This window comes from Aspergillus chevalieri, chromosome 2, assembly GCF_016861735.1.
Source record: "Aspergillus chevalieri M1 DNA, chromosome 2, nearly complete sequence".
NCBI lineage: Eukaryota > Fungi > Ascomycota > Eurotiomycetes > Eurotiales > Aspergillaceae > Aspergillus > Aspergillus chevalieri.
Window position 1 is genome coordinate 2,469,066 of NC_057363.1, and position 941,796 is coordinate 3,410,861.

The following is a 941,796-nucleotide window of genomic DNA, read 5'->3' on the forward strand; positions in this document are numbered from 1 at the left end:
CTTTTGTTCAATTGGTCTTATGAATTGGTCACTACGGAGTAGGAATACAATAGGGGATGGAGAATATCCGGACCGGTTCTTCTGAGTGCCTTAGTGTATAGCTGTAATGCTTTAGTGTGCAGAGTCTGAGTGCTAAGTCGAGGAATACGAGAGGATGGTTGCAGAATGGTACTCCGCATGAACAAGACCCTGAGTTCCTCATGTACGAAGGTACAAAGTATAGAGTAGTTGGAAATCAGATCAGATGCTGATGACCCGGTAGATCATATGGGAAGACTAAAGTACCTTAAAAAAATGAAGATGTACATAATCATGAGGTCTCTGAGATTGGGAAGTTCGACGGGCTGTGTATGTCTTATGAGAATGTTGGCTCAAAACACGGCGCACTATGTTATGGAAGTAAGCCAAGAGCTTGAATCTCGTAGCAAAGTAATATTTCTCATTCTGGCAAGGCTCAGTATATTACTCTCGAGCTGCGTTGCTCAAGTTAGTTGCTTTAGCCGATTTCACCTTCTCTCCTCAGTTGACTCCTTCGTCATTACTGGTCATCTCATCACTTTCAAAGATGGAATACTTCATCGAGTTGTCGTCTTCCTGTATATCCTTCCGGAATTAGATACGTGTCTTACGAATTTGCTCGTAGCATATTATCATTCCTGGAATTTTCAGAGAACGATAACTACTCGAGGGTGGTGGTCACATTGAGCGGCATTCAAGGGGGTTCCTGGCAAACCCGGTCTCCTGCATCTCTACAAATTGCAGTACGTAGGTCGGCGGTGCGACATCAAAGGGAAAATGCGGTGTGACCGGACTGGCCTGCAGGGAAGCGTCACAAAGTCGAAGTCTAGGAGTGCATTCTTTACTGGGCCCAGTCGAGTTGCCACGGCGTCATGGTCTTGCAGGAAGACCATAGAAGTTTGATTGTCAAATTAGAATGCCTTTCTTGCACGAAACCCCGATCTCCTGCGAGCGATGCTTCTGAATACTATCAATGAGCTTCTTTCCATATCTCCAGCATTTTGGTGAGGTTTATGTCAAGGGTTGTAGGAATTGTATTTTCGAAGATAGTCTCTAAATAGTTAATGAGCGAGCTATTATCTGCTTGGAAAGATCTTTTTGGACTTGTATTTCCAGCGGATCCAATACAGGGACTGATGTTGTGAGATATTTATTTTCATATCAATCCAAGTGCAAAGTGACATAAGCTCATTTTTTATAAGAGATAACTATGATTTTTAGCATAGAGATATCGAATAAACAATGAATCTTGGCATAAAGACGCAATTTTTTGCTTGCATATTTTTAGAGAGCAATCATGGAAACAAAATATGTTGTTGGTTTGGTGAACCCATTTGAGACGATTTTACACTCCCAACGGAAACAAGGTTGCGCGAACATGCACCTTGTCATACTCGAGCACCCGAATCGATCGGGAATATCTGGTGAGTTCCAGAAACACATGCGTGGTTATAGCTCTGGCTGGAAAAAGCATAAGGTACGAGGTGTTGCCGGTGTCGGCATTTTTATGGGTTCTGGTCGTTTTAGATTGGGCGTCAAATGCCCTACTTCCCTCAATCAACTGCGTGAATGCGGAAATATTTCCATTCATATAGGTTGTTTTGTCAAATATTTCTGTCTTCTAAGCTGTTTGGATTGGGAATCTTGGAGAAGGAGACGCGTAGAAAGGAGGCCCAAACAAGCGACCTTTATATGGAATCATCTTTCTTGAGTGCAGTCCCACACTCGAGGATCCACTGTTCCCAATGTTCGTTGTCTTTTCAGATATAAGATGTTTGGTCAGGCTCATGCAGGGTGCTTCAATTTCTGAAAGAGGTGCTGTTCAGGCCTAATAATGGTTGAGCTTCATATATCCAGACAGTTGCTAGTTATGTTGCAACGTCCTTCTCATGCATCTGCAAAGAAGCTAAATATATCTGAGCAGCATAGGCGTCCTCGGAGGTTTCCTTGGTTTGAGCAAAGACATACCCACGACCTCACCCCCTTGTCCCCATGGCAGAAATGGGGTCAATCATCACTTTTCTGGGACCACATATAATTTCTAGCGCTCCCTTCCTGTGACAATTGCTACATTCATAGAGTCTTGCGAACGCAGGAGCATCTGACACCGTACCAAGGACGGTATGAACTCAATATTCTTCCATATGACAAGACCAGCAAATTGCGTAAACGGCTACTGCGCTCGCCAGGTAATTTTTGCGCAAGAACATCTGGTGTATCTCCCAGAGGTACAGTCGCTCGTGAACATATCGGGAATTGCCCATTTGTCCATCTTGAGGATGTGCGGCAAGCCGCGCCTAATACGAGTATAAGTACATGCGAAGCAATTGAGAGTAACAAGACAGAAGCTTACCATAGCCCACTTGTATGTCCCCAGATAATAATCAAAACGGTTACTGAAGGCTCATCATTGGGTGCGACAATGTCGAGGCCGTGTTAGTAAGGTCAAGATGGAGGCTGTCGGAAGAACACATCAATAAGGACAAGGCCCACCAACTGCGTAGATGGGAGTTCATGTCCAGTTCTCGCAAGTCATTCGAGTCTTTTCATCGTGCACCGCGCAGTTCGTTCGTCAGATAACCAAAGTTTTCACCCAACTGAATGCTTTCAGACCTTCGAACATATTCGTATATTGCTGCGACTCGCGTATATAAATGCAACAGTCAAGCCCAGAGCTGGGAGAGCCAGTTCTTTTGTGACGGTGGTCAATGGTTAAAAGGTTTCCATGTCGTTAGATAATCGTAATGGCGTGGAATAGGATAGGTCTATCGAGATATATATATATCGATTTTGCTGCAAAGTCCACGTACTTCTTTGATAAAGCGATCTTTTTGTATAACTTGACACTCTCGTCGGTCTCAAGGTTCGACCTGTCTTCATGGAATACGAAGAGAGAAAGGATAGTTGATAGGCCGCACTAAGTCGTTTGAATTTGACCTGAAGAGGCCTCGTACGGTTTGTAGTGTGGACTGCAACTTGAGGATGAAATTCAAGTTCACCTTTCGGTGTTCTTCGGTTCGAATAGAATGGGAGTTACTGTTCTGAATAACTTGTGGTTGACGGTACATGTTAGAGACCCTTATGGGCACTCTATATGATAGGTCACATGCTATATAGTATACACCTCTAACGGAAGTTGTTAGCAAGATCAATAAGATCTAGTTAGCAGTAAATCCCAACCTGGATATGATAAGAATGACGGGGAGGTGATGTTCGATAGGGAAATGGCGGATGCCTGCAGGAGTTTCTTATTGAAAACTGATGCGCAGAAGAGAAAGGTCTAGAAGGTGTAGTCCATACAAAGAGTGCCTTCTTATTTGTCAGTAGTGGGATATATATTCACTACAAACACTGAAGTTGTATGTATCTAACGATAAAGGAATTCACCACCATGAATACACAGGTGATGAGCAGCATGGGCAGATCTAGGCATGTAAGATGGGAATGATCCTGGAATTCTAATAATACACCAGCTTTTATTGAAATATCAAATTAAGGGCACATTCAACTATTATATTACACTTATTATTAAGGTAAGTAGAAAACCAACTGAGAGATATCATGAAAATGTCGTCAAAAAATCAGCACAATAAAAGAAACACACACGCGACCGAGGAATCATCCCAAACCAATACATAATCGCGCAATAAAGGCACGGGCAGATTCAGGAAATGCGTTGGTGTCAACATCGTCTTAGGCACGAACTGCCAGACTGAACATGTTCCTTGCCATTCCAATTCCCTCCAGTATTATATAACGATGTTACCGCGACAGAACACGGTAAGATTAAGTAGTCTGAAGAAATCATAGTATCCGTAACAGTGTCGTTTTATGCGTGACGACTGACCAAATGCCACGGTGTTCCCGTCTACAGTAGCCGGACGAGTTCCTTAGACGTTTGTCTCCTTGTTGCTTCTCACGCTGGACGAGCGCTGAGAAGAGAAGAAGCCTCGCCGTCTTTGTTCCCGGCCACTGTAGCCGCCGTCTTCCCGCCTGAGACTTCCGCCCCAGAAGTAACACAAGGCGGAGAAGAAGAGCAGGACAACCGAAGCCCACATGAAACCGAAAGCCATGGGACCGACCTTGGAGGGCTGACCGTTACGGCTAAAGGCGTTGCGGCCTTGGACGAAGACACCACTGTTTCGCGTATCAGCAATCGCATCACATCATATCGTGAATTTACTTTTGAGTACTCACGTCATCATAGCGGTAGCTATGGTCTGGAATGTCAAGGCGATGTAGGCAAACACGCCAGAAACGTGGCCAACAACCCGAACGCACATAGCGATGAATCCCGTAAAGAAAGACAAAACGCCAAAGAACAAGGCGATGAGCATGAACGGGAAGATGAAGCGAGAAGTAACGAAGTAGTGGTTGTGGCTGTCAACAGTCAGATTCACCCACCATCAACAGCTTGCCATCGGGAAATGTTGTAACTTACTGTTGAACGAATCGAGACGGGACATTGACATCAGTGCCGAAGTTCCTGGGGCTCGCGGGGTCAAACGGAAAGTCGGGAGTATTCGATCCACAGTCATTCTTGCCATCAACAACAGGGCAAAGATTCCAGAGAGTCCATCTGGATGTCGCCGGAGCGCCTGGGATGTTGCTGGTGGCAGCTTCGAGGAAGTAGATCCTGTTCAGCGGGTTGCTGTTTTTTGTGCCTCCCAGGAATGTAAACCACATCAACAGAAGGCCGGAGGCCATCCAGAAGAGACCTGCGAAGCCTAATCCCGCTCCTAGAAGAAGTCAGTTTCTTATAACCCTTTTAATTCCTTGTGCTTGTTCGAAGGGAGATACATACTTCCCAACATTGTATGGTGGTAGCAAGTAATTCAGTATGACTATCAAAGACGATAGGAAGCAGACCAACGGTCAATTGCAGGTACAAGTAGCAGCTGATAGGAGCAAAGGAAGGGAGAAAAGAGGAAGAAAAAAGTTATTAGAGCAGCACGAGGGAGAAAGAAAAGCAAAGGTCAGGGCAGCATGGTGGTATTAAAGCGGATATCCGGAGATCCCGGCGCGGGCCCTCCTCCTGGGCTGTGAGTAGTGATATAATCGTGAGTGAGGCATCATCATCGTCGCTGGTAGGCTTCCCTGCTGAGTGGTTCCTCCTCTTTCTCGGGGGAAAATTGAAGTTTCTTCCTGGTGCTTCGGCTGTCCTATGCTTCCTTGACGTCATCATTGCATCCGGCCGCTTTGGGTTTAGCTCCGGAACGTGACCCACGCTAAACCCGATCGGGCCAACGAGGGCCTCGGTCCATGACGTCTGCTCTGCGGTCATCGCGACTCTGTCTTTTTTCCTCTCCGTCCAGAGTTTAACCACGGCTCTGACGTTGCACCACTAAGAATTTTTCTGCCTGACTTGGTGCAGGACTGACCAGGAACGCTGACTCGATGACCTTGGCTCACTACTGCGGGTGTCCCACCCATCGTCACTGATCGTCAAGCTACCGAGACCCCCCCCTCTATAGCAGTAGTGCTGCCACAGTATCTCATGATCTGCTCGGATGGCCCTTGCGCTCGGAACAAGCCTTATTGGGCTGCAACAACAGGATCCTTGCTCAATTGCCGAAACCTGCTGCCTGAACGAAACAAAACGAATAGAAGAGACGGAAGACATCAATCCAGTCAATTGACTTGATACCTATATTTGAGCACCGCCATTGCCATGTGTCCGGATGTTCCTTGTTGGAGCATTGGCCAGTGAGTGAATTTTGTATTCAGGCTCATAACAAGCCACAGCGCGGTGCACAGATACGGCATACGGAGTAAGGACAAATGTAGAGAGTAGAGCGCCACCATACCAGTCGAGTTTTGATTGGTCAATTCCGTCATAAAGTTAAGTAACACTTTAATTCCCAATAGTCAATTCCCTTGACTTTGACCGGATGAAGGGGGATGGAACCGGAGCCAAAAAGTGGCTGAGCGGCGTTGGACTTGTCCAACAGTGCATATGATAATGCAGGAAATATACTTGATCCTCACTCCTCAATTTTGAGAATGTGATCCACCTCGGTTTGTGCTCAAGAGACTTCAGGAATCCAGTTCCTCCCCCGGTTGTCATTACAATGCAGGGGCCATGGAGATCGGAAGATCCCCGATCCAGGCGACTGTTGCCGTTTCCCAGTTTGGTTCTCCACGGAGGCGGTCGCAGGGCGAAAATCATCCTAAAAGAATTTCAGGATATGTTCTAGAATGCAATGTTGACAAGTGGACTAACCGTACACCGTGCTTGTAGGCATGAGAAAAGGGCTCCTGAGATCTGGTGGTGCTTACAACCAACGTCACTATTGCTAGTAGACCATAAATCGGGTTATCCCGGTCCAGCTCGATCACCCGGCAGCATCGCATCCTTCAGCGCTGCTAGCACGGATGGGTCCAATCCCCAATCGCCAGTCCACTGATCCATCCGGGCGCCACTCTTGAAGTGTTCCGCCAAATGATCTGCCCTTGCAGACCATGTTTGGAAATCCGCACCACAGAATCCGCACCGGCTATGTACATTGTTAGACTCTGTCCGACAGACATCCACGTTGGGCAGTTTCGTGCAATGGTGAAATTTGCGTAGATGCTGCCAGAGGTGGTCTTTGCGACTGAACGTGCGCTCGGATTGGGGTCTTGTGGCGCAAACGTCGAACTCGTGTATCTCGATGTGGGACATCGATGGAGAGGGTGTGTTGCAGAATTTGCATGTTGGTTCTGCTTGTCGCTCGTTTATCCGCCAGGTCTCTGGAAGTTTTGGGGCACAGATCCAAGACACTAGCGATAAGTGCACGCTTTTTTCGTGTCTATTCCAGTCGTATTTCGTTGCGAATGTGTCAGTGCAAAATGTACACTGGTATCGACGCTCTTTTTGTGATGATTGGAGCCGCGTCCGTTTCTTTCGGGATCTATTGGATGATTTCCTAGAAATAAGCGGGAAAGGCATGCTCTCTCCGGAATGATAGCTCCATGCAGCACTGTCCGAGGATGCGTAGGAATTTCTACTCCCGACGCTGGACGCAGATGTGACATCGTCTGCGCTATGTTGAAAGATATCATCTCCCGCGTGCGAGTTATTCCAGCTTGACCGGGACATATCACCGGATGTTGATGCGATTGCGTTTTGAATGGCCGATTCAGGCACGGGCTCGTCCTCTGGTGGCGATTGCTGCCACCTCTCCAGAGGTGTCAACGATTCGGTCCCACTAGTCGGCATGGGTGAGCCAGCTCGGAAGACCTGGACTGGTCTGGAGAATTGCATTGTCTGCTTCTGACGTCTTCGTGCATTCGTGAACCAATCCGATACCTGCTTCCTGGTGAAGCCGGTCTCACGAGCAAGTTCGGCTTTTTGCTCATTAGAGGGATATGGGTATTCCTGGTGCTGGTAGTACCAGTCCCTCAGAATTTTCGCGCCTTTTCTCGAGAAATTCTGTCTATTAAGACCGGTGTTGCTTCGTGAGTAGCCATCATTATCCTTGGCATGATCGCCCGGTGCCTGTATCTGGTCAGGCTGTCCTTCGTCTGTTTGCTCCGTAACCCCATGGAGATGACCAAGGACTGGTGTCACAGTCTCGAACCCTGCTGGTTGGCGTTTTTCTCCCCGGGCGAGGCTGCATTCTCGGAAGAGCGCAACACAGCTGGAGCACGAAGTGACCGGGTTAGGATTCGCCGGTGTAGTCTGGATAATCAGGCATTGTAGCCGGTTCACTCTGCAATGGCTACAGGGTACAGGTGGACAATATGCACCATTCAACCAGAGACTGACATTGGTGAAATCGTTTGGTGTTTCATTATTGTCAAATTCAGTGAGCTCAGACAGCTGTTCTCCGACGGGAAAGTCGTAGCCAGTTATTTGTTCAAAGCCATTAGGGCCTTGGTGTGCTAGCAGCTCATTAAAGCCGAATGTAGAATTCCCAACGGAATCTACTTGGGGATCGAGTCCATTATGGTTGTCCCAAGACGCTGTTGGCTCGAGACCTGGTGTCCAGTCATTCCAAGCTATTCCATCGGAGGTCGGGAAGTGCTCCGTCGCCGGCGTCTCTAGCGCATTCTGGGCGTAATCGAATGGGGTGAACAGATCATCCAAGTGTTCAGCGTTGTTTTCCATTATCATAAAATCATTCCAGCAATATCAGTCGAAAGGAACAAAAATGGTAGAGAGCGCTGGCAGGTCTCTTAAGAGTATGGAGGCGATGTGGAGGCGATGGAGAATGACTTTTCCCGGGTGTGTCACCTGACCGAACCACGCCCTACCTTATTGGGTTCCATGAGAGGAGACAGTAGGATGTATTCTATCTGTTTGCTAATAAACCCTATTCTGTGCATTAATATAGGTTGTTCTACGAACGGTATGGGAGGAATGCACGGTTCGAGACCGTTAGACTATTGAGATATGCACAGACGGGACATGCAGAAAGTTAAATTTCCATTTTCTCTCTTCTAAGAATAAAATAAAACCAATTACTGGCAGAAATCTTTGGCCAGACCAGTAAGAACGTCTGTTACCTGTCTAATACTTTCCGCATCAACCCATTCCTCCTTCGCATGGAGACCCTCACCAGAAGGTCCGAAGACAATGGCCGGGGTGCCAGCCTGGGTGAGCAACGCCGCATCACACCAGATTGCCGCGCCCTCGACCGAAGGCAAATGTCCTAGCGACTTCGTCGCAAGATCAACCGTCTTCTGCACCAAAGGATGATCAGATGGGATCTTTTGGGTGGGACGAGAAATGGTGACCCGGGGGTCTGCGTATTTGAATTTTGGCGTTTCTTTCGCGATATTCGCCAGAATGGTCTGCATGTCACGAACAATAGATTCAGGTGTCTGTCCTGGGATCGTCCGAAATTCCACCGTGATGGTGCACTTTGCTGGATAAGAGGATGGCTCCTCGCCACCCTTGATTAGACCGCAGTGGAGAGATGCCGGGCCAAGCACATCGTCTACAGGAAGTTGACGTTGATAATTTTCTAAAGCAGTCAAGAAATGGCCGGCCAAGAGGATCGAATCGACTCCAGTAACAGGGTTCGAGCCGTGGCCAGCAACGCCGAGAATATCAATTTCCACCCAGAGGAATCCTTTGTGGGCAGGGACGATCGCACACATTGTTGGTTCAGGTATGATTGCACCATCTGCTTTCCATCCAGCCTCGATCAGGTCGCGAGTTCCCTGGGAAGCGTCTTCTTCATCGGAAACGGCAGCCAGAATCACATCGCCGCTAAGACTGTGCCCACTCTGCTTAATCGCAACCAAGGTTGATAGAGCCGCAGCTAGCCCGCCTTTCATATCCAAGCTACCGCGGCCAAATACAGCCGGATGGCCATTTTTCTCGCCCAAGTGACCAGACAGAGGCTCATGGTCGTAGCTGGCCAGACTGACAGTGTCCACATGGCCGTTGAGCATCAATGACTTGCCGCCACCGCTACCACGAAGGACACCAACGACGGAAGGGCGTCCGGACACAGTTTCAATACGGTGGGTTTCAATACCACGATGTGCAAGCCATGCTGAAATATAATCAACTATGCCTGCCTCACCAGCGCCATGTGCAGCAGAAAGAGTCACGTTCGAGGAGTCGATCCGAGTCAATGCTTGGGTGAGAGATATCGGGTCATTAATGGATACATCGTGAGGAATCGGATATGGTCGAGAGCCTTCGGTGCTTAGCAAAACCACGACTGAGTTGCTGTCCAGAATACGTGAACGTTCCTTCGATTCCGCGATTCGCCTCAATGCTGCAAGGCTTGCACTTCCACAAGGACCTGCAGCAATACTTTCGGACGCTAGGTATTGCACAGCACAGTGGCTTTCGTAGCAGGACACAGTCACGCTTGCATCTACGTGCCGACGCAGGTCGTTCCACGCGACGGGTGTAACGGTACCGCAGTTCAAGCCGTCCATGATTGTTGGTGTAGTTTCAACTGGCGTCATTCTGCCCGCCTTGAGACTTTGATATAGGCACGCCGCTGTGTCTGGCTCGACCGTAACCACCTTCGGGCCCTCAGGACGAGCCTTGAAGTGCTTGACGACAGCGTGGGCTAGAGATCCAACGCCGACAGGTGTAACCACAGTGGTGCTCTGAAGACCAATGTCGGCCAACTGTGAGTAGATTTCGGTCATCATAGTCGAATATCCGTCGACTATCCATGCCGGGATCTCCTCGTAGCCGTCGAACGAGGTATCCTGCACCAATATCCCACCATCCACGGTCTGGGATGTCCTAGCGGCTGTCTGTACTGCGCAATCATAGTCCGCTTGCACAACATGGACAGTGGCACCCTCACCGCTGATTAGGGCTTGGGTGTGAGTATCCATCGTATGTGGCACATAAATTTCGCATTTGATGGACAGCAGTTTTGCGATATATGCAACAGCCCGTCCATGGTTTCCGTCTGTCGCTGCAATTACAGCGAGCGGGCTCGACGCCGCCTTAACTCTCTCGATCAATTCGGTCCATGATATAGTCGGCGGGAGTCCAAGACGAGCTGTCAACGCGCGATATAGACCCCAAGATGCGCCGAGAACTTTGAATGAGGGAAGTCCAAATCTGTTGCTCTCGTTCTTGACGAGCACGGCACGAACACCAAGTTCTGTCGCTAGTTTAGGGATCGAGATGAGAGGCGTAGGTGAATATCCGGGGAGCTGTTGGTGTAGTTTTATCGCATCGTTATGTGAGGACGGACGAGGGTAATCAGCAACAGAGCTGTCATGATTGTTGAAAAAGACAGGTCTTCGCGCTTCGGACATTGTTGCACTTCAATTTTCAGGATAAAACAGCGGTTTTGCATTTACAAACATGTATTGTCTTTTTGACACGATGATATATTTATGTCGGCTATACACGCCCTCTGGCAACATCACACGCCCTCCGCGGACGTCTCCAATGCTGAGCCTAGAGCTAGCATAGACATCCGACCTCGGTCCATGCGGTCTCTCTCATAAGTTGATCTTTCTAATAATCGATCTTGTTCCGAAAATATAGCATAGCGTTCTGGATTTCTTGAAACCTGGAATGCGGACCTATGCAACAGGAAATTGATAGGCACCCGAAACTTGCTTGTATCGAAACCCATACGAACTGAATAGCGTCACTAACTAGCAACAGCTAGAATAAATAGGCGTACGCCTTATTTGCAAAGAAAATTTTGTTCTGTATCGTCAAAAGACTTGAGAATATTGAAGGCATTATCTGGTCTGGTAGGCGGTGGGGAAAGCGGTCAGTTTATTTATCTGTCCTATAGACGCCCATGATGATGCCGCGACGACATTTTGTTTCCGTAGCATTAAGGGGCCTTGTGTTATTTCATTGATTTGAATCCAATTCCAAGCAGATTGAGGGAATACCTTTTACTCGCCGTAGCAGTCGCCTTACATTGATAAATCAGCTATCATGGCCACTTGGGCATATCCACCGCTACCTCCGGAGCAGCTGGAGCATGAGGCAGATCGCGCATTGGTAAGATAGGACCTATCGTCAAGCCATGTGTTGAGACGGTCCACTAATTGAAATTTATGGCCTAGGAAAGGGAACTAGAGTGGCTTTTGCGTTCCCTACAAGACTCACTCGCTTCCTTGAGAGAAGGTCTCCGTGACTGTGCTGCACTGTTAGCTCCGAAGGAACCAGGTTCAACATTGGTCTTGTCATCGCTACGGTCTGAAAATGTAAAAGGCTTTGTGACAAGAGTCGGGACAAAGATTGTGAAAGGGGTACGTCTTCAGGCGAATTACATCCTCTCTGGTGCTTGTGCATCGGCATCCATCTTTCGGAAACGAACAACTGCTTCTAGCCGGCCCAATGCGAATCGTGGATAGAGATACTAAAGTAGTGTTAATCAATTAGGATATTCAACTTCGCTTGAGCTCCCTTCCCTCGTCCCGTGGCGCAGCAGGTACACGACTATGTCTATCAACTGTTCCCACCGCCCCAGAACTCATGCTCGGCCAAATGGTTGCTGTCAGAAATTCGGTCAACCAATGCCTCGATATAGTCGACGTTAGCACCTGGACTGGGGACCCGTTGAATGCCACTTTCATCTACAGTCAACTGCACCTTTTGCATGAGACGATCACGGAAGCGCGGCAGATGCTGAAAGGCGAAGATGATATCAAGGGCAAGTGGTGGGAGACAAGCGCAGATGAGGATGTGAGTGCCCAATTAATTAATCTCGGCTCGTCAGCGATAACTGATCTGGTTGATATAGATGTTCGATCCCCCATTACCGCCCTACCTCTCGTTCCACCTCTCTATTGCCGATTCGGCTCTTCTTCTATGCCTGAGGACTTTGGAAACTACTGCAACTGCACATGCGCCAACGGCCTTTGCTTCTGACATTTCATTAACTGGGTTCAACATACGAGACCGACTCTTCGGGGCTAGGCAACGCCCTCATGACGAGGCAAACGACCTGTTTACATGGAAGGGGGAGGAAGTGAGGGTCAAAGAAAAGATTCGCGTAGAGAGCCAGGACCCTAGTCTGATGGCAGTAATGGCCAAATTGACTGCGCTTGAACATGAAGTGATGAAATGGATGTCTGCCCTGAAGGTACTTATGGGCAACGACGACACGGAAAGCGAGGTATAGATTTTCTCCTCACCTGCAATATTAATGAATATAAGCGAAACATAGCATAGGGCATAGCAGCATAGCATATCAACAGCATTGTAGATCTATGTCGCCCCCAGATACCTCTCATTGGTAGCCAGAGATCCATTGAGCTTAGATAAGATATCAAAAAATTCAACAACCAATAAAAGGTTACGAATTTCCGATAGGCGCATGCCTTGTCCAACAATTCTTCGAGTGGCAATCAGATTCTTCCCACTTGTCCGCTCGTTTTCCTTTGCTTCTGGTGCTTGTGGAAGGGGCCGAGAATGTTTCCAAGATATCCAGCTACCAGGGCCAGCCGGTCGTGCTCGAGCGGATTTCGATTTGTTGCCAATTCTCCGCGACAATTCCGCCGCGGAACAGCAAGCTTCACAAACAATAAACTTCCCACCCGACAGTCATTATCGTCAAATGTGTCTTCGAACTCTTCAGTCCCTCGTTTCGAACAATGGCAAGCTGGAAAGAGGCTAGCGTCAACTGCAGCAGCTGCAGCACCCGGAGAACCTATGGAGACGGCCCATCAAGGGAATCGCAAAGATGAGATCTACGGCTTGATCGACAAAATCAATGAGACAGATGGGGAGCTAGCTGAGCTCATGGAGGATCTGGGGATTTCAAATGAGTATTTTGGAGCTCTCAGTGTCGACGGTCCGGGGTTAGATCATGCGTTCAGTCAGACTATCGGCCATCGAGACGAACAAGCGCTGGAATCGCGAGTCCGGACGGCGAGACAAGAATATGGCGATGAGCTACCGGAGAATCATTTGAACGCCACGGAGCTGAGACTGTACATTCAATTATATGGCGAGCCAATAGGTCGAGCGAAAGAGTTGGAAGTCGAGGAAAAGGTCGATGAGGAGCCCGACAGGCTATACCGTGAGGATGGAGAGGGTGGATGGGAGGAAGTTGAAGTCGAGCCGGAAGAAGGGTCAGACGAGCCAGAAGTAGTCTATGACATGGAAGTCGGTCCGCCAGTGAAGGAGACCATCTCAATGCAGCGGACGAGGGAGGTGGCCGAACAGCTTGGTGGAGAGATCATGCTGGAGGAATTCCAGGACGAGGCATTTCCGGATTCTACGCCACGTCTACACCCTCTCACGATCGAAGGGAAATTCGCGACACATCCCAAAACCGTGAATATGCCAAGGGATAGCATGACTATCCCCATCAGTGCTGTCCTTTCCAACTTTTCCAACAGACACATTGCGGATATTGCGCATCGTACTTTTGGTGGGAGATTGCTTCCTCATTCTACAACAACGCTCCCTCCACGCGCGCAGGTGCCCCAACAGCCGATCCCGTTGCAGGCTTCCCAGCGTCATATGGGTGAGATGGAGGCAAATGCATACATCGCCGCTCTCTATCCTGGGATGTACGCATCTGCGCTAAGTACGTTGGTGGAAATTCGCAAGCGCCTGGGAACGAATTGGATACGCTGTCTAATGACACAAGACGGTGGGCCGAATGTGCTCGATGCGGGTGGCGGAGGTGCAGGTATTCTAGCTTGGAGAGATGTTCTCCGCGCTGAATGGGACGCCATGTACCCTGATCGCCCTAATACAGAGCCTGTCCTTTTGGGTAGGTCAACAGTGGTTGCTGGATCTGAATCCCTTCAAGCACGTGCGAGTCTTATGTTGGAGGATACAACTTTCCTCCCACGACTTCCGGACTATGTTCATGCGCGTGAGAAGCCTACTTTGGATGACGAGAGAACCCCAAGAAGGAAGCAGTACGATATCATCATCGCGCCTCACACTTTGATGGAAATTGATGAGGAATATTTGAGGAAGCAACACGTTGAGAACTTGTGGGCTCTCCTCAACCCCAACGGCGGTGTACTGATTCTCCTCGAAAAGGGCCGCCAAAAAGGCTTTGAGGCTATCGCCGGTGCCCGCGAAATGCTACTTAACCGCTACATCTCCAGCCCCGGGTCTACAGAGTACGACAACACGCTGGACTCCCCCGATGACAGCACCAGAGTTCAAAAGGAAACCGGAATGATCATTGCCCCTTGCACAAACCACGAGAAGTGCCCGATGTACAATGGTCCGGGTCACAACAAGGGCCGCAAGGACTACTGCCACTTCGAACAACGATACATCCGACCACCCTTTCTGCAGCGCATCATAGGAGCCAAGGACCGCAACCATGAGGATGTCCAATTTAGCTACGTTGCCGTGCAGCGTGGTAAGGACATGCGCCAGAGCGACGGAATAGTCCAGGGTCCCCAGGCCGTGGAGGCCGCTTTCGCTGGCTATGAAGACCTTTACGACATGACCGCCGAAGAGAACCTCCCTGAAGAGGACCTGGAAAGCGCCGAAACTGAACCTGAAGCTTCTGCGGCGTCATCCGCACCACAGGACGCGAATGCCACTGCGACCGAACAGACCTCACCAGGACCAACCGAACCCTTCCACACCCTCTCTCTGCCTCGCGTCATCTACCCACCCCTAAAACGTCGCGGCCACGTCGTCTTCGACTTCTGCACGCCAGCAGGCCAAATTGAGCGCTGGACCGTTCCTCGCTCATTCAGCCGTCAAGCATACAAAGACGCGCGCAAAGCCCGATGGGGTGACCTCTGGGCTCTCGGCGCAAAGACACGTATCCCCCGGAAAGTCATTCTGGGCGACAAGCACGGCGAAGGAAAGAAGGAGCGGTTAGCGAAGCGAGCTGCTGCGAAGGAAGCGATGCGCGAGGAAGAGGAAGGCTTTGGTGAGGATGAAGACTCGGAGCAAGGTCCTTCGAAGAAATTGCCGGATTTGCCGGTCCCAACCAAAAAGAAGGGAGTGACGGTGCCTAGTTGGAAGAAGCATGCGGATAAGAAGACGCTGAGACAGGCTTCGAAGAAGCGTTCTATTGTTCAGTTGGCGGATGATAACTGGCAGTGATTTACTTGGCAATATTGGGTTGGGAAAGGCAAATGATGATTTACGAGCAGTTTGGCGCATTGTGTTGGGGTTTATCAGCATACCGGTCTAGCATTGGGTTTGTATATTATCTGTACGATAAGTCGATTCTGTTGGGATAAGTCTACTGTAAATAGAGATCTTCGCTCAGATGGCAATCCCATTTCCATTTGCATCATGTATTCAGGACATTGTTTCCATGATCTCGTAAGACATCTCTTTAGGATGTAGCACCGTGAGGACGAGCTTTTGTCAAGCACCTACACACACCGTCCCGTTGAGATGGTATGCGGTAGTCCTTCCATAGGTGCGATCAATTAGGAAGATCCCTGCCCCTCGTCTTGTCAGACTAATAATCTCAAAGGAAGCCGCTGTTATCTGGACGCGCGTAGATGCTAGCTTCGAACCGGTGCCAACCGAGCAAGGAAACGAGAAGATGGCGCCACAAGTTCGTCTGAGCGCACCAGCCATGATTGGAAACGAAGCATTGGACAATATGTCCATGTATTCGTCGCATGTCTCAATGCGGCGCGGCCATACTCTTCCTTAACTGCCGCTCCCGCTGTCTCCCCTGCAACTCCAACCTCTCAACAGCATACTGCAACCGTTCCTTTTTCTGGATCAATCGTCTCAACTCAATTGCCTTTGCTGCATTGCCTTGTCGACTGCGAAGAGCATTGCTCTGGCTGCGACTTGTTGAGGACTGACGGGGCTCGTCGGAGAGTCTTCCCTCTTGGAGTTCGCATTTAGCTCGTAGACCTTGCTCGCGACGTGAGAGCTTTTCCACGTGGTTGGAGGCGAGGGATAGTAGGTGGGCAATGCTGGGGGTGATTTCGTCGAGGAGGGATTGTTGGGCTTCGCGCAGGGTGGGTTCCGGCAGGAGTTCGAAGTGCTGTTATTGAATTCGTTAAGCAATGTTTTAAGAGTTGCGCGGGTTGTTTCGAATACTTACTCGTGTGCTTTGCAGGACTTTGCAAAGTCGGGGAAAGTCGTTAACACCAGAGTCCAATGTATTAATGGAAGAATCGAGAAGCTGGAGAGAAGATTGAAGTGAGGAAACGGACGAGGCGAGAGATGCAGGAGCAGTCATGGTGAGAATTCTAGAGGATATCCCCAATACTAAATGGTCTATCTTCAATCAAAATCGAGCCTTGACGCCATTATTGTTATTTACAGCGGCAGAGGGGCTCGCTTAAAGCGGCATGAGGCGGTGAGGCTAAAGCGGCGCGGGTCGGACCTCCGGACAAACCTCGTCGCTCTTCGTCCAACCGTCCTCTTAGCCGCATCATAAACGCTCCTCCCCAAGACAAAAAAAAAAAAGACATTGTCTCGACAGAAAACCTCTATCACCATGTCTCTCCTTGGAAAGAAGTTCCCGGCGCCTGTCGGTAAGTTATTCAGGTTCCTTTTCCCCTCCGCGCCTGTGCGCTGCGTTCCGATGGGAGTTAGAGACTGACTACTTTGTGCTCATTTATAGCCAAGCCCATGGCTCCCTTCTTTGCTGCCGGTATGTTGTGATTATTTACCCGTTATTCTTCGAGGGGGATGGCCATTGGAGATATCGGATGGGAATACTGGATATACTGCTCAATCGGAGTGAGCATCTGCGGGGACACACGGTTCTGACATGCGGGTTCTAGGTGTTGTCATCCTCTACGGCATTAACTCTCTCGCCAACACTCTGTCGCAGAGTGAGTGACTCCAATTAGACCCCGTCTTCTTTCGAGCAAGCTCTCCAAGATCCTTCCCATGACTGGTTGAAGAAGACGGTTACGATGTGACCATCGCTAACTCTCCAACCAGCCGACGAGTTCAAGAACGACCCCCGCAACCCCAACGCCGGCAAGAAGCACTAAATTAGTCAACTTGGTGATACCTTGATGATGGAGGAATGAAAATGGTTGTGGGTGGCTTGATGCCCGGATTGCTGTTTCGCGTTTGTCTACATATTGCGGGCAGTTACTCTGTACAAGCATAGATAGTCCTGTAATGGACATGTTGATGAATTGACATTGTACCACTACCGTTTTCTATGCCATTCAGTTTCTTTGCCTTGTGCGACACTTGATTTATGCCAGTACCTCGGTAATGCTCGAGATTGTGCGCCTTGACGATAGACTACAACTAGGGCAATATATAGGGTGATTCATTTGCTCGTTTTATCATCGAGGTGCCCTTCTGGTAGAAAGGTTTCAGTCCTCATCGCAATTTGTATGACAATCCGAAAGAGCCGATAACGGAAGTATTGGCTTCTCATGCACCTAAAGTACCACAACGACTACATTCTAGGTGCTCAAAAGAAAAACACGTCCGCCGGTTCAATTGCGAGCAACTAATTTAGCAGCAATTCCATGTCATAACTTCCTACGTAGAACAGTGGAACTACGTAGAACTATGTTGTACAGTAGTGAATGGAACCAGTGGCATATGTACCCGCCCTAGTCCCGATCAGGAAAGCGACTTTTCTCTCCGCCGGGCAAACTTCAACTTCCATTTCGCCTTTGCGCCGACAACCTCAACACAGACGAACACCACACCATCATGTCGCAATTCAGAGCAAAGAGACTAGATCTCGGCGGTTTTATCAACGCCCGTGTGGTCCGCGACCACACCAAGCGCAAGGTGTACGAGCAGTACGAGCCCGAGCGGTATGTCCTTATTCTCCCCGCAGAACCACAACATATTATCCTTGAGGATAATTGGGATGGAAGAGGCTAACTGTTTTCTTGCGAGCATAGTCAAGCTCTCCGCTACATCATTCGCAACACTACCCTTCCCCAGCGTGCCCGTGCCCAGGCTCAGCTCCAGCTTTCCCAGATGCACGCCTACACGCGGCCGACGCAGATCAAGAACCGATGTGTAGCAGGTGGAATTGCTAGGAGTGTCATCCGGGACTTTAGAATTGCTAGAGTGAGTTTTCCTTTCTCGTGGACTGCCTGTGATGGCGGACTCTGGCCTCTGGGGCTTTGGGAACGGCTCAGCTAACGTCCTGGGTTTTACAGTACCAATTCCGTCAACAAGCACTGGCCGGTGAGCTTCCGGGTGTCAAGAAGGCGAGTTGGTAAAAAGAAATATTATGTTTATTATATTACGATGGTGATCGGGCAACACGATTGGGTCGACCGGTTTCGCACAAAAGGCGTTTTTTTTTTATCCGTTTATACCTTATGAGAAGTGTACAATAGGTCATGAAATTGATGGGATTTACAATGGACCTTGGAGATATTCTGCTTTCTGGCCTGTGTTGGAAAAGCGTACTTCTGATAGAAGTCGACTCGCATACTGGGGCAAACAGACTATGGAGTATGGATACTTCAGCAAACAAACTGTTTCCACCTGACAACTTCACTTTCAGGTAAAAGTTGATAGATTCAATCGACATTCACTACTGGCAATGTGTTGCCGCAAACTTGCAGTTGCGTCTTTTCTTTTTCTTCTTTACCCTTATCCTCTTCACCCTTTTCATCCCTCTAACTCCCTCTTCCATCTTTATATCTTCCCACTTCTTCAAATCCCAAGAGCAGAGCAAATAGAAACAATACCAGCTGCCTTCAGAACAAAATGTTCGTCTTTCGCCCCAAGGATCTCCCTCCTGACCCGGTCTATCCTGCGGATCTCAAGAAACTAGGGTAAGCCATATCTTCTCTCTCAGAGCAGGAATAGAATCTCACCAAGAGCGTAGGTACTTCATCACCGACAACGACCAGATCAAAAAGATCTCAGACCCAGAGCAAGACTTCCAATTCAAAATCAACCGCAACCCGCGCTGGAATGAAGCCCAACGAGAAGCCATGAACGGTGAGTCCTCTCCTGCTTCGCTTCAATAGAGGAAGAAGCTAATTCCTACAGCTTGCATCCGCACCATCGTCCACTCCCGTCTCCGCGACCAGGGCATGACAACTCTCCGTCTCCCGCCAACCGCAAGCCCCAAAGAACCACATGTCCCGATCTTCATCTCATCTAACCTCTCCACCGCCAAACGCGTCGTCGTCGTCTTCGGAGAACCCATCCAAGACGTCGGCATCTGGGCCTACCGAAGCGTCGGAATGCAAGGTATCAACGCGGGTTCAGCCGTCTCGTTGGCGCAGGAGATCCTCCATCTCCAGAAAAAAGACGACCAGCAGCAGCAAAAGCAGGTCCCAGAATCCACCGACAAGCCGCAGCACGTCACTTCCGACACAGCCCTCATCCTCGCGAACACAGGCCAGTTGATCTGGTACTGTGGTGGCCGTCGTGCTATCACCCATGCTAGCTGGATGGCTCTCCCGCGACGTTCGGCTGTTGATCCGCCCTATAGGATGACGGGCCGTAACTCGATCCCTGGGAATGCTAACTGGCAGGAACATGTGGAGAGTGTCTTTGAGGAGGTTCTGGCTGCGAGGGGCCGACTTGTGAGGGAGGATGCTAAGATTGATATCATTGGGATTTCTGAGGGTGGGCTTGGTGCTATTCGGTATTTGGCGAGTGATTGTACGAGTCCTCATACCCGTGCTTTGTGAATAGATTGCTGATATCTTGAATAGGGTCCTCTTGGAGCCGCTACATCAACGCAATCTGCCTAGCCAGTCCCCTCCATTTCGCAAACATCGATCTAAACCCATACGACAACGACAACGAAGCCGAAACCGAAACCGAAACAAATAACCAAAACAACCCCAACTCATTCGCATCCTTCCTCCTCGCCCGCGGCCGCGCATATGTCGTCTCTCCCGAACCCCGCGGCGTACCTGTTCCCGGAATCGAGGATCATGGCTGCAACTGCTTCGCGTCTGGGGAGGAGTTGAATATCGAATGTGTTATGGGCGCTGCGTGGAAGGAGATGATGCAGTGGTTTGAGAAGGTGCATGCGGATCCGGAGTATTGTGAGGATCAGTATGATGTGAGGACTGTGGAGGCTAAGGGAGGCGTTCTTCCTGAGAGTGGTGTTCAGGTTGTCCATACGGGAGTTGATAATGAGGATGAAAGTGGAGGTGTTGCAATTGAGGTTTAGGGTTCTCATTCAGATTTGATACAAGGTATTTAACCGGGTTATGAAGATGAATATATGAATTAGCGCAGGAAGTCAAGTCGTTATTCCAGTCTATCAAAAGAAACATCTACTCATACGCCGCCCCACCGGCACATCAATCTCCACATACTCCCTCCAAATCTCCCTCTTCCACTCATCTAACGAAATAATCCTATCCCCATACGGCACACACAACCCAGGAACTTTCTTCATCTTCTCCGTATCCCACTTCGGAATATACAAGAAGTCATGCCCCCTATCACAAATATTCATCTGCAGCGTCCCATTTTTGAGTCGCTCATAGCAGTCCCGGTCGAAGGTTAGATTGATGCAATCCCGACACCACCACATTTCACTCGCAGTCGTCCAGCCATAGCCGCAGTTTGCGTCGCAGACGGCGAATATGGGACGGGAATGTGAATGAGAGGCTTTTTGTTGTTCTTCTTGCAATTCCTGCAACTGTTTTTGAAGCTGTTTTTGCTGTTGCTGGTTCTCCTTCTTGGTGCTGCTGTAGTTGTCGATGCTGCTTTTGCCGGTGGTGTTGTATTTTCGGTTGAGGACCTCGGTGTCTCGTCGGGTGCTTCGTCGGTGTTTTCGGGGTTCGGTTGTTTTGGTGGGTTTCTGGGCGTCTCCCTCTCGAGTTATGGGCATGGAAGCCGGGCTTGTTGTTCTCTTGCTGGAGTCGAAAACGGTTTGTTTTTCTTCTGGGGAGTCTTCGGGTTCTTGATCACCTCCGAGTCCTGCCATGACAACGGCTGCGCATGCGTTCTTGTCGTCTTCTAAGGGCAGAAACACGAGCAATAACCGCCAGTATGCCAGATAGTCATTGTCGTAGTCACCGTCGGACAAGATCTCTAGAGCCATCTTCACCACACTTCGAGCAATCTGCTTGGCTCTGAGTTTGTCACCCTGCACATGGTAGTATCTTGCAAGGTATAACTTGGCTGGAAAAACAATGTTGTTCTCGGACGTTTCATCCGGCAGGATACTCGATATCCGCTCCAAGTAGGACCTGGCTATGTCGGAGTCTCGCTCAGCCGCTCTCGCGCGCCGGAGGTAGAGAGGCGCCAATTTCCGTATTAAGTCTGGAAGGATGTTTTCAACTTCGAGGACTGTTCTGGGAAGGTCGTCTTTCAGCGCGAGTTCCCACAGTCCAATCGCTCGCTCTTCGTTCTCGGGCTGCTGGTAGACAGCATTTGCGTAGTAGTAACGAAGGTAGTAGAGACTGGTGCACACCTGGCGTTTCACGGCGGTATTGATAGCGCTCTCATATATCCTTTCCAGGAAGTCAAACTGTTTTGTTTCGATGGCGGTTTGTAGCAAAATTTCATGGAGACTCTCGTGAGCGGCAAGTTTCACCATCATATCTGCCAGATTCTGTGGATCGCCCGTTGGCTCTTTCTGGATTGTGTTCAACAAGTTTACGATGTCTAGCCATCGTTGTTGAGAGCGATATTGCTCCATTATGACTAGAGCACGATCACCGCCCGTGTAGTGTGCTTTGACTGACCGGGTATGGAAATGGATTGCTCGATCGAACTGGCCTACTCCCCAGTATCTCTGTCCCAGGTCAAACAGGATTTCAGTTAGTGATTTTTGGAGTCTGAGTTTTCCAATCAAGTCGTTGTCTGTTTCAAATCGTTTTACTATCGCTTCCAGAATTTGAATGGCTTCGCTGTTGGAGGTCGTCGCATGTGCTAAGTAATAAGAAGCTCGCCAGTTCTGGGGATCCAGTTCTAATGCTCGACGACATCTAGCCTGAGACTCGGAGGCGAACGAGAAGCTCTCAAGTATGATGGCTACTTGGACTTCCCAGAGACTGTCTTTTTCCTCGATTTCTAAAAGCCGCTGCGACCATTCCTCAACTTCATGAATCCTGTCCAGACTGGGCGCCATCAGGTCAACTGACGTGCCGCCTGCTAAGTACTCGTTAGAGCCCTCGAGCTAGAATAGAATTAGCCACGCTCTTCGGGTGAACCACGAAGAGAAAGACAAACCTTGTCAAGGAAATCAAAAAGGAAAAAGAACGCATTCCGAGCAAATGGCCGCATAGATGGGCACCGCAACCAGTGCACTGCCATCCTCTTTGCAAAAGGCAAAAGCAGCACCTTCTTCGGGTCCGAGCTGGTCATAAGCTCCGAGATCCATTCCCGATCCTTCAGGTTCGAAATCTCAGAGATAACTGCTGAATCTCCAAACCATCGTAGGACCTGCTCTACGCCGACGTCACTGTCCAACCATGTGGTACGGATTTGCGTTCCCAATGGTACAGCCTTGGTAGCATCATCAGCCCAGACTAATGCATCTGTTGCAGTATCTTCGGTGAACAACTTCAAGAGGCGAGGTCCAACAGCACTCTTCAGGTCACGGTCCGCAAACGCAAGATCCACTGAGGATAGATGCTGAAGGACGTAGCTAATGGCGTACGGACGTAGGATCTCTGACCGCTCGTCTCTCTCTTCGGTGAGGATGCGTAGGCAGGTTAGAGCCATCTTGATTTCCGACGCATCTTTGTCGTCACGGTAGATGCGGCATCGCTTGCCACTGAGTTTTTGTTCGAAGAACGTCTCAAAGTCAAATTTGCCATAAACTTCTGGTGGGCAAACTGTACGAAGGAAATGTCTGACGATTGACACTTCATTGGGCTGGACTCGCGCTGAGGTGTCGGGGCTGGAGTCCTCCTGAATGACCTGGCTTTTCTCAGGAATCAGCTCCGGAATCTCATAGGAACTGAAATCGATATCGCCATCAGTGTCGATGTCAAACAAATGATACTTCAGCGAGAGCTTTGATTCAAGCGGTAACAGTGAGAGCTCTCCGCTCTTCAAGTAGAGCACAGATGCCATCTGGTAAGGCTTGAACCATTCTCTTCCATGAAGGATCCAGAGGATAATTTCATTGATCTCTGAGAGTTCTTTGGGTGTCCTCGTATTGTTAAGCTTATCGATGTCAGCAAGGATCTGCTGGGACCGTTCCTTTCCGGCGTCTGCGAGAACACGATCGATGTCGTTCACATAATCCAGCGAGCTGATGCGCTTTAAGACAGTGTTAATCCTGAAGAAATCACCTGCGGTCCTTTGGCAAAGGGTATCACAGATCTTTTTCCGCAGTGCTGGAACCCCCATTCGTGCAGTGTCCTTGAGTGCATCAATACTGTTCATTCGCGACTCGATGAACAATTCCACGTCCGATCTATTCCTAGCACTGATTGGAATGCTCTGGAAGAACACGCCTTTAACGGTTGCCAGCTGCTCAAATGCTCTCGTATGTCCGTTCAGCAGAATCCGGATATGTCGGTCCTTCCAAAGCTCAGAGGCCTTCTGAAGGAACCTAACGAAGCCATCCCCAATCACATCGCCTAGGCCATCGATGATAATGAAGAATGTTGCGTCCATGCGATCCAGGTCGTTGTTATCAAAAAGGAGCTGCGACAGAATCTCATCCGGATCCAAGTCTTTGGTCTTCTCGCAGATGCTGGCAACAGACTTCAGATAAGATGCATCAGACTGGACGAGTTGCCAGATTATAGACTTGGCGATGATATCGAAATGGTTGGCTTTTCGGACTTCTTCTTTGGACTCGCCCTCCAGAAAGTAGAAAGCTACCAGGGTCCGTGAGCCCGAATCTTCCGCGGCACTACGGTTACGGAGACTTCGAATAATTGTCGAGGTCAGGTAGCTCTTGCCGGAGCCTTCAACGCCCTTGATAGCCAGAATGGGCGATCTGCCTTTACGATTGCTCTCCCACGCGGCGTATCTTGGGTCGTCAAAGATCCATTGGCCGGTGCCAGGGACAACTGACTTGCGATAGTTGTGATAGTTCCGGTGCCAGTACGGATCAGGCTCCTTCTTTACGGGATCGAGTTTGTTTTCCTCGAAGGCTAAAGTCTTCAAGACAATATCTCGTCGACGTTTGATCTCATGTTCTTTTCGCTGGTCGAACCGATCCTCCATCAGGACGTCAATCTTCTCATCCATCTCATGGCTAATGGCCAGATTCTTTTGAGTGTTGTTAACGGCCTCAGATACAAAGTTAAACATCTGAGCAGTGACCAACCGACCCTCTTGGTCCACAAGGCTGGCCATCTTCTGCAGCAGGTCGTCAATATCATTGTCATCGAGGAAGAGGATTTTGGTGAATACTCGTAGCTTCTTGCGTTTGGAGCGACTGAGCTCAATAGTCCGGTCACAAACCTCGACAAAGAGCTGCAAATGTTGACAGGCGACCTTAGTCAGTTTGGCATCCATGCCACCCCGAACATAGTATTCCAGGCGGCTCAGGTACTGAGCACATCGATCCAGGAGGTCAGCCAGACTCTCAAAGATGCCCTGGTAGCCTTGCCAGGCCGAGATCACGTAACTGATGACATTGAAGCAAAGATCGGTAGGACCAAAGACCTTAAGGCAAAGAACACAGTTAGATAGCGTTCTTGTAATCGTGCGATGGAAACCTGATGAAACGGGAGATTCTCACCTCAGATGCTCCCTGAGAGACGATTTCCCCGACAGTCTGAATGACTTGCAAAGTGGTGTTGAAAGTGGCACGGATGGTGTTATAGACCTTGGCCTTGGAGGAAGAAGATTCCTCCCGGGATTCCTGCGCCTGATCAAGCCGCGCGAGGACACCATCAATGGACAAATTGGTTTTGATCTTTTTGGTATCGCCACCGGCCAGCTGGATAACCCGTGCTTGAACCTGAGCCCAGATGGCGGATATTTCCTTGTTGGCGGCAGCATCGAGGCTAGTGGGTGTTGAGTTGCTGGCGGGGGTGGAGACGTGCTGGACAGTCATCTCGACGGGAGATGGCTGGTCAGCCGACGTTTGGGGAAGAGAAATCGGCAGTCATCCGGAGAGCAGACGAGGATAATGGAATAAATATTGCCCAAGCTCTGTCAGCCTCGCCTTAAGATGCAGGATCTTGGCTTGACGCTTGTTTGGCGAACCAGTTGGCACGGGGCAAAAGACCCCCCGCCGTGGCATGCAAAACGCATGCTGAGCGGCGATACATCATTCCGAATGCAGGATTGAGTGTCGAGTGGAGGGGACAGTTCATTGGGGGCGATCTAGAGAACTCTGGGTGGAATTGTGATGAGATGGAAGGAGGAGCGGTGGTGGTGGTAGATCAGAGGGGGCAGATGACCAGATTACGATATCATGTGACGATTGATTCAACACAGCCGTTTCTTACAAAGATAATCAAGTATCACAAGATAAAGCAGGAGAAACCACGATTGCCGTCAATTGCACTGGTACGAAATTTCCGAAACGGGTAATATTGAAGCTATCTGAGTCATGGTCACGTGGCTGTGGCAAGATCTCAATTCCTATTTTCTCCAACATTGTCTAGACTTGATTGAATTTAATAGGTAATATACTTGGTAATAAGAATTGCAGAGAATATGAGAGATTTATGCATAGAGTTCCGCTCAATTGCGGTGTGGATTCGATCGAGTAAAATCGCCGTTGCCATCGAGTAATTCCAGACTCCGATAGAAAACGATAGCCGATGGGTCTCCCGAGATAAAGTCGCCTCTTATCTCGTTTTCTCTGGGGATTTCTCTTCCTGTGGCGTACAAGCATTCTCTTTCTCTTTTAATCCTCTCCATTCTTCTTTCGCTTCTCTTTCTTGCCTGTATACAGTCTTTGTTCTTCACTTACAGCCTACACTCGCTATGGCCTCAACTACAACCACAACCACCGCCATGGACACCATCGCCGTCGTGACCTCGTCTCGAGCTGTGATTTCCGGCCGTCTGACTTCAGCCACCATTGTCATCTCTCGTCGCACTGGCAAGATCACTGCTGTCTTTGACTCGGTCATTCCCGCCAACGAATTCCCCGAGGGAACACCGTATACCGACTATTCGCCCCATGTTCTGCTTCCCGGCTTGGTCGATGCCCATGTCCACCTCAACGAACCCGGCCGTACTGAATGGGAGGGATTCTATACTGGTACCCAGGCTGCGGCCTTCGGAGGCGTCACCACCGTCATCGACATGCCTCTGAACGCCATCCCGCCGACAACAACTGTTCCCGCCTTCAAGGAGAAGCTCCAGGCCGCTGAGGGCAAGTGCTGGGTTGATGTTGGCTTCTATGGCGGCATTATCCCTGGGAATGCTTCCGAGCTCAAGGCCCTTGTCCATGAAGGCATTCGCGGCTTCAAAGGCTTCCTCTGTGACAGCGGTGTAAATGCGCCTTGCCCCTTGTGTGTAAAGTCAATAGCTTACCCATCTTAGGTTGAAGAGTTTCCGATGGTAACTTCCGAGGATATCAAGAAGGCGATGATTGAATTAGCAGATGAACCTACCACCCTCATGTTCCACGCGGAGATGCAACCGCACGATAAATGCCAAGGAACCGGGACACAACACGAGGAATCCGGACCTGTCGAAGCATATTCAACGTTCCTGGCATCCAGACCATCCTCTTGGGAGACCGGTGCTGTCGAAGAGATTCTTTCCCTGGCCCATCTCGCCCCCAAGCTTAACCTGCACATCGTTCACTTATCTGCCATGGAGGCCATTCCACTTTTGCGCAAGGCTCGTTCCCAAGGCATCCCCATCACAGCAGAAACCTGCTTCCACTATCTTTCCTTGGCCGCAGAGGAGATCCGGGACGGAGACACCCGCCACAAATGTTGCCCACCGATCCGCTCCCAGCTGAACCAGGACGCTCTCTGGACCGAACTGGAACGCCACGGGGACGACGAAGGCGTCATCAAAACCGTTGTCTCGGATCACTCGCCCTGCACACCCGATCTCAAACACCTCCCCGCGCACATTCCTCCAGGAGATGCCGACAGCGCACACAACGGCAGCTTCTTCTCCGCCTGGGGTGGTATCTCTTCCGTAGGTCTGGGCCTTCCCATCCTCTGGACAGAACTCAGCCGCCGTAACGGTCTCACCTCCGCACCCGACGACGCCAACACCAAGCGTGCTCTCCAGGATATCGTGCGTCTCTGCTGCGCCAACACCGCCGCCCAGGTCGGTCTGCAGTCACGAAAGGGTGATCTGGTCCCCGGTTACGACGCGGATATCTGCGTCTTCGACGACACTGCTGAATGGCTCGTCGAACCGAACACCATGCTTTTCCGCAACAAGTGCTCGCCATACCAGGGCCGTGTTCTTCGCGGAATGGTCCGCGAAACCTGGCTTCGCGGTGAAAAGATCTTCAGTCGGGATGCGGGGTTCAGTAACAAGACTCCTTCGGGCAGTCTCCTATTGGAGAAACGGGTTTGATCCTATCGTCCCTTCGTTTCTTTTCTTGGTTTCCTTTTCTTCTCCCTTCGTTTGTCCCATTCGATCGACGGGACTGTTGACAAACCTACAGTCAACTTTCGAGACGACCACTTTGACCATTCGACATGATTTGACGACATAATGATCTTGGTTATGGCTCCTTGTTATGACTCTCGTTATGATCGCTAATGAATCGGCAGATAGCATACAGTAGCTAGATCATAGCGTAGATATTCTAGTTAGTAGAATTAATATTTTCATTCTATCAGGACAGTTCTCCCCTTTAGCATTTCAGTGATATATCCAACAGCTGGAATCCCAATTAACAATCAACCAGACCCAGAAGCTGGATCAATACTAGCCCTATTGAAAGATCACACTTGCCTGATATTATTCGAAAAAACAAGACATTATCCCATGCACCTTTCCTGTCCATCCTTCCTTCTACTGGCATAGCTAACAGCGCAAGCTGCTCCGTACTCAAAAAGATATGATTTGATGAAACGAAAGGAGTGAGCATAATACTCCTCCAGGGTAATACACCTCTCCTGCTCCCCGGAACCCCGTCGATACAACTCGACTCGTACTCACAGCTCTCTCTCCCGGCGAAGCGACAAGGGCCTTGGCCCCGAAGGTGAAGAGGCCATGCAACTTCACGAATTTTCCTCCGACCTGTCCCAAACAGTCGGGATCATCGATCGCAACCGAATCCCGCAATTTTCACTGCAGTTCGCGTCACTGCACAGCTGTGCCCATTCCTCTGTCTTGAGAGTCACGGTCGAAGAGTTGATGGACGCATTGATGGTGGTATTGGCAGGATTAAGGGTGGAATTGGTAGCCGGGGCGGCGAGGGCAATGGCGGCGACGATGAAGCCAGTAGTTTTTATGGTGAGGTTTATCTATAAAAGAAAAATATTTGTTAGTATAACTGCCTATTGCCATCGAAGAAAGGGACGGAGTAGGAAAGGCGAGGAAGATGGTTGAGCGTACCTTGCCGGAGAGTCAAAATGAAACTTCGAAGCCTCTGAGAAGAGCGAACTTCAGGTAGGAAAATAACTTTCAAGTGGAGATTGTTCTGTTCCTCACTTTGTGGATAATGGAAGAGGATGGCAGGTATGGGAAGTGAGGGCTCTTATATAGACTAGCAGCTAGGGACTCATTCACTGTTAACTCCATAAAACTGTTTGAAAAAGGGGCATATAAACAGAGAATTTTTTTTGGCATGATCCATCAAGCAGTGAATGTCTGGGATGATATTGTTGTTAGTCAATGATGAGTGATGTTTGTCATGTAGTGAATGCTTCCATCTCACATTGTACATGTCAGGACTGTGGTCCTTTTATATAGCATTGGATGATGATAATGGACAGCATAATACATCCCCTAGGCCCTATGGTAGTGGTATATATATATAAAGACGGAGTGCCAGAGGTGAAATGATAGATGGACTGTAGTAAAGAAAGATGATAATCTGATGTAGAGAACTAAAATACAGGTGGATGACACGGCCACATTTATTGATCATCACATAAAGAACGCGTCTATCTGGAATGTTCTGTATAGCTGCAAGAAGAGCAGTCATTCTGTTTGAGTACAAAATGGTGACTCCTCTAATAGAGATGAGTGTCAACCCTACTCCATGCTGGTCGGGGAACTGCATTGATTCGAATAAGACTAAAGCAATGTGGGCTAAAGTACAAGAATACAAGATACTGTAGAAACGATGGTCTAGGAGAGATATATGTGTGGGAGAAGAGCGCTACGCAACGTGACGAGATGGTATGTTGTGTTGTTCTTATGTCAATGGTATCTATTCTCTATTCTACTTAGCTAGTCAACCCTTCCATTCCTGCTCCTTCTCCTGCTCCTCCCATCTCTCCCTCACCCTCCTCCGTATCCCTCCATTCGCACCACGGCCCCAGATTTTCTCCTCGTCCCCATCCACCTTGTGCACCTGTTCATCGGTCTCAGTCTCCTCAGACCTACCACCAACCTGCTCACTCCCAACAACTTTCTTCCTCTCTCTCATCTTCTTCTCCTTAACCCTCGCATCCTCCGACTTGCCGAGGTAAATAGCATAAATCAACACCTCCGCCAACCCAACAAGCAGCGCCACAAAAAGACTCAACAACACGCGCACCGGCTCCGACGCCCCACGCATATCCTTCCCCCTCCACGCACCCGCAACTGTTGAAGTGAGTATATCCGGTGTCGAGAACTTGCTCAGCGCCCAGTATGTGCTGAAACCCGTCAAGAGCACGGAGAGGAAGATGTTTAGGACAAGGGAAGGGGTAAGAGGGTCTTTTGCGTCGGTGTCTGAGGTGTTTTGGTCGTGGATTGCGGAGAGGGTTGGTGTCGTGGAGGTGAAGATTGGTGATGGGCCCTTGGTTGTATAGGTTGAGGAAGAGGTCATGCGGTTGTAGGCGTCTGCTTCGACGGCTGCGAGGAGGCGGGACTTTTGGGCGAGGTATTCGGGGCTCTGTATTGGTTAGCACATTGCGAGAATTTGTTTATTATTTTGATAGAGAAGGACGTACCGGTTCTGGCTTCTTGGGCGGCGGAGGCACGTACACCTTTGTCCCGTGAAGGAGCGAGTTCAAGGATGTCGGGGTGTTGCTGTCGCCATCGTGACCGTCTGAATTGCTTTTCAGGTACCGCGATAAACCAATCAGTTGCTCGTGTAAAATTGGAGCATTCAACTTCAAAGAGTCCGGAAGGTCGAGGTCCTCGCGACGAGATTCTGGGATGGCCTCAATCGCGGAGAGGATGCGCGTGGTGATCACGAGCTGAACCATGCTGTGAGGCTCAAATGCGATGGTAGAATAAAAGGAATATGCTAGGATTTGTCAATCAATTCATCACGGGTTCTTTTATAAAGTGCAGGTATGGTGGTAGTGAAAGTAAAGAGAATATTGATGCTCTCCGATACTTGTCAAAAGGAACCTTTCCCGATCGGGAAAAAGAGCTCCCCACGCGATGCTGTCACTGAATAGCCTCGTCGCCGCTCTCCTCACCATTCCACCTCTCTATCTTCTCGCTCTCTCTCTCTTTCCTTCTATTCAATTATTCTTGGAGTCGAGCCTGTCTGCCGGCTCCCCGTCCCATCACAATGGCAGACAAATCCACCTCAAGGTGAGCGAAAAAATAATCACTGCCCCTCCTGCATCGATTCCCCCATGTTGTCCTCGTCGTCTATACCAGAAACAAACAATACTAATGAAGAAACAGCACAGTAACAGCCCAAACCAACCCCCGCGGAATCCCCGTCGCCCCCTTCGTCGACAACGTCGCCGACTACGTCTCCTCCCGCGAAGATGTCGAACCCACACTCCGCCGCTTCCAGGAGATGATCTCCAAATATCAGTTCATGGAAGTCAACGCGCAACGGCGCGCCGTCGGCCTCCGTGACAAGATCCCCGATATCAAGAAGACGTTGGAAATGGTTCGGTTTTTGAAGATGAGGAGGGAGGTACGTTACCACCCACTCACCCAGCATGGGAATTCATGGACGAATAAGCCAGGATACTGACAACGGGGAATGAAAAGTCAACCGAATCCGACCTCGACACAAGTTTCGAACTAAACGATACCCTCTATGCCCGCGCCTCGATCTCGCCCGCTGATACCGAGGAAGTGTACCTCTGGCTCGGCGCTAATGTGATGCTGGCCTATCCCATTGGTGAAGCAGAGGAGATGTTGCAAGAGAAACTCTCTGCGGCGCAGTCGTCGCTGTCGAATTGTGAGGAGGATCAGGAGTTCCTGCGGGAGCAGATTACGGTATGTCCACGTCCATTCTTTTCGCTTTACAATTTTGAAGCTTGTGCTGATGGTTACAGACCCTGGAGGTTGCGACTGCTCGTGTGTACAACTGGGATGTTGTGCAACGGAGAAAAGATAAGGCAGATGGGAAAGGTGATGATAACCCTGAGAAGCCGGGTGGTTGAATTGGTGTATTATAGGCGCAAATTGAGATATCAGTTTCCTTTATTGCTTTTCTTTCGTGTGTTCATTTACAAATGGTAGAGTAGAAAAGCCCCAGTCAACAGTATAAGCTGATTAATTGAAACCATATGCCTATGGTCTCGAAAAGCCTTGCAGTGGGTATATATTCGTCTATATCGATACAAATTCTCTGCACCCAGCCATACACCGAAGCATTAACAACATAGGAAGGGAGTAGGAAAGCATCCAATTATGAATTATAAATAACTGCTGTACCATCGAAAACAGAAATGAAACCACCATGTATCAACCCAACTGGTCATCATGCGTTAATATCAATCTTGCAGAACATTGTAGCGATAGCCACGCGATTAGAACGTAGAACAAAAAAGAGAAGAGGAAGGCCGCGAAACTCCCAGCTCGCTCTGTATGCAATAAGAAATGAAGGCTCAAGCTCAAAAGATCTAGGCCTGCCTCCAAAAAAGAAACCGATGAAAAAGAAACAACTAATAACATAATGTGCATGTCGTAAAATCGTTATATCCATCGCATAAAGTAAAGTGTTGAATCAATCTCGAATAGTCGGTCATCGAAAGAGAAATAGCTGGTCATAGATATCCAGTAGTCCTAGAACTAAGACTCCCCAATTCCAATATTCTCATGTAACCGATCAGGCAGCATATCAATGTCGGAAATGGCTCTATCCCGAACTCTCTTGGAGAGGTCAATGTCCGTTTCGTCACCGACAAAGGTCCACTCTTCAATGTCATCAAGATCATCACTGGTCTCCGGTTCGTCTGCGTTCTTGGGAGATGGCTTCGGTGAGAATGGTGTGGATGATGCGATCGAGCGTTGTCGGGCAAGGGTTTTGGCGTATTCGAGGTCGCGGTAGATGGCTTGGATGGCAGTGCCAACTCCATCTTCCTGTAGGACGGTTTTAATAAAGATTCATCTTCAAAAATCAATGAGGTTGAACTTACGCTTCGGATCTGAGCACCCAAATCACGGGCCTTGATAATCATCCGTTCACTATGAGTGGCTTCCCATAGCGCCCTCGAGAACACGCTGACGTTCAATTTCTTCATGCAAATGCCCACGCCCAGGTCTTCGACTCTAGTTCCAAAGAAGAACTGGTCTCCAAAGAACGGCTTGATGATCGTCGGAACACCAGCGCGCAAGCTTGCCCCAGTCGTCCCAGCTCCGCCATGATGGGCAGCAGCATCGATTTGCGAAAATAACCAGTCATGCGGTGCAGCCTGGATCTGAAAAATCTCAGGTGGCAGAGGGACTTCCACTTTCACGCTGGCAGGGTCTCCGAGACGGTCTGACCATCCCTTTGAAAGGATGCAGCGGACATCAGCCTTCTGAACAGACTCGATGACAGTCCGCGTCAGCGCTTGCGGGTCCGAGACGACAATCGACCCAAATCCGATGTACACTATCTTTTTGCCGTCTGCACGGGCACGTTGAATGAATTCAGTAAGCTCCGCTGGTGGCGCCCAATCGGACCCTTCGCTGAGAAACCAATAGCCGGTAATGCGGATCCAATCCGGGTAATCGAGAGGCGGCACGACAACCGACGGCGAATAGTTGTAGAGAAAAGGGACCTTGTTTGGTTGCATCTTGTCTAGGGTAGTCGCCTTTAAACCGAGCTCGTTATTCCTCCACCGGTTCACTTGCCCTGCGATGGCTTTCCAGAATACGGTATCGAACATCACGTACGTGATGTAGTTGTAAGCACCGCCTAGTTTGCTCTCCGGGACAGCAAACGCATGAGGGTATGCCCGTGTTCTCGACCAAGGCATAGTGAACGCACGGAAGTAAGGAATCTGGAGTGCTTCCGCGATATGTATTCCCGCCATCGCACTTGGGGATTCAATCAAAAGATCACTGTCCTGGCAACTTGTCCACGCAGATGACAAAAGATCATCAATCCAGCCTCGGAATTTCGACGACGCTTCTTTGAGGAAGGAATATGTGAACATCCCGTTCTCCACACAAATGCGCATGAGCTCAGCTGGATCTCCGTCGACAGGAGCAAAGTCGATCCCATGCTTTCTCACCCAGGGCTCAAACTCTGCGTGCGTGGCGATCTTGGGCCTGTGTCCTTCTGCGATAAGACCTTTACATAAAGCAATATATGGCTGCACGTCTCCACGAGAACCAATGGTTAAACATGTGATCCTCAACGACTCCGTGGGCTTGAAGTTAATAATCGATGCACGAGGATCATCGAAAATCGGGTTGAGCTCTGAAGAGCCATTAAGCGAACCACGCGATTCAAGCGCGTCTGCACCACCAAGCCTAGCCTCCTGTAGCATGAGATGCTCGGCCTGTGCAGCCTCCGATTCGTCTCGTTCTTGCTCCGCAAGGATGCCAGATTCCATCATGAACTTCGCAGCTTCGAGATGCTGATGGAGAGTCACCGCACAGTCATCTCGGGAGTCAGACGTGTTGAACTCGAAGAAAAGCTCCTCGTGGCCTCGGATAATGACCACAAGCCCCTGGTAGCCAAATCTGAACCCTTTCTCCTTTTCCACATTCTCGACATCCTTAAGTGGCAGAATCATCTTCGTTCGAGTACCTGGAATAAGACTGCGGAAACAAAGCTTCTTTTGGCTGATGTAAATTTTGCCATATAGCGGGAGCACCCTATGCAAATAGGCATAATAGGTAGCTTGGAGCTTCTCCGACGGCGGTAGGGCGAAATGGGCGCGAAAACGATCACCGTATTTACAGCCATCTTCCTTGTCTTCGGGATCAACAGCTTGGTCCTCTGAGATGATTCCTTCGCTCTCGCCATAATGTCTTCCACCACCAGCCCACATTCCGGAGACCTTTTCAATATAACCCATAGATTCGGTTGCCAAAAGGCTGCTCATTGCCTTTGATCGAGTCCTCAAGTATTCGGCAAGCCCTGCAGCGCGCTGGAGGGGATAGACGCCAACTTTTACGAGCTCGTTCAGAGAGGCGGTGGATGATTGGACTTTGGAAGGATCCTGTGCGGCTTGATCGAGCCTAATGTGCTGAGCTTCGTGCCCGTCCCTTCTTGGGGAAAAAGATTGGCTGGCGTGCGGGGATGTGAAACGAGCCGTATCATCAGAATACCGACGGCCAGTAACGCCCCCTGCATCAGAAGGCTGCCTGCCCAGACTGTGTATTGTAGGGGCTTGGAAGACATCACTGCGGTTTAGGATCTGGCTTGCAGTTTCTGCTGTGTTTGGATGCCAGAAAGGGGATTCGCTCTCTTGGTCGATAGAATTGTCAAGCAGCCCAGACGAGTCCTGTTGTTTTACTGGTGGGGATCTGTCTAGTACGCCATGGCCAATGCTGCTGAGATGACTTCCACTCACGCTCCGTCTAAGTCTGCCAGTTTGGTCATAATCTGGAAGCCCACTCCCACCACTGGTTATTGACAATCTGTTTCGGACATGGCCTCGCTGAGGCGATGGGAGCTGTGAAGTACGGTTGCTTGACGCTTCGCTAACCAAGCCTTTCAAGAACTCGAAAACTTCTTGGCCAAACTCGAAGAACGTAAAAAAGTACTGCAAATATCAGCTACCGCAACAATTGCTTATGCCAGGGGAGTCAATGTCACATACCTCGTCGATTGCATATGTGTCACCATTGTCGAGCACTCGAATCTTCAACGTCTCTGCGAACTCCGCCATAGGACTTTCCTCGATATCTATGACGTTCTCAATTGGGAATGACACCTTGACGCTGTCGCCATCATTGTGTGTTTGGAAGATCACTTTCTGTAAAGCTTTAACCCATTCCTTGGCACTCGCAGGGCTGTCTGCCCTGAAGTAGTATGTCCGCTGATCCGTGGTGACTTGGAAGTCCCTTGTCTCTTTTCCTTTGTCCTTATCAGACAGCGAAGCCGAAATCCCATATCGTAAGTCGACGTGCCCACTGGGAAAGTACAGATTCGATGGGTCTGCATAGTAGGAGAGGACGTCTCCTTTCAACGAAAACCAGTAGCGATTATACTTAGGGCTTTTCTTGCCACTTTTGTGTAGATACCCGGATTTGATGGCAACAGTCGACTTCTTGGGAAGATACGCATAAAAGCAGATATGCCCCTCGGTGACATACATGTAGCCTTGTAAGAGCATGCTCTGCAGCAAAGCACAGGCGTACTCGACAACCACCTTCTCTGGTTTCTGGAAGCCAAACATTTCCATCAAACGGGTTGACAGCAGTGACGCGGACGGCTCTTGAGCGTCGTCCTGTGTGTTGTCTTTTGGTTCGGGTTGTGGATATTCCGTAGACGGCGTTTTGTTGTCAAGGCGCGCTTTCGCTTCGACCATCCGACTAAGTACCGGGGCCGCTCTGGGGGTTGCACTCCGGGGTCGCCTAGGTGGCGTAATCCGATGCGAAACTACCGTCTGACTGGCAGACATGTTCCCTCCCCCGTGCTTGAGATTCAGTCTCTCAAGAGGACTCAAGAGCTTTTTCTCCGAAATCGTTCTCCGATGGCTCCGCCCTCGCTCCTCCAGTGTACTCTGCGGCCCTTCCTCCGGTATCCCTGCTTCCTTTCCTTTACTCGAAGATCTGTCTTTCTGCGAGCGTTCTTCTCCTTCCCCTTCGCTCTCGCTCGATTCGTCAAAACGCGTGTGGAAATCTGACCTAGAGCCGACAGCAGCAATCATGGAGAATATCGACTGTTGCATGTAGTGCAAGTGACCATCTTTCGACCCAGAAACACCAGGAGGAGCTGTAAAGTCAACCTGTGCGTCATCACCGTCATGTTTCAGTCGTTCCGGTAAATGATGTGAATAAATACGTGTCGTAGATCTCGATTTCTTGCCGGGACTGAGCCGCTGCTCTAGTCGTCGTGGTGTATCGTCCCGAAGCGCCATCATGAAGGAAACGTGGTCAGGGTGGGCAGTAGCGAGACGTTAAAGAGGATATGCAAAGAATATAGCACAAGTTAAGGCGTCCTGACTTAGACAGGTGACAGGCACAAACAGGTGTTGGCTACGACCCAAGGGAGTTAGTTGAGCGGTATGCGGCCTTGTATTGGCGACGAACAAGTCAGATGCGGCACAAAGAGAAACCTGGAAAGGCTGTGTAGCAGATGATAGCAGTCATTAGTGGAATATTATTCGTCGAGATAGCACATAAAGAAAAAGAATGTACTCACGATGGTATTCAGACACCTACCTTGCTAGCTAACTGATAAGCCGCCCCGTTTGAAGATGGAGCTCGATTCAGTTATCAGAAAGGGAGGCGGATAAGACGGACAACCATCAAGACGTCACCATAGAAGCCATTTCTCAGATACAAAAAGAATCAAAACAAGACGAGAAGCCGGTGACCAAAATGACAACCAAGAGGAGAAAAGAAAATACATTGAGGGAATCGACAGGGTGACAACGGCGTCTGGCGTCACTCGCCTGTATCAGCTGCTGCTCGGGTGGAGGCGGCAACGGGCCAATCACGTAATGCGCATGTGATTGAAGATGAAGGTTGGTCCAATCACAGATTGCGCCACGCCTGGGGGTGCTGGCTCGACATTTGTGGTGTTGTAAGTTACGTTGTAATTTACGGTACCATCCTGCATGTCTGTGATACTTGGGAGTTGTACTCCGTATGTTTTGCTGGATATGCTATTATTAAGAATATATTATTGATTCTGTTATCTTGAAGATCTAATCTCACTGCATAATGTTACGGGGTCGGGGTCGGATCATGTCAGATTGATCGACCCGATACGGTGGACCGATATGAGAGTCTGATATGGAGTTTAGATACCACCCGGAAGAGAATATGGAAGTACTCTGAATGAGTCAATGCATTCTAGCAGACTAATAGGTATGTACAATACTTTACAACCAAAAATCAACCAATTCATACGCCATGATGCATTAAGATACAAACAATCCCCATCTATATCAACTTTTGGAAGCACAGATGAAGTGCCTTGAAGAGAGAAAGCTATGCTCAAGCCTTCTCTGCCTTTTTCCGCTTCTTCTCATCCTTGCTCTTGCTGGATTTCTTCTTCTCGGACTTCTCGTCGACGTCCATCTTGTCACCAGATGAATGCTTCTTCGACTTCTTCCGGGGAGCCGCGGTTGCTTGGGTGCTGTCTCCCTCAGTATGATGATGTTTCCGCTTCCGCTCCTCCTTCTCAGAAGACCCCTTGGGAACCTTGAATGTAGGCTTCTCATCCTCTCCTTCCGATTCAGAACTGGTACCAATCGTCTCTGCGGGGCCTTCTCCACTTCCCACGGGTCGGAAGCGCATCTTCAGGTGCTTGGGTTGTGTCCTGGGAGGCTTCTCGTAATCCTGCGCCGCTATCGATGTTGGCCCATTGCTCTCCGGAATACTGATCAACTCCTGAACGTGGTAGCTTTGAACGTTACTCGCAGGCGTGCTGTGGTATTTCTGGGTCTTCGAGTCGTGAAGGAAGAGCGTCTTTCCGTCCGCTTCGCCCTGGCTGATGCTATCTGCCGGTATCCCATAGTTCACGCCATCGTGTTGCAGGACCGGTTCGCCTTGCATGACCCTGGCTAGCGAGATCTCTTTCACTTTCGAGAGAGGGAGGAAGGACGGGGCGGTGATGTGGAAGACCTGCTTGCCGCGGAGGTTGGAGAGGAGGGACGAGACGTTAGAAGATGAGGACTGCTTTTTCGCGGACTTGAAGCCCGAGGGTGGTTTGAAGGCTTGCGGTTCGATGAAGGAGACATTAGATCTTGTTCAAGCAGTCAATGTTAGTCGCGGACGACAAATTTCAATCCCATGGTCTCTTTCTTACTCCTTCTTGGTAGGTTCTTCGCTCTTTTCTTCCTCCTCTGCGGAGGCTTTCTCCTCGCTTTCGCTTTCGCTTTCACTGTCACTCTTGCCGCTCTCGCTTTGGCTGGAGGCGTCCGATCCGCTTCCTGACTCTGATTCTCCGCTAGACGACTCTTCGGCTTCCAGATTCATATTGACGGGGGAGGACGATCTGCTCGATCCGCTTTCTTCACTTTCCGACAGCAGCGATGACGATTTGGGCTCTTGCTTGACCACAGCCATTGTGTTTATCAGAGAGGCGCGTTGTGAGGTATAGCTGCAGTCGTAAGGTTATTGAAAAAATTGCTTCCGCTGCGATGATGCGGAGAGCCAAGAAATTGCAAAAGGATCTAGTTTTTTATACCCAAGACCAATAGAAAGATAGAATATAAAAGGTAATAAAAAAAACAAAATTAACCCAATTAAACCCAGCTTAGACAGAGTCCAGTCCCAGCGCAGAGCCCGTTTGTTGCGAAGTTGCTTGTCGGAGACGATAACTTTTTTTCTGTCCGCGGAAGCACAGACCACCACCGCCAAAGACCCGCCGATGAAATATTATCATCGCAAAAAAGAGTGCCGGTCATATTTTACCATGAAGCATTCTAGAGGTGGCAGCCTCAATTCCGAAGAAGACACTATGAAGCGAAAAGCAGAAAAGCAGCAATCAGCCGGTAAGTTCCGTCTCCCCCTTGTTCGCGCGCGGTGACTTGCAAGAAACTTACTTGAATTTTTCTAGCAGCACCAGCAGCGCCGGTTAGCGCATTCGCAGCACGCAAAGCTCGGCAGCAGCAGCAGCAGCAGCAGCAGTCGCAGCAGGAAGATGTCGCGATTACGGTGAATAAGGCATTGGAGCTCGAATCGCAAGGAGAACCCCCATCTAAGAAAGCACGGCGTTTGTCCGAGAAGGAGAAGGAGAGTACGCCGCAGTCTGCCGCGGGAGAGGATGATAGTCAGAAGCGACTGGCTTTGCGCAAGAAGAAGGATTCTGGGAAGACCAAGAAGTCTGTGGATACACCATCGAAGATGAGGGAGGAAGCACGTACGGTCAAGAAGGAGGTCCAGGCTCCGTCTGATATAGAATCGGGGATTGAGCAGACAAGTGTCGTGGAGGCGAATCCTGATGATGCTGTTGCTTCAATCGACGGTGATGCTGATGGGTATGGTACACACTGTATTAGCTTCGATATGACGGCTGACAATTGCAGATATGAATCGCCGACGACGCAAATACCTGCCGAAATCCAGAACTTCCCTCTGTCCAAGACACGCTTGAACAAGAACAACATCGTCTACAGCGATGAGCATAAATTGTGTGTTCGCATGAAAGAGAAGATGGTACGGTGAAGCAGCCCAAATGGCGCAGATAACAACACTGACATTGCTCAGAACCTCACCTTGCTCGGACACTACGACCTCTGGGTGAAACGGGGAGTGATCAGCTTGATGGGAGCTAAACTACACCCTTCGCCTCGCGTTTATCGGGTCTACGCTCCTTCGACACACTCGCTGCCTGTGATCAAGTGCGTTGCTGGCGTAGGGGGTGAAGCGGAAATCGAGATCAAGTCTTGCCATAGCGGCATCTATCGCCTACGTGATATTTCTCCATTGTATCAACGAATATGGAATGGCAACAATACATCTGCTGATAAGCTCACCTTGAAGAATGCGCCGACAAGTCACAGGAGGACATTCTCAGTGGTAAGTTTCGTTTTATCCTTATCGCAGGTTAGCGGTCTAACAATGCCTAGTTGCATACGTCCGCAGAGGACTCTCTGAAACGACATTTAAGACCCCTTCACCTCGAGAAACAGTGGAGTTCGTCTATCAAGCATCTTTCCGAGCGAGGCGGACAGCTCCGAGCCCTGGTATGCGGTCCCAAGGCATCGGGAAAGTCTACGTTTAGCCGCTACCTCCTGAACCATCTTCTCAGCCCAGCACCACAAACCGAAGGTGTGCGCAGCAGCGCGGACGGTGTCGCATTCCTGGACCTTGACCCTGGGCAGCCGGAGTTCTCGCCCATGGGCCAGGTTTACCTGGCACATCTACGCTCACCATTCTTCGGGCCTCCGTTTACCCACCCATCCCTTGATAATGCTGCAGATGCATATATAGTTCGGGCACATCACATCGGCGCAACTTCGCCGAAGGAAGACCCAGATCATTACGTACTTGCTGCCATGGACCTGATGGACAGATATCGAGGTTTGTTGGCTAGCTACCCGCAATGTCCGCTCATCATCAACTACCCCGGCTGGATTTTTGGACTCGGGTTAGAGGTTGCAACATGGCTCGTGAAATCCCTTGGTTTGTCGGACGTTGTATACATGAGCGAAAAGGGCCCAGCTGAAGTTGTCGAACCTCTCGGTCAAGCCGCGTATGAGGCACGGACTCCCCTGATCACACTTCCATCGCAACCTACAGATTTCGTGAGCCGCTCAAGCGCGCAGCTACGTACTATGCAGATCCAGTCGTACTTCCACAAGACTCGTCCTCAAGCAGTCCAGAACACCCTGTGGTTTGACACGCCAACGTCGCGCGCACGGCCTATGCTTGTCGACTATGCCGGCCCGCGACAAGGGATTCGAGGTATCATGGTTATGGGATCGGAAATCCAGCCTGATCTGCTGCACGACGCTCTTGACGGAAGCATCGTTGGCGTTGTGGCGGTGGAAACGCCCAATGCAGTTATGGGCGAGACCGACACTTCTCTATGGAACGTGAACCAAGCAAATGCACCTGCAGAAGAAGACGATTCATCCGATATTGAAATGGACGGCTCAACACATCCAGCACTCAAGCAATCTGACGCAAGGACTAGCATGGAATCATACACCACGCGCACTGCAAATGAAGATCTTCCATACCTATTCGTCGGCTCCGGCAGCTGCAGCCCGCTTGACCCGAAAGCATCCCGCTGTCTGGGCCTAGCACTAGTCAGATCCATCAACACCAACACCCGAAAACTCGAACTCGTCACGCCCATCGCCGGAGACCATATCCGCCATGCACTAGAACAGGGACATGGAATCGTGCTTGTCCGCGGACAACTGGATAACCCCAACTGGGCGATCAGCGAGGAGTACTATGCCGCGCGAGCCGCAGCGCAACGCCACCAGCGTCGCGTAGCCCAGGCGCGGAAAGCCAAGCATGACGAGGAGGAAAAAGAAACGAGTGATAGTGATGGCGATGGCGGCGCAGATGATCGCGCGGCATTGGCCGCGACGGATGTGAAACAGCAAGCGCAGATAAGGGACAAACTGCAAGAGCGCATCCGACGAGCCAGTCAGGCGCCTTGGATGACCGTCATCGAAGACGATGGGAGACGGCAACGCGAAGTGGCGCAACGAGAACGCTCGCTATGGAAACTGCGGAAGAAGGCGTACGCCGGGAGTGGGAGTGAGATGGACTAGACGATTTGTACAGTACTTTGTACCCAATAGCATAACAACCATGATTCAGTCCAAACATATAACACGGAGTACTCCGCACTTCTTTAACAAATAACGATGCATCCATCTCGATACGAGAGCCTCACAGGGATGCTGATCTGGTCCGGTGATGTAGAACTGGATAATTGCTTTTTGGGCTTGCACCCCGTACATGCATCAAGTACCAAGGACCGGGATAATGGATGTGATCGGTCACGGCGAGATACGAGGTGCTACTTGAGCAATATTGCGGTATGGAATTGCCTCAAAGATAAGGAACTCACATGGATATGTAATTATGCAAATTCGACGGGGGTTCTTGACCGGAGGCCCGGAATACATACAAGCACAGGAATGAATGATACGGCAGTTGAATGTCATGTGAATCCACGTGATGATGAGGCTGTACACTGCACTGTACATAGTGGCGGGTCTCATGCAGAGTGCAAGTCCTGTTCAGGGGTAAGTACTGACTCACACATACATCTAGACTTCACAGGATGTGTTTCTTTATGTGTATCCAGCAGCAGCATCCGTCCCGAATGCTTATACAAAGCAAAGAACGGAAAACTATTACCTCGGGAGAATCACCAAAGTCGGTCGAGTATTAGCCGGATGATCAATAACGCGCGTTTCATCCGACCCGACTGTCAGTCAGCCACAACAATAAATTTGAATCCGATTGTCAGTGCATTTGTCCTTGTGCATACTCTTAGCGCCGCTACGGAGCACACTAAGCTTTAGTTCAACGCCCGGCGGGACTGAAAACGACGGCCCAAACTCTCTTTCAGCCTGTGCCGTTCGAGGCCGGTTCTGGAAGAGGTCTGTTAATAATCCAAGGCTAGCAAGTGGGAACCGAAAAGGGACAGGCGAGACATTGGTGCCTGACCTGTGTATAGCACTAGTATGAGGGCGAAGGATGCAGTGCAGGGAGCTATGGTCAACGGAAAAGATACCACTGTTGAGTACTCCGTAATACTACTGCATGAGCCGAACCGATGAACCGAGCTAAAATTGTCCATAACCGTTGAGCAAGCACAGACCAGTGTAGTGTGCAAAAGGAATACAGGTAGGATTCGGACGGAGTAGTACTACTCTGTACAGAGTGCAGATTGTCTAAAAAACGTGGAAGTTACCGGATTGGGCAGGGCAACGAACGCCACGTGGAGTAATAGTTCAGAGAGTGTCGTGTGTCTGCTTGCCTTTCTACGAGAATACTTGCACAGACACAGACGATCGATGTATGAAATGCTACAGAGTACTGAAGTGTGTTCTGTATGTCACGACCAAATGTCCAATAATACCAGCCCCATTCCTGCTGATCGTTTTCTCCTGTCTATCCCAGCCCGGCTGGATGGAACGGCATTCCTCGGGATAATCGTAGAACGAACGAGAGAATCGAGTGACTCTCCGCGTGGCCATTTTCGGAAGACGACCAGAATGAGGTTCATTCCGATGGGTTCGCGGACAGAGGGAATATCACCTATATCACCTATATCACAGTAGTGTCTGTATATACCGTTTGCGGAACGAGAACAGCCACCAACGCTACCCCAGCCTGTTACAGAGAGAATTAACCGAAACCTCACCGGGAGTTGAATGAAGTCTGATTTCTTTCCTTTTTGCTCTCCGGTATTATCTTTTCTTATTATTTCAGTGGTTTAATTGCTTACGGGCTCTGACCATAATAATATTATTTATTCTCCTACGGCGACCGGTTCAATCCCCACCGGACCCCTTCCGACTTACCTCCTCTGAAATCCCATAATAATATATATTTATTTTTTTTTCTTGTCCTTTCCCATTCATATAAGAAAGAGCACTCCCCCAGATCCGATATTATATTATTCTTCGGGATTGGAATTCCACCTCCAATCACCTGCAGTCTTATTACATACTTGTACAGGACTCCTGCAGTGGGATAGTGATTGATTGATCCAGCGATCGATCGATTCCCCCGGGGGGGTTTTCTTTTTCCTCGTACTCCCTGTCAGTCAGTACTTTTTAACTCTATACGAAGTACTGTCCGCTTTGCTCTCTTTTCTTTCCTTCTATACGCAGGACTTGCATACACGCTATTTTCTTTAATCCTCCTTAAATCTATTCTTCTTTTTTATTCTATCTTCTACTCTCCACTCTTCCCGTCGGCTTACCATTATCGCCACTCTGCTCCGCGGTACTTGCATCATCGTCACCATTCTGACCCGTCCGTCCTCTCTCTCCTCTTTGATCCTGCGTGAAAAGCATGCATCGCGACAGTGTTTTAATATGCTGTTTTGATCCTGTCAGACCGTAATTATCTGTGGAGATGGATTTCATTGTGAGTATCTTGTCTTCCTCATCTGTGAGAGCAATCGTCGCGTCGCGTGCTTCTCTCTTCCTTTTTGAATATCCCCAATTCTAACAAGAGCCGCAATCGCAACAGCTTTCCCTGACGCATTTTTGCGAGGTGCATGGCCCTACCTCGATCATCTGTTCCCAAGTCCTCCCTTTTTCCTGTTCGCAATGTTATCCCGATAAATACGACCTCTCCTCCGACGATACCCCCGCCACACCCCATGATACCAAACCTCCTTCTTCCTCCCACCCTAAACAAAATGAAGATTCTACAGACACATCTGCGACACCCAAGATCGAAGATCATCCCTACTTTATGAAAAGCAACCCCAATCCCGCCCTTGCTGAGCCACAAAAAGAGCGCCCCAATCGCGCTGGCCCTGGTACTGATGGTGGAGATACTTGCGCAAGCTGCAGTTTGACCCTTCCTGAGAAGTTGAGCAAACAGCTCCCGCCTGGTGCACCCGGTACTACCACAGATGATGGTAAAGGGAAGAATGGGAGCCCCGTGTTTCGATCCCGCGAGGTAGTCTACTCCTGCGGGAATAACCATGGCGATTATGATGACGGCGCTCGCGACACTCAGACCTCCTTTTCCGACTCCATGCATTCCTCCTCTGTCGCATCGGATGCTTCGTCCTCTTGCCACACTCACATGCTTACATACCTCTCTTTGCGCGGTCCACCTAACCCCGCTGATTATGCTCTCCTGAGACGCTCCTCCATCCGTACCCTCAGCTGCGAACTCCTGCCACGCGGTCTGTCGTCCGGCCCTATTTGCTTTGGTGACTCTGTTGCCGGCTACACTATTGCTTACATCTTCCGTCTTCCCGACCCAATGGCGCGCGGCAAACGGCGCAGCTATGCCCTGGTGGCCCTTGCCGGAAAGGACGCCGGACGAGCATTCCGCGCATGTCCAATCATCTGGCGGGCATTTGGCCGCATCGCCGCGAGCATCGTCAGCTCAGCGGAGAATTACCAGGAAGAAGAAAAGCGCCGTGAGGAGGAGCAGAACGGTGCCAGCCGGGCTGGTGGCCGTCAATACACTCCGGTCTCTTCCTTCCTGACCGGCCGCGCTCTGGACCCGGATGGCCAGCCCCGCCGCCTCGGTCAGATTCGCGCACGAAATCTAGCCGAAATCGCCGGGAATCCGTACATTTTTGCTGAACTACATGCGAATCTCACCGCCCTTCTCCAGCAATTGGGTGCGATGTTTGGAGGCGCTCCCATTTCAGAGGAGCAATTCGTCTGCAGTACCGTACGAGACGATGAGAACTTTGCACAGCGGCGTGTTTCCCTGTCCGGCGGGAAAGGTCAATCACAAGAAAAACAGGATGATGACCTTGGATTGTCTACGCTGGAGATTTCTGGCCCGAAACCGATCCCAATCGCTCCACGTCGAACTGTTATCGCATAAACCCGTCTCATTTCTTTATGGACCCCTCGACATACATACTCCTATTCAACTTGTCTGATCTCTTTGGGCCCTCCAGCACTGGCCCCGTCGTTGCTCCGTTCGGGTAATGACCATTTTTGTACTTGTCATGTTTCCGATTTTTTGACAGTGTTCTGTATCGCATACGGTTTGGGTCTTTTTTGACGAGGGATCTGGTATAGACTATGGCGTCTTTTTAGACATGGGACCGGAGTTGTTTGTCTTTTTATTATCAAGCGTACTTTTGCGGGGCTAGCGATTTTTTCTTCTTTCGTTTCATTTCTATTCTTGATTATGCTGGAACGCGAGCGCACATGATGATACGAATGCCGTTACGAAGGCGACGAAGCGCTTCTCCAGCCAGTGTATTTTATATATTTCCTTCTTTGGGTCTTGAATATGAATTTACCCAGCATTTATCCTCAAAAATTTTCAAAATACTACATTTAGTCTGACGTCGAAAATCTGTCGGCTGAAGTCATGCACGAACTCAATTAGTGCCACATGTGAGCCACATGTCAGATCGGATATGATGTTATCCTGACTTGGCTTCACGGAACAAACTGCTGTATGCTCTATTATACGTCTGTTTCAGATGGTAGTATACTCCGTCGTTCAAAATTGGTTGTGCTCCGTATGTTCCCTAGGTTCGGCCCGCTTTTTGCGACTCTGCTCCATACTAGAATTGGACAAGCATCGGTAGGATTTAGGCTTATCATTCTTCATCCATAAACATGTGATTACATGTGATATGAATTTGGCGATGGCGATGTCCCTCAATTGAATTTGTATCCGTTGTAGCCGTGTTGCTTATTTGGGATATGGACAAAGTACTGTGATGTCTTGGATATATATTTGTACCGCAGGTATATTCTTGATAAGATATTCATCCTCTGTACAATAGGTAATGACAAATAGGCGGACAACTGCACAAGAATAGCATTATCTTGAATACGTCCGAAATTCTACCATCACTAGCTGTTGCCCTTACACATGCGCATAATGCTACATGCACATACAGAGTAGGCGAGTCTTCGGTGCCAAGCCCTAAGATAATTAGGATGAGCACACAAGACAGTGAGGCAGCTTAGCGAGACATAGTCAGATAAACTGCTCCATAGAACTACCTGTTTCTCTGTAATTAGATATCGAATGAAGTTGGAAAAATGCTCCGGCAAGGAAGTCATGTGATGTCCGGAAAAACCTACCGGAAAGGGCTTATTCCGCTCCGACCGCACCGCACCACCTCGAAAATTCGCATCACACAAGAACAAAACGATACACACTTTCATCCCGCTCTTTCACCCTCGCCCTCCCCGCCTCACTTGACCTGAATATTATACAAAAGGGGGAAGAACTCAATAAGAATTATCTAGCAAAAGCACTTGAAATATTATAAAGGGCAAAATGGGTGTCGCTTTTGACAAGTGCGAGACACGGCCGGCTCACATTGATGCCATCCTCAACGGCCTCGACAGATACAACCCAGAGACTACGACAGTATTCCAGGACTATGTTGCTCAGCAGTGTGAGGAGCGGACGTTTGATTGCTATGCTAACCTGGCACTTTTGAAGCTGTGAGTTTCCCCTGTTTTTGCATTTTTGTGTGTGTGACCAGTATTTGGTTGCTCTCGTTGGCTGGCTGTGGGCTGTTCGTAGCCCTGGCTGGGGCGATTGAGAGCTCTTCTCCTCCCCTCCCTTTTCTTTCCTCCTTCCCTCCCTCCCTCCTTTATAAATTAGTCTTGGGGCCTTTCTATGATGAAGTGGATTATATTTCTTGTCTTCTTTTCCCGACAGAATAAGCCCTCTGGGATAGTGTTGATCTTCCATGGCGCTGAGAAAGGCCCCTCGACCTGGAAATGCATTGAAGCCTGTAGCATTTGACTGCATGAATTTCATGTGCTAATTTGCATGACTTCCATAGGTACCAATTCAACCCTCATCTCCTTCAGCCCGAGGTTGTCACCAACGTCCTCGCTAAGGCTCTCACCGTCTTCCCCTCCCCGGCTTTTTCTCTCTGCCTTGCCCTCCTCCCCGCACACACCCAGCCTTTCGCAGAAGCACAAGCTACTTCTCAAACCTCCGACTTTGTCGAATCCGTTCAAAAACTCGCCCGCCTCTCTACCCTTCTCGAGTCTGCACAATACGCCCAGTTCTGGTCGACTCTGAACTCGGACGATCTGTATGCAGACCTTGTTGCCGATGTCGCCGGGTTCGAAGAGCTCGTGCGCATCCGCATTGCCATTGAGGTCGGCAAGACCTTCCGCCAGATCAACGCCGATGTACTTGAGGCATGGCTTGACCTGAGAAGTGGCGAAGCTCTTGAGAAGTTCGTCACTGAAGTCTGCAACTGGGTGGTCGACAAGTCTGGCCCCAGCGTTGTTGTCAAGGTGCCCACCAACAAAGAGAACGAGGCCCGCAGTGAAGTCAAGAGCGAACGCGTCGGCATTGAGCAGTTCGGCCGTGTGCTCAGACGGGGTTTTGAGCAGGCCGCATAAACCCTTTCCTTTCTTTCTTTTTATCTCCCTAATTTTCTGGCATGTAAAAATTATTTGTCCTTTTTTCTTTCCTCTGTGCTGATACCTTATCTTCGCCACTGAAAGAGCTATGTCTTGTTTTCCCTTCACTTTCTAACTTTTCTTTTGCTTTACCTGGAAGAAAGCATGTGTATATGACGTCCATGAATGAGCCCAAAGAACCAAAATAATGACGATACGGGGATCAGAATTGGAGGGAGGCTGATGTCAGGAACCCGGCGCAATTGGCGTTTTGCTTGTGTCGCATACCACTGTGATAGATTTGGGGAAGAAACGAAGTTTTTTGACACATCTTCAAACCTTTGGGTATTCGCTTCTTGCGTTTGCTTAGCACGGATGTCAAATTGCAATCCAGCCTTATAATGACTGTGGTTGTGCCGAAGAAGTGCTGATATTGAGGGGAGTCTATTGATTCTGACCAGCGACGTACTAGATTTGTGTCCTTGAGTGTCTTCGGATGCTGAAATGGCACACGTCCATTGAAGACCTGGAACATTCCTATCGTAGTACATACTCGTAGTAATCTATATTGAACTTGTTTTCTTAATAATACTCTCTCCGCATGGCACTAGACATGGACAAACCGGTGTATCATTTTCAATCAACATCATAATCATAAGCAAACATCTATGTACGGACGTATGTACGAGAAAAAGGAGTTCACTTCATCAACTCCTCCCACTGTACCCCAGCCCACTCCTCTCTCCAACCCGTGACACCAACCTCCTTCGGCCCACAATCCTTTCCGCAAACACCCAGGATAATAGTCCCCCATTCCATCCCCGCATCCTCCTTAGCATCAAGCCCCAACTTCTCCCTCCCATCTTCCAAAACAGAGATCGTATGAGGCACAAGTTGCAGCTCGAACACCCGCTCGCTACCGCAGTACTCGCAGCGGGGGATCTTGCTGCTAGCACCAGCACCACCAGCGGTTGCTACATGTCCCTGCTGGCTGTGGTGCGAGTGGTGAAGACGTTTCCCAACCTCGTCGACGTACGAGTAGAGCAACGGCTCGCCCCGGAATTCATACCGCAGGACTTGCTCCGGGTTATGCGCGAGACGGGTAGAGAAGCGCAGGAAGGCCTTGTCGAGCTCGGATTCGAACGTATCTTTCAGTTCGGCATCTTTGCCGCCGGCAGAAGCGGGGTCTTCGGTGTTGTCGATGGTGACGTTTTCGGGGATTGTGGGCGGGGTGCGGTCGAGGGTTTCGTAGTCGGCGTCGAGGTAGTAGTTCGGGTATGGTGGGGGGAAGGCGGATTGGTCGGGCCAGGGGTTGAGCGGGCCGGATTCCTCGGGAGGTGTGATAGGCTTGAAGTTCGATGGTGGTTTGGAAGGGAGTTGGTTGGGGTTCGAGATGCGGACTTTGTCGGCGAAGGTTTCAGAGAGGTTGTTGGCGGATGAAGGCTTAGGTGGTGCGGTGCTAGGGGCGGGTGTTGCGAAGGGGTTGGCGTCGTTATTGGTGTTGTCGCCGGCCTGCGATGAGAATGGGTTGGCATTCGCGGAAATGTTGCCGGTGAGAGCGCCGGCTCCAAACAGACTGGCGCCCAGATCTTGCTTGGGAGGAGCCGGGGTGGATTCCTGCGCCTCATCTGCCTTCCTTTCGTCGGTTTCCGCATCCTTGTTTTCTTCCTCAGCCTGCTCCTCAAGCTTCACCTTCTTCGTCGCGCGTAGAGCCCTAACACTGCCCGGTTTGCGGACACATGCCTTCCTCGAGCAACCGAATATGTACAGTCGTCGCTCGTCCGTGGGGAAGTCATCGGGAAGATCGCCGTGCAATTCGAGAAGCAGCGCCATCGGGCGATTGCAGACTTTGCAGTTGGCGAATTCGCCCGGAGGCGGGGTAGCGTCGTCGGGCCATGACTGCGATAGATTGTCAACAAGTGATCCTTTACTCGATGAAGGTTTTGGGATTGAATGCACGTACAGGCCAGCCACCGAGATGACTGATTGTGTCGTCTATGATTTCTTCTGAGGGGTAACCCAGGAGTGTTGCTGTCTCAGTGAAGTCCTCGTCTTCGAGGGAGGAGTCGCTGTCGTATGGGTCCATTGTGTTGCCGGTGTTGCCCAGACGGAGAATATGTCAGAAATGTAGAGTATGAATGCCTTTTGCTCCCGAGAAGAAAAGGCTTCCAAATGCCTCTATGTATGTTTGGTGTTGACCTCAAAAAAAAAAAAAGATCGCGATAAGCGATAGCCGTTCTGTTCCAAATCGGGAATAGCGTGATACCAACGGTCACATACAACGCCATACCGCCATCGCTTCAACCGACTCTCAATGAGCATCTCGATAGCTTCATCTCATGCATCACATTCATCTTCGTTGAAATTTCATAAATAAATTGTTGTTGTTTTCGTTTGATACCAATAGCTGCTGTGATCCCTATGAGATCAGTTATCGGTATCGAACGATAGCTCTAGGCAAAATGGCTCTCCATAGACATGCCACTTCTTTGATATTCTCCCATTTATTCCTTATATACCATGTGATACTTCTTCTTATCCCATTCGGCAACGCGGATAACCAGCAACCTCTACATGCAACGGCAGAAGCTACTCCGAGACGGGTGGCAGTAATCGGTGAGATTCAGAGCTCCATATAACACCAAACACCTCAACTGAGAATATACAGGAGCCGGAGCCGCAGGATCATCCAATGCCTACTTCCTGCGCAAATACGCAGAATCCTCCCAAACACCCGTCGACATCACAGTCTTCGAACGGTCCTCTTACATCGGCGGCCGTTCAACAACAGTAGATGTCTTCGATAATCCAGCATATCCCGTCGAACTAGGCGCCTCAATCTTCGTGAAAGTCAATTACAACCTCGTGAATGCATCCAGGGACCTCGGGCTGGTAGCCCAAGGAGCCGATATCGCCCGGCCCAGAGAGTCTGAGGATAGCATTGGCATCTGGGACGGGAAGGAGTTCGTGGTTACGTTACAGAATACAAGCAACTGGTGGAACATCGGAAAGATACTCTGGCGATACTGGCTCGCGCCGATTAAGGCGCAGAATCTGATGAAAACTACTGTTAAGAAGTTCCTTCAGCTCTACGAGGAGCCTATATTTCCGTTTCCGTCGCTCTCTGATGCAGCAGAGAAGGTTGGCTTGCTGGATGCCACTGCGTCTCCTGGTGAGGACTTTCTTGAGAAGAATGGCATCTCGGCTGATTTTGGCCGGGAAGTCATCCAAGCCAGTACGCGGGTCAACTACGGACAGAACATTCCCCTGATCCACGGCCTGGAGACAATGGTCTGCATGGCCGCAGAGGGCGCCGTCTCCATTGAAGGCGGCAACTGGCGCATTTTCGACGGGATGCTCAAATCGTCCAGTGCAAATGTCAAACTCAACACAACCGTGACGTCCATCAAGCGAAACGAAGCCGATGGTACCCTCACCATCAAATCCGTTTCAGAAGATCATACAAATCGAAAACAGGAGCACTCCAATAATGTCTTCGACGAAGTCGTCATCACTGGTCCCTTGCAATATTCAGGAATCTATATCTCCCCACCATTCGACCACGCGCCAGATGAAATCCCCTACGTCACACTCCATGTGACTCTCTTCTCCTCACCCCACAAACTCTCACCCGAGTTCTTCGGTCTGGCCTCTAACGAGCAAGCACCCGAAACAATCCTCACCACACTACCCAAAGGAACAAACCTCGGAACCGAAAAACCAGGCGTAGGACCCGCAGGTTTCTGGAGTATCAGTACCCTACGAACCGTAACATCAGCAAACAACGAACGCCACTACGTCTACAAGGTCTTCTCTCCGGAACGACTAACAGGCGGATTTGTCGCGCAAGTCCTAGGTTTTCAAAACTCTACTACCATCAATGACGAGTCGACAATCGCTGATCTTCCCAAAACTGATATCAGCTGGTTCCATGAGAAGATCTGGCATCCGTATCCGTTCTTGTACCCGCGGGTAACGTTTGAGGAGCCTAATGTTGCGCCTAGCGTTTGGTATACGGGTGGAATTGAGAGCTTTATTTCCACTATGGAGACTAGTTCGTTGATGGGGAAGAACGTGGCTGCGTTGATGGTGCAATCGTGGAAGGGTCAGGATACTACCTCGTCTGAGGGACAGGGCAGGGATGACTTGTGAACAATTGCAAGTGGTTCCATGATTTATGACATGTCTGATCAAACATATTTTTACTTTTCTACTTGCCCAAAAGGTTCAAGATGAATTGATTAGATTCCCCAAATATGAGGTTGAACTTTTATATGCAAATAGCCGTCGCTGTGTTGAAATAACTCGTTTCGCATAAACGTATCCCATATCCCAATGACCCGCGTATGGTTGAAAAAGCAGACCGGTACCCCTGTACAGTACAAAACCCCTTGAAAAGCACAATTTTTCGCCCTTTCTAGCAACCCAAATAATGATGTTGAATAAAAGAAAAAAATAGATGCAAAAGGAAATAAAGAGAAGAAAGAAAACGTGATATATAACCAGACAAACCGAAATCACCAATGCCAGTTAAATTTAAACGGGCAGAGGGAAGGTGCTGGCCCACTCGGCAACCTCCTTGCGGAGAGCGAGGATCTCAGGAACAGTCTCGGAGGCAACCTTGGCCTTGAAGTCCTTGAGCTTGTTGGCCTCCTTGGGGAGCTCAGCCTGGACGCTCTTGCAGATCTTGATGGCCTGGTCAATGTACTGAGCAATGCGCTTGAATTCTTCCTCGCCCATGCCACGGGTGGTCATGGCGGGGGCGCCAACACGGATACCGCAGGGGGTGAGGGCGGACTTGTCACCGGGGATGGAGTTCTTGTTGCAGGCAATGTTGATCTGCTCCAGAACAGCCTCAACACGGGCACCGTCCAAGGACTTCTCACGGAGGTCAACAAGGACCATGTGGCTGTCAGTACCATCAGCAACGAGCTTGTAGCCCAGGTTCCTGGTCTCGTTCTCGAACGCCTTGGCGTTCTTGATAACCTGCTCCTGGTACTGCTTGAACTCAGGGCTGGCAGCCTGCTTGAGGGCAACAGCAAGGGCAGTGATGGTGTGGTTGTGGGGGCCTCCCTGGTGACCGGGGAAGACAGAGAAGTTGATGGGACCCTCAAGGTCATACAGGACGTCCTGACCGGTCTTGGGGTTGGTGCTGCGGACACCCTTGCGGAAGAAAATCATGGCACCACGGGGACCACGGAGCGACTTGTGGGTAGTGGTGGTGACGACATCAGCGTGCTCGAAGGGCGACGGGATGACACCAGCAGCAATGAGACCCGAGATGTGGGCCATGTCGACAATGAGGTAGGCGCCGACCTTGTCAGCGATCTTACGCATGCGGGCGTAGTCGATCAGACGGCAGTAGGCAGAGGTACCGGCAACAATGCACTTGGGGCGGTAGAGCTCAGCGTTGTGCTCAAGCATGTCGTAGTCAATGAGACCAGTCTCGAGGTTGACACGGTAGGGGAAAGTCTCGAAGTAGGTGGAGACAGCAGAGATCCTAAGACACGGCAGGTTAGCAATTGGCCCTTTTTATACATTAGAGCTTGGACGATAAACGTACTTCTTGGAGGGAGTCTGGTAACCGTGACTCAAGTGACCACCGTGGGGCAGGTCAAGACCCATGAGGCGGTCGTGAGGGCGCATGAGGGCCTGGTAGACCTGGAGGTTGGCAGGGCTACCAGAGAGACACTGGACGTTGACACCCCACTTCTCAGAGTCGAGGTTGAAAGCCTTGAGAGCACGAGCCTGGCAGGTAAGCTCAATGGCATCGATGTGCTGGTTACCACCATAGTAACGAGCTCCGGGGTAACCCTCAGAGTACTTGTTTGACATGGGCGAGCCAAGAGCATCGAAGACAGCACGAGAGGTGAAGTTCTCAGAGGCAATCAGGACGACCGATTCACGCTGACGCTGGATTTCCTTCTCCATGATCTGCGCGATTTCGGGGTCGGAGTCCACGAGACGGTTCTCCATTTGCTATACCGTCCAAGTCAGCCATGGCAAGCTCTTTCAAGTGAAAAATTCTGCGATAGAGGGGAGTAACTCACTTCCCGGTGGGTGGAGGACAGAGCGTAAGCGGCCATTGCGACGAGTGGTATCTTTGGCGAAAGAGAGGGAAATAGGTCAAGGGGTTCGAATTAGAAGCAAACACAAAAACGTTTTTGAAGAGAAAAGAAGAGAGTGAGAAGAGGAAGAAGAAGGGAGGAAAAAAAAGAGAAAATAACTTTTGATGGTGGCGGGCGGCGGAGAATCTCAGAGGGGTTGACACTTTGCCGCCTCAGGCAGAATGTGCTTTTTTTTTGCGGGATCGGCGGGCTGCTATTGGCCAGTGAGTGCCCGCCCAGGAACGATATCGGCGAAGGGCGTTTCACCGGGAAACAGTCATACTTGCGACGGACTGGTGTAATTCCATACGGATTAGGATAGTATTCATTATGCTAGTGGCAATCAATGATGCGATACAGGAATGTATTGTATCTAAGAGCATGTATGCACTCTGTAGTACTCGGTAAGATAGATGATGTGATGGTGGAGCAGCTGCTCTGCAAGTAAGAGGACCGTGGGAGTCTCTAAGCGATCAGTGCTGAGATCCATCCCCCCGCGAAGCACATTCCAGTGTAGTACAGAAACCCTCGACCTCGAATCGGTTATTATGCTTGCTGGTGCCGTGATTTCCAATCCCTTGCGCAGGTCAATTGGTCTACTCCGGAGTACACCGGTTGTCGCGAACCAGAATTGACCAGCATCCCGGAGTTACCCCTCATACATTATTTTGTCCAAAGGGCATAGATGCGTAACGGCGCTGGCTTCGTGTGAACCACTCCAGGGTGCTGATGATGGAGAATGCTGCTTATTGATCGAGTTGGCAATCCCTTAATATACCTGCTATCTCACAAGACCAGCGCTCTGTCCGTTGACAGCCAAGGTCTCTCCCCAGTGATCGAGTCGCCCAACAGTAGCCCCCTGAGCAATTGAAAACGCCAGAAGAGGATTGGATGTGTTGTCCATATATGTTAACGTTGTCCTCAAGTCTGGTGCATCTTGGATTGCTGGGAGCTCGTCTGGCTGGCTCTTCTCCCAAAGTCAGAGATGACCGATTGCAGTTTGGCAATACGGTCCTCGAGCTCCTCAATCTCCTGATCTTGTTCTTCAACAGAGCGTTGCACATCTGGGAGTCCCTCTACCACTGCTTGTGCTTTTTGGATCCGGATCTTGATGGAGCTGGCTTCCGTGGGTAGGTCTTTGATGTCAAGCGGAGGAGGTGCGTTGGAACTAAGGGCGGCGATTTCAGCGGCCATGGAGGCAGGTCCTACAGCAGGATGTTGGCTGTTTCCGCCTCCAGTCACTGCCTGCTGCTGTTGCTGCTGCTGCTGAGACTGAGCATCTGAAGGACCCCCGGCACCCGTGGCATCCCCGGCAGCTCCTGGACCCGTGGCATTGTTCGAGGGAGAAAGCAACCGAAGGAGAAGCCCATGTAACGATGGGATGATATCGAAGGTCTGCGGAGATGGAAAAGGCACAGCTTGCGGTGTCGTGGTGGTGGCTGTCGAATCTCTGGCGGCAGGAGTTTCGGGCGCGGAGGACAGTTTTGGCAGGGGAGTGATGGCGGCAGTGGGGGATCGGGACGCCATTGCGGGAGCGTGGGGTAAACCAGTAAGTAATAGTTTCACTGACAATTCCTTCAATCCGCGTGTGGCCTGAATAATTAATCGGCTGTTATTGAAAGTTCCTGGTTTCGGCTGTTGAGTAGGAAAGAGTCGGAACGCGTTCGATCGCAGCGGCGGCGGACGAGAACGGAGGTTTTCCCGTGACGTCGAACAACCAAAAGCGTCACCGGGAACAAGCGCTGCCCCTCCCCATACACAATTAATCCCATTCCTATCTTTTCTTCTTCCTTCACCGGTCAATTTTTTTTTCTTCTTCTTCTTTCTTCTCTTCAACAACCCTATTTTATATTATTAGTGGTGAGTTCTCTCGCATTTCTTTATATTGGGGAATCCGCCCTAATCCAGTGCAATAAAAACACTGTTTGTTCTGTTGACGTTCAACAATTGACCCTTTTTGTCTTGCAGGTGTCTCCCGATTCACCATGGCCAAAACCGACCAGAAAGTCGTTCTGAGTAAGCTCGAACAATGCCCTACGAACACTGGCAGCGTCGCTCATACGGATTCTTTTAGTTGTTATCGACGGTTGGGGTGTCCCCACCGAGAACTCGAAGGGTGATGCCATTACCGCCGCTGAGACTCCCTTCATGTCGGGCTTCGCTGAGGCCAATTCCAAGACCGCTCAAGGTTACACTGAGTTGGATGCCTCCTCGTTAGCTGTCGGTCTGCCCGAGGGTCTCATGGGTAACAGTGAAGTCGGTCACTTGAACATTGGCGCCGGCCGTGTGGTCTGGCAGGACAGTGTTCGCATCGACCAGACCCTGAAGAAGGATGAGCTGAAGAAGGTGGACAACATTGTCAAGTCCTTCACTCGTGCGAAGGAGGGCAATGGTCGTCTGCACTTGGTCGGTCTGGTTTCGGACGGTGGTGTTCACTCCAACATCACCCACCTGATCGGTCTGCTCCGTGTCGCCAAGGAGATGGAGATCCCCGAGGTGTTCATCCACTTCTTCGGTGATGGACGTGACACTGACCCCAAGAGCGCTGCCAAGTACATGGAGGACCTGCTCGAGAAGACCAAGGAGATTGGCATTGGTGAGATCGCCACGGTGGTTGGCCGCTACTGGGCTATGGACCGTGACAAGCGCTGGGACAGAATTGAGCTCGCGCTCAAGGGTCTTGTCTCGGGTGAGGGCGAGGAGAGCTCTGATCCCGTTAAGACCATCAAGGAGTGCTACGAGAAGGACGAGACGGACGAGTTCTTGAAGCCCATTATTGTCGGAGGCAAGGACCGCCGGATTCAGGGTACGATTGATCAACCCACATTAGCTTGCTTGCATAATTGACTGACTGTCTATCAGATGACGACACCCTCTTCTTCTTCAACTACCGTTCCGACCGTGTCCGTGAAATTACGCAGCTCTTGGGTGACTACGACCGCTCCCCCAAGGCCGACTTCCCCTACCCCAAGAACATTCACATCACCACCATGACCCAGTACAAGACCGACTACACCTTCCCCGTTGCCTTCCCCCCTCAACACATGGGTAACGTCCTCGCTGAATGGCTCGGCAAGAAGGACGTCCAGCAGTGCCACGTTGCTGAGACCGAGAAGTACGCCCACGTTACTTTCTTTTTCAATGGTGGTGTTGAGAAGCAATTCCCTGGTGAGGTGCGCGACATGATCCCCTCGCCCAAGGTCGCCACCTACGACCAGGACCCTAAGATGAGCGCCGCCGGTGTTGGTAAGAAGATGGCCGAGCGCATTGGCGAGGACAAGTTCGAGTTCATCATGAACAACTTTGCCCCTCCCGACATGGTTGGCCACACCGGTGTCTACGACGCTGCTATCCAGGGCGTTGCTGCCACCGACAAGGCCATTGGCGAGATCTATGAGGCCTGCAAGAAGAACAACTACCTTCTCTTCATCACTGCGGACCATGGGTGAGTTCCTTTCGTTTTCCTCAGTGAATTGACCCGACTGACCATTATCCAGTAACGCCGAGGAAATGCTCAACGAGAAGGGCACCCCCAAGACCTCGCACACCACCAACAAGGTTCCCTTCGTGTTGGCCAACGCCCCCGAGGGCTGGAGCCTCAACAAGGATGCCGAAGGTGTCCTGGGAGATGTCGCACCGACTGTCCTTGCTGCTCTTGGCGTCGAGCAACCTGAGGAGATGACCGGTAAGAGCCTTTTGGTCAAGGCATAGATTAGTATATAATAGATCTTTCCCTATAGAGGGGCTGTATGATGTGGTATGAAGAAATGAACAATTAATCGATGATTTACAACAAGTTCATACACAATGTCTGTACAGAGTATAAGTAATATGGTGCAGTATTACTTACTCCGTGCCGACTACACTGTAAAGGGGGGGGGGGGGAGCTCAAGTAAAACCTCGCCAAGACGATGCTCATCTAACCGATGGTTTTATTGGGATGAATCCCGTCCCAAAGCTGATCTCTGATGTCCAGTAGAAGGCACTGTGAGATTGGGCTCACAATCAGTCTTGTCGTCCAACCCAGAAATCTGTATAGCATGATCATGCTGAATACAATCACTGAGGGCCCAGGATATCTTTGTATTTGTTAGACAATAATACGCAGGCCCGACGATCAACAATCTCGCGAGACTGATTTCCTATATTCCGTTTCGTTTCCACAATTCAACACCCAATTTCCCCAAAGTCCTTTGTTACAATGCCGTCCCAACGGTCTGTTGGCTACTCCTACCCAGACGCCGTAGCGACGCCCAAGCTCCAAGGAAGCTGTCGAGAAGGCGACCGGACCCGGGTCCAAGAATTGCTCTTCCGTAGTAGCAATCAAAGCGATGGTTCATGGACACTAGCCCTGCGAGATGCCATGATGAACCAACCGTCACATTGACATCATGCAGTTTCTCTTGGATAACAATGTAACTATAGACTCAAGTGTGCTGGAAGAAGCACGATCAGTTCAAGCATTTACGCTCTTGTTCGAGCATGGACTGGATATCTATCAAAATCTGAGCTTGCGCCGTGTTCCCTTGATGCATGTTTTGTCTGATTTTATCTATTGTCTATTTAGCCAGACCTAACACCATTGCCTGTAATAGGCATGTCGTCCAAAAAGACGAAACCCTTCTCCGCTGGTTCCTGGCCCTATGCGCGAACCCCAACTTCGGCCCGGACCCAGACCCAGAAAAGGAACACCACGACTCGGCTTACGTCGACATGTCTGGAGCTGGGCTGGAGCGAGCATCTAATAGTGCCCCGCCATAATCGATATCCTCCTCGAGCACGGCGCCAATCTCCGCAACAGCCGAGCCATACATGAAGCGCTATACCGGGAGACAAGCGCGGACATGATTGAAATGCTTGATCATCTGGTCAAGCGCGGTGCTGATGTCAATCACCTTGTGATCCATATACGAGGTTTTCGTTGGGGTGCAAGGCTGCTTAATATTGCTGCTGAGATTGGCAGATTGGTGCCGTGATAGCGGTTGGTCGAGCATGGAACTGACCCGACAGCGACGGATCGGTATGGGATTCCGCCTTGTTGCAGCGCGCAGTTGTTTGAGAATGACGAGGCGGATAAGTTTTCAAGTGACGCGTATAATTTTAAAAAGAAATCTCAGGGCTTCGTCAGAGGGGAATACAAATGACGATGCCTAGTTGGTTGACTGCAATGAAGAGATTTTGGCCAATGCTTATTGAAGAGGTTGCTGCTGGTTCAATGATAATCATGCCATCAATGTACCTATCCATCTACGACCACTCGGGAAGGCCCAATAGGATATGGGAAAAATGTGCTGGCCATACAAATGAGCAGATCACAACGATCTGGCGAGCAAGATGAGATGGATAGACCAATTCATCCCGAAACGGCAAAAGCATGACTCAGGTTTTCGGGAGAAAGACGGAGCTGAAGCTGTGAAGACGGTGATTAGGGTCTTGGGTATTCAGCTGAGATCGTTTTGGTCGGAATTAGCTGTAGCTCGCTGTATTCGGACTTCAATAACTCTGTCGATCACGAGGTTCCGAGATCTAGCGAGTTCGGCACTTATCCATTCTGGCCACGCAGTTTACATCATCGAGATATTCAGATCAGGCAACGGAGTACAGTTGTAGATTGGAAATAGCCCGTTCCCGCCGTAGTTGAACAAGCACCTCATTCTTTCTTCTGGCTTCAAAATATATCGAAGCCTGATCTATCCTTTCTACAAGAAAACCACCGCCAAAATGCATCTCAAATCCACTGCCTTCCTCTCCCCCTTCGCCGCCACCACAACAGCCAAACTCCTCAGCAACCCCTCAGCTTCACCCTCCTCTCCCGCCCTTAACCACGATGACTACGACTGCATCTACCAAAACCGCGGCTGCGACTGGACTAAGTCCGAGTACGGCTACGGCAGCGACTACTGCGGGCACTAGCCATTCAAGCCCAGGCAGACGCTCAGTGATGGGGATGTGATTGTGGTCGTTGTCGAATGGGACAAGCGAGGCTTGTACGATGTATGCAAGCCATGTTTGTTGCAAGGTGTTGGATGAGAGTCCTTGTAGGAGGGGGGGGGGGGGGGGGGAGAGGTATTTGGAGTGTTATAAGTATGGGAATGGGAATTAAAGAGGTGAGTTTGTCGGGCTGCTTGTTTCGTATGGTGGTGCTGTGGAGTGGTGGATAATGGGTGTAGGTGTGATACGGCACTGGTTCATATATAACTTTCTGATGGGTGTGGAGACATTGAAATGTTGTATACCAGGATATTGAATTTTCTCAGTTATATGTATACACCGGAAAGAAATATCTAAATAAAACCCCTAATTAAAATTTGACAAAAGAGTTGAAATGATTATGTGTCCATGGCACATGAAGCCCAGGGCCAGAAACCCCTAGAGCCACACATGCACCACGAATTAACGGAACTTAACGCCCTCCTTTCGGACCCTTACTCGCCAACCCAAGACACTCAGCCATATAGAAGAAAATATCAACCGAGTTATACACCCCCCCAAATAACTCCTGACACGGCCCCTGCGCAAAGACAGGCACATCCGTCAACGAGTGCACGCCCTCGTCAGTATCCAACGGCAACGTCCCGTTCACTAGGAACCCAGTCACAGCATCCTTGTAATTAGCCACGGGGCCATTTGCAGGACTGCGCGGGCCGTCTGCATGCACCTGGTAATTCTCACGATGGTCCGGGAAAGCAACCACGCCGGCGTGTAGGGAATACCGCGGGTCCCAGCGACTTGGGAAATGCACGCCTTCGGAATAGCGGAGGCTGGTTCCACCGCTGCTCATGGTGTACTGCGAGAGGCCTGAGTTCTCGTAGTACCCGACTGCGCGGCGCTTGGAACGGTCATCTGTCTGTGCGTTGAGGTACTCTGTGTCGACGGAGCCGGTGACGTCGAAGCCGTGGCCGTGATCTGCGGTTACGAGAATTAGAGTGTCTTCGAGCTCGCCGAGAGCGTCTAGTTTTTCGATCGTTGCGCGGACGGTGTCGTCGAGTTCGAGGAGTTCGCCTAGGGAGCGGTCGTAGTCTAAGGAATGCATTTGCTTGTCGATACTCGCTGCTTCGGACATGAGGAACCAGCCGTCTTTTTCGTGGCGCGCGTTCAGGACGTCGATGGCTTTTAGGGTCATGTCCTTCAGGCCTGGGAGGTCCTCTGCATCACGGCCGGAGCCGTCGGGGTAGTTACTCTGGTTGAGCAAGTTGGCTTGGTAGACATTGCGGTCAAGCCAGGTGGCCAGGTTCGAGGTTTGGAAGACACCAAGGGCTCTGGTGTCGTTCGGGGCGGCGTGCAGGGCAGTGTTGTTCCAGAGGACGTTGTATCCCTGCTCCGCGAATAGATTGTAGTAGTCGCGCGAGGCATCCTGGCTTTCGAGGAAGTTCTCGGCTCCAGCACCGAAGAGGACATCCGGACCGCCCCATTTCGTCCACTCGTAGTTTGTCAAGCCCTCGTAGAAAGCGTTTATGACATGCTCATACTCGCCCCGGTCTGCCGTGTGTGCACTCAATCCAGCAGGTGTGGCATCCGCCAGAAACGCCGTGGAGACAATACCAACACCAGCATCCGGGTACCGACGACGGAAAATCTCAACGATGTTCTCGAACTTGGGGTCATCCGTGGCATCCTCAGAAGAGTCGACATACACACCCAATGCGTTAACGGTGGTCTTGTGACCGCTGTACAGCGCCGTTGCAGAGTTGGCGCTATCCGTAATAAACGAGTCCATCGAATGGGTCATCTGGTGGCCCAGGACGGGGAACTTGTCCATCGCCATCTTGGTCATGTACTTGCCGTTGATGCTGCGGTGGGCAATCAGACGAGCTGCGGTGATCATGTTGGTTGTCATGCCGTCGCCGATGAAGAGGATAACGTTCTTTGTGCGTCGCTTGGTGGGAAGGTCGCGGACGGTCCAGGTGGTCGTTGTAGTTTGGTCTCCGTAGTAGGTTAGGGTTGCTTCGTATTCGCCTGGCTCGTTGAGGGCAATCCTGCGGTATGCCTTGGAGGTGACGTTGACCAGGGAGGCTTTTCCTGCGTCTTCTGCAAAGAGATCTATAAGGGATTAGTGCCAGAACATCTCAATTATTTAGCATCAAGACAAACTCACCCTCATACCACGAAAATTCCCATCGTTCCAGTTCAGGCTCCTCAACATCAAAGTATTCCGTCGCTGCCTGGGACTCTTCACCCTTCTTGGCAATGGTGAACTTGAAGTCAGGATCCGGCTCGCCCTTCCGAGCCTCCGAACCATTGACAGGTGAGTGCACCTCCAGTCGAATATCAAAGTATTGTCCCGCCAGGAAGTCCGCCTGGTCCGGAGGGAAGACACACCCTAATGTAGGACAGCCACCCAAGCGCTGGAAGGTCTGCGCTAGAACAGTAGCTGGCGCAAAAAGCGCAATACCTGAGATCAAGAAAAATCTCATAGTGATCGATTGATCTGGTTGGCGCGATAGATGAACTGCTCAGTCAGGAGTATTCCCGGGAGTCCCGTCGCCTTTTTATCATTGCTTTAAGCACCGCCAAGGAGTTGAAAATAGTAGAATTTCCTGTCTAGACACAATCCATCAGGAACTGGAAATTACCATCTATACACAGCCATTTGCGATGAAGCGAATTGAGGATGGTTTCTCCCACCACGTGCTGGAGAGCCAAGAGCCATGGCGGAAAGTGCCAAGACAGATATCATCAACTCGGATTTCAGTTTCGCAGTCATTGATGTCTTGATTAACGGAAAATTTCGGTTAAATGGTCTGGAGTCGAGTCACATAGTTTCTCTTAACTGTTGGTTAGGGCTTCGTCGAGATTTATCTTTCCCGCGGTGGAGAGCATCTATGCCGATACCGGAATGCGTCTTACTCTACTACAGTATTGCAGTCACGTGCTGACTCTGTTTGTCTTTTCCCTCTCTTACTATCACCGTTATCATCATTATACCTGCCATATTAACCAGGCGTCCTCTTATTCTCTCGCAGCTGAAATAAATGGCTCTACAAAACCTCCCAAACGAACTGCTCTTTCTGATTGCATCCCATCTGAAAACAGAAGCAGACATCAGCTCCTTATCGCAAGTCAGCCATGGCGTTCATACCACTACAGACCCATACCTTTATGAGCAGAACGTTGATAACTCCAAAGGCTCAGCCTTGATATATGCAGCCTGCACTGGACACCTTTCAACCGCATACAAAGCCCTCCAAGCTGGAGCAGAATTTAACGACAAAAGTTATGCTTTTTGGGATGCTTGCGCAATCTCCGAAGCAGCACGCAATGGCTCAGTAGAGGTTCTCAAGCTCTTGCTAGAACACGAGCTGCAACGTCATCGGATTTCACACTATCTGCCATCAAGCACAATATTCGGGATGGATACCACTGCTTTTGGCCGCTACGAATGGGAATGCAGAGGTTGCTCGCGTCTTGGTGGACGAGGGCATGGATCCTAACGCCTCGGACTCGAACTACAGGGCCGCCTTTTCATGGCCTGTCAGGAAGGACATGCTGCTGCTGTTGATGCTCTACTTGTGAACCCCAAGACACGTGTCAATCCGTTGAATAAATCAGACTATACACCGCTTTATGAAGCAGTAAGGAGAATGTTGGTGTTGCGGCAGCACTGCTGGCTCATGGTGCGTATATCAATTATATCAGTCCGATAGAGGAAGTATAAGTACGGCCTGTTTTCTATCACTTGCTGAGACAACTACACAACCCCTAGGCATCCCTCATCGATACGAATAACAGCAACTTTGGAACTCCTTTCTACCCCTCGAGATTCTGCACCATATCTATCAGAATCTACGCGCCTCAGACCTCAGCGCATATTCCAAAACCTGCCGGTCCTTTCACGCCCTCCTCAACCATTAAATCTATCCACACCTCGCCAAGGAGTTTGCACCTCCCGCCACGGAACAACCTACGATGGATTATCGCAAAAGGCAATGCAGATGCCGCGTGCAAAGTCTTGGAGGTGGGCTTGGACTTTTGATGACTTCTATGAAGTCACCCGTACTTCGCCTCTGATAATAGCATCACGAACTGACCATTTAGGAATAGTCCGAATTTGCATAGACAAGTCTGAGCCGTGTCCCAACAAGCAAGTCTCTAGTCGCACGCTGCTAACGGTGGCGGCTGCAGATCCTGCCCTAAGGGATTATGAAGGTAAAAATTTGTCTGATTGCACTTGTGAGCATGACGAGGGGCCATATATTTTTCTATTGAGGAATGTGTCTATCCATTTATCAGAAAATGTTCTGTGAATAGTTGAGTCCAACAGGGGAAAGGATCTATTTCAGCACTTATTAGTTAACTAGCACCAATCCGGACACAGAGTTGGCTTCTTGCTGTTATCGTCAGGTTTGATGCTGCTGTTGTTTGAACACGTCCCTCAGTAACACGACTGGCAATGGAACATAACTATAAGTAGAGATAATGGCGAGTTGTTGAAATTCTCCATTTGATATTTGATAATGCAACAATGACCTCAAATTTGTTTTGATCCTAGTGCTTTCATTACTGAAATATTTTTGAGATAAAATACAGGTGACCTGCTAAGGCAAGCGTTCCGAAAATCCCAGTTCCAATGGCCCAGCTTTGCAAGTCCACCATCGTCTGAGGACGATGCTCGCCCGTGTCTTTTACAACTGGACGACTCTGCTGGCCTTCGCAGAGGGAAAGGGTCCCTATGCTACTCCTAGAACAGCGCGCTCCTTCCCTCCTCTACCATAAAGTGTTCTGGGGTATCTGTTTATGAAGCTTTTTGAGATTGCGTTATCGATTCGGGTGTTCATGCAGAAGCGGACGCGGCAGCGGCTTGTTGCTGGATGTTGGTTTGGAATTGGATAATCTGGGTAATCGTGTAAGCGTGTATACTCGTGAGAGAAATATTCCAGCTCAAGTATGTACCTCTGTCCGTTTTTTATCGGCCTTCTCTTCGGTTTCCTGGATTTGCGTTTCGATACGTTTGCTGGTATGTCGTCAGTGGTTGTTGAAGCTATAAGCTTTGAGACGGTTTTTGACGCATACATTTCCTTCTCGATAAACTCCAGACGGCCATTGACGGCCATGACAGCCTCGGTTTTATCCTGCTTCAACAAAACCGGCCCGACGAGCTTGTAGATGTTGGATTCTTCGTCTAGCGAGGCGAATTCATCCTGGACACCCTGGTTCTCCTGTTGCTGCGACTCGAGCTTCTGACGGGCATCGACAAATCCTTCGAGGTCTGAAATAGTTTTATTAGCGACGTTTCGAGATCTTGTGCGATTGCAGTGATCTGACGCTGTGTGTCATGGAGATGGAGGGGCAGCGCAGTTGCACATACCAGTTTGCAGCTTCTGGAATTCCTCCGAGAGGCCCTGGAGCTGTTTTTGCACTTCGGCCATGGCGTCTGTATCGAATCGGGGGTTATGCGCGAGTTAAGATAGGATCGTGGAGGAGGAATGGATGATGTCGGAGTCGAGGAGGCCCGTTGGCGGGGAGAACACCAAATGGGCGGCAGAACCGCCGGACGGTGTAAACACTTCATCTTTCATTCAATCCGGACCCCGCAAAAATCTCACACTTCCTGTTCGCTTTTGCTCTTCAAATTATTATCTTCTTCGAGACGCCCTTTGTTCGCTTTTGAAGACTCCAGTCTGGTTATCTGTCTCACATTACGCACCTCCAAGCGGCAAAGCGGGCACGATTTGATCGATCTCCTACCTACCCTTGCCTCTCGCCTCTCTCCACCTCTCCTTCCTCCTCGTACCTGAACATCGAGACGAACGCGATATCCAAATCATATATCCATCATGAGCAATACCGACTTCCTTGGGCGGGCAATTGACACTGTCAAGAAGGCCATCGAGAGCGACAATGAGGGCGAGTACGAGAAAGCTTATCAAACCTACTACTCCGCACTGGAGCTGTTCATGCTCGCCTTGAAATGGGAGAAAAACCCAAAGTCCAAGGAGATGATCCGCGCAAAGACCGGCGAGTATATGGATCGTGCAGAGAAACTCAAGAATCACCTGGCTCAATCGGATGGAAAACAAAAACCGAGTGCTGTGGGCGCGAATGGGAAAGTGGCGCAAGGAAGTGGAAAGGGCGGGTATGTTTTGTCGCTTGTGTCGTTTCTCCTTCGGATTCTGAATTGTGCTAACTTGTCGCTTTCTTTGTGTAGGGAAAAAGATGACGATAACGAAGATGCCGATTCCAAGAAGTTACGGTCAGCGCTGGCCGGTGCCATCTTGACGGACAAGCCCAACGTGCAGTGGGAGGATGTTGCGGGTCTCGAAAGCGCAAAGGAGGCTCTGAAGGAGGCTGTCATCTTGCCCATCAAGTTCCCGCATCTGTTTACTGGAAAGCGACAGCCATGGAAGGGTATCCTGCTTTACGGACCTCCAGGTACCGGAAAGTCGTACCTTGCCAAAGCTGTCGCGACAGAAGCAAACAGTACCTTTTTCAGTGTCAGCAGCAGTGACCTGGTATCAAAGTGGATGGGTGAAAGTGAACGGTTAGTCCTCGACTGCTTGGTTCTAGTTGGAGAAAATTTGCGGCAACTGACGCCTCTGCAGACTTGTGAAGCAGCTCTTTAACATGGCTCGGGAGAACAAACCAGCTATCATTTTCATTGACGAAGTCGATGCGCTTTGCGGGCCCCGTGGTGAGGGAGAATCAGAGGCTTCCCGCCGTATCAAGACCGAATTGCTGGTCCAGATGGATGGCGTGGGTAAAGACTCCAAGGGTGTCTTGATTCTGGGTGCAACCAATATCCCGTGGCAGCTCGATGCAGCTATTCGTCGCAGATTCCAAAGAAGAGTCCACATCAGTCTTCCCGATATCAATGCACGGATGAAGATGTTCGCGTTAGCCGTGGGCTCAACGCCGTGCGAAATGACGCAGGCAGATTATAGGACGCTGGCTGAGATGAGTGAGGGCTATTCCGGTAGCGATATCAGTATCGCTGTGCAGGATGCTTTAATGCAGCCTATTCGCAAGATCCAAACTGCAACACACTACAAGAAGGTTCGTGGCTTCTTCGTGCATAAATACGAATCAGGGCTAACCAACTACAGGTCATCCTCGATGGCGCAGAGAAGCTCACACCATGCTCACCTGGAGACCAAGGTGCAATGGAGATGTCCTGGGTCAATGTCGAAGCGGACCAACTCCTCGAACCCCCACTTGTGCTCAAAGACTTTGTCAAATCTGTTCGCAGCTCCAGACCGACAATCAGTTATGAAGACCTTAAGAGAAACGCGGAATGGACGGAGGAATTCGGCAGTGAAGGAGCATGACGAATTACATCTTCTACACCTCTTGTGGTTGCTACGTGACCTCGAGTTGATTAATTGCATGATTATCGATATTGCTGATTTTTAGACGTCTTTTCTCCCCTTATGTCTCGCGTTTTCCACCTGAGAGCAAATGAATGACTGTAACGGGCTACGTCCATTTTTTTTTTTCTTGTTTTTGTTCGAATGGGCTTGGTGTTCAGAAGCGGTATATCCGATTGGCACGGCGAAGGCGTTGCGATTTTCACATCCTTTTTTTGGTTTCTTTAATTTTAACTATCAATTTTGCAAAGAATTGTGATGCATTTTTTTTCCCGAATATATGCTGAGAAGAGAAAAATTGCAGACCACCAGAGAGTGAATTGGATGCATTGCCTTGCTATTATATCGATTCTGAGGGCTACGCTTCTTATCAACTTTCTTTCCTGTAAACCATTTTCAACCAATGATATTTGTCCTGATTCTAGTCGTTGTATTGATCCATCATATTAAGGTTTCCTCCATTGCTAAGACACTTTATTCAAATACAGTTATGTAACTTAGGGCTGGGTGTAAGTCATGCAAAAGGGCTTTTCAAAACGAGAGCTTTTCCAGGACACGCCTGAAGGCCATTATGATGACAATACTTGGCCAGATAGATTTCGTATCTATAGCTGGATCGTGAGACCTAGACCTACAATATGAAACAGATCTAGAGATGACGTTCAGAAATAACTATATGGTATAAGAAAAGTGGGTCATGTGCTCTTACAAAGACCCCGAGAGCATCGGGAGCAATCTGTGTGTGGTGGAAGCCAAGAGACGAGGAGAATTCGGCAACTATATGGCCTAGTCCCTGGAATATATGGGTGAGCAATAATGCCTCGAGTCCAGCTAATGTTGCCTTCCTCAAGAGAAAATTAAAAAGGGTACCCACAGCTGTGGCAGCAACCATCGCCCCACAAGCCTAGAAGCGCAGCAGACAAGTAGTGTCTCTGGCAGACATGTACGCCAATGTGAGTTATTGCTCAGGTCATTTGTGTTAGAAAGATACTCATGCCTCACAGTATATAATAGGCATTGAGCGAGACAAGAAAGGAAAGCTCTGAGGTACCTGACTCGTATTGCCAGTGCTGTGAGAGAGCACAAGACGTCCTAGTAAACACAATCTTGTTTACGGAATACTATCCGATGGCCGGATTGTCCATTTTCATCATTTGAACAATAGAAAGAAGACAGAAAAGGCAGAAGGACTCCACAACACCATTCGCATTGCTAATTCCTTGGCAGTGCTCCGGTTCTCCCCCGCTTTTAACAAGTTTCGGCCTAGCAAATCAACCCCCTGGCGTGCACACCGGTTCAGGTGGACAAAGGGTTGCTTTATCACAGAGGCATGACATGTAATAATGGGATGGAGTCAGAAGGGTTCTCTCGTTCTAAAGACATACAGCTCATCACAAATTGCATGGACTTCGGATACGGAAAATGCATATATGGTACAAATCAGCCAGGGAAAGTACAGGATTTGATCAAGCTACCAATTCCATCGTCCATAGAAACTACTATAACCGTAACGTCCTGGTGCACCATGCTGGGTCAAGAGCTCATCGCGCTTCCAGGTGTGTGCAATGCAAGCAATTGCACATATCGCAAAGGCAACACTGAGGTTTGATACAAAGCAAGGATATCACATGCTGGGACAGTGCTGCGCAAGCCCATTGGGAGCCGGGGCTTGAGAGATAGAATCTGCCCTTGAATGAGGGTAGGATTTTGCAAATTCTGGGTTCAAAGGCGAGATTAAGAGGGATACCACTTCAACTATGAGCACAATTTGTACAAGTACCTAAGCATATAATCAGCCCAAAATTATTGCATAAAAGTCAAGACCCTCAGAATGCGGCTCTTTCCCACTCTTATAGAATGCGTCATTTTTATTGACCATTGATAGAAATACAGGGATCGCAATCCTTCAAAATTTGATGAAGCAAGCGGGAGGCAGCGTCCCTAGAAATAAATACGGAGTCAAGGCTTGTTATTCAAGACTCAGACAAACTGCGACACTGCTGACCAGAGCCTTTTTCAAAATGAAAAATACCGACAGTTTTATTCAATTAGTTAGTTTCTCTATGATACTGTTGAACATCCTACTAAACCATCATACATCCATACTAAACCATCATAATTAGCTCACAGATCCTGATTCCTCCATTTCATCGAAGGATCCGCAATGGAGCCAGCTTCTAGCGCCATATCTCGAGAATGCTCTCGTCCATGCAGACTCTTACAACACTGAAGGAATAGAGAATTATTTGGTATTTTTCACGAAAGTTCTCGGTCCACATCTGGGTCGTGGTCCACTGGTTTCTGACTCTGGAGTTTATCGACCACAATATCTTTCCGCCATGACCAAAGACTTGACCCCGTTTGAGTTGAGCCTCTGCTGGAAAGAGCGAAAGCAAAAAGGAAAGCCTATTGTGAGACTTGTCAATGATGTTATACCAGCAAATGCAAAGATGACTCGGACGGCATCACTCGCACAATCACTGCCTTTAATCGATGCCTTACAAAAGGTCACCAAGAGCAAGCCCTCGGACCTGACACTGCATGTATTACCAGATATTTGGAGGGCCGTTTCAAAGACGTTACAGGCTTCAGAACCTAACATAATCCTCAAGGTGACTGTACCCGATGTGGTCCATCATCCACGTTCACTGGCTTCGATCTGAAGCAATCAGTGGCTAGCGGCAAGTTTTACTGGCGGCTTCCATATTGTCTCAATATCCCTGAAGCTTTGGAGCTTGTGGATAGACTATTCATAGCCTGTGCATCTATTCAAGACTTCTTTGCATCCCCGGCTTTTCAGATTTCATGGCTTCAAATCCGCGATCACCTTCATACCAATTCTGAAAGTCTCACGCCGCGCATGTTGTCAATCGATGCAACGGCATTTCCAGCACCCCGGATTAAAATATACGCACGATGTCGATTCAACGGACAGAAAAATTTCGATGCCTGGGGGAAACACCTCTGTCTCAGTGAGTCCATAACATGCCCGGCAGATTTCCTTTCTACATGTCGCGATCTTTGGACGTCTTTAACCACAAATACGGACGAATGGACGAAATCACGACCAGAAGCAGAGCCAGAATCCTGCCTTATCCTATATGAGCTGACAGCACCCCTTTCCTTTCCCCGCTACCCATGGAGTGGATGAACTGCGCCAAAATCTCTCTAGCAAGCCATATGTCATGTGTCAAGAGATCCCACGGCCAGATTCTTTGATTGCTACCCAATTACTCCGCCACTGTAGCTTAGCTGCGGATTGCATCCGTTTTGAAGTAAGTTAGATTTTGCTCTTCTGTTTAGATATACTGACATGGATTGTAGAGCTTTTTCCGCCAGAACTAAGCCAACGAATTTCATCTCCGAGTATGCGTTATAACGAAGTTTGGGATATCATGATCAGGGCTAATTGAGATCTACAGAGTTGGTCTTGCACCACGAAAAGAAGGAACCGAACTCTCCATTTATTTGAATCCGAGCTTTTTCGCGCGTAAGAAGTGGGCCATAGCTAAAGATGGATACATGGACAAGCCTCGTGCTAGTATTCTTCCCGGCTGAAAAGGGGGACATAGCCGCGAGACAATAGGAGGAGTCGTGCCATTTATTCAAAAGATATATACGAGACTTGCTCTTGAACTCTCTATATTTGTTTTGGTCGCGAGGCCTATCACACGACGGCACTGCAGTTTGAGTCATGGCATGCTTGATCCCTTAGTCACCTTGTTCAACATTCACGAGAATGCAAGTTCTCCATGTCCTCCCCCGCGAGACTCAACCCTAGAGCTCAATGCACACCTTACCGATATGCTGACCTCCCGTGAGATGGTTGAAAGCCTCCACAACCGAGTCACGTCCGAAATTAAAAGACTTCTCAACAGGCACTGGGAGATCGTGAACGCCGACAAAACGCACTGCCTCCTCAAGTTGCTGCTTCGAACTGACCATAATTCCACGAACAATAGCACCCTTGCCCAGCGCCAGAATCGCAACATCTGGCATCTCCTCCTGCGGCGCCGAAGAGAGGAAACCGATAACGGAGATCACACCACCGTAAGCAATAGCTTCGATAGATTGCTTGATGGTTCCAGAGCCTCCATTCTCCAGGATGAAGTCGACGCCTTCACCGCCGGTGATTCTCTGTGCTTCGGCGGCCCAGTCGGGTGTTTTCTTATAGTTGATCGTGTGGTCGACTCCGTACTTTTCCTTGACATATTTGAGCTTCTCATCGGACGAGGATGTAATGATGGTGCGTGCACCAGCGGCTTTCGCCAATACAAGACCCGTGATAGATACACCGCCCGTTCCTAGACAAAAAATGTTAACGCGTTTTCCAAGAGCAGGGGGAAATAAATATCTCAGAGCATACCTTGAAAGAGAACGGTCTGGCCCGGCTTGAGGGGATTAACTCCATACAGGGAGTTCCAAGCAGTAGCACCAGTGCAAACCATACTGGCCCACTGCGCATAGCTGAGGGTAGATGTCTCCGGTATTTTCACAACAGCATTGACAGGGACTGAGATATACTCTCTCAAGACACCGTCAATAGGTCCACCTAGACCAGTAGCCCACGATTTTATGGGACCATACAGCGTCGCCAGGTCAAATGCAATGACGACCTTGTCGCCTTGTGAGAAACCTGAAACGCCCTCGCCAACGCCAACCACGTCGCCAGCTGCATCAGAGGCAGGGACGACTTGGTCTTTGACTGGAAACGGATACTTTCCAGTAGAGATAGCGACATCTCGGTAGTTCAAGGCAACACTCCGGATTTTGATCAAAACTTCATGTTTGCTAGCAGATGGAACGGATTCTTGGTACTCGGCAAGCTTCTCCCAAGTGTCCCGGGCAGTCAATCTGAGGACAGTTTGGGTGCTCATGATGGGCGATGTGAAAGGATGCGAAAGAAGAATATGGTTTGGAATGAAAAATATAATAGAGAATCTTTAGCGGCAAGACACATCAGGGAAGAACGGTCTATGGGGGTATTTATAGAGAAAAAATCACATTTGTCAAAATTCCTTCCCCAACGGGGATGATATCATCAAGCATTAGTAGCATAAAAAAGTTCCCCAATGTCGTAGATGTTTTTTTTTTTTACCCCGAAAGATGACAAATATAGGGCTGGGGGCAATTGCCAGAGTAGGAAAGACCACGAGTTTAGAACCTTAGTCACGGGATTTGCCATCCCAGTCCTAATGACAATTTTCCATGTGGAGATTCTGATTGCCGGGGACGCAGTCATGGATGCTACTGCTCTTCTTGTTCGAGACAAGCTCTGCCACAACTTTATACAAACGATCTAGCAATTGAAATAAGTCGATGGTTCCGGATATCTCCATGAACATCACCTTCCTTGATCCAGAAACTGTGTGTTCCTGATCATCGTGATCGGCAGCGTCACCTCGCTCTTGATCTTCAACACCTATACCTACAAGTGTTCTCACCGTGTGCGGTTTCGCGGAATGGGCAAGATCGAAAACATCCTCGCTGCTACGGCCCACCCATTGGTCTATTCCTCTTTGGATGTGTTTAGTTTTACATCATGGCAAGTACGAGAGAAACAGCATAATTCTAATCTCGCTAATGTATACACTCTAGCTTGAACTGCAATTCATTACCATGAGACAAAACGTTTAGGAAGGAGACAGTTCAGATTCTAGGAGATCAGCAATGGCCGATAAAGACATGCCAACCCGATGTTCGAAATGGAATACATGTATTCCACTGGTGATATCTGCCCACAGCCGGGCCATAGCAGCTGCAAGTCGGCGTATCTGAATAGCCGGATTCTCATTGGAATCAGCCACTTTCAGATTGATTTCTCCCACGAGATTGCGCATCATAGCAAGTAGCTTCTGTTCATCATCGCGTAGGGCCGCCATGCCGCCGACCCGGACAGCCTCTGCTGCTTCCTGCATCCATCTTGTAAGAAGGAAGGCACACTCTAGGTAGCAGATCGAGTGTTCGGTACTCCAGTGAAGGGTCTGCGTACGTGTTACGTATGGTATACCGATGCGGATAGGGATACTCAGGGCATGGATACACTGTAATATGGCTCGGTCCAAGGAAAGTGAGCGAACAAGGGGGCATAATTGTGCGTTGGTCCACGCTTGCCGAATGCGCTCGGGGTCACCGGATGTGAGATCACGGCACGCTCCCAGGTTGGCGTTGAGTCGAATGTGTGCCAGGCGAAGCAAGGCCGTTGCACTGAACCCTAAGGGGCCTTTTGGAGAAGAAGGATTGAGTGTTGATTCCGTCGTCGCTTCCCAGGAAAGTTGCCAGGCCCGTAAGGCTTTTTCTGTTGATTTGAGTGACATAGACCATGATGTCCGAGAAAGCTCTTGCACATGATAGCCTGCTGCTTGACGATCAAGGAAGATCTTCTGCACAATCCCATGAATAAGGGCGTAGTTCGAAAATCCTGATACAGCTCCTTTGTCGGAAATACTTTGCCCCATAAGGAGCTGGTCAAGGGTGGTGGAGAAAGAACGCTCGCGCAGGCGGGACTGTGCGCGGTGCCGTTGCCAGGTAGCTGATGAAGGGGCATTCCATTCCGCTTCACATGATGGTAGGCAAATCGCGACTTCTTGACTTAATATCATGGGCGGGATGTTGAATGTGATGCTCTGGAGATTGAAAAAGATGTAGGCCGCCAGTAGAGTACGCCGCAGCTCTTCATGAGCGACCCAAGCTGACCACTCCATCTCCTGACCAATAATGGTGTCATCCTCGTGTATTCCCAGGCACCGTGCGAAGACCGCAACATGACTGCTCATGGCAAGACTTTCCCGTACAAGCGGCTCTTCGCACCATGCTGTCATAGCCATGAGGATGATCATGGCTTGTACCTGTTGCAGAGTAGGATACGAGCCTTCTGATACCGCAACACTCGCAATGGCATGTTGAGGGGTGCGAGTACAATAAGGTGAATGCGCCGCGGACCTTACTGTTTCAGCTGCTGCGAGCGCGGTCACCTGTGCAATTGTTTGTTGACGGTGCATTTTCATGCGTTCGTCAATCAGGAACCGGCAGACCCCGTACATTTGATAGGCCCTTGCTTTTTCGAAGCGATACAACGCACCGAGAGCGGCCAGCGCAAGAAGGAGCTCTAATTCGACTTTTCCCGGGTCAAAGCTTGGTAAATGAAGAAAAGGCAAATGATGATGGAATCCACCGAAGTAGCCTTCGAGATAGCGCTCAAGGGTATACCTGGAAGGAAGCGAGAACTCTGTCAAGGTAGATAAAATGGACTTGCTATGAAGCAACTTGTTGGAAATTACCTGGTAGGCTGAGGTAGATACTGTCCATGGTTTGTCGGTTGTGTCATCTGCCAAGTCGGAGTGACTGTTGTTCGGTTGATCATCAATAGACGGGATTTTGGGAGGAGGCGACGCGGCTGAGTTCAAATCCTGGCCCGGGTGTATCGTCGGAGAGTGTGGTTGGGCTTGCGATTCGGCGAGCGCGGTCGGGAATTCCGGTTCCATAAAGTTCAGATGAGCCGGCAAAAAGGTCTGATGAAGAAGTTCAGATAATGAACTGTCTGTATCCAAGAATTGAGAAGGGATGAAGTCATGGAACGCCAGGGAGCTATTCTCATCAAGCAAGTCAAGTTCATTCACTCCGTCACCGTTCAGTTGCATAGAGCCCAGATTGGAGAGATCCCGAGTGCAAGAGCCAAACATTACGGGAGTCACGGGTAATGCAGGGTTTGGTTGTGCTGAACTGCCCGTATCCGGAGCCAAGCCGGTATTGTCCATGATACTATTGTCCTCCAAAGCTTGGGGCGGCGGATCCGCCACCAGATCGGTTCCATCTTGGCTATGAGGATTAGTCGGGGTTAACGAAGGCTGACGGGGAGCAACCTCCGTTACGCTTGTGGACGCATGAGAAAGTCGTTCATGGCGGCTGAGAAGGTCCCTACGTATCTTCCACTGAGTCTGCGAACCAATTGGGGGAGAAATCGGATCTCTGCTTACTGCCGGGAAAATGACCGGCCACATTGGCAAACAAATGGTTTCTCTTGGGTATCTTTGGTAGGCAAATTAGTAAATCTTCTCCCCTTCCTCTATGGATTGGGGTAAAAAGTACGGACGTGTACGCTCATGCCTCTGCAAATGCTCCAGCCGCTTGAATTGCTTATTACAAAAGCGGCATGGGGCAATGTGTCTTTTTGGTCTTCCACGCGCCATCTGGAAATATACCTCGTATGTGAGACTTGCACGAAAGACGTTGTGGATGAGGTTGGGGAATTTCTTCCCCAAGGGCGAAGGCGAATGTGCTTACATCAGCGTTGGCGTTGGGGGAGGCAAGGTGCCCTAGTTGACACCACACGATAACTAAAAAGATTCTTTGATTGCAAAAATTTGCTGTACTCTAGAATCATCTATGAATGAAGATGGGCACGGCACAAAATTCGATATTTCATTTTACACTCAACTCGCGAGTAATGCTATCCACTTATAAGTAGCTACTTCATGAGCTCTTGATATTTGCTTCAGTCACAGCTTCAAGACGAGCACCCAGTTTCGGATCGACGCGTCCGAATAAGGCTGCATCCAGTTAGCATATCTTATTGTCAAAAGTACCGACTTTGACATACCGTAAACCTTAGAACGGAGTTCTTTGCTTCCCACACCCTCAACCGTCGAAGCCGCGTTTTTGATAAATCTATCCTGATGACCTGGGTCCCGGCCAAGGACCTTCCACAACCCAGCAGCTTGCTCAAAATCCGCATCATCAATGGTGCTGGTAAAGCTGCAAACTTCCCCGACCCACTTCTCATGTTCGGTTATAGTACTAGCAACGGGCTTTGTTTGGGTCGCCGAGCTCGTAGCAAACTTTGTAGGTCGGAGCGATGAGCCAACATAGTTGGGGTCATCGCCGTAGTTGGATGAGAAGTTCATAAACCCATCTCGCTGGAAGGGGCAGTATACCGGAGCATGGGGCGCGTTGGTGGGAAGCATCTGATAGTTTGTACCAAGTCGGTAGCGGGCAGCGTCTGGATAAGCGAACATGCGAGCTTGGAGCACTAGTTTTAGGTGATCGTCAGCTTTCCGGTTGACTGATCTCTAGATCATCTTGGCTCACTTGGATCGGCAGAAGGTGCAAAACCTGGGACCATGTTCGACGGCGAGAACGCGGCCTGTTCGATATCTGTGAAGTAATTTTGGGGCTATGATGAATTAGCGAATGCACCAAGCCAAGCCTTGTGCAGGATTCAAATACTGACATTGCGGTTCATGGTCAGTCTGCCAATCTGTCGGAGTGGATAGTCCTGGTGAGGCCAGACTTTGGTCATATCAAAGATATTCCACTTGTAATTTTCAGCATCCTTGGGATCCATGACTTGAACATAGACATTCCAAACAGGATAATTCCCGCTTTCGATTGCATCAAACAAGTCTTGCAGGAGAAAATCCGGATTCTCTCCGGCCATCTTCTTAGCTTCCTCGCAGGTGAAGTTCTTGATACCCTGCTGGGTTTTGATATGAACCTTGATGTACTTGAACGAGCCATCCTGAAGAAGACGTGAGCAAACTACCACAAAAAATATTGCTTGGAGAATGCTACCTCTTTAATAAACTTGTATGTATGCCCACTATAGGCATTCATATGCCGGAGCGACGCAGGGGTTCCCCTGTCACTGAACAGGTGCATGAGTTGATGAATACCTTCAGGATTACCCGTGTGAAAGCTGAATAATAGGCTGTTAGTGCAGGTCTATCGAGGGAACCGATAACGTAAGTCACATGCGAGTGGCCACCACATGCGAGTGGCCACGGCCCACCGACCCCCCAAACACATATATATATAATTCAACCACAACCAATCAAAATTCATTTTTCTATGTATCCTGTACCTCAGGGCATCGATTCCTTCTATGTCCTATATTTTTGCAGATTCCACAGCGCTGTGGCGGCCGCTGATTGGCCGATTCATTGCTTGCCGAGGCCGATGCCTCGGCAGCAGTATCGGCTTCTTGAGCATTTAATTCCTCGAATATTTGCTGCTGCACCTGGCCAGCATTTAAGCCTTGATTGTATGGTATCTGCTTTCTAGATCGGGCTCGTTTTTTATGCTGGTGATCGACTTCGGCCTGTAAACGCTGGTTTTCATGGATAAGGAAAGCAGTACGATGAGCCATCTTCTCGAAGCCCTTGCTCATTTGCTGTATTTGGTCCAAAAGTGCTTCTGGGGGTGTTTTTGATCTTTGCCGTAGTAGGGTATTGATCGAAGATGTTTGGCGATGAATATCAATGGGCCTCTGTGGAGTATGAGGCACATAGCCCTCACTGCCACGGCTAGAGGGGGGGTTGGTGTTCGAAGCTGTATGGTGATATTTTTGAGCACCTGCTCTGGATTATATGGAATAATCCCTGCAGCAACCCAGCTGTTCGATATTGTATCGGTTTTATAGGCTGTAAGACGTGCCTGGATATAAGCATGTAAGAAATCATGCTTATCAATTGAGTGTATACCAGATCGAAGCTTTGATTGGATATACTGCCCATATGCCTTCTTGATTGTGGAAAAACAGCCAATATCGAGAGGCTGTAGAAGATGAGATGAATGCGAAGGCATACACAACGGGATAATCTTGTTTTCTTTGCAGATAGCATCAAATTGAGCTGTTAAATGGCTTCCATGCCCATCCATAACCAAGAGCTTCCAGGCACCACCTTGGCGCTTTTGTATATGCGGAACGAAGTGGTTTTGCAGCCAATCGAGGCTAATTTGATCGGTAGTCCACCCATTTGGGCTCATATGGAATCGCCACTCTGGCGGAGCCGTAGAGAACCAGCCTTGAATGAAGACTTTCCCTTTGAAGATGATAACTGGTGGAAGAGCGTCGTTACGGCTAATACATTCAATGGCTGTTACCCATTCTCGATTGCCAGGTTGTAGAAGCTTGCGTTTTCCATAATATTCAGCTCTTGTGACCACCCGAGAGGTGCTGGTAAGTCCCATTGCGAATCCAGTCTCGTCAAAATTGTAGATATCATCATCCGAGATTCCATATTCCGTTTTTACCTCCCATAATGTGTCAAACCATTGTTGTATAGCCTTTGGGTCTTCATTCAATGCTCGCTGATAGTCGTATCGCCTTGAAAATCGGGTTGAAAGCTCAGGGGAGCGTTTCACAAAGTGGTAGACCCAATTGACGCCGACCAACTGTGGTTGAGTATCTCCGCGCTTAGAGAGGAGAATATTGGCCATTTCACGCACCATATCATGCCGGGGTGCTGCACCGCGTGCATCAAGGCTCAATATCCACTGCTTAAGCGAATCCTCTTCGTTCTGGGTCAATTTATGGCTGTTAGCGCGTGTAGCTGTGCGATAACCACGGCCACTGACGCGGTTGCGGAGCGTGGTACGGGGTACATCGAATTGACGCGCTGCTTCCGTGATAGTACGAATTTCGCGTTTTTTAAGGGCTTGTATAGCAAGTTCGACCCTGCCTTCTTGTTCAGCCGATTTTCGAAGCGATTCAGATCGTATTGGTGGCATGGTGGGTGGTTGAAGATAGGGAGTTGTAAAAGGTGGAGTAAAAATTGGTGGGGTGGCCACTCGCATGTGGTGGCCACTCGCATGTGACTTACGTTACTACGTACTCCCAAAACTGCCAGTTGTCAGTATATCATCAGGTACTTGCGATTTAAGCGGCTTACCATATTCGGATCAGGCCTGTGAGTTCTCGGATGTCTCTTATGAGAACGATTCATGGATGGAAACTTGATCGGGTCTCGGACAAAGAATGTGGGCTGTGAGAATCAGTGACAGCTCTACGGCAGGGTGAATATACTGGAGTAAAACGCACCGTGTTGTTGAACACCCAATCCTGGTTTCCCTGATCCGTATAAAGCTTCATCGCCCAACCATGGACATCACGGACGGTGTCTGCAGAACCGCTCTCAGGCCCAACTGTAGAAACACGCAACAAGACATCGGTCTTCTTGCCAACCGTGTTGAGGAAGCTAGCCGACGTGATATCGGTGCAATCATCAGTGCATTCAAACACACCGTATGCTCTGGGACAGGTTAACTTGACAAAGCAGAAGCAAATCGACTGTACCATAGTGGCCATACCCAGCCGCTTTAGCGTGAACCACTCTGAATATCATCAGAAATCAGTCTTCTCATCAAGAGGCCGTGAGACCTACCTCTCCGGAATCCTTTCACGAGAGAAATGAGCCAGAGTTTCAACCAACTGGGTGTCTTGAAGCAAGACTAATCCACCACCTGATCTATTCCGAACTTGAACGCTCGTATCGTTTCGGGCATAGGGACAGCCTTAACGTCGTCAGTTATCTTTCATTTCTTTGGGAACTTGATAGCTCCTACCTTCGGCCAGAGTGTAGTAAGACATTTCTGACTGCTTCTGGTGGATTACCGGTAATCTTTTTGCGAACAGACTTAGGTTGTCTAACCAACATCAATGGAATAGAAGACGCCAGTGGCTTATATATGCAAAGCAACCCCTCGGTAGGACTGATCTCCATATAACCTCCAACGCAACATAGCGAATAATAGCTCATAGATTACCGAGACGAATACGCTTTGAACATGACTGACCACATCAGCACCTTGGGCAATTCGTTGACCTTGCATAGTTATGTACATACCTTCCCCGCACATCGCCGATGCGTACATCTCGATCGCGACTGACGGCATGTGGGTCCATTAGGGTATAGGATGTCATTTCGATGCCGAATCGGACCGTACTCGGGGAATTTATGATTGGTTAGTTAGTATTTCCCAAAACGGCGATATGCTAGGATCTATACAGGAGACCATGGCTAGATCACACTACAAGAGTCGACAACGTCACCGGCCTTTATCGCAAACGGCGGTAGCTGTGGCTCGTCTGAGGTTGCCCGTATCTCAAAAGGAATCACCTCTATCGAGTCCAGAAACTCCACTGTAGGTCTATGTTTGCTCCAATCGAATTCAGCTATTCTGGATGCTCATCAATCCACCCCACCATCAGTATATACGTGGCGGGCATCATATAGCCCCTCATGATGAGGGGTTAGAGAGGAAAGACCGGGGACTGCGGTGCGGCATGTCCTTGTATCAGGCTTCAGGGACGAGATATAAAGCACTGCTTTCTCCTACTCGGTCCCCCATCACCACTATCCAATTTACTATCCAATTTTTCAGACTTCTTCAGCTCAATTCTATCTCCCATCATGGTTAAGAACGGCTCTTACTACGATTTTGTGGTCGTCGGCGGCGGTACGGCAGGTAACACCGTCGCCGGTCGTCTGGCAGAGAACCCCAATGTTACCGTCCTTATCGTAGAAGCGGGCGTTGGAAATCCTCTGGAAGTCGAGGAAATTACTACGCCTTCTTCCGCCATGGACCTTCGAAACAGCAAGCACGATTGGGCGTACAAAACTACAATGGTCAAGCGCGATGATTACGAGCGGATCGAAAAGCCCAACACCCGTGGCAAAGCGCTCGGTGGCAGTTCGTCCCTGAATTATTTTACCTGGGTCCCCGGCTGCAAGCCGACCTTCGATATGTGGGAGGAATATGGCGGCAAGGAATGGACCTGGGATCCCCTTGTCCCCTACCTCCGGAGAAGCGCAACCTACCATGACGACCGTGGTCTTTACGAGACCGACTTGTCCAAGATTGGAGCAGGCGGCCCTATTCACATCTCCCATGCTGAGCTTCTTGACGAGATGGAGCCCTTCCGTGACGCTGTCACCAAGGCTTGGACCTCCCGTGGCCACCCTCTTACCGAAAACATCTACGACGGTGAAATGATCGGTCTCACCCACTGCTGCGACAGTATCTACAAGGGCGTGCGGTCTGGAAGTTTCCTCTTCGTGCAGGACAAACCTAATATCACCATCCTTCCTCAGGTTCACTCGAAGAAGCTGATTATCGACGAGGCAGACCGCGTCTGCAAGGGTGTGACTGTCACCGACCCTTCGGGCAACGAGCTCAAATTCTATGCCAGCCGTGAGGTCATCCTGTCCCAAGGTGTCTTTGAGACCCCGAAACTGCTCATGCTGAGTGGCGTTGGTCCCTCTCGCGAGCTGGCAAAGCATGGCATTGACACGGTCATTGACTCGCGCCACGTTGGTCAGCATCTCATTGACCACCCCGGTGTGCCCTTCGTGCTTCGTGTTAAAGATGGCTATGGCATGGATGACCACCTGCTGCGCAAAGGCCCTCAGAACGATGCCACAATTCAGGCCTACAAGAAAAACCGCACGGGCCCTGCTGCCTCTGGACTCCTGGAGCTCGTCGGCTTCCCGCGAATTGATGACTATCTCGAGAAGGACGAGGAGTACCGCAAGGCCAAGGCTGCCAACGGCGGCAAGGACCCATTCTCGCCATACGGACAGCCCCATTTCGAACTTGATTTTGTTTGCATGTTTGGCAGTGCCTTCCAGTGGCACTACCCTGTCCCCAAGCAGGGCAACTACCTCACCGTCGTTGTGGACCTGGTCCGTCCGATCTCTGAGCCTGGAGAAGTGACTTTGAACAGTGCCGATCCTCTAGTCCAGCCAAACATCAACCTCAACTTCTTCGCCAATGACCTCGACATCATCGCCATGCGTGAAGGGATTCGATTCAGCTACGACGTCCTGACCAAGGGTGACGGCTTCAAGGACCTGGTCGTTGACGAATACCCCTGGGAAATGCCGCTCGACTCGGACGAGGAAATGAAGCGCGCGGTCTTGGACCGGTGCCAGACTGCATTCCACCCTTGCGGTACTGCCCGGCTGTCGAAAAACATCGAGCAGGGTGTCGTTGATCCCAAGTTGAAGGTACACGGCATCAAGAACCTTCGCATTGCGGACGCCTCTGTTGTCCCTGTAATTCCAGATTGCCGGATTCAGAACTCGATCTACATGATTGGTGAAAAGTGTGCGGACCTTCTCAAGGCAGACCACAAGGATCTCTTCAAATAAGTGCTTAGTGACTGTGTATGATAATAAAATCGCTTTATCTTTTCATCAATTTACCATAGTACCAAGATTCAAAAAAGCTTGACTTGTAGATCTCGACCCACCATGATCGGTGGCTCGATTAGGAAATGGTAATTGTCCAATATATGTATTTCACCCAGGCGGGATGAATAGTCACGTACTCCGTATCCTGTAAGGTGGTGATGTCAGTCTGCGGGGAAGATCTATGTACTACTATGGTTCATTGCTTTGGCCTTGAAGCATAACGATTGAGCTTGATCTAGGTTCTGTATATAAATATTCTCTTGTCGCTGTCATGCTCCTAAACTAACCTGCAAACACTCCTTGGAACACGCATATTGAGTCTCCAAACAGTACCCATATATCAATCAACATGCCTCAGGGTAAGCAAGGCAGGTGACCATTGACTCCGTTCCCAAGCTCATTCTTCCAGAAACACAACCCCAGCACAAGGAAGGATTCGTGGAGAGATTCTTCGAGCATCACCACCATCACAATAAGGACAACCACAGTGGTGATCAGTCAAAAGAGCAGGACCAAAAGCCTCAGCATCAAAAGGAAAGCGAGATGGACAAGCTCCGGGACTACTATCACCGGGACGAGGAATTGGAGGAGCAAGGGCAGACTTATGGAGGATTGATGTGATTATTGTTATTTGTTGCCTTTTACTGTAATTATTTGACTGAATGATATATGCACATTTGTGACCTGTCCAAAGTTGAATGATTGTATATTTACCTGGTATTGTCGAGGTGTACTTCACGTAGTTGTACTCTTGTAGTATTGCGGTATGAATGCTAGTACCACTGCTCTCTAAGACTCCACATGTCGCATGGCATCATGAACTCCCCAGTACGACGTTCGCAATGAGCCACTGCCATACAAAAGTCCGAAAATACATGACATCGACACACCTCAGCATTGCCCAATCCGGAAATGCTATTCGACCAATGAGCGTGCCGCCCAAAAGACCGTACATCGATTGCCACCTCCTCAGCTGTCTCTCCAAGGAGAGCTCTAGCATGATTTCGCCACTTCTCTCGCTGGGGAATAACTAACAAACGGATACTCATTCGTCGAACCAGTGGTCATGGTCACATGGCATAGTGTGCTGCAACGATGTCATGCACGGCGAGCAGACGAATCACCACATAACTAGCGCGAGAGACAATCTCAGCATGGGATTCGGATGTAAGAATGAATATGAATCGAATTGGTAATACGGTTTGCAGTGATTTCTTACCGGGTTTCCAGTGTCAACTCCATCGTCTCACCAGACCGTTGGCACCAGGACGAGCACAAGCAGCGTTAAACACTACAATTGTCAAGCCCTCACGATTGCTTTTGTCATATCAGCAGTGTCATCGAGATTATCATCCTCATCGTATTCCACATCGTCCATTTTCTACCAGTGCACCAGCGAACAACGCAACAATGGGTGACCGCCCCAACATCCAACCGCAGAGGGTAGACGCGCCGCTCACGCAATTCGCAACCTTCCTCGTTCTGTCCGTAAACGACAACCCAGATGCCATAAAAACCGTCCGCTCGACCATCGCCGGTATCGAAGACCTCACCAAGAACATCACGATCCGCGACCTCAATTCGTTCTTCACATGTACCGTTGGCATTGGGAGCAACATCTGGGATAAATTGACTGGCCTTCCGCGACCGGCGGAGCTGCGTCCTTTCCAGGAGGTCAAGGGTAAGGTCCACACAGCCATCTCGACACCAGGAGATATCCTGTTTCATATTCGTGGGGAACGCCGGGATTTGTGTTTCGAGTTCGAGCGGCAGTTGATGGACCGCTTGGGCGACGCGGTCTCGGTTGTTGACGAGACAGTGGGCTTTCGCTACTTTGACATTCGTGATTTACTGGGATTCGTTGATGGCACGGCAAATCCTGTTGGTCCTGCTGTTCCTGAAGCGGTCCTAGTCAACCAGGAAGATGCATCTGGTGTCGGAGGCAGCTACGTTGTTGTACAGAAATACGTCCATGACCTGACGGCGTGGAAATCTCTCAAAACAGAGCAACAAGAGGCGATCATCGGACGAACAAAAGCGGATAATATTGAGTTGGATGACGCTGATTCGGGACAGCAATCGCACAAGACGCTGACCACTATCGAAGATGAAAGCGGCGAGCACGAAATCCTTCGAGATAATATGCCATTCGGGTCTCCGGGGTCGGGCGAGTTTGGAACATACTTCATCGGATATACGGCACGATTATGGGTCATTGAACGGATGATGCAGCGCATGTTTGTGGGGAATCCTCCTGGGTTGCATGATCGTATACTCGATTTCTCCAGGCCGTTGACGGGGACAACGTTCTTCGCCCCATCTGCCAGTGTGCTGGCTAGCTTAGAGGATGACTGATTCATTATATCTCCTGTATTGAGGCGAAGCATTTTTTTAAAAAAAAAAAGATTTGCCACAATCTTTTGATTCTCTCTCTTCTTAGGCAAATATTAAGAAATCAGTATCCATGCACAGTGGACAGCAGTGAATCTGGAGTCCCTCCGTCATCCACAAAAAAAGGCAGTCTCCCGTCCCATGTTCGACACAGCATATTAAGGAGACATTTCTCAATTCCTTGATGTGCCTCCAGACTGAGGTGACTGACAATGTCCGTCATTTGCATGACATAGTCAATCTTCAGCTCACCGTTTGGATAAGAATTCAAAAAGTGATTGCGAATAAATGATCTCAATGAATGAATTGAGCCCTCCCAGACATGTCGATATGTCTGGAGCGACATGTCCAGAGTTGCCAGTTCATTGCTCTGAGCAGCGTAGGCCAAAGAGATGGATTCCTGCACCATGATAGTAATAGCGAACAGACATGTTAGTCTGTCATAGTCAGATTCGTGGCATTCGGTTTTGTATGCTTCACCCTCAATCAGAAAGTCATTCCGAATAAAAAGGACTGCATCGTATAGCGAGGGATAGACAGACAGTCCTCCCATGTACAATTGTGATGACATGCCCATCAGATTGCGCATATCCTGGATGAATGATATCAGCCATAGACAGCGCATTTTGTGCAGGTCAATGGAGCTCCCTAGTATGCTCCTTCTAATGCTATGTTCTGAAATTTCAGAAAGATCATTCGTAGACTCAAACCATGACGGTTTGGACATGAAGGAAACACTAGGATATTAGCCTTCTATTCTCTTCTATTTTTTGCAGTAGACAGTGGACCTGATTGCCGATAGACTTACAGACCAACGACCAGCTCTAGTCTCCAGTCGCTATGTAATTGATGGAGGCCCCCTCTGGCATGAATCATCCCCTGGAGGCCATTCCGATGAATTTTCCATTCTTCTTCTGTGCCCCAGTACCTCTATTCGCGACACTGTTATTGGTATTGTAATGCAACCCAATTGGGAGCAAAAAAACAAACAAAAATAATGGACTTACTTCAAACGTCAAGAGCCGGACAACAGCTGCGAATGCATCATTGCTTAAGGCCTTTTCGGGATCACTGAGCCAGTGGTTCAGAATTTGAATGGCGCCTGCCTTGAATTTCAAGGCTTCGGAGGAATTTGTTCCCCGAGTCGGGGTCATTCCGCCGTAGTAATGAGCCAAATGTGCTGCAGAATGTGCCATGATAGCGTTGAACGATGCAGGATTCGAGAGATCGAGGGGAAACCAGACGTCCCTCATGGGATTAAAATTGGATGCTGGCATATTTTCAAACATCATAGTAGCATGTGTGCTCAACCCTGTTCCAGATTATAAGTTAGACTCGGTTCTCTTGCGACTTGCTGGTTGATAGACAGTACAGTGATGGATTAGCTTATGGTGTTGACTTGTAAGTCTAATTGGAAACACGTCAAAGGGATCTAATCGTGTAGCCGCTAATGCATGATTGAGTCCGGTAAGAAGCTGAGCAGAGACCCCTGGTGTGTCTATGCTGGCGGCTTGTTCCGTTGTTGGACTTTCTTGCACAGTGGCAGGGACTGCATCTGTATCTTGCGATCCAGGTGGCGTTGAGCTCACAGGTCCATCCTTTGCCGCAAGAATTGGGAGCACTCTCCGGGTAGTCTGTTGTCGTCTTTTCTCCTGCCTGGCTTTCTGACGCTCAGTCCAGTGGGCACGCATGGCATGGTTCCGTGTCCCAGCGTGATGCCCGTCAAGGACAAAGGTGAACCGAGAACCTTCATTTTCAGCAGAGGGCGATCCTGCCATTGGTGGCATAGAACTTGGAACTTGGGAAGCTGTTCTGCCGAATGCTCAGACAAAATATGTGAGACGGATTGTGGCCCGAGGCGGTGGCCACTTTGGTCTACTCCGTACTGCAGTTTGAAGCCACTTCACGCATACCTTGTTTATGCCTTAGGAATGTATCACCATTAAAAGCCGATTATCAAATTTATGCTGGCATTATTTAGTGAAAAAAAAGTATACCATTTTTTGATGGTAACACCCGCTGCCCTTTGAAGTGTGTCTAATGCGACGCCACCGGTTCCTGGGTCCCGGTCCACTTAATTTGGATAATTCCGGTTTACCCTAATGGCTGGAGCAGGAATCTCCGAGGCAGCACTCCTATAGAGCCTGTGATTTCTGCCATGGAACAATGCAATTTAAGCACACCATGCTCAGATTGTGTCAATAATTGTCCTTCCAATCAGGAATGTATTCTACTATAACAGAAAACCACAAAAAACCTTATTCCGGTTCACAAACACCTGGAGGAAAGAATAAACACAATAACCAGTAGTAACTGACATGCAAAAGACGTATAGGGGGAATCACATCAATCAAGTCCGCAAATCATTAAGGGAAAGGCCAAAGAAACCAAAGGATACCAAAGAATCCATCAAACACCAAGTCACCAAATCACCATGCCCATTTTTACTCCGTTATCGACTTATACGAGCTGTCCCTTCTCTTTAGCACCTCGTTCTTCGCACGTTTCAGACCCTCGCCTAGTTTCTTGGTCATCTTCCAATCCCGGCCCATTCGTTGCATGCGCATGGCGGCCCTGACGGTGGAAACGGCGGTCTTTAACTTTTGGCGTGGGCTGCGGATCTGAGTGCGGTCACGAGGCTTAACGCCCATCTCGGCGATCATGCGAAGGTCGGCATCGTTGCTGTAGTTATCAAATTAGCATCGGGGCTTGGATAGGAAAGTAAAAGGGAAGAAAGAGAGGATATTCACGTACCATGCAACACGAACACGCTCTCCGAGTTCCATCAGGCCCTTACTCCAGGCAAGGTCACGACGGAACTTCTCCTCACGCTTCAACCGTGCCCTTAGCCACATGATTTCCTTCCCTAATCCCAGGATCTCCTTGTCGTGACGAGTCTTGCTGCTGTCGCCCTTGGTCGACAACTTCTCCATGGCCTGGTTGTAGCGGCTCTGGAGAATCTCTACTTGACTGGTGGCTGCTTCTGCCTTCTTCACACAGAAAGCGCGTTCCTCGCGAATCCGGCGGACCTGGGTCTTCAATTCGTTGAACTTGGCGTCTCGTTCAGAGAGCTTGAGTTCCAAGGCTTCTACCTCCAGCGTGGAGGATTTGAGGAGCTCGTGGATGTCCCGCTGGTCCTCTTCTCTCATTGCGGCGCGCTCGAGGTCACGGTTCTTTATCTTTGCTTCCTTGAGCGACTTGTGGGCATCGGATAGTTGTCGTCGGAGGGTGCGTAGCTCTAGGTGTAACTTGTCGGACGGAGATGATTGCGGGGAGTTCGTGTCATATTTCTTCATTAGTGCATCATGTAGCTCTCTTTCGAGCTCTGCAATCCGTGACTTGCAGGTACGGACAGAGGATTTCTGGTCAGCCTCGCGCTGAATGAGAGTCCTTTCACGTTTACGAGCTTCATCCAAGCTATGGCGAAGCACGGAAAGATCCGCATTCGTAGCAGAATGCTCATTCTCCAACAGCGGTGGCTGCTGTTCGAGGAGACCCTCAAGCTCATGCACGCGTCTCTCAAGACGCTGCACTTTGCTCTTCGCCAAACTGAGCTCTCGGTCTGTTCCGCCAGAGGGTAATCGCAGTTTGTCTTGAAGTCGGTCAATTTCTGCTGACATGTGGTTTTCTTCAGCGGTAGCACGCTCGATCTCAGCATTGAGCTGCTTCTCGAGTGTTTCTTTTGCTTCGAGAAGCGCCGCCTTGTCATCTTTCAGTCGCCTCAGCTCGTTCTCGACACGCAAATTGCCCTTCCGGAGTTCGTGCTTCTCTCGATCAAATCGTGTGGTGTCGTCAGCTGGGTTCTGGGCTTGATCCAATTGATTTTGAAGGTCGTTGCGCTCCGTCTCGAGTTCAGACAAGGCAGTCCGCAGATCATGTAACTCAACATGGGCGTTGGCCAATTGATCGCGGAGTCTTTGTTTTTCGGCGATCAATTTTTGCACCTGACCTTCTTGGTCCGAGGATCCCTTCTGCAGCCGCCCACGGGCGAACTCTTGCTCCTCTTGCAAGCTGGATTGCAAGACAACAACCTCATCTTCCAAAGCCTGTACCTTGTCCTTCAAGGTCGTCTCCTCGCGCTTGCTAGCCCGTAATTCTTCCCTCGCTGAAAGAAGGTCACTTCGCTGGCCGTCAATGGTTTGTCTCTTGGACGTGAGCTCATCATTCAGCTCCTTGAGTTGACGATTGAGAACGGCTTCCGCAGTCTGATGACGAGATTTCTCACTATCGATGATTTCCTGCAGTTTGCCTTCTTTTCCGGAGAGCGAATGTTCCATTTGCTCCAATCTCTCGACGGTGCGCTTGAAGGCAGCCGCTTGGTCCTCTGCCCTGTCTTTCTGTAGTTGCAGGGTTCGCTTGGTGCTTTCCCACTGTTCCTGCTCGAGTGCAAAGTGGCCTTCCTTATCCTCGATTTCGTGTTGTAGTGATTCGATTTCTTCCTGTAGCTTTTCGATATCGTCTTCGTATTGCGTTCTGGCATCATGTCCACTATCAACAGCGCGTTGTTTCTCGTTCTCTACCGCTTGCTGAAGTTCTCGGATCTTGGATTGTGCTTGAGCGAGTTCGCGTTGCAAACCACCGGACTCATCCGTTAACGCACGATGCCGAGTTTGCAACAGCTCTCTCTCATCGCTATGGCGTTGTAAGTCATCGAGGGCGTCTTGTAAGTGCGCAGTCGTCTTTTCATGCTCTTGCTGAACCAAGTCCAATTCGCGCCGTGTTTGTTCGAGCTCTTGCCGCAGGTCCAGTTTGTCAGACTTCATATCGTGCTGGATCCTCTCGAGTTGGTCTTCTAGATGAGCTTCGTTCTGGGATTTTTGCTCGACTTCTCCCCTCAAAGCATCATTCTCTTGCCGTAATTCCTGGAGCTCGTCTTCCAGTCTGTTCGCTTTCTCTTCCAGCTGACGATTGAAGCCCTTTGTACTGATTGATTTGTTCGCCATCTCTTCGTGGAGTTCATTGAGGTCTTTCTGAGCTCGTTCTCGCTCCCCTAATGCACGGCTTTCGGCTTCCTTCGCTTCTCTTGCTTCCGACCTTGCATTATCGAGGGTATCTTGGAGTTCTTCCATCTGTTCTCTGGCGCGTTGGAGTTCAGATTCGAGTTCAGAAACGGCATTATGTTCCCTGCTGTCCTTGTCTCTCAGTTCCTCGAGTTCTTCATCACGCTCATCGATAATGCGATCCTTTTCTCTCAACGACGCTTCAAGGTCCTCGATTTCATCACGAAGTTTGTCCATATCTTGCGACTGGTCGTCCTTTACGGTCCGGAGCTCTTCTCGGAGATCTCTGAGTTGAGCGTCCCTTGTCTCGATTTCCTCTCGCATCAGGTCCATATCGCGCTGAATGGTGTCATCCATGCTCTTCTTCTTATATTTCTCCCTAAGCTCTTGGAATTGCAAGCGGTACGTTTCCAAGTCGCGTTCCGCTTGCTGAAGACCCTTCTTGTATCGTGATATGTCTCGCTGCATCGTCATTCTCGACACTTTCAGTTCGGTATTCTCACGGAGCGCTGCTTGGTTGTACGATGGACCGGCTTTTTCGAGTTGCTCTTGTAGGTAGTGAATCTTTAACTTCAGACCGAAGTTGTCCTTATCAAGCTTGTCAATAATCTGTGGAGAGTCAGCACCCATTGTTTATTGTCTGACTTGGCAAAGTACAAAAACCCACATTCTCCTGCTCCTTCAGTGTCATATTCTGCCCATCGTTAAGAGCGCCTCCATCTCTCCCTGATAAAAACGGTAGTGGTGTACTTTGTGGACTGCTGCTCGCGACTTGAGGGAGTGGTGTGGGATCGTCCATTTCCTCTTCTTCATCAATGCCAGTCATTTCGAGAGGCGGTAGCCCTGGCGTGTTGATGTTGCTTCGATAACTCGCTCTGAGGTAGGCTGGTGTTTTGGGACCTCCTGCCCCTCGCGTCGCAGACATATTCTTAAGATAGTTGTTTTTCGTAGCGCTTCTCATCATCGGTGTGAATTCACCTTTCGCTGGTGCTGCTGAAGGAAGGTTTCGTCGGTCGCTCAGCGCGCTTTTGTTCGATTTCGGCCCGGTGCCAGCACGCGGCGTGCTGAGTTTGAAAGCTCCGGAACTCCGTCGTCGCCCGGCATCGAGGACTTTAAGGACATCTTCATCTTTCGAGGGCGTCTGAAATGAGTTCTCGACCGAGTCTAATGCAGAAAGGTTCGTTTTCCCGGCGCTGCGATAGCCGTTCGTGAGGTAAGTCGCGTTGCCGTCGACTTCGGTGCGCGGAGTATCGATGTATGGGTAAGCCATTCTCGACGCGGGAGACGTGATTTAATGGCTTAAAATGAGCGAGTCGAGTAGTCGATACCATTCAACACGCGACCATTGCTATATAATATCTTCTTAACCTCCCGAGACGGAGCGCCGGAATCGTGAAAAGCAAAGCATGCGGAGAGAGAATCGCTTTGCCGGGCGTTGTTTTGGGCGGTGATATGCCTATGTTGATGTCTAGCCTAAAGCGGTTTAGTGCTAAGAGTCACGGGATGAGTGGGCCATGATTCGCCGCGTATCGTCTGGTATGAAGTCATGCCGGCAATTTTTACCTTCAGCAAAAGACAAGAGGGCCTACTAATAATTGTTCACAATGGCGCCCATGTCGCAAGAGGATATCGATTGGTTCAAATCCACCTTTCGTCCTATCCCGAAGCCCGAGCTCCCAGATGATAGCGTCGAATACTCTCTATACTATCTCCCTTCTGACCCCGCCCCCGCCACCGTTGATGAAGCCGCGGAAACGCGATCGCGATTAGTCGAAGTACAACGGTCCGCAGCAGAATTGACAAGAGAGCTTTTGAAGGATTATATCTGGCAGCGCGATGGGTTCCGCCTCGAAATCACCAAACAGGATGGTGCGCATAGCCTTCTTTGATCTACCGAGACTGAATAGCTGAATGACAGCTAATGTCCATGGTGGTTTTGTAGGCATCACCTCACTAAGCGGGCGTACGAATTACGGAGACTCGATCGAAGATGAATGGGTTATTGTTTACCTGTTGCGTGAATTGACAAAGAAGCATAAGGACGTTTGGGCGCAAGTGGTTGACAGTGACGGTCAATTTCTTCTGGTCGAGGCCGCCGGCGTGCTCCCTGCTTGGCTTGAGCCGGAAATAGCAGACAACAGGGTGAGTCGCTATATAGTGCGATGTGGCTTGACACTTACTAAGGAGTCTGGCTAGGTATGGATCAATCAAGGAGAACTCGTCATAATTCAGCCGAAGAACCCCTCGAAGAAGAGGGTGGCAGAGAAAATCTCGCTTTCAGAATCAAAGAAGATCATCACAGAGGAACCACAACGATTTATGCGCTCAGCTGTGATCCAAAACGAAGCATTTTACCGGCTACGGAACTACCCTAAACAGATCAGCGAAAACCTCCACTCAGCATTGGTGACGATCCCCCGCAAGGTCGCTTTTCTCCTGCGTCAAAAACCAGCCTACATTTCGGCGGCTGTCGAGGCATTTTACCTGCGTGATCCGATTGCGCTGCGGCCTCTACGAGCTAAGGATACTAGTGACCTACTTTTGAAGCCAGAAGATTTTGTTACTGTTAGCATCCGGTTCACAAGGGTTGGCTATGCACAACTCAAAAGCCAAGACTTTCCAGCCCCAAAGGCTTGGATGGGGACGTTGCCTTCAAAGGATGACCTTAAGAACTACGATCGTGCAGAGCTAGGGATGAAGCTTTCTTGTGGATTTGAAATGTTACTCTCAGATCCCCAGAACCAAGACAAGCCTGCCGTTAGGGAGATCAAGCTTTTATTGGAGGATTTGGATTCTGGCGACGAAAGTCTCCCTACAGACGGGGAAATTGAGAAATGGGATAAGCGAGAGGATGATGAAAAATGGCTGGATATCAGTTTTGAGGATCTCGACAGGGAATTGAAGGGCAAGAACAAGGGCCAAGGGAATGAAGGCAAGGAAGAAGGTTCATTTGGAGATGCCAATGCTCAAGAGAATCTTCAGCGCATTGTGGCTCGTTTTGAAGAATTTCTGGGTGATAACTCAGCCGGCTTTGACGGTGCTGACTTCATTGATGACTTCGGTTCTGACTCTGATATCGCAGAGGACGACGATGAAGAAATAAGCAGTGACGAAGAAAAAGAAGCTTCCACGGATGAAGAAAAGCTCTCCCAGATGATGAAAGAAATGATGGGCAAATCTTCGATGCCCGGTCTCCAAAGCGGGCCATCCTCTAGCAAAAGGGTGGAAGAACTGGACACTGACTCAGAAGAGGATGATACGGAAGCGATACAGCAACTTTCCAGGCAAATGGAAGCCGAACTGAAGGGTACAGGTGTGCTCGATTTGAACCGTCCTTCCCAAAAAGTTGCCGGAAAGAAGGCCGTGAAAGAGAGCGATAAGCAGGAAAATGAGCAACATGTTGACGAGGATGAGGACCTTAACATCAATCTCGCCAAAAACATATTGGAGAGTCTTGAAGGTCAAGGCGGAGCTGCAGGTCCTGCAGGGAACATGCTCTCTATGCTGAACCTTCCTATGCCGAAAGGAGATCGCCATGAATAATCTGGGGGGTTCTTAGGAATAAGGGTTTTTGTCCTTCAGGCTACACACTGGGGCTATACAGAACCCAAGCTCCTGCTTGGGGGCCAACTCGCGGATGATTGGGGAAGCCAATAAAGAGAAAAGGCTTCTTGCGCCGAAGCGGGCCTTTTCCTCGAAGTCGAGCTCAGCGATGCAGGCATTCTAAGGGACCACACTGGTTCTACCACTCGAGCACAGTGCGGAATATATACATCCGCGTATAGTTCGCCACTGCCACCAGATGGCGCCACAACGTTATACCCACGAACAAGTAAACATTGTCAATGATTGGACATTACCGAGAGCTACTGCGTCTCTTCTCCAACGTAAATTATAACTATAAATAATGCTTATTATACCTCTGTCACGGGACAATACCCCGAAAGCATCACGTGCGGATATCTTATCATTTATCATTTGCCGCTGCCTTCCCCGCCTCTTGTTCATTCCTCTCTGCCTCTAGCGGACTCAACCTTGTGGACTGATTTTCTTGAGGAAGGTGTGTTGTGTGCGACGGATTTGCTGGGTATTCCCTCCCTCAAAGGTGTTTTTAGAATTGCTTTGCGTTGTTGAGGTGTTGTTGTTCCCTTGTTCCGTTTGCATACCGCGGTTGTTCGGGATAGATCCCTGAGGTATCTTCTATTTGAGCATGGCGACTCCGGCTCAGTGCTACTTCTGCTTTGAGAGTCTTGCTGCGTCCTTTGGGGGCTATGAGCCCACCAGTCTCCCTATTATAGAGGACCTTTGGGAACAACACGAGCAAGCCAAGAAGCTCGCCACACTCGAAGATACGGACGACGACCCCAATCAGCAGATCGCCGAAGATGACTGCGAGGATGCTGAAGGCGATGCAGTCCAGGGTGGCGTTTCAAATACTAAGGTGAACCGGCCTAATGCTATCAAGTTGCCCAGTATCAACCGTCTTCAGAGTCAGTTGTCGTCAAACTCGTCCAGTGCGTCTACGCCGTCTTCCCAGTCCGTTTCGTCTGGTTCTACCTCTATCACCACTCCGAGTTCCGATGTGGCGGGCCCAAGGCAGCAGAGGCTGGCTGAGCGGCACCATCCGTTGTTTGTAACATGGAATACAGTGTCGAAGAATGGCAACAAGTCCCTACGTGGATGTATCGGCACGTTCGAGGCGCAGGAGCTTTCTGCAGGTCTGAGATCCTACGCTCTCACGTCGTATGTACAACTGGCAAATTGACTCTCTTGCGACTGATACTAACGCAAGAGCAGAGCATTCGACGATCACCGTTTCAATCCAATCCCTGAGTCCCTACTTCCGTCGTTGTCGTGCTCCTTGACCCTTCTGGGCTCTTTCGAACCTTGCACTAATGCCATGGACTGGATCCTCGGGACCCATGGAATACGGATATCCTTTATCCACCGTGGCAGACGCTACGGCGCTACATACCTCCCGGACGTCCCGGTAGAACAAGGTTGGACCAAAGAAGAAACCGTGGAAAGCTTGATGCGCAAGGCTGGGTGGGACGGCTCGACGGGCGCGACAAGCAGCGTTGCTAGGAGGCTGCTCAGAACAGGGGGTAGCAGGCCTAGTTCGAGCTCGGGTAAACCATGGGAGCAAGTCTCCGATTTCCGAACAGTCAAGTACCAAGGACTCAAAGCCAGTGCCGGCTACGCCGAATGGCAAGAGTGGAGGAATTGGGTTCTGTCTTTGGATGATGGCCGGGAGAAGCTGTTGGAGAACCGAAATAGTTAGCCGGTCTGATATAGAAGACATAGAACTACACCCATTTTTACGTGGTATGCCATGAAGTTACGGGACGATTAGGGCGTTTAATTGGTTATCTTAATTTAAAGGGTTTATTCATCTTGCAATTTATTCATCTATCGTAGAGATGGTTTTAGTGTAATCCTATGCCTTTATTCATATAGACCATTTAAGTAACCCGATCCTTCACAATATAATTCCAATGCCAGTGTACCCCTTCCATCACGGAAGCAACCAATTTGATGTCAAAGAGCCCCCAAACCTAAACCAGTCGTGCTGATAATATGAACAAATACCAAAATTACAAAAAGAAACGTAAACCATCATCTCCTAGCAGATCCCTTCCACAACCCAGTCACCATCTCTTTGACCCTCCGCTCCTGCTCTTTGATCTGCTCCTCCGTCTGACCCCGTGCATTTCCACGGCTATCCATCTGCTTGGTCCCGTGCGGCGGCGGCTGCTGCTGCTGCGGCGGTGGCGGCTGCTGTTCCTCCACGATCTCACTACCGTTAACCCGTTCCGGCTTCGGATCAACACCCATCACATTATCAACCATAAGCCCGCCACCTTCACGCAACTTATTGATAGCCCGGACGGTATCAATAGCTCTATGCAGCGTCCGCCGCGCGTTGAAGTTCTTCTTGACTGTCGGGAGGAGGTCTTGGCCGGAGCCAACATATGTCGCGTCTGTGTCGTGGGGCGGGTCGATCCAAGGGTGCTGGAGGGCTTCGTGGGCGGTCATTCGGCCTTTGGGGTCGATGGTTAGGCAGCGGCGGATGAAGTCGCGGGCTGCTTGAGAGACACCGTGCCAGTATTCGGCGGGGGAGAAGGAGTAGTCAGCTGCAAGGATGGCCTGCATCTCTTCCAGGTTGGAGTCGCGGTCGAAGGGAGTGTAGCCGCATAGGAGGAAATAGGTGATCACGCCAATGGCCCAGATGTCACTGAAAGTTTCTGTGAGTAAGTGCCATTAGAGGAGTTGGGTGGTAGGACATACACTGGCTTTCCATGGCCACTCTTTTTGAAGATCTCGGGAGCCATGTATCCTGGCGTGCCACAGGTCGTTGTAAGAACATGGAATTGCTCTTCGTCCATAATCCTCGACAAACCAAAGTCTGCGATCAACAGGTCTGCATTATCTTCTGGGGTACGGAACAGAAGATTCTCTGGCTTCAGGTCGCGATGCACGATACCATGGTCGTGCAGGTAAGCCACTGCGGAGAGAACTGCGCGGATGAGGTCTGCAGCATCGGACTCGTAGTAGCTGCCTTTACGGCAGATGCGGTCGAATAACTCTCCTCCGAGGGCGAGGTCGGTGACCAGGTACACTGCAACCGTCAGATCATTATCCTCTGCTGACAACATTCCAGTAGAAGGGACGTACAGTTATTCATAGTCTCAAAATAATCGACCAAAGTCAGAATATTCGTATGACCCATCGACACCCTCTTCAGCACTGCGATCTCATTCCGAACCTGCAATCATCCGGCCTCAGCGAGCCCATCCCATCAGCCTCTTCTCCCAATCTTAATCTTGTCAACAAAAGTGTTGCGCGGAATTACCATGTGTTCGCGACCAGACATCAACCGCTTATTGATAACCTTGGCCGCATAGTACCGGCCCGTATCGATGTGCACACATTCCTTCACGACCGAATAGGAGCCAGCTCCTAGCGTCTTCCCGGTTTTGTAACGACAAGGCTGAACCTTGGGCCGTTGCGGTTGTGCAGCCATTTATCGGACGGACTGGGACAGGAATATGATTTTCGAGGGAGAAGGGATCGGAATCGGAGGAGTATGAATCGTATCGTATCACCGTTCCGCGCGCGTAGAGTTTTATGCTATTGTTTTGCTTTGCTTCGTTTCTCTCACACTCTCCTGCTATCTTAAATTCCGTCAGCGAGATCAGTCAGATGGGGGATCATGAGAGCGCACTGACGAATCGGGCGTCGCAGATTTTGGGGGTTTCGCCTTTGCTGACAATAGACGCTAGCGAGTATTGCTTTTCTTTCTTTCTTTCTTTTCTATATACAATGTATTCCGTAGTGGTTATCGTGTTGTTCCCTTTTCGGGATTCGTGATCGCAGTGCGGCGGAAGCAACCTTGTGCGGGGTGGTGGGTGGGATGGAGGGAAGGTGCAGCGAGCCGCCGATTTGCACGTAGTCGGGAATACCGGGGGTATATATAAGAATGAAAACAGTGACAACTAGCAGTAGCAACAAGGTGGAGATTTTAATTTTAACACAGCGGGAGAAAGGAGTTTTGCCGCTGGATATAAGATTATGGTTCCAAGCGCCGAGGCTCTGGAGGCTGATTTGGTGGATCGCCCGGTTGATCCAAATACTTTATCAGGGCAGGGCTTTCTCTACAGTAAATGTGAAGAAATAGCATGTCAATAGCATGAATGGATTGATGCATTATATTTTTGTGTGTATCTAGGGTTCAATAATCCCGCCAATAACCCACTCCTGAACGCCCAGTTTCAATGCTGGATATACTACCGAGAAACACCATGAATCCAACCAACTGTACAAAAGGCAGCAGAAAGAAAACAGCAGACTATATTTGAGCCAGCACCTCCTCCACGACATTCTCCAGCAACTTGAGTCCATGGAACTTGGCCACACTCTCCAGAACCCGAAGCTTCTTCTCGATCTCTTTCCGATCCATAGTCTCGACCCAGGGACCACTGCACGAGCAGTGCTCCATATAATCACTGACCTTGAGCCCACCACACTTGCCACATTTGAGGTCCTGTGTGACCCAACCGGCAATCATACCATGGACTTGACCGATGAGGATTTCTTCCTGCGCCAACCGATCGTATTCGGTCTGACAGAAGGGGCAGCGCCAGGGCTTAGTGGCTGCCTTGCTCGTATCTGACTCAGGATCAGGAAGCACGTCTTCGTCACGACAGAGGTCCAGGTCTCGGATGAGACAGCAGGCATTGCACGTTATCTCGGGGAGTTTTAGGCTTGCACTTGGGTTCTCAAAGCGACCTTCTTTGCTGAATTCGCGGACCTCGAATAGCGCCAGGAGTTCGCGTCGAAGCAATCTTGACTCTAGCGTGGTCATCTTGGATAGGCTCAGGACTTGCATGAGCAATTTTACCAATTCCAACGCGGGATTGCGCTTGTCGTCCTTAGGGTCCACCAGTACTCCGGGAAGGACTGGGAAGGCGTATTCGGATGCGAGCTCTGGATGTAGCATTTCATCACGCTGGCGGCGGATGAGGCCAGAGATTTGTTTTTTAAGAGGCTTCGAGAACCGATCCGTCAAGATCGAAGTAAGTTCGTCGTTCTCCGCTTCATCGAAACGGCGAGGAATTTGCGTCAGCCTAGGGGTCGACGAGAGTTCATCGTCGTCGGGCCGCTTGACGCCATGCATCAATTCAACATACTCAACAACCCAATCATGGAAGATGGTCTGCATTGGTGCTGGAAGGAAACGGCTAAGTTGCCAATGCATCACCGTTTCCAGTTGCTGTTCATCATCACCAACCACCTCCCGACAGCCTTTGCCTCCGTAATTAAACTCATCATACCAAACCAAGTAGTCCCAGTACTCCTTAATCTCAAGATCAATAAAATGGAACGAGGGGTTTGCCCTGATGGACTTCAGAACGTATTGACTGTACGCATAAGCATTTCCCACCTCGGTCTTGGTGGTCTGAAGCAGAAGGCGCGTAGAGCTGGCGAAGACGACATTCGACCCAACACGTCTGAATTCAACCATCAGGCGCTGGAATGACTTTCGCGACAGCATCCGCACGTAATGATGTAACGAACGGTCGTAGAGACACGAATTCGGGCTCTCCACCCATCGAATCAGATGCTGCACCATGATGTCGGCCATACTATTCCCTTCGCAGGCTTCCGTCCACCAATGTTTCACCATTTCACGCAAGACAAGAGCACCAGCAGAAGCAAAGGCTTTCTCCGAATAGAGAACGCCAGAACCGTTAGCTTCTGCCGACGGCTCAGATGAAGCCAGTAGCGTATCGGCTCCTTCCATCTCGCTGATAATCGAAGAGGTGAGGATGGTGTTGATGGAAAGGTTGCGGACCTCCAGTTCAATGCACACAGTCGAGTAGGATCCCGGCATGTTGACTTGAGGCATGTTGACCCTTTCCAGGGGGCCGAGGATATCGTCTTTCTCGTAACCTGCATGATCGGGCCGTGGGCCAGCGGACCACCAAAGGACAACGTTGTTCTGCTGAAGTCGTCTCGCGTACGATATGTCGATGAGGTAGCGCGGATCGTCGCTTTCTAGGTTGCAGAGAGGAACGTCGCCATATCTTGCAAGCAGAGTCAGATGTTCAATCCAGGCAGAGAGGTACAGATAGTGAGTGACAAGTCGTCTCGCGATGAAGGATTGCCAACCAAGTGGAGGAAGATCCATATCCGATATCTCAGGCTTTACCGGCAAAATCGGGCATTCCTTTAAAACCGGAATGTCGTGGCACAGGCGAGTTCTCTGTTGAGACTGGATCACAAGGACGGCAGGCATGCTCTCGTCGCTTCTGAATTTCTTGATTAGGTCGCTAACCTCCAAGTGGGCTTTCCTCCGAGTTGTGACCTGTGTGGTTCTAAAATGGATCTTCTCCTGGTACGGGAATGCACCTTGTGTTGGGTCACCCTCCATGGATTGCATTCTGCGGCCAAGAAGTTCCGTGTAAATCTTATCGACATTGGGCAAGCCCTGAACGTCTCGCGTTCGGTTGAGAATGACGATGTGGGCTTCACTCTTCGTGGTCGAAAAGAGAGCGAATATTTGCCTGTCGCCGGAAACAACGTGGTACAGGTAGTGATAGGCCATGTTCGAATCCAGTAGGTAAGGCTGTTCAGATTTGGCATGGCATAGCGCTGAGAGATCGAAACCTTTGTCTAATCCATCACCAAGAACTCCTCGTTGTTCCTCATCAAATGTGCATACGCTGCCAAGCTTCAGCACAGCACGGACATTCAACGGAATGTTCTTCTCATAGACACCCTCGATACTTGGGTGTTGTAGGAGCGCGTCGATCCTCTCAGATTCTTGCAGAAATACATCCTCAGATAAGGTCAACTTGAACAAATGGACCGAAGGATGTCCATTGGGTAGTGTGTGGTTGACCTTCTCAACCTCACACTCTGGGACATCGACATCGGGGAGAGAGTCACACTTCAGGTTGATGAAGATCTGCCGCGGAACTTTAATGGTGAGGGTGTGAATCTTCTGGTCGATCAAGACGAAAGCTCGCACAATGCCAGGTCTGCCTGTCTCGCAAAGTTGGACGACCTGCCAAGTACTGATGTAGAGCAACTCAGCCTGGTTTCGGAAATAGTTGCTCAGAGAATCAGAGGCAAGGTTAGGTTTCTCGCCAAAGAGCTGACGGCGACGCACACGCGCTTGCTTTTGAATTTTCCACTTCTGCTTCTGGTATTTGAGGAACCCGACATAATCCTCTGTCATCGACGGCATCTTCGCTGGTAGACTGGCGTAAGGGTCGAGAGACGTCTTGGCAAGACCTTCGGGGTGCTTCCGTTTCTGCGATGTCTTTTCGTTGGGCGATGTCTTCGATTTCTGCGTGGACAAAATGACCTCGTTCATGTCACCGGCATGCTGAACACGATGCTCAAGGATGTTGGTTGATATATCCGCAAGTGGGTTCTTCTCTGACTTCCCGAAGAGATCGGTCATTTTCTTCTGCTTGAATTTGTCATCTTTGACATTGATGCGTCGTTGCAACCAGTCGGGGTGAGAAACTCGTGGCACGGGGTTCCTGATTTTCTGGAGAGCAGCTGGAATGGTAACAAGCTTTTGGACGACTGAACCCAACCGCTCCAGATAATAGTCCCAGTCAATCACACTCCGGGGGTCCATGTCACCAGGGTCGTCTTTTAGCCATTTCCGTAAGAAGAATCGTTTCACGTTCTCCTCAGCTGAGAAGATCGTAACTGGAATGGCACGATCGGTGACAGGCGTGTTCCTTGGTTTGGAAGAAATGATGTACTTGCAGTTGAGACCCTTGTCCTTAACCATCTGCTCGCCCAGGAACTCTGCCAGTCGTCTCGCAGTGGTGATAGATGTCGATTTCTGAGAACCATACTCCTCGAGTGTTTTGGTCATGCTCCTGTTCTCGGAAATAAGGTCGATAAGTTCTTCATCGGCGAGAGTTGAACCTTTATCGTAGAGCACGTCCAACCATCTATCGGACACCCTCGCCACTGCCGCATATGTTTCCTCGAGCGTTGAGCCCTCCAAAAAGAAACGGAAAATCTGCGTTTGGAAAATCTTGATCAATTTCAATTCTCCTCGCCGCTTAACCTCGAAACCCTTAAGTTCCGCGAGAGATCCATCAGGGTTGAAAACAGCATAACGCTTTTTCAAGTTCTTGTTTTCCTCCTTGGAAGTAGGCAAAATCATAGCCCTATACGGCCCATCGACTTCGAAGAAAATCGAATTATCGCTATGCGTCTCATACCGGAACGTCTTCGGGTCCACAAGCGTCTGGTATTGGTGATTTGTGTATTTTCCATGAACAAGGTGGTTTAGCATAACACAAGGATAAGAAATCCCCAGTTTCTTGCCGTTCTTCAGAGTGAACGAGAAGTTCTCTGGAAACGTCCCGGGAAGCATACACCAGATACCGTCAGTATCAAGTTCCAGGGGTCGACCAATGCGCTCAACAAGCTCTCGTGCCATCTGAATGATGCGAGCACCAGTCAAACAGGTTACACCGGCCATCTCCATGGAATACCAGCGCGATCCTTTTCGCATGACATAACCATAGAAACTGTTCAAAATGACCTTGTGGGCAAGTTGTAAGGAGTCGTAAAGAATGATCATTTTCTTGGCTTCATCGACCTCCGCTGTAGGTGCACCTGACGACTTGAGGGAATCTGTCTTGTTCTTCCAAACCTTCTGTTTGCCCTTGAAATCGTAACGCCGATCACGAAAGCTTCGGACAGTGTCCACATAGAACGGATTCTCTCGTTGGCAGATGATGGCCTCCCGCTCCATCGTCTTACTGTCGTGGATCTTATGATAGATCTTCTTACTGTAGTCTTGCAACCGTTTCTTGACTATTGCCGCTTGTTCCTCAGCGTTCATGTCTCCGAACGCTCTCATCGGACTATTCTTTGTCTTGCCCGGAAACCTCTCGTTCGCGACAGCGTGTCGAATCATATTGTACTCGTCGCGCTTAGCAGGAAGGAATTCTCCACGCCATGCCCAGGGCATTCTTCTATCACACGTTTTCCCGGGTCGGTTGAAGTCACAGGCGGCACAGTCGGACTCTTGGATCATGGAGTCGGGTTGTAATCGATTCGTGATCATAATGTTCGGATACATGGAAGCGACATCCAAGTGATAGATGAAAGGCACCTCATCTCTGTTAGGCTTGTCTCTCAGGTCGACCAGGAGTTTCGCTATTTGTTCTTTGACTTCGTCGTAGTTTGCGATATCATCCAGCGACTTCTTCTCTTCAACTTCGATACTGAATTTCAAGGCCGCATCTAGGTCTCGTAGCAATTCATCGAAGGCAGTAGGGTCAACTTTGAAAGTAACAGGGATGTCGCTCCGGAAGACACCTGCTTCGATACTCTCGACGTGACCACCGACATAAGTTCCGGATTCAAGCAGATGACCTTCCCAGAAAGATTCTGGAGGATCTTTATGTTTGTTCGGCAGGATGATCTCTCCCTTATATGCCTGAACCATCAGAAGCATTTCACACAGGGTACCAGTTCCTTTCCGCAGGGTATCATCAGGATTCAGAGGAATAATCGTGCATAGCGAGAAGATGAAAGGGTGAATGTATTTCATGTACAGGTAGTATGTGGCGACAGCATCGGAAACCGAATATTCGGCTAGCGTCTGCGGGCGTTCACTTGCGTATGGTGTCATCAGTTCTGGATCGAGTTCATCGGGGTCGTATCCCAGCTTCGCAACGGTAACAGCCTTCAAACCACGACTTCCCTGTGGGAGATAACTGTCACGGTTGACCCAGGCGAAACAATCCATGTGCACGCAGTGGTCGCTCTGATAGATGTCTTCGCTGTTCTTCCGAAAGCCAATCTCCGTGTACATATCGATTCCCAAAACGCTCGCTCTGGCTTCGACGAAAGGCCAATCGAAAAAGTCACCGTTATATGTGGCAATGACAGTCGGCTTAGCCTCCTTGATGTGCTCGAAGAAGCGTTCTAGAACAGTTCTTTCATCTGGTTCGTTGAAGATCATAAATGGTCCGGGGTATTCGGACTTTGGGGTGTACTCGAAGTCGCTAATATCCTCGGAAACAATCTCACGGTTCGTAATCAGGAATCCTTGCCCATCAATCATGTACGAAATCATCATAATCTGGTCGACTACGGAGTCGGGGAATTTGAGTGGCAGCTTCGTCGTTTCAATATCGAAAGCAAGAACAACAGGATCGGCTCTTTGGAGTCGTTCTTCGATGCAGCTCAGTTCGACGACGCCATGTTTCGCTTCCACGCTATACCATTTACCTATACGAATGTCTGCAAGGCTATAAGTCAAGGCCCCCAGACATGGAGTAGGCGGTCGTGGTACATACCTTTGTCAATTGCGACTCTGACATGATAAGGCACATCATATTCTCGAATATCAATTATAAAATCACTTGCGTTCATATTTCCATTAGGTCGTGTCTCATTAATTAGTTCGTCATCAAAAAGGTCAAAGCCAGCGCTCGCGCTTCACAATCGTTAGCATTCCCTAGAGCAAGAGTTTCAAGGCACCAAGATCTTCACGAACCTGGTCATTTCCACATATGCATCCATCACATTCACAGTTTCCTTATTCTTCTCTGCGAGCGGGAGCAGGGTCTTGCGAACCTCCAGCAAATGACTGACATTCGCAAAGTTCAACTGCATGAACTCTCTGCGATGCCCTAGCAAATGGTTTGGCATATTGAGATCTTCCCTCTCTACCCGTGTGATCTTCTTTATAAGTCCTTCGAACATCCTCCTGCACCATTCCTCGACCTCGGCTTCACGGCCTTTCTTCACAGCGATAATGAAATAGGGATCATATTCAACAGTCGCTTTGAAACTTCCACCGTCATCCTCGAGGAAATAATAATCCACGCCGGCGCGACCTCCAGGAACATTCGAGTCTTCTATCGAGGTGCTGTGCATGTTGATCAACCACCCCTCTCTCTTTTCACCGGATTCAAAGCGCGGAAAGCCCATGGCCTCGTCGATGCCGCTCGCCAACCGAATTGCTTCAAATTTCTCATCTTGCGACGTCGCTTCGGTGGATCGGAGGGACGCGAACTCGACTGTTTTTGTTCGTTTCGGATTGAAGGACGCACCGCTAGAACGGAACTTGTTCCCAAACTTCGTAGGTTTTCGTAATGATGGCATTGCGATGCGCTCGCCCGCCGGAGCCGGGGCTTAGGGTCGCTTATGAAGAGATGTAGGGACAAGTCTTGTTGGTCATGGAGTATTAGCGGAGCATAGATGCCATTAAAATGGACCCCCAATGGGCGTAAAAACTGGTGCAAGTGGTATAAGATGTGGCAACAGGCTCATCAAACCCAGGGCGTCCAAATCTGGCTTACGCCTTTCTGTGGACGATCCCGACGCGTTTCGCGTTTCTACGCGCGCTGTGAAAGAGCGGTATAACTATCTGCTTTGGGATGAATTGACACACTCGGAACATATATAATTCCGAGAGACCCACATGAATTTGTCCCGCAAGTGGGAGGTTCAAGATATTGGCATTGTCGGGCTTCGGAAAGCAAACGGATTGCGAAATATTACCTACATCATGGCGGAAGATACGCGGGAATCGATCCCTCCAGTCGCAGAGGTGACGCAAACCAACAACACACAAGAACCTCCGCAACGGAAACCGAAATATGAAGCACCGAAGTCGCAAGTCGGAAAGCTATGGGATGCATTCGGGAACCCCGAGGATCAAGCCAATGTGCTGCCAGGAGCAGTATCCAATTCCAAGAAGGAGGACGCTACAATCACGGAAGCTATGAAGTCACTATCCGCCAAAGACTTGACGACATTCTACAAGATGCCTTGCGCACGCGATGCTTTGATGCTGGGAATCGGTGCGGCATTTGGCGTTGGAGGTATCAGAGCTATTCTGGGAGGTATTATTATACTGGCATACCTTTTGGCTACTGGATGTAATATGAGGCTGATGATATTTTGCCTAGGTATGCGGTCATTATGGACTGCCTCCAACTGGGCTGTCGGCACCTTCGCTATTACTTCCTTAGGATCGCACGAGTTCTGCCAACGGCGGCGTGTTCAGGAACTGGATGGCATGAAGCAAGCAGTCGAATTGATGCACCAACTCAAAGTCAAGAAACAACGGGAGAAAGAGCAGAAGCTTGAGGAAGCCGCACGTTTGGCAGAGGAAGAGAAACGACGCAAGAGCTGGACCAACCCATCGAACTACAAATTTTGGTAGGGTGTATGATCATCACCAGGGAGTCACGGAGTTTGCTGGGTTCTCTTTCATTGTATAATTCGAACGAATGAACTGTAAAATAGACGATATGTATATGAAGACACCCCAAGCCTTTTCAAAGCTTGACTGTTCTTATGCCCCAAAACTCGTTGAAACGGCCAAAACTCCATGATGAGAACGCCGTAACGGATTGATTCAAAGAAAAAAGCTTGATTCAAAGATGCAGCAAAGTGTGCGGAAATATCGTATCTCATGTCGAGGGCTCAAACATCGAATTTGACTTTCTTCTGTATTGCGCCATTTTGTACGGTGCGCATTTTGTCCTGTTCAATACCTTCCCTCCTTTCCCTTCTCCTTTCTCGTGCTTCTCGTGCCTCGCGGCTCTTCCAGTCAGCAACTTGCCTCTGCCTTTTTTGCGACCTGGCCCAAGCAATTGCCGTTGTAGGTCTGAAACCAACTCCGTTTATGCCATACCCGTCATCGTTTGGGTCAGATAATAAGTGTCCCGTTATTTCGGAGTCATGCCAGGTTAGCGGGTTCTCATCCTCATCGCCAGTAAGTGGTGGTGATCCCCGTCTGGCGCGCGTCGACTGCTTTCCTGAAGGGGCTCTTTTCTTGCGTGGACTCTGCTGCAGGGTAGACGAAGAAGTCGCTATTGCAACTTCATTTTCGGACTGGTCCTGAATGTTCGTAGGGGGTTCAGATGGTTCACTCAAGTCGGCGTCGCTTGCGCCAGCAGAAAGCGCTCGTGACATGCCGTAAGAGTCGCTATGTGAGCCATCCCAGTATGCTGCTTGTACAGATGCTGCGGTTGGCTCTTCAGCCAAAGCGCTGCCAGAGAACCGGTCCCCTCGTAATGTCAACTCCCCGAAGCGGCTAGCGACAGTGGTTCGCGGACTATGATTCCCCAGACTCTCTTCCTCCCGAAGCTTTAATTCCGGTACAGACGGTGATGGCGAAGAAGCTGACAGACCATCCTCGTTCGGCTCGTATGTGACTCGTTTGCGCTTGGGCGAACTGTAGGCCATCGGTAGAGTCGTTGGCATAATCGCGGGGTTGCGCTCACACCGATAAGTTCGAGTAGGAGATGGTGGTGGGTTTAGCAGGTATTTAAGCAGACTTTAACGATCAAATGTGTTCATCAGCCAGTGTGACTGAGCTTTCTGAGATGCCATAACGAGAGTGTCATTGCTGGAGGCGCCGGTGTGAGTACTATGATTGACACCGGGGGTTGGGACAAGGGAGGAGTCAGCATTCGTCTTTGGACGGAAACCCGCTTACCAGGCTACAGGAGTAACACAGCGTAAGTAACCAAAGAGCAAACCATGTAGAATAAGCCAAGATAATAGATTTTACGGAACTACAGACATATTTTAGCACGACAGAGGCCTAAATCGAATAATTTACAAGTACCCAGCCCAAAAAGTCGTGGAGAGAAGGAAAAGAAAACCAAATGCGACAAAACATCAGAATAAATCAGATCAAATCAAATCACCCATGCAACGCCACAACGACGCCCTCGAAGTCCCGGAAATGGTGCTTTTAGACTTTCTTCTTCTTCTTGGAGGGCTCGGCTTCGCTGTCGTGCTTCCGCTTCTTCTTTTCCGATTCGCCCTCGCCAGTGTCCGACTTCCTCTTCTTCTTCTTCTCTTCCTTCTCACCCTTCTTTTCCTTCTTCTCCTTCTTGTCCTTCTTCTCCTTCTTCTCCTTCTTTTCTTTCTTCTCTTCCTTCTTAGGAGTCTCGTCGGCAATGTCCTCCATGTCCTCATCACCGTCGATGTCCTCCATGTCCGCAAGAACGGAATCCATGGCGTTTTTCTGTGATAGTTAGCGAATACTCTAGATTCAAGGAGTCTAAGATCAAAACGTACCATGGCGACTTCATTCTTAGTAGGTGCAGCACCGGTAGCGTAGAAGTCCAAGCGCTCCTCAACCTGCTTCTTGAGGACTTCACCAAACTTGGTGGATGGCTGTTCGGAGAAGTTATCGATTCTCGAGGCGATGGAGCACTTGTTGGCGAGGAATCGCGAGATACGACCCTTGTTCTTAGGGCCAGCCTTGCCAATGAACGAGGAGTGGTACAGAAGACCGTACTTAGGAGTGTTGCCCTTAGTCTTCAAAGCTCTGAAGAGAGCCTTCTCAGCACCAAGAATCTGGACGGTCGACGCAGGGTACTTGGAGAGGTTGGTCAAGCTACCAGCGTGCGAGATAAGACGAGCACCGACAATTTCTCCAATCAGCGCCGCAAGGTTAGGTGCGACGACGCTCATCTTGGAGGTAAGGTAAGTGTGCAGAGACTTGCGGTACTGAGAAAGGCTGACGACTCGGTGGGCGAAAGCAATTACGTTCTCCATGTCGGACTCGGAGATTTCTTGACCCATACTGTGCTTGGCGGCGTCAATCATGCTCTGAGCGACACCCTCATCATCCTCCACGAGAGCAGCGATGTCGTGCAGGTGCTCATCGGTCAAGTTCTTCTTGTCCTTCACGAACAAAGCGAGCTGGGCGTAGCGCTGGTTGTCCGACACGATCTTGACGAGTTCAGGGAAGTGCCACGAATACCATTCACGGACACGCATCGAGAATGTGTTGACAGCCTTGTCCAATTGGTCGAGGATAGCAATAGCCTGAATAATGTGGTTGTCATCACGCTGGACGGAGAACTTGACCTTAGCGCGCGAATAGGCGTGACCAAGACCAAGCTGGGCAGTGTCCATGTCACCCTCGCGAAGCTGCTTCAGCAGCTTGGTGGCATGCAATCTGAGTCCACGGAGCATGTCCTGAACAACCTCGCTGGTGTCGCCAGTCTCACATTCAACGAAAGAAAATGCCGACTTGATACTTCCAGCAAGAGCCTTGTCAGCAAGACCCACAACAACCTTCTTGTTCTTGTTCGGCTTCGGAAGATTCAACTCGAGGAAAGAAACAAGAGTCTCAGAGGCAACACCTTCCGAAACATCGTTGATTTCACTAAGGGCCTGCTTGTTGTTTCTATTCTTTTTGTAAGCGGATGTAAAATTCCCTAGAGGGTGTCGCGCGAAGGGAAAAAAAAAAAAAAAAGGGCACGTACTCGAAAGGCATAAAACTAGCCAGGTCAACCATCTTTCCGAACTTGGCCAAATCATTGACACCTTCCTGAACTTCCTTCAGGCGATTGCCAACGCTGTCACCTTGGAAGGCGACCTTGAAAAGCGAGTAACCCATAGGGCCCTCGAACAGAAGGAAGTCAGCCATGGCGAAATTGAGTCACGGACTCAAGAAAACCAAGGCAAAAAAGGTGATTCTTAATTTAAGCGACAGATCCCCTTCGCGAACCACACAAAAAGTCTGCGACTGTATGCTTGACCGGACGTCGACGCGGAGGTGAAAAGGCCGGAGGTCAAGATTTGCAGAGTCGAGACGTCGGAAGCTCTTTTTTTTCGCGGCGGCGCTAGTGCGAAGACCGAATGTGGGCTTTTTGCCAATACTAAATGTTCACCGCCTTCGACGGGACACACCATTCAGTACCAGCGCGGGCTTCTTTTTTGGGAGTCAATATCGCCAGCATACCTGTCGTTTTGGCAATTTTTATGTTTGTGGAATAAATTGTCTATAGGTTGCCCTTTTTGCAGAGATGTCTGCGACCCAGTTACTCAACCCCAAGGCCGAGTCGAGGGTAAGAGAGCGCCCCTCTATCAGACCCCTCAGTCTCGAAAACACACACTGACAATGACCAGCGGAGAGCGGAGGCTCTGAAGGTGAACATCAGCGCCGGTGAAGGTCTCCAAGATGTTCTCAAATCGAACCTGGGTCCGTCGGGAACCCTGAAGATGTATGTTCCTGCGTTCCGGGCTGTACGAAAACGTGGTATAACTGACAAAAAGTTAGGCTTGTGGACGGTGCAGGTGGAGTATGTTGGAACTTTTCTCGTCCCTGAGACTGCAGGATACGATGTCTGACGGACATTAATTAGATCAAATTGACGAAGGATGGAAATGTGTTGCTTCGAGAGATGGTTGGTCTTTATCTTCAAGCATTGGTTGAGCACAAGTGCTGACACCTATTACAGCAAATCCAGAACCCGACAGCCGTGAGTTATCCTCCTGTCCCTATCCGATAGCACTCCCCACTTATTGATGTGACGAAGGTTATGATTGCCCGGGCTGCCACCGCACAAGATGATATTACCGGTGATGGAACGACGTCGGTTGTTTTGTTGGTTGGAGAGCTCCTGAAGCAGGCCGATCGATCGATCCAAGAGGGATTGCACCCCCGTGTCATTACGGACGGCTATGAGATCGCAAAGACAGAGGCACTGAACGTCAGTAATCATATGTGGCTTCTTGTTGCAGACTGGGCTGATCTAAATATTTCTACAGTTCCTCGACCAGTTCAAGCTAACGCGGACTGCGGATCGTGAGCTGTTGTTGTCCGTCGCTCGCACCTCTCTCTCCACGAAATTGAACAGTGCACTTGCTGAGAAGCTCACACCTGATATCGTCGATGCTGTCCTTGCTATCCACCGGGCTCCCGAGAAGCCAGATTTGCACATGGTCGAAATCATGACGATGCAACATCGTGTATCGTCTGACACACAGCTTATCCGTGGTCTCGCCCTGGACCACGGCGCGAGACACCCTGATATGCCTAAGCGAGTCGAGAATGCTTTCATCCTGACACTAAACGTCAGTCTTGAATACGAAAAGTCTGAGATTAACTCTGGCTTCTATTACTCCAACGCCGAACAGAGGGATAAGCTTGTTGAGAGTGAACGCAAGTTCGTGGACTCTAAGTTGCAAAAGATTGTTGAACTCAAGAAGGAGGTCTGTGGCAATGATCCGAAGAAGGGCTTTGTGGTTATTAACCAGAAGGGTATTGACCCCTTGAGTTTGGATGTCCTCGTCAAGAACGGAATTGTCGCTCTCCGGAGAGCTAAGCGAAGGAACATGGAACGTCTTCAGTTGGTCTGTGGCGGCAGTGCCCAAAACAGCGTTGAGGACCTTACGCCTGACGTCTTGGGATGGGCTGGGCTAGTCTATGAACACCAGCTTGGTGAGGAGAAGTACACCTTTGTTGAGGAGGTCAAGGACCCCAAGTCCGTTACTATTTTGATCAAGGGGCCCAATGCGCACACTATTGCACAAGTTAAGGATGCGGTCCGTGATGGTCTGCGCTCGGTATACAACACCATCGTCGACGGCTGCGTCATTCCCGGCGCCGGTGCATTCCAAATTGCGTGTGCCGATTACTTGGATTCTAAAGTCCGCAAGACTGTTAAGGGAAAGGCTAAGGATGGTGTCAAGGCTTTTGCCGACGCACTCCTGGTGATTCCCAAGACCCTCGCTGCCAACTCTGGACACGACATTCAGGATTCTATCGCCGCATTGCAGGATGAGCGTGATGAGGGCAACGTGGTTGGCTTGGACCTGGCAACAGGCCAGCCAATGGACCCTGTGCAAGAGGGTGTTTTCGACAGCTTCCGTGTGTTGCGGAATTGCATCGCCTCGAGCACGGGTATCGCCTCTAACCTTCTCCTGTGTGATGAACTCCTGAAGGCCAGGCAGATGGGCAAATCAGGCGGACCCGGTGGCATGGAGGAGTAATGCAGTTAAAGATACAGGAGAATGGGGCTTGTGTAAAGAGGATCTTAAAGAATAATTTCATGTTGGGCATCCTTATATTTCTAGTATTGAAAAAGTCTAAGGTCTAAATGTACTTGATAAATACAACTATTGCCTACTCATGGACTACATTCATATCATTGCTCATCAATTAGTTCATTGTCAAGTAATAATCATACATTTCATCAACTCCCAGGCATAATTAGTCTACCCTCGGGTAGGAATACTGGATCTTTAAGTACAGGAGTATCAAACCATTCGTAATCAAACGAAAAGCGAGGTCACAGATGTAGAAGCATTATTCATCCTCGTCTGGAATTTCTATCGTGCTTTCTTCCGGCATGCTCGTCAGGGCATAATCACCCAGGAATCCTTCTTCTCGTACAGGATCTCTCAGAGTGAGTTTATGAGCCTTGGCCCAATCCAACACTTTGGATTTTCGAATAATAACCGCCTGACCATTGTCTTCTTCTGTCTCTGCATATGATTGTGTCTGTTTAGATTTCGGGGTCTTCGTATCGGGTTCAGCAGCTCCCATACTTTTCAGGGTGGTAATCACGTCCTCAGCCAACATGCCTGTCGCTTGGCCAAGTTCCTGGACAGATATCCGTTCTTGAGGGTGCTTTTTCCGGGAACTCTTGGAGTTCTTTCCTTTCTGTTGCTGCGGCTGCGATTCATCCGAGTCATCATGCTCGTGTGAGCATGTCAAAAAGTACCTAGCCAGTCGCTCCTCCCAAAAACGAACATAGCTCTTCTGGCCCATTTCACTTAGGGGTTTCTCTGGACCTCCAATCAAACCCGTGTCGCGCTCCCAACCACTCAGTTTGTAGCTCACGCCCATTAATAGCTTTCCCAGTTGTTTGTGTTGGTACGGCGGGAATATCAGAATGCAGGCCAGGTTATTCGCATCCCACGACAATTTTTCCTTCGAGAAGTAACCCAGTATATGGTAGTTCTTGGGGTCATCGGGATCGGTGAAGGTCAAGATATAGAAGAGGAAGGAAGCGACATCGAAAAAGACGGATTTGTGGTCGACGAAAAGCTTCGCAAACAGCGAGATATTCTGCGCAAATAGTTTATGTTCCTCCCCATCAATCTCCCACACCGAATACCCTCCATGGTCGTAGACTTGTGTCCCGAGAGGTGTCGCCCGATGTTCGCAGGTACGCGTGTGCTTCACGTAGGCGTCGACATCACAGGAATACCGAAAACACCAGCGACAGACGTACAGCAGATCATTGTCCTTACTCACGAGGTCTTCGGGGTATATCGATTGGTACCACGTCTGGAACGATAGGTCGCCAAGTACGACTTGCTTTACGTTCAGTTCGACCGGAGGATTCGGGTGCGTCGATGGGGAATCGTTCGGAGCCATTGAAGGTCTTCAAAGGAGAGTTAAGTCGATAGGTTTTAGTGATTGCTTGAGACCATTGGCGTCGGGCTTTCTGTAGACAGAGTGAAGCGCCGTATAGAGGTATCGCTTTTTAGAATGTCGCAAGTTCATTGACATCAGGATTCGAAGATCTCTAAATAAAACATAGGCGACGGTGAGAGAAGGCAGTCAATAACAAAAGACAACGTGATAAACGAGTCGCATACTCATTCAAGTCCAGTTGTCGGTCTCTGTCCTTCTCTCGTAGACATGGCGTCAGCAGGTGTCGTGACTTCAGTCCTTTTTCTTTCGGCGACCGCGCGGGGATAAGCTACAACTTCCCATCAACAGTTACTATCTTATCCTGTTGCCTGACCTGCACTTTTTTTGCCATCAGGATCTATCAAGAAAGAGAACTTGATCTCTTTTATTCTCATCAACTTCCTACTCACTGCTATTATGCCTCTTTCTTCCTTTGCTGGTGGTTTGGTTTGAACGTCTCCAACCGCTGATAACGTCGTCCTCGGCACCGTCAGCAGCAGCTTCATCAATTACAATCGTTCCTGAACGCCCTGACGATCATTCCATCTAACCTAACCGTCTATTGAGCTTGCTTAATACCTCCATCTCTTGATATCCTGAAAAGACGCCTTCTGCAATAATCTGCAAAGACACATGGTTGAATTTGGATAATATCATCTACTCCGGAGTATATCGCAACTATGCTCAAGCCTTTCCAGATAAGGGACCTTCATGGTCCCCGGCCACAGGAAGACTCAACTGAATCGACACAGAACTCCTCGCAAACAGTCATTGATCATCAAGCACGACCTTCGCAACCGGGAAAACGCCATGGAACTGTGCAGCTATCGTCTTCTGCTTACGATGAGATATCCTCCACTCATCCTCGAGCCAGGCTGACCTATCCGGATGATGATGACGGTGAAGTTATTACAGTAAGCTTAATGGAAAATATCTGTCCCTCGACTTCATCGCTTACATTGCTAGGTTGGATCTTCCCTTGAGCTTTCCCAGCGTTTGGACGAAACCGTTGATGCACCGACTCGGCCGCAGTTGACGCAACACTCTGTCAGTACCAGTGATGGCAAGCCCATGCATATATTCGATATCCATCGATCAAACTCTATTACCGAATTGTGGAAGAAATTTGAACTTGATGCCCAGTCTTCGGTCTTACAAAACCCAGAGGTGGACGGTGCTGGGCAGGAGCCGGAGAATGTTGTTTCACTTCCCCGCGATGGTAAGAACACAGTCAATACAAATCGTCAGCGCATTCCTGCTACGACAGAATCATCTGAGCCCCTTCTAGCAGCGTTCGAAACAGAATTGGCTCAACTCCTACATGAGTCGTATATCTCAAATAATGAACAACATGCACAACAAGCTTCCTCGGCTTCAGCAGGACAGAACCAGACAACACGCTCTGATGGACAACAGAGTCCAGCTGATTCTTTTGCCCAAGCTTTGCACCACTTAGTATCTGGTGCATGGACGCTCAGCTCCGACGTGAGGTCAAGGATACCTGGCATTGAACAGCAAATCCGGGATGTGCAAAGAGTAATTCCTGGACATGTCGAGAGCACTCTGCAATCAGCTCTCACTGCCATGGAATCTCGCGTGAGGACTATGAGCGATGCTCTCAATAATACAGCAGCAGCAGCGAGATCCCGAGGAGGACACATCAATACTCCTGGGGATGTGGCCGCTAGTACTGTGAATGGTCTGCGGACGATGGCATCCGAACTTGGCGAGATGGGCCAGACTTTGTTTGAAGCTTTTGAGGCTGAATTGACATGCAATACCACGACAAGTCACGATCATGAAAATGCTCGTTTGCCGTCTGAAGGGCAGGCTCAATCGGCTCCAACCGATGGCTCGAACCAAGCTCCCGGCACTGAGCAGCTCCGTCAAAATGCACCTTTTGATGACGAGAAGGAGAGCTTGGATTCCAATCAAGCCAGGAAGGAGTCGGCCAACAGTAGACATCCTGGTGGAAATGAGGATGCTGATCCTTCGGCACAGTCGCAGCAGCCCGAGCTCCCCCAGGCGCCGCCACGTCCTGGTCCAGGTCCGCATAACAGCCCGCCTGTTGATTTGCCTCACAGAGTGCCTCCTCCTCCTCCTCCTCCTCCTCCTCGTCCTCCTCATTCCTTCAGTCCCCGTTATCCCTTCCATCTCCCTCCACCTCGGCCCCATAATATCTTTCCTTATCACCACGCTCCTCCTCCACCGCCACCACCGGTGCCTTCGTTCCAAACACACCCGATCCATAATTCATTCTGGCAACCTCATCATTCTCATCCGTGGTCACGCATCCCTCACCACCCACTACCTCCCCCGCCGCCACGACCATGGCAAACTGGGTGGACTCCTGTTCCCTGGCCTGATTCCTACAACCAAGCACCTTCGCCGGGCACGCCAGGCACCTCGCAAAATGGGACCGGCCATACTGTAAAGTCGCTGTTTATCGGCAACGTTGGGTTCAACGTGACGGAGAAGATGATAAAAGATGTCTTTGCGTCACAAGGATTCCTAGTTGAAGTACATTTACCGCTTGACTGGCAAACTAGGAAGCATGCAGGCTTTGGCTATTTATTCTTCGCTTCTATTCATGCAGCCAAGGCAGCATTGGAAGGATTACAAGGGATCATCATTGATGGGCATTCGATCAATCTCGAATTTAATGACCTCACTCCCATCACTGATGTAACGGCCTCGCATGATAACGATCAGTCTACGTCTCGGCTTGATTCGAACAATGCTGATGCCATTCCTGATACGCCGGAGCTACCGGGGCCTCGACAACTTATTAATGACTCGACGGGACCAAATCAGACCTCACGAGCTACAAAGAAGTCGGCTGAAAGCTCAGCGCTGCTTGACCGAGATAGTGAAGATCCAGAATTTTCTGCACGGTATCCTTCTCTTATCCCAGAATCTAGCAGGCGGTCAGCGTCTGGTCCTCTGCCTCACCTGAGTTTGGAATCCGGCATGAGCCGCTTCCCACCAGTTTCCCAGTTGGATGCGCACATGGTCGCTAATCAGCGCCGGGAACCTAGCCCACGTGCTTCTAATGGGGAATCCGGAAGCACTGTTCATCGGCAATCTCCATTCCCGAATAGGTTGCGGTCCCATCGAAGCCCTGAACACCGAAGACATGATAGTCGCCTGCTTCGTCGATCAAACACCGTGATGCCTGCTCATCCAGCATCAAGGCTTGCAGGTCCTTTTGATCCAATGGCTCCTACGGAGACTCCCAGTGCAACCAGAGAGCTGAGACGACGGGCAACCGAGATACACTCTCTTTCATCCAAACCTCAGAACAACCAGTCGGCACCTTCTTTAGAACGTTCTTATCGCAATATGCCTGGGAGCTTCCCCGCTGGGGACGAGCGTCAACACCCAGTTTTGGATCGCAATTTTAGGCATCTGCCCACCCGCGTCGATGACTGCGTGGATACGCTCATTAGCTTGGGGTACGGAAGTGCTGAAGAAGGCGGGCCTCAGAGACTCGAAGTCTATGCGACCGCAGCGGATGGCAAGGTAGCTGATGCTATTGAAATGATTGAGGATGAGAGGAAGGTGTACTCCCAACGGCGGTAATGATGATATGAATGATTTCTTGTTCTTGATTTTGTTCTTTTGGTGTTGGCTACAGCAGGTTCCGGGATATTGATGTTTAATTTTGTTCTTGTCTTCCTCTGGGCTAAGGTTGCTTTTATAGGATACGGAAAGGTTAATTATATAGGTTTATTTTTTTTTGAATTCTCGACAATCTATCTCTCGTTTAATACATTCTTGATATTTCAAATATAAAAAGAAATTGTAGCTGTTTATCAATTTGTAGCCATGATCTGTGTAGATAGTCGCTGTAGTCTCAACTCCGCTTTTGGAACGGGCCGAACACCGCGCCGATTCAACACTGCGGACATCGCCAAAAGTCAAGACAACTACCTCCCGTTACAACGACCCAATTCCAATTCCCAATCAAGAAATGCAGACATGGCGACGCACCTTTGCCACGTCTGTCGCGAGGCTAAACCATAACCCCCCGACAAGCGCAACCCGCCCCACGTTCCTCCGATGCGTGCAGCTTCTCCGCGAAAGCAAACACGGCGAGAGAAGCCAGCATGAGGATAAACAAATTGAAGTAAGGGGGTTAATCCGATCGGTACGGAAACAGAAAAAGTTTGCTTTTGCAGAGATCTCGGATGGATCGTCGTTGGAAGCGGTGCAGGCTATTTTGAAGCCGGAGCAGGCTGCGGAGTACGATTCTTTCCCCACGGAGCTTTTGGTGGTTCGATACTGATGGATTGGTTGGTTTAGGTTGTCGACTGGTGCGGCTGTTCAGCTATCTGGCTATTGGACGCCTTGTCCGCCGGGCAAGAGTCAGACTCACGAGCTTCAGACGACGGGCGTGAGTTATGTGGGCGCGGCGGAGCCAGAGGTGAGCTACCTGCTATGCGAGATGGCAGTTGTGAACGCTACCTGACAGTGAACGACAGACATATCCGATCCAGAAGAAATACCATTCTCCCGATTTCCTCCGTCAAATCCCCCATCTTCGTCTCCGAACGCAGTTCAACTCGCTCCTCTCGCGATTCCGGTCAGAATGCATACACCAACTAGGAAATGTCTTTCGGGCTCATCCAGACGGAGTGTTTACGCAGGTTCAGCCGCCATTAATCACATCGTCCGATTGCGAAGGTGCCGGTGAGACATTTACAATCCTACCGCGGGAAGCAATGGAGTCAAAGGAGAAACCCTTCTTCGGAGCACCCAAGTACCTCACTGTTTCGTCGCAGCTTCATCTCGAGGCATATGCGGCGGAGCTGGGGAATGTGTGGACTCTGTCGCCTACGTTTCGGGCTGAGAAAAGCGATACGCCCCGTCATCTGAGCGAGTTCTACATGCTTGAGGCTGAGATGAACTTCATGTACAGTATGGATGAGCTGACGGATTCGGTTGAGCATATTCTTCGAGATTTGACCCGTCGACTGTACGATTCACCCGTTGGCCAGGAGGTCCTTTCTACAGAAAATGAAAGCTCCTTGGCCAAGAGATGGGACGGTTTGATGAATGGCCCGAAGTGGCAGCGGCTAACATACACAGAAGCGATCCAGGCACTGCAAGAAGCCGTCAAAGAACATGGCGCATCGTTTGAATACCCGCCGGTCTGGGAAGAGGGGCTGCAGCTAGAACACGAAAAGTACATCGTGGACGTGCTCAGCAAGGGTCGTCCCGTGTTCGTAACTGACTATCCCAAGACGGTTAAGCCGTTTTACATGCTCCCGTCTTCTCCTGAGGCATCAGACCCCTCCGCCCCCGGAGATACAGTCGCCTGCTTCGATCTCCTTTTACCAGAAGTCAGCGAAGTTGCCGGTGGCTCCCTCCGCGAGCACCGCCTGGAAAACCTCATTTCCAGCATGCGCTCGAGCGGGCTAATCAGACCGCGCCCCTCTTTTCCGGATGGCGAGTCACCAGAGGCGAGCAGAAAGTCGGCCAAGCAAAAGGAAAAGGAAAAGGAGCCGTTGTACCCGTACCTGTCACCGGAAGAGGATCTCGGCCAACTACAGTGGTACGCCGACCTTCGCCGGTGGGGGACGGCGCCGCATGCCGGGTTTGGGTTGGGATTTGATCGGTTCCTGGGGTACTTGACGGGGGTGTCGAGTGTGCGGGATGTGGTGGCGTTTCCGCGGCACTTTAAGCGGGCGGACTGTTAACTGTACATTATGTATGATTATGAAAGTGTATGTATGTATATGTTTACGAATCCCAACTTTTACGTGTGCCCCGTGCTACAAGCACAAACAGGTAAACAGACGACAAGTTAAGCTTAGCCGGTGAAGGCCGACCTCAACCGCGGACACGAGCTTGGCATTACACTATGCAGACCCATTCATATTCGTCCATTGACGTGAGGTCCCAGTAACCCAGTAAGCCGCAACCAGTACAGAACCGAATAGTTTATTAAAGTCTAATGGGGAATGCGCCTCGTGGTCCATGCTGAAATGGGTACTATGTGTCTAGGACCCTGATTCCGAAAGGGGTAATTCGGAAGTCGGCAGTCGCTAAGTCTGATACAATTACCACGAGTGATACATAGACGGTACAGTATTGGAAAGTTCCACGTGGCAGTAAGCGGGGGCTGCTGTGCTATTAGACACAGACAAGGCGGGAGAGAGTAAGGTTAATATGGTTGACACCGATCTGCGGGTTACTTTATTGTAATACTCCGCGGGAGTACGTACTCTGTATACATAAGCGTGCCGGGGTACTCTGTACAAGTATACTTGTACAGTAGGTCATTTAATGCAGACCGATAAGCTACTCTGTACTCCGGAGTAAATACTACTAATATAGAACCGATCTGAGACAGCGGGGCTCGCTAATAAAAGCGATAGGTACGAGTCACGCTCCCCCTCCGTAGGTTAGTCGGCGAAGACTCGGTGATAACTCTAATCTCGCTTGATCTTACCTATGCAGGACATTAGGTAATATTACAATACATCGTGCAAATGCCAAGTATATTAGCACAGAGATTAACCTCTGGTAGGACGGCAAAGGATTGCATATGACTAGTTAGTGGCCCTTCATACTAATAATGTAACCACTAGGGGCTAAGTGTCAAACCCCGAAGCGGGGATGCTTGGCTCTGCAGCGCATTGACGCTTGGTATTTTGATATTCAGGGTGTTTGTATTTTACTTGTACTGTATTCTGTAACTACGGACGGAGTGCTGCGTGTGTTATTATTCTAGTATTACCAGTATGGCGATTAATGGCATGATCGACGTCTCAGATTATGTGGAGATAAGCTCATGTAACGTTTCACAGAGTTGCATTGGTATGTATACAAGCATATTGAAAGGGATATGAGCATGGACAGAGTTGTGTGCTTGTACTTGTACAGAGAGTACAAATGCTCTGAGTCGGCAGGGACCGCGAGATCCACCGTCCAAATAGGCCGTTCGGATGATCGGATGCATATGCATGTACAAGTGTAGCTTCGAGCACTGTATAAGTACTTGTATAAGTAGTGTGTACTTGTACGAGTAATATGCGTGGATACTCTGTCCGGAACACGGTTCCGTATGATAGTTACTCTGGAGTAGATATGCTTATCCTGTGATATATGTGATCCTGTGATATGGGTGTATGGAGTACTCTGTATGGTAATGTACGTACAGTAAATAAACTCCCACTAATTCCGGGTGGGGCACACTTTGTTGGCGATACGCTTAATGTTATCCGCGCGCATCCGTTGGTCGGCGAATACGAACATAAGGCTGGATAGTATGTTGGTGCCTATTACAGCACTTGTATCGCTTACTTTTTAATATAAAAATATGTATATATATAAATATAAATGAAAATATAAAATGTATTCATATTTATATGTCTATATATAAAATAATATATTACTATTAACACTACTACCTGCACTAGATAAAGCCTGTATCCGACAACTCAATTAAGCTTAAGTTGGCACCATTCGCGATCAGACCTTGTAATACCGTATCATATAATATTTTATTATTATTATTATTATGAATAAGATCCGATCTTAGAGGTATCTATATACAGTAATATCACATCCCATGGTTCGCCGGTGCCAGACTCTTTAACTTGTTCTCGGCAGTGAGACAGACCCACCCTCCCTGCCTTCGTTTATTTGAGTCTGTTCGCTGGTCGGGCCTTATTTATTGCTGACTACGCTACCACCCCTCTTTTGCTTTCTTAGCTTGGCTGTTTTTCATTTTATTTTTCATTTTTTATTTTTTGTCTTTATTCTTATTACCTTGTTTTTCGCTTTCCTCTTTTTTCTCTTCTTACTTTCTCTTTTCTTCTTCTTCTTTTTTCCCTTTTCTTCTCTTTCCCTCTTTTGCCTCTTTAGTTTGATACTGATTCTTCCCGTCAGCCCCACCGACACAATAGACTCTCTCAGTAAGTCGCTCTCCTATATACGACTCCTATCTTCACTTCTCAGACTAATATCCCTCATTAAAGCATTAATAGTAGGAATGGAAACATATTACGGCCACGTCCGCACTCCTGCGGACGCCATCATCCTCTTCGAAGCATGTCGCATCGGTCTTCTTCCTCGCGTCCAGCGTCGACTCTCCGAAAAAGAACGTCAATCCATCAGATCCGGCTCAGTTTTTGTGTGGGATGAGCGCGAGGCAGGCATGCGACGATGGACAGATGGAAAATCATGGAGCGCAAGTCGTGTCTCCGGCAGTTTCCTGACATATCGTGAAATGGAAGGCAAGCGGGGAGGTGGAAGTAGCAGTGTCGCACAGTCCGCCGTCTCCAGAGCAGGAAAAACACCAGAAAGCACACGAGGAAGCGATGACGATCGGGGGGAAGGCCCCGATGAAGGTCCTGATGGCTATCGATATAAACCCGACGGTTTGATGAAACAGTCCTTCAGCATCACCACCTCCGCTGGCCAACACCTCCATCTCATCAGCTACTACTCCCGATCACATCCTGCCGCCGCCAACCTTCAACAACCATCGACAGATCCCGCCCTGCGACATGTCCGACCACAAAAGGGTCTCTACCCTGAATCGACCGTCAATGACCAACAGAACTTGCCCGTCGTCACAAGAGGCCCTATGCCCGGTGCGGCATATACGATCTCTCCACATCCCATGGGCGGGTATCCGCGTCATGGCGCTAGCCATCCGCAGTCATATACTCCGCCATATGCATGGCCCCCAACACCCATGGGCACGCCCCCGGCTATGCCTGTCGCTTATGGTCCTGGTCCCTCGTATCTTCCTCCAGTAACAACTGCCAATGGTCATGTAGCATATGCACAGCCACACCACTCGTTACCGCCGCCACCGTCAACACAGCCTGGTCTTCCTCATCAATACGAACGGCCCGTCCACCATCATCCGCCTCCTCATCACCAAATCGAAAGCACGCTGCCTAACGTGCCAGTAACCGGACCGCCCTCCATGTCTGCCTTTCCCGGTCGTTCTCCTCGATTAGTCGACGATGCACATCAACGCAGCCCTCCGGGGTACGGAGCTGTCACGAATGTCTCTCCCCGGCTCCAGTCGCAGCACGCCCCACAGCACGGTCTAGCACCAAGACCCGCGAGTCCGCGGTTACTGAAGCAGCCCCCGACAGCACTACCCCTAGCCAGTCCAAACCCACCACCAAGAACAGCAGAAGCAAGCACGGGTACCACAGTACCCAGCATCGAAGCCCTGGTCAACGGCGCCCCTCCGGGCCCCTTGCCCGCCATCACACCTGCATCGGGGAGCCCTCACGGAGCTGGTCTCCGCGCCGAAGGGCCACGGGATATCCCCAGCGAAAAGATTGGTTTTGGAGGAGAGGACATGCGTGCACTGCGGCAGTTGGATCGGGTGTTCACCGCCTAATCTCGCCAACCTTTCATTCCTTTTCTTCACTTCTTGTTCTTTCATTGCATATTCAGCGTTATCCGCATTATGGAGAATGTCTTACGGTTGATTTACTTTGCTGGTTGCTGGTCGTTGATTGTTGGTTCGGACGGGATCCGGCGTTGTACAGAGGTGCATTACTTTACTATAGCATGGGTCGGGTCATTTGCATCCTGTGGTGTTTGTTATTACTTAGTTAACCTGAATATGCATGATAAATCAGTATTTTTTTGGGTCTAGATTATTCCTGTACGTATGTAAGCTTCATAGTACATTATTGATGGCACTGCATCGTGAAGGTCCATTTTACCTGTAGCAAAGATTACGCAGCTGATCATTTGGGCGAGAAATGTACAATCACGAAGAAATAACTCTGACACGAACAAGAGCTCTTGGTTATACGTCATTCTCTACCGAGAGATCCAACATGCGGTTCAATATAAACGGAAAAGCGACTATGTTTTTTTTTTTTTTTTCAAATTTCTCCATCTACAGTATTTGGCTGGAATCGGACACTTTCTATTACCTTCTAGAAGACTGACACCACATACGCGCATTGTTCCCTCGCTTCGTCCCTGCTGGCGAGCCTTTGTCCAGTTAAGCCCCAGAGTCTACTACCATACATTACCACTCCCTCATACGCCACGACATCATGCATTCCTAGTGTCAGCACCTGATGTCACGGCCTCAATCCCAAGCGACATGGGTCCACAGGATTCCCAACGGCGATCTCAACCCCGAGCCGTCGCCACCTGCCGTGCATGCAAGGGTTGCCGTCAGAAGAAGGTAAGCTATCATCTTACTCTTGAACCAATTTGCCATTAACTGTAGCTGGCATTAGCACAAAGATAAAATGTAATGATGGTCAGCATCCAAAATGCGGCACATGTCGCCTGAAAAATCTAGACTGCGAATATCCACCGGATGCGAAAAAAGCAGCTGTGCGGGCGAAGAATGAAGATGCAAGATTGCTTCCAATGCAAGTCGAAAGAGTTACAGGGTCGTCTTCCCCAACAGACCAGCTCGGAAGATGCTTTGGATGTGCATGATACCTATCTTCACGAGACCGGCCTCAGGTCTCCAGTGAGCCCTACAGGCGCCGATCAAGGCTTGTCGGACCAACTATCAACGTAAAACAGCGAAAATATGACAGACGCTACTCGAAACTCTCTGGAAGGCCATAGAGTACAAGCCTATGGTGCTAAGAGTCGGCTACATGGTCATTTCGAATCACCGGCTAAATGTCTGTCAGAGGGCAACGAAAACTCGTTTCTGAAAAGCACTGCTCGAGATAGACCTATTTCCTTCTCAGCAACCAGTAGGCAGTAAGAGACCATTCTTTACTCGACACCTAGCATTGCAGCGAACGTCGATTTTGACGGCGTCCCAATGGATGTGGCAATGCATCTGCTAGAGTTGCATTGGAATCAGCTACGTCTCATGTATCTCCTGACATACCGTCCGATGGTCAAGGACAGCCTGTTCAATAATAACAAGTTGATCTTAAACGCTATCTATCTACGGAGCAGTCTATACACGATCGACATCATCACACTTAGACGCTGCAGACCCGCAAACAATGGGCATGGTGTTCTACAATCGATTCAAGGCCTTGCTCGTGCACTACATTGACAAGCCCAGTATACCTACCACGGTTGTGCTGCTGATGTGCGGTGCTTGCTTGGCGCAGTACGGCAAACAAAGCGCTAGTTGGATGTTCTGCGGCATGGCGTATAGAATGATCATGGACCTCGGATGCCACCTAGACGATCAAAAACCTTCCCACGATGGCGAAGAAGATATGAGGCTGTCAACCTTGGAGAAATAGGTCAGGAGGAGGGTCTATTGGGGGCATATGCCACCGATAAAGCCCAATCGCTTTACCTGGGGCGACCTCCGGGGATACACATATCGGATGGCAACGTACTCCGTGAGTTCTTCGACTCGTACGAGGAGTTGGAGGAATAGAAACCGTACCTTGATCCCCCAAGCTCCGTTTTACGACTCCAGTGTTCCGGTATATCGACGCCGGCCGTCATATGCCCTGAGCACGTTTCAATGCTTGCTGCAGATTTCGGCCATTACGGAGAAGATATTTTTATTCGACTAAGAGTGCCACAACACCCGAGCATTTAGAGCACAACTGGATCAATAGAGAGAAGGCCTTCCAATGCATCTGGTGTACGACCCAAACATATTTGATGATACCTTCCACCACACCAAATGTCTTCATATTTCTCATCACCAGGTCCCTCTTACTGACCAACTCAGCACAACATCCTGGACCCTAATATTCGTAATTGAGCAACCCTCCCTCAAAAGCGATCACTTCACCACTCCGGACCCAGAATCCCAAAATGGATCAAGAAAAAATGCATTGAAGCTACCTTCAATACGAAGATCCTAATTGAAGCATACAAAAACGCATTCATCCTGAGATGCGACCAGTACGGCATGTCATACGCCATGTAGAGCGCAGTCCTTGTCCTGCTGCAGCACACAAACCAAAACTGCGACGAGTACATCGAGGCCATTTAGTTCTTCTAGTTTTCACTGTCAGAGTACTAAAGAGGGTGTAGTCAGGATTGAAACTGCCGTTGAAATCACCCATATCGCTCACGAGGCGGGTTGAAAAGGTGGTGCAGCGTGTTGATATTGATGGATATCCGGGGTCTAGTGTTGCTGTTGCTGGATGGCCGGGTGCTAATTGTGAGTAGCGCCTCTAGCTTTCTCAAATTGAACAACCCTTCATTAACTGTGATAACAGGTAATATGGAGCCCGTTCCCGGGATAGGGTTCGAGCAGGCAGCATGGAGAGGCTTGGGGTCTCAACGCAGACGCTGATGGTTTGTTCTTTGCCAATGATACGATGTTTGGCTTTTTTACGAGGAATGATTGACGTCTTTCCCTGGCATCATTGTTGTTTTTTGTCGTTCACGTTCTTCTTGACCGGCAGTAGGCCCGAGAGACTTCGTTGTCTTCAATTACATCTGAGGTGCTCTACAGCGATGAGCAAAGTTTGTACAAATACTAGACATTATCATTAATTAAACGAAGTAGACTTTTCTATCCCATCCAGACACCAAAAACAAACATCCCACAGCATTACACTAAACCCGCTGCCTCTCCTCAACATCTTTAAAAATCTCATCCACAAAATCCTCCGCACTACTATTATCCAAAAAAGGATTCCTAGTCACAGTCCCACTAGACCGACTACCCCTCTCCGCAGTAGTAACCTCAACCCCATCATCCTTCTTAATATTCTCCATCTCAACAGCGCGCGCCTCTTTCTCCCGTCTATGTGTACTCATGGGTAAATGCAACCGACCGATCCATTTATCCATCCGACTCTTTTTGCCTAGGGGAGTGTCGCTGGCGAGCGCGGTTTCGATCTCCATGTGTTGTGAGATAATTGCTTTGTCCTCGTTTATCTCGCAGAGGCCCACAATGTTAAACAGTGTTATGAGTAGGATGGCTGGGGCGAATCCCAGACCGTAGATCCACCCTGGATGCACGCCGTAGCGGAGAGGTGAGATGTTCCAGTCCCAGGCTGAGGCGATGTCGTAGGCGATTTTGACGAGGAGCAGGATTACCGCGAGGAGGTACTGGGAGGGCGCGCCTTGGATGTAGAACATGGCCTGTCTTCCGCATGTCTTTCTTCGAGCACTGGTGGAGATCGGTTTCGGGATGTACCGGTAAATACTGTGCTCAAGGCTGTAGCAGATAACAGCAACAGCGACTAGGGCCATGAATCCCGCTGCTTTGAAGCGAGAGTCTGTGGCGAAGGGTTTCGCGCGATTTAGAGTTTGTGACGGGCTGCGCTGGAGTTCGATGCTGTCCCAGCTGCGCGGGACGGCGAGGAAGAAGTTTATGAATGCGAAAACGTAGAAGACGAGCGGGAGGTAGAGTTCTTGTGTTTCACGGGTGGATTTCTGTGTGAAGGCGTAGGGGTCGCGGGATGTGATCTGGCGATGTTGGAATGTTGCCCTGCATCATTAGCACCTGCCTTCAATCTCGAACAATATATATAGAATAATGAGAAAACTTACCAATGGCGCACACCCTCCCAAACCGCCGACATCATAACTGGCGTCAAAAGCGTATAAAAAATACTCTGGATAACCAACGGCGAACTCTGCACATGGTCTCGGTCCACATCAATACTCATAAACGCCCCCACAGCCCCAATTACACTCAACGCAAGCAACCAGTACCATTTCCACCGCCTCCCAACTGGCGTCCAGCGCTTATCAATCGGCAAATTCAAATTCAAGCGCAATCTCCTCTCGAAATCATCCGCCGGAGGCGGCAGGTACCGCCGTCCATGCTTCCTCAACCCAATTAAGTTGAATATAATCGAGATAGCAAAGAGTAAGGCGAATGCCATACCCACACCGGCATGGCGGCCGATATCATGGATAGGCGCGTAGCAGGAAGTCCCGTTGATGAAGGAGCCGTTGTTGGCGAACATGTAGGGGCGGAAGTGCTGGAAGGCGAGGTAGCAATCTGTGCCGTTGGAGAGAGTGCCATTTGTGTAGAGGGTGTAATTGTAATGGTCGAGGGTGGTGCGGTTGAAGTGGATTTCGTTGATTATTACGTCTGTTGCGTTGTGGCCGGACATGAAGGGGGCGACGGCCCTAACGTATAGGAGCGGCATTTTGTATGCCGCTGGTATTTGTCAATTGGCGATATGCAGGGATTTTGGGCGAGGATATATGGGAATTGAGAAGAAGACATTTTGTTATGGTGATGGGTAGGGTAGCGGAATGGCCGGAGGTGATGTGGTATTAGAGAGTCGATGATGTAGACATTCACCGGTGGGTGATGTTATGGTGATTGCGCTGCATATTTGTGAAATTTTGACTCGCCGAATTATCTTCAGGTACATTCTCAATGTTCAAGAAGCAGTGTATAATTTCGTAGATGAGAGAGATGTAGATATAGAGGGGTGTGGTAGAGTATTACCGAATTCGGACGAAGATGAATGTTGTAGATTAGTCATCCGCATGTCATGCCCTAGTACGCTGTATAACGGACTGAAGTGGAAACGGAGGGAGATACACGGAAAAGGAAGAATAAGGAATGAAAATGTATCCAGAATCGACAAAAAGTGAGAGGCCAATGGCCTAGGATTGTTTGGTCAGCATCACTTCATATAGTTATCTGGATGGTTTATATTGAGTGTAGTCAGATAGGTTTAAATATCGTCATTGTCAATTTCTATGGGCTATAGAAGCTAACTAAAACCAAGGTGTCAATATTCACTTGACAATTACCAAACACAGAATCGTACAAAATATTCACAACCTGCAATGAGCAGCATGCCCATACATGTTGTCAGTGATACATTCTGATTACCCACATGCAGCATGAATCATTAACTTGATCATATTCTCATGTCAAGTACCAAGTCTGTCAAGTGTCACCGGTAACCCATCCCAACTGAGCGCATGTTTTCAAGAAAATCAGACTGCTGCAAAGAGCTGCATATAAGTCATAGGAGAGGGTGGGCACATGACTATTGTGGCATGTCATGATACGGCGCTGAGGCTGCTTTACTTGAGAGTGGTCATTGAATTGCTTCCTTGCTCCTGATGCCAGTGGCTGTATCTCGTCGTATCTGAAATAAGCTTGCAATGCCTTACAAGTAACGTGAGGTCAAAAAAATACTTGGAGATATCATCGGGAAAGTCATCCAGATCTTGGGTTAGTATTCCCACACATAGCCAATCATTTCAATCAAATTACAAAACTATAAAGCAATCGCATCATAGGGTATTGAGGAACGACAAATCAGACATCCCTGTGGAAAGACATGATCAGCATATCATTTGATAGAGTCGTCCAGGGTACCTAGAATGCCGTTTCGCACCGAACGCATTCTATGAGAGCAAATCCTGGAGGCTGTCCATGCGAGACCCGTCTTTCATAGGCCCCGCTCCGCTGTCATTCCATACAAGTACTTGTAGTATTCCGTCGATGTATCGATCAGAAGAGGAGAAATGGCATGCCAGATCGTCAGCTTATGCGGGTAGAATCCTCCAGGAGTTCATGACTTGTAGCATGAGTCCGTGGAGGATCATCGATACATCTATCATAATCGCATTAGCCATCCAATAGAATCGGCATAAGAGACACATGGCCTTACCCAAATGAAGCATATTCAGCTCCAGCTTTATAGCGCCATGGCCAGTCGGTGCTACCAGCTACCAGATCGTAAATCGATATATTCATCGCGACAAAGATAGACCATTCATTCTAGTCCAGACTTATCTGCTTCTCTTAGGGTGTCAGCTATTAGGAAGATCTTGAAGCCGTCAGCCGTGCACTTGCTGAGAGTCAGGAACGACGACCTGTCAATATCATCGGAGAAGTGTTCCAGAAGAAAGTTTTCATCCCCTGCGTAAATTGAATCCTTCAGTTATGAGGTCTTAGATAGAATGAAGGGCTCCGTACAAAGTACGGAGTGAGCAGGTGACTTGCATTCAAAACAGCGCGGACCTGTCATGTGATCTACGAGACAGACAAGCAATCCTGCAGAGTACATCTGCCTGCACCCGAAAGACGGTGAGCTGGCAGACGCTCTGGTTATGGATGAATCAACGAGCCGGTATTAGAAATCGCTCGTTGGACACGGCAATGAATGTGATGCATGGGAGAGCTCAGACCATCAGGGCGACAAAGAAGCGGGATATTACCCCTGATCCTGCGGGATCTTTTCTACAATACTCCGGGAGTTCCGTAGCAGTATTGAATAGATAGATATATCGCTATTATGCATTCTATGAGTTCATCCAGGTATGTACAAGTAAGTGTACGGAATAGTTGTACAGAATGAACCCCCCCTTTTGATGCATCTATAAACCCCGGAAAGCATCCGATCATCCAATGGAAGACGAGCAGTTATAATCATGACGATCACACTGCATTGTTACTTACAGACAGACAGTACAGAACAGTAATTACAAGCAGTGATCGCCCCGGATCAGTTTCCATGCTGGGTGATAATCGACACGAGGGGGTCATGTGGTCTGGCGGGGTTGCCATCAAGTACAGGCGTCCTCTTATGCAAGTACACGGTATACAAGTCCAAGCCTACAAAATATGGCATGGTCATTGAAGTCAATGATTACTTTGTGTAGAGCAATAACTTAGATACTCTGTATGATCTGGTTCGGGAAGACCCTCCCGTCTGGTCCCGCTGTCACGGACCTAATACAAGTATAGTAACAAAGTAAGACCCTTATTCCCATCAAGGTATATGCTTGTATATGCTGGCCTCTGATCTGGAGTGCATATCGTTACACCGCTAGTGACGTTGACTGCGATATTTCTTTTTTGTCTCATTGAGCATGGAATAAGGTGGACTCGAGCATTCCAGGTAGGCTCAGACGGCTTATACCGATAATACCACCATTAACCCGATTCAACTAGTCGATCATAGTTATTTACGATACTGTACGATACTGTACTATACCATGTACGGTACAAAAAGCTTGGGCCGGATGCATTGCCCGGTTGAGCGGCAGAGCACAGGGCAGATGATGACAATTCTTCCTTTCATACTGGACAACAATAGTCCAGTCTACGGATGTTTGCATCGTCCTTCACTATGAACTGTACAGCTGGCAGACGATGTCCGTGCTAGTAGAAGATCGATCCACTTCCCCAGATATAGACGGTGTACTTTGTTAGATTTGTGTACTGTACTGTAGGAGTATACATATGCTCATACCGAGTCAGGTGCATGGGCCTAACTCTATGAAACACACACCCCGCACTGCCCAAATGAGAGTGGGATGGATTGGTTTTCTTATAGTCCAAACTCAGTTTGACCTGCATTCTTACAGTAGCCTCGTATTGCGTACTCGACCCGTGCATCTGGGCATATTTGCTTTTGTTTCTCTTTAGGCCACAGTCCTCGCTTAGTCCGAGCACAAATCAAACGAGAGAATCCCTCTCTGTACGGGGTACGGCGTACTGGTCGTCTGGTAATAGAACAACAGAGTTTTACTACAGAGTAGGAGGGACACTTATACATACCTGTACAAGTAATTATTCATTGCATTAGTCTGTTTCTTTCGGGCTGACGACGGACCCCAAAAGTGTTGATAATCTTGCCGTTTGATTGGTGCATTCAGAACTGCTGGTGCTGCGCTGGGTATATGTACTGATCTCCTCTCCTTTCTTTCAATTGCTATTGCTGGATCTACTGCTATACGGAATCCTGCTGTGACATTATCCTGGTTATATACAGCATGATTGCGTGTTATTGAGATCCTAGTCCCGTTTATCCCCCCCCCCCTCTCTCTGACTCTCTTCTCACCCGCCAATATTCTATCTTCCTACACTCCCGGCAGTCAGTTTTTCTGACTGACATTTGTTTCTTTTCTTTTTCCTTCTCTATATTTGATTTTTGTTATTATTATTTTTATTTTTGGCGCAAGATGTCCTTGTTATCCGTGCAAAGTGGTTTCATTCTCTCTCCTCAACAACACGATACTACAACTACCACCGAGGACCGTCGCGACTCCAACACCACCTCCACCACTACAGACGATGCTTTTTCTCATCGCGCCAGCATCAGTACTGATGATGACTCTCCCCGTTCCTGGGATGGTGAAGCCTCCCCTCCTCCAAATACAACAACTGCTCCCCCTGTCGGCGCGCCATCCCAGTCGGTTGTCGAATACACCCCCACCGCCGCGGCAAAACCTTTTACCTTTGGTCTGATCGCTGCCCATCACCACCATCAGCTGAACCAACAACTACATCACCAAATTCAGCCGCACCAGTCGCACCTCTTCGATCTCGATCCTACTTCCTCCATGGATGCTGTGATTCCCAAGATTGAAGAAGTCGACGAGGTGGACGTCTCTCAACACACCGCTTCAACCACCAACTCCTCGCTGACTACGCAACAACCACCGGGCGCTCCCGTCCATGTTCCACGGAAACGGGGTCGTCCTCGCAAACATCCTCTGCCAGTGCCGGGTGGGCAAGTCAAGATCACAAAGGGTCGTTCCAAGACGGGTTGTGTCACTTGCAGGCGACGCAAGAAGAAATGCGATGAGACCAAGCCAGCGTAAATATCCCTTGCCCCCTTACTTCACGCCCCGCCAATTACTTCATTTCCCCAGATTTGAGGCTGATAAGAATTCTCCGGTTATAGGTGTTTGAATTGTCAGAAGAATGCCGTCGTCTGCGAAGGGTATCCTCCCAAGGAGATCTGGAAGAGTGGGAGACAAAAACTAGAGGATGGTAAGTGCTGGGAGACGGCCCGAAGGAATTCCATACCTGACGGTTTTTTCTCTTTAGCCGCCCGGGTTCATACAAACGCACTTGTTCCTCGTGGTCTTCCAATCCTCATCGATGGTGTCGAAACCGAAATCGATCGTCGCTTCCTCGATCACTTTGTCTTCGGTTTCAGTCGCGTTTTGACCCTCATCAACGATGATTCCAATCCCTTCAAAGAAATCCTCCTCCCCATGGCCACACAACATCGCGGTCTCATGCATTCGCTCATGTGTCTCGCCGGTTCGCACTTGTCCGTCCTCGATCCTGAGCCGATGTTGAAGGAGCGCAAATATTATCATTTCCATCGGGCGATTCGCGACCTGAAAGACAACATCACGGCCTCGTCCAAAGCAAGAGCATCATCGTCTGAGGGCGAAGCCGATCTCCTGGTCGAGGATCCCATAATCGCATCCACTATCGCACTCAGTTTGAATACCATTTGTGAAGGAGAGACCAATGGCGAGTACCGACCGCATATGGACGCCGCCCGATACCTACTGGTGACACAACGACCGCGCAACGAGAAGTTCCGACAATTCATTGTCGAATTCTTCCAGTACCATGATGTCTCGAATGCCATCACCTCCCTAGACCGACGGCCAGCCCATTTGAATGGCGATTTGCGACTACCCGACTTTGTTCCTCATGCGCAGGCGGGTATGTTCTTGGGTGTGTTTGATGGTTTATTCAACTACATCTCTGAGGTGACGCGGTTACGGGACCGTATTCGGCAGCGACACCACGAAGGCTACGAGCCTGCCGTCGACTATGAGATCCTGAGCGATGCCGTCTCAATCGATTCAGCCATCCGCGTTTGGGAGACATCGCATGTCCCCGACACGGCCAACTGGTACCTGGCCCAATTGTATCGGCAATCGACATGGGTGTACCTCTATCGAACGATCCGGCCGTCGCGACCGAGCGACAAGATTGCGCAGGTGGTTGATGATGGTCTGGCCTACTTGGACCAGTTGCCGCAAGATGCTGGAGCGTACAGTATCGTACTCATGCCACTATTCCTGCTGGGATGCTCCGCGTTCGTCCCGCATCAACGCGAACGGATAAAGAACGGATTCGATACTCTCAAAGCCTACTCCAACCTCCGCAACATCGATCAGGCCTTGCTGGTAGTTCAACGGGTGTGGGAGGTGATGGACACCAACATCGACGAGAGTTGGGATTGGGAGAAGATCATCAAGGATATGAACATGGATTTCCTTATCACTTGATCTTCATGCGATCCATCATCTTATATATTCCTTTCTCTCTCTCTCTCTCTCTCTCTCTCTTTTTTTTTTTTTTTTTAACCCATTTTACTTGCATTTATTTTGACTGATTTCCTTGATTCCCCTTTGCATGCCATGTTCTATGTTTGTATGATATTGTCTTTTCTTTTCTTCCGTGCTTCTCTTCTTCAACACCATCTTTTTTTTTTATCCCCTTTTAGCACATGGTATCAGGCGTTGCGATTTCGGTTGGCAGGACTGGAGGCAGGCAACGGGAACCAGGACCTGAGAAAACAGGATATCTTTTTGATATGGCGTCTAACGTGTTGGCGATTATGGTTGGACATGGACATACAGCAATCTATCAGAACAGTACAGAGCGCTTGTTTTTGTATTTATCTATGTTTATGGTATATGAGGTATGTTTTTATTGGGTTTGGAGTATGGCTATTGTATTGCTTGGCATTCAATTGAATCTGTATCTGTATCTGTATCTATCTATTGCTCTAGGTCATCATCTATATTTCCGTACTCGTCCCCGTCTACTCGTGAATAATCATTGGCCCTTGGACCGGTGTATTTCCTGCGCCATTAGCATCTCAACCTGACCACAGAAACGAGCATAGACTTACCCCCTCGCAGAAACCCGCCACCAAATCAGCGCAAAAGCAGCAATAAACGCACCCACACAAATCCCATAATTCCTAGAGCCTTGTCAGCATCATTCCCACAGCCCCAGGGTAGAAGATAAAAAAAAAGAAAAAAAAGAACATACATATTAGCTCCCGTAACCGGCATTCTCGGCGGCAAAAACAACACCGCACTAATCCCGACAACCCAACCCACCGATACCCCATTAACCACTTTCCCCCATCTCCCCAGCGAGAAAGGCCCGGCGACAAACTTCACCTGGTCCCTGTAGAACTGGTGCGCGAAGATCACGGAGACGTAGGAGAGGTCCAGGGCGGGCGCTGTGATGCTGAAGATTGCGGTGGCGGTTTGTGTGGAGCCGATGGCGATGGTGTTGAGGGCTATGCTGAAGAAGACGACGAACCAGACGGCGTTGAGGGGGGTGTGGGTTTTTGGGTGGACTTTGGAAAGGTGCCTGTTTGGTTATTAGTGTTTGTATGTGTATTTTTTTTTCTTTTTTTTGAATGCTTTGGTTTGGGGAGGGGAGGGGAGGGCGTACGAAGAAAACGGCAATGCGTCGTCACGAGCAAAGGCATACGCCATTCGCGTATCAGCTAACATCGCCGAACAACCAGTGAAGAATTGCACGAGTGTCGCTAGTCCCCACATAATCGTGCCGCCTGTTTTCCCACCTACATTAAGAAAGATCTGTGCTGCAGGGAGACCAGTGGGCGTATTCAGGATATCGTTCAGGTCAGTCACGCAGAAGCATAGGCAGACGGTTAGCATCCAACCCATTGCGCCGGAGACTAGGACGGCGGTTTGAATGGCTAGGGGGCCTAGGGAGGCTGCGTTGTGAGTTTCTTCGGACATACTTTGTCTTGGTTAGTAGATCGATATATAAAGTGAGGGCAAGTTGGTAGGTTGGTTACTGTGTCGTCCCGTCATAGTCTGTCATTGTCCATGCGACGGACAGGAAGCCGAGGAAGAAGGAGCATATCTTGGAGCCCCATCCTGAGCCATCGGTGAAGTAGGTGAATACCCAGCTGGCTGGTTGTTTGTCAGGGGTGCCGTATATGAGGATGAAGCAGATGGCGATTGTTGCGGAGACTGACTGTGTTAGAATTTCCCGTGCATGTTCTATGTAGGGCTTGACGGAGACTTACTGTTTATCGGCGCAAACCAGAGGATAATCCGATGCAGTGTCTTTGTTGTCAACGAGCTGATCACGCCCAAAACACACAAGAGAACAATAGACAATATAACGGTCTGCAACGCGGTCCTTCGATTCCGGTTAGTCGCGTTCAAATAGGCTAAATGTGAGACATACGGCTCATAAGAATACCTCCCATTCACCAAATCCGACCTCATGCTCACCCCAGCCAACACCATCTGACTGACCGTATACGCCACACTCGAAACCCCCGCCGTCTGCCCCAGCAGATTACACCATCCCTGCACCCACGAGAAAACAGGCACCTTCTCCTCCGGCACCACATACTTCGTCACAAAATACATCCCCCCAGCCGTGGGGTACGCCGACACCAATTCCGCCACCGAGCTGCCAATGCACATCGCCATGCAGGAGCCCAGGAACCAGCACCAGACGGCTGTTGCTGGGCCCCCGGATGCGAGGGGGGCGCCGAAGGTTGCGGGGACGGAGCCTAGGACACCGAGGATGGAGATGGCGTAGGAGATTGTGGAGTATTTGGAGAATTCACGACGGAGTTCTTGTTTGTAGCCGATGCGGGCTAGGAGGAGGGTGTCTGAGTCTGAGGCTTGGGGCATTTTTGTGGGTTGCTGGTGCCAATGTTAGATTCTTGTATAGCGAATAAGATGTCGGTGCATACTGGTTCTGTTGTGTTTTTAATGAACAGACGGTGAGCAGACTACGCGAATGACTCTTACGGCGCCTTCATGTCCTGAGCACGGACAATGGATTGACATTTACTCGAGAAAAAATCAGAAGAGGAGAAGAGAAGGACCGTCAGAGAAAAGAAGAGGATCGCAAACAGAACTGGCAGATGGTGGCATGAGCGCTTACAGACTCCGCTTATCGGAGCAACGTTGATAAGATCTGCAGTTTGATGTGCAAGTATGCAGAAACTGGACAAGAGACACTGCTGTCATACCGGTTCTTATTGATTGCTTTTATCTCGATTGTGGAAATGCAGGCGTTCATAGAGTATGTCCCGAGGCCCTGTTATATTGCGGATATCCGAGAGCCTATTAACAGTGACTGTTGGGCAAAACGATACCCCTGGGATAGTTGAATCGATGGATTAAATCTTGTTCTATCCCTATCACTCTTGCGATATTTTTTCGACATTCAACCGTCTGTACTCCGATGTTTGTTTACTCGGAACTATTTCGCTATCAATCGTCAGGGGTAGAATACCAGCACCACGACAATACCTCATATTCTTCAATCGTCCTTGGATAAAACAGACAAGTCAATAATATTCTGGCAACTGACACTATGAAGATAATAAAAATCTGTATCAGTTAGCAATGCCCTGGACAACTCATAGATGACCGTCCGGAACCACATAAATCCGTCCCGAGTTGAGTTAGGTGGTCAGTTGTTGATAACTTCAACTCCTCGATCAGTTCCCTGCCTGCTGGGCTTTTTCCTGCCTGGTTATTTTTCAGACAGCTCCAGTGTGCGCCTACTGATGGTCCAGTGCTGATTGTACAGAATTCGAATTCCCCCTTCCGCCGCCCGCCGCGTTATGAAGCACCATGGCGGATAATCCGATGTATCAGTACTACGGCCAGGCCGCGGCGCCTGGTGAAGACCCCTCAAATCCCAATCGTCAACAATATCTTTCTCCTTACCATCCTCCCTCTTACGCTCCCGGAAGCGTCCCTCCCCAACCCGCCTACGGCTCGCCAGCTCCGAATCAGTGGCCCCCCTCCGCCTATGGCTCCCCGGCTCCTCAACCACCACAGCAACAGCAATACCCATTCCCGCAACAACCTACGAGCATCGCCCCTACTCCCCAATTCGCCTATGCAGGGTCACCAGCACCAATGGGAGCTGCCCCCACCGACCCGGGAATGGCGGGGCTGACGTCGCAAATGAGCGGGTTGGGTATCATGGGAGACGGCGCTCCCCGGGCACATAAGAAGAAACACCGACATGCGCACCATGATATTGGCGGTCCCGCAGCTCCTGCGCCAGTCACCGGAGAGCCAGCGTCGCAGTTCCTGAATACCGGTTTGAACCAGGCCCCGCGGGCCGAATCACCTGCAGTCGCTCCTCAGGCCATGGCCGGCGCCAGTCCAGGCATGATTCCGCAGCCTGGGATTCCCGGTACTATGGGTGGTGGTTCTGTGCCTACTCAAGGAAAGGTCGACCCGGAGCAAATCCCCAGTGTCCCCCGGGCACGCGACGTCTACACGCAGTACTACTATAACCAGGTGTACCCGACGATGGAATGGCATAACCCTCCCCCGGCTGCAGTCCCGTTTTTCGCCCACGACCAAGGCAATTCTTCTCCCAAGTATGCCCGCTTGACACTTAATAACATCCCGACTACCTCCAACTTCCTTGCTTCTACGGGTTTACCGCTGGGTATGGTCCTACAGCCATTAGCGCGCTTGAGCCCGGGAGAACAACAGATACCTGTGTTGGACTTTGGGGATGTTGGTCCTCCGCGGTGCCGGAGATGCAGAGCCTACATCAATCCTTTCATGACATTTAGATCCGGAGGGAACAAGTTTGTCTGCAACATGTGTACCTTCCCGAACGATGTGCCACCAGAGTACTTTGCCCCAATTGATCAAACGGGAGCACGCATCGACCGTATGCAGCGGCCGGAGTTGATGATGGGTACAGTGGAGTTTTTGGTTCCAAAGGAATACTGGAATAAGGAGCCTGTTGGTTTGCAATGGCTGTTCTTGATCGATGTCAGTCAAGATTCGATCAACCGGGGGTTCGTGAAGGGAGTTTGCAGGGGTATCTTGGAGGCTCTTTATGGCGAGGATAACCAGGAGAATCCAGAGGAAGAGTCGGTGCGGAGAATACCTGAAGGGTCAAAGATTGGTATTGTCACTTTTGATCGGGAAGTGCAGTTCTATAACCTCAGTGTATGTTTTCATCCCGTGTGATCGCTCGGTGCGGTAATGATGTTGACTCTTCAGGCACAACTCGATCAAGCGCAAATGATGGTTATGACCGACCTCGAAGAACCTTTTGTTCCTCTTGTCGAAGGGCTCTTCGTTGACCCTTACGAGTCCAAGTGAGTGATAGATATATGACCAAACGAGCATGAAGATTGCTAACACCGGACGGTTAGGGATGTGGTATCCTCCCTCTTGCAACGAATCCCGACGATGTTCTCCCACGTTAAGAACCCCGAACCTGCGGTGCTCCCTGCCCTGAACGCTGCACTGTCTGCTCTGCAGGCCACCGGCGGAAAGGTTGTTTGCTCAGTGGCGAGCCTGCCAACCGCAAGCCCTGGGAAACTGGTCATGAGAGAAGACCCGAAACTGCACGGCACGGATGCAGAGAAGAAACTGTTCAACACGGAACACCAGGATTGGAAGAAGACTGGCTCTAAACTAGCGGAAGCTGGCATTGGAGTGGACATGTTCATCGCAGCACCTGGTGGCGTCTACATGGATGTTGCCACCATGGGTGAGTTGAGACCTTCCGCGAGCACCAAGTTATGAAGGCAACTAACGCCGTTGTAGGCTATGTTTCCGGTGTCACTGGCGGAGAGACATTCTTCTATCCTAACTTCCATTCCCCCAGAGATCTGCTGAAGTTATCGAAGGAACTGACACATGCTGTCACCCGTGAGACCGGGTACCAAGCGTTGATGAAGGTCCGATGCTCAAACGGTCTCCAGGTTTCGAATTACCATGGAAACTTCCTGCAACACACGTTCGGCGCCGATTTGGAGATTGGTAGCATTGACGCGGACAAGGCGCTTGGCGTGCTATTCAGCTACGATGGCAAACTGGATCCCAAGTTGGATGCGCACTTCCAAGCCGCACTTTTGTACACGTCAGCGGATGGGCAACGTCGGGTGCGATGTATCAACGTGGTGGCGGCTGCCAACGAAGGAGGAATGGATACCATGAAGAGCATTGACCAGGATGCGGTTATCAGTCTTGTTGCCAAAGAGGGTAAGTTCGTCGATCCAGAATCTTGGTTCGCTTGCTGACGAAGCAGCCGCTTCGAAAACGTTGGACAAGTCGCTTAAGGATATTCGGGCGAGCGTTCTGGAGAAAACCGTGGACATTCTTAGTGGCTACCGTAGGATCTTCTCAGGGTCTCATCCGCCGGGACAGTTAGTGCTGCCGGAGAACCTGAAAGAGTACTCGATGTTCATGCTGAGTTTGGTCAAATCTCGGGCATTCAAGGGTGGGTCTATCTTCTGTGAACCTGTGGAGAAGCGAAGCTGATAAGTGACGTGCAGGTGGACACGAATCTTCTGACCGCCGTGTACATGACATGCGGATGATCCGGTCGATTGGATGTACAGAGCTATCATTGTATCTGTATCCCAGGATTGTCCCGATCCACAACATGCAGCCCGAGGATGGGTTCCCGAACGAAAGAGGGCAACTGCAAGTTCCCCCGTCGCTACGGGCCAGCTTCTCGAAGGTCGAAGAAGGCGGCGCATATCTGGTAGACAACGGGCAAGTGTGCTTGCTGTGGCTGCACTCGCAAGTATCACCGAACCTCCTCGAGGATCTCTTCGGACCGGACCACACATCACTGCAATCACTCAGCGCGCAAATGTCCTCACTCCCAGTCCTGGAAACACACCTCAACGCGCAAGTGCGTAACCTGCTACAGTACTTCTCTGAAATCCGCGGATCAAAGGCCGTAACAATCCAACTGGCACGCCAGGGCATGGACGGCGCCGAGTACGAGTTTGCGCGGCTACTGGTGGAAGACCGGAACAATGAGGCCCAAAGCTACGTCGATTGGCTGGTGCACCTGCATCGACAAATCAACCTGGAGCTGGCGGGTCACCGACCGAAGGACGAGGTGGCGGGAGAAGGGACATTCTCTACACTGGCGGCGATGCGGACGCCATACTGGTGAGATCTTTTTTTTTTCTTCTTGAACCACCAATTGCATTTGATGCATTTCTGTACTACTTTCCAACGTTAATAATCAGAAAGATGTCCGGAAAGCTAGTTTAGCTACGTAGCTCGTCGAGCAAGTCTCCTAGAGTAGAAATTAATAGCGTGGGAAGCAAAGTTTATTGGAAACATGTTCTGGACAGCTGGTAGTGGGACAACAGCCGATGAACTGGCGGAGTTATGACGGACCGCGGATTTTGACAGTCTTGTCCTTGGGTCCAGAATGGCGAATGTCACGTGAGCCACTGCCCTGTCTCCTGCCTTATGGGGAACTGGAGCACCGGAGGGCTACGGAAGCATAGTAAGGAGTAAACCAGAACAGGTTAGTTGGTATTCTGTAGCCTACCATGACAGCCGTTGTTCTTTATTTGCCATTATCCGGGCTCTGTGGTGTGTACTCCGTAGCAGTAGTAGAATTTACAAAGAAATACCTCAAACGCGCGTCCCCAAGCGCATCAAACACCCCGAACCACAGATTCAAAGAGGAGAAGACAAACACCTCCCTCCGAAAACATCCCGAACATCAACAGATCCAGACATCTCGATCCAGAGCCCCAAAGACCGAATTCTTGGGTTTTGGCCTGATCCAGATCCAGTCCCAGTTCCTTGAGCCCCGGGGAGATGGTACAACGGTCAAGAGTTTTAAACATTTCTTGGGGTTTGGAGAGTATGGAGAGTATGTACCTAACTACGGAGTACAGTATCTGTGGAAAGCAGCGGGTGCAAGTTTGGTTCTGGGACAGAAGCACAAAGATCAGACCAGATTCCGGGAAGGGTAAGCGGAGAGAGGAGGCGGTTATGGTCTGGACCGGATTATACTGGGTTAATGCTGATTGGGTGAATATGGGTGGGGACAAGGATTAGTCAGGGAGTTAGGGCTGGTCTTTTTTTTTATATATATATAAAATTTTTTATTGCCTACAGTGGTGGATTAGTATGTCTCAGTGCTAAGGCCAGTAATAAACCGGTTAGAGAAAGGCATGAGTAGCCAATCCAGTGTAGATACGGAGGCGGCAGATGAAACAAGCAGAAACATTCAGAAGCCACTCAAACATCCGCATCTTGGTTCAGAGAAAAAAAGAAAAAAGGGCTTCCGCGTGGCCATATGTCAGAACCACGGATTGATACTTGCCCCATTCTTTTACGCTTCTATTCTGTTTCTCTCTGCTGTTTGCCTGCGTTATCCCGTGGATACATGTCAACTGGTTCCGTTTGGGGTACATATTGCCACGGTCTCCCAGTAGTCCCCTGACTGTATCCATGTTCCGGAAGAAAACTTGTACAATGATTGGTGCCCTGTCTTCGACTATGTCTGGATTTTGTTAGAATTTTTACCGATCCATGTCTGGACTCCAGACCAGGTTTGGTTCGTGACGTCCCACGGCGGCCCTTCAGGAACAAGTCCTACTCGAGACACAATGTGATTCGTTGGATGGCTCGGTTTTTTTTTCTTTTTTGCTGTATGGATACTGTTCGTTGTCTGTCTCCTTCAGGCCGATGAAGATCCGAACAGGTGGTGTCCAAAATCTATATAAACCCCTGGCCATCCCGGTCTGCATCCATCCTCATCAACAAGCAAAACATTCTCTTGTCTATAAAACAGTCTTTCTCTTTACGAGACACTCTCTTTCTATTACTCTCTTTTGAGATTGAGTATCAGTCTTTCACTTAAAGTCTTACAACACAATTCTTTCACTTGACTTTACCGTCATACACTCTCTTCAAACAACCATCAAAATGATGTTCTCCAAGATCGCTCTTACCATGACCTCCTTCGCTGCCCTCTCCGCAGCCCTCCCCCACGCCATCAAGGCCCGCAACACTACCTCCACCGACACTGGCAGCAGTGGCAGCGGCGGCGTCACCATCCACAACAACCTCGAAGGCTCCGTCTACGCGTGGTCTGTCTCCAATAGCGCTGGTGACATGAAGACCCTTTCTGCGGGCGGCGGCTCTTACCAGGAATCGTGGCGCGAGAACAGCAATGGCGGCGGTGTCTCCATCAAGCTGTCCACCGAGCCCAACCAGGACGACGTCCTGCAGTTCGAGTACACCCAGTCTGGCGACACCATCTTCTGGGACATGTCGTGCATCAACATGGGCACCGACTCCAAGTTCACCAAGTACGGCTTCACCGTCGAGCCCTCCGAGACCAGCACCAACTGCCCCTCTGTCAACTGCAAGGCTGGCGACTCGCAGTGTGCTGAGGCTTACTTGCAGCCTAAGGACGACCACGCTACTCACGGCTGCCCTATCAACACTCAGTTCACCGTGAACATTGGCAACTAAGCGGCTTTCGCTCGTTTTGTTCTATTCCCGCTAAATACGATGTTCTGCTGGCAGGATACCAGTCTGCTGAACGGACTGCTCTGTCTGGACGGAGGATATGACCTTTGAACTCGCTGGTTGAGTGGTTCGATTTGACATCGAAAATATGTTTTATGATTTAATGATTGACATCCGGGGATGGATGGATTGATAGATTTGGAGTTGTTGGTTCTTGCTTTTTTCCTGTCTATAGAATTCTTATTGGTTTAACAAGATACAATGTATCTAGTCAAATTCATTGAATATGTGATAAACTGTCTTACGAACATTTCGATCCCAACTGATGTATAACTCGTATAGCTGAGCTGTCAACTGACACATGTACACCGTTGACTCGACTCGTTCTACAATCACACCGCCAGTCAGTTCACATCTCTCACATCTATCCTTCGCATTCCCTCTATTCCCCGCCAGTCCTCTATTCTGCTCACTCGTCTAAGTCTACAAAACAGACTACTGCAGGAACAAACCGCCACAAAAAAACTCTTTTTCTCGCATTTTCCTCATTTTGGGCATCCATCTGCCCCTCCTCTCCACTGCCGGACCCTGATTGGTGGAACTCGGTGGCACAATCTAAGATCGCGTTCCAATTGGGTGGTTTCGGGAAAAGTTTATCGGTATTGTTTTGTGATTGGCTGCCTGTACTCCACTGCACGATTTTTTGCACACAGCAGGGCACACAAAATCGAATTCAGCTGTGTGTGGATGTGGTGGGTAAAAACTGGTTAGTCGCCGGTTGTATCCAGATTTCTTATTTCATCGATCGGTCTGGATTTCGCAAGCATCACCGTTGGCGCTGCATTGGCAAGAGGTAATGGTAATGGTAATCCTGCCCAACGCTTACTCTGCTTCTCTTTTCTACCGGTCAATTTACGGTCAATCACCGGTATACGAGCTTCTTAATAACCACACTCCAATGACACACGTTCCTATGGCCGTACCTACATGGTACCTACATATCCGCCAATACGAGTTCTGCATAGTACTTTGGACAGGATAGGACAATAAACCGCCACGCATGTCTCCGTCACCGTCCGCATTCACCGTCTCAGCCCCAGTCCCGGTAAAAGAACTAGGCATAAGCAAGCATGCGTCACGATGATTTTATGAGATGATTCATTCCAGAAAGCAAACATGCCCCATAGCTACGTACGTACTGGTTACTCGAAACGGTATAACTCCTCGGAGTCCATACCCACCGGGACTTCGTCCTACTCAGCAGGGCTTGTACGTTGGTGGAGCTGGCGAGCGAGCTGACAGGGCGGTATGGGTCTGGCCGAGACTTTTCTCTTTTGTACTTGGAGGTGGATTTCCGTGTTGTTCCGAGCGGATCAGGTTAGGGGCGTTGTGGTCCGCGGAGGCGTACAGGTGTGGATGGGGGGTGTCTGTGTATGCGTGTGCGATGCGGCATTTTAGTTAGTCGGTGATTATTAATTGGTGTTTGTGGGATGTGTGTGATGGTATTGTGATATGGACGTACAGAGTACGATTGTGAGTCGTAGGGTTATGGGGGTGGAGGGTTTAGGTTAAGGTGCGACGGAGATGGATTAAGTGTGAGTTTACATTACATCGAATCGAGTCGAGGAAAGAGTTTGTGGAATTGACCTTTGGTAGTGGTGGTTCATTGATTTGTTTGTAGCTGGTTGACTTTGAGCCGTTCTTTGAGTTCGAAAGTATATATGTTGAGCCTAGCAGCAGGGTAATAATCTGGGCCAACACTAATCCGACAAAGTTACATTGAAGTCCAAAATATATCCAACGCTATCCAAACCATCCAACACCACACAACCCAAATACAATAAAATAAAACTACACAGAATTTGAATTATCCGCACAAGACCACGCCGCACTCCCCCCCGACCCCCTATAATCCTCAATAATCCCAACAACACTCCCGTAAGTCCCTGCAATCGTCAAAAAGAAACCCGCCAGCACCACAAACACACTCCAACACACCATAGCCGCCCACCGCCACCACGCCCATCCGTGTTCCATTGTCTTGCGGCTCCAGTTATCGTACAACCACATGCACCCCATCGGCTGAAACATCATGAATGTGCCCAGCAATGCGCCGATGAGGGAGATCAGGCTGTCGAAGACGGGGATTGCGCTGGCGATTATGTAGGCGATTATGGCGACGGTGAAAGTGCTGGCGACCCAGACGACTTTGTGGGTTAGGGTGTTGGCGGTTAGGTGGTGAGTGTTGCGGAGGAGGCGGAGGAATATGTGTTTTGCTGGGATCTGTATACATTAGTGGCATGCTTAGGGATAGGGTGGGGATAGGGCAATGTAGGGATGTACGTGGGTAACTATAGTAGTGGTGGCGATCAACCCCGGCAGAGCAAAGCCATAGCTAACTTTCTTGACAGTGACCCCGGCAGACCCTAGGACTGGCGACGCAACATACGACCCGCAGTAATAGTACACGACGATGCCGATAGTGACATAGATAGCCGTAACGCCACCCTGGCAGATAAGCATAGCCTGAGTGTAGTACCGCGGCTCTCGCATCTCAGACACGACAGCGAAGAAAGCCGGTGTACCGGCAAAGGCGAACGCAAGCGTCGAAACTGCCTTGATGGCAGACGTGAAGGACGGGTTGTTGACGATTTTGTAATCCGAGACCCAGACGAGTGCTTCCTCTGGCGAGGGCGCAGCGGCAGGACGGTCTTGGACGCCGACGGCAATGGTGACGATGAAGACTGCTTTGTTAGAAGTGTCCGTATTTTTGAATAGGATGACCTTACTTGAGGTGAGAATGCATGCTAAACCAACCCATGCAATCCAACTAATCCGTCCCAGTGTCCGGATACTAGCGAGAACGAACCCTAAAACGAAAGCGATAGCGAGGAAGACAGCCGTGCATGTACCGTGTGTCGAGACTGCGTTCAAGGCGATCGAGATACCGAGCATTCCAGAGCCGGAGACAAAGATCCAATCTACATCGTCAGCCAACGGATCCTAATTTGATCTGAGGAGGTACACTCACAAAGGCAGAAGACACCCCCGAAAACCTCCTTCCCAAAACGTCCAAACATCAACTGACCCGCATCGTCAATCCCATATACTTCCCTATGTCGAAGCTTGAACGTCCCAATGATATAATCCGACCAGGTTGTTATACCAGCAATAGCACACAGACAGACGACACCGGGGACTAAACCTAGTGCGTCGAAAGCGGCAGGAATCGACAGAACACCCAAACCGATCTGGGTTTTCATCATGAGGGCGACGGTACCTAGGAAACCGACCTGAGACGTTAGTTGTTGCCATTGTGTGGGAATAGGATGGCAGACATACATTGCGATAGTTTGGTCCATCTTCCGTGATCTCTCCGAATACCGCATCGTAGGTTGGAGTTTCAGTATTCTGGACTTCACCGATTTGTGAAGGGTGGAGATGTAGACCAAGGCCCTCAGGGTCGTATTCATCTTTCTTTTCTATCTTAGTTGGTTCTGACATATCTCGATTCATATTCACACTCATATTCACAAAAATCAAAAAACTGTCAAAATATATCCCCGGGGCGTCTGTCCAGCGGGACTCCGCCGCTTTCTATACCACCGATCCCAACCCCCTCGCATGCTGCGTATCTTTTGGGGTAACATGCTGCGGGGAGAAACAAGAGCCGAAGTACTATGATGTTTTTACGCCCCGGTGTCAAAAAGAACATGAATTGATTGGTAGAAAGCGAGTGCTCGGCTTCTCTATCAGGCCTCATTTTTTTCGATATGCGGCGTTTATATTGGCTGTTGTCCCCGCAGTAGAACACGGTAAGACAATCTTAGATTCTGAGAGTTAAGGGAACCAAATGCGGGGATAAGCTATTTTACGTATGTGTATAGATACGGATAAAGGATTGATACTTATCTTTCCTATGAGATATTTGTCGATAATCCTGCTTGTATGTCATGTACCTAGCTAGATAAATAATGATTAGGGCTCATATCTCATCTACTGGGTTTCCTAGAAAAATAAATTCTCTGTCCGCATTAAGCACTCCGGATGTTATTTTCAACTGCTTTTTACCCTCAACAGACTCCAACATTAACAATGACAACGCCAATGTAAATACACAAGTTTTTGAGGCGATACAATACCTTAGCGATCCCGTGAGCAACCGGTTATACCCCATATTCAGCGCTATTGATCACTTCCGGCCCCATTCCGCATAATGTGTCGTCATGTTTCGGAATAGGGGCAAGCAGATAAGACGAAATACCTGAGAGATATACATGTTATACAAAGATATACACCAGGCGATTCGCATAAACTAACCCTCTGAAGAAGACTGGACTAACCCTCTCCAGAAAATCGAACTATTCCGGGAAGGGTAACCAGCGTGAGATCTATCTTAAGATGCTTGCTATTAACCGCGATTGTTGGAGATAGCTGCGCTATCATGACATGTAGAGATTTATTATGTTTCTGCTTGAATTTTTTTTTACTTGGGGATGGAGATAAAAAAAAAAAAGGATGATGCATGTGGAGATTGGAGGGGGACTAAAAAAACGACACCAGTCGGACTCGAACCGACGCCTCCGAAGAGAGTAGATTTCTAATCTACCGCCTTAGACCACTCGGCCATAGTGTCTATTTGTTGAAAGTAATCACCATCAAAAATTATGTGAAGAAAACTCAAGGACATCCCATTTTACGCCACTGTCTGAATACTTGACTTCTCAAGACATGCTCAGGTTAATATATTTACATTCATGTAATACAATCCTGCAGTTCTAAACCTTTATAGCAATGAAGCACAACAGACCGAAACCCACGCCATAACATTCAAACATAGCCACACACAAGATCAAGTCCCCGAAACAACAGCCAGCCCCTCATAAATCTTCCTCTTAACAGCCAAAAAGCTCCCCTTCCCAGCCCTCATTCCAATTGTCCCATTCGTCGCCGCAGCAGCCTGCGCCCCCGCCTCAATCTCAATCCTCCCCGTCCCAGATTTCCTCACCGCAACTAACCCGTCAATAAGCAGCGTTCCTTCTCCGCGGAATTCGGCCTTGTGGCCCGCGCTCTGCATGATTTTGCGCAGGTCGGCGAGACGGAGGTCGCCGACGTGCAGGGGCCGGGCCATGGACCGTGTACCCGCTGCCATGTTTGCGGGGAGGACGTCGAGCATGGGGAAGACGTCGGATTTCTCGGCAGAGGGTTTTGTGCCGTCCAAGGTGGAGACAGCGTCGGAAGTGGCCTCTTCTTTGAGGAGTTTTTGTTTCTTAGTAGCGGATTCTTCTGAGTCCTCTTCTGGGGCCGGGAGTTCGGGGCCTCGGAGTTGGGCGGTTAGAGCGACGACGCCTAGACTGCGGACGTGTTGCCAGTTTAGACGACGGACGAGGTTGTTACCCAGTTTGACCATCCAGGCGTTCGTGTCGACGCTGGCGTCGATGACCTCGCCGTTGGTCGGGGTGAAGATTACAGAAGCGTCTGCTGCAGAGACATCCACGCCGGCTTTAGCGGCCAAGAGTTTCCCGCATTCGGTGGCCAATGCGGTCGTTTCGCCCTTTGTTCCGCCGACGAGAATCAACTTGCGCGGCTGGATGAGGGGAATCAGCATCTCCAAGCTTCGCTTGTCGTGTATACCTGTGAAATCCACAAATGCCAGACGTGCGTTGATGGTAATCGCCGCCTTTTCGTAGACAGCCTTCGCCGGTCCCTCGAACACCTGCTCATCGCTTTCGTCCTCTGAAGATACAGCACCATCAGCCCCCTCGCCTTCATCAGCGAAGCTGAGATCATCTGTTGTATCTCTCTTCTCATCATCTCCAAGCCCTTGCTGCCGCTTGTTGCCACTACCGGAAAGCCGTCGTCCGTTCGGTCCTGTCTCGTCCCACCGCCGTTTCTGACCGAGTTTCGTCTGAGAGTCAGACCGCCGTTGCTGCATATCGACTTCTTCACGTTCCTCTGCACGCAGGTATTCTTCCGGCCGAATGAATTCACCAAATTCATCACCTTTCTTTCTCGGCGCCACGTAAGGGAATATGCGTTCACGGCCTTTTTTACCCCGGACATCGTAGTCGTAGACATTCTTCCGCCGTAGAAGAACGTTGATACCGAGATCTTCGTCGCTGAGACCGAGTTTGTTACGGTTGGCATGAGCAAGAGATGTGGAGAAATTCAGCACTCGACCCTGCTGCTCTGTTTCCGAGTCTTCAGACGTTGTGGAACTGGACCGGTCATCGAGTGCGTCCGCAGTGTTATCGAGGTTCTCCTGGCCTCGACCCTGGGAAGTGTCTTGGAGTTGTATCTTAGTGGCAAGATACTGTTGGTAGAGTAATTGCTCGCCAGGATCAAGGGGTGCTCGCTGTACATTAGTCCACGACAATTCCCGACCACCACTATGGATTTGTTCCAGCAATTCGCCATCTGAAGCTTTCTCCAAAGCAACACCATCCTGTCGCTCCTCGTACCATTGCCAGATCATGTTACCAAGGCTCATCTTCCGGGACTCTAGGCTCTCTGGGGAATTCTCTTTATGCAATGGCTCTGTGAGCAAAAGTAGGTTGTTCGGACCCTCGGCCACCAGACGAAGGGAGTCCTTTGCGAATCCCCAGTCCAACGAAGAATCAGACGCCAGAATGACCTTAGGTGTCTGATCAGACAAGATCTTCTCCATCTTCTTTTTCCGTTCCACAAGTTTAAGATGCTTGAACGTGAAAGGACCTGCCCCTTTAGCTCCTCCGCTATCCTGGCCTTGTCTCTGATTGCCGGTTTTGTTCTGGGATTGGCCAGTCGTGGCGTCCACTCCTTCGGCCGCTTCGAACTCGCGAACGATATTCTCGTCCATCCACTCAAGCATACTCCTTGCCAACCGCATTGTAGTGTTCGCCTTCCTGCCCGCCATATATAATCCAGCACTCTTCAACACATCTTCGCTTTCGTTATTCGCACTGGCATCGCGCCAGGAATGCTCTAGGGCATACGCTAACTCCAAGACCCGTGCGCTGGTGTCAGTCGGGATCAAAACAGTGCCACCCTTGGCCAAACTGCTCCGGATCATGTCGAGCAGCACATCGTCGCGCTTCTTCCGCCCTCCAGGAAGAGCGAATTTGTCGCCACCTTTGCTACTGCAGATCAATGCCGTTGGCTTCCGCAGCTGTTCGATGACCTCTGTTCCACTGGCACCGGAGCCACCAAACCACGCTGCACCCGCGACCACATTTTCACGCGCTTGGTTCCAATCGACCGCATAGACGATCGATTCCATTCCATGCTGAATGTGCCATATTGTACCACCAACAGTATGTCCCGCGCTGTAGGCGGTAAGCGTAAGCCCGTTCAGCGGCGGAGAGAACGGAGAGGCAGCCGGCTGGTGTGGTTGCGAATATTTAAGCGGGTTAATCAAGGAAAAATATTTCGCGATTTCTTCCGCGGAAGGAGGTTGAAGAAGGATACGTCCAGCGCTGCTGGGCTCTGGATTTGCTTCTCCTTCGGTCACGGAGGCTGCTGCGGATGCTGCCGACGTGGATGCGCCCGGTTCGGAGATGGAAGCTTTCGGTAGAAATGTCGCAGCTAACGGAGAGCAAGCGTAGAGGTCTTGTAAAAGTGTACGACCGAGGGAGATGACGGGGCTTGTGGCGTATACGGGGATTTGCGTGAAGAGAGGGAAAGTCTTGCAGCAGTGCGCAAAGGCACCGAGATGCGCAGGTGTCGCGTGAGTTAAGAGGATGAGGGAGAGGGTCGGCACGTGTCTGGAAACAACATATTATTATTAGAATAACTTTCTCCATTGTGATATGAGAGGTGAAATCAAGGCCAGGAGCTCACTTCTCCAATTCCACCAAATCGAGGGTATCAAATGTATCGTCCCAACCGACGTCCACAAGAATCTTGATTCCACCATCCAATTCCAAAATCGACTGCGAAGCTTTCGAGGACGAGGACTGTGCTCCTAGCAGCGGAGTAAATGTGAACATATTCGCGGTCGTTCGACGTCGCTAATTCAATTGGGGCGTGATTGTAGATGATGGTCAGCTTGCCGGGGGTTAAAGTCTGTCGCGGAACTCGGCGAGACGGTCATGAACGCGGGCAACAGATTAACCCTGGAAATAGTCGCAATTATCGCATTGCTTTAAAGGTAAATCGAGTGGACTTCCCAGGAGGAGAGAGTTGGAGGTTGTCGAGAACCATTGAGGTTGCCATTGAAGCGCTTCTGAGATCAACACGGCTCTATCGGTGTTTGCTCTGTTTGCATCCTTCCAGTGCTGCGTAGTTACAGTAGATACTCAGAACAAAGAAAAAAAAAAGGTGGAGTAAGCTTAAGCTCTATGCTACTCCTGTATATAATTTCTACAGTGGGATTTACTAACTTGATTTCAAGCTGCAGTAGCGCTCTGGCGTACAGAATATTACCTGTATGTTTGGAGAGAACAGTCAAGCGTTCTACTTTATCCTATAGACAATAGCATTACTATATTTCATGTAGCTTAAGAAAATAAGAGAAAATAAGAGAAATAGACAAGAGACATGTACAAGAGAAGTTCTCTGCTCAACCAGGTGTCAAGTCATCAAGAACACCAAAGCGCCAACATATTCACAACAGCCAAAAAAGCCAGAAACATTAAACGCAGATCTATATCCCTGATTCTTGAATCGCTCATAAACCGGATCTATATTCAAGAAAATTTGGTATACTTACCATTCATACTCCGTTGGCTGGTCCAGCCAGCCCTAATCTACAGCCTCGCTGCTGGGTTTTTGTATATATATCCGCACCATGTGCAAGCAAACATAAGGGGGCTTCTTATCCATGAATCACAACCCCGAATACAGTAAATTAATCCACGTAGCGCTTTGGCTTGCGACGGTTTCGTGGCGGATTTCTGCGTGGATTTCCATCGTTCGGTGTTTCGGGAGTCCCGGCTGTGTTTGTTGTCGTAGCTGTCGTAGCCGTCTTCGCGGTCTTTGCTGTTTTCGCTGTTTTCGCTGTCTTTGCAACCTTCGTAGTCTTCAGAGACTTCGCAGATTTTGATATACGCGATTTTTTCGACGTGGGAACTGCCCTCACATCAACCTGTGTATTAAAAGCTCTCTGGGCTGTTGGGAACCGAGACAGCCGCGCCAGATCCTCCTTTTTAATATACTTCGTCGCATCCTCGTAACCAGCCCATGGCCTGAAGCGCCGGAAAGTACGCCTGGGAAATGTTTCCGCACATGCTTTCTTGTCTTGCAGACTTTCTATGGCTTCTCTTTCGAATCGCATAAATTCTGTTTCGTCTGCAGGTTTATTATTGGCATTCGGCTCTTTAGGAGGGGTTCGTGCTGTTTTTTTGGCGGTTTGCTTTGCTGTGTTGAGAGGATAATTAGCGTCGTCCAATATCAGGCTCGGAATGAGTGAAGGAGAGTCAACTTACTTCTTGCTGGTCGCATGGCATCTGAAAAGTTAACCCTGGGTAGTCCGTTTGGAGGGTTATTCGAAGGTCCATTCACCATATACCTCGGTGCAGGAGTGACGGGTCCCATAAATATATTCTCGTGGAAAGGGTGTCTGGCTGGATCTCCATTTGCATGATCCCAGGCGCATGTAAGCTGCGGTGGCTGCTCTTGAACAACGTTATAATACTCGGAAGGCCCGGCAGTTTCGACGACTTCTGTCATACAACCATAACCGTAAGCATAGGAGTATTTCGAACTCAGGCGAGTGGCGGGGCGAACAGGGATATACTTACGGCTCGGAGCCTGTTCATTCTCAGATAGTTGCCCATTGGGGCTCTCAACCGATCGCCTTCCTCCAACAATAGGGCTATTGCCATCAACCTGATACCCTTGGACTCCTTTGATACGTCAGTTAGCTCAATAGTCTACAAGGGAAAGGGAACCTCGAAAGGTTGGGTACACATACCTGACCTCAACGCCACAAACGGACTTTGATGTTTATAGTAGAAGTACGTCTCATCCGTATCCCAAAACCAATCAGTAATAGGAGCACCTGGAAGAGGAGGCAGCACATCCTCGACATAAGGCGGTAAACAATGGGAAAACGAGCCAGTTTCAATCTCCCGCCGGAAGCGCTCCCTGAATACCGCGTCATCGAGTGCGTGCTCGAGGTACATGTAAGCGTACTCAACCAGCTGCTCATGCGTAAGACCGTTCCATAGATTGGGCGAGCCGGCCTCCAGCCTCCAGTCAAACGTGTTCACCACGTCACGAGGAGCAGGCACAACCACCCAGCGCGGCTTTCTGCCACACTCTCCAAACTGGATCTCGGGACCTATCCGGCCGACTAGATTAGCACGGCTATTGCTTTCATCTAATGGCAAAAGCGGCTCTGTATCTCCCCCGGAACTTGCGCCTTCTGCGAAGAAAATTTGGGGTCCTTGTGAGCCGTGGAAGGCTCTGTTCAATGCCGGATCAATTGAAGGAGGAGTCGCAGGAGCAGTCACAGCAGCACCTGCTGCCGCATTCAAACGCAGTCTTTTTTGCCGGTGTGCGTTTGCACACATAGCCCGTATTTGGTCGGGAATCGACTGTTGTCCTTGGTCAGAGGGTTCTGCGGGAGCTGGTGCAGCCGCAAACATGGGTGCCATATCCCCAGCAGGCACGTCATCCTCATGCTCTGCGGCGGATTTGAGACGTTCAACGGGCCATTCCATTGCTGTATTCGCGCTGTTAGGTCGTGTGTCAACTTGTGTAAAGAGAAAATGTAGAAGATTCCTGGTATTACCTTGTAGTCCAGTGGACGTAGTGTAAATTGTGCGAGGTCAGAAGAGAAGGATCGCAGTCGAGAGGTCCGTGACCTTTCTATTATTTCAGACGAAAACCGTCTCGGGGCCTCTTTATCTTAAGGGAGCTTCACTTCTGCTTTTTCTATTTGAGTCGCATTATCAGACAAAACAAAGATGTGAACACCTAAAATGGGGAACATTGCGGTCTTTGTCAACGGCGCGTTTCGCTTTCATCTGTCAACTGCGAGTGATATCAAGAAGACAAGGAATCAATGTCTTCATGATAAATGCTTGAAAGCGAATAATTAGCATTGTGACCAGGAATAGAAGTCTATCCAAAGAGAAAGAAAGAGATAGGAAGAGAGAAAATTGGTCTGCAAAAACAGCACCATATAGCAAATCGCACAAGAAAAGGTGAGCGTCACTCGCTTAATAAATGCCATTATAGTCCTAGATATCTCTTAATAGTGCTTGGGGGCGTCTCATTGGAACGGCCCGGAAAGCAAACGAAATAGCCAGAGCCGGAGCGCGAAGAGAAGAGCAAGACAATTTTCCCGATTCCCAATCGTCTTCAGTAATATACTAGTCAAATTATCATTCGCTCATAATTTTAGCCACGCATCATTTCAAATTTTCTTATGGCCCTTTCAATACTTTATTTTTGTCGTACTTTTCGAAACGCGGTCTTTGTTGCCCTAAAAAAACTGTGCAACAAAGAAGCTATTCTTCGGAAGATACATTGACAGTACAGATCGGATGAATAAACCAAGAGTGCGTTGATACAACATTTTTTGTCTAAACGTAAAAAACCAGAAGAGTGTTGGCTGTGCTCGTGGTTGGTTGTATTTGAACGGAGTAGCTAGTCGAGAGATTTTGTTTAGCTGGTGTGTTATTGGCAACTTATTACTACGAAGAAGTCCTACGTCTTTTCTTTTTTACTTCATTGGGTTAGTTCAGGATATATGGTTTCATACTATTTGGGAGATGTTTTATGCCGCGGTTAACATACCCAGAGTCCAAGAGAGCACCAGGCTCAGACCATTAGATATATCGATTTCAACACCCAGGATAAGTGAAAGTGGCGAACAAAGCAATTGTAATAGTATTTTCAATAAAAAACCAGTATACATGGTAAAACAATCCATAATTATCAGTCACAGAACAAATGCCCTACACCCTTTTGAAAAAAAGCCCAACTAAGTTTACGAGCGGTCGCCATAAAACTTCATATTCGACTACGATCGATCTCTCATTGCCAGTACTTGGGCTCGTTGAAGACGTGATACCGGTGACCGCGGACACCTTGGCCGCGGAACAAGCTTGGGAACCGACGGCCCTGAGGAACCATTTCCTCCGGAATCATCATTTCGTTCTCGGGCTCTGGCTCGCCAATAACGAACTTGCCGACCTGTTGAGATGTTAGCTGAACTCAATACATTTAGAAGAAGATGGAAAAGGAGAATCATACCTGAATCTCTGTATCCGTAATACTGTCCCGGCTAACACGAGCATATCCTGTACGCTTCAACTTCTTGTACAGGATGTACTCGCACCAACGATCCCAGTCAGTAGGGTCAATGTCCTTCATGCCGCTCAATTCGCTGACATAAGTGTTGTAGTTACCCTCCAAAGGCTTGGTGACCAGGTAACTCAACAGGATGAGCGGACGTGGGGACTTGCCCATTAGGTTCGAGAGGTACTCAGTCTGGAGACGGCGGTCCTCTGGGTCTTCCTCCTGACCGGAATGAAAGACAACAACGTCAACCAGTTCACCGTACATGTCGAGAGTGGCATGAATGGCAGGGGCCAGTTCACCAACAGGCGAAGGAAGGAGATGATGAGTCGAGTTGACTATGGGGAACTTGGAAAGCAGAGCCGAACCCCAGGTGTGCTTGTTAGGACCAGGGCCGAAATCAGCGTACATGCCCATGTTCTCTGCGAGATTCTGGGTGATGTCACGATTGCCCATAATAATACGCTGGTTGTCAGATTCAAGGAAACCAATGACGTCAATCTCGAGTTCCTCAATTACAGATTGCATACGCTTCTCCGATGACCACATGTCGTTGTCGAGGCCGAAGTGAACGGTCCAGATACCGGCAGTCACAACCTTGTCATCCTTGTGGTAAGGGACATAATCGTTGGTCGGGAAACGCAAGTAGGCCACTGCAATGGAAAGAAGCTGCAAGGCGGCAAGAACGTAAATGTAGTAGGACCGCTGTCTCCTGCCGTTCGGGCTGATGGGCTTGTTCTTAGGGCCCGAGGAATTCGATACCGCGGCAGAGAACACTCCAGCGCCAATAGAGAGCATCGTAGTGATCATAACCCAATCGTTGTGCTCCCGGACAAGAGGTCCTCCAGGAACGAAAGCGTACGCAACGACCCAGACATGGAAGAGGATCAAGAAAATATAGAGCAGGGAGCCGATACCGAAAGTGGAAACAGGAGAGTGTCGGACAGCAGAAGAGATCAGAACCGGGGCAACTGCTAAGAGGTAGAATGCAAGAACAAGACCACCGTAGAATCCAGTCCAGTGGCTGAAGTATGTAACCAACGCAGCACCGACCGAAGCGATTCCGTATGCAGTCCAGCTACCGGCGATTCCAGGGTAATACAGGCCGTACACCAATCCAGCGCCCATGGCGAAAATAGTGAGAGCACCATGCGGCACAGAAATAGGGCCTCTCACTGGATATCCTTCCCAGACCCAAGAGATCATGGTGCTAGAATCGGACAACAATGAGTGCATAGCGAATGTAAGACCACCGAGACCCAAGCCCGCCAGCACGGACGAACCTTTCTTGCCGCTTGTCGGGAAATAGTCTCCCCCGGAGGTTGGCGCTCTTCTGTTAGCCCGAAGAACCGCGAGGACGGCCAAAAAGAATCCCAGTTTGTTCCAACCGCCATTACCTGCATGCATAATGGGCCAAATGGGATTGTTAGTCTTGAATGCGAATTTGGCGATAGAGGACATGATCAATCCCATTCCCCAGCCAAAGATCCGTGATTCCAGTCGGATACTTTGCCCTCTCTCCGCAAACATAGTAGCAGAGACTGCGATGCAGCTGCAAACAACAGCAAAGATAACCATGAAGAGCCGATTGGCAGGGTCCTGAACATTGAATGCCAGCAGCCCTGTCAGAGAAAGGAACTGGAAGAGACGGGGGTTCTTGGTGGCAAGAGCTCTCAGAGACGGAATGGCAAGGAGCAGAGGCGAGCAGTAGCCCACAATAGCCAACTCGTATCCAGAAATACCCATGTGCCACAGAGGGAAATCTGCCGCTTGTTAGCGAAATGCTCGAGCCTCCCGGGGTAAAACAGCGCTTACACCAAACGAGGACACCAAGTCCAGTCACTTGTGACCAATGCACGAACTACATGTTTGATCAGCAAGGTGAGAAAACACTAATGGGATTGGATGAAACAATACCCCAATGTAGGTATCAGCAGCCGCATCGATAATCTCAGTCCAGAAGAAGCCCTGGCCAAATGTGTTTCCCACAGGCTTATCCTTCCTATCTACGAGGTTAACTTCTGATATCAATGATTCTGGTAATGAGGATGTACACACTCTTTCTCAAGAACGGAATCGGCGGTCGTCTTTAACTGCCTGATGATAATTGAATTTAGATCATGTCTTTTCTCTTAAACCCCAACACCAATTCGGCAACAGTACATTCTTCGTTTTACTTTGGAAGCCACTGTACGTACCCTCTACTGACCCCTTTGACATCCCTCACAACAAGTTCAAACGCATCAAAGTCGAGTGCGGTGACCGCATCGAAACCAACGTCGAACAAAATCAGGGACCACTCGAAGAAGGCATATTTGGTGTAAGCTGGGCGAGCAGGAAAGTCAGTAAAACCTGTCTGATGAGCTGGTGACCATAGCAGTACTCACCACCAGGGACTTTGTGTACTTTGTGCTGGATAAAGTAATAGATCAACGGCACCAAAGTACCGAAGAAAAGACTGGCCATGACCTTCCGGTACTTCACAGCGCGGCGGTTGTTAGGGCTGAGAGCCAGGCAACCCAACGTCCACGGCAGAGTAGCAACCAGATACGAGATCATGAAAATGTCGTGCCAGTCATGGTCATCCGTCGATGTAACGTATGTCCAACCGCCACAGGTGAAAGTCCGGAAAATGCCAACACCAGCGACAATCTTCGGAAGAGACGAATTAGGCCGCGCAGTGAGGATATACCAGAGGAACACCAAAGCGAACCGGGGACCAGAAGTGATAGCGATGAAGACTTGGAAGAAAGAACGTTCGGGATATCGATCGCCGATGGTTGCAGATACGGAAGGGAACCATTCGTCGGGGTAACCGTAGTGTTCGTTTTGGACAATCTTCCTGAAATGCAGACACATTCCCACAATCAGGGCGCTGAAGAACGCGGCATACGCGAAAAATGTATGAGCCCAAGAAACCCATTTGCCATTGAACTAACACAAGAAATCATCAGTGACAGTCGCTAAATGTCCATACGTTTTTACCACTCACAGTAACAACGGCATCGCCGTCCTTGAGCCTGGGAGCCATGGCGGCGTAGGTGTCAATATCCACACCTCAAAACAATTGAAGTATAAGACAAAACAGAAGAACGGGATAAAAGAGTGTTCAGAAAGGAAAAATGAAGAATATGAAAGCAACTAAAGAACGATCACCGAGACCGCAAAGCAGAGATCTCCAGAGAAACCCCTGAAGCCAGGCACGAGATGTACAACAAGCCGAATTGAGATTCGGATTGAGGCCCGGAGCACGCGGGCGCCGATGCCGCTAGACCGTATATGGAAGGCGGTCTGCGCAAATCGGCCTAGGCAAAGTCGGGGAACTATTTTTTTTTTTGTGATGGAGATCTTGAGAGACAACAACCATCACCATGGCTGCTGCTGCTGATAAGGCTCGGTTCTTCTTGGAACAGTCGGTTCCAGAACTGAAGGAATATGAGAAGAAGAAGATTTTTGGCAAGGTATGGCAGGGGCTTGCTTTGTTGGGTGTAGTGGAGAAGAGCTAATTTTTTTCTTTTTCTTCTACATAGGACGAAATCACTGCAATTGTCAAGAAACGGTCGGATTTCGAACACAAGCTCAATGCTCGAGGCGCAAGCCCGATCGACTTTGTGCGGTATGCGCAGTACGAAATGAATCTCGACGTTTTGCGACGCAAGAGAGTGAAGCGACTAGGTGTTAAGGGTGCTGGATTCAACGGCCAACGACGAATCTTCTTCATTCTGGACCGAGCCACACGCAAGTTTCATGGAGATATTGGTCTTTGGGTTCAGTATATCGAATATGCGAGACAACAAAAAGCTTTCAAGAAGCTTTCGTCCATCTTTACCGATGCGCTACGACTCCACCCTACGAACGCGGACTTGTGGATCTACGCTGCCCAGTATGCCCTGGACGACCATGCGGATATGACGGAAGCGCGGAGTCACATGCAGCGGGGTTTGAGATTTTGCAAGAGCTCTAAGCAGTTGTGGGTGCACTACGGAAAGTTGGAATTGATTTATATTGCCAAGCTTGTTGCGCGACGACGGATTTTGGGGCTTGATGGAAGAGTTGAACCTAGTACACAGCAGGAGGAAGCTGGATTTGATGATGCTGACGCCGACATGATTGCATTGCCCAAGCTTACCGGAGAGGATGTGAACCCAAGCGAAGGTGACAAGAACGGAGTCGACAATGAGGCGCTGCAAAACCTTGCGTCGACCCCAGCGTTGAGCGGTGCTATCCCGATAGCCATTTTTGATACCGCCATGAAGCACTTCAACGATGACGACAGGTTCGGCGAAGAATACTACAATATGGTCAATGAGTTTGGGGATTTGCCGTGTCTGCGCAAGGTTTTGGAGCACATTGTCGAAGCTATGCGAGAAACCAAACCCCAGAGTTACCGTACGCACATTTGCTACACCAAGGTTCCCATTGCTGGCATTCCGGTGACTTCACCGGAGTTCCCACCGGCACTGGGTGTATCTCTTTCGCGCCTGAGAGAGTACCAAGCAAACCGCGACTTTGCACAAGAGGTTATCAATTGGCTGCAACCGTTGGAGAAGACGGAGTACCTGGATCCTGCGCTGCAGAAGGTCCTTGCAGTCACTATCCGCGGTGCCGAACGGACGCTCCAGGGCTAGTTGGGTTCGCATTCCTCTCCTTTTTCTTTTCTGGTGACATGAGGCGTTTAGTTGGAAGGGCATCGAAAAAAATTTCCTGCTTTAGTCATCACCACCCCGGCGACTACTCTTTTTACTGCTGTGCATTTTCTTATATTTGATTCGAGCTTCATTTTCTGCTTTTTTCCTGTAGCGAACAGTCAGCGATTAGACATGTACAAATCCGTCAATGATACATAATGGATACAAGACATACAACTTCTGTACTTTCTCCCTCTGGCCTTGCGATGTCTCGCCAGGAATAGCCTCATTAGCAGTAGCCCGAAGTAGCTGATGTAATTTATCGAAACATGTCTCCACGTTGGCAGCTTGCTTTCGTGATTCCTCTGACTGGATAACCAGTGTATTCGTGCGTTGAGCAACGTAGCGAGACGATTGTAGCTGTGGATGTATAACCTGGGGTATGAGAGGGAGGAGATTATCGAGGGAGACTTTCAGCGTTACTTTTGAGTTGACTCTGTTGACAGTCAGTCAATTGCTAACTTTTATGCCATCGAACTGCATATTAACGAGCGAACGTACTTGTTCACATGCTGCCCTCCCGGCCCTCCAGAGCGACTGAAGGAGACTTCGCAGAGATGCCGCGGAATAGTCCGGGGACTCAGATTTGCCAGCCAGGTTCGAGCGGCTGCTAGGTCTTCATCTTGGTCGTCTCCGAGGGAGGCGGCACGCCTGGACGCGAAGCATCTTGAGAGGAAGAGGGTGTGGGAGAGAGGGAATAGATTATTCAAATTACTAGACAGGAGTTGAGGGCGAAGCAGTGCCATAGTACAAACGTTCATAGTCTTCAACGATGATGTTATACAAAAACGGGATATGAACGAAGAGTCAAGTCGGAGCAGAAGTTGGTTGATTGACAGCAAAATGCAACTAAATAGGCAATTAGTTTGAGTTTGAGACTAACAATTTAAGAATTGACCAATAAGGGCTCTTTGAAACCCGGTAAATTCTCCCAATACAGTTACACGGAAGAGAAGCGGCGCCCGGGCTCAGGCACCGCCAGATAGTCTATGGGAGCTTTGAGGATCATGGAATCAACCTATGTAAGTCGGAGGGCCTAGACTCGGCAAGTGTGATAACAAGGTTTATATGAAGTTTAACAGCTAGCATGCTTACAGGCCGTGCTGTATGAGTCGGAATATTCCAGACAAGTGCTCTGTACAAAACAGAGACTCTGGCAATAACAGCAAGCGGCATTTTTGGCTCTGCTCCGAGGAAAAAGCAAACTGCACATATACGAGTAGATTAAGACACGGCATTAATAAGGACGCTGACTACGGAGTACCACAAAAAGACAAAATCACATAACATACCCATTCACCAATAAGCATTGATCTCGCGCTCTCGGCAATATCGGATAGGGATATGAGCCAGTCACAGTCCCGGGGCAGCGCAGGTGTGACTGTCACAAACTTCGTTACATGGCGCTTTGACTGGGGATTTTGTTCTCATGGTCTCAGAAACGAGGATGCTCCACGAGGGGATGTTGTCGCGGTCTCCTTTTTCTATCAGGTGGCCCCAGTGACTAAAGAGCATGGAGTAATAATTTCTGCCACCCTTGAATAACGAAATCTCGTTGTGGAGGTCGGAGAAGAAATCTGCGCCTTCTCTGGAGTGCTGTCGACCCACCATCGATCTGGCCGCTTGAAGGATCGAGGATTGTATGTATTTGATGTCTCGTGACAGCATCGGGATACATATTGCATTTTGAATGCCTATAATAAGAAATTGCAGGTAAATCTTAAGAGTTTATCGACGTCTGTCAGCATGTAGAGAATGCCGGAGAGGAGTACCTTGCTCAGGTAATGGTTCATCGGCGTCCTCTCATGTCTGCTGACCGGGACTGACGGCTGGGATGTTACCTAATGAGGCGAGAATGTAGCAGTTTGCTGTTATTAGAGGAATTTTCAGCAAGCACTAGGGCCATAGAACAAGACTAGAGCCGATCTTACAGTGACATGTAGGAATACCGGATTGTGTCTTCGGAGGACAGTCGGAGATGCAGAAGGATCGGATTGGCATACGACCCCTCAAGCAATGAACCCATGCACTAGTCCGACCTTACGATTATGTGCCTTGCCATTGCTATTAGCAGCCCGTGGTGGTAGTGGTGGTATGGAGTACTCCGTACGGAGTACAGTATGCTTGAAATCCTCTAAATTTTTAGTCCCCCACGATCCCTTCACTTGGCAAATATGAGGAGATATGTGAATACCCCGCCTCCTTCTGCTGCTAATCTTGTAACCGTCTCAGTTCAGCAGATTGCTCAATATTTCCCGGTTTAAATGAATGTTTGCTGTGTAAGTACAAAGTAAGAAATAACTGGAATCCTATCAGGTGACGGTCACCTGACTCGCGTTAAAGCGGCACTGATCGGAAGAGCCAGAAATAGAGTGGCCACCCCTGCCAACAGTACTTTTTTTCCCTCCATCACTACTACTCTAAGTCATCCATTCTAAGATACTCCTCCATCTCCAGCTTCTTTACTCCGTATCCAGATACTCTCCCCTCTCTATTCCCTGTTCCTGAATCAATCACTACATATTCTTCCCGACGCTCTCTCCAACGGCCCGGTTCTTTTTCCCAATCTGGCCCCACCCTCAGCTCTCTGTTTTCTCTGCAATTAAATTTCCACTCCGCCAACTAAGCTTTTTATTTTTCTTCCGCCTCTCCTCTCCTTCCTTTTCTCTCTTCCTTCTCTTCCTTTCCTTCTTCCTCTCGCTCTCTTCCCTCTCTTCTCCCTGCCCCAAAAGCGCGCGGATTCGCTCTTTTGCAGATGAGTCCATCTGCCATCTCTTGTCTACATGACGCCCAGGTCCCCAGATGAGGCTCTTCACTTCCGTGGCAAGACTTTGACTCCTGAGAGCCCTCGGCCGCTACACGTCGCGGAACCGGCCAACATCCCGGTGCTGCAGAATCAAATGGACCCCGTTTTCAACGATACGTCGACATACGAGAAGCCAGAGTTTGCGCTCGAAGGTGGTCAGCATGTCCCCCACGCCGCTCCCAGGTCCCAGCCGCAGCAGCGGCAGCAGCAGCGGCAGCAGAATGGCCAACCACCCTTAGAACAACAACATGCCGCTGCAGGGTCGGATTCGGCTGGCGTGAGGGGCAGCGCAGGTCAGATGCAGGATTTGAGTCAACAGCAGCAGCTACAATATCAACATCCAGGTAGTTATCACACTGGCTCTCTTTCGGGGGATAAAATGATGAGCAAGAATGAAGCCAGTTCCTCTGCTGCATTTCCTCCAAACCTATCTGCACCTACCACCACCAACGCTATTACCTCTACTGCTACTGCCACTACATCCGGGTCCCGGAATGAGGCAGAAAGAAACGATTCTCTAACAGCTATTCCTCTTTCAGATCCTTCTGTTAATTCCCTGCCCCACCAAACCTCCCTTAATCGCCCCCCTCCTCCCTCCTCGTCCCATGCTCCTCAGGGTTTCCCCGCCGCGAACGAGGTAGACCACCCTATGACGGACTGGATCGCGCCCGTTGCGCCCGAGGCTCGCCTAGATACCACCCGAGCCTCGTCTCATGATAATGCACCTAGCTCTGGTGAGGGTGGTGTGGACTTCCAGAATCTCCTTGATAATCTCCCCTCTTCCTCTTCAGCCGTTCCATCTGCCCCTGCGGTCTCGGAGACGGCTCCCTCATCGATGCAAAATTATGCCTCTGCTCTCCCTCAAGCAACAAATAACGCAGATGGCGCATCTGATGAAGCCCTCCAGAACCCCATGGGTCTCCCTCCTCGTCCCCCAGCCCAGGAGGACCCTGCCACACATCCAAACTACCACCCTAGCGATGATGTTAGTGCCTATCATCAGCTTCCTTCCAACCATCCCACTTCTTATCCCTCCTCCCAGCCGCAGAGTAATAATAATCATCAGTCAAACCTCGGGGCTCCGGCATTAGCAGCTGCTGGCGCTCCCGGCACGTCTTCGGACGCGAGCTCTTTGCCTCCTCCGCCAGGTCTCAGTCTTGAGAAAGCGGAGTCTTCTAGTTCTGGAACCCAGGACTCGTCTCCTCTTAAAAATGGTCGCACGGACAAGCCCGTTGCCCGCTCTTCTAAGAACAATGACGAAGATGCACCCTGGGGCCCCGAGGTACAGCGGAAGTATGATGACTTCTTGCATAACGAAAGAATCTATGTAACAGAAGGTCTTTGGGATCGTTTCCCTCCGGGGTCGAGATTATTTGTTGGTTAGTTTCACCGGTCACTCGAAAAAGCCAACGGCAACTTTTTATTCCATGGCTTCTAACCTGGTTTTTTTTTTTTTTTTCTGTATAGGCAATCTTCCCACCGAGCGAGTTACGAAGCGTGACCTATTTCATATATTCCACAAATACGGCAAGCTGGCGCAGGTGTCGATCAAACAGGCGTATGGTTTTATCCAATTCCTTGATTCTTCGGCCTGTAAGAAAGCCTTGGATGCGGAGCAAGGGGCAGTGGTGAGAGGAAGAAAGATCCGTAAGTGACTTACGACAGTAACGGAAGGATTTTTTTTCTTTTTAGGGGGGAAATAAAGCGTCGATAGGCTAATAATGTTGCGTTTATTAGACCTCGAAATTTCGAAACCACAGAGAAACACGAGACCCGGCCCAGTTCCGCCTGAACCGCCACGAGCTCCTCCTCCCAGACGATCTAGGTCCCCTCCCGAATTCAGAGGCGGACCGTCCAACAGTCGCGGCTTGCGAGCACCCGGAGATCGCTACGATCGAAATTACGAGCCCGCTGGCCGCTTGCCATTCAGTGATTTTAGGGACGAGTTGACCCATCGGAGACGAGACGATTACCGGCCTCCGCCCCGATCACCATCGCCTCGTGGATTCCGTGGAAGAGATGGGTACCGATCTCGGGACAGAACTCCGGAGCGATACGATCGGCGTGATCGCAGGCGTTCTCGGTCACCACCATATGGCAGGGATCGAAGATATCGGACACCCAGTCCACGGGGTCGTTCATACGATGACGCAGATTTACCAGTGCCCAGACGCGCGCCGAGGGACATCCCGGATGTACAAATCTTGGTTCTCGAGGAGGTGGATAGGTGAGTACAAATTTTTTCATGCACGATTTGATTGATGTCAACACCAAGCTAACCTCATATCCAGAAACTTCATCTTTCATGTCGAAAACTCCTTCCGCAACCGTGGCTTGCGGGTCGATGTCTTGGTTTTGGGCCCGCGGATTCCTTTGAACGCTGCTGTTCAACGCCAAATCATTGAGGGGGTGCTTGCGGTTGTTCGACTCGCGCGGCCAAATCAATTCTCGAGGAAGATTCCACTACAAGTTTTTGACCGCAGCGGTGGACCAGACAATCTCCGGTTCAATGGTAAGTCAGGGCCTTTTCATACGTTTGAAACTTCGAACGCCATGTACTAACATCACGTCGTCTAGATTACCCCGAATTGGAACCCAATATGGCTGCTGAAATTGTTTTCCATGCGCAGCCCCAGCGCGGTGGCCCCCCGGTACCTTTCACGTCGACCACACCATTCGGGATCCCGCCGCTTCCCCCTCCTGTTCAGATACCGCAGCCTCCTTTGCCTCCGTTGTCGAACCAGCCAAATGTTGCCAACGTGATGCCCTCCCTCGACGGTTCGGCGTTGCAATCAATTTTGTCTGCGCTTCAGCAGCGGCCCGCCGTCCCAGCCATACAACCACCGGCGTTTCCACCGCCGAATACTCCTCAGGCTCCTGCAGATCTGGCTAGCATTCTGAACAATGCCACTCGACCACCTGTTACTGCTGCTCCGCCACAGCCTATGCCGCCGCAGCCTTTCCCTGTTCAACCGCCAAACGCGCAAATGGTTACGGATCCAAACCTTTTGTCGCTACTAAGCAAGGGCCTTGGGGGACAACAACCCCAGGCCCATCAAGGTCCTATGGGTCCTCAGGTCCAAAACATTATCAACCAATTGACAAAGTGGAAACAATGAATTATGAATCTCTTCGTCTCTATTTATGTTTTCTTCTTTGACAATATCCTTTGCTTTTGCCCTATCGTTTTTCGTTGTCGACGAGCCATCTCGGAAACCAGGCGTTATTCGAATCGTAAATATGGGAATGTTAGTCGCTGGTTTTCTGATCCATGGCTTTTAAGCGGCTTGGTTTTGTTCAGTTTTTCCTTTCTCAATTTACCCTTCTCATATGTGGCAATTGCAACAACACCGGCGTATTGGTTTTGTTTCATTCAATGGCAGCGAATGGTGCCAGTCAACAGGGTTTATGAAGCGTGCTTCCTGTATATTTACTGCTGTGCTTTATTATTCCCTCGTTGGTTTCTTCATTTCTGCATGTGGATGTTTTTTTTTTTTTTTTTTTGCCTGGGATTGTGACTTCGCGATGGAATTTTACTATAGATGGGATTTGCATATATGGTACTCTGTACACTTCTAATACCTGAGCTCAATGATTTGCTCTGGAAAGAGCTTTGCTATCCATGATAGATGGGATCTGTCGGATATTACTACAAATACAATCTCAGTCAAGTCATAATACAAGTGAGCTATAGTACAATCATTTTTTTTTCATTTCATCCCCGTTCTTCTCATGTCACGTCATGAGTCTTCGTTGCGAATCCTTCGTCATAGATCTTCATTATGTCGCGCGCCCTTGAGATTTCATATCTGCCACTCGTTCAGCATCTTCCTTTTTGATCCGCTCAATTGTCTTGTCCCGGTTATACTCCATCACTCGCTTCTCCTTGAAGTATTTCACCTATAGACCATATCAGCCACAAAACCTCAACCAAGCAACTGTAGCCCTTCGCAAGCGTAACATACCCAAGCCTTTGCACAAGCCCCCTCAAACTCCTCAATTTCTTTCCCGCATTTCCTCCTTGCCTCCTTGTCATCCTTAACAGCGTCGAGGATATTATTTTGGTCCAAGCAGGCAAAGAACCGGTCACGGCCTTCCCAGCATCGTTCGCGCGAGGATCTGTCGGGGGCGATGCGGCCGCCGTCGGAGGCTTTGGAGGAGTCGGAGGACCACGAGAACCAGCCCATCTTGTGTCTTGTTGTTTGTGGATTTTTGGTCGGAAGAAATTGGTGACCGGTGATTCGTAATTTGTTCTTGAATATTCCTTGGCTTGGTAGAATGTTGCGCTAGTGTAGGCAAATGGCTTGGTTGAGGTCCGGACACAGTCCAGTGTAAAGGCGGTTGCGGCTGCGGCTCAAGTGGATCCAATCCAGCCTTGTCAGCCGCGAAAGTCCCCCTTAACTACAAGTAAACCTCCGCGCATTATTTACGAAATCACGCTTTGTCCCGCTACCTATTCCTTTTTTTTTTTTTTTTTAGAACAAACGTCTAAATTTCGACTCCTCTGAAACGCCGGTACATACATGCACACTGGTTCATGCCCCGTCGCCGTCCTCCTCCCGCGGGAGCCCGAACCGACCTTCCGCCGCTCAAAATCGTCCGCAAGATCTTCTTGCTCCAGCTAGGATATTATGTGACCGCGACGGCGCTTATCCTATTCACAACGCTAGTATACGGCCGGCCGTTCTCGTTTGACCTCCTTCTGAACTGGGATGCGATCAGAGGCGATACCACCATCGGGTGGATATTGGGGTTGGTGTGGATGTTGAATAGTCTCCTTAGGTACGCCTTGCCTCTGTTGCCTCGTTTTATTGTCCATATAATCAATACGTATGCTGATGTTATGTGCTGCGCAGTGTCATCCTTCTCCTTCTCCTCGTCTCCCGCTCCAAACTCATCCCCGACTTCGCCCTAACCATCCACTTCGTCCACCTCATCGCAACGTCCCTCTACACGCATACGATCCCCGCCAACTGGCTTTGGTGGGGACTTCAAACCGCCAGCGCAAGCCTTATGGTATTTTTGGGAATGTGGGCTTGCCGATACCGTGAGCTTCAGCCGATTACATTTGGGATTGGAGGGGGTTCGTCTTCTTCGAGTCAGCAGCAAACGTCTGATCTCTCAGGGCAGGGGAGTGGGGATTTTGCTTCTGGGTCAGGAGGCAGGAGAGGCCATGAAAATGAGTTTGAAATGGGGATAATGAAAGGGCAGGCTGTATGATTATAACCTCAGTCGTCTTGATTCTGATAATCTTGGTACGAGCATATAGATAATGGGTACGGGGTATTTCATTGGTAAATGGACAAGTAACTTGCACATACTACTATTCCCTTTCCGACAACCTATCAATTCAATAGGTATCAGAACTGGCAAAACTAACTCGTATCCATAGCACGAGTGGGTGGATAGAGATTCAGACAGGTGCTGATGAAAGACGGAGAGGGTTGGGGCAGAATCTAAAAGGCCGTGGGGATGTCGCCTCCGGCATCCACAAACTGTTTATGCGGAGATAGCAGGCAAAGATGACACGGAGTATGACACGGAGGACGACGACGACCAAGCGGTTGACAATCCTCAGGAAGGCATCTCATGTCAAGATAACATTTTCGCTCGGGAATTAGTCCGGAGGGGGATCTTGGCTTGCGACCTACCGAGTACGTGGAAACAGCTCTCTCGCTTGTCAACCTCACGCTTTGAACGCCATCTGCTTCCTGCAAAGATTTTCTTTCATCTAGCACTTAATGCCGGAATAAGGCTACATTCATTGCTGGTCTTGTTCACAACGTAGTTGATTTAACCGGCCTTCTTCTTGATTGCAGACTAGGCGCTATTTCGAATGCTCAGTGGAACAACAAAGAATCTCTTCCTTGTCCAAATGGCACAATGCACGAATTACAACCTCCATGTCCTGATCTTACGGTAGGCTTCAGTGACGTTGATTTTCCGTTCACCTCGCTCTTGATCGACTGGAGGCCTATGCATTACCAATGGTATGCATGCCGCCGTTCATCTTCCCCTTCTACGCTTTGAGGCGAAATATCTTGAAGTGCACGACCACGATTACAGAGCAAACCAACATAACTTAACAGTAATCAGACACCGAGCTGCGCGGTCGGAAGCCGCTTCTCCTGAATACGATCCGATACACTACTTTTCTACTGTCAAATTCATCATGTCTGAAATACCGAAGGAAAAACGTCTAGAATTGGCTATTGAGGCTTTTCATAAAGGCCAATTTCCATAAAAACAAGCCCGTGCAAAGCCTTTGATGTGCCTCCAAGGACCCTCATGATTCACCTCAATGAGACAGTCTCTCGCCAACATACGATTGCAAATTGTCGCAAGCTATCAAATACTGAGGAGGGATTTCTTAAAAACTGGATTCTAGACATGGATAAACGTGGTCTACCCCTTCAAATATTGAATGTACGCCATCTTGCTCAGCTTCTATTATCCGCGCGGTCTAAACCATCGAAAGACATCTGTATCAGCGAGAAATGGGTCTCCCGTTTTATTCAACGCCATCTTGAGCTCAAATCTAAATATACCCGCCAATATGACTATCAGCGTGCCAAATGTGAAGACCCTGAGCTTATAAAAGGCTGGTTGAATCGTGTTCAAGAGACTATCCTGAGATACGGCATTGCAGAGCAGGATATATACAACATGGATGAAACTGGCTTTCAAATGGGTGTGGCATCAACTGCAAAAGTTATTTGTGGATCAGAGACAAGAGATAACCATGCCAAATCTATCGAGGCTGGAAATCGTGAGTGGATTGCTATAATAATTGCCATAAATGCCTCCGGACATGCTCTACCTCCGCAAATCATTATGGCTGGGAAAAAGTATCAATCTCAGTGGTATTCAGCTATCCCAAAGGAATATAGAATCAGCTTGAGCGATAATGGCTGGACTGATGATATTCTGGGATTTGAATGGTTTCAGGAGATGATCAGACAGCTGGCAGATATCGTCTTTTAATTCTTGATGGCCATAGCAGTCATGCCACTGCTAGTTTTGACCAATTCTGCACTGAGAGGAGGATTATTCCATTATATATGCCTCCTCATTCATCTCATCTACTTCAACCGCTTGATATAAGCTGTTCTGCGCCACTCAAGTATTATTATGGCCAGAAAATCAGAGAGATGGCACAAAATGACATCCATGCCATTGATAAACAAGTCCTCATATCTATTTACTCCAGTATCCATGGCCGTGCATTCTCAAAATCTAATATATTGAGTGCATTTTCAGCTGTTGGTCTTATTCCTTTTAAACCAGAGAGAGTGCTTGCAAACTCAATATCAAGACACCGACACCACCTTCTTCCTCATCATCAACCAATCCTTTTATTTAGGAAGAACATCAGTCAATCTCTATCAGTTGAATCAACAGAAAAAGCAGATTCAAGAACTTCAAAGCCAATCTCTATCTTCAGTTGTTGCAGAGCAGATGCTTGAAAAGTCCATAAAGGCACAGAAGTTGCAATGCAGGATGCTATTCTATTAAGACAGGGACTCCATCAGATATATATATATATATATATCTCTCTTCTGATGGAGTAGGTACCCGGCCACAATCTTCAGACTTCTGCGATTTTCCCTTGGAAGAACGCAATCGGGTGAGAATCGCTTTTGCCAAGGCAATACGGCAAGAGCTCTTCGGCCTTTTATTTTTCTCCAATGTCACTGACATCCTTAACTAGCGAATTCAATCAGTTTGGAATATACCAATGGGATAGGGCTTGGCGAAGTATTATTTATGACGAGGAAAATGAACGATAGTTCGTACTTCCCCTCCTCCCTTGATTCATTCGTCGAGACATACCTTTACTAATAAGATTCACACTCTTATTTATTTTGTGGACCTGGAAGCCGTTGAACATACTGAGGAACATAGAGGTTTTGATCCCTTTCTAGATTTTACTGAATGGTCTCTCATACCTGACCGGCGACCAATCGTTCAACGATCCAATGGTTCCATCAGGCGAACGCGAAGAATATGAAGATGAAGACGAAGCCTTGTTGGCCCTAGCGGCTCGTGCTCACCATGCAGATAAACTCAATTCCGACTGAAGGCATGGTAAACTGGCATTGGTGCTTTTCCTTTCTCTTTTCTTCTGGGATTCTGGGGCACGGACGGGGTTATTATGGTAACTTGCCTTGGATTTTGTTTTTTTTTTTTAACCTGCAAATACAGGGGTACATCCACTTTTCCAGCAGGTTTTGCTTTCTCGATCCGTAACTTTCCAGGAGTCGAAGCACGTTGAATTTTACCAAGTACAAAACATTCAACGCATAAACAATGCGTTCTTATTTGGAACACTAGCTGGATCAAACTTGTTAAGCACACAGTTCTAACTTAATATGTATCTCAGGTCGAAAGTATACGAACAGGTATCACGGAGTCACCACATTCCCCAATAGCCTCCCCACCTCCTCCGCAATCGCCAACGTCTTCTCTTCGCTCAATCTCCTCCCAATAACCTGCACTGCAACCGGCGCCCCATGATACGCGTCCGGATCATACTCCTCCTGCATTTCCTTATCTATTTCATTCAACGGCTCATACCCCCTCTTCTTAGCATCAACTTTCTTATCCGCAAACGTAACGGGAACAACCACGCTCGTGAAATCGAGCAGGTTAACCACCGAGGCGTAGCCGTAGTACTTGAAGCGGTTGTGGCGGATAGCTGCGGTAGGGGTGATGGGGGCGATGATAGCGTCGAGGGTTTTGTCGGCGCCGAGTTGTTCTTCGGCGAGGCGCCATTGGGAGAGGTATTCGGATTGGTAGGCCCATTTTTGGAGGTGGACGTCCCAGAGCTCGTTGAGATCGATTTTGGGGTTGTTCGGGTTGAGGAGGTCTCTGATGTTGGGTATAGCAGGTTCGCCGGAGGCGTTGATGTCGCGGTAGACGTCCTGTTTGTTATTAGTATGGTGGTTATGGCTCAACCAGGGCAGACTGGGGGTGAATATACAGTGCTGCCGTCTGCGGCGTAGATGCCGTTGATCATGTTCACGGCGAAATCGTGCTTGTAGGGTGTCCAAGGGATGATGTTGTGACCATTCTTTTCCAGCGTGCTGACGACGACGTCTACAGCCCTAAGGACTGGTGGATGAGGAAGAACCTGTATCTGTCAACAACTGAATTCAAGGAGTTGTTGATTTTGTGTGAAACGTACATTTCCGTCACAGTTGAAGAATCCAAGGTTCAGCCCACCGGACTTAAATTTCTTCTTAGTTTCCTCCTCTTCCTGAGACCTCCAGGGAATGGGAATGACCTTAGGGTCATAGCTCCAGGGCTCTTCCCTCAAAACAGAAGTCAAAAACAGTCGCAGGTCTATTTTCATTCCTTGTTAGCTTCCGTTTCTCGTCACAGATTTTTTGACTTTCCAAGATGTTACCTACCTGCTGCGGAATGCGCAATTGGACCAACCACACTGTGGACTGTCTCCTGGCCCTCCATGCTGTTCGCAAGTCGCGCATATGGCAGTCGACCATGACTGGGACGAATACCGTAAAGGAAATTGAACGCAGACGGCACACGAATGGAGCCACCTATACAAATCCAGTTAGACGACCAAGAATTCATATCTTTTGGAAAACAACTAATGTACCAATATCTGTTCCAACGCCAATTACTCCTCCCCGGATCCCGATTATGGCACCTTCACCTCCAGAGCTACCACCACATGACCAGTTGTTATTCCGGGGGTTGACGGTTCTCCCAATGATGTTGTTAACGGTCTCACAGACCATCAGTGTTTGTGGAACGCTGGTCTTCACGTAGAAGACAGCTCCGGCTTTGCGAAGGAGGGTAACTATGACAGAGTCGGAGGTTTCATAGTTGCCGATCCAATCGATGTATCCCATAGAGGTTTCGATTCCCTATCGGATTAGTACAAACAATAATGGCTAGGGTGTATGTGTCAAGCTACCCTCACTCGCGCCTGGTCCTTCAAGGAAATCGGCAATCCGTGCAGCGGTCCAACCGGTTTCTGATTCTTCTCGAAGTACTCATCCAATTCCTTAGCTTGCGCCAGGGCAGCTTCAGGGAAAAATTCCAGAGCACAATTGACCTTTTATCTCATGATTAGTACAAAGATCCGCTGCATCTATATCGGATAACCCACCAATTGATGCGCCAGCGCCGCACGCTTACAGAATGCCAGCGTCACATCCACCGCTTTCAACTCCCCCTTTGCCAACTTGTTGACCAAGTCCGTCGCTGTGGATTCAGTGATCTTAAGCTCCTCGGCCGAGAGAATCCCCGAGTTCGCGGGGACATCCATGACACTAGCCTGGGTGGGCTTGGAAATCTTCCATTCTGAGGGAATCGACTTGTCAATGCGGCCCCGTTTCTCGGCCGCGAGGTGCTCCCATGTAGTACTCATTGTTGTGTGCACGTTGCTATGTCAGAATTGAGGATAATGCAAGCTTTTCAGGAACGGAGGAGCGGAAACTGGCCCTTTTATATCAGCGGATATTCTTATCGCCTCCATGACCCAGTCAGGAACGATTCGGAATATAGGGCAGACGACATTGCCGTGACCCCAATTCGGGGTCTCCACGGGAGACGATGATAGTCATCCGTGCATCCGGGAAGACGGAATGAAAGGATGAGAAAGGAAGGAGCCCCAAAGGCAAAAGCCTATCACTCTTCATGGGGAGATGATTGACAAAAGAATCCCCGCATTTCGGGGGCTGCTGGTTATTGCCACAATTGACTGACTGCTCATGATTGAAGATTTGCAGAACTTCTCCTTGATATCAGCATGGCGTAGAGGTAGCAGTGCGATTGCCAATTGAGCAAGAACAAAGCCGTCCAGTATGCTTGCAGATCCATTAGCCCGAGGTCAACATCGATGTTGGAGGCAAAATGTGACGCATGCGGGGTAACTGATAACAGGTTTAACGGTTATCGTTGTACCGAATTTCTTAGGGGAATGTGATCGGGCTTCTCCATCTGAATGCCCTCGGTTTACTGTTTTTAATAGCAGTCAAATGCTTAGTGCCGTGGGAGATATATATATATATATATATATCGATCACCCCCTCCACCCCGGGAACTTGGCACGATTATGGTTGATTACCGGCTAACACCATAAAGTCCACTAGCCCACAAAACAATGCGAAGTAGATACCGATCAATCTGACAAATAACATAATAGGATGGGTGCACAACATGCACGCCCTCTCAAAACACATCGGAGTCTTATCCGTGCAGCGACATGCACCTATAGCAGACTCCGTATACATAATCCCATGTACCACGGTGGGGTCGAGATAAGGCCGTCGACGAGAATATAAATGTTGGCTGTTGAGTTGGATTCAATGAGTTAGTTACTCCATCCATACTCGGTTTCAGATACTGCGCAGGAAAAACAACAACAACAACAACAAACATGTTAACTTCAACCGTGACCGTCACCACGAACCAGCAAGCCGACCGGTCCATCGTAGTGGATCCGGAAAACGATACAAAGATCACCACTGCGACCGAAGATGAGCAGTTCCAAGCTACGGCACGTGGAGACCGTAATGGAACTCTGAAGCTACGGGGCATTCCCATGTTCACTGATATGCACGAAAAGCGTAAATGGATGAAGGAGCACATGGCAGCTGCGTTTCGGTTCTTTGGAAGGCAGGGATACGGAGAGGGCATTTCAGGACATATCTCGATGAGAGGTACATCGCTTATCTACGAAAGTGTTTCGTGCCAATGCAATACTGACAGCGTCCCCTTCAGACCCCGTATTGAAAGACCACTTCTGGATGAACCCATACGCAAAGCACTTCTCCATCATGAAAGCTTCAGACTTAGTCCTTGTCGACGGCGAGGGCTATGTAGTCGAAGGAGGTGCGCAGGCACCGATAAACGAGGCCGGATTCATGATCCATTCCGAGATTCACAAGGCTCGTCCGGATGTGGTCGCGGCTGCGCATACTCACGGGATTTATGGAAAGACGTGGAGTGCGTTTGGTAAGCCGGTTGAGATGCTTTCACAAGGTACGCAGACATTTCATGCTCCTGTACTGGTAGCGATCTGGAAATGTTGACCGGAGTAGATGCGTGTAACTTCTATGGAAAGCTGAGCGTATATGACAGCCATGGGGGTATTGCATTGGCTCAGGAGGAAGGGCAACAGATTGCGAAGGCCCTTGGGGAGAAGAATATTGCATGTATTCTGCAGAACCACGGTCTTCTGACAGTGGGCCACACCGTCGACGAAGCAGCCTTTCTCTTTGCCAGTTTAGATCATGCGTGTCACTCCCAGCTCATGGCCGATGCTGCTGCCGCAAATGGTGTGCCCAAGAAGATTATCCCGCATGACGTTGCCAAATTCACGGCTGATGCTGTTCAGAATCCGGTGAGTAGTATCTTGTCTTTGGCTTGTGTTGGCTGATACGGAATTGAACCTGACGTGATACAGCACAACTTCTACACTGAATTCCAACCTGAATTCGAGCTGACAGTGGAGGAAAGCAATGGGAGGGTTCTTCAGTGATCATTCGTACCATGTGGTTATATCTGATGTAATATTTGTTTTCTCGAATGTTAGCCATTTGTGTCATTTTATCTCTAGTTCTTGTTATTAGTATCAATCACAGTCAAGGAGCCCTATGATAGCTAGCATGTCTTCAATAGTCAATTCATTTGTCTCCCGGAGCATTTGCTTGTTGACTGGATCACTTCCATTTACTGAGCACGTCTTTTTGACAGGTCTGCCACAGACATCATCCTACATGACACCGATCTACCATATGCCAATCAGAGAAGTCCTTATATTAGTCTAATAGGCTATGGCAACATACTGCATAAGCCGAGAAAGCATGCTTTTACCATTGCTCAAATCAAGGCATTGCCTCAAACAGAGAAAATTGCGTGAGGCTAATCGCCATTGGAAATGGCACATTGTGCTTCTGCTTACCAAGTCAAGAATAATCTGTTGTTTTTCGGTGTTACTTCTTTTTCTCTTCACAACGTCAGTATTGCTTACTATCGACAAATGGAATTCAGATCTTGTTATACTGGGGTTTACCCTGAAATCCCTGCTTGAGACACTTTTATCGGACATTGAATTCTCTGCGCACGTTTTCGATTACATGCAACACCAAAGAAATGCCGAGTACCGGGAATCGAAAAAACGTTAAGTGCATTTGGTAGCTAGGCAAGAGGAAATGCCCGCACAGTGGCAACAGAAGAAGCAATAATGGGGAGACTATTTCAGACAATGATTAGCTCCGAAGTTCTACCTGGATAATCTGTCCGCTTGCATCTGGGGACATCAGCCTTGGGTCATGAAATGCCCAGCATCAAAGAGGCCCTCTTTAAGTCCAGGAACAAAACACACCATGCAATTATTCAGGTCCGATTCGGAGATTAAAGAATTGGTGAGGAGCGGTTTTCTTTACTGCGAATCTTTCTTAGACCAATGGAAGTTGGTTTTTTATGGAAGCGCTCGACAGACTTCATAACGACGCAGAACGTCTACCTTTCACAAAGCTGCACAGCTATTCCCACACACACACACTAGAGCCAACGCTATGATAAGTGATAGCGAAGCCGACGAAGATGTTCAAAAGGCAACACCAGTGAAGAGAACTCCAATAAATAACTTGCCCCAGTTCAACACTTCGCAAGTTTTACCCTCATGGTCGAAGTTCCTTGGTACCAGACCTTGTCTCGGGGCCTTCTATGAATAGGGCTCAAGATCCGTTATGAACAGTATCCAACATTGAACCTGAAGGAAGACATTTGGACCACCTGGAAAGTATAATCACGTAATGAACCAGGAGACTTGCAAAATAGCCCAAGTATGCCAGAGCTCATCAGCTTTATAATGAAGCGCACTGTTGCAACCATCCTCCTCTCACTACCTGTGTGGAAGGAGACACATACCCACAGCATTAATTTCTTTATGCAAAACATTCACAATGGGGCTATAACAACTTCCTAATGAGAATCCAAACGTCGTCGACACAACGACCTTGAGATTACAAGATTCCCCTACCAGTACCAAACTCGCCACTATGAAAGCATCCGCAGACATCTTTTACTGCGATGATTGCAATGGACACAATGGTATCAGCACTGTCTGGTGTCGTTATTGCTACATGCTGCAACGGCCTTGTCAGACAATACTATCCTGCTCTTTTTGAACAATAGTACATAATAAGTAGTATGGATAACACAGTTAAAAATGGCTACTCAGAGCCAGCTAGAAATGCTATCTTGGGGCATAGGATCCTCACATATTGAAACACCTGACCAAGGCGAGGAAAACAGATACCGAAAGAAAGAGCTCCCATGACAATTCCCTTCTATATTAGTGTCACTCTCCGCAAAATGAACACTCTAACTCTACCTTTATCGTGAGAGGTACCTATATAATACAGTAACACCATGACGTATCAAAGAGTGATAAAAAATGTACACCAAGCCAGCAGACTGCCCTTGCTTTCACACATCATGCCCAAATATCCTGGAAATGCATCATTGGCCTCATGGGCAATTGGGAATGGGGTTCCTTCTGCTCCGTACAGGTAGTGTATGCCTGAGTGTTTGATTCTAACCTTCTTACAGACTCTTGACAGAGACCAATGACAGCAGTGATATCAGTTATTTGCAGACCAGAATTGGTTTACCCATGTTTTACCATGAAAGCAAAGGCTCAAGAAATTGCACATTTCTCAACCCTGCAAAAACATTCGCATTCCCGCTCATGTTCTTCGAACTTGGAAATACAAATACTGACGTCGTCAGAAGCAAATATGGCGTGTTCAACATCACCTTTCTGCGACTACATACTGGCGGTAACCCGATAATGAGGGCAATATTGAGATCTAATGCCCATTGGGCAAGATCAAACAACGGGGTGACTCCATAGCACACGCACAATCTTGAGGCCAGGGTGTTAGAGCCTCAGGGCTATCAGCTGGCCACAGAGTTCAGTAAGGGTTCGAATTATAACACTTCTCGACACAGGGTTGGATTCAAATTGAAAAGAATGTGGACGGAATGATACCAACATTATGGTATGAATATAGTCGAGAACAGGGTATATCATTCTATGAAATATTAAGTGCAAGTGCAACTGTGGGTCCAGTAAACCAACGCCTTCCAACACCAAAGTAAACAAAACAAACCCATAGAAATACAAATGCTAAGACGTATACTGATAAATATGCCCCTCTCTCCCAACCTCTGCCTCCTTCGGAATCCCCTTGATAACCCCCCCATTACCCACCGGCCTCACATTTTCCAAATCCTTCACCTTAACACTACTCCTCTTCGACAGCAGACTCCCCTCCTTTGACTTCGATATCGGTGTCAAATCGAGCATGTGGTGGTGGTCCGCGACGAGTTCGGGGCCGGTGATGTTGTTGCGGATGGCCTCGGCGGCTTTGGCGAGGTTTTCTTGTTTGCGTTGCAGTTCGATGGCTTCTTTGCCGGTTTTTTGGGGGATGATTTGGGAGAGGGTGGTTATGGTGGTTAGAAGGTGGGTGAGGAATTGCCAGCGGGAGGTTTGGAAGACGAAGATGGACATTATTTCGGGGATCTGGGGGGGTTGTCAGTTGATTTGTTTCGAGGGCGTTGGTGAGGAAAACATACCTTTTCGTCTAGATAGTAGATTTCATCGCCTCCCTCATCGATAAACCGCTTCAATGCATCGATCTTCTCCCGGTCCACGATAGCACTTTTCAGCGCATACATCAAAGTCGGTATATTCCCAATCTCATCCAACGGCGGCACTTCATCCTTCGGCCCCTGCCCCGAAACATACGTCGACGGCACACGTGACATATCTGCAACACTAGAAACCCTCTTCTTCCTCCCAGAGTGAATAGTGAAGTAATCCGCCGTAAGCATATGCGCCTCTTCAAACCCAGTCCGACCACGATACCTCTCCATCGAAGCGCGCTTCACCCGTAATCTGACCCATCGTCGTCGACGGACGAACGAGTGAAACCACGGATGTGAGCCGTGCCATGCAGAGGAGGAGAAGGAAAACGAGTACTGCCACCCTTGCTCGTCGACGTCGCTCGACATATCGACGTACCAGGTCTGCCAGGCCCATTCCCAGCTGGGGTCGGGGAGTTGTGCATTGGTGATGTTGACAGGGCTATCTTTTAGGTCGCGGGTCACCCATGCGCTGGGATCGAAGTTGAGGAGTGAGCTGTGTGAGTAGAGAGGAATTCCGAAGAGGAACCAGCCGCGCTGGTTTTCGTAGAGGATGTCTAGTTCGCTGGTGGGTTTGATGCTGGGTTGCTGTCCGTGGGCATTGCCACTGCCGTTGGTACTACTGTTGCCGTTCGTCCCGTTGGTGATAATATTATCGATCCCATCACTGCCAAAATCCGTCGCATCGACGCTCGCATTCCTCGACGGCCCGCTCTCCCCTGTACTCAACCCATCTGTCGTAGAGCACCGTCGCGCATCCGCTAAAGACATCCGCCGCGAATCTTGCCCACTTCCATTCCCATTTCCATTATTATCATTACCTCCAGGAGCATCATCCGTGAGCCCCAACTTATGCGGCTGCCACTTTGCATATTTCCGTTTCTGGAGTTCACCCCTGACCGAGGGCCTGGACCATCGTCGGGCAGAAGAACTCCTAGAGAGGGTTGTGGACGTTCGACGGAAAAGGTCGGGGTCCTGTTGTTGGAATTCTGGGGGGAGGGTGTTGTCGATGAGGGAGATGTTGGTGGTGTCTTGCTCCATGGTGATCTGTCAAGTCACCTTGGAGGTGGGTGGCAAATGCCGTACAATAAGAAACTGGTTCAATGATAGGAAAAGGAGTGAAAAGAAAGCACAAAGCAGAGAGAAAGGGAGTGTGTTCGGAAGAGAAGAAATTGCATTATCACCATGTCATCATGAGTGTTGTCACTGAGCCATCCCTGTAGCAATCGATCTCAACCAGAATAGTAGTAATGATAGAGGGTAGTAGCTAGGAGAAAAAAGAATGCAAGCAATCAAAAACAGACAGAAACACAGACCAGGCAACAGAAATACAAATCAAACAGGGCACACTAAGCCCCAATTCCTCCACCTGTTCCCTCGTTTTTAGAGTTACGCCGTCGCATCGTGAGACCACGAAACTTCAAAATCTGCAGACCAACTCCAGTAGAGGGGAGAAAAAACACTGGTTCGATGATTTCATTGCCCGCCGATCAGAATGCCTTGGCGATCAGGCAGTCAATTCTCAGGCATCAATCATCCGTACACAAGGCAATGAGGCATCACCAAAATCACGCGTCGAGCCAAACACAGTAGTAGAACATACAACCACCACACACCACCAGTGACGAGTCAATTCAATCTAATCAAAGAAGAAGGAAAAGAAAATGCACCGCAAAATCGAACTCCAAGCCCCCGCAGACTTCACCTACCTCTACGCCAACACCGTCACCCTCTCCCGCCAAAAACTAGACCTCCATCTACCCCCCTCCGCGACAAACGATACCGAAGATGCCCCCGATCCCATGCGCGAGCGTGTCCGTGAATTAGTCGATGAGGTACTTCCCCTTCACCTATTCTACCCTACTGTGGTAGATTTTGTAAACGCAACCTGCTAACAGGGGGGCATATAGTATATAACAAAAACCTTCACAACCGCCTCCAACTCCGTCAACATCAACGGCCTCGACGACCACGACCACACCTCCCTCTCCCTAAACCCCGTAACAGCCTCGCAATCACTCCAAGCGCCCGCCGAAACAGTCGAGTATGAGCCCTACGACACCGCGCTCGCGGCGCGGGTGACGTCGTTGTACGCGCAGTTGGAATCGTTGACTACGACAGTGGCGCAGTTGAGGCGGGATGCGCCGAGGAAGGCGGCGCGGATGTATGCGGAGGAATTGAATAAGGTGCTTGAGGGTGATGATGAGGATGGGCTTGAGGATGAGGAGTTTGGGGAGGAGGAGGGGCTGGCGAAGAGGGAGGATGGTGGGGATGTTGAGATGGGTGGTGCTGGGTCGTCGACGCGGCGGAGACGACATGTTAAGCCGGAGTGGAAGATTGAGGTGCCCCTTGGATCGGAGCAGGAGAGTGAGCGCTGGCGCAATGGGGAAATGGCCGAGGTTTACGATGATGCGTTGCGAACGTTACTCCGGCTTCAGGGTGAGGATACAGACGCCGTAGTCGATGCAGGGACTGATGGGAATGCGCTGGCAACGACGTTGGGCAAGGCAGAACGCGCGGAACGCGCGGCTGAAGTGGTTGAGAAGATGTGATGGATTTTATACCCGCTTTGATACTGGCAACTGGATTGGATGGCGTTGGCGTTTTTGGTACTTATTCCACTACTGTTGATCTGGGATGGACGATTACATGACTAGTACATAGATTCAATCAACCCGCCCAATTGGGCCACGTCACTTTTATTAATCACTTCCCGGTCTCCATTTAGTATCAACACAACACCATCACCACGCCTGAAATTCAGAATATCTAGTTCACGAAATCATATCACAAGAAGAAAAAGCAGGCCCAGCAGAAACGATTATTCAATCTATGCAGATGTCGGCAAAGCCGAGCCAGAAACAACAAGCAGTAATACGACAATTTGATGTAGCCCGAACCCAGGTATAAGATAGAAAGAAAGGGAGTAATAGGTGAAAAAAAAAAAAAAAAAAGGGGGGGGGGGAGAGGTAAACTGATGGACCCTTTTCTTTTCTTTACACCATGTTGAACCAAAAGATAAAACCACTGAACACACAAAACAAGCTTAAGCTTGAGAAGCCTGCTCCTCGCCCTCCTTTTGCGGAGCCGGCTCTGCCTTAGGAGCCGCCCACTTGGGTGTCTTGGCCCACTCTGCTTCTTGCCAAGGACCCATATCGCTCAATTCACAGCCACCGGCGCAGCTGCAGGTGCCACCAAACTCAGCGGGGAGGTTCTCGGCAGGAACCTGCGCCAAGAGCTCCTTCTTGTAGCCGGAGCCCAAGACGTGGATCTTGTTGACGGTGACGGGGTCGAGGAAGCCCTTGACAACGTTGAAGGCGGCGCCGAATCCCCAGGGTGCGTTGATCAGGTAAAGCTTACCCAGACGCTCGGGGTAGTAGTTTTGCGAGATGTTGGAGGCTTGTTTCACGTATCCGTAGACGGAGGGGATGTTGGTGACGCCGACGCCCTTGAGGTCCATGATTGTGCAGCAGGTTTCCATCAGGCTGCCAGCCTTGCGCGAGCAGGCGGGGAGACGGGGGTCGGAGAGCTTTTCGTATTCGCAGACCAGGTTCTGCAACATCCGCTCGGCGGTGGTGATCTTGTACATGGCGTTGAGGTCAATCTTGCCCAACTTCTCGATGTAGACGGGACGGCCATCCTAGATGCCAATTAGCCAAACACCTTCCCTATTCACTGTTTCTTGAGAGACAACGCACCTTGTCCGTCTTGTGATAGTACTGAGGGTAGTACTCGAAAACCTTCGGCTTCTCAACATAGTTGAAGTCGCGAGCGAGATCATCGGTTCCAAACTCTTTCCGCCATTTCTCACAGTCGACGAACCTATGCAATATTAGCCTTCCCTACCCCATACACCATTGTTTAAGGGAAAGACATACATAGTCTTCGCCGCCTGAACGTCAAACTTCCGGGCTCTCAGGAACCGCAACAGAGTCAGAGTGTCCAATCTCTCGGTGTAACCTAACTGCTCAAGCTCCGATCGCAGCTGATCCACAGCAGCATTCTGCTCTGGGGTTGTGTGACCAGGGTGGCCGGATTGGGGCTCTGGGGCGGTTGTCGGGAAATCGTAGTCGTCATACTTGGAGGGAGCGGCCATGGCGATGGTTCGAAGTTTGAGAGACTCTTGCTTCTTCTTTGTTCAGATGGTCGTCGAGATTAACAGAGATATCGAAATCGAGAATCGGTTCAGAGGAAAAAGGCGTTGAGAGGGAAAAGAAGAGAACAGAACGGTCGGTGGATGGGACAGATTATTGAAATGTTAAGGGGGGAGGCGGAGGGGAGGTCCAGTAGGCGGTAAAGACGAGGCCAGAGCGTGTTCTGCAGATGGACTGAGAATGGTCAGGAGAATTGGGATAAAAAAGTAATATCAAGTCTAGAATAATTAAAAAACGTTGTTTTGATGACTTGTCAGTGACAGACCGACTCTTAAGGCAACTTGACCGTTGGATGTCTCTGCTCCGAACAACTACGCCATAGCAACTATGCAATTATTTACACTCGAGCGAGGCAATTACCGATCCCTTATTGCCATCGCTATTACTGTAAAGTCATCATCCAATAACCCCTGAGTGGCGTTTCAGACTTCACAATGGAAAATGCGATACATAGCAGTAGCAACCCCAACAGATTGGAGCCATTTTCAAATTGATTAATATTAATAGCAGCACAGCCATGAATTATGTACTCATGTATCATAAAACAGTCCACCAAGATTAGATAAAATAGATCAGATTAGATTCAAGAGCATCCCGTATATAAATCCCTCATAAACTCAACCCCAACTCAATTACAACCCATTATTCTTCAAGAAACCAGCAATAGCCTCATAACCTCCCGTGGCATTGTAGTGCAGGTTAAGGCCATGTCCCGTGTTCGGCTGGATATATGCCTCAAACGCCTTCGCAGACGGGAACGCCAACTTGCCTTGCGCGGGAATAGATTTCGCAGCGCCACCAGTGTTGAGACAGTCGCCTCCACAGAAGGGGACATCGTTTGAACCGGTGATAATCAGAACCGGTCCAGTGAAGGGGCTCTGCATAGGCACACTGCCCATGGTCAGGAGTTCACCAATGGCAACGGGCTTCTTGTTTTGCTCCGCGAAAACGAGAATCTGGGGGTCGAAGTACGGCGGGGTGAAGAAGAGGAACTCGTTCGCGACGGCGTTCGAGCTCACCAGGTAACCAGGAGGGTAGTCCTTCGACGAGAGAACCTGGTTCGCCTGCTGGAAGTTCGCACCAGCGACAAAGTACGGATTGAAAGTCGTGCTAAACGAGAATCCAGTCAGGACGATACCATCCGTGAGGCTGGGGTACATGGCGGACAAAGCGTATGTCAAGCCCGAGCCGAAGGAGTGGCCGGCGTGGATGACCTTCTGCGGTTTCTGGCGGATACCCGGGAACGAGCCATTGCGAGCCATCTGGGTGATCTGGGCTAGGGCGGCGACTTCCAGGAATGCCTGGATCTCGTCTTTCGGGTCGCCATGGGAAGAGTTGCCAATACCCAGGCGGTCGTAGGAAAGAGTGCTGTAGCCATGCGAGAGGGCATTGTCGATGTACGAGTAGTTGAAGTTGTTGTATGGGAGGTCCCAGTATCTGCCATAGTTAGCAACAGATCCTCAACTTCACGGGGATACTACTCACGTCTTATCAAACCCGATTCCATGCGTCAATATTTGCAGCGGAGCATTGCGATTATCAGCGTTGGGCATACAATACTGTGTCGAGATCTTGTATGTCTTCGAGATAGTAGCATAGTCCGTCAGCGCCTGCTCCGTGCCATTGGCGCCCTGACGAGTAGCGGAGATGGCAAAAGCAGCTGCCTCGAAGTTGGTCTTGGGCGTGCTAAGATTGTCGAAGACGCCGTTGCGCGACGTAACGGGGATCTCCACGGTATTGTTGAAACAGGTCTTGGCGGTGGCTTCGGCGGCCAAGAGGGCCAGGCCCGCGAGCATCAACTTTGGCATTTTGTGTGCAACTTTATACAAAAGGTGCACGAAGATATATATAGAATGTTTTGCTACCACAGTTGCAGCACCATGTAGACTTATATATCAATTGATCGCTTTTTGACATCACGGACTCCCCATAGTCTATTCTCCTTAATATCAAGATTATCATCCAAGGCATGATAACACTGACTTGATTAACCCCGACAACTCCGGCTGTGGCCAGTCAGAATTCCAAATTCTATAATCGAACTTCTTTCAAATCAGGTTGAGATCGTCTCCGACTCGGTAGATAGACCCTGACGGAGTCAGGCGCCGCTTGGTACTAACGGGCATTGCGGAGTAGGCTGAGATGAAATGTGGGCAGCACACTGGCCAGAGTGTGCCCTATAACGGAACCAGCTGTCGTAGATTACTTGCCGGTTGATACATAAGCCGGGAGCCTGTCAGTTCAGGGACATCCCGCTCCAGGGGTGTCGGGTTGGACATTTTTCGAAGACATGTTAGGGATATCGAATATGGTAGATAACATTAGTAGTAGAACACTATGACACACATTCATACAGCCTGCATATATATAAGATCTTGTACCATGACAAAATGATCATACAGGTATTGACTCAACACATTGAACAGGAAGTCCGGAGCCGAGCAAAAACGAAAACGAAAACGAGACATCCACATTGACAGCCAAGTGCAGTGGCCATGTCCACAGCGTCGATCCCGACCTAATCCACACGGGAGAAATGAGATGGGTCATCAAAAATTAGACGGTAATGTAGAAAACCGCCACACGACTAAGATTACAGGAAAAGTGGGAGTAGGCCTTGGAAAGATGCCAATATAAACAATCAATGGCCAGTATTAAGTTTGCGGGAAAAAAAGACAGGCCAATCAAGTCATCAGAGAACACACATCAAACAGGGAATACAGGGAAAGTCATGTAACGGGTATAACACAGATAATAAAGAAAATGAAAAACATCCCAAAGGACATACGAGATCCCTGAACCAGCAGGAATACCTTGATCCATCAGAATCATAATATAGTTCCTCAGTCATAAAGCCGGGGACAAGGATAACGAAAGGTCCGGACATATGCGACGAGTCGTCTCGATAGTCCACTTGGGCTAATGCATCGATAGATCGGAATATAGATGAAGGCGTCCATCTTCAGGTCGTAACATTAAATTAGTCAACCCAAACCCATCCGGTCCGTGCTTGTTGTATAGAACGTAAGTGCTGGAGAGGAGGTTCGGTCATCGTTCGTCAGGAGAGAAAAGGAATCTTCGGAAATTTTTTTGCTTCTCTTTTTGTATTTTCGTCTCTTCTCCTTTCGATTCGTTGGCATTCAGTTTTTCTAGTTTTTCATAAGACGTCGTTTAACATCAAGTGGTGGAAGGGTGTATAATTACCAGCCCTTCTTGCGAGCGAACCGCTTGTTCAAGAGTGCAAGCACCTTCGTGACATTAAACTGGACGTACTCGAGGTCAAGATCCTCGAGATTGTCCTTTTGCATTTCCAGCAAGTCATCGAGCTTCAAATCCAGCTCCAAAAGGCCACGAGCACGGCCTATCAAGAGAGTAAGTACGTATATGATTAAGAGATAGTTGGGGAGGGGAGAAGGGAAACAAACCTTTGTAGTGCAAACTGATCACGAAAGTACCTGGCAAAGGACTCTTGAAGTTAAAGTAAATATTGGCACGGCGGTTCTCTGGAACGTTACTCTTCCGAATGACGCCTTCCTTCTCCAGTTGTTGGTGGGTGAACTTGTAGGGACCAAGTTCTTGATGCTTCTGCGGCTTCCGCGACTTGCCTTCCGACTGGCTGCGGACATTGTGCAGATAGGACTTGTAGGTCTCTAATTGACCCACCAAGTATGCATTGTGGTCACGGATGGTGGAGAAGACCTCCTCAAGCTTCTTGGTCTCGTCCAATACCTTCTCCTTTAGAGACCCAAGGTGTACCAGTTCTTGCTCAACTTCATCCCGGAGCAGGCCAAAGTCATCCGCCCGATCGATAACACCCAGCTCCTGCAATTGGCTCAGGAGCTCCATGGTGCGGATTCCCTTGCGTACCATCACTGCATCGTTCCGCAAGGTCGCTGCAGCCTCAGCAATGCGATCAAGGCGGAGTGGACGACGAGCGATCAACGAGTTTGGTGGCAGGGACCGAAGGATCTGGACAAAGGTCGACTTGGCCTCCATGAAGCATACTTCTTCCTGTGTAATATCAAGAGCTGAGGTCAAGTCATCCAAGGCCGTTTCCCAGCGACTAAAGAGAGGAACAGTAATTGTTCGATTCTCCTTGCGTGGGACCTGGGGCGGTGCGGAGCCCAATTCCTGCAGGAGTTCCTGCAGATGCGAGTGCTGGTCTGCAGCCGCCAAGGCTCCACTGTGCTTTTCCAGCAAGTTATGCGTCGCATACATCTCGTTCAACGTGATCTGTAACTCGAGATCCCGCTTGGACAAAGCGACATAGTTGTCCATCTCCAGACTCTCGTAAAAGTCCTGCACTTCACACAGGTCGAGCATGAACTTGTTCACACGCTCCTTGTTCTGCTCGATGAACGGGTTGAGTGCAAGCATATACGGCTCCTTGGCATACGAGGGCTTGTTAGCCAAGTTCTGAAGCATCTTGGCGATCAAGGTCAACGTGCGACGGGGCTTTTCGGTGGGCGTCGCATCAATCAACATGTACGATCGGGGAGTGACAATAGCAGGGTTGATGAACCGCAAAAAGAAGAATCCACCGATAAGTGTACAGATGGTTTGATCCTGAGCTTCCGGATACTTGCGCCGTGTGAGACTCCGGATTTGCTTGCAAATCCATCGAATACCGTAAGGAGCCTCATCGACCGAGTTAATGATGGTGGTCAGGAAGCCATTTGCGAATTTCGTCAACATCTCCAATCGTGACGCGATAATGGCTTGTACCTGCTTGTTCTCCGCGGCCGTCTCTGCCGTGACCGATCGAGCCAAGTAGTCGGGCAAGGACCCGGTTTCCTCTTCAATCTGCTTGACCATGGTTTCGTATACCTTCAACGGGTTTATTTCCATGTCGACGTCGCGCAATTCAATCAACGAGTTGATCTGGTCAGCGAGAACCTGTTTCAGGTAGCTTTGACCGGGACCGCGACGGGTGTAGGTGGTCATCATACGCGACACGGGTGTATTCTGACGCAGGAGCGACGAGAACTCCGGGGTGTTGTCGAATTGGTAGGTCAGGACCGACTGGAACATTGTCAGTAGCAAATGCTCTTCGCGACTCTCGTACTGGTTTCCGTAGATGGTGAACATGACAGTCTGCAAAAGGGAATCGATTTCGGCCATAGAGACAAGTCGACAAAGGTGAGCGATATGACGGGGTTCGGTCTGGAGAAGGAAGAGCAGGTTTCCATATTTCTGGGTCTTGTCATCGTTGGGAAAGAAACCCTCCTGCGGATCCGCGGCGTCATCTAGATGGCTGGCGACTTCATTTTGCTATAGATCGGAGTCAGTATCCACGCCCACGAGTCGAAATTGAGAGTATTGGCTTACCTCTTCCAGCGCCATCCGGTTCTGAATCAACAAAGCTATCCGCGAATCGAGATATCGCACATCTTTCTCGAGGACGAAGTTCTTCTTGGATTGGGAGGAGATTTTCGTTTTCAGATCGCGCAAATGTCGCTGGGCTGTTGTACATAATCAATAAAAAGTTCGCGCAACTGAGTACTTGGTTGGAGTATATACCTTTGGCAAGATCATCTGAAATTTCCAAGTCGCGGTCTTTGGCCGACATGGACAGGTACAAGGCCGTGACCGACATCCGCTTGGATTGACGGAGGGACCGAGTGTCGTGGGAAGACATGGTGTTCTGGCGGGTGATGGGTTGGAAGGACGACGAAGACGAGGCAGAAGATCTCGAGGCCGGTTGGAGCATCGTCGCAACGGGCATTATTAGAAGTGAAGTCAGTCCCGAAGGGGGGGGGGTGGGAGAGAGGGCAGCGGCGCGAGTCGAAGAGTTTACGACAGGGCGCCAGCGACCGGTCGATCAGCGAAGGGGTTGTGAGTTTGCTGTCCACAGCCGGCAAGTTTGACCTATTGTTGCTGAGATGTCTTTTGCGAGAAATGCATTAGAATCCGATTGTTTAGGATATAGGAGACATGGATCATTGGACGCCAATCACGCAACGGTCGTACCTCCTTATCGCACGCGTTTGAGAAAGAGTGAGTCTGGACGGGGAGAACGACAACGATTGTTTGTCAATGGAGCAAATCCCTCTTAAAACATAGAATCGCGATTGCAAGTCAGTCGTGAATATTATTAAAAAGAGAGAAGAGTAAGAGGGCTGAAGTGTGTGAGGGAAAAGAAAAAAAAAAGTTGAGTCAAAACAGGAGGGGGGAGTGGATTCAGGATCCGCAGAGAAAGGAGTTGAAGAACGGGGGGTGGATACGATTTGAATCCGTATTAAAGAGTATGGGTGGAATACGAGAAATAGAAGAGAATAAAACAGCGATCAAGAGAGACAGATATAGCAGAAATTGAATCACTGAGATATACATACCAGAGTCTAGCAGTAGTTGGATATAAAGTAGGGAGGGAGCGCAAGAGCCAGGAGACGGGACTGATTAAGGAATGGGGACTTGGGTCAGGAACGGATTGCCTATCAGTTGGTAAAGACAGTGATGCCGGTAAGCAGTGAGAGCGATTTAAGAGAAAGTAATGACTGTAGGAGAGAAAGAGAGAGAGAGAGAGAGGAGAGAAGGAGAGCACTGAATAAAAATCAAGAAAATTGACAGGGTTGGGATAGATGGGGGAGGAGAGGGGATTGATTAAGTTAGTGTTAGGGATGAGGGCGGTGGGCCCATAAGAGTAGTAGTATGGTTAAGTATAAGTACTTCCACCAGCCATCAACACTCTCAAGTAATCCCAAAGTAATCATATAATGGCAATAATGCACTTATACATGCATGCTTTATCTATTCTATACACTGGATAACTACACATACGGAAGATTGTCATCCGGCCAGTGCGACTGTACTGCCTCCAACGTTTCTGACGCCGGTGCGAGGGTCGATGCAAGCCAATGCAAGGGCAATCACCTGCCGCAGTCTTTGTTTCGGCTTCAGTTTGAATCACAACGATGCCTCGAGCGTTGTGTTTCGTACAGAATTGCCCAAAGCTGGATACAGTAGAACGAGGGCATATCTCACTGCATCAATTCTCAGCCAGTGCCGAGAGCAACCTCTTACCATTTTGGGATCCATACACGGATTGATTGACACACTAACCCGATTGGGAAAGCGGTTATCAGTGACCTCGGTCAAAGCGTGTGGATAAGATGTCTATCATTCGCTTCATTAGGCATGTTCTCGTACTGTACTCGTATGTACGAAGTGCTGGACAGTGTCCTGCAATGTTACAGTTTTTTTTTTTTTCTTTCTTTTTGTTTATCTTTTTAATATATTCTGCACATGAGCCGGATAAGAGAATCAGGGGAATGCGGTACCTGCGTCGTGCACGGCCAGTAAACGCCCTGACTCGATGACATCATGTGTATATGTACTCCGAAGTAGAGAGAGAAATGACAACCACGGATCGTCTGATCACTGCAAACTTTCGTGTAAATCATCCATGGTCAACAATATTGCATTTTCCTACTTTGTATTCATTCCTGACCCAATGTGAATGCTCTACTCCGTACTCTGGTTCAGCCTGGATGTGGACTCGATTCAGGGGTGATCGGCTCTCCGCATTAATGGTTCAGACCGCCTTGGAAATTACCTGCAGATGAAAATAAAAATTCTCACCACCACGGACTGGCTCATTATTGCACTGCACAACTCCAGAAAGTTCAGTAATGAACATGACCATGAAATCCCTCTATCTCACGCTCTACAACGCTCTCAGCGCCGCTCTCTGGGCCCGAATCCTCGTCTCCACCCTCACCACATCCCCTTCCTCTCTGTACCCATACATCGAACCCTGGGCCCGGGATACTCAATCCCTGGCCATTGTCGAAATCCTCCACGCTGCATTGGGTACTACTGCTTCCAAAAAAAAAAAAAAAAAACCCTCTTATAGGAAATAAATTAACAGTATGTAGGAATCACCCGCGCCCCCGTCTTCACAACCTTCACTCAAGTCTTCACCCGCTGCGTCCAGGTATGGGCCATTGATCGGGGTTACCCACAACTCTTCTCCCCGTCTCCGGCTTCGGGTGTCGGAGTCGGACAATCCGAGCCCGGACTCGGAGCGACTATCTATGCGGCGATGCTTTTTGCCTGGTCGTTGGCGGATGTTGTGCGGTACTCGTATTTTGTGATTTTGTTGGCGGAGTCAGTGACTGTGCCTGGGTGGTTGAAGTGGTTGCGGTATTCGTTGTTTTTTGTGCTGTACCCTATTGGTATCGGGGGCGAGTGGTTCTTAATGTATAATGCTGCGCGAGTGGCTGATACGACACCGTCATTGATTTACTACTTCTGTCTGGGGCTCTACGTGCCTGGTAAGTTCTCTTGCAGTCGTTTTCTGATACGTTGACTAACAATCTAGGCGCTATCATGATGTACTCCTACATGGTCAAGCAGCGCCGAAAGACGCTTTACGGCCGTGGTCGCTGATCTTCCAAAACCAAAATACCTTTTTTTAAACGGGTATCGCTAAAAACACTATGCAACGACTATACAAAAATACACCATATCTACCGAAAGGTAGCCTGTTTCCCAGGAATATCCCGCTGGTACTTGCGCGCTCCAGCCGGCGTGTCCAACAGCTTCGAATGCGGGTTGAAAGGCTTCTTCGTCCGCTGTGCCAATGTTCCCTGCTGCGCAGGCTGTGCATGCAGCACAGACGCCGCAGCCTCGTAGTCAAACGGTGCTTCCTCTAATTGGTCCTGCTCCAACTTGGGCGCTTTGTTCTTCTTCCTTTCCCTCCTCTTCTCTGCCTTGGAGAGTTTGGGCTTCTCGGTTCCGTCAGCTACGTCCAGAGAAAGAATGTCGGGTTCGTCGGACGTGTCGGTCGCATCTGTTGCTGGTGTACGTTCGGCTTTGCGCTTGCGTGGCCCGCCCATCTCTTTCACGGTGAACGGCTTGTTCGGGTCTTCTTGTCCTTCCTCTGTTGTCGGGGCGGGTGCGGGTGCGGGTGCGGCGGGCTTGGGAGACGGTGGCTTAGCCGTAGTAACCTCCGTCACCGTCTTTGGCATGGGAGGTAGCGGTAAAGAAAGCCGTAGCGCCTCCGCGGACGCCACGGCAGAATACTCGGGCGGTGTGAAAGGCTCGTGAGGCTGCGCTGCCAGCGCATTACCCCAGAACTGGGACACTTCGTACCGCTCAGCAATGGGATTATCGGTCGCGGGGGCCTCCAGAAGATCAGGCTCGGCAGCAATCTGAGCGCCCTTGGCGGGTTTGATGAAGTCGCGCCATTCAGGTCCGTTGGCGCCGTCGATCTTGGCTTGTTTGATCACTTCCAAAAGTTCATATGATCGGTCTTTCGTAATCGGTGTAACGGGCGAAAGGACTTTGAGGAGCGTGCCCATTTCAAGCGGCATGATGTGCGCTACCTTGAATAGGATGTGCTTGGGGAATACGCACTGCACGCCCTCGTCTTCGGCTCTGGCCACTGCGTCACGCCATTGGTGGACGGCGCGGAAGACGGAGAATTGTTCCTTGCTCAGAAGCGCCGGGTTGCGGGACAGGTAATCGTACCAGCCACCTGCCCCTTGCCCGGTGGCTGCATCGTACACAGGGCGCTCATAGCGCTGCAAAGCCTCGTTCTTCGACTGTTCTAGAACGTAGTCGATCAGGTTGTTACCGGGCGTCGATTGTTGAACAAGCTCGTTGCGGAGGTGATCGAAAATATGGAGAAGGTAGTGGGTATCCGAGCGAGCGTAGTCGAACATGCCTTCTGGTAGGGGGCGTACTCTCCAGTCGGCCATTTGGTACCGCTTGTCGGCTTCGAAGTTGACAAACTTCTGCAAAAGGTACTTAAGACTGCGTTTCGGGTAACTCAATGCGCTGGCAGCATGGAAGGTATCAAACAACCCTACAACATAGAGGCCCAGGTCACGTTGTAGCCAAATTATATCCATCGACGCACCATGCAACACCTTGAGAATGCTTGGGTCAGCGAACACTTCGTTCAGCACCTGAAGTTCTTCTCTCCAGGGCTTGAGCGTGTCAACAACCCAATCCTTTTCCCGAGTACTGATTTGCATCAGCGACACAAGGCCGTGATACGCATGCACATCATGATGTTCCAAGTCAATCGCAATCCCCTTCGCTGCCTTCAGCTCGCCCAACATCTCCATCACCCCTTCCATTGTGTCCACAAACGTAGCCTTGGTCGAATTAAACGGTAAATAGTCGATCGGAGGAGAAACGTTATATGTCGAGGAGGGATATTTGGCGGCGCGAATCTCCGTTTCGTACGGGCTCTTATAACCACCTAACTCGTCCGATCTCATGGATTCCTCCAACGGAACAACCGCATGCGGCTTAGTCTTGAGTAGCGGCCGGAAAGGCGACTCATCGGTAGCATCCGTCTTGCGCTCGAACAGCAACTGCGGCTTGGGGATCCTGGACGGCCCGTAATCGTAAACGGTAGGGAATTTGTTCGTCGGTTTTCTCGTCGCAGCAGCCCTCACACTCTGATCCTCCTGCGAGGGACTCAATTTCTTAATCACGCCGGTGAATTCATCCAAGCATGCATCCGCCCGTTCCAACAACGCATCAATGACATCTACCACGCTGTTCCAGTTATCCTCGAGTGATTCTTTATCGTTGCGCAGTTTCGGCGGTCGCAGGTCTGTTCCTGTCGTCGCGGCCTTGAGGAGTGACGAGGTCAAGGAAATGAGTCTTCCACTTTGCTCATTGAAAGATTCGTCGAGTTCTCTATTCGCAGAACGGTGGAAGGTGAGATCTCCCGCGGAGAGCTGGTTAATCGTGCGCGTGACCTGCAGAAGTGACGACTTTAATTGTCCATCGAACTGGGAGAAGTCCGCCGCGGAATCCATGATTGCGGCCAGACCAGTTGCAGCCTTACTGCCAGAAACAATAAGATAACAATAACGGCGTAGAAGGTGCTGGCGATAATCAGAGAATTTCGCCTTCAAAATGAAAAAATGCAAGAATAATTCCTCGGAAGTGGAGAAACATCACAGCCGGCGGAAACAGTACCGACCGCCTACTTTATTCGGATTAGCTCTAGAAATCCTCTGACATAGCGACGATCCGCTCTACAGAAGAACAACTACAAGTGCGCAATCAATTGATTTATTCTTTTTGTAATATACGATAGAAATTGTTGATAAACGAAATCGGTAATGGGAGAGAACGCTCCAAACCGGGAAGCCTCGTCGTTGAACAATAATACGATGGCAGCTTCGATAGCTCCGGAGTGCAACGATATCAAAGAGTGAGTTCATTCCGCACTATCACTATGAGATGATATAAATTAACCAGCAATTCAGGAAATATGACACTTGCTTCCTCAAGTGGTATAGTGAGAGTATGTTTGGAACATCCATCGACTCGAGAATGTCTCTTATTGACATTTTAAAGAATACCTCCGTGGTAAAACCTCGTCAAATGAATGCGAAGACCTCTTCTCCAAGTACAAGACATGTTTGAATGTATGTTTCGTCATTTATCTACATGAATATTCATATTAATTGTTTTCAGCGGGCCCTCAAAGAAAAAGGTATCGAAGGCATGGTCGAAGAAGCGCGGAGGAACAGCAGAGAGAGCGACACCGATTTTCTACGGAGGGAATAATTGCTTTTCTCGTTCTCTACTTTGGATCTCCCCTCTTTTGGATATATACGAGCTTATGTACATTTGTTGACAACATTTGGGATATCTGTATCTATACGGCGTTTTGATTTGATCTTTTGGCAAGGCGTTATTCCGCATTTCGACGCTTACTGCGCATTGTGCATTTCACCGATTCCCCACCGCACATGTGTATAGTCCTATCAGATGGTTGGCTGAAGACAGAGATAAAGCTGCGGCAATCAACATACACTGCCACCTGTGTTCTGCATTTGGTCGGGATAAAAGGCCCAGCCTTCCACTTTCTTTCGTTTTCTGTTCTGGGCTGCAATATACCCTCAACCATAATCGTTTTATATTTAATGTCATATGTCATGTCAGATTTATCTTCGTCATCACCGAGTAGTGACGAGGAGACTACACGATGGAGCCCGTGCTTGAGTGCCGACGACGTTAGGGTCTACTACCCGCGTGGTATGTACATTTTGCATATGTTCTGCCAGAAGCCTACTACTGACTTTCTGCAGACGTAGATTGGGAAGAAGAACACTCCAAATTATGCCATGCAATCAGAGTAAATGTATCTCGAATCAACATGCCTATCAGCTTTGCTAATGAGTAGTAGGATGCAACTCGCCGCTCTACCACTGTCATGTATGCCTCTCGTCAGTCAACATACATGTCCCTTCTGACAGAGCAATAGATTTACAACAGCAAAAGTAATCGACACCTGTAAATCCCCAGATAAATACATTTACTTTCCCGATGACTTCTACCCCGTCGTCAACGGCGATATCAACGGCTCCTTCCATTCGAAATATATCATCGACGAAGAGGGCAAGATAGCAAGTCACAGTAAGTCCTGCCATTTTTTAGGAACACCCAATACTAATATAATATATAGTATCATGGAGCTGCTTCAAAATCAAAAACATCAATATTGACAAAAAATCCCCAAAAATCGAATACAATTGGCTCCAAGTAGCAGTCCTGGTACATTTCCACGCAAAAACCGGCCGGCAAGTAATCTTCTTCATCGACCTCCCCAGCGACCACGAAGATTCAGTGATCAAAAAGTCACTATTTTACTCCCTCCAAGACAGCGAGAACCCATTCATCTGGCACACGATCCTCTCTCGCCAAGCAAAGTCTCTCTACGATAATACAGTGTGGTCTGTACGAGACCTTGTACGGCCAGTGGAAAAGGTGCGTTCTGATTATACATCTATATCTGTGTCTTCGACCACGACTGTCCAGAGCGATTCAGTTAATCCCAATTCTCCGATGTCCCGGATTTTACAGGCACGCAACAAACCTAACCCCCCAGCACCTAATTTCCCCAATCTTCACGACATCGCGCGTCATGTCTCTCATGCGAATGAGATTCTACACGTCGCTGAGCATACGCTGGACCGGCTGGTCCAAGCACAGATATCCTGGAAAACGGAATATTATGACAGTAATACTGGGTCTGCCAAGCGGAATCGCATGGTCTGCCTTCAGAATAAGCAGGATCTGCTCTTTCTGGCCAAGGAGATACATTGTCTGAAGACGAGGTCTGCATCGCTGAGTGAGCGGTTGCAGAACGAAATCAATTTGGTAAACATTTCTAATGGCATAATTTTCCCCTGACATGAGCAATTACTGATTTCATTTACAGGCATTCAACATTGTCTCCCAGAACCTAGGAACAAACGCCCAAGGCGACAACGCTATGATGAAAACCATCGCAATCGTCAGTTTGCTCTACGTGCCAGGGTCCTTTGTTTCGGTAAGCTCCCAACCAAGCTTCAATGACCAAAAATAGTGGACATACTGACCTAATAATTATATAGAGCGTCTTCGGAATGAACTTCTTTGACATGGGATCAGAGAGCGAGTTCACCGTTTCAAACAAATTCTGGATTTACTGGGTCATTACGATTCCTTTGACGGCTGTCACGGTATTGATTTGGGCGATATGGCATTGGTCTGATAAGATTCGCAGGCCACGGTGGCCGCATTTGGTGCATTGGAGTTAGACATTATAGTGCGTTTATTTTATTAGAAGATCAATCATCGATGTCCGCGTCTCCTAGTATCCCCCTGTCCAAATCCCGCCGGGACCTTGAGTAATCCATTTCCTCCTGTACTTATCCCACCGCCTGACGACGAACCACTACCTCCACTGCCGCCCTTCTTGGGCTGGGTTAACATGGCCCACACCTCTGCCATTCCGGCTCGACGTGCTGGTAACATGCTATATTGCATGCTGTACAGGTTGCGGCGGTGAATCGGCGGTACGAAACGGCCGGTTACAAGACAAAAGATTACGCGTGGAGAGAGATAATGCTTTCGAAGACGATGGCCTAATTGGAAGTATTGGTCGAACATCGCGCGGAGGGGGAGCGGGATAGACTTTTCGCTTGTTAGCTGGTCTTATGAACGCGATATGGAAGAGAATACTTACCTCGAGATGGATGTAGGACATAGTAGTGGGGGTATTATTGTTCGACTTGTCATGCTCCTCGCGAAGCTCAAACCGAATACCACCTGGCAATCGCCTCGAATCCTTAACCCGCAACATTAACGCAAAAAGCGGGAAATGATTCAAGAACGCCAGACAAGTGTCCAACGCTGCTTTCAACGAAATGATCAACATCCGCGCGGATGCAAAGGTCAGGTAAAAGACAACGACAGTGGGCAGAAGGAAGAAGAGGACGGTGAACAGGATCGTTCCAAGAAGAAGTTGATCGAGGTCATAATCGCATGAGTCTATACGGTTGCGTAGCACGTTTCGCTTTTTGCCGCGAAAAAGATGGAAGAGGGATATTATAATCGTAAGCTGCCAGTTGAAAATACGGGCAGAGGCGATGTAGAAGGAGTAGATATGGACGGTAAGGATGGAGACAAGATCAGAGAAGAGCGCTATGGGCATGCTTGCTCCGGCGAAGCTTGAGCAGCCCACAACGTAGATGACGCGAGGAAGATAGGGTTGTAGATTTGCAATACATGCTTCAACCAGTTAGTCCCGACGAACGAAAAGGGAAAGTCGATTAACATACCTGCCCAATTCTCTATGACCCACAGGAAAAGGTCACCCAAGAAAGCAGCCAGTTCATTGTTGAGTTTCAATCCAGCCGGCCAATCCATCAGCCACGAGATTGTTCCTTGCAATCCTTCGACGGTCCAGCCACTGAGAACGTTATTGATTTGGAAAGCCACCCAATTTGCATTGTCGATGATGTACGATCCCAAAGCAATCCCAATAATCACATCATTAGCAACCAGCCAAAGACTGTTGTAGAACCGGATGTAATCTGGATGGCTTGTCGTAACGCTCTCCCAGTTGTCCTTCCTTTGACGCAGTTTGACGTACTGTATGGGCCAGTAGCAAAACTGCTGGAGCCGGATATCCACCTGCTGGGCCGTCGCTGATATGTCTTTCACAGCAGCAGCATCAGGGCGAGCGCGCCATTCAAGAACCTGCAGGACCACCTCCGCGACCCCGCGATGGAACACAAGACCAATAACGAAGAGCCGAGTGATAACGGGCCAAAACCACTGCCAGAATACATACGAGACACCGAGAACAAAGAGATCCCACAGGGTAGTAGCAGATTCCACAACGCGCTCTCCGACGCTCATGCTTCTCTTCGCGCGGATCCCGATCAGGTGACTATTTTTTTCCATGAGTTTTCCCATCTCGTATGCGCAATTGGCCTGGTTGATAATGAGAGGAAGCGCCTGTTCTTTCTGCGACGGAAAATGCTTGACCACTGTGTGAAATTTGAGTTTCTCAACTAACTTCCCTGATCGAACCTTTTCGTGTGCTTCCTCTGTGTCGCCTGTGGTCATCGCACCGGATCCCTCCGCAGTCGATGTCTTGTCGCCCAACGCGAGAGAGATTGGGTTCAGCGACATGTACTCCATTCGGGTCGGATGCGGGCGATGGAACATGATGACCTGGACCGAGAGGTTCGCCTCTGGCGGACAATAAATCTGGGGCACCCTACATGACGGCAGGGTTGTAACGTATAGGTCTGAGGGTTTAAATGTCGTAGGAGGATTTTTTGGATTCGTTGTTCCGAGAACATGCATCATCGATCTTCCACAAAGGTTGAAAATCTGTACGATAGGATGGGGGCTATTGCGAAAGAGGATCCCGGCTCGCAGCGCATTGTCGACGTTCCGAGGCTATAACCATCGCGAACAGTTAGCCAGCTACTCCCTATAGTAGACGCACTGAGACAAAGAATAAGACTCACCTCCACATCCTCCAGCACTGTAAGTACAAACAAATCCAGCTCCGAGTTCCGCCATCCAACAATCACCCCTGGCACCGGCGAGCGCGGGAGATCATATGGCCAAAACACCCGTAGCAAACCATCGCTCATGATCATGTTGTCATCCTTCAATCAGTTGCGATCAGAAAGAACCTCGACGGCGCAATTGTTCCCGAGCAGAAACCCCTAAGTTCACGTATCGCGGATGCTATACCCCACGTCAGCCACCCTCCCCGAAAGTTGTTACCTAGTCTGTTCGCAGAATAGCCATACCAATTGGCCCTCTCGTGCAGCGAGATGATTTGTCGGAAGAACAAGGAGGAAAAAGAAGAAGGATAGGAAGACGAATCCTTTAGCTGTTCGAGTCTAGCACGTATCAATCACCAGTCAGTTAAAGCCGCATGCACGCCGGGGGCAGAGTCTGGACATACCACAACACCGTGATCCCAAGCGAAAATCGCCAGTTCGTATAACCGTGTAACCAGATCCCACCTCGCGGTGATATATCCCGCTACGAAGATACCGAGTGTGAGTATGGAAAAGGGGTGCATGAATTCGAGCCGTTCCGTTCAAGAGGTTTTGTGTTCGCGGTTGACGTTGACCCTTAGATTGCGCGCATCGCTGAGCGGGGAGAATTATTCTGGGGTCACAAAGCACAGATAACCGACATATAGAGGGCGGCGATTGTTGGGTAGAGAGTAGACAGGCGGTTTCGTGGACATGGAGAAGGACAACAGGTTGCGAGATGAGGTTAGTTCCTGAAGTGCCAAATGCCTGAAAGGGAAGGATCATCGTCTAGACCAAGAGCTCCGTCATGTGACTCCTGGGGAGGTATAACAGCAATTGAGCAGAGATTAAAAAGTCAATGAGATTTTCATATTCATCTAATTAAATGTAATCCAGATCTCATGTATATACCCCAGACGCCATATGCTTAGAAACCCGAAATACTCCATGCCCCATGTACCATGACAAGAGCAACCTACAAAGCCTTCAAACCCTGAAACATCTTACTCGCCCTCAACTTCTCATCCCCATTAACAATCTCCCTCATAATCTGCCTCTTCTCAGCAGCCGTCAATCCCTCCTTGCCAGGCGCTTCAACCTCCCCCTTCCACTTGACCAGCATAGCCTTAAGCAATGCACTACCCTCCTCAACCTCTTCCTGAGAGTATCCGTCAAGAGCAGACTGCTGTTCCTTCTTATCTGGCTGCTCTGCAGATGAAAAGTCTTCGAGTTCCTCTGCTTTCTGACGAGCCATGTTGACGACTTTCTCGGGGAAGCGGACTAGCTCGGCGACGTGGATACCGAAGGATTGGTCGCAAATTCCGGGTTCTACGCGGTAGAGGAGGGTGACTTGGCGTTGTTGTTTGGTTTTCTCATCTTCTGTGGGCTCGGACTTGGCTTCCGCGCCGTCGATGAAGGCTACGACGTGGAGGTTCTTGACTGACTTGGGGTATCGGTCCGCGAGGGCTGTCAGTTCGTGGAAGTGGGTCGCGAAGAGTCCGAAGCAGCGGATTTCGGTGACTATGTGCTCTGAAATAGCCCAGGCCAAACCGAATCCATCATACGTACTCGTACCACGACCCAACTCATCGACGATGATCAAAGACTCCGACGTAGCCGACTTGAGGATGTTCGAAGTCTCCAACATTTCCGCCATGAACGTCGAAACACCCTTGAGCTGAGAGTCACTAGCACCGACACGGGCGAGTATACAGTCGAAGATGGTCAATTCAGCTTCAGAGCAAGGGACGAAGCAACCAGTCTGCGCCATGAGCGCAATCACACCAATCTGTCGGATGTAGGTCGATTTACCACCCATATTAGGACCAGTGATGATAAGGAACGAAGACTCGTCACGGACCAAGGAGACGTCGTTGGTGATGAAGGAGATGTCATCCTGCATTTCCATGCATGGGTGGCGGGCTTCTTTCAGAATTGTGCTTCCCGTGCCACGCGGGTGCATCTTCGGACGTACATAGGAGGACGGGGCATGTGTGGATGAATGCGCAAAGCTAACGATGACATCGAGATGGGCCAGCACACCGGCAAGCTGTTCCAGGACCGGGCAGTACGACGCGGCAACGGCGACGACTTCATGGACGAGGCCGGTCTGCGTGCGGTTATAATTCGAAGACAGCTGGTCATGTTCGCGGCGAAGAGACTGCATAGTCGACGTGGTAAAGTAAACGCCGTTCTTCTGCGTCGAGCATTCCTGATACTCCCGCTTATTCCGGATACAACCCGCCTCGGTACGAGTGAGTCGGAAGCACCAGCCGTGCACACGATGGTTCTCAAGGAAGAGCTTCTTGTCTGCCTCCTGGTCCAAATCCCGTGCGACACGGCGATGCTCAGAGTCCATGTCATTCCGCAGTTTATCCAGCTTCTTCCGAATAATGCGCAGGCTATCGTCGAACTCGGGCTTGATAATGAACTCGTGGTTCTCCAGCGCATCAAGGTCAACCGTCGTCTCAACCATCTCCTCAAGCTTAGCCAAGCTATCCGAGTGCTGTCGAAGCTTGGCCGTATATTCCGTCTCCAAGGGGGTTTGGTACTGCTCATCCATAACATTATCCAAAGAACTGACAAACCCGGGCAGACGAATAGCAACTTGGTACACACGAACGACGTCCTCTAGATTAGCCTGCTTGCGCTGGAACCGCTTAGCCAGCCGGTACAAATCAGGAATAGACCGCAGGTGCTCCTCTTGCATAGTCTGTCGCAGCTCGGTATTCTCAACAAACGCCTCGACCAGCGTATGCCGCTTCTCAATCTCCTTGATATCCATCAACGGCTGCTTCAGCCACTGCGCAAGCAACCGGCTACCCACAGGCGTTTTGCAGTGATTCAGCAACCCAAACAGACTCATACTCTTCGACCCATCGCGCGGACCAGGCATGAGATTCAGTGCACGCAGCGCCGACGAATCTAGCTTCATGTACTGCGACAAATCATGCTGGTACAGCTGATACTGCCCGAAATTGGTCGGATCAGACATAACCCCGAGATACTTGATCAACGAGGACGCGGAGCCCATGGCCAACTTCAACTCCGTCTGCGGCAGCGTCCCAGCTGAGCGCTCATCGCGCAGCAGCCGCGTCAGATCCTGCTCGATATCCTTAATACCGAAATCCGCCGCCGGCCGCTCCGAAATAGCAATTCCACAGCTATCCGCAATCGTCCTGATCTTGCCCAGCTCGACATCCTTTCGCCCCGTATCCATCTGCACCAGACACTCCTTCACGCCCAGCTGAATCACCAACGACTCAAAGTTCGAGTACACATCATTATCCAAGAACTCGCTAACCCCCAACTCCCGCACACTCGCATCCGCAAAGCAGACACCAACGCCCCTCCCCTCCGCCTTCGCGGATATCTTCACAGCAAGTATAATTGGCGCTGTCGCATCCAACGCCAATCCACCCACACTGCCCAGTTCTTCCTCCACATCCTGCAAATTCCCGGGACTCGCCTGCTTCCCCAACTTCCATTGTCCCTTGCCCGTACCACCAGACTCCCAAATCTCAATTCTTTTGTTTAGCCGGAAGAGCGCCTCGCGGAGGAAGTTGCGGAAAACCGTCACGCTCATCGTTACGGAGGGGAGACCGCCTGTCTCGCTGCGGCCGAGGTTGCGCAGGACGGCGGTGGTTTTGTAGACTGTGCGGGCGATGAACTCGGCGTTCGAGCCGTGCGCTGAGTACCAGTCACCGCGGTCGAAGACTCGGATGGTTTCATTGTTGGTGTTGTCTGGGAGGGAGCGGTAGAAGCGGATGAAACCGACTTCGTCGTCGACCTGGTTTGCATTCAGTTAGTACTTGCTTGTGGTAGTGGCGATAGAATCTTGTGGACTCACCTTGAGGTCAGGTCGAGAAGACATCTTGTTGGTATATTGGACAGACAACTGTCACAATCTTGACAAGTCTCCGACACTCGATAAGTTTGGTCGCGGAAGACGCGCAGTGGCGGCGCGGTCACGTGACTACGCGTCACGCGTTCAGTGGCTCAGGTACGAAATAGCGTAAGTTACAACAAAATACGACAGTCTTAGATGAGTAGAGAAAAGAAATAGACATTGACTCTTTCATTTTATTATCCTATTATCATGCTTGTAGTCCTATAATACACACAACGCTAATAAATGCACAATGCTCCATGACACTGCCGTGAGCATCCAGGCTCCACGGATGAGATATCCAACAATAAAGGAAAATAAACCCAAACCCGAAGGTAGATGCCATATACAAAAGAAACAAGAGAAAGATGAATGAGAGACGTCAGTTGGCAACAGATTCGTCATAATATCCAATCTTCATCGAACATGCCTTGGTCGCGAGTTCCTTGGGGGAAACGTCGGCACAAGACTTCAACACGACCATCTTTGCCGCTTTCACAGTGACAAAGTTCACCCAGTTCCCGGCGATGTCAGCGCGGGCCATAATCTCGAGGCAGATCTCAACCTCTCGGGAGGAGATGGGGTTCCGGACAGAGTCCTGAACATACTGCACGATCGTCGGGATTTGGAACGGTTTCCTCTGAGCAGCCAACATCGCCTTAATCCCGGAACCGACATATCCGACCGGCCGCAACGAGGCAAGCACATTGGCCACATCTTCGACACGCTCGACGGCAGCACGCCGAAGGAGCATATCCTTCGATGGCGGAGGCGGGAGCGTGGACTGACGAAGCTCCTTGTTCTTGATCCGATCCAAAAGACTCTTGCGGCGGTTCGGCGTAGCATCGAGGAGGGTCTTGAGCGCAGGACTATCATCATCCTTCGCAGAATCCGCCCGAAGCTTCTCGGTCTTCATTCGAATCACACCACCCTTCAGATCCTGCAGTCGTTGCTGGCCCTTCCGGAACGAGGTCAGAGGCGTAAGGCATTCGTGGATGGGGGAAAGGCCCAGAGTCTCGATAAAATTCTCAGCCACCTTTTTCTCCTCATCATCAGCCAGGTTCGGGATCGAATCGAGCGTCTTCTCCCAAAGGAGGTCGAGGGTCTGTTCGAACTGCTCTTGCCATTCGGCCTCGTCGATCCGTCCTGCCCATTCTCGTTCCAGACACACACGTCCCAATCCGTAGTTCGCCAATCGGAAAGGCGACTTCGGTCCGTTCTGCTTTTGAGACTGTTCCCAAATCCACACCAAGCGCTGCAAGTCCTTTACCACGACTTTTCTCTTCCTCCACACTTGTCCAATGGCCTGCAGAAATTCCCTTAAATCAACAGGAGCGATAACACCATTATGCGCGGAATGAAGCGTAAGAGCCTTCAAAAAAGCCGAATGCAACTTCAACAATTCATCGAAAAAAGGCGGACGCGAAACAACCTTTGTTATCGGCTGTGACTTCGACTTCGACATCGACAGCGGCACCGATCGTGCATTGTACGTCACCGATCGACTTCTCTTCGACGGCGTCTGAGGAATCCCCTCCGACACCGACACCGACCCACGCGTAGAACGCAATTGAGACCGAACCGACGGCGATCGAGTAACATGATGACCACTGCGCGGCTGGGGTGACGAAACGGACAATTCATCGAACCGAAGTGTCTTGGAGGGTGTAGCGGCTTCGTTCTCGACCTGCTTTTGTTGATCGTTCGCCCTGGTTTCCGCCCCTGACGCGGCGACGCCTCCTCCACTAGCCACATTCTCGATCTCGACTAGCTTCCGTTTCTTCGATGGCGAGTGAGAAAGGGAATGAGCGACCGTGGGCTTGTCAAGTTTCGTGGAAGGGGCAGTCGTGGCTCCTGGCTTGGTCGCTCTTGCAAAATTCTGGATGCCCGCCTGCCCCCGGGGGAGCGTGGCGGCTAATCGGGAGGAAGTACGAGGCATTGGTCGTGCTTCCCCTCGTAATTCGGTTGTGATAAAATAAGGAAGGTACGATATTACCTATGATAGAGCATATGAGATAGGAAGGTAAGGTAGGTAGTGGTGTGTACTGTAGGATGAGAGGTGGTATTAGTCTTAAAGGGTTAAATTAGCGCGCGTCGTGATTTTTCACGGTGGAGTCGCGTCGCGCGAGTCGCGGCGCGTTTGATCTGACAGCCGACGTGCACTGACGATAAAGATAGATTAAACCCTGAAAGTAACTCCTTTGAGATTGAAGACATAGATGTTGAAAAGAATTGATGATATTGCAGTCAGCATTATTAAAAAAAAAATTATGTTCGTGCCTCACATTCCATCACTCCGGTGATGCACCCCGTCAATGACTTCGGAATGCATCTAACCCACTTAGTACTAGTACTCGGACCATGAATTAAGCGAGATCCATTATGCTCTATTAAAGTAGATAGACATATCTCATTACCCGCAAAGAACCATAGAAATACAGTCGCCATACATCATACGCTCACCGTACAGAGACAGAGCAGAGTAGTTTACTTCCCAAACCACCCCGACAACCCGCTCTTCGCCTCCGTAGCTTTCTCCTCGACCTTCCGGTCGAGCTTGTCAACACCTGCATTCAACTTGTCCCTAGCATCCTCAAGTTTTCCGGTTGTCTGCTGTGCGATCTCGGGAATGCGTTCGTCGGGTTTGGCGCTCGAGCGGGCATTGTTGACCTATTTCTGTTAGCTTCGTCTAGCTGTTAATACACGGCAGAAGGAGACATACAGCTTCATCAATTACAGCAGTGCCCTCCGCTCCGGCATTTTCGCCTGCAACCACACCACGCGCGCCGCTGGGGGCTTTACCGCTGGCTTTGCTGGCGTCGGCTGTACGATTTTAGCATCGCCTTCTTCTCACTAGTGTACAAAGCAAGGAGGGGGAAGCATACCCTTCAATTCTTGAGTGGCGGCTTTGGGGTCACCACCCGCTCTGTACAGGTAGAAAGCACCGGCACCCAGACCAACGAGACCGAGGTAAACGGGAGTTCTGCTTTGGGCCATGGTTATTATTCGTTTAGAGTATATGAGATGCAGATAGGTAAATCGATGTAACTTGTGTGAAGACGAACAATGGAAAAGGACCGTATATAACAGAGTCGACGTCAAAAAAGAGCCGGTTTAGAGTTGTAGACCAATGACAAGGTGATGACGTTTTATGGCCGGATGTCGTTTACTACTACGCTCGGCTGTATCATAGCTGGAGCCATTCTTGCTGTACATGGCAATAGCCTATTATACTTAGTTTTATTTTAGACTATTTTGGATTAAAGTGTATGTGATTATTGCGCATACAGAGTGCATCTATTATGTCGTTCTACTATGTAGGAGTGCCCGGAAACTGTCTACATGACGTCAACGCCATCCGGAGACTATTGGGCAGTAAACATCATGGACTAGAGACATTCTGACTTTATGCTACGCTGCTATGGAGCAACGGGAAAATGCTACCGGAATCCAATCAAAACACAATTAAAGCTTATGGTCATGCACAACTATCCCACCTGCTCCTATCAATCTGGAATGCTTCGACAGATGACGCTAACGAATCAAACCACCGCCAACCATAGCAAAACGAGACATGAGACATATATACAAACTGCAGAAGTAGAAAAACACGAGCAAACCGCCAACAAAAGTGGACAACCGCCGACCAGAGTAGAATAACTCCATTCCAGAACCTCGTAGTAGAAACTTGAGATCGAGGCCGGGATATCTTCAATGCAATATACGCCCGAAACATGCAAGCCAAACCGAAATCAGAAATCCGAACATGATGAGAAGAGAGATTTCTCCAACATAATAAAAGCAAACGAAACAAAATCAAACCCATCGCAGATGACGTACACGTCAATCATCAGTCGTCACTTCATAAAATCCCCCGCATCTGCGGTGTATAGCCCTAAGCAGTCAAGATCAAGAAAACGAAATATAGAGTCGCTTAACGAAATAGTACCGGCGCGGCGGAGTTATAAGGGAAAAAAGATCGTATCCAGTCGTAGAGTATATATAAATCGGCTTCGACAAGCGAAGCAGAAACGAATGAAGTTTCACAGAAACAATTTGGCAGCTCCTTTGTCTTCGCTTGTGGCTACAGCGACCAAAGCTTCAAGTCTGCCCATTCCAGAGTCCCGGGTCGTATTGAAAAGATCGGATCGAGATTCGTGTTTACTATTCACATGATCACCCTCGTTGGGTTGAGACGAAAATGGAGCGTAACCCTACAATCCAATTAGTTGTCAGGGTCATCGAATGATGGGCGGGTAACGGGTGCGTACTGATTGAGACGTCTCGGACGCTAGAGCGCTATGGTGATGAGGAGCATGGGGTTCGATAGACCCATTGTGGTGTACGATGGCGGGGTGGTATTCAAGAGATGCCGTCGAGGGTGTGTGCACTCCCTCGCTACTGCTCGAGTCTTCAGGAGATGTCCGCGTAGCCTGCGAGGAACCCGAGGCCGTGCTACTGTGCCAGCCATGGCCCGGTCCGGGATTTCCTCGGTGTTCGGACGGCTGGTAGGATGTAGATGGTCGCGACGCGACATTCTGGATCTCCGCAATGGTCTGCTGGCCCCATTGGGCTGCATCGCGCTGGAATGGCTTGTCCCGGATGTTCAGTCCAGTTAAGTTGGCATGCAATGACAGATCCCACGAGACATGGCCTCGTCGATGGCCCGGACCCGAAACCGGGGGCGGAGGCCGCACTGCCGGAGCATTGTAGTTGAACCCCCCTCCGAACCCATAACTGGGCGCGGGTCGCTGCTGGTTACCGCTGTCAAGCTGCATGGGACTCGGTCGACGACCCGGAGGCGTGAGCGGTCGTTGTTGCGAAATGACCTTGTCAAAGCTCTCAATTCCAGGCAGTCGAGGCGGATGCTGCTCCGCCTGTTTATTCGCACTACTGAATGAAGGTTGCTGCTGCTGAGCCCCGTCGGGAGTTTGATAACTGCTTAAGCCACTCGTTGCGGGGCGCTGGTATGCGGAGTAAGTAGACGGGTGCCAAGTTCTTCTACGCAAATCCGCTTCCGCCTCGTCACGCGAATAATTGGAACTCACCGGACTGGCATACACGCCTCCCGGACCGGCATAAGTGGTTTGGTTAGGCGTACCGACATAACCCGGCGGGTACGCGTGAACGGGCTGCTGCTGTACGAATGGATTAATCCCTGCGGGAACCGAAAGACGCCGGGCGGCAGTCTTTCCGTCCCAGAAGCCAGAGGCCTGGGAGGCTGTGGACATGGGGGACGCGAGATGTTCCGGAGCACCAGTGAACATACGTGACGGGGTGTATGGCGACCCTCCCACCGATGGACCAGGAATGCTTCCTCTGATCTGAGCTGGGGGTGTACTAGGAGGTTCGACCATGCCATCCAAGGCCAGTCGCGTGCGAGCGTTATTGTCGTGGGGCATGATCAACGAGGTCGGTCGCCGGCGGATCTCCGGAGGCTGGCTGAAAGTAGATGCAGTGGACCCGATACTGGACGTGGACAAGTTCCGACTGTGACCACGACTATGACCTGTTGAACTTGGGCCGGTGCCCGCTCGAGCACGGCCCTGCGGACGAACCCGGTCTGTGCGAATTTGTCGTTGAAATCGCGTACCCATGGCAGCGAGAGAGTCGCCTGGGATCTCTTCGTTGACATGAACCGTCTGAGCATGTTGGCGCAGGTTATCAAGACGAGAAAATCGCCTAGAACAGTGGCATTGAAATGGTCGCTCTCCGGTATGTTTGCGAATGTGGCGAGCTAAGTGCTCACTCCGGGTGAAACTCAGGTTACAAGGGGGAAAGTCGGTGCAATAAAACCGTTGACCCTTTTTCTTCTTGGATGGCGGAGCATTGCTGTTGTTCCCGTTCTCCGGCTCGTGATCTGAGTGCTCCCCATCTGACTCATGATGTAGTGTTGCCTCTTCCGCCGGCGCTGTGGGGGTGGCACGTTGGGAAGACGTTGCGGGCCGCGATGGGTCATCGTAATCGCGATCCTTCAAGTTTCGCGGGGTGTCCTCGTCGCAGGAGCTGGTCCGTTTTGTTTGTGCGCCGTTGCTTGCACTTGCGCGAGGTGTCGGGGTATTCGCATCCTCCATCGGACGATCCTGCGGTGAGGATATTTGATTGTTCACGGGTAAAAAGGAAGACATCGTGATGTGGGATGGAAGCAAGAAAAAGGGAAACGAAGAGACGATTTTAATGGAAATTTCACAAGGAGAGGAAAATGTGGGTGTATGTATGGCGAGGGAGCGACTGTCGGTATGAGACTCGAGGCCGAAACTTTTTTTTTTCCCTGTTGTTTCTCCTGTTACTTTTTTGTCTGCAAGGTGCTGTTTCGTTGTCACCCTGCCAACGGAACCAGCGCAGAGACCCTTTCTGAAGCTGTAGGTTTTTCTTTTGAGGTGCAAGAAAAGGCGGAGTGAAGGGATGAGGTGATGGAGAAAGAGGGAGAGCAGGAGGGAGGTCGATCGGCGTGGTGAGGGCAAGGGCCGCAACGAGGCCAATGTTCTCCGGCCGTTTCAGGAGAGTTTAGTTTAGTTCGCTCAGGGAATTGGTCTGCGAGTGAGGAGAAAAAATCACGGTGACGATCGCGAGGCTGCAGTGACATAATAGTAAGCGAGCGGGTCATGATCAGGGACTGATGGATAATAGCACGTACCTAGTGTACTCCTTATGGCGTATGATCCAGTGGGATGTATTTTTCCCTGTGATCTTCTCCCTCTCGTATTTTCGGTGGTGACGAAGGAGATAAAACAAGAAAATAAAATGAAAATTCGGATAGAAGAGTTTAGTCGTATCTTTTTTTCACCCCGACGATATAGGGGGACGGGAAGAAAGCAAAGAAAAATACTTTGCAGAAACGAAGAAGGAATGTTGAATTTTTGTGAGATCCGTTGATGTTAAAGGCGATGAGGCTGATGACGATGACGAGATTCAACCGAGAGCCCGACGATGCAAGGGCCGACAGGAAACGAGTATGAAGGGAGAGAAGAACAAAGAAAGAGAGAAAGAGAAAGGAGTGAGACTACGTAAAGAAGAGCATCTCTCAGGATAGAGAGAGGTGAGAAACAAAAGGATAGAAGGAGGCGGAAGGAGGCGAGAAGAATAAAGAAAAAGGGAAGAAAGAGGAGAGAGAGATAATAATGTCACCCACACAACTGAGGGCCGATCGAAGGACGATGATCGTGGGATGACAGCAAAGAAGCACACTCGGCGATGTTGGAGATGGAAAAACCACCCGACGACTAAGAGAGCACAGGACTATACAGAAGAGTAAAGTGAAGAAAGGGAAAAAGAAGGAGAATAAGGAAGAGAAACAGAAGAGGAGAAGATAAAAAAGAGATCAAGGCACCAGGGGGATATACTCATCCTGTCCGGTCGGGGCTCCGGCATAATACGTAGACACTCTGACGTTAACAACTGATACTCCTACATTGATTACTACTACGAGATGTATACAAAAGCGATGATAACTTCACCATTTCAAACGGCCTGACCTAGACTTTCGAAACCTCCGCGAAACAGGTTGAAACGCCGACGGTCCCGTTGAGACTTTCGCTGCAAACGGAATCGTTTCAATCCACGCTGAGATAGACTCTGGAAACACTAAGATGGTGATACTCTCTCAAGGTACTCTGAAGGTACGGAATACATATGGGATGCATACAAGAACTGCTAAAGTAGTACGCACTGGGCATGATGCAGAAGAGTCGTACGGCGCTAACTTCTCACCATAATAGCAGGTTCATTAACATCGAGAGAAGTCCAGACACCATCTGTCTGGTGACTAGACACAGGAACTGACTAGACACGACCACGGAACGCCCTACCCCAGAGGGAGAAAACCCGTCATATCCGAAGTTCCACGCAGGTACCATAAAGAACTCCGGATGCTGACGTCTTCGATGACTCTAATCGTCAACCATTTCTCCAAGTGGCGGAGGGGGGATTTGCCTTCTCCTACTCTATATGGACTGAGATACAGCGTAGCTTACAAGTACCCTGTACCTCTGAATGGTCCCGGTAATAGCCGTTTCGAATACATACACGTATCACATCTCGTAGTAGATAGCAATGAGGCTGTAGTACCTGATCCTAGGATGCCCCTGGATCCGTGCGTCAGTATAGAGTACTAACAAAGTAATCCCTGTACTCCGTAGCACATGATAGGAGAGGATACATACAGAGTAACAGTTATAAAGCGCCGGCCACCGAACTGACCATCACCGCCGCCTCCCGTTCCCAATTACCAACTGTCAACCCCTCCTCCCCTCTCCCCTTATCCACCATGCCTGATGCTGTTGGAAGCTGTGATCCCCGCAGCACACAATCTTTGATATCGCCCCGCAATCGGTCACGGTTTGACCGCAGCGCCCGCGCCGAGACTCCCCCGCGTTGCAGTATCTCTTGCACCCGCCCCGCCAGTGACGAGGCCAGCGACCGCCAGAAGTACGATGGCAGTGATGGCGTGTCCAACGAGGTTAGAACCAGTTGAAGTAGGTTGGCGCTTTTCCTGGGCGCTTGCGCCTCTGTGTTCTCTCCCTCCAAGCCAGATAATAGCATTGGATGAGAAGGTAGTTTTGTATTGCCAAGAATGTACTCCAGTGCCACGATGTCCTGACAGCGTGCAGAAAGATCCGAGAGCGTGCGCTCTAATGTAGGGAGCATGGTAAACGCCCGGGACAGTGCCGTCAAGGAGGTCCCGATGGCCGTATGCATGTAACCATGGAGTGTCGATTGGAGCAATTCCGGTCGATACTCGGTTGCCGGAATCATGGTCTTCGGCATGGGAGACAGTATATACAGAGTCGTAATTGCCGACGTCACTCGCGCTCGCGTATCCCGTGCCTGCTTGTATCCTGACGGCGCTTGCGATCCCGCGGAGATAGACGACATGGAGAATCGATTGATGGCCTGCTGCGCGCGGGATTTTACCAAACTCTCCGCCGGGTTAAGCAAATCACTCCGCAACGTGCGCACTACCTTCACCCGGTCCAGCCCATGGCCTTCTTCCCCCTCTGCTGTGGCCAAAAACATCCGTCGCAGGTTCAGAATCGTGTACGCCGCGCGTTCCAGAGCGCGGAAGTCTTCTCGTCCCGGAGCCTCAACACTAGTAGTCGTAGCAGTAGCGCCACCACGTCCATTCATCTCCGCCAATTGGCTCTCCAGCTGTCTCCCCAGGTTCAGGCACCGTCCAACCGCTCTTGCTAGCCGCACCGTCGCCAATGATTTTTCTGCCGCTAGCCGTGCCTCGTCAGCCGTCTCCCACTTGCGCAGCACTTCCCGTTCCAATCGCTCATACACCTGCGTAACTGCAGCGATCTGCTCTTCTGATTGCTGGAGGATCTTCCCAGCGGCTGCTGTTTGATCCCGCGTATGTGACAGGAGGGGCAAAGCGGACTTGCTGGTCAATGTGTGAATGTGTGTGTCAATCTCCTGGAGGTCAAAGAGGACCCGCGACAAAGGGGTTGAGAGATCCAGTGGGCTGTCCGTTGCATTGTTGGTAGCTACGACCAGCGAGTTGGCAAAGGAGGCCGGCGAGAATGCTGGATCTAAGAAGACCTCGTAGTCTATGTACGATGGTTCGCCTTCTGCCATTTTTACCGTGCTCCTTCCAGTCGAGTCGTCGAACACTCGTTCTTAGAAAGCAAAAGAATAATTAAGTGGGTATCAATGTAAACAAGTAGTAGCAGCCAATAACACGAAACAATAAACGGTCCTTTATCGCCCGCTTATGAAAGATCCAGCTCAGCCGATGTAATGAAATTCAATAAGCCTCAACTGAGCTTGGCAGATCTCATGGTCATGACAATCATAGCAAATAAACGTCGTTCCTGGATGTAGTTGAACGTTGGCCCTCCAAGTGTCCCGAGACCATGTGGAAGTCACGTGTAATATTAGTCACTGCTTTCATTTTCCTAAAACAGTAGCTACTGACACCTCAGGCCTATATATGTCACTTTATCAATCTGCCGCCGCCGCCCATCGGTCCGATTGTTACCGCCTTCTTTTTCTGTAACTAACCACCCCAATTCTCTGAACACCACAAAATGACAAGGAAACCAACGCCTCTCTGTTTCTCACCCTAACTCATAATACTCGTTTAGACATCCATGCCTTTGGAGCCACAAGCGGCCCATCTCCCATGCTATCCCGCGGCCAACCTTGTCTACGCAGACGGGGTCTATCAGCCGTCTTAGACAATGCCGCTGTCGGGCCCGATGAACCTCTACTCTTCCTTTACCCGCGCTGGGTCACATCTCGAAGGTCAATTGCGACGATAAACCGTGTTACCGCTGCTCGGGCAGCTTCTGCATTTGCGAGATGTCTGCGCGGTTCGTCTAATATTCTTCCTTCGAGACAGAATCCTTCGCCGCGGGGGTCATCGTGGGGTTGTTCTCCGTTGCGATGGATGTCATCTAGCGCCACACTGAGAAATGATCGGTCTGAACAACCGACGGAGCTATCGGACAAGGAATATTACTCTGATGCAAAAGCGTCAAGGACAACAAGTGAAGATACGGATACGACAATAGGACGCAGTAGGGTTCGAGCTCCGATCGACCAGGCGACTGCAAAGACGAATAGTGGGAGGTCATTCAATGTATTCGCCGATATCGAGTCCGATCGTTCGCCATTGATTCAGTGGGAAGAAAAGGGAAAGAAAGTGCTTGCTACTGGCAAAACCCACACACGCCCGTTGGTGGCGGCTCGAGAGAGGCGGAAGAGGTTGACGAACAGAGATCAGAGGAAGCTCTTATATCGGTCATATTTAAAAGAGCTAGGCGAGGAAACTGGAAAAACGCAGAAATGGGGATTGATGGATAGCACCCAGAAAATGCTGGAGCGTATCCAGGAGAATACACCCACGTTGACATTGAAAGGACCGAAAAACAAAGTGATGTTAATACCGGAGGAAACGGTGGCCTTGCTTTCGGGCATTAACGAGATGGCGATGAAGGAGAATATTTGGTATGTGCCGGTTCATAACGGGTGTAGGGTCCACATATTGTCCCCGAGCCAAAGCGTGGGACGCCATCGCAAAGCAATCATCTCCGGGTCCCCACGGGTTGTGGATTTGGTTAGCGAACGGATTGTGCGTGCGCATCGTCTGCAAGATTCTGGTGACCCTTTGGTCGACATCAGAAAACCGGTTGTTCCAGTGTTCCCATCGATAGAGGCCATGAGACAGAAGAATGTTCAAGTCCCACTGGTCCGCGGGGTTTGGGACTTTTATGAGAGCAAGAACTCCCCCATGCCCATTGAGGCTGTTCTGGATACCGAAAGACCGACAACCGTCAGGGAATTCTTAGAGCATATTGAGGATCTGCTGGCATCTAGAACGTCGGGTCCTTATCGCAGACAGGAGAATCAGACGCGCCGGCAAACTCCACACAACCTAAGAATCCTCAGAACTCTCTCACAACTATTTTTGAGCGATGAAAACCAGAGGATTCTTTCGACCGCAGCGTTGAATAGTACGCTGTCTTTTTTCTGTCAACATGAGTATATGAAAGCCTGCCGGCAGGTTCTTCTTCGGTGCGAACATCTCGCAACGGTGGATACGTTCAATATCCTCTTAAGAGCGTGTGCACGGCGACAGGATTTCCGCATATTTCGCCATCTCTTGATTTCCATGTCTCGACTGCAAATTCGACCGGACGCGAACACATGGGTTGCGCTCCTCGAGTGCCATGTGAGCCCTAATGCGAAAGCGGGCCTATTCATGTACATGATGCGGAAAGGCCATCTTTCTCAAATTGGACCCATGCGGACAGCCTTACAAACAGCTGTTCAGGATACACTGGTTTTACATCTCGAGGGTGGACACAGCATTGATTCGTATATTGCGCTGTTCCAGAATACCCACGGAGCCAATTGGTTCTCCCCGTCGTTGATCAACAAAATGTTCAATGCTACTGTCGAACTCAAGAACTTTCCCGCCTTGAATCGGTTGCTTGAGATCTGTGATGAGCATGGTGTCAGTATCGACAGCTCAACTATGCTCCGGATCCTCCCGATCTGCCGCGCGAATATCTATGCGGCCCTTTTGTACGTCTTTCGATACATCACTCGTCAGGGGTTTCGAATGGACAAGGAAGCGCAAATATGGGAGAGGCTCTTCTTGATCGCTTACAAGGGCCGGTGCTACAACATTTGCCGCGTGATATGGAGATACGCATGCATGAACGGGGCAGTCACCAATAAAATGAAGATGTCCGTTCTCAGCTCAATGACAACGAACGTCTCGAAGAAGAAAACGAATCTCGTTGATATCCTCTGGCGCTCTAACGCGGGCAAGATCATCGTCGGGGTTGATTCGCATTTGAGCGAATACCCCTCTGCCGGCGACATCTTGAAGCTTACTCCTACCAAGTTCCACTCTAACCCGGTTCAGTTCCTGATGACAGGGTTCCAACAAGGAAAAGAGCGCGAGCGACAGCTGATGTTGGCAACGGCGCTAGTCCGCCGTGATATCGAACTTGGTCGTCGATACCGGCCTACGCAGCCATTGTCTACCATGCTGGACGCGGCAGCGCTGTTCGATCTTGAATGGAAGGGCGTTCCACGGCCACCTGAATGGATGGTGCAGCATGCTATCCAGGTGCCTGTGGAATGGAAAGGTTATCTTAGATCCAGCTGATTGGATTATCAGCGCTCATGATGATCCGTTTTAGTGGTTTGTTGTTTTTGCTTCTTCTCTACCGGCGTCAGTCAGCGTGTTCCTTGGGATAAGACCATAGACGAGTCTTTCTCAGCTCATCTGGCCTTGGCGTGATGGTTTGAGCTATATGTATTCTACCTGTGTATATTATAACCCCTCTATCCTTGCTACAACAGCCAAGGATGATATGTACATCTATATTACTCCTATATCATTATCATTGCATAGACCGTCATGAACCAAATGCCCAAACATAAAGGGTATATCCAACTCAAACAATCCCACCTCCGTTTCCCTGGAGGAGCGGCACTGGCCCCAGAGGATCCCCTGGTATAACACCGTATGGATCGAACGCCGTCGTCCGGACAGACCCCACACCTTCTTTGAGATACAACACGAGTCGATATGCCGAGTTACCATTCAAGTAGTACCGATGCAACCGCTTACTCCGCAGGAAGCCCAACCGTTCGTACAGTTTAATCGCGGCGGTATTTGTGATCTCCGTCTCGAGGGCAATCTACCATCATTAGCACCCATCCCCATTCAGGTCGCAGGAACCGGAGAACAAACCTCATCCGCATCCCTCTCAGTCATCGCATCAATACTCATCCTCACCAGTTTTGTCGCAATCCCCTTCCCCCGATACTCCGCCCTCACAGCCAACATGGCAATATACCCCCTCAGCGGCCCCCCGCGATGCGGCTCGAGCTTCGACACTACAACACCCACCATCTGATCATTTTCGGGTCGCGATTTGTCCATGGCGAGATAGCACAGTTCGCCCCATTGGTAGAGGAAGTAGCGGTAGACGTAGATCGAGTAGGGCTCGGAGAGTTCTTGAGAGATTAGGGAGCGCATGGCGGGGACGTAGGTGTTTTCGAGGGCGGCGTCGTAGCGGATGTAGGTGAGCTTTGTGTCGGCCATTTTGACGGTGGTTTTTTTTTTTTTGTTTACTTGTGGCTATCGTGGGGTCATGGGGGCTGCTATTCGGGTTGTATGTGCGTTGCGTTGAATGTGAGACCGAGGAACAGAAAGAATGACGTCCGGATTTTCGCTGATCACGTTGTCTGTTGGCCGCGTCGGACGGGTTTCTTTTAATTTTTCAAGTTTGCTAACTTGTCGCTCTTTTCATCCATTCTCTCCTTTTATTCTATCGTCTACCGCGTTGTTGTATTCTACTCATACACAATTATCATTATTCCCCGAAATTAGACGATGCTCCGCCGTCGCCTGCCCAAGGAGGACGGCAACGACCACCACCGAGCCTCCACCTTTCCAGCACCAACAACGACCCACGAAGACAAGACCCAGACACAAGACCACTACCATGGAAACCAGGAACGCCAAATTATCCTGCGGCCGCGGAGTAAACGACGCAATGGGTTGATATTCGCGCTGGGCGGGCTCTTTGGGATCTTCATTGCGCTGTTCTTCGCGAACCAGCAGGAGGTTATCAGTTTGGATTCGTTGATGGATTTGAATCTCGATGCGTTGATTGATGTTATTCCGCAGGGAATTGTGAAAGATGCGAGGGAGTTCTCGGTTCGTGCTATATTCAGTCCGACTACACTCATATGAATGTCGCTAATAACGATGGCGACAGCAACATGAACGCGAAGCCGTCAGCTACGACCCCTTCTCCGTCGGCCTGCACCTGCAATCCCAAGGCATCACAGCAAAGTACCCCATCGTAATGATTCCCGGCGTCATCTCCACCGGCCTCGAAAGCTGGGGCACCGAAGCCACGTCCCGGCAATACTTCCGGCGACGCCTCTGGGGCAGCTGGAGCATGATGCGCGCATTGGTCCTCGACAAAGCAGAATGGAAGAACCACATCATGCTGGATAAGGAAACAGGACTGGATCCGCCGGGGATCAAGCTGCGCGCGGCGCAGGGGTTCGATGCGACGGATTTCTTCATCACAGGATACTGGATCTGGAATAAGATACTCGAGAATCTCGCGACGATTGGGTATGATCCGACGAATGCGTTTACGGCGGCGTATGACTGGCGATTGTCATATGCGAACCTCGAGATCCGCGATCAGTATTTCAGCCGGCTAAAGTCCTACATCGAGACGGCCGTCGAGGTCCGCGGGGACAAAGTCACCCTCGCCTCGCACAGCATGGGTTCCCAAGTCGTCCTGTACTTCTTCAAATGGGTCGAAAGCGACGCCTACGGCAAAGGCGGCAAGGATTGGGTCAACCGCCACATCGCCAATTGGGTCAACATCAGCGGGTGCATGCTAGGCGCCGTAAAGGGCCTCACAGCAGTCCTATCTGGCGAAATGCGCGACACGGCCCAACTCAACGCCTTCGCCGTCTACGGCCTCGAGAAATTCCTCTCAAAGGAAGAACGTGCCGAGATCTTCCGCGCCATGCCAGGAATCTCCTCCATGCTCCCCAAAGGCGGCGAAGCAGTCTGGGGCAACGCAACCTGGGCCCCCGATGATCAACCAGGCCAAGCAATGACCTTCGGCACCCTCCTCAACTTCCGCCAGGACAATCTCACCGCGGCGACCGAATCCTCCTTCACGCACAAGAACCTCACCACGACAGAAAGCCTGCAGTACCTCCTCGACCAAAGTGAAGACTGGTACAGCAAGCACATCCGCAACTCGTACTCGCACGGCGTCGCACACACGCGCAAACAAGTCGAAGCGAACGAAAATGACCCGCGCACGTGGCTCAACCCCCTCGAAGCACGGCTCCCCTTAGCGCCGGATATGAAAATCTATTGTTTCTACGGCGTCGGCAAACCGACCGAACGCAGCTACTTCTACCAACAAGAACCAGACCCCCTCGTCAATCTGAATGTCAGCATTGACACAACAGTGACAAACACAGAACACGGTGTCGACCACGGCGTCGTCATGGGTGAAGGGGACGGCACGGTGAACTTGCTTAGTACGGGGTACATGTGCGCAAAGGGGTGGAAGATCAAGCGGTATAATCCGGCGGGCGTGCAGGTGAAGGTGTACGAGATGCCGCATGAGCCGGATCGGTTCTCGCCGCGTGGGGGGCCGAATACGGGCGATCATGTTGATATTTTGGGTCGCGCGTCGTTGAATGAGCTTGTGTTGAGGGTTGCTGGGGGGCAGGGGGATATGATCGAGGAGACGTATGTTTCGAAGATTAGGGAGTACGCGGATCGCGTGCAGATATACGAGGAGTGATCCGTGTCCCTTTCGCTCTATATATAGATAGGTCTGTATGACTCCCTCATGTCTTGATATCCATAGATTAATGTATTATTGGTTGACACACTTCTGGTTAACTGTTACTGCTTTACTTCTATTGCAACGATGCATGATAGAATGTTGGAACTGGATTATAAAGTATGGACACGAAAGCAAGCGTTATTGTACAAGATCATAAATCATAAAGCTATCGGATTAAAAATGCGGGTAAGGATAAGGTGCCTCATCATGTCACACAACCCCCGGAGGGAGGAGCGACCGTACGAACCGATACCACGGCCGCAAGGTAGATGAATAGGGCGGAAGGTAGTGTATTATCGGAAGACGTGGTTAGTCGTGGAAGGTGCGAAAGAGCAAAGCGTCCCCGATAGCAAGCAAAAACAGGATAAATAAGTGGGCGATGTCTCCGTCAAAACATCTTCCCCACTGGCTTGATTCTTCAAGCCGTTGAAACCATCATCCAAGAAAGGTCCCCCAAAACAGACCGGCTCCTGATAACCCAAGCTCTCTGTTCGAATGGTTGACATTATAACGGCGGACGATATCCAAGCAGAGTCCGCAGGTTGTCAAAAACGAAGCGAGGGTAAGAAATCGAAAGAGATCGGTTGGGCTCCCTCTTCTTCCTCTTCTCTATATCTCAAATGCAAACGGTCGTTAAATCAAGCATCACGCACAGGGAATGAAGTGCGAGCAAAAGCGCCAAACTTTTGGTTTTTCATCATATATCCCCAAACCCAGGCGCCGAGCAGTTGAACGATGGACATGAAAGAAAAATATTGTGAGACTGGTCCAATCAAGCGTCCAGTCGGATAAAGAGTGACTAGGGTCGGAGTCGAAAACAAAGCCCAAGAATCGGCAACAGTCAAAGACCGCCGAAACCAAAAGGGCACACACAACGCCACCGATATTAACATTATGGACGGAAGTTCTTTGAGAGACCCAAGAGTTGAAAGTGCAACAGGGTCCTCCACAAATGCATGTACAGTCGAAGAAAAAAGCAGAGCAGAAAATCCCGCAGCAAACAGTGCCGTTCAAACCAGGCAAAGAAAGCAACAAGAAGCGATTAAAAAGCGTATGTGTCGAAGTGGCTCGATGCAAAACGAAGAGCAAACCCCAGTATGTCGTCTAATACAGAGCAAAAACGCCGTTCCGGGAAGAAAATGCAATCACGCAGATTAAAATTTTTTGGTCGAACACGAGAGGCGAACTTCCAATTGTTTGGGTGGAGTTGTGAGATTATGGACTCACGATGTGATGCCGCCCAGACTCAAGGTCGGAGGCCGGAGAGACTAGAGAATCACTCTCCCAGGCGTAGTGGTCATCCACAGGGCTGAGAGAGCCAGACGAGAACGACGACGAAGAACCAACAGTCCATTCGTCGCTGTCGAGGGTCGAGAGGCCGTAGCCGTAGCCCGGAGCAGCATCACCAACCTCGACATAATCGTAGTCCCAACGGAAAAGCTTATCAACCTGAACGCGCGGGAGGAAACGAGTCTTGGCGAAGTAGAATGCGATAGTGGCCAAAAGACCACCACCGACCAAGTCGACTGCGTAGTGGTGGGAGAGGTACATGGTAGCCCACCACATCCAGAGCGTGTAGGTGACAAACAGAGGCTTCAAGCGGGGGAAGACCTGGCTCATGAACAGAGCAGCCAGAGTCGAGTCCGCAGCGTGCAGCGACGGGAAGGCACCAAACACCACAGGAGACTGCTTGAAACCAGAAGTGTACAGGTCGATACCCAGAAGTTTGTCAATGCGAGCCAGACCCGCGGGGTTACCCTGCATTGAGTAGTCGGCCGGAGCCAACCCATACAAGTTCTCATACCATGGAGGCGAGCACGGGAAGAGCAGCTGGATGGCAACGGCAGTCATGCTGATGTATCCGAAAGTCCGGGCAAAAACGGGAACGAACCCGGGAGGACCGAAGATAAACATGATCAGGGAGGTGACGAAAGGAGCACCGTAGTGGCAGAGACCATACGGGATCCAAGCAAGAACGTCAAGCACCACATTCTGGTGAGCGGACAGAATGTTGCTGATGTTGGCGCCATAGAGAATGTTCTCCAACGCAGGCAGCACTCTAACCCAGATAGCAGGGCGCCAGTCACTTGGAACAAACCTGCGACCATTGTTAGCGGCTTTTTGCGACACAACAGAAAAACGGGTATTGTAACTTACTGGCAAGCGTAGAAGAACAAAAGCCACCCAGCAATGGGCAAAAACGGCAAAAAGAACTGACGAGTAATGGGAAGGAGAAGAGAGACGAGCAGCCCCGTAAACATAGCCGTCTTCCCCAACGGCCCCGGAGACTCGATTATAGTCAAGGAGAAAATGCACACGATCAACAGCAGCAAGTATTGGAAGTCGTAAGGCGTCCACCGATGACTCTGTAGCGATCTAAGCGTATCGACGGGCGAGAAGGACGTCTGCAGCGACGACAACGAGGAGGTAGGCGTTATCCGACTTCGTAGCTTCGATCGGAGCTTGCGTCGCATCCGATGAGGGACGAGGAGCTTCATGGAGCGCCATGGTACTTGAATCTGAAGCTTGCCGAAATGGTTCTGCGTGCGATCCTTCCACGATGGAAGGGAGGAATTCATATTGGCGGGAGGGTTTAGTTTGACGTTGTGAAAATCAAGGATTTGTTTCTTTGTGTTGGGTCTGATGGTTGTCGGAGGAAAAACAGGCAGAACGAGTTATCAAACTAGGCTTCCCCCCAAGGCAGAACGGGAAGGGCAGAACACGCGAGGCCTTGGGAGAGAAAGAGGGGAAGGAGCGCTCAAAAGTTGAAAGTCGACCCGAAGTAGATAACGTTGGTGTTGTTGTTGCTGCAGTTATCAAAGTCCGCGGGATTCCGGCAGTAGTAGATGCAAGAGGACAGAGACGGAAGGAGAGGAGAGGACGGGGGAGGAGCAGGAGGGAGATCACGTTGTAGTAAAAGGGGGTTTCCGTCCCTTGACGCAAGGCGGAGACAGCTTGTTAGAAGCTGGACCAAGAGTCACTACCACGAAAGCCGTTGAACTTGAGGTATTGACGATATTGTAGGACAGAGTAGAAGTGAGAATAAAAATGAGGAGAGAGGAAAAAGAGAGAGATGAAGGGACCTAATGATTTTTGCTTTGCTGGAACTGAAAAAAAGACGCCCAAAAAGGGAACGGAGCCGTGACTTGGGCGGACAGCGACGGGTATTGTCACGATACCGTATGGTATTGGTACCGTGTCATGGCGTCACGTCGGAGAAATACGCTGGCCGAATACAGCTAGTCTGTCTTGATGGGGTAATACACTAGACGCACTAATCTACTTTAGGTATATATAATGCCTGAATAGTATCCCAGGCACACAAGGCGGACTGTTCGGAGCAAACGGAAGCCGACCGCCTGAAATGTGACCGGAGCGTACACCAGCCGGTAAAAACGAGATCCCCTGTCGAGCCCAATTTTGGTTGGCCGGTGGCCGCTGTCCACCTAGAAACGCACCGGTAGCCAATCCCAACCCGAGGATCTCCAGAATCAATTTCGCAGACTCCACCCGGTCACCCTCCGTCAGCGGCATCCGATGGCCCCGAAATCACCGACTTATGGGCCAAGCTACTAGCGCGGGCGGTGTGGTGGTCCTTTTAAAGGCGCCTCGAGGAACTTGTCAAATAAAACGCGCTCTTGAAGAAATGATGCTCTAAGCGCCGTGAAAGGATCGGCACATTAAAAGATTCTCCTGTTGGGAATCTCGACCACTATTGTATGAGCTTGTACGAGTACAGAGCATATACTTGTAATTGCGCCCCAGAGCGTCAACAGGGCTATGAGCGCTAAGCCATCTCATTCTATTCCACGATCGCGTTAAAATATCCGCCCTTGAGTTACAGAGATAATCTTGGAAATCTTGGTTATTAGTCAATATGCATGAAATTTTCATACCGTCACATACGGTGCCGTACTCCGTAGCGGTAATCCTGGCCATTAGTGGTAATCATCACACGAGACCCTCCCCAAAATTGGACGTATTATCGAAGTCTGTTGTATCAAGAAATAGCTTTGACACAGCACATCACGGCAAGCCGGCTGTACAGTACGAGTACAAGATCCGAGTGATACTGTCATGCTTAGACAAGTGCAGAGTATGAAATGAATGAGATGAGATGAGAGGCGTACTACTACTCCGTACCCCATAGCATGCTGAATGACAACTGCAGCTGTACAAGCGCTGTGCGCTGCATGTCGCTGTCATATGATGAAACAAACGTGCAGAAAGGATTCTCGGATCGGAGGTTGCTCTCTTAGCTCCGGCGAGTACATCTTGTGCCTGTTCACATTAGCCTGCATAAAATTGCCTTTAAACACCTCAGGTAAGGTTTGTCCATATGAAATCATCAAACCACCCAAGACAATTAATCTTAACATGCAGCGCATTGCAGTTTCAAGTCCAAAGACAAGGCGTTTTCTCGTATTCGTGTGTGAAGGCAGCAGGATACTCCGTACAGTAACTCTGTACGGAGTTAAGTTACATGAATCGAATCGTAATACGATACGCCTCCCGCATACTTGCTCCGAAACTTCTCATTCAACAGGAACTGGAAATTGTGCATATTTTGATATCACCGCGCCACTGTTGGATCGTGGTTGCACCATTCCGTGGTATACATCATGATATATCATCTGTGTTTTTCCTGCCCTGGGACTAGGTGCGGGGATACAGCCATCTTGGATAATAATTGTTATCGATGATGCTGAGATATGATTGATTATCGGATATGCAACCGACTTGGTTCTGACCAGGATACAGTCGAGCTAACCGATCACTCGATTCCCGCATAACTGACCTCTTACAAGTAGATGAAATCATTTCCATATGATCTTGGCTATACTGCATACTGCTGCTCACTCGTGCATACCTCCTTCCCACAACACACCAAATGTATGCCAGCATGGATTTACATACCGCGAAACCTCGGCAGAAACTTACTCGTTAAAAAATCCAGAAAAATCCAACCCCAACCTGACTCGATGATGCCAATGATATCATCCATACCGGAAACGTCTCCACTAAAAACTTCCCTACCTCCAGATGGGACGGCACGACACGGCTGTGACATCCACGACATGCTACATTCCAGCCGAGAAGCCGTGGAATGGCCATGGAATATTCGACCTGTACCCTCGTACCTGGTACGGCATTCCGAACAGGTTTCGAACACTTGCCTGGTGCGGCTACCTCAAACGAACGGTGTTGGGATCGTTGACATCATGGTCGCTCAAAAAGGTATTGTATAAACTTGAAGGGTTCTATGGTAGGTCATTCGATGGTTCATGGCATGATAGCTTTGACTTTTGAGTTAGTTGCTACCGGAAGGCAATGTGAGAAGCTCATTGTGTATTCGTTGGAAGAGAAACCTTACCTGAGGCTCTGATTTGGATCACTTCCGCACTTCCGATTTGGTAGGAGAACCTCTCATCTCTGGCTTCAATTACATTGTGCTGAATACGGCTCTGCCATATAAGCATTCAATTGCGATTATAAATCTATTTCAGTCAGAGGAAAGGGTGCCGGATTCAAGAAATCATTGAATTTTAATCAACTCAGCGAGTCTTTTTTTTTTTTTTGTTCAGAATCAACATCAAAGTCAACGATACTGACCCAAGGTCTATGACCAATGTCTGTCTACCATGAAGACTACTTCATTACTGATAATGGATGGGAAAGTTTCCCATCCACTCGCATCGAGATACTAGCACATACTACGGTAGAGGCAGGCCTGGAAAACCTCTCGTCAGTCCTCGTAATTGGTCGGTGGTAGATAGTTCGCAGATCATCTACTCTGATGCAACTATTCGTTCGTTCCTCTGGGGCGTAGTACAATCACTCCATGAGACTAATCCATGCACGGACATACGGCCCCAATCACCTGCATCAGAGCAGCTATTTTAAGTGTATACTGCCAATACCAGTTCCAAACACGTACAACAACCCCAAGAAAACCAAGTCAACAATGGTATTGTACCATACGTACAAATTATCTTAGTGACAGCATGGCTGAGCAGGCCAAACTGGACAAGCTAAGCCCTGTGGACATCCGAGTTGTGGATATCTGCATCGCCTTGTAAGATGAGGCTGATGGATGCTTACTGCACAGCCGGTATATACCATACGTTGTATGGGGCACTGTATGGTTTTGGTAAATAATGGATACATACTGGTTTTTACGAGTACTTGTTGCAAGTGGGCAATTGCTTGGGGGGATTACGGCGTTAATGAACGTGACCCATCTCGGCAGGTCCAGGCATCTAGATTCTTGAACTGTTTAATATAATCTATACAGAAATCAAAAGTCCACCGACTGTATATACGATATGAAAATGCGACATAAACATGATCATAGGACATTAACCGAAACGCCAAACGCATGCAATCCGTCTATTGACCCTCCCCAGACGAAGCAGCCAACATCGAGAAACCCTTGACCAACCCCATTGCTGACCCCGCGGCGACACCACCCACTAGGACCATCTGCAATCCTCCAACCAGACCTCGCCGACAATTCCGCGATCCTTTCCAGCCGCTTACGAAGCATGTCTTTGAATACCCGAAGACGAACAATGCAACCGCCATCGTTGCGATGGACCACTTCAGAGCAAGGAAAGCATCGAGCGGACCGACAAAGAAGTATGGGAGCAAGGGCACGAAACCACCAATGAAGTAGCCGAATGCGATTGTCATAGCGCAGATCAAGGCTCGCGAGTCAGATGGTTCAGGGAGGGTGTGATGGAAGTTCATGAGGAAATTTGGGAGCATAGGAGACGAGGAGAGGTGATTGGTGAGTGCGGAGACGAGTTCAGACGGGAGTTCGTAGGGAGCGAAGATGTCAGAGATGGTTTCGGTGGTGGAGGGGGGATCGGAGACGATCTGTTGCTTAGTCTCTTTCAACGTCGCATAGTACGATTCTCTGGAAAGAACTCCGAGTCAGCTCTGGTTCCTACAAGTGAATCTGCACAGGCACTTACTCTTCACTCTTCGCACCCAGGTATCCTCCCAGACCCATGGAGATGGCACCGGCGATAAGCTCCGCTAACCCGCCAAAAACGACGACTTTGGTGTCACCCAGCGCAGACAACCCGGCTGTAAGAGCAAAGGGCACAGTCATTCCGTCAGACAGGCCGATAATGGCATCAGATACTGTCCGTCCATCGATGGCCCAGGACGAGTCTTTCTGCTCTTTCTTCTGGCCGGTGGTGGGTGATTCAACATCTTCACCATGATGCAGAGGCAACCGATGTTCCTTTTCCGAGTCGACGTCTGAGAGTCTACCCGGAAGGGGAGTATAGGTAGCCACGATGTTTTTCAGCGTCGCGAGAGACATTCTGTGATGGTTTGCCCAAGGATTCGTGAAGTCGTCCGTAAAGTTGTCTTGAAGTAGATCATCAAACGGTGAGGAAGGCCAACACACCCTAGACAGTTACACAAACACCGGTCCAGTCACAAGCACGAGCAGGAACAAGCACAAGCTAAATAACCGACCTCCCCTCGCGTATTCGCCCACCGACACGAGCCGAAAGCGCAGGTGATAATCGACCAACCATGACCGCACTCGTCTTATGCACCTATCGAGGAAAGCAGATCAACACACGTGCCAGCCATTTCCGGTCGAGAAAACCCCGGTGGGGCGGGTCTTTCCGTTAATCCAAGGCACGTGGGCGGTCTGATTCGTCGTTAGGCCCTTGGCTAGTCTTGGCTCTGGACCTATCAGCGTTGTGCATTTGGTCAGTCTGGGTCAACCCCGCAAGATCTTGCTTGTGCTCTGATATACTCGGCTTTATCAGGGTCTGCTTGTCTGCTCGGTAGCTGTCAGCATAGTCACGGGTTCGGCTGAATGACTATGGCAGTATCACCGGATGAACTTTGACTATTGTGAGGCAACATCAATTGATCACGAACAAATACTAGGGATTGGCTAGACGACGCCGTTGTAAGACATTATAGCTAAGTTTCGAACAGGATACCTCCAACTCGCGAGACAAAGAGGTAAATACGAGTATTCAACATCTGGATGTGATGGTTGAAGTGAGCATGCAACACTATGAAAGAATATGACCCGTCTATCGACGCGACCACTCGACGCTGATTATATATTTGAACACTTGGATTGAACGTAATAACAAGAATGCTTTCAAATCAATAGCGCCTTTCACTAATGCACCAATGGACATTTTTACCAGCATAACTCCAGCGTAAGATCATGCATATCAACAACGACATAACCCGACGAGAGATTCATTGCGAGTACCTGCAGAGACTTAGTACCGACTACAACCCAGTCACCAGACCAGGACAAACTCACGGTCTTCTCTTCTCAACCGCCTGATCCTCACTCTTGCCAGCCATGTTCCAAAGCCGGCTCTTGTACGCAGGGAAAGAAGTGTGGTTCCACATGTTCACCAGGATACTATCCAGGGTCAGCTTCGTTTTCATCTCTTCGTCGCTTTGTAGGGGCGGGGGGACCAACCTCTGACTCCGATCGACGTAATCCTCCTCCTTCAACTCTTTCACCCCGACCGTCATACCATCCTTGGTAAACATGACATTGCGCTTCTCCATCTTCTCACGTGTGGTGTTGGTCACTTCCTGGACGATGCTGTAGACGATGAAGCCGACGACTACGAGGACGGCGATCACGACGAAGAGGATAACGAGAGGGAGGAGGCTTGCTCGTGCCATTTTCCTGGTCTGTGTTCGATTGATAAGGATATACTTGATAAGGATATAGGAGATTGTATTGTTGTGTACTCTGGACGAGTAGAGAGCTGGTGTTCGTGAAGATCGTGGTCCGTGAGTCGTTGATCGAGCGTAGGGCTAACTGATTTGCGTTGTATCTAGGGAAAAGAAGAGTCAGCGACAAAAGCGAAGAAATAATCAAAATATACGAGAACGTACCTGCAGAATTGGGTGTGAGAAGAAACAGAATGAACGAAGGGAGGAGAAATACTGGGGTTAAAAAGAGTTTGACGTCAGGGAAGGGTTTTTCTTTGCCAAGGCGCATTTGCGGCATATTATTTGGTTGCCTACCGTGGCGCTGCCCCGTAAGGCTAAGCATTATTTATAGACTATATTAGAATAAAGGGGCTGAATTGACTGAATTGTATTCTGTGCCCGTAGACGTTAGAACGATCGGCCGGACTAATATGTATGTATCACACTGGTATGGGGTGCATAATTATGCTGTGCCTATGCGTGTGCATAACCCACAATAAGTCCCCGATTCCTGAAGTTAACATTGTGACTGGAATACATGGAACTATTCTTTGCAATAGGTAATCATCACGATGTCTAAGAGGAGACTGGGATGGGCTCACGGAGCCTGTAATTACCTCCATGAGATCTCATTCCCACGACACCTGCGCATGATTCCGAATCAATATTGCCTAACTTCTATATACGGCAGCCTGTATGATTAGGGAATCCTGTCATATGTCACTGGGTTCATCTTATGATTTCTAAAAGGACACCTTCTTTACATCCACAGACACATCTTTTCAGCCCAGCAATACCAGGTCAGCCATTCATTCCTTTTGGAGCTAGCGAATTGACTGTCGTTACTCAGGGATTCTTTTCAATTGAATATTTGGCATTTCCACTGATATTGATCGTAAAAATATCCATAGTAATACCGTATACATTTTCGATTATAACGAAAGTCTGGTTTTAGGACTATCCCATAGAAGACTTGCCAGATTCATGTTCACAACAGAAGCAGCCTCCTAACATCGGAGACAAAGATATCTTGTCAGCAACAAACATGAGCTTCCTGCTGTCAAGGTCCCTCCTTCTGGGCTCGATCAGTCTATTGAGTTGTCACCCATCTGGATCGATTATGTGGGCTCTGTTTTCTCACACATCCCGGCTCACCCAAGAAGAGAGGATGCTTACCACCAGATTGTCTGGAACGATACCGAGGACGCCGGAGTCAAAAGTATTTCTCATTGTCCTTGCTGATTACCAGACCGTTTCGGGAAGAAAAAAAGTTCTTCTGGGCATCTCTTGCCGGACATTTCGTCCATAGTTTGTTGGCCATGCTTGTATGCAAACAGGCTTGATACCCTGATATGGCTAGTGTTCATATAGACCCCGAGGGTGGGGCACAAGGCGTCCTTGTCCTTATTCAAACTGTTATAATCCTTAAGGAGTTGTGATATGAACTTCTTCTGTTTGGCTGATTCCTAGTCTCATTAGAATGTAGACAACTTGCTTTCGTCGGTCATGGGACTCACCGTAGCAGAAGTAGGATCGATTCGGCACAGTTGCATAAGTGAATCATGTGCCTATCGAGGATGCAAGGTGACATTCCATACTGCCAACCCTTCTCCGCAAGATGGTAAAGAGCTCTCTTGCTTCATTTTGGCTTTGGAATGTAGAGATTGTTCCTCTGAGCTTCAAAAGAAGACATTCAGTGCTTTTGTCTTTTATTCTCTCAAAAAGCTGTCTTTCCTTTTCGTTTATCTGCCACTAAACCGGCTCTTCTTTGAGTTCAGAGAACAATATGCCCGTGACGATTCGATTTCCCTGCGAAATCGTCGATTCCACATTCATAGAAGCCGAGTAGAACACCGCGGGATACGATACTGTGCTTTGACCCTCTTTTGACGCTCCTTGATGTCATCATCCAACCGGGTTATTTCGCCGTTAAAATTGCTTTGAGAATACAATGCGAAGAATGGCTCTCGCGAGCCGTCACTCTTGTGAATCCTGGTGGTACTCTCTTAGTTCTTGGAAGCGGAGAGAACGATGAATTGAAAACCTAGCTGTCAGGAAGAACAGGGTTGAAGCAGTCAATCAACGGCAATATCAAGGAGAGACGCCGGAATCTACATGATATTGCTAAGATCATTGTACCATATTCCTGTTATCGTTATCTTTACTGATTCTCTAGAGTTTAGAGGTAGACAGACATTCCCAGACGCTTTGCGGCACAATAAACACGGCTGCAATGCGCTTATAAAATAATTACTTAGAGAGCAATAAGGATTGCTTCTTTTTCTAGCGCCGTTCTATACCGCATGTCCAAGACATATAAAAACAGTCATCTCCGCAGTTCCTCAACCTCTCATCTCACCCCAACATGACTACCAAACAAACTAACACCATCCGAAATCCCGGATCCATCTAATTTTGAGGTCATGAATTTATCCTTCTTCGCCAAATGCAGCCATCTACCTTCACCAGCAGAAGTCCGAGCACAGGCCAAAGCCGAACATCTCGCAGGAATTAACCCAGACGAGAGAACAGTTCAGGATGGATTTCATGACCTCCACCTGTGCTGTTTGAAGACATGGGTCTATTTGTCAAATGGGGAAGCGACACATATCTGTCAGAGGCACGGTGCTTGTATGCAATTGGCAGGCTTATCGGGGATATCGAAACGGTTCCTGAAGTATATGGTTGGCATACGGATGGGGACGAGCGGTTCGTTCACATGGAACATGTTCAAGAACAAACTTTGGAGCAGTATGGGACACAATGGAACCCGATGAATGAAGCGCAGTCTGCTGCTAATTCCCAGCGAGCCTAAAGAAGCTACGCCAAGTTGAGCAGGATCCTCTAGACCCATTCATAGGTAATTCCTCCCTATTAAGACACAATACCTTGTAAGATCTAACTTCGCTTCTCCTCAGGCAACATTTCCCGAGGACCCCTCTACGACAGAGCCTTCCACATAAGCTACATGTCTGAAGCAGGCTCATTCGCGACAGTCCTCGATTTCCACAACTGGTTCACATTCCTCCACCGGAGAATAATGCCCGATCCCTACTCCGTCACCATCCAACCATTTCGCCATAACTTACCGGATTTCAGCACCATTGTGTTTACACATAATGATTTCCATCGCAGTAACATTATTGTAACGCCCTCTTGACCATATCGTCTTCTGGCAATTGTCGATTGAGAGTAGTCTGGTTGGCTTCCAGCTCACTGGGAAGCTCGCAAAGCATTGTGGAGTGTTGGTTGGGAGGAAGAATAATTTAGAAGTATTTGTCGATAATCTTAGATCTATATAGTAGCACTTGCGAGCCGTGGGACTACTATACTTTGGCCATGGGGTGTTAGTGGTTCTTAGGAGCTGGCGTCAAGCTACTTTTGTACAGACAGTGTTGAGGGAAATAATAAATGCCTTTGATATCATGCCTTCTCAAATACCTTTGGAGCATCCTGAACAACCAAACCAGCGCTAGATTCAACAAACCCTTCCTTGATAAGTTTCTGCACATACTTATACAGCCAATTCTGGCAATTAGGCGCCTACCCGCAGTCAGCCACGGCAACCGCAACCCCTACACCAACAAATACCTCCGAATCAAAAGGCTTAGCACTCCGTCCAGGCGGCTTAACCACCGTCGCAACAGACTCCAACCGATCCCGAGCAGTCGTATCAATCGACCGCTCCGTACCGGCAGGATCAGCTACATATTTATCATCAACTTCAGCCAGCGGGGTGAGTTTGTATTCGGAAAGCGTATCACTGGCGATGTTATAGTTGCGCACGAATTGGAGGTGGAAGCCTGTTGCTGGGTTTCCATCAACTTGGATGAGCTTGCCTAGGATGTCTGGGTTGAGTTTGGGGATCCAGATGGCGTAGTGGGCGGGTTTGGGGCCGTTGTTGAAGAGGGCTAGGTAGATGGTGCGGGTCATTGTGGTACTATATATTGATGGCAGGTAGGTCCTGGTTGAAGTTGGCAGTTAGAATTGAGAAGCGTTGATGACTCCTGGGACTCGATTATGTCCTGAAGGATTAAGCGCTTGGACTGAAAGTCAGTTTTCATTATCCGTAAGCGCCTAGACGACTGGCATGTGACCTCTGGCAATATATGGTTCCCTTTAACGGCCATTTCTATCTTGAGATACGAAGCGACCATGGCTACAGCATCAAATATTGATTTGTTTGTACGTAGTAGGTAACAGTGAATTGAATCATGGGATGTGTATATTTTCGTCTAATATACATTTGTTTACAGCGCTCAACGCGTACATAACCACCATGGATTCAATTATCTACATTCAAAAGAAAATATGGGATGATTGAATGGAAACTCTACCCCCTGTATTCGTACTCATCTGCACCCCGAAAATCACTGATGTAATCCAAGCTCTCTCCATACCCCATAGTTGCAACACCCCTTCCAGTGACATCATCTCCACTTCATCCCCGTTTCCTGTACTTCAATCACCGATTCCCAGCACTTTACAAAAACACCAAATCAAGAAAAAAAAATAAGAGAAACGAGAAGAACGAAAATGGCTGTCCCGTTCATCCCCATCTTCCCGATCTGCTTCCAGTGCGGAACGGACCAGAATCCGTGCCGGTGTAAGGTTGTTGGGCCGACGATTGGTATGTCTCTTATTTGCTGTATAACTGCTTGATTGGGGAATTGCTAATAGTGTCAGGTTTTGTGGTTACTATTGTCGCGGCTGTATGCATTGCCAAATAACGCGCACGATGTGCAATGGACTATGGTGCTGACATTAATACAGGTCGTCTGCTATCCCGCCTCTCTCTTCTGCGGCTGCTGCATGACCAAGACTGGAAAAGAGTGAGTAATTTCTCTTTCCGATCCAATCATTGGACGAGCTGACGATGCAGTGTGCTTGCGTATCCCGTGAAATTGAACGCGCAAGTTAGCGATCTCATACCTATATGACATGGAGTTTGCGGGGTATAGGAGTACAAATAGGTAGTTAATGTATTTGAATTGTTATGAACTACGACATGTGCGATGCGAATTCAGTTCATCACCAGATTAATTAAACTAGTCCTAGGGTAATAGTGGACATCCAACAGCAGCAAGGTATCGAGAGAATCATCGAAAACATTGTAACAAACCACACAATCTCGAACAGAACATAAGGTAAACGACATCAAATCGTAAACATAAACTACAGGATATATAGCCGCCAGTCAATGCTTAGCATTTATTTGAACTTCTCCTTGAGCTTCTGGAAGAGTCCACTGCCGCGGTGTTTCTTCTTCTGCTCCTTGGCCACGTCGTTTGCTTTCCCTTGTGCCTGGTCGGCGTAATCCTTGCGAACGGTTCCGTTACCATTACCATTCGTCGCGGAGGTGTCACCAGCGCCAGTCTGCTTGGACTCTCCCAGTTTAAATCCATCCTGCTTAGGCTCAGAAGACTTAGTTCCAGCCTGTCCTGCGCCGGCCGCCGGCCCAGAAGTGGATCCAGATTTTCTAGGTGGTCCTGTCAAGCTGCTGTGTTCACGCGTATCGGTACGAGTTCCTTCAGAGACGGCTTTCCCAATGTCTTTGTCCTCTGCCCCCGTTGCGGCACCAGCTCCTTCGGCGGCAGAATTGTCTTTGGGACTAGAGACCTCGGGGGCTTTGGACTCGGCTGGACCTGTTGTGACGGTTGGGCCTGCAGATAGAGGAGAAGACACACCTGTAGCGTTAGAAGCCTCAGGCGCTTTGGCGCTGGCAATCCCGGTCGTGACTGTTGGCTCCGATGGAGATGGCGAGCGAGGGGACAGTTCTCCTGACTGGGATGCACCGCCAGTAGCGGCAGGCGCAGTCTCTGTTGTTGCGGCGGTGGTCGTGGGAGCTGGTGTTCCGCCTGCCTCGCTAGGCTTGACCTTTCGTTTGAGCTCGTCTTCGAACTCTTTCTTCTCCTCCACGGCACCTTTGTCAGCTGCGGCTTCTGGGTCCCGGTGTGCCTCGGAGATAGAGTTCTTCACCCTGTCTGGAACCTCGCTCACCGCACCAGCACCGCTGGTGGAGTTCTGTTTTTGAGATTCGAGAGGAACGGCAGAGGCGAGACCAACAGTGGTCGCGGATGGTGTGGCAGTCTCAATGGTGACGCCTGTGTCTGTCAAACCGATACTTTCGCCGTCGACTGGTAGACCAGATTCGGGGATGATTTTACTCTGACGACGTCCGCCGGTGGGGTTGGAATGGGACGCAGCCGGGTTTGTAGCGGTAGGCAGTCCCGCGAGCGAGCCACTTGGGTCCTGCTCATACCCGGCTGGATCAGTGCGGACCGTCGACTGGACGGTGTTCGAGTGAGTGGTGTTGGGGTCGGGAACCTTCTCTCCCGGTTTCAATTTGATAGGGTTGCTCGCACCGCTGGAGGCAGGAATGGGGTTTACGGAGAATGTCTCTGCCTCAGTTGCAGGCGTGTCGGGGAATGAACCAGGCACGCCTTCATTATTTCTGTTCTCAGATGGGACTTGCTTCGCCAAGTTGGCCGTTGTTGACTCGGGGGCAGCGGAGGATAGGGTGGAAGCTTGCTTCTCGCTTTCCTTGGGAACGTTGGCTGCCAGAGCAGCCGTTGATGAGTCTGGAGTCACTCCCGACATGACTGCAGCACCAGCGAGTTGAGGGATATCGGTGATTGTAGAGGTGTCTTTAATCTGATCACGGTAGAGAACGTTATTGATATTGCCGCCGACGCTTTCCTGAGGGGTACTGCTATCGGTAATCCAGTTACCATCCACGACGAACTAGGATAAGTATAAAAAGTTAGTTCAAAGTAGACACGCCATGCTGACGTTAGAGAAGGCTAAAATGACTTGAGCAGGTAAAACGTGATCGTAGAGGGCAAAAGCGAGTATGACGTCAGGAGTGGCTTGACAGGCCGGCATTGAAACATTGGTAGATACACACTTTGTACTGTATTTTCTCGTCCGTCTCAGGAAGTGAGATTGTCTTCTCAAAGACATCGCCAACTCTGTCAAGTCGAACGGTCTTCCCCCAGTCGTCAAAGGTGCCGGTAACAAAAACCTCGTTCCCATTATACGGCCTGCCATACCAAAAGCGCGTTCAGTTAGTAACTGAATGATCATGTATTTTTGCCATCTAGATGAGTAATAAAAAACAGTTTCTGGTCGATCAAGGCACGGTGGTCGATCCAAATACGCCATACCATGGACCGTGACAGCAGTGTAGTAGTCGCATTGGACGGAAGTAGACTCACCATCGGAACGTGAAGCTGCCCATTTTGGCGGGTGGGAAGAGTGGGTAACTTGCTAAGAGACAGAGAATCAATCACGGGTGACACGAGATTCAAGAGCCAGAAATGACTCGCTAGCAGTAAGTGTATATTTTGTATGATGAAGTACTATGGGGAGTGTCCAGTGGAGAGAAAAAATAGCGAGAAGGCGCGATGATATGAAGTCATGTGGTCAGCCTCGGCTTGTTACAGTACGGCAGCGTACAGAGTATATGCAGAAAATTACGACTACAGAGTACAAAAGAAAGTGACAATGAAATCTGGACTGGACTGGATATTTCTATAATTATCCTCTATAGAAATAGAGTTGATGTTCTGGTTTCTGGCTGTTTTTATTGTTGTAATGGCTGTGATGGCACTATACGTTTGTTTCACTGTACATGAAAGTAGCAGTATCCAAAGCACGGAATATGGGACTCTACCTTTCTTTAGGATTCCTACTCAACTAGCTTTGATTCTAGATTCTTTTTATTCTTCTTTGCTTTTTATGGACAACCCGACTAGGAATATAAGAATGTCCGTTTGCGGCATTCGCAGTGGTATCCCGGGGATGGATGACTTCAACAGCTGTGACACTACGTTTCCATTGGATATATAGCAGATAAAAATCAACTATATAATCTTAAGAAACTTCAAAAAGGGGCCAAGACAGCTATAGAGATAAGAGACTTAAGTGTCATGCCACGCCTATGCTCCGTACAAACTTTCGTACAAACTCCGGAATCGCAATGTTCTAGAAAACACCTGGAAAACAAATGGCCGGTCCTTGCATTCTGCACCAACAACCCTGGAGAGAAATTGCTTTTCCAGATGCAATAGCGGGCTCTGAACTGGGGATAGAAGCTGAATCTGAGGTTTAATCTCACAAACCATTCTTCCTGTTTATCACGAAGCCACTATTGGGGGATTATTGCCTGCTAGTCCTGCTGCGGCCGCTTTGGCTAGTGACGTCGATCCCGAAGCTGCTGAAGTCCGTGTGCTGCAGAAGGATACAGTAGAAAGAACATAAAAATGCTTAGAATAAAAGAATAAAAGCGAAAGAATGAAAGAATTTGAAGACCATTGCAGTATAGTATCTTCAAGTGTTATCAAGACTGGCTCCATAAACAAGAAACGGTGTTGAATCCACTGACTCTAGCTTTCCGTCACTTCCTGCTCCTCCCCGCCCTTTTCGCTCTCGCTCTCTCTCTCTTCCCCTCTTCCTTCCTCTCTCCTACACTCCCACATCTTCACTCTTATTTCTTCTTCTTCTCTATCCTAATCTCATTATTTCCTGTATTTGTGCCATTTTTGGCTTCATTTACAGCCATCACCCCCATCCAATCCTCCATCCGATAACATCACCGCTCATCTCCCGGTCGGTTGGAGCTCTCCCGTTGCTATAATAACCCCGCCATCTGCCTTGTGGCCGTATCCAAAACACCCAATTTCTCTCTCTCTCTTTATTCGACACTTCTTTCAAGAAGCTTCAGCTCTCAGCAAAGAAACAGAAAAGAAAGAAGGAATCCGCTGAAAAACAGGTCAAACGTAGGTTGCGACTGATGTCCCAGTTAAAATTACATGGCCGATACCCACCCTATCATATCCTCTACACTCACACCCCTTATCCTACCCCGTGTTCTATAAATGTTCCCTTTTCCCCCATCAATAGATTGGATTCTCCCGTGTTCTAACCTGGCTTCTGACTTCCTTCCAGAACCTTTCCCGTTTCTCTCTTCGCTCCCCGCGATTTACGTCGCACCGTCCCAACCTCTAACCCCTCTCGTCGTCCGTGCGGCCGGAGTGGTGTCCTCTCCGGCCCTTTTTTCCAGCAACATGGCAGACAATTCGTCGTTCCCGGGTACCAACCCTTTCTTGAAGGTGTCCAGCAACAGCAGCAAAGGTGACTCGTCTCCCGTGTTCCAGCAGATCTCGGAAGAGGACGAATATGAGGTGACGTCACCAACCGATGCCACCTTCAAGAGCGCCAACGTCGGTGCCTCGTCTGGAACAGCTTATGGAGGCAATTCTCGTGATGAAGAGGCAGCAGCAAGAGCATCAGATACTGGTATCCGGTTTGGTCGGAGCCCGTTCAGCCAAGATGGAGATGATGACAACGACACTTTCGGCAAAGCGCCAGAGCCGACTCGTCCCAGCGGTTTAGACCCCGGGTTCCCCAGCAACTATGCGCTGGGTCGTCGCACTTCGGTGTCAGCAGAGTCGTTGAATCCCACTTCCGCCGGTTCGGACAGCTGGACGCCCCCTCACCATCCCAAGTCTGAAGAGCAGCTCTCTCGCTTGCGGACTGCCGTCAGCGGAAACTTCCTCTTTGCCCACCTAGATGATGATCAGTTCAAGACCGTGCTGGATGCGCTTGTCGAGAAACCTATCCCCGCCAAGGATATCAAGGTCATCACCCAGGGTGATGCAGGTGACTATTTCTACGTTGTCGAAAAAGGTAGCTTTGACTTCTACATCCACCCCTCCGGATCTGTCCAGCCCGGCCCGGATGGCATGGGTAACAAAGTAAGCTCTACGGGCCCCGGAGGCTCCTTTGGTGAGCTGGCTCTCATGTACAATGCTCCACGTGCCGCGACCGTCGTGTCGGTGGAACCTAAGAGTACCCTCTGGGCTCTGGACCGCATTACCTTCCGCCGGATCCTCATGGACTCAGCTTTCCAGCGTCGTCGCATGTACGAGGCTTTCTTGGAAGAAGTCCCCTTGCTGTCGTCTCTCAAGCCGTACGAGCGGTCTAAGATTGCAGATGCGCTGGATGCTATCAAATATTCGGCAGGTTCCACTATCATCACGGAGGGCGATCCAGGTGATGCCTTTTATCTGCTCGAATCGGGTGAGGCTGAAGCATTCAAGGAAGGCGAAGAAGGCTCCGTGAAAGATTACAAGCGTGGAGACTATTTCGGTGAACTTGCTCTGTTAGATGACAAGCCCCGAGCCGCCAGTGTCGTCGCCAAGACCGATGTTAAGGTTGCCAGGTTGGGTCGGGATGGTTTCAAGCGGTTATTGGGACCTGTCGAGAAGATACTGCGCAGAACTGAATATGGATCCCGGCCTAACACCGCAACATCGACATCGTAAGGTATCAATCTGAAACGAGGAGGTGAGGTTTTGTTGTTTCATATGTTCATGAACTTGGTCTTTTGGTTTGGTTTGTTTGTCAGGATTTCTGCATAATAATGATTCCAGTCTCATTCACGGATTCAGTCATTGGGAAATTATCAAGAGAATCTTCTGTCCCTGTCGTCAACGCAATTGGATGGAGTCTTCGTGCATGGTGATATTATTAAGTTTACTTTTCTTATCTTGTTATTGGATTTGATTTCAACGGTGTCTTTTCTACTCAGGGTTTGGGCTTCTATCCCCGGCCGGCACCATGCTGGACGTACCGCACCGGCAAACTGTCGTTGACTTTGTTTTTGTCTCGTAGCATTATTTCCACTGTTTCAATACAAAGTATTTCTTAAAATGACCACAATTTCTGAAGGCCAAGGAATTATTGTACACAGTCAGTTGATCAAAGGAAGTATGCTACCTCTCAACCACGAGATCGCTTCTCAATACCCATTTCTCCCCATTTAGAACTTCTTTGCCCTCATGCAACATGCACCGGTCCCCATGCCGATGTAACAAAGCCATTCCCATCCCGGGGTCAACTGAAATGGGCTCCGGATTGCGGTTCCAGCGACTGGGCTCGGGATAGAAGACTGTCTCTCCGCCAGTGCAGTTGGATAGATAAATGAGGAGAGTCCAGGTCGTGCGAGCCTGAATGGGAGCAGTCTGTTTATTTTCAAAGGTAACGGTATTCGCATCGTCATCTATCTCGTTAGCTCCCAGCACCCACTTTCTCTTGAAAAACCAGGGAGTACTCACAATGCTGGGCAAAGAACTGCCCCGGCTTATACCGATAAACCCTGATATTCGAATTCAACCCCAACGGCTCCCCACCCCACATCTCCTTGACACTCCTCCTCTTCTCCCCCTCATCCTGATCATAATCATCATCCTCCATCCGCCCCGTTAGTACCAACTCCCGCAACGCCGTGGAATTCCACAACATCTCCGCGAAAACCGCATCCTCAATCTGGAAGCGGTCGTTTACGCGGACTGCCTCGTCCTTTTTTGGCTTGCCGGGGGTTGTAGTTAGCGGGAGGGATGCTAGGAAGGAGATGTAGGTTTTGCAGAGATTGGCAGTGAAGTAATTGGGGATTAGGTAGATTTGGTCGTGGAGGAGGGGGATTAGGGATAGATCTGAGGGGGGGACGAGCGGACGAAGGGGAGGCCAGTTGATGAGATTTCTGCCATTGCTAGTATTGTTGCCGTTGCTGTTGGCGGTGGGTTTGAGATTGGGTTGGGTATCTTTTTTGGATTTGTTTTTTGGGGGCATTTTCTCTCTTTTATTTCTTTATGCCGTTCTTGTCCTTTTATTTCTTGAGCGGTGGTGATTCACTGGGATTAATGGCAGTCTGAGAGATTACTTGCATACTAAGGTTGAGAGGTGAATCTATCGATCTTCACTGATACTGAGCCTCCGGATTATTTGCAGTGGAGCTAGTGGGGCCGAAAAACTCAGCAATGTATCTACATTTCTGCTTGTTTAACCTACAATAAACTCGATTTGGCATATGACTGTATATTACTGTCTATCTCACCACAATACTATTATATGCACTACAAAGATGCCTTGATCCAAACAGGATTGTATAGAAAACCGGAACAATAATCCTCCACAGGAACGGAAAATCCCTGACGGTCCAATCAGCGCCCGCGCGGCCCCGGCATTGAATTTGCTCTGCCGCCTCTCACCGCCCAGCGCTTTCAGAGTCTCTCCTCTCCTCCTCCAATCTTTCCCTGTCCTCCGTTCCCCAAAAAAGAAAAAGAGAAAAAAAAGGTTCCTTACATTCTCCCTCCCTTCCCCCTCTTCCCTTCCCTCCCTTCCAGCTGCAACTGGCTTGTCATGTCGTCGCAGACCATGACAGCGCCAGCGCTGGGTCATCGTCCTCCCCCTCCTAATTCCGGGCCCGACATGCCCTTCTACGACGATTATACCCACCCCGACAACCGCGATATTTCCTCCCCGCTCAGCGACTCCGCAATCCGCGCCGTGAACAACTCGACGACCTCCGACCGCCCTACTTCTCCTCCTCCCTCTGCGCCGATTCATTCGCACGGCCTACCCTCCCTTTCTTCCCCGTTTTCTACTCCCTCCGGCGGCATTGATGGTAGTCTTCGTGATGGCGGTGGAATGGCGGGAGTCAAAGCGGAGCCGGATGATGAGACAATGAACGGGTCCGAAGGTCATCAGACTGATCTCAGACGGCAGTCTGCTGCAAGTGCGCTGCTGGCCCAGCTTCTTGGCAATCAATCAACAGAGCAACCGTTGTCCGCCGACGTTGATCAATCTCTTTATCAGTTTCGAGGAGAACAGATACAGCAATCAGTATCGGCGCCGCCAGCTGAACCATTCACCCCCAATGCCCCAGGAGAGAGTCATAACAATGCGCATTCGGCAGGTGGTGATACCCAGATGCCAGATTATCCACCATTGCCGTCAACAGAGGATATTGGCAGGGATCATCACTCTGCGCCTGCTGAGCAGGCCTCGGGACACGATCAGTTTTCGGTCCCCGCTGACTTAAGCCAGCAGGATGAACAACATGTAGATGCAGATGCGCAAGGGCCATTTACTACTAATCCCGATGGCACCGAAGCCAATATTTTTTTACAACCACCGCCGAAGACGTCCGATTCCTCTGCGATAGAAAGCCTTACGGATCCTTTATTAATGGCGAAAACGAATCTCGACCAAGGCGATTACTTTAATGGACCGTTCGATATCGCTGCCGATCCCAAGACGCCCTTTGGCGATCTAGAACAGAATGAGATGCTGACCGCAGCCTATCTCTCCCAGGGTGCAGATCTGTCGGCTCTGGGGTTATCGGGTGATCCGCTGCAGCAGGATGGCACCGGTTCGGTCGCCGGATCAGAACCTCGCATTCAGGCCTTTGCGAAATTGGAGTTCGACGATGGGCATTTCTACTGCAATACTTATTCGTTTATCCTTGGACGTGATGTACGGGCAGCTCGTGCAGCTCATCAGCGGGAGTTTCAGGTCAGACAGGCAATGCGCAATTCAAGACCAAAGAGTTCAAGCGGTGGCAACGCTTCACATACGCCGATTCGCGTCAAGCACGAGGGCAGTGGCATTCTTGGGAGTGTGGTCAGCGACCGCGGCGGGATCATGGGCTTCGACCCCGAAGTACCGTCCCGTCGTCCCATGAGCCGGAGATCGTCCAATTCGTCCTTTGGTGAATCGGGTCCTCCGTTACTAGCAACTCCAGCCCAACTACAATCGACAGACTACAACGCCCTTGCCATGCAATCGCTCAACGAGGAAAGCAATGATGCGAAACCCGTCGATGCCCTGGCTCTGCTGCCTTCCCCCGATTCTTGTCCTACCATCCCTATTCATCCCCCGGCCACCGTGGACGGCAGCGCGGCTGGTCATCGAGGTATTTCTCGGAAACATGTTAAGATCGCATACAACTTTGACAAAAGCCTTTTTGAGATGGAAGTTATGGGAAGAAATGGTGCTTTTATCGGAGCGGATTGGTTATCGCCTAGTCAGATCAGGCCTTTACATAGCGGCGATTACATCCAGATTGGAGGTGTGCGCATTCGCTTTTTACTGCCTGATGTGCCCATTGGCGAGACAGGAGCCGAGCGAACGGAGGAACAACAGATGGAAGACGACGAAAACGCAATTGCATCATTCGATGTCGAAGACACCAATGCAGATGGGACCGAGAAGCTTGGGAGCGATGCATCGGAGAAGAGGGATTCTTCGAAAGCGGCGCGACTTGTTCTTAAGACCAAGGACGCTGACTCCTCGCAAGCAATACAGTCATCCATTGAAGGTGATGGTCAACAGCCCGTGCGTCGTCGCGGGCCAGGGCGACCTCCGAAGGATGGGATCATGTCCAAGCGAGAACGCGCAGAACTTGCCAGAGAGCAGAAGCTGGCCGCGAAACGCGAAGCCAACGGCGGAGTCACTCCACCTCCTCCGAACAGACCAAAAGCCGGCAAGACGCCTGCTGGTCCTCGCGATTCCATCAGTGCGGCTAGCGGCCAGGGTGCTGTGTCCGCAAGTCTTCCTGCCGTTCCTACTCCTGGTGCCCCTGTGGCCGGTGGTGCTGAATCACCTGGTTCTAAGCCAGAAAAGCGAAAGTATACCAAGAGGAAGAAGGCAGATGGCACGCTTATGGACACTCCACTTCCGTCCACAGAGGGTGGCAGCCAATTTCCTATGGAGCAGCGTCCGGAAGAATTTATTAAGGCTCCGCCTCTCAAGAAGCGCAAGCCATCACGGTCACCGTCGCCAAACTACCCACCCGAATCCGCGTACACGCCCGAGGATCTGGCCAAGCCACCATATAACTATGCTGTGCTTATCTTTGATGCTCTCACGGATGCTGGTACACCGATGACGCTCAAGCAGATCTACCGTGCGTTGAAGTTGAAATACCCATATTTCCGATTCAAGTGTGAAACGGAGGGCTGGACATCAAGTGTTCGTCACAACCTGAACGGCAACAGCCATCTGTTCATGCATGCGGAACGAGATGGCAAGGGATGGTCATGGCAGCTCCGGCCTGGCGCGTCGGTCGAAAAGGAAAAGAAGAGACGTCCATCGCCGCCGCCGCCATCGTCGCATACCCCTGTTCCGCCTACCCAACCGTACATGGCACCACCAGGGTACACAAGTGCTGCAAATGGCCAGGCGAATATGGTCAATCAACATTTCCAGTTCCCGCCATCGATGGCACCCAATCCGTACGCAGCTCCGCCGCCGCCGGCGCCCGCACCTGGCCCTGCTCCTGTTCATGCTCCAGCGCCAGCGCCTGCTCCGCCGCCGCCGCCGCAAGCCCCAGTACAGCATCCACCGGCACCGCAGCAGACAACGGGTCCAAGTCCGAGTCCTGCTCCAGCACCTACGCAAGGTCCGACTGCTCCAGGACCGGCCCCAGGGCCACCTCAAACCTCTGCGCCTGCTTCAACGCCGGCACCGGTTCCGAATTCGGCTCCAGCGCCTGCTCCCGCCCCTGTTCCCGCTCCGACTACTGCTCCCCCATCTGCTCCTCAACCTCAACTTCAACACACAAGTCCTTATCCTCCACCTGCACCTCCTCAACCTCCTCAAACGCCTGCACCCGCTCCTTCACCCGCTCCCAACCCGACCCCAACACCTTCTGCACCTTTTTCCATTCCCAGTCCTATTCGCAACAGTCTTCCTCGCGCCTTTGCCCAAACCGTGCCGACTACCTATACCTCTCCCTACGCCTTCGACCCTCCACCGCAACTGGCCCAATTCCAGCAATCGCATCAGCAATCGCAGCCCCTTCACGCACCGCCGCCGCCACAGCAACAACAGCAACCGCCGCCCCAGCCACCTCAACAACCGCAGTACCAGCAGGCACCACAGCCACATCCCCAAACCACTTATGCCCCGCCACAGAATTCCGCTCCTATGCCAATGATGAACCACCAGCCACAGGGATTCGCGCCCAACCCAGGTCCTCCGCCTATGCAACAGCAGCAGCAACAACAGCCACCTCCGTTCGATGCCGGCCCCGCAGAGCCAAGCACGGGGCCTATGGAGGAGGATATATCATTCAACGAGCGGGCTGGTAAAGCGATTGACGACTTTGAAGCTGTGCTTATGGAAGACTACGAAGACAAGAACTACATCCGTGAGGTACTTCGGAGTGCTCGTGCTCGTGTTCTAGGTGAAGCTATGGAGAGTTCCTTCCCTGGGGGAGAACCTAAGGATGAGGCTGTTATCTATGATGCGCTGCGGAATCTCGTTGGTAGCCTTGAGGGGTAGGGGTCAGGCAAAAGAAATTATAGCGGTTTCTTCGGCGGACCGTTCGGTTCCGATTAAACGATTTACGAATTGGGAATTATCTCTTTTTCATGATTACGAGCGTTTCAAGGAGTTTTATTTTTATTTTTAATTTATTTTGGGAAGACCCTCGACACAGAGAGGCTGGACTGGTGTTGAAACAGGGTGGTTGGTTTCTACTACATATACCGGAAAGGAGAGAAAAAAAAAAAAAAAGGCAAGCAAGCAAAAGAAAAGTTTGTTGTTTTCGGGGTTGTCGGCGAATTCACGAGTATGATTTGTCTTCTTTTTCTATCTTTTAGTGATTTGCCCTTTTTACTATTACCATGATATCCACTTTGTTCTGGCATTGAGCCTTAACCATGCGCATGTGGGAGCTTTCGTTTCTTATTTTCTATTTCAATATATTTCATGGGTTTTTATTGATAGGCTATAGGCTAGGCTATAGGCAACACAGCATAAAAGTGAGTCAATATCGCACCTGCGCCTGCATCGGGCTTGAATCATCCATGGGATATATTTCTGTAGTAAAGTAACCTCACCACTCCAACTGGTGCTGCAGGTTATTCGAGAATGGGAAGCCCGACCAATAATAACCGATAGCAGTAAATGAGTAAAAGTAGTAACAGCCAGTCACAGTCTTACAGATTGGCTTGCCAATGCCATTGCCAGGATCCGACAAGATCACAAGAGCACGAGGTACTGTTATGACGGTAAGTGGCAAGATTAAAAAAGCAATGAAAAACAGGAGCTGAAAACAAGAATCAGGGGGCTGAACTCGGTGGCGGTACAATATCTTTTGTACGGGCAAGAATACGCCATCCCACTTGGCGTCTGGGTGTGCTCGCTAAGGACCTATTTCAATGTTGATAATTCTCGGCTGTCCGCTCATGGCCTGTCTTGTCTTCTGCTCGGGGACGAGTACAGAGAGGATGGCGGTGTTTCTTATCGCCGGAGGCAGAAATGACCCTCCTTCAATGCTGTCGGTTGGAATCTCTCGGTGTGGTAGTTCAGAGTCCCTGAAAATTTCACTCCTCCACAGTAAAGCGATCGACGATCTGGTCATTTTATCCCAACGATAGTCGAGGCCCTAGACCACCACCTCAAGGATTGCGTTTGAAGAAACCCTGCTCTTCAAGATATCCTAACGGAGCTACTGTATTCTTAGAGCAATGGCGAGAATCGGCGTGCCCTCTAGAGCTTTTTCGGTGCTCCCCCATCCAGCGACCATATTGCCATCCACATCAATATGGCGATAGCCTGTAGGGAAACGTTGGTCTTGACATGTATCCAATGTGACCAATCTGGTATCTTGGTATTAGGCATAGATCCATTACTCTAAAGGGGGAAACGACTAGCAAAAGATTTGGACCCTAGCTCATATTTCCTTAGCCACAGGATCGTACGGACTTCTTTTCGTGGTTGCTATGATTTGGGTGGCTTGGCGGGCGATGGTCAGTGGCGTCCGTGAAAGACGTAGATATTCCGTTGCTTTTCGTACCCAATGGTAATTCACCGGTTTCTTCTGCCGTGGGTAACCGTAGTAAGGTACTCTTTTCCGTCCGGCAATCTCATTTCAAGCCCGAGGGCCGCAGATTGCGCTCACATTGCAGCCACGATGGTATCTCCCCTGTCATCTACTATACAATTAGCAATGAAAAAAAAGGCAGACAACGCAAGCTAACACTGATGGCTCTTGTCTAGGGCTCTCGTGGTCTCTGGCTGCCTCCGGAATAAGATCCGTCATCCTGCGCATCAGTGGGTCATAGCATATTAGTACAGCCAGGAGCGTGGTCGCACAGACCCAACGGTGTTCGAAACATGTTGAGAAAACTGATACTTGGACTCCGTATGTAATCTTAATGCCGACTACTGTAATAACGCTCCACGATGGACATCAACGTACGAAGGCTGGCGATGTGAGTCAGACATCTTTTCAGTATTCTATACTCCGGAGTACAAGACTCCGAATTTTCCGGGCTTTTAGAGACTAGAAGTAACAGTGACACAGTCATACAAATACAAGTACACTGCCCTGCATTATCTTGTTACTGCCGTTGCCAATGCCATCGCCAGGATCCGACACGAGCGGTTGGACACGAGCACGAGCACGAGCACGAGCACGAGGTATGGGCATGTTGAACCATTTTACTATAAAGGTGCGTGACGAGACAATAGGAAAAAGCAATAAAAAACAAGAATAATGAGGGGTTGCACTTGGACAGTGGTACAACGCACAAGTATATGCCGCATGCCATCCATCCGGCCATCTCACTTGGTGCCTGTGCATGCAGAAATCGAGAACGACAACGAACATGTTGGCGGGGTTGGGGGCGAGGGGATGTTATTGGGTATGTATTGATGGATTATGAATCAATACAAATCCATATTGTTCTTTTTCTTGGACCACGGGATACGGAGTAATATTCCTGCGTTCGGTGATTGGGAATGAGTGACTTCCCCCACTTTCTCAGCAAGTAGACTGCGGAGGACTTCTACCCTACAGAGTCCTCGGTGTGAAACCCGATTTTCTAGTCTAGTACGTATGCAGTAGTAGATACATTGGTACCTGCTGACGGATTGACGTGTTTGTATATCGTCCAACTGTAATTTTCTAGCTTTGCTTATGGATGTATGCAGCTGGACGAGACGGTATATATTTGCGCGCCTGAGCTGAGTGTGACTCATTTTTAGCCGATACGAATCTTACTCTTTTAGTGCCTATTGAGCAATGTGTGCATGGAGTAATGTTGGTATTGGTTGTTAATTGGCAGTTAGGAAGTAAGATCTGGTAAAAGTAAGCAAACTCCGAGCAAGATGCAGTAAAGTGATACTCCTAACCCTAGTCGCATCACTCTGGCTTGCCACTCAGAGAGTTTTCAATTTATTTACCAACTGGCGCACGATCGCTGCGTCTCTGATATCGGTGGGAAGAAAAAAAAAAAAAAAAAACCCAGACTTTATGCTATCGATTGGCTTTGGTCGATGTTTAACCCCAGGGCTAGATCACTTGCCAACTGGAAAATCGTAGTTCTGATAGACAACTGGCCTCACGTCGACTTCAGCTGGTTTCCTTAAGCACAGAATACTACTGGACTGTGCACATACGCTAGCGGACAGCGGCTCATCGCTCGCCCTCCAAAGTAGACTAGCACTGGATGAGCCGCGGAAGTGGTGGCGTCAATGATATTTCACTCCTTCGACGGCGGCTTCTTGCACCTTCTTTAGTGCGTAGTCGGTTTCGATGGAGACTGTAACCACAGGTTCTCCATCTAGAGCGTCTTTGTATGGTGCCCATGCGTTGGCTACATTGTCCAATAGTGCACTGAACTCCTCAGGCAACTGGAAACGTGCGAGAGACTTCTCAGCATCCATTGCCACGTGTGTGAGAGCTGCAAGATAGTAGCCGGCACTCTGCTTGTTAGCAACTGACGGATTGAGCTTTTTGATCATGTATTCGACAGTCAGTCCTCCAAGTGACTTTGGAATCCCACGGTCCCAGTCCGCAATCACCTCATGGACGATATCATGCACGTTACGGTAGACCAGAAGTGCAAACCCTGAGATCAGGATGCGGATGCCAACTGCATGAGGAAACTTATTTCATATGGCGTTGAGGTCTTCTGTCAATAGACATCGCCTGGGGTTGATGCGTCTGGAAATCGGGTCCAGTAGTATGGCCCTGCTAGGACAGCACCCACCAGCTACCTTTGGGGCGAGGAATCTGGGTACAATGTGCAACTCTCTTCCTGCGATATGGGTTAGAGTGATGGTAGTATTGTTTGTCTCCCATACAACCCACATAAGCTTACCAAATGAGTCCCTTTTCACGGACACGTAGGGTTGATTGGCCAGCGCCGGGTGGTGCGTTCCGATAAGCTGTCCATTCTGGGGGCTTACATACTCTTCCCGAGGAGTGCGTACAGCAGCCTTTTCTGGAGTTCTCCATTTTGTTGATTTCTTGTTGACTGATTGGGTCAGTAGAGGACGACAAGAGTGAGGGAGGTATACTCACACGAAACAACATATCCACCAGCAAGAAACGACTCTTTGTCAAGAACCCTATCCCTGTCTAGCATGGAACTGGGTATTGGTGGATGGCTGTATCCCTGGTAAAACATGGTGTTCGTGTCCAGTGTGGAAGTCTCGGGTGAGATTGTTGGTTTGTTCTGGTTGTGTTCTGGTCAGCAGTCATGGCTGAGATAGTTACTCTACAGGCAGCAAGCGGAGGACCAAACAGGTATCTATGCTTATCTCTTACGGTCTACAGCATTGTCGCCTGTCAGATCACATGTGACAGCCACGTGATCGGGGCTAGACATCATAGTTGAAGGCGGTGTGGAGGAGCAGTAAGAGCACAGCCATGGAATGTAATTGTTTTGGAGTTAGACATTCGGTCTGAGTATAGATTGGATATCCTGGATATGATAATAGTAATATTATGATGCGATGCTATGTAATGTTTTCTTTTTCCTCTTGGCCTGTAGGATGATGTTTATTAGAGCCGCTGTTGTGGCAACTCAAAAAAAAAAAAAAAAGAAGCGAGTGGTCCAGACTGATTGGACCGGATTTGCTGGTTTGGTTCGATACGTACGGGCGTGTATTCTATTTGGTTGACATTGAAGATATACAGTACTTGTATATGATGATCCTTAATGCTGTCTGGATATACAATGATATCTAATTAAATAATAATATTTATTACCATCATTCTACTGCCCAAATTGATATCTTCTAATACTTGTATGTGAATAATTAGTAAGGTTCTGCATGCCGTAATTACCCCTGTAATGCCGATACAGCATCACAACCGTTTCTCCTTTCTTTTTCGTTCTCCTCCACTTTTCCTTCCATCCTCTTCTTTTCTTCCTCTCCATCCCTCCTCCTCTCCTCTTTTTTTCTCTCCCCAACCCTTTTTTTCTTCACTTCTTCGTCTTTTTTACTAAGACGGAGTATTTGCTCTTCTTTTCTCTTTCCTCCTTCCTCTCTCCTCCTCACTCCGCCTCTTTCCTTTTCCCACACTCAACGAGCTTTTCACTAAGTGTCGTTGCCTTGCCGTGGTCGGGGTTTTTACCAACCTCAAAACACACTGGTTGACGCGAGCAATAGAACAGCACAAAAAACACCAATCTATTCTCGTCTGATCTCCCTTTTCTTCCAGTTGCCACGAATTTGCTTCTTTCGTGTCTCTCACCGTCGCCAATTGTCCTCGAGTCCACTGACCGTCCGTCCGCCCCCCGTTCATACGCGTCGGTTATAAAAAAAAAAGTCGGCAAGGACACCCCAATCTCGCCAAACGATCGTCGTTTGAGAGCCACACGCAGCTTCTTGCATACACTAAATCAAATCAAAAAATAAAAAAAAAAGAAAGAAACACTTTTGGCATCCGACCGCTACTTTCGCTCTTTATAATTTGCTTTTCTTGCTATCTCATTTGCGGCGTCGCTTCAGTCGATCTGTGTGGTTAAACTCTGCATCTCCATGTTTTTCGACTAAAGAGACAATCACTGGACAAGAGACAGAGTCGCGGCTCATTGAGCAACGCTCTTCCCTCCTCCCAGGATCAGGGCCTGGCGGACGTGTAGACGGTTGGTGCTCTTTTTCTTTTCACTATCCCTCCAATTGCATTTGTCCTTGTATACTGACGAAAGAAAAGCTCTATTAGAACCGGTCTACTCGCCCCGTCCTGAACTGGTGATCTTCCCCCCCCTCATCTTGATCCATTATGCCGTCGTTCTTCGTCCCAGGCCTCCAGGGCCTGCCTCCTACTCCTCACATCCTCGGTGGTGCTGGAATGGAAAATGAACCTCCTTTCTACGTGGTCGGACAGTCTGCGTTCCCTCCCCGTTACTCTCAGAACGGTTGTGAGTTCATCGAACAGTACTCTCAGTCAACCGGTTATGCGAAAACCGGCCCGATGAACCTGCACGCGCAGTCTGCCCACCCCAGAGATCTGGCCTCCGCCACTGCCGCTGCCCATCCTGCGCTGGCTCCCCAGTTCTCCCAGCCCATGTTTGGTCCGATGGCCACCACCAACGTGCTGCCCCCCATCCAGAACAACGTTCAGCTCCCGCCGATGGAGAACGCGATATCGCAGCCGTACGGCCGACAAGACATGATGATGCCCTCGGACCGACAGCGAAAGGAGGAAAAGCCCACCGGAGGTGTCGCCGCCCATTTGGACTACGAGATGGACCAGATGTCCGACTTTGTGGCTGAGATGGCTCAGGGAATGTATGATTTGTACATCACCAAGATCAACCTATCTGATATTGACTTCGCTCGAAGCGTCTGCCCAGGAACGTCAGTCCCGCCTCAATTTCGGAAATACGTCTATCAGATCTTGTCCTCCACCCGTCTTCCCAGCTCCACCATCCTCCTAGGCCTTTACTATTTGGCCTGCAGGATGCGCATGCTTTCTGCTAAGAAGGTCTATGCGGCCGGCAGTGGCCAAGTATATCGCATGCTTACTGTTGCGCTCTTGCTGGGAAGCAAGTTCTTGGATGACAACACCTTCCAGAACAAATCGTGGGCCGAGGTGAGCAACATCCCCGTGGCGGAGCTGAACTCTTTGGAACTCGACTGGCTCTTCGCGTTCGAGTGGAAAATTCATGACCGGATCCACGACAAGCAAGATGGATTCAACTCGTGGCTTTTGCATTGGAAGACATGGCGTGCCAAGGCAGCCGTTCGCGCTCAGGAATCGCGTACCGTTCTGGCACCAATTGACACCAACATCACTCGCGGCCCCATGATCAGCCACAGCAGCAGCCGGAGCAGCAACAGCAACAAGCAGCCTCTTATGTCTCCCGAAGGTCCGATTCCCCCGCAGTACCAGCGCTGCTCGCCTCTTGAGAACTCATGGCTCAACCCGACGGCATCGGAGTATTCGCCGCCATCTGCTCCTCAGAGTGGCCCTACTACGCCCGATTACTACTCCGTCAACCCCTGGGCATACACGAATGCTCCGTACTCGCGCTCGTGGATGCCTCCCCAACAATCATATCTGCCATCGACATCGCGATCGCAAGTCCCGTCCTATCACCACACGCCTTCCTACGCTTTGCCGTTCGCTCAGAGCGTATGGACAGGACACGGTTCGTCCTGCGGTTGCATGTACTGTGCCAAACAAATGGATCACTACATGTTCTCCAACGCGTTTGGCGCAATGCAGCCGATCATGGCTTAAGATGTTGCTTCTTTGGTCGTTTACTGCTTCCAGCAGTAACCTTTGTCGCTCATCGTGTTTTCTGCTTTTGTTCTTTTCTATTCGAAACTTCAGAATTATTTTGACATCTCGGTTATGCTTTTTTCTTGTTTCTCTATTGTCTGCGCTTCGATGATACCGATTTGTTCAATTGCCGTTTCTGTGACTATCTCCGCATTTTGCTCCATTTACGGTTTCCGACGTGCCACTTTGCGTCGGCCGACAAAAGTATTCTTGTGTGTTTTTGGCAATGTCCGCGAAGCGAAAATTGACAAAAGAGAAAAAAAAAAGGAAAAGGAAAAAAAAAAACATATCTTTTTTCTCCCCTTTTTTTTTGTGTTTCGTTCCCGTCAAACGGGAATCACGCAAAGCCTGCCGCAGCTCCTCTCCATGTGTTTATGATATGGCTTCTTATTTCATTCTTCTTTTACTTCTTTTTCTGACTCGATCCGAATTCTGTTTCTTCTTTGCAGGTTCTGTTTGTGTCCCTGTTTTCCGGAAGCGCCTCTTCGGACCCTCGGGGCCTTTTCTGGGAGCGCAATTATGACGATCACGATTTTACCTGTTTTCATTCTTCTTTTTTTTTTTTTGCTTTTTTAATTCTCATTACCCTGGATTTGGCTTTTCGCCTGACAGTTTCCTTCCTGATAGATTCTTTGACCTTCTCCGTCCCCTTGGTACTATACTTCTTCAATTATACATTTTTCAGTACCATGGCGTTAATACCTTTTGATCTTGTTCCATTCATCTGTTCATTATAGATACCAAGAAGAAAAAAAAAAAAAAAACGAAGGAAGAACAATTGTCTCCTTTACACTGTGGACCCTCATTTTGCCCATTGATTGACTTTACAGTAAAGACACTTGGCTAATATTCACAGACTGTTATCTGATACCCTGTTTCATCCTTTTTTGGTTATGTTTCATGTTGCTTGGATTGATTTAATTAAACATATTAAACAAGGTCATTGTTGGGCTTGTCATTTGTTCAGTTAACCCTAATACTACACTCGTTTGCTTTCATGGAAGAATATGTTATGTACTAGATTGAAAACATGTTGATGGTTTGCTAGAGCTATACTTGCTTGCGTACTATGTAGAATGTAGAAGATTTGGTGATGGTTTGAGATAAATCAGGCCGACGTATACGAAGATCAATGCCGGAGTCGATCGTTGCGTCAATGAGAACGCATGTCTCCTCTAGCTAACATTTGGATCTGGCCGTTGCGATGACACCACCTCCCCTTCCTGCGAACCCTGATGAACATCAGTACTGGACCGATCAAATCCTCTGAAGAAACTCGAGCCAGACTGGAATGTTTCTAAGGCCTTGGGTGGCTCCCCCCCCAAAACTATAAGCCTTAAGACACTTGAGGGTGTCACTGTTGTCGAACAATACTGGCAAAAGTAAGCACATTCTACTCATACTACTCCAAAGGTGGTCCAGAAACAACCAATGACCAACAGATATTGCATCCAGTCAAATGAGGACTACATTGAGTATTTACTCTTGGAGTACCAAGCAATTTACATGAATTTCTTCAATTGGTTGTACAAGACCTCTCGAAAGAAGCTCCTCCAGTTGTGACGGCTCAGCTCAGCGCCTTTGCCAACAAACACCATCAACATAGCAAACGATGCCATACAAGCAATTAAGACAAATGGCTGCTTAGCGATGCCGCACAACTCCTATAAATTTCTTCATGTAGATAGGCCTTTCTCCTTGTCACGGGCTCGGACTAGTAGATACTAACGAAATGATATTCCTATCTAAACGTAGTGTAGCCATTGACGAGAATATCGAATCTGGGAAGAAGGAAAGGAAATCTATCTAGGCGACGGACGGCCTTTATAGACATCTGTGCGATGAGGCTTAAGCCCTTGTTTGCCCAGATTGCTTGAATGGCGTCATTTGACATGCTGGCGCTGTTTGTCTATATCAGCCGTTTGTATGGCGCTGAGTCGCCACAATGGATGATGGTGATGAAAGTGAGAAATCTGAAGAGCCATTAATTCCTGAAGAGGAAACCCTGGATTGTCCAACGGATGTTTGCATCATCTGTTACAGTTTATCATTGAATTCTTGGCCCATGCGGCTACAATTCACAAATATGACGTCCAAATTAAACTGCAGCATCTTCCCCCCCCCCAAAAAGAAACTCGGGTAATGTGCAGTGACACTTCATCTGTCGACGGCTCGGACGCTTCTCTGAAATCAGACGATCGTTCAACAACCGAGACTCCTGCTTCGTCTGTTGGCTTTGAGATGGAAAATTTCGACCCACGCTTAATCGGAATCCCCCTCCACCATCATCACGAAACCTCCATTGAATCGGTCAAAGAGATTGCAATTCGAATGATGGCGTGGGAGGGGCAACGTTTTCTATCGCCCGGATGTTTACAAGTTCACTACAACGGTCAGTTGTACTGAACCCCCGGCCTGAGCTTTTTGTTTGTCTTTGTTATCGCTGCTGCTGCTGCTGCTGCTGAAGTTGTTGTTGTTCTTATGGTTGTGGCTGTTTATCTGATATACATGGCTTATACACCTGGTATACTTCCGATTCCTGCATCGTAACTGTAGCATATTTGACTAGGTTCACAATCCACCAAGGTATTAGGAACTAGTGTTGTGCAGCTCAAACCCACAATGACTCGGTTACTCGCAGCCTCCTCGAGGCTTGGGCGCTGCAGCCGTTGATGGAATCCTATACTGCGATGGAGCCTCCGTCACGTCGGTCAAAGAGACTGCTAGCGCCTCAGGCTTGTCGCGATAACTATTGGGTGGAGAGGAATCCAGACATGGTATACCATTGCCGCGGGATCTGGGGAATCCCAACCTTAGTATTAAGCACGATATCAACATAAATGCTAGGAAGAGATAGGCAGGGATGTTCGCAGGTACGGGTGAACAAGTAACATATAAAGACAGCACCATATTTGTCAATTGCCTCTCACCACTTCAATATCCCGTGCACTGCTGATTGGGCCCTCCCCAGCGCCTGTCCTGGCGGGTCAATCACGGACTGTAAATTATTCATAATCAGATCCGTCCGACGGCACTCTTAATCCCCGTTTTGTTGCCCTTCATGTTAGTTATTGGCATTACATAACGTATCCCACATGCGAATGTAGCACACGGGCGAATGTAACACGAAATCGCTCCGACGCGACTTCCGACTTCCACGACAAATATCACCACAACCAAGGATGCCTTAGAAACATGATAAAAACCAAGTAACACTGGCCCTTCAAGCTATGTAAAATGACAAAATTCTAAGCGCCTGAGCCGCTGGTAAGATCTATCACGTGGAGCATGAGAAGCTTAGTCGCCGCCGGCGTGGCATGCGATCAGGATGCAATATATCGGCCAATTCACGGAGGCTCAACAGATCTAGAGGAAGCAACGATTGTTGAACACATACTTGATCTAGATTCCAAAGGGTTTCCTCCTCGGCTGTCTGGTGTGGAAGATATGGCCAACTGATTACTCGCAACGCGGGGTGCCGGGACATGCAGGAATAGAAGGGAATGAGAGAGCTGACCAGGCAGCAAAACAGGCAGCCAGTAAGCCACCAGGAAGAGGCCCAAGAGAAATATCCCTGGCCTTCACCTGTAGAGCCCAAACAGAAGCCATTATAGCACAAAGGCAGAGATGGCTCAACAAAGAACTTGGACAGCGATCCCAACAAGGTCAACGAACATACAGGCCACAGAGGAACTGGCGGCTCGACCCGGCAGCTGCAATAGCTCCCAAACACCTAGCAAGCCGTTATTTTCAACTGAAGTCAGGACATGCCGCTATAGGAACATACCTACATCGGATCCAGGTCCGGGAGGATGCAACCTGTGAAGGATGCGGTATATCAAGGGAGACAATACACCATCTTCTCTTTGAGTGTCGGGAATGGCGACACCAACGAAACAGGCTCTACAAGGACCTAGAGACTGACGGAGTCTTGAGACCCACCACTGCAGAAGAATATCCACAAGGACGACTTTTAGGTGAGCCTAGAGCTACCAGAGCGCTGCTGCGATTCCTAGCCAGCACCAGCATAGCTCTACCCCGGGCGCACCTACGGCAGACGGCAGAAAGGGCCCAAAGAGATGACGAATGGGGACTGGAAGCATTGGAGGAAGCAGTTAGAACAGGAGAGGGGTAGCAGGGAGGGTAGCCCAAGGCTGAGAGTCAGCCTAGGCCACACCCATCTTGCTCCAAAACACAAGGAGAGCACTGTGCTCAAAAGCCCTGCGCATACAGGCGGTCTGGGGCGAGGAGAAGGATTGGAAAGATGTTAGAAGGGGGCTAACGCCTCAGGAACCTATGGGGACAAGAGACTGTAGAATAGCCACTGACCTCGAGTCCACGAATCATGGTCTATCATAGCTCTAGGGCTCGGTATGGACAATAAACTTGATTAAATAATAATAATAATACTCGCAACGCGCGACGCGGGACGCGTTGGAGTAAACTAGGCTAGCACCTTTATCAAACGGCAACCAGAGCTCACGGCTCGTTCTAATCGGAATTATGACTATTAGAAATTCCTATACAAGGACTCAGAAGCTATTCGTCGTTGGTTTACGCTTATTCGAAGCATAACCGCGAAGTATGGCATCCAGGAAGCAGATATCCTAACTTTAATGAAACTGGATTTCGGATGGGAGTGATCTCGAATACAATGGTTGTCACAAGCTCCGAACGATATGGCAAAGCAAAAACAAAATAGCCTGGTAATCGCGAATGGTCGCAGTGATCCAGAAATACATCCTTGCGAAAGGCACGAGGATAATGCATAAGATGAATTTGATGGAAGCAGCGATTCATGATGCTCGGACGGCAAACGAGGCCCTTAGCAAACACCGGAGGGCTTAAGAAACACGTCTAAGGAAAGGAGGGTCGCGTTAAATACAGGAAGCTCAGGAATTAGGGGATCAAATGGAGATCGAGGTACAACTAATGAAGGAAATACGCATTAGGGCTGGTCGGCGACCGCGGACTGAGACACGCGCGCGGCGCTGTGGCAATTGCGGAAAGGCCGGACGCAATGCGCGTTCCTGTCAGATAGTAGTAGAGACGTCTGAGGAAGACAATTCTGAAATAGTTTCAATGGCATTTTAGGTGCATTGGTGGAGATGTTGGGGTTAACGTCGTGGCGGAGCGATTTCGTGTTACATTCGCCCGTGTATTCCATTCGCATGTGGAGTACGTTACTACATATGCTAGTTAGTGAGAATGTAGAAGAGGGACCGGCCCCCAACCAATCAAGCACAAGCCCACTGGAAAAAAGTAATATCACATGACGGTATCTACCCTAATACCCGAATAGGGAAACTTTCCTCATTCGGCAATCAGAAACGGCGCGTGACTGAGTACCATCCGTCTTTTGACCAAGTTCTGCCTGTCACCCTCATTTGGTAACTTCCTCCATCCAAACAGTATGTCCAACTAATTTGCGAGACACAAGTGGCCAAATCACGGCTCTGCGATTCTGCTCGAGCATAGGCTGGCCCGATCAAACTTACCCCGGTTTCCGCAAATCTCCTCGCATCTCAACCTCAAAAGGACAGTCTCCTCCATCAGGTAGATACCACCATATACAGAGACTTCCTCTGTTGGTATCATGTGATTTCTACAACATTTACTGCCTTGAAAAAAATATTTTGGCATGGAACGTCGTCGACCGGCTTGCCGACGGTGTAGGGGTGAGTCTCACGTAATTCTGTTCTATAAGAATTTTATTAACTGTGCTAGGACGTCATTTGAAATGTATGACTATAGCAAACTGGAATAAGAATTCTATTACTCACATAACACTGCAGGCGATGGAGACAGGCCCTGCACACAATGCGAAAAAGCAAAAATCGAATGCGATTCTTCGACCTCAAATATCAGGTTTCGGTCGTATCAGCCACGACCAAAGCCAACATTGACCTTCCCCCCAGACCAAGAATGGGTGGGAACATCTGAAAAGAGTATGCTTTTTGTGTATTGCTTTCTTTATGTCCGTTGTTAATAGGATTATAGGTGAGCTACATTTTGTCTCTGTAAGTGGGGAACGTACCAAGCAGCGTTCCCGGAAATCGATCGCTAGACGATTGTCTATCTCAAACTATACGATAAGTAATGAGTCGCCCTCGAGCTCACGCTCCGGTGAAAGCCACACTAATGAGCGTCCATCCATCATCCAAACTGAACCTGTTCATCACAGCCAAGAACCTGTGTATGCTCCATCTGAAAGCACAGAGACAGTGTCGCCTCAGTCTACAAGCCAAGATGCAGTGCATGTCTTTGCAAATGTGGGATATACTTATACTGAAGAACAGTCAATATATCCTCCTCAACGAGACAAATACCCCATAGGACCCTTGAAAGGACTCCCTGCTTCAGCCTCTAACCAAGCCTTCGTGACAAATATAGAAGAAGCCTGTCTAATAAGACATTTTATTGATGATCTAGCACCATGGGTATGTAATTACAGTAGCTGATATGCTGTATGAGACTGACATGATTAGTTTGATATTAGCGACCGAGACCACAATTTCTGCTTCACGGTCCCAGAGCGGGCAATGTTCTGTCCTGTTTTGCGTTATGCAATATTTACTGCATCGGCAGGGCACTTGACGCGGCCGTCTAGTCCTCATAGAAACTCAAATAATGTGATAATTTACAATGGGCTTCCTCTCCCTTGTCTACGATATGATTCTGCAATCCGCTACCACGACATTTGCATATCTCATCTGATCCAAGTCTCGAAGGATCCAAGCGGAGACTTCAATGAGGATGTCCTCGCAGCTGCCACTATCCTGCGATTCTTCGAACAGATCGACGGTAAGGAACATTTCATTTCTTTTTCAACTTCCACCCAAATACTGATCATTCATCAGCCCCAGCGGTAGGAGCTGACACAGGCACCTACCTCAATGCCATCCAATTCATCATCAACACCCAACGCGACAAATCATTCTACGCATATCAAACTATTGGTGGCCCAACACGCGACCAAAATGTTCACGACTCCCCGGCCCCATCCCTCTGCCACTCTGCATGTCTAGTTGCGCTCCGCCAGGAAATTTGGAGTGCCTGTCTCTACCAACACCCCTTTCGTCTTCCCATCTCCCCATATGATGAAAAAATCGTATTCGACGACACGACAAGCGAGTTTACCTGGGCAAACCGCATTTTGATTTGGTGCGCGGACCTGCTTAATTTCTGCTTCCATCGGGAATCGATGGATCACGACGAGACTCTTCGACGATGGACGGAGTTTAAGCGGTTTGAGGAGCGGTGGCAAGAGAATAAACCCCCTGCTTTCAAACCTGTTTACTATGCCGATCCAGATCCCAATGCGGGTATATTCTTTCCAACAATATGGCACATCAACTCTTGTCAGACACTGGGTGAGCAACACATTGAGTTGGGGCGCATTCTCCTAGCTGTGTCAGATCCAAGGATTTTTAGAATTGGACTAGGCGCGTCGTATGTAAATGCATCTCTGGAAACAGAACTAAGGGCTATTCTCAGGAGGCTGTGCGGATTGGGTGTTTCAAACTCAAAGTTCCAGCCAGCCCTGACAACTGCAGCCGTGGGTATATCGATGTGTGGGGAGTATTTTGCGGATCCACGGGAACAAAAGGCGTTGATTGATATTCTTGTAAATTTGGAGTTGAAACATGCATGGCCTACTGAAACAACAATTACGGCATTGAGGAGGGCTTGGGAGTTGAGGGCTTGCTAGGTTTCTTTTTTTTTTTTTGTTTTACCCGTACATATTGTGTTTAGATCTCTTCGGTGAAGTAGTTACAATTGTCAGTGAGCCTCTTTTTTATGCTCTGTCTAAAGTAGCCGTCTCTACTGAGAACATTGGGTTCCAGACCTCAATTATGTTAAATTGCATGGCTTCCCGACTCGACTCTTACAGCAATAGATAACTCAAGGGTCAGCGATAACGTGTCCCCTGAAGCCACTAGAACCTGTCTTGACTACAATTCACCTCGACCCTATCAGCAACAGCGATAAAATCCTCTTAACACCTTCACAATAGAAGACTCCTCATCGAGACAGGAAGGAAATAGTAATATGTGCGCCGTTGAATCAGATCGCGCAAGCACCCACGATCTACGTCACATGCAGTCCTTGGGACCAATTACTCAAAGAGGGAATTTTCCTATTTAGGAATATGGTGTACTTTTCTCGATTCCGAAATCAACCACCACAACATGAAGGTGTTCGATGAATTAGCATCTAGAAAAAATAATGATTATTTGGGAATTATACCCCGTCATGCACTCTTCCACGACCAAGATATAAGACCTCTCCCTTCCTCGCTCATTATCTCCCAACTCCCTCCAACAGCAAAAAACCAAAATCCAAAACCACCATAATGCTAGGCCCCATTGTATTCACAGGCTCAGCTGTTGCAGCCCTTGTCTACATCTTCATCCTCCCTGTGATCCTCTACTTCTACGACCCCAAAGGCCTCCGCAAATACGCCAACTACTCCTCTCTTTCTGGCCTCACGGACCTCCGCCATTGTTACCTCAGCGCCTGCGGCTACCGCTCCAAGGCCCTCTATGAAGCACACAAGGAGACAAAAACACCTATACTCCGCACAGGACCTAATACTCTCTCGTTTGGGGACATCCGCGCTATTCATGATATCTACGGACACGGCACGAAATGCATTAAGGACCTCAGCTATACCCTTCAGGGTGGTTCGCATACACATTTGTTCGACGTAGTGGATAAGGTGGACCATTCACGCAAGCGAAAGAGATTTGCTGCAGCGTTTGCGATTAAGAACCTAGAACGCTGGGAGTTCAAGGTCGCTGAGACGACGCAGCGGTTGTTGAATGGGATGGATGCGCATTGTACGAAGCCGCTGAAGCGGGGGCAAATCATTTCGGAGCCCGAGGATGTGAACTTTGATTTCGGAGAGTGGGTCTATTTCTTCACGATTGAAGCGATTAATAACATTGCGTTGTCATCGAAGATGGATCTCATGGATAAGGGGTCGGATGTTGTCACGGCGCAGAAGAAGGATGGCACGCTGTATAAAGCGCGATACCGCGAGGCGCAAAATAATATGGCGCTTGCGGGGTCGGTGTTTGTGTGGGATTACAAGCACTTTCCTTTGATTTCGAAGCTTTCAAAATTAAGTCCCAAGTGGCGTGATGTATGGAAAAAGGGAGAGCCCTGGGGTGATATCGTATACCACCAAGCCGCCACGCGACTGCAGCGGTACATGGCTGGTGAGAAACTGGACGATTTCTTTGGATCTTTGATGGAGGATAAACAGGGGAACCCTAATAACCTCGAATGGGGTGAAATTGTCGCAGAAGTCGGCGCCATCATCAACGCCGGCGCCGATACCACCTCCATTGCCTTGACGAACGTCCTGGAACTCCTCCTCCACAATCCACAACACCTGCACACGCTACGGCAAGAGATTGATAAGGCCCTCGACGAAGATGAGGTCCTCGCCCCATATGACAAAGTTAAGAACCTCCCCTTTCTCCGCGCCTGTCTCGATGAGGGCCTCCGCATTTCCCCTCCCACATCGGCCGGCTTACCCCGACGCACACCACCGGAGGGCGCCCAGATTCTAGGTCAATGGATTCCAGGCAACACGAGTGTCTCAATGACCATCTACGCAACACACAGGGATCCTGAAATATTCCCAGACCCTGAAGAGTATAGACCAGAGAGGTGGATGGATCCAGAGGCGAGAAAGCGGATGGAGCCGTATTTCATCCCATTTTCTGCGGGGGCTCGTGCCTGTTTGGGTAGGAATATTACTTACCTGGAGCAAATGGTTTTGCTGGCTTCGATTGTGCATCGATATGAGTTTGCATTAAAGTCGCCGGGCTTTAAGCTTATTCGGAGGGAAGCGGCTAACTTACTTGTCGGGGAGTTGCCAATTAAGATCTGGAGAAGGGAGATGGAGCCAGAGGTATAATTAAATCAGGTCGTAGTACCGATGATGAAGGCGAGGTGTCGCTGTCAGATGAAGCAAAGAACGATGAATACGAGGAGAGAACAACAGAAAGTATGAACATGTGAATGAGGTAGTTGAATACTTATCAAATATTTGTTGAATATTCATTCAATACAACAAGAGGTTTGCCAGAATCAAATTGGTCTTGCTAGTAAAGTCTGTAGGGATAGTTATTTTTTTGATCATTGTAATGTCTAGGTCTGATCGTCGCTATATCATGCAACCCACTTGTAAGAGGTCATGGGATGCCCTGGTCCAGGTTGCCTGTGTCTAACGAGGTGCTGGGTCCAGGCCATTCCAAGTTGCTTGCACAACCCACTGCTCTACCAGTTGTATCCTCCCTCACCGCTTGACAAAATTATACACATGTATGTATTAGAACAAATCGTTCGAAATTTCATGGGGTGTCACGCGATCTCAGAGAGTGTTCAAGCTCAGAGGTATCTTGTCTCCTGCCTAGGCGATACCACATCCACTGGAAGAATAAGCCCCAGTTTCGGTCTCGAGTACGAATCGAGTAGACAGTTGTTGGATGGTTTTCGTAACCCGTTTTCCTCTGATAGTGTGGTTTGGGTGGTTGCTGTCCGAGCAGGTGAGAATTCTGCACTTCAGCAGCCGCCCGCGCCATGTTGGGTTCTTTCAGCTTCCCCTCGAGAGGGTACTGACACTGAACACCACGAGAAGGTAGAAATCCATCGTCCTAACTACTTCAAGCTCGACCTTGATTACATCGGAAGCTATTTTTCCGCTCCGGTTCCTCTTTGAAACGAGCGGGTAGCTCAGGATCGGGGAATCGGGGAGTCGATAATCCGGACTGCACGAGGCTATATGACCAGAGTATTATCCAATTAGAAGAATGTTATATTGAAACCTATTAACACCATTGATAGCAGAATGCTGAATGAGTGCTTAACCATCTAAAGCGTACGGCTATGATGTCCCTATTTAAGTACAAGGATTCTTCCGTTTCCGGTAATCAGGCCGCTTTCAGTAATCGGGCCGACTATTAATCCATCGTTGCAGCGGGGTCGCTCGGATTGTAGCTCAAAAGGGAAATCGGGAGTTGATTTATTCCGGACTAGACGAGGTCTATATGGAGAGGATAGCTGAAGGTATAGACGTATTGCCTAACGTACGTGCGCGTACGCAGCTGATTGGGTGCTTAACTTCTAAATGTGCGTACGCGCTGGCCTATACAAGAATCTCCTGGCTTCGGTAATCGGACCGACTATTCGTCCGATCGATTCTCATCACTTTCATCAATGGTTTTACAAGTATGAAGTGGATAACTCGGAGGAACTAGCTTCCGGCTTAGCAGACGTTCTTTCTCTCCCTATCGAATCCTTCCTGTATATAGCTAGATAATAGCTTTTGGGGTCTAGCTTCTTACACCTGTATAATAGCGCACTGCAGGATATGGACACCATTCAACTCTGGCTATAGATTATGTCGTGTGAAGCCTTAACTTATCATCAGTCTTCTTCATACAAGGTCGTTGAGTACACAATAATAATAGACAGATGCATATAGTTGTTTACTGCCCATCCAAAATCTTCACAGCCTCATGGTACCCATTTTCCACCGCCAGATCCCTCGCAGTCTTACCCTGAAAATCTCTCAATCCAGCGTCAATCCCCTTCTCCAACAGAAACCGCACACAGCCAAGTGCATTGGACATAACCGCGCAATGTAGCGCTGTCTCCATCGTATCCCTTCTCCACGAATCCATGCTCGAGAACTCGTGTTTCCGTTGGTTTATATCAATCCCGGTTTTCTCCAGCAGCCATGCCAGGACCTCAATGCGCTCCTCCTCCGTGCTGTAGCCTACGCGACCATGTGCGGCGCAATGTAAAGCGTTGCTACGGCGGAAGTCACCACCGTGTGCAGCTAGGAGCTCTAGTACTGGGATGAAGGCATATTCACCAGCATGGCTGAGCACGTCAATGTTTTTTCCAATGTTTTGAGAGTTGGGGTCTGCGCCGTGGATGAGGCACCACCGAACGCGGGGTTCGCTGTTGACAACCTTCCTGCTTCCATTAGCAATTGTGCACTTGCGTTATGGTCCCCTAAGAAAGGTTAGAGACGCTACCTTAATATTGAACACTGATACGCTGACACCGGCTCATTGATATCCCATCCAAACTCCTGAAAAAGCTCCAACACAGCAAATGAATACGTCGCCATCGCCCTCCGCACAGCAATCCTCGAGACTGCCCACCGCCGTTCCTCAAGTAAATACTGAATAACATTTACCTGATCCTTCTTCGCAGCCTGGATCATCAGCCGATTGAGCATGAAGTAGATGGGGTCAATTTTCTCCGGCTCCCGGTACGGACCGGGGGGGAATGGAAGGTCCAGCGCCCGATGCACCTCCTCTATTTCTGGTGGCGATAACTTGAAGCCTAGACGCTCTTCAAGGGGAATGCTGTTATCTGTGTTTTGCGATTCCCATTGGGAAAGTTGGGCTTGGAGACGCGTAAGGTCGCCATGATTGGCGCTGACTTCCATTTCGTACCCGAGAGAGTTGGTAAACGTCATTGTATATTATCTGGAACGGATAATCGTAGTATGATAATGGTATTCATGGAAAATGTAAACGGAGGACCTGTGAATAACTATATCGGGTTAGTCTTACCGTTTTAGGTTTAGCGCCCCAATACGCCGTCACGTAACCTCCCTTCGACGCTCCCGACATAAAAGACCCGACCTCGCCCTCTTCGTTCTCCATTTCTCTTTCACTCTCCCCTCCATCCCCTCTATTTTGCACCCATCGCTGCGTCCTGAAATTTTGCGCACCTAACCGGAACACCCGTCCGCCCCACCCGCTCCCCCCTTCAAACATTGTCTGTCCTGCCCGTTCAGCTTGTTGACATATCAGTCCTCGATTCGATAATCTACTCTTTCGCCAGAGTCTGTTCTGTTGCCTCTTCCATGTGACCTGCCCCTTTGGTCTATGCTCGTCATTTCTGTCATGTTTCATCGCGGCTTGGTTGCCTAGTGATTACAGGTGCTGCGCCCTCTCGCCCCTATCCAATGGCATAAATACCTTAGCAAATATCGTCTCAGGCAGAATTGTGACACCGGGGCTGTATAATGCAACCTCGGAGGGCCGAAATAAGATAGGTGTACGGAGTTGAGCGCATTAGCACCGGATTGTCATCATCGTCAGTTTCTCTTGCCTTTCTTGCACGGCACAGATGTTTGGGGGGCAATATCCCGATAGTACCAGCCAATGGCGAAAACCGCGCAGTCTAGCCTGTCTTCGGCCAATACACGAATGCTCGCATGCTCAGTTCTGCCCAGGGGCACGCAATCACCTCGCAAATGAGACCAAATGTGCGATTATGATGGATCAGGGCGTCGCCAGCAGGCGGTGAGAGATTTTTTGGTGATCCGTAGTTTCTCGTCATGGAACTGGCATGGTCTCACAACTTGTGCGCAAGGGTGTGAATTAGAGAAGCTGGTCGGGATCTTCTTCGCCGAGCAAAGGGCGAATTTTGCCTTACGTTCGATCTTCGCCTACTAAATAGAGTACAATTTCAGTCACATAGTAAGCCTGTGGTTTAATAGTCTTCCCTGTCCTGATCTCCGTCCATTTTGTGAGTCCCTTATTCCAATATTCTTCCCGTATCTATCACCCTCGCCATGTCAAATGCTAAATTTCGCCTGAAGCCCTTTCTCAGAATATACGCAGTCTCCGCAGGATCTTCTTAATAATTGCCACTACCCAAAGTCTGTCTCGATCAGAGTCAGTCCTTACTTCACAGTCAGTTCAAAAGGGTCGAATTCGCATTACCAAGCTGCCCTTGACTTTTCTCTTGCTACTAACTGATTGCTACATTGATGGGCTGTCCTTTTGGTATAACTTCCATAGGCTTGACGATTCCATCAACGCATAACGGCCTGGAGGATTTGAAATAACTGTAGATCGGCATACGGAGTACGGAGTACTTTTGATGATGATTTGATGATGATGATTATGCCCAATTCATTTACCCAATGTAGCTAGCACTGTATATATGCTGCTATGTATGCGCGAGTGCCGTCGGGCCCGCCGACAGCTAAAAGGTTTTCGCTAGGCCCCATGACGATCCAGAGCGGCTCTCAGACCAAGCATCCAGTTGGTCGCATTGAACGTAACATTGAAATAATGCTAATGTATGTAGGCCATCTCATCACATTCTCTTCATGTACAGCTCAGCCTTGCGAGTTTCCAGTCTTACTCGCAGCAACGCAGGGTTTGTGACCTGTCACGTAGTACCTGCTGGATGGCTGCATGATTGACATGTACTTCTGTCTTGGCTGCCGGCTGATCGACAACCAACAAAGAAAATAGTTCAGCCCATCAGCGCATACACGAGTCCAAATTCAGATATTGGGCTGTCAGCCTGTCAGAACCTACGTTGCTGCCTAGTAGGGGTCCAGGAGGGTCCCCACCCTGGGAGAGAAATCTCTCTGTCCCCTCGTTCAAGTTGACCCTTACAACGATTTAAGTCCCCGTCTGGTTCCACCATATCAACTCTTTCACTTCCCCACTGTCTTCTTTCTCTTACCCGAATTCTAATTGAATCATCATTCAACATTGTCAGCTTTCCAAAATGGACCACCTCTGTGATTCTCTGCTGAGCTCTCTGCCTAGAGACACACCTTCTACCGCAACGATCGACCATGCTCGCAGAGATCAGGAAGGTACACGCCAGTCTGTCGCTCGGGGTGAATTCAAAGAGGTTCGAGACATGGCCTTCAGTAACCGGACCTGGGTCGTTACCAGCCGATACTGCGATATTGGAGATGGTGTAGACTCCCTTGAAGGCCACATTCATTCCCTGTGGTATATGTACTACGAGCTTGGCCGAAAAATCTCCTCCGAATCACCTGAACATGAGGGAATAGTCCTCGATATCCTCCGCATTCAAGGAATGGGGCCGTTGACTAGACCTGCACGCGGAGTCTATGGAATTGATATCGCAAGAACCGTCGACGGTACACTGTGGAACGATCTCCCCTTCTTGGTTGGCGATATGACCGATTTCTGGGTCAATCACGGTGCTTCTATGTCGGGAACACACCGTCTCAACTTTGCAACATTCCTGGCTAAACTTGCATCCACTCGCGTCGCTAAGGATAGGCTGTGCCAAGTTGCTCTTCTGGTCTTCCGTACTCTCTTTGAAAGCCCTCAAGCACTTCGCACTGGGGAAGAGTCAGACGAGGAAGACCTCAACCGAGGTACCAAGCAGCTTGAGGTCTTTCATCTGTTACCAGCTGCTGTTGCTTGGCTGAAAATAGCAAGCCACAACCTCCTTTTGCTATCAGAAGTGTATTGGAACGACTGCCCTAGCCACATCAGCAAGGGTGGTGAGGAGTTCCTCGAATCGGAGCTCGGACAGCGATCACCTGCTGGATTCTCGCCATGGAGATACATGTTCTGGCTGAAGCGACTTCATGAGATTCAGGAAGAAGCTAAGGAGGCCAATGAGAAAGCCCTGGAGGAGCTTGCCACTGATGGCATCCAGTATATGATCAACACAATCAAGCAAAGGAATGCTGAGGTCCTCAGGGTTTACAAGAATGGTGGCGATGCCCTGCATCAGGATAAGCATCTTTCGTGCCTAAAGCCCCTTGCACGCGTTGAGGAGCCAGAGTCGTAAAGACTTGGATGAAGTTTCGAAGGAAAACTCGAAAATGCCATGTAGACATTCCCCTTTCCTCTCTTTCTTTCTCGGCCTCTTGAGTCTTCAAGTTGAATGTCACTCTCTCTGCTCCTTACTGTCAATCTTTTATCAAATCTACATCTGCTCTGTCTTTTAGAATGAAGCAGTGGCGTGAATGCCTTTTATATCTAAATTCCACGTCCATAATAGATCTATCCACATATCCTTGAATTATGCCTCTACTCGGTTGAACTTGGGCGTACTCAGTGACCATCTAAATAACTAGTAAACTAACTAGTTAACATATGAGTCTACAATATATATGACTAAGAATATCGTGTATTTCTCGGGTTATTGGATTCTCCGGTCCGATAGAAAGTACCATCATCTAGGGACGCAAAATCCTGGCGGTTTTGGATGGGGGCGATTCAGCGCTCGCTATCCAACACGGATGGAAAGCCAGCCGTTTCTACTCCATAGCGTCAAATTCTGTTCTTTTGTCAATCCCAAGGTCCTCATGTTTCATTTGCCGACTAATCAGATGATATTCAATCCACTCCAGCGAGCCTGAGACATAGAAGAGATACAAGGCCATTGGCCGACTTTTCTTTTACCCCCTTAGGCAATTATTACGTAGGCCCTAAGTACCAAAATAATACTGGAGCCTTGAGGTCTTAGTGTACTCACAGGTCCGTCTGTAGTTCCTCCGTACGGCAAAATAACGCGTCCATCTCCACTTCAACGATTTCTGAGATTATATACTATACGAAGCTAAAAACTAGTCTTCATAATGACGACTTTGTCAATTTTGGCCTTTCTATTTCAAAGGACTTTTGATGACCATATCTACTATTTAGATTGTGACCCCGAAATTATTTCAGCCCTAGGCGAGAATCAGATCCGGGTCGGGCCGGACCACAAAAGACTTGGCGCATGAAACTTGGCGCATGAAAGGAATTGATGGCCGGATGAATCGCTGATCATTATTTGTCGCTTCAAAAGGCTTAGTGCATGAATTTCACTGAATGCACTATTGCTCCAGAGAAGACTGCTGCCGTAAGAAAAAGAAACGAGGTTTCTAATTCATGATTTCTTTTTCTTGCCCTTCAAACACTGTACATAAGTCCTAGAAGCTACATACAGAGTATTGCGGGCTGAAATAGACGCATCTACCCATGAGGCTCTCATTCCAAGGTTTTTGCGAACCTCTGGCGAACCTGCGGCTAATTCACTCCACCTCCTTGTTTTGTATATCCAGATCTTACATACTTTCACATTGCATATGCCTTGAAGCTTGCAGTGTTACATCGCATAAACGCCCTAGTTCTTCGGACTTTCGCCCCAGCCTTGCAGCAGGCCACAAGGCTGTGTATGCAGGGTTTGCGGCTCGACCGATGGGGCAGATCAGTAGTACCGTTAGCATTGCCTATTCTATACCCCGCATGAACGACATACTCATCTATTCGGGGATCTGAAGATCATTCATTCCTCCTTCCAACATCACCGAGAATGTAAGGCCACCCAGAACTTCAATATTTTGCTATCTGATTAGTTGCCTCGATCCTTCTGCACGGGCTATCACGCCCCAAAGTGGTACAATTACCAACAACTCGACTACTTTACCTAAAAGATCATACCAACTAACAAGTTGAGTTTTTTGGATATATGAGGCAAATCTTTAATTGGATAGCTTGGATGATCTTTCGACCGCGGCCCCAATGATGACTGCATCGAAGTTGAGGATGGTATTTGTCAAATATCGCAGGAAGTATTCGGCATTGTCTATATAAGACACCTTCATGGCGCTCCAATTTGTAAAGTATCAATCTCATCAACACCATTTCTCTCTCAACTACTATACCGCAATCTTCTACAAGACCAATCTTCCACCATGCAGATCACCAGCATTGCCATTGTCCTCTTCGCCGCAATGGGCGCGGTTGCCAACCCCATCGCGACCGAGTCGGACAATCTTGATGCCCGAGACGTACAGCTTAGTAAATTCGGAGGAGTAAGTTCTTCTTATGAGATGTCTATATAGAGATAACACTAACTTTTCTGAACCACTTTACAGGAATGCAGCTTGAAACACAACACGTGCACATACCTAAAGGGTGGAAAGAACCACGTAGTCAATTGCGGTTCGGCTGCCAACAAGAAGGTAAATTCCGATTCGATTCCGGGCCAATTGATCTGTTCTTATCATTTAATCTTCATCTACAGTGCAAGTCTGATCGCCACCACTGTGAATACGATGAGCACCACAAGACGGTTGACTGCCAGACCCCAGTTTGAACCAATTATACAGTTCCGCAAGAAACAGAATCCTTGGCTGTTTTGATTATTCTCTAGCTTATCATAGGCCTGAGATAGTTCGTGTCTCTCTATGCCAATGATTTTACGTCAAGGAGGGCTTGGAACAAGCAGCGGATTCTGTCTGTATTGGGGTGATGTATTCGTACATTCCCAGTGTTTCTCTTTGTTTACAGTTCTCGTTATCACCACACTCATTCGGTATCTAGCTAGCTCTACTTTTATCAAAATGTTTATTGACTGCCTATTCTATTGAGTAATATTACTAGTAGCAGTAGCATTTCTGACAGTTTTCAAGGTTGTTGGCCAGCTGTACAGTACGTCCCGTAACTGGTGTCACCAGTCACACTCTTCGATTGTTTCTTGAACCCTAATAGCCAAGATACGTTAGTCTATATTAAGGATTTTTCCGGGTATCTGTTACAAACCTAGCCACATCAGCCTTACGTGACTATGCGGGGAGTCAAGGCAGAATCATTGGATAGCAGGTTGCGATGGAAATGCAGGAAGGAACAAGGATCAAGTTGATATCCCAGAAGGAATCACGTGATCCCCTACCATTTATCTACCATGAATGGTATACGAGATGGTATACGCTACCATACCGTCGACCACAGAAGGTATACAGGATGGTAGGAGAAGCGGAGGATATATAAGGACACTCATTCATGTACTTAGTTCAGTTCTTCGCAATCAATCTAGTTAATCAAGCATTGGTTACCTTCTAGTTTCTGACTCGTCCGCACTTAACCAACAACCCAGTATACGTACTCGGTTGGCCTTGTTTCTCTATTCGTTACCTTTACCGTTTCTACTTGTTGATTATCTTACGGAGCCTGGAGGGGGCGATATACCCATCAACACATACGACATACCGAACCGGACCCGGAGGGGCATTGAGCATACAATTACTTGGGAGACACTTAGGGTAAGTGTCCAGTCTCGAAATACAACTAACTAGAACCCTAGGTACGACACGAGAGAAGCCAGGTTGTGACAGTAGGTATAACACCATGTGGGACTGAGCGCTTAGTTTTAAGGAGCCGGATATAGCCCGTAGCTCCCCATCCAATCAAGCAAGATAATGGACTAGTGGAGACTTTGCTTAACGGCTCGCTTATGCAGCCCCTATGCCCTGATCTACTGTGGAATGGGGATCCAGTTCTCCCCTCAGTGACTGCGGCAATCGGCTATCTCTGTCATAGCCTGTCTTAAAAGTGGGTCTGGTCCAAAGGATTTAGCATATATTAGCAAACCCCCAAAGACAAGATTGATAGATGAAGTCATATTTAGACTAGGTACCAAGATTGACTTGAGACTGCCTGGTATGGGGGCATGTCAAGCAAATGTGCATCCTCATAGCCTGGCCAGGCGTAGAGAATATATATATATACATACAGTTGAGAGTTAGTACTTCATACAAGGAGAATACCATATATAACTCACAAGATAAGCACTAGTCATTGAGCCTGTGACAGGACGCATTGGCATCTCTAGTACCAAGGCATATTTGACACACTCTCAGTAGCCTCAGTGGGGTTGGTGATTGTATACCCTCCACTCATTGGCAAAAAAATAAAAAAAAATACAACCAGAAATTCAGGATGATCCTGAATGCCAATGTTGCTGGGTCAGGTGAAATGCAGTCTTCCAAATATTTTCAAACTATCAAATTCAAATACTGACTTCATCCTGAGCTATCCTGTCCAAATGGCCCCAAAGGAATTAGCTTGATGGTGGAGTAACCATCATTTACTCTTGGCCATTATACCTATTCCAAATGACCACTCTTGTTTTGTTTTTTTGCCGCCATTGTAGGATTGTACATCCCATGTTAGCACAATCCAGGTGCACAGCATCCATGCAGATTATTTGACTGCCTGCTGCGCCAACGACGATCGATTCCTGGCCTAGGATCTAGCCTTGAATCCAACAAAAATGCCGCAACCCAAGAGATGGATATCTAGTTGGCTGCTTTAAGTCTACAAGTAAATGAAATTAGTAAAAGAATAGGCTGATCAATTTAAAAATTATAAGATCTACAATTCCCAATCCGGCGCCTCCGGCGAGCACGTCGGATGAGAGCGCCACCAGCTCTCAAGATGACGAGTTCTCACCTTCTTGTAGTGTCTACTCTTTCAGTACTCATCGTGTAATGAGGAAACAAAGAATCCCCCATGGCGGTGATTTGCGGACATGTTACAGCTCTTGACGCGTCCGCACTCGCTCGGCGCAAAGAATGGTTGATGACAACAAGGAATAGCTAGTATCGCAAGCCTGAACGTCAAAAGATAGGGTATGATGAGATGTCCAATGGCACTCTGCTGTGGCATTATCCTGTGTAATGTCAAACTCTTTTCGTATTTAGATGCAGATATAGAGAATACGTCCATCGTAGCCTCAAGGGCTCGGTATGAATGATAAATTGATTAAATCGATCTATCGACCCCATCGGGCATTTTGCCAAAGGTGGTGTTACTTGTTTTGCAAGTTTTTCCTCAAGTCCGTCTTCTTTTTAGCCATTATTCTAGTGTTCATACTCCTGCATTATGGTGCCAGCCCCTAGGTGTTTTGTAGGGTTCTTGTTAACATTTGTGGGGTTGTGAGTGAATATGTTTGAAAGAAAGGGTGGGCTGTCATGGGCTCTGTTGTGGGCTCTAACTGGTTGATACTAATGAAATGATATTTCTATCTAAACTAGTCTAGTCCTCAACCAGAATGTCGAATCTGGAGAAGAAAAGAGAAGAGAAAACCTATTTACATGAAGAAATTTGTAGCGGTTGTGCGGCATCACTAAGCAGCTGTTTGCCTTAGTTGCTTGCATGGTATGGCTTGCCATGTTGATGTTGTTTATCGATAATGGTGCAGTGCTGTGCTGAGCTGTCACAAGACCCTGTTCGAATCAGTGACAACATAGATACAATGCGGAGTAGGTGGCTATGCACGTAGTATATCCTTTACTAGCAAAACAGGTACCAAGTCATTTAGCTCGAATAGCAACACTTCTTTCTGCAGAGTCAAAGTTATCTGGCTGTCTATAAAAAACTTGATGACGTTAGATAATTGGTATGTTAGAACATGAACTTAGATTCTGTTGGAAGTAAATACAATCAACCATCTTATTGTTGCAACTTGTTCAAGAACTCTATCACCTCTGGATGGCCATTCTCTTGCGCAACCATCAACGGCGTCCGTCCATCCTCATCCTTCAAGTCTGGATTTGCCCCATGATTGAGTAGAAAGACAACTGCATCAATACGTCCCACCTTTGCTGCCTGATGCAGTGCAGTAACCCCCTCAATATAGTCAATGCATTCCTCAGCCCGATCCTTTGCATCATCATTCACATCTGCTCCATGTTGAAACAGTAAGTTCATCATTTCAAACCGGCCATACTCTGCTGCCATTGCCAACGCGCCTAGTCCATTGACCTTGGCACCATATTGAATAAGCAGCTCTGCCATCTCCATGAAATTTCCTTTCACAGCCATATTCAAGGCCGGATTGAGGTCTGCCAGTGGGTTACGGTTCGGGTCCGCCCCATGCTGTAGGAGGTATCTAGTCAAGTCCATCTGATTGCAACTTGCAGTTGCGGCAATGTAACCACCTACTCGATCCTCCTTGTGGTTCACATCCAATCCAGCTGGAACAAGGATCTGTAAGAGTTCCAAGCTCATAGCCTGCGACACTGCGCCGTACACCCAATCATTCAATCTGGCACCATGGGAAATGCAAGCCCGCACTAGAGTGTAATCCTTGCTCATGATGGCTCGGCACAAAATGTGTTCAAGGGACAGTTGGGATTCACCCAGTACGGGATTCTGACAATCAAGAAGTGATTTCCATTTGCTGAGCTGTTCCTCTGAAGCTGGGGACCAAATCACTTTCCAATCTTCTACCATGATTGATAATTTTGTGTTTACCGTCGTTGAATTGTGGCAGAAAACTTGTGAAATTCTTTAAGAAGGAGAAAAAAAGAAAAGAGAAGAAAAGAAATGGACTGATGAAAGAAAAAGGCGTGGGAATAAGGGGCTTATAATAAGAGATTCCGCAGACAGATTGACATGGCGTGCTGACTAGTGTGGAACGCTAACTACCCTTTCTTTAAACGCCAAGACCGCCTACCTATTAAGGCATCCGTACGCTTCTACATGTATGAACAATAATAATAATAATAGTTAACTATGTTAATAATAATAATTATTATTTAAACAAGTTTATTGTCCATACCGAGCCCTAGAGCTATGACAGACCATGCTTCGTGGACTCGAGGTCAGTGGTTATTCTACAGTCTCTTGTCCCCATAGGTTCCTGAGGCGTTAGCCCCCTTCTATCATCTTTCTGATCCTTTTCCTCGCCCCAGACCGCCTGTATGCGCAGGGCTTTTGAGCACAGTACTCTCCTTGTGTTTTCGAGCAAGATGGGTGTGGCCTGTCACGGCGCTCTACTAGGATGATGGAACGTCCAACTCATGGGTTCTACCTAGGTAGCTATCGACGAGAATAATCAACATCAGGAAGGAAGAAAGGAGGTAACGCCATATTTATCAACAAAGCAATAAAGCAAACAACCACACCTCACGTGATAATCAGCCAACGTGACCAGGCCGTCACATTACCCCCCGGCTTCAATAGGCATTGTCCTCAATGTCATGGTCAACCCACAGGTAAGAAAACATGAGAAGGCAACAATACATGAGACACTTGAAAAAGAAAAACACGTGAACATGTCCAAACATCTCCAAAAATCAATCATCGAGATCATTAAGGTCATCAAGACGGTTTGCCTCTAACCTTGCAATCATCTGCTGGTTCCATATTTTATTGGATTCCTTGTGTGCCTTCATGGAACAATCCTTCACCCAATGATCAGAGGAGCCACATCTCACACAGGATCCTTGTTGTCGTCGTCTGTTCCTTTCATCTAGGGAGGTGGACGCTGCTGACAGGGAGTTGATATTGATGACGCTGAGGTCCATAGGATCAAACTTGGTGTGAGAGCCAGATTGGTGTGATTGAGAGTGGGAAACATTGGTGGAATTTGAGCTGAAAGAATGACTTCCCAATTGTTGAACCACACGAAGGAAATCAGTGTATGATTTTGGAAGATTCAACTGCTGGTTGAGACGTCCTCGGAGAGTAGGATTGAGGCCTTTCCTGAACGCTGAAATCTTGGTGACATCAGGCCAATCTTTGCCCTTTGCCTCATAAAGAATCCTCTCAAACTTGGCGATGTAGGCTGCCACAGATTCACCACTATCCTGCTTTAGGACTAGTAGATGATCTTCAGCTTCTTGAACCTTGTTGGGGTTGTCATAAACCAGAGATAGTTGATCAAGGATGGTGTTGTAATCCCAGGTGTTGGTGTCTTCTGCATAAGATAACTGGGGAAGAACTAGAGCTTGGACTTTGCTTTCCAGATTCAGATAGACGTAGTAGAACTGAGCCACTGCATCACCAATAGCTGGAGCATCAATCCTAAGCTTAGCCTTCATCGAAGCAAGCCAGGTATCAAACTTCAAAGATTGGCCATTGAATTTCTCGGGATCAGGGAGGCATGGCTTTGGTCGTTGAAGTGGTTTGGGTTCGTTTTTGATGGATTCGATTTCATTCTGGAGGGCGCGGATCGTAGAAGAAAATTCGTTTCGGAGTTCTTGAAAGGGGTCCATGATCTTTAAGAAAGGGATCGTGAGCTTGAAGCTTGAAAAACTTAAGTCTTGAGAACTTGAAGGGGTGCCAGCATAGTCGCAACCACTGGACTTCTTGAAAGTTGAACTTGAATATGCCAACAACAGAAGTTTCAGTCCTGAGCTCTAGAAACTTAACTGAAGCAGCGCTTGACTTGACTTGAGGATGAACTTGAGGATGGAAACTTGAATGGAGACACTGTTATAGCCTGGCCAGCTCCCGAACTGCGGCACCAGTGAATCCCTTAAAGGGAGAAGCCTTTGGTATTTCTCTCCCTAAGGTATAAAAGGAGGATGTTTGATTATTATGTCACGGCGCTCTACTAGGATGATGGAACGTCCAACTCATGGGTTCTACCTAGGTAGCTATCGACGAGAATAATCAACATCAGGAAGGAAGAAAGGAGGTAACGCCATATTTATCAACAAAGCAATAAAGCAAACAACCACACCTCACGTGATAATCAGCCAACGTGACCAGGCCGTCACATGGCCTAGGCTGACTCTCAGCCTTGGGCTACCCTCCCTGCTACCCCTCTCCTGTTCTAACTGCTTCCTCCAGTGCTTCCAGTCCCCATTCATCATCTCTTCGGGCCCTTTCCACCGTCTGCTGTAGGTGCGCCCGGGGAATAATAATAATATTACATATACAACCTATTGATTTTCCTAGAAATTATCAAGGAGTTCAATCACCATTTATGTTGTATCAATGATCTAGTCAATAATTCAACTACCAATATCAAACCAGTGTGTAGAGAGCACCCAATATTCTATTGCCTAGCCGGCTGCATGATGTCATTGTATTCTGCCCGGTACAAGACGGGTCCACTAAACAATTTTCTAATGTATGGTCAACAGCACAGCACAGAAAAAACCAAGATGGGCCTTCAATAACAATATGCACAGATTTCCTGCCATAATCTGGCTTCTCCGTATTATACCTAGGGTGCTAGTTAGTTGTATTTCGAGACAGGACACTTACCCTAAGTGTCTCCCAAATTGTGCGATGTTCCGGTGATCTTTGAGATCCAAAGATAAGCTGGTAATGTGTTACTCGGTATATTGCGGCTTATCGCCCCCGCCAGGCTCCGTAAGGCGAATAGAACCAAGGAGGTAACAAATCGAGAAACAAAGGCCAACTGAGTACCATTACTCAGTTAGCGGTTAAGCGTGAACGAGTCAGAAATTCAAGGCAACTTGATTAACAAGATTGATCGTGAAGAACTAAACTAAGTATTTGAATGAGCGTGCTTATATATCCTTCCATCTGTGGTAAATCTGTGGTCACATTATACCATTCTGTATACCATTCACGGTCGAACGACTATGGGGGATCATGTGCCTTGTCCACTGAATATCCATGTCTCCTGAGTTAACGTCCTTGTTCCTTCTTGCATTTCGATCGTAACCAGTTATCCAATGAATCTGCCTTAGTCTCCGCGTCATCACGTAACTCTGACACGGTAAGGTCTGTAGCATCTCCCTAGTGACCTTATCTTCGCCCGCTTTACTGAGTCAACCATGATGGGTCATCAAAGTCAAGACATTCACCACCATCCCATGGAGGCAGGCCTTGCCTCTTGGTGGGTTGGCCTTTATTATAGATGACGTTCCTTGAGCTTGTATCTTTAGGATCGATACTGACAACCTCTTCAACTTGGTCATTGCTTTTCAAAGCAGGAAATTCAACGCGCATCCAGGTCGTACATGGTGCTTCTTCACCCAGAAGCACAGTAACCGTGCCAGATGAGCGTTCGGCGAATATCCGACTCGTCCGATCAATGAAGGCCCTATACTCGGGGTCTTTCGTATCTCCTCCAACCTGAAAAAATGTCGTAGGATAAACCTGATTGACAACCTTATATCCTTTCCTTCGAAAGTCCAAGATGATCTTATTCGAAGGGAGTTTTGAGAAGAAGAGGGATTTGTCACGGGGCGGATTTGTGATAGCGTTTGAGCATTCAGCTTCATCGGGGTATGTTTCTCTTGCAACGAGGTTCTTGCTGGTCGTGCTAGGTACAGCGTTGTCGAGTTCAATAGATTTATTCTTTGCAGAAGTGACTTCATTTGGAAAAACCGGAGCCACTGGACTGGCAAATGCGGTGAGGAAGAGAGAGAAGAGAAGTAGTATAAGGGTCAGGAACCGTCACAACTTATACTAGGTATAAGCTAGGCTTTATAATAGCTAAAAACTCGGAGTCTCCGGGCAGTCAAAGTGCCGATCGCCAATCATGCTGTCATGCTGCGCATCTGTGATTACTCCGTACAGATAAAAGAGCATCTGAGCTGGTGTTCTGTCAGGGCTAAAGACATACTCTGTACATTTACTCGGATCCCAAAGCCCGGAATATCCACTCCAGAAAGTTTCCATGAAGGCAGCAGCCGCGGCATCGGGCATCACAGCCAGATACATTCGTCCTTTATGAAAAATCAAACATCATTGCATTCGTGTCGTCAGTCGTTACTTATTAGATCGAACTAGAAACGTGTACGTAGTATGTACTAAGTAAAATGCAGTATAGAACGCCAAGTCATCAATAAACGCTCCCCCGGATACTCTGGTCCCTGCGTCGCTCGGCCTCGAAGGTACCATTTTCATTCTCTTGCTCTTGTTCCGCCGTTGAGTTCTGTGTCTGCGGCTCTGGCTCCGGTTCAAGTGATGTCTCTCGATCATTGGGCAGGTGATCCGTGTCGTCTGTCTCCGGGTCCCGGTCACCGAGGGTATCGCCAATTCTCACGCCTAGACTGCGCTTGTTTAGGTTTGAAATGAAGTGATGATTGTGATTGTGATGGTGGTGGTGGTGGTGGTGGTGGTGGTTATGCGAGCGAGCACGACGTAGACGTTGCAAGGCTGGTTTGCTTTCGCTCCCTTCGTCGTCGCCGTCGTTTCCGATGTCTTGGGACGGTCTGACTTGGTGGGAGATCTGTCGAGGGAGGCTCTCGAGGGGGGCAGATTCTTCGCGCTCGTCTTCGGACGGGGCAAGGCTGTTAAAGCCGCTCATGGAGCCGCCGCCGTCGCGACCCCCAAGGCGGAGGAGGGCCAGGTTGTGGCGGTGGCGGTCGAGGAGGCTGTCTTCGCTGTCTTGGTGGAAGTGCGCTAGGCTGGGTCGTGGGTTTGCGGGTTTTGCGAGGTTAGTGGTGGTTGATTTGGGGTTGGATGTTAGGGCTCGTGAATGGTTGTCATGGTCGTTGTCATTGTCGAAGTCGGGGTTTGTCGCATCTGGAGGGTGTTCTGCTGCTCTTAGTTGCTCGACTTGCGCATTAGCCACCTGGGCAGGTTCGTTCGTGTCGGGTATCTTTTTGTGGGTATCGTGATGTTCGTGACGCATTGCATCTGCTCCGTTCGTTCGCGGGTTCCGTGCAGAAGTCCTCCTGCGGATCCCGTGATTGCATCCGTCTGGACAACCACCCCATCTGCGTCTGGCGGGGACAGGTGGCTCCGATGAAATAGGCGCAGGGTCAAGTCCTTTGGAAGCTCGTTCTTGCTGTATCTCCAGCTCCTTTTCCTTTTTCAACTCAGACCACGTGCGCAGATTGTTTTGTAGCACATACTTCCCGTTGTCCGGGTTGAGCTTCATGATCACAAACTCGCAGTGATTGATATTGCGAAGGTCCTCGAAGTATTCAACGCTCCAGTGATACCACTTCATCAGGAAAACTCGAGTCATAAGACCATGTGTGACCAATACACAGACGCTGGCGAAATCGTCCTCCCCAAATAACCGCCAAAGAGACTCGTTGAATCCGCTCACCCGGTCATACGCATCCGCAGCAGACTCGCCGTTAGGTATCCGGTAGAAAAAGTGTCCATAGTCCTGTCTTTCCATCCACATTCTCTCCATCTCTGCCGAACATGGTTGAAAGTTACCGAAATCCTGCTCACGCAATCGGGGCTCTTCGTACACCTTGATAGTGTGTCTTGGGAACGGCGACGGGGAAGGGTCATCGGAGGTCAAAGAGCTCATAAGTCCTTCCGTGGTCTCCCTCGTTCGACGATAGGGTGATGTGAAGAAGTGTAGGGTATCGTCGGGTCGTAGCAGTTCGCGCAGCTTGGAGCCTGCCTCATGGGCTTGTCGGTGCCCTTCGGGTGTGAGCTTTACCCGGTGGTCGGGGACGGTCTGGTGGATTTCTCGATTCTTGTTTCCTTCAGACTGAGCATGGCGGATCAGGATGATCATCTATCGAGATATGCGTTAGTTTGAATTGAAGCCACAGATAGAAGACCAAAACTCACCCGTGGCTTGCCCATGGTTGATATCAGAGACTTGAAGCGGGGTCAGATTCTATTAGAGAGGAACCCCCTCAGAACATCCGCTGTATCCTTTTCCTACTCTTCCCTTTGAAGAATATCGATGACCACGCGCAAGAAACAAAGCAGGAGACGAGGGGAGGAAATCGATGAGGACAACGACTGAAGGTACCTGATAAATGCTGGATTGGGTTAGCGCCGCCCGTGATCTGAGGCCATCCCGATTGGACGCATTACAAAGCAGCGTTTCTCCAGGTTACCTATTCGGGAATATGGTTGATGGTTGAAATGGCTTTTTAACTCGAGCTGGATATGCGGTCTAATGTATTTGTGTTTTGCGCATAAATGCTTACCAAAATTGCAGTTGGGAAAGTATAATTACAAGACATCGTCGTTCATCACTGCCAACTTCGGAGGTACTGCACCAGTGGCCGCAGAGACCGCCGTACTCTTTCGCAACGCGGAAGCTCCAATCTGGCCCGTTTCGATCGACCTACAGATACCACCACCAATCAATTCTGACCATCATAAAGAAAGAAACGGGAGGGCAAAGAGAGTGCATACAATGGAGGATTCTCTATATGAGCTACTGACTCCTCACTTGAGTTCGACTAGTTTGACAACAACCTTATCCCGCCCCCGCGCCCTCGAACAAGATGCGACGACATCTCGATATCTGAATCGATTGACTACCCTCTCCCTCGAATCCTTGTCGACGACAGAAACACAGTCACTAGCTCAATCATCGCACTCAACGCTCCTCTCCCTCCAGGCTTTGTCTAATCGCTCCCATAAAACCTTCATCACCTCTGCCGATAACCTCTCAAATCTACGCACCTCGATCCCGCAACTCACACGCGAATCACGACGACTTCAAGATGCGATTCCAAAACTTGATGAAGAGGCAGTCCAGTTCTCGACGAAATACAGCCGGACGGCAGAGAATGTTGCGCTTACAAGGCGGAAGAAGGCGATGCAGCTGGCGAGGAACGTTGACCGTCTCTCGGATATCTTAGAGTTACCCACACTACTATCAACGGCTGTGTCGTCGGCTGCAGCGTCGGGAACCGCAGGGGCTTCATCGTCTACAACATATTCGTCTGCATTGGACCTCTACACTCATATTAAGCGATTGCAAACCCTGTATCCGGATTCCTCCCTGGTGAAAGATGTGGCCGCCCAAGCCGAAGATGCGATGAAGGAGATGGCGACAAACCTTATCACGAGTCTGCGAGCGCAGAATCTTCGACTTGCGGCTGCCATGCGGACCGTGGGTTGGTTGCGACGGGTAGCGCCGGAGTTGGAGAATCTGCACAGCGAAGGAGGAAATGGCTCGAGTGAGGGAGCGCTGGGTGCTCTTTTCCTGATTTGCAGACTAGCAAACTTGGTGTCGACATTAGAGGCCCTAGATCCTTTACGAGACCTCGCAGACCAAGAGACGCAACGCCGAACACGCAGTGCAGACAAGCAAGGCGGTCCTGAGGGCCAGCAGACAGAACGATTCTTAAAAAAATATATTGAGATCTTCCGTGAGCAGAGCTTTGCGATTGTCTCTTTGTATAAAAACATCTTTACTCCCGACCAATCTGAACCTGATCTGGCCACCGCGGGCTTACGAGGACTCGATGCGCGAGCAAAAATGGCATCGTCGCGACAAACGCGCCCCGAGGACCCTTTACAATGCCTTCCATCAGCACTATCCACCTTTCCGATGCATCTTGTCCAGCTGCTGACAGAAATATTACGTACTTATCTACCCAATGTCAAGAGCAAGAGTACACGGGAAAGTCTCCTAACTCAGGTTCTGTACTGCGCGGCTAGTCTGGGACGACTCGGAGGAGATTTCAGTATGATTCTGACGGAATTGGCCGATGTTGAAGATGAGGACGAGGAAGATAGCATTGTCTATGAATGGGAGGAAGTGATGAGAAAGCATAGGGCTCTGGCAGGGCGCTTAGAGCAGCTGACCGGCGGGAACTCCGCTGCAGGGACCCCTGGAGGAACCTTGCGATCTGCATCTCCCGTCCACTGACGCTTGCAATGCATTGATATTGTATATGTATAATGACACCAGGAATATACACCGGAATACATAATAACACAACTGATTATTATCGGTTTCTAAAACGGGAAATCATAGCCTCGGGGACGCTAACCATATGAGGCACTAGCGGCGGGAGTGGTCATTCAGCGTTGTCTGGACCGACCGCCGTCATTCTTCCCTAACTCTCTTTCATCTCACCAACGTCCGGAGACAAGGCTGTTGAGGTCAGACGCTGGCCTGTATTATGCTAGAGTGTGCTTTATGCCCTTGGTTAGTGGTCTTCTGTTCTATGTATTCTTTACCTTGTGGCCAGTTTCGATCCTCTGGTCTCCGTCCTCTCCTCTCCTCGTGTGACGTCTCTCTCCTTGCATGCTACCGACTAGTCTGTCGGTCCCCTTAGTCGCCACAAATTATATAGACAAATATCACCTTGACTACGATTTCAAGACCTTAATCCTCCTTTCCCTCCTATCCTCTGCGAATTCGTCCTAGAAACCGCCCCGATGGCCACCTCCGCCATACCGACCGGCGGTATGATCGACCCAACGAAACAGGCCGAGTACCCAGTGCTTCTGGGCGACAGATTAAGCCAACAAGACACCTTCTCGCAATCACGGTTAATCAATTTCAATTACAACTATAAGACCAAATCCGCGACTCCGCAGCAGCGATCGACAATCACCCGTTCGTCACAATCCCAGGATCTTTATAATCTCACCATCACGGACAAGCCACAGAGTACGGAGAACAATACATTAACATATTTGTATGAAGGTAGTGTGGACCCGACACAGGAGTCTGAAGTGCAGGATTATGTTTTGGTCTTTGACTCGGATCGCAAGGCGTTTGTCTTGGAGCCAGTCGCGACAAGGTTGAACTTCAATCTTCGCTCGGCCCCAGCAAAGACAGAAAAGCAGGTGTTGGAACAGTATGAGCAGCTCAGGACTTTGCAGGAGGATCAACAAGGGTCGGCAGATGAACAGCCGCCTGAAAGTGTCGACGGGGATGATGATGGCCCTGCGGATGAGAGCAATCCCTACGATTTCCGGCACTTCCTTCCCAAGGCTGGTGATGAGGATGATGAAAAAGAAAAGTCCTCATTGGATCGAATTACCCCGGAACCTCAGGCCAGCACAAGCAAGCCCGATACTCTGTCAATACCTGTACCTGCCAAACGTGCCCCAAGTCCGAAGCCGCGACCAAAAACCCAGACCAACCCTCTCCGTCAAAAGAAGGCCGAGCCTGCGAAGACGAAAATAGAACCTGCAAAGAAGAAGGCAGAGCCTATGAAGAAGAAAGAGCCACCACCGCGCGAGCCAAGCCCTAAGCCCGAGGCCCAAATCGAAGTGGAGGAGTTCGAAGAGCCTGAATCCAAATCGACACCTTCCGATACCGGAACTGCCGCTCTGGATTCGCATAAGGCTATTCCGTCGCCAGGTTCTAATATCATCATTGACGGAGATCTGATTATCGACATGGGATCGCCGCCTCCGTCTCGCCCTGTCTTCAATATCAACCCAGCTCACTTCTCTTCGAATGGTACACCGGCGAATGGTGCAGAAGACGACGACGATGAAGAGATGGAAGATCTCAGACTCCCATCTCCTGCTGGACATACAGCTCCCGCGCAGGAGGCCGCACCTGAGCTGGCTCAGGAAGAAGATATTGAAGACGATGATGCTCTGGCAGCAGAAATGGAAGCCGCTTTCGAACAGAGTGCAATGGAAGAACAAAACGCACATAGTTACAGTCAACCAGCATCGCAACAATACCACGCTCACAGCGACGACGAAAGTGAAGTCAGTGAGGAGGAGTGAACCGTGTATAATTCGTTTTGGATATGCCTGCTGTTTTCCGGTTTCTTTTTGTCCCTCACTGTACCAACAGTGTATATATGAGCAAACGGCGCCATTCGGAGTTTGGACCGCGGATGGCGCATAGATGCGTCAGGATATCCGCTGGCATATGATACCACTTGATATTATGCTGTACCTATTCTACTGATCTTGGATAATATGTGTTGAATATACTTTTTTTTTTCCTTTTAATTTAGCAAATGCTCGTAAGGCAACTTTGAACTATACCGGAAAATCAAATTCTCCGATCCGGCATCTTGCATTCGACCTCGCAAAAAGAGACTGGCAAAGCACCACTAGACAAACAAACTCCTTCGCGACAAATCGACCAATCTATCTTCAAGTCGAAGTAACTTTTTTATCCACAGCCATTTCTCCATCATTCTTAAATCGCATACCCGCAGTTTTCACGTCGGTTTTCCCCTCCGCCTTCGTCCGCCCTATCCTGACCTCCGACGATTAAGAGAACCAGTCGTGTGCGACTGGCATCGACACGAGTTCCGGTCACGATGCAATGAAAATCCAGCATGCTTACATGATATAATTTAAGGAATAATAATTTATTATCTTAGTGTCGAGGAGGGAAACGGAACAAACGTCATTCACTTCCTCACTCAAACGCGCGTTTGATATTCTGGACGCGGACGAGGCGAAAGCACTGACATTTACGTTCTACCTCTGGTTGCTGCCTCGATACAGATAATATAACAAAGCGCCTTCGCAATGGCGTTGTCTGGTCCCAATTCCAACCAACGGCCCGTCCCATGTCCGTCGAATCCGATCCTCCTCGCGTCGCAATCGCAATGGTTCTTCACAGACGAAGAACTCACCAGAACACCCTCGCAACTTGACGGAATGAAATTCGAGACGGAAAACCAAAGCCGCAGCAAAGGCGTGAACTTCATTACCCAGGTCGGTATCATGTTAAAGCTACCACAGCCCACCCTCGCGACGGCAGCGGTGTACATGCACCGTTTCTTCATGCGGCATAGCATGGTCGACACCCCGCGACACCCGGGGGCACATCCGTACAACATCGCAGCTACATCGTTATTCCTTGCGATGAAGGTTGAAGAGACTGTACGGCGGATGAAGGAGATTATAATCGCATGCTGCCGGGTCGCACTCAAGCAACCGAACATGATTGTGGACGAGCAGTCCAAGGACTTTTGGAGATGGCGCGACACAATCCTCCACCATGAAGATATACTGCTAGAAGCACTATGCTTCGATCTCCAACTCGAACAACCCTACCGCCTCCTCTACGATTTCATGTGCTTCTTTGGCGTCCAGGACCACAAACACCTCCGCAACGCCTCGTGGGCCTTCCTTAATGACTCCATGTTCACCATGCTCGCGGTGCAGTTCAGCGCGCGCACCATCGCCGCAGCGGCGCTGTACGCTGCAGCTCGCCATTGCGATCTCGGATTCAAGGATGACGGCGCTGGTCGGCCGTGGTGGGTGCAGTTGGAAGTTGATTTAGAAGAGGTGCGGCGCGCTTGTATGCGCATGGCGCAGTTGTATGAGAATAATGCGATTCAGAGACATAGCCAGTACTACCCGACCATACCCGTTACGGCTTTCGAGGAGGGTACTGAGAAGACTAGGATTTTGCGGCCGGGTACCAACCCCTCGAATGAAGAGAGCATGGGGAGGAAACGGTCGAGAGAGCCCGAATCAGATTCTCGAAATGATCAGGGTCACAGTCCGGCTCCGACGAACGGGGAACAGCCGCCTAAGCGACAGCGAACGGTCGAGCCGGAGTCTGATACACAACAATCATCATCTTTTGCAGAACCGTCATCATCCCAAAACCGATCTACGAACACGAATGGTCATCTAGCACCGCCCTCGCAAAACCATAAACACCCCGAAGAAGGCGAAACAGACCCCGTTCAGCAACGAATCGACCACATCGTGCAGCAGAACTTACCCTCAGAGGGTCGTCACTCAGATGAGAGATACCGACGGTATTCAGGATCTCGAGACCGATCTCAAGATCAGAGTCGAGATCGAGGCCGCGATCGCGATAGGGACCGCGATAGGGATAGGCAGTATCCGTATCGGGGTCATTCAAGACCGCCGCCGCCTCCACCGCCGCCGCCGCCGGAGGACAAGGAAGAGGGTGAAGCTGAGGGGAGTGAGGAGGGGGAGCTTTGATTCATTTACGAGCATATATATTGGCATAGCTTTTTTCTTCTTCTCTCTATAGATATTAGAATGCTATATTAGTTCTACCATTTACGCTATCCTCGCTTTGTATGGCGTGAAAACGCTTGGTAGACGTTGTCTTATCGCGTCTTATCACTGATGGCTTCACCCCCGCGCTCCCCCACTTTGATTTTTCTGAATTCTTATAAAACGAGCTGAACGAAGGTCAGTTGAGCAGTGACAAAGTGACATCGTGTCGACGACGTCAGACCCATCCCAATCAACTCAATCTCAACCGCCCAATGACCCTATATTGACGACACCGCCGCTTCCACTCATACACACTCTCTTAACACAAGACTAACTCACCAACATCGCACACACCCAACTCATCTCCCAAGCAAAAGCAAAAATGACCACCCAACTCAACGCCCAAATCCCCCCTCACCCGGCCGTCGTCGACAGCGTCAGCCTCCGTGCCATCCAACTCCCCCTCCCCGCAGCCCCAGACCCATGGCATCGCCCGGGTAAACCCCAACCCTGCACCGCATCCTTGAAACTCTCCTACTCCTCCGCCATCGCCGCAGCCGCCGCAGACGATGTCTCCCTCTCCCTGGATTACGGCAAGCTCTACCGCCGGCTGGAAGAAGACATCCGCACCGGCGACGGAAAGGAAGATGTACGGTTGATCGCGGCTATCGTTGCGAACTGCGGGTTGGGGCTGCTTGACGAGACAGCCGCGGGGATTCGGCGCATGGCGCATACACAGACAGGCTTAGGTGCTGGTGGACGACGGGGCAGCGCGTCGTCGACAGCTGGATCGCAGGTGCAGGCGAGGGCGGCTCTGGCTAGCGATGGACCTGCGTCGTCGCCTATTGACGGGCAGTTCGGGCAGTGTGAGGTGTGGTTGCACCTCCCCAAGGCGCATTTACGGGCTGAGGAAGGGGTGAAGTATCGCAGTGTGACGGCTTGGGGGTATAAGCCGGATAGTGCGCCTGGGGCTGGAGGTGCGGAGGCTGTGGCGGCTGATGTGGGACGGTATCCCGTTGTGTTGGAGGAGGAGTTTCGGATTGAGGGGATTAAGTGCTATTGTATTCTGGGAGTGAATTCGCACGAGAGGGTTGAGAAGCAGGCGGTGATTATCTCGTTGGATTTTAGGGGGCGCGGGCAGTTGGCGTGGGGGGAGAAGGTGATTGAGACTTGGGAGGGGGTGACGAGGGGTGTTGCTGAGGTTTGTTCTCTCTGTTTGCTGTGTGCTGGGCTTGGGTGTTTGCTAATGTGTGTCACAGCAAGTTGAAGGCACGGCTTTCCAGACGGTCGAGGCATTGGCGACTTTCATCGCGCGCATTGTGACAGTGGACTTTGGGAATGAGAGAGTCACGGTTAAGGTGGAAAAGCCTAGCGCTCTAGCCTTTGTGGAGAGATCTGGGGTGGAAATTACACGCTCGCAGGCGTTTTTTCAGGGGAGTTAAGTGATGCTACGGAGCATACAGGCGTAGTAGTAAATATATCATCCTGCATGTGATCAGACCGGATTGTGACCAACACATCCTTCTCGCATCCCTTCATCTGACTCCTTTTCTCTCTAAGCCAATAACTGCCTGAATAAGCACAAATATGAGAGAAATAGATTGAAATTCAATCCAATAGCGAATACACGTGACAGCCTCACTCCCCGAATAGGCTTAGTCCAGCTGAGGTTATACGCCCCCCGATTGGCGGAAGTCGACCGCAACACAAAGAATTATCTAAAAAGAAGAAACCTTCGACTTTCTTTTTCTCACCAGCTTCCCTGGAAGAATCTGCTCTTCTTGACTGTCTGCTGAGTATATACCCCTGGTATATCGCACCCATTTCTATACGACCACCCACAACCCACTCCTCTATGTGCCAGTCGTCGCCCTCGTTTCCATCGTCCGCTTTGCTGCTCTCCGCTGGCTGCCTGGCCAACTCCTCCTTTCCCTCCTCTACCGCTACTCCTGAGCCCATTGACTCGGGTCTGAACGACCGGACCGCTGTGGTCTCCTCCCCGGCCGCGTTCGCATTGACTGAGACCCGGATTTCGTCCACCGACGCCTGGCTGCGGGGATCGTCGGAGGTCGGCGAGTCGGTTTGGCTAGGGGTCCTTGTAGGGGTCCTTGGTCCGTCCTGAATAAGGGCGGACGGTAAACTGCTTTATACAGGGTTTGGTGTATACCTGGTGCTCCTTGAGAGGGTCACTGCGCCGCCCTATAAGGTCAGATTATTTACAAGATTGGATGTGTGTTTCTGGTGCCTTGGCCCTTGCATAGCTCTGGGCCTGATGAGCTGACGTTCATTCGATTATTAGAGCTCTTAAGCCTGGATGTAGGCAGTTTTGGTTCACGATCGTTGTCGCTTTATGAATACTCCCGCGAGATATATTACGAAGTGAAGAATGCATTCCTCGTCGATCCCGGTCCACGACGATCTCTCCGTCGGCGATGTCTTTACTCCCCAGATAGACCATCAGCCCGCCGTGAACGAGACCAGTTCGCAAAGCAAACCGACAGACAACAAAGAAACGCCCAACGCTTGTCCATTTCCGATCCCCGCGATCAATGCGAATCCGTTGGCTGAAAAGGGAGGCGGCCGCAAGAAGAAGAAAAAGGCACCATGCCATGCTGTCCCTACTGCGCTGTCGACGGTTCGTGGTTTTACACCTCTTGGTTCAGGCGATGAAGCGTCAGACATCTCGGCTGCTAGCTCCAGAGCTCCAAGTTTACGATCGCCTTCTGTTGCACGGAACGGTGCGAGTCCTGTTTTGAAGCCAACGGCGGGCTGCAGTGGTGTCAGCGCATTGAAGTCACAGCTTGATTCGCTGCAGATCTCTGATAATCGGTCCTGCCTTAGCGCACCAAGTGTTTGCTCCGAGACCCAGAGTAATGCGAGTGGATTCTCCGACAGTGACCAGACGGAGATCTTGACAAGCTATGAAGTGCCTCTGGAGGAGGACTTTGTCAGCCCTGATGCTGAGGCAGAGGAGAGATCTCAGGGAGATCCTGCGGCGAACATGCGCGACCAGCTGTGCAGGAAGATGACGTCGGACGATTTCGAACCAATGCTCTGCCTTGGCAAAGGCTCCTTCGGGACAGTATTGCTGGTGCGCCACACGCTCACGGGGAAGCTGTATGCCCAGAAGCAATTCCGCAAGGCTTCGATCACCGTGCACAAGAAACTCGTGGAACAAACCAAAACCGAACGCACGATTCTGGAAAGCGTCAACCGCCACCCCTTCGTAGTCAAGCTATACTACGCCTTCCAAGACCATGAGATGCTCTACCTTATCCTCGAATATGCCTTGGGCGGCGAACTTTTCACTCACCTCGCCATGGAGCGCATGTTCGATGAAGACATGGCCGCCTTCTACATGGCCGAAATGGTCCTTGCCCTAGAGCACCTCCACCAAAACGTCGGCGTTATCTACCGCGACCTCAAGCCCGAAAACTGCCTCCTAGACCGCGAAGGCCATCTCCTCCTCACAGACTTCGGGCTCAGCAAGATCGTCGCCGCAGACGAAGATGGCCGCTGCAACTCCTCCCTCGGCACCATCGAGTACATGGCCCCAGAAGTCATCCAGGGCAAATCCTACGGCAAAGCATGCGACTGGTGGTCCCTCGGTGCCCTAGGCTACGACCTCCTAACAGGCTCCCCACCCTTCAAAGCAAACAACAACGCCAAGCTCCAGGAGAAAATCCTCAAACAGAAACTCTCCCTGCCCTATTTCCTCGGCCCAGATGCCAAGGACCTCCTCACCCGCCTCATGCGCAAAGAACCCTCCAAACGCCTGGGCTACCACATGCCCAAGGACCTCCATACCATCAAGAGACACCGCTTCTTCCGCAAAATCGACTGGAAGGCGCTTGAGAGCCGCGAGGTACCGGCCCCTATTAGCCCCGTTGTCACGGACCCGGCGCTCGCCGAGAATTTCTCGGCGGATTTTACGGGTCTCCCGCTCAATACCGGGAGCGGGATCGATGAGCGGGGGAGTATGCCGACTGGCACTGGTGGTCGGGCGGAGGGGATGGAATCTGATCCGTTTGGGGGGTTTAGTTTCGTGGCCTCGAGTAGTTTGTTGGATCATGGGTTGTATTGACTATCTGTTGCTTATTTGTATTTACAGCGACAACAACAGCCTAGACAGATGATTGAGTGTTGTCTCGCCGCTTGGGGATTTACAGTACAGTGGCGCGTGTATATTTCTAGATTGCTATACTTGCTACTTGCTTCGTTGCGAGTAATGCAAATACATACAGATACAGTTGTACGTCTGCAAGCTCTCGAGTCTTGTTTGCCGTCTCGAACGTCGTCTACGAGGCACGGCCAATGGCTAGTCACAGACAACAGGATACACGGCCATATCCCCTCCTTGAGTTAGGAAAGACGTGAAGTGGATCCATTTGGAAAGTCGAAAATACTCCGTACATACAACTGTAGCTGTCGAACCCAGGTAAATTTCCAGTTCCAAATCGGAGACCCATAAATCGTATCCGTATCCACGTAAGATCCCGTGTCTCCATGGTCGTATCCAATCCAGAGTTGTGAATCATCCTTCGGTCCAGCCAACGGGAATAAACAAGAACAGTAACTAGCAAATCATACTCCGTAACATAGTGGGTATCCGCCATGCAATGCTTTTTTTTTTTTTTATCTTGTATCAATTGTAAGCGGGGTCTAGGTTGATTCACGTAGCAAAAAGAAATCTATTTACCAGTAAGGACGGCGGTCATAAGGCGGCATATATCCACCCCTGGGCGGCGAGCGCGGACGTCCGAAAGGCCTAGGCGGCGCCATGTAGGGGTCATCAAAGCGTGGCGGGGGCGGCAGCGGTACACGCGCATCATAGAGCTCATCATAGGGACGGCGCGGGGGAGGGAAGTCATCAATCCGGGGGCGGGGAGGGGTGCGGCGGCCATATCCATCTCGGTCGTAGTATTCTCCGCGGATGGGTATGGGGGAGCGCTCGCGGTAGTGGTCGCGCGGGCTGTAGCCTCGGGGTGGAGGGGGGAATCTCCGGTCGTAGTCATCAATGGGTGGGTAGCCTCTTCGCGGGGAGCGGGCCCGGTAGGGTTCACGGTAGGGGTAGGGTTGAATCTGGGAGTGGGTATGAGGATTTCCTTTCCTGGTTTCCATGGTTCCTTGGGGGAGGGTGGAATTCTTACATCCGCGACGCAGTTCACTCTGGCTCCTTTGAACTCGCGTTGATCGAGCTTCTCCACGGCGGTCTTCAGGTCATTGGCGGTTTCGAATTCAACAAACCTTGTTGATGAGACTGGTGTTAATGGTGTCCTTTCTTTGGAGGCAATGTGTTGTAATTGTAACCCACCCTCTTCCAAAATCACGTCCGGCCTCTGAGTAAACTACATCAAGGCCAGATTGACGGGCAAAGTCTTTGAGATCCTAGAGAGAGAAAGGTGTGAGCCAGCTGGGAAATCCTGGTCAACGTGAATTAACAAAAAAAAAAAAAAATGGCAAAAGGCATATCCAAAATGGTCCGATCCAGCTGGCCGAGAAGTATCCAAATTTTAGAGGCCATGAATATGGACGGCTCTCCAAGAAAGATCCATGATGGCGTATTTCCGAGGCCATCTTGTAGTTGAGCTCCAGAGAGTCCAGGATTGTTGAAGATGGTCGTTCAAGTGCGAGATACGGGAGAAATCCAGGCCAGGTTCCAAAACAAAACACGTAATGGATATCAAACGGAAAACTCAGGGAAAAGGGTCCATCTAAGGAGTGGGCTGCTAACCTGCCAACTAGTTGTTTCCGGGAGGCCAGAAACCAGCATGCGATAGATGGTACGACGCGGACGAGGCATACCGGGGCGATCCATGGGGCCACCAGGGAAGTTTTCCTTACGGCGAGGTCCACGCGCAAACTGCACGGTGAGTCGTTCGCCTTTGAAGTCACTGCCATCTGTGTTCGGTTAGAGGGAATGGGAAGCCTGAGCTGGTTATAGTCGATACGCACGGAACGCTAGCTTTCCGGTTAGTACTGTAATTGACTAAAGCTGATAACAGACAGAACAGAGAGAGCTTACCCGGAACAACATCTCTCGCATCCAACGCATCCTCATATTCGATAAAGCCAAACCCCGACATGAGCTTAATCTCAGTAATCTTTCCCGAGCCATGGCTGCCAAAGTGCTCCTCGATATCCTGCTTGGTCACTGAAACACGGCAACACCGATAGTTAGCTCAACGCAGTCCAAACAAAACTCCAGTCAAAAATTTGATGCAAAAATGCCCAAAGGGATCCAGTTTTGTCAGAGGGGTAATCCTGAAGAAAGCCCCTCAGCCACACACGCAGATAGCCCCTCCCTTCATGTATCTGCACGTACGCGCGCGCTCAAACAGAGTGCAGATATCCAAGTGGGATGGGGGATCTTCCATGTATGTGAAGTGGATATCCTATTCCGGGCGCTAACTGAAGGGACAACATGGATTTCCAGTCCAAGCGGCAGACCTCTGGCAGTGGTGGTGGTATTATGGTGGTGGTGTGGTGGCTGCATACCATTGCGGGGAAGATTCCCGAGATAAAGTCGAGTGTTGGAGACCTCAGTCATGGTGTCCGGTGATGAATATCTGATCCAGGGAAAGACAGTGATGGCCAAAGAAAAGCCCGGGAGAAACCTTGGGGAGTAAGGAGAAGTCCTTTAAATGGAGAAAATCGGTCCTAGAGAAAGGAAGTCCAGGAAAGCACACGCATGGAGGTGCAGAAGAGGAGAAGAGCCAGCGAAGAGGTGGAGTTTCTCAAACAGCGCAAACAGAATCACCAACAGCGAAGGAACCAGATAGTAAGACAGCCCTTGTACAAGGACAGCAATGCCTGAGTGTAAGTACAACAACTCAGAAGAGAACAGAGAACAGAATGCAGAGTACAGTAGAAGATGCAGAGGATAAGAGAAAGTTAAAACAGGCGAGTCAGCTGACCGCCCAAAACAACGCCTCGACCAGCGACTGGAGATCGTGATTTTATTCCTTTTTTAGTTGTTTCGCCTCACTTTTGGCTTGACGGTGATCGTCAATACGGCGTACAGATAAACAGATACAATTCACTTTAACGTCGCACTATCTGCGCTTTCCACGGTTCGCTCCCCGCCGAACCAGATTAAGTTATGCTTATGGTCACCTCAGCCCAAGTATAAAAGTAATACTAGTCTAACAAAATTCAGTTGAATGCAGACATATATATACACAGAATTTAATGTTGAATGTACGGATCTTCCTCCAGGGTATCGAATATCGCTATGTCAATGAGTATTTCGGTCCCTCACCACCTTGAGGCGTCTGCCAGTTAATGTCCTGTGTCGGCACCTTGATGTCGCAAGTCTTGCAGTGGATGCAGCTGTTGTCCATTAGCTATGATCAGAAAGTAACGAAAAGAAAAAAAAAAAAAGGGAACTCACTTTTGCGCGTTGATCTGGAACCGCACACCGTGCTCCTTGCTCGGGTCCTCAACGTATTCATACACACCGGCAGGACAGAACCGGTTCTCGACTCCCTTGTACTTGGGCCACGCGACATCCTTGTGCTTATCCCAGTCCTTCACTTGCAGATGCACCGGTTGGTCTTCCTCGTGGTTGGTTCCGGTCCGGCTGACGCTGGTCATGATGTCGAAGCTGAGAACGCCGTCGGGTTTGGGGTATTCGATTTTCTGGCATTGCGATGCCTCCTTGGTGGCGGCAGCGTCGGTGCTGTGGTGCTTAAGGGTCCAGGGTCCTTTACCACGGAGAACGTAGGCTTCTAGACCAGAGTACATGATACCTCCGTAGAGACCGAGCGGGGTGCTGAACGACGGACGCATGTTACGCACTGCATGCAGCTCCTTCCAGATCCACGAATTCCGAAGCGCGGATTCGTAGTCGAAGAGGAACACGGTGCCAGGCGTCTCGCCCTGTAGGGCCGAGTAGGTTGCCTCTGCCGCCAACATGCCCGACTTCATGGACGTATGGGTACCCTTGATCTTGGGAACGTTCAAGAATCCAGCCGAATCACCGATAAGAGCACCACCGGGGAAAGCGCACTTGGGTATCGACTGGAAACCGCCCTCGTTCAAAGCTCTGGCGCCGTACGAGATGCACTTTCCGCCTTCCAGAACTTCCTTGAAAAGCGGGTGGTGCTTGAGTTTCTGGAATTCACCGTAGGGCGACAGATACGGGTTCGGGTAGTCGAGTCCAACAACCAACCCAATGCTGACCATGTTGTCACCAAAGTGGTACATCCACGACCCACCGTAGGTGTCCGAGGGGAGCGGGTATCCCATGGAATGCACGATCTCACCCGGTCGGAACTTCTCTGGTTGAACCTCCCAAACTTCTTTCACACCCAGACCATACGTCTGCGGCTGGCTGTCGCGCCGGAGATCGAACGTCTTGATGACCTGCTTCGTCAAGCTTCCGTGGCAACCCTCACCAAGCAGCGTAACGCGCGCATGGAATTCCATTCCCCGCTCAAACGAGTCCTTGGCCTTTCCGTCGCGACCCACACCAAGATCGTTCGTTGCGACACCCTTCACCGATCCGTCATGGTTGTAGACAATCTCACTGGCAGCGAATCCAGGGTAGACCTCCACGCCAATCTCCTCTGCCCGCTCACCGAGCCACTTGGTCAGCTGACTCAAGCTAACGATGTAGTTGCCGTGGTTGTTCATCTGTGGGGGCGCCGGAATCGGGAATGAAGAATTCTTGGTCAGGAACCGCATCTTGTCATCCCCAGCCGGTGTCGCACCTTCAAAACGCGAAGGGTTGTCCTCCGACAACCAGTCTGGTAATAATTCATCGATTGCGGTGGGTTCGAGAACGTTGCCGGAAACGATATGTGCGCCTAATTCTCCTGCTTTCTCTAGTAGAATTACCCGGAATTCCTCATTTCCAGCTTCATTTGCCAATTGCTTCAATCGAATTGCCGCTGAGAGGCCGGCGGGGCCTGGAGTGAAGAGATTAGAAGTTAGCAAAGCTGCAGACTGTTCCAGTCATAAATCATAGCTTACCGCCACCAACAATGCAAACGTCGACCTCATCCGACTCCCGTTCCACCTGGCGAGGATCAAAACGGCCCTCCTCATCTGTAAGCTTTCTTGATATCGATTGCGAAAAGGCTCGAATCTGATGCTGTCCCTGCAGGAGGGCGGTATGACGGATCGACCGTCTAGAAGTGAGAGTATTCGATTTCGGAGCTCGAGCAGGGCGCGCGATTGTTGAGAAGGACGAGAAAGCTCTGGTGATTCGAGGGGAGCATTGTAATTCTCTCCTCAATAGAGGGAGGACAGCACCTCTTGACGCCATTTCGAGGTGAGGGGTGGGAGATCAATTCAGAGGGGCGAAGAGGAAGGGTTTTTTAAAAAAAAAAAAAGTTGTAAAGTGAGTAAGAAAGATGCGGAAGATTGACTGCAGGCTCTACTGACTCTTACAGCACAACACAGCCCGTTATTCTCAAAGAGAATTCAAAGATAGCAAGAAGAAGAGAGAGAATCAAGTATAGAATATCCCCAGAATAATAAGATGTATCATCTGCGACTCGGCGAAAGCGTGCGTAACGGTATTGTCACGGCCATACAGCACTGGTACCCGAGGTTACCAGGACGTCACGAGCCAATCAGAAACGTGATGATGTGAATCGGCAGCTATTCAGGCGTTCCGCGGCTTCTTCTGTAATTCCGCCAGAGAACCCGACGGAGGAGATGGCATTGTGGTAACTAACTGGTAACAGTGCTGATTGATCCCGGATTCCCGAATCTGGGGAATGGGTACGGTACCCCTCTTGTTTCTTGTCCTGTCAGTGATTCTGGGGAACCCCGAGTATAACCGCCCCTGGCATCAGTAGTAAGCCCCGGTTTCATGGTCGAATGCGTTCAATGTAGGATCACATGATTGCATAATTGAGTACAACAATGGCATCACGTGGATCAGCCTTGCTGGCATATGTGCTCTTTCGTACACAAATTACTACACGACGATGCTCAATTGTGATGGAAGAATGCGATGACCGATTGCAGATTGTACGGCATGGTGGTGGTATGTACTGAGCATACCGGTATGCTTTGCCTGATATTGTGCTCATTGTGTTTTGTGATAATGGATAGAATAAACTACACTTGGTACAATGAATCCCCAGACAATGGTGATTTCATATGCTCGGACACCTGCGAGTCGGTGGATCATTAAGTGTCTGAGATCTGGGGAGCAGCGGCTGCGCGGGCCCAGTCAGCACTGTATCCATCTTGTCTTGGCTATAAAAGGAATAGTTTTATGCGAACATCCGATAGATAAACAAAAAGAAATATTGTTGTCGCTCTATCACAACGAGTTGATACTTGTAAACTCAATAGATGATAAATTAAACAATCATGACGACAACACACACCGTTCGAAGATGCATCGAACAAACAGGGAAGATGCCAAGCCATAAAGGACACGAAAGCAAAATAGAAAAAAGACCGTTGGCGCGTACTCTTCGCGAGAAGTACCGCGAACAGTAACCCGCGCGTTTTATTGGCCCATATGGCTTGTTATGGGTCCGGGATGCATCGGTTGCAGGAGCGACGCGGACAGAAGCCAGCCCTTTGATTGGACAGAATGGTTCGTACCCTGGTTTTGAGCAGAAAATTTTTCCAAACAGAAAATAGACCATAAACCAATCAGAAGATGCCTAGCAATGGAGAATTCTGGATCAGCAACCCAGGTGGGACTAGCGGGTAATTGAATGAAAGTATAGGCGAATCACGATGAGTCATAGAGGCCACTTAGCCACTAGCGGCTCTCTCTCTAACCTGACCCATGGATATACACCGCCTATCACTGCACGCTGTTTTTTTGCCGCCGCCGCCCGGGCCCAGCCATTTTTCTTTTTCTTTTTTTTCTCCCCTGACGCCTGCTTCGCCTCCCCCGGCCCGCCGCTCGGAGAGCGCGACTATATAAAGGCCCAACCTCCCACTTTCGTGTCGCCTTTTGGAATCTGATCCTGGTCTTGGCACTCCCGGAACGCCGCCCCCTCCCCTACCCTTTCCATCCACACACTCTATCCACGCGAATACATCACCGCCCTTTTACTCTCTATTCGTTCCCCTTTAGGAAACATTTTAAGGGTTCGCTCGGGAAGACGTTTATCCACGTATAGGAAAAGAAGCAGAGAAGAAAAAAAAAAGAGAGCAGAGGTAATTTACACTTACCGAATCAGGAAGTCTTGCTCTCTTTTTGCGCTTCACCACCATCACACTCTCTTCACTTTGCAGATAGAACATCCCGGATTTCCTTTTCTGGAAAGGGATACAAAAAAATTCACTTGCTTGTCCCTGTTGATCCTGTTCTTGTTGCTTCCTGTTGTTCTGTCCACTCCCTTCTCTCTATCCTCCTGTCTCTTGTCTACTCTTCGGAAAAACACTTGGCTGTGATTTTTCCGACTTCGGCTGCTTTCCTATTCCGGGTTCCGTCGGTCGGCATCTGACGTCTTCCTCTCTTCCCTTCGTGGACTCCCATCCTCTTCTGTCCCTCAGTCGAATTGATTCTTATCCTCTTCAAACCGAAACAAAAGCTGCTGCTTGTTTGTTGGGGGAGACATTGAGTTGTCCATCTCCCATCGCCTTAAAGGGTATGGCGCTGTTTTGATTTTTCTTCCGAGATTCACTCCCTCGCAACCGATTCTTCCAGAATCACTTGCCCATCCTCCCAACCACGGCGCTTTTCATGAAGCTGTCTTTACTGACATTCTTCGATTAGATTGCCACTTCTTGCAGCTTTGCACGTGTGCGATCGAACCTAATCTCTGGACCTTTCTTCAGTCTCGGCTGGTTTTCGGCTTGAGTATGGATTCTCTCACGACTCATCCCTCGAACGCTCAGCAGGCGAGGGCCTTCACCTCTCCTGCCTCCCTGTCCTTCCCCGGTGGTGCGGGTGACGCGACAACCCCGCCGTCCTCTGAAAAAGATGGTGTCATGGCGATGGGTTCTCAGGGTGCGAATGGAGTGATGAATGGCCAGCAGCACGGAGGTCAAGCCGCCAACGGCAATGGGGTGATGCCCGCAACTCCTGCTGCGACTCCTGGTGCCAATGCGCCGGGTAGTGGTATTGTGCCTACCTTGCAGTGAGTATACTCTTGCTGTTTTTTTTTTTTTTTCTGGACCACCAGAATACTGAACATGTTCTCTTCTTTAAAGAAACATCGTCGCAACTGTCAACCTTGACTGTCGTTTGGATTTGAAAACCATCGCACTCCACGCAAGAAATGCGGAGTACAACCCAAAGGTATTACTTTCCACACCTCCCTGAAGTGTCTATGCGTCAGGGTACAGTGTGGCTGAACTGTTGTCTTCTCTGACTTAGCGTTTCGCTGCCGTGATCATGCGTATTCGAGAACCGAAGACCACTGCGTTGATTTTCGCGTCGGGAAAAATGGTTGTCACCGGTGCCAAATCGGAAGATGACTCCAAGTTGGCGTCCAGGAAATACGCACGGATTATCCAGAAGCTTGGTTTCAATGCCAAGTTCACGGATTTCAAAATCCAGAACATCGTCGGCTCTTGTGACATCAAGTTCCCCATTCGTTTGGAGGGTCTGGCTAGTCGCCACCACAATTTCAGTTCTTACGAACCCGAATTGTTCCCGGGTCTCATCTACCGTATGATGAAGCCCAAGATCGTCCTGTTGATCTTCGTCAGTGGCAAGATTGTCTTGACAGGTGCCAAGGTCCGTGAAGAGATCTACCAGGCATTCGAGATGATCTATCCTGTGCTTTCTGGTATGTTCCTCGTCTCCTGTTCTCGATGGACTCTCGCTAACTGCTCATACAGACTTCCGCAAGGTTTAAGGCTATGCGTTGATACTCCAAGCACAGGAGATCATCATCAAACATACTTCACACTTCTCCATTACCTTGTATTATCACTTTCTTATTTTCTTTTGCCCGGAGGTTTCGAGCAGGACTTTGTGCCTCGCTCACTCTTTGATTTTACGATTGTTTATGCTAGCATTATCCGGCGTTCTAGCGATTCGAAGGTGGTTACCCGGTTGTCTGCTTTTTCACGTTCAAATATTACAATTAGATGGTCGCACACCGCAGGGATAGGGGGCGGTACTGTGCGCTGGTCGAATGGTTGCCTCCTTAATTATTTGCCCTTTGCCTATTGACAAGGAAGTTGGGTTACTGGTTTGAGAGGGAAAAATGGGAAAGAAAAAGCCAGAAAAAAAAAGTTCTCGTTAGGGGATGGGATTTGGGATTCGTTACGAGGCTGACGTTAATGGTAGTATCCGTTCTTGATGCTCCTAAAAAATAATGAATGGTTCAATTGACTATACAGCCCTAAGTAAACAGCTTCATCTTTCGTAGTACGTCTTTCTTTGTCGACGGCTCTGGTTAATGTAGGCTAACTAGGACACTGTTCCCAACTGGAGTTCTACATCGAGATGACAACTGACTGAGAAAAAAAAATCTGATATCACATTCTGGAACGCATATCTATACACAAACATACCTGTACATCCTTCGTATATATATACCTCATACTACACAATCCATCACAATTACAGCTTACTCTCCCTCTTCGACTTGGCCAACTCCTCCATCAGCAAAAGCCCCTTCTGCCCCGACCGACTCCCATCCTCAGTTCCCTCGAACACATCCGCATCCTTGGCTTCCGGCCACTTCCACAGATCCCGCAATTCGAGTTCCAGCGTGCCCTCCATCGCATCGACGACTTTGTCGCCCAGCACAGGGAAGAATTTGTAGGCGTGGCCGCTGCCGCCGGTGGCGATGAAGAGGTTTTTGGAAGTTGGGTGGTGGGTTACGATGAAGTCGCCTTCGGGGCTATTTGTATTTGTCAGTATATATGTGTAGGGTTGGTGGGGGTAGAAAGGACGTACGTGTCTGTGTACCAGCAGACGCGAGTCTTGACGAATGGTCGATCCGCCAGGTCAGGGAGGAACTGCTTCATTGCATCCCGGAAGGCTTGCTCGCCCTCGAGAGGGATGGGGACGCCCTTTTCGGGAATACTGACTTGCATCGTTCCCTTGCCGTCGGGGCCTGGGACAGAGACGGTCACCGGGTTGTGGTAGCCGTAGCCGTGGCGAGCGATTTTGAGGAGGTTGTCCCGTGGAGGGATGATGAACATGCCCGTTGCGAAGTTAAGGACAGTGGGCATGTTGTAGAGGCGTTCTTGCTCTTCGTCCGTGATCTGCATGTAGGCCAATGCCTGACCGGTGGAGAGTGTCCGGCCGCGCAGGTCGATGAGTTTCGCTGTCCAGGCGCCTGTCGCGAGGACGACTAGGTCTGCGGTCAGGGTAGTGTCATCGGACAGCACGACACCAGTGACCTTATCCTTCTCCTTCTCATCATAAAGCAACCGCTCAACTTCCCCCGTCTTAAACACAACCTTCCCTTCCTTATCAAGAAGCTGCTTCGCATACGCAACCGTCGCCCCGGCATCCGACCACCCAGACCCCCAATTCACATACCCCCCCTCAACATCTAACTCCTCCGAATACGCCGGCGCCGCCCGCAACACATCCTTCTTACTCGGCAGAAGCTCTACCTTATCCCCCTCCAACTCTTTCACATTCTTATAGCTCTTCATCGCATAGTCCCGCCCATTTCCCTGGCCATTGGGATAGACTAGCATAAGTCCGTTCTGCGTGTAGCGGCCGTCAGCTCCCCATTCGGTGTTGCGCCAGCGGTCGATGGCTGCGACACCGAGTTTCGAGTACACAGGATTGGAGTAGTCGGCACGGACGATGCGCGAGGTGTCGACGGAGGAGCCTTCGGGGTTGGGAATTGTGGGGGAGGATTCGAGGAGGGTTACTTTGGAGGCTGGGTGGCGGGATGAGAGGGACAAGGCCGTGGATACTGTCGTTGTTGGTTAGTGGTGTCCTTATGTCTTGTTTAATCGCAATCCGTCGCGATTGGTATTCGGGGGATATCGATACTCACGCCCGAAAACTCCTCCTCCCACGATTAGAATATTCTTCGGTAGTGCCATTATCTGCTAAAATCCCCTCGAAATGGCAACTTAATTGTATTCAAGAGTACTGGTACTCCTGACAAAATCTCCAAAAAATCTGCGGATGCGGAGAAGTCAATTGGCTTTTTTAAGGTGGCTGATAAGGTCGTGAGATCTGACACCGCTTTCTCCGACGTTGCTCCATCGTACTTTGACCATACTCACACTACTGTTAGTATATTGATATACTCAGTCATAATGCCGCCCAAGCTAACATCTGACAGGCACGATGAGCGCATCCCGAGTAGGGAGAGCCTCTTTGAAGAAAGCGGGATCCGTCCCGGGCCCGCAGCGACTCAATAGCCAAATTCCCCAACCACAGTGAGTCTAAGCCTCCAAACCCCAGAAAATAATTCAAATTCCTAACTGAAATAGAAAGAAAACCCTCCCCAAACGTACAAACCCATTACTCGTGAACCCACCCCCCTCAGCAACCGCCCCAAAACATGGCATCTCGCCCCGCATCATGACCTTCATGGGTATCGGCATGCTCACCATAAGCACTTACTGCGGTTTTCTCTACGCCTCGTATACCCGTCAAGTGAACCAATCGCAATCTCTCACCGTCCCGCAAGATGTCTCAGACCGCTACAACCACACAGCGGCCACCTTCGACGCCGACGTCGACATGTCAGAGAGGCTGATGCGACTGGGCCGAAAACGACACGATCTTATTCAGATGGCGAAAGGGAATGTGCTCGAGGTCAGCTGCGGTACTGGCCGGAACCTGGCGTACTATGATCTGAGCCAGATGCAGGGGCAGGGACAGGGGGTGGTGGAGCGCGGACAGGGACCAGGACAGGGGCTGTTGAAAGGCTGTCGCTCCGTCACGTTTATCGACCTCAGCCCGCAGATGGTGGAGGTTACACGGCAGAAGTTTGAGAGGATGCATCCACGGTCCATGCAGAGGGTGAGTTTTGCCGTGGCAGACGCGGGTGCCGTCAATCCATCAGTGGCAGGCGCTGCTGCAGCTGCTGCAAGCGCAGGAGTAGCCACACCGCGCTATTTCGACACAATCGTTCAGACAATGGGTCTCTGTTCAATGCCAGATCCGGTGGGCACGCTGCGGCATCTGGGCTCTATCACGGAGCCACAGCACGGGCGGATTCTCCTCCTCGAACATGGCCGGTCATATTATGACTGGTTGAACCGGATGCTCGATAACTTGGCCCCTGCACATGCGGATCGGCACGGGTGCTGGTGGAATCGGGATATCGGGAAGATCGTACGGGACAGCGGGCTAGAGGTTGTGGAGGAGAAGAGGTGGCATTTTGGGACGACATGGCGCTATGTGCTGAGGCCGAGGCCGAAGTCGGGTTGATTTGCACGGGAGATCCTTGTATTATATTCATTGTATTATATTGGTTCTTGGTTCGTGATCCAGTCATCGCCATCGCCTCCTGTCTATTTCGTACGGCAGCTGATTATTGGATCCTAGGCTTATCTTGTCAGATAGAATTGCAATTAAATTCTCACAAGCTGCCGGGTCTGCCGAAATAAAAAAAAAAAAGGAAAGAGAGAGTAAGCACAATCTGCGCTGTCTCTGAACTAATCCTAATGGCAATATGAATCTATGGATTGGCTTACAAGTCGGACCCAAAGTGTATTGATTACTGTCTTTTCAGCAGACTGCAAGTCAGCCACCAGAACCCTTGTCCAGATATCCGAGGATGACCATTCTGGATCCGTCCTAAACCCGAGCTGAGTGATGATATAGATACATAAATACGAACAGAGGATAGAAGTCGTGTTGTTGTCAGTCGTATGATTCAAATTGATACTACTTTCTTGCAAGATCATACAATCGCCATGCAGCTGCCAGTCCAAGGCGAAGTCTACTTCACTCTCCAGCAACATAGTGAATCAATATCCTCAGTCATCGTCGCCAACGGCACCGTGATAGCCCGAGGCCCAAGTCTCCAGGAACGACCCCCAGAGAACTGGATTAGTGCTCTGCGGGAGATGTCAGAACGATTGGGTAGGGATAAAGATGACGGCATCCCCCAGGACTATTCAACAGAAGCCTCGCCAACAGCGTTCGGATCTTTACCCAGATCGTCGCTTACTTCCAGTGAACCGTTTTTAACGCCGACTCCGTCTCTGGCAAAATCGGATCTGGGGTTGAAGCGGATGAAGAAGTTGCAGGATTTACTGGCAATGCTTTTCAATCACCCGATTTCCAGTGTGGAGGATCATAACCAGCAAGTGGAGGGGCTGTACAGCGGGCCGCGGATTCCTGCTTGTCCTGATGTGTCGATCATGCAGTTTGCGGAGGTCCTTGGGAGACTGGGGAATGTCTCGAGCACAGTGGGGAATGTGTACGGGTTACTTAGTTGGCAGATTTTCAAGATGGAAGAAGACCGGTTGGTACATGATGAGGGCTTGTCTCCGAATTTCGCTGCGAAACAGGTAACTATTGTCTCCTCGATCTTGATTCTACGATACATCTTGCTAACGCTTAGGCAGATGAACAAGAAAATGGCCGAAGTGCTTAAGCGTCGAGGCAAGGCAAAAGACTGGGCTAGCGATGCACGGCGCGCAGTCACGATGGTATTTGGGCCGTTACGCAATGCCAGTATCTGCGTCAAATCGTTTGCCCTGATCCTTCTTGCAAGTGAGTTATCTCTTTCTTTCATGCTGCAGATATTTTGCATAACCGACTAACTGCTTACAGGCCTCTGCAGTCTAGACGGCTTACTTAAGATCGCTCACTTCCCTACCCTCCGGCGTTACTTTGAAGAGCAATTCTCGAGAATCGTCGAATCCCGAGCACCCGAGTGGGAGCTGCTTGAAGAAAGTGGCTACAAAGTATTTGATTATAAGGAGTTTTTGCGGCAGCGAGGACCGCCGTTACCCTTGTCAGTACTTTTTTTCCTTTCTTTTCGTTCTTCATCATACGATGCCAATGCCGCTAACGCAAGCTACTGACAGAAACAACCAATCACATAACCTCCCGCTTGATCGACTGCTAGAATGGCGAGCCCCAGTGACGATTTCCTCGACGGAGCGCCTTTTCGCCAATGCCGTGGAAACGGGGCCGGCGTCTACGGCCCGACCTTCGGGCATGGTAGATCCTACTACTAGTAATATGTCACCACAACCACAGCTGCAGCTTCCTGGGACCAGTCCGGAAGCGTCGAGTATGGATTATCTATTTCACGATCTCACGAATTGTGATGAGATGGTGAATTTGGAATTGGCCATATAGTTAGTTTTACTATCGATTTGGGTGTTATTTCATATTTGTCAGGTGTTAGGACAGGAATACGGCAACTTTTAGAATTAGATATTAATAATGGACCATTACTTAATGGATAAGAAGGTTCCCGAATGTCAAGCATCAGAATCATGCAGCCATGACTCGAGACAGTCAATATATTGGCAAATGTACGACTTCAGACTACATACGAAGTAGAGCTAGCCATGTATGCAGAGCTATAACCTTCAGATAACGAGATCACCAGTCTCCCTGATTGGATATCATTGCATGTACTGTTATCACGCCTCTCAGCTGCCGGAGTTGCCGTAGCTGAACTGACAATGACTGGCAAACATTACGCTCACGGGCCAGTTAGCTGCTTTTGCTTTTGTGCGCACCTTGCTATTCGCTCGATTAGCTTAAAATGAGACATATCATAAATACAAGCGTGTATCGATATCGATACTCTGCCATATTTTCGTTGCTTTGGACTAGATCACTCCCCACTCATCCTCTCGGCCTCGCATAGCCAAGAGACCAGCAATACACACACATGCAACGATGGCCGAGAGCACGACCCAGCGAACAGCCGGGTCCGCTCCCAAAGTACAGCTAAGCTGTGAGATGTGTCGCCAGCGCAAGGTGAAATGCGACAAGCTCAGCCCGTGTACAAACTGCCAACGGCTCGGGGCGGCTTGTATCCCCGTGGAACGAGCACGTCTGCCACGGGGGCGCTTCCGAAAGTCGAAGGCTGCAGATCGGGTGCCCGAGAGAGGTTCTGCTGATGCGACTGATGAGTTGAAGGGGAGGATGGAAAGGTTGGAGGGGCTGATTTGTACGCTGATGCAGGATAACGGGGCTGCAGCCAATACTATCGTGCCAGTTATGGCTGATGCAGGAATCTTGCCGAGTCCCTGCGATACAGAGTCACGGAGTGATTTGCCTTCGCCTGTGGGTAATGACGTTCGAGGTGGAGGTGGGTTGGTGGCTCAGAAGCCCAGTACTTATTTGGGGAATTCGTTCTGGGAGGGCTTGATGCATGTACAAGTAAGTCTCATCTACCACGATTTCATGTAGCTTTGACGTTAACGTTGGAGTAAGAACCGGTCTTTGCGCAACCTCACGGACCAGGGTCATGATGGTGCGACGTTCGCGCCTTATGATATTCTCGTTCACGGATTGACGGGCAGGGCCTTGCTTAGTCCTTTATGTTCCAATACAGAGCCATGGGCGACCCCGCAGCTTCAACAGCATCTGTGTCATGTCTTTTTGACACAAGTCGATCCGGTATTCAAGATTCTACATCAACCGTCCCTGCGTGCTCTCCTCATAGAAGGGAAACCGTACCTCCACTATGGTGACCATCACCCAGCCCCGGAAGCTCTTCGATGCGCTGTTTACTATATAGCAGCGTGCAGTATTACCGAAGACCAGTGGCCCCCTGCCATAGGAGCCAGCAGAGCATCGGTAATCGCCAGATACCAAAGAGAAACAGAAGCAGCCCTAGTGCGCGCAGAATTCGTCACATCGGACGACTTGACCGTTTTACAAGCATTCGTACTTTCGTTAATCGGAGCCCGCTCACAGGACCGGAGCCGACGAGCATGGACGATGCTTAGCATGGCTGTTCGTGTTGCACAAGCGCTCTCACTGCATGTGCCAGACCCACCATTTCTGATAACGCCGTTTGAGCAGGAAATGCGGAGGCGGTTGTGGGGTGCTATTGGGTTGCTGGACGTTCAGGCGTCGTTGGATCGGGCATCCGAGCCGATGATTTTACGGAGATGGTTGGAATTACATGCACCGTTGAACGTTAACGATGATGACATTCGGTTTGGGTATGAGATTGTGCCGGCGGAATCCGACAGTTTTACAGATAGTACATTCACCTTGATGATATCGAAGGCACAATGCGCTGTGCGATCACTCACGGAGCCGGGGTCACAGTACATGCATATACGGCAGGCATGCGTTGCCGATTTCCAGCGGACAGCATCACAACTGCTTCGTAGTTGTCAACCAGATGCATTGCCCTTTCATTGGTACGCTCTCCAAGTCGCAGACTACATCGCGGCCTCGATGCAGCTTATCTCTCTACGGCCACTCCAGCGCACCCCCGGCATTACTCCTCCTCACGTCCCCGGATCCAATGTCCTCCGACTATCCGTGGATATTCTGCAGAAAAAGGAGACACTACACAGCGATCCTCGCGGGCATCCGTGGCGCTGGTTTGAGGGCATCTTTGTCCCCTGGCATGCGCTGGCGGTCGCGATCGCAGAACTGTGTGGGTGCGAGGATGCAGCGCTGATAGAACGATACTGGGATACCGTGGAAGGCGCATTCGAGCGATTTGGAGGATTAGTCGCGGACGAGAAGGAGGGGATGCTGTGGAAGCCGATGGAGAGGTTGATGGGGAGAGCGCGTGCAAAAAGAGACACCTTGAGAGTAGTCTTTACTCCGGAGTCTGCATCTGCGCAGCCGCAGTCACCGTTCCTGCCGGTGATGGCTCCGGATCAGAACCAGCATCAAAGAGGGATGGGGCTGGCTGTAACGCCGTGTAGTAGTACCTCGGGTAGTATTGGGGTTGAACCATGGGCGAATGTGCCGACTGTATGGGATGGGGTGGATTTTGGGGATGTCGGTATTGATCAACTCTCGTGGACTAACTATCAGGATTTTATGGAGGATATGCAGCGATAAGTTGATTTTTCTATAGTTATTTAATTTTTCTCCAACAACACTAGTTTCGGCTTCAGATATCACCGGCAAATCATGTCTCGGGACAATCAATCCTGCCGAATGCATAATAAACGTATAGTTTGGGTCTAGAAGAACCAATAAGAGCTGCAGAGTGGTGATCCACGTAATAAGCAAAGAAAGAACCTGGTGTTTATCAAAACCCGACAAAGACCGAGGCAGATTGGCGCGAGAATCGCTATCTACAAGTATCTCTGTTCATCTTTAATGTACTTACTTCCCCAAAGCATCATGTCCGCTCAGCTCAGTTCTCGTACAATTACCACTGCGGCTGCTACTACCGCCGTGGCTGTTGGTATCGGCGCATACTCCCTCCAGACAGCACTTGCGGAAACAAACCAGCCCCCGATGGTATTTGGAAAGACCGGCTTCACGTCGCTGCGACTGCACAGCACCAAGACGGTGAATCATAATACGAAACGACTTGTGTTTGAGTTTCCGGATAAGGATGCGAAGAGTGGTCTTGCGTTGACTTGTATGCTGCCCTAACATATCGGATGAATGTTGGATGTGTTATTAACGAGTATAGCTTCTCTACTTACTATCTCCCGTCCTCAGGGCAGTTGGCTTCCCGTTATTCGGCCCTACACTCCTATCAGTGACTTCGGTATGTTTACACCAACCAATCCGGAACGGAAAAAAAAAAAAAAAAAACTAACGACGCAGACAACCCCGGCTACGTCGAGTTCCTGATCAAAAAATACCCCTCCGGCAAAGCCAGCACTCATCTCCACTCCCTCCAACCTGGCCAATCCATCTCCTTCTTCGGCCCCATCAAAGCCTACCCCTGGGCCCCCAACAAACACTCCCACATCTACCTCCTCGCCGGCGGCGCAGGCATCACGCCCATGTACCAACTGATCCAAGGCGCGCTGAAGGACCCCGAAGATAAAACGAAGATCACATTGGTGTTTGGTGTGAATACAGAGGAGGATTTAGTGTTGAGGGAGGAGTTGGAGGGATTTAAGAAGCGGTATCCTGAGCGGCTTGAGACAGTGTATACTATTAGTGATGGAAAGACCGAGGGGAAGACGTTTGAGAAGGGGAGGATTACGGAGGAGTTATTGAAGAAGGTTATGAAGCCTAAGGGGTCTGAGGAGGATGTGAAAGTGTTTGTCTGCGGACCGCCGGCTATGGAGACGGCGTTGATCGGGTCGAATGGGTGGTTTGGGGGTGGGAAGGGGATTCTGGGACAGCTTGGGTACACTAAGGATCAGATTTTTAAGTTTTAGTTTGTTTCCTGTTTGTACTCTAACCGCACTCCGTTCTACCTCTACCTCTACTTAAGCCCTATACTCGCCAAACATTCCCTAAATCAAGGAAGTGGTAGCAACAGCTACAGCTTCGGTTTCATCGCCTTGAACACCAATACAACACCAATGACATCCACCTCAACAACCTCAAAATTCGCCTTCAAAGCCTCCACAAATGACTCCACGTCATCTGTCTCATTGCTCATAATCCCGTCGTACACGCAGAACCGCCGAATCAGCCCCCCGAAGAAGTTATCCTTGACCCCCTTCCCCAAAACCGTAGCCCCAGTAACAACCCCATCCTCCTTCAGAACCCCTTTCACATGCTCAAAAACACAAATCTTGTTCCCCACCGGTCCCGGCAAGCAATGTAACAAGAAGTACATCGACACCGAATCAAACTTCTCCCCCGCGCGCACGGGCAACGGTTTCAACACATCGCAAAGCAATTCCCTCGCATCCTCCCTTCCAGCTCTGGCTTTGGCTTTGGCCATCGCCGTCGGGCTCAGATCGCACAGCGTCAGACGCGTTGTTTGCGGGATAGTCCCGTTGGCGAGGTAGTAGCCTGTGCCGACGCCGATGTCGAGGTGGTTGGAGCCAATGTTGGAGACGAAAAGGGGGAGGAGGTGGGTTTTTGTGGGGCAACGCCAGGCCCAAGTGTTGACGATGTTGAGGACCCAGTAGTCGTAGATTTGGAGGACTAGGGGGTTGTAGATGGCGATGCCGCGCTCGGTAGGGGTTAGTTTGGGCATGGTGGTGAATTGTCTGGGTAACTAGGGCCGGAGGATATGAATAATCGAGTAATGGGAATGGAGATGTTGAGGATGGGATGGTAGAAGAAAGTACAGAGGAAGACGAGATGGTACTTATAGTTAATGTCTTTGTTTGTCCTATCTTAGGGTCTACGGATGTGACCGGATGCGAGTGTGAATGTGTACGTAGACATGCTCAAGGTGTCAGGGGAGTTGCTTCTTCTATGTTTCACTGATATTTAGGGTTAATTTCTATATTGGTGCCTGATTAACGTACCTGAATATCTACAAATTTAGTATAGCCCGGCATGATATGCACCAACCCTAACGTCAGGTTACACCTTGAATGTAAGTATCAAGCAACAAAGGCTTTTTGAAGTAAAATCAATCCGAAATAGTTCAAATTCCTATCCCATACGGATTATTACTATCTAAATAATCTAAATTACCAAATCCGTCGACAACAAAACCAGGAAAAATCAAACAAAAGAAAACAAAGTCAACAAAAAGTCTCCTCAATATACGTCTTCAACTCTCCCACCGTCTCACACTCCATGAAAATAGAACTCTTCACCTCAATTCCTAACTGACTCGTGAACTTCTCCGCCAACACCAAGGACATCAGCGAGTCGACACCGAGAGTAGCAAAGGCCGCGTCATCGGTGAGTTGGGACAGCTCCAGTGCGGATTCTTTGGCGATAAGGTCCAGGGCGCCGGTAATTGTTGGATTCTGCGTTGCTGCCGCCTGAGCCGCGGCCGGGGCTGGCTCAGCTCGTTTGGCAGGGACAGGGGCAGGGGCAGGCACTGGAGCAGCTGTCTTAGGAGCGGCCGACTTGAACGCTTCAGCGGGAGCAGAAACAGGCACTGGTGCAGGTGCAGCAGGCTTAACCGGTACAGCCGGAGCTGCGGCATGCAATGGCTTGGCCACATCTGGCGGCGAGAAGAACGTAGGCAGTAAGCTCCTCGGGAACCGCCGGAACGTAATCTTCTCAACCAAACCAATGATCTCCCCGTCCTGCAGCACATACACATCTCCGTTCCAGAACCCAGCCTGTCCCTCGATCGGCGTCATCTGCACATACGATTGATACTTTCCACCCTTCACCAGAGGCTTCGCAAACCGCAACCCCGCCCATCCCGGCGTCACGTAGAAGTAGTCGATCGTGTTGGACGCATCGCTGCCATTCATGACTAGTCCAGCAAGATGCGCCACAGGGTCAGTGAAATACGGTGGCACAGTCCAAGTTCCCGACCCCTGGGTTGTGAGGGTAACATTCGCCATGGCTTCGTACTCGTGCATAATGGCGGACTGGATGCCACGGTACTTGTCGGCGTAGTCGACGAGATTGTTGAAGAGACGGTAGGCCATGTTGCGCGGGAGGACGGCGGCCTTGCCCTCGGTGGCCATGCGTTCAAGGGAAGCAATGCGGCTATTGACCAGGTGAGACAGGCGACGCCATTGCGAGAGCCACACATTGGCGTCACCGTATTCCACGACGGCCGAGGCGAAGTGCTCGGGGCTTGTGATGCCGTCGGTCACGTTGTACCAGTGGATGGTTGTGGTTGCTGGGGAAGTGGTAAGGTCGGCTGTGGCGCGAAGTTCAAAGAGCTGGTCAGCTTTGGAGAACTTTTGCGCGACGAGGCCTTGCAGGACAATCAGGTTGGTGATGTTGATGCCTGGGGCGGATGTGTTGGTGATTTTCTTGTAGAGGTGGTCGGCGATGGTGAAGGCGATGTCGCCATGGATAGACTGTGAATGTGTTAGATAGGATTCTGATACAAGTGAATAAGGCAACTCACCGATGTGGCAACACCACAATCGTTCATCCGGTGACCATTGGCGGCCTCGAAAAGGTCGGGATGCATGAGGTTCGACCGGGCCACAAAAGTCGCTGTGGAACCAGTAACGTCCTCCTGAAGCACCTGATGAATAGACGAGGTCGTCAAGGTCGACACGGCTGACGAAGGCACCGGCTGACTGACTTCCTTACCCTTGGTGAGAGTCCATGTGCCGCGATATTGGATCCAATATCTCTTCTCATTCCACGAGTACGACGGCAAGTCCAACAGCCGCAGCGATGCCTCAAATGGCCGATGCACTTCGTTCCACTGCAAGGTGAGACCGTCGCTGTGCAATCCAGCCAAACTATCCGCCAACGTGTTCCAGTTGTTCTCGTTGCGCCGCAGCGTCGGCACCAACCGCTTGACCTCGGGGAGACAGTTGCGGATAAACGAGACAAGCACTGGGTGAGGCCCAGCTTCAACCCAGACAGTGTTGTGGTCGATAATGCCAATCTCCTGCGCAGCCTGTAAAGCACCAACGAAGTTGACGGGCTCACGCGTCGCCCGCCGCATGTATTGCGCGTGGATAGACTTAGCATCGAACACGACGTCGCTGAGCAGCGGCGAGATAACGGGCACCTGAGGCGCATGGAAAGTGACTGACGAAGCAATCTGCTCATATGAGTCCAGAGCAGGGTCCATCTGCGACGAGTGAAAGGCGTAGGGCACATCGAGTTGGTGGCACTTGTATCCCTGTGCCTGGAGCTTCTCCCGTGCAGAGGCGATGTCAGCCTGAAGTCCATCGATGACGGTGTCCTGTGGAGCGTTGATGCAGGCGACCTCATAGGGTTGGTCCCCTAGGCACTCCGTAATCTGCTCGACGCTGGCACGTACAGCCATCATGCCGTGACTGCGCAGTTGGCAGTGCTTCTCAAGCTGCTGTGCGCGCTGACCGACGAGGAAGATGGTGTCGCTGGCAGAGAGCACGCCGGCGGCATGCAGGGCAGGGTACTCGCCCAGACTTGCTCCGACGACGACGCTTGGCGTAATACCCAGCGAGGCCCAGTACTTGGTCAAGGCGATCTCGAGACAGGTAATGGTGAGCTGGGTGACGATGGGGGCTGGTTCTTCCTGTGTCTCGGCGCCTATGTTCTCGATGACTGGGAGGATCGATGGGAAGCCGTGCTGCTGGCAGAGGCTGTCGAGATGCGTGATATGGTCCCGGAAAGACGGAACGCTGTTGTAGAGCTGGGCACCCATGCCGGGGTAGAATGCACCTTGGCCGGTGAAGGCGAAGGCCACAGCTGGCGGGTTTGATGGGACCGGGCGAACCTGCTCCTCAGAGTCGATGTGATACCGCAATTGTTTCTTCACATGGTCGATGGAGGAGGCCGAAAAGGCGATGCGGTGGTTGTAGTGCATGCGACGGGCCAAGGTGGTGTATGCGAGGTCACTCAATGAAGTCTCGGGATTCTCCTCGAGATATGCCAAAAGTGCCTCAAGGTTCCCTTTCAGCGACACCTTGCTCTTGGCAGATACGGCCACAACGTGCTTCTCACGATCGTCGCCATCGTCCTGGATCTCCTTGACCGGTGCCTCCTCGAGAAGCATAGTCGTGTTGCCTCCGGCAGCACTAAAGTTGTTGACCACCGCATACCGCGTATCGTTGTACACAGGCTTCCAAGGCGTCTGCTCAAAAGCGATGTGAATATTACGCTTCTTGTCGAGGAACTTCTTCAGCACCGGGCTCAGCTCCGTCTTGATACCTGTGTGTGGAGGAATAGACCGCTTTTTGTACATCAAGAGCACCTTGATCAGTGCCGCAATACCTGCTGCCGCCTCTCCGTGGCCGATATTCGACTTGACAGCGCCGATATGCAGCGGCTCGGTGCGACGGCGAGGGCCCATAGGCGCAAACACCTGCGTGACTGACTCCATCTCCGTCGCATCGCCGGCTTGTGTACCGGTACCGTGCAGCTCGACATAGCTGACATCGAGTGGGTCAACGCCAGCGCGGTCCATGACGCGCTTGTAGAGACTCGCTTGAGCACCAGCATGCGGGTGGGTAATTGACACAGCTTTGGCAGATTGATTCGTGGCCGCAGACAGCACAGTGGCGAGGATGTTGTCGTTATCCGCAATAGCATCCTCAAGACGCTTCATGACAACAGAGCCGATACCGTCTGCACGGCAGTATCCATCAGCACCAGCATCCCATGTCTTGCAGTTACCGGTCTGCGTGAGAAAATGGCCATTGCAGAGACCGGCAAAGCCGTCCGAGTTTGTGAGGACGTTGACTCCTCCTGCGATAACCATATCGGCATCGCCGCTCCACAGCGTTGTGCAAGCGATCTGAACGGTAGCCAGACTGGATGAGCACGCGGTGTCGCAACTGAAACTGGGCCCACCGAACTTGTAGAAATAGTTGATTCGCCCGGGCGCGAAAGCCCTGTTTCCACCGGGAATGTAGTATGTTCCGATCTCCTGGCCTGCATTGACTTCGCGGTAATCGTCACTTGCCTGGCCATAGAAGACACCCACACGCTCAATATTAGTCGAGGGCGTACGGTTAGGCACGAAACCAGCCTGCTCGAGGGCTTCGTGAGCGGTAACGAGGGCCAAGCGGTGCATAGGATCCGTCTGCTCCGCCTCGCGGGGCGACATGTTGAAGAAACCGGCGTCGAAGAGAGCCGGATCATCAATGAAGCACCCGAATGGTGTTTTACTGGCATTCGGGTTCTGGCCGGTGGGATCCCAGTGTGTATCAACATCGAACCGATCCGCGGGGATGCGTCGATGGACGTCGAGGCCCTTCTCCAGCAGATCCCAGAAGCTTTGGTTGGATACGGCACCCCCAGGAAGGCGACAACTCATACCGACAATAGCAATCTTGGAGTCCTTAGGGTCGCGGGGGGCGCGCACAGGTAGAGGAGTAGCGAGACTTTGCGCCAAAACATCCTCCGTGATAACTCGGACCGGGTCCGCATGGGCCTGAACAGCCTCATTAAAACCCTTGAGAGCATTAGGCGCACCCAAAGCCTTTACAACAACTTCAGGCACAAAGTGAAGCGCCACGCGGTCATGGAGAGTCGCTGTAACCGTGTCCCAGCGAATAGTCCCCGTCAGCAATTCGAATATAACATCCTCAAAAAGCTGGGCAGGCGTGTGTGCGGCGAAGGGCTGTCCATTTCTGGTCGAGAGCAAAGGCGCGTGAGGAATGTAAGATGAATTGGTCGGGAGGTCCATTGCGCTCACGATGTCTTCAGCATCAGCGTGGGTGTAAGCATGGGATGTGTGGCAGAGACCATTGAAGATGGGCAGAGAAGCCCATTTGGCATAGCGCAGCAGCTCGGAGGAGCGCACAAGGGTTTTAAGGCGCGAAGGAGGACCACTAATAGTGACGGAACCGGGGCTAACAGCACTAACAAAGATTTGGCTCGGCGCAGGGAAGTTCTAGCGGGTTTAGTAGAGGATTAACTGGGGAAGATAGGCTTTTGCTAAGCACACTTACCAGAGAAGCATTCATGGTTGCCAGTTCCTTTTGCACCTCATCCTCCGACAACTCCGAAAACACATATGCCCAGCTCTCTGCTGGTCCCTCGGCTCGACGAGTTTCGAGTCTCTGCGAAGCCTGGTCGACACGAAGACCCATCCGGAAAGCAATGCGGATTGCCTCAGAACCGAGCTTCACAAGATCCGGCAAGCGAGAGGCAAAGGAGACAGCCGCAGCAGCCAGCAATCCGGAGCCGAGAGCCACAAGCGTCCCATGAGGAGAGGTCAGGGGCTCGTTCGTAGGGCACTCATGGTAGCTAGTAGCCAGTTAGTAACCGAAGCTGCCATTCTAGAAATGAGGACTTACCTGATATACGTGCCCAGCTGAATCAGACACGTGGAGACACCCTCGGTAGACCCCCCAAACGGTCCAGTACGCAGTCCAAACTGATACGCAAAGTCGATGATGCTCTCAAACGGTGCGATCAGGGAAAGAAGATGGGAAGGCAACTTCCGCAGCTCCTCACGAAGCACCTCTGTGGCGTCGTCCAGAAAGACTTTCAAGATTGGGTGTCGCCTGTCCTTGCTCAAAGCTTGAAGACGGCGCAGGTGAGCACCAATCTGCTCGTCAGATGGCAACTCGTTGCTGAAGTAGACAAGTCTGTAGTGATGGTCATTGACCACGTCTGCCGAGCTCGAGGGAGTATCCATTTTCGACAGTGAATGTTGAATCTTCCAATGGATGAAAATGAATTAGAATTTAGAGAGAAGATTGGTTTGCTCGAACTTGAAGTGGCATAGGAACGATTATATATCCAACCCTGTAGAGTCAGGGTCAGCTATACTGAGGCTATTGTTTCGCCGGTTTCGGCACTTTCGTAAAGCTGACAGGATTTGAAAAAGACTGGTGGAGAAGATAATGCAAAAAAAGCTCAGCTGGAGCTATTGTGCTGAACTATTGGAGTATGGCTGGGCAATGGGCGAGTATATACCAACTTAAGGTTGGATTTGCATCGCTCATTGAGACGACGGAACTTGATAGAAGCACAAATACTGGCTCGCATTTTGCATCCTCCCTGGGCTGTACAATTTGCTAGCGGCATGAGCCCTAACAGAAGTGATACGATATTCTTCGACAATCATATGCAGAATAGATTGGACGCAGAAAAGCAAAGCATGTATAGAAATGATATCATCAAACTCGATTACCAACAATAAACCACCGCTTTACTCCTCCCTGTAGTTCAAAGGCAACTTTACGATCACCCGCCAACTTCAAAAGTACCTCCTGCATGAATGGCTCCAATGCCTTCTTACTGACATCCTCGGGAACGGTCCCATGCACTGATTGCACCACTTCCTGTACCGTAATACTGCCTCGTCCGGCATTCTTTTGTCGACTTTCCCGTAATGCGGAAATAACCTGTCGCTCTCGTCGTAATCTCTGGTCCCTATATTCTGCCATTTTCGCTGGCATATCGGTAATCACAACGCCGTGTGCTGGATACCCTATCTGGCACCCTTGGTCGTTCATAATACCGAGACTGTTCGTATACGCCCCGAGATCCTCCACAACCGTAAAGCCATGACCTAGAACGTTATCACCGGTGAAAATGGCTTGTTCTTCTTCCAGTACGAAGCACATGTGGTCGACAGCATGACCAGGCGTGTGCAATGCACGGATCGTGGCTCCCTCTACTTGGAAGACCTGTCCGTCAAGAATGTCCTGCTGGCCACGGTCTGGCTGATTCTTGTAGATAGCAGATTTCAAATGCGGAAAATGAACCAGAAGATCAGGTACGCCACCAGTATGATCGCCATGCCAGTGGGTGATTAATGCAGCCACAATCTTCAGATCATTTTCGGCCACAACCTGGGCAATGTGGTCGATCCATACCGGTAGACCTTGACCGGTATCGATGAGAATCTTCTCGCGCCCACTGCCCACTAGGTATGTGTTGGTACCCTGCAATTGGAACTTTGCATGGCCATGAGTAAATCATTGGTCCAACTGTGTATGGAAGCAGACTTACCCCGCCAGGATTACCCGCAAGCACACGTACAACTCGAGGAGTGATGCGCTGAACATCCGGTAATGGAGGTAATCGTGAACCTTGGCTCTCCAGATACTCCTCCCAGAAGCACGCATCGAAGGTGTCGTTGATCTTCCGAGACATAATCGACAATAGTGTGTTAATGAACAATGGACCTTTGTGCTGGAAAGATCGAAGGTGATGATAGTCTCTTATTTCTTTGCTGATTTCTCACCTCGTATTCAGCCCTAGCCTCGTGTCCGTGCTAAGCACGAAGCTGATGGCTTCCTTATGTTTGCTTTTGAGCTTACTGCAATGTCACCACTGTACATCTTTTACGCTGTAGATCTCTTGCGGCTTTCTAGAGCAAACGGCATAATTATGTTAAGTAGGCTCTATGGACTAATTGTGTATGATAGTTTTAATACGAATAGAGCTATATAGGAAATAGCTGAGACTTCAAGCTGCTTCATCTAATTCCAGCTCACCGAAAGTATGCTATACCCGCGTACGCCATTGTCGGAGCTACCGGGAGCACCGGTCAAGCCATCCTCTTCACCCTTTTGCAAATCCCCAACATCACCATTCATGCCCTGGTCCGCTCGCGCAAGAAGCGGTTGGCTCAGAATCCGTCCATTTCAGATAAGCCCAACATGAAGATTTACAAGGGGTGATATCTCAAACATCCCCGACGATTGAACCTGTATCGCCTATCCCTGCAGCGCAATCTTCTCATGTGTCGCCACGAATAAAAACTTTGACCGTGCATGTAGTTGTAGCAGGACTCTTCAGGTTGCGTCTTTCAAATCCCTAGCACGTATCATTGTCATGAGCTCTGCAGTAATCAAATGACAATTTATCCCGAGACACCCCGAGTAATACGGAAATTACTTTACATTTCCTTTAGCCACGTATATGCCGATCTCGAAACAAAGCAGACAAGTATTATCCGCTCCACCTGACCTGGCTGACGGTCACATTTATTCAGCCCGGTGGACTTGTCCATGATGCACCCTGCGGCCACACGGTCAACAGGGCGGGAGCACACCTTCTTGAAGCTATGCGGGTCTGCCTGCAGGATTTATCGGAACTGCGAACTCCGATGATAAATATAATTGGAAATGCGTAAGCGTGCTGCCCGTGGGTAAGACTCGGATTAACTGGACATCACCAATAACCATGATGCGTAGGCTTTCTTGGACTCCGATGCCGTGGTTGAATTGTGTTTTTCATTGGATAAAATTGGTCTGATAAACATAGTAACAATGGATACTCAAAAAGATCATATATATAAGCTTAACCCAGTGGTTCCCTCATTTCGCTACTCCTTAGATAATCGCTTTACCCGTACCCGGTAGTTCAACCGTACAAACTGCCCTACTGTAATCTCGCAGTCTCTTTCCGGTTGGTCCAGGGTGATCTGTTCACAGTCGTTAGTATATACACGCAAGATAGGCAAAGATAGGAACCAAGAAAGTACCTTGTAGTTATGCAACAGTGACGCGCCCAGTTTATACACCTCCATCACACTAATATGCCGACCCAAGCATGTATGTGATCCGCTACCAAAATGCAGCATTCCCTTCCACATTTCGCGCGCTTGCGCGTCACTAGCCTCGAGCCATCGCTCAGGGCGATACACATCTGCGTCCTCTCCAAATATTGCCTTATCACGATGCACGGCGTGTGGATTGCAGCCAACAATCACATTGCCGGGGACTTTGTACCCAGCAATCTCCACTCCTTGCGGAGGAGCCACACGCTCCATCACGAAGCCGCTGGGGGGATGGATTCGGAAAGACTCCTTCACGCAGGCATCAAAATATGGCATGCTTTGAGCTTTTGTATACGATACATGACTTGTATTGGCGTCGATATGAGACGCCAGCTCGTTTCGGACACGGCGGTAGATATCGGAATGGCGTGTGACATGGTAAAGAAATGCACTTAGGGCGACCCCACTGATCACACTAATCAGTACATAGAAAAAAGAAAGAAAAAGCGAAGGTGGTATCTGGAACTACTCACGTTGATTCCGATCCAGCAAAACCCAACATCACTCCCAGCTCCAGTACTATATCATGGGTTACGACATCCGGCTTAGCCCTATGCAATGCAAGGTAGCTGTCAAGGATATCCCGGTTGGTATCCTTGCGCTCAGGGTTCTCTCGCATCTCCGCCAGTCGTCCAGCCTGCGAGTTAATCGCGAACGGAATTAACGGCGTGGTCATTTGGACAAAACCCATTCGGCCCAGCCACAACATAAGTGGGTTTTTGATCGTTGCCTTGTCTAACAGTGGATAATTGCCAACCTGGAACCAATATTAACAGCATTCTTACACTAGCCTCAAGCCAGGCTTACATATGAAGTGTAGTCGAGTATCGCCCGCGTCGACTTGATGATTCCGTTGATATCAGAATTCTGTTCAATAAAACCGTACCGCTTGCCATAGGCGAGCATTCCAATAGTGTCAAATGCATAGTATTGGAACAGGCATGGGAGATCAATCCATCCACGTTTTCCGGTCTCTTTGGAAATGTCGTCAAGTTTGTTGAAAAACATTCTGATCGTTTCATCAAGATATGGCTCGTAACGGAGAACGGAGCTCATAGAAAAAGCAGAGTTAACCGCGCGTCGATGACTAGCATGGGAATCCTGATCTCGATTCGAAAAAAGGGTTTGGCTAATGACTCCAGCGTGAACAGGAGATATGACACTATAAAATTCCGACTTAACCCCGTATGAGCGTATTATTCCATGTAGGTAGAAGTAGGTTCCATGCACAGACCTTCTTTAGTTTGTTTTTGAGACCGTAGATATCCTGTATGGCTTCTGGGGTGGAAAACGATAACATGCGCGGTCCCAAACGCACCACTGGGCCATATTCTCTGTGCAGAGCAGCCAAAGGAACACCATGTCTGTTGTACAGCGAGTATCCAAATCGCCAGAGATCTGAAAGAGATGCAAGAACGGGACCTGGGAATTGATTTAGTTGGCTTTGATACCGCTGGTGCAGCACCCAAGCCATGAAAGTCACAAAGAATACTGCCAACCATACAGTAGAAGCAGGTGGCGCCATGGGGAGTGATGGAGACATGATGCAGATCTTTACATAGGCTTGCAAAAAATGTGATGGTCCAAATTCTAACAAATATAGGATAATGCAAGTTTATATCTGTCTATTTGTTTTTAGGGTGCGCGCCTGAGAATTTCTCATTGAATCACGAGGTCCGTTCTGAGCACGAGGCTACTGACCTTGAGTTAAGTTACATATGTAATAGAACCCGTATAGCTTTGACCGGTTCTATTATCTCGCAATGTTTTCAAGAGGGGCATTTATTCATAATAGAGGGATAAAGAAATATAATTGTGCTAGATTTAAGTTAGATTTTTATATAAGGACTACAATCAGTGTATTTGGAGAAACGAGTCGTGCACTTGTTCTGCTTTTATCACCTCTTTCGCAATGGCTCATACAATTGTTATATCGTCCGTGACTATTTTCCTGCTCAGCATTGTAGTAAGTGCCCGGCTTCTTGCTTCGATGCCGGTTCGTATTGCTAATGATGCTAACTCGGTCAGCGAGCAATATGGAATGCTCTGACAGGACCACTCAGCTCGCTTCCTGGGCCCTTGAGTTCTAAGTTTACGACTCTGATTTTGAAGTACTATACTTTGACTGGACAGAGAATGCAATATCTTGACTCATTGAATAAGATATATGGTCTGTCCACCCCAATCCACGTGGCTTGTCGTGTCATCATGTCATAGAGCAATATCTGACCAGGATCTAGGCCCTCTCGTTCGCATCAGTCCCAATGAGGTTGTTCTTTCCGACTTGCAAGCCACCAAAGATATCCATCGCGTTGGCACTAGCTTCCGGAAGTCCGACTGGTACAGCAAGCTTACTACTGCCCGCGAGCATAACATCTTCTCTTTGGTTGATCCTAAGGCTCATCAAGAGCGACGCAGACTGCTCTCACACCCTCTGTCGGAGGGTCCACTGCGAGAACTAGAGCCAGTAGTTCTGGAAAATGTTGAGCTGGCTATCCGCAAGATCCAGGAGCGTATGGACACGGATGGCAGCGCTGATTTGTTGAAATGGTTTTTCTTCATGGCTACCGATATCATTGGTCAGTTGAGCTTTGGCGAGTCGTTTCGCATGTTGGAATATGGCAAAGTAAGTTCCTTGAGTACCTCTATTTGGAAATCAATATCTTTGACATCTTTCTCCAGGAGACCCAATATTCCATTGATCTCAAAAACGTCACGTTTTACAATGCGTTACTTGTCGAGATCCCCCTGATCATGAAAGTCGTTTCTGCCATTCCTTGCAGCTTCATCAAGAACATTACATCTGCTGCAGCCCGGCGCACGGCATACGCTGAGAATCTCCTGAACCGCTACAGGCAGTATCTGAAATCAAACCCCGACTGCGAAAAGCCAATGTTACTTTCGCGTGAGCTGAAAGCCCATGACGCCGGCCAAATCTCACACGACGTAATCGAGTCTGATGCGGAGGCCTACATTCTTGGCGGCAGCGACACGACAGCGATCACGCTCACATATCTTGTTTGGGTGGTATCAGAACACCCTGCCGTGCAGCAACGCCTGATCAGGGAAGTAAGAAGCCTGCCTGACGGTTTTAAAGCGGACGATCTGAAGAAGCTGTCTTATATGGGCCAGGTGATCGAGGAATCACTGCGTCTCTACGGCGCTGCCCCTGGTGATTTACCTCGCGCTGTACCTGCGGGTGGAAAGAGGCTATGTGGACATTACATTCCCGGTGGACTTACAGTCACAACACAGGCGTACACAATGCATCGCGATCCACGGATCTTTCCAGAGCCAGAAAAATTGCTACCATGTATCTTTCCTGCTCGGATTGCAAAGCTAACGAGATATTCCTAGGTTTGATCCGTCCCGATGGGAGAACCCGACTCAAGACATGAAAGATGCCTTTATGCCGTTTGGTGCAGGTAGCCGAAGTAAGTCTCAATCACAGAATATTTTATGTGTTGAAATTCACTAGATGACCGATTAGTCTGTCTCGGTCTTCATCTAGCCCGCTTAGAGCTCCGCATGACGATTGCGCACTTTCATCGCGCCTTCCCTAAAGGGGTCAGATTAACAGACGGCATGACGGATGGTGACATGGAGATGGAAAACTATTTCTTGATTCAACCAAAGGCAAGACGCTGTAAGGTGGCTCGCGCGTAGTGAAGGAGGGTGAAGATGACAGATCCGTGCTTGACACGGATCCACGGAATCTAGCCCTAAATAGCTCTAAAATGATTGATTGTCTGAGTAATGTTCACCCATATGTATCCAAGTATTAAAGTCTCAATAACTGGCGATCAATGGCTAGTACATGGCCCTTATCGTGAACGGTGAAAAGGGAGAAAAAGAAAAGTTTTAATGGAATAGAGCTATGTGAGCTCTGGAGCCACTGCTGCTAATACTCGAATCTAGATCCTTCATTCGTACAGGTATCTCATACTCCGTATATCAATGTGAAATAAGCCACCAACTCCCATGTACGATAATCTGGTCATGCACAAGAGACCAAGCAGACTTTGAAAATGATTTCTAGCTTTCCTGATTCCGTACAGAGTAGCTACAGCACGCTGCGGGATAGGTAGCATGATTTTTCCCGACGGTCTGAGATTTCAGCATCTATTTTGTATAAATATAAACATAGAAGAATAATCCCCTCTAGTATTGGTTTGATCATCTTAGTTATTATTATCTATTGCTTAGAACTAACTCACATACCGCCGACAGTTACCAAGATGGCTCTATCCATGACCAAAACCATCCTCGTCACCGGCGTCAACGGATACCTAGCGTCCAATATAGCCACCACTGTCCTGAATGCCGGATATCGCCTGCGTGGTACCTGTCGTTCCAAAGAACGTGCTTCGCGTCTGCTCAATGGGCCATGGAAGCCCTACGCGGACCGAATCGAGATTGCGGAAGTACCGGATCTCTGTGAAGTATCTGGATTTAATGAAGCTGTCAAAGGTCTGTGCTACCAATCCTACTATTCCTATGCTTCTACTCATCAGCGACACAGGTGTCTCTGCTATTATCCACACGGCTGCACCCGTTATCGGCCCGTCCATTACCCATGCATCGCAACTCATTAAGCCAACAGTCAAGGGCACAGAGAATCTGTTAAACTCAGCTTTGGCTTATGCAGGTTCTCAACTTGAAAGCTTTGTTTTTACCTCGTCTGCGGCGGCAGTCATCACTCCTGGTGCGCAACCTCCGCATACCTACGACGATAACAGCTGGAACAAAATTCATCCCCTGCTCTTAAAGGACGGGGTAGAGGATATCTCCGTCTATGAGGCATATCCGTGTGCAAAGATCGCCGCGGAAAAGCTCGTTTGGGCTTTCAGAGATACCAAGAAGGTATGATCTCCATTCCTTACACTTTACCATTCACGTTTTATTGGCCAAGTTCAGTTCCCATGTTGACATGTAACAGCCTCCATTCGCCATAAGCGTCATCTGCGGCTCCATCGCCACTGGCCCACCGATCATTCTCCCTGAGACAACAGACAAGCTCCCTCTAACCCTGGCTCCCGTTTACAACGGTCTCATCGGCAAAGACGTTCCCGGACCCCAAGACGCCATTGTCAAGATTGCTGGTGCAACTCCCTACGTTGACGTGCGCAATCTGGCAACCATCTATCTATGGTGCGCCGAGAACACTGCCAAGGCCGATGGTGAACGCTATCTCGTGGTTGCGGGACATGGCCCCAAGCAGGCTATCTTGGATATTTTGAATGAGGAATATCCCGAGCGGCGGGGTGTAATCCTTAAGGGCAGTCTGGATCAGCGCTATAACAAGGACTGGACGTTCGATGAAGGAGGTGTGGGGTTCAATTCGACGAAGGTGAAGAATGCGGTTGGGTTGGATTGGATTCCGTATGATCAGAGTATCATTGATACGGCTAAGTCTTTGGAGCCGCTGCTGGAGGCGGAGAAAGAGGGCTTGTTGGTTTAGTAAGAGTAGAAGTATTATGAATGACACTTTTCTAGGATTTTTAGTCTACCTTAGCAGTTCGTATACTTGGGGCTTATGAGCATTGCATGAGCTTAATGTACTGATCGATAGATCTTATATATATATATATATATAACGTAATGCATGTGCTTTCTAGTTTACATTTCTTCTGATGCCTATAAGTCTATCAAGTTGTTGAAATCTCAACGACCACAGATGTGGTGCACTTCCAACTACAGGCGCAATAGAGGACAATCCTTGTACCAAGTTTGAGTATAAGTATCTCCTCATTCTCCAAGTACCTACAAGCTTTGCGTCCCCTATTACAGCAGCCAGGAGTACCAAGATGCTGAAGTTACCCGTCCTAGTTTCACTCCCTGATGCGCTCTCATCTCTCGTTCCTCCAGATGCAGAGCGAAAGCCCTATCCATCATGGTTCGAACCAGTGTTTTATCTCAGCTGCGCTGCTGTGCTTCTGCAAACTAGTCGATTGGTTCGCGTATCATGGTACCTGGGCGTTATGCTGCCACTGGCGACGCAAATGCTACAGTATACCAAGGGCAGTCACATTGAGAACTACATCGCCGGTCTTACCATCCCAGCATCGCTCGTTCGTGTGCTCGACCTTGCACTCTGTCATGAACCCCAGCGGGAGTTCTGGAAGATCCGCGGAGGTACATCAAAGAAGGAAGATAAAAGCATGGCTTGGCCACAGGGAGTCTTTGCGAGAGCTCGATGGGCGTTTGAATTGCTTGTCTCCTCGCGAGCCATTGGGTGGAATATTCAGGCTAAGAACGTTCCCAAAGTTCCTAAACAGGGCTATGGGAAATTGTATGTCAACGCACTTCCTTCAGACCATGGTCCAATTGTAACTCACCAAAAGAAACAGTCATTTCCTTTGCAAGCGTCTCACCGAGTCCATCATTTCCTTCCTAATTGTTGACGGCGTCACCTACTACCGGCGCACAGTCGTAGCACCCATGGTCCAATCCCAAACTTTCTGGGACATTCCCCTAGAATACCAGATACTCATCAGCTGGTTAAGCGGCTATCAGGTATACAACCTGCTCAATATGCAGTACAACCTAGCAGCAACCGGAACGACAGTCCTGGGAATCTGTGAGCTAGATGATTGGCCACCTCTATTCGGAAGTTTCCTACCCAGTAATCTCTGGTCCGTCCGACGCCTCTGGGGCAGTGCTTGGCACCAGATGATGCGGAGAGCATGTAACTTCTCGGGTGGACTTGCGTGTGATCTGACGCGTGCGAAAAGAGGCACATTACGGCGCCGATACATTGATCTTTACGCCGCATTTGGCTTCTCGGCTGTGATTCATACTGTCGGCAGTCTTTGTCTCCGCAGTGAGGAGCATGCGTTCTATCAGGGTGTGTTCTATGTTATGCAGCCATTTATGATCACATTGGAGGATTTTGTGATTTATCTGGGCAAGTCGGTGGGGATGCAGCAGAATCGTAAGTGCCTTGACTATATCTCTGACAAGAGATGCAGATGCTAATAGAATCAACAAAATAGGTCTTACTGGGTACGTTGGATTTGCTTTTGTTTGTGTGTGGATTTCCTTTTGCTTCCGTTACATGGCGGCAGCAGAGACCGCTTGTGGTTGGAACCTGGAAAACCCGTTGCCTTTCAGTGTTGCTGCTCAGTTGCATCGATATTATCAAGCGTTGCACTGAGATGGTATTGTTTCAGATTTGGTGAACTTGGTCAGAGTTCTGTGGAGGCTATCAGTGTCAGCAGAAGCAATGATGGATATAATTGATTAATAGCTCTCATCGCATGAAATAGACAGAATAAGAACAATTTTACATTGTGATAGCGTAGAGGATTCCGGCTTCTCGCATAGCGTTGAGGTCGGTGAGCAGAGGTAAAATCTCAGCTATTGTAGACGACAAGGTGGGTGTCCGTGGCATCGCTGTACTAGAATAAAACCCAAGATGGAATATGGTAAAGGTGCGTGTTTTTCCAGTGGAGAATGAACTTAATGCCCGAGGGTGAAAAACGCCATGCATAGCTAAAACCTTCAAAACTAACACAAGAATTATTACTTATTTTTCTTTTCCGCTGCTTCCTTAAATCTATGAATGAGATTCTGCATAGACCCCTTCCCGTCATTGGGGTCGCTGGGGTCGATGGCTTTCTTCTTGTCCCTATCAGCACGCATGGTTAGTGCGAAAAGAACGGGGGCAATCTGTTCCATTCGTTTACGAATATCTGCTCGGAAGGGCCGATCACGTAGATCTTCATGAAGGTCTTTGGATTTAAGGGTTTCCCCCTCAAGTATTGAAGATGCTCCTTGCTGAACTCGGCAAAATTTATGAAGATATCATCTCGGTCTTGCAGTAGCTGGAACCAACTTTTTTGGCTGGTTAGCAACATGCTTTTAGGTTAGCAACATACTTTTAGGCACAAATGGGATGCTTGATTTATCGGCTAGGGTGCAATACGTATTCTTCCGTATCATTGCAATCATCTGCGCACTTTCCTGCATGGATATGTCGTACATCTTTTTGGATCTGACCGCAGCCTTGACTTCAATGGTGGAACGGACAGATTGACTATCGTTGTGAGAAAGGCACCTATCTGTTCGGGCCTCGTATAGCTTCGTTCCCTTGGCCGTGGCGTGAAATGCCTTCCGGTTTATGGTCCACCGATGAGGGATGTCCGAGAAGGGCTGAGTGATGGCTTTCAAAAAGTTGAGAAGCGTTGTATTGACGATCTGCTCGTCAATTGTCTTTGTGTAGAACTTATCGTTTGGCATAGACTCCGACTGCGCGCTTGGTACCCAATTCGACTTTTCGCTTGAATATCGGGAATCGGGAGTGAAAGGACCTTCTATTGCTCCTTCAATCCATGCAAGAATCCCTTGACCTCTTCATAAGCCCTTCGTTGGTGTCTTCTTTGGTAACGGATGTTGGCGATTCTGATTCGGGTTCTGGTTTCGCATCATCGAGCGGGTTTCTGTAATATTGGAACTGGTTTCGTTGCTTGCGGTTCTTGCAGCTTCATCTTGAAAAAGCTTCGCCAAAAAAAAGTTTCCTTCCTCTTGCTTCTGTTCTTTCTGAATGCTATTGAGGTATTCTTCCCAGGGTTTGTAATTTCTCAATCTTTCGTCTGCGCCTTTGATCGGCTCTGGCTCCAGGCCGAATTTTTCGTTATGATCCGATCTCTCATTGTGAAATTTCTCCAGGCTGATATGTTTTCGTAGAATGCGAAGAGGCAAGAAGTCCTCTGGTGCAAACTTTGAAACCGATTCGCACTTATCAGATGACCTTGGACAAGAGCAGAGAGCCTACCTTTAAAGCCTGCTTCTTCTTACTGTGTAACTAAGGGCTAGCTCAGCGAGAAGACTTATGATCTGGAGCTTGAAGCAGCAGGCTGGGAATGGAATTCTTATTATGATTCAGAGAGACCCCTTTATTGGGCATGAGAGATGTGTGAATATTTTCTGTCACGGCGCTCTACTAGGATAATGGAACGTCCAACTCATGGGTTCTACCTAGGTAGCTATCGACGAGAATAATCAACATGAGGAAGGAAGAAAGGAGGTAACGCCATATTTATCAACAAAGCAGTAAAGCAAACAACCACACCTCACATGATAATCAGCCAACGTGACCAGGCCGTCACATTTTCAACACTACCTATGGGCCCAGCACATTAAAGCCGAGAAAAGGGACGTCAATTTTCCCTTGTCAACATGCTTGAGTATGTATCCTTCTGTTACCTTTTGTGAAGCCTTGATTGCTTTAGTGCTAATGAACATCAAATTAGTCCATTGAATCTCGTGATGAAGGCTCTGTACAAGTACAATGGTCCCATAATGGTTGAGTGGTTTGCAGTTCTCCACTCACTGCATGATTAGGATGCTATCCAATGCTAACGGCCCAGATGACAAATAATTTGTGAGTGTCAAGGCGCAGGGTCAGGTACAGATATATATATATTAGGAATTGACGGACTGGGTAAGCTACAGTCAGGCTATCTACAGGTTCATAGACAAGACGCAGCTCGAAGAGCTGCAACAGGATCGGCGTTAGCGCAGATAGATATCTCTGTGCATCACGTGCACAGGTCACGTGCATAGGTCACGGGTTGGCCCTGTGACAGTACTCCCCTCCTCAAGGCCGAGCTCCGTTGAGGCCAGGCCCAGGCTTATGGGGATACCGGCGGTGGTAGTTCGCGATGACTTCCTGAGCGTGTTCCAGATATGCGGCCGGCTCTTCAGTAGGGTCATCATATCCGGTCCATTTGACTGTATACTTCAGACGAGGTCCCCGCGACCTCTCCTTTCCCAGCGGGAATCCAAGATATCCTCAACTTGCCATTCTTCAAGTCCATCCACTTCAACAGGTGGCGGCGGTTCTTGTCTCTGGCCTGGGACAGGGTTTCCAGCAGCAGGGCGGAGCAAGCTAACGTTGAACACAGGATGCATCCTCATACTAGCAGGCAGGTCGAGCTTATAAGCATGCGGGTTAACAATCTCAACAATGCGGAATGGTCCCAGGTTCTTCCAATCTAGCTTCTTCTGTGGGCGCAGGGTCCGGATATTGCGGGAATCTAGCCATACATACTGGCCGACTTGATAGCGACGGGCAGGCTGCCTCTTCCGATTGGCCTGTTCCTCCTGACGGGCCTGGGCGGATGTGATCGCGGTACGAACAAACTCAGTGATTAATTCCATTCGACAGGCAAACTCTTCAGCATCTCTGGCAGGACGGTTGGTAGGCAGAACAGGTTCAAATCCCATTCGTGGGTGAAATCCATAGTTCGCGAAAAATGGGGAAACATGGGTAGACTCAGAGCGAGCAGAGTTAGCAGCAAACTCAGCTAGCGGTAGCCATTCAGACCAGTCATCTTGTAGGTAGGATACATAGGCGCGGAGATATTGTTCCAGAACGGCATTGGTCCTCTCAGTCTGGCCGTCAGTCTCAGGATGGTAGGCAGTTGACAGCAGGTTCGTGATTTGCAGGCGGCGTGTCAGGTGTTTCCAGAACTGGGCAACAAATTGTGGTCCTCGATCTGATACAATAGTTTGCGGCAGGCCATGGAGTTTCCAGACATTGTAGGCATACAGGCGGGCCACTTCTTCGGCATTGCAGGTTCCTTTGCACGGAATGAAGTGTTTCATCTTTGTCAGTCGGTCCACTACAACCAGGATCGCATCGTACCCACGGCTTGGAGGTAGATGTGTGACGAAGTCCATGCTAATATCTTGCCAGGATCTTTCAGGGACAGGCAGAGGGCGCAGGATGCCTTGACGGGCTTCTCTGGATGGCTTGATGCGGCGGCATGTGTGGCAATTCTGGGTCCATTGTTCAACATACTGGTACATTCCAGGCCAGTAGTATTCCCGGGACAGGAGCTCATAAGTTTTGGATCGGCCAGGGTGTCCTATGGCTGGCTTGTCATGGCATTGTCTCAATAGCTCGGCTTTTAGCTCTCCATTATCTGGAACATAAAGACGATTTCGATAGAAGAGGTATTTGCCTCTTCTCTGGCAGTCAGCTAGGGTGATCTGAGGGTGTCGTGTGGCGTCCTTATCTAGGGCTTCCAGAATTGACAGTACTGTTTCATCAACGGAATACGCATTATCCAGCAGATTCTTGATATCTTGTGGTGGCTCTGGCACATCATGATTGGTCTCATCAGCGAATCTGACTCTCCTGGTTTGAGCAGGTATTCTGGGTGGGTTCTCAACAGAGCTTTCAGCAGAATGGTCTCGGGCTCTAGTGGTGGCATTCAGGGTGACAGGTGAATTGTCAGGTGCAGGCTCAAGGTTCTCTTTCTTCAGGACAGTCTGGCTTTGGTGTAGCAGGCGCTCATCCCCCTCTTTAGGGAGATCCTCTGACCTCCTGGTCAGGGCGTCAGGCTTCGCTCCTTGTTTGCCTGGGCGATAAATGATCTTGAAGTTAAATCGGGACAGGAACTCAGACCAGCGGGCTTGTCGGCGGTTCAGGAGCTTAGTTGTCATGAAGTATTCCAGGTTCCGGTGATCAGTGATAACTTTGATGGGAGATGGGGTTCCTTCCAGCTCAGGGCGCCATTCCTCGAAACAGCGGATGATAGCCAGTAGTTCCTTATCATAAATCTCATAATTGCATTCAGTTGCTGAGTGCTTCTTGGAGAAGAAGGCCACAGGGTGCAAGACACCATTGTCGTCATATTGGGACAGGACCCCAGCAGAGACATAGTCAGATGCATCAGTTTCTAGGATGACTTCTTTATTCCAGTCAAACGGTCTGAGAACAGGCGCAGTAGTGAAGGCCTTTTTCAGGGCATTGAAGCTTAGTTCGCAGGTAGTGTCCCATTTAAACTGGATGCCTTTCTTTGTCAGGTTCACTAGGGGCGTAATAATCTTTGAGAAATCTTTGATAAACCTCCGGTAAAAGTTCGCAAAGCCAATGAATGCTTGGACATCAGTCACACAAGTTGGGGTCTCCCAGTCAACAATAGTCTTCACCTTGTCAGGATCCATGCGTAGTCCATCTCGGCCGACAATAATACCCAGGAACTTAGTCTCAGGCACCGCAAATTCACACTTGGACAATTTGGCAAAGAGGCCTGCATCTCGCAATTTCTCAAGAACCAGGCGGACGTGGCGAATGTGCTCCTCACGGGTCTTACTATAAATCAGGATGTCATCCAAATAGGCAGTGCAGAAGACATCCAGGTAGTCTCGCAGGGTGTCATTCATGAATCGCTGGAATGAAGCAGGTGCGCCAGTCAGGCCAAAGGGCATCACAAGGGATTCAAATAGGCCTAGTCGTGTACGGAAGGCAGTCAAGTATTCGAGTCCTTTCTTGATTCTCAGGTTGTTAAAGGCGGAAATTATGTCGATCTTCGTGAAATATTTCATCCCTTTCAGGTTATTCAGGGTCTCCTTGGTCAACGGTAGCGGATAGCGATCTTTCACAGTAATGGCGTTCAGGGCACGATAGTCAACACAGAATCGAAGACCTCCTCCTGGCTTTTTGACAAATAGAACAGGGGATGCAGCAGGTGATGAGCTGGGTCGAATAAATCCTTTCTTCAGGTTTTCCTCAATCCATTCTTTCAGGGCCTTCAATTCTTCCCGGGACATCGGATACAAGGGCCCAAATGGGGGCACTTTCCCCTCCTGCAGCTTGATGTCGTGGTCGTAGGGGCGGTGGGGCGGCAGGCGCTCAGCCTCCTTGGGTGAGAATACATCAGCAAAGTCTTGGAATTCAGGTGGCAGTTTAGTTGTTGGGTCTTCTTCGTCAGGTGTGGGATTCAGAGCAGCTTCGATATCCTTGACAGTGACGGTAAACATGCGGTAATTCTTCCGCGCATAAGCAGAGCAGGCAGACAGGGATATAGCAGCAATGTCTTGGTGTTCCAGGCCTTCAGGTCGGGCAGGCAGGTGCTTTGGGCGGGTCTTTCGCGGAATATCATGTAAAGCTCGTATTTTTGCAGGTCTTGTGGGTACATTGCAGTGTTCCTGGCAGTACTTGCTGTCAAACAGGACGGTATGTTCAGCGAAACCGATTCGGGGATCGTGGATCTTTAGCCAGGGGAGTCCTAACACAACAGGGTAATGCGCTAGCTGTGTGACCAGAAAACAAGCTCTTTTCTCTTGGTGATCATTGATTCTCATGTGCATCTGGACATAGTGGGTGATTGGCCCACTCTCAGCTTCTTGGCCGTCGAAAGTCTCCAGGCGGATTGGTCTTTTCAGTGGCAGTAACTTGAGGCCGTGGTCTTGGGCCCATTCCTTATCAACAAATCTCTTCCCTTCAGCACCAGTGTCAAGCATGGCGTAGCTCGTCAGTTCCTTCTCATGTCGGGACAGAGTTATAGGCAGAATCATCAGGTTTGAACGGCAGGTTTCTTCTTCGATAGTTAATCCTTGGGTGGCAGCAGCAGATATACGGATGGTGCGCTCATTCAGCGTCTGGTCGCGACTTAGGCCAGACTCATTCCTTTTGCTGATAGATCTGGAGATGGAGAACGGTATCGTTGCAGTGCAGATGTAGGTTCCGGGCTAGTGGGAGACTGGGAACGAGGTGACAGGTAGGCTGGGCGGACTCCCACAGGGCGATTATCAGGGAGTGGACAGCTTCGGACCAAATGGTCTTTGGAACCACAACGGAAGCATTCCCCACGATCTCGACGGGACATTGTGTGGCGGCGGGCAGAAGACAGGTCCATAGCATCAGTGCTGTTTTCAGCAGACTGGGGCGTAGCAGAGTGTTCAGCAGGCCTGACAGGGTGGGTTGTATGGTTGGGTTTCGTAGCCGAGGCATAAGTCCGGGCGACAGATGAAGGGTTATTGTCATAGTGACGGCGGCGGTTTTCCAGGTCTTGCAAGAAGTTGGCAAATTGGTGGTATTCGCGGCTTGGGGGTTCATTATGCATGAGCATTCCTCGGAGTTCTCGATTGATGGCTTGTTCCAGCAAGGTAGGCAAGACATCCTCAGACATTTCTCCCTCTAGAGCGAGGCGCTGGAACTCAGCAAAGAACATGCCAAACTCTTTGTTGGCTTGGCGCAGGCGGAACAGTTCATTACGAGCATTGTTCACACGGTTCGGGTCACCAAAGGCTCGGTCCAAGATTTGTAGGATTTCTTCGTAATCCTCTAACTGGCAGATTCCCCTTTTGATATATGGCAGAACTTGGGCGTACGGAGCTCCTCTCAGGCGATTGGTCACGTAGGTCATGCGGCTTTGCGGGGTTGGATAGCGGTCATGATTGACATTCATCTTCTCATGGATTTGGGAGATAAATCGGCGAAGATCCTTCCGGTCACCTTCAAATCGGTCCGGGTCAGGTAGGCGTTCAGAGAGTCTGGCAGAGCTGGAAGATGGGGGATCAACCGATGCAGGCGTTCCCACCGGAGCAACTGTATGTAATTCAGCAGCAGGTTCAGGAGTTTGGGCAGGTGTATTAACCACAGGAGTTGCTAGGCGTAGCGCTTCATCCTTTTCCTTCAGGGCTTCAAGATATTTCTGCTGTGATTCCTGTAGCTGTTCCTTCTGGTATTCGATGACTCCCTGGCTTCGGGCTCGGGATTTCTCGTATTCGAGGTTCAGGGCAGAAAGTTCTTTCTTCAGGTGATTTGCTTCCAGTTCAGAGGCTTGAAACTTCTGGCTAGCTTTGTTGGCTTGTTCTTGGGCTTGTGTGATGGCTTCCCTGGCTCCTTCGATGTAGTCGTATGCGTCACGGCAATATTCAAACCATTCAGCCTGATGATTTGCAGCATGTTCAGCAAATGCTTCTAAGCTATCTGGCAAGAACGGCGGGCGGGGGACAGCAGACATCTTGACAGGCGGGCACAGGCGTCAACTCCTAGAGGTGGGAGCTGCGTAATGTCAAGGCGCAGGGTCAGGTACAGATATATATATATTAGGAATTGACGGACTGGGTAAGCTACAGTCAGGCTATCTACAGGTTCATAGACAAGACGCAGCTCGAAGAGCTGCAACAGGATCGGCGTTAGCGCAGATAGATATCTCTGTGCATCACGTGCACAGGTCACGTGCATAGGTCACGGGTTGGCCCTGTGACAGTGAGGAGTTGTTTGCTCCTTTGATTATGGAAATACTTGATAATGTTCCGATATTTATCAAACACGAGATTGTTCTGGTAAGTGTCCATGTGCCATTCATCCGTCAGGATAAATGGCTGACAGAGCTAGACTCTGGTTGTGTCCTTCATGGGGCCCCGTCATATTCGACTACTCCAGGCCTATTACGATGATGATGAGCTGAATATCCATAAACCTGATTTTTTGACTTCATCAAGGGAAAGAGTATTGACGCCCTGCTATTCCTCACCTGATTCCCAGCCTCATCCGCGGTTGGAGACACAGCATCGGAGAAGCAACTGGGGTCGAGATAAGCCATAGAAGGAAGCCTGCTGAAGATTGCATAGCCTGCTTGCTGCAGGGCTAGTCAATCCTTACATCATGATACAGCAAGTGTCACAACCTGGCTTCTCTCGTATCGTACCTAGGGTTCTAGTTAGTTGTATTTCGAGACAGGACACTTACCCTAAGTGTCTTCCGATGTATTTGCATGCTCAATGCCCCTCCGGGTCCGATTTGCGATGCGTCGATGGGTAAATCGCCCCCTCCAGGCTTCGTAAGAAAATCAACAAGTAGAATCAGCAAAGGTAACGAATAGAGAAACAAGGCCAACTGAGTACGTATACTGGGTTGTTGGTTAAGTGCAGACGAGTCAGATACTAGAAAGATAACCAATGCTGTAAGACTTGTATTGATCGCGAAGAACTAAGCTAAGTACATGAATGAACGTCCTCAGATATCTTCATCTGTATACCGGTCATCATACCGGTCATCATACCGCCTCCGTAGTATACTCAATGGTATACGGTCACGTGAGATAATCTGCCAATATCAACTTGATTCCTGTTCTTCGGGCAACATCCTGGTTCCTTCCTGCATTCTCATCGTAGCTCATTATCCAATAATTCTGCCTTGATTTCCCGCATAGTCACGTGAGATTGAAACATCTAGTTAGTCTTGCGAAAATGCACTCATATCAAAGCATATAGATTTGGTATTCTACTCGTTGGCGGATTCCGCTGGACGCATGGAGTAGGGCTACAGCGGTTGCCTGGCATGCTGTATCAGGAATTGAAGCCTAGGCAAAGTACAAAGTCATAGTCCATCACAGCGTATACATGTAAAACAGCCTATGGCAAGAAGGGTGGACATTATGGTTGATCCCGCAGGCTGAAGCGGTTCGAACCTCCCGTCTTGTCATGGGTTGTCTTTTTTTTTTTATTCTTTCATTTCTCGACAACTCATGCAAGAAGAAAACTCTGATCGTTTGTATTTGTACTCGTACAGATATTGAGACTGCTATGTCACATCGATGCACATCAGATGTTAATGGCAGCAACGGCGTCAAAGCAAGCAATGGACGCACAGCCCAGCAACAAGGGATGGAATGATCACCTATCATAATTGATCCCTTGCAGCGCTTCTGTTTACATACTCTACTCTACAGGTCTATTTTTTCAGATTCCGCTAGACCCGAATGGTAAACGCAGGTTTTCTAGCACATCAAACGGCGTGGTTGGTGGGGAGAGAAGATGACCATCTATTGGCCTGTACACTGGGCTGGTTCCATGCCTGCATTAGTGGCTTGGCGGTGGGGTGGAATATTCTGTCCGTACTCCATCGACAGGCACAGACAGATACAGATACAACAGAGCGCACTTCTCTATAAAACTCTGTACACTGTACTTGCACATAGATGTACTCTACTCCAAGCAGTGATTATTCATACATTCATTAAAGAATACCATACTCTGTATGTATGTATGGGGTACACAATTCACACGTAGCAGATCAACAAAGATGCATATGGGATAAACTGCAGATACCCGATTCGCTGCGTCACCCCACCTTGATAGCCAATGACAGGTCGAGTAATTCTCGTCATCTACACATGGCTGGCCACGGACTTTTGCCCCTTTCACCGCCTGTGCCGGTACTTTGGCTTTGCCTGGGAAACGTCGATACATGCGGTGTGCTATGTAGTTGTTTATTATGCGCTGTACACCGTATCTCTGCTGTACAGTGTCCTGTACGAGAAGTCATACATAGTAGCACTTGTACTTGTACTCTGCTTGAATGCCTGAATGCCTAATGCATTGCATACCGGACCAATTGACCAATCAGGATCGGCGTATAACCTCGTCGGATTATTTGCGGCTCCTGGCAGTAAAAAAAAAAAAAAGTGAAGCTCGGGTCACCGTCCAGCCGGTCGGGATCTTTTCTCTTCTCGTTTTCTGCTACTCTCTACTCTTCTGTTTTCATCGCCATCCATATTCCCATATTCCCTCCCATATTCCCTCCCCTTCCCTCTTCCATACTCCTGTATTATCCTAATTTTCTTCTCTTTTCTATATTATTAGTATTGTATTGGTTTATTACTGTGTTGTTATTTTTTTATTGCTGCTGTTGTATTGCTTTTGTCGTTTAATTACTTGCCTACTTCTATTCCTACTACCCTATTGCTGTATTACCATGCCTTATAATACTCGTCGCAAGTCTCTCTCTCTCCCCTCGCTGGGCATTCATCTTCCCAGTTCATCGCGTCGCTCCCCTTCCATCTCGACCACCAAGATTCCGACTCCTTCTTCCACTGAAGATCATCACCAACTCCCTCCATCCAAAAAAGTCAAGAGGTCGCACGACTCCCTCTCAGTCTCCCCCGAGCCATCATCTCAGCAAAGCCCCGCTGTGCGCGCCGCCACCTGGGAGCACACGCCACCTCCTTCGCCCATGGACGATGGTCTTGCACCGCGGATCGACACCGAGGGCATCAACGACGATATCGTGGTCGGCGTCATCCACCAACTCGAGAAGACCGCCAACCGCCCACACCTCGTCAAGGAACTCGCCGCTATTCTCTACACTCTCAACGATCATGTCGCAAAGTAAGTTCTCTCTGAAAATCTTAAGACAAAAAGAAAGGTTAACAGTATTTAGTTCCGCCAACCCCGCCGCTCTCCTCTCGTCGCGACTGAGTGCCTACATGAAGCGTTCTTGGTCCGCCCTGGCACCTTGTCCTATCGCCAAGGAGCTTATTCCCGTTCATCCTCGGAAGGTCTATTACTATCTTACAACCATGCCTCGCCAGCCATTGCCTGAGAACTCGGACGATATCATGATTCCGTCGGGTATGGTTGGGAAACAGATGACCCCCAGCGTCACTAGCGTGGATCAGGATGATGAGGACATCTTCACGCGTCAACGGTCGCCTAGCCCGGAGGTCGACCTCTCCTCTCCCGACTTTGAGGATGAACATGTCAATTTGAACGGTCGTCCCGATGGTGCCGCCAGATCCGCCTCCGACTTCCACGCGCATATGCGTCTGATGCACTCTCACCGTGCTGCCTCGCCCCCACTCGAGGGTGACGAAAGGGAATTCACGCAAACTGCCAGTGCCGTTCGCGAGCGGGCCTCCGAGCAAAAGGCAAGCCAGGGACAGACCGGTGCGGCGCGTTCGGGTATCTCGGAAGGTCTCAGCCAGATGGATGGCACGAACGTTTCTACTTCGCATCTCGATGACTCGCCATCTTCGTCGTTTAGCGGCGATCGCATGTCTGACGATTTCGAGTATGGCGACTACTTCTCGCATTCGGGCGCCTTGGACCACCAGTCCCCGGCACCCAAGCAGCAGCAGGGTCAGGACGACGATGCTGCCTGTGCCTTGCTTGGGACCTCGCCTTCTCCATCCCTGACCTCGGTTGCATCCTCGCTTTCTTCGAGTGCACCTTCGGATACCGGCTTGGACACGGAGGACCGTCCCCAAATCGCCCTTCCCGAGGTCGCACATATGTCGCCTCTCAAGCGGTCGATTGACATGCTCAACAGCGGTCTTCCCGATGTTGATATCAGGATGTCCGACCTGGCCGAATCCGAGGACAAGGTGGCCATCAAGGCCAGACCCTCGTCGAATATGGACGTCGACACGGCCTTTGACTCGTGGAGAGAATTGCAGAGCCCTGAAACCGTCGAGGTTGATGAGCTCGATGAAATGTTTGGAGAGATCTAAGCATCCAAATCCTCTTTCCTCTGAACTCACTCTCCGCTCGCCACTGGAACATGTCCAATTCTTGTGGTTCTCTCATTCTCCGCTTATACCATTGATTCTCTCGTTTACGTTTTTGTACATGTCTATATGTCTCCATGGCCGGCTGGTTTAGTTGGCAAGATCCTCGATCTGTACATAGTCCACTCTTCTGCTTCGTTTCTGGTGTTTGTGCCTGTTTGGTGGCTTTCTTTCTATTTTTATTCTCCATTCCGGCAATGTGGAGGAACAATGATACCAAAGACTGCGAAAAGAAGGGAAAGAATTAGGAGGAAAAAAAGATAGATTCCAGGGCGGTCGCTCTATGCCTATTATGTTAATGTAACTGACTGATGAACCATTTTCTTTACTATACAAACAGTAATACTTGTACTGTAAGAAGACGTTCCCTGGATTCCCCGTTGCCACCACTCACATGACATGTAATATCCGTAAGGGGAAGGCAGCTTACTCAACATCTCCATTTCCCCCCGGTTCTCCATAAACTTCTGATTCGGTCTTGTCCTCACTCCTTTTCGCGATTGTTCTTCAATCTTCATCTTCAACTTGTATATATCTGGGTAGTAGCCCTGTTGGTTGGGATTCATCCCAATTCCCCCACGCGCACATTTGTCCAAACGATGTGATTCTCGGCTTTTTCTCTCCCTCGTCCACGATAAGCACGACAGCCAACAGGAATCACTCGCCATTCTTTGTCACTCACACTTCAACCAGTCGCTCTTTCATAACATATCAAATCAGCCGCCATGGAACCACCCACGGCCTCCTTCCAACATAAAGAAAAAGACGCCTTTGTCCTGTCGCGCAACGAGATGCCCCTCCACCAAGCAGACCGCGACACCACCATCCTCCCCACCTCCAATGTCCCCGCCCTCCCAGGAACCGCGGCCTCTTCCATCTCCTCGCATCGAACAAATACCCCCCACAGACCGCAAATTACATCCTCGAATTCCGGCACCAAGCAACTCTACAGCAATGGCAAGGTTCCGATACCCCGCCAGCGGGCGACCACTGCTCCGCGGTATAGTCGAAGAGTGCCCAGGGCTTGTCAGTCGTGTCGGCAGAGAAAGACGAAATGCAGTGGGGATACGCCAGTGTGCAGGCAGTGTAAGGAACTGAGAATTCAGTGTGATTATCCGGTTTCGTGGAGGGAGAAGACGAATCGGTACGTGATACTTCTTTTTTGTTTCCTGGTCAGGTTGTGTTGGGGCTAACTGGATAGGAAACAGGCAACTGGAGGATTTATCAAGCAAATCACGCGACTACGAAGAGTTGTTGAAGGATATTGAGAATATCGTTGATAGTTCGACGTCGGAGCGCATCAAAGAGGCACTGGATAAGGTTCGATTGCACCTTTTTTTTTTTTTTAACTTTTCCCTTTACACGATACCTGACGATTTACAGCACGCAGCAGAGGCTGACCGTTCGTCCAATGAGCGACAATCGCAGCCTATTTCACAAGAAGATATCATGGACGAGCACCCTGACGATGCATCCAGCCCTTCATCCATCGGTTCGCTGGAGGCCATTGAACGTGTCGAAGAGGATCTTAATCGCAACGAAGATACACGAGCAACCGGCTATATGGGCAAGAACTCCGAAGTGACGTGGATGCAGAGATTGCGGAGAGAGGCAGAACAACGAGCCAAGAAGGAACCAGGAACATACGAACCTGATGCCGATAATGAGAGCGAGTACGCCCTTCACGCCGTCAATTACCACTTGGATGATATGGAAGTTTCCGTCCCTGGTCCAGTTCAAGTGTACCAGGTGCCACCGCGGCCACTGGCAGACAAGCTCTTTGAGGATTATCTGGCATCGGTTCATCCTTTCTTCCCGATAATCAGTCGCCCGCTTTTCACCATGCAGTATCAATTGTTCTATGATCAATCCGGACGTCCAGGAGATAAGTGGTTGGCTATCTTGAACGTGATCTTTGCGATAAGCGCCAAGAGAGCTCATTTAAAACAAGCGCCGTGGCAAGGTGAAGAACACGACCACTTGGTGTATTTGACTCGGGCTCGGATCTTGAGTATGAATGGTGATGTGCTGTTTAGTCATCCAGATCTTCAGCAAGTGCAAGTGGAAGGTTTGATAGCGTTTTATTTAATCGCATCAGACCAGATCAACAGGTGAGTCTATGTCTTACTGCACTCGTTTGTTCCAGACTGACCCTTTTAGAGCTTGGAGAATAGCAGCATTAGCGATCCGTTCCGCAATTACTCTCGGTATCAATATGAAAAGTACCAGCGATTTCACGGCCAGCATCTCCAAGGAAGCGCGCAACCGAGTTTGGTGGTGTTTGTACACCCTGGAACATCTACTAGGGATAATGACGGGCCGAGCGACATGCATTCTGGATGGCGTCTGCACAACTCCACTGCCTCTCCCGTTTGAGGGGAATCAGTTGCAGGAGCCATTGGCAGCTAAACTTCTCAAAGACCTCAGCCTACGCGAAGAGTTTGTAGGAAACGCTATCGCGAGTTCATTTATTCACCTAATATCCTCGAATCCTCCTGGGGGCAAGGACGCCAAATACACCGATACACCCCGAGATGTGACTTGGTTGAAGAGTCTGCCCCCTAACAATGCGCTCTGCTTCCTTTACTATGCCGATTTGGCGATCATCTCTCAAGAGATTGTCAATCGAGTTTATTCACCTGACTGCGCCATGGTGCCGTGGTCACACATTGAGAACCGGATTGGGGTGTTGAGGTCACGGCTTGATCTCTGGTTTGCGAACCTTCACCCAGCATTCGACTTTACGCGCAAAGAGGATGAGGGACCCGATTTACTTCGGGCCAAACTGTTTTTAGCTTTCCATTTTTATAGTTCCCGGATTACGCTTGGGCGTCCATGCCTTTGCCGCCGCGATGCGCACCAGAGTGGTCAAGGCAATGAGAAACCAGCATTTAGTCACGTCATGGCTATGATATCCCTGGATTCCGCGACTAAGATGCTGGATTTGATTCCGGACCAGGCTGATGCAATCCAACTCTACGAAATCGGACCTTGGTGGTGTGTACTGCACTGTCTTATGCAATCTGTGACAGTCGTCTTGCTCGAGTTATCGTTTGGTAGCATTCATATTCCTGAAGAGGAGCAGAATTTACTTACCACGGCGAAGAAGGGCGTTCGCTGGCTCCACTCTATGTCTAAATTCAGCATTGCATCGCGTCGCGCATGGCAGCTGTGTGATCTGAATCTGCGAAAGATTGCCCAAGGAATGAATTACGATGTAAGCGATATGCCCACCTTCGACTACGGTCCAGGCGAGGTGACCAATGGCCATAAGGACCAGGCGAATCAGCTGAGCGACTCCTTCATAACTAACGGCATTGACAAAGCCGCCCATCAGCATAACGGGCAGCTACCGCATGGAACTGGTCTACAACCTGGTGCGCCGGATTTTACACTCATGCCTAATGGTCCAGGTCCGGGTATGGGGCTTGATGGGAATGATATTTATTTCCCGTACGATCCGATTAATGGAGATTTTGTTCGATCTTTTTTCCCGACTTTCCATACGGATGAGAATCAGGATGATTGGGGATTCTGATCCGCCAACACCGACAGCAGCGTTTTCAAATTGTTTTCTTACTACCTGGTCCTGGTGACCCAGTTTTTCCTTCCTTTGCACCTCTGTTTGACGCCATGCTTCTTTTGCTCTTTTTTTTTTGTAAAAAAAAAAAAAACACAAGCACATGTACAGGATTTCGTCCCGTTGGATTTTTCGCTTTTGTTCAGGAATTGGGAAACGGGTAGACGGGATATGGACTAGATGGGATCGGATGGAAAGTCAGGCGACGACAGGGCGTTCTGGTATATGATTTGCATATTTGCATTTACTCGAGATACCTGATGATTTTATTATGCAACCAATACATGTACATAAGAACACAGTAAAAGAACACTGGTATCATATCTAAGCAAATAAACAAATAAATCTAACTAGCCTTATACACATATTTATACAAACAACCATACGTCATGTCTGTCGTACACCAGCGCGCCCACGCTCAACCTCCATCAACCTCTGCGCCTCCACAAACCCCCTAATCCTCTCCTTCTCCCTCTCCCTCTCCGCAACCTCCTCTCGATGCCTAACCCTCTCCCTCGTCCTCATCCTCTTCAAATGATCAAACACCTCCCGATTAATCTCCTCCTCCGGCAACCTCAACACCTGGAACTGCCGCACACACCACTCCATAATCTTCTCAATATCCCTCTTCTTCTCCCGATTCTCAACCGAATCAGGCAGCGCGGACGGCTCAGACGGTAAACCACGCCCAGCAGCGAGCGCATCAACAGCAGCAAGCTCGAGACTAGCGAGGTACTGCGTGAACCGCGCGTATTCCCTCGCGGCACCCTGCGCGATGACGCGCACGGTGTTGAGGTTCGGCGAGACGACCTTTTCGTTTAACTGGCGGCGCCAGGAGGCATTGAAGTTGGGGTCACCGCGGCGGTGGTCGCGCTCGGCAGCCTCGTAGAGTCGCCAGATGCCGCCCTCGTGGTAGCGGGTGTGTTTGGGGGAGTGGGAGGGCTCGAGACACCATTTTTCCCAGAGGGATTTGCCGGCGGCGCTGCCTTGGGTGTCGACGACGGCGGAGAGGAGGTAGTGGAAGGCAATTGGGGAGATGAAAGGGATTGAGTGGCGGGATTTGTAGGATGGGTGGTGGTGGTTGGGAGAGTGGAAGGTGGATTGGGTGGCGATGTCGGCCAGGGGTCCTGGGAGGGAGAGGAAGATGCGGTAGATGGAGCGGAGGGTGCGGAGTTGGGCTTTGTTGCCTGTGCGTTGGCTGAGGTCGTTGAAGTCGCCGTTTAGGATGCGGGTGAGGATTGTTTTGGCTTGGGTGAGCGAGTGTTGTTTTTCCTCGAGGGTTGCATGGTTGGAGGGTTTGTGGAGGGCGCGCTCCATGCGCAGGATGCTGCCGGCTAGGAGCATGATGTTGCCGTGGCCCCACGATTTGAGGCGGTGGTTGCGGATGTATTCAAGCATGAGGATGACGCGGTCCCAGTCGCCTGTGAGGATGCGGAAGCTGACGAGGGCTCGGAGGGTGTTTAAGGAGTAAGGTTGGGTGAGGGAGGAGACGACTTGTTTTTGGAGTCCGATGTTTCCTGTGGCGCCTGCATAGCGGAGGAGGGAGGGAGCGAGGGTCTGGTTCCCGTATTCGCTGCGTCGAATTGGTGGGCCGTCTAGGTCGTTGGAGAAGAGTAGCCAGTTGGCGAAAGGGTACGCTTTGGCTATTGTTGCCAGATCCACTAGTTGTGCATATGTCACGTTTGACACCTGCGGGACTGATGTCTCTGGCTTTCCATGTCCGAGGTCGCGATCACGCTTGTCTGCCACGGGAATGTCGTTAGGGTCGGATTTTTGCAGTCGCTTCAAGAACTCCTGAATATGCCGTGATTTGCTCGTGTCAATGGCTTCTTGCAAGAAGCCAAAAGTGCTAAATGCCAGCCCTGCTTGGCGCTGAACAGCATATGACCTGACCACGTATTCTGTCAGGCCTTGAAAAGCACATGTCTCATCATAAAGCCGCGATGGAGTCAACCACTCCAAGTCCCCTTCAACAAGGGGCGGCCCATTGTTCCATGGGCCAACCACATGAGGGCTGCCGCGTAGGAATCTCCCCATTGAATGGGGATCTGCGTTGATGTCTAGCCCCGCGGATTGAAGGACGCGGGCAGTGAGCCAGTTGTGTTCCCTAGTGGTTGGCTGCAGTTCTGTCTTATTTTTGGCTGACTCGGGAGTATCGATTAGCGCATTGACACGAGAAATAACGTGTGAAAGCTCAGTCGGTGATAGCCCACGGTAACCAAGTCCCCGATACACAAAGTTGACAAAACAGTCTCGTAGCGACGCGACAACCTCAGTGCTAATCGTCCGTTTCGCCAGGCCGTGAAATATAGTGTTGCGCTTCTGTCCCGTTTGCTGTTGAACAGAAGCATCATTGCCAGGACGGCGCCAGAACTGTTCCGTGTCAATGTTGGTATTTTCAACAACGGCCGTGCCTTGATCGCGCAGAAGAGACTCCCAGCTCTGGAAGTTCCAGGCCAAATAGTCCGTGCGCGTTTTCATCTGCTCTAGCAGCCATAACCCTTCCCTGACATACCCATGCTCGATACAGCACCACAGTATCAGCTCCAACCATATCTCTGGTCCTAGCTCCCGGACACCCATTTTGAACGGGACATATGGTGACTCCACGCCCATCTCAGCCGCTTTGGCCGCAACTTCTGCTTCGTGGGCCCCCCAAGCCGTCTCCGACAGAACACTCATGATATGGGTGGACAGAAAGTGCATCCCTGGAGGCCGATACGTCGCCGTGTTCGGATCTGGGGTCGCGCATTTGTAGATGTTGTCCGATATGGCGCCGGAATGATGCAGACGGGCCAAGGTACGGAACACAAACGACATGCCCAGCTTCAGCTCATCGGGTGATCGATCTGCTGCCTGTAAAATAATAGAACCTAAGCTCTGCCACACCTGTGACATGAGAAGCTCTGAAAAGTCATTTGCAAATGACCGTTGTGTCAAATCTCTGAATTTCGGTACGTTCGAAGAATCAGGGCTTTTCTTGATCTTGACATTCTTCAGCGATGGTGCGTGTCTTGTAAGTCTCTCCAAAGTAAAACCGGCATCAGAGCCCCAATCGAGACTAGACAGAGACACCCGAGTCGGATGCCGGGTAGCATCCGCCGCATCCAGCAACACATTCAAGAGCGTGTGTACATCAGACCACCGGTTCAACCCATATCCAAGATAGCCCAAAAGATCAAGTTGGCCGTAAAATCTCGCATAAGACAATATCGTAGCTAGCCCATAGGCTCGCGCGTACAAATCTTCGGTCTCGCCCTCGCGCAACGACGGCGTAAGGTATTTATCCAGCGATGGAATCCACGAATTCGGGTTCTTCTGCTGTTCGTTCCCATATACAGGACACTTAGGCGGCACACCTGTCACATAGTCCTCGAATATCCTGCTGTGCTTCGCGGCACTAGCAGCACTGGCGGAAAACGGGCGACTCCATTGACTCGAAGGCCCCCCAGCGAGGGGGGAACGCAACCGGTTCCGGAAAACGATGGCAGGACGGTGGAGCGAGCAGGAGGACCTGCGGCTTCGACAAAGCAGTTGTCTTGGGCAGAGGCACCTTTTCATGACACGGCGGGGGAGGATCTAGCGGACGAGCAAGATCGGCAGGAAAGGAATCGAGATGGTCGATGGAATCGGGGAGGACGGGGAGGTCTGTGGCGCATATCCCATCATTCACCAGCACCGCATATCTCTCGGACTGCAGAGAATGACAATGGCCTTGTTGTTGCGTTGGTGAACTGGTCGTCGGAGTCCCAAAAGATTTCATCGCTTTCCGCGAGCCCAAAAGTTTTGCTTAGTCATTAACAGCTAGCCAATCACAATGAAGACAATGGAATTGTATATCGAGAGTCTAACCCCATCTATCTGGGAATTCGATGTTTGGTTTTATATAATATTGGAAAGTATTGTCCATTAAAACAACAGGGCTTCATCCAAGGAAAACTCAAATAGTATGGACCAGCACACTCATGACTGATCCAGCAGCCTAACCAACCGCCCGTTCATTCTCACCCAAAACCATCTAGACATCAACCCGCTTGATCTGACGAGCATGAACACGCTCGAATCCCTTTGCCGGGGAAGTCGGGCCACCGTCCTTGGCCGAGCTCGAAGGGGTCTCGCTGCAGGGAGGAAGACTTGGCGAAGCACTAAGCGAAGGCCCGCCAGTCATGGAAGCATAAGGAGGCAAGCAGGAGGGAGTAGCGGTGCCCGAGGGCTGTAACGGTGTTAGCTAAGTATTCTATCTCTTCCCTCTATGGTCAGGCGATAGAGGCAAGGCTCACCTTCGGAACGGATGAAAAACTACCCTGAGCAGTGACGGTAGCGAAAAGACAAAGAGCAGCAGCTCCCAGAACAGCGAAGGCCTTCATGGTAAATGTGATTCGGAGAAGACTGGTAGGGTAATGCAGGAGTAGTGGTCAAGGCAGCTCTTGTAAAATAAATTTGAGAGACACAATGGTTCCTCGAGCTAGGCTATCCAGCTGCTATATATCCGCCATAGGGCTCTCTACACGCGTACGCTACATGCCTGTATCAATCATGAGTGGTTTGAATCGCCCAGAGCAAGAGCAATCCGCCCACCGAGACAAGATTGACAGCCTGAGGTTCCCCAAGGGGAAGTCAAAGGTGTGACATCGGAGCGTTCCTGACATAACCTTGAGCTTGCATGGTCGAGATGGGCGATTGGAAGGGTCTAATTTGACCATTCAGAGGCAACTGCTGGCGTCAATCCTGAGTCCAGACCATCTGGAGTCTAAAGACTTAGCTACGCGTCGCTAGTCCTTCTGTCGATCGGTTTGCGTGGACGAACATGAGGGTGGCAATAGCGCGGAACCATGGATGAACGTCCCAAGAGATGCCCAGGGATGCAGAAAACAAATCGTGCAAACAGTTTATTAACACTGGAAACTTCAAATGGTATCAATTATCAAACACAAATCCAATATTGGCCAGAGCGCCCAAGGAAATATCAATCGAAAAAGACCAAAGACCAAGTAGTAGTAGTAGAAAACACCCACGCTCCTTCGCGCCATAAGAAACCCGCCTAGAGAGCATCTCTATACAACCAATGCAGGAAAATCGCAGAACTGGAATGGATCGTGATTCGTGAAAAGACTGGGAATACCAAATAAAAGGCAAGGAGATCGTCCTATCAGTCGCATTCACTCGTCAAAGTCCATCTCATCGGCCGGTTGTAGGTCTCCCCCAAGTTCTTGTTCCACTTCGTCGACCACGAAGCTCTCGTAGTCTTCCAGACCCTTCTGGACATGGACCTTGAAACGGATGACGTCATTCAACATGCTCTCCACATTCGTGTGCAGTTCCTCTCGGAGGGCATTGGCTCGCAGCGTTAGTTGTTCGTACTCAATGTTGGTGTTCATCTCGCGCTGTTCCATCAATTGCACACTTTCGCTCAATGTGGCCCGCATCTTGGCCAGCTCCTTCTCCATCTTCTCAATTTGCGCATCCGATGCGAGCTTCTGTGTGGTTGTAATCTCCTTTGTGCGCTCGAACTCTTCTTCGGCGGCGCGTCGCCTGTGTTCAAGAGCCTCGACCTCGCTGCGCTTCTCATCCATGGCCTCCTTGATGTTGTCTAGCAGGTTTCGTCGCTCCATATCATCATCGATAGCATTCTTGCGGCGTTCGTTGATTTCCTTCCGCAGGGTTTGCAGGTTGCTCCGAATTATTCCTCGGAGGTCTAGATTCAACAGGTGTGCTGGGTGGTAGCCGGTGAACGGATCTGCCAGCAGTCGATCGCCTTCGGTCGATATGCGGTTGGCGCCACCGATTTGGGACGCAGAGAAACTGTTTTCATTGACATTGAGACTGAGTTCATAGTCAACTCCCTTCGCGTTGACGGCAGACGAGGGAATCAAGCTTGTCTGGTAGCCAAGAGTATTGTAGGCCTTGACAATTTCCTCCAGATCCTCAAGCTTTTGACTAGCTTCGGCTTCCTTTTCCATGATCCGCGCATTTCCTTCTTCTAGTCGGACCATCGTATCGTCAAGACTCCTCTGCAGTCGCTCCCGTTCCGTATTCATACGATCAATATCCTGGATGGTGATACCTTGCCGGTCCACACTGGCTTGGAGACTAATACGCTCCTCTTCTGCCGCTTGCAGGTCCGTGTCGGTCTTTTTTACTTCCTCGTCAAGAAATTTGATGCGAGTCTCATACTTCTCGATTTTTCCCTGCACGTTCTGGATGTAGTCCTCGAACTTCCTCTTGTCGTCCTCTAAAATTCGGAAATGCTTGTCCAACTTGGCCATATCAGGTGCGCTCTTCTCCATCTCCTCGATTTGATCGCGTAGAGATCGATTTTCCGCTTCCAATGCCTGCATTTCCTGAACGTACTTCTCGTTGCCTCTCTCAAATTCTTCGGCCATGGATTCTACATGAGGAACCAATCTCTGCCCGGCGGTTTCATCGTCCTCATCCTCCCCGCCCTGTAACCAATCATGGTAAGCGCCTGTCAGAAAGCGGAAGATAATGCGGTCCCCAGAAACGTCCACACCAGCCTCCGCACAAGCTTCATCATAATCGCCCAGAATGAACCTGTCCATCATTTGCGCCAACTGCATCAGCCAATGCAACATAGCCAAGAATGTTGGCCAGTTCTGACCACCAACAGCAGTAATCTGTGATTTTGTGATGCCCTTTTCATAAGGATACCGCAGTTGTTTCAAAATCGGTGGCACCTCCGCGTCCATACTCTTCATAAACCTATACCCGGGATCAATCCGATGGTATAGCCATTGAAAAATGTAATTGAAGTCTTTCTGAGTCGGCGAACGGAGCGTGTTTTGTCCCAATGAGTGCTTCATCTCCAATTCAAAATTGTTTTGGGTCAAATATTCCAAAAGCTCCTGTCCAATGCGTGCCTGGAAGGATCGGTCTCTAATCGGTCGCGGGTCCCTGGGCACACCGGCCACCGAAGGAGTCTGGGTAAAGAACGACTGGTGGCCCATCGGACCGCCCATAGACGGTCGCGAAAAGACGCTGCTCCTTCGCTGTAGACTCTGAGAAGCCGATGACGACATAGGTTGCCCGGGGGCAAAGCTGGGACGTCCGACACTGGGGCCATGGAACATGTTGCTCGACACGGATCGCCTAACGGAAGAAAGACCGGCATCGGCACCAAAAACTCCCCCTGACGAGGAACGTGTAAAGTTGGGTTGTTGTGGTCGGCTGGCAGAGTTCATCAACGACATACGCGTATGCTGGGAGGTGAAGGGGGCGTTAAATCCGCCAATGGAACTGGTACGCTTCAGAGCCGACGAGGGTTGAGGGAGCGCTGAGAAATTCTGGACACTCCCCAGAGTCTGCATTATTGATAAGTCTCAGTTGATGTTGACATCAAATATTTCTTTTTGCAAGTTGTAGGTCGTAAGGGGGAGGTGAATGAGGGGATCGCATACCTCGCGGGGCCGCTTGATGCTAAACAGCCCGGTGTCCTGCGACATAGTGACAAGGAAGCCGCAACGGCGGCCTTTGTTAGATAGCCAAGGAGACAAGAAAGACGCAAAAAGGTTGCAAATCAATGTCGCAAAAAGGAGACGGCTGAAGCAGATATCCTGCTTTCAAACAACAGGCACTCCTGAAGCAGCGCGGGGTCTGGCGTCCGTTTGGGTGAGAAAAATCAAAGAAATCAGGTGAAGTCGGAGATGTAAACAGAACTAGAATGGCAGGCGGTGGATTTCCTCCAGAACAGCCCACGTGACCTAAATCATGTGATGTATATCACATGACTCTGGGGAAGCTGTACCGATACGGCAATAGTACCGTAACGTGACCGCAACGCAAGTTCCGAGGTCCAATCGCCAGCCGTCGCCGACAGCGACTCGTCCGTCTCCGTCGCCTCTCGTGTTATCTTTCCTCTCTTTCTCCTTTTCCCTCAATCACTTATTCTTCATCCAAGAAGTAAGGAGGACATCTTATCATCATGGCTCGTGAGGAGCTCATCTCCTCTGCTGTAAGTTCCCATTATATTACATTCACCGCTTGAACTATTGGCACTGACAGACGTATCCGGCTAGGTCACATGTATGTTGATTGTTTGCACCATCTACGGTCTTCAATAATGAGATTCTGACCTTTATACAGTCCTTCAGGATCCGTCGGTAGCCTCCTCGCCGATCGAGAAAAGAGTTGCATTCCTTCAGTCGAAGAACCTGACGCAGGAGGAGATCGATCTCGCGCTTTCTCGGGCAGGTGAAGACCCGTCTGCAGCAGCATCAGCCGTAACAACAACGTCTTCGTCGCAAGGATACACTCCACAGCAAGCCGCTTACCGGCCCCCTCCTCCTACACAAGGATATGGCTATCCTCCGTATCAATGGCAGCCTCCACCGCCAGAGTGCGTCTATCCATTCTCTCGTCCGAGTTGCGAATCGGGTCCCTTGGTGCTGACATCGCGTTTCTTGTTAGGCCTCCGAAGAGAGACTGGCGTGATTGGTTTATCATGGCCACGGTAATGGGCGGTGTAGGGTACGGTTTGTATACTGTCGCCAAGGTATTTTCCGTCCTTCCGACGTGCGTTTGGCATCATTCTGACTTGTTCGTTCTAGCGATATGTCAGCCCTCTCGTTGCACCACCTACGCCTCCACAGCTTGAGCAGGATAAGAAAAATGTTGATGAAGAATTTGCTCGCGCATTTGCTCTGATCGAGCAACTCTCGACGGATACTGCGGCGCTCAAGTCCGCTGAAGAAGCACGCACAGAGCGCTTGGATACTACATTGAGGGATGTTGAGAGTTTGGTTGGAGACTTGAAGAACGCGTCGCGTCGGAGGGATGACGAAACCCGGCGAATCAGTGACGAGGTCAAGACTCTGAAGGATGCCATCCCCAAGGCGCTTCAGGGTGCGCGCGAAGGCAACGAGCAGCGGTTGAAGGAACTTGGCACAGAACTGAAGAGTTTGAAGGTGCTGCTGGGCAACCGAATTGGTGGTGGTGCTGGCGGCGCTAGCTCTCCAGTTGCTGGAAGAACAGTAGGCACTAACCTGCCTGTTGCATCTCCTCGACCAGCGGAGGAACAACCAACGACTCCTCCCCCTACCACCAACGGTGCGACGACTCCCGCTACCAGCGCACCTGAACCGCAGCAGCCGCAGCAGCCACAGCAACCTCCGGCTGCTAAGAGTCCTAGCCCTCTTTCGCAACTTGGAAGGTCTGCTTCTATTCCTGCCTGGCAGATGGCAGCGGCGAACCGGTCCAAGAAGCCTGATGAAGCTAACTCTGCTAGCAACACCACTAGCAACGCTGAGCAGCAGCAGCCGCAGCAAGAACAGAGTGCTCCGGCTAGCTAGAAAGCTTTGTATATCTTCTCATATAATCTTTCCTTTTTTGTTGGCGTAATTTGTTCCATTCTCAGTGTATTTACAAGGCGAAGCATGTATGCAATTGAGTCATGATAATAATTCCATCAACTACGCATGTTCCTCGACAGTCAATAAGTCAAGTTCGTACAGTAGGCCCTACAAATATTACCTCGGATACCGCGGGTTAGTTACTCCGGCCTCCGCCCTATCAACAAGAAGCTTGGCGTTATCGACGTCAATCCATCACAAAAGATACAAAGAACTAATACGACAAACAACGAAAAAAAAAAAAATCGCATTCTAATAGCTCCCAATGGAACAGGACACCCGTCCCCGAGACTATCGTCACCGAGACCGAGACACCCACTCGCAACCACACTCTCGCTCCCGCTCTCATTCCCCAGACCGAAGCCACCGTCACCACCGTCGCCGTAGACACAATCGTCACCATCGCTATCGCCATCATCGCAGCACTCGCAATGACCATGAAAATGACCGTCATGACCGCCATGACCGTCATGAACGTCGCGACCACCACCATCCAACGACAACAACAAAACCACCGAGCGACCCAATAATCCTACCCTTCAACGCACGCGAACTCTCGAAACATGACCTCTCCACATACGAACCCATGTTCGCAATGTACCTGGATATCCAGAAGGGGAAGTGGATAGATGATATGGGCGAAGAGGAGGTTAAGGGACGGTGGAAGAGTTTCGTGCGGAAATGGTGAGCGCGCATTCACGATAGACTGGTAAGAGGGAAGGCGAGAGGCTGATATATCAGGAACCGTGGAGAACTCGCCCGAGGATGGTACGATCCTAGTACTCTCGAAAAGGCCCATCATGGCGCAGATGAGAGCCGTCCTCCCCCAGCATGGTCTGCTGGGAAACGTGCATCCCCTGGTTATGAAGGAGGAGCCGGTATTGAAAAGGATGGTATGGATGATGTTGATGACGACGAGGATGACGATGAAGACTACGGCCCGAATCTCCCTTCAGGGCTACATGTGACAAAACCCAGTGGTCCGTCATCCGGTCCAGCAATTCCTACCATGCAAGACTTGGAGTTGCGGAAAGGTATGGTCTCTATCCTGTCCTAGACTTACCCATGCTAACGTATCCTCCCACAGAATCCGCAATAGAAGACGCTATCGAAGCCCGCCATGATGCCCGAAAGCAACACCGCGCCGAAGTACACTCCCATAAGTCTGAAATGCGCCAGATAGAAGACGAAGTCGCCCCAAGGGCCGAACCAGGCACGCACGAACGTCGCATGCAAAAACGCCAGGAAGCGTCTGCCTCGAATCGCGCGTTTGCCAATTCTCGTCGGGGTGGTTCGCCTGGTGCGGCGGCTCCTGATGAGGTGCTGATGGGTTCGGGCGAGAATGATTTGGCGGAATTGAAGAAGGAGCAGGAAAAGTTGCAACGGAAGAAGAATGAACGCGAGATTAGGAGAGAGGAAATTATGCGGGCGCGTGCCGCAGAGCGAGAAGAGAGAGTCCAGCAATATCGACAAAAGGAGGAAGATACCATCGGCTGGCTCAAAACCCTGGCGAAACAGAGATTCGGTTGATCTCAGAAGATGTCTTATACCGGTTGTTTATGGCTCCTTCTTGTTATCCAATAAGTCAAAACCCCCATATCGCCAGTATAGAACACGGCTAAGTTGACAGAAGATCAATCTCAACAGATATTGTTGAATAAGTCACTGAATTTCATTTAATATACACTGCTAAAATACAACAAGAAGCATAATAGGTATTCCGTAATCACCGATTCTCTGCCTTTCAATCCATCCAAAACATGACAATCACTGCTCATAAGTGTCGGTCATCAGTCCTATACCAATAGGTTCGCTTTCAGTACGCTCCCTGCGAAGAATAGGAAACCTCTTTGACCCCATCCTTTTTCGCGCCTTCTTTGGGTATGCAAAAATCACTTCGTTGCTTGATTGTCGCAAGACAGAGGAAGCCCGTCTACTGCCGTCATGACGCTTTCGCTTCGAGTCCTTTCCATTCTCCAAAGAATAGCCTGCCGAACTGTTATTCCCGATAGTCGCACCAGAAGTTTCTCGCATGTTTTCTGTATCAGCCAAACAATTCTCTGCGTCGGACTCGTCTGCCTTTCTTAGGGCTGCTCGCTGCGAAAGAGGAACGAACACTGGAGCGTCCGGCTTCAGAGGGCTCCTTCTCCAAGGTTCGTTGTTGACGCTCCTGGAGTTCTCCTTTACGTCAGGCGAACCAACCTTTTTGTAGGATCTCATGCGGCGCATCTTGGACACTGCGAGGATTGGCCCAGTCTCTGTTACAGACCGAGAGTCATCCATCTCTATGAGGTCGCCCATTTGTTGAGTAGCCACTTTTCCTTTCACGGATTCTTCGGTTGCTCTTTGCTCTTGAGCTGGGCCTGTACTTTCAATCATGGCTGGGGAGAGTTTTTCCTTGATCTGCCGTGACAAGAGACGACGATAGTAGCTGTTTGTTCTCAATAATGAGCTGTGAGATCCTTGTTCGACGAGGCGGCCATGTCGAAGGACGATGATATTGTCTGCTTTAGAGACCGTCGAAAGACGATGTCTGCGGAGAAATTGTCAGCACTGACGGGGTCATATTCAGTGGGCCAACCATACGAAGTGATGAGTATTGTCTTTCCTCTCCACAGTCGCTTCAAATTTCTCTGGATCAAGGCTTCCGTGCTGCTATCCACACTGCTCGTCGCGCCATCCAAGAGAATGATCTTAGGGTTCTGGATTATCACTCGTGCAATCGCGAGTCGCTGAAGCTCTCCACCAGACAGTTTCACACCGCCGTCTCCGATTATGGTATGATAACCATCCCCAAGCGATACAAATCTGTCATGAAGAGCCACGGCTTTGCACGCATCATACACCTGTCCCTCGGTAGCAGAAAAATTCGCATACATGACATTGTTCATGATCGTATCGTGGAATAGAACTGGATCTTGTGGCACAATACCAATACTCGAACGCAAACTCTCCAGCGTGGCATGGCGAATATCTTGTCCATCGATTCTGACATTTCCTTGAAGCGGATCATACAAGCGCAAGAGGAGACCTAGGACAGTCGATTTGCCACTTCCAGTCGCACCCGCGAGAGCCACTGTCTGACCGGCTTGAACGTGAAAACTGACCCCTTTCAGCGCTCTCTTTTGCCCCCTATATGCAAATTGAACGTCCTCGAATTCAATGGCACCTTGGTCGCAACATAATGGAGCTACTGCCATATGATTGGGAGCGTTCGAAGCCCTACCAAACAGTTTGAGCAGCTCATCAACATCTGCAAGGCCCAGGAGGACATCACGGACCTCTCTCACAAAGACCTGAAGATGCAGACCCAGGGGCGTCAAATACATCAGCAACATAATAAAACTGCCGAGTGATTTGACTCCCCAGCTAACTTGGAAAGCCGCCAACAGACCACCTCCCATAAGCCCTGGTACGGTGATGGCCGACTGCAACACCGAGTCAAAGCAAAACCATAATGAGAGTCTGGATGATGAATTCAAATGGTCCCTGACGGCTAAGGAGTATCGTGTTTCCTCATATGGGATGCGGTTAGAATATAGCGCGGTCTGCCAACTCGACGTCCAATCTCGGAGAATATGCTGCTCTCTGTTCATGTCATCGATAAAGCGCCTCTGCTTGACCTGCAACTTGCGATATATCTCCCTGGATGACCAGATGGAAAGAGCCACCACTGTCGCAAGGACCAAAGCCATATAGGCACCGTATATATAGTACAGCACGCATACGCCCACCAGAAGATCGATCGCGGTCGGGATGATGTGGGAAATAATAGCACGGAAGACATGTCGGGCGGATAGCCCACGATTGACAGATTCCCAAAGTCTGTCCAGGTTTCTCTTCCTGTTAAGCTCACATGCCAGTGTCGTAGCTTTGTCAAAGGCAGCCTTGCTAAGCATGGAGTAAGAGTGATTTTCGATGGCCACCCATAGGTACTTCTGCGCAACGGCTGGACTTTTGCTGAACTTTAAGACGCAAACGAAGATAGTCATGGCAATATCCCCATTAGAAAACGTTCCTGTTCAACAAGTCAGAATGGGGTGGAGTAGTAAAAACGTTGAAATAAGAAGGCCGTGTCCCTTAGGATACAATCCCTTGGCTGCCTCTTCACATGAACGTACCGCTACGTGTCAGAGCATCCGTTACTTTGCCCAGCTGCAAAGGGACGAGCACGAGGAGAACACGATCAACCATCAAGCAGAGCCAAATACCGAAATAACGGAAGTATGGCCGGCTACCGGGCCAAAAGAACGGCGCGAGAAACTTGTCAATTGTCAGTTCCCTTCTTTCCAAGACCGTGTATCTGGATGGCACGTACTGTGATCTGGCGATTAAAATACTCCAAGCCGCCTTGGTAATCTCTGCCCTGAGGATGACGAACAGGATTCCGAGATATTGAACCATAGTAGTGGTAGGCATTATCCAGGTTGCGGGTTCGATCGTCTTGGAGCAAAGGCACCCGTTCTTCGTCAACAGGCCTGCAATGGATGGCAATTGCTTGTGATATGGCCACGATGCCAACAAGTAATATAAGAATTACCAAGCGGAATATTCGAATGGCATTGAGTATGGTCACTGGCGCCACTGAGGGTGAACAAAACGCAAGCAGAAGAGTTTCGGCAATTAGGTAGATCGCTGAGCATCCTCCAAGAGGGTACCATAGAGCTTGTGACTTGTGGAACCAATTGAAGTCGAGAAGCAATATGAACCAGGAGAACGAGGAGCTAAAGGAGTACATCTAGAAACAGAGAGAAACGATCAGTGTCAAATTCATCAGACGATAGTGCAAGGGGTTGTTATCCTCACGATCTCGTCCAAGGAACCCATGGCTCTTCCCGGATAGGTCAAGTAGAATAGCACGGCGGTCTCGAATGCCTGTAAAAGACCTGTATATCAGCCTCCAGGGCCCAGCCCACCCTAAATATACCAATCCACTTACATATGCGGCAAAAATGGCAAGTGCCGGCCACAAAGCAACAGCTCGAGACGGCCTTCGTCTGACCTCTCCCTGTCTGTCCCTGCGGAAAGCCAGTATGGCTGCAGAAACCAGGTAGAAGAGACCAGCGACAAGGGGGACGAAGCCATGAATGGCATCGACAGCTTGATGAGCCGGTGATCTTGTTGGGCTGAAGTCAATCATTTTTGCCGTCATTTTGGCAGACGAGTCCGTCGAGTGCAATCGATATGTCCGGTATGCGCTGCTCTGTTCAATGCAAGTAACAAGAAACCGATAAGGAATGTACATGGACAGGAAAGCGATGTGTATGTGAAAATAGAGAAAGAAAAGAGAAGATGAGATGAGATGAATGAGAAGAAAGAGAGAGGAAGTCCGCTGCACATCTGAAAAGAGAAAGTACGACTGAAGAACCCAAAATGGAAAGAACCACCTCAGAGACGGAAAACCAGAACTTTTTGGAGTCTATCTATTATATGTAAAATGAGACAAATCAATGATTTTGATGCTAAAAATTCCTTCCCAGGTCCAGATTAGCCACCAACTTCATATGTTCGGTCCCATCCACGGACTTCTCCTCAAGACCGAAGAACGGCTTCACAGCAACATCCACCGTCTCTTCGAACAAACGCCCGACGACAGCTTCCTTCAGCTCGTCGCCAGTCTGCGCGAAATCCGGATAAGCGTTCAATTCCAACAACCAAACAGTCCCAGCCTCATCGACCATGAAGTCCACTCCGAATAACTCGAAAGCGTTGGGGAGGGTCTGGAAGTGAACCATCATGCCTCTGGCCGCAGCTTCGAATACTTCGCCTGTGATGGCACAAATCTGGTCAAAGACCTTCTCCTTCCAGTCCGAGCTGAGTCCAGGGACCTCAGACTCGAGCTTCCAGAATCGTCGCACGCTACCTTCGTTGGCGCTGCCCCCTTCCTGAAAACAGGTGTTGCTCAGGTGCCGGGCAAGATCGATCACTTCATCTTCGGCCTCCCATGGGGAACAGTAGGATTTGGCAGCGAATAGGGCCAACATTTCCTTGAAGACATAAACTTTCAGGGCCCCCACAGCGAGGATGTATGTGCGGATGTGAAACTTGCGGTTGGAGGAGGACGGCAGGAGGAGCGGAGGGTCAATGTATGGCTGGGCAATGAAATGGCGTAGTTGAGAGGTGACCACACCCTGATCTCCCGACTTTCCTTCCTCCTCATCCTTGGCTTTTTCGGCCTGTTCACGGGTAGACTCTGAATCACTCTCAATGTCAGATTCATCAACTTCCCACTCCTCGAAGATTTCACGAAGTTGATCCTCGCTGTTGAACAAACGGATTCCCTGTCCGCGATCACTCATTCCGGGCTTAAGAATCCACCATTCCTTTTCAGAGTCGGGTCTCTGTTCGTTCTTTCCCAAGCTGTCGCGCAGCTCGTACGCCTCTAACAATGCATCATCGAGGAACTCAGCATAGTCCAACTCGAAGTCAAAGCCAAATTTGAAGTGATTCCGCAGAAGACTGTCCGGGTGCTTTGAGACCCAGTTGGACACCGTGTTCGACAGGTAATGCTTGCGAATAAGCGCTTTTCGGATGATGTAGGCGTTGGCCAGCGATGTGGACGTATGCATCATGACATGTTCAAAGTCGAGGCGTTCGTATTCCCGGTACTGGAAAACGGGCAGGTTTCGCTTTGGCAGCTCTAGCAGAGAAGAAATAGACCGGCAAGTAGTAGTTCCCAGACGGCTCTGTAGTGCTTGCGCCATCAAGTCTTGGACGTAGTCATCGTCACAATCGACGACGTAGTGTAGGGCAGCGGAAGATCCATGGTCCGGTCTACACAGTATCCACTATCAGAATTATTCCCTTTTCAAAATAACGTAGCTATCAATAAGCAAAGAAAAAAGGGATGAGCAGAGGGGAGCGTAAAACGTGTCTTGAATCATCTAGCTCTTATATAAAAACGCTCTATTCACAGAGGGACGTAACATAAAATTCGACTTCGCTCGCCAACGTGTATCACTCACAGCTTAATCTCCCCTTGGATATTCGGTGTATGCATGAAGTTTGCCCTTAGAGGTGTAACGCTACGGTTCGGACCAGTTAGCAACTGCATGCGCGCACTCAAGAAGAGGGAGAAATGGAAACAAACCTTGTCATCCCCTCTCTAACAGCACGGCCATCATTCCCCGGTCCACTCTCTTCCACACTCCTAAAAATATCCCCGAAGTTCGGACCCCATTGGAAATGCTTGTGCTGATGTTTTGACCTCTTTCCAGGTGCTGGAGCAGGCACATCAGGTGCTGTCCCAGTCTTCTCGCCTTGTTCACGCAATCTCTTCTCTTGCGTATCGGGGTCCTGCTGCGCCGCCAGAGGGTCCACGGCCGTGAAACAGCTACCCGACGACCACCGGTTGTCAAGCATCTCCGTATATACAGTCTTACATTGACTGACACCGGGCTCCAATGGAACGTTGATGCTGTACAAGTCCACGTTATCGGCCCAGTTGTTCATCAGGTATTCAATAAGCTTGACCGAATGGCGCGACGCTTCCGCGATAACGACGGGGTCGTGGTTGCGCGAACTGAAAGCGTAGGACAGTGCGATTGATCGTTTGCCGCAGACAGCACCCTCCATCGCAGCACCGATAGTACCACTCGACAGCGCGAACAATGCAGTGGTATTCCGGCCATAGTTAGGACCGGAGATGATCAGATCTATCGGACCCCGGTCTTGGAAGTAGTGGTAGAGACCGATCTGGACGCAACTTGCCGGTGTCGAGTTAATCAGGATCCATTCGTCACCTTCGCCTTCGTCGTCGTCTTCAGCGGGATCGCACCCACGGGGCAGGTGGTGGACCGTCCCATCGTCTTCATGGAGGGTGCCGGGGCGGAAGTAGGTTGGCACCACGGAGGCGCCGACAATGTGGGCTTTACCGACCCATGATCGCTGTTGATGCGGGAGGACCACTGATACAATGTGCCCGGCGTTCTGCAGCGTGTGGATGAGGGAATGGATGTAGGGCGACGACTGATTCGACGGCGGCCCGTCGTCGTTGGTAACCTATAAGTCAAAGATCGCATGATGAGCCCTCTTGTCTCTTGTTATGTACATCTCTTGTCATATACATCACGAATCAACCCGTATACTCACCAGAATATGCATTGCGACGGTAGTTGCAAGGACACCGAGAGTCGTCAGGGGGAAAGTTGATGTTGGAGGAGGAACTTGGAAGAATTGTTGATCTTCTCCCCGCCTTTTTTCTCTCCCACGTACTTACGGCGGACGAATGGGCTCCCCGCGCCGGTTATCGATAATAGAGTCAAGCCCAAATGCAGGCACACGGCAATTAGGAGTATTTATTTGCAATGCATTGGGTATCAGGCTCTATATAAAACAAAGGAAAAATATTGATATCGCTATACTACGAATCCTCTTCCTTGAACAAATGACTACGACGTCTCTGTACGCCCCGGGCTTCAGCACTTTCAAGTCCAGTTCCAGTGCCGACATGCTCCGTCGTCGCATTGCCATCCCCAGCTTCACTCGTAATAGGAGAAGGCTCCTGTTTCACGTCCACCTTCGAGTCGTCGTCTGTCTCGCTCTCTTCCGGTGGCTGGTCACGGCGGGATGGGGGGGATCCCGCGGGATCAGCAGACTCATCATCCGATTCCTCCTTAATCGGAGTACTGCCGCGCTCGGTCTCCCGTGTCTCATGATCCGTGCTGAACATGTAGGCCAGCACAAGCCAGACAACGCTGGTCGACACCATGGAGATGCTCCAGAATACGAAGCTGAAGATGAAAAATGAGGTGATCTTCCAATTGTACACGAACCAGCTATTACCCATTGGTCAGCATGGCCAGTCAACGACGGACACATAAACACACCAAACAGTCCTTACCGTAAGCCAGTAAAAGTCGCCCGAAATTCCACCTTCGCATTGTATATCTGCATCTTCTCGTCGCTATGGATCTCAACCCGAAGGTTTTCGGGCAAGTTGCGCCATCCCCGCGGGAATTCAATTTGCTCCATCATCTGCACCTCCAGGGTCTCCGCTTCCCGACGCCAGCCCGTCAGATATAATGGCATGTACGTGACTTTGCTGGCCGTGTCCACGATGGGCGAGGCGTATGTCAGGATAGCAGGGCGTCGCGACCGTGCAATCAACTCTCGGGACGTGTTCTTGGCTGAGATCGACCGGTGCGAGAAGAGGGACAGATCCAGCATGAAATTCCCTGCGGCGAGGTTGGACGGAGTGCGCGGCATTTCGAGTTGGACAGTCACATCGTACGGTTGGAGGGTCGCCAGTTCGGTCCCCAAGGGTGCAGTTCCCCAAGGTGGTCCATCACTATCGACCAAGATATAGACATCAGCATAGTCGTTCCGGGTATAGAGATCTCGGTTGACCTGAGCTTCCTCCAACCTACCCAAATTGCAAATGCACCGGGCGTTGCAACTCAACCTGCGGAATGAATTTATAGTAGAAGATGAAGTAAGCCACTGATGACACTCCTATCATAAACAAGGCGGTTATTATAAAGAGAAAGATGCCCATGTAGGCCCTTTGGAACTTCTTCGAGGCCAGAGGCCGCAAGCGCGATATCAACGCGTCCTGGTAGCTTGTCAGCTCTCCGTCCTGGAGAGAGAATCACGAAAAACGATTACCATTGCTCCCCATGATGAAGATGAATTCCCTTTATTAAGCTCATCATCGGTCGTATAATCCGACATTATGGCGTCTATGTAGTTGTGTGGGAGTCGTGGAAGGAAAACGGAGACCGAAAGAATCGAGGACTCTCCGCCGACGTCACCGAGGCACGTCTACATATGATGCTGTCCAGGACAAGAAATACAATGCAATTCAAACAAAAGCCACCCATGCTTTTAAACTCTTGATTATTACAACCACTGCAGTAGCAGTGTTCAGAAAAAAAGACATCCAACAAGAAAGTAAAATAAAAAAAAATATAGTAGAAACACACAAAAACATGATTTGTTCCATGTAGTTTCAGGCCATGCTAGCATGCCCGTATATGCAAACCCCTTCAAAACCCATTCGAAGAAACACAAGAATATTTGCTATTACAAACAAGCGAGTAGAACAAACCATCCACCACCGCGCCGGAAAAGCACTAAGAATGGCACTCCCATGTCATGTGTCGAAATCATAAAACCGGGAGATCGAACGTAAAATGGAACTTAAAAAAAAATCATCTCTGTTAAATGCAATACATCGAGACATGATCAATCGCGTCGTGATATTTAGAAACAATGATAAAGGGATACGGGAGCTCCAGGCCCAGACACTTAGGCCAGAGCTCTAGGGCTTTGCTGTTGAATGTGCTGCAGGAGGGCATCGAACAGGCGACCAATCTGCGAGCATTGCATTAGCACAAAAGTAGTATAACATCAATTAGCTGGTTAAAATCTTACCTCAGGCGCAGCCTGGATGAAAGGAAGTTGGAAGAACGAGTAGCCCCGGTTCTGAAGCAGCTCCTGCAAGGTAATGATCAAACCCCAAGGGTGAGGGCGGTGAACAATGAGTCTTTCCAAAAGCACTCGAATGATCTGCTGACGGATGTCGGACTCATCCTGATCCGAGTTGTCTGCTCCAAAGAGGCGAAGGATCGCGAAGCTGAAATAGTAGGTGTGGCTGTTGGGGTAACGGAGTTGATTCGCCATCGCGCTCAGCAGGTAATAACGGGCCTCGGGTCGTAGCGCCTTTGCGAGCTTCTCCAGGAGTGCCGAATGAATAGTGTTGTCGAAAGCTGCACGGGTGTTGCCCTTGGAAGAGTTGGAGGAGATTGCGGCCTGGCCGATATAGAGTACCAGTGCATTAACGAAAACAACACTGACATTGATTGGACCGTAGAAAAGACCAGTTTCCTTGGTTGTGGGGTTATAGATGGCATCACAAATCTGCAGAACGGATGAGTCGGACACACTGCTGCCCTGAAGAGCACTATCGACGACATCCTTGACGTTGGCCCGCTGCAAAGGAGCGGTAACATCACCAGCGATCTTCGGAGCTTCCCGCATCTCTTCCAAACGCTCAACCTTCAGGCCCTCCCTGAATGGGTCCGGAAGTTTGTGGAACGACGACGGATAAGCACTGAGAACAAGGTTCCGAAGCTGTGCACAGTGTGCGGGGATGACATTGCAGAATTGAAAGTGGTTCTCCGCCACAAATTCGGGGAAGTCATGGTGCAGTATCAACAGGATGCGAAGCACGCCCTTGTACAGATCCTTGGCAACGTAAGAAATGTTGGCAGGCTTGAGCTGCTCGCCAATGTAAAAGAGCAGAGCTTGCATGAGTTCGCAGTACGGTCCCCAGCCTGCTCGCTCGGGCATGTTCAACATGCCAGACATGAAGAATCTGTGGGAAACAAGGGAGAGCCATCCATAAACGAAGGCGGGGCAGTATTTCGGTTGGAGAGATAGAAACTTGTTAGCAAAAGCAAACATCATGTCCCGATGCTGGTCGATGTGCTGAAGACCATTCATGGAATATTCACACAGCATGCTGGAGAACAGTCTGAAGAAGACACGTTGGTTGAAGGCCTCGCCCCTCATAACTTGGTGGTGGTTCAAGACCAGCACAAGAAGCGACAAGATTGAGTTGAAGTACACGGATTTGTTGGCCTTCACAGCTCCCGTGCCTTCGCCCTGGAATTTGACCAATAAGATGACCAGCTTGGCAAGGGCGTCAATGTAAAGGAATGCTTCGTCCAGACTTCCACCAGGATTCTGAGACTCGTGCTCAAACATGGCGACCGAAATGTCAATACTAAGCCGGAAGAATAAGGCAGAGTCTTCCTGGTTGTTCATGACTTGTCGTTGGTGCATATCCCTAAGGAAAGAGAAATAGGTTCTGTCAGTAGCACCAGGCGCCTTGTAGATTCCAATCCATTCGGTGAAGATGTATTCCATTTGATCCCGTTTCGACCTTGCCGTGTCGCTGAGGAACGCATTGACTGTTTCGGGAATTCCAGACTCACGCAACTTGCGGATAATATCGTTGGCCGGCGCGATGTTGGCATCCTCCACCAACCACTGGCTCATGGCTTCAAGGCTACCTGAGAAATCCGATCGCAAGGCAGAGGGCTCCTCGCTGAATAGAACACGGTCCATCAGGCTGCCAAGGAGCTCCAAAGCGCCGACACTCTTTTGAAGGACCATCTTGCTGATGATCATGTCGACGCGACGGATGTCAAGGAGCCCAGCGTCGATGAGCGCAACTGTGACCGGCACGTTGAACATGTGCTCATCATCGATGTCCGAAAGCACTGCCCAAGTGTAACGTGCGACGATAGACGACATGTCGCATAATTTTGCGAGGAGGTGCACCAGAACCTCAATTTCGAGCGTTCCTTGGGTTTGAGAGTACAAGGTCGCACAGATTTTGAGCGATGTCATTCTAGCCAACTCATCTCCATTGGGCGTAGACAGTATGGTGCGTAGTGCTTGGTTGTACTCCTGTAGAACAGGGCTGTCACGGCCCAGGTCTTTCACGTGTTCCTCAGAAGCATTGCGGGCAACTTGTTGAAGGTCGGAAACGATGCTTTCGACCTTGTCCCGTGGGCTCTGAGCCTCGAGGAACCCGTTTAACTGTGGCTGCGCGCCAACAAGTCCAGGCTGCTGCAGTCGAGCCTCTTGCTGCGCCTGTGGAGTCCTATGGGGAACAGCAGGCTGTTCTGCGGGGGTAGACAGGTTCGGGATTGCTGGGTATGATTCTTGAAGAATATCAGGGAGTTGCCGACCAGAATCAGAAGAAACGTTCTGAACATGGGCTGCTCCCGGACCGCGAGACTGGCGTGCGAATTCCTCGTAAATGGCCAGCTGTTCCTTGTTCAATCCTCCAGGAGCTTGTCGATAAGGCTCGGGAATGAAAAGACCCCACCGGTTCATAGACGGGTCGATGAATGGCTCATTCGGCCGGGTGGCCCGATGACGTCGGCGCGCCTCCAGTTGAGGTTCGATGACCTTTTCGATCTCAGGGAGAGCTTTCTCCTCTGCTGCCTTCTCGACAATCCCACAAGCAGCATCGAGATTATCATTGACGCACATCAAGATCAAACCTTCCGGCATTGGTTGATCCGAATACTCTTGCTGGATCATCCGGATATAGTTTGTCATGCTAACCTTGAGGGGCTCCTTGCAGGTCACGAGAGCTAGGCTTCCCGCGAGTTGTCTCACCATGACGCCTGCCGCATGGCGCATCTTTTCCTCATCAGGCTCGATTGCAAAGTCTTTCGAGACGAGCTGAACTGTGGAGATAGAGGCAATGGTAACTGAACGTTCTACCACTGGTGTAATTATTTCCGCTATAGCGCGCTCCACAGCGCTGTGAACGATCTGCCGAAGAACATTTGGATCCACCATGCTGCTCGCCGAAGACGGCAGAACAAGGATCTTGTCCAAGCTGGGTAGAGAGGACATGATCGCAGCAGGCGAAAGTCTTTCATTTCTCACACTCTGCCCGATACCGCTGAGCGCCATATCTTCAAACGCTTCAAGACCATCAGGAATATTCGCCGTCGACAGTGCATCTTCGAAATGAGCGGACCGGTCTCGTATGATAACAGAGGGTTCAATCGTTTTGTGGTCAAGATCAAGATCCTTGCACAGCACCTCAATCTCAAACTTGAGATTCAGTTTCAACTCGGCGAAATGGTAGAGCTCCAGGAGCAAGGCGAGAATATCCATCAGCCAAGGGTTCGGAGGCTTAAAAACTGTGGACTTTGTGGCCTGGACCAGTGTCTTGCAGGTGAACGGAATGACGATCGTGAGGCGCTGACTGTCGTAACCCTCCAACAGAAGACCCTTAAAATAGATGTCTTTATGTTTGACGGGTTTGTCCTTGGCAATCGTAAGAGAACCCAGCCACGCGCCGAGATTTTTCAGATGACCACGATCGGTAGACGAATTCAGAGTCGCCTCCGAATTGAGAAGCTTGCTGGCGCTGACATATGTCTCCCGCAGAACCTCCGCCCAGAGTATCTTGCTGTCAAGACGTTCGAGAAGATCAAGATACAGCTGCTGGAAATTTGGCTGCAGCTTGGCACGCTCTTCTACCAAATAGGAGGCGAACCATTGGTGGTGTTGGTCACGCAACACTTCGGTAAGGTCCTGTAGCTTGTCTTCCAGATTGTTGTCTGACACGTTGTTCAAGACGAAAAGAATTTTATCTTGGACCGTTTCATCCGGATCCTGATAGATTTCCGGCCGAAGTAGAGGACCAACATTGACAGAACGAAATTTGCGGGAAACTCCATCGGTACCTGCGGGCTCCTCTAGATTGCCATTGACTAGGCCATCGACTTCGGAATCACGGGCCTGTGCTCCCTGTTCGCGTAGCACCTCCTCTGCCGTCTGAGAGATTGGCGTGCCGTGTAAACTTGGGATCTGCAGAAGCAGATGGCAGAAGCCCGCCCACTCAGAAAGCCGATTGATCAATTGCTCGATGGCCTCGACACCAAATTTGTACATCGGATCGTGCATATCGTGTTCTCGCACGGCTTCCAAGATCATACCCAAGCCAACCTTGAGCGTGATGCCATCCACGAGTCGGAAATTGATGATACCGCCAAACATGACTGCTGTCTTGGTCAAAGCCTCTAGGGGGTATTCATGGTAGCAGTGGTACTCGTCAATCAGCCCGTGTACCATGCAAGCAAACAAATCCTGCTCAGCGGGTTCTTTGGAGGACTTGTATCGCCTCATCAATTCCAGCATCTCTCGTAACGAGAGCTCTTCGTGGTACATTTTGCCGAAAAGTTCTTGCATCTGCTTGTCAACCGCCTCGGGCAACGAATTCCCATTTTCGCCATTGGCATCAATGATGTCATCGAAGCCTTCGCCATAGTTGATCAGTCTGGGATAGGTCTGAATGCAGATACGCTGCACCGGGGTAAGGTTCTCCCGGTCACCAACGAACTCTTCGAGCACCGACAACAGGGCATAGACGGTCTTGACAGAAAGGCTGACCATTTGTGGGGCAAGCTGTTCTTTCCTCTGAACATGGAGCTCGTCTTCGGCCTTGATTCTCAAGAACTTTGACAACAAGCTACCCATATCCATAGGTCCTTTTTGGGCGGCATTTCGGACCCACTGAGCGAGGTCAAACGGGCCTTTACGATGAGCGTAGCAAGCAAGATCCATAGCAAGTCCATTGGTATAGCCGAGGAGGTAGTCCAGCCATCCATACTCCATGGCATGCTCATAAATGGCAGCGGTTGAAGTCGGATCTTGTGTGAAAGTGGCGAAGAGTTGCTCAGCGACCCATTGACGGTCCTGACGCCACGCCCCGTGGAGAGCAAGTTGATACCCCTCTTCTTGCTTCAAGATGAAAACGATGAGCGTCCGTAGGACGAAACTTTGTTGGACAGCTGTCCAAGGCTGTGGGAGAGCCAATGCAGAGCATAGGAAAACCGGAAGGTCGTATTGAACAAGGGTTTTGATGAGAATTTGGCTCTCAGCAGCAGCCCAAGATGCTTGAGAGAATAGAACCAGGTCGAAGATGGCTTTCATGGCGTCCAAAGATCGAAGGGGCGACTTGGCTGCACGCTCACCTTGAAGGCGGACGAGTTCCGGGCCGTCGGCAAAGAAGTCAACTGGGAAGGTGGCTCGGAGGCTCGGAATCTGCGAAACATCAGTTCGAGAAGCAATGAACGCTCTCAAAAAGGAAATCTGCGTATCACGGTGTTCCCAATCTCCGCCCCACAATTTCTGAACATCTAAGCTCGGATTCTCTGCGGCCAAAGCTGAAAGAGGAGCGTAAAGTTTGGCAAATTGCTTGGGATCCACCCTTAGGCCTTCGCGATCAAAATGCCGGAGCACGAGTGGCCAGTTAATTTGTTGTTCGCCGTAATGTGATTGGACAGCTGAAAGGTAAGTCTCGAGGGAGAATTGCCGCCAATACTGCGAAAGGACCATAAAAAGAAGTGCACTGGCAATATGCTCCTCGTTCCAGCAATCGGGGCCAGAAATGCTAACGACTTCACTCACGGCATCCGGGTTCGAGGTCGCCTTCGGGCCCTTGGAGTGAAGTTGCCTGACTAGAGTGTACCGAGGATTGATGAAGTTGAACATTTGTAGGGAAGATGAAATCTCGAATGGCATGTCCATGGCCAATTTCTGATAACGCAAGTTTGCTGCATATACAAGCTTGGCTTTCACATCGTCGGTGAAATTTCGCGGCGGATACAGTATGAAACGCTCGATCGTCATGCCAATGAATGAAGTTGTGTGATCCTTGGTTAATTCGGAAGGAGTCGCCAGGGTCTGTAGAAATGGCGTCACGGAGTTTGAAAGGATGGCATCGGCTGATTCGAGAAGCCCCAATGTCAGTCATGATATAAAACCAAAGAGAGCAAGGAAGGGACAAGAAAGCGTATTCAGTAAAAGAGATACATACCTTTAGCACGCAGGTCCGACTTATTGGCTGCCTTGAATGCGAGTGCAAGCGCCACTTTTGAGAGCGGGTCAAGCTTGAAGTGGTTCAGAAATGTCGAAAGATCGAAATCACGGAAAATATCCCCTTCGGAGCTGTCGATCGTCTCTGCGATCTTCTGAGCTTGTTCTATGTCCTGGCACACCTTCTGCATCTCCTGAACCAAGAGTGGATAATTTCCTGCATTCTCAACGGACTTGTTTACTCCTGGGAAGATTTGCGGGGAATTGCCTGTGAGAAGGCGCCGAAAGTACTTGGAAAAGACCTCCATTCCGTTGGATTCGACAAGCTACCATGGCACGTTAGCTACATTGGCCCCCATCAAGCCGATAGATGGCAGTGACTTACTTTGTGAATCTGAGCAGCTTTAGTCTCCCACTTCTCTTTACCCTCCTTTTCCGTAATGGAATCCAAAAGGAGGAAAACTTGTGCAATGGATATTTTAGTCAACGACGACTGGCTTGCGTGAGCTGCAGCTCCGGCGGCTGACGAGCCCGGCTTGTCAGAGGGGAATCCCGTAGGTGAATTCACGGTTGTGGATAACGGAGAGAAGACAGTGCCTCTGGAAGAACTGGTGCCACCTCCGCCTCCCCCGATGCCTCCACCGCCTACGATAGAGCCTGCCGTGGAAGCCAAATGTGACCCTGAAGGGGTGTGAGCTCGGACTTTGGGAGAGGACACTGACTGTCCCGGTTGCTGATGTTGCTGTTGGTGCTGCTGCTGCGAGCCAGACTGAAAGGCGGCAAAAGGTGACGACGTGGAGGCTGGTGAAGGCGCGTTACGACCACCAGAAAGACCCCTTGTGGAACTCAGCACGGCGGAAAAGGAAGAAGTCAAGGGGGAGGAAGTTGAAGCACCAGGGCCAGGACTGCTCGACTGAGGAAGCCCGCGGGAGGTGGAAGAGGGGATCGATGACGAGGTGAGGTTGGAGGTTGCGAGGGGGGTCAACCCACGGCGGAGGTTGGACTGAGACGCGGACGACGGACCCCAAGCAGATTGCTGTGCCCGGGTAGGCCTGGTCGAAGAAGACTTATCGGTGCCAGAAGCAATCGACGATTGGGAGGAAGGGGGAGGGGGAGGGAAGGTCATCTAGGAAACGCGATCATTTGACTTGGGGGAGGACGAACGAAACAATTTTTTATGATTTCGTAGTGATAGTGGGGGAATCTGATCTAGCCGAAGATAAGATGAAGTGAATTTGCGGAGAAATTCCGGAAGGGATGAGTAGAAGACGGTGATGGTGACCGTGGAAAAGGAAGTTGCTTCGTGGCACACAAGTTTCTCGACGGGAGGTCCAAGAAGAGTGAAGTCGAGAATGGATGAGAGGTGGAGAGGCTCTGAGCTGCCGAGCTAGCCTGTTTGGGAAGGCGGAAAGTGGCAGCATCAGGCTAGGGCACGATACTAGACAGCGAGAAAGATAGACCACGGTAACAGAAGTCAAGAAGACACGTGTTGATCGTTGATATATATAGGTACACTCAATCTTTATCTCTCTGTTCTTGTGTCGTTATGCCAAATTTACTTGCTGTATGCGTCACGTGTTGTTCCTGACAATCGGGTATCTGCTTATGTAATCTCTGAGTCATTTCATCGGGTGGGCTTTATCTTCCCATATTCGGCAATCTTCATAGATCGCTGCAAAACCACGGTAACAACGTGTTATACGAAGCTCCGTAACTCATAATGATAGGAATACCTTGCTCCTCTTCATTCTTCAGTCTGCTCACTGCACTATTTAAGCTCGTTGACGATGACTAACATGACCAACCCATAATCCATCCAGCTGTCACAGATCCCTCTATATGGGAGGAGCTGGGAAGTCAGACATTCAATAATCGCCAGATCTCTTTCACTGACCCTGCGCAGTTGTTGATGTAACTAGCTGATGGCTGGACCAAAAATCCGGAAAAACTTGGTGACGACTGGTCTTCCAGGCAGTTCCGCTACGGATTTGATAGGGGAAACGATATCAAGTCCTTGGAGCTCAAGGATATAATCATTCCATGAAAGACGTTTTCACGTTTTTGAATGTCTCATATTTTCTTGCTCTTACTTTATATCGCAATCCTTGCTAAAACTAGAATTGTACCTCGTTAAATCTCGTCTCTGCAGTTCATAGCTACCATAATGGCATGCAGAAACCCATCAACGGCCAAGTCAATATCAAAATCGCCTACTAATGGGGTCTTCCCAAGTGTGTTTGCTCTAAGGGACGTCTATCCTTTAGATTCTCCAGCTTCTCAACAACGTCGCCAATGATATTGATGGCTATTGGGCAGCTGCAGGACGCTTAAGCAACGTATATCCCTGACTATAATAGTCTACCTGTTGGAAGGGAGTAGAAATAACCTGTCCTTGAACCGAATCGAAGCACTATTCACACAATTAGTAAAACTCGAACCCTCTAGCCACGCCCTCAAAACGCATCGAAACTGAACGCAACCACAGCGACAGGGACACACCATATTGTATGGACTTCTTGTGCTTTTTCTGCCGTTACCCTACCCGGTTCCTGCTTGAGCAAACAAGGACTCATTCTATTTCCCACCAACATCAACCGTCGCAAATTAGTGCGGGACGTTAGGGAGAAACATGGCACCATTTATGTACCAGGTTACCTAGTGCGACCAAGGAGGTTCCCCATGTAGATTCCTTGGGTACAGCAGCACTAGCACTTGACTTGACAAGAGTCGTCTTGCGAGATATGCTGTCGTCGACTCTCAGTTGATGCGATTGCGCCCTGCACCCGCAAAGGACAAGAGCGAGAATTTGGAAAGTGTCGCAGAAGGTATACTCTGATCAAGGCGACGAAGTGAGGCTTTGCCTTGATTTTCCCGCCATTTTAGTCAGGGTCAGCCCAGCGCAGGCCAGTTTTACGGGCTTGCTTTGTCAACAAGGACTTTTTTTTTTTTGTCAGCGTACCATATGCATGACAATGCTCCCGAGTGTACCAGGAAATTGCTCCAGAAAGGTATGAAGATATTAGTCTTACATTTGTGACATGTCCTAAGTTGTATAACTTAACCACGTGGATGTACGATTCCTCTGGCAGCGTTGACTGATGCTGATATGCTGCAACCCGATTCAGATAACCAGTCAACCTGACCCCACAGATTCAAGGGAAAACAATTAGAATTCAAGATAATTGTAGTTTAACATCTCACTCCTTCTTTGCAAATTTATCAGGTGTAAATTCAGTAAATTACCCAAAACCGTCATGATGAACTGGCAATGGGCAGTTGTATGTAATTCCGGTGGTTGCCCCGAGAGACGCGCTGCGGTAAACAGCCCAACCTGGCACGCCGCCATGCCAGCTGAACACTGACAGACCTCCAGTTCTGCCCATTCCTTCCGCAGTCTGTGGCTCTGGGGAAGAATTCCTGGTGGTGTTGACTTGTTTTCTATTCTCTCTCTCTCACTTATCGTTATTATCTTTTATCTGTGTTGTTCCATTCTGCCTGTTGGCCGTGCTTCCTCCGTTGTTGCTGTACTGTATGAGCAAAGGCTGGTCCCGAGTCTCAGTTAACGCAGTGAACGAAGGAAAAAGAGTGAGCAGCAATGCCGGGAACAGTGGCAGACGGTCCAACCGTCTCTCTATCCTGTATGTCGCCAGATGAGATACCCCATGGTAGATAAGAAGTGAAGCTAACATTCGTGTCTCGTAGTCGCGAATAATTTCTGGGGTAAAGAGGATGCCGGAGTTCCGCCTATGCTCGATCGAATGCACAACGCCAAGGTGACCTGCGATGAATTGAAAAACTTCTATAACCGTGCGTATATGTGGTGGTTCTGGTGGACGCTATTCTGGGGAACGTGACTGATGGGATTGATAGTTCGCGCCGCGATCGAGGATGAATATTCGAGAAAGCTACTTGCACTTTGCCGTAAATCGCTAGGTGCAGGTGAAACGGGCTCGCTCCGTTCTTCCTTTGATGTTGTTCGAACCGAGACAGAATCCATTGGGAAGGCACACGCCGCCATTGCGAGTCAAATGAAACGAGAATTGGAAGAGCCCTTGGTTGCTTTTGCCGGTGGATCGAAGGAAAGAAGGAAGATCATTCAGAACGGCATCGAGCGTTTGCTCAAGACTAAGATTCAGCAAACGCAAACAGTAAACAAGGTGAGGAGAAATTTCCTGTTTACCGGCGGCGACAATTCGAGTGCTAATTCCATTGCAGACTCGGGATCGCTATGAACAGGATTGCCTGAGAATTAAGGGGTACCTCGCACAGGGACACATGGTAATGGGTCAAGAGGAACGAAAGAACAAGGCGAAACTCGAGAAAACGCAAATCCAGCTCGCATCTAGCAGCAGCGAATACGAAACCGCCGTGAAGATTCTCGAAGAGACGACCGGCCGTTGGAATAAGGAATGGAAGGCAGCCTGCGATGTGAGTGGACCTCGATACATGCCACATGTGAAGAAAATGATAGGCTAACCGTGTCACAGAAATTCCAAGACCTCGAGGAAGAGCGCCTTGACTTCACCAAAAGCAGTCTGTGGACATATGCCAACATTGCATCTACCGTCTGTGTGAGCGACGATGCCGTATGTTACACCTGAGAACATCAGCAGCGTCATACTAATGAGTCTCTAGTCGTGTGAAAAGATCCGTCTGGCCCTCGAGGACTGTGAAGTCGAAAAGGACATTGTTTCTTTCATTAAAGAGAGAGGAACCGGCCAGGAAATCCCTGACCCGCCGAAATTCATCAATTTCTGCCGAGGAGATATCAACGACACCAGTTCAGAGGCATCTGCTGAAGAGGATGGATACTCCGTTGCCCAATTCCAGCGTACGATAAATCCTGCTTTCCGCAGCTCCTCTCCGCAGCCATCCACATACGAATCTCACCATGATCCTTCGGCCGAAATCGCGAACATGGTAGGACAGATAGAGGCTCCTCCCCAGGCAAGCCGAGAAGCCTCTATCACTCCGCAGAAGTCGACACAGCAACCTGCGCCCTTGGATCTCCGTCGCGGTGGCCAACCTCCGCCAAACTATGACCCTAATCAGCATGGCGAGATTGCAAAGGTGCCTCACAACGCCTATCCAACAGACGGTATGACTATGTTCTGCCGCACCGGACCTCCTTCGGAGCGCAGTTCCGGAACGAACAGCGGCTACCGGCCATCGAGTCGAGACTCGCAGAGCGAACTCTCCAATCCTACATCCATGTCGAGCCAGGAGCCATCAAGTGCGAGACAATCTCCAACAAAGCCGACAAACGGTGTGGCGCTTCCGGGAATTAGTCCTGATAAACAGGTTCAGAAAAAGAGAAGTGCATTCTTTAGCAACAGTCCGTTTCGTCGCAAGAGTCGTCACGACAAAGACCGCAGCTCTGGCCCGTCGCAGCCACCCTCTCGCAGTGCATGGGATTCTTCATCGAAACAAACCAGCCCCGTTAAAGCTGCCCCTCAACCCCAACCCCAACAGCAACAGCAACAGCCGCCGCCGCCGCCGCCACAGCAACAGTTGCCAGCTCAATCACAGCCTCAATCTCCAGCTGTGATGGGCCCAGGCGATCGAGCCCCCAGTCCTGAGCCTGTGGATCCGAGGGCGAACTTCCAGCTTAATGTTGGCAACAACGTTTTTGACGTGGCTTCTCCGGAGAAGAAAAAGAGCTTGCAGCAACAGAGCAAGAGCGCTGATGACGAACTTGACCCCATTGCTCGTGCATTGGCGGACTTGAAGACCTCTGGAAAGTCACCATCGAGCCGTGTTTCTGCCGACAGATATCATGGTATAGCCAGCCCAGCTCCTTCTACCGCAGGACCACCGCCAGCCTACAACGACTCCTCGATGAAACGTCTTGATGCACCTCAACCGGCACACACATCTGCGCAGATGCAGAGGACAACGCAGAAATACATCGGTCAGGGCCAGAATATGTTCAGAAACCGGGGCAGCTCTCCTGGACCAGTTTCTCGGAACAGCGTGCAGTCTCAAGATTCTGCCCGAGCCCGGTCACCGACCCCAAGACGGAGCGCCAGTCCCAATATGTCCCCGCGCGTTGACACCCGCATGACCCAGTACAACAGGGGTACCAGTCCTAGCCCGAGCCCTTACCAGTCAAGCAGCATGAGAAGCCGTTATAGCCAGTCACCTAGCGTTGCAACGCCATCACAGCGACCAGGTGATGTGGCCTATTCTCCTCGCGAGTACGCTCCACGCTCGCCAAACATGGCACCACGCGCTGTCTCGCCCCAGCCTCAGTACAGACAGCAATCCCGGCCTTCCAGTGCCGGTGGCATGGAGCTGCAGCTGTCTCGTGGTGACATGTACGGCGGCGGCAGCGGCCGTGATGCATACAGTGCCCGTGGACGGGATACTGCAAGGCCGATTTCGTACTATGGAGATGCAGGAAGCACTGGTCGCTCCAGAAGCAGGACTCTGGCTGCTGCTGAGCCTGGAAGGCAGTTTAGCAGGGACGGACGTCCAATTCTGCACTTCGGTAAGTCAAACATTCCGCCCTACGTATCTTGCTTCGTCTTACTGACACTATCCACAGCCCGTGCAATGTACAGTTACGCCGCAGCCATCCCCGAGGAACTGGGCTTCACCAAGGGAGACGTCCTTTCCGTGCTCCGACTTCAGGATGACGGCTGGTGGGAAGCTGAAGTCGCGTCCGCCCCCCGGCGTACTGGCTTGGTTCCAAGCAACTATTTGCAAATCATCTAGATACCCATCTAACGAACAGCCACGATTTTTGCGAACGATTCTTAGCAGATGTTTTCGTATGCACGTGTTGGTTTCTTGTGTCTTTTTTGCCGTCTTATCGATTTGACGTGTACCCATGTACCCTCATGATATTTTACCATGATTAATTGCCAGTCTACATACACACTATTTTCCTATTGAAATAATTATCATGATTTTACTGGCGCTCTTGGTTTAGTTTCTTATCTACCCCCCCCAAACCGGTTTGTCCTGCTTTTTGCTCTTCATATTTCGCGTTCGTTGAAATCTCTCTATTTTATTTTGTCAGTGTTTCTGGAAATTATCACAAGAAAAAGGGAAAAAAAAAAAAAAGGCGCTATCAAGTCAAATATCGTTCATTACAATCGCTCTTTTCCAATGTTTTGTACCTAGTCTGGATAATGCAATCTAATCCCTCGTGTTGATATATATATATATATCTCAAAGCTGCTTCTCTAGTATACACATCCTAATTCGACTTCAATCCCGCTATTCATTTGGGATCCGGTTTGTTAATAACCCGAAGACAAATAGGATGCTCAATTCCATAAATCTAGTACAGGGGCTGACAACCACTTACAGGATACAGAGACGGTTTTGGCCCTAGTCTCCCGGCATCGTCACCACCACAGCAGAACACCGGAGACTACAAGATGCAGTGTCACAATCGGCGCCCGTGAGCCTTTTTGATTCCTATCTGAATTGCTGCATAGAGAATCCGTGCGCTCATGTGAGTTCTTGTGAAGGGGTTTGACTTTGCCCAAGATGGGAGTCTGCTTTGGCGCAGTACTCTTATTAGATGACGATGACGAGCACGGACTGGCCTCACTGAGAAGGCACCATTGATGTGGCAAACAGAAAGAGAGGAAGCAAAAGTTCTGGAATTTCCCTCCATGTAATCCAATCAGCACCGCGCAGTCCGGGCATGGATTGTGAAGACCTTTATGCAATGCCACTTCATCGTATATGTTTCGGATCCCTTTTCTCCTTGGCTGGGGCTTAGAACTCTCCAGGTGCTGTAAGGTTTGCCCTTGCTAATTTCCCGCACTAACTTGCGTATGTCGTTGTCAGTGGAAGATAAAAGTGATCTTCTTATTGCGCCAGCAGGGCCAGGGTCCAACGACGGCAGAAACAGACCTAAGACGACAAACAGTATGAAGTATTGCATTTCGTTATAGATGTATGGCAGCAGCTTGAACTTTGAGGTATTCGCAGGTCATGGCTTCCTGTTCCAGCTTTCATTCAACGTTTGCAGGCTATTCCGATCCAGCTCCAGTCCGGGTGGTCCCAGATGGAAAACTAATACAGTCAGCAATGTCTAGGTACCAAGTGACAGAAAGACTGTTTCCATATCAGTTCTTCTATTGCCTCTCGTGGACCGGTTAAGTCTCTTGTCGCCCCATGTCTGCTGGGGTTGCCGGCCGCATTTCTCATGAAAACGAGAATCTAAAGGGCTGTCAGTTTCCAGACAATGCACCAGACCCTAGCGCAAACATACCTTATAATGAGGCCAATAGTACGGTTCTCTTAAGTCTAAAGCCCATTTATTCCTGCGCTATATTAAACGTACCATGAAACGCGACACGGGTACCGCTTCAAACTGCGCGTTCAAGCAAAATGGGAAAATGTGAGTCGCTTCGGCGGCCTATTTCGGGATGTTGATGTGGTCATTGACAGCCTGGACAATTATAGCTCTGGTATCGTGATACGCAAGTACTCGTCAGAAGTGCAAAAGTTAAGGCATCTGAGAAACAAACCCCCCTCTTCTTCCTTCCATTCACAGCAGCAACAACAGCACTAAATACACTCCCAGGTAGACACATCAAGGACCTCGATTACTCGCACTTGAGCATCTTATTGTACCTCCAATTGCATTCATCTCTTTCACTCTCTTATTAAGTTGACTGACGAGAGTGCAGTGGGCATACTCAAATTATACTACTATCTCTTTGATATTCCAGTTCTCCATTTCACTAGAATCTTGGCAATTCGATCCTGAACAGCAAAGCAAGCAGTAGATAAGGGTTGCTATACATTCAATGTAACCGAGCACTGAGGAATATGTATTAAGTTACATGCCTTAAAGCGCAACCCTTGGCAGGAATATAAATACATAAGAAGCAAAGAGAAACTGACCCACAACCATAAAGAGGAATCGTACTCCAATACACCATGCTAAATAAAAGGCGAAAGCAAGAAATCGCAAAGAACAGTCCCAGTACCTCCAGGCGTAGCCGTAGACACAAGCATGGTCCAGAGTCTAATCCGCTCTTCCACATCCTTCTACCATGCACATAAAACCAGCCGGCGAGTCCAGTATCCGGATAGATGCATAGATGCAATAGGGCTCGGTATAAGCGTGGAATCCACGGTGTTGGATAGCAGGGCAAGCGCCAGCACTATTCACAACGCTACCATTACTGTTGTCATTGCTGCCGGCCACGGTAGGGTTTGTAGTAGTGGTAGTGGTTATAGTTGTGACAGTAGTAGTGGCAGTTGCCGCGGCGCTGGTGCTGGTGCTGGTGCTCGTACTCGTACTTGTGGTAGCCATGGTATGAGAAAGATTGGAGGTCGGATCACTGATAGGACTTGCCAGGTTGTGGCCGGCTTTGGCAAATCGACAGGAGAGCGAGACGTGGTCGTTGCGGTGGCCGCAGGTGTTTATTACGCGTTGGACGTGGCACATATTGCCGGTTTGGGCTGTGATGTCTCGGGTAAGTTTTTGCGGATAGCAAATATGGATTAGGGAAAAAAAAAGAAAAAGGTACGTCGACCAGAAACAGAAGGAAGGTCAGCTGCTTTATGTGTATGTAACAGCCCACCACCTTCGTTGAATTTGGGGGTAAAGCGGAAATTGAAGCTCGAGATACTGTCAAAAAATGACAATAAACAGAATTAGGTTATAAAGAAGTAAGAAAAGTAATTGTTCTCATGTTAAAAGTGAGTCAGTCCAGAGATGTTTTCTTTGGTGAAAAGGGAACAAGAAGTGATAGGGCATCGATGCTTCATGTCAAATATTCATTCATTCTTCATTTTAATTAGTATTTTACATTCTTACGCAAAGAAACTCTATGATAAAAGAACCAGTCGTGACATGAAATAGAAAAGGTGATATAGACAAGCGGATGGACTTCAGTATGATAGCACTGTACAATTGAACTTCCACTGCATGGGTATCTAGATAGTATATGCTGCCGCGCAAGTAATCGACACTTCACTCATCATCAACGAAGGAATTTGCAAGACGACCGAAAAATGGGACTTCAAAATGTTCGAGTGTGTCCACTAGAGGCAATCAGTAAGCAACATCCATGGGGTTCGTTTCCGCAAAACAAACGTACCATCTCTATAGGCATGGAGACTCAGAAATGCAATCAAAGCGAGGTCGCAGATAAATAAAAGCCATGAGAGAAAGCTCGAGAACGATAGGATCAGATGGAGGATAAAGATAGCCGTGAAGAGCATACTCGATTGCCACGCATGGAACCTGCAACAGCCAGTCAATTGAGTTATTTGAATAGCATCTTGCTATATTATCCAGAAACATACCGAACGTAGTCGCTCTTGTGCTCAAACAGCAACAGAAAGACACCTCCCGCCGGAGGTAGAAGCAGATATGCCAGCATCGCTTCATAATCCATCCGAATCGGGAGACTTGTGTCGAATGCCCCTAAATTCCATCGCCCTGTTTCGACATCTGGCCCAAATCCTCCTGTATTCCCAATACCACCGCTTTGTGTTGTATATTGTCCTTTGCTGGTAAAGTGACCGGGTGATGGTAGAGGACCCGCGACGGGAGGCGACTGAGGAGACCGGAGATGGTTATTCGGAGGGGGAGAAAGAGCCCGCTCGACTTCGGGCGATTCGTCTTGATACGGTGCGAAATCCATGGTGTCTGCGATAGAAAAACGATACTGGCGCAATTGAACGAGTTGTGTCTAATCGATAGCTGTGGTCGTGGTTGGAGAGATGGTTATCGCGTTGTCCGCGTGTTGTCTTGGCACATGATCTGATCTATACCAGATATCGTCTTTTGTATTTACTGGCATTTGATCTAATTTTAAAATAATATATCATACAATAGAATATTTGCTCGTCACTCGTAATCAACATCTCAACCCCTGCTTCTGCCACGCGCAGTTCCGATGCCCCTCCCCAGATTCCCACTGATAGGCCGTCGTGTCGTCATGGTAGATCCGGTTGTAGACCCTCGAGTAGCAGCAGTCCTCGCCGCGCTCGAACTATTACCAGAGTATGAGACGCTTGGAGTTCTACCCAGGCCAGTGCTGCGTACTCGACCCCGAGTACCAGTCGTGGTTCCACGCGTGCTTCTAGTGGTTGGTTGCGCCCGCTTCCTTGCGTCTTCTTCTGCCTTTCGAGCAGCGGCTTCTCGTTGCCTCTGCAGTTCCTGTTCGCGTCTTTCGGCTGCTTGTTGTTTTAGGATCGCTTCGTTTTCCATGTCGGCCACATCTTGCGTCGCTCCTTGCCAGTTCGGGTTGAGGATCAGTCGTTGGTTATGTTCGGTCTGGGAAAGGATTCGGGTCCAGGTGTTGAGTAGGGTCGCCGCGGAACTGACGGTTCGAGAAACGGTCTATAGTCCATCGCAAGTTAGACTTGTTCTCGGTCACAAGAAATCAGATCTAGAAAAATGTAGCATACATCCATATTTCCTTTGGCCTGGTCGAGGCTAGCAAGAAGACCTTCAATCACGTCGTTGATATTCCGGACACTCTGTAGCTCATTTCGCAAAGCTGCCTCGCGCGATTCCTGACGGTCAGACATCGTCTCTCCATCATCATGGGAGTGTCTGAGTTCTAGCGTCGGGCTACCATCGTCATGCGGAACCTTTGGTTTCACGTTCACGTTCTTGTTCCCCCGTTTGGAGGGAGAGTCCCAGAGATCCTCCGTATCATCATCAGAAAGTTGGAGCCTGTCCATCTCCTCTGCAGCACTGCGGAACGCCATTGTTCTCGGAGAATAAGTTGTAGTAGTATTCTGATGCGCGAAGAGGGGCAGAAATCGGCGTAAACAAATTGGTCCGGCGGAGTCAGTCAACCCCACGGTCAGCAATCAATCAACTCAAATTGAGGATCGACCAATCGAAAACAAACGATAACTCTTCGCGAAATTCAGTGGAAACGGACTATTCAATAGTAGTAATACAAGTCACCCATTTTGGGCATAGCAGGGCAACTGAAAGACGAGGCGAGCCCCAAGGCGGCGGCCATGGCGACTCCCGATTGGCTCAGCCACATTCTTTATTGGCGGTGGCTGGTCGACGTCAGGCACTGCAACGTTGTCAGGCCCTTGTTAGTTACTCTAGTCTTCTCTCTCCCTCTCATCTTCACTCCTTCATTGCTTGGGTGATTGATTTTTGCTATCTCAATTGCTGCTGTTATTTTGCTACCACTTCACTACCAATTTTTTACGTGTTTTTTGTCCTTCTTGACTTATACTCGTTATCTGCTCCACGGTCAGGCGCTGTGAGATCCCTCGCGCGCGCGTTTTTCTCCCCTTTCAACCGGTCGCTTATCCATTATCTCTCGTCTTATCCACCACTACGATAAACGATCATCTTGTTACTTGACATCATTTTCGATACTGGAGTTAGCGAATTGCTACGCTTGGATTCAAAGAGAGAGAATTGAGTGCTGGGTCGTTTTCGCGAGGTGTACGTTTGGAACGCACAGAAACGCGCATATACACACACGCCGCCATGACAACCACGCCTCCACCGCCATCCACGCTTCGAGTCCCTCCTAGTCCGCGATTTGGAGCTGGATATGATCAATATTCGCCATATGCCACACGGCATTCGGCCAGGTTAGCCGGCCAGCGTGCTTCTCGAGACTCTACTCCGCCGCCCCGGTTTCCGACTCTCCAGGTTGATGGGACAAAGAGCGCAAAGGAAGAGCAGGACAATCACGATGTCTTGGAGGCTTTGTCACCTCCAGGGTCTATTCACGGCTCTCCCCGCAAAAAGCCTTCGGCTGGAAGTCGAACCTTCGGTTTGACGCATTCACTGGAGGACGAGGACGATAACACTTCGACTCTCGCAGACCCCTTCGCTTCGCAACATCTTCATTCTCAGCTTCAAACCACAAGAACCAACGGAATGCTGCCTACGCCTGCAAAAACGCCCAGAAAGAAGATTGTTGCTGATATGGGTCCCACTGCAAGGACTCTCTTTCCGCACAGTTCGCGTCCCAAGAAGAGCAGGAAGCACACTGGTTTCTCCCTCGACAGCTTCAATGACGACCCCGCCCAGAATCAAACCCAGATTCAAATCTACACCGATTCTCGTGATCGAATCCCAGAGGTTGCCCAGAACGAGGAGAGCCTGTTCTACAAGCCTAAGGAAACCAAGACGGCACAAACTCCTAGAAACCCCCCTCCTGCACCCTCGAAGAAAACCAAGGCAGTCGAGGCCAAGCAGGTGAAGGAACTCAACCGCGACAAGGAGATTGACGACGCCGTCAAACGTGAGGATGGCATGTTCTACGTATTGTAAGTGACTTTTCCCCCCTTCTTTCTTGCGCTTCAAGTTGCTAACAAATGGCTGCAGTCGGGGAAAGAAAATGTTCCGCAGATTTGCTGAACCCGCCGAAACTGACGTGGAAGATGATGACGACGATTTGGGGCTGCTTGCATCTCGGCCAGACCTCATCGACTCCTCGTTGACCAGCAGGGTCCGACCATTGACTCGCTCTTCGATCAAGCCCCGCGTTCTCTTCCCGACCGCGAAGGACAACACTCCCCAGCTGGATCCTGCACATGATGTTGATGAAGAGGCGGCTACCGATATCGAGGACAACGCTAAAGATACCGATGATGATGCCGCGACCGACGTCGAGACGCAGCAACGGTCAGCCACTTCCCCACCCAAGTCAAATGAAGAAACCCCATCTCCTGGTCGCTCTCTACGCCCTCGTGCCAAACGTGAAGATGCCACCCATGAGACAACACCTGCAGTCTCGGAACCCAAGAGAAAGCGCGTCAGTCCGTTTGACGGTTGGCTACGAAAGAAACCTACTCCTGCCGCCACAGCTCCCAAAAGCAAAAAACGAGACCATGAAGCCGTTGGCAGCCCTGGTGGCCCCTCGACCAAGAAGACAAGAGCCAGCAGGGCAGCTGTTTCATCCTCTTGAGTTGATCAACAAGTGTGATGCAACTGTTGAGCGCCAGCATAATTATCTTCTCCCTTCTTTCTATTTCTACTTTTTAACCACTTATCGGTCATGGCGATTTCGAATTTTTCTTTTCGTGTGGAGTACCAGAACAAGGAGTTTTTTTTCAGGCCTTAAGGATAACCTTTCTTCGTTCCCTTGTCTTTTGTCTCTTTTCTTGTCGTTCGGTTATGCGTTTCGAGGTCTTCATGTGTGCTTGTTTGTCGGTGTTTGTTTCTTTGTCCAATGGCTGGAATAAGGGATTATGGGAATTGGATGGTATATCGCAGGATTCAATTTCGTTCTTTTTTTACTTCGCTTGCAAAGATTTTAACTCAAGAGGGCTTTTAGGCATAGTTTGTTTTCGCCTTCCTTACTCAGGTCGTTCACATTAGGTTAGATATCCCAATGAAACATGAATGAAATTGCCCATCAACTTTTGTCTACAAAGATAAACTGTGTAGGACTGTCATAAACAACTAGTCTTCTTTAACTTACAAGATTGACTTCTCAGTTCTCAGACCATCCCTTTCCATTCTCATTTTGCTGGGTATATCATCAAAGTAAAATGTAAAACGCAGACACAGTGATTCCTTCGTCAATGTTTTCAAAGTCTTATGTTCGATGAACAATGACGATTGTTCCTGGCAAGAGCAACAAGACAACCATCTCCATGGCCGAATAGTACCTGATTAACATATAGGGATTACTTCATCGGGCTCTTCTACTCAACGACCACCTGCGTAAACCAATCTGTTATTGGCGTTAGACCGTGTCGAGGATTTGCATCTCAACTATTCCATGTCATTTCTGGTGTTCATTTGCTGCTTTCACTTCTGACTAGTCCTTCAGAAAAGTAACGTAGTACTTTCCTGGACATACCAGGCGCACTGGTACATGTAAGGGCGGATTCTCCACACTACAAGTTGTCCACACAAGGTAAGTGAATGACTATAGTTGCCCACGAGCGGGTGCTCCTATGGCATTGAGCATGTTAAGTAGGGCCTTTGGACCTTTCTGGTTAATTGAACTCCTTGTTGAGTTTAATGGATCAGGCTTTGTCTAGACCAGTCTTCATCTTGTTTCAACTGTTTCAGAAGCCGCTCATTGTCCGACCTTTGCATTAATGTAGGTTATGATGAACCGAAAATAAAAAAAAAAATCTTCTGGCTGGCGTCAGCAAGGCGAGTTCCACATGACCGATATTTCGGGGTTATGTTAGGGCTAAGGATTAAAGTGTATAGCTGATTTGTATTTCGGTTTGTTATTCCTCATTTGCAAAAAACAGGTGATATCAATATGGTCAACGAACATAGTCCGCATTCGATCGTAAGCTGATGTCTTGGAAATGTAACCTATCATAGTATCCAGTCGAATTTCTTGATTTTATTTTGCTCTCTTTTTCATTGCTGGTTCCTAAGCTCGATCAACTCCAACAAGTACCCTTCAATCCCTTCTGGGCATGGTGTTTGTAGGGAATGTTTCCTTTATAAGGAAGCGGTAGCCTTCAGGGTTTTTTCTTTCACTTGTTGTGTCATGTTGTGAGAGAACATGCAGTTTTCCCCCTTTGCGGCGACACCTGTTGTGCGTGAAATATGCACTGGGTTGGGTGCACTCTGGTGCCATGCAATGTCTTTTCAAAAAAGAAAAAAAAAATTGAAACTGAAGCTCTAGGGAATAGATCTTATATTCTTGTGAGCTTCAAGCCCCTTGGCGTCAGATATCTAGGCTCGTTGTTTGTTAGGGCCTTAGGGATTATGTGCACCGCTTTCACTTCCTTTTTGGAATACCACCAGTTATTTAGGTAGAAGTAGACTGACTGCTTTGCCTTTGCGCGGATATTTAATTGGTCAGCTCTTGTTTGTTTGCGCTGGCTCCCATAATTCTTGGGGCGATCGTTTTGGAGTACTTCGCTCGAGGCTCATAGCTGGCTCTCCTTCGATCCTTTGTCGCCTATCAGGTTATCGAAGCTTTGTATGACACTTAATAAGAAGGTACCTAATCAATACGAGCAATAGAAGCTTCTGTCCTTTTGTGAGCAACTCTCTGTATTCACTGAACCTTCGGGCATTGATGCACAGAATTCTTAGTCTTGGTTTTGCTTTCAAAGTCTTCGTTTTTTTGAAGAAGACCCTTTGTCAATGGTACCATTTTATCAATCTATTACCCCAAAAACGCAAATATCATTCCCTTTTAGCAACTTGGAGAAATCTGGTTTTGTCTTTGTCGCTCGAGGGCTGTCGGGTTTTCCGAATGAATTGAACTCATGAGGGACTGTCCCAATCCCTTTGAACTGCCCATTGAAATTCTATAGTTGTGTAGAATATAAACGAGGATTGGTCTCTAAAAACCCGATCTTTTCCTCAGGAAAGTTAGACACCATAAAGGCAACGGGCTTGTGGTTAGCATTAGATTGTGGGCGCTGAATTGTACTGCAAAAGCTTTTTCTGCTGCACATGTCGCGTCAACAACGAGTACCGTTAATAGGTCTTCAGTGCAGTCCTGATACGTTTGAAGTGCCTATAGTAAAGGAAATAGCTCAACTATACTTGTATATCGGATGGATATGAGGTGAGACTGAATATATATGGGGAGACATGGACCAGATGATTGACGGAAGGAGAGGTTTACAGTGAAAGGGAGAGGAGGGAGGTAGATATGCAAAGTGAACATCTCGCCTTTAAGCCTTTCCAATCTTTACAATTTATTTCTGTACAATGAGGTGAATATTGTACACTTACATACTTACCCTAACCAGAAATCCCACATAATGGTTCAATGGAGTGGTCATGGTTTTCTTTGTGGCAAGTTTTTAAAAATTCGCTACTTCAGAAAATGCTTCGTCATGACTTTCATAGATTACTATACCCTGTTATGGCTAAGTAGTGATTGGAAGGGCAGTATAACAACTTTCGTGCTCCTACATATCATGCAATCCAGCGAGGGCAGAAACAGAGATAAGGAAAGAGAGCCAAAAGACAGACATGAACTAGAAAGAATGGGTATATTGCAAATGATCTAGACCTAGACGATATCCAACTCATCATCGTCATCGTCATCTTCATTATTATCAGCCTTGACCAACGCATCCGACGACCCTGCAAGACTTTCCCGACCTGCCTCCTTAATCCCCTTCGTAGTAATAAACCGTGTCTTCTTAACACCACTGCCATGGGGCTTATCATTAGCCCGTTTCAGGGGACTCAACTTGACAGTACTCGCCTTTCGAAAACCGGTCAAGCCAAGACTGGCTGCAGTGTTAGAAGATGGCATCGATGGCTTGAGATTTTCCTGGTTCTTATCAGGCATGTCAGTTCGAGCTCGTAGATACTCCGCGCCTACTCCGCCGTCGTTATTAGTGATGAGCTTCTGTGCGATGTCTCGTTCGCGCTGCTGGTTCGCTAGTCGCTTGCGGAGACGTTCTTCCTTGTTCTCCGAACCACGGCCCATCATGCCTGCGGCGATGAATGGGTCCTCATCGTCTGCATCGATCAGACGCGCTGCTGATTGACCAATAGGGCCTGGGAAGAAAGAACCACCACCGCAACCACCGCCTGTCTTCCGCCCTGGTGCGACGTAGTAAACTGACTGAGAGCTCCAATCATAACGAGCACCGTCGGGCTTCAATCCATTCTGGTTGTTATTTGGTCTTTTGGCGCCCCCAAAGAAGCCTGTTCGTTGACCTGAACGTCCACCAGGCCCGAGCATGCCTGTTCCGTTGTTCACCCCCATTCGTCCGGCTTGTGTACGGCGAACTTGGAGGTCGACGTGGAAATCGCAGAACTCTGTCTTACGGCCGTCTATCCATGCTTGACAAGGATTACCGTCCTTCTTGACAGCTTTGCAGTAGGCTATATCCTTTGCAAAGCCAATCTCCAAAACTTTATCATCAGACGAGGTAATAGACAGACTAAAACGGTTGGTATCGATTTTGCCTTTCGGGGGTGGCATGATATTAGGGTTTAGAATAGCAATGAGAGCGCCTTCAGAAAGCCGGTAATATCGTGGGAAAGCTGTGTCGAAAAGGAAAAGATCGATTGACCACGTGAGGTCAGTGAGGGTTATGGCCATGTACCTCTTGGTATTATTCAGACCGTCATCGAACGGATCAGCATCCTTTGTGACAGGTACGCTTCCTTTGATCTGTTTTGGCTCTGATTTTGAGGCAACTATGCCAAGCACTACCCAATCACTGTCAATGTCTTCAGGTAGTTGAAAGTCTGGAGCCTTGATTATTCGGAGGAGGTCGGGAATGCGGAGAACTTTCTTATTTGAAAGGTTTCGAGTTAGAAAGGAGTGAGGTAGAATACGGTTCGAAAGATGTAGTTCGGAATAGGGTTCGAATTTGGACGAATCAGGCGTCTTCTCCAGAGAGGTTTCTTCGTCAGCGGTAGAGTCTTGAGAGCTGTGAGGTCGAGGGGATTCGATTTCCGACTTGTTGCTTCGTTTGTGAAGGTAAGGCCTGGTTTCCTTCGTGAGGGCGTTCTCCCTGCTAGGAGCAGTATGACTTCGTTTCCGACCCGAAGGTTGAAGACCATTGTATGACCGCAGGACGTCATCACGAGTAAAGTTCTCTGCTGGCCGACTTCTGGTGGGAGACTTTGGTGGAGCATCAGTTCTTGCCTCAGCCGCCGCTGCTTTGAATCCCTCCACCTCCGCCTTATCAAGTTGGAAGCCAGAGCTTCGATTGGCTTGAATTCTCTCAGCCCGTTCTGACCGTTCCAACCGGGCCTTCTCTGCGTTTCTGCTCTCCGCAATTCGTTCACTGAAGCTCTTTGGCCGTTTGACACCGTCGTTCGATGACGCGGATGACTGCGGTCGTGATCCAAGATCGGAGCTGTTGCGCGACACGGCACCGTCTCGAGCCCCAAACCTACTTGTCGGACGGCTACCAGCCTTAGCACTGGATGGTCGCTTCAAGGATATATCGTGGCCCTTAAGGCCCTTGTCAATTCCGAGGACGACTCGTCGCGGCGATGCGGGTTCTGTTGGAGCAGCGGGTCGTCTTGTAGGCGACAATGGGACCTGCACATCATCCAATTGTGATTTACACCTCGGAGGCGGAGGAGACATTGCCCCGAGTCTCGATGTCCGGTCTTGCCCTCGCGCCGACGCTGGTCGAGGAAGCGAATCGTCATCGTCGGACGGTTTCCCCTTGTTTTTCTGAAGCTGTTTGAGTTTCAGACGAGCCTCAATAGCAGCCAATTTCAGTTGTAGCACCTCCTCATCCTCTTCCTCTTCGTTGTCGCCCATGCCGTCGGCCAACAGTCGGCTCGCTTTGGATTGGGAGGTCGGGGTAGCAGCGACGGGACGTTTCAAGGGCGAGACTAGAGCTTGTCGACGACGTTGCATCTCTTCATAGCGTTTTCGACCGTTCGGGGAGCTCAGAAGAGCGTCTTTCGGGGATTTCGGGGGCCACGAGATCTCAGGCACTGTAGCGGGTTCTATGTCAGTAACGGCCTCGTGAACGTGCCGATTCCAGGAATATCCTCACTGTTGCTCATGGCGACTCCAATTAAATAAATAGTTTCGATTCCTGAAAATAGGATAAAAAAGAAGCGCCGGGGAGCTATCTGCAGCCAAAACTGCTCGTGGTTTTATGCCTGACCAACTGTAGCCATGTTCATGGGCAGGGATTGCGGGGTCTAAATTCACTAATCCGTAACACAAGATCAAGATCGTCTTCAAAGAATAACAATAACACCCGCGTCCAAATAACCAGACGCTAGGAGTCGCAGATATTGGTAAATTTGTCGAGGATGCGCCTTTTCTTTGCCGCAGCAAGGCACAGGGCAATAATTGGCGCCTCAGGCCTTATGAAATTGGCGCCTACAATTGGCTACGGAGAGGAAAGCGCGTCGCGTCGGAGTTATGACACGTGATGCTACAATCTCCGACGCGTCCTCCATTTTAACTCCATCGAGATAGACAAAACTGACAGATTGATCATTGCCTGTGCCATTGGCTATTTGAGAGTGAACGGCACATATCATTGAAAGAATCAAGGTATTGCTATACACAACAACCAAAATGCGCACTCGATCTACAGTTCCGTCGTCGAAGAAGACTGAGTCGACCCAGAGCCAACCGACGCCCAAGACTCTAACACCAGCAGAACGACCCAGCAAGACCTTCATCCTTCCAACCTCCATGAGCGATGATGCCAGATTCGTCTCTCTTCCGAACCCGCGAACAGGCGCTTTGAATCGCTACTTCTTCTGTCCGGAAAAGGGCGTGTACGAATTCACAGTAGTCGCGCCATCGCCGCAACAACCGCGAAGCTTCTTATTTACATCTAAATCGAGCAGTGCACCGAATAGTGAGGGGGACTTGACATCGGCTACATCAGTGGGAAAAGGGAGCGTTTCTAAAGTGGCGGAATTGCTGGTCGCGACGCCGATTGATTTCGTGTTTTTCATGGTTCCTCTACTCTCTCCAGAATCGACACAGGCAAAGAAACTGTTCCAGCCCCTTGACGACATCATTGACTCGCAGGATGAGCTACCAAAACATCTGCACTATGTGCTCTACACCGACAACTTTAGAGAGACGCTGAAGGCACGCGCCGAAACAATCTGCGATACGGTCGAAGCAGGAGATGAAAAGATGTTCCGGTTCAGTGAGACCAAGTTCCTCAAGGAATTGATCTCCAAGGCGGAGCGCATGGTGGCCCAAGGACTTCCTGCAAGTTTGGAGGAGCGATTCATTCGTCAAGTCCTAGTTACGCCCATGATGGCCGTTAAACGAGAGAATCCTACCGGCGCAACCCCTAGCAACAATGAAGTTGAAGGGGACTTCCACCCCGAAAAGCAAGAATCACAATCAACGACCCCCGGAGCTACAAGCTCAGACTCTGCTACCCCCTCCGGCACCGGCGAAACCGGCGAGTCAACCCCCGCTACCGAGCCCACACCAACCCCAGACGAATTCACTACACCCGATAACGTAACCCGCCTCCTCCGCATCTCCACAGCCCTAGCATTCATGAAAGAATCCTACATCCCTCCATCTCTCTGCGCACGCCTCGACGAGATCCTTGCCTCCCCCGAAAGTCCTCTAGACTTCAAACCCCTACAAGAACGACTAGAGCACATCGCTAAGCTCCGCGCAGAGGCGCTGGCCTCGCGATCTCTCGGGGACTTCAGTCGCAAGCGTGGAGCCGAGGACGAAGATGCTGCTGAGGCGCGCGCGGAAAAGAGACGCAAGGAGGAAGAGGAGAAAAAGAAGAAATCGGCAACGTTATCGCGAGGTGTTAAGGACCTGCAGAAGGTTAATACTAGTGGGATGAAGAAGATGAGTGACTTCTTTGGAAAGGCGGCTGCTAAGAAGAAGTCTTAAGTGGATGTTTTAGGTGTCTAATGAAGGAAATGCTATTCAAGCAAACACGCGTGCGCGGGTATGCGGTATACCAGGCAGAAACATCTTGCGGGATCTGAAACTATCAATCAACTCCCAAGGAGGATGTTATTGGGGTTTAATCTACTAGCCCTATCCGTTCTCCGAAAATGCTTCGAAGGACATACGCCGCCCGTCACAGTGCTCGGACCTAACTGTTCGAGATACCTAAATTCCAAGGTAACGTCCTTGGGATGTAGCCCGGCCAGTCGCCTTCCGAATACATGACAGGCGTGCACGACGTGGAAATGATACTCAGAACGAAGACAGAAATGGCTGTGTATGTATCCTGGTATTCAAGTCTATAGTAAATGGATAGGCACAGCCAGTAATTGGTTCATTATCCCGGATCTTCGTTCATGTCCTTTAAGCATGAGCCTGGTCAATGGCAGCCCCAGTAATCCTGTAGAGATGTTAGTCTCGAAATAATGCAGGGCAAGAGCAGGGGAGGGTTCATACATAAATGAGCCGTTCGACGGCTTGCTAATGACCATTGCTTGTGCCAGCTTCTCCTCGCTAATATCAGGGAAATTCTTCAGATAGTATTCCTCCTTCAGAGCCTTGGTTACAGCCTCGACCTTAGACTGCGGCAGCATGTGGACGGTGCATCCACCCCAACCGGCACCGGTGAGACGGCTACCCAAGGTGCCTGCACGGCGTGCAATAGCACAGATGTCGTCGACTTCGGGGGCACTGCACTCGTAGGTGGTGCGGCAAGAGTCCTGGGACTCGTTCAAGAGCTGACCCAAGTAGTTAATGCGCTGAGAATTGAGAGTGGAGGACTTGGCCAGACAGGCCTTGAAGTCAAGAACACGGCGGGCTTCCTTGAAGCAGTGCAGGGCACGCTGGCGGAGAAGGAAATGCTCTGCCTGGACGGGGAATGCGGACAGGAACTTGGATTCGAGCTCGCCGACGGTGATGCCCAGGAGCTTGGCGATTTCTTCCCGAGTGTACCCTTGCTCCTGAGGCAAGAGTTCCAGGGTTGTTTGGATGACGGAGTCGATCTGGTATTCGAGAGGGTCGTTGAGGCGGCCTTCCTTGCGCATAAACTCAAGGTGGAAGTTTCGCAGACTGTATCCCAGAGAGCTGTTGTCCTTCTGGAGGGTCAGGCCGTGTTGTGCGGCCAGCACAACGGCGGCGAGTGTGCATTCAGCCACGCGCAGGTTATAGTGACGGGGTGCGGTTTCGGCTTTGTTGGAAGTGACGAAACTTTGCGCCATAAGGAAAGTAATCTCTTCATCGGCCTTGGGAACGGGAACATGTTGGACGTTGAATGTAGGAAAGAACTGGGTGTAGAGCAGGTATCCCCGGCGGGAGAAGATGGAAGCAGCCTGGTCCATACTGTTGCACTATTAGTTGATGCAATTCAAGACAGATAATAGCCTCGACTTACCCTCCGGAGTAGACGCCAACTGCGCGCTCCGAAACAACAGCAAGATCAAGAAGGTCCTGCTTCGAGACATTGTGGTCGTTCGCTTTCATGACTGCCAGCGCACTAGCGCAGACGAAAGCCGCGCTACTCGAGATACCACCACCAGGAGGCACATTTCCATCGACAAGAACCTCGACACTGGCGGGAACAAACGACGACCGCTCCTTGCGCAAGAACTTCAATGCACCCGACAACCCAGCCTTGAAGTAGTTCACCCACTCGTGCTTCTTAGGGTCAATCTCAATATCGGTATCCCGCGGCACCGTAAACTCGCGCGTGGGGAACTTGTCGGGCTGCACATTCGCAATCTTCACGGTGGACTCTCCTGATGTCGGAACGACTTTGACGGCGATAATCACGTCAACGCTGACGGCCGTGGGCAGGACATCGTAGAGGTTGTAGTCGATATGTTCTCCGATGATGTTCACACGACCCGGGCTCCGAGCCACGAAATCGGGTCGCTGACCATAGGATTTGGTGAACTGGGATACCAGGCGGTTGAAGCGCGTCTGGTGCTCTGGGGCAACTGCCTGGGAAGAGGCATCGTCGGTTGCGTAGACCTCAGCAATCGATTCCGTCTGAGGGACAAGTTCCTGCGGGGCCATGGCGGGGTAGCTATTCTAGAATATGAAGACGGAAATGGAGGGAATGAAGAGTAGTAGAGATTTATTGGAAGGAAAGAATCAGAGGAAAGGAGAGCAGTGATACTAATAATCAGTCCGTGAATTTATTTTTGAAGGGTTTTCGCGAGGATATGGAGAATAACCCGCACTCTCTTCCAATGGCGGGGAAAGCACCGCAAAACACGGGGTCCCGTGGCACCGGCGAATACCCCGTTCTCGGCTGCCCGTATGTGCTATGCCCGATGTTCCCGGAGGAGCCGAACACAGGGTTTTATGGGTGCAGATTCGGATACGAAATAACTTGTAATGGCAAAGTTGTTCTTATCCCTCTACATTCAACGTCCTCTCATTTTGTAAACTTATTCATAGTTAAGAAGGATGATATGACGTTGGGCGGAAACATCCGCCGGTCCAGCCAATTTAACATACTTATATATCTAATGAAAAGATTATGGCATCAATGGCAAGATGGCCGAGCGGTCTAAGGCGGTGGACTCAAGCGACAAGCTTGACCAGGAATACCTGGCTCCGATAAAGTGCAACAGCACCTTTATTCCACTCTCGCAAGAGGCGTGGGTTCGAATCCCACTCTTGTCATCTTTTTTTTCTTTTACTTTTTATTTTGACCTTCTCTCGCACTTTCTGATTGGGGCGTGAGACGAAGTAGAAGAATGACTCTTGGCGATGCAAAAAGCAATGTCCCATGGTGACAGCCATTTTAATTTTGATACGCCAGCTACGGCATAACTGACCACTACGCCTACATTGCGGGCATGTTTTAGCTCATTGTTGTTTATCTTAGCTTCTATGCCATGTGACAACTGTTAAAAAGTAAGGAATCGTTTCTTTCACAGCACGTTCCTCAATTTGTATGCTCTCAAAGTACTCTGTATGCAGTACGTCAAATGTCGAGGTTGGAGCGTCGCATTGCTGTGCACTGTGGAGACATAGGGACGGGCAGACTTGGCAACAATCGAAGGTCGAGTATGAATCAGAGTGTTTGGAGATGCCAACGGCTGATTTGTACTACGGCAGCTATCATTTGGTAGTTTGTAACTTGTTGCTGTTAATAGGCTATGGCAATGACCCATATGTTCAATTTGAGGGTCACGGTGAAGTCCTGGTAGGTTTCTAGACCGATTGCAATATTTGCCTCATGTCACCATCATGTTGTCCGACAATATATCGATGGTGATACAATTGACTTCGACCTCGAATCTCTTCTCAATCTCCCATTTTAAAGCAGAAAAGTAGACAGAATCGCCTAGCAGTAGCATTACATAGAAGAACAGTTCAAGATGACTATTCAATAGCATACTGTCCCGTGAGGACAACCGAGGACATCAACCAGCGCCGATGATCGGAACGGCAGCCAATAATAGCGGTTATATTTACTGACTCACCCGGCCCACCTTCCCAATTTGCACTCACATTTTCTTTCTCAGAGTGTTTCTTCTCCGGACTTGCGGCCGATGCTATTCGTGGCTCTCCCAATCTTTTTGCTCACGGCGAACCTCAACTTTTCAATTCCCTTTCTCCTCCTTTTCCCTTTTTCTTCTCCTCCTCATATTCCCTTTTATCTCTCTTCTCCTTTTCCTTCTCGAACTGGCACTCATCAGTCGTCAAGATGATGCCGTTGAGACCATCAAAGAGCGCCATGCGCGCTTTCCACTACCAAAGATATATGGCCTCTGGAAGACGGTCGTTCACTTCGTCGTGTGTGGCCGCGAGCAATTCGCCCCACCGCTTTTCCGCCCAGAAACGTGATCAGAGTACCACCGCAGCGGCAACGGCTTCGTGAGTCCTGCCAAAAAATGAAAATGAAAGAAATTAACTAATATGGAGTTCGATTGGTTAGGGAGGCCGCGAGACCCGTTCCCAGTCCTGCTTTCAACCAGGAGCCGCAGCGGAATACCGTCTCTCCTCTGCAAAACCGATCGCTCCCCGAGGTGGATGACTCGTATGTTACATGGCATAAAAGATCTTTCTTTTCATGTCGGGGCTAATTGATATCGAAATTGAATAGGATGGTCGGATTGAGTGGTGGTGAGATCTTCCATGAAATGATGCTGCGTCTTGGTGTCAAGCATGTCTGTGAGTCATTTTCCAGTACCCTTAGTTTATGAAGCATTCAGACTAACAAAGAAATGCCAGTCGGTTACCCTGGTGGTGCAATTCTTCCCGTTTTCGATGCGATTTACAACTCAAAGCATTTCGACTTCGTCCTCCCCAAGCATGAACAAGGTGCCGGTCACATGGCGGAAGGTTATGCCCGTGCTTCTGGAAAGCCCGGTGTTGTGCTTGTGACTTCTGGCCCTGGTGCCACCAACGTGATTACCCCGATGCAGGATGCGCTCTCGGACGGCACCCCTATGGTCGTCTTTTGCGGTCAGGTCCCCACCAGTTCGATCGGTACCGATTCCTTCCAAGAAGCCGATGTCGTCGGTATCTCAAGAGCATGCACAAAATGGAACGTCATGGTGAAATCCGTAGCCGAGCTGCCTCGCCGTATTCAGGAAGCCTTCGAGATCGCTACCAGCGGCCGCCCCGGCCCCGTCCTCGTCGACCTGCCGAAAGATATCACCGCCGGTATCCTCCGCAAGCCCATCCCGATGAACAGCACCCTGCCCTCTCTTCCCAGCGCCGCGACTATGGCAGCTCGTGAGCTGAGCTTGAAGCAGCTCGAGAGTACCATTGGCCGTGTTGCTCGCCTCGTCAACAAGGCTAGAAAGCCCATCTTGTACGTTGGTCAGGGTCTGCTTGCCGGTCATGATGGCCCACAGGTCCTGAAGGAGCTGGCCGACAAGGCCTGCATCCCTGTGACTACCACCCTGCAAGGTCTGGGTGGATTCGATGAGCTCGACCCCAAGTCACTCCACATGTTGGGCATGCACGGGTCTGCTTACGCCAACATGGCCATGCAGGAGGCTGATCTGATCATTGCGATTGGCGCTCGTTTCGACGACCGTGTTACTGGCAACATTTCCAAGTTCGCACCGCAGGCTAAGCTCGCTGCTTCTGAAGACCGGGGTGGTATTGTGCACTTCGAGATCATGCCCAAGAACATTAACAAGGTGGTGCAGGCTACTGAAGCCGTCGAGGGTGACTGCGCGGAGAACATCCGTATGCTTCTCCCGCAGATCAATTCCGTCCCCGAGCGACCGGAATGGTTTGAACAGATCAACGATTGGAAGGCCCGTTTCCCCTTTTCGCTCTATGAGCAACAGAGCGCCGACGGTCCCATCAAGCCCCAGACCTTGATCGAGAAGCTCAGCGACCTGACTGCCCCCATCAAGGACCGTGTTGTCATCACTACCGGTGTTGGCCAGCACCAGATGTGGGCCGCCCAACACTTCCGCTGGCGTCACCCCCGCACTATGATCACTTCTGGTGGTCTTGGTACGATGGGTTACGGTCTTCCGTCGGCTATTGGTGCCAAGGTGGCTCGCCCTGAAGCTTTGGTCATTGACATTGATGGCGATGCCTCTTTCAACATGACCCTCACTGAGCTCTCCACGGCGGCTCAGTTCAACATTGGAGTCAAGATCCTCTTGTTAAACAACGAAGAGCAGGGTATGGTGACCCAGTGGCAGAACCTGTTTTACGAGGACCGCTACTCGCACACCCACCAGCAGAACCCTGACTTTGTTCCTCTGGCTAAGTCAATGGGTGTTGCTGCTGACAAGGTTACCAAGCCGGCTGAGCTCGAGGAGAAGCTCAAGTGGCTGATCGAGACTGACGGCCCGGCTCTGCTCGAGGTGTTCACTGACCGGAAGGTGCCGGTGCTTCCTATGGTGCCCGCTGGATGTGCTTTGCACGAATTCTTGGTGTATGACGAAGGTAAGCTTTTCTGCATTTGATCCACTTGATTCGCCCACGAACTTGTATGCTGACTCCTCATATAGCCAAGGAACAGGAAAGAAAGGCCTTGATGCGGAGTAGGAACGTTCCCATCTAAGCCTTCTAACAAGCAAATGACATCGACGACGCAAGATGACCATGTCAAATGATTTATCGTTATCTTTGGGTGACTCAAAAGGGTCACATTGATCTTTTCTTTCTTGTTGATATCCACGGCGTTTCTGGGGGTTCTGAAAACACAGCAGGGGGTTTGGTTTATTAACCCCACCACTTGATATATTGATTGCATCTATCTCTTGTACGCCATCGAAAAAGGAGAAGGAAAGGAAGGGAGGCAATCCTAAAAGCAACATGGAGAGACAGAAGAAACAGACGAAAAGTTTTCTCTTGAATATCTTTACGCCTCTGAATTGAGATGGATCGGTTTGTCTTCGAATGGATTATGCTGCATCTACTGTGTACTCATTTTCTCGCTCTGATCTTGTTCCGATACTATACTTGTATATAATTGAGATGTGATGATGCTGTACCTGGGAAGATTCATACTGCCATTTGGCCGACGGTTGACGTGATCGCTGCCTAGAACGGAGATCCTTATGTAATCCCGACTGCCCCGCCCTATGGCACGTGATTTCTGACGTGAATATAGCGATCGGGCCAATTATAATGCACCGCCCCTCGAGCTAGTGCTCCGTAAAAAGCCGCGGTTCGTATCCGAGAAGCGCTTTGAAGGGGCAGCCCTGCTGAGACCTGCTGGGTCTCATTTCATCATCAACAACTCTTTTTTCCTTTTTTTCTTTCTTCTTGTTTCTGGCTGTTCTTTCTTCCATTGTCACATGACTTGGTGTGTGCTTTGCACCACTTAGTATTCTGCTAATCTCGGGCATTCCCTTACCTTCGTCGTTCTCGTCCCTCCATCCTCCAATCACGCAAGAATGCTGAGTTTTGCTCCTCTTGATTAGGAGGCTACTTGGTTCTTTCTTGTCGTTCGCACTCTGTTTCGTTCCCTGGACTTCTCGAACAACCGCAACACCGCAACACACTCGATATGTATTCTGTGGCGCGCGGAGCACGGCCGTCGGATGGCTCGACGTCCACCACCCAGAATGAACGCAACTCACAATCTCAGACTAGAGCGCCGGAGTCGGCAGAAGCTACTGAGACAGTAGTTTTCAACAAGTCCGATTTGTCGCCCAGCAAGACCCCACCCGTCGATCCCTCCGATTACGAACCCCGAAAATGCTGGATCTGCTATACGGATGAGACGGAGGATTCACCACTGAACGCAGAATGGCGCTCGCCGTGTCCCTGTGCCTTGACGGCTCACGAGGCCTGCCTCCTCGACTGGTTAGCTGATATGGAGAACCCGCGGTCTCGTCGGCGCAACGATGGCGGAGCAAAGATGATGTGCCCGCAGTGCAAGACGGAGATTGTGGTTTCGCGTCCGCGAAGTTATATTGTGGATGTTATGCGGCTGGTAGAACGAATCGCGGGTCGAATGGTTCTCCCTGGTATGGTGTTTACGATGGCAGGTACCGTCTGGGCTGGATGTTGTGCACATGGGGTGTACTCGATGTATTTTGTGTTTGGACCGGAGGACGCACGGCAGATCCTTGAGGAGACCGCAGAGGCGGGGTGGAATCCAGGATTAGGCCTCGGGTTGCCCCTCATACCATTAGCGTTGATCTTTTCGCGAACCCGCTATGCTGAAGGACTTCTTCCCGCTATTCCTGTCCTCTTCTTCGCCAGCCAGCACCCCGGTCATGAATCTGCTCTTGAGTTCTGGCCGCCCACTCCGGCTATGACCTTTGCGGCACTGCCGTACGTGAACAGCTTTTACAGTGCGCTTTATGAGAAACTCTTTGGCCGACTGGAACGAAAGTGGATTTCCGAGGTACAACCACGTACTGTGGATAACGTCAACGAATTTGACGACAATGCGCCGCCACAAGAGCAAGCGGAGGCGGATCAGAGGGCACGCGATGCCAGGGATGGTCATGTAGTGATCAACCTCGAGTTACAAATGGGCATGGGCGGAGATGAACCGGCAGCACCGGAAGAAAACCAGCAAAACGAGGAGGGTGACCAAGATGACCAACTGCTTGGCCGGCGGCAAGGTGACATTATTCATGAAACCAGCAATATCGCCGATGTCGTCCTCGGAGCACTCGTATTCCCGGCAATATCTGCATCTATGGGAGGACTCCTTAAGTACGTTCTGCCGAAATCGTGGACTACGACTCCATACTCGCTTTTCGAACGTGGCAGGCCGGGGCTACTGCAGACCCGGTGGGGAAGGAGTGTGGTTGGTGGGTGCGCGTTTGTCCTGTTGAAGGATGTGTTGCTTCTTTACTGCCGATGGAAATTGTCCCAGACCCATCGTAAGCGTAAGGTGTTGAATTACGATAAAAGCAAGGGCAGACGATAAGTGTGGCTCTAGTGGATTCAATTCCCTCTTTTCTTTCTTTCTTGTTTCTCTCTCCCTCTCCCCCTCTGGCTACTTTCCCTTTCTCTCTTATGACGATGGACGCAAGGATGCATTTACAAGGCGTTTCATTTTCTGGTGATATTTGTTTGGGGGACGATCTTACTCTCCTTTTCCTCGGAATATTTCTTCGATACCTTGATCTAACGACGAGCGAAAAAGAACCTATTATTTTGAGTCATTCAGTATTTTACTTGTAAACCTTTTTTTTTCTTTGTCTCTCGTAGGAAATTCCGTAAAGCTTGAAATATATATCTGATCGTATACCTCACTCTAGGACCCCCGGCTAAAAGCTACTTTTATCCAGCCAATATTTACTTGGATATTACCAACCAGGAATAAGCTCACAGATAAGCCAGAAAACGAATCCTTGCAGACAGGATTCAGATGCAGGAACGGTTATGTACCTGATTCGAATCATCGGCCGAAATCAGGATGGGGCGCTTAAACCTTAAAAAACCAAAAACGTCAAACAAGCTCCCGCGCGGCTAACTTTCTGCTTTAATGATTGGTCGGTCGCCTTGTTTGCATACTGAGAATGGGGTATTCACCCATAATGAACAAAGCTAGGTTAGAGTCTATGGCCACTATATTGGCTATCTCAAGAGAGGGATTCAACAGGCTGTTTAGAGCTAGTATCGACAAAGAATCATTCTCCGGATTTTGATTTAGTACCCAACGCTCGCGCAAGCATGCCAGGATCAGACGCAATGTTTTGCGATTCTGGCAGATAAGATAATCAACAAAATATCCAACGCAATGTTTGATGCCACTAGAATACATAGGAAAATCGCAAGGTAGGCGTGTCTCTGGTTGCCTGATACTGAGAAACCGAGAATTTGACGCCGATATTCCCGATCATCCTGATGGCCTGGCGCATCACTTGGAGTGTTTGGAATATTACAAGATCATCGAAAAGTGTCAGTTGAGCCCTTTAGATATTTGACCAAGACCCCGAAGGAAAGTGGATGATGGGATTGAAGCCCTTTAATTCTATCGGTCCAATAACTCCCCAACTTCCATCGGGCGTTGATCCAAGCGGTCCAGATATGGGACTTCGCCATGTCAGAACAGACCGTCCCCTATGCAGATGATAAATCAACTACCAAAACCGCTCCTTCAAATGGTGTTTTGGTGGACTCAGTCAAATGGCTTGAGAGCAGTCACAAAGATGCGAATCGTCAAGGGATATCTCTTTTAGCGGAATAATTGAAGTGTGCCATACAGTCACCCCAGATACCAGTCGAAAAAGATCTTCACGTGCGATTGTCACAGTTCTTCGAATTTTAAAATCAAAGTGGAAAGATCCACTCAAGGCATGCGTTGAACTGGTAAGATAGCCCCATGGTGGTAACGAAAGACAACCGGTCGAGTGGCCGCGCTTGATCAATCGGAGGTTTCTACTGATAGGGTAGCCTATCTATGTGGCCGCACATCCGTCATACTTGTATCCAAAATGGCGGAACTCCTGTAATGTTGGCCATCAGTCACCAGTCATCTTCTTGTGAAGCTGATATCTGCCGTTATTGAAACAAGGAGTCGTGATACTTTGACAGTGACGAAAGCTTCTAAGATGCGCGAATCGACCCGCCTGAAAATGAGGATGGCATAGATCGGACATAGACAGGATTGTTTACCTTGATCCCATTACTCTCGCAATCCATTTGATAACTATGACCCACCGCTGCATTACGGAGCAAGATATTATTGTCATACTTAATATACTACCATGCAGCTAAAGCTGGGAGCAATTCAGCAACTATACTGAAATGGATTTCTTTTGGGGTTAGGGCTGTAACCGGTAGCTACTCGTACAGCATTCTACATTCTCAACCCGCCCAGCTTCGCTCAATAGAAAGACTGCTTTATAAGGGAACAATCATTTAGCTACAGTACCATTATACAAGATATCGTATGACTGGAACGTTATGCCCAGATGTAGAGAACACTCTACTACATGCTGACTCAGCATCAAATATCTCCCACTAACTCCAATAAGGAATAGCGCATTTGAAACAGACTCCGACTCCGATACAAGCAGAGCCACCATATCAAACCCGCCGTCCAATTCAACTCCCCAAACCCCAATTCAGCAAATATCCCATCATGAAGCCCCTCTCACCCGTCCTCGCGTCCCTCGCGAACGTCTTCAAGATTCCCCTCTCGCAAACCTCGACCCGCCCCGCCACCAACAGAGTCTGCAATGAGGCCGTGACGAGCAAAACCACCACGACGGGGCCAATTACGGCCGCCGTGCAGCCCGCAGCGTCAAGGACATTCTCAACTACGAGCGCCTTGGCTAAGAGGAAGGCCGGGACTGTACCGCCGCAGGTGAACAAGAGAATCAGTACGTCGTACCCCTCCCGTCGCCCACACGCACAAGACATTTTCAACTCCAGCCACTCGGAAAACCACCGAAAAGGAAAAGGGACAAACGCTGACTGACAATGCTCCAGCCATGATCCGCTACTTCCTCTGGCACCCTCTCACCCCGCGCCCCCTCCGCTTCTCCCGCAACCGCTACCTCCGCCACTGGACCATCCACCGCGCCTGGCAACTCTACCAAGCCCAGCAGCGCCGCGCGCACCACCTCGAACTCGAACGCCAGGAACATGCCATGCACCGCGCGTGCGAAGAGCTGCGTACAGGCGCCTACGATGGCGGGAAGTTGTTCCGGAAGTCGATGAACAAGAAGGGTGTTTTTGCGGATATGTTCCCGATTGAGTATGGGCGGTTGCAGACTGATGCGCCTAGTCGGGAGGGGTGGAATCATGAGTGGAAGAGGATGGAGAAGAAATAAGTGAGGTTCCTTTGAAAATGCTTCGTTTGATTTGATTTGATTTGATTTGATTTGATTTGATTTGTATGTATTGTTATGAGTTTGGGTTGTATTATACATGACGGTTCTTCTCTATCTTTCTATTCGGCAATTTCTGGGTTGTATTCCGTACAAGAAAGTGGCACATTGTTTAGATCACTGCAGTATACAATTATCGTGATATAGCACGTAGATTTGACAGTAGATAACGGACCAAAATGACTCGAAAACCAAGACGACGCTAATAAGGAGACAGATCGATCCGAAGAAATAAAACGCACTCATGACAAGACCTGGTCAAGAGATAAATCCCAGTATAGAAATGAAAAATATAAAGAGGTAACTCCAGAGCGCACACACGCATGTAACATCGACCAGAAGGATGAACAGAAAAAACAGTACTCCGAGAAACATCGGGAAGGGCTCAAAAGGCGATAAGAGAGGAGATACCTCTAGTCAAAATGGTCGAAAGATAGCAGGCGTAATATGGCGTACAAAAACGATTTGAGGTGCAAAAAGAGTCGACAAGAAACCTCCCAAACGCCGGTTATGCAAGATATCGATAAAATCGAATGTCATCGATGGATCTTATCCCTTGTTGGGCCTCTAAATATAGAAGCTACGCAGGCTTGAGCGTACTAAACCCTGTTTTCAATCCGTCATAGGACGATGCAGCATGAACTCTTTCGCTTCTCAAACGTGAGAAGGGCCGCGCGGGTGGCCGCTTCGAAGACATCGTCGACCCCCTCACCCGTTAAGGATGAACACTCCAGGTACTTCCTGGCTCCAATCGAAGTTGCTATATCCCCGCCCTCTTTGGGTGTCACGAATCGTAGCGATTTCTTTCTCATCTCCTCTATTGCAAGCGGGTCATCGCGAAGGTCTTTCTTTAAACCAACCAATATGATTGGAACGCCGGGGCATCGCTCGTTTGCTTCGTCCATCCACTATAGTTCCAGTCAGACTTGAATGCCCCAGGGTTGCCGGAGGATATGCGAAAGTAAACGAACCTTATGCTTTACGTTCTCCAAACTATCAGGGGTGTCGACGGAGAAGCCGATCAGAATGACATGGGCTTTGGAATATGCCATGGGTCGCAATCGCTCGTAGTCTTCCTGACCTGCAGTATCCCACAATGCTAATTGTACGGAGCGACCATCGACTCTGCAATCCGTCACGTAGTTCTCAAAAACGGTAGGGACCTGATAACGCGTATTCAGTCAGATGTCGGATATGCACTCGAATGGGCGGGAGAAACTGGTTCACTAACATAATGCTGCAATAGTGACAAACGTTAGCCATGGTTGTCTGATATGAGCTGGATAGTTTGAAACACTTACCGTTGGGAAATAGCCCAATGTAAAGACACTGAGAAGACTGGTTTTCCCACATGCACCATCTCCGATAATCACCAGCTTCCTATAATTATGCGTTCCTTAGTCAGTACACTATTTCTTAAGCAAAAATGGTCCGGTTTGGTATAGGTCCACCCTGCTTTCCCAACTACAAAACCGTGCGACAATCTGTAACAGTTCAACGCAATCCAGCCCGGTTTTCTTCGCCCCAGCCTGGGCGTCTTTCGAATGTAAAGTCATAAAAAAAAAAAAAAACCCGATGAAAAGCGGTATCCGAAATGGGTTTTGATTCAATTCTCCCTTGCCGTCTCACACGTACCTTCGCATAACATTGTCATTTGGTTGCTGCGCCATGGTTGTCCAACGGTTGTCACCTGAATTGCCGATGATGGAATTCTAAGGAACACAGCGATCCAGAATCCGAGAGCAGAAAAGGGAAAAACGCAGGCGGGCGACGGAGAGGGCGTGGTTTCAAGCCCGATGTAATGCGAAACAATCAGGCAACGGGGGCACTAGCGTAAGGACAACTTCTCAATTCGATTCGGTGTAGAACGGGTCGAACGGATAGCGACAAAGGTTGGCCAACTGGTCCCCTCCCCCTTAAACGATTGAAACCGAAGGAGAATATGATGGAGAAACAGGGCAGCGATGGAGGAGATGATAAGGGCCCTTGAGAGAGGGGGGTGGAGGGAGGAATTCTGGAAGGCGGTCGAGGCGAGGCTGACCAGCAGTAAATAATAAATGGATCGGCCACTGGCAGGACGCTATTCGTACAGAGTACAAGTATGCAGAACAATTATTGGGCAGAGAGAAAAGGAAAAAGAAATATAAGAAGAATCGAAAAGAATTGAACTTGAGGAACCGGAATCCAGACCCAAAAAAAATACATAATACAACCCGGGTCTTTTTTCTTATTAAGGCATTGAACCCGTAATCAAAGTAAAGGATGAGATCGGCCGGTCGATGAACGGAATACAGTCGGATTCAAGCCCACCCGTCCCTTTTAGTTGCTTGACAATCGTCTCAGATGTTTGGATCTGAGGAGTTTAATCTGTTGCAAGAGATTGTATGTTCCCGTTAGTTGTATGGAGTATGGGACGGGGTAATTAAAGTCGTTATTGCAGCGCAGATTAGCCGAGCAAACATCCAATTGATATTCAAATTGGCTTCACCATATTCCCAGCAATATAGCGATTGAGATACTATCATCAATGCCCCCATTATCACTCGGCTAATCTCCTACAGAACCCTGCTAAATGCTATTCATGCCTGCACATTCAGGCTTCCATTTCGCTTACGGCGCCTATTCGCGCCCGCCTTAGTCACGCGGCGGCGTCAAAGATCCACCAACCATCCAGATCCATTCAGTTTCTCCATCCTTTCTCCAGTCTAACCACCCCATCGCCAGCCTCCCGTGCGCTGGTTACCTTATTTTTCGCTTCATATTCGATCCCCTGTCCGACCCTTCGACTCCCGTTTCTCGCTCGGTCCGTTCACTGTCTCGCCAGGTATCGATAGACGTGCGGCCAGGGTCCCTTTTCCACCCCTCTCTCCGCCCTCATTCGTTCCCGTTACGGTCACTCTGGATTCTATCGCTGGCTTTATAGCTCCGCTACTGGCTCCCGTGAGTCAATATTCTTGCCCGGAGAAGGAACGAAAAGGCGATATTTAGTGTGGGGGCTTGCTGACGGCTCTAAGCGCCATTCGTTCTTTCACCCAGCGCTGGGTGAGTCTGCGTTATATTTCGTCGTTCTTCGCGGCCATTTTGGTTTTCTAATTACTGCTGGGACTTGATAGGATAAGGGGGAGACATTAACCGTCGCCTCCATGCCTGTTAAGGCTGGTTCAACAGCTAAAGCAACACAGAACTCCGTGACCCCTCCGCACGCCCCCAAACCCCCTCCGTCAGATCCCACCATGCCTGACCGACCTTCAATGCGTCCTACCAACGGTGACGCGCATGCGCTCAAAGATAACCAGACTCCAAAGCCGATGGCTCCAAGCGTGAACCGCAAGAAGCAGAAAAGAAGGCAAAAACAAGCTGCTCGCTTGGCCGCGGAGAATAATCCTCAGAACGGATATGCATCGACAGATGTCACCGACCACGCAGGACCGGAAGACCACCCCTACGATGAGCCCGATCTGGATGAAGTTGAACCACAGCATTCTACCAACGGCGACGTGTATTCCGATGATGATCAAGTTTCTATTGATGCGTATCACGGGACACCTAATCATGTTCACCAAGCGGTACCGGGCAGGAAATCCAAAAAGAGAAAGGGTAAAAAAGGCAGTCCTGGTTCTCGGATTCTTGCAGATGGTAGCTCTACTCCTCGATCTACCCCATCCGTTTCCATGTCGCACGCCTTTCCTCCCCCTCTTCCCCCGCATTTCGGACCCCGCGCGATTTTAAAATCTGCCAAAGAACGCAGTATCTGGAATACTTCGACGCAAGAAGAGCGAGAAAACATTAAAACTTTCTGGCTTGAATTAGGCGAGGAGGAACGACGACAATTGGTCAAGGTGGAGAAGGATGCGGTCTTGAAGAAGATGAAGGAGCAGCAGAAACACTCGTGTAGCTGTACTGTGTGTGGGCGAAAGCGGACGGCCATCGAAGAAGAGCTCGAGGTACTCTACGATGCGTACTACGAAGAGCTCGAACAGTACGCCAATAATAACCAAGGTTCCTTCGAGAAGAACTCGCCGATTGTTCCCCCTCCTCGTTTATATCATCCACCATTACGATCCCCTGGCCAACATACCCGTACGCATGGCCAATTCCATCCCTCACGGGGTCGCGTCCATGAATTGCCAGAAGAGGAAGAAGAAGATTTGGAAGAAGAGGAGTACGACGAAGAGGACGAGGACGACGAACCATACAGCGATGAAGAGGAGGAAGACGAGGATCTCGAGGACGAGGACACCCGAGCTGCCCGCGCGGATTTCTTTGCCTTTGGAAACAGCCTAACGGTAAAAGGTAGGAGGATAGCACGATCTTGTGGACTTTGCCATGGATCCTTTTTTTTTTCTTTTTCTTTTTCTTTTCTCTTTTCCAGGATAGAAATCTCTGACTTTTCCCGGTGTAGATGGGATCCTTACAGTCGCGGACGACTTATTAAAAAATGATGGGAAACATTTCATCGACATGATGGAACAGCTAGCCGAACGTCGAATGCAGCGGGAGGAAGATACCCAGTACGGCATCGCCGCAGCACATCAATCTCTGCATGGCGGCCACAACCACGATCCTCTCGACGAAGAAGACTATGACGACGAAGAGGATGAAGACTACGATAGTCAGGAGGAAGAAGATTATGAGGAAGATGAAATGGTGTGCCCTGGAGTTGTTGGCCCATTCTCTTCGCCATGTTTGCAGGAGCGGTGCGTGCTGACTGAGTTTTTTCAGGACGCCATGACCGAAGAGCAACGCATGGAGGAAGGAAGACGAATGTTCCAAATCTTTGCAGCCCGAATGTTTGAACAACGCGTCTTAACAGCTTACCGGGAGAAGGTTGCCGAGCAGCGACAACAAAAGCTCATCGAGGAGCTGTTGGAAGAGGAGAACCGGAACGAACAGCGGTCCGCCAAGAAAGCTCGAGAAGCTGAAAAGAAGAAGGAGAAAAAGCGACTTCAGAGGCAGGCTAAGGAGGAAGAAAAGGCGCGACGCGAGGCGGAGAAGGCTGCAGAGGAAGCTGCAGCGAAGGCCGCGCAGGAGAAGAAACAGGAAGAGCAACGGCGCAAACGTGAAGAGCAGCGGAAGAAACGGGAAGCCGAGCGGAAAGCCCAAGAAGAAGAGCGTGTACGCAAAGAAGCCGAGAAGCAACGACGCCTCCGCGAAGAGAGAGAACGGCAGGCGGAAGCCGAGAAAAAGCATCGCGAGGAAAAGAAGCGACGTGAGGATGCCCGGCGAAAGGAACAAGAGGAACGCGAAGCTCGAGAGAAGGGAACCACCTGCGAGGAAGAGTTGCGAAAGAAGCAGCAAGAACCGATCCTCCCAAGTGTCCCTATTCCGTACAACCTGCCACATCCCCAGGGGCCATCGCCGCACTCTCAAATCGCTACGCCCGTGGTTCCCAAGGCACCTACGCCTGCCAGGGTCCGTCAACCATCTCGCCAGGGCTCGCACGCGTCGTCGCCACGATCACAGGCTGCCAGCGCAGAACATTCGCAATTCTCCGTCTCTCCGCGATCTATGCCTCCATCTGGAACCCCGAGCACAACGTCCAGACAAGGATTTACACAGTATCCGATGCTACACACCCCCCAACCGTCTACGCCGTTATCGCCTCTTGGTTCCACAACTAGAGCCCATCCGCCGGGATTATTCGGCATCAACGGTTTGCCATCTCACCCTCCCCCTGGTCTATCAGGCATGCCTCCTCGGCCGCCAATGGGCCCAGAATTGCCTGCGTACCCGCCACACACTGGGTCTCTAATGAGCCCATTGCGCGGGTTTCCTGCACCAAATGGGATCCCGGTTCCTCCAGGGATTAATGGAGTCCGTCCGATGCCGCCTGGGCGAGGTTTCCCGCTCGATCCGGGGCATGGTCTTCCCTTCCATGGCCAGCAGCCGATGACGAACGCATTCTCTCCGCATCAGAATGGATTGTCGCAGGTTCATTCTAGGCAGCCGTCTAACTCCTTTGAACGGTCTCCTCTAAATACCCAAGCCCAACCCCTCCCTATTTCCCGACCCAGTCCGATCAAACGTCCTTCCAGTACGGCTCCACAGGATCAGCAGCAAGCCAACAGGCGCACTCCCGCACAGCAAGATGTGGAAGAGTTAAGCACACATCTAGGCAGCAGTGCTCTTCTTGATGACACTGATGCGCCATTGCCCTCGAGTCTATCCCAGTCTCTCCCAGGTGCAACGGTACCGGGACCTTTCCGAGAGCCAACTCGTGCTAGCTTCGCGGCACCGTCATATTTCGCTGATCCTCTCGGTATGTGATCCCCCAGTTGCCATTTCAGATTAAACATTTGGATGACTAACGATTTCACAGCGTCGAAACCTCCTAGTTTCTCATTGAACCATAGTGGAGTAGGGAGCAACACTTGGGGACCACCACCACTTCCCTTTGGTACCTCTCCATTCCCTGGGTCAACAGCATGGGGTACTGGACCTGGTAAGCTCCATTTTCCTTTTTTAGCGTCCCAGATCGATACTAACTAGTATTTAGGAAGCGGCTGGTCAAACAACGCTTTCGGGGCTACAAGTTTCCATCGCCCACACACGTCGCGGCCTGTTACAATCCGGTTACTGGTGATACAAGCCTGCAAGCAGCTTAACACCATTATTCCTTCTAAAGATGCAAGCAGCTACCATGATGTGCACCTTGTTCTCCGCCAGATCGAACAATTAAAACCGCCCAGCGAGCCTGCTATTTCCTTGAAGGAGATGCTCGACATCTGCGACACGGAAGGCAACCCGCAAAACGGCGGTGGTTCGTTTTCAATCCGCGACGGCGAGAATGGACAGTTCGTCAAATTCGAGTCGGATACTAACAGTGCTGCTTCAGGCCACAGAGGCAGCATTGTCCCCGGTGAAATCGGGAGTCCAATTACAAATAGCAGCGTACCTGCATTTGGCGGCGTTGGCGGCTCTTCTGCACTACGGCAGTTCACTTCTCCTCAAGCCGGCTTTTAAACGTTTGGCTTTAGCTCCATCACTACCATTCTACGCTTTGGGATGAGTTGCCGAGATTTCTCTACAACCTGGATTAAGCGTTACGTCATGTCCTCATGTCCTCTTATCCTCTCTCTTGGTACCCTTCCTACTCTCTATGTCCGCGTCGTCCTCTTTGCGCTTTTCTTTTTCTTTGCAACTTTGCAATGGTGTTTGTGTGTATGAGTTATTTTTCCGCACTATGCAGCGATTCCCATGGGGTTCTACCCACTCCATGTTAAACCAATTGCATGATCCGATTTGGCTTCACAAGAGTCTTTTCTTGTTGCTGTCTTCTGGCTTGACGGAATCTTATCTATCTACTTCGTAATGCTTGTAACATTTGGAGTTAGAAGCGGGACTATTCTTGATCAGGAGTTAGGGTTGACTATTTGGGTCATCATATGAGCTTACGGCGCAGATATGGGTTTGGTATTTGCTCTTTTCTCAAAAAGAGAATACAAAGAATCAAGCTCTATTGTTCCATCTAAAGGATCAAAAGAAAGAAAAAATTTCTTCGCTCTGATATCTTTCTATTCTGACAATAGACGTGAAAGAAAAAAGTAAACAGGGACAAGGGGTATGGGGGGAACAATGAACAATGATACACCTATATACCAAACAAGAAAGAGAAACTCGGACAATATACCGGTGCCAGGCTAAATCAAGCCATAAACGACAACACTAGAACAGACAAAGCGTAGAACAGGTTCATTTCGAATGACAATTATTGCGTGCTCAATAGATAGCTCACTGCTTAGCCTCCGTAACAACACCCTCGTACTCCCTCGACCGGATGTAATCCAGCGTCCGCTGGAAATGGCGCTTCGGGCCCTCGAGGCTGGGGTTTGGCTCATCCTCGTTTGTCTGCAGGTTAGAATGGATGAGCTCGATGAGGCCGTTGAGGTACTTGGTCGTGACGGTTTCGTTTTGTTGGTCAAAGTAGTAGACGTAGCGGTTGAGGATCTCGACGAAGAGTTCAACAGAGACGGCGGTGTCCATGCAAGCGTCTGCGACGCGGAGAGCACGTTGGAGGCATTCGAGGACGCGCTTGCCGTCGCGGTAGAGCTGTCAGTGATGGTTAGTTGCTGTGTTTCCCAGTTTTCCCAGTCAAGAGGGGGTCTTTGGCTTACGTTCTGGGGATCTTCTTCCCTCTGTGGGTTCTCCACAATCCACCAGAGGTGGCTTGCGAGATATACCGCGCGACACTGGTCGGGCTTCTTAAGCAGTTTGCTGCCATGCAACGCAGTCTTGGTGATGAGTGTGTCATAATTCTCCTTAGAGAAACCTCGTGTCCCATGCAAGGCACCTGCAATGATACACACGGCTTGGAATTGAGCACGCGAGTCGCTGATGGAATCTTCGTAAATTGTAAATGCCTGAGCAAAGAACTCGTAGCTGAACTCCTCGAAACCGGTCTGGTCGGCTACTTCACCGCACATAACGAACAGGCGCAATGACAGGTCGGCGCAACCGGGGTTCACGCGCTGGTATAGGTTGTTGACACACTGGTGCATGAACCGGTAAAGTGCTGAGGATTGTGATTGCCAGTTGTCGTCGTAGTGTTCACGGGACTTCAGCTTGCGGGCCAGCCGTATCGAAGACGTGATGATTGCGGGTGTCGTGTATCGGATTCGCTCGTTGCCGTCCGCATAGGCCTTACGGGTTGCTTGGAGGAGCTAGAGTAAATGTTAGTCACGTTGAAAAGTCACGAAGCTTACTTTCGGTGGGTTCATACCTTGAGTTGGGTATCATTGTCAGGAGACTGGATCAGGTGCACCAACCTCGCAAGCCACCCTTGCTCCTCGATGGTTTCGTCAGTTTCTCCTCCTCGTCGCTGGGAACTAGGATATCCCATGGCTTGTTGTGTACCCTCCTTAATCACGACCCTAAGGGCTTGTAGAACACGGTCCAAGTTCTCCGTCGTCGCAATCAGAGTTCGGTTCTTGAGAAGGCTGCGAGCGATTTCACCTGCAACCGATCGTCGGGTAGGATAAGATTGAGCAGTGAGGAGCGGAAGGTAATGCGGTAAGGCCAAGGCTGTGAAGATGGAGGCATAGGAGCGAAGGGGAGCGAGGAGGAGATGCAGAAGGTTTTGTTGGGCCGGGGGAGAATGCAGGTCAGCGTGATCAGTGTACTCGGAGGTCTTTTGAGTCGCAAAATCCAGGATCTTGTCGACATATTCTAATTGGTCTGGGTAGGTATTCAAGGCTAGGTTGACCAATGACACCAGTAATGCCATGGTATCCTGAATAGGCAGGCCGCGGTTCTGGATTAGATTGACCACCTGATCATAGAAAATGGTGTATAATGCGACATCGGAAGGAATATTCGGGTTTGCGCCATCAGTGCTGGCTGTCATCTCTTCTCCTTCAGGCTTCCTTTCAGCATTTTCGAATATTTCAGTTGAGAACTTCTCGACTCCGTTCTCCTGGGCCGCGCTAGCTTCTGCGCTCTCAGCCGCTTCATCTTTGGAAGCTTCAGAAATCTTGAGTTTCTCGAGAAGCTTCTCGACAGCTTCCTCTTCTCTCTGTTTCCTCGTGTCCGGGTCCGCAGCCGACTCTGTCTCTCGAGCCGCAAATGCCGACAACCGATCCATGAGCCCGATGACAATCTTCTTCAAGTCCACGTAGGGATTAAGTCTAGCAATCGCAGAGAGTAAGAGGTCAAGAGTATGGAGGTGGAATTCGTCGGGGAACACCTTGGTGATCACTAGGTTGCGAGATAGAGCGTCAGCATTAAGCACTCAATCCCAGCATGCGTCAACAAATGCATATTCTCACCTTCAAGCAGATACTCCTGCGCAAGAACATCCCGGCACTGAACGACCTGTTCCAACAATGCCTGCAGTATACCCGACTTGTAACCCTCGAGGTCTACCAGCTGACTGAGTCTAACAATGTTGCTTCCCACCAGTAACTCCAGCTCCCGTCTCTCTTGCATTCGCTTTTCTCTTTCCCGCGAAGGACCCTGGTGCTGCAACCTAACCCACAGTTTGTTCATTTCGACGAAATTGGTCAGGACGAAGTTGATCGAATCCTGAATATTACCCTCCGGTCCAGTACCAGTCCCAGTGGGCAAGTGATCTCTAGCCTGACCAGACAGGTAGTACCTCAAGAACAGACCGCGAATTGGATGCTGCACGCCCCTGCTCATTTCCATCATATCTTTCATAATCTCCTTAACCGGGGCATCTTCCACGGACATGTAAACCGTGCCCACTGTAATCATGAGATAGAGTCGCGGAATAATGTTGCCTGCATACTGAACAAGCTCGTACAGATCGGCTAAGTGGTTAACGGGATGGTTCTCTTTCAGGTAAACGGAGAGGTGTCGCAATGCGTCGAAAACTGCCATGTACAGTTCGTAGTATTGCTTGGGCCCTAGGCTGGGTGTCCGCAATTCAGAAACTAAGGTAGACCTGAACAAACCAATTGACGTGGCATCGGCATCGCGTTAGTCATTTTGCAAATACCGCTTTTGCTGTCTTCAATAGAAGGATAAACCATGGTCGACTGGGAAGAGGGGATGCATATGTAGCTCACCCGCATTTGAGCGCATCCATGAGTTTCCCGGGGGTTTCGAGGCACTTTCGCATCATTTGCGACTGCTGGCGGACCACCCCCAATGCTTCCTCAAGGAGACGAGTCTGATCCTCTGGAGGAGATATCGGGCTGGCCATGATGAACGGCGTTCGAGGGGCGAAGTTACGTTTGCGGGTGGAATGCTGGAGGGGACGGACGAGGGACGAGGGACGACGGCTATTGAGGTATGCTGCAAGTGACGTCGAGGAGGGCAGAATGGAGTTAGACAAGCACTCTGGCGGCAGGGTATTAAGCAAATTATGTTCCCATAAATCAATCAGAGAAAGCAAAGCAAAAAGCAGGGAAGAAGAGGAGTCGTGAATAGTTGTTCAACTTGTCGTCTGGGGATCGGACGGGGACGCAACGAGTTCCGTCACGCTAAAGCGGGCAAATGCCAAGAGATGAAGCCGCGCTCTGTATACTTACTACCAATCGTCGTTGATAAGAAATATACGTGTACGGAGTATTACACTTGATAACTCACTTAATGCAGTCGACGGGTCTATTTACCATTGTCTCTATCGTAGATCAGGCTATATGAACAGATAACTGCGCCGAGAGAAACCAATATCAACAAAAATCAACATTTACAACCCTTGAGAACACCTGTTACACATGTTCCTCGTTATTTCGTTTAGACCGTGCCAAAGCATAATCGATCATGAAGATGATCGTGATTTGCCTGTCCCATAGGCCCCAGACTCGCTTATAGAGACCCCATACTCCGTAGCATTTTCGTCAAGCGTGCACAAATCCAAATTTTTCGAGGCCACTAGGGCCTCGCCACGGATTTCAGCCAACTCAAGCAGATGAGGCAAATCAAGGATTATATGTGGTTGGTGTTGCACGAACAGTGTTTCTCAAGCTGCCGCTGCTCGTTTGGCCCGACGAAGCCGTGCCACTAGGGCTAGGCACGGTAATCAAAGTCCCAGCTCTGCTCAATGGAGGCAATCCCAAGCTGGAAATGGGGGTACTGCTACCGCTGCACGGAAATGACGAAACGATAGGAGTAGGGGAGGCAATTGTGGTCACCGTGACAGTCACTGGTGGGGATGGAGGACTGGACGCAGTCACAGTTTCAACAACTGTTTGAATGGCTGGAGACGTATTGTTGCTCCTGCTGCTTGATCTGGAGCTGCTAGTGGTCTGGTCATCACCGTCGACGTTGACCACAGCATATGGCAGCTCTCGTCGCATTAAATTGTCGTTGGCCTGCTGTGGATGGTTGAAAGGCAGCACGTAGGATGCACCCAGAGAAGAGAGTACGAAGAAAGCAGCTGTTGAAGAGAAGTGCATTGTGTTTCTCAGAATTGAAAGATGTTTCAGGTTGGAGCTGTATTCTTTAGCGGGAAGTTCGAATGCGCTATGGAAGTATCAGGATAGCCAGTATCAATGAGACCCTGGAAGGAAGATAGGAAGGAAGTGTTGAAAGAAAGAGATCCTACATTTAACTTCTCTAGCTAAACGAAGCCTTGGTACTTTGTACAACAAGCAAATATCAAGTTCAACCACTCATGGTTGATTGGCACAAAAACCGAGAGGCTGGGAAAGCGGCCAGCCACTGCTATTGTTTTGCCGTTGTCGCTTTTCGTTTCGACTTGCTGCTCTCATGGGATGTTACCAGGTAATGTCCTGATTTTATAAAACAGGCTAGAACTCGAGTTCAAGCGAATTACCCCGGATTTTAAGTGACATCACGTGTGGGGTTTCTTCCGAAAATGGTTATCTTGAAGCCGACCCAAATCCCCCATAAAAATCCCTCTACTGATACATATAAACGTATGAGAATCCTATTATATATTATTCAAGACTGTGTACACACTCACGACAAAGCAACATCCTCAACCCGAAGCAGCCCACATCCCATCCCAGCGCTCGCCCATCCCGCACAAACCTGATTAGGATTCCACGCCACGGAAGTGACATTAGTCTCCTCCTCATATATAGTAATAACCATAGTCCCGTTAACCATCTTCCAATCCCCCGCCATACTCCGCAAAAGACTCACACTTTCCGCGCGGAACCCATCCTGAAAGCGGCTAACACCCGAACTCTCCTTCTCCGGACCCTGGACCCAATCATGCACAAACCACGTCTGCTGCCACTGCTTTTGCTTGGAATGCATGAGTCTCCTGAGCGGATTTGTCACGACTACTGCTCCCCCCGAACACCCGAAGAGCAGACTGGGATGGCAGGGGCTGCATGGCGCCAGAGCAGACACGGAGCTGGGGAGCCGTGCGATGGAGGTAGTCGCGAAGAATCGTCGGAGTGTGATGAGCCTGGCAAAGTCGTTCTCGTCGCTGGAAACAAAGGACTGGAGAAAGGGGGAGAAAGTGATATGAGGCGAGCCCATTCGCATGCGGTTTGTTTCGGTCACGTCTTTCTGGGGGTCGAGGAGCGATGTTAGGCGGGTCTCGCCGTCCATTGAGGTGGTGCCGAAGACGTGTGGGTGCGCGGGATAGGCGGGGGAGATGTTGAGGATGTATGTCGAGTGGATTTGTTGGTAGAAATACGGAAGAGGGTGGTTTGACGATGAGTCTTGCGAGGACAGAATGCTCCAAACTGCAACGAACCCGTTGGCGCATCCAACAGCGATATCAGTTGGGGAGAGCCACGCCACACACGTACACATTGTCGAGGGTGGTTTGACTATAAAGGCAGGAGAAAGGACTTTGTCTGTCTCGCGCTGTGGTCAGATACACTCACTTGGGTTCTGCTTGGTGACTTACGGAACTCCGTAGTATTAGGGTCTTTGTTAGTTTTGATATCAAGGACCCTCACATATCCGTCTCCCCATACACCTGCCAGAAGCCCAACATTCTTCAAGACATCTTCATCGTCTTCCGCTCGCGTAGTGCGAGGAAACGGACACCAAGATATACGCCGGAGGTCCCCCCAGTCGGTGCATAAAGCCAACCGTAACCGTGGCTTGAATTCCATATCAAGCGTTTTCGTCAGTGAGTCGTCTTGCTTGGCCTTGAAAGCCCAGATATGCAATGCACTCGGATATGGTGCTGAAGGCCGAAAGGCCGGTGCCGCTTTATCTGCTAACGGATCAGGGTAATGACTCTTTTGTTCTTCGGTGATGAATGTGACGATGGCCAGATATTGGACGAGCCCATTCTGATTCGGCGCCCAAGCCATGCATTGGATCTTTTGGCCCATGTTCAACATCCATCCTTCTCGCTTCTTTTTTCCTCCTGCAGAATCCCATGCATCTCCAAAATTGTACGATTCAAACTGTCCCAATGAAAACTTCTTCTGCCCATCAGCCGGACCCATGAGCACAGTATGCTTTCCGGGTTTGGATCGGGGCATATAGCGACGGCCTTCATCTTCTTCGATCCTAGCTAGCCATTGTCGTTTCCTGAACTTCTCCCCGACATCTCCATCGTAGTACCAATCCCAGCCACGAGTGCTCTCCTTCTGCACATCTTTAGGATCAGCCCCATATGTCGGTCCGTAAGTGTAAGCTGGTGCTGTTTGGACTGCATTCAACGATGCACGACTGGGAAATCCTGAGTCGATCCCTTTCGCCCACCGCTCCCTCGCATGCAAAATAGCTAACAAGTCGCGCTCGTCTGTTCCAAACGTGAACTGGAGGTGAACTGACTTTCCAACGTGATCGGACGTGTTCAGAATGCCCCGGGAACGCGTCTCGTCCGGTTTAGTCCAAGCTGGTTGTTTCTTCCTAGTATCTGACTGGGATACGGCCGTCACTTTTTTCGCCTTTTGAATGTTCCTCCCTCTGCCTCTTGGGGTTGAAGTAGGCCTATCGATGTCCATGGATTCTCCTTCAGCATACTCGGGCTCATCGTCATCTTCGGCCTCTACCTCCTCGTTCTCCTCCTCTTCTTCTGCATCTTCATCATTCGATGCATGTCGAAACTCTTCCTCTGAATCTTCGTCTGGCACTTTGAATGCTGACGTCTCACCTGCCTCTCCGGTATCTGAGTCGCCGCTGAGGCCGGCGATTTCAAATGGATCGGTAGTATATTTAGTCTTGCCTCCCGTAGAGCGAGCTGACCTGCGCGCACGGGCCATGGTTATGGTGAAAATAGATGCCTTCACGATCCTCAAATGGGATTGGGACCCAAGAAATCAAGGTATGCGACAGGGCGTGTTTGATTCTTCACCCCTTGTGCTGGAGACTAAGATTGGCCTTATGTGAACTATATCCAGAGGTAGCACATCCTCATGACATGTAAGCATATCCAATTTGACTGCAAAAAAGCTACATTGTCCGTAGCAATGAAGACGGATGGTTGTAGATGCCGAGATAAAAGCTCTCTTATCTTTTCAGATCTTGGCGGAGATGCGCATCAATTTAGCTCCGATGGAGCTTCGCTCTCGTCTCGACATTGGCAAATACACAAAATCTAGAAAAGAAATCAGAATATCTGATAAAGTGTATCCTCAAGGGTATCTATACATTGCATATATCAGTACCAACCCCGATAGTGTGTGCAAGTGTACGATAGTGTCAAATCCTCCACCCCGCCAGATAAATAGACCCCACGTCGGCTATGACTGGACGTCATCAAACAAACAACACCACCCATAGAAAATTCAAATAGATACCTAGACATTCCACTGCTATGTCGAACCCTTCGCATCAGGGCATCCTTCACCAATATGTACTCAATCTATCTATCTCTTTAATGACAAGAACTCGTCGAACTGATACATGACAGGCCCCCAGACTGACCGCATTCGAATACACCTCCAACACCACCAAACCAAACGCCATCCTCTTTGTTGGAGGCCTCACAGACGGTCTCGGCACCGTCCCCTACGTGGCCCCACTAGCAAAGGCCCTCGAACCAACCGACTGGTCCCTCTTCCACCTCCTCCTCTCCTCCTCTTACGGCGGCTGGGGCGTCGGCAGCCTGGACCAGGACATTGAAGAGATCGCACAATGCGTGAAATTCGTCCAGGGACGCAAGCCCTCCGGGAAAGTCGTGGTCATGGGCCATTCCACCGGAAGCCAGGATGTGCTTCACTACCTACACTCGCCCAATCCCGTCCCGCAACGCCCCGATGAATTCCAGGGACGATTGAAGCATCTCACCCGCCCGGAACTCGATGGTGCGATTCTCCAAGCACCCATGTCAGACCGCGAGGGCCTGGAGGCTCAGCTCAAGGCCGATGAGGGAACGCCAATGGGGAACGAGGCGCGGGCTGCGTTTGACCAGCTGGTTGCGTTCGCCAGGCAACAGCTGTACACCACGGGTGACAAGCAGCAGAAACTGGACGCTCTTCTGCCGATGAATCTTACGGCGAAGGCCGGGTTCCCTGCTGACACGCCTCTTAGCGCGCGGCGGTTCATGAGTCTGGCAAGTCCGGATAGTCCTGAGCATCCTGAGGAGGATGACTTGTTTAGTTCTGATTTGACGGATCGGCGATTGAGAGAGACGTTTGGGGTTGTTGCGGAGCGGGGACTGCTGAAGACGAAGATGATGTTCTTGTACTCGGGTAATGATGAGTATGGGGCGCCGTGGGTGGATAAGGCCAAGTTGATGCAGAGGTGGAAGGAGGCTGCGAATGCTGGGGGTGTTGAGAAATATGATTCTGAGGGCAGTGCCGTGATTCCGGGTGCCAGTCACAATGTCAGGGCTGAAGGACAGGTTGAACTGATTGCTCGGGTGACTCGCTATTTGACTAGTCTTTGAAGAAGTCCGGGCGCAGATTATTATTTTTTTTTTTAAATCTAGTGTACATACTGAGAAACGAAATATGAAATCCTGAGCCAATAAACCATGAACAAAAACACCGGATCAAACGGGTATATAATCAATTTCCATGGCAAGAGATGCCAGAGGAAGACAATTAAACCTTCAACCACAACGAAAACACACCCTTCAAGTACTCCACAATCTCCGAGCCACCCAGCTTACTCTCACCATACAACCGGTCCACAAAAGTAATCGGACACTCAGCAACCTTGTATCCCATCGCCTTGGCCCGCACCATCATCTCCATCTGGAAACTGTACCCCTTACTCTGTGTGCTGTGAATCACCTTCTCCAGCACACTCTTCTTGTACAACCGGAAGCTCCCCGTCAAATCACTCACACCAGGCATGAGCATCACATCTGCAATCAAATTGGCCGTCCTCGACGTGAACTTCCGGAACAAATCCCATCCGTAAACACCGCCTTTGATCTCACCGCGGCTCGCGTACCGGGTTCCCGTGACAATGTCCGCATCCGTCTCCTTCTGAATGCCCACCATGACGGGGATGAACTTGGGGTGGTGGCTGAAGTCGGCGTCCATGATAATGACGAAATTGCCCGTGGCGAATTGCAGGCCGTGCACGTAGGCGGTTCCGAGACCGAGTTTGCCGGCGCGTGGTTTGAGGACGATGTGTTCGGGACCCCAGAGGGTTTGCAATTGTTTGGCGACTTCGAGGGTGCCGTCAGGGGAACCGTCGTCGACAATGATTACTTCCCAGTCGAGGTTGCTGGACATAATCGCATTAGCAGAGGTCCTATTGGCATGACGAAACAAAAGAAACAGTGGATGGAGGGAGCATACTTCTCCCGGAACGTCCTCTCCAAAAGCCAGCACATAATAGGGAGGTTGCGCCGCTCATTGTAGGTCGGGAGGATGACGGAGTACTTGTTCTTCGTGGCGCCCATTTTGATTTTTGATTAATAGATTATTCAATTAAGCCAGGTAAACAGGTAGAGCAAAGACAAGCGCGTGCACCAATGGAACAGGGAGTTGCGGTAATCAAGAACGGACTCCTGAGCGAGATCGAGACAGCTTGTTTGAGCGGAGAACGGAGGACCCGCGTTCGGCCATTAAGGTATCAGACAACGTGACTTGTTTCTGGTTGGGCCAATGAAATGTTATTTTATATTCCTACATCAAGCATAAAAAGCTTGCATTAAGCTGTTTCAAGCAATTGAATCTATGCGACCGGCCACTTTGTCGGCACCTGAATTACGGTGCGCCGAATCTTCTGCCTGATTTGGCAGGCACCAAGCAACGGTTCATATGCTATGCCCTATTGATGACAGGACAATGATACAAATTCGACATTCATTTAACATTATAACCAGTACTATTCGGACATAAGTCACCCCAATGTGAAACAAACCCTCATTAGGGTATCAACATAAATCCACGCATACCAACCCATTTTGACCCATTGCTTCTCACTTCTCAATTAGAACCCCTTCTGCACCTTCCCCTCATCCGTAATCTGATTGTACGACCGATCATGCCTTTGTTCGACCCCTCTGTTATGCTTTTTCACCTCCTCCGGGATATCCTTTCGACGATGTCCCTCCTCATCAACATTCGGTGATTGCTTCCCAGTGGTGATAGTCGGATGCGCCTTGTTCGACGGCACGCGCTGGATCGTGTGCGCCTCGGACTTCTCGGGATCTTTAGGTGCGTCGGGAGCAGTGGAGGAGTAGGGTTCCTGGGATTCAGCTTCGGCTTCGGGGTCGGAGCGGGAGGGAGAGGAAGGGGAGGTTGGGCTGGAGCCGCCGGTTGCGCGGCCGGTTGATTTGTGAGAGGAAGTTGAGGATGATTTCGTGTTTGGGGGTGGGGGGCCTGTTACTGCTGTTAGACTTATTATTATTTATGAATGGATGAATGGGGTTGGTTTACCTGGATGCTCCTTTGCGCGGGAAATGTCGGATTTCGCAGGGCTGTTTTCGTATCCTCCGTAGGCGCTTTGACCGTACAATCGCAGCGAAGAGGCTTGAATGGTTGTTCGGGTAGCAGAACGGAGCATTGGGACGTTGGTCGCCCTTAGAAGGGAGTATGCTCTCGTAATTGGGTTCATCGTGGACAGTTGATGTGGTCGTTATTCGTTGTAGTTCTGTGGTAGACAGTTGTATGCTATTGCAAGTTCGTTGTGCTCACTCGTAAGTTAGAAACTGTTCTTTTATGCACGATGAAAGAGAGAAGCGATTGTTCTTATTATACCATAACAGGTAGTCGTCCTGGTGGCGCATTTGACGCCAACGGCGATGACGTTCCAACCGTGTCATAGTTGTCAATCCTTCGTTTCATCAACCAGCCAGAACAGGAACCTCTGCCGGAGGAATGGAAATAAAAAGGCGCCATCAGTTGAAGAAACGTGTGATTTTATGTCTTCATAAGCGCTCATAAGAATATATCCCAAGTAGGGTAGACCAATGATTGTCCTTCGGGCTAGTTGGCATATGAGTACTAAGACCGTGTACAAGCCTACTGAAAAAGACGAGTGCATGTAAACCCATTCATTGAATCAAAATTTCGATCGATATCTTCGATGAAGAGACCTAGAAGAGCGACAACATGAATGATGGACAGTGCTTGGCCAATTCCGAAAGTGCTTGGGCCGCACCACGCCTTTCCCCGATGAACGCCGTCAGAATCTGTCTCGCAGATAATAATAAGAAACAAAAGCTCAAGTTCCCGAGAAGAGGAACGTAAAAAATGAAGAAAAAAGCTCAAACCTAGCCGCGTCATCAAGCAACAGAAGATGCGAAGAAAGAAACAGATGGATGTTAAGAAGCCAACAAAAGACGCCATAGTCAAATGAGAAAAAGGAATAATCAAAGCAAGCCACGCAACAGAACACTATGTCAATCGTTCGTATGCACATTAAAAAGAAAGATTGCAGCTGTTTCCGAAACCACCCTTTGATAACGCCGACGCCATGACCCCCAGAGACAACCCTTTTTTGATACGATAATGTATGCTCTTTGTCCTTGCTGATTCTTTTTTCAAGGAAAAAGGTCAGAGGTACGAGAAAGTATCGTCATAGAGCTTGGAAGACTAATCAGTCAAAGAGGCACAATAACACGCGCTTTCGTATTCCGCTTTTGCGGTATATGTCTGGGTAGCACTGCCATCGCCTTTAAGTGTTGTTGTCGGGGTCGGTTCGACCTCCTGAATTTGAATGGTAGCTGGAGAATATGTACGAATATCTCCACTACCCAACACTTCCATTTGTTGGCAGTAGGGTGCCCTAGCCTCTGGATAGTCACGTTTCTCCCCGATTTTGATTCTTCGAGGATAACTGGGAAGATCGCTGCTCTGTGTTGTAGCGCCGTAGCTGGGGGTCTCGGTGGCCGTGTCGTATGTCAAGGTGGCAGTGGAACTGTAGTGAGACTCCCGGCTCGTTTCATTGACGTATAGGAAGAATTCCAAGACTGTGGCATTCCACCAACAGAACCAAGGCTTCTCGCCGCTCTGTGTCGCCTGCTTCCGACTGAGCGAACTAGCCAAGATGTCCGATTCAGAGATTGATCGCTTCGACGATGATGACACAGAGCTTGACGAAAATGTGTCCTGAGGGAGAACCACCAACTTATCAAATAACGCGTAGAAAAACAGAGCCGGGCCCATGCTGTAATCGCTAGTGTCCATCACGTAACTCAACGACTGGGTTTGGTCATTCAAGAGTGGTGCCTGAGCACCGTATGACATGGATGACGGATCAAAAGGCTGAGAAGGAAAGGTGACGGTGTGTCTACTACTGTTCCCATCAACCTCAATAGGAATTCCACCTTGCGACTGGCAACTCCAAGCCATTCTGTAATCGGGATCGGAGATGCAGAATTTGGATTGATTCTTGAGATCGGCTGGAATTATGTATGAGCCAGTGGGGACAGACTTAAGACTCGCTGGGATAGTCGATATCGGGGTCGCGTCCGACTTCGGTGTCGCGGTTACGGTGACAATGTTGGGTCCCTTTGGCTTCGATTTCTCATCGTCTGCCGCTTTCCGTGCTCCTAGCACTCCACCAATGGCGCCGCCAATACTGGCTGCGACCACCATAACGGTCACGACCAAAACGATCGTCCATACAGGCAGCCCGCAACAAGCCCTCTTTTTGCCCTTGCTTTTCAATTTCTCCTCAAACGCCATCACGCCTGAAACAGGAGCTGTTTCGGCACCGGCATTGTTCCCTTGATTTCCGTTATTGTTGTTGTTGTTAATGTTACTGTTGTCATCCGCTGTTTGTTGTTCCGGCAGCATCGTCCTCGATGACACATCCGACATTTGCTGTACCCCTACCCCTTGCTCGAGACCACCAGTAGCGTTCTGGATTCCGTCACGCGGGATGTCAGCCTCACCAATGGGCTCAACAAATCCACCTTCAATCTTTGGAGCCGCATTCTCGGGATAACGGGAGTAAGGAGGAAGTTGCTCTGTATGCCCATCGGGACCAATAAGATCCCCCACGTCATCGTCTGCACGACCTGGTGGTCTTTGGTAGGCTTGGTTATGTCCGGGGAAGCCGAGAGGTATGACAGTTGGATTAGTTAGGGGAGTTGCAATGGCGCCTGCCAAGGGAGAGTCTATGGGAGTATCAAGGCCCTCCTCCAGCACAACATTCTGCGAATACATGGCATAAGGATGTTGCGGCGCACTCGTGTCTCCTAGGGGACGATCCATCGGGCGAACTGTTGAAGTCGTCGTCACACTCGGAGAACGGCTGACACCAACTTGAGGATACATGGCGTAGGGATGACTAGGACCGGTGGCCCCGGTGTAAGGACTTAGAGCTCTTGGGGGCATCGAGAAACGGGAAGAGGTGCTCTGACTGCGCTGCGTAATGGAAGGGGTGTTGGTATTAACGGAGGCCATTGAATCGCGGTTGGTGTCGGAGGCGTCCAGCACCCCTTTCTGGGGCAAACTCGACCGGTTAGGATCATCAAAGGACACACGGGCCTCATCGCCAAAAGGATTTTCTGCTGGTTGCAATTCATTTGATGAGTCGTCGTATGATTTCCCAGGAGGCGGCTGGTTCGTGCGGAGAGTATGGGAGGAGGCGATCGAGGAAATGGAAGGACTTCGAGGAGTGAGGGTGGTCTGCTCAGAATCGATCGGTTCCAGGGAGTATTCATCCGAGAAGACATTGGGGTTTGCGGATTGACCGGAAGGGGTATGGCGATGCATTGAATCGGTATCCTGGCCTTGCTGGCGCTGAGACTGGGAGGATCGCGAGAGCGAGCGAGAATAATCGGAAGGTAGTCGCCCAGACATGGCGTTTACGCACAGCCCTGTCGGGCCTCCTGTGTATTTGGTCCGGTCAGTCCGTCAGAAGGAGATAAAAGCAGTCAGTCACCTAGGCGTAGGCAAAAGACTGGAGGTTGGGGGTTTAGACGGTCGGTCGGTCGGTCGGTCGGGAGGCGACGGAGCAAAGATGGGGCGTTTTAATAGTAAAAAAGCGGTTGTGTAATCGACCGTACGATCGAGAAATGAGAGTCGTTAATTCAATAAGGAAGAAAACCAGAAGATAACTGGCTATAATGATATAATATCTGGTTAGTGAGTTGAGGGCGTTCAAGAGGCTGTAGAGAGAGACGGAGGGAGTTGAGAGAGTTGAGAGGGAGAGAGAGAGAAAGGATGGGTGGAGAGGAAGACAGGCTAAACCCAACTTGGCGGCGACGAAACTAGCGACTCGGTCTTTTGGTGCACGAACTATGGGTTTTCACTTGGGTCAGAGTATGTAAAAAGTATGTAGAGCAGTCAGAAAAATCGGGATAAAATCAAGAGAACATTTACAATGTTTGTTATTATCATGATCACTACTATGTAGTCTTCTATTGCTCTTCGATTAGATTGACTGTGTGCCTGATCTACTGTGGTGTATCATCATTATAGATTACATACGGGCGGGTATTACCAAAAATACTGGGTATCATACCGGTATCACCACCAATTCCTACAGTTCGCCTCTTTCACTGCATTCATACTCAAGAGTACTTCAGGATGCTATATTAATTCTGTGTGATACAAGTGTATTCTGTATGCAGTATGTCCTGATTTATATGTATCAGTTATTCTTGTGAAGGCGAATCAGTGCTTCTATAAATACATGGCGGTGCAGGGCGAGCGAATTATGAATGCTCCTTTCTCTAGGCCAATAATTGGTCCTGCTCTGCACGATACAGGCATGTATCGAGAACTTGTTGTTTCGCATCACTGCCAATCATTCTTTTTCATTTTAACAATGGCATACATCTCAAGGGAATAACAACGAATCTCTGCTATGTGAATTGCGTGTATACTACTGGTTGGTATTCATTCCTGTTTGCATTTGCGATCCCCGCCGGATTCGGCAAACATAGGCTCTGTGCAGTGAAATAACCGGAAAAATCCTCTTGTCGGGACCCTGCAGACTTGGTCAGGGACCGCCGGTGGACGAATAGCACAGGCTAAATGGCCCACTGGTCGCTTCGATGACCGCATGTCGAAGCCACAAAATGCGTTCGGTCTCCATATCCTGTTCGCATTCTTGTACTGACCATGGTACGCGGAAGTGCTATGCACTGGTACAGAAAGGCTCGACCTGGTACCGGAAGTCGAGAACAATAGCCTTTAATAGTATTATAATTGCTGCCTCTCCTGAGCACATAGAATTCGCGTATCAGAGGAGTGCACGTCCGGATCGTTGAAGCTTGAAGAGATCGGCAATCAGTGGTTCATCACTTCATCACGTCCATAATAGGCTGTATTGCGATAAACAAGGTCAAAGCCAACACTACAGCACTTTGTTTTCCCTATCTCCTCTCCTACTTTTTATTTTTTTTTATTGTATTTTTCTTTGTTCGCTCCCTCCCCTCGCAATTTCTGTCTCACTGGTATTAGTCGCAACATGTTACCACCGGCTCCTGGCCCAAAAGCCTATGGCACTCCGTGCTCCATACGATGCCGACAAACTACCGGACTGGGTCCTCGGAGCCCTTCCGTATGGAGTACTGTATCCCAAAGTTTACGGCAACGTTGCATCACTGGTTCTGCAAGGAACAGTCTCCAGGCAAAAGTCTGTAAATCTTATCTCTGAGGAATGGAACCACAAGATGGTTTCATGGGTTGGATCAGTTGCGACCCAAAGTCAGATGGAACAACAAACAATCGTGCAAGGTAACACCGGTGCCATTCATGAACCCACACGCTAAAAAGAAACAGTGGGACAGAAAATTCCAAGCCATGCCATAAGGCCTTGTCTTGTTCCTCCAATGCTCCAATTGGAATACAAATCGAAAACACTTTACCTGGTATCCCTGGTTGTGGAGAGGCCATGATCCATTTGAAAACCAAGGAATTGAATCATTCTCGCGGGCCTCTGGTCTGAAACAGGACGACTCTCTGCTTCGATTGCTGGAGCAGGTTTCACAAGCCTGCCATTCGGCAGCAAAGCATGTTATAATGCAGAAAAACTATCCGTTGATAGCCGCGGGCCTTTTCTGGGGAATGAAACGGCCGGGGATCAGAGTGGCCAAAGAAAACACCAGAAGTGTTAATTGATATTTTCAACCCATCAGGATTCATATTTCGCCAAGAGCAAAAGGTATATAAGATAATTCAGGAAGTGAGCTGCGCTTTTTCATTCCTTTGTCCATGCATTCTCTCAGTCTGTTCTGAAAAGCCTGCACACACAGATAGCAGACTCAACATGCATGCGCTGAGATATGACCATCAGTTTCAGCAGTTAACTAATATTCTGGGGCCATTTTGATTGAAGATATCATGGATAGCTATGAGCTCTAAACTGAGGGATCCTTGGAGGATAGAGGGTATTGTTGAATAGGTAGTCCACACAAGGAGTTGCACCAGTCAAGTCTCTCCACAGTAACCAGTATCATCCCTGCAGAGTCAAGACAATGGCAGTCACAGCCCAAGTCCTTTAAAAGCAATAAAGAATAGTGGTAACATTTTATTAATTTGCTATATGCCGGCCATCCATATGTAAGGAAGAATGATAGATAGCGGATGATTTTCCGCTCCCGCCCCGACGCAGCAGTCCTAATTGAGACCACTTCCCGTCCAACCTCCAACACAACCGTAAGCGTCTATACGACACTTTATTGCGGCGCATCGCAGCTTTTACCAGAATGCCCGACGATTCCAAACAAAAAGGATTCTCCGATATATCCGCCAAATTCTCCGCTCTCCCCAAGAAATCCGTCTTCGAACGCCAGAAAGCCGAAGCAGAGGCAAAGCGTGCCCGCGAACAAGCCGAGACCGCCGCTGTTTACGAGGACTTTGTTAAATCATTTGAAGATGACAACCAGACGCCAGGTCGATTTCCGACAGAAGGAAGGGTGAACGTGCCGGGGAACTTCAATAATAGGAACTCGGGACTTGGAGGGCCTGCGAAACGACATTTCACCAGCTCCGGTCCGCGCAGTAGCGGTCCCGGCACTCTGGGACCACCTCCGCCTTCGCTTTCTCGAAAACGCACGCACGATGGATTTCCCTCCTCCCAGCGGAACCGGGAGTCAGGGTCTGGGGTGCTGGGATTTGATAGTACGGGTTCGGGACCGGCTGCGGCATTTGGTGCTTCGGACGACGAGGAGGAAAGGACTGCGGATGCGAAGGAGGCTGAAAGGGCGGCTGCTAAACCTACGTTGTACCTGGCATCTTTACCCCCTGGGACGTCTCCGTCGGTAATCAAGTCGTTGGTTCCATCGACTTTGGTTGTCGATGGTGTGAAGATTCTGCGGCCGCCCAGTCAATCGTCAACGGATCGAAAATCCGTATCCGCCATCGTGACTTTAGCAAATGAGTCTGCAGCGTCGGATATCGACGGCGCTGTTAGTGCGCTACAGAATAAATACCTAGGCTGGGGCTACAATCTCTCTATTACTCGCCATCTCTCTTCAGCCGCTATCAGCTCCTCTATGCCAGTGACCATTGGTTTGTCATCCACGACATCCCTTCCGTTTGGAGCCAAGAACATCCAACAAAACCCTGGTGGAAGTCTGAGTCGTGCACCGCCGCCTGGTTCTCGTGGATTCGCTCCTCCGCCATCATATGGTCCAGCATACGGTAGAAGCGGGCCATCGACGCAAGTCGAAGTTAAAACACCATCAGACCTCAAACAACTCAAATTGATTCACAAATCTTTGGAAAATTTGCTGGACTATGGTCCGGAATTCGAAGCGCTACTCATGAGCAGACCGGAGGTACAAAGAGAGGAGAAATGGGCCTGGCTCTGGGACCCCAGGAGCCCTGGCGGAGTTTACTATCGGTGGAAACTATGGGAGATTTTAACTAACACCCAGGCTAGAGGTGCTAGGCGAAGGACTTCCGGGAAAGCCTCAATGATCTTCGAGGATGGGCCAAGCTGGCTCCTCCCGGAGACAAATACCAAATTCGAATATACCACCCGCATGGACGAGTTTGTCTCGGACGAGGACTACAACTCTTCTGATGAGGAACACTCTGATATAGAAGAAGACAGGCGGAACGCTGGCGGCGCGCCAGCAGCTGATGGATTAGGCGGGGCCAACGAAGGATCGGGCTACATGAATCCTCTTCAAAAGGCCAAGTTGACACATCTTCTTGCTCGATTACCTACAACCCATGCAAAACTACGGAAAGGCGATGTTGCACGCATCACAGCATTTGCGATTGAGCACGCGGGAGCGGGAGCAGATGAAGTCGTGCAAATGATTGTTTCGAACATCCTCAGCCCCCTTGCTTACACAGGAGCAAACCCGGATCGTGAAATCGAAAAGGGCATTGCAAGAGGAGAGGACGATTACAACGGATCGAATGAGAAACCGACTCAAACCCGACCATTATCCTCCCTAGTGGATACGTCGGCTGCTAAACTTGTTGGCTTGTACCTCATTTCTGATATTCTCTCGTCTTCAGCTACTAGCGGCGTCCGTCACGCATGGCGATACAGACAACTCTTCGAATCGGCACTTAAGTCAAACCAAGTATTTGAGCATCTTGGGCGTCTGGAGAAAGATCTGAAATGGGGTCGACTAAAGGCAGAGAAGTGGAAACGAAGCATTGAGAATCTCTTACACCTGTGGGAAGGATGGTGTGTCTTCCCGCAGGGAAGCCAAGAACATTTCGCACAAGTGTTCGATAAACCACCACTTACCGAAGAAGAACAACGCGAGGAAAGAGAGAAAGCAGAGGCTGAACGAGCTTCCAATGCATTTGCCAAGGGGAAGAGTAGATGGAAGACGCTCGATGAGGAGGCGGCGGCCGCAACAGGGAAATTCGATCCTAGTCGACCTCCTGTCATGGATCCGAACCGAATGGATATCGATCAGGCACGGGTTATTTCTACTAGTCAGGCCGACTTCGATGGGGAGTTGATGAGTGACATTGACGGCGTTCCCATGGAAGACAGTGATCTAGAGGAAGAAGCACCAGACGGCGAGCCTATGGAAGACGATTTGCCGGGCCAGAAAGAAGAGATGGCTGAGGACAAGCCATCTGAGCAGCAGCAACAAGAGCCAGCATCGCCAGAACGTCAGCGTCCTGCACGAAAGCCACGGCCCAAGGCAGAGGACATGTTTGCGGACTCTGACCCGGAATGATTGTAGTATTAAAATTATATTGAGCGGATTATGAAATTAATGATGATTTGCACTAGCCACATCCTACATGACAGCTCATTGTAAGCAAAACAGCCTCATATAATACTTGCAGTATGCACAGCGCACAGTATTACTTGTTGGGCGGCACTTCTTTTCTGCCCCACAACTCCGCCAAGTACAATCACTGCCCTCTCCTCTCTTTTCTCTTCTTTCCCTCTCATTTCGCATCCCATCCATATACCCTCAGTTCACCTGTTTTTTGATCTCTTCTAGACGCGGACACACGTCTCCATCTCTACAAAATGGCCGGTAAGTTTCTTGCTCATTTATCGCTATGCGAAATGTGCCCCTCTCGATTTGTTTTGCTGCCCCTCCTCAGCCTCCCCACGTCTGGAATCCGTGGTGTAGTACAGTCGCATATGCGCAATTGTTCTAGTGCAAGTTACATGGATCCTAGCTAACATATCTTTCGTTTCTCTACTACAGACTTCAGAAACATCGCTGGTATGTGACATCCTCGGCTTTCCATGGCCTGAGAATCGTTAAGGCGCCGAAGCAATATGTGGAGGCATATACGTGGATGGATGGAAGAGAAAAATCTGACGCGATCATGGAACAACAGAGCAGTTCGTTCAGTTCTACTACAACACCTTCGACACTGCCAGGCCCAACCTCGCCGGTCTCTACGTACGCCAAAACCGTTTCCAGTTTATTGTTTTATTGATACCTCGCGAAGCGAATAAGATACTGACGGTGTGGGATGCTATAGCGTGACCAGTCTATGCTCACCTTTGAGACTGAGTCGCTTCAGGGTGCTCAACCTATTACTGAGAAGTTGACGGTATGTTCGCCTGCTTGGTGATATCGACATGCGGAACAACGCTGACTCGCTCCCAGAGCCTTCCCTTCTCCAAGGTCGCTCACCAGGTCTCGACCCTCGACGCTCAGCCCTCCAACGAGCAGGGTGGTATCTTGGTCATGGTCACTGGTGCTCTTCTGGTATGGCCCGACTTCTACCGTCCCTGAATGTTTTCGCGTATTCGAACTAACCCATAAATTCTCGGAATGCAGATCGATGAGGAGCAGCGGCCCATGAACTACACTCAAACCTTCCAGCTCCAGCCCGATGGCCAGGGCAGCTACTTCGTTTTCAACGACATCTTCCGCTTGGTCTACGGTGCATAAATGGAATCGCGCATGGAGAAATGATGGATTTATAGTTGGCTGAAGAAAACTTTGAAGCGTCAAACAATCAAGGATCATCGAAGTTGTCTTTACTTCGCTGCAGTATGAAGTGCAGTTGATGAAGCTCCGTTCTGGAGATACGACCGTGCATGAAATTAAAGTCTCATTCTAGAAGCCAATTTATTATTCGCAAATTGGCTTCGTTTATAGTAGATCTTTCTATCGTCACTGTCTGATATGGGAATGATCGTAGTCTTGTCTTTTTTAAATGTACATCCAGAACCAAAGTCCGTGTTGAAAACAAAAGATATCGCTTTTCGTTTTTCGCTGCAAAAAGGAAACACTTTAAGTCTACCTGCCCCGAAGCAGCTCATAATTGCCTTTGCAAAAGAGGAGTGTCTTCAGATGGCTGATCATCGTTCTGGTGATCCTCCCGATCCTCCAGAGACTCGTTCGGAGCAACATCTGTGCTATGCGTCCGACGCTCCTTCTTCTCCGGACCAAAATACTCAAAGTATATAGCCAGGAAAAGCAGCGTCCCCTGCAGGAATGCCGTCACAACAAACACACCCCAAGTGCTCCACCCCTCTGATCCCAGTCGCGCCGCCAGACTCCCCGCAAACACCAAGCTCCCGGGCGTTTGGATGCACATCATCGGTATACTCAAACTGCCCACACACCGGAGCTTGAGGGTCGTGTAGATCTGGGGGAAGTACTGGATCGAAGAGAGGACTGCGGCGAGGATGCCTAGGAAATTGGCCCATGCTTGGAGAGACGAGCGATGTTTGAATTCGAAGACGAGGGAGATAATGAAGAGAATGATGATGTGGATTATGCTGATGCCTGCCACAGCTAGGGCGGTGCGGTATGTTGGTCCATCGCCTTCTTTTGAGGGAGTTTCGGAGGTGTCTGGAGTGGTCGTGGAGGTGGCCCGTGGGAAGTAGGTAACGAAAAGGACGAGACTGGATTGAAGTACCTACATCAATACTGTTCCAGGTTTGAAGATTCAGACAACCCTGACTTACATGTTAAAGAAACAGAGCCACTGAACCCCAACTTGGAGGATACCCAGCAGTGCCGAAAAGCAACTCAATCCATCAACCTCATTGCAGCACGACGCATCCTCAATGCTCCGCGGGAGCACTAGGATGTTTGCCAAAGATGACGATGTAGACGTCGTGCCCAGTAGGACGAAGTAAGGGGAGATACCGAAGGAGCTCTTCAGGGAGATTATGCGATAATGCTGAGGGAGATACGAGATGAGGATTCCGATGAGGATCAAACTATAGGCGTTTCGAATTTGTTTAGCAGTCCATTCTTTGGGGTACGTAAGTAGAGTCGGTCATACATGGACAGCGCGAAGTTCCAAGAACTAGCGGATGCTAAATCCGCGCAATGGGGGCTCAAGTTATCGTTCATTTTGAGCGATGAAAGGCCAGGACGAAACGCACTATTCTATTCAGTATCCGGATCGAAGCAGGATATCTTGTCTTTTTAAAGAAAGACAGGAAAGGCAGGAAAATCGGATGGAAGAGACCGCTACTTTAAGGCTGGGGACCTTTGATAACGATGGCGACAAAAGAGGAGATAGGGGATTGTCATCAGTCTTGACCAGCAAGCAAATAAAGAAGGTTTAACAACTAAACCAACATCATGGCCAGCATGGAAGGAAGAAGCAGATGAGTTGTCACAGCCTGAAAGGTTGAATCTTGAATAGAAATAAAACTACACCAACAGCACATCTGATGGCGTTGTTGGGCAGTCAGGTGATCCAACACCTGACTTATCATGCTGGGTGCTTATCGCTTGGTCATGTGAAGATAAGAGCTCAGCTGCTTACCAAAATAGGAAAAGTCGTTCTCCAGTGATCTACCAGGGATTCAATCGAACCTACTGGCCAGAGACCACCAGAGAAAAGAAAACCAGCGATTATTGCTGTAAGCAGATCTATTGTTTAAGTCCAAGAGCAACCAAAAGGCCACCACAGCAAATAAGCATTCGATGACGCCAGCACTCATCGTTTCATGGAAGAAGCAAAACCGGCGACAACAGCACTACGTCACTTTCGGATCATTCACTCTTCATACTTAATTGCCATCACTGCCATTGCCTTCTATATCTTGCCATGAACTACTACTAGCTGGGGATACTTAGCCAGATTATATATCTGTGAGTGGTATATCCTTTGTTCTTAATGAATTATTTCAGATGATTGACTGTAACCGCGCTCAGTTAGGATTTCGAAAATTGATAACCAAACAAAGCCCTTGAATAGAGGTACAACATCTCGCCAGGATGAGATTCAACTGGACTTCCAGCTTGGTGTTGCTCCTTGCGACCACAGAGGCGGCCAGCTGGTTCAGCAAAGCTGGTATGTTGTACGCGATTAGCGTACTTTGCCTTCAACGTAGCTAATAACACCATCTTGCAGTATACAATGGTTGGCATGAAACGGAGCTAGAGCGGTGGCTTTCTGACCACGATATTCCGTATCCCTCGCCTGCGGATCGCAGAGATCTTGAGAGCTTGGTGAAGACGAATTGGGACAACAAAGTCCAGAAGCCCCTCGGATATGTCTCTGAGCAGGCTTCAGACCAGTGGCATCATACCAAGGAATGGATTTTTGATAGGTGAGCACATTCATCTACAAACAAAGTGTTGAATCATTACTCATTATCTCGACAGCTGGTCCGACTCCCAGATCAAGGCATTCCTCGACCGGCATGGCGTTCCGGTCCCTCAACCACGCAAGCGGGACGTCCTTATTAGCACTGCTCGTGAAAACTACGAGCCTATTGCGAAGAAACTTGGCGAGAAAGCTTCCTATCCTGGTAACTGGCTCTTCGCTACATGGAGCGAGTCTGAGCTGAAGGAATGGCTTGATGAGCGTGGATGGCCTGTGCCTCAACCGTCGACCCGTGACAAGCTCATCGCTTCCGTGCGTCGCAATGCTAGACTAGCCAGTATCCAAGCTCGGACCATTGCTGCTTCCGCATCTGCTTCTGCTGATGCAGCTCAGGCTACCCTGAGCGATGCATTGTTCAGTGCGTGGTCCGATTCCGACTTGAAGAGGTTCCTGGATGAGCACGCAATCCCGGTGCCGCAGGGTTCTAAACGTAACGAAATGATTGCTTTGGCGAGGAAGAACCGCGCCTCCCTGTTGAGTCAAGCGTCTACAGCTTCGGCGTCAGCTTCTCGCCTGGTTGGGGCCGCTACCACCAAGGCTGGCAATCAATACGCACAGGCAACCGATGATGCTCAGAGCAAGACCCAGGAAGCATTTGATGCTGCAGCTCAGAACTGGTCTAACTCGCGCCTCAAGGCGTATCTGGATGCACGAGGAATCACTGTTCCGCAGGCCACCAAGCGTGATGAGCTGCTGGCGAAGGTTAGAGAAAACAAGAATAAGGCCGCTAGTTCCTGGAGCGCGTGGACTTTTGAGACCTGGGATATTGAGCACTTGAAGTAAGTTATCTTGCTTACGCATTCATTCTGTCATTGAACACATGTCTCATCATATCTGTAGGCAATACCTGACTTCAATGAACGCTAAGGCAGCGCAACGCGCTGACACCACCCGTGATGACCTCATCAAACAAGCCCAGGATGCCTACTCTAAAGCCTCCAAGGCCGGAGGCCAAAACCTGGCCTCCGCTACATCATATATGGCGCAAGCCACCCAATCAGCCAAGGACGACACTTTCGACACCTGGTCCCACTCCGAGCTCAAAGCCTACCTTGACACATTTGGTATCCCCGTCTACCAGGGCTCTAACGCCAATGAGCTGAAGGCTGCTGCTCGTCGTAACTCCCAGTACTTCAAGTACGGAACTACGTCTCCTCATGGTACTCTGTATACCAAATTCCAAGACACGTACCAGTGGCTCTTGGATCAGTTGAAAATCGGGGCATCGAGTGGAAGAGTTCAGGGCCAGGAGGTTGCGGAGAAGGCGAAGGATAAGTCTTCGGAGGCGGTTAGCGGTATTCGCTCTGAGCTGTAACGCTTTTCCCTCCTGTGATGTTTCTGGTTTGTTGGGGCCAGGATCTGTTCGATATGTATTCTTGGATTTATGATGTTTACGATTTCGGGGCTCTTGAGTAGTGTCTTTATTATATGATTTGTTTTCGTACGGTTAGGGCATGATAGGTGCAAATTGTATAATTATGGAGTTAGAATGATTTAGCATTGGATATTTCTACATGGCTGAGTATATAATCGTACCATGAATCCCCGTGCTTTTTATTCATTATGGCACTGTATTTTGGCACTGTATTAATTGGGTGCGCTATTAATAAAGAAATATAAGGATGAAGATAAATTGATATAAGAATTACCGCTTGCACATGAACCGATATGAGGTATGAAAACAACTTTTTGACATAAACAGGAGGTGATATATCTGCCACCATACGAAGCGTCCAACGGCATACTTGAACGTGAAGTGAAACCAAACCTGGGTCAGGCCAAGCCCTTTTTATGAGTTCGGAGCCTCCGGATCACCTTCAGCAACCAGTTTCCCGACAACTAGATACTTCTCGAGGAATCGTTCCTCCCAGTTCTGGAGGTTCTCCAGCTGGTCCGCATTAAGGTCTTTCAGATCATCCAGAGGTGCCTTGAGATCCTCAGTGAGCATCTCCCTGTCAAAACTCTGGAAGGCCAGCCCGCGCGATGCGTCACGCCCGGCAAAGTTCTCGTAGGGGCCGCCCTAAGATCGACAAAATCCTCCGTTAAATCATCTGGCCACCGCTGTTTTGCAAAAGCAACTTACCGGCCCGTAAAAGCTCTTTCCTGGTGTTACATCGAAAACACGGCCGCGCACAGCAAGGTAACAAGGCTTTTCGCCCTCACCGTTGAATTCGATCAGCGTTGAGGGGATGAAAGTGCGGAAGACAACTGGAGGTGGTCCTTGGGGCAGGCTCACGGGGGCCTTGGGGCGGAGTTGCACGTAGAGGAAAACGGCAAAGACGGACAAGAGAATGAAATTGACGGGAGTGAAAAATGGGATCCTAAGACAAAAGCATCCTGTTAGTTCGCTTTGTCCTTCTTCCTGAGTGGATTTCTTGGATATTCAAGCTTACGCTTCCGTTGGCGATGGAACGGGCTCCTCTGTATGAACAGATCAGCTATTGTAGCTAGATAGCTAGCTAGATCTCAATTCTGTTGACGTACCTGCTGCGCTCATCATGCAGACTCTTTCGAACTTGTCTGAAGTAACGTTTGGCTCTGACTTGACAGAAAAGATGGACAGACAATGAGAGCGGAACGGAACACGAGGGCGATGATAATAACCGTGATGACGAAAGACCGAGGCGCTTCTGGCAGCGCGGAGTCGAACGCCGGCTGTATTGATAACGCTGAATCGGGCAACATTCCCCGTCCCCCGCCAAAGCTACACGTGACCTTACTGGCACGTGATAGCCCAACTACCGCGGCACCATGTGTAGCAACCTCAGGCATAAACAAATCTAAATTTATCACCGTGTTTAATTAACTCATGCTATTTTGGAAGGTCCTTTTGTTACTTTCATTTCTATTCGCAATAAAAAGAGACCTTTTCCCTTTCTTTTCTTGCCACCATGATGCTGTCAGCATCACTGAGCATTGAATCCTTCTGGTAAGGCATAACAACTAACCTCATTAATTCCCCTCCCATGCCCACAGCCCCCCAGTCAGGCATACTGGTTGGTGGTCTCGTTCGCCCAAGTCACTCGTTTCATATCATTCTTTCAAATTTAATCGCCTGAATTTTGTTTCTTTCTTTCTCTCTTTCTTCTCTGTCTTTCCATTGTATATAACCGTGTCCCTGTTTCTCCCATACTATTATCACTTTCAACTCGCATCGAAAAGAACGCACCCGAGATCTCTCTTTTGGGAAATCCCATACATCCGCATACATTCTTCGATTGGCAGTGTAACCTGCTGGATGCATATCTTTGGGTGGCAGTACTAGTCGAGCGCGTTACCCCGATCTAAAAACTTGAGAGGTATGTCACTATGAGGGCTGGTGAGAGCAGCGTGAAGTCACCAGCTATACTTATAAGTCCGACCACCTTCTTACTTTACTGAAGTAGTTTCTACGCGAATCTCGTCATGTGGGCTAAGGTGCCTTTTCATCGTGCGAAGAAGTCTGCTGCGATTGAGGATTCGACGAACACCAGTTCTTCGAATCAGAGTGACTATCGGTCTCCAAACCGGTCTTCAAGCGCACTATCGGGGGGTCAGAGATACTATTCAAAGGATCTACCGGCATTGCCAAAGTAAGTCGAAATAGCCTAAAGACGGGGCAAATCAGAAAAAGAAAAAAGCAGAAAAAGGGCAAAGGGAGCTAACAGCTTCCAGCGAAGATCAAGAACTCTCCTATCCCGGAAAACACCCCGATTCGAAGCCTCGGAGTGCCTCTGCGACGTTTACAAGATTCGCACCTGCCGAACCCTCGCGTCATCGTGCGACCAGTGCTGCTTCTCAGTTACCCTCAGACCAGCCTGATTTCGATCGCGATCCAAAAGATAGTAGCCTTGCGTCGCCAGATATCTCCCCTCCCGGTACGCCGAACTCTTTAAACCACGGGCTGCACAGTAGGGGCAGCTCCCAGATTTCGCCGATTGAGGAGGAACCACAGCACGACAGTATCAAGGTTGAACAAATGGAAGCGAAACTCGCCAGCCACATCCCGACTTTGCGCAAGGAGACGCGCAAGGAGAATTTCGAATCGAATTCCGAACGATCTTACAAGTTATCCAGTCACAGTCGCGAGAACTCTGGCAAGTTCGGTGGACATTCGTCCCGCGTCATAAGCTGGGGCAAGGAACAGCTCCAACCGAAGAAAAAATTCGCAGATGTGCGCAGCCGGATTGCGAAGCAGAATGACGATTCGTCTCCCTTCATTGCCCACGAGCCATGGAGAGGACCCAGTGGACGGGCGCCCATAATGAACCCGATTTACGAGAAATCCCGTGCAAGGTCGTCGTCACGTTTGCATCCTTCCAGAAGCTCTGACAGGCTGAGGGAGTATGATCAAGCATTGCCTGACTCCACAGCTCGCCTCCAGCCGTCGGTAGTCACTACAATTACAGCCCAGGACAAACATGCAGGTTCCCGGAAGCAATCAACCAGCCGGAGCAGGGCTCATAGCGCCAGTGCAGGCTCTCAGCTGCCGGTATCTGAAGGCTACAAGAAAAGCGCTCCTCCACGAGTTGACCTACCGATGTCTGATTTAAACTCTTCGCTGGCTGAATTTAAACTGACTGCTCCTACTCCTACTACTGATACATTCCCTACAGAGAACGAGCGCCAGCCGGACCAATTAGAACTCCCTGTAAGTCGCTGCAGTGCCGCGACGGATAATTCTGCGAGAATGGGTGATACCAGGACCAGTTCTCCAGCACCAGGCAGCGTAGCGGATAGCATTGAAAGCGCTTCGCAGCAATCAACCGAGAATAGTTTATCAATCATGTCCAGGAAACGACCAGTTCCCAGTACAATAGCTCCGGGAAGGAAGCCAGTTCGGAAGCCTACTCCAACGCAAGCCGCAGAGGAAGCAGCAGCCAAAGGCCTTTCACTCGTTCCTCCGCAAGAGCAGCAACAACCGAAGAATCGCATAGAGGCACTTGAGGAAAGGCAGGGTACGCTCGCGCGGCGCAAGACAAACATCACTACGATAATCGACGAGTTGAACCAGGTGTTCCAACCCACCTCGACGGCGTATGATATGGCTGCCCGAGAGGAGGTCAAGAAAACAATTGCCCATCTCAACAACGAGCTTGCAGATATTGTTAGAGAAGAGCATGATATTGGCTTGAGACTTCTCCGGGCTTGGAAGAAACGCGATGAGCAGGATCTCTACGGCGGTGGCACTGGTCTATGGGTCAAACGGGTGACTAGCTGAGAGCGTTATTCTTTTTCTTATCTTTCCTCCTTACTCGCCTTTTACCTACCTCCCATCAGTGGAATTTTTTTTTTTGCCAGCTGGACCATGACCTTCTCTATCTCATTACCCACTGATACCCTTCTATTTCAAGAATGATGCAAACAACATATGCCTTCTTTCACTTTGTTTTAATTCGTTTGGGGGGGTGCTTGCGGAGCATGTTGGCCTTTCTTTATGCGATATTGGAGAGGCGTTGGTAATACCCCATTTGTCTTTGTTATCTAGAAGAGTCATTCCCTCCGTTCCACACAAGACATGTCTGGAATAATGTCATTTGGTTTGATGTTGAAACCTGGAAAAAAAATGTACGGAGTATGATACCTTACCTTTTTTTTTTTTTTTTCAATGAGAGACTTGTAGCCTTCCTTCCCTCGTAGACGCGAAAGGTGCATTGAACGGTTAAGTATATACTGAGAAGAAAACTATCTCACTCGCCGTAGCGAATAATGCGATTGGTACTCCATTATCCTAATGCTCATCCGTAGCTCGTAGTATCGTGATTCTTGACAATGACTCATATAATACAACGCTGCGTATCGAATTTATTTCTTGCCCGACTTTTTAATACCCTGGGAGCCCGTGTTCAAGGGTCCCTTGCCCTTGGCCTTATCCAACAGTTCCTTCTTCGCCTTAGCATCTGAAAGGTTTTAACTCAGGTTAGCAGATTGCCCCAACAATCGCAACACAGACGACAACAGCGCAAGACATACCGGCCTTTTGCTTCTCCTTGAATGCCAGATCATCCTCATCGAGGTCCTTCTGCGACTTCTTGGGCGCTTTCAGGGGCTTGACCTTGCCACCTAGTGAGCACAGATAATTGTTAGCTAGCTTCTGATTAAGTTGGTGTTAATGCGCAATGATTTGCTAACCCTCTCTGCCTTGGCCGCCCATTTCGTATGTTGTGTATTATAAGAAGGAGAAAGAGGGATATGAGAAAGCTCCGTGGAGTTTGTCGCAAATAATCGAGGGGACGGACAGAAAAAAGTGAGAAAAAAGATGCTTATCGGCGACCGACGATGTTTCCGCCTGCGGGGTGGGGCGCCATCCCTGATAAGGCTAGACTGGAAATCTCTACGGCGACTCTTACTGACCAGAGATGATTTGCTTTGCCAGTCTATCTTCGGTCATCGGGAGTCTGCCCATCTCTCCGTCCATCGTCCATCCATCATCAGTTGGCCCGATTAGATACGTTTTACCACCTATTGCTTAGACGCGGTCGAATCTGTTTTCGACAAGAGAACGCGAGGGACTGTGTGGAGTCAAGGCAGACATTTCTAGCCGGTTGGACTTTTCCAATACACCATTCCCAGAACTTGTTATCGTGGCAGCTTTTGCTAACCGAGCTGGTGTCTTTTCTCGTCTTGCTTCTTCAAGAAGGATTCCTATACAGAGTTGGTTGAAAGAAAGTTCTGAGTCTGAGCACCTGTGGCCATGGCATCATACAGGTCGAAGTCTCCATCGACCCCTTCTGAGGGTGAGATTATCGAATCAGGTTCGGAGACGAAGGCAACTACGTCAAAAACTTCTCTTAATGGCACCAGCGTTGACCGTCAAACCAGAGTTAGTACCTCTTCGGCGCCCAGGTCCCGATCGCCAGCATCCCTGAGTACCAGTCGATCGCCACGCCGGCGAAGATCCAGATCTAGAACGTCACGATCATCGAGAAGCCGTTCCCGTTCCCCTTATCGAAGCTACAGAGGTCATAAGCGCAGACGGGAGGATGATTATTATGACGACAGACGATACTATCGGCAGGAACCGCCACCACGACAGCGCGCCGGACAGAGGTATGATGATAGGTATCATAGACGATCCAACTCCTACTACGATTATGATCGGGAAGAAGGGTATGGCGGTGGCCTGAAATACACGGACGACTATGACCGTCGTGATGAGAAGAGGCATCGTACCCGGAGTCGATCCCCATACCGCGATTCGTACCACGAGGTTCGGAGACCCAAGCAGTATTCCGGTGATGAATGGAATGGGAGCACAGGCCCGCGAGGCCTCAGAGAACGAAATTCACCTACTGAACAGTTAGTGAGCGAACGAGGAAGCGTTCCAGTCGTCGCTCAGACTTCTAAACAAGATGCTGAATTTCGGGAGAACCAGGTGCAGCAACAGGCCTCTCATGCCAGTTCTCGTGTTGTAGATAGGTATATTATCCACGACCTTTATGTATCAACTTGTGAAGCCTTATTAACGAGCTCAGTGTGCCCACTGAACAACAGGAACAGCAACCTGCTGAGGCAGTCGACGAAGCAGCTCAACTGGAAGCCCGCCGGAAACGACGTGAAGCCATCAGAGCGAAATACAAAAGTCAGGCTACGCCTTTACATCTGCAGGCAGTCCATGCTGGGGATTCCGACTCCTCGACACCAGGCGCAGATTCGAATCGTGCCAGTGCAAGCCAGACTGCATCCGGTAAGCATGCTCTTTTTCGTGTAGGTGACGAGTTGGAATAGCTAACATATCAACTAGTTTCTCCTCAGTTAACCCCCGTTCAGACGCCCAATGAAAACACGGCAGACCCTCCAGATTTTAACGTTGGCAAAGATGCTGATCTTATTAACGACTCTGCACCTGTAGATGGTGCTGAAAAAGACGAACCTTCGGCGGCAGACTACGACCCGACCCTTGATATGAAAGAAGATCGAGAGAAACAAGGTCCTGGTCAGGAAACATCATCGGCCGCGTACGACGAAACGCAGCCTGGTAAGCAGGATATTCTAATGCCCGATGCGACTGAGAAACCGCCTGCGCCGGCCAAGATGAAAGATCCCTACGACATGTTTGCAGATGACGACGACGATGATATGTTTGCCGAGGAAACACAGGAACCGACAAAATCGGCGCATGCAGCGGCTGTACCACAACCGCGGGAGCTAGACATCAGCATGATGGACAACTGGGACGACCCTGAAGGGTATTACAATGTTCGACTTGGTGAGCTGATCAACGGCCGCTACCATGTGCAGCAGAATTTGGGCAAGGGTATGTTTTCATCTGTTGTGCGCGCTACAGATTCCAAGACGGGCGGACTTGTCGCAGTCAAGATAATTCGACAGAATGACACGATGAGGAAGGCGGGTATGAAAGAGATTGGCATTCTGGAACAGCTGAAGGAGGCGGACCCTGAGGACAAGAAGCACATGATCAAGTTCGTGCGGTACTTTGACCACAAGGGCCACCTGTGCATGGTGTTCGAGAATCTCAGCATGAACCTGCGAGAGGTATTGAAGAAGTTTGGACGCGATGTGGGCCTCAATCTCCGAGCCATCCGGGCATATGCGCACCAGATCTTTCTTGGGCTGAGCCTGATGCGCAAGTGCAACATTCTGCATGCAGATCTGAAACCGGACAATCTCCTAGTGAATGAGCAACGCAATGTTCTTAAAGTGTGCGACCTGGGATCGGCGTCGCCGGTGTCCGACAACGAAATCACACCGTACCTGGTCAGCCGATTCTACCGGGCGCCGGAGATTATCCTCGGGATACCCTACGACTACGGAATCGACATGTGGTCGATTGGCTGTACGCTCTTTGAGCTGTACACGGGTAAAATTCTGTTTACGGGCCGAAACAACAATCAGATGCTACGGTCCATCATGGAATGCCGTGGCAAATACCCGCCGAAGTTGCTGCGACGGGGCACTTTGGCGTACCTGCACTTTGACGACACGCTCAATTTCCGGAGCACGGAAGAGGACAAGGTGACAGGGCGAATTGTGACGCGGGTGCTGGATTTCAAGAAGCCGACGCGGGATCTCAAGACGAGGTTAATTGGCCATGACACGAGGCTGAGTGACGGGGAGGCAAAGGAGCTGAATTTGTTTGTGGATCTGTTGGAGCGGTGCCTGAGCCTGAATCCGGAGAAACGGTGCACGCCGGCGGAGGCGTTGCGACATCCGTTTATTTTGCGGCCTAAGAATTGATGTGCACATTTTTGTGCTCGTACATAAAACATAATTAGATAATTACATAAGATTTCTATAGTTATTTTTTTTATGTATCAGTCTTCTCTTTGTCTGGAACGAACAGGTGGAATTATGGATGGTTGCCACTGCGCCACTGACGCATCGATGGGAGAACCGCGCCCGAGTGAACCATGGGTGGCAAGATAGATATGATTTCTAGCGTTCTATTATACTCCGAACCCTGAATTGCGCTGTATAACATAATGATGAGGTATGACAACAAAATGGAAGAATTCGGGAAGATGATCGTAGCTCACAGAAGAGCCGTTGGATGAGCCGTGCGCAGGTCAGGTAAGCTGTACGGAGTATACAAAGTGCTGCATGTGAGGATTCTACCTTGCTTATTCTATTACTTGTAGTGTATGAGTTATATCATCTGGGTCCATATTATTATTACAGAGTACAGAGTACTCGACACTTCATATGTATTCCATCCAGCACAAAGAGCCCCCCTTAGTGCTACGGTGACCAATAACAAAGTCTCCGACTATAAAAAGGCAAGGCTGAGAACAGGGCTACCCCGTGGGTGACGAGCCAATCAGGGGATGGAAGGGGGGTGCAACGTGGCCTAGCCTCACTCATACTTGATTATTCGTACAGTCGTGAGTTGATGACTGACCGGACTGACTGTGCTCCGTCCTCGGAGGGAATGAGGGGTGAGCTGAGCTGGCAACTCACAGTACAAGTAAGAGTGTATAGCTAGAAGTTACCGTTCTTTGTTCAAAGCAAACTGATGGCCAGCCTATTCCTGGAGGGATTACTCAGCCGCAGATGGAGTGTCACACACACCGCCAGGGATTCTGTTGGGGCCCCTGCGCTGCAGCAGCGGCGGTAGTGCGCGTTAGTGGCCACAGCCACTCGGGGTAGTCATACTTGTACATGGTACGCTGTAGAGTCTCTGCTTTGTACTCTGGACTGTCTGGACTGCCTGGGCTGACAGAGTATGGACACATATTCCACAGCGTAGTGTAGTATGAACTGTTGTATCTTATCATGTTTGAATTCTATTGTTCCATCTCTTCATACCCCTATGTATGTACCGTACCAGACTATGAATATCCTGCCCCACGCACGGCCCAGTCGAAGCATCATACACGGCAGATGCCCCCTCTTGATTGGCGGTCCGCGATCGGCCAGATGTAACTGACCTGTTCTGGTATTTTCCTGACAGCTGAGTCAGCGCCAGTACCGGTAATACACAGACGGTGGATCCGGCATCGCCCACCACGAGGCGGGTCGAGAATTGTACTAGTATTATTTGGCTTATTGCCAATCCTTTTTATTTTCTCCTGCTCTTCTTTTATTATTCCTCTTAATTCTTCCTCATATTTCTTAATCGTCGCCTTTTTCTTTTCTGTCCATTTCCTTTGCTGCTTGTCTTTTCTTTTCTTTGCTGTTCTTCTGCATATATTCCCTTCTTTATCACATAATCCTCTCCATACAACGAGAACAACAACAATAACAACAAAACAACACTACCATCATCAACAACACATAAGGTGCCCTTCTATTCGACCCGTGGATTTGAATTTCCTTGGATATTTGCTGGATCTCCTGGATATTTGCTCTCCTATATGGATCTCTGAAATAAAAAAAAAAGAAGAAACTACAAGAAACAGGATTTAAGACTGCTTATACTCCCCCGTGGATTATTGATTGGGACCTGCCACCGGATTGGATTGGATACATTCGACCCGTTGGATATCCCGGATCTCTCTGTTTCTCTCTTGCTTTCTTCCATATTCCTAGCCAGGACCCTTGCCTTTCCTAGGACACGCTATGCTCCCTCCGTCTCTATACACCATGTATCCTACCGCTCTCCCGACTCCGCCACCGTCGCCGCCCACCGTTGCCAGATCGGTCGCGCCTGAAGAACGATTGGGAATATTGCTGGCTAACCGCCTGAAACTGACTGGTATCCTGGGGGTAGGTGCTTATGGGGTTGTCTACACTGCTGTCGATATCCACACCCAGGTCATGTATGCCGTCAAGGCCCTCAACAAAACCGGAGACCCCCGCCAGCTCAAGTACCAACAACGGGAGATCAGATTGCACCACATGGCCAGCAAGCACCCCAATGTCGTTTCCCTCGTTAGCATTATGGATGCCCCGGATTGTACCTATGTGGTTCTTGATTACTGTCCCGAGGGTGATCTCTTCTCTTCCATTACCGACAAGGGTTTCTTTGTCGGAAATGACGCCCTGGTCAAGCGCATTTTCCTCCAGATCCTGGATGCTGTCCAATTCTGCCACTCCTTAGGAATTTACCATCGGGATCTCAAACCGGAGAACATTCTGGTTACCGACCAGGGCATGACGGTTAAGTTGGCCGATTTTGGTCTTGCTACCACGGACTATCTTTCGCCGGATTTTGGTTGCGGTTCCACATTTTACATGTCACCAGGTAGCCCTTCCCCGTCCCCTCCCCCATCTTGTTTTGTCGAACATCCTGCTCATTCTCTCCAAAGAATGCCAACAACAGAATCCCTGTCCCATGACTTGCTACGCTGCCGTCCCTAACGATGTTTGGAGCCTGGGGGTTATCCTGGTCAATCTGACCTGCGGACGTAATCCATGGAAACGTGCTTCCATCGAGGATCCCACATTCCGCGCATACCTAAAGGACCCGTTCTTCCTCAAGACCATCCTTCCCCTGTCCAATGAGATGATTTTCGTCTTGAGTCGCATCTTCGATTGTGATCCCGCCCAGAGGATTACAATTCCGGAGCTGCGCCGCTTGGTCCTGGATTGTCCGCGGTTTACAATGACTCCTGTCACGCCGTGGGTTTCCAACGGTGCTCCTACTCAGCATCCCCCATTCGTCCTCCCCCAGGTTCCGGCATCCGTTCCCGTTCAACCCCTTATGGCTCCGCATGCGTCCGCTTCCTCGTCGGATACCTCCTCTTCTTCCTCCAACTCCTCTGGTTTCTCTGATGCCGCTTCCGATATCACTTCCCTGACTGAGGACTACTCCGATCTGGATGCTTTATCCGCGGTGTCATCGGCGGCCGGGTTTGATCCGGACATGGACTGCCCCAAGGACTTCCCTTGCAAACCGGAAATGTTCAAGTGCGATGACAGCCCAGAGGCCTTCTACATGCCCTTTGTGCCGTTTGGGCCTACCGTTTCCACCATTTCCGCCTGTTAGGCTGTTTAACTATTCTCTTTTTGATCTACTTCTTTTTAATTTCTTTTTTGTGACGCAGGATTTACGATTTATGCCCAGCATAATACGCCAGGTGTCTGGTGTTTTGTTATTTTATTTGGCTCTACGGCGCTGTTTTGATTTGTTGGCGCACTTGCACTTGCATCTGGTGGGTTGGTGTCTGATAACCTCTTTGTTTTGTTGGCTATTTCAAAAGCCTCGGTGGTCGGGTTTGTTTTCCTTTGATTTTTTTTTCTTCCTTTTGGGCCACATACCGGATGCAATCCTGGGCATATTCGACCCGCATTTTGGACCCTCGGTTTCTTTTGGCGCCGCATCCGCAGTCGGAAATGTTTTAATATGTCGTCTTTGTGGTTCTGTTTCATTTTTGGGAGGTTGCCATGATTTTCTTTCGGTAGTATTGTACAGGGTGTCATAACGGTTTGGTTTCTTTTCTTTTCTTTTTTACCATTTTACTTCTTTTTGTGGCACATATATGTGTGACGTTGGTTGACTTGGAATGACCCGGTGCTTTTTTGATTCTCAAAGGCGAAAAAGAAAAAAGAAAAATACCCCGGACAAAGATGGAACATTATGCATATACTATTTTCTTTTTTTTTTATCTATTCTTGTCGATATTACAATTTGGCGCGGTTTGTTTTGGGTTGATGATACGATACCTTGGGTCGGAGTGTTTCTGACTCGAATTTCGAGATCTGCAACATGCGGCTAGTTTTTGGTCTGTGATAAGGCGTGTTTGAACACTGTCCAGTTGATGAGAAACGAGATTTACACCATCTACGATACTATACTTACTGTACAGAGTACGGCATACATACGATTGATTATCCATACAACATACAACATTACCCTTCCTACTACTGTTAATAGATGCATGCACATAAACCCATCAACACATACATACATGTACATGTACATGCTGGGTGAGGCAGCTGATCACGGAAGGCCACCAATTGCCGCTGTTATCAGCACGCACTCGAGTCGAGGGTACCCTGTTGATTAAACAGCCGGGGTTGGGCATCAGATCGGGCGCTTCCCTGCAATCACTCCGTGTCCAATACAATAATCATCTCCGGTCTAGATCCGACGCAGATGACTGCGCAGCTGACTCGCTTGAGTATCGTGCAATTAATTCGAAGCATCCGAAACACATAATCTTTCTGCCCCTCTGTACTGGAGCAATAATATTGATATTGCTAACAAAGCAGTCTGCAATGCAACTATTGCAACCACATTACATATTCCTCCCCCCCGTAACCCGAATCGTCTCACCAGTCACATACGAAAACAACGGACTAGCAACCGCCAACACAGCCCTTGCCGCCTCCTCGGGACTAGCAGGCCGTCGCAGCGGAATGTCCGGATATTCCTCTGCTTTCCCTCCATTCGCTCCGCCTCCACCTTGGCGGTTCTGCAACTGTTTCCCTGGAATCCCCAGCGCGACCTTCGTTCCGTCAGACGTGGTCACGTACGCGCCGTCTTCCTTAGCAGCTGTGAGACGGGTCTTGACGAAGCCAAAGGCGACGGTGTTGGAGCGCACGTTGAAAGCGGGGCCCCATTCTTTGGCGATGGTTTTGGTAAGGCCTACGGTGCCGGCTTTGGCGACGGCGTAGTTTGCTTGGCCTCTGTGCGTGGCCTTTTGTTAGCATAGTGTTCCTCGTAAGGCGTTGGGTTAGTGGTTGGGTAGACGTACGCATTCCCGTGGATCCCGCTGGTGCTGCTGATGTTCACGATGACACGGTCCTCGTCGTCTTTGACCCGGAAGTATGGGGCCGCGGCGCGGACGAGCTTAAATGGGGCTGTGTTGTGGATTGCCAGCATCGTTTCCCATTGTTTGTCGGTCATCTGTCATCTCCATTAGCATCTCCACTGCATAGAACGCAGTAGAAGTTAGGGGAGGAATACCTTATGAATAACCCCATCCCACGTAAACCCCGCATTATTCACAATAACATGAAGCTTCCCATCCCCAAACTCGGCCGCCTTCTTCACCAACCCCTGGATATACCCATCGTCGAGTATATCCCCGACAACCGCAACGGCCTTTCCGCCGTTCGCGGTGATGGCCTCTGCGACTGCATTTGCTTTTCCTACACGAGTCCACTATTAGCATCTACATGTGCAAGCTGTAATACTGGAGGACAAAGGGGACGCACCGCCATCAATATCAGCAATAACAACTCTAGCACCCTCGTTCGCGAACTGGCGCGCGATCTCGGCGCCGATGCCTTGGCCGCCGCCGGTGACGATAGCGGTTTTGTTGGCCAAAAGGCCAGTGGGATAGTTTAGTTGGTGGGTCAATTGAGAGAGACGTTGGGACATTGTGCTTGTTAAGTTTATTCAGAGAGTATTGAGAAGGTTGTGGTAGAGTAGATTTTTGGGTGGTTGATATAGATGGGATGCGACGGAGTGCCGAGGTGTTCGGTTAGATATCGCCGAGTACGAGTACTAAAGTGTGGAGTGCATACAGAACAAGTGGTCTACGAGGTGCGCTAGTTTGGATTTAGACTACAGAGTACAGGGGCCAGCTTACTTCAAAATAATATTACTGCTTCTATGTACCAGGATTATATACAAGGGTACTTATGCATACACAGCACGCTTACTGCTTACTTGCAACCACCCGCAACATTATGCCGATAGTCAAACGCCTCCAACAACCCCATCAAATGCGCCCCCGCCGCACAAACAACCAATACATGGAATATCTGATGTGAATGGCCTAGGATATCGAAACCACCTGGATATAATCTCTCCGGCACGCGCGCCGCGTATATCCCCGCGCCCAGGATATACAGTCCTCCCTGCGTCAATAACCACACAAGTCCGATCTGCTTGTTCATCATCTCCAGCCCGAACAGTTGCAGCCCGTGCAGGACAGGGAATACAGCCGATAATCCCATCCCCACGAACATGAATGCGCGGAAGGGCCGCCATTTTGGTGTGCGGAATTGTGGGAAGATCGAGACGATTATGCACCCCAGTCCGATTGTGCAGATCATGGTCCAGTAGAATCGTTGCAATTCACGGGCGCAGTAAAAGCCGTAGTAGATGCTAGGAACGAAAGATCCAACGATCAAGCCCACGATACCGATATAATCAAGCGTATTCCCGACACGCGCGATGAGTGGGGAGTGGTTCGATATCGTATGGTATGTCGCCGACATGCCCAGACACATTGCCGCTCCGGCAAAGAAACACCCAAACGCTATGATATCAGCCTGCGTTGCTGTTTCATACCGCGGGGCTAGAGCATTGTGGAGAGCGATTGCCGATGGGATTGCTATGAGGGCGGGCAGTAGGTGCGTGTAGATGTTGACGGTTTCATTGTGCAGGTAGGTGAGCGATTGAAAGGAGATTAGAAAGGAGAATGAGGCTGGTCGGTAGCCGGTGTGGATGTGGTGGTTGTCGCGTTGCCAGTGGGGGAGGTCGTTCCAGTGGAGGAGTCTTTCGAGGGCTTTGGGGGGTTGTGAGAGGACTTCTGCGGCGACGGCGGTTGGTTGGGTGGTGCTTGGTTTGCGTTGGCGGGACATTGTGTCGGGTGGATGTTCCTGATCGACAAAATTCAGAATTGCTAGCAAAAGAGAATAATATAAGGCTTGGGAGAATCGCGAGAAAACGTTGAGCGTTGGGGACCTGGGTATGGAGGTATAGATGGTGCAAACAGAGCAAACACGCGACGTCAAACATGCGGCTGTCGATCCCGATGTTTCCTCCGAGCATCACTCCATCTCCATCGTTATCTTCATTTCCCACGGACAGATCGGAGATTCATCATGATGGCTGCCAAGGCCAAGGCTATGGGAAAGAAGCCCGGAAACCGTTTGAAGCCGGTTCGCTCAGATGCTCTGGAATCCGTGGGGTTTGTGTCTAAAGGCGATCACAAGTATGCCCCGCATGCCTGTCCTCTGTTGCAGGGGAGTAGGCTGACTGGGAAAAAATATGAAGACTCCTTGATCATAAACTGCAGCAGGAATACTTTGACAAGATCGTCGAGCGATACCTATCCTTCTGCGCCCGCCATGACAAGAACCTAGACGCCGCAATGGCTTCCCTCCCCACCAGTCCCTCCTCCGACGCAACCAGGAACCCGCCCGTCTCGAGTCGGCCTGCCACCACCACAAAAGGACCAAATGTCCCCAGTCCCGGTCCGTCAGCAGCTACTGAATTGTCGAATCTCCTACTCGCCCTTCGCAAGCTCCGAGAAGCGGTGATATCCTCCGAATCCCGCACGCCCGTGGACTTTTCACAGAGGGTCTATGTGTTCTCCGTCCGTGTCGCCATCCTCGCTCAGCATCCGCCGTCATACGTCCCTTCTCTCCACCGTCTCATAGACACGCTCCACAAGTCGTCATATCCGCTGCCCGAGTCTGAATTGAGGGAGTTCATTACGTATCTTATTCTGGACTACGCCTGTCGTGAAGATAACATGATCGCCGCGTTTGAGTTGCGGGCCCGTGCGCGGAGACGTTACGGGTTCCAATCGAAAACCGTTGATCGTCTTCTATCGGCTCTATTGCAGGATAATTGGTTTGTGTTCTGGAAGGTCCGGAACGAGGTCGATTCATATATGCGGAATGTGATCAATTGGGCTGCGGATCGGGTTAGGAGGCAGGCGCTCAAGGCTGTGGGGAGTGCGTATCTGAATGTCGAGGCTAGTTGGGTTCTGGAGGGTTGTACAGGGGAGGAGAGTTGGACGTGGGATAGGCTAGTTGAGACTGAGAAGATTGGTTGGGAGAAGGAGGGGGAAAAGATTATTATTAAGAGGCCGAAGCGAAAGCCTGAGAAGAAGCTCAATCCAACCACGGAGAGTGCAAAGTCTTGATGTTGTTGGGGTATTGCATACGAGGCGTTAGGGATGGCGTTGGCGGAAGTCTATTTGTAGCATTCGTGGTTATAGCGTCAATTCATTAGATTCATGTCATCGTCAAGATTGCTCAGCTTAGCATAGAATACATTTCCTCATTCGAGGCTTCACAGCTTGAAATCAGCATTAGACCGATCCAGGTTGGCGTGTCCTGAAATGGGTTGTCGAGCAACAGTCTCTACAAGCCCTGCTTTCATTTGCCCTGATTTATCAGAGCAGAGTTCATAGACGGTTGACATGTTGAATATCAAGCTGCTAAACGAGTGATCGGCTGAAACTAATGACTCGAACAGCTTCCGGGACTATAATTGTCAGCCACATTCACACCCTAGGGTGACAGTCAACATACCTCGTTCAGTTGCCCTGTGTACAACAAGCACACTGCCAGATTCTGATTGATCATCGCCTCGTCAGGTCTCTTGGGTTGGCTCTCTAGCAATTCCTGCCATTCAACAACAGCATCCTTGTAATTGCCTTCCGCCATACTGAGAAGCGGCTTGAACAAAGCCTTCTCGTTCTCATCTGACTCGCCAAAGACCTCCACTGCACCATCCAGATCACCAATAACAAGGAACAAAAGCGCTTTCCTCAATCTATTCTCATCATTCGCTTTCCCAGACGTGCGCAGGTTATTAAGTGATCGCTTAGCAGAATCATAGTCACCCATCTCAACGAGCGCATTCACACTTCGGATACCCAGATCCGCTAGCCTCTCCTTCCATATTATCTTTTCGTCGCGGCTTAGCTCTGGTCGCATGATTTCCCTCCATGCTTCTAGACCAAGGTCGTATAGACCGCCGATACCTCTCCGTGAGTCTCCAAATCCGATGCTCTGGAGTCGCACGGCTAGGACGCGCAATGGCCACGGGGCTATATGACGGAGGCGTTTAGGATGGTTCTGGTCCGGGGTATTATCGGATGCTGTGTGGTAGTCGAAATCGATGTAATAGAATGCGGAGGTGAGATCTTCGAGGGCTTTGGATTCCTGGGCTGCGAGAATTGCATGGCCGGACAGCTCTAGACATGCTAGCCGGGTGTAGAAGAGTCCAAACACCAATTTGATATCTGTAGGGGAGACCAGGGAGGATGTTAATATCGACCCGCAGAGATATGCGGCTAATAGGAAATGGCCCTCTGCTAGTAGTCTCTCAACGGTACTTAATGTCGTGATCAATGGTTCGTCCGGTATCAAACCGACGAATTCTGAGCGTAACGCAGGTGGGATGTCGACTTGCGAAAGGGAATGGTAAATGTCATATCGGAGGAGAAACGATGCGTCTTTCGCTAAGGTTTCTTGTAGATCATCCGGTGCTAGAGGATCTAACTCGTAGAACGAGGTCCCAGTCAATTCACCAAGGCTTGCCGTCTTCAATTCCGAGGCATCTGTTTCTAGCGTTTCGGCAGCCAATGGACTGGACTATGAGCATGTCTTCTTTTGCCCGGAGCGCGATGTTACTCACTCGTCTGGTCCGGCGAGAGGGCCTCTGGTCGAGCTACGCGGCCGTGATGCTGTATCCATTAATATCCAGCAAGTTCATATATGACATAGCTGTAGCTCTCGTTGCGGGACCTTACATCTGGAGAGATTGCGGGGATGTTTAGATCCTGGGGACTCCATGTCTAACAAAGATATGCAATTTGTGCCGTTGAGAATTGAAGTTCTGTTATTATCAATCTTCTGAACAGAGTAGTATATCAACAAATATCGGATGGTTGTATCAATAAAGATGAATCGGCGAGTGTCTGGAACAGGGATTCTGCCGGGGCGGTCAACGGATCGACGACACCTGGCGCCATTTCCCAAACAGTCAATCCACTTTCGCTGAAACAAACATCATCGCATCAAAGCAACTTTCGCACCTTTCGCACCTTTCGCAGCTTAATCTCGTCACTACAGAAAGACACTCTACACTCAATCTTCACACATTCATCTGACTAAGTCGCGCTTCAAAATGACATTCAGAGAGGAGTTTCGTTCAAGAAACTTCAGTAAGTTAGCCTTCCGCCTTGTCCACCTGCTGCAAGTATGATGCTAACAGCTACGTTATTTAGGTATCTACGGACAATGGTCAGTATTCTGCATATCCTCTCGTGCTTCCTTCCTACAACTTCAAACCTACGCCTCGTCGAAACCCTTCAATTGAATCAATAGTGGTTGCCTGGATCTCGGATGCGCTGCTTGTCTCTTGCCGATCGAGGTTACCCAACGGTTGCTATGCGGGCGCTCACGATCGCTTCACTATGAATTCGAACTCAATCACATAAACAATACTAATTTGCCTGGCCATCTAGGACTGGCGTGGTAGCCATTATTCTGTGTCTCGCGACTGGCATTGCTAGCATCTTCTCGTTCAACGCGATCCGGATCATCTTCAGTGTCCTCGCAATGTAAGCCAGGGTCTTCGCTTTTCTTTTACAAGTAGCTTAGAAGCTAATGCGTCTGCGCGCACGCAGTGTCTCAGGTCTCATTCTCATCTTCGTCGAAGTGCCCTTCCTCCTAAGAATATGCCCTACATCCGCCAAATTCGACAACTTCATCCGACGCTTCACGACCAACTGGATGCGCGCCGCGATGTACGCCATCCTGAGTGCCATACAATGGGTTAGTCTCGTCTCTGGCGCATCCAGTCTGATCGCAGCCGCCGTCGTTCTTCTTCTGGCAGGTCTCTTTTACGCGCTTGCTGGTCTGAAGAGTCAAGAGTTCACTAGTAGCAAGACCTTGGGTGGACAAGGGCTCGCGCAGATGATTGTCTAGTGTGGAGGGACAACTCGCGGAGAATTACTTTTGCTTTTGCTGTTTTTTCTTCCCCCCCCCCCTTTCTTTCTCCAGGTATGCGAGGCACCTGTTTAATGGGCGAACGAACTCTGATGTTAGTCTGAAGGGCGGCGCCGGAACAAACTGACAGGGACGATCATAAGTGCAGGAAACGGAGTAAAGAAGAGGATGCAAGTTTCTACTTCGCATTTATGCGCAACGATTACGAACTAGGATCTGCTGTTCTTGACTACATCAGTGGATGGACTCATGTATTATAGCTCTTATGCCGGAATGGCGTATTTACCATCGTCGGAGGGTTGGGTGCGGTTGTTTCCATATTTCTTGTTATTGCTGTACTAGCTTATTATAGCGCGCTTCTCAGGAGTGGAGTTCTGATTCGCGGCCTTCACGAGGCGGGTCCTCGTCATTCTAACCACCCTCATCAAGGTAGAACGCTGCAAATCCAGTCCTTTACTCTGCTTGCAGATGTATGTAAGCGCCCGAATATCCATGCTGCAGACGTGTCTCTGTTGGTGCAGCGCATAGAACCGCCCCGCTCCTATCTATAGCGAAGGCACTTGTATTCTCTGTAGTCTTAATGTGTCCAGAGACAGTCTGCTACATTGTCCTTTGCTCTCGGCCATGTGCTAAAGCATGATAGGGGAAAGAAATACCTCTATACGGTAAGATGCCTGGCTCCTTCGTACAAGAACACATGCAGCCAAAACACCATTGAATAGCAGACAAAACACTGGTAATAAAAAAGAGTTTTTATAAAGAGTTTGCAATATACAGACATGTCTCTTCTGTCATATCACAATACTCAATAGGTCCCAAGGAGTGGTCCATGAAGGAAGCTGGTAATCGTAATACACATAGATCCCCAACGGTGTAAATATAATACAACAGATCATGTCCCACATGCAGCGCTCGAGTGAGTTCAAAATAGCCTCTATTGGCCCCAGGTACAGTACTGGTATCGGCATTACACCGATGATCCCGTAAGTAACGGGCGGTACCGCATACATCATCTGCTGGCATCGTCACCGTCTACTTGTTCCTCTCCCCTCCTTCTCCCCTCTTGTTGATCATTCCACACTACTACTCTTTCTGTCTTTTTGTTTTCCTCTCACTTTGTGGCGCTTTCGTATCTGTGTTTATGTTTTGACAGTCTCTCTTGTCTGCTGTTCTGTCGGATTGGATTGCTCTCGTTTCGGACGCTTTGGAGTTGCAACACCGCCTATCATTTGTCTTCGGAGACAAAGAGACCCGTTTCTATCCATCCGGTAAGTAAATTGGTTTGAATATATGCATCCTTTCTCTCCTATGATTTCAGGAATCATGGGATCATTGCAACTATGCTATCTTAGGGGGTTTTTGAGCGAAAGCCATTGCTGCTCTGGTGTCAATGCGGATAGCGGCCCTCCTGTTGCTGTCCGGGTCCTGCTTTCCTCATAGTGGAGTTGTTACTCTCAAGTCTTATCAGGGACTCGGAAGTTAATTGGATATCTTTCTCTTCCAATTGGCCGTGGTCGAGGGTTGCAGGCAGATTCCTGATCAGCAACGTGGTGTCGTGTTGGCCAACCGTCCCTCCGAGAAGCTCCAACTGCCTCAATTGCGTTGCTGCTCGAGTTCTCTTGACTTTCTCGCTAACATCTGTATCAGTTCTTCCTTTCCTACTATAGCCTGAAATAATTTCACACGCTCTACTGGCCAAACATGTCAACACAACCTCCGGCCATCCCCCCGCGGCCGTCACGCACGCCTCAGCAGCAACGGCAACAACAGCAGGGCCCACCACCCACATCGGCACCAGACGCTCCAAAGATCCCTCCTCGCCCGAATAAGCTTATCGAACGGTCTATGTCCCCGCTACGTCAAAACTATGCACCATCTCCTTTGAATGAGAAGCCCGGTAGCTCAGGTCTGAACCGAACGACCTCAAACGACCAGGTGCCACGGCCCGCCAGTGTGACAATACCATCTCTAGGCGAGGAGGGCATAGAGTACGAAGATTTGAGTGTTGGAAAGCCTGTGGAGGACCCCGAAACTCGGAATGTCGACAGCGAACTCAAGCTTCATGCGCCGAAGCCGTCTTTGCCGACTTCTAGTGCCGCTGCAAAGGTACAAGCTGTCACTCGGACGGACTCTCGCCAGGCGGCTGCGGCCGGTATTGGTGCGGAAACCCCAGGGTCTGAGGAGCAACATGAGCGTCCGGGCCGCCCGCTTCATTCCAGAACGATCAGTTCGCGGGAGGAGTCCTCTACTGCTTCTGCAGACCGTTATCATGAGGAACATGGGATTCCAGAGATAGGACAAAGAGTCCCGATGTATCCCAACGCGGGCGATGTGCAGGCTCCATCTCCTGCGCCTCATCAACTGGAACATGGGCAGCGCCCTGGGCGTAGTCAACACCGTGCTCTCAGTGGCCGTGAAGCTTCTTTGCCCCCGGGTAGTTATGGCCTTCATGGCCACGGCGTGCATAACAATGACAAGTTTGAGAAAGCTTGGTATGAGAAGCATCCCGATGAGTACGCCAAAGAAGAACAGAGCCAGCACGCACCGGGTGGTACCCCTAAGCCAGACTGGGCCTTGAGCAGTGATGACTTGAATAAAATCGTTCGTGGCTCAGCCGTGACTGGATCGGGATTGGGTAAGTGTCTACATATTCCCCGGGGTTTAAGCTACAGCTAACTGGTTTTAAGGAACCTCTCCTGCCGTGACAGGCACCCCAGAAGAAGAGGTCGGCTACATGGCTTCGGACGAGTACACTCAGCGCATGGCATCCCCGGCACCTGACCGCAGTGTGCGTCCTGCGGTTGAGTCACCTTTGCGGAAGATGAGCCATCCCACCACTGAGAAGGAGAGTAAGCAAGAATCTACGCAAGGATCGGGCGTGATCCACGTCGACGAGCCCTATCACCATAGCCATCACCCCGATGGATTTGCACCGACTCCCGCGCCCGAGGAACAGACTAAAGCAGGTGAAGGTGAACGTGAGGAAGAAGAGCCCATTCTGGCGGCCGACGAAGTGCGCCCAGAATCAGCGTTCCAGCATCCGGCGGTCTCTCCCACTCTTGAGAGAGGTGATAGCTTTGATGAGTTCCGAAGTCGGACGCCTAGCACCGGTCACAGTCGGTCCAACAGCAGATCCACCAGCAATCACGGTAGGCCCGCATTGGCACGTTACACTTCGCGTGGCTCAGAGCGCGAAGACGTTCATACGCCTTTGGAGGATGTCGCAGAATATGAGCCTCTATTTCCAGAAGACAATAAGGAAAAGAGGCCCGTGTCGACCGCGGAACGGTTCAAACAACGGCCAGAGCTCAAGCATAGGTTTCCGAGCCAGGACATCTGGGAGGATTCACCCAACAGCCTGCATTTACACGCCACCGTCACGACGCCAGACGTACCGAAACTTGAATCATTTGAAACGCCAGAGCAGGAATCTATTCGCAGAAGCCAGGCAGCCTCTGTTGATCCACATGAAGTTGCTACGCACATCCTCGAGTCGGAAGAGCATAAAGAAGATGAAACGAAACGTCCCAGTATTTCTAAACAGAGATTCCCTAGCAAAGACGTATGGGAAGATGCTCCTGACAGCCAACAGTTGGTGACCACTGTGAGAGCTCCCGAAGGAGCCCCTCAAGAAGCTCCTCGCGAGGTGCCTCGGGAAGCTCCTAAGGAGAGCCCTAAGGAGGAGTTGACTAGTCCAGAGGTGCCTAAAAAGCCAAGCATCCCTGCGCGGCCTGCGAGGCGTCCGCAACTAACTCCTCCGGCGGTGGATCACTCTACCAAGCCGGGGACTTCGCCCACCGAAAAGCGGCAGCCACCGAGCATACCCGGCCGACCAAAGCCACAAATCCCGGCCCGTCCAGCTAAGAAGAGCCCAGAAGAGCCAAAGAAAGAAGAGCCCAAAGATGTCGCAGCCAAACCGAAGCCGCCGGTCCCAGCCCGTCCTGGCGGCAGCAAGATCGCTGCGTTGAAGGCTGGCTTCTTGTCGGATCTTAATTCACGTTTGCAGGGCGGTCCCCCGAAGGCACCGGAGAAGAAGGAAGAGGATCCAGTTGAAAAGAAGCCGCTCCAAGATGCTCGCAAGGGCAGAGCTCGTGGTCCAGCACGGAGGAAGCCTGCTCCTGCGGCTGCTCCTCCCACCACGGCCCCAACAAAAACCGAAACTGCGGGCACGAAGCTTCCTACTATCCCGGAGGTCAAGGTTGCAGATGTGTGGAATATCTGGCAGATTGACGAAAATGGCCAGTTGGTCGTGAGTGGGCATGACGTTAGCAAGAAGCCGGAGCCGGGGCCGGGGCCATCCCAGCCAGAACTATCGAAACTGGAGCCGCCACAGCCAGAGCCATCGAAGTTAGAGCCAGCAGAGCCGGATCGAAAGACGGAGTCACCACAAGCGGAGCCAACGGAACGCGAACCACTGCCGGAGCCATCAAAACCGGAGCTATCCCAGCCGGACATCCCTCCCATGGCCCCTGAGCTGTCTAAGAATGTTGCTGGTGAACCCACCGATCCCGTGCCGTCTCCTAAACTGATACAAATGCCTGAATCCGAACTCGAGAAGAAGCTAGAATCAGTCGTTGAGCCTGTGACCAAGCAAGAAGAGAACGAACCCTCTCCTGTCGAATCCCAAGCCCCTGGGCCGTTGACCATCGCTGAGCCTGAGATCCCAAACATAGCTAAATCACCAACCACGTCCCCGACCACTAGTAACCCGGATGCTGAGCTCCCAGCCATTGAATCTAAGATCATTGAGCCTCAGGAGACCAATAAGCCAAGTGAAGCAACCCCTAAGTTGAAGTTGGAGGAAACTGCTGAGAATATGGCCGCATCTGCCGATGGCAAAAGGGAGTCAGATGGTGACACTTAGATTGGCCAGTGAGGATTACCATGTCATTCATTTTTAAGCAGTACGGTGTAAGTATCTTTTAACAACCTGTATGTGTCCTCTTGTATGCGATCTGTGCGTCTACTTCATAGCATTCTTAGTGTCAAACTGGGCGGCTTTCACCACTTTTGGTGGTTCAATATATTTCATTTTAAATTATATAGCTCGAAAATAAAATACAGTACCAAGCCAATTCTAAACGTGTCTTGAGCCAGACGGTGTATCAAAAATGCAAGGAGCTAGCAAAAAATCTACAACGAATCAGCCAACCGCGTGTTTTTTTTTTTTCATTTTTTGTTTTTTTCTTTCTCGTTTTCTTTTTATTTTGTATGCGAGGACTTGGCGGCTCGTTTTCAGTTAGCTAACGATGGCGGATAACAAATATAATATCGGGTTATCAATCAATTTGTATGGCGCTGTGCAGATGCGAAAAAAACTGTTGGGACACTTAGCAGATTTATTGAAAGGGAGGAAAAGCCAGTCGTATGGATTTTCCATGGACGGGGGTTGACGTCGGCATGATAATACGCCAGCGACAGTTTCATCATGTTTTTCATTGTGATTATAAGGCGGTTTTCGATAAGGCGGTTCGAAAACAACCTTACTGACGAACGTAGAAACGCACGCATGCGAGCAGGAATTCCGCGAGAGAGAGAATGACAGAGAAAACGTCACGGCTCAGCTGGCAGGAAGGTTTTTCATATCACCCTTGCCCTCCTTGACCCAGTCGGGATCAACGAGGCGCTCTCTCTCGGCGTAGAGCTGTTTATAGGCACCGCGTATTGTTCCATCACTAACGTGTGCCACCTGGGAGATTTCCTTGGCAGACTTGCCATGTCCCATCAGGTAGGAAGCCATGTAGATGCACGCCGCCACGATAGACAAAGGAGATCGGCCGGCCAAGTCACCCATTGTCGTAACACGATCGGAGAGCGCAGAAGACACACTCGTGACTTGAAACGGGAGATCGAGCAGGTTACAGAAACGGTTACAGAGATCACTAGGCTTGGTGGAGGTGGTGGCGGTGTAGGTATCGTTGGGGTCTGGAACACCACCGTTCGACACGACGCTGTTGATCCGCTCGAGGTTCTGATTCGTGAAGAATTTCTCCAGAGCCTTGTAGATACGCCCGATCTCTTTCCTCGTTACTTTTGTAACCGCGAAGATCTCTGTGAAGGTACGCGGAACCTTGCATTGGCGGCAGGCAATGAAAATGCACCCAGCAATAATCACGTCCTGCGACTTGCCCTTGAAGGCCTTGGCATCATCAACGACCTTGAACAAGTATTTGGCCGTATCGGCTACATTCTTTTGAATGTTGAAACCATCGCATAGCGCACCGATCTCCTTGTACGCTGCGAGAAGAGCCTTGTTCGCCTTCTCACTAGACTGCTTGTTCTGAGCCCGATACAAATCGCGGATTTTGCCAGAACCCCCACTTGCGATTTGTGTCTCCAGTTGATCACCATTCAACAACGGGTTCGTGGCATCTCCGACACGAGAAGGGTCGTCGTTATTCTGATCGTCATTGGAGAATGTACGCCATTCGGAGTGCATGTCAACCTCTCGGTCCGAAAGCACCAGACCACAGGAACCGCAAACCGTCTCGTGAGAGTCGGGAAACTCCAAGTTAGGCGGCATTTCCTTGCACTCAGGACAGATGACATGGGCCGAAAGGTTCTTCTTCCATTGGTTGGGATCTTGCCGTGCGGCGGCGGAAACGGCAGCCATTTTTCGATTATTCCAGAAGCTCTGCCTTCTAAGTTTGATTCCCTTTGAATTGTTATCCTCGCAACAGAGAGACGGTAGTGGCGTATTCGACCTAAGAAAAGGCAATGAAGTCACGTCTTTGTGGCACTGTGCCTCATGATTCTGTTAGCCAGACTGCTCCCAAGACAGAAATCCATGTTGAAGAGAAATATGCTATGAATAGCAAGAAAACTTCCTCATGAAGTCTCAAGGGAGCCCAGTCAACTGATGCTTTACCTTTCCAATACGGATAGGGTCCTAGCTCAGCAACAGACCCCTGAGTAAAGCACCTTTTCCCAAAGAAATCAAGCCCCAGAAAAAGTCCCACGAAGCCAGGATTAAACTCGTCCAACCGCAAAAAACCAGTGAAGGTCTCCGTAAAAGATCGCAATCGTCGATCTCACGAAAGAAAGCAGAGGTCGAGTAAAGCCTGACGTAAAGCCTATGGCGACACCGAGTGATACCGGCCTAGAGCGATATCGAAGTCGTCGAGTCCTCGAAGCGAATGAAGCCGTCTAAATCGATAGAACGGGGTGATTTCGAGGTAACGGCGTCGAGGGTGTTTCCTTTCGACGGGGTTTGTTATTTCGGGGGTGGGGGGAAGAAGAGAGAAAGAGGGAGGAGAGAAGAAACGAAGGCGAAACTTGGACGAGGCAGCAGAGCCGCAGTGCTGAGTCATCGGCGGGCGGTGCCAAGCCGAAGCGTCCCGAAGAGTTGAACCTCGTCGGTGGATGGACGGAACTTCATCTTTCCCACCCTCAGCAGTGTGTGTCTCCTCGTTCCAACCACCAGTCTGCCCGCAATGATGTCTCAGACTCTCAGAGCCTCGGTAAGTTTTCCGCTACCCCTAAGTGAATATATCAATGCGACCGGACAAATTATTGACGGTAGTGGCGGTACAGCGCTCCCTCTTCTCCCGCGCCTCTCGGCAACAGGTTTCTGTCGCTCGCCGCAGCTTCATGAACTCCGCTATCCGTCGGGGTAGGTGACCCTGTTCTAGTTCGATCATAGACATTGAGCCCTTTTCCCAATTCTTATATCGAACCCCATTTTTTTTTTCCGACACCGGAGGCGTTAACACATACTGCAGCGGACCCCGTTCAGGAGCTCTACCTCCGCGAGCTGAAGGCCTACAAGCCCACCCCCGTCAAGCCTGGTGACGCCGAAGCCCACGTCCAGAAGTTCACTGCCCCCAAGGCTCCCCAATCCCCCGAGGAGGCCAACCTCGCCGGCGAGCTGTCCGCCTACGAGAGCCAGGAGGTTGAGGTTGAGGGCCAGGCCGCTAGCGGCGAGGCTGCCCCTGTTGAGGAGCACTGGTTCGTTGAGCCCGAGGAGGATGAGGCTCCTGCCCACTAGGTTTATTACGTTTTCGACGCGGACAAAAGAGAGCGTTTAGGACGAATGGGTAACGGAAATAGACCATGAACATCCATTATGTCCTGAATGAACTTGTGTAAATTAAACCTACGGAACAATTGATTTCGTTTTCCTTCAAACTGACTCATACATATTGAGTGGGATCTCTTCATAAAGGCATGGGTTTCCTTCAAACTGACTCATAGTGGACCTTGATAAAAAGAGTTGGTATCAGACGCGAAGGGACATGACAGAAGGTTGTTTATCTCAGTATCGAAGAGAAGAACCAATCAAGTACCGCCAGAACTGTATAAATATTCTATCGTATCATTCCTTTCAGGTACGGAGCACTTTTTGATCCGGATTGAACAATGCATCGAACTCTGAGGTGCTCGTATTCTACTTATGTACGTACGGCGATCGTACAGTAATTATCTCCATGCAGATATGTACTATGTCAAGGGAGATCAATGATTGGACTCTTGAGGCAGGAGAGTTTGTCGAATTCCGAGAAATGCAGCCCATTGCGTTATCTGGTCATGGCTCAATGTGACAGCTCCAAAGCGTTCCTCACCAGACCGCCAGGAAGGATTAGATTTAAGTTAGTTGAGGAAGGAATTTTCAGAACAGTCTAAATGCGAGATTCGTCCAAGATGGTGCGTGGGTAAAGTCCGGAGTTCGTCAACACTGTAGTACGTACTGCGGTACCTGAACGGAAGAATGGATAGACAGGTGTCATGAAAAACTTGAGTCGAGTAGTACGCGGATGTACTGAGTAGCAGCCTTCGCAGAAGCCCTCATAGTAATCCTGACTCAATGTTTCTCCCTTGAAACAGTCGGAATGCCGGGGGTAAAGAGTGGCTGGCTGTCTATGGATGCGGTCAATGTCCATTCCAGAGATCTCGAGAATCTACTCTGTACGGACTGATCCACCATCGGTATGACTGATCCGGTTGTCGATGGAATTGACATTAGTGTGGTTTTATGTATGTGCATCTGTGCATCTGCGCGTAGTATTGTGCATGATGTTGGTTCGACCTTACTTGGTCAAGGAATGGACGGAACAGAGAATGATCGCCGTCAATAGTTGGAGTAGATCCATTCGAGAGCTTCATAGTTAAGATAGTTTGGCATGATCATAACTCTTTTCTTTGATCTTGTTCGTATTCCAGCATGGCCGGAGATTGGCATTGTCTTGTAGGGGTAGGTATGCCCAGTTGGTGAAAAAGAATAAAAAGGCTAACTGCGATTGTAGGATCTGAAGTCACAGGCACGAATATTGGTCAACTGCCTTACTGTCATGACAGTATTATGCTATTATTGATGCTACAATAATAGCACTGTCTATTTATGTTTGATCTTTTGTTATATGTGGACCTGGAACCGTCGCTGTTGCATGTCTGTACCGTAACTTACGATATTGTGCCTAAACAAGATTATATGACATTATTGTAGAACAGTTACTACTACAGAGGGCTTTAGCGTATTCATATAGGAATCTCTGCTAGAGCAGACTCCAAAAAAGTTAGTTCCGAGATCGAAAATGGCCGCTGGATCTCAGTTTATCCACGGGTCAGCCTCGCAGGGACTTCCGATCTGGGGCAGCGGTAATGATTGTGACGGTATTGTAAATACCAGGACCCTTGTAAATATCACCAGAGAAAGGTCGGCCTTGGTTATATTTTTATAAGTGCAAACAGACAAATTGTTCTATTGTACTTCATATTCCTTTTATTCCTTGGTCATATCTGAAAAGAACAGAAAGAAGAAAGAAAAGGGTCTACCCTGTACAAAGAGAACTCCGCACCCCATAATAATAGACGATCAGCTTCTCTACGGCTTCTGCTGAGCTTCGTGAACCTTCAATTATTTCTGCTGCATTTCCTCTTCTGTCCTTTTACTTGCTCTTCTTCGTCTCTCTCTCTCTCTCTCTCTCTCCCCTCTCTCTCTTCTTCTTCTTCTTCCCTGTCTGTTATTCAACCATATCACCTATTTAATCTCCCCTGATTTCTCTCCTTTTTTTTCTCCCCTAATATTCTCCCCTCCCCCACTCATTCTTCAGAGCCGCCTCCCAGAAAGGGTAAGTCCTCCAGTTCCGTCCCTGCCTAGTCTCTTCTTTCTATTTCCCCTGTCAGCTGCCGTCAGATTGCTGTCAGTTACGGCGGTCTGAATGGCTATCCTTCCTTCAGTTCCGTGAATGTCTGCTAGTATTAGAATTCTTGTCGACTGATACGTCCAGTGTCTACTTCCAGCCGCCTGCCAGCCGCATACTCCGTACCGTACATTCCGAATGACAGACCCGATTCCCCAAAGGAGTGAGACGCCAGCCTAGCTTCTTTTCTTGCGATTTCGATTGAAAGCGCTCCTGAGCAGCGCGCTTGGTTGCCTCTCACCTTTTTTCTAAAATTACGCCTTCTTATCCGTACAGTCTGTCTGCCCGCTCCGCCAACACATACTCCGTTGTCAGCCCTCGAATACCCACTCTCTTTACCACCGGACTCTCTTTTCCAAATGCTGTTGCTATTATTCTACGTGCGCTGAATTTCGACCTCTTGCAGATATTATTGTGCATGGAGGAGCTGGTCTCTCCATTGCCAATACTCAGCTGCGGCGCACTACTCCCCTTGACGGGGTTCCGACATGAACACACGCCTCTGTCCTCCTACCATCATTTCGCGCCAAACCGCTAGGAGCCACTGTGGTCGTCACTGATCGACCATGTCGGCATCCTCTCCTGACTTGTTGAACCAGAGCAACCAAGAGGAAAATGTCTTGAATCGTGCTGCTAGTTACCAGAATCTTCCCGAGGCTACCAAGACCACAGTCTCACCACCACTGCGGAGGACGTTTTCAGACTTGACTTCTCCCCATCGGGCCCCGTCTCCGACAAAGGAAGATGTCGCCGCCGGCAAAGATATTCTGCGGCGCGCTTCTCTGCGCTCCCAAAACAGGGCCATGGGGAGCCCGCGCAGATCGGGATCATCGGGTGAACAGAAGCAGGAGGACGCACCAACGCGTGAATCGCAGGATACGCTCATGACAGTGCCTGAGACAAGACCTCCGGAGCCCGTGGCCCGGCCCTCCAAGGCCCGTGCAGTGTCCGGAAGGTTGGTTAACCTTGCACGCAGGCAATGGGCCTCCAGCTCGCCGTCTCGACCAGGGTCTCCATCTTCTACAAAATCATCCAAATCACGTAGCTCACCCACAGAGGATCGATCGTCCACGAGCTCAGATCAAGGTCCCGGTACAGATACAGATGCTCAACCACTCTCTCGCAAGCGGACACTCCTAGGCAAGCGGCCACGGCGTCCAATGGTGGCCGTGGTGACCCATGGTCGCAACGATAGCGTGGACTCGCCAAGCAGCCCTTCAGTGAATTCGTTGCGGGCCAAAGGCTCCCTGGAAAAGCTGTCTGCATCTCTCAATGTCTCGACCCCGGTTCTACCACCAATGCCAAAGGGAGCAGCCGCCACTGCCGCGGCCCTGTCCGGCACCAGCATGGATCCTCCACGGAAAAAGGATGATTTATGGAACGTCTTTCGTGGACTAGAGGGAGATTATCAAAAGTGAGTGCTTGCTTTTTGTCTGCCCTACCCATAGACGTGAAAGTGGACTAAATGGTGGCCTTGTTTAGATTCCAATCCAAGTCGAGCGCCTTGAAAGCCAACGTCATTCGTTCCTCCCTGATACCGTTTCTCAGCCGTCACCAACTTCATTCCTGTAAGAACTTGCGAGCCGAAGATCTGGACCGCCGAGTGAACATCCTCAATAAATGGTGGACTGGTTTGTTGGAGATGCTCAATGGCAGAAACAACCAATCGATTTCTGGTACTGATCGACCGGTGTACCTGGAGGCTGTGGTCGGAATTATGACCCGACCAGAGTGGAGGATCGCGTTCCCAATATCCCAGCCCAGCGAGAGTCTACCAAAGTCGTTACAGCATGCGACCTCCATATCGGACAGTTCGGAGCGATCATCCGGTTCGGATTTCCTCCTTGAGTCGATACATCACAACATCCGGAACATATTCATCCAGAATCTATTGTCCCAGATGGCCTTCGTCGTGGAACGGATGTCCATGAGACATGCTCCCGCCAGCTTGGTAGCTTTTTGTGGTAAAGCATGCGCCTATGCCTTCTTTTTCTGCCCGGGTGTGGCAGATATCCTGGTCCGCTTATGGAACACACCGGCCAGCATCTATCGACGAATTCTTGCTGAATCGAGTGTAGACGGAAGTAGCGCCACACGCTTGCTTACCCAGGACCTGGCCCTGAGTTTTCCCATGGCCTTGCGGCCGTTATCTTTCCATTCCCATGCTTCCCTGATGCGGTATCTCCGCCAAAAGCCCGATGCTCCTTTGAATACCAGCCATATTCCATGGCACGGTCCCTGGATCTCCCGATGGTGCGGCCGCGACACGGATCTTTTCTTCGTTTTTGTCAAATTCATACACATATTATATGCGGATTCGATACCGCGAGGGATTGACAAGGGAAAGCGAATCCTGGCTCCGGGCTTACTTCCAATCCATGCACAGTTGCTCATAGTTCTGGAAGACACGCTGTACAAGCAGTCTGCTCTCCAGGTTCCCGATAATTCTCACACAGCAGCCGCCATTACTTTTGACGACTTCATCGAGGGTGCCGATGCTTCGGTTTCGGCCCTCCCCTTGGGTGGTGCCAACAGTCACCGCTCTATGGCAGAGAACCGTCTTATTATCCTTCTTCGAGATTTCCTCTCAGAGTCGTCTGTCGAGCCGAACCATGCCCGATTGTTGTACGCCGAGTCCTTCTGCGGGATAATGAAGTTGGCGGCTCGAAGAACATCGCTGTATGACCATAATGCGTGCTTCACGCTGTGTGACTTTCTGGAGGAGGCCATCCCTATAATCACCAAATTCTCGCAATCTGTCGAGATGGTATTGCTTGATTGGCCATTCTGGCTGGACGCGTGTCGACAAATGATGCAGAGTAGCAATTCTCTCACTGAAGTCAAGGTGTTCTCATTCCTCTTCTGCATGTGGAATACATGGGTTGCATCTGAGGAGCGAAAAGCAGACCTTTGCTTGGGTTTTTTGCTGCATGATGATTGGTTTTTCCAATACTTCAACCACTGGAGTCCGATGATTCGTGCTTATTTCCATCGCCTGGTCTGCTGGAGGATAGCCAGATTTAACGAGGAACCGTCGCCACTCGACTCGTAAGTTTGTCCCCTTTTTTCTATTTGTAGTCTGCAGTTACTGAACTATTTCATACAGGGCCATTTATGAGGCATTGGCAAACAAGCTGCATCGGATGTGGGAACATTATGTGGCGTTCCAAACGAAAGCTACCGAGGAACATGATCCTCCACTCTCATCTGCACCCTGCACTCCGGCTCCCGGACGTCGAATCATCATTATTCGTTGTGACAATCAGTTGTCACCGGCTAATTTATTCGTCTCCTTTGATCGCGTTGTACCCCCTGCCCCGCCAGAGCCTCCTGCGAAGCCGAAGAAAAGCAGTGGTGGTTCTTCGACTTCGGAATCTTCATCTTCTGAGTCACCACCACCACCACCACCTTCGAAGAAGAAATGGAACCTCTTGAAAGCTATGTTCGGTGCCTCTTCCAGCCTGAAGTCATCAGATGCCCAGGCTAGTAACAATTCGGACGAGACGGGCACTCGCTCCCCCGATACCACATTAAGCACCGACAAGTGTCTGGATGGTCATCCTGAGCGATCTCAACAAAGTTCGAGCGAGCCTCCTCCCCAACCAAAGCCAGCACACCAGCCTTTCTTTTTCAAGTTCTCGCTGGAATGGATGGATCGACCTCACTGGCCTGGTAAGAACAGGCGTCTTTTTCCTCCTTCTTTGCCAGCAGCTGCGCAAGTTCACCTACAACAACTCCGCCAGTCCAGAGTCTCGCGATCTGAGTCTGATGCATCAAAGGATGTCCCGCAAAGTGCAAAGGGAGAAAATGACGACACGGAAACTGGCAATCAGGCTGCATCTCCTACAGACGAGCAACCCCCAGCACCTCCTGCGAAGGATCCTATCGTCCCGTACCAAGTCCCTAAGGCCGCTGCATATGATAAACTTGTGGCCAGCAAATATGTTGGCCGTGCACTTGCAGAATGGGCCTTAATTGTGTCCGAGTACGATAGCTTCTTTGCACGCAGAAGGGATGAAGGTGTCCCTTGCGACCGGTTGGTCGAGACTCCAATGCTGGGCGTTGAAAACATCAAGAAATAAAAAACCACCGGCGGCGAACCTCTTGCGCGACAGCTTTGTGTTTTGCTCATTTACATTTCGCTCTTGATTTGGGTTCATGGATAGACTTGGAGCATTTCTTGCATGGATATTCCCTTTTAATAATCTGTTATCTTTTTCTTCTCATTTGACAACAGGGAGGTTATCTGTTGTTTTGCAAAAAAGGGGGAATGGGTCGTCTTCTCAGTCTACTTATCAGCACTTCTCACACTACTGTATATAATAATGTCTACTTAATATGTATCATTGGTGTTACCGGCATGGAGTTTATAGGCGTGGCATTTTTCAGATTTATTGCTTTTTCTCTTTTCTCTGGCATATTCAAGTTTCTATCTCAGGTCAGCGAGTTTAGCATGTACACCAGCGAAGCATAGCACAGTGCAAAGCTATTTACTCTTTCTTGCTTTCTGATTAAAGAGTTGCAGTCATAAGGTTAACTAGTCATCAGATGGGAGGGAAAAGATCTATCTCGAACAAAACTTCCGTGATCGATGCAATATTGCAGTTTAGCTACTTAGTCAATTCTATAAAGACCACAACCATAGCAAAAACAAGCACAACGAGGAATCGAGGTACCAGGCTATATTACATGTCACTGTTACATGTTGATAGAATCAGGTCAAATCAAATCTAGTCGGGTCAAAATCATAACCAGAAAATGTATGAACCATGTACTGTAATCCCTAGAAAAATGAAATATATGGAAGATAAGGAAGAAACATAGTGTGAATGTAAGTCAAATAAAACCCAGACACCAGACCACATGTAAAACCAAATTAGGGTGTACAAGAAAGATGGAAAAGGAACAAATGATGCAAGTTTCAGGACGGGGAAGAGAAAATGAGGATAGAGGGTTAGAGGTGTCTTTGTACAGAATGGATTCGGGTCAAAAGGGGAAGCTTCATAGGAGGGAAGGGAAGGAGAGAGGGAGAGAGAGAAGGTGGCGGAGAAAAGGATTGATGCAGATGTAATAAAAGAGGGTCGAGACTATGATTTATGGAACAGGCTATCGCTTGCATCAACAATGATACCAGCGATCCGATCAACCCACTCCTGGGTCTGTGTCCAGTTGCGCGTGTTATCGATAACATCGCGGATAGCTGGGAAATATGCTTCGTCGTACCCGGACCACAGCTGAGGTCCGAAGAGGACGTGTTTGAATTGTGTGCGGTTGGGGATCTGTATTTGTTAGAAACAGTTCTTTCATATGAGGGGATATTTGGGTTATAGAAAAGGAACTTACTCCACCGCCCTCTCTGAGATCGAGAAGGTTGCTTTCAAAAGTCGCCATACGAGCATTATGCACCATTCGCTGGATGCCCAGGACGTTGTTCTCGTATCCGCCTGAACCCCAGACGGCGTCGTGCCATGCATCGGTCCACTGCTGGAACTTCTGTGCGTCTTGTTGGAATTTCGAGGCTGCGTCGTACAATGGCTGTAGGTTGACTGTTGCGTCGCGGGCAGCGTTGCCACCGTGGGCAATAGGAACCTCTTTCGATTTGGCGTATTCTTCCAGCTCTGTGACATAAGTTTTGAGATGAGTACCATACGCTTCCAAGTCGAATGGTAAGACGGGGCTATCCGCAAGTTGGACGAGCAGCAACCCCCAGAATTGGCCCAGGACCTTATGATATTGGAAACCTGGGTCTCCAAATCGTTCCATCCAGTCGAAGTTCTCGTAGCAGCTGTGGTAGGGATATTTCTCGCCGGTGAAGCCAAAGTCGATACTGGAGGTTCCTGCTAGGTCCTGGAAGGCTACGTAGTCGCTTCCGGCGCCTAGACCAGCCAGTTTTTTCTGCTTCTCTTCCCATATTTCTTTCAAGGTCTTGTTGGCGAAGGGGTCTGAGATGCGGTTAAGGATTTGCAGCATCACGCGCTGGAAGACCGGTGAGGCAGAAGCGTAGAAATCTGAGCCGCTCACGCCTGTGTCGACGTTGAGATAGGCGAATGCGTTTTCGCGAATTTCTTTGATGTCTTTTTCCACGTGTTCTGTCGAGCCGATTAGGTTGTATTCTTCTCCATCCCAGCTGGCGAATTCGATTGTGCGCAGTGGACGCCAGCCAAAGCTAAGCAGATCTCCAAAGATACGGACAACTTCGAGCATAACCGCGGTGCCACTGCCTGGGTCGGAGCTACCTAAACACCAAGAGTCCCGGTGGTTGCCAACGATGATTTTCTTCTTGGGCTGTTCTAGACCGGCGATTCGTCCGAGAACGTTATAAATGGGTTGCTTTTCGACTTCATCTTGCATGTTCATGAGGTTGATGCTGGGCGAATTCTTATCGCCCGTCCACCACTGCGGTACATCGGGGACTCCGCCAACCCATTTGGGTGGTACCTTGGAGCCGTGGCCCTTGAGGACTTGCAATAGTCGTTGGGCATCGCGCCAAGCAATAGGAATACTCGGGATACCAACCAACCCAGGGCTCTCTCCTGGCTTGAGTCTTCCTTTCTCCGCAGCAAGCGAGGGAAATCCGGGCGTGAGTACATCACCCACCACCCACGACATCAAGCTAACGGCGCCCCTCTGCACTCCGTCGGCCGGCATAAACCGTCCGTTAGGGTAGGAGGGACCCCGAACGAATCCATCCTCCGACGGGTCGGAATAGATGATACAGCCAGCTGCACCGGCAAGTTCCGCCGCTTTGACCTTCAGCGCCCGATCCGTCTCGGAACCGTAGTAGCGGACCAAAGCGATAGAGCCTTCCACGGAGACACCCTTATCAGCGAGCAGCTTGAAGTCTTCGCGCGATCCGTAGTTTGCGTAGATGAGGTGGCCCGTCACGTTTCCGCTCTTAGAATGCCCATGGAACACGGGTACCTCGCGATCATCTTCTTCCAGCGTCGCTTCCCAGGCCAGATGGGGCGGGTCAACAATGGCCACCCGGCGACCATCTTGCTGGGGATAGTTCAGATAAACCTGGAATTCTTCCCTCTCGACCTCGTCGAAACCTGCGCTGCGGAACTCCTGCTCGATCCACTCCGCCAGCACGAAGCTTCCTTCTGTACCGGCCATGTGCGGATAGTTTGTCAATTTCCTCAGATTCTCGGCGATGTTGGTTTCGTTGACTTGGCTTTGGATGAAGTTCTCGATTGACGAAGAACTGAACGACTGACCAATGATAAACCTCGTATTCATGCTGAAGATGTCGGAGATGAAGAAAATGTAGACCATAGAAACCACCAGCAACAGCCCAAATAACCGTAACATGACAATACATCCCTGGCCCTGAAACCTCGTCCTCGCCTCGTTGAGATCGACCGTCCAGCGGAAGTTCGGTAATAGCCGGCGCAAAGGGAATTGCATCGCAGAAAGCTTTCGCGTCAGGGTACTAAACGGTTTCGCAAGTCGATTCCGTAACCGCGAGGCTCGTTGCGACGAAGATGACTGTTGCCCACCATCCTCCACATCCATCTGATCCAATTCCCGCTGTAGTTCCTCCAACGACCCCCTATCGGAACCCGAAGCGGCGGAGTCGAGATCATCTAAACTGTTCCGGGCGGATTCGACGGTGGGCGGCTGGTAGCCAGGTGGAAACGATCGAGGGGGTGGGGGATTCCTATTGTTATCCCGGGTTACGTTTGCATCGTCATTGTTGTTGTCTTGATGTTGCAGTAGGCCTTCTCGTTCGGCATCGTCGCTAGCCTCGTTGCGATCCGGGTGTGACCGTGAGGATCCGGGACGGTTGCCGACGGCCTCATCGTAAGAAGGAATGGGGAGAGCTTGGTAATTGAATTTCTTATCGCCCATGGTGGACGGAAGTCGGGGGCTCCGGGGAGCAGCAAAGGAAGCTGGACAGAGTCACGGACGCCGAACTAAACGGGATCATGATCTGATCGAGAGAAAAGGAGCGACAGCCTGGGCGATCATGCTCGAGCGAGCGATAATGCGGAATATTTGGAGATGGGTAGAAAAAGAGGGATGATAGTAGAACAGTTGGAGGTGGTGAGGACGGAAATTGGATGCCTCCTGTTCAGTTCCCCAGAACACCGCGTGGCGCAGACCCACTGCCAAGTGACAGAAACGGCCAACTGGGGTGACATGTATACTCTGTACCAGGAGTATTGTGGCTGTTCTGGAGGAGAGGGTTCTTTATACTTTTATTTTGGGGATACATTATGGTATAAAGCGCCTGTTATGACGCGATCTCTATACTCCGTGCTCTCCGATCAGGTTGATCTATAAACCCCCGGATGGACAAGGCTGTATATCATTGACTATCACCATCTGCCTAGAACTATTGAGGAATCGACATCCGGCGAATAATCATTGATTGCTGTCGGGAAGCTGAGGAAGACGTTGCCGAAGTGAATGTCTGGTTATATATACAGTATATATTCAGCAGGATCTACATGAGGCGGAATCAACTTACTAGCATGCACAATCCCTTGAGAGTGTAAAAAGGCAACAACCTTCCCAGTGTGTTTGCTAGCTTGTTCATCTTTCGCCAACCATATTGTTGAGTAGGTTGAGTAGGAACCAAAGCCCAGCTTGTATATGGTATAGTATCGCCCCATGAAGATGGCCACCAATGCTCAGTAGAGTCTGTTCATGATAGGCACTTCAAGGATAAAGAATATGAACTCTGATGCATACCCTGGCAACTCTTTGTCTACCGCTGACGAAATATGGCATTTCTACGAACTAACTGCACCTTCTCTCAGTGTTCGAGTATGCGGTATATTGAGGACCAGCGCTGCTATATATAACATGCCAACCGTATCATATCCGACTGCCTAGGCATCCCCAAATCGATAGCGGAATACTCTCTTGTAGACCGAGGGGTATCTCAAACAGGATCCCGGCAAGTGGTAGGGAACATCCTGCCTGCCGGCTGTTACACTCATCAGTTCCAGTCTCAGCTCTGGCGTCATCCGGACTGACTCGGATCGGAGGATGTATGGTTCTTGGATCCAATTGATAAGACCGAACCAGTGAATATCGGATGAACAGTAGCATCTTAAGTGCTTCCATATGGGTAGATTCCGGACAGGAGTACTCGATATAGAAGACTCGACCGACTCCGTAGAGCTCCAGGACAAAACGGTGGATCCGGAGGCGATTGAAACAGCCTGACAGGAACCCAGCAACGATCCAGGCACCCCTAACAGGCAGCGAGACATGCGCAACATGACGGGAGAAGCCGCAAACCAGGGAAATTGGTATATACAGAGTAGTCATACGGTTCTCCGTACCTCCGTTGCTGGGTGGATCCACTGATAAGATTGATATGGATTCTTTTGCACTCATACTCACTCCTCACTACTATGCGGAGGAGTATGCATTCTGTCTCTTCTTTATACAGAGTAGAACAAACCCGATATCAAAATGCCTGGTACGAAGACAGTAGTGGTTCGGAGTGGGCGGTGGAACGGCACAGAAAAGCGCCAACAAAAAAAACTCCAACTCAACATTGTCCGTCGGGATGCGTTCTGCGGCGTATATCAGAGTATAGTGAGCAGAGTCGGTGTGGATGCGAATTTCAGGGGGGAAACGGGGTAAGAACAGTTGGATTCACAATTAACAAAACAGCCCAGAGATATAAAGAGGCTGCTGTTCTCCTCGAAAAACGCTTTCAATCCGTGGTGATTTCGTTGGTACTGTATATTTGGTGCTCCGTCGAGTGTCCGTCAAAAAAAATTTCAAAGACAACAGCTGGTCTCCTTTTATAATTTCGCTTGTCCCTCCAATTCTTTTCTTCTTCTCTTCTCTCTTTACTACTCTTTCTCTCCCACATATCCCACATAACTAATACATACAACCTGAATTCTCCCTCTATTTACCACCGCCACCATGTCCGCCCGCCCCCAGAACATTGGTATCAAGGCCATTGAGGTCTACTTCCCTCGTCAGGTATGCCTCTAAATATAAGAATAAGGTCAACTTTATACTAATTTCTTCCTTTCAAGTGCGTTGACCAGGCTGAGCTGGAGAAGCACGATGGCGTTAGCGAGGGGAAGTACACCATTGGTCTCGGCCAGACCAAGATGAGCTTCTGTGATGACCGTGAAGGTATGTTCACATTTTCCAATGGCTTGCAATGGGCTCCCAATGGGCAATAATATACTAACAATACCGTGACTAGACATCTACTCCATCTCCCTCACCACCCTCTCCTCCCTCCTGCGCAAGTATGAAATCGACCCCAACTCCGTCGGCCGTCTCGAGGTCGGTACCGAGACCCTCCTCGACAAGTCCAAGTCCGTCAAGTCCGTCCTGATGCAGCTCTTTGCTCCCCATGGAAACACAAACATTGAGGGTGTCGACAACGTCAACGCCTGCTACGGTGGTACCAATGCTCTCTTCAACAGCATCAACTGGATCGAGTCTTCCGCCTGGGATGGTCGCGATGCTGCTGTGGTCTGCGGTGACATTGCCTTGTACGCCAAGGGTGCTGCTCGTCCTACTGGTGGTGCCGGCTGTGTGGCCATGTTGATTGGCCCTGATGCTCCCATTGTCTTCGAGCCCGGTCTCCGTGGTAGCTACCTCACTCACGCCTATGACTTCTTCAAGCCCGACTTGGCCAGCGAGTACCCCGTTGTCGATGGTCACTTCTCCCTCAAGTGCTACACCGAGGCCGTTGATGCCTGCTACAAGGCCTACAACGCTCGTGAGAAGACACTCAAGGCCGCCAATGGCACCAATGGCGTTGAGCAGGACGACTCAAAGACTCCTCTCGACCGTTTCGACTACATCTGCTATCACGCCCCCACCTGCAAGTTGGTACAGAAGTCTTACGGTCGTATGCTCTACAATGACTACGTGGCCAACCCCTCACACCCCGCGTTCGCCGAGGTTGCTCCTGAGCTGCGTGACGTCGAATACGAGAAGACTTTTGCCGACAAGAACATCGAGAAGACCTTCATGGGCCTGACCAAGAAGACCTTTGCTGAGCGGGTGCGTCCCGCTCTGGATGTTGCCACTCTTTGCGGTAATATGTACACTGCTACCGTCTATGGTGGTCTTGCCAGCTTGATCTCCAACGTGTCTTTCGACCCTAGCCAGGCTAAGCGTGTTGGTTTCTTCTCGTACGGTAGCGGTCTTGCTAGCTCCATGTTCAGCGCCAAGATTGTCGGCGATGTGAAGTACATGGCTGAGAAGCTTGACCTCCACAACCGCCTGAACAACCGCAACGTCCTGCCCCCTCAGGCTTACGATGACATGTGCCTCCTGCGTGAGCACGCTCACTTGGCCAAGAACTTCAAGCCCTCGGGCAACCCCGAGACCATTGTTTCTGGCGCCTACTACCTGACTGAGGTGGACGACATGTTTCGCCGGAAGTACGATGTTAAGGCATAAATTGTTTTCTATGATTCCCCTTCTGATATTTGTTTTTAATTATACTGTTTACGAATTTTTTTTTCTTGGGAGGTGACCTTCTCAGATGTCGCAGAAAGAGTGTTGATGAGAATTTGGCATTGTTTTATACCAGAAAGAAGAGAGGACACTGTTAGATACAGCGCTGGGATATTCCGGGTTTATGAGCAGTTCACGATTCTGTCTTACTGTCCATAATTTATTTAATCAAGCTATTGCTACGAGACTTATTGTTACCGTACATTTCTTCTCGGAGATACTCTTCCCACTCTCAACCAGAATAAAGCGCCCGCATTCTGCAAAGAACAGAAATAATTAGTTCATTATTGAAAAAAAGAAACTAATCAATATTCTTTAAGGCTGATCCACAAGTTCCTTTTTCGCACACATCGTCCACTCAGTGAGCTTGACGCCGGCGCTGCATCTCCGGCGCGTAAACCAGACCACCTCTCATATTGTGATATTTGGTGTATTTTAGGAAAAACCAGTATGATTTTCGAAACACTCGCTTCCCCAGTACCGGTTCCTGCGGCTGCACGATTTACTTCTTCTGTGCTCTGAACAGCGGATCCTGACGCACCGGCCATTCAACTTCGGCGCTAAGAGAGATGAACCCTTCTCTCCCAAAAACACACAATTAAGGCACTATTCTCGTCCATTACATTTCAATCTTGCCGCCGACTGATGAAGATCATAGGCGTGACGCCGGTTTCTGTCACTAATTTAGGGACATTCTTCCAAGAATAGCACATCAATTGTTACCGAATATAGCGCTTCATGGCGAACAGTGCTCATTGACAATCGATGTAGATTGCTGCTAGAACGCCGCAGAATCGCAGCAAATGCAAAAAATAGCAGCACCTTGACGCGCGACTGTAACATGAAACGATTTGCGCCGGGATGTGGAGAGTTGTGTCTACTGCATTCTCGCATAGTGACTGTTCGCGGGCTACCTAGTATGGGTTTCTCTTACCTATCTTGGACACCAAAGACACTAGAGATATGGAGATGAGGTTGTGGGCGTCACGATGGAAGTCTTCGCGTGTTTCATGTTCTCCAGGGTCCTGTGCTTGGCGATACGTTGGATTCATTTCCTTTTTCTGTTGAGTCTTGCTCGCTGAGCGCAACAGGGAATCTCATGGAAGAGCATTTATATCCAAGCGATGTCCTGTGGTATCTACCAGTTCGATTTCTGAATTAGTCTGAGTAATCGTGCTGGCCATTGTTTGGCTCTGAGAGCCCGTTCTATTTCATACAAGACTGGCTGCTTGTTTTATTGTTTAATTTCCTTCTGCACTGACAGGTCCTGAGACACCACAGGAAGTTGGCACTTCCTAGCTTGCACCTGACCATTTGAACTTCTCAAACTATCATCAATATGTCTGTTCAATACGCTTACTACCGTCCAACAACACCCCCGGACGCCCCATTGAGCGCGGCGCATAGTCGACATGCCTCAGACTCCTCGGTTTACTCCACCGATGCTTCGTCCCCATGGTCTGCCACCACATCTGCAACTAGCCCTGGCGGCTCTCCGCCCCGGAAGCTCCATCACGGGCCAGCGCTTCTTCCCAAGATCCGGCCTCAAGATGTGGTGGTTGAGCCAGCTCCTATGGCTGGATCGCAGCGTCAACGTCGCAACACGCGAAATCCGCCAGCTCCCTTACCGTACGTTCATGGCAGCTCAGGAGCACAGCGGAGCGCTTATCTCACATCCCAGGCCGCTCCGGGGTACAGCACAAGCAATGGCGTGGCTCTATTGTCACCACTGAGCATCACATCCTCGAACAAGCGCAAGGCATCTTCTTCGCCTGAGGGTCATTCTCGGTATGCTTCTGAGTCGAGAAGCCGTGAGGCGATGCTGGAGCGATACGGTTATCCAACGTACCGACAGCTGCCCAGGTACATTGTCCCGTCTATGCCAGCAACCCCGAATATCATCGTGCATCCACCTTACTTGCAGCAGCGCTCGACAGCCGAATACACTTACCAACAACAACCGGCTGTCGTGTCGAAGATGCCACAGTACTGCCATCAGCATTCGTACACTCAGGATGTTCATCCCTATCCCCTTGGCCCAGTCTGTCACCCTGAGGAAGTGGATGAGTCAACAACAATACTTGCGTACCTCACTGCGCCTACCCAAGCCATCAAGCTAGTCCGAAACGTGAACGTCGTCCCAATTCGGGGAATGCACGACTATTTTTGGTGGGACGTTCGCAACCTACGCAACTGGAACTCATTCCATCCCTCTACATTTGACTCAATCGATTGCCTGACGAAGCTCCTAACGACAGAAATCCCATCATACCTCACCCCATCAACCATGGTCCATCCATCGCGCCTCGCACCTGAATGCGAAACTACGTTGATCGGTCTAATAAATGACATCTACGCACCAAGGGTGAACGCCGCACTGGCTGTATCTCAAGGTCCCAACCACTTACGGCTCTACCCTGCACCCGGTGTACGCACTTCAGTGAACAGGAACTACGGCGGACCGCATTTTCTCGCCAACTACTCAACCGATACGTACCAGACGGCCTCGGGACTACCCCAGGGCCGACTAGTCGGGATAGTTAGAAGCTTTGACCGGTGGAACACGGGGATGCGCAAGGAAGCAGAACCAAGACGGGTCGAGTACCTCAACGGACTTGCACATCTGCAGCGATGTATGCGCGAACACGGCTGCCGATACGGATTCATAATGACTGAAATCGAACTAGTCTGCGTGCGCGCAGGCTGCGACAGCGGCGACAGTGAAGCAGTCCCATATTTCGGCTTCCTCGAAATCTCCTCACCCATTCCAACCAAAACCTCCGATGACGATAGCCGCTTCCACTCACCCGCCTTATCCAGCGCCGGCACCGACGGCCTCTCATCCTCGACTTCATCCACCCGCAGCCGCAGCACCAGTCACTCGCCTAATCCTGACCGCACAACACACCCGTACTACACGGAAAATGCAAACCCACAATCCCTCGACGGGCCCTTAACAACAACCCTAGCCCTGTACTTCCTCCTCATGCTCTCAAAAGACACACCTTTGCCCTCGCAGCCGTCACCGCACATCAACGTTGGTGGGCCAGGCGCGCTTACCCGGCAGAAGGTTCTGCCGGAGGGGAGGGATAAGTGGATTCCAAAAGTGCATGCTGGAGAGACGAGAGATGCGAAGAGGGTTAGGGGTTGGGTGTGGCCGGAGGATCCGTGGCATAGACGGGAGGGGGGTGGAGTGTCGTCGAGGGGGAGGGGGAGGGCGGTTAATGATAGTAATGGGGAGGGGGATGTGAGGCTTAAAAGGTGGCATAAATAGATTCTCTCGTTAAATAATATTTCCTTCGTTGTATTATAACATTTCTTCTTATGAATCTGTATCTAATCATGTGTAGTAGAAATGGTGGTGTAGCGGTAGGGCAGGGCTGCACATAAACTCGTGTCATGGAATTAGACCACAGAACCGAACTTATTACTGCTCCATCCTACCGAATTACAAAACTGATCGACAGAACAAGCAATCTTATTGCATAGAAGTACCCCATCTATAGAACCCTCAAGGTCCCCCAGCAATGAACACATTCGATTCCAATCCACAAGGACCTTGTGATCACCCCGGCACGAGTACCTCAGTAGCTAGTCATATAAAGCATGCAAGTCCACACACACCTTTCAATAAAGAAACCATTTAACCACCTCGAACGCATCTAGGTCAACTATACCCCCAACACATGCGCAATGACATCCTTCCCCGACCTCCTCGACGTTCTCATCATCGGTGCCGGCCCCTGCGGCCTCGCCGTCGCCGCGCGCCTCCACGAAGAGACACCCTCGGCTATGTTCACTGACGAAGAGCACCAGCGCTATCACTGGATTAGCAAACATAGTGGGCGGATGGCGCTGGTGCAGGCGCGGCATAAGGGGATCAAGGGTGTTAAGGCGGAGAAATGGAATGGCGGGCAAACCGAGAGTACGAGCTATAGGGCTGGCTCTGCACAAAGAACGAGAGGGAGAGGGAGTACGTCGTCTAGCGGTGCTTCGTACGCATCTGCGGGCTCGTCTGTTTCGGATGAAGAGGGCGATGAGCTGCCGTCGCTGTCTACGTCTCCCGAGTCGGTGGCTTCGATTTTGGCTGCTGAGAAGGGACGGGTATCAGAGGAAACTGGAGAGACAGATAAGGGGCTGTCGATGCTGGTGCTTGATAGTACTGGGGATCAATGGATGGAGAAGTGGAATCGGGCGTTCCGGACGTTGGAGATCCAGCAGCTTCGTAGTCCCATGTTCTTCCATGTTGATCCGGGCGATCGCGATGGGATGCTTGCGTATACGCAGGAGACGGGACGGGAGAAAGATCTCTGGGAGATTTCAGGGTGTGTGGGTAAAGAGCTGAGCAAGCATCAGAAAAAGAAGAAGCAGCAAAAGTCGAAGCAGTGCGTCCCCGGCCTGGTATCTTTCGATGTTGTATGAAAGCTAACCCGAGCAGAACGATAAGCCAAGTTGAAATTGACGAACGAGACCGTAAAGACTACTTCTCGCCCTCTACCGGCCTCTTCGAGGATTACTGCTCGTCCATCATCTCCCGCTACGGCCTCAACCATCCCGGTACAATCCTCCACTATGAAGTTGCAGACATCAAATACGACGCGCATCCTGATTTTCCCGCAGAAGAGAAGATCTTCACTGTGACAACTACCACTGGGGATACATTCTACGCCCGCGCTGTGGTCATGGCCATCGGGCCTGGTCGTACCAAGATCCTGCCTTTCCAGCCCTCTGACGAAGAGAAGCAGGGATGCTGCCATTCCACAGAGATCAAGGAGTTTCCTAGCCCCAACGTGAGGCATAAAATTCAGCAGAGACGGCAGACGAATATCGTCGTCGTTGGGGGCGGGTTGTCGTCAGCGCAGATTGTGGATATGGCTGTTAGGAAGGGAGTTAGCAAGGTTTGGTTCTTGATGAGGTCAGATTTCAAAGTGAAGCACTTCGATATTGGCCTGAGCTGGATGGGCAAGTTCAAGAACTATGAGAAGGCGGCGTTTTGGTCTGCGGATACGGATGAGGGTAGGTAACCCTACATCGCCTAACACTCTTGAACACTCCAACTGACTCATCTCTAGAACGCCTCGAAAAGATTAAAATTGCCCGCAATGGCGGCAGCATAACCCCGCGTTACCAGAAAATCACCAAACACCACGCCTCCCGCAACCGCTGCTCCATCCACACCCGCACCACCATCGTCGACCGCCAATACGACCCCATCACGCAAACCTGGTCTCTCACCACCGATCCCCCCACCGACCTTCCACCAATCGACTACATCTACCTCGCCACAGGAATGGGCTTAGACGTCACGGAGCACCCCATGCTGCAAAATATGCACCGCGATTACCCAATTGAATGCAAGCAAGGTCTTCCGTGCATCACGGATGATCTGATGTGGCAGCCTAATCTGCCATTATTTATGACTGGACGATTGGCGGCTCTTCGACTAGGACCAGGAGCGCCGAATCTGGAGGGGGCCAGATTGGGGGCTGAACGGGTGGCTTGGGGGATGGAGGAGATGTTTGGGTTTGGGCGGGATGAGGCGGAGGGGGAGGGGAATAAGGAGAGGGATTGTTTCTGTGGGTTGGGAAATCGGTATGCCGGGTTGGATGTAGATCTGTAGCTTATCTGAGGTTGTTGTGAGGCTATACGCACTTAACGAGGCTGAATGATATGTATTCTAGAATGTGTAATGTGATGACGGATACATGATTTACCCATATAATATCCTGTAAGATGCGTATCGTATGAGGTAATGACAGTACAAAACCAGCATCTGAACATAGTAGCATGCATAAATGATGCTGCCTGCCCAACACTACTATTCAGCTTTTCTTCCTCTCTTCTAATTCATTTTCCTTCTTCTCACTCCCTGCCTCGTGAGGCTCTCTTGCACCACGCAAATAAGTTTGTATTGTCAGACAAACACACGCCATCTTTGAAACTTTGCTTGAGTTAACTACCTTCCCAGCTAAGCCCCTCGCTTTCGCTCTTCTCGGGAAAGTCAGCTGATCATTAACACCAGTCACAGCAATTAGCCACACTGCACCGCCATATTTTATCCGCGGTGTAAGGGAACGGGACTCACAAGCCACAAATACGCCACGAGCCACATATCCAAAAGCGGTTTAGCTTCTGGACACCTTCCTTTTCAAGACGAATCTACCTATCATCAATGGCCACTCGATAGTCAGCATCATCTTATCCATCACACTCTGCTGTCATCACTTGCCGCGTGGCTAATTTCAGAACTATTGCTCAATCTATCTGCCTGTCTGAGGCGGCTGTGAGGAAGTTCGCTCACAAAGAACGGATACGGAGCAATAGCATAGCAATGCCTAAAGGATGAGTACGGAGTATGAGTGATGAGGACGGCTATGCCAATTGTAACTACCAATGAGGAGTGTTCCGAATCGCGGTGAATCGCGCGCGCCTGCGAATTATCTGCATTGCAACCTCATACCGACAGATAATGAAGCTGAGACGGACCCAGGGGTTGACTCCCCGGCCGGCGGTTACATGTGAGAACCCCAACCTGTCAAGACGATGCGATGCCCTCCCTCTACAGTACCATGTATCGGAAATGACTCGTTTCGTCATGAACAATTATCCAAGCCGGATTTAAAAAAGGTCTGGAATGAGTGACAAGCAAACCGACGGACTCAGGAGATGAAAGTTTCCCGATGCGTGGATCTGGTTGGCTGTTCCGGAGCTAGTTCCTCTATCCGTTGAGGCTGTGTACTCAATGTTGATCTGCGGGAAATGAGAAATGATCATTCCATCCATTGGGCTTGGCCTCATAGTACGGAGTGTACGTGGTCTCGTTCTTGTTTCCGGAGTTGGTACGGGGTATGCTCGCCGCGCCGTGTTTTGGGTACTACTATCGTGGCAGCTGTGTTGTTCCATCGGGTATGCTGCTGAAGCAGGGCCTCATCTGTTCTCTTCTTTCTAGAGGTTAAACAGATGTGTGGCAATGGTTTATGACTGATGTTATGTTGGGACCACATAAAAAAAGGATAATGATCATTGAATCCCAAAGCGCTCTGCCCAGACAGCACTGCCCCTTCCATGTACTCCGTACTTTATAATGATAAAACGAACCCCCGGTCTCTTGTTTTCAATAGGAAATATCTGTCTGTCTATACCATCATTATTGTCATAATTTTAATGACCTCTCTTAACTTTGTCGATTAAGTCGAGAGTTTATCGGTCGCATTCATGGCGACTCCAAATACTAACCACCGGGACGAGCTCCTCAACCCTTCAATAGTGATTCCAGAGGATACAGAGGTATGTGCCTGATTTTACATTATGATATGGTATCGTATCATAGAGTTATGTTGACATTTGATAGCAGCTGTCTCCAGCCTCGTTATCGCCTACATCACCAAGTCTCGGCATAAGCCAGCCACAGCCAACCCTATCACCCGATACTGCTCGACTAACAGTTCACAATGTACCGCCGCGGACATCGCATTCGTTGGACGGGGATACCCTGCGTTCCAGATCCGGCTCGTTCAACTCATGTGCCGACACCGTTGGACGAACCAGGGCTGGCTCCTCAGCCACTGAGGAGCCTCAGGAGCCATCAAAATCGAAAGCAGAATACGACGATGTACCACTATCCGAAGCCTTGAATCCAGATCCCCGAAATGAACAAGATTTCCATGTGGACAACAACAAGTTCGCTTTTACGCCCGGTCAGCTGAATAAATTGTTGAACCCCAAGTCGCTGGCTGCTTTCCAGGCTCTTGGTGGCTTGCGTGGTTTGGAACGGGGTCTACGGACGGATCTTACGTCGGGGTTATCGGTGGATGAAGCTCGTTTGCAGGGTACTATTGGATTCGAGGAAGCGACATCTCAGTCGACATCAGACAAGAAAGTCCCGATCCCAGACGACAACCCTTCCGATGCATCGCAATTTGAGGACCGTGTACGAGTATTTGACTGGAACAGACTTCCAGCAAGGAAATCTACTGGTATCCTGAAGTTGCTCTGGTTGGCCTACAACGATAAGATCATCATTCTCTTGACTATCGCTGCTATTGTGTCGCTGTCTTTGGGCATCTACGAGACGATTGACGCCGGCCATGGTGTCGACTGGATTGAAGGTGTTGCCATTTGTGTCGCTATCGCTATTGTTACCATCGTCACCGCTGCCAACGACTGGCAAAAGGAGAGACAGTTTGTCAAGCTCAACAAGCGAAACAATGATCGTGAAGTCAAGGCTGTCCGCTCTGGCAAGGATGTTATGATTTCGATCTTTGATATCACGGTCGGCGACGTTCTCCACCTCGAGCCCGGTGACGCAGTCCCTGCCGATGGTATCCTCATCTCCGGCCATGGGGTCAAGTGCGATGAATCTTCTGCCACTGGTGAATCTGACCAGATGAAGAAGACCGACGGACACGAAGTCTGGAAGCAAATCATGGATGGAAACGCCACGAAGAAACTTGACCCTTTCCTGATTTCTGGAGGCAAGGTTTTGGAAGGTGTGGGAACATACTTGGTTACAAGTGTCGGTCCTTACTCGACCTATGGCCGCATCATGCTGTCGTTGCAGGAGTCGAATGATCCTACTCCGTTGCAGGTTAAATTGGGCAGACTGGCGAACTGGATTGGTTGGCTGGGCTCAGGTGCGGCCATCATCCTGTTCGTGGCGCTGCTCATTAGGTTCCTTGTTCAGCTGCCTGGAAACACTGCCACTCCCGCTGTCAAGGGAAAGCAGTTTGTTGACATCCTCATTGTGGCTGTTACTGTGATTGTCGTTGCAATTCCTGGTGAGTATTCTCATAGTTTCTCTTCTGTATGGGCAATTTACTAACGTTTCACAGAGGGCCTTCCCTTGGCCGTTACACTTGCCCTTGCATTCGCCACAACGCGGATGGTCAAGGAAAACAACCTTGTCCGTGTCCTTCGTGCCTGTGAAACAATGGGCAATGCAACCGTGATTTGCTCCGACAAAACAGGAACTCTGACGCAGAACAAGATGACCGTGGTCGCTGGCACCTGGAGCTCTGACCAGAGTTTCGGTCAGGCCGCGGAGGACGATACTGCCATGTCTGTGTCTGCTGTGTTCAAGCAGTTTTCGACAGTTGTGCGTGATTTGATCACCAAGAGCATTGCGCTTAACTCCACTGCTTTCGAGGAGGACAAGGATGGGTCCAAGGAATTCATCGGAAGCAAGACTGAGGTGGCATTGCTGCAACTGGCCAAGGACCATCTTGGTATGGAATTGGCCACTGAGCGTGCCTCTTCGCAAATCGTCCAATTGATCCCGTTCGACTCTGCTCGCAAATGCATGGGCGTGGTATACCGCGAACCCACTGTCGGTTACCGTCTCCTTGTCAAAGGTGCAGCTGAAATAATGGTCGGCTCGTGCTCGAAGAAAATGACGGACTTGGACTCCCGGAACCGCATCGCCAACGATCAGTTTTCCGACAAGGACCGCCAGAATATGCTCAGCACCATTGAATCATATGCGGGCAACTCTCTTCGAACGATTGGACTGGTTTACCGCGATTTCTCCAGCTGGCCACCTCAGAACGCCGAGCTCTTGGAAGATGACCCGTCAGCTGCCAAGTTCGAAGACATTTTCCGTGACATGACGTGGATTGGTGTTGTTGGTATCCAGGATCCCCTGCGGCCCGAAGTCCCCGGCGCTATCCAGAAGTGCAATGCTGCTGGCGTGCAGGTGAAGATGGTTACTGGTGACAACATCGCAACGGCTACAGCGATCGCGACATCTTGCGGTATCAAGACGGATGAGGGTTTGGCCATGGAAGGGCCCAAGTTCCGCCTGTTGTCTGATAAGGAAATGGACGAGGTGATCCCAAACCTTCAAGTCCTTGCTCGCTCCTCACCGGAAGACAAACGTATCTTGGTGGCTCATCTGAAGAAGCTTGGCGAGACGGTGGCTGTGACTGGAGATGGCACCAATGATGGTCCTGCGCTGAAGACTGCCGACGTGGGATTCTCCATGGGTATTGCCGGCACGGAAGTTGCCAAAGAGGCCAGTTCTATTATCCTCCTTGACGACAACTTCAGGTCTATTGTTACTGCGATATCTTGGGGAAGAGCCGTCAACGACTCCGTTGCCAAGTTCCTTCAGTTCCAGATTACTGTCAACATCACCGCTGTCCTCTTGACCTTCGTTTCCGCGCTTTACAGCAGCAGCAATGAGAGTGTCCTGAACGCAGTGCAGCTGCTCTGGGTCAACTTGATCATGGACACTTTCGCTGCTCTCGCTCTGGCTACCGATGCACCGACGGAGAAGATCCTCAACCGCAAGCCTGCTCCTAAGCACGCCTCCCTCTTCACCATCACGATGTGGAAGATGATCCTGGGCCAGGCAGTCTACCAATTGGCTATCACCTTCATGCTCTACTTCGCCGGCAACCGCCTTCTTGGAAGCCAGCTCAGCGCCACAAACGGAGACACCCAGCTCGCCACGATCGTATTCAACACCTTCGTGTGGATGCAGATCTTCAACGAGTTCAACAACCGCCGCCTCGACAACAGCTTCAATATCTTCGAAGGCATGTTCCGCAACTACTGGTTCCTCGGAATCAACTGCATCATGGTTGGCGGCCAAATCATGATTATCTTTGTCGGCGGTGCCGCTTTTGGCGTTACTCGTCTGACTGGTGTTCAATGGGGTGTGTGCATTATTTGCGCTATTGTGTGCTTGCCCTGGGCAGTGGTCCTCCGGACCATTCCGGATAAGTATTTCAGTGTTATCTTCAATGGCACCATCAAGGCTGTTAGCTTTGTGCTGCGGCCGTTTGCCAAGGGACTTCGCCTCTTTGCCAAGGGAGTCAATTCTATCTTCCGACCTTTGAAGCGTGTCTTTCGTCGTGGAGACGGGGGAAAAGAGAGCACTTCCGCTCCTTCGGATGAAGAAGCCACGGCACTGACAGATGTGGACCAGAACCGATTGTGCACTCCAGGTGCAACTGCCACTCCTGTCACTGTTCCGCCCATCACTATTACGACCTCTTAAACGATGAGGGTGGGTAGCTAAGTTAGCCCACTCTTATTCGTGTGATGCATGCTTTGTAAATATAATGCCCCTCATTTACGACCTTTTTTTTTTGTGTTTGTGCTTGTATATCAGATACTCTTCGAAGCATTGGGCGGGTTTCTTCTTTTTTACACTCATCTCTTTTGCATTTACTTTGGTCATTGAGCGTGGGACTGGGTCGGCGTTGACTTACTACTACCACTACCTCCCGGACTGTGTATTATGTGTTTATTTTCGTCGAGTCATATATAATCGGAAGATACAGATCAGCGATTGTCTATAGCATAAGCATAATGATACCCAATATTTACCAGCACTTGGTTGTCTTTAACCATGTATACAGAAGAGTCTTCTATTGCGGACACTTACCCCTGGCTATCTAGTTGGATAACTTATGTGAATATGAGTGCCTGAGGCAGCATCCTCCGCACCGCCATCGTCACCCGCCGTCAAGCTGTCCACGACGGCGAACTTCCTCCTGAGCTTTCCATCTATTGGTGATATTCGAGCTGAATTGGATTTCCAAACCCACCAGATTACTATTTCCATTTTCAGATAAGAGACACTACCCTCCAGTCTTCTATCCCTGGGGATTCCTCTTGTCACATCACCTACATTCATCCCCGCCTACGTCGGACTGGGTAAGGACAGCTATTATCTCCAACTGCTTTATCTGAGATCGACTAACAATCCGTGAAAACATAGCCTTCGACTCTCGATACCTCCAATTAAACCTTTCTTACCCTCATAACAACAACAGAAACAACCATCGCCAAAATGGACAACTACCGCACCATCAACATCGACGTCCTCGACCCGGAGTCCTCCTCCAACTTCCCCATGGAAACCCTCCTCCCCGGCACCCTCCCCCCGGCGCTCTCCTCCTCCGACGCCGCGGGCGTCGCCGGCCAAGTGCGCCAGATGCTGCGCGGCGGGGACCCCGAGGGCGCGATGCGGTACGTTCTGGACACGGCGCCGTTGGGCGGAGACGATCGCGCAAAAGAGGTACACATGGCGAGTGTCGTAGAGGTGTTGCAGGGAATTCGGCAGGGGGAGATGACGAGGGTTCTTGAGGGGGTTATTGGGGGTGAGGGGGGGTCAGAGAGGGCGGATTGCTTGATGAAGTATCTGTACGTTTTCCCCGTTCCTCGGGAGATTAGTGTGGCAATGGTTGGCTAATGGTTTGCAGGTACAAGGGATTGGCATCGCCTGGATCGAGCGGTGGTTCTCAGTCGCCGCGGAAGCTCTCTCCGCAGAGTACCGGGGGAGGATTCTCGCAGATTCAGACTCGGAATTTCGGCGAGGGTGGTGGTGGTCAGCAGATGAGCGTGCTGTTGAACTGGCACGAGAAGCTCGTTGAACTTACCGGGCCTGGTGCAATTGTTCGTGTCATGACAGACCGGAGAACTGTCTAAGTGTACGCTTCTTATAGACTGCGAAGACGATTACTAGGAGCAGGCTTCTTCTTGTTACTGTTACTTCTTAGCACTGGCTGTGGATTCGCACCACTTGTGGATGATATCCCGTTTTGTACGTTTTAGCCGTTATATCATACATATTGCTTGTCATTACCGGCCTTCAAAGTCTCCTCCTCCTAATATATCCTTCAGATTAACCTCGCCGCTACCTCTCTGCAACGGCTGCGCCTGGCCCTTCCCTTCCTTCCACCCAATCATATAGAGTAACCGAAACGTCGCCGGAATCCCCCTCATCCCCTCCTCCATATGCAGCTCCCGATAAATACCCTCTGTCGCGAGCAACACATCCCGCGAGATAGGCCCTAACTCGCGGTGCAAAATAGCATTATTCTCCCCCATCGACTGCAAATCCCTCATCAGCGCAAACACATCCGGGAACTCCACCAGGATATCCTCGACATCCACGGTCAACATCTTAAACCCAGCCCGGTTCAACAAGCCCCCGACATCTCGTACATCCGCTAACGGTGATACATGCGGACTCACGCCGCCCCGTCTCTCCATGTCAGCGAGCTGCAGTGACGTCCGCAGCTCGAAGAGCGTGTCTCCGCCGAACATCACCCCGATGAACGGACAATCCGGTTTTAAGATGGTGTTCACTTGCGCTAGCAGCGAGGGGAGGTCGTTGACCCAGTGGATTGAGAGCGAGGAGAGGACGGCGTCGAAGGAGTCGGGTTCGTAGGGGAGGGACTCGAGGTCTGGGATGACATCGCGTTGGATGTTAATGTTATTATTGAAGGGGAGGTCGATATCGCGGTGAAGGAGGGCTCTGGAGGTCTCGACACAGGTGAGCTGCGAGATTCTTTCGGAGAGGGGTGGGGATTCGCCGCTTGGGGAGACGAGGTCTGGGATTGGGGTCGTGAGGGCACGGGCGATGTTGCAGCTGTTGGCGCCTAGGTCGAGGACGTTCGGTATCTCCCGTTTGATATCCTAACACGATCTATTAGCTAGCTGTAGAATTCGACATTGGTTGCGAGAGAAGTACCAGTAACCGCTCGCATAAGCGCATCGCCACTTCGTCTTTAATGTAGTCGACTTTCCGGCCCTCTTCGACATTCAGAGCTGCGCGGTCCTTCTGCATGGTCTTTGCCTTTCGATTGAAGACCTCCAGCATGGGGTTTCCAGGCGTTTGGCTGGCATAGCTTCTTCTCCCCGCGGCCGTGAAGCTGCGGCGGGCGAGCGTTGCTGGACGGAAGAGAGGGCGTAGGGACATGGCGTTGTATTTCGAGAATATATACTGTAGCTGTATCAATTGAAAAATTCAACGCATTTTGAGTGTTCACATGGAAAGTAGCGTGGGTGTTGTTCGAGAAGAAATCCGGTCGAAGTAGAAGAAGTTAGGAATGACTGACGTCGGCGGAGAAATCATTCCGCTCTTCTCTTCACGCGTTGCCGTCGACAACACCGCAAACAGCAGTGGGCATTTAAGCCCTCTTTGATTTGGAGAACTTGACTCTATTTGGATGGTTGCGCATGGCTGGATCATTCTTGCAATAGGAGGACCTAGCGCTGCTTGTCAATTGGAGTTTAAATTGCTGGTCTCACGGTAGGTCATCTACTTGCCCGGTGGAATCTGTCCATATGGTTTTGTATTTTTTTGTATTTGGAGATGTTCTGGCAGTAGCTAACAGTGCCAATAGATTGAAATAGTTGCTTTACTCCGTCAATTTTCTATAGCATCAGTTCATATTACCACAGAGGTATACCGTCCCCGACCGCTTCCAAACACCCCGCAGACGAAAAGGATACACTACTGTGATCGATTACACGAGCTTTTATTCGCAATCGTTCGATATGTCTCGACCATTCCCCTACACCTATATCTCCTGCCCCTGCGCCGATACTCCGGTCCCCGATCCGGCCAGGAAACGAAGATCAAGAGAGTCTCCCCAGAAAGCGAACCCCGATGCTCCAGGGACAGACGAAAAGGGAACAATAATGGAGGATGAAGAAGAGGAACAGACGTTTGACCCGCGATGTCCGCGTTCCAACTTCTCACTCTACCCTCCGGAACAGCTCCTTTACTGTGAAGATTGCCATCAGATCAAATGCCCGCGATGTATAACGGAGGAGATTGTGTGTTGGTATTGTCCGAATTGTCTGTTCGAGACGCCGAGTAGTATGGTGCGGAGTGAGAGTAACCGGTGAGTTGGTTGTCAAGCAAGGAAAATGAGGTTTTGACTAAGTGTTGGACAATTGCAGATGCGCGAGAAATTGCTTCAATTGCCCTATCTGTACTGCACCGTTGGCAGTAAGCACACTGGAGAATGTCACAGGAAACGGGACTCAGCAAGGTCCCTGGGTGCTTTCCTGCGGGTATTGCATGTGGACAACTTTGGATATTGGAATCAAGTTCGACAAACCCACGAACATCCGAACACAGCTCTCGAAGTTGACAGACTCGACCTCTCGAGGGAGGCAGATGTCCAAGTCCCTCGGTGACCTCAAGTCGCCTCTATCTACCTACGCTTCCATTGATGAACATCTCTCGGCCGCTGGTGATAACGGAGGCCCTGACCAGTCTGCAGATGCCAGATTCGCGGCCCTGAAGGGCTTTTACAGGAACCAGATCGCGGAAACTAGTACATCGCCTGCTGATCCTCTGGGTACAGATTTTGCAGGTGGGTTCTCGTCACCTGGAGCGCTGAACCGTATCATGTCGCTCTACACATCATCGTCCCGGTTGAGCAGCCTCTACAACAAGAAACCCAAGTCCAAGCCTCCAGTGATGAGAGAGGCACTCACGGCCAGCGAGGGTCTCAAGGTTCCAGCGCCTAATGCAGAAGACGCGGTGGTTCGACGAATGGCTTCTGACGAGTGCGGATGGGATGGTGTCGCTTCTATCGAACAACGTTCCTTCCAGTCCCCCGACGCCCGATTCGTGGACGATCTTCTTCCTTTGCCTGTGCTGCTTCGGACCAAGCGCTCTAAACGTTGCAAGTCTTGCAAGCACATCCTCGTCAAGCCCGAGTTCAAACCGCAGTCGACCCGTTTCCGTATCCGCCTGATTGCCCTCAGTTACATACCTCTTGCGACTCTACGACCACTCACTATCTCTCCACCCCAAGCAGGATACCCAACAACTGCCCCCACTGTTCCCAATCTCGATTGCCTGCCGCCCTTGAAACCGGTCCAGCTCCTCCTTACCTTGAAAAACCACATGTTCGACCCCGTTCGAGTGACCCTCGCCACACCATCCGTGACACCAGGTCGTGTAGGCACAAAGGTCACAATCCTTTGTCCGCAACTCGACATTGGCGCTAACAGCGATGTCTGGGATGAAGCTCTCCAAGGCTCGGCACCGGGTGAACAACGCTCCTCCCGCTCCGGCGCGATGGGTATCGGCTACGAGAAAGTCGCCGAAGCAGGAAAAGTCTGGGACAAGGGTCGTAACTGGACAACAGTCGCGATAGAAGTCGTTCCAGGAACGCTACCGGGTGGTGGTCGTCGTCGTGCCTCTAGGGCGAATGACGACTTCAACGATGGCGACGACGATGACGATGATGACAGCCTCGATGGAAAGAACTTCGACTGGAGCGGCCAATCCAAGGATCCCAATGAACAGCTCCAACCTGATGAAGATGTGCTTGAGATTCCGATATTTGTTAGGATGGAATGGGACTCGGAGAATCAGATGGAGCAGTCTGTTAGTAAGAGTTCTGATACTGTTAAGAGGGAGTTGGCGTATTGGATGGTTTTGGGGGTGGGGAGGATTTCGCCAGAATTGGAGGGTTAATCTATGTCAATTTTGCTTTATGTCTTTTGTTGATACCAATTCGTGTTCATACTGTCCATACCCCTTTGTTTATCTTCTGTTTAGAACGTTGACGCTTTGGTACATGTATCTTGAGCCAAAAACAGCTCCTATATGGTCAGACACTAAACACATTCGAGTGGTAGCCCTAGGTTGCGTGCGGTCACATATTCATTTTCTTTTCCCTCTTTAACTGACCATTAATGAGAAAACAAAAAAAAATCCCAAATTCAACGAACAGAAATAATGATACCCGCAGAAACCTATACGCGTCACCCCGACGAAACATGAAGAGACTCGGTGATTCCTCGTTCGAATCATTCGTTATAGATAAGGCCGGCCAATATTTGAGACAGGTGAGGGGATACTGGCAGGGATAGATCGGCGTGACGAGTGGCCACTTGCCGAATTTATTACCGCCTGTAGCTCTCGGGTAGATGATCTAGTGCTTGGTTATGTTGAGATTAGCAAGGTCACGGTTATATGCTTGCTGATCAAGCCTAGTGTGATGTATATCATCTTATACTGAGATGCCTCTGGGGAGCAAGCAGCGGATTTAGGCCATATCGCCGCAGAGGCCAGAAGATTAAAGTGTAAGGTGTGCTTATGAAGGCATGAAACTTGAAGCTATGGTGGCGAGAATCGTTTTCAGTTGCCTTATATTTCTGCCTACAGTCTTTCTTCTTGTCATGTATGATATCAATATTTAACAACTGCTCTTGAACGCAAAATATGAAGGATCATCTCTACGACCCGCCTCGACGGCACAGGGCAATCGAGATCATCCATGACGCCTTGGTGAGGGCTGGAAAGATCATACTTAGCAGACAGCGGAGGTTCCTCAATCGCAAGGAGGCACAGAGGCTCAAAGCACAATCACGCAAATGCAAGCATTTGAACGAATCTATGGCAAAGATGCGCCGGTGTAATTTTTGGAGGTTTCGAGAGTTCATGTAAGTCTACTATGAAGATCCGGCCTGTGAGCAGACAATTGAGCAATTTATCATAGATGGGGCAAACATGTGTATAAGCCAAGTGAGAGATATTTTGCGCAAGTAAGAGTTATTGAGGCATTCAATAGCCAAACCGGACCAATATAGTTACTCGCGCGGAGGCTGATCAATTAGTACTTGCCTATGTCGAGCTTAGCAAAGTCACTGATAGCGTATTTGGCTCTATTGACAACAGCCAGTGCGATATGTATTGGCTTCTAATGAGGCGGTTCTATCCAGGGAGCAAGCAGCGAATACAGCCGATTGCATATACTGATAGTCGACAAAGCCGGTTGGATACGTGGGCGGATTTATTAGTCTATAGAGAAGAGATAAAAGTAATCTAGCTATTATATCAAGATATCGCTTTATATATTGCGGAATCGAATATCATTTCGTACGAAGCAAGAAAAGAACTTAATGCTGTAAGCATATATCGTTTGTACTCAAACAAAATGCCTGCTCTTCTTGCAGCTATACCGAAAGTTCCAGATAGGGATGCTTTTCTTTTGCGATTTTCTCAATCACTCCCATCTCTAACCCTTCCTTTTCTCACTTTATCTCGCACCATGTTGTCGATATAACGATCCCCCTACGCGCAGGCTCCAGTTTACCAACTCTGAATCTCTGCCATCATGGCATCCTCCCAGAACAGAAATCGTTCATTTACTAAGACTGATCTCTCTCTATTTGGTCATAGCCACACAGTCCTTTGTCACTTCATTCCCCCCGGGCCTTGTCGATGAATCCGAAACGCGTCTGCAGCCCATGTCGGAACAGCAGCAATGCTCAACGACAAATGGAGAACCCTAATATTTTTCACCTTATACGTCCTTGATCACGCCTATAGGTACCAGTAAGACGAAAGCCCTAGAGGAGCTAGCGCGACGTGAGATTTGTTATGTCTCGTACCTGAATGCGTCCACGAAAGAGGCTTTCACGTTTCCGAAAAGACAGCACGACCAGAGCCTAGCCATCCCCCGCAAATCGCGGGATCTATTTCCACCATTGTGGAAGATAAACAGCTTCAATATTTGGCGGATAAGATGCTGTACAACATCAAAAGCTTCCCATGAACAGCCAACCGTTGGACGACAGATATCATCGAGCCCTATTTGGTTTCGGCCGCCTACTGTGAAGCACTCTACTGAACAGCAACCGTGTTACCATCGAATATGTGAAGGTGATGCTTTGACAGAAGGTGCCAGGCTTCGAGGGTCTGCACCCCTCTGATAAGGATGACTCGAACACCGCATACATCTGAGCTCTCGCGTTGATCGGTTACAGGTGCCAGTTTTTATTAACTCTGCAGTTTGGCGGAGCATCTTTGCTCCACCTACCTTCTTTTTATTGCTGACGTCAGTGACGACAGGACATTGGTAAGGACTCTTCAACCGTCCAAGCCCATCCTGTCGTCGAAGCGATGAAAGACTCCCAGGCACGGTTGGCGATGGTGGACTCCCTCTGGAGCCATACACAGAGAGGGTTGATCCACATTGGAGACCTAGGAGAAATGGTCAGCATGTTGATTCTCCTCTATTCTTTCGACAAGGTACATGGCAACGGCCGACCACGCCCCATAACCGTGGTGGACCTGTTCCAAGCACTACTTCCCAAGAAGGTACACAAAAAGCTGGCAAGACGGTGCCAGAAGGACTCCAAGTTCCGTCAAGTGTGGAGCGGCTCCGCTTTCTTCTCGCACTTTTTGGGAACGGAGAAGAACGACCGGAAGGTGATGACTGGTACGAGGAGAGCATATGCTCGCAACGCCGCTATCGTAGCACCAAAATTTTTCAAGGCTGTGACCTGATCATACAAATCCTCTTCGGTCAGCACAGGAAACGGCTCTACGTGCTCATCCAAGTGAAGAATGCCGTAGACATGAATCTTATTGACAGTATGGAGACAGAAACCTTCAAAGCGTTCACGCCCCATGACTCCCCTGAGGACTTGAAATCTCCATTGTTCGGTGTGTTAATGTCGCTCCGGGGCAAGAAGAGCGGCTCGTTGACGGGCGCTACCAAAGTTGTCACAACCATTTCCCCAAAGAGGCACATCGTCATGGCTGCTGGCCTCGATGACACCTTGTACCCAGCGTTGGAAGAACAACCGAACAAGCCAACGGCGAGCAACAGCATCGTCCAGAGGCTCAAGGCACTCCTGGCGTGTACTGCATACATCAATGTCAGACAGAGGACCGAATATCTGAAGAGCTATTATCCGGCCGATGATGACGATCTCTGAGAAGGAGGGTTGTTGAGTGGTTTTGTTGTTTGTTTCTTTCTTCCTTTGCTTGCCTTTTTCCTCTTTTCTTCTCCTTCGTTTTCTTGTTCATTCTTCTGTATTACCTCCTGTCCTCCATCGTGCCTCTATGCCCTATCGATACCCGGACGAGTATCGAAAGAGAGGATGGTAGATTAACGACCAGTCAATTGTACAGAGTACACGGAGAATAAAGATATCAGCGCACGACGAATAGTTATGTTCTAGAGTTTGCAGAGATTGTAGGCAGGAGGACCCGAATGGATCGTAGTTAGGGCAACGCATGTCACAGTACGGAGCATGGCGTATGAACTATTTGGAACCTCCAGATAGAAATGCAAAACAAGAACATAAAGAAAAGAGATCATGATATTTTTATTATCACATCACACCCTTCACACATCTCAGGGACCTAAACCCGAAACCAGACGAAGCAGCTACCCATAAAGAGAAAAGAAAAAGAAGTACAATAAAATGAATTATCTTGTCCCATCTTGGTTTCTTTTTTTCCCTCTTCGTTGTCTAATCGACGAAAACCCTCATCGTTCCAAACCCAGATAAAAGAGATATAGAATTGGCTGTCCTCAAATGCAAAATAACATTTTCAATTTTCATAACCCTTTGTTTTTTTGAAATTTGCGACAATCACCAAATCTAGTAGTCAGCGGAACCGCTCTGGGGGAACTCGAAGACAACAGCACGGCCGGTCAGTCTGCGGTAGACCTCGCCGTAGGCATCGAGTCTGTGGTCAACACCACCGCGCTCCTTCTCGTCGAGAACAACCTTGATGGTCTTGCTGCCGTCCTCCTTGGTGCGGATGCGCTTGCCGACGATCTCGACAGGGTAGACGAGGTCGGTGAGGATGGAGTCGTGGACAGCGGTCAGAGTGCGGGAACGGGGACGCTTCTGGGTCTGGTTGGTGCGCGAGTTGACGGAGCGCTTGGGGCGGGAGAGGATACGGCGCTGAGCGATGAAGAGGACGTGGCGGTCGGAGAACTTCTTCTCGAGCTCACGGGTCAGGCTGTATGCGTTTTATGTCAGTCATTTGTCATAGCTGCGGTTTGTTGTAATTGCGCTGGCGTACCGCTGCTGGATCTTGTGGAAGCCCTGGAGGAGAGGGACAGGGACGAAGATGAGGATCGCCTTCTTGCCGTGGCCGACCTCGACCTATAATCAAGTTAGTCAGACGCTGTCCGCATGCCTTGCTCGAATGCCAGATCCAATCCATCTCTTCAATTCCGTTCAAGCCGCAATTGACCGTCCATCCACCACACAATCCAGGATGTTTCCACCGCAAATTTCCAATATTCATATGTCCATTCCCAACCCGCATCCCCTCATCCTCATTTCCACATAGAAAAGCGTAAAGTCTTACCTCACGGGCAGAGACAAACTGCAAAGGCCGAAGGGTAGCCTTCAGGTCCTGTGTGTTGCTCTCCAAGTCGAAGAGAGCGCCGGCGATCGCAGTCTCCAGCTCGGAGGGGTTCTGCCTCGATGGCGAGTTGTGGGCGATCTTGTTGATAGCAGCCATTTTTGCAGTCGTCGGTCGAGGAAGGGACGGAGAAGACGGGCTGCTGCTTCCTTTATTCTGCGGTCGGTCGGGAGAAGGATTGAGTAGTAACAAGACGGCCTGTCCCAATTTGCGGTGGTTTGCCCGTGTGGGATCCGGATTGCGGCGCTCTCGCTTAGCGAGTGTCGCGCTTGGCCATATTGGGTTAGCGCCGCTTGTCCGATTAGGGGAAGGCTTGTCCCGTGACTTGTCTGCCCTCGTAAATTCTGATTGGCCAGCATTCTCTACTTTTGTAGTGAACTAACAACTGCATTTCAGTAGTGTATTAGAAACCTTTACTCGCTCTAGAAATAATAAACACGCTGCAGAATGTAAAACTATACTCGGGTACTCAAACACACTCCTGCAGACACTGTAGCCCAGGCCAGCTTCGGGAGTTACAACCGAACATCGAGATCCCGTCAATCATCAAATGGATATACCGCAATCTAGAAGCAAAAACACAACAAGAAACATCAAACAGCTTAGCACGCGCAGCCTTCTTTGGGCGTCGCAGTGGCTCGTTCACCCAGGTTCACTCTCGTGTCTTCCGCCGGACGTCCGCCACCCAAGGTAGTCTGACCAGTACCAGCACCCCGTCCAGTCTTCAGGCTACTCTCCGGAATCGCATTGGCGATCGCCGTGAAAACATCAGCCACATTGACACCGGTCTTAGCACTGGTTTCGAAAAACAGCAGACTTTCTTCCTCCGCATAAGCATTGGCCTCCTGAGTCGACACTTTGCGGGCATCACCGGGGGTAGCCTCCTCGGCCTGGTTCTCGTTGCCAGCGTCGTTAGTCGCTTCATCCTCACCACCTTCGGTAGAAGTCGACTCGCCAGCGGCCTCGTTGCTGCCGTCATTTGTAAGGTCGAGCTTGTTACCGACAAGGGCGATGACGATTCCGGGGCTAGCTTGGCGCTGGAGTTCGGCGACCCAGTGTTTGGCCTTGGTAAGCGATGAAGGCTTAGTCACGTCGTAGACAACAAGCGCCGCTTGTGCGTTACGGTAGTACATAGGCGCCAGCGAGGCGAATCGCTCTTGACCGGCGGTATCCCAGATTTCGAACTTGATCGTGCGGGTGGGGAGGGAACATTTCTGGGTAAGGAAGGCAGCTAATTAAAACACAGACCATGTTAGCTCGCGCTCGGAACCATTTACATCATGTTGTGGGTTGTCTGGGGAAAGCGGCATCCGCGCAAGGGGGGGATCTTGGGTACCTCCTATGGTCGGTTCTTTGTTCTCCTGGAAGTCATTGTTGACAAATCGAAGAACCAGCGATGACTATTCCAAGTTAGGTTGTTCCCGTGCGTTAGCCCCTCTATCACGCATGTACAACTCGAAAGAACAGAAGAGGAGCAATGCAATACCTTCCCGACAGCCGCTTCTCCAAGAAGCACCAGCTTGACGCTACTGCTAGGCTTCGGGGTATTTGCGCTCGTGGGTTCAGACATGGTACGGATGATGCCCAAGAGGCTATGAAATCAAATCGTATTGTAAAAACCGGCGCGAATAATAAACCGATAAACTGCAGATGAACGATAGTCCGCGGTTGAGGTCAGGCGGGCAGTGTTCGGTCGTTCGTCAGCCACGGAGCAAGGCGATCACGACAGAGACAACGATGTGGTCACGAGCGGGGGACGAAGCGGTGACAACTGGCAAGGGGGATTGTCGGTAGACAAGAATAGCTTAGAGTTTTCTCAGTATGGGGTTGAAGGAGGAAAAGATGAGGAGGAAGAGGAAAGCGATAGTGACGATGATGATGATGATGATGGTGACGATGATGAGGCAGTCGTTGAAGACGGGGTGGGCATCCCAAAATGGCTTAGCGCAATATCAGTCATGGGTACCTCAGTATCCCAATTCGGTAACCAGCATATGCGACTGAATGTATGGAAGACTCGACGAACTATAGTTGCTTTTTGAATTATATGCGGCCAAAGTATAGAAGACTGTTATAAGCCTGCTGGGTTCTGCGTTCTTGGCACTAAAATCCGGGGTAGCTTCTTCATGGTACCCGGATCGTGATGCATACGGATGAGATCATGAGGCCTTACAAGATAATGCTAGCCCTTTTGTCTCTACATGTATTACGATACCCTTACAAAATGCAGCTGGCTCCAGGCTATTGCATTTTTAGCTGAATACGTCCCAGGAGATACCAATTACTCCGTACTACGCCGAAACGCCGTAGAGAGTGCCAAGCAAAAGTACTTCGGAGTGAACCGTCATCGTACAGGGTACAAAAGTAAGCACAACAGGACTCAAATAGTCAACAGGTACGAAAGCTCCTCGGTCCAATGGCATCCTCCAAGCCCTGGCGAAAGTTTTAACGCTTAAAACAAGCGCTGCCTCTGCCAAGGCCAACACCCCAATAGACAACACACAGCGAGAACTTCGATGCTCAACAAATTGTCTAATCTATTTAAATTTAACATGTACAATTTCAATCGCGTATCCCGCGAAAACCGCTAAGCGAGAATTCCAATTCGAAGCTAAATAGAAAAAACCTGGAAAAAGTTACGGGCCCAATAGGCCAAGTCACTCATACCCCATATAATTCCTACCCGATACGGTGCTGTTTCTCCATACGGACTGCCACATAACACCAACGCAGGAGTGCATTTTTCGAACGCATGGAAATGACGTTTCCATACATACGACTAAAGCAAGAGGATTTTGAATGGTGCCCGGTTTAGTCGTGTTATGCTGGTGACGTTGCAGGCCGTGATTTGTTCGAGGATCCTTTGGGTGGATGCCCAAATAGCAAGTAGAAAAATTTTTGCATGCACGATATTACAGATACTAAGAACTAGGTACAGTATTAGTACAGTATCGCTGGGTATTTCCAGGGTGCTCAAGCATGGCTGAGCTGAAGATGAGAAGAATTTAATTTTTGTGCTGCAATCGGCAAGCCAGTCGAGTGAGGCAGGACGGTGGATATTGTAACAGCTGTCAGACAAGGGTCGATCGGGGAGCACGGAGACGGATGTACTTGGGCACAACAACATACAGCCGCTGTTATTCTTGGTCTAGTAGTATGTAGTATAGTACACCAGAGAGGAATAATGCATCCTGAAGAACATCAAAAAAAATAATCAATAATCAATAAACACAATTGGACCGCGAGGCCGGAAAGTCTAATTCTGGTCTGGTATCAAGAAAAATCCCATAAAATGCCCCATGTGAAAATCCATCCCGTCTATGTTCAAACGCCAGCCAACCCAATCAACATAGCAATGCAAACAAATGAAAAAGTGTGAAATAAAAACCAAAATCGCTTTTTGGCAAACTCAGATCGCCGTCGATCTGTCGGAAGGGTCGTATCGAAGAAATTAAGATGTAATAAAATGAATCCGGCAATGTCGCTAAAGCGAGAAAATGGAGGGGAAAAAAAATAATCGAGCAAAAAAAAAAAATCGAGCGCCGAAGATCGATGTCCGAAGAAGCCCACGCTGAAAGACAAGGCATTAAAAGACGTATAGTGGCCCGAAGGCACGAATCCGGTAACGAAGAAGCGAAAATGGTAGCACTAGTGATACATAGACTATCACAACAAGTTAGTTTGAATCGCAAGTAAGTCAAATAAGGTAACACTTGAGGACATACCGAAAGGAAAGATGAAAGGAGTCAACTGGTAGCACAGCCGACTATCCGAAACCGTAGGCGCCATGAGGAAACAATGTCAAAAACCCGTAAAGAAACTTTTTGTTCGCTGGAGAACGAGGAGAAAAGCAAAGTCGCATCCGAAGCAGAAGGATGGATTTATTTGGGCGGCGGTGGTGGTGCGCCGGGCTTCTTGATTCCTGTGGTGTCGTAGGCTCCACGTCCCATGTTGAAAGCAGAGAAGTCTGTGAGGATCATTGTAGATTCTGTGGAGAAGGCCATGGTTAGAGAATGTTAAATATAACAAGAATTTGACGATATAGTGGATATTGCAGATTGGTTGAAGAGAAAGAGAAAGGGACTCACCAGAGAATTAAATAGTATAAATATATCGAGCAATTAACAGGTCCAAACGGAGGTTTGAGATTAGGAGACCAGCGGGTGATAGATAGTAGAAAAAGAAATGAGCAGGAAAAAAAGTAAAAAGGGACCTGCAGATGAGATCGGAAAAGGCGATCCTTTTAAGAACAATGCAGCCGCCGAGAACAGACGAGATGTAGGGCAGGAATGTGGTCAACTTTCAGCCCAGAAATGAATGAAAGCGAGAGCGCCAAAGCGAAGGAGAAGTGGATCCCGGATATTCGACGGATCGTTCCGAATTTTTTTTTCCTTGCTCTTTGTTGTTTTGTTGTGGCTGGCGTTTGTGATCGGAGGGTGAGGCCAGCAAAGCGTGGTTAAGTACGAGTCGGCGGCAGTAGTAGCTGTGGGCCGTGAAGCAGCAGGATTGTGATTATTGTCGTAGTTGTCGCTGGTGGACGATCTGATCGATAATAATAAAGGAACAACGAAGAAAGCGAATCCAGGTGACCGAGGAAATGGGCCGGACTAATGCAATCGACGGCAAGGGAGTTTGGGATCCTGGAATATGATAAAGAAAGGAGAGTGTCGCGGAACTCAGCTCCGTCGTTTCCGAGAAGTCAAAAAAGAAAATAAATAAAAATTATTTACTATCGGATTCGATGTATCGCAAGGGAGACCGAGGGTGAGGTCACGTCGGAGCCAAGGGAGGCAGGAGATATAGAGAAAGGACCGGGCGATACGCGGCGAGGGAGAAGGATGAGGTCAAGATAAAGGTCAATGTATGGCAATAATGTCAAGCGGAAGGAGAGGAAGAGAGGCAGGAAAATAGCCAAATATATGAATGAAGAGGAAGTTACAGGGCAGAAGAAGATCGATGAAGGGGGTCCATCAGGATAGATATAGGAAACGAAAATGCGATGGAGGCTGATGTAGTAATCAAAAAAAAAAAAAGACAAGACGGAAGCTAACCGTAATTAAAACCAAGAAAAAAAAATAAAATATAGAACGAACAGCAAAGAGAACAGGCTGTTTGGTCAATAACAGCTTCATCCCATATTAAACATTATTGGGTATAGTATGTCATGGTAATACCCATTGTTACCGTATGGAACCGTGGTACTGTAACACTAGTGGGTCTTCTCCCATGTCCCGGCGGAAAGGTACGCGAAGCTGCGTGGATGGGGATCCCCCTTTCTACCCAAAGTTGACAAAACGATACAAATTACAGAGTTTGTGTCCATACCTGTACAAGCATAAGCACTTCCATATAAAAGTAAGTTCCGATTGACTCTGGTCGTTTACTCTAGTAGCTCCCTTTCCTTTGTCTGCTTTATTGGCTGGTCGTTGGCCGTTTAATCGGTTGTTTAGCATTCCGGGAACCTAATGATACATGATGCATACATACCGTCGGATACTCCTGTAATACTTCTGGAATCACAGGTAGAAAATAAATAGAAAATAAATAATCAATTTGGACTCCACTCCATCACATGTACTCCACCGCCTGGAAGCTAGGAACCGCTTCGTCGGACACAACGGGAAATCCACTCTATTCCCAGCTGGTGTGGAGCCATTTTCCTTCCCCGGCACCATAAAGGCGGAAGCAGGAACAGAACCTAAACCACGGCTCTATTCCAGGAACAGTCTAGTGGCTCCGCTGGGTTTGTCTCGACTCTCGCGTGGCTGACTAGTCGTTACCCGTGTATGGTATTTATCGTATGGTAAGAATAAGGGGCACCTCGTCCACTACCTACAGTAGTGGTTGTGGCGGTTGTATGCAGTAGATTCTACAGAATATGGAGCACAGAGTACAGTGCTCTAGACTCTAATAAATCTAGATGTGACCACGCGAGAATCCAGATGCCAATACCCGTCCTGCAGTTCTTCACTTCCTAGTTCCCCGGCGAGTGTATGCATGCATATGCAGTTCTCCACGCGATGGATAATTACGACATCCAGAAGTTTCGCGCGCGGTTGGAGACGTACATAGTCTCGGATGACGGCTCCGTTTGATCAAATGGATTCGTTCGATGCGAGGATCCCCTTTCTCCTGGTTTTCTGACCTGTATTCAATGTCGAACCATAGAGAAACAGCACATTTGGGACACTGAAAACACGTCTTGGACAGTTCTTTACTTCGTACTTATATTTGCTTTTCTTCTCCCTTTTCTCTATCATGTGCTATGCTATACGGAATACTAAGGATTAGGATCAGGGATGAGTGGAACTCCCTAATTCCAGCCTCATCCTACCCTAATTAATATTATGATTTCACACCATAATGATCGCGGATCCCACTCCATTCCCCCCAGCCCACTTTTTTGGATTCCCGCACCAGCCCGTCCGGTTACGTAGGACCAAATCTAGAGTTTGTATGACCCCGTTTTGTTCTTGCCGCCTTCTAGCGCTGTGCTGAGTTACATAGTCGACGGAGCAGTGTCCGATAGAGCCATATCATCATCACTACCATAATCTTAGTCCGTGGACTATGCACCTTCGGTCTCTTTTCTAGAACGATACAAATATCGACTCCCAGACCAGTTCCTACAGAGTAGAATTGGTCCACTCCCGGAACCCGACATTTACCCTACAACTTGCCACTTGGTACGACTCAACCAGCCACATTTACTTCGCAGAAGCCTTTCTGGAAATGATTAAGGAGTCTGAGTCCCGTGGCTTGATCTATCCACTTTCAGCTGTCCTCCACTGCTCATGAACCAATAATCACCAACTTGATTATGTACTCCGGACTCCACTCCATAATCCTTCGTAGTATTCTCCCGATCGGTTCTTTTATCTCTATGGCTGAAAGGGTAGAACTAACGACCGGAACAGCGTCTTCGACTGAGTAAGACATCACCAACCTGTATGTACAGGGTATGCTCTACGGAGTACAGAAGCTGTACTCTGCACCGGCCTGAAAGTGTAGGGTAACATGTTAATTACAAAAGTGATTGGTAGAATCCATGGAATCCGGCTTCCGAGATGGTCGTTTACATGTTGCGACCGGAAAAGTTGACAAGTATCCTCTGCTCTATATTATCATCACCCTGTCTATATGGACGGGTTTATATAGATTGATCCTGATGTGTTGACGCATTAGAATCCTTCTAGAAGAGCTAAATCGCTCCATCCGAAAGGTACCGTGGACTGGACCATGGTTGGCGTCCGTTAGTGTGTACTTGTATTCTGTACCTGGTACCTGTAATCGTATCTGTATATACTCTGTATATCATGTTCATGTCTTCATTTCATGGATAAACATACAAGGACTACTCTGCAGACGAACTGTACAAGCAGACCCATTCATAAAATTCTGTATAATCGTAATACTGGTCATTACCAGCGATGCCACTAGAACTGCGCTAGAAACAACCGAGGCCCAGTGGAAACCGTTAGGAAATCTTCCAGAAGACTTTCCGCTTCCGCGAGCTTCCTAAGCGTCTCTTATTCCCCATAGTCCAGCTCCCCAAGTGATAGCTTCATATTCCTAGTCGGGAATGAACTCCAGACCCAATAATATGGCTGATTAAGGTGGATAAATCCACTGCGGTTCGACTTCGGATTCCAGAAATCCTCATTATTCATTGGTATTCGTGGAATGCGCTCATACATAGTGGTACGATACGGTACGATATGGTAATACCCGTAAAGTACACCACATACCGAATAAAACCAGCTGCATCTCCAGAGTTCGGCTCGATGCATTAGTCTGAACATCACAAATACTTGGGACACTGTACTCTGTACTTTTCATGCACCCATATAGAACAAGATCAATGTGAGACAGAACAAAAACTGTCTTGACTACCTTGCAGGACTAGCAGGGGATTGATTGATTGACAGCGCTTGGACGCTGATTACCGTGGAGCTATTTGCCACCACGCGACATTCCCATCGGACTAACTATCAGGGGATACTGAGTTAAAAAAAAAAAATAGCGCCCGGGATAATCCTGCACTTGTACCCGGTACCTGTACTTTGTATGCAGGTACTTGTATCCTAGATCATATTCTAGACGCCTGAGTTTGGATTACTAGCATTGCAGCCCAAACACATGCCCCTCCTGATTCATACCTGTCATTCTATAATATCTTATAATATGGAGTTCCTTGTGATCTATCTTCTGTCAATAAATTGAAAGACAGATAAGCCGCGGAAGCAACCCAATACTCCGTGGCATCTAGTGCAGGAACTGGATCATTCTGGAAGTCGATCATTCCATTCCCGGGGTATAAGCACCGTCGATATAACCTGCCCCTGTTACGGGGCGGAGTACGGAGATATAAGGTACTTTTGTTATAGCACATGATGCTATTATTTCTGACAGCGAGCACTATGAATCAGCTCCAGTAACTCCATACGGAGTACTACTTGGGTCGCCCGGAGTACCTCCCGGGCCAATAGATCTGCGAATCGCGTTTCCATGACATTGGGCTATTCTGATCAGCTAGATTTGTGCTTCTAGAATACGGTGTATGGGTACTCGGAGAAACCAGGCCATAGCCTATTGTATTGAGATAGAAATAATGAATAACCTTCACGGTACACGTTGAATAGGAATCACCGCTCCATCTACTCAATTCTACTTTATCATAACAGACTGTCAAACTGAGTTTGCTCATTGCCTTTACCTGTTGAAGAGGTCTGAGCCAGTTATCGAGTCGAGTCTATCGCGCTCTACAAGTACATTGGTGGTCATGTTGGATACGGAGTGTATCCTCTGCCAATTCCGCGCCAATTATCATTCGTCTCGCATCTCAATCTACGCACCCCGTATATTACTCAACTGATTGCCAACCATCCAATGAAGTATCGATTCCATTGCATTCCACGACGGAGAACATCAGCTATTGAAAGCAACTGGGCCCGCGGAATCCGACCCGGGCCATAGTGCTCAACGATTGGTTCCTTCTGGAAGTCGATCATATCCTTCTAGTCCGTGCAGGCTGTCTCACTATCCATATAGTCGGTACGGAGTATACTTGTATTCTGCATGCTAGCGACGCATGAATCGGGTAGCATCCACTCCGCCCTCGGCCCGGTGTGGATGGGTGATCCACCGAATCGAATCGCCGGATCGGTTTGCAGAACTGACTCAAATCTAGATTCTTGTCTAAAGTACTATTTTGTATTCTGTACTTTGTACGAATGAGTGCGGTGTACAGAGTACGGATCATGCAATTTCCACTTGTATAGAATACCACTTCATTTCTGCCGCCAGGATACCCCCAACCATGCACTTCGAATGTCGATATCACGCGAATAACTGCTGTGTGGCGAGTAGGATGCTGTGCTATGTTCTACAGTCATGTATCACTACACCTGCAACATCCCTTGCCTGTTTGGGTATAATTGCATTCCACGGGAATCAACCCGGCTGCAGAAACAGGGTATTAAACTCCGGCGTGGATCGGTATGGATAGAGCCATATGTGTTTTGTATGGTTTCATTCATTCCTTCATTTGCTGGGAGGTTTCCTTTTTTTTTTTTCTTTTTTTCCAGTTGTGGTTGTTTCTTGGCTACCTTGATAGCAAGTCCTGGAATGCGGTATACGCAATTGCATCTGCCGGGCAACTTGACAGCGAAGTAAAGGAGGATTCGCTTTGGCCTCTGGTAGTTATGTAGGCATGCGCTGGCTTGTCCCTTGATCCTTGATAAGTGTATACAAAGTCACATGTCCATCACGTGCTGTGCTGTCGCAACCAGCATCTATCTTCACTTCTTCCATCAACTTACATGCAACGGCGACGATTGGCTGAACTTCAATGTCCAACTCATCATCTAATGCTTATGCCTCAAGCGTTGTCTTCTAGGCATTAACAATGCACATCGATAAGCGAACTGATCTCAACAGGTTATCAGAAATTCCAATAGTGTCATCAAATTCAAAATCCAAAAGAAATTCCATAACGGACGTTTCAATGCCTTCGCAACAGATGCATCTTCCGAAGAACACAATCGGTCTCGGGTATCGGTCCTGAGCGTAGATCCCCGTGGGGGAAATCCGCGGGGTAGAAAAGGCTTGTATATTACAATCCGGAGTGCACCTTGACTATGAAGCTGCAACGATATGACAAAGAATTTCGACATTATGCAATTGGAAATATCGTGGGAGGACATTTACTCTCGACCTTTGCAGTTTGACCGTCAATGGCTACTCCCAGGTGGAATATGTTCTTTGCTGGTACTATCCTATTTGATATATATGCGAATCCTCCACCCGTTAGCAAGATACCCGGGCCCGCTGCTTGCGTCTCTTACATATGGATGGAAGGCATATTATGTGTATAAGCTGTTCTTCCATGAAAAACTCATCGAGCTTCATCAACAATATGGACCAGTTGTGCGGGTAGGCCCGAATCATCTTCACATATGGGATGGCAATGCTATTGCCCCTATCTACAAAGGAGGTCGCTCGATGGGCAAATCTGAGTTTTATGACGCGTTTACGGCTTTCAATCCAAATATCTTTGGGACTACGAATGACGATGTGAGTTGTCGTAGAGTTTTTATCATGGTCGATATATAGTGACCGCAGATAGATCCACTCCCTCCGTCGACGACAGCTTTCTCACGGATTCTCCCAAGCTTCTGTTGTGAACCTGGAGCCTCTGATTGAAAATGAGATGAAGTTCCTGCAGAGTAGGTTACACACTTTTGCACAGACCGGAGAGATATTCGACCTGAAACTGCTACTTTCGCTCTACGTCTTTGATATCCTGGGCTCAGTAGCATTCGGCAAGCCGTTTGGAGCTCAACAGAGAGGATATGAGGAGGTATTGCCCGCAATAAATGATCATCTACTCCTGGCTGGTATCGTGGGAGAGCTACCTTTGCAGAATATTACCAAGACAATCAGCAGATGGTCACCAATCCCATGGATGAGACGATTAATGAAGAACCGGGATGCTCTTAAGAAAATCTGTGCGGAATGCGTCAAATACAAAATAAATAATCCGACTGAAAGACAAGATCTCTTGAAGAATTTGGTTGAGGCCGTGGATCCCGATACTGGGTCAACCTTGACAGAACAGGAGATCAACTCAGAAGCCTTTGCAGTTCTGTAAGTGATTAGCTGTCTATATATTTCACGAGTATGCTAATAGAATAAGCGTGGCCGGATCGCACTCGACTTCAGGAACTCTGACTCTCCTTTTCTGGCATCTTCTCCAGAATCCGGATACACTGGCTGCCGTGGTAGACGAAGTCGAGTCTACTCTACCTCCTCTCGCCAACGATCAAATAGCCTATCCCATCCAAGGCCTTGAATCGTCGTTGAGTTATCTGATGGCCTGCGTTCGAGAGAACTTCCGGATAAACCCCGTGTTCACTATGCCCTTATGGCGTCGCGTCGGCCGTCCCGGTGGTCTCGAAATAGGAAAATACCATATTCCATACGGAGTATGTCTCCCATCCTACTACCAACAATAACCGTCTAACAGCTCCAGACAAACATCTGCATCTCCAACTACGTCCTCCACCACAACCCCGCCATCTGGGGCAATGACCATAACAAATTCAATCCATCCCGCTGGCTCGACGAGAAACGAAGCAAAGAACTATCCCGCTACCTAATACCCTTCAGCATCGGCCATCGCATGTGCATCGGCCGCAACCTCGCTATGACAAATATCCTCAAGACCGTCACGACTCTGCTCCGGGAATTCGATATCAAACCGGTAACAAAGCGGCAAACGGTAAGAGTGCACAGTCCTGGGATTGGGGAGATGGATGGGGAATTTTTGTGTACGGTTTTGGTACGGGAGGGATAGTTTGTTTTCGTCGCGATTCTTTGTTTCTATTCAGAATGCGGGTGTTGGCACTTCGTATTGATTCAGCTATTGGTTCATTAACTTGGAATTAATCAAACCGATTCAGTCGTACCTGATCCGCGAAATCCCGCGTCTCACTAAAATTCCCATGGTATATCACATGGAGAATATACAGCTTCGTACTTTGGCCATTCCTGTAAGTAAGACACCGTGATTATATGATTCATCACATGATATACCAACAGATTTGATACATACAATCTACCATCATTACTAGTCGTTTCTGCTAATCATTTAGGATTTCGGGTAGCAAAAAGAAATAACTGATGGATCAATGATTTTCATGAGTTTGGATCCCGGAGTGCTCCGGTAAACGCAGCCTGTAATATGCATCTCGTACATATTCACGATCGACCCGGTGCTTGCGTTTATCAATCACAAGTATTGTTCAATATATTGATCTGACATACGGGGTGGGGAGTGTGAACCGGAAGGAAGCGGACGGGAACTGCGTGGGATTTCCCATCTCTTTTCTTTTACTCCCCTTTGATAAGTTGCTTTTGCTTATGTGCCTGTCAGCTGTCAATGTCGTCGCTTACATCCTTGTTTTGCAGCCCGCTGTCCTGGAAGAATACGAGCTGAGGATGAACTAACTACCAGGGTGGAGAAGTACGTAATCATATTGGCACTCAAACACGGCGAAATGATATTCCAACAGATAACCCTAGCCCTATTTACCTTGCTGAACAAGTAGTAAAGCCGAAAAACCAGCAACCACCTACCCAGTGCCCTCATCATCATTCTTATCCTCCTCAACATAATCCTCATTCCCATCTTCATCCTCACGATCAACCTCCTCGTCAATTTCAAACTCACTCTGACTGCTTGGATGGTACGTGCATCCATCACTCGAAACATCGACGTCAACAAGCCTCTGCGTAAAGAATGGATGATCACTTCGAAGCTGCCAGCCCTGACATACATATCCCATGGGTGTATGCGTGATATTTTGTCCCTGGCGGCGGAGGGAGAGCCACTCGCCAAGGAAGGCGAAGGTGTTTTTGGTGGTGGTTTGGGGGGGCGTCTTCGTAGTCGCTGTCGTCTTCTTCCAAGAAAGCCCCATTGTTTTGTGCTTCGAAGCGTAGACTTTCTTTTATGTGGTGATACTCCGAGAATTCAAGATAAAGTCATCCGCCCAGGATTCCGAGCTCAAATGGCAGCCATGAGGGCTGTTCCCAGTCCTCTGGGAACCTGGGGGTTGCGTAGAAGTCGAGGAGGTCGAAATGCTGCATCTTTCTGGTGACAGGTGCAGCGTATACGAGGAGGTGCACGAGCGGAATATCGGTTTCCCGGAGAAGGGGGATTAATAATTTTCGGCTTCTTCTGGGATGATGACTAGTGCTGTGTCGGATACTGCACTCCAGGTGATCCAGTTTACCGATTGCTGGCATATCGTCAGCTTTTGGATCTGATAAATAGAGTAAAAGGGTGCTTACAGTAAAGTCATCAAATACGCCTGCGTTAGTTGTCTTCACCGTTCTCATTAACTCATGCGAGATATACGTATGGCGCAGCAGTGAAGAGGTCCGGATTCTGTATTTCTGTCCCAAATGCGTCACGTCAAACGCTGTAGACGCCCTCGTGTATCTGCTATTCCCATTTAGCAAGCCGGTGATGACAAATTCACGTATAACCTGGTGCAAGCCTGGAAATTTAAAGGTTGGAAGACGACAAGGTCGCTGAATTTCTCTCCTCTTCGATCTCGAAAGCAACCTCCCGCTCTTGCTCAGCTTCTTCAAGAGCCGAACTGCGGATCGAGCTGGTGGAATGCTACGATTGCTCTTGCCGGTGCTGAAGGTTTCGCTCGAAGCTGTAGAGCTCGCCAGAGAGAGCCATAGAACTGGTGTCCACCGCAGAGGGCTTTTCCGGTGCGTACAGCTCTTCCAACCCTTGTCGTTCTGGCTGCTGTAATGACTGCCATGTATGCATCTCGGTGCTTTATCTGGGACAGAAACTGGTTCCAAGTCGTGCCGCCTGCGTACGCCGGCAGAGGTCCCTGCCTTGTGAGAAGTTAAGAGGTTGCAGTTCCTAGTTATTAGTGCATGTTTGATCCAACAGCCAAATAACAACATGAGAGGAATTGGGTTTATCCAATGCACTTTTCTTGCAGACATCCAAAATGCTCTGATGGACTTCCGGGGGCGCGATGAATGCTATGGATTGCGTTGTTTCTAGCTGACGCATCCGCATGGCAGCTGTTATACATTAGTACTTCTCCTTTTCCATACTGAGATGGCTCAAATGGCGTCCCTGAACAGTGTGGCCCTTAGTCTGGTTCAAACCTAACGTCAGTGCGCCCCTAGCCTGAACTGGTAGCTTCAAATCCGTGCCTCGAGTATGGGCCTCGTCCAAATAAACCAAGCAATTATCCAAATTCTCAGCAAAGGGTGTGGCAATCAGTGGAATAGTCTTGCCAGCCCGGTACTGGGCCCGAACCTTGTTATCAGATCCAAAATAAACAGCTCCCTGGGTCTCAGTAACCCGGTCCAGCCATGCTTTTACCAAGGATCGATTATCCATCTCCAAAACGAAAATGCCGGCGTCGACCTAGAACGCGCATGTTATTCGTTAAGATGACCTAGTAGCTCGAACTCTGAGAAACGTCCCCCGCATTCATTGGCCGCTAAGATGTAACCACGGTTTCTCTTCTGGAGGAGATATATCAATACCTTTGCATTGGTATACGCATAGGCCTGGCAAGTCGTGCTGCTTGATCGTCATCGAAATTCTCTGTATCCTCAAAGCATCTAGCGGCAAAACAGCAGTCCTGTGGATTAGCAAAGATTGTGATGCGCTTCTTAGCCCGGTTGCTTCTGCCGTGGAGATACTGTTGAATAGCTTGAAGGTGCCGCATATCCTCAAGACGTGATAGTAGCAAAACATCGAGCATCTCAGGTTCGAAATATGGGTAATACTCCAGCAGCAACGGATACACGACAGCGGCGCATTTGTCCGTGTGTACCCATTGTTCAAATACATTGAGAATGAAGGTACCCATCTGCTCCAGTTTTCCTCTATAGGCATTGCCCACAGCCTCTAAGTAACCACGTATCTGGGTAGAAGTGTCTTTGCAACGTTGAGAACAGTCATCCTGGGTGCAAGGGACCTCACGAGCCGCAGATTCAATGGACATCTCCGATTTCTCCAGTGAAAATAAAGCGAAGTCAGTGAGCCGAAAATTTCGGTAGTGGTCTTACTAGAATTGGGACCAAGAGCAACTGGATCAACAACCAAGAGTCTCGATCTCTAATGATGAGTTTGATTAAGGACTTCTTGAAGGTAAGAGCCGCTATTAGGAAGAGTCAACTGAAGCTCACTGTCCTGAGCACGAAGTGGGAGGGAAGGGACTTTGCGTCGATAATCTGCTTTGAATGCGTTCCACTGGGCTTCAATTGCGGATATGCTAGCTTCGATTGCGCCCCAGTAGAGAGAACCCATGTCTTCAGAGAGGCCGTTATAGACAGAAACAGCAGAGGTACTTGCAGCTGCCTTCTGGTTCTCCAGCTTGGCTAGTCAACGACACAGCTTGGCTCTGAGGACATTGCACAGCTCAACGCTCAGGTTGCTGATGGAGTCCCTCAGCGACTGCGCGAGAACGCCACACATTAAGAACTTGTAATGCGATTGCCCTTTCTCCGCCCACTTCCAGGCAAAGCAAGCGTTGTACCGAAACATGCAGTATAAGCCAGAACGGACTTCGTCGCCATGAGAGTTCCGACTTATCCCAGGTGACATCATCCTTGATGCGCTTTCGAAGGAGAGGAGGGTATACGCGGCTGCCGTTGGCTTTTATCAGGCTCATGAGGAAGTGTGTTATGAGCGCAGGGTCAACTGTATCGCGAGCTTCAGAAATTTTACGCCAGCCTTGGATGTTTTGGCCGCAAGTTCGTCCAGCGGCTCAAGATTTGCCTTCTCAAGGAATGATACCAAGCTATCCTGGAAGACAGACTTTTCAAATTTGGAACGAAAAGATACGGCGACGCTGGGAAAGTCCCACTGCAAGGCGCCCTGGGATGCCAGAGTTTCCTCAGCAGTGGGTGATGCCTCAAAGGCCTCGAAGATAACTTCCTGAATACACTCTGTTAGGACAAGATCGAACACTATGTCTATCTTCACTTAGCGAAACGAATAAGGAGACCAGCATTTTGCTCCGCGATGCGAAGTATAACAGCATGCTGAGAATCCAGATCGTGGAAGACATTCGTCAGCGCCACTTTATTCACATATCTTTTCTCATCCACAGGTCCGCAACTCTGCAGTGTATTCACGATATTGTGCCATATGGGAAGGTCGTCTTCTCCACAGGATCCTATCGTCTTGATCGCACACAGGAGACGCGACAGCAGCTCCCTTTCAATATCTTCAACCTTGCAGTCCTGCTCACCAGAGAGCTTTGGGGGCAGGACGACATGATTGAAGGTCAGTTCTAGAGTACGGTCAATCGTCATGACGAAGCCCTGTTATTATATGTGTTGGGATAAATGAAATCCAATTCAAACGTATGGATGCTTGAGGCGGTTTGGGCGGTTCGTATTCACTTCTTTCAGGTCTTGAAACATTTTGGACAATGGACAGGCACCAGCTCAGTCATTCATGCTGTAGGCTTCAATCACTTTGGCAGATTCTAATTTAGCAGTGATGATAACATTGTGAGTAGGGATTGAACAAGCGTAGAGATTTACGGAGCTCTGGCATGACCAGAAGATCTGAATTTGGCTTGACCAACTGCTATACTTGAGATTTTAATAAGTCGTATTATCTTCCCTAACATGCATAATGTATTAACATATTCGAAGCTTAGAATCATTATTTCTTTGTCAAAACGCAATTGTACGCCATATCAAACTGTTTACGATTAGAAACACCATCTTGTTGAAGGCAACGCAAAGGCGAAGGAACATACCTGTTCATTTGTCTGGCAAATCAGCACTTTTCGTCCAATGCCAGACTCCTTTGAGATATCCAGCACTGCTTGATCATCCTTCGGCCCCTGATCATTCTTAGACTCATCAATAGCAAACCCCAAACTTCGACTTTTCTCAACAAGCGTCTTCCGCAACAACGCGCTCTTCTCACCAATTCCACCTGCGAAGACCAATCCGTCGACCTGACCGTCAAGCTTGACGAAATAGCTTCCAATAAAACCTAGCATGCGGTCCACGATGATGTCGAAGGCTAGTCTGTGTTCGTGGGAGGGTGGGTTCTCGACTGCGATTTTGGAGAAGTCGGTTGTGCCTGTGAGGGCTTTCCAGCCGGATTGTTTGTTGAGGATGTCTTCGGCCTGTTAAAATTTGGTTAATTGCAATGTTTCGTTTAGGGAGTCTTAAAGTGGTCACGCACCATGCTAATGTGCATCTCTTTCGTGCTGGCGGGACTTAATTTGCCTGCTTCGTTGGTATAGTGGAACACGAGTCTGAGTTCGAGTGTTAGACCTCGCTTCCATACTATTACTCGGTCTGGGAAACTCACGATGGATCAATCGAGCCACTTCGCGTCGCGCCTGGTAACCCAGCTAACGGGGTGAGCCCCATACTAGAAGACTGTGTCAACAATGATCGCGATCTTGGTTCACGTCGTGGATTTTGCCTTACGATGTATCAACAGATTTCCCCTCCTTGATAGCGCAGATCGAAGCACCGCTTCCAATATGCATCACAATCAGATTAGTCTTCTCTTGCGGCTTGTCCAAGAACTCAGAAACGGAGCGGAGAATGAACGAATAACTGATTCCGTGGAATCCATATTTGCGGAGTCCATGCGACTTGGCCACTTCCTGGTTAATCGGGTATGTTCTCACGTGTTCCGGGAGCGATTGATGGAATGCGCTGTCGAAAAAGGTGATGCTCTTGGCATTGGGGTAATCTTCTCGACATGTTCGGACGATTTCAAGGGCGGAGAAGTTGTGCCTATATTGTCAGAAAGAACTCGTGTTGTATTTCAATGTCGCACTTACAATGGCGCCAAATCCTCGATTCCTCTCAAGGTGTGATAAGTCTCGTCGTTAATCTCCACGGCCTCCGGATAATCCCCTCCATGCACAACCCGGTGGCAGATATACGAGAGGTCGTCACTACCAGCGACTTCTGAAAGCTCCGGATCTGAGAAGCATCGTTTCAGCAGGAACTTGAACGCATCCTGCGGCGTGCTCAGCTTGTCCTTCAGCTCCTCCTTGTGCGTCTGATCGCCTTTGGTATATTTGAGAGTCGGCGGGGGCGCTGTAATTCCGGAGATTTGCGCATTTGCGAGTTCCCGTGGTGGGAGCTCGAATGTATAAAAGGTGATTTTGATAGACGATGAACCGGCGTTGACAGAGAGTATTGATTTCGGCATTTTGAGAGGATGAATTGTCGCGTTCACACAGCGAAACGGAGCAAGTGATATTCAGTTTACATTAAAAAGACGAACAAGAACTACCGAGATCCGATTTGACTAATAATGAGTGGACTTGGTCGCGAGGTTGACCTGTTTTGTATGTATGACATCACAGCCCCCATTCATTGTGACGTTAGCGGACATTGGAACGCCCGGAAGTATTTCAACTGAATCACTTCGCTAATAATAGTTTTTGATGTAGCTATATATTCACAATTGATCGTCAGTTCCTTCTTCTTCCGTCCTTCTATCAATTGATCAACCATCGGAGCCACTATCACAATGCCGGGCGAGAACATCGATAGACCTAACCCGCAACCCCTGCCATCGCATATCCCGGATTCAGTCAATGAGCTACAGGTCAGGCTCCAGAATACATATCTAGATCAGTCGGCATGTGATTCTTTGTATAAGTTCCGGAGGGCAGCGGCTTATATCGCTGCAGGTGCGCTGTCACAACCGATGTGTAGGACATGGAGCAGATACTGACAGGCATGACCAGCGATGATCTTCCTCCAGGATAACACGCTTTTGAAGCGGAACATAAAACATGAAGACATCAAGCCTAGACTACTGGGTAAGTAATTGACACTCAGTAGGAGAGGACTGCGCTAACCCGATCAGGCCACTGGGGAACATGTCCCGGGCTGATCCTCGTTTATTCCCATCTGAACTATCTGATTAAGCAACTTGATCTTGACATGCTTTACGTTGTCGGCCCCGGACACGGTGCACCGGGTATCCTGTCCTGTCTCTGGTTAGAAGGCTCTTTGGGCCGGTTCTATCCACACTACTCGAGAGATAAGGACGGTCTGCATAACCTTATCTCGACCTTCAGTACGACTGCTGGGTTACCAAGGTAAGCTAGCATGGCAGATCTGACAGAGGCTTGGACTGAAATCTGTAGTCACATCAACGCGGAAACACCCGGCGCCATCCACGAAGGAGGTGAGCTGGGATACGCCTTGTCTGTCTCCTTCGGTGCAGCCATGGATAATCCCAACCTCATCGTCACCTGTGTCGTCGGTGATGGCGAAGCAGAAACTGGACCAACGGCCACGTTAGTTTACCGCAATTACATGTTTGAGCACCGCTAACTGATTACAGTTCATGGCACGGAATTAAGTACATCGACCCCGCAGAATCAGGAGCCGTCCTCCCCATTCTGCATCTAAACGGCTTCAAAATTAGCGAGCGCACCATTTTCGGCTGCATGGACGACAAAGAAATAACAGCTCTCTTCACCGGATACGGATACCAGGTACGCATTGTAGAGAAATTGGACGACATTGACACAGATCTTCACTGCTCCATGCGCTGGGCGATCGAGGAGATCCGTAAGATCCAGAATGCTGCACGCTCGGGACAGCCGATTATGAAGCCCAGATGGCCGATTGTCATCTTGCGGACGCCAAAGGGCTGGTCGGGGCCTAAGGAGCTGCATGGAAAGTTTATCGAGGGGTCGTTCCATTCGCATCAGGTGCCTCTGCCCAACGCTCGTAAAGATAAGGATGAGCTCAATGCTCTGCAAGTCTGGCTCCAGAACTACAAGCCCGAGGAGCTCTTTACGGAGAAAGGCGATGTCATTGACGAAATCAAATCCGTCATTCCAACCAGCGACTCGAAGAAGCTGGGGCAGCGTTTCGAAGCCTACAAGGGTTATGTGGCTCCAGACCTCCCAGACTGGAGACAGTTCGGTGTGCAGAAAGGCACGCAGGAGAGTGCCATGAAGATGATCGGAAAACTCATTGACAAGGTGTTTGTTCAAAACCCTCACAGCGTCCGGCTTTTTTCACCAGACGAACTGGAAAGCAACAAATTGGATGCTGCTTTGGCACATTCGGACCGGAATTTCCAATGGGATGAGTTCTCAAACGCTAAGGGTGGTCGGGTTATTGAAGTTCTGAGTGAGCATATGTGTCAGGGTTTCATGCAGGGTTATACTTTGACTGGACGCATTGGTATTTTCCCTTCATATGAGAGTTTTCTTGGTATTGTTCATACGATGATGGTGCAATACGCCAAGTTCATGAAAATGGTATGTATGCTCTTCTTTCCCCGTCTCCTTGAGGATAAAAGGTGACTAACGAGCAATAGGCCCAGGAGACGAAATGGCACCAAGGTGTCGCTAGCATCAACTACATTGAAACCAGTACCTGGACCCGACAGGAACACAATGGGTTCTCCCACCAGAACCCCTCTTTCATCGGCGCGGTGCTCAAATTGAAACCCATTGCTGCCCGTGTATACCTGCCGCCCGACGCTAACACCTTCCTGTCGACGCTTCACCATTGCCTGAAATCGAAAAACTACGTCAACCTTATGGTTGGTGCGAAGCAGCCAACTCCCGTGTACTTGACACCAGAAGAAGCCGAAAACCATTGTCGTGCTGGTGCATCGATCTGGAAGTTCTGCAGTACGGACAGCGGTCTTCGTCCAGATGTTGTACTTGTAGGAATCGGTGTCGAAGTGATGTTCGAGGTGATCTACGCAGCAGCGATCCTCCGCAAGAGAATTCCCGAGCTGCGCGTTCGGGTTATCAACGTAACAGACCTGCTGATTTTGGACAACGAAGGCGCTCACCCACACGCTCTTTCCAATGAGGCATTCGAGAACATGTTCACTGAAGACAAAAACATCCACTTCAACTACCACGGCTACCCATCAGAGCTGAAGGGACTCCTCTTCGGACGGCCGCACCTGGACCGGGCAACTATCGACGGATACATGGAGGAGGGGAGCACCACGACACCGTTTGACATGATGCTTGCGAACCATGTCTCCAGATTCCATGTAGCCAAGGCTGCTCTTCAAGGCGCTGCGAGGTGGAATGAACATGTTCAACTTATGCAGCATGAACTGGTCACTCAGTTGGATCAGGAGATCACTGACACTAAGAAGTATATTCTTGCAAACCGGCAAGGTAAGATATTCTTCTCTTATTCGAACGAATATAAAGTTGACAAGCATGTGCAGATCCCGAGGAAATGTATGACATGCCGTCTTTCGATTAGACAGGAACTGGTTCGACATGTAGTTTTAGCATACATTCTATAATAATAAAATTGCTTGGATCTTAAGCCATTTCGGAAATGGAGGGGAGCCAGTCCTATATCGGGTGCTATTTCGAGGTATCAATGGCCATTTCTCCCATATATCGAGAATCTTCGGTACCTAGGCCAAGTGTTAGTACGGGTTGCGTATCCGAAGAAAGGTGGAAATACCCTAGTTTACACAGAACTCTCCTCAGACCGTGCTCAATCTTCTTTGCCATGATATATTCCTTCTGTCCACTTTCAATGTCTTCCTCAAGGGCGATTGTACTGGTGGTGGCACACACTTTCCCTGGATTCCCAGGCCCGAGCATCCCAACTGGTGCCAGTATATCGACTGCGAAACGATTGATACTGGGACTGTCTTTAAGTCTATTGCGGGGGCTGCGGTCTTTTGGGTGAATACAAGGGAGGATGGTACTGGGTTCTCTGAGACGTTGCATGCTGGGCTTCCAGAAAAGGATGTTTTAGTTACGCAGCAAGGATTTCAATTGCTACAATTAGGGGTGTACCACTTAGCAAGTCGTAAATTTTCAATGAACATTCTTAGAGATATCGCGTCCTCGATTCCAAAAGGCTCGACTCAGTAGTCATGCTTCAGCTATGGGATTATGCCGCAGCAGTCATAGCTGGCTAATTCAATTCCACGAGGAAGACCACCAGGGTCCTCCGTGCGGGCATGTGCGTGCGTGTCAACAACCGGGCCCAATCCAGTCCCCCATAATTGCCAACATCCACCTGCAAGACGTCGAGGCTATCAAATAATCAACCACAACCACAGCGCAGAGTACCGTCACGGCCCAATAAAACATGTAACGGCCTATCTCGATCACTCTACCAACCTGGTTGATGCACAGCTGAGCTGGCCTCTATCACAAACCTGCATCCTGCATACATCTGCACCCAGGTGATCGAGATCAGCATGGGCAGATCGAGAAAAGCTGAATCTCGTCGATTTGTCGTTTACGTTTGAGATGGAGCTGTCGCCTGCAGGATTACATTTCTACAGACATTCGTACACAAATGGCGCCGTGTGTATGCATCTGAGATTCAGCTCTCCTTCAGCTGAAATGTATCATCGTGTTCTGTGCTGGAATGGTGGCGGAAAGAAGATGCTGGATACTGCCCGATACCATGCCGCACTGTCAGGGGGGTAGGGGGAGAGGGAGAGGGGGCGAAGCTAATGCAGACAGAAGAGGCTGTTGAGCTGAAAGAGGATGAGCCAATGGTTTGAATAGAGAGCTCATGTATATATGCCTCGCTTCTCGATTACCTTGAGGACAAAGCACCACCACCAATCTCCATCCATTCTACTGCCATGTCTTCGTGGAAACGTTCTGTCGGGGCTGCTCTCCTGCTCAGCTTTTACCTGACCGAATCGGCCTATGCCAGAAGCTGTGACGGGAGACAGGGACGACAGCTCAAGCCCAACCCGTCTGTCATTAGCGGCACCCCGTCTCGTCCTCAAGGTCAGTCAAATTAGCCTTTCTAAAACACGTATTTTTAAGAACTTCTCCTGATATCCAACATAGACGACGCTAGCGTCATTCTGGCGAGTGACGGGAGCTATTATACCTTCTAGTGCTGCATGCACGAATCGGCCGGTTCAACTTTTTTTGAATAGCGTCCAGACGACCGGCTATGATGACTGTATTCAGGCGTGCGCAAATACCGACAAGTGTCAGGCGTATGTGCTGTATTTTGTGATTCTTCAGGAGTGTCGCGGCTGACGAATATTAAGCTTCCGATATGTTTATGCGGATTACAATGGTGAAACTCAAGGTACTTGGCGGATGTATTCGGACGGCGGTTTCTCAGCGACTAAATGCGGAAACACGCTGTGCGACTGGGCGTACCTTACCGACCCTCCGGTTGTCGATGTCAAGCAGGATGTACGCCTCGCGTGTTCGATTGCCTGCCATGACGCCGATGGCCAGTTGTATAGTGCCAAGAACGAACAGGTAACGATCCCGTTGCTATGAAAACGAGGCCACAGCAATTACTGACACTTCTCAGGCATTCCATATGGATTGCCAGAAGCGCCACAGCACGGCCTGGTTCCACAGAACATCCCAGGACTCCCTAAAGGACTGCATCAACTCTTAAGTCTCCTACGTCGGATGCCAGAGCGTTGACTTCCATTAGCGCACCCGCCAATGCTACCTGGGTAAGCACCAAGCCGAACCCACCGACTCTTCTACTGGCTGGGCAAGCGCCCACTCACTGGGCTGCTCGGGTGCTTGCGACGAGGACTCCTGCACTTCCTGCGCTTCCAACAACGGAGCATCTTCTGAATCTGGAGCCAGTACTCCTCCGACTCAGGATCAGGGTCAGGGTCAGGGTCAGTCCGGTGGCGCCACCCTCCTCTGTTCCAGCCAACCCACCACCCCCACCCCCGCCGGCAGAGGCTAAATGCATAGATGACAACAACAGCGTCGTCAAAATTGATGGCACAAAGTATAGCATCCGGTGCAAGTTGCAAATCCGGAACAAGAAAATCGTCTGTAGTGGACCTGCGGCTACTTTAACGGATTGCTTGAAAATGTGCAACAACAACAACAACGATTGCAAGTCTGTAGACTTCTGTGACCCGAATGGAAGCAAGACTTGCTATCTGCTTGACTCCCCGGATGCGCCTGCCTATAAATCTGGCACAAACTTGGCTGCGTGTGTAGCGTAGATGGCTTCAATGAGCTTCATCAGTGCGGGTTATGAAAGTGATTCGAGCTTTTTTTATCCTAGTAAGGGAGTTGAGCTGGGCAATGCTAATTTCTTTCCTCTGAATTGACCGTGAACGGTCTCCTGTTGAGCATTTGTTTCTCTTGGCATTGAAAATATGACTCCGAATGAACTTACTTTTGTCAAGTATTCCGTGCATCGAATTGGTAGAATTAGTAGACAACGTAAATGGAGGCCGAATTTAGTTTCTTAGAAAATCCATTGACGGTAAACAAAATCTTCTAAATCACGTAGCCAAGCGAAGATCACTCGCAAACAGTTGGTCTAGGCTTCCTTATGTCTTGGTCTTTGTCTTTCAGCCTTGCGGCCCGATTGACTGCGCACTTCATCAGCTCTTGTATGTCTTACTTGAAAGAGTCTCGCATGCTTAGCTCATAAACGAAGCCTGGCTTTGTTAGCATGGCTGAAGCAACAAAATAGCCGGCTCAAAAGAAGCGAGTTAGGGAGTAGAATGAGTTCATTTTCCGCGAGGTCTGCGGTGATATATCTCATGAAAGACAGAGACAGAGGCAAAACAGCTGCTTCTTTACCAGAATCTGAGCCTTATAACACATGCATTGACGTCCACAGAAAGTTATCACATCATATGTAGCCATGAGCATATATATGCCAGGATGGTGAAATCCCCGAACGCACATCCGGCAGTGGCATCACATTAAAACCAACGCCAATACAGTACACATGGCAATCCAATAACGCATTCAGCCTTGTGACTCAAAAACAGGAACAGTTTCACGTGGTCTTGAAACACCCACTCCTGCTGATGCGCGATGGACACGATTTTGGGGCATCAATCCCTGCTAACTCTGTAACCATAAGTACCAGCCAAGCTGCCGCTCATTGAGATCGCTCATTGAGTGATGAATTAGGTGAGACTTGTATGAATGAATTCCGAATCCTCTGAGGCGGTATGCCATATTTCTGTGTTGGTCGGGCATCGTGATATCGGAATGACCGGATGAGCCACAGCCAAGACGGGAGATTTCAGATTTCGGATTGCTGGAGGAATAGACACTCCGACCCAGATCTATCAATTGCCATCCATGGTCGATATTAACCAAGAAACTATGCTCGGAGGGTATCATTGTAGAAAATCCCGAACGTCAAGACGGATATGCTTGAGAGAAGACCGAAAGAACGCCAGACGCTAAACCGCATTGGGCGGAGTTTGCGAGGGGCCGAAACAGCGGATATAGATGCCGAAACGAGCCAATCAGAATGCCGGATTTGGCGCAATTTTCGAGGCTGAAATTTGTTGTTTATAAGAATGGGTTTCTCGTTTTTGGACCCCGAATCACGGTTTTCCTTGTTTTATTGATGGCTGAGCCCCGTTGGGTCACTGGTGACTGCATTTAGTTTCTGCCTTGTGGAGGTTTCAATGTCTCGGGCGTTATAATAGCCGTTTAGCCTTCTCCCCATACTCTTTTTCACTCTTTTGTATACTACTAGGGACTACTCGCGTCACTGAATAGCGTCACTATGTCCGATCAAGCCCTAACGCCGCAGCAGCAAATGGTGCAACAGCTCCGGATTGGCTGCCATGGATATATTGATGGGTTCAACACGTCCTACGGATACGTTCCGTCCCTGGCGGCGGGGATCGTGTTTCTGGTGCTCTTTGGCCTTTCGATGATTGCACACACCGTGCAATGTGTATGGAAGAAGACCTGGTGGACGATGGTGTTTACCGTGGGTTGTATGAGTATGTATCTCCCTTTCCTTTTGTCTGTCTAGAGTCATGCTAATGAGCATAGCGGAGGTCATCGGCTGGGCTGGCCGCACATGGTCAAACCAATGTCCCTACAACTCCGACGCTTTCCTAATGCAAATCTCAACCTTGATTATTGGTAAGCAGTCATCCAATCCCTATCGTCTTCAGGAAAAAGCTGACAAGCGTAGCACCCACCTTCTTCACAGCCGGCATCTACGTCCTCCTCGGCTCCTTCATCAAGCTCCTCGGCCGCGAGTCCTCCGTCCTCTCCCCCAGCCTGTACCTCTGGATCTTCTGCACCTGCGACGTCATCTCACTCGTCGTCCAAGCCATCGGCGGCGGCATGGCCTCTGCCGAAGCAGACAAGATCAACGGCAACACAGACCCGGGAACTTACACAATGGTCGCAGGTATCGTGTTCCAATTAGCCTCGATAACCGTGTTTGTGATCTGCGCTGCGGATTTTGTGCGCCGGACGATTAGAAAGAGGCTTTTACAGAGGGTTAACGGGTCGATTGTGCCGCTTTTCGCGGCCATGATTTTCTCGGTGCTTTGTGTGTATGTGCGGAGTATTTATCGAACGATTGAGCTGGCGCAGGGGTGGGATGGGTATTTAATTACGACACAGAGGTATTTTATTGCGTTGGACGGGGCGATGATGGTCGCTGCGGTTGCGGTGTTTAATGTTTTTCATCCGGGGTGGTTGTTGCCCAAGGTTGCGGATGGGAGTGATTCGCAGAAGAAGATGCGTTCTGAGGATGGGGGTGAGGGAATTGAAATGCAGTGATCTCTTTTATTGTTTGCGACTTTCATGTCGTCTCTTTTTCTTATACCAATCATCGCTTCAGCAGTACATATAGTATAGAATAATAGAGGATGTCGATCCACTTCATTCAGTCTGTATATTTTCTGTCGCAGTAATAGTACATCTTAAGAGATACGCGAATGATACACCTATGAAGTCAACTAATAAAACAACATGCAAGGAATAAAAGATATTGACTCAGCTTCAGAAACAGTGAAAGGCCCCCAGAGCATTTCTTATAAAAAGGAAAGACGGTTTTCATTTGAAAACCAGACCCCTATACACCATCAACAGCTTCAATCCACCCAAACGTCAGCCCCACGGCCAAAGTCGCAATGGCCCAGACGGCTCCCCAAGCAGTCGCGCCCTCGACATTGGCACCCTTAATCGTTCCCACGAGCTGAACGACCGTACTCGCAACAGTGACTGTCGCCAAAGTAATCGTCCGCTGGATAAGCACACGCGCCTTAGTGGGCAATGCTCCCCACGTCTTGCGATAAAACGCACAAGCAAGGTACTCTCCTTGTTGCGACCGCGATTTCTCAGAACCAGGGTCAGAGACACTCGTTGCACCGGCTGAGCTCACAAAGAGGAAGTCCTTAGCCGCCCAGCCAGCGGGAAGAAGACTGAAGAACAGCACTGGCAAACCGGCAGGACCGGCATGTGTCAAGCTGATGTCCGGAATGTTTTCGAAGTGCACCACGAGTTGAGCCGGAAGCCAGGTCACGTAGCTGACGTATAGCGTAACGGTGAAAATGGAAGTCGCGGCGATTGTGGTATAGATCGCCGTAGGACGGTCTTGGAGAATGTTGCGGTTGGATACTGCGCTCGACGGGGCGCGGGCAAGATCGTGAACAGAAGCTGAACGGCGGAAGAAGGCAAATGGGATGGTGTTCGAGAATAGAGTGATAGCATAAGCGACTAGAATGGTCGTAGGACGGATCTTGTAGAAAGAGGAAAGGAGAGTGTAAGTAGGGAGGTGGGTGAGAAAAATGAAAGACAGCACATCGCGTCCTTAATTACGAATCAGTTTTATTCTTTCATAAAATTCAACTTGCAGGGAAGATACCATCATATCCAAGCAACCAAGCTAAACCAACCTCGACAGCCCTCCACGCCAACAGACTACCAATTTCCCACGGCGAGTCCAAAGGCTTGCTCACAATCCGGAGTTCGTCCAGGTGAATTCCAGACGTAAGAAGAAAGAGTCCGGAGCTGAGAGCCAAGCTGCTCAACACGACCAAAATAAACCTGATCGGCGAAGAAATTCGTGACTTCCTAGTCTGTGACTCCTTCGTAGGTCGCGTGCCCCCTGCCGAGGTAGATTCGGTACTTTTCTTGTGAGACGGCATGTTGAAGACTCGTATGAACCTCGCAGGGTTGTGCTTTTTGGTTAAGAAGATAAATTGGGCATTCAGGAGGAAAGACCGAAGTTGGGAAATGGAAAGTGGGAGAACGCAGAGCTGAAGCTGTTGGGCGGAAAACGTCAGAAAGCTGCATGCGGGCGGTGAGCATGTGATGATGTCACGCTGGTGTATAAGTTTTAAAAAAACAAATGCATTCAATGGTATACAAAACAAATGTCAATATGTACATGAATAAATGTAAGCAGAAACAAACCGGTCTACCACCAAGTACTGTACATCTAGTCGGAATCATCTTCGTCCTTTTCCCGCTCCATAACGGAGAACTCGACTGTGCCATTTTCACGGCCCTTGTGATCTAGCATGGCAATCTTGTACTTGCCCTGGTCCCAGAGGTCCTTGATGGTGAGTTCACGAGTACGTCCCAGGCTCTCGATGTCACCTATACGGTCCAAGGTGCCCTCAAGGTGCTTGTCGAATTTGTCCCATGAGCAGATTTCACGGATCGCATGCTGCATGGGCACGGAGTCGGCGCGGACCATGGCGCGCGAATCAATGTGGAAGAGGTTATCATGGTCATAGCTTTGGATAAAATCGGCTCGTGTCATGATCTCCCGGGCCTCATGCAGTGGGATCTCTGGAAGAATGTGGCCGATTTGTGGGTCATACCTCTTATCCATCTCCTTTTCCTTGTCCACGAGTGCCTTGGCTAAAACCATTGCAGCGGAAGCGTGTTTCTGCTCGTCCATAACATCGTCATCCATTTCCGTTCCGAGAATCCAGCACTTGTTGAGGAACCATGATTTTTCAGCTTCGCAAATGTCATTGCACAGCTTTATCATATCCTCGGCTTTGGCAACTCTGTTCAAGTAAGACAATCGACCGCCCACCTTATCATAGATGGTCTCGAGTAATTCATAAGGCGAATCCTCGCCAAAGTATTGTCTGCGGTAATTCCTCAAAGCTGCCATCGCCTTATCCTTGGGTAGGTCGGAGACAGGGATGACTTCCATCCGTGCTGCGTAGCGCTTTAAGCGCTCATACACCCAGTAATCGTCGCTATTGAACACTATTTGCTCATGTCAGAAAGCCGCATTCGAACAACCATGTTAAACGTTTACCTGTCGTAACCAAGCCACTGGCGGCCCACTGTTCCGCCCGTTGCTGAATCATTTCAAGGAGATCCTGACCATCATGGTCATCTCTCACTAGGTGTGTACTATTAACAACCATGACAAGTGGCGGATTCCCTTGGCGTCTCCTGGAGACCGCCACTTTCTCGAGCTTATTGAAAGCGCCTGCGCTTCTTCAGCTACATGCTATAATATCTCGTATGATGGAGGGGAGATGCGTACGCTCAATATCCAGCAATGGAGTTGTATCACGTGGCCCACGAATGCTGAACAAACTGCCAATGTAACTGCAAGTTCAAGTTCCGGTCAGTCTCTAACGCTGCTCCTGATGTGATCATATACCAGGGGGCAGCATACTCTTCGTGATATTCAAAGTCCAATGCCTTTCCCAGTCTGACCCGGAAAATCTCCAGGTCACCGTGAGCCTCAAACATGGCGACACCATCTCCGTTGATCTTGCGCATAGACTCGAGGATCATAGACGTCTTTCCGGTTCCCTTCTCGCCGATGATCAGATAATAGTGGCCCCCGGCCTGACCGGAGATGATCTTGTCCATTTTTGTCTGCTCATCACGGACAACCCAGTGCTCTTCGTGGTTATACTGATGTTTTCCAAACTCCACACCAGCAACCTCAAGCGCCGGATCACCCGGTTTAAAGGCATTGTCGATCTTTTCCAAGACCAGATGCTTGTAGTATCTATGGTATGAATACCCAGCCGCGCTATTTTCCGGTCAGTTTATGCATCTTGTATCTAATGAATCTGGCACATACCCTAGAATTGCAATGGAAGCAGCGGCGGTAGCGGCAGCTTCAAACATTTTCCAGAGGGTTTGTTTTAACCCGAATTCGGGATGTTCACCATCAGCACCAAAGTCCCCGACATCCTGTGGAGGACTTGGCTGAGGCGGCTGGGCCTGGGTTTGTAGACGTCTGAGAATATGAGAAGACGGACTGGTTCTAGTCACCCTGAGCGGCCTGGAAAGTCCCAGGCGGGTGTAGAGAGGTCGTTGAAGGTTGCGAGTCAACATTTTTCATGCGCTCATCAAGATTCTGAAAGGTCGAAAATAATAGTAGTATACTCTGTAGTAATTTGAAGTCACAATTAGGCAAGGAAATAGAAAAGGAGTGTCAAGAAGTATGAAAGAATCAAGCGGTGACACGTTTTCCCAGCAATGCAATCTCACTGCCCAAAACACGTGGAACGAAAGAAAATCCGCGTGGGATGAATGAAAGAATAATAAGGAAAGTAAGGAATGACAGACAAAAGGAATTGAGGACAGGCCCAGTCGAAGGACGTTGAGAAGACGGGAGAGTCGAAGCTCCGTGTTGACGCCACATATCCCCCCGGACAGACCAAACAGTGTGGCTTGCCCACACCGCCTCACCGGTTGCACTCATAACAATGTGTTTGTATCCCGCTCGGCATGTACTACTGTACGGTTACTACTGTATGCAATGCTTCGAGTTCGTACTTAATATCGTCAAGATCGGAGATCTGACATTGTTGACTCCACTCAATCCTGGCGCCTACCTGTTGCTGCATCTAATCCCTGCGGAAAATATATTTCAACGGCGTCGGTGATCTTCGGCAGCTTGGCTGGAGCCCCGCGATGCACTAGCCAGTTCAGGCGTCATTATGCCATTTTGCAAGTATTCTTTCCACATAGTTATGCCGTTGGGTTTATAAGCTGTTCTCACAAATATGTTGTGGCCGGCATAGACGTTGGGGCATTGAGGGTTTCTATACCGGTAATGACAGGTTCGGAACAGCGCTACTTCCCCGGCTAAGCGATATAATCTACCTTGTGGCTAGCCATTAATGAGAGAGTATTTCCATTCCAAACAGAGCCATCTGAAAAACAGTCGGGTGATTGCAATTGCTGTTTCTCTGTGGAGTGCACGTGCCACATATCATCCCACATTCGATGTACAGTATGCCTTGTGCCGTATCCTGATATGCCTTAGATTAAACAGTCATGACAATAATAGTATTCTCAGCAAAAAGACAAAGCGACAGCAGTCTCGTATCAGTCTACCTTGTAATATAGAAATGCCAATGCCACGTCACGTGCCATTCCCCTCTGGCCCGAGCTGTTCCGAGGGTCTGCCGCAAATCCGAAATTTTCGCTCCGCCCCGGACTAGCAGAGTTGAGTGTGTGCCAATTATTCTCCAGCTTCAACTTTTCCTCTTCCTCACCTATTCTTACTCATTCTCTACCTATCACTATCTCTCTATCCATTACTTGTCTGGGGTACGGGGTTGGGTTTCTTTCTGTCTAAACAATTGCCCTTATCCTTGTACCATATTTTCTTTTCTTTTCAATTGTTCTCTTTTTTCTATTCCTACGTTCCTTTCCTTTTCCTAGCTTAGACCCGCTGTCATAAGACAGCTCTCTTCCTGTGAATACAATGGCTCAGACAAACGGCGACTTGGAGCACTCGAAAGGTACGAATTTCCTGGTCCTTGAATTTCCCTCAATTGAGCCGGAGCGTATCAGATGGAGGGGCAGATAAGGAAGACGGTAAACTGACGGAAAACAGAGGCTCCTCCCGCCCAGCCCGAGCAGGTCACCAATGGAGAACAGCCGGAGGGAGAGCAGGAAGATGGTGGTATGTACCAACTTCTCCAAGTCGTTTTGTGCGGGGACTGACCGAATTGCGCTTCTCCAGGTCTTTTCCAGATCACTGTGAAGCTCCCTCATGACCCTCACAAGATCCAGGTCATGGTCTCGAGTCAAGAGCAGGTCCAGGATGTCCGTCAATCGATCATTGAGCTGCCGGGTACCTTCCAGTACACTTGCTTCCACCTCGAGTTCAATGGCAAACGCATCAACGACTTTGTCGAACTGTCCGAGGTGCCGGCTCTGAAGGCGGACTCGGAAATTGTCTTGGTGGAGGACCCGTACACTGAGAAGGAGGCACGGATGCACATTGTGAGGACGCGGGAATTGCTTGGAGCCGCGGGCGATCGCGTCGACAACATCCAAGGTGTTAGCGCCGGTCTGTCCTTGCACGACTCCATCTCCGAGGAGGCCGTCGCTGCTGCGGAGAAGGAGCACGCACTGTCCAAGTATGATATTGCCGGCTCCTCATCTCTGAAGACCATTCTCCCCAGAGAAGAGGCTCCTCTTCCCAAGACTATCAAGTCCATCTCGCTATCCACGTGGAACCCTCCTCCCTACCACCTCCGCCAGAAGGGCCACTTGCTCTACCTCCAGCTTACCACCAACGAGGGTGAACAGTTCCAGATTACCTCGCACGTCTCTGGTTTCTACGTGAACAAGTGCTCGAACGCCAAGTTCGACCCGTTGCCCAAGACCACCCCCAAGAAGGGTAGCGCCCATTCCCTGATTACCCTGATCTCTCAGTTGTCGCCCTCGTTCGAATCCGCCTTCCAGGAGCTCCAGGAGGCCAACAACAAGAAGGATCTCTTGACCACTTTCCCCTTCCAGAACGCCATTCCTAATAACCCATGGCTTGTTCCTTCCCCGTCCGCCAATGCCAACGCCCACCAGCCCGACATTACCCGCTCCCAGGAGAACTATCTTATTGCTGGCGTGGACAATGCCGAAACTCTGCGTGACTGGAACGAGGAGTTCCAGACCACTCGTGAGCTTCCCCGCGATACCGTTCAGGATCGCGTTTTCAGGGAGCGTCTGACCTCGAAATTGTTCGCGGACTACAATGAGGCCGCGGCCCGAGGTGCTGTCTTGGTTGCCAGGGGTGAGGTGCCGCCATTGAACCCTACTGAGGACCGGGACGCCCAGATCTTCGTGTACAACAACATCTTCTACTCCTTCGGTGCTGATGGTGTCGGTACTTTCACCTCTGAGGGCGGCGATGAAGCCGCCCGCGTGGCTGTCGGCAAGGACGTTCTGGGTATCAAGGCTGTGAACCAGCTTGACATCAACGGCTTGTTCACTCCGGGAACCGTGGTCGTTGACTATATGGGCAAGCGTATTGTCGGTCAGAGCATTGTCCCTGGTATCTTCAAGCAGCGGGAGCCTGGAGAGCACCAGATCGACTACGGTGGTGTTGAAGGCAAGGACGTCGTTGCGACGCACCCTGATTTCAAGCCCGTCTTCGAGAAGCTGTCCAAGGCCCTTCGTATCAAGCAGCACCCCGTTTGGGACAAGGAGAACACCCGTCACGACCTCGAAGGCAGTGTCGAGACCAAGGGTCTTCTGGGTACCGACGGCAGGAAGTACGTGCTTGACCTGTACCGCGTGACTCCTCTCGATGTCTCGTGGCAGGAAGAAGAAGGCAACGATGCCTATCCTCACCAGATGTCCGTCTTGAGATTGGAGCTCGTTGAATCGTACTGGAGGCACAAGATGAGCCAGTACGTGAAGGCCGAGGTAGAGGCTCGCCGCCAGGCCAAGGCCGAGGAGAAGGAGACCGCCAAGGCTGAGAACCCCGAATCGAAGGAGGAGGATAAGAAGACTGAAGAGCAGCCGGAGCAGGAGCGTGTTGATATCTCTGGATTCAATCTCGCCCTCAACCCCGACGTCTTCAGCGGCCAGGTTCCCCAGACCGCCGAGGAGAAGGAGCAGTGGGCCCAGGACGAGAAGGAGGTTCGCGAAACCTGTGACTTCTTGCGTACCAAGGTCATTCCCGAACTGGTCCAGGATCTCCATGATGGAGATGTTGGCTTCCCCATGGACGGCCAGTCGGTTAGCCAGCTCTTGCACAAGCGCGGTATCAACATCCGTTACCTCGGCAAGGTCGCTCAATTGTCCAAGGAGAAGGGATCTCGCCTGAACGCTCTTACCACTCTCGTGGTCCAGGAGATGATCACCCGTGCCTTCAAGCACATCGCAAACCGCTACCTTCGCAATGTGCCCGCCCCCTTCACTGCGTCGTGCGCTGCTCACCTGCTGAACTGCCTCCTGGGCGCCGACGTGAACGCCAGTCCCCGCGCCGACATTGACAAGTCGTTGCGGGCGATCTACCCCGACGGTGACTTCTCGTTCGAGAAGCTTGACCCGGCCACTCTCCGGGCCGAGATCGAGCAACAGGTGAAGATCCGCTACCGCTTCACCTTAGAGTCTGACTGGTTCAACTCCCTGAGACATCTCCAACTCCTCCGTGACATCTCTAACAGGCTTGGTCTTCAATTGGGCGCTCGTGACTTTTCATTCACCAAGTCTCAGCTGCCCGTGGTTCCCCAGGCCGTCAACGGTACCAACGGTGCCACTGAAGAGGCTAAGAGCAGCAGCAAGAAGAAGAAGAAGGGTGGTGACTCGGCTAACGCCGCAAACCGCCCCGCAGCGGACAACAAGCCCGCTGTCACGTTTGTGCCTGACGACATCGTCAACATCGTGCCGCTGGTTAAGGATGCTTCTCCCCGAAGCTCGCTCGCCGAGGAGGCCCTGGAGGCTGGCCGTATCTCTCTCATGCAGAACCAGAAGCAATTGGGCCAGGAGCTCATTCTGGAATCCTTGTCTCTGCATGAGCAGATCTACGGTATCCTGCACCCCGAGGTTGCCAAGCTCTACCACCAGCTGTCGATGCTGTACTACCAGACCGACGAAAAGGAGGCCGCCGTTGAGTTGGCCCGCAAGTCGGTCATCGTCACTGAGCGCACTCTAGGTGTTGATTCGCACGACACCATCTTGGCCTACCTCAACCTCTCTCTCTTCGAGCACGCCTCTGGCAACACCAAGACGGCTCTTGCCTATATCAGACACGCCATGGATCTGTGGAAGATCATCTACGGAGCCAACCACCCCGACTCAATCACCACCATGAACAATGCTGCCGTGATGCTCCAGCACCTCAAGCAGTACTCTGACTCCCGCAAGTGGTTCGAGGCCTCCCTTTCGGTTTGCGAGGAGCTTTTCGGCAAGCAGTCCATCAACACCGCCACCATCCTGTTCCAGCTGGCCCAGGCCCTGGCTCTTGACCAGGACTCCAAGGGTGCCGTTGTTAAGATGCGCGAGGCCTACAACATCTTCCTCAACCAGCTCGGCCCCAACGATCGTAACACCAAAGAGGCCGAGACCTGGTTGGAGCAACTCACCCAGAATGCCGTGTCCATTGCCAAGCACGCCAAGGATATCCAGGCCCGTCGTCTGCGCCGTATCAACATGGCCTCTCGCGTGTCGTCTCTCGGCACCATGGTTCAGCCTCAGGTCGGCCAGTCTGCTGCTCAGACGACTGGTGCGGGCGGCTCCGGAATGGATGCTCGGAGCATTGATGAGCTGATGAAGTTCATCGAGGGTGGTGACGCCGGTGCTACCCGCAACAAGCAGAAGAAGCGTGCTGCGGCCAGCAACCCCAAGCTCCGCGGCTCGAAGAAGTCCTCTGAATAATGGGTAAAAACACCAAAAATAAAGAACAGAACACTCTGACGGGAAAGATTTACGTTTGACGACGATTTTGATGTTTTGACCACCAAAAAGAATGACGATATAAAATCATATACAGAAAAGCAACGCGACGAAAAAAGAATATGGGTTTTACTTTTCTTTCACTTCGGTCTTTGTTTTTGAAGCAGTATATTTCAGTGTCATGGTCCGGAAAACCAGGGCTAATGTATTGTAGACTACTCTCTACTCATCTTCATGTTTGGCGATTTTTCTTTTTTTTATTTTTATGACTTCTCTCAACGGTGTCCATTACAGTGCATAGCAGGTTGGGCGATTTCTGGTACTTAGGTATGCTCTATGTACTATATATGACGGTGATCTAGACATACATCTACAGAGTATCTAATGACTACCAGTAGCGTTTGCGGTAGTTCTATACTTGTACGGAGTAGCTGTGTTCTGAAGTGTTTTGTATATACTCTGTAGTGAAGATGTGCCTTACCGCTTTCGGCCAGACCGCCTACCCCAATGTTTACATCTTGTTTTGCTCCGCGGCGGATTCCTCCCATCACCTTTACTACAGCAGCATCTTATGGCGCATTCCCGCCAGTGTATTTGATTGCGTTTGGTTTCTTTTTGTCTCTTTTTGGTTGCATTTTAGCAATTGCATTTTATTTTGTTTCAATACTTTGGCATATTTTGCAGGCGTTGGCGTCTGTCGCTGCAGCACGGCCCTAGTCTAGTGACAAGTCACTAAAGATGGATCATTGGTGAATTAAGTGGCAGGTAGAATTCCAATATGACATTGAGAGCATTCACAAATATGAGCTTACATGTGGAAATTGCCAGGTCAAGCGAACATGAGCGACATACGACCGACCGCGAAATGGGCAAATCGCATACTCCGCCCCTTGACATCCATCTACCGCCGATTAGAAAAACACCAGGAAAACCTACAAACCGTCGCGAACACGAAAATTGTCAAAGAACGGTCCGGAGTCCCTAGTACCGGCATTGGCTCTGCCTCTACCTCGCGCGGGTCCTCAAAAGCCCCGACTACGACGGCCACTAATGCGGACCGAGACTCGGGTTCAGACGGCGAAGAGGACGACCCTGCATGGGTCCCCGGGAAGCCTGAAGGGCGGAAAATTCGACATAACTATTCGAGTCGGGGAAAGCGCAGTGCTAGTCGGGGTGGGAGGAGGCGGAGTCGGATGTCGATTCGCAGCCCCGAGGTGCAGAAAACGTTACCTGGTGCGATTGAGATCGCGACGCCGTTGCTCGCTGGGAAACTAGCGAGGGGAGGTTTATCGGGGGAGACGTCTGCGCGCAGGCGATTGTTTCGTGATGCTTCGCCGGTGATGGACGAATTGGATGTTGAGGATACGCGCAAGACGACACGACCGTATCACAATTTCACTGCGAGCTATGGGTATAGTGGGTCGTGGAGGGAGGCGCTGGATCGGTCTGGTGATCCGGGGCTTGTCGAGATTGCGCGTCTTTTGGATCGTTTATTTTTGACGTTTTTGCATAATACCAGGATACGTGCTACTGCATCTTTATCGTCGAAACAGAAGAGTCGTGGGGCTCGGTCACTGCTGTCGATGACTGTGCGGCGGTTACCGGAGTTTATCGCGGAGGAGCAGATGGCTCAAGATGAAGCAGACGAAGATGGCGATGAAGATATGTGTGATGCATACTTCACGGAACTCGAAGCTCACTACGCGCCTAGTGGGAATGGTTGGCAACCGCTCCGTGAAGCCGTGCGCGCACAAGGGATTTATCTGGTCTCGGAGATGCTACAGAAGGAGTGTGTCACCAGGCATATCGCTTGCCACTTATTGGAGGAATGCATGAATAACCAGGAACATGACGCTTTTGAATCATTACTGTCCAAGTTTTTATGTACTATGGACGAGATATATGATTATCCGATGGGTTTTGATTCTATCATATCATCCAGTTCTCGTGAAGACCCAGTCCAGTTACTAGCTACCTACTGTTCACGATTCCCCGGGCGTCGATCTTCGGTTTACGAGGAATTGGCGAAACTTCTTGTTCGCAGAGTCGTGCCAGCTGAATGGATGGTGACTGCGCAATGGAAGAAGTACGTGGACGCCGCGATTCGGTCAATATCTACAGGGGCAGACGATTCTGTAGCTGCGGCTCATCTGATCGAGGCTGTGGTTCTTTCGGCCAGCGGCGTTTTCCCGGTCACGTATGAGACTAGTGTGGGATGTGAAGATCAGCTCTGTCCCGTCCCAGTCAAGGACGCCCTCAGCAATCTCACGTTGAGTCTGATCACTGCCCTGTGCGGGATGTACCTAGCGCGATCCCGTTCTCCCACGCCCGGGACTGAGCCGGAAGGCGTTAATCTGAGGGTTAGGGCCATAGTGGGATCCCTCGCATTCACGGTACAACAAAAGATAGAAATCCGGTCTTCGCCAGAAGTCGATTTCTCGGCATTCCATTCTCTGCGCCGAGGCTGCATCCTGCTTGGCGAGCGCTTACTTCAATGTGATGAAGTCTCATATGACACCTTCCAGCCCAACAGCCAAGAACCCCGCAACATAGACTCCTTTTATGTCTCACTCTCATCTCAGTCGGGCGTGATCAAAGAGCTGGCCATCTTGGCTAGACAGGTCTTTCGCTGTTGCGAGCGCGTGCACGGAAGTGATGCTCAACCAGGTACATCTCCAGAGGTACGTGCCAAGGTCGGGCAGCTGGCTGAGTTTAGCGACGAGCATGGACTCTCCACATTCCTTGGCAAGGTAGCTGCGGAGACTGCGATGCAGCTTGCTGAGGCGACGGTGTATCCGGATGACCATGTTTGGGCGGCGGAGATTCAGGAGCGGGTTGTTGCCAGACAACAGGAGCTATCGTATAGGACGAGGGTCTACGAATCAGAAGACGACGATGACGGGCCTGGGCTGTATCGCTGGGAAGAAAGTATTGAGGAATGGGTTGCCAGGACACCCAAGTCCAAGAGCAAATCAGCTGATTTCGCACAGATTTCGCCAGTGGAGACTGACCTGGACAGCCGGGCCTCTTCTCCTGCTTCCTTTGCCAGCGTATCTGCATCATCGCAGTCGGATGAGGACTCCGCATCGAGCGTGACGTCCGCATCCTCGCTACCGGTCAAGAGGACATTCCCCGGCCGAGGGGAGCCGTCACGAGCACCGAAAAGACTCCGATCAATGAATTGGAAGTCGCGTGACGATCAGATGCAGCAAATATCAGCCATCCCCCCGACACCGGCGACCTCGGACGACAGCGCCGATGACTGGGAGGAATACGGCTATCATCCTGGCAGACGCGGCATGCTAGACACCTGGACGCAGGAACGGTCCCTTCAACGAATGAGTGTACCCGAAGGCGGACAGTCCGTGGGATTCCAGCGGATGCTCGAGGTGGTTATCACACACAAACGGCAAACAAGATCACCGAATATGGGGGAAATGAGGGCAAACAAGCCTCAAGAAGGTTCATCGTATTCCGCTGATCGACAGTTGCGACCTCGCCGGCCGGGACGACATTCGTGGGCGAGTTCGCTTGCGAAGCGGACGTCTACCGGGAGCGAATGTGGTTCGTCGTCTGCTGGGACCACCGGCAATGCTTCGCTGGTAGGCACTACGATCATCCCACGGACACCAGCGATGATCCCGATGATACCGTGTTCGCCGAAGGATGATAGCGATGATGAGCTTAGCTTTCTTTAATTTTTTTTTCTCTTTCTTTCTGATTATTTTCCGATGGTTGGAGTTCTGGCATTGGCATTAATTGCAATTTTGATATGACAGATACCCAGGAATAGAAAGGAATATTGCACCCCCAGGTAGACTAGCATTACATTGGATTCCTTGATTAGCGAATGATTATTGTGTCACGCATTGATTACGCATAAAGTGCATGTTTGTTGGGCTCATTGTGTGGTTTCAGGTAGACCGTTTGAAATAAAGGCATTGTCTTTGGCAGTGTAGTACAGATGGCATGGGCGTCCGGCATTGTCTTCAGATGCCCCAGAGATATCGCATGTCAGGTACATATTTCCAGTAGAGATCTTTGTGTGTACAATCACTCTGTACTATGGTACAAGTATAATTAAGTTCAATCAGCGTTTCAGTAGGCTAGTGTCAAGTTCATTGCCCAATCTAAGCCCGCAATGGTCATCTCGGAGAATTCGTATTATGGCCATATAGCTGAAGAATTTTTATCCAGGCCATCTCCAGCCACTATAATTGGATGCGAGGTGAGCAGGTTTCAGGTATGGCCGGGCGGCTATCGGAAGGGGGGGAGGTGTGGGCATTGGCGCCAAGTAGTTAACCTGCAGACAAATGGGAGAAGATCATCCCGTTCTATCCAGAGGCAAAACTCTCCCCTTTTCTCCACTACTGGCAGAGAGGTCAATTCTCTCACAACCTGTTGTCTTGCTGCTGATTTCTTTTGACCCCCACACTCTCTTTACTCTCTTACCCTCACATTCTCTCACAATTCTCTCGCTCCCATACAAAAGCTCTTTGACAGAGCTGATCCCTCTTTTGTTTTTTTCGTGTTTTTGTCTTTCAATGGTATTCTCCTGTGATCCCCGGCTTTAGACCTGTCTATTATTTACTACTGTTTCGCATTCTTTAAATTTCCTGCTCTGAGACCTGTCCAAGACAATTCTATTCCTCGTTAACCTCTCCCTACTCTCTTTGGCAGAGCTGGTCTCGCCTTCCTTGAATCTCCAATTCAATCGTTATACTCTGTACCTTGTTCACCATCATGACCTCCATACAGCAGCGCAGTTCAGCCAACTCCTGGGCCTTCCATGAAGCCCTCAACGATGAGCTCGCCCGCATCACCGTCCTCGTCCTCGGCCTTATGGCCGCGTTTGTTTACATCTGGCAACTATGCCATCGCTTCTCTGCCCATCTCCGCCGTCTTTCCAGCTTTTCCAACGACCGCCAACGCTACTTTCTCTCGCCCCATAGCACCCTCTCCAAGATCAAGAACCACATCGTCTACGCGCCGCTGTTCCGGGGGCGTCATAACCGCGAATTTCAGCTTTCCACCGCTGTCAACTTTGGCACACTGCCATCGCGGTTTCATACGTTCCTGATTGTTGGAATTGTGGTGATGAATGTCGCCGTTTGTGTGGTTACCGTGCCGTACGGAAGCGATGAGCATACCGTCTCCGGCATGGTGAGGAATCGCACTGGTACCATGGCCACTGTCAATCTCATGGTGCTGGTGCTGATGGCTGGTCGCAACAACCCGCTGATCACCTTGCTTCGGGTGCCGTTTGATACCTGGAACTTGTTGCATCGGTGGCTGGGACGCATTGTTGTGCTGGAAGCCATTGCGCATACATTCGCTTGGGCCATCCCCGAGGCCAACCAGGCGAACTGGGATATGGTAGGGATGGTGTTTGGGATGAGTAACTTCATGCTGTGTGGTTTGGTCGCGGCCTGTTGCTTTACCGGACTCATGGTGCACTCTCCTTCGCCAATTCGTCATGCTTTTTATGAGACATTCCTTCATCTGCACATTGCCATGGCCGCTGTTGCCTTTGGTTTCTTGTGGATTCACTTGAAGGGCATGGCGGCGCAGAACTATCTTTTGGTTGCGATCGTTTTCTGGGCTTTGGAGGTATGCACCCCTCTAATAACATCAATTGGTAATTGAATGCTAACGATTATAGCGAGCAACACGCCTGGCCCGCATCGTCTACCGCAACTGCGGCCGCAAACTCACCACCGCAGTCGTCGAGGCCCTCCCCGGTGACGCCCTGCGCATCACACTCAACCTCGCCCGCCCGTGGGCCTTCGAACCCGGTCAACACATCTACCTCTACATCCCCGCCGTCGGCTGGTGGACCGCCCACCCCTTCTCCGTTGCCTGGAGTGAGTCCTCCGAGGTCATCACTGACGAAAAGGGCATCCCCATGACCCACCAAGATGCCCTCAGCACCCACCAAAAAACCTCCCTCTCTCTCCTCGTCCGCCGCCGTACCGGCTTCACCGACAAACTCTTCGTCCGCGCCCAGAACGGCATGGACTCCCGCGTCACCCTCAAGGCCTTCGCCGAGGGCCCCTACGGCAGCATCCACTCCCTCGACTCCTACGGCACCGTTCTCCTCTTCGCCGGCGGCGTCGGCATCACCCACCACGTCCCCTTCATCCGCCACCTGGTCCAGGGCTACGCCGACGGCACCGTGGCCGCCCGCCGCGTGACCCTCGTCTGGATCATCCAGTCCCCCGAACACCTCGAGTGGATCCGGCCCTGGATGACAAGTATCCTGGCGATGGACCGCCGGCGCGAAGTTCTGCGCATCATGCTGTTCATCACCCGACCGCGCAATACCAAGGAGATCCAGAGCCCCAGCGCGACGGTGCAGATGTTCCCTGGCCGGCCGAACGTGGATACGCTTGTGGGCATGGAGGCGGAGAACCAGGTTGGTGCTATGGGAGTGTTGGTTTGTGGGAATGGGGGGTTGAGTGATGATGTGCGGAAGGTGTGTCGGAAGAAGCAGGATGGGTCGAATATTGATTACATTGAGGAGAGTTTTACTTGGTAGTTGCACTGGATATATTCTTTTTCCTTCGTTTAATTAAAATTGCCCAACTGCAGCATTCGGGTAATGATTCATGATGAGCTTTTGTTCCTTATACTGTCATGTATGTTGCTGTTTTGCATTCTAGGAATGGGGGGTACATATCAGTGCATTGGGTACATACCGGTCATTTTCTCTCATTCTTTAAGTCTGTTTTGATGTATTTCGGCTCTCCACATTCAACCTTCCCGCGTGAGAATGTCTCAGGTGTATGTGCCACTCTGTACATATCACTGATATTGGGGTCTGTCAACCATAATTGAACTCTTGAGTGATCAATTCCATATGGGCTGTAACCCAGCTGTATGTCCTAAACCAAATTCACGTCCACGTGACTGTTCCTAAAAGGGACTCGAATCAGACTTGCATTGAGCCCTGTCTATTGATATAAGAGCATGTTGGTAATGAGCCTTCTGCTTGTGCTTTTCTGTCGCGGATTGTGAGTTGTGAGTGCTTGCATATTTCCATTGGGTTTGTTGCCATCCTCTCCCCCTCATCTCTTCTCGAGTCTACAGTGAAACAGGCGCAACATGGAGAATCATGATCCTCTCAAAGAAATTGTGAACCCTCAACAGTACAAAATCATCAAGGACCTTGTCCACAATCCTGATGCAACAGTCGATAACGCCCTCCAACAAATTGTCGATTTGATATTGACCGCACACGCGACTCCCAATGAAGAGGAATATTTCACACCTGGCAATGTTGACTATTACACCTCCTTGGGCCTGATGAATCTCGTTCAGGACTTGGAGCCAACAAAGCACAGGAAGCTGGTTGAGTTTCTCTACGGACTCCAAAAGCGGACGGCACGGGATCCCTCGTCAGGCGAGCCATTTAGAACACAGGGGAATATTTTCTGGACAGACCTGCCATCTTGTGGGTATACAGAACTGGAAATATGGCAGGAGTTTGGCGGTGGTTATAAGGGTAAGTTTATTAACGCTCCTTGCATCTACACTTGCTAACAGTCAATTCCAGATCCGGGCACACTCAAACTGAGAAACGAGCAAAGACAACGATGGCTGAAACTTACAGCATTTATCGCCCAGTTCAACCAGGCCGCGGATGTGAGCTATGAACCCCCACTGGACCAAGGATACAACATCCATCCCTTGGATAGGCCGCACCGGGCAGTGCAGACGTTCCAGCTCGTCCTTGAAAATGACGACGCCCCCATGCACAGGCTTGCGAAGACAGCTACCATGGAGGCTACGTGCATATGGTCCATCTATAGTGCGGATCGGTTGTGGAAAATGTCCGATATGGTCGGACTTACGGTATGGACGCTGGATTGGGGCTGGGGTGTACGAGTTTCAAGGATCGGTGGATAGATGGGATGTTTGGGTGGAGAGGTTGCGGGTTGCGAGAACGGTTTGTAGTGGTAATCGTATGAAGGGGTTGGTTGATGAGGCTTTCATGTGTATTAAACGGGCTATGGCTGTGGAGTAGATGATATGACTTGATACCCTACCCGATGCGTAACTTAGGGCCAGATTTGACGACTCTTGGTAAAACTTCCCATTCAATCTTGTGCTCGATACAAACGATGTTTGTTCTGCTTTAGATGCAAGTAAATTATTGTTTGCGAGCATGTTTGCATAAGTTACTGCTTTATTGTATTTTTAAGCGGCTTAGAAATCAATAGCGGGGTCATGATACGATGGCATCATATATAACGTCTCCGACCCAACCTACACTTCATCAACCGATTAATTGATTGATGCTTCACCGTCCTATTCTGAAAGAACTACTCAAAATGAGCCAACCTGACATCACCCTATACACCGCGCAGACTCCCAATGGGATCAAAATCTCCATTGCGCTCGAGGAGCTGGGGTACGCCGTCCCCGACTCAATCGATACATACCGGTACTAACTAATATAGCCTCCCCTACAAAGTCCAAAAAATCGACATCAGCAAAAACACCCAAAAAGAACCCTGGTTCCTCGCCATAAACCCCAACGGCCGCATCCCCGCCCTAACAGACACCCTCAACGGCCACCCCATCAACCTCTTCGAATCCGGCAGCATCCTGCAATACCTCGTCGAGCAGTACGACAAGGACCACAAGATCTCCTACCCGCAGGGGACCCCGGAGTACTACGCAGTCAACAACTGGCTGTTCTATCAGAACGCGGGCGTGGGGCCGATGCAGGGCCAGGCGAACCACTTCTCCCGCTATGCGCCGGAGCATATTCCCTACGGTGTTACGCGGTATGTGAATGAGACACGGCGCTTGTACAGTGTGCTTGATCAGCATCTGGCGGGTTCGAAGAGTGGGTATTTGGTTGGGGATCATGTGAGTATTGCGGATATCTCGCATTGGGGGTGGGTTGCGGCGGCTGGGTGGGCCGGGGTTGATATTGAGGAGTTTCCACATTTGAAGGCGTGGGAGGAGAGGATGGCTGCTAGGGAGGGCGTTGAGAAGGGGAGACATGTGCCGGAGAAGCATACGATTAAGGAGCTGCTGAAGAATAAGGAGGAAATGGAGAAGAAGGCGGGGGAGGCGAGGGCTTGGATTCAGGAGGGTATGAAGAAGGACGCGAAATAGACCTAGAACAGTCACTTATTATTATTATTATTATTGTTGTTGTTATTATTAGACTGCTGCCATATTGACATTTTGCTCTGAAGTAGCTGTATAGAGTCCAGTTATCTGTAGGAAAGTGTAGGAAATGTAGTGGTAGTTAAACGGGCGCTTAGTCAGATCACGTGTAACTTGCCACATGCTTATTTCTTCTCCGCGAGTAACCAGCTGGTGTCCTTGGCTACTAACATTACTTTGTATTCTTCTGCGTCAAAGACCAACTGCAAAAATGGCCTGGCGCAACCAAGGAATTACAGGTTCTAACAACATCCCCCTAGGCCCCCGTCGTCGTTTTGGCGATGAGCCTCAGGATGATGACAGTCGCACTGCGACGCCCGCGTCCATCGGGGATACCAGCTACAAGCGAGGCAGGAGTCCTGTTCGAGGTATGTCTCCGCTACTCCTCCCTATTCGCAAGGCGAAAATACTAATATTGTGCCCAGCGGAAGCCCCTGCTGACGGCGTGAAGAAGCGCAAGAAGCGTAACCGTTGGGGTGATGCGCAGGAGAACAAGGCGGCCGGTCTAATGGGTCTTCCGACCATGATCATGGCCAACTTCACCAACGAACAGTTGGAGGCTTATACTCTGCATCTGCGGATCGAGGAGATCAGTCAGAAGCTGAGGATTAATGATGTCGTGCCGGCGGATGGTGATAGGTGAGTTCTCCTTATATTGTCAACAACGTCTCAACGCGATGATGATAGCTAACATTATGGTGATGCAGATCGCCCTCCCCTCCTCCCCAATACGATAATTTTGGAAGACGTGTAAACACTAGGGAATACCGTTACCGCAAGCGTCTTGAGGATGAGCGCCACAAACTGGTCGACAAGGCCATGAAGACCATTCCTAACTACCACCCGCCATCTGACTACAGACGTCCTACTAAGACCCAGGAGAAGGTCTACGTACCTGTGAATGATTATCCAGAGATTAACTTCAGTATGATAACTAACCCTTTAACTCCTAACCTGCATCACCATTATGTCTTCTTTGCTCTTGCTCGAGTCGAGCCCATGAGGACAATGCTCTCCTCGATACATGGCTCGTTCTTGCTAACCCTTTTGCTTGCTTTTTTGCTTTCTTGCTCCACTGATATGACAAGACTCGATACTAACACTAGCCTCTCTTTTTTCTCTGCTACTTTAAAGTTGGCTTACTTATAGGTCCTCGTGGTAACACCTTGAAGAAGATGGAGACCGAATCCCTTGCCAAGATTGCTATTCGTGGCAAAGGCTCCGTTAAGGAAGGAAAGGGTCGATCTGACGCCGCTCACGCTAGCAACCAGGAAGAAGATCTTCACTGCTTGATTATGGCAGACACCGAGGAAAAGGTCAACAAGGCTAAGAAGTTGATTCACAACGTTATCGAGACGGTCCGTTCTCTTTCTCCGGAAGTACGTCGGATTTTGCTAACGATATACGGCAAACAGGCTGCCTCTATCCCTGAGGGTCAAAATGAGCTCAAGCGGAACCAGCTTCGAGAGCTCGCCGCCCTTAACGGTACTCTTCGTGACGATGAAAACCAGGCTTGTCAGAACTGTAAGTGTCCTTTTTTGACATATTCGAACCGTGCTAACGTCACAGGTGGTCAAATCGGTCATCGCAAATATGACTGCCCTGAGCAGCGTAACTTCACCGCCAACATTATCTGTCGTGTCTGTGGTAACGCTGGTCACATGGCTCGTGACTGTCCTGACCGCCAGAGAGGCAGCGACTGGCGCAACAACGGTTACAGCCGCGGTCCTAGAGCTATTGGTGCTGGTGATGCCGTCGACCGGGAGATGGAGCAACTCATGCACGAACTCTCCGGTGGCGCGCCTGGTGAAGAGGCTCCTCGCCGTATTGAGGCCGGTCCTGGCCATGGCTACGATGACCGTGACATGAAGCCCTGGCAACAGCGTGGTCCTCCTCCCAGCGATGTCGCACCTTGGCAACAGAGAGGCCGGGACAACCGCTCGCGCGACGACTATGGCTCCCGGGACTATGGCAGCCAGGCCCCATGGGCCGCGCAGAGCCGCGGAGGCGACTATGGCTATGGTGCCCCTGGTGGCGGATACGGCGCTCCCGGAGTCGCTCCTTGGCAGCAGCAAGCTCCGCCCCCGCCGCCCCCTGGAGGCCAGTCTGGATACGGTTATGGTGGATACCCTGCCTATGCTCCTGGCATGGCCGCTCCTGGTGCTCCGGGAATGGGTGTTCCTCCTCCGCCGCCTGGTATGCCTTCTATGTACGGCACTCCTCCGCCGCCACCTCCTCCCGCGGACGGTCCTCCGCCTCCGGTGAGTTTCTATGCCCAAGCCGTGCCCAAGTTTGGAATTGTAAAACGCTAACGTTGTAACAGCCTCCTTCCGATCAGCCCCCACCGCCTCCTCCGCCTGCGTGAACGCATAGTTTCGCCGGTTCGCTTCGTTACTGTATTGAAATGGATTGGGATCGGGTTTTATGGACGTTCTTCGGAAAATTTGATATTTGAAACTGCTGTCGCTACCGTATGCTGTAATCAATCACTTTTGAATACTGTTTTATCGGTTTAGTATTTTGACTAGTAAAACTTCAACTTGTAGAGCTGTGGCAAGCATTGACATGTGGTTCGGATAATCCGTTTGTGATGCCTCAGGCTTCTATGTGCCTCAGGCCGTCATGTCGATGCTCACCTCAGTTTTACACTGTAGGATATCCTATCGATTTTTTGTTTCTGATCTTCGCGTTGCTCCTATTCGAATCGCATCCGCAACGCGGATTGTATTATAGTATTGTCATTTTATAATTCTCCCTAATTTATTGATCTTCCAGCGCTATCATACTACAGCTATGCAGGATCCTGCAGCGTCACCATCCCCGGAGCATCTATCTGCACCTCAAGGAAACTTCCACACTCTGTCACAAGAACCAGCAGAACCCCATTCGCGAAAACCATGGCAATCCTCGCGTCCCCAGTCTTCTCGGATGGGGAGGCCCCAGTCGCAGCAGCAGCAGTCGCACCCCCACGCCGCGACACCGACAGCAGGCGCAACAACAAATTCCTCCATCAAGCCGCCCAAATGGTGGAAAGTCCACCTTTTCCGTGGAATGATTAAAGATATCAAGCGACGCGCGCCGTACTATTGGAGCGATTGGATCGATGCATGGGATTATCGCGTCGTGCCGGCGACGGTTTACATGTTTTTTGCTAAGTGCGTTGCCTCCCTCCGCAAAGGCATGAGAATATGATTGCTTACGAAATTGTAGTATATTGCCCGCCCTGGCGTTCTCGCTGGATATGTTTGAGAAAACGAATCAGAGTTATGGGGTGAATGAAGTGTTGTTGGCGAGTGTGCTGGGGGCGGTGGTGTTTTCGCTTGCTGCGGCGCAGCCGTTGGTTATTGTTGGTGTTACTGGTATGTTTTCATTAATGGTTAATTGGGCTTTTATGGGAGGAGATGGGCTTACTGGTATAGGTCCGATCACGGTGTTCAATTACACGGTTTATGATATCATCGCGCCGCGTGGGACGCCTTATTTGGCGTTCATGTGCTGGATTGGGATGTACGTACAGCCCTGCCATTTGATGAATAGGTGCTAACTTCTGTCCACAGATGGTCATTAATCATGCACTGGATACTCGCCATCACCAATGCCTGCAACGGCCTGACCTACGTGACCCGTTTCTCCTGCGACATCTTTGGCTTCTACGTCGCCTGCATCTACCTCCAAAAAGGCATCCAGGTCCTAACCCGCCAATGGGGTGCAGTAGGCGAGACCTCAGCCTATCTAAGCATAATGGTAGCCCTCCTGGTTCTAATGAGCGGCTGGATTTGCGGCGAGCTCGGAAGTAGCAGTCTTTTCCAGCGTTATGTGCGCAAGTTCTTGGAGGATTATGGGACGCCGTTGACGATTGTGTTTTTCACGGGGTTTGTACATATTGGGCATATGAGGGATGTTAATGTTGCCACGTTGCCGACTGGGAGGGCGTTCTATCCTACGATGGAGCGCGGATGGTTGGTGAGATTCTGGGATATTGATGTTGGAGATGTGTTTCTGGCGATTCCGTTTGCGGTGCTGCTGACGATTCTGTTTTATTTTGATCATAACGGTAAGCTTTCTTCCTCATATTCAAAGATGGTATAGCATGCTAACTGGACAGTGTCATCGCTCATCGCCCAAGGAACCGAATTCCCTCTCCGCAAACCTGCCGGTTTCCACTGGGATCTCTGGCTACTCGGCCTCACCACCTTTGTCGCAGGACTTCTGGGCATCCCCTTCCCCAATGGACTCATCCCGCAGGCGCCATTCCACACAGCTTCCCTCTGCGTCACCCGCGACTTAGCCGATAAAGACGACACAAACAAAGGCAAAGCCGTCCGCATCACAGACCACGTCGTCGAGCAGCGCGTCAGCAATTTTGCCCAGGGCCTATTGACAGTAGGCACGATGACTGGTCCGCTGTTGATTGTCTTGCACTTGATCCCGCAAGGCGTCATGGCAGGTCTTTTCTTCATCATGGGCGTTCAGGCGCTGCAGGGTAATGGGATCACGCAGAAATTGATATTCCTCGCGCAAGACCGTGATCTCACCCCGGCTTCTAACCCGCTGAAACGAGTGGAACGCCGTCTCGCCATTTGGGTCTTTGTGATTCTAGAGCTAATCGGCTTCGGTGGAACCTTCGCCATCACCCAGACCATCGCCGCCATCGGCTTCCCGGTCATCATCCTCTTTCTCATCCCTGTCCGCGCATTCCTATTCCCACTATGGTTTACCTCCGAGGAACTATCTACCCTCGACGCACCAACAGCCAGCCCCTTCACCATGGAAAGCGTTGGCGGAACGCATTGTGTGGATGAATCTGCAGACTCTGGATCCAATCATGATCAGGGCCAGTCAAAAGCACCCTCTGGCGAAGCGGCCATGATGCGCCGTGATCGCAGCTCATCGGGGTCGGCAGTAGAGGATGACTTAGAGAGGGGGGAGGCGTATGAGATGCAGCCGCAGCCGCAGCAGCTGTCTCAGTCGCAGTCGAGGGGTTCGGTGAGGACTAGGCGGAGTACGGCGAGTGGGATGGAAATTCAGCCCTCTAACTATTGATACGCGGAGAGAGACTGTCTTCATCATAGCAGAATGAGGCGCTGTTGCTAGTACTGTAGTTACAGAACCATCTGCTATCTTCATGAAGAGGGTTCTTAAACTATATGGGCTTGTTGAATTTGTAATTAGTCGTACTGATTGGTTTAGGGCCACTGCCATAGTTATTATTTCAGCGTATTTACCAACCACTTCTGTGTAGCATTTTTGTGGTAAAAACAATTCCAGTCCGTTGAACCAATTTCCTTCTGGGAAGCCGTTAACAATCTCTGAGCCAGAGCTCAGCCCAGGACGATTGATATTTTGGAGCGAAGCGTTGCAAAGCTCCGGCATGACATGGCTATCAAATCAGCGAACATAAAATTCGCCCCTTCATCTCACTCATGGTCAACCCGTCTTCGCGTTGAGGATTCACGCGAGGATTCTGGCATCCTGAAAATTCGACGCCCAGACTAGAAAGATGATATTGTATTAGACCCGATTCCACAAAGGCATAGGGAGACGTACCAGAACGTTTCTCCATCAGTTTCTTTCGTGTAAAATCTAGCACAATGTAGTCATCCTGTTCAATGTGATGAGCGAATGCTATTGCCCGCCTTTCTCTAATTTTTCCATGTGCTCGTGGACATTGTTATGCCGCATTCTTCCTCGTTTGACAACATATTCAGGTGGTATCTGCAATTTCCCGTCAACAGGAAAGTATAAGACGCGAAAGAATTCCTCTTGGTATTGGTCTTCGAGAGATGCTTTGGTCTTTGCTTCGAACGAGGATCTGAGAGACATGGAGAGATCGACGGGGCGCATACTTGAATCATAAACTTCATGGTAAGTCAAGAATGATCGGTGCATATCACTTGGGAAGCTGTAGAATCCATAGCTGTTGGAATTCAACCACCTGCTTTTTCCAAATGCGTTGAAGTGTCCTAGTTTAGTGACATGAATGCCATCATTAGCAACAGCAAGCCTTAGACGTACCCTAATGGCTAGAGTTGGTAGAAAATCTGGAGGCGGCAATCTCTCAACGGAATAGAATATCGGAGGCTAAGTTAAAGAGCCAGGCAGCAAGCTCTCCATCAATTCAACATCCTATTGTCGGTGAATTTCTGAAAGACAATTGCTTCATCTTGCGAAGTAGTAAAGCGAATTGGGTGGCGGTACAAGCCTAGAATGACTTGTTCCGAAATGTATGGGCGTTTAAAAGCTCATTTAGCTTGAATGGCTTTTTAATGCCTTGCCCAGTGGAGCCGTATGCGATGAATAAAACGACCAAGAATTGTCTTAATTCCAAGCAAATTTTGTCTGATTGTCTAAAGAAACTTAGCCAAGGGCTGTCATCCCAATAAGATTCTTGTGCCTCGTCCAACAATAGCCATGCACGATTGTTCGACCGTTTCGCACCTTTGCTTCCGGTCATTGAGTTCAAGCATCGATCCCAACCGCTAGGATCTTGGATTCTCCCCTGGTGCGCGGAAGTATATTAACAACCAAACTCTGCAAGATAGACTTACCGCATGCAGGGGTGTCTCTGACTTGAATGGCATGATATCTTTTGGCCAGAGTGATAGGTACTGTAGCAAGTGACGAATGGGAAATAAGAATCTAAAATATACAGCCACAGACATCAATAAAATTCCTTTCCACTACTCACTCCAATCGGAAGTACCCCTTCAGGTGATTCAAAATTTAGTTCCGACGGTTCAGAATAGGGCCCGAAGCTACCAAATAGCTGCGCGGCGTGTGGACACGGATCGAAGCAGTTTTCATCTGGGAATTATATAAGATAATAGGCCAAAGATTGCGCTATTGCATCCGGCACGTGCCATGCACGCCCTAATGATGAGCATCACTAGCAGGCCTTGGCCTGACAGAAAGAGGAAATGGAAAGACGAGGGAATTCGCAGGTAGAAATGAGTGCTAAGTGCGGGCCTATTTACATCCAGTAAAGCACCTGAATACTTTTTTCCCTCTGGAAGAATCTCTAACAGCAGCAGCAGTGACTATGGGCGTTCTTTCATTCACGGATGTCATAGGTGATGCAGATAAATGGGAGGTGTCAGATCATGATAACCAATTCGGACTTCAATGTGTGACCCCATGTGTACATCACGCTTGGATCTGGAGATAATAATCATAAGCTTGAGTCCATGAATCTTCGCCAGCATTGTACTGAACCGATTCAAATTCAGCGCTTCCATTCGTACGTTCTAGATGCGTACTCTGCCAGGACATCGTACATGATAGCTTGGTTATTGTCGATCTGCCACTCCCACCTGTTAATGCACTACAGTCCGTCATTCTATGAGTTGTTAGGAAAATTCAGGAGATGAAGAGAGAATGAATATGTGGTAGTCATAATGCCTTCTTGGTGATATAGTGAGGGCTTCTGTAGTTGTCACGTGGCTCACCGCCACCGCGGTCAACTTTTTTCTGCCGAAAGATTTGGAAGATTTTCAACATCGAAATCAAAAGTTCGCAAACACAGGCACACACACAATGGCACCCTCGAGTCCTGCGGAATCTATATCGGATGAGCCCCGTGATTTCTCCGGGTCATACTCATCTGACCAGGAAGAGAATAGAGATGTGGAAATCCAGTCAAGAGCGCCGAAGCGCAGACGTCTTTCTGAATCCGACGACAACGACAGTGGCAGCGAAAGCGAAAGCGAAAACTACGAAGTCGATGAGGTAGAAGACGACGGCGACGATGAACCCGCCTCGGCCCCGGCTCCCCTCCCAACCATCTCCCGTATCAAAAAGAAAGACGACAAACCAGCGCCAGCACCACAAAACGACAAATCCAACCCCGAGCTTATTCGCGACGCAATCGAGATCGGCCTCCAAAACGCGGAATCGTCATTTAAAGCGCTCAACGTGGCGCCTTGGCTCATTGGTTCGTTGACGACTATGGCAGTGCGCAAGCCGACGGCGATTCAGAAAGCTTGTATTCCAGAAATCCTGAAGGGGAGAGACTGCATCGGAGGCAGTCGGACGGGATCGGGAAAGACAATTGCGTTTGCGGTACCCATGTTGCAGAAGTGGGCGGAGGATCCGTTTGGTATTTATGGGTTGATTTTGACGCCTACGAGGTAGGTTATTCTCTCGTTATCATTGCGATAAACGTGGAGGTGCTGATTATAGCAGAGAACTTGCGTTGCAGATCTTCGAACAGGTGCAGGCGATTTCGGCGCCACAGAGTATGAAGCCGATTCTTATCACTGGAGGAACGGATATGCGACCTCAGGCGCTGGCATTGGCGCAAAGACCGCATGTGGTTATCGCTACGCCAGGTCGATTGGCTGATCACATAAACACATCCGGAAAAGAAACAATCGCAGGACTGAGCCGTGTGCGCATGGTAGTCCTCGATGAAGCAGATCGACTCCTCACCAGCGGACCCGGCAGCATGCTCCCAGACGTGGAAACCTGCCTCTCCGTTCTCCCGCCCTCCAGCGAGCGCCAAACCCTCCTCTTCACAGCAACACTAACTCCCGAAGTGCGCGCTCTACAATCCATGCCCCGTACATCCAACTACCCCAAACCCCCACCCTTCATGACCGAGATCTCCCCCGAAACGAAAGGCAACATCCCACCAACCCTCCACCAAACCTACCTCCAAGTCCCCATGACCCACCGCGAAGCCTTCCTCCACGTCCTCCTCTCCACAGAATCCAACATCTCAAAACCAACCATCGTCTTCTGCAACCGCACCGCCACCGCGGACCTCCTCGAACGAACCCTCCGCCGCCTCTCCCACCGCGTCACCTCCCTGCACTCTCTCCTCCCGCAATCCGAGCGCTCAGCAAACCTAGCCCGCTTCCGCGCCTCCGCGGCCCGCATCCTGGTTGCAACGGATGTCGCTTCGCGTGGTCTGGATATCCCCTCCGTCGAGTTAGTCGTTAACCTCGACGTGCCCCGGAACCCGGACGACTACGTGCACCGTGTTGGCCGTACGGCGCGTGCGGGGAGAAAGGGTGAAGCGGTTACGCTTGTTGGACAGAGAGATGTGGCGCTTGTGCTTGCGATTGAGGAGCGCGTGGGGAGGCAGATGGTGGAGTATGCTGAGGAAGGGGTGAATGTTGAGTCGAGGGTTGTGAGGACTGGTGTGTTGAAGGAGGTTGGGGTTGCGAAGCGTGAGGCTGCGGGTGAGATTGAGGAGGGGAGAGACGTGCTTGGGAGAAAGAGGAATAAGTTGAAGAAAGTGAGGTAGTGTACCTGCATCGAGTTGGAGTACTTGCAGGTAATGTGTATATTGCTGTTGCTATTGTACATTTAGGTGTGATCTTATTGGTCAGTTTATAGATCTATTTCAATATATTCGATTTATTCGATCGGTACACTGTACCCTATACAAATATCATACCCGCCTATACTCCTATATACAGTTCCCGCTGATTATGGTATCATCTCCATGGCTCTGCTAAGCATTGTACAAACGAAAGTCGAGCCAATATGTATGCAAGATAAGTATGTATGCACTCGGTCAACGCAACGGTTTTTTTCTGTCTTTCCCATCCGTGTCCTCTTTTCCTTTGCAATGTCAATAATAATACCAACAAGGGTATATGCAAGATTCCTCCCAATCAAGAAAACGCAAGAGTAAGACATAAGACATGGACCAACCATTTCAAGCCGAATGCTCGCGTCTCTCAGCAGTATTCATGAGCTTGAGTAGTCCGTCCACGGCATCTCCTTGCTGCGATGGTGTTCTTGCGACATTCTCGGTGTCGTGGTCACATCTATTCTTCTCGTGCTGGTCGGATCTGTCGCGCGAGATGCTAGCAGGTGGGCTACTGAGCTGCATTGGTGACCCTGGTGCACCCTCGCGGCTTTGTTGGTATGTTTGTTGAGTTGGGGTCTTCATTGGGTCGGTTGTATTGTTTGTGGATAGGGGAGGAGATGATAGGCCTGCGGAGGTGTTGTTGTCATCTTTGTTGTTTTTCGATGTGGGGCCTTCTTCGGCGCGTGCTTTCAGTTCTGGTGCAGGTTGGAGGGTTCGCGGAGTGGTTTCTTCTGTTTCGGGTTCGGAGAGAAGTGATGCAGCGGCGGTGGTGACGTTGGATCTGGTCTTTTGTAGAGTACCGGTTTGTTGAGGTTTCTTCGTTAATCGAGGATACTTGCGACTGTGGGCTTCTAGCTCTGACAATCGGCGGTCAAATTGGTGATCTCTGACGTGACGCATGGCGCTTTGGATTCTGGTACGGAGAAGGTTCGCTTTCTATGTCGCGCCAGTTAGCCAATTGCACTTCATATGTCATCGTGAGGTTGAATAGGTGGGAGTCTGCGTACCTCTTGGATAAAAACCTTGCGCGTCTCTGGGTCCTCTGGGATTGTTCGCGTCGGATTATTCAACACGTCCGTGGAAAGGTTGTGTTGCCGAGATTCAATTGGTAATGCTTGCTTTTGTTCCTGTGGCCTGGACGTATCCATCGCGTGCGGGGGTTCAGGTTCAAGTTCCGTTTCCTTCTGGTTTGACTATCGCCACCACAAACAAGATCAGCTGCCAATTCTTCCTCCTTTTTAAACTACTTTGCATCTGAATCTCACCCTAGCAACATCATGCCCGGTATACCGCGTTGTTTCTTCCTCTTCCCGAACAACATGCAAGCTGCCTTTGTTTACCGGAGCCGGACGATTTTCCTCAACCTGGTCGATTGTGCGCTTCTGGCCCGCAGGACCAAAGGACGGCGAGGGGAGAAGCTTCTTAGGTGACGAGGAGGTGTGTCTCTGGTCAAAGATAGGGCGTTTGAGGGGCGATGTAGCTGCGTCGATGGTACGATTGTGCGCAGGCGACAGACACGCGTTGGCGGGTTTCTCGCCGAGCACTCGCCGGCCGTCCTTGACAGGGCTGGGTTGGAATTGGACCGGACTCATTTCTTTTTCTCTTGAAATAAGTATATACTAGAGAGAAGGAGAATTGGGCGTTCAATTGGCGCGTCGAGGTGAAGTGGTGCAGAGGTGGAGGGAGGACGGAGAGGCGAGAACGGTTCTTATACTAAACCCGGCGGGGAAGGATTGGGAAAGACTAAACAAATAACGCCAACCACCGTGTCAATTGTAAATAAATCACTTCAGGTGGGAAATGAACAATCGAGTAAAGCAATTGGTTTTTGAAGTGAAAACAAAGCAAGGAACGGGCCGCGTTGGGAGCTGGCGACGGAGCTGGGCGTGTTGGTGAGACCGTCGCGTGCGTCTCTCGCGTTTATGACGCCGAGCGACGTTAATTACTCTGTACGGGTATTACCCACGCGTCCATTTGCACCTCGAATAAATTTCATAAGGGCTCATAATTGATGTTTCTTTTATGGAGTTTTTCAGTTTGGTGCTTCGATGAAGCATGTCAGACACCTCAAGTGACAAAGCATCGCGCAGTACTAGTTAGGGTTGGACTTATTAAAGCACAGAACTTCTTTGTCGCTTCAATCTACCGGGTCAGCTATTTATATAGTCTCTCTTTGCAATTTTATCTTTTCTTATCATCTATAAACCGATTGTCATATCTCATGCATGACCCTACTATCACGTATTTCTGATAAGCAATCTGAGGGGATATATATAGATGCCAGGGATGCGTATCTTGCACCATTTTTCAGCCAGACAATTAGTGGCATTGAAGACAAGAATAATTGCCTTTGCAACACCTCGATGCTCGCCTTGTCGAGTTCCCGATATCCTTATGGGAGCATCTTACCTCAACGTCCTGCAGCACTCCGGAGAAAGCTGCGACGTGGCTAACCGCGTGCTGCATTCAGTTCGATTGCAACTGCATGCATGAATAACATCGCTAAATCCGATTAAATTGGTCGCCTCTTTCTGCATCAAGCATATTGAGACTGAGAGGTATAGGTATAATGCCCGAACATGTCTGTCATTTCTTTGGGCCCAAATGGCGTGAGTATCTGGAAATAACGATCTGAACAAAGTCTGGAATAGTTTGGACCAGTAGGTCTCCGGTTGCATTTGGTCAAAAGACTATGCCCATACGAATCATGAGCTTCATCGAACAGCAGTTGGCCTTTTGACTACAATTTCCAATCTCAAACTTGCATACAAGATGCTACACACGCCTATCCAGGTACCATTCTATGGGGATCAACTGCTTCGGCTAGCCGCAGTCACCGTGTAACCCACTGGAGTACCATACGCGGTGACTCGGGCATCAAATGCCACATAGTTTGATGGTCGACAATTCATTTCGAGTGAGCTGAACATAGAGAGTGTGTTCAATTGGGAAAACAAAGAGAAATCAATGCGAAGGAAAATATAAGCTGATATTAGCTATGATGATGGTCTCTGGAAATGGGAATAGATCAGAAAGGAAAGCATACATCGGCTTGGTCCTTTCATCACTATGATTGGTTCAGTTCCATCACCGCCCACATAAGCTGGGGTAAACGAGGCAGAACAAGGCGGTGAGACTCGAGGTATGGTCTCGAATCGACTCGCATCGCAGCTGTCGACTCTTTAACCATCTCCCATCGACTAGAAACGCTATATATCATCCGAATCCATCTTACTATATATCTACATTGACTGCCCTAAGTCGTACAACGCACATGCGTTCATCCCTTGCGGTGCTGGCCACCGCTGTCGTGCAGGCCGCGGTTGGCACAGCGTCTACTCTCACACCCCCAGTCTTGCCATTGACCGTGCGAAATCCCTATCTGAGCACTTGGCTGGGAAGCGCGCGTGATGCACCTTGGTCGTCATGGCCCATGTTCTATACTGGCGAGGAGGTTGGCCTCTCCGTGATGGCCCAGATCCCTAGTACGGGCTCTGTATACCCGCTCGTCGGCAAGCCTCATGAATCCCTCGGGTATGGTTTAGCTGACGACTGATGTGAGGATGCAAACGGATACTGATGATATATTGCTCATTCAGGTTGAAGGTCGAGTACCCTACCTATCTCGGTGCCAAATATGATGCTTCTACGACCAACTTCACCTATCTCCTGGACACCTCCACCTCGTCGGCTGCTGCACCGCTCGAGATCACGGTTTCATTCCTGTCTCCCATCACCCCGACATCGACGCTGCGACAGTCTATCCCTGCATCGTACGTGACGGTCTATGTCGATGGCGATATCAATGTGAATGTCTACATGGACCTGAACGGTCGCTGGGTGAGCGGAGATCAAGGGAGCCCCATCTCCTGGGAACATGACGTCATAGATCTTGAGCAGGCACTGCAGCGATGGCAAATTCGGAGACAAAACGAACTCCTACTCTCTGAAATAAACGATCGCGCGGAATGGGGCACCCTGCACATCACTGGACCTGCTGTTCGTGTTTCCCCTGTGCTTGTTTTGATACAGTCCGGGACTGACCATATTGCAGGATGTCCAATACCAGTCGGGTGATGCTGGCAACGTGAGACAAGCTTTCGCAGGGACGGGCGCCATCAGGAACTCGAATGATGGCGAATTCCGTGCCATTGGGGATCGCGAGCCCGTGTTTGCTTTCTCCAAGTCCTTCGTTTCCAAGCAGCAGAGAGGCAAGATCAGTGATAGTGTGACTTTTACCATTGCTCTTATTCAAGACCCTGTCGTTCAGTACGCCTCTGCTCGCGGTATTACTCTGATGCGGCCGCTCTGGCAATCATGGTTTTCAAGTGTCGAGGCGCTACTCCAATTTCATTACCATGATTTCGACAATGCTGCGACCTTGGCGTCCGACTACTCAAACCAACTGGCCAAGGATGCCTATCTTTCTGGCGCAGAGGACTATGTTGACATCGTCGCTCTATCGGCTAGACAGGTTATGGGTGCTACAACTTTCTCCGGTACCCCGGAGGACCCTATTCTGTTCTTGAAAGAGATCTCCTCCAACGGAAACTTCCAGACCATCGATGTCATTTTCCCGGCGTTCCCGTTCTTCATGTATACCAACCCTCGGTGGTTGGCGTATCTGCTGGAGCCTCTGATCGAACACATGCTGAGCGGACAGTATCCCAACAAGTACACCATGCATGATCTAGGAACCCATTTCCCTAACGCGACGGGTCATCCAGACGGAAACGATGAGTACATGCCGGTGGAGGAGTGTGGCAATATTCTCATCATGGGCTTGGCCCTGGTGAACTCCCTCCGCTACAATAACGATGCGGCCGCATCCTCGGTATGGTCTACCCAGGGAATGTCGCCCAAGGTGTCGGACGACAATGCTGGCTACTTCCCTCTGGACAGCCTCCAAACACTCTCTGGAATTGGTCAGCAGGATGGTAAATGGGGCGGTGGCACGCAGGGCGAGCAGCTGGCGAAGAAATGGGTGCAGCGCAGCTACCGGCTCTGGAACCAGTGGACCGGATATCTGGTTGAGTTCTCCTTGGAGCCTGCTAACCAACGTAAGATCATAGTCTCGTGACGAAAGCATGTTGCTGATTGATTACAGTGTCTACCGATGATTTCGCTGGGTGGCTTGCACTTCAGACGAACCTGGCCCTCAAGGGAATCATCGGTATCAATGCCATGAGCAAGCTGGCTGAAGTGGTTGGAGAAGACAAGGATGTGTCGTACTACAAGGTATGCGCTCCAAGAACTTGCTTTGCTTGTTCATTGTACTAACTTGGCGAAGAGCATCTCCGATACCTACATCGCGAAGTGGGAGGAACTTGGCATGTCTCGTGATGGATCCCACGCGAAGCTCGCTTACGATTGGTTCGGCTCCTGGACAACCATTTACAACTTGTATGCCGATGCGCAGCTTTGCTTCCATCTCGACGGCACCAGCCTCTCTCCTAAGGGCCACCAGAGACAGGAGCCCCTTGGTGACGCGCCAGGCAAGAACAAGGTAGGCTTCGTCCCTCGACACATCTACCAGAGACAGTCCCTCTGGTATCACTACGTGCGCCAGAAGTACGGTCTTCCCTTGGACAGCCGCCACCTCTACACCAAGACAGACTGGGAATTCTTCGCCATGGCCGTCGCCCGCCGCGACGTCCGCAGCGAGATTCTGGAGTCTGTGGCCACCTGGATCAACGAAACCATCACCGATCGTCCGTTTACGGATCTGCACGAAACCGAAGGTGACGGTAATTTCCCCGGTCCCAACTTCTTCGCACGACCCGTGATTGGCGGCCACTTTGCCTTCCTGGCCTTGGAGCGCGCGTGTGGTGGTCGCGCCATGGAAGGATTGTCCTTCCTTGATGAGGAGCCAGCTGAGGCAAAGGAATGGACCACTGCTGCGATCAAGGCAGCTAACGAGTTTGCTACTACGCACTACCGTTTTGGTCATGGGTCTGCAGATGAAGAGCTGTGATATCTGTTTTGGTTAGTCCCAGACCGCCATATACGTAGGATCGACGTTCTGTTGAGTTTGCTTTGGAGATGTTGAATTATGGTTTTTGTTTCACGCTTGGATATGCAGAGATGTTTATGGTTACTCATAACTGGCAATACATTAATACAACGTCGATGTCTTCCGTAGAGACTTGAACTTGGTCACACAAAGTAGCCCTACAATCAGCCCTACGATTAACCTAAGTTCTCGAGTCATCGCGATTATTCTCATCGTACAATTTACAAATAAACGGAATATGAGAAGCAGTGAAAAAAGAAAAGAAATTTTTTTTGTATCCAGATCGTATCTCAAGCTGTCAATTTAAACTTCTGATAGGATATGAGAGCGGCTTTGATGATATCAAGATCTCATCGTCATCAATCTTGCATGCTTTTTTTGTGTTATCCGTATTTTGACCACATGCCCATTTGGTAAACCATAGCAATTGCCTTTTTTTCGAAACAGACGGAAGGCTAAATTTAAGAGCCAAGGCTGGGGAAGTTCTTCTCGTCAACGGTGACGGGGGCAGCACCGCCACGCTCGCCGCCGGCGCGAGGACCGTTACCACGGCCGCCACGACCGCTGCCACGGCCGCCACGGCCACCACGGCCACGGGGACCGCCACGCTCGCCAGAGCTGCGGGGGGGCTCGACAAAGCGCAGGTCGACGTCGAGGTAGTTCTTCTCCTTGCGCTGCTTGGGGCCCTTGCTGCTCTTGTCCTCCTTGCCCTTGATGTACTCCTCCTCGTCTTCGCCACGCTTGAACTCCTTGGCCTGAGCCCACTTGCCGTCGGGCTTGGTGCCCTCGTTGGCGGCGCGGATAGGCTTGGCGCTCAGATCACCAGCGGCAGCCTTCTCGGCCAGGTAGTCGGCGAAAGACTTGGCCTTGTCGGCGGGCTCCTCGGGCTCCTCGGCGGCGGGAGTCTGGGGCTCGTTCTCGTCGGTCTGGGCGATCTTCTGGCCGGCCTTCTCATCGTCGAATTCCTTGTCGCCGCTCTGGCCACCCCAGCCCTGGTTGATCTGCTTGCGGGAGTCGCTATAGATTGTTAGTCCTTTCATGTCCGTCTCTATCATGTATGCGTAGTATCTTACGTCACACCGCTGCGGTTCTGACGGTCGTTGCGGGAACGTCCACCACGGTTATCACGGGCGTTAAATCCACGTCTGTCAGGGTTGTTGGCCTCGTCAACGGGACGGTCGACATTGTTGCGGCGGCCAGCGTTACGGTCACGGTAAGCTATCCCACGTTAGCCCTCCGAAATGCTTCAGCTATGGTATCACAGACATACCGGCTTCGTTGCCCTGGAAGCGCTGACCACGACGGCCGGTGTTCTCACGAGGTTGCGAGGGGGCCTCCTTGGGAGCGTCACGCTTGCCCACGCGCGGTGCAGGCTTGTCTAGAGCCTTGGTGGGAGGCTCGGGGGCTCTGTTGGGGTCGAGTTCAGGGTCATTGCCTGTGAAATCGCGTCGCAAATACGTTAGAGATGTAAAACTAAAAATCGCGGTGCGCTTTTGTTTGCTTCGAGGTATCGAAAAACACGCGAAAAAGACTAGGATAGGGAAGGGTCGGAAATACCAAGAAGCTCGTAAACGTTCTGTTAAAAAGCAGGTTAGCTTGCGTCTTGTCACTTTGTTTGAAACGCAGTAAACGCAGCATTTCACGTCGAATGAATCAATTGCTGCTTTTTTTTTTTTTTTTGGTGGTATCCAAATTGGCTCTCTTTCCCACAGCCCTGCACCTCCAAATACAGCAAGAAGCCTGAAAATCAAAGCTCCCAGGCCACACCCATCTACACACCCCTCACACAAAACAAAAGCTCACAAAAATCACACACAAAAGAAAAAGAAACCGCATACCTTGGACCGGATCTCCGCCATGACGCCTGGATATTAACTGCCTTCCGGGGGAAGGAAGGCTCTCCGTTATCGCGACAATTCGGGTATAGAGAAAACGGGGGGAGCGAGGATGAGAGGGAGGGGAGACCCTGGGCTGAACAGCTATATCCTCCTCTCAAAAAGAGATGTCAATGATAAGTTATTGTAATAGGGTGAAGAGTGGGCTTCTAGCAAAGGAAAGAGAGGGGGTTCACTGGCGGGCGGCGGCGGGCGGCGGCCATTGTGATTGCAACTCGCCGAATCGGGTAAGGTGCGGATTGGCTAAGCGAATGAGCGGGAAGGAGAGATGCTGATTGGTCGATAACGGTTAGGGCTTAGGGTATTGGCGTCACTTGGACTTGCGTATGGCATCATCGATGCTACCGTCTACATAGTATGGGGAGGATTCTAGTATAAGGGACTACGATTGAGAAACAGGAATAATAGAGTATCTGTGCTGTTATTTCTGCCATTGAATCTTCTTTGTCTGCTGTTGTGTAGTGCTGAACTGGCTCATGCCGGTCACATCGCCCGATGCGGGGTTGCCATGCGGCAGTCAGTGCCGATGATGAGCATGAACAATCGCGATGACGATGTAGAACAAACGGAATACGGTGATATCATGATTAAGACATGCAACTGTCATTCAATTCAAAGTCGAGATCGAGGTACTATACGGATAGAAATAAACATTCGGAGCTGCCGGTATAATAAACACCCATGCCTCACGTGTGATATGTCAGGGTACTCTAAAACGACCAGTAGTACAACTCAGGACAACTTTTTGCTTTCTGATTCAACACTCTTTTTGTTCTTTTCAGCTGTTCGGGTAATATCCGACAATGACTCGCCAAAAAGATTTTAAAAAACAAATGGTATCAATATCCTCTCAAACGCCGCGGGTAATGCTAAATAAAACAAACATTGTAGCTCTTCCGATTTCAAGTCAGGAGAGAACTTTTGGATAAATAGTGGAATACATGAGAAATTTGTGAAGTATAGAAGACAACGAAGAAGGATAGCTTTTTAGTGACGGGCGTGGGTTTGTTCGTAGCTAAAAGGTGTCTGGAAGTGCATGCTCGCACTCAATCCAAACGGATCTGCGTCCAGCATCGGTTCGTAATTGCCCAACATCTGGTTGCTATTACCATATGCACCGTTGGATGCTTCGGATTGTGGTGTGAAAGTCGAGAGGGCGTGAGACCCGACAGCGTGAGAACCACTTGCACCAGACGAAGGGTTGAAACCGGGCACGTAAGACGACGGATCTACCGAGTCCTGGTCTTCGTCGACGAGGTCCGCTTGGGCATCGTATTCTTGCTCTGCAAAACGTTAACAAAAAAGCCTAAAAAGCAATGGTAAACGGGAAAACATACCTAGTTGATCATAGTGCTTCTGGAATGGCGAGGGATAATATGCCGCTGACGGAACTCGAGAATTCCGTGACCCCGGCAGTGCCTTGGGGTCGTTATCAGACTGCTGCAACCCCATGGGAGGAGATGCTTGATTGAGGTTCCTTGATTGCGGAAGCAACTGGGATCGTCCCTGTTGTTGTTGGACCTGGGCGTCCATCCCAATAGGAGACATAGCACCCTGGAAGCCAAAACCGGGCGACTTGGTGTGCGACGGCGACGAAACGTGGGATGGTGGTGTGGCCTGGAACTGGGGCGACGGCATGCCATATGCACCGTCGCGATGCTGCGGGAGACCGAAAGATTCTGCCGACTTGGGAGCGATCCCGGCCTGGGGATGCCTCTGGACTGAGTTCCGATTCACCGCGGCCCGCTCCAGCGTTGTTGGTGGCTTGGGGGCCATGACGGGTTTCGGTTGAGGGCCGCCGGGTGTCCCTGTCTTCAACCGCAGCTCAGCCTGGACATCGATGCCTGCGACGTTTGTTAGTAACTGGTAGGGTAGAGAGTGGGATGAACGTGTCTCACCTTTCTCAAGCAAGATTCTTTCCAGCAAGGAATTCTTATACCGCAGCATCAAACACTCGTCAGCTGCAGTGCGGTGATTCTGCTGGAGAGTCTGCAGGCTCTCTTCATTGCGCTTGATGGTGGACTCGAGTTGGCGGATATACTCGGTGCGACGTTCACGGAAAGCCGCCTGCGCCTGTCGGTTGCGTTGCTTACGCTCCTCGGAGGTTGCATAGATCTAGATAAGATAAGCAGATGGACATTAAAAAAAAAAAAAAGGAGGAAGGAAGTGGCAAACGACAAAATGGTAAGGTGAGATAAGGGGGTTGTGTGAATAATAAAATCCAAAAATGATATGTATAAATGTTGAATAATGAAAAAAACAAACAGAATGGTGGAGTGCGGGGCCCCGGATTCGAAGTCGCATAGAAAACAGATAGAAAAAAAAATAAAGTGAACAGAAGATAGAAAAGGATGTTACGTACAGGTTTGCGGCCTCCCTTTCGCTTCTGCGTCTGGGCGACATCCTGTGTCAAGGCTTCTACCTCTACCTCAGGCGTCGAGACGGACGGACTGACCGAACCCTCCAGGATGGGCTCTGACTTGGTGGCCACGGATTCCATGGCTGGATCATTATTGTTCAGCGTGGAATTGGAGGAGGCCTCGACCATGGAGACCATTGGCTTGGGGTTTCTTTCTTCCTCTTAATTTTGCCGTTTTCTTTCTTTTTATATTGGAAAAAGAACAAGTGTGTTCATCCACGAACCCGGAATGTTAGAATGAAGCCAGGATTCCGGAATCGTGGGGGATCCCTATAGGGGATCACTCAAGACAAGTAGAAAAAAAGAAGAAAAGAAAAGACAATAGAAAGAGACTCAACAATGAGCCTCAGTAAGCCTCAAAACTGGATGTGTATAATTCACGAAGGAGTCCAAAGGGTGCCAAACGCAGTAAACGCGCGGCTGGGCGGTAAATTGGGACGTGCGAAAGTAGCAGCGACAGCGAAGACCAGACGACGGCGTGACATAAAGAAAATTGGCGATAAAAAAGGACGATTGTGCACGACTGGGGAAGAGTAAGGGAGAAAGAGGGAGGAGAGGGAAAGAAGTGAGGTAAAAAGATTGCCTAAGGGAAAACGAGAAAGAAATAGTCGGAAGTAAATTTTTTATGGCGAGAAAAAAAAAAAAAAGTACCTTGTCCGAGATCTGACTGTGGGAACCTTTGGCCTCTGGTTCTTCTCTTATTATTGACACTGGAAAAAAGGGCCAAGAAATTACAAGACCTTTTCTTTTTTGATTTCCACTTGCCTCTCTGAATTCCTCACACTTTTGGCTTCTTCTTCCTTCTTTTCCTCTGTATTATTTCTTAAGGCTTTTCAAGCAGATGACACTTTGCCTCCGGCACTGGCGGTCCACCGCCATCAGGTCAGACCAGACCCAGCGGACCGGCGGATGGACATCGGCCGTGGACCGTGTGGGAGGCTCCAGGATGCATTAACTGCCACTTCTTCCAGTAGAACCTTTCGAACTTTGCCGATGTGATTGGAGATTGGCTGGTCGCGAATTGACCTCAGCATGAATCGGAGGGGAAGCGTGTTATTTGTCCAAAGAGAATGGGATGATCTCTCAGGTTTCAGGAACTGTATTACAATACCTCTTCTGTTCTCTACAAGTACAGAGTGCCTTGGATATCTTCTTCCTTCGCCCCCTCTACTACTGTACTATTTACATAGTACAATGCCTGGTCATGCCATCCTCTTCCTACTCTCAGGACATCTCCAAAGTACAAGTACACTCCGATACCGCATCGTCTCAATTACCCCATTGAGGCACGGCGGGGTCGGCACCTTAGCCAGGGGTTGGCCGTACCATACACCGTACAATACCGTATTTGCTCTCACGGCAAAGATCGGCCAAGCCCAGCTCACATGACAGGACAATCCCTACGCAAGCCTGTCCCGGTGTCTGTACAGAGTCATAGTCGATGTCAATGCCGAGACTCGATGAATCCTCGCGATTCAATAGTTGGCATGCAAAGAAGATCCGCGGAGATGAAGGGCGAGTGACCAGACCATGGCAGCAGGCGAGGCAGGTGGCTGACATCACACGCTGTTTGGCTTCAAGACGTGGCCGGCGCGGTTTCGTGCGGGAGTTGGTCAGGTGATGCCGTTTGAGATGTATGGAGTAAGGGTCATCCCGGTTGCCATACTTACAGAGTAGTTGTATTCGATTGTACAGTGTACCAGGTGCTCTAGAGTATACTTGTACCCTACTCAGTCCATTATGTCTAGGGAGTACATGTTCACTTTTATACACTAATGCTGATAACTGATAACGGCAAACTGACTGAGGCCTGCTAACCGCGGTCGCCGTCGGTTCCCCCGCCAAATAAAATGCCACTGCAACTTCACATGCACCGTTTATCCGCGCGGTCAAATTCTCTCCTCACAGCCCAACCGCTCATTACGGTGTATCCGTACTTGACTAAGTATTTCTCATAACTAACACCTGAAATCCCGCATTCCATCTCGCAGTCAAAATGGACCAGTCAACATCAACGTCCGTTCGGCCAGAAAAGCCGCATGATGCAACCTCCGCCGCTCCAAGTGAGGGGAAGCAACCCCAGCCGACGCCGCCGGCAAAGGTAGAACAAGCAGCGCAAAAGGACGAGGATGGCGATGATGATGACGGTGACGATGATGAATCGGACCTGGATGATCTCGATGGTAAGTCTGCCAACGTATGGCACTTGAAAACAACCCGACTAATATCATGAAGATGTTCTCGACGACTTTTCCAAACCAGCCAACGCCAACAAACAAAAACAACCCGAAAATGCCCCTCCACAGCCTACCATCACGACCAGCGAAAGTGAACCAGGAAACGACGACGACTTCGATGAACAAGCCTTCATGAAGCAACTCGAACAAGACATGGCCAACATGATGTCCCAGGCCCAGCAGGAATCCGGATCCTCCGATAACAAGGAATTCCAAGACACCATCGAACAAGGCGCGGATGCGTTCGCGAAACAGTTGGAGGATAGCGGAGTGCCGCCGGGTGATTTCCTCAAGCAGCTTTTGGCGGAAGTTATGGCTGAAGAAAGTGGTGATAAGGATAAGAGTGCTGGTAAAGGTGCCGGCAGTTCAAGCGCAGATACCAAAGCCAATAAAGCCAATGCCCAAGCTACTGCTGCTACGGCCGTGACAGATAAAACTCCTGAATCCTTCAATGAGACTATTCAACGCACTATGAACCGCATGCAAGAGTCCGGCGACAAAGCTACCGCCGCTGCCAGCGAGGACGATGACATCCCCGACGAGGTTCTCCTCCAGCTTCTCAAGGCCCTCGAGTCCACCGCCTCGGGCAACGAAGACGATATCCAGAAGATGTTCCAGGGTTTCATGGAGAAGGTGTCAAGCAAGGATATCCTGTACGAGCCGATGAAGGAACTGGAGGGCAAGTTTGAGCCGTGGATTGCGGAGAAGAAGGGCAAGGGAGAACTCAGCGACGAAGATGTCAAGCGATATCAGACGCAGACGAAGATCGTCAAAGATGTGGTTGCGAAGTTCGAGGAGCCGGGGTATTCGGATGAGGATCCGAAGTGTAGGGAATGGGTTTGGGAGAGGATGCAGGAAGTACGTTTTCTTGTTCTGTGCAGACAATATAGAGATAGTGGTGCTAACTTCTTGCAGATGCAAAATGCAGGAAACCCACCCGACGAACTCATCCCCAACCCTCTTGGAGACATGAGCGGCGCTGGCGGGCAAGGAGCGGTTCCCCCGGACTGTGTCCCGCAATAAACTTGCATTCTGCTTTTTTGCATTTTTGGAGTATGATGCGGCATCTGTCATATCGTGACGATCCATTAAATATCATTTCTTGGCATATCTGTACATATACATATACACCAGTCGATACCCTATTTACATGGCTTATTATCCTATCCAAACCCAATGTAACTGAGCCGCCAACGCCCGTTATGCAATGTCGTCGTAGATCAGGGAGTTCATCCACTTGACATGTCCATCCCCTGATCTTGCGAGGCTGGATCAGGGAGGTCCATGAAGATGTCGTCATATTCCTCGTCGCTGAACGAGTTTGTCTCCCCGTTTTGCTTCCATTGTCTTTTCCGTTGTTGTTGCTGCTGCTGCTGCTGCTGCTGCTGCTCCTGTTCTAACGAATGCAACAGCTCCATATCCGCCATCTCCATCTCCTGCTCCTGTGACAAAAACTCATCCAATTGCGCAGTTTCATCTTGTCAAGTTAGCCTTCCCCCCATCTATCGACAAATACATAGGAAAAAAAAAAAAAAAAACCTACCCTCAGTTAACCCCAAAACCCCATCCCCATCAACATCCCCATCAATCCCAAACTCCCTCATGATCCTCTCCGCCCTTCTCCCCATCGACTCCCTCCACTGCCTCTCCTCCTTCACATCCTCCATAAGCACCAGCTGCTCACCACGCGCTTCGAACCGTCCCGCATCGCGATCTTCTTTGATCTTGTTCAAGAAGAGGTTGCGCCGTTGGGTGCGCGCGGCGGGCGAGGTCCCTGTTGTGCGGCGGATTGAGGAGAGAGGGTTTGCGGTTTGAGTGGTGTAGCGGTGGGCGTAGGTTGATTGTTTTGTATTGGAGGCTGGGGGTGTGAGGGGGGTGGTTTGTTGGTTGTGGAATTGGAATTCGAAATGCGATTGGGGGGTTGATGGTGGTGATGACTGGTGTTGTTGGTGTTGTGTGGCAAAGTGGAAGAATTGCGGTTGTGATGAGGACATCTTTCTATCTGACGATGGTGATAACGGTGATGAACGCGCGGGAGTGTAATTGTGACAGCGAGGTGTACGCGGAGTAAACGGGAGTTGGGGTTGTGGTGATGGCTGCGTTGCAAACATGGTCGTGTTGTGTCGTCTGTATTCCGTAACTGCACGGTCCGCGTAGTCGGTCAAATCAAAAGCAATAAACAGTCTTGGCTGGAGTAATTAGCAACAAGATCTCTCCGGAACAAGAAAATAGTTAGTATGGATAGACATACATATACTACTCCATAAAGAGAACCCCAGCCTCACGGATATCGAAATGCCAAATACCGATAATGATGTGGTTGGAAATGGAGGATGGGATTCTGACACGACCCGAGACGCGGAGTCACGCGACGCGCTAAGCGGTTCTGGGAAGGTTACATTCCTCAGGCAATCTTATCTAGATCATTTGACATTGGTGGTTTTTGCAGAGTCAAAATGAATTTCAAACAGTGCCCTACGGAGTACGTATCCTTGTGGCGAATATTATGGGGCAGAGGGATAGCCTAGATGTTGCTCTGTAGAATGGATCCATGTTCGGAATTCTCTCGCGTGCTCTGCTCGCCAATCAAGAACTGCGCTGAATCACAATTCAAACCTTGTATGTTAAGAAACATTGGGAATGATGAATTGCGATCGACCCCGAACAACCAGCTTGTTGATTACGCCACGTCAGTTCAAGATTAGGGTTGTTTCAGATCAGCGGCTACGCACTCTGGATGAACACCGATATGAGCGAGATGTGTATTTTCTGTCACTAATTAAATACAATAGATACATAGAAGATAACTTTACTTTTCTGGTCCAACCTATAGAGCCAGTAGAAAGAAGAGAAATAAAGAAAGTATAAGACAGAAATACCATATTTGACAATTTGCCAGCGGAATCAATGCCAGATCAAACGGAATGCAGGGGGGAATCAAAGAAGAGGAAAATGCTCTCAAACAAGTATCGCTGGGACAAAAAAGGAAAGGAGCGTAATCGTCGAAGGAGCGTAGAGTTTGTCTATTATGCGAAACAAAACGCAGATGCAGCTCGTGTAGCAGCATGAGAATAAAGTTCAACCACCCACAAGCGTCAATATCAAAATTGCGTAAGGATCGTCGAGAATGTACACTTTCAGAAGAAACGAGGATCTAGTGCCGGCAGCTTAGAAGTTCGATGCCGCGTTGACGGGACCAGGGTTGTGGTATTGGTCCAAAGTGGATCTGAATGGAGTTCCACCAGCACCGGGGCTAGGTGCTTTTTCACGAGCACCAGCACCGACCGGGGTACCGCTCATGAGATCGGCAGCTTCATCGGAATCGCCGCGGTTCTTCTTGGAGCGGAGGCGCCAGAAGACCAATCCAATAACACCGATCACGATGGCACCACCAACACCGACGACAACACCGATGACGACTTTCTTGTTCGATTCGGAGAGACCACCATCCGAATCGGAGCTGGAATCTTCATTGAGACCCGGAGAACTGGTGGCCTCGCCAGCGGCGTTGGTGTTGACAGAGGTAGAACTCATGGTTGTGGGAACAGGAGTACCACTGATGGTCTGGACGGTCGTAACCACTACCACCTGGGAGGTAGTGCTGGGCTTCGAAGTGGTAGTCGCGCCGGTTTTCGTGGGGCCCGTAGTAGTGGCATCGCTGGTAGTGGTAGCAGAGGTCGAGGACGGTCCATCGGTAGTCGTGGTATCCGAACTAGATGAGGAAGAAGTTGATGTGGGAGTGGTTTCTGATTCTGATGTAGACGAGGCCGAAGTAGATGCTTCCGAGGTGGTGGTAGGAGTCTCCGATTCGGAGGACGAAGAAGACGAAGAAGTCGACTCTGAAGTGGATGTAGCAGAGGGAGCTGAGCTTTCAGACGTCACGAGGTCACTGATATCGGAGACGACAGCACTCTGTCCCGAAGTGACGGCCACGAGGGACAGGGAGTATAGCAAGAACGAGAGACTAGCAAGACGCATTATGGAGGGTAGTTGTTAATGAACTCGTGGAGGATGATAGAAATGCGAGGGTAAAGGTGAAAAGGAAGGATCGGGCGGCTTTGGCGTGTATGAGAAAGTTACGTTGCCCAGGGTTCTTTGTTCGTATCACCAGCTGTACCAAGGGATAAGCGAATGACAGTCGAGGAAATCAGCCACGGAAATAATGAATATTATCTAGGGTTGGAAGAGTTAATAGTGTAGTGAAAAGGAAAAGAAAGAAAGAAATGAGGGAGAGAAAAGCAAGTGAAACCGCCTACGAGAGCGGCTAAAGAATCAGTGTCAAAGAGAAAAGAATGAATAGTGCCCAGTAATAATGCTAATAATAATGAATGATCCAGAGCGAGGGGCCTCCATTTTTCTTTTTTTCTCTTTTATTTGGCGATACGAGGCAAAAAGAAACGATCCGAACAGGCTAGACCATCTTGGGTCGGTGGGTCCTCGGAGCGCCATCTTAGTCTGGCCACTAATGTACCCCGGAAGCCAATCATCTCTCACCACTTGAGACATTCCAGACTTACGTCGGCCAATCCCAGTCATGCTTCGGGGTTATCCTGGTGGAGCGTACATATAACGCGCATGGTGATTGGCTGAGATGGTTCCAGCACGGCGCTTCTAACCGGTCATTGGCATTACGGAAATTTCAGGATAGACCGGATATCTTACCTGACTTACGAGTAAATACTGTATTTTTGTTACATCGGCGCACTCTATCTCCGGGCCACTAACTCGACATTTTTCCTATTTGGGAATAAACTACGGGAGACTGACAGAGATTGTGGGTTAAAAATAGTCGCCACTATTAAGGATTTGCAACTGCTAAAACTGTCTCTTTTTTGAGTGTCTTAAAGCTCAGGCAGGAGTGTTCAAATGTGTAGTATTGATTGTACCCTGATCTCCCCCCCAAAAAAAAAAACACACACACACACACACACACACACACACAACCAGCACCAAAGTCCACAGTCCCATGGCTTGCTGACCCCTGGTTCGTCATGTTCTTTTTGTGTATATTTCCGATATCCACTTCGGCCTCAATTCGGAACACAACAAACATAACAAAGACCAATAATTGAGCCGATTTCCGATGCCTCGGCCTATCATGCGTCACTTTCAGCGGTTTTGGCTGTGTGCCTGATCTAGTCACCTGACAAGTAGCCCTGCCTATGGAGATTTCTGCCGAGGGCTGTGATTTCAGGTACCGTATGGACTAGGAATCATTTTACCGGAGTACAGCGAATTCCCTGCCCCATAGTGATAAGAAACCGTTGGACGCTCCACAATGCTTCTGCAGGGCTAAGTCATTATCTGCAGAGTGCGTCTTCACGTTCAGCTGTCGATTGGAAGGTTAGATAAACCATGCACATTGATGGAGTACGTACACTGATCTCTGCCAGGGGTACAGAGTGCGCAGTACATACGGTCAGAATGCTGAATAATATGATCGTTCTACGTTATCTTAAATACCGCTATCGAATTTTCAATAGTACTATACGCAATAGACAGCCCTGCCTATCAATAAGCAGGAGTACGGAGTACCCATAGCACTATTGTATATGACAGGTCTGAGTATGGCTAGTATTTAAGATTTAAACCACAAGATGTCAAAGAGCAATTTAACAGAATTGATTAGGCTATATATGTACGCTTCCAATTTCAAAGCCCAGCTAAACCATAAGAAGCTGAGCAAAGCGGTGGAGCTGTTGACGTTCCTTCTTCGGATGGAATGAGGGATGCGGCCCATGGTGCAAAAGAGATGCAGCCCAATCTTTATCCGGTGTGTCTAATATGCAATACAGAGCCAAGTTGGAGAATAACGAATCGAGGTATTGTCGGGTATCATAACATAACGTCGTTGAGATGTACAGCATAAGCACAACGGTCACGGCTTGTTTGACGGTTTGCCCTTGAGCTGATCCTTAATCTCTTCCTTGAAATATCGAGCGAAACGCTGAAGGCCATCATCTAGCAAACAAACAGGTCAGTCTCAGGCGCAACCAACAGCCCAACATTCTCAAGAGAAGTGAGTCATACTATTCTTGTCGATCTTGGTACCTCCCATCTCTTCGGGAGGTACACCATGACGAATGTGCTGCACCTTTTGATGGACTCTCCCAACCATCCGGTGAAATGATGGGCTGGCCAGCAGCTTCGGGTCGGGCATCAGAGTCAATTCACACCTCAACCAACAAGAACAGTAAAGTACTTGGACATACCCGGGCAGTAAGCCAGGCCTGTTCGGAGGAAACCGTCAGTCACATGAGACTTTCTGGGAGGCGAACTGTCAACGCACCTCGACGGTCCGAAGCCAGAACCAATGAAAACCCATCTTGACAAGACAGTCAGCCAGCTACATCGAGTTCTACGTCGATGTTGAGAGCAGCTGGTGTGAGAGAGAAGACAGTGATGAAAAAGAGGTTGGGCAGAAAAAGAGTGAGAAAAAGCGGTGATGGAGGTAAGCAATTTTTTTGCCGCTGAGAAAAGATCTACCAATTGTAAACTGCATCTACATCTCCGCCCCACGAGTCACGAGACCACGCCTCCGAAATGCAAAATAATGAAGGGCACAAAATAAGGGGTTGTTTTGGAGAGAGAGATCAGACTAATCAATAATGAAAATGCAGCAGAGTAGAATCAACCAGTGCGGTTAGCCGAGGGGAATTTTCTAGCGCATCTTCCATTCTTTTTCTGGACTTCTTGAATCCTTCAGCAATCCCCAATCCCGGAACTTTGTTGCTTTTTTCCCCTTGTATACTTCCGAACTGCGCTATCTCAACATCCCTGTCGTCTCATTACATCAGAGTCGCTGCTCTGCTTTCGTCGCGTTGTTTCCGGTTGCATCCTTCGCCATACCTACTTCCTTGTTTGCTTCCACCGATTGAATGTCCCATTAGGGACTCTTAATTCGTTTTGTAAAATACTTTGTTTGCTTTGTCTCCTTTGCATTTTTTTTTCTTTGTCTCATCCCCGTTTGGGCTGGAGACTACCTTCCCTGTTCGTGCGGGGAGATTCTGCGACGAGGGGCTTCCCTTTTTATTGTTATTTTTTTCTCCTTCTATCATTTATAATCTCGCATTCTCAGACATTCTCTTCCTGCCAACGCGATAACCTTTCATCTCTTTTCCCGTTTCGTTCCTTTGGTTCCTGCATTATCCGGGCATTTTCGCATCTTACCGGACCCCTCTCCTCAATTCCTTCCGGGCACCGTGCAGGCTTGCCCGGGCTTTACGCGATACACGCCCGGTTGTTCTGCGCTACGACAGTGCCCTCATTTCCTCCCATAGGCCGTCTTTCTAGGTTCGCGAGATCTCAAGAAAACTGGCCAAGCAACGAGCGAGGGGCAGCTCCCACAGCTGTCCCGATCTGTCTGCGCTACAGATAACCTCACCACAGCCCTTCCTCGGTGGCAACATATCCTACGGTGTCCAGATTGAGGCAGGAGCATCCGCGCAACCCTTTCCCCACTCGCCAACATCGGACATTGTCAGCCCAGGCGACAGTCCACGCAAGTTTGGGTCAGCCAGGAAGCGCGTTTCCAGCAAGGCGCGCGGCGTCCTAGGCAAGGTCCGGACCTTCCGTAGGATCGCTGCGGCCAAAATGGCGCATCCCACGATCAAAATCGATACAAACGTTGCTTCCAAGCGGGGCCATCCGGAGGATGATGACGACGGACTCGATGTTCTGGACGAGGAGGATCTGGATAATCCCGAGCTAGAAGAAGGCTATGATGAGGACCTGCCACCGTTCCTCTGTCAGTCGGTGTTTGGTTAGTTCCATAACCCGCTTTGACGCTGGTAACACTAGGGACTAACTGTTGCCTGTTGCAAGCAGACATCTATCGCAAGTTTGAGGACCTTTCTTGGATGGAGAGCGTTCGTATGCATGAAGGAAGAGTCTCTAATGATCCTTTGCATCGCTGGGCTTTGGATGAAGACTTTGAAGTCAAATCAAGGAATCGATATGCCAATGTTCAAGCATGGGCAAACTCTCGAATTCGCCTCCGAGTACCGGAAGGTGCCTGCGATTATACCAATGCGTCGCCAATTGTGTTGGAGGATACTGTTACCCTAGCAGAGAGACGATACATCGCAAGCCAGGTTAGTGTTATATATTTGCTTTTCCAGGTTGTCGAGGGAAGTTGCCTAATGAATTCGTCCGTTCCTTATAGGGTCCGAAAGAGGGACATTTCGCCCACTTCTGGCACATGGTCTTCCACGAAAGCCGCGAAGTTGCCGTCATCATCATGCTCACGCAGACGTTCGAGTTAGGCAAAGAGAAATGCGCACAGTATTTCCCTCTCGACCTCGAGGATCCGACGATGCTACTTGAGGTGGACGAGGACGATCCCTTTGTCATTGACGAAGAACATGACAAGGAGGATGCCAATATATTAGGCGAGATCACCCTATTGGAGTCCACTTTCGACCAAAAGTGTCGCTCTGAGATCCGCAAACTTGAACTGAAACTTGGCTCGGAATCCAAGATTGTCTGGCACTTCCTTTTTGCAGGCTGGCCTGACCATACCAAACCTGAAGGCGAAGACCGTGCGGCCCTTCTTGAACTGTTTGATTTGTCGGCCTCCAAATGCAGCCCGAATAGTCCACGCGTGGTCCACTGTAGTGCCGGTGTTGGGCGAACTGGCACTTTCATTGCGCTGGATCACCTTCTCAAAGAACTTAACTCTGGACAGTTGTTAAATGGGACTGATCCGGAGGAGGACCCTGTCTATGAGACTGTTGATCGATTACGGGAACAGAGGATGATGATGGTGATCAATCCATTGCAGCTGCAGTTCCTATACGAAGTTCTGCGAGAGCAGGTCAATATAAAACTTGGCAAGACCACCGAATCTCCAAAGAGCACAGGGAATGAGAGGTCACCGAAGATGCCCAAGTTATCCAACAAATCTGATTTGCAGGCATCTACGGATCACTCTTCAACCTCCGACAGGAGCTGGTCTGAAGTCTCGGATGATGAATAACGTGCCTGTGCGCTTGATATCATACTATCTACCGACTTATATTTCGTTCCTTTTCTGGCATTCTATTTCGTTTGATACATGCGCTTGTTGGCTCCTTGTTTATGACTAACCATGATTTTCTGATTTGCATTGTTATGTTTCGACTGTTATACCATTGCATCGCATGTTTCCTATTTTACACTATAATACCTGATTCACTCTATACCCTTATCCCCTGTTTCCCTTTTCTAATCCCATTAGTGCACCCATGGCAGACATATCATCCCTCAATTCGCTATGGTCAACCTTGAATTATTGTTTCCTCCATCAATGCCTCGACTTTGCTCCTTTGCCACTGTTTTCCATCCCCGGGTCTTGCATACCCTGACATTAGAATTGGTGTAGATTAGCAGATCTTGAACTGGTCATGAGCAATGATGACCCTCTGTTATACATTATGCGATTTGAAACTCCTGTCTATTCATCATTGTATCAGATATTCGTAGTTGAACTCTCCAGAGGATGATTGGACATACGCACAATATATATCACATTGACAAGAAGCATACACGGCGTGAAAACGCTAGTAACAGAAAGGAGTGCAATCGTATAGCGTAGTAGACATCATCAGAGAGCCCAAAGGGCAAGGAAATGCTCAATCAACAGTAAAACAATGAGGACGACATAATACATGACACAAAATCGGACCGATCATAAGTTGAAGAGACCCTTCAGTTCTCTTCTTGCTTTTACCAAAAAGACCAAAGAATCACCAGAAGCAAGGCGATTCAGTCAATCACTCCGCTTCTTCCCCTCATCAATTCCAGCAGTGGCCCCAGCACCACCAGCCTTCTGATCACGAACACCGTTACCATGTTCATCAAGTCCATCCTCCTCGTCCCAACGATCAACCGCATTTTCATCCCAATTATCCACCTCCTGCTCCAACGACATAACCCCATTCTCCTGCGGCCCCAATCCACTCTCCTCATCACGCCCATGGCCCATACCACTCAACTCCACATCATCCCCAGCAACCTCATCATCCGCCAGCGCCCCATACCTCGCCTTCCGCCTTCTCTCCAGCATTCGCCGATGATACCATCCGCACAGACCAACCGCACCAAGACTACCCACGAGATTCGCAAGAAGATCGAGCGGGTCGAACGGTCGGTCGTTGGGGAGGAGGCCCTGTAGGACCTCGGAGCCGACGCCGAGGGCCAGTGTGCAGACGAGGAGGGTCAGGTGCAGGGCACGGCGGCGCGAGGTGTCGAAGATCCAGTAGAAGATTAGGGAGAGGAGGAAGAAAGTTATCAGATGCAAGAATTTGTCGTTTGGTTGCAGGTTCGGGGGGATGGGTGAAGAGGTGTTGTGGGGAAGGAGGCCGGCGTAGGCTGCGACTAGGACGAGGAGGATGAAGGCGCCTGTATTTACTTTAGTTCTTGTTTCTGATGGGGTATGATATCTGGCTTACCCGCGAAGGAGTAGCGGATCCGCATTGTGGAATTGTGAGTGCGCGATGCGATAGGTTGTTATTTGGAAGTTGGAGAAGGCTGGTCAAGACAGCCGACGATGGTGACGATAATGATGCTCTCGGGTCATGTGCTAGTAGGAAATGATTGATTGGGGCAGATGCAGAGGTTGCAGAAAGCGTTCTATATTCTGTAGATTTATATCCTAATATCTTCATTCTGTTATATTTAACTATATTCTACTGTTCATAAGCTGACTGCTACCTCGTCTCGACGGATGCGAACTGCGCGGTTGGTCTGAAACTGCGGCGGCCTTCCGCCTTCACGACTTCACTTCATCCGCGCAGAGAACCTCCTACAGCAGCGCCCATCTTCTCCATCCCCCTTTCCCACCGATGCCATCATTTTTAGGCCGGGAATTATCTGCATCCGAAACCCCACGATCTGAGCTTTCTCTCTATGTCAATCTTCACTCCTAAAACCCTCCTGTTGCGCCCTCTGCGAACTTGATTCTGACCGTGGAGATTCGAGCCCCCTCGCCCGCCCCAGAATCGGGGTTTTGGAGCGAGCATGTCGCTCGGCCACAACCACCATGCCTGGCTCCCGCCAGGAATCCCACGTCCTCCCGATGATTCTCAAGACTCAAAGCTTACCAATGGCCATCCGAAATCTATTTCCGGTTCGCGAACGCCTCTCGTGCGCGGTTCCTTTGCGGCCGACGGGTCTCACGCGGGTAATTCGATATCGGAGACGGATATCGCCGTCGAGGAGGACCCGCGCATCGCCATTTTCAGAGATCTATATAAACGCAGCGAGGCGAAAATAGGCTCGCTGTTTGCGAGGGATCGGAGTGCTGAGGAAGATGCGGGCGATGCTGCGCTGCCTGTCGCGGATGCTGGCGATTCCGAGACCAAGACCTTACGCGCTGACGAACCGGCCGCGCCTCCGCCGCCGCCCCCGAAGAAGCCTGCGAGAAAGTTGGACGATGATGACTACGATGACTACGACGAGGATGAAGAAGCGGAGGAGCCTCCTGCTGCTGAGTCCGCTCAATCGCCGGTGAAGCATAGGTCGTCTCTTGCTGCTCCCTCATCCCAGGATCTTGGTGGTACCCCGTCGCCGGGCCATCTTCCTAGTGTCGCGACGTCTACTGGTACCGATGGCTCGAAGGAGATGAAAAAGGAGACGCTTGAGGAAATCCGGAAGAAGTTGGAGGAGGACAAAAGGGCCACCGAGGAGGCTGCTAAGCGGAGCTTTCATACCCTTTTCTACACGCTGGAAAACGATCGCGATGCGATGCTGGATCAACAGCGACTGGAGGAATCGGAGCGTCAAGTCGAGGCGGAGATGTCTGGGCAAGCCAATACTGGCAATGACAACGCGAACTCGACCCAGAGTGGTTACGGTTCGCTAAGTAGCGCCAACCTGGGTGCTTCCAGCTTGACCCTGAAGAACTTGATCGCCCGAATCGACATGAAGCGCACAATGGTTCAAGCATCGGACGCGGAACTCCGCAGCTTGATGAGCGAGGTTCGCAAGAACCGGAGCAAATGGGCCAGTGAAGATAAGGTCGGTCAGGAGGAGCTCTACGAAGCAGCGGAAAAGGTTCTCAGTGAACTAAAAGCTATGACTGAGCATTCTACTGCGTTCTTGACCCGTGTCAATAAGCGCGATGCGCCTGACTACTACAACAGTAAGCGAACTCCCCTTGTTCTCTTTACCTAAACCTGCGGTCATGCTAACACCGGCGCAATAGTCATCAAACAACCAATGGATCTGGGAACGATGACCAAGAAGCTGAAGGCGCTGCAATACAAGTCTAAGCAAGAATTCGTGGACGATCTGAACCTGATTTGGGCCAATTGCTTCAAATACAACACGAACCCCGAACACTTCCTACGCAAGCATGCCATGTACATGAAAAAAGAGACGGAGAAGGTCGTTCCTCTTATCCCTGATATCGTCATTAGGGACCGTGCAGAGGTCGAAGCTGAGGAACGCAGACTTCAAATGGCGGACCTCGACGGCGCGGAAGAAAGTGACGATGAACCTATCATGTCCTCCAGGGGCAGAAAAGCTCCCGGCAAGTCGGCTGCTAAGAAGGGAGCTGCTCCTGCTAGGAATACTCCCAGTGGTTCTGAGCCCCCTGGTGCCATATCCTCACAGCCGCCGCCGCTTGTACGTGCGGACTCTCACGTCGACACGGAAGGTACGCAAAATGGATTTGGAACACCGCCACCAAGTACTCAGACGCCAGACCCAGCTGGCCTCGGGGCTGGCATGCCCGCAAGTCAAGACGATTCCATGGAGATCGACGGCATGGTGACCTCCAACGCAGCATTAAGTGCCTTCTCCGCACCGGGCGTGGACATGGAAGATCCAGAGTACAAGGTCTGGAAGCAAGTTACGAAAAAGGATCGAGCTATTATCGCGGCAGAACGCCACCGTCTTTTTAAGGGCGACAAACTCAATTCCGACGAACCGGCCTTGCTTAGAACTAAAGCTGGCATGAGAAGATGGTTGCGCAACCAGACGCAAAGCCATCCTGATGGCGACAAGACGCGCGAGTCTTCTTCACAAGGGATGGAGTCTGATGCTGCCGGCAAGACTCTCGCGGAAGGCATTGAAGTGGAAGAAGATAAAGTGATCCCCGACTACTACGATATCATGTCTGGCATTCCCGACCTACCTGACCAGATACTCTGGAGAGAAGATTCTGATGGAAATATCGTTGACGCATCAGAAGAGTTCTTGCGGATCTTGCCCAAGGGCACGTTCACCCAACCGGAAAGTAAACTTACCCATAAGTTTGACGCAAACATGCGGCAGATGCAAGAAACGCGGAAAATCTGCTCGAAGATTGGCATCGTGAAGCAGATGCAACTGCAATCTCAGGTATGTTACTTTGCTATTCCTTGTCGAAAAGCTCTAACACGCAGTAGATGTATCAAAACCAGTTCCAGAAGTATAATCCGGAACCATTCAGCGAACAGGATATCCCATCTCATGTGATGAATGATCAGGGTCCTGTGACTTCTCCTTGGGTTTGTAAGTCAGCACTCCAGCGCTCTGTCGCCAAATTGTTCTACCATGCTGGCTTCGAAGAATACCAGCCTTCGGCGCTTGATGCTGTCACGGATGTCGCATCAGACTTCTTTCAGAAGATCGGTGAAACCCTCAAGTCCTACATGGAAGTCCCCAAAGTGCCTGCTAGCGATTCGCCTGAGAGTACAACTCAGAACTCCCAATGGAAGCGGCCATACACAGAGCCAGAGATTGTTCTCCACACACTTTCCTCCGTTGGCATCGACATCGAATCTCTCGAGTCGTACATTAAAGATGACGTTGAGCGACTTGGAACGAAGCTTGCGACTGTGCATGATCGCATGAAGTCCTTGCTTTCTGAGCTTCTGCGTCCGGCTCTCGCCGACGGTGGTGAAGATGGCTCTCGTGCCTTTGCGGATGGAAGTGATCAATTCGCCAGCGGTGACTTTGCTGAAGATATCGATGAAGATTTCTTTGGCTTTAAGGAACTTGGATTGGACAAGGAATTTGGTCTTGCTACGTTGAGTGTTCCGTTCCATCTTCTGCAGAACAGGATCAGTTCCGTGCAGTCCCAGAACACCAGCTCTACGCAAGTCATTAACATCTTCCCTTCGCCACCCCAATACCCACGCATTACGACCGAATCTCTGTCATCACAAATCGGGCTCGTGCAAGAATTCTTCAAGAGCAAGTTGGAGGCACGCAACAACGAACCTCTTGTTGAAGACCTTGAGCTACCACCAAAACAACGGCCAACGGCCACTCGACCTCGTCTTCCAGCATCTGGCAAGATCGCTCCTCCATCTCACATCGGAGGCCCTGCCTCGAGCCCAAGCAAGCGACCGGCGCCGCCAGGTGCCTCATCTGGTTCCAAATCTGGCATCTCAGAGCCCAACAAGAAGAAGGTTAAGAAGAATAGTGGTGCGGGTACGGGTATTCCGGAAGATGAGAACAGTGGCGGTATCGATGACGCAAAGCTTGACTCCAATGCGAAGACCAACGATGCCAATGGGGAAGAAGACGCTGCGGCTTCTTCGTTCGGTGACTTTGGGGGTGCGAAGAATGGAGTGGACAATTCAGTGATGTCTGATGGCGCTGGTGAGCTTGACGAGCAGGTGAACAAGACTGGTGATGGCGTTGCGCCTCTCACTAACGGGACTGCGGGCGATGCATCATGATGTATGATTATGGTCGTTGTATCTTTTCAGGACGCTCTTTTGGATGTTTTAAAAAAAGATCAGTTCTATTTTCTTTTGAACTGGCCCTCGGAGCCTTTACATTTACTTTTGCGTTTTTTGTACAGTATCTTTTTTACCTTCTTCGCCCTCTTGCTTTTCTTGTCTTTTCTGTCTTCTTCCCAATTTTTGATTCTACCTATCCTTTTCGCATCAAACCGCTCATTCCCTCCTACGCGCATCTTTTCATTCTATGTTTTTCTTCTATTTTCTTTTCCTTCCCCGTTGAGCTGCATAATCTCTAAAGTCGGAGCCTACAGAACGATACACTCTGCAGGCGTCTGGAGTACTATCTATTTCCTCACCAATCAACATTGCAAACGAAGCCCAGGTTCTTATAGCTACAGCGCTTCGCTAACCATCCCAATCTCACCAGCGTTGGTTGGTCAATCGTTCTGTGGAGTAACCTACACCTGCATTAATTCCATCCATCAGTTTATCAATTCGATGCCCTTGCATGCTGTCCCACTTGATTCGTATTCGCCGTTTTACTTTCACTTGCGGATTCCGTTAATGAGACTGTTCTCTTTATCTCATCCGCGCCTGGAGTCAATCGGATTGACGGATTGGCTGGGGCTTATCGGTTGATTTACAATCGGTTCCAGCATAACGTGAAACCTTTTTTCCCCTTCTTTTTCTACTTTCCATAATTCGTTATCTCATTTCTTGGGAATGCGGTATTGGCGGTTCTGTATTAGCAAATAATGCCCCTTAGTCATTTCTCGCTCTTCATTTTGATCCATCATCTGGTTGTCTTCTTTCGATCTGTACCTATGTACTTAATTCCATGTATGGAGCAAACAAGGGGAAGATGAAGAAAGAAAGAAAAAAAAATTGGAGCAGGCTGTTACTACTGTGCAGTGTTGTTTTTCCTTGGCTCTCTTTGACTTGCTGCGGACTTAGCCTCAGTGAGATCTGTTAGAATACTACGGAAGAGACAAGATGACAAAAATGGATAGATGATGTTCATATTGCTCAGTAGAAGGCGCTGCCAGTAACTATCAGGTCGATTGGTTTCCTAGTCCGCAACAGCTCTCTCGTTCAGATCCATCTGTCCCGCAAGGGCCAGCCGGTTCCGACCAATCCGGCCATCGCAGACCCGAGAACCCCGTCAAAGTCAAGATAGATAGAAACATCGATATTTCCAAAAATTGAGAAAGAAGAGCGACTCTCCAGTCGATTCTAGACGAACCACATGCCGAAGGTGAGTCTGTTCGAAGTTCCGTGAATAGGCAAAAGCCTGGGATCCACAGGTCTATTCGCAGGCTTTGGGTTCGTCATCTTCACTTCAGGACCACTCTGGGGCCCAGAGCTAGCAGGGACATCCTCGTGATGACGAGCCCGAGTCGCAACCAGATGGGCGTAGTAGACCGCCGGGACTATCTAGAAGTTAGCAACGATATAATGAAACATAGGAAGACAAGGAGTACTTACACAACGAAACAGAAGTCGTAGATCTCATGTATTGGTAACAATGATCGTAGATCATGTTCTCGAGCTCTTGTGGGCGATGCTTGATCTGGTCGAAAATTACATGGTAGTGGACAGGGCGAGATGTTCCTTGAAGAGCAATGTGCGAGTACAAAAGGAAATCCCAGTCGTGAGGGCTCGTCACATCTCTCTCGACCAAGATACCTGGCAGAGGGTTCCCGTTCTTGTCGGAGGTGTTTCGGTCTCCAGGTTTGGGGAAAGCTCTCAGGTGGTGTCTCTTGTTTGCCACGACGACGGTGAACTTTCCTTTCCACTGGTCTTGAGTCAACTTCATGAATATGGACTTCATGTCAAAAACCTCCTGCTGAAGAACCTGGTCAAATTGACCTGTCGAGACACCGTCACGGAAATAATAGACGTGCTCCGGAGCCCGTCCGCGTCCGACAGTAGCCATCCATTCGCGAACAAGAGGAGTCAACATGACTTCAATGTTGGAACGAGCAATCATTTCGTTTCGTTCACCGTTGGTCTCGCACGCGCCCCAATAGCGACCACCGAACGTGTCCATGCAAACTGCCATAGCCGCCATCGATGGTGACCAGACACCAAGAGTAGGATGAGTGACGTCGGCGCCAATGATCATCGAATGAGACCGAAGGCCAGCTTCGGGAACCTTGGGAATGGCGCGCGAAGTCGTGCCTCCGAGTTTGGCGTTGACCTTCATGAGTACGTTGGAAACGTACTGAGGGTTGCCTTTAGCGACATGGCCCGCCTGCAAAACTTGAGAAGGAACACCCCAACGGCAGTCGCAGGACTTTTTGATTCGCGCGTATGTGAAGGAGTTCTTGTCGGGAACAATGATCACAAGAAGCTGGGGGTCCTTCTGGAACTTGACACCGGTCGTATTGTAAAGACGCTTGACCGCTTCGCCAATATCTTCTCTCAGTTCCACGATGTTCGGACGCTTGGAAACACTGCCACCGTGGCCCATGTACAACTTGATGAACGAATCACAGAAGCTCTCAACCTGAGTACGGTTGACAGCGTTCCGCTTGCCAACGAAGTAGCCAACTCCCCAGGCCTCGAGGGGCTTTTGATTGGGTTGGTAAAACTTCTTTCCACGAAGATCCCAGCGGCCGTTGGTACCTGGGTTGTGACGCTGGTTTCCACCAAATTGGATCTCGGGGTTTGGAAGCAAACGAGCCTTGGTCCGGATCATGTTGTTGTCGATCTGGAGGCCGAAATTCTGGAGAACCGGATCATTGGCGTGGTCGAGCATCTTCTTGGACTTTTGAACAGAGTTAAGACGGTCGGCCGGACGAGAGGCGGCATATTTGATCATATGCGAAGTCTGGTACTCGTTGAGCTTCCAGGGGTATTTGTGGAGACCATGGATAGTCAAGACTTCCATGGGATAGACGACACCTTTCTTGGTCATCTCAACCATAGGAAGCTCCCAGTAGTCTAGAGCCAGGTTGTATTTGCGCCTGAAGTACGTCTCGATGTTGATTGTCTCCTTCTTGCCAGTAGCTTTGTCGACCAAGTCGATGGTGTACTGACGAGCGTTGCCGTTAATCAAGCCCTTGACGATGAAGTTGGTGCCCAGGACGGGGCAGCCACGGTAGTGCGGCTGAACCTGAAGCTTCTTGAGGCGGCGATGGATTTCGTAAAAACCATTCGACTCAGTTTTTCCGCCGTGGCCATCATCGATGGGCTTCAAGAGATGGATCAAATGCTGCCTGTCACGAGCGTCGAGAACGGCCATGGCAGCTCCCATGAAAGAAGTACGGGCCCAGAAACAGGTGTTCGAAACGTCCACGTTCACGACGAGTCCACGATTCTAGGGCACAGGGTTAGCACGAGATACAAAGGTGAGAAGCAAGAGAGCTCACAATGGCAGGTCGAATCGCTTGGTAAACGCCCTTGAAAGCGAGGACGCCATTTCCTAAGTCCTGGTTCTCTCCGTTCTCATCGAAGAAGGATCTTTTAATAGCCAGGAACTTCTGACTTGGGTATTCACGAAGCACGTGGTCAAGGAAATCTATCGACTATCAGTGGACATTCAAAAATCTCGAGTGGCAGGAAGGGTAACTTACTCAAAGCTTCCAAGACAGATTCTTGCATAGAAATCTTGCCATCAAGCCAACCCTTGAGAACGGCAAGATTGACCGTCTTCGTAGGACGAACGACGAGACGGAAACGGTTGGGTGTCTTGCCAGCCGGACGGCCTTGTTCGCTATCCAGGTCGACTTCAACGTTCAAACCGTCACGGTAATTTGTCATGGACCTGCAATATTTAGTGACAATTCAACACAAGGAATAAAAGGAAGTGGGCAAGGGGGAGGTCCAATATGCACCATGCAAGCTTCTGTCCATCGAAAATGGTCTGGCGAAGCGCGTTCTTGCGCGCATTCGAGCTCCAAACCTTCTTGATAACGGCAGTCTTCTCGGCACCATTTCCGATGTGGACCTAATCTCAATTAGTATAATAGAAACAGAGCCGCGAGCTCGACAAGTACGTAGGGTCTGACTTACATCGTACTGGTAAACGGTCCGACTAGGGTACTTGGTGATTCCGAATGCGTTCATCGAGACCTCGACCTCTTTGCCGGTGTTGTTGAAGCCTGGGCGAGGAACATTTTCGGTCGGGATCGCATACTTGACCAATTCGTCAGCATCACGCATGCGAAGATGGCGAAGACCATCACCAAGAGTGTTGACTTGGTCTTGGCTCTCCATGATGAGGAAGTTCAAAGCAAGGTAAAGTAACGAAGAGCGAAAGGAAAAATGTGGATAAATGATAGGGGATGCAAGTCGGATGTAAGGAAGACTGATCCTTGGGATAAGGATGGGTGATGAAGAGGAAGGAAAGAAGAAGGAAGTTGGGGAGAGGGTGAGGGGGTTTAAATAGTCTAGGGAGCGACAGGGAAGAGGATATGTTGTGAATGTTTGGCAGCATTTTGAAGCCGTGTTGAGACAAAGGAGATGAATGCTGGCTTCATACATCAATAGGAAACCCTGTCTGCAGCTGGTGAATCGTGGGCGACTGTCTGCCAACGCCGTTTGACAGACTGCAGGGTGAATGGGGATGGAGGAATATAGGCCAAATGCGAATAAAAAAAAAAAAAAAAAAACAGTGATAGTTGCCATGAAAAGAAAGGGACAGAGATGATTAATAACGAAAGAAAATTGAAAAAAAAAATGAAAATAAACCCATAGGCAATACAAGTAGTCGGGTGCGGTAAGAAAAGAAAAGAAAAGAAAGGTGAATTGAAGAGCCATCTTGCAATGCAGCGGGAGCGAGTGAAAACAACAAGTCTTCTTTTCTTCAAACTTTCAAGAGAAAAACAACTTGCCATATTGTTGAGGTTAAACGCCGCCAGAGGCAGGTCGACGTTCCTGCAAGAATCGATAATCAGCTTGGGATTGTCCAAGGTTGGGTCTCCAGCAAAGGCTGGGCGGGAATTGTTGGTCGACATGGTAAGCCGATTTGATATTGAGACGAAGGGGATCTGCTGACAGTTAGCTATAGAGTTCGAAAGGTGGAAGCGTGCACCAAGCGAGTGGAACGACCGGCGACATGAGTCACGGATCGAAGATATCGACAAGAGCCAAAAGCAAAACAGAAGAAAACAAGCCGTATCGTCATGGAAAGTGTCCCGTCTCCGCGAGTCTCCCCGAAAGATAGAACGTGTTTACGACAAGGACAACAAGGGCTTGCACAGACACGAGGCGAAAAGGCAACGAGAACGATCACAACACACACCTTTCGACGAATCTTCGAGCCGGACAGTATCGACAGAGACCTTCGAAGATCGTTGGGGCTGAGGACACAAAGAGAAGAAAGGTGTGAAGCTTACCGTCAAGCCCAAACAAATGGTTGAGGTTGCTGGGAAACGCGGGGCTCTGGCTCCTAGCAACGGAGGGCTGGACCCGAAGGGACAAGTAAAGACGATGAGAGTCGATGGGTAGAAGTGAGCTTAGGAGAAGCGATGATGGAGAAGAGAGAAGACATGAATGGAGAATGAGAAGAAGGAAAGAAGAAGAAGAAGATGGGAGAAGAGGAGGTTTAAATTAGAGCGGCGCGTGGGGGAGAGGGTTACCCAAAACAGGAAGGCGTGACTGGCGACGGAGCGCGTTGAGGCCCAAAAAGGAGTCCACGGCTTGCGACGCGTTGAAGAAGCAAAACTAAGCTCCGTTGGCAATTCTCAGGCAAAGAAGAAGCGATAGCGCTCTGGATATTATGCGCTAAAATTTACGGAGATTTGGTCATTACTTTGGTGCAGGTGATGTGGGAAATTGACTTCTGCGGGGAGAGGAGCTCGGGGATAGGGCTCGGGCTCGCTTTTCCGGATAACAAAATCAGAACGACTAGGTAGATATAGATATAACCTTGAATAGAGATATTAGAATGCACGGAAAATTTCAATGTTTTAGATCCATCTCAGAGAACCGATAGTAAATAATCTGTACTCCATAGATGCGAAATTTCTCCATTTCAGCCCCAATTCAGAGTCCCAGGTAAATGGAACAGGAGCATCACCTTTCACATCTCATTTCAGGGCTATTCAAATAAAGTCGAAGTCGTCATCGATATGTAAACGACCAGATTAGGGCTATGGATTACCTGCCTCTAGGTGGCAGGGTGGTATGAGTTCAACAAGAATATCTTTTAAGAGAATTGGATATTATTTGGCGCAAGACTACCCCTCTAGAACGATACATCTCTGAAGAGGAGATACGTAGTGACGAAAAGAATGAACGAGGAGGAAGCTTAAGAGCTCAGACTACTTGATCAACAACTTAAGAACTAGAGACGACATTGCGAGAAAGAGATAGGATTCTCGGAGGATTTTGAATACACAGAGGTTGCTGTTCCAGATGTACAGGCTAGGGATAACGTATCCAACGCAAATAATCACCATAGTCAAAAAAAAAAAAAAAAAAAACGATCCAAAAGTGTCGCCTGGCCTTGAGCACAGCTGCCGAGGAAGTCCACAATGAATATCTAACGCCGTCCCATAGAATGCAAACACGCACTTGAAAACATTGAAAACACTGTATATCTTTCTGAGCCACGCTTGGCTAACCAAATGCCCGTAGGAAGGTTAAAAAAAAAAAAAAAAGACAAAGAGAAAGAAAGCCGGTATTCTGAGTAAAAACGATGGTCGATATCGCACCATGCAATAACGCCGCATATTCGAATCTGTAGGCTCACGGACGGAATATACCTAGTACATTGTGAGCACAGGGGTCCAACTTAGAACTGAGGGAGCGTAGACGAAGCTTACCAGCAAACGATTGTATCCCAACGGGAGTTTGTCCACCTCCCAGACCCCGGCCTGGCAGGGGAACTTGGCCAATGGAACTCGGTATATCAATCCTGCGGAAAAGCTCAACTAATCTCTCCGGTGAGAAACGGCCGGCATTATAAGTAGATGCTGGGGGAATGACACTGAGAAGATTGACTATCTCCCGGGGAAGTGGTGCAGGTGATCCTTGGGACCTGAACTGGGATCCAAGACTACCATTCACTTGCTGAGGACGTTTTTGTTGGTCTAACCGCCGTCCTTGAACAGCCTTGAGCGGCGAATCCGCCCGGATGAACTTGCGTGGCCGACCTAAGTCGTCGTCCAAATCTTCTAGTGGCCTCTTTGGAGAGTTTGTCACAGGTGCTTCCGTATACCTCGGAGGAGTGCCTTGGCGAGACGTTGATGGTTCTGCAGCAGGGTACACTGCCTTGGGACGAGCCTGAGATGGGGAGATTATAGGTCGCACAGCAGTGGGATCGAACGACGGGGCAGAATAACGGTGGGCAAATTGTTCTAAGGTCGGATCCTCAGGGAATAGTTCGCGCATTCGGTTCTCAAGATTGATCACTTGGATGAGATCACCGTAACGGGATTCGTACTCATGAAGGAACGAAAATATAGGTTTCGTCTTGTGGACATTGTCGGGATTCGATGCCAATTTCCGCACTGTCATTTCAAACACTGCTCTCGCATCTGAAAAGAAAGTTAGTTTTCTTGTCTCAAGGAGTTCAGCAAAAAGTCGACTTACTAATGACGTCGTTGATATCAATCAAATGCTTGAGATATTCGAGGGCGAAGTTCTCATCCTCGGGGAATAGCTTTGCACCTCGCTCGAAAATCTTGGTAGCGGCAGGATCCTTGTAGCAATGGTACTCAATGAGAGCACTGGCAATATAAACATCACTGGTAATGCGGCCCCTCTTGCGAGCATCTGCAAAGATCTGTCTTGATCCAGGCGCCTCTCCCGGTTTGCCCTTGCCTTGAACACGGCGCATCGCACGCATAAGAGCAATCCACGCGAAAGATATGGTCCTGGAAAGAATGCCAATCTGAACAGCATGGGCATTTTTGACGGCTCCAATTTGGGCGTTCTTCATTGATTCCCTTGCTTTCGCATCGCTTTGATCATCGTCATCATCTTCGACCTTCGATGGCTGCTTTTCAGGGTAGGATTCCGCAAACATCTTCTCCATGCGCTCAACGTCTAGGGCTTCGCGAGTGCGAGCTTTTGCGATCAAGTCGTAGAGCGCATCCAGGACCTGGTCATATGGCTCTCTGACCTTGATACCTCGCTTGATGGGATCATGCTCGGAATCCGAAGTAATCTCCAGTCGGTCGGCACGCTTGAAGGCGAGCAGGCAGCTTTCCGGATTGGCTTCCATGCCTTGTTTTAAGAAATCGTTCCCTTCAGTATCCATACCATTCAGGAAACAAAACTCGGCTGCTTCAAACCACATCTCCGGCAAGAAACGGAGAGCCATGAGTGCTTGTTTGTAAACATATACCACACGGTTCTTGAATGCAGCAGGGTCATCGTCTTTCAGAACAAGCGGATCATCCTGTTCCCATTTGATCCAACGCTTCCAGATATCGACCTGTTGTGCGAATTCGACATCTCCTTCGGTGCCTGGGACAGGAGGCAATCGCGGGAGTGTCGTGCGCACCAAGTCCCGAGTGATATTCTGCAGCTCCGTGTAAGAGCTTCTGGCGGTCATATACGCTGGCGATTGTTCTTGGAGGAATTTACGACCCTAGAAGCACGAAGCGTTAGGATCGCGGCCGAACTAGAGATTGGAATTCACGTTACCGTAAGCTTGTTCAATCCCATCTCGAATTGGTCGTATTCTTTCCAGAGGGTATTGACAGCCTGCGTAGGAACACAAATGGCTCTTTGATATGCCTTACGAAGCAGGTCCATTTTCTGCTGGTCCTGCCATCCCGGGCCACCGACATTACCGGGACCAGAGCGTATGAATTGGACATAGTCACTCCAGATAGACCCTGAATCCTTGTCCATTCCAACGTATTGTAGTGCTAGGTCGTACGCAGACGAAATGATCTTCCTTGCGTTTCCCGTTGTGTCCGTGGTCAACGGGTTACGTCGACGAACGTAATCCAAGTATACAGACCAAAGTTGGGCATCAGGAATGGTCAAAAGAGTCCTGTTGAATATTTGCTCGAGGCGGAATAGCTCGCTAATGTCCGATTCCATGTTGGCATATGCCACCCATTGCTCGGCCTGCAACAGGTTAGTCCAGTCATGAATGAGAAAAAGTTTTGACTGGCAAGTACTTACGGCAAACGGAAACACCTTCAAGAATCGTTCAAACACTTCGCGAGCGCCGTCAATCCTGCTGCGGCTTCTATGTTCATTGATCAATTCGAGCCATGCAGGAATGTCGCCTCGCGGGTCTTCCTGAATCCTGTCTTCCAAAATCCCCACCCGATCGTGCGGTAGGCGGCTTTTGGAGGCTGACGGTGATTCAGGAGTAGGAGTAGGCGCAGCGCTTGCCTGCACGCTGTCAGACTGCAAAGCCTGTGAGCCGTACAGGTTCTGGCCAGCAGCAGTAGGCGTACCATTATGGGAAGCAGAAGCAGCAACAGAAGGGTAAGAGCTATTAGGGGCATTTTGAAAAGTGGCAGATTCCTGTAATGATACATCGGGGGTAGAAGTAGATTGATTCACATTTCCTGAAACAGGTTTCTGAGGCATGTTCACAGGAGGGGTATTCATGTCTTCCTCAACACCAAGTACAGCTGGGGGTTCATAGTCTCCATCACCCTTGTCCTCGTCCTCATCCTCATCCTCAACCACGAATCCGCCGATTGTCCTGGCCTTAGGCTGCGGTGCAGAGGCTGGGGTCTGGGACTCGGTTCGCGAAGGTGTCTCGGATGGGACAGTACCGCCAGGCTGCTGACTAGGGTTGGGTTCTGAGAGGGAAGGAGTCTGTTGTTGGGGAGGATTGGAATCAGAGGGAGAAGGATCATTTGAAACGTTTTCACTTTGAGAAGCAGAATATTCATCTTGCAGTGTCTTTGAAGGATCATAATCATCTGAATCTGAGCTATCTGCACCCTGCTCCTTAACAGTCTTCTCAAAGTCCACAGAGTCCGCATTCATTGCCTGAGCCTGGAAAAAGGCCTTCTCAGCGTCATCTTCAGCCATGGTAAGGCAAAAAGGGTCACAATCGCAACGAAGCGGCCGGAACAGATAGGTGGAACAGCGATATATAATTAGAGTCCTGTCATATAGTAGCAAGCGAGTCAGTTACTGGCGTGGAACTTTTCGAGGGAGTAGCTTTCGGCATCGCAGCGGGAAACGCACCTTAAGAAACCTCAAAAACAACGCCACCAAAAGAAACAAGTAAACCAGAGCAAAATCGATACAAAAGCACTTTGTCAAGCAACCTGTAAAGCGCGCCAAAAAGAAGGAGTTTGGCTGGTGAGAAAGTAGAGATGGCTCTGATGATGCTATGCTGTTAACCGCGCAGAAGCTTTGCAGCAGCAGTTTCCCACGTGACCAAGGCGGTGAGCGCGCAAAATGCGTGACCAGACCGCAACGCGAAAGCGGCGCGTCCGCCGATCGCTGGGCGTCGTTGTTGTCTCGTTAACACTTTTGATGCACCTGTGCCTCCTTCCTTCCTTCCCTCCCTCTTTTATATTTCTGCACTGAATGACCGCTATCTGGATTTTCCTTCTCTACGATTTCAACTTCGAATTTCCCGTACACTATCATTGACCAAACTTCCCTTATCCCGTATACCTTCATCCAGTTCTAAACTCGCCATGTCGGTCGTCTCTCTCCTTGGGGTCAAACTCCTCAACAACCCAGCCCCGTTCCTTGCGCCCTACCAGTTCGAGATCACTTTCGAGTGTCTGGAGCAGCTCCAAAAAGGTAAATTGCAGATTCCTATGATACGGAATTTGAACCCTTTGCTAATACCGTTTGCTTAGATCTGGAATGGAAACTCACCTACGTCGGTTCGGCAACTTCGTGAGTCGCCACGAAAACAGACAATCCCACTCGGATTTTTACTGACTTCGCTAGTTCTGAATACGACCAAGAGTTGGATTCCGTGCTCGTCGGACCTATCCCTGTCGGTGTCAACAAGTTCATCTTCGAGGTTAACCCTCCGGACCTCAAACGGATCCCCGATTCCGACATCCTTGGAGTTACTGTGATCCTTCTCACCTGCAGCTACGATGGCAGAGAGTTCGTTCGTGTCGGATACTACGTGAACAACGAATATGACAGCGAGGAGCTTCGGGCAGAGCCCCCTGCGAAGCCAATTATCGAACGAATCAACCGAAACATCCTTGCTGAGAAGCCCCGTGTGACCAGGTTCGCAATAAAGTGGTACGTTTTCTCGCTCCTTATTTGAATTTCTTCAATACTAATTCCTTTTATTAGGGACTCCGAGGAGTCTGCTCCGGCCGAATACCCGCCAGACCAACCCGAGGCCGACAATCTGGACGATGACAGCAATGCCTACGGTGCTGAAGAGACCGAAATCGAAGCCGCTCTGCTCAAAGAACTCAAAGACGCCGAGTCGCAAGAGCCTAAGGGCGAGGATCATGAAATGGAAGGCGCTGAACCTGCCGCTGGTGAGGAGGAAGACATTTCTGATGGTGAGAGTGAGGATATCGAAGATGAAAGTGACGATGACGACGAAGAAGATGAGGAGGAGGGCGGAGATGGCGAAGAAGATATCGAGATGGGTGATGACTCGGAACAACACAAAGCGGCATCTGCACCTCAGCATCAGCAGGCCGACGTTATGGTCCACTAAGCCAGTGAGGTAGGAGGGGGATGTTTGTTTGTTTCCTTTTTGAATGATTTACGATTTGGTTTGCGACGTTTCATGACACCGGAACTGTCCCGAGCCTACTATATATTTTCAGGCCGGCAGTATTATATACTTTATGAGATAGAAAGGTATAATATAAACATTGAGTGGTTGCTTTCCTCTGGATCCTGAGTACACCGTATTATCTAGGGATACGCGAAGTTTGGTTGCGGCTGCAGCTGCATACATATGCTGTGTAGCTGGTGAAGACCATTGCGGTGTATACAGAAGAACAGGTTAGTGTATCCATTTGGATCAGTCGTATTCCCTTCATGGGCTTCATAACAGCCGGTATAAAAATGGCGTCGGTATGGTGTGAATGGACTGTTGTCTAGAAGCCCTCGAGTGGTCGATGAATCAAGACGGCATCTTGCTTTTTCAACAATCACTTTTCATTTTCTCTCTAGAAGCCACTGAGATCAATTGAGCAAATACGACTCTAAATCACTTCCAATAGACCAACAACATCACCATCATGTCACTATCCACTACCTTACCTACCCGAGACAACATGTCTTGCAACCACTAGTTTTCACTAGATGCCCGTCTCTGCCCATGAGGAGACATACATCCCATTCACCAACTCAATGCATGCCCCATACAACGACATCATGCGACACTTGCGAAGTGAAGAAGTGGGATGATGCGAGGGGTGTTGCGATGGTGAATTTGAGTTTGGTATGGTTGCATGCGGGACGGGAGGAGGTGAAGAAGTGGTATAAGGGGCGGCCGAGAGAGATCTGGGACTTGTATAATGGTAGATGGAATGGAAATTATGGGAAAGATAAATATAGGGTTCTTTGAGTATGAATATATATTAAAGCTTTTGGTTATCAAGTTCTGCAAGTAGCAAAAACGCATTAATTCCGGAATTCCAAATCAGTCGTAACACATGAGCAACAGATATTAAACACATAGTGCGAGAAAGAATCAAGGGTATGCTGTGAGCAAATAACTCCAAACCAACGTAGTCTACAATCTGACCTTCCTTCAACCTCAGATTACAACCCAAACTTCGAGCCCAGAGCTATATAACATGGTCAGCCGCGCACAAAAATAGGATCTGTACATGAAATCTTACCTCCAAAAAGAGCTTTTCTCTTCTGGTTCTGGACGTATTTGTTGACATCGCGAGCCCAGCCACTGCTATTCTCCTCCAGCCGGTCCATACTGTCACTGAAGTTGCCAATCCGCTCCGTACGCTCGTTAACTTGACGCTGCATATAGGACATGTAGCCCTCTTGGCTTCTTTGCGGAGCCTGGTTGGGCATAGCTCGTCCCTCTCTGGCAGCTCTGCGTCGCTCTTGTTCATCGAGTTTCATCTGCTCCTGCATCCGCTTCGATGGCGGTCGCTCAGGGCCTCCGACTGCGAAGTTGTCAGCAAAAAGAAGCAATACTGCTATTAGCTCTGTAGGTGCACGTACTAAGGATATCCATATCAGCTGGAGAAATGTATTGGGTGCCGGAAATCCACTGGACATTCGTAATGGTAGGTCGCGGAGGGGGGATTGCCTGCGGGTTAAAGAGCTGGTCTTCAGAAGGTTGTCTATAACAAAGTCAGCAGTTTGGCGATAAATATGACTGTTAACGGTGTTTACGTACAATCCAGACCCGGAGCCCCAAACGTTGAATAATCCCACTTCAGAAGGAGTGGTCCAAACCAGGACGTTTCCATTAGGAGCAATGACAGACTCCGAAATACGCCTCATATCAACAATGTGGCCAACACTGCTGCAGCCAATTTCCTTGAGAGCCGGAAGAGAAAACGCCCGAGCGTTGCCGTCTCCGAAGAGACCGACAAGACTGTAACCTCGGCCTTCAGTTTTTACGACTGCCGCAGAGTCACACAAGTAGTCATCCCAAGATTTATGGGCTCCCTTGGACGTCGCGGGCTTGAAAATCCTACAGCCCGAAGTCGTCACACCAACCACAGCGCCGTTGATCATTGCTCCATGACGTAAGCCCCCAACTGCATTTGGAGTAGCTAGGGCAAGACTGCCGACTTCCGCATCGATAGGAATGATCTTGATGACCTTATCGTCGAGCAAGGTTGATCCGGCAAACTGAGCTGTGTAGGTTCCATCGCTTGCAGGTAGAATCTTGAATGTTGCTAGGTTTCCTCTGTTGGTACCAACGAAGCAACAGATACTTGAATAGTCTGGACGGAAAAGGTCAGTATGAGCTAAATCTTAATACGCATTTCCATGGCGTGGCCCTTACCTTCTCCATCCAATGTCATAACGCCGAACTCCATGCTCGTAGGCCATTCTGGGGGAGCTTCCTCGGGCGAGCGAGATTTAAACAAGCTACCTCGTTTACTCGGTTTCAAAAGCTCTGATAGGTGCGCTGTATGAATAAGTGCTGGGCCACGCAAATCCATGATTGCCATACTACCGCCTTCAAATCCGGCAGCAACGAATCCCACATGGCTGTGTTGTAAAGCGGTCACCGGGCCCTGTTGCATCTCCAGAAGACCAAGTGGAAGGAGACCCGTCCTCAGTCCTGGATCAGTCCTGTGGTTGATTTTGGTCACTTTCCCCGGCCCAGCGTTGGTGCCAGAAGGCTCCTCTACACCATATTTCGCATTGTTTCCCCACCTAAATATCACCACCTCTCCGGTCTTAAGACCAACCGACAGTTCGCCAGTCGTTGGGGCCATGGACATCTCCGTAACCTCGATATTGCTCGTACGACCCACCGCACGAGCCAAGTCAACTTGGATTACCTCTCCATTCTCGATCTCATCATCGTTGCCGGTATCCCAGAGACGAACAGTCCCATCTGCATGAGCTGTCGTGATGACATTACGGTCTTCAAAGCGTTTGAGCGCTTTCTTTCCTTCGGCACCACCAAGTAAAAATTTGGGGCCTTGTGACCTTTTCTCCTTTAAGCCGTACCAGGCTGAACGATCCACCGTCGTTAGCGTGATCTTGTTCACGAACGGATGGACAAACGAGAGGAATGGGTGAATCATATTCGTTGGCGTAATTGGGTGACCACTAGGGAAACTCATGGTAATTAGTTCTCCCGAGGATAGAAGCCCAATGACAGCGATGGGGTCATGGGCGCCAGCATAGTATGGCGAGGCGCGTGGAATGAGACAAAAGTCAAGAATCTGTGCACCCGGAGGTGTGGGTATATTAATTTGTGCCTTTGGGTTCTCAAAGTAGCTCTCAAGCATCTGCCAAGTAGATGTTTGGTAGTTGGGGGTCGAGCCCATATCAATGAAAGTAAACCCCTTGGGATCAGATGGTAGACGACCGCCAGCAATCAACAGGCCGCTGTCGTCTCCATTCTGTTTCACGCACCACGCAATCTGTGTGATGGGTTCTTTGAGGGCAGAAATACCACTCACTGACGGGGGCCTATCTGATCCAATTCCGGGTTGGTCGATATTCAGATCTTGCATTGTCCTTGCCGAAATTTTGCGGCCATCTTTTGAATCCCAGAATACCAGACTATTATCATCATGGACGGTCAATACAAAAGTTCCATTAGGATGCCACAAGGCTTTGGTCAATTTTGGCCTTCGTGGCTCTCGATGAGGCACCTCGGAATTTCCTCCCAATGCACCCGGGGGCACTTCATATTCGAAATATTTCTGCGGCGTGTTCTGTTTGAACGTGAATGTCACAGCTCCTTCGGGATATCCCACGAGTATCTTGCCGATGTCACGAGGCGAGAAGGATAGGGCGATAACAGGACAAAGCCGAGCCCGCGGGTTGTGCTGCGCCCAGAGATTGGGGACTCTGAATGGCGTAAGAGTCTCGCGGTCAAGGTCGTACGCGATAATGTCGCCTGTTCTGTCCTATCAGCATATAATCATTGCTATATCTTCGAAATTTGTTTGCGCGCACCACTCTGAAGACCGATGAATGCATAATCCAGGCTGGGGTCTGTCAATAGCGCGGTGACGTGACTCGGAGGGGCGTAGGTAACCAAGGTCTGTTTCGTCTCAAGAGAATAGATGCTAATTTCATTCTTGGAGTCGACGCTGATCAATTTATCGGCGCAGAACTGGATGAACTTCGCATAGGCTTTCCGTGGAAATGTGAAGACAACCGACACCCGTCGCTGGCCGAAGACATAGATTTGACCGCTCCCAAACTGAGTATCACTCGTTCCCACCGCAAGCAAGGACTGAACGGGATCGTATGCGAGCGCGCTGATTCGTGAGTTAACGCCGCATCTTGCGAACTATATATCATCAAAATCATCAGTTAAGGGAAAAAAAAAACGAATCGGTGCTCGGGGCCGCCAAGGCATACATCATCCAGAACGAACAAGTCTGGGGACAATCCTTCGGACAAGTCCTTCTGGATGCCAGCTTGTTTTCCTCGCAGGAACTGAGCCATGATTGTCTACAGACCTGGAGAAGAGAAGGGGCCTGAAGAGGGAAAAAGAGAAGTAGGAAAAGAGGGATGGGGCCAACTGCAAGGCGGGGACGTTCACTGCGGAGCGGAGAGATACTGCCGCCGCGGGAGATCGATCTTTGCCCCGCTATGATCTTTTTGGTTTTTGGGTAGTTTATGTTAATTCTCACAAAGTCCTCGTATGTTATACATGGTAAGAAACGAAGAATTGGATATATCACTGGCTTGATAATTATTTCTGGATCAATAGGTACGAATCTCTACCGAGTCAATCACTGAGGGTCGGCAATCACATGATTGCAGATATTCCAGGCAACAACAATAGTACGAGTATGGAAAGCTCTACGATATGTTCGACGCCGGTCAAGAGTCATGTAACATACAATGAAGCGAAGCATGTCAGATGCTTGCTCACTCGGAACATGTTCTCTCATGGCGAAGCTACAAGTGTAGGTATTTATGCTGAAGGCGTCACGCGTCTGAAACCCATTCTCCCAGTATACCGCAAAGCTAGAATATTGGGGATCAAAATAGTTTCATGGCAATACATTGACCGGTATACGATCATTATGATTTCGATTCCCTTGTCTTAGATTCCTTTTTCTCAGACGCTTGCGGCTTTGGAGTTGGACTGTAAAGCTCGGCCAAATTGTATCGCTTCAGTTGGTCATAATCACCTCCGACAACACTCATTCCCATGATATTCTGCGATGACATTAGACATGATGTCTAACGTTGGAATATAAAACGAGAGAGGCAGGGGGGGGCTTACCTGAATGACGGTGATCAAGATAAGCGCATCATAATTTTTGAGATCCACAGAGTGGTCACCACCAACGGCGCTTGCAATCGTCTTGATCACTGTGTTGCGGTCAAACTTCGTGTTGCGGCTTATAGAAGGTCGAATGGCAAACTGTGATTAACAGGTTAGCGTGCCTTCAACAATATGGAGTATCAATTCACCTTCTTGGGTGGTCCTCCAGAATGGAAATGGGGCTCGAGGATCTCCTTTGCAAAAGCCTCCAAGTCAACACTAAGGGTCTTTTTGATCTGAGTAATTGGCGTCATCCGTTGAATGTAACGGCCTCGCTTCTTTTCAGGGTGTTCTTGAGCTTCAAGGCAGAGCTTGTGGACCATCTGCACAGGATTTATAGATTTATCAAATTTTATGAAAGCCACTGTAAATATTCCGTTAATACTGCTCCTGGACGGAGGTAGGACTATTGACATACCACATGGGACCTCCATTCTGATTGCTTGAAATTTGCGAGGCTTCCCTTTCCCGGGTTTTAACCCTTCAACTTCTCGTCTGATTTGCGCTTCGATGTCATCCTCGTTAGAGCTTGACTCTCCATCATCATCACCACCGGCGATTTCCTCGGCAGTCTATCACGTGTTAGGCGAACCAAAGAAGGACGTAACTTCCCACAACATTAGACTGACCTGTGAAAAGATATCCAGTGCCTCTCCAATACATTTACTCTCCCGGCCCATATCACAGGTGACAAAGACACCCCAGTCGCCACTTTCAACGATGGCCCCTTTAGACTGTTTCTGATATTTGCCGCCCCCCTGTCACGATATGAGTTTTTGATCAACAATAGCTATATAGATCCAATTGCATAACTCTCATGCTTCGGGTCAAAGGCGCACCTTTCTTCTCTTCACGGATTGGTTTGCGTCTCCGGGCATGGCTCTTTTTCCAGTTCCAGACATCCGCGCTGCCTTTCTCCCTTTTAAAAAGATCCCAAAATTGGACACTCTTCAGTCCCGCACCTTTTCGCTTCCGTGGTTGATGGAACAGTCGTGGTGGTGTTGGTTTCAGTGTGCTGATTTTATCTTATCGCCAGAAATTCGGCGAATTCCTAATCAGGATTAGTGGGTGAGCACCCCATCGGTATGCTTTTCTGCTAGCGACACTCAGTACTTCCATATGAAGGGGGCTCCTGTGCCATGGAAACCCAGCATAGCTTATCTGAAAAGCCTGACAGTAGTTCGTCGGAAGAGAACTCCGCTTAGACGATCATAGTAATGAAGCTGCTTGTTGTTACTGTGACCGGTCGTAGTATTCGCCGCAGCGCATGACATCACGCGCTTTTATCTCCATGACGTATCGTCCATGGATTTCTTGTTCTCGTTTATATTCAGCGAGTCCTCACGTACTGCAGATGTGAAGGATTTATCTCTCACACCCTTCATCCCAGTCTACAAGCCTGATCGGTGTATTTCACTTGCAATTGATCTCCGTTCACAATGGCTACAGATATTTACACAAGGGAGCTTCGTCAGCCTATAGACGTTGCTGAATACCTGTTCCGACGACTGAAAGAGGTCGGTGTCCGTTCGGTTCACGGTGTCCCAGGTTAGTTGCCTAGATACCCATGGTCAATTTATTGGTTGCTAACGAGGCCTATCTTCAGGTGACTACAACCTTGCAGCGCTAGATTACCTGTCGAAATGCGGGCTCCATTGGATTGGAAACTGCAATGAACTCAACGCAGGATATGCTGCGGATGGTTATGCCCGAGTTAACGGAATTGCAGCTCTAGTGACCACATTTGGTGTGGGTGAGCTGTCAGCGATTAACGCCATTGCGGGAGCATACTCGGAATATGTGCCTATTGTCCATATTGTTGGTCAACCACACACAAGATCGCAGAAGGACGGGATGCTACTCCATCATACGCTAGGAAATGGAGACTACAACGTGTTTACCCGGATGAATGCTGAGCTCTCTTGCAGCGTTGCACGTTTGGAAGACACACACGAAGTGGCCACTCTCATAGACAATGCCATTCGTGAATGCTGGGTCCGCAGTCGCCCTGTCTACATCACACTCCCTACCGACTTGATTGTGAAGAAGATCGAGGGAGAGCGACTGAAGACGCCCATTGATCTCTCACTCCCAAAGAATGACCCCGAGAAAGAGGACTATGTCGTCGACGTCGTCTTGAAGTACCTACACGCCGCCAAGAAGCCTGTGATCCTGGTGGATGCTTGTGCTATTCGCCATCGAGTCCTCGAAGAAGTTCATGACCTGGTGAAGGCCTCTGGGCTCCCGACTTTTGTGGCTCCAATGGGCAAAGGAGCTGTGAGCGAGACGCATCCGAACTACGGCGGAGTTTATGCAGGGAATGGGTCAAATCAAGGTGTTAAGGAACAAGTCGAGTCGTCTGATCTCGTCTTGAGCATCGGTGCGATCAAGTCTGACTTTAACACGGCTGGATTCACATACCGCATTGGCCAGCTGAACACCATTGATTTCCATAGCACGTATGTGCGAGTTCGCTACTCCGAATACCCAGAAACCAACATGAAGGGTGTCTTAAGAAAAGTGGTCGAGAGAATGGGTGCTGTGAATACCGCACCAGTCCAGCCGATCACCAATGCTTTACCGGAGAGCGAGAAGGATTCGAAGCAGCAGTTGATCACTCATTCCTACTTATGGCCAACAGTCGGACAATGGTTGAAGGAAAACGACATTGTCATCACGGAAACAGGGACGGCAAACTTTGGTATCTGGGAGACTCGGTTCCCGCCAGGTGTTACAGCCATCAGCCAAGTTCTCTGGGGTAGTATTGGTTACTCTGTTGGAGCTTGTCAGGGTGCAGCCGCTGCTGCAAAGGAACAGAATAACCGCCGGACCATCCTCTTCGTTGGTGATGGCAGTATCCAACTCACTCTGCAGGAAGTGAGCACCATGGTTCGAAACAAGCTCAATCCAATAATGTAAGTCGCGAGAAACTATTGGCATCAGCAAACGCGGTTGGTGGATTCTCACTAACCTGCGAAATAGTTTCGTGATCTGCAACGAAGGCTACACTATCGAGAGATACATCCATGGATGGGAACAGAGCTACAACGATATTCAAGAATGGGATTTTGTGAGCTTGCCTCCAGCGTTTGGGGCAAAGGACAAATACAAGGGATACCGGGTTAAGACAAGAGACGAGCTCAACAAGCTCTTTGCGAACCAAGAATTCGCTTCATGTCCACATCTGCAGGTTCGTTTGCTATTGAGAAAACCCCATGACCTATTCAAACTTGCTAATCGAAACTACAGTTAGTTGAAGTCCACATGCCTCGTGAAGATGCCCCGGCGCCTTTGAAATTGACGGCGGAAGCGGCCGCCGCGAGGAACAAATAAGGACAACATTTCACGTTCATTATTGAGAGGGCTCCTGTATTAATGATATAGATAATTTACCAATCAAATAGACCTTGTATAAAATTTATGATGCTTCAGAGAGAAGAGGGATACGTTAATGCACGTCGATTACTTCTCCGTGACTTCCGGAATTTTGGGCATACTTCGGAGATTACACGGGGATATCAAAGTTAGAAAGAGGGCGGTTTCCGAATATCAATTTTTATCAGTTTAATGGAATTGTGCTACAGTCAAATAGTTTGGGGTAATCTCCTGATATACGGCGACTATGGACGGTTTTCCGAGTGTACACGTAGTAAAACCAAAACCCTGCATGAAGAAGTATCAAACGAGGTGTTGCCGAGTGTCTGGTTCAATAATCGCACTGACAGGTAATAAACCGACCGAGTGTTTCAAGGGACTGAATTAATTAGCACTAATGACAAGTCTATCCCAATGACGGGTCACTTGAGGGCTCCATAGGGCTGAGGGGCATTAGGGAACCGGACATGGCCGTTGGCTGCAACGCTTCAGGGTTTTTCGACTATTACTTATTGTTTTGTATTTGATCTTCTCAGCTGAACCGAGACAATTAGATGTAGTAATATACGGCAGTGTCAGCAATAATAACACGACAGCATAATAATACAAAGTACTACGGAGTATGTACTACGACAATCCCCTGTGTGCCCAACTCCCGAGGACGCCACGTGATCGGCGCCACAGCATCAAAGCTTCTCAGGAATCCCCACGAATTTCCCTGCCGACTTCGAGTGACCCCAGTCATCAAAGGCATTATTAGAAAGACGGAAAAGAATAACGCCTTGTGTTTCGCGGCTGCGCGTACAGCCTGGAATACAGTCGTTTTGTGAATTATTTGGATTCTCTTACTATCTCTGTGGTATGTTTGCTTGACCCCGATCCGCCGGCAGTGCACACTAGCCTGGGGAGTTGTTCCTAGTCGGTTCCTTCTCCTATCTCTTGCTGGACCCGCCCCTGATGATTGATTGCCTGGAAATGTTCATCATTAATTATCTGTCTCATTTTCATTCCTGCTTACTATATTACGGATCGTAGGCAATTTCTCGTTAAGATCACCCGCGGCCTCGTCGGTCACCCCGAATCGCCCAAGGCCCAGTTTCATCGACTTCGCGAACCCCATCGATTACGCAGCAGGCTCAGAAACAGAACGGGACGTTACGATTCTTTTTCGCCGATTATTACTTCGAACGGATACGTCGTCCGTCCGAGTATCGTCCAAGTGCCCCGAGCTTGCTCGCGCGATCATGTGCGATTGTTAACGTCCGGTATCAGTTGTCGCTTGAACTACGGAGACAATATCCAGATCACGAGCGTGCTTTAGAAGCAAGGAAATCCTCGCGGACGGCGCATATGGGCTCGATTGCGTGAGGTTCTGGTTCCCCGAGAATGTCGTGATACTTTTCCATCCTCTTGCGATCGTGACTGAGAAAAGGAATCACCTTTGAGATTTTGAGGGGAAGGCCAACAGATACCATTTGGGGGCAACAAGAAGTAATTGAACACGGACAAAGCTGAGCTGGATCATATCGCAACCATGGACGGCCAGCGACAACAATATGTCCCTCTTCCCCCGCCTCCATCAATGCAGAATTCGCAGTCGCATATCATAACGTCCTTACCCCCGCCGCCGCCTCGACATCCGCCGACGCAGACGCAAGGGGTTGTCCTCCCGCCACCTCCTGGACCGCCTCCAAATGCAGCATATGCGAAAGTACCCCAGCAGCATGGTGGTTTGGCATGGCAGCAGACCTGGGCACGACAACCTGTCCCGCAAACCTTCCCACCACCACCCCCGCCTCCTCTGATACCCTCAAACCCGACACAGAATCAACATCTCGCATATAACCGTCAGCCAGCTGCCCTATCGATACCTCCACCCTTTCCTTCAAGCGACGGTCAACCCCTAACATCCGCGACCTACATTCCGATGGGTGACTCGTTTGGACCCGGTGTTGGGATACCTGCATATGCAGATTCATACTCTCGCCCTACATATGACAGTTATGGACAAACAGCGGCCAGTCAATCATACGAGCCTGTCAATGCGGATCCGTCACACAAAAGAGACGCACATGCTCCGGCTACACCATTAGGTCGCAACGGGCCCTCGTCTCTAGGCCTGCCTGACAATGTCCTTTCCCCTGGTCAATCGAGCAGTGTGAACCGAACCACCGAGCTATCGAAATCTCCAAGTCACCGCCACAACAATAGTAGTGCATCGCTTGGGGGTATGTCGCCAAACGAAGCTTCCACCCAATGGCCACTTGAGCGAGTGCTCTTATGGCTCGCGAAGAATGGGTTCTCTGAAGACTGGCAGGAGACCTTCAGAGCCTTGGAACTCCAGGGTGCTGATTTCATAGAGTTAGGCTATGGCTCAAATGGTTTTGGCAACTTTGGGAAGATGCACAAGGTCGTCTATCCTCAGCTAGCAAAAGAGTGTGAGAAAAGCGGAACAGGATGGGATTCAATTCGCGAACGAGAAGAAGGAAAGAAAATGCGCAGGTTGATCCGCCAAATCCATGATCAAGGCCATCACGACCCGGGATCTCTTACGCCGAGACGACAGGAGCCTCACTCAGCGGTGGATAACTCGCCTCGACTTGAGCCTGCTTTCCCTGCCCATAGTGCAATCGAGAGCAGTCCCGGACTTAAAGCGTCCCATAACCACCGGCAAAATGCGCAAATGCGCTCCGTCACGATGCCTAACTATCCCCCCTCCATTCATGACACTTCTTCCCTGGATCTGAATCCGCCTGAGGCTAGTACCTGGGTCCCAGCAGACCACCATAGGACTTTATTGTCTGCCGTTAGTGACAACCATCGAAGACAACGATCCAATGATAGTGCCCATCTTCCGTTATCTGCTCGGCCGCATGAAGATAGCCCCAAGAGTGGCAGTCCGGCTGCACAGCCTGCCACGCTTGCGCATCATGGGCTGTCTTCATCGTCCACTAGCGATTTGAGCGTGAGATTCGAACATTCTCGAGGCAACAGTTCTGATTCAACTCGGGGGCGATACTATGAGCGCAGCAAAGATCAGGAAGGCGCTCGTCCCTCGCCACAAGACCCGTACAACCGCCATTGGAACGGTTCGGAAACTTTGCACAGAGAACAAAACAAAATACTGAAATTCTTCAAGAAGAAGGCTAGAGCTAACGACTCCAGTCACCCATCCCCCGAAGAACTTCATTTAGAGTCCCCTACGAGTCCGGTGCACACGCGTGGAACATACACCCCATACGGCTATCCGAACTATAGCCGCAGCGATGTGTCTTTAAATGGGCGCCCATTGTCGGGCTCACAATCGGATTTTGAGCGGTTACCAGTACGACCTAAGGCAGCACAAAAGGGCAAGAAATTCGTTTTCGTGACCATGGATGGGTGGAATTACCGTCTGGTAGACATCACTGACATAGATTCTGTTGGGACGATCCGTGCTACAATCTGCCAAAACCTTGGAATCTCCGATTGGACTAGTGCCCAGATATTCTTGACCGAACCCGGACAAACAGAGCACGACGACCCTATGGATGATTCCCTGTTGACTGTGACTCAACGGACCAAATCGGACCCATTCGGCTCTCTGAAGTTCTTTGTGCGCGGAGCTCACCCGCATCCTGGGGCAAACAATGCTGCGCACTTTACTGGTCTTGGAGTATCATTCCCAGAGAAAGCGGCGGCGTCACCCACAACGGGGCCGCATCATGTACATCGGAAACCGCTGGACGAAGAGGCTCTCAGTAGGATCTCACCACACCATCAGCCCCTTCAGCAAACAAAAAGCCCGGTCTCGAAGCTTCCTGCTCGTGACGTTTCCCAGCCTTTCATTGGAGTCTCATCAGCAGCCGATGGCAGCGCAGAGCCAACAGGAACCCATCTTGATCCGGAGAAAGCAGCTTTGCTTGTGCGTCAGGAGGAGCATAGCCGTGAAATCGAGCGGAAACAGAAAGCCAACAACATTACCAGGGGCCCTCCTTTGACACAGCAAAGGAAAGATGCTGTATACGGTGAAACGGGCTACAGACGAGAGGGTGTCATTGATTTCGACTCTCCACGAATCTCGCCATATGAAGATAAAAAAGCCGAACACTTGGTGCCTCACCGAAAGCCTCCTACCGCACCAAATGAATCTAACACTCTCACCAAGGTCAACTCGCTGCGGAAGAAAGATTCTGATCGCCCACGGATTCAACAAGCGCCTCAGCCTCAGCCGCAGCCTCAGAGCCATGGTCTTGGTGCGGCTCTTGCCAGTATGGGTAGATTGACAAGTGCAATCGGAACGCCTTCGACTAATCCGGCGGATAATAAGGCACCAAAGGATACGCCAGGTATGTTACTCCTTCGCCTTTTCTTGTTATTCGTCTAATAAGCCGTTCCAGATGAACTGAAAGCTGCGCCTGCGGCATGGAACGAGACCCCAAAAACTCCAATAGCCACTGAGAAATCTCCCATTTCAGCTAAATCCCCCATACCAAAACCAGCCTTACAATCTCGCAAGTCCTATGGACCTGAATTTGATTTCGAAGAGGCGAACGTCTCGTTCCAGCGCACTCCAGACCTACAGGAGGACGATTCCGATGATGACGATGATGACTCTGACGATGGTCTCTTTGCTATACCGATAGCAAACCAGAGCCAGGAGAAGGGTCAGGGGTCAGACACTGCATCTCCGGAAGCACAAAAGGCTGCAAGGCCATCGCTTACCTTGGACACGGAACCAAGAGCAAGCAAGGAACGGTCCGTGACCTTCAAGACTCCAAGTACTTCAGGTGAAAGCTTTGTGAATGGCGGCGGTGACAACCGCGAAATCCCGGCGCCAACACCTTTCGGGGCGGCCGAATCACCAGAAGATGAAAGACCACCCCGAAGAGATTCGTTTGCGCGGGGCGATATCTGGGCCAGCAGACCCCCGGTTGAAGGTGTTATTGACAATCTGGACGACTTCTTCCCGAACGTTGACCTCGATGCGCCCTACCTAGAGGGACAAGGAGGCTCGCCGCCTACCTCGCCAGCGAGCAAGAACCCAGCAGAAGTTGATTCGCACCGCACACAACGACAGGATGGCTACGCTCCCGCAAGTTCATTCAACCAGGATGGCGAGCATACAGTCAAACCGCAAGATCCGGGTGTTGTCGCCAGACGCAATGTCAACCGCTCTGGTGGTGGACTTACAAGAATGAAGTCAATTCGTGAAGTTGCGAAGGGGGCCAATCAAACCAGCAGGAGTAGGAGTGTCGCTCATTCTGGCCCTCAGAAGTCAGGTGACATACTTCGTCGCAAGAGTACCAAGATGTTTGGCGCCAAGATAATGCAAATCAGCCCAAGACCCGGTCGACGGTTGAACCAGCTTGACCCCATCCCGCAGAACAAGCCTTCTCAAGAACCTGTGCCTCAGAGACAACCAACTTTCCGTATCATCCGTGGTCAGCTTATTGGCAAGGGAACGTTTGGACGAGTGTATCTGGGCATGAACGCTGATAATGGTGAAGTCTTGGCTGTTAAACAAGTGGACATCAACCCTAGGCTTGCCGGACAAGACAGGGATCGAGTCAAGGACATGGTTTCCGCTTTGAACCAAGAAATCGACACAATGCAGCACCTTGAGCACCCGAATATCGTGCAGTATCTAGGATGTGAGCGAGGTGAGCTTTCTATCTCAATCTATCTCGAGTATATTTCTGGCGGTTCGGTCGGCAGCTGTCTCCGCAAACACGGCAAGTTCGAGGAAAGTGTCGTGCAGTCCCTCACGCGCCAAACACTCGACGGATTGGCATACCTGCACCACCAAGGAATCCTGCATCGCGACCTGAAAGCAGACAACATTCTGCTGGATCTTGACGGCAGTTGCAGAATCTCGGACTTTGGTATCTCCAAGAAGACTGATGATATTTACGGAAACGACTCGACAAATTCGATGCAAGGTTCCGTGTTCTGGATGGCTCCTGAGGTCATACAATCTCAAGGCCAGGGATACAGCGCCAAGGTTGATATCTGGTCCCTTGGATGTGTGGTTCTGGAGATGTTCGCCGGCCGTCGTCCATGGAGCAGAGAAGAGGCCATTGGTGCCATCTTCAAGCTCGGAAGTCTGAACCAGGCTCCTCCAATTCCCGAAGATGTTTCCATGAACATCAGTCCAGCAGCTCTAGCTTTCATGTATGACTGCTTCACTGTGTACGTCCATCTTCCCTCCATTCTACCTTCATTCCCGAGTTAATTGGTTTATAGTGACTCGTCTGACCGTCCAACTGCCGAAACCCTCCTGACTCACCCGTTCTGTGCACCCGATTCCAAATACAACTTCCTCGACACCGAACTCTACGCCAAAATCCGCCATGTTCTCTAATGACCTTATTCACTCTAACTAGCCCTCTGTTTCTACGAACCGCCTATAAAACCAAAAGCACGCCAAGGCGTACATTTGTGTTTTGTTTGCTTTGCCTGTAAATTTTTTTGGTCTTATCTCCCTATTTCTGTTTCTACATCATACCCTTTTTCTTTCAAAAGTGTGTTGCTATTGCATATTTTTGTCGATTGCATATTCGTGTACCTCGCATAATTTGGATAAAGGACTGAAGTGATGAGCTGATATATCTCTTTGGTTCTCACTTGTGTATGACGATATCCTATTTATTATTGACTGTCTTCTTTTCTCGCGTTTTGTTAGGTTGGAGTGTTTTATTACTACTTGTTTGTTAATGTGGTCTCCCTTCTGAATGAATTGAAATGAGTGATTCGATGATGATGCACTCGGTGTTTACCGTCCCTGTAACCACAACCTCAATAAAATCAACTTAAGAATCGAATTCTTCGACCCAAATTCCTTCTCCAAACTGCTCAGTTCATCAACTCATCCTGCATCTCATGAAGCAGGGTAAGCGTAAATTCCAATGCCCCCGTTTCTCGCATATGCGCCGGTATCCACTCTTTCATTTCGATTGAAAGCTCTTCCCGTGAGCTTCATTGTGGAAGACGCCTCGGAGTGTGGCTTGATGGGCACCGGCTTTCTGAAGAGTGTATATCAAAGGCAGGGAGATCTTGCCTTCGTCGAGATCTTCGCAGAAGCCTTTGGTTTTGATGTACTGTTACTGTTAGGTAGCTGCATGTGCATAGATATAGACCATGTAGATTGATCGACATGCCTCATCTGCAGTGAGATTTTGATAGTCATCTCGAATCTGGAAATATCGACCGAGAAGAGCTACGAATCGGTGAGGCTTGATGTTTTGACTATGCACGGTTAGAAGGGACTATCGTAGATAATGTAGACATGCGTACCATAAACCAGAGGATTCAGCTTGCATAGTTAAGTTTGACGCAGTCTAAACAGTTTCAGTTTCTGAAGTTAGAGCATACAATGAATATATATCATAAACGTAGTGGCGGCATCTCACTGGAGTAATGCGACATGCCCAGCAGAATAATTTCGTCGTGGACTTCTTAGGCCTTTATATGGGCTCAACTAACCTATTCAATGAGCACACCCTACGCCAGTGCTTGTACTTGGAACTAGTTCAGCCAGCCACTGAAGATGAACCCTCAACCGTGATGCCCCAGCGTTCATACGTAACCTTAGGCCTTAACAGATTCTAGCAGATTCTAGCAGCAGAATACCCACCGCTATGAACCTTACCGAATCTTGGACTGGACCGTCTGAGCCAAGGTTCAGAATCCTTGCCGTTACAAGTACATATGCCGGCACCAATCCACAAGCTGTCAGAACACAACGGGTTCCGACATCCAACCTGCTTAGATATGATAGAGGGACGAACTTTGAACTGCGAATAAACCCATACTATATACTCCGTAGTCGTACACTCATAGCCAGTGATACCTCTTCACGATACCTTGTCCTTCGAATCAACTTTTGTAGGTACACCGTCTCACGATTCAATTCCTCTGACAAAAACTTCGCCAACCATCTCCAATTTTCAAGTATAGGAGGCGCATACAACAAAAAGGACAACACGTTTAGCTGGTGGCTCTGGAGTTTCGACGCTGTACGCATTCATACCATTGATAACGGGACTGACAAAATAGGTATCGAAAATCGAGCCGATGTAGAGCAGATGGAATACCACTGCGACACCCAGAAATTGCAGGCGGCTCAATCGAGCCATGACTGCCAATTCAATTAGTTGATGTTGCTATGTAGATATCTGAGTTTATTATTCCCCTGCAGGTTGACCACGTGACGACGACAAGGATCATTTTCTTTGTCTGTAGAATGCGCCACAAGGGTAGCCACATGATGTTCAATATGTACAAATATAGAAAGGAGTGACAGAAGCTGATCACCACCGGCGCAGCGACCCTATACTACCACTTCTGCTAACACTCCTGCTCAAAACTCCTACTGCTCATGACTTCGTCGTCATCATCATCCAAATCACCGGGCCGGATACCAGTGACGCCAACCCTAAAGATACCTTCACACCACTCTGCAAATGTGTCTACATCCCACACCGCGTCCTCGCGACCCTTTCCTTTCTTACTGACGACGTTACCCTTCCGCTTCTCAGAGGACGTGTACTTGTCAAAGAAATCTTCGTATATCTGGATGACCCGGTCCTGCACTGCACCGACAAGTGTCTCTTTCATGCGGGTATCGTCAAGGTAGTCATCAAGGATCTTGCGTAGACCGGGTACTTCATTTTCGACGTTTTGGCAGGTGGGGTAGATCAGTTCTCCGCGCTGGAGGTTTTGCGTGTCGACGAATCTCGAGGGGAGGTTCGAGGTCATCTTGTCTGAAAAGACGTTGATGAAATCGTTGATGACTGTGCGGAGTCGACCATCGAGTTCAACTTTGGCATCGAGCATGTTCTCGACTACTCGTGGCAACAGGCCGTGACCAACGAGACGCATCAAGTTTCCCGGGTTGAAGAGACCACCACGTTCGCGGAGTTCCCAAAATGTGCTGGTGATGCCAGAGAAGTCGAAGGAGACTTCTGGGGCAACGTATTCGATGTCGAATGCCACGATTTGCTGTTTTAAGATAAGGAGATGGCTCATTAGGAAGAGCTGTCCGTCTGCGGGTGACTTGTTCGACACTTGAATGCTTGCTTGGTGAAGGGATAAGTTGGTCTGGTGCACAATTTGATGCGCTAAGTCATCAAACACAGTAGACTATGTGGGGGGTTAGCTTCAAGTCAGCTGGAGAAAAAGTTCGTTTGGATCTGCATACATTGACCAGTCGATATATCCTGCTCAGAAGCCAAATGGCTTTCCGTAATGTCGGATACCATCCACTCAAAACAGCTTGCGATTCGTCAAAGTCCCACTTCGAATCTTGATCTGGAGAATCGCCGCCATCTTCTTGCTTTGTTTGTTTAGACAAGCTCACCACAGCATCAGCAGGCACCATCTTCTTGCCCGAAATCTGGCTTTCTGTCACTGATATCGAAGCCCCACGATTGTGTGCAGGGTAATCAAGATCACCCGGACGAGGCTTATATCGCTCAATTTCATCGCGGAGGAACGCTTGTGAGCGGAAGACAAGACGAGTCTGAACATCTTCCAGGGCGGGCTGTATTAAAAGAGAGAAGTCAAGTTGGTTGGCGTCTACTTGCTCGGTTTCGTCGTCTGGATCGAGAAGGTAGCGTGTTTGCAGTAATGTACATAGTTGACAAAGTTTGATGATTTTATCTTCACGGATAATTCTCGGCCTGAGGTGATCGTAGAGAGGCTCACAGATGGTCTCCAAGAAATCATATAGGCCTCCCCGACCATGAAACCACTCACCCCAAAGCTCGAACTCGTCCAAGCACACGCCACGGATATAGCTGATACTACCCCGAGCAAAAGCAACCAGATCTTCTGATGTGCTTGGTGCTAGCGCAATGCCGTTGAGTTTTTTGCGAACCAATGGTATAATCAATTTACCTCGAGTTGCAGAGAAATTTGAGTGAAGCTCGTTCAGAAGGCTCTGGTATTCAGCTTCATTGCCTTGTTCGGGATCAAGCGGAGGCACAGCTCTCTTTTGAATTTCAAGACCAATTCGCTTTAGTTCAGGTGCACCGACTTTGAATTTCGCATACAGGAGAGCGGACGTGGTGGTGTCGTTTAGTTGCTGATCTGAGATTTTCTTCGAGACGTCGACATGGATATCCCGCAATGCAGAAACGAAATGACCCCGGATGAGAGTAAGAGCGCGGGTGAGAAGGAGTCGGTATCTTGACCGATATACTTCGGCTTCTTTTTGCCCAGGCTAGAGAGGGGTCAGCCAACCGTTTCATAGAACAACGCACATCACGAAGGAACAGGGGTCTAACATGTGTCTCCATATAGTCCAAGCATTCATCCAAGCGTCTTAGCATATCTGAGAAATCCTCCCCACGAACAGTGTTTCCAGCCCCTGGGGCATTAAGCCTTCTGGAAGCGGGATCCAGCAAGTCATAGTACTGCAGATTTTCTTCGATCTCGGCCGCTAATTTCAAGTCGCGTCTTTGCGCGGATAGCAATCCCTCGCACTTCTTCTGGAAACTGGACGTTTGCGATTCGACCGCCTTGAAGGATTCCGATATGCTGCTCAGGAGGTTGAGGGTAGACGAGGTGTCGGACAGGAGGGCGTCCAAGTGTGATTTCGAGGTTTGCAGCTCATCGAGACACGACCTATACATAGGAAAGAGGACCAGTCAGCTCTGGGGAATATCGGGTTGTAGTAAGGCCATTCCGCAATTGCTCCTGCTTACTGGTATTCATCGTAGCTGGCTTCCAGCAATTCATCCTCGACCCCGCCATACCACTGAAGGAATTCTAGTTCATTTTGAAGCTCGTCAATCGACTTTGGGTCCTCCGGTAATGTCCCCAATTTGTCAATGTCATTGGACTTGGGCTCTGGCGGCGCGCCGGAGGCGACAGTTCGCCGGCGACTTCGCTGTCCCGCGGTTTCTGGACGCATCGTGAGGCCGCAACCCGAACAGCGAAAGAGCAATGGGCACTTGTTCTCTCGGGGTTCCTGCTTTTATAAAGCCGAATCAAAGTAACACCAGTTAGCAGCCCGTCAATCCAGCGCATAAGCCGGAGCAAACCGTGTCATTCTTAGCTTGTCTTTCCCTTGAATTGACCGTCGTGGCCGTTCGAGATGCGGTATTCTGCCGCTTCTTTCCGCCTTCAATTACTGACGCAAGAGCTGCTCTGGGGAAACTTGATACACTTTGATCCTTCTAAAGGCAAATGAATTGATTGTTATGTGCATTTTCCCCAGTCCTCTGTTAATTGCATAATGTGGGCCAACCGGGCACGACAGCCTACGACGAATATACTCACTCTTTCTCGCCTTGTTAGAGCTCGCCAGCCTGCGATTTCATCATGGCGTCGTTATGCAAGCACTAACCGAGGAGCATCGAATAATTCCAACTGGTTTCGAAACTCCTTAGGGTTTGCAGGAGCCGGTACCGCCGCGTTTCTGGCTTATATATATGCTACCACTGATAGCAACAAAACCGGGGAAGAGACAAAAGCCAAGGGCCTCCCAAAGATCAAGGAAGATCTAGGAACCCAGCTTGTCCAGAAAAAGAGAAGCCTGAGAAGTCCTGGTGTTTACCTCTGGGGTACCAATGCCTACCGTGTTGTGGATCCGGACTCTAAGGAGTCCGTCATCAAGACACCCCGGAGTCTCAGCTATTTTGATGGCCAAATGCTTCGAGATCTCAAGCTCGAAGAGAAATCTGGCGCTGCGATCAATGAGAAGGGCGACTTGATCCAGTGGGGTAAGGGCTTCTCGGAGTCTGAGTTTAAGCCTACGGAAACCCTGATTGGGAAGAACTTGACTTCGTTGTGCATGTCCAGCGATCGAATTCTTGCACTATCCTCGGATGGTAAGGTCTACTCGCTACCTATCTCCAAGGAAGATCAGCAGTCTGGTCGCAAGCCTAAGGAAAGCTCGTGGGTTATGCCGTTCCTATCGGGCGAAGCCGGCGTCAGTTACCGTCGACTTCAACCTAATCTGGGTATGACCGAGAAAATCACCGCTATCAGTGGTGGTTCGGAGCATGCCCTGCTTCTGACTAGCTCAGGCCGTGTATTTTCTGTTGCATCGTCGATGGAGAGCTACCCTGCTTTTGGGCAACTTGGTATTCCGGGCCTTACTTGGTCCACCCGACCCAGTGGACCGGTAGACATTTGCCATGAGATCACGACGCTCAAGGGCACTAAGATCACGCAAGTGGCCGCTGGTGACTACCATTCTCTGGCCCTCAGCAAGGATGGCCAGGTATTTGCTTTCGGAGATAACTCCTTTGGACAACTGGGTGTGGAGTATAACGCCTCGGCACCGTTCATAGATACTCCCGTTTTGCTACCCGTCTCGAAACTGTACCGGGCTAATGAATGGGCTCCCACGGTAACCCAAGTCGCTGCTGGTGGTGCCAACAGCTTCTTCACTGTGGACGCGCAGCGGGTTCTGGGCCGTAAAGAGGATGCTTCCGCAGTCCGCGACCTGGGCTGCATTACAGCGGATACCTGGACTTGTGGACGAGGAATTTGGGGACTTCTCGGTAACGGCAAATGGACTCATCTACAAGATGAACCTACCAAGGTAAAAGCATTGAGTGGCCTGTCTGAGTTCGACGAAAGCACGCAAAAGGTTTCTCCTATCCGGCTACGCGATATCTCTGTTGGAACGACGCACGCAGCGGCGGTAATGGGCAACAGCACCCATATCCATTCCGCATCTACCAAGGCTCTGGAGACGAATGAGGATTGGGGGTATGATGCACTCTGGTGGGGAGGAAATGAACACTACCAATTGGGAACTGGCAAGAGGAGCAACTTGGCGCGGCCGACATATATCAATGCTCCTCCGGCGCCTGAAGACAAGGACAAGGAAGAAGCACGACTACAGGTCATGCCCCGTCACAAGGGCAAGGCTGGCAAACGGACTCTGACCATGGAGCAGCGAGTCGAGTGCGGACGACATGTTTCTGGCCTTTACTCAGCTGTCTAAAATTCTCATGTGTCATGAGCGACTGTTGAAAATTAAAAGTGTATAATTAGTAGCCATTATGAATGTACTCTAATTGAATGCAAACAAATCAAACAATCTCTCCGCGGAAGACGCTTGAGCCACCGCTTATCAAAGAAAAAAAGCGAAAAAAGAGTAAAACGATTGCAATCCTCGGAACTCACCACTTGCAACACGTAACCCATCACTCATAATGCCTCGCGAAAAGCAAAAGAGAGGTCGTCGCGCGGAGGAGAAATCCAAGAAGGAAGTTTCGAAACGAAAGCGCGACGATGCGCCCGAAGACTTCGCGCCGAAGCGTCTGAAATCCGGCGACGAAGTCGAAGATGCGCCCATGCAAGAAGCACCAGATTACATTCCCCTAGACGAAAACTACGATAACGAGCAACAACCCAATAATGACATGCCATTTTATGGTCTTCTCGATACGCAGGAGCAGGAATATTTCTCGCAGGCGAACGAAATATTGGAATTGAACCAGTTCCAGGATGCGGAAGAGCGGAGGTTATTCGTTGAGAGTGTCTATAGAGAGGCCAAGGGGAAAGAGTTGAAGCTGGCATGCAGTCAATCTTGCTCGCGTCTCGTGGAGAAATTGATTTCTAGTTCCGATATCCGTCAGGTCCGGAGACTCTTTGATAAGTTCAACGGCCATTTCCTGCATCTCGTCCAGCACCGATTCGCGAGTCACTGTTGCGAGACGCTATTCGTTCACGCGGCACCCGGTGTGACGCAGAAAACCAGCAAGCCAAAGAAGAACAAGGAGGCTGATGAAATGGAGGAGGATGAGGAGGACGAACCACAGCGGACGCTGGCTGAGATGTTCATGGGTGTTGTCGAAGAGTTGGAGGGAAACTGGGGCTACCTGTTGACGGAACGTTTCGCATCGCATACTATCAGAGTACTCCTGCTTGTCCTGGCAGGCGAGCCCGTCGATGTCGCATCGAATGACTCGGTTGTCGCAAGTCGGAAGAAAGAAAAACACGGTATACCAACAGCTGAGACGCAGGATGATAGTACCATTGCGCAGAAGCGGAACGTTCCCGAATCATTCGAGGAGACATTGAAGAAGATCATGAAAGACATGGTGTCTGTGCTTGATGATACATATCTTCGCGCATTGGCCACCCATCCAGTTGGGAATCCTATTCTTCAGGTTTTGGTGTATCTGGAACTATCGCATTTCGGCAAGTCGAATGCCAAGGAGATCAACTCGATAACAAGGAGATTGATCCCAGATGAGAACCTCAACGAAGGATCGGAAAGCGCTTCGTTCATTAAGGGCCTGCTCTATGATCCCGTTGGCTCTCGTTTGCTCGAGACCATTGTACGGTATATGCCGGGAAAGCTTTATAAAATTCTCTACAAGAACATCATTCGCGAGCGCATTGGCTCTCTTGCGCGAAACATGACTGCCGGATACGTTGTGCTCCGGGCTTTGGAACGGCTTGGAAAGGATGATCTCCAACAAGCCATGGAATCGATCATCCCTGAAATGCCTGGACTCATCGAACGCTCCCGACTGGTTGTCCCCAAAATGTTGATTGAGCGTTGTCTGGTGCGTGGAGTCAACACTGAACCACTGGCACGTGCATTAGAGAATTCGTACGACAAGGACCCGGCTACCCGGCTGAAACAGATGCTCAAACTCGAAAGCACGGCGCAGGAAAATGGAGAAGAATCAGAGGAGCAACAGCAACAGCAGGGTCCCACTCAAACCTCTGCTGCTGAAAAGTTACATGGCTCCTTGCTTGCGCAGGCAATGCTGACCGTTCCCGGTCCTCTCAGCCAATTGGTCTTCTCCAGTCTGAACTCGCTATCGCCGGAATTGCTCCTTCAGATCGCAAAAGACCCTACAGCCTCTCGAGTCCTACAACAGGCGCTTACACAGTCAACATCCACTCGTCAATTCCGACGACCATTCACCACCCGCTTTTACGGGCATATGGAAGAACTCGCTCTGCACAGCAGCGGATCGCACGTAATCGACACATTGTGGCAAGGCACGAAGGACCTGTTCTTCGTGAAGGAGCGCCTGGCGCAAGAACTGTCACAGCACGAAATGGCTCTTCGTGATTCTTTCGTTGGCCGAGCTGTCTGGCGCAATTGGTCCATGGACCTCTACAAACGACGACGAGGCGAATGGGCAGCTAAGGCAAAGGGACGGGACCAACAGTCTGAAGGCAACGGAACTGGCCAAGGAGAACGGCCCAAGTCTAAAATCGAATTGGCACGGGCTCGATTTGCGGCTAAGGCTGATGACGAGGCCAAGAAGAAAGAAGGTGGTCAAAAGCCGGTTGCTACGAAGTCGTAGATATGGTTGCATTAGATTTGCGCTGCATATGTATAAATGTTCTTCCTGCATAATTGGTGTATATTGTGTAACTATAAAAGCATCGTCAATATTCCAAGATCGAACTTTCATTCTTCATTATCAAGATATCCCATTCTCTTCAACATAAAAGTAGATTCCTATCTTAAAACCCGGGGCGATGATGTCAGGTTCCCGGGGACTGTCGCCATCGCCGAAGCCATCGCCGAAGATGGACCAAATATTCATATCTTTCCACCATCTCTGGCCATTCTCATTCCCTCTCTCTCTCTCCCTCTTTTTTTTTTTTTTTCTTTTTTCTTTTGAATTGCCATTCTTACTGCTTTTTCTGAGCAATTGACTCTGCCATATATGTCAGTATCCGCTCCGTCAAGTCGCGCCGAGGAAGTGCGGGATGTGAGTCAACTTTTTTTTCTGTCTTTTGCGCGGTGTTGAAATGAATGCAGATCACCAATTGGAGCCCCTCCACGGTCTCAATACCAAAAATTTCTCACCAACAGTTCACCAGCTGACAATGAATTTGTGCGCAGCTCCTCAATGCAGTCGAAGACCTCTTGATCCCATTCATTCAGTCCGCAGACGAGAACCCCTCCAACCATGAACACGCAACGAACGGATCGAACGGCTTCAGCAAGATAAAAAATGGAGATATAACACATCCGAGCACGTCACTAGTGGATTACAAGAAGCCTGAGGAACTGCGGAATATCCTACAACTCGAATTGCCACAGAAGGGCACCAGACAAGAGGGTCTGATCCAAGTGCTCCGTAAGGTCCTCCGATACTCGGTCAACACCTGGCACCAGGGCTTCCTGGATAAGCTCTACGCATCGACAAACGCTCCCGGTGTTGCTTCAGAATTGATTTTGGCGACTCTCAACACAAACGTGCATGTCTATCAGGTTTCGCCGGCGTTGACGGTCATCGAGAAACACACCGGACAGCAATTGGCTTCGCTATTTGGACTTGATGGTCCCTATGCTGGTGGTATCTCGGTCCAAGGTGGTTCTGCTTCGAATACGACCTCGATTGTCATTGCGCGCAACAACCTATTCCCCGATACCAAGACGGAGGGTAATGGAGGATATAAATTCGTTCTGTTCACCAGCGCCCATGGCCATTATAGTATCGAGAAGGCGGCGCAGATGCTGGGACTGGGCAGCAATGCTGCCTGGGCGGTACCCATCGACAAGCAAGGCCGGATGATTCCTGCTGAGTTGGAGAAGCTGGTGCAGAAGGCCCTTGACGAGGGCCGCACGCCGTTCTATGTCAACGCTACAGCAGGAACAACTGTCATGGGATCGTTTGATCCCTTCAACGAAATCTCTGCCATTTGCAAGAAGTACCGGTTATGGTTCCATGTTGACGGCTCCTGGGGAGGCTCTTTTGCCTTCTCGAAGCGCCAGAAGCAGAAGCTCGCCGGCGCTGAAAAGGCAGACAGTATTGCTATCAACCCGCACAAGATGCTGGGAGTGCCCGTTACCTGTTCATACCTTCTAGCCTCCGATCTCCGCCAATTCCACAAAGCCAACACCCTCCCGGCCGGTTATTTGTTCCACAATAACGAAGAGGACGAGGCCAACGACGGCGGGCCCGTCCAGTCAGATGTCGCAATCGACTCCCCCGAAGTCTGGGACCTGGCTGATCTTACCCTCCAATGTGGCCGCCGCGCAGACTCCCTCAAACTCTTCCTAGGTTGGACATACTATGGAACGGAAGGCTACGAGTCACAAATCGACTCCGCCTGCGACGTCGCAGCACATCTGGCCAGCATTGTTGAGCAGAACCCCAACTTCGTCCTCATCAGCGAGAACCCGCCGCCGTGTCTGCAGGTCTGCTTCTACTATGCTCCTGGAAAGGACTTCGTCTATCCGCGCTCTGCTGCGGGCGTTGTATCTAACGAGGAGAAGCGCGGTCAGCAGAATAGCAAGATTACTGAGCAGGTGACAAAGGCTATCGTGGATAAGGGTTTCATGGTTGATTATGCGCCGCCCAGCGGCGATGCGGATGCTGTGGGTAATGGGAAGTTCTTCCGCTGTGTTGTCAATGTCACCACGACTAGTGAAACCGTCGAGGCGCTTGTGCGGGCCATTGAGAGGACAGGGCCTGCTGTTGTTGAGAAGCTCAAGGTAGATGCTGCTGCTTCTGCTGTCCCGGCTGGGGTTCACAGGAGACCTGGTGAGAGGGGCCATGGCCCTGTGGTTCATCCCTAGATTCTTTGCCCCTCTGTTATTTTGGTCATTTTGGTACATAATTCTTGTTTATACGCCTTAGATCTTGGTTATACGGGAAGTGTTCCCTGATTGATTATATTGACATCGATTAAGTATGTTGCTTATTGTCCTATAGACGAAGTGCATGTACATATTGAAGCCTTAGAACCTCTTGGATATCTCAAACATTTATCGAGTATCTGTTGTGACGGTTAGCGGGGCGCCAGAAACGGCTCCCATTGAACCACGCGTCTGCCGAGCCCTACTGCCTGCCGTCATAGGAATACCAATGCCATTTGTGGTATGGCGCCTACTATATCAGGGATAGCACCGCATCTGTTGCATTTATAAAAGCCTGAAATCTCTACCTCAAAGGACCACGCACTTTCTCTTCCCTTTTTTCCCCTCCTGTCTGCCTCGCCCGGTGCACTGCCCTCTCATTAAGATGCCGCATTACCTGATGATTGCCCTTTTCCAGTATGGCGCCATTCTCTCCCCTCTCTTCGCCCCCTTCAGCTACAGAGTGGCCAACGAGTCATCTGAACAATTGAGACATTGAGACCTTGTTACTGTCACTTCATTTGTAATTGAGCTATCCACTTTGTGATAGTTCAACACTCAATGCTGTACTAATGCCAATATGGACAAACAATATCAGCAGGCCAAACAGGACCAACCGGGCAATGAAGACAAACAGAGCAATAGCAAGATCGCACAAACACCTATAAGACTCCTAGATAGATTTTCTTTTTACTTTCCTCCCCAGATTTGATATTCTCATAGTTAGCCTACCTAGTCTAGATATGAATATTCTTCATTTTATTTGCTAGCTTCCAAGCCTGTGACAGTTGACATACTGGCCAAAGTTGTTCAATCTCATTCAATGTGATTCCCCAATGCTTACAATAAAAGTAAATGCTGCCTCTGGCAACACAGATCTCCCTGGCAATCAAAGCTAGGGTGTGAATTTGGGAAAAAAATGATAAACAGAGATCTCTTTCCCTTCAGTATTGCAATGGCTGATGTATCCAACTGGCGACCCATCTTTGAACTCATTGGAGTCAATTCCCCTCCATGAGCGACCTAAGCCAACAAACAGTCAATCATGCCGGTCATATGGTGAGCCATGCTTAATAAATTCACATTCCCATGTGTCTTGCTGCACTGGAATCAATGAGACGGTTGTCCTGGGTACGATGGTCGACCTACCTGCGAATAGGCAAGCCAAAGGGTGGATCAAGCTTCTGTGCTGGGGCTATCTAGGCAGCAAACTTCCTTAAAGAATTCTTAGGACGGAAGAAGTGGAGGGTAATGGAGATGCAAGCCTAGAAATTAAATTGCTGTCTTATATTGGGCTAAATAATCATTCTGTTTAGTGCAGATGCCAAATGGTTTGGGTTCGCGGTAGAATATCTGATTGATTGTGACACCAAACAGTTTGGCAGAAGTATCTTAATTTGCATCATAATCGTGCAACTAAACTGTTCTGGGAATTATGAACTAATGACTGTTGACTGGGCATTAGCGGGCTGAAACTTACTATAGCAATTGTTGTGTGCCCGGGCACTCGCCTTTGGAGGTTTGCGACACTGAAAGGAAACAGCTGTTTATTCAACCCAAGATTCCAGAGACCTGATTGGAAGTAAATGTCATCATTAAGAGTTGATTACCTGCTCAGTATCAGCTCTATATTCTTCTTAGTTACAAGTATGACAAAAAATACCAAGGCTTTCAATGAAAGACTTGCAGAAAGTCCCGTTGGCATAAACCTCCATAAATTTTTGAAGAAGCCTGGAACCTGTGACGGTCCCGTTCAATATAAAATATATTGGTAAACTATCTTGCGAAATACTAGCATGAGGAGGAGTAAAGAAGAAAGAACGCTGTGTCTGCCAGCATTGAACTATTTAATGTGCAAGGGGTCCTGGCCCTAAAACAGAACAAAGAAAACAGATTAACACAAAGGAATCAAGCATGTCATGTGACTTAGCAAGGCAACTTCGCTGACTTCTGGTAAAAGGGGATCAGATTCTGTATGTATAGTATTGAGAAAGCTTCTCACAGCTCAATTTGTTCAGTCTGTGAGTACATGCACCTGGCTATTCACCTAGGCTGCTTGGCAGAGATTGTGGATTTCAGTGAGGCAGATATAGCCACTGTTTGCAGAGAGACTCTAAATGGTCTCATTTATATTCATTCCAAGTGTGACAGCTCAACGCCATACAAACAGCGCCAACATGTCGCTCAGTTAACAGCAATGTCTTCCTGAACAAGAAAGGAGATATACAATTGAGTAGGAAAGATCTTGCCCTAGATTCCTACGAAGGGCTATGACACCTCTAGCAAGCATTGAAGACACTATGTTAAATAGCAACATGCTGAGCAACTGGAAGTCAGATGTAGCAGCCTGTGATGGTTCAGCGCTTCAACACCACTTGGTGGCTGATATCAACAAATGCCGCCATCTGAGCAAACCAAGAAAGTACCTAGCACGGCCACACATCATGTAGATGAAAGCCCCCATTTCCTGTAGATAGATTTTCTCTTCTCTTTTCTCCTCCAGATTCGATATTCTCGTCGATGGCTACAATAGTCTAGATAGGCATCGATTCATTATTATCTTCTATTCCAAGGCCGTGACATACTCTTGTTACGGAAGCTTCTAGAATGTGACCTATTAATATAAATAAAGGAAAGCCTGGAGTAGGAGATAAAGAAGGTGAGGATAACAGCAGTTTTGTAGATAAGAACAGACTTCAGATGGACAGGAAGTGCTGCAAGAGATGCTCATGGGAGGAAGGATGGAAGCAGGGAAGGACAGAGTCGGCATGATGGGACTTATAACTGGAAAGAACATGATAATTGAGGGAGGAGCCAAAAACAGCTCCCCTCCACAGCGACCGCAGCGAAAGCGTTTAGGTAGGTGATATCGAACAAAGAGCAACAAAAGGTCCATTTTGAAACTAGCGTCAAGGACATGAAACCCATCGCCTCGCGTGGAGGGAAAGCCCATGGCCGTGGGAATACGCTCACCTGATGCTAAGACGGGAGTTGGTTAGCAGGACTCCTAAAATGGCCGCCTGCTAACCGTCACATCGTTAAATGGAGCAAATGGAAATGAATATACTCCCCTCAATGCAAGCTAGCTAGCGATCTCAACCCTCTTCTCGAGCACAGTCCGTGCTTCAGCCTCAGTCAGGTTCTCAATTTCCAACTCAGCGAGCATCTCCCTCGCACTTTCGTTATCCTTGAATAGCCTTTTTTCAACGTCCCAGAGGCCAACTCGCCCTGCTTCTTTCTCGTCTTCCGGTGTTTCGCCCTCATCTTGCTTCTGCGCATCCAATCCAAGAAGCAGGAGACCCTCGTTGAGTTTCTTCATCATCCGGATCGAATCACCTGCGTGGCCTATCGATCCGAGAGAAGAGTCCACGACGCTGCATAGATGGTCTACATCGCTGACCAGCTGTAACGCTCCCGCGGCTGAAAAGGTGTTTCTCATGAGAATGTTGCCCCAGATGAAGTTCTGGATTGGGATAAGGACCTGGCGGGTGATGCGTCGGAGCGGAGCTACTCCCAATGCGCGGGAGAGAAAGGAAATGTTTGTAGACAGTGTTCTCATTGCCGGTGCTAGATCGGCGGATGGAGGTAGAGAGGAAGAGGACCCAGTTGAAAGTGTCGTCCATGTCGAGACTCGGGAATAGGGTTTCAGGGCAGAGAGCGTGTTCGAAGTTATGGTGGATGTTATGATGGATTCGGACTGGAGTCTGAGGCGGCGATAGGCGGAGGCTGTCTCGTCAAAGAGAGCGCCGTCGGAGTCAGATTGGTCGTCCTTGGCCTGCCCAAATGCAACGGCTTGTGAGGTGCGAGATGCGACGTCTGCAACGGACATATCGCCGGTTAGGTGTTTGTTGTTCTTGTTCTGTTTGACGCGTTCTTGGAGCTCTGTCCAAAGCTCGACGAAGAACACATCATTGCTCCAATCTTCCATTTTCTTTTCCAGATATTCCGCGCTTCCGAATACCCTGCAGAGTCGTTCCAATCCCGCGACACCCTCAACACTGGCTTGTCTTTCTGACCCCTGCACCGTACGACCAATTGTTGATGTCATGGCGAGATAGGCCTCTAGCGCAGAGCCCAATCGTTCGTGGAATTGGTCAAAGATAGTGATCTGAATATCGATGAGGAAGCGCAGCTTCTGACCGAATGAGGTCAATGGCTGGTATCGATCAGTTATCGTTTCGAGTAAGTCGTTCACACGAATAGCAGCTTTCGTCGGTTTGGTAGCTGATATCTCTACCCCTTCGTAATCAATATGCCCACTGTCTGGTGTATCGATGATGTCCTTATAGCGTGCCAGCGCAAAGTCCTTTTCAACCTCGAGCCAGCGGCCAAACCAGCCTTGTTTTGTTAAAACTTCCCAGGTAATTCCCTTCCAGTTATCGTTGGAATAAGGATCTGGCAGATAGTTCCACGATTCGCGGACTCCGGTGTCGAAGTTCATCAGTTCGTGGACAAAGTGACTGAGCAATTGAGGATGATTCGAAATCTGTGGAAGGAGAGTCTTGGTCTTCTGTCTAATCATTGGTAGAAGGGCCGTGATGAAGGCATGAGGTGCGTTGCAAAAGTTCCATTCCAGGTCAGGTCCGACAATCTGGGCTCTCTCATCGAAGATGGGTTGAAGGTAAGAAGCGAAGAAGCCGCCGTAGGTGTTCATCAAGTCCAAAACATGAGCTAGGAAATATTCAGGCTATGATGGCCCGTTAGACTGAATCTACTTAACCACAGTGTTTGGTATTCCATACCTTGTCAAGCCTGTTGGTTGGCTTGTCGCCGCTGAAGTGGTACTTGAATCGAAGCTCGAGCGGGTGTACCATCACTTCCAATGGAAGTAGAATCGGAGGTTCAAGACCAAATTGTTCACTAGAAACATCGCGCCCTTGCAAATCCCTGATAGATCCAAGTCAGAAGATATCCCACATGCGGTCCTGAATGAGAGGAGCCCATACGGCGTCTGCAAGCCCAGCAGCAATTCCAGATTACTCCTCCACTGTGCCAACAAATCCTCGGAAAGTTGTAGGTCTTTCGACGGCCATTTCATCTGCTCGAGGTTCTTCTGTAGTCGGCTGGTGAAGTCCTGTTTCATATGCTCTCCCAATCCCGTCACAAGCTTCTCGACATAGTCGACCAAGTGAGGGGCGGCTCCTTCGGCGGCGGGCTGCGCGGCTTTCAGCGACGAAACGATATTCTTCAATCGGGCGTGCGGCTCCAAGGCGAGTTGCGGCGTCGAGGATATATTCTTCAAAGCTTCCTTGCTATATTCGACCTCAGTTAGCCATCACCGATAACCTCCGCGGGGAAACAAGAGACTGAAGTACCTCAACTCATCCGACTCCTTGAGCAAAGCAACATATCCCCGTGATATCTCTAACCGTCGCAGCTTGTTCATTGATGCTTCAAACCTATGCGCGGCTTCATCGCTGGCGTCCGATTTCGTGATGGCTCTCAAGCGCCTGTCGATGTCCGCTTGTTCCTCGTTGAACGCTTCGGCTCGTTTTCGAGTGGCTTCGACGTGGTCATTGGAGGCTGTAGTGGCAATCGAAAGGACTTCTTGCGCTTCTGCTAACTATGATTTATGGATTAGCCAAGAGGAAATAAGGGAACAATGTCAAGAACAATAGGTAGGGAAGTACCTGTTTCCGTTGAAGCTCATGCTGGGCCCGCAAACTGTTGAGCAAAGAGTCCAGACTCTCAAAGTCCCCAGAGACCTGAATCTTGTCGTTGAGATAGTCTTCGACTCGCGTTCGTTCATGTGACGACAAAGCCGGCGTCGCCGCCATTGTTGATGTTTATATGGTTGGAACTTGGAGGAAGGAATCCCGAGGCAAAGCAAGGTGTCGTCGCCAAACGATCACCGCCGTCTTTTATTCGGGCCGGTGACGAAATACTACATCTTTCGCGACAACCACTCAATTAATACTTCTTATTCCTTAAATATTTATCCTTATTCTGGTTATTATCGATCATTAAATGTGATGTCCAGCCCCGCAAAGAAGCGTAAGAGAAATGCCCCAGAATTCACTCCGCAGCAAACGCGGAGCATAGCGTCATTCTTCCAGGGCCAAGCGACCAAGAAGGCAGAGCAAGCAGAAAATCAATTAGATGGAACGGCTCATGATACAGGGCAGACACTTTCAGATGAAGCACTTGCTCGCAAGCTTCAAAAAGACTGGAATGAAGAGGAAAGCTCCCCAGCTTCAACAACGCAAGATCCCGAACGTACTACTAGTAGTACTACAACGCCCCCAATCACATCAATAGAAGAGCCAAAATCTAAGGCCCAAAAGAAAAACACACTTTCACTACAGTCATCCGCAGGCACGGAAGATACAATCTCCCTCTCAATGCCCTTGGACCAGAGTCCGTTGAGCTTCGACGCAGCGAAATACGCAAACCAACTGCAATCGCATTGGGCTGCAGAAGGAGGAGATGCGACGTATGCTCTATTAACGAGGGCTTTTGTCCTGGCAAATGCGACGACCAGTCGGATTCGGATTGTCGACACGCTGGTCAATTTCCTTCGGGTTCTGATTGAGGGAGATCCCAGCAGCGTTCTCCCAGCTGTATGGCTCGCAACGAACTCAATATCGCCTCCGTATGAAGAGATCGAGCTTGGCCTTGGAGGCTCGTCAATATCCAAGGCGCTGAAGAAAGTCTATGGGTTGACTAGTCAAGGGCTCAAGGCGCTCTACAATAGACATGGAGATGCCGGTGATGTGGCATTTGAAGCGAAGAAAAAGCAGACTTTCACATTGGCAAGACCGAAACCCTTAAAGATCAAGGGGGTATACCAGTCACTTCTGAGGATTGCTGCGAGCAAAGGGCAAGGGAGTCAAGAAACGAAACAAAGAATTGTCGAAAAGTTGCTACAAGATGCGCGCGGCGCGGAAGAGAGTCGCTACATTGTCCGGACGCTCGTGCAGAACCTCCGTATTGGCGCTGTAAAGACAACCATGCTCATTGCGCTGGCGCGGGCGGTTGTACATTCCAAGCCCACGGGCGCAGAGTTCAGCGTCCGTCCTCAACAGGACCTGGCACATCTCAAGAAAGGGGAGCTATCCGAGATTTATACTCACGCAGAAGAAATCGTCAAAGCTTCTCACGCAAGACACCCGAACTATAACGACCTTGTCCCTTGTCTTCTCGAGATTGGGGCATCTGGAGAGCTTCTAGTGCGATGTGGTTTGCAGATGCATATCCCATTGAGACCAATGCTGGGCAGCATTACAAGAGACCTGTCAGAGATGTTGACCAAATTACAAGGGAGAGATTTCAGCTGCGAATACAAATACGACGGGCAACGGGCCCAAGTTCATTGTGACGAAAGTGGGAAGGTATCCATCTTCTCTCGCCATTTAGAGCAAATGACGGACAAGTACCCAGATCTGGTATCATTAGCCCCGCAAATCCGGGGAGAAAGCGTTTCGAGCTTCATTCTCGAAGGAGAGGTCGTTGCCGTAAACCGTGAGACTGGGGAACTACTGCCATTTCAAATCCTTGCGAATCGAGCAAAGAAGAATGTTGAAATCGGAGATATCAAAGTCAACGTTTGTCTCTTCGCGTTCGACCTGATGTACCTAAACGGCGAACCACTACTCGACCGACCATTCCGCGAACGACGAGAATTCCTCCGTAGCTTATTCGTTGAGACCTCAAACCAATTCACATGGGTCAAAAGCCTCGACGCGACATCCGCCGACTCGGAAACAGTCCTCGAATTCTTCAAAAGCGCCACAGATGTCAAATGCGAAGGCATCATGGTCAAAGTCCTCGACAACACCGACCCACTATCGATCAACCCCCAAACCGAAGAAATTCCCAGCAATGACCTTACCACCGCAGAACCTTACCTCAAGTCCGAAGAAGAAGAAAAGTCCAAAACCCAAACTCAACCCAAAGAAAAATCCACCCGTCGCAAACCCCTCCTCTCCACCTACGAACCCGACAAACGCCTCGACTCCTGGCTCAAAGTCAAAAAGGACTACACCACCTCCTCCGAGACGCTCGACCTAATCCCCGTCGCAGGCTGGCACGGCCAAGGCCGCAAAGCAAAATGGTGGTCGCCGATCCTCCTCGCCGTCCGGAACCCAGACTCCGGCAGCTTGGAGGCAGTAACGAAATGCATGTCCGGCTTCACGGATAGATTTTACTTGGCCAATAAAGAAAAGTACGCCGAGGGGTCGACAAACCTCATCTCCAGACCCAGCTACGTTGAGTACCCCGGTGAACCGGACGTGTGGTTTGAACCGCAGGAGGTCTGGGAGATGGCGTTTGCGGATATCACGCTGAGCCCGACATATCGCGCTGCGGTTGGGCTGGTGAGTGAGGAACGGGGGCTGAGTTTGCGGTTTCCGAGATTTTTGAAGGTGAGGGAGGATAAGTCTGTTGAAGAGGCGAGTACGGGTGATGATTTGGCGGTTTTGTGGAGGAAGCAAGTGGAGAGGTCGAGGTCAGAAGGAGAGCCCGAGCCTGCTAGCAATGAAATGGAGATGGAATAATTGTTCTGTTAGTTTTTCTGCCGTTATATATAGGCGATCGGTCCATGAAAACAATGTATCATACTGATTAGTATCACGTGCTCTTCCCCATAACAGATCTAGATCCATTCCAAATCCGGAAAGGTTTCAAAGCCTAAGCCTAGAGCTAAAATTTCCGAGACGAAACTAATCTTCTTTAGGAAGTAACAAAAACGCGAAATTGGTTTATATGACGTCACATAACGCGTGATACGCGTCGGGAAAAAACTTTTTTCTCGGGCAATAGCTGTTTTGATTTTGGGGTGGGTCGAGGTGGAGGGGCTTGCAGGCATGGAAAAATACTGTATTACCGAGTAATTGTGCAGTCTCTTATGGCTATTTCACATGCAGCATAAATTAAAGGAATAAAAAATGACTATACAAAATTCAAATAAACGTCCCGATCTAAACTGGAGACAATGCGCCACCGGTCTGACATGCATGGGTCATAAAATGTGAGATTCATGTCCCTCGGTATAAATGAGGTGGCTGGTAGTAAATCAAACCTTTGACATCAAATCCAACAAATAATAAGATAGACAACAAAAGGGTACTGGTTTTCATCACGTGCCACACAAAGGAAATGATATGCAAGAATCAAAACATAGGGAAAAGGGTATGGCAGGCAGTCGATATATGCAGATTAATTCGAGGTTAAATCGCAAGGCATCGCAAACCTCAAGAAACCCCTAAGATGGGAAGCAAAAATGAGAAGTGCTGCCGACAGGCAAGACTAGTGGTCGGAAATAAAACATCCGCTGATTTGTACATGTAAAGTGATCGGTTCATTAGCAGTCGTAACGATGAAAATAGACAAAGAAAAGAAATGAGAAAGAGTGGTCACGACGTCTAAGGTCGCAATTCTCCACCGAGCTGTAAGGGCGCACCCGGTCCCTTCTCGCGGTTCTTGGGGCTCTCAGCACTTGGCGGTACTAGGTTGTCAAAGTTAAGCCGTCTTCTGGCATCTCTGGCGGCAAGAGGCGTTCGTGTAGGACCCCCAGGAGTACGACCGCCCCATGGGGGCTGCGCGGGACTTGGAGTCACATTGACAAAATCGGCAAAATTGAATTGTTGATTGGGAGTCCCAATGTTACCAAACAGTCCACCTCCACCAGGTGTGGGTGTCAGTCCGGGCAATACAGCATGCTGGCTGGGCGGGGTGGACGGAGGGAAATCCCGCGGCTGTGTCTTCACTGCTGTTCTTGCCGGAGTAGGCGAATTGGCTAAGAAGAGGAGAAGATCCGCACCATCTTCGTTCTGCAGTTCTCGCTCAGTCCGGGACTGACGAGAATGTCTGGGCGGCGGAGTACGAGGGGGAGACGAGCTCACCATGGAGCCGACGTGCTGGAAACTGTGAACAGGAAGGTCTGGATCATTTTCATCGTCCGAATGAGCATGATACGGGACAGGCGACGAGAGCTCCGGCATCGTTGCACTCTCAGACAGGAGAGGTGGGTGGTGGATAGCATTCCGCGGACGTCGACTAAAGCCCGGAGACGATTCAGGCAGCTGATGTGTACACTTCCAGGAAGCCCGTGGAGTTTTAGCCGCACGCTCAGGACTCAAATCCGACCTTATCCGTTTCCGACTGGCCGACAGCATAGGCTGCATCAGATGAGAATTGAATGTGGCCGCATGCTTATTCCGAGAGGATCGAGGCAACTCTTTTGAATATGTCGAGGTATGTAAAGGGGGCGATGTCAAGGGCGTTTCGCAACGGCTTCGGGAGAGGTCAGACGAGGAGTCGGAGGGTTTGTTGTCACTGTCCAGAAAGAGTGCCTTCCGGTCCTCATTCAGAGTAGAGTCTAGTTTGTGTAGACGACCGTTCTGGTACTTGACTTTGGCGAGGCCTAACCGATCTTGAAGACTGAGGGAGACCTAGATTTGAAGCCACTTGGTAAGCAAAGGCAAAAATGAAAGCGAAAAGTGAACCTCAGATTCCAGAAATAACTGAAATATATTCTGCCATTCCAAATGAAGAAATCCTGTTTCCTCACTGGTTGGGTTCCGTGCTTACCTGTGCAATGTCAATTTTCCGGATGGTCTTGTCGGAGCTGGGAGGCTGGTTGGGGGCCATTGCTTGGATTCAGTGCACAACAGACGAACAATTTACCCACGAGGAAGGGTATGTAGGTGTAGTCACAAAATCCTAAGCAGCCAGGGAGGGAGAAGATGTGAGGTTGGAGAACGGAGGTCCCAGCAAACGAAAGATAGGAAGGGATGGGGAACGACAGTCAGAAGACCGAAAACCGAAATATAAGGACCAGTTGGAGAAATGAGGACAAAGATGCAAACAGACAAATAGGAACTCGAGGATCTGTCAATTGGACTGGAGTTATGAAGCAAATTATGAAGAAGGAAAAAACTGCATTGAGAGAAGCGGACAAAGAGAGAAGCCAGAGAGAAGAGAGAAGGTGGAGCGGCAGCAGGCCCGGAAACGCGTGCCATCCACAGCGGCATCCCTCGCGCAGTGCCATGAATGAATGCAGGCTTAAACAGAGCTACAATCATTCCCCTATATTATTATTTAATATTCCATTCTATTCAGATCGATCTGGAGGCATTAAAAAAGATAGTTGCTGGTGGTTGTGTGCCGGGACAAACTAAACCAAACCACTCTAAAATACCCGTCCGGACGGTACGATCCATTACATCAGAAAATAGACTCGGCTAACGATATCAATATAGATGGCAACGGCGGTAATAATTGATTCGAATAGCAATATAATGCAAAGAGCCATGTCCACGCAAGCCTACGTAGGACAGAAGACAACTTGAAATGAGGTCTTGTCACAAGCCAGAGAACGCTTGCAGCCGTAATGCAGAACACTCTGGCAATATTACTGGTTACGGCTCAAGGCGATACCAGGGTAAAACAGAATAGCTGCTGTCAATAACGATTGATCACTAGGCAGTGATATCCAGAGAACCAGGGTCGATGTCATCTACCCTTCCTATTCCCTCTTTCGGTCGAACAAAGCCACGTCCGCCCGTCATTTCCACACGAGACCCGTCTGAACCACAATTATGCGAGTTAAATGCAGGTCCAGCCGGTAATTACTACAGAAGAATAATAGAAGCTAAGTACGTAGCTAGTAGCAAGCCTGTCAAACAGTGGTGTTTCTTGTCCCTGGTTGCTACCCCTGCAAAGAAGGGAGGCTATTTCTAGCATTCCCTGGAGCAGGATCAAAGAGACGTTGCAGAGGCTGTGCAGCGACAAAGAAAAGGAATGGTATGACAGACAGTCTTGGCTGGGCCTAGCAAAGATCTAGTACGGAGTACACAACCGAAGAAGAAACGGGATGGGTAACGCCGATAAATTTTGGGGTTGCCCAAGTGGTCCTGTCACTCAATAGCGTCAAGCCTGCAACGTAGAGGTAGAGATAACGTTGCAGTTTCTCGTCCCCGCATTTCCAACTGGATACGTTCCAAACTCACTTGCTTAATTCAAGCACGAAGCACTGAAGCATTGGTGTACCTGATTCAGTTAATGTACAAAGCAGCTTAATATATTGTTCGTCATGATTTAAACATTTTGACATATATGTACAAAACCACACATGGAATATTTAACCATGACCTTGCACATAGCATCTACAAGTACCCATGAAACAAATCTGAATCCGATTTGTGCCTTGCTACTCCGTAGACAGGCCTTGCTGATGTGCCGTTTCAGCTTCTCTTGTACTTTTGGGAGTGGTCCGAGCTTCAGCACTGACACTTGGTTAGTTCATAAAAAGATTGGAAAATCTCTTGGGCAACGCTTGTCAGTTGAGTTTTATCGAGGAACGACCACGGAGTGTTGAGTTGAGCCACGTAATATGGTCTGGATTGTGTGATTGTATTGGTACTATACCATTTCCGGCAATGCTGTATACTACCGTTACAGAAGCTCTTCAGAATAGCACAAGTTTGGACTACAGTATTAGTAGGAGTAGGAGTTCGAACAAATACTTTTTCCGGAATATCGCAAAGAGAATGGTTCAAAAACCTTGAACCATCACCAATAGGAAAGAAGAGAGTCCAGATCTCGTCGATCAATTATCGGCGGATGATGCTCTGCGGGAGTTTACATATCGGAGCAGGTACCAGCATTCCAGTCTCATATCTTCTGCACAGATTATTATTATTCTGTACTCCAGATTAAAAAAAAGCATGGTTCTTGTGGTTGCATTCCATTCCATTTCAATTAATCCTTCGGTTTCCTCTGAACGGCAATAATAATACGTACTCAGCATAACAATGGCATTCATTCTCCGAATTCCCAGGGAACTGAGCTAAATGCTGCCTTTATTTTTTTTTTCGCCTCCCTCTCCCCTGATCCACTGGCCAGACTGAAACTAGTCATTTTCACTGGGCTTTGATTCGCGGCGGATTCAGCGCTACTAATTAATCCGACTCCTTTCTCTCTCTCTTGTCTTTCGTACTCGTAGTTATTGTTGTTATTCTTGTATATGCTAAGGGCGCTAACTGCGATCGACCAGTAATAATCGCAACTAAACCAACCTCAAGCATCACAGCCTTTCTCCAAGGCAATCGTTTTTCTTCCTTCCCTTCTTTCTTTTCACTCTTCTTCATTTGCTTCTTCTCTTACTCTAACTTTCTTTAATCTGAATCCTCTCAATTCGTTCATTCCCTCCATTGCTGAAGCGGGGCGGTTGACCATTGTTGGTTTCACTTCTTCATCCTCAACCGCAACCGGTCGCTTTCCTCTCTTTCCTCGTCTCATTCCTCTCTATACTCTATACTCTCTAATCAAGGAGATCTGCCCTCAGGGCAGCACCAGAGGACGAGAGATCGCTCGTTTGGCCCTGCCTTCTTACTGTCCTTTTCTCCATTCGTTTCCCGTCGTTGTTGCCAGTGCTACGTCTTTCCGTCACTGCCTCTCACTCATCGGGGGTTGATCTGGTATCACCTCCTTCCCTCTTTCCTGCTCTCTCTCTCTCTCTCTCTTTCTCTCTGTCTTTTTTTTTTTTTGTCACCTGCCCCTTTCCCTCATCCATAATTCTGTTTCTTCGTCCTGGGTCTCTTTTCTACCCGTCAATAGATCGGACTTACCTCCCCGCAACTATGCCCTTCTTCTCCAACTTCCGCCGTCGTTCTAAGGCCAGCTTCAAGTCCAACGACACCAGATCCAATGAATCGCAGTCTAATGGTGAAGTGACTTCTGGTCAATCTTCTTTGACTCTCGATACGTCCTCTCACAGCTCCGTTACTCCTCCGTCCTCTATCAAGCCCAATGGTACTTCGTCGTCGCCAAATCTTCCCGCGCTGAATGAAGCTCCTACCACCAACAGCAGCAGCACGAGCAGTGGAGGAACCAGCATGCCGGCAACCGTGCCGCCCCAACGGCCGGGTCCGTATGTGACCCCATCTCAACGGAATAGCACCTTCGTACGTGACTCTACATCTCGCGCTTGGCTGGACTGGGTCCCTACGCATATAATGTACAAGAGGACTAACCGGAACGTTGTTGTTGATAGGGTGGAAGCTCCATGTCAGTCAACAGTGCTGCCCGGTCGCCAGTGCCCTCCTCTCCCTACGCTCCGAGAATTATCTCCGTCGCAGATGGTTCATGGGTAGGTGTTTGTCTTGATCCTGCCTCGTTTTAAAATGGACCGTTGTGACATGTGTTAACCCCACTTGAACCTCCCCACAGGTACACCAAAAGGTGCTGCTCGTTTACGGTCAGATAGGTGACCCAAGACTGCATCCGCTGGACGGATGTGTCACCGTCAACCATCATCACGATAGCTATCCCCCGGTCTCGTGGCCCGTTAACTCCTCGCACTTCAAAGCTCTCGTCCACCTCTCCCCGGGACCGAACCGACTGCGATTCGACTTTGTCTCCTCGAAATTATCGTCCGGAAGCTCTCATCCCGCGATTCATTCGACATGGATCTGTATCAATCACTTGCCTTTAGTCAATACTGCACCCCTTCATCTGGTCATGCTGTTAGGGAAAGATTCGGATGGAACCTTTGATGCGGTGCCGGAGCGAGTGCAGCGTGAAGGGAATGGGCTGGAAATTGCCACAAAAAAGTATCGCATGGCTGCGTACCTTTGGCAAGCGTTCACAGGCGAGCAGATGTTCCGCAACAACTTCGGGCGTCGTTGCTTCCGGTTTGAGGAAGAGTGGCAGACTGGCACCTTGAGCCGTCGCGATACCGCTATGGGACAGATGCGCAACGAGGCCAAAGTTCATGTCGTCCGGACTGACAAGACGGTCGCGGAGCTCAGGGACCTCGAAATCGCTCAGCAGCATGGTCCGGCCACCAAAAAGGACGAATTGTTCCGTATTGCGAAGGCGGCCGTGCGGGATTATTTCCATCCCCAACCTGGGCAAAAACAGTACGTCGCAGTCATGCTCATGGATTCGCACTGGGACAAGCAATCCCAGGTCATCACTGGCCACGCGGCTCTCGGATCAGGAGGTGACGATATCAAGATGGCCATCTTCGGTTCGCACAGTCTTCAGAGCTATCCGTCCAGTTTGGAAGAGGTTGTGGAAGCCCTCTCCGATTGCACGCGCACCGACACCTCATTCGTCGCAAACGATTGCGGCGAGGCTGGTTCGAACTGGGAATCTGCCGTCTTGGGGATCGGAGCTCATCTCCACGAAGTCGGCCATCTCTTTGGGTCTCCGCACCAGGAGTCGGGCGTCATGCTCCGAGACTATGTGCGTCTGAACCGGACATTCATGACGCGGGAGCCGTTTTCCACTCGCACCAAGACTCAGGGACTGAAGTTATGTTTGCCTCAGGATGAATGCAGCTGGCACCGTCTGGACGTTTTGCGTTTCCGTTTCCACCCCTGCTTCCGATTGCCGGGGGATGCTCCCATGATTTCGGACGATAGCGTTCAGGTCTGGCCTGTGGAAAGCGGAAAGATTCTTTTCACCGCTACGTCGGGCGTGGCGTTCATTGAATTATATGCTGAGGGAGATGATGTCTGCCACGGCTTCATCGAATATGTAAACACCGAGTCTAGTAGCAATGGGCTTCCGAAGCAAGTCACTGTCACAGAGAACGAACTCCGACAACGTTTAGCTGGAAGTGACAAGGACAAGAAGAAGAAGAAGCTTAAGTTGAACGTTGTGTCTGGGGCTCTTGGCAGTTATGCTGTGGATGATATCGGGAGTTTGGGCTCCAAACTGTCTCTGGTGAAATTACCCAAGAGCCAGTCGGGGTATATGAGCGGAAAACTCGGGTTCTCGCAGATGGAAGGCAGCCAACCCGAACAGCTCTTGTTGGACTGCGCCTTTGTTTCCACTAAGCTGTTAACCTCGGTTAAAGTTTATCATGGACTAGCCCTGGATGGGCTAGAGTTCTTCTATGAAGATGCCACGAGCCAGCTCTTTGGCAAACGGGGCGGCAAGCCTGGTGGAGATGAATTCGTGTTTGGTAAGTCGAATCGGGTTTGTACCTCGGAGAATTAACCTGAGAACTGTCATAGATATTCGACGAGGCGAGATTTTACTGGGATTCTACGTCAGAGCTGGAGCTTGGATCGACGGTATTGAGATCCTCACGAGCCTGGGACGGAAATCGGGAGTGTATGGGAATGCGAACGGAGGTTCAGGGTATGTATTGAACTAATTTCCTTTCTATGTGAGATGGACTGACAGTGTACAATTGAATATAGACACACGTTGATACCACCACTAGGTTATAAGGTAGCTGGCATTTCCGGCTCCAGTGGAGCTTGGGTGGACGGATTCTCGTTGATTATCATGCATTGATCATTCAATTTCTGCTTTCTGCCGATCTAGACTGATGGCTGTCTTTACTTTTCCTATTAATGGATCGCCTGAACGAAGGTGTCGATGCAAGACGACATTAGCGTGTGTGGAGATCGCAATGACAACACCGTTGCCCGGAAGCGCACGGGAATTGCACGGTTGATCAAAGTCATTGTGCCGAGTTGATGGTGGTGTCCCATGCAAAAGCTTACTCGGTGCTTCTCAACTGCATTAGTTGTTGTTTTCTTCTCTTTTCTTCTCTTCTCTTTTCTTTTCTTCTGCCATATAGATGGGGGATATTCACGGATGGTTATTGTGGGGCGGGTGTACTTATCTACTGACTGTGCTTTTGATCCGCGCCGCATGCGCTGCAGTGTTTATTTGGCGCCGGTGATTGTCGAATATGTTAAAAGCCTATATACCTTATCTCCTATGCTAATGTTTTTTTTTTTTTTCCTTCTCGTGGGATGGCGTTTGAGGTGATTCGGGCGTGAGATAGGGAAGACTATCAAATAATGTACTGAAAGTTGTGTCGTTTGAAAATGAAGACATCCGTCATGATTATCTCATAGTGAGTTAACTGAGTGGCCCCGCGAAATGATCAACACAGAGATATTTGTCCGTGACAGGGTCCCTGGACGTGCTTACGGACCTAAACATAAGTTATGAGCATTCTATGCACAGAAACAAAGGAGGTATGTAGATCGAAAAGTGGTACTCTTTTGTCGCCAGAGACTTCCATCCAATAATGGATCCCAATCGACTGTGGCTTTGGCGGCTGAAGGGCGAGTGAGGAAGCTCTCCGAAATCGACCAATAGCCATGTGACGTCATAGGAACATTCAGGGCTGAGGGGATTGAATAAGAAAAAAGACGAGAGATGTGGAGAGCAGAGATACGTAATTATTCAAGTCCGGGATATATTCGGCCTATAGGCTCCATACTACGGTAGTGGTTCTACTAGAAAAGTGGAATGAGGTACTCCATATTCCAACGGAATTTAGCCGTTCGTTCGCATTAGGAAGTAGGGGCAGAAGCACGGAGGACTCCGCTCTTGTTTTATCTGATTGCTACCATTATGATATTCGGGTGTCGGCGCCGGGGTAAGAAATTCGGATGATTGTGCAGCGAATAATAATGGTCTGATCTGCTGCTGCTCTTTAAGAATTATGGAGAAGATTATTATGGAGTGAGGATTTACCTATCTTCTAGAAGGATGTTCAACATGTACTGTACTGTACTTGTACGGAGTACGAGGTACGGGGTACGGGTACAATATATGTTGTACAGGGAGTTGATAAAGAATGCATATAAAAGTGATATTATAGCCCAATTGATATCCCTGCAGAACACATAATTGCTCTTCTATAACGTCAGTGCTCTGGTCTAGTACGCTGTACTTCCGTTGCAAATACAGGCGTCTGATTGGCGGCTGCTGGAGCCGACGCTTAGTGGTTGTGTATTACTTACGGAGTACAGTATTTGTAACGGAAGGTACATGAAAAATACTTATCGACAATTCATCGACCCGACGATGTGGACTGAAGCTATTTTTCTAATCGGATGAGGGTGTCGTTACGTCACCGTGATTTCAGAATCGTTTGTCACTTCAATGCGGAGTTGGAATGATATACAAGACACCTTGTGTGCTTTCTCACTCTGTGCTGAGCGCTGGGCTCGCACTTTTTTGACGTCGGCTATCTGAGCGTTGGAAATAAGCTTGTTTTAGCTGCTGGGTGGCAACTCCGCTTTCATAATGAGTGAATGTATATAGAATGGGCTATATAGAGCACCCTGTATCCCAAGGGCATATATCTCACAATATAGACTCCCCAAAGGGATGATGGTCCATCGCCACGGCCGAACCGTCTGGGGTAAGGGATGTTCGTATTCAATTGATGCATAACTGTCAATTACATCGACATTGTGCAAAAGGGTGGTTGGTTGACCTATCATCTGTGTCCGCAAAGTCATGCGCAAACAGATGGAATGGACCCGAAAGAACCGATCGAGCTGAATCAGTTGCTGGGGACGATTGTTTGGTTAGCGACCCGTGTGTAGTCAGTTAATCTTTGCAGTTACCCTTTAGAGACAAAGAGACAAAGAGAACCCAGGGTAGGATGTATCGGGGACGGAGGACTCCGTCCCAGCAGAGTGTTCTAAAGTATCATTGTCGTGCGCTGGATTCTTGTCCCGGGAGATGATGATTGATTGTTCTTAGAATAGTTTATATCAATGTTTTATTGGGTTCGTTATAACCATGGACCGCTCGAGTCTATATGGTTTTGTCGTCTGTGACTGTATGCCGTACAGCAGAAGTACTACTGTACCCTGTACTCCGTATTACATACGATATCAGATGGGGGGCACTGTCAAGGGCCCGTGCGAGTAGTTCAACGGCAGGGAAGGGTAGCTAGGTGATCGCGTTACTGAACCATGTTAGTTAATTTGTGTTCTGGCACTTCGTACAGTAGTAGCTGGACTCTATGCGGGCGAGACCATCTGTATGTAACGCCTGTAACGGTGTACGGAGTACTCGTACGGCCCGAACAACCACCAATAATACGGCTTATCGGCGCCGGCCCTTTACCGGCGACCCCTCTCTGGGTCCAACCCCACTGATTCTGGAACTGCCTATGGGCCAATGAGAGGACTTGACAATTGTATGGTACAAACATGGGAGAAAGCAAATGATCAGTTTCTCAACAGAAAAAAAGGTATGAGGTAATTGCGTGGCCTTTTTTCTTCTCTAGGCATAGTAAGAGAAATTAAAACAATATGGGACGTTGAGAGTGTACTCGCCCACGTCATCGCCATTCATTTTTTTTTCTCTCTTTTCTTTTTTAAACACTTATAGGGCTTATGTAACCCACCTGCCGCAATAGTTGAGCATAGTCAGTATTATTCCTTTTCGAATGTTCGCCCTTTCGGTTTGCTTCTTCGTTCCATAACTTCCTCGGTCTTCTTTCTGTTCTATTCTATGGACTTGGTTCCCAATTGAATTTTCACCAATCCACTTGCCCACCCAGATATCACAACAATCCCCAGTGACGTTTTCCATTCTTCTGCGATCCAAGCTCCCTGGGCACTCTTATTGGGGGCAACTCTACCGTTCGACTCCGTCATCTATCTTTATCATTCTTCTTTACTCGCTTCTTTTCTCCCGCCTCTCTCTTTTCTCTCTTCTCCTTTATAACGAGCCTTATTCTCAACTCTTTGTCGTCATATTTATCCTTATCTTTCACTCGATTGGACGTACTTATAAGACAAGGGGCCTTTCTACGCTCTCTATACTCCCACGCTGAGCCCCCAATACGATCAGACAGACCGGATGTTACCAACACTCTCTACTCAACTATTTTCCTCTTTCCTTATCTAATTTGAGAACATTTGGTACTTGACGATGTTCCGCAACAGGTAAGTTGTGCATTCAGTTGAGTCCGGTCTCGCTGCAGTACAGGATACTGATGGCTTCTTTCTCAGAAACAACTCCCAGAAGCCAAACACCGAACTCATTCAGAAATTCCAAAGAATGTTCTCTGATGTGATCCCCGGGGCCGCACAATCGCAACGACGAAATGGCTCCATCGGAGAGGCAGCGAGGTATATAACCCATATCCCCCCTCCCCCCTAACGCCTTGTGATACTCGACCTTTTCGAATATTTCAGAATATCTCGAATTCAGATTCTGACTGGGTGATTCTCCGAAAGCAGGCCTTTGCCCGAAAATGACATGAAAACAATCGATACGCAAGAACTTCCTCGCGTGAACCCGTTCTCTCCTCTCGTCGATCCGAATGCCCTTTCTATGTTGTCTTTTGCCCACCAACCGAACGGCATCTTGACTCCCAACCTTGGCGGCTTCAATCCCGCGTTCCATAGTCAACATGCCGGCGATTTGCATACTCCCACCATGGGATTGGATATGATCAATTCGCTCTCGCAGCTAGGCCCCATGGATCAAGACGCGACAGGCATGGGTCTCAACCAATATGGTCAATCTCTCTTCTCAAACACGAATCCATTCCAAAACCAGCAGCCCTTCGCCCAGCAACCGGCATTTGCCCCGCCAAGTGTACTCGTACATCGCGATTCGGGATACGACGCTGCCATGGATGAATCCATCGAGAACTCCTCGCTCAATGACTTTGATATGCAGGCCGATCCATCAGTGAAATCAACGCAGATGTCAGAGCAACCCAACATGCTTGCAGATCAGAAGTAAGCTCCACTCGTATTCTCGCACCTACCAGTGAATTCTAACACTTTTCCAAACAGATTCCGGTACAATGTGTCGTTGCGCGCTCCGACTGCCATGATCAAAAGCCCGGGGGATATCCCGATCACATATCTGAACAAAGGCCAAGCGTATGCGCTTTCCATAGTCGATTCAAAACCGCCTGCCATGAGCACGAAGCTGGTCCAATACAGAACGTTCGTCCGAGTGTCGTTCCAAGAGGAGGAGCAACGGGCAAAACCGGCTGCATGCTGGCAATTATGGAAGGAGGGCAGAGGTTTGAGCGAGGCGCATCAGCGCGGCGGCAAGCTTCAAGCTGTCGAGTACGTCGATCCGTTCCAGGGTGGAGACGAGGACCGGAAGGGTCGCCAGGTTCAAATCGAGAACACTTCATTCGATGGTTTCTGCGTCACATGGACCGCGAACCCCGCCACAGGGACATCGGATTGTACCATTCCCGTCCGGTTCAACTTCCTCTCCACGGATTTCAGTCATTCAAAGGGTGTCAAGGGCATTCCTGTTCGGCTGTGCGCGAAGACACAATTGGTATCTGACGATGGAGCCGGTTCGGAGCACGAAGTGAGCTACTGCCAAGTTAAGCTTTTCCGTGATCACGGTGCCGAACGCAAGCTGTCGAACGATGTGGCCCATGTGAAGAAGACAATCGAAAAGCTCCGCCAGCAGATTACCCAAGCAGAGATGGGCGCCGGCAACAATGGGAAACGGAAGCGCACCAACGCCTCTGTCGCTATCAATGGCGGAGATTTTCGCCCTCCAAAAATCACGAAACACAGACGAACATGGTCGATGGATTCGCGGGACGGTACAGAGAGGGTATCATTGGAGGACGATTTGCATGCCAAGCTGGCGGCGATGCAGGAGATGTTCACCTCTACCCGCCCTGTCAGCAACCTTAATCTGCAAGGAGAGGAACAGGACGACCCGGATCTGTTCCCGGTCCAACTTCCAGGTGGCACTCCTCTTTCCGGCAAGAAGTCGGAACTCACCCTTCGGGGAACCCGGTCGAGTATCGATGGAGTGCTATCGCCCGCGGCGAGTAACCTATCACACTCTCCACGCAACGCTTGGAACCCAATTCCTGGACAGTTCCAGTATGATTCGGGATACCAAGGCTCGATGGGTAGCTCCCGGGGTAGCTCTATCCCTACCTCTGAGATTTCGTTGTCCCGACCTGTCAAGGTTCAAAGGATCTCGGCAGATCCTAATGTTTCGACTGGTTACATTGAAGCAGTGGACATCGACCCAACCTACCGACCGCCAGCAGAGCATCCACCCAAACCAAGTAAGTTTTTGACTGATATGCATAAAATTTCATGGCAAATGCTAACCAATTGATCAGTTGCATGTTTCTATCTGCGTTTCCCACGCAATGAAACACAGAAGGACGACTTTTATCGTGCTGTGTATCTGAGCGAGCGGACAGTCAGTGATCTGATGGAGAAAATCTCGCACAAGCAGCTTCTTGATCCGAGTCGCGTTGTGCGCGTCCTCCATGTTAAAGAAAACGGCCTGAAGATCATGGTGGATGACGACGTCGTCCGTGAACTCCCGGATGGTCAAGATATGGATGTCGAAATTTCCGAGACTTCCGACGCATTAGAAGGCAGTGAACAGCCCCCGGTCGAGTTGAAGCTGAGCTATTAAAATGTTTTCCTGTCGGATTGACGCAAGTATGTGTCTGTCCTACGGGATTGCACTCCGCAATGCTCTTCGCCTTTTCTTTGATCAATCATACACGTTTCTATGCTCTTCTGTTCCCTGACTCGCCTTCTCGGGTGATTTCGCCGACTGGGAAGTTTGAGAAAATTCGATCGTTTCCATCCGTGATGCAACGCCTGGTGCGTGGCACGGAGGTCATGGCATTGCACTAAGACGGCTTTTTTTCGGTTCTTTTTCTTGTTCTTTTCTCCTTTTCATGAATGCTTTTTGAGCGAGTCTTCCAGGGCGTTAAGGGTGGAGGTGATACACGAGTCTCCGTGAAAAGAAGAGTTTGTTTCCTTATTATTTGATTCATTTTCACTACCCTGATGGTCTTATTTTTTTGTTTGAAGCGAACCAGTCGTTTCTATCCAACGATAGTATATGGATCGTTGAAATTGTCTTGTTTCTGTCTGTTCTTTTCCATTCTGTCGAGTCTCCATAGACGAGAGCTCTTCATTTCTTTTTCACATTATCGCATTTTACTTCTCATGATGTCACCCATGAAGATTCGGTCAGGGACGATACACACGAAATAGATACCCCTGTGGCTACGTTGATTACTATCTTCTTTTCGATCTTTTTATTTATGAGCGCTGACGAGGAATATACGTCCTGGCTCGCTGAAATATCAAATGAGATATTTGAAACATTCCAAGATTCGTTTCTCATTCATTATTGTTGCTGTGTAAGGCTGGCTGTCTGAGGCGTGCGATGACAGTGGAACTCTGGTATGGCTGGTTGATTGAGCTTGAGATAGTTTCGATCTGACTTCGTTTGGTTGTTATGGAAGAGTAATTCGAACAAGGTTATGATATCATTCTATCACTGCGGAGAAGATTCCGATAGCCTATCGTAAGGCAATCTTCAAAAGAAGCCTGCCAGATCGAAGCCGCCTACTGTAATTGTAATGCTATTCTGCTGTTCTTCCTGCCTCTTTGACCTACATGTACTTCTACCGACCTCGCACGTCACGGATGCCATCAATGGTCTTATTACTAGGGAAGCCGCGCTGCTTGTCGCTCATGATGCAAGTAAGCTCCCTGTTCCGGATGCAAGGTTAAGGGAAGGCGAAGAAGTTGCAGTGGCTTGATAGCCAGCTACTAGAGGCTATTGCAGCTGAAGTGGCTTTTTCCTAGCCACAAAAACAGCAGCCCATGGCTGTCTCCTTGCCTAGCTTCACCGGTGACGATGATGCCTTCAGTACTCGCTTTGAGATGCTTTGCACAGAGTAACCCCATGTCTGTGTCGGATATCAGAACCAAGTCTGTCCATCTAGTTCAGGCACCAACTAATGCCTGAGGCATGAAATATGAGGGAAGAGCCCAGCCTTGTCTAATTCATATCTCGAAGCATCCTCATCCACCTGAATCGAATTGAACCAAGGCCTATAATAGAAAATGTGAAAGCTAACTTCATCCTCGCACTACCTTTACCCATCCGTCAAAAGATCTAAACAGAATACCTAGGTTTTGAACAGTTCGACCAATGCGACTCCAACAGCGTAAACGACCTAGCCTCTGTAGGCGAATGGGCACACCATCGCCGTTTCAACAAGCCACCATTGAGTACACGCCAATGCGTTAGCTGTGGCTTGAAATATTATGTCTGATGCAAGCATCGATTGGCAAACCAACTGTTCTATGTTTCCGAGGATGCACGGTCGATTTTCTATTCCAGGAATCGGTTTTAGGTGGATAGTGATAGGCATTCGAGGCTATAGCCGCCTGCTTGGGCATTGAAAGCTCTTGAGGACGCTTCGGGTTGGAGTAAATACCGGACGGGAGCGCAGTGAATACATCTTCAGCATGTGTAAAGAGCTGCAGTGCGATGATGAATACATCCACAAAATACATTGGAACGAAAGGGACGAGAAGCGACGCGTTCTGCCTGACTGGCTTGAGTTTTTCTGCTGGAGGCTTGCGTATGTAAAAGCCAGATCAGCTGGAGTTCAGTATATCTAGTAGTTTTTCGACATTCAAACGACGCAGGAATTTCTGGATCCCCTGCTCTATTTGCCACGTCTGAGAGAATGCTCTATCTGCACTGGACTAGTCCACGATAAGGGGTTGCAATTGCTTCGAGCATATAGTCAAGGAGATCTCAAGCGGCAGAGGGGATACAACAACGATACGACCCCGCACAACTCAAAAAATCGCGTGTTGTACCTCCTAACCCCTTTCCCCAAATATTGCCTCCAACATCTTCGTTATCTCGAATTGTATGTCGACTTCGCCGAAATTGAATCCCTCGCTCCAGGCGGAAAGCACCACGGTTTCTGGCTTGAGGCGTTGGACCTCCTCGCTCAACACACTACCTTGCATCAATTAACCTTCGTCCTGGATGTGACCCACAATGTAGACCTGTATAGACGCCTGCGGGGCTTAGAGGGGACGAAATTTGCGAGCGGGTTTCTCAGCGAGGATTATACAAAGCAGCAATGGGAGTATTACCGAGAGATCGTTAAGTCTGTGGCTGCTAGGTTACGGGGCTTGAAGGATGTCTTTATCAGGCTTTCTTGGCCAGTGCATACTGTGAAGGTGAAGATAAGGAATGAGATGGAGGTAGTGCTGGAGAAGGTGGTTATGGGAGAGGAGTATGATAGTTTCGAAAGGGGGAAGACATTGGCGAGGAATCGGTTTGATTGATACGCGGGTTCTTGACGTGTAGGATAACCAACTGCACCGGTCCGAGACCGGGATTCGATAGGCCTGCATCTGACTCGTTCGAATGCTAAAATAGTAATAGACACCCAAGATAAATATAGCAGCCAAGGACAATCTGGTTTACGCTTAACCTTGGCTAGGCGTAGGAAATAAACCTGGACGTAAATTGACCATGAAAAACAACCGTATTAATTCTCGTAATGTGTCTGGTCTAACTGCTGCAAATCGTAGGACACATAAAGAGGCCTTTCCACTGAAATCACACCACATCATTAGTTATTACACATGCTGAAAAAGTACCCGTTAACTCCTAATGAAACCTCAATAAGTCCCCGATGCTCCGTATCACGGGCGAGGCCCTCCATCCGGCAACGGTGTTGCGATGTTCTAGGCAAACAGGATGCTCAAGAGCGTCAGCAACACCACCATGGCAGCGCGTGCTCCCGTGGGGCGGAAAGCAGCATCCGACTTGGAAGGCTCAGAAGTTGAAGCCGAATCTGGGGCGGTCGCCGTCGCAGCGTTTCCAGTCGTCTTCGAGCTGGCGATTTCAGAAGCAGAATGAGTAGCTGGCGAAGAGATAGAAGTAGAAAACCCAGATGAAGCCGATGATGAGATAGAAGAAAAGCCAGATGACGGAGTCACCGCACTGCTAGACGTGATTGGAGCCACGCCGAGTGTGCTTGACAAACTGGAAGCCAGGGTGCTGGTCCAGAGGGTGGTGCTGGACGGGGCAATGGTAGTGGACGAGGTGGCCGTGCTAGACGGGACGACGTCACTAGCCGGCACAGAAGTGCTGAACGAGACAGAAGTGCCGGGAGAGATAGCAGTGTCAGATGGGATAGCAGTGTCAGACGAAACAATGGCACTGGACGTAGTGGAAACGCCAGGCACGCTATCAAAGGCACTGGAGGTCTGTGACGCTCCAGGCTCGCGTCCGCAAACAGTCTCAGTAATAGTCACAACACCCACATCTAGTATAAAATCAGCACCCACACTGCCGATTGGAGAGGAAAAGCAGGGACGACGTACCACCACGAGGGAAGAGCTGGTATCTGGCCAAGGTGGGAGGTTCGTGTTCTGCTCAAGAAGGTGGTTAGTCTCAATGGCATTGGCTAGTGGTGAGGCATTGATACTTACCAGCGAGAAGCTTCAACAGAGAGTGTTCATCTTCTGCGTTGTACATGCTTCCTACGGTTCCTACCGATGTCAGTTAGATGGATTAATGACATTGGAGATGGAATACTTACCACGAGCCAATCCAAAGACGGTCAGGAACGACACAAGCATGACGACCAAGAGGTTGATGCGGGGAGCCATGGTTACTCGAAGTAGTGAACCAAGGTAGTATTTAAATCAGGAAGGGACTTCGAAGGCAATTAGAAGGAAAAGAAGTGATGGACGATGGGAAAACGATGGAAAGAGTGATGAGGAGGATGAAGAAGGATGAAGGAGGAAAGAAAGGAAGAGGAAGGAGGGGAGGAGGAAAGGGAATATATAAGCTGTCCTGACCGGCAGAAATCAATCGGGAAGGCGTGACCCAGGCCAGGAAGAACCCGAATCGGGCCGTTACACCAAAGTGTCCCGATTGGGAAGGCACGTGTCAAATCGACTATTGTCTCGTCTTTTATTCCTGGCTCGAGGTTTCTTCTGTAACCACTTGGTACGTGAGACAGCGGGGTCTAGAGCTTTGTTACATACTTGGGTATTCCTTGAATCGTAAATTGACTACCATGGGTATCTCCATCATAAGCAAAACATAATCATCTGTCCCATATAAACACTCATTCCTTTGGTTATGTCTTTCCAGAATCTGAATCGTGTCAGTGCCATTCAACCAGTCCTGTCCTCTGCCATACCATTGAAGGCCAGAGGCAGTATCGAAAGACTTCGAACGAGATCTGACCTCATTTCCCAATGAGACGTCTGGGGATATCTAACGAAGCACTCGTGGAGTCTACCGTAGGGAACTAATGAGCCGATTACCCTGTGGTTTCCATTTCCTCCGAATCATTATCAATAGCTTCTATCTCCTTGACCATTGCACAGATTCGACATCTATCCCCAATCCGGTCCCTAAGAAGTCGAGCCGTCGTCACCTTGGGACCAACGGTTCGGGATGCGGACAGTAACGACTCATCAAACGCTGGTGTGCGCGGGAATGGCATTGGCGTATGAGTTCCCGAGGAATTCTCATCTGTGCCCGGAGCAGGCTCTGGATGGACGTGTGAAAGGTGGAATATATGACCGCAGGCAAAGCCGACAAGGATCTCTTGTTCTGCGATCCAGGGTAAGCATTGACCAATCAATACAGAGGGGCAGGGTGCTTCACTTACCATTGGGGTGAAAGGGAGATTGGCAACCAGCACACCGGCCTGCGGAAGATTTGGACGGCCTCGCGGACTTTACCGTTTCAGCATCGCTCTTCGAGTCATCTTGCGCATTCGTATCTTCTTTCTCTTTGTCTTCGACTATATTGAACTTGATTCCTCGTTTCTGGCCCTTTCGCAGTTGATCCATCCCTACCGCAACCTCACTCTGAAGGACTTTAGCGGCGCCTTGACTGATACTCGCTTGGAGATCATGTTCGCGGATCATACGGGTAAGACCCTCTCGTAAGCCCTCAATCTCCAGACCGCTAGGAATGCGCCTAACGAGCTTTATCGGGTCGATTGCTGTCCCTGCTTCAACAAGCAATCCGTGTATGAAACGGGGTTTATCCATGGAATAGTCGAGAAGATCTTCCCAGAGGTCTGAATCGTCTTGTGACTTGGCAAACGATATGGCTTTCGAGACATCCTTCAGGTCTGAAAGTATGAGGTTCAACGCCCGTTTGGTTTGTCCCATCTTGGATAGCAGGTAGATAAGCTCTGGGGTGTAGCGACGGGTTTCGCAAATGGAACTTGCCGTCTCAAACGAGTAGGAAGTGCTGGTCTGTAGGAATTCCATCAATAGTGGCCTGTCGTAATCAGCGAACAGCTCTACAGCCGTGTCTGCAAAGTGATCAATCAAAGCTTTCCCTTCATCGGCTGCCAGTTTACTCGCTGCATCCCGTACACGAACGCCACGGCCTCTACGAGGCTTTGTAGCCTCATGGGGAAGCGATTCCCCCCGCCAGAGAGCCCGCAAGTAGAAGTAGAGATAGAGTAAGCGATTCTTAGCTTGCAGCTGTGTGACCACCGTCTCTGGACGAACGATGCCTGTATACGCCTCGCTGACGAGAACCTTGATGGGCTCTGCCGTTGCCTCTTCAAGCTCGGGAATGGGCGCTGACTTCAACTGTTCTCTGGTTACGCGAATCAAGATAAAGGCCGGAATATCGTCAGAAACAGCATCAAGGAGACGGTGTTCTCTAATCAGCGACATCACCGTGTCTGCATCTTGGAGGCGGATGTAGCAGCGCAATGCTTCATGATAGTGGCCTCCCACCAAGCAAAGCTTAGCAAGGCATCTCATGAGAGTACGCCAATCTTCGGAATCTGGCACGATAGATTCAGATTGCAGTTGCTTTTCTATGGCTTTCCCCACGTTGTTGGCATCGAACAGGTCTGATGGCCATGAATCGACGAGCTCTTCCAGTCTGCGTCTGTCTTGTGGAACATAATGCAAAAGAATAGTGTCGTAAATGGCTGAGGATAGGGGCGGATGCAAATGAGTAGGGATATATGGAGATATCTCATCGAGCTTCTTGTTGTCGATGAATCTCCAAGCCCAGTGCTCCCATCTAGGAGCGGTATTGACCACTATAGCGCAGATCTCAGCAGCCTCGGTCCACTTCTCTTGCTTGACAAGCTGTTCAACCCATAACTCGCCAATGCGACGCTTCTCCTGGTCGGCCACAGAGTTCACTGCTCGGCCTGTCGTTGTAATTGATGACTGGTCATCTGCAAAGAAATCACCAAGGCTGCTCTGCTTTGTCAGGGTTTCAGACACGTTGTCATTGAGTTGATTTGCAGACCCAGCTGCTTCTGGATGCTCATCGACAAGCTTCCAGGCTTCCTCGTATTTCCCACGTGCGTCTAACCACGCCAGACGATCTGTGAGATCTCTCTTCAGAGAAGCAACGCAGTCGAAGGGACTCTGAATAAAAATTCGCGATCCAGTAGCTCCTGCAACGTCCTGCAACTCTTTGGGAAGAGGCTCGTCGTTGAAGAGTCTTCGTGAAGATATGGTGTCTGCCGCCCTACTCGAGCGCCTGTCGCCACTGCTCGTGGTACTACGGATACTTCCTGCAGAGCTGAACAGACGCGCAGGATACATTGTTGCATCCCAAAGACCGTTTCCAATAGCACCCAGTGTTCCTCGCTGGGTAATAGGAACAGACGTCTTCCAAGAAGGTAAGACGCACATGTGGTAGTCTGAGGAAGTGAGACTTTCATATCGACTGACGGAGAGCGTGTCAGCGCTGAGCTCTTCCTTGCTTTCAATATCGATGATCCGAAGTTCAGGCTCTAGGCCTCGTTGACGTCGATTGGTCCCAGGACGAAGAACACCGTGTTTGGACCGCTGTTCTGAAGCGTCATCTTCTGCTTCGATGTGTGCAAGTACCATAATGAGGCGTGGGGTATATAGAGAGATTCCGGATATAACACAATCCGTTCGTAATCTAAGTTCAGATTAGCAGAGATCCTTAACAAAGGCAACTTCATGGAAGCGTACACTGTAGAAACCTCCACAGAACCGAGCTTGTGGTCCCGGATATTCTTGTTCGGTCGATCAGGGTAGATATTGATGACCCAGACTGTACCTCCCCAGCCCACAATCAACTTCTCTATCGTTTCTTTCGTCGTGGCTGATTGGGGCAACTTCAGATTCTCGCGAGAGGCATCAAGCCCGGGAACCGGATCGTTTAGGTTATCTAGAGAGCTCTTGTCGACCCACTCAGCCCGGGCTTTCCAAACACCAGCCATTTCCTCCCAGCCAGGAAGGTTTGGTCGATCTATGTGACCGACTCGTTTCCAAGCAAGATCCAGATCTGCGGAATCCAAATACAGATTCGATCGCATAATCTTGATACCTTCCTCGTTGACCCAAGTGATGTATTTCCCGGACAACGACCATCTTATCACGCTGATAGATCCTTCTCCGCTATGTAGGACTGTATCTTTGCCATTGTTTGTCCCTAGGCCTATCGAGCCTAGCCAACTAGAAGCTGCAGCTGCAGCACCCCCCATCGTGGTCGAATTTGAGCTCGCACCAACACGGCCACCGGTAGTGAGGATGAGATCGCCCGCGCGCCCGCCAGACAAAAAGGTCCTATCACTTTTATATTCCGGGGACAATGCGACGGCTTGCACAGGTCGGCCAAAGTTCCGTAATATGACATCTCGCGGATCCACCAACGACGAAACGCACACATTTCCGTCGATGGAAGAGGTTGCTATATATATCGAGTTTGAAGGAGTCGCTGGAAGGGTGGCTTGTTGGTTCCTTGGCTGTCCTCGAATACTGGCAGAACTGGAGGAAGACCGGTTGGGAAGCTGGTCTTCAGTGAAGGTCGAGGCCCTGGACAATGGCTCTGGTTTGAAGGTCGGTAAGGGAGGAGGGAACGGTGAGACTGAGATAGACGTGACGCTGGCTGAATGGGCATGGTACACACGAAGAGATTGTAGGAGAGGCAAGGACAACACATGCTATAGGAGGTCAGTCATTGGGCCATGTTGATTCGGCGTTCACAACTTACAATATTGCCATTATGCGTTCCGATTACCTAGATCATTTTTCAGCGTACCAAATCAATTTGAAGCCTCTTGGAGCCCATACCATCTTGTCTCCTGCGGTGATAAACGAACTTGTTGCATCGCCATTCCGGTATACTGAGCCTAAATGTTTCGTCAGGTACGCATATTTGAGCCGTGGCTCCTCGTCGTCTTCGTCCCCCTCGCTATCATCATTCTCTTCTTCTCCTTCCCCTTCTTCCTCCCCGTCCTCTGTGCTTTCCTCATCGCCATTGTTGTCTTGTCCATCCTCAGTCGGTGTCGGTCGATCATCGCGATAATGCTCGTCGCTGGATTCGTTGGTACTCTGCGGAATAGACGTTTCGTGCTCGGAATTTGCCTGGCTAGCATTGTCTGCTGCCTCCGTCGCGCCAGGCGCGTCCATGGCGAAAGCCTTTTTTCCGTGCCTGGAGCTGTTTAAGCAGCTGCAGCCCAACAATGTCGTCAGTCCAGTTGTCGGCCTGGGGTAGTTGATCGGAGGAGGTGCTGACTCATCAGGTCGAGCCCGATAGTTAGTTATTCTTTTTTCCGCGGCGCCGACGACTCACAGAAATGCTCCGTAGCAGCAGTTTCCAGCGATTTCCAGTCCTACCATCCGGGATTGGACCTGCCATGGCTCTGAGAGCTAATAGTCGCCCGCTTTTTGCGTTTCCATTTCTAAGTACAGACTAAAGCGCCGCCGCAATGTTCCTGAGGCCATACCTCTGTTCGGCCTGGCAAAGGCCCGTGTTGAGGCTACCGCAAAGCCAGTTTCCTTGGGTTTTCTCTCCAAGAACTGGTTTCTTTTCGTCCATTGCACATTTCAGGCAAAAACAATCTAATAAGGATGGCGACGTTTCTGAAGATTGGTCTTCCGAACCGCAGAAGCAGCGGAGGAGGGGTGCTAGATCTCCGGCAGCTCCAACTTCGCTGCGAAGAGTAGCTGTGGAGGCACAAAGATCCAGGGACAGTTTTATTTCGAGGGCTCAGCTCAAAGAGCAAGGCTTCTATCAGACTAAGGTTTCAGAAATCAACGTCGTGATAAACTCCATTACTGATGTTCCTTTTCTTGAGTCAAGACAGTGACAGCGTATGCCGTAGCAGAAAAATTTGACATTCGCAAAGTCAGAGAAATCCTTCAATATCGGGGGTTTGAGCCCGATCCTCTCGAAACCGGCCTATATCCCCAAGTCGTCCATGTTCAAGTTCCGCTAGACTCGATACGTCGTATGAGCAATCCAACCGCAACAGATCTCCCTCCTGATGAGGTAGGGGATGTCTTCATATTCCCGTCGGGCACGGTCGTGGCATGGTCACTACCCGAGGGGTTCACCTCCTTTCTGGCAACTAGGACACTGCTTCCAGCGGCGGAGGGAGAACATGCGGAGGATCTTGAAACCGAAGACCTCGAATACGTGGAAGATTCCAGCCGAGAGAACAGCAGCATACGGGGTGACACAATCATACTTGGGACCAAACCAGGGGGGACGGAATCCGGTTCGCAGCTTCCACCTGGCCGGCAATCTATCGATACGGTCTTAACAAAGGTTGCATTTTCTTCGGGATTAGCTCGGAGCACGAAGCTGGCGGTGTTGGAGGCTCTCCTCGCGAACTACTTTGAATCTACTCGAACAATCCCAACGCTTTTGTCGAGAGGCGCACGTCTTCCATACACTAGGGACTTCATTCTACGCAAAACCGGCCAGCTTCTCAGCGTACGCGCCCAACTAAATCTCTACTCGGAGCTCACGGACTCTTTACCCGATATATTCTGGGATAGCCGACATGAACTTGGTCTGGAAGGGTACTACGAACAAGTAGGTAGAGCGTTGGATGTGGGCATCCGCATCAAACTTTTGAACGAGAAGATGGATTATGCGCAGGAAATAGCGAGCGTTCTCCGGGAAAGACTGAGTGAGACACATGGCCTTCGACTCGAATGGATTATTATTTTGCTCATTGCAGTTGAGATTGGTTTTGAAATTCTCCGACTGTGGAAAGAGCGGCTTCATGAAACGGAGGACAGGCATTAGACCAGCCTGAACAAATGGGTCTATTGTTATATGTATATGTGATATGTACGAGTGTTGATACACGTGTACAATAATAAGATAGAATCTCCTTGGGAATTGAAATTGCATGAACAACCATGAAGTACTCCAAGCGGAGCGATGTTCCGTACTCCATTTCCCCAGACTGATAAGCGGCTTATCAGTCGGTGAGAGTCACATGTGACAGAGCGATTAGTCATTATTCTCATGGGAATGACGCTGCATTCACGTGGGCAAGCATCATTGTCTGGTCAGCTGTTCGATTCTCTCCTTTAAATCAATTTATTCGGATGAATTAGAGCATTGCTTTTGTTATTTCAGTCCGGTGCTGCTACCACGACCTCATCGAACGAGCGGAACGCATCTAGTACAATAACGGTATCAATTCCTCGACAACCGCAATGGAGTCATGGGCCTTTTTCACAGGGGTCCCAGGACCACAGAGTCTCCTGAAAGCTCTTACCAGTAGCCTGGGGCTTTCCTCATTGACAGACTTGTACAACCCGAAGATGGAGGTTATCACACAACAAACATGCACCAAAGAAGAAGTGAGCTGCCAGACCCGGTACAGCGGTCAGGATACCTGCTGCTTCAACTATCCTGGTGGACAGTTTCTTCAGACTCAATTCTGGGATGCTGATCCTGCTCTCGGTCCTGATGATTCTTGGACTATTCATGGACTCTGGTGAGACTTCATTTTCTGAGATTAGGTGGAGATACGAGACTTTTGAATAATTAATCACTAATTAAAGAATGCGTTTAGGCCGGACCATTGCGACGGTGGCTTCGACCAGTTCTGCGATTCTAAGAGACACTACAATAACATCTCGTTGATATTGGTGGATTCAGGCCGGAGGGACCTCTTGGAGTATATGGACGTCTACTGGAAGGATTTCAAAGGAGACGATCTAGATCTGTGGGTTCATGAATGGAACAAGCATGGTACACATCCGCCTTGACTCTCTCATTAAGAGGGCATAAGCTGACTTGGATAGGTACCTGTATCAGCACATTGGAGACCCACTGCTACGGCGACTATTACCCGCAGCAGGAGGTTGTGGATTATTTCGACAAAGCGGTTGAGATATTTGCAGAACTGCCATCTTATAAGGTTTGTGTTATCAATTTAATCAAATTGTCAGCCAGCTACGAGTCCTATTGACATCGTTGCAGTTCCTCGCCGACGCCGGAATTGTTCCATCCCGTACGAAAACCTACACTTTGGCTGAAATCGAAGATGCTCTCGCAAAGGGCCACGGAAGCGACGTCACCGTCAGATGTCACGGTCATTCTCTGAATGAAATCTGGTACCATTTCAATGTTGCCGGTACTCTGCAGACGGGTCATTTTGTTCCTTCCTCTCCAGGTCGGTTAACTCCTACTCCTGCATTCCATGTTTATCAGAGCATCTACTAATATCTCTGTGGTAGATGGTCTGAAGTCTAACTGCCCTGCAAAGGGCGTCCATTACCAACCCAAGAGATCTCACCGAGCAAATCCAACCCATACGGCAACGGAACCCGCAAAGCCAACCGCTACTCCTGGTATCCCATTCCAAGGAGAGGGCAACCTGAAAGTCTCGACTCAGGGTCAGGGACGCGGCTGTATCATCAGTTATGGCACCTGGTTTACCTCCGGGACCTGTGCGACTTTCAGAGGAGAGAAAGTCAGAGGTCTGTTCCTCTTTCCAGAGACAAACTCATGCTTAGGGTTCAGCAGTTCAGCACACTAACAGCTCCTTCGCAGATGACACATTCACCTTGACATCAAGCAGGGGCAAATGTTCTTTCGAACAGGATATCTTGACCTGCGGAGCACACGTCGACAATCCAATGGAGTTCGAGGTAAGCTCTGTCATCTCCCCTTCTCATTCATCCACATATTCATACAAGGATAGATGATCGACGGAAAACTCGCCTATAACGGAAACACGACGTTCTATGCGGATAAGCCACCCAAGGGCCATACACAGAGTGATGTCTTCGCTACCCAGGGAGAACATCCGGTTGAGCTGGAGATCACCTGGAGGGAGCGCAAGTGATTCCATTGCATTAGAGCTACTCATAGCCTGTCGAGAATAATAGACGTAATATAATGGCATCACAGAATACTATAACGAATTCATCTATTCTTTTTTTTTTTTTTTGGTTTTTCTCTTTTATAATCATAATCGTAAACATAAAATAAGAAACTAGAGTACATGTCATCACCATCCACCACCAGAGGATTAAAGCATATCTGCGTGCCAAAACATAGGGAAAAAAACAAAAAAAAAAAAAACAAGAACGCAACCCTTTAGTACAATCTTTCCAACCAAAGAACCCCCAAAATAAATACTCAGGCAAATAAACAGAAATCCACCAAAATAAAGGAAAAACGAGAGGGAAGGCCGCAGAACTCCATATACCTCAAATTATATGTCAGAAAGTCCACCAGTCCCAAGGCGTGTTTGTCGTAGTACATGTATGTGCTGATCAAAAAAATAAAACAAATAACCGAGAAATTATATCGTCTTTTTTTTTGTTTTTTGTTTTTTCTTTGTTATTTTTCTCTTTGGTGTTTCCATCACATTCACAAGAATCGAAGTCGTAAGAAAATGTCGTGGTTGAAGGAAGATGATACATAAGCAGGTCCCCATGCAAGTTTCCTCTCGTCGAATTCAAAGTCATTCAGAAGATGCTCACATTGGTCCATGAACAGCGTCGTTTCGTGTCGTCATCAAATATGCCATTCTAATTGCTTTTTGTTTAGTCGTCTCAAATGCTTGTCGTTCGTCTCGTTCGTTATAGTCGTGCGTCGTTCCATTTATGCCTTATGCCATGAAGTACTCCGAGGGCTGCGCATTAACCTGGAACTGGAAGGAGAAGAACTCATCATCCATTGAAGGACCAGTCGTCAACGTCTTGCCACGAAAGATATCCATGTCTGGTCCGTCAAGAGGGGCAGTGTTGACATAGTCTGGGAAAGCGGCAATGGAGGAGTCAGTAAGAGGCGGGAAGTTACTGTCAAAGCCATTTGTTGTCGCGTCCTGGTTGATGAAGATATCCAGGTCCGACTCGTGAGTGGAATCAGCCAGGGTAGGTGCGGTGTGAGGCGAAGAAAGGTTGTTGTCGTTTGACGAGTTGCTGACATCGGGGTAGGGACATGATTCCGCTTCCGCGATGAATGGCAGACTAGGCCCCTTATCGATATTCTGCATTGGCTGCTTCGAAGGCAACATCTCGTCCTCTGTGCAAGGCGTGAGAGAACGAGGGTGGCAGTGAGGCGAAGGTTTGTTGCCAGTGCTGCAACCGGGGGATGCGGGAGGAGTGAAGGTAAAAGCTTCTGGTGGCAACGCGGAGTAGTTAGGCGTGTGGAACATGGGCCCAATGTTGATGGGGCTGGAGCCACGAAGGCTCATGTTCTCAAAGACCTCCGAAGGTGGTGTACTGCGGGAAAAGTCTGACGATCCCGAGACAGAACTCGAGGAGGATGTCTTCTCAGCGACACGCACGCGAGTGCGGGATGCCTTGTCCTGGCGTTCCTCCATTTCGGGGCGGTGCTTCTTGGGACGGCCGCGCTTTGTGTTCTTGCGCACAATGCCCTTGTATCCTCCGATGCACATCCCACGTTGACGGTGACGAGTCAGGGCGTCATGACGGGCGAACACGTTTCCGCAGAGGCATTCGTAGGGCTTGTCTCCAGTGTGAATCTTGGCATGGCGTTTCAGATCGTGGCCACGGACGAAGCACTTGTTGCAATGATCGCATTTGAACTGGCGGTCACCCAAGTGGGTTTGGACATGGGACTTGATGTTCTCCTTCCTGCCAAACCGTCTTTCACAGCCTGGATGGAGGCAGACCCATTTGCCATCCTCGGGATCCGGACCAGAGATGTAAGAAGCGATCTCATCGATGGTGACTCCGGTTTGGTTGATGGATGCGTGGACCCTCTCGTCAAGGTTCAGGTTGTCAATAGACGCGACTCTCGGGGAGAGCTTTGGCTTCGACGGAGTCGAGCTCGCGGTTGTAGCGGTACTCGACATCCTCTTGTGGCTTGGTGTAGCAGGGTAAATGGGAACCTTCCGTGGCCTCTCATTTTCACCTGCAGGAGACGACGGCATGGGTGCAATTTCTGGTGACGAGTAAAAAGACGACGATGCAGACAACGACGGAACATGGTTACCTCGCGACGAACTCTGCGACTCGGATTTCTCCGATCTGGAATCCTGCTGCTGACCGTTAAATGTATCAAAGCTGTCGACTTCAAATGTTGCTGTGTTGGGGGGGGATGGGAGGTCAAACGTCTGCGAGGAATTTGCCTCCGTCACTCCTTGAAGGGATCTAGCACGTTGCATGTACGACGCTTTGACAGCCTCGGGAACAGACAGACTCTGCTCCTTGGTGGGTGATGACTGCACCTCCGTGTTGTATGGGACAACACCCATTGACTTCTTGAACGGTGTCGTTGCTGGGGTGATTGGCAAGTAATCTAATTCCTGGATTAGCCATAGCTTCGAACTCGGAAGATCACGGGTTCGATCTCTCTTACGGGTGTTGTTGTTTTCATGTGCTGGTGTAAGCGGACGTTGCGAATTGGGGACGGTATCCGACTGAGCGGACAAGCATCGCATGTCCTGAGGAGCCACATTGGCTTGGGTCGCGAGCATATTCTGCGGGTATATATCCCAGGCGGCCATTTGAGCGTTGTTGCCGGGCAAGGTCTGGCTTCGCAACAGCTGTTGGTGCTGCTGCATCAAATTGAAGTTCAGATTCAGCTGCGCTTCTATCCACGCGCTTTGGTGGCTCTCGTTATTGTCCTGGTTCGCAAGCATATGCAGGTCCCCTTGGCTGAACGTGTGGCAGTCGGGCATCAGCGGCACGGATGTCGAATTAGGAGTATACATCTGATGTCTCTGTCGAGCCAATCCTTGTTGTTGGACCTCGCGCAAGACATTGTGAGGTTGTTGTGGTTGTTGCTGTACTGTTCCTTGGTTAGTAAAAGAAAATTTCCCATCCTGCATGGCCTGTGCTCGTTGTTGCATATGGAAGGCCCGTGTGTCGAGGCTTTGACCTCGTCGATGAGCATTGAGCCGTTGCAATGCCGGTGCAGGGAGACTGGAAACTTTCGCGGCCTCGAGGGCTGTAGGGGTCGAGATCTGTCGGCGGTGTTGTCGTTGCCGTTCTTGTAGGTGACCTCCATGTGAATTGGACAGCATGGTTGCTGAATAGACGCGGTACGCGCGATTAACCGGCGATTTCGAACAGATCCGTGTTGCTTAGACCTGTACAAGGAAGAAGAGAAAGCACTGTCAGTATCTGGTATTGCATTCGGTAACAATGCAGGGTAGACGGACCTCTTGCAGCGATGCGGTACGGCTGCGGCCAACCCGGGGGGCAATTGAACAGGTCCCTGTAACAGTGTCAGTCTGTGTCCTTTCAAGATGACGCGCTCGGGGAAAAGAAGGAGGAAAAAAGAGTCTCTAGTCTCTAATCTCTCAAATCAGTCGGTGTGCAAGTGATTGGTATCTCGTGATGATCAAAGAGTGGTTCGGTGAGGAAGCAAAGATCCTTGGTACTAGTATGGAGACCTTTCCCCAGGAACCAGACTTGTTTATATGAACCAGAAAGAAGAGGAGAGAATACTGGGTGGGAACCAGGGAAAAGAGAATTATTGAATCCAGGTCCAACACCGATCCCGATCTACGATCAACAATGCCGGCGTTGGCCTAGCAACGCCCTTTCCGCGGCGACGTCAGGGAAACGCGAAACCGCCCTGTATTGGCATTTATTTCCTTTTTATCATACGAGTCAACTTTTGTTTCGTCAATTCCTTTTCAGTTTGCCTCGGTTTTTGCTCCCCGATAATAGCGGTATAATGGCTCCGCTCATGTACAAGTGTACTATGGAGCAAAGTGGGCTTTAACACGTCTGTCGGATCGGGGAAACTCTACCGGCATACAACTAGTGAAAGGTACCATGTACGGGGGCCACGCTGTATGCACGGGTCTACCCATGTATGTATCTTCGGAGGTTATATTCTTCAATAACTTCCGTTGAGCCCTACTCTGATACAGTAGTTGCTCTGCAAGGAGCTCGTTTCGATCCTCCTTGTATCAAGATTGAATATATACTCCCTGCCCGAGATTCGCAGTATGGTTGCGTACGAAGGGGACAATGTCAAATAATTTGAAGATATTCATGCCCTGGATTGGCTTCTGTGAGGGTGCAAAGATTATTGCACCCGCAGGTTCGAAATGTTACGGTATCTCCAGACATTTCTTGTAACGGTTGAAAGGAGCCAGACTACGTCACAAAGCCACCCTGAAATGCGGCCAAGAGCTTGCATAGATAGTAGTTTATGTCCCTATATTTAATCTGACAGGTTAGTTGACAGAGTATCTCATACCCGGAGCTCTCTGGGTCTAATGCTTCACTTCTATCCACACACACTACTCAGTACAATAACAGTTTTGCTTGACTTTTACTACATACATGGTTGATGATAGTTATCCATAATGGCACCCGCATATGGGTTCTGTCCCACGAGGGGTTTCCGAATGCTCCTGTTAACTTCAAGCCGACGTCCTATCCAATTGTCCCCATTCCCAGTGTTTACAGAGACGACCCCCGAAGATACTCTTTGTACATCTCTGCGGCATGCAGTCCCACCCCATCAAGCGCCAGGACCAGCCCCTGGTAACGCTCATAAGCCTTCACGACGACTTGTCAACAACTTTGCTCCAATTGTCGTTAACCTGGACTTCATTAAGGCAGGTGGTAACTTGAATGGCGGTCCGAATCACGGTAAGGGCCTCATTTGCATACTGGGGATCCACAACGTTAAAGCCATTCGTATGCCAGAGAGTATCTGACAAAAACTTATTACGTGCTTTGTATCTATTGAGTAGACTGTCAGCATTGCGAGCACGCCGGAGTTGCTGTCGGATCTGTATGCGTTCGTAATCTTGCCAATTGGCTATCCACTGCTGCTATATGGGCCCACCGGATCCCAATAATTGTAGGGTCGAAGCAAATAGCTTTGCAAATTGGGAGCTGAGGCTTCTTAGGGCTTCTGTCGAGTTGTTCAGCAGTATCACCACTGGCGCACTCGCCGCAATCGCTGTCCTTGCTTTCAACGGTTGGAATCATCCATGTGCCGTACTGGTAACAGAAGGCCTGCAATCCGAGTGGCAGGCAGTCTCCGGTCGCATGCCGTGAGTAAAACAATGTCGCTCGTCTGCATGGCACTGGCCATGGCACGAGAGTCTGCCAACAGATGACTCCCGCCTCTCCACAGATAAGTACTCGGCATCGCACTTGAAGGACAGCATATGATCTTGAGTAGCTCTTGCTCACAGATATCTCGAAAGCCGCCGCCATTTGGGGCTAACCCGTAGCCCGATGGGTAGCTCCGGGACCCATGCCCAATTATGATGCACTCATTTTCCTTGCCGGACACCGAATCTTCAGAGCCTGCAATTCCCGGTCGTTTGATGAAGGTATCAAAACCTGAGCGGTGCGATGTGAGCCTGACGTGGTGGTAGTGACAGCCTCCAGGCGACAAGTCCAAGTCTCAGCATCATTATCACCGGCACACTCAGAAGCAGTGGCAGTGGCGGTCTCTAGGCGATGGGCCTAAGTGGAGCTGTGCTCAGAGCGCAATTGGAATCGGTGGTAGTGGGGACTTCTGGTCGTAAGTGGATGTGACCGGCTAGGTGATCTTCGAAAAAATTAAGAGATTACCTCCCTAGTACCTGGACCATGGCATCACCCTAAGCAGCCACGAGGAGAACAAGAAAAGGAGAATATAGAGCCAGAAGCCTCTCGTGGGTAGGGGAGCCGTTCTGCTTGCTACAACTGGCATGACGAGAGTGGTAGATCTGGAAGACACGAATCCGGCGCTGAACTGGATTATCAACCTTTGTTGATGTAAGAATAAAGCATGTACTCCTGGTAGCATGTAGCTATATTCTGGCTCTCGGTATTGCAAGTGCGCCTGATGTCCAAGTTGTTCTGTCTTTAGGACATGAGAGTACCCTGCGCCTCGCTTCTGTCTGCTGCTCATGGACGTGCTCCGTGAAATTGGGATCACCACTTCGTGCTGAGATTGCCGTGTTGCCACGTGCGTGCTATAGACTGGCGCACAGCCTATGGTCATTTAGGACTATGTTTCTTCTCTCTTGATGCTTATGACTTAGTGGTTCAGTCTTGTTGCTCGAATTGTGGCAACAGCGCAGAGCAAAATAGGTGTAGAATGCTTAGGACATGTTAGAAGTAATATGAGGTTTAAACTCTGGATGACACAGATTGACCGATTATTAATAGTAAAAAGAACGGGGGAACGAAGAGGAAAAAAAAGACTGTCATGTGTGGAGACCCTCTGCAAGTCTAGGGTTCTTTTATCAAATTCACTCAAATCCCAGTCATCTGACCATTCCTCTTCCTCATTTATTCGACTCTATGTATAATCAGTAGTTTGAGATGGTACAAAGTACTCCGTAAACAAGTTGAAGAAAGATTTATATGCTGCCATTTCCCTCCGCCTGTCCAAATCGGGCAGGGACCCACGTCTGGCTATCTTCCATCAAAGGCAAGTCAACTAGTAGTAGAAGAATTATTTGCGCTCATGCTACCTTGTTGATCGCGCTCGTATCAGTTTTCCTAGAGCAGTGATGGTGGTATCGATCCCTGTTCGAAACTGGACGCAAACACCAGCGTCACTAGCCAATTTCCTCGCCGAAGCCTCGGTGATTGCTCGGCATACAGTTTCATATTTCCCCGACAATGAACACATGCTAAATCTTTGTCGATTTCTATGGTAGCAACGAGCATAATGTTGGTCCAACTAGTCCCGAGAGCAATGCCTGTTCAATGGCAAAAAGTTTATAACCTTGTCTCATGGAACCCATCGTTCCAGCAACTCTGCGACAGCAGTTCTGGGGATCGTTCCGTCGACATAATATATGCTCGGGAACACCAGTTCGCCGAGATATGGACCAACATATACCGCTAGTTTTTGGGAATCAGGGGCTGTTTCAGTCCAGATAAGGCCCTCTGAGAACAGACATGCGATGACGGTGAACAATTTATTTGGTTGATGATTGACACGGTCTTTGGGCATGACATCTCGGTGGAATCCCGAGACCCCTTATTCGACTAACTATCTTGACACCGCGTATTCCACGAGTCAGCTGGACTACGAAAAATCGACGGAGGCATCAGGCTATGGAAACTATAGTTATTCTCAAGGGCTACAGATAGAGTGGTAAAGACGTGGGTATCGTATATGGTATAGACAAGGTATGATATTATTTACACAGAAAATGAATTAAAAATCTTCCACGACAGACGGAGGTCGGATATTATATATACATAACTTAGCATAAAGAATGTGTGTGTGAGAGAGTGTGAGAGAGTGAGTGAGTGTGTGTGAGATTTAACACAGGGTATCAGCCGACTGGATCGAGCTCCTCTGGTTCTTAACAAACTTGGGCCAAGTGTTGGTAAGAACTAGGTACTTGATACTCTTTTCCGCATCGTCGAAGACAGTCTCATCGAAGTCCTCCGGGACATCGCCCCAGTACTGCACGCGGTCCTCAATAGGCGCAGACTGCGTGCTCTGGATTGTCTTCTCAGAGTCAGAGCCCTCGCCCTCGCCCTCTGGCAGGAAAGTGGCGGAGGTAGGCGACTCGACGAAGGGGGTGGTCACGTCCACCTCGCGCTTCTCGCCGTACATGATGTGCGTGGGTTTCTCGAAGATGCTCTCGAGTTTCTTGAGTTCTTGCGAGGAGATATTGATGGGGAACTCAGCGTGGCGGACGCTGACGAACTCAGCGTAGATGCGGAGGGCGCGGTTGAAACGTTCACGGATCAGCTCCTTGATGTTGTCGCCACGGGGTGTGGTGCTGTAGACGGTCTTGGGGAGCGAGCTCTTCCATTCCGCGACGCTGGTGAGGAAGGCGATGTTTTCTCCGGAGAAATCGTGCAAAGCAGAGAATTCCTGAAGGGGAGTGGGGTGACGCTCGAGGACGTACTCAAGGGCGCCCATGGTCAGGATACTCTCGCCAGAGTCGGTTGTCTTGACGGAGTTGCTGCGGGACATCAGGGACTCGGCCATAATGGAAGCGGAGTTGACGGACTTGGCTTCGGAGCCAGAGACCTTGTTCTTGAACTCCCATTGCGCGATCGTGTCGAGAGTTTCTTTGCGGAGGGAGCGGTGACGGATGACCTCGTAGCAGGGGAGGAAGACGGTGAAGATTTCCACGACATAAATGGAAATGCAGATCCATTGCGGAGGCAGCCAATACTGGTTGACCTTCTCAAAGGCGGGGACGTAGATAGCAATAAGCCACATCGGGGTTGCGTGGAGGTTGCCAATGGCGCAAGCAATAGTCTGAAATCTCCAACCATGGGTATCGCGGATGTTGCGGGACTTCCAGAGAATGACGGGCGCGACAACCCAGGCCCAAAAGAACTGCCAGGCCAGAGTAGGCCACCATTCCCAGCCACGACCCATCTCAGTTTTCTGCTCCATCGGAGTACCGTGAACGGCGGTGCCGGGAGCACCCCAGGAGCTGTGCCACTTGCGGGAGATAATCCACATCAGGGTAGTCAGGAAGATCTGATGATAGTTAGAAAGATATACAGAATGGAGGGAAGGTAACCACAATCGTACCTGGACCAGCATTCCGACACCAACGACAATGATCATCTTCTTGGAATAATCAAGACGGCGGAAGCGGTTGATTAAGCCGCCCTTCTTCGAGTCGGAAGGAGATTCGAGAGTGCTGTCCCGCTGGGCGTATTTCTTCTGAGCCTTGGCGACATGAAGGAAGCGACTGTTGGAAGCGTGGAACAGAGCGATACCGAGAGGCAGGTAGAGACCCATAACCCAGAATTCAGCGTCACCGGGCATAAGAGGACCAAGCATGAGACCGATTTGAATGGTGATCCAGTACAAATGAAGCACAACGATAGCAGCCAGCGACAGACCGAGACCTCGGATGCGGAGGACAGGCGCATTACGGTTGATGATAAGGAACGCAATGCCGCTCACAACGATGACTGTCCAGATGCAGGCCCAGCACGACCACCAGGTGGTGACCGAGTTGATGAGCGGCTCTGCCTTGGAATCGGGCGTGACTCCGAGTTCCGACCCCATGGTGAATGATGGATTCTTGGTTGATGGGAAGGAATGACTTAAGTTAGGTAAACGGCTTGTCAAGTCACGGTGGTGGGGTCCGTGAAGGAATCATTCAGCAACGAAGGATTCTTGTGGGGAGGCAGAGGAGCTATATAAAACCAATCGGTTGGGATTAGGAAATCGCCTAATAAACATGACGATGCTTGCTTAGTGGCACATGGTGCTACAATGAGGAAAAAACGAGGGCTCCATAAACTATAGACCCAAAAAAAAAAAAAAAAAAACCTTGTTACATGTGGTACTCCTTTTCTTGGCTCCGTTTTTCTCCAAATCGGGAAACCCTAAATCATTTAGATTACGAGTGGTCTGGTGGCAAAGAGATCGGGCCACCAAATCTGCTTTTTTCGAAAGATGCAAAACCGCGACACTAAGATCTAGTTGGTGGGCTAAATATTACGCTAGGCATTTGACATACATAATGAAAGCAGCCTGATTGTACTTAGAGTATCACCTTAAGGCAACTAGTGCCATCTCAAGACAGCCCGGCTTCGTTAGCACTGCCTTTTAGGCGCTAGGCTACCCCCTTAAACCGAAGCCCTGAAGAAGGCTCGACCACAGTCCGCCAGGCACGATCGATATATAGATTAATGCCGATCCTAATACTCCAACTACGAACCGTAGATAACAAGGACCATTGTGGTGTCTGCGATTGCGAGGAATCAATAGTTACCGAGTAAGTAAGAGAAGTCGCAGATCGGGCCCACCGTCCACAGTGGGATCGGAAACTAGTGGCCCGTAGCACGAGAAATTTCAAATACTTCACCGCGGGTTGAGAATCAGTCTATCAGATAAGGGGACCAACCTAATCGGCACTTGAGCACTTGCATGTGTCCGGCCGGTATTTCCCACGTGTGGTCTGGTATAGAGTGAGGCGATGGATTCCACCACCGTGCGGTCCATGGACACCGGGGGCAAAGTTTAATATCAATAAATTCAGTAGCCCAGTAAAGATATACACGAGACATAAACCCAGTGACCGGGAACAAAATCCGGAGAGATGGCGTCATGACTGCAGCGTGTGTACTCCGTGCATACTCCGTGCATCTCCGTAGATAATCTCTCATCTGTTCTGAATACATCTGCAGATATCCCCAGTCGTCTGTGCTTATTATGATATTGACTGATATTCCAGCCTCTTCGGGTTTATAATTACGAGTTCCCCGCGTTTGGTGACACGATGCGCTGTTCCTGGTGACAGACATTGATAGACAATGACATTGTCGAGTCAGTCCTGCGTCTTTCCCTCCAAGGCATAGTACGGAGTATATTCATAGCGCCTAGATGGATCCAGACAAGGCGATCATAACCCCCGATGCCGACAGATGGTACTGGGAAGCAGTACCCATAGAACTAACCACCAGTGACCCTCTGGTACCTGCAGAAGTGGAAAGCTTGTCGCGATGCCACGTGACTAGTATCTGGATAAGTCCGGCCATGTCCGGATAAGTCACATGATCAATTGCGGAATTGGAAAAATATAAGGTCCGAGCCAGGGCTGCGCGGGCAAGAAGCGACGCACGTGATCACACAAGCGATTTTGCGATTCCAATCCAAACTTAAGCTCCGCTTTTTCTTTTTCTTACGATTTGCACCAAAGGTTGAGGAAGACAACTTGTCGAGGTGAGTGATTCTTGCTAGATCACCTGAGGATAGCGATTGCACGCAGTCTGTCTACTATTTGCGACTTGTTCGAACGCACTGGCTTCTCTGGTCTTAGCGGGGTTGGTTTGTCGAGAACGAGGGGAGAAAATGGACGACAGCGCACAATCATGAAGCCTCAGCGAGAAAAAGATTGAACAGCGACTAACTTATACAGGCCTTTGCAAGATGCAAATCTTCGTCAAGACCCTTACGGGTAAGACTATCACCCTTGAGGTGGAGTCGTCGGACACCATCGACAATGTCAAGTCCAAGATCCAGGGTACGCCTCCAATACACACATTCCAAACCGTATTGCAAAGTCCCTAACAAGATAATAGACAAGGAGGGAATCCCCCCGGACCAACAGCGTCTGATCTTCGCTGGTAAGCAGCTGGAGGACGGCCGCACTCTTTCGGACTACAACATCCAGAAGGAGTCGACCCTGCACCTCGTGCTGCGCCTGCGTGGTGGTGGTAAGAAGCGCAAGAAGAAGGTCTACACCACCCCCAAGAAGATCAAGCACAAGCGCAGAAAGACCAAGCTTGCCGTCCTCAAGTACTACAAGGTCGATGGCGATGGCAAGATTGAGCGTCTCCGCCGCGAGTGCCCCGCTCCCGAGGTATGTTTCTGCTCTCCCCTTTATGAGTTTGAAAAGAGGCAAAGGCTAACTAATTGTAGTGCGGTGCTGGTGTCTTCATGGCTGCTATGCACAACCGCCAGTACTGTGGCAAGTGCCACCTCACCTACGTTTTCGACGAGTCCAAATAAGCGAATCACCCGTCACCCTCCGGTAAAGACTTGGTTGGAAAGGTTGAGGATCGCCCCGGCTTTGGCAGATAGTTATGAATAACAATGAATGAATATCTGCTGGTCCTTTTTTTCATCAATCGTAGACGACGTGTCTTGTATCCATTCTAGTCTGTAAAGCCATGTGCACTGTGCATAATCGTATTTACATGAAGAACTGTCCCTGTGTCCCGATCACCGAAATCCCGACCTAAGGTTGTCGTACTGACTCTCGGGGAAATCGAGATTATTCGCCGACTGCTCCAGGGCGTTCACCCCTCCGACACCCTCAACAAACGTCCCAATCAAACTCCCCTCCGCCGGATTCGCAGCCTTGCCTCCCTTATCACCACTGGTCTCCCACCACATGCCACCACCAAGCAGGTTCGCCCTGACAAAGTTGGCCTTCATTTGTGTCATCGGCACGGTATCGTACGAGACCATCGTGCGGGTCGCAGGGCTATAACACCACGAAGCTTCCACCGACTGGTCTAATTCCTCGGTTGCGCCGGGTCGCGGAAGAGCCTTGTAGTCCCAAACACCGTTTTCCCAACTTCCCTCACCAACGCCTGAGAACGGGGTTCCGGGGCCGTCGGTGTTGGTAAACGCGCGGCCGTACAGGGGCATGCCCAGGACCATTTTGTCACGAGGGATCGCGGAGGTTTCGGTGTAGTGTAAAAGGGCTGCGGTGGTGGAAAATGGAGTTGAGGCGGGGTTGCTGTTGGAGGGGTAGATGTTGGCTTGGTGGCCGGCGATGGAATCCCAGCTTCCGGCGTAGTCGTAGGCCATTAGATTGTAGAAGTCGAGCAATGGGGTCATTTCGTGCAGTCGGAGCTTGGAAAAGTTTTGGGGGCCTGGATGGTTTAGCAAGAGTTATCGCAGACTTCGATGGTTAACGTACCAGCCGGGCAAGCAATGGTCAGAAGGAATTTGCGATTAGGGCCAGCTGCGCGGTCTAGGGTCTGTACATTGTCAGTATGTGGATGAAAGACGGTTTCAGCACAATGAACTCACCTCACGACACTTCTGAAGGAGCAAGACAAAGTTGTACGCTTCAGTGTCATCTAAACAGGTATCAGCATCCTGTCCAATAAGTCTCAATCCTTTGCAAACTCACTTTGAGGATACTCCCAATCCACATCAAAACCTACCCCTCATTAGCAAACCACTCCCTCAACAAAGATAGAAGAACAACACACCATCAAACCCCAAATCCAACACCAATTTAGTAGCCGTCTCCGCAAACCTCGTCCTCCCCTGCTCAGTACTAGCTGGCTGAGCGAAATTACTCGAGTACGTCCATCCACCAATCGAAAGCAGAACCTTGAGTTTCCGATTCTGCTGCTTGAGAAGGAACAACTGCTTCACGCAGCCATAGACATTGTGGCCAACGTCGTTCCACGAGTCACCCGGGTAGTGTTTCTCAATGTCGGACCAAGTGTCAGATAGGTACCTGCATTAGCGTCAGGACTGGACTGGGGGCCGTGCATTACACTGCATATAAAAGAGGCTGGCTGAGGGTGTTATGGGGCTCGCTAGAACTTACACTTCGCCACTCTCTGGGCGCACATTGGCGAAAGCGTACAGTACATGGGTTAGTTTGTCGGCGGGGATGTCCTGGGGGTTATGGGCACGGCCGTAGATTGCCTGGAAGTGGAGCGGTTGGTGAGTTGTCAACTGTTGCTCAGCGCATCTTGGTACATACCCAGTTCACGAAGTATGCGACAGATTTCATTCCTGTGGACATGTTTGCTGCAGAACGAGCTCTTGGAGTCTGGGAATTTGACACGTGCGATTCGAATATAATGATAACAATAAAGATATATGTCACCAGGAATAGTGTGCAGGTACTCCGCAGTCCAGCGGGTTCAGTAAAATATATATGGACAATATCTGACGGATAACACCGAATGTAAAAGTGAAGCTATTCGATGCAGCCTAGGCCTTGCCCAATTGGTACAGATATTAAAACAGAAACAAGTGCTTATTGGTTGGAGTGGCTGTGGCTGTTGCAGTGAGTGTGGCGCAGTATAGATTATGTAATCTGGTATAAAGTGAACAAGGTCGAGGATATGGAGAGCACGGAGCACACCTTTATATAGATATCCTAGCTATAGTTGACTCTAGAAGAGATATTGAAGGGTCATGTCATCAATTGAGGTCATTCTGTGCGACTTCGCATTGATCATGCTGACCTTCAATCGCCCCGAACTCAAGAAACCGAGCATGAAGCCGAGGCGCAGAGTGAGGCTAGAATATCCCGCAGTTCAGAGTACTCTCTAAGCGATGCAGGAGGTGCGCCCTGTCAAAGCGTTGAAATTGGCATTGTTTGCGACAGCCAATGTGATATCCAAGGCGCTCATGACAGCTCTGCACGATATATATATTGTGGGGAAAACACGTTTCATTGGTAGTGGATTCATCGTATGGATTTGCCCTGAAGAGGATCCGGAAATTGACGTGTACTTTGTGCTCTATAAAAGGTACTTCTGTACTCTAATTGAATAATGATCGTATTTTGGATTTTCCATAGATAATCTCCCTGACTCTACGGTACAAGGCATTGCCGATATCTCTTGCTCGTGTGCTCCGTGCTTCCGACCCGAGCATCTCCATTGTCCATTGATCGGAATCAGTGTTCGACTATTATTGAGTCTAGTTATTCCACGTCATTTAAGTGAATAATAGCCAATGTTCAGTGTCATAACAATAAGTACCTGAATGTTTACCGCCAGAAACCCGCGTGAAGGGCAAAAAAAAAAAAAAAAGCCATGGTCAGCTGAAACCCCGATCGACGGTACCGATTCTGCCCTACGATTGGCTCATAACTCTGATCGGTAACGGTGAATGCCCCACAAGTTTAAACGCTATTTCCTGTTTCGGAGTTAGGGCACGGCGGCTTAGATATCCGATCAACCCGGGGTGCGGGATATATGCCGTAAATCTAGCAAGAGACAGACAAGTATAAAGAAGCGCGTAATCAATTGATTAATTCAATATTAAATACAGGCATTCAGATACATATGAGACTTGATCCCGTAGACGGCACAAAGGCCGCTGCCAGCATCCGATCAGTAAAATTGTGGATATACAATCTCTCACTGCGGAATACCAGCCCCGCTGCGTCGGGTCTTTTCAGCTGGGATTGTTCGTTGGGTGAAGAGTCACTTTGTGTCTTCCCCTCCTTCCCCACTGGAAGAAATTTAATGTCCCGAGATGAGATGAGACGAGATGCGATGCCTTGCGGTGCTAAGCAGGCTCCCTCGCATCTTTCCCTGGTCAGCTGAGCAGTGTTGCAGTTGAAGTGCCGTTTTGAGTTTGAGTATCCCTGGTACGCATGTCAGGAAAAGCGATCCATGATCGTGCTGATTATACATGGGTTGGTGTAGGCTTTTTTTTTTTCTCTTTTTTTCGTCTTTTTCTTCCCTTTTTTTTGGTTTTGCGTGTATGGGAGTAGAATTTGTGCGTGCGTGTAGCTAAACTTGACTCCGGGTATCCGACAATGGTCACAGACAAAAACAATTGGACAATGAACCGAAATTGCAAAGGATAAAGGGGGACAGCGAATGAACAAATCAAAAGCACACAAAGCGACCAGCGCTCCCTCCCGGGCAACAAAAGCAAATAACGATAGAAACAATCAAAAGAATAATCCCGAAATATTCTAGTGGTTCTCTTTTCGTGTTTCTTTTTCTCAGCTCCCGCCATAGAAACGATCAAAACAGCACACAAGGAAAGGGGAAGGGGGTATCATCGTCGTAGTCATCTCATGAAGGGTGCATCTGGATCCAGCGATGAATCGTAGCCAAAGATGGATCATCGCCGAGCCAGTGACCTGCCCGCAGGTCGGCAGACCGGAGGTCAGAAACGACGTATTGGTCTGTTATTTGTGCCAATTCCTGTGCAGCTAGCATTAGCATTCGTTTCTATAGAACTAGGTTAAGGGGAAACCAACTTGGCGAAAGCTGTCGCTCACGGCGGCCAATTGCGTCGAATGCTGAGCCGTTGGTTGTTGGCCGCGCAAGATATTTGCGCGATGAATAGCCCATCGCTTCGCAGCTGCAATGCGAAGATATATCCGGTGTGCCTGGAAACGGCGGGCACTGCCGTCGAGTATCACTCTGAATCAAACAGAGTCAGCCTTCTCTTCTCTGATTTATAGGAATGTAGGATAGAAATACCTCTGCAATTCAGCCCTCTCTGCTTCTTCATTGCTGGCATTGCTTGGTACAGCAGCGGGGGTGTAATTCGACCCTATCAATGCCTGCGCGGCCGTGTGGCACTCACGCATAACGACATGACCCTCTTCGAAGTACTCCTCTGGTGGCGATGGGATGGTCTCTTCGCAGATGTGCAGTAGCAACGTGCGGTAGTCGTTGATGATCTCGGCCACTCGCAATGCTCGTGCTTGGTTGACTAGATGTAGACATGGCTTATTAGTATCTCCTTGGACACACATAGAATATACAAATGAAATGGAATGCTTACGTCCGTCAGCCATTGTTCCTTCTTAACAAACACCCAGGGCGGCTTGAGGGTTAGACAAGTCCTAAGACGAATACAAAGGAAGGAAGATGTTGAAGCGAAATAATGGCTATTAGACAAATAACTCTATCCCCTGAGCCGAGCTAGCAAATCGCAAACTGCTTGCTTGCCTGCCTGCTTGCTTGCTTGATTGATTGCTTTGCTCTGCTCTGCTCTGCTCTGCTTGTTCTGATGATTCTCTCACAGTTGAGGGCGAAATGCTTCCTTTTAAGCTTAATCCTCGAGGCCCATATTTATTTCATGACTCTTTTTTTATTTACTTTTTTTTTAAATTCTGCAGCTGGCTTGCCTGTCAGCCGAATGGCGGAGACCCTGAATAGGAAGTCACTGAAAAAGGGGGGCAAAAAAGATGAAAAGAAAAAGAAAAAAAGGTAGAAATCAGCATTAGCCGCGCCGGATTGTGTACCAATTGGAGATCAATAAGACCGAGCTGGGAAGTATGACAACAATGGTGGATCAGACACACCGTTGGGATTATGCGGAATGTCCGAGCTGGAGGCCAAGCACAGCTCGCTGGGTCCTCCTGCCAGGGCAGTATGTATCCATATGGCTGTCTGAAAATATGTGTGTGCGTCTGTGCATGTATAGTATGCAGCTTTTTGCTTTTCCTTCCATCTTGGCTCCATATCGATTTCCTATTCACATTGTTGGTGGCTTTTACTTCGCCTATATGATCGGGCAAACCGAAGAGAGGGAAATAGAGAGAGAGAAGAGATCTCGGACAACTATGGAGAGCACGATTAGCGCGTCCACAATGCAGAAGATCAGCCATAACCATCCTCAACATAGCGCAAATGCAAGGTTTAGCGATGAACCCATAGCCCCGGGCCCCGGAGCCGTTCGGTGCCAGATCTCGGAGCGCGCTTATGCAGCACCAACCACAACCTTGTGAAGAGTCATACTCGCCACACTTGGTCCCTGCTCATTAATCAAAATAAGAATATGCATACCCGGAGAAAGTAACCGGAAGAGAAAGATATGTCACATTTCTTTTCTGAATCTGGTGTTGATGTGGAGGTGTTGTGGCTGGTCGTCCAATTGGGGCGCTGCATCTCAGGTCAAGCCACGAGCTGAGCCACACTCGCTCAACCATTTCGCGGTGATCGTGAACAATGGCAGCTGAAACGGCGCCGATTCCAATGCACGATACCTGCAGACTTTGCAGCATGATCCCTATTGCAATTTCTCGCTTGAAACACCCGGTTATTGTCATTTGCCCTATCGGTGGCGATGTTCCCCGGTATCACAGCATCATCTTGGCCCAATCCGGCAAGCAGCAAGTTCTTGCATTTCAATTCGTTGGGAAAGCTCAGCACAGCTTGCGACGAACCTACCATGTCGCCACCCATGTAGCTGTCTAATTTCTATATCCATAACATTTGAAATTGTCGCCCGAGATGTATCTGCAGGGACCGAGATCGTGCGAGAAGATGGACATTCATGTACTATCATCGTCTTGGGTCTTAACAATCCATGAATAAAGAAAACCGCATGACAAAACGAAAATTAAAATGACTCAATCCTTTTCGGCGATGGCCTGCAACCGCTCGTCAATCTCGTCCTCCGTCAAAGCCCGGAAACTAGGATCTATCCCTTCCTTGCCGTCCTTTCGTGGACCGCCCACAATGCCCACCTCCAATTCATGCTTCTTGAAGTCCACACTCAATACATTGCTGAGGGCTGTGATGGCCAGCTCAACCACTTCCTCCCAGTTACCGTCGGCGTGATCCTTGTTCTTCAGCTTCTTCTCCAAGTGGTTGAATGCCTCCTGTTGCTTAGGTCCGGACGCAGTCGCCTTGTATCCGACATAGTATCCGGCCGGGTCGCACTTGTATAGTTGGGATCCTTTCTCGATGTCCAAGGAGATCAGGGTCGTGGCAACACCTAAAGGTCGCATGTACGCCTGAGAACAAGTTGTTAGTATACTGCCTCTGTTCTCCCGCATGTCACCTGAGGTGAGATATTAAAGGAAGACCAACCCTCTGTGTGTAGACCTGGTTAATGTTGGCCAAACGCTTTGCCAGAACATCACAAGGCATCTCATAACCAAACTTGTATCGGAACTCAGCAGCCTCTCCACGGGCACGGTCGACAGAGGCTCGGGCATCGGCGATGGAACCGGTCATAACACAACCGACGGAAGGCGAGATCTTGAAGATGTGTGTAACGGATTCGGGGTCGATCAATTTATCCTAAGTCACCATCGTCCATCAGTTTCAGGCCGCGAAGTAGATGGTAGGTACGCAGGCTGTCTTACGGGAACTTTCTTCTGAGAGATGACCACAGCGCAGTTCTTTCCTCTGATTCCAAGAGAAGTGATGTTTGACGAGGTGATGGCCTTGAAGGCATATTCTAAAACCCAGAAACGGTGTCAACCGCAGAGCTCAGGTTGGAGGGGTTGAGTCTACCACGCCAACAACAATCCATTTATTGTCCTCGAGGAAAAAGCCACACGTACCGACTTGATACAGACGACCTTGGTCCGAGAAAATTGTGATATGTCTATCGTATGCTGCTCGCAGACACACGGTCAGTTACTGATAATGAAGTCATGGGAACTTGTCCCAAAGGGTATCGAACGAGCATACCGGACATGATGGGCGGTTCAACTCAATAGTCTATGTGAAGCAAAATGCCGGATAGGAATGAAATGTATCAAGAAAGAGAGAGCGAACCCCAGTCGTGGACAGAAAGGTTGGGAAAGAGAAGGGCGATGGTGATGGTGCCAACAGACGCCGTGCCCGGGAGCTCTCCAGTAAGCTCTCTGCCCTGACCGCCTTCTTCTGCCACCACTGCGTATCAGATACGAGAAAACGCTTTGTTTTCAATTTTTTTTTCTTTTCTTTTCTTTTGGTTGGAGTAGTCAACTCTAATATAATTGAAATATTCCCTTATATACTAGGAAATTCCATAGAAATAGCCTTGGTTGAGTAGGTAAACATGGGTATATCAAGCCTCAAATTACGGAGTATACATCACTTCAACTGAAAGTCTCAAGAAATAAACCAACTTTCCCCGATATATATGTACAAACGCCATCCAAGAAACTTTTGTTAAAGAAGATTAAATGCCAATGTACCATGCTAGTAGATTAATTGAGGCGAAATACCATAATCCAAACAAGCTCGCGCTCAATCGGAGTCACTCGAACTAGAGCTATCAGAATCACTGTCGCTGCTAGAAGACGAGGAATCACCGGAGTCTTCGTCCCGTTTGGTTGTGTTCGTCTTCTTCTTATTGTCGCTGTCGCTGTCACTTGAACTATCGCTGTCGCTTTCGCTGCTGCTCGAGATGCCCACAACCGCAGTTCGGCTCTTCTTTTTCTTGGTGGGTGCGTCTGACTGCTTTTCATTTTGTTGCTGTTTAGCAGGCTTGCTTTTTTGCGCGGGCTTCTCGTCGTCGCTATCACTGTCACTATCACTGGAACTGTCGCTGTCACTCTCACTGCTACTCGAGATATCAATGATAGCGGTACGGTTCTTCTTCTTCTTTTGCACAGGAGCTTCAGCTTGTTGTTGCCCCTTCTTCGAAGGCTTCGGTTTCTGAACGTAAACCAGCTTGCCGTTGATGGTGAACGTTATCACTTCCGCTCGTAATCTCTTCTCAAGTCTCTTGCGCATATCGCCGGTCACGTTTTCCTGTCCGTCCAAGACGTCGACGCTATTCAAATCATCATTGCCCAGCGATAACCGCTTTCGGAATGATTCGACAGCTTTGTAGTAATCGACCATGTCTGGAGCGGACTCCCCCTCCTTGGTTGCTTCCTCTGCATTCTCTTTCGCAAACTGCTCCTCCATTTCAGCCTTGATGATTTCTTCGGCGGATTGGCTCAATCGTTGTCGCGCGGCCTCTCCCCTAAGTCCTTGAAGATATGAGAGGAGGGCAACATTGTATTCCGTAGGTACGTGCAGCGGCTCGAGAATGTGCTTGAAGAGTTGGGTCTCGCGATTCTTCTGGAATTTCCATGCGGCCCGGTTCTGATGGTAGAGGGTCAGGTATTGGAGGATGGGCGATTCGTGGATGTTGGACGGGTCAGGGGGTGCCTGGACATGCAATTCTTGCTGCTTTTTCTTCTCCTTCTTTTCCTTCATCCTCTTTCGCTTTTCTTCCGCGCCGGGTTTCTCTTCCGTTTGCGCATTTCCACTGTCTCCATTGGACGCAGCATCGTTATTTTCCTTCTTCTCCTCCACACCCTCATCACCACTACCATCCTCCTCCTTGGTCTCCGCGGAAAAAGAGACTTTCTTCTCCTTTTTCTGCTTCTTTTTCTTCTTCGAAGATTCCTCGTCGGCCGCAGCGGATTCTCCCTTTCCTTCGGTCTCTTCCAATCGCCTCTTCTTTTTCTTTTCCTTTTTGTCTTCCTTCTCTGACTTCTTCACGGGCTCCTCCGCTGCTTCCACATTTTCGTTATCTTGTTGCTCCGGAGCCTCTTTGGCGTACTTGAGCTTGAGACCGAGTTTCTTCCACGCGGGAACGTGTGTTTCGCTCGCCATTGGTAATTCGTTAACAGTATCTGTTGTTCTTGTAGTAAATCTGAAAAGGGATATAATGATTCACTCAGAGATCGCCGAGAATTTTGGCGCGTTGAACGGAGATTGTCGGGGAATGTTCTGTCGGGATAAATTTGATAGCTTTGAAAAATTTCCACGTGAACTTATCGGCGGGTCTGATAGCGATAACGGACATGGTCCATACTCCGGAGTACCTACAGGGGTATTACAATTGCAGGGTCTTTGAAGTCTTCTATTTATGTATTCTTCTAAATTTACCATTAGAACTTACTATATATTCATGAGTCGAGTCTGCACGGGCTGAGTGCACAGGAATCTGTTCTCCACACTCCTAGCGAGTACCCTTAGGAGGTCCGCGTATGCACTCCATACAACAGAGGATAGGACTGGACCATTGATAAACTATGCGGTCCAGTTTCCAGATGATGGCGGTCAAGCGGCAAAGTCATGTCTAAGTTGGACTTGGTAACCTAGGATACAATAAGTTGTTGATCAAATGAAGCGGTGTCGATATTTGACTCGTAGCCTTATACCCATATTCGCTTTCCGCAGAGCCCTACCGCAGTCCGATTGTACCTAGTGTAGAGTGTAGAGAACCGACTCGCAACCACTACTCGTATATAGCAAGTCATTTTGATGCCCGACGTGATCTTTTGGTCATGTGATCCTACACGTGACACCATCGCCAAAGAGGGGCACTTCCTTTTTTGGAAGCCCCACAACCGAATTACCGGTCCGGAAAAACACACAACTCCGCGACGGGCGCCCGAAACCCCCAGTTTGTTGACAAAGACGGACAGCCCATTGTTTTGGATCGGCCTGAAGAGGAATTCCTCAGACACCGTTCCTTCCACTCACATCATTCCTACTTTCCTTTTTTCCGCTCGTTCTTCTTCGCGCTCTGGAATTCTTCTCTCTTCAGACTGCGACGTCACCATTATTATATTCGTAGGAGCGGAAGTTTTGACCCCACGCTTCCCCTATCGGTGCTTGTTTACCACCTTGCAGACAGCATTGCGCTGCTACAACGCTACCGCGTACGGGAACAGAAGCTGAGGATTGGCGCATCGGGCATATAGAGAGGCTGCGACATACTTATTGTTCCCAGTATGAGTCGTTTATTGACGGATCGGCAAGCCGACGAGCTGTGCGTATATCTAGTGATTTGAATTGACCGGATTGAACTGACTTGCTTCCTAGACATAAGTCGATCATAGCGTACCTCTCCGCGAGTAATCTACCGAACACCGCCGCAGCGCTCAGAGAAGAATTAAACCTGCCCGAAGATGTGTTTGACGCAGCCACGGTGAAGAAATACGAAACATTGCTGGAGAAGAAATGGACAAGTATTGTTCGCTTACAGAAAAAGGCATGTTCACAGTATAGAGCTCTGTCTATTTATTTTCCACCCAGCGTTGTCTAATCAGCGTTCCGTGCGCAGATCCTGGACCTTGAGTCTCAAAAAGCGGCCCTGCAATCCGAAATTGATAACGCGACACCTGCCTCCCTTCTTAAGCGCACCCAAGACCCGACGTCTTGGCTTCCTACACAATCTCCCCGATATTCGCTGGAATCGCACCGGAACACCATTAACTGCGTTGCTTTCCACCCGGTATTTTCCTCTATCGCATCCGGCTCCGATGATTGCATGATCAAGATTTGGGACTGGGAACTTGGAGAATTGGAGCGGACACTCAAAGGTCACACAAGAGCGGTGCTGGACGTCGACTACGGTGGGCCGCGAGGCGGTGTTATTCTGGCATCTTGCAGCTCCGACTTGTCTATTAGGCTATGGGACCCGTCAAACGAGTATCAGAATATCCGAACACTGGAAGGCCATGATCACAGCGTTAGCGCCGTCCGCTTCATACCATCCACGAACTTGCTCGTCAGCGCAAGCAGAGACCACGACTTGAGGATATGGGACGTCTCCACCGGATACTGTGTGAAGACAATACAAGGCCACAATGGCTGGGTACGAGATGTCTGTCCGTCACCCGACGGGAACTTCCTTTTCTCAACTGGCGATGACATGACTGCTCGGTTATGGGATATTTCCGTTATGTCGAACCCGGAGAACAAGCTGGTTATGTTTGGGCACGAGCACGTCATTGAATGCTGTACATTGGCTCCTCATACCGCATATCAATACCTCGCACCCCTGGCGGGAATCAAGGATCATTCGTCCTCGAAGAGCACTGCAGAATTCATGGCGACTGGATCGCGTGACAAGACGATTAAATTGTGGGACTCACGCGGGAATTGCATCAAGACTCTAGTAGGACATGACAACTGGGTGCGGGCAATTGCATTCCATCCTGGTGGCAAATACCTCCTCTCCGTGTCGGACGATAGGTCAATACGATGCTGGGACTTAAGCCAAGAAGGACGATGCGTGAAAACCCTTGCGGAGGCCCACGAACGCTTCATTACATGTTTGAGGTGGGCACCAGGAATCGTTAAAGATCCTGCCGCTGCCAATACTGCAGCGAACGACAAGAACGCCAAGAACAAGACGAACTTCCCGGACGTGCAAATCCGCTGCGTTATCGCCACAGGTGGCGTGGATTGGAAGTTGAAGGTCTTTGCAAACTGAGCGGTGCAGTAGATACGATCCTGGGCCAAAAGCGAAAACAACAAAAAAGGATATATTTCGAAAAACGAACGCACACGCAGACGCGTCTACTCTTGTAGACCGTAGGGGATGTTATGCATGCAGCTGAATCACGATGTCACAATGGAACCAGCTACCATTGACATGAATTTCACGGAACGAACTGTTATGGGCTCAGAACCTGAACTCTCATCCACCATCACAACTCGCCTCACCATCTTCGATCAAGCACTCCAACCGACTGCTATGGCAAGGGCCGCGCCAACCGTCATCCCGACCTCGACCCAAGTTTCTTCAGCTCCAGTGCGAAGACACAAACCTACGGCTTATAGCAAGGGAACCGTGATAAGAAATGGGCCACCCTGGCTAGGTAGTGATAGAGTGAGGAGATGAAAACGAATTCGGGCGAGTGCAGGCAGGCCCCTCCCTCATGACTTATGAATTAATGGGTAGATAACGCCTTTTTCCTATGCTGTCCTTTCAGCCAGGAGTTTGGGCTCGATTCATGGTTATCGAGGATCTGTTTTGTGTTGTATGCATTGCATTAGGGATGGTATTAGCATCTGTTTTAATTGAAGTGAACAATTAGACCATGTTATCCGTCATGAATAGATTCATATAATGTATGGTTTATGTACGTAAAACGTATCCTATGCATTCGCACCCTCCCCACCAACAGTACTAGCTCCAGCACTCTTACCACCATTACCAGCAGCAGCATTAACGACGGCCGCCTTGCGCCTCAATCTCTCCTTCTCCTTTTCTTTCTCTCTTTCTCTCGACGCCGGAATCCGTCTCCGTCTAACAGGTTCATAAACATCATTAAAGTTCATCACAACACCCAAAAACCGCATATCAACATCCGGCTGGTACGCAAGATCACCAAGAAGAATGTTCAGCCTCGAGCGGAACTCCGCACTTAAATCTGTAAGTCTCGCACGCAGCGACGGAAGCATGTGGTCGTCCGACGGGAGTTCTCCGCCAGGCGCGTTGTCGAGATTGTTATGTTCAGAAACGCCCCAGCGGCCCTGAGCGGTACGGTTCTCGATCTTCGCGCTGAGTTCCTGCCGGCGGGTGAATTCCGCGACAGAGAAGGAATACAGTCCGTCGACGACATCTTTGTAGGCGAGCATGATTTTGAGGATTGAGTGTAGTTGTGTGAGGAAGCCTTCTTCTTTTCCCGTGGAGGGGTCTTTTTTCAGTGAGGAGGTTGAGCCCAAGAGGCCCTTGTGGGTGATGGAGTTGAGGTACTTGGTGTGTGCCTCGATGAGGTCGTCAAGGGTGCAGCCGGGCTTGGAGATGGCGGTCTGCAGCTGGTCCCAGCTTGCCTCGATGACTTCGAAGAGGATGTAGTATTGGAGCTGGTTGACAAAGTGGATCATTTCTGCGATTGCGCAACGCGCGCGTTTCCAGTCGGATCCGACTTTATCGTCTACAGCGCCCAGGACGCCTCGTGCGCCGGTCATGCAACGCCGCCAGATGCTGCCAAGGGCGAACTCGACGCGCTTCACGCGCCAGAGGAAGTTGAAGACTTTGAGGTACTGGGTTGAGCCCCAGGGGGTGATGACGACGTCGACGGGGGCGTCGATTTTGTATTCGAGAGTGAAGCAGTCCCAGCCGATTTCGCCGTGGCTGAGCTCGAGCATGCGGGCGTCGAGGCGGCGGAGAACGTCGGGGGAGTCGTATTGGGCGTTTGAGGCGCGGATGGCGTGTTCGAGTTGCGCAGTTAGGTTGTGGCGGTATTGGGAGTTTGCAGGGCGGTCGAGGTTGGAGGCTAGGGATTCCATGAGGAGGGCGATGAAGTCGCCTTGGCCTAGGAGGAGGTATTTCTTGAGGGCGTGAAGGTGGTCGAAAAGTTTGAATTTCTCGTCCATGAGGCGGATTAGGCGGGCCATTGTTGTTTTGTAGGCTTCGTCGATTGATGTTTCTAAGCTGGCTGTATCGCCGTAGCGTAGTTCTTTGGAGGTTTCTTTTGAGTACGCCTCGACCCAACCTGAGTCGCCGCAGCCGTAGCGGATGAAGTTGAGGGACTTTCCGATTAGGAAGACCTTTTTGGCGAATTCCTGCGTGATGATTGATGGGACCATGTTGTCGTCTAGTTTGTATTTATCCTCCCAGACGCTGGTCGCAATGCGCCTTGGATCTGTGCTTGGTCGGAATTCTGGCTCCACGACGAAGAACTCCTGGAATGGATCTGATAACTCGCCATCGTAGATCCAGTGTCGAAGCATCTCGTAAAATGGGCGCGTGATGTGTGCCAGTAGCTTCTCCGCAAAGGCACAGACGAACGGGTCGCCATGTGACGTTGAGAAACCATGAATTAGAGATATCAATTGGCCGCCCTTTTTGCCTGCAACATGTTAGCTCACTGCTGTGCACAGTGATGTAAAAGGTGCACTTACTCTGAGCTTCCTCGACAATCAAACTCATCAGCCGCAGGGCCATCGTGGCATCCCTCGTCCAAACCACGCATCGCTTTAAAGTCACTCCACCCTTGAGCACACTCCTAGACTCGTTGTCGTCGGTATCGCTAGGGATGGACAGTACCCGGCGGATCTCGCCTTCCAACGTCGCGACTAGACCCAAATATGACCGAAGTTCATGAGAAAGGGCAGCGCGCAGACTTTGGCTCATCAAGCCCCCATCCGAGCTATCCACGAAACTCGACAGACCTCTGTACAACAAACATGGCTCAGCCAGAGAATTAAGCAGTGATACTATAGGAATTGGTAGTGTCGGGGGTATTTTCAAGGTAGACGATGATGAGAACTCAAGATTCGAAGACGACAGACCCTGCAGATTGTACGGCAGGTCCCTCAGCAGTCCCTGCTCTGGCGGTTTCACAAGTTTCTGCTGTTCTTCTGTTGACGGCTGAGAAACAGGCCTCTGCTCCTCCATAGGAATCTCTCTAGGACCAGTATTCGCACGAGAACGAGCCGGCCGGGGCTGTGGCTGCGGTTCCCTCGCCCTCTCATACTCGTCACTATCACGCTCATACTCCTGCCTCCGCAACGAACTATGCCGCTCCAACCTGGTCGATGGCGCCGGCGGCCTCTGCGACGCAGACTCGCTAATCGCCGGCCCCTCTTCATCCGAATAATACCTCCCCCTCTGCAACATACTCTGCAAATTCCCCTTTTCCATCAGCGGACTCCGATTCCCTTCCTCCACCTCCCCAAACATCACCTCATCCATAGACTCCTCGTCCTCAGACAATCGGTACAAAAGAAACAGAATCGCCCATTTCTGCGACAATACAGGCTGCGTAAGCAGTCTCGAATACAAATTCGAAAACCTCACCGCCTTATCCGGACTCGCATTCTCCCTCAACAGCTTCCGCTTAATCAAATCAGACGCGTTGTTGATGTTCTCCCCCGCAAGACTGCCCCGGCGGTGGATTCCGTATCCCGCGGGGCCGATGGGCGAGTTGAGGTCGTTGTTAGCGGGTGTTGTTGCGTGCGCGTCGACGACATGCCATGCTCGTTGGAGGTTCTCGTGGTGGCGCCGTTCTTCGGCGGCGGCGAGGAGGGCTTCGGGGTCTTGGGAGTAAGATGCTTCGGGTGAGAGGTTGGAGAGGGTGAGGGGTGGTGTTAGGGAGTCGATTAGTTGGGAGAGGGCGTCGTCGATGCGCCGTGGGCGGGTTGGGTGTCGGGAGGACATTGTCGTTGTCTTCGCAGTTGAACTCGAATTGAGCTCGTTGGTATAGAGTTATAGTGAGATCGCGAAGTGTATGATCGCGAATTGTATACGCGTGCACAGGCCGTGCAGGTTGATCTCAGCGACGTGAGCAATTGAATATGGAGTATCTCGAATAGGAATAGAGTGAGTAGGCGGAGAACGACGTTCACCCGGATCTCTTGCGTGAAAACGAAGCGCAAATTGGCCTATCGAAAGGACGCATCTCGTCCCACACCCTTTACAGTCGTATCAGTGATCGCGAATATACACAAGCCTTCATCAAGTCGTCGACGACCGCGTTCTGCAGGGACGTGTTGGATTGTCTCTGTGTGCGGAACAGATATCGGTGTTTGTCTTGTTTGTTGGTAACTGCCAAGAGAGGCTTATCGCTTATCGCTGGGGACTATACAAAGACGCGTAGTATGAAGTCAAGTGGAAGAATACTAACTAGTAATGGTATTGCACAAGCAAGTCAATAATATAAGGAAAGACATTAAACCACCATTGTACGCCGCCCGGAAACACGTAAAATAATAGTGCTGCGAATATTGAACAGGCGAACGAAATTCCCAAACCCAGGGGAAGCAAAGAAGAAAAAGAAAGGACAAAGTACTCAATACTACATCGCCCTGGTCTTGTGGGAGTCACGGCCAGTACCGCTCAAGGCCAAGGGCTTGAAGAAAAGAAAAGCCAGAAAGGAGAGGAAGAAAAAAAAAAAAAAAGCACCATATAAAGCAAGAAGAAAAAAAAAACCTGAAGCTTGTACGCCGGATTTACACGCCCTTCGGTGACTTGCATCCGTGTCACCTCAACTGATTTCAGCCCGTTCACTTTTTAGAAGTTCGTATACATCATTAACACCTGTCCATGCCAAATAGGTCCCGTGAGAGAAAAGCTCGCAGCCGAAAAAAAGAAAAAGAAAAAAAAAATAAGAAGCCTGAAAAAAAGAAGGCAAGGAATACCTAACCCCGGGGTAAGAAAAGATAGCCGCCCTGTCGGCTGATGCGCGCTGAGAAGCAAATAACTGGATCCAGAAAAATGGGGAAAGAATTATCGAAAGCGGCCCAGGCATCATTTGACCGCTGTCAGGCGCTGATTAGATTTGTAGACTGAGATTACCGTCGAATGCTCTGAGGCATCGGCGCGCCGGGTTGCATGGCCATGTTGTTGGGGATATTATATGGATGCGGCTCAAATCCAGATGACATGCCGTTCATCATGAGAGGGCCAATACCTTGTGCTTGCGAGACAGGGCAGTCCTTGTGAGCCAACAGGAGAGTTTTGAGGTTGACAATTTCCTCGCGCAGTTGAGTGACAGTGGCGGTAAGCGCGTCGTTTTCAGTGGTGAAGAGTTCAACCTTGTTCTGTAGGTTGGCCAACCATTGCTTCTTTCGCTGTCGGCACTTGAGAGCCGCAACCCTGAAAACGGCAAGTCAGCAACTGAATCGTAGTGGCAAGAGTAAAAAGTCGAGACTTACCGGTTACGCTCTAGGAAGTTGCGTCGCTTCTCTTCGTCAGTCATCTTCTTGGGATCCGTCTGACCCTTGGGCTTCTCATCATCCTCATCGGATTCATCTGACAAAGGCTCCATGCTAGCACTGGCCTTGGACTTCTTGTTGGGACCCTTGGCCGGCGAGTCTTCCGCCTTCCGCCGGTTGCCGGCCGCAGTCGAAGCTCGCGTGTTCGCGCCCTTCTTACCCTTGCCTCTAGTAGCTGGCTTGGTCGGCTCACTCTGTAGGTCAGACGCGTCACTCATTTCACGACCATTGTTCACGGCAGCGCCATTCGCATGCTGCGACGCGCGACGGGTGTTTGGGCCCGCGTCGCGTTGGTCATTCTGCATGGTCTGTGGGGGTATTGAAGGCTGATTCGTGGGTTGGAACTGATTCTGCTGACCTCCCTTAGCCAGCATGAAAAGTCCGTTGGCCGCATCAGCCGCATCGTGGTGCGTAAATGGGTCAACCACGGCGGGCTGGGAGTTGTCCTTGACATCCATGGCAGTTGTTTGGGTTTCTTGCTGAGGCTCCGTCGTTGGGTTGGAGGTCGGTGCGTTGATTCCGTTCTTTTTGGCGGCGTTGAGGGCAGTACGGTGGAACTCAATAGTCGACGGGGTAGCGCCACCACTCTGCAATTGCTGGAAAAGGGCTTGAGAGTTGGGACTGGGGGCCGGGAACATCGAGCCACCACCACCGGGAGTCAGACCGGTACGCAGAGACGATTCGTTGGGAGTAGGAAAGCCTCTGCCAATGTTATCAAAGTAATCGTTCGTGGGAGTCGGACCTGCGAGCATGGCAGGACTCAAGGGACCGGAACGCAGCGAATTGGACCAGTTGTATCCGCTGTTCGAACCGGTGGTGGGCAACGCTGGCGAGGTAAGAGCGGCGACAGGAGGAAGCAACGACTTGCCGGGGGTCTCATTGGATGCACCGGTACCTTGACCACCGCTGTTGTTGCCGCTGAAGGACTGCTCGAACGGGTTGGGTTCGAGCGAGAAGGGGTTGTGAACCGAGTTGAAGTAGTCAGGAGTGTCTGTAGCTGTCGGTCGAGGAGGAGGCGCCAAGGAGTTTTGCGATTCTACATCTGGCTTCTGATCTTTGTCCGAGGATTGCGCCCTGGAGTCTGAAGGCCAGTCAGTAAGGATGAAACAAGATAGTTGGTGAGGCAACAACAGTAGAGACGACGAGACAGTGGTTCAATCGCCTTATTGTTTCGCGACATGGCAGGCAAGGAAGTACAAAACAGCAGTCAACAGTCGATGCCGTCAGATGTGAGGTCATCCCGAGGAGAACGAACACATGGTCGGCACCGTGGCGTACAACCAACAGCAAGATATAAGAAGGGCAGATGTCTTGTCAAGTGGCAATGAGTTGGTAAGAAGATCAACTCACCTTCCGACTTCAACACGTCGTGCTTCGAGTCCATGGGGGAATTACTAGTATCGGGCAAGCTGGTTGAGACTGTCGGGGCGACAGCAGCAGACATAATGCGCTATGACAAAGTCGCAATACCGTAAGGAAAAAAGTACGACAGATTCGTAGAGATAGTCGAGAGCCGCAGGCGACCCCAACGGGAAGCGAGTGGACAGGGTGGCAATGGAACAAGAAGTACCGCGCTGTAATAAAAAGGAAATAAAAAAAAAATAAAAAACACAAAAAAGGGACGATAAAAATCAGTCGGACTAGGCGCGTGTTTTGCTAGTATTGGAGGTTGGTTAGTGGTGGTGGAGGATGATGATGGCAGATGATGATGCTAGTAGAAGCCGGTGATGAAAGACGAGCGAGGATGATTTCACACAGAAAAGCGGCAGCAGAAAAAGTGTGAAGGAGGAAGAGAGAAAGAAGAATTGGAAGTGACGTAGTCGGGTTGGACCAGGAGGACGTATTAAATTTAGGGGGGACCTCCCGAAATAGGAGGCGGTCGAGGGTCGTGAGCTAAGCAGGTTTGTCGTATTTTTGGTATTTCTGGTTTTTTTGGTGGTCACGCTGCAACCCTGGTTTTTTTGTCTGAGGAACCATGCAAGTCTTCCTATTTATTTTCGTTTCTAATTGTTCTCTCCTATGGTTCTAAAAGATCTTTCTATGCCATAGTAGTGCTTTAATCGGTCCTTTGCTGCTGACCACCGTACGGAAAACTCCCGGCAAAATACAACTTCTTATGATCAGAGGCAAAGAAAATTCCTTACACGCGAACCTGGAGACGGTGGGCCTCGGCAGTGCCTGGCAGCCAATTACGGCTAATCTGACATGGGACAATGGTGGGGACTTGCTCCAGCTATCCAATGAGCAGCCAATAGTTTTTCCTGGACGAAATTCGTGATCCACGGTCAAACCACTGCTGTCTGTAACATGGTCAAAAAAAAAAAAAAAAGGGAAATAAGAGAGAAAACGATTAACACTGCTAGCATTTTCCTCTAACATGGTACTTTACAGACTCAATACTTGACTCGATAACAAAGACAAAGAAATGCAAAAAAAAAGAAAAAAAAACTCAAGAGGGGAGCGGGATGAGGTCACGGTGACGACGACAGGAATTTTGCCGGGTGTCGGACCAGCCGGGTGGCCACAGACCCACTCTGTCCAGCCACTCACAGGCCGGTATCCAACCCAACCACTTGAGGTGTCAGTGTACTCTGTTACTATTGTCCTTCAGTATGCTTTGGTCAATGCTTGAATGCTTGGACTATGCCATATAATATATAAGAGTTATCTCTAAGAAATTCTCGCCATTTCAGGCTTACTACTGTGTTGTACGGTGTACATATTCTGCCACAGTAAGACGTGCCAAATGCCCTGATTGGACGTAGGTGATGACGCAATTCGATGTTACCCGTGGATATGTGTCACGTGATGTGCTTATCTTCAGCATTTGGTTGGCTGGTCGCCACTGCAAATCTGGATTCTAAGGGGAATATTCGGATAACGGCTGGTGTAGGGTGAGCGGAATGCTGAATATCTGGAGATTGCATAACTGGAGGTGAATAAGTCGATATCTGCTGCAGCTGCTCAGACAATAATTCCTTGGTTGTCGATGCAAGGGGCACGGTTTCATAGCAGAATCCTGGGGTTTGATACTGCTCAGAATGTAAATGTAAACATGACTTATTCATGCGAGGTCTTATCAATCTCCAGACCGTCGGGACAGGTACTGTACGATACTTTCAAATACGTCAACCACGAGTACTGCATTGCAGCCAATAACAGAGAACAGACCATTGTCCAGAACAATTCGAATCAACCCGTGTACAGAGTACAAGCTGTAACAATATTGTCGATACGTCATCCCAGTATCCATCTATGACCCCCGATAAGTCGAATAGCTCCAAGGCCCCAACAACACCGGAACATGATAATGTCTCCATCCTCCTTCCCCCTCAATCCCCCGTCCCTTAACCACAAACTTCACCTCCACCTCCGGCCAGAAACTCTCCACGCCCTGTGCCGCATACCAAGGCCCAGTCTCAAACCGCACGGACCAGCTGGTTTTGCTGTCATCGGCCGGTAGGGCGGCGAGGAACTCGGGGACGCTTGTCGATCCGGTCGACGATGCGGACGTCCATTGTTTGACTCGTCCGTCCGCGTCGGTGGTCGCGTAGTATGTCAGGATGGGTTTGTAGCTGTTGCTGCTGGTAGCTGGACTTGAGAGTAGACTTAGGGTGACGGGGAGGTTGGCGGCGGGTGTGCCTGTCAAAGTGTTGAGGGCATGGCAGGTAATGGGATCGCGAGCCATTGTGAGTAGTCTGGGAGGTGGTAACGATGTCGGTTGGGGTGCTGTCGTTGTTGCTGGGGGTTGACCGTGGCTCAGTTGGTTCTGATAGAGCGCGAGACGCTCCGTGGTTTTATTCACTCGGTCACTGGGTGGAGGAGCTGGCTTGTTCAGGTCCATAAAGCAGGACGGAATGAGGAAGAGAAATAAATGACGGATAAGAGGAGAAGGGGCCAGATAAGGGTTGTAAAGAGGATGAAAAGATACCGTGGTCTGCAGACGAATCTACCATTGACCACCTGTCATGCAGTCTGTCTCATCGGAGGACACCGACATCCATACGGCGGTATCCTTGGGCGGGGTACTTCTGCATCTTGGCCGTATTAGTTAGTCGTTCTAGATTAGTAGAAGCCTATGATATAGCTTGCTACTGGGTAAAGCTACCCAGCATGTATAATTGGACATACTACGTTGATCATTAGAGTGATATCTGAGTGATCACAAGTAGTAACTAGCTGTTGATTATATGACAGCCTCAGGCACATATCTCCGCACGTGCACCCGTTAGTTTGTGCTGTCATCCACCGTCAGGGGCGTTTAATTGCTTTGCCTTGAAGTGCTCTAGAACATTTTGCTGCTTGGATAATTACCCTGTCTTTTCCTGGTACAGCCTAGTGTGTTGCCTACGCTTCCGGAATCTTCGACCACCGCAGATCAAAAGAAAAAGTTGTCTGCGGGGAACTATTCCTACACAAAGCAGCTACGTGGTGACCACTTTACACCTACTACCACTTCCTCCCAATTTACCCGAGTTTCGAAAAACGAATCCTACAAACCGATTATAATGTCCTCCGCTGTCGTGCAGAACGACGACCTCGACATGGAGCCCACTCTCCAGTCGCTCCTCAACCAGAAAACCCTCCGCTGGGTGTTCGTCGGTGGTAAAGGTGGTGTCGGAAAGACGACAACTTCTTGCTCTCTCGCAATCCAGCTCGCCAAGGCCCGCAAGTCCGTTTTGCTCATCTCGACCGATCCCGCGCACAACCTGAGTGATGCTTTTGGTCAGAAGTTTGGAAAGGAGGCCCGGCTTATCGATGGATTCGACAACCTCAGTGCTATGGAGATTGACCCCAATGGGAGTCTGCAGGATCTTTTGGCTAGCGGGGAGCAGCAGGGTGATGACCCCATGGCTGGATTGGGTGTTGGGAATATGATGCAGGATTTGGCTTTCAGTGTATGTTTTGTCGCTTCTAGAGATACTGACGTGTGGTTGTTTGTTGCTAACTGATTTTAGATCCCCGGTGTCGATGAAGCCATGTCGTTCGCAGAAGTCCTGAAGCAGGTCAAGTCCCTCTCCTATGAAGTTATTGTCTTCGACACCGCCCCGACCGGTCACACCCTTCGATTCCTGCAATTCCCCACCGTGCTCGAAAAGGCCCTGGGCAAGCTTTCACAGCTGTCGTCGCAGTTTGGCCCGATGTTGAACTCGATTCTCGGGGCCCGCGGTGGCCTGCCTGGAGGACAGAATATGGACGAACTTATGGGCAAGATGGAATCTCTGCGGGAAACAATCAGCGAGGTCAACACCCAGTTCAAGAACCCTGACCTGACCACCTTCGTTTGCGTCTGCATTGCCGAATTCCTATCTCTCTATGAAACCGAGCGTATGATCCAAGAATTAACGAGCTACGGCATCGACACGCACTCCATTGTCGTCAACCAGTTGCTGTTCCCCAAGCAAGGGAACGACTGCGAGCAATGTAATGCCCGGAGGAAGATGCAGCAGAAGTACCTCGAGCAGATTGAGGAGTTGTACGAGGATTTCAACGTTGTTCGGATGCCATTATTGGTCGAGGAAGTTCGTGGAAAGGAGAAGCTGGAAAAGTAAGTTCTGCTCGTTATGCTACTTGGGTGTGTTGACTAACTGTTCCACAGATTCAGCGAATTGCTCACACACCCGTACGTTCCTCCGCAGTAGACGGTATTTTTCGAGATAACTGCGATCTAAGACGTTGAATATACTACTATTTTGAAATGGGTTATGAAAAGAAGAGAATATAATACATGAAGCGTTGCTGATACCTAATGCTCTTATTTGGTTCATTTTCATTAACACTGATTTCTGCCATCATACCACCATGTAGACATATATCAACTTTCTGCTTTATTCTCATCATTGTCAGGTCTGCAGCCAGAGGTTTACTCTTGACACCGCAGAGTTATGTTGTTGGATGCTTTATTGGTGTCTGCACAATTTGACATGGGAGTCTCCGTCATACCCATCTATAGAGTGATGCGTCACACAAGCACCGGGAAACCCAGCTCCGTGTCTGTTAGACCAATCGGGTCATAGTCTCTGGATGTCTTTGCAGGTCAAGGTATACCGAAGACACGGCAGGCCGTCCTCGGCCGTCCCGATGTCATACTTCAGGTGATTTGCCTTGACGCGTCCTTGTATAAAATGTTATTCGGTGCTGAAATGTGCAATATAATGCTTTTATAGCACAGACCTGCAAATTCAAGTTTAAATATCGTCAATTGCTTCTGTGATAGACACGACATCACCACAGCTATTGGTCTCAGCCCGCATCGCTATACCCACACCAATCACTTCTCCTCACTCTGTTCATTCCGTCCAAAGTAACAGGATGTTCTGACTATAGCAGTGTGTTCTTCATATTTCTCAACAATAATATACTCGAACTTATTCTACAATATCAGATCCGAATGCTTGTTCGGAACCGAAACACACTTGGCACCTCCGGAACCGAACATGCAGGACCAACATCCGGCGGAAGTGGTAACCATATAACGCCCCGGCAAACTGCGCTAATTTCCCCGAAGCTTTTCCACTCATCTCATTCCCCGGATTTTGAAAGTATGAAAGACTGATCCAATCATAGACGGCCAAACAGAGCCCCCCTGGGCCGTGTGTACGCCGAGGAGAGCAATTTCCCTACCGCGGATGCCGATACCTACCCCAGAGGATGCCGAATTGTTGCCAGACCAAGTCAAAAATGCCTCTCCGGTTGTCAACCCCCAGATTGTGCTAGTATAAATTCGAAAATATGGGGTTAGGCCGGATTGATTCCGGTCTGATGTCAGTCCTTTTTGGTTTTGGTCTCGGGGTCCGGAGGATATCTATAAGGGGCGTTTCCGTTGTCTTCGCTATGAGGTTGGAAAAAGGTTTTCTCTAAGTTGTCATTGAAAACATACTACTTGTTTTCAAATCCCTCGCAGTCATGGCCGGGAGTTACTTGCTGAGCCAGCCATACTTTGGCTTGAAGGGCGGATGGTTGACATTCTGGGTTACCGTTGCATGTGCAACGGATATGATGCTTTTTGGTTATGACCAGGGTGTTTTCGGTATGCTGTCTCATGCACATCTCGGCTTGCTAGATGGTGGTCCATGTACTGACTTTCTGCTTCCTATTCAGCCGGTGTTATTGTCACCAAGGACTTCTTGAACGTACACGACCTCAACAATAACGAAAGCCTCATCGGAACCGTCACCGCACTCTACGATGTCGGCTGCTTCTTCGGAGCAGTCGGTGCCATGTGGCTCGGTGAGGGATTAGGCCGGAAGAAGTCCATCCTCACAGGGACTACGATCATGACCGTCGGCGCGATCCTGCAGATTGCCTCATACAGCGTCCCTCAGATGATAGTTGGCCGAGTCGTTGCTGGAATCGGGAATGGTATCAACACTTCCACTGCTCCTGTCTGGCAGGGCGAGACCTCCCAGATCAAGTGGCGAGGCAAGCTGGTGATTATTGAACTGGTCATGAATGTTGCTGGCTATTCGTTATCCAACTGGATGACGTTCGCCTTTTCATTTGTTCCTGGGCCAGTATCCTGGCGGTTCCCTCTTGCATTCCAGATTGTGTTCATCATAATCCTCTACTCGACCGTTCCATGGCTTCCCGAGTCGCCTCGATGGCTGATTAGCTGTGACCGTGATCAAGCAAGCGAGGCTCAGCAGATCATCGCCGACCTAGAAGGCAAGGACATCAACGACCCCTACGTTATCACAGCCTACTCCGAGATCATCGCCACCGTCGAGTACGAAAGAGCACACGATGTCTCCTGGGGCCAGCTGCTACGCGGCAAGACAGGAGAGAACAACGGCGATACGCAACCACTTCGCCGTATGATCTTGGGTGCTGGCGCTCAGGCCATGCAACAATTAGCCGGTATCAACGTAACCTCCTATTACCTCCCCACCGTCCTGATGCAATCCGTCGGATTATCCGAGATGCTCGCGCGTCTGCTGGCAGCATGCAATTCGGTTTCCTATCTCCTGGCGAGTATGGTTGCCATTCCCAAGATTGAGCATTGGGGACGACGATCGATACTCATGACTGCTGCCTTGGGTCAGGGGACATGCTACTTACTCATTACTGTTCTCCTCCGGTTCAATGAAAAAGAAGGCTACCCACACCACAAGGAGGTGGCGTCTGCTGCAGTGGCTTTCTTCTTCGCTTACTATGTGTTCTTCGGATGCAGTTACCAGGGAATCGGATGGTTGCTCCCTGTCGAGTTGAACTCCCTAAGCATGCGCACGAAAGGTGCTGCCCTGGGTACCGCAACAAATTGGGCAACCAATTTCATGGTGGTCGAGGTCACTCCCGTCGGCATCAAGAATCTGGGCTGGAAATTCTACATCATTTGGACCGTGTTCAACTTCGCATTCATCCCTACGGTGTATTTCTTCTATCCCGAGACGGCTAATCGATCCCTGGAGGATATTGACCGGTTCTTCCATGAGAATCCGGATCTCTTTGTCAACGGTAACCCCGAAGCTGTTAACATTAAGCGGCCAGCCCGCTATATTGAGATTGAGAAACAGTTAGTAAACCAGAGTGCTACTGTTGCTAGTGCGAAGCAGGAAATGAGCAATCTGGAGGGACAGGTCGGACATGTTGAGGTTGTTTAATTGACCTCTGCTCCAAATATGTGTGTACACGATTGGATATATCACTGTGATTAGAACATCCCGTACTCTGCTCTATGGTATATATATATATATATATATAGTTATATACTTATGATGTCAATTAAAATCTCCCTAACAACAGAACCACTATCTCTTCCAGATAACCACCTCTGGTTAACTAAACGAGCCATGGTTAAAACAACCTGCAGTCAAGGAACTCCGCACGTGCCTTGGCTAATCTCCACACTGCACTGTGGAGAACGCGGGGAAAGAAGCCGGCTCTCGTAAAATTTATCCATCGACAGTACTCCTGCGACGTAAAACAATAGCTACAGCCATGCCACTAGATCAAGAGCAGGAGGTGCAAGAGCATGTCAATGGCCATGCGATACCGGAACAGAGCCCAGAAGCTTCATCGGCGAAGAGGAGGCGGGTTAGTCGCTCGGTGTTGCCTACTCGGGTCAGCAGCGCGTGCGAGAGATGTCGCCATCATAAGTCGAGGGTAGGGACTAGCCAAATACGGGGGTTTGGATGGTATGCTGAGGTTGAAGGTGACATAGTGCGATCCGTTCCGGCCTTGTTCGTTGTGTGTCCGCGCGAATGTGGATTGTCGACCGATTGCGACGCCGGCGCGAAAGGATAATTCGCTGTAAGCTATCGCCGGTGAACCATGTTGAATGCGCGCATGCTGATGTTGGATATTGTGCTAGTAAGGCAAAACCTAAACGACGTCGACCCAATCTATCGCGATCGACTCCTACCGAAGAACCCTGGAACATCGATAACGCTCAAAATGACACGGAACATCGAGCGACAACCGCACCTGCACCCGCGCCAGCAGCAGATAGCGATGCCGCCGCTTCAACAGACATGAGCCCACCATCATCCCTCGACTGTGGCGAAGCGGAATCGGCAATAGGCATTGCGCGCAAGATCTGCGAATTGGGCAGCCAACACATCGACGAACGGACTACATCTGCTATACCTGGCTATCGGGCCAGCACAAGTGCACCTATCACATACTCTGCGACCACTGGACAACGGTTGCCGATATCTTCGATTTTGGGTCAGCCGCTACCGCCAATGAAGCTTGTGGATGGGCTGTTGGAGGATTACTTTGATTCCGTGCATTGGTTCTCGCTTGTGATATATGAGGCGAAGTTTCGGAGGAAGCTGGCGTCGATTGCGGATGGGTTTGCGTACCCGTCGCAGAGGCCTTTCCTTATACTGTTGACGGTGATGCTTGGGATGGCGGCGTGGTATAGATCTCAGAGGGGTGGTATGGAGTTGGCAGATAACGATTGGAGAAAGTGGAGTGCGGATTTGGTCAAGAATGTCGAGGCGAATTTGGTGGAGTTGATGGATCAACCGTCTATCACTGCTGCGCAGACGTTTATTCTGCTTGGGTCGTACCATGTTTATCATGGTCGTCCTAATCTTTCTTTTTCTTTGTTGGGTGCGACTATCAAAATGTCCCAGGCTTTGGGAATGCACCGGGAGCCTTTGAGAGGAAACTTCGAGGATATTGAAGAGAGGAAGAGGGTTTGGTGGACGATCTACACATGGGACCGATTCGCTTCAATCACCTATGGAAGACCATTGGGAATCAACGACAAAGATTGCAATATCAACATGCCAGCAGACGTGTGGGAGAATCCTTCATTTGCCTCTCCAAGACAAGACCAGAGCTCCATATGCTACTCCCCCTATCAGCGGGAGCTGAACCGTCTCTACTTGATCGCATCACCGGCTTTGGAAATTATCTTTGGTTCACGCACCTCGAGGACGTCCGATCAATTGGTCGGAGACACATACGCCGCATTGGTCAAAGAAGCTACTCAAAACCTCCAGAAATGGCGAAACAGTCTACCAAGCCACTTGGTTCTGGATCTCAAGCGGGATTTCCGCTCTGACGGCGGACCAGATGCAAAAGCGTATGCTTTGCAGTCGTTATCGTTGCACCTGACATATGACAACGTCCTCATCGTCATGCACCGACCATTGCTAGCACGACAGGTTGACCATCTCTCTACGACTACAAACGGGCTATCACCAGGAACGTGTGAAGTAGACCCCATGACTGCCGCATCCCCCAAACCGAACCTCTCCCAAACAGCCAGCTCAGACCTCTGGATGAATGCGGCAGTACGCACATCCCGAGTAACAGAACTCCCGGTCCTCGCTCAATTGGCTACAGACAGCCACCTCGTCGCATTCCTCGCAATCAACCTCTTCAACGCCGCCATCGTCCTAGCCGTAATGGCACTCTCAGAACCTCTCTCCAACACCGCGCAGGACGTAAAACGCACTATCACCCGCATCCTTCGTCTCCAGGACCTACTTGGCAAGCGATCGGCACTATCGAAACAGAGCACTACGGTGTTGAAAAATGTCGTTACGATGCTTCTCCGTCGTGAATCAGCGGCTATGCTGGCCCCAATCACAGGCGCGAATCAGTCAACTGGACAGCAGAGCGATAAAGATAAACAGCATCTGGGGGAACCATGTTGCATGTCTGTCGAGGACACGCTGCGGTTACCGCTTGATGCGTCGTTGGAGTTGTCTGATCCACTCGCGGGGAGTCAGGGGTGGTTGGATGTTAGTAGGGCTCATCGATTGAATGAGAGTTTGACGTCTGTTCAGTGTGGTATGTTCCTTCCTTTGTGCCTGTGTCAAATCAGTTTGCTAATGCGATGTTTAGTCATGGCCCCGGGTGATGTTCCAAGTGAGCTGCAGTACGTGTCACCGGAACAAACGCAGCCACAAGGTGTTTGGCAGATACCGGCGGAATATGAATGGAATGCAACTGGCGCCTCGCCTAGGGGTGTAGAAGACAGCTACAGGGATGTTGAGAGTGGATTGTATTGGTTATGGGACATGACATGGAATGGAACTGGTGGGTAATTATGTTTTATTTTCTCTATCTTCTTCAAATGTCTGACTGCCTATAGAACAATAACTTAGGCTGCTGTTTTCGCCATATTCTCATCAACCTCCGGACCATAAATCACAGTCTTGATACCAGCCCGACCAAGGACGTTCTTGAACGCATCCTCGACCTGCGAAAACGGATACTCATGCGTGACGATACCATCCAGGTTAATCCGCCTCGAGTTCAACAACCCAACTGCCAACTTAAAGTCCCCAGGTCCATACCGGAAGCAACCCTTGAACACAACCTCTTTGTCACAGATCTGGCCAACAGGAATGGAAAGGTTCGACTTCCCCAGTCCCACCTGCACGAACGTCCCCCCAGGCGCAACCGCATGCACACCAGTGTTCACACACGGCTCCGCACCCGTAGCATCAAGAACCACATTCGCACCATGCTCCAACCCAGCACTCTTCAAAAGAGCCTCCGCATTCTCCTCTGGCGAACCCGCCCCCATCTGATACATATGCGTAGCCCCATACTTCAGCGCACTCTCTAACCGACTCATCACAATATCAACCACAACAACCGTACTCGCCCCAAACGCCCTTGCAACAGCAACACAAAGCAACCCCACAGGCCCCGCCCCAAACACAACAACCGCCTTATTCTGCATATCCCCACCAAGCCGACACCCATGCACCGCAACACCAAGCGGCTCGACCAACGCCCCGTCCCTCAGCGAGATATGCGGCGGTAATTTGAAGCAGTTTTCAGCAGGCACACGGTAGTACATGCAAAGCGTGCCGTCGACAGGCGGGGTCGCGGCGAAGACCATGTTGTGGCAGAGGTTGTATCGTCCCGCGCGGCAGGGGGGGCATGTGTTGCAGGCGACGCCGGGCTCGACGGCGATGCGGTCGCCGACTGCGAGGCCCTCTGCTTCAGCCTTGGGCCCAAGGGAGGCGATTATGCCGGAGGATTCGTGGCCGAGGAGGAGGGGCCCGGTGACGACGTAGCGGCCGAGTTGGCCGTTGTGCCAGTAGTGGACCTACATCATCAATATCAATTATTTTTTTATTGGTAGGGGGAATGAAAGGGCGTACATCAGAGCCACAGAGACCGGTTGCAACCACTCGGACGATCACATCGCGGTCTGACTTGAGTGTTGGGATGTCACGGGTTTCGTAGCGGAATGTACTCTGGGGATAGAGCACGCAGGATTGGTTGGTAGTCTGCACTCATTAGCAACAACCCCATCAAAAGTCATCAACAATATACAAAACTAACATGCTGAATATCCGACATATTGTCTTATGTGTGTGTGTTGTAAGTTGACAAAATGAAGGAAAACACGCGGGGACCACAGCTATTTCAACCCCGGCTGCATCAGCAATCCCACTTTTATTTTTAGCGCCGCCATTTGTGCACTCCGTATTTGTCGGTCTCGGTTTATTCAGCCTGAATGTTTCCACTGTCCGGTTCCGTTGGTTGTGATGTTATGCTTGGGGGTTTTTTTTTTTTTTTTTTCGGTTCCGGAGGGGAGCTGGGCGTGACTGATCCGGTTCCGCGGGGAGATAAGATAAAGGAGGGTCCCGTGGTTGTGGTTAAATCGGTGCCGGGTAAATTGTGCGGGTAAATGGGAGTCACTGCGACATCATGGATTGTGTTCGGTAAATTGATTGTGTTGGGCTATTTACTATGTAGGAGAAGTTCTACTATGAAGCGCTAGACAGATATGGATGATAAAGAGAATATCCCGCAGTATCATGTATATTCTGCGAGTACGGAACCAGTATTAATGATGCATTATAGTAGGTCATGTCTTCTTGATCTGCGGAATTTGATTGTTGACATAAGTCAACTAAAAATCAGTAGTCCGATAAATTAGGATTGATATTTGAGATGATTGTTCAATCTAGAACGGGATAAGGGAAACATGTATATCTAATCGACAGCCCGCCAATTTTCACATCTCTATAGGTATAGACATTCGTAACAGCATACATCAATAACTTGTCTCATGCCACTGCTTATCTCTGGCCATATGGATAGAGAAAACCTCTCTTGGTTTGTTTCTTTAAAGGTGCGTATTGCTTTTGATATTCCCCCAGCATCAGATTCAATAAACCCCCCCGAGAAAGGAAGGCCAATAAAAAAAAGACGTATCTGAAAAATGAAATAAACAAAAAAAATAAGAACAAAAGAAACAGAAAAAGGCGAACCACCTGAACGCCGGCCTGATGCCACTCTGCTTGGTTCCCATCATTCAAGAAACCCGCGCAGTATGGCGGGCAATACTAACATGAAAGAGAAAAAGACGTTCCCGTTACGGAGCGCTTGGGTCACAGCACATGGGTATTTATTTTGCGACGGCCGCACTGGAGTCATATTAGTGATGTTGGCCAATCGACAAACAGGGAAGGCGAACGAACCTCAGGACTTGTGTCCGGAAGAATGCACCCTTGGTCTTCTCAATGACCTGCTGGTACACTGACTGAGGAGGGTGATTCATAATGACAGTACCCTCCTGGTAGTCGATCTTGGCGTCGACACGGGTGTTGCGGATCAGGTTGACAATCCACTTCTCACCCTCATCTTGGTTCAGACCAAGGCGGGTCGACAGATCCCTGTACACCGTTAGTTCCACAAACAATCCGTATACCAGGAGCGAAAACGCACTTGATGTCAATCCGTTGGTGGATCTTGCAGTAGCTCTCCGAGATCAAGTGACGAGCAGCCTCAATGAAAGCATCGGCGGCCGAAACGAGGAAGAAGTCGCTCCGGAGCACATTCTCAGCCTCACCCAGCTTCTTCTGGGCCTCCTCGAAATCAAAGTCGACATAGAGCGCCTTGATGAAGTCGGTGATAGGGTCGGCGTATTCGTAGTCCTCCTGGCGAACGACACGGATGAGGTCCTTCAGTTGCCTGTGGTACAAGCTGCTGTTACGCTGGGCACGGTTGCGGTTGGTGATGACGGCGGCGGCCAGGTAGCGCAGGATCCAAGGGCAGTGGGTCTGGATGGTGTTGATGTAGGCGGGAGAGAAGAAGAGGTCGGTCAGGACATCGCGGGCGGGGTCGTGGTTGAAGAAGGGGAAGAGGGACCAGTGGATCAACCAGGAGCGGTTCTGGAGCTGGCCCAGAGGGTTGTTGAATAACCGGGTCTCGATCGAGTCCTTGGCCTTTTGGACTTCCTCCATCGCACCCTCCCAGCTGGTGGTCAGAATCTCCGACGCCAACTTACCCCATGTGGCCGAGGCAACCTTGTCATTGTCGGTGGACAGAACACGGAACTGGTAGAGCAATTCGGCGGCATTCCCGTAGCTTCCGCAACTGTACTGGAATCGTCCGTAGTCGTAGAGGCTGTTGACCATCTCATTGGTGACACCGTGCTCCTCCTCGAGGAACTTCAAGTTGGCAACCTTGTCGCTCCGCAGGTTGCCGACGACGCCCTCATCCTGCAGCAATTCGGTGATCTTGGCGCTCTCATCCTGGTACTGTTGCATCTTGGCCAGAACCTCCTCACGCTTCTTCGCGAACTCGTCGGGGATGGAGTCAGAGTCGTTGATCTCCTGCCACAGGTTGGCCACATAGTCGGTCATGTTCGTGTGCTTGAGAAGCTCATATTTCGCACGGGTGAGTTCCTTCTCATCCTCCTGGCCCGAGCTGAATTCGAGCAGAGGGAACACCAGATGGCGGTCGAGGAAAGGGATCAGCTTGGGCAGCAGGTCATATTGGTTGGCGATCTCTTCAGCGGTCTTGGGCGGGTGAGCGGCGGCACCACTGAGCAGCGCCTCCGCGGTGGGGGGAGCGTTGGCTGCCATAGCAGCTATATGAATCAAATATAGAGGGAAGAGAAAGGGGAAAAGGAAGAAAGAGAGTGTGTGGACGGCGTTCAGGTCTGGTGGTCTGAAGTCACTGTGCGGGCTGTCGTCTTTGTCGCTGGTGAAAAATGTGGGCGGGAGGGCTGGCGGTGACACTAGTCCAAAAGGGGTTTAGCGGGTATGAGCTTCGGCGCGGCGCAAAGAAAATCGCGAAAGAAAAGAGAAACCGGATCCCCGACTGGACTGACTAGACTGTGCCCTGCAGACCTTATCCCGGAGCCTCAACGGTGGCAGAGCTCTTGCTGTTTGCGGTTTGATATCTGGGTTGTTCTATCGGGTTGATTGATTTCACTTATACTATTGAGAAACACTACACTCAAAATGTCCTCCTTCCTCCACCTCCCGGTCTCATCGGCTGTTCGCAAGCAGTCCACCACAATGCCTCTGCGTCTTAATGCCTTCTCCTCAATTGCCTCCCCAAAGACAAACACTTTCTCAACATTATGTTCCTCGTCCTCTAGACTCTCCAAGTCCCGTAAGTCTTCCCGCGTCGCCCAGTTCCATTGCCTATCATACCATCCCACCACGGACCAAGGGCATACATAAAATCACATATATACTGACATGATGTCTAGAAAACCCCCTCCAACGCTCCAATTCCACACCAGCCCTCCCAACCCAACAAACCCGCTCTTTCCTGGCCCAAATCCGCCGCCAAACCCAAGCCCAAGCCCACAAAGAGCCTACCACCACGAAACCCATCCCCCCGCCCTCTGCCGCCAACTTGCAACTCACCAACCTCCCTTACTTCATCCGTCGCACCCCTTCGAACCAATACCCTGTATATCTTGTTACGAAAGCCGGCGGCACTAAGCAGCAGACAAAGATTCAGAAGACCGAGGGGGACCTGGACGCATTAAGAAATGATCTTGCGCGGTATCTGGGGTTTGAGTCGGGTGATCCGCGTGCGCCAAAGAGCGCGGATGTTGCGGTTAACCGGCTTAATGGGCATATAATTGTCAAGGTATTGGCTCCAGCTACTTAAGTCCATTGTGGTATAGGGAATGATGCTAACTCATTACAGGGCTGGAGGAAACCTGAGATCCTCAATTTCTTAGCTGAACGCAACTTCTAATCCAAAAGTACCCTCGAATTGATTTATTTACTATTTATCAGCGTACAACACCGGCTCTTATCTTTATTGATATCATCCTCGGAATGGAACGGACTCAACGCACACCCCGCGTTCAAAAAAGCAAAAATTGTTGGGAGATGTTGGACATGATATGAGAGAAAAGAAAAAGGGAAAAATTTTATGTCTCGACAAGAAAACAAGGGCAGCAGAATGACACGAGAACAAGACTGTTTTTCTTATCATCCCTGTATTATTCTTCATTTTTGTTGGCGTTCTGCTATTTCCCGTCTCACTTGTCTCTGCACTGTCTCCTTGTACATGTCAATGTCTGTCTATGAACTATGACTCTTACTCATTCTCATCTCTTCTCGTTTCTGGTTGGCTTTATATCTTTTTCGCTTTCTAGTTTTTTCTCTAAGGGAGACGGCGCAAAAATAGTTACTTGCTTTTTTGACTGGGTATTTATCGTTCTATGTTTACTACTTTGATCTACTCTAGTCTAGTTCTAATTGAAATGAAATGAGTCGATCTTGATGATTCTATCCACAATTGAATCTGCCTTATATTTCAATAACAATAAACGAAACCAACATGCTCATACCATACCATTCTACAACACAACAGAGATAAAGACCAGACGAAACCAAACTAATTCAAATGAAACGAAAATTTACCGTAGACAACATCATGCATGAAAATGAATAATGAAAAATCTTCTCTTCGCCCCGAGGGGGGGTATTGAGCATTGTACAGTGATAAACAGATACACTTATATGGTCATGCCCCGACAATAATCATCCCAATTCCACACCGGACCGGCGCCAAACGACATCAGATGAAGCAAAAGAAGAGAAATGAGGCTTTAAATACTTGGCTTCATATGGTGAAAAAGAAGAGGACAAGAAAGAAAGGAGGAAAGGAGAAAGGTTTAAGTATGAAGGAAGAAAGGACACGAGAAAAACGAAAAGGGATGATAAATAGTACCACTTAGTAGGTTCCTTCCGCTTAGAAAAAAAGACATAAAATATTCAAAGAGATCACAAGACACACACGACGCCCTCCTGAAAATAAACCAAACAAACACTTGGGTCAATCCGCCAGTCGCGCATAAGTCAACAGTTGCCGTATAACGCCTGGATCCACTTGGGGCATCAGCAATGCCCCCAATAAGCTCTCTTTCTTTGGGACGATGCCGGATGGAAATCGTAACCCGGAAGCATCATCCACTTGCTTCGACTTCTCTGCAAGCCGGCGCAGGATCGCCAAGCCTCGGTTGATTATCGAGCTATATGCATATGCTTCCTCTGCTTGTGCTCTCGCAACCTGACTCTGGCGGGCGTGCGGATTGAATGGTGGTGGGACACGCTCCGTGCTCATTAAGCACGAAAGCCGGAGAAGGTGAATTGCAAATCCATCAGTTGACTCAAGCCAGGCTTTGGCCAGCGGCGGATCAACATATCCAGCGAGAACATCAGCCGCGAGTAACCCTTGAAGCAGGAAGACCTTGCGAGCATCCGCATGAGCGAGCGGCTTCCGCGGTTGGTCAGGAACAGCGCAAATGGCCAGGCCAAATGCACGGGTAAGTAATTCCGGTTGAGGTGTCGAGGATGCATCGCCCAAGAAAATAGCACGGAAGTTTGACCGATTCGGGTCATCCCGCGCCAGCAGCTTGGCTAGAGCATCTGTCGCTGTGGGTGTGTATTTGTGGATGGCGGCATTATATGGCGTGAACATGATGCTCCCTTCAGGAGAGAGAGTAGGTAGCGGAAACGGAGCAAACGATAGGATGAAATGTAAGAGGCAGTGGGCTTCGTCCTTTCCCGATAATTGGATGAAATGAGCCAGGTTACTCAAAAAGATGACAGCATCCTTCATAAAATCTAACGTGTTCTGATGCGTTCGCAAGAGCATGTTTCGTGTTCCCAGATAGCGGATAATCGTGGAGATCAGGTTGACAACCGTGGGACTGGCCAGTACGCCAAAGTTCGACTCAGTAAACGAGAAATTTCGCAAAATCGTGGTGATACAAATCAGGCGATCTACTGCCCGGTCTAGTTCGTAGTCCAGGCTCCCAAATTCTGGAACATCAGCCAGAGACGTCCATTCAGTCTGGCATCCGCGGATAATCTCTTCATATGAAGATAGGAGCATGACGTCTGACACTTCGGCTGCATGTTCTGCCAGCAGCTCAACCTGGTCTTCAGCGCACTCGACTAGACTGTCGACCAAATCGTCGCAGTGTTCTAGAGAAATGGGGACGTTCGGTTCACTGGCAAGCAATGTCAGAGTATCTAATGCCATGCGCATTTCAGCATGGATCCCGGACTTGACGCTCATAGTGAGAGCGTGGATGTCAATCACGCCCAAATCCCCAAATGTTGGCACGTTGGGCTTCAACCTCGAGATGTCTTCGCCAAGATGGGCGAATTCATCTACTTGAATAGGGCCATGAAGTTGGCTCTCCGGCAGAACCATAGGCTTGAACGTCTCCTCAATTGGATGTTGTAATGGTTGATCAGACGACGTGTCGACGGGTTCGGATGGTTTCCCTGGCTGTGCTCCAGGGATCTTTCCGAGTTGCGCGGCCGGTTGACCTGGTAATTGTCCAGTTGAATCCTGTGGTGTTCCCGGGGTTTGCGAAATGCTAAGGCGATGTTGTGGTGGCTTAGTCGGAACCTTGGCTTGGGAGGGTGCTGCAAATCCATTCGACGCACTATGTGCCATGTTATTCGATACCGACGCCGCGTTACCGGCCGAGGGCTGTGCGAGGGGCTGCGATGTGTCGAAACCCTGGCCCGCCTTATTCGTTGGGGATTGGAATTGCATTGCAGAAGGGTCGCTCACAGTTCGGGGTAACGAATTTTGCGGCTGTGGTTGTTGCTGCTGTTGCTGTTGCATTTGATCACCCGATTGCTTCTGTTGAGTACTGAGGAAGGCTTGCTCATATGCAGCGAGGTTTCGCGCATAGTGTTCTCGAAGTTCCTGGACAGCTATTTGAAACTGCATCGGGGGGAAATGCAGTTGTTGCGCAATCACAGGCCACATGTTGGCCGCCGAGACCTTCTTCGAACCACCCAACTTCATGACCGCCGCATATAGCTGGACTAGGTTAATGGGGCGACCACAAACAATAGGTTGAAGGTCCAAATGCAGATTCCGCGACATCATAAACTTTTGTAATGATCTCATAAAGCCTTCCGGGCTTGATGGTTTCTGCTGCATCCGAAGAGCTGCCACCTGCTGGGGTGCCATGGGATTCATTCCGGGTGCCATAGGTCTACCCATCATGGCCGGATTCATATTCATAGGGCGTGCAGGGTTCTGCATCTGCATGGCCTGAAGTCGCTGCTGCTGAAGAGCCATGGCCTGCTGATACCCCTGGGGCACCGCGCCAAAAGGAGCCTGCATAGGTGGTTGAACGCCAGCTGAGGTCATGGTCGGTGGCGTTGGAGTGAACTGCGGTGCAACACCCTGCGCGAAAGGCTGACTGGGTGGCATAAACGTGCTGCTTTGCGGCGTGTTCACGCGGCTTGGATGATCCGACTGCGAGGGGGACATCTGCGAACCGACATGCGGGCCAGCAGGCGAAAACGGACTCGGGGAGGCGGTTCCCATTCGCTGGACACTGTTCTGGTCGAAATCTTGCATGACTGGAGACTGTGTGACGCTGGGAGAGGCGCCGCGCTGGAGGTGCTGATACGGAGTAGGATGGGCGGGAAACTGCGGTGTGCCATTCGCTGGCGGTTGATAGCCCGGGAAGGACACTTGGTGTGGTGTGTGCGAGCGTGACGCGGTTATACCCCCAGGTGCAGGCCGTGGGGACATGGCGACCCCATCCTCAGGGCGCGGTCTTTTGGAGGGGATCACTTGGTTTGGGTTCTGGAAACCGGGAGAGACATTTCGCGACAGACCGTTGAACATGCGCTGTTGGAATTGGTTGGGGTCCGGAGTAGGAGAGGGATTGAGGAAGGCAGCGGATGGATCAATGGTTGTCGGATTAAAGGTACCATTGTCATGGCTTGGGAGATTCGGGGCGTCGGCTAGCCAGGCATTCATGTCGTGTGATTTTGCCAACCCATCTGCATAACAATAACCCAAAAGGACATGGTTAGCGACTGTTCCAGCAAAGAAAGAATGATCCACCGCGTGACAAAGCGACAATGACAGCATCCCCAATTCGGCATCACCAGCATTCCTGGGCCAGCATAACAACCCAAATCGGGTGCGACTAGGCCAATGATAGATTGGAGAAAGGGCAGACCAGTCTAGACGCGTCGAATTTCTGGGGAGGGTGTATATGCATGTATGTATGTGTAATGGGAGATGATGGTTGGTGAAAGTATGGTGGTGAGTCGCGCTTTGTTCTGCGACACGAGGCGAACGAGCAAAGCGCAACACCGTTCACCAGCGGGTGGTGCGAGTGTGGCCTCTCCCAAAGAAAACGCGATCAAAAACAGACAGGAATAAAATACATACCGACAAAGGCTGGACAACTCTAAATGCCGACTTGCAAGCGGGGGAAAAGAAGCCGGATTCCGAGAGGAGCAGCAGCAGCAGCCAACACAAGCAAAGTAAGCAGGAGAGGGAGGAAAGTGAGCGAGAAACGAGCGAGAGGCTGAGAACGGTCGCGGCACGTGACACGCTCAGAAGTGAGAGAGGCTTGGCTGGTCACGGGACCACGACGGAGAAGATGAGGTCTGCCTTTGGGCAGTGTTAGCACATAGACCTTCATACTAGAGCTGTAAGAAGAATGATAATAATTAGGGCCAGCACCCCTAGATCCTCTACCCAAGCCCAGCTAATGATCCTCTGCAACGTGCTTGGGTGCAGTGCCCGGTGGCCGAGAGGGGTGCGTGGTTCCAGTGTGGAACGCGCGTGGTCACAAGAAAAGATGTGACGACAAGCAGACCACAGAGCAGGGCGTGTCCATTTTAGGGTAAAGCTGGGTAGATGTATGGCATACGTACCAAGAAAACGTAGATTACCGTTCGATTATTACTTGAAATAAGAAAAAATAACCTCATACAGTCCGGGGAAAGTGACCAAGATCCGTAGAGACTGTCAGAGATGGGAACCGAACCTAGGGAAATACCAGTCCGAGTGGAGGTAACCGGGGAAAACCAAAAGGGCCGTGGAGAAAAAAATGAAAATGATACTAGTAATTCCAAGACCCGGTAATTATGATAATGCCGAGAAACAATCCGTCTTAATCAATAATAATAATAATAATGAACGGACTGGAATGGCTGCTGGATGGACGAGAGGAACAACGTATGGAAAAAGGAGCAGAAGTCGGAGTAACGTCCTGCGGTTTTGCCGCCGCTGCCGGTACATAGTGCAGATGCATAAAGATGACTAATTATCCTCTACATAAGTTAGTACAGTTGACATATAGCCTACTATTCCCTATTCCAGTGCCAGAGAAATCCATAAAAGGACCGCAGGAAGGTCAGATGGGTCGGGAAAGATGATAACAGTCGTCATAAAGTCCATTGGGTTGCAACCAGTCTTACCCTAATGGCCAATGGTCAATCTATAAAATTCCCAAATGAAAATATAAACAATGATAAATGTTCAGAGAACTAGCGAGCGCACAGGTTTTGCAATTTGTATGAGTTGGCAGCCCAGCGAGTGTCCCACAAAGGGTCCCAGACGGGCCGGCCACCCTGGACTCGCTCACGCAATGGTGGTACATGGTAAGTGGAGCAATATATCTGAGATATATCATCCTCGTACTGATTCTCAATGCCACTAATTTATGTTTACTAGAGAACGCACCACAGAAGGAAGAGAAGTTGCTTCGCGACGAGGTCCTTGCTTGCAGTGCCTGATCTATCGGAGCATAAGATCGTTCCTGTGAGAGTCTATCTTTAAAAGACGAAAACAATATACTCAACCACTAATTGATCTTCAGGTCTTATATTTTTTTATGGGATGCTGCAGGCTGTCAGAAATAGCATCGTCGTCAACATATGCAAGACAGAAGTATTTGACATTGGGACCCCAGAAAGAGAGCACGACTTTCAAATATTTTGCAATATCTGGCGAATAAGCCAGTTGGAAATGCCAAAGATCTGCCTGTGATGGGATTTTTGGAGCTTTAGTCAAAGCAGGCTTGATCTTCCGGATAACCAGCGAGCTATGCAACTGTACTTATTGCAAGTCATAAGGAAAAACAATCATAGACAATTATTTCAAGTGCATTTAATTGCAGCGTTGGGGAAGCGTGGAGTAAGTGCTGGAATTTTTTGTACCCGAGCTCCCAATCACGTGACGCTATGGCAAGCTACGTGACTGAGCCAGACATCATCAAGCGAAAAGCTCCATCGGACGACGAACCTCTACCTCTAGCATACGACTGTATACGTGCTTTCCGTGCTCTTTCTCCTTATATCCTCTCTTTATCGACCCCGTTTTTACGCCCACTGAAAAAAGAAGCTAACTCACCATCATGGCCGACGTCGCCGTGGAGAATCCGGCGAACAACGTCACGCTTCACAACAAGCCAACTCCGTTGGATACCATCCCCAACGTCGATTCCTTGGAGGGCACAGGGTCTGATGGAGGTGACGAATATGCCACCCTGAAGAGATTGCAGAGACATTTAGAGTATGTCCCTTTGGGTTCCGTGTCAAGTGGTATAGTGTGGTGGCTTGTACTAACCACTTTGATTGCAGATACATTCAACTCCAAGAGGAATACATCAAGGATGAACAGAGGTAAGTGTCTATCTCTTCGCTTGGGCTTTATAAGCATGTTATAGAAAAGACATGGGACTGATTGGCGCCTTGACTACAGGAGTTTGAAGCGGGAACTCGTTCGTGCGCAGGAGGAGATCAAGCGGATACAAAGTGTGCCTTTAGTGATTGGGCAATTCATGGAAGCGATTGACCAGAAGTATGGACACATGACCGATGTCTTATGAAATGGTTGCTGACAAGATTCGTAGCACCGGTATCGTACAGTCCTCGACCGGCTCGAATTATGTTGTCCGCATTCTGTCCACCCTCGACCGCGAAAAGCTCAAGCCATCCTCCTCGGTCGCTCTCCACCGTCACTCCAACGCTCTCGTTGACATCCTTCCTCCCGAGGCCGACTCGTCTATTGCGATGTTGGGCGAAGATGAGAAGCCCGATGTGACATACGCTGATGTTGGTGGTATGGACATGCAGAAGCAGGAGATCAGGGAGGCTGTTGAACTTCCCTTGACACACTTCAACCTTTACCGGCAGATTGGTGCGTTTTGTTGGATTGGAGATATGATAAATCATAGTGATGGACGTGTTACTGACTGGTGGATCAGGTATCGATCCTCCTCGTGGTGTCCTGCTCTACGGTCCCCCAGGTACCGGAAAGACCATGTTGGTCAAGGCTGTGGCCAACAGCACAACCGCCAGCTTTATCCGAGTAAACGGTTCGGAGTTCGTTCAGAAATACCTGGGTGAGGGTCCTCGTATGGTCCGTGACGTCTTCCGGATGGCCCGCGAGAACTCGCCTGCGATTATTTTCATCGACGAAATCGATGCCATTGCCACGAAGCGATTCGACGCGCAGACCGGTGCAGATCGTGAAGTGCAGCGTATCCTGCTGGAACTTCTCAATCAAATGGATGGTTTTGAGCAGACAAGCAATGTCAAGGTCATCATGGCCACTAACCGAGCGGATACCCTGGACCCTGCATTGCTGCGTCCCGGTCGTCTGGACCGGAAGATCGAATTCCCTTCGCTACGTGACCGACGAGAGCGTCGTCTGATCTTCACTACGATCGCCTCCCGGATGTCGCTCTCGCCTGAGGTGGACCTGGACTCGCTGATCGTCCGCAACGAGCCCTTGTCGGGTGCCGTTATTGCGGCCATCATGCAGGAGGCTGGTTTGCGGGCAGTGCGGAAGAACCGATACCAAATTATCCAGTCGGATCTTGACGATGCTTACGCCGCGCAGGTGAAGACTGGCCAGGAATCAGACCGGTATGTTTCGTACCCTGGAGATGTGTTTACTGTTACTAATCTGACGTACTTTCTAGACCCGAGTTCTACCGCTAATCAGGCTACCGCTTTCTTCCGTTTACTTTTCTTGTGTTATGGGATGGACTTAGGTTGAGCATGGCGCATCATATCTACTCTAGGTAGGCAGTCATATGTAGTACAATAACAATAACTCGTTAAGGTGACCAATACCGACATTGTCCGTACGCCGTAGATAACGGCCATGATAATGCCAGGTACTTTAAGCGGCCAACAGTATCGGTGTAAGTCGAGGTGCCAAGAGTGACTAGCCGGAATCGGCGCGGTTGCATCATTGTCCAGCTCAGCGATACGATACTGTACAGGTAGTCTTACTGTACAAAAGCATGGATAACCAATACAGCGCATACCTGGGTGACGGCGAATTACTAGAAGCGGTTTAGCGTTCCTATTTGGGTTTAGCGTTACCTTGCCGCTTGGCACCGTCGTGCGTCTCTATAAAGATGCCTTCCATCACTGCTTCAACTGCAACCCAATTCCTGTTGTTTTTCTTTCACTTTGTTACCGCACTGCCCGCATGTTTTTGGTGAGGCATTTTTGCTATTGATCCTCCATCTGCCCCCCTCATTGCGCCACCTCCCTTTCATTATCCTAGATCATAATTGTCTTGGAGCTGCAGTCAGTGGTGTGGTCTCCTGACCAATATGATTCTCTCACTCATGCTCAAGGACCCTTACTCACAATGAATGATGATTGAGAAGGCGTGATGCCTTGTGAATTTGTATTGTCCTCTGTTGTTCTCATCATGACCATCCTTGTAATCTTCATTTCAGGCTGGCCGAGCCTCACTTGATGATGGGTTCATGCAAATTCATCAGGTCATTGTTACAGACCTCGTTGTGTCAGACTCACGTGATGACACGGGAGCTAGGACAGAATCATTGGATGATGGTTAGAGAAGGATATGCGGGAAGCGACAGGGATCAAGTTGATATCCGAACGGGTCACGTGATATGGTATATGGTATATGGCACGGTATACAGGATGGTATATGGTATATGGTATACGGGTTACAACGTGGCACACGAACTGGTATACGGACCAAAGGATATATAAAGATGCTCATTCATGTACTTAGCTTAGTTCTTCGCGATCAATACAAGTCATTCAGCATTGGTTACCTTCTAGTTTCTGACTCGTCCGCACTTAACCAACAACCCAGTATACGTACTCGGTTGGCCTTGTTTCTCTATTCGTTACCTTAACCGTTTTATACTTGTTGATTTTCTTACGGAGCCTGGAGGGGGCGATATACCCATCGACGCATACGACTTATTGAACCGGACCCGGAGGGGCATTGAGCATACGAAGCATTGGGAACACTTAGGGTAAGTGTTCAGTCTCGAAATACAACTAACTAGAACCCTAGGTACGATACGAGAGAAGCCGGGTTGTGACACATTGATCGCCAGTCAGTACGAGTCAGGTTTCGAGACTATATTGACTTAAAACACGAACTGCAACCATGTCCAACAACAGTAACAGCAACACTACTCCTAGATCCTCTCGTGGATCTGAGGGACGAACTCCGACTTATGAAGAACTCTTTGGAATGGTTAGCCAGCTGCAGGAAAGCATCACTACTTTGGAAGAACGACAGTCAGCCAAAGCTATCAAAGTTCGACCACCGGAACCCTTTGATGGTACTCGATACAAGTTGCGACCCTTCATCACCCAGCTGGACTTGTATGTCCGCATGAACCGGAGCAAGCTTATCTTCGAATCCGACAAAGTCCTACTTGCAGCAACTTATTTGACTGGACCAGCATTTGATTGGTTTGAACCTACCTTGCGCGACTTCCAGGAGAAAGATGAACAATACCATAATGACAATACCACTGAGGTTTTCAGCAGCTTCACTGAATTCAAGAAACGACTCCAAGGAACGTTTGGAGATATTGACGCCACACGGAACGCCGAACGAAAGCTATGGCGACTTAAACAGACAGGATCAGTAGCCAAATTGGTATCTGATTTCCAACAGATCATCACCCATTTGAATTGGGATGAAACGATGTACATTGCGAAATTCGAGGAAATGTTGAAACCAGAGATTCAGGAGAAACTGGTTTGGATGGAACGACCGACTTCATTGAATGAACTCTTTGAACGAGCCGTCAAGATTGACAACACCCTGTATGACCTTAGAGTCAGACAGAAGGAGTCAAGATATGGAAACACCTTCAGAGGAAGCCCACGAACGAGCCACTATCGATCGAACGATAAACGACCAGCTCAACCACGAAGCCAAGGGTATGAAGATCCCTATGGACCCCGACCAATGGAGCTGGATGCCACACAGCATAGGCCCTTCGTATCCGACAAGGAAAGAGAACGAAGGAGGAAAGAGAAACTTTGCTTCACATGTGGAAAGCCGGGACACATGACGAAGGCATGCAGGCAACGGCAGAACGTTAGGCCTCAGCAACAAAGGCATGATAACAAGCAACTGCACGCTACCCAGGAGAGAGGAGCGTATGACACCACAGGAATTGTGAACCCTGAACTCAGAGCAACGAACGATTCTGGATGGCACATGCAAGAGGCTTTGGATGAGCATGGAGGACCATGGAGACCCAGAACTATGATAGTACCCAACCTGAGCCCATTGAGGAGGTTGATGGAAGAACAGACGACCCTCACGACAGAGGAAATTGATGAGATCATGAGTTCAAGCGAAGAAGAATATTGGCTCAATGAACGGACGGTGGGATCCGACAGCGGAAGCGACAAAGCCCATATAAGGACGGATGGGTCCGAAAAAGCCATCAATGAGCCAGTTCATGAGAAATCACTCGGCAAACTGCCCAACCAAGATTGGTCAGTTAACGATTTCCTTGACGAAGAGTACGGTACTCAGTGGAATGGCCACGATCCCAACGTGGAGGAACTCCATGAGATACCGGAGACACCTCAGAACGCAACTCCCGAAAATGAAGAACATGAAGAACAGATTCTGGCAGAAGATAATGAGGGATACACGAAGTCCAGTGTGTATAGCCCTATCTCGAAGCAACAGCTATGGTCCAAGCGATATACGGAACAACGAAAAGCCGACGAAGAAACGAATACCGACGTTGCCGCGTACTTCATTGATGATGTTGTTATTTCACTTCAGGAGAACCCCAAGAGGCTCTCTAAAGGATTGAAGGAACTATTCAATGAATTGAATACATACTGCCCACATCAGAACTTGAAATGTTGGGAACGAACGAACGAAACTTGGGACGAACACCTACGGAAATGCGACCAGCACCCATACACGTGCCATTACTGTGGACAGAACAATGGAGAATTATGGGGATACTTACGAGACATCACCACCAAACGACTACGAGGCCCCATCCACAGCTCATGCAAGTACGATTGGTGTGATTGTGTGCACTATCGAGAGCACCCAAAGCATAGCCAATTACCTTGGACTGCGTGTTATAGCCATGCATGTGGAGAACACTATGATCGAAAGAAAATGGCGCATTATTTTCCAGAACGACCTAGGAAATACAACGACAGCTGTCCTTGTTGGGATTGGAACTGTGCATGCAGAGGATATCTACTGCATCCAGAGCATTCAAGTATGCACTGGACTGCATGTTATGAAGATGACTGCATAGTTCATTTTGAGATCAAGGATTATTACCCAAGTCCACGACGTCTACGGCAACCAAGATGGCAAGCGAGCCTATCAGCGACACAACGGGGATACCACTTGAAATTTACGACACCAGTTCTCAACCAACTAGCCAGAGTGATGGTTGACTCAGGAGCTACTGGAAATTACATGGATCCTAGATTCCAGCGACAATTGGGGATCTTAGGAATTGAGAAGGCGCAGCCAGAGCCTATCTCAGGACTGAATGGTGAGAATTTGGGAAGCCACCTGACAGTCGAATCGGGATCTGTCCCTATGGCTGTAGCGGAACATGAAGAAAGGATCAATTTCGACGTGACACCGCTGGGACAATACGATATAGTGTTGGGGATTCCATGGCTCAGGAATCACAACCCGGAAATTAACTGGAAAACTGGGCAAATGAACTTTGTGAATTGCGATTGCCCAAGGACAACAAAAGGACCGAGTCAACGGGAGGCCGGGACCTCACCACGATCTACAGGCAGGAGACCTGGTAGATACGTGAAGCAACCAAGAGGTGGGTTGAATAACAGAGAAACGAACGACACAGCGACAAACATTGTTTTAGCAGCCACCAGGGCCTCAGAACGACATTGGCTGATGAACTTACCCGGATGGGCACCGGGCGCGACCCAGAAGTATTGCGAATACTTGATGGACGAGGATATATCCAAGAGATCAGCGCTGATTGAGGAATATCGCTCAGAAAGAGTTGATAGCAACCAAGAAGCATCAGACTCAGAGCTAGGCTCATGGGAATGGATTGACCATAAGGAGCTAGCAGCAACGACTCAGGAACCACAGATTCCACAGGAGTATATTGAGTTTCAGCACTTGTTCAAGCAGCCTGAACGACCTGAACTACCAGACCATGGACCACACGATCATCGCATACCCCTTATGGAAGGGAAGACACCGACATGCAAGAAGATTTACCCGATGTCAGAACGAGAATCAAGAATACTACGGGAATATATTGAAGAACAATTGGCGAAAGGATTCATCAGACCATCAACATCACCAGCAGGGCACGGAGTCCTATTTGTACCGAAAAAGGATGGAAGCCTACGACTATGTGCAGATTATCGACCACTCAACGCCATCACCATCAAGGATCGACATCCATTACCACGAGTTGATGAAATGCAAGACCGAATCAGAGGAGCAAAATGGTTTACAAAATTCGACATTGTAGACGCCTACAATCGACTACGGATCGCCAGAGGAGAAGAATGGAAAACGACCATCAGAACGAAATATGGACATTATGAATATTTGGTCATGCCATTTGGGCTTACCAACGCACCAGCATCATTTCAACGATTCATTTATGATGTACTTGGAGTATATCTTGACATCTTCGTGATAGTCTACCTTGACGACATCTTGGTCTTCTCCAACACCTTTGAGGAACATGTGCAGCATGTCAAGAAAGTACTGCAAAAACTTGAGGAAGCGAAGCTACGATTGAAGTTGAAGAAGTGCGAATTCCATGTTCAGGAGACTGAGTTCTTAGGACACTGGATCACTACAGAGGGAATCCAGATGGATAAGAACAAAGTTCAAGCAATCTTGGATTGGCCAGAACTGAAGAACACCAAGGAAGTTCAGCAGTTTACAGGACTTGTGAACTACTACCGACGATTCTTGAAGGACTACTCACAATTCATGACGCCACTGTTCAAATTGTTGAAAAAGGGACAAGAGTTTCAATGGGGACCAGAACAACAACAAGCGTTTCAACAAGCCAAGGAAAGAATTGTATCTGCACCAGCACTTGTGCAGTTTGACCCAGAAAAAGAAACCACGATCGAAACCGATGCATCAGACTACGCCATTGGTATGAGAATGACTCAACCAGGACCAGATGGAAAACCACGAGCCGTCGCATTTCACTCACGAAAACTAGTTCAAGCGGAATTGAACTACGACATCCACGACAAAGAATTGCTAGCCATAGTGGTAGCATTTAAGACTTGGAGAGTTTACCTGGAAGGAGCTCGACACACTGTACTTGTGAAAACAGATCACAAGAACCTGACCTTCTTCACAACGACCAAAGAGTTAACCTGAAGACAGGCCAGATGGGCTGAAGTACTATCGCAATACGACTTCAAGATCATTCATTGCAAAGGAAATGAGAATGGACAAGCAGACGCACTCAGTCGACGACCAGACTACGAGATCAAGGATAAAACGATCAATCCAGCGATATTGAAAACCAACGAAGACGGCACTATCAGCTACAACCACCAGGTATTAGCAGCGACAATGCATACCTCAAACGAACCTTTGGAAAAGAGAATTGCAGAAGAAACACGAAAAGACAAATTGATTCAAGAAATGATCGAAAATTCAGCAGAAAACGACAAATTGACCACTGATGACAATGGATTAGTGTATTTGCACAATCTCATCTATGTGCCAAAGAGCATGAGAAATGAGATCATAAGCATGCACCATGACACTCCACTCCACGGACATTTGGGAACCGAGAAAACAGCCGAACAAATCATGAGAAACTACTACTTCCCAAACACGCGAAAAGTTGTTCAAGAATATGTGAAGAACTGTGAAACTTGCATTCGAGACAAGGCAGCAAGACACCAACCCTACGGCAAAATGCAATCCCCGGATGCTCCAACACATCCATGGGAATGGGTTACCATCGATTTCATCACACAGTTACCGACATCACAAGGTTACGACTCGATCACAGTCATCACAGACCGAATGACCAAATATATCCATTTGGTACCAGCCAAAGGAACCATGACCGCAGCAGATATGGCACAGATATTCCTGAAACATGTCATTACCAACCATGGAATTCCTCAGAAGATCACATCAGACAGAGACAAGCTGTTCACTTCGAAATTTTGGACGACACTCACAAACTTGATGGGTATAGAGCATCGCCTCACCACAGCCTATCATCCACAAACAAATGGTCAAACGGAACGAACCAACCAAACAATTGAGCAATACCTACGGCATTACATCAACTATGAACAAGATGATTGGGTTAGATTCCTACCCATGGCACAGTTTGCATACAACAACGCAGAGCACTCAACACTCAAAGTAACGCCATTTTACGCCAATTATGGATACCACCCAGTGCTATATGAGAAGCCACGACCACAAGAGTCCACATCAGAAGCAGCAAATGAAACAGTTCAACAGCTAAAGGGCTTACACAACCAACTGTCGAAGGACATCGACTTCATGAACCTACGAGCGGCCATATATTACGACAAACACCACGGAAAGGGACCTACCTTAAAGAGGGGGGAGAAAGTATTCCTGCTCCGCAGAAATATCAAAACGAAACGACCAAGTCAAAAGCTCGATCACCAGAAGATTGGACCTTTTACCATTGAAGAAAAAACAGGACCAGTGAATTATCGCTTGAAACTACCAAAATCAATGAAGCGCATACACCCAGTATTTCACATCTCGCTATTGGAACCAGCACCGAAAAACGCAAAACCAACAGAAAACATTGAAATCGAAAGCGACGATGATGAATATGAAGTTGAACGAATCCTGGATTACCGACAAGTCAATGGACGACCATGCTACCTGATCAAATGGAAAGGATACGATACCTCGGAAAACACATGGGAACCTATCGCGAACCTAACGGGTTGTCACCAGTTGGTGAAGGAATACCACCAGCGACAGCAGAATCGAAATTCTCCTAGAAGGAAGGAGAATTCATCATCTGAGTCAAACTAGGATCATTTGACACAGCAGCAAGTTGAGCAGCCTCTTGCTCATCAGCAAGATGCTCAAGCTCTTGAAGATCCTCAGCGCTTAAAGGATTCTCCTCATTCAGACAATCAGACACAGACAGGTCGTGATCCAACATCTGACCATTCCGACTTTTCAGAAATTTTAGATGTTTCTGAAGACGCAAAACCTTTGACATTTCCTGATTCATTTTTTGAGAATATTCAAGAAACCGTTTTTGAGCTTGTTCAAGATCCGCAGCAATTCTTTCCTCATTACGCTGCAGATCGTCCCATTCCTTATCGCTATGGAAACGTCGTTCACAAGGACGACCCCGCATGGCACAGGCAGAACACTTTTTACTTCGCGCAGTTGAACTCATAATGCACACCTTGCCCCGAGAAAAACAATATTCACAAGGAGAATCGACAGGACAACCCGAACGTTCAATACGGACGGCAAGACGTTTGTTTTCAGCGTATTTGTCACGAACGGCTTTTGAAGAGCTGTTGTCCGAATTAGTGTGACGCTTGGGCATGGTGGAAAGACATGAATGAAGACTCTGAAGACCGAACGCTTACCTGGGGGGAAAAACGCCAGTTATATGACTTTCGAGGACGAAAGCCTGAAAGAGGGGGAGGTAATGTTACAGACCTCGTTGTGTCAGACTCATGTGATGACACGGGAGCTAGGACAGAATCATTGGATGATGGTTAGAGAAGGATATGCGGGAAGCGACAGGGATCAAGTTGATATCCGAACGGGTCACGTGATATGGTATATGGTATATGGCACGGTATACAGGATGGTATATGGTATATGGTATACGGGTTACAACGTGGCACACGAACTGGTATACGGACCAAAGGATATATAAAGATGCTCATTCATGTACTTAGCTTAGTTCTTCGCGATCAATACAAGTCATTCAGCATTGGTTACCTTCTAGTTTCTGACTCGTCCGCACTTAACCAACAACCCAGTATACGTACTCGGTTGGCCTTGTTTCTCTATTCGTTACCTTAACCGTTTTATACTTGTTGATTTTCTTACGGAGCCTGGAGGGGGCGATATACCCATCGACGCATACGACTTATTGAACCGGACCCGGAGGGGCATTGAGCATACGAAGCATTGGGAACACTTAGGGTAAGTGTTCAGTCTCGAAATACAACTAACTAGAACCCTAGGTACGATACGAGAGAAGCCGGGTTGTGACAGTCATATTCTGAGGAAAAGAACATGAAGCTTCAGGGTGGACCATGTAGACTCAGTGCTGCAGTCATTCTGCCAAAGGTGAGGATATTACTGTGCTCTTGTGTCTACATACATACTATGCTGATTGCCTTGTGTGAACAAACACCTTCTTGGCTGTTGCATCGCATTACATGTTTTGGGTAGCAGTTGTCACGGCGCTGCCGTTGGCCGTTGACTGATATCACGATGTCTGCTATTGGCCGTTGGTCATTTGTACTGATTGCACCGATTGCCTGTTTTGGATGATTTCTTTTGTTTGCTTGGACCATGCTTGATTTTCTTGTCGATAGCTACATAGTAGCTTGAATATTAGTTCGTTTACTACTATCTGAGCCGCGTGACAGCAGTACAGAATGATCTACCACGTTCTATTTCGCTTAATCCACACTCCTTCCGTTAGTGATCTGGATAGGTTGGTAGGATGATGCGCATTACTCTTGTGATTAGCATTCTCTATTGAGAACAGTTGGTGGGGATAATCTGACTTTGTGCCTGGTCTGCATTGGCTGGGAACAGGGAATTGGTTGGTACAGAGGGACTGATTAAAGTGATGTCACCAACTTCACTTTCTGACAGACAAATTTGAATGATTCGGGCAGTCCATGGGGTCAAAACCTCAAATCCTGGCTTGCATCAGCCAGGGGATCGATGGCGCAGATAGACCAGTCGAAGATATTACTGCACTGCCAACTTTACCTCGACCCGCGTCACTGACTGCCTCGCTGAACGATAACTCTTTGTCTTCCAACATTTTTCTCAGAGAAAACGTCCTGTACCTGGTTGGCTAATCATATTGCCTGACATGCCAGGCAATTTCTCAATGAATCAGAATCCATGAACTCCGCCGCTTACTGATATTTAGCCTGTTGGCTATGTTTGACTGGTTTGCATCAATAGTGTCCTTTATTTGACCTAAGCAAGGTTGTATAGTTATAAGGCAAACTACCTTATTCCTTTCTTCTTCTTCCTCTTTCCTCTCTGTCACGCGCTCAGATAGTAGTGAACGAACTAATATTCAAACTACTATGTAGCTAAAAAGGAGAAAATCAAACATGAAGAGAAAAGGAAAAGGAAGGAGAAGAGGAAATAAGGCAGTGTGGCCTTATATACACTCTCGCTTAATCCAGACAAAGAAAGAAAAGAGACTAATGATGCAAGACATCCAAGACAGGCAACTAGTACAAATGGTCCAAATGATCAACGGCAGCGCCGTGACAACTAGAACACCAGAAGAAGAAGATTATGTCTTTCAAACAGCATATTGTGTCGCCATCTGTGGTGGATAAGGCTATGGAGAAGGTGATTAAGGGTGCAGAAATGACTATGCAAAATGCTCTTCTATTACAACAACAAAACCATCAGCTTCTGTCTGAGAATGAATATAGAAGAAAAAGAAAGGGAAGAGCCAAACACTTTATTCCAGATGAGGAAGTCTAACTATTGCTGAGGTTAGACAACAGGAGGAAGAGCAAAGAAGAGAGTTGGAAAGAGATGAGCAATATAGGCCACGCAGGGCCCCAAAGTGCAGTAATTGTGGTGTTGTTGGCCATAATAGACGCCAGTGTACTAATAAATAGATTATATAGAATAGATTATATAGAAGAATGATTGAATATTTGGTGGTTTAAAAGGTGGTTTATTGAGTGGGTGTTGAATTCGTAGAACTCCGAAAAAATCGTGGCCGCTCGGTGATCGATTACGTTACAGGCCTGATGGGAATGGAATGCCAGTCCTCCTGTATTGCTTATTTGGGTGAGCGCCATATCCATATGCCCCCCCCCCCCCCAATTCCGTTGCAAGGAAACAGAGATGGAAGATATATAAAACACGTTACAGCCATATAAACAAATACGCGGCAAGACCTGCTCAACCTGGCTTCACCAAGATGGTACAAGGGTATCAACAGACAAATTTAACAAAGCATGAAGCAGCGACATTTGCCCTCACTGCCCCTTCATTGTCTATTATTATGCAAGGGTTCGTATCCTAGCAGGAGCACAATCCACTGTTCTTGCGAGGATATCCAAAGCAACATCCATCTTTGGGCCCGAGTAAGCCACATAATGATTCCTGGATCCACGTGCAGTATTGGATGCGAACTCGAACTTTGTGCCCTGCGACTCATCGACACAAGGATTCTCGGAGACCATAGGGAAGTGGATGAAATCCGTTCGGGTCTGAACACCAAGCATCAAACCACCAAATGAGACCGACTCTAATGCTGGAAAGCTGGTACTGAGAGTCTGAAGCATTCGCTTTACATCTTTGAGATCCGCATCAACTCGCATCATATTAATCCTGAGGACCCGGAGACTATGCTGGCATGTCTTGAGTATAATCATTAGATCTTCAAGTGATGCTGGAATAGACTCTATTTTAAACTCCCGTAACTGTGACCATGAGATATTTGCTGATGCGAGACAATGAATGAGCTCTGTGCCCCCTTTCATAGCTTGATTTCTAATATCCAGCACGCGAAGCTTGGGGGCATGAAGGATCATATTTATAGTCCAGTCACGGACAATGTCATGCTCAAGCGTATATCGCAGCATCAGATCTTCAAGATGCTGTCCTATTGCAACGAATTGACCTTTGTCTGAAGTTTGTAGTCTCTGGGGATCTGGAGCGTAGCCAAATTCATTGCCCATGAAATTAACTGTAAACGCAGTAACGGGAAGCTTGGCCTTTGCGATGATGTCCAGGAGTGTTGTGATTGAGTCCGTCGGTCGGAAATTGTCGTTATTGAACTCAACCTCGGTGCGGCATGCGAAGATCTCAAATGACTTGCAGTTGACCAGCTGGCAGAGGATGCTGAGTAGTCTTTTCACAGCGGGATGTTCTTGGAGGTTGACAAGGTGGCCAGACTGATGGCGATAAGAACCCCACTGGTATCCTCCTCCAAGGATTTCAAACCACTGGTCAAACCCTGTGAGCACCATTTGGTTCACATAATGTCGTAATTGAGCATCTCTTGAGATTTTTTCCAGTTCTCCCAGACTGGCATGGGATAAGTCTGTCTTGATGCTTTGCAAGGATCTCTTCCAAAATATAGAGGATGTCTTTCCATGAATACTCTTGCATATCACTCGTAAAGCTCCCAAGTCAGCCAATTGCAGCGAGGAGGCCACCATTTCGAGGATTTCTAGTGGCAGTTCACATAACAGAGTTGGGTTTGGGTTGTAGGAGCCGGGCAGTTCTCTTTCACGATAAAGGCTCAGAGATTTGAATTTCCTAGCAAAACGTTTCCCGGTGGCTTTTATGCCCATTTTTTATTTGCCTTTGCAATTTGTTGTTGACCGAATTTACTACCAGGCCTGTAACAGGCAATTGGGACGCTTTAAATGATGATGATCCTCGCTTGCACGGAGTATCCATAATCCGTTCCAATATATTGATGCGATTTGGATGTTCAGCCCAGATATCTCAAGCAATGTCTTTGGAATAAAGTGAGCTATAGTCATTTCAGAAACATGTCCTGAACCTATTTATGTCTATAAGTAAAACATTTGGTTTTACGCTCACCCGCTCACCCTAGTTGTGAATAGGCTGACCGTGGGATGGGAATTCAGGATACCCGGGGGGGTCTTATCCCGTCCCACGGGACGCCAAGCCTTAATGGGATGGGAGTCCCACTTTATGGGACAAAAATGGGATGGGATAATAACGGGATGGGATAAGGATGGGATTTTCCCATTCCCGAAAAACCAAATATCTTCGTCCCTATCCCGTCCCGTCTTAGGGATGGGAGAATCCCATCCTCCGCATATGACATTTGGGAAAATCCCATCCTGAGCTTGGCAGAGGATGGGATATTTCCATTCCCTTGTGCTCCCTGGAGGGAAATTCCCATGTCCCATGGGATGGGAATCCCATCCCATAAAATCGGGATTATCCCATCCCGCAGGATCATGCTAGAATGAAATCGATGAGTGTGAAGTGTCATGATTTCCTTTATTTGACTCGTCAAGGGAAATATTTTGGGACAGTCTGATAAACATCCTACAGGAATCCTAATATTCATTAATCCATTATGAACTACAGCTAGATATCATTCTATACAAAAGAGCGAGATAACAAGTCCAAAGAGAAAGAATCATGACTATCGACGTTGGTGCCTTTTCCGAGTCCTTTCTGCCGGTGGTTCATCACCAACGTCCTCGTCTGACATAGCATGGTCAAAATGGAGTGATGCAGTGAGGACCTTCTCATCAAATGTTGCCTTCCTTGCGATACTTGTCTCGTTCTTGTGATGTATCTCCTCATCTTCCCACTCCGCTAACTGGCAGTCATCAAGAAGACCAGGATCTAACAAGTCCTTATCACCGTGCTTGAGAATCATAATCTTGCGGATAGTCTCACCTTGGAGCTTACCACGTCGATATGTACACGTGTCACGGCCAATATTGAATTGACGTTCAACAGGAAGACTGGTAAGAAAAACCGCAAGCAGGTCTCAAGCCATCTGGGCGACTGTTGGATATACGGCTTCAATCGATCTCCATTGTGATAGGATATCAACGTTGGAATCCGAAAGAGGCTGCTCAGAGAGATACCTTTCCATTTCGTTAAATGTGCCGGTATCTTTGCTTGTCGGCTTTGACGTTCGTGAAAAAAGTGTATTGAGGTCCTGGAGCCCAATTAGTCACATGAAAACTATCAGTGATTCATTGTCACTGCAGTGGTACCTCAATCGGAGACAAATCACCCTCCTCCTCCAATTCCATTCTCAGAGGCTTGTATTGCTGGTAGTTGTCTTCATAGAATTGGAGGATTCGTTGCTTCTGGAACTTGCGCTCATCTTTGGTCCAATCATCTTTGTGGAAGGCGTTCATCCGTTTGCTTGGATCAAGGACAGTTGTAACAGCATAAAAGATGCCAAAGTCATTGTCAGTCTGTGAGTAATAGTCTGACAGCTTATCCTTTGCAGCTTGTAACGCCTTCAAGAGAGGCTCTCTCCAAGTTCGTTCTCTTTCGGCTTCTCTGGATCGGGACTCGAGATGCTGGAAAAGCTTGTTGTAGATTTGCCATGCAAGATGTATTGAGATATCCCAAGAAATTGATATCGCCTGTGTGTACTGCCAGAATGGAAATAGGATAACAATGACGTATTCGACCTGCTTCCATTCATCAGGAGCGAGATACAGCTCTTGAAGTTTTGCATGGTCTGTTTGGTCAAGAAACTGATTCAGGGTGTCTTTCAGGAGTAGTGCCCGGATTGCCATTGCAAAGGTCGAATTCCAACGCGTTTGTACGTCTTGGACCATCTGAAGTGGTGGATTTCGGGCTTGGAGATCACAGAATCTTTCACGGCGTTGAGGCAAGGCGTTAATGGCGTTGGCAAGGAGACGGATCTGATCTGATCAGATCATTGGCTTGTGATCTTTGGGCTCCAATGATATAGCACTCAGCTTACCTTGTGCAAGGTCTTTCCAAATGAGACCCTATACTCTGATAGTGCAGGCTGAATATCGTCTTCATTGAATGACACTGCAGCCACGTCATCATGAGCCTCAATGCTGAGATGCTTGACAATCTCGTTCACTATCAGCTGAACCACATGGGCAAGGCAAGGTAGCTGATTCTGCTTTGCTGACCATCGGATACCTTTCGATTCCAGCTTTTCCGAAAGGACTTGACACAGGGTCTTGTTGTTACTCGCATTGTCCGCAGTGATAGCAAGAAGTTGTTGCTCGATATTGTACTCGTAAAGCGTTTTCTGAACCACTGCAGCAAGAGCATCACCAGTATGCGCTCCAGACAGAGGCTCGAAGCCCAGTAGGATTTCCTTTCGCTCCCACCGAGAGTTGATAAATGACCCGACAATCCCAAGAAATGCAAGGTGATTAGGACTCGTCCATGTATCGAGGGTTATGGATATTGCCGTATGTCTTGGTTTTCCAGCCAACAGCTTCTGCTTCACTGTCTCAAACCTAGTGTTGAGGAAACTTCGCAGTTTCGTCCGGCGCGGGAAGGAAATGTTTGGGTCCAGGAGCCGAAGGAGATCCACCAATGCTGGGTTGTCAATCGCTCAGAAGGAAAGGTTGAGAGAGATGATAGCTTTGAGAATATACTCTGTGATATTCTCATCGGTCTTTGGCGGCAGGATGTCGTTTGAGATGGCGGAATATGGTCGCTTGGAACCGGTTTTCCGTGATTCCCACTAGAACTGTCATTGAAATGCCGTTGCTTGGATAGATTAATTATTATTCAAGGTCGTACCTGAAGCACCGATTGCTTAGAATCTCTCGATTGTAAGCTTTTGCAATCCTTGGTATTTAAATGCTTGTTCATCCCCGAAGCACCATTCTTTGTGAAGATACCATGCTGGATCAGTTTGCCGCAGGCCTGGCATTGAAGAACTGGGGTTCCCGTACGCCTTTCGGCCAGCTGAATAAAATGTTTCCACAGCTCTCCACGACATCGGTTCCAACGGGGATGTTGAAACTTGTCTTCAATGGTTCCACTTATGCATTTTCGACCAATTGGGGTGTATTTCCACCAGTCAAGAAATGACTCATAGTAGGTTGATTGAAAGTGAATGTACTCTATGCCATGAATGGTCTCGACGTGAGCATTCTCGGGGGGTCGGTGGGAGGTATGAGATGTGGAAGAAGAGTCATCGAAGACGGCCACAGGCGAGAATGAGGACAAACTATCATTGGATTGAAGGAGTTCCGGGCTTGAGCTAAAGAGATTGACCTGTGAACATGAAGCCATACTTGAAGTACTGGCAGGTGGTAACACTTAACAGTGAGGACTGAGGACTGAGGAGTCGTGGATCGCTGAGGACAGCCTGGACAGGGTTGTTAGCTTCAAAAGATAGGATTGAGCTCGGAAGAGTTTCTGGTCGATTGGAATTGAAAATTAGAGAATACCATTGTCAAAATTCATGAGGAGTAGTGGGCGTGGCCAGCCGACCACGTCACCACAGGGTTCACTTGTACATCCCACTTGTAAAGTGATTCGCGATGGATCAGCAAGAGGCATCCCAACGCGTTGAAATTATTATTGTTTTACCAAAGCACAACACGCTATTTCAGATGTAAATGTGTGAAATATATGTATTTGGCATGAAATCCCAAAATATGTCATGGGAAAGTCCTGGTAAACGCAAAGAAAAAGAGGCGTTTTCGGAGTAGAACCTGCATCGATATCGCTATTCCGAAATTGTTGGAGGACCGCTGTGGATATATATATACTCTTACTGCATGATTCGATTTGAACTGGGCAAAAGTTTTATACTGCCAATAAAGCCTCGAACCCGCTTCATTTGATCAGAAGTAAACATGCTAGGTCATAATACATAAAAAAGGGAAATTTTCCTGATTTTTGTCTATTTTTTTTACGCGGATCTCTTTGCGTTTTCGCGATAAAAATGTTTGATGTTTAGAAGTACTATCCTCGGGGGTTCAACTAAAAAGCCGAAAACCATGCTTAATCAATCATCTTCTAGTATAACTAGTCATCTTCAGTTTCGCTTCTTGCCAATAATTTATAGATAAAAGCGCTTTGATTAGGGGAGTTTATTGGCTTTTCTTAAAGAATGAAGCGAATTGTGTAGCAATTAGTGTCACGGCGCTCTACTAGGATGATGGAACGTCCAACTCATGGGTTCTACCTAGGTAGCTATCGACGAGAATAATCAACATGAGGAAGGAAGAAAGGAGGTAACGCCATATTTATCAACAAAGCAATAAAGCAAACAACCACACCTCACGTGATAATCAACCAACGTGACCAGGCCGTCACATTACCCCCCGGCTTCAATAGGCATTGTCCTCAATGTCATGGTCAACCACAGGTAAGAACATATGAGAAAGCAACAATACATGAGACACTTGAAAAAGAAAAACACATGAACATGTCCAAACATCTCCAAAAATCAATCATCGAGATCATTAAGGTCATCAAGACGGTTTGCCTCTAACCTTGCAATCATCTGCTGGTTCCATATTTTATTGGATTCCTTGTGTGCCTTCATGGAACAATCCTTCACCCAATGATCAGAGGAGCCACATCTCACACAGGATCCTTGTTGTCGTCGTCTGTTCCTTTCATCTAGGGAGGTGGACGCTGCTGACAGGGAGTTGATATTGATGACGCTGAGGTCCATAGGATCAGACTTGGTGTGAGAACCAGATTGGTGTGATTGAGGGTGGGAAACATTGGTGGAATTTGAGCTGAAAGAATGACTTCCCAATTGTTGAACCACGCGAAGGAATTCGATGTAGGATCTTGGAAGATTTAGTTGCTGGTTGAGGCGTCCTCGGAGAGTAGGATTGAGGCCTTTCCTGAATGCTGAAATCTTGGTGACATCAGGCCAATCTTTGCCCTTTGCCTCATAAAGAATCCTCTCAAACTTGGCGATGTAGGCTGCCACAGATTCACCACTGTCCTGCTTTAGGGCTAATAGATGATCTTCAGCTTCTTGAATCTTGTTGGGGTTGTCGTAAACCAGAGATAGTTGATCAAGGATAGTGTTGTAATCCCAGGTGTTGGTGTCTTCTGCGTAAGATAACTGGGGAAGAACTAGAGCTTGGACTTTGCTTTCCAGATTCAGATAGACATAGTAGAACTGAGCCACTGCATCACCAATAGCTGGAGCATCAATCCTAAGCTTAGCCTTCATCGAAGCAAGCCAGGTATCAAACTTCAAAGATTGTCCATTGAATTTCTCGGGATCGGGAAGGCATGGCTTTGGTCGTTGAAGTGGTTTGGGTTCGTTTTTGATGGATTCGATTTCATTCTGGAGGGCGCGGATCGTAGAAGAAAATTCGTTTCGGAGTTCTTGAAAGGGGTCCATGATCTTTAAGAAAGGGATCGTGAGCTTGAATCTTGAAAAACTTAAGTCTTGAGAACTTGAAGGGGTGCCAGCATAGTCGCAACCACTGGACTTCTTGAAAGTTGAACTTGAATATGCCAACAACAGAAGTTTCAGTCCTGAGCTCTAGAAACTTAACTGAAGCAGCGCTTGACTTGACTTGAGGATGAACTTGAGGATGGAAACTTGAATGGAGACACTGTTATAGCCTGGCCAGCTCCCGAACTGCGGCACCAGCGAATCCCTTGAAGGGAGAAGCCTTTGGTATTTCTCTCCCTAAGGTATAAAAGGAGGATGTTGATTATTATGTCACGGCGCTCTACTAGGATGATGGAACGTCCAACTCATGGGTTCTACCTAGGTAGCTATCGACGAGAATAATCAACATGAGGAAGGAAGAAAGGAGGTAACGCCATATTTATCAACAAAGCAATAAAGCAAACAACCACACCTCACGTGATAATCAACCAACGTGACCAGGCCGTCACAATTAGCAAACGCGAAAAATTTTCCGGGATTTTTATGGGAATCCCGGAGAAATCCCATTATATGGGATTTATGGGATTTGGGATGGGATTATCCCATTCCCGGAAAATCGTATATCTTTGTCCCCATCCCGTCCCATTTAAAGGATGGGATAATCCCATCCCCCGAACGTCATGTATGGGAAAATCCCATCCCGAGCTTGGCAGAGGATGGGAAAATCCCATTCCCATGTGCTCGTTGGAGGGAAATTCCCATCTCCCATTTTTTCCGAAAAGGCCATCCCGATGGGAATGGGATGGGATTCCCATCCCATTCCCATCGGGATTATCCCATCCCAACGGTCAGCCTAGTTGTGAAAAGCATCACCCAACTCAATTGAACTCACCAGTGATTTAGCAGCTGTCGCCTATAAAGTGGTGGGCTGTGGTGGGCTGTGGAGGGCTCAATTAAGCTTTGACCATATTCATAATTTTGGCTTAAATATGGCTGAGCAGGGGAAACCCTGCTTTCCACACCCTATGGGTGTATGTGCTAGTTCTTCAAATGCGAGGGGATATGATACTCATGTATAAACCAGGTTATATAGCATTATCATACGGAGTACGAAGTATATACTTCACAAATAGAAACCCTCCTCTGGGAAGATGCCGACGGGTTAAAGTATCTGTCACAACCCGGCTTCTCTTGTATCGTACCTAGGGTTCTAGTTAGTTGTATTTCGAGACAGGACACTTACCCTAAGTGTCTTCCAGATGTCGTGTGCTCAATGCCCCTCCGGGTCCGGTTCGATAAGTCGTATGCGTCGATGGGTATATCGCCCCCTCCAGGCTCCGTAAGATAATCAACAAGTAGAATCGATAAAGGTAACGAATAGAGAAACAAGGCCAACCGAGTACGTGTACTGGGTTGTTGGTTAAGTGCGGACGAGTCAGAAACTAGAAGGTAACCAATGCTGATTGACTTGTATTGATCGCGAAGAACTAAGCTAAGTACATGAATGAGCGTCCTTATATATCCTCCGTTTGTATACCATTCTGTATACCATCTGTGGTCGAATGATGGTAGCGGTATACCACTTCGTATACCATTCATGGTCGAGCGATGGTAGGGAATCACGTGACTGACCTGCTTGGATATCAGCTTAATCCCTGTTTCCTCCTACATCTTCATCATCACTCATTATCCAATAATTCTGCCTTGACTCCCCGCATCGTCACGTGAGACTGATGTGGTCAGATCTGTAACAGTATCACGAAATCTACTTTAGTAAAAGACAGAATAACCCCTTCTTATCCTCCCCCTTTTCTTCCCTCCCCCACAACTACTGGTAGTTATTCTGCTTCCGCTCAGCTAGAGAGACAGAGACAGTTTCTTCACAACCTGCGTCCCGCTCCACGCAAGTTCACTCTAGACAAGATATTATACACATGCTGCATGCATCAGAGAACAATAGTACAGTATAATGTGGTGTCCAATCTTTGCCAGGCGAATTCAAAATCTATCTTGCTTATCCATAATGCATGTATGTGCTGGTCAACGAATGCTTGCTGCATAGCCGTAGAACCCCGAATGAGATGCTGGAGATCGAATGACCCTACAGTTGTTAGTTTCTGTGTGTAAGTTTATAGGCAGGGTTCATACTCAGCAAAGTTATCTATGCTTCAAGGTTTTCATGCAAATGCTTTATCCCATTAGGCGACTAACCAGATAGACCAGAGGTCCACCGCAAAGGTCTTTCTGAAGGGAAATTTGAAGATCCTTGAATTGGAGACACTGTAGCGCGTTGCTCTGATGAATGGTGAACAGGCCTAGGGAACTGAACAGGCACATTTGGATATGCTGGAACCCAAGATAGAACTTTTTTTTTTCTTCCGTAGACAGGACGGTTTAATCTTAGACATGAGAATCAACCTAGTGGATCTCATTCAAGACCATAATTTACGAAATTGGCTTTTGGGAGTATAAATAGAGCATATATATAAATGTGTTTTAAGATGCCTCCCTTGGAGATATACAGATGCGGAAATTTTTCTGGAAATTCCTTTAACTCCTTGGATTAGACAATGTGCGAGAGGAAGTAGTCTATAGCACTTTTTGAAAAGCAGCGGTCTAGGAATCCTCTTAATTTGCAACTGAAAACACAAAAAAAAAAAAAAAATACTCTCAACACTCCATAAGTAACATATACTCCACACTTCATACCATAAGACAAAAAAAGAAAAAAAAACAAAACTTAACTGTCCACTATCCACATTTTCCCTCAGCAGTCAGCATCTTCCTCACAGGGATTTCCTTGCTTATCAAAGTCCCGTTCAAATACAGGCTTGTCATTTTGCATGTAGTATGCCAAGTGGTTTCCTCCTCCCTGGTTCTTAGTCCAGTCCACCAGGATCTTGCCCTTGGGTCCAGAAGTGTCCGCCATCGCACCTACAACAGCCGCGTAGGACTGAATGTGGATGTTGTTCTCATTCAAGCCACCCTCGACCATTTCCCTCTTAATCATTTCCAATCCAGACACTGCCTGGTTGCCATTTTGTGGCTTATACAAGATGTACGCCACGGCCTCGTCCGACCAAGTTCCTCCTAGAGTGAAATGCGGCTCCATCGCACTGATGATAACGTCTTCGACAATGGATTCGTCAGTCAATAGTTTGCTGCAGTGATTCTCTTCTGCAAAATGACCGATAAAAACGTTGCGTCCATCCATCACGGTGACGATAGTACAGCCAAAGAACTCGGTCAGAGCAAATTTCTGAGGAGTATTCGGGTCAAGTGTGTATCCTTTGACTTTTCCGGTTGCGACTCATTCGTTCTCAGGGACACTATTCCAGAGATTTTCCAGATTCGAAGTACTGGTCTGAGTGTTGCCCTGGAGTTGATTCTGGGGGTTCTTGCACTGTCCGTTCTTAGATTTTTTTGAAAACACCCTTGAAAAAATCCTTGGCTTTCCCCCTCTCCTCCAGTACTCGAGGGGAGCTAGATATATCCCTTTACTTTGTGTCAGTAAAGTGTATTCGATGACGGCTGGAAATGTAAAAAGGATAGGAATCTGGATATAGGGTTTAACATACTGAGGAACGGGAGAAGTTTGGACGAGTGATGCTAGGACGAATATCGAGAGAAAGAGACCAATGCATAGCCTGAGAAAGGTGTTTGGCTGCATTGTGGCTTTCGCAGTATCAATAATAATTGGAGATGTTGATGAAAAGATGAAGTCGGCGGGTTTTAAATGCAAGTGACTGAGAAGTAATAAGGGATCCTTAATTTAAATCTGTTGTGTCTGTTTATTTTCATATCTTCTTGTCTAGCAAGAAGGTCGTTTATATAGGTTTCTTGAAGTCGTGTTCTAGCTTCCATGTTTGTAATTATGCGTGGCTGTTCAGTGCTGAGGCTCTCCAAAGTGCCAGTGTGTCTATTCATCGCCAATCTATCAGCCTTGTTGTTGTTAGCATTGTAATTAGCCTAGCCCCCATTGAAGCAGTACAGTGTCCCTATTTACACAACGATTTTACCTGAGGCTATGTTTGCACCTGTGCCAACCGTTAGGCTAACATGAAGCTCAACAATATTTCGTATGCATATACTCCGGCCCCATGACCAATTGCCCAAAAATAAAATTTCCTAATTGGAGTGGCCACAGCCCCCTGGAGACTAACATTTGTAGTGAAGTAGGTGGAATAAATAGCCCACAATCCTTTACGTTGTCGATGTTGACCATGTTTCTGCCATCTCCGCAGTTGGTAGGGGTTGGCTTAACTCCGTATCTCTATGGGTCGGCCCGTCGGCTCCTACGGGCGAAAGTCTCTTACTACTATAACTAAGTTACGGCAATCATCTTTACGGCATCATTACGGACAATCAGGTGGCGGTACAAGCGTACTTGGCCCGAAGAAGACACTGCATCTCAGCCACGCTTGACACGGCCCAGGGGAGAGCAGTGACTCACAGCATTAGTACTATGCTGGGGCCGCCCCGCAATCCCTGGAAAGTGGAGCCTACGGGCGACTATAAGCGAGTGATGGCCAAAACTATACAACTTGATACCAAAAATTACAACTAGAATCTGAGGACCTGTGGAATTGACGCCGAAAATGACCGCTTTCGAGGCCAGAAACAGCTGCCTTTCCACCTGTAATCTATATTAGAGCCCCAGCAATTTGATTCTGGTCCTTTGCAGAGTCTCATCCATTCTGTGTAGCCTGGTGGGAGAACAGCCCTGATGGCAAGGCTGTCACTATGTCCGTTCTAGCAAAGGTTGAGTCCGGATTCACAAGGTCATTGTCAACATCTCACAGAATTTGATTGATCGCCCAATCCCAGATGTGAGGACTCCATTGGTTGTTCGGGCCTAGCGGAAGAAGACTATAGTCTTCATCATTCTCATGATACCTACATTGTGACAGGCCCTAGTGTTTTGATGGAACTTAATTCCGGTAGTCATGTTCCATCTTACAGTAACTATAATTGATAGACCTTACCAAACTCATAGGTCAGATGGGTGGAGTACAGGATCTCCTCATTGCCGCATTTGAGCCAATAATATTTTATTATTATCCGACTTTCACCACTCCCAGAACTTCTCCTGATCCCAAAAAGTCTAATTGTGTGATACCAAATTGTATTGTAAGTGATGCGCTGCATTGTATTAAATATATGCGGCCTTGGTCCCCTCACTATCTACTGGACATCAACACCAGGAATAATCTACTTCAACTACATGTAAATGTCTCCCAGACTAGCTCTTTCAACAGCTCAACTTATCTGTGATATGATACGTAGTGATGCATCACTCAGTGCATCCCAGATGGCGGAGGCGGCTGACTACAGCAACACTCTTAAACATATCCGCTCGAACTTTCAGTTATACGGCATTGCCAAAATATCATACAAGATGAATTCTATGAACTCCTCACTATATGTGGTTGGTTCAATGATTTACCCGCTCTAAGGCCTTGGGTTAGGGATAAATTAACATACGTTTATTGGTCAGGCTAGCTTCGAAAATGACTTATACAGAGTGGAGTTTATATTTACATCACTGTCTTGAACAGAGTCTGTATATGATTGGGGCAATTGAAGGGTCAGATGCATAACATTAATTTGTATCAGATAACTATGCTTTAAACTATTTTGTAATCTTATTATTATTACAGTGCAATCTTGTGCACATTAACCAGGTGAAATTTATACCTAGGAAGCGAATAAAAAACATATTCACAACCAGGGCAGTCACAGGGGCGACCTTTAGGAAAGTTCGATGGCAGTTTATGAGTCCCAAAGTGCTTCTGCAATGTATCCTTTCGAGCATATTGATACATCCTTGCTCTCTCATGATGGTGGTCAGAACGCCCAAGGCATACAGGACACTCAAGTCCTGTCTTACTCTCAAAAGGGCTAGTGCATGTGGACAGTATGCTTGATGAGGATGCATCAAACCGAATTCGCTTTTGTAGCGCTGGTGGCACATTAAGATGGTGGAGAGTCAAGCATAATTCAAGAGAGTGGATGTGATCCTCAAGAAGCTCCTCATCGCTCACTTTGTCCACATCCCTATTCTTGAACTCAAGATCTGCAAGCATTTTCCGCTCGGGCAGAATGTGAGAGGTATCTGGATCAAATTGAATCGGCTTGCCTTGGTAGTTTTGCTCAATAATGACGTTTCCGACAGCCCCAAAAAAATCTTTGCGCTGTGCCTCCTCCGCGGATCTCAGTAGCTTCTTCTTGTGTGCCCTGACTCTGTTTCCCGCCTTTATAAACTCCCTGTAGAGGTTTGTGGGTTTCCCTTTCTGAATTTGGTGGTGTATCGCAATCAGCTGGGCACGGAGCTCATCACGATGAGCAATCAGGTTATTGAGCTCTTTGTCTTTTCCAACCTCTTGCTTTCTGGCATCGCTTAATCCTTGAGGGGCAGATGGGTCTCGAGTTAGACCTTTGTTGGTAGCTAGTTTCATCAGGGCATCTCTTGTTGGTGTTCCCATGAAAGCGGACTGAGTATCATCCTGAATTTGGATGTAGTGGGAGAAGGTATCACTCCGTTTGTGGCCCATAATAAGTTTTCGGGAATGTTCATCAAGATGTCCTGCAAACAAGGATTAGAATATGCTGATGACCAGGGAGGAGGGTCTTTCTTACTGATATTAGCAGCTGCTCCTTTCCGATACTTGTACAAGGATCCTGGATTTTCATCTCCTGCTGACTTTGCGGCAGCAAGCTCATATTCTCGTAGATCCTCATATGTCCAAGCTTCGGTTGGTGAAGTTATCCAGTTGCCTTCAGAGTCTTTCACAGCCTTTCGGAAAATGGGTATCTCTTTAACACTATCTGCGATGTGTAGTGGAGTACTGAGCCGATGATCTGGAACCTTAGTGTACTTCCAGATGTCTTGAGGTTTCTTGATATGTTCACTAGCGAATGCACCATCGACAAGGGCATATTCTATGATGTCTTGGATAGCGCAGAAGGCAAGATTATCATTTCGCTCAGTGTATATGTAAACAGGCCTTAACAATTAGCTGCTTTCAAAAAAGAAATGATTCATGACTTACGCAACACCTCGGTTTCTTTTGCCCTTATTTAGCCTATGCCTAACTCTCATGAGAAGTGTCTGACAGCTCGGCTCTTCTGGGTGTTTGACCATGAAGAGTTCAATATCCTTCCACTTGAGGGCGTCCTTCCCTTTTCTCATGTACCCAGAGGACACTACCAATGTCCCAGGGCGTGCTGTGGTTGATGTCATCATTTTCCTCAGAGTACTCAGCTGTTGGCGGCAACGAGCAGTTGGGAATCGGATCTTAGTGACAGCGATGAGATGATAGGTAGAGGAGAGCAGATCGTCAATGTTGATTGGTGGCTGTGTTTTTGCACCCAGGTCAAGTTCATAGTCGATGGTAAGAGTTGTGCAAACAAGCTAATTTAGTTAACCCTGATCCCTTCTACTAGCATTGGTTTAACTTACCTTGGTCATTCGACGTCTCAGGTCATAATTGAAAAGTCTGTCCATTTCCTCACACCAAAATATCCTCCAATATCGAGCAAACACCAAGAACCCTGATTGATATTCAACATTGTGGTTATCAAGATACCATTGGAGGAAACCCTCTATGACTCTTAGTGTGATGTTCTGAAGCCAATATTTATAGTCTCCTGGCTGAAGTTGCGACGTAAATCTAATTCTCTATAAGTGAGCAAAATGTCTCAACATGCCCGGGCAACATACCTCTGGAAACTAGTCTTCACAAGCCTAATCTGTGCTTTTGTTGCTTCTGTATAGCCAGAGTTAACCTCAGGATCACTTTCATGTACAAAAGCATTCCAGTCAACAGTATTTGCTTTTTTTGCTACACCCCGAGGCATTGTGGAACAAAATAAGTCTGAGAGGAATTATGGTTTTGAGGACTTACTCAAGATGCTCAACTTGGATATTGGATGGCTATTTATTAATTTTCAAAAACTCACGATGTACGCGCTGTCTGATTTCTTAGTTTAGGTGCAGACCATACAGCCTCAGACGCTAGAGCCTAATTAGGTATAGCCATCCTTTTCTTATCTGCTCTGCGAAAAGACCACAAATTCTGCGCCAAAAGCCACGCACAATCGTGTCCTTTTCGCCGTCACCCACATTTACTCCGTAGTACCCTGGTATTTTGTAGTTTTGTAGTTAAGCATAAATAATACCCAAAGAGGCCCCAATAGTCTACTTTACCGTACAATACAACCTCGTGATCAACATCCCCCAAGTGAAGCAGCTGAGACCCGCTGATCTGATTGGCCGGCCCGTGGCCCTGCAGTCGCTCCGCAACCAGATCGGAGTCACGCTCACCCGCATCACCTCCTCTTCAACCTCCGTCATTCTTCTACCTCTCTCCCCTTCTTGTTCTTCATCTCATCTTCATCCCATCTCTTATCGTCTGCTTCCATCGCAGATACTCACTTTCTTTCATCGCAACTGGTTCGTTCTTCATTCTTTCGAGTCTTATCGCCAATATGAAGGCACCCTTTATCGCTGCCGCTGCCCTGCTCGCGGGTGGTGCGTCCGCCGAGGTTCACAAGTTGAAGCTCAACAAGGTCCCCTTGGAGGAGCAGTTGGTGAGTTTGGCATGTTTTCTATCTGCTGAAAGCCCTGAGATTCATGAGATGTGAATATCTTGTCAAATATGCGACTCAGATAGCTGATCTAAGCTCCCATTTCTATAGTACACCCACAACATCGACGCTCATGTCCGCTCTCTTTCCCAGAAGTACATGGGCATCCGCCCTTCTATTCATGAGGAACTCCTTCAGGACCAGTCCATCAAGGACCAGGGTCGTCACAACGTGTTGGTTGACAACTTCTTGAACGCCCAATGTATGATTGACCCTTGCAAACGTCCACCAATAGCGCTTATGCTAACGCGTACTGATTCCCTCTAGACTTCAGCGAGATCGAGATTGGTACTCCTCCCCAGAAGTTCAAGGTTGTCCTCGACACCGGTAGCTCGAACTTGTGGGTGCCCTCGTCCGAATGTGGCTCCATCGCCTGCTATCTTCACAACAAGTACGACTCCTCTGCGTCGTCCACGAGTAAGAAGAACGGCACCGAATTCTCCATCCAGTATGGATCCGGAAGTCTCAGTGGCTTCGTGTCTCGGGACACCGTGAAGATTGGGGACCTCAAGATTGAGGATCAGCTGTTTGCTGAGGCCACCAGTGAGCCGGGCCTTGCCTTCGCTTTCGGCCGTTTCGACGGCATCTTGGGATTGGGATTTGACACCATCTCGGTCAACAAGATTGTCCCTCCCTTCTACAGTCTGGTCAACCAGAAGAAGGTCGATGAGCCCGTCTTTGCTTTCTACCTGGGTGATGCCAACAAGGACGGTGACACCTCGGAGGTCACCTTCGGTGGTGTTGACGAGGACCACTACACTGGCGAGCTAGTGAAGATTCCTCTTCGCCGCAAGGCTTACTGGGAGGTCGACTTCAACTCTATTGCTCTCGGTGACAACGTTGCTGAGCTTGACAACACTGGTGTCATTCTGGACACTGGCACTTCGCTCATCGCACTGCCTTCTACTCTTGCTGAGCTTCTGTGGGTCTCTTCCATATAAAAATATACACGAATCGAGCTAACATTTTGAACAGTAACAAGGAGATCGGTGCTACTAAGAACTTCATGGGCCAGTACAACGTTGACTGCGAGAAGCGCTCCTCTCTGCCTGACCTCCATCTTCAACTGGGCGGCCATAACTTCACCATCACCCCCTACGACTACACCTTGGAGGTCCAGGGCAGCTGCATGAGCTCCTTCATGGGCATGGACTTCCCCGAGCCCGTTGGTCCCTTGGCCATTCTGGGAGACTCGTTCTTGCGCAAGTGGTACAGCGTGTATGACCTTGGTAACGGCGAAGTCGGTCTTGCGAAGGCCAAATAAATTAGCTCCTACGCCTTCTCATGAACACAAGGTGATTGAAGGAGGATGGGTTATTTTAATTTTTGCATAAATAGGTATATCGCTGTTTGCTTTGATCTTTACGATCGCTTGAAGGCGTGGATGATTCCCGCAGATGGCTGCCAGCGTTAAGTGATCTTTTTGTTATGATGCTACACATGCTTGCGCCTTGCTTTTTGATGAATGAGCTCTTTTAATGGAATTCTATGGATTATTATTAAAGTCTGGATTCGCTAAATGTAGAATGACATTCTACAAAGAGATCATCTAGCGATACAGAAGTACACACATACTATATATACATCGGCATGTTGGCTGAAGGCCATTGATTGTAAGCGATGGATGATTCTCGATGCTCAGAAAAGCGGACCGGAAGCGGTGCAGTAAGCTTGTTCCTTCCATCTCTGACAGCAACTGAGTGTCAATTGCAGCGTTGTCCTTGATGCACTCGCGTCCGATGGCACAGGTGATCTTGAACGCACGACAGTCTCATTCATACATCTGAGAGAAGGTTAGTGCTTCCTGGCCGAGCAGAACGGGCCCCTTTTGTCTCTTGCGTGGACGGTAAAACAATCACGATGGTCTGGAGACGGGAGACCACGGCCGTTTCTTCGCTGAAGAAGGCAATGTCTTGTATACCTGTGTGCTCAAAGGGATCGTCTCTGCGAATTGCGCCTGAAAGAGCTCAAGCGAGCCATGTCATTGTGGTCTCATCCATGTCTGAAGCCTACGGAGTACCAAGGATTCGAGTCGGACGGCGAACAACGACCGACCCATCGCTACAAGAGACCTTCATCGCTGCCAAGGGGCAAATCAGCACCAGCGGCAGTATACTCGGTGAGCTAGTGGCCGAGCAGATCCTCGTGCGGCGGGACGAGGTCCTCCCCAAGACAGAAGCCGGGATGCGCCACCGTCGGGATTCCATTGATGCTTAGGTGGCAGGGGAGGAAACGGTTGAGTGGGTTCGTCCGAGTGCCGGAGTAGTATGCTTTATTGCACATGACCCGGGGACGATGGGTAGCATTGATGCGTTCTAGAGCGATTGTTGAAGGATTATAGAACTTATTTATATTGGGCCTGGACGGTGAGCGTCCAGATAGTTTCTTTCTGCTGGGATATGGATGGCCGACAAGGGAGGAATTGAAGAAGGAACTGTAGGGGGCTCGAAGGCATTGAGAGGGTCTTGATAACTCAAGGATTACTATATTTACAGTAATACTACTGTAGGAGAATATAAAGAGCCGCTTTGTCCTAGTCCCCGCACAAGCCTCAGGCATTCAAAGCTCGTTTATGCCTTAGTGCCTTATCACCACCTCTCTTCCGTCTTTCTCTTTCTCTCTTGCTCTTCTTCTGCCCTCCCAACTTGCACTTCCTCCTCTCTTTTTCTCTAATACCTTTCATTTCTATTCAAATAAAGCTACTATCTTGATTCTACGTCTGCGTAGCTATCGCGCATGCTACCGATCCTTCTGTTAACCACTTCGCGTCATCTCGTGGCGATTGCTTGCAGCGACAACACCGCCGTCATCACCTCCGCAAAAACAAACTAGTTACCTTGATTACTCGTTATCGCGTCGCCTACTTCTACGCTTTCACTCGAGTTCGATTTCGCTGTCCCGCCAAGTTTTATAGCCGCCTTGCAGACCCTTCCCCCCCAAAGTCCGCCTCGGCCGTTGTCGTGTGCCGCCGGTTGTTTTCATTCGATTCGGGCGCATTGTCTGGTCTGATATGGCTCCATAGCCCTTACAGCTCCGAGTTTCTTTGTCAATATCGTAATCGCTTTCTCCTGACGGGTCTCTGAATGTACGGTTCTAGTCAGAGGTCGGGGTCTTAGGAGACGGGATTGATAACAAAGAGAGAAGACTAAGGAAAGAGAAGGACCAATTGGAATCGAGAACAATGCTTCTCCGTCTACCGTACGGCCTCCATTACCCGATCACCGTGACGTCGCTGCTGAAGCAGCCGGGGGATGCGGTTGAGCGGGATGAGGCACTGCTCTGGTATGTCTACCAAACGACTGTCACCGAGGGTGACGGGTTGGGCAACAAGATTGAAGTACAGCGCAAGTTTCCGACCAAGTTTGAGTCGACGGTTGATGGAGAGCTTGTGCAGTGGAAGATTAAGAAGGGTGATGTGATTGAGTTTCCGTGAGCAGTTTCCCTTATGCCGTGCCTGTATGGAATGGTGGGAACTAACGTATCGGTACAGGATTAATGTTGTTGAGATCGATGAACCATGTGCTCACGAGGTTCAGTTTGGAGGACTTTGCGCGGAGTGTGGGAAGGATATGACTGAGTGAGTTCTGGTATTTGCTACAGTTTTGGATGGAACTGACTTCCCTTCCTTTATACAGGGCCACCTATAACACCGAAACGATGGACTCGATGCGCGCCCCCATTCAGATGGTACACGACAACACTGCCCTTACCGTGAGTGCGAAAGAGGCTACACGTGTGGAAGAAGATGCAAAGCGCCGTTTGCTGGCAGGCAGAAAATTGTCTCTGGTGGTGGATCTTGATCAAACAATCATCCATGCTACTGTGGATCCTACGGTTGGAGAGTGGATGCAAGACAAGGATAACCCGAATTTCAAGGCTCTGAGTGATGTGCGACCGTTTCAATTGATGGACGAAGGACCGGGCATGCGTGGCTGTTGGTACTACGTCAAGTTACGGCCAGGTTTGGAGTCGTTTTTGCACAACGTATCACAACTTTTCGAATTACATATCTACACCATGGGTACTAGAGCCTACGCGCAACAGATTGCCAAGATCATTGATCCGGATAAGACTCTCTTCGGGGATCGCATTCTTAGTCGCGACGAGAGTGGAAACTTGACGGCCAAGAATCTACATCGCCTGTTTCCGGTTGACACGAAGATGGTGGTTATCATCGACGACCGTGGAGACGTGTGGCGCTGGAACCCCAACCTTATCAAAGTGTCTCCCTATGATTTCTTTGTTGGCATTGGTGATATTAACTCGAGCTTCTTGCCCCAGAAGCAGGAGCTAGCGGCCTCAGCAACGCGGGAAGCCAAACAGCCCGAGCATAAGCCCAAGGAGGTGCAGGAGAAAGCACCACCAGCAACACCACCTCGACCAAATGGTACAACTGGGAAAGCAGAGGGTGGTGCAGCAGATGTGTCGGCCTTGGAACAGCTAGTAACAATGGGTGGCGGGGATAATCCCAGGTTATTGCAAGAACAGAGTGACGCGCAACAAGAAACGATCATGCACCAGGTAGAGGATCGTCCGTTACTTCAGAAGCAAAAGGAATTGGATGCGGAAGATGAAGGCGATGTGAGCAGCGAGTCCTCGACCAGTGTGGATGAATCGGCGCAAGACCTTAGCAAGCAGCGACACCATTTGCTCGAGGATAATGATCAGGAACTCCTCCAGCTCGAGGACCGATTGGAACGCGTACATCGTTACTTCTTTGACGAATACGATAAGAGGCGATCGCGGGCGCTTGGTGGTCGGGTAGCCGCTCTGCGGGGCGAGAGGACGCCAATGAAGGAGAAGGATGTCGATCTGAAACTCGTCCCGGATGTCCAGGATATAATGCCTTTGATCAAACGGCAAGTCCTTGGTGGTGTGGTTGTGGTGTTCTCTGGAGTTCTGCCGCTTGGGACAGATACACAGAATGCCGACATCTCATTATGGGCTAAGAGTTTTGGCGTTGTTGTCTCGAACAAGATCAACATCCGAACAACACATCTAGTAGCCGGACGTAATCGCACCGCCAAAGTGCGTGAGGCGACCCGGTATACGAATATCAAGATCGTCACGACGCAGTGGTTGCTAGACTCCTTGACTCAATGGAGTCATCTGGACGAGGAGCCGTATCTTCTTCCCGTGCACCCGGATGACCGTGGAGAGCCTATCTTGCCAAACTCGAGGGAGGCTGCGGAGAGTGGCTGGTTATCTTCGTCGGACGAAGCGACAGGAACAGATGACGATGCGATGGATGACATCTTCAAATCAGCGGGGCTCACGGACATGTCGCATATCGGGTACGACAAGGACGAAGAAGCCGCTATTCATGATGAATTGAAGGAATTTCTGGGGAGCGACGACGAAAGTGAAAGTGACATCGAAAGTGAGCAGGATGTATCGCAGTTGGCGGATGAGACTGGGGCAAGTAAAAAACGGAAGCGCGACGGAGAAGGCGACGACAGTGACGGTGGTTCCAGCGCCAACAGTAGTGATAATGAGACAGATGGAGAAAGTGATAAAGGGTCACGGCTGGCACAGCGGATCAAGCGTTCACATGCGCGAAGCACCGGTCTCAAAGAAGTTGCCACACCAAGCAGTACGAGCGCGGCGGAAACGACGCGGACGAGTCTGCCCACTGAACGGACTGGCGCGAACGCAGACGACGAAGAAAATGCTGAAGAGCCCGCGGCCAAGGGCCAAGACGTGAGTTATCCGGAAGATCCAGCGGATGATGAGGACGAACTAGAGCGGGAGATGTTGGCTGCGTTTGAGGACGGTGATTATGATGAGAAGGCGGAGGCGGATATTGCGGAGGAGAATGGCTGAGTGTTTCTCTTGTCTTTCTTGTATCTTTGTTGGAGTTGATTCGGGTCTTTTCTTTTTGCTTATCTGTTCGAGTTCTAGTTGTTGCGATGCAGTGGCATAGCGACGGCGTTGGTGTGAGTACTGATACTGATATATTAGGTCAGAGTAACTGTTCATATACCAGACAAATCAATCTTTTTTTCAAGAACATTAGCCATAAATCATACATCAATCACATCAATCATAGACAGGAAAAATCAAGCAACATCGCGATGCACTCGCCACGACATAATTATCATCCACAAAAAGAAAATCACCCCAATCAACTCAAACGCAAACGCCGTTTTCCAACAATTGCCTGTCGTTAGCCAGTTAGCCATGTCACTTTAAACTGAATTTCAGCCTTGGATAAGGGTGAAGAAAGGAGGCATACAAATAGTGATCTGCGTCAGCCACGCCAACGCCTCAATACTCTCCCCATGAATCCCATTCCCCTCAACCCAATTCTTACAACTATCATTTACGCTCCCCACAACACCGTACAACTGCAGCGCCGTCTCAACAAGACCGGTTAACCATAGTACGAAGAGCACGAAACTCCCCACGATGATGATCCCGGGGAGGAGGAAGCGCTGCATGGCCAGGATTAGGATTAGGGCTATGAAGAATATTCCGAGAGCGCCGGAGACGACCATGAAGGGGAAGAGCCTGCGCTTGTTAGTACTTGTATCTAGATAGATTTATGTAAGGGGAAGTAGGGGAGGGAGGTACCATGGAGTTCCGAGCTTGAGCTGCGATTGCACAGCCATTAACCAGGCGAAGATACCGAGATTGACACATGAGGAAGCGAGGACGATGAGGAGCCAGAAGTTGAGTTGGAGTTCGGGCCAGTGATACCGGCGGTAGGCTCTTCGGACGGCCATTTTGTCTCTTTTATTGTCTAACTTTTTAGGACTTTTGGTGGTTGGACGTTTTGCAAGGTACCGGGATATATAATCATGTGTATGCGGGGCGTGTCAAAGTGAAGCTGACGAGGGATTAAAAGTGACAGTAACAGGGACCGGGAAAGTGACAGCGCATCACCGCTGTAGCTCTAGGTATTCCTGGTTTTTGATTGTTCAGTTGATCGAGAAGTAGTATTGGGCGCGCTTGTAAGGTACGTAATGCAGGGAAAGTGGTGGACCGGATGTGTTGGCGATGGAGATGTGGGTATCATGGAGCTGAAAACGTTAGATAGATAGATCCAGACCAGACAGACTCAATTGAATATATGCGAGAGGAATGGCTGGAATTGAAGAAATTGATAAAGTGACAAGGTGGAATTGTGAAGATGCGGCTTTGTTCTGTACGTAGTCCGGCTGTATAGAAATTCTGGTGGCAGGGAGAAATAGCGGTGGCAGGGGAGATGATGCTGATACATACAGCTACAACGAGTCAAGGTGTTGGAAAACAGCTTATTCTGGTCTTTGATTCGCTGTTGTGCCTTAGTCTTATTTGATTTTAAGATTTTTAATTTTCCTGTTGTCAAACAGCACCTCGATAGACTTGAATATCACCTGACTTTACCTAATTCAACTCCAAACTTCAATACTAACTGCAATTCACAGAGATAAATATCGCTGATCAGAGGAAATCCTATATCGGATGAGATTTTGAGCTAGATGCATTGATGAGACTGCTAATACCTGGTCTTCACCTGCGTTGCTCCCCTGCACTAACTGACCCCCTCTAATACACCTTGAATTCCACAAGTCTCACCCTCTGTCCCTTTTTCGGCACAAAGACAACCCTGATACTCTCTATCGTAACTTTATCCCACGAGGCAATAGTAATACCATTTGCGACCGGCTCCGCATATTGCGCGCCGCTTGCCTCGACCCACTCACCACCGTCAAGAACCTCAATCCGATAACTCTCCGGAGCATCAAGCCCCTGCGCCTCATTCGCAAAGAAAGCAATCTCAGCACTAGCAGTGACTGTGCTACTACTGAACTCGATCTGGTACCACAGCTCGCTTCCGTTCTCAACAGGCGTGTCCCATCCATTAGCGATATCGCTCTCAGGAAAGAGCCAGATCCGGCCGTCAATGGCAGCATGGATGCTTTCGGGGTCAGCGTCAGCGACTGAGACGCTTCCCCGTGGCCATTCGGAATCAGATTGGAGTTGAATTGATTTGGCTATTGGGCGGTTGATCGCGGGTGGCTCGTTGCGAGTGATGTTGGCTGTTAGACGGGTTAGGTCCGGGGCGCTGGCTATGGTTTCGCCGTCGATTTCGATGATTAGTCCTGCGGCGCCGTATTGCTCTCCTGATGCGTCCCATTGGACTGCTATGTCGTGGCCGTGGTAGAGAATGCGCTCTGCGCGGAAGAACGAGACGGAATCTCCATCAGCGAGCGGGTTAACCTCGAGCACATCGTCCGCGCGAGGGCGGATTCCAACGAAGCCTGACAGAATGAGGTCGATAAATCCCGAGTGGAAGTAATGTGGAGACCGTGTCAGACCCACGATGGGCCGTCCCGTATCAGCATCGTAATCTTCTTCTAGATTGAGCACACCACCGCGATCAAAGTTATAGTGTAGCTCAGCATACTGAACGAGCAAGTCGGTATAGTCCTTGCGGGTAACTATTCCCGTCTCAGACGAAATCGGATAATGGTCAAGGAGATTCGCCAGACCCGTCAAAACCTGGGTAGTCTGGTACGGCCAAGCAGGTCCATTCCATTGACATTCCGGCTGCGAACCTTCATATCGATACTGCTGCATGAAGTACTCATAGCTCGGTTCATTGGTGCGCAGGCCGTGTGAACCAGCAAACTTCTCAGAATCGAGAAGATGAGTCCACGCCTGCGCGAACGTCTCATTATCATCAGGAAGGTCATGCGTCCAGGGGACATAGCCGACTAACTCGCGTCCGCGGATGAAATCCCAGTACGTGACATTCTCGTTATCAACCTGATACCGGTCGGCAAAGTGCTCAAACGTGCTGTTCCATAGCGACTCCTGCACGTTCATCTTGATCTCATCCGCTCGATCGCTATACTCCTTCTCGAGGGCTTGATCGCCCTTCAATCCCGCAAGCCTTGCAATAGCCAATGCATTTGCGTATTGATAACTGTTGACACTCGGCCTGAACGCATTCCCACCCGTGAATCCATCGAACCCACCGCTCGCATCAATACTCGCAACCGTATACTCCGTCGCATCCGTCAACGGCTGAATCCAAAACAACTCCTTCCCCCTGTCAAAACCCCCAGTCCCAGCCTCCGACATATTCCCCTCCCATCCCTCAAACAAATCCACTAACATATCCAACTTCGCAACAGCAGAATCAACGTCCCCATCCACCAAAAACCCCGCCCAAACGGAATCCGCAACCCACTCTGAAAATTGATACATATCCCCCTTGTTACCATTAAGCATAAACGTCACATAGTCCTGGTTATATCTCTGATCCCGACACCACCGCCCCTCACGGAGATGGAAGCCCGTCGCGTCGACGAGGGAGGCGTACGGCTGTGTTTGCCACGTTACGTCGTTGAGGAATTCGGTGATGATGTAGCCGTTGGGGCCGAGATCGCGCTGGTGTGCGCGGTAGAGGGACCAGCGGTAGTAGTAGACTGCATTAAGCGCGGGGAGGGATGAGGTGAAGAGGGGGATGCGGGGGGTGTACCAGGGGGTGTCGTTTGCAAAGTGGGTGGTTAGGGTGGTGTTGAGGGTCTGGGAGAGGGTGGGTTGGAAGAGGGATAGGGATAGTATAGTTAGGAGGTTCATTGTGTTTGTTTGGTTGGTGAGAGAGAGTATTAGAATAGGACGTCTTTCTGGTTTTATAAGTACTCATTTTCCACTGAGGGCTATTCGATCTCGTGCGATACTATGAACATATATTTCGCGGGAAAACCCGATGCTGATCAACGTTTCTCTAACACAAGGCCAATGAAATGTGAATCATGTATATCCGATCTAGCGGTTAAAGTCTTCAACTCGACTATTAACCGAGTTGTAGCTTTATCAGGGGCAATCAAGATGCGGAGGAACCTTGACCAAGGGCTTTAAAACGGTTAATATTCAACAAGAGGTGATCATCATGAACATGCTCAAGTAATTGGAATATCAGTCTAATGCATATTCATCGTGTCTATAAAATTAAAAGAACAAAAAAAATCACAGCAGGGTATCACCCAGAGCACTTCTGACCAATGAACATCCAGCCCGAATAGTCTCCGTAGCTCCCTTCTCCTCCAAGCTCGGGTTCACCTCGACCAGGTCCATGGCGACCAGGTTACCCGTCTCATGCACACATTCGCAGATGAAGTCACCCTCACGCAGGGTCAGTCCGCCTCGTACAGGAGTACCGGTGCTAGGGGCCCATTGAGGGTCCAAGCCGTCGACATCGAAGGACAGATGAATGGGGGTGTCGTTGCCAATATGGGCAAGGGCCATTTCGACCACGCGGCCGATACCGTGTCTAATCAGTTAGCATCGCCATAGCCAAATTAAGAGTAAAACATACCGGTCAATGTCGTGCATGCTGAACGCCTTGATGTTGTTCTCGCGCAGCAGCTTCTTCTCCCCCCGGTCTACATCCCGCAGACCAATGTAGACCAACTTCCTTGTGCTGATAATATGCTCATCCTTCAACCACCCAAAGATATCCTCGCGCTCTTCTCTCGCCAACCGCGTCAAAAACGCCATCGGCATACCGTGAATGTTCCCACTCGGGCTCATCTCCGGAATGTTAATATCCGCATGCGCATCCACCCAGATAACCGCCATTTCCCGTCCGAGTCTCTCGCGAATCGCCCGCGCCGTCCCGGAGATACTCCCCACAGCAATCGAGTGGTCACCGCCAAGGGTGAGCACGAACTTGCCCTCGCGCGCATGCTCGTAGACCTGGCTGCTAAGCTTCTGAGTGACCGCGCTGACGGCACGAGGCTTCTTCATGCCGCGGTGGTCGGGGTCTGCGTCTGCGGCGGGAGTGACGTCTTCATAGTAGTGGACTTTGCCGTCATGGTGGACTTGGTAGTCGAGGTCGTCGCGGAGTTGATCGAGGAGGCCGGCCTCTACGAGAGCCATGGGGGCAGCTTCGACGCCGGTTTTGCACTGCATTCACTTATCAGTACTATCTTCGGGTTTGGCTATGAGGTCAGAGTAAGTGTACCTGGCCGCCGTTGAAACCGACCGCAACCACACCGAGTTGGTGAGGGTTGCTGAGGAAGCGCTGAGTGATGGTAGATGGGGAGGTCATTGTGTTGTTAGAATAGAGAAGAGGACGAATTGAAGTGGTTAAGAAAAGGTGAAGATAAAGAGATGAAAACGGAAGGACGAAGAGATCAGCGAGATAAGATCTGGCGGAGATGCGATCCGAATACGTCAGATCACAGCAACTCTTATTCTGAGCCCTAGAAATGGATATGTGTACTGGATTGAATAGAAAAGAGAGATAATTGAAGAATATAACAGGAACAGAAATCTGAACCACGGTTGCCACTCTTTAAATATGCTAAAATCACCGACCGCAACCGATCGCTAAAAACTGCTTTTAGGGATCATGTGTCTCCGCCGGCGATTTCTACTTCCCCTAAGTACAGGTCGAGGAGAGCTGCCCCTTAAGGCCCGTTCCCCCACTGCAAAGCGTGAAATAAGATATTTTATGACTAGCGCGATTGACTAGCTGTAATTCCAGAGGTCAATGTCTTGCATTTGCGTGGGATGTGTACTTTGCGATGGTGTCGAGGAATATTTTGTATAGAAGTCACGTGCCGGATGTGCAATTTGTGCTTCGTAACCGCCTCATTTTGGCCGATCAGCTGGAAATGACCCGACTGTCTCGCTCATGTTACATTAATTACATTTATCTTCACATTATTGATCGAATCTAAGACCTGTATCTCAACACTAAGAATAAAGTCAGACTTATCACCACGTGACAATGCTGATGGATAACGCATTGCTTCAACAAGTCCCCAATGCGACGACACATCACAGCCGTCCTTGCTTGTCGTCAGCAGATGTTTGTCAGGCCGTTTCTTCATGGTAGTACAGATCCACATGCCTGATAAGCAAGTTCGCCGCATACACCGGCGCAAGGAAACCATAGCTGCTCGTCAGATGGCAGGTTCTTCAATATGTGCATCAAGCAAGTGGCCATTAACGATGTTTATCTTGAGCTTCCAATCGACTATCAACCATGTTATCATACATTCAGAGGATTTTACTGACTCGAGCTATCAGCGCGTGATCCTACTTCCTCAATGCTGCTGGCCTGTCTAAGCACGGCAATCTCATCCGAAAATGCCCCTTCCAAGGTGATATGTCCATTGACATCGGGTCCTAGTAGCGTGGATTAGCCACTGCTGTCTTTCACTACCAGTTAAACAGAATTACCTGACACTACGAAATGCTCGCCTTCTTCAAACTTGGCACCGCGCTGGACCCGAGTAAACTACAGTAGTCTCGCTCCGCTTCATCAGACAGTTGAAGCGAGACCTCTTCAAACAAGTCTTCCGTCATCGACGGGACCGAGCAAGTCCTGACTTTCGGCTCGAAGAGTGCCTTGCGTCACCACCTGGGGCTTTGCGGAAGGAGGCTAGGTTGTGGTTGAAGATGATTCTCGGGGGAGTCATTGAATTGTATGCCTTGGACTTTGATTAGGCACTTTTCTCTTCTATTGACTGACAGGGTGTACGAAATGAACACATATTCTTTCCAGCTCCTCTAACTAACCGGGTCAATATAAGGCATCTACGGAGTGCCGGATCAAGCATTGCGTAACAGGTCTCGTCTTGCTCTTTGGCACCTCTTACATCAATAGTCAAGATTCGGGAATAGATTTGATCTCTGAAGAAACTTCTGCAGAATGAGCCTAGCGTGATTCAATATGCATTCCAGTCCTACGGCAAGGGACTTATACGCTGCCAAACTAAAGCAAATACACATGATTCAACCCCTCCACCGTAGCAAAAAAAAAACTCCGGAAATTCCAATGTTCAGGGGCTGAGAACTGGTTGTGATCCAGTCCTACAAGCACAATATGTCTACCAACTTTTCTCCCAAGTCAGAGCAGTTTTACATCGTGGGTGCCGGCGTCTTTGGTTTAATGATCGCTCTAGAATTACGTAAACGAGGATACGAAAAAATCACCGTGCTGGACAGGTGCATGCCACCTGTCCCCGATGGCTTAAGCGTCGATATCTCAAGGCTAGTCCGCATAGATTATGCAGATCCGTTTTATATTGAGTTGGGTCTCGAATCCGTGAAAGGATGGCTACAGGAGCCTGATTACCGTGATTGTTTCTATAAAAGTGGATTTGCCCTTCTGTCCGAATCGTCTGGTCATCCTTATATCGAACGAGCTAGGCGGACATTACAAATGTTTAATCAAGAGGTGCAACCTCTTAACAGCAGGGACGAGTTCAAGAAGAAATACCCCATGTTTGACGGCGAGTTGCTACCCCAGATCAGTGGTTATTGGAACGACAACTGTGGATGTGTGGATGCAGAACAGGCAATGGAGGCTTTAGTAGCTCGCTGCATTGGCGCCGGAGTCTCCTTCGTCACTGGGGTAAGAGAAACAGTGGCAACCCTGGTCTCATCACAGAAAAAAAAAAAAAAAAAAAAAAACTGATGGGACCCCGTTGAGCACTGGAGAAACCCTGCCCTGTTCCAGGGTGATTCTAGTGACTGGATCATGGGCCAGCCATCTCGTTAGTCTTCACGGGGCCGCGATCTGCACCGGCCAGCCAGTTGCTTCCATTCAACTGACCTAATACGAAGCAGCGGAGCTAGCAAATCAACCCGTTGTATTCGGCATAGCATTGGGGATCTTCGTCTTCCCCCCACCCAAAACAACATCCTGAAGGTCATGAGACATGGCAATGGATACGAGACAACCATGGCAAATCAAAGGAGGACCAAGTCCGGCCCGAAACTCCTATCCAGCTAAGCTACATCCAACTTCATCCAGGGCAAGGCAAATGCTGCGCTTCGAGCAGGCCTTGCAATCCTGTTATCCCGGTTCAAGGACCGGCCTTGGATTAAGCGCAGACTTTGCTGCTGCTCGAATACAAGGGACCCCAATTTCATTATTGATAGCTATCCTTCGATTTCCGGGATGTTTGTGGTGACGGGGGATAGTGGGCAGTAATTACTACTCTTTGTTTTTGTGGGGTGAGCCGGGAATGACCATTAACGTTGTTTGGCAGTGCTTTCAAGTTTCTCCCTGCATTGGGCTGCTATGTCAAAGTGTGAGGGACGTGGATCAGATGTTCAACGGCAATGATGGGCATTGAAGCCTACTGACAAGCCTATGTCGAAAGGATATGGTAGTCGTGGCGGTCCGGTTAGGAGGGTTCTTACATATCATGAACAGGCGAAGATTTGACAGGGATACCTTGGAACAATCGCGTGCTTCCAGTCTCTTGTAATTCAAGTTGACATATTGAGATCTAATGTTGAAATTCGTAATGTTATCCACCTGCTTTGCAGACTAGCAGAGGATTGTAGTAAGATAATGTAGTCATACACACATGCGTCCATATCCTGTAATATTGGTAATCATATCATTGTTGACCATTCCCCAATATCAACTCCTTCAAGATCTCATTCGCCCTGGGCGCTTCTACCCGCCCCTTCTCTCCCATCCGCATCATCTGTCCCAGAAACCACCCAATCTTGCCCACCTGATTCTTCGCACGGATCTGCTCGACCATCTGTGGGTTCAATGCGATAGCAGCCTGTGCCAGTTCGATATATTCCTCCCGAGATAGTGGGTGGAAGACCAGATTTTCTTCCTCGACGAGTTGTGCGATGGGGCGGCGGTCGCCGTTGAATACCATGGATAGCACCTCCTTGGCGGTTGCACCGGTGATGCGGTTTCGGTTTTGCTGGTCAATTATTTCTGCTAAGGATCGGGCAGGAACGAGGTCTGGGTCCCATGATAAGTTTGACTTGGTGAGATGGCCGCCCAATTCGTGGAGGACCCAGTTGCCGGCGGCGCGTGTGAGGTCCTTGAGGGATTTGTTTTGCTGGCCTGTTTGGAGTTCGGAGAGGATATCAATCACGTCGTGGTAGTATTCCAGTCGCGCTCCGTCGTCCAACTCGATCAATGGTTTGGCATCCTCCACTGAAAGGCCATATTCAGAGCCAACCAATGTCCGTAACACCTCATCCGGAGCTAAAGGCAGTTTCTCGTGGAGCCCGCCAATTAGGTCCTCGCCTATGAACAATGGCGGGAGATCCGGGTCCGGCATGTAACGATAATCCACCGCGCCCTCTTTACCTCTGAGTCTCCGGGTCTCTGTACTACCAATGGTCCAACCACGGGTTTCTCCTTCGATCACACCTCCGCTTTCCAAGACACCAATTTGCCGGTTCTTTTCCGCAATAATTGCTTCCTCAACAGCCTTGAAGCTGCTGAGGTTCTTGATTTCTGTCCGCTGGCCTAACCCGCTGACCCCGTCGTATTCATGGGTACCCGGCGCTTCATCTCGTCGACGAACGGACACATTGACGTCAGCACGGAGACCCCCTAGCTCCATTCCTGTGGAGACTGCGCTGCATGATTGAAGGATAGCTTGAATCTTCCGGACACATGCGGCGGCCGTAGCAGGGTTATGGATCTGCGGCATGGTGATGATCTCGATGAGCGGATGCGAAACGCGGTTGAAGTCGAGTAATTGGGTCGACGGCGGATAGTCTTGGGACTTCGCCGTATCCTGTTCCAGCTGGATTTGTTTGATCGCAATACGTACGTGTTTTCCATCCTCCGGTGCGATACCGTCGTAATCATATAAGTCGACATAGCCATTTTTGGCGAAGGGTTCTATCCACGTATTAGAGACAAGTGTTTCATGGGAAAAGTCCAAAATTACCGTAGTACTGGGTGATCTGGTACCCGGCCGGTTGGTCCTGGTAAAAGTAGTGTTTTCGGTCGAATCGACTGGCAGATTGGATGTCGCAATTAAAGGCAATGGCAGCGCGCAGGGCGGGGAGGAGTGTCGCAGCTTGAAATTCCTATATCTTACTATCAGCATATTTCGAGAACATATGGCGTATGTAAAAGACTAACCGGTTGACTCCCGGGAAATGCCAGGTCAAAGAGAGCGACATTGGAATTCGGAATGTCGCTCAGTACCGTCGACGCTCCTGTCCACAATTAGACCTCATTCTCACTGCCATAATATAGATAATCGACCCCACGAGAAAATAATTTGGCCTCCGTATCCAATTGCGCATGGATCTCAACCCCTACGGTCAACTCCCATTGTTGCCGCGATGCTTCTTCCTTATGTCTGGTTTCTCTTTGGCGGGCCTTGACGGACTTCGCATCTTGTTTGAGCTGTTTTCGGAGAGGAACGTGGTCTACGTCGGTGGCCGTAGAGGTCTGAGTTGTATTTCGAGCTGGTCGGGTGGAGAAGAATTGGGTGGCGGCGATGAGATTAGGATGCGACGATGCGGGGTGAGTGCGGTGATAGAGCTGGTAGCATTGCGAGCAGAGAGAAAGGGATGCTCTCCGGCTTTGGCGTAGGCATGGTTGGAGCATTGTTGAGTCGAGTTGGGCCTCAATTGAGCCGTGTTATGTTGTGTTGATGAGGAAGAGTGTCGGCGAAGATAAAGTGGGAGTTGGTGATGTTATTTTACGGTACTGTAATTACGCTATGTTATAGTCCATGGATGTCAACAACGGCAACAACGATAAAAGGACAACGATACTTTGAGACTGCAGTACATACCAGTCTATTCTAAATCTATAATTCAGCTCATAATGTTATGACGCACAGCCGAGGCGCCAATTGCCGCGCACTGGAGCCGCTGCAGCTCATCTGATGCGCATCACCGACTTTCCTCCGCATCTCATCTACCGCTAATCCGATCTATTCTTATATCTTCCTCTGAGTCTAGGCGTATAGATCTGTCTATGCTTCTAAGTGTGATTTACAACTACAGTGTGAGCGCTGCCACTTCCCGTCTGTATAACCCAACAAGCCCCCGCGCAACAACGCCCCAACCTCCTCCGTCTCAGCCTCGCGCTGACTCTCGCCAGCTTCTACTGACATTCGAAACATTCCTCTTGTTTGAAGTTGGAATCCTGTCACACTGCCCCGACCCTTACGCCTCATTCCAATTCAGCTGTTAGCTGAGCGATAGCGGGTTTATCTATTGGAAGTGTTTTGCGATCGAGCGCTTCATGCCCCCTCCATCCATCGGCTCTTCCTCCCATGGCCCGCTTGATTAGCAACAAAAGATAGCACATTGCGCCGAGACTCTTCTCTAAACAAACATCATGCTGTTTGGCTATTCCGGCTCCAGTCGCCCGAACAAGGCCAGACAATCCTCCTCAGCCTCGGTCCATTCTTCTCACTCCAATTCGGCCGCTGAAAGGCCGTATAAAGCGCACCCTAGAAGCCACTCGCGCGGACCGAGCACACAATCGACTGGGAAGACCCCCGGAGGTGCAACAGCATCTACAGACAAGTTGGTAGCGGCGGAAAGGAACACGCCCGGTGTCTTTGATTTTCTCGAAGAGGAAGAGTCTGAGGAGAGCACTTCGTCGGAGTCAGACGACGATGATGTTCGTGGACTGCCCAATGCGTCCAGAGCGCAACCAAAATCCACAACTATTCCCGCGACTGTCGGGTTGCAGCTAGCTAGAAATCCCACGGCCAGTCGGAGATCTACGATGCATGATTCTCATCATGAAACAGGGTCTTCGACAGCGCGCTCCGGAGGCTCTCAAGACAAAAAGGGTACAGACTACCACACCACACCAGAGGCATACTACCCTACCGTGCGGAAACCCGCCTTGCCACCATCACCACCGAAGAGTCCAGAGGAACAGAAATCTTCCAGAAGTAATCCAAGGACGCGGACGAATACCAAGTCATTGGATGTATCATCCGGGTATGGGCTTATCGCTTCCCGTCTCAGCAGTTCTCGTCCGGATGAGGCGCATCACCAGCTCCCTCCTTTGTATCGCCGATTTGAGCATTTGAACCATCGCGTGTTGCTTCACCTGCAAGACGAGATTGCGCAGATGGAAGAAGAACTTCACGTACTCGACGAATATGAAGAAATGCACCGTTCTGTTACCGCAGACCAAGAAGGGAAAAACAAACCAACGCCTGCCTCAAGGCGCACGGATGCGCAAGCCCAAACATACTCCAATTTACATCACCGGCGAAATGAATTATTGGGGTCTATAATAAGCAAAACCGAGCAATATAGTATGTACGCAACTTCTTTCCTAACCGTTTCCTCAGCTAATCCCCGAGAATCAAGACAACGCTCTTTGTGCCTACAGCAAAGTCCTAGAAACCCTTCCCGGCGCCTCTAAACAAGACATCGAATCCTACCGGGTCTGGATGAAAAAGCATAATCCCATCACTGTCGCCGAAAGTCGTTTCCTTGAGCACGATCAGGACCTCATCTCCGTCACGCCTCGTTCTCTTCCTTTCAGTGGTATCGGACTTGCTGCTTCTGTCAATGGCAACTCTCCCTTCCCTGCTGTTGTGATCGCGTCCACCATCATACTCCTCCCGCTGCTGGCATTCAGTCTAATATCAGAATTCTCTGGTCGCCTGCTCGTGGTTACGATTGTGGCCGGTGCGGTATCGGCTTTCGCAAGTAATTTCTCGACCGGGATTGAGCGTTTGATAGATGCGAAGGATGGATGGAAATGCGCTGGAGCGTAAGTTTTCTGTTCCTGAATTTTGGTGCATTAACAATGGAGCTGACATTGAGTAGGTATTTCGGATTCATGGCGGTGGCTGCTATGTTTATTCCTTGAGCGTGCGAGCTTAAGCATTTCTTCTTCATTTTGAGACAACGGCTTGTTTGTTACCCATCATGAGCTTATGAGATATACGATATGCTGGGTTAAATTTATGCCAAGATTTCATAAAGTCCATAAGACATGGATGGCATGATTGTTTTATAACGCAGACAAGCAATTGAATGAGATATGATACATCTAGTACAATCGCCTCATAGGCTGAGACATTCCCGTGAATAAGATGACATTGCAGCGCCAGGTTACTAGAATGACATGCAATCCACATCGCCAGATATATGTGTTTGAAACATTGATATGGAATCCCAATTTGCAATATGACCCGAACAGGACCAGTTAATACCATGTGCCCAGCGCAACCCGCGGCCTGCGAATGGCACCACCTAGCAAATTGACATCACTGATCAAAGCACCGCTCCAGAACCTCGAGGATTCTAATTGAATCCCATCACGCAGAGGTATAAGCATGATCTGCGCATACGTTCCTCTCAACAAGATATTTCTCTACTAGGTCATGAGGCGTGAGATTGGACAAACGAATACAGCAAGTATAATATCTTCACTACCACATGAAATAGATAGCTATTTACATTCTATTACTGAATCCCCTCCCGAACCCAGCACGATCAGCCTCGCGCCGCTTTTTATATTGTCCCCCGGGGATGGTGGGGGGGGGGGGGGGCGGCCCGACATCTCATTTCACGGAATAAAAAAGGATCAAGGATATCGGAGCAATAATAATTCTTCATCTAATAGAACAAACATCGAAATTGAATCGCCAGGTTAAGTAAAACAAGACACTATTCCCATCTACCACCAGACCAAAACCGTTCATCTAGTCTTGATCATTTGCGCCAAACACTGAGTACATAAGAATGAAGTAAAGAAGACAATGTAAAGGAGACATGAACCATTCCTGTAATGTTGACAATGTAAATAATAGTGAAACAATAAGAGCAGCGCCATGACACACTGCTCCGGGTCTAATAATTGTAGAGGAAGGACGGAGGAACTGAATCAATTATAATATAACAGGCATCAAAGAAAGAGAAGAAAAAAGTGCTACATCTTGAAGATTGCCAACCGATAAACAGATCATATCTCATGACGGCACTGGTGTCCCATTTGGTTTACTCCCCGGTGTCATGCTCCGATCCTGCGAACCAGAAGCAGAAGCAGCGCCAGGCGTCGTCGACTGCTGGTGTTGTTGCTGCTGAGCTAGCTGTGCCTTGTTGCGGTCCATCAAAGCTGCTTGCTCAGCAGCACTTCGCGCATATGTAACGACAGCTGCAGAGTTCGAGTAACCGCTGGACTGTGGCGTACTAGCGTATTGTTGTTGCTGGGGTGGATATCGCTGCTGTTGTTGCTGTTGCGGAGCCACGTATGAAGTTCGCGGTTGGGGAGTGTTATACTGTGCCGGCTTCTGAGGGGATGCAGTTCGACTTGAGGCGTACGGGGCGTTGTACGCTCCTGGTTGTGGGGCGCGAGGTGTGTAGGGTTGTGGGGAGGCTTGAGCAGCCGCTTGCTGTGCTGTAATAGGATACCCGTTCGATCCTTGTCGCGGAATCTGTGAGACATTCTGCGGAGTCCCTGTCTGGGAATATTGCGGAAGGTAACCTGGCCGTTGCGATGGGGTACTAGGTGGGCGGGCTCCTGCGTATTGTGCTGGTGCGTATCCTCCCGGCGTGGAAGGTTGTCTGGCACCGTAATAGGCTTGTGGCGTGGCGTAGCCTTGAGCAGTAGGGGCGACTACACGGTTATATCCTTGCATGGTCCTTGGACGACCAACAGGCGCTGCAGTCGGCGTCGAAGTCCGGTTTGTACTGCCAACGTTCGATGCCAGTGCGGCGAGGCGCTCCTGTTGGAGGCTGTAGTCGTCCTTTTGCATTGTGCCGTGGTAGTCCTGGTTCTCGATCAAAACCTTCTGGCTGATGTTCAGTTCCGCCAGTTGGTCACCATCTAACTTAGCAACTGCATACGGCGGCAAATTTGCAACGAGTGCGGCTAAGCTCGATTTCAACGTCTCGTAGACGGTCCTCTCTGGGACGGATGGTGTGTTTGGATCGCTCTGTTCTGACGATGTATCTTGGCCTTGAGCTGATATATCCAAATTGCGAACCTTTTGATACGAACTGAGCGTCTCCAGCAACTCGGAAACATCACGTAGTAATGCGTTCAACTCTTTGGTCTCTTCGTTCTCTTTCTTTTCTTCTTCTGACGAAGATGTGACATTGTCGGCAAAGTCTTCGGATTTGAACGACTTGACCATTTCGTCCAGAGTCTGTTCGTCGAGTTCGCCAATGTTTCCAGGCTGTTCTGTGGGCGTTACCTCAGTTTCTTGTCCCTCGTAAGGAATTGAAAGCAAGGTTTCTAGTCTTTTTGTTCCTCGCTTGCCCCACCAAACTAGGTCTTTGGAGTCTGCCTGCACAACAGCTCCAGAGCTATCAAAAGAAGGGGCAAATGATGAATAGACGCCCTGCAGCAGAGAGGGCGATTCCTCTCTTGCCAGCGAAGGCTCCTCATAGGGTCTGTAAACGGCATCATTTTCATCCTGTTGTTTTTGCTTGCGATTCCAATACGAAGGAGAGGAAGTAACACCACCGTACTGTAACCATTGACCAGAGGGCAAAGGTGCAAGGCAGTAATTATTCCGCTCCCCGGGGAACGATTTGTAGTTGGTCATAGCGTCGAAGGTGTCGATCCACGTGCTGCGGGATGACGACCGAGCTCTGCGCGGAGGCTCTAGCTGGGGCAACCCCGAACGAGGAGCAAAAACCTCACGGAAGGTCCTCTTAGGCTGCTTAGTTTCGGTCTCGAGATTGGTTGGCGTGACCTTGGTAGTAGTGATACCATTGGGTAAAACAACATCACGCAGCGGTGCCTGCACCTCAACATATTGTGCCGCTTCGGGGCTCTCGGAAGATAATGGAACCTTGACAGACTTTTGCAAGCTCGAAAAGAGCTGCTTTGGATTCGACGGGTTACCAAAGAGCGTCAGGACTGTACTGTCCGTGCGAGATTCCGCATGCGACGGCGTCGACATAGCTGGTGTCTGTCGATCACCTTCTGGCGCTTCCGTCTTGACGTTGTTCTGGCTCACATGCGCCTGGCGGACAAGGCTGTTTAAGACCTTCTTGAATGCCGCGATCCGATTGACCGTCTCCGTCAGTGGCGACCCGTCGGTCTGATCAGTACTTGACCGAGTTTTACTCTGTTCTATAACTGTGGAAGACGCCTTCTCAATATCACTCAAGAACTCTTGAACTGTGGTATAACGACCCGTCGCGACCCGTTCATGTATGCTAGCAGTTTCCTCCTTGTCGGTCGAAACTTTTGCGCGTTTTGATCGCGGTTTTGTGGACAATAACGGCAAGGGACAGGAAAGAAGTTGGAGCTCAGTGTCGTTTCTAAATTTCCTCGTTAGTTATCACAAGCACCAAAGGTCACAAAATACCACCACCATTATCCAGGGTCCTATTGGGAAACGCGCACTTGTTCAATATCTCCACAAGATTCTGTAGATTTTCTTGCAACTCTTCTTTATCCTGCGACTCCGTCGCAGAGGAACCGCTATCTTGGGATTTCTCCTCTGCCGATCCGCGCTTTCGCTTGCCAGGTGTCGCCAGCGCATGATAGTCGGAAGTGCTGGGATGGAGTTCGCCGTTCGTAGCAGACATCTTAGATGCCTCTGCGCCTTCATCCGCGCTCATAGTGTGGGTAGTCGCGCTTTGCGGTCGTATTTAGGCCGTTCAACGCGAATATCTAGGATTTTGTCTTCCGAGCAAACACACGGTCGGTGGGAGCACAGTGAATTATGGAAAAAAAAAAAAAAAAAGGACAACGCAGGCTGGGGTGAATTATTTGGAAGGAAGAGATAAAAAAGAGTAAAGACGAAAAGGTACGAATTCAATCCTCAGAAGAAAGTGTCGAGCCCTTGACCTCCGATGCCGATGATGCGCCAATAAATGCGAGATTCGATTCGCAAAGGGATTCCACCACGACGGGATAATCCAGCGCCACAACTAGAGAGATAAGAATCCAGTAGATAGTATCAGATCCTCAAATAAAGGGATAACAGATGCATGAAATTGCAGGACGCAAATACCGTGGAGGATGCAGCAGGAACGAGAAGGGAAATGGCAGAAAGAGAGGGAGAGAGATCTCGCTGCTCCTCCATTGCGCGCCGCGCCAAGCCCGTGACGATCAGTCACGTGACTGGAATTTTTGGCCGCGAAGTTTTGACGGAGAGAATATGCAAGTAATCAAGTCACTCGATGCCCTGGATACTCCTTCCTCACAGCAGACTCTGTTTATGAAGCTATTCATGGATGTCATCGGTTTTGAATTATGCCCCAAGCCGCTCGGGAGTGTCCTCTCTGAGAGCGGCGCAATTGTTCAGTTGGTTCAAGGTATGGAGGTTGCAATATGCTTGCACTAATACAGTCCGGTTAACAATAAATTTACACTGCAGGGGAATCGTCGACATAAATCTTCCGCCGCTATATATCAGACAACAGCCGCGAGATTCCACAATGCGCCCCATGCGCCTTTACATCCTCGATCCGGGCGCCGCGGCCTGACTTCTGCCCACAGCACGACTTCTCCGGTATCCGAATCCCAGAATGACAGACGAGGCGGGAGTGAAAATACTCGACGATTTCTATTGAACGATTGGTGGGATAAGCTGCGGCACCAATCCCAGTTAAACGAGTCTTATTCATCTCCAAATTCAGGCATAGAGAGGGGTAGTGGACAAGGACAATGCACAGAAAGAAAACGGAGTGAATTGCAGCGAAGGCGTCGCGAATCGATCCAACGAAGGAGGAGGCACAAAAAGCGCATTCATCCGACTCCGTCAGATTACTTAATGGCTGTTTTGCAAAATGCGCATCTTACCTCCCAGCAACCGAGTGACGAACTCAAGAAACCAAATCGACTCTCGTTCCAAACGATTCTAGCTGAGTATCTTAGACTGGTTGACCCGATTCTGGTCCGAACGAAAGATATCCGTGCTGCACAAGAGTTAGAGTTGGACTGTGCGCTAAAGGAGGTTTTCTGCGAAAGACATCTTGAGTATCTAGCGGCCCGTCAATATGGTATTGTGGATGTGATGACCTGGGCATGGATACTCAAGAGCAATACGGTCTATGATGCTATCCTTCGGATTTTTGCCTTGGAAGGAAAACAGGGAAATCAGCATCATGGTGCTGTCCGGAAAGTCCCCATATTCATCCCGCTGATGCTACTGCGAAGGTCAAGGTTTGATGCAAGAACCTTTCGTTTGGTTCTCATTTACTTCTTACATCTCATGAGTGGTGAACCAATCCCAACACTTCGTTCCGCCCTGGCGCCGATAAAGAAGGAGACGGAGTATATGATGAAGCTTCAACCGGCAAAACGCGACTCCTCAATTGATGCCAGCACGTGCATGTTATCAGTCGTTCGCTTACTCCGCCATGCTAGACAAGTTTGGCCACAAACCCAGCTGACTATTGCGCGTGCACTTGCTGATTTTCTGACACATTCAAGTGATCAGGAAAATTGTTCAGAAGTTTCCGCGGGACGTATAAACCGGTATCGGGCCGAGAAATTCAACCTATGTCTCTGGTTACTTTCATTACCTTCCAAATCAGGCCCCTTTGTGTCCGCTTCGATACAGCAGCAAGCCCAGTTTGAACTACTCAAGGCCATGGCGAGTCATAAACCGGTCCTCCCAGTAACGCGACGAGGCTATCAAGGTGTAATCGCAGTTCAACTGGCACATAAAAAAACACTAGCTGAGCGACAGGCGGCCGAGCTCAAAGCCCCGTCCTGGCCGCCATGGAAGGAAGAGAAACTCGGAATAGACTCCCATCGTGGAATTGAGGGAATGACGAGTCGGGCAATGCAAGTAATGACTCAGATGAGAGAGGCCGGCTATTCTCATACACGTTGGGAAGAAGTTTCATCCATCTTTGCTGGCTGGGACACGGATCGAAGCCCAACAATTCAAACCCGAACGCTGATGCGTCGACCACAGTCTTTACCTGAGCCTCGTGGAAGCACGCAAGATGATCAGGCCATCTGGGTTGCTCGCATCCGGGCTACGCGTACAGTGCGAGAAGCTTGGGCATGCTTTCTCTCATATCAAGACCAGGGTCTTTCTCCTCGTTTGAGCATTTATACGGCCATGGCAGAGAAGCTTATTTTCCGTCGGAAAGCGGTTGAAGCCCATTTCGACGAGACCAGTGACGCCTTGCCTGGAGATGGCCCAGAGATATTTCCAGAACCAGCATCCGCTCGAGATCTGATATATGTGCACTCGGAGCCGCCAACCCTGGAAGAACTACTGAGGCGCATGCTCTTTGATGAAATCAAGCCATCCGGGAGGCTCTTGGAATTACTTCTTTGGGCTGCACCCAGCTTCAGATCAGGCCTTGATTACCTCCGTTCCAGCAATCTATCTAACGATCAGATCGAGTCATTGTGCACCGTGCGAGGCTATGGGGACCAGAGCGTCAAACAGCAGAGGACCTTGACTAGATTACCTAACAGTCTATTCTCATCCTTTGTCGGATTTCTTTGCAAATATTCGAATTTTAATCCACTCTACCTGGCTCGGTCCGATATTCGTACGGCTGATCTTTTCCCGGTTGTGATGGGCCACTATCGAGCGAAAAGACATGCGGGGACCTCAACAACGCTGTTTGAGAATTCACAGACTGGTGAAGATCTTCAACACCCCATGACGCTATCACATGCGGTCCAACTCGTCAAATTGCGAAATTCACAACATCCCTTGCCGTGGATTCGACTCCTCTCAGCGCTTGGTGCAGACCGGATCAGCGTACCTTACCGTAAAATGAGCCGGACAACCCAGCGTGTCCTTGCTTGGCATGAAGTCCTGGAAGTCGCGAGGTTGATGCAAGAACGGAAAATAGAGATGGGACCTCAAGGGTTCCAGATCCTTTGCAGCACCTACGCAAGAGCAGTATCTTCAGGAGGCCAGCATCCAATGGCGGCTGAGGATGGTCTAGAGCTCGTCATCCATGCGAAACGGAACGGAAGCCTGCCTCACCTTGGTTGGGTTTGTGAGACATTGGAGGACATGACGGATGCTGGTATTGGCATATTGAAGGGCTACTTCGACAGACTTGTTCTGTCAGACCCAGCTACTTCTCTCTTTCATGATGACTTTACGTTATCTGAAGAGACCACTACTGATTCTCAGGAAACCATCCCTTCCATGCTCCACGTTCCTTCACCTGCCGTTCTCCACGCCTTTGTCAGGGCTCTCGGGATAGCTGGGGATAACACTGGCCTTCTCGGTATTCTTCAGTGGATGAGCAACCACGCATCTACGTTGAAGGAGGCCGCTGATGAGTATCTTAATGGCGAACGCATGATGCGGCGAACCCTGGTTGCCGCTCGAGTTTTTGTTGAAGGGCCGCCTTGGGGTAAACCATCTCTACGCGATTCGAATGATCCCGAGAAGTTGATTTTCCCGGATGTTTTGGTGGAGAAGGCATACGATATAATTACGGAGACGCCTCTTTGGGATGGCTGGCCGAGTGACGAGGAGGTTCGGGAATATGTAAATAGAGAGACACGATTATAGATTTCTTGTACAATATTGTATAAACTGTTATGTCTTGGGTTCAACCGTGTTTTTTCTCCTTTGGATGCCTGAAGTCTATATTCCAGAATGATGCTGAGTACGCGTAATACAATGCATCAACGATCAAAATAGGAAAAAAAAAAAGAATAACATTCCAACAGTACTTCTGGCTCATTGTCGTGGCCTATTTTTTCTTTTGCATCACTGCTGCCTTCCACTGCTTATCTATCTAACCCCTCTTACCCGGCCAATACTTGACCTTTGACAGCCTAGAGGACTGTGAATGAACGGAATTTGCCAAGATGTTTCGACATGAACACGTTTATCGCACATGTTCACTCTGGATATGCTGCTGACTTTTCTGGCTGGACGACGACAGTGCGGGCGTGTACATTGTACATAACCCCCTCGCAGTTTCGAGCCTGAGACTGTTCCATCCTAACCTGATGCATCTAATCTATATAGTACACAAGGAATCCGATAAGTATCGCATTACCGCCGCCGGCACATACCAGTATGAAAGCGATGGGAGCAAGGCGAAGCTTCTAGCTTACGAGAATGAGCTCGAGCCCCAGCTCCTGACGTTCGATTTGAATCCCACTAATGATGACTTGCATCGCTTGAATGGTTCGAAAAAGGAAAAGAAATTGTTCATAATTCACAATGCTTGTTGGAGAATCCTAAAGGATTATTTTTATAACGCGCCTATACCTCTGAACCGACTGGCAGATCTTCTTCAACGGTGGTCGCGAGGAAACCCCAGACAGGATGACTATTTTTATAGAGACCCCGACTATGTCACTGAGCGCAAAGGAAGACCCCAGTTCACCGATCAACATCTTCACAACAGTCTAGGACCACTGGACGATCTACCGCAGCCCAGTGGTGCCGTGACTCGACAGCGAAGGGATAAGTTAAGAACGAATGGAAGCAGAGACTGCTTTGCGAGATTACCCCTGGAGATGCGCGAGATAGTAGCAGCGTACATGTCGATACTAGACTTCTATCGCCTATGGTTTGTCTCGCGCACTATGGCGGGTTGTTTTTCAGCAAGAAGGGGTTTTGGAAAGCAAGGTTTGAAACTGACGGTGAGCAGGATTTATTGCTGTTCCTAAGTTCTTCATGCGAAAAAGTTTCGCGGTGGGATTGAAGACTCATTTATCACCTTACTAAGGCGCAACATATTCCATCTGATTGGGTTTCAAGGAGAAAGCTCTGGGAATGATGTCGCTGGTTTCGCCATGTTATCCGATGAACTATCCATCGAACACGCTGAGTGTTGGTCGTATGGATATGAATAGTGTTAATTGGGACTGGAAAGAGGTACAGGCGCGGAATTGAAGGACGATGAGTAATCTTTGAACAAGCTGCTTTTCTGCCATCAGCATTGAGCTCGATATCCATATCCTTCATCAAGGAGATCACGTATAAGAATATTAATTATTACTCTCCGCCAACAAGACAAATCGAGTCTTCTAGGGACGACGAGTATGTCACGGGATACAGCTGATGTCAGATACAGACGACCAACCGCCTGTCTGTTTGGAACACATGATCCCGGGAAATCAAGTCACATATTGGGTCAAATCATTCAAGGGATTTGAAGCTGCTGTGAATGATAAGGGAATCTATGCCGTCAGGATAGTCTTCAATGCTAATGAGCCTGCCACATTGTGGATTGGGAAGTCTTCTGCAGCCAGCATAACAAATCGTCTCATACTGAAGGTGTCGGTGCTCTTGAGGCTATTTTCACTGTTAGTTGCATCCGCATCCCCAGACATCGGGAGCATGGGACATCAGACTTATTTGTACAAAATCATAGAATGATCAGTTTAGCGCTTAGGGCTAAGCGCCCAGTCTCCCCAGCAGAAAAGGAACAACAAACGCAAATACCATGGACGGACCATCTCATGCAAAATGCATTGTGGTTCCCAGAAAAGCCTCCAGAAGATCTCCATTTCAGCGACATGCCAAGCTATGGAATTGATCCTCTGGCTACTAATTTCCGGCCCTTCAAGTGGACCCTATTCGGCAACAAGGATGGAAGCTGTCTTCCTTCTCTGACAGGGATTGATGTTGGCAGTGTCAGAAGTAACAGATTTCCCGCATTTTTCTTCTATTACAACGACGAATCCAAATGCAGTTCAAGCCTTGACTTGGGGAGTGGATGGTATACCAAGGATCACTTCGAGATTGATGAAGCGGGAGGAGAAAGAATCCAATCGGTGCAGGCGGTGATTGAAGATACCAACCCCAACGTTCCCGTATGGTAAAAGATTTCTACCAATCATGGCGACTCTGTATGGACTGGAAATAAGGGTGGTAATGATCTACCGTATGATCACTCTCTGAAAGATATGGATATTGCACCGGGAACTACACCTGTTAAATTATATGCAACAAAGGTTTAGTATAGGGATAGGGGCCCTTGGGGAAATGGCACATATAGAGTCATTCTTGGAATTATACCGGCAGTTGTGGAATAGCCATATATGCACTTGCTTTGGTGTAGCTATTAGCTGCTGAATATAATTCTCTCTTGCCCTAGCTATCTATGTGTAGATGTAGTCGGTTATCCACGGGGGTCCCCGCAAAAAGCCTTCCCCACGCCGCCTTTCGGATTTCGGAGGTCTGTTCCTCGGGACGATAATTCTCAACCACCATCTTTATATCGTCCACTCCCTCACTGGTAATCATATTCAATCAATTCACCAGGTACCCGTGCCATAACAAAATGTCGCCTCGATTAATCCACCTCTCCTCGCCATTCCTCCGCACCACCCCTGTGCAAACATTCCGCATCACCCTCACAAGACACTCCTACAGTACCAGTTCCGACAATGACGTGATCAAAACCCAGCAAGTCCCAGCTCCTGGCTCCGGAAACATCCGTGTTCTGCTATTGAACAGACCCAATGCTCGAAACGCGCTCTCGAAAAGTCTGCTGGACAGTTTGGCAAAGCAGGTGCAGTCGATATCGGCCGAAGGGGGCACGGGTCCGACAAGGGCACTGGTTCTTGCCAGTAGCACGGATACGGCGTTTTGTGCGGGCGCGGACTTGAAGGAACGTGCTGGGATGAGCAAGGACGAGTACGTTTGTTTTCTGGTCTAGGTTATCATGATGGCCGCTGCAGAGCTAACCGTCCGATAAAGAGTAAAGGAATTCCTCGCCAAACTCCGAGGCACATTCCGCGACATTTCTGCCCTCCCGATTCCCACCATCTCCTCAATTTCCTCCATTGCTTTGGGTGGCGGTCTCGAACTCGGTCTCACCACCCACTTCCGCGTCTTCGGCTCCTCGACCATCGTCGGTCTTCCGGAAACCCGTCTAGCCATCATTCCCGGTGCAGGAGGTACCTACCGCCTACCCGCGCTCATCGGAGTGAACCGCGCACGGGACATGATCCTCACAGGCCGTCGCGTGTCGGGCCCCGAATCCTACTTCATCGGACTGTGCGATCGTCTGGTCGAGGTGTTGCCGGAAGAAGAGCAAAAGGAAGGCGTGGCGCGGGAGAAGGTGTTGAAGGAGAGTATCAAGCTGGCCATGGATATCTGTGAGGGTGGTCCTGTGGCTATCAAGGAAGCATTGAGTGCTGTGCAGGGGTATCAGCGCGGGGAAGCAGCGGAGAATGAGGCTTATGATGGGGTGATGGAGACAGAGGATCGGATCGAGGCTCTTCGGGCGTTCATCGAGAAAAGAAAGCCTGCGTTCCGGGGTCGGTGAGATTCTGTAACAAGGCCAAGGCTTAATTGTTTGTGGTCTCTGTATTGACCGCTACTTGCATTGTATATTCTCGGGCTTATTGTCTAAGCCAGTCTGTGCGCGGGATTGGTTTGTTTGGCTCTCCTGAAACGGCCGGAGAACATTGGCCTCGTTGCGGCCCTTGCCCTCACCACGCCGCCACTTAGTAAACCAGGCATAACCATGAAGAAAATCATCATTATGGCGTGAGCTGTAATTATACTATTATATACTATGTGGTTTGCACTATATGATGATCTATCTGTGCTATCGTATTCGGCCATTTTGCCATCGAGTCCCAGCCAATGTCAACCACGTGCCCTCGCCATATTGATGGCACAAGAGTAGCATCAGTAAAGTGCATAAATCCGTACGGAAGTCGGCAGTCAGGAGACAAGTACTCGTAGATGTTGCGATATATGGCATCCAATAAGAGGATTTCGGTATTAGTAACAACCATGATACATACGGATGTACTCGTGGTTATGCAGATGCCCGGTGCCTGACCTGTCAACCGTAAGGCTGAGACTAGTACAGAGCACGATCGCTGCTCACCATAGGAGTCTTTTCAGCCCAATGGTAGGACATCTGAGCTTGGACAGTTGCCCTAACTAACAATGGCAGGCCTATAATTGTGAGTATTATGTTGTCCGAGTTTCTCGGAGGTCATCTTGAAGATTACTGATATGGAAGTGGATTCTACCGATGACAACCGCAGAGGAATTAATTCCGCGGCTAAGCCGTTCTCTGTACTCCACTACAACCCTATTCCGACCTAATGCCGGGGTCCCCATTGGTCATCGGCACCCCGCCGTGGGGCCGACCTGGAGCGCATTATTTCGCCGATATGAATGGAGATGCCGGTCTTCCGACTCGGCTCCAGAAGACTCCAATAAAAGGAAAAATTTCAGGCGCTAAGTCGGAGGGAGATGTGAAGCGTTTCTGTTTTCGTGGCCTTGACAAGATACCAATTGGGGTTATATAAGGGCAGTACGGAGTGTCAGGAGCAGCAGACTCGATATTAAAATGAGTGAGAAAGAACCGGATCACACGCCCGAGACCGGCAGCACGTTCTCTGCCGCTGCAGACAAACCTGAAGGCCTGAGGCACCGATATGGTGCGAATCTGGCCCCAGAAGATACTCAGGACGAAGTGGCCCTGGAGCGCATCAACACCTATCGGTTGCAGCAGCAGGAGACTGTTGGATCCAGTACACATCGTGTCCGGACACCGCGGGAACAATGGCTGCCCATGGGTGCTGGGAAGCCGTTTCCGCCGAGTATGCCTGACGCGGAGGAGTACGTGGTTGAGTTTGAGGGATCGGATGATCCGATGCATCCACAGAATTGGCCGTTCAAGAAGAGGTATGTATTTCTCGTTGAGTTGTGATAGGAGGTAGAAGCTGACTGGTGCAGAGTATTGCTGGGATCGCTGCTCACCTTTTGCGCTCTGATGACCTCTTTCGAGAGTGCTGCATTCCCCGTCACGGTGTCATTCGTTGGCAAGGAATTCGGATTCGGTCATGAAGTAGGAGCCCTGGGTACCACGCTCTATGTCCTGGGTTTCTCCGCAGGACCTGTGTTCTGGGCTCCTACCTCGGAACTATATGGCCGTCGATGGCTTCTAGTTGTTGGGTTCTTCGGATTCAGCATTTTCACAATTGCCTGCGCGACGTCGAAAGACACGCAGACCATAATGCTGTGCCGCTTCTTCGCTGGTTTGTTTGCTGCTAGTCCGGTGACGCTCGTTCCAGCGAGTTTGTCAGACTTGTTCAATAATACGCACCGTGGAATTGCCATTGCCATGTACACCCTGGCGATGTTCATGGGACCGTACACCGCGCCCTTCGTCACGGGTTACATCTCGTACAGTTATCTGGGCTGGCGATTTGTGTTTTACATCCCGGCCTTTGTCAGCTTCTTCAACGTGCTCCTGCTTATTACCTTTGCGCGCGAGACCTACGCTCCGATCGTCCTCGTGCACAAAGCCGGGCTTCTCCGTCGACAAACACAGAACTGGGCCATCCACGCTCGACAGGAAAAAATCGAAATCTCACTCAAAGAACTCATCACGAAGAACCTGGCCCGTCCTTTCCGTATCCTCTTCACCGAGCCGATTGCCTTCCTGGTCACCGTGTACATGTCGTTCATTTACGGTCTGGCTTATGCTCTACTAGAGGCCTACCCGGTTGTCTTTGGAGGCGTGTACGGCATGGGCGGCGGTAATGCGGGCTTACCGTTCATCGGCCTGATTGTTGGACAAATGCTCGCTTGTGCGTTCGTGCTGTCATTCCAGAGACCTTATATCCGGAAATTGGCGGCGAATAACAACGTTCCTATCCCGGAATGGCGCTTGCCACCGTGTATCGTTGGTGGCATTGCTTTCTCTGCTGGATTGTTCTGGTTCGGCTGGACAGGCTGGACCACCTCGATCCACTGGATGGTCCCCATCGTCGCAGGCGGAATGGTCGGTTTCGGTATCATCACCATTTTCATGCAATGCTTCAACTATCTGCTTGATACCTATCTTCAATTGTACGTCCCCTCCCTTTATTTGGTCACCATGTTTTTTTTTTTTTTTTTCTTCTAAACCCTTATCTAACAATGTGTACAGCGCCGCCTCTGCTTTCGCCGCAAACACCATGATGCGATCCTGCGTCGGTGCCGTCTTCCCCCTCTTCGCAACACAAATGTTCGAGAACCTAGGCATCCAATGGGCAGGAACTCTGCTAGGATGTATCGCCGCCATCCTCGTGCCCATCCCGTTGGCGTTCCTGGTTTGGGGCCGATTTCTTCGTAGGAAGAGTCGGTTGGCTCCTACTGATGATGGGCCTGGGGGTGGAAGATCCCCGGCTTAATAATATACACCAAAAGAAGCGAGTTTTGCTTCGCAGTCTTCGTGGCTTTACTCCTATTATGCGAACGATATACCCCTGGTACACTGTAATAATGTCGGGCAGTTGGATTGTTATCTGTCTGGCTGGCTTGAAAAGTTATTAATGTTTATTATTAGTATAGATTAGATTGGTATGGCAAATGTCATAGATGCTAGAGCGAATTAGAGATAGATGCAAAAAATATGAATTGGTAAACTGGAAGAAACACGATATTGAAGATCTTGAATTCATCCCGACCCAAGAACTGACAGACGAGACCTTGGTGAAGCGAAACCACAAAAGCCTTTCCCTTTTGATTTTACAGCGATGCCAACGCCATAAGTGACCACAGCGGTTTCGGTAGCAATGTTCGGAATTTCAACTGCAATATCCTGCTAACTGGGGATTTGTCTCCTCACGGACCATCGATAGCAGAACCATCCCCTTTTGGCCAGCACAGCAATCTAACATCCGTGGTCAAATTCCCTGTCATACAGACACCGACAAACAGTACTGTGACCCACTTATCAAGCCTTTCCTTCATAATCATTATGTCTTGCTTATGAGGTGGCTTCGGATCTCGACCCATAACTCGTCTGTCTCGACACGCGCAGATTTGATAGGACCGTTCTGGACGTATAGGGACTGGCTGAAGTGAGGCGTCATTTTTCGACGAGTACATAGTAGCCTTTTCATGTAGGAAAATGACATGGATGATTATCACGTCCACTTCGATTGTTCTATCCACCATATCGCGTCCCGCAGACCTAACAACGATCCTGATCTACCTTCCGTTAAGAAAGTATGCCCAAGAACTTGCGCGAGCAGAAACTGACAGTTCTCTAAGCTGTATTGTGTTTCCTAGGACATGGCCGATAGCCCTGGAGTTGCACCCGGAGGCTTCAACAACGAGGCACCGGAGGGAGTTTTCCAACTCTTGCTGGCCGGTCTCGGGACTGATTGACATACTCTGAGTCTCCCTCCTTGCAGAATTATTCTCCTTCCTTCTTGACAGCATTATGGCGCAGAAATTCATCGCAACCCACCTTCATGGCAGAAATGCCTTGAGTCCAATTCTAGTTCCCAGGTTTCGATGTGTTCTTCTCGTTCGCAAGTGAAGAGATGCTGACTTAGGATTTTCAGTGCAAGATTACTGGGAGAAGTTACCCCTTGCATCGATTTCATTTCTCTGAAAGTCTCGTGTCTGGTTTCCGCTTAGCGGTACGGGCCTCCTTCAGATGCTTCACTTCTCCAGACGACAAAATGGAACTTGCCATAAGTGTCTTGTCCAGATGGTGGGAAACCATCAAGAAAAGCTCGTGAGGTGAGATGGAATGTTTAAGCTCGTTCGATCTCCGGCATCTCCATTTTCCCTCGTGATCCAGAATATGTAGGCGGCGCGGTTAGGGTAATCAGCTCTTTGAGCATGAAGCGTCTAGCTTCGTTTTATAGGATGGTGAGCTAGACTTCTCAATTTGGAAGCCACAATCTTAGCAAACTCTGAGAGGGATGTTAGTGATCTCATGGATGCGTTTGACCATCTCTCATTTCAACAGACATCTGAATATTATCATGTGACCGCAAAATTTAACCAACTCGTCCAGCTTTGCGAAATAGGCCATATAGACTTATAATTTGTAAAATCGCTCCGCCGAAACTACCGTGATTTTTGTTTTTAACTTCGATTCTCAGAAGAACGGTGACCAGAAGTCAACCCAAGGCGAAAATCGAGGGCCACACAATCGCTCTTCCAAGCTGGATTAGGTGAATTGCGATTATACTTTAGTGTGGTATGCTCGCAAATTTCTGTGAGCGATGATATGCCCGACAGTAACTATCAAATCTAAATTAGAGGGGACCATATTGGAACCCTTCGTCATGGAAGAGATTGCGCTCTTTTCCATCAGAGCTCAAAGGACGGCTGACAAGATTGCTCAGTTGCAATGGACGAGGATATCATAGAAAGCCCCCTTTATTTGCGGATTGACAGGACATTGCATTCAAGTAGTGAGATCACCATTTCCGGCCGCGGATGCGTTGTAACTCCGGTAATACAGCCAAGTGACTATTAGTAAGGCCGTAGTACCGCTTGGTAGCCCCAACGTTCTGGGATTATTCCAGGTGTCTTGAGGTCAGTATGCCCCAGGCTTTTCGTGACCGTCACGAGCTGGTTTCCATGAGCAATGACTTTGCTATCATTGTGATAAAGTTGGGTGTATCCATGTCAATGATGCTATTGTTGTGTGTGTTGATTTACTTGTTTAGGTTTCAAGTCTTTTCACTTGTTCAAGTAGGCATTTCCCTCCCTGATTCTGATATATCACGCGAGGTCACTGTTTGGCAAGCAATATCAGAATTGTAAAATTTCTCGACACAAGAGAGACCGTTCTAGAATTTTATAACATTGCTGGCTTTGCCGGAATAACTTCCAAGGTGCTGATAGCTCGCTTCCACGAAATGCGTCAGGGATAAGTTAATCGGCAGAGATTGCGGTCGAATATCGTAGAGGACAGTGGTCTTTATGGATGATTGGTTGAGGGAGGCATTTTCATTTCTAACTGCCAGGCAGAGAAGTATATATGGAAGAATGGAAAAAGAAAGAGAAAGATGATGGGAAATTATGTGACTTAGCTGTCTACGGCTCGTTATTCACTGTTAGGCCTGGGAATAAAGTGACATTAACTATTGATACGAAGTGCATCCCTAGGCAGGAGCTAGGTCACTTCTGACCAGATACAGATGAAGATGGTGCTATGCCATATTCGACGAGGGAGTGACTGACAGATGCTAAAAATACTATGATCGGGACCAGGACATTCACTATGCACTACAGCCACAATGCTCAAGTGTTTTGGCTTGTCATTCAGAAATGTATTTACTGTTGAATGAAGTTGGCATGTAGGGATAGCTATAATTGAAGAACAAGCTACAAAAACTGGTAAAAGCGAGTGGAAACAACATAGCCCCATGCCGATGGCCAATACCATCAAAAAGCCAAAGTCTCTTTCGGAGCTCGGCAGCAGAGATCCCCACAAAGCGCCTCATCCTTCTCAGTCACCTGTGTATCGCATGGTACCTGCGGCCTCGCCGGCCAGATCTCCTGTCCCTCAGCCTTCTCGCGGTTATAATGCTCCGTGATGACCTCGCGGATCGTGCTTTGGAAGAAGAGGGGCGCTTTCTCGTACTTGGGGTGCAGCTGGCCGTTGGTAAAGATTCCTCGGTCGAGGTTCTTCTGTGCGTTGTCGCAGAGAACTTTGTCTTCTTTCATGACGCGCGCGTACATGTCGCTGATAAGTCTGAAGTCGGCTTCAGAGGAGTTTCGGTTTCGGTAGATCTCGTAGGCCATCAAGGATGTGCCGGGGCCCTTAGGGAGGAATTTCTGGATCATCATGAAATGTGGCCTGCGTGCGTTAGAACTTCTGTTTGGGGGCTCGTTCTGGAAGAAAACTTACGAGACAACCATGGCAGACGTAGGGAAATAGTAAGTACTGGCGGTGTACAAGCCTTTCGCAAGCTGCTCCGGTGTAGAAACGCAATGGTGTTGGATATGCCCGTCTTTGGTGTCGCTGTCGAAAGAGTCAAGATTGAGAAATTCAGGAATATCCGCGTGTGTCGTAGGGCAGTGGTAACATTCATTGAAGTTGTCAGACAGAATCTTCCAGTTGTAGTGACCCTCCAACTCATAGGTATGGTCAAGATCGTAGTTGTCAAAGTTATAGGCTTTGTACCTCTCTTGCTTGTCAACATCCTTGAAGTGTTCGTCCCATGAGACCTCGGGTGTTTCCTTCGCGTCCAGGTTGACCCAGATAAAGCCATTGACGTCGACCTTGACATGGATACGGAAAAGACCGTTCTGCTCCTTGTTGAACCCATCCAGCTCTTGGTATCCGGGAGCTTTTGCCAGTTTGCCATTGAGACCGTAGGACCAGCCGTGATACCGGCAAGCAATGATCTTAGCGTTTCCTTGACCCTGCTTCTCAATCACTGGATATGCACGGTGTCGGCAGACATTGTGAAATGCGTTGATGTTGTTTTGCCGGTCACGGATAATGATGAAGTCGAATCCCGCAAGTTCGTAGCGGAGCCAGTCGCCGGCCTCCTTGATTCGCGAGCTGTGGGTCATGAAAAGCCATCTCTTGGAGAATATAGCACGGCGCTCCAACTCGTATATCTCCTGGGAAGTGTACCATGATGCGGGCAAAGCACGCACGGGAGCGTTGTTGGCTGGTGGTGCTTCTTCCTTGGAGGCGTTGTTGCCGAAGCGAAGGTAGTGTAGCATTGAAGCCATGATGGTTGCTAAAAAGAAGTCACAAGTAAAAGTGTAATTGCGTCTGAAACTCTGGTAGAGACACTTTGCAAGCAAGTGGTAATGCCTCTTTAAATACTCATCTTCTGCTGTCCATCGGGACAATTAGTCCTTATTCGGCAATAGTAACCCCCAAATGCTATCTGCACTATTCATGATTCCTACCGTTGTTCCGCGTGCAAGCTAGATGTTCCCCAGATTCCTACACAACCAATAGGACCAAGCAGAATGCGTCCGTTCCCGAGACTTTCGTCAGAGATAGCGATTTTCTTCTGCTTGGCGGACCCGAGACTGCCCCGAGACATGCATCGGTATAGGGTGTGGGCGGTTCTATCATCATCTGCCCGAGTCCTCATTGGAAGTTACCACAATAGGCTCTGGTGACATGCTATCGTTACAATGCCGTTCGCTTTGACGTGCATCGGATGAGCTATCCGAGATAATACATACCCGATCCCTGCACCCGATCCCTGTACTGCTTGGCAATTCGATTCCTGCTTTGGCTTTTCCTTTTCTGTAATAATGACATGGAAGGACGCCGTCTATGGATGTCACTCCGAATATCTTACCGAACAACTGGTTTCTCCTTCCCAAGCTACATCGGTCGTTTTAGGAGCTCCCCGACGGGCCAGTGATCCCCCAAATCCCGCATATGCTCAACAGAGTAGACTCATGCCACACAGAGAAGAGGATGGTGATTTCCCCTCCCGGCCCTCCCTTTTTCGCGTATAATATCAGATGTATACAAATCCCATGCCAATATAGGGTAGGCTAACACACGTGCGTTCTGCAGTGCATCTACGTATGGATATCAAAAATTCGCGAAGGAGTAGCTGAAAAAAATCCTATGGTTAAAAGCAGTTTAGAAGACAGCGCAAATAGAGATTCCATAGTGCTCACACGCCTTGCGATTTACAAACCAACGAACAGAGTCCTGGCCCACTCATGCAACTCCCGCTCATCGAACTCAAAAACCAATGGAGCGCCGGTAATGTCAGCCGGGGTGGTGTTTTGATCGATGCGGGTTTCACCGAACGCAACACGTTGAAGCGCGAGCTGGCGAGTTGGGGACCAGAGATCCATTTCTCGATAATGGTCTTCTTGCGGGTTCGATCCAGAGAAGGAGGACGATATTAACCTGTCCCTGAAAGTGTTCCAGCAACCACCTGACATCTGCTCGTAAGCGTGCCAGACACTCACCCTCATATCCGGCACCAAAGCGAGATACACCAGCTTGAATAACGAGACCAGGCCAATCTGCCGTGCATGATCTGACTTTCAAATTAGTCCATCCAGGGTCTCCTTTAGACGAGGAGCCCTGTCCAACAACCGTCGAAGCTCCAATCGGCATGAACTCATCATGGCCCATTCCCATGTCGGAAATAACATCGAGGAAAGTCGTAGTTTCCAGGCTCCTGTGCCCTTTCTCGGATGCTGTGGTTGTGAGTTTTATGACTAGGGTCTGGATATCTGGGAAGTAGGTGTATCTGGAGTGATCTTCTCTGCTCTCTTCGATTTCATGGAAAGCTTCAAGACTGACATTGCAAAAATAGAGATACTGGTCTTCTTCATACTGATCCAACCTGACGATTATCTCCGGGACGAGGCACTTCAGCTCTCCAATGTTTTTGACTGACGCGGCGGGAATTCCCTAACCAGAGTTAGCTCGGGAAACATATTGGTAGTTGGTAATGTGTCATGGGTTTTCACCTCGCTTTATTTTTATATCTGCTGAAGAACAGGCAGAAAAGGTGACCCCGACTGGGCTTCCACTGGCAGGGCATAGTAATGTGTTTGCCTTCGAAGCTTCCCTAAAGACTTTCCGGTTCAAGACATATCAGTCCAAGATAAGGACATAGATGCAATTTCTCTAGGTTGGATAGGGAAGAGAGACGAGACATGAGACAGAGGTTGACATTGTAGATGAACAGGCTTGTGATATGAGAAAGGAGTATATTATTATCTTAATGACCAGGCGATTTGAATAGAGACAAATGCTATTAGTACATGAGAGAATACACCAAACTATACAAGTCTATATCAGCCCCAAAATCTACACCCAATGGGGTCTATATTCAAGCACGCTCCGCAGCCTGCAACAATACCTCAGCCTCCTTCGCTGGATATGAGTTCCAAGTAAACGAAAACATATTCTCCGGAACCTCTGCATCAGGCACATATTTCCTCAATTCATCCGCCATCTCGCCCCGACGCTCGTCGTCCATCCTGGACAAGATCATTACCGTCAGTGAATGTGCATAGCGGACTTGGTTGTACATTTCGAGTCTTTGGGGGAGTTGCTCTGACGTTGTGCTGGCTGGGAGCACGGCGGCCAGTGCCGCGCCGTCTTCGAAAGATTGAGCACCACCTTGGCCTTGATCTGGTTTTGTTAGCGTTTAGAAACAACATGAAGCAGATAGAGACGGAGGAGTAACTCACGAGGAAGGGTAGGGTGAGCCGCATCACCAATCAGGACCAGTTTGTCCTTGAAGAAGGTATGAGGGGGCTTTCGAGAACCCAAACTCCAAAGCTTGATATCTTCGGCCATCCTGCACATCTCCAACAGCTCTGGACCAAATCCCTCAAAGACCTCCAGTAACTGGTCCAGGTTCCCCCCATCCAGCCATGACGATTGCCTCGCCCCAGTAGTCCCCTGAGGACCCGATGGATGAATAGCTGCGACATTGAGCAGAGTCCCGCGTCGGCACGGGTAAACCGCGAGCTTGCGGTCATACGACGTGAATGCGTGCATTCCGTCTAGTCGAATCCGCTCTATAAGAGATGCGGTAATGGGGTTGGCCATCATCTTGGATACTGGAACCAGAAACCGGAAGCAGTTCTGGCCGGTGGACTCTTGCTGGTCCTCGCCAGTTATCGCACGTACAGTTCGGGACTACCATTGTTAGCAAGCAGACTTGTATGGAGTTAGATACAGGGACTCACATGAACACCATCCGCACCGATGATCAAATCACCTGTATACTCAGTTCCGTTCTCACATAAAACAACTCCAGACTCTGCATCCTGTAAGTTTAAATGTGAGCGTCTTTCCTGTGGCATTTTATGAACAAAAGTTTACTTACCACAGATGCAACGCGCGAAGACAACCGGATAAGTGGCTTCTTTCCATTGACTTCCTTCGCAGCAGCAGCCCTCAGCGTATTATGCAAATCCACGCGATGCGTAAGAAGCCATTCATCAGTTATGTTCAAAGCTTCCTGAAGCTCTTGCGTCACCTGTTACAATGCCGGTCAATAAATATACTGCCAAGCATGTGATAACTCAGTCCAGCAAGAACGAAGAAACATACTACTTCGAATCGAACTTGGCTTCCCGCTTCATCCCACGCTGTAAGTTGATGGCATGGAGCTGGCTGTAAGCTGTCAAACTCGCATTCCCAGTCCTTCAGGATCCGGGTCGCGTTCGGCGCCAAATGAATCGCTGCGCCTACTTCGTTGAGGAAGCCTGATTGCTCAATAACCTGTTATATGCGTTAGGATCTACCCAGCACAGAATCGAAAGCACGTGGAAGTTAGAATACCTCAACATCATGTCCCTCCCGATTCAAGGCAATGGCAGCGCCCAAACCGGCCAGACCGGCACCAACAACGATGATCTTCAATGGCATATTGGAGAGTCGAGCAATATACAGAAGCTGAAAATTATAATTAAATATACAAGCTTTTCGCGGTCGTCTATTCCTCTTTATAGATGTCGCGGGATGCCACTCGGACTCGGAGCTTTGGGTCTACCCGAGACGAAAATGCCGAAGTGTTTCCTGTCGGAGATAGAAATATTCTCGGGGTATTTTCCAAAAATGGCAGCTAGGGCTTCACGCGAGGTATTCTGTGGTAAATGCGGTTTTATGGGGACTGTACAAATTGGCATAGCATGCACTTAACGCTATCAATTTCTCCTCACAGACAGCACCCATCACCTCGGGGAGGAAGTACATCCCAAGCTGGAAGTCTCGATCTGATGTCTTAACTAAATAAGCAGCTCATGTCTGTATTCTCCAAGGTTGCTTTGACATGCGTGAAATAGATGGAAAATGCAAAAAGCAGTAGTAATGGATTTGGTCTCAGTATTCAAGCAAAGCAATCCAACCTGCTTACCCTACCCAAATTAACATACTACAGGAATATCGAGTGATGAATGGAAGTACTACCAGTCGTCGGCATCATTCGACCGTTCCAGAAAAGACACGAAGAGCTTTTCAAATAGGAGCTCTGAGCCTACACAATTAGATCAACCAACAAAGGTCGGTTTAAAGCGAACACTGGCAATATAGAAACACAATCGCCCGGGGCGCAGGTACTGAAACCAGATAAAAAGTATCCCGTTCGCCTTGACAGTCTTTTGCTTCATGGCTTTGACAGACACCTATCATTACTAAAAATGGCACTAGCCTTCTTCGAAGAGGAAGTGCCAGTAGTGTGCCCGGGATTATTCAGTTCATTACACGTATGGAACGCTACAGTGCCGCAAGAATCAATGCGACAGGTGCTATAATTCTATCTATGAGACCCTTGCAATGCCTATGCGAACCATATTTGTTGATAGAGTATAAAATGGCGGGACTGTGCACCTATTCCATTGTACTTTTCGCTGGTTGGATCCGACAGATATGATTTGATTATGTATATCCAAACTACTAACTCCAATCAAATTGGTTGAAAAAAAAAGAAAATATCATGTATCCATTGCTCCCATACTATGCAAATACCCTAATTACCCTATCCTAACCATTGTACCATTGTAAAAGTAACGCCATATAATAAGAATCACCAATGAACAAAATAAAAACTGCGCTGTAACTGTTCAACTCCCGCGTCCTATCCATCTCGACTTATATTATGACTAACCATATCTCCCTATCTCATTAATATTATAGTAATTGTAAAACCGTCTTCGAACGCCATATATCTGTAATTCCGAAAACTCCGATTCCCAACCCAACTCCAGTCCTGTGATATGCATGCATAACCCTGTTTTTTCCTTGTTTTCTGTGTTTTTTGTCCGTGGTTGAAATGAAACGCTTTATCGCAGATCCGTAAGCCATGCAAATGCAAATGCAAGTAGAGTACAATGCACAATGCAAATCCTAATCAACACCGGGAGTAAAATCCCATCACTGCCCCCATCCCTCTCCAGGCGCACTCCCACTCCGTCCCCGCCTAGCGGGAACACCCCTCGGTGGACCCATATCAACCGGCTGCGGGATCATCGGCGTAGACAGATTCGGATGATACAACTGGTACGTGGCGATATTTGCCGGCGATGCAAATGGGAACGGAGCCGGAGCCGGAGCCGGAGCATGCCCGAATAACCGATGTCTAGCCCCCGATAAATCCACAGGTTGTCCCCCGAAATACATCCCCTGTGCAGTTGCAGGCGCGGGTGTGGGCTCAAGCGGTGGTGCTGGCGGCGGGGATGCGTAGGCGGAATCAGGATGAAGACCTGCACTGGGCGCTGGCTGTGGTGGTAGTTCGCCTATCCAGCCACCCATTCCGGTGACTGCTGGATGCTCGGGGACTATTTGAGGGAATGGGCTGATGGGCATGGGCGCCGTTGTCGTTCCAGTATTTGGTTGGATGTGAGGAACCACGGGCGGAGGGTAGAGGACTGGGTCCGTTGTCCAGGATTGGCGAGAGTTTGCGGATGGTCCTCGCGACATTGGTTCAGCAGTGACTGGGACAGGGTCCGTCGCGTTAGCGTGGTAGCCCGGCATGTTCATGTCGGTCATCGAGGGCGGAGAGGATCCTGGCATGAACGCAGACGGGTGGTGAACAGACATCAGATGGGTGGCTGATTGTCCAACAAGACCCGATCGGGAGTGGCCACTCATGCGCCGGGAATCCCTGATCTCTGGGTTTCCTTCGATGTGCATTGACTGGTTTCCATAGGCGAAAATCGAGGAAACGCTTCCGGACAAGTCGGCAGCGGGCTCATGAGGTCTCAAAGTGGCAGAAGAATGAAGCTGTTGAAACTGGGCCTCTTGCGTCGCCTTCATCTCCAAAGATTCTAAATGCTGCGCAATCAGGTCAGGGCCAGCCTCGCTTGACAGAGAGTGGCTCATCCGCTCCGATCGCAAGTCAGGGGAGAATGGTGCGATATTGCTACTTCGACTGACCAAGGACTCTGCAGATGATCTGGCAGGTGCCCTCGAGGCTGGACGTCCAGCGGGGGGTGAATATGGTCGACGTTTTGCCGCATCAATGAGCTCGTTAGTGCGCCTTGATGTCGCAGTTGTCGCGTAGGTTGGTATGTTTTCTTCGCCTGATGGAGATGTAATAGCCAAGTCCACATTACTATCACGAGACGACGGGGGTGTTCCATGATGCACAGCCGCAAGCGCTTCAGCTGCTGACCCTTGTGAGCCTCTTCGACCCCTGTCTGAGTTGTTGCTGGGTACATTGTGTCCATGTACCTGGAAGACTCTGAGGACGGGCGCGGCAGGTCTAGGCCTACGTACTTCCCGGACCATCTGCGAAAGCGGCTTACCACGCTTTGGCTTCTTCATATTGACTTCGCTCTCATCATCGGTTTCATAGTCACGACTGGGTTCTCGAAAGATATGCGGCGGAAAGAGCTCCAACTGATAGGAAGACGGCATCTCCTGTGGCGACTCCACATGAGCGGGTTTGATTTCACCCAAGTCCAGCGTTGGCTCCGGGGAATTCTCTTCGTTCGAAGAGGAGTCGGGCAAAGACGAAGACGAGCTGCTCGTGCGATCAAAAACGGACTTGAGCTTTGGCGGCGCTACCTGTGTCGAGCTGCGTGAGAGGCGCCGAAGCTCGCCGCGGATATTCCCCATGGCCCGGGTCAGGTCTTCGTGAGCTTGACGCACGGTTACTGGCGCCTTGGAGATCTTCCTGGCCTTCTTGGGATAGTGCTCCAGCAATCGCGAGCCATGTGTCTCATATTCCCGATAGTCTTTGACCATGCCGCCATAATCAATGGCCACCATTCTGGTCTTCGCCTTTTCGTACGAGGCACAAAACATGCTCGTGGTGACGACAAGCCACGAGTCATAGAACCCCGTAGAACCAGGTCCTAAGCTTGCGATGCTAGCCATTAACGGCTGGCTCGCCTGTTCCTTATCCATAATCTTGAGCTCATCCCGACAGAAGCCCTGTACAACGCTGTGGATCCTAATGACATCAATAGCACCAGGTCCCAGATTTGTCTCAAAGTACGAATCTCGAGATCCATCCTCATTGCTGTCGGTTTGTGACTCTGACAACGCCGGTGTCTGCACTGTCGATTCGAGTATCTCGTCTCCGTCCGATTGTGATGAAAAGCTCTGCTGCTGCTTAGGTGAATTGGCAGTCCTTTCCAGGAGTCCATACCGGATCAGAGTCCCCAGTGTGGCATCAATCTCCGGGCGATCTCCAGGTCTACTGCTCGTCATAACCTCGACATCCCAGGATTCCAAAGCCCCTCGTCCCATATTGATCAACCCGACTGGAACCTGGTGACCAAGGAATGCCAATAAGTTGATGAGATTCAGCGCGGCGAAGTGCTCCATGCGATAGAGATCGTGCATAATACTCAAGAAAGGTTCCGCGAGTTTTTCATCTGTCAAGTGTGAGTTAATTTGATAGTTAACGATCGGTTTCCCGGTCGCACTGAGGCGATGACTGATCGCATGGATTGCCAAGGGGAGACACTCGTAGTGCTTGACCAGAGCGATTGCTTTCTTTTTTTGGGCGCGGTCCGGATTCTTGACACCAATGTCTTTGAAGAGAAGCTTGCAAGCATCTTCCTCCTCAAGGGGCGGGACTGTCAGGCAGTACGGTTCGAAAAGGCGTTGCTTCCTTGCGAGCGTTCTATCGATAGAGGTATAAATAATGTTGGACCTTGGCCTAAAGGGGAGGATCTGCTTGAAATGGTTCAAATCCTCATCCTGATCGAAGGCGATGCCATCGAAAATCAAGAGCCATTCCTCCCGGGCCTGAAACCAATCACGAACTTCGAATACAAATTGCTGTGGTGCTGTCGCCTCTGACTCTTCAAACTGTTGGTCATCGGGCGCCAGGGACGCCGCTTGAGCAATCTCCCAGTAGGACTTGTAAGTCGACTGGCGTGATTTGGCATCTACCCAGAAGATGCCACCAGGGTAACACTTGCGTTGGTCCCAAATATACTGTCGTGCTAAATGTGTTTTTCCGGAACCAGGCACTCCGTGTATAAGAACGGCAGTGAGACGGTCAGCGCGCTTTCTGGCCTTGTACAGACGATCATGCATCAAACGAAGTTCCTTTTCCATGCCATAAAAGGTCGCGTTCGGATGAAACCCTGGCGGTACTATAAAGAAAGGCTCGCGCTCACTTGGGGCTGGAAGCTCCGTGCTTGAAGTAGGATCTGGCGCAGAAGCGCTCGGCCCTCCTGGGGGAGGCACATAGACCACCGGGACCTGTATTTGTTGCGCGACTTGGGATACGTGGGAGATAGGGTGAACGTTTGGAAAATCGGGATGAGTGATAAGACCGCTACCTAAGAAGAAAAGGAGTCAGCAATGGCCTGACTATAAAAGAACTATGTTGATTTCATCAATGCAGCAAAGCAAGCACATAATACATTGTTTATAAAACAGGATATCATCACTCAAGACAGTTTTTTTTTTTTTTTTTTTTTTCGTTTTTTTTCCCTTTGGTTCATACAAAGGACAGAAAGAACAAACCACTCAATGGCTATTGAAAGACGAAGTAGATCCCGATCGCGAACGCTCTTCAATCTCATATGGGCTCAAAGTAATAGAAGATCCAGGGGCTGGGAGAAGATGGGTCCTACCACTTGCAATCTGGGCACTTTGTGCAGGGCTCGTGATGTGTTCATCTCTATACTCTGGTCCAGCAGTCGTGTTGTCTGCTGCGCTAGTCAGGTACTGTGCTTCACCAAGATGAAGGGAGGGAGGCAACATACCTGTACCGCGAAGCTCGCCGATCTTGTAATGCTTCCACATCTCTCGGGTGCTCTCCTCCTCGTGCCATCGATGCGCGATGAGGGCAGGGGCAGCTTCAGAGTATCGCAGTATTGCCTCAGCGACCGCCTCGTATCCGGGGGCAGTCTCATCGTCAAATTTGCACATGCTACTGTGATCTGCCTCGATACCCATGCGTTCCACTCCCTCGATGTAGGGTGCAGCAGAAGTCTCATCCACGATGAGTTGACGGGTTCCCTTGATATCGGTCGAGCGAGTCTCGTGGAAGAAATAGATGTGGTACCGGGGTAGGATTTCCGCGAAAAGACTGTTGATGTTTTGAAGGGTCTCATTGTCTGTCTTGAGCGCACTGATCAACTGGGAAGAGCTCTCCACAATCTTCCTAGGCAGAACCGCACTGCAAATGTTCTGCAGTAGCGAACCCCATTTAGCCACGTCGGAGCCGTTGTGCGGAGTGCCCAGAAAGAGAATCCCGTACGTTGACACAAAGATGGATCGCAGGTGCTCGATCTTCTCGTTTGTGACGTTGCGACAGTGGATCAGTGTGCGCTTGACCACGAGGCCCCCGAGCGAATGGCAGACGAAGATGATAGGACGATCAGAGCATTTTCGAAGCTATAGGGCGTCAAGTATTAGCATGTGAATCATAATGGAGAAGAGAAAGAATGATTGTATGAGAATAGAGCACTCACGTTTCGATTAGCCGCGAGGCCTGAGGCTAGCGTCTCTGCGTGGTGATGGATATGGTCTCGAGAAGAGCCATCTCTGAAAGCCGCTACCTCGGCGTTGTAGCCATAAGTGAGGATACGGACGTGTTCAAGGACCTCGGGAAGAAGCTCTGCTGGCCAAAAGACGCCCGACTGTGACTTCCAGGTATGGTAAGGATGGCCGTTGAGGCCGTGAACGAAGACTATATCCACCAGCGGCTCCTTGGAGCAGTAGATTTGGGAGAGGCCATACGGCTTGATCTTGTCTGGGTCCGCCATGTCTTCTTGCGCGGGGTGAATTCTAGGTAAGAATCAAAGCAAGAAGACGAGGCAAAAGATATTTCAGAGATCTGAGAGAAAAGAGCGATCTGCGACGAAGCGCATTTGGAGAAGTGACAGGAAGGCGCGAATGCGATGGATTGCGGGGTGAAAATGGGAGACCAGCACTAAGCAGTCACAGGATCTAAACAGATGTAAAATACAGTAAAAACAGAGAGGATGAAGATGAGAAAGAGAAGGAGAAAAGAGGAGAGAGCCAATGATTATATAGAAAAAAAAAAGGAAAGAAAGAAAGAAAGAAAGAAAAGGTGAAGACAGTGTGGCAGCGTCTATTGTTCCCGTGAGCGATGATCAGGCTGACCAGTCATAGTCATGAGAGTCAGTCCTGGTAGTAGTATAGGCCCGGAATTGAGGGCACTTCACCTCCTTCCAGGGCGGCAGGTGCCTTGGTTTTGGTACAGTGTTCGACGCTAGTAATTATTCTATTTCTTTCTTTTTTTTCTGTCCGTTCTTTATTTTCTTCACTGTGTGTTTCTCATGGTGGTGGTTACTGCCCGGTCAACTGAGCATCTCTCTACTCCCGTACTCGCGGCTGTGGCTGTGAGAAATGCCCTGCAGCACCAGGCAATCATATAAACTCTGCAATGCGCCTTGACGAACAATAATCTCGAATCCGTCGAAAGGATCGACTTCTATTTCTGACATGGACACGGCCATAGATGTTCCCCGGAAAGCCCGACCACGGACCACGGACTGTCATAATATCTGCGACAACTGTCCTTGCAGCACGTATTGTACCTGCATCAACCACCCATCTATCAGAGCACAAAGATCCGGTTCAGCCCAGCAAAACGGGTCCTTCCACCGGGCCGCTTCACTTCGATCCGGGGTTCATTGCCCTAGGCGTCAACGTTGATCTGGGTTCGGGGATTCGGGAAAGTCGAGGTCGAATCATGGCGCACGGTTCTAGTCAACACAATAACTTCCTTTTTAAAAGGATTGTATTATGAGTCATGGGGAAACTCGGTTATGATTCCCGTTCACGCCCAGTGGCTGATTCGGGCTGTCCCAAGCGAGTACTGTGGTGCCCGTCTGAGTCATACAATGATTGTTTTCTGTATATGTATGACCCGGTAAGACATTGATGTAGCCGTTATACAAATAATCTGGCAGGTGAGACTGCATATGAAATCATGTCCTTGTTGGCCATGTGCAAGAGAAAAATCCCCGGATTAGGGAATCATCACGTGCCTGCCTTGCTGAAGATACACTAAACCTTATCGGGTAACCAGCTGACCAGTATCGTCCAAGAGCTCATCATGACGTCGGCTGTGACGACGGGGAGAGCAAGAAAGATGTATGTAGAGGCAAAAAATATAAGAAGAGGCAAGTCTCTACTTCTGGGAGTTATACAATTCATCTTCACACGCATCTATCACTTATTACTGCACTGCGGACCTTGTACAACTCTCCTATCAATCTCACCATGTCATTCCTCACGCGCGTTACTCCCTTGACCTCTAAACTCGCTAGTTCCGTTGCAAGAACGACAACACCGGCCTTCAGTGTCCCCGCCTTCCGGTCCCTCTCCTCGACATCGAAGAAAGACAAGGGTGTCGCCGACGCAACAAAGGACACTCTCAAAAAGGCGGATAAGGCAGCGTCAGATGCTGCTCTCAAGGGTATTGAGACAGGAGGTACGTCCATGCTTCTTTTAATTCTATTTCTTTCTTTGTCCGGTGATCTGTATACTGACTGGTGCAGAACATGTGAAAGACAGCCTCAAGGGCACTTTCGGCAGCACAAAGGGAGAAGCTGAGGCAAAGTCTGGAGAGTTGAAGGACCAGGCGTCCAAGTATGTTCAAGAGGGCAAGGCCCAAGCTGAGGCAAAATCGGGCGAGGTGAAGAATGAGGCATCCAAGTATGCTCAGGAGGGCAAGGCCAAGGCTGGGGAAGCCGCCAATGAAGCCAAGCAGAAGGTTCATGAGGCTACTCGTTAAATCGGTTTCCTGCTGCCCTGCTTCTCTTGCAACATGATCTTTTTCGTTTCCATGTGTACATTACTGTATCAATAATTGATCAAGTTCTGGTAAACTGTTCACGTTCCGAGTCACGGTCAAATGTCGTAATATTCTGCAATTGCTTTTGGGAAACTTGGTTACCTCGCTTCAGGAGGTGGCAGTAGCATCACGTATTCTCGAGAGCTCAACCCAAATTGTAGCACATCCTTATCTTGCACTTCCACAAACTGCGCCGCCGGGATTGGTTCGCCATTCAAGCTGGAACCATTGGCACTCTCAAGGTCAATAATATACGGCTTGACCTTCCCAATCCGATCCCCGAATTCATTTCTCTTCTCGACGTAACGGAACTGAATAGCCGCATGTTGCTTAGAGCAGCTTGGGTGATCCAGCGGGAAATCCACCACCAACCGTTCTTTCCCGACAAGCCAACAGCTACGCTCGTATAACTCCACCACCTCCAAGAGATCATCTCCTTTGAACACATAGAGACGCCATGGTTCCTTGGCCGGAGGTTTGCGTGCCTCGGGGGGTTCATGGTATTTGAGAACTACCTTTCCTCCATTGACATCGACGGTGTTGCTCTCTGCCGCTAAGCGTCCTGTGTTGGCAAAGTTGGGCTTCTGCTTCTCAACTGGCGGCCCAGACGATTCCCCCGTCCCTGTGACTTCCGACGATGTGAACACTTCGTTTTGGGAAGGAAGGGGACGTTTGGATCGTTCCAGCGCCCTTGCAGGAGGGCTGCGCGAGCGTCGAGGCCGGGAACGAGATCGCGATACACTCCGTCGTCTTCGGGAAGGCTTGTCTCGATCATCATACACATCTCGGTCACGGCGGCGTCGGTGGGAGCGGTCTTCGGGGGATGAGTGTCTCCTCTTCCTGTGATCATCATCTGAGCTCCTGCGCTCTCGATGGCGATGATCTCGATCCCTTCTGTAGCTTCCCCGGCCGGATGGACTGCGCGATGGCCGTCTTCTTGAGCTATCTCTGCGGGAGCTTCGGTGCTCGTCACGGCGTCGCGAGCTGCGGTCTGCGTCTTCATCTCGGCGTCGTCGACCACTGTCGCGTGCAGACGAATCTGAAGGGGACCGCCGCCGCCGATGATCGCGATAATCATCTGGGGACCCTGCCATATTTGCTCAATGGATGCGCGTGCGGGGATTTGAGAGGAATATGAGTTGTTGTTCTAGTAGTAGTAGTAGTAGTAGTAGTTGCTATTTTACGTCGGAAATTCGGTCACATGTCAACTAAGATCACGTGCCGCGGGGGTCCCGGAACGGAACATACGACGGGCGGAGCAAAACCGCCTATCTGGTAGCTAAGCTGATTCTATCATACACTGGCGAAGACTCCCTCGCAGGAACTTGCTGAAAAACTCTTGGGCTGAATAACCAGCACTATATATCCATTCAGGGGGAGGAGGGGGAGAAGGAGGTGAAAAGGGAGAGGAAGAGGAGATTTTTTTTTTTTTTTTTTTTTTTTGGGGGTTGGTGGGTTTGAGGTCAGTGTGCCGGACATATCGTGCTGTAAAAGTGAGACCTCTGCAACCATCCATGGAGATCCCTTGTTCCTGACTTGGAGCGCAGAATCTCATCCACCTGCCGGTTACCCCATGGCTGTGGGAAGGCCTTGTGGCCTTTTCGACAGTAGTAGAAGTGGTGGGGGGTCTTCGGGCGTCCACAGGAGCACTCCAACTTGGCGTCTTCATGTCTGAAGCGCTCATGATACTGTGCGAAGTCCCCATGGCCCGACCGGGCGGCAAGGAGACGACTGAGGGTGGTTCTGGGAAGGGATAGTTCATGGGGTCGTTTATCCAGGCTGATGGAGAGATCCTGATATTGTTGTGGCGCATTCTCAATCCAGTATGATTGAAATCGTCGCCAGAAAATCTCCTTCAGAGTCCGGTGAGCCCAGGCATACCTTGCTGGAGGGGCGTTGGTCTGTGGGATCAGTCTGGCACCTTTTTTTGCTTGTTCATCAGCCAGTTCATTCCCTGTGATGCCAGCATGACCAGGGATCCAGTGGACATAGACTTGTCCAGGCTGAATGGCCTGACATCGTGGGGACCGGGTGGGCCAGGCATTTGCAACCTTTTGGAAGGCCAAGATGGTTCGTTGACTGGAGCCTCTGGGGGAGCCCTGTAGCTGCTGTGCCACTTCCTGGTTATCAAGGAGGACATACAGATTCTGTGTGTAGGGGGCTTGGGCACTATCACAGGCGGCCTTTAGCCCTTCATATGCCGCAGTGGCCTCTGCATCAAAAACTTCATGCCTGGGGAGGCAGAGATGGCCGCAGGTGGACTCCTGCTTCCAAGCACCCCAATGTCCATACCATCCAGCACCAGCCACAGCATTGTTGCTTAAGCGGCTGCCATCAGTGAAGAGGAACATGGAGAGTGGGGGGCATGTGTCAGCCCATTGTTGAAAGGTCTCACCTGCCCTGTCTCGAGTCAGGCATATATTTTGGATAGTCTTGGAATCCTCTGTCTGCCAGGGGGGATATACCAGAGGGTCAGTCTGTTCTACCCCCTGTAGCCATGGCAAGTGATTATGGATTAGACGTGTGTTCACAGGAAAGGGTCGTGTTCGGAATAAGCGCCTGTGAACTGGATGGCGGTTGTCCAGTCGGGCAACACGCAGTCTGGCAGACGTGCGTTTCTGGTCCAGGATGATCTCCATTGGGGGAATGGCAGTTTCTCGATGGAGGGCTGGAATAGGAGTGGTCCGGTATACTGGGAGAGTACCACGGAGAGCATCTCTGAGCACCTGGTCAAGGCAAGAAAGGGATGAGTCAACTCGATTTGAAACAGAGCCCTGATTCCTGGGTCTGGGCCTGTTTCGGCCCGGCCACCAGGCCTCAGCCCCATAGCAAAGAACTGAAATGACACAGGCAACTGTAGCTTGTCGCAGTAGGTGTGCCTTAGTCCCTCTAACTGTGTTGGCTAATGATCTGACACCGGCAGTTGTCTGCTTGGCTTTTGCAGCTAGGGTTCTGCAGTGTTTGCTAAAGCTCAACCTCCGGTCAAACCAGATGCCTAGCCAACGCGTTGCGCCGCCAGGAGGGGGGGGTGTGACTGTGTGTGAGCCTTGAGAGGTGTGGATAGAGCATGTGGGGTTGGAATGGTTGGTCCCACGTGTGAAGTGCTGCAGTTCGGTTTTATTGAAGTCAAATGTGAGGCCTTCTCTAGCTCCCCATTGTCTGAGCTCCTCAGTGCAGTGCTGAAGCACAGTGCAGTTTTTCTCCAAGGAAGGGGAGGCCACAAGTTGGCATATGTCATCAGCATACCCAAAGCGGCCGCGCCGGCGCAAACTGAGCCCTGTTTGAAAATGGGCTCAATGAATAACATGAAGAGGATTGGGGAGATTGGGGAGCCTTGTGGGAGACCTGCTGGAACCTGATATGTCTGGCTTGTATGGTTCCCTAAGCGGAGGCTGGCAGTTCGTCCCTGGGTGAAGCTAGCTACCCATTGGACCACATTTGTGGGCCAACCCTGCTCTCGGAGACGCCTGATCAGTCGTCCTGATAGGATAGCGTCAAAGGCGCCTTGCACATCCAAGGTGAGCATGGAGGCCTTCAGACCTCGTGACCATGCCTCCTCGATGTCGTGTATCAAGGCTGTGGCTAGGTCTGTTGCAGAACGCAGTGGGAGAGCTCCAAATTGCTGAGGGTGGAGGACTTTATATTTGATAGCAATCCATGCCATCCTGCGTGCGATCAGGCGCTCAAGTCCCTTTCCCAGAACTGACAGGAGAGCAATGAGCCTGTAGGCCCGGGGGAGCTTCGGTCCCTCTTCCCTGGCTTTGGAATGGCTACAAGCGAAGCGTCTCGGAATGGAGTAGGATGCCAACCTTGCTCTAGGCAGTGTCGGTATAGTGTTGAGATGGCGGGGCCTAGGGCGGGCCATGCTTTCCTAAGGATAGAGGTGGTTATGCCATCTTTTCCTGGGGTGCTGTTCTTGGGCTTGGCGACTGCAGTATATATCTCTTGCTCTGTGATGGCAGGGAAAGGCAGAGTAGGGTTGCTAATAGGTTCCAGGTTGAGCTCCACATCCTCTGAGCATGAGGTCTTTTGCAGAAGTGCCCGGACCAAATAGCTTGCCTTGTCATCTGTAGAGGTATGGAGTTGGTCTCCTTCTTTTAAAGGGGAGATGGGTAAAGTTCCTTCAGTTCTGTTCCACTTTACCGCATTGAATACATCCTTGGGTTCTTCAAATTCATCAACTTTTGAGCGCCAGAATTGGCGTTTGCTATGCCGAACAACACGGCGGAGGGTCCGTTTGGCATCCTCAATGCCTTCTGGGGTGGACATTGGGTCTCGTACAGTCCTGCGGAGTGTCCTGACTACACTGGAGCAGTCCTGGTTCCACCATTTGTGGCCACAGGGCCGGGGATATACTCGTTTGGTCGAGGCCTCCAGAGAGGTGGAGATTGCCTGGGTGATGCTAAGTGCAAGCTCATCTAGTTGGGAGGGAGAGGGGCAAGGGGGAAGAGTAGAGGTTATTCCATCCACATGTCTTTTCTCCCCTTGTAATGTCTCCTGGAATAACTTGTCGTTGTGGGTAGACCAGCGGAATGGCGGAGTATCCCGGGGTAGGTTGTTTATGCTCCATTGGATGGCTGTGAGGATGGGTTCATGGTCTGCAAGGGGTGGGAGGTCTGCAGCGACTTCTGAGGATATCCCAAGGCTGAGCAGAGCGCTATTGGCCCAAGATAGGTCAATCATGTTTTGTCCACGAGTTGGTGAGTCTGGTGGGAGCGTTAGGGTGAGGTTCTGGGACTCTGCCCAAGCTAGGAAGGGTTCTGCTCTGAGAGAAGGTTGAGCAGAAGACTGCCAGATAGGGTGTTGGAGGTTGAAGTCTCCAGCTATCAGGCAGGGGAGGGATGGAATTGTCTGTGTCATGAGAGACTCCAAGCCTTGGCCCTCATCGACGGCACTCCGGGGGCGTTATAGATATTAACCAGGAGTGCTGTCTTCTGGGGGGTGTTGATTCGGACGGCCAGGATGTCTCTGGATGGTGGTCCAAGAGGAACTAGTTCTGCTTTCAAGTGTGGGTGTTTCTGTATGTATGTGAGGACTCGGGGCCTGTTTGACCAGTCCTCAATTGGGGCGAGTTGGTGGAATGATGGATGGTGTTTAGATATTCGACGGGAACGGTCTGTGAAGATCCAGGGCTCCTGAATTAGCACTGCATGACAGTTGTTTTCAAAAGCCAGTTGAAGCGCAGTTTCATGTGCTTCCCAGTTTCGGCCAACGTTGAGTTGGAGGATCTGTAGATGAGATAGTCTATCTAACATGATAGAGGTTGTTCTCTTGTAGGTGATGAGCCCAAGTTCTCAGAGGGCTCGTTTGCATTGGTCTGGTCTTTTAACATATGCTGGCGCGCTCCTGCTTTCCTGACTGCAATGTATTGTGACCTTGTTAGTCTTTGGATGACTCCCTGTTGTATAGTAGGTCTGGTGGGACAGTTTGAGTGGTCTGCTGGGAAGGGGCCACAGCAGTTGGCACAGTTTGGTTCTGGTGATTTCTCATGGTTATGGTGGGAGTGCAGCTCTTCACTATGGTCCTTCTGGCTGCAAATGCGGCATCTAGGGGTGCGGGTGCAGGTCCGGGGGTTGTGATAGTCCCAGCACTGTGTGCACTGTTCTATGCGGGCCCGGGGGGTTTATGCTTGATTGGTGTGTTCTTGCCGAAGAGCTGGACCCATTTGGGCACTGTTTGAACTTGAGTTTCTGGGACTGCCATGACAAGGGTGCCAGACAGCGGATTCTTATTTGAGCGGTAAAATTTCAGAGGGGAGAGGCCTGTCTGAAGCTTAAATTCCTCCAGAGCCATCTGTTCGGTTATGGGCACTTGGTTCCCATCATAACTGTTATACTGCTGGGGCGCGTTTGGTAGGGCGTAGATAGCCCATTTCTGTTCAACTTCGGCTGTGGCTCCCTGTATAAGGCGTTCCAGGAGCTCCCTATGTTCCATGAGGAGCTGGAGGCCCGGGCCATCCTTAGGCCAGATTGCCAAGCCCGAGGGCACTTGTTGGATCTCTTTAATGGCTGCAGAACAGGTCCCGTCCAGGTGTTTCCTCAGTATGTCCAATGTGGCGTACGGGCTAGCTTGACGGGCTGGGTGGTCCTTGGAGAGGCGGAGAAAAATGCGCAGAGGTTTCTCTGGTTGTGGTGACTTGCCTGTGGCCTTGGGTAGCTTGGGCTGTGGCCTGGGGGCGTTATATGGGGATCCAACAGTTTTGGCATAGCTGTTGTGTGCCGGGTGCGGGGGGTGGTAATTCTCCTGTTCAGAAGGATCTCCAGTTGTTAGGTTCTTTCCAAAGTTGAGGACCAGGGTCCTAATGTCTCTGCCCAAGGAGGCTGCTCCCTGTAGGCTCTGCTTTTCCCAATCGATGACCTTCTGGCTAACCATGGAGACAAGCTCTAGAACTTCATCTCCGGTGGTCTTTATTTGCGCTGTTTTCGATGCCACTGCTGCTGCAATGTGGCTTTGGAGTTCTAAGCCCAGTTGACTTTGGGGGGACTCGTGGGCCGTAGTCGTAGGAGGGGTATCCCGTTCAGGCTGTGTGGGTGGATACTGGTTTTCAGGAGGATTGCAAGGGAAGTGTTGAGCTTGCATCGGTATCTCACGTCTCAGCTGTTCTGGTGGTTGTTGTGGGGTGGTGGGCTCTCGAGGAGGCGCGGTCGGGGTCTCGCAGACCTCCGGGGCATCCTCCATGCTGGCATCTTCCTTTCCATTGTGCTTGTTGAGTCTTCTCTCACTTCTCAATCGCATAGAGTGCAGGCGATCTTGCGCTCTGGTAGCAGGGCCCATTCTTTTCCTGGCGCCCATGGTTGATGTGGTTCTCGATTGAAGTGTGAGTTGTTGTTCTGTTCGCGAGTTTGCGGAGTTTGACCCAGCCGGACCACGTGACGCAGATGCCGGATAGCGACGGCCTTTGCCTTCTCTACCATCTTCACTCTTACTTTCTCTTGTTTCTCATTTTCATTCTTATTATTACAATATACGGATGGCAGACCGTGATTTCTGCCTTGAAACCATGCGGCCATGCCCAAGAAAGCCAATATCCTCTGCTGTGGTGGCCTCCAACTACTGAACCCGCCCGCATCGCATGCCAACATCTCCCGGTCACGAACAGCATTTAGAAACAGATTCTATGCCACAGCCCATGACATCCCGGATAGTGATATAACATGGCCGGCAACCGCATCCTTTACCCCCTACGACTTGTTCAAGCAAGACCGCGCAGCTCCATATTCCAAACATCGTTTCTACGATTTCGTGAAGATCTATCACCCCGATCGACCATGTAACGGCCATCCGCTGTGCAAAGGCATCTCCCAAGAAGTGAGACTCCAACGGTATCATATAGTGGTTGAAGCGCACGAGATCCTATCAAATCCAGCCAAGCGGGCCGCATACGATCAGTTCGGCCTCGGATGGAGTCTGCATCCACCTCGGCCGATGGGCTCGTGGTCAAGACCAGGCTATGATGGCGCCGGTCCGATTTTCGCCAACGCGACTTGGGAGGACTGGGAGCGGTGGCATAATCGGCATGAACCCAAGCAGCGGCACGTTGTTGACCATCGGACTTTTGCCCGGGCCATCATTCTCCTTACCTTGTTTGGAGGCGCCGTGCAGGCATCATGGATTACCCAGATCAATACTGGATATGAGGAACGACTCCGGGCTGTTAATGAAAAATCAGCCCGCTTCCTAACGGGGCGCCGGGAGAATACGGCCAACCAGAGCGGTTCGTCTGAGACGAAGATGCAACATTTTCTCATCCGGAGGGATCCTACGGGGCATGGGTTGAAGGATGAGGAGCAACCGGTTTATCAGGGTGTTCTGCATTCTAGGAGACCGGCCCTGGACGAGGGTCAGACTCCGGTTTCTGTGAATGGACTGGCCCGAGCGAAGGACCCAGAGAAGAGCTTGTGATTTTGATTTCTTTCACTCTATTCTTTCTTGTCATCCTCTCTCATTTGCATACCCGAGGCTATTATGCCATGAGCGAGGGGTCATCAAGGACGGTGCAGGCACTGTCCAATTACAAAATCAATGTATAGTATCATTCACACCAAAGTGCACTGAGGCTGCCACGAATGCATGAATGTCAATGCCGATTCCATTGAGTACGAAATTGCTTCATCCGGCTCCAATTCACTGCACCTAATCCAATCACAAACATTGGACACGCCCTGTGCCTAACGCAGGCTACCAAATCACACTTGTTAACCCTATGGATCGCGCCAATTTCCCCGAGAACTATGGCCAGATGTAGTCCCAATCGCCTGGACAGAATCTAGTTCATCGGAGCGCCGTTACGGCCACCTCCACGAACCAAACACCGCCACCGCCACAGGAATGATGCTGAATAATCGCAACCGGTTTCCTGATTGAACGCAGAAGCCGAGGAACAAAAGCTGAAATACGGAATACGGCGCATATAAAACAGGGCTGGCCGCCTTAGATATCTCCTGCTTTATTTTCGCGTCTCACCCTTCAATCTCTTTCTCGCTCAATTGGCTGCGTCCTTTCCTTCTCGATTGTCCCGCCGCACGTCATGACCTCCATTAACAACCCAGTCGCATTTCTCAAGGCGATGCTGCCTCGGATCCCCCTCATAGTCAAGACGATTTTGCTTCGTGGCATTGGCATGTCGTCTGTGGCTGGGAAGCAAGACCTGCGCACCGAAATGACTGTCGCCATTATCCGGTCCTTTATGGACTTCCGACGGCCGCTGCGCAAACAGCAGATCGCTAGCATGCGCGATCCGGGTATTCGGGGTCCTATATGGGTTTCGAAGGTTACATTGCCGCAGCCCGAGGATGATATTCAGGATGCGGTGTTCAAGGCGATTGAGGCATTGAATGTGGGTGGAGAAACATTCGATATTCCCGGAGTTGGGCCTGTCGAGGCCGAATGGACGGGCTATCGCAAAGGTGTGGACAAGAAGGCGCCGCAGCCTGAGATCTCGGAGGAAGAGAAGTACAAGGAATTGCGCAAGGAGGCGTCTGCGGATTCTGTTATCTTGTACTTCCACGGAGGGGCATACTTGTAAGTTGCCTGTTCCTTACATGTATGACAGCAGAAAACGTTAGACAACGCTGACGTTCATTGCTTTTTCCAACAGCATGATGGACCCGTGCACGCACCGTGTCCCAGTCGCACAGTTCTCCAAATATACCGGTGCACCAGTTTTTTCGGTCCGATACCGTCTCGCCCCCGAACATCCATTCCCCTCCGCTCTGGTTGACGCCCTAGTCGCATACCTCTCCCTCATCCACCCACCCCCAAGATCCCTCCACGATCCCATCTCCGCCAACAAAATCATCTTAGCAGGCGACTCAGCAGGCGGAAACCTCTCCCTCGTCCTCCTCCAAGCGCTCCTCACCCTCCGCCGTGTCTCCCCCACCATCCGCTTCCACGGCCAAGAAGTCCCCATCGACCTTCCCGCAGGCCTAGCCACCAGCTCCCCCTGGTGCGACATCACCCGCTCCATGCCATCCGTCGTCAACAATGCCTACCTCGACTATCTCAAACCCCCATCCCAAGCCCCCGAGACCATCTACCGCCCGATCCCCATTCCAGAAGACGACCTCTGGCCCCGCGACCCACCCCGCGTCGACCTCTACTGCAACGCCTCCGCAACAGCCCACCCGCTCGTCTCCCCACTAGCAGCCGACAAATCCCTCTGGAAAGACGCACCACCCGTCTTCATATCCGTCGGCGAAGAAGGCCTCTCCGACGAGGGCCTCATCGTCGCGCGTAAAATGCATCAATCCGGCGTCCCTGTCTTCGTCGAGCAATACGAGGGCATGCCGCACTGCTTCGGTCTTCTCATGGTCAGCACACCCGCCGGGAAACGGTTTTTCAGCGGTATGACGGAGTTCATGCGCAAGGCTGCTGCTGGTGAGATTGGGAAGTCTTCGGGAACTGGGACTTTTGTCGGGTTTAAGTTGAAGGATGAGAGGGAGATCCCGTTGGATAAGCTTGTGGAGGTTAGTGATGAGGATGCGCTGGAGCGGTTGAGGAGGAGTACGTATTGGAGGATTGAGGGGGAGAAGGAGTTGGCAAAGATGGTCCAGGAGAGGGCTAAGCTTTAGGCTTTTGCTCTCTTGTGCCTATTTATGTTTCTGCTTTGTTTCTTTTTTTCGATTATGACTATACCCCGTGCGTAGGGATGCGCTTGTGTAAATAGTTTGTCGGATTTCTGCACATATACACACCAATACGTATGATGCATGTATAGGTACTTGAAGATAATAATATGCAAGTATAAACCATGTTCCAGATACGTGAACGTCTTCTAATTCGCTTTACTATCTTATCTGATCTTATCACTCGGGATCTACCCTGATTAGATTAGATCCTTCCAGTCCGAGGCAGGGCATGAAAACAGACTGCATAGCTTGAAATATCGAAACAGTTTGTATTTGTAAACAAGGGGTATGGTAGAGAAAACACTGGAAACCAACTATATAAAATACAATTCCCACGAAATACCGAACAGAGATCAATAACCAAACTCCATTATCCAACGCCGGCCGCCACCGCTGCTCCCGACAATGCAAGAATATGAAGTTCTCAAAAAGTGACAAAGAAAAGGACGAAGAATATTTGACTAGAGCAGCTCATCATCCTCCATCGAAGACCGATCTTCCTCCCACGGGGGCACGCCGAGTCCCGGAATATTCGGCTGCCCATGATAAGCCGCCCACTGTTGCGGAGGAGAGTTGATAACCGGAGTCGATGTCGCAGGTGAAAACCCAGCGATCCGTGTCCCATGTATCCGGACCTCGCCTGTAAGGTTCAACGCCCGGGGCGGTGGCCCATCATCCACAAACCCATCCCAGAGTCCCATTAGCTGCATGGTTAGTTTGAAGAAGGCGAAAGCGATCGTGAAAGCTGGGGCCAGAAACGACGAAATATGCGACCAGCGCCATAGCATCGTCGGGATAACGAAGGGAAACTCCGGTGCGTCTGGTTTCAGACAGTTGCCGTGGCAGGCTGTTGCAAATCTGGGACGGCAGTAGTAATCGCACATGGTTGATTCGGAGAAGAGCCAGACGAGGAAGACGAGTAAAAACCAGGTCAAGCGGGTGGGACGAACGCGTCGTGTGACTGGGTCTCGCCGCCATAGGTATGGGAATGGAATGGAAGCATAAAGACGGCCGTCGCCGTGGGAGCCGCAGGACGAGCAGTTCTCGCCGGCATGGATGTGTTTTCCTTCTCGCTTGAATTTCTCCTCAATACTGGCGATTCCCGCCTTGATCTCGTTGATGCGCACTCCCAGGGATACTAGGTTGCCATCAATTTTTTCAACATCGTCCTTTGCTGGCTCCTCGGGACTTGCACGCTCAAGCTTTTTCAGGATCGCTTTTTCATAAGCTGCGTCCTCCGCTTCAGTCTTCACTTCAGTCGGCTGCTCATTTAGAATTTCCTGGAGGGATTCGAGCGTATCATCTCCTGGGGTATCTCCGTTGGCATTGGGATCCCGCAGAAATGCCTCAAGCCCACTTCCTGGCATGTCAGGTTTGATTACTGACGGCTTCGTCCCCTTCGCCTTCTCTCTCTCCGTTGCCTTTTCCTTTTGTTCTCCTTTTTCTACCCGCTCCTCCTTTGCAGGCTCCTTTTCTCTTTCTCGGCTCGGTTGCAGTTCGGATGGCTCGTTATCGGTCTGCAGCTCTATTGGTTTGGGTGGATTCTCAGCCTCTTGTCTCCTTGGAGGCGATGGAACGATGTCCCTTGAAAGGTGTTCAGGAAGTTCAGTGACCTTCTCTGTCATTGGTGTATCAATCCATGCGCCTGTGACAACGGGTGTTTTATCGTAGATAGGTCTTTCAGGCTGTTTCGTCTGCTCGGGGGTCTTCATTTGATTCTCATTCTGAATACTATTCACTCTTGGGCTCTCATTTCTGGATAGTTTGCGAAGGAGATCGTGAGAGTCACGTTTTGCAGGACTGCGCTTGCTAAATGTCGAGTTTTTATAAACCGAGACGGGTGTGTTGGAGCTCTGACCCCCTTCAGATGATTGTTGGTCTTTCTGTTGTGAGACCGGTTTGTTTTGTTCCTCATTTGGTGCGCTTCGGTTATAACCACTCGTCGAACGTTCCCTCAGAGCACTCCGAGTCTCGAGACTTGTGCGACGGGGTGGGCGCTCAGTATTCCGAGATGGGCGGGTAGTGTCCGTGTACCCTAGTCTGGACTTTGGCCTGGAGTCGTCCGCAGCTTGATGACCCGCTTGATTCCGCGAGTTAATCTCGTTCTGGGGGGGGATATTCCTTATCCAACTTCGACGGTTTGTGGCACGGCTACCCCAGGTCCGAGGAAGGTTTAACGAAGGTTGAGCCCCGCGGTCGTCTTCCTCCACCTCCATCTCTGGATAGTCTTCTTGATCCTCCTGCTCGCGCCGCTGTAGATCTTCAGACGTCAATCCTGAGATTATCCCGCTCTTAGTGAGCACTGGCGATTGATTGGTTATCACGTGTCTGAGCCGTCTCTCGTCCTCGATATAGTCCGAATGTGACCTGCGAGGGGACCCGTCGGTAACGTTGTCCAAGAAATCTGCATCGCCGGATGCGAATGGATCCAGAGACACATCCTCACCATACCTTTCTGCAGCTCCTGGCGATAAACGTCCCGCTGGATCAAGTCTCAGGTAGTCCTGCGCATAATCGTCATTCACCTCACCCTTGTCGCCTCTGATCTGGTGGTACGCCGCTACTATCTCATCCGGCGGGTTCGACTGCGGCGACGTGGAGGCGGTCATCGCCATGTTCCTTCTCCTGCTAGGACTCGGAGTCCCCGGCGCGAAGGAATTGTCGAACGCGAAATTATCTCCTCCTGCGGCCGCGTATGCCCCACTCAAGGTATTTGTCTGGTTGAAGTGTCTCCGATGCTGCGGACTATCTCGAATTGGCCTCCGAGGGCTTGAGATGTCAAATAAATTCGTGTTGTTGTCGACTGTTCGACGATAGGGCGACTGCCGCTGTTGTTCGGGGCTGCGACGCGACTGGAGTCGGTCAGTGTTGCGGTCGGGGTATGCCATGATGGGTTGTAGTTAATAGGTGCCCCCTTATGAGATAAATCGCGCGGGTAATTGTCATTCACTCATATGGACAAACATGAGGAGTCGAATTGTTTCTGGACAGCGCTGGATTATGCGGTGGTTTCGTTCTGCCGAGGACAGCGGTGGCGGTGGCTGTGGCGGTGTGGAAATGGTGAAAGAAACACGGACCATTTCATTGTATTATTTTATTTCGTTTTCTCTGTTTTGCTTTTCAAAACCGGGACTTGCGTAAAAAATATTGTAGAATTGATTCAGTTGAGCAAGGTCAGATCAATTCTTTAGAACACCAGCAGTAAACACAGAGCACGTGTATACACTTGTATTCAAAAGCAGTAGTGGAGCCTGAGTTATGCAGTGGATACGACATCATGTCTGACCGATGAGCATGCGACTAGATCAGCTGTATCAACTTCGCCGTTTCTATATCCGATCCTTATAAATCACAATCCTCTGGAAGATACATATTGCGCTGGGAACACATTTCCGAAACAATTTTCACGCCGGAACTGTTGAAACCAACCACGAATACCCCAACCGCAACAAACAACACCCAGGAACCAGAATAACACAAGACGCCAACATGGCCAAGTCTGCACGACGAACAGGAAAAGGCAAAGGCCCTCTGACCTCCTCTGTCTCCTCCTCCGGTGCCTCGACACCAAGCTCAGAGTCCGGCCCTCTCCCACCCTTCGCACGCGTCCCCGAATCCCTCTTCTCCTTCGTCGAACTGCTCTCCCCAGACCAAGTCTACTTAATCCACATCGACACCTCTCCGCATGACTTGAAGAGACAAACCTTCTTCGTCCCCTCGGTAATGAACGCCATCATCGCCGTTATCATTGCCGTCAGACTCTATTTCGTCCGCTTCTTCTACCCAGCCTTACTAGCCACAATCGTCGGATTGTCCAGTCCCACGACAGTAGATTCCTCGACAATGACGTGGGTCGAGATGATGAAGATCATCCTCTACCGCACCGCAAACGTCGTCCTTGATTACTTCCTCGTTCTCATATTTCTCCCCTGGCCCATCCGCTTCATTCGGGGCCCCGTCAAGTGGCGCCGCACAGTCGGTTTCCAGGGCCACGAGATCATCGTCCGCCGCAGCCAGAATATTTGGAGCAAGAACCTGGTACGGAATCGCTGGATTCGGGAGGACGAAGCCAGTCGCGACCGTATCGTCGCTGCCGTTACACCGGAGCGCCTGGAGAAACCGGGCTACATGCTCGTTGACGCAGACTGGGACCTAGACTACGGCGCCATGATCCGCGCACAGGAGCTCGTCGACCCAGCACGGAAGAACAAGGATGATAGAGTTCCGCTGGAGGAATTCCGGACTTCGGTTCTCGTTAACACTGATACTGACGGGTGGCTGATCTGGCGTGTCGGTGATGAGAGCAGTACCACCACCTCGGATGGCAAGGACTACTCTGAGCAGCGCGACCAGATTCTCGCTTTCCGGGAGAAGTTGGCTGCCATTGGGAAAGAGGATCTGTTTTTCCGTTGGGTGGAGATCATTCAGTATGAGAGTACGCTGCCTGGTGGGTTCACGACTGAACGGCAGCAGTCTGCTATGGTGCAAGCGAAGCAATTATTTGAAGAAGGGGGCGTTGATTTCTCGAGTCTTTGGAGGGAAGTTGGTGGTATTGAGGGGTTCCTTGAGCAAATTGATTAATCCGAGTTGGCATGATTTCCTTGGTTTTCTTTATTTCATTCATGGCGTTGTTCAGCTAGTTATAGATTGGGGTGCTTTCTTAATGGTCAAATGACGGAAATTGCGTCTTGCATTTACCAGTTTCTCTTGGTTCAGTCCAATATATCTGATATTATAAGTTAAGCACAAGTCAAGGGCAAAAACAGCTTGCAATTCGCGTAGATGGGTATCATTCAAACATAGCATGACCAGTCTCCCAGAATGTAATCAAAGTCCAAAGCATGAAACATAAAAACCAAAATATTCCATCATTCGTACCGCCATTGAAATCAAATGCGCTATAATCAACCAAAAAGCAAATAAACAATATGCTAATAGAAACAAAGCTAACGACTGCCCTCTAGTCTATAGTCGAGTGACAAAAGTTTCTCCCACGGCCGGAATATCGTGCCAGAACGTTGGCTAGTCATCGAGCGTGATATTGATGTATCCGCGTTCTGCATTTGAACCACCTGTGAGGTACGGAGCGGGCTTCCTGGTTTTCGTCGTCGTTGTCGTTGTGTTGGAGTAGTCTTGAGCATTCGTTGCGAGCCCTAGAATGCCTCACGTCAGTTCCCGTTCGGGAGGACGTAGATAACAAAGCAAGGGCCCCGCAGGACAAAATCAAGTGCCCTGAGGCGGGTCACGGCGAACCTCGTCAGCTGTCTCCTGTGGCCGAGAGCTAGACTCAGCCTCATCAACGCGAGTGAGATCCGTCGTAGAATCGTTGGCAAGCTGAGACGAGGGTCCCTTCTTGGAATTGGAACTGTTCCGTCGACTATCCAGGCTCTTGGTTAACGTTTTGGCAACGTTTCCTGCGGAGGATGGGCGTCCTAACCGAATGCTGCCTTTTGCGTCGACATGCGCAGACGCAACGGTGCTCTTACCCAGACCTGGTGTCGCGGGGGCACCGGGTTTCTCTTCCGTGGCGTCCACGAGATACCAGCGGAGGCCGTCGGACAATTCGAATGGGTTTTCTTCGTCGACGGACATGCCGTCGCTAACTTCGCCCACGGATCGTCGGTCGGGGTTGGTGCCATTCAATGACTTGGATAAGTCGACGACTCGCTCTTCAATCTTGGTGATACGAGCGAGTAGCCAATCGCGGGCCTGGAGCTTGTGGGCGTCCTGTTCACGTAGGAAATAGTGAGGTGCTCCGACGTTGAACGCAGCCCAGGAGCGGATGGCTTGGTTCCGAGTTGGGAGGAACAGGGCAAGATCACCTTCCTTGAAGGAGCGGTAGGCGATCTTATCATGGGCGTCGCTGTGCGCCCGATGGTACTTCTCCCTGTATCCGCGGGCTTCTTTCTGCCACTTACGGGCAAGCAATTCGATATCCTTGACACGCTTGACAACCGCATCCCCAAAGACGTCCACATCGAATTGGTATAAAGTCTCCATGAAGAACATGAAGCGGTCCGTCTCTTCCTCGGAGCTATCAGCATCCATCCAATTCATAACGTCAGGATCGGGCTTGAGCGAGACAATGTCAGATTGGGAGAGGTTTTCGGTGGAAGCATTGACCTTCGACGCTCTCTGGACCACAATGTTGCCATTCTGTCTGACGACGATAAAGCCCAACTGCTCGAGCATGCGTCCAAACCGTTCAACAACTCCAAAGAGCTGTTTTGAAAGCTCTTCCGATCGTGACCTCCGGGTTGCGTTCCGAGATGCAGCTTTCTGCTCAGACTGCGATGCGGCTGCGACCTTGTTCTTCCAGGTAGTAAGCTCCTCCTCGGATTGACGTGCCTTGGCCTCCGCATCGGCCAATTTCTGAGACAACTCGGACAATTTCTGTTCCTCCTCTGCCACACGTTGTCGCAGGGCGTCGGAGCCAGTTTCGCCGGCCACAAATTGAGATTGAAGGTCTTCGAGTTTTGACCGTTCGTCATTCAACTCTAATGTCACAGCAGATAGGTCGGCTTGGCGTGTTTCCGAGGTCTTCCTCAATTCCTCAATCTCGGACTCCATCTGACTTAAGCGCTCCTCGAGAGTTTTACACTCAGCCGTGGCGTTGGCCGCATTCTCATCAGCACGCTTAGCGTGTATCGACAGACCCTCCGACAGAACCTCAATTGCCTTGATGATGCCAGGAATGTCATCAGGCACCACGCCACCGGGAGACAGATTCATAAGTGCAGTTTGCAGAGCATTGCAATTCTCCTGATCCCGTTTCTGCCGTTCCGCGTCTTGCTTCTCCAACTCGTTGACCTTCTCCCGGAGACTCTGTCTCTCGGATTCCGCCTCTTCTGTCAAGTTGTTCGCCCTACTCTCAGCACTTGAATGAGCGTCTTGCAGCTCCAATTCCAGCTGGTGTATCCGCTCATCGAGGTCTTGCCGTTCGTGTTCGTGACTGTCCATTTCCTTGTATAGTGCCTCCTCGACCTCTTCATACTCGCATGTCAACCGCTTCACCTCATCTTCGAGCATTTTGCGTTCTTCCTCGAACTCACGCTGCTGAGATTCAAGATTGCCCATGAGATCCTTTTTCGTTGACTGTTCCTCGTGGATTTTGTCCGTGTTGGACTGTCGCTCAGCATGGGCTTCTTTCTGCAGCCGCTGTACTGACTCCCTCTCAGCAGCCAACTCAGCCTCAAGCGAAACAATGCGCTGGGCCAATGCTTTCTCTTCTGTAGACTGATTTGTCGACATCCGCCTTGACGAGACGGACGAACGCCTGGACATCGGATCAGGGTGAGCAGACGCTGGCGAGGCGGGGAATTCAACGCCAAAATGGCAACTTGCTGGCCGGTTCATGTGACTCTGGCGATGAAGAAGATCTTCGAGTTTGCGGATACGGCTTTCCGAACCTCTCAGTCGATCCTCAAGCTTGGTCTTCTCGTCTTTAAGACTTCGAACCATCTCATCACCACGCAGTAAGAAGGAGCTCCTACCCATGTCAAAGATACTGCCTTGTTTGAATGCCTTGGCTCTGCGCCTTTGTTGGCGCGTGGGTGCATCCAAGTCTTTATACATCTGGGTTAGCTCTTGGGCTATGGTGGCCAGCCCCGGTTTGCCCTTTAGCTCCTCGAGATATGTCTCAATCTCCTTCCTACTGACTTCGGGCCATTCATGGTCCTGGCCCTGCAAGTTCACTTCAATCCCAGGGACAGCGCCATCAGGAAGCGACAAGTATTCTCCCATGTTCTTCATCCACTTCTTTCGGCGACGTTGCTCCTCGTCTCTAAACACAGCCATCTCCTCCGCTAGTGTTAACGAATCGCTTTTCATTTTGTCGTTCCATTCACGCCGCCGAACGGACTCGACAAGGATGGACCCATAAATCATGGGCATGTGAAAAACAGAGTAGATAACCTCAAACGAGTCACCTTGTACATCAAGGTTGAGCAGTTGATTTTGCATATCTGCGAGGCGGAATTCGATCGATGAAATGACATGCATATGGCTGAGAGAACCTTTCATGACGTCGTTATACCGGGCAATGGCGTTGTCCAGTGCGGTTTGGAGTTCCGTAGCAATGTCGAGCAGGGAAGGTAAGATGTCCTGGGTATGGCTCAAAGCGAGTCGAGAGATGTTGGCTAGCGTTTTCTGGTTGCTGGGCAGCGCCAGAACATGCTCATAGTCAGAACTGATTTTCTTGGTGAGAGTTTCCACCTCCTCAAGCAGTCCGTCCACTCCTTCTGCACCTGATGGTAAAGCGTCTTGGATTAGACGCTGAGTATCCGATACAATTGCAGCAACGGACTGCTCGATATCCTCCACTTGACCAGCGAAGCGCGGAGACACGATGGAGGCATCTGCTCCAGCTCTCCGCACTTCTTCCACGTCCACGAAATCCCGTAATGTCCCCGACGGCCTATCTTGGTCCTTCGTCGGTGTCGACGGACGTCCCAGGAACGAGAATTCCTTGCGGGCCGGAATACTCCCCAATGTATTTAGGGCCCGTTGCCACCCCTCCAGAGCTGCCCGTTGTTCCTTCAGGAGATCGCGTGCCCAGGCTTGCGCTTCTGTAAATCGCTGTTCTAGACTTCCGACATGTGACTTGAGGTTCTCGAGAGCGACACCCACTCCTCGATTGATGATATCGGTCCGTTCGTTGTGCTCCCGCACGCTCCTGTCAATGGACTTGCACCGCTCTGCTAGGCCAAACGCCCACGATCTCCGGGCCATGTATAGATTCCGCCATGATTGTAAGTCGTTTTGGTTTGCAAGGGTATCGGGAGGGTTATCGGGTCGTAAGGGTTGTGGAGCCGGAAGTTGCGGGAGGTCGACGTTGCCTGGTTCACTGACGTAGCCGCGGTCGTACACGAAGATCTCATCCTGCGAAGCGCTTTAGCATTGGTTATAGACGGCGAATATAAACGGTCAAACCATACCTCTATCGCCAGTGACTGGATCTTGACATTCTTCCCCCGGGCAGTCATCAAGATCTGTCTCTGGGAGGGTATGGAAGTATGGCGGGCAATCCATGACCGTAGGGCGTCGGGGCTGGCGACCGGAGAGACTACAGGTTAGACAGAGCAAAGACAAGCAGGGAAATAAAGTACGCTATCTTCGGACAGCTATCGGGGTATATCAGATGGACGTACGAGGCGAACGACACCGGATCTGCTAAGAAATGCTCACCAGTGTGAGCAATGTAGATGTGCAATGACATCCCCTCCGCACCAGCACTGAGCCAGCACTGAACCAGCACTCAGAGGATCTTATCGGAAAAGAATGAAAAAGAGAAGAGCTAAAAAAGAATGGAGGGTCGGAATATAACAGGGGATGAGAAAGAAGAAGAGATGAAACGATGATGAAGATCAAGAATAAGCGTTCGGAGCTATCCCCAGCGGTAGCGGTGACATGCCTCCGGAACCAGGCACAAACCCGCAACCCAACTCTTTCATCACACTCCGCCGCCCGCGCCGTCTCACAGCCAGCCAAGCATATCTACACGGGATATCACACGATGTGAGCTTTGGGATCACTCATGGCATCCTCTACAAAGGTTCAGTCTCTACCTCATTTGGAGGAGGGCGAAGTGTCTCTGTTGGAATTGGCAGCCGACGATGCGCGTGATGTTGCGCCGTTGTCCGACAAGGAGGCTATGATCCTGCAGCTGTACCATCGGGCTCAGGAACAAAAGCTGGAAAAGGCGCTTCTACAGCAGGGTGCGCTCTTTATCCCTTGTTTATTGCTTTTCGGTTATGCTAATTTACGTTTCCCACATAGAGACCGAAAACGTCTCCGGCGAGAATGTTGAAGAGCAACTCGCGATCGCGGAACAAGAACTACTCGAGGCCCGAGCGACATATACCGTCAGGAGGAAAGCAGTGGCAACAGTTCTTATGACCGAACCAAGTCTGAAAGCAGTTCATCTGAAAGCCACATCGCCAGCTGAACGGTACGGCGATCCTATTCTACACGCGCACAAATATACATACCCTAGATCTACATACTGACATTGCTCCAGGGATCTTCTCCGTCTTATCAATCGCCGCGACGTCCTGTCGCTCGCACACGAAAACCTCCATGCTGCACATAATGCGATACTACGGCAACTGTCGAACCTGGAGATGGAGAATCGCGAGATCCACGACAGAAACCGGGAACTGGTGCGTCAGCTGTTGGAACTGACCGGTCAGGATGGTTCGTGGAGGGATCAACTGGAAGATCGGGATCTCCGGGCGCAACTCGACGCGCTAGATGCGGAGCAGCAGAAGTGCCAAGCGCGTTGGGAAGTCATGAAGAACATTGCTAGCGCCATTGTGGTTGGCAGTGGCGTGAACTGGGCAGATGATGACAAGCTCAGTGCACTTGTGCTTGATGAATCCGATGATTGACTTATCTGTTTATTTTTGCCGTCGATTGTTGGCTAATCGATATTCAGCTGTACATGAGACTTTGAATAATCAATTACGATCTGGCCACTCCATTCTATGTACATTTTTTACACTGCGCAAGTCCATACTCAACACGACCTAGAGCTCTTCTCTCTGCGGATGCCTGCCCTAAGCCAAAAGTATACAACCAACGACTGCCTGACAGAGGAATGGCGATAATCCTTGAGTCATCCATATGTCGGATTGCTGCCTTCATCCCCTTCTATGTCTCCTTCTCGTCAGCCTCTAAACCTATCTAAAAAGAATGCGCATTTACCAAAATGGCGAATTCGAAGAAACTCACGATACGCCCTTTTACATTTTCCCCGCCTGCTTCACGCACTTCTTCGTCTTCGGATTCAGATAGTGAACATGGATCAGATATCTTCCCAGACCCCGTCAAGCTCCAAATAAAAGGATATACCCAAGGGAAATGCTGGGTGTGCGGAACGGATGTCGCGGAAGCATGTCATATTATGGGGCGACATCATCCCAGCCTTGAATCTACTGCGAAGGGGATCGCTTTGTCAGCCCTGCCATGTCCAGTACGATAAAGCCGACCCGGGTTTCGTACTTTTACCCGAAGATTTGGACTATTCCATTCGGTTCGAGTTGAGCGATAGGAGAAGAAAGACAGGCGGTCCCGTGCGGTCGCTACAGCCGTATATTATAAAGATTATCAAATTTCACAGGGCAAGGTTTCCTCATCGGATATAGGGGACCTATACAGACCTGTCTTCTTGAAGAACTACATAATGGGTGGACTACTGACAAATGAATCCGCGGAGATCCTCTCTGAACCGCATCCTTGGCATGGGGATTCAATGGGTGCCATCTTCCGGGCAATTGTTGTGCTAGGTGGTTCTCAGGATGCTCTGAAGGAGACGCGAGTTCAGCTGGAAACCCTCAAGCATTTGTACTTCTTCGACCATGGGTTGCGCGAACAGGGTCCATATAACCCTCAAAGTGACACTCAACGCAAGAGGCTCTGGTCACATGAAGACGATAGTGAATCACGGCGAGCAGAAGAAATTAAAGAGTGATAAATGGGAGGAATATTCAGACAGAACGCTGCGACGCAGTCCTCGCCCTTGTGGCAATCAATGTTATTGGGGCCAGAAAAGTTATCACAGAACAGGCGATACTTCGATTTACAATTGGCAGAGGCACAGAATGACCATAGTACATGTAGTAGAATTAGAATGACCATAGTTGCTATATAGAAATTCAAATTGCTACATTTAACTCTCCTAGAGTACGGAGATCAAACGGTTCAGATTGGCGTTTGTATTGTTTGCACTCGACACAATCACAAGACGGATACAGCCAAGGAGTTACTCCATACGTACTCAGTACTGGCAGGAGGAGTAGCATCGAGTACGACGAGTGAGAATACGGAGAAAAGTACAGAGTAACAATGCTGCAGACACGCACTGTTCAATGACGCAGTTGGGCTCCATTTTCGGCTTTGTTTTTTGGGGACGGGAATGCGGTGGCATTACTACGGAGTACTACCGACTGTTCTGTCTGTGCCCTAGGTCGTTTTTCTGAATGGTATGGATGCGCCCTGCAAGTAATAATAGTGGGCTACTTTATTCCCTACATAAATGCTCCGTAAATAGTAGTATTACTCCGTGCTCGGTAGTACTCTGGCAATCTTCAGGCGTGTGACTGGTACTTTGCACTAATGGGGTGTTTGTAGCGGTGGTGATGAGCCACCAGGCCATAGTTACAGCAGAACACGTATGGACTCCACGACTGGAGCAAGGAGATACTGGCAAGTAAGGAAGTAAGGAATCGATCATGAATGATTGATAATGATTATCAGGCCATTCAAGCCTTAGAAGTCCTCTGTAGCTGTAGAATAATAATACTACCTCTGAGTACTACACCGTACGTATTCCCATATTAATCGGTGGTAATAGTACGATACCACAGTACATACGGTATTGTATTGACCAACCGATGACGGTGGAGCTGCATCAGGACCGCGCTGTGTCAGAGAACCGCAGCCAATAAGTATTCCTCGGTGTAAGAGGGATTACACCATACTCCCAGCAAAACCCACCGGCCAATACAGTACAGCGTGTGCTGACAGTACGTTACTCTCTCTTTGCCAGTGACAGCCAGCAGAGGAGTGTATGATACCAAACAATACCATACCATACTCACCCTCACGGCCCATTCTTACCACCCCTCGCCCGCGGACTCTCAGTCTCTGCTATTATTCTCGCACTCCCTCTCTTTCCCTCACTCTCTCTCCCTCTCTCTCTTTACTCTCTCTACTACTACCAACTCCCCATACAAATTCGCTCCCCATACAATTCCCTAAAAAGTACTACATCTCCGTTCTGGTGAGTCTCCTCATAAACATTGCCTCTGTTTTATTATTTTTCCTCAACACTACCATTTTTTCTTTCTTGATTTTTATTACTCTCATGTTCTTGCCTGCTTTGCAATCCCTATCATGACTTGCAATTGCTTGGTTTATTCCTGTTGTTTCCCTCATGGCGGCGCGCTTTACTGGGCGCGCTTCAACAGCGCAGAACCACCATTTCCTTTCCATTGCCACAAATTTACCCTGTGAATGAAGAAACTTGATCTTCTCGCGATTCTGTTGCATCCATTTTCATCATCTATTTCCCCCCTGCGCGTCATTCTTGGACTTGCGCCCGGTCGCTGTTTGGGGCGCGCGCATCGCCGCATCCACACCTAACGCGCGCTCACTCACCCTACTCCGTACCTTCTGTCTCTCCTTCCGTCTCTTCTTTTTTTCAACGTTCTTCTCTCTTCTTCATCCGCCGCGTTTTCTCCTTTCTGCTCCGCGCTCTTCCGTGTTTCTTTTTCAATACACCAATTGGGTCTTCTTCACCGTTCTAACGCTTCTTCAGCAACCTTTCATCCAAAATGCCTAAGGAGAAGACCACCACCCGCAAGACCAAGCCCAGAGTCGAGAGAAAGAAGAAGGGTACGTATCCTTCGCCAATTCCTGTCCTTCCTCATCATGGCCATCCTGGCTAACTCGTCCCAGACCCCAACGCGCCCAAGCGTGGTCTCTCGGCATACATGTTCTTCGCCAACGACAACCGGGAAAAAGTCCGTGAGGAGAACCCTGGCATCTCGTTCGGTAAGGTTTTCCCGTCATCTCCGTTCTGCGTCAATGGAGACTCGTCCGGCTAATCTTCTGTACAGGTCAGGTTGGTAAGATGCTCGGTGAGAAGTGGAAGAACCTGAGCGACTCGGAGCGCAAGCCCTACGAAGAGAAGGCTGCCGCCGACAAGAAGCGTTACGAGGATGAGAAGGAGAAATATGCTGTTAGTCCCGCTATGGCCCTCTGATGTTCATGAATCTTTTCGTGCTGACTTTCCAGGAGCAGCAGGCCGCCGAGGCCGAGGAAGATGAAGAATCGTCCTAGAGTATGCCCCATTTCTATAGGTCTCGTGATGTCTAGACCGCTCGGCGTTTCTGTGTCATTTTCCGAATCCTGGCTTGTATTTGTTTTTCCTCTTCTGATGCCCCTTGTTTCATTTTCTCTTCGTCTGTGACTTTGTTCTTCGATTCCATTTTCTTTCTTCATTTTTCTTAGTCAATGTCTGGTATGGGATGACGGTGGTTTCTCTTCCATGCTTTTTATTTCGATCTGAGGAGGGGTTCTTGTGTTTTCGTTTCGACTGGGAAATGGTTTCAACGGTATGAACTGGGCAGCTGGAATTGCGCGGGCGCTGCAACGCGCATGAGTACATGGAAAGAAACTGGAATTGCAAGCTGCCGGATTGTTGATGAGAGGCAAGCAAGAACTGCTGTATACTATAGCCTAATCAACCGTCTTGCCTTGTATACTTGTACAGGTAGTTTGTAGATAACAACCGTGGTATAGCTTGGCCCAAGCTCCCGACTATGACGCGTGATTGTTTACGTGTCACGCGTCGCGATAAGTCATGTGATCTCTTGTCGCCTGATCGATTATATTTGATGCCTTTCAGCCTGACAGCCTGATATCAACACCTGAGGCACTGTTCACTCCGGTTCGAGTACTGTATCCACGGAGTACAAACAGAGATAACATCGCTGTGAACAGTCTGGCCAGCATATTTCATCTCTGATAAATCACCGGATCATCGCAGTTGACAGCGCAAGAGGAATATGTGTTTCCAGCCAGCCGCTAACATCCTGCATCGGAGACCGATGTGTCTCATTTTCATGGGACAACGTTGCTATCCCCGATTTGGGTCGAGATGAATCGACAGTGTCCCCCTCCCCTCATGGCCAATTCAGTCAGTATCTGTCACTGCCAGCACCAACAGTCCGGAAACAAAACACATTCGAGAATGATTTCCAGTGGACTTTTCACACGCGGAATTATCAGCATATCGGCAGCAAATTGGCCTAAACACAATCGTTTGCTCCGGAGTATTTGTACTCTCATACTTATCAATCTCGATACGGCTATTTTGTACGGGCACTCTCCATATCAATGGACACTCTTCCGCCATGCACTCAGTGATTGGCGTCTTTGCGCGCGCTGCACGAACACGTCAACAGCGGAGGGCGTCATGTCCAGCACATTCTATCTGTCCGTCTGGCTGTCTTTTCTGTCTGTCTGTGCCGCAAATAATGCTCTGAAAGCCTGCTGGACCCTCCAAGAGGCATAAGGGAGCCGCACCGGTGGATTTAGTCTTTGTCTTCTTTCTTTGGAATGCCCCACCGGAGAATCTGCTGTGTTTTCTTTTTTCCTTTGGGATTTTTTCTTCTTTGATTTAATTTAATCTTCGCCGCGGTTTACTCGAAGCTCGTGCCAGTTTGCTTTATCTTGTCTTGATTTTCCGGGGTTGACACTGCTCACTGACTGGATATGCGGCCCGGGGCTGATCTCAATAACGCTACACCACAGACGCCATAACGAACCTTTTTTTTTCTCCCTTCCATCTTATTTTTTTGCGGTGTGCGGAGCGGACGTCCGGTGGCTTGCTTGCATTTTACAAATACATACATTTTCCAAGTCTTCTTTTTCTATTTCTTGATTCTTTTCTTCCCCTCTCACTGACAGTCAAATATATGGCCTGACGCTCTCATAATGGCCTTGCGGACATCTGCCGATAATGCAGAGGATGTGGCCGCGGGCTTCCGCATGTTTCGAGATCCTTTGCCCGAATATGCCACGGAAATAACCGGCCTCATCGCGGATCTCTATGCTATTAGTGTCTCGCTGAAATTCTTGGACGATTTCGCTTCCAACCGTGCATACCGCCATACTCTCCACCATGTTCAGTCGGATCTGGAGCTAGTTGGGACTAGTTTGAAATATACTCTCGAGGACATTGTTGATTTCTTTGGTGATCTGGAAACTCGTCACGGGCCGCATCGAGAAACCTTTAAGCGGACGTGGTTGAATCTGTGTTCGTACTTCCAGGAGGAATCAAAGGATTCGTTGTCGACCCGGCTTATAAAATACAAGACTTTTTTAAATGAGCTGCAGGATGAGTTTAAAGAGTATGTTGATCCAGATACCCGGTATTCCCTTATTCATTCGACTCATGGTTTTATAGCAAGGACTCGGATGCTCGTCTCACGGCAAGACTTCGATCCAACATCAAATCCCTCCTGCTCCAACAAGAATCCCAGAATGCCCGATTAGTACCTCGTCTTGGTGCCTTAACCGTGGGAGGCTCCTCCGGCAGTGAGCCCAGCAGTCCAGTCAGTGAACGACGCAGACCGCGCAATCGCAGATCGTACGAACGACGGAGACCGTCATCGTCAATGCAGTCACCTCAGTCACCGTTATCCCCGTCCTCGGGGACGTACTCGTCCGACTTTCCTCCCTCCGTTCCAGATGTCCCAGGTTCACAGACGAGTTCTAGTGGCACCCAATCGACCCTAGATACTGCGGCTGATCACTGGGCAAAGGATGTATTCCTGGACCAGCATACAACTACCCCGGTTCCGAACGTTGGCGAAACGTGAGCACCCTCCGGATTTCGTTACATAATATATGCTGATGTGGTGTAGTTCGAAATGCTTAGGAGATCCGAATCCAGGTTTGAAAAGGTGGCTTCGCGATGAAGGGTATGAAGAGCTGTTTCAACTGTAATGTCATCTGTCCCTCGCTCATTTACCTTACTGACCCTGCTAGGGCATTTACTGGCGACTCGGATCTTCGAGTATACATGTTTTTCCGGGAGGACGACCATCGAGCCCGAATCATGTGCAAAGGCCCTCGCGGCTCTCGACCCAGTCCGTACTTTTGCATGCCTCTTAACATGCTGGAGGCTTTCCGAAATGGATCGTGCCTTGAACTGCGTCGTCGTCGGCGCAGGGGAGCCGGTGAATTGTGGGCGAATCTGAAGTTCAGTACGATTGAGCGTATGTCCCGTGCCCTTCTACTTCGAAAGCTGTGCTGACAATTCAAGGAATGGTCCTATTCTTCTGTACATTTCTAGCAATGCGCTCGCAAGACTGCGGCCGACCAGTCGGAAAAATCCGCGACTATGAACTCGATGACGAAGTCGAGTTATATGGCGGGTAAGCACCCACCCAACTTACAACTCCTTCCCCTCGTATCCGCTGACAAACGGCCCAGCCAGATAATCGACGACAACTACCTCCACGCCCTCCGCATCTACCAAGACACCATAACCGGTGCCGTCCGCCTCCAAGCCTCCGTCCACAAAGGTGAAATGGACCGCAGCCCTGTCTGGACCGCCTTCATCACAGACCATATCAAAGAGCACATCATGACTCGCGCGTGGATCCGGCGGTCTTCGTCCGATCCCAAGGCTGTGCTTTTGCGGGAATTGCATCCGAGTGTGTTTGCATTTATGGATTATAATCCGCAGGTTACAGCAAGGGGGGAGCATATTTTAAGGTTTTTGACGAGGGCTGGTGAGTTTTCCCCTTGGTCCTACTTGTCGAGAGTGATGCTGACGTTGGCAGATGCGGATGCATTTTTGCGTAATATTGGGGAGTTGATTGCTGAGTTGGTCTGAGGGCCATCAGAGAAAACGAAAACAGAGAAGAAAAGAGACGAAAACCAAGCATATCGAGTATCAGACGGATATGCGTGTTACGATTAATGACTTATGACACGACTGATGATTACGACGAGGCGGACTCTGTCTTTTGTCTGTATAGATGTTATTATGTTAGTATTATATTTCGCGCGTCCTGTGTCACACTTTTGGGTTATTATCTATCTATGTTAATGACATGAAAACGCAAACGCAAATGCAAATGGGTATCTCAATCAATCTCAGAACCAATACTCCGTAGTATAAAACAAATCAACTCTGGACCCCCAAGTCCCCCAATCCCGCCAGAAAAACCTCCGCCCTCCTCTTAACCCTCAACTCCTCGATTTTCCTCCTCCTCTCATCTTTCACCCTCTTCCTCTCCGCCCTCCGCTCCCTCCTCGCATCCCTCTCCTTAACCGTCTCCTCTCTAGCCCCCATCAGCTCCTCCATCTGCTGCTTCCTAATATTCTCATCCTTCGAAAACGCATAGAAACCCGTCCCGCGATTCCGAACCTCACCCTCCGGATCATAATGCGTTTCCTCGGGCGGTGTAGGCGAGCGGTCCCGCCGGGCCGCTAGATAGGACATTTGCTCGGCCGTGTTAGCGTCCGGGTTGAACGCCTGCGTTTGTATGGTTTCGCCGTATATTAAGTTCGTCGGACGTTGCGGGCGCCAGCGCTCGGCGGCTTCGTGCTGGGATTGCGATTCTGCGGCTGCGCGGGCGGCTTCTGCGCGGGTGCCGTGGCGGGTGCGGCCGAGGTCGTCTTCGTAGGATATTATTGACGCGTTGTCGTCGTCCTCCTCCTCTTTTTCTTCTTGGGAATCCTCGTTGTCCTCGCGCTTGCGCTCCTCATCAGCCCATTTGCGATCGAAATCAACCAGACCCTCTTTCTCCTTCCGGCGCAGTCGCGCCAGATACGCGTCGCCACCACCCTCAGCCCCAGCTTCATCCTCATCATCGCTATCCCCAGCAAGATAAGACCCATTCTTTAAATCCTCATACAGCCTTACTTTCTCCTCCATCCGTCTCTTCGACCGATGCAGGGTCGCTTCGTCCACTTTCCCGATATCCTTCTCGGTCTTGTGTTGTTGACCATTGTTATCGTCGAGTAAGTCGGCTGCAGCGCGTTTCTGGGCGCCGCGGTTGGATACGGAGAAGATGTCTGATTTGGAGGATTTGGAGGGGCGCGCGCGGCCGGTGGTCGAGGGTTGGTGTTGGGAGATTAGCGAGGAGAGGTGGCTTGTGAATGCGAGGGAGGAAGAGGATTGGGGGGTTGTGTTTTGGGATTGTTTTCGGCGGGGGTTGCCATAAAGGGAGTTGTTGTTGGATGCCATTTTCCGTTGTAGTTGTGGTTGGTGGTTGGTGGTTGGTGGTTGTAGTGAAGTTGAAGATGTTGAACTAGCGGAGCGGAGAACATTCCGGATCGTCGGGGGCAGTGAAGTCAGCGCATAGTTTGATTAACTTACCACTGTCTTTTATTCACCACTTTCTGTTCCTTTCATGCGTTTAAGACAAGGCTAGTCCCTTCAATACTTTGACGTAAAGCAGATACTGTGTATGTTGTCCGAAGCTACTGTGCCTTGGGCCAAAGGAGAGCGCCGCTCTAGGGAGCCTATTACAGCTCAGGATGCCAACGGTGTATCTTCAAATGTATGGATTAACTATTTGGAATACTGGTGGTAAAACAATGATATGTCAGAGGGTCCTCGTTGATCGTTTGTGATATCCAATACCTTGCAACCACCTTCATGCTTCTTTATTGGTTACTTGATTGATACTTCCCACAAGCTCTTCCATTCTATAAGGCTTGTGAATAACACTGTCCATTCCCGCCTGCTTCATCTCGGCCTCCTGCTCCGGCCTAACATTTGCTGTGATACCAATGATTGGAACGGATGCAATGCTTCTATGCTCCGATTGTCGAATAGCCCTCGTTGCTGCGTTTCCATCCATAACAGGCATCTCTTTGTCCATAAGAATGCAGCTGAACCCACCTGTCTGAGCTATCTCAACGGCCTCACGGCCATCGTTGGCTTTTGAGACCTCAAAACCAAGGGATTGTAACTTGCGGGAGATGATGCGCTGGTTGATGATGTTATCTTCGACTAGCAGGATTCGTATTTTTTCACTTTCCCCATGGGAAGGTCCAGAAGATTCTGTCTTTGGCTTGTCTTCATTTGATAAATCACCATTGGCGGCTTCTTGTCGGTTTGCATCCTGGTCTTCGTCGGTCTCTGCGATCTTGGCCGTATTTCGTGTCCGCTCGTCGCCTGTCCTTCCGTCGTCCGCGGCGTTCGGCTTCACCTCTAACGATTGTGTCACAATAGGCTTCGCTGAGATCTCGGAATCAGAATCATTGGGATTCGTCTGCTCGGCTTCGGACACTTTATGGCCAAGTGATCCAAGTCGATTGCGCAACTCGTCCATTCCCGGCTCATCCTCCTGTGCTACCTTTTCATCGTGGGATGCTCGCGAACTTCGAAGAACTTTGAAGAAAAACCCAAAGGTACTGCCATCCCCTTCCTTAGAGCTGACTCCAATCTCTCCCCCGTGCAAATGACAGAGTTTCCGGCAAACGTTCAATCCCAGCCCCGAGCCACCATATTCTACCCCTGTTTTGGGAGTCGCCTGGTTGAAACGCTCAAAGAGCCTTTTCTGGCTTTCAGGGCTGATCCCAATCCCAGTATCACTGACAGCGACCATGATGTACGCCGGTTCGCCTGTGCCCCATTCCGGCCCACTGGTTGCGTCCAGGCGTAATGCAGCCTCGTCTGATTGGAAGAAGACGATATTCGGTGGGTATGACGGCGGTCGTTCCAGGGAAGCACCCATGGAGAGGGCGATTTTCTTCGTGCCCCTGGTCTTGGTGAATTTGATTGCGTTTGAGAATAGATTGATAACCACTTGGCTGATCCGGGTTAGATCTGCCTTGACCCAGTCAATGCCATAGTCTATGTAGGAATTATCAAGTCGGAATTCAAATTGGATGCCTTGGTTCCGGAGCTCAGGTTGGAACATCTTTAGTGAAATTGGTATTTCGAACCGTGGCAGGACGGTTCGCGGTTATAAGGTCAGCATGGATGCGTCCAGTTTGGAGAACAAGAGTACATCGTCAACAACTTTCTTTTGATGCATGATACACAGATTTATAATATCTACCGCTTGTATGATATCCCCCGTTTGAATCTGGTCCGCTTTCTTGTCCTTCACGGCTTCTATGATGTCTTCGGTGCAATGTAAAATAGCGGAGAGCGGATTCCGAATCTCATGGCTGATCATATCAATGAACCGTTCTTGTTGTTCCTTGTGCTCCTGCGCTTCTCGCGCGGACTCTGCCTGTGCTATTTCCGCGGTTTTCTCGGCCGTGATGTCCACAACCGTGCAGGTAAACCCTCCACGCTCATCCAGACCAGGGTATTGCACGTCGCCATGACCAAGCGGATTCAATAACAGCAAGTGCCAGCAGTCATGTTGATCTCTTACACGATACTGGATGCGCAGTTCAGATCGGGACGCCAATGCCTCCTGGTAAGCACTTTCGACTCGGCCACAGTCGTCTGAGTGGATGGACTGGGATAGAGTCTCGAAGTATTTTGTACTGTGGTAGGAATTGGGGTTCTGAAAGCGCCCGTTGATAAACACAGGCTCATCTTTTTGGTTGATAATGGCGAGCCCAGCTGGTAACGTATCGGCAAGCTTTTGAACGGATTCATTCATGGTGCCATTCATCGCAGAGGCCCCAGCACCGCCCCTCGAGTCATCCATTGCATCTTTGCGTTCCTTGTCATCTGCGGTCGACAAAGGCTTCCGATCATCGTCAAGCGGTTTTCGAGAATGAATCTTAGGGATCAACTGGGCAATAACGCCAGTCACATAGTCGGCACCCACGCCCGGTATCTGACTTAGTAAGACATGGCTATCCGTCTCACATCGATCAATGTTCAACAAATCCTCGCCCCGCAATGCACCTGCCTTGCCACCATGCGACACCGTCAACAGCACGGCAACAGCGTTGGTCGTAAGAGCATGCCGCTGTGGCGTTCTTTGCCTATCAACGCCGCCAGCGGCATCTTCCCAAGCTTCGTTGTGGAAGAGCATAAGATCATCTCCCCAGTATATAGCGGCAGGATGTGACAGAGCCATCAGCGCTTGGGACAAGTCTCCGATGGTATCCGGCCATCCTGGCGTGCGTTCAACTGATGGCTGATCCATGGGAGGTGGCTAGCATAGTAGACACAAGCAGGTCGATATAATCAACATTAGCTTGTGATATCGAAGGTAAAGAGCATATTCTTCAGACTGTTATATGTGAATTGAAGGAAGTAAGCCCATAGATCTATCCCTGGGTATAGTAGATATGTAGATCAGATATTGCTGCTGGTGACGTCACCAGTCTTGCATATACCTTATACATAGTCACTCAGTGAGACACAATGATAAAAAAAGATTGAATTTCCCTGGTTTGCTCTCAGAGTACCTACCATGTTTCAAATGGTTAGTGCTTGATCATGACTGGGTGGATGGTTGCTGTGGGCGAGGCTCACTATGCCATAGATAATGAACAGAATAACCTCATACATAGCATAGCAATTCTCAACTACCCAGTCAACTACTCCATCATCTCGTCCATTTCTTCCACCAGGGCTTTGTAGTAGCTGTCTTCAGTTATTCAGTATCTGTCGTTCACTAGTTAGTTAACTACGTTAACTTACCATGTATGACTAAGCCATCGAGGGCCCCGCGACCCCACGTACATTTCTTCGATCCTTCTATCAACATCCAAAGTCACAGCATACAACCAATTGACCATGGCTTCTCCTATCTACCTCGGTGTTATCGGTAAGCCGAAACGTACCCTCTTCAAATACACACAGAGCTAATGGCACAGGTGTCGGCGGCGTTGGCACTGCCTTCCTAAACCAGCTCGCTCGCCTGCCCAACGCTCCCCAACTCGTCCTCCTCGCCCGCTCCTCCCAAACCCTCCTCTCCCCTTCCCCAGCCTACAAGCCCAGCATTCCTGCCGGCGACTGGAAGACTGCCTCAGAAACCCCCTCTCTCACCAAGTCTGGCGCCCTCTCCGTCGACGAGATCGCCTCGTACCTCTCCTCCGCCCCCGGCCGCGCCGTCCTCGTCGACAACACCAGCGACCCAGCGCTGGCGAGCTCGTACCCTGTCTTCCTGCGCAAAGGTATCTCGGTGGTTACGCCCAACAAGAAGGGTTTCTCGAGTGAGTTGAGTCTGTGGAAGGACATCTTCGGTGCTGCCGCCGAGGGCAAGGCGCTGGTTTACCATGAGAGTACCGTGGGTGCGGGGTTGCCTGTGATCTCCTCGCTGAAGGACCTTGTTGCTACCGGTGACCAGATCACCCGCATTGAGGGTGTCTTCTCGGGGACATTGTCGTTCCTGTTCAACACTTTCGCCCCTGTGTCCGGCGGCGCTGGTGCTTCTGCTAAGTGGAGTGAGGTTGTTGCGCAGGCCAAGGATCTTGGCTACACCGAGCCTGACCCGCGTGATGACTTGAACGGAATGGACGTTGCCCGGAAACTCACCATCCTCGCCCGTATCGCTGGCCTGGACGTGCAAGGACCCGACTCGTTCCCAATTGAGTCGCTCATCCCTAACGAACTGGCTTCCCTCCCCTCGACCTCTGACGGCATCACCCAGTTCATGACCCGTCTCCCCGAGTTCGACGGCCAGATGTCTGCTATTAAGGATGGTGCTGAGAAGCAGGGCAAGGTTGTGCGGTACGTTGGCAGCGTGGACACGGCCAAGAAGGAGGTTCGCGTTGGCCTGCAGTACTTTGACAAGGACAGCGCTATTGCTGGCCTGAAGGGCAGTGATAACATCATCAGCTTCTACACGCAGCGCTACGGCGCCAACCCGCTCATTGTGCAGGGTGCTGGTGCTGGTGGTGATGTGACCGCTATGGGTGTCACGGCGGATCTGCTCAAGGTTCTTGAGAGATTGTCTTAGAGTACCTTTCGCCTGTACATAGAGTAGATGGTATTAACTTCGCAAAAACGCCTTGACAGCCTCTCCCCATACAGAACCACGTTTGTAAAAATGCATCTCAGGCACATTCCCCTCTTTCAACCCGTCAATTGCAGAAGCCAATTCCTCGCCAAGCCCTTCATCCTTGATCTGCTGGATGGGATACGTATACGTATGGAAAGCGAATATCAACGCTTTACTAGTCGGTAATCGATGAAGCGTCTGCCGTTCACAACGCAGAAACGTCTGCCCAAACCACCACATTAGCCTCCGTCACCCCCAATTCAAAAGAAAGACTCACCGACTCAACATCCAACTCTCCAGCCCCTAGGGACTCAAACTCTTCCCCCACCCTCGCATGCGTTCCCCCAAACGCCGCAAAAAGCCCCGCCCCCGTCGTAACACTCCAATTCACCCTCTTCCCAACCTTCCCAACCTCGATCCTCGCAAAGAACCGATCCATGCTTTTCTCCAGTTTCTCAGCGTATCCGGGCACAGGAGCATGAATCGTAGATAACTGCAGACCGAGCTTTCGGGCTGGATTGAAGCCGGACGGGTAGCAGGTTATGTATGCGGAGAGATGGTATTTCTCTGTGGAAGGGTTGGGGAGGAGGATGAGGAAGTCTTCATCGATGGTTTTGCCTAGGATTTCCAGGGCTATTTCTGCGTTTTGAGTGTTGGCGAGGGTTGTGGGCCATGTGTCGCCTGTTACCTTGTTCTCCAGCACCTCGCCTCCCTTCCTGCTGGAAGGTGCGGGAATAACCCTAAACATTGACGGATACCGGCTCGGTAGATACCATCCGATGACAAACGCATATAACTCCTCCACAGCTTGTCTGACCCTCGTATCTCTCCCGTCATCGTCAGAGACACCGATAACTGTATCTCTATGGTTTGAGATGAGTGATGAGCGCAGCGCGAGGCGCGATTTGTATGTGTTGTCGATGGGGAGGAAGTCTGAGAGGGGGATGTTTGTGAGGCCTGGGTAGATTAATTAGTATTGTGTCTAGAGGGGCGCGTGTGGGTGGAAGGGAGGGTACCCATGGTTAAGTGGTATTTCGGTTTGAAGGGACGGAGCTGTATGGGGTCTGTGGTCTCATGGTTGAAATTTGGGAGAGGGGTTATTGGTGGGAAGGTGTATTTCTTCCGTGAGTTGGTTAGTCGAGGTTCATAGTTATAGGTATTAGGGGGAGGGGGCGTACGGGTTGAGACTGAGACTGTCTTTTGTATAGCAAGCATATAAGAACGAATGCCAGGGTTGACATCGACACCCATGTCGACGGCGAGGTCAATGACCAAATCCAGGTGGACATCCACGAGAAATCAATCATAGCCATATTGATCCAACAACTCTTAACGAACATGAATCTATGATGGAAATGCCATGTTAATAAATACATCCCATTAACCTCTAGGGTATAGTAACACCGAAATTCGGCGCCGTCAATTGGACAAAGCCCCGAAGCACCGACAGACAGTCACAATCGATAATCAACTATAGATAACAAGTACTCCGTACAAACGAATCACAATGGGTATCTTATACATATCAGAAAAAATCCATACGCCATGCAATAATATCCCATCCTATCCCATCGCAGTCCTTACCCAGTATGTATCCCGCATCTCTCTCACAGCTTCTTCCCCTCGCGCTCCCGCTCCCGCTCCCCCTCATCCCGATAACCCTCCGCATATCCCTCCTCATCCAGATCCCCATCACCATAAACATACCCCTCAATATTCTTCTCACCCCCCTGCCCCAGCACAAAAACCCTCCTCGCACCCCCATCCAGCCTCTCATTCAAACTCGGCGCCCGCGGTCTCTGCGCACCTCTCACGCGGCCCCCGACAACCGGCATCTCGTAAAGCGCCATGCGCACGATGTACAGCACAAAGTCGAAGATAAGGAGGGCAGTCCAGGGGAGGAGGGTTATTAGGCCTAGGATGAACTGCGCTCGTTAGCAATGGGGAATGGTTGATTGGGGGAGAGGTATGGGGTAAAGGAACGTGGACGGGGAGGGGGAAGGACGTACGAAGATCCGGGCGGCCCAGGTTTCGAGGTATGTGAGGTCGGGGGGGAGGATGGAGTACCAGGCCATTTTCTATCGTTTTGATTTGGATTGGTTTGCGAGAACAGGCTGGTGGTTGAGTTTCTCTGTTGATATGGGATCGGGGTACGAAGTACGCCGCGGAGGTACGGACGGGGTGACTAGGTCGCAATGACAAGTGGCGCAATAAGCGTGAGACGAGAGTCGCGGAAAGAATCAATGGGCCATCACACAGAGGAACCCTGCAGTTTGACGTTGTTACATGTCAGAGTAGAGCTGAGTTGCTGACCGTAAAGCGGAAAGGAGACAGCTCCGAGCTCCGCGGATTGGGATCCGCCTGGCCTAATCGGGTAATCGCTTCGCTGAGTACGCTGCTACAGACCCTTTTATGTTTATTCTATATGGGGAATTCAGCTTTGATGCGATTTGATTTCCAAGTTTGCATCGCATAACGTAACTCGTCACCATCTCATCCAATCTATATACTTGTGTCCAAAATTATATATCAAAAAATATACAAGAAGAAATGATGAAAAATAACCAACCCAAATAAACCTGAACCCCGAAAAAAAGACCCCAAAACTACCTTGCCATCCGATACGCCTCATACGACATAAACCCAGGGTCATCATCCTGCTCAACAGGTCCATAACCCCCGGTACGCCAGCGGTCCAATGCTGCAGAAGGCATTTCTGTCTGTGCAGGGGCTTGGGCCTGTTCAAGCAGTGACGCCTCACTTTCGTTCGTTGTCTGTTGGTACAATCCCTGTCCCACGTGGCCGCTATCACCGCGAGATAATGGTGGACGGAAGACGGGATGGACGTGGCTGTAGGGGTCGGCAGGCAATGTGGGCATGGACATAGAGAGTCCCGATGGGGCTGGAGAGGACGCGCGCGATGAGCCGGGTGACCATTCGCCGCCCAACATGCTGCGTGGTGTATGGGACCGTTCTGTGATAAGATCCTCTGGACGGCCGTAGATCCCGCCGCCGAACTCGTCCCGGAATTCCGGGCGGTCCTTGAAGTATGAGAAGTCCAGCTGGTTCTCTGGGACAACTTCGAACGGAGCTGTGGCGGATTGATCCGACTTGCCAGGATGCGACGCGGACATTGGGTTCAAGGCAATATCTGAGTATTCACCCTCTACCATGGAGTTATGCAGACGGCCCCGGTAGATCTTCTTCAGTGCATCGGCCGCGCGGGCATGCACCATCGGAGTGATGAGGGGTCTGTACAGAGCTGGATGGCCGAACTTGCTGCTGAGCCGTTCTGAAGCCTTGCGAGCATGATTGCCCGCCGCCAACGCTTCCGCATCGCTCAGGTCCGCGCGGTTGTAGTACTTGGAGTCGGTGTCGAACTTCCTCATGCAGTAGAACTTGAAGATCAACATCAAAATCGGTAGCGGGACCACACAATACACCATGGTCCATGTGCCTTTGACCTTGGTCACGAGGGCGATGATGATGTTTGACAGGATAGTCGCAAATACCATCCGATTGAACAGGACGCGCCAGAACTGTCCGCCCGATTCGTTCTTGGTCACGAACACATACAACAGCAAGTACTTCTTTAGCATGGCGTCCAACCCAAAGTACACGGCTGTAACTGGCAGCACAATGGGCTGTAGTGTCGCAAAGCACAATGCCACCGTTGCGTAGTATAAAAAGTAGTTGTAATAACTAGCATAATCAAACGGTGGCGGCGCCGTCCATTCGATCGCCTGTCGCGGCGTCTGCGACATAAACGTCCGGACGAACCAGATCCAGAACACGCTGACGAGCTGCACCAGGTCAATGGCGGCTCCTAGATTCCGCTGCAGCAGCCAGGACACCCAGAAGGGCGATACGTTGCACAAGGCACTAATGACCTTGGAGTAGAGTTCACCCTCTTTCAGTGCTTGCCACACATTTTCGTCATGTTGATTGGCGTCGATCACGGTAGAGACGAAAGTCCAGGCGGCCGAAAAGAGAGAAAATACAATCAGGTTGTTGAAGACGAAGAACGCATACAGATGGTGAAGGACATGTCTCTCTCGCGAAGTCTTGGTCATATCACCCGCTCGAATTGCCAAACGACGGAAGATGATAGGCAGAATCAAATAAACCAACGATGTAATAGCAGGAGACGCAATACCCTGCACCGCAGCCCAGACTTTGGGGTTGGCATTGAGTGACGTCTGGAATGCCGGCCAAACTAGACCAAGGTTGTTCAAGTTGGACAGGAAGATGGCGATCATGGCGTTGGGAGCAATCCAAACGACCGTCAACGCCGTCACCCAAATCATGTTCATGAACCGTTTCCACTTGCGTGTTGCTTTCGACAACGGTAGATTTTCCCAAATGAGGTCGTGCGGCCGGGGTGCCAGACTGATAGTAGTACCTTGCGGATGCTTCTTGCGCGCTGTATAGGCCACCGCATGTGCATGCTCGATCATATCGAAACTGGCAAAACCAAAAGGCATGGCATCCCGTTTATCAACGGAAGCGCGAACATAGCGGATTTCCTCCTCGAGACGTGAAATCTGATCGGTAAGGTAGTCAATGGCGTCCACTTTCTTGTCTACTACATCACCGCGGTGGTTCCGGGGTGGACGCATGGTGGGCCGGTTGGGTGGCAGCTGATCGGGCCGCTTGAGGTACTTGGCCAAAACGGACTCGAGCTTGCGGACAGTTTCATCGTGTTCCTTAATCAGCTTGGGAAGACCCTTGACATTGCGGCCAACTGATGCGCGAGGCAGAGCTGCAGTGGGATTGACTTCGTCTGTGAGACGCATGATGCCTTCTTCGGAGCGTGCGCTTTGGGGAATATCGATGATCATCAATGTCCGTGCATGCAGACTGCGCTGATAATCCGAACTCTGAAAATAATTCCTCCTAAGACGGACAATAGCCTTGTAATTCCTCCACAAAAAGAAGGCAATAATGATATTAAACGCCCACGCGCAAGCAACCTGACTCCATACGGCCATGGTATCCACATACATCGGCGTCATGACAGCAAAAGCCGAAAAGCCCTGTGCGACGGCACCCTTGCTCTGTGTGAGATTGACCGGAATCATGATAGAGCAGCCGATAATGCTCATGAAGATGAAGATATTGCGGCACATCTTGGTGAATCGCAGGAAGACGGTGGCGTCAAGACCAATACACTCGATCAGCTCGGGTTCTTTGGTGCGCAGGACAGGCTTGAACCAGGCAAAAATGCCTCTGCCAATTGGCGGCGGGGAGTGCTTGTGGTCTGCATGCTTGGTTTTAGGGGCGTAAACGACGGAATGACGGGGACGAAAGAGGGAGAAGAGCAGGGCGAGAAGGACAGCAGCGGCGACGGAAGTGATCAGGGAGGCGGACAGGGCGTTCAATTGGAACTATTATTGATATGCGTTAGCTTGTATATCATATTGAAAGAAGGAGGGAGCATACAGCCGACGAAAAAGGATTCTGAATGAGCTTGAGGAATTCGTCTGTGGGTGACGCCTCGTCGCGGCGGAAAACGAGGGAGTCCATAGCGGTGGCACGACCTCCGAAGAGGCGCACGAGGAGGTAACGAGGGACTGATTATATGGTAATAATAGAACGAGAGACGTGAGAAAAGAAGAAAAACGAGAGTGAGAAATAAAGAGAAGAAAAAGGAAATAAGAGAAGGAAAGAAAGAAGAATGGTGACGAGGCAAAAAGACAAAGTCCGGGTGGGCCCAGCGGAGCCGGTTAGACAGCGGCGTTAAACCATATCCTTGGACTTATATAAGGCTATTGCTTGGGGTTTCAGACAGACATTAATGATAAGATGATAGAATGATGTGGGTTGAAATATTGTACTTGTGTACATATACAATGGATAGAAGTGAAGTGCAGACAGTGACAGCCCAATGCAGATTCTACTGCATCGGCCCCTACTGGCAGATCATCGGTGCTTGGTAGTCTAGACCACCTGATCTATTTATGCTTATCTCCAAACCCGTATTCTCCATTCACAAAGGATTTCATTCCTTACCTTCTCTTCTATATATCAACAACTACTCTTATGTCTACACTCTCTGTTAGTAAAACCCCACGGGAATTCCACATACAGCAATTCAGAGTGCAGACACTAAATGTAAAACCGTTATTCAATCTGATTGGCGATGGTATGTACTATTTCTGTGGGCCAATGAAAACTCTCCAGTGGGTCATGGTCTGGAACATTTTGAGACACAAAAGTGGATTCTTGTATTTTATGTTCCGCCATTACAGTCTTTTACCCTTTTGGGTCTGCAATTCCGACTGGAGTACCTGAACATCGACAGGAACGGGACATATGTACAGACTACTACTCCGTATGATATGGATAGACAAAACCTTGGTAAATAATAGGAGACCATGGTTGCGGTTAGCCTATTGCTGTCTAGTGCGATCTATGTCCTACTAATTTCGCACTATCAAACGCTATCTCAGACTACCAAATCCTCATACATGAGTCCGTACCAGTACCGCTAACATCATGACCGGCCGAGGAAAACCGCCCAACGTACGCCCTATGTGCCTCTCAGACCCCTCTTTGGTCCTTGGCTGTCCGCCCAGTACCCCGGACTCACACCTTCAACGTCCACTCATTCGGTCCAGGTACTGGAGCGGGCATCACCACGACAGCCAGGCCACTCCGGGGCAGTATAGGCACAAGCCGACCCCGCCACTTACTATGATCCAATGCTCTACAACCCATTACTGGACGAAGGGATAGGTCTGCTTCGCGAAGTCGAGGGATGGGAGCAAGTTAGCTTTTAGGAAGACAAATACGTGGACCGAGATCCCACATGGGGCTATTGCGCGTTCGTGACAAACTACTCAGGCTATGCCCTCGAGAACGTCCATCGAACGATAGAGAATGTGATGAAGATGGTGCAGCGCGACCTGCGGCTCTACACCCTGTCTGCGTATGCGGATGAGGCATTCCACCGCTCCAAGCTGGATGTGGTCGAGGATCGAGGTAACCTGGATGGCACACCTGATGATCGTATCCAGGAGGAGTTCCAGGCTTTGATTCGTAGTCTGAATCCCTGTGATCTGTGCGATGATAAGGAAATATTCGCCCATCCCGCTCGGAATGTGGCCTGTCTAGTTTTCGACGAGGCTACGATCTCAACGCTCGCCAACCTCTTCTTTCCAGAAAACCGGATGGATTACTACGAGGCATTTAGCGATGTGACTATCAAAGCCGTGGACATTTGGTGGCAATGTTCTTCCGCGAACCCTGAATCAAGCTATCGGCGTAGGAAATTGCCCCATTGTCGCGTTTGACTAGCTCTATTTGATGCTCATGTCGGGTGGAAATAGCGATGCCATGGAGGAACTCCATCTAATGAGTATTAGTCTATAATCGAGCCTTGAAATTGGCCACATTACGAGCAGTGATATTGAATGTTCTGGCTTTCATCGTGCTGGGGTAATTATATGCGAACTGGCGTTCCACGGAGTAGATATTGTATCAATGACCTGTAAGCTTATTACAATCTAATACCATGCCACTTTGACCTCGGAATGGGTGAAAATTCATGTGCTACCATCTGAGGTCTAGGTGGATCTCTCTGCCCTAAGTGAGCTTGTGTCTGGTTCGAGAACCAGCCAGTGCAAGAACCGGGAATAGATACTCTCATTACCTCTGACATATAGTAACTTGAACAATGCACAAAGATCGACCTCCCCAATGTTCGGATTCCACTTCTCCAGAGGAACCACAATGATATCATAGAGCTCCGCAGCATACGCACAACTGTTTGCAAAGTCATCGTACTCGTCACCAGCCTTGACAGTTCTCGTGCAGTACCCACATCTCGTTCTAGACGCTGTTGATTGTGGGGTATTGGTTCGAATTCTCATGAACTGGGGGTTGAGGGCGCAAGATATTCGAATGGCGCGGGCGACCAAGAGGACGAGCATCCGTCACCAAAAAGCTGCCTCAGCTTATTCGGTAGAGCTCATTGACATGAAGGCACAGAAGATTGCCTAGAAAGAGTGTTCTTTTCCATGAGGTTATAACTAGTGTACTGCACATTTCAAGTGCTTCCTGTAATACGGGATTGGATTCTTCTTTTCACCTCAATAAAGAGCACGCCTAGTTGCTTAGCAGGCACATTGTATTAGTTCAGTGCGTGATGGATGTGTTCCACTGTCGTGGCATGCTTTCCGTTGTACAAGTCTAGTTATGCATCTAGAATGCCTTCGAGCAATGGTTGAAGATGCTCATGCGGAATTTGATCTTTTCCCAGCACTGAACGGAGAAGCGTGATAATAACATTATTTTTTTTCGCGGGATTTGCTTATCTGTTAAACGACTGCCTTGTAAATCCCATGAGAATATTAATGCCATATATCTCATCCCAAGCGGCTGCGAATTATTTAAGATGAGCAACAAGAGCCAGCTGATATCTGACCTATTCAGGACTTCGTTCTTCGTGGGAAAGAGATCCCGACCACTTCATATCGGTGATAGTCGTCTTGAAACGGGGTATTTTCAAGAATGCACTCAATTTTCCCGAAGAAGCTAAGCTTGGGCTTCGCCATTGTTTCATGCCATAATGAAAGCAGTACGTGATAATGATTTTAACGGCTGGTTGGTTAAAGTCGCTTGAGGCACTCCAATCTGGCGGCTCTGTATGTTTTCTGGGTCTCGTCTCTAATTCGAAGACCATGCTCTGTATGCTCTGACATCTCGAAGGCGTCGGTACACGGACAGGTGTAATGCCATCTTAGCCTCCTTGATCGTGGCACGATGGGACTGGGATAATGAGAACATGGAAGATAGTTAGCCAAAGCACGGATTCTTGGTAGGTATTATAGTCAAAATATCTCAATCAAAGGCATTGAAACTCGAAGGTGAATGGGAGATGCATATAGCCATCATGTTAGCGAGTGATTGATTTGCCTATAGTCTACTAATTACTATTCATACAGCACTCTCTACACCATCTCCCAGACTGACAACGATAAATCCATAGCGGACTCCCTGTCCTGATCAAGAAGACCTCTTATTTCCATTGTCAGTGACTATGGCTCTGTTTTCAGATAAGCTCTATTCTTTTGCTCGTATGGTTCTTATGACTAATGACCGACTGGTTCTGTCTACGAAACGAGCACAACGAAGGTAGACAGATATCGACGCATATCTCAGTCAGATGCAGGATACATGAGATGGCCATTTCGAACACGGGAGGCCTCCTCATAGATTCGCTCGATCGAGACGTTGCATGTGGGTAGACGTCACAATGGGATGGCATGCGCATAAGTCGGGCCTAAGGTGCTTTCGGTAATAATATACCACAGTGAAAAAAGAAAAAAAATTAATGGAACAAGGTAGCCCACGGGGAAGACGTTGTAGGCCGTGTGGGCTATAAAGCTCACAGAGAATGTCCACGCGTGGATGAACGGTTCATTGACCAGGCAGAGAGCTTCTTGCCAAACATATGGATTCAACTTTGAGGCTACTCCAAGATCTGAGATCGTTGAATGTGGTGTTGGTATCCTTCACTGGCAAAACAGGTCGGAATCCCCAATGATTGGACAGAATGCTTCAGACCTCGCAAACAGTTGGCTAAAGAATCCATTCAGAAACAAAGATCAATCAGACTATTGTTTGGCTTCCTTAGGCGCTACGGTTTACGCTACGTGGAAATATGATTTGGTTGCGTAAAGTGGTCATGTATTCAAACCATAACGCGTGAACAAGAATCTGCGGCTCCATATCCATCCAAACTTAAGCTATCTCCTCCGTAGCCCTCGGAAACCTCCACAACCATTCCTCCCTACTCAACCTCTTTCCTCTCTCTGACAAGAAATCTGTAATCTTCTCATTCAAATCTATTTACCCATTAGCCAGGTCTATCTCAAACTTTACACATCTTAGACTCCAGGGGGAAGGCATACCATCAACGCCAATCCCTCTCCTCGCCTGCAACGAATAATGATCCCGTAATTCATGCACGAGGATCAAATCCTCCGGTAACTCTGTGCCCTCTGGGACGCAGTAAATGCAAATATGCGGATTTTTAACCGTCCGGGCGAGTTTCTGCATTATGGATGTGCTTGGTTTTATGGATGCGCCGTTTGGGACTACCACGTAACTTTCTGTTAAAAATGTATCTACTTGTATGGAGTTTGGACAATAAGGTTAAGACATAGGGGAGATGGATACATTCATAAGTCAATGGGTCCAGAGCTAGTGGTTGTACGAGTCCGTTGACGGTGATTAGGTCGGAGGCGGAGTGGGGAGGGATATGCACAGAGACGGACGTAGTGGCCTAGTACTCCTGGATGGGCTGTAGATAGCCGAGTGGTGTACGAAAGTAGATACCGGGTCACAACCTTGGGTAATTACGGATCTTTTACTCCGCGCATTACGACATGAATTGAGGTCTGGGAAAATTGCCATAATTGTTTCATTATACACTGGATACACGATCACTGGAATACAGTCACCTAACTCCATGCCAAACCGATCATTCCTCTCCTCAAATGCTCATACAAGTCATCAGTAGTTGTATCTCGTCATCATTCTTTTATGTACTAAGGCTCATTTTTTTTTTTTTTTTTAAGTTTACAGCTGACCAGCAGTGTTGAAGTCTTCCAGAGCCTCCTGAACACGCTTGCTCATGGTCTTCTCACCCTCACGAACCCACACGCGGGGGTCAAAGAACTTCTTGTTGGGCTTGTCAGCACCCTCGGGGTTACCGATGGGGGCCAGGAGGTAGTCCTTCTTGTTGAGGATGTAGTCACGGATACCGGTCAAGTAGGCGTACTGCATGTCAGTGTCAAGGTTGACCTTGACAACACCGTAGCCAATGGCCTCCTTGTACTCGGCCTTGGAGGAACCGGAGCCACCGTGGAAGACGAAGAAAACGGGCTTGTCCTTCTTGGAGCCAACCTTCTCCTGGACGTACTTCTGGTGACGCGAGAGGAGCTCGGGGTGGAGCTTGACGTTGCCGGGCTTGTAGACACCGTGAACATTACCGAAACCAGCGGCAATGGAGAAGTAGGGGGAGACGGCAGCGAGAGCCTTGTGGATGGCGAGGATGTCCTCAGGCTGAGTGTAGAGGGAGTTGTTGTCAACGTCCTCGTTGTTGACACCGTCTTCCTCACCACCAGTGATACCAATTTCCTAGTTCTGTTAGCATCTTTTTACCTTTACATCCCTGAGGTGAAGGGACTTACCATCTCGAGCCACTGCTTCATGGGAGCAGCACGCTTAAGGTAGGCGGCAGTGGTCTGGATGTTGTAGTCGACAGGCTCCTCAGACAGGTCAATCATGTGAGAGGAGTAGAGGGGCTCGCCGTGGAGCTTGAAGTAGGCCTCATCAGCGTCGAGGAGACCGTCCAACCAAGGGAGGAGCTTCTTGGCGCAGTGGTCGGTGTGGAGGACGACGGGGATACCGTAGACGGGGGCGATGCTGCGGATGTAGTGGGCGGCGGCGATACCTCCAGCGATGGCGGCGTTCTGGCCATCGTTGGAGACACCCTTACCGGCGAAGTAAGCGGCACCACCGTTGGAGATCTGGAGGACGATGGGGCACTTGGCGTCACGGGCAGCCTCGAGGGTCGAGACGACGACGGAGGAGGAAGTGACGTTCACAGCAGGAATGGCAAAGTTCTTCTCCTGAGCGTACTCGAAGAGACGGAGGACGTCATCACCAGTGATGACACCAGCCTTGCGGGAGAGCTGTTCAAGGACACCCATTTTGTATGTGTATGTGGAGAGTTAGAGTATAGGAGAGTGATGTGAAATAGAAAAAAGACGTATGGGAAGAAGTTGAAGGAAAGAGAAGGGAAGGAAGCGGGAGGACGGGTTTATTTAAAAAAGCCGCAGCAACGCCTCTCTTTACCGGTTGACGAATCTGGAGTGAAATCACCGCTTGAACAGGCAAGGAGGGGCTCCGTTACTATGGAGGGGCACTTCCTATGCTACACCGGCATGTGGGCCGTGACCTCACCATGATTCAATCGGAGGGCAGAGGGCCGTTAGCTCGAGCTATTTTCTACACTCGTTATCCTACGCGGAATATCACAATTGAATATGAGGAAAAATATATTGGGAAAATTGAACCAGTTGATCGGTTTTTCTAATGATGCTATTCTGCCATTGACTTGGTTATGCGCGTGTTCGTACAAGTCCTCCAATCCGACTTCCCCCGCCGCTTCCACACTCCCGAAGACGGCCGATAGCATCATACCTTGCCTTTGATATCATCATGGCAATAGCCCAACTTCAGACCTCTATCTTACCTTCTCTACAGGTTACAGAGTACTGTATTCGGTTCAATTGAAACAAGAAACTTCATTCTTCTCCTGCTAACCTGGCAATAACCTGGCAAACCCCCGCGAATAGCTCTCCCGATCTCCCCCTCCGCTTCCGTTTTTCTTTCGTGATTCTTCCATTTTCCCTCGGTTCTCCCCTTCGTTTCTTCACGTTCCTTCCATGTTGTTTCCATTGCAAGCCAAGCCAAGCCGGATTACAGGTCCCATGACACTGAAGATCAAGAATCATCCATGTCGAAACTGGGCCTATGCGCGATGCGGCACCACTCCGGACGTGAAAAACTTATCCGCTCCTGTTATCCGGAGTACGTATGAGCAAACACTTAAGAAACCACAAGAGACTATCAATAACTATTCGTAGCGCTATCCACAGATCTAGGTTTTGATTTGGATATCCATTACCAAAAGAAACAAAACAAAATGCCTACTCCATAGAACTCGTTTAAACCGCCGACCCAGACTCCGACTCCGGCTTTTCCATCTCGTAAAACAACAAATACACCTCCTTCTGCATCCCCAGCACATCTGATGTCTTACATTCCTTGATCTTCTCGTCTGATATTCGCCACCACCGGTTGTTGATTTTGCTCCTCCGTCGTCCTAACCGCGATGATCCTTTGTCTTTGGAACTGCGTGAGCCCGTCCTGCCCGTCCATCGTCCTCCGTCCGTTGTTGTGGGGCTGCCATCGTCAGAGGTAGGGGACAGGGTTTTCGAGCCGGAGGATTTCGATCGGATACTTTGGAAGGAGATACGGGATTGCGATGTTTCGGGTCGAGAGGAAGGGGAAGGTGGAGGGTTCAGCTGGAGGGAATTCTTAGGCGGAGACCCCCGCGAGAGGGAGAGGGCAGAAGCAGACCGAGAAAGGTTGGCAATATCAGCGGAATCGGGGTCAGATCCGTTGCGTGGGTTTAATCGAGGACTCGGGGCTATCGAAGGGGCTCGCGATGTGGCTCGCGATGGTGCTCGCGATGGGTTCCTGCTCGTCGCGCGACTGTTTGCAAATGAGCTAAACGCGTCCGGGGTTGAGAAAGGAGCGTAGAGTGTATTGCGGCGGAATGACTCGTAGTGACCGCTCTGGTGACTGCCCTTATGGCAGACGATCGCCAGAAGCTTAAACCACTTGGGATTGAGGATCCCACCCAAAGAGAGCCGTTCGGGGAACGACACCTTGGCTGCGTTCTTGGTTGAGCTGCTTTGGTCGAAGATCGACCGCGAGAGGTGGATCGCAATGATCTTGGGGAAAACCGTAATCCGCATGTGTCGGGCGATATTGCGCTTTGGCGCGAGTTCCTTCGGGGGCAGCGTAACTCCCTCGGGTATACATTCAGGATCAGTCTCGATGGCTTCCTGAATCAGCTGGATCTCTTGATCAAGACGCCGTTTGTCCTTCTCCAAGCGCACTCGATTCTTTTCAGTGACTTTGACTTGTAAAGCATGAAGGAGTCGGCACTTATCGCACCGGAAATCCTCAATGTATTCCGTCTTGAGTAGACCATCGAAGCATGCGCTGAGCGTAGTCGAGCTCTTCTGCGGTACCTGAAGAGTCAAGTTCACAAAAGACGTCTGATTTGGTTTGTATTTGAAATGGCAGAACTGGCACTCGATTTGAGACTCCATCTTGCCCTCAAACGGGAACCCCTCCTCGTTATCGATGCCATCGAGCTTCGTATCAAGCATGGCAGGAATTCCATTTCTGGACCCGTCGTCCACCCGAACCTCGACCTCCGTCGGGCTCTTCGCGTCGCCGTTGACATCCTGGCCTGGCTCCTGCGCGCCCGAACCTGCAGGCGTCTCCGTTAACCATCTAGCCCTCTGGCGCGCCTTCACCCCAGCGTGATACTCATCGCACAACCGCTCAGCAACAATCTGCAGGAACTCCTGTGCATCCTGCTGATTCCGACTAAGCCGCATGCGAAACGCATACTCGAGCGATCGCACGAACCCAGCCGCAGAAATCGTCTTCTTATAGATCGGCCGCTCATTCAACCGGTCCAACATCCCCTTCAAAGCGCTTGTAATCGTCCCCTGCTGCAGTTCACGGATCTTATCCAGTCTCTCTCCGCGCGGGATCTCATCCAAGCTCGGCAGTATACTATAAATCTCCGGCCCGTCCAATTGGCGCCGATGAAGTTCCCGAATCAAATATACCCGTAGATCTCCCAAGCCGGCCAGGGCCTGCAGGACGGAATTGATAAAGCAATCGTTGGCTGGATTTGCCAGGCCCACGATGCTCTTCTTGCGATTGTTACTCGCATTCTCGTCTCCATCGATGGTGTAGTTGGGCCCGAAGACGTAGAATAGGGCGACGGCGGCGAGGGAGGCCCCCGCCGCGTATGCGGCGACTGTCGTTGGTTTGTCTTGCATCAATCAAGCTTGACGTAGGCAGGACAGCATGAGCTCATTGCTTCAATTGCCGAATAAAAACTTCTGAGTTGGGCAAACAAAAAAGTATTGCCATTAACTCAAACGAATTCCGGTACGGTAAACACGGGGTACAGAAATAAAGGTGTGGTGATTGGCTTTTTATTCGAATTCCGATTTCTCGCTGGGAGAAAGTCGGGAGAGACACGGTCAGAACAACGGCTTCTACTATCACCAAGGCGGTAACCGGAAGAAAGCGTTAGCTCGATTCATTCTGCTTTTTTCTCTGCCACACGTGTAGGTAAGCCGAGAGAAAGTGGAGAGGCTGCAAGATTCTGAGTGAGGGAGAAAAGGGAGCCTCCGGAGAGGGGAAGGGGACTCGGAAGTAAGTTCAGTTCAAGATGGGATGGATGTGCGCGTGGCGATCTCACCAGTATGTATGTAACTTTCGCAGTAAGGCACAATTTTGATGATAATAATCCCAAAAACGAGTGAAGGGGAAGAGTCCTTGGATTTATCGGATTCGAATCTCATACTGCTAGAGCCATTTTCTCATCCGGGGAAACCGTGATCAACAACTGTGAAGCGGAAGATGCCTCAATGGCCGTGGGGGGAAGAGTCCTCGGAGGTTTGTCGGGATGTGCCAAGTACCGGTGGCAGGCATAAATAAATAATTGCTCCGAATAACATATCACATTATTGCCACGGTGCTTCGTTTATATTCGCGTCGGATTGGAGGCATTCGAGTCCGTGGATGATTCTCGCGCTGATCGCGTTTTGCCCTCGCCTTATCCGTTCTTTGCGCTCGTACCAGGGAAGATCATCCCTGGTGCAAATCTTCCGCATCATATTCGTTTTGATTTCCGTTAGCAAATGGCAGCAGCAGATGTGGGATGAGAAGTCATGAAAATATGTGGGTGTGGAAAAGAACGAAGCGACGTTACGACATGATTCAGTGCAGGTCACTTGATCTGCCTAGTATACAACCATCTCTGGTTTGTGAAACTTGGGTTACTCCTTCGCTGTGCTTAGGGGATTAGAATTAATATTCGTTTTTTATTTTGGTTTTTGCTGACCTTCGTTTCTTCGAGTGATAACGTATATATAATTAGGCTTCTAACTTCCCCCAAACAAGTTCATCCCAGTAGAAACCCCAGTAGTCCAATTATTCAAAATATCAAATGCCTCCAAGTAATGCGATTGATTTGTCATATCTGCCTCCAAAAATCCCTGGAAGGAGTCATGATCAAAGACAGACGATCGACAGTCACCATCACCATGCACAATCTGCAAAGAGTCATCTTGTTGGTTATATACCCCTACGCAGGATTTCCGCGCCTCAACAAATTCCTTGGCAATTCGTGTGAATGTGGAGCAGATTTGATAAAGACGTTCTGAGCTGCGAGACACTTGTCGGACTTTCTGTAGACTTTTGTTTACTTCTTCGAGAAGCTGGATGTCGTCAAAGCTGGTTGCTGCAATTGCGTGGAGGAATATCACGATGAATGGTGTGAAGGATGAAAATAAAAGAACCCTTAGTGGTAGTTAGCAAATGCAACTGGAAACGGATAAAGGTAGAGGAGGAACTAGCCAATTCGCATAATCCGCATCTGACAGGAAACCAGACGTCTGATATTTACTGAAGCAGCGCAGATGGCTCTCTAAAGCTAAGCGCGCAACCTGAAAGCACTGCGAGCTAACCTCTGCTTCTTCTGCCTCGGAAATAGTTGGTGCTCGCAGGAGCGATGTGAACGTTGAGTAGTACATGATGTCCCAGCTATATCTAGTGATATCGAATATCTGACGACTGTTCACCTGATTTGAATCGATCTATGACAGAGTCATTAGCCATGCACAGTCCATTATAGATGATTTACGGAATACGGAATAGAGGGACATTACCTTCTGTAGTTCAGTACGCCATTGGTCCATGGCAGTAGTAAGGTGCCGTACGTACTGTGCGCGTTCCGAATGAGGAGTCCTTAAGGCTGTCGTAGAGTAAAGTTTGTCATAAATCTGGCCCTGCATACTGGCCAGCTTGATCCCCATCATGAAAGATTCATCCCAAGGCCGAACAGCAGGATCAGTTGAAAGAGCCGGGTATCGCGTGTCGATATCGAAGTTCAGCATGCTCGAAGCACGACCAAAGAGGAGGGAAATGTGTTTCTCAAATGTATATGCTGTCCAGAACAGCCGACGTGCATTCTCAGAGTTTCCGGTTCGGTCATTGCGATGTGTTACTTCACGATGGTATCCGAGCATCTGGCAATGGCTGACTGCTGTAGAGATGAGCGTGTAGCACAGTAATGGTTTCGCCTCATCTTGTGCTTTTGTAAACTGGATAAATGATGTTAACAGATTTGGTTTCCAAATTAGACAGTGTCTTCACTTACTCCCATGGTTAGCGCAAAGATGTTTTCAAAGCTAGGCACAGCCAGGACATCGTACGACTCGATCGTAGCGTTGAAGTTCTGCTCGCACTGGGCTGCATGTGCCTGGAGGTCGAAGCGCTGACATAAGGGATTTTGCAGGATCATGAATTCCTTCAACAGGGCATTGAGTATCCCGTACATAGCCGCGAGATGGCCCGAGGAAATGGGCTCTACCGGGAAGTACACGCTCCGACAGAGTCGCTCAACCAAGGATGGGTCGCTTATAACATATGAGCATAAAAATATGGGACGACTTGCTGCAGATAATTATTAGTGAGACTGTTCTTTCCGCAAGATTCTTCATCTTTCAATGGTGTCATCTCCTACCCTTTATTTCTTGCAATATGGCAATGATCAAGTCAAGCGGCAAAGGATCCATCTTCGGAATAGGTCGAATCGTAGGTCTACGAGAGAAGCGGTAATCATCCGGTGAAAACATGATCGGTAATTGAAAGAGGTTCTTCAAGTGCCCCAAGGATGCGTTCAATCCCGATTGTTCTCCGGTGCCGTCAGAATCCACAGTCTTCTGGGCCACATTGCTTGCTCGGATTGACTGGTTGGTGAAAGAAGAAAGCCCCTCATACACAGGAGGCACACTAGTTAAATGAGGCCAGTCTTGCTTATCCACGGATGACACTTCGCCCGGGTTTTCTGGAATGTTTGAATTGTGTTCTGCGCTGATGTCTCGGGGCAGTCTGCGTTCGACGGCACAAAGACGGTCTTCGAGACGTTCGATCTGTCCCTGTCTGTAGCGATACTGTGAGAACGGGACCTAGCACAATCCTTCATTCAAGCAGACCTACAGCTCTGCTTCCCTGTCTAACCTTGGACGAGTCGCCGGTCTGCTGTTAGGGCTGGTCTCTCGGCACGTAATACCAACCGAATGACAGTTCGAGCAGGGCCTTGAGCGATCACAGCGGACCTATCCAACGTCAATGTGTATTTATCATTGCCAACCTAAGTCTGCACATACCTTTCTCGTTTTACATCCTTCACACTGCAGAAATCCGTCAGCGTAGGAAGGTGGTGTATGGGTACTTGGTCATCATACTGCCCGAGGAACCATTGAAAGCCGCTGTCGTCTTGCCTGGATGGTTTCCCCCCCACTATCGCCACCTGCCATAGTGATTAATCAAGCAGAAAATATCACAAATACAACCGCTAACAGAGTGTATGGATGCGCGGAAGCGCGAGTGCGAGGGGTTTGGATCCTTTTCGCTCCCTCGGGCCCGCGGGATCCGGACTTCCGAGCCGGCCATCTACATCCGTGGTGACAAGTTGTCGAATTTCCCTTGAAAGCATCACATGATCTGCTGCGCTTATTAATTTCGGTTTTTGTTTAACTAGTTCTTCAGTTCATTGATTACAACAATCGTCCAAGCGTGGAAACGGTTTATCACCATGGCAAAGACGTTATTTGATGTTGTTGACGAACTCGATAAGCATGTACCCCGTTTTCCCCACCTTAACTCTTTCTGACTAGACCGCTGGACAGTTTCCCTTACTATGAAAATGATCCAGACCTCTCTCAAGAGCATCTGAAGGTGTACCACGCTTTTAAAGTGAACGGCATTGACGGCATACTTGGCTACGTTCCCAATGCTGTAGTCGAGAGTTTCCCATGGCCCAAGGACTCGTGGATCATTGACTCCACAGCACAAACAATAACCCTGCTGTCGCCGCCAGATGCGACAGTAGCAGCACGCAGTGAAATGATGGCACAAACGCTCCGCCAAATGGCTGCTTCCGGGGACTTCAAAATCCTACAAGGCTGGCGCGATGAGCGGTTCCCCGTCTACGGACCTTGTGGGGAGGTAGTTGTCGAGATAGAACGGTCCGCAAGTGCACTCTTTGGGATCATTACGTGCGGCGTGCAAATGGTCTGCTATACCGAGGATGTGCACGATGGTTCTCCCCGGTTCTGGATTGCTAGGCGCTCGCGATCGAAGCAGACGTATCCGGGGATGTTGGATAGCACTGCGGCGGGGGGTTTAAGTGCTGGCCAGTTACCGCGGGATGCTATGATATGTGAAGCTATGGAGGAAGCATCACTTGACCTGGGGCTTTTGGAAGCGTCGATGCGGTGTGTTGGTTGCATTTCCTATTTCCATGTCAGGGGTCGATTGGCGGGAGGTGAAACGGGTTTGCTACAGCCGGAACTTGAGTACCTATATGAATGTAAGATGAGGGCGGAGGATCAGATTCCGAAACCAAAAGATTCCGAAGTCGAAGACCTCCGTTTATGGACTGTTGACCAAGTCCTGGGAGCGTTGAAGAATGGTGAATTTAAACCAAACAGTGCGGTAGTTTTCATCGATTTCTTGATAAGACGTGGGCTTATTACACCTGAGATGGAGCCACGATATATCGAGATCATTACCCGGTTGCATCGCCGACTTCCATTTCCTAGTCCTCGTCGCTTTAATTCCAGTCGATGAATGAGCTATGAGCTAGTTTCTGTATTCCAATGTTTATCGTACATGACAATGACTAGAAGCACTTCCGGTGCACGAGAGAAGGACCGGCTTCATCATATTCCTGCTTAGATACCCACATTTGCTGGAAAGTAGAGAGTGATGCGAGAATCGAGCCTCCTATCCAAGGCGAGTATTTGCGCTCGGGGGGAGCGATGACCTTGACTTTCATCGTAGACGGAGCAAGTGCAATGATTTCTTTGTGCATTCGGTCCGAGATTCCAGGGTAAAGAGTTGTGCCACCAGACTATGGAAAGAGGAACGTCAGCCCTTAAAAGCAACGATTCCTAGAATAATGGAAAAGTATCATACCAGAACTATGTTTCCATAGAGCTCCTTGCGAACATCGACATCGCATCTCATGATCGAATTGAAAGCCGTGAGATGAATACCAGTATTTTCCAGACCAAGCACACCAGGCTGAAATAGAGCCTCTGGTGCACGGAACCGCTCATTACCAATAGTAATAACCTGTCCATCCGGGAGCTCATAGTTCTTCTCCACACTAGAGCTCTGGGCGGCGTTTTCAAGCTCTTGCTCAAAGTCAAGCGTCACAAAGCAGAGTTTCTCTTTAATATCGCGGACAATCTCACGCTCAGCAGTGGTGGTAAAGCTATAGCCTCGCTCCGACAAGATTCTCGTCATATAGCCGGTTAAATCACGACCAGCCATGTCGACACGGCAAATGGCATGGGGCATGGCGAAGCCCTCATATATTGGGACCACATGCGTGACACCATCGCCGGAATCGAGAACAATACCGGTTGTCCGGCCAGAAGCGTATAGAGATAGAACGGCTTGGATAGCAACATAAAATGCAGGAGCATTGAAAGTTTCGAAGATGGTCTGGATCATCTTTTCTCGGTTGGATTTGGGGTTCATTGGAGCTTCTGTTAGAAGCACTGGATGTTCCTCCGGGGCCACGCGGAGCTCATTGTAGTATGTATGGTGCCAGATCTTTTCCATATCATCCCAGTTAGTCACAACTCCGTGTTCAATAGGATACCTCAAAGAGAGAACGCCACGCTTGGATTCGGCTTCGTCTCCCACGTAGGAGTCTTTCTGGCCCATTCCTATCATTATCCTGGAGATGAAGTATCTGGTCAGCATTCAATTTGATATACCAGAAGATACGACAGGAGATCGTACCCTTGATGTCGAGGACGCCCGACAATAGAAGCTTTTGCAAGATCAGCTGTTCATGTATATCCGAAAATAAAGAGACGGAGAAACAAAATGGATCGCTTACGGAACACAGCTCGAGGAGCATCATCACCAGCAAAGCCGGCTTTGCACATTCCAGAGCTGACAGAGAGAAGGTGAAGTTAGATACAAAGAGCAGACACTGTGTTCAATGAAACCACTTCATACCCATTATCGATGACAAGAGCAGAGTAATCTGCTATTCAAAACCATGTCAGCATCAAAAAGGGAATCCAGCGGCGGAATCGGAACGAGCATGTCTTACCTTCCATAGCGTATGAAATGCGGTATAAAGCAAAGCTATTTGGATTCAACAATCGAGGCGCCAGAGGACCAAATAGAGACTTCGTTCATGCACAGAATAGGAGGGAATTGTCGCACTTTATGGCGTCCATGACCACCAGCAACAACTGAAACTTAAATTCATTTCGAAAGTTCTCCACATGAGAGAAACATGGCGCAACTAAACTATTTTTGGCCATCGTCTAGCTTGAATGATAAAGGCTGTTGTAGGTGAACTCGCCTACAGCTCGGGGGTTCGGGCTCCCGGGTCCGCGGGTCCGATGCTCCAAGTATACGACAACTTTTTATGAAGATTTTCTCTTAAATATTTGGCTAGACATAAATGAAGTGAATTTTCCTGGCCGGAATCTGACTATAAGTCCTTGGGCTAAAGAGATTATTCCATAGCAGTTTTGTTCGTTAACCCGGAATCTACTCAAAATTTACGACCTCAATACAACCAATATGTCGGTATGTGTCCAAAATATTTTTCCTCGAGTTGATTTTCAGCGCTTCTTTATTGACAAAAGCTCCATGCCTAATAGATGCCATCTGGGTACGTGACCGAACCAAACTCCTTTGACCATACTAACCCACCACAGTGTCTCGATAGCAGAAGAATGCCTCACAGCCTTCAGCACCCTCCGTTCGCGACGCGGAACCAGCAAGCCCATATTCATCATCTACAAGATCACAGATGACCGGAGCACCGTCGTTGTCGAGGAGTCATCATCGGAACAGGACTACGAGGTCTTCCTTCAGAAGCTCTATTCCGCCGGAGGTCCTCGATATGCAGTTTACGATGTGGAGTTTGACCTTCGGGAGGATGGGAAGAGATGCAGGACAGTTTTCATTAGTTGGGTTCCTAATGATACACCTGTTAAGGTCTGTTTCCATTCTTGTTCCCTTTGGTTTCTTCTGCGCGAGACTAATAACGTGTAGCTTTGTATGATCTATGCAAGCACCAAGGAACAGTTGAAGAATGCTTTAGACGTAAAGCTTTCTATTCACGCCGATAGCTTGGATGAGGTTGAATGGAAGACCATGCTAAGTGTGGCTAGCGGAGGCAAGTGTCTATGAGGGCAATCGTGATGTTCAGGTATCATTAATCAATTGTATACAAATGACATATGTCAAACCTATACATGCACATAAAAAAGGTTCAAATCAAGTCTATCGTTCACTCCCCAGGTCAAGTTTATGCCCGCAGCGACTCGGGCAGAGTAGCAACCTTCTCGTTGAACAGATCCTCGGCCTGCTTCCAGACGCGAGCATTTGTCCGGTCCTTGAGCTGCAGCAAGCTGGGCATAAGAGCCTCGCTGAACATCTCAGAGCTCTCACGGGGAAGGAGCGAGGGGAGGTGGTCAATGCTGATCACGCTAAGAGGGGGGCCCTGGGTTCCAGCAGGCAGAGTGACGGGCACAGTGGGCTTGTCGAAGGTAGTCGTGATGTCGTAAACGGGAACGGGGTTGTTAGGGTTTGTACTGTTTCGCGGACACAATTAGCGAGTGTCATCAAAAAGTGAATCAAATTTGTAGGTCAATACTCACGTGTCAGCGCTCACGTCGCAAATGACGGAAAGGCGACGGTTGGGGGTCGAAAGGCTCTCAGGGCTAACGAAAGGAGGGATTTTTGCGGAGAGGTAGATGCAGTTTATGAAGATGTCAGCATCCTCAATGATCTCCTTGAAGGGACCGCCTGGACAAAGTTAGTATATAGAAAACTCAATGGAACGTAGCGTAACGAACCCTTCTTAGTCTCTTCGATATCCCAGCGGAAGATATCCGAGTCCGGGATACCAACATCCTTGGCCAACTGCACGGCACCACTTCCGCAGCGTCCAAGCTATCTAATATTAGCCCTGGCATTCGATGTATTGAAGAAATGTACTTACAGCTCCGATGACCAGGACCTTGGGCGACTTGCCAGACTGCTTCTTGCCAGCCTCAAGCGATTCCTTCACAGACTCAATCAGAACATCCTGGTTTGCATAAGGCACCTCACCAGGAAGCTCCTGACCGGGGTGGGTCAATTGCCATGCCCAATTCTTAACAGCCAATGCGGAACCGGCGTAACCAGCGGACCAACCGAAGGCTGCAAAGACACTAGTTAACACTTGACCAAGCAACTGTCACGCCACGAGTACTCACCAGCCACTCTCCGGCCAACATCGTCAGTGAGAAACTCCAAGTCCAAGAGAGTGCCACCTCCACGGGGCCACCGGCTAAGAACCTTCTCCCAGCCGCCTTGTTGTTTGTAGCAGTGTGCGAAGGAGATGTGGACGTGCTCCAGGGGGAAGTCGTCCTCGGGCAATTCCTTCAGACCCAAGATGTAGGCATCCTTCGGCGCATCCTTCACCCAAGAGCCTTCCTCTACGAGCGGCGCACCAACCTGTTCAGTTATCGCATTAAAATCGTCAATTCGAACTTCGTGTAGAGCAATCAAGAGCATACAGCAGCAAACTCGTCATCTATTCGCATGGGCCAAGACTGTTAACACGCCACTCTGAAAGTCAATTCGAAAACCAATGGCAATTTTCAATCGTACCTTCGAATATGCGTTGAGTCGAGCGCTCAACAGTCACCTCATAGCCGGCATCGATGAGCTTCTTGCAGGTGGTAGGGGTTACTGAGAAAAACAAAATCGATTTAGTTAGTCCCTATCAATTGGAACGCGGGGTCAATTCGCATGAATTTTTCTTGTCTAGTGACTTACAAGCTGACCGCGCTTCAGCGGGCTTGGTTTCAGCACGAAGCCAGATCTTGTTGCTTGCCATTTTTGAAATTTGTTCAAACTGTCTAAGAAAAAAAGAAAAAGAAAAAACGACGTTCGGAGAAACGAATGGATGCGATACTTATCTCCTCTGACACAGACTTGCCCCTCCAGTGATAGCGCGCCGGAAATCAATTGTTCCGTTCCGATAAGTGACTCAGCGGGGTATAGTCCCAGGCACTCTGGAAAGGAAACTATGGGGAGGTATTCATCTGAGGTGAATCTCGGTTTGCGAGCACATCTTAGGTTCCAACAGCGTGCTAATACTCGGCAATCCCGCATATTCACTCTGGTCTATCATCCAGAAGTACGCTCCTCAAAAACTAATATGATAAGCTACAGAAGGCTGAGATCAATGCTGGACACTTAATACCCAATGGATAGCAATGGGGAGATCAGGGCAGCTTCTTTAATATAAAAAGCGTTAACCACATGTTGAAAGCTCAGGGATCATGGACGCTAGCCAGTGAGCCAGAAGCGATGGCCTATTCGCCTTCAGCTTCTTTCGCTATATAGGCCCGCATAGCGCCAACCTTCGCATGCCCACTCAAAAGATTGCGAAACAACCTAGCCACAGCACGTGTAGCCTCGAGCCAATCTTCCTTCGAGCATAGGTTGTAACCTCGTGAGAATTTCAACTCGAAAACCTCGTCTTCTGAGCATCCCTTCGTATGAACCCTGGAAATAAAAATCGGCTTTGAAGATGCACGGGCTATGTGAAAACCATATCCGTGGAAGCCAAACACGTAGACTTCCTGGTCTTCCAAATTGGCGCCTCCCTGTCGTATGTTGAGACTTTTGGTGAGTTGGCCCAGCGTCACGCTGAGACTTCGAATAAGGAACACCCTTGCGCAAGCTTCGGCTTTTCTTAGGTAGGGTAATTGTCTCGATTTGTTTAAACATACTCGTGGTTCCTATGTCTTCAACAAGTCTCCATCGTTGAATATAGGAACAGTACTCGAGATAATCGTCAAAGAAGGTCCAGAATTCCTTTCTCCATCTGGCCAGTTTTCGGGGTCGATACCTTGTGCATTGTCGATGTGTTGGAAGACCCAGGGGATTAGATTCTCGACGTCATCTGGTTATGTCAGTGATAGGTATTGAAGATGGAATGGGTTCATCCTACCTTCGCGTTCAATGTCGATGATTCTGGGGATTAACCCGTCAAGGTCAACGATTCGAGACTGGATGGTTGTTGACATACTGTCGACTACAAGTGATATAGATGTGCTATATCATGATTGGCGCTGATGTCAAGGAGGTGCTGAGTCGCCCGCTAACCCCTGCATATGCATGTAATATTCGTTGTTCGTTCCTGAGAGCAAGACAAAATTCGGTGTAGAGCAATGCTTACGACCGGTTGTATCAAGCTTAGAATTATTTCCATGTCTCCCCGGGTTGAGAGAATGAGGATATTGTACCCTATAAAATCTTATTGACATCCAATTCCGATTTTATACTGCATCGTCTGGCGTCTGGCATGAACTTAATTACATTGAAAACATGGCTAGTCCCATCGTTTCACATTAGTATCGAACAGGCTCATGGTGTAACATTCCAAAATATCCATCAGGGTCCGTCCATAACCAAGATAAAACCAAAAGGGAAATAAGCCATCTAGAAAGCCTCCACAGACGGCAGCCATCTAAGCAGCAGCCTTGGTCCGGCTGCGCGTTCTACTACCAGGGCCATCAGTGGCAACCGTCGGCTTCGCAGCAGGGGTCTTAGCCTTCTTGCCGCGGCCGCCCTTCTTCTTGTTCTCCTCCCCATTGGTTTCTTCCTTAGGGGCGGCTTTTCCGTTCTCGGCCTTTGTAGTGTCGTTCTCGTCGGTTTTCTGCTTCTTGGTTGTCGGCTCGCTTGATTCCTCTTCAGCGGCGGGCTTCTCTGTTTCAGCGGGCTCGGTGGCGCTAGTTTCATGTTCGCGCTTGTCGCCAACCTTGGGTTCCTCGGGTTTGTCCTCTGCTGGGGCCTCCTGATCTTTGGCTTCCTCGGTAGGCTTGGAGCCCTCCGCAGGTTTCGTCTGGTCCGCTGAGGCCAATTCACCGTGGCCGTTGGTTTGGTTCGTAGTTTCAATGTCCGTCTTGGTTTCGGCGCCTGCGTCGTTCGTGTTCTCTGTGGGTGATGCACGTCAGTTGCTGCGGAGGTGGGCGATGCCATTGCATGTAACGAGATGACCAGGAGCCAGAAGGCAACCAAAGGCATTGCGCTGACTGTCGAAGATATCAAATGTGCAAGGCACCTAGAGCCATAGACGTACCTTGAACGGTAGGCGCAGTTGGAATCTCAGTAGCTTCAGCAGCCATTGTGGGAGTTTGGAAAGGTAGGTGGGCACGTGCGTTTCGATTGAGAATTGATTTTGTTAAGACAGTAGAAGATGGTCGCGGACACTAGGCGACTTCAATTATGATAAACATGGAATCTACAGATGAAGGTGAAGTAGTAAGACAATGGGATGGTGATCACAATCGCGCAGCGCGAGGTGAGGTTGCCCAGTGACGTTGACTAAGACGGGTCTTCTTGGAGACGCTAACCCGATTCATGTGGAACTCAATCTCACTGGCATCCGGTTGCAGGAACACAGCAGACAAATCCCCAACGCACATTAAGATATCGTCGAAATAAGCAACATTTTTTTTTTGATTTCAAAAACAGCCTTTCCATAATTTTCTGGAATGCGAATAATACCGAAGCTTTAGTTGCGCTCCTGGTAAGAGGCAGCTTTCTGCCCTTTCTAGCGTGAATCGTGTGAATCTTGCCAAGAAGAGGAGATGGATAAAAAATTCCCCGACTTTCCGATCTGAGTGGAGAGTGAAATATGCGGAGTAGCAGCAATGCAGCGGTCTTGTGCATTTAAGACATAGACTTTCGCTATACGTAGCTGGCGATGGTTCAATGCTAAAGAAAACCTTGTGGTGGTGGCAACCTTTTTCCAAGGTTATGAGGCCATTGCAAATCGGGCTGACGAATCTCGTCTTTCACTCCGCTTCTGAACCGAGTTGGCGATCCATGACGTCGTCCACAATGAATATAACAAGCTATGCTGATCAACAAATGTAAGGACTTCAGGTCAATGAGAATTGCAAACGATCAAGAAGGCGCTCTTCCTCATCAGAGACACGGTAGGATGAATCTGATGTCGTCTCTGAGGCATCTTCACCGTTCAGTAGCCGTTGAATGTAGGGTGCAAGACGCGTAGCATCGCCAAATCGCTCTTGGTCAATTAGGAGACGAAGGGAGTGAAACCCGGCCTGAATAAGCATACCCCGGGCATTTTCAGATTGCCTTTTGATGCCGGGTTCCAGAAATTCCGAAGCTAACTGCTCCACTAATCGAAGGAACGGCCCAGCGTCCGGATGTGTGGGATGGTAAAGGAACAGGGAGTCGTTCAAGATATTATTCTGTGCCAGGGAAAACATGAATTCCATGTACTTCTCGTAAGGCGACACAGGAAGCTTTGTAGCTTGGGTGTGGTAGTGTCCAACAACCAGCCTGTTTAGCCTGAAGCCTGCAAACTTGAGCTTCCTTCGCTGGGCTTCGCTGTATTCCCCGTCGGGCTTGCCGGCCAAAGCCGAGGCCAATTGGCATGATTGGGTAAAGTATGTCACAGCAGATCCCAAGCCACGACCACACTCGACTTCTGCGTGCAGAAAATCGGCCAGACGGCTAAGGAAAGGTACGGAGTTGTCTGGATGGAGCAACCTGCTAGGTATCTCGGAGTCCGGACCCAGAAACACCCTTAACCAACCCATAATGGTATCCTGCATCCCCTCCGCAACCAGGAATTTGAACAAGTACTTAGTCGCTTCCCTCGACGCAAAGAGCTTCTCCCTCACTGCCGGTTCAGAGGCGAACCACCACGAGACAACCTTCGAACCGGCTCTTGTGACCTTCAAGGCCTGTGTGCGTTCATGCTTGGTATGCTTGCCCGTAGTAGAAAGGAGATACTGAGATTTCAAACACAGTGCCAGCCTCCCATTCGTCATTAGTCCTGATGCAGCCCATTCATCAAAGACGACCATCGGCTCTCTGGTTATTCTTTCATGGTATGCCGGCACACCTGGCTTCCGTTCTTTCAACGGGACCACCCGAAAGAGGGGATTCTCCAAGATGTTCTCAAAATGCTTGTCGGCCATATGCGCGGCAGAGTCGGACCTCACGGACTGCCCCCCGCCTTTGTTCGACCGCTCGGGAGCGGCGGACGTGGGATACTCATGGTCAAGCTGACGACGAAAGGAGGATGTAAGGGCACCAAGGAGTTGTTGAGATTCCCGGGGAGTTCGCGGCAACGGGTGATGAATCGAGGACCAAGTCTTTGGATTGAAAAGCGACGATTTTTTCATGACGACGAATCGATTACAAACATCGATTAGAGCAAAGTCGTAAATACAGTCGAAGGAAATGGTAGGCAGGAGTATCCCGTAAACGTTAAGAATACTAGGCAGATGTTCTGTACGGAGTAGGCTAGAGATGGAGATTGAACCGCGACCGGCGGGCGGTGAGAGACAGAGTGGTACACTTCACCACTGGGTAGTAGTAGAAGATTTTGACAGGATAACCAGTGTGGGAGTCAAGAAAAGTATTAATTATATTATAGATAACAATTGATCTAGTAGCATAGACTGTAGTAAATAAATCAAGCAAGGGTCAATTATTGACGGGCGAAGAGCCTCCTTCGTTCTGCCGCTCGCTAAAGGCGCCGAAGAAAGAGGCCTGATGAGTGTCATTTCGACCTCTCGTCTGCCTCTCGTCGTCTGCAAAGCTTAAGATCTTCTCTTCTTCCTTCTTCCCTCTCTCTCTCCCTGCAACGCTCTCCTCCCCATCCCTCTTCTTTCTCCCTTATTTCATCCCCTCGATCTTGAATTTTCCTCTACTGTTTCTTTTTCCTTCTTTGTCTCTTTGTTCTTCGTCCGTCTGTGTGGTCGTTTGGTGCTGACCTCGGTGCCAATTCGTTGTTCGATTGATTCGACCAACTGACACCACACACTCACACCCACCCTCGCACACACACACGACATCACAACCTAACCTTTCCACTCGCCTTTTTTTCTCTTCCTTTTTTATCCACGCGTCGATTCCCTGGTTTTATCTCCATCGACAGGAGATAATCAGAGAATTCAACAGAAATCCTAATAAAAAAACGAAGAAAAAGAAGACCCAAAAATGTCTGAAGTTCAAACAAGAACACCTGCCTCCCGTGGCAGAGTATCCGCTCGTGGCGGCCGTGGTGGTTACAGCTCGAGAGGTGGTCGAGGTGGTAGATCTGCAAACAGTTCGGACAATGTCGCAGCATTTGAAGAGGAAGGAGAGATCGGGCAGATGAAGAAGAAATACGCTAGCACCCTGCCCATGCTCAAGGAGTTGTTCTCGGACTGGTCAGACGAGGATCTTGTCTTTGCATTGGAAGACGCAGACGGTGAACTTGAGGAGGCAATTGAGCGCATCACCGAAGGTTCGTTCGTTCCTCCTTCCCCGCCTCCTTAGTGTTTGCTGCTATACGGACCGTCGCTTTGAATCTACTCTTGCTAACTACGATTTTTTCAATACTTCAACAGGTAACGTCTCACAGTGGGGTGAGGTAAAGAAGAAGTCTACAGACCGGACCCGCACCAAAGCGAAGGAAGCTCAGAACGTCCCGATCGAGACCCCCACAGCTCCTGTCCGAGGAGGCCGTGGACGTGCTGGATTTGAGAGTCGTGGACGTGCTCGCGGAGATCGTGGAGGTCGTGGTGGTCGCGGCGGTCGCGGAGGTGCTCCTACCAACGGATTCCGTGGTGCAGAGAAGCCAGCTGTCGTCCCCACAGTCGCCAGCACTGCGGGGACGGCGACATGGTCATCTGTTGCGGAGGGAACGGCCACCAAGACAGAGAAGCCGAGTGAGGAACAGCCAGCAGTTGCAGCAACCCCAGAGCCCGTGAATGAGCCCAAGGACACTGCCCCCAAGAGTAGTGTGATCCCTGAAGGAACAAAGAAAGGCTGGGCTAGTCTTTTTGCGAAACCTACACCGCCGCCTCAGCCTAAGCCAGCTGCCGCACCACCAGCTGCACCGCCCGTTTCCTCTCAAGAACGCCCGGTTGAGCCTGCAGCGGAGCAGCAGAAGAAAGCGCCTGAACCTGAACCTGAACCCGAGACTACCCCCGCTCCTCCTGCGGCTACAGCTCCCACACCCGCTCCTGCTCCAGTGGAAAAAGCTCCCGAACCAGCCATTCCCCCAGCGATCCCCAAGGTTGCTCCTCCTAGTGCTGCTACTCCTACCGCTCCTACAACGACCACTACCACAGACGCCGCTACGCCTGTGCCTTCTACCTCCGATGTTACGCCTGCGCAGGACGATTTGACGAGGACGAACCTCGAACAGATTCCCGACGCCTCTCACCCGGCTCCGACTGCTACGGCAGCTAGTGTTGTGGGAAGTGCGTTGGATCAGAACAACAACGCCACGCCTTCGCGGGGAACCCCCTCCATGTACCCCGCCAGTACTGTGAAGAGCGGCCGTGCTCCCGGCTTCCAGCGTCGCGTTATGGAACAGCAGGAAGCTGTTGTGATGCCTGGAAACCACGCCGTCGACCGTGCCGCTGTGCAGTTTGGTAGCATGGGATTGAATGGCGATGCCGCTCCTGTCGACGTCGATGAAACCAGAGAAGAAGCTGAAACCCGTGCTCAGCCGCCTCAACACTCTCCCGTTGCTCCTCGTGCCTCATTGCCTCCATCGACACAACCTCAGGGGCCAACCGAGACCCCTACCGTTTCTCGTCCCGCCCCAGGACTGCCCCCTGTTCCCCAGGCTACGGCCGGAGACGCCTTTGCCGACTTTGCTCGCTACACCGATGCCCACAAGCCTTACGACCCCTTTAGCCATCAAGTCACGCAACCTCAACCCCAAATCCAGGAACCGTTCGCGAACCAGGCTCCCATTCAGCCTACCGTCACGACTGGCAGCGAATATTCCCCCTTCTATGCCGCTGATCAGCGCCTTCCCTACAACTACTATGGCGCCTACGGCCAGTCCCAAGACGCCACTGTTGCCCAGCGAGCCGCCGCTGGATTCGGTGTCTCCGGTGCCGAGGTGCAGCCTCACATCCCGACCACTCAGCCTCCCAGCCGCTACGGCCATGTTGACGCTCCGAACAGCGGCCACACGACTCCTAACCCGACTCTGCCCGGTGCCGCTCAGACCCCCACCGCGCAGCACATGCCTGGCCAAAGTGCCGCCGCCGCCGCCGCCGCCCATGCTTACGGAGCATATGGCTATCCCTACTACTCTAACCCTCACTACGCTGCATACATGAATCAGATGACGCAACACCAGTACGGCAGGAACCGTCCAATGTATGACGATGCACGCCGATACGATGATCACTACATGCCCCACAGTACCCAGTTTGGCTATGGTAGCCAGTATGGGCCCTACAGCAAGGCCGGGATGTACGGTCAGCCCGCCTTCTCGTACGACCACGCGTCGTCTCCTGCAACGGCAGCCAGCTTCAACCAGGCCATGCCGGGTCGTGACTCGGTCTACGGCCGCGCTGGATCCGCACAGCCGTCGGAAGCTCAGCAAACGGCGGCTGGTGCAAACGCGTTTGGCACCGGTATGGATGTTTTCGGTCGCACGCCCGGCTTTGGCCAAAGCCAGCCCATCACCCAGCAGCCCCCGGTTACTGCGGAGGAGACCAAGAGCTTTGATGCCTCCAAGGCCGGTGGTCCCAGCCCTTCGCTTGCTCAGGCGAACCGTCCCGGCTCTGCTACCAACAATGTACCCGGTCAGCCTCAAGCCCAAACTGGCCTTCCTCCGCTACAGGCCCAGCAAGGCCAACAGGGATTCGGTGCTTACCCTCACCTAAACCCGCAGTACGGAGGCTTAGGCGGTCTCGGTGGACACCAGGGTGCTAATCAGGCTGCTGCTGGCTATGGTAACTACGGTGGCGCAGGCTTTGCGAATTACTACGGAAACACCGGACGTGGTTGGGGAGGCAACTACGGCCACTAAGAGAATCATAGTGTTATGAATTCTCTTCTCTGTCCTTCCCTTGCTGGTGAAAAAAGGGTCTTTTCTTTTGCTTTTTTACGCTTCGATTTAAGGGCGGCAGGCCTGAGAACAAAATCTCATGGTTATCTTTTCCCTCCATATTATTTTCTGACGTGTTTTTCTCATTTCATTTGCTGTTTCTTCTTCATGTCAATGTCAAATTTTCAATGCGTGTAATCTCTACTCTCAATGGGAGCTTGGCTGGTTTTTTTTTTTATTTTATTTTTTATAATGTTGGAATTTTGCAGGATTATGCCCTTATGATGCTGTACTGAATCACAATGAGAAAAAGAGAGAATGCTAGGCACCATTGTTGTTGGTTGACGCGGATCATGACATCTATCCATCATAATGTTTTATTTTGTTTGGCCTTGTTATATTCCAAATTTCCATCAATCGATCGTCTCGAACTTGAGACTCGTCACGACTTGTGCTATGTATTGCAATGAATGCTCGTACGATCGGATTGCGATCCAGAATATGAAGTAAACAAACTTTCTAGGCAAATTTCCTTTTCTCCATGCATTATGGCGTATCTCCAAGTTCCAAGGTCAGTAGTGGATGCGAGAGATATATATCTTGGCGGATATTATCATATTGCCACTGGAAGGTTACAATACCCCCGGGTCAACGAAAACTTCCCCTATCGCTATCGCCAAATGAATGGAATCTTTATATCCCTCCATAATCTACAGTATGCTATCCCATATACTCTAGAGTAGCACAAAGAGGGGTTGGTGAAGCATTTCATGTGCCCACTTACTAGTTCCTAGCGGCAGATCTCAGCACCCTGATCGACCACGAGGGCAGCCAATAGAAGTCACCGGATCTCCGCCAGGATTGCGCTGACTCAGATACTTTGTGCATAGTTATAACCAACTACCCCGTACGACTACTCATTGCCATTGGGAAAGAACAAACAGTAAGTCAACTGGCCTAAATATACTGCTCCCAATTTGAAGCTCCCAAGTAGACATATCTTCACCATCACCACTATCATTGCAAGCCAAGTTCCGTAGAAGGTATTCAACATCACACCATTCATCGTCCGCTTCAACGTAGCGAAATTTTCAAAGTCTACCAAGTAACTACCCATAGAGAAAAACAAGCAATTAGTCATCTTCCCCCCTATAGACTCACAATAGAGCAGAATTTACCATTTCTGATTCTCTCCATCCCAAAAAAATTCCGGGAACCTTGATCCTGCTTGACGATTCCACAGTTCCTGCGATTCCTGACCGCCAAGTCAGAATACACAGGCAAAAAATAAAGCGATAGATATAGAATAGACATGGGAAAGAATCCTACTGTCACGGAGCATGGGCGTTCGCTGAGTCACATGACATGTTTGATTCCTTTATTGATTTCTTTGTTCTGTTTTAGGGCCAGACAGCAACTGAGTGTCAGGTTGCGTGAAGATGCCACTGACCCATATACCAGTGTTGAACAGATGTTCAAGACACTCACCACTGCTTTTCGAAAACCCCATCGCCGCATGGAAGCTGATGCAGAATTACAAACTATGTACATGCGCCCTGGTGACAAATTTCCTGAATTCCTAGCCAGGTTCCTGTTGCTAGCGAGTGAGGCCGGGATCCCTGATGATCTATACAAGATTGAACTCAACAGACAACTCACTGATAAAGTCAAGGAGTTGTCTCTTCCCTACATTGGTGATGACAAGACTTTTGATGAATTCACAGCCTATGTGGGAATGGTAGTCCAGTGCTTGAATACCAATGCCCAAGAAGCCAAACGCCGCAATCTGAGTCAGAACTCTCGCAACCACTCCAACACGAATCCCTCGAAGGCTCCCAACAGCTCAGGCAGTACCAAGCTTGACGACAATACACAACAGGAGCTGATGAGCCAAGGCAAATGCTTCCACTGCAAGGAGACAGGCCATGTGTTCCGGGACTGCCCCCGTCGGAAAAAGAACAATAACATCACCCAACTTCGCAAGATCGAAGCGGTTCCTGAGTCATCGAACAACAACTCAGGAAATGGGGATGCCTAGACAAAGTCTCCTGCTTAGGCGGACACACAGTCAGTCTTTATGGTATTGATTTGCAACAGCTACTTGGACGGGAACAAGATAGCTTCACTTTAGGCGTTCAGGTAGCTGGAAATGGAGTATCAATTGCAACTAATGCTTTGATTGACACTGGAGCAAATGGATATGTGTTCATATGCACACCATTAGCAATTAAACTTGCTCAATTTTTTGGAGTAGGTACTATCCCACTAGGACAGGACTGCCCGGTTAGGGAATATGACGGCCGAATGGGAGAGCCAATCACACATGCCATAGTATTTGATTTGCGAGTTGATGGAAGAAAAATGCCCGACACTCCCATGTTGATTGCTGACCTGGGGAGACATGACATCATTATTGGAAGGAAGTAGTTAGCAGAAAGCCGGGTTCTAGACTGTACAAACAATCGATTGTTGTGGCCTGAGGAGTTGCCTCCCTGGAAAGAGGTGGCAAATCAGCTGTAGGACACTGCCACTTAGATGGAACCAACCAAACACAGTAAGAGGGTGCAGTCCTTCTTGGGATTTTGCAACTACTGTCGATTCATTTATGGATACAGCTGGATCGCCAAGCCATTAAATCAACTGACAAGGAAGTCCCATTCCTCTGGACACCAGAATGCGAAAAAGCTTTTCAGAAACTGAAACAGAGCTTAGCAACTGCACCAGTCCTGACACACTATCGTCCAGAGCTGCCAACTCAGTTGGAGACAGATGCCTCAGACAATGTTGTGGCAGCCATCCTCTCACAACTGAGTCCTGAGGATGGCCTATGGCATCCAGTGGCTTATATTTCAAGATCAATGACCCCCTCCGAGCAAAATTACAAGATCCATGACAAGGAGCTTCTAGCCATTGTTGTGGCATTGAATGAATGGAGAGCGAGAGCGGAGCTTGAAGGGCTGCGCAAGGCTACCAATACAGAACTGCTGCCTGGCCAGCAGGCAGAAGAGCCACCACCCATCACAGTTAATGGTCAGGATGAATGGGAAGTAGAGGAGATTATCGCTTCACAGCTGAGCTATCGGAAGCTGCAAAATCTATCAAATAGCTATCCACAGCAACGCAATTAGCTTATTGTGAGACAGAAATGCGAGGAAACGAGAGATTTACCATTTCTTGTTCTCTCGATCCCAGAATATTCCGGATAGCTGAATCCCCTAGACGATTTTACATTCAATGCATTCCCTGACCACATATTAGACACATAAACCCAAGGATATAGAGAGAAGCGAAAACTCACAGCCATGCCTTTTTTGAATACCGCTCGAAGCTCATCTTGTTCTTTTCTATCAAGACCACTGAAGAGACTGTTTATTTCTGTCCCAGGAAGTTTCTCCATGAGCATATAGGTTATGCGACCGCTTGGTACCCATACTTCATCGTTCTGTTTGTCCCAGTGTCATGAATATAGGGTGGGAATGCTTGAGCATCCTGCCTTGGTGAGGAGGCCTAAAGCTTCAACTTCATTCGTGGTCATGATGCTCAGTTTTTCCGTAGCTTGCCTTGCAGTGACCATACGTGGCTTACTAAAAGTAAGCTGCTTATTATACTAGACAGAGAAGAGATAAGAAAATAGGAGGAGCCATACTGCATCTAATCATGATTATGGCTTCCTTCTCTGGGAATGAACTATCGACGTTTGAAGCAACAACCACAGCACGTCCTTCGGATACATGGCCAGTATCTTTGAATTCTTGTTCTGTTCCGCAGGATTCATGCTCAACTATCTTGTGCTTGAGTTTCCAGCGAGATGCATTCCCCGGAAAACTGACATCGGAGCCAAGAAACATATCGTCATCGAACCAAACAACCCCAGATTTGTAGCGCGGAATTGTAAAGGTAATTTAGCAAAAGAACTGGAAAGGAGGCAGTTGGTTTCAATGCTCTTGATATTTATGGACTGGAATTTGTACTCGGGGACTTGACAGCCATGCGGACTCGCCGTTAGCGTCTGAGAATATGGACATGAGATCGAATCGGGAAATTATCGTGCCCATAACTCTATGGATGAGGAACAGTGGTTCGGGTCACCAGTAGACTCACCTGATAGTGACTATATATCCGAAAGTAATGATGATGAAAGCGAGTTCAGCGACGGTTCTTCAACTGCCTATGAGCCCACAGCGCAAAATCGCCTGAGAAACCAGCCAAATTCGCAAGGCACCGTGCCTGAACCAGTGACTCCTCGTTTTGCTGCAACTCGTCCCGATGCAGCCGCAGAAATGCTGGCATCATGCACTGCGCAATTGAGCCTGGCGGATAGATCTGGTAGTCGCGAGATCCCATCAAAACTGCGTGAGACGCGCTTGGAGCATTCTCAACGCAACGACCCTGACATGAAGCATGGGAGTGGTAACAGGAAGAAGTAAAGGGCAATACATGGAATATGCTGGTGTAGGAAAGGCTTGCTTCGTGTTGCTGCTTCGCGACTGTTTCTCCATTTCTTTTTCTTTTATTTCTTTCTCCCTTCCTTTTCTCTTTTGATTTGGGAGTATGTTGTTGTTGTTCTACTCTTTTGTCTCTTCGTTTTGTATTGTTCTTGCTTATTTCTGTTTTTACTGCTCGAGGTTTGTTTGTATTCGTCGTCCTCAACGCTACTATTTCTGTTGTCTTAACAAAGTTAGGTGCGATCTCAATATCAAAATGCTGAGCACCCCGTACACAAAGGGAAGCAAACAGGATGTCTTGAGGCACAAAAAATGCATTTATCCCGCGATGAAAAGGAGAATGACAATTGAGACAAGTGTTGGCGTTTTCCAACCTAGAGCCTCCATGTCGAAATACAAACCACGTTCAAATGTGTCAGTCAGGCTCCAAGAGCTGTAGCCCAGGCATTTGCCGACATGCATGTTTTGAAATCTCTCTGATGCAATACCCCTGTCTGAACCGAAGGTCCCCGTCCCATCCAGAAAGAGTATGTGGACCACATCCCGATACAGAAACAGTAACGTCCCCCGTTTCCATTTTTGGCTGCGGCTATTCTGTCCAATAATGTGTGTTTGTCGGGGTTCGTGATCACGATAGCTGCTCGTAGTATTTTGTGTCTTACTCCTGTCCGGAACGGCCCAGATTGGACTAATACGTCGTGTTGTGCGTACCTGAGAGTACCTGAAGGTTATTGATACGTACAAGTATAAGTACAGAGTACGATGTGGTTACTGCCTTTCTTTTTTTTTTTTTCCCCCTGTCCTCCAACCGAGTAGATTATTATCAGTCGTGCAGGATAACTAGTTTGCCTGTGCAACGACAATTATGCTAAGCAAATGCTAAGACTTTGCCAACACCACCGATCATCCCGACTGATCACATTATGCAGGATATATTGCATGATCCAGCCAAATACTGGGTTCTTGATTGTCGGTGGATGTGGTGATGAGCGATGATGGACGGTGATAGACGACTTACGGGGGGTCGCCTGGATCATCCCGGGTAGATCGTAGCTGGTTTGGGGAGGTGCATGTAGGCCCCAGAGTTTTGCGGATTGCCACGGGGGATTGTGCTAGAATATGCAATGGGAGGATCATAATTCGTTATAATGTGCGGCTTTTCTGCAAATCAGAGCTGTCAATTTGGTTGTGCTGTCGGAATTGACAGATGTGAAACTGGAATTCGTACTCTATACGGGACTTCTAGACACCGTCGTGTTCTGGCGTATTGTGAGTCATGACATGGCTTTCTGCCACTATTATTCATTCTAACCTTCTTATTCTCGCACTCTTCATTGCCATATGTACGGAATACGCAGTGGTATTCTGTTGCTGTTTCCGGCCGAAGCTATTATATCCACAGTATTCGCTCCTATGTACAAGGACCGCAGGCAAAAATCCGAAATAGAAACCAAGACGGTAAACGTGAAGGAAATCCAAAAGAACAATAACGTAATACAGCTAGTAGTCCCCTTCTATTGCCAAACATCATCGCAGACGAGAAAAAAAAAAAAAAAAAAAACAGTTCGAAAAAAAGGACCTAAGCCAAGAATCTTTCCTTCATCCTGAATCACTGGGTTATCCCGAGCGCTTCGCCGCCAGCATTGTGGTACGGTGGCTGGGCAGTGGCCGCCTGTTCCCGATCAAATCGCCAGATTCCGTTAGTCTTGTCGGTGTCAAGGCTTCCAGTGATCTGGAGCATCTTGGCAAGTCGTAGGAAGGTCTCGTCACCCTTCTCGTCGACACGGTTGAAGAACCGTCGCTCCCATTCACGGCCCTCGGCCTTTTCAATCTTGCGCATCTCACGCTGCGCATTTTCGATTCGAGATTTGTGCGCGGATGTCGCGTCCATGTCGCCTTTCTCAATAGAGGCTGCGACATGCTGCCATGAACGCCGACTCTCGAAGATGCTCTGCTCCTCGAGCGGTGCCAATTGCAAAGGCGTGGTCTTGTTGTCGTGCACTACGTACCTTTCTACTTCCTCCTTGGTGCGGGCGTTCTTGATGGTAAACGAATCAGACCATTGCCCATCGATGGTGTACAAGGGCTTCTTCTCTCCCTCACTCTCCTTGTACAAGCTGGCAGTGAAAGTATTCTTCTTGCCACTCAACCACCCCTTGCCGGAGTAGTCGATCTTCGCGATGTAACCGCTGCTGCTGGCAATCTTTGTAGACTTCTCCAGTTCGACGAACGGAGTACCGTAAATCAGGGATTCAATGTGCAGAGTGGGTAGAGTTATCAAGAATTTCTCTTGCTGAGACGGATCGTTCTTGTCCGCCCCCGGTGGGGTGACCGAGAGCAGCGCATGTCCCAGCTGCTTCACCTGAATGGTGCTAGAGAATGAAGCCTTTTGCGCATTGTACCCTTGCAACTGAGTTTGACTGTTAGTTGATCATATTTTCTCTTTTTCTGTTTAGTAGTAGCAGGCGGCTTCTCCCGACTCACCTCGACCCCGTGCTTGTCGTTTGAAATTGCGTAGGCGGTAACCGGAGGGTGGTGGCTGGAGCATATGTCAATTTCCCGATGATCTGGAAGGGCCAGTGTACCGATGTGACGAACCTAACTTGCTCACTGTATAACTTCGTCTCACCCACATCGGAATCAGAGTCCCACTTTCCAAGGAAGAGTTCTCCCAGGAACGGGTTCAGCGGCTTTTTCTCGCTACCCAACTTCTCGCTGCGACTGCAGTACTGCTGGCGAAGGGTGCTCAAAAACCACTTGAGAACGGCAAGGGCCCTCTTCTCAGGGTCAGCCTCTTTTGCCGGGGCGACGAACAAAGCCGGATGCTCGGCCCAATACGCAGAGTATTCCGTCAAGGAAGTGGAGGAGAGGATGAACGGTGGAGCAGTCAACGAGGAAAGATCTCCAGAGAAAGAGGCAATAGACTAGGAAGATGAAATCATAAAAGGATCAGCCGTGATCGTTTCCAAAAGGTACGGTATTAGCTTCACAGGTCCGGAACAGAGGGTTGACATCGGAGGAACACGGTGATGCCATATGCCACTTGTGCTGGAATAGAGTTTTCACAAGTTTCACTTCCGGAGCGAATACATCATAGAATTTTATATGCAAGTGCGCACTCACCTTGAGGAAGCTCGACCAAGAGCCCCTGCTGGAAGCAGGAATATTGCTTTGTGGATCCTTGGAAGACATGGCGGTGGGATAGCACTTCGGGAGTCTCAAAACAGGGGTTAGACAGGAGACGTAGAATGTGGATAATGATACGGAATGACAAGGGAATGTGACACCCAATCGTTTGTTGAATCAAGTAGCTGAGAAAAAGTTGAAGGAGATAGAAGGTGGAAGAGAGCGTATGAGGGAGGAAAAGGACAATGGGTGAGGTGAGGTTGAGAATGTTGAGGTTTCCCAAGTCACGCCAAGCGGCCCGACGTCATCAGGCGGCAGATCGTAGTTCCCCGCCTTGGACACGACACACCCTCACGCGCTCACTCATCACTCTATCTCTCTACCTTTGCTATCATGCTATGCTACAATGCACAAGAGCGCACCAAATTCTGTTGGCTGCATTGTCTGCCTTCCTCGTGATGCAACCCCCATCGCAGAGGCGAATGAAAAGGGGCATCATCACAACATGACAAGGGACCATCATACTTGCTTTTTGAGCTGATCAATACGACGAGAATCTTCCAGCACCAGATCCAAAGAAATCAGAGGCTGAAGCATCGGTCAACGGTAGTAGGTCGAATCAAGCTTTTTTAATGATGGACGAATCGAAAATGTTATCAGATGTGCCTGATGCTCCTTCACGGCCCAGACACTTATGCAATGGCATAATTCCTTCTGCTTTGCTCGCGCTACGGTAGATCGCTTTGAGTTCAACTCAAACCACTCGTGGTCCACCATACACGCGTTGGATTTCAGGCACATTGAGCTTGCTTTTGGGATTCGGACACACTTGTGAGGGAATTCTCCATGTCCACGAGGTAGCTGGGTAAATTTCTCGCGCATTTTTGTTGCTTGATCCAAAGACGAGCACATGGCATGGAACGTTCGATAGCTCTCTCATTGCTCAAGTTCTTTGCCAGCTTATCCAGAGTGGGAGAAAGTATGTGTTATTATATTCCGAGTGGTATTATCGTCTCAGTTGGCCACACCAGGTTTCAACCATGGATGAAGCCGCAAACTGCGAATCAACGGACAAATTCGGCACCAAGATTTACTTTTTCGATGGGAGACGAAAACGAATTGGAACAGGCTCGAAGTATGTTTGCATTTTTTTTATTCCCTCGTTCTTTAACTTTCCTCATTTTGGAGAAAAATTTGAAGAAAGGATACGTCATTTTTTACATTCTGTATCGCCAATGATGTTGTTAAACTGATGGAAGAATGTGATCGAGTTTCAGGTGGTTTGTTGCTTCTTTTTTATTTTTTCCTTGTGTTTTCTATTGTTGCCTTTTCTCCCCTTTTTCTGAATCTACGCATGGACCAGACGACAAATTAAGACTGAAGGGAATAGGGAAAGGAAAAGGGAAAGGAACACAATGCGAGAATAAAAAAAAAAAAACCGTTCGGAGTCAGTGAAAATCTCGGGTTCCCGAATTTGCCTCCTGGTTGGTTCTCAGCTCTATTGTTCATTCAATGCGCGTGAGCGGCGGCGTATTCTGATGAATTGTCGCATTTCCGCCCAACCGCGTGCGCCCCTGGGGCTAAGACCCGGCTAGTTTGACGGGTGTTTCCGTACGCCGGAAAGCCGAAACGACTTGGCGCCGCGGTACCCAGCGCCATACATACTACTTTGTATGTATCCACTCCGGTGGGATGATACGTCTCCGTTTCCTCGGTTTTATACCTCAACCCTCGTGCAATCCCTTTTTGATGGCGTTGGCCATCCCATGGACACAGTGGAGCGCTAATCCGCCGATCCCGTGCCCACTTCGAAGCCAAGCTATGCGTTCCCGGACCCTCTCCCGAACGTATAGTGGCAATGATGAGTCCACTGTATGCGCGGATCATTGGGTCAGCTAGGAGTTTACGCTTGTCCCTTAGAGTGAACCACACTACCCTTTTTGGGCGCTGGAGGTCAAGCTTTCGCCCAGTCGGTTGTCGGCTATGGTCTAGGCACATTCCATGTTTGAATGATGTGATGATAGTCATTGCAAAAATGGGGACTTGCTTTTCGCAACACGCAAGCTTCGATCTCGACAAAGGAGGCGTCGGACTATTTTCTCTTGACATATAAGCTCGATGTTGCGTTAAATCTCTTGTCATTCGCTCTCGATTTCTTGGTTTCTCTCGTCGAAGCATGTCCTCTCTTTTTTGATTTTTATTCCCTGTTTTATCTTTTCTTATGTACGATTCTTGAGTTTACATTCGTTTCATGGATTGGTCTATTAAAAGATAGAAAAATCTTCCGTTCCTCTTGATTCCTACAATCTCTTAAAAACTCCGAACTATCCTGAAAGACATCTTTCATCCACTGTCATCCAAAACGAGTCTTTCACCCTCCTCTCTCTTCCTCTCTCTTCCTCTCTTCTCTTCTTTTCACGTCTCTCCTGCTTCCCCTTTCTCCGACTCACCTACACAATGCTCAAGGTCTTCGGTTCAAGATCAAAACAAAATGCCTCTGGCATGGCAGAGGAAGGATGCTCAAGGAATTCTTCCATGACACAGCTTCCCCCGGAGGAGGCACAAAGACCCCAGTCAGAGTATGGGGAGCCCCCAGGGACTCCCAATACTCTTGTGCAAGTCCCAAGCAACCTCACAAATCAAGACCTGCCCCCAGTTACCGATGAGTCCGATGATGAGAACGCAGAACAATACAAGCGTTTCTCGCCAGCTCGCAAGATCATCATTGTTTCCATCATCTCGTACTGCGCTTTCCTCGCTCCTATCTCTTCCACAGCAATTCTTATAGCCGTTCCTGAAGTTGGAAAGACCTTCGGAACCAATGGAGATATCATCAACGCTAGCAATGCTCTCTACCTGGCATTCATGGGCATTTCATCTACATTCTGGGGTCCGATAAGCCAAGTTTATGGTCGTCGTCCTGTATGTTCTCTCTTAACTTTCCACTGTAGGATACTTTCCTTCACCCCAGAGCACCTTACTGATGTACCATCCCTCTACAGATCTTCGTCGTCAGCAGTATCCTGTTTTGTGCCTTTACCATTGCAACAACTCTATCGCCTGACCTGGCAGCCTATTTCGTATTCCGTGTCCTCACTGCCTTCCAAGGGACGTCCTTTCTGGTTGTGGGTAGTTCTGCAGTGGGTGATATCTTCGAGCAACGCAAGAGAGCAACCGCACTGGTGTGGGTGCTCTCAGGCAGTATGGTCGGACCTGCCATTGGTCCATTCCTTGGAGTATGTTATGACCTATTCAGTCTACTGTTTCGAGATTGCTAACAAATATTCACAGGGTGTCGTCGTTACTTTCCGCCAATGGAGAGTTGTCTTCTGGTTGCTGAGCGCCATGAACGGATTCGCTGCCCTGCTGATCATCTGCTTCTTCCCTGAAACGATCCCCTACAAGTCTAGCCGCGAACTCAAGGGCCACACCCTTCCCAAGAAGACCAAGATGGTGCTCCACCGTATCTCTCCCATCCGCGTTATCGTCATGCTCTTCAAGTACCCCAACATCTTCAGCGTTGGTCTTGCTGCCGGTGCCCTGGTCTGGAACCAATACGCCCTCCTCACCCCCATCCGCTACATTCTCAACCCTCGCTTCAACCTCCACAGTCCCATCCAATCTGGCCTTTTCTACCTCGTCCCTGGAGCCGGTTTCCTCGCAGGCAGTCTCGTCGGCGGCCGCTGGGTCGACTACTGCATGAAAAAATGCGTCGCAAAGCGCGGCGGCGTGCGCATCTCCGAAGACCGCCTCAAGTCCTCTCTCGTGCACATCATCCTTATCGTCCCCGGCTGCATCCTCATCTACGGCTGGACCCTCGAGAAGGAAGTCGGCGGCATCCCCGTCCCCGTCATCGCCATGTTCGTTCAGGGTGTCTCGCAGCTCTTCTGCATGCCCAGTCTTAACACCTACTGTCTCGACGTGATGCACCACAAGGGCCGCAGCGCTGAAGTCGTCGCGGGTAACTATGTCTTCCGATACGTCTTCGCCGCCTTGGGCACCGGTGTCGCCCTGCCTGCCATCGAGGCCATCGGCGTCGGATGGTTCAACACCCTCAGTGCTCTTTTCCTGTCGCTGACTGGCGGTCTCATCTGGCTGACTGCCATCTACGGACCTAAGTGGCGTGAAGCTATTGATGCCAAGGATGAGCAGAAGGCTGCTAGTCGCAAAGAGGTTTCATGATTTCTGTTCTCATCCTTTCAGAACTCAAAAAACTTCCGCTACTCAGAAGAAGAAAAAAAGAAAAAAAGAAAAAAACAATGCATAGAAAGAGGGCATTAAAAAATGGGTTCAAAAGTTGCATGCTGATTTTGTTCCTGTGTATCTTGGCATATCATCCAACTACTCTACCATCACTTCATTTTCATCATCTTCATCTTGTTTTGTTTTGATTCAGTCTATCTTTTCCCGACCACTTGCGATCCTTCACAATTATTGTTTATTGTCGACGTTCTTTCGCTTATTCCTCATTCTTTCTTTTCACCCCTTCATTTCATCCATATTTTTCACTTTATGTTCGATTTTCATTCCAGATTCCCTTCTCGTACATCTTATTATAAATACCCCTTTGTTTTACGTTGTATATAGTTTCGATTACTTGATGTCTTTTGGAGCACGGGCTACAACTATCATTAGCGAATTTCATTTCATTGAAGAAAAATCCTCATGTGTCAAAAGAGTCTTAGTCTAAAGAAACGGCCCCGTGACGGCAGCCCCGTAGTTCTTTAATTCCCCACCGAACAAGAAGTACGGAGTACAAGGGGGTTAATATCCACGGAAAAGTCGAGAACAACCCTAGTAAGACATCTTACTCGACATCGAAACACTAGTCTTGGAGCTTGGGCACTGCGCCAACGACCCACTGCGGTTTCCCCCCCTGTGTACAAATCAAATCCACTTCTCGCTGAGATCTACCCGTTCGTTCAGCCTCCGAAAAAAAAAAAAAAAAAAAGAGGAAAAAACAACCCCCCTAAAAAATATTAACTGGCACTGCTATTGTCTGCTGCCTGATCTGAATTATTGTGCAGAAATACGGCCGATCTTGCGTGCTTCGGCGAACTTGCGGCAGTCCTCTCGACCCCTGTCAACGTCCACGAATGCGATGATGATCATAGCGGCGGTGCAAATGCCGAATAGAAAGGGAAATCCCATCCAGTTGTTTTGTGTGTTATTAATGATCGCCTGGATCACATTGGGTCCTATAATTGAGGACTAGGTTGAGTTAGTCGTGGGACGATGTACTTTGGGCACGTGGTCATATGTACATACTGCACGGTTGGTGATGCCGAAAAGAGCAAAGAACATGTTGTCGTATCCCTCGGGCATCAGTTCGCTGATCATGGTCTGTGCATACTGTGTTTCATTTGTTAGGGGCCAAGAAACGCATCAAGAAAAGGAATGTAGTAAATGGCATACTGCGTAGTAAGGTGCCTGGAATAGACCGAAGATGATATTGTAGAAATAAAATTCCCACTGTCAACTATGTTAGCAGAGGAATGAAGTGCGTGAGGCTTTTGGGCGACTTACTATGTGATGGTATCCAATGCGGTTTGTCCATAGGCCTACCATTCCCCACAACGGAATGAAGACACTAAAAAGGTTCGTACATAGGAACATGCTCTTGGTTGATATCTTGAAGTATTTTTGGATATACGAAAAACCGAAGGTCGACAATATCGAGCAAACCGCCTGGGTTATTCCAAGGTAGGTTATCTGAAGAAACGAAAAAGACACTGAGTTGTTCTGGATAATAGAAACCAGCGTCTCTATGCGTATGGAATATGTGAGCATGGACGTTCTTTCCTTGCAATGGTAAAGTTGTACAACTGACCGGTCGTATTTAGTCCATCGGCCAACAAGAAATACGCAACAAAGTATACAAATGTCTGCGGCAGCGACCTGACTTCTCTGAGTCCAAGCCAAATCTGTTTGAAGCCTATGGTAAAATAATTGGAGCCATCAGGAACATCGGGCCCTGGTCGTTTCTGCTGGTGTATGAACCACCATATGCCTAGTATGACCCAATCTAAACTATCGTTAACGCCAGAATCACGGGGGTGTTTGAGGTCGATACGAACATGAATTTGTCAAACAAAGAGCTAAATTGTTTGAATATTTGTTGTGTTGAAGCGGGAGCAAAACACCCAAATTGAGGACGAGCGTGCAAAGATAGCCGATGTTGGAATGGGCAGTGCTATAGTTGCTGATGACTGTCAGGCCCAGGTGTTCTATTAGAATTTGATTGCCGTGACATACCTTATATGGTTCCTTTCCAAAGATTTGATTGTGTCATACTCCCCTTGGCCGATTATACCCTCTCTCAAATCCTCGCGAGCCTTACGGACATGTGGCATATGTCGAGCAAGCCTCGGGAACACAGCAGCATAAAAGACCAGTGTAGCACCATAGGCGATATATGAAATAACATAAATCGCCATCGCTGCGTGCCATTGGTTTGGACTTGTAATCGCCATCATACCATACTGGAAACCCCAGCAGATGACAGTCAGCGCCAGCAATAGCCACCTACCAAACGAGCCATAGTCGGCAGCACTCCCGAGCCAGATGAATATCACCGTCATAAATGAGAAGCAAAGGCCATTGGCGATCAGAATAATTGAGGAGATTGACCGTGCACCCCCAGCCCAAGGAACAACACATGGAGACGATTCGGTGCACGGCTTTGGAGGATTGGTTCCTGGCTGCCAGCCCGCGTTTTTCAAGGCCCACTGAAATCTTGATCGTCGTTAGCCAAGAATGAAGATCTAGGATAACTGAGATACAGTTGCGATCACTTACAATGCTTGGCTGTATGATCCCGGGCCAACCCCATTGTCACCTAAAGACGCAGATCAGTCCCGATCAACGGAGATTTTCAATGTGGCCCTCACCGTTGTAATATAGATAATAAGACCACAGCTCTCTCCGACTAGTCGTTGGCTGTTCGTCCAGAAAGTCGTCGATACCGAAAAGACGCTCGTATTCGTCCCGGTTGGGCTGAGTGGGTTGTTGTGGCATTGTCTCTTTGACAGTCGCAGAGGTTTTGCGGAATGTATCAAGTTCTTGACCTGTCACGCTATCATCGATGCCGCCTTCAGGGCTCGTCATGATGACAATTCCGTTCAGGTTCAAATTCTTTGATAAATTGCTTCTGTCAGTAGCTGTAAAGCCTAGATTGATATCGCGCACCTCAAGATAATCCTACCCCGCATAACTGGCAGCGTGCGCGGTAACGTGCCTTCCTGGCATTTTGTGCTGCACTGGATCTCCCTGACGGAGCTTTTTAGTAGCCGCAGTGCAGGGAAGGTAAAGAATGAAGGAAGGAAGAAGGAAGTACATAGTGGAGTTCCTTCCTCACATGATCGACGGGCCCCGCTGGCTATCAACATCAACATCAATTCCAACTTCATTTCTCGACCATACACTCTCTCTTTCAATTTTCTCTGCGTATTGATCAGTTTTATAACAATAGATTATATATACGATTACTTGAACCGTCATCCGTTTACCCTAGCCTTCAATTGAGAACAACGCCGCTTTACAGGGTCCAGTCGGGGAAACAGCTGAAATGCCACCGACAGATCTACGGAAGCAAGTCGGACAGGTAATATCCCTTTTTCCCAGAGAATCCTCATAAAAATACATAAACTGATATGCCTCTAGCTCTTCGCAGTTGGGTTCCATGGTCTCGTTCCCAGTCCCGAGATCAAAACTCTGATCCGCGACTATGGCCTCGGAGGTATCGTTCTATTCAAACGGAACATCCGCGATGCAGAACAGCTCCAGGTACGATAAGTATTGTTTATGGCTGTGCTCAGCATCTGAATTCTGATACTGAACTGCCCTCCAGTCCTTAACGTTTGCACTTCAAAACGAGGCAAAGGTCGCTGGACATGAACATCCTCTGTTTATTGGAATTGACCAAGAGAACGGACTCGTCACCAGGATATCACCCCCAGTCGCTGCTCAGGTTCCGGGTCCAATGGCATTGGGTGCTACCAACTCCGAAGCGCTCGCTCATGAGGCCGGCAAGGTTACTGGACAAACGCTGGACTTCTTCGGTATCAACATGAATTATGCACCTGTCTGCGATATCAATTCGGAGCCATTGAACCCAGTGATCGGGGTTCGAAGCCCCGGTGATGACCCCGAATTCGTTGGTAAGGTTGCCAGTGCTCAAGCAAAGGGTCTTAGGGAGCAGAAGATCGTCCCCAGCGTTAAGCACTTTCCCGGACATGGCGACACAGCGGTGGACTCTCACTACGGACTCCCTGTGATATCCAAAACTAGAGATCAGTTGGAACGATGTGAGTTAGTTCCGTTTCGCAGAGCGGTCGCGGAAGGCATTGAGACTGTAATGACAGCACACATATCTTTGCCTGCAATTGGTGATGGGGAGCTACCAGCGACGCTTTCTGTCGACGCCCTGAACATTCTTCGCAAGGATATGAACTACGACGGCATGGTGATTACCGATTGTCTTGAAATGGACGGTATTCGTGCTACATACGGCACGGAGCAGGGCGCAGTCATGGCGTTGAAAGCCGGAAGCGACAGCATTATGATTTGCCATACCTACGCTGTGCAGGTAGCTTCGATTGATCGAGTCTGCGAAGCGGTACAATCCGGAAAAATACCAATGCCCCGTTTTGAGCAAGCCCTTCGTCGGGTCGCCAAGCTCAAAGACATATTCTTGACTTGGGATACTGCTCTACGGCCAAAGGCGATCGAAGATCTCGCGTCTATCAACACAGAAACTGCTGCGGTGGCGAAAGAAGCTTACTCCCGATCAGTGACGGTCGTTCGGAGCAAGGCAGATATCCTTCCCTTGTCCAAATCATCAAAGATCGTGTTCCTTTTTCCAGGCGCAAATACGCCCGCTGGGGGTGCAGTGGATGGGGAAGGGCTTGGAAGGAAGGGATCATACGATGCTACCGTCTATCTCAACATTATCCACAAATACAACACTAATGCTGTTGAGATTGGCTATGGAATGGAAGGTCTATCAGCGGAGCAATGGCGTCAAATCGAAGCCGCGGATATTGTGATCTTTACTTCCATCAACGCACGAGAGTCTCCCTATCAAAGGATGCTAGGGTTGGAGCTACCAAAGCGCGTACGAGAATTGGTTGCCATAGCAGCTTGCAATCCCTACGACTTTCTTGAAGACTTTAACATCGAAACGTACGTTGCCACATACGAACCAACTGTCGAAGCCTTCTCTGCCGCCATGGATGTGATTTTTGGAGCGGCACCTGCGAAAGGGGTCTTGCCGGTCGGGCCCAAGCACACGACAGACATCCCAATTGCGGTGTCATCGCTGGACCTTGGTAGTGATTTAGAACATTTGACCACGGTGTGGAACAAAGCATTTTCTACATACCCGTTGTCTAGCGACAGATTGCGCACTCTGTTGGATCGGCCAAGTGGACACTACTTTGTTGCCTGGTCTGGATCGGTGCTTGCTGGATTCTCGCTTGCATACACTACAGTCAACGGAGGGATCACGTCGGGTCAGTTGGCAGTGGTCGCTGTGGATCCTGCATATCAAGGGAGGGGTGTTGGGACAACCCTGATAACGGAAATTCGGACATGGTTCAGGCGAAATTTCGGACTCAATCGCCTAGCCTTAGGAAGTACCTTTCCTCGCTTTTGGCCTGGAATCCCGACAGATCTGCCGTCAAAGATCCAAGAATTCTTTATTCATCGGGGATTCCGGCTCAATCCACCAACATCGCGATCTGTTGATCTGTACCAAGATATCAGAGGTTTCCAGGCTCCCGAGAAGTACGTACATCGGGCAAAAGAGCGGCAATACACCTTTGGTGTTCTCCTTCCAGAGCATCATAAAAAGTGTGTGGCAGCTCAGAAACGGAATTTCACTGATTATACGGTGAGTACATGTTTCGCCCGCACTAGTGGCCCTTTTCTTTGAAAATGAAGCGTGCTGACATGATGAATCAGGGTTGGGTTGAGGCGTACATGGTACTCCATCCCGACAAATACCCGTCAAACGTGATGGTTGCATTTGACAAGGAAGGGAACCAGGTGGGCTGGACCCTGATGCTTCCTCCTTCATCACCTCTCCTCCAGCGAGACTGGGCTTTCCCCCCTCTTTGTGGCCCCAAGACTGGCTTGATTGGTTGCGTGGGAGTCGACGTGGCTCATCGGAAGGGAGGTGTTGGATTAGCTCTTATGTGCCATGCGATTGAGAACATGAAGCAGAGAGGTATTGAAGGTGTCTTTGTTGACTGGGTTAGTTTGGATGGTTGGTACGAACAGCTTGGATTCGAAGTTTGGCGCAGCTATCGGCCGGGTATAATTTGAGTGATGGAGGTTTTGTTTCATGTACTCCGGAATCTTCTAGAGAAAAACTCAAAATTCAAACCATATTATATTTTCGTCACCGTGAAATTATAGGTACAGGCTCTGTAAACTCTGTTAGATTAGCGTTGGCAGATAAACCCGCTATGAGACGGCGGGGCCATATGTGTCAAGAGTTACTTATTCCATGACAGCCAGCAATTCGTAAAGATCTCAAAATAAAAATACAGTCAGATCATAACATAATAGCAAAACCACTGAATAGAAAGGGTACTTCAGGCCGGCCCCAATGATCACGGTCGACGTCCTCTTGCAAGTTCGAGTGTAGCAAGGCGAAGCAATGCGGATGGTCAAGAAGATAACTACAAGACAGAGTACCCCGACGTGTTGACAGAGGGCAGAGAGATTCGGAAATGACTGTGACAGTCGCGGCAGTAAAAGCTCTTGTCAGAGAACGTGAATTCATAACTGAATCGGTACGAATCAACCAAGTTATTGAGGTTTTTCATACTGATGCCGGATCCACAACAGCCGTGTTCGAAATGGATCATCATTCCCAAGAGTTTTGAAAGCGTGGTCGCAGTACTGACTATAGCAGTATAAGTTTCGGGGTTGGTGAACTTGTTCGTGCTAGGACATGGATTAGCTTCCGTTCCCTGCGTCGAGATATCCAATGACTCCATCAGGAGGAAGACAAAAGAAGAGAAGGCCGTACCATGCGCAGGTTATTCGCGTTCTTGAAGTATCCCCCGCAATCCTTGCAGTGACGATGTACCTCTTCCTGATGGTCCTGTAGCCGGGCAGGATGGGCAGAGACAATGGTACAATTATCACAGGGGTAATGATGAGAGTTGCAATGGTCCCTAAGGATGCTGCAGAAAACCAGAACGATTGGGGCACAAAGTACACAGGTTATGAGAAGACGAGGCTTGTATATGAGCTTGTTTTGCCTTATAAGAGAAACACCCGGCCACACCGATCGCACCACTCATGGCGACTGGTGGATTGGCAGTGAGCGTCGAGGGCAATTCTTGTCGGAAAGAGCCTTTGCTTGACATATGAGGCACTCGTAGTCCCCGCCGTCGTAGTGGAGGTATGGACCTAGCGCCATTTTCTCTCTCTGTGTTCCGTCTCACTGGTGTCCTCTGTCTGCCTTGTTGGCTTCGGAGGACACGTCAGTGGTGCTTGTTGGTCTTGAGCATCAGATTGTAAACAGGGGACATACCTGTAAATTAATGAATTTGAGAAGTGGAATTCTTGCTAGTATATCGCGACGCGCTATGCCTTTTTGAAGGGGTTACCGCCCTGCTAACGTGCGCTAGTACCGAGTGGGACTAGTGCAGAATTTGACGATTGCTTGGGACTAGTTCTCCACATCCCCACAGGACAATGGCTTTCTCTCAAACACTAGAGTCCTCTTCTCAGCCTGTCCACTACCACAGTTACAGAGGGGAGATAAAGGAAGAAGAGAGTAAGATAAACGGAGTAGTCTTTTGTCATTGGCTGGCTGGCCCAAAATACGCCAATGAGGTGAGTTTATCTTAGAGGACCAAGGCGAAGTCTTTCGATATGAACACAGCTTCTCCTCTTAACCTTTTTTTGGAATGAATCAGACGTCGCTTCCTTTAAGTATAGAAATATGACTGGGAAATTGTCTCCTGTGGTTTGCGTTGGAAAACTGGTCGCTCGGGTTTCAGTTATGCAGTGCAATTTTGACGGCACTTGTAACTCAACATAGACCTTGTATGAATGGACTAGAGATATACCTTGTAAAGTATAACACGGACTCTCAGCTAAGACAGACGAAGCACACAAGGCAGGTGATCGATTCAGCTATCTAACTATCTCGAAGAGCAACTAGGACAGACCGAAGACTTATATTGAAAATGAGAAACTATTTGGAACTAACATTTGGTGATAGACTTGTAACAGAGAGAAAACATTAATGTAATCAATACTCCCAAAATATCCGTAGACCATCCTCGAGAAGGTGTCGCAACAGACCCTGTTTCTTATTTGGTTGCTCATCCTGGCGAGACAATGGGGAAAGGAAAGAAGATATGAACAAGATGGCATATCCTCCGCATGCTGGTAGATTCCAGAAAAGGTGTCAAACTCCCTCTCACACTCGGGACAAAAGTAGCCGTCTTCGTCCAGAAATTCGTCGGCGAGATAGGAGGCGTCAACAATTTCGTCAATTCCATCTTCATCCATTCCAGATTCACACCATCGTGATTCCAAGTGTATAAGCATTGAGGAAATTTTTGAAGGTACGATCATAGTCTCGACTGTAGCAGGGGGGTCTCTCGGGGCTCGTGGGTCTGTTTGTGCTATACTACATCATGTGTTAGCTTCCATTTTGCCTTCTCAAGCCTTGCAACAGGGCAGAGTGGAGAGGCATACCATTCTCAGGCTGTTATTGTTGGTGAATTCTTTCTCACAATCACTGCAGCGATGAACCGTCTTCACCTGCTGACCATATACCGGACCGGGATTGCTGGCCAAGAGAGGAGGACTGGATGGAGGAGTATCGAGTTGACCTCGTGAAGTACAGCCAGAGCGCAGATGAACTCTTTTCACATCGAGAGAGACGAAGACACGGCGACAGGGATCGCACCATTTGTGGTAGGTTGTGTCCTTGCAGTGCTGATAGAAGCTATGGATGCGAAGTATCTGTTGCAGAGGAGACACTCATAGTCCTCACCATCGTGATCGAAGTTCGGGCCTAGCTCTGCCATCTTGAACAAGAAGTCTGAGGATGGTCTATGCCTGAACTTAGCGCGGTGAAGGAACAAAACACGAAGATGGCTGGCAATCCTAAGACCAACTGGGACTAGCGTGCGGGTTCCTGAAAATCATGTACCCACACAACCCCACTAACAGACAATGGATAAATGTACAGCCATAGTAACAGCAACAAAGCAGAAAAAGTATTTGTTATCAAGAGAGAGTGGCATGGATCACTGATATGAATGGATGTCCCTTTATCTGTTTTTGGGGTTGGATAGAAAGACGCGATACGGTCATCACTATGATGCCGCGCATGACGAATGGTTCTCTGGAATTGCGGGTTGATTCTGAAGATTACAGTTCTTAAAGGCTCTGTACTTTAATTTTCACGGTAGTTTCTCAGAAAGAAGAGCATTTTTGAAAGACATCTACTCCGTATTCCCGCCCGACTTGATCAACCAAACGCTTACTCCGGCAACAAGATGTATCGAAAAATGTCTTTTTCCGAGGATTGTGGACTTTCAATGAGGGTAACATTTAATTTATAAATATCGAATTGATGTAACTACTGGTTGACTATAGGTTAAAGGCTGGATTTGATGTTATACGAACCCTCCGATTTTGGAGATGCGGGGGAGGATAATGACATCACTGGGAATTCTCTCCGAGCTGACAAATTACAAAAGGCTGATGGCGGAATTTAACGTGCCAGAATCATCCATTGTCAGCTATTTAGCGTTGGTTCTGACTTAAAAAGGACTTCTTCTCCTTCCACCTTTTGCATTCCTCCATGTTGCCCCGCATTGTGTCAAGTGCAGGATCTTGGAAGGCTGCAACTCGTCTGGCCCAACTCTCTTCTACGTTCAAAGCATCCCCGAGATACTTCTATTCAGCAATGTCTTCCAACATTACTCTTTACACTTGGCCGACGCCCAATGGCGTCAAGGCTTCTATTACCCTCGAGGAATTGGGTCTACCATACAAAACTGAGGGCATCAACATCAGCACCAATGTTCAGAAAGAAGAGTATGAGTGACATATTTTTTTTTTTCAGTGTCAATAGTGGGACTTGATAGGAATAAACTGACAGTTGGTAATATAGCTGGTTCCTGAAGATTAATCCCAATGGCCGTATTCCTGCAATCCTCGATGGAAACCAACGCGTCTTCGAAAGCGGCGCAATTATGCTCTACCTGACAGATAAATACGACAAGGAAAGGAAGATAAGCTACGCGCCGGGATCGTCTGAATATGTGGAGGAGCTATCTTGGCTTATGTTTCAAATGGGTGGTGTTGGACCCATGCAGGGTATGGCTCAATACTTCAGGCTTTTATCAATGGCTCGTCGATGACCATTACCGCTACTGCATCCAGGCCAAGCCAACCATTTCCGGCTCTTTGCCGGAGCCCGCTCCGACTACGGCATCAACCGTTATATAAGCGAGACAAAACGTCTGTACGAAGTCCTTGAGTCCCGCCTGAAAGAGAGCCCCTACCTAGCAGGTTCGAAATACACTATTGCGGATATCGCCAATTATTCGTGGGTCCGAAGCGCACCGGTTGCCCTGGAGATCGATCTGGCAGAATGGCCCGCATTGAAGAAATGGAAAGAAGAAATTGAGAAGCGGGACGCTGTCCAAAAGGGAGTCGATGTGCCCAAGAGAGATATTACGCCTGAACAGATGGCGGACAATTTCAAAAACGCTCGCGCGAGGATTGATGGAATGGCAAACTCGGACCAGCATTGATTTGAAAGCTTGTTCGTGTAATTAGTACTTGGGATACCGTATAGTCAACGTTGCGGGCATTGTATAGTCAAAAGCAAAAAAGCAGCGTCTTTCCACCATTGGTCTTAATGGTCTAGTCATTGTATGTATGACATAATTGTTTAGGAACCATTGATAGGGTCATACGGAACCATGGTTGTCCTGATAGTGCCAGCTGACATTCTCAACGCTTCATTCTTTCGGTCAGCGAAAATTCTTTGAAAATTCCGCGGCTGGAAGTCGTGTATCTTGTGTAGTTCTCGACAGTCCATGTCCATTGTCTCTACATCAAGCGTGTTGAATTCACGAACCTGAAAGCGCTGTGGAACGAGGGGTGAAGATTAAGGTGTGTCACGTGGGGCATTCCCGGGACCTGGAGTTGACTGATCACCCAAACAGGAGAACAGTTTTCCCTCTCGATGCGCGCTTTGCATCGCTGTTTGTCGTTCTTGCCCACGTCCCAGTCGTCGTCAAGAAGTTGAATCAGTGTCTGACCGGTACTTGCATCAATCTTATCGATTAATGTGGTTGATACCCAATACTCTTTAACCTCACCTCGTTCCTCTTGTGTTAACCGCCGCTTGGTGTGGACCTCCCCTCCCCCCTCCATAGAGCCAAACTCCCCCTTCTATCCGGCGACGTTCCCCGTGCTTCTGGAATGACACTAATAAAACAAATAGATAGCTAGGCCTCCTTTCCCCTTGTATATCGCACATCTAGTTTTCTTCGACTGTTCGAAGTGCAGCAGCGAGCTGCAATTCGACTCCCCCCCATACAGCATAACGGACTACTATCCTGACCGCCTCCACAACCCACCACCTACATTTCGCACAAGCGCTCGGTTTATCTCGTCCCCAACCTTTCTTCCCCTTCTTAAGGTTTCATATACATTTCCTGGGTGTCGGAACTGAAGGAGTACAAGTATTCACCTGTCAACTCCTCCCACCGTCATGCCATGCTTCAAAGGTCTCGCCGTCAGCATACACACGCCGGATGGTCCCATTTCGGAGTATTCCATCCAACGACAATCGCGAGCCTCCCGTATAGCCTGCTTTATTCCGGTGCCACCAGCCAAGCTTCCTGACTCCGCTACTGGAAAACCCGAGCAATCTACCTTCGCGGTCTCAATCACTCTCCTCAGTTCCGGGCAAGATGTTCCATATTCCACACCGAAACCAACACCCGAGAACCCCTCGCCCAAGGCAAAGGTGGTCGGAGGCCTCCCGGGCCAGACGGGCGAGCGAGGACAGTACAGTCAAATGGTTGCCCCCTACCAGCCCCTGACAAATTCACCGAACGAAACGATTGCGGCGTATATCTATTTCGACGGTCGACAGAAGGAGGAAGTGGCCACTTTGCTCCGCAGAGGCGAGGAGACCTGGGTCAATTCTCGCTGGGTTAGCGTACCCGACTCTGAAGGAGGTGGTCTTGCAGAGCGGGAGTTCTTGTTCCGGGAAGTTGGCTTGGAGAGATGGTTGAATGGCCTGGACTTGGAAGGAAAGGATGCTGCCGCCAAAATTGAACGCCGGAGACAGAAGATTGAGAAGCGTCGTCAGAATCGAAACTCGTCCGGCGACATGCAGATGGAAGAGAAGTCGAAGGCGGACAAAGGGATCATGCGATACGGCAACGATGCGCTGGAGGATGTTTCGGACGATGAAGTATCCTCCGATTCCGACGATGATCCTATTCCCGAGTCTGCCGGACAGATCAAGGTGGCACTTTATCGTGTCCTGGCCTCCGGGGAAATCAAACGGGGCGAATACTCTCCGCAATTCGATGCACATGATGATGACGATGAGACCGCAGGAAATGGCGGGGATGCAGGTGCTGATATTGACCACACTACGAGTTTTGCGAAGCCAAAGTCATTGGACCCGAAGTCCATCAGTACTCAGACGGTGACGGGGATTGACCCGACAGACAAGCCTTATGCCACTTTTACTTTCATGTACAGAGGATCACGTAAGTTATACTGTCGTTGTTCTAAGCGTTTTTCTCTGTTTTTTTCTATTATTTCGCAGTCGCAGAAGTCGCAAAAGCCATGTTAACTGATCAACCTCCAGGGCAATTGCAAAAGATGGGCATTTTGAAAGACCCCAAGGCACAAGAAACCCCAGGTTCTACCAAGAGACGGTCACTCCAACCTGATTTCTCTAACCTTGGACCGCTCAAGCCGGGGGGTACTGTAGGATTCCTCAATTTCCGAGACAGCAACCAGGAGAAACGGAAGAACAAAAAGAACAAGAAGGCTCAAAAAAATGATGATGATATGGACAGCGATGATGACGATGATGATTCAATCCTCGGGAAAGCCGATGACGAAGAGGCTAAGGAGGATAAGCATCATCTCTCACCGGACGATTCCAGATTTGGAGGCGAGCTTGCGGAGGGTGTACGCAAAATTAAGGTGAGGATATACAAAATGTACGCTTCTTACTATTACTAATGAAACGTCAGCTCAAACGCCAACACTCTGCCGCTTCTTTGTCTGGCAGTAACAAGGCCGATGCTACAGACACTTCCGCTTCCGGTGAGACGAAGCAGTCCTCGTCAAGTTTGTCTACGAGTCCTCCAAACGCATCTGTGACAACTACTTCCGCAGCGGACCTATTCAAGCCAGCTATGAACGCGGCAAACGGCGAACCTGCTGGAAGCCCTCTGAAGAAGCAGCGAGCCAGCGTATCGGGAGCAGATGAAAATGCTATCAGAAAGCGGATCGGGTCGGGTTTGTCCACGAACATCACCGATGCTTTGGGTAGTTCCGGTGCGGCAGACATTACGGGGTTTGGTACTACGTCAACACCCTTTGGAGGCTCTCTCAAGCCTCCGGAGCCTGGGCCGCAGCAGGTCCCTTCGCAGCCACAGGATGAAGAGGAGCTATAACCCCGCCATTTTTGTTGAACCGTTAAGATGAGTGCGATAACAAAGTTCTTTTTGGATATTGTGTATGGATTTCCTTCCTATTCTCTGCTTTTTTCATGACTGATGGACTGGCGTAACCCCGGCGCTTAGAGCCCGGTGATTGGCTTCTTTTGCTGTTTTTTATTCGATTCCGAATTTCTATTTTTTCTGGACAATTCGCTGGAACTGGTCCTGCATGTCGCTTGTCATATCCGTGATGATCGCACCTTGAAATTTGGAAGTGATACCATCGCATAATTTGTTGGGGAGCAGGAGAAATTTCTATGACTAGCGAGGGGCTTTTTGTTTTTAACGGAATGGGGCATAATCTCTTGGGCCTGTTCGATGACTATACTCGGAAATCGAGGTCTCACTGTTATCATACATGGCTCTTTTCCTTTTCCGTTTTTTTTTTTTTTTTTTACTTTCTTTTTCATCCCTTCTCCCTAGAGCTGGGAAAAGATATAGATAACGATGGGAATGATGAAATGAGTCAGGATTTTACTTGAATGCAAAATATTTATTATTATGTTCTGTAGACAATAGAGTAGGTGGCGTATCTATGATTTCGCAGTGATGACTATTAGACTTCGTACCCTACTCAAGGCGAAACAATCTGTGAAGTCGAATTTTGTTAGATTTTTCTGCTCTTTCAGCTCTTTGGAGAGCGCCTTTGGAGCGAATGCTACGGCGGTTCTACTGTATCGTGTCGTCGCCTCGGTTCGCGCACCTCGACCTTCTCCGCCAGGTTTGTGATTCTCAATTCCTTTCAACTCTCTTATACTCGGCTCACTGGATTGCGCAATAGGCTGTTCGGAAAGCATATTTCTGGCGTACAATTGCCAATATGCCGCTAGCACGCTCTACAGATCCCTTGGTGTGGATCGACTGCGAGGTTGGAATACAGCTACACCCTCACTATGCCCCTCGATCGATACAAAATTGCTAATTCTACCACGGGATTCACACACTACAGATGACTGGCCTTAACCCTGACACCGACAGTATCCTTCAAATATGCTGCTTCATCACAGACTACCAACTCCGCGTCCTCGAACCCACCGGCTTCGAAGCCGTCATCCACCACCCCAAATCCACCCTCGACAACATGTCCCAATGGTGCATCGACACCCACGGCCGCACCGGCCTGACCGCTGCCGTGCTCGCGTCAACAACAACCGCCGACGTGGCCGCTGCCGACCTCCTCGCATACATACGGAAATTCGTCCCCGAGCCGCGAACGGCGGTGCTGGCGGGCAATAGCGTGCATGCGGATAAGGCGTTTCTGGCACGGGGCCCGTATGCGTCGGTGCTGGAGTGGTTGCATTATCGGATTCTGGACGTGAGTGCGATCAAGGAGGCTGCTAGGCGGTGGGGAAGCGAGGAGTTGCTGCAGGCTGTGCCTCCTAAGAGGGAAGTGCATTTGGCCAAGGATGATATACTGGAGAGCATTGAGGAGATGAAGTTCTACAGAGAGCGGTTGTTTGGGGTGTGAATCTGATGCGCCCATGCCTGCCCAGAAACCTCATACATACCCTTTCGCTACATAAAAGGATGTTGAGCCATCTTCCCAACGGTTTTTGTGTTGCTCTACTGTCTCAGTTCTCGTGCAATATCGGAAACCTTATCCACCGAGCTATTTCCAGACTATTTCGGTCCAGCCAGAGCTCCCACCCAAGTTTTCGGCCAAAACGACGGGAACTCGAAACAATTGCATTGGGTCTCAGCAGGGTAAACTGCAACAGGTACATGGGTGGCAATACTGAGGTTTTGTATAGGAATGACTTTAATGTGTTGTCATGGTGGTCGCATTGATGATCGCGGAGCGGCCTCTGGAACGAAAACAGCAGCACTCGGTGTCAGATTGAAATGTCTGCTTGGCTACACATTCAATGAAAACAGATGGGTGTAATTGGATATGTTTTATAGCACAGTAAAAGGTCGTATCAAATCGGGAAGCTCAACGGACGGCCGTGGCCATATATACAGAATAGCCGTCAAATAATTATGACGCGCTTGCCCCTCCTTCCCATCCCATCCCCACCGCCTAATCGACAACGTAGTTGTCTTCTTCCCTTCTTCTCCCGTTCTTATTCTCTTTCTTTTCTTTTTTCTGCCTTTTTTCTTCTTTATTTCTCTCTGTCGTCGTTGTTTGACAACAATTGTCGGTGACAATCAGTGGCCGACGCTTTGTTTCCTCTTCTCCCCTGTGCCATCTCCACAAGTGTCAACAAAGCCATTATGTCGGTCCAGACCGTTTCCATCCAGCCCTTCCAGGACCAGAAGCCGGGAACGTAAGTCTGCAGCGCTTCGAATACATACGTCCCTATCTTCATCACATCTAACCTGGGATTGTCCTCTACAGCTCCGGTCTTCGTAAGAAGGTCAAGGTCTTCCAACAGGCCAACTACACTGAAGCCTTCGTGGCCAGCGTTATCCAGTCGATCCCCGAAGGTGCTCAGGATGCTACCCTCGTCATCGCCGGTGACGGCCGTTACTACAACCCCGAGGCTATTCAGAAGATCGCGAAGATTGGTGCCGCTTACGGTGTCAAGAAGCTGCTCGTGGGCCAGAACGGCATCCTCAGTACCCCGGCTGCCAGTAACTTGATCCGTGTGCGGAAGGCTACCGGTGGCATTCTTTTGACTGCCAGCCACAACCCTGGTGGTGAGTTGTTGAGAGCTACAGCTAGAAAGCTTGGGGGAAACGGATCACTGATAGCTCTCGTTCTTAGGTCCCGACAACGACTTCGGTATAAAGTACAACCTTGCCAACGGCGCACCTGCACCCGAGACCGTCACCAACAAGATCTACGAGACCTCCAAGTCCTTGACCTCCTACAACATTAGCGAGATCCCTGACATTGATACCTCTGCCATCGGCACCAAGACCTATGGCCCTCTGGAGGTTGAGATTGTCCACTCGACCGCCGACTACGTGACCATGCTGAAGGAGATTTTCGACTTCGACCTGATTAAGGAATTCTTGAGCAGCCACAAGGACTTCAAGATTCTGTTTGACGGTATGCACGGTGTGACCGGTCCTTACGGTACCGACATCTTCGTCAAGGAGCTCGGACTTCCCAGCAGCAGCACCATGAACTGCGTGCCAAAGCCTGACTTTGGCGGTGGTCACCCTGATCCCAACCTGGTCTACGCCCACGAACTTGTGGAGGCTGTTGATAAGAACGGCGTCCACTTCGGTGCTGCCAGTGACGGTGACGGTGATCGTAACATGATCTACGGTGCCAACACTTTCGTCTCGCCCGGTGACAGCTTGGCTATTATTGCCCACCACGCTAAGCTGATCCCCTGGTTCCAGAAGCAGGGTGTCTACGGTCTTGCTCGCTCCATGCCCACCTCGGGTGCTGTTGACCTGGTCGCCAAGGCCCAGGGTCTCCAGAGCTACGAGGTCCCCACAGGCTGGAAGTTCTTTTGCAACCTGTTCGACAACAAGAAAATGTCCATCTGCGGTGAGGAGAGTTTCGGTACCGGCAGCAACCACATCCGTGAGAAGGACGGTGTGTGGGCTATTGTGGCCTGGCTGAACATCATCGCTGGCGTTGCCAAGAGCAACCCCGGCCAGACTCCCAGCATCGCCTCGATCCAGAACGAGTTCTGGCAGACCTACGGTCGTACCTACTTCACCCGGTACGACTATGAGGGTGTCGACAGCGAGGGGGCCAACAAGGTCATTGCCACCCTTTCCGACTTGGCTGGTCAGGACTCTTTCGTGGGCTCGACCGTCTCCAACCGCAAGGTTACCGATGCAGGCAACTTCGCCTATACTGACCTTGACGGCAGTGTGACCAAGAACCAGGGTCTGTACGTCAAGTTCGACGACGGCAGCCGTATCGTCACCCGGCTGTCGGGTACTGGCAGCAGCGGAGCCACCATCCGTCTGTACATTGAGAAGTACGAGGAAGACCGGAGCAAGGTGGCCACTCCCACCCAGGAGTACCTCAAGGACAACGTGGCTCTGGCCATGGGTCTCCTTAAGTTCAAGGAGTACATTGGCCGCGAGGAGCCTGATGTCAAGACCTAAACGGTTGGCTGATGCGTGGCCATTGATCGTTACGAGGTTATGTGAGAAATTTCAGCCCGTTGTTTCATAAGCATTCAACTTTTAGTCGCAAGCGCATTATAATCTGTAGAAATGTTAAATATTAATAGAGTTGAAGCTCTTCTACCGTTTCCATACTCTGTACTCTTTGCGGATTTCATAATTTCGCTCCATGCCCAATAAATTCTCCAGATCAGTAAATTCAAAGTTAAAACGTCCATGGTTATAAATGCCTTTCCCTTTTGGTACCACTTTGAAGCTCTATCTGGCTCAACCAATCACGGGAGGGGCATTCTTCATCTTTCTCAGGTTGCACTGACAGCTCGATGACCTGAACACAAGCTCTGTGAAGATAAATACTGCCTTTCTGGCATCTCTTCTGAGAATCTTTCAACTTTTTGATACCCCTATTTTACATCTTCAACCCATTCTCTCCCATTCTTGACAGACAGCGCCTTATCTTATCCCCCGCATTCCGGCAATGAAAGAACCACAACCTCCCATAAGTCACCTTTCCCCACTGACGAGCACAATATCACCATCACCAAGACACATCCGGTTTATCGTCCTCGGAGCTGGCTCACGCGGAACAGCCTACGGCCAAGCCGTCACAACCGCAACAACAGGCCACATCCACGCCGTCGCAGAACCGCACCCTTTCAAACGGCGAGAATTCGGCCGCAACTTTATCTGGGGTGATGGGAAACCGCAGGATGGACAGGAATTTGAGGACTGGAGGGAGTGGGTAAGGTGGGAGGTAAAACGGCGGAATGGTGGTAGCAACGGTATCACGGCTGAAGGGGTTGATGGGGTCTTCATCTGCACTCTGGATGATCAGCATATTGAGATCCTCCATGCCGTTGCGCAATTCAAGGATCTGCATATCCTATGTGAGAAACCGTTGGCACTGTCACTTCAGGATTGTCTTTCTGTCTACCGCTCGCTTAAACCTACTACGGATGGTGGTGACAGGAACACCATCTTTTCAATCGGCCATGTTCTGCGTTACAGTCCACATAACATTCTCCTTCGCAAACTACTTCTCGTCGACCGGGTGATTGGGGACATTGTTTCGTTAGAACACTGCGAGCCTGTTGGGTGGTGGCACTTCTCACATAGTTATGTCCGCGGGAATTGGCGACGGGAAACTGCCAATGGTGATGGTTCGTTGTTAACCAAATCGTGTCATGATGTTGATTTTATCCTTTGGTTGCTTTGCTCGCCGCCTGAGACGCCTACTTCTGCGTCGAAATCTGCATATCACCATCCGCGCACGATCACTTCCACTGGTTCATTGACGCAATTTAACCCTCGTCGCAAACCACGAAAGGCTGGCAACGCAACAAATTGTCTCTCCTGTACGGCAGAGAAAGAATGTAACTATAGTGCTCTCAAGATCTACCGTGACATGCATCTCTCCCACGGCGATATCGACTGGCCGGTGAACATCGTCTGTCCAGACATCGAAGATACCTACCGTACCTCCGGCGCAGAAGCAGCAGACAAAGCCCTTCTGTTCCGGTTACAACAAGACTATAACAAAGAAACAGACAGCGGTGACAAGATCGCCTCGAAAACATGGTACGGCCGCTGCGTCTACGAATCCGATAATAATGTCTGCGATGACCAAGTTGTCACCATCACCTGGGCCGACGAACCCTCCTCATCATCTACTGCCTCAATGAATGCCAAAACAGCACTCTTCCACATGATAGCCCCCACCGAAAAACAATGCCAACGCCGGGGCCGCGTCTACGGCACCCACGGCGAAATCTCCTACGACAGCCGCACAATCACCATCTACGACTTTGCAACTCAGTCCGAATCAGCCATCGAGGTTCCCCGTCAACCACCAGAGGAGGAAAAGGCACATGGGGGCGGGGACTATGGGCTTGCGAGGAGTTTTGTACTAGCTGTAGATGCGGTTGTTAATCAGGGGATGAGTGTTGGGGAGGCGCAGGCGAGGTTTGTTGGGTGTACACTTGAGGAGGTGGTTAGGAGTCATGCGGTTGTTTTTGCTGCTGAGGAGGCGAGGAGGGAGGAGAGGGTCGTTAGGTGGAAGGAGTGGTGGAGGGAGAGGCTTGCTTTGACGGAGTAGCTTCTTGTTATTGGAACGATTATGAAAGTTTTAATCATGTGATGAACTTTATGAGAATGCTATCTAGTATCTACTAGTCTTATGATATTCATGTTAGTCGTAATATCAGTTCCAATGCTGCCGAAAAACCCTAAATTGCCTCATACACAGGCCCGGAACTAGACATTCGAACCAAGACAAAGGATCATAACAGCGAACCATGTGACTGTTGCAATATGCCAGGCATCTACATATTAAAGAGAAAACATATTGCTAGCATGTACCTACGGAAGTACTATCCCGGCTAACAACCGGTAAGCCGGAGAACCTCCGATCTGGATCGGTATATGACAGCTTCACGACGGGTATATAAATAGCGCCAATCATCCGCCACTACAACGTTCTTTATCTATCTACAAGAATCTTCATCAATAACGATAAATCAAGCACAAAATCAGATCACCATGTCTTTCACTCCCCTCCGCCCAGGTGCCTACGCACCAACCCCAACCTTCTTCCACCCCGACACCGAAGACCTTGACACCCTAACCATCCGCCAACATGCCGTCCGCCTCGCCAAAGCCGGCCTCGTCGGCCTAGTAGCCATGGGCTCAAACGGCGAAGCCGTGCACCTAACCCGCGATGAGCGCAAAACCGTCATTCACGAAACCCGCTCCGCACTCATCGAAGCAGGTTTCCAAAATGTCCCCGTTATCGCCGGTGCCAGTGAGCAGAGCGTCCGGGGTACCATTGGACTGTGCAAAGAGTCCGCAGAATCAGGCGCTGAGTATGTCCTGATCATCCCGCCTAGTTACTACAAGGCTGCGACTGGGAATGACCAGTCTCTGTATGAGTTTTTCACGGCTGTTGCGGATGCTTCGCCGGTGCCGGTCATTTTGTATAATTACCCCGGTGCCGTTGCGGGGATTGATATGGATTCGGATCTTATTATCCGGATTTCGCAGCATCCTAATGTCGTTGGGACGAAGTTTACCTGTGCGAATACGGGTAAATTAACCCGTGTCTCTCATGCTCTTGATGCGATCACGGAATCTTCCCCGCTTGTCGCAGACAGACAGCGCCGTTCTACCAAGACAGCCGAGAACCACCGCTACGTCACCTTCGGCGGCATGGCGGATTTCACCCTCCAGACGTTGGTTTCTGGTGGTTCTGCTACTCTGGCCGGTGGTGCTAATGTGATTCCTCGTCTCTGTGTGCATGTGTTCAACCTCTGGAGTCAGGGTCGGTTGTCTGAGGCTGTCGAAGCGCAGGGGTTGTTGAGTCAGGCGGAGTGGGTGTTGACGAAGACTGCTATTCCCGGGACTAAGAGTGCGTTGCAGAGCTATTATGGGTACGGGGGGTTTGCGCGGAGACCGTTAGGACGGTTGAGTGACGAGCAGGTTAAGGCTGTGGAGGATGGGATTAGGGAGGCTATGGAGGTGGAAAGGAGCTTGCCTGATGTTGCATAGATATTTTATCCGTGTGTTTTACAGAGTGGTATAGTTTGAAGCCCTCATGTATTTCCATGGAAATACCCCAAGCATCATTTTATGCATTCCATTCACCACGTACCAGCTCAACCGATTCCCATATGCTGTCTTTCCTCGGCAACTTGAACCGCTGTTATGCCCTTATCATCTTTGATATCTGCCACCTCATACTCCAAGAGTAGTCGAACCATATCGACATCCCCTTTCCTCACTGCCAGACGTGAAACCGGCTCAGTTATCTGGCCCTTCTCTCGATCATTCTCCGGCCTAATCTCCGGTCCAACAAGTACCTCGCCAACCTTCCATACCCATGCCCAACAGCCCCCACAAGCAGATTCCTCCCCCTCAGATCAACTCCCCAATCCCCCAACGCAGCAACCGCATCCAAAGCCCCCCGATACAACCGAGCGATGTACGGAATATACAAGGACTGTCTAGAGGAGCTGAACCGTTGTGAAATTGTCCAAGGGTGTCGTTCGATGTCGTTCAAGCCAACCCGGAGGATCCGGAGACCGCTCTGCAGTATGTGGAGGAGCCCATGGAACATCTAACATTACCACCGTTTGATGAGATGCTCCTCAACTACCAGATGTTCGCGGACGTAGTTCCCAAGCAGCTCGCAGATGCCGCCAATGCCAATGTGGTGAGTCTCTCCCTCCGTTGCTGGACAATTCTACCACCAAGTCGATATTCTGATATTCTGACCGCCAATAGGGACTCAGTGGTCGTACTCTTCGACGGCTTCCTGTTCTATCATTGGTGCTCCACAACAACAGTATTCGGTGTGCCCATGTTCGAGAGGCATTGGCGGCTCTGCGGATGGGAATAGCGTCGGAGGTTCAGGCCAAGGAACAACCGCCGATGGAAAGAGCGGCGTATACCGTCCATAATGCAAATACGGATTCGCCCCGTTCGCCAACAAGAACGACAGAAACTCATGACTGTCGACTCTGCACCGCGAGAACTAGCGGCTTTCCCTTTTCGTCGTCAAAACTTCCTGTGTAGACGTGCGGGTTCCTTGCGATGAAGGCTGAGGATATGGGGATTGAACCTTGGTAGCAGGAGTAGCGGATTAATTCTTGGGAGAGGGGGGTTGAAGGGAAATGGTTGAAGAAGGTTTGTTAGGATGGGAGCATGGGCGTTGGGGTAGATTGTTTTGACGAGCATTACTTGAATTAGGGCTGGGGTGGGGGTGTAAGTGGTGAGGAGGGTCGTGAGGAGGTGGTTGTTGTCGGTTGGCGGCGTGGAGCGAGTTGGTCGTCTTCTGTTTGGTTCATGTTGGATGGGAGGTTGGCATGGATGCTTGTAAATATGGATGTTGGCAAGGGTAGAGAATGGACGTCTTAAGTATTCGTTAGAGGCTGTGTTACTCTACATCAGTTCGCCTACTTTGACAAGGCTGGTTTACAGTCAGCTTAGACAAAAAAGAATTGTAAAACATATACGTTTCCGAGTACATCGTCCGTGTCCCATACTTGGATATATACCCCCAACACATCTGCAAAAATATCACTTTATAAGTACGAAATAGTACTCGGTTTCAGTGATTGATTGATAACAGCAAAAGTGAAATTTGTACTTTCCTCTGAGAGACTAGTATGTACTTGCATTTGTCGATGTATGTCCTCATAATTCGGGATGCATCCCCACGGGGTTATCGGAAGCGGTGGAGATGCTGCAAAACATTGTTGATCGATAAGAGCAGCCGGAACTATGCAGTGAGACTGCAGATGAGCCATAGACCAGTATCTGCTGTCTGTCAATCGTTATCACGTCTTCACTGCTTTGCTGCCCTCTGGTCTGTTCAAATCCCTCCGCGAAGGCTCCTCGCATTCGGAGTCCCGAGAAAGGAGAGAAAGTTCTCCAGCAACCAGAACCAACAGTTCCATGGATCTTGTGAAGCCTGAATTTCCGCCTTTATTCACGGATGTTTTAGACTTTCCTTGACCCGGGAAATGCTTGTCCAGGGGCGCAATGAGATCTGGTTCCGAATGGGCAAATTTGCTTTTTGCCTCTTAGAATTATTATGATCACAGTTTCGCCCCCTGGACGGAGCATTCGAGCACTTGTACATATACCTCCATGCAGATATTCTTATAGACCACAGCAAAGGAAAAGCGAGGCGAGAAAATATCGAGAGTCTATCACTGGTCATTTCCGATCGTCCACCGCCCGCGATCTATCAGATTCAGGACTCTCTTGTCGCCCTCCTTAATCATTAGTTGCTCTGACAGCCGTTGTTTAGCGTCGTTTCTTTGCCTCGTTAGCATTCCTTGATTTTGTTTATTATTCTTTCTTTTCCCATATTCTGTACAGTCGCTTTGCTACACTGCTTGCTTGTTCTGCATTCTGTTTGTCGCATTCCGTCCTTTGCCTCCTATCCAGCCACCGGCCTCAGCTCAGCTCCTTCAACGCCAGCTCCTATTCCTCCTTTCCAGGAGCCAGAACGTGCCAGCTAGATAAAAACGAGGGAGCAAAAAAAAAAAAAAAGAAAGAAGAAGAAGAAACGAACACGCCGTCCCATTGCTATTTATTCTCCAAATCTCCGTTTGATCAGCTCGCCTCCGACCTCGCCCCCGATACCTCTCGATCAACTTACATTCCGTCTATAACCTGCCGATTCGTATCTGCATATCCCGTTACTGCTTTCATTGTTATTGCATCACGACGCCATGACCGCCCGAGACACCGCTACAATTGCCCCTCCCCGACGACGTCCCTCCATATCGTTCAGAAACCGACCCCGGACGGCCACCACTTCCGGCGCTCTGCCACCGAGCTTGGAACATCAGGAATGGAACGGCCTGGCGTTTCCGGAGGAGTATGACAACCAGGAGGAACAGGTGCCGGATGATACAAGTCAATCTGCAGAGGCAGTTCCACGCCGTCGGCCTTCGAGAAGCTTTTCCAATCTGCGCCACCCTGTGGATGGATTGCGCGCCCTGGGCCGTCGTTTGTCTGTCACCATCCGCAACAAGTCGTCCAAACAAACACTACAATCGCAATTTGACGATATCGACAGCGACGGTCGGTCGTATCATTTCTCAAGCAGCAGCTGGGATGCCCGGCCGAGGAATTCGTCTTTCAAGTACAGCATCAATCGTCGACCATCGCTCAACAGTGTTTCCGCTTTGCATAGTTTCTACGCCCCGACCGCATCTGTTCCTGCCCCGATCCCCGGCAATGGACTCGAGCCACCAATTCTCCCCAATGACATGGGCCCAGGTTCGGCGGCCCGCGCGGCGGCCGCCGCTCAGAATGAAATGGCAAGGGCGGAGCGAGATGCCGTCAAATCACGGGATGCCAAAATCACACTTGACTCGGAGAGTGGCATCGGTATCGATTTGCGCGATCGTACGGATGGTTCCGAGACGGAATTGGCTGTCGTACGCCTCGACCCCGTGCGACATCTGCCTTCGGAGATCACATCGCAAGTCCTGTCGTATCTTGACCCGAAGTCGCTCATGCAGGCGGAGTTAGTTTCTCGGGCCTGGAATGAGCAGGCCATCTCACGACACGTTTGGAGACATGTTTTCCGTCGCGCTTACAGACATCGTCGGCCCAGTGTCACTTCATCCAAGAAGAAACAGTCGGCTGGTCTTGGGAAGACCCTGCCAAATCAGAATTGGAAGAGGATGTTCCTTGTCCGGCGTGCGCTCGAACATCGGTGGAAGGAGGGTAAAGCAGCTGCCATTTATTTACATGGACACAAGGATAGTGTTTATTGTGCGCAATTTGATGAGTATGTTTTTTTTGCACCTCTCTTTTGTTCCCATTCCATCCCCACACGTTCCCTTCCCTGCACCTCTTACAGTTGCATGCAGCGATCGTCTGACTCCATGCAGGAACAAGATTATAACTGGTTCCCGCGATCGCACTATTCGCGTCTGGGATGCTCACTATCCTTGGCCTTGTTTGAAAATCATTGGTCCTCCACCAGGAGACGTTCCCGGTATTGGGCCTGTGAACAACCCTATCCAACAATCAGCGGGCAAGTCTCCGTTTCTCACTATCTGTCCACCGTCAACTTCCTCTGCTGGAATCGTCAGCCCCATGGAACAGCCATCAGATTACCATAGCGCTTCTATTCTGTGTCTTCAGTTCGATGATGAAATTATGGTTACTGGATCCTCCGATTATACATGCATTGTATGGGATATCAAGAACGATTACAAGCCGATCCGTCGCCTGGAGGGCCACCGGGCTGGCGTGTTGGACGTTTGTTTTGACGACCGCTTTGTCGTTTCCTGTTCGAAGGATACTACGATCTGTGTTTGGGATCGACACACGGGCGCCCTTGTGAAGAAGCTACTAGGTCATCGTGGACCAGTCAACGCGGTGCAACTACGGGGAGACCTTGTCGTATCTGCCAGCGGAGACGGGGTCGCCAAGCTATGGAACATCACATCTGGCCTTTGCATCAAAGAGTTCCCCAGCAAGGATCGGGGTCTGGCATGCGTGGAATTTAGCGATGATGCCCGAACTATCCTCACTGGCGGAAACGACCAGGTGATCTACCAATTCGATGCAAACTCTGGCGAGATGGTCAACGAGCTCAAGGGTCACGTTGGCCTGGTCCGCTCTCTGCATCTGGATAGTCTGAACCAACGCATCGTGAGTGGCAGCTACGACATGAGCGTCAAGGTCTTTGATGTCCAGTCCGGTGAATTGTCGATTGACCTGCCCGGCTGGACGACCAGCTGGATGCTGAGCGTGAAGTCGGATTATCGACGTATTGTCGCTACTAGCCAGGATTCCCGGGCCGTCATTATGGATTTCGGGTATGGACTGGATGGCATTGACTTGCTCGAGGAATGATCTGGGCCCTGTCTGCATTGTGTGTTTTCCTTCATTGTCCTTTCTTCTCTTTGATTTGCCTCTATTTACATCATTCTTGCTGGTTTGGAGTCATGCTTTGGGGAGTTGGCTTTTTCTTGGTTTTCTTAGAGCGATGATACATTTTTGGGTATATAGGGCGAGCGATTGATAGATTTGTGTATATATTATTGTTTATTCTTGAGTTTATTGGATAGACTCTGTACAGTATCTGGAAGCAAGCGTTGTGAATGGAAAGACCGTTGTTATTCTGCAGATCTATCGATTTCTACCCGATTGTGCATAGACACCTCAGGATCTAAGGCACCAGCCAGGCTGGCAGACGAGAGGCACCGTGTCCTCTGATTGGCTGGGTCGGACTTAGCGCCTCGTGGGTTTTGGCGACGCAGCAAAACAATCCTCTACTGCGATCTTCCCTCTCTGTCGCAAAACCGTCAACAAATCCTTTTGGGTTGCTGTGACTGCTGCCGACTCTTTTCTTTCCATTCCGTTTTGTCTTAATACTTTTCTCTCCCCTCCGCGAACTCTTGTATCCGTGAAGATCGAATTAGACACCGCTTTTACCCCACCACCACCACAACAAACACCACCGACAAGATGGGTGAATCCAGGTGAGATTTGACCTAGGAAAAGATGGGATCTATCGTGATTGTACTCTCTTGCTGACTGCGAGATCTCTCTGTCACTTAGACAAGAACTGCTCGCATGGCTCAACAACCTGTTGCAGCTGAACATTACCAAGATCGAGCAATGCGGAACCGGGTACGGATAAAAAAGCGTTCTCCCCCCTACCCCTTTTGAGCATGCATTTGTCCTGTATGGCGGAACACTGTTGGAATTTAGATTTGAGAGTGGTTGTGAGGCGGCGTGTGATGAGATTATTTTCTGGGAGTCGTCTGGAGGTGACCAGGGACTGACTTTGTGGCTTTCAACAGTGCTGCGCTATGTCAGATCTTTGACTCGATATTCAGTGAGTGGCTCTGATTCGATATGGTTTAATGCTATGCTTGGCGGCTTACTGACGGGCTGGTATCTTTTAGTGGATGTTCCCATGTCGCGTGTCAAGTTCAATGTCAACACTGAATATGCCTACCTACAGAACTTCAAGATCCTTCAAAGTACGTTGTCGTCTGATCCTTTGGTTTGCTTTGTTTGAACAACATGGATCTAAACTGTGCGGCTTTAGATGTTTTCGGAAAGCACCAAGTCGACAAGCCAATTCCCGTCCAGCAACTCTCGAAATGCCGTATGCAAGACAACCTCGAGTTCCTTCAGTGGACGAAGAAATACTGGGATCAGCACTATCCTGGTGGTGACTATGATGCCGTGGCTCGTCGCAAGGCTTCTGGTGCTCCTCCCGCCTCCGCCGGCTCTCGTTCTGGTGCGACTTCGCAAAGCTCTGCCCGTCGGGGTGTGACTCCTACCGCTGCTGGCCGCCCGCGCGTTGCTGCTGCTGGGGCCAGCGGTGCGGCAACTGCTGCCTTGCAACAGGAGATTGCGACCCAGAAGGAAGCAATTGGGGGTTTGGAGAAGGAGAGAGACTTTTACTTTGCTAAGCTCCGCGACATTGAGCTATTGTTGCAGAGCGCTATCGAGGCCGATCCGGACTTGGAGAAGGACGATGACTCCCTGGTCAAACACATCCAGGGCATCCTCTACTCGACAGAGGTATGAAGCGAGAACCCAGCACTACTCAACACCAGGACCTCGAACATGACACTGACCGGTTAACACAGGAGGGATTTGAGATTCCCGCCGAAGAGGAAGTGCCCGCTGATGAGTTGGAGACCTTTTAAGTTATGAGTGACAGCGATACATGTGTGTCCCTTTATTTTTAATACCCCCTCCTCCTGCGAAATGCGCCGATTTTGTATTGCTTCTACAAACATACAGCCTCCCTGTTTTGTATTTGGTTGAAGGGGTAAACCCGAGGGGGAAATCAATCCGGCGAGGCATACGCTCGTGCTGATATTTCTACGTATGCACCTGGAATTGTTTTGTGTACAGATTTGAAAGACTGGGAGGTTGGGATTGCTGTGGATGAATGGTTTTGGCTTGTGATATTGTATTCTCCAACCTGAGATGTGAATTCAGAAAGTTTCCATCGGGCTTCCATTTCTCCAATCTTCCATTCTCTTTCTCGGCCCAGGCGATCCGATCATGACGGGATATAAATAGGATTAATATATTCGTAGATTGTAGACCCAGCGGGTATAAACGACGAGTACTTGTATTTAGACAAGCATATCTCTTTGCGACAGACTAAATTGTTAGAGTTTAGATGCTATCAGGGGAAGGGAGAAGAATACCCAAACCATCACCATACCACCACCACCTCTCAACATGGCACTGACTCTTGAACTCCCCTGAATCTGACAGAAACCTGTTTCCCTTTTCTTGCTGTATTCAATAGTTCTGGCTGGTCCCTTGCTCGTTGCAATTGCATCGGACAAAGTACTGTCACAGCCTGTACGTGGTAATATTGCGGTAATCAATACCGTACCATTAATTAAACTGCAGCCACTCGCATCTCGCATACAGACCCACTAGGCCGGAACTAGTGTATGGCGCTAGTCCAGACAGGGACTAGTGTTGCCGACCTGACGCACTGACGACCGGGTCTGATATTGGCCAGACTCTTTTTATTTCTTTTCTTTCTTGCACTTTACGGTATTGTATGGTATGTCTTTGTACTGTATATAGGTACGGAGCACAAAAAGTGAAAGTTTAATTAGACAGTGCATGTACAAGCAAATATCCTCAGTTAAGAAAGACTGAACCATGGATATGACTTGGCTTATAATTTCTACTGACTCTGTAATTACTGCCCTGTATTTATTTTTAATCTAGCCTGCCCGCAGCTAGACTATATAGGGACTAGTGACGGGGACTAGCACCGTTAACGGATTTCCATTTCCTCTACGCGGCTCATCTCCTCTTCTCTTCTTTCACCTCCCTCTTACCTTGCCTTGTCTCTCCGACGTCTCTCGCTCTTTCCCCTTCCCTTCCTTTTTCTTTTTCCTTTCCTTCTTTTCTTTTTCTTTCGTTCTGTCCTGATTCAATTCGATTCGATTCGGAGGTCGCCCCGTTGCCTGACCCGGTGTGGAAAAAGTGGGCCAACCACCCCGTACGGAGAGTGAGGAACACAACAACTACACGAGCACCCAGTATCGAGTACGGCAATATTCAATCAATCCAGTTACTTATGGACAGAGCTATCTCGAGACGAACAAGAACCTCCCCAACCCATCGTCTACAAAAATAAAGCGTCGAGCCTCATACCCTAATCTCGCCAATTAATTCTCCGGTCCGGAACCAGGAACCAGCGTGGATCCTCGAGCTGCACATAAGGAGACAAAGTGGAGGGCAGAAAAGGAAATAGACAAGTCAAATTGCGCGTCCCAGTACGCCCGTTGATATTTTCTTTTTCTTTCACTTTTCGCAATTGCTTCGAGAATATCGTGGATCATCAACAGGATGGCTTAGTGTAGTTGGGAAGGGAACAAGACAGGACAGTTTTCCTTTTTTGCGGGGTTTTCTTTTCTTTTTTTTTCGGTTTCTCTTCTTTCATTCGTTTACGGTAGGTTTGATTGTTTAATCGGGTTTACTTGGGGCCACAGGCTAATTTGGTTATTCGGTGTTTAGTATCTTTTTGATCGATTTCGATGCTCTCGTTCTTTTGAATCATTCATTACTCGTTTTAGTCGGCTGTTGAGTGTCGGTTGACGTCCGCTCCTTGGTTCATTCGCATTGAGATTTGCCCGTGGATAAGCGACTTCCTTGTCTTCGCTCGATATACTACCGTCGTTCGTTTCTGACATCAGCCATCTACGTCAATCTCGTGATTCTCTCGCTCGCTACGCGTCCTTTCTACATTCGTTCCGGCACCCAAAACGGAAATATCCGTTTATCGCTCGTTATTCCATCTCGTTTGGACATTCCCTGAGTGTCGTGCAGGCAGACACTTTAAATATCTTTACTCTTACCTTTCAATTGCTTGGAAATCATTTATTGGACCGATTCAGTTGAGACTTTACAATTATAAACAAAATCGGTACACAGGCGGTCATACAGAATGGCCCACCATGGCATTGGCAGGAATCCTCGACTGACCAGGTTGATGAAGAAGCGGGGCCGCGTGGCGGCCCATAGCACTCCTATTATCGCACACCACCCAATCCCAACCGGCTCGGGCTCGGAAGACGGTCATGTGTCTGACCGCGCATCGCAGGATGATACAAGACGCGGCACCGGGCATGAGGGGGCTCCAATATTCGAAAAACATCAGGATATAGCCAGTTCTGAAGACCTCGCAAAAGTGTGGGCTACAGTGGTGAATGTGATCGATGACGATTCTTATACTTCCACACAGTCAGCAGAGGTGACGCTAGCCTCATCTCACGCATGGCTCGATGGATCCGCTACTGCATTTCCGGGATACACTTCCCTCACGGCGGATACGCCTAGTTTAACCAGCAGCTCGCAGTCGATGGCTTCTGCTGCGTCATCTGCTTACTCCGCCATGACCTCTCGTCCGCTGATTAATTCCTCCCTGCCTACCCCATCATCGACTTCTCTAACGCCTACCGCCAGTGCATCAGGATCAGGACTTTCGAGTTCGTTATCTTCAGCGACTACGAGTGCGAGTCTCGTTACTAGGTCAAGCACAAAAACTACCTCTTTACCCACTTCGTCTTCCAGTCCGTCCTTTTCCTCGTCATTCAGTTCCTCAACAACGTCCAGTACTACCACGACTTCCGATTCATCCAGTTATAGTGGTTGGGTTGGCGGTGGTTACGGAGGTGGAGGAGGATCTCAGACTGGCAGTGGACAAAATCCTACATCGACTGATACCGACCCGAATCAGAACTCTTCTGGCGCACCTGGGCCTGCTACCACGGGAAAGATCGTGGGTGGTGTAGTTGGTAGTGTGGCTGGTGCCGTGATGCTGGTGATCCTTGCTCTCTTTTTCTTGAAGCGTAGGGCAAGCATGCGTAAATCTCAGCAGGCTCTTCCGTCGACAGAAGGAGCTGGGACTGGGGCTGGAGGGAATGCAGCTGGAGGGGTTGGATCTGCTGGAATGACGTCGCGTCCTGATTCGCTATTGACAGCGACGTACTTTGCGCCGGCATTTATGAAGCGATGGAGGCAATCTACCATGACCACGAATACCGACAGCACGCTTGTATCCAGTGGTAGCGAGCGAGGATTCCAAAAGATTTCCGGTAGAAAGATCCCATCCGTGCTAACGCATGGCGGTGACGGTTTTGGAGGTGGATATGACACCGGGTCACCAACACTATCGGAACCAAGCATGACGACGGCAGTTCCTGGGTCGCCCGTGAATCCACGTTCACCTTTAACGCAACCCCCACCATCGACACCATTCGGCATGCCGTTGGACGTGAGTTATACTCGGGAAGCCGAAGAGAACGATTCGGCCATGTATATGCGTGCATCACCAGCCCGAACACCCGTTACAAGTACCGCCAGCATGTCATCTGTCAGCGCCCCAATAAACATACCCCGCCAATCCCATAGTTCGTTATCGCCCATCCCGCAACGACCGGATACATTAGGTCGAAGCCATCCAAGCTTCGACGGGAGTCGGGGAAGTCGGTTTACAGAAAGTTTGTGATGTTAGTTTGCTGGGCCATTGATATTAGCAATACTCGTTCTGCATCAGCCTTAGTGCTGCATTCTAGAGATATTCATCTCTACTAGAGCAGGGTAAGCTATCCCTGCGCCCCGACTGTCCCTCCCGGACAAGCACTCGGTTATGCCCATGTGCTGTCGCGCCGGTGCTGACATCGGTTGCCGTTCCCGGGACAGTTGTCGGAGATAAACAAATAGTGATCTCCGACTGTTGCTCACAGGGAATCATTTACTGATAGATCCCTGGCGAGCGTCCGGCTGCCGCTTACCATGTGTAATGTCTATACATTGCGATTCTTGTACTTTTTTTTTCTTCTTTACTTTTCTTTCTTATGGATACCCTGATTCCTTTATTTATGTACAGATATTCTTACTGTCCTTATTTATTTTCTTTATTCTGTGTCATTTCTTCTCGTATATTGGTGATGATTGCATTTTGGAGTTTGGGATACTCTGCTTGTCCGTGGATGAGTGCAGATAGTCCATGCACAGTGTAAATATGACTTGTCTGAAGAAACCCAAGCAGCCATCTCTAAGCCCTCATTGCGTAGGGCTACACGGTTGATTGACTTTATACTTTACCGCGTGCAGAAACGTGTTGATCGACAGCCGAAGACAGAAGGCTGATAAGCGACGATCGAAGTGGGGACCAAGACAGTGTAAATATAGCTAGCCACAACATCTCTCAACTTCACATCTTAAGTCACAGCTATCACAAGGAACCCAGCATACTCCGAAGAATTCGAGCAAAAGTTCCTCCACTTCAAACTAATCGAAGATTGGGACACCCAAGGAGTAATCCAGGGCAAGAAAAGACTCGAAGCTCTGCTCAACGGCGATGTGACCCCCACGACGCGGCTATGGCATTCCGCACAACAATCATCCAGAAAGCTCACATAAGTCTCCAATCTCTGCTAAGACGCCCAGACCCTCGACATCTCACCCCCGAAGAAGAGGCGCAGGGGATCCCTGGCATGCGCGCAATTGCACCGAATCCAAGCGGGGATCTTGAAGAGCTTATCCAGTGGATTGCACGGGTTGTGCTCTGCTTGCCCACCGTATCACCCGGATCAGAATCGGATTATTGAGTTCTTGACAGTGCTGAGGGTCTTGCCGAGGCAAGATGTACCGGATGGTGTTCCGCCGGAGGATTCGGACGAGCCCTATCCTACGATTACGTTATGGGCGTTTGAGAGTTGTGGGTGGTTAACGGAGGTTTTCCGTATCCCAGAGACATAAGATTGTATTATTGAAATTGAATATATATAAAATTCGATAACCAACATAGGGCTTCTTTAAAGCGTTCAGAGGCGCAGCTATTGATGTGGCATGCTCATCACGCACAAGCTCTTTCTTATGAACATGGTATTTCTTGGTGGAATTTGCCGATGTCGACTTTAGCAAGGCGCTCCTTTTCAGCCAGGACACTTCCTCAAAGTCGATCATGACAGCGCGGCCTGTGCATTCGCCTCAAAGAATGTTGCGCCACTCATCATCGCCATGGACGACCTCGTACGACCGGAGAGCTTTCACAAGCTTCTCCCGTTCATTGCTGAAAAAGGAAGCATTTTCTTGGTTTATGATGTTCTGAATGTGAACCCCAGCGCAGCTGAGAACCGTCATATGAGTCATAAGTTTACCATTATACCAATATGTAATGCCCGGGTTCAAGTGTCCAATGCAAACAGGAATCTGCTGGCCCTGCAAAGCACGTAGGCGACAGTAAGCGAAACCCTCTGTTTGCAGATCTTGTTCCTTGATGACAACAGTGTAGCCGTGCGACAGCAATAATGCCTTCAGCAACTAGCCTGTACGGCTGCATATATGAAGTTGTCCAAAGCCCTCCGTCCAATCCCGCAAAAGTAATCGTGGAGCCTCTGTATGAGCTCCCTTGGGCCGATTGAATGCTTTCCAGGACCATGTTCATTGGCGTTTGGACATTCTGGGTCTAAGTGACCCTGGTTGACCAGGCCACGGATGCATTTCATGGTACAATACTGATGACTTGTTTCTTGCTTTGTCGAACCTCTTGGACTGGATCAATGGTATTGTCCACTCCCCGATAACCCCTGACTTTGTCCGCTCTGTCCACCACGACCCGCTAGCCTGCGCGGGGCGGATGCAAACGATGGTGAGGGAAAATCATTATCGCTGTCATTACTGTCACTTGAGCTCCCCTCTAGTGCTCTGTGACCGGGCCGACAATGTTCCCGAGAACGAGTCTTTAATGGAACCACTGGATAGGTTTCCAAGACCATGGTTTATAACCGGAGGAAGGGGACTCTTTCCGCAATAATTATAAACCAGCGCTGGGCCATCGGCATATGAAGAAGGACAAAAGCCTCTCCTGTGCAAATATAACCGTATTGGATGCCACTATCCACCATCTATGAGAAAATTTGTGCAATGACAGCAGCAACCAGATGCATCGCATGAAACTCGAATGTGCCGCCTTAAAGCTTTATCGATCACATATCTAGCAGACTGCATTTCATGCAGTCCCGCGTTCAATTTAGCTAATGTCAGCTTGTGGGGTGCCTTGAACTGCACCGCATATGCAGGTATTCGTGGCTCGCCGGCCACAATATGAACATAAAACTGGTCAGCACGACGTTTTCGTCGCCTTGTCGGATGAGCCTCTTGTGAATTATTTCCTGTCTTCGATCTCCTATTCCCGGCCGCCCGGCGTTGCGGTCGCGATGAAGGGCTGTGTACATGCACTACTTCTTCTAATGACGTCTCTACTGAGCCTTTTAAGTTTGCACAATCCTCGAAAGCCACTCTGCCTTAAATATGAAGTTTCCGACGAAGAGCTTCATCCTGCGTCATGGTGTCAATGATGTTGCCGCGCCACATACTCCAATCAGTTGTTCAATGGAAAGAAATGTTGCGAGGTATATATAGGTTCGTGGTTGAACTTGTCCCAGATCTTCTCTTGGATTTCAGAGAACTCCTTCTATGGGAGAATCCGTTTGGGAAACAGCTGTTTGCCGGGTTTGTCGTATCACTTTGTGTTGTTAACGTCTCGTTCGTTTCAACTTGGATCTAAGAAGCCATGGCATCCTTCTAACGGTCCAGAAGGAGAACTTGGTTCGAGTCGTCTCTGCTTCTTCCCGACGCCGCTCCGCTTCTTCCAGTTGGCGTCGCAGTTTGGCGATTTCATCTTTCATGATCGCCTAGTTTCAGAATCCAGAAAAATGTGGATATAAAAAGTGACCGCATTGACAAGAGTTGATGGACAGGCCCTTGATACCCCTCAGGTCGGAAGGTATCTTGTAGTCCTCCTTTCGAGGCTTCGGCTCTTCCTTTCTCCGAAAATTCTATTATATAAGCCAGATAGCCGCATCGCCCCACTTAGCGAGTCTGACTCCCACTGAGCCCATGTCAATTCTGGGGTCGGCTATTGAATTATAGCCAATCAAAAGCAAGCCGGGAATTCCCCTCATGGGTTACTCGTTTGGTCATCTCAAAGACCGACCATCGACTTTGAAGTACAATATGCAGTACACAGCATACAAAATAGATGCATTCATCGGCATTGAACAATTATGTAAAGGAAAGATGGTCTATTTTACTGCCAGAACATGGATATCTATAGATAGAACCTCATATATCTGCATGGAATCAATCATAGGAATCAGGTGACTATCGGCTATTGAACAGCGGGACAATTCTTCTTGTCATCATCAAATCGCGGGGAGCTACCGGGTACAAAATGTTTTCAATCGCAATGCGCCCTCCATCTTTTCTTCCCTCCCTCTATGCTATTCATTGCCTGGATTGACACTGGTGCTTGTTGTCAACTGCATCTTCAAAATGGCCCCTCCAAATGTTTTGATGGTATGTCCTCTTCTGTATCAAACTTGAATATTAAAATTTACATAGTGACAGGTTGGAACTGGCGAATACACTACTGGTTTCGTCGGTGGTGCTGCCTCAGGTTCAGACAAGAAGGTGGGAGTCGTGGGGTTGTCCCTTTTCGATCTCCGGCGGAGAGGCAAGGTTGGGAAACTGAGCATGGTTGGCGTTTCTGGCGCCAAATTCCCAGGCATTCGTGAGTCACAAAACAATCATGGACAGAAGGGGGCATACACTGACACTGTGCAGGCCAGCATCTCCAAAAGAACATCTCAGAGACCTACAACGGCCTCGACGTGTCCTTCGACTCATTCCCAGCCGACGACAAGAAGGACCCCGATGCCTACAAAGCGGCCATTGATGCCCTCGAACCTGGCTCGGCCATTACAATCTTCACCCCCGACCCGTCTCACTTCCCCATCGCCATGTACGCCATCCAGCGCAAGATCCACGTTCTCATCACCAAGCCCGCCACTCAGCTCCTTTCGGACCATCTGACCCTGGTCGAAGAGGCCCGCAAGCACGGTGTTTTTGTGTTTGTCGAACACCACAAGCGGTTTGATCCTGCATACGCAGATGCGCGTCACAAGGCGCTTAACCTGGGCGACTTCAACTACTTCTATAGTTACATGAGCCAGCCCAAGAGTCAGCTGGAGACCTTCAAGGCGTGGGCTGGCAAGGACAGTGATATCTCGTATTATCTGAACTCGCACCACATTGATATCTGTGAGAGCATGGTGCCGGAGTATACTCCTGTCCGGGTTACTGCGTCTGCTTCGACTGGAGCTGCGGTTGGATTGGGATGTGCTCCGGAGACGGAGGATACTATCACTCTGCTTGTGGACTGGAGGAAGAAGAATGACTCTTCGAAGATTGCTACTGCTGTGTATACCGCCAGCTGGACGGCACCGCACAATGCCGGTGTGCACTCGAATCAGTACTTCCACTGTAAGTTTCGCGTCTCATCTCGTCATTAACTCCGCTGACTGACAATGCCAGACATGGGCTCCAAGGGCGAAGTCCGCATCAACCAGGCCAAGCGAGGCTACGACGTCACTGGTGACGACCAAGGACTTATCTGGGTGAACCCGTAAGCTACCCTCACTCCCACCCCAATTCAAGTTAACATGCTCACAATCTCAGCTTCTACATGCGCTACGCCCCTGACGAAGCAGGCAACTTCGCCGGCCAAACAGGCTACGGATATATCAGCTTCGAGAAGTTCATCGACGCAGTCACTGCTGTCAACGAGGGCCGGGTAACCCTCGACGAGCTTGATGCGAGGCCTCTGCCCACGTTGAAGAATACGATCGCGACGACTGCCATTCTGCACGCAGGTCGGGTCTCGCTGGACGAGAAGCGGCCGGTTGAGATTGTCAGTGAGGGTGGGAAGTGGGCTTTGAAATAGACTATGACTTATATAGACAAATACTCCCCACGGCCTAAGCCACGCCCTATCAATGATTAGAAGTGGGGAAGCCCCTGATATCTCCATCGAACTCACTCTTTTCAACACCCTCTCTATCAACATTACTTATACACCCTGCGACACAAATGAGCCAATCCAAGCTCAAAATCCTCCTAATCGGTAGCGGCGGCATAGGCACTATAACGGCCTACGCGCTCGAAACCGGCGGTCTCGCCGAAGTAACCGCTATCCTGCGCTCCAACTTTGCTGTCGTCGAGAAAAATGGCTTCACTATCGACTCTGTGGACCATGGCTATGTTCAAGGCTGGAGACCGTCACATAGTACACACACCCACACCTTCATATCCCCATCTGTGAATTCCACTAACAGGAATGGCAGTCCGCAACACAATTCCAACTGCCCAAGAAAAAAAATTCGACTACATAATCCTAACAACTAAAAGCATCCCCGACATCCCTCCACCTCTCCCCGATCTAATCGCACCCGCGATTTTGCCCTCACACACGGCAATAATTCTCATCCAAAATGGTGTTAACGTCGAACACCCCTTCCAGGAGCAGTTTCCCACGAACCCCATTATCTCGGGTGTTTCATTCACCAGCGCCACAGAAGTTGAACTTGGGCTCATCAGACACGATGATCATGATCGTGTGCGATTAGGCCCTTTTCCTTACCCCCGCAATCAAGATAGCGGTGGTGGTGAGTTATCCGTAAAAGCAACAACAGCAACCCGAACCTTCATAACCGCGTACAACCCCCAACGCCAGCACCAACACCAACAACTCCACCATCGACGTCCAATTCGACACCGACGTCCCCGCAACCCGCTGGCGGAAACTCATCTACAATGCCTCTTTCAACCCCGTCTCCGCGATACTGCGGATGGATGTCACCCGGATGCGAGTATACGAGCATGTCATTGATGAGTTGGTGAAGCCGGCTATGAGGGAGGTTATTGCCGTTGCGAGGGCTTTGGATGTAAAGTTGGATGGAGATGAGGAAGGGGTTATTGAGCAAGCGGTTAGGTGTGATCCGCCAGAGGCCTTTTTTAGGCCGAGTATGTGTCAGGATGTTGAGAAGGTATGTTAACTTTTTTTTTTTTTTTCGCTTGGTTTTGTTGGTGGTTAACGAGGGTAGGGAAATTATATGGAAATCGAAAACATAGTCGGAGAGCCGCTACGGGAAGGGGGGAGATTGGGTGTTTCCACGCCGACGTTGAAGACGATTTATGCTATTTTGAAAGGGTTGCAGGTGAAGGTCAAAGAGGAAGGGGGGCTTGTAGAGCCAAGGTTTGATGAGAGGAGTCGGTATGCTGGGAAGTCTGAATCTATGGCATAGTGATTCATTCTGGATATCCGCTTGATTAACGGCTTGATTAATGTACGAGCCCTCAAATCAAGACTAACATAATCCATAACACAATCCTTTCGCCATGCTTGAACCGAGACAGTAAACGGAAAGTTGAACGACGCAAACACCGTGGTATCATACCAAGAACAGTTAAATAGAATACATCCCAATTCAATGCAAATGCAATCCAATCACCGACGAGAACTAATTTTGACAATCCCATCTTGTCCCTTATTGAACCTGACCCGGCAATCGGGACAAAACCATTTTGCCGTCCGACTAGGGACTTCTGAGAGACCGACACAGTTGAGGTGGAACCACTCCTTATCACACTGCCGGATAAGTTAGCTTTGTCTTTGGTGGTCCACAGGCGATAGAACGCGGCTACTTACATCAGGATTCTCACAACAAATCATTGTCCCATAACTCACATCCCCACACATACAGTACCGTGGCTCATTAGCATCAATCTCCTCCAACACTCCATCCTCATCGATACGGACGTTATCCCGCTGCTCTGGCTCGCGCGTCCCAGCTCGCTTTTTGCTCATCTTCGCCTTGCGACGGCCGTAGCTAACTGCTGCTCCACCATCTTGTCCTGAAGACACAGGTCCCGGAGCGGGACGTTTTCGACGGCGGGTAGGACCGGTTTCAGGGACTGGGACGGGGGTTCTTCGGGCTGGGGTGGCGCTTTTGCGGCGGAGATCGCGGCCTCCGGGGGCGTTGAGAGTGGCTGCTTGTTCTGCTAGGGAGATGGAGCGACCTCGCGAGGGTGGTCGATTTGGTGCAGCGAAGTGGTCATTCGTAGCATGGGTGGGAGCGGGAGCGGCTGCTGCTGGTTCTGTCTTTGGTTCAGCTGACGGCGGAGATGGTTTTTTTATGTCGACCATTGGCGCTGCACTTTCAGCGACAGGGGCATTGGCAGCTGCCGTGATAGAAGTGCTAGTGTTCACTGATGCGCTAGATAGACTGGCACGAGGTTCCACTGGGATGTCATCATCGCTGGCTTTGCGGCGTTTAGCCGAACGAGAAGCACGAGTTTCGTCGCTTGGCTGGGTCGCTGCATCAGCTGGTAGGGCCTCTTCTAACTTTCTCTTTGATGCCCGTGTAGGCAGCTTTTCCGACGCGTCTTCTTCGTTTCCGATGGTAATGCTGACGGGTATGGGCATGTCCTGTGTTTCAGCGGTGGCCGCAGCGGCAGCGGCAGCAGCCTGCTCCCTCGCGAGATTCTCCCGTTTCAGCTTTTTTGCTTCGTTCAATTTCATACCACGGTTACTCAGTTTTGTTTCCGCCATGGAAAGATTATCCTTAGTGGCGTCGCTTTTCTTCATCAACTTGCCAGGAATGTAGGTGTTTGCGATATCATCACAATCGACAAATTCAGTACCGTCAGCGTCTGCCTGCGCCTTGGCTGCTCTGTAGGCTTCCCAGCCGCGCCCACGTAGAGCAAGTTCGCGGTGGATCATGACCTCACTGGGCTGCCATACTGCATTCTTCTTCATCTTCTTGCGCAGTTTCGTCATCTCCCATTCCGTCAGACGCAGCCATGGCATATCCTCGCTACCAGGCTTTGCATCCTCCGGCGGAGGTCGGAGCATCGCCAATGCATTGCTGGTAGACACGGTTGCACCTGAGATAGAGGGTCGCGATCGCCTGCTCTGCGTCTTCTCCTTTTTGGCTGAGACTGCTGGCACTTGTGATTCGGCTGAAGGCCGCGGCTTGGGCTCTGGCTCGTCGTCCGAATGTTCTGTGCTAGCAATAGGCGAGTCCGGATTGAAGGCTAGATGCTCGGCAGAGAGCACAGACCGTCGACTCCGTGACTTTTGTCCTGTAGCCGCATTATCGCCGTCCAAGCGCAGCGTGATGCGCGTCCGCCCCGGTGCATCTGCCCCTTTCTTCCTGCTAGGTTGAGCGCGTTTCCCAGCAGCCTGGACAGGATCGGGAGTAGGTTCGCGCGACGGGGGCTTGGGAAGCGCCTCCAGTTTCTTCCGGATACAGTCTAAACGATTGAAGTGATGGTCGATGACATCGTAAAGGCGACAGGCCTCCGCGTAGGCGGACTCGCGGGCGTTGATGGCGCGGTCGAGTTGGAAGGAGATGTCTTTGCGGAGCTTCTGGGGGTGCGGGCGCGTATTGGGGGCGATCTGAGGTAGTTGACCGTAATCTTTCGTCAGTTCGTGCACGCTTTGCGCGGCTTCGAGGTAGCGGTCGTCCAAGCCACCGATGAGGGTGAGCGAACGGATGAGGTCTGCCGGGAGGTATTCGGTGTAGTCGATGTAATCAGTCACGGTCGCCTGGGCGTCAGGATCGAAGGGCCCGTCGAGAATAACGCCACCGGATTCATCATCATCGTATCCATCTAGCATGGCCATTTTGTTCAGGGAGTAGTTAAAGGTGCGACTTGAGATGCGGAGGCGGAGGTGGAGATAGGATCAGCTCAGGAGTATCGAGGAGCTCCCATAGACGTTGTCCAAGGATAGTAAGCGAATTTTGTATGCTGGAAAAGAGAGATACGCTGTTAAAGTGATATAACTGGTGGGAGTCGACGTCTTAGCGAAGGAATGGGGATGACAGGGGAGAATCTGTTGCGATGCGATGCGATGCGATGCGATTGTCGGTCTCGGTGTGGCGGCACAATGTTGTTCCGACTTGTATAGCTTCATTTCTCAGAGCAATACACTGAGTTACGCAACGACAAAAGCAACTCGCGAGAGAAGGGAAGCAGAGCATTAAACTGACAGCTCATATAGATTTATTGATTATACTGATGCCGTTGACTAAGTATCCAGGTGAAGTGGGAATTGATTATGTTAAGCGACTCAATGGCGCAATGAATGAAGTAGCTGGCAACAGTGAATATAACAATACGGTAATAATGCACTCAGAGTGAATATAACTGATGATATATCCTATAGAGATGCGGCCAACAATGAATGCTTGTTTATCGCTCCTTGTTTGCTCTGCAGGACGCCTTTTCCCTGCTCCTTCATCTCAAGTCTCTGTTCTTCATCTCATCCTCATCTTTTCTTGCTATCATTTTCATGGTTTCATCTCGTGGAATTATTAGATAACTCAGTACTAATACTGATACATGAAAATGGGCAGGGCAGAACGTCTCAAGTTGCTTTTCGGGGATGATGACGGATCTTTATTGCTGACAAACACCCGGTTGAAAGTGCCTATGCCTGTGCCCACTGTGTCTGTTTTCGAGGTTCCAGAGACCAAGCCCGACAATATAGCAGCAAAGGAGCAGAAGATCAAGGAGGAACCCTCTCAAGTGGAGAAAGACGAAGCCCCCAAGACCATCGCCCACTCAGAAGACCAAAACCAGGAAGCACCAAAAGATGAATCTGAGGACCAGTCTGTCGCCATTGCTGAGAATCCTCTAGCGCCCCAGGAAACAGAAGTATGCGTGTCTGGTAGCTTTTGTCCTCTCATCGCTGTGTCCAGATTCCCATACCGGTTTATCCACGGGGACCTTTCTCAAGCCGTTGCAAGTGCATTCTTCGATGGAGGTAAATTCTGGAAACGCCGATGGAACATGTAAGTCTACACATGCCAGTCGCTGTTAGCTACCAATGTTAACGGTTGGCAGATACTACATCTACGTTCCGCTGCACATCAGTCCCCGGCCACTCCTCCTCGTTCCTGTCAGCCAGGTCGAAAAACTACTGAAAGATATTAATCGGAAATACGAAACCAACTGTTCCCTTCCATTGAGCGACGGTTTTGTCCTGAACTTCCAGGAAGACGGCACCCCCCAGCCCATATTCCTTGGTCAGAGTACCAGCCGGGAGATGAAGGATTACCTCGAGTCGCGCATTAAAACTGTGCCGAACAGCAAGTTTGAAAATGAGGCAATACCGGAATACCAGGCTTATGAAGAAAAGATCGAAGCAGCAGTTAGGTTGATCAAAAACAAGAAAGGTGCTTCAAAGGCGAAGAAACAGCTCGTCCGTATCAAGACGGAGCACAAATGGATCCGGTGTCTGGAACGAACGCAAACCTATTTCGGCCTGCGGTGTGATCCGTCCAACACTAACCAGGACCCTGAACCCTCCAACCAGCAAGAGTCGAGAAAACAGCCAAACGAGGAGGTAGCGGAAGGAGAAAAACCGGCGTGGAAATCAGTTCAGCTGGCCCCAAGTTTCGACGTGCCCGCTCCGTATGTATTCTTGAACGAGCCGGTGTTTATCAGCGTCGACGTTGAATGCAACGAGCGATGCCATTCTCAAATCACCGAGATCGGTCTTTCGATACTCGACACGCGGGACCTAGCCGGCACTGCTCCAGGCCAGAAAGCGGCAAACTGGACCTCCCGAATCAAATCCCGTCATCTACGCGTAGTAGAATACGGCCACATTGTCAACCACGAATTTGTTCCCGGATGCCCCGACAGATTTGAATTTGGAAAAAGCGAATGGGTCAAGCTGGGGAACATGGCGTCAGTTGTGGACAACTGTTTCCGATCTTACCTCCCTGAGACCGCAGACGGCGAAGACACCCAAACTGAACGACGCAACGTGGTCTTGGTGGGACACAACCCCTCCGCAGACGTTAACTACTTTCTTGACCTGGGTGTGCCCATATTCAGAGAATCCGAGGAGATGGGCGTGTTCCTGGATACGGTCGATACAGCTGAAGTGTTCCGCGTGTCTAGGCAGGAGATGAATGTGCGGTCTTTGGGTAGTATTCTTGGAACGCTTGGAATTACGGGATGGTATTTGCATAATGCAGGGAATGATGCACGCTATACTATGGAGGCCTTGGTTCGAATGCTGTTCCATGAGAGCCATTTCTACCCTCATGACGTTGCAGCGGGATGCGTTTCATGACTTTTTTTTTTTACTTTTTTTTTTCTCTTCGTGATTGTTCATCACTTCTGATTCAGACTTCTGCTAATGGATATCTAAACGAAATAAGAAGAAAAGAAAAGAAAAGAAAAATGTAACGTGGGTAAAATAAGTGTCCTTACATGAAACCCGTAAAAGTAATTTGAATTAGGTGCTCTGTCCATTTGTAAGATATGGGGTACACCCAGATAGCGATTCAAGACTTTTCCTAAGCATGGTTGGAAAAAGGATACGATATATTTTATGTAGAACTGGCGAATGTCAGGGCAAAGCCGTTTATCCCTCGTCATTCAGGCGAGTTGCTATAGAAATGGTTCGATATTAGCGAAGACGACAGTCTTTTGTGGTTGTTTTGTTTGACTATAGTAATTCATCTATAGATTGTGGTTCAGTGCTGCCTCAATCGTGGATCGCATAAGCGACTTTGTGTAGTTATCGCGTAAATCGCCATACTTGACCTCAAGTTGTTGCGCCAATTCAATGAGTGACCGGTGTATGATATGGACAGTTGCAACGTCCTTGGGAAGTTGATAAGAGAATATTCCCACTCTAGTCTAAGATGAAGGCTCATCTTCTGTCATAACCATGAGTACTAATGCTCAGGAATCACCTGGTTTGACCATTGGACCGGACGCAAAATACATTCGGAAATCTCGCATCCAAATGGAAAATGATTCAGAAGATCAATGAATGAGCGTGAGACTCCATTCACAGAATATGAAGTCCTGAAGTGAATCACACGAGACCTCTATATGCAGCAATGTCGATGGCTGTCAAGAGGCTGTTCTCAAGATTCGGATGCAGTACGCTAACTTTTCCAAGCTTGATGTCTGCATATGCAACTGATTAAGAATACCGTACGTCGGATCAGCATCCGCATCTACTCAAGAGTGAAACAACCAGAGCCAGATATTGCCGCGCTTACGCTAAATGAAGTCAATGGTCTTGGACTCTTGACAGAAGCAAAGTGTTCATCAACTCCAAGGTTATTTGTCTGGAAGTATGAAACACAGGGAAGTGAAGACTGGGTGCGGAGGTGCATGGATTATGTTTTGATGGAGAGAATGCCTGGGGCTATGCCACCAGCGTACTGGGAAAAGGATATATCTATTGAAGAATGAGCTCAACTGCTAGAAGCACTTAAAAACGCGTTCATGAGTTGCTGAGTGAAATTGCACTCTTGCACTGGCAGTTAGCTGACTGCTGGCATGATCAGAGATATATAAGGAATTTGGCGCGCTCAAACCAGCTCATTGATGGACGTCTGGATTTAGAAGCCCAATAACCACTCTAGACACAGTCACTTTTATGCTCTCCATCTACACAAGTGTAGGACCCCTGTAGAGGATGGTAACGTAAGTCACATGCGAGTGGCCACCCCACCAATTTTTACTCCACCTTTTACAACTCCCTATCTTCAACCACCCACCATGCCACCAATACGATCTGAATCGCTTCGAAAATCGGCTGAACAAGAAGGCAGGGTCGAACTTGCTATACAAGCCCTTAAAAAACGCGAAATTCGTACTATCACGGAAGCAGCGCGTCAATTCGATGTACCCCGTACCACGCTCCGCAACCGCGTCAGTGGCCGTGGTTATCGCACAGCTACACGCGCTAACAGCCATAAATTGACCCAGAACGAAGAGGATTCGCTTAAGCAGTGGATATTGAGCCTTGATGCACGCGGTGCAGCACCCCGGCATGATATGGTGCGTGAAATGGCCAATATTCTCCTCTCTAAGCGCGGAGATACCCAACCACAGTTGGTCGGCGTCAATTGGGTCTACCACTTTGTGAAACGCTCCCCTGAGCTTTCAACCCGATTTTCAAGGCGATACGACTATCAGCGAGCATTGAATGAAGACCCAAAGGCTATACAACAATGGTTTGACACATTATGGGAGGTAAAAACGGAATATGGAATCTCGGATGATGATATCTACAATTTTGACGAGACTGGATTCGCAATGGGACTTACCAGCACCTCTCGGGTGGTCACAAGAGCTGAATATTATGGAAAACGCAAGCTTCTACAACCTGGCAATCGAGAATGGGTAACAGCCATTGAATGTATTAGCCGTAACGACGCTCTTCCACCAGTTATCATCTTCAAAGGGAAAGTCTTCATTCAAGGCTGGTTCTCTACGGCTCCGCCAGAGTGGCGATTCCATATGAGCCCAAATGGGTGGACTACCGATCAAATTAGCCTCGATTGGCTGCAAAACCACTTCGTTCCGCATATACAAAAGCGCCAAGGTGGTGCCTGGAAGCTCTTGGTTATGGATGGGCATGGAAGCCATTTAACAGCTCAATTTGATGCTATCTGCAAAGAAAACAAGATTATCCCGTTGTGTATGCCTTCGCATTCATCTCATCTTCTACAGCCTCTCGATATTGGCTGTTTTTCCACAATCAAGAAGGCATATGGGCAGTATATCCAATCAAAGCTTCGATCTGGTATACACTCAATTGATAAGCATGATTTCTTACATGCTTATATCCAGGCACGTCTTACAGCCTATAAAACCGATACAATATCGAACAGCTGGGTTGCTGCAGGGATTATTCCATATAATCCAGAGCAGGTGCTCAAAAATATCACCATACAGCTTCGAACACCAACCCCCCTCTAGCCGTGGCAGTGAGGGCTATGTGCCTCATACTCCACAGAGGCCCATTGATATTCATCGCCAAACATCTTCGATCAATACCCTACTACGGCAAAGATCAAAAACACCCCCAGAAGCACTTTTGGACCAAATACAGCAAATGAGCAAGGGCTTCGAGAAGATGGCTCATCGTACTGCTTTCCTTATCCATGAAAACCAGCGTTTACAGGCCGAAGTCGATCACCAGCATAAAAAACGAGCCCGATCTAGAAAGCAGATACCATACAATCAAGGCTTAAATGCTGGCCAGGTGCAGCAGCAAATATTCGAGGAATTAAATGCTCAAGAAGCCGATACTGCTGCCGAGGCATCGGCCTCGGCAAGCAATGAATCGGCCAATCAGCGGCCGCCACAGCGCTGTGGAATCTGCAAAAATATAGGACATAGAAGGAATCGATGCCCTGAGGTACAGGATACATAGAAAAATGAATTTTGATTGGTTGTGGTTGAATTATATATATATGTGTTTGGGGGGTCGGTGGGCCGTGGCCACTCGCATGTGGTGGCCACTCGCATGTGACTTACGTTAGTAGACCGCATCGCGATCACAAGTTGATCTTGACCTGAGCGGCGATAAGACCATGTCGATCACCAATGGCAGGCTGATCGATTAACCGGGTTGCAAACCAGTCCGTCCGAGATGCCTACTAGTCTACCAAGCTTTCGGGCGAGTTAATCGCACGATAAAGAAGCCCAGAGCATCGAATCTGCCCATTCCTAGGTCGATTCGGCCTCGGTGTATTCAATGTTAACCCCGAAGATCGCAAAGTCCGAGTCCCACATAGTGAGGTTCCATGAATTTTCTTCAGATTTTCCTCGGCAATGATAATCGGTGATAATCGGTCCTCGGTGGTTTTCATAGGTTTTCACTGGCCGAGGATACGAGGGGAAAATGCTTGGTATTTTCTGGATTCGATAATGACAGCAGGGCACTTTCCACGACCGCCGCACATCCAATGATTTTGCATTGGGCTCCACCGCTGTTCTCCTCTATCGGGCATAATATTCACAAGCGAAACTTGTTCGTTTCTTGTTGACAGCTGAAAATTAAACTATTTTCCATTCTGTGGCGTCTGGATTGACGATCTTGCGCGTGGATACTACTCTCAGGGACAGTTCCTATTCATCAAATTTAGAAGGAATGTCATCCTAGGCGAGAGGGCGTGCCCTGCCCTAACCGATTGTCTCATGGTGATGGTATGTAGACGTCTACTCCGTAGTTTAGGTGTCGCTCTGGAAGGTGTAGTATTCTGTACAGTAGACTGTCTCTTGAGAGTCAGATATGAAGTAGTCAAATACTGGGATTATATTTGAAATAACGATGTAAATAACTGGCAAGATGATGTCCACATTCATGAAAGAAGAGAAGTATTGGTTCATCACCTGACATTCCTAAAGGGGAAACCCAAACTTCGACGAGCCAGAATCTTCTTCGCTGGACTCGATTGTCAGTTGAACCTGGTCGAGTGCCTTTATTTAATACTTTTTCTTTTCTTCTACCTCGTATTATCAACGCGATATTACTTTTATTGTCTTGACTAATACAATTAGTCTTCTCTGCATCGCCAAGAGGGCGTTTGCAATACTCCTCTACCGTACGGCCGCCATCCATTCCTCCGGCACAGCATCTCCTCGCCTTTTGATTGCTCTCCCATTTCTGTCTGTCCCGTCGAATTCGAAATTCTACTGCTGACTGCATCTATTTCTTTTCATTCTTTTTTTTTATAGCAGTGGAATCGAGTAGTTACTTTCTTCATCTGACTCAACCTCGTCTTTTTTCCCTCCATCGCATCGGTCTCCGATTGGTGTCTTTGCGCCATATCCACCGTCTCCAAAGGACCCTTTTCTTTGGTAATCGCCGTCTCTCTCTTTTCTTTACCTTTTCTTCTTGTTCTTTTGTCTTGCCTCTGCTTCCTTCCATTGAATCGACCCCTGTCGCACAAAAGAATTACGAAAGAAAAACAGAAAGCGATCGTGCGGTTGACCATAGCGTCATCACTTATCGCTTTTCGCCCACATTCACTCATTTTCCCCCAAATCGGGGAATAAAAATCAAAGGCCGTGAGATCATTTCGCATTCCACCGCCGGTTGATCGCTTACTGGATCTATTATTATTATCGGTCTTCGTTTCTTCTGTTCCTTCCCCCCTGAATGTCTGCGACTCCCATGAGTCTGTAACCAGCTCGAGTCGCCTTGTGAATGTCAATTCGGACGGATCGCCTTTCGGCGCCTCTCCCTGCTGATTCCTTCTCCCCTCCTCCTTATCCGTGCATGAATCTTTCCCCATCACCAATTCCCCAACACCTCATGCAATATGGCTGCTCCGTCGAGTCCTCTTTACGGCGAAAACCACGCCGGCCTTGCCCATGAAGACGATGACCACTTTTACGATGATAAGGACCCGGCCTCCCACTCTCAGGGCACGCCCTTGAACGATCCGAAACATATGCAGAAGAGACGACGGGTGACCAGAGCCTGCGATGAATGCAGACGCAAAAAGATCAAGTGCGATGGGAAACAGCCGTGTACTCACTGCACTGTGTATAGTTATGGTAAGCTGGCCCAGTTTTGGCGTTGGGGTCCAAAACTCTTTCTAACGTAATTGCCTCGTTGTTAGAATGCACATACGACCAACCGTCAAATCGTCGGCGGAATCCTGCCCCACAGTACGTGGAAGCCCTCGAGAATCGTCTGCACAAGGCCGAAGCTCTCATTCGGGTTGTCCTTCCGGATATCAATCTTGACGACCCCCAATTCGACCTGCACGCGACAGAACAAATGCTAGCAACATTCAAAAAAGACAAGCAACAACCGCTGCAGCCACAGACACAGTCGCAATCCCAGCAGCCTGCCCCAATTGCGCCCCGATCACCTCCCGCACCGCAACCTGCGCAAGCCCCAGAAAACCCAGATGACTCAATGCTGGAGACCATGGTTGATAGTGCGGGCCTTCTGGATCTTGATGACCAGGGCCATTGGGATTACCATGGACACACTTCTGGCATAATCTTTCTACAGCGACTGCGAAAGCAACTCGGGGCGTCCGATATCCAACCACCTCCAATGCGATCGCGGCCGATGCCGCCCATGCTGGACAGTCCCAAGTCAGTGGGCGATTCACCGCAAGAATCTTCGGTACCTCCTACGCATGATCTCCCACCGCGGAATGTCGCGCGACGGCTGTGCCACAATGCCTTCGAAGATGGCTGCTCTCTGATGCGATTTGTCCACGAGCCCTCGTTTTATGCCATGTTAGATCGGATTTATGATACCCCTGCTGAACAGTACAGTAATGAAGAGCACTCTTTCCTTCCGCTTCTTTATATTGTCATGTCTGTCGGTTGTTTGTTTTCGGATGATGGGGCTGGTACCCTCGATGTGTCGGGCTACGAGAGTGCAATTGGTCAGGGGTATGTCTTTCAATTCCAGTTTATGCAGAACGATGCCATGCTAACTTGCAGCTAGCTTCCAATTCTTCAAAGCTGGAAGGCAGCTTCTGGAAATCACAGACTGCCGGGATCTGACGTCGTTACAAGCCATCTGTTTCATGGTGCTTTTCCTCCAGTCCTCCGCCAAACTGAGTACGTGCTACTCATACGTGGGTATAGCCCTTCGTTCCGCTCTTCGACTGGGCTTGCACCGCTCTGTCGCTACAGATTTCAACCCAATCGAACGAGAATTGCGGAAGAGGATATTCTGGGTTATCCGCAAAATGGACGTTTACGTGAGCACCCTTCTTGGGTTGCCGCAGATGTTGAGTGACGACGACATCGACCAAGAATACCCGATGGATGTCGATGGAGAATTCATCACTGCTGAAGGCGTCCAGCCCATGCCGCTTGACCGGACACCTTTGATGGCTGGTAGTAATGCCCATACTCGCCTTGCGAATATCATCATGAAGGTAGTCAAGTATATCTACCCAGTCAAGAATGCGCAATATCGTTCTGAGTCGGATCACCGTTATGTGGTGAGCCACGCCAAGATTCGGGAAATCGAGCGCGACCTCCAATCCTGGATGGAGGAGTTACCTCCGGCTCTTCGACCTGGCACCGAAGTCTCACCTCAACTCGAGCGGTAAGCTTGACTTTCACCCGTGTCTGTTTTCACGTAGCTGACAATAATATAGTATACGGCAATTGCTCCGTATCAGTTATGCGCATGTGCAAGTTGTCATGTATCGTCCCTTCTTGCACTACGTTTCCAGTGGGTCACAGGCGCAAGGCGTGGATAAACGGTCGTACGCATGCGCCGCAGCTTGTGTCAGCGTCTCTCGTAATATTGTTCATATTACTACAGGGATGCATAAGAGGGGACTCCTGAACGGTTCCTATTGGTTCACGATGTACACTACATACTTCGCCATTCTTTCCCTAATCTTCTTCGTTCTAGAAAACCCTGACTCGCCCACTGCCAAGGATGGCGTGCTGAAGGATGCCATGGAAGGTAAAAACACCTTGGCTGGGCTGGCCAAGAAAAGTCTGGCCGCGGACAGATGCTCGCAGAGTCTTAACGTACGTTGAAAAAACCCATTCGCAACTGTCCCTAGGCTGACCATCACTCCAGTGTCTATTCAAGAACCTACCCGAACTGCTCAAAAACCGACAGAGCTCGGTCACTCCTGTTAATCTCAAACGCCCCGCTCCGTCCAGCAAACCAATAAACCCCAGGCCTTCGATCCCGCCTGAGATGCGTGCACCGCAGAGAGCAAACACGACTCCGATTCAGATGATGGCCAGAGCTCAAAGAGCTGAAGCGCGACCAAGGAGTCTGGACGACGGCCATGCTCATAGAGGCCATAGCCGCACCAACAGCGACGTGCACAGTAAGACTGCGACCCCAAGATGGGTGCCTTCGACGCCGGATTCTGCAGCAACGGAGACTAGATCGTCGACCCCATCCAATACCAATTTCTCGACACCCTCTCCCATCCAACAAAACGCGGCAAGACGGGACGCGTCGCCGGCATTCACGTTCCCTCAGCAGTTTGCCAATTTTAATAATGTCCCCGACCTGATGCCCATTATGTTCCCATCAGATGATCCTTTTGCATATCCCACGCAACCAATGTCGACTCTGGAAGATGGCCACTTCTCGTTTGATCAACAATCTGGGATGCCGCCTACTACCACGATGGCGGGCAATCCTAACGCCATGGGCCTGTCGACCCCGACCTTGGATAACTTTGCCAATCTCTCTCTGTTCGCCAACGGCACTGGGACTCCTACGGCAATGAACCCGGCGATGGCGAACCGCTTTGCCAACAGCCAACAGCCTAACCAATCACGTCTCCAGTCTCCCATATCCCGCATGTCACCGTCTGGCGAAGTTGTCAACAGTCCCGATTTGGTCTCTATCCCCAACCAGAATTTCATGTGGCAAGGGTATAATTTCCAGCCCCAGAACTGGACAGGCGACCAGCAGACGCAGCCGGGACAGCAGCCAATGCCCGCACCCAACGGCTTGCCGAATATCCCCACTGGAGTCGACGAGAACAATCCGACGGGCATGGGCATTGATCTGGGAATCCCACTGGATGACATCTTTGGTAGCAACGAGGCGTACCGGCCGGCCGGTAACTTCAACAACGATGATTGGCTTCAGTGGATGAATGTGGGGAGTTAGCAGGATTCACTGTATTTTGAGACTCTTGGCGGGTTTTCGATTACTTTCATGTTAATAATTGGTTGACATATTTGGCTATGAAGATATGTAATGACGGTAAATAGAGAAAATAGCTAATGGAGTCGATGAATGATGTACTGTTATGCCGTACTCCGTATGAATGATGCTGGTTAATCTCTGCCGATGCCGGACCCACAGATGACATTGTGCTCCGTCCATCCCGTCGTCACTCAACTTGTCGACACTGTTGCGAGTCTATGGTCATTGAGATAATCTCAATGCCGACGGTGTAACCCAGATGGACGACTAACTAGTGAATCATTCAACTTTTTACCTTTTCTTTCTGGACGCCTTTCTGGAGTATCGCGAGCGGTGACCGCGTCGCAGACTCAATGCCCTGAGATCCCCCATATCTTCTCATTCTTGCATTTCCATTTCCTCGTCCATTACTATATATATATAATATGCCCTCCCTCCCAAACGCATCCACAGTCGTCTCGTGGATCTTCTACCTAATCCCAATCTACATCTTCGTGCTGGCGCCGCTCCTAAGCCAGATCTTTCCCCCAGACGACGAAGACACCTGGGGCGTCGACTACGCTGTCGCATACGACGCCGAGGGAAACGAGATTCCCGCATTGAATCTGGAAGATGATAGCTTCATCAGTCCCGAGGATGACGTACCGTTGAATTGTCCACAGAGGGAACCGGGCGAGGATCTCAAGGTCCATATATTATCCCGGGATCCGTTGGTAATTTATATCGAGAACTTTCTCACAGAGAAAGAGGCGGATCATTTAGTTGATGTCAGGTTCGTTGCACCCTTCCCTCCAACCCCCGCAGATATGCCTGCATTCCTAACATCCCTTACTACTGCAGCGTCGGCCGCTACACCCCCTCAATAATCTACGACGGCAACACCGAACGCATCGACCCGTCCGTCCGGCTCTCCGACCGCGCGCTGCTCGCCCGCGACGAAACGGTGCGCTGCGTCGAAGACCGCGCGCGCGCTTTTCAAGGCTGGCGCCCGCACCTGTATATCGAGCGCATGTGGGCGCAGCGGTACAATGCGTCGGGGCATTATCGGCATCATTTCGACTGGGCTGGGTCGGCCGCCAGAGGGGGGGACAGGGTTAGTACGTTTATGGTGTATTTGGCCGCGGATTGTGTGGGCGGGGGGACGAATTTTCCGAAGTTGGGGTGGCCGGGGTCGAGGGCGTGGTGTCGGTTTTTGGAGTGCGATGACAGCAGCGACAACGACAGTGAGAGCGAGAGCGGTGCTGGTGCTGCCGCTGGAAAGACAGAAGGGATCACGTTCAAACCGATCAAAGGAAACGCGATCTTCTGGGAGAATCTCCGGGCGGATGGACGAGGGATCCCGGAGACTTGGCACGGGGCGTTTCCAGTCAAGGAGGGGACCAAGGTTGGTCTGAATATTTGGAGTTGGTATCAACCGCTGCGGAGGCGCCGTGATTGATCCATGTGTGCATACAGAGTAGTTGGTATTACTGGATTAGGCAGCAGAATGACGGAGCGGAGAATGTCTTGGCCGACGGGGGAAATGCCCAGAATTGTTGCCGAGAGAGGAAGTCTTGGTGGGGTCGGTATTACCAAATTACGCCAAGACTCTACTACTCGTAAGTAATTATCGCTTGTACTTTGCTGAGAAGAGTTGAAATACTGAGTACAGAGTACTGTAGATAAGTTGTTTATATTTCTTTTTATGCATCTACTCAAATATCAGTAATACCACTACTATGTATATCATGATGAAATAATAATAAAAATGTATCTGACCGTGCGGTCATCCCTGAACAGTCAGCACAGCCAGTCTTGGCCCGGTCTTGTCCAAGTCTTGGGCCTTTTTCCGCCCGGCTGTGCGGCGGCGTTTCTGGGCATTTTTCTCGGCAGTCCCAAGTCCCCCTCGTCTATATCCCCCGGTATCTCCCCCAGGTTCTCCTTATCTTCCTTTCTAATTCTCTGGCCTATTTCTCTATCAATTTCTCTCCTTTGTTTCCTGTCGAATACTCGTGATTTACATGCCTAAACATACCTAGACTCATCCTCTCATCGAGTCTACCGTGTTGGACCCCTTATTTGTGCGCCCGTGTTTGGCCACGTCCACACGCTGTCGTGTTGTTTGCCCTTCCTTATAATCCCTTTATCTAGCCTCGTCTATTTCTTGTTGTTGCCCCCTCCCTTATCTCGTCTCTGTTGATTCCGCTGCTTCCAAGAAATCGACAAGAAAGCACTTCTGGTCTTGGCAATGTCGGACCACCAAGAAACCCACGCTGCTGCTGCCACCGCGCCCGCCGCTGTGCCGCAGGACCAGCATCATCACCAGCATCCTCAACAAATAGCAACAGCAACGTCTCCTGTGACTGCTGCTCAAACAGCATCGCTGCCCACGGCTCCAGTGACTACTTCGCCGTCGGCCTCGGTCGCGGCGACGGCCGCCGCGGCCACCGCCGCTGTGAATCAGAACCACGCCGCGGCTGCTCGTCCGGGCGAGGAACTCGCGTGTTTATGGCAGGGGTGCTCTGAGAAATGTCCCTCGCCTGAGACTCTTTATGTAGGTTTACCCTCCTTCTAATCGTAAACCAAGGTAGCTGACCAGTCAGGAACACGTTTGTGAGCGCCATGTCGGCCGCAAGAGTACCAACAACCTTAACTTGACTTGCCAATGGGGCAGCTGTCGCACTACGACTGTCAAGCGCGACCATATCACCTCACATATTCGAGTCCATGTTCCGCTCAAACCGCACAAGTGCGACTTCTGCGGCAAGGCTTTCAAGCGTCCCCAGGATTTGAAGAAGCATGTCAAGACCCATGCTGATGACTCGGTCTTGGTGCGCTCTCCTGAGCCTAGCGCCAGGAACCCTGATATGATGTTCCCTGGACACACTAAAGGTTTGTTTGCTTACCCTAATGTGCTTTGTTTGCATCCGTTGGACTGAGGCTGACTTGCGCCATCGTGGCTGCAGGATATGCTACCGGTGCTCATTACTTCGAGCCTGCATTGAACACCATCCCCGCCCAGGGCTATGCTCACGGGCCTCCGCAGTACTACCACTCGCACCCAGCACAACCCCCGAACCCATCGTACGGCAATGTTTACTACACCCTCAATCAGGGCCAGGACCCTGGACATGTCTCTTACGAGTCGAAGAAGCGCGGGTATGATGCGCTCAATGAATTCTTTGGTGACCTGAAGCGCCGCCAATTTGACACCAACTCGTACGCTGCGATCGGCCAGCGCCTTCTGAGCTTGCAAAACCTGCAGCTTCCCATCCTGAGCGGTGGACCTGTCCCTGAATACCAGCCCATGCCTGCCCCAGTGGCCGTAACTGCCGGCGGTGGCGGTGGTGGTCCTGGTTATGGCGGCCCGCAGCCGATTCAATACCAGCTGCCTCCTATGGCCAACGTGCGGACCAAGAACGATCTGCTTAACATCGATCAGTTCTTGGAGCAGATGCAAAACACCATCTACGAAAGCGAAGATCACGTCGCTGCCGCGGGTGTCGCGCAACCGGGTGCTCACTACGTCCAAGGTGGCATGAGCTACCGGGCTACCAACTCACCACCTAGCCAGCTGCCGTCAAGCCATGCCACGGCGGCGGCGACCACCGCTGCTCCAATGCTGAACACTACTGCAACAGCACACTCGCCTCCCACAGGCACTCCTGCTCTGACCCCACCATCAAGTGCGCAATCATACACATCGGGTCGTTCCCCTATCTCAGTCCATGACAGTAGCAGCTCGAGTATGTACCCGCGACTCCCATCAGCGACCGTGCCAGACAGCATTGGAGGTGGATACGTGACTGCATCGAGCGCTGCACCGCCATCAACGCTGAGCGGAGTATTTGACCACGATGACCGTCGTCGCTACACCGGAGGCACTCTGCAGCGGGCGCGACCGGATGACAGGATGTCGGTCTCGCTGGATTCCGAAAAGGGCGATTCCGATGGAGACCGCACCCCACCTGCCAAGCAGCCGTCTGCGGGTCCTACCTCTACGGGACAGGAAATCTCAGCTAGTCTGATTGACCCCGCCCTGCACTCGAGCGGCAGCCCTTCGTCATCGCCCTCATCGGCGGACGCAGACACAGACGCTACATTGCGGACAGCCCAGGCTGCTACAGAGGTGGCAGAACGGGCGGATTCGCAGTGGGTAAGCCTGGTGCGGGCGCTGGAAGGTCTACGGGGTTGGATTAACTACCGGATTGATCATCGAGAGTACGATGAAGAAGAGCAGGCTCAACGACAGGCAGAACAAGAGCAGGTGGAGCAAGAAATGCAGACTCCAGAACCACCAGTAGAGTACCAGCATACCCCAGACCAACCGGAAGCGCCATCAGAGGATGTCGCGATGGGTGGAATGGAGACGGGGACGGAGAAAGCGGTCAAGGCTGAAGGGCCGGGTGAGACAAGTGAAGATACGGTCATGTATCCGACTCTACGGGGGTTGGACGAGGATGGCGATTCCAAGATGTAGTTTTTTTTTTTTTTTAACTCTTTTGTTTATTATGGTTACGATTGTCTTTCTCTCTTTTTCTATATCACTTTCGTTGTATTCAGGTGTTGTTTACCGAATGGGATACTTTTTTGTGCGGGTCCGCGATGTAACTGGAGTTTTTTGGCTGCAGGAACGGATCGCCGGTTGCAGATGCATTGTTGTCTTATTGTGTGCATTCTATTACTAGTAGTGTTCTTATCACCGGCAGTAGTGGGAGTATGTACAGTTGTACTTGTGCTGTACTCCGAGTATACAAGTGGAAGCCAATACCGAATTCGGCATTCTCCATGACGCAAACAGCTGTCTGAGAACGAGACAGTGGAAGGAGAATAATAATATTGTTGAAAACAACTGTCTTGTCTTATTTTGATATTTTATATACATCCCTCTAGTCTCTTTCATTTCTGAAATCTTTCTGTTTACTCTGCTGACCTCATAAAAACCCGGTGGCGTCACTGTTTTCCTCCGCCTTCAATTTTCCAGCCTCTTTTCGGCCACTCGGATCGCGTCTAACCACCTTCCTACTGTTGACTATTATTATTTCTCTCCAGCAACAAACAACTTTTGGGTCGCTATATCAGTGGCAAATATCCTTTCCCTGGTTCGCTGTTGCTCTTTTTGCCTTCAAGTCGCCTTCTTGCGTGGTCTTGTTTTGGCCTGCTTGGGGCACTGAGGTTACGCTCGTGGTTATCGCACAACGTCAACACGCTCGTGCGAGATTACTTTCGTTGCTCGTGCTTGACCGTCAACTGATTTAACGCGATACGATAATTTATATCGAGAGAAGAATAAAGGACCAGAATCACGATAATTTAGAACAGGAAAAAGAAGCAAAGAAAATGCCGCTCTCCAACCGGCGTCGCGCGCGCCGCAAGGAAATCCAACTGCAGGAAACATCCGACGTCGAGGACGTCCCCGACTCGTCGCCCAGTCGCCCTGCCAGCAAGAAACGCAAGGTATCTTCACCTTAGTTCTGTATTGATTCTGGAGGGGGGTAATTAACATAAGCAGGTCGACCATTCACCACCTCGAGTCAAGCCCGAATCCCCCGAAGCCGACGACTCGGCCCCCGAAAACAATGAAAACGACACCGACCTCTCTGCCAACCAAGACCTCGTCGACCTCGTAATCTCCTACCTCAGTGGCCCCCGCGACGACGAAGTACGCGTGCTGCGCGACCACTCCAACACCAAGACCGAAAACAAGCAGAGCATCCGCGCGTACGCCAAGATCGCCGGCCGCAACTGGACCTACTATGTGAAGACGCTGCATGTGAACATCGGCCGCGAGCCCGATCGCGAGCAGAAACTGGATGAGCAGTCGAGTCCGGTTACGATTGCTGCGAGGGCGCTGCCAGAGGTTCATGTGGATTTGGGGCCGAGCAAGTTTGTGTCGAGGCTACATGCGGAGATTTTTTATGATGGGGAGGAGACGGCGAGTTGGCATATACGGGTGAATGGGCGGAATGGGGTGCGGTTGAATAACGTGGTGCTGAAGCGCGGGGTTGATGCTGTTTTGTCGTGTGGCGATATCATCGAGATCGCTAATACGCAGATGATGTTTGTGACGCCGGGTGACAAGGCGAATATTCATCCGAGTTTCGTGGAGCGTGCTCATCGGCTGGCTAACGGGGAGGAAGAGCCTGTTGCGTGGGATCCTAGTGCTCAGGCGTCGCAGACATCTGTTGCTAATACGGCCGCCGCCTCATTCAATGACCAGCTACCCCCTCCTACATCGAATGGCCAGCCATCGCTTGCGCCTGCGCCACACTTCCTTAAGCGTCAGGTCACTCCTCCGCCGCGCTCGCCTGATACCATGGGCGCACGTACGGCTAAACAGTCACCGTTGTATAACCGGGGCATGATGATGGAGAGCACCGAAGAGATCGACTACAGCAAGGACTCGGCCAAGGACCTGAAGCCACCTTACAGCTATGCGACGTTGATTGCGCAGGCTATCTTTTCCAGTGAGGAGGAGAAACTCACGCTGAACAGCATTTATAATTGGATCATGGACAAATATGCGTTCTACCGGCACTCGCAGAGTGGATGGCAGGTGCGTTTCGTCATCTTCCGTTGGTAAATATGCAAGTGCTGACTATATAGAACTCCATCCGGCACAATCTATCCCTAAACAAAGCATTCCAAAAAGTCCCCCGTCGAACCGACGAACCCGGTAAAGGAATGAAATGGCAGATCGCCCCAGAATACCGCGAAGAATACTGGAAGAAGCAGTTGCGCAAAGGAGGAACGCAATCATCCGCGCCGTCATCACCCGCCCACAAAGAACCCTTCTCCCGAGCCAACGGTCTAGGCGCGATGTTCTCAGCAGAGAAGAAATCCCCCCAAGTCTCGTCACCAGGCTTCAGCTCCTTCCCCGTCGCACCAGTCGAAGCATACACACCAGAGCGAGGTTCGAGAGGAGCCACCGGCGTGCCCGACCTCCGAATGCGCCACAGAAACGCCCGCGACTACGAAGAACCCTCCCCGTTACCAACCCGCTCCGCAAATCGCAACAAAACCGCCACCAGCGGACAAAACAGCCTAGGCCGCGCCTACGGCCTCTCCGACAACGTCGCCAACTCACCCCCCGTCCTCTCCTCCTCATACTACAACGAAGAGCCATCATCAATGATAACTCCCGCCCCGCAACGCCAACAGCCCCGCCTCCCACCACCATCCACAGCACAAATCCCGTCAAAATTCATGCCCATGAGCTCGCCGGCACAGTTCTGGAAGTTCGCGGATATAGGGAGTACGCCTGCACGACCGGTGCCGGATATGAGTCCGTTGAAGGGCGGGATTGAACCTGGTGATGGGCTCGGGAGTATCCCGAGTAGCAGTCCGCCGCCGCCTAATCTGGCGAGTCCGAGTAAACCAGGGACATCGAATGGATTGGGGCATGGACGCTCGTTGTCTGGGTTGAAGGATGAAGATGGAGAGCATGGCGAGGCGAATGGGGTGTCGAATCAGCCGGAGCTCCGCGAGGATGAGGAAGAGGAGGAGGATGAGGGGGGATTTGATCTTGCGAGGTGAGTTTTATCCACTTATCTTTTCACGTATATATCTTCGGATGGTTGCTAACGATATAAACAGAGGCTTCCAACCAATCGGCTCCTACCATCGACAACTAAGCAACGCGGCGCGCGCGAGCGCAGCTACATCTTGATGCTTTTCCTTGTTTTCTTTTTTTTTTTATTTCATCGCTTGTTTTGCTAGTTAGAGCTGGCTACCTCTGCATAAATGGTGTTGGTATTCGGTGTGACCACCGCGGTGGACTGATTGCGCATGCGCATGGACATGGAGTATATTTGTTTTGCTGGACTACATATATAGCTTGGTGTTTTGCTGTTGGAGGGACAGAAGGGTTTTTGTATGTATGTATTGGATGAAATGATGATAATCATGATTTCTTAATTTGGTTACTATAAAGGTGTATAGTGGAGGCCGATTGAAGCAGTTGAGCATATATCGTAACAAGTGTGCTGCAATCTTTTCATTTGCTGTGATGTTTCAGCAGTTAGATCCTCCTTCCTCAACTTGGTCACCACTGCCAAAGCGGACCATTCCTCGTTTTGAGCACCGTATTTGAAAAACCGCATCGGTATGCGGGACATATAATATTGAATCGTGGCAGTATCAAACCTGTATCCAGCATACTGATTACTTCATTTCATTGGAGGCCGAGCCGGGCATCTCGTCTTTGACCAAGATTCAATTGATCATACAGACCAAGTGCTGAGATTCTGGACGGTGTTTATCCGTCTAGATCGAAGCAGCTGTGAACTGACAGTCCATATCGCCGCGCAAGAATCCTCCAGTCGAAGAATAATGGCTTCGCATCGTAGTACCGGAGTACCAATAAGCGACAAGTGACGATCGATCAACGCTTATATTGCTTAGTGCTGATAGAGGGATTTTTGCTTGTAAGTCAGTTAGCCATTTCAGGCGTGTCTGTGAGAACTTTGCACGAGTACAGTGCCAGAAGAAGGTAAAACTTGGATACCAATTTCCGCTGAGAATTGTATTCTATAAGAAGATGAGGTTACTGTTGAGAGACTCGCTTGATGCATTCCTGGTACGGTTTAGGGTTTCAATGCCAGGCTCGTTTAGTCTGGGTTTGGGTTTGCCTTTGAGAACATATCTGCGCATGAAAGCATGAATTTGGTCAAATGCATGACTGGCAAGTTCAAAGGGTGCACCAGTGAAATCGCTTTAGATAGATCATTCTCAGCATGTCTGTGAGTTGAGTCTGCTGTTTCAAAAGATGATGTATGTCACGGTTTCACTCGCTTGAGACAGGTTTTGACTATTGCTGTAGTAAGGTCTATAACAGTGCCGGAATTTCCATTTCATGGTGTGGATTCTGGCGCTTCGATCCTCACAACCAGACGCTTCCAGGTAAATCATCATCGCAAATGAAAAGCAGATCACTCTCCACACTTTGTTCCTTCTATGTGGGATCTTGCTTTTCAGGCTGTGATTGTCTTGGAGGTTGTTGGACGGGAAGACCGTACGCCCACATTGGAAAACAGCTTGTATTGTCTGGATTTAGAACAGGCAATTCTGGGGGAGTAGGCAGTAGCATTTGGCCACATTGTATCCAATGTCTTTGAAATGAGACAGACACCCTCGGTGTCTGACCACCTGTGTCTTCAATGGCGCTGCTCGTGCCAACTGCTGGTCATTCCCGAACGTAAATGGTGAGGAGATTTTCCGAGTTGAACATCATATAATTCGCGGATGCTTTGTCTGTTGTCAGCTTCGGATGTACGGGATTGACCTTGCGATTTGGATGCCAGAAGGCCCTTGCTCTACGGACAGGTATTCTTGAAGCCAATATTGCTTATATGGCGGCTTACCAAACAAGTGTTATGCTTGAGACAAGCGGCTGTAGACAGGCGATTTGACACAATAGAGGACCTCTGGAACCGAATAACCTCCGTAGGTGGTGAACGCAAAGCCCAGTCCGGAGCCCTTGTTATGTGCACCTGTTCCTTCATGCTTTTTCGAGATCTAAAACATCATGAAACAGGATTTCTTCCTCTCGGTACGACGGTTATTGACCCGTATAAAACGTCGCGGAGGCGGCTATGGCTGGACCGACTGGACGGGTCGAAGGTCCGGATGCTTCGATTATCTAGAAAGGCGTCCTGAGTATCTAGAAAGGCACTTTGATTTGTGTACTCCCACTTGCCATTTGGTAGGGTAAAACCACAAGAGGTGCATGTTGTGATCTTCTTTCGCTGATTTAGTTGATAATGCAATGTTATTTGCGTTGCTATGCATAGCTTCGTTATTTATTCCATATTGTATGGTTAGTAATGGACGTCCAAAAGCGAGAAATGTCGCTAAGTGCGAGAGCTTTGGTGAAATGTGCCCTCAGAGAAAGGATCTATGTCGCGACTGATAGAACGGTATCATAGGTCACGAATTAGGGAGCTATCCTTGGACCATTGCTTCCCATTGACACATCTCAGTCGTAAAAAATCAGCATTGTTCAAGCTGGAATGAGATGGTAGAATTTAAGGAATTACGAGCTGCGACCCGAATGTCCCAAATCTCCTGGTTGCGTTGACCACCTTTTCATGGCCGTAAACGACCGCATCTAGGGCTTGCCATGTCTAGTATTTCTCGTAGTTGCCAAAGCCCAAGATATGCTAAAAGGTCAACCGAACCCGGGAAAACTGGTAGAGCAATGTCCAACTTTCCTGCCCAAGAAAATTATCTCCAGTGTGTGTATGTTAGGGCTCCGACACCACTCTTTCCTATTTTTGGGTTAGTTGATTCGACCTGCAAGTGCATATCTGCACGTTTTGAACTAACATAATGTTGCTGAGATCTGATGAGCGGTGTCGCTGAAAATTGTATGCTAGAAGAACCTAATGTCTATTTAGACAGGATGTCTTCTGGCGCGCTTAGTTGTGGGTTTATTATGGCTTTGAACTTGTACAGTCTGGTTTCCCCTTGAGCACAAATGTGGAACAGAGCGTGATACCAATGGATGGTGTGTATGGTGAGCTAATAAGGGATCTTGGAGAGATTGTGGCAGCCAGATGGCCTGCGACATGTTTGTAAGTCCGATACAAGCTGGTGTAGTGGCAGAAGAATCTCGCCCGTCCAACAGCTATTGTTTGGGCTATTCCGTACATATCGTTGACTGGCGAAACGACAGCTTGCCTTCGAGCCCGTTTGCTTCAAGTACCTTTGGGAATATGTCAATGCGAGCCGCGGAAAGTTTTTAGAGAAACTCTTCGGATCATGTCCCTGGAATTTTCAACGACAATGCTGCCATACATGAATGGCTTGTCGGCGCAGTCCTATAAAGAACTGATCCATCAGAGGCAGTCTCCCAAGAGATATCGTCTATTGGCAGTATTGTGGAATCGCTGGCTGTCCTTCATTATCGATTGGCAATACCTGGTAATTTCAGAAAACTGATGATAGCAGCGGTCTCCACCGACGGAATTAAAGCAAGCAAGAATAGCTTACAATGTTCTTCAAGGATATCTTCTCATTTACGAATGCCAAATTGCGCTGAAAGGTCAATCTAGACTGGCGAGGACTGGTCAAGGTGCATTTGTAGGTGTAGACCAGATGCAGCTGGTTCGAGCAATTCGCCTCATATGAGTTTTCCGAGAAAAGGCGCCTTGTATGCCGCGAGATTAAGTTCATGTAACTCAGATCAGGTCAGTAGCGTTTTCGGTCATATTAGTAAAACATAGGAATGTCGCAAATCGGTGGCCGGTGTCCGAGAAGGCCGATATAGGAATGCTTCTGCACACAGCTTTTCAAGGAACATCATAGCCAGACATGACTGGGGTGGATGACTCGTCGCAGCGTCCCTCTATTTCAGTCCGAAAATGCCGCACATTAATCCCCATTAATTATCCGGCTTCGTTTTCACACGATCCGTCTCGCGTTCATGGTGCAATATGGACATGGAAAATTACAGGACACATGTCCCTCTCGTTTGCGAGTTCGTTGAAATATCTGTATAGAGGAGGACAGATTTGATATGGTGTAAGACGTAGCTGTTAGATGTTAGTACTATATAGGCCCAGGGACGGGCGTGCTGATACTCGGCTTCCCGATGGACTTTTCTCCATTGCATACGTCGATCAAGGGCGGTAATGCCACAAATTCCATGATGCTCTCTATACTATGCTGGATGCTATCTTCAATTGATAGCTTCGACTTCTAGCCCACAAGAATAACTCCGTGGGATGGTCGGGTAGCTCTTCTTGCTTTGGAGAAACACAGAAGAGGAACTGGATTCTTAATGATTTCTGTGATGCTTGACACCCTACAATGGCTTATCAGTGTATTCTTAAACTGTAAAACACATCGTTTCCTTTTCCGTAGGTAGACATATTGAACCAGTTGAGCATTGATCTGTGTGTATGTCGTAGTATCACGACCCTCATGATGACGAGACTAGCAATTGATTGGCGGACAACAATTGGTTTTAGCAGACCAATAGCGATGGCCTTTTCTTGATCGCCATAAAAATGACCTATCTCTGGGTAATCAGGTTCGTATCCGGGTTCTTGACACATCGCAGCTCATACCATTGTGACCAATGGACCTGCCCGTCTGATGCCTATCAGAATCTCTGGTTCCTGAAATACCACCTGCAGCTCACTGACATGGAATACTTGGTCCCTTCTACACAATTCCATGGTTTTTGAGCCCCAGGGATGCGTCTGACCATGATGGAGCAAAGCTTACGCCGTAAGAACTGTTGCATTGCATATCTCTGTAACTACGCCAAATGCGTTGGTTTATCTGACACATGTTCTCGTCATCACTCGTTGGAATATCGCACATGTTGCAAGAGATATGCTGCAAATGATGTGCCATCTTTCGCAACGTGCAGACGTAGTCGCTGAAGATCGAGTTCCAAAGGCCCTAGTATCGGAATTCGACGGAATCTCCATTGCGTGTGCTGTTCTGGCAGCGTGAATTGACATTAAGCTCTTCATAGTTGGATGTCGAATTCTCAATCACATGGATGATCTTTTAAGGAACATAGGATGTCGCAGACAGGGTGGTGTCCCAGCGATAAACTCTAGTCTTGTGATAACCAAGCAGCATAGCATAAACAGTAAGCTTTGCCTCGTGCCTTTTGGCAATCCATTGCTACCACCTGTTTAACTGTTGTTTCCAGCGATCCAACCAACCCGCAGTGGATCACTGGGGAAGAGCTGTTGTTTGGACTTGATTCAATTACGCAGTCTGGTTGTCCAGAAAATTCACCAGACTGTCTTTGTCTGGCTGACCCAGCAAGAAGTTCTTTACTCCCTAAAGCCATGGCGAGTAATTGCATGTCCATGTGATCTTTGTACGCTGCCGCATATATTGTCATGGCTGTCCAACATGACACACTCACTTTACGGGCGCTCAACAGCCTAATGGGATTGATGGCTATGTGAAAGGTCAATGGGATAGACGTCCCGCTGGACCGCACGAACAGAAGCGCCTGGGGGTGTCGCAGCACAACGTACTATATAGTACACTGACTTGGCCATCAGAATTTGGTCAATTTAGCAAAAGATAACAGCTGAGATTACGATCTCAGGAAAATTTAATGTGTTGATAGCCGGCGAAGCGCACGTTTATCCCCATGCAATCTCTGAAAACACATGTTATTACATGACCAACGTTCTGCTGCTGGACGACAAGGTCCCATGGGTGTTTAGTCAAGAACAGGGTAGTTATCAAATGAAGATGCGAGTCCGATTGCCCGACGTTGATTGCGAGTGAATAGACCAGCGGATTCTAGCTTATTGCATACATAGGATATGTAGTGACGGTGAATTGCGCACTACAGAATCAGTTGCTGATCTGCTATGTCCGTATATAGATAAGATCATGCCTGCTCAACAACCGGCCAAAATCTCTCCTCCAACCAAAGCACCTGCCTCCACCAGAATGCACACCTGGCAAGAACATCTTCCCTCGACTCACTCCCCTTGACCAGACCCGCCATCTCATCAACCACATCTCCGATCTTATGCACGAACGCCTCGAACTCGGGATCCGTCCAATTGGGAATGAAGTGTTTCCGAAGCGCGCCTCCATCTTGATCGTTCTCTGGGGGCGAAGAGGCAGACGAAGAGAGGGACAACGCATACTGCCACGCACGCAGGTAGCAAATCTCCGTCGCCCAAAGCACAACTATTCCCTCCAGGATAGTCGTCGCGGGACTAGAAGCCGACATAAATAGATCGATATATGCATGCGTTATGGGATTCGGCCCGAACACCTTCGCGCCAACATCCTCCGCCTCAATATCTACCGACAATGCCTCAAGATCGAATTTATATTCCGTCGCGACATCTCTAAAGAACTTCAATTCTCTGCGGATGTTTACCAGCGCGTCGATCAGTACGTCCACCGCGCGCCCCTCCGCAGTCGCGCGCGATGACTTCGCGGGATCGGGGTTATGAGAGGGTAATCGGAGTTTTGCGAGGAGGGATCCGATGAAGCGGATGTAGGATTGCGCGTAGAGACGGTCTTGGGAGAGCCAAGCTGAGAGGATGCGGGGTGGGAGGGTTCCGGTTCCGGCGGCGCGGAGGAAGGGGTGTCTCGTGGCAGAGTGGAAGAGGGAATGGTGGAGGGTTTGGAGGTAGGATGTCAGTGGTGTTGACATTGTGCTTTTCCTTTGCACAGAGGCGAATTGGTGGCTGAGGTTGAGACTGGTGGTGGTGGAGATTTGCGATGATGTTTGTGGAGGGGTTGTGGCAGTGACGTCAGTGCTATCCTTTCATGTATAAAAACGACAAAATATTCATAGTTCTTTTTAGCCATTGGATGAAATTCATAAAACTGAAGATATCTCAATATCAGGAGTATACATATTTCCCTAATCAGAATCCTTAGCCAATACGCCCTGCACCACCTCCGCATGTCGCATCAACTTCTCATCCTTCAATCGGCGGCCGATGAGCTGCACATGGCAGGGGGCATTCTCAACTTCCTTTGGTAGATCTATTTCACTCAGCGAAGTTCCGAAAGTCCAGAGAGATTAGGGCCACTTACAAGGAGGAACATAGGCGACATCTCTGATAAACTCAGCATCCGCTGCCTCATTCGCCTTGCCAAGCGGAATGATATAAGCAGGGTACTACTGATATCAGCATAATTCGCAAAAGGGAGTCATAAAAGGGGAACAACGTACATCAAGCACATTAGCAAGCACCGTGTATACCGGGAACCCATACGTGTCATGTGGCACCGCACACGTCTGATACCCAGGCCCAATGATCGTATCCAACTGATTATCTAGGAACACCCGACGCATTTGTTCCATTATCTTACTCCGAGCCACATTGATGTCATACAAATCACGCAATGTCGGCTCGGGATCGCTGCCCTCGGGCTTATAGGTGGTCTTTAGTGAGGCGATCTTGGGTTCCTGTCCGTTGGCAATATGCTTCAAGGGCGTGTTATCCGGGTCCAAGCGGAAGTAGCGTAAAGAAAGATCACCGACGGCCGACAGGGATGGAACTTTGCCGGAGAGATCCACAATGCGATGCCCAGCTGCTTCTAGTTTCTGCACTGCTGTTTCCAGCGTACGCTTCATGGGAGGATGAAGAGGAACCTGGGAGTCTTCGGGGAGAACCCCGATGGTGAGAGTAGACGAAGTGCTCACTGGCTCGATCCAGGGCACGCCAAGTGCCGTATCATCGAAGTCGTCAGCATGGGCATTGAACACTGTCCGGAGAAGTAACTCTGCGTCCCGGGTAGAATGACACAGGGGTCCCGCGACTGCCTCAATGCCCGCCAACCCATCGCGTCCGGGGCTAGTTTGTCCACCATACGGCACGCGACCAGCGGAGGGCTTAAAGCCAAAAGTACCACAGCACAGCGAGGGAATCCGAATCGATCCTGCGACATCAGTGCCTATTCCCAGAATGGACCCGCGCATAGCTACCAGGGCACCTTCGCCCCCGCTGCTCCCGCCAGCAGTCAGATTGAGCCGGTGCGGGTTCAAGACGCGCCCGAACACGTTATTTTCTGAATCGGCTGTCATCATGGTCTGAGGAACGTTGGTTTTGACATATAGCACAGCGCCAGCGGCCAGTAGTATCTCTACCATGGCCGAATTTCTGCGTGCAGGCGGATTATCCAGGAAGGAAACAAAGCCCAGAGACGTAGGTATATCGACGACGTTGAACGGTTCCTTGATACTGATGGGTAGACCATGCAGCGGACCCATGGGCTTACCGGTAGTGGCCAAATGGTCATCGAGCTGTTTAGCACGAGACAGTGCGACATCGAAGAACGTCTCCGTCAAGCAGGACGTGAGTTGTTGAGCTATCGCGGCACGCTTGCAGAATGCCCGGGTGACATCTACCGAATTGACATTTCCAGTAGCTAGTTCTGCCAGTAAAGCGGTGGCATCGTAGTCCTCAGTTATATGAAGTTCTCTCTCAGTGAGTAGACCGCATGTTCTAGGCACATCGATGATACTCTGCTTGCTCGCCGATGTATGTTGCAGAATGTTGGCGGACAATCGCCATTCTGCGGGGATTTTGGAAGCCGCTTGAGTTTGTTTAGCTTGGACTTTTTGTTGCCAGTCTGTGATAGTCATGGTGTTGTTAGTCGGCTAGGGAGGAAGGGGAATGATAGAGTCGATCGATTTATGAGGTGGCAGATGTTGTTCCACAAGGTATTTATAAGGATTCTGTTCCAGTCCTGGGCAACAACGTCGGCTTGTCGGATCGGCTTGTTGTTGCTTTGATAAATGGGTCCCGAGAAGCCAATAATGAGCTTTTATATCCTGATATGATCAGTGTTGCAGCCAATCGGTACACGTTGCGCGGTGGTTGCGGGGATATCCGTGTACATATAGTGCGGAGAGAAGGCAGTATATATCTGATCTTTCATGATCTCTCCAAAGCACAAAAACTATGTTAGCATCTATCCAACTAGACATTGCCCCCATATACACCCCCTCTGTATTGTAAGACATGTACGTAGAAAGCCAAGACCCGCGTTTTCTGGGAATAGGGGACAGTCTTTAAACCACTTTAATGTCTCCAGGTTTTTTCAACAACACAATCAACGTGAAGTAATGAATTCACTCAGTCAAGCAATTCTTGCCTTGATCGTACCGTATCTATACACGATTACTCCGTTCCGAACCCCCCCCGTGCAGGCAGTTGTTGGAAGGAGGGGAAGATTGCCCCATACGCGACCATATCACGCCAATGGCAGTACGCTGTTGAATGTTGGACATTCTAAAACCTCCGTGTCTTGAGTACCGATCTTTTTCGCTTTTCAACAGGTCTTCGGAACGGCAACACGGCGTCAGAGATTCTTGAGGCGACTCCATTATGAGATCGACCTGCCCCCACCGAATGATCGCAATTACTAGCTGCCAGAGGTAGGCCGAGACAACGCGGCTTCTCAGGAAGGTATTGTGAACCTTTTCAGGGCCCTGAAAACGTGGGATTTAATTGTCCTAGGTTTTGGTCTTTTTGCTTCGTCTCTGATGGACAGATCAGACGGATGACGGTTGCCGCAAGCACTGGAAACTTGGAAAAGGAAAAAAAAAAAAAAGGACGAGACTATCTAAATATCGAAGGAATTGCCCTATCTCAGCTGCCATCTGTTGTATCGCTGGATATCCTCAACCTACTCCGTGTATTCATTCCATCCAGCTGCTATGAGACATTACACCAGTGTTTCCAAATTTAGAGCATCTGGAACTGCATTTTATAACTCACGAGCTGAACCAAAGCCATTTACAGAGAGAGCATTGGCTGAGCCAGTAGCCCTGCCCCATTTGTGCGTTGATAGACTGCTTACTATGGTAAAAACAGCTCTTTCAACTGTCTTTGAGCTGCCTCTCTTGAACCTAAGGTCACTGAGTATCGACAATACCCAAATCATTCCATCCAACCAGCCACAAATCCAGCCCTATGATCCTAACTACCCCAATGGTGACGCAATGAATGCGCATATTCAAAAATCGTCACAAAGGGCCCCTTTGAGAAACCTACACCTCACAGGAAGCTGGCTCACCTCGCCGGCATTATTCCAAGGTGATGCGGAATTCCCATACCTCGAGGATATTGAGATTATCGGGGTGCCGTTCACTTATGACGGCAGATGGTACTATACCGGGGATCCTATTACCGTAGAGTCTGAATACTCACAGTTTCTCGTTGATGAGTCTGTCATATCCGACGATGACGACCTGTATCTGAGAACATGACATTAATTATCCTCCTGTATATAACTACCGCTCAGCGTGGGAGAAACGGCGTGGGTAGAGAAATCTAGCCAGTGACTTTGACTTTGTACAGAGTATTTGGTACATACTACATAGACTTAGATATTTATACTCTAATTTTCCTAGGATCTTTAGGGTTTTGTAGAATTCTTGTAGCCATATCTGAATAGATGAACTGCAGCCAGGGTGACTTGCTTAATATTATTATTATTATTTAATCAAGTTTATTGTCTATACCGAGCCCTAGAGCTATGACAGACCACGATCTATGGACTCAAGGTCAGCAGATATTCTGCAGTCTCTTGTCCCTATAAGTTCCTGGGGTGATACCCCCTTTCTACAATCTTTCTGATCCTTTTCCTCGCCCCAAAACCGCCTGTATGCGCAGGGCTTTCGAGCACAGTGCTCTCCTTGTGTTTTCAGAACAAGATGGGTGTGGCCTAGGCTGAATTTCAGCAGACTACCCTCCCAGCTACCCTTCTCCTGTCCTAACTGCCTCCTCCAATGCTTCCAGTCCCCATTCATCATCTCTTCGGGCCCTTTCCGCCGTTCGCTGTAGGTGTGCTCGGGGTAGAGCTATGCTGGTACTAGCTAGGAATCGCAGCAGCGCTCTGGTAGCTCTAGGCTCACCTAAAAGTCGTCCTTGTGGGTATTCTTCTGCAGTAGTGGGTCTCATAACTCCGTCTGTCTCCAGGTCCTTGTAGAGCCTGTTTCGTTGGTGTCGCCATTCCCGACATTCAAAGAGAAGATGGTGTGTTGTTTCCCTTGACATACCACATCCCTCACAGGTTGCATCCTCCTGGAACCGGATCCGATGTAGGTGTGCTCCTATGGCTGCATGTCCCGATTTCAGTTGAAAATAGCGGCTTGCTAGGTGCTTGGGGGCCGTTGCCGCTGCAGGGTCGAGCCGCCAGTTCTTCTGTGGCTTGTATGTTCGTTGGCCTTGTTGGGATCGCTGTCCAAGCTCCTTAGTGAGCCATCTTTGCCTTTGTGTTGTGATGGCCTCTGTTCGGGCTCTACAGGTGAAGGCCAGAGAGATCTCTCTTGGGCCTTTCCTGGAGGCTTATTGGCTGCTTGCTTTGCCGCCCGGTCGGCTCTCTCATTCCCTTCTACTCCTGCATGTCCTGGTACCCATTGGATAGTGGGTTGGTAACCTCTGGCATGTAGTCTTTTGGCTATAGCATGTGCTTGGATCACTAATGCTTGACCTGGCCCTGGCTGGGTGTGTCGCAGCCTTGCAATGGCGGCTTGGGAGTCCAGTAGGATAGTGATTGGTCTTCGATCTCCAACCTTTTCTGCTACCTGGAGTGCTTGGACAACTCCGAAAAGCTCTGCATCAAAGACCTCATGTCCCTTGCCCAATGGGAACCCCCGGGTCTTCCAGGCTCCTGGTTCTTGCCATGCAAGTCCTGCTCCGCACCTGCCGTTCTCCGATCTTGATCCATCTGACCAGATTGCTAGTCCAGGAGAGAGAGTTTGTGCCACTGCTAGGGCCTCTAGACCTGGTAGCACCTCTATTCTGCCTGGGAACTGGCTACTGGTTGTCTGTATCGTGCTTTCAAAACCCTCAGATGGGTCTGCTGGTAGGATATTGGCTAGTTGTCGAGCTAGATGCTGTCCCAGGGACCATGGGCCCCGGTTGCTGCTGTCAGCCCATCTCCGGTTCCCTGGGGTCTGCTCCCCGGGCTGGGCATGTTGATCCCCTTCCCGGAAGCTCACTGGGATGATCTCCTTAGCCAGGTGGTTCTCCGGTAAGCTGAGCAGCCGGGTAGTATATCTCAATTGTTGGGCCTCCAGTAGGGCCTCTGCTGGTGCCAGGCCCGCTTCATGAACCAGTGGCCCTACAGGAGTGGATTTCAACATGCCAGTAATTGCACGGGCCTGTCACTTGCTTAATAAATTATTCGGCCTGACGTGAACTAACTAATTACATAAAATAGTTAACTAAATCCAACTACAGTATGATCAGCATCACTGCCACATTGTTTACCATCACCAGAACGCCTCACTGTCTGCCTTGGGCCACCGATCATGATTATGGATTGGGTTTAAACAGATTCAATACTCTCTCTAACCATCAACAATCAACATGATTTCACCATCATGCCCAGATCTCCCCTACAGTCAGAAGATGAGAGCGCGTGTAGAGTGAGCAGCGAGGCGTGGGAGCAGCGCCTACTCGAGGCAGAAGTCCTGGACCAAACAAGGTCGATTATGGATGGCTGGCGTGCAGAAGAGTCGTCCTTGGAGCCAGACCTAGATTCTCTTTGTTTCTACGAATCATTGGTGGCGGCATTTCACCTTGGAGATGTACCATTGGTGAAGTACTTCTTGGAAGAAGGAGTCCAAATAACTTATACACTGAGCCGTGATGCTCTCAGTGGTGCGGTACCAGAGAACAAGAGACCAGAGATCCCTGAAAGTTTGTACCGACATGGGTGGGATCTCAATCAAAAGTCACCATGGCGTTTTACAATCTTGAGGTGCAAGACTCTACTTTCCTTCCCTTTCCTTTCCAGGTATACTGATTAAGCCTGCAGCGATTCTGTCAAGAATAAAGGAGCAGTTCGATGGCTGCTTGATCACGGAGCAGATTCAAATCCAATAACACCCATCTATTGTGTCCCGATCAGCATTGCTGCCAAGGACGCCTCTCTGGACACCATCAAACTGTTACTTGAACGGGGTGCTGATCCCACCAGAAGCATTGCTCTGAGATACGCGATCATGAGAGATGATGAACACTGGAAGACTGTGATAGAGACACTCCTTGATCATGGTTGTGGTATTAATGACTCCAACAGCTTTGGTATAAGCCACAGAGGAAGGCCTCGTATAGATCCAGGGACTGTACTGCATTCTGCTGCCTTATGGAACCGCCATCATATGATCCCGTTCCTGCTGGAAAAAGGTGCTGATCCGTTGAAGGTTACTGAGACGGGACTTACGCCTGCGCAGTATGCCTTGGAAAACGGCAGTGAGGAAGCCGCGAGTATTTTGGCTGAGAAAGAGAGACAATCCAATGCCCGGCAGGGAGAAGTATAGGAAGCCCATATTCTAAAATGAAACAAACGATTGTTTTGTAACATCAGTCAAAAGGTGACCAAGGCTATTATTGACCCCTACAAATCATTAGATGGATCCGCGGATGGTATATACAGAGTATATTATTATTATTATTGTTGTTGTTCATACACGCATCTGTCAGCCCTATAGGCCGAGTGGCGGCAGGTCCTGCGGGGCGGCCGGGTAAGCCGCCGTAATGGTAATCGCTATGTATACTGTCGCTTTTCTGCACTTCTCCTGATATGTTATTCCGCATGTTGTATGCCCCGTGCTGCTGCTTTTGTACTGCTGTTCCCGTGGCCGCGAGGCCCCATGGGCTTGTTGGATACTGCCTTGTTTCCGTCCCTACTTTTGCAAGCGCACAACCCTGGCTGCGCTATACTGCCAGGTGATTCCTGCCCGTTGTCGTGACTCGGTATGTGGTTGGTAGAGACTGGAACTGGCTTAGAAGACCTGTCTCAAGCATGAATCGCACCGCCTTCGGTACCAGGTCTGGCCGAGTTAGGTAAGCTCGGTAATCCAGCTCCCGCCTTGACCCCTGTGTAAGAAGGCGTATCCGTGGTCCTGCCTGATTGGTACAGTGGAGGAGAACATGGCGTGTATCTTGAAGGCCGCGTCCGCACGAGCATTCGGTTGATTCCATAGCTTTAAAGGTACCAAGATAACTGGCCAGCGCAATCTTCCCAGTTTGCATTTGAATGAGGACGGATGTAGCAGCTCTCTGTAGGCCTTGGTATAGCTGCATTGGTGCTTTTGAGGGTTCCTTCCATGACCAGGGAGCCAGCATAGCTGTACATTCCAGCTGTGTTCCTGTAGCTGAGACGTGGTGTTACAGAACTCGCTGTATCAGCCTCACGTGATGATACAGAGTTAAGACAGGCTCATTGGATAACAGCTGATGGAGAATATGCAAGAAGGAACAGGGATCAAATTGATATTCGGCGTATTGGCACCTGATGATCACGTGTTTCACGTGATATGCAAGGAGTATACTAATATACAAGACGGATGTTATACCATCAGCCTGGTATAGGTATACAAGTATACTATGAGAACATCATACCAGGAGAAGGAAGGATATATAAGGACACTCATTCATGTACTTAGCTTAGTTCTTCGCGATCAATCTAGTTAATCAAGCATTGGTTACCTTCTAGTTTCTGACTCGTCCGCACTTAACCAACAACCCAGTATACGTACTCGGTTGGCCTTGTTTCTCTATTCGATTACCTTTACCGTTTCTACTTGTTGATTATCTTACGGAGCCTGGAGGGGGCGATATACCCATCAACGCATACGACATACCGAACCGGACCCGGAGGGGCATTGAGCATACGATTACTTGGGAGACACTTAGGGTAAGTGTCCAGTCTCGAAATACAACTAACTAGAACCCTAGGTACGATACGAGAGAAGCCGGGTTGTGACACGTGGTCTGTGTGATTCCTCGCAGGATATATTGGGCAGAAGACCTTCCTGGGGCTGAACACGCTTGAATTGCCGCCTGATTGTCTGTAAATATGATTGCTGTATAGGTCCGATGGGAATGTTGTGATGTCGGTCCAAATGTGTTGCATATTTGGATGAGAGCCATCTCTATGCCTTGCAGTTCCGCTGCATATACAGTGTGAGTAGCTGGGGAGCCAATGCGAACTGCCTGGTGCCCTAGGGGTGAAACCACTGCTGCTCCAACTCCCTGTTCTGTCAAGCTGGCATCTGTGTATGCAATGATGTCAGCACCCCTATGTAAGGCGGCTTGGTGGGCTGCTAAGGCATCTTCCCGAGTTTCTGCTATGTGGGATTCCAGACCTGACCACCATGGTGAGGCCACATGTGGGTGTATAACCTCCAGTCTGTTCTGAGGGATTGCAATTCGCTGTCCCCACCGTTCCAGTGGTGATGTCAGAGGGTCGTGGTCTGGGCTGTAAGACGGTCCTTATATTGCCTTTCAGACCATAAGCTGCAATCTGCCTGACGGGGTTTTGGATACTCGGATTGAGACCAGCGCCTTAGAACTTTTTTCTGGTTATTTGAAATAGACTGATAAGGCATTTTTGACTCCTTCAAACGGAGTGGGCGGTTTACTTGATAATTCGATAATCCCAAGAATTCAGGCGATAATCGAAAATATCGAAATTTGTGTGGTTTTGTATGGGAAAATAATTATTACAGCCGATTCTTATCAAATTAGCATGATATCGATTTATAGAGTATCGAATTAAAGAGACTTGACTGTAATATGAACAGAGGCATACCTTCGAGGTGGATGTCATTCCCATGGAGGCGCTCGCGGAGAGTGGTTTCAGATACCCCAAATACCTTGGCAACGAAATAATTATCCCTTGACATTGCAACTTATTTACCTACTAGACGCACGCAAACTCCAATAACTACCCCAATGATCGCTCCAACCACAAGCCCTACAGCTATCCACACGACATAATACTTAATCACTCGTTGTTTAGAGCCGGAATGCCACTCCATCCTCCCGTCTTTCATAGTTATAATAGGCCGTTTCCCCCGCAGATCACGAGGCTCTTCCAGATCCATGGAATGTGTTATATGTGTGCTCTCGTGAGCTTGCTCCGTTCTCGTTGTCTCCATGATGTCAAGGCAGTGCTAATCTGGTCTTGATCATAGTTTTCTATCTTGTTGGTTGTCAATAACTGTCTTTTTGAGCCTCAAGGAATTTGCTCTGTATTGAAACTGACATGCTTTCTTGAGTGTGAAATTTGATGCTGTTTTGAAAAGCGTGCCTGGATCCTGGAAGGTAGGCGATTCGAAAAATTCCTTCAGAACTAAGTCGGTAGTATGTTACCTTAAATAAATCACAACATCTTAGTATGATTATAGGGCCATATTTCTGCGTCCTGCGTACCTTACTCACTTGGTTTAAATATTATAGCTGTTGCTTAGATCAAGGTATTGCAAGGGGAAGGGGGCGACTTCTATGTAGCAGAGACCCTTGCTGTCTCTGGATCCCAGCGGGGCGGTGGTTGGACCCAAGTATGATGTGTACAGTAATTCACAGGAGTCTATGATAGATCGCTAAAATAGTTAAGCCGCTAGTTAATCATAAATTATTGTTACAAATAAGATATGCAAGGCAGGACCCGTGGACGCCCATTGCAAGATGCGACCTACTGGAAGTTTATGGCCCCAACAGTGTGGAGCTTCGGGGGCAATGGACCATGTCTCACATTCGCTTTGAATATGGACTTGGAATAAAAAGCGCAAGTCTTCGGAAATGCGGCACAACAAATAGTTATACCGTACGAGACCTGCGTTAGGAACTCCATCATCTGGGGCCCAGGAAGCAAACCATAGCGATGCGTTCCGGAAAGAGACAGCACGTACTCCAGGCTTCTACCATGTGGCCATATCTGAAGTCAGTACTCCAGTACAGTAACCGTTCATTCACCCTTCTGTGGCAAGTGATCGGCAGCCCTGAGAGTTCATGTTAACAGTAGTTGGAGCGGCAGCAACATGCGAAGCCAGAGCTAAGTCGATATTGACAATACAGACCCCACCGAATACTGTGTAATCTACTTTGTAGGTAGACGTGGAGGCCATAGTCTTGGCATCCTTATCAGTGGTAATACAATTTCAACGCCAGTCTAATCAAGTAGTGCGGTATTTAATTAACAAAAAAGGCTTAAATGACATTAGTTTGGTTTTATTGTTTCCGGCCCCTTATGCTCCGTACACCGTATCATGGACATGATTTGGGGCCACTAGGTAGAAATGCGGTTAGATCAGAATGCGGTTACTTGTGAAGGTCAAGATTCAAAGATCTGATATTTCTACATGAAACCTTTATTCCACCATACCTAATCATCTTCCATACTCGAAGACTGTTCTTGCTAGGTTACTGCGACATAATCCATCATGTCCCTGTCAAAGCTACTTATCCCACCGGCATATTTCATCCTTTCAAGCTTCATCTTTATCGTTGTAGTTCAACTCCCCTCCCAGGCTCGTGTCTTAAGCTCGCCTTTGATATTCGGTACTGCCGTATATTCGCTCCATACCAGCTATTACCTAGGGCCTCACACGGGTGTTAACGGACTCTGGGCACTTCTCAACTGCGTCTGGATCCTACATGCAGCAAGTACACTGTTCTTTGAGCAGCTGAAACTTCCTCCAAATGCTCCACCATGGACATCTGCATACAAGAGCTGGGCCGATCCACAACGTCGAATCAATTGGAATGCTTTCTCACCAAAAGCTTCCTCTGGAACTTCATCGAACAGAGTCTTCTTTGCTGTGAGACGATTCTTTAAAGCTATAATCTGCTGGTTATTGAACGTGTGCGTCGTCGAACCTCTCATGCTCCTATACTTTGATCTTAAAGCACAGGACTTTGCACCATCACGCCAGGTTTTTTTCAGGCGCTTGCTATGGCCGGGTGCAGGACTGGACATTGATTCACGCGAAATCCAAATCCGCTTATTTGTGTCTGTATCCTGGATTTGGATGGGATATTTGATGCTTGATACTTGCCACATTCTGCTATCGATTTTCTTCGTTACGATTTTGCGCATTGATACCCCCGAGGAATGGCCGCCATTGTTTGGTAGTCCACTGGAAGCATATAGCATTCGCCGATTCTGGGTTAAGTTTTGGCATAGAATGGCGGTTCCACCCTGCAATTCTACTGGTAAATGCTTTGCTCGACGAGTAGCAGGCTTTGCACCCGGTTCACGAGCTGAAAAGTGTTTCATCGCATTATGGGCCTTTTTATTGTCTGCTATATATCATACTATTGCAGATTGGCAGGCGGGAGAGCCATGTTGTCCAATAGCTGATTTTATTTTCTTCATGGCCAACTTTGGAGCCGCTGCAATCGAAACAATTGCAGTACCAATGGCTGCTCCACTTTGGAGAGGGCAGAGCGACAGTCGAATGTGTCAAATTCTTTTATCAGAAAGTGGTCGAAAACTCATCGGTTACGTCTGGCTCCTTGGGTTTTTCTTTTGGACTGTGCCAAAATGGCAATACCCAAAAGTCCACCTTGTGCTTCGGGAAACGGAAGGTTTGGAGTATTTTAAGGCATTGAGTACTCTTTGATTGTCAAAGCGCAAAGTTTCATTCCAAAAACAGAAAGATAACGAATCCTTCAATACAAGAAGACCACAGCGTGGTACGGTGACAAGACCCAGATTTTCCTAATAGTCAATGTAACTGACGATCAGTAGCTGGTAATTGAATTGATCCAGGTGCCAGTCGCTAAGGCACAGTAATCTAATCATATTAGCAGAGGGCACTTAATTTCATGAAAGGGGTACGCCTGCACGGAATTTATTTCAAAAGGCTTTCCAGATGCTTATCCTCCATATCATGACAGTAATTGCATGATTTCAGGATACTACGTGTTTATTATGGAGTATTCGGAAAAGTCACTCTTCACCCAGGGACATCCATGGCACGGGTCAATAAGATAATCGCCTATTCTGAAAAGAGTGACTCGGCTCTTTCGAGCAGCTCTAGAAATTTAATCAATACTTACTGAAAACTGTAGTAGGTTTCGATAGTTACTTCAATCAGTCGGTGCTGTGGGGAAGCTACGCTATATCATATCCCATGATTCTGTTAGTTTCTCGATGAATTCCACCTGAATCTTGAGAGCCGATCCGTCACGACATCTACATGGCCAATAACATCGACGGGTACTAATTGGTCTCCCATCAGAGAAAGCTCGGGTCACATCGTGATCTTGGCGGTATATTACGGGGACCTTCCGATGTGAGCCACTTGTATACAACTTTTTATTTGATTAGAGTCTTGGCAGTGGGGTTGGCTTTCTTCTCCCCTCCACCCTTCGATCCGATTACCGCGAACCCTAAACAAGACTCCCCACCCCTACTGACATCTGCTCCATTTCCTACACACTCCCGCTCGGAAGCAATCCCGGTTAGAGTGGCACAGCGGGTCCGCAAAGTCCGCGCAAAAACCACGTCAAATCCGCAATAGTGCGGATTCAGATCTAACGGGACAGAATCTGAAGTGGCTGCGGACTATATATGCAGGATCCGCAGCGGCGTGGATGATCCGAATGGTGAACTTTGCGGATTGGATTTATCCACAAATCCAATTATAATGTTTCAAGTCTGTACTTTAGTAAATAACTAGCAATTGTACAATAGTTCTGTATCAAAGTACAGTTGGATACTAATAATTAATATACAATGCAATCCCGTTTAATTACAGGTTTCAATTGAATATAGATATAGATGTCACATTGCCAGCAGTGGTAGTTGTGTGTGTGTGTTTGTATGGCTCCCTCTTTTTCTCTTTTTCCCATCTCCCCCATTTATCTTTTTCATCAGTCATCCACCCCCCCTCCCGGGGCGGCACGTGTGTATATAGAACTCTCCGATCTGACATTCGTTCTTCAACAAAACCTCTTGTGATATCATGGTCAATTGATTGACTATCGTGATTGTCAACGCCTCCATACCTCATTAATAGTTGATATCGACAAAGACCGCCATCCAAGCAAACAAAAAGAGCGCACTTAAGCGCTACTATGCAGCCTGCGTATAGAGCCTCTTTTTCTTGTAGGCTGTAGATAGATCCCTCCCCTTCCTTTCTTTCCAGATTCGATATTCTCGTCAATGGCTACAACAGTCTGGATAGGAGAATCTACTAGTCCGCCCATAACAGGGCGACCATCTAGATTGGAACACTGATGGATGAAGTATAATTATGATAGTCACTTAGATTATAGTAAAAACATTAAGTCATTTTCTGGTTCCATTGTTGATTATTCAAACTCCTTCACCCGGACCACGAACATTAGTCTGGAATGTCTGGCCCGGTGATCCCCAGAAAAAGCTCGCCTTTTTCCCATTATTACCCTTCCCGCGTCGGAGCTCCTTCTCCCTTGCACGAACCCTTTGACTATGTTTTTTACTCCCCCGCTTTTTTGCTTTTTGTTCTGCTAATTTGGCAGAATCCTTTCCCATGAACAACCTTATCAACCAATCCATGATTCTAAAAATGGACACTCTGGGTACAGCCTGATCGGAAGACTGGAAATGAAGCAGATATCAGGTTGTTGGTCTAGCAACCACCATTGGCTTGGCAAGAAGTGAGAATTCTCTGATCACTGACTGAGCCGATAATATGCAACATCAGCTTATAGCTCCACTACCTAAGTAGCTTTAAAATAACGTACTGATTTGAACTGACGAAAGAGTAACTGGCGATGAGATACCAAGTCGGTGAGGAAACGGCAAAATTTTTTTGGCCTTCGTTGCTCTTCTGACCTGGGCGTGGTTGAAGGGTTTCTCTTCGTGGAATCTGGGCAAGAATGAATTCACTAGTCAAAAATGACTCGCGGTGGGCGGGAAAGTCTCACCTTAATAACTGACTGGCCTCCAACTTGAATGCCTGAGGCTTGGAGACCCACATCAAATGTCTCTAGCTATTGTGGCTGCAGTGAACTATTCGTGACTTCGCTCACCCACTAACCTAGTGGGTGAACCACAGGGCTGCGATAATAACACCACTGCGATAAATTCCAATTTGTGGGAATCCCATACAAATTGGATAAAAGGTCTTTGTTAAGGGCTAAGCCCGTAGTGCTAATGACTAGCTATCTCACAAAAGATTTCGTTGAAGAACAGGAGAACGGATGTCCGATCGGACAGCTTTATATACAAATGTACGCCGTGCGGGGTAGGTAGTCTGGTAACCCCTCCGATCATCTCTCCGAATAACATATCATTTATTCTACAGGCGCAGCCTGTGACAACACCCCCCTCCTAAGAATCATCCCCATCCCTCACAGGGCTCTGGCTTCCGTGGCGTTGCTCCCATTCATCCAGTGCGGCGGTATTCTCCATGTTGTGCGCAGCAGTCCATTCAGGATGTAGATAACCGGTCCATTTCACTAGGTATTGTCGCTGAAATCCCCGTCCACGGCGGATCTGTCGGTAGTCCAGTATACGCTCCACCTGGTATTCTTCCTCGCCGTCAACAAGCACAGCTGGGGGCTGATAGTCGTCATTGCGCTGACTGGGAAAGGGGTTGTTTGCTGCTGGCCGGAGGAGGTCAACATGGAAGACAGGGTGGATACCCTCTGGTGTGTTCAGTCGGTAGGCATATGGGCTAATCTGTGCTAGGACAGTATATTTGGCCTGGCGCACATCAAGCTTCTTGCTGGGACGGCTTGTTCGGATATTATGCAGGGCGAGCCAAACTTTATCACCAGGCTTGTAGTGTGGTGCAAGGTTTCGGTAACGGTTGGCATATTGTTCCTGTCGTTCCTGGGCTGCAGCTAACTCACTTTGAGCGACCTCCAATGCATTCTTGAGTTTGTCAGCTATTCGTGCACCTGCAGACCCACTGGATGATTGTTGGAGTTCTTCAATGACTGGTTCAACTAGTTGAAGTGTCTCCAGGTGGAACCCATGGTCAAGGAAAAAGGGGCTGAACCCAGTAGAAGCTGCAGTCTGGTTGGCAATTGCAAGCTGCGCCATAGGTAGGATTTCTGACCAGTTGTCCTGTGCAAAGTTGCAAAAGTTACGGAGATAGCTCTCAACAACTGCATTCATGCGCTCTGTTTGCCCATCAGTTTGGGGGTGGTAGGCAGTGGATAGGCGTCGATTGATCTTGAGGAGGCTACACATGCGTTCCCAGAGTTCACCCACAAACTGTGAGCCGCGATCAGAGGTGATAGCAGCTGGGAGGCCATGGTATGCCACAACATGCTGCAGGAACTTTGGTACAATGTAGTCACTTCCTGTCCTTGCACAAGGGATTAGGATAGTCCCTTTTGTGAGGCGGTCTACTATCACCAGGATAGCACTGTAACCATTTGACTCTGGCAGTCCTTCTATAAAATCCATGGAGAGTTCACGCCATTTGCGATCTGGGATAGGTAAGGGTTTCAGCAGTCCTTGTCGTCGATCTCGCCATATGTTGGTAGCTCCACATTGGTCACAATTCTTGACAAAACGTTTCACATCTGCACTCATATTGGGCCAGAAAAGTTGTCGAGCAAGTAGACTATATAGTGCATTGCTACCTGGATGCCCAGACAGTGGGGAGTCATGGGCTTCTTGCATTAATCTTGTTCGTAAAGGTTCATTATTGGGAACCCATCGTCGTTTGCGAAAGAGGATCCGACCATCAGAGTCTAATTCACATTCGCCAATTGAGACCCGGATTCCCAATTCAGGAGGGAAATGAGGTAATCCTGCACGGATGGCATCACAAAGTATGGGCATAGTGGTATCCTCAGCTTCTGCATGGCTCCATTGCTGTTCAAGATCTGAGGTGGTGTTTTCATTTTCTGTAGTTCCATTACTAGTATGGATTGGTAGGATTTGAATGGACTTGTCGACCTGTACAGCTGACACACAGCATATGGTGCATTCACTGGTCTCAACAAATGCATTAGGGTCCAAGAGGCGCTTCTCTCGCATCTGCAGTCGTTCATCACCTGGGTCGTTGGGCATGTCTTGATCTCGGCGAGATAGGGCGTCAGGAGTAAGGGCAAGTTTCCCAGGTCGGTACTGGAGGTAGAAGTCATAGCGGCTCAATATATCTGCCCAGCGCATCTGTCGTTCATTAAGGCGTCGCAGTTTCATAAAATAGCGGAGATTCTTATGATCAGTGATAATGATGAACTTGGGTGTGCTAATGAGCTCTGATTCCCATTCCTTCAAACAATTGATGATTGCTAGCAACTCCTTGTCATGGATCTCATAGTTGCATTCTGCAGGTGAGTTCTTTTTTGAGAAGAAGGCACATGGGCGCAGTACCCCATTGTCATCATATTGGGACAATACACCACCAGTAGCCCAGCCAGAGGAGTCAGCCTCTACCACTGTAGCGCGGTCTGGATCAAATTGCGTTAAGATAGGTGCAGTGGTAAACATCTCCTTGAGCTGGTTGAAAGCCTTGTCAGCATCTGAATTCCATGTGAATTTTGCTTCCTTCTTGGTGAGTGCAGTGAGTGGTGCTGTGATATTTGCAAAGTTTCGTATGAACCGTCGATAAAAATTGGCGAACCCTAGGAAGGAACGCACCCCCCGTACACTAGTTGGGGCTGTCCAATCCTTGATAGCTGATAATTTGGCAGGGTCCATGCGGATGCCTTTGCCTGCCTCAATAATAAAGCCCAGGTACTTGGTGGATTGTACTTCAAATTCGCACTTGTCAATATCAAGCTGAAGACCAGCATCCTTGAGCCGTTGCAGGACTTTGGAGACTTTTTCACGGTGGTCCTGAAGGGATCCAGAGGAGAAAACTAGGATGTCATCTAGGTATGCAGACACAAATTCATCAAGGAATTCCTGTAGAGTCCAGTTCACATAGCGTTGGAAGGTGCTCGGTGCATTGGCGAGGCCGAAAGGTGTGACTAGCCATTCAAAAAGGCCAAAACGTGTGCGGAATGCAGTTAACCATTCATATCCCTTCGCAATGCGGATCTTATGGAAGGCGGCAATAACATCCAGCTTGGTAAACCATCTAGCTTTTCCAATACGCTCCAGAGTCTCATTAATCAGGGGCAGTGGATATCGGTCCTTCTTGGAGATTGCATTAAGGGCACGATAGTCACAACAAAATCGCAAGCCACCCCCAGGTTTCTTGACAAATAGGACTGGTGCAGCTGCAGGGGAATCACTAACACGTATGAACTGCTTGTCCAAGAGTTCCCGCAGGGTTTTCCGCAGTACAAGGAGCTCTCCCCGGGACATGTTGTATAGTGGACCCCAGGGGGGTTCAGGTGTGTTTCCCTTCTCATCCTTCCCTACTAACTCAATTTTGTGATCCACCTGTGGTCCACGGTGTGGGGGCAAGGTGTCTGCCTTCTTCCGTTCAAACACTTCTAACCAGGCATGATACTGCTTGGGTAGCTTTTCTCTAGGGTCAGAGTGATGTTTAACCTCTAGGGCCTTCTCAATATCCCGCATGCTGGCAGTAAATATCTGTACACTATGGTTTTTCTTGCGGCGATCCATCCAGACCCTGAATGATTGAGCGCTGACCTGATGGATCTCCATGTCTGGTTCATGCTGCAGCGAGGGGACATGATCACCATTGGCCAGACGTAGAGCAGGTACACCCAGGGGGCTGTTCGCAATAATGGACACTCCTTGGTGGTAAAGCCAAGGTAGGCCAAGAATGAGGTCTTCACCATCAATGCGGGGAACAATGTATGCATACATTTCCTGTTGTTTATTCCCACCAACGTCCATAGAAAAATAGGCGACTTCTGTGATTAGACCATCTCGTGGACCATCAAATCCTCGCATGCTCCGGGGGGAGATGGATATGCGCTGTAATCGGTGACGTAAGGCGTAGCGTTCAGATATGATACCATATGTTGTACAACCAGAATCTGCTAATGTTTTGCAATTGCTCTTTCCATTGACTAAGGAGCTGACTAGCAGTGGGGGACCATTGAAGTGAACATTTTGATTGAAGGTACGCCAATATCTCTGTAACCGATCTAGCTCTGACTCCTGTGGGCGACTTTGCACAGGAGTTAGGCTTTTCCCGAAGGTACATCAGGCACTGGTGTGGCTTGGGTGTCATCCAGGACAGCATCTGTGACATCCTCTGCGGTGAATTCAGCAACCCTCGCTGTAGGACGTTGTGCAGGGAGAAAAGGGCACTGGCTAATCTGATGACCAGCAGAGCCGCATCGGAAACAGCATCTCTCCTGCTTCCGGCGCTCAATCTCTTTACCACTGACCCATCGAGCCCGCTTGCGTTGGGGGTTTCGGGCATGAGAAATGGTGGGCTCCCAGTCCATGGGGTCTCCTTGGGTAGGAGTAGCTGTGGGGGAGGTTGCTGGAGGAGGAAACATGGGTGTAGTTGTCCGTCGATTAGGGGGACGTCGGTGTTCTGCAGAGCGCTGTTGGTATTTCTGATGCCTATCATAGATACCCTGGAGTTGAACACAGTATTCGCTAAATGTTTTGCAGGTAGGCGCGTTAACAAGTCGATTGAATATATCGTCATTGAGGGTGTTTTCCAACCAAAAAATCTTCATATTGTCAGGCTGGTTCTGTTGGCCAGCCTCCATCAGATAACGGTCAAAGGTTGCAAGCAGTTCATTGATGGTTTTGTTGCCTTGTTTCAATGTGCTAAGGTTGTACATAGCCTTCCTCTGGAGCTCCTTATCCATATAGTTGAAATCAAGATGTTCGAAGAGTTTGGTCACTGTATCGTCGTTTACCATAGTGGGCGAATCAGCGTTGGCAATCATCCATGGAAGAATATGGCTAGCTGCATTGCCAGACAATCGTCCATAGGCATACCAGAGGCATTCATAAGGACCTCCCAGGGCCTTCCTGTCGACATGGAGCTTCGCTTTCAGGAGATGTTTGAAGTTCTGATAGGAAGCAATATCTCCCTTAAACACCTCAGGATCTGGTAAGATTTTTCGGGGGCGCTGGTGCACACTATTGTTATCATTGCTTTGGCTCATAGTGCTTGGGGTCTCCTGTGAGTCTGTAGTTTCCGGTTCAGCACTCAGTGTGGATTCTTCGTGATCGCTAATGGTAGGGGCTTCATATGTGGGCATGAGTTCTTGTCGTCGTGGTTATCGTCGTGGTTCTCGTCGTGGTTCTCGTCGTGGTTCTCGTCGTGGTTCTCGTCGTGGTTCTCGTCGTGGTTCTCGTCGTGGTTCTCGTCGTGGTTCTCGTCGTGGTTCTCGTCGTGGTTCTCGTCGTCGTGCGTGATTATACTATTTTCAGTCGATCCCTCTATCGCACGATTGGGCCGCCGATAGGAAAGAAAAGGAACGAAATCTAATGTTAAGGGCTAAGCCCGTAGTGCTAATGACTAGCTATCTCACAAAAGATTTCGTTGAAGAACAGGAGAACGGATGTCCGATCGGACAGCTTTATATACAAATGTACGCCGTGCGGGGTAGGTAGTCTGGTAACCCCTCCGATCATCTCTCCGAATAACATATCATTTATTCTACAGGCGCAGCCTGTGACAGTCTTCTTCATATATATCCACCACAATAGCAGATATAGGACTTTGAATACAATATACATAAATTTTGAATTTTTATTTCCAGCACCCTTGGAGAATTTTTTGAGATTAAAAGTATTTCCAAGATATTAAGAGAAAATACTACGTGCCTGTTTGATAAGGCATCAACTATGGTTTACAAATAATGAAGGTAAAAGAAAGTTATTCTCTAGCAGAGCAGGATTAAATTCAGATAGTATTTCAAACTATATCCATACTTCTTGTTGTGGAATTATGTGTTAAGGGCTAAGCCCGCAGCGCTAATAACTAGCTATCATACAAGATTTCGTTGAAGAAGGGAAGAACGGACGTCCGATCTGACAGCTTATATACAGAAGTACGTTATGCGGGGTAGATAACCAGGTAACCACTCGATCATCCCTCCGAATAGCGTATCGTTTATTCTACAGTCGCAGCCTGTGACATTATGATGGGTATAAGAATATGCCTTTTATATGGGAATCCCATATTAATAAAGCGCTGTTATTATCGCAGCGTGTCATGGACTGGGCCCGATGTGCTCCTATTACTAGGGTACGGACAAAATGGTATTGCTGGAGAGGAGACTTAGATACAGGCTTGTGTGGAAGGCTAATAACTTCCAACAGATGACTAGGATGGAACCAGGTGGTCGCAGCCACATACACTATGTGGCGCCTGTCATGGGCTCATCCACCCTCATTTTCATAAAATTTCATAAAATTCTCACGCTTCACCTGGTTTGTGTGCATAAAAATGATTATTTATCTTAGTAACTAGTTACTGTTTGTCCATGTTTGATCACCCGCGGGTGAGGGCGAGACCTACCCAAGAATGTACATTTGGTACCTTTGATTTAACTTTGCGGCTTTTAAACATTTGGAAATCCAATGAAACGGCCTTTTTCTTTTTCCCTTGCTGCGTATCCCTTAGCGAAGGTTTGGTTAAGTAACAACGGTTAGGTGTGTTGGGAATTTAGCGTGATCCCGCGATCGGTCCACTGGGCTGAAACACAAGGAGAGGGTTGTGCGCACTTTATCCTCCCCGTCTACACATTCCTTCTGTCTCTCCCACACACAAGGTCTGCTCACGCTGGCGCTGCTCACTAGTTCGGGGAATAGTCGCTCCAATTCCTTCGAAGGCGGACATAGCCGACAGACCTCGCCCTGGCACTTGACGGTAGATCTCGTCCTTGGCAGTGGCTGTCGGATAACCGGGCCGCGGGAGCTTAATGCTGGTACAAAGGGGGTCAGTAAGCACGATATTCCCTTAACCCTCATGGATTATATGGCCTGCGACCCGCAGAATTTCCCACGAATGATATTCCAATAAAGACCCGATTACCCGCGTTACTGCCCACTGAGGCACTGACCGATGTATCCTATCTAGCCGCCTTGAGCTAGTGTGTTGATTTCGCTTATGAATGATAGCAGAGGAAATGTTTCCCAGGTTTTTGTCAGTTGGCCTGTGCGACATGGTCCATGCCGGTTAGAATCAGTCCGAATCTTTATAATGTGAGGTCTTTAGTAGTTCGGCTAAATGAATATCACCCTTACGGCGTGGAACCTATGATATTGAAATTTTATCTCCATAGTTCAACATTTTCTGGCAGTCTCACAGGAAGCCTATGAAGATTCAAGATCATGATTCAATTCTTAACATAACTAGCCCAAAAGGCCCACAGCAATCAAAGTGGCCGCTGCTGGATACAGGAATGCTGGATTCTCGCTCAGCGCCAACGAAATTCGTCCAATGTAGGGCACATGTCCCCGAACTAAGCCAATGATCTCCTCTCGATGGACGTACGGTTGCCCCACTGGGTAAAAGAAGCTGTCGTCAAATTGGCAGTTATCACCCTTGGTCAATATAAGTTGCCTTGAGAGGATCAGTACCGCTTAACCTGATGCTGAATAGAGCAGGAAATACCTTGGTATGCTTTCTCGATCATCCTCCAATCGGGTGAGGACTTTGATGGCTCGGTGAACCATTGGCAGACGGCGCCCAGGAAACCACACCACAGGAATGTCTCCCACATTAATCTTTTCTTGTTGATTCCACAGCAGGATGAGGTCTCCTCGGTGAAATGCTGGCTCCATCGACTCTGATGAAACCACCATTACTGGATGTGATGAGCCAGTGATCCTGCACATACCCTTCCAAGCTGAGAACGTGAGTCCTATAAACAATGCAATGGGCAATAGGAGGCCACTGATGCGTTTGGGACTGGGTTTTGAATTCATTGTTGAAGAAATTGCTGCTCATAGAGGAAGTAGGGTTGTATATTGAGGGGCAAGACTCTCAGAACTCAGAATGTAGGAAGTAGGCCGATATTAATTCCGTATTCACGGCCGCTAATCCACCAAGTGACTTCATGAAATTTGTAAAAGTTCCGCCCAAATCCTTGAGGCATTTTTTTGCATAATAAGACCCTCTTGCCGGCGAGGCTGTGTCTTGGTTGCAATCTTGGATCCTATTTCAAAGAGCAGATGATTGGCATTCCTTCATGGACATAGATGCTTGCAAGCCGTGATCATGTTTCCTTACTTTGGCCTGTCTGTAGTAGGACATTCACTGAGTATGAACGCTCGGTAACTGTATAGCAGGTTTGATTACTTTGGTCTATGTGGGTTAGGCAGTGAACTATTGCACATACTAGACAGCCCGCTGCTAGCAGGTCCCGTCTCTTTCTTTTCTTTCTATTAAAATTTTATCGGATATTCTACCAATAGATTCTTATTGAACGAGACCGTCACATTCCCCATAAAATTTCCACATCGAAGTCCACAAATTGGGGCCATTTGCTATCCCAACGAGGAAATCCAACATCTTGGCTCTCAAACAAACAGTCCTCTTTTCCAGAATAGTGGCCATAGGCTCTTGCTTGCAAGGTTCGTGTCAAGTAATTTCCATTATTTGTAAACCACCAGTTCTATCGGCACGTCTCATTGGAAATCCTGAGCAGGGCACTCATTTTCGATCGATCATATGGTCCTTTTGCAAGGCTACACTAGATCGAAACATATAAGAAGGCTCATCTCTCGTGCTTTGGAAACTATCCATTCACTCTTGCAACTCAGTCTACAACTTCTCGTTTCCATCAACTCTTTTCTGCTATACTTAGCAAGTACCAACAAAAAAATGTACAACGCAGCAATCCTCGGTGGCGCCGCTATGGCTGCCCTCTCCATGATTCCCTCCTGCCCGGCCCCCATTGGCCTGATCGTCACTGGTCTCGCTGCTCCCCTTGCTGGTGGCCTGACCTACATTGGCATCAACTCCAACGTCAACTATAAGCGGGACGTCGGGGGCATGCGTAAGGTCGCTCGTGTCAATGGCTACCCCGGTGTCTCGCAGCAGTCCTATGACCAGTGCAAGGACTCCAACAACGGCGCCAAGGTCACCGTCACCCAGACCGCTGAGTCCAGTAAGTCACTCAACAAGAACTGTACATTGCCATCTTTGATCTTTTTCTGATATTATCTGTAGGTTTCCGCATGGACGGTGTTACCCCCGAGTGCATGGACCTGGCTTCTCTGTTCACCAGCAGTGGCTCTCTCTACCCCTGCGGCTCTGCCTGCCTTCAGTACGATAACCTGGACAGTGCTGATGTCGCCAACCTGCAGAACACTATCCAGAGCCTTCTGAATTAAGTTCATCCACTACTTTATATAAGATGATCGGGCTTACGGCTGCTGTCTGCAAGCCCTTTAGTCGTTCTTCTACACAAGGATGACTGTTTCAAAACAATACAAAACCCTATAGCAGGGTAACCCCTTTTGGCATACATTTGTTTACTAGGTTGTTTGCTTCCTTGGTTTTCTGTTCTTTATTGTGTTTTGTTTTGTGTCGTTTTATGTACGTCAAAAAATCAGAATGTCCTTTTGAAAACACAATTTCACTTCGTAGCTTTCTGTCTTGAACACAGAAATAATCAAAAGAGGGAGAGGGGGGAGTGTGGGAAGAGAGACAGGAAAGAAGGAAAATAGTCACTAGCTAGGCCATAGAGGCACCTCGAATCATAAATGGTTATTGATTGAAGCTATTTAGAGAAGTGCGCCGAAGCCTTAGGTGCCCGCAGTCCACCTGTAGACCTTGACAAATCCTGTCCATGGGAGTCGGGAGCCATCACGGGCTCGGAATTGTAGATAATAGTTGAAAAGAGTGGATAGCTCAGAATTTGGGGAATCGCGGTCGATAATGGACCTGGACATGGGTACCCATTTGGGTACAGGTCTCGTACCCATACCCGAGTTCCGTTTACCCTTGGGTATAAATACCCAATGATATTCTATGGGTAAATTTACCCATACCTAAGGTAACGTTTATACCCAAGTTTACACAATTTTCTTGCATAAAAATCCTTCGTCACTAGCGTGTATTTTTCTCTGTTCCTATCCTGTCACAGTGTCAACAATTATCATATAATCTAATAATCTCTCTCTTTTCTCACTTACCATCTATAATATTACAAGAAGAAAGCTATAACCAATAGTCTACAACGTAAATTTGCCGTATGCTAATTTCAAAGTATTTCCAATCAGTGGAAGCCGGTTGATTTAGAAGTGGTCTCTTCGTTGCGTATTCAGATAGAATATATATTTTCTACGCTATAGATAGTACCATCATACTTTTGATTAAAGCTCGTTATAAACTTGATTTATCTTGAAAGAATAAGAAAATTCTGTCAGTGTCTAGGATCATAGTATTAAATGTACCTGTTAGTTAGCGGGGCGCTGGAATCCGCTCCCATTGAACCGTCCGTCTGCCGCCCGCCACCGCCTGCCGCGGACGGTCATCATCCTGCTCGTTGCGGTATGGGCCCTACCCGTCTAGGGATAGCGCCGTTTTTCCACCGCTCCCATGCTGCTCCACCATCCTTCAACTGATCTATATAACCCCAACCTGATCCCCTCCAAGGACGACGCACTTCCTCTTCTCTTTTCTCCCCCCATCCTTCCCACCCAGTGCACTGCCCTCTTGTGAAGGATGTCGCGTTATCCCACGATTGCCCTCTTTTTGTAAGGCGGTCGCTCTGCCCCTCCCGTTCATCAACCCTCCTGAACTACGGAGTCGCTGTGACCCGATTCAACTTGCAGCTGCCTTGTTGGCTCCGACTCATCCTTTACGCTGCTGGTGGAGGATTCTTGAGAATCATGAAAGCAAGTAGCCTCCGATTTTCTCCTCTACCATCCCCTTTGGTAGTGATGGCAATCTGGCATCGCGAGAGCGATTGCGCCAAGAGCGCCAGGGGAGACTTGAAGGTCAGCAGTATGAACAATAACCGCTTCTTCCGGGAATTATGATGTTCTGCATAGCGTGAGAACGTGAGCGACGGACATACAAGATCCATATTTTACGTACACGTGCATCTACGAAGAGTTGTAGTTCCTTCTAAGAGATATTTCACCGGATGCGCCTTTTTATGAAGAACCATTTACATGGGCAAGTTACACGAACAAGCACATATACATTCACGATTTCAAGACTAAGTGGAAGGCCAAAGGCTATCATGTACAGAACGTTGTTTGTCAACATCAGTTTCAACATCTGCGCCCTTCTCATACGTAGGCAATGAAAAGCCTCCCAGTGCAATTATCCGTAATTCGATTTGCTTAGAGAGTGGATGCTCTGTGGTCAAACGTGCCTCGGTATTCTCGAGCGCAATTCGATATGCGTCCAGTGCCCTAGCAACTTGACTTTGCAGTTCGTAGAGTTGACCGAGTTTCCACATCCCAAAAATATAATCATAATGCTCACTGCCGCGAGACTCTTTAACTCTTCGAAGTGTGCTCTGCGAGAGTTCTTCAGCCTCATCGAGACGGCCTTGTCGTGCATATACCCGTGCAAGTTCCCCGCATCCCATGAGGACACCAAGATGCTCGTCACCAAGGCTCCGTTTCCCCGCCGCAATCCCACCCACCAGCATATCCTCTGCCTCGCCAAGACGTCCTAACTCCACATGGACTTTTGAGAGATAACACAGTGCCCACAAAGTGTACGGATGCTCTTTACCTAGCTTTTCTTTGCGCGTTTCGTACACCAGATGCATCATTCGTTGCGCTTGTTCTCGTTGCTCAAGGTCTAACATAGCCATGGCTAAATTGCTCATTGTGGTCAGGGTCTCCAAGTCGTCCTCGCCCAAGATGTCTTTCCGGATCTCCAGAACTTTCTCGTGTAGGGCTTTACTTTCCTGATATCTTTGCCATGAACCTAATGTTACTCCAAGATGATCTAATGCAATGAGCGTGTCCAAATCTTTGGGACCCAATGCCTCGCTTGACATTCGCGCAGTGTCTTCAAGTACATGCAAGGACTCGACATATTGCCCATTCAGCCAAAATGAATGGCCCAATTTTGCCATAGCCTGCAAGGTCTCACGATGAAAAGTGCCGAGACGTCTCGTACGGACTTCGACAATCTGACTCTGTAGAGTGATGCAATCTTTCAATTGCCCCAAGCCCCAGAGAATATCCGCGAGAAATAGGGTTGCTCTCTGCGTGATCTCGTTGTCGTATCCCAGGGTCTGTACCATTAAATCCTTCACCATTGAGAGGTAATGGGCTGATTGGGAAAAGCGACCTGATTGAGCATATAAATAGCCGCACTTGGCAGCAGTTCGAGCTTGGGCTCGCAGGATGTAAAACATAGTTGGCAGAATCAGATTAAGACCTATAAATCCAAAGCTACCAAGCCGACTGTTGAAGATCTTGATTTCGACTGGACTCGCAGCAATGCATTCGTCGAGGTGGGGGATAATGTCCCTCAGGAATTGTGAGTCTGTTTCATGGTCCTTTCCTGATGGCAATGTAACAGCCTCCAGGAGGGTGTTCAGGGCAATATAAGCCCAGACCTTTCGTTGGCTTGGGTTGATGCGATCCCTGGCCCAGGTATGTACTAACGGATGCAGGTAGAACTTGTTAGTACCTTCTTCGTAGTTAATGAGAGAGCATATGTATAGCTCCCTCAGTGCAGACTTCACGTAAAGCGGCTCCGTATCTGCAACATCTCGTCGGAGAAAACGTGGAAGCAAAACTGGAGGTTGAAGGCGCCTAGTCAGGGCTTCCCTAAACGTAGAAGCAGTTGTGGAGGTCTGCCGATTCTCCAGAGCTCTTTCAAATATGTCTACACGAATGTTCCGGAAGTGATAGAAACTGACAACATTGAGGATCTCTATAGCGTCCTGGCTCTCGACGGTTTGCTTTCTTTTGAGGTAGTCAAAAGAGAGATCGAACGCAGAGTAAATGTCATCTTGCTGAGAACTGGAAATGACTTCCATGGGAACGGTCCCAGAAGCAACTGATGCCCGCTGGCGTCTTTTTCGATAGTACTGATAGAACCCAAGATATTCAGTCAAGTTGCAAAGTTTTTGGGATATAGCAGTGCCCGCCTGTTTCACAGCAAGTGCCAAATATCCCAAGGCTCTTGTGATCTCATTACCGGCGGTCTCAGTTGAATTGTCCCAAGGCGTAGAGATCCTAGCTGATCTAAGAAGCAGATAGAGAGCTTCGTCTTCTTTGAGGCCTCCAAGCTCTATGCTCCCTACATTCCCGTAGTCCTGAAGGTTTCGATTCCTTGACGTTACTAGGATATGTCCTCGATTTCCCGGCGGAAACAAGTTGGGAAGATGAATGTCAGGATTGTCGGCGTTATCAATTATAAGCAGCCAAGGCTCGCGGACTTGTGAGAGGAAGTATTTTCCTGAGCTCTCCGTACCTTCCAAACCACCTATCTTGCCGATCGCAGAGTAAGACTCGGCTGCAAGTCGTGAAGTGGTCGCGTCAATTGTAAACACGGCCCAGTAGCTATGTATGGGATCAGTACCAAGTACAAGTTTCAATCTGCATCTGGGATATGCAGCGCTACTTACCATTCCCGGTGATCGTATGCAAAGTTTGTACATAGCTGGCTTTTTCCAGACCCAGCAATTCCGTGAACCACAAAACGTTTTTGGCCTTGCATGCTGAAACTGATATTCGTCGAGAGAAAGGCCTCTCTGATCTTTCTATAAGCATTGGTTCGTCCAATGTAGCTATCCGAATGAAGCATGCGGGTAAAGTAGTACTGATTACGCGTCTCTTCTCTTGGAAGTTCGCTAAAAAAAAGATCTGGAAGCTTGTCCGGTAAAGAGAAACGAAAGTCAGTAAGTTCTTGGGCTTCGTTAACTCTTGCTCGAGCCATGGCATCGTCGGCTTCTTTCCAGCGATGGAAGATAATATTCGGTGACATCCGGCAATATCTCTTCAGAGTAGAGAGCACTGTGCGGTAGGATGGGCTCGACTCTGAGAATTTGATCATCTGTGAATGCGTCGCACCGACAATCGCGCATTTCGGGGCATCATATATGACCGGAGCAGCAGAAGTCTGATCAACAAGGAAGTCAACATAACCCCCAAAGTCTGTCGGCATGCCTTCCCAAAAAAAGGTCGCGTGGAATTTTTTCATCAAAGGTGCAAATTGATTTGTAATTGTCTCCAGGCTGAGAAGCTTCACTCTAGGCTGAGACTGCGAATTTTTGACCCGCCGCGATTCAGCAGATGTAGCTGTTGAAGACTGCAGAAGAAGCCAGTTTGCTATATTGATATGATCGTGCGGGGTCCCAAAGAAAAGAATCGCAAATGTCGAAATAAAGATATCGTTCAAATGAGCGACAAGGGAAGAAGTGGAACTTGCTGAGTGGGCAAGCGCTTTCTTGACCACTACTCCCCCCAGACCATGACAAACGAATATTATAGGTCGACGTTCACAGTTTTCGAGACTCCTGTCCCCTTCCAAATCTGCCACTAAAGTGGTCGCAAGGCTCTGGATCTTCTCCACGATCCGTACGTCATCATATGAAGTGGGTGAGGCTTCATATCC

At 49.5% G+C, this 941,796-nt stretch overlaps 337 protein-coding genes and 2 non-coding genes across 339 annotated transcripts; 174 read left to right on the forward strand and 165 right to left on the reverse strand.

The window, feature by feature from the left end:
• Positions 1–3,908: 3,908 nt before the first annotated feature.
• ACHE_20862A (SUR7/PalI family protein) lies at positions 3,909–4,832 on the reverse strand (the record flags this gene model as incomplete). Its single annotated transcript, XM_043285212.1, has 4 exons — positions 3,909–4,155; positions 4,216–4,398; positions 4,460–4,757; positions 4,823–4,832. 4 exons carry the CDS (start codon positions 4,830–4,832, stop codon positions 3,909–3,911), a joined length of 738 nt encoding a protein of 245 aa, XP_043133926.1.
• Positions 4,833–6,334: 1,502 nt separating this feature from the next.
• On the reverse strand, positions 6,335–8,110 carry ACHE_20863A (uncharacterized protein; the record flags this gene model as incomplete). The annotated part of the gene is made up of 1 exon (XM_043285213.1): positions 6,335–8,110. One exon carries the CDS (start codon positions 8,108–8,110, stop codon positions 6,335–6,337), a length of 1,776 nt encoding a protein of 591 aa, XP_043133927.1.
• Positions 8,111–8,463: 353 nt separating this feature from the next.
• Positions 8,464–10,746, reverse strand: ACHE_20864A (uncharacterized protein; the record flags this gene model as incomplete). Its single annotated transcript, XM_043285214.1, has 1 exon — positions 8,464–10,746. The coding sequence occupies one exon, from the start codon at positions 10,744–10,746 to the stop codon at positions 8,464–8,466; it is 2,283 nt and encodes a 760-aa protein (XP_043133928.1).
• A 643-nt stretch (positions 10,747–11,389) lies between these two features.
• ACHE_20865S (uncharacterized protein) lies at positions 11,390–12,581 on the forward strand (the record flags this gene model as incomplete). Its single annotated transcript, XM_043285215.1, has 4 exons — positions 11,390–11,455; positions 11,521–11,706; positions 11,840–12,142; positions 12,201–12,581. The coding sequence occupies 4 exons, from the start codon at positions 11,390–11,392 to the stop codon at positions 12,579–12,581; spliced, it is 936 nt and encodes a 311-aa protein (XP_043133929.1).
• A 290-nt stretch (positions 12,582–12,871) lies between these two features.
• On the forward strand, positions 12,872–15,493 carry RSM22 (tRNA methyltransferase RSM22; the record flags this gene model as incomplete). Its single annotated transcript, XM_043285216.1, has 1 exon — positions 12,872–15,493. One exon carries the CDS (start codon positions 12,872–12,874, stop codon positions 15,491–15,493), a length of 2,622 nt encoding a protein of 873 aa, XP_043133930.1.
• A 538-nt stretch (positions 15,494–16,031) lies between these two features.
• On the reverse strand, positions 16,032–16,601 carry ACHE_20867A (DASH complex subunit SPC19; the record flags this gene model as incomplete). Its single annotated transcript, XM_043285217.1, has 2 exons — positions 16,032–16,403; positions 16,464–16,601. The coding sequence occupies 2 exons, from the start codon at positions 16,599–16,601 to the stop codon at positions 16,032–16,034; spliced, it is 510 nt and encodes a 169-aa protein (XP_043133931.1).
• Positions 16,602–16,862: 261 nt separating this feature from the next.
• ACHE_20868S (F1F0 ATP synthase subunit i) lies at positions 16,863–17,210 on the forward strand (the record flags this gene model as incomplete). The annotated part of the gene is made up of 3 exons (XM_043285218.1): positions 16,863–16,899; positions 16,989–17,018; positions 17,152–17,210. The coding sequence occupies 3 exons, from the start codon at positions 16,863–16,865 to the stop codon at positions 17,208–17,210; spliced, it is 126 nt and encodes a 41-aa protein (XP_043133932.1).
• Positions 17,211–18,052: 842 nt separating this feature from the next.
• Positions 18,053–18,576, forward strand: MRP2 (mitochondrial 37S ribosomal protein uS14m; the record flags this gene model as incomplete). Its single annotated transcript, XM_043285220.1, has 3 exons — positions 18,053–18,159; positions 18,250–18,421; positions 18,514–18,576. The coding sequence occupies 3 exons, from the start codon at positions 18,053–18,055 to the stop codon at positions 18,574–18,576; spliced, it is 342 nt and encodes a 113-aa protein (XP_043133933.1).
• A 496-nt stretch (positions 18,577–19,072) lies between these two features.
• ACHE_20870S (uncharacterized protein) lies at positions 19,073–20,501 on the forward strand (the record flags this gene model as incomplete). Its single annotated transcript, XM_043285221.1, has 4 exons — positions 19,073–19,140; positions 19,194–19,309; positions 19,361–19,981; positions 20,035–20,501. The coding sequence occupies 4 exons, from the start codon at positions 19,073–19,075 to the stop codon at positions 20,499–20,501; spliced, it is 1,272 nt and encodes a 423-aa protein (XP_043133934.1).
• Positions 20,502–20,594: 93 nt separating this feature from the next.
• ACHE_20871A (uncharacterized protein) lies at positions 20,595–25,310 on the reverse strand (the record flags this gene model as incomplete). Its single annotated transcript, XM_043285222.1, has 3 exons — positions 20,595–22,463; positions 22,517–24,916; positions 24,993–25,310. 3 exons carry the CDS (start codon positions 25,308–25,310, stop codon positions 20,595–20,597), a joined length of 4,587 nt encoding a protein of 1,528 aa, XP_043133935.1.
• Positions 25,311–26,191: 881 nt separating this feature from the next.
• Positions 26,192–27,757, forward strand: ACHE_20872S (allantoinase alX; the record flags this gene model as incomplete). The annotated part of the gene is made up of 2 exons (XM_043285223.1): positions 26,192–26,704; positions 26,756–27,757. 2 exons carry the CDS (start codon positions 26,192–26,194, stop codon positions 27,755–27,757), a joined length of 1,515 nt encoding a protein of 504 aa, XP_043133936.1.
• Positions 27,758–29,591: 1,834 nt separating this feature from the next.
• ACHE_20873A (TMEM199/VMA12 family protein) lies at positions 29,592–30,552 on the reverse strand (the record flags this gene model as incomplete). Its single annotated transcript, XM_043285224.1, has 2 exons — positions 29,592–30,236; positions 30,295–30,552. 2 exons carry the CDS (start codon positions 30,550–30,552, stop codon positions 29,592–29,594), a joined length of 903 nt encoding a protein of 300 aa, XP_043133937.1.
• Positions 30,553–30,866: 314 nt separating this feature from the next.
• Positions 30,867–31,701, forward strand: PRF1 (tubulin-binding prefolding complex subunit PAC10; the record flags this gene model as incomplete). Its single annotated transcript, XM_043285225.1, has 4 exons — positions 30,867–30,889; positions 30,986–31,226; positions 31,304–31,534; positions 31,594–31,701. The coding sequence occupies 4 exons, from the start codon at positions 30,867–30,869 to the stop codon at positions 31,699–31,701; spliced, it is 603 nt and encodes a 200-aa protein (XP_043133938.1).
• Positions 31,702–32,332: 631 nt separating this feature from the next.
• On the reverse strand, positions 32,333–36,567 carry atg26 (UDP-glucose:sterol glycosyltransferase; the record flags this gene model as incomplete). Its single annotated transcript, XM_043285226.1, has 3 exons — positions 32,333–32,623; positions 32,680–35,244; positions 35,302–36,567. 3 exons carry the CDS (start codon positions 36,565–36,567, stop codon positions 32,333–32,335), a joined length of 4,122 nt encoding a protein of 1,373 aa, XP_043133939.1.
• A 1,081-nt stretch (positions 36,568–37,648) lies between these two features.
• Positions 37,649–38,722, reverse strand: ACHE_20876A (DNA-directed RNA polymerase I subunit RPA34; the record flags this gene model as incomplete). Its single annotated transcript, XM_043285227.1, has 2 exons — positions 37,649–38,399; positions 38,463–38,722. 2 exons carry the CDS (start codon positions 38,720–38,722, stop codon positions 37,649–37,651), a joined length of 1,011 nt encoding a protein of 336 aa, XP_043133940.1.
• A 349-nt stretch (positions 38,723–39,071) lies between these two features.
• On the forward strand, positions 39,072–41,889 carry grc3 (putative RNA processing protein Grc3; the record flags this gene model as incomplete). The annotated part of the gene is made up of 5 exons (XM_043285228.1): positions 39,072–39,150; positions 39,216–39,636; positions 39,685–39,814; positions 39,866–40,177; positions 40,228–41,889. 5 exons carry the CDS (start codon positions 39,072–39,074, stop codon positions 41,887–41,889), a joined length of 2,604 nt encoding a protein of 867 aa, XP_043133941.1.
• Positions 41,890–44,215: 2,326 nt separating this feature from the next.
• Positions 44,216–45,661, forward strand: ACHE_20878S (folliculin domain-containing protein; the record flags this gene model as incomplete). Its single annotated transcript, XM_043285229.1, has 2 exons — positions 44,216–44,227; positions 44,333–45,661. The coding sequence occupies 2 exons, from the start codon at positions 44,216–44,218 to the stop codon at positions 45,659–45,661; spliced, it is 1,341 nt and encodes a 446-aa protein (XP_043133942.1).
• Positions 45,662–47,086: 1,425 nt separating this feature from the next.
• ACHE_20879S (CSN8/PSMD8/EIF3K family protein) lies at positions 47,087–48,177 on the forward strand (the record flags this gene model as incomplete). The annotated part of the gene is made up of 2 exons (XM_043285231.1): positions 47,087–47,256; positions 47,604–48,177. The coding sequence occupies 2 exons, from the start codon at positions 47,087–47,089 to the stop codon at positions 48,175–48,177; spliced, it is 744 nt and encodes a 247-aa protein (XP_043133943.1).
• Positions 48,178–48,876: 699 nt separating this feature from the next.
• On the reverse strand, positions 48,877–50,263 carry ACHE_20880A (small subunit rRNA maturation protein TSR4; the record flags this gene model as incomplete). The annotated part of the gene is made up of 2 exons (XM_043285232.1): positions 48,877–50,076; positions 50,141–50,263. The coding sequence occupies 2 exons, from the start codon at positions 50,261–50,263 to the stop codon at positions 48,877–48,879; spliced, it is 1,323 nt and encodes a 440-aa protein (XP_043133944.1).
• Positions 50,264–50,639: 376 nt separating this feature from the next.
• Positions 50,640–52,329, forward strand: ACHE_20881S (putative prenylcysteine lyase; the record flags this gene model as incomplete). Its single annotated transcript, XM_043285233.1, has 2 exons — positions 50,640–50,793; positions 50,846–52,329. The coding sequence occupies 2 exons, from the start codon at positions 50,640–50,642 to the stop codon at positions 52,327–52,329; spliced, it is 1,638 nt and encodes a 545-aa protein (XP_043133945.1).
• A 384-nt stretch (positions 52,330–52,713) lies between these two features.
• SHM2 (glycine hydroxymethyltransferase SHM2) lies at positions 52,714–54,263 on the reverse strand (the record flags this gene model as incomplete). The annotated part of the gene is made up of 3 exons (XM_043285234.1): positions 52,714–53,677; positions 53,741–54,156; positions 54,228–54,263. The coding sequence occupies 3 exons, from the start codon at positions 54,261–54,263 to the stop codon at positions 52,714–52,716; spliced, it is 1,416 nt and encodes a 471-aa protein (XP_043133946.1).
• A 942-nt stretch (positions 54,264–55,205) lies between these two features.
• Positions 55,206–55,811, reverse strand: ACHE_20883A (RNA polymerase II mediator complex middle subunit MED9; the record flags this gene model as incomplete). The annotated part of the gene is made up of 1 exon (XM_043285235.1): positions 55,206–55,811. One exon carries the CDS (start codon positions 55,809–55,811, stop codon positions 55,206–55,208), a length of 606 nt encoding a protein of 201 aa, XP_043133947.1.
• A 458-nt stretch (positions 55,812–56,269) lies between these two features.
• On the forward strand, positions 56,270–57,995 carry ACHE_20884S (2,3-bisphosphoglycerate-independent phosphoglycerate mutase; the record flags this gene model as incomplete). Its single annotated transcript, XM_043285236.1, has 4 exons — positions 56,270–56,300; positions 56,359–57,090; positions 57,147–57,729; positions 57,782–57,995. 4 exons carry the CDS (start codon positions 56,270–56,272, stop codon positions 57,993–57,995), a joined length of 1,560 nt encoding a protein of 519 aa, XP_043133948.1.
• A 2,010-nt stretch (positions 57,996–60,005) lies between these two features.
• On the forward strand, positions 60,006–60,197 carry ACHE_20885S (uncharacterized protein; the record flags this gene model as incomplete). Its single annotated transcript, XM_043285237.1, has 1 exon — positions 60,006–60,197. One exon carries the CDS (start codon positions 60,006–60,008, stop codon positions 60,195–60,197), a length of 192 nt encoding a protein of 63 aa, XP_043133949.1.
• Positions 60,198–60,687: 490 nt separating this feature from the next.
• Positions 60,688–62,698, reverse strand: ACHE_20886A (alkaline phosphatase; the record flags this gene model as incomplete). Its single annotated transcript, XM_043285238.1, has 2 exons — positions 60,688–62,324; positions 62,380–62,698. 2 exons carry the CDS (start codon positions 62,696–62,698, stop codon positions 60,688–60,690), a joined length of 1,956 nt encoding a protein of 651 aa, XP_043133950.1.
• A 1,050-nt stretch (positions 62,699–63,748) lies between these two features.
• Positions 63,749–64,340, forward strand: ACHE_20887S (uncharacterized protein; the record flags this gene model as incomplete). The annotated part of the gene is made up of 3 exons (XM_043285239.1): positions 63,749–63,898; positions 63,988–64,239; positions 64,326–64,340. The coding sequence occupies 3 exons, from the start codon at positions 63,749–63,751 to the stop codon at positions 64,338–64,340; spliced, it is 417 nt and encodes a 138-aa protein (XP_043133951.1).
• Positions 64,341–65,055: 715 nt separating this feature from the next.
• Positions 65,056–65,650, reverse strand: ACHE_20888A (tubulin-binding prefolding complex subunit YKE2; the record flags this gene model as incomplete). The annotated part of the gene is made up of 4 exons (XM_043285240.1): positions 65,056–65,115; positions 65,175–65,235; positions 65,295–65,490; positions 65,590–65,650. The coding sequence occupies 4 exons, from the start codon at positions 65,648–65,650 to the stop codon at positions 65,056–65,058; spliced, it is 378 nt and encodes a 125-aa protein (XP_043133952.1).
• A 408-nt stretch (positions 65,651–66,058) lies between these two features.
• On the forward strand, positions 66,059–67,546 carry VPS4 (AAA family ATPase VPS4; the record flags this gene model as incomplete). The annotated part of the gene is made up of 4 exons (XM_043285242.1): positions 66,059–66,357; positions 66,430–66,762; positions 66,824–67,274; positions 67,325–67,546. 4 exons carry the CDS (start codon positions 66,059–66,061, stop codon positions 67,544–67,546), a joined length of 1,305 nt encoding a protein of 434 aa, XP_043133953.1.
• A 3,816-nt stretch (positions 67,547–71,362) lies between these two features.
• Positions 71,363–72,462, reverse strand: ACHE_20890A (zinc-dependent alcohol dehydrogenase family protein; the record flags this gene model as incomplete). The annotated part of the gene is made up of 2 exons (XM_043285243.1): positions 71,363–71,889; positions 71,952–72,462. The coding sequence occupies 2 exons, from the start codon at positions 72,460–72,462 to the stop codon at positions 71,363–71,365; spliced, it is 1,038 nt and encodes a 345-aa protein (XP_043133954.1).
• Positions 72,463–76,057: 3,595 nt separating this feature from the next.
• Positions 76,058–77,242, reverse strand: ACHE_20891A (uncharacterized protein; the record flags this gene model as incomplete). The annotated part of the gene is made up of 5 exons (XM_043285244.1): positions 76,058–76,134; positions 76,185–76,613; positions 76,673–76,757; positions 76,815–77,102; positions 77,156–77,242. The coding sequence occupies 5 exons, from the start codon at positions 77,240–77,242 to the stop codon at positions 76,058–76,060; spliced, it is 966 nt and encodes a 321-aa protein (XP_043133955.1).
• A 3,533-nt stretch (positions 77,243–80,775) lies between these two features.
• Positions 80,776–82,515, forward strand: ACHE_20892S (GMC family oxidoreductase; the record flags this gene model as incomplete). Its single annotated transcript, XM_043285245.1, has 1 exon — positions 80,776–82,515. The coding sequence occupies one exon, from the start codon at positions 80,776–80,778 to the stop codon at positions 82,513–82,515; it is 1,740 nt and encodes a 579-aa protein (XP_043133956.1).
• A 391-nt stretch (positions 82,516–82,906) lies between these two features.
• On the forward strand, positions 82,907–83,178 carry ACHE_20893S (uncharacterized protein; the record flags this gene model as incomplete). The annotated part of the gene is made up of 2 exons (XM_043285246.1): positions 82,907–82,916; positions 82,967–83,178. The coding sequence occupies 2 exons, from the start codon at positions 82,907–82,909 to the stop codon at positions 83,176–83,178; spliced, it is 222 nt and encodes a 73-aa protein (XP_043133957.1).
• Positions 83,179–83,967: 789 nt separating this feature from the next.
• Positions 83,968–84,912, forward strand: ACHE_20895S (Dyp-type peroxidase; the record flags this gene model as incomplete). Its single annotated transcript, XM_043285247.1, has 1 exon — positions 83,968–84,912. The coding sequence occupies one exon, from the start codon at positions 83,968–83,970 to the stop codon at positions 84,910–84,912; it is 945 nt and encodes a 314-aa protein (XP_043133958.1).
• A 100-nt stretch (positions 84,913–85,012) lies between these two features.
• ACHE_20894A (uncharacterized protein) lies at positions 85,013–86,726 on the reverse strand (the record flags this gene model as incomplete). Its single annotated transcript, XM_043285248.1, has 4 exons — positions 85,013–85,685; positions 85,757–85,878; positions 85,956–86,260; positions 86,321–86,726. 4 exons carry the CDS (start codon positions 86,724–86,726, stop codon positions 85,013–85,015), a joined length of 1,506 nt encoding a protein of 501 aa, XP_043133959.1.
• A 666-nt stretch (positions 86,727–87,392) lies between these two features.
• ACHE_20896A (putative spindle-pole body protein (Pcp1)) lies at positions 87,393–91,218 on the reverse strand (the record flags this gene model as incomplete). Its single annotated transcript, XM_043285249.1, has 3 exons — positions 87,393–87,630; positions 87,703–90,557; positions 90,616–91,218. The coding sequence occupies 3 exons, from the start codon at positions 91,216–91,218 to the stop codon at positions 87,393–87,395; spliced, it is 3,696 nt and encodes a 1,231-aa protein (XP_043133960.1).
• Positions 91,219–91,552: 334 nt separating this feature from the next.
• On the forward strand, positions 91,553–93,491 carry ACHE_20897S (putative regulatory factor Sgt1; the record flags this gene model as incomplete). The annotated part of the gene is made up of 3 exons (XM_043285250.1): positions 91,553–91,817; positions 91,891–92,090; positions 92,145–93,491. The coding sequence occupies 3 exons, from the start codon at positions 91,553–91,555 to the stop codon at positions 93,489–93,491; spliced, it is 1,812 nt and encodes a 603-aa protein (XP_043133961.1).
• A 667-nt stretch (positions 93,492–94,158) lies between these two features.
• Positions 94,159–95,229, forward strand: ACHE_20898S (AMMECR1 domain-containing protein; the record flags this gene model as incomplete). The annotated part of the gene is made up of 3 exons (XM_043285251.1): positions 94,159–94,389; positions 94,438–94,691; positions 94,746–95,229. 3 exons carry the CDS (start codon positions 94,159–94,161, stop codon positions 95,227–95,229), a joined length of 969 nt encoding a protein of 322 aa, XP_043133962.1.
• Positions 95,230–95,564: 335 nt separating this feature from the next.
• On the reverse strand, positions 95,565–96,972 carry ACHE_20899A (serine/threonine-protein kinase; the record flags this gene model as incomplete). The annotated part of the gene is made up of 4 exons (XM_043285253.1): positions 95,565–96,183; positions 96,237–96,567; positions 96,624–96,714; positions 96,802–96,972. 4 exons carry the CDS (start codon positions 96,970–96,972, stop codon positions 95,565–95,567), a joined length of 1,212 nt encoding a protein of 403 aa, XP_043133963.1.
• Positions 96,973–97,797: 825 nt separating this feature from the next.
• POL2 (DNA polymerase epsilon catalytic subunit POL2) lies at positions 97,798–104,609 on the reverse strand (the record flags this gene model as incomplete). The annotated part of the gene is made up of 3 exons (XM_043285254.1): positions 97,798–103,742; positions 103,799–103,938; positions 103,999–104,609. The coding sequence occupies 3 exons, from the start codon at positions 104,607–104,609 to the stop codon at positions 97,798–97,800; spliced, it is 6,696 nt and encodes a 2,231-aa protein (XP_043133964.1).
• Positions 104,610–105,015: 406 nt separating this feature from the next.
• Positions 105,016–105,675, forward strand: ACHE_20901S (COX20 family protein; the record flags this gene model as incomplete). Its single annotated transcript, XM_043285255.1, has 2 exons — positions 105,016–105,352; positions 105,419–105,675. 2 exons carry the CDS (start codon positions 105,016–105,018, stop codon positions 105,673–105,675), a joined length of 594 nt encoding a protein of 197 aa, XP_043133965.1.
• A 263-nt stretch (positions 105,676–105,938) lies between these two features.
• Positions 105,939–106,721, reverse strand: ACHE_20902A (uncharacterized protein; the record flags this gene model as incomplete). Its single annotated transcript, XM_043285256.1, has 1 exon — positions 105,939–106,721. One exon carries the CDS (start codon positions 106,719–106,721, stop codon positions 105,939–105,941), a length of 783 nt encoding a protein of 260 aa, XP_043133966.1.
• A 496-nt stretch (positions 106,722–107,217) lies between these two features.
• On the reverse strand, positions 107,218–108,909 carry sik1 (snoRNP complex protein NOP56; the record flags this gene model as incomplete). The annotated part of the gene is made up of 3 exons (XM_043285257.1): positions 107,218–107,493; positions 107,547–108,666; positions 108,746–108,909. The coding sequence occupies 3 exons, from the start codon at positions 108,907–108,909 to the stop codon at positions 107,218–107,220; spliced, it is 1,560 nt and encodes a 519-aa protein (XP_043133967.1).
• Positions 108,910–109,288: 379 nt separating this feature from the next.
• Positions 109,289–111,257, forward strand: CCT6 (chaperonin-containing T-complex subunit CCT6; the record flags this gene model as incomplete). The annotated part of the gene is made up of 7 exons (XM_043285258.1): positions 109,289–109,330; positions 109,392–109,486; positions 109,543–109,564; positions 109,628–109,669; positions 109,724–109,744; positions 109,802–109,975; positions 110,034–111,257. The coding sequence occupies 7 exons, from the start codon at positions 109,289–109,291 to the stop codon at positions 111,255–111,257; spliced, it is 1,620 nt and encodes a 539-aa protein (XP_043133968.1).
• A 316-nt stretch (positions 111,258–111,573) lies between these two features.
• On the reverse strand, positions 111,574–112,650 carry ACHE_20905A (putative histone acetyltransferase (MysT1); the record flags this gene model as incomplete). The annotated part of the gene is made up of 1 exon (XM_043285259.1): positions 111,574–112,650. One exon carries the CDS (start codon positions 112,648–112,650, stop codon positions 111,574–111,576), a length of 1,077 nt encoding a protein of 358 aa, XP_043133969.1.
• A 719-nt stretch (positions 112,651–113,369) lies between these two features.
• Positions 113,370–116,271, forward strand: ACHE_20906S (uncharacterized protein; the record flags this gene model as incomplete). The annotated part of the gene is made up of 2 exons (XM_043285260.1): positions 113,370–113,603; positions 113,656–116,271. 2 exons carry the CDS (start codon positions 113,370–113,372, stop codon positions 116,269–116,271), a joined length of 2,850 nt encoding a protein of 949 aa, XP_043133970.1.
• A 391-nt stretch (positions 116,272–116,662) lies between these two features.
• Positions 116,663–118,391, forward strand: SLM5 (asparagine--tRNA ligase SLM5; the record flags this gene model as incomplete). The annotated part of the gene is made up of 3 exons (XM_043285261.1): positions 116,663–116,934; positions 116,995–117,115; positions 117,174–118,391. The coding sequence occupies 3 exons, from the start codon at positions 116,663–116,665 to the stop codon at positions 118,389–118,391; spliced, it is 1,611 nt and encodes a 536-aa protein (XP_043133971.1).
• A 2,300-nt stretch (positions 118,392–120,691) lies between these two features.
• Positions 120,692–122,065, forward strand: ACHE_20908S (camp independent regulatory protein; the record flags this gene model as incomplete). Its single annotated transcript, XM_043285262.1, has 1 exon — positions 120,692–122,065. One exon carries the CDS (start codon positions 120,692–120,694, stop codon positions 122,063–122,065), a length of 1,374 nt encoding a protein of 457 aa, XP_043133972.1.
• Positions 122,066–123,010: 945 nt separating this feature from the next.
• On the forward strand, positions 123,011–123,220 carry ACHE_20909S (uncharacterized protein; the record flags this gene model as incomplete). The annotated part of the gene is made up of 1 exon (XM_043285264.1): positions 123,011–123,220. One exon carries the CDS (start codon positions 123,011–123,013, stop codon positions 123,218–123,220), a length of 210 nt encoding a protein of 69 aa, XP_043133973.1.
• Positions 123,221–125,196: 1,976 nt separating this feature from the next.
• ACHE_20910A (DUF2434 domain-containing protein) lies at positions 125,197–126,746 on the reverse strand (the record flags this gene model as incomplete). Its single annotated transcript, XM_043285265.1, has 2 exons — positions 125,197–126,076; positions 126,139–126,746. The coding sequence occupies 2 exons, from the start codon at positions 126,744–126,746 to the stop codon at positions 125,197–125,199; spliced, it is 1,488 nt and encodes a 495-aa protein (XP_043133974.1).
• A 3,790-nt stretch (positions 126,747–130,536) lies between these two features.
• ACHE_20911S (Zn(II)2Cys6 transcription factor) lies at positions 130,537–132,615 on the forward strand (the record flags this gene model as incomplete). The annotated part of the gene is made up of 3 exons (XM_043285266.1): positions 130,537–131,174; positions 131,262–131,350; positions 131,408–132,615. The coding sequence occupies 3 exons, from the start codon at positions 130,537–130,539 to the stop codon at positions 132,613–132,615; spliced, it is 1,935 nt and encodes a 644-aa protein (XP_043133975.1).
• Positions 132,616–133,110: 495 nt separating this feature from the next.
• ACHE_20912A (amino acid permease) lies at positions 133,111–135,030 on the reverse strand (the record flags this gene model as incomplete). The annotated part of the gene is made up of 7 exons (XM_043285267.1): positions 133,111–133,195; positions 133,245–133,316; positions 133,388–133,717; positions 133,802–134,116; positions 134,175–134,352; positions 134,409–134,524; positions 134,573–135,030. The coding sequence occupies 7 exons, from the start codon at positions 135,028–135,030 to the stop codon at positions 133,111–133,113; spliced, it is 1,554 nt and encodes a 517-aa protein (XP_043133976.1).
• Positions 135,031–135,984: 954 nt separating this feature from the next.
• SFB3 (Sec23/Sec24 family protein) lies at positions 135,985–139,306 on the forward strand (the record flags this gene model as incomplete). The annotated part of the gene is made up of 6 exons (XM_043285268.1): positions 135,985–137,334; positions 137,389–137,486; positions 137,544–137,884; positions 137,941–138,378; positions 138,425–138,616; positions 138,672–139,306. The coding sequence occupies 6 exons, from the start codon at positions 135,985–135,987 to the stop codon at positions 139,304–139,306; spliced, it is 3,054 nt and encodes a 1,017-aa protein (XP_043133977.1).
• Positions 139,307–141,111: 1,805 nt separating this feature from the next.
• Positions 141,112–141,636, forward strand: ACHE_20914S (putative extracellular thaumatin domain protein; the record flags this gene model as incomplete). The annotated part of the gene is made up of 1 exon (XM_043285269.1): positions 141,112–141,636. The coding sequence occupies one exon, from the start codon at positions 141,112–141,114 to the stop codon at positions 141,634–141,636; it is 525 nt and encodes a 174-aa protein (XP_043133978.1).
• Positions 141,637–143,484: 1,848 nt separating this feature from the next.
• Positions 143,485–145,161, reverse strand: ACHE_20915A (uncharacterized protein; the record flags this gene model as incomplete). Its single annotated transcript, XM_043285270.1, has 5 exons — positions 143,485–143,916; positions 143,977–144,377; positions 144,423–144,614; positions 144,665–144,926; positions 144,976–145,161. The coding sequence occupies 5 exons, from the start codon at positions 145,159–145,161 to the stop codon at positions 143,485–143,487; spliced, it is 1,473 nt and encodes a 490-aa protein (XP_043133979.1).
• A 1,026-nt stretch (positions 145,162–146,187) lies between these two features.
• Positions 146,188–146,269, reverse strand: ACHE_t20023A. The gene has a single exon. It is a non-coding gene; the product is annotated as a tRNA-Ser (tRNA).
• Positions 146,270–146,485: 216 nt separating this feature from the next.
• ACHE_20916A (cleavage polyadenylation factor subunit CFT2) lies at positions 146,486–149,600 on the reverse strand (the record flags this gene model as incomplete). The annotated part of the gene is made up of 2 exons (XM_043285271.1): positions 146,486–149,375; positions 149,452–149,600. The coding sequence occupies 2 exons, from the start codon at positions 149,598–149,600 to the stop codon at positions 146,486–146,488; spliced, it is 3,039 nt and encodes a 1,012-aa protein (XP_043133980.1).
• Positions 149,601–150,460: 860 nt separating this feature from the next.
• On the reverse strand, positions 150,461–152,276 carry ACHE_20917A (uncharacterized protein; the record flags this gene model as incomplete). Its single annotated transcript, XM_043285272.1, has 4 exons — positions 150,461–150,969; positions 151,038–151,274; positions 151,353–151,457; positions 151,526–152,276. The coding sequence occupies 4 exons, from the start codon at positions 152,274–152,276 to the stop codon at positions 150,461–150,463; spliced, it is 1,602 nt and encodes a 533-aa protein (XP_043133981.1).
• Positions 152,277–153,597: 1,321 nt separating this feature from the next.
• ACHE_20918A (putative integral plasma membrane protein) lies at positions 153,598–156,892 on the reverse strand (the record flags this gene model as incomplete). The annotated part of the gene is made up of 8 exons (XM_043285273.1): positions 153,598–153,756; positions 153,817–155,624; positions 155,677–155,722; positions 155,779–155,863; positions 155,920–155,958; positions 156,060–156,186; positions 156,249–156,795; positions 156,854–156,892. 8 exons carry the CDS (start codon positions 156,890–156,892, stop codon positions 153,598–153,600), a joined length of 2,850 nt encoding a protein of 949 aa, XP_043133982.1.
• Positions 156,893–157,232: 340 nt separating this feature from the next.
• On the forward strand, positions 157,233–158,489 carry UTP6 (snoRNA-binding rRNA-processing protein UTP6; the record flags this gene model as incomplete). Its single annotated transcript, XM_043285275.1, has 2 exons — positions 157,233–157,322; positions 157,392–158,489. The coding sequence occupies 2 exons, from the start codon at positions 157,233–157,235 to the stop codon at positions 158,487–158,489; spliced, it is 1,188 nt and encodes a 395-aa protein (XP_043133983.1).
• A 186-nt stretch (positions 158,490–158,675) lies between these two features.
• Positions 158,676–159,310, reverse strand: ACHE_20920A (peptidyl-tRNA hydrolase domain protein; the record flags this gene model as incomplete). Its single annotated transcript, XM_043285276.1, has 2 exons — positions 158,676–158,985; positions 159,051–159,310. The coding sequence occupies 2 exons, from the start codon at positions 159,308–159,310 to the stop codon at positions 158,676–158,678; spliced, it is 570 nt and encodes a 189-aa protein (XP_043133984.1).
• Positions 159,311–159,902: 592 nt separating this feature from the next.
• On the reverse strand, positions 159,903–160,217 carry ACHE_20921A (uncharacterized protein; the record flags this gene model as incomplete). The annotated part of the gene is made up of 1 exon (XM_043285277.1): positions 159,903–160,217. The coding sequence occupies one exon, from the start codon at positions 160,215–160,217 to the stop codon at positions 159,903–159,905; it is 315 nt and encodes a 104-aa protein (XP_043133985.1).
• Positions 160,218–161,332: 1,115 nt separating this feature from the next.
• Positions 161,333–164,474, forward strand: ACHE_20922S (putative RNA-binding protein (Nab3); the record flags this gene model as incomplete). Its single annotated transcript, XM_043285278.1, has 5 exons — positions 161,333–162,734; positions 162,823–163,002; positions 163,093–163,582; positions 163,647–163,867; positions 163,933–164,474. 5 exons carry the CDS (start codon positions 161,333–161,335, stop codon positions 164,472–164,474), a joined length of 2,835 nt encoding a protein of 944 aa, XP_043133986.1.
• A 661-nt stretch (positions 164,475–165,135) lies between these two features.
• Positions 165,136–165,542, reverse strand: ACHE_20923A (cytochrome c oxidase subunit 6B family protein; the record flags this gene model as incomplete). The annotated part of the gene is made up of 2 exons (XM_043285279.1): positions 165,136–165,255; positions 165,321–165,542. 2 exons carry the CDS (start codon positions 165,540–165,542, stop codon positions 165,136–165,138), a joined length of 342 nt encoding a protein of 113 aa, XP_043133987.1.
• Positions 165,543–165,892: 350 nt separating this feature from the next.
• ACHE_20924S (protein SYS1) lies at positions 165,893–166,575 on the forward strand (the record flags this gene model as incomplete). Its single annotated transcript, XM_043285280.1, has 2 exons — positions 165,893–166,137; positions 166,212–166,575. The coding sequence occupies 2 exons, from the start codon at positions 165,893–165,895 to the stop codon at positions 166,573–166,575; spliced, it is 609 nt and encodes a 202-aa protein (XP_043133988.1).
• A 3,185-nt stretch (positions 166,576–169,760) lies between these two features.
• AMD2_1 (amidase) lies at positions 169,761–171,754 on the reverse strand (the record flags this gene model as incomplete). Its single annotated transcript, XM_043285281.1, has 7 exons — positions 169,761–170,279; positions 170,339–170,488; positions 170,543–170,700; positions 170,769–170,918; positions 170,978–171,248; positions 171,299–171,439; positions 171,494–171,754. 7 exons carry the CDS (start codon positions 171,752–171,754, stop codon positions 169,761–169,763), a joined length of 1,650 nt encoding a protein of 549 aa, XP_043133989.1.
• Positions 171,755–172,765: 1,011 nt separating this feature from the next.
• ACHE_20926S (class II aldolase/adducin domain protein) lies at positions 172,766–173,869 on the forward strand (the record flags this gene model as incomplete). The annotated part of the gene is made up of 4 exons (XM_043285282.1): positions 172,766–173,048; positions 173,110–173,370; positions 173,430–173,731; positions 173,795–173,869. The coding sequence occupies 4 exons, from the start codon at positions 172,766–172,768 to the stop codon at positions 173,867–173,869; spliced, it is 921 nt and encodes a 306-aa protein (XP_043133990.1).
• Positions 173,870–176,527: 2,658 nt separating this feature from the next.
• Positions 176,528–178,086, reverse strand: ACHE_20927A (uncharacterized protein; the record flags this gene model as incomplete). The annotated part of the gene is made up of 2 exons (XM_043285283.1): positions 176,528–176,923; positions 176,977–178,086. The coding sequence occupies 2 exons, from the start codon at positions 178,084–178,086 to the stop codon at positions 176,528–176,530; spliced, it is 1,506 nt and encodes a 501-aa protein (XP_043133991.1).
• A 623-nt stretch (positions 178,087–178,709) lies between these two features.
• Positions 178,710–179,597, forward strand: ACHE_20928S (uncharacterized protein; the record flags this gene model as incomplete). The annotated part of the gene is made up of 2 exons (XM_043285284.1): positions 178,710–178,880; positions 178,956–179,597. The coding sequence occupies 2 exons, from the start codon at positions 178,710–178,712 to the stop codon at positions 179,595–179,597; spliced, it is 813 nt and encodes a 270-aa protein (XP_043133992.1).
• A 494-nt stretch (positions 179,598–180,091) lies between these two features.
• Positions 180,092–181,141, reverse strand: SEC14 (SEC14 family lipid-binding protein; the record flags this gene model as incomplete). The annotated part of the gene is made up of 3 exons (XM_043285286.1): positions 180,092–180,685; positions 180,744–180,867; positions 180,924–181,141. The coding sequence occupies 3 exons, from the start codon at positions 181,139–181,141 to the stop codon at positions 180,092–180,094; spliced, it is 936 nt and encodes a 311-aa protein (XP_043133993.1).
• Positions 181,142–181,831: 690 nt separating this feature from the next.
• Positions 181,832–183,007, reverse strand: ACHE_20930A (alpha/beta fold hydrolase; the record flags this gene model as incomplete). Its single annotated transcript, XM_043285287.1, has 2 exons — positions 181,832–182,636; positions 182,685–183,007. 2 exons carry the CDS (start codon positions 183,005–183,007, stop codon positions 181,832–181,834), a joined length of 1,128 nt encoding a protein of 375 aa, XP_043133994.1.
• Positions 183,008–184,399: 1,392 nt separating this feature from the next.
• Positions 184,400–186,924, reverse strand: ACHE_20931A (Ras GTPase activating protein IRA2; the record flags this gene model as incomplete). Its single annotated transcript, XM_043285288.1, has 4 exons — positions 184,400–184,560; positions 184,625–186,470; positions 186,528–186,661; positions 186,720–186,924. 4 exons carry the CDS (start codon positions 186,922–186,924, stop codon positions 184,400–184,402), a joined length of 2,346 nt encoding a protein of 781 aa, XP_043133995.1.
• Positions 186,925–188,830: 1,906 nt separating this feature from the next.
• On the forward strand, positions 188,831–189,590 carry ACHE_20933S (putative membrane protein; the record flags this gene model as incomplete). The annotated part of the gene is made up of 3 exons (XM_043285289.1): positions 188,831–189,011; positions 189,077–189,475; positions 189,523–189,590. The coding sequence occupies 3 exons, from the start codon at positions 188,831–188,833 to the stop codon at positions 189,588–189,590; spliced, it is 648 nt and encodes a 215-aa protein (XP_043133996.1).
• An 80-nt stretch (positions 189,591–189,670) lies between these two features.
• On the reverse strand, positions 189,671–191,980 carry RRP6_1 (exosome nuclease subunit RRP6; the record flags this gene model as incomplete). Its single annotated transcript, XM_043285290.1, has 1 exon — positions 189,671–191,980. The coding sequence occupies one exon, from the start codon at positions 191,978–191,980 to the stop codon at positions 189,671–189,673; it is 2,310 nt and encodes a 769-aa protein (XP_043133997.1).
• A 360-nt stretch (positions 191,981–192,340) lies between these two features.
• On the forward strand, positions 192,341–192,740 carry MDM35 (uncharacterized protein; the record flags this gene model as incomplete). The annotated part of the gene is made up of 4 exons (XM_043285291.1): positions 192,341–192,381; positions 192,437–192,474; positions 192,528–192,598; positions 192,648–192,740. 4 exons carry the CDS (start codon positions 192,341–192,343, stop codon positions 192,738–192,740), a joined length of 243 nt encoding a protein of 80 aa, XP_043133998.1.
• Positions 192,741–192,925: 185 nt separating this feature from the next.
• On the forward strand, positions 192,926–194,758 carry ACHE_20935S (uncharacterized protein; the record flags this gene model as incomplete). Its single annotated transcript, XM_043285292.1, has 8 exons — positions 192,926–193,211; positions 193,265–193,311; positions 193,363–193,391; positions 193,441–193,592; positions 193,642–193,943; positions 194,040–194,336; positions 194,398–194,508; positions 194,573–194,758. The coding sequence occupies 8 exons, from the start codon at positions 192,926–192,928 to the stop codon at positions 194,756–194,758; spliced, it is 1,410 nt and encodes a 469-aa protein (XP_043133999.1).
• A 34-nt stretch (positions 194,759–194,792) lies between these two features.
• Positions 194,793–197,119, reverse strand: GPI1 (phosphatidylinositol N-acetylglucosaminyltransferase; the record flags this gene model as incomplete). Its single annotated transcript, XM_043285293.1, has 4 exons — positions 194,793–195,134; positions 195,187–195,731; positions 195,782–196,913; positions 196,985–197,119. The coding sequence occupies 4 exons, from the start codon at positions 197,117–197,119 to the stop codon at positions 194,793–194,795; spliced, it is 2,154 nt and encodes a 717-aa protein (XP_043134000.1).
• An 865-nt stretch (positions 197,120–197,984) lies between these two features.
• Positions 197,985–200,882, reverse strand: MSH2 (mismatch repair ATPase MSH2; the record flags this gene model as incomplete). The annotated part of the gene is made up of 2 exons (XM_043285294.1): positions 197,985–200,798; positions 200,859–200,882. 2 exons carry the CDS (start codon positions 200,880–200,882, stop codon positions 197,985–197,987), a joined length of 2,838 nt encoding a protein of 945 aa, XP_043134001.1.
• Positions 200,883–201,279: 397 nt separating this feature from the next.
• On the reverse strand, positions 201,280–202,836 carry ACHE_20938A (DNA replication factor Cdt1 C-terminal domain-containing protein; the record flags this gene model as incomplete). The annotated part of the gene is made up of 1 exon (XM_043285295.1): positions 201,280–202,836. One exon carries the CDS (start codon positions 202,834–202,836, stop codon positions 201,280–201,282), a length of 1,557 nt encoding a protein of 518 aa, XP_043134002.1.
• Positions 202,837–203,384: 548 nt separating this feature from the next.
• Positions 203,385–203,894, reverse strand: ACHE_20939A (uncharacterized protein; the record flags this gene model as incomplete). The annotated part of the gene is made up of 3 exons (XM_043285298.1): positions 203,385–203,567; positions 203,620–203,720; positions 203,783–203,894. The coding sequence occupies 3 exons, from the start codon at positions 203,892–203,894 to the stop codon at positions 203,385–203,387; spliced, it is 396 nt and encodes a 131-aa protein (XP_043134003.1).
• A 1,046-nt stretch (positions 203,895–204,940) lies between these two features.
• On the reverse strand, positions 204,941–207,025 carry ACHE_20940A (uncharacterized protein; the record flags this gene model as incomplete). The annotated part of the gene is made up of 2 exons (XM_043285299.1): positions 204,941–205,111; positions 205,169–207,025. The coding sequence occupies 2 exons, from the start codon at positions 207,023–207,025 to the stop codon at positions 204,941–204,943; spliced, it is 2,028 nt and encodes a 675-aa protein (XP_043134004.1).
• Positions 207,026–209,069: 2,044 nt separating this feature from the next.
• Positions 209,070–210,473, reverse strand: RRP6_2 (Golgi transport complex subunit COG5; the record flags this gene model as incomplete). Its single annotated transcript, XM_043285300.1, has 1 exon — positions 209,070–210,473. The coding sequence occupies one exon, from the start codon at positions 210,471–210,473 to the stop codon at positions 209,070–209,072; it is 1,404 nt and encodes a 467-aa protein (XP_043134005.1).
• Positions 210,474–211,020: 547 nt separating this feature from the next.
• Positions 211,021–213,519, forward strand: ACHE_20942S (uncharacterized protein; the record flags this gene model as incomplete). Its single annotated transcript, XM_043285301.1, has 1 exon — positions 211,021–213,519. One exon carries the CDS (start codon positions 211,021–211,023, stop codon positions 213,517–213,519), a length of 2,499 nt encoding a protein of 832 aa, XP_043134006.1.
• Positions 213,520–213,811: 292 nt separating this feature from the next.
• MAK3 (peptide alpha-N-acetyltransferase MAK3) lies at positions 213,812–214,464 on the reverse strand (the record flags this gene model as incomplete). The annotated part of the gene is made up of 2 exons (XM_043285302.1): positions 213,812–214,057; positions 214,111–214,464. 2 exons carry the CDS (start codon positions 214,462–214,464, stop codon positions 213,812–213,814), a joined length of 600 nt encoding a protein of 199 aa, XP_043134007.1.
• A 291-nt stretch (positions 214,465–214,755) lies between these two features.
• ACHE_20944S (phospholipid:diacylglycerol acyltransferase) lies at positions 214,756–216,715 on the forward strand (the record flags this gene model as incomplete). Its single annotated transcript, XM_043285303.1, has 2 exons — positions 214,756–215,082; positions 215,144–216,715. The coding sequence occupies 2 exons, from the start codon at positions 214,756–214,758 to the stop codon at positions 216,713–216,715; spliced, it is 1,899 nt and encodes a 632-aa protein (XP_043134008.1).
• Positions 216,716–217,975: 1,260 nt separating this feature from the next.
• Positions 217,976–219,339, reverse strand: IPC1 (phosphatase PAP2 family protein; the record flags this gene model as incomplete). The annotated part of the gene is made up of 2 exons (XM_043285304.1): positions 217,976–218,858; positions 218,918–219,339. 2 exons carry the CDS (start codon positions 219,337–219,339, stop codon positions 217,976–217,978), a joined length of 1,305 nt encoding a protein of 434 aa, XP_043134009.1.
• A 3,811-nt stretch (positions 219,340–223,150) lies between these two features.
• ACHE_20946A (VIT1/CCC1 transporter family protein) lies at positions 223,151–224,093 on the reverse strand (the record flags this gene model as incomplete). Its single annotated transcript, XM_043285305.1, has 2 exons — positions 223,151–223,679; positions 223,738–224,093. The coding sequence occupies 2 exons, from the start codon at positions 224,091–224,093 to the stop codon at positions 223,151–223,153; spliced, it is 885 nt and encodes a 294-aa protein (XP_043134010.1).
• Positions 224,094–225,004: 911 nt separating this feature from the next.
• On the reverse strand, positions 225,005–225,448 carry ACHE_20947A (uncharacterized protein; the record flags this gene model as incomplete). Its single annotated transcript, XM_043285306.1, has 3 exons — positions 225,005–225,017; positions 225,072–225,176; positions 225,237–225,448. 3 exons carry the CDS (start codon positions 225,446–225,448, stop codon positions 225,005–225,007), a joined length of 330 nt encoding a protein of 109 aa, XP_043134011.1.
• A 3,456-nt stretch (positions 225,449–228,904) lies between these two features.
• ACHE_20948A (uncharacterized protein) lies at positions 228,905–229,414 on the reverse strand (the record flags this gene model as incomplete). The annotated part of the gene is made up of 2 exons (XM_043285307.1): positions 228,905–229,024; positions 229,073–229,414. The coding sequence occupies 2 exons, from the start codon at positions 229,412–229,414 to the stop codon at positions 228,905–228,907; spliced, it is 462 nt and encodes a 153-aa protein (XP_043134012.1).
• Positions 229,415–230,017: 603 nt separating this feature from the next.
• ACHE_20949S (uncharacterized protein) lies at positions 230,018–230,421 on the forward strand (the record flags this gene model as incomplete). Its single annotated transcript, XM_043285309.1, has 4 exons — positions 230,018–230,111; positions 230,168–230,193; positions 230,255–230,313; positions 230,364–230,421. The coding sequence occupies 4 exons, from the start codon at positions 230,018–230,020 to the stop codon at positions 230,419–230,421; spliced, it is 237 nt and encodes a 78-aa protein (XP_043134013.1).
• A 271-nt stretch (positions 230,422–230,692) lies between these two features.
• ACHE_20950A (carbohydrate-binding module family 48 protein) lies at positions 230,693–232,721 on the reverse strand (the record flags this gene model as incomplete). Its single annotated transcript, XM_043285310.1, has 3 exons — positions 230,693–232,225; positions 232,389–232,524; positions 232,699–232,721. The coding sequence occupies 3 exons, from the start codon at positions 232,719–232,721 to the stop codon at positions 230,693–230,695; spliced, it is 1,692 nt and encodes a 563-aa protein (XP_043134014.1).
• A 1,639-nt stretch (positions 232,722–234,360) lies between these two features.
• Positions 234,361–235,809, forward strand: ACHE_20951S (cyclic nucleotide-binding domain-containing protein; the record flags this gene model as incomplete). The annotated part of the gene is made up of 1 exon (XM_043285311.1): positions 234,361–235,809. The coding sequence occupies one exon, from the start codon at positions 234,361–234,363 to the stop codon at positions 235,807–235,809; it is 1,449 nt and encodes a 482-aa protein (XP_043134015.1).
• Positions 235,810–236,259: 450 nt separating this feature from the next.
• ACHE_20952A (uncharacterized protein) lies at positions 236,260–237,115 on the reverse strand (the record flags this gene model as incomplete). Its single annotated transcript, XM_043285312.1, has 2 exons — positions 236,260–236,546; positions 236,602–237,115. 2 exons carry the CDS (start codon positions 237,113–237,115, stop codon positions 236,260–236,262), a joined length of 801 nt encoding a protein of 266 aa, XP_043134016.1.
• Positions 237,116–237,685: 570 nt separating this feature from the next.
• On the forward strand, positions 237,686–241,612 carry ACHE_20953S (forkhead domain protein; the record flags this gene model as incomplete). The annotated part of the gene is made up of 1 exon (XM_043285313.1): positions 237,686–241,612. The coding sequence occupies one exon, from the start codon at positions 237,686–237,688 to the stop codon at positions 241,610–241,612; it is 3,927 nt and encodes a 1,308-aa protein (XP_043134017.1).
• Positions 241,613–243,492: 1,880 nt separating this feature from the next.
• On the forward strand, positions 243,493–243,992 carry ACHE_20954S (uncharacterized protein; the record flags this gene model as incomplete). Its single annotated transcript, XM_043285314.1, has 3 exons — positions 243,493–243,549; positions 243,642–243,789; positions 243,856–243,992. The coding sequence occupies 3 exons, from the start codon at positions 243,493–243,495 to the stop codon at positions 243,990–243,992; spliced, it is 342 nt and encodes a 113-aa protein (XP_043134018.1).
• Positions 243,993–244,810: 818 nt separating this feature from the next.
• ACHE_20955A (uncharacterized protein) lies at positions 244,811–245,751 on the reverse strand (the record flags this gene model as incomplete). The annotated part of the gene is made up of 4 exons (XM_043285315.1): positions 244,811–245,214; positions 245,332–245,379; positions 245,443–245,598; positions 245,646–245,751. The coding sequence occupies 4 exons, from the start codon at positions 245,749–245,751 to the stop codon at positions 244,811–244,813; spliced, it is 714 nt and encodes a 237-aa protein (XP_043134019.1).
• A 1,604-nt stretch (positions 245,752–247,355) lies between these two features.
• Positions 247,356–248,819, forward strand: ACHE_20956S (putative cyclin-like protein (Clg1); the record flags this gene model as incomplete). Its single annotated transcript, XM_043285316.1, has 1 exon — positions 247,356–248,819. The coding sequence occupies one exon, from the start codon at positions 247,356–247,358 to the stop codon at positions 248,817–248,819; it is 1,464 nt and encodes a 487-aa protein (XP_043134020.1).
• An 8,398-nt stretch (positions 248,820–257,217) lies between these two features.
• Positions 257,218–258,792, forward strand: ACHE_20957S (cytochrome P450; the record flags this gene model as incomplete). The annotated part of the gene is made up of 1 exon (XM_043285317.1): positions 257,218–258,792. One exon carries the CDS (start codon positions 257,218–257,220, stop codon positions 258,790–258,792), a length of 1,575 nt encoding a protein of 524 aa, XP_043134021.1.
• Positions 258,793–260,365: 1,573 nt separating this feature from the next.
• Positions 260,366–261,369, reverse strand: ACHE_20958A (ankyrin repeat domain-containing protein; the record flags this gene model as incomplete). The annotated part of the gene is made up of 2 exons (XM_043285318.1): positions 260,366–260,858; positions 260,921–261,369. The coding sequence occupies 2 exons, from the start codon at positions 261,367–261,369 to the stop codon at positions 260,366–260,368; spliced, it is 942 nt and encodes a 313-aa protein (XP_043134022.1).
• A 2,060-nt stretch (positions 261,370–263,429) lies between these two features.
• Positions 263,430–264,479, forward strand: ACHE_20959S (DUF3632 domain-containing protein; the record flags this gene model as incomplete). Its single annotated transcript, XM_043285320.1, has 1 exon — positions 263,430–264,479. The coding sequence occupies one exon, from the start codon at positions 263,430–263,432 to the stop codon at positions 264,477–264,479; it is 1,050 nt and encodes a 349-aa protein (XP_043134023.1).
• Positions 264,480–266,373: 1,894 nt separating this feature from the next.
• On the forward strand, positions 266,374–266,777 carry ACHE_20960S (uncharacterized protein; the record flags this gene model as incomplete). Its single annotated transcript, XM_043285321.1, has 3 exons — positions 266,374–266,493; positions 266,557–266,643; positions 266,706–266,777. The coding sequence occupies 3 exons, from the start codon at positions 266,374–266,376 to the stop codon at positions 266,775–266,777; spliced, it is 279 nt and encodes a 92-aa protein (XP_043134024.1).
• A 3,137-nt stretch (positions 266,778–269,914) lies between these two features.
• On the reverse strand, positions 269,915–270,697 carry ACHE_20961A (ankyrin repeat domain-containing protein; the record flags this gene model as incomplete). The annotated part of the gene is made up of 1 exon (XM_043285322.1): positions 269,915–270,697. One exon carries the CDS (start codon positions 270,695–270,697, stop codon positions 269,915–269,917), a length of 783 nt encoding a protein of 260 aa, XP_043134025.1.
• A 4,318-nt stretch (positions 270,698–275,015) lies between these two features.
• ACHE_20962A (acid phosphatase DET1) lies at positions 275,016–276,730 on the reverse strand (the record flags this gene model as incomplete). Its single annotated transcript, XM_043285323.1, has 2 exons — positions 275,016–276,659; positions 276,716–276,730. The coding sequence occupies 2 exons, from the start codon at positions 276,728–276,730 to the stop codon at positions 275,016–275,018; spliced, it is 1,659 nt and encodes a 552-aa protein (XP_043134026.1).
• A 565-nt stretch (positions 276,731–277,295) lies between these two features.
• Positions 277,296–278,762, forward strand: ACHE_20963S (Dor1-like family protein; the record flags this gene model as incomplete). The annotated part of the gene is made up of 1 exon (XM_043285324.1): positions 277,296–278,762. The coding sequence occupies one exon, from the start codon at positions 277,296–277,298 to the stop codon at positions 278,760–278,762; it is 1,467 nt and encodes a 488-aa protein (XP_043134027.1).
• Positions 278,763–279,277: 515 nt separating this feature from the next.
• Positions 279,278–280,591, forward strand: ACHE_20964S (ELL-associated factor; the record flags this gene model as incomplete). The annotated part of the gene is made up of 1 exon (XM_043285325.1): positions 279,278–280,591. The coding sequence occupies one exon, from the start codon at positions 279,278–279,280 to the stop codon at positions 280,589–280,591; it is 1,314 nt and encodes a 437-aa protein (XP_043134028.1).
• Positions 280,592–281,353: 762 nt separating this feature from the next.
• Positions 281,354–282,790, forward strand: ACHE_20965S (putative cyclin; the record flags this gene model as incomplete). Its single annotated transcript, XM_043285326.1, has 1 exon — positions 281,354–282,790. The coding sequence occupies one exon, from the start codon at positions 281,354–281,356 to the stop codon at positions 282,788–282,790; it is 1,437 nt and encodes a 478-aa protein (XP_043134029.1).
• A 403-nt stretch (positions 282,791–283,193) lies between these two features.
• On the forward strand, positions 283,194–284,253 carry ACHE_20966S (dihydroneopterin aldolase; the record flags this gene model as incomplete). Its single annotated transcript, XM_043285327.1, has 2 exons — positions 283,194–284,012; positions 284,071–284,253. 2 exons carry the CDS (start codon positions 283,194–283,196, stop codon positions 284,251–284,253), a joined length of 1,002 nt encoding a protein of 333 aa, XP_043134030.1.
• Positions 284,254–284,666: 413 nt separating this feature from the next.
• On the forward strand, positions 284,667–284,933 carry ACHE_20967S (uncharacterized protein; the record flags this gene model as incomplete). The annotated part of the gene is made up of 1 exon (XM_043285328.1): positions 284,667–284,933. One exon carries the CDS (start codon positions 284,667–284,669, stop codon positions 284,931–284,933), a length of 267 nt encoding a protein of 88 aa, XP_043134031.1.
• Positions 284,934–285,197: 264 nt separating this feature from the next.
• On the forward strand, positions 285,198–286,895 carry PSK1 (AGC family serine/threonine-protein kinase; the record flags this gene model as incomplete). The annotated part of the gene is made up of 1 exon (XM_043285329.1): positions 285,198–286,895. The coding sequence occupies one exon, from the start codon at positions 285,198–285,200 to the stop codon at positions 286,893–286,895; it is 1,698 nt and encodes a 565-aa protein (XP_043134032.1).
• Positions 286,896–287,506: 611 nt separating this feature from the next.
• Positions 287,507–289,361, reverse strand: ACHE_20969A (putative pre-RNA splicing factor Srp2; the record flags this gene model as incomplete). Its single annotated transcript, XM_043285331.1, has 7 exons — positions 287,507–287,893; positions 287,962–288,058; positions 288,126–288,199; positions 288,546–288,712; positions 288,767–288,772; positions 288,837–288,965; positions 289,310–289,361. The coding sequence occupies 7 exons, from the start codon at positions 289,359–289,361 to the stop codon at positions 287,507–287,509; spliced, it is 912 nt and encodes a 303-aa protein (XP_043134033.1).
• A 682-nt stretch (positions 289,362–290,043) lies between these two features.
• Positions 290,044–292,082, reverse strand: ACHE_20970A (electron-transferring-flavoprotein dehydrogenase; the record flags this gene model as incomplete). The annotated part of the gene is made up of 3 exons (XM_043285332.1): positions 290,044–290,143; positions 290,205–291,723; positions 291,788–292,082. 3 exons carry the CDS (start codon positions 292,080–292,082, stop codon positions 290,044–290,046), a joined length of 1,914 nt encoding a protein of 637 aa, XP_043134034.1.
• A 2,516-nt stretch (positions 292,083–294,598) lies between these two features.
• On the forward strand, positions 294,599–295,599 carry SPT15 (TATA-box-binding protein; the record flags this gene model as incomplete). The annotated part of the gene is made up of 4 exons (XM_043285333.1): positions 294,599–294,876; positions 294,950–295,037; positions 295,116–295,530; positions 295,583–295,599. 4 exons carry the CDS (start codon positions 294,599–294,601, stop codon positions 295,597–295,599), a joined length of 798 nt encoding a protein of 265 aa, XP_043134035.1.
• Positions 295,600–296,312: 713 nt separating this feature from the next.
• On the reverse strand, positions 296,313–297,763 carry ACHE_20972A (NAD(P)/FAD-dependent oxidoreductase; the record flags this gene model as incomplete). Its single annotated transcript, XM_043285334.1, has 3 exons — positions 296,313–296,595; positions 296,652–297,630; positions 297,715–297,763. The coding sequence occupies 3 exons, from the start codon at positions 297,761–297,763 to the stop codon at positions 296,313–296,315; spliced, it is 1,311 nt and encodes a 436-aa protein (XP_043134036.1).
• Positions 297,764–298,250: 487 nt separating this feature from the next.
• Positions 298,251–299,105, forward strand: ACHE_20973S (class I SAM-dependent methyltransferase; the record flags this gene model as incomplete). The annotated part of the gene is made up of 1 exon (XM_043285335.1): positions 298,251–299,105. The coding sequence occupies one exon, from the start codon at positions 298,251–298,253 to the stop codon at positions 299,103–299,105; it is 855 nt and encodes a 284-aa protein (XP_043134037.1).
• A 443-nt stretch (positions 299,106–299,548) lies between these two features.
• ACHE_20974S (uncharacterized protein) lies at positions 299,549–300,448 on the forward strand (the record flags this gene model as incomplete). Its single annotated transcript, XM_043285336.1, has 1 exon — positions 299,549–300,448. The coding sequence occupies one exon, from the start codon at positions 299,549–299,551 to the stop codon at positions 300,446–300,448; it is 900 nt and encodes a 299-aa protein (XP_043134038.1).
• A 1,096-nt stretch (positions 300,449–301,544) lies between these two features.
• On the forward strand, positions 301,545–303,683 carry ACHE_20975S (Zn(II)2Cys6 transcription factor; the record flags this gene model as incomplete). The annotated part of the gene is made up of 2 exons (XM_043285337.1): positions 301,545–302,030; positions 302,085–303,683. The coding sequence occupies 2 exons, from the start codon at positions 301,545–301,547 to the stop codon at positions 303,681–303,683; spliced, it is 2,085 nt and encodes a 694-aa protein (XP_043134039.1).
• Positions 303,684–303,971: 288 nt separating this feature from the next.
• ACHE_20976S (cytochrome b5 reductase family protein) lies at positions 303,972–304,972 on the forward strand (the record flags this gene model as incomplete). Its single annotated transcript, XM_043285338.1, has 3 exons — positions 303,972–304,215; positions 304,270–304,347; positions 304,407–304,972. 3 exons carry the CDS (start codon positions 303,972–303,974, stop codon positions 304,970–304,972), a joined length of 888 nt encoding a protein of 295 aa, XP_043134040.1.
• Positions 304,973–305,076: 104 nt separating this feature from the next.
• On the reverse strand, positions 305,077–305,745 carry ACHE_20977A (class I SAM-dependent methyltransferase; the record flags this gene model as incomplete). The annotated part of the gene is made up of 1 exon (XM_043285339.1): positions 305,077–305,745. The coding sequence occupies one exon, from the start codon at positions 305,743–305,745 to the stop codon at positions 305,077–305,079; it is 669 nt and encodes a 222-aa protein (XP_043134041.1).
• Positions 305,746–306,244: 499 nt separating this feature from the next.
• On the reverse strand, positions 306,245–311,730 carry ACHE_20978A (type I polyketide synthase; the record flags this gene model as incomplete). Its single annotated transcript, XM_043285340.1, has 4 exons — positions 306,245–307,495; positions 307,546–310,980; positions 311,039–311,336; positions 311,387–311,730. 4 exons carry the CDS (start codon positions 311,728–311,730, stop codon positions 306,245–306,247), a joined length of 5,328 nt encoding a protein of 1,775 aa, XP_043134042.1.
• A 484-nt stretch (positions 311,731–312,214) lies between these two features.
• On the reverse strand, positions 312,215–313,196 carry ACHE_20979A (uncharacterized protein; the record flags this gene model as incomplete). Its single annotated transcript, XM_043285342.1, has 2 exons — positions 312,215–312,997; positions 313,053–313,196. 2 exons carry the CDS (start codon positions 313,194–313,196, stop codon positions 312,215–312,217), a joined length of 927 nt encoding a protein of 308 aa, XP_043134043.1.
• A 1,177-nt stretch (positions 313,197–314,373) lies between these two features.
• ACHE_20980A (uncharacterized protein) lies at positions 314,374–315,615 on the reverse strand (the record flags this gene model as incomplete). The annotated part of the gene is made up of 4 exons (XM_043285343.1): positions 314,374–314,472; positions 314,533–315,013; positions 315,081–315,364; positions 315,415–315,615. 4 exons carry the CDS (start codon positions 315,613–315,615, stop codon positions 314,374–314,376), a joined length of 1,065 nt encoding a protein of 354 aa, XP_043134044.1.
• Positions 315,616–316,743: 1,128 nt separating this feature from the next.
• On the forward strand, positions 316,744–318,273 carry ACHE_20981S (cytochrome P450; the record flags this gene model as incomplete). The annotated part of the gene is made up of 5 exons (XM_043285344.1): positions 316,744–316,777; positions 316,848–317,233; positions 317,290–317,864; positions 317,965–318,041; positions 318,098–318,273. The coding sequence occupies 5 exons, from the start codon at positions 316,744–316,746 to the stop codon at positions 318,271–318,273; spliced, it is 1,248 nt and encodes a 415-aa protein (XP_043134045.1).
• A 572-nt stretch (positions 318,274–318,845) lies between these two features.
• Positions 318,846–320,068, forward strand: ACHE_20982S (putative secondary metabolism biosynthetic enzyme; the record flags this gene model as incomplete). The annotated part of the gene is made up of 3 exons (XM_043285345.1): positions 318,846–319,077; positions 319,130–319,470; positions 319,547–320,068. The coding sequence occupies 3 exons, from the start codon at positions 318,846–318,848 to the stop codon at positions 320,066–320,068; spliced, it is 1,095 nt and encodes a 364-aa protein (XP_043134046.1).
• A 346-nt stretch (positions 320,069–320,414) lies between these two features.
• On the forward strand, positions 320,415–321,763 carry ACHE_20983S (wax synthase family protein; the record flags this gene model as incomplete). Its single annotated transcript, XM_043285346.1, has 3 exons — positions 320,415–320,899; positions 320,958–321,541; positions 321,603–321,763. The coding sequence occupies 3 exons, from the start codon at positions 320,415–320,417 to the stop codon at positions 321,761–321,763; spliced, it is 1,230 nt and encodes a 409-aa protein (XP_043134047.1).
• A 2,588-nt stretch (positions 321,764–324,351) lies between these two features.
• ACHE_20984A (uncharacterized protein) lies at positions 324,352–327,918 on the reverse strand (the record flags this gene model as incomplete). The annotated part of the gene is made up of 1 exon (XM_043285347.1): positions 324,352–327,918. One exon carries the CDS (start codon positions 327,916–327,918, stop codon positions 324,352–324,354), a length of 3,567 nt encoding a protein of 1,188 aa, XP_043134048.1.
• A 4,189-nt stretch (positions 327,919–332,107) lies between these two features.
• ACHE_20985S (uncharacterized protein) lies at positions 332,108–333,641 on the forward strand (the record flags this gene model as incomplete). Its single annotated transcript, XM_043285348.1, has 2 exons — positions 332,108–332,520; positions 332,573–333,641. The coding sequence occupies 2 exons, from the start codon at positions 332,108–332,110 to the stop codon at positions 333,639–333,641; spliced, it is 1,482 nt and encodes a 493-aa protein (XP_043134049.1).
• Positions 333,642–334,423: 782 nt separating this feature from the next.
• ACHE_20986S (uncharacterized protein) lies at positions 334,424–337,236 on the forward strand (the record flags this gene model as incomplete). Its single annotated transcript, XM_043285349.1, has 4 exons — positions 334,424–334,842; positions 334,907–335,018; positions 335,082–335,809; positions 335,859–337,236. The coding sequence occupies 4 exons, from the start codon at positions 334,424–334,426 to the stop codon at positions 337,234–337,236; spliced, it is 2,637 nt and encodes an 878-aa protein (XP_043134050.1).
• Positions 337,237–337,665: 429 nt separating this feature from the next.
• ACHE_20987A (uncharacterized protein) lies at positions 337,666–340,839 on the reverse strand (the record flags this gene model as incomplete). The annotated part of the gene is made up of 1 exon (XM_043285350.1): positions 337,666–340,839. The coding sequence occupies one exon, from the start codon at positions 340,837–340,839 to the stop codon at positions 337,666–337,668; it is 3,174 nt and encodes a 1,057-aa protein (XP_043134051.1).
• Positions 340,840–341,296: 457 nt separating this feature from the next.
• ACHE_20988A (uncharacterized protein) lies at positions 341,297–341,645 on the reverse strand (the record flags this gene model as incomplete). The annotated part of the gene is made up of 2 exons (XM_043285351.1): positions 341,297–341,491; positions 341,559–341,645. 2 exons carry the CDS (start codon positions 341,643–341,645, stop codon positions 341,297–341,299), a joined length of 282 nt encoding a protein of 93 aa, XP_043134052.1.
• A 792-nt stretch (positions 341,646–342,437) lies between these two features.
• NDC80 (kinetochore-associated Ndc80 complex subunit NDC80) lies at positions 342,438–344,738 on the reverse strand (the record flags this gene model as incomplete). The annotated part of the gene is made up of 2 exons (XM_043285353.1): positions 342,438–344,597; positions 344,694–344,738. The coding sequence occupies 2 exons, from the start codon at positions 344,736–344,738 to the stop codon at positions 342,438–342,440; spliced, it is 2,205 nt and encodes a 734-aa protein (XP_043134053.1).
• Positions 344,739–345,217: 479 nt separating this feature from the next.
• On the forward strand, positions 345,218–346,583 carry pex14 (putative peroxisomal membrane anchor protein (Pex14); the record flags this gene model as incomplete). The annotated part of the gene is made up of 5 exons (XM_043285354.1): positions 345,218–345,247; positions 345,312–345,318; positions 345,379–345,631; positions 345,703–345,787; positions 345,843–346,583. The coding sequence occupies 5 exons, from the start codon at positions 345,218–345,220 to the stop codon at positions 346,581–346,583; spliced, it is 1,116 nt and encodes a 371-aa protein (XP_043134054.1).
• A 325-nt stretch (positions 346,584–346,908) lies between these two features.
• ACHE_20991S (uncharacterized protein) lies at positions 346,909–348,173 on the forward strand (the record flags this gene model as incomplete). The annotated part of the gene is made up of 3 exons (XM_043285355.1): positions 346,909–347,327; positions 347,385–347,677; positions 347,731–348,173. The coding sequence occupies 3 exons, from the start codon at positions 346,909–346,911 to the stop codon at positions 348,171–348,173; spliced, it is 1,155 nt and encodes a 384-aa protein (XP_043134055.1).
• Positions 348,174–348,410: 237 nt separating this feature from the next.
• On the reverse strand, positions 348,411–351,795 carry ACHE_20992A (uncharacterized protein; the record flags this gene model as incomplete). The annotated part of the gene is made up of 6 exons (XM_043285356.1): positions 348,411–349,176; positions 349,230–350,661; positions 350,765–350,906; positions 350,962–351,381; positions 351,450–351,518; positions 351,583–351,795. The coding sequence occupies 6 exons, from the start codon at positions 351,793–351,795 to the stop codon at positions 348,411–348,413; spliced, it is 3,042 nt and encodes a 1,013-aa protein (XP_043134056.1).
• A 310-nt stretch (positions 351,796–352,105) lies between these two features.
• On the reverse strand, positions 352,106–354,746 carry ACHE_20993A (putative acid phosphatase; the record flags this gene model as incomplete). The annotated part of the gene is made up of 4 exons (XM_043285357.1): positions 352,106–353,417; positions 353,609–353,668; positions 353,734–354,644; positions 354,735–354,746. The coding sequence occupies 4 exons, from the start codon at positions 354,744–354,746 to the stop codon at positions 352,106–352,108; spliced, it is 2,295 nt and encodes a 764-aa protein (XP_043134057.1).
• A 259-nt stretch (positions 354,747–355,005) lies between these two features.
• On the reverse strand, positions 355,006–356,315 carry ACHE_20994A (seipin; the record flags this gene model as incomplete). Its single annotated transcript, XM_043285358.1, has 4 exons — positions 355,006–355,420; positions 355,486–355,932; positions 356,012–356,196; positions 356,250–356,315. 4 exons carry the CDS (start codon positions 356,313–356,315, stop codon positions 355,006–355,008), a joined length of 1,113 nt encoding a protein of 370 aa, XP_043134058.1.
• A 576-nt stretch (positions 356,316–356,891) lies between these two features.
• Positions 356,892–364,125, reverse strand: ACHE_20995A (CCR4-NOT core subunit CDC39; the record flags this gene model as incomplete). The annotated part of the gene is made up of 4 exons (XM_043285359.1): positions 356,892–356,957; positions 357,018–362,908; positions 363,001–363,325; positions 363,385–364,125. The coding sequence occupies 4 exons, from the start codon at positions 364,123–364,125 to the stop codon at positions 356,892–356,894; spliced, it is 7,023 nt and encodes a 2,340-aa protein (XP_043134059.1).
• A 2,469-nt stretch (positions 364,126–366,594) lies between these two features.
• Positions 366,595–369,716, forward strand: ACHE_20996S (formin-binding protein HOF1; the record flags this gene model as incomplete). Its single annotated transcript, XM_043285360.1, has 7 exons — positions 366,595–366,637; positions 366,702–366,806; positions 366,870–367,156; positions 367,215–367,427; positions 367,487–367,585; positions 367,635–369,489; positions 369,547–369,716. The coding sequence occupies 7 exons, from the start codon at positions 366,595–366,597 to the stop codon at positions 369,714–369,716; spliced, it is 2,772 nt and encodes a 923-aa protein (XP_043134060.1).
• A 2,278-nt stretch (positions 369,717–371,994) lies between these two features.
• ACHE_20997A (uncharacterized protein) lies at positions 371,995–372,420 on the reverse strand (the record flags this gene model as incomplete). The annotated part of the gene is made up of 1 exon (XM_043285361.1): positions 371,995–372,420. One exon carries the CDS (start codon positions 372,418–372,420, stop codon positions 371,995–371,997), a length of 426 nt encoding a protein of 141 aa, XP_043134061.1.
• A 528-nt stretch (positions 372,421–372,948) lies between these two features.
• Positions 372,949–373,624, reverse strand: ACHE_20998A (DUF4870 domain-containing protein; the record flags this gene model as incomplete). The annotated part of the gene is made up of 3 exons (XM_043285362.1): positions 372,949–373,019; positions 373,076–373,221; positions 373,284–373,624. 3 exons carry the CDS (start codon positions 373,622–373,624, stop codon positions 372,949–372,951), a joined length of 558 nt encoding a protein of 185 aa, XP_043134062.1.
• Positions 373,625–373,848: 224 nt separating this feature from the next.
• Positions 373,849–374,699, reverse strand: ACHE_20999A (DASH complex subunit DUO1; the record flags this gene model as incomplete). The annotated part of the gene is made up of 2 exons (XM_043285364.1): positions 373,849–374,325; positions 374,394–374,699. The coding sequence occupies 2 exons, from the start codon at positions 374,697–374,699 to the stop codon at positions 373,849–373,851; spliced, it is 783 nt and encodes a 260-aa protein (XP_043134063.1).
• Positions 374,700–375,450: 751 nt separating this feature from the next.
• On the forward strand, positions 375,451–376,882 carry ACHE_21000S (uncharacterized protein; the record flags this gene model as incomplete). Its single annotated transcript, XM_043285365.1, has 2 exons — positions 375,451–376,241; positions 376,300–376,882. The coding sequence occupies 2 exons, from the start codon at positions 375,451–375,453 to the stop codon at positions 376,880–376,882; spliced, it is 1,374 nt and encodes a 457-aa protein (XP_043134064.1).
• Positions 376,883–379,924: 3,042 nt separating this feature from the next.
• On the reverse strand, positions 379,925–382,404 carry ACHE_21001A (Mcm10/DnaG-type zinc finger protein; the record flags this gene model as incomplete). Its single annotated transcript, XM_043285366.1, has 2 exons — positions 379,925–382,332; positions 382,395–382,404. 2 exons carry the CDS (start codon positions 382,402–382,404, stop codon positions 379,925–379,927), a joined length of 2,418 nt encoding a protein of 805 aa, XP_043134065.1.
• A 2,257-nt stretch (positions 382,405–384,661) lies between these two features.
• GAL1 (galactokinase galE) lies at positions 384,662–386,332 on the reverse strand (the record flags this gene model as incomplete). The annotated part of the gene is made up of 3 exons (XM_043285367.1): positions 384,662–384,698; positions 384,755–385,636; positions 385,689–386,332. 3 exons carry the CDS (start codon positions 386,330–386,332, stop codon positions 384,662–384,664), a joined length of 1,563 nt encoding a protein of 520 aa, XP_043134066.1.
• A 480-nt stretch (positions 386,333–386,812) lies between these two features.
• On the forward strand, positions 386,813–386,947 carry ACHE_t20024S. Its single transcript has one exon. It is a non-coding gene; the product is annotated as a tRNA-Leu (tRNA).
• Positions 386,948–387,977: 1,030 nt separating this feature from the next.
• On the forward strand, positions 387,978–390,308 carry ILV2_2 (acetolactate synthase catalytic subunit; the record flags this gene model as incomplete). Its single annotated transcript, XM_043285368.1, has 5 exons — positions 387,978–388,147; positions 388,209–388,310; positions 388,377–388,444; positions 388,505–390,190; positions 390,256–390,308. The coding sequence occupies 5 exons, from the start codon at positions 387,978–387,980 to the stop codon at positions 390,306–390,308; spliced, it is 2,079 nt and encodes a 692-aa protein (XP_043134067.1).
• Positions 390,309–391,259: 951 nt separating this feature from the next.
• ACHE_21004S (RING finger domain protein) lies at positions 391,260–392,639 on the forward strand (the record flags this gene model as incomplete). Its single annotated transcript, XM_043285369.1, has 1 exon — positions 391,260–392,639. One exon carries the CDS (start codon positions 391,260–391,262, stop codon positions 392,637–392,639), a length of 1,380 nt encoding a protein of 459 aa, XP_043134068.1.
• A 2,163-nt stretch (positions 392,640–394,802) lies between these two features.
• ACHE_21005S (mitochondrial 54S ribosomal protein mL40) lies at positions 394,803–395,496 on the forward strand (the record flags this gene model as incomplete). Its single annotated transcript, XM_043285370.1, has 2 exons — positions 394,803–395,043; positions 395,153–395,496. The coding sequence occupies 2 exons, from the start codon at positions 394,803–394,805 to the stop codon at positions 395,494–395,496; spliced, it is 585 nt and encodes a 194-aa protein (XP_043134069.1).
• Positions 395,497–396,173: 677 nt separating this feature from the next.
• Positions 396,174–397,223, reverse strand: rho2 (putative Rho GTPase Rho 2; the record flags this gene model as incomplete). The annotated part of the gene is made up of 4 exons (XM_043285371.1): positions 396,174–396,461; positions 396,525–396,716; positions 396,855–396,933; positions 397,189–397,223. The coding sequence occupies 4 exons, from the start codon at positions 397,221–397,223 to the stop codon at positions 396,174–396,176; spliced, it is 594 nt and encodes a 197-aa protein (XP_043134070.1).
• A 1,473-nt stretch (positions 397,224–398,696) lies between these two features.
• Positions 398,697–402,516, forward strand: NST1 (putative stress response protein Nst1; the record flags this gene model as incomplete). The annotated part of the gene is made up of 5 exons (XM_043285372.1): positions 398,697–399,846; positions 399,956–400,200; positions 400,276–401,812; positions 401,873–401,995; positions 402,050–402,516. 5 exons carry the CDS (start codon positions 398,697–398,699, stop codon positions 402,514–402,516), a joined length of 3,522 nt encoding a protein of 1,173 aa, XP_043134071.1.
• A 768-nt stretch (positions 402,517–403,284) lies between these two features.
• Positions 403,285–406,216, reverse strand: VPS35 (vacuolar protein sorting-associated protein 35; the record flags this gene model as incomplete). Its single annotated transcript, XM_043285373.1, has 5 exons — positions 403,285–403,602; positions 403,668–404,213; positions 404,273–405,246; positions 405,318–405,955; positions 406,080–406,216. 5 exons carry the CDS (start codon positions 406,214–406,216, stop codon positions 403,285–403,287), a joined length of 2,613 nt encoding a protein of 870 aa, XP_043134072.1.
• A 721-nt stretch (positions 406,217–406,937) lies between these two features.
• ACHE_21009A (uncharacterized protein) lies at positions 406,938–407,414 on the reverse strand (the record flags this gene model as incomplete). Its single annotated transcript, XM_043285375.1, has 1 exon — positions 406,938–407,414. One exon carries the CDS (start codon positions 407,412–407,414, stop codon positions 406,938–406,940), a length of 477 nt encoding a protein of 158 aa, XP_043134073.1.
• A 526-nt stretch (positions 407,415–407,940) lies between these two features.
• On the reverse strand, positions 407,941–410,162 carry ACHE_21010A (transcription factor TFIIIC subunit TFC6; the record flags this gene model as incomplete). The annotated part of the gene is made up of 2 exons (XM_043285376.1): positions 407,941–408,794; positions 408,848–410,162. 2 exons carry the CDS (start codon positions 410,160–410,162, stop codon positions 407,941–407,943), a joined length of 2,169 nt encoding a protein of 722 aa, XP_043134074.1.
• A 554-nt stretch (positions 410,163–410,716) lies between these two features.
• Positions 410,717–411,790, forward strand: ACHE_21011S (uncharacterized protein; the record flags this gene model as incomplete). Its single annotated transcript, XM_043285377.1, has 2 exons — positions 410,717–410,755; positions 410,813–411,790. 2 exons carry the CDS (start codon positions 410,717–410,719, stop codon positions 411,788–411,790), a joined length of 1,017 nt encoding a protein of 338 aa, XP_043134075.1.
• Positions 411,791–411,947: 157 nt separating this feature from the next.
• Positions 411,948–412,759, reverse strand: DPM1 (dolichyl-phosphate beta-D-mannosyltransferase; the record flags this gene model as incomplete). Its single annotated transcript, XM_043285378.1, has 2 exons — positions 411,948–412,581; positions 412,656–412,759. The coding sequence occupies 2 exons, from the start codon at positions 412,757–412,759 to the stop codon at positions 411,948–411,950; spliced, it is 738 nt and encodes a 245-aa protein (XP_043134076.1).
• Positions 412,760–413,292: 533 nt separating this feature from the next.
• Positions 413,293–413,919, reverse strand: ACHE_21013A (uncharacterized protein; the record flags this gene model as incomplete). The annotated part of the gene is made up of 2 exons (XM_043285379.1): positions 413,293–413,684; positions 413,742–413,919. 2 exons carry the CDS (start codon positions 413,917–413,919, stop codon positions 413,293–413,295), a joined length of 570 nt encoding a protein of 189 aa, XP_043134077.1.
• A 980-nt stretch (positions 413,920–414,899) lies between these two features.
• ACHE_21014A (uncharacterized protein) lies at positions 414,900–417,116 on the reverse strand (the record flags this gene model as incomplete). The annotated part of the gene is made up of 1 exon (XM_043285380.1): positions 414,900–417,116. The coding sequence occupies one exon, from the start codon at positions 417,114–417,116 to the stop codon at positions 414,900–414,902; it is 2,217 nt and encodes a 738-aa protein (XP_043134078.1).
• A 1,646-nt stretch (positions 417,117–418,762) lies between these two features.
• Positions 418,763–419,161, forward strand: ACHE_21015S (uncharacterized protein; the record flags this gene model as incomplete). The annotated part of the gene is made up of 2 exons (XM_043285381.1): positions 418,763–419,000; positions 419,046–419,161. The coding sequence occupies 2 exons, from the start codon at positions 418,763–418,765 to the stop codon at positions 419,159–419,161; spliced, it is 354 nt and encodes a 117-aa protein (XP_043134079.1).
• Positions 419,162–419,971: 810 nt separating this feature from the next.
• On the forward strand, positions 419,972–422,422 carry ACHE_21016S (SURP domain-containing protein; the record flags this gene model as incomplete). The annotated part of the gene is made up of 1 exon (XM_043285382.1): positions 419,972–422,422. One exon carries the CDS (start codon positions 419,972–419,974, stop codon positions 422,420–422,422), a length of 2,451 nt encoding a protein of 816 aa, XP_043134080.1.
• Positions 422,423–423,203: 781 nt separating this feature from the next.
• On the forward strand, positions 423,204–423,607 carry NTF2 (nuclear transport factor 2 family protein; the record flags this gene model as incomplete). Its single annotated transcript, XM_043285383.1, has 3 exons — positions 423,204–423,263; positions 423,320–423,421; positions 423,494–423,607. The coding sequence occupies 3 exons, from the start codon at positions 423,204–423,206 to the stop codon at positions 423,605–423,607; spliced, it is 276 nt and encodes a 91-aa protein (XP_043134081.1).
• A 370-nt stretch (positions 423,608–423,977) lies between these two features.
• Positions 423,978–425,026, reverse strand: ACHE_21018A (PQ-loop repeat-containing protein; the record flags this gene model as incomplete). The annotated part of the gene is made up of 3 exons (XM_043285384.1): positions 423,978–424,569; positions 424,633–424,890; positions 424,956–425,026. 3 exons carry the CDS (start codon positions 425,024–425,026, stop codon positions 423,978–423,980), a joined length of 921 nt encoding a protein of 306 aa, XP_043134082.1.
• Positions 425,027–425,902: 876 nt separating this feature from the next.
• On the forward strand, positions 425,903–427,608 carry ish1 (double-strand break repair enhancer MSC1; the record flags this gene model as incomplete). The annotated part of the gene is made up of 4 exons (XM_043285386.1): positions 425,903–425,978; positions 426,039–426,237; positions 426,293–427,072; positions 427,134–427,608. The coding sequence occupies 4 exons, from the start codon at positions 425,903–425,905 to the stop codon at positions 427,606–427,608; spliced, it is 1,530 nt and encodes a 509-aa protein (XP_043134083.1).
• A 474-nt stretch (positions 427,609–428,082) lies between these two features.
• ACHE_21020A (cytochrome b5-like heme/steroid binding domain-containing protein) lies at positions 428,083–428,793 on the reverse strand (the record flags this gene model as incomplete). The annotated part of the gene is made up of 4 exons (XM_043285387.1): positions 428,083–428,313; positions 428,377–428,614; positions 428,687–428,714; positions 428,778–428,793. The coding sequence occupies 4 exons, from the start codon at positions 428,791–428,793 to the stop codon at positions 428,083–428,085; spliced, it is 513 nt and encodes a 170-aa protein (XP_043134084.1).
• A 905-nt stretch (positions 428,794–429,698) lies between these two features.
• ACHE_21021S (uncharacterized protein) lies at positions 429,699–431,493 on the forward strand (the record flags this gene model as incomplete). Its single annotated transcript, XM_043285388.1, has 2 exons — positions 429,699–429,865; positions 429,948–431,493. 2 exons carry the CDS (start codon positions 429,699–429,701, stop codon positions 431,491–431,493), a joined length of 1,713 nt encoding a protein of 570 aa, XP_043134085.1.
• A 584-nt stretch (positions 431,494–432,077) lies between these two features.
• On the reverse strand, positions 432,078–432,426 carry TMA7 (translation machinery-associated protein 7; the record flags this gene model as incomplete). Its single annotated transcript, XM_043285389.1, has 3 exons — positions 432,078–432,172; positions 432,246–432,335; positions 432,405–432,426. 3 exons carry the CDS (start codon positions 432,424–432,426, stop codon positions 432,078–432,080), a joined length of 207 nt encoding a protein of 68 aa, XP_043134086.1.
• A 540-nt stretch (positions 432,427–432,966) lies between these two features.
• Positions 432,967–435,470, forward strand: PRP4 (putative serine/threonine protein kinase (Prp4); the record flags this gene model as incomplete). Its single annotated transcript, XM_043285390.1, has 3 exons — positions 432,967–433,691; positions 433,748–433,959; positions 434,017–435,470. 3 exons carry the CDS (start codon positions 432,967–432,969, stop codon positions 435,468–435,470), a joined length of 2,391 nt encoding a protein of 796 aa, XP_043134087.1.
• A 1,821-nt stretch (positions 435,471–437,291) lies between these two features.
• On the forward strand, positions 437,292–438,660 carry ACHE_21024S (serine/threonine-protein kinase; the record flags this gene model as incomplete). Its single annotated transcript, XM_043285391.1, has 2 exons — positions 437,292–437,916; positions 437,981–438,660. The coding sequence occupies 2 exons, from the start codon at positions 437,292–437,294 to the stop codon at positions 438,658–438,660; spliced, it is 1,305 nt and encodes a 434-aa protein (XP_043134088.1).
• A 1,252-nt stretch (positions 438,661–439,912) lies between these two features.
• ACHE_21025A (SDR family NAD(P)-dependent oxidoreductase) lies at positions 439,913–441,000 on the reverse strand (the record flags this gene model as incomplete). Its single annotated transcript, XM_043285392.1, has 4 exons — positions 439,913–440,303; positions 440,372–440,523; positions 440,584–440,768; positions 440,835–441,000. The coding sequence occupies 4 exons, from the start codon at positions 440,998–441,000 to the stop codon at positions 439,913–439,915; spliced, it is 894 nt and encodes a 297-aa protein (XP_043134089.1).
• A 287-nt stretch (positions 441,001–441,287) lies between these two features.
• On the reverse strand, positions 441,288–442,211 carry ACHE_21026A (hemolysin III family protein; the record flags this gene model as incomplete). The annotated part of the gene is made up of 1 exon (XM_043285393.1): positions 441,288–442,211. One exon carries the CDS (start codon positions 442,209–442,211, stop codon positions 441,288–441,290), a length of 924 nt encoding a protein of 307 aa, XP_043134090.1.
• A 512-nt stretch (positions 442,212–442,723) lies between these two features.
• Positions 442,724–443,503, forward strand: ACHE_21027S (uncharacterized protein; the record flags this gene model as incomplete). Its single annotated transcript, XM_043285394.1, has 1 exon — positions 442,724–443,503. One exon carries the CDS (start codon positions 442,724–442,726, stop codon positions 443,501–443,503), a length of 780 nt encoding a protein of 259 aa, XP_043134091.1.
• A 149-nt stretch (positions 443,504–443,652) lies between these two features.
• On the reverse strand, positions 443,653–445,163 carry ACHE_21028A (uncharacterized protein; the record flags this gene model as incomplete). The annotated part of the gene is made up of 4 exons (XM_043285395.1): positions 443,653–443,847; positions 443,895–444,957; positions 445,006–445,054; positions 445,121–445,163. The coding sequence occupies 4 exons, from the start codon at positions 445,161–445,163 to the stop codon at positions 443,653–443,655; spliced, it is 1,350 nt and encodes a 449-aa protein (XP_043134092.1).
• Positions 445,164–445,497: 334 nt separating this feature from the next.
• On the forward strand, positions 445,498–446,300 carry TVP18 (Tvp18 family protein; the record flags this gene model as incomplete). Its single annotated transcript, XM_043285397.1, has 4 exons — positions 445,498–445,534; positions 445,598–445,613; positions 445,838–445,933; positions 446,000–446,300. The coding sequence occupies 4 exons, from the start codon at positions 445,498–445,500 to the stop codon at positions 446,298–446,300; spliced, it is 450 nt and encodes a 149-aa protein (XP_043134093.1).
• Positions 446,301–448,022: 1,722 nt separating this feature from the next.
• Positions 448,023–451,185, forward strand: ACHE_21030S (uncharacterized protein; the record flags this gene model as incomplete). The annotated part of the gene is made up of 2 exons (XM_043285398.1): positions 448,023–448,956; positions 449,009–451,185. The coding sequence occupies 2 exons, from the start codon at positions 448,023–448,025 to the stop codon at positions 451,183–451,185; spliced, it is 3,111 nt and encodes a 1,036-aa protein (XP_043134094.1).
• Positions 451,186–451,881: 696 nt separating this feature from the next.
• On the reverse strand, positions 451,882–452,934 carry SUA7 (transcription factor SUA7; the record flags this gene model as incomplete). Its single annotated transcript, XM_043285399.1, has 1 exon — positions 451,882–452,934. One exon carries the CDS (start codon positions 452,932–452,934, stop codon positions 451,882–451,884), a length of 1,053 nt encoding a protein of 350 aa, XP_043134095.1.
• An 820-nt stretch (positions 452,935–453,754) lies between these two features.
• ACHE_21032S (ATP synthase subunit H) lies at positions 453,755–454,308 on the forward strand (the record flags this gene model as incomplete). Its single annotated transcript, XM_043285400.1, has 3 exons — positions 453,755–453,781; positions 453,855–453,933; positions 454,043–454,308. 3 exons carry the CDS (start codon positions 453,755–453,757, stop codon positions 454,306–454,308), a joined length of 372 nt encoding a protein of 123 aa, XP_043134096.1.
• Positions 454,309–457,026: 2,718 nt separating this feature from the next.
• Positions 457,027–460,542, forward strand: ACHE_21033S (DUF1765 domain-containing protein; the record flags this gene model as incomplete). The annotated part of the gene is made up of 3 exons (XM_043285401.1): positions 457,027–457,874; positions 457,943–459,508; positions 459,567–460,542. 3 exons carry the CDS (start codon positions 457,027–457,029, stop codon positions 460,540–460,542), a joined length of 3,390 nt encoding a protein of 1,129 aa, XP_043134097.1.
• Positions 460,543–461,547: 1,005 nt separating this feature from the next.
• On the reverse strand, positions 461,548–464,311 carry ACHE_21034A (M28 family metallopeptidase; the record flags this gene model as incomplete). The annotated part of the gene is made up of 2 exons (XM_043285402.1): positions 461,548–461,739; positions 461,804–464,311. The coding sequence occupies 2 exons, from the start codon at positions 464,309–464,311 to the stop codon at positions 461,548–461,550; spliced, it is 2,700 nt and encodes an 899-aa protein (XP_043134098.1).
• Positions 464,312–466,354: 2,043 nt separating this feature from the next.
• erg13 (hydroxymethylglutaryl-CoA synthase) lies at positions 466,355–467,860 on the forward strand (the record flags this gene model as incomplete). Its single annotated transcript, XM_043285403.1, has 3 exons — positions 466,355–466,414; positions 466,471–466,573; positions 466,647–467,860. The coding sequence occupies 3 exons, from the start codon at positions 466,355–466,357 to the stop codon at positions 467,858–467,860; spliced, it is 1,377 nt and encodes a 458-aa protein (XP_043134099.1).
• Positions 467,861–469,256: 1,396 nt separating this feature from the next.
• Positions 469,257–471,191, forward strand: ACHE_21036S (uncharacterized protein; the record flags this gene model as incomplete). The annotated part of the gene is made up of 1 exon (XM_043285404.1): positions 469,257–471,191. The coding sequence occupies one exon, from the start codon at positions 469,257–469,259 to the stop codon at positions 471,189–471,191; it is 1,935 nt and encodes a 644-aa protein (XP_043134100.1).
• A 419-nt stretch (positions 471,192–471,610) lies between these two features.
• ACHE_21037S (FAD binding domain protein) lies at positions 471,611–473,537 on the forward strand (the record flags this gene model as incomplete). Its single annotated transcript, XM_043285405.1, has 3 exons — positions 471,611–472,302; positions 472,356–472,933; positions 472,990–473,537. 3 exons carry the CDS (start codon positions 471,611–471,613, stop codon positions 473,535–473,537), a joined length of 1,818 nt encoding a protein of 605 aa, XP_043134101.1.
• Positions 473,538–475,132: 1,595 nt separating this feature from the next.
• pmcB (putative calcium-translocating P-type ATPase(PMCA-type)) lies at positions 475,133–478,916 on the forward strand (the record flags this gene model as incomplete). The annotated part of the gene is made up of 3 exons (XM_043285406.1): positions 475,133–475,204; positions 475,272–476,694; positions 476,749–478,916. 3 exons carry the CDS (start codon positions 475,133–475,135, stop codon positions 478,914–478,916), a joined length of 3,663 nt encoding a protein of 1,220 aa, XP_043134102.1.
• A 798-nt stretch (positions 478,917–479,714) lies between these two features.
• ACHE_21039S (actin-related protein 2/3 complex subunit 5 family protein) lies at positions 479,715–480,352 on the forward strand (the record flags this gene model as incomplete). The annotated part of the gene is made up of 2 exons (XM_043285409.1): positions 479,715–480,067; positions 480,127–480,352. 2 exons carry the CDS (start codon positions 479,715–479,717, stop codon positions 480,350–480,352), a joined length of 579 nt encoding a protein of 192 aa, XP_043134103.1.
• A 153-nt stretch (positions 480,353–480,505) lies between these two features.
• On the reverse strand, positions 480,506–481,628 carry ACHE_21040A (uncharacterized protein; the record flags this gene model as incomplete). Its single annotated transcript, XM_043285410.1, has 2 exons — positions 480,506–481,345; positions 481,401–481,628. 2 exons carry the CDS (start codon positions 481,626–481,628, stop codon positions 480,506–480,508), a joined length of 1,068 nt encoding a protein of 355 aa, XP_043134104.1.
• A 581-nt stretch (positions 481,629–482,209) lies between these two features.
• ACHE_21041S (putative dynactin Arp1 p62 subunit RO2) lies at positions 482,210–484,151 on the forward strand (the record flags this gene model as incomplete). The annotated part of the gene is made up of 2 exons (XM_043285411.1): positions 482,210–482,559; positions 482,618–484,151. The coding sequence occupies 2 exons, from the start codon at positions 482,210–482,212 to the stop codon at positions 484,149–484,151; spliced, it is 1,884 nt and encodes a 627-aa protein (XP_043134105.1).
• Positions 484,152–486,584: 2,433 nt separating this feature from the next.
• ACHE_21042S (uncharacterized protein) lies at positions 486,585–486,971 on the forward strand (the record flags this gene model as incomplete). The annotated part of the gene is made up of 1 exon (XM_043285412.1): positions 486,585–486,971. The coding sequence occupies one exon, from the start codon at positions 486,585–486,587 to the stop codon at positions 486,969–486,971; it is 387 nt and encodes a 128-aa protein (XP_043134106.1).
• Positions 486,972–487,042: 71 nt separating this feature from the next.
• ACHE_21043S (uncharacterized protein) lies at positions 487,043–487,405 on the forward strand (the record flags this gene model as incomplete). Its single annotated transcript, XM_043285413.1, has 1 exon — positions 487,043–487,405. One exon carries the CDS (start codon positions 487,043–487,045, stop codon positions 487,403–487,405), a length of 363 nt encoding a protein of 120 aa, XP_043134107.1.
• Positions 487,406–488,077: 672 nt separating this feature from the next.
• Positions 488,078–488,954, reverse strand: RPS7 (40S ribosomal protein eS7; the record flags this gene model as incomplete). The annotated part of the gene is made up of 3 exons (XM_043285414.1): positions 488,078–488,444; positions 488,508–488,590; positions 488,799–488,954. 3 exons carry the CDS (start codon positions 488,952–488,954, stop codon positions 488,078–488,080), a joined length of 606 nt encoding a protein of 201 aa, XP_043134108.1.
• Positions 488,955–489,457: 503 nt separating this feature from the next.
• Positions 489,458–490,425, reverse strand: ACHE_21045A (Rab family GTPase; the record flags this gene model as incomplete). Its single annotated transcript, XM_043285415.1, has 3 exons — positions 489,458–490,086; positions 490,192–490,255; positions 490,342–490,425. The coding sequence occupies 3 exons, from the start codon at positions 490,423–490,425 to the stop codon at positions 489,458–489,460; spliced, it is 777 nt and encodes a 258-aa protein (XP_043134109.1).
• Positions 490,426–499,145: 8,720 nt separating this feature from the next.
• Positions 499,146–500,712, forward strand: ACHE_21046S (uncharacterized protein; the record flags this gene model as incomplete). Its single annotated transcript, XM_043285416.1, has 4 exons — positions 499,146–499,430; positions 499,483–500,003; positions 500,053–500,341; positions 500,389–500,712. The coding sequence occupies 4 exons, from the start codon at positions 499,146–499,148 to the stop codon at positions 500,710–500,712; spliced, it is 1,419 nt and encodes a 472-aa protein (XP_043134110.1).
• A 778-nt stretch (positions 500,713–501,490) lies between these two features.
• Positions 501,491–501,835, reverse strand: ACHE_21047A (uncharacterized protein; the record flags this gene model as incomplete). The annotated part of the gene is made up of 1 exon (XM_043285417.1): positions 501,491–501,835. One exon carries the CDS (start codon positions 501,833–501,835, stop codon positions 501,491–501,493), a length of 345 nt encoding a protein of 114 aa, XP_043134111.1.
• Positions 501,836–502,542: 707 nt separating this feature from the next.
• On the reverse strand, positions 502,543–502,701 carry ACHE_21048A (uncharacterized protein; the record flags this gene model as incomplete). Its single annotated transcript, XM_043285418.1, has 1 exon — positions 502,543–502,701. One exon carries the CDS (start codon positions 502,699–502,701, stop codon positions 502,543–502,545), a length of 159 nt encoding a protein of 52 aa, XP_043134112.1.
• A 1,884-nt stretch (positions 502,702–504,585) lies between these two features.
• Positions 504,586–505,220, reverse strand: ACHE_21049A (uncharacterized protein; the record flags this gene model as incomplete). The annotated part of the gene is made up of 2 exons (XM_043285420.1): positions 504,586–504,851; positions 504,911–505,220. The coding sequence occupies 2 exons, from the start codon at positions 505,218–505,220 to the stop codon at positions 504,586–504,588; spliced, it is 576 nt and encodes a 191-aa protein (XP_043134113.1).
• A 358-nt stretch (positions 505,221–505,578) lies between these two features.
• Positions 505,579–507,102, reverse strand: ACHE_21050A (putative acetate kinase; the record flags this gene model as incomplete). Its single annotated transcript, XM_043285421.1, has 6 exons — positions 505,579–505,617; positions 505,676–506,053; positions 506,113–506,185; positions 506,242–506,304; positions 506,364–506,678; positions 506,726–507,102. 6 exons carry the CDS (start codon positions 507,100–507,102, stop codon positions 505,579–505,581), a joined length of 1,245 nt encoding a protein of 414 aa, XP_043134114.1.
• A 324-nt stretch (positions 507,103–507,426) lies between these two features.
• On the forward strand, positions 507,427–510,158 carry ACHE_21051S (putative phosphoketolase; the record flags this gene model as incomplete). Its single annotated transcript, XM_043285422.1, has 7 exons — positions 507,427–507,589; positions 507,647–507,721; positions 507,769–508,003; positions 508,052–508,204; positions 508,252–509,182; positions 509,242–510,067; positions 510,121–510,158. The coding sequence occupies 7 exons, from the start codon at positions 507,427–507,429 to the stop codon at positions 510,156–510,158; spliced, it is 2,421 nt and encodes an 806-aa protein (XP_043134115.1).
• Positions 510,159–511,990: 1,832 nt separating this feature from the next.
• ACHE_21052S (uncharacterized protein) lies at positions 511,991–512,303 on the forward strand (the record flags this gene model as incomplete). Its single annotated transcript, XM_043285423.1, has 2 exons — positions 511,991–512,158; positions 512,214–512,303. The coding sequence occupies 2 exons, from the start codon at positions 511,991–511,993 to the stop codon at positions 512,301–512,303; spliced, it is 258 nt and encodes an 85-aa protein (XP_043134116.1).
• Positions 512,304–514,415: 2,112 nt separating this feature from the next.
• Positions 514,416–515,434, forward strand: ACHE_21053S (RTA1 domain-containing protein; the record flags this gene model as incomplete). The annotated part of the gene is made up of 3 exons (XM_043285424.1): positions 514,416–514,638; positions 514,691–514,783; positions 514,836–515,434. 3 exons carry the CDS (start codon positions 514,416–514,418, stop codon positions 515,432–515,434), a joined length of 915 nt encoding a protein of 304 aa, XP_043134117.1.
• A 295-nt stretch (positions 515,435–515,729) lies between these two features.
• On the reverse strand, positions 515,730–516,804 carry ACHE_21054A (uncharacterized protein; the record flags this gene model as incomplete). Its single annotated transcript, XM_043285425.1, has 2 exons — positions 515,730–516,466; positions 516,522–516,804. The coding sequence occupies 2 exons, from the start codon at positions 516,802–516,804 to the stop codon at positions 515,730–515,732; spliced, it is 1,020 nt and encodes a 339-aa protein (XP_043134118.1).
• A 293-nt stretch (positions 516,805–517,097) lies between these two features.
• Positions 517,098–518,980, reverse strand: ACHE_21055A (ATP-binding protein; the record flags this gene model as incomplete). The annotated part of the gene is made up of 5 exons (XM_043285426.1): positions 517,098–517,885; positions 517,938–518,114; positions 518,172–518,236; positions 518,307–518,672; positions 518,724–518,980. The coding sequence occupies 5 exons, from the start codon at positions 518,978–518,980 to the stop codon at positions 517,098–517,100; spliced, it is 1,653 nt and encodes a 550-aa protein (XP_043134119.1).
• Positions 518,981–520,361: 1,381 nt separating this feature from the next.
• On the forward strand, positions 520,362–524,266 carry CLU1 (translation initiation factor 3 subunit CLU1; the record flags this gene model as incomplete). Its single annotated transcript, XM_043285427.1, has 3 exons — positions 520,362–520,398; positions 520,494–520,562; positions 520,623–524,266. 3 exons carry the CDS (start codon positions 520,362–520,364, stop codon positions 524,264–524,266), a joined length of 3,750 nt encoding a protein of 1,249 aa, XP_043134120.1.
• An 857-nt stretch (positions 524,267–525,123) lies between these two features.
• ACHE_21057S (uncharacterized protein) lies at positions 525,124–527,982 on the forward strand (the record flags this gene model as incomplete). The annotated part of the gene is made up of 1 exon (XM_043285428.1): positions 525,124–527,982. One exon carries the CDS (start codon positions 525,124–525,126, stop codon positions 527,980–527,982), a length of 2,859 nt encoding a protein of 952 aa, XP_043134121.1.
• Positions 527,983–529,027: 1,045 nt separating this feature from the next.
• ACHE_21058S (ferric reductase family protein) lies at positions 529,028–530,822 on the forward strand (the record flags this gene model as incomplete). Its single annotated transcript, XM_043285429.1, has 2 exons — positions 529,028–529,894; positions 529,947–530,822. 2 exons carry the CDS (start codon positions 529,028–529,030, stop codon positions 530,820–530,822), a joined length of 1,743 nt encoding a protein of 580 aa, XP_043134122.1.
• A 566-nt stretch (positions 530,823–531,388) lies between these two features.
• Positions 531,389–532,192, forward strand: ACHE_21059S (DUF3632 domain-containing protein; the record flags this gene model as incomplete). Its single annotated transcript, XM_043285431.1, has 2 exons — positions 531,389–531,788; positions 531,840–532,192. 2 exons carry the CDS (start codon positions 531,389–531,391, stop codon positions 532,190–532,192), a joined length of 753 nt encoding a protein of 250 aa, XP_043134123.1.
• A 389-nt stretch (positions 532,193–532,581) lies between these two features.
• Positions 532,582–533,413, forward strand: ACHE_21060S (glutathione S-transferase family protein; the record flags this gene model as incomplete). The annotated part of the gene is made up of 2 exons (XM_043285432.1): positions 532,582–532,697; positions 532,747–533,413. The coding sequence occupies 2 exons, from the start codon at positions 532,582–532,584 to the stop codon at positions 533,411–533,413; spliced, it is 783 nt and encodes a 260-aa protein (XP_043134124.1).
• A 265-nt stretch (positions 533,414–533,678) lies between these two features.
• Positions 533,679–535,832, forward strand: bbp (putative zinc knuckle transcription factor/splicing factor MSL5/ZFM1; the record flags this gene model as incomplete). Its single annotated transcript, XM_043285433.1, has 7 exons — positions 533,679–533,835; positions 533,893–534,106; positions 534,175–534,392; positions 534,602–534,825; positions 534,883–534,991; positions 535,037–535,728; positions 535,791–535,832. The coding sequence occupies 7 exons, from the start codon at positions 533,679–533,681 to the stop codon at positions 535,830–535,832; spliced, it is 1,656 nt and encodes a 551-aa protein (XP_043134125.1).
• Positions 535,833–536,260: 428 nt separating this feature from the next.
• ACHE_21062S (anion exchange family protein) lies at positions 536,261–538,510 on the forward strand (the record flags this gene model as incomplete). The annotated part of the gene is made up of 5 exons (XM_043285434.1): positions 536,261–536,622; positions 536,678–536,826; positions 536,887–536,974; positions 537,025–537,521; positions 537,573–538,510. The coding sequence occupies 5 exons, from the start codon at positions 536,261–536,263 to the stop codon at positions 538,508–538,510; spliced, it is 2,034 nt and encodes a 677-aa protein (XP_043134126.1).
• A 2,490-nt stretch (positions 538,511–541,000) lies between these two features.
• On the forward strand, positions 541,001–542,714 carry dbp8 (ATP-dependent RNA helicase DBP8; the record flags this gene model as incomplete). Its single annotated transcript, XM_043285435.1, has 2 exons — positions 541,001–541,593; positions 541,649–542,714. The coding sequence occupies 2 exons, from the start codon at positions 541,001–541,003 to the stop codon at positions 542,712–542,714; spliced, it is 1,659 nt and encodes a 552-aa protein (XP_043134127.1).
• A 417-nt stretch (positions 542,715–543,131) lies between these two features.
• ACHE_21064A (uncharacterized protein) lies at positions 543,132–544,378 on the reverse strand (the record flags this gene model as incomplete). The annotated part of the gene is made up of 3 exons (XM_043285436.1): positions 543,132–543,722; positions 543,794–543,979; positions 544,052–544,378. 3 exons carry the CDS (start codon positions 544,376–544,378, stop codon positions 543,132–543,134), a joined length of 1,104 nt encoding a protein of 367 aa, XP_043134128.1.
• Positions 544,379–546,060: 1,682 nt separating this feature from the next.
• Positions 546,061–548,760, forward strand: ACHE_21065S (putative glutaminase; the record flags this gene model as incomplete). The annotated part of the gene is made up of 5 exons (XM_043285437.1): positions 546,061–546,320; positions 546,386–546,785; positions 546,841–547,846; positions 547,894–548,024; positions 548,077–548,760. 5 exons carry the CDS (start codon positions 546,061–546,063, stop codon positions 548,758–548,760), a joined length of 2,481 nt encoding a protein of 826 aa, XP_043134129.1.
• A 500-nt stretch (positions 548,761–549,260) lies between these two features.
• stm1 (putative telomere and ribosome associated protein Stm1) lies at positions 549,261–550,658 on the reverse strand (the record flags this gene model as incomplete). Its single annotated transcript, XM_043285438.1, has 5 exons — positions 549,261–549,816; positions 549,873–550,017; positions 550,070–550,234; positions 550,357–550,375; positions 550,638–550,658. 5 exons carry the CDS (start codon positions 550,656–550,658, stop codon positions 549,261–549,263), a joined length of 906 nt encoding a protein of 301 aa, XP_043134130.1.
• Positions 550,659–551,681: 1,023 nt separating this feature from the next.
• ACHE_21067A (uncharacterized protein) lies at positions 551,682–552,641 on the reverse strand (the record flags this gene model as incomplete). Its single annotated transcript, XM_043285439.1, has 3 exons — positions 551,682–551,977; positions 552,032–552,538; positions 552,593–552,641. The coding sequence occupies 3 exons, from the start codon at positions 552,639–552,641 to the stop codon at positions 551,682–551,684; spliced, it is 852 nt and encodes a 283-aa protein (XP_043134131.1).
• A 2,468-nt stretch (positions 552,642–555,109) lies between these two features.
• Positions 555,110–556,373, forward strand: pex19 (putative peroxisomal membrane protein receptor Pex19; the record flags this gene model as incomplete). Its single annotated transcript, XM_043285440.1, has 3 exons — positions 555,110–555,296; positions 555,349–556,208; positions 556,266–556,373. The coding sequence occupies 3 exons, from the start codon at positions 555,110–555,112 to the stop codon at positions 556,371–556,373; spliced, it is 1,155 nt and encodes a 384-aa protein (XP_043134132.1).
• A 206-nt stretch (positions 556,374–556,579) lies between these two features.
• Positions 556,580–557,461, reverse strand: ACHE_21069A (uncharacterized protein; the record flags this gene model as incomplete). The annotated part of the gene is made up of 2 exons (XM_043285442.1): positions 556,580–556,827; positions 556,894–557,461. 2 exons carry the CDS (start codon positions 557,459–557,461, stop codon positions 556,580–556,582), a joined length of 816 nt encoding a protein of 271 aa, XP_043134133.1.
• Positions 557,462–558,518: 1,057 nt separating this feature from the next.
• Positions 558,519–559,328, reverse strand: midA (putative cell wall protein; the record flags this gene model as incomplete). The annotated part of the gene is made up of 1 exon (XM_043285443.1): positions 558,519–559,328. The coding sequence occupies one exon, from the start codon at positions 559,326–559,328 to the stop codon at positions 558,519–558,521; it is 810 nt and encodes a 269-aa protein (XP_043134134.1).
• Positions 559,329–561,228: 1,900 nt separating this feature from the next.
• ACHE_21071A (uncharacterized protein) lies at positions 561,229–561,675 on the reverse strand (the record flags this gene model as incomplete). The annotated part of the gene is made up of 4 exons (XM_043285444.1): positions 561,229–561,311; positions 561,381–561,495; positions 561,563–561,580; positions 561,640–561,675. The coding sequence occupies 4 exons, from the start codon at positions 561,673–561,675 to the stop codon at positions 561,229–561,231; spliced, it is 252 nt and encodes an 83-aa protein (XP_043134135.1).
• Positions 561,676–562,943: 1,268 nt separating this feature from the next.
• ptpB (tyrosine protein phosphatase PTP1) lies at positions 562,944–564,327 on the forward strand (the record flags this gene model as incomplete). Its single annotated transcript, XM_043285445.1, has 3 exons — positions 562,944–563,112; positions 563,178–563,443; positions 563,515–564,327. 3 exons carry the CDS (start codon positions 562,944–562,946, stop codon positions 564,325–564,327), a joined length of 1,248 nt encoding a protein of 415 aa, XP_043134136.1.
• A 771-nt stretch (positions 564,328–565,098) lies between these two features.
• Positions 565,099–565,805, reverse strand: ACHE_21073A (VanZ family protein; the record flags this gene model as incomplete). Its single annotated transcript, XM_043285446.1, has 2 exons — positions 565,099–565,730; positions 565,781–565,805. 2 exons carry the CDS (start codon positions 565,803–565,805, stop codon positions 565,099–565,101), a joined length of 657 nt encoding a protein of 218 aa, XP_043134137.1.
• Positions 565,806–566,348: 543 nt separating this feature from the next.
• SPT7 (SAGA histone acetyltransferase complex subunit SPT7) lies at positions 566,349–570,001 on the forward strand (the record flags this gene model as incomplete). Its single annotated transcript, XM_043285447.1, has 3 exons — positions 566,349–567,471; positions 567,535–568,673; positions 568,721–570,001. 3 exons carry the CDS (start codon positions 566,349–566,351, stop codon positions 569,999–570,001), a joined length of 3,543 nt encoding a protein of 1,180 aa, XP_043134138.1.
• Positions 570,002–571,240: 1,239 nt separating this feature from the next.
• Positions 571,241–574,968, reverse strand: ACHE_21075A (putative eukaryotic translation initiation factor eIF-2C4; the record flags this gene model as incomplete). Its single annotated transcript, XM_043285448.1, has 7 exons — positions 571,241–571,437; positions 571,493–573,329; positions 573,382–573,530; positions 573,586–573,776; positions 573,847–573,959; positions 574,025–574,147; positions 574,846–574,968. The coding sequence occupies 7 exons, from the start codon at positions 574,966–574,968 to the stop codon at positions 571,241–571,243; spliced, it is 2,733 nt and encodes a 910-aa protein (XP_043134139.1).
• A 1,735-nt stretch (positions 574,969–576,703) lies between these two features.
• Positions 576,704–579,967, reverse strand: rna14 (cleavage polyadenylation factor subunit RNA14; the record flags this gene model as incomplete). The annotated part of the gene is made up of 5 exons (XM_043285449.1): positions 576,704–576,720; positions 576,781–577,494; positions 577,550–578,552; positions 578,609–579,040; positions 579,098–579,967. The coding sequence occupies 5 exons, from the start codon at positions 579,965–579,967 to the stop codon at positions 576,704–576,706; spliced, it is 3,036 nt and encodes a 1,011-aa protein (XP_043134140.1).
• A 620-nt stretch (positions 579,968–580,587) lies between these two features.
• asf1 (nucleosome assembly factor ASF1) lies at positions 580,588–581,591 on the forward strand (the record flags this gene model as incomplete). Its single annotated transcript, XM_043285450.1, has 4 exons — positions 580,588–580,696; positions 580,756–580,795; positions 580,850–581,158; positions 581,213–581,591. 4 exons carry the CDS (start codon positions 580,588–580,590, stop codon positions 581,589–581,591), a joined length of 837 nt encoding a protein of 278 aa, XP_043134141.1.
• Positions 581,592–586,588: 4,997 nt separating this feature from the next.
• On the reverse strand, positions 586,589–587,713 carry ACHE_21078A (THUMP domain-containing protein; the record flags this gene model as incomplete). The annotated part of the gene is made up of 6 exons (XM_043285451.1): positions 586,589–586,726; positions 586,794–586,934; positions 586,985–587,199; positions 587,254–587,407; positions 587,465–587,593; positions 587,675–587,713. 6 exons carry the CDS (start codon positions 587,711–587,713, stop codon positions 586,589–586,591), a joined length of 816 nt encoding a protein of 271 aa, XP_043134142.1.
• Positions 587,714–588,274: 561 nt separating this feature from the next.
• Positions 588,275–590,168, forward strand: PDC1_1 (alpha-keto acid decarboxylase family protein; the record flags this gene model as incomplete). The annotated part of the gene is made up of 4 exons (XM_043285453.1): positions 588,275–588,383; positions 588,442–589,750; positions 589,818–590,025; positions 590,085–590,168. The coding sequence occupies 4 exons, from the start codon at positions 588,275–588,277 to the stop codon at positions 590,166–590,168; spliced, it is 1,710 nt and encodes a 569-aa protein (XP_043134143.1).
• Positions 590,169–591,744: 1,576 nt separating this feature from the next.
• Positions 591,745–596,553, forward strand: bck1 (putative MAP kinase kinase kinase (Bck1); the record flags this gene model as incomplete). The annotated part of the gene is made up of 4 exons (XM_043285454.1): positions 591,745–594,303; positions 594,358–594,538; positions 594,590–596,381; positions 596,436–596,553. 4 exons carry the CDS (start codon positions 591,745–591,747, stop codon positions 596,551–596,553), a joined length of 4,650 nt encoding a protein of 1,549 aa, XP_043134144.1.
• Positions 596,554–597,136: 583 nt separating this feature from the next.
• Positions 597,137–597,511, reverse strand: ACHE_21081A (uncharacterized protein; the record flags this gene model as incomplete). Its single annotated transcript, XM_043285455.1, has 3 exons — positions 597,137–597,289; positions 597,350–597,437; positions 597,486–597,511. 3 exons carry the CDS (start codon positions 597,509–597,511, stop codon positions 597,137–597,139), a joined length of 267 nt encoding a protein of 88 aa, XP_043134145.1.
• A 1,027-nt stretch (positions 597,512–598,538) lies between these two features.
• COG3 (Golgi transport complex subunit COG3) lies at positions 598,539–601,107 on the reverse strand (the record flags this gene model as incomplete). Its single annotated transcript, XM_043285456.1, has 4 exons — positions 598,539–599,333; positions 599,392–600,414; positions 600,479–600,818; positions 600,899–601,107. The coding sequence occupies 4 exons, from the start codon at positions 601,105–601,107 to the stop codon at positions 598,539–598,541; spliced, it is 2,367 nt and encodes a 788-aa protein (XP_043134146.1).
• A 324-nt stretch (positions 601,108–601,431) lies between these two features.
• On the forward strand, positions 601,432–603,153 carry ACHE_21083S (RCC1 domain-containing protein; the record flags this gene model as incomplete). The annotated part of the gene is made up of 1 exon (XM_043285457.1): positions 601,432–603,153. The coding sequence occupies one exon, from the start codon at positions 601,432–601,434 to the stop codon at positions 603,151–603,153; it is 1,722 nt and encodes a 573-aa protein (XP_043134147.1).
• Positions 603,154–603,364: 211 nt separating this feature from the next.
• Positions 603,365–605,482, forward strand: nop9 (RNA-binding RNA processing protein NOP9; the record flags this gene model as incomplete). Its single annotated transcript, XM_043285458.1, has 1 exon — positions 603,365–605,482. One exon carries the CDS (start codon positions 603,365–603,367, stop codon positions 605,480–605,482), a length of 2,118 nt encoding a protein of 705 aa, XP_043134148.1.
• A 369-nt stretch (positions 605,483–605,851) lies between these two features.
• On the forward strand, positions 605,852–607,713 carry ACHE_21085S (pyridoxal phosphate-dependent decarboxylase family protein; the record flags this gene model as incomplete). The annotated part of the gene is made up of 2 exons (XM_043285459.1): positions 605,852–605,896; positions 606,031–607,713. 2 exons carry the CDS (start codon positions 605,852–605,854, stop codon positions 607,711–607,713), a joined length of 1,728 nt encoding a protein of 575 aa, XP_043134149.1.
• Positions 607,714–610,855: 3,142 nt separating this feature from the next.
• Positions 610,856–613,550, reverse strand: ACHE_21086A (RINT-1 family protein; the record flags this gene model as incomplete). The annotated part of the gene is made up of 5 exons (XM_043285460.1): positions 610,856–612,460; positions 612,516–612,660; positions 612,720–613,025; positions 613,089–613,336; positions 613,404–613,550. 5 exons carry the CDS (start codon positions 613,548–613,550, stop codon positions 610,856–610,858), a joined length of 2,451 nt encoding a protein of 816 aa, XP_043134150.1.
• Positions 613,551–613,745: 195 nt separating this feature from the next.
• Positions 613,746–616,268, forward strand: ACHE_21087S (putative DNA ligase I; the record flags this gene model as incomplete). The annotated part of the gene is made up of 1 exon (XM_043285461.1): positions 613,746–616,268. One exon carries the CDS (start codon positions 613,746–613,748, stop codon positions 616,266–616,268), a length of 2,523 nt encoding a protein of 840 aa, XP_043134151.1.
• Positions 616,269–617,135: 867 nt separating this feature from the next.
• On the reverse strand, positions 617,136–618,363 carry ACHE_21088A (uncharacterized protein; the record flags this gene model as incomplete). The annotated part of the gene is made up of 2 exons (XM_043285462.1): positions 617,136–618,164; positions 618,304–618,363. 2 exons carry the CDS (start codon positions 618,361–618,363, stop codon positions 617,136–617,138), a joined length of 1,089 nt encoding a protein of 362 aa, XP_043134152.1.
• Positions 618,364–618,425: 62 nt separating this feature from the next.
• Positions 618,426–618,797, reverse strand: ACHE_21089A (uncharacterized protein; the record flags this gene model as incomplete). Its single annotated transcript, XM_043285464.1, has 1 exon — positions 618,426–618,797. The coding sequence occupies one exon, from the start codon at positions 618,795–618,797 to the stop codon at positions 618,426–618,428; it is 372 nt and encodes a 123-aa protein (XP_043134153.1).
• Positions 618,798–621,356: 2,559 nt separating this feature from the next.
• On the forward strand, positions 621,357–624,027 carry ACHE_21090S (zinc metalloproteinase family protein; the record flags this gene model as incomplete). The annotated part of the gene is made up of 5 exons (XM_043285465.1): positions 621,357–621,680; positions 621,770–621,865; positions 621,946–623,689; positions 623,742–623,868; positions 623,931–624,027. The coding sequence occupies 5 exons, from the start codon at positions 621,357–621,359 to the stop codon at positions 624,025–624,027; spliced, it is 2,388 nt and encodes a 795-aa protein (XP_043134154.1).
• A 3,402-nt stretch (positions 624,028–627,429) lies between these two features.
• ACHE_21091S (grainyhead-like protein) lies at positions 627,430–629,928 on the forward strand (the record flags this gene model as incomplete). Its single annotated transcript, XM_043285466.1, has 5 exons — positions 627,430–627,443; positions 627,510–627,629; positions 627,741–628,247; positions 628,305–629,566; positions 629,624–629,928. The coding sequence occupies 5 exons, from the start codon at positions 627,430–627,432 to the stop codon at positions 629,926–629,928; spliced, it is 2,208 nt and encodes a 735-aa protein (XP_043134155.1).
• Positions 629,929–633,035: 3,107 nt separating this feature from the next.
• Positions 633,036–633,965, reverse strand: ACHE_21092A (uncharacterized protein; the record flags this gene model as incomplete). Its single annotated transcript, XM_043285467.1, has 4 exons — positions 633,036–633,619; positions 633,678–633,725; positions 633,786–633,845; positions 633,896–633,965. The coding sequence occupies 4 exons, from the start codon at positions 633,963–633,965 to the stop codon at positions 633,036–633,038; spliced, it is 762 nt and encodes a 253-aa protein (XP_043134156.1).
• Positions 633,966–634,627: 662 nt separating this feature from the next.
• VPS41 (CLH domain-containing protein) lies at positions 634,628–638,747 on the reverse strand (the record flags this gene model as incomplete). Its single annotated transcript, XM_043285468.1, has 5 exons — positions 634,628–634,923; positions 634,982–637,251; positions 637,305–638,278; positions 638,329–638,355; positions 638,409–638,747. 5 exons carry the CDS (start codon positions 638,745–638,747, stop codon positions 634,628–634,630), a joined length of 3,906 nt encoding a protein of 1,301 aa, XP_043134157.1.
• Positions 638,748–639,046: 299 nt separating this feature from the next.
• ACHE_21094S (RMD1 family protein) lies at positions 639,047–640,374 on the forward strand (the record flags this gene model as incomplete). The annotated part of the gene is made up of 2 exons (XM_043285469.1): positions 639,047–639,361; positions 639,421–640,374. 2 exons carry the CDS (start codon positions 639,047–639,049, stop codon positions 640,372–640,374), a joined length of 1,269 nt encoding a protein of 422 aa, XP_043134158.1.
• A 419-nt stretch (positions 640,375–640,793) lies between these two features.
• RNY1_1 (T2 family ribonuclease) lies at positions 640,794–642,433 on the forward strand (the record flags this gene model as incomplete). The annotated part of the gene is made up of 7 exons (XM_043285470.1): positions 640,794–641,077; positions 641,156–641,334; positions 641,388–641,503; positions 641,566–641,758; positions 641,823–642,065; positions 642,139–642,236; positions 642,290–642,433. 7 exons carry the CDS (start codon positions 640,794–640,796, stop codon positions 642,431–642,433), a joined length of 1,257 nt encoding a protein of 418 aa, XP_043134159.1.
• Positions 642,434–643,204: 771 nt separating this feature from the next.
• ace2 (putative C2H2 transcription factor (Swi5)) lies at positions 643,205–645,589 on the reverse strand (the record flags this gene model as incomplete). Its single annotated transcript, XM_043285471.1, has 1 exon — positions 643,205–645,589. The coding sequence occupies one exon, from the start codon at positions 645,587–645,589 to the stop codon at positions 643,205–643,207; it is 2,385 nt and encodes a 794-aa protein (XP_043134160.1).
• Positions 645,590–649,809: 4,220 nt separating this feature from the next.
• ACHE_21097A (uncharacterized protein) lies at positions 649,810–651,534 on the reverse strand (the record flags this gene model as incomplete). Its single annotated transcript, XM_043285472.1, has 2 exons — positions 649,810–650,994; positions 651,049–651,534. The coding sequence occupies 2 exons, from the start codon at positions 651,532–651,534 to the stop codon at positions 649,810–649,812; spliced, it is 1,671 nt and encodes a 556-aa protein (XP_043134161.1).
• Positions 651,535–653,403: 1,869 nt separating this feature from the next.
• UBI::CRP6 (ubiquitin-ribosomal 40S subunit protein eS31 fusion protein) lies at positions 653,404–653,985 on the forward strand (the record flags this gene model as incomplete). The annotated part of the gene is made up of 3 exons (XM_043285473.1): positions 653,404–653,497; positions 653,556–653,836; positions 653,896–653,985. The coding sequence occupies 3 exons, from the start codon at positions 653,404–653,406 to the stop codon at positions 653,983–653,985; spliced, it is 465 nt and encodes a 154-aa protein (XP_043134162.1).
• Positions 653,986–654,198: 213 nt separating this feature from the next.
• On the reverse strand, positions 654,199–655,750 carry ACHE_21099A (glycoside hydrolase family 18 protein; the record flags this gene model as incomplete). The annotated part of the gene is made up of 7 exons (XM_043285475.1): positions 654,199–654,857; positions 654,905–654,965; positions 655,018–655,067; positions 655,121–655,150; positions 655,203–655,456; positions 655,550–655,650; positions 655,709–655,750. 7 exons carry the CDS (start codon positions 655,748–655,750, stop codon positions 654,199–654,201), a joined length of 1,197 nt encoding a protein of 398 aa, XP_043134163.1.
• A 2,020-nt stretch (positions 655,751–657,770) lies between these two features.
• ACHE_21100A (uncharacterized protein) lies at positions 657,771–658,504 on the reverse strand (the record flags this gene model as incomplete). Its single annotated transcript, XM_043285476.1, has 4 exons — positions 657,771–657,902; positions 657,959–658,124; positions 658,185–658,419; positions 658,492–658,504. The coding sequence occupies 4 exons, from the start codon at positions 658,502–658,504 to the stop codon at positions 657,771–657,773; spliced, it is 546 nt and encodes a 181-aa protein (XP_043134164.1).
• A 1,560-nt stretch (positions 658,505–660,064) lies between these two features.
• prs2 (proteasome core particle subunit alpha 1) lies at positions 660,065–661,143 on the reverse strand (the record flags this gene model as incomplete). Its single annotated transcript, XM_043285477.1, has 5 exons — positions 660,065–660,451; positions 660,528–660,740; positions 660,806–660,900; positions 661,007–661,060; positions 661,137–661,143. The coding sequence occupies 5 exons, from the start codon at positions 661,141–661,143 to the stop codon at positions 660,065–660,067; spliced, it is 756 nt and encodes a 251-aa protein (XP_043134165.1).
• Positions 661,144–661,679: 536 nt separating this feature from the next.
• ACHE_21102A (WKF domain-containing protein) lies at positions 661,680–663,041 on the reverse strand (the record flags this gene model as incomplete). Its single annotated transcript, XM_043285478.1, has 1 exon — positions 661,680–663,041. One exon carries the CDS (start codon positions 663,039–663,041, stop codon positions 661,680–661,682), a length of 1,362 nt encoding a protein of 453 aa, XP_043134166.1.
• A 1,127-nt stretch (positions 663,042–664,168) lies between these two features.
• On the forward strand, positions 664,169–665,655 carry PAC1 (WD40 repeat domain-containing protein; the record flags this gene model as incomplete). Its single annotated transcript, XM_043285479.1, has 3 exons — positions 664,169–664,206; positions 664,260–664,428; positions 664,501–665,655. 3 exons carry the CDS (start codon positions 664,169–664,171, stop codon positions 665,653–665,655), a joined length of 1,362 nt encoding a protein of 453 aa, XP_043134167.1.
• Positions 665,656–665,763: 108 nt separating this feature from the next.
• ACHE_21104S (uncharacterized protein) lies at positions 665,764–666,066 on the forward strand (the record flags this gene model as incomplete). Its single annotated transcript, XM_043285480.1, has 1 exon — positions 665,764–666,066. One exon carries the CDS (start codon positions 665,764–665,766, stop codon positions 666,064–666,066), a length of 303 nt encoding a protein of 100 aa, XP_043134168.1.
• A 257-nt stretch (positions 666,067–666,323) lies between these two features.
• On the reverse strand, positions 666,324–669,333 carry SPC98 (tubulin gamma complex associated family protein; the record flags this gene model as incomplete). Its single annotated transcript, XM_043285481.1, has 2 exons — positions 666,324–668,023; positions 668,076–669,333. 2 exons carry the CDS (start codon positions 669,331–669,333, stop codon positions 666,324–666,326), a joined length of 2,958 nt encoding a protein of 985 aa, XP_043134169.1.
• Positions 669,334–670,466: 1,133 nt separating this feature from the next.
• atfA (bZIP transcription factor atfA) lies at positions 670,467–672,333 on the reverse strand (the record flags this gene model as incomplete). Its single annotated transcript, XM_043285482.1, has 3 exons — positions 670,467–670,770; positions 670,830–671,970; positions 672,240–672,333. 3 exons carry the CDS (start codon positions 672,331–672,333, stop codon positions 670,467–670,469), a joined length of 1,539 nt encoding a protein of 512 aa, XP_043134170.1.
• Positions 672,334–674,142: 1,809 nt separating this feature from the next.
• On the reverse strand, positions 674,143–674,733 carry ACHE_21107A (hydroxyisourate hydrolase; the record flags this gene model as incomplete). Its single annotated transcript, XM_043285483.1, has 1 exon — positions 674,143–674,733. One exon carries the CDS (start codon positions 674,731–674,733, stop codon positions 674,143–674,145), a length of 591 nt encoding a protein of 196 aa, XP_043134171.1.
• Positions 674,734–675,397: 664 nt separating this feature from the next.
• GET3 (ArsA family ATPase) lies at positions 675,398–676,531 on the forward strand (the record flags this gene model as incomplete). Its single annotated transcript, XM_043285484.1, has 3 exons — positions 675,398–675,787; positions 675,848–676,437; positions 676,489–676,531. The coding sequence occupies 3 exons, from the start codon at positions 675,398–675,400 to the stop codon at positions 676,529–676,531; spliced, it is 1,023 nt and encodes a 340-aa protein (XP_043134172.1).
• Positions 676,532–677,795: 1,264 nt separating this feature from the next.
• Positions 677,796–679,489, forward strand: ACHE_21109S (sugar porter family MFS transporter; the record flags this gene model as incomplete). Its single annotated transcript, XM_043285486.1, has 2 exons — positions 677,796–677,919; positions 677,991–679,489. The coding sequence occupies 2 exons, from the start codon at positions 677,796–677,798 to the stop codon at positions 679,487–679,489; spliced, it is 1,623 nt and encodes a 540-aa protein (XP_043134173.1).
• Positions 679,490–679,826: 337 nt separating this feature from the next.
• On the forward strand, positions 679,827–682,448 carry ACHE_21110S (uncharacterized protein; the record flags this gene model as incomplete). The annotated part of the gene is made up of 5 exons (XM_043285487.1): positions 679,827–679,991; positions 680,050–680,138; positions 680,200–682,136; positions 682,191–682,385; positions 682,441–682,448. 5 exons carry the CDS (start codon positions 679,827–679,829, stop codon positions 682,446–682,448), a joined length of 2,394 nt encoding a protein of 797 aa, XP_043134174.1.
• Position 682,449: 1 nt separating this feature from the next.
• On the reverse strand, positions 682,450–683,666 carry ACHE_21111A (NAD(P)-dependent alcohol dehydrogenase; the record flags this gene model as incomplete). Its single annotated transcript, XM_043285488.1, has 3 exons — positions 682,450–683,409; positions 683,465–683,593; positions 683,649–683,666. The coding sequence occupies 3 exons, from the start codon at positions 683,664–683,666 to the stop codon at positions 682,450–682,452; spliced, it is 1,107 nt and encodes a 368-aa protein (XP_043134175.1).
• Positions 683,667–684,720: 1,054 nt separating this feature from the next.
• On the reverse strand, positions 684,721–686,182 carry INT6 (eukaryotic translation initiation factor 3 subunit E; the record flags this gene model as incomplete). Its single annotated transcript, XM_043285489.1, has 3 exons — positions 684,721–684,739; positions 684,794–684,988; positions 685,041–686,182. 3 exons carry the CDS (start codon positions 686,180–686,182, stop codon positions 684,721–684,723), a joined length of 1,356 nt encoding a protein of 451 aa, XP_043134176.1.
• A 381-nt stretch (positions 686,183–686,563) lies between these two features.
• Positions 686,564–687,317, forward strand: ACHE_21113S (mitochondrial 54S ribosomal protein mL49; the record flags this gene model as incomplete). Its single annotated transcript, XM_043285490.1, has 3 exons — positions 686,564–686,717; positions 686,818–687,206; positions 687,267–687,317. The coding sequence occupies 3 exons, from the start codon at positions 686,564–686,566 to the stop codon at positions 687,315–687,317; spliced, it is 594 nt and encodes a 197-aa protein (XP_043134177.1).
• Positions 687,318–688,406: 1,089 nt separating this feature from the next.
• ACHE_21114A (putative ARID/BRIGHT domain protein (SWI1)) lies at positions 688,407–691,373 on the reverse strand (the record flags this gene model as incomplete). Its single annotated transcript, XM_043285491.1, has 1 exon — positions 688,407–691,373. One exon carries the CDS (start codon positions 691,371–691,373, stop codon positions 688,407–688,409), a length of 2,967 nt encoding a protein of 988 aa, XP_043134178.1.
• Positions 691,374–693,768: 2,395 nt separating this feature from the next.
• rpt3 (proteasome regulatory particle base subunit RPT3) lies at positions 693,769–695,359 on the forward strand (the record flags this gene model as incomplete). Its single annotated transcript, XM_043285492.1, has 6 exons — positions 693,769–693,926; positions 693,995–694,036; positions 694,116–694,214; positions 694,267–694,553; positions 694,621–695,284; positions 695,341–695,359. The coding sequence occupies 6 exons, from the start codon at positions 693,769–693,771 to the stop codon at positions 695,357–695,359; spliced, it is 1,269 nt and encodes a 422-aa protein (XP_043134179.1).
• Positions 695,360–696,806: 1,447 nt separating this feature from the next.
• On the forward strand, positions 696,807–701,048 carry ACHE_21116S (uncharacterized protein; the record flags this gene model as incomplete). The annotated part of the gene is made up of 1 exon (XM_043285493.1): positions 696,807–701,048. The coding sequence occupies one exon, from the start codon at positions 696,807–696,809 to the stop codon at positions 701,046–701,048; it is 4,242 nt and encodes a 1,413-aa protein (XP_043134180.1).
• A 4,886-nt stretch (positions 701,049–705,934) lies between these two features.
• Positions 705,935–706,906, reverse strand: ACHE_21117A (uncharacterized protein; the record flags this gene model as incomplete). Its single annotated transcript, XM_043285494.1, has 1 exon — positions 705,935–706,906. The coding sequence occupies one exon, from the start codon at positions 706,904–706,906 to the stop codon at positions 705,935–705,937; it is 972 nt and encodes a 323-aa protein (XP_043134181.1).
• Positions 706,907–715,534: 8,628 nt separating this feature from the next.
• Positions 715,535–715,981, reverse strand: ACHE_21118A (uncharacterized protein; the record flags this gene model as incomplete). Its single annotated transcript, XM_043285495.1, has 1 exon — positions 715,535–715,981. One exon carries the CDS (start codon positions 715,979–715,981, stop codon positions 715,535–715,537), a length of 447 nt encoding a protein of 148 aa, XP_043134182.1.
• Positions 715,982–718,421: 2,440 nt separating this feature from the next.
• ACHE_21119A (uncharacterized protein) lies at positions 718,422–720,274 on the reverse strand (the record flags this gene model as incomplete). Its single annotated transcript, XM_043285497.1, has 5 exons — positions 718,422–718,433; positions 718,635–719,353; positions 719,407–719,774; positions 719,820–720,181; positions 720,230–720,274. 5 exons carry the CDS (start codon positions 720,272–720,274, stop codon positions 718,422–718,424), a joined length of 1,506 nt encoding a protein of 501 aa, XP_043134183.1.
• A 983-nt stretch (positions 720,275–721,257) lies between these two features.
• PEP2 (vacuolar protease A) lies at positions 721,258–722,680 on the forward strand (the record flags this gene model as incomplete). Its single annotated transcript, XM_043285498.1, has 4 exons — positions 721,258–721,359; positions 721,468–721,618; positions 721,684–722,338; positions 722,392–722,680. 4 exons carry the CDS (start codon positions 721,258–721,260, stop codon positions 722,678–722,680), a joined length of 1,197 nt encoding a protein of 398 aa, XP_043134184.1.
• Positions 722,681–723,276: 596 nt separating this feature from the next.
• Positions 723,277–723,633, forward strand: ACHE_21121S (uncharacterized protein; the record flags this gene model as incomplete). The annotated part of the gene is made up of 1 exon (XM_043285499.1): positions 723,277–723,633. One exon carries the CDS (start codon positions 723,277–723,279, stop codon positions 723,631–723,633), a length of 357 nt encoding a protein of 118 aa, XP_043134185.1.
• A 964-nt stretch (positions 723,634–724,597) lies between these two features.
• Positions 724,598–727,239, forward strand: fcpA (protein-serine/threonine phosphatase; the record flags this gene model as incomplete). Its single annotated transcript, XM_043285500.1, has 3 exons — positions 724,598–724,845; positions 724,907–724,993; positions 725,052–727,239. 3 exons carry the CDS (start codon positions 724,598–724,600, stop codon positions 727,237–727,239), a joined length of 2,523 nt encoding a protein of 840 aa, XP_043134186.1.
• A 236-nt stretch (positions 727,240–727,475) lies between these two features.
• Positions 727,476–728,141, reverse strand: ACHE_21123A (uncharacterized protein; the record flags this gene model as incomplete). The annotated part of the gene is made up of 3 exons (XM_043285501.1): positions 727,476–727,576; positions 727,652–727,926; positions 727,990–728,141. The coding sequence occupies 3 exons, from the start codon at positions 728,139–728,141 to the stop codon at positions 727,476–727,478; spliced, it is 528 nt and encodes a 175-aa protein (XP_043134187.1).
• Positions 728,142–728,946: 805 nt separating this feature from the next.
• Positions 728,947–730,989, reverse strand: ACHE_21124A (uncharacterized protein; the record flags this gene model as incomplete). Its single annotated transcript, XM_043285502.1, has 1 exon — positions 728,947–730,989. One exon carries the CDS (start codon positions 730,987–730,989, stop codon positions 728,947–728,949), a length of 2,043 nt encoding a protein of 680 aa, XP_043134188.1.
• Positions 730,990–731,379: 390 nt separating this feature from the next.
• CAR1_1 (arginase) lies at positions 731,380–732,463 on the reverse strand (the record flags this gene model as incomplete). The annotated part of the gene is made up of 3 exons (XM_043285503.1): positions 731,380–731,683; positions 731,729–732,318; positions 732,377–732,463. 3 exons carry the CDS (start codon positions 732,461–732,463, stop codon positions 731,380–731,382), a joined length of 981 nt encoding a protein of 326 aa, XP_043134189.1.
• A 3,313-nt stretch (positions 732,464–735,776) lies between these two features.
• On the reverse strand, positions 735,777–737,758 carry ACHE_21126A (glutamyl-tRNA(Gln) amidotransferase subunit PET112; the record flags this gene model as incomplete). Its single annotated transcript, XM_043285504.1, has 4 exons — positions 735,777–737,038; positions 737,088–737,229; positions 737,285–737,361; positions 737,416–737,758. The coding sequence occupies 4 exons, from the start codon at positions 737,756–737,758 to the stop codon at positions 735,777–735,779; spliced, it is 1,824 nt and encodes a 607-aa protein (XP_043134190.1).
• Positions 737,759–738,499: 741 nt separating this feature from the next.
• On the forward strand, positions 738,500–740,002 carry ACHE_21127S (uncharacterized protein; the record flags this gene model as incomplete). The annotated part of the gene is made up of 3 exons (XM_043285505.1): positions 738,500–739,439; positions 739,495–739,903; positions 739,960–740,002. The coding sequence occupies 3 exons, from the start codon at positions 738,500–738,502 to the stop codon at positions 740,000–740,002; spliced, it is 1,392 nt and encodes a 463-aa protein (XP_043134191.1).
• A 1,105-nt stretch (positions 740,003–741,107) lies between these two features.
• ACHE_21128A (uncharacterized protein) lies at positions 741,108–743,048 on the reverse strand (the record flags this gene model as incomplete). Its single annotated transcript, XM_043285506.1, has 1 exon — positions 741,108–743,048. The coding sequence occupies one exon, from the start codon at positions 743,046–743,048 to the stop codon at positions 741,108–741,110; it is 1,941 nt and encodes a 646-aa protein (XP_043134192.1).
• Positions 743,049–744,333: 1,285 nt separating this feature from the next.
• Positions 744,334–747,602, forward strand: ACHE_21129S (uncharacterized protein; the record flags this gene model as incomplete). The annotated part of the gene is made up of 2 exons (XM_043285508.1): positions 744,334–744,414; positions 744,477–747,602. The coding sequence occupies 2 exons, from the start codon at positions 744,334–744,336 to the stop codon at positions 747,600–747,602; spliced, it is 3,207 nt and encodes a 1,068-aa protein (XP_043134193.1).
• Positions 747,603–750,336: 2,734 nt separating this feature from the next.
• On the forward strand, positions 750,337–751,326 carry ACHE_21130S (putative mitochondrial methylglutaconyl-CoA hydratase (Auh); the record flags this gene model as incomplete). Its single annotated transcript, XM_043285509.1, has 2 exons — positions 750,337–750,692; positions 750,756–751,326. The coding sequence occupies 2 exons, from the start codon at positions 750,337–750,339 to the stop codon at positions 751,324–751,326; spliced, it is 927 nt and encodes a 308-aa protein (XP_043134194.1).
• A 1,044-nt stretch (positions 751,327–752,370) lies between these two features.
• On the forward strand, positions 752,371–754,201 carry ACHE_21131S (MFS transporter; the record flags this gene model as incomplete). Its single annotated transcript, XM_043285510.1, has 3 exons — positions 752,371–752,708; positions 752,760–753,878; positions 753,958–754,201. 3 exons carry the CDS (start codon positions 752,371–752,373, stop codon positions 754,199–754,201), a joined length of 1,701 nt encoding a protein of 566 aa, XP_043134195.1.
• Positions 754,202–757,205: 3,004 nt separating this feature from the next.
• Positions 757,206–758,507, reverse strand: ACHE_21132A (aromatic ring-hydroxylating oxygenase subunit alpha; the record flags this gene model as incomplete). The annotated part of the gene is made up of 2 exons (XM_043285511.1): positions 757,206–757,620; positions 757,672–758,507. 2 exons carry the CDS (start codon positions 758,505–758,507, stop codon positions 757,206–757,208), a joined length of 1,251 nt encoding a protein of 416 aa, XP_043134196.1.
• Positions 758,508–759,437: 930 nt separating this feature from the next.
• On the reverse strand, positions 759,438–759,608 carry ACHE_21133A (uncharacterized protein; the record flags this gene model as incomplete). Its single annotated transcript, XM_043285512.1, has 1 exon — positions 759,438–759,608. One exon carries the CDS (start codon positions 759,606–759,608, stop codon positions 759,438–759,440), a length of 171 nt encoding a protein of 56 aa, XP_043134197.1.
• A 992-nt stretch (positions 759,609–760,600) lies between these two features.
• ACHE_21134A (uncharacterized protein) lies at positions 760,601–762,153 on the reverse strand (the record flags this gene model as incomplete). Its single annotated transcript, XM_043285513.1, has 6 exons — positions 760,601–760,905; positions 760,965–761,418; positions 761,469–761,549; positions 761,609–761,761; positions 761,836–762,006; positions 762,067–762,153. The coding sequence occupies 6 exons, from the start codon at positions 762,151–762,153 to the stop codon at positions 760,601–760,603; spliced, it is 1,251 nt and encodes a 416-aa protein (XP_043134198.1).
• Positions 762,154–763,656: 1,503 nt separating this feature from the next.
• Positions 763,657–768,458, reverse strand: ACHE_21135A (LipA and NB-ARC domain protein; the record flags this gene model as incomplete). Its single annotated transcript, XM_043285514.1, has 4 exons — positions 763,657–767,024; positions 767,322–767,399; positions 767,454–768,087; positions 768,165–768,458. 4 exons carry the CDS (start codon positions 768,456–768,458, stop codon positions 763,657–763,659), a joined length of 4,374 nt encoding a protein of 1,457 aa, XP_043134199.1.
• A 1,486-nt stretch (positions 768,459–769,944) lies between these two features.
• ACHE_21137S (uncharacterized protein) lies at positions 769,945–770,458 on the forward strand (the record flags this gene model as incomplete). Its single annotated transcript, XM_043285515.1, has 2 exons — positions 769,945–770,155; positions 770,223–770,458. 2 exons carry the CDS (start codon positions 769,945–769,947, stop codon positions 770,456–770,458), a joined length of 447 nt encoding a protein of 148 aa, XP_043134200.1.
• Positions 770,459–770,616: 158 nt separating this feature from the next.
• Positions 770,617–771,612, reverse strand: ACHE_21136A (putative FHA domain protein SNIP1; the record flags this gene model as incomplete). The annotated part of the gene is made up of 1 exon (XM_043285516.1): positions 770,617–771,612. The coding sequence occupies one exon, from the start codon at positions 771,610–771,612 to the stop codon at positions 770,617–770,619; it is 996 nt and encodes a 331-aa protein (XP_043134201.1).
• Positions 771,613–776,122: 4,510 nt separating this feature from the next.
• Positions 776,123–777,310, reverse strand: ACHE_21138A (uncharacterized protein; the record flags this gene model as incomplete). Its single annotated transcript, XM_043285517.1, has 1 exon — positions 776,123–777,310. One exon carries the CDS (start codon positions 777,308–777,310, stop codon positions 776,123–776,125), a length of 1,188 nt encoding a protein of 395 aa, XP_043134202.1.
• A 216-nt stretch (positions 777,311–777,526) lies between these two features.
• On the forward strand, positions 777,527–778,420 carry ACHE_21139S (J domain-containing protein; the record flags this gene model as incomplete). The annotated part of the gene is made up of 1 exon (XM_043275190.1): positions 777,527–778,420. One exon carries the CDS (start codon positions 777,527–777,529, stop codon positions 778,418–778,420), a length of 894 nt encoding a protein of 297 aa, XP_043134203.1.
• A 625-nt stretch (positions 778,421–779,045) lies between these two features.
• ACHE_21140S (alpha/beta hydrolase) lies at positions 779,046–780,588 on the forward strand (the record flags this gene model as incomplete). The annotated part of the gene is made up of 2 exons (XM_043275191.1): positions 779,046–779,539; positions 779,616–780,588. The coding sequence occupies 2 exons, from the start codon at positions 779,046–779,048 to the stop codon at positions 780,586–780,588; spliced, it is 1,467 nt and encodes a 488-aa protein (XP_043134204.1).
• A 518-nt stretch (positions 780,589–781,106) lies between these two features.
• ACHE_21141A (uncharacterized protein) lies at positions 781,107–783,533 on the reverse strand (the record flags this gene model as incomplete). Its single annotated transcript, XM_043275192.1, has 1 exon — positions 781,107–783,533. One exon carries the CDS (start codon positions 783,531–783,533, stop codon positions 781,107–781,109), a length of 2,427 nt encoding a protein of 808 aa, XP_043134205.1.
• Positions 783,534–784,134: 601 nt separating this feature from the next.
• On the forward strand, positions 784,135–785,226 carry ACHE_21142S (uncharacterized protein; the record flags this gene model as incomplete). The annotated part of the gene is made up of 1 exon (XM_043275193.1): positions 784,135–785,226. One exon carries the CDS (start codon positions 784,135–784,137, stop codon positions 785,224–785,226), a length of 1,092 nt encoding a protein of 363 aa, XP_043134206.1.
• Positions 785,227–785,868: 642 nt separating this feature from the next.
• atg11 (autophagy protein ATG11) lies at positions 785,869–789,862 on the reverse strand (the record flags this gene model as incomplete). Its single annotated transcript, XM_043275194.1, has 3 exons — positions 785,869–789,525; positions 789,582–789,693; positions 789,795–789,862. The coding sequence occupies 3 exons, from the start codon at positions 789,860–789,862 to the stop codon at positions 785,869–785,871; spliced, it is 3,837 nt and encodes a 1,278-aa protein (XP_043134207.1).
• Positions 789,863–790,180: 318 nt separating this feature from the next.
• On the forward strand, positions 790,181–791,033 carry ACHE_21144S (centromere protein H; the record flags this gene model as incomplete). The annotated part of the gene is made up of 3 exons (XM_043275195.1): positions 790,181–790,361; positions 790,423–790,594; positions 790,664–791,033. 3 exons carry the CDS (start codon positions 790,181–790,183, stop codon positions 791,031–791,033), a joined length of 723 nt encoding a protein of 240 aa, XP_043134208.1.
• A 794-nt stretch (positions 791,034–791,827) lies between these two features.
• Positions 791,828–792,115, forward strand: ACHE_21145S (uncharacterized protein; the record flags this gene model as incomplete). Its single annotated transcript, XM_043275196.1, has 1 exon — positions 791,828–792,115. The coding sequence occupies one exon, from the start codon at positions 791,828–791,830 to the stop codon at positions 792,113–792,115; it is 288 nt and encodes a 95-aa protein (XP_043134209.1).
• A 1,864-nt stretch (positions 792,116–793,979) lies between these two features.
• On the forward strand, positions 793,980–794,487 carry nhp6 (high-mobility group nucleosome-binding protein; the record flags this gene model as incomplete). The annotated part of the gene is made up of 4 exons (XM_043275197.1): positions 793,980–794,040; positions 794,104–794,199; positions 794,265–794,386; positions 794,443–794,487. The coding sequence occupies 4 exons, from the start codon at positions 793,980–793,982 to the stop codon at positions 794,485–794,487; spliced, it is 324 nt and encodes a 107-aa protein (XP_043134210.1).
• Positions 794,488–796,146: 1,659 nt separating this feature from the next.
• Positions 796,147–798,055, forward strand: ACHE_21147S (uncharacterized protein; the record flags this gene model as incomplete). Its single annotated transcript, XM_043275198.1, has 6 exons — positions 796,147–796,562; positions 796,619–797,029; positions 797,079–797,156; positions 797,203–797,432; positions 797,480–797,591; positions 797,650–798,055. 6 exons carry the CDS (start codon positions 796,147–796,149, stop codon positions 798,053–798,055), a joined length of 1,653 nt encoding a protein of 550 aa, XP_043134211.1.
• A 294-nt stretch (positions 798,056–798,349) lies between these two features.
• On the reverse strand, positions 798,350–799,414 carry ACHE_21148A (CCDC174 family protein; the record flags this gene model as incomplete). Its single annotated transcript, XM_043275199.1, has 1 exon — positions 798,350–799,414. One exon carries the CDS (start codon positions 799,412–799,414, stop codon positions 798,350–798,352), a length of 1,065 nt encoding a protein of 354 aa, XP_043134212.1.
• A 412-nt stretch (positions 799,415–799,826) lies between these two features.
• ACHE_21149A (uncharacterized protein) lies at positions 799,827–801,098 on the reverse strand (the record flags this gene model as incomplete). Its single annotated transcript, XM_043275201.1, has 1 exon — positions 799,827–801,098. One exon carries the CDS (start codon positions 801,096–801,098, stop codon positions 799,827–799,829), a length of 1,272 nt encoding a protein of 423 aa, XP_043134213.1.
• Positions 801,099–801,143: 45 nt separating this feature from the next.
• Positions 801,144–802,292, reverse strand: ACHE_21150A (putative sensor histidine kinase/response regulator; the record flags this gene model as incomplete). Its single annotated transcript, XM_043275202.1, has 1 exon — positions 801,144–802,292. The coding sequence occupies one exon, from the start codon at positions 802,290–802,292 to the stop codon at positions 801,144–801,146; it is 1,149 nt and encodes a 382-aa protein (XP_043134214.1).
• A 596-nt stretch (positions 802,293–802,888) lies between these two features.
• Positions 802,889–804,053, forward strand: ACHE_21151S (homoserine dehydrogenase; the record flags this gene model as incomplete). Its single annotated transcript, XM_043275203.1, has 2 exons — positions 802,889–802,919; positions 802,969–804,053. 2 exons carry the CDS (start codon positions 802,889–802,891, stop codon positions 804,051–804,053), a joined length of 1,116 nt encoding a protein of 371 aa, XP_043134215.1.
• A 33-nt stretch (positions 804,054–804,086) lies between these two features.
• On the reverse strand, positions 804,087–805,346 carry ACHE_21152A (heme-dependent oxidative N-demethylase family protein; the record flags this gene model as incomplete). The annotated part of the gene is made up of 3 exons (XM_043275204.1): positions 804,087–804,317; positions 804,373–805,052; positions 805,112–805,346. 3 exons carry the CDS (start codon positions 805,344–805,346, stop codon positions 804,087–804,089), a joined length of 1,146 nt encoding a protein of 381 aa, XP_043134216.1.
• Positions 805,347–805,702: 356 nt separating this feature from the next.
• Positions 805,703–806,170, reverse strand: ACHE_21153A (uncharacterized protein; the record flags this gene model as incomplete). Its single annotated transcript, XM_043275205.1, has 2 exons — positions 805,703–806,020; positions 806,105–806,170. 2 exons carry the CDS (start codon positions 806,168–806,170, stop codon positions 805,703–805,705), a joined length of 384 nt encoding a protein of 127 aa, XP_043134217.1.
• A 531-nt stretch (positions 806,171–806,701) lies between these two features.
• ACHE_21154A (putative DUF221 domain protein) lies at positions 806,702–809,621 on the reverse strand (the record flags this gene model as incomplete). The annotated part of the gene is made up of 2 exons (XM_043275206.1): positions 806,702–809,482; positions 809,538–809,621. 2 exons carry the CDS (start codon positions 809,619–809,621, stop codon positions 806,702–806,704), a joined length of 2,865 nt encoding a protein of 954 aa, XP_043134218.1.
• Positions 809,622–810,982: 1,361 nt separating this feature from the next.
• ACHE_21155S (uncharacterized protein) lies at positions 810,983–811,390 on the forward strand (the record flags this gene model as incomplete). Its single annotated transcript, XM_043275207.1, has 1 exon — positions 810,983–811,390. The coding sequence occupies one exon, from the start codon at positions 810,983–810,985 to the stop codon at positions 811,388–811,390; it is 408 nt and encodes a 135-aa protein (XP_043134219.1).
• Positions 811,391–813,842: 2,452 nt separating this feature from the next.
• ACHE_21156A (uncharacterized protein) lies at positions 813,843–814,160 on the reverse strand (the record flags this gene model as incomplete). Its single annotated transcript, XM_043275208.1, has 2 exons — positions 813,843–813,946; positions 814,013–814,160. The coding sequence occupies 2 exons, from the start codon at positions 814,158–814,160 to the stop codon at positions 813,843–813,845; spliced, it is 252 nt and encodes an 83-aa protein (XP_043134220.1).
• A 522-nt stretch (positions 814,161–814,682) lies between these two features.
• Positions 814,683–815,818, reverse strand: FBA1 (fructose-bisphosphate aldolase FBA1; the record flags this gene model as incomplete). Its single annotated transcript, XM_043275209.1, has 2 exons — positions 814,683–815,243; positions 815,297–815,818. 2 exons carry the CDS (start codon positions 815,816–815,818, stop codon positions 814,683–814,685), a joined length of 1,083 nt encoding a protein of 360 aa, XP_043134221.1.
• Positions 815,819–816,838: 1,020 nt separating this feature from the next.
• Positions 816,839–818,761, reverse strand: UBP16 (putative ubiquitin C-terminal hydrolase; the record flags this gene model as incomplete). The annotated part of the gene is made up of 1 exon (XM_043275210.1): positions 816,839–818,761. The coding sequence occupies one exon, from the start codon at positions 818,759–818,761 to the stop codon at positions 816,839–816,841; it is 1,923 nt and encodes a 640-aa protein (XP_043134222.1).
• A 1,542-nt stretch (positions 818,762–820,303) lies between these two features.
• ACHE_21159A (Zn(II)2Cys6 transcription factor) lies at positions 820,304–822,313 on the reverse strand (the record flags this gene model as incomplete). Its single annotated transcript, XM_043275212.1, has 7 exons — positions 820,304–820,588; positions 820,661–821,095; positions 821,152–821,447; positions 821,518–821,936; positions 821,994–822,112; positions 822,164–822,187; positions 822,242–822,313. The coding sequence occupies 7 exons, from the start codon at positions 822,311–822,313 to the stop codon at positions 820,304–820,306; spliced, it is 1,650 nt and encodes a 549-aa protein (XP_043134223.1).
• A 278-nt stretch (positions 822,314–822,591) lies between these two features.
• On the forward strand, positions 822,592–823,628 carry ACHE_21160S (uncharacterized protein; the record flags this gene model as incomplete). The annotated part of the gene is made up of 2 exons (XM_043275213.1): positions 822,592–822,632; positions 822,686–823,628. 2 exons carry the CDS (start codon positions 822,592–822,594, stop codon positions 823,626–823,628), a joined length of 984 nt encoding a protein of 327 aa, XP_043134224.1.
• A 52-nt stretch (positions 823,629–823,680) lies between these two features.
• Positions 823,681–825,139, reverse strand: ACHE_21161A (actin; the record flags this gene model as incomplete). Its single annotated transcript, XM_043275214.1, has 6 exons — positions 823,681–823,911; positions 823,977–824,748; positions 824,814–824,844; positions 824,914–824,969; positions 825,036–825,066; positions 825,133–825,139. The coding sequence occupies 6 exons, from the start codon at positions 825,137–825,139 to the stop codon at positions 823,681–823,683; spliced, it is 1,128 nt and encodes a 375-aa protein (XP_043134225.1).
• A 475-nt stretch (positions 825,140–825,614) lies between these two features.
• Positions 825,615–826,229, forward strand: ACHE_21162S (actin-binding ADF family protein; the record flags this gene model as incomplete). The annotated part of the gene is made up of 4 exons (XM_043275215.1): positions 825,615–825,620; positions 825,695–825,705; positions 825,752–826,034; positions 826,092–826,229. 4 exons carry the CDS (start codon positions 825,615–825,617, stop codon positions 826,227–826,229), a joined length of 438 nt encoding a protein of 145 aa, XP_043134226.1.
• A 118-nt stretch (positions 826,230–826,347) lies between these two features.
• On the reverse strand, positions 826,348–827,925 carry lys1 (saccharopine dehydrogenase (NAD+, L-lysine-forming); the record flags this gene model as incomplete). The annotated part of the gene is made up of 8 exons (XM_043275216.1): positions 826,348–826,633; positions 826,700–826,847; positions 826,898–826,994; positions 827,044–827,243; positions 827,300–827,540; positions 827,603–827,619; positions 827,697–827,777; positions 827,865–827,925. 8 exons carry the CDS (start codon positions 827,923–827,925, stop codon positions 826,348–826,350), a joined length of 1,131 nt encoding a protein of 376 aa, XP_043134227.1.
• Positions 827,926–828,835: 910 nt separating this feature from the next.
• On the reverse strand, positions 828,836–829,123 carry ACHE_21164A (uncharacterized protein; the record flags this gene model as incomplete). The annotated part of the gene is made up of 2 exons (XM_043275217.1): positions 828,836–828,999; positions 829,048–829,123. 2 exons carry the CDS (start codon positions 829,121–829,123, stop codon positions 828,836–828,838), a joined length of 240 nt encoding a protein of 79 aa, XP_043134228.1.
• Positions 829,124–829,566: 443 nt separating this feature from the next.
• On the reverse strand, positions 829,567–830,224 carry ACHE_21165A (uncharacterized protein; the record flags this gene model as incomplete). The annotated part of the gene is made up of 2 exons (XM_043275218.1): positions 829,567–830,033; positions 830,179–830,224. The coding sequence occupies 2 exons, from the start codon at positions 830,222–830,224 to the stop codon at positions 829,567–829,569; spliced, it is 513 nt and encodes a 170-aa protein (XP_043134229.1).
• Positions 830,225–830,983: 759 nt separating this feature from the next.
• Positions 830,984–832,261, reverse strand: ACHE_21166A (uncharacterized protein; the record flags this gene model as incomplete). Its single annotated transcript, XM_043275219.1, has 1 exon — positions 830,984–832,261. The coding sequence occupies one exon, from the start codon at positions 832,259–832,261 to the stop codon at positions 830,984–830,986; it is 1,278 nt and encodes a 425-aa protein (XP_043134230.1).
• Positions 832,262–833,081: 820 nt separating this feature from the next.
• ACHE_21167S (putative RNAPII degradation factor Def1) lies at positions 833,082–835,905 on the forward strand (the record flags this gene model as incomplete). Its single annotated transcript, XM_043275220.1, has 2 exons — positions 833,082–833,370; positions 833,474–835,905. 2 exons carry the CDS (start codon positions 833,082–833,084, stop codon positions 835,903–835,905), a joined length of 2,721 nt encoding a protein of 906 aa, XP_043134231.1.
• Positions 835,906–837,394: 1,489 nt separating this feature from the next.
• Positions 837,395–837,961, forward strand: ACHE_21168S (uncharacterized protein; the record flags this gene model as incomplete). Its single annotated transcript, XM_043275221.1, has 1 exon — positions 837,395–837,961. The coding sequence occupies one exon, from the start codon at positions 837,395–837,397 to the stop codon at positions 837,959–837,961; it is 567 nt and encodes a 188-aa protein (XP_043134232.1).
• Positions 837,962–838,781: 820 nt separating this feature from the next.
• Positions 838,782–839,051, forward strand: ACHE_21169S (uncharacterized protein; the record flags this gene model as incomplete). The annotated part of the gene is made up of 1 exon (XM_043275223.1): positions 838,782–839,051. One exon carries the CDS (start codon positions 838,782–838,784, stop codon positions 839,049–839,051), a length of 270 nt encoding a protein of 89 aa, XP_043134233.1.
• Positions 839,052–839,984: 933 nt separating this feature from the next.
• Positions 839,985–840,350, forward strand: ACHE_21170S (uncharacterized protein; the record flags this gene model as incomplete). The annotated part of the gene is made up of 1 exon (XM_043275224.1): positions 839,985–840,350. One exon carries the CDS (start codon positions 839,985–839,987, stop codon positions 840,348–840,350), a length of 366 nt encoding a protein of 121 aa, XP_043134234.1.
• A 1,627-nt stretch (positions 840,351–841,977) lies between these two features.
• KES1 (OSBP family protein) lies at positions 841,978–843,560 on the reverse strand (the record flags this gene model as incomplete). Its single annotated transcript, XM_043275225.1, has 4 exons — positions 841,978–842,778; positions 842,853–842,907; positions 842,967–843,292; positions 843,492–843,560. The coding sequence occupies 4 exons, from the start codon at positions 843,558–843,560 to the stop codon at positions 841,978–841,980; spliced, it is 1,251 nt and encodes a 416-aa protein (XP_043134235.1).
• A 2,391-nt stretch (positions 843,561–845,951) lies between these two features.
• ACHE_21172S (putative MFS transporter) lies at positions 845,952–847,676 on the forward strand (the record flags this gene model as incomplete). Its single annotated transcript, XM_043275226.1, has 3 exons — positions 845,952–846,416; positions 846,497–846,730; positions 846,786–847,676. The coding sequence occupies 3 exons, from the start codon at positions 845,952–845,954 to the stop codon at positions 847,674–847,676; spliced, it is 1,590 nt and encodes a 529-aa protein (XP_043134236.1).
• Positions 847,677–848,510: 834 nt separating this feature from the next.
• ACHE_21173A (uncharacterized protein) lies at positions 848,511–850,601 on the reverse strand (the record flags this gene model as incomplete). The annotated part of the gene is made up of 9 exons (XM_043275227.1): positions 848,511–848,705; positions 848,763–848,846; positions 848,910–848,966; positions 849,021–849,259; positions 849,325–849,519; positions 849,572–849,696; positions 849,750–850,229; positions 850,293–850,332; positions 850,385–850,601. The coding sequence occupies 9 exons, from the start codon at positions 850,599–850,601 to the stop codon at positions 848,511–848,513; spliced, it is 1,632 nt and encodes a 543-aa protein (XP_043134237.1).
• Positions 850,602–851,061: 460 nt separating this feature from the next.
• On the forward strand, positions 851,062–853,820 carry ACHE_21174S (putative beta-N-acetylglucosaminidase; the record flags this gene model as incomplete). The annotated part of the gene is made up of 4 exons (XM_043275228.1): positions 851,062–851,097; positions 851,157–851,279; positions 851,344–853,386; positions 853,458–853,820. 4 exons carry the CDS (start codon positions 851,062–851,064, stop codon positions 853,818–853,820), a joined length of 2,565 nt encoding a protein of 854 aa, XP_043134238.1.
• A 3,517-nt stretch (positions 853,821–857,337) lies between these two features.
• ACHE_21175S (glutathione S-transferase family protein) lies at positions 857,338–857,899 on the forward strand (the record flags this gene model as incomplete). The annotated part of the gene is made up of 2 exons (XM_043275229.1): positions 857,338–857,573; positions 857,650–857,899. 2 exons carry the CDS (start codon positions 857,338–857,340, stop codon positions 857,897–857,899), a joined length of 486 nt encoding a protein of 161 aa, XP_043134239.1.
• Positions 857,900–859,263: 1,364 nt separating this feature from the next.
• Positions 859,264–861,199, forward strand: ACHE_21176S (uncharacterized protein; the record flags this gene model as incomplete). The annotated part of the gene is made up of 3 exons (XM_043275230.1): positions 859,264–860,278; positions 860,380–860,723; positions 860,774–861,199. The coding sequence occupies 3 exons, from the start codon at positions 859,264–859,266 to the stop codon at positions 861,197–861,199; spliced, it is 1,785 nt and encodes a 594-aa protein (XP_043134240.1).
• An 865-nt stretch (positions 861,200–862,064) lies between these two features.
• ACHE_21177S (oligoribonuclease) lies at positions 862,065–862,712 on the forward strand (the record flags this gene model as incomplete). The annotated part of the gene is made up of 2 exons (XM_043275231.1): positions 862,065–862,112; positions 862,194–862,712. 2 exons carry the CDS (start codon positions 862,065–862,067, stop codon positions 862,710–862,712), a joined length of 567 nt encoding a protein of 188 aa, XP_043134241.1.
• Positions 862,713–863,458: 746 nt separating this feature from the next.
• On the forward strand, positions 863,459–865,261 carry pgmA (phosphoglucomutase PGM2; the record flags this gene model as incomplete). Its single annotated transcript, XM_043275232.1, has 3 exons — positions 863,459–863,511; positions 863,583–863,884; positions 863,952–865,261. 3 exons carry the CDS (start codon positions 863,459–863,461, stop codon positions 865,259–865,261), a joined length of 1,665 nt encoding a protein of 554 aa, XP_043134242.1.
• Positions 865,262–865,760: 499 nt separating this feature from the next.
• On the forward strand, positions 865,761–867,377 carry ACHE_21179S (Gfo/Idh/MocA family protein; the record flags this gene model as incomplete). The annotated part of the gene is made up of 1 exon (XM_043275234.1): positions 865,761–867,377. One exon carries the CDS (start codon positions 865,761–865,763, stop codon positions 867,375–867,377), a length of 1,617 nt encoding a protein of 538 aa, XP_043134243.1.
• A 443-nt stretch (positions 867,378–867,820) lies between these two features.
• Positions 867,821–868,825, forward strand: ACHE_21180S (dihydrodipicolinate synthase family protein; the record flags this gene model as incomplete). Its single annotated transcript, XM_043275235.1, has 1 exon — positions 867,821–868,825. One exon carries the CDS (start codon positions 867,821–867,823, stop codon positions 868,823–868,825), a length of 1,005 nt encoding a protein of 334 aa, XP_043134244.1.
• A 644-nt stretch (positions 868,826–869,469) lies between these two features.
• ACHE_21181S (uncharacterized protein) lies at positions 869,470–869,851 on the forward strand (the record flags this gene model as incomplete). The annotated part of the gene is made up of 2 exons (XM_043275236.1): positions 869,470–869,489; positions 869,569–869,851. The coding sequence occupies 2 exons, from the start codon at positions 869,470–869,472 to the stop codon at positions 869,849–869,851; spliced, it is 303 nt and encodes a 100-aa protein (XP_043134245.1).
• Positions 869,852–871,518: 1,667 nt separating this feature from the next.
• Positions 871,519–873,664, forward strand: ACHE_21182S (F-box/WD repeat-containing protein; the record flags this gene model as incomplete). The annotated part of the gene is made up of 2 exons (XM_043275237.1): positions 871,519–872,588; positions 872,692–873,664. 2 exons carry the CDS (start codon positions 871,519–871,521, stop codon positions 873,662–873,664), a joined length of 2,043 nt encoding a protein of 680 aa, XP_043134246.1.
• Positions 873,665–874,279: 615 nt separating this feature from the next.
• On the forward strand, positions 874,280–875,356 carry eb1 (microtubule-binding protein BIM1; the record flags this gene model as incomplete). The annotated part of the gene is made up of 5 exons (XM_043275238.1): positions 874,280–874,293; positions 874,373–874,444; positions 874,618–874,652; positions 874,723–874,800; positions 874,869–875,356. The coding sequence occupies 5 exons, from the start codon at positions 874,280–874,282 to the stop codon at positions 875,354–875,356; spliced, it is 687 nt and encodes a 228-aa protein (XP_043134247.1).
• A 2,401-nt stretch (positions 875,357–877,757) lies between these two features.
• Positions 877,758–879,320, forward strand: ACHE_21184S (uncharacterized protein; the record flags this gene model as incomplete). The annotated part of the gene is made up of 1 exon (XM_043275239.1): positions 877,758–879,320. The coding sequence occupies one exon, from the start codon at positions 877,758–877,760 to the stop codon at positions 879,318–879,320; it is 1,563 nt and encodes a 520-aa protein (XP_043134248.1).
• Positions 879,321–883,153: 3,833 nt separating this feature from the next.
• On the forward strand, positions 883,154–884,603 carry ACHE_21185S (Gfo/Idh/MocA family protein; the record flags this gene model as incomplete). Its single annotated transcript, XM_043275240.1, has 5 exons — positions 883,154–883,177; positions 883,229–883,391; positions 883,445–884,143; positions 884,195–884,285; positions 884,339–884,603. The coding sequence occupies 5 exons, from the start codon at positions 883,154–883,156 to the stop codon at positions 884,601–884,603; spliced, it is 1,242 nt and encodes a 413-aa protein (XP_043134249.1).
• A 146-nt stretch (positions 884,604–884,749) lies between these two features.
• Positions 884,750–885,963, forward strand: ACHE_21186S (ketopantoate reductase family protein; the record flags this gene model as incomplete). Its single annotated transcript, XM_043275241.1, has 4 exons — positions 884,750–884,945; positions 885,004–885,328; positions 885,393–885,705; positions 885,763–885,963. The coding sequence occupies 4 exons, from the start codon at positions 884,750–884,752 to the stop codon at positions 885,961–885,963; spliced, it is 1,035 nt and encodes a 344-aa protein (XP_043134250.1).
• Positions 885,964–889,066: 3,103 nt separating this feature from the next.
• Positions 889,067–889,522, forward strand: ACHE_21187S (uncharacterized protein; the record flags this gene model as incomplete). Its single annotated transcript, XM_043275242.1, has 1 exon — positions 889,067–889,522. One exon carries the CDS (start codon positions 889,067–889,069, stop codon positions 889,520–889,522), a length of 456 nt encoding a protein of 151 aa, XP_043134251.1.
• A 31-nt stretch (positions 889,523–889,553) lies between these two features.
• On the forward strand, positions 889,554–890,810 carry ACHE_21188S (uncharacterized protein; the record flags this gene model as incomplete). Its single annotated transcript, XM_043275243.1, has 1 exon — positions 889,554–890,810. The coding sequence occupies one exon, from the start codon at positions 889,554–889,556 to the stop codon at positions 890,808–890,810; it is 1,257 nt and encodes a 418-aa protein (XP_043134252.1).
• A 5,005-nt stretch (positions 890,811–895,815) lies between these two features.
• On the forward strand, positions 895,816–899,126 carry ACHE_21189S (putative C6 transcription factor (Mut3); the record flags this gene model as incomplete). The annotated part of the gene is made up of 5 exons (XM_043275245.1): positions 895,816–896,053; positions 896,119–896,911; positions 896,967–897,578; positions 897,631–898,015; positions 898,068–899,126. The coding sequence occupies 5 exons, from the start codon at positions 895,816–895,818 to the stop codon at positions 899,124–899,126; spliced, it is 3,087 nt and encodes a 1,028-aa protein (XP_043134253.1).
• Positions 899,127–899,590: 464 nt separating this feature from the next.
• Positions 899,591–900,603, forward strand: ACHE_21190S (oxidoreductase, 2OG-Fe(II) oxygenase family; the record flags this gene model as incomplete). The annotated part of the gene is made up of 2 exons (XM_043275246.1): positions 899,591–899,937; positions 900,006–900,603. The coding sequence occupies 2 exons, from the start codon at positions 899,591–899,593 to the stop codon at positions 900,601–900,603; spliced, it is 945 nt and encodes a 314-aa protein (XP_043134254.1).
• Positions 900,604–901,392: 789 nt separating this feature from the next.
• On the forward strand, positions 901,393–903,624 carry pacC (putative C2H2 transcription factor PacC; the record flags this gene model as incomplete). Its single annotated transcript, XM_043275247.1, has 3 exons — positions 901,393–901,698; positions 901,748–902,036; positions 902,111–903,624. 3 exons carry the CDS (start codon positions 901,393–901,395, stop codon positions 903,622–903,624), a joined length of 2,109 nt encoding a protein of 702 aa, XP_043134255.1.
• An 860-nt stretch (positions 903,625–904,484) lies between these two features.
• On the forward strand, positions 904,485–906,813 carry FKH2 (putative forkhead transcription factor Fkh1/2; the record flags this gene model as incomplete). The annotated part of the gene is made up of 4 exons (XM_043275248.1): positions 904,485–904,601; positions 904,657–905,700; positions 905,751–906,676; positions 906,741–906,813. 4 exons carry the CDS (start codon positions 904,485–904,487, stop codon positions 906,811–906,813), a joined length of 2,160 nt encoding a protein of 719 aa, XP_043134256.1.
• Positions 906,814–912,516: 5,703 nt separating this feature from the next.
• ACHE_21193A (putative transcription regulator PAB1642) lies at positions 912,517–913,299 on the reverse strand (the record flags this gene model as incomplete). The annotated part of the gene is made up of 1 exon (XM_043275249.1): positions 912,517–913,299. The coding sequence occupies one exon, from the start codon at positions 913,297–913,299 to the stop codon at positions 912,517–912,519; it is 783 nt and encodes a 260-aa protein (XP_043134257.1).
• Positions 913,300–913,512: 213 nt separating this feature from the next.
• On the reverse strand, positions 913,513–915,243 carry ACHE_21194A (putative general amidase; the record flags this gene model as incomplete). The annotated part of the gene is made up of 3 exons (XM_043275250.1): positions 913,513–913,637; positions 913,689–913,773; positions 913,828–915,243. The coding sequence occupies 3 exons, from the start codon at positions 915,241–915,243 to the stop codon at positions 913,513–913,515; spliced, it is 1,626 nt and encodes a 541-aa protein (XP_043134258.1).
• Positions 915,244–918,993: 3,750 nt separating this feature from the next.
• Positions 918,994–919,935, forward strand: ACHE_21195S (ankyrin repeat domain-containing protein; the record flags this gene model as incomplete). Its single annotated transcript, XM_043275251.1, has 2 exons — positions 918,994–919,373; positions 919,431–919,935. 2 exons carry the CDS (start codon positions 918,994–918,996, stop codon positions 919,933–919,935), a joined length of 885 nt encoding a protein of 294 aa, XP_043134259.1.
• Positions 919,936–927,725: 7,790 nt separating this feature from the next.
• ACHE_21196A (uncharacterized protein) lies at positions 927,726–931,226 on the reverse strand (the record flags this gene model as incomplete). The annotated part of the gene is made up of 1 exon (XM_043275252.1): positions 927,726–931,226. The coding sequence occupies one exon, from the start codon at positions 931,224–931,226 to the stop codon at positions 927,726–927,728; it is 3,501 nt and encodes a 1,166-aa protein (XP_043134260.1).
• A 4,852-nt stretch (positions 931,227–936,078) lies between these two features.
• Positions 936,079–936,590, forward strand: ACHE_21197S (uncharacterized protein; the record flags this gene model as incomplete). The annotated part of the gene is made up of 2 exons (XM_043275253.1): positions 936,079–936,364; positions 936,427–936,590. The coding sequence occupies 2 exons, from the start codon at positions 936,079–936,081 to the stop codon at positions 936,588–936,590; spliced, it is 450 nt and encodes a 149-aa protein (XP_043134261.1).
• A 1,835-nt stretch (positions 936,591–938,425) lies between these two features.
• Positions 938,426–940,216, reverse strand: ACHE_21198A (uncharacterized protein; the record flags this gene model as incomplete). Its single annotated transcript, XM_043275254.1, has 1 exon — positions 938,426–940,216. The coding sequence occupies one exon, from the start codon at positions 940,214–940,216 to the stop codon at positions 938,426–938,428; it is 1,791 nt and encodes a 596-aa protein (XP_043134262.1).
• Positions 940,217–941,796: the final 1,580 nt, after the last annotated feature.